The sequence below is a fragment of the Ictidomys tridecemlineatus genome, chromosome 13, assembly GCF_052094955.1.
Source record: "Ictidomys tridecemlineatus isolate mIctTri1 chromosome 13, mIctTri1.hap1, whole genome shotgun sequence".
Classification (NCBI taxonomy): Eukaryota; Metazoa; Chordata; class Mammalia; order Rodentia; family Sciuridae; genus Ictidomys; species Ictidomys tridecemlineatus.
Window position 1 is genome coordinate 34375815 of NC_135489.1, and position 1118163 is coordinate 35493977.

General features: G+C 39.7%; 10 protein-coding genes, 2 long non-coding RNA genes and 2 pseudogenes across 48 annotated transcripts; 8 read left to right on the forward strand and 6 right to left on the reverse strand.

Moving 5' to 3' along the window:
* Window positions 1-17610: 17610 nt before the first annotated feature.
* Window positions 17611-272190, reverse strand: Kiaa1328 (KIAA1328 ortholog). Of its 12 annotated transcripts, none has more exons than XM_078030103.1 (13): window positions 271880-272104; window positions 271061-271122; window positions 265079-265114; window positions 264199-264344; window positions 257260-257354; window positions 228425-228540; window positions 174403-174530; window positions 132885-133007; window positions 126305-126978; window positions 117118-117225; window positions 69361-69542; window positions 57303-57411; window positions 17611-20229 (listed from the first exon to the last, which is right to left on the reverse strand). In XM_078030103.1, exons 1-13 carry the CDS (start codon window positions 272005-272007, stop codon window positions 20019-20021), a joined length of 2118 nt encoding a protein of 705 aa, XP_077886229.1. In that variant the 5' UTR covers window positions 272008-272104; the 3' UTR covers window positions 17611-20018. The 12 variants fall into 12 exon arrangements, with proteins under 12 accessions (XP_077886229.1, XP_040129626.2, XP_013214196.2 ...); XM_040273692.2 differs by lacking the exon at window positions 271880-272104 and adding an exon at window positions 271648-271867; XM_013358742.4 differs by lacking the exon at window positions 271061-271122 and having other exon boundaries at window positions 271880-272184.
* Window positions 162658-164772, forward strand: LOC144369810 (motile sperm domain-containing protein 1 pseudogene; annotated as a pseudogene).
* Window positions 179721-186188, forward strand: LOC144369814 (uncharacterized). Of its 2 annotated transcripts, none has more exons than XR_013429598.1 (4): window positions 179721-180086; window positions 183039-183153; window positions 185706-185821; window positions 185941-186188. It is a non-coding gene; the product is annotated as an uncharacterized LOC144369814 (long non-coding RNA). The 2 variants fall into 2 exon arrangements; XR_013429600.1 differs by having other exon boundaries at window positions 179725-180086; window positions 183044-183153.
* Window positions 272191-272240: 50 nt separating the features above from the next.
* On the forward strand, window positions 272241-307299 carry Tpgs2 (tubulin polyglutamylase complex subunit 2). Its single transcript, XM_078030160.1, has 8 exons — window positions 272241-272427; window positions 280803-280882; window positions 291106-291193; window positions 293206-293334; window positions 301317-301430; window positions 302804-302964; window positions 304379-304602; window positions 306749-307299. The coding sequence occupies exons 1-8, from the start codon at window positions 272241-272243 to the stop codon at window positions 306771-306773; spliced, it is 1008 nt and encodes a 335-aa protein (XP_077886286.1). The 3' UTR covers window positions 306774-307299.
* Window positions 307300-314322: 7023 nt separating this feature from the next.
* Fhod3 (formin homology 2 domain containing 3) lies at window positions 314323-743210 on the reverse strand. 17 transcript variants are annotated; one of them, XM_078030164.1, is made up of 29 exons: window positions 742886-743209; window positions 690384-690490; window positions 677557-677621; window positions 561595-561662; window positions 556870-556975; window positions 500035-500129; window positions 483879-483990; window positions 477637-477731; window positions 470910-471053; window positions 458445-458686; window positions 434563-434652; window positions 431548-431904; window positions 430981-431058; window positions 404224-404358; window positions 399058-399108; window positions 392412-392626; window positions 374862-375140; window positions 367872-368752; window positions 357041-357199; window positions 349515-349697; window positions 347853-347972; window positions 346627-346788; window positions 343164-343354; window positions 339441-339633; window positions 335337-335360; window positions 333269-333443; window positions 326688-326849; window positions 319582-319625; window positions 314323-314888 (listed from the first exon to the last, which is right to left on the reverse strand). In XM_078030164.1, exons 1-29 carry the CDS (start codon window positions 743048-743050, stop codon window positions 314874-314876), a joined length of 4713 nt encoding a protein of 1570 aa, XP_077886290.1. In that variant the 5' UTR covers window positions 743051-743209; the 3' UTR covers window positions 314323-314873. The 17 variants fall into 17 exon arrangements, with proteins under 17 accessions (XP_077886290.1, XP_077886292.1, XP_077886288.1 ...); XM_078030166.1 differs by lacking the exon at window positions 319582-319625 and having other exon boundaries at window positions 404224-404322; window positions 430981-431055; XM_078030162.1 differs by lacking the exon at window positions 319582-319625 and having other exon boundaries at window positions 430981-431055.
* Window positions 506057-506174, forward strand: LOC120886744 (small nucleolar RNA U13; annotated as a pseudogene).
* Window positions 578111-581339, forward strand: LOC144370117 (uncharacterized). The gene is made up of 2 exons (XR_013430058.1): window positions 578111-578426; window positions 580397-581339. It is a non-coding gene; the product is annotated as an uncharacterized LOC144370117 (long non-coding RNA).
* On the forward strand, window positions 690566-691014 carry LOC101967570 (transcription initiation factor TFIID subunit 13). Its single transcript, XM_040273743.2, has one exon. The coding sequence runs from the start codon at window positions 690640-690642 to the stop codon at window positions 691012-691014; it is 375 nt and encodes a 124-aa protein (XP_040129677.1). The 5' UTR covers window positions 690566-690639.
* Window positions 743211-753987: 10777 nt separating the features above from the next.
* Window positions 753988-803844, reverse strand: Mocos (molybdenum cofactor sulfurase). 3 transcript variants are annotated; one of them, XM_005325566.4, is made up of 16 exons: window positions 803665-803843; window positions 803125-803530; window positions 796798-796887; window positions 793961-794027; window positions 792208-792849; window positions 790249-790325; window positions 788189-788388; window positions 783450-783566; window positions 781703-782152; window positions 779858-780020; window positions 775374-775452; window positions 773040-773164; window positions 768543-768648; window positions 765209-765347; window positions 760377-760481; window positions 753988-758629 (listed from the first exon to the last, which is right to left on the reverse strand). In XM_005325566.4, the coding sequence occupies exons 2-16, from the start codon at window positions 803264-803266 to the stop codon at window positions 758477-758479; spliced, it is 2655 nt and encodes an 884-aa protein (XP_005325623.2). In that variant the 5' UTR covers window positions 803267-803530; window positions 803665-803843; the 3' UTR covers window positions 753988-758476. The 3 variants fall into 3 exon arrangements, 1 of the variants encoding a protein (XP_005325623.2); XR_005728643.2 differs by lacking the exon at window positions 753988-758629 and adding an exon at window positions 763633-763897 and having other exon boundaries at window positions 760395-760481; window positions 803665-803844; XR_005728644.2 differs by lacking the exons at window positions 753988-758629; window positions 760377-760481 and adding an exon at window positions 769288-769406 and having other exon boundaries at window positions 765211-765347; window positions 803665-803844.
* A 5233-nt stretch (window positions 803845-809077) lies between these two features.
* On the reverse strand, window positions 809078-811618 carry LOC101959331 (growth arrest-specific protein 7). Its single transcript, XM_040273873.2, is given in 4 exon segments — window positions 809078-810792; window positions 810795-811322; window positions 811325-811591; window positions 811594-811618. Coding segments are annotated over 4 exon segments (900 nt in total). The 3' UTR covers window positions 809078-810712.
* Window positions 811619-816265: 4647 nt separating this feature from the next.
* On the reverse strand, window positions 816266-864863 carry Elp2 (elongator acetyltransferase complex subunit 2). Of its 3 annotated transcripts, none has more exons than XM_078030179.1 (22): window positions 864672-864861; window positions 859238-859316; window positions 855497-855567; window positions 851819-851975; window positions 851200-851289; window positions 847872-847936; window positions 847071-847137; window positions 846392-846529; window positions 844428-844523; window positions 842789-842889; window positions 842130-842261; window positions 837454-837603; window positions 835365-835553; window positions 832881-832950; window positions 832279-832374; window positions 832072-832129; window positions 831428-831500; window positions 825350-825542; window positions 823327-823448; window positions 821518-821651; window positions 820874-820987; window positions 816266-816844 (listed from the first exon to the last, which is right to left on the reverse strand). In XM_078030179.1, exons 1-22 carry the CDS (start codon window positions 864807-864809, stop codon window positions 816688-816690), a joined length of 2490 nt encoding a protein of 829 aa, XP_077886305.1. In that variant the 5' UTR covers window positions 864810-864861; the 3' UTR covers window positions 816266-816687. The 3 variants fall into 3 exon arrangements, 2 of the variants coding, with proteins under 2 accessions (XP_077886305.1, XP_077886306.1); XM_078030180.1 differs by having other exon boundaries at window positions 851212-851289; window positions 864672-864860; XR_013429601.1 differs by lacking the exon at window positions 821518-821651 and having other exon boundaries at window positions 816607-816844; window positions 864672-864863.
* Window positions 864864-864976: 113 nt separating this feature from the next.
* Window positions 864977-887060, forward strand: Slc39a6 (solute carrier family 39 member 6). 2 transcript variants are annotated; one of them, XM_040273760.2, is made up of 11 exons: window positions 864977-865670; window positions 865907-866029; window positions 868234-868959; window positions 870324-870507; window positions 871308-871477; window positions 872738-872956; window positions 878241-878346; window positions 881455-881832; window positions 883391-883471; window positions 884633-884823; window positions 885608-887060. In XM_040273760.2, exons 3-11 carry the CDS (start codon window positions 868243-868245, stop codon window positions 885758-885760), a joined length of 2199 nt encoding a protein of 732 aa, XP_040129694.2. In that variant the 5' UTR covers window positions 864977-865670; window positions 865907-866029; window positions 868234-868242; the 3' UTR covers window positions 885761-887060. The 2 variants fall into 2 exon arrangements, with proteins under 2 accessions (XP_040129694.2, XP_005325624.2); XM_005325567.4 differs by lacking the exon at window positions 865907-866029 and having other exon boundaries at window positions 864978-865670.
* Window positions 887061-905790: 18730 nt separating this feature from the next.
* Rprd1a (regulation of nuclear pre-mRNA domain containing 1A) lies at window positions 905791-963090 on the forward strand. Of its 2 annotated transcripts, none has more exons than XM_013358749.4 (7): window positions 905791-906107; window positions 928984-929113; window positions 931613-931719; window positions 931984-932081; window positions 936065-936191; window positions 936298-936473; window positions 937752-937834. In XM_013358749.4, the coding sequence occupies exons 1-7, from the start codon at window positions 905957-905959 to the stop codon at window positions 937776-937778; spliced, it is 816 nt and encodes a 271-aa protein (XP_013214203.1). In that variant the 5' UTR covers window positions 905791-905956; the 3' UTR covers window positions 937779-937834. The 2 variants fall into 2 exon arrangements, with proteins under 2 accessions (XP_013214203.1, XP_005325625.1); XM_005325568.5 differs by lacking the exon at window positions 937752-937834 and adding an exon at window positions 959587-963090 and having other exon boundaries at window positions 905793-906107.
* Window positions 963091-963694: 604 nt separating this feature from the next.
* On the reverse strand, window positions 963695-975403 carry Rmp24 (ribonuclease MRP subunit p24). Of its 3 annotated transcripts, XM_040273775.2 has the most exons (6): window positions 975231-975390; window positions 975130-975152; window positions 973027-973226; window positions 970978-971177; window positions 968684-968804; window positions 963695-963901 (listed from the first exon to the last, which is right to left on the reverse strand). In XM_040273775.2, exons 1-6 carry the CDS (start codon window positions 975305-975307, stop codon window positions 963884-963886), a joined length of 639 nt encoding a protein of 212 aa, XP_040129709.2. In that variant the 5' UTR covers window positions 975308-975390; the 3' UTR covers window positions 963695-963883. The 3 variants fall into 3 exon arrangements, with proteins under 3 accessions (XP_040129709.2, XP_005325626.2, XP_005325627.1); XM_005325569.5 differs by lacking the exon at window positions 963695-963901 and having other exon boundaries at window positions 968328-968804; XM_005325570.5 differs by lacking the exons at window positions 963695-963901; window positions 970978-971177 and having other exon boundaries at window positions 968328-968804; window positions 975231-975403.
* Window positions 975404-1118163: the final 142760 nt, after the last annotated feature.

Consider the following 1118163-nt stretch of genomic DNA (forward strand, 5'->3'; position numbering starts at 1 on the left):
CAGCTTAGCCCTAAATAAAGCACAGTTTAAAAAAAAAAAAAAAAAGACTCTCTTTCATTTTTCTGTGCCTCTCTGATTCTGGCCAGCTGTGCCTCGCAGTCCCCAGACTCGCCCACTGGAAATAACTTTCTGTTCCTGAAATCTGTGTGCCACACAGGCCATGGTTGTGAGCTTCAGCAGCTTGGGGCTCCTTCTAGAAGGTGATGGGTGCAAACCCATTCTTTGGGGTCTGTGGGTATAGATGACTGCAGTGCCCCAATATAACACTCGCTGATAGGAGCAAAGCAAGGCCACCTGACCTAACAGTAGAACAAGTGTTTTTTTGGGGGGGAGGGGGAGGGGTGGTGGCAAGGTGGTGTGATACCTTGGGTGAGAAGGTAGAGGGAAGATGTTGAGAGCCACGGCCCAGTCAGAAGGATGCCTGGCATTTGCTAGAGCAAGAAGGGACAATGATAAAAGGAGGGTGAGGGTGCAACCCCAAAGATGCCACTGAGCCTTTGGCCCTTGGTCCTGTACACTCCACTGCATGGAAACTTTGTGTGGATGGAGAAAAGCACAGATTTTGCATGATGCCCACAGGGTCAGCATCCTGGGGAGGGGGTTGTAGAAGGAGAGGTTGGGGCTCTGCCCTGGGGAGCTTCTTGGAGTGCTGCCTATCCCACACTTAGACATGGAGGTATTTAAACCCAGAACACCCAGTGGGGAAAAGAGTGTTTTTAAAGGAAGAAGGACATGAAATGGGGCTTGGTGAAGAGGAGGGGCAGGTCTCCCGAGGAGAGCCTAGACAGAGGCACCCCAACCACATGCCTTCAGCAGAGCCATTCCTGGGACAGACCTTTTTCATTGTTTCTCTCCTTGTCCCCGGCATCCCCCATCCTTTCTGCCTTGCAAGCTGGTAGAGGGATGGGAAGATTCCTTCCAAGGGTTTCCACCACTTTGCAGGATGAGGGGCAGGGTGCTGTGTGGCTTTGGATGCCTAGGGGAGGGAAGACAGCCCTGGGAGACCAGGGTGTTTGTCTAGGCCCTCCTCCTTGGACAGTGCAGCATGGTTTCAGGCTTCCTCATCTGACTTCTCTGAACTGGGGGTAAGGGGTGGGCAGACTCAGAGCCCCACCTGCAGAACAATACCTGGACCCTATGTTCCTTCCCTGCCTCCCATCTCTCTTCCCAGTGCCAGAGGACCAGGTCCATGTTTCTAACTTGTGAGGGTCAGCCTGTAGAGAAGAGACCTTCATGTTTCAGCTAAATCCTTGACTTCTATGTAGAGATGGTTTCAAGACAGAAGCACTACCCCCAAAATTGATCCCCCTTCTCTGCCCACCAGGCTGTGAGACCAGGGGTCAGTCAGCCTGCTCTGCCCTTTCTGGGAAGCTGGACTTCTTGGAAGAACTAGCTGCCAGGGGCTGGATGTCAGACTGGCTGTCACACTAGCAAGGAACACAAAGGTGTTTTTTAAGGAATTCTCTGGGGAGCAAGGGGCAGGGGGTATCTATATGTTTTGAGCCTCAACCTATCCAAAACCATGGTTTCTATTGGATATTTATCATTGAATGTCACTGAATCTGCCAGAGGGTGACAACTTCAAAAATTCTCAACAAATTAAGAGCATGTAATCTATTAACTTCTGGGGCAGGGGGTTGTCACCAATTCCATGAAAACACTCTGGTCAATTGGCAACAATTACAGGAAGTAGGGATCCTGTCTGCTCCCAGGTTAGGAGCTCCTGGCTTGCAGTGTCAAGAAAACCCAAGGCAAATTCTCATGGATTCCTGCTTGTTCTTGATTTTACAGTTCCTCTGCTAGTATCCTACCTGGACATGTGGCTCCTTCATAGCTCTCCCATTTGTAAGAGACCTTTTACTTATAATTACAAATTTGTTATTTCAAACATAATAACCCAAAATAAAGATACCAGCATAATGAACCCCCATATGCCCGCCCCTTAACTTTAGCACACATCAGCTCATGAATCAGTTTGATGCATACACCAGATACTAATTGTTTCATTGGTAGGTGCCTCAATTTCCCTTCAGTGATCTTGTATTGAGATCTAATGGCTGGGGGGCGTCTAGCCAATGCGGCCTCTCTACAGTCTTTTCCTGGGTTGGGCCTGCCTCCTGGTGACTCAGGATCTACCCCAACAGCACTTCCAAGTGCTTGCCTCTATCACTTGTGTCATAACTCCTCCCTCACTATTTTCTTCTTTCCCTTCTCCTCTCCCTTCTCTTTTTGAATATATTTGTTGAGCTATTTCATTTAATGGCTGAAATCCCCTTTGGATGCCTAGGGGAGGGAAGACAGATCTGACTCTGTGCAGGATCCTGCCCCTCATACACACACCAAATAGCATGGGACATGTACATGCCACGGCCTCCCCATTGGCCCACATTGCCCAACCTCTATCTTCCAGAGCTGCTGTTACCAGTATGGGCAAATCTGCAGCTTTTCAGGGCACAAGGACATCAGGGACCATGTTCAAATTACATCAGGCTGAACCCATCCTGTCTATCTGGTAGGGTGGATGAAGGGACATGTGGATAGTGAGCTCAGGGACAACAGCATCAGACTTGGCTATTTTCCAAAATAGAGTCCATTCTCCAACAAAAATTATTAGCTGCTATTGATGTATCACCTTTAATAAACAATTAACTTCCCAAAGTCACATCTGAATCAATGTGGGGTTTACTGCCTATACGGACAAATTACAGGTGACTTAAGGCATGTTCCAAAGATGACATTTTAGTGGTACTAATGTTATATTTAGAATAAGCGTGTAATCAACACCTCCCTCCCCATGAGAGTATACAAGTATAAGCTCCTTGGCAACCTCCTCCCTCTACTGACCTTGCTTGTTTCCCTAAGCCGTCCTGTCATGTTGAGGTACACATGCCTCTGAATCTCTCTGCTCTTTTTCCATGGACTCCAGTTAGCTGATGATCCCATGCCACATCTGCCCTCTTTGCCCTTTCTTTTTCCAAGTGCATTCCCAATGCTGCTGTGGCTGCTGCTCCTTTTGGTTATGTGTCCCCCCATTACCCCAGTCTCAGGTCCTCAATACTTTGGCTGCCTCGAGACCAGCCTAGTGCTGGAGCCAAAACCAGCTCCCAGGCCCCTCCTTATCACCCCAGCTTCTTCCTCCTGCCAGCCTAACTGTTCACCTCAGGGAACTCTGAACGTCTGCACCTCTGTTTCTACCTTTGAAGAGGTGCCCAGATTAGGAGAGGCTGTGGGGAGGCTAGCGTCTCAGACTAAAAAAGCATGGGATTTGACTCCAGACTAGGACTCAAACCCTAGTTCTTTCCAATACTTTCTGCATCATTTTGGACAAGTTGTTTAACTTCTCTGAACCTCAGTTCCCTTATCTCTAAAAAGGGATAATACCATCCCCAAAGTGCTGAGAAGTAAACGAGATACAGCCACAAACAGCTCCATTCCACCCCCAAGGACTCTGCGAATTTCTTTTTATAGCACAGATACTCAAAATGGATGGTTCAGGCTGTGAGCCTCTCCTCTTCTCCTATACTCCAATGACAATGCCCAGCGTAACTGAAGCAGCTTGAACTTGAGCAGGACACTTAGCTCATTTTTCTGTGAAGTCCAGTCATCACATGCCACTCCTGGAGGATTCCTGTCATGTTGAGGTACACATGCCTCTGAATCTCCCTGCTCTTTTCCACGGACCCCAATTAACTGATGATCCCTTGCCACGTCTGCCCTCTTTGCCCTTTCTTTTTCCCAAGTGCATTCCCAATGCTGCTGTGGCTGCTGCTGTCTGTAGCCTCTTTCTTCTGATTCACATGGCCTCAGGCTTCCTACTAATTTGGTCCTTGCACTTAAAATTTTTACCCAACTTTTTGAATAGGCAATGTATTCACATATTCAAAAAGTAAGAAAAATGATACAATGAAGTATTCCCAGGCCTGAATCCAGTCACCCATTCCTGTCCCTAGAGGCAACCAACATTCCCAGTTTTTCTTGTTTACCATGGTCTTTAAATGTAGGGATGTGGGGTGTGTTGGTGGTAGGAATTCAGTTCCATCCTCATGAAAGTGTGAAGATGCAGAGCTAGGCAGCAATTATGTGGGGACCCCTGACAGAGAGGATTGGGGGCTCTCTGTCACACCATTGTGGATCCACTCTGAGGCATGGACATAGCTGCTTACTGGTATTTTCACTGAGCTAGACAGTGTTAAGAGTCACTAATTAGGGCTGGGTTGTGGCTCAGTGGTGGAGTGCTTGTCTAGCATGTATGAGGCACTGGGTTCGATCCTCAGCACCACATAAAAATAAAATAAAGATGTTATGTCCAACTAAAACTAAAAAATAAATATTTAAAAAATAGCCACTAATTAGAATCTCATATAATTCTCACAATAAGTCTATGATGTAGGTGTCATAATCCCTGAGAAAATGATGGCTCAGTGAGGATCCCTTGATGAGATTGCCCAGATTTGAAACCCAGTTCTGTCTATGTAACTGTGCTGCTGGTCTCTACCTCCTGTTTCCCTGGAACTGCAACTTCCCCCTTGGTTATACACGCTGTCCAATTGCACCCCTCCAACCCTTATTTCATGTCTCACACCTCCCTTCTTCTACCTTTTTTCCTTAACATTCCCCATTTTTCTCTTAAGAAATGGCAGCATTGTGTTGCATGGGGTGCCAACCTGCTTCTTCCCTTCTCTCTCTGATTATCTGAGCCACAAGTTACTAGACATGTTGTTAGTAGGTGCACAGTTTCTCCTCTCTGGTTGCACCTGCTAGTGGTAGGGACAAATGGGACAGTGTTTGTTTAAGATGAGAAAAAAATCCCAAATACCTAATTAGTTTTTCTTATTAACAAGGAGAGGAAATTAAATTGAAATAAATGTAATATTTCTTAACATTTTCTCAGCTACCTGAAATCTGAAAGCTTTTTGGGCTATGACAGCTTTATTTCCCAGGACATTAGAATATGGAGAAAAGCCTGAAAAAATTATTAAAATTAATGTAGACTCCATCACTTAGGATAAAAAGGTCATGTTAACCATCTTTGATTGAGATGTGAACATACCTCTTGTCTTCAGAGTCTCCAAAATGATTCACCTTTGCCATCACCTCTCAGCCTTCCCTCTTCCTGGGGCCAAACTCTGGGGGCCATGGTCATCAGGGTGGCAGGAAATCAGGAGACCAGAGCTGCCATTCTGGTCTCCCTTCAATTCTCTGCTTTCTTCTTGGAGACCAGAGAGGGGCTTCATAAGCAAGGCCACTGTGAGTCATTTTCACTCTGGACAGGCAAGATGTGGGCTCCTGGCAGCCCATATAATAGACATGAGGGCCACTGGGCAGACCCAATATACCTGCCCAACTCCTCCCTGTACTCTAGTCCTGCTCAGGACCTTGGATCCCATTGTTGGGTTTTCTTTTATTTTCATTTTAAAATGAAAATTGCCTTGGGATGGGGGAGTTTATTTGTTCCCTAACTTGCTCAACCAATATTTATGGTGTATGTATCCAAATATCAGCACTGTACTAAGAATTAGAGATGAAGAGATGAAGACAGCGCACAAGAATCCACCTTTTGAGCACAGTACAAGGTATGTTATGGTGTCATCTCTAATACTGAAAGTAATTCCACAAGGTTCTGCCATCAACTTCCTTTTACTGATGAAAAGTCAGGTTGGACAAGGTAGGTAACTTGCCCTAAATCACACTGCAAGAAAGTAATGGAGCCAGAAAAAAAAAAATCAGCTGTACCCATTGCCCCATATGAGATTCCTGACAAAAGACAATTCATTGCAGAATAGAATGGTAGAATGTGCAGGAGCCCGGGCAGCCCAGAGGAGGGTAAACAAATGGGGAGGACAAGACACCTGGGCCAGTGTTAGAGGGTAAGCAGGTAGGTGGTAAGTAGACTTGAGGGTGGAGCATGTGGAGGAACAAAGGACTCCAGACTGTCTGTAGAAATGCAGGATGTCATAGCTGGGAAGGGATTTTGCTGGGGGAAAGTACAGGGCTTGTTTAAAATCAGTCCACTAATGGATCAATCATCACCAACCATCCCAGTTTTCTTCCTGACAGCCCTGGCCCCTTGGTGCAGATGAACTGAAATGGAGTGCAGAGTCCCATGGTGAAGAGCAGAGCTGGGAGTTGAGCCCAGGTCCTCCTGATGGCAGATATTGAGTTGAGAGTCACCATATTACCGTATAAGAGGCTCCCTATTGTGGGTCCATGTATGATTTGTGTCTCAAAAGCCTGGTTGCATTTTCAAGCCCTGAATAAAAGTACACAGCCTAAGTGCAGGACAGAGAGTAGGGTCAAGCCTATCCTGGAAACTTGGTTTCCTCCTCTGCAGAGTGAGAAGCTGTCTTGACTCTCAAAGACTTGGCCCAATTCCAGTGCACCTGGAGTTGTCTGCTAAGAGCTGGGAGGGAGCAATGAAGAGAGAGGGCAGAGGAGGAGACATACCATGTGGGTGCTCACAGCCTTACCCTGCAGATTAGACTTACTCTGAATGAGAGGACTAAGCATAGTGCTTCACCCACCATTTTATTCTGCTCTTGATTCTGGGTAGAAGACACTTGCTGCCTTGCCCTGTGTGCTGTGATCTTAGTGGAGAAACTTGTGACCTTAGCACTCTGGGCTCAAGGCATCCATCCTTTTAATCATTCAAGAACTGCTTGAGCATTAATGTCAGTGCCTGGCACAGAATAGATGCTTGATGATGTTAACTGACTGCATGAGAAGACTTGAGATTGGGGGGATGCTGTCCATGAGCCCCTTCTGAAGTAACCATACCTGGCATATCCTTGACAAGGCCCTTCTGTTCCACTTTGCCCCAATTAAGAATAGGAATCAAAAGCAACCTGGGTGGTTCTGGTCTTCTGCTATTCTGGGAGCTCCTGGGAAGATGGACATTGGAGGCAGGGCCTGTTGGGCCCCTGAGAGTTGGCTTATGGGCACAGATCCTCATGCTACTCCAGATTGCTGACCATTCAAATTCTTAAGCCAGAGTCCAAGGTCTATCTACCTCAGAGGACTCTACCTCAAACTGAACATCTATCTTCTGTCCTCCTATTGTTCCCAAAGTGGAGCTCCTTTCAATGGCCCTGGTTCACATGCTGTTCTATGTTGTTCAGAATTTGTAGCTCCAGTCTCAGCTGAAGGCCCTGGAGACACAAAGTGAAAGTGAATTGTCTCCTTTCCAGCCCTGCTCCTAGTGCTAGGCTAGTGGAAGAGAATAGGGAGGGGCCAGGAGAAGACTAAGGATTTAAATGAAATGTGCCCAGTCATCAATGGATGGGTAAAGGCAGGTGAGAAGCAACATCTACATAGTTTTTCAAGTATCTCTCACAAGATAGCTACAAGAGACCAAGGGAAAGTTAGTTATTTTAGTGGAGAAACCTGACCACCACCACCCTAACCAGGTGATCAAAATTATCATTAAGAATCTAACAAAGCTACCAAGGATCCTTGTTCTGATGCACTGAGGACACTGCACCACTTATTGCAAATGCATAACCTGAATCTAATCATTGGGAAACATCAGGCAAACCCAAACTGGTAACAGACTATAAAATAAATGACTTGTATTCATCTAAAGAAAAATAACAACCAACTGCAACTTGTGATCCTGGATTGGATTCTTGGCTAAAATTTTTTTGTTGCTTTGTTTGTCAGGGATATTTATTAGTACAATCTTTGACAAAATGTAAATAAGATCAAAAGGTTAGATTAGCTAATGGTGCTATCTTAGTATTAACTTCCTGATTTTGATCATTGTACTGTGGTTATGTAAGAGCCTATCCTTATTTTCGGGAAATACATGCTGAAAGAGAAGCTTAGGCCTGCAATTAATTTCAAATATTTTGAGGAAAAAAAGTAATTGTATAGGCGTTTGTGTGAGAAACAGTGAATGACAGAGCAAATGAATTAAAATGTTCACTTCAGGGCACATGGGTGCAAGCTGCAGGGATTCTTTGTACAGTCTTTTCTCTGAACATTAGCTGGGACAGCTTGGGGACAGCTAGCAGTCAACTGGACCAAGAATTTTAGGGATAACCTCCAGGTCACATGCTGAGTGACCCAAAAAGTGAAACCCCAAACTCAGACATAAGGTGCTTATGTCCTGAACAGTGTGATGAGGATACTGTTTTTTTTTTTTTCTATGACCAAGGAAACACTAACTAGCCCTGGCTCAGAAAGAGATGGGAATGTCCATCTCACCTCTCTCTCCCAGGAGCCAAAGAAAACTATTTCAGCAGTAATTCTGTCAGAAGAGAGAAGGCACAGATGTGAAGGTAGGGAGTGGAGTCTGGGGTATAGAGGGAAGAAAGAAGTGTGGTGAGCTACCCATAGGCACCCCAATGAGGGAAGAAGACCATGTAGACCACAGCTCAGAGGTCCCAGCTCTCGGTTGTTCCTGCTGGGATCTAGAGAATCACAGGGATCTCCAGAAGCCAAGACCTTGCATGGGACAATGAAGTTACATCTGGTGGGAGAAACAGGGGTAGATGGCACTCTGAAATTGGGATGTGGCAGTGTGGGCTGCCCTATTGGAAGCACTGTCTAAGGTGGTGACAGTCAGCAGGGAAGCAGCAATGGTTGGGAGTGGGTAGGCCCAGTTCTTCTCGGCTGTCATGGGATCTCCTGCTTTCTCCATGCTTCAAAAGGGCTTGCTGCCCCTTGCCAGCCTTCAGATACACCATGAGAGCACAGCAAGAGTATAATGCCCTGTGCAGCTGTCTACCCAGAAGGTATATGGACATCTTTCATCTGACCACCATATAGACTGTGAGCCAGGCAGGGCAAAGCCAGGTGGATTATGCATGCTATCAAAATTGTACAGATAGCGACTGCAGATAGATAGTTTGGACTGGTGAAGGGAACTGGGCAGTGACACACAGTTATACTAGCAGAGCAAGGACTTGAACCTAGGCCTCTGATGGGCACTAAGGAAGCTATGCATTCTATGCAGGTTTCTTCCCACTGGGACCCACTGCTCTTCAAGGTTTAAATACCAAAATTATCTTTCAAGGCTGTTCATGAGCTCACTCACCTTGAGGGTCCTCGTTTCTATGCCTTTAAACTACTGCTCCTCTGCATGGGAAGGGGTTGCTATTCGGATTTCTCATTGTATTTATTCCAGGAAATTCTACTTGCAGTTCAACTTGACTTTCTGCCTTGCTGTAACATATGCTGCTGGAAGTTAGGAACTGTGTCATTGCACTTGACCAAACACATTTTAGATAGTGAGAAAATTCTTCGGTGCTCACTCAAGCCCAATGATTTCTGAATTTTTTTGGAAGAACCCTTGAGAATTTGATAAAAACTCTGAATCTTATGGTCCAGGTCAGTTCCCAGGTGAGCAGTGAGGGAGGTGAGAGAACTCTATGAAGACAGCACTTCACCCAGACTGATGCTTCAGGCACAGATTTGTCATCATGGAGAGACAGTTTTTTTTTTTTTTTTTTTTTTTTTTTTTACGACAAGAGCCCTACTTTGACATCTGACCCTGGTTAGGTTGTGACAGAAGGCCACTGAGATCTCTGGCTCCATTTATCAGCTCAAAGCATGAGTGGGAGGCTGAGGGGATGCTATGCCAGCCAGGTGTGCCCCTGGCATGGCTTCTCCTCCCATCTGGAGCACAAGCCCACAAAGAGGTAGGAGTTCTGCTTGACACCGTGCTCCCAAGAACTTTCTCACTCTCAGCACTGCTCAACTTTTTCCTCCAACACAGTAAATCTCCTTCTATTATTCTCCAACTTGATGTAGTAAGCTGTGTCATTTTGAGAAGAAATACATAATGGTATATTAGAGGAATCATGGATTTCCTCATTCATGCTTAGAAAAAAATTTATTACAATGTAAGAAAGTCTGAATAGCATGAATTTATTATAATGATTTAACACTCTAGTACTTGAGTTAAAAATGCCCCTCCATAAATAACTGTCCTCGGAAAACATAGCAAATTTCCACAGTTTACTATTTCCCAATGTTATATAAATCCAACAAGTTTAAATCACTTGTAGCTGGGAGGAGAACATGGAAAATGCGCTGTAATAGTTCATCCCATCTTACCTGGCAGGAGCAAGACGGCCCATGTTTCCTTCCTCTGGCTCCTGTATCTCAGCACTGGACTGAGGGGATTTAAAAGCGGATGGAGGATAGTGGGAGAAGGGCAAGGTGGGGTGGCACCTGGAAGAATCAAGGAGGGGCAACCATAGTTTCCTAACAGGGGAAGGGCAACAGGGCACTCTCGCAGAGGTCAGGTCGTGGCTGTGTGATGGTGCCACAGAGGTGTCAGCCAAGGTTGTCTAGCTGGGGATTCAGGGGAGGAAGAGGACAGTTCTGATGCCCTGTCTGCCTTTCACACGGGGTCAGGTCTTTGGCTTCTTCTATTTTCTCCCACACACTAACACTGCTTCTTGCTCCTGGGCCTTCTGGTTTCTCTGGGTTCTAAGCAGCCCCTCTGGCTTTCCTGGGCACCCTGGCAGCCCCACTTTCATGGGCACTTTGACAGCATCATTCTGATTTTTTTCTGGTCTAGTTCCTAGGGCTATCAGCAGTCCAGGTACCAAATCCATAAGGTAGAATTATCACCTTCACTTTTACAAGTGATTTTATAAATTATTATATCTGAGGTTCAGAAGGTCTAAGTATCTTTGCCTAAATTTCCACAGCTCACAAGTGGTGAGGCTGGGTTCTCCAAGGGGATTATATGTTGGTTTGGACACTTAGCATTCTAGTAGGAAAAACAAACCATGCACAAAACAATATGGCACCAAGTGAAGTAGGCCTTACAAGGCCCTACATGGTATTATTGGACCCAGGAGTATACAAAGCCTGAGAGGCTAGAAAAATATCATGCAGATGGTGACAAGTCTGGAAAAATTCACCCTGGAGAGAGGGACCTGGAAAAATCACACAAGCAGGAAAGAGCAGGATGTCTTTGCAGGGTGGGCAGCCTATGGAATGAGGAGCAGAGGGAGATGACAAAAGAGAGACAGCCCGAGAGTCCCATGTATTTCTCTAAGGGATATGCTCTGTGCTCTGTGAGCACTGGGAAGTCCTTTGGTATTTTATGCAGGGAAGTTCCAAATCTTAAATTTGAAAGAGAAAATATAAGTCACTGTGGAGGGAGCAAAAGAGGTGTCCCCAAGCCCCTTCTTTCCCCAGTTGCGTCTCAGTATGGCCCTCATTGTCTGTGGCCCTCATTGTCTTCTCTGTTGAGAGCAGTCTGGGGTGGTTCAAAAAGTACTGGATTTGGGAGCCATAGACATTTCATTTATCCCTTCCCACGCACCTACCTATCTACCTATCTGAAAAAGAATGATGAAGGGCTTACAAGGTGCCAGGAATAATGCTGAGTTCTGAGGAATTATTGATGAATAAGACTTATATCACATTCTGGCCATCTTGAGGCTTCCAATCCAAAGAGGAGTCACATCAGTAAATTCTAGCACAATAAATGCTGTGATAAAGGATATACAGAGGGCTTAGGATGCTCATAAGGAGGTCAGTTGAAGAACGGTGCTTTTAGGAACTTGTGATGGAAGTTCAGGGTGGCTGGAGCACACTCTGCTGAGAAAGAATGTGGGAAAAGAAGACGCTGGAGGTCTGAAGATTGCAGTTATCAAGTCACGAAGAGTCCTGAGGACTATGCTCACATGGCCAGAATCTCAAGGGCAAAAGGAAATACACATTCTTCTGGGGTATGACATGATATGATGACCCTGGTAACTTCTTGGAGAATAAAACTGGAATAGGTGCTTTCATTGAGAGCTTTTTATATTCTGCACTGAGCACTCTCCATATACTAGTTTACTCACCCTTCACAATAGACCTGAATAAGTAAGTTATGATCTCCACTTATTTAAGGGGCTGGGGCTGGGGCTCAGAGGTAGAGTGCTCACCTAGCATGCGTGAGGCACTGGGTTTGATCCTCAGCATCACATAAAAATAAAATAAAAGTATTGTATCCACTCACAACTAAAAAATATTAAAAAATAAGAGTAAAGCAGAGATGAGCACATGCTCTAGGATGAATCCAGGTCCTTTGGAAAGAAAGACTAATGATGTACAGGAGAAATGTTAGCAGTGACACAGAGAAGTAGGTAGGTTTGAAAAATAGAAAATGAGCTAGGTCCATGATGCTTGCCTATAATCTCAGACTCAGGAGGCTGAGGCAGAAAGATAGCAAATTCAAGGCCAGCCTCAGTAAATTACTGTGACCACCTCAAAAAAAAAATGAAAATGACTAAGGATTATAGTTCATTGCTAGAGTGCCCTTAGGTTCAATCCCTGGTACCACAGTAAAAAAAGAAAAAAGACACAAAATAGAACATGTCTTGATGCTTTTAGAGATTGTCTGGAAATAGGGAAGACAGGGGAAGAAGGGAATAATGATCCTACCAATCTATGAGTTTGAATTTTACTTCTTAATAGCTGACAAACTTGGCAAATCTTGCTAAGCCTCATTTTTATTATTGGGTGTAAAATAAATCACCTTCATGTATTAGGTGTGTAGTCAATGAAGGGTTTGAGAAGGCTTACAAGAAAAACCCATATATTTAAATAATTTTAAAAATCTATGAAAAAAGGCCCATCTCATAAGGACTGAGGAAGGTGGCACACAGGGCTTTGGTACATGGTAAGAGCTGTTTTCTTCCTGATACCTGCTGGCTTCCATGCCACATGCTTGATGTTTGTCTTCCTGCCTTCCTCATGTGGGGTCTAGGTTTTTGATCTTGTTCTGGGTAATTCTATCATTCTTAGTCACCACCCCACAAAATTTTTCCCTCACCACAAATTCTTCCTGACCATGCCTTTTCTCTTTGTTCTTTAATAGTAGTTCCCAATTTTTGCACATCCTAGGAGCTCCTTTCTTCACACCTACATGCATTCCATGTTGGGAAACAAATTATCAGAGTGCACATGTAGGTTTATGTGCCAGTTCTTACTAAGCAGATTCATGTATGCTGCTTGTACAGGCATGCCAACCAGAGACGACCTCTCTGGCCTCCCCAACTTGATTTTATCCCTGACTTTCCAGCACTCCTAGCCAGTCAGCCATCAAGGCCATGAATAGTTTTTTTCATTTTTCCCCTTATTCTTCCCTCCTTTACTTTTTTTGGTTTTATGAGACATAATACATTTTATATAATATACTGATTTAAAATATATACCTTAGTCATCTTTAGAGCATTAAATTATGCCACCATCATCACAAGGTTAGGCAATTTTAATCATCCCAAAGAGAAACCCTGTAGACTTTAGGGTTTCTCCATCCCCTCCATTCCCTTAGCCCTAGTTGACCTTTAATTGACTTTCTATCTGGACTTGTCATATGAACGACATATGATAATATGTGGTCTTCTACTGGCTTCTTTCATTTAGCTTAGTATTTTTAAGGTTCCTTCATGTTTTTATGTGTATGTCATTCCTTCTGATTGCCAAATAATATTCTAGCATATGGCTGAAACACATTTTTGTTTATCCACTTATTGGTGATGGACATTTGAGTAGTTTCCCTTTCATTTCTCTTGGGTATATATCTAGATATGGAATTGCTAGGTCATAATTTAACTGCTTCACATTTTTAGCAACTGTCAGACTATTTTCCAAAGCAGATTCACATTTTACATTTCCATTGGCTGTGTACGAAGGCTATCAAAATAAAAAATCTAAAATCTTTTCTTTTACCATTATCATTGCCATTATTGGGGCTGAACATGCTTATCCACTCCACTGGAGTAATTTCTGACCTCTTCCTCTATCACTTGCTGGTCTCCTAGGACCCCCTCTCCAGGCCCTGTTATTTATCTTATCAGTGGCAATCTTGACTTCCTTCAGTATACATTCTCAATCTGGCCAAGTTGATAACAATGCTACAGTTGAGGTCTTTCTCTCCAACTCAGTCCCCAGCATGTGTGTCATATTCTAGGTGTATTTGGTCTATATCCCATAATTCTCCTATGGGTGGTTTAATACAAGATCTAGACTTGGGAGGACTATTAGAAAGTTTGATGGTGGTAGTATATCAAATATATACCCTTCTATTTAGGACAATCAGCACAAAACTAAGAGGTGACTGATGGGGTAAAGTAGGAGTGACAAACTTGCAACTCGGCCTGTGGCAATAGCTCATAATTGGAGTCTTTGCCTAAAGTTTCACCTGCTTAGACCAGCATGAAGAGACTTGCGTGTTAGAACAGGCATGAGTGCAGAAGAGGCAGCTGCAGTCCCCTGGTAAAATCACAGCTCTGAGAGTTTCTGGCTGAAGCATGACACTCAATCTCCTCAATCTCTCCAAGCTGTCTCCTTGTCTATGATACCAGGATAATACCACTCACTTCTTAGGGATGCTGGATGAAGTAAATGAAATAAAGTATCTAAAGTCTTTACTTTGTACTTGGTAGGCACTCCGTGTTGTTTTCCTTATTTCATCCTAATTGAGAGTGACACTACAGCTAACTAGATTGTTGTTGTTGTTTGCATTATTAGTGATTGAACCGAGGGCCTCATACATGCTAAGCACCGTGCTGTATGTTCAGTCCCCTAAATAGATATTCCTTTACAAATAATTGCAAAATCTTTTATGGATTTTCATTGCTTGAAGGATAAAATACTTCACTGCCTGATACTTAGCATTCTGCACAATTTGGGCTCAACCTCTCAGCTTATTTCCATACCTTGTCTACTATCATCTCATCTCACCTGTTAGCTATGACCTCTTCACCATTTGTTCAAATCCATCTTGTCTGCCAATGAGTACTCAACTTCTGCACTTTCCCATAAAGTCACCTTCCACTCTGTTTTAGAGACACTCTTTCAAAGTCTATATCAAACCCCTCTTTCTTCTTTTCCTCTGCCCATAAAACTTAAGTAAATGTAGCCCAGAATCTGCTATCCTGAAACCATAGTACTTATAGCCTGCTACCAGCCACTGGAAAATTCACTGATGGCTCTTATTTTATTGTTATTAAAAATTTAATGGAGTCTTAATAAGATATATCCTACGCTTGCATAATTTTATCAAAATGGATTCTACTGTCATGTATAACTAAGAACACCAATTAAAAAAATTCCCAAGTTTGAAGCTTTGTCTTCTATCCAGCATTTGTAGGCCCTCCCCATTACATTATCTCATTGTATTTTATCTATGAGTGCCTACCAAGTGTGAGGTAAAGTCTGTAGACACTTTATTTCATTTAATTCACCTAGCAACCCTGGGTGGCATTATCCCTTTGTCATAGATAAGGACATGGCTTGGAAAGTTTGGTGTTTTGCCTCAGCCAAACTGTGAGAGGTATGCATCATCATTCCCATTTTTCAGATGTAGAAACTTACATTCAATATGGTGGCTATTTTGCTTCAGATTGTTCAGTTAATAATTAGTGCTAGTGAGATTTGTACCAGTTGGTTTCATTGCTCATACTGTTAGCCACTTCCCCAGAGGGGTCAACAGCATCTAACACGATGCTGAGCCCAGTGGGAGGGGCATTTAACTGACCACAGCACTGATGAGGACCTGAGGACCAGCCTTGAGATCTGGCAGGTCACAGAGTGTGGTTGGTTGTCACACTGGCAATATATGCTAGTGATCATTCCTACTGGACTCAAGTACCCACCTACTGGCTAACATTTCCTCCACCCAAGGGGGAGGGCCTCACCCTCATTTTGGTCTTAGTTTTTTTCAGAAGAGGTCTTCACTAGGGCCATAACAGCCTCATTGTTTAGAGAAGACAATCACATTTGGAGATGTATCTCTTTTCCCTGGGAATACACTTTAGATAGACTTCCCATGTCCTCCACTTCTGAAGACAGAAAGAAGGTACAGGCAGAGGCGTATAATCCTTGAGGACCACCAACCTTCAGATCTCCTGAGGAACGAATATGTTACCATGGCTCAAGTGGTCTTTGAGAGCTCCCTCCTGAGAGATGGTGGTGAAATGCACTGAAAATGCTCATCTTGGAATACCAGATCAGGTAGGTGACGTGCTGCAGTGAGGACATCAACCTGGCAGCCAGACCTGACACCGATAGGATGAGGCATCTCAGATAAATCGATTTTTTTCTGAACTATCTTCATCTGTAAAATGGGAGTAATGGATTACATGGGCTCTAAGATCCAATCCAGCCATAGAATTCTGTGACTAGAACGTGATAGATTGATGGTAGAGACAGGCAGAAAAGGCTAGCAGCATTTTCTACCTAGTTTGTATCTTCTCCAAAGTTCAGGAGTTGCTAAAGTGATGGCATTGAGAGGTGGAGGCCTAGAGAGGTCATTTAGGCAATCCTCAGTGGGATTAAGGTCCTCAAAAAATAGTCTTCAAGTGGTATCACTATCTTGCTCTTCAATCAGGCATGCCAACCAGAGACAACCTCTCTGGCCTTCCCAACTTGATTTTACCCCTGACTTTCCAGCACTCCTAGCCAGCCAGCCATCAAGGCCATGAATAGTTTTTTCACTTTTCCCCTTCTTCTTCCCTCCTTTTCTTCTTTTGGTTTTATGAGACATAATACATTTTATACATATACTGATTTAAAATATATACTTTAGCCTCTTTAGAGCATTAAGTTATGCCACCATCATCACAAGGTTAGGACAATTTTCATCATCCCAAAGAGAAACCCTGTAGACTTTCGAGTTTCTCCATCCCCTCCATTCCCCTTTCTTCAGAAGACACAGCCTTCTGCCCTTCTGCAGGGTGCAACTTCACCAGACAAGGGAACTGCTCAGTGTCTTGATCCTAGACTTCCCAGCCTCTAGAACTGAGAAATAAATTTCTGCTCTTTACAAATTATACAGCTTTGGCACAAATGGATTAAGGCAAGGTGCTACCACTTCTGCGTATGTCTATGTGTGTAGTGGAGGTGACAGGGAAGGAAAATGAGCTATGAGGTGAAGCCTGAGAGGTTAAAAGGTTGTACTTCCAAATGGAGCAATGGAACACTAGGGGCTGAGGAACTGTTGCTTGAACAGCAACTCCACGAAAGCATGTAACTGGTCTTTCATCTATGAAGTTGGTCCTCTGGATGCCAAGTCATTCATCTGAGCATTAAGATCACTCATTCCAGTTTTGTCAATAGACTCAAGGGTAACCTTATGAGAATAGGGGAAAACTTCATGTATTTCATTTTCAGCTTCAGAGCTGGCTGAGTTATGATTCTGCTCTTCCCATCTCTGCTTCTGAGGGATGGAGGCATGACAGGGTCATTGGCTGTTCAGCTGCATCCATGAGTCTGAACTCAGAACCAGGCATTCCGAGCACACAAACCCTCACACCCATTCTTCCAGCATATAAAGCTAACTTAGGAAGGACTATGTCTCCTGTCTCTAAGTGCTGTGACATTCTTCCTTGCTGAGCAGCTATGGGTATAGGCACATAAAAGAGACTTAAAGATGTGTATAGATTGAATCCAGCAACCATGGAACCCATAGGAGGCTTGGTGTCAATGTGATGACATGGCACACAATTTCCTTTCTTCTGCTTGACCACAAGCTCCTGTTTCTTTAACAAGTACTGAGGAAAATATTTTGTTAACCTGGGACTCAGTTCTTGCTTTCAAGCTGTAGACCACTGATCTGATGAGGGATGTTGAAGGAGATAATTGAGTATTAAAACCACATGGGGAAAACAGCCACAGAGATAATTTATTAGCTTATAATTCCATATATTTATAAACATTTGCCCACATTAAAATAACACACACTGAATTGAGGATAAAGTGTGAGCTGAGAGGAGTCTGACAGAGCCTCTACCTTCCTTAGCAGACTGCACCCAGCTCTGCTCCCTTAGGGCTCCCCTCCTTCCCACAGTCTCTGGCTAGCAAATCTCCAGGATGAACTTGGTGCTAGAAGCAGAGAGCCAAGTAAAAAGAAGGGCTCCACACGGGGAGAGGGTTCTTCTCTCCTCATGACATTCGGGGTGCTCTGAATAAGTTCCACTATGGGGATTGGGTTTGGATCAACACAAATGTGCCTCCTGAAGGCTGACATCAGCAAAACCTTTTTCCTTGATTAACTTTGACTTTCTAACTCAAGCACTTTGGGCCTTAGGGAGTTTTAATGGACTTGCTCTGTCCTTTTCCATTTTACAGACACTGATTGGTTTTTCTCTCATGGGGTGGTGGGTACCGGGGTGGACAATGTGGAAGCACTACATGTAGCACCCTCAATAAATATCCAGTCTTGCTTTGGGGAAACAGTGAGAGGCTGAAAGCAATATCCAACCAGCCACTATTGGGAGACAAACTGGAGGAGGGAAGGTTCTGTTGTTCTAGATCCTCTCTTAGTAGGATAGTCTGCAATTAGATAAGCCTCAAGTTTCTGCATATATACTTCAAAGTAGATTTAAATCAGATTAAAATGTTAACATATATTATGAATTAGTCATGGAGATATTAGATTCTATACAAATCCACATCCTATAATCCTTACACCAACACCAATAAAACGTCTACAGGATAGAGAAAAGCAACTGGCGGGGGACTTGGCATAAGACAACTGTCTTGATTGATGCTCTGCTGAAAATCCATCTTTTTCTCTTCAAGTTTCCCATTTAGGGGAGGTTAAAAAGCAATTAAACTCCATTCACTGGCATGTGACTCAAAAAAGCCTTTTGTGATTATGATTCTTCTAAAGGTAAGCAAGCCTCTTACAGAAATAGTAATTCTTTCCTTGATCCTCTGGATTCTCTCACTGCAGAGAATAGTAAGGACACCAGGGTTCAAAACAGGTGACTTATTTAGGCTGATCTAATGAAAAATGGTACACTTGAGCTGGTCTTGACACATGGGGCAAGGAAATGATAGTTCTGGAAACTTAACTTTGAGAAAATGTCTGAGGGCTTCTCAGTTTGCCATCTACCCATTTCTGTCACACCAAAGAAAGCTCAGTATTCCAAAGGCTTTTTGAAATGGGACAAGACTGATTTGGTTACTTTTATAGGGGTGAACTTTAAAAGGAAATTGGAATCTGCACTGATTTTCAACTTTTCAAGGGAGTAGCTATAATTAGCCAAGGAGGCTGCTCCGCATGGATTTCGTAGACTGAGCACATGCAGGGCCTGGTCCAACTGGGGGTCTTTCATCTTCTTGGAGGGCAAGAGAGGGCTAGAGGAAGCTAATCAGCCTGCAGCAGCTGGATGCCATTCTCCCTTTAGTGCCATCTTCCTTAGATATAACCATGGCAAGTTCACAAGAGCACAAGTAATGGATGAACAAACTTCACACTTAGGTCAACAGGAAATTTCTAGAACTTGCTTATATTCATCCTGAGAAACTGAAGGGGTACCTGAACATTAATAGGAAAAGTGTTTCAGACTTGTCTGTCCACTTGATTTCCCCAGGTAAATATATGATTTAATGCTTCTTGGATTAAATTCCAATTCCAAGGATTGGCTGGGTGGCTTAATACAAGTTCTAGCCCACTAAGCCTTTTGGTAATGGGACTGGCAGCCACCAGGCTGATGACTACTAAGACTGACTGACACTTGGTCCCCAGTGTTACTTGTGATGGTAGGGGTACCAGCTCCAACTTTAGAATTCATTGACCATACTTAGATAGAGGTGGTGGTGAGAAAAAAGATGAAGAAGGTAAAAAAAAAAAATCTTTCTGAAATTGCTTGTTACAAAGGGCTGCTTTTATATTTGAGGGACCTTAGAGTAGAAAGATTTTCCTTATGTACAAAAGAGAATCAACTTTTCTAGCAGAAGCTTGAGGAGGGAATACTCTTGAAATGACGTTGGCTATGCAATGGTGTCTCTCATGTAGAAAGTACCCTACATTTTTAATCTCTGTTTGGCTTAGAAAAGATACCATCCCCTGGCCTACCTCCCTTTAGTGTGTTTCTACTGATTGGTGTGATCCAAAACACTGTGGGTTGTTAGAAAGATTTCTATATTCAATATACAACAAGATGCCAGTGAGACAGGTTCCTGTAAAAGGAGAGATACAACACTTTGCAATGAAATAACTTAACATCCTAGATTGGTAGGTGAAGAAACCCACAAATTTTGTAGCATGTGCTTTGGAGTCAAATGAAAAATATATCTTCCAGAATTTGATTCTCTTCCAGGTCTTCAGGGGTCCTGCGTGCCCCCATCTTCTTCCAGGTTGACTTTTGAGAACTGAGTCGAAAAGCACTGCGATTCCAGGCCACGGGTTCTTTGGAGGTGTGGGGCTGAGGTTTGAGAGCAGAATTTGGACTCAGAGACTGAACCAAATCCAACAGAGATGTCTCATACCTGTAAGACACACAACTCAGTCAGCAAAGGATCAGACTATTAGAACATTAGAATACAAGAAGCCCAGGAGAGGTGGGCTGTCTAGGGCAAGCCCATCTTACACAGGTCATATCATGTGTAAGAGGCTTCCTTGGAGGAACTTCAGGGATGGAAAACACCAGAAGGACTTCAAAAACAAGGTCCCTGCTGCCTTGTAAGCTCTTCTGCTGACCCCTAACATTCCTTTCTAACTTATGAGGACAGACTATGGAATGGGAAAAGTAATCACAATAACAGTAATGATACAACTTATTGCAAAGAAAGTCCAGGCAGACAGTGGATCTATCCCCTGGAACATATGGGCTTCTCTACCGTCTTGGCAGGGCAGAGAGACTGAGGAATTATATGTATGTTTTCCATCACCTGGAATTGATATAATGCTTCCTGTCATATCTGATTGGTCAGAACCAGTCATGTCTCTACCAAAAGGGGAAGGGAATTGGGTATTGGCAAACACTAGCAATGCCTACCCCATGAGAAATGGGTCTTCCACATAATTTGTAATAATTTTCTTATTTTACAGATGAGAAAACTAAGGTCCAGAGAGGTAGACATGAAATGGAGTCACGGTGCAAGTCATTGGCAGAGCCAAGGGGTTTTTAGGAAAAGACCTCTTGACTTCCCAGATTAGTGTGTTCGCAATCTTTTCACCATGATAAATAAAAAATATAACCAAAGTAAAAGAAGAAAATGTTTGTGTCCAACTATATTTTAGTTAAAATAGTACAATTAGTTGTAATCAGGCTATATTTCCTGCAAAATTCATCTAAAGTACAAATGCTTATCTGTATGGTCCTGCGGTTACCACAAAAATTCCATTTCTCTAGAAGCAACATTTAATCATGGATTACACTGTGGGAGAAGAATCAGAAAGTCTGTGGTAGGCAGGGCTTAGATTTCAGTTCTACCTTTAGTTTATTTCATTTACTAAGTGTATTGACCATACTTTTACTATCAGAAGAGACCAAATAATTTGGAAGATTAAAAAGCAACAAACCTTATTTTAAAAAGGAAAGTTTGAAAATCACCCAATTTAACACAAGAATTACATATGACATAAAGGAAAATGAAAATGAATTTCTATGGAATTTTGCACTAAACATCAGAAAAGAACAGTGTCTTTATCAGATTATGTTCTGTGAGCAGTGTGCTTTAGTTTATTGAGGTGATATGTGATAGGCAGCTATAATGTTGATCAGTTTGGTCTTACCCTGCTGAAAGTGTTTGATGTTTGAAGAATTAAAAGGGATTTATCACTTATTCAGATCCATAAAATAACCCTCTTTGAAACACCTGGCCTATCTTAGCCATGAACATTAACTATGTTGCCTCTGTTCCTCACAGAGCCAGCCTTGTGAGTTTCCTGGGCACAGAGGCTGACTTCAACAGCTTCATTGTGAACAGTGATAAACGGAAGGCTTATCTCATCTGCTTTACCAATCCTATTCTGACCAGGCTGTGGTGACATTAATTCTATTCTCCTAGAGCTCTTTCTAGTTTTCTTTGCCTCTGAGCTAGAAAGATATATGCGATAAAACCCAAGATGTAGTAGCCTTTGCTGATTTGACTTGTCCTCATGCTCCCATCTTAAGAAAGGGCTAGTCTGAGATGATGTACAAGAATAGCCTGGACATAAGTAACTGATTTCATGGTCTATTCCATAGGCTGTACTCCATGGGAAGCTAAGCATGATTCCAGAGTTCCCCTCTCCCACTCCTTTTTTGATCTTTTGTGATTTTAGTAGACCTTCTCTGACTGCTATTCTAGATCACCAACACCTTTCTTGCCTTTTAATTGATGGAATGTCCTGGGACTCAATCCTTAGCTCTCATATCTTAGTGATCCTGTCTACTCTTGTGGCCTTTCTTAATATCTATAGGTCAATAATTTCCAAATGTTTAGGCATAACATTGACCTTGCCCCTGAGTTCCAGACTCATACTCAACCGCTACTCATATCTCTACTTAGATGTATAATAGACATCTCAAGCTACCCAAAACAGAACTCTTATTTTTTTTTTCTGCAAATTCTAGTCTCCATCAATCCACTTAGTCAGATTAAAAACCTGCTATTGCCCTTGATTGTTACCTCTGAGCCTTGGCTTGTGTTGTACTTTCTGCTTAGGCAGTTCTTTTAAATTGTGATTATTCTGTCTGTCCATTAATGTTTTTATTTAAATGTCACCTTCTCAAAGAAGGCCTTCATTAGTCACTTTATCCAAAATAACTATCACTTGATAGTCACGTTACTGATTTATGGTATTTTACTTTCTTTATATCACCCAGTATTATTTAGAATGTTATGTGCATATATCTTTATACAAATATTTATTTAATATTAATTGCCTATCTCCCTTACTAGTATAGTGGGATTCATAAGGGTAGGGTAATTATTTTGTTTACTGCTGCTATCTCTAGTGAGAAGTAAAGGTATCTGTTGCAAGGCAGGTGTTACATATTTGTTGAAGAAATGAGCAGTCTCATGGTTTAAGTTTTAGTATTTTCTTCCCTAGGCAACTTTTAAAATCTTTGGACAAATAGCCTTTGAGAAATTCATAATACATTTCAAACATTATGAAAAGTATTTTTCATCCATAATTTCTTCTACACAGTTTCTATAAATTACTTTTCCACTTAATATGTTGGGACTATTTTTCCATAGCAATATTTTACATTATTTTTAATGATTTCAGATTATTTCATCTTCTGGATACACTTTAGTGTTTTTAACCAATTCCATATTAAAGAGTACTTAATTAAACTCAAAAGTCTTTTGAAATGTAATAAAGCATATCTCTTATTCCTTCAGTCAATGCTCAAAATGTATTCCATATACTAACTTTAAGTGAGTGTTAAACATTTTTTTTTATTCTGTATTTCCACTTTTCACTATTTATCCTAAACAGATGGCCTTGCTTCCCAGTTCAGGGAAAGTAGAGGCCATCAAAGAGACACTGTTTCAACACTATCAAATTTGCAAGTCTTTCAGTACTCATGCTTTTCTCCTTTTACAGTGAAGAACTTAATCCAGGGCTGGGGCTGGGGCTCAGCGGCAGAGCACTTGCATAGCATGAGTGAGGTAATGGGATCAATCCTTGGTAACACATAAAAAAATAAATGCTGTCCATCTACAATTTTTTTTTAAAGAACTTAATCTGTCTGTACTTCTTAGGAATATTTTAGTTTTGATTAGCTACTCAAGAACTTATTTTACTCTCATTTTGTTGTTATCTCAAAAAAGAGAAGAAATAAATATGTGTCATTTTAATCATTTTATCTAGGAAATATATTTTCAGTGAGGTTCTATATTTTCCTTTAGGCTTATTATTAGGAATTTTCTAAATCTTTTCATTGCTATTATGAATGAAACTACCTATAGGTGGACTGTTTCAACTATTTGGAAATATTGTAAATGCTACTATTGGTATTAATTTCACTTTCCAGTTTTCACTGTTGGTATACAGGAACATGATCACATTTTGTACACTGGCCTTTTATCCTGCAACCCTTCTACACTTGCTTAGTTTTAAGAGGCTTGTGTAGAGTCCATGGGCTTTCTAAATAGATAATCATTTCATCTGCGAACAGGGACAGTTCAGTATTTCTTTACAGCAAGTCTGCTGGATGATGGATTCTCTTAGTTTTTTTTTTTTTCCATCTGAGAATGTAATTAATTCACCTTTATTCCTCAAAGATACTTTCACTGGCTTGATAGTTCTTTCAACTCTTTAAAACTATTGTACATCATTCTATTCCCCAGGTTTCTGATGAGAAACACATAGTCATTCAAATCATTGTTCTTCTATGTGCTGTCAATTTTCTCTGGCAACTTGCAGTATTTTTCTACTTTTTAATTTTCAGACATTTAATTATGATGTTTGGAATGGATTTCTTTTGAGTTAATCTTGTTTGAACTTGCTGAGCTTCTTAACTCTTCTTTCACCAGATGTGAGAAATTTTCTTCTAGTGCTTTTTTCCTGCTACTTAATGCTCTTTCTTCTCTTTCTGATATTCTTTCACAGGTCCCTGGGGTTTTGTTTCTTTTTTTTTTTCTAATTTTCTTTTGTGTTGTTCAGAGTGGATAATTTCTATTGATTTACCCACATATTCACTGACTTTTTTCTCTGTCATTCTTATTTTGCTATTGAGCCCATCCGGTGAATTTTTATTTCAGTTATTTTATGTTTTTGGTTCTAAAATAAGCATTTGATTCTTCTTTATATCTTCTATTACTATGCTAAAACTTTATGTCTTTTGATACAATCTAAAGAATGTTTGCCCTTACTTCATGAAGCATAGTTACAAGTTGCTTTAAAGTTGTCTTATAATTTCAGTATTACTGAATTCTTTGGTTTGGCATTCATAGATTATCTTTTTCCTTGTAAGTTGAGATGTTCAATATTCTACATATGCTGAGTAAATCTGGACTGTATCCTGGACATTTTTAATGTCATGCTATGAGACTCTGGATTTTATTTAAATTCTAAAAAGAATGTTGATTTTGTTGTGTTCAACCAGAATTGATAAATTTCAACCTGTCTTCTTTGAGGCATTGTTATCCCAACAGTTAAATTTTAAAAGCACTTTCAGGCTATTTGGATCAGTCCTGTATGTGTCTCACCCAGTAGACAGTATAGGCCCTAGGTAGTGATAAATTCTATACCTTAGTTCTTAAAGTCTGTGAGAATTAAGAATGGGAACCAGAATTTAAAAAAATCATAAAAGACCAAGTAGTACATATTTTAGGCTTTGCTGGACAAGAGGCAAATTGATGAGAGGATATAATTAAAAAATTTTTTTTGTAGTTGTAGATGATAGCCTTTATTTTTATGTGGTGCTAAGGATCAAACACAGTGCTTCACATATGCGCTAGGCAAGAGCTCTGCCACTGAGCTATAGCCCCAACAAAGATATGCTTAATTAATAAAGGAAAGAATATATTTCATAATATTTTGTCAACAAAAATGTCGACAAAAACATTTTTGTTGACAAAATGTTAAAGAATAATAATCAAATACATAGTTTAAAAATTTAGGTCTGAGAAAAGTGGAAATTTAGGGGAGAGTGGGCAGAATATTTCTCTTATCTGGGGTTCAAAATTAATGATCACTGCCATCCAAATTGAAAATGTTCACCTGTTAATGCTGAACTATAATAAGAAGTTTATATATTTTATCTATGAAAAATGTCTTTTCATACAGATAGCTCATGTCAAATATAGTTATTAGCCCATAAGTATAAGATTTTAGGTGAACATTTGTAGAATTATACTGGATTTTTCTGCTGATGTTCCTTTTAGTTTGTCATAACATGGAAAATTAATCACTTTCCATTGATAGTTAGGTAGAAGTTTTAATTGCACAGTGAAATAGAATTTGCAATAGAGAAATTTTCTTTGTCCTTATATTCAGGCCCCAAATCTGTAGTTTAAGCTCAGAAAATATGTCTGCTGCCAGTTTGTGGAGAATAGGGGTCTCACTTCTTGTTTAAACTTCTGACAACAGAAGAACATAAAACAGTATGAAACTACCTGTGATTCAGGTAAGGTTAGCTGTCATTGAAAATGACTATCACAGTATAAGTTTATACATAAGCATCGATGTGCCTTGCAATTTTAGGTTGAATTCATTAAGAAAAACTAAAGTCTAAAGCAAAAGCTTATTTTCAAGAGTAAGCTTATTTTTAAGTTGTAAGAAACTTTTTTTTCTCAGAAAAATTTCATTCTTAATTCTGAACTTAAAAAAAAAATCACAAAAGAACTTTACCACTGCTATGTCACTTGTGACTGTCACAAGTCATGACATTTGTCCTTTATTTCTCACAAAAATTCAAGGAACCAGTGATGGTTAATTCCATGAAAACAAATAAATTTCACCATTGACACTACTGATTTAATTTAATGTAAATTAAAATGTTTTTCCTCAAAGAAGCTGATGAATAACATAATGAATAACCATAAACTTTAAATCCCTTACATTTTCACAAGCTTTGTAAATCTGTCTAAACCTTTTTCTTTTGTATCCATAATTTTTCTGTCACCAATTATAATTCATTTCAGCAGATTCCTCTTCAGGTTGTACTGAATTAGTGTTCTGTCAACTTCTTTGAAAATATTCATGCCTGTCATTGTTCCACATAAAACTATTCCTAGAGGAGAAATCTCCAGTCATGGTCACTGACTTGGTACTGACTCAGTATCACTGAACTGAATCTCTAACAGTGCTCAACCCATCAAGAGTGAAGGAGAAACACCTTGAATAATTTTTCTTGTTTTAAATTAACTATCTATGCTCCTCCCAATTTTAGCTTTATGTATAAATATCAAGAGTACTCTCTTTTTGTAGTTCTCTCCTATTTAGTACTCTGTCCTGCAAACACCAGCGGTTTTGGCCTCTTCAGATTTCCAACTCTGCCTCCTTAAGTCAATGAACTGCTTTGGCTCCACAGAAGTTCCTGAGATGCTGTCCAAGAGTGTCACTGTATTGCTAATTTCATTTGTTTCTCCTCTTTCAGGGACAACTGACATGTGCATTTAATGTACAATGTGCAAAAACAGTTTCATATATTTCAAATTGTGGAAGGATAAATATAATCCCTGTTATTTCATTTTCTTTGAAAGAGGGAGTACTCTGATAAAGATCTTAATTTGAAAACATGCTTTAAGAACATGCTTTCCTGATACTTAAGAAAAATGCCAAAAACATGTTGGAGAAAAGATAACCTTTTTAACAAATGGTACTAGGATAACTGGACATCCCTATGTAGAAGAATGAAACAAGGTTCTTATTTTTCACCCTGCACCTTCTTGGGGAATCTTCATCATTCCATCATCCCCTCTTCAAATTCACATTTTCTCTTTTAACTGAATCATTACCATCAGCGTTCAAATATGCTTTAATATCTTTTAATATTTAAAAATATCTGTCCTTAAAGGTCTTCCTTAGAAAGAAATTACAGCTAATAAATTCAGGGGGAACAACAATAGAAAAAAAAATCATCATTTTGCAAACCCCTGATCTAGTCAACAATCATCAATGGCTGCCAAAACCATTAAGTGAGAGGTTGATGGGGACCTTTATAATAGATGGATCAGGATGACATCATCTAAGTCCACTGATTTATCTTAAAACTACTAAAAGTAGGACAACTAATAATTATCTTCTTCCTGATATGCTACAACAGAAAGTACACAGCATCACCTATGAAGGATTCTTGCCTTAGAACAATTAAACTTTAACCTAATCAAATCACTAGCTCTAATTGCCAATTTACATGAAATTCAAAGTACAGAGGAATAGTCTAAATGACATCTCAAGGATACAACCAGCCAAGAACCAGAAATTCTATGACAAATGATTAGTTATTTCAACAAATAAATGACATTAAAAAGGAAGAAAAAGTGGTAATAGATTAAAATAATTTTTTTGATCTATCAACCAAATGCAATAAGTACATAGTGATGCAAACAATATCAATGGCAAATATATACTTTTGAAACAAGGAAAACTGAGAAGATAAATAGGTAGTTAATATTAAGGAATTTTACTTTGTTGGAATAATGGTATTAAAGTTATAAGTTAAAAAAATCTTGTTAGAAATACATACTGAAGTATTTTTGGGAAAATGGTATGATATCTGGAATTTGATTTAAAATATTCATCAAAGAAAAAAGTTTGGGGGAAGATTATAAGAATGGCAGAACCGAAGACTTTTGAAACTCTGTAAAACCTATAGATCCATTAAATTCTCTCCACTTTTTGCATGTGTTTGAAAACTTTGAAAATACAAATTAAAAAGAAATCTCTTAAAACACAACACCCATTAGCTTCCACCCTAATTTGTTTCTCTTTATAGCAAGCTTTCTGAAGCAGTAGCTGCATTATCTCTGTTTTTCACCCTTATTCAGACTGCAACTGCTTGAATCTGGTTTTCTCTGGATCATTTTCCTGAACCTGTTCTTCTTAAGAGTCACAAAATAACCTCTTTGGGTAAACCCAATGGACAGTTGAATTGTTTTGACCTCTCACACATACTCTATAGAAGTGACCCTGTCTGCTTCCTGGAAACACTTGTCTCTCTGCTTTTGGTTTCCATGACATTACAACCTCCTCCATTTCTTCTTGCTTTGGGCCATCCCTCAACGATACTGCCTTTGCTTGGTGTTCTTCTATCTAACCTAAATATACTGGCATTCCTGTGTACTTAGCTCAGAGGTCTTTTCTCTTTGAGATCTCAGTATTACATAGCATCTCTGTGCCAGTTCTCAAATTTCTATCTTTAGCCCAAGCTTCGAAATCTAATCACTTACTTGATTTCTCCACTTGGGTATTTCAAAGCATTTCAAAATAACATTTCTTAAGTCTAAGTCTTTACCTTTCCCCACACTTAACTCTTTTCTCATAGCTATATTTTCTTTCTCTTCTATTTTTTCCCATTAAAAACAAAACCAAGGGCTGGGGATGTGGCTCAAGCGGTAGCGCGCTCGCCTGGCGTGCGTGCGGCCCGGGTTCGATCCTCAGCACCACATACCAACAAAGATGTTGTGTCCGCCGAGAACTAAAAAGTAAATATTAAAAATTCTCTCTCTCTCTCTCTCCTCTCTCACTCTCTCTTTAAAAACAAAAAAAACAAAACAAAAAAAACAAAACCAAAACAAAATATCTTTCATCCACTCTACTACTGAAACCAAGATCCTTAGAGTCATCTTTGATACCTCCCCTCAGTACTTGTTGGTTCTACATCCTAAATACATTTATAGTATTGATTGTTTGTATCCCATTTCAACCCTTGAGTTCCAGTCATTACCTTCTCTTATCTATACTACCACAATAGACTCAAGAGTTTTTAAATTTTACTCCTGTTCCCCTCCACATAGTAGCCAGAGTGAACTTTAACAAATACAAAATGGATCCTGTCAATCCCCTCCAGAGACATTCAGTTAACAAGGGTAGTGTGGTGGCTAATTTTATGTGTCAACTGGGTGGATATGATGCCCAGTTGTTTGGTGAAACAACACTAGTCTAGATGTTGCTGTGAGAGTATTTTAAAGATGTGGTTATAATCAGTTCACTTTAAGCAAAGCAGATTATCCTTCATAATGTAGATGGGTCTAATCCAATTAGTCGAAGGTCTTAAGAGTTAAGATTGAAGTTTTTTTAATTGTTTTAATTAGTTACACATGACAGCAGAATGCATTTTGGTTCATTGTACACAAATGGAGCATAGCTTTTCATAGCTACGGTAGTATACAATGTAGAGTTGCAACTTATGTGCAGTCATACATGTACCTAGGGTAATGATATCCATCTCATTCCACCATCTTTCCTACACCCATGTTCCCTCACCTCCCTCTCCTTTGCCCAATCAAATTTCCTCCATTCTTCCTATCTCTCCCACTCCATTATGGATCAGCATCCACTTATCAGGGAGAACATTTGGCCTTTGGTTTTTTGGGAATGGTTTATTTTGCTTAGCATGATGTTCTCCAATTCCATCCATTTACCTGGAAATGCCATAATTTTATTCTATTTTAAAGCTGACTAATATTTCATGTGTGTATATACCACAGTTTCTTTATCCATTCCTCTGTTGAAAGGCATCTAGGTTGGTTCCATAGTTCAGCTATTGTGAATTGAGCTGCTGTCAACACTGATGCAGCTGTGTCACAGTAGTCTGCTGATTTTACCTTGGTTTGTATCTCTGGGTATTATTAAAGAGAAATCTCTCCTATTAGTTCAGTTTCTCTGAAGAACCTGTGTCAAAATAAAAAATAAAAAACCAAGGAATAGGGTATCTGGGTCAAATGGTGGTTCCATTCCAACTTTTTAAAGGAATCTCCATACTGCTTTCCAGAGTGGTTGCACCAATTTGCAATCCCATCAGCAATGTATGAGTGTACTTCCCCCCTCCCACATCCTCACCAGCACTTATTGTTGCTTGTATTCTTGATAATTGCCATTCTGACTGGAGTGAGATGGAATCTTAGAGTAGTTTTGATTTGCGTTTCTCTAAATACTAGTGAAGTTGAACATTTTTTCCATATATTTGTTGATCGATTCTATATCTTCTGTGAAGTATCTGTTCATTTCCTTAGCCCATTTATTGACTGGATTATTTATTCTTTTGGTGTTGAGTTTTTGAGTTCTTTATATATCCTGGAAATTAGTGCTCTATCTGATGTGTGTATAGTAAAGATGTTCTCCCACTCTGTGGGCTCTCTCTTCACATTATTGTTTCCTTTGCTGAGAAGAAGCTTTTTAGTTTGTATCCACCCATTTATTAATTTCTTGATTTTATTTCTTGCCCTTTAGGAGTCTTGTTAAGGAAGTCAGGATCTAATTTGACAAAGGTGCTGAAAACATACATTAGTAAGATGATAGCCTATTCAACAAATGGTGCTGGGAAAACCGGAAATCCATATGCAGCGAACTGAAATTAAACCACTATTCTCTCACCTTGTGCAAAACTCAACTCAAGGTGGATGAAGGACCTAGGAATTAGACCAGCGTTCCTGTATCTAATAGAAAAAAAAGTAGGCCCAAATCTTCATCATGTTGTATTAGGTCTGGACTTTCTTAACAAGATTGAAGTTTTAAAGGAGAAGGAACCCTGCCTCCCCACCAGAGTTTCCAGCCTGCTAGCCTGCCCTGTGGATTTCAGGCTTTCTCAACCCCACAAATTGCATGAGCCAATTCCTTAAAGATAAATCTCTCCTACTAGTTCTGTTTCTCTGGAGAATCTGTGTCAAAATAAAAAATAAAAAAGGCTGGGAATATGGCTCAGTGAGTGGGGAGAAAACAAAACAAAACAAAAAACTCAGTGTCAGAGTGCTTGCTTAGCATGTTTAAAGCCATAGGTTAGATCCCCTGCAAAACACACACACACACACACACACACACACACACACACACACGCAAAAAAGAAAAAGAAAACTTGAATGCCAACTATCTAATTCTTCTTTTGGAAGACTATTGCTCATCCTATCAGAAATCAATTGAAATATCACTTCTTCAGAAAAGCCTTCCTTAACCTCAACTATCTAAAATTAGATTTCTCCAGTTATTTTTTCTCATAATACTCTTGTATTTTTCTTCATAACAGTTATCACTAATTTATCATTATTTAATTTTATAGTTTATTTATTTACTCTGTCTCCCTCATTAAACTAGAAACTATCTGAGGATAAGAATCATATTTATTTGGCTTACCATTATATCTTTAAGTACTCAATAAATAGTGAATGAAACTACACTATTCCAGTTATTTTCTAAAAAAAATCCTTTTAATTGTTCAAATATGAAAATGTGCTTACATTATAAAATTCACATACACAAAATTAAATAAGAAAGAAAGTCCCTTTAACACACCATTTCCCCATCCAAATGCCAACCCTATGCAGCTTCTCCTAAATCACTGGTGAAGTTAAGTATATATGCTTCCAAATCTTTTTTAGTGTAATTATATGCATACATGTGCATATTCAAGTGCACAGACATGGACAAACAGGCATTTACAAACTTAAATTGGGCCATATTATGTATGGATTTGTGATCTGCCTTTGCACTTATCAGCATCTTTGGGGGATCATTCCACAACAGTGAATATAGATCTACATAATTTTTCTAAATTGGGGCAGAGTGTTCTATTTTATAGATATGCCACTGCCCTAATTTTAAGAGTTCCCCATAGCTTCTACTATCTTAATCTATCTAATATTAGTATTCCTGTTATAGTTATGAGAAAAAAAACGGTATTTGGTCATTAGCATTGATTTAAGGGCAACCTGCTTGAAAACATTTCCTTTTAAGTATGCCATTCTTGAACTTCTTTTCTATTATATTGATGTAAGATATGTCAATATGACTTGCTTTAGTGAGAAGAAATAAAATGGCAAGACACATTAATGGGTTCAGGAATTCTCAGCTAAGGTTCATAAATATCTAGTTTCTCTTCCTTTCTGAGATACTGAATTCTATAGGGTTCAGAGATTCATATGTGATAGGCAGTGTTTTCTCACATTATGCCAACCAGTCCTCACAGCCTATGAGAAAGGCATCATCCAGCACAGCGTGTCTTAGAGGTTAGAGACCCTACAGGTTCTCTTCTGACATTTTTTTTTTTTTTTTTTAGTACTAGGGATTGAACCCAGAGGCGTTTAATCACAAAGCCACATTCCAGCCCCTTTTTGTATTTGATTTAGACACAGGGTGTTGCTAAGTTGCTTACTAGCTTTGAATTCATGATTCTCCTGCCTCAGCTTTTGGAGCCATTATGCTCTTTGACTTCTTAATGCTATTTAGTTCTATAGCTCCAGGTAAACTGAAATGGCTGGAAAAATTAATTCCTATTTCTATGCCAATTTGCCATTTCTATGCCAAATGATATGTTAGTATCATTTATTATGCTGAGGGTTTCAAAAGTAGATGCAGTTAATGAAACTGTTATTCTGACAAATTATCATTTAAATGAACTACAATTCAATAGGTTAAATTCACATGTATATATACTTCTAATAGATGTTTGTTCTTTTTACACAATTTTAAATGATGCTACCATGTGGATGTTGTCTGTGTCTCCAAAAGTTCATATGTAAATGGTTGGTCCTTAGTATTGTAGTGGGAGGTCATAGACCTTTAAGAGGTGGAGATATTGGGAAATCCTTGGGTCAATGGGGCTATGCCCTTAGAAGAGATGGAGATATTTCTCATGGGACCTGGTTAGTTCTCATGAGAAGGTTGTTATAAAAGCCTGAGCCTGGTCCCACCCTGTATCTCTCTGGCTTCCTGTTTGACAATCTTCCTTATCTTCCTTTCATAGGCACTCCTACCACTGAGATTTGCCATGAGATGATGCAGCAAAGGGATGATGAGCCTAACCAAAGCCTATATGTTTGGTGGTTCAGCATGCAAAAGAGAATTAAATAAACGTGTTTTTTTAAAAAAATAAAGTTAGCATTTCTTAGGTATTTCATTATAGTAATGTGAAACAGAATAATGTAAAGGCATGGTTTTTCAGACATCAGTGAGACACAGGTAGTATGGAAGAATTTGAGAATATTCATGCCTAAAATTTGTTATTTAAAGATAGTAATAAACTAGTCATCCTAGTAGGCTGATTATAACCTGACTATGTAATATCTGATAATAAGTCCAAATTTATAATATTTATAAAAATTCTGCACTCAAGGTAATGATAAGAGGCCAGCCTCTAAAGTTCGATGCTGGATTTGGGTCCTGGCTCTATCAAGTTATTTTTTTTCCTGGTACTAGGGATTGAACCCAAGTCCTCACAAGTTCTAAGCAAGTACACTACTATTAAGCTACAACTCCAGCCTTCACCCCCTTTTTAAAAAAATTTCAGTTTGAGACAGGGTTTTGCTAAGTTGCCCAGACTGGCCTCAAACTTGTGATCTTCTTGCCTCAGCTTCCTGAGTAGCTGGATTATAGGAGTGTATCATTATGCCAGGCTTGTTCTATTCATTTCTAACTATGGGATTTTGGGCAACTTACTTAAGTTTTCTAAGCTTCAGTTTCTTCATCTATAAAATGGGGGTAAAAATAATTACTACCTTTCTGAGGATTCATGATTTCAGTGCTTTGCCTGGTATAGAATAGTGCTTAATAAATAATTGCAATTGCTATGATTATTTTAAAAATTATTGTTAGAAAGCAGGATGTAGTCAGGGAAGGGGGGCTAGATAGATCAGAAAAAATTCCAGATAAATATCCCATTATAGTGTCACTAACAAATGACTACAGGAGTGAATGTAGAGTGAAATGAAAGAAATGCAGAGACATGAAATGTATATAGAGACAGATCAAGTGTATAACCAATCAAAGGACCAGAAAAATCATTTGTATGGGAGAAACTTCTGCATGGGAAAAAAAGACATACAACTTAAGTTCAGTGATAAAAAATAAGCTGGCCAAAACATGCATGACATACTACAAAAAGGGCTAGTCTTCATAAGTCAAAAAGAAAAAAAATCCTAACAACTTAGTGGAAAAATGGCCAAAAGCAAAAACAATTATTTTTTAGAAATATTATTTATAATAAGAGAAATGTTAATTGCAACTACAAGATACCATTCTTATAGGTCAGACTGGAAAAGTACCGAATTTTGGGTTATATTTTTGAAAGAGGAATAAAACAGGTACTTTCTAATATTGCAGGTGGGAAATAAGTTGTACATCTCTACTGACATAATTTGGCAATATCTGTGAGCATTTAAAATGAACTTATCTGTGACTCACAATTCCATTTCTTGGAATTTATCCTATAGTTATCTTTTCCCATGTATAAATGATACACATATAAGAATATTCATCCCAGCATTTTTTTGTAATCACAAAACTGTGGAAGAAGTCTAAATGTCTGTTCACTAGTAGACTGGTTTACTGCCTTAAGACTGTTCCTATCATCAAACAGTTCTATAATACATGCATTCATATATACAGCCTAAATCATATATGCATAATTATTCCTGAAAGGACACAGAAGTAACTGTACTTAAATCCAAGTTGGGCACAGTTGGCTGGGAGATTGATGTGAGAAGAAGTCTTATTTTTCACTGAATATCCTTATGAATTTGTTCATATTAAGACTATAATTATAAAAACAGTTTGTTTTTATGTCTCTGACAAGTTAATATTCAATGCCACTGGATATAAAATACTTTAATGGGTTCCTTCTGTAATCTGTGTAACCTAGAGCATTTTGCCTAGAAGAACAGTACCAAGAAATGATTTGAAGGAAAGCAGAGACATTGCCTTTTATGGAAATTCCTGAGCCAGAAATGAATAAAATAAAATGCCTAAGAGTGATACAAGGATTAAATTGATCCTTAAACTTTATCTGCAATTGTGAAATATTGATAGTACTGAAAACTCAAGGTTTTTGAATAACCTTTTTGATAGCAATATCAGACAAAACCCAAACTTTTATAGTCATAAAATCTGACCTGAACTGATATGGGCTTATATACTTGGTTTATTCCATTTAATGTGAATAATTATACATTATGCAGATTCACATGTGTCATATGTACCATTATATTTTTTTTATTTAAAAAGTGAAATTCAAAATATATCCAAGGGTTCTGGATGAGGAAATGTAGCCCTGTATCATTTTCTCTTTTGGCTAATAGTCCTGAGTTGTCTTCACAGAAAGAACCTCCTGAAAGTTACCCTATTTTCTTCAATAATTCCTACCAGTCATGGTTCATAAGATGCCTACTCTTGTTTTTTTTGTTGTTCATTAGGAGTTTTGGTAAGAATATCACTATGAAAACAAAGTACTTGATCTTAGAGATTTTGAAATTGAAAGCAAATTTGAGCAAATATTATACCTTGTGCAACTACAAAAAATTGAATTAAAATTTTTTTTCTTCCTGTTATTACAGTAGGAGCTACACACAGATTAAAACAAAACAAAACACCACCACCTCTGCTTCCCGTGCTATACTTTCAGTACTAGAAAACTTAAGATATCTTATTTTCTAGCATCTCAATCATTTTGTGAAATTATGATGTTAAATAATGGCCATTTAATAAAAAAATGTTCTCTTGTCTATAGAATTATAACTTCCTACTAATCATGAATTAAAGCCTAATTTAATATGACCGGAAAGCAGAATGACAAGTGAAATTTATATATTTTAACTTTTACTGTCTTGAGAGAAAAGCACTGTTAGGCAGACTGTAGCCAAGGAATGTTACCTGCTGGATCCAGAAGGAAAAGCAGTAAGCTGATGCTAGAGAACAACGCAGAAACCAAAACTCAGAGGAGGAAGTGCTTACCTTGTAAATTCTACCAGGCCAAAATGATGGAAGGTTTTCCTGCTTACTAATGTGCACTTTAGAAAGTTCAGGGCACATATGGATATGCATTTATTATGTTTGATGCTACACATTATTGAAAATAAATTCTATAACATAATTTGTCCTGTCTTAAATGTAAAATTATAAAACCAAATGGTAGTGTTCTGTTTTGTGACTATTTATACTTTTCAAAGAAAAAGGTAATATAGATAGATGGGTTTTGTAACCTTTGTATGAACCTATTTGGGGGAGCAACCTAGCAGACAAGACCCACTCCCTCACACAATTTCTCTTTGTGTGTGTCACAGAGTGAGTTATAAGTAAAATCAGGTATTCTGGGATATTTTAGTGGGGGCAGATTGGGCTGGAGGTAAGGTATTCTTCTTGTTTTCAGAAGCTGGAAGATTAGAATTGATGATAAGCCGAGCTGAAATAGGAGCTCTGTGGAAGAGTCCTGAGATTCTTCCAATTTAACAGTGTATTACACCTCTCTGCTCTTGGGTTACAAAGAAGGGGATACAGGTGAAGTGCTGATAGGCTGGGAGTGTAAGCCATGCTGGTTGACTCTCCCAGCAAATACACCTCTGATAAGGCCACCTTAACAGATATGATTAGAGTGTCCTTAATGTTATTCTTTGTTACTGGGAGAGAATAAGAACTAGTATAGGCCTACCTAAAAGAAGAGGTAAAGTAATACTTTCTTGTCACTTTATGAACTATAGTATTTCAGTGAATGCATAGTAATGACAATGTAATGAATGTAATGAAGTATTTAAACACACACATATAAAGTGAAAAACAAACAAACAAACAACAACAACAAAAGAACAATGCAGGAAACCATATCTGATTTTCTTACTTTAATAAGCTTACTGAGGCTAAGAAAATTAGGACCATTCAGTATAGAGGGAGGAATATAAGGAAAGGGAGTCAATAAAGGAAAAACAAGTGTAGCCAAATAAATACAAAAACAAGGGAAGGATGAAGTAGATGTTGATGGGGAAAGTAAACAGTTTTAAAAGAGTATTACCAAGACTGGAGGGCTAATTGAGTCATCTCCCAGTGCTCTGGCAGTACATAAACAATCCCCTAGAAAAATCCACTTCCAGTTTGGAAGAATTTAGAAAACTGAATGGCAAGGAAAAGCCCAATGAATTTGTTATTGAAATACAAGAGGTGTAAATAAGAGAGACTGAATCCAATGGAGATTGATGGGGAGACCAGGGTCTCCTGGTTCATTATAGCTGACACTGGACCAGCATAATAATTGAAACTGACCTTGGTTTGGGTCAAAATAAATGATAAATGGAAATAAAGAGGAAAAAGAATGAATAAATGGGGTATGTTCAAGTGAAATCCAACATTATTTTGGTGTCTCAAAAGAGGCTCAGAGCAAGAGAATAACATTTTTTTTTTTAGTTCAAATGTCAATGCAAACAGCACAATTCACAATAGCCAAATTACAGAACTAGCCCTAATGCCCATCAACAGATGAATGGATTAAGAAAATGTAGTATATACACACAATGGAGTTTTACTCAGTCATAAGGAAGAATGAAATTATGGCATTTGTTGGTAAACGGATGGAAACAGAGAATATCATGCTAAGTGAAATAAGCCAGACTCAGAAAATCAAGGGTCAAATACTTTTCCTCATATGTGGAAGCTAGAGCAAATTAAAGCAGAAAAGTGGGGAGACTGGAATCATAAAGACATACAGAAGACCAGTGGAGTAGAAGGAGATTGAGAAGGCAGGAGGAAGGATGGGAAAGGGAAGAAAATGTGGAATGAATTTAAAATCATGCTATGTGCATATATAAATATACCAGAATGAATTCTACCTCTAAGTAGTATATGTATAAAGCACCAATCAAAAATAAATAAAATGAGAGAAAGAAAGATCAGTAGACGGAAGGAAAGTGGGGGACACCAGAGCCTAAAATTGAGTAAATCAAATTCCAAGCATGTATTTTTTGTCAAAATGAACCAAACCAGTTGTATGACTATAATGCTCTAATTTAAAAAAAAAGAATTAGCATGATTATGCACCAAAACAAAAGTCAATGCTTACACAGGTGAAGAAATAGCATTTTCTAAAGACATCTCTGCTTCTGGAAACTGAAAAAGTGGTATGGCAACTAGCAATCTTTAGTAACATCCTCCAGGAAATACCTTTTGTGTTACTTGTAACCATGAAGATTCCATGTAATCATTTTTCCTCCTTAAAGAAGTTTTATTCTAATATATATATATATATATATATATATATTGTTGATGGAACTTTATTTTATGTATTTATATGTGATGCTGAGAATTAAACCCATGCTAAGCAAGCACTCTGCCACTGAGCTACAACATCAGTCCCTAATTTTTTGAATTAAGTTTAATACATACTTTATTCTTGCCTCACAAATAAAGGTAGAAACATTTTTACAACTTACCACAATTTTATAGCAGTGTTTGTACTTCATATTAAATTTCTGTATTGCCCAATTGGAAACACTAAAACACTGTAGCATTCCTAAGGTGTGGTGTGAGAGAAACATGTACATTATTGTGGGGAGCAGTGATGTGAATCAAGGTGTCTAATTACCCTGTGGTTGTGGTGCACTTGTGCTGGGATTCCCTTGTATGAAAGCATAGGGTTAACATTTTCCTGTGCAAAAGTACAGGGTTAAGAATCCTAGTGTTATGGTGGTGACATCGGCCCTTGGTCTCTCTGGGGAAACATCCAGAGATTTCAGTTTTAACCTTGAATCACAGATACTGACTCCTAGGGGTAGAAGATTCTGAACAGAGCAAGATAACCATAATGTCTCCTGTGCTGTGACCTTCAAGCTTGCCTGCTTTCCAGAAACTTTCTCACAAATAACATTTTGATGACAAAACCTATATAATAAATGTGTAAAGCCAGCTCTGGGTCACTGTTCCTCCATCAGAAGACAGTACTCACCTGGCCCCATCTTTTACTCTCTCTGTATATTTGTCTTTTCTTAATCCTTCATCACCTCTCACCGTTTCTGAATTAACAGTCATGCAGGTTGTGACACATTATTATATCAATAATCAAACTTGCTGAAAAGCCAATCTAGATAATTTTATTAAATATACCTAATTACCTCCTGCTTCTTTCTTATTTATTCATGGAATGGCAAACACCAAAAAGGAACTTTTACTGTTTTAGCTTACAGAGATATTTCACAATTTAGAAAGACTTCATGTAGGTTTGAGGGTGCAGCTCAGTGGTAGAGTACATGCTTAGCATATTTGAGGCCTTAGGTTCAATTCTCAGCATGTGTATGAGCGTGCTCATTCGAGCACACTTGTGGGCACACACTCACACACACACTCTTTATCTAAAGACAGAAGTGCATAATAGTGAACGAGAACAAGGACTGGAAGAAAATATATTCATTATAATTTAAATGCTACTGAAAAAATTCTATAGGATCACTGCAATTGTTCCAGATAAACATAAGTGCTTAAGTGGTTGCTGTCAATTAGTTAGTAGTTTCTCTAAAAACTCATAGGTTTCATGTTTGAATGAATCCTCCTAACACTTATCACAGTCCTCTAAAAAGGATTATGGTTGGTATTGTGAGGAGGTAAACACTGGTTGCCCATGTCATACCTAATTATTATCTAGTGATTTAAATCTGACTTTAAGACTATGGGTTGATGATGGTAGCAAGAAAGTGAATTTGCAATAGTTAATTATAGGCTATAGAATATTTCATAATTTTTGTAAAGGCTACATAAATGTATTTTTAGAAGTTAATGTTAAATACTTTATAGTATTGTTATAATTTTGTGGTATCTTTGGTCTTAAGCCTCTGATATAAAAAACTTCTGTAACAAGGCTTTTTATTTCATTTTTAAAATAATTTATTTTAATCAAATATCCAACTTAAATTTTAATAAGGTCTAATTTGTTTCCATTATGTTTGCTATTAACCAATTCCAGACTTTCCTTATACTATCAGCTCTCTCTATTGTGTTTCCTTTTCTTTTCTAAATAGTTATGTGAAGGAGAATTTTTTTTTATTTGCTTTTTTTTTTTACCAGAACTGGCTAGTTGAAGGCCTTGCTCCCTCTGGTGGGTTTTTATACACAAATACTTGAGGATACCTTGTATTTCAACCAAGAAATCAATGATAATTTGTGCTAATGAAACACTATCAGTAATGAATGTTAGCAGAGAGGTGTTTTCCTTTTTTTGAGCCTTGGGGCCCTATTCACCCATATGGAAAAACATATTAGCAGAAATAATTCTTTTTAAAATTTTCTTGTTAATGACTTTCTGCCTGCAGATTTTTATTTGGACATTTCAAATGGATCAACTATGCTTTCTTTCAATCTAAAATGAGGGTGATACAGAGATTTACCCTTTATGCAACAACAGGAGCAGAAAGTGTACAAAAGACTCTGAAATCTACAGGGAATGAAATTAAGATGTTCTCATTGATATAAAAGATACCACTGAAGTAGTGATATGGTGTTAAAATCCTGCCATGAAATCTGGTTTGAGTAAAAGTGACCTATAGTTTATACACTAGTAGTAACATTTTACTGTTCAAAAAATATTTATACTCAAAGGGAGAAGATGAAAGAATTGAGGTCAGCTGTAGTAAAGCATAAAACTGAAGGGGAAAGTCCTAGAAAAGCTGTAGCCTTAGCAGCACCAGACCAAGAACAAAGAGAACTATGGACCTGGCTGAGGGTGGATCTTACACAAACATCACTGCAATGCCAGTGTCTCCCAATCTTCCCAAATCCACACAGGGGTCATGGTTCCCAGTGGTTTCAGTGCCATTGCCAGTCTTGGTTCTTCCACAATTATGATTAGCTTGTTCATTTCCATGTTAGTGGGTTACAGTTATGATCCACTCCTGGGGAGAAGCATTTCCTCAGCTTTTACCAGAATCTAGTTCTTCTACTCTCAGTCCATTTCCTTCCAAAGCACAGAAGCCAGGAATTTACTGTGAGGTATTGTCAATTGGTCATTAGAGAAGTTTTATTTTAGGAGCAGTACACTCTTAGTCATGAGCTGAGACTGTGAGGATAGTAGACACAGGCTCAATGGAATGAAGGGACACTGACTGAAGATTCCCTTGGGATAGCTGGCATATCATTTCCTCTACCCATGGAAGGATGATAGTACTACTTCATTAATGGAGATCACTAAAAAATATCCAAATGAAAACTTGCATCAAATGCCATTTGTGGTAAATAGTCCATTCTGTAGCCAGTATGGCATGTATCCCACGGTAAACACTTCCAGACTTCATCAGGTTAGAACAAGTGCCAACCACATGACTGTGGTGACTTCTATAGGGCAGAATTCTTCCAGGGTGTAGGAAAAAGATAGTTTCCAAGAAGGAATAAGCTGAACACTCCTTTCCTCAGCATGGACTTGTCTTCCATCTTGGGTCTTAAAGTGCCTCAGCAGACAGGGTTGCTCAGAGCTCCAGAAAGAATAAAATCCCTTTCCTAGCATCCTTTTATTTATTGAATGTACAATATCTAAAAAAATAGATAAGCAAGACTTTTATCTTCTTTATTATATATGGCTCATGTAAGACATGTGATTCTATATGCAGGCTGTTGCTTTCTACTGTTCTGTGCTGGTATTGCACGTAAGACTTTCTTCCTTAGTCTAACTGCTGGCTGTGACCTTCTCTTCCTTCTCTTATGGTACTGGGGATTGAACCCAGGAGTGCTTTACTACTGAGCTATGTCCTCAGCCCTATAAATTTTTGAGACAGCGTCTTGTTAAATTGCTGAGGCTGGCCTTGAACTTGTAATCCTCTATCTCCTGTCACTGAGATTATAGGCATGTGCTTCCGTGCCTTGTCCTGAATGTGGATGTAGCTTTCAAGTAGCTCATGTGGCACAAGAACTTGAAGCAGGATCCCTATGCTAATACCAATGCTAACTCATCTCAGAATTTCCCGACTCTCCCAAAGGAAAAATTAGACTCTCATAAAGAACAGTAATCTTTCTTCCCTTGCCTGTCAAGAGGCTTATGCTAGTGGACTGTTTCATTAGGGGTGGGGGCCAAGCAAAACGACTGTGAGCTTTCAATCTTGATAATACTCAAACTTCTCACACTTCAGTACATACCCACTACAACAATAACAACAAATCAAAGAAAGCCTTATTACATAAACAGGCAATCAATGCAATGGACAACTGCCCTTGAGCTTCAAGAATAACTCGCAATCTTTCTTTCATGGATAATAACAGATTGAGTATCCGTTTTCTAAATGCATGAAACCAGGAGTGTTTCAGATTTTGGAGAATCTCCTGACCCTACAAATACAAACATCTAAACTTTTTTTTTTTTTTTTGAGTGTCATGTTAGCACTCACAAAGTTTCAGATTTCAGAGCATTTTCTATTTCAGATTTCTGGACTGGGGATGCTCAGCCAGTATTAAGATTTATACATGGAGAAGTACATTCATATTCCCTAAAAATACACAGTGAAGACATTTTGGTGAGGAGATAGATTTGGAAGACTTAAGGCTAATGAAAATAACAATATTAACTCATTTCACTTAACTGTAGATGAAGAACTTTCATATGTATCATTTTTATTTTTAAGTTCATAAAAACTTATAGATAACACAAAATGTTAAAATGAATTTATCCACAAGAAATAAAAATAAGCTAAATAAAAAATGGCTTAACTCATTAACATGAAAAATGTTAAATTTTTAAAAAATGGTATATACACTTAAATACACTGTATAAAAATGTTCAGTTGACCTGAATACACATTAACCAATCACTATTATCCACATTATTCTACTTTTCCAATTCGAAATATCTTTGCTGTCATAGTTTTTGATTTGCAAAATGGCATTCTTGATACTATTACACACAATTCTGATCATTCTTTCTAGAGGGCAAGCATGCAGACTAACTAACACAGTTGTCCCTAATTATCTGTGGGAGATTGGTTCTTGGTCACTTGTTAGTTATCAAAATCCATTGAGGTATAAGTCCCATATGTAAAATGGTATTGTATTTTCACATAATTTTAGTACATCCTCCCATATATTTTAAGTTTTATCCAGATTACTTATAACACCTAATACAATGTAAATGTTATAGTCATTTTACTGTACTGTTTAGTGAAAAATGACAAGAGAAAAAGTGTGTGCATGTTCAGTACAGACCCAAATTTATTTTCCTCATGATTTTGATCCAAAGCTGGTTAATGCATGGATGAAGAACCCCCAGTTATACATGGTCCATTGTATGTGATTACCTTTATTTAATGTGACTGATGACCTTAATTTGGACTTCAAGATATTATTTTTCCTTCCTATGTCTTTCTCTTGGAGTCCTCCTTCCAATAAGATCTTATGTTTTTTAGGTAGGATTTCATTACAAAATTTTAAAAGTAAACCTTCAGTAAATACATGTTCATAAATCCCAAAGGGTCCCTTATCACCTGGGAAGGCCAGTGCTTTCCCTGAAACTACTCTGTGCCATACTATAAATGACATGGTGCTAAGTTTGTTTATAGACTTACCATTTTAAACTACTGACCAGCATAAACCCAAACATTTCTGATAAGAATTTTAAATCATGTTATTATGAAATCAACTATGTCATTATTTTTTGAAAAATTGATTTCTTCATCATTTTACTTCCTAGTGTTCAAGTTTGTCTGAAATCAGGAGAGAAATTTTGAAATCAGGAGACAAATAGAAGCCTGGAAAACTTAGGTTCAATGCAGTCAAGGTACTTTTTCAAGGTTGTGCTGTTAGTTTTGTGGTAGATGAATAGATGAATCCACATCTTTGGACTGTAATTCTAATACCCTTTTCTCTAAGCCATGCTTGTCTACATTGGAGGATTAATGAGAAAACCAAAGCAGTAAACAAGCTGCAGGCCAAAGCAGAGGTTTAGAAGCTCTATGACAAAAGATAATAGAATGGCTAAGCAAAGCATATCTGATATCCTCAGTGATACTGACATTGTCTAAGCAATCAAATCCCAGTGCAGAAACCATGTTGACACTGCTCACAATTGACAATCTGCTGTCATGCCGTCTGGAAATCCCCTGAAAGCAAAATGTTTTCCAATAGTTACAAGATGGGAAAACCTTCTGCTAGATAAAAATGTTAAGGAAGTTCAGGAAGTGAAGAAAAACTGGTAGAAACTATATGTTTTGTAGACCTGGCAAAGACATAAAGGGAAATACCTGCCTTATAAGAACTGGTAATTTAAAAGGAAAACATTCAATTTGTGATCATTCATTCATCCATCCAACAAATATTTATTGAACATCAGACTTTGGCATTATCATGGAGATATAACAATTGATTTGACAAAAAAAATTCTTGGGCTCATAAAGTTTATATTCTATGTGAGGCAGGAGACAGGGAGAAACAGAAAATAAATACAATACACTAATAATATATTAGAAGGTGAAAAATTCTTTTAGGAAAGATAAAGCAGAGGAGAGAAAGAAAGGTAGAAAACATAAGGGATGATTTCCTTACGAGTCTTTCTCTTGTTGCTTGGTGAGAGTTTTCTTATAGATGATGAGTTCACATAAGTCTTTCTAAAAAACTAAAACATAATATTTCTACATTTATATGGTAATTCAATACATGTATACAATGTACAAGAATCAAAACAGCATTTCCATCTCTTTAATCATTAGTCATTTTTATGTGTTGGAAATTCCATAATCTTTTTTAGTCATTTTAAAATATTTCATAGATTGTTTTAACCACTAGTTACCCTATTGTGCTAATGAAGAACTGGAAGTAATTCCTGTACTCTGTTTTGGTGATCCTTATTGAACTTCTTTCCATTCCTTTTTTCTCCTGCTCCTTTTAGTACCTTGTGACCGCTATTCTTTCTGTTCTTCTATAAGACTAAACTTATTAGTTTCCACGAATGAGTGAAAACATGTGGTATTTGTCTTTATGTGTATGGCTCATTTCATTTAACACAATGAACTCCAGTTCCATTCACATTGCTGAAAATAATGGGATTTCATTCTTTTTTTATGGCTGAATAGTGTTCCATACATACATTTGCTTTATCCATTCATCCACCGAAGGCATTTGGGCTGATTCCATATTTTATGAAGAGTGCTGCAATAAACATGGAAGTGAAAGTATTTTTTGGATGTAATGATTTCATTTCCTTTGGATATATACCAAGTAATGGAATTTCTGCATCATATGGTAAAATTCTATTTTTACTTTTTCATAATGGCTATGCTAATTTACATTCCCACCAAAGGTATTTAAAGTCCTCTTTTCTTTACATCCTTTTCAGTATGCTATTTTTTTTTGCCTTTTTATGATAGCCATTCTAACTGGATTGAGATTTACATTTCTCTGATGATTCATGAAATTGAAAATTTTTACATATACTTGTCTTCTTTGGAGATAGTTCTTTAGTTTGAGATGTCAACCATTTGAAATGTCAACCATTTGAGATGTCTTCTTTTGTTTAGTTCTTTAGTCCATTTTTTAAAATTGGATTTTTCAACCTTTTGAGTTCATTTTATATTATGGATATCAATCCCTAGTCAGATGATTAGTTTGAAAATATTTTCTCCCATTCTATAGGTTGTCTCTTCATTCTGTTGATTTGATCCTTTGCTGTGCAGAAGATTCTTAGTTTGATTTAATCTCATATGTCTATTTTTACTGGTGCTTGTACCCTTGAGGTTCTATTTTGAAAATCATTACCTAAACCAATGTATGGAAGCATTTCCCCTAGGTTTTCTGGCAGTAATTTCATAGTTTCACGTTTAACCTCTAGGTATTTGATCTTTTTTGAATTGATTATGTGTGATGAGAGGAAGGGATCTAGTTTTATTCTTTTGCATATGCATATCCATTTTTTGCCAGCACTTTTTACTGAAGAGACTGTCCTTTTTTCACTGTATGTTCTTGGCACCTTTGTTAAAAATCAGTCAGCTGATCCATGAATGTGGATTAATTTTGGGGATTATCTGTTCTGTTTCATAGGTTTATATGTGTTTGCTTCTGTGCCAATACCAGACTTTTAGTTACAATAGCTTTGTGACATGTTTTGAAGTCAGATATTGTGATGCTTCCTACACTTTAGTTTTGTTTTTTCCCCTTAGGATCACGTTGGTTACTCTGGGTCTTCTGTTGTTCCATATGAATTTCGGGATTGTTTTGATTTCTGTGAAGAAAATTTTAGGTATTTCAATGGAAAATGCATTGAAACTGTAGGTCACTTTTGGTAGCATGATCATTTTAATATTGATTCTTTTAAACCATGATATCTCTTCATTTCTTGGTTCTTCTATAATTTCATCAGTTTTTTATATGTTTCATTGTAGTGATGTTTCACTTCTGTGTAAAGTTTATTCCTAAATATTTGATTTTTTTTGTAGCTCTTGTGAATAGGATTGTTGTCTTCTCTCTTTTTCAATAAGTTCATTATTGGTATATGGTATATAAATATGATGTTCTTTTTTTAACCTTGACTTTGTATCCTGCAATATTACTGAATTCACTAATAATTCACTAATAATTTTTTGATGGAGTATTTAGTTTTTTCTATGTATAGAATTATGCATTTGCAAACAGGGATAATTTAACTTATTTCTTCACAATTTAGATGTCTCTTTTCCTTCTCTTTCCTAATTGTTCCTGCTAAGACTTTTCAGTACTATATTAAATTAGAATGGTAAAAGGACATCCTTGTATTATTACTGATCTTAGAGGAAAGAATTTCAGCTTTCACCTATTCAGCATGATACAGGATGTGGGTTAATTTCATATAGACTTCAGTATTCTAAGGTATGTTATATCTACAACTAATTTGTTAAGCATTTTTATCATAAAGGGATGCTGAATCTTTTTGTGTGTGTATGTGTGGTGCTGGGGATTGAACCCCAGGGCCTTGTGCATGCAAGGCAATCACTCTACCAACTGAGCTATCTCCCAAGCCTAAGATGCTGAATCTTATCAAACGCTTTTGCTGCATTTACTGAGTGATCATATGTTTTTTGCCCTTCATTCTGATTTGAAGATTTATTGATTTGTACATGTTGAACCATGCTTATATTCTCAGAAAGAATCCCACCCGATATGGTATATGATCTTTTTGTCACCAGTAGCTATGCTCTGAAGTCTGTAGGCTATGAAGATGTTCCCTAGGTCTTATGGGGCATGTGGAGGTAACATTTGGGCTTGTGGTGCTGGTATCTATGCCCCATGAAATGTAGAGTGTAGGGGAGAACTCCAAAGGATCCTGCAGGTTGAATACAGGTACTGTTGGAATTTGTAGCTTTGGTATGGGTGGCCCTGGTTTTGTAGGGCATTGGTGGAAATAAGCCCTTGGTCATACTGAAAAAGCTCTAGTGGGGACGAGGCTTGCAGTGTTGGTAGTTACAATCCTAAAGCTGAAGAACACACATGGGCCCATCCCCTGGTCTCCAGGGACAAGCTGAACAATGTTGAGGCATTTTGCACCAGAAGCTGTAATCCCAAGGTCATGAGTTGGGAAGAATTTTTGTAGGTCCTTCCAGTCAAGTGTAGGTGCTGGAACAGGATAGAGCCATTGGCGGCTGCTTTCCTGGAGTTGCAGGGATAAGCCAGGATCCAAAGCTCTTGATGCACAGGTATGGTTGAAGCCAGGACTCTGTAGCAGTGGCTACAGTCCCAAACTTTTGGGGTGGGAAGAAGATCTTTCCTAACTTCCATGGGACAAACATGGATGGTATTCAGGCTTGTGGCTGTGGCAGCTACTGTTCTTGAAGCTGCAGGATAATGAGGGTGGTGTCTTCTGCTAAGTGGGGTATGAATTCTGTCAGGGCACAGGGTTTGACTGCCAGCACCTAGGTCAAGGTAGTGTCTAGCAGTGGCTGTTAACAATGGTCTGAGTTTTGGGTGTTTGGGGGAGGTCCAAAGTGAATAACTTCATTGAAACAGAGGAGTCACTTTTAGACCAGCCAGTTCCCTGAACTGGATTTAAAGCTTCTAAGACTTGTGAAATTCTGCATTTAGGTCTGTTGGTCTGCTGGTATGACTGAGGTTGTTGGCACTTTCTTGCTTACTTTTGCAAGGAGCACTACTGGCGAGCTGGTGTTGAAATTGTGAATTGCTCTGTCTCTTCTCCATGTTGCCTTTCCAACTCTTCATGCTGTTTAGGATTCCCGTCAATTTGCTAATTCCAGAATTCTTCCTGTCTCATTCTTTGGAAAATACAGTTTTTTCTTTGTTTCCCTGATTCTTCTTTGCTGAGTCATGCACAGAGTACCTCTACTCAGCCAACTTCCACATAAACTTTCCATAGAAAATTGTGATTAAAAAAAATTAGCCTTGGTGATTTATCTCTAATTTCAATAATTTAGATTAATAGGTAGGATTCTTCAAGGGCTTTTCATGTTTTTTTCACTATAGGCTTATTAATGTATCCTGATAAATCCTTAGAGAGAGGATGACAATAGCTAAAGAAAAATGCTAATGCAGAGGACTAGGCCTGGGATTAGGGATGGGGCAGAAAGAAGAAAGGTAGAATGTTGATATGCTGGGATTAGGCAGTGAGAAGATGTGCAATTTTGAAGTAGGGACTTCCAAATATGTCTTAAGACCAAGTGTATCACAGTCAATTTTGAAAATCAAAAATGCATATCACTGGGCTGGGGTTGTAGCTCAGCGCAGAGCACTTGCCTAACATGTGTGAGGCATTGGGTTGAATCCTCAGAACCACATAAAAATAAATAAGTTGTCCATCTAAGACTCTATAAAAAGTTTTTTTAAAAAATGCACATCACTGCTGACCATTCCTAGCAATCCTGATTCAATTAATCTAGGGTGAGGCCTACAAATAGGTATTTTTTACAAGAATTCCTATGGAATCTCAGTGTGCAAACAGGTTTTATAACTACCACTTGAAGGCAATTAAACCCTTTCAGAATCTTTATAAAGGGCTAATATTGAGGACAAAATCCATTATTAATAACTTTAGGAAGGTCTTAAGTGAACTCAGAAACACATGTCCTAGGAATATAACATTAAATCTTAGCTATCATCTAGCCAAGGATTTTACTCCCCTACCCTCCTTCCCTATTTAGAAGAAAAACAAATGAAGGGGTCATCTTAAGACCCTGGAAAAATTTAGTGAATTGTGTGAAGAAAATCCCTTGAATGCAGGTTCATTTATGAAATCTTTGCAGAGAATCTGCCATCCAAGTCATTTGTTGGAGAGGTCAGTATCATTCAGGAGCACTATTCTAGGTGTCTAGACAAGACTTTGTTTCCTATAAAGCAAGCTAATGTTGAAGTGTCCAGTATGGCTAACCAAGTTAAAACCTTTGCACATAAGGGATTGGGCTTAGCATGATACAGTCACAGGCAATTTGTAATACAAATATAAATACAAAAATACAAACCAGTTGTCTACCTCAGGATTAAACCTAATCATATGCCTAAACTTTTATTAGGTTTGAACCTTGAATCACAAGAGCAAGTCCCAAATTGTTTTTTATTGCTTGTGTGATCTTGGTAAGTTGCATGATAGTTACTATTTAAGAGGCACTTAGTCAAATACTAGGATAGTGCTGAGTACTTTACATTCACTATCTTGGTTAATCCTTATGATATGCCTATGAGGAAAATGTTATTATTCCCATTTTATAGATTAAATAAAAGATTTGCTCAAATCACATAGCTAACATTTAAATCCAAGCCTATTAACCTAGGTGTTATAATTATTATACCTAGACTCTTAATTGTTCTATAATTGCCTCTTAGAGCTTTATGTTTTCATGATTGTGATGATTACATTAGGTAACATATAAAATAATCTTTATAAAAAGTATTAAAGTAAGAATAGTAAGAAGTACCCACCAAAATTTTCATGAAGTTAAGGGGATTTTATGACCTTGGAGCAAATGAACAACTCTAAAATAGCATTTCATGGAGCTAAAAACTGTGAAATGATAGCAGGGACTAGCAATACTGAACAGGTGTCACTAATCAAAGAGTTTTCAGAGTTAAGTAGACACACCAAGGAACCATAATCCTCATCTTTGCTGAGCTGACAAAGAAATGCACTATTGGGCTGGGACTGTAGCTCAGTGGCAGAGCACTTGCCTAGCATGTGTGAGGCACTGGGTTTGATCCTCAGCACATTAAAAAAATTAAATAAAGGCATGCTGTCCAACTACAACTATAAAAGAGATTAAAAAAAAGGGGGGGGGTTGCAACTACTAGGAACAAATATTAAAATTTTGAATTTTTTTTCAAAATTTGAAAAAAAGCACTACAAATATGTTCCCTTTGTTTTAACTTAAAATATTGTTTTTTAAAAAATTCTGTTAGCAATATATCATTGTTGTGAAACATTTGTAAAATATAGAAAATCCTGAAGAATAAAATAGCTCCTTATGAAAATCTCACCAGGCACTTAGGCTTGTAGAAAGATTTCCTGAAGCCAAGGTCTAGAATTCTATGTAAGTGACTACCTATGAGAAGAATGTCTTGACAGGATTTCTCAAGCTGAATTCATTTCTTGGAATTATGTTACATCTTTATTATTGCTACTTAGCCTATTTGTTTCTACTTCCTAATTCTATAAAGCAAGGGTGTTCAAGAAGTATAGATGATTATATTAATGGGTTTTTAAGAATAAGAATTATAATATCAGCACATCATGGCTTAACTAAAAGCAATATCTTTTCATCAAACATGAGAATTTTCATGCAATCAACTGTTCTTGGTGGTAATGGAGTTGCTGTCAAGGAATTCCAAGCTATCAGCTTTACTAAATGAAAATTCTTCTGAATAGCTGGGCTTTTCACCCTTCTGGTTAAACATGGAAGACAGATTTATTTATAACTGTATTTTCTTTTACATATTTAACACCTTCTTTTCTGAAGTTTATACGTTAGTCCTTTTCATTGTCATCAATTTATGAACATAATGTCATTAGGTCTTGTATTATTTTATTATTTACAATATACTAAAAATGGAAAAGTTATAGTTAATGCTACTTTGTGTATAGTGTGTAAGGCAGAAAAAGCTATAATGATAGTTTTAGGACCTGGTAGTGCACATTTTAGGAAATTCATTTTGAAAAGTTTGAGAAGAAATTCTATCTAATATTTGAAACTAATTTTTAATAGTCATTGTAAAATTTTTTTAAAAAATATTTTTCTAGCTGTAGTTGGACACAATACCTTTATTTTATTTATTTATTTTTATGTGGTGCTGAGGATCCAACCTAGCGCCTTGCACGTGTGCTAGGCAAGCATTCTACTGTTGAGCCACAACTCTAGCCCTGTAAAATCTTTATAATAATATTTAATTTGTATGAACACATAAATAAATGTACCTCCACATGTCCAACACAATACTTGGCATACAGTATGCATTCAGTGAGTAACAGCTGAGTATCCTCAGAAGTAGTCATCATTCACATGCTTTAACTAAACAGAGGAGTGAGGTCTGTTATTCAAACTTACCACAAACCCCTGCAGAGGTTTGGGGTTTTAATTTTGCTTATTCTTCTCTGCCACTCAAAGAATAACACATGATTATTTCCTCTGCTAGGCATGTGAGAGAATCTGCTTGAGTACGTGACACCATTTGTGTACATTAGAGGTAAAAAGAAAGTTTGACTTTGACTTTAAAAAAGGTTTTGTGATACTGGGCACAAATGCAAGAAAATGTTGCAATTGGGCTGTTGTGTATAAATGAACCACAGAAGCTTCACTTGCCTGTAGTTTCTTCCTATGCAGTTACAGAAACAAATTCCACTGCTTAAAGCAAGTTTGTGTGATTCATACCCTACCAGAATTTGATTATTTTAGTGTTCCTACTACAGAACCAAATCTCAGTTTTAGGAAGAATAGAAAATGAAAAAATACTGAAATTTGGGATTATAAAACTAGTTTTTCTAGGAATGGTGGTACAAACCTATAATCCCAGAAATGGGATGCTGAGGCAAGAAGATGGCAAATTCAAGACAAGCCTCAACAACTTAGCAAGACCCTGTCTCAAAACAAAAATAAAAAAGGACTGGGGGTATAGCTCAGTGATAAGAGTGCTCTTGAGTTCAATATCAAAAATCTCTCTCTCTCTCTCTCTCTCTCTCTCTCTCTCTCTCTCTCTCTCTCTCACACACACACACACACACACACAAATAAATAAATAAATAAAATAAAAAATAAAGAAAGAAGCAGCCATTTTCAAGTCTTTTCTGCTCCTTTATAACGACCTTTGCCAATTGCTCATTCTCTCTCAGTTCTCATTCTCTCTTTTAAATGGGATACTACTTACCACACAGGGTTTTGGTACAAATTAAATGAAATACTGTATGATAAAAGCATTTTTAAAATCTGAAGTACTATGCTGAGAACTGTGAATAGTAATTATAATTTTGGGTATTATATTTCTATTCTATTTTATAATTTATATTATTTCATAAAATAAAAATATGTCACTTGTGTAGGTTTGAATCTTCTGGCAGCTTCCAATCCAGAATTTTGTTGCTGAGATAAACAAGATTACTCTTATAATCAAGAAGAACATATTTATATGATTTTCCTTTCTCTTCAATCTGAATGGTCACTGGCCATGTGATATGGGAAACTAAATGGTCCCTGAACTGCTCATGGTTTTTCACCTTGGAGTATCATCCAGAAAGTAAAAGAGTAACATGCAGAAATGTTTTTCTTCATATCACAGCCAAGGATCCAAATGTCACATGTTGTTTTAGTATTTTGAAGGCTGTGCTATCATAAGTGGTAGTGAAAGCAAATGGATTTTCATTTCAAGTTACTTAAGGTAAAAATAAGTAATGACTGTTTTCGAGACAGAGAAGAATTCTTCCAGCCTGGGCTTGGGCGAGTAGGGCACCAGGTTTTTGGACCTGGTGCTTGGATGTTAGTGGAGCATGAGGATCTCACAAGCCAGCATGAGGCAGCATGTGCACAGTTGCCTATAAGCATGGCCACACACAGGCCATTAGACTTAATAATGTGCAACCTTACAGCAAAATTTTCAAAATACATTAAGCATATGGTTTGAAAACAAAGGACCAAGATCTTTAAAAAAGAACAAGTTAAACTATTTTTAAAGCCTCCAAATAAGCTATCAAGTCTTCTAAAGTATATATTCAAATATTTTCTAAACCCCCTCAAGAAAAAACAGGCTTTACCAAATGCTCTCCTGTCAATAACTCAAAAAAAAAAAAGCCAAAAAAACCAAAAAACAACTGTTGATACTTCTGTGTTGTGTTAAAGAAAAACCCTAATCTTTCTTTAAAAAATTTTTTTTGAAAAGGCAAAGTGTAATTCCTAGAAATAGGCTAAATTCATGGGGTTGCAGCTGTAGCTCAGTGGTAGAGCGTTTGCCTAGCAAGTTTGATCCTCAGAACCACATAAAAAATAAATAAAATAAAGGTATTGTGTCCATCTACAACTAAAAAATAAATAACTTTTTTTTTTAAAAAAGAAAGAAATAGGCTAAATTCATTTTCAGTTTCAAGAATTGACTAGTTGGGCATGATTTGGAGAGATTTGCCTTTTTTCCTTCACATCTTACAGAAAAAGGGATTGCAAGAGTACCAGCTGTAACCCTTTTGAAATCATGGAAGAGCAGAGAGAAGAGGCCTTAGTCACCTTCTGGTTCAGAGACTGAGAATTTAATATTGCTACCACAGGCCTGGTGTTTGCTTCCGCTTATCAGTTTGGAACAATCATTATTATGTTGTCATAAGACTAGAAACTTGATCAGTATTTTAAAAAGTGACTCCCAGAAGATATTATCTACATTTTAATATAATGTGTATCAGATCTACATACATGAATAGAGAAAGAAACCAGCAGAAAAATGATATACAGCTGTAATAAAACTTATTTCCCAGTCCAATTTGAAATAAAAGACATAAAGATCCAAACTACATTAATGCAAAGATCTGCTTGTTGCAAGTATACTTTTTGATTAAATTGGCATACATCAAGTACAATTAGAAAGGTTATTTATATCAAAGAAATACATAACTCTGCATCTTAATGGGGATGACAATTACAGTTGATGGTTGCTAATTAACATGACTTCTTTTGCTTTGGGTGTTAGATATTTCCTTTATTCTTGATTGTTAGCAATGGACATACCTAATCCTGGAAGGCACAAAAGGGTTAATTATCAGTAACATCTGTGCTCATAACACTTTAATTTGAGAAGCTAATGGTAACCTGCTCAGGTCTAATTTCACATTGGAATTGATTTCACCAGTAGAACTGGTAAACTCTGACTTAGCCTCATGGCAGCAAAGGTATATATTCATTCAATTTTCTTTCAGAGCTGAGGCTCACCTACCCACCAGGTATTTGAAATGACAGGAAGAAAAGCCCTTCCCATCCTCTCTCCAGGTAGAGTGATCTATGTGGTGTTGCCTAACCAAGCAGAAGTGAATGGCACCATTTAATTCAGTCCCACCACCCTCTTGTGCCAAGATGATCATGGTCCTTACTATCCTTGTTAGTTCAGGAGTATGCAGTTAGTGCTTGAAGCTGGATGTGAAACAGAGAGAAAGAAACATTGCAGCTCTTAGCATGGAAGACTGTAATGCCCTCTTTGCTTGTGCTGTAAATTACATATTTATTTTGTTAGCATGAGATAGATGAATATTTCTACATACAAAGGTGCCCAGCTAAAATCAGGATAAGTGATATTAATGTCCTATGGTCAGTATTATTGAACCTCGAAAGCAATAAACTTTATGAGTCGATAAATATTACATTTGCAACATAGTTAACATTCCTTTACTGTCTCTAGCACTTATTACACATTGTAACCACAAGTCTACAATACATTATTCATATTTGGGGTGTCACCAAGTGATGGATTGCTGTAGGAGAGGCTGTCCTTTAAATAAATCAACAAATAAAAATGCAAATGTTAACATTTTCAGCCATAACTTTTTCCATCTTGAATGGGGAATGAAAATTTCACATTATATTGACAGCCAGCAGAGAGAACAATTAACAGCCTACACTATGAATGAGAAAGATGACTCTGCCATGCCTGTTTTTTTCAGCTGTACAAGGAACGATATTGGACACTTCCAGGTGTTTTCAGAGAACAAAGGAAAACCTATTTCTCACCAGCATCTAAACTACCGCATCCTCTTGTGCAAATCTTAAACATTCTTGGAATTTTAGGGTGGATGGAAGGCTTTTCCTCAGGGTCTCCTCAGTTCCTTCAAAGGTTTGTTAGGAGGAAGAATCACAGGCATTCCTCTTGCATTAAACGTTTGCCCGTAACTGAAAAGTAGTCTATAAAAAAAGGCCTTTTGTATACTTTGCAATAAGAATGATTCAAATACTCCTGATTCTGAAGTCTGCAAAGCACCCACTGGGCCTTCCTGGTAACTGATTTTCATACTATTGAATCTTTTTTTCAACTCTGCACTTTGTATAATAGACCTATAATATGCCATTGTGCATGTCTAAGGATAAAATTTGGTGTGCTACACATTGTTTTATTTAGCAAAATGCTCATTATTTATACAGCTTCTGAAAATCTATATTTAGCTGATCTGTAGCATTAAGGACTAAGAGATAAATAATCATTTTTTTAAAAGTCTATAAATGTGAGTCTCCACAGCAATTTTAACCTGGTTTGTAAAACTCTATAAAGTTAATATGGTCCATTCAGAAAACATGTGCTGAGGATGTTTTATAAAACCCTTATGGTGAAACATTTTATTCCTCCTTTTCATGCTTCTCTTTAAACTGAAATGCAATCACCAAAAATATATTAAAATGATGTTAAAAATCTCATTTTAATCTCTAACAGTAGTAAAACTGAGACTCAAAATGTAGATCATCACCCCTCTTTAATTCTAAATCTTCCATAAGACGCCCTCAAAAGGAGAGCAAGATGGAAACTCTTCCAGCATAAGCTTCCAAGCACAGTGTTAAGTGGTCCAAAGAGGGAGTCCAACAACATTCCAGAATCACAACTCCTTGTGGGTCTTTGTGGGTTGCCACCACAATGGGAAATTGTCATTGCCAGCTGTCACAAAAATATTTAAGATTACGAATCTGGAGTCTGAAATGCTGGCTCTGCATGTCCTTTTATTGGATATGTAAACTTAGACAAGTCACTCAATCTCTCTTATTCTCAGTTTCCTAATTTTTAAAATGGGGATGATAATAGTACCATCTCAGAAGATTGTGAAGATTCAATTAGATAATACATTAAGGGTCTTGGCAAAGTGCTGGGCACATAGTTAAAATAGCAACTATTATAATTATCCTGTGTGTTAGAGTAATTTCTCAAAATTTCTTTATGATGCTTACTCTTCTGGCCCCAGAATTAAAGGCACAAAAATATGAACCATTTGGTTTTTAAGGATGCCTAGGTTTGGCTTTTATGGAATGGTATTTCCACTGAATGTGTCTGGAATACAACCCTCTAGAGGAGAAAGAGTTAATGCTTCTCTCTCTTCAGAAATAACCAAAAACCAAAATAATAAATTTTATAGTACACTTTTGAAATCATTGGCCTTGAGACCAATAATTTAAGCATTTTTACTTTGAAATTCCAATGGACTGTGAATTAACTACAAACTAAGTCTTAAACTTAATATTCATCTAATAAAATGTTAAGAACATAAGAACTCAAAACCAATCAGATCCCCAAGGAAACATAAGCCAAATCCTTCTGGTACTGATGTTTATATAGTGAGCTTTCAATGTAAATGGGAGTTGGATTATTAGATAGGATAAATTTAAAATAATGTATTTCTTTCCATGACCCTAGAAATGGCTGATCAAATGATAACCCTCCTAATAGTACAAGTAACAATGATATACTTTTAATTAATTCAAAAGCCACTATAATTTTCAAAATTAATTCAGTTAGTTATAGTTCCAATGTATAACTATCCCATGATAAACTGGAAAGGATCTACTGCTAAGCAGATTTTCTGATGAAGGATAGGATTAATTTGGGTATCTTTAAAAATTCTTGCTAATTGCCATGATTAATTAAGAAAGTGCATGTACAGAGAAAAGAATTTCATGTGGCTTAACATGGCCAATTCCATATTCTTTAACATAAGAATTTCTCTATTGAGTAAGAGCCACTAAGAACTGTCAAGATTTTTCCAATCACTATTTAAAAAAAAATCTAAGAAGATGCTCTCATATGGAGAATGTTAAGTCAAAGAATCCCTGAAGCTTACCGGGAGGTGTTGTGTTGGTATGATGATGGGGCTGTGGCTACAAGCTCCTTTTGGCTTCCTGTTTGTATAGGAGATGTGGAAGCGTCTTTTCTAATTCCTATAATTGTCCCTGTATGAACAAAAAAAGGAAATAATTGAACATTCAATAAAAAGAAATGAAAATAAGTCCATTCTGAGTAATAGATTGGATATTATAGATATTTACAAGCTTCAAAGACCAGGATATCCCCCTAATCCCCAAAATGGAACAATGCAGATAAAAAACCTCAAGTTATTTTGTTTTTGTAAACATCACAGATCCACAATGCCATTTTTTTGCGTTTTATTCTTTCCACATTTTTAATTGATGCATTTTTAAAAACTATACAACTTCTGTAATAATAGATTATCTAGAGGTTTTGTTATTACACCTGATTGCCTATCATATTCCTACAGATTTGGGTTTACTGTGAAAATGTCCAAGAAGCTAGGTTGTTTTTACATTGTGCTCTTTGACTATCATAAGAAAGAATCTTTCTTCTCTTTGCCAGAACAGAAAATTCCAATACTCTGTACCTCCTAACGCTCCAACTTATAATAATCCTCTTCAGAAATTTTCAAGGTAAACATAAATCTTGGAAGTCTTTTTAAAGAACTCCAAATTGGGCTACAACATGTTCTAATTAAAAGAGATGCTCAATTAACTATTCACTCTGGGCCTCAGGCAGATTCCTAAGCAAAAGTTTACCTTCCCAAAATAATGGCTGATTTGGTTCCTGTTTCTTTCTAACAAACAATGTTCAGTTGATAATTATTTTTCTCTTTTGGAGTGCTAAATGAAAAGATGATATTAACAGAAAGATTTTTTTTGTTTTTATTTTATTTTCTATTTATTATTTTCCAAACAACACAAAATATCTCTGTCTTTATCTTGGAAGACTACAAGAATCCCATTCACAATTTTCTTCTGGTTCCTGGGAAACTTTCCCAGAATGCATTAAGAAGTTATTTGGATAGAATTGGAGAATATCATGCTAAGTAAAATAAGTCAGACCCAGAAATCCAAAAGCTGAATATTCTCTCTGATATGCGGATGTTAAACCACAATAAGGGAGGGTGGGGAGGTGAAAAACAGAAGTTCATTGGATTAGACAAAGAGGAATGAAGGGAAGGGGGGGGGAAATAGAAGGACAGTAGAATTAATTTGAAATAATTTTCCTATCCTTATATATGAATACATGACCAGGAAAACTCCACATCATGTACAACCACCAGAAGAGGATTCTAATTAGAAATAGTTATACTCTGTGTATGCTAAAATGTGCTCTACTGTCATGTAAAAGAACAAATTTAAAACAAATAAGTTATTTGGGAAGATCCCCTCATTCTTTGAGGAAAGAGTGAGTAACGAAGATGGTTTGGGAGTGTTGGGAATTCAAGACCTTAAATGCCAAAAGCAGAGTATACTAACTATAAGAAAGGCAATAGTTTAGGTGTGACCAGAGAAAATCAGGCCTGGAGCAGGACAGAGTCTTACATTAGTAGAGATTATCATTAAAATGATGATTATTATCCTTGGTATTCAAAAGTCATACACTTAACAACCAAATATTCTCTATTATGGGGATGTAAAAGACCATCTCTCTAAATGTATAATTCAGTCCTCTTTGCATACACAAACCTCAGGATCCTTCACCCAATCCAGCACCTATTCATATTAGACATAATGTACACTAGTCCATAGAGTGCATTCAGTCAGTAAATATCTACTGAGTACCTATGATAGGCAAGGACCAGTGCCAGGATTACGCTCAGGCTTTGTTTATGTGGAGGGGAAAGAAGGTGTGAGACTAAGGAAATGAGATAAACATAGATAACCTAAGATAGTATAGGGTAGTAAGAATAGCTAAAACAGAGTACGTGGAGGATGAGCCAGACATATACTATTTTCTCTCTCTCTCTCTCTCTCTCTCTCTCTCCCCTTCCATCCATCCATCCGTCTGTCCATCCATCTTTTCAACAGATTCATTGGGGTATAATTTGAATACCATAAACTTTACCAATTTTAATTGAATAGTTTGATAAATAGTAGTAAATTTATATATCTGTAAAAGCAGAGCCATAAGTCAGTTTTAAAAATTTCTTTTCAAGATACTTAATTTTACAGTAGTTTTGGAATATTTTCTCCTTCAAAAATTCTCCATATACCCATTTGCTGTTGATACTTACTCTCTGCCTGGGTCTATTCTTACCTCCTCCAGCTCTCTCTATAGGTTTTATATTTTCTATAAATCATTTGCATCTGTGTAAGAATTCTGCTATTTTATATAATATTTTCATATCGAACTTACAGAAAAGGAAAAATAAAAGAGGATTTACATGACTTGCCCAAGGTCACAAAGCTATTAAGTGATGGAGTTGGAATCCATAACCAGGCAATCTGGTTGGAGAGTTCTCACCATTACACTATGCTGCTATAAAAATTATATGAAACGTTTCAGCAATTAAGAAGTGGAAGAGATCAAATCTATAGGATTAGGGAAGTTTTGATGCAGAAGGTAGAATCTTAATGGGAAGGAATAAGGAGCATGGAAGTTGCAGCAGAGAGACTTATATTAGCAAAAGTAATAAATTAAAAACCTCAAACATAAATATTTAATCAATTCAGGAAGTATTTATTAAACATCACTATGTCCTTATATCTTGCTAATGATTTTAAATGTATTATCATTAATCCTTGTAACAGTCTTTAAATTATATTATTGTCCTCATCTTACAGACAAGAAAATAGAAACTGCAAAGGTCAAACAGCATGTCCAACACACACAGCTAGTAAAGATAAAGCTGAATTTTAAATGCAATCAGGTCTGTTTGGCTCTCTATCACAGATTTCTAACTATTTGGTTAGATGGCCTCAAAAATAAAACAAAATAGTAACAACAAGAAAAACATCCAAACTGGTCTCTGGATAGAATAGTCTTGCAGAAGATTTTAGAACAGAGTACAACAGACAGTACGAGGCAGATAAAGAAGTTCACGACTCCCACCATCTGGGCAGAATCCTGGGTGATACAGGAGAAATTAAGACAGGCAAATAATAGTGAAAACAACTGAAGGATTTGTGATAAGAGGAAAGAAGAAATGTCTGTTAGTGATAGAATCTAAATATCTTCCAATCACTACCACAGAAGATGTGAACATTAGTCTTACCTTTTTCTGTTCTGATATTTCATTGATATTTCAAAAATTGGTTGAGACAACTGACATTTGATGGGGACAATCTAAGAAGAAAATTTGAATGAGAGGCTAGGGACTTTTACAATATATGGATATATTTCAGGAATGTGTGAATACCTCATAACTGTAGGTACACCAATCTGTATATATGTGTTCGTTCATTTTTTTCTGTGGAAAGGGACCATAGCTTTCATCAAATTCTGAAAGCATATGGAACTTCCAAAAGGTTGAGGATGTTTACTGCTAGTTATAGGTCAAGTATAACTATTTATTATTCTTAAATTTCTAAGCTCTATTTTTAAATAAATATATCACAAATTACATAGTGTGCATATTCATGGAACTATATATTCACACATGTGCATACATACAAGAACGATATAAACTTTTTAAAAACAAAAGTATAGGAAGAATATTATCCATTAGGCTAATCAAATCATGTATAAATACATATATAACAAATACATGAGACTACATTAGTATTCATGTAAATAAATATGCACAATTTTTTTTGCATACACAGATGCACTTGGACACAATGGTTCATGTCCTATTTTTATGTAGCTGAGTCTGTTTGCTCCTCCACCAATCAACATCACATGATAAGACAAAAATTTTTTTGATGATCAATGCTTAGAAATCTCTTGTTTCTGGTTTCTTTGTTTTATTCTGCATCCTAAAAACAGCTAAGCCACATTACATATTCAGTTTAGTTTAAAGCATAAATTATAAAGAAAATGCCAGAGTAAACCCTCCCCAGATCAGGAACACCTCCTCTTGTCTCCAGGAGTCAGCCACTGTTCTCATAATTATTCCATTTATCCTTTTATAGTTTTAATACTATTGATTTGGCAAAAACCATGGATTAGTTTTGCTACTTTTGGACTTTATAAATATAAACAGAAATATTTTAAACATTATTTTGAGAGTTCTTTTGCTTAATATTGTCTGAAATGTTTACTTATGTTGATGGTTTATGTAGCTGGAGCTTGTTTTCTTTGCTATATACTACTCCATTGTATGTACTGCTGTCTTTTTAAACATCTATGCTGCTATTGATGGATGTTTTAAGTAATTCTGGTTTGTGACGATTATGAAGAATGTTGCTGTGACAGAAGCTACCAGTTATCCACAAATATACACTTTTTCCTTCATCCTGGGTACACAGCTAGATTATATTTCCCAGTCCTCTTTGTCATTGTGTGTGGTCAGGTAGAAAACCCGTGGATGTTATATGTGCCACTTTGGGGCTGTCCTATACAAACCTTCCAAGTGTACACTTTCATACTGTTCTCCCTCCTTACTCATCTACTATATAGCAGGGTCAACAAATATTTTCCCCATAAAGGGTCAGATAGTAAATACATTAAAATTTGTAGGCCATATGGCCATTGTCACAACTATTGAACTCTGCTATTGTAGCACAAAAGCAGCTACAGACAATACATAAACAAATGGGCACAGCTGTGTTCCAATAAAACTTTACAATAGTTAGCAGGCCAGATTTGGCTCATGGTCCAGTTGGCTAACCGCTGTGTTACAGCAATGCCCAAGGTGATCTTGGAAGGCACCAGAAGTGGCTGAGCCATCATTCTTTGAGGTGCTATCAGTCTATCCCCAAGCTGGAACTGTTAGAAGAGAAGGAAATTTTTGTTCTTTAAGAACTGAGTTTTTGTTACCATAGCTTAGATTGCTTTAAGTGAATATAGCTGCTATGAATACATCTGTAAGCAAATCATTTTGTGTATAAGATTCTATTATAAAAACCTGGGAATAAAATTACTGGATGTAAGATATTTATCCTTTATCTTTAATAAGCAGTGCCAAATTTGTTTTCCAAATGAGTTACATGAATTTATACACTGAATAGCAGCCAGCCATTGCTGGTATTTCTGCTCAATTCTATTCTATTGATCTATAAATCTCTCTTTATGCTAGTACCACCTTATTTTGATGTTAGTAGCTTTATAATAAGTTTTGAAGTCAGAAAGTGTAAGTCCTGTAACTTTCTCTTTCAAGATTGTGTTGGTTATTTAGAGACCCTTGCAGTTTTGTATGGATTTTAGGATCAGGTTTCCCTTTTCTACAAAAAATATTGCTAGTGTTTTGATAGGAATTGAATCTGTAGGTTGCTTTGTGGAGTATTGCCATCTTAACAACAGGGAGCCTTCAAATTCAAGAATACAGAATTTCTTTCCTTTTAATTAGGACTTTAATTTCTTTCAGCAATGTCTGTACTTTACAGTGTGTGAATCTTGCATCCCTGCTTAAATTTATTTTCTAGATATTTTACTGTTTTGATGCTATTATAAAAAATTGTTTCCTTCAGTTTACTTTCAGATTGTTCGTTATTAATATATGGAAATACAATGTTTTTTTTTGTGTGTTTGTGTGCGCATGTGTGTTGAATTCTATCCAGAAAACTTGATGAATTCATTTATTAGTGCTCTCAGTTTTTTTGTGCATTTGCTAGGATTTTCTATATTCTTACATATAATCATGTGATCTACTAAGATAGTTTAACTTCTTTCTTTCCAGTTTGGATGTGTTTTATTTCTTTTTCTTGTCTTTTGCTTTGGCTAGAACTTCCAGTACATGTTGAATAGAAGAGGCAAAAGTGAGAACACTTGTCCTATTCCTAAACTTAGCGGGGGAATTTCAGTCTTTCACAACTGAGTATGATCTAGCTATAAGTTTTACATATAGGCTCCTTGTTATATTTATATAACAAGAATGTTATATTTTGTTAAATGCTTTTTCTATGTCAATTGAGGTGATTGTGTGGTTTTCCCTTTTCTCCAGTAATCAATTACACTGCTTTTGAATGTTGAACCACCTTTGAATTCTTTAGCTAAATCTCTCGTGGTCATGATGCATAAGCCTTTTAACTGGCTGCTGCATTAAGCTTGCTTCTATTTTCTTGAGGATATTTTCACCCATATTTATAAGTGATACTGGTCTATAGTTACCTTGTTGAATATTTGCTTGGCCTTGGTATCAGTGCCTCTTAAATAAATTAAGATTTATTCTTTCTTCTGTTTTATGCAAGAGTCTGGGAAAATTTTGTGTTAATTCTTTTTTACAGAATTCACTAGTGAATCTATCTGGTCCTGGGCTTGTCTTTTGTTGAAGGGTTTTTGATTACTGATTAATTCTTCTCTATTGTTATAGGCCTATTCAGATTTTATATTTACTGTGGAGTCAGTTTGGGTATGTTGTGTATTTCATTGAAGCTATCTAGCTTTTGGGGTTTTGGTGCATTTCCTGTTTGCCTCAATATTGTTATATTACGCCAGGTGACAGCAGTGTGCTCATCTGGCTTTTTTTCTTTTTTAAAAAAATTTATTTATTTTTTTATTCTAATTTATTACATGTGACAGCAGAATGCACTATAATTCATATTACACATATAGAACACAATTTTTCATATCTTTGATTGTACATAAACTATAGTCACACCATTTGTGTCTTTATATAAAGAATATTCTACAGGTAGATGCTTCTCTACCCTGAGAAAGTGCTGAGTTAGGTAAAACAAAAGAAGCCCTGTGGGCAATCCACAGTAGTCAAAACAGATCCCTAATTTCTTGAGAACAGGGTTAGCTCTGCTTACTCTGAGACTAGGTACTCTCACCTGGACCTTAGGCCACCATCTTCAAGACTGCTGCCATACAGGGCAGAGGCCAGGGCAAAGCTAAGTTAAAACCCCACAAAGCTCTACTATCATCTTTCAGTGGCCTTTCTCCTGGTTTAACGTGTGTTTGGTTTCCATAAAATCTTCTGATGAACTGATTCTCAGAGGTTCTGGCAAATTCTTCATTGTTTCTGGGGAGGAATGAGCAACTGGAGTTACAACTCCACTATTTTCACTGACGTGCTCTTGACTCATTTCTAACACTAGCATAATTCTGATAGGAAAACATTGACAAGGTCATTACAAAAAAAGAAAAAAAAAAAGAAATTACACCCCAGCAGCTCAGTGGCTTCCAGTCAGTGTAATCATTAAATTAGGAAAAGGAAACAATAAAAAAAAGATCATCTCCAGTAGCACAAAAAAAAAAAAAAGAAAAAAAGGATTTGATGAAGTTCAACACCCATTTATGACAGATTCAGCAAACCAGGAGGGAACTTTCTCAACCTGATAAAAGGCATTTATGAATAACCTATAGCAAAAATCATACTTAACTGGTGAAAGATTGCCCTCCCTATGAGATCAAGAGCAAGGCACAGAAGTCTACTTTTACCATTTTACCCTACATTGTAATGAAACTCCGGGCAATCTAATTAGATGAGAAAGAGAAATAAAAGGCATAAATATTGGAAAGAAAATAGTTGTTTTGAACTGAATTATGATCCTGCCGCCTCCTGATACCAGTTCATGTTAAGTCCTAACATCCAGTCCTCCTTAGAATATGGTTATATTTGTATGTAGGGACTTTAAAGAGGTAATTAGGTAAATGAAGTCTTATGGGTGGGCCCTAACCAAACATGACTGGTGAACTGGTGTCCTTACAGGAAGAGGGAGAAATACCAGGAACATATACATGAAGAAAAGGCCACGTGAGGTCACATTAAAATGACAGCTATCTGCAACCAAGGAGAGAGGCATGGGGCAGGGGACACACTGACCAGTAAGGAGCATGAGGAAACTTTAAGTGATAATGGAAGAGCACTACATTTTAATTGTTGGTTACATGGTTGTAAACAATTGCCAGATTTATCAGATTGTACATCTAAGGCCTGTGCAATTCTATTGTACATAAATTACGCCTAAATTAGAGTAAAAGGAAATGGAAAAAAAAAATCCCCACAGTTTTCTTGACTCCTAAGGCAGTGCTGTCCTTAAGATTCCACTCTACTGCTTTTTTTTTTTTGACATTAGCAATCAATCACCATAAGGACTTTGAAGGGATAAGCATATATTTTGCTTAAATCACTAAATCACTGCAGGCACTGAGGTCAAAAGGTCTAACTGATTAGGTCCTTATTTGGGGAAAATGGAATAAGGGCATAGAAAGAAAAATCAATATATGTAATGTTATGTTAATTCATTCAACAAATATATAATGAGCACTTACCATGTGTGAAGCAATGTTCTAGGTGATGGGGGAAACAATAGTAAATATATGGGGTTTATTTTCTAGTGAGAGAAGATATAAAACATATATAACATGTAGGTAAGTTATATAGTATTTTCAGATATTCTTTCCATTGTAGACGATGAGAAATATAGATGCTCTGGTTTAAGTGACAATTAACTTCACTATAGCAACTTCAACTCTTAAAGATAGCCTGTTACATTTGAAATTCTTTTTTTTCAGTGAACTGAGCAGGATAATGTATTCTACACGTCTGGGTTTATTCATAGCCTTCAAGCATACTTGTCTTCTGTGTGCTGCTGATAAAGGCATCAATATTTAGCATATCTTTTATCTCACACCTCTGGGAATCGAAAGTATTATCTTTTGGTACTTTTTCTTATGATTAAATATATAATAAAAACAATGGTGGCAATAAAAAAGGAAATATAAATGAATGCTTCTTACAGACAAGATGGACATGGTTTCTGTGCTTTGGATACCCCAACTTTCTTATTTCTTTTATCAAGTCACTTGTATAAATCCACCATGGGCCATGAAAAGCACTCACATCATTGCAAGCACAAGCTCATTTAGAAGAACTACTAAGAGATTCTGAGATTAGTCCTCATTCTGGTCAAGTCTACAATAATACTTTTCCAGTAAAAATAAAAATGTGTTTTGGAGCCACACAGTGGACCTTAACCAGTGACAGCACTGTATAAGATTATATAACTTAAAAAACCCCAAAGACAAAATGAAGGCCATAGTCAATACCAGCAGCTAAATCCAAATTACTCTAGGATCAGTTTCTCTTAAAGTTTTAGGGGACTTTAGAGATCCATGAAAGAAAAGCAAACAGAAGGATGGCTCTAAATGTACAAGGGGGTTCTTGGCGAAGCTTTACAGCAAAGGGCAGTGCCAAGAACATTCCAAGTATTGACAATGAAAAAGTTTATATTTTCAGTGTAATTCTAATAATACTTTACATATTTTTGTGTCACAAGGTTGTTTCAAGAGGCTAGTTTCTCATATAAAGTTTTGCATATAAAGTTGGCAGAAGGGTGAGGAGGACTGGAGAGGTAAAGGAGTAAGAGACTGGTAATAAAGATTAATGGTCCTGCAGTAAATGTCCTATGCTGTATTTAGTGATGAAAGGACAATAACAAAAGAAACAAAGGATATCAAACAGAAGAACTGTATATTAAAAAATTCAGATACAATAAAGAGGGGAAAGCAATTAAGGAGGTGCCCAACCAAGCAGTGTAACTTAGGCAATTAGTGCTAGGTCACTGGCCTTATGATAAACAAGGCATCCAAACCCGCTGTAATATTCCTTGGAAAGTTGCGCTTCCCATTTGGTTGGGTGCCACAGCAAATGCCAACACAATAACTTTGCCCTTACCATCCACTGCATATACCTGCTCTACAATGGGCAGAATAGCTCAAGGGGTCAGTGTTAGCTCCTTTAATTAAATCATACTTTACAAAATCATATTTTCACTAATTAAAGGATGGAAAAATATATGACAGTCTTTTGCATGACTAGAAAACAGTTAATAGTTTCTGTGAATACTTTAAAATAAGAACTCTTTTCAAAAGATGAAAAAGTTTTCTATGTATTTTTTTCCACTGCCATACTACAACTTCCCTTCCATCAAAAAAAAAAAAAAAAAGAAAAAGAAAAAAATACAAACCTATGGAAAAAATAAAACCGTGAGTGAATGAGTGAAAACTGTTCCTGAAAACTTTGCAGAATTGTAACAGCTTTCTCTTTGTTAAATTGATTGGTATAGCAACATTATAAAATGACTATTAGGATTCATTGTACACAACAGAAAGTGCTGAAATGTCAGCAGACTATACAGCAAAAAGTAATGGGTTCTGAACTTCTGTTAGTCAAAAATGATTTTGTTTCAAATTAGAAATTGATTTTTTTTGGACACAAGCCCTTTCCAGGCTTCCATCTTCTGTAGCTGGGCCCAGGACAGATTAACCTCCACCACACAAGGGCTGGCCTGATGATACCTTTCTCAAAGTGCCTTTTCAATTGCTGCTTTCTAATGTTGCTGTGGTCTTAACCAATAACACAAGTTATTTGTCCCTTTGCTATTACATTATATTTTTCTCATTTTGCCATTTTATTTTAGTGCTGACACACAACATGAATTTGTTGACAAGTTAACAGAAGACTATGTTAAGCCTCGTGGTGTAACCACCAGACCAATTCTGACTAGTTCTCCACTGACCAAAGTGCAATGGCTAAGAATAGAGAAAGCTGAAGTAAGAGTTTTCCATCTCTGAAAGATTAATGCAAGAGAAAGTAAGGAAGATTCTATCTCATGTAGTAAGTCTGCTCAGTTTTGGTAGCAAAGTCTAAAAAGAAGCTTCGGCATTTTTCAAAAGAAATGGAAGTCTTGCAGAGCATTTGCTTTATGTCAAACAAAATGTACTTTTTTTTTTTCAAATGGTGGATAGTTTTCCTTTTGAAGTTTAGATTAATTAGTATCTGTCAATTACCTGGGAGGGGATTAAACAATCTGTAGGTTAATCATAGTTAAAAAAACAAACAAAATTTGACAAAGCAGGCAGCAGGTGAGAAAAGGTAGGGAGAGGTACACATGCAAGGTCCTCTCAGGAAGTACGGTGATTCTCAAATAAATAAATATGAGAGTGGCTAGAGACATTATGAAAAACTGACTGCTCAACCGTAGAGGTAGAAAAGTGTTGCCTGGTGAAAAAAGGGAGTATATAAGAAGGAAATCAGGGTTAGCAGTTTTGAGCAGAAAAAGAGATGTATTAAAAAGGTGTGAACAGAAAGGGGTTTGGAGACCACCTGGCCCTTTGTTTCTTGTACATCTTTTCTGTACAGTGAGGTTCATTCACTTTCTAAATTCTTCCTTTAAGGCTGTCAAGATAGATTAAGCCAAGAGCTACTCTAGGAAAAACTGGGAAACACAATTAAATTCCCTTCACTTAACATTTCACATTTATTTATAAACTGATTTGTTTTCAAAATCTACACATAAAGCATGTGGTAGTGCATGTCTGTAATCCCAGCAACTTGGGAGGCTGAGGCAGGAGGATCACAAGTTGGAGGCCAGCCTCAGGGAGGCTTGAAGCAACTTAGTGAGACCTTGTCTCAAGATAAAAAAATCAAAAGAACTGGGGGTGTAGCTCTGTGGTAAAAGTGCCCCTGGGGTTTAATCATCAGTACCAAAACCCCAAAACCAAAAACAAAACAACAACGACAACAAGAAAATCTACCACATATAAAATAGGAAGCATTACTAGCATTTGAAAGACTGCTAGGCAATATCTGAATTTAGACTGTGAAGTTCTGTTTTAGCCACAAAGTAGAGCTGCTGATGACTTCTGTACCTTCTTTGTTTCCAGAAAACTGAAGACTAACTGTTGTTAGGGTTTTCTATGACAGGAGAGATTTGTGTACAATTTTTCCTCTTCACTAACTTTAAACATCATTTTTATGATAATACTTGATGCTTAATTCTTACAGTTTATGCTTACAAACTGAAAGTATGAGAAACTAGACAGTGTTTCTCATACAAGTATTTTAAGAGAAATACAGATGAAGTTCACTAATCTAGTAGCTGTACCACTATGGCCCATAAGCGCCATGTCAGTTTGTAACATTAACTCATGCTCAGCATTTTAGGAAATCATTTGGTGTTCACTGATTAGCAGCCACCAGCAACACCCTGCCCCAGGAGCTTCTCATTTTGCTACTACAGATGTAAACTTACCTCTTTGGGGTCTACATGTATCTTTTTTTGGACTTGTCCACTTGGCATCATCTTCTACATGTGACTGAAACCCAACTGTCTTCTTCTCCCTCCTATTGTCTCCACTGCTTGGGGAATGGTGGTACTTTTTAAAGGACAATGAGGTTCCAGGCAGCCATCCATCACATTTTGACTTTAACAAACTGAAAGAGCAAACATGAATGAACTGTAGAGAGTACAGAAAGGGATACAGATCACACAAGGATATTCAAATCCAGCATGAGTCGAAATGCAATTCATGGAAGTAAGAATTTGCTTTTTCTTATTATTTTTATTGACCTTTAATTTGAATAATTTCCTAAAGGTCTATTTTTGTGTCCTGCCATACAATTTTAGAGAGAAATGGTCTTTAACCTCAAAATGTTTACATATGGAGTTGGAGAAATGAGACTCAGACCCATGAAGCTGCTAATAAAGAGTATGATTAAGAATTGTAATGAAAAAAAATAAGAGCTCATGAATAATGGCATAATTTGGCGTGAACATACTTTATATACATAGTTACAAAAATTGTGCTATGAATGGATAATTATGATTGTAATGCATTCCACTATTGTCATGTATGTAAGAAATAAAAATAAATAAATAAGTTAGCAAAAAAAAAGAGTATGACTAAGAACTGGAATATTTATAGGATAAAAGGTATGGTAAAACAAGACTTATGTATCTAAAATGTTTCCTAAGTACTAAAATATGATCATTAAAAATTAAAATATCACCAGTGTGTCTCAATATTTATTATGGACCCAGGGTATGTAAGGAGTAGTGCAATAGTGCTCGCAGAACACCTGGGTCTATCCTTCTGTTAGGGATTAGACAGGTGAGGATGGTGGGAACACAAGGTTAAAAGAATAATTGTATAAAATGGGCCCACTGTGCTGACCCACACATGCTTTTTTTTTCCAAGAAGCAATTTACTTGCAGCCCTGCCTGGCCTCAGTGGACAGGATATTCTACATTCCTCAGCAAACTACCTGTTAACTGCAGGAGAAATGCTGGCTCTAAGACAGTGTCCATGGGAGGAACTCAGGAGATTTTTGTGATTAGATCTTGAAACTCTGGGAGATAAGGATAGTTCCTCCTAATCATAAAATCTTTAAGAATGTTTGAGAATCCAATTAGAACAGGTCAGTATGGGCCCAGGTGACCTACAGTTGCCATAACAGTGGGGATATGAAAGTCTAATGTCAGCCTGCTGTCAGTCAAAAGTCAAGAGGTGGACCTGGGGGGACTCTCTGGAAATGTCTCTGGGACTCCCAGTAAAACTGTATACAGGAGAGGCACATTGTTCCTCTCCTCTCTTGAGAGGACCCATTTTTTCCTTTGAGAGGGTCCCCTTTCCCTTTTGCTATTCGTTCAATAAACTCATTCCTGTTACTCTTGACAAGTCTGAAATCTTTCTGACTTGGTCACAAAAATTGGGAGTTGTAGGGGGGGGGGATCTTTGTATTGCTTCAGTTTCTCAGAAGGCCCCAGCACCATAACACTTCCATAATTTCATCATAAAGTTAACAAGTTGAATATAGAGTAAAAGGTATTTTAGTAAACATAACACATGCATTCTTTCTCCAGATTTACAGAACCCTGAAAACCAGTGATCTTCACATAACATCAGTTTTTTTTCTCTCATTAATAAACTGTGTTCCCAACATTAACATTTCTTCTTAAAACATTTTATTTTTTAGGAGTATTCTGATGTGTTAGCCCTCACTATTCCACTAGCCTGTTCCTTCTAATTGAAGTTCACCACAGACTCATGACATTTCGAGTTATCTTCCTCATGCCTGTAACAATGTGAAAATTAAAGTTAAGAAAAAGAAGACTGAGAGACACATAGAGGCAGCTACTCAAAAAGTAAGTCTAAGTAATAAGATGCTTAAACTGCCTAGAAAAGAGGTGATCTCTAGTCAAGAATAAGAACTGGGAGGACTGTCAGAAGGTTCAGTGCACCTCTGTCTGAAAATGTCACACCAAATATGAAGGATTATTGAGCTCAGGACAATTAAAAGAAAAAAAATACAGAAAAGCTCTCTGGCCTCCATTTACCTAAAACAGGCCTTAGATTGATAAAGACAAATGATACCCCACTTCTCTACCCAAGGGAAGATAAAGATTGACCACCAAAGACAGCTTTAGCCATTATCACTTAGAGATGACACACCAGGAATGTATATTAACAAGCTTTAATGATTAATCTTTATTTACCTTCTGCCAATTTGTGGACCTTAAGAGACTGAAAGTCCTTTTCCTTTGTCTTGTCATTTCTCTAATTACTGATTTTTGAATTTTAAACCACCCCTTAGAACAACTGATTCTCAGGGTGTATCCTTTGCATATATGAACTATGGATGCCAAATATTTATATATGTTTGTTTTTCTCTTGTCAGTCTGTTTGTTATAATGGCCAGTTTCAACTATGAACTTATGGCACTTGAAGAAAAATTATTCTTACCCTACAAAACTACCCTCACCCATCCTGGATTAGGCTAACCTTGTATGAGAAAGCCCTCCTTACACCTCTCAGTAATAGGACCTCATGCAGGGCCAACCTCTACATTCCACTCCTCCTCATTCCACTTATATGCCAACATCTAACACCAGTATAGCCCCAAGAAGGGAAGCCCCCTCCATCCTACAAATGCTCTGATATTTTATGCTAAGTTGCTCTATTCTGCAGATGCCCTCCTCCCACTGCTCAAGTCCTAACACTTCCAAGATCAAATTAATTCTTGGCTATAATATGAGGTAGGGATCAAGCTCTACCACTTCCATTTATACCCAGTATTATTTGTTTAAAAGGTTTTCTTCTGAATTGCTTGGCATCAAAAACAATCAAAAAACAGCTGAGCATACGAGTGTGGGTGTCTGTTTCTGGACTCTTTTTCATTTATCTATTCATCTATGTTAATGTAAGTATTAATCCTGTATTGATTCCATAACTTTACATGCCTGAAACTAGTTAGCCTAAACTCTTCAATGTATTCTTCTAGAGTAGCAAAGTTTCTTCTTCCTCCAGTTCAAGTGGTTCTCAAATCCTGTAGAACAGAATTTTGTCACACAGAGGGAATTTGGCAATTTCTGGAGAGGCTTTGGTAATAATTGAGGTTGCTACTGGTATCTAATGAATAGAGGCCAAAGGTTCTGCTAAACATGCTACAATGTACAGGACAGCCTTCTTCTCCACCACCAACAAAGGATTATCTGATCAAAAGGCAAGAGTACCAAGGTTGATAAATCCTGCTCTAGTCTTTGAGTGAGCTTGTGTCATTATTTCTTCTTTGAATGTTAAGTAGGATTCTCAAGCAAAGCTTCCATGGGTCCGTGGTTTTACTTATAAGGAGGTTCTATTACAGTGACAACACCCTAACAGTTACTTTTGCTTCCATCCCTTTACCTAACATTGTAATTCTAAAGAAAAGCCACATTGGAGTAAGATGTTAACTATTAAATCATCTTTCTCCAGATTTACAGAACCCAGAAACCCAGTGATCTTCACATAACATCAGACCATACAGCACCTCTCCTTATGTTTTTATTCTTGTGCATCAATTAACAACAACAACAACAACAACAACAAAATGTAAATTGTTGTGAGGTTTAACATGCAGAAAAGTAATATGTTTGAAGGATTATAGGAACTAGCCCCAGAAGGTCAAGTCTGATACCATGTTCTGGAGAGAGAGGGAAAAAAATAAAAAGGAGATACCTGTCCTCATGCCCTAGATGATGAAGATCGCATCTGGAATGTAACTTTCCTGCCCACTGTCTCACTGGTAGGTAACAGAAAGATAGGAGCAGCGGGAACATGACATTAAGGAGACAATTCTATAAACTGGACCTACCATGCTGACTCCCACATGTTTTCTTTTAAAAAGAAATTTATAGGCATCCCTGACTGACTTAAGTCAATAGGATATGCTATATTTCTCAGGAAACAACCTGTTGTCGGCGGGAGAAGTGCAGGCCACAAGGCTCCCTTTCCAGTAAGAACAACACAAGTTACCTGAAGGGGGTCATAATTTTATGACCTTTACACAGATCAGATTACAGAACTTAGGGAGATAGGATAATTAAAAGTAAAGCCACCAACCATAAAATTTGTAAGAACAAGTTCCAATTAGAACTGGCAAGCACAGGTCAAAGTGACCCAGAGTTGTCTTGGACCTTTAACATATCATTAAAATAGTAAAATCCCCCATCCCCCCCCCCTGCCTTGGGCAAGACCATATGCAGTGGGGCCTTGGAAGTCTGATGCAATCCTGCTGTTCATCAAAAGTCAAGATTGGACCTGAGTAGGACTCTCTGCAAACTTCCCAGGGACCTAACCCCCACCCCCCCAAAAAAGTGGAGGACAGGAGGGGCACACTGTCCCGCTCCTCTCTAAAAGAACCCACTTTCTCCATTTCTTCCTTAGGATTGTCAACTTTTCCATTGTCTTATCTCTTTGAATATACTCATGCCTGTTACTATGTATGATCTATCTGAAATCTTTCTGGTGTAATCACAAGAAATGTTAACTAAGGACCCTTGTGGCCACCATGGCTTTATGCAAGCCCTTGCTCTGTAACACAGAAAATCATTTAAAATTTATATCTCCAAACTTATCATCCAAAAAATCCAGCATACAACACAAATTACCAAACATGAAAACAAAGATAATGTGACCTACAGTCAAGGAATATAATTAGTTAATTAAAATTAACCAAAAGATGGCCCAGCTATGAATTTAGATATAAGGACTTTATTTAAATTAGCTATTATAGGGCTGGGGTTATGGCTCAGCGGTAGAGAGCTTGACTTGCACTTGTGAGGCACTGGGTTTGATCCTCAGCACCACATAAAAATAAATAAACAAAATAAAGGTATTTGTCCATCTACAATTAAAAAAAATTAAAAAATATTTTAAAAATTAGCTTTTATAAATAAAGATGATTCCTAATTTATGATAATTCAATTTTCAACTTTTCAATGGTGTGAAACCATACACATACAATTTATTCTGTTTCTTGCTTTCAGTACAGTATTCAATAAATTATATAAGATATTCAACACATTTATAAAACAGACTTGGTATTAGATTTTACTCAATTAGAGGCTAATATAAGTATTTGGAACATATTGAAGGTAAGTGAAGCTAAGCTATAATGTTTGGTAGGTTAGGTATATTAAATGTATTTTTGACTTAAGGTATTTTTTATTTATAATGGGTTTAACAGGATGTAACCCCATCATAAGTCAAGGCCCATACATTGATGGACATAAAAGAAAACATGCTCTTACTGAATGACCATACAGACAGTTTCAGCAGAGATGCTGAAACTCTAATTTGAACCAGATGGAAAAAAATTCAAGATCTGAACATTACAGTGAGTGATATAAAAATTGGAATATGGAAATGGTCAATGAATTTTATGATAGAGACAATAGAAATTATCTAATTTAAATACATATAGGAAAAAAATTTAAGAAAAATTGGCAAAATCTCAGGGATCTTAGAGACAATGTTAAAGTGTCTAATAAGCACACATAACTTATTTAAAGAGAAGACACTGAGAAATGGGTAGGAAAAAAATAGAAAAAAATGTATTTAATTAGTAATGGAGAATAGTTTCCAATTTTGATGAAAAACACTGATCTAACAATCAAATAATCTAAAACAAGATAAAAGAATACTGGAAAGAAGAGAAAAGTTTTAATTATACAGAAGAATGATAACAGGAAGAACAGTTAACATCAGAAGATAGTGTAGTATCTTTAGAATGCTGGAAGGAAACAAACTAAATTGTCATCTCAGAATTCTACATATTATGAAGATGTCCCCCAAAAAGGAAGGAGAAATAATATTTTCAGATAAAAACAGGAAAGATTTGTTTTCCGCACACCTGTGCTACAAGAAACAACAGGATGTTTTTCAAGTGGAAGGAAAATGACACCAGATGGAAATCTGAATCTATATTGAGAGCAATGAAGAGCATCAGAAATAGTACATGTGTGGATAAACATAAAAGACTGTGTCTTTTTAGTCTTATTTTAATTTCTTTAAAAATTATATGAGTGTTTAAAACAAAAATGATAATATTGCGTTGTGGGGTTCATAATATACTGAGTTATGATAAGATACATATGACAATAATATCACAAAGAATAGGAAGATAAACGTACTTATAGAAAAGATCTTGCATTCTGCATAAAATGGCACAGTCCATATCATATTACTTTGATATGGACTTTAGAGTTAGGGAAGCATTTTGTAATCTCCACAGAAATTATTTTAAAAATGCAAAGAGGTATAGTTAAAGAGCTAATAGATTGTAACAGAAAAATTTTTATGGTCTAGATATGTGGTGTTCCCCAAAAGCTCATGTGTGAGACAAGACAAGAAAGTTTAGAGGTAAAATGCATGAATTATGAGAGCTTTAATCTAATCAGTTCATTAATCCCCTGATAGGGATTAACTGGGTGGTAACTGTAAACAGGTAGGGTGTGGCTAGGTTGGGTGGTTGGGGGTGTGTCTTTGGGGTATATTTTGATTCTGGATAGAGAGGAAGTCTCTCTCTCTCTACTTCCTGGTTCCATGTCTAGTCCTGCTTTCCCCTCCACATGTTTCCATCATGATTTTACTATTTTAATGATATGCTAAAGATCCATCATGATATTTCTGCCTTATCTCAGGCCCAAAGCAACTGAGTTAGTCATCTATGAACTGAAACCTCTGAAATAAACTTGAGCCCCTCATAAAACTTTTCCTCCTCTAAAATTGTTGTTGTCGGGTCTTCTGGTCACAGCAGTGAAAAAGCTAACATAACTTATTTAATACCTAATTAAATATAATAGAAAACTGAGAAAAATATTATCCTCCCCTTCCCTTTCAAAAAGAAACAGAAAAAGAGAAATGGCAAACCAAACAACAAAAAGAAAAAAGTATATTAATATGAAGGGTGATCAAAAAGCAAAATACTATATTTAAATCTAACAGTATTAACAGTTAGGTTAAATTTAGATTGTTACATTAGAGAAAAGAATCCAAACATATACTGCTCATAGAGTCATATTTAAAAAAAATAATAAACAGGTTGACATAAAGGATGGAAAGAAATATGCCATGTAAACAATTCATGTGAAAGACTGTCATGGCTATATACTATCAAATAAATTTACATTTATAAAAAGACTATTACCAGGGATAAAGAGAAATATTTCATCATGATGAGATAAATTATCAGACATAAAAATCATAAATACTCATGCATCTAAAACAGAGCTTCACAATATATGTAGCACAAATTGATAAGACTAAAGAAAAATGTAGAAAAATTAATATAATATCTGGAGAGTTTAACAGTCTTTTGTTAACAGTTGATAGAGAAAGCAAGACAAAATGCACATATTTCTTAAAAATGCAACTTGTCAAAACTGTCTAAGGAAGAAACAGAAAATACAATGAATCTTTTACCTACAGAGAAATTAAATACAAAATAAAAAATATTCCCACAAAGAAAAAGGCCCCCACATAAAAAAAATTACATTTTTCCACAAATTCTTTCAGAAATAGGAGAGAAGACTTCTCATCAAATTTTATGGTGTCATATGATAAAAAATCTGATTAAGTTATTATAAGAACATCGCAAAGCAGTATTTTTCATGAACTTATGACACAAGAATCCTCAACAAAACATCAGCAAAACAAATTCAGCCATATAAAAATGGTACTACATCATGGAGAAGTGAGTATTTTTCCAAAATGCAGGGTGGAGTTAATATCCAAAAATAATATCAGGTCAATGATCACATTAAAAGAATAAAGGAAAAGCATATGATTGTATAATACATGCAGAAGAAGCATTTGATAAAATTTTTATAAGAACTCTTAGCAAATTAGAAATATAAGGTAATTTCTTTCAACCTGGTAAAGAGCTTGCTATGATTTTAATGTGGTTTTCCTCAAAGATTCATGTGTTAGGACTTGTTCCCCTTGGTAATGATATGGAATCTTCAAGAGGTGAGATTAGTGGATGGAGGAAGCTGGAGGGCCAGAGGGAGGCAGCAATCTGTGCTGCTCCGTGATCAAGATCTCACTTAGTTGGAATACTGCATCTTAGAGTATTAGAAGACCTCTAGACAGATGCTCTCCACAGATGTCACCAGCTCTGTGACCCTGTGTGTGCAGGGCTTCTAGCCTCAGCATTCCAGAGCGCCTTAACAGAATCACCTATCAACACATCTGTGGATCTCCAAGACTTTGCTCCACTCCCACGCAGGTCACTCAGCTGCTACCTACCCATTGCACAATGCCATCTCCTGGCTCCCCCCACCTCACCAGACACCTGGGCACTGAAAGCAGACTGCCTGCATCTTGGCTCAACATTCTCACTATATTAGGTGGGCAGCACCCAGATGGATCTCCAGCAGCCAGGTACCAGGTTTGCAATCTCCCCCTCTCCCCAGTGGCAGTAACCTAACACAGTAATTGCCCAACACAGGTGTACCATGCCACCAGGGCGCTGCCCACGGGAGACCAGCTGTGAGAGGTTCCTCAATTGGGAACTGATAAGGGAGAGGGAGATAGAGCTAAAGTTTGGAGCCTAATAGAGAGACCAGGAACTAGAAAATCTTCAGGGAAAATAGGGAGATAGTACTGGGTGCTCAAGTCATGAGTGGTCTCAAAAAGAGGCCAGTGAGGTGCAGTCTCCCTGCAGAGCACCCTGCACCCTGGTTCAGGCACCCTGCGTCAGGAACCAGGACCAGTCTTCCCACCCTGGTTACCTCCACCATCCTGAGGGCAGAGACACCAGCTTACAGCAGACAACCCCACCTACTGGATGAGAAGGGAAGCAGGACAGATAAGGATCTCTAAAACTAGCAACAATCCTTTGAGTTTTTTTTTCCTCTTCTACCCATCTATCCTCCAGCCCTCACATCCCCAACATATGTGAAACCAAGAACTTTGAATGAAATAGAAATTTGAGGACTAAATCATCTGAATAATACAAGATAGAGGTGTTGTATATGCCCTTTTTCTTTTCCTTTTTCTTCTTTCATTTTTCCTTCCCCCTCTAAATTTTACTATTTTAACATCCTGTATTTTTCTAAATACATAGGTATGTTTGTTTGATGTACTCTATTGTCTTCCTATGTTCTTGCCTACCCTAAATTACTTCCTGTCTATGCTCTTGCTACTAACCCTCTTCATTAGATTTCTCTTTCACACTTCCTAAGATATATTAACTCTATATCCTCACATCCTACCTCTGCAGCATATTGCCCTATGCCCCACCCCCAGTTCATTGTCCACCGTCAGAAACTGTAAACCTTTTTACAAAAGTACTGATTATATTTTAGATAATAATTGAATCCAACATATTTGTACATTGAGACTAAACTGTTAACATCTTAATAACAAATTATTCATAGGTGGTATATTGTTGATGTTGGGATCTGTTAACATTGTCCTTCCTCACAAAGAAGAGGTCTTGGAACCCTACAAGAGCACTACAAACCTATAGGGTAAAAACAATAACACCCCAGACACACAGAGCTGGAAAGGAAGATACATGACTAACATTAAAAGACCAGGGAAGAAAATTCCCCAAACAAATCCAGACACAGACCCCACATCATTAGAATCATTGGCAGCAATGGCAGAAGAAATAACAGAGAAGGAGTTCAGGATGTACATGGTTAAAGTGTTCTGTGAACTCAAGGAAGATATAAGAGAGTAAATACAGGCATTGAAAGATCACTTCAACAAGGAGCTACATAAACAAATACTGCAAAAGATCACCTCAACAGGGAGATAGAGGTTATTACAAAAAAAAAAAACTAAGCAGAAATATTTGAAATGAAAGAAACAATAAAACAAATTAAAAGCTCAAATAAATGCATCACCAACAGAGTATACCACTTAGAAGATAGGACATCAGACAATGAAGACAAAATATATAATCTTGAAAAGAACAGTGATAATGGTAAGAAACTAGTAGCAGAATATTCAAGAAATATGGGATAGCATAAAAAGACAAAATTTAAGAGTTATTGGGATAGAGGAAGGCATAGAGGTCCAAACCAAAGGAATGGACAATCTATTCAATGAAACGATATCAGAAAACTTTCCAAACATGAAGAACGAATTGGAAAACCAAATTCAAGAAGCATTCGGGACACTAAATGTACAAAATCACAACAGATCCATACCAAGGCACATTATAATAAAAATTCTCAACATACAGAATAAGGAGAGAATTTTGAAAGCCAAGAGAGAAAGGAATCAGATTACATATCAGGGAAAACCAATTAGGATAACAGCAGGTTTTTAAACACAGACCCTGAAAGCTAGAAGATCCTGGAACAACATATATCAAGCTCTGAAAGAAAATGGGTGCCAACCAAGAATCTTATATCCATAAGATGAAATAAAACCTTCCATGATTAACAAAAGTTAAAATAATTTATAGCTAGAAAACTGGCACTACAAAACATCCTTGGAAAAACATTCCATGAAGAGGAAACGAAAAACAATAATGAAAATCAGCAGAGGGAAGCAGTACCCTAAAGGAAAAACTAATCAAAGAAGAAAATCAAGTCAAGTTAAATAACAAAAATAAACAAATATGGCTGGGAATACAAACCATGTCTCAATAGTAATCCTGAATGTTAATGGCTTAAACTTACCAAACAAAAGACATAGGCTAGAAGATTGGATTAAAAAAATGTCCAACAATATGCTGTCTCCAGGAGACTCATCTGATAGGAAAAGACATACACAGACTGAAGGTGAAAGGTTGGAAAAAATCATACCACGCACATGGATTGTGGAAGCAAGCAGAGGTTTCCATCTTCGTATCAAATAAAGTAGATTTCAAGTCAAAGTTAATCAAAAGGGATAAAGATAGACATTACATACTGCTCAAGGGAACCATATACCAACAAGACACAATAATCATAAATATATATGCCCCAAACAATGGTGCAGCTATGTTTAAACAAACTCTTTTCAAGTTCAAGAGTCAAACTGACTACAACACAATAATCTTGAGTGACTTTAACATACCTTTCTCACCACATAGATCTTCCAAACAAAATTTGAATAAACTATAGAACTCAATAATACAATCAATAAGTTAGACTTAACTAACATATATAGACTATTTAAACCGGCATCAAGTGGATACACTTTCTTTTCAGCAGCACATGGATCCTTCTCTAAAATAGACCATATAATAAGCCACAAAGCAACTCTTAGCAAATACAAAGAAGTACAGATACTATCATGCATTTTATCATATCATAATGGAATGAAATTGGAAATCAATGACAAAATAAAAAATAAAAATTTCTCTAACACCTGAAGACTAAACAATATGCTACTGAATGAACAATGGGTTGCAGAAGACATCAAGGAGGAGATTAAAAAATTCTTAGAGGTAAATGAGAACATAGACACAACATTTTGAAATCTCTGGGACACTATGAAAGCAGTACTAAGAGAAAAGCTAATTGCATGGAGTTCATTCCTTAAAAGATGAAAAAGTCAACAAATAAATGATCTCACATTACATCTCAAAGCCCTAGAAAAAGAAGAACAAATCAAGAGCAAAATCAGTAGAATGCAAGAAATAATTAAAATTAGAGCTAAAATCAATAACATTGAAATAAAAGAAATAATTTAAAAAATTGACAAAACAAAAGTTGGTTCTTTGAAAAAAATAAGTAAAATTGACAGATCCTTAGCTACTCTAACGAAGAGAAGGAGAGCATATTTGATGAAAAAGGTAATATCACAACAGACACTACAGAAATACAGAGGATAATTAGTAATTATTTCAAAAACTTATACTCCAATAAAATAGAAGATATTAAGGCATCTACAAATTTCTTAGGTCATACAATTTGCCTAGGCTGAATCAGGAAGATATACACAATTTAAACAGACCAATATTAAGTGATGAAGTAGAAGATATTTTCAGAAGCCTACCAACCAAGAAAAGCCCAAGACTGGATGGATACACAGCAGAATTCTACAAGACCTTTAAAGAAGAACTAATACCAATACTTTTCAATTTATTTCAGGAAATAGAGAAAGAGGCAGCACTTCCAGACTCATTGTATGAGGCCAATATCACCCTGATTCCAAAACCAGGCAAAGACATATCAATGAAAAAAAACTTTAGACCAATATCTTTAATGAACACAGATACAAAATTTCTCAATAAAATTATGGCAAATCAAATATAGAAACATATCAAAAAGATCGTGCACCATGATCAAGTGGGATTCATCCCAGGGATGCAAGGTTGGTTCAACATACGGAAATCAATAAATGTAATTCATCACATCAATAGACTTAAAGATAAGAATCATATGATCATCTCAATAAATGCAGAAAAAGCATTTGACAAAATGCAGCACCCCTTCAAGTTCAAAACACTAGAAAAACTAGGGATAACAGGAACATATCTCAACATAGTAAAGGCTATCTACACTAGGCCCCAGGCCAACATCATTCTAAATGGAGAAAAATTGAAGGCATTCCCTCTAAAAACTGGAACAAGACAGGAAGCCCTCTTTAACCACTTCTATTTAACATAGTTCTTAAAACACTGGCTATAGCAATTAGACAGATAAAAGAATTTAAAGGGATACATATAGGAAAAGAAGAACTTAAATTAGCACTATTTGCTGATGATATGAATCTATATCTAGAAGATCCCAAAATTCCACCAGAAAACTTCTAGGAGTAGTAAATGAATTCCAGCAAAGTAGCAGGATATAAAATCAACACCCATAAATCAAGGCATTTCTGTATATCAGTGACAAATCATCAGGAAGCAAAATGAGGAAAACTATCCCATTTCTGCCTAAAAAAAAAAAGAATACTTGGGAATCAACTTAATGAAAGAGGTGAAAGAGCTATATAATGAAAACTACAGAACCCTAAAGAAAGAAATCGAAGAAGACCTTAGAAAATGGAAAGATCTACCTTGCTCTTGGATAGGCAGAATTAATATTATCAAAATGATCATACTACCAAAAGCACTATACAGATTTAATGCAATTCCTATCAAAATCCCAATGACATTCCTCATAGAAACAGAAAAAGCAGTTATAAAATTCATCTGGAAAAATAAGAGACCCAGAATAGCTAAAGCAATCTTTAGCAGGAAGAATGAAGCAGGTGTCATCACTATACCAGGCCTTAAATTATACTACAGAGCAATAGTAACAAAAACAGCATGGTATTGGCACCCAAACAGACCAATGGTACAGAATAGAGGATACAGAGACTAATCCACAAAATTACAATTATCTTTTATTAGACAAAGGTGCTAAAAAATGTTCACCATCTCTAGCAATTAGAGAAATGCAAATCAAAACCATTCTAAGATATCATCTTAGTCCAGTCAGAATGGCAGTTATTATGAAGACAAACAACAATAAATGTTGGTGAGGATGTGGGGAAAAAAAAGGTACACTCATACATTGCTAGTGGGACTGCAAATGGTGCAGCCAATGTGGAAAGCAATATAGACAGTCCTTGAAAAACTGAGAATGGAACCACCATTTGACCTGGTTGTCCCTCTCCTAGGTCTATACCCAAAGGGCTTAAAAACAGCATATTACAGGGACACAGCCACATAATGTTTATAGCAGCACAATTCACAATAGCTGAACTGTGGAACCAACCTAGATGCCCTTCAGTAGGTGAATGGATTAAAAAATGTGACATATATACACAATGGAATATTACTCAGCAATAAGAGAATAAAATCATGGCTTTTGCAGGTAAATAGATGGCATTGGAGAAGATAATGCTAAGTGAAGTTAGCCAATCCCCAAAAAACAAATGCCAAATGTTTTCTCTGATATAAGGTGATTCATAGTGGGGTAGGGAGCAGGAACATGGGAGGAATAGAGGAACTCTAGATAGGGCAGAGAGGTGGGAGGGGAAGAGAGGAAGTAGGGGGTTAGAAATGATGCTGGAATGTGATGGACATTTTTATTCAAATAGATGTATGAAGACATGAATTGGTGTGAATATACTTTATATACAGAGATATGAAAAATTGTGCTCTATATGTGTAATAAGAATTGTAATGCATTCCGCTGTCATGTATTTAAAAAATAAAATCAATTTATAAAAAAGGAGAGATTAGTGGGAAACCCTCTTATCAATTTGAAGAGTGCCCTTAGAAAGGATTATAGGACCCTAGCCTCTTTGGCGTTCTGTTTTGCAATGCGATTCCTTCCTCCTTCTACATGTACTCCTTTGTGCTATGGGGCCTTTGCCAGAGCTAGCACTATGCTATTTAGGCTTTCAGCTTCCAAAACTGTGAACTAAATTAACATCTTTTCTGGGCTGGGGCTTTAGCTCAGTGGCACAGCACTTGCCTAGCATGTGTAAAGCACTGGGTTCTATCCTTAGTACCACATTAAAAAACGAAACAAATAAAGGCATACTGTCCATCTACAACTATAATTTTTTAAAAAAATAAATTAACCTCTTTTCTTTATGAAATCAGTCAATCTCAAGTATTTTATGGCAATGAAAAAAGAGACTAATAAAGGGCACCTACTAAAAAACTATATTCAGCATACTTTGGTAAATTATTAAATGACTTTTTCTTAAAATTTATGACCAAATTAAGATGTTTTCTTAACCATTTTTATTCTATATTGTACTGAAGTCCTAGGTAATAAAATAAGGCATGAAAAGGTATGATAGTCATAAAGCTTGGAAGGATATAAGTGAAGCTGTTATTATTCAGTTTGATTGTTATTATTTGTTGTTATTATTTCAGTTTGAATATCTTAAGAAATCTACAAAACAGAAAAAACAATCCAAAATTGGTAGAAAACATACATTTAGCAAATTGTAGTACACAAGTAGGTACTTAGAACAACAAAACTTTGACAATATACTACCATTAAATTAAAATGTGCAAGACAGTTATACTAAAAACTACATGACATTACTGAGTTAATTTACAAAATCTAAATAAATATAGAGATACACCATTTTCATGTATTAGAAAAGTACAGCTGGGCATGTTGGCACAGGCCTGTAATCCCAGAGGCTTGGGAGATTGAGATAGGTGGATAGCAAGTTTAAAGCTAGACTCAGCAAAAGTGAGGCACTAAGCAACCTAGTGAGACCCTGTCTTTATAAATAAAATACAAAATAGGGCTAGGGATGTGCTCAGGGTTAAGTGCCCCTGAGTTCAATCCTTGGTACTCACCCCCTGCAAAAACAGAAAAGTCCATATTTTTAGAATATCAATTCTCACCAAATTAATCATATCATAATTTCCTTAATAGAAGATGATAAACTGAATCTAAATTGTAAAGAACCTAGAATAGCCAAAAGATTTTTTAACAAGAAAAACAAGATTGGACTTATTCTACCTGGTTTCAAGATTTACTGAAGTAATCTGTACTGTGTAGTATTGACATAGCATAGACCTATAGATCCATGAAACAGAAATCCATGCATCTGTGAATATGGAAATATATGTATGTACGTATATTCAATGGACTCTTGAAAATGCATCAGACAACTCAATGAGAAAAAAAGTTTTTTCAATACATGATGATGAAATAACAAGATATATATATATACATATATATATGTATATATATAGAAAAAGAATGATTTTTGAGCTCTATATCATGCAAAAATGTATTAAAAATGGATAACAGTCTTAAATGCCAAAAGTAAAACTATACAAAACCTATAGGAAAACACAGAAGAATATCTTCCTAATTTCATCAATATTAAAAACGTCTGCTCTTTGAAAATACCATTAAAGGCATATACTGGGAGAAAATGTTTCACAGCATATGTATCTGATAAATATTTTATATTCAAAATGCATAAAGCAGTCTACCTTCAATAATTGGATTGTTTACCCAATTAAAAATGGTTTACCCAATTAAAAGTGGTTAGAAGATTCAAACAGATATTTTGCAAAAGACGACATATTAATGACTTACAAATTAAAAGATGCTCACCAGGGCTGGAGTTGTAGCTCAGTGGTAGAATATTTGCCTAACATGTACATGTGAGGCACTGGGTTCAAACCTCAGCACCACATAAAAAAATAAATAAGAGGGTATATGGGGGCAGGAAAGATGTGGAATGAGATGGGCATCATTATCCTAGGTATGTGTATGACTGCACATATGGTGTGATGCTATATGGTGTACAGCCAAAGAAATGAAAAGTTGTGCTACAATCATATACAATGAATTAAAATGTATTTTGCTGTCATATATACCTAATTAAACTAAATTTCAAAAAAAGAAGTAAAAAAGAAATAAAATAAAGGTGTTGTGTCCATCTACAACTTAAAAAAAAAGATGTTCACCATTGTTAGTTATTAGAGAACTATATATTAAACCCACAGTAAGAAGCCATTCCTCATGGTTTAGTTATGAGGTGTCCCTGAAGCTCATGTGTTAGACAATGGAAGAAGGTTAAGAGATGAAATGATTAGGTTATGAGCGCCTTAACCAAATCAGTGCATTAATCCACAGATATGGACTAGTTGGATGGTAATTGGGGGCGGGGGAGGTAGGTAATGGGGGGGAGTAGGTCACTGGGTACATGCCTTTGGGGTTTATATTTTGTACCTGGTGAGCAGAGCTCTCTCTCTCTCTCTCCTTCCTGTTGCTATGTCCTGAAATGCTTTTTTCTGTCATGCTCTTGTGCCACGATGTTCTGCCATATCTTGGGTCCAGAGTTATGGAGTATGCTGTCTATGAATTGAGATTTCTGAAACCCCATATAAATTCTTCCGCTTGCATACTGTTCATATCAGGAATTTTTGTCACAGTGATGAAAAAACTGACTAAAACACATCCACTAAATGGTTAAAATGAAAGTGATAATACCAAGCCTTGGCAATGATGTGGAATAACCAGAACTCTGATCCTTTACTGGTGGAACTGTTAAACAGATCATTCCATTATAATCATTTGACTTATGATTTTTCACCTTTACAATGGTGTGAAAGCAATACATATTCAGTAGAAACCTACTTTAAATTTAAAATTTTGATTTTTCTCAGGTTAGCCATATGTGGGGTACAATATTCCTTCAAGAACTCCCAGTCAGTCATATGGTCACTAAGGAAATAATTGATTTTCTACAATGTGTTATGTTGCTAAGTGACAATATTCAATAGTGCAGGTGTATTAAATACATTTTGCTCACCAATTTATGAAGGGCTTATTGGGATGCAACCCATTGTAAGCCAAGAAGCAACCATATAGCTTTAGAAAACTGTTCAGCTAGTTTACATATGGTTAGAAAGAAAATTATAACATGTTAAGTGTGATTCTACCCCTAGATATTTGCTTAAGAGAAAAAAACTCAAACATGTCTACTAAAGACTTAATTAAAAATGTTTACAGCAGCTCCCTTCCCCTCCTCCAATCTAGAAAGAGTCCAAATTAACTGATAAACAAGTTGTGGTATACTTTTAAAATGAATTACTATTATGGGGGAAAAAAAGCAATGCTCTACTGAAATATGCAATATGGATATATCTCCAAAACATCATGGTGAATCAAAGATGCCAGACACATTCATAATGTATGCATTCATTTATGTCCTTGCTTAGCATCTGGATGGCCACCTAAGTAACAGCCAGTATCTTAAGAAAAAGTTTTGCTTTCTTGCCCAAAGGCATTTCTGAGAAAGGCTCACCACACTCCCTCAAATCAACCCAACCTTTACCACCTCATTAGGACCCTTCCGGCTCTAATCCCTGAGCCTGCCTGGTAAAAGTCTCTGAAACCCAAGCCTATATTGTCTCTCTCTGTCTAGGGAGAGATGTGCCTTTATTTGTCAGCTCTGACAAACTTTCCTGTGTATCTCTGCCCGGTGTCTGTCTTTCAGTTCTTACTTGCCTGTCTCCCAGTTCTTCACTTTCCTTTCAATTTATTTGAGGACTTAGGACATGCAAAATGATTTTTTTAAATTTTCATTTTTTATTGATTGTTCAAAACATTACAGAGCTCATGATATATCATCTTTCATACATTTACTCAATTGGGTTTTGAACTCCCCAAATCATGCAAAATGATTTGAAGTGATAGAAATCAGACGGTTGGTTGATTGAGGCAGGGACTTGTGGGAGAACTTACTAAAACACAGTACAAAGTACTTTCTAGGTGATGAATACTTTCAATGTTAATTAGGGTATTAGTTGTAGTGTTACATTTGTTCTTTATGACATCAAACTTTGTATTTGCATTTTATTGAGCATAAATTATTTTCAACAAAGTTGGTAAAAAATTAGAAGAAAAAGGTGAAAAATTTAACTAACAGACTTTTAAATATACTGAGATATCTCGAAATTAATCATTACATAAAGTTATTTACCCAACTACTTAGAATCAGATTCTTGACTGAAGAAACACGTGCTGAATACATACGTTTGTACCATGTGCCATAACGTCTAGTTGATAAATGAATAGTGTTTCTTATCATTTCACACTGCCCAGATAAAATGTGTGCAAAATGCACTGGGGAGTTATGGCTCAATATGTTCATTTACTGACACATACAGAATTATTAGAAATATCTTTCTATTAGTGTTACTTAGTATCTGTTGGATATATTAAAAATGATCAAAGTCAAGATAGCAGAGGGATTAAAGCCATAGTATGTTTGACTGTTAAGCCGTATAAATCACCCTTAAATTACTAAGATTTTGCTGAATTATACCTCCATATTTTAATATTATAAAATACTAACTAAATAGGAAACTTTGAGTAGTCCTGATTTGGGATGGGGAATGAAAAACATCTTTAGTTCCTTAAATTCAATGAAATTGTAATAATCCAAAGCATCTTGAACTTTTTTCCTGATTTGCCCAAATCTTATACTTATATCGCGATAGTCTGAGCTTGAATGGCAAAATTTAAATGTCATTCAGGACCAATTGAAAACCACTTGTATTTGCATTCTTTAAAAAGCAGAAAAACATTAACCTTTTGTTTTATTGAATTAAAATGCCACGGAAATGCTGATGTAGTCTTGGGAGACTGAAATACTTTTACAAAGAAGAATAGCTGTCATTTATTAACACAAAGAACAATTACTTGATAGAATGCCTTCTGACAAAAAGCAGATTGGTATTCTCATCATAGAAAAGGCATTAAAAAAAAAATCTAGCCTAGACCTCTGAGACTTGAATAATTTAAAGCTGCATTTGGTGCAATTTGAATTTTTCTTTAGGGAGGCAAAGTTAAATACCTTTAATTTGTTCTAATTATTTCAAATTTGCAAGTTAATTATGGCTGATCATTAAATAACAAAAAGGACTATCGTCTCCATAGAGTTTTACCTCCTACCCTCTGCATTACTTAAGCTAGATTTTAGTATGCATGAATTAACTTTCTAAATAATCACACGGTTTGACTAAATGGCTCAGTAAAATGAGCTCTGATCCTCAGAATAAGCATTAATGGACATTAGAAATGCTACAGGGACTCATGTTACTTACATTTTAAGTATTTTTAATGGGGCCTTATTTACTAATCTTTATGTACTGCTCAAGTTAGAATACCATATAGATACATTATTCGGCTTTACTGGAGGAAAAGTCCAATCTTTGAGACAATAAAAACAAATGTCCATTTAACACCAACTAAATTTATGTTAAAATTAATGTAGGGATGTGATGATGGGATTTAACTTGTGTTAGCTGTTTATCTCAATAAGTCAATCTAGCAAAAGTGGTCTGCTTGGTCTATAAATGGAATATTATGGATCCTCTAATATGCTAAGTTACTCAAATAGCAGAGGGAGTTTCAATGATAACCATAAGCAAGCATTTAAATTCCACCTATAAAAGAAAGAATTCAGGGTTTTTTTTGTGTTGTACCAGTTTCTAGTTACCATTTCCATGTATCCTTGGCAACCAAAGGATATGAAGCCAGATGTCACATAACAAGACCACTTAGAACTCATCTTAAAAATAACTGTCCTAAATGTCCCAACTAAATCTTCATTCCCTCAGAGATGGTCCTGTAAATGGACAAAATATTTTAAGACCAAAGAGTTTAAAGAATAAAATCTCAAAAATGAAATACTCTATATACTATCAGATCTTTGTCTTTCTACTCCAGAATCATCAATAAAAATTTAATTTCCATATATATCCAATACATATTATCTGAGAGCCTACTATATGTTGGTTCTGTATTCAGGCATGAGAGTATACAAAGAAATAAATAATTACCTTTGAATAGTTGTAGGTAAATAAGAAGAAATAGGTGGCTAAACAATTAATACATAATGTAGCAGGTATTATGAAGGCAGTGTATACAAAATGCTATAGGAAACAGGCAGCATAAGCAGGAAGCTTAGAGGAAGGGTGGAAGGGGAATGATGATGATATTGTAGTAATGAAAAGTAAGTTAAAAGGAATGATAATTTACTACTATTTATTATGTAAAAGGCACTGGACTTGATTCTTGGTTTCAAAATATGTGGTTTTCTTACTGGAGAATTTATGCTAAATCCCTTGGATACACTGGGTAGAATAATGTTCTTTGGTCCACAATAGTGACTTTAGAGGCAGAAACTTAGATGTGTCTGGAGTAGGAAAGAGAGAAGTCTAACCCTGAGGGACAGTTAGGGCAGCCTAGTGGTTGAGAATATTAGCTTTTGTGTCAGAACTGGGTACTCTATTGCTATTTATATGTTCAGATAGATGTGATTTCTTAATCCACCAACTTCTCTGGGTCTTACTTCCTCATGTATAAAACCAGGTTAATAACAGTATTTAATTCATAGGGTTATTGTAAAGATTAAATGAATTAACATGTAATATGCAAAGAAGTGTTCCCAGCACATACACACTACCTAAAAGTTGGCTTCCATTATTATCTCCTATTATTATTATTTATATTATTGCTATTAAATGAGATGGCATTTATAAGGTTTAGAGTAATATCTAGCTTATAGTAGGTACTCAACAAGTTATTACAGACTAGCTGAACAGATGGATGCTATAATTGCTGAGAATTACAGAGAAAGAGTAGGTCATTTTTAAGGGGGAGGCAGAGATAACTGGATCAAAACCAGAGATACTTTTTTGGGGGTGGGGGTACCAGGGATTGAACTCAGGGGTACTCAACCCTGAGCCACATCCCTAGCCCTATTTTGTATTTTATTTAGAGACAGGGTCTCACTGAGTTGCTTAGCACCTCATCATTGCTGAGGCTGGTTTTGAACTAGCGATCCTTCTACCTCAGCCTCCTGGACTGCTGGGATTACAGGTGTGTGCCACCATGCCCAACATGAACTGGAGATACTTAATTTGAGGGTTCAATAAGTCATTTGGGCTAGATAATATTATCATGAAGTTATAAAGATAGATTTGAACCGAGAAAGAAAAAAAATGAGAACTGAGATAAATATTTTAGAATTATTGGCATAGAAATATGGCTTGAAGTTGGGAATGAATTAATTACCTATAGAGAAAAAGGTCTACTGAGAGGAGGAAAAAAAAGTAAGAGACAAAGGAAGCAAAAGTCAACAGGGAAATAATCTCCAACTGAGAGATAAGCCGAGAAAGAAAGACCAGTGTCAAGAAGACACTGTAAGAGATTCTAGAAAGGTGAGCTGCGTCACTTACTATTGAGAAGTCAAGTAACATGAGGACTGAAAAGCAGTAAATGATTTAAAAATTAGGAGGAAAACACTGACCATGGGGAGCCTTGTTTTGGTTGAGTGACAGAGCAAACTAAGAGTAAATGAAAAGTGAGAAAATAGAAGCAGATTTATGCTCTTAAGAAGTTCGGACCAAAGAAAAGAAAGATGGTATAATAGGTCAAATGCACGGCAAAATGATTTTTTAAAAATTATTTTAAGAAAGATCCTTGAAGATGTTTGTAGGCAGAGGAGAAGGATGAGAGTGGAACGGAGCCTGAAGATGGAGGAGGCACTGATGCAGTGAGTGCGCTGGGAAAACAGGAAGGAATATGAATGAGGCACTGATGCAGAGACTTTTGGATTTGAGATCTCTATGGGACCTCTAAGCTGCAATGCTGATAGGCACTCTAAAATGAGCACTCAAGAGACAGGCCAGCACACTTCATACAAAGATATGACCCTCATCATATAATTAAATTAAATCTCATTTTTAGTGAAGGTACACTTACTTCATACTTGATGTCTTTAGATTTTAATTTGCTCCTCATTAAAGGGAATGTAGCTGGAATTTCATAAATGAGTTAAAATATTTTAATTCTGGACTGAAGTAGCAGCAACTGAGAAAGGGAGAGAGACTGACAATGAATCTATGCTAAATAAAACACACTGCTGTAGTGATCACTAAACAGCTAATTTCTTTCTGTTGTTTTAATTCAGGAAATGCTTTTCAGAATTTCGCTTGATCTTCAATAAGCAAAATAGCTCTTTAAGTCAAGGAATGCATATTTAAATGTAAAATAAGTACTCTTTAACTCTGAAAAGTATTAAGTTACTGGATGGAAAGATAAAAATGTCAGTTTCAATACAAACTAAGAAAGATACGTACAAACAAAAAGTATCAAAGATTGTCTGCTATGCAACTCATTTCCAAAGGGTGGAAACCATGCCCTACTGTACTCTGAGTCACTAGCAAAGCCTTCCACAAGGAGGCACACAGGTATATTTCCTCAACATATATCTGCCAAGGAAACAATTACAATCCACAAAACATTTGTGGATCAGGATAACAGAACTCAGAGTCAGTTGTCATCCCTTCCTGTTTCATGAACCATTTGTAGTCACTCTTAGGTTCACAATCCATATTTCAATTTTGTCAAAGCATGCATTTATGAAGCCTCAAATATCTGGCATAAGATGAGAGAGACACTATGAGGATATGTTTATACTATGCCAAAAAATCTAACAAACCATGAATATAACATAAAATTTTGGAATGAGGGCTAATTCAATCTATAATACCAGATAGTTAAACATTTATTGAAAAAAAGTATATTTTTTTCTTTTTAAGTTGTGCATAGAAAATAGTCTCAGTAAATAATCAAAATAAATTTGTATTTGTATTTAGAATCACAGGCCACTTCAAAAATGATGTTTAATAAACATACTTTTTGAGAAAAGTTAGTATTGTTACTAACCATATATGTTTGACTGATAATTGTTAATTGTACAATTGCTAGTTTTATTGTATAGCTATAATTACATAACAGTTAAAATAAATAATTAAATAACAATTAAACATTATAATTAAATAATTACATAATAATTAAAATTATTATCAGAAATTAAAAGAAAATGTCAAAAACTTCATGGAGGTCAGTTAAGGCTATGTGTGAAATTTCTCTAAGAAAATCAGGCCTAGTAGTGAATCAACACACAACCAGAGTGTTACTGAAGATGTAAATGAGGACCACGCAATGTTTCTGCTACCTAGAAAGCAGTGAATAGTTCTAAAGTATGGTAAAAGAATGTAAAATATATTTTATATAATACTATGGTGTTATTTGTCTTCTTCACTTTCATCCTCTCATGAGTGGACAGTGAAATTCTCCCGGGGTCTATGATATGTGATATCACAATAGTATGAAAGTAGAAGCAGATATAAGATGTTGTCTATTAAGGGAGATATTAAAGAGAAGATTTGCAAAAAATGTAAAGGAATTTGTTTGCAACATATTGTTTCCACAAAAATAAATTATTTATGCTAACATCTAGTGTGTTTATTATTACATTTGAATGAATATTTAATTTTTTAAAAAATTTCTCTTCTGGTAAATATTAATAAATATTACATTAAATAGATACAGTCTACATAAAAGCCCTTTGGGGTCCTCAATATTATTTAAGAGTATAAAGAGGTCCTAAGAATAGAATGCATAAGTATTGCTACTCTACAAAGCATGATGAATGATGAGCCCATTGAAATACTTATCAATATGTCCTTTGAAAAACTGAATGTGGCATCAATGTGGAAGACTCCAGAGATCAAAGGCAGGAAAAAATTTTCATGCTAACATTTATAATTTTTAAAATACATACATAGTAAATTGACTTTTTTAGGGTATAAAGTTTTATGAATTTAACACATTGATTCTTTTAAGATATCACTTAAACACAAAGTAGAAACATCACCCTAAAATACTCCACTGCACCATCCCGAGCACCTACGACCACTATGTTTTCAGCCGTCACAGTTTTGTCTTTTACAAAATGCCATATAAATGGAACCTAACAGGATGCAAGATTTTGAAACTAGGTTACTTCTCTTAGCACAAAGCCTCTGAAATTCATTTAAGTTGTTGCACGTATCAATAGTTCCTTCCTTTGTATTGCTGTGTAGCATTCTTTGTAGATATTTACCATGGTTCCTTTATCCACTGAAGGACATCTGTGTGGATTTCAGGGTTTGGCTATTGCAAATAAAGTTGCTATGAATTAAAGGAAACCTCAAAATTTTAGTCAGAGGGTAAAGTAGGAAGCCTTCCAGCTGTTATGCACTGATAACAACATGTTTAAAATAAGCCCTATTCCTGCATTCTCAACAAAATTTTTGTGACAAAGTTTTAAGATACCACCCAAGGGAGGCTGAGGCAGGAGGATCACTTGAGTCCTGGAGCCAAACCAGCCTGGGCAACATAACAAGACCTTATATCAAAAACAAACAAACAAACAAAACCCCCCAAACTCCTAAATCAGGCTATGGAGTTACATTCAAGGAATATATATTCTCTGTTAAACGAGCAAGAGTTTCATGTTAAACTCACCTATTCAAGATGTATCACAAAAATAAGGCCATTCTATTGAAGACCATTCTGTCTCTACAGAATCAAGTGTTTGGGGGTCTGACTACTGAATAAAACAGCTACTTAGATGTCAAGAGGCTTCACTGTCTCCTTGCATCAAACACAGTCAAAAATCTCTCCCAGGACTATTATTATTACAAGCAAGCTGGTGAAGTGACATTTATAATCAATTAAACTTTTATAAAAAACCTAAAAAATGCATGCCACAGAACCTTTTATGATTTTCATATGGCCAAGATGACCATAAGTACACATACACCATTCCCTATCATTGGGGCCTCACAACTGGCTCAGTTGTTGATTGCAGGCACTTTTGTGTAAATGAATAGCTATTTTGAATTTTGAATTTTTTATTTTTTTGCTAGTGAGTCCTATTCATGGAATCATCATCTACTGAAGGTAAATGAGAATATAACAGAAAACTGGGAGGGAAAAAAAGGAAAAAATAGCCTAGCATTTGAGATCCCTATGGGACCTCTAAGCAGCAATGCTGATAGGCACTTTAAAATGAGCATTTTAAAGGGATCCAAAAAAAACACTTAAAAGGACCATAAATTGGACAAGCTAGCTTTGAGCTTTAAAATTGTGAATTTCTTATCATTTTTATGGGGCACTCCCTGGCACTCAATTGACCTAGAACCTTCCAATAGGAAGAAAGCTCCAGAGTATGAATAAGGATAAAATGAAAGTCTTTAATTACCCTAGGGTGACCAGTTTAAAGGAAATCAATTATGCTACCTTAATGCTAGTAGTTATATATAATTTGCAAACAGATAGTCCTTTATATGTCTTTTTCATAGAATGTTTGTTGCTACTGGCTTCTATACAGTCACCAAATGAACCATCATTTTAAAATTCTGCAATTTGAAATTGGTCTCTATTGAGTTGTGCTCTTTTGCAAAAAGGCTTCTGTGCCTGTGCAGCAAGTGTGATTCATAAAAAAAAAAGAAAAAAATAAACAAAACAACAACCCACAAACAAGAAAACTCCCTTACTTTTAGATGTGACACTGGATTGCTTATTGAAGAAAAGTAAGGAACTAGAGCAGGAGGTTGTTAAATATGAATATATAATAACCACTGAGCCATGAAAAATAAACGGTGACAAACATATTATGTCTACTAGTTCATTCATTTAGAGATGCAAACTCGTCTTGCATTGCTCAAAAGCATTGTAAACACAGAATCGAAAGATAATAATCTAGGTTTCATAATGCTGACTTTACATAACCATCATTGGCACATGCGTGCTCTAGGAGCAAAGGCATTTCTTTTTGAAGGGGTATTGGGGATTAAACCCAGGAGTGCTTAACCACTGAGCCAGAGTTAGGCCCCCAGCCCTTTTTTTATTTTTTGAGACAGTGTCTAAGTTGCTAGGGCCTCACTAAGTTGCTGAGGCTGGTCTTGAACCTGCAATCTTCCTGCCTCAGCCTTCCAAGCTGCTGGGATTACAGGAGCAAGAGCAATTTTGATTCTACTTTGAATCACCAATGGCCTAAAAGAGGCTTGATTTTATTTTTGTGGTGCTGGGGATTGAGTCCAGGGCCTCATGCATGCTAGGCAAGCTCTGTACCACTGAGTAACATCCCTAGCCCACCAGTGGCGCAAAAGATATGAAAAAACTATTGGCTAAAAATACTGACAATAACATGATAGTGAAATGCTTACTGAATGTCAGTTACAGCTAAGTCCTTTTTTTGTTTTGTTTTGCCCATAAGTGGTTATAAAAGCCCTTGTTTAAATGCCTTTATGAAATCAATATATTTTCTAACATATTACTCTGATCTTCCATGTCCAGGAACCTTGTAAAAATGAACTGAGATTAGGCTAATAATCTTGGTGGCAAATCATTTTTAAAATAAGTAGCATATGGAAGGAATTAAAATTTTTAATATAACAATATGATGTTAACGGAAATTAAAACTTTCCTGCCCTGTACTTTTTATTCCCATTTATTTCTGTTTTGAGTTCTTCTGAGGGTTATGTCATATATATAAACCAAAAAGCTATATATTACATATAAACCTCAATTTCTATGAGAGAGAGAGAGAGAGAGAGAGAGAGAGAGAGAGAGAGAGAGAGAGAGAGAGAGAGAGAGAGAGAGAGAATTTTTTAATAATTATTTTTTAGTTTTCGGTGCACACAACATCTTTATTTTATTTTTATGTGGTGCTGAGGATGGAACCCAGTGCCCCGCGCATGCCAGGCAAGGGCGCTACCACTTGAGCCACATACTCAGCCCAAAACCTCAATTTCTTAATTAGTTTTAGAGTCTTTCCATTTCTGTATAGGAAAAGCTTTAGCTCAGACATCTCCTTCCTCTCCTCCTATCTTGTTTTACTAATTAGATCACTGAAAGTCTATTAGTTATTTGGATATCCTTGAATAATATATTTACCCTTTGTTTCATGTTTCACCAACTTTAGAAACAATTTCTTACTTCTGAAGTAGGTAGGAGGAAGCAGTTAGAGCCTCTGTACTTCTTCCTACCTCTCTTGGTAGCCTCAGCCTCTCGACTGCATGTTAATGGTATTCACCATGTTTACTCTCTACTATGCAACCAGAATTATTTTCTGCATTTGTCTACAGATTGGTTTTGAAATAAATATTTTTTGACATATTATTATTACATAAATTTATTTACTATTGGAAATAACTTACTAATGAACTAGATAAGAAGGAGAAGGAAGGAGAGAAATAAGTTAAGGTAATTTAATATAGTTTTTGGCTTGAACAACTATGTACAAATTTCTTTGAAATGGTTGAGAAAAAATGTTCAAGTTTGGATTTTTCCTAATATCTTTTTTTTTTTTTTTGGTCAACATAGTGGTATTTTAGAGGAAAGTGGTAACTGTGTGGTTAATATGTATTCTTAGATCAGAAATTATTTTATAAGTAAGAATCATGTCCAGAATTAACATCTAGTTCATTGGTATATAATAAACAGAATCTCTTTCTCTCTCTTCTCTCTGCCTCTCTCTCAATCCCCCTGCCCCTTTTACTAGCACTTTCACAGTTTTCCATAAATTCTCAAGGTTACCAATATAGGCTGGGCAACCTTATCTATAAATACTTTTACTATTCTAAGATGTATGTAAACTAAGCAGGAAGAACTGAATTTTAGATAAACTCATCTATTTTTTAATTTAGTTTTCTTGTACCAATGATGGTTACACTTATCCTTCTCCAAAGATCATTTACCTTGGGGGAAAAATATGAATTGAGCTGGGCAGGGTGGCACATGCTTGTAATCCCTGCAACTTGGGTGTTTTGAACAGGAAGATAACAAGTTCAAGGCCAGTTTCAGCAACTTACTGAGACCCTGTTTCAAAATAAAAAATAAAAAGGACTAGGGATGTAGCTCAGTGGTAAAGCACCCCTAGGTTCAATTCCAATTACCAGAAGAAAAAAAAACCCCACAAATTGATAAGCATTTCATTCTCTTTGACAAGTTTACATATCACAGGTCCTAAACAAAAAGCTTATTCTTGGTTTGTTCTTAATCCTTTAGACAAATCAAATAATCTATTTTTGTCATCCATGGCATATTTTAAAACCCTAAACTTACTGTGGGATATTGTCAATTTGATAGACTTCTTACTGCTTTATGAAATCCTCTTATACCTACCCTTGGTTATATCTTCCTGTTTTTGTAGCTATGATCTAAAGAATTTTCTCTTAATCCCTCAATAAGTTTATATTTTCAGGGTTAGAATTATACTTTTGATAGCTTCCCAGCTCTCTTTACTCTTCTACTTTTGAGTCTCAGACCAGGAAATTCTGCTTCTCTCTTCTTTGCCTTCTTTAAGTTTTGGCTACACATCTAATTATGACCAGTTTTTCATCTGCCAGAGCTGGGCAGAAAATGATAACTCTACTGGTGGCCTTCATCTACTTTTATGATATAAAGTTCTGAAAACAGCCAATCAAGAATTCTTAAGCACAGAATAAAACATCCAGTTTCTCTCTCTGATTTTACTCAAATGCTTTTCAGTAAAACAAGTGAGACGGTTCTCTCTCTTAAGGCTTACAACTACTCTGTAAAGTTTTTTTGGAGAGACTGGGTAAACTAAGAGTTAGCAAGGTTAAATAATTTTCCCAAGTTCATACAACTAGTAATAGGGTGCAGCCTGGTTTCAACCCAGAGCTATTAAATCATTGTATTGTATTGTATTGTAATGATCCATTCCCAGGATAATGGAATTCCATAATTGTGTGTATTTTCCCAACACATACTACTACTTCAATGCTCTAGCAGATTAGCTTCATAAAAAGGCTGTACAAATTCACCATTCCTAAAATCAGCTGGACTTGAAATGCCATGAGATGTTTTATGTGTTTTCCTGGTCATCTTTCTCTCCTTTACTTTTCATGTTTTCACAGAAGTTACTTCAAATCTTCTCCACTCTTCAGACCTTTGAACTCACCCTCATTAGCCATCTACCTTCCTTGACATACCTACATTCTCAAGCACACCATCTCACCTCCTGATTTGCAGGGAAAATTGAGACTATCACAAGAGAACACCTTCTACCTCATGCTAACAAATCTATAGACTTAAGAATAGAGTTACTTTGGATTAGGCAGAGGGGAATGAATGGAGGGGAGGGGTTATGGGAATAGAAAGGATAGTAGAATGAATCAGACATCATTACCCTATGTACATATATGACTACACAACCTGTAATTTTACATCACATACAACCAGAAGAATGAGAAGTTATATTTCATTTTTGTATGATGTGTCAAAGTACATTCTACTGTCATATATAACTAACTAGAACAAATTAAAAAAAATACTTGTTCTTTCCACAGTCCTCCCTGTTACACCAGGCAAAGTCTTCCTCCTCATGGTTAAAGATAGTTCTGCCACCTGTGATAAAGACTCGAACAGTTCTTATATTGCTGGGATCTCATTTCATTGATAGACTTTCTCCTGTATTTTCAAACTCTGCACTTCTATTCCCTCATTATCATGTATATTTAAATATTTTTGAATTTGTTTTTGGTTTAACAAAAGCCTCCTTCAACTCCACATCTGCATGCAGCTACTGCTCTTGGCCTCTTCTGGCTAGGCCCTTTTATCACTACAATTTCTTCACCTTCCATTCAATTCCCAATCTCTCATCTTCCACTGCTACTGTCTGTTACTAAGTCCCACAGGCACATTTTCATCCTTATCACATTTGTTCTTTCATGTGATATGATGATATCATTCCCTTCCTAAAATAATTTTTCCCTCTTGACTTTTATGACATCATTTTCTCTTGGTTTTCTAGTTTCTTTCACTGCTTGTCTCAGTCTCTATAGCAGGCCCCTCCTCCTCTACCTATTCTAAAAATACTGCTTTTATTTGGGGTTCTTTTTTAGCTGCATATTATACCATTTAAATTTTCAAAAAATATTAAATGCTGTATTTGTTGACTGGATTTGGCCAGAGGCCTCAGTTTCACCCTTCAGCAATAATCTCTTTTGGACATTATTCAAAGTTCCTTGGTTTCAATGGCCAGTCATATGCTTTACACAAGATATACACACACACACTCTCTCTCTCTCTCTCTGTCTCTCTCTCTCTCTGTTTCTCTCTCTCTCTTTCTCTCTGGAAACATCTCAAATTCACTGATTCATCAAAATAACAAATATAAGGCCCATTTTCCGTCAAGAAACTTAGTTCAGTAAAAGTGTTTCATTTTAAGTTTGACAAGCTGAACATGTAAGTCTGTTCATGTTTCGATCAAACACAATTCCCAGATATTTCTCATGTCAAACAGGACATTTTCTTCTAGTCTGTTACATCGCATCTATTATACTAAGCAAAAAGGTTGTAGTTTTATTCCATTAGCTCCTCTGTGTTCACTTTAAACACCAAGAACTGTCTCTTGAGTAGGACAGCCAGTTCTTGGTGTTCTTCTTAAAGTCATCTACCTAGATCTAAGAACCATTTTTCTAGTGTCTCAGTACATTATTCTACATTGTAAATCTATGTTTGTGACCAACGGTCATTATCTTGATACTTATATGAATAATTAGATTTTAAAAGTCTCAACAGATTCTTAACAATATTTTATATAGACAGAGGCCATACCATGATGGTACCCGTTTTTTTATGAATTATGGCAGCTCTACATAGGGTCACCTCCAAATGGATATAAAATAATTACTAACCTGATGAACTCTCTTCTTATAGAAGATGTTAGATTTCCTCAATTTTACTAAAACTTAAAAAAAAAGTTTTACTGTTTTTGTTTATTTCATATGGTTGGATATTTACAATAGTTTATCCTCTTTCTATTCCTCCTATTTTAAAACTCTTTATTTAGTTTATACAATGATAAAATGACAGGGCTGGACTATACCTCTAAAGACCCTTTAAACTCTAAAACTTCAAAATTCATCTTTGCACTTTTGGCTTTTATTTTGGTCATCACGATCCTTTAAAAAGCACAATCTCTTTAGTATTAGCATGATAGAACAGAGCTTGCTTTTCTTCTCTTTAAGCTGCCATCTTTTCCACTTGTCACTTTCTGTACAGTGCTTTTTCCCACCTGAGAGCTAGAAATTTCTAAAATCTAACACACTCGCTCAGAGTCTTATACTTAAAGTTTCCTTTTATATTAAGTTTCTTCACTCTTTCTAGAAACTCTCCAAACTTTCTGATAAGGTGACACTTAAAAAGGCATCATTTTTTTTCCCATTTTCCCTCAAAGACAACTGCTTACACATAAAGCAGTTATATGATTCAGACGCAAAGTGCGCAACCTCTGTAGCTCATCACAGTAAAGTTCCTCAAGAACGTCATTCTCAGGCAGAACAGGAACCTTTCCAGTCTCCTTGAGGCTCTAGGGCTTGCTCTCTGAATGAACTACCAGAACTTTTCTTTCTTGAGTAAAACTATTCCTTTACCATCTGGCTCTTCTACAGTTTCCTTTACTGAGAAAGCATCAAAAACTAAGTTATCTCTTTACCAAATCACAAGGAATCAGAAATAATTACTCATTTTTGTTGTTATAAGGTCAAAGTGCTACTTTCCTAATTCCATCTCAGCTAATGTAACTTTGCATCATTTACAAGGAAAAGAATAAATAAAGAAATAATAATAACAACAAAACCCCAATGACATTACTGTTCTCATACTAACCCACATATATTTTTGCACATAGCCAACATTATTTTATACACATATGATATGGACTGAATTGTGTCCCCTTTTCAATTCATATGTTGAAGCCCTAATCCTTAATATGATGGTATTTGAAATAAGGGCCCTTGGAAGGCCATTTTGTTTAGATGAGCTCCTGGGGCTGGAGGTTGTGATGGATTTAGTGCCTTCTAGAAAGAGACACCAGAGAGTGCTCTTGTTCTCACCAGAGAGTACTCTTGTTCTCTCTCCTGTGCATGCTCTCTTTTTTCCTACCTAAAGGACACAGCAAAAAGGTAGACATCTTCAAAGCCAGAAAGGGAGCCCTAACAGGAGCCCAATCAAGTTGGCACTTTGATCTAGGATTTCTAGCCTTCAAAACTGTGAATCTGTATCCATATGATGGAATCTGGATCCAGAAAGTTCCTACATACTAATACTTGCACAAATAAAATAATGTACTTGCTTATTGTTTTGTGTTTGTATGTTTATTCTGTTTTCAGTTGTATAGAATCCAAAAATGAAAATTTTAACTATTTCCAAGCAATGAGAAAAGCAAATTGAAAATAGTGGTAATCAAAATAAAATATTTTATGACATCTAAAAAGTTTATATATCCCTTCAGACTGAACTCTTAAGACTTCTGAAAATAAGAATAAACTGACTTAATAATCATTATTCTTGGCCTCATTTCCTCTACTCATTTATTGGCACGTGTCTTACATGCCTGTAATCCCAGCAATTTGGGAGGCTGAGGCAGGAGGATTGCAAGTCTGAGGCCAGGCTGGGTAACTTAGGGAGACCCTAACTCAAAATAAAAATAAAAAGGAATGGAGATGTAGGTAAGTAGTAAAGTGCCCCTGGGTTTAATACCTAGTCTTAGGTGCCAACGCTTCAGGCTTCATTCCATTTTTGCCTCAGTCCTCACTCCCTCCTCTTAGTGCAGAATAAGTAAAGTGCAAATATGTCAAATGTATAAACAAAACACAATATGTATACAGATTCCTTATTTTACAGAAAAAAATCCTCATCTGGAACATATTTTATAACTAGATAAGAATATGTAGAAATAGACCTTTGGATTTTACCAACTATTGCAGGCTTCAGGCTAGTCTCCACTTAATGGAACCTGAAAAAAGAGCGCTAAGATATAAGTGATTATTTTTACACAGCTGACCCCTTCAAGCCTACTTTTCTATAAAGCTCCTAGGAGATAATGTTCACTCTGCTCCATATTGGAACATGAACCTGTAAGTTTCAGATTGGAGTAGAAGAACAGGCAGTTATTGTCTGAAAGGAAATCAAACTGTTCTTATTCCAAATAAATCTGGGGATGAAGTTATCAAAGCAAGCAAACTCAAGTGGCAATGAAACTTTCAATTCCCCAATCACACTAATATTATTGGCTAGGAAGAAAACTACTTTCAAAAAGATTTGTGTAAGTAGGTTAGAGTACAGCCTGAGAACCATCACCATTCCCTCTATTTGTGGGCATCAGATAAATTGTAAATATTTACACAATTTATTATCTAGCTCCTTGTATTTAACCAGTGCTACTAACAATGTTTTTCAGGAAATATCTCTAATTTCTATTGATGATTCTCTTTACATGCTATTCCCATACACTTATGAATTGAACCTTGGGAAAAGCCTATATAGTAAGATAATCTAACGTTCTGAAAAAAATCTATGAATCATTATTTTAGAAAATACTTATCCTACAAATTAATAATGCACTGTTGGCAAACTGATTAAAATTATCTAGATCCAAGAATATGTGGAAATATACTTGAAGAAGTAAATTCTAAGATATGCTGTGCCAAATACAAGAGGGCAGTAGGTTCTCCTTGCCTGCTTAAGTGCCATCAATTTGCAAATTAACAAATTATGTATAGGTAACAGCTTGGTGGAGCCCTAAGTAGCCTACATTTCTATTTGTTGGGTATGCTTTTAAAGCCAGTGTTTGTGACAAGGTCAAGAAGTGAGGGGCTCTGGAATGGAGTATAAGAATGAACTTTTGCTCCTGAAGGCTATTCAAAGCCAGCCTAAGGCATGGAAGGAATCAGAGTGGTAATGTGAAGACCATCTTCCTTACTACTTACAATAAGAAGTGCAAAAGTTGGTTTAATAAATTGTATATTTATCATCAATTTATCTTGTTTATTTTGTTGGTTACATAACAATTTTATGCAACAAGATACAGGTCTCACAAATAGGATTTGAACAGTACTTGCTCCTACTTGTTTTAACATTGTTACCTGTTATGGATTCAGAAAGGATTGTAACCAGACGTGTTGGAAAATTCAGTTAAAAAAAAGCCATTCCCAAATATTGTAAGAAGGCAGCGGGGTAGGGCAATCCTGAGAAAAAAGGGGAAAAGCTGATGCAGTATGAAAGCCAGCAAAGCTTTGTACCATTTTTGTTTGTTCGTTTTTAGTAATATTTATTTTGAATTTGGAATAATAGTATAAATAGAACAATTTTTAAGTTTTAGTGAGACACAATTTATATATCATAAAATTCACCCAGATAAAGTGATCATTAGTAAGCTGAATTGTACAAATATCACCATTATCTAATTTTGTATTATTTTTTATACTCCTAGAAGAAACCTCATTCCCACATGTAGTTTATTCTCCATTTCAACTCTCAATTCTAAGGCAATCAATAACATACTTACTTTATCTATATATTTTTTGGACAATTTATAAAAATGGAAATCAAAATTACCATGTTGTCAAGATTCATCCATGTTGTAGCACACAGTGTTTATTTTATTGCTAAATATTCCATTATATGGATATATGATTTTATTTATTCACCCATTATTGGATATTGGGGTGTTTCCACATTTTAGCTGAATATTATTTATAAATATAAATATAAATTGGGGTGTTTACTTTTAACTGGATATTATTTACACATAATGCTACATGAACATTCACATAAGTCTTTGCGTGTGTGTGTGTATGTGTGTGTGTATATATATATATATATATATATATATAAATATATATATATATATTAGGAGTGGATAAACACAGAATAAAGAATTTAAAACTGAAATGTGGCCTTGACAAAAGTACTGAAAAAGAAACAGCTTTTTACATTACAACTCAAAAGAATTTGAGAGACAATAGGAAAATCCTAAACCTACTCTCCCCAGCATCTGATGACATCATTCTACTCTCAACTTCTGTGAGTCAACTTATCTGTATTTCACATATGAATTCAATATACTCATGCATAAAAACAGACACACAGACCAATGGAAAAGAATTGAGTGCCCAGATATAACCCCACACATCCAAAGTCAACTGATTTTTTTTATTTGTTGTTTTTAGATTTACATGACAGTAGGGTTTATTTTGACATATACATATATAAGGCACAACCCATTACAATTATGATCCCATTCTTGGGGTGGAATATGATGAACATGTTTGTGTATTCATATATGAGCATAGGAAGGTTATGTCCAATTCATTCTACTATATTTCCTGTTTCCATCTCCAGCTCTTCCCTTCATTCCCCTTTGTCTAGTCCAATGAACTTCTATACTTTTCCTCCACACTCTCCCTTGCTATGGGTTAGCATCCACATATCAGAGAGAATATTCAACCTTTGGTTTATTGGGGATGATTTATTTCACTTAGCATGATATACTCCAGTTCCATCCATTATGGAAAATGCCATAATTTCATTATTCTTTATAGCTGAGTAATATTCCATTGTGTATATATACTACAATTTCTTTATTCCTTCATCTGTTGAAGGGCTCCTAGGTTGGTTCCATAGGTTGGCTATTGTGAATTGAGCTACTATAAACATTGATGTGGCTGTGTCACTGTAGTATGCTGATTTTAAGTCCTTTGGGTATATACCGAGGAGTGGGATAACTGGGTCAAAATGGTGGTCCCATTTTAAGTTTTCTGAAGAATCTCCATACTTCTTTTAAAGAGTTGTTGCACCAATTTGCAGTCCTACCAGCAATGTATGAGTAAACTTTTTCTCCCATATCCTTGCTAACATTTATTGTTATTTGTATTCTCGATAATTGCCATTCTGACTGGAGTAAGATGAAATCTCAGTGTAGTTTTAATTTGCATTTCTCTAATTGCTAGAGATGTTGAACATTTTTTTCATATATTTTTTGACCATTTGTATTTCTTCTTCTGTGAAGTGCCTATTCAGTTCCTTTGCCCCATTTATTGGTTGGGTTATTTGGTTTTTTTAGTGTTAATTTTTTTCAGTTCTTGTAAATTCTAGAGATTAATGCTCTATCTGAGGTGCAGGTGGTAAAGATTTTCTTCCTTTCTGTAGGCTCTCTCTTAATGTTCTTGTTTGTTTCCCTTGCTGTGAAGAAGCTATTTAGTTTAATGCCATCCCATTTATTAATTCTTGATTTTGCTTCTTGTGCTTTAGGAGTCTTTATTTAGGAAGTCTGTTCCTAAGCTGATATAATGGAGAGTTGGGCCTACTTTTTCTTCTAGCATGTGCAGGGTCTCTAAGGTCCTTGATCCACTTTGAGTTTTGTGCAGGGTGAGATACAGGGATTCAATTTCATTCTGCTATATATGGTTTTCCAGTTTTCCCAGCACCATTTGGTGAACAGTCTATCTTTTCTCCAATGTATGTTTATGGTGCCTTTGTCTAGTATGAGATAACTGTAATTATGTGTGTATGTCTCTGTGTCTTCTATTCTGCTCCATTGGTCTTCAATTCTATTTTTGTGCCATTACTATGCCTTTTTTGTTAGTACAGCTCTGTAGTACAATTTATGATGCCTCCTGCTTCTCTTTTTTTTTTTTTATTGTTGGTCGTTCAAAACATTATATAGTTACCAGGCTGCTTCTCTTTTCTTGCTCCTCACCTTTGGCTATTCTGGGTCTCTTATTTTTCCAAATGAATTTCATGACTGCCTTTTCTATTTCTATGAAGAACATCATTGGAATTTTTATGTGAATTGTGTTAAATCTGTAATAGTGCCTTTGGTATGGCCATTTTGACAATATTAATTCTTCCTGTCTCAGAACATGGGAGGTCTTTCCATTTTCTAAGGTCTTCTTCAATTTCTTTCTTTAGAGTTCTGTAGTTTTCATTGTAGAGGTCCTTTACCTCTTTTGTTACATGAATTCCCAAGTATTTTATTTTATTTTTTTTGAGGTTATTGTGAATGAAATAGTTGTTTTCTCTTTCAGCTTATTTGTCATTAGTGTATAGGAACACAATTGATTTATGTGTGTTAATTTTATATCGTGCTACTTTGTTGAATTCATTTATGAGTTCAAGAAACTTTTTGGTGGAGTTTTTTGGGAATTTTTATAGAATCACGTCATGGACAAAGTCAACTGATTTTTAACAAAGATGCTAAGAACACACATTGGAGAAATCATAGTCTTTTCAATAAATGGTGCTACTAAAATTAGGTTTCGTTATAGAGAAAAATGAAATGAGACCCCTACCGCTTACCAATTACAAAAATCAACTCAAAGCCAGGCATGGTGGCACATCCCTATTATCCCAGCAACTTGGGAGTCTGATGTAGGAAGATCTTAGCAAGACTTAGCAACACTCCAAGCAACTTAACTTTATCCTGTCTCAATAAAATAAAATAAAGTAAAAATAAATAAGGAACTGGGGATGTTGCTCAGTTGTTATGCACCCTGGGAACAATCCCAAATACAATATATAAAAAAAAAAAGAAAAGAAAAGAAAGAAAGAAAAAGAATCCCAACTCAAAATGAATTAAAGACTTATAAATATAAGACCTGAAACAAAGAAAATATAAATATAAGAAAGACTTATAAATATAAGACCTGAAACAAAGAAACTATTAGAAGACAACATTTTAGGATATTGTAAAGGGCAAGGTACTTTAGATAAGACTCAAAAAGCATAGGCAATCAAATCGAAAATAGACAAATGGGATTACATCAAACTAAAAAAGCTTCTGCCCAGAAAAAGGAACACTGATTAGAGTGAAGAGACACCACAGAAAGTGGAGAAAATATCTACAAACTATACATATGACAAGGAGTCCAGAATATATAAGAAACTTTAAAAACTCAACAGCAAATAAATAAATAAAAATTTGTAATAGATCTAAACAGACATACCTCAAAAGAAGACTTACAAATGGCCAAAAGGTATATGAAAACAACAAAACACTTCAACATCCTTTTTCTTTGTAAACTTTTCCATACTGTCACTCTATTTACTCTTTCAGATTCCCACATGCAGCCTAATTTACTAATGTAATCTTTGGTTTCATTTTCTCTACTCAGACTCTTTCCCTCTCTTTCCATTGAAAACACACACACACACACACACACACACACACACACACACACCCCTACCTCTAATTTGTGTGTTTCAGATAAGAAGGTTAGGTTCTTATCCATGGCCTATCAAAATTCTATCTTGTCTTCTCTGAGTTATCTTATTAAGTAACTCTTATAGAAATCTTTTCTTTCTGTTTCTTTCCTAGCCCTTACATTCTGAATAAATAATAAATATTGGTATATTTGCCTAATTCTACAACTAGAGTACTAATGGCTTCCTTATCTCTTGGGAAGGACTTAGCAAGGTTTACTTATTTAAATTAGTAGAGGTTTAATAAGATTTTCTTTTGACTTGCTGAATATTATATGAAAGTACAAAAATGGTCTGATTTTTTAGGAGTCTGCAGAATTACAAAACTGTTAATTCATGAAGGTCATCTTTGCATAGTCAATAAACAAACATCAAACAAACTCACTAAAAACAAACCAAAGGACCTATAAACAGTCAGAGTTGTTGTGAGTTTGTAAGTCATTACCATCTTTCACGCGATAATTACCTTCCAATGGTTTGGCTCAGCTGTGCCCTACTATTTGCTCTTATTTGTCATTAAGTCCTCACACATTATTTATTTTCATGTTATAGCATTTATGCAGGAAGGCAGCGATGTAAGCTCCCTTGCCTGTGATTCTTCCAACAGATAATAGAAAATAAATTGCAATTAGATTTTGGTAATTGTATATAATTAACTCAAAATGAGCTGTTAATTATAAAAAAATATGTTTTTCACTTTCTCATTATCTCATTTATTTTAGTTCCAAATTCTTAATGCTTCACTTGAGTAAGTTTAATATTTTAAACATACAGAGTATTTTTAATACTAGCATAATTTAAATTTCCAAATAAACAAAATCTAGTTTAAAATTAAATTTTATCTAGGGAGTTCTATTAAAGTCAAAGAGCTTGCAAGGTAGAGAAGAGGTCATTCTCATAACAATTCTTGATTATATGTTCTACAATCAGCAGGCATTCTAGCTTGAATATTCTATGAAGGCTGCTGGAGGCGGTACAGTATTCTCCCCTGACTTCTCCCCGACCTTTTCCTGGGGTACGTGGAGACAACATCATTGCCTTAATCAACTGAATCAAGAAAATGCTGAATTTATTGTCTTTATCTCTTTTAATCTCACATTAGATTAAATAATTTATGAGACAGAGAATTCTTGGCTTTCCAATGACTGCCAGACATTAGAAGAAGTTGCAAGAGTTTCTTCAAATTCTTAAAATGTATAATAACATTTTGAAAGGTCTACAAGTATATCAGAGGCATATTAAAAATATATTTTTGAAGCAGTGTATAATTTTTTAAATTTAGAGTATGCATGCCAGATGCCTGGAAACCTTGAAGCATGTTCAATCCTTCAATTAGAGCACAAATTTCCAAAGCATTCACCATCCCTATCTGACTATAAGTAATGAAAACTTTTATAAATGGCAAGTGGGAGTATGAATTGCTACAATCTTTTGGAAAAGAAAATTAACATGGTATACTATAATTTATAATTATAAATTATATCAAAATAGCCTTTGTAAAAATAACCTCTGACCTAGCAATATTATCCTTGAGAATTTCTCCTAAAAAAGAAACAAAAGTACCAGAACATAAGAATGTATTACAATCGTACTTTTATAATATTGTGCATAGTATTAAAGAACTTAGATGTTCTGCAATACAAAACATGCCTGGAAAAGTTATGGTGCATATGTAAACAATGAACTGTCATGCATTTATAATAAATAATGAATTAGCATTTCTATTAGTTTTCTATAGCTGCTACAACAAATTACTTCAACTTGATTGGCTTAAGCAACATAAATGTATCATTCCACAGTTTTGTAAGTCTGACAGAGGTCTCACTGAAAGGACTGGGCTAACATTCAGGTGTTGGAAGGGCCATGTTCCTTTCTGGAGCCATAGAAGATAAATTCTTTCCTTGCTCATTTGGGTTATTAGCAGATTTCAGTTCCTTGCAGTTGGAGATCCTCCCTGCAGGTGGCTGCTTTTACTTTCATTCCCTGGCCTGTGACCTCATTCTTCCATCTTCAAATGCCAGCAATAGCCGACTAGGTCACTTTCATGCTTCTAATTTCTCTTCCTCCCCTCCCATGTCTCTGATCCAGCAGGGGAAGTGTCTCCACTTTTTTTTTTCTTTTCCTCTTTTGGTGCTGGCTATAAGTTTCCCTATTTTTAAGCACTTGTATGATTAGATTGGGCCCACTCAGAGAATCCAGGACTATGCCTCCATATCAAGGTCCATCCCCCTCTATCACATCTGCCTTTAAAGTCTATTTGCTGCTAGGCACAGTGGCACATGCCTGTAATCCCAGTGGCTCAGGAGGTTAAGGCAGAAATATCTCAAGTTCAAAGTCAGCCTCAGTAACACAGTGAGGCCCTAAGCAACTTAGTGAGACTCTATTTCAAAAAGATAAAAAGGGCTGGGTACATCCCTCAGTGGTTAAGTGCCCCTGGGTTTAATCCCTCATACCAAAATAATAAATAAATACAATTAAAAAATAAAGAAATAAAGTTCCTTTGCTATATAAGGTAACATATTCAAGAATTCCAGGGATTAGAGCATGGACATCTTTGAGGGACAATTATTCTGCTTACTAAAGTTCTATATCTAAGGATCTGATAATAATCATCAAGTAGCATTCAAAGAAAAAATATGATGTGTTGTTTGATGTCCAGTGTGCACAGATATCTGTATTTGTGCACATACAGAAAGGTTTAGAAGGATATACATAAGGGGTCTAATACTAATTTAACCAAGACAGTCAGCATAGGGAATGGAAGATGGGATGAAAGATAAATGATATATTTTCTTAATATGCCTTTGAATGTTTTACTTTTTATATGAGAAATATTTATTTTTAAATTTTACAAAGTTTAGGTAAAATATTTTTTTTAATATTTTTTTTAGTTGTAGTTGGATTTAATACATTTATTTATTTATTTATTTATGTGGTTCTGAGGATCGAACCCAGGGCCTCACACATGCTAGGCGAGTGCTCTACTACTGAGCCACAAACCCAGCCTTAAAGACGTAGGTTGGGTTTTAATATTAATATTAAATATTGAATATTATTAATATTAATTAGTATTAATACTATTTAATATTTTAAGATGCATTATAATTTAAACACACAACACATACTTATACATAAGGAAGACCTAGAAGTTATATACTAAGATAATTCTAGATGATATTATAAATATATTTTTTTTGGCTTACCAGCAATTTTTTAATATGGTAGGTAAATAAGAAAGGAAATAAGTAAAGATATAAACATGAATAGCACTAATAAGTAAATATTTTAAATTAAAAACAATTCAACAAAAAGTTTTGACATTTCAACTACAGAAATGTAATGCCCTTACATAAAAACTGTGGACACAGCCAGGAAATGAAAATTCTACAAAGCAGTAGCAGAAAGGGTTAAAAAAAGACACAAAAAAATTTTCATCCTAATCAAATACTGGGAAACTGAAAATGACAACAGAATTCTATCTTTCCACTTATAAAATTGCCAAATGTTATTTAATTTTTCAAATCACCATTGGCTAGCCAATTTACCTCTGTTCCCTTCTGACACTGCTTAAAAATAACAGTGAAAGAATAGAAACAACAAAAAATCTATGTGGCTGCACAAAATTTCAGAAGCCTGGAAAGCAGATGGATGAGTTGAAACTCAATTAGCCAACTAGAAATATTAAAACAGAACTATCTGCTAGTTGTGGTGTAGGAACAGATAACCTGAATGAAGGCCAATGAAGGTCAGGCCTAATAGGAGGAAGTAAAAGCACAGCTGGATGAAAAATCTCTCACAGATGTAAAAAGCCAAGATGCCCTCCTTATTTGTCCCCATCTGGTTTACCTCCAGGAAAAGGTGAAAAATAGAGTTATGGGCATAAATTCCATACAGTTAAAAAGGGGACTAGGTGAAAGCCTATATAATAATAAGGGATGGGTCTTTTTCTTCTTCCACTGGGCTCCCCTTTTTGGTAGCTACTGTGGTTTGAATATTAAATGCCCCCCAAAGGCCCATATACTAAAGACTTGATTGCCAACCTAGATGCTACTGGGAGGTAGTAGAACCTTTAGGCTGTGGGGACTAGTGGAAGGAAGTTAGGTCACTAGGGGTATGCACTTGGAGGGGATGTTGGGACCGCAATTCCCCCTCCCTTCCCCTCTCCTCTCTGTTTCTTAAAATAAACCTTTCCTTCTTTTAAGTGTAATTTTCTCAGGTATTTTCAGCAATGAAAATATGACTAAAAAGGAAGCCAAATTTATATAATGCTCCTATTTCTTTTTCCAACCTAGGCATAAAATTTAACGATAGGAGAACTGCCCACCCAAAAGAAGGGACCTAAGGGCAAGGGGTAAGGGGTCGCCAGGTTTCTACCTGATCACAATGAAGTCCATTAGTTGAGAAAGCCTGCTTATATATACTCAGAGCTTTCAATAGCCTTTTACTGTTTTGCTCATAAATATAAATGAATTATCAGACATTTGTGGGAAAAAGAAAATTGAATTTGGTGAAAAGAGAAAGAATGCTCTAAAAACAAAAGAAACTTCAAAAATTATTATAAATATCCTCTAAGGTAAGACAAAATATCATATATACAAAACATACATACAAAACAAGAATGGAACATTCATAGAGTAAGTTGTCCTTGGAAGTTAATCATTAAAGCAGTAATAAAATTCAATAGAAGCACTGAAAGATAAAGTTCAGGAAATCTTAGAAACTAGGAAAAAAGACAAATATGAAAGGAGAGAAAAATAAGAAAATGAAATGATTCTGAGAGATTCAACATATGAATGTGAAGAGTTCTGGGAAGAAGCATTATAAAAAGTGAGGTTGGAGAGAGTGACACAAAGAAAATTTCCCTAAACTGAAGGAAGTTTCTTCATTGAAAGAGTCCACTGATTGTGCAGTATACTGAATGAAAAAGGCCCAATTTTAATGCACAGCAGCATTCATTTTTTAAAAATATTTATTTAGTTGCAGATGAACATACAGTACCTTTATTTATTTTTATGTGGTGCTGCGGATGGAACCCAGTGTTTCACATATTTGAGGCAAGCACTTTACCACTGAGCTACAGTCCCAGCCAGCATTCTTTTTAAAGGAATTCAGATACAAATAGTTTTCACAGAGCATAGGTCTTATATACACAAATACACACACAGAGATTAAAAATGAAAAATTTAATGGCAACACTAGAAACTAGAAGATAATGAAAGACAACCTTTAATCCATTCTGAGGAAAAATAATTACCAACTCAAAATTCTATAAAGAGTTAAACTATAAATTAAACATGAAGAAAGTCTTAAGATATTTTTTAGAGATGTGACATCTCAAAAAAGTATTGCCTCTGTACTCCTTTTCAGTAAGGTATTAAAGGATATGTTTCAGTAAGATGAAGGAGTATTAATAAAAAGAGGATAATATGTAATCTAGAAAAAAGAAAATATAATATATAATACGGAAAAGTAAAGAAAATGTCCAGGATGATGAATAAGGAAATATCAGAATGACATCACTAGACAGCAAGCCTAGAAAATAACCAAGTCTATTTTTTATTAGTGCATTATAATTATATATAATAGTGAAATTCATTGTTATACATCTATTCATGCATATAATATATAAAATACAATTTGGTTCTTAGTACCTCATACAACCCCCCTCCCCATTCTATAAGTCTCCCTTCTATTATCATGAGATCTGCCCCACTTTTTTTTTTTACTAACTAGCTTCCACATATGAGAAAAAAACATACTTCCCTTGACTTCCTGAGTTTGTCTTATTTGGCTTAAGGAAGGATATCTTTAAAAAAAATGATGAAGGGGGGGAAGCAACATATGAAAGAAATGAAGAGATATGATAGAATAATTGATGTGACTGAATATATTAAGAGATTTATATTTTCGTGGTGAGAATGAGTAGATATGAGAATATCTGTTTTAAAAGGCCAGGAATTTTTGTCTGTTTATACACTGCTTTTTTCTCCAAGTCTAAAACATGGTGGATACTCTATAAATATTTGAGTGAATGAGTAATGAATGAATTCATAGAAAATTAAATGGGACATTTTTATTGTATTAAAAATTTTAAAAATTGACATTATATATGTTCATGATATACAATACAATGTTTTGATATATGTATACATTGTGAACTTATTAAATCAAGCTACTTAATGTATTCATCATCTCATATACTTATTTTAGGTAAGAATACTTAAGATCTACTCTCACCAATTTTCAAAAGCACAATACATTGTTCGCTATAATCATCATGCTGTATAGACCTCCAGAACTTATTCATCCTGGCTAAATGAAACTTGGTACTCTGACCAATATCTTTCCATTCCCCCAACCCTCCTGGCCCTTTTGGCAATCACCACTCTACTATTTGCTTCTATGAATTTGACTATTTTTTGGTACCAGAAGTTGAACCCAGGGGTGCTTAATCATTAAGCCACATCCCCATTCCTTTTTAAATTTTTTATTTTGAGACAGGATCTCACTAAGTTGCTTAGGACCTCACTAAGTTGCTGAGGTTGGCTTTGAACTTGTAATCTTCCTGCTTCAGCTTCTAGAGCTGCTGGGATTACAGGCATGTGCCACCAAGCTGGCTGAATTTGATTTCTTTAAAGTTCATAAGTAAATGAGATCATGCAATATTTGTTTTTCTGTGCTAAATAGACATTTTTAAACTCCAGAGAAAATAATTTATTGTATAGAAATTAAATTTAGTAATTATAAAGTACAAGGTTTAGCTATGCATATAGCATTTACAGTCTTAAAACTATTTTGATATAGACATATTGAGAGGACAGATGGAAGGAAATAGTGTGTTTGAATGTGTTATTAAAGAGAGGGGGAGAGGGAGAAAGTAGAGACAGAAAAAAACAGGGAGGGATGTCCCAGAGGGAAGAAAGAAAAAAGAAAGAAAAGGAGACATTAAATGGTAATTGGTGAGGGCTAAATCATCTTCCACAGCAAAATGTCAATGCTTCATGATTATATAAGTTTGAAGTAAAAAAAATAGGTAACATCTAAAATAGTTAAAACTGTTTGTTGAAGGAGGATATCAGCAACATGCCAAAATAGAAGTTCCAAGTGCTTGCTTCTCACTGTAAATAATCAATGTGAACGGGCTGGAGCAGTAGTTCGATGCGCAGACTGCTTGCCTAGTATGCGCAAGGCACTGGCTTCGATCCTCAGCACCACATAAAAATAAACGCATAAAATAGGGGCATTCTGTCTATCTACAACTACAAAAAAAAATTTAAAAAAAAATCAATGTGAACAACTCTCCAACATGAAATCTTCGCAAGAGCTAAGGAAAGCAGGTGAGAGAGTATAGCACCCGTTTATTCCACAAAAGTAAGATGTACTGAAGAGGGCAGGAAGGACAGTTTTATACTACTGCTATTAGTCCTCCCTTAACTCCAGGCAGTACAGTGAGAAGAGACCTTCCATAAGGAAGAAGAAGAGAGAAGTGAGCATCAGACTTTGTTCCAGATCTCCAAACCAAGTCTGCCCCTGTAAAACCCAGTGTTAGGCAGATAGATGCACATGGCCCCAGACACCAGGCAGCAAGGCCCTCCTTGGCACCAGGTAGGATCTTTCTGTCTCAGACTCCAGGCCTGTTTGGCAAATTTGAATTTCTTCCCTAGGCCCACTTCACCACTAGCTCACCTCAAAGGTCCCAGGCTCTGGGTGAGTCCCAGTGCCAGGCTGTTCCCTTATAGCTCTGATTTAGGGGCTGCCCCAGTATCAAGTCAGCCTCTACAGACTCAGGCTATAGCTAGCACTATGCTAGACCAAATGGCTTCAGGTTTTAGGCCTGCTGGACCACCTGGCCAGTCTCTGCAGCCCAAGTCATCAGGCTAATCTGTGGATCCAGCCTCTAGACTGGTCCCAGCAGCTGTAGTCTCCAGGCCTGCCTCTTGCAGACAGCTCCCATGGTCTCAGGATTCAGCCCACCCCAGTGCCAGGCCAGTCCAATGGACCTACCCTCCAGGCTGGCCTCTGTGGCTTGGAGTTTGAGTCCAAGCAAGTTAATTGCCTGTTATCACAAAGAAGTCAACAATGTTCAAAGGAATATAACTAAATTTCAGAGCCATTCACAATGACCATAACAAATCTAAAATTACTAGACATATAAAAAACCAGGAAAACATGATTAATACTCAGGGAAGACAACATAAACCCCAAGATGACTCAAGTGTTAAAAGTAGCAGACAAGCACTTGAAAGGAATTATAACCATATTCAAGAAAATAAAGAAAAATATGCTTGTAAAGAATAAATTAGAAAATCTCATCAGAGAAATAAAATTATAACAAAAATCCAAATGAAAATTTCAGAAGTAAAATACATGACCAAAATTAAAAAAAAAAAACCCTTAGGGTTTAACGACACATAGAAAGTAACAGATAAAACTTGAGGATAAGTTGATAGTAATTATTCAATATGAAGAACAAAAACAAAGATTTTAAAAAATTAGCAGTTATCAGGCACCTATGAAAAAATATCTACAGGTTTACTATATACATAGTTGGAATACTAAAAGGAGAGAAGAAAGAGAATAGAGAGAAAAAAAGAAAAAACAATGGCCTTAAATACCTAAAATTTCATAAAGTGAGAATTCTTAAACATTGCCTTGAGGGCATAATTGGAATTAACTTTTATGGAAAACAATTGGGCAATATGAATCTACAATCTTACATATATTCATATATGTTTTAGTTATTAATTGCACTTATAGATATCTATGCCAAGGAAATAGGAAGAAATAAAGTAAAAAAGTCAGAGAAATATTCTTTAAGAAATTATTTATAATAGCAAAATTCTGTATTATGGAATATCAGGCTAATTGGGGCATAATTATAATTGCCACATGTTAAATATTTGTTGAATGAATGAATGAAAAAAAATAGAGAGACATTTTTTTAAAATTTAGAGACAGAGTCTTACTGAGTTGTTTAGGCTGAGAGTTGCCCTACTCTCTGACCTGCTGAGGCTGGCTTTGAACTCATGATCCTCTTGCCTCAGCCTCCTACACTGCTGGGATTACAGGCATGTGCCACCACACCCGGCTATGAATGAATATATTTTCATAAAATATTTAATGAGATAAAAAATGTATGAAAAAGTAAATAAAAATCTATATAAGCATAGTCCCTATTACTTAATATGGAATATAAATAATATAAAAAATAGGAGAAAAGGCTCAAAGATTATGAATGAATTTTTATTTTCTTCACATTTTTCTATATTTTTCAAAAAATTTTATGTCAATTATTAATTTGGTCAAAAATAATAAAAATGAATATTAAGCTACAATTTGATGCCAAACATATTCTAAATATCTAAGTCCTTAGTATTCTTGCCTTCACCCAGCTCTTTTTACCTTGGTCCAGGATCACTCCCATTCATATCCAGATTGGGCTCTTGGGGTTTAGTAAATTCTTTGTCAGGAACCAGTTTTGTAGACTTAAATACAGCTTGAGTTCTTAACCTATAAAAATAAATTTAGAGAATTTATAATCCTGAGGAGCCTGAGAGGCTAACTGATAATCCCTGGAAAACTATGCTCTTCCAACTAGATCCGAAGCTTCCCAGCAATCATTTTCAAATTAAACCTTTGTCAAAAATAAATGGGTAGACTGGATGTATAGCTGCAGCAGGTTCACAGCATGTGCAAGGCCCTGGGATCAATTCTCCCACACCACTAACAAACAAATGGATAATTACTAAATATACATAAATAAATAGGCACAAATTGACTTTGTTCTCTTTATTTATAAGAGAACTGTTTATGATATAATTTAAAAAGTCAAAATTATAGATGATTTTGGAGCACTCTGAATCTATTCTCTAGAAATTTAAAGACTCACTCTATTTATTGCTTAGTGTATTTTGGTCACTAAAGTCTAAACAGGAATTCTAGTAACTTAAGTATCATTAATCATGTCCAATATTATGTGGGAGGTGCCCACTTCTAACAGTCACATGTCAAAGAGCTGGGTCTACAGCTCACTGACCAAATAGTTTCTCTGGGCCACAGACAAATAAGAATTAGAAGACACCAAAATCCCATACTCACATGTTCTGAGAAGGCAAAGCTGTTGAAATCAGCACAAAAATGATGTCAATTACTAATACCAAATATGTGACACTACCCATTCTCTGTTTTGTAGAAATGTTTTCTGGTTCTTTGTATAAGTATATTCTTTAACTATAAAATCGCACACCATGAAGAGGTAAAAACACCATTCATATGGTATCATCATTTTCTTATAATTCTTATAATTGTAGCTATCTATACATAAGAATAAATAAAGAGATCATAAAGATTAATCACCCTTAGGAACTTATTGTTTATTTGAGACAACTGAGACTAATATTTGGTAGTGACACAGACGTAGATAGGTTAAATGCAAATGTAAAATGTTAAAAATCAGGCAATTATGAGAACAGAGTGAAAAAATAATAGCAATAGAAGCAGTCAGAGCAGCGTTGGCAGCAGTGGTATAAATGATGATGTTGAAGATATAAGACACCATTGAAGGAATGCACTTTCCATATACTGTTGCGCTGATCCTTATGACTATACTATGAAGTAGTTATTTATTACTCTGTATTTACAGATTGCTAAAGCAAGGCACAGACACATTACCATTGAGGTAAAGGCATATTTTTAAATCATTATTAGGTATAAAGTACATATACTCAAGAATATTATAAGAGTAGGAAACAATGATAATTATTAATTTTTTTGTGATATTGGGGATTGAACCCACACAACCTAGGCAAGTACTCTACCACTGAGCTATATCCCCAGCTCTTTTTTTTTTTTTTTTAAACAGGGTACTGCTAAGTTGCCTTGGCTGGCTTTGAATTTGTGGTCCTCCTGCCTCAGCCTCCTGAGAACCTGAGATTATAACTGTGCACTGCAGTGTTGGACTAAATATCTATAATTAGCCCTCATTTTTAATCATAATATATACACTACTTTGCTCCAAAAAGGATTTAAGGTGATAGACACTATTCTGGATAAATCCTCTCAGATCAGTCTAGAAAGATTTTGAAAGTTCTCATTGACCACTGTGTAATATCAAGATAGCAGAATGAATTGTTAAGTAAAGTTTAAGTAAATATTAATTACATGCTTAAGTGTTATTCCAATATGACAGGTTCATCCCCAAATTCTGAACTACTTTAAGAATTCTATACTACTCACTTGATAGTAATTATAGATTGTTTTCCAATATTATTCCTGAGCATTGTGAGCACCATAAACAATGCCTGTGCATGGCAAGTATTACTTTAGTAATTTAATTAAAGTGAGGGTTTTTTTAATATATAAAATTTCAAATTATGTATAAATTAGAAAGTAAGATTATGTTATGTATACTTAGAGTCAAGACCAGGTCTTGCTGATTTGATACTCCTCTCATATAGTTTTGTATTGAACAGGGGGATTAGTAAATGTTTGCTTAAAGAAGGGGAATTAAAATGAATTATAGAACTACATTTCACATCTAACAATAATGGGTCAATTTTGTATATGTGCAATAACTTAGGTAAGAAAGAAACTAGACCTAAAAATTTTAAGTAGAGGGATTTTAACTGTGCTGTAATGAATAGATAAGGAGTAGATAAATGTAAAAGAGCAAAGTATATTTAAATCAGAAGAAAAGGTATGGTTTGAAGAAGAAATATAAATAGTATGTTGGGAACAGTTCAAGGAGATAAAACTTACCTTTGGTGAAAATTATATCTCAGGACAAGTAGGGCAAATGGGGAGATAGGTGATTACAGATTATAAAAAGTTTTTGCACACAAGTTTGAATAGATATTATAATCCAGTAGGAAATTCTTATGGGTTTTTAAAATCCAGAAGTGGTACCATAAAGGCAATGTCTTAGGAGGATTCATTTGAGATAGATATTCTTGGTATAGGATACTAATGTGCAGAAAGTTGAATATCAGATAAATCGTATGTGATAAAATTACATAAATCTAAAAAGTAGGCCAGAGAGTAGGGCAACTCTCAGCCTAGAAATATAAATTGTGATACTGATTAGTTAAATGGATAAATTTAGGCTCCTAGTTCTGCATTGTACCAGCTCACAACAGAAGACCAGCTTACTTTCAGGGTAAAAGTTAAGCAGAGGAATGAGAGATGAAAGCCATGGAATTAAAAATGCTCTGAGTTTTGGCTTATCTGGGTATCTCACTCACTTCTTGATGGAGGGAATTTTGTTTTATGACTAGAGCTTTAAAGGACAAATGAAATGGCAGAACTATGATGGCCAAGACTCACAAAGAGTCACAAAAACTCTTTAAAAGATGACGAAGGCCCCAGAAACTAGGCTGACCAGTTCTATGGATGGCCAGTTTTACAAATGGACACTGTCTGATGGTTTATAAACATTTAGATAACAAGAACTTCCCAAGAAGATTGAAAATGTCCCAAAGGAATACCCAGGGGTTTGCTAAAGCTTGAAAGTAAATAATTCCTTCCAAAGGTAATTTCAATCTATCCAGGAGAATGCACTAAAGTCAAATAACAGCCATTTCAAGGAGGGGAATTCGGCAGAACATAAGACACAAACAAATTAAAAGGATATTAGCATAAAGAGATCTGAACCCAAGAAGGAACTTGAATGAGCTCAGTTGAGTTATTTTTCAGATAAGTATAAATTTTAAGAATTTTTTAAAAAGTAACAAATTTCAAGGCTAATGACAGAAAATAGGCATTCTCCTCTTATTAGGAGACTTATATTGTAGACCTTCCTGATAATTGTACTTTGCAAAGTATTTTGCTCACTTGATAAAAGTCTAATTTTTGAATAGAAAATGAAATATAGTTGATGAAATCTGAGTCCTATGAGTTACTGGATGAATAAAATTGGAAGAAAATTAGAAATCATTTGACCCATTGAATGCACTGAATGTTTACATATTTATGGCTGTCTTATTCACTAAAATCTCTATGGAATTCCAGGTCTGGAACAGAAGTAAATATACTTCTCCCTACACCTGAAACTAAAACACCTAGATGTCATATTGAAATAAAAATCTCTGAAAAGAAATAGGACACAATAGGAAAAACGTATCATTGAGATGGATCTTGTAATAAGACTTTAAAAGGTAAGCAGAAAAAGTAGACCAGATCTAGAGGAACAAGATGAGTTTCTCGGGCTTTCTTTCTGCCTCATACACCTTGGATATTAGAAAAGTTGGCAACCCAGAAACTCCAAAGAAGAGAGAGAGAAAAAGCTTGTCCTCTCTCACCAGAGAACTCCAAATGCCTGGAGGAAAAGAGAGAGGGGGAGGGGAGGCACGAGAAGCCTGCCCTCTCTTATCAGAGAATCAAGAAAGAGGTAGTCCTACAAGGCAAAAAACTTCAAAACACTAAGTACCCTACTCCAGCCCCAAAATCATGGGAAAAACTGTAGCCTCACTTCCCTTATTCCAAACAAAGGGCAAGTGGGAGGCTATTTTCCCATTTTCCACTAACTCTAACAAGGCATCCAACCCTTCTGCTATAGTAGTGTCAGAGATCTTCCTGATAAAATGGAATATCTGAGTAAAACTCAAAATATCTCATTCCAAAAGCAATTGAAAATCACTCAGCATATGAAGAAAATCTTACTGTGTAAGAAAAAACTATCATCAGAAGCCAGCACCAAGATGATACAAATGTTGGAATTATCTAATATTAAAACATACATAATAGGAATGTTTCAAAAAAACACTTCTGAACACTCTTGAAACAACACAAAACAAAACACCCAGAAAAATCTCTGAAAAGAAATAGGACACAATGGGAAAAACATATCATTGAGATGGATCTTGTAAATAAGCGGAAGTATCTATTCTCACATAAGATAAAGTTGACTTCAAGCCAAAGTTAATCAGAAGAGACAAAGAAGGTCACTTCATAGTGCTTAAATGAATCACACAACAACAGAAAATAACAATTTTGTAAATACTTACACCCCAAACAATGGAGCATCTCCTTATTTCAAACAAACCCTTCTCCATATCAAGAATCAAATAGACCATAACACAATAATACTGGGTGACTTTAACATGCCTCACATAAACTAGCTAGATCTCTCAAACAAAAACTTAATAAAGGGCTGGGGAAATAGCTCAGTTGGCAGAGTACTTGCCTTACTTGCACAAGACCCTGGGTTCAAACCCCAGCACCACATCCACATACAAAAAGTTAATAAAGAAGCTACAGAACTAAAATATACAATTAATAATTTAAACTTAACAGACATATATAGAGTATTTCATCCATCAATGACTAAATACACATTTTTCTCAGAAGCACATGGAATATTTTCTAAAATAGACCATATCTTAGGCCACAAGCAACTATTTGCAAATACAAAAAACCAGAGATAATACCGTACAGTCTATCAGACCATAATGGAATGAAATTAACTATAACATAGAATCCACTATTGAATGATGAATGAATAGTAGATGAAATCAGAGGTGAAATAAAAAAAAAGGAGCAAATGAGAACATAGATATAATATATCAAAATCTCTGGGACACTATGAAGGCAATTCTAAGAGGAAAGTTCACATCATTGAGCTCATACATTAAAAGAATAAAACATAGCAGGTAAATAATCTATCATTATATCTCAAGGCCTTAGAAAAGTAACAACAAACCAACACCAAAATCAATAAGACAGAAAATAATTAAAATCAAAGCTTCAATGAAATTGAGATTAAAAAAATTCAAAAAAAAATCAATGAAAGAAAAAGTTGGTTCTTTGAAAGAATTATCAAAACTGGTAAACCCTTAGCCAAGCTAATCAAAAGAGAGAAAAAACTTAAATTGCTAAAATCTGTGATGAAAAAAGGAAATATCACCATAGACATACTGAAATACAGAGGATAGCAAGAAATTATTTTGAAAATTTATACTCCAATAAGGTAGAAAATCTTGAAGTCATGGACAAATTCCTAAAGACATATGACCTACTCAAATTGAACCAAGAGGATATAGAAAATTTAAACAGACTAATTTTTAAGAAAGGAAATTGAAGCAATTATCAAAACCCTACCAACAAAGACAAGCCCAGGACCATAAGGATTCTCATTAGAGTTCTACCAAACCTTTAAAGAAGAATACCAATCCTCTTCAAATTATTCCAAAAAACAAAAAAGAAGGGAAGTCTCCCAAACACATTCTATGAAGCTAGTATCACCATTAATACAAAACCAGACATAGACATCAAGGAAACAAAACTTCAGAACAATGTCCTTAATGAACATAGATGAAAAAATTCTGAATAAAATATGGGAAAATTACACACAAAAACACATTAAAAAGATAATGCACCATGATCAAGAAGGTTTCAACCCAAGAATCCAAGTTTGATTCAACATATGAAAAATCAATAAATGTAATTCATCACATACACAGACTTAAAGAAAATAATCACATTATTATCTCAATAGATGTAGAGAAAGCAATTGACAAAATATAGCACCCATTCATATTCAAAACACTACAAAAACTAGGGAGAGTAGGAACATAACTAAACATACCCAAGGCCAACATCATTCTAAATGGAGAAAAACTAGAAGCATTTCCTCTAAAAATAGAAACAAAGACAGGGATATCCTGGAAACTCTAGCCAGAGCAATTAGACAAAAGAAAAAAATTAAAGGTATAGGAAAAGAAGAGATCAAACTATCTCTGTTTGCCTATGACATGATTCTATATTTAGAAAACTCAAAAAAAAAAAAAAAACTCCACCAGAAAACTTCTAGAACTCACAAATCCAGAAAGGTAGCAGGACACAAAATTAACACCCAGAAATCATCTGTGTTCCTATAATCCAATGACAAAGCAGCTGAAAATAAAAATCAGCTAAACCATCTAATTCACAATAGCCTAAAAGAAAATAATATACTTGGGAATCAATCCAACAAAAAAAGTGAAGGACCCTAACAATGAAAACTACAGAACTCTAAAGAAAGAAATTGAAAAAGACCTTAGAAAATGAAAAGATCTCCCGTGTTCTTGGGTAGGTAGAATTAATTTTGTTAAATGGCCATATTACCAAAAATGCTATACAGATATAATGCAATTCCCACCAAAATTCCAATGATGTTCTTCATAAAGGTAGAAAATGCAATCATAAAATTCATCTGGAAAAAGCTCAGAATAGCCAAAGCAATCCTCAGCAAGGAAAAAAAAAAGTAGGAGACACCATAATACCAGACTTTAAATTATACTACAGAGCTGTACTAACAAAAAAGTATTGGCACAAAAACAGAACTGAAGACCAATGGAACAGAATAGAAGACACAGAGACATACCCACATAAATACAATTATCTTATATTAGACAAAGGTACCATAAATATACATTGGAGAAAAGATAGGCTATTCACCAAACGGTGCTGGGAAAACTGGAAATCCATATATAATAGAAATGAAATTGAACCTCTGAATCTCACCCTGCACAAAACTAAAACTAGATCAAAGACCTAGAAATTTAGACCATAAACCCTAGAAGAAAATGTAGGTCTGATACTCCAACATTTTGGCTTAGGAACTGACTTCTTCAACAAGACTCGTGAAGTGCAAGAAGTAAAATTAATAATTAATAAATGGCGTGGCATCAAACTAACATGGTTTTTTCACAGCAAAGAAAACAATCAAGAACGTGAAAAAGAGAGCCTACAGAATGAGAGAAAATCTTTGTCACCTGCACCTCAAATACAGTGTTAATTTCTATGAAATATAAAGAACTAAAAAAACCCATAAAAACAAAAACAAAAACCACAAATAACTCAATCAATAAATGAATAAAGGAACTATACAGAAATTTCTCAGAAGAAGAAATACAAATGGTGAGTAGTAGAAAAGGCAATCTTCATGGTGACAAAATATGTCTGCTCTTTAATTGTAGTGATGGCTTTACATATCTACACATGTGGTAAAATGGCATACATAAAAATACAAACATGCATTGTATCGATGTTAATTTAGCAGTTTTAATATTGTATTATACTTATGCTAGACATAGCTAATGGGGAAATCTGGGTGAAAGATCCATGGGAATTTTCTGTGCTGTTTTTTGCAACTTCCTATGACTCAATACTTACTATAAAATAAAGTTTAAAAAAATATATATGAATATGTATACATTTTGTAATTTATACATATATAAAACTTGCTTAAAAGCTGTGCTTCCTAGATCTCTTATATAAGCTAGGATAGTACAGAACAATATAGACTGTATTATCATTATCCAGTATTATCTGAATATACAATGCTACACAAACGAATAGGATGCCTATTCTAATATTATTCATTTTCCCCTGCTAGACTGTACTCTCTTCAAAATAAAGACCAAACTTGAATCATTTCTTATCCTAGCATCTACAATACTTCACATATTCTAGACATTCAATGAATGCTTCTTAAATTAAGTTCCCAGGATAGCCTACACTAAGGGGAGGATTAGGGATTGGGATCATAAAAATGAAGCAACTGCAGTCTTTGGTGACAATCCTGTAAGAGCCTTCATTTTCATTTACTTTGAAAGCTTCCAGGTCTCTTCAATAAAGGGGGAAAAGAAAGAGGAGGATAACTTGTATGTCCCAGAAAAGTAGGTATTACATTGAGAGGAAAAATACCAGGACTCTCAAAGCAATTAAAATTTTACAAATATTAGGCATAATCTGTAAGTGAAAGAAAATCAACTCTAAGAAAGAAGTAACAGAAAATAACACTGTCACTGTGTCTGTGATGTATGCATCTAGTAAGAATGTGTACAAGGGAAAATGGGCAATTCGACCAAGAAGGAAATGGCAGAGATAAAAAAGCACTCCTCTATGAAAACTTGCAATTTATTACTTTTAAAAAGTATGAATACTATATTCTATTGTTTTAAATAAAATTGTATGATTTATTACTATTTTTCTTGAATAAATTAAGCAAATTTTATGATTCTGTTATGAAACTATTTTGACCACTATATAGTATTAGAATAGCTTTGACACCATTTTTAGGAAAGAACTGTTAAAATAACAGTTTAAATGTGAATAGATTTATAAGAATCAGTAATTAAACAGGTTTTGCTTCATGACCAGAAAGGGTTAAACTTAGAAGGTTCCTATCATTTGTTACATATATTTATATAATGGTAGATAGACATAAATATGCAATGATGACAGCTAATAACACTTCTTCACAATCTGATTCCATACCCTGAAATTTCAAGTTTTTACTTTATACCTAAGAGTTGACATCAATTCTGTACAATGGTAGTATCATTTAAAAATATTATCTTTGAAATCCACCAAGTTATACTGGACGGCTCAGAGGTAGTTCTTCTAATCTAAAATTTTAGAAGACAAGGTAATCTTTCTTGTCTTTCACAGAAGACAGGAATTTACTTTGTAGGCATAGTCATGATATATTTTGACCAAGCCAAGAGCTGGAAGAATTTCTGTTCCTACACATCTGCCGAAGTAATATACCAACTACTTTATATGTGTTTTCCAAACTATAGACATTGTTAAAAGAATAGGCAGGACTCACCAATTGTAATCTAATCGAGACTGGTGAAGCTGCTGCTGTTTTAGGAGAAGTTTTGTCTCCTGCTGAGCCAGCAGATGCTGAAGACGCTCCTTTTCAATTTCCAGCTCCATTTTCTGAAGCATCAGTTGTTTCCTTCTATCTTCTGAGAGTTGCTTTTTGACATCAGTTTCACTGGGTTGCAGAGCCCCTCCACCATGCATGAGAGATCCCCAAGAAAGCCCACAATAACTGCATGATTCTGGATCTGTCTTGGAACACTGAGACACTGTGCTTGTAGGATGACTCTCATGCACATGATCTTCAGTTTCAGAAGATCTGTGACCACAACACTGACTAGACGAACTAGGTTTAATATGTAGACATTCCTTCATCTTCAGTTCTTCTGGTGGAGGTTTCTCTGATGGTGCTGTATCCACTGATTTTCTCCCTGGAGATTCATAATTACATATTCTGGTCTCTGATGACACCCTGTCTGGATTCTCTTTGGGATGATGAAAGGTTACTGGTTTCAAAGAATTGTTCCTATATTCCATATGAGATTCTGAAGCTGAGTCTTGATTTGCAGACTTTGGCCTTCGCTTGGTTTGACTGCAAGTTTGTGGTTTGGCAACACTCAAATAGGAACCATCCAGTTCTACAGATGAAGACCGGGGAGTACTTTTCCTATTGGTTACCTAAAAAACAAAACAATGTCTCTTGTCAAATAAAAGCATGATAAAATAAGTTATTTCTTTTGGTCTTTCAAAAATCAATGATACATGTTCATGTAAACTAAGCTCTTGTTTTATCTTCTTAAAAACTAAATGATAGTATTTCTTGGGGCTGGGGTTGTGGCTCAGTGGAAGAGTGCTTGCCTCACATGTACGAGGCAATCCTCAGCACCACATAAAAAAATAAAGGTATTGTGTCCATCTATAACTCAAAAATAATTTTTTAGAAAATTAAATGATAGCATTCTTATAGCTAAGCAGATATGTGCCAGAAAACTATATCGGTTTTCAACCAACCTTCTACATATCAGAAAAACCATATAAGGATGAAAATAATATAGTGTTGCTACATGCTGCTTAAGTAAGAACTTTGATGATTTTAAGAGTTACAAATAATGAAGGTTACATAAACTCAACTTTGAGAAAAGGGAAAAACATTAAGTTTAATGTCTAAAAATGTTTACTTTTGAATACTGAGCCAAAAAATCCATTCAGCCACCTTAAATATCCTTTGATTGGCCATTATACAGAATGGGATTTGATGTAAAACATTTTGCCTTATACTGAATAGGATGTTACTGCTAGAAATGTGATGAGTTTTTATAAATACCTTTACGAAACACAGATAAAACTAACCACTTTCAACAATATATAATTCTAAACAAAAATCGTTATTTAAATATAAACTATAGTTAATTTTAATTACAAACATAAGTGATTTTTCAATTAAGCTGTTCAATAGGATATAGTAGGACAGAAAAGATGCAGTTGCAAATTACTGCTGACAGGTCAAGAGAGTAAGCTTTTCCTATATTTTCGCCTTAAGCTTGTTCTATCAGGGAGAGCAAAACTCAGCCTGAGGGTAAATGATTCTCAAACTTTAGTATGTTTCAGAGTCATTTACTTCTCTGTCTCAATAACTTTTGAAGGCAGGAGCTAGATTTATATCTCTATATACACAGTATTGGAGCTTGTATATAGTACATGATCAGTAAGCATGGCTGTTTATATAAACTTAGGAAAAAATTCAAATTGGGTTATGGTTCACAGTAACTGAAGAAAATTTAGAATCCATGACTAGCCTGAATTAGTTAATTAGCAGGAGAAAGAGAAAAGACATTAAAAAACTCTCTGCTAGAGTCTAAATTTAATAAATTAAGCTATCTTATTAGTGGAGTTGAAGATAGACATTGCCTCTGGGACACATGAGAGTAACAGGCTTGAATGAGCCAGGTTCGGGTTTTTCTTCTAGAACTGATCCATGACTACTTTGGGATATTTACAAATACAATTTTTCTTAATTAAGACTTAAACTAATGAAAAGTCCTAAACTGCTTCTTCTAGCATACAGATTTAATATGAAACATTTAGATACATAATATTTTTAAGAATAAAAATATTTTTTAGTTGCAGATGGACACAATATCTTTATTTACTTATCTTTATGCAGTGCTGAGGATTGAACCCTGTGCCTCACCGTGCTAGGCAAGTACTCTACCACTGATCCATAACCCCAGCTCCACAACCCCAGATACATAATATTAACTTAGATAACAAATTTCTAATTTAGAAAATCATAAATGAATTTTTAAAAATTGAGGCACAATTTCCAAATAATACACACTCTTTTATACATGGTTTCTTCAATTCAGCATAATTTTTGAATTGCTTCTGTTGTTACCAGAATCCTAACTCCAGTAGTTCCAAAAAAACAGGTCTACCTACCCACTTGCTCCAAAAAACTAAACAGAAAAGTTTTCAGTGAAACGCAGGAAAGAAAACCTTCACCAACATGGCACAATGGGAAGGGAAAATGAGATCCAGCATTTCAGCAGGATTTTTAGGCTTAAATGGAGGAAAAATTGGGGCAAGGGTGAGAGGTCTGAATAATTAAACAGTTTTGGTCAAACTATGTTCTGGCCGATCATTATTTCAGTTCTGGTTCTGTGAGATAGTTCTGGAGAAATTTTTATCACTTGAGGGGTTAATTTCTATTTGTTGTGCAGGATGTTTACCAGACTAGTGATTCTGGAATTGAATGTCTCACTACAAATCCTGCTCTTCCATTACTCCATGTTATCACTTAAAAAAAAAAAAAAAAAAAAAACACTTCTTTAATGTTCACTTCAGTTAATGATCACAAGGCGATGCCCATATAACCATTATCCAAGAACTTAAACACTGCTTGCAGGGAGACCTTTCATGGCTGTTCTATCCCTCCTGCCAAAGGGAATGAGTATATTAAGTTTTACCTGATTAATTTCTTTGCTTCAATTCTTCTCTAATTAGATATCCATACCAGAGTTTAGTTTTATCTGTTTATTTTTTTAAGTATAAATGAAACCACATGATATATATTCTTTTGTGTGTGGCATTTTTAATCCAACATTATATTTGTTAAATTAATCTATGCTGCTGTATGTACCTGTTTTTTTTTTTTTAAGACTATACAACAGAATCCAGAAAACTTTTTCAAGAAAGGGACAAAGAGTATATATTTTAAGCCTTGCAGGCCATACATACAGTCCTTGTCACTGCTACCTGGCTCTGCTTTTATGATGCAAAAGTACAAGATAACACATGAATGAACGTATCTAGATGTATTCTAGTAAAACCTTATTTATGAACAATGAAATTTAACTTTCATGTGATTTTCCCATTCTATGAGATATTATTCTCTCTTCCTACATCCTAATGTAAAAAAAACACACAGTGGGCTAGATTTGGCCAGCTGTTGTTTGTCAACTGAACTTGATGACTACATTGAATGTTCTCCCAATTACATATTTGTATACACTAAGATACACTCAAAATCCAATAAGAAAACTATGCAGTATGACTTGACATACATATCATTTACAGGTTTTCTCTGTAACAAATATATGCTGAATTGGGTGCTTAATCAAAAATGAGAATGATATTTAGCAGAAAAGCATGCAAAGAAACACATAAAGATAGAAAAACTACAATTAAAAAAAAAAGTTTAGGCCAAAAGATTATCTATAGATCCCAACAGATAAAACAATTGGAATCACTATAGATAAAATAACTGCATTTACAGTAGTAGCATGTTTGGATCTGTCTTGAAACCTTGGACATTGCATTCTATGACATGTCACAAAAGAAAATGCAGGCATTTTTTAACTATGACAGAATTGGAGAATAATCTTTTAACTTGGGTGGCACAGACTAATGACTAGATGGAAAAACACCACTGAGAAAAGAACAAGTGTGAGGAGCAGTGCTATAATCCCAGTGGCTCAGGTTGAGGAGGCAGGAGGATCATGTGTTCAAAGACAGCCTCAGCAACTTAGTGAGGCCCTGAGCAACTCAGTGAGGCCCTATCTCTAAATAAAATATTTAAAAAGGCTGGGGATGTGGGTCAGTGGTTATGCATCGCTGGGTTTAATTCCCAGTGCCAAAAAAAGAAAAGAAAAAAAAAAACAGGTGTTGGGACTTGGCTTAGACACATGAAGAATTTTATAATACTAAAGATAATAAATTTCGGCTGGAGGATTTTCTGAAATCTTAAGATGCTATGATGCATTATATATGTTACTTATAACATAATCATGTGTGATATGATCATATATATATAAATACACACATATGTGTAAGCACATACATGAACACGTAAAAAATCACTTACTATTCTTAGGGTAATCCAGCATTTTCCCATGTTCTTACATGCTAACAAGCAATAAATGCAGAGTTACTTTGTGAAACACCATCAACAAGTAGTGATGTTTTGTAACCATCTTTATAGGACTGGCCAATCTCTCTGCTATAGACCCATAAGAAAGTAAACTAAAATGTAGCAATATTTTTTTGCAACAGGCTGTTATTAATTTTGGATTCTTAGGAAATGATTACTTCCAATGCATTCATGAGTTGCTATACAATAGTCAATAGTACCAATGGGTCTTATTGGTATTCATTTCTTTTGATGGTAAATAATCATTTTCCTATTCTGGAAGGTAACCTATTAATGATTTTTGTTTTCCCACTGACAGCCTTATAAAATTTTTGTAACTTTAAAAATTTCCTCTTTATTTTATTGCAAATTCAGCAGTTCAAAGAACTAAATAAATACTTCTAAACCCAAACTACTGTGTGTGGAGGAAGTCACTATATTTCCCAACGAATGTGGAGTTAATGTGGATTAAGGGACAGAATGACATGCTGCATTTTTAACATTGGGTATACATAGACCAGTTGTCAAACTGACAGAAAATACGTAATGCAACAGCTGCACTGTGTGGTTTGCCAAAATCTCGTCCCAGATAAATGTTCATTCTCCCTAGCGCAATTAACTCTCCTATACTGGCAGATTTTGCTAGAAGATCATCAAGGTAGATTACCTTCCAGCATTATGAACTAAATACTTACAGGTGTTATATCATCAGTTAAAACTTATAAACTCTTGCATTTAGTAAGACATCCAGGCAAATGAATCTTCTAATTTATGAATTATTTATAAGAAATTCACAGCATGCTCCTGGCGTCATCCATGGCCTTTTCCAGGTCATATGACACCAATTAGAGCTGAATTTTAAATTATTCAATAACCTGAACTCTCTTGTCATTTAACATATAGATATCAATGCAGTAAACAAGTTAAATCTAATGGGCCCTAGAGGTTTAAGCTCTTCTACAGTGCAACAGCTAAAGCAGTAGGCCATCAGTGGAAGAGAAAATAACAGAATGCAGCAGTTGAACACATTTGCAAAGCTCTAATAACTTATTCTAGTTCCCATAGGGACTGTGGCACAACTTACGAATATTGAATCTAAAAGACATTAAAGTCAATACTTATGAGATTTAAAAGAATATAGGCACACAGAAGGCACAAGATAACACACAAATGACAGAACACTAGCAACAAGTACCAAATGCCATACTGAGTCCTAGGATATACACACAATAGGATTGCCAACATTTTTTTAAATAGTAACTCAGTAACTACCAGACTCTAAATCATTACTACATTTACCCAAACTTGGAATTTGTTGAGTTGCTATACAAATGAATAGGCAGCATGGAATAATTGACAGTATAATCCAGTTTGAGGTCATAGACTATGATTGGAATTCCATAACCGTTACTTAAAAGTTGTTATTTTAGGCAAGTTATTTTACTTCTCTTAAGTAGTTTAGTTATTTGTAAAGAAGGAGTTGGGTTTGATGATTTCTATGGTTTATGCTATTTTTAAGAGCTTAAAAAACAGGGATTAGGTTGTTATACTCCAAGGAAATGAGAGAAATTAAAAAGGACTGGCTGAGAAATCATACCATTCAGTAAATACTATCAACTGACTGACCTATAACAAAATTACTGAATATTCTTTGGTTCTATTTCCTCTAGAAAATTCCAGATTTAACTTACTGCCTTATGACTAATATACTAAAGAATTTAAATCATTACCTTGACTTATATGTTTGGCTCCTAGATTTGAAATACACAACTGAAGAATGAATAAGGCAAATGCATAGTTGTGGTGATGATATTAAATATTTTGAATGGATTAAAATGGGACAACCATTCACCACAGCCATGTTACTGACTCAAAATGCATTCACATATGATTTTAATCACACAAAAAAGTAGGTTTAAACATAAGTTTTCTAAATCTACGTGAGGAAACAGAAGCATAAAGCTAATTTTAATTATTTAATGAAGTCATAAAATGGTAAAATAATTTTTTATAGAAAATCAGATAAATGAAAGACAAAGTAACACCCAAGTAGAAGTGGCGAGAACAACCTTCAGAGATACAAAATGAAAACAAAACATATTTCAAGGATAAAGCCAATTGGTACTTATTTCAGTTAAAAATGCAGTACTAGACAATAATCCATAGGAGGTCATACATCAATCATTTTTCTTTTGCCATCATCCTCTTGGTGTTCATGGGTTATATCCTTGAGCTCACAAAGGGCACTCCCATGGTTGTTCAATGACTTCTCTCGTGTCCCTCCAATAACAATCAGTCTCTAGAATGGAAACAAGAATTGTATGTAGACAGATGTTTCAATGCAGTCTTATTTTTATGAAGGAGCAAACAAGATGAGTTTGAATCAAAAGAAGGAAAGTTTTAACACAAAATTCTTCAGAAATTTTCTAGTGAATATAAAGTTAACACTGTGAGTGTGACCAACTGTCCCTGAAATGTAGCTCAGCGTTTACACTGCATTTATGCTACTGGCTGAGAGGGAAAAGTATTTGCACTGTATTTCTAAGAAAAGATAGTGAAAAAAAACTCTCCCAGAAAAGCAGTATTTAAGAAATACCAAGAAGTATAACCAAACAAGAGGAATGAAAAACCAGATTGCTATTTATTAACTAGATTTCTCAAAGTGAATCACTGTTCTGTTATTAAAGACCAGAATCTTTCTGAAGCTTCATACTCATTTTTCCTCTGTAGAAGTAGCTAGAAGAGACCTAGTGAGAAGCATCTGTGAAAGCATAGAGGTCTTTACAGGGCCAGCACTTTCTGGGAGACTCAATTGTTTAGAATTTAGTTATACAGTACTGAATCTTGATTCTTTAAAAATTAGGCCATTGTTTATTAGCTGGTTTAATTTATTGTTAAAAAAACCCAAGATATTTAGCTTGGAATTCAATAAAAAAAAATTAGTAACTTAACTGCCTACTGTTCAAATGCCCTGACTCCTTTTTCTATTCTTCAAAATTGTATTGGCACCACTTCCTTCTTTGTGGTTTTCCTATTCTCTCAGCTCAAATTATTTATGCCTTCCTAGATACCCCAAGAGCACTTTATTCATTCTTTACTATTGAACTTATTTCATTCTGCTCCACTGTAGTTAAATGCTGTTTTCACATCTCTAAGTTTTGTTGTGTGTTTAAGTATTTATAGACTTTTCTCTAAATGGAAACTGTGAACTCTTTGAGAGAAGACACCATGTAAGCTGTTTACTGCTACCTCCTCAATAAGACACAATACACGCTCAATAAATACTAGTTTTTATCTTAAATTTATTTATTTATATTTTTCATAGAGTTCGGTTCCTTTCCAATATGTTATATGGAACCTGAAGACTGGGACAATTTTCTTTTTAATCTCCTATTTCAACGATACCTTCCTTTACAAATAAGACACTTAATGAATATTTTTTGAAGAACTATTATGCAGGATGAAGAAGCAACAGGAGCTAAATGGCCCAGCTTGTACCCTAAAGGGCTTGATGGTTAACTTATCATAAAATTTAATGTACTCCAGGAGTCATTTACCCTGTATATTTTCTTAAGAGTATTTAAAATTGAATAAAAAGTTCTTAAGCATAATAAAAATCCCAACTATGTCTTACACTGCTCAGAGAAAATTTTTTTAATAAAAGAATCTAGAACCTATTTAGTTTAAATCTGTGAAATAGTAAATCAAAGGGTTTTGGGGATAAGAGTTTCAACTTAAGCACAGACATTTTCTAAAATATTCCTTTAAGTGTTTAAAACCAGAAGTGCATTTAAAGACTATAAAATGTGTGCTAAATTAAACAAAATTTAGGATAATTAACAGATTGTAAGATATAAGACCTGAACAAAAGGCAACTGCCTAATATTTCTACTTTTGTGTTAAAAAAAAAAATCAGGGGCTGGGGATGTGGTAGCACTCTTGCCTGGCATGTGTGGGGCACTGGGTTCGATCCTCAGCACCACATAAAAATAAAATAAAGATGTTGTATCCACCTAAAACTAAATAATAAATATTAAAAAATTCTCTCTCTCTTTAAAAAAATACAGATATCTCTTGTATTATAAACAAGGAGGGTACATCTTGAGACATACAATATTATGTTCAAAGAAGATTCATGAAACTTTGGAACAAGCAGGGCTTTAAAAGTTAACTGCATTTTCCCCCCAAAACCTTTTTCTGTTAATGGTGTCATATGAAGTATAAAAAGATAATAACAAATATTGTCCTGTAACTATTTTTTAAAAACTCAAATATTTTCCTTCTGTTCCATGCTTTGGGTGCTACTCCAGTACTAAATGTGGGAGTTATGATGTGGACATTTTGGTGGGAATGATTTTTACAATAATTAAATGAGAGATACAGAGGAAAGAATAAAAGTCCTACAGTCAAAAGCCAAATATTGCACATTTGTCTAACAACATAAAGGAATCATTTATATAAACAATATTATGGATAAACACTTTCAGAATTCTTATCCTCACTTTCTATAAAATCTTACACATTGGGATGGGAAGACAGGACTGAAATCTGGAAGTATCTGCCAGGTATAGTATACTAGGTGTCAGGAATATAAGGCTTGATAAGACAGAGCCCCAACCTTCAAGACCCTGAAATTTTGACTAAGGAGGGAAATGTTTTATGAGATAAAGTTTATCAAGAGTGTTATATGCAAAGAGCAGTAGTAGAAAAATTAGTCTTCAGTTGAGGCAGAAGAGGGGAAGGTTTTTGCAAGACAGTTGACATTTAAACTACATTTTGGAAGAAAGACTGGAGTTGATTAATGTTAAAGGAATGGTAAGTGTGTATAGAATAGGACATTTCAGACAAAGTGGAAAATATAAGGAGAAGAATATGGATTATGAAAATGAGTATGTATAGTGAACTCTAAGGAGTCCAGAACATGTATAAAACTGTGACAGCTTATACTGTGCACAAATATGGTCTGGAGGTTTTGTGAGTTCTGACAGCACAGAAGCAATAGGAAACATTTTACCACATACATCAGAATATAAACAAACACACTGGTTCTTCATTTACAAAGTATTGTTATTAAAAAATCAATAAATTAAATAGCATGTTTGGAAATCTGGTAAAAAAAGTAAAGTGAATTTTACAGAGGTAAATGAATAAAATTTTGAGATTATTTTATTTATCTTTGGTAATACATTAGTCAACAACAGATACCAACAACTTTTACTATAATGTTAAGATTATATTGAGTGGGAAAGTTCTGTTGAGAATTTGCAACAGACCTTAAGTGTTTTGCAACATAAGGAAGTAATTTGGAGTCAATTTTTAAAGACAGAGCTATTTAACTAATCTAATTTATTTATCTGATATCTTTGGTATTTTTTAACTGATTTTTAATTATTACATGCAGAGTGAAAATTTAACATGGTCTTCAATGGCAGATAAGACTGGAGAGCAAAAATGAATGGCAGTAGTGTGGAAAAGTCACTAGAGATTGTTATGTCCTATTCCATCCTTTCCATGAAGTAAATGATGATATTGATTACTGTGCATTTGTGAAAAATTATCACTGAACTCCCTTTAAATTTAATGTTTTAAAATTTATTTTCCATCAAATGAAGATCTATTCACAGAAAATTCATTTCCTTCACTGAAAGAATTTAAATTTAACCACAGTTTTGTAAGATGAATTGTTGAAACTAGTTAATAGTAAAGGACTGGAGATAAATTTTGAAGACACCAGAACTTCCTTCACTTTGAACAAAAGTTAAAAGCTATGAGTGAATATTCTGAGCCTATTGAAATTTCTTTAAAATCTCTTCTTTCATTCCTAGAAATATATCATTGTGAGTTTTATCTAACATAAGTATTAATAAAACAAAAAAATATTCTATTATTATTAACACCCCACTGCACAGACTACCGATCTAGGAACAAACTTGTTTATCATATTAAAAACTCTAAATATTGGCATATAGTGCAATTAATATATATGGGTCTCATTCAAAGTGTGTAAAGGCATTTGTTATGGGACAATTGTGACTTTGCACATACATTTTCTTAAAATTGCAAATAAAAAGTGATGAGTAAGTCATTCTCATGTTAATCAACTGTGTATATATATATATGTTTTCAATTCAAGGTTTTGTAATTTCTTTAGTCCTGTTGCATTTGTTCAGTTTGTTTAATGAAATAAAACTTATGATTATTAAAACTATTAATAAGAATATGTCATTTATTTCATTTTTCTAGTAGTTCATTTGTAAGGAATTTTACACAAATTTTATTAGTCCATGGAGGTTAAAAACAAAATATTTCAAGCCTGGTTCTTCGTCACACACAGTTTAGTTTAAGAAGAACTGACCTAAATCATCCAGAATCCAATCAGTTTTGTGTAACATTGTTTTGAAAAAGTGGATTTGTTCCAAAGTGATTTATATATTAGGAAAAAATATGAACATAAAATTTCATGTCTGCTTATGCACAATTCATTTTGTCGAAAAGACTAGGTGAACACTGAAAATGGAACCATGTAGGCATTTACAAAATGCACAAAACTGAAACTACCAATCATCTCAGTTATACTTAAGCTTATACTTAGTTAAACTTTGTGCTTTGCTATTCTTTCCCATTTGTGAACTTTTCAATATAAGAAAAGTCAATCAATATCCCCCAAATGACTGAACATCTTGGTTACAAAACACCAAGCAGTAAGTGTAAAAGAGAAGCTTCAAGCATTGAGAAGAAGGGTGAGCAACAAGCACAAATGAATCCCCATTGAGGACTATAAGAGACAACTCTGTAAAAAATAAAAAAACTCACAAACCCATAAAGCCTCTGGCTGATATAATTTCAAGGACTATGAAGTCAATAAGAACAAGTCCTAGGGAAATAAAAGAAATGGAGAGTGGTGAGCCTTTGGAATGAAGACCAAAGAGCAAAATAATTGATTTCATAAAGAAGTAGGGCTCTATTTACAACGATCTTAAATGTAAATCACCACATGTAAAAGTGGCTCTTTTTTATGCTAGTAATGATTGGGTTAGTGGTTTCAAAAATAGCACTTCAACTGCCTAGCAAAGCTAAGAGTATAGATATAAAGTTGCAAAACAATTTTTAGCAGATAATTGGAGAAGGCTACACGTTGAATTAAATTTTCAGTTTTGATAAAACAGGTAGATATTAAAAAGGCAAACCTCAAAAGACCTATATCCCAAATCCAGAAAAATATGCTTCAGAATTTAAGGCCAAAATATTACTTAGAATTTTAGTGCCAACTCCTACTTTAGAGTGCTAACATTCTACAGCTGCTATTACAACTTTTCTTCTTGTTTCTGATAACCCTGCTTTTACCACTTCATGGTGAGTCACAAGCTGCAACTCTTACAGCATCTATTTCAACAAACCAACCTCAGGTATATTTCAAGGCAAGCTGCCAAATTTATTATATGTCTACACATGTATTTTTAACATTTAACATGTATGAAACTTTCATATTATTTTTACTAGATCCTTATTTTAAAAAATATTTTTAGTTATAGATGGACACAATAACTTTATTTTAGTTTTTCTTTTTTTTAATGTGGTGCTGAGGATTGAACCCAGTGCCTCACAGATGCTAGGCAAGTGCTCTGCCATTGAACCACAACCCCAACCCAGATCCTTATTATTATTATTATTTAAAGTGAGGCTTTAAGTTTTTAAATGTTGTGCCCCTAATCCATTTTCTTCACAAGCCATTTTTATTGTGTCATTTTGCGTAGCATGTTTATATTGAGAAATACACGTCAGTTTATAGAACTGAATTATTACTTCTACTTGCCCATTTCCCTACTGCCTCCAAGTTCCAGTAAAGGAATAGAGATAATGAATAACTTAAACAGTGTACTTGAAACAGTATCTACATTCTCTGTAATCCCAGGGTCTATTGCTATACATTTTAAAGGTAAAAAGGGATACTCTTAACAATATATCTAGGAACTCCTCCTACTTAGTCCTCAAAAACAAACAAACAAACAAACAAAGAATGTTAAATGGAGCTTTAAATAAGTTAGAAAGTAAAATGCTTGAAGTGTTAGTCCATGATTTATGATATTATATATCAATATTATTGTCCTTGATGTTGGAATCTGAGATGCCTTAAAATATGTACCTTTCCCATAAGCCATAAGGCTTTACTGTGTGATTTTGCACAGCATGGTTACCTTTAGAAACATGTTACCTTATAGCAGAACTGACTTACAATCAGAAATTTAACAGGGATATTGGGAAAGGAGATAGTTAACTGGGAGTTCTGATAAGCTCCTTATATACCCAATGGTTCAGAAGGAAATATCCATGCTCAAGTTTGGGAGCACATTCAATAGAGACTAGAGAGGGTCCTTAACTATCAACATATTGAATTTAATATCTTACCATGCAGATATGAGAAGGCACGGTAGAAAGAAAAGCCATTCCCCAGCTCATAGTCATTGGCACAGGGTGGAAGCCAGTGTATGAGCATACCCTTTGGTAAATATCTGGCTTTTTGCTAGTTAAACTACAATATTCTGGGTTGTCCTCTATGAAGCTGAGCTTTAAAAAAATGCTGAGATATCAATGGACAGAATGTAGGGGAGATAAACCCTACAGAATGAATCCAAGCAAGTCATCAAACAAACAAAAAGGCAGTGTCAACAACTTTCAAAAGAAGGGAATGGAAGTCTGAGTTGCTACAATATATTAAATGAAATATCCAGTTTTCAATAGAAAATTACAAGAACTATAAAAATAGAAAAGAGAGATCCATATTAAGAAAAAAATTGCAAACTAAATGTGTGTGGGGTGTTCAAATATTAGATTTACAAAGACTTCAAAGCAGTTACTATAAATGTGTTGAAAGACTTAATAACAAAAGAGCACCTGACACGTTTAATTATTAAAGGAAAGTATGATGATGGTAATAAAAACAAATAGAGAATCTCAATAAAGAAACAAGATTGAAAAAACAAATAGTACATGGAAACAGTGGAGTTGAAAAGTACAATAAATGAAATGAAAAATCAGTAGATGGTTTTAACAGCAGATGTGAAATAGCAGGAGTCAGAATCAGTTAATAATTTTAAAAAGACCAATACAGATTATTTTGCAACACAAAGGGCAAGGAAAAAAAGTGATGAAAAATTACAAGTCTCAGAGACCTGTGGGACACCAAACATACTCTTATACAGACATATGCCACATAATGACTGCTATGGTTTAGATATGTGGTGTCCTCCAAAACCTCATGTGTGAGACAATGCAAGAAAGCTTAGAGGTAAAATGATTGGGTTATGACAGCCTTAGCCCAATCAGTGAATTAATTCCCTGATAATGATTAACTGGTGTAACTTAAGGCAGGTAGGGTATGACAGGAGGAGATAGATTATTTGGGGCATGCCTTTAAAGTATATATTTTGTATCTGGTGAGTGGAGTTTTTCTACTTCTTGGTGTGATGTCTTGAGCCATCTCCCTCCATTATACTCTTCCACCATGACGTTTAGTCACACCTCAAGATCTGAGGAATGGAGGTGGCTGCCTATGGCTTGAACATCTAAAATTATTAGCCCCAAATAAACTTTTCCTTTTCTAATTGTTCTTGTCATATCTTTTAGTCACAGTAGTGAAAAAGCTGACTAAAACAATTATGTTTCACTCAATGACAGAAATACATATGACACTGGTACCAGGATACAATATAAATATATAAACATCAACTGTATTTCTATGTACTAACAATTGTATTTCTATATACTTTGCTTCTAGCTCTCTATGCAAGAGAAATGAAAACATGTCTACAAACAAAATTTGAAAATGGCCATTGATCATTACTCATAGTAGTTAAAAGAATGGAAAAAACAAAATTATCTATTAACTGGTGAATGGACAAAAAATGTGAGACTATCTAAAAAATTGAAGACCATTTACAAAAAAAAAAAAGGGCACAGACCACTGATACATGGTATGATGAGAATAAACCTAAAAATGATGATGGTGACAGAAACAAAACAAATGCATGTGGTTACCCATGATATTACTCCATTGATATGAAACACCCAGAAAAAGTAAATTCATAGATATAGAAAGCACATTAGTGGTTGCCTGGGCCCAATGGTAGAAGTAGGATGATTGCAAATGGGCATGAGAAATCCTTCTGGGGTGATCAAAGTATAACCATCACCACAAACCGGATTGTGGTGATGGTTATACAACACTATAAATTTACCAAAACCACTGAATTATATATGTAAAATGGGCACATTTTAAAATAAATCTGTTTAAAAAGACAACTTTCACTCATTTACTTATTAATATTTATTGACTGCATAAATCCACATAAAAATACCATTCTGAGTAACGTGGAACCATCAGTGAATGCAAAGCACCTGCTCTAATGAAACATTCTAGTATAAAGACATGAACACAAAATTAGGAGGTCACTGGTAAGTGGCATAAAGGTAATAAAAACAGGGCTATTTAACTGAGAGTGAAGTGAATGACAGAGCCTAATAAAACCTTACATCATCTGCTACTTGCCTTAGGATTTCTGCCATTTTTGCAAAATCTCATCTGTTATGATAGGTAACCTGTGTCATTAATGTGGAAGAGCCATACTTCAATTTTATTTCATTTCAGATGGGCCTTTAGAGTCTGTTAGTTGAAAAGTCATTTGATTCTGGGAGAGATTTATTACACAAAGCCTTATATGCTCTTGGCTATATGTAAATAGTGAACAATATAGTTTGTAGAAAACAGGTTGGAAAGAAGTTAACTGTAAGGACAATAGAAAATACAAGCACTTTAAATAGTGGGCCAGATGTTGTTTTCTTTACAGCTAAAAGTGAGTGATGATGAAAATTCAGATGAAAAGTTATTGCAAGAATATTTATAATATATATATTTTTAGGGTCTGAAGTCATTGTGACTTATATAAATTGGATACATCTTGGCTGAGGTCATTATTGGGGTGTTTATTTAAGCTGTTGTATTATTTGCAATAGCTTAAAGAGCACAAATTATAAATTAGTTCCTTAATCTAGACTAAATGCAAACTGAAAAAGGTAGAAACCCTGGTGATAGAGCACTGTACTGGAACAATTACTGCAGGAGTGTGTGTGTACCCTAAAATATCTTTGCAAGGGTGTGTGTATGTGCACATGTATGTGTGAACAACAACATAAACCTGGACTCTTGGGGCACTTTTCATGTGAAAAGAGAGAACAAACTTAGATATTTAAACTAGGAAGGTAGTCTAGGCAATGATTTTAAATAAAAAGAGCAGGTGGCTGTGAGCACGGACAAGGCATATTGGCAACATTATTCATGTTTCTCCATGTGTCAATAAGAACTAAACAACTCAAACTGTATGGAATATCTGTACATGCCAAAATGTCATCATCTGTTCAACACAGACCATCTGTCCTAATGAGTTGTACATAAAGGGTTTCCACCAATCAATCTCACCTCCGGAGACTGACACAACTTCAATAGGGACAGACACCCAAGGTCTATCAGACTTATTAGCTAAGTCCTAATCACCTACTGTAGTCAGCCTACTTTTATTACTTCAATGAAACCTTTCTCTTACAGAGATAAGGGTAGAAGAATATGCTTCTTCTCTAGTAGTATTTAAACTTGGATGTCACAAATGTGTTATCTGTCAATGCTCTCCAGAAACCACCCAGACCACCTGTGTTTCTTTTTACAGTGCAGCTTTCTGAGCAAAAGTGCTAGGCAGTAGCAACCATGCCCACTGATAATCAAATGTTTACATAATGGGGTAACTTTTTTTTTCTTGGCATTATTGGAAAAACAAGAAGCTCCCATTAAGATAAGGCCTTCCTAGTATTTTTAAGCACAAATCTGACTGTAAACAAAATTTTTCTTCTATGAAGGCAAGCTTTGAGGGAAATATAGTAAGAAAGCTGAGATGGCATGGAGAAATGGTAGCAGAGAAAAACAGAGAAGCAGAGGAAAGAAAACATAAGGATTAAGGGGGGAAAAAAGCAGCAACTTAAACCAGGAAAGGCTACACTGAAATAAACTGCATCGCTTTCATACATTTTAAACTGATTTTTTGAAAACCTTTTTAAGCTTAAAGGACTAATTTATACAGAAAACTGCATATTCCACTATCTCACTCTAAACCAAAATTAGTTTAAATCCCCTTAACAACACATATCAATCACAGAAAAAACACATCATATAAGAATGGATAAAACAGGAAAGAAGGAAAGACTTGAAGACCTGAAGGTAAATTTTGCTTATTTTCTATCTTAGAGATTCTTCTGGTTTTCCATCATTTGTGTGATTAAGTACATTGATTATCTTCTGATAGAAAATATTTCTGTCTGTACCAAGGAGATAATTTTGGAAAACATTCATAAGTCTCTGCATGTGAAAGGACTCACAAGCAATTTAATAAATGACATTTCCATTGCATTGGCATAGAAGTTCTTAAATGTTAGCTTTCATGAAATTCAACCTAACAAAAGAGGTGAAAGACTTATTCAATGAAAACTACAGAACCCTAAAGAGAGATATAGAAGAAGACCTTAGAAGATGGAAAAATATACCCTGTTCATGGATAGGCAGAACTAACATCATCAAAATGGCGATATTACCAAAAGTTCTCTATAAGTTCAATGCAATGCCAATCAAAATCCCGACAGTATTTCTTGTAGAAATAGATAAAACAATCATGAAATTCATATGGAAAAATAAAAGACCCAGAATAGCAAAAACAATAATAAGCAGGAAGTGTGAATCAGGCGGGATAGCGATACCAGACTACAAACTATACTATAGAGCAATAGTAACAAAAACAACATGGTACTGGTACCAAAACAGGCGGGTGGACCAATGGTACAGAATAGAGGACACAGAGACTAATCCACAAAGCTACAACTATCTTATATTTGATAAAGGAGCTAAAAGCATGCAATGGAGGAAGGATAGCATCTTCAACAAATGGTGCTGGGAAAACTGGAAATCCATATGCAACAAAATGAAATTGAATCCCTTTCTCTCACCATGCACAAAAGTTAACTCAAAATGGATCAAGGAGCTTGATATTAAATCAGAGACGTGGCATCTGATAGAAGAAAAAGTTGGCTATGATCTACATACTGTGGGGTCGGGCTCCAAATTCCTCAATAAGACACCCATAGCGCAAGAGTTAACAACTAGAATCAACAAATGGGACTTACTCAAACTAAAAAGTTTTTTCTCAGCAAAAGAAACAATAAGAGAGGTAAACAGGGAGCCTACATCCTGGGAACAAATCTTTACTCCTCACACTTCAGATAGAGCCCTAATATCCAGGACATACAAACAACTCAAAAAATTTAGACAATAAGATAACAAATAATCCAATCAACAAATGGGCCAAGGACCTGAACAGACACTTCTCAGAGGAGGACATACAATCAATCAATAAGTACATGAAAAAATGCTCACCATCACTAGCAGTCAGAGAAATGCAAATCAAAACCACCCTAAGATACCATCTCACTCCAGTAAGATTGGCAGCCATTAGGAAGTCCAACAACAACAAGTGCTGGAGAGGATGTGGGGAAAAGGGTACACTTGTTCATTGTTGGTGGGACTGCAAATTGGTGCAGCCAATTTGGAAAGCAGTATGGAGATTTCTTGGAAAGTTGGGAATGGAACCACCATTTGACCCAGCTATTCCCCTTCTCGGTCTATTCCCTAAAGACCTAATAAGAACATGTTACAGGGACACTGCTACATCGATGTTCATAGCAGCACAATTCACGATAGCAAGATTGTGGAACCAGCCTAGATGCCCTTCAATAGACGAATGGATAAAAAAATGTGGCATTTATACACAATGGAGTATTACTCTGCATTAAGAAACGACAAAATCATAGAATTTGGAGGGAAATGGATGGCATTGGAGCAGATTATGCTAAGTGAAGCTAGCCAATCCTTAAAAAACAAATGCCAAATGACTTCATTGATATAAGGGGAATAACTAAGGACAGGGTAGGGACGAAGAGCTAGAGAAGAAGATTAACATTAAACAGCGATGAGAGGTGGGAGGGAAAGAGAGAGAGAAGGGAAATTGCATGAAAATGGAAGTGGATCCTCACGGTTATACAAAATTACATATAAGAGGAAAGGAGGGGTAAGAGAAGAATAATACAAGTGGAAGAAATGATATACAGTAGAGAGGGTAGAGAGAGAAGAGGGGAGGGGAGGGGAGGGGGGATAGTAGAGAATAGGATAGACAGCTGAATACATCAGACACTAGAATGGCAATATGTAAATCAATGGAAGTGTAACTGATGTGATACAGCAATCTGTATACGGGGTAAATTTGGGAGTTCATAACCCACTTGAATCAAACTGTGAAATATGATATATTAAGAACTGTGTAATGTTTTGAACTACCAACAATAAAAAAAAATAATAAAAAAGAAAAAAAAAGAAATTCAACTAGTGAACTTTCTAAAGCAAAGATATCTGGGTCCCAACTCCAGACTTTCTATTTCAGTAAGTATGGGGTGGGACTTGACAATCTGCATTTTTAAAAAGCTGCCCAGGTAATGTTCATGCTTCTGGGAACCATTATATTGAGAACCACATATTAGTAAATGTCTTCAGACATCACGAATCAATTCTGATTCTGGGAAGTATCAATTAGGATTTTTTCTGTTTCCTCACTTCATACAATGGGGTGCACACAATTTCTTTCCCACCTCTGACCTCCTAAACATCAATCATTCATCCTTTTTTTGTGACTACTAGAACTAATTCTGTCTCATTAAATATCTTCCATATGTAAATTACTTTTCCATTAAAAGTCTTGTCTTGGTGGATTATATATAACTAAGGAAAGAAGACATTTGGAGTTCTTTTTCAAAAATAATAATTATTTTTTAGTTTTAGGTGGACACAAGATCTTTTTATTTTTATCTGGTGCTAAGGATTGAACCCAGTGCCTCATGCATGCTAGGCAAGCACTCTACCACTGAGCCACAACCCCAGCCCATATTTGAAGTCTTTTCCATTCCTGCTTTTTTCACATTTTATATCTATTATAATAATAATTATTATTATTATAATTATTATTATTATTATACTGGGGACTGAACTCAAAGGTGCTTAATCACTGAACCACATCCCTAACCCTTTTTTAATATTTTATTTAGAGACAGTGTCTTGTTGAGTTGATTGGGGCCTCACTAAGTTGCTGAGGCTGGCTTTGAACTTGTGATCCTTCTGCCTCAGCCTCCTGAGCCACTGGGATTAGAAGTGTGTGCTATTACACCTGGCTCCCAGCCCTTTTTTATACTTTCTTTTTGTGGTAAGCCGCCTCTGCTGCTTATGCAGATTATGGTCGCCATTACAAGATGGCGCTGGCTCCGCTGTGGTAGGTGACAAACAACTCCTTATTTGGGAGAGTTGGCGCATGGGTTTTCAGCACCCTATGAAAAAGTTCCACGTGGCAGCTTCGCATTGGGGCTTGAGATGCTATATTAAGGCTGGGAGGGGCATCCGAGGGATTAGTAGAAGAAATATCAAGGGCCTGAATAAACCGCTGAAAGAAGATTCCCGAGTTGCGTCTTCCTTGCGGGCAAGGGGTCGCGACACTTTTGAGACAGGGTCTTGCTTAGTTGTTCAGGGCTTCACTAAATTGCTGAGGCTGGCCTCAAACTTGTGCTCATCCTGCCTCAGCCTCCCAAGTTGCTGGGATTACAGGCATGTGCCACCATATTCATCTTAAGAGTATTTCTAAGAATCTTATACAAATGTTCAACATCTCTAGTGATTAGAGAAATGCAAATTAAAACTACATTGAGATTTCATCTGACTCTAGTCAGAATTGCAACTGTCAAGAATACAAGCAACAATAAATATTGGTGAGGATGAGGGGTGGGGGAAAGGGACACTTATACATTGCTGGTTGGACTGCAAACTGGTGCAGCCTCTATGGAAATCAGTATAGAGATTCCTCAGAAAATTTGGAATGGAACCACCATTTGACCTAGTTATTCCACTCCTAAGTATACACCCAAAGGACTTAAAATCAGCACACTATAGTGACGCAGTCACATCAATGTTTACAGCAGCTCAACTCACAATATAGCTGAGCTATGGAACCAACCTAAGTGCCCTTTAACTGATGAATGGATAAAGAAAATGAGGCGTATATATATACATAATTGAATATTACTCAGCCATAAAGAAGAATGAAATTATGGCATTTGCCAGTAAATAGACAAAACTAGAGACTATAATGCTAAGTGAAATAAACCAATCCCAAATAACCAAAGGCTAAATTTTGTCTCTGATATGTGGATGCTAGCACACAATAAGGTGGAGGGAGGGAAAAATAAAAGTTCACTGGATTAGACAAAAGGGAATGAATGAAGGGAACAGGGATGAAAATAGGAAAGAGTAAAATGAATTGGATATAACTTTCCTATGTTCATATATGAATAAATGACCAGTGTAACTCCATATCATGTACAACCACAAGAATGGGAAGTTATATTCCATGTATTTATAATATGTCTGAATACACTTTATTGTCATGTGTATCTAAACAGAACAGCAACAAAAAGAGTACCACACTTTGTATCCTGTGATCTTAAAAAGTTATGACTATGCTATTTGTAGTCCTTTGGATTTTCTACATAAAGGATCATAGCAGTCCTCTGTGCAGATTAACCAATTGTTTTTTCTAGAGAGCTTCTTCTCTGGAACACTATCCTACAACTTCTGGCCACTTCAACCTTCTTGTTCTGGTCTCTATATAACTTAGTAAGACTCATGTTCTGCTAGAATTTCCCTCTATAGAAATCAGGGCCCTTGTATTTGTTTGCCTTCTTCCAAGGATCATAGACTTGCACTGCCTGTTGTCCATTGTTGGAAACCAATTGTCTTAATATTTTGTCCAATATTCTAGCTGTGAAAATTGGTGAATAAGCATGTTCCCTGATATTCCAAATGGAATTTCTCACTGTAACTATCTTTTAAATGCAATGGTTAGATTTTACAATATAAATTTAGTATTCTTAGGAAAACAAAAAAGTTAGGTATAATGGAAAAAAAAAAGAGTCCTGATCTCATTGGACAAAAAAATGTGAAAATTTAAGGAAAGAAAAGTTATGTTTGTCAGGTTTATTGTAACATAATAATTAAAGAAATCCCAAATTGTTATATAATAGGAATTTTATAAGGAGTACTTATTTGAGGGGCCAAAATAATAAAAGTGAAGTAAATATTTAAATAAGAACCATAGAGACAGATATATTTCCTGAAGTCTTGGCTTTGGGGCTGGGAACCAAAGTTCATGGTTTTGATTCTAGGTTCAGTTATTCTGGGCAGATCCTGTATCTTCATTCGCATTTCCTTATAAGAATTAATTTAACCCCTAATAAAAATAACCTTGAGTCAACCCAAGGAAAGGTATTTCTCCGGGGTCAACTTTATGATACAGTACTTTGTGAAAATCTACTAATATGATTAAAGGATGATAAATGAAACCTAGTTACTAATGGGTTAATAACCTCCTGTACCCTAATGGTATATTCTTGTCATAAATACATTTGGTCTGGAAATAAAAGCTAGAGGGGAACAGTAAAGTTTGAGTACCTTCATACGAGAATAATAGAAATGTCAAAATGTTCAGATGAACTAGGGAGTAGAATATTTAATTAACATTGTGGAACAAAAGAACTATGAAGGCATAAACCCAAGAAGTTCAGTGAAACCCAAGCAGAAAAACTACAAAGAGAATACCACCAATGGACATCATGGTCATGCTGCTCAGAAGTAGTTACTGAAAGATTTTGAGAGCAGATTGAGAAAGATATTACCTACAGAGGAACCAAAAATTAAATGGGAGCAGAATCTCATTTAAAAAAATTAAGAAGAAAAGAAGAAATAATACAATATTTAAAAAATGGTAAAGGGGTTGAGGTTGTAGCTTAGTGGTAGAAAGCTTGCCTAATATTTGTAAAGCACTGGATTTAATCCTCAGAACCACATAAAAATAAATTAAATTATATTATTTTAAAAACAGATGGTGAAGGAAAGGAAAAAAGCACATGATAAACCAGAACTGTATAACTAGCAAAACTTCCTATAAAAATTAAAAGTAAGGGGCTGGCAACATAGTTCTGTGGTAGAGCACTTGTCTACCATGCATGAGGCCCTAGGTTCAATACTCAGTACTAAAAAAAAAAAAAAAAAGAAAGAAAGAAAGAAAAAGAGAGTGAAATAAACATTTTCAGAAAATAAAAAAAAATAATTAAATTTGCTGAGAATAATTGAATTCGCTTTTTCTATGAGGAATGTCAGCAGAATTTTGATTGAAATTGCATTAAATCTGTATAGTGCTTTTAGTAGTTTGGTCATTTTGATAATATTAATTCTGCCTATCCAAGAGCAAGGTAGATCTTTTCATCTTCTAAGGTCTTCTTTGATTTCTTTCTTTAGGGTTCTGTAATTTTCACTATATAGATCTTTCACCTCTTTCGTTAAGTCAATTCCCAAGGTTTTTTTTTTTTTTTTTGAAGCTATTGAGAATGGGGTAGTTTTCCTCATTTCTCTTCTGAGGATTTGTCACCGATATATACAGAAATGCCTTTGATTTATGGGTGTTGATTTTATATCCTGCTACTTTGTGGAATTCATTTACTAGTTCTAGAAGTTTTCTGGTGGAACTTTTAGAGTCTTCCAGGTATAGAACCATATATAGTGCCAATTTGAGTTCTTCTTTTCCTATATGTATTCCTTTCTTTCGTCTAATTGCTCTGGCCAGTGTTTCAAGAACTATGTTAAATAGAAGTTGTAAAAGAGGGAATCCCTGACTTCTTCCAGTTTTTAGAGGGAATGCCTTCAGTTTTTCTCCATTTAGAATGACGTTGGCTTGGGGCTTAGCGTAGATAGACTTTATGATGTTGAAATATGTTCCTGTTATCCCTAGTTTTTCTAGTGTTTTGAACTTGAAGGGGTGCTGCATTTTGTCAAATGATTTTTCTGCACCTATTGAGATGATCATATGATTCTTATCTTTGAGTCTATTGATGTGATGAATTACATTTATTGATTTTCATATGTTGAACCAACCTTGCATCCCTGGGATGAAATCTACTTGATCGTGGTGCACGATAATTTTGATATATTTTTGTAGATGATTTGCCATAATTTTATTGAGAATTTATCTTAGGAGCAAATCTTTATCCCTCACATATCAGATAGAGCACTAATCACTAGGGTATATAAAGAACTCAAAAAAGCTAGACACCAAAAAAACCAAATAACCCAATCAATAAATGGGCCAAATATTTATAGAGACACTTCTCAGAAGATGATGTACAATCAATCCACAAACACATAAAAAAATGTTCATCATCACTAGCCATTGGAGAAATGTAAATAAAAACCACTCTAAGATTACATCTCACTCCAGTCAGAATAGCAGCTATTATGCATACAAACAACAATATATGTTGGCGAGGATGTGGGGAAAAAGGTACACTCATACACTGCTGGTGGGGCTGCAAATTGTTGCAGCCAACATGGAAAGCAGTATTGAGATTTTTTGCAAAATTGGGAATGGAACCATCATTTGACCTAGCTATCCCTCTCCTAGGTCTATACCCAAAGGACTTAAAAACAGCATACTACAGAGACACAGCCACATCAATGTTTATAGCAGCATAATTCACAAGAGCTAAACCGTGGAACCAACCTAGATGCCCTTCAATAGATGAATGGTTAAAAAAAAATGTGGCACGTATACACAATAGAATATTACTCAGCAATAAAAGAGAATAAAATCATGGCATTTGCATGTAAATAATGGAGTTAGAGAAGATAATGCTAAGTGAAGTTAGCCAATTCCAAAAAAACAAATGCTGAATGTTTTCTTTGATATAAGGAGGCTGATTCATAGTGGGATAGGGAGAGGGAGCATGGGAGGAATAGAGGAACTCTAGATAGGGCAGAGGGGTGGAGGGTAAGGGAGGGGGCATGGGGTAATTAATGATGGTTGAATGTGATGATCATTATTATCCAAAGTATATGAAGACACAAATTGGTGTGAGTATACTATGTATATAATCAGAGATATGAAACGTTGAGCTCCACATATGTAATAAGAATTGCAATGCATTCCACTGTTATATATATAAAAAAAAGAAAAAAAATTTGAATGTATTGCCAGAAGATCTGTATGACCATAAACAAACATCTTCATATATAAATAAAATAGGGGCTGGGTTGTGGCTTAGTAGTAGAGCTCTTGCCTGGCACATGTAAGACATTGGGTTCAATCCTCCACATCACACAAAAATAAATAAAATAAAGGTATTGTGTCCATCTACAACTAAGAACAATTTTAAAAGTAAACACATACATGTACCTAGGGTAATGATGTCCATCTCATTCCACCATCTTTCCTGCACCCCATCCCACCCCCTCCCCCCCATTATGGATCAGCATCCACTTATCCAGACAGAACATTCTTCCTTTGGTTTTTTGGGATTGGCTTACATCACTTAGCATGATATTCTCCATTCCATCCATTTACATGCAAATGCCATAATTTTATTCTCTTTTAATGCATTCCGTTGTGTACATATACCACAGTTTATTTATCCATTTATCTATTGAAAGGTATATAGGTTGCTTCCAGTTTAGCTATTGTGAATTGAGGTGCTATAAACTTTGATGTGGCTGTGTTACTATAGTATGCTGATTTTAATTTCTTTGGATATAGACCAAGGAGTGAGATAGCTGGGCCAAATGGTGGCTCCATTACAAGGTTTCTGAGGAATCTCCATATTGCTTTCCAGAGTGATTGCACCAACTTGCAGTCCCACAAGCAATGAATGAGTGTGCCTTTCCCCCCACATCCTTGCCAACATTTACTGTTGTCTGTACTCTTGATAACTGTCATTCTGACTGGCGTGAGATGAAATCAATTGAGATGAACATCATTACCCTAGGTACATGTATGACCGTACATATGGTACAATGCTACATCATGTACAACCAGAGAAATGAAAAGTTGTGCTTTAGCTGTGTACAATGAATCAGAAGGCATTCTGCTGTAATATATACCTAATTAAAATAAATAAATAAATAAAATAATAACACATGAAAAATGGATCCAAAAATGAATATGAATCACTAGAAATGAAAAATAAATAATAATGAGAAACTGAGGAGTTCATAATATGTAGAAGTAAATATTTGACACTAATAGAAAGAGTGGATGGGGAAGGAAAAGTATTCTGTTATAGAATTATACATTGTACACTAAGATTGTGGCAAAATGTTATTTTAAAATAAACTTTTAAAAGTGCATATTGTGGGCTGGGGTTGTGGTTCAGTGGTAGAGTGCTCACCGAGTATGCATAAGGCACTGGGTTCGATCCTCAACAGCACATAAAATAAAATAAAGATATCGTTCCACCTATAACTAAAAAATAAATATTTTTTTAAAAGTGCATATTTCATACCCTAGAGAAACTACCTAAAATAAAACAAAGATAACAATCTTTAGTTATTGAACACTAAAACTGTAAGTGAAAGGAAAGTGGGAAGACCTAAAAAAAAAAAATGAAAAAAACGAGTGAAAGCTACAAAATAAATTATAAGATGGTAGATTGTCTCACTGGATTATAAACTAAAACCTGATTATGTACTATGTAAACACTTTATAAAGAAATGATGGGGCAATAGTAGGATAAAATAAAGTATTTTGCAAATACTAATGATAAGAAAGCTGGAGTGCCATATTCATGTCAAATAAGGTATACTTCTGAAGAAGCAATAATATAAGAAATAAAGAGGCAATGTTTAAATATGATAAAAATCAATACAGCAAAAGTCCTAAGTGCAAATGCATCTAACAATAGAAACTCAAAATGTGTGGTGAAAAGATGGACAGAAATAAAAGAAAAAATAATTCCATAATCATAGTTGAATAATTTAAGTTCTCTTTTATTTACTGACGGAAAAAGCAGAACAAAATATGAAAGCACCTAGAAAATAATATATGTATATGAGTATTTACATATATTTACATGTAAAACATTACATGTAATATATTAGTATAGTATATAATATTAAATATAAAATACATTAAATACATCTGTATATTACATGCAACATATTATATGCAATACATTGTTATAATATCTGAATATATAAATGTATGAATATAAGTATATGTAGATAAATTATTATATATACACATATTTGGTAGATATTTGCATATAATTCATATCACATACAAATATACATAAATATTCATATATAAACTTATAAATAATACAAATATTTATATATATTTGTATTATTTAATATATATATTTAATAATACAAATATTTATATATATTTATATATATTTGTAATATTTATATATAGAGAGAGACAGAACATTACGTCCAGCAATTACAAATTATTTTTACATGTAGATGAAATAGTTACCAAGATAACCCATACTATTGGGTCTAAAAAAGGTCTATTAATAATTTCAAGAACTTGGAAATATATTTTCAAGAACTTGGAATTAACTTAAAAATAAATGACAATTTCATCTGAGAAACCTGCAAAGATCTCATAAGTAAGAATCTCAAAAAATGATTATAAACTGTTCAGAAACTAAATAATGAACTAATGGAACTAATAATGAATTATATTAAACTGATGGATATTTTGAAATAACCCCCCTCCCCCCCCCAAAAAAAAAACAGCAAAATATGTGACATGCAGCTAAAGAATCCTCAAGGGGAAAGCTGTAACTTTAAATGCCAGTAGTCATCCATTGCTTAATGACAGAATGCATTGCTAGGCAATTTCCTTGTGTGAACACCAGAATGTACTCACACTAAATTGGCCATGACACACCTAGGTGATATAATCTTATGTGACTAGTGTTGTTGTATATGTGACCTGTCATTTTATAATATCATAATTTGGCATGTGACTTATTAGAAAATAAGTTGCAAAGTAATTATCTAAATGTCCATTTTAGCAAGTTAGAAAAAGAAATACAAGTTAAATAAAATAGGATGAAGGAAGAAAAAATAAACCTGGGCAGAAATAAACAGAAAACAACAACAACAAATGATACAAGTTGCTTTGTTAAAAAAATCAATTAAATTTAGTCAAGAAAAATGATATAAATGATCAAAATCAAAAATGAAAATATGCCACAGACACAGAGGCCATAGACATTAAGATAATAAAGGAATATTACAAATGTTTAACACTATTATATGTAACATCTTAAATGAAATAGACAAATTTATGAGGGGTAGAAACTATCAAATTGAATAAAGACAAAACAGAAAATCTAAATACTCTGATGTAAATTTTAAAAAGTGAAGTAGTAATTAAAAATGTTCTCACACAAAAACTCCATTCCTGATAGCTTCAGTGATATTGATGATGATGAAGAAGAAGAAGAAAAGGAGGAGGATGGCGAGGACCAGGAGGACGAGGAGGAGGAGGAAGAAAAGAAATTGACTTGGAAGACAAAAATAAAATGAGAAAACGATTTCCAATTCATTGAGTGAAGCCAGAGTCACTTTAATATCAAAACCAGACAAAAACGATCCCAAGAAAACTACAGATCAATATCCCTTATAAACATAGATAATGTTAAAATGTTGGAAAAACTGGAAAAAAAAAGATTTAGCAGAGATAACCAATTAGTTGCTCCTTGTCCCTCTCTGCCAAAGTGTCTACATATAATCATGGTTAGCTATACAGAAAACAAACAAAATGGTTCACAGGTTCATACATATGAATAACACAAAAATGAACTCTCCTTCAGAAACGTAACATTTAAAAGCTTTGAAGAGGAACTAAGAAAGATAAAGCTAGAATAAAGTTTACTGCTTTCTGGTGTAGTAAAGTAAGAATAAAATTCCAATGCAGATTATAAAGCAGTCTCCCTCTGGTATGAAAAAAATGACAATCATTTGCATTTAAAGTACAGAAAGAAGTAAGTGTGATGTGTATGAAACATCAGTAGTAGTATTTAGTGAGTGTAGAGCTCATTTGTTTGCTATTAGAGTTGTACAGCAATATGCTCAAATTATTAGTCTGATGGGCTATGGAAACTCTATCTTAAGCCAAGAGAATGTGCAATTATGACTTGTATTTTCATAAATATTTTTCACCTTAACATAAGCCTCATCTCCCCAAACAACAATTTCTTCATAACTCAACAAGAACAAAACCACAGTAAGATAACGTCTCTATTTCTTACATTCAGATTAAAAATAGAAAATAGCAGAAGGTAAAGGAGTAAATTTGGAACTTTGACAAGTTTTCAGATTCTTTAAACTTCCATGCGACAACACAATGTGTCAAGCAAAATTATCTCTAATAAACTTTTTTTTAGAGTTTTTCCCTGGAAGATATATGCAAATTAACATGCAAGGGTCTTTAATTTTCAGGTTGTATTATTAAATAGCAGCCTTCTTCAAAAGTACTTTGTTATCTTAAGGGCAACAGAAGCACCTGCCAAGCTTCAGTTTTCCGAAGTGATCATGTAGGTCATAGAGAATGCAATACTATCCTGATACTTTAATCATCTTTCATTTTAAAGCCATAATTCTGAAATTTCAACTGGGAAAATAGAGGGTCATTGAAAATCTAAACCAGGACTCTTATCTCAGTAAATTTTCATGGTATATAAGTTTTGAAACATTGAAATCTATTCTCTGTATCTGAAATTACTCATTTTCGTTCTTTAAATTAACCAGGAATTCTATCAGATCAGAAGAGAAATTGGCATTTAAATTTCTGAGTGTTTCCAGAGTTTCTTTCTTAAAATCCTCTGTGACAGTTTCAATGAGGCATATACTTGGGTTCCTGCCAGGTCAAGTGCCAACTAAATTCCTCAATTAAACAAAAAGCCTGTAAGGAACACTCATGCTCTATCTGCTTAAGCTTTCAAGAAACTACATTCTTAACATCAAAACAAATGCAAAGAAATCCTACCAGTTTTTTTTTTTTTAAGAAGCTATGAAAGGCATCTCTAGAGAATTTGGTAGTTGTGCTAAAGGCATTTTTCCTTCTTAAAAAGAAAAGTTTCTCATACAATCGGTTTCATTACAGGAGTGTATTGATTGAAACTAGTTTCATCACCACTAATGTTCTGCTTAATTTTAAAGATAACATAATATTGAACAGAATAATGTGTTCTATTAATAACATTTTATTGAAAGAGTTAGCTGATTTATTGCATTTGTTTGTCCAAATAAGCACCCAGATCATTTGCCATAAATCTTTTTGAGTCTAAACAGAAGGTTAAGATGCAACTTGATACAAATAAAAAGTTATCATAAAACGTAATGAAAAATACAATTTGAAAATTAAACAGTGCACTGCCCAGCTTCATGCTTTGTTTAGGGTCTGAAGTTTGCAATGAAGATGAAAAAGCTGCTCTAGTTTACTTTAAATGGCTATTTTGAGTCTTAATTGGAGAAAAACTATAAAAATAATTAAAATCTGTTAGGAGAAGTCTGGTCATTTAGCTTCTGAAGCAATTCACTCTAATCTCATTGCTTATATACTTAAAAAGAAAAATCGCTTATTTTTTATTTAAAATACATGTGAGTTGAACTTTATTTTGTGAGGGTGAGAGAGTACAGAACAAGACACATGGGTTAATAGTATAGCTCAGTGCTAGAGTGCTTGCTTAGCATGTACAAAGCTCTGGGTTAGATCCCAGCACTAGAAAAATAATTACTTTTGTTCATAGATGAAAATACTTTTTCTCTGGCACTTTAATTTCCAATGAGTCTACCAGAACCAATTCCTGTATATGTAGGTACACACAAGAACACAGACCATAAACATGCAAACTACTTCTAGCAGGTGAAACCAAAAGGATGCCATCAGGCCATTCCTTTATGGAAGGTGGTCCATACACCATTTAGAAGGCAATTTTTGTAATTCATATTCAAGTAGTAAGATTGTGTTCTACTACATATTTCCCACTTATTTCATATAAACTTGACCATTTATCTGTATAGCTGATTTTATGCCCATTAGAAACTCTTAGAGTTTTTTTAATATTATTTATCATTTTGAAAAATTCTTGGTTTTCTAAATTTATGTACAGTTTTTGAATATTAATAACTATAACTTGTTCTGTGATATTTCAAATTAATTTTGCAAAAAGAAGCTATTTAACTATTTTCAAAAAATAGCAATGTTTGTAACACAAATTTAAAAGCAGTATTACCAAAACTGCAATATAGACATTGGCTATGATAGGCTAGATTTAAGAGTTCAACATTTAAATAACTTGCATTTATTAACCTACATGCTAGACTGCAATTACATTCTGGCTTATGGAACACCCACCACCTGGGTAAATCCTTCATCTACTGTATAACACACCATGATTTATTTAAACAGTCTCTTATTAATGGAAATTTAGCTTCCATGCTGACTATTGAGGCTTGGCTCACACCACCTCCTCTTACCCTCCATTTAATTGTAAAATTTGAAAAGCTACAAATCACATACTGCAGACTCCTTTGCAGCCATGGCCACTGGCTTTTGCCTATTTCACATAATTCTGGAGGTCTCCTTTTTTCTGTTTCTTCTGGCAAGGCAAAGGTGAAAATATGAGAATTTTCTCCTGCTGTGACATCCCAGGGAACACCTCTCAATTTTCTGGGTAAGTAGCAGCAGTTATAGCAGATCACCAAGGATTTGAAGATCTGGCTTCCTAACCCCTACATCTCATAGATGGGAGTTTATTATTAGTTCCCTGAGTTTTCAGAAAGTTATGGTGGCGGCAAATGAATTGCTCCTAATTTTAGCAGAGCTCCAGTGTTATCTCAGTGTATTAGTTCTGTTGTTCCGAGGTAATTACTGGATGTCTAACCTAGAACCTGCTTCTTTAGCCCTTCCAAAGCTTTTATATTTTCAATTTTTAATTTATTCTAATTAGCTATACATAATAGTAGAATATACTTTGATACATCTTACATAAATGGAGTATAATTTCTCATTCTTCTGGTTGTACATGATGTAGAATCACATGGGTCATGTAGTGATAAATGCACACAGGGTAATAATGTCAAATTCATTCTACTATGTTTCTTAACCACATACTTCCTGCTCCTCCCTTCACTCTCTCCTGCCTAATCCAAAGTTACTCTATTCTTCCCTACCCTCCTCCCACCTTTATTGTGAATTAGCATCCACATATCAGAAGAAACAATCAGCCTTTGGTGTTTTGGAATTGATTTATTTCACTTAGCATGATATTCTCCAGCTCCATCCATTTACCAGCAAATGCCATCATTTCATTCTTCTTTAAGGCTGAGTAATATTCCATTGTATATACACCACAGTTTCTTTATCTATTCATCTATTGAAGGGCACCTAGATTGTTTCCATAGTTTAGCTATTGTGTTATCAACATTGATGTTGCTGCGTCATTATAGTATGCTGATTTTTAAGTCCTTTGGATATATACTGAGGAGTGGGATAGTGGGTCAAAAAATGGTTCTGTTCCAAGTTTTCTGAGGAATCTCTATACTGCTTTCTATAGTGGTTGCAGTCTCACCAGCAATTTATGAGTTTACCTTTCCCCCCACATCCTCGCCAACATTTATTGTTGTCTGTATTCTTGATAATTGCCATCTGACCGGAATGAGATGAAATCTTTTGATTTGCATTTATCTAATTACTAGAGATGTTGAACATATTTTTTCATATATTTGTTGATCGACTTTATTTCTTCTTCTGTGAAATGTCTATTTAGTTCCTTAGCCCATTTATGGACTGGATTATTTATTAAGTTTTTTGAGTTCTTTTCTATCCTAGAGATTAACGCTCTACCTGAGGTAGAGGTGGTAAAGTTTATCTCCCATTCTGTAGGCTCTGTTCATGTTATTGTTTCCTTTGATGAGAAGCAGCTTTTTAGTTTGACACCATTCTATTTATTAATTTTTGACTTCTTGTGTTTTAGGAGTCTTGTTTAAGGGAGTCAGATCCTAAGCCGACATGATGAAGATTTCGGCCTACTTTTTCTTCTATTAGGTGCAGGTTCTGTGTTCCAGTGCCTAAGTCTTTGATCTACTTTGAATTGAGTTTCATGCATGGTGAGAGATAGTGGCTTAATTTTATTTTATTACATATGGATTTCCAATGTTCCCAGCACCATTTGTTGAATGGAATATCTTTTCTCCAGTGAATGTTTTTGGTGCCTTTGTGTATTACAAGATAACTGCATTTATATGGGTTTGTCTCTGTATCTTCTATTCTGTACCATTGGTCTATGTGTCTGTTTGGTGCCAATATTACAACTTTTTTATTACTATGGCTCTTTAGTATTGTTTAACGTCTGTCTATGCTAAACCCAAGACCAACATCATTCTAAATGGAGAAAAATTGAAAAAATTCCCTATAAAAACTAGAACAAAACAAGGATGCCCTCTTTCACAACTTCTATTCAACAATGTCCTTGAAACTCTCGCCAGAGCAATTAGATAGGAGAAAGAAATTAAAGAGATATGAATAGGAAAAGAAGAACTCGAACTATCACTATTTGCTGATGACATATTTATATATTTAAAAGATCCACAAAATTCCATATAATCCACCCACATAAATCAATTACATTCCTATATATCAATGATGTTCAGTAGAAAGAGAAGTTAGAAAATTACCCCATTCATAATAATCTCAAAAAATAAAATAAAATACTTCGGAATCAACCTAACAAAAGAGTTTGTAAAAGAGCTATACAATGAAAACTACAAAACACTGAAAAAAGAAATTGAAGAAGTCCTTAGAAGATGGAAAGAGCTCCCATACTCCTGGAGAGGCAGAATTAATATTGTCAAAATGGCCATACTACCAAAAGCATTATATAGACTTCACGCAATTCCTATTAAAATCCCAATAACATTCTTCATAAAACTAGAAAAAGCAATCATGAAATTCATTTGGAAAAATGAGACCCAGAATAGCCAAAGCAATCCTTAGCAGGAAGAGTGAAGCAGAAGGCATCACAATACCACACCTTACACTATATTACAGAGCCATAGTATCAAAGCTTTTATATAAACCTGTTTTATAGAATTAAATTGTATCCTGATCAAAATAGCTAAAATGGTTTCTCACATGCAACCTAACTGACACAATCTTTTGCTATTACTAACAACTCATTCATTATTTTCCAAACTAACGTATAATTTACATGTAAGATTCATCCTTCTTAGGATATAGTTTTGCAAGTTTTGAAAAATTAAAAATTAAGGTAATTGGTTGGGGATATAGCTTAAAGGAAGAGTGAATGTGTACTATGTGTGAGGCCTTGGGATCAGTCTCAAGCAATACCCCCCACACACAAAAATAATTCCATCCTACTAAAAAATACCTTATGTTCCTTTGGAATTGATCTCTACTGAAACCTCAGCCCCTGATGTATTTCTGATTCTGTATTTTCTTTTTCTGGGATGTCATATAAATGGACTTACATAGCATATAACCTTTTGAGTATGGCTTCTTTCACTTAGCACAATGCATTTGAGACTCATGAATGTAGTTGTGTATCAAAGTTTGTTTCTTTTTATTTATTTATTTTTTGCAGAGAAAGCCCATCTCAAATTTTTTAGTGATTATTAATATAACTACTATAAACACAATTTTTTATAGGAATATAGACTTTTATTTCACTCAGGTTATTCCAGGTGAAAAATGCACCTGGATTAGAGTAAGAACAATATGGTGATAATAATAGGAATTGGCATATATTTAGAAGAAAGAATGGAGTAGATTTGTTGATGAACTGGATCTGAGATAAGAGAAAAAAGAATCAATTATGAGCTTCAGGAAGAATGGGAGTACCAATTACTGAGCTGGGTAGATGAGAAAGTTGTAGGTTTGGTAAGGAAATCACGAGTTCTATTTTGGTTATGTTAGGTATTAGTGGACAGATCAGGTATGTATTTACTATTTCCTTTTTTTAGACCAAAGTCCTTTCAGGTAGAGTCCATATATTTCCTTACATTGTAATGGAATGGATTAGAAGACATAGGTTAGAATATTTGGAGGTGTTTTTCACCTCTTAAATTCTGAGTGAGAACCAGCTTATCACAGGTACAAATTTACAAGTACACTAAATTTCCCATATTCCACAAATGGCTACTTAATTGATTACCTATAATTTAGTTGAATATGCCATTGCTCTGTGACAACTAAAACTAGCATGAACATAATAAATTCCACTTTCTTGAGGGCATGAGGCAATTTCATATTATGTTGAATTTTTTCATTTTTTGTTTCTGTCAGTTATTGCCATACTCTATTCCCTTAAATCTCAGGGTGGTATAATCTCAAATGACAGTATTATTAATCAGATTCCAAGGCTAGACATATATTTTAGCTTTGATATTACCCCCATGATCAGAAAAGGATTTCAAAGGGCCAAATCAACATTACCTGGTACTCTTCCACGTGCATCTGTAGCTTACCTCAATCACTTTCCTGCTAGTAGATCTGCAACCACAAGCAATGGAGGTAAAAGCAGTTTGTTAAGTCCCTACAGGATCTAAGATAACCACAGATCTAGTGATGTTTAAGTGAACAAATTCTGGCACCAGAATATATATATATATATATATATATATATATATATATATATATATATATATATATATATAGTATAACACTGAGAGAAAAGTGCCTCAACAAAATGAGATTCACAAAATGGTATGAACTTCTCTTAAGATAGCTTTAATTTCTCAATAATAGGCAAATTTATGTCTGTAGTCAGCAATTTTGATATTTTGTCAGACTTTATATTCTTCCACTTCACCAGGTAGACATTTCACAAAATGTCTGTTGGTCCAAATATATTATGGTAAGTTTTTCCTTATTCTCTTTAGGGCCTACGGCTTTTTGACAATTTACATTTTAGCTATTTTAATCTTTATGACTACCATTTTCTAAATGAATTCTTTTAGATAATTAGAAACAACGTAAAAAAAGAGAAAGGCTTAAATAGCTTATATTTCCTTTTTCTCATAATGAGGTATCTGGAAGTCCACAATCTGGGGCTCTTTTGGCACCTTTACAATGTTATTAGGAACTTCAGAGCTCCTTCCACCTTTCAGCTCAGCTATGGCCTTGCCTCCTGATATAGTTAAGACTGCATGAAATACACATTATTCTATCTTGGAATTAGAAACAATTTTAAAGTGTACAGCCAAATAAAGAGAGTACTTCAAAGAAAATTCTTTAGCTCTTTCTCAATCTGCAGATGTTAATTCCAGAACGCTAATGTAGAAATACAGAGTATTCCCCCTTCTTCCTTCACCAGCATTTATTCACTTTTTCTTGGCAAGGGCTGGTAGACTAACCAGAAGTCTTAAGCTATAATAAGATGTTTATTTTTCACATTACCTTCTCAGAGCTTGGAAGGAAAAAATAACTATTTATTTACTATTTTTAAAGTTTAGAGTCCTTTTAACAGACTCAGTAATCAGTTAAAACAAATATAAAATTCTCATCCACTCCAATAACAACTAAAGAACTATGTTAGAATCCTGGTTCTACACATTATAAGTTTAGTGATTGATTTTGAGAAAGTTATTTAATCTTTCTGACCTCCATAACAGAGGATAATAATGGTGCCTAACTCATAAAGTCAAGGTAAGAAATATGTCAACATACACATAGAGTATAATATAGTATCTAGTACAGAGTAAATGCTATAAGTTCAGGCTATCATTTTTATTGCTGTTGCTATTAAAATGGGTATAAGCCTAATAAGGTAAAAAGCGGATTTTAGAGTAGACAAAGTTTTGAATAGTGTGCCAAACAACAACTGTAATATTGGGCAAGTTACTGAACTTTATAATAGCCATTTCATCATTTATGGTATATTAAGAATAAATGAAGGCAGTCTGGAGACGCTGACAAAGGAGTGAAGGAGCAGTCGCAGCTGCTTTCCGAGGAGCCGGTGTTGCCGAGATTGCCAAAATGCTTTGGAGCTTTTAACTGAAACGAAGAAAAATCCAAAATAGATCTGAGTCTGTAAAAACAGAAGCTGCAGCAAGAGGATTCAGTGCCAATGCATCAACAAAAAAGACAACCAGAGCTAGTGGAAGGAAATCTTCCCGTTTTTGTGTTTCCCACAGAGCTAATATTTTATGCAGATGATCAGTCAACACATAAACAAGTGTTGACGCTGTACAATCCCTATGAGTTCGCCTTGAAGTTCAAAGTTTTGTGTACTACTCCAAATAAGTATGTTGTCGTTGATGCTGCAGGTGCAGTAAAGCCTCAGTGTTGTGTGGATATTGTGATTCGTCATAGAGATGTTCGATCCTGTCACTATGGTGTAATAGATAAATTCCGTCTCCAAGTTTCTGAGCAAAGCCAGAGGAAAGCTTTAGGAAGGAAAGAGGTTGTTGCTACTCTTCTCCCATCTGCAAAAGAACAACAAAAGGAAGACGAGGAAAAAAGAATAAAGGAACATTTAACTGAAAGTTTATTTTTTGAACAATCGTTTCAACCAGGTCTTATCACAATGGCTATACTTAGAACGTGAGCAAGGATTTCAACCAAGGATTTCTGAGTAAATTTATCTTGAAAATATGAATGTGGACTGCCTTTTATCTCTATTTCACTCCATTAACATGCTACAAACTATTGAATGATTTCAAATAACTGCAAATGTATAATATATATTTTTAATTTCTCTATAATTTTATTTGAAGGATGCCAACACATTATGTTACAGACAGACAGCAAGGCTGCTTCTGAGTGACACCTAGGAAACTATTTGAAGAAACTTTTTTATATCTATACCTGTTATGCAAAAGACTTTAAAACATTTGTTATTTTCTCATCTTTTTTCTAATTCACTTTGATTGACAAGGGTCGTGTGTCCTTCAAAGCTAAAGGCTGAAAAGAGCAAACAGATCAGCCTAAAAATAAAATTACATTGACTTCCTAGCTATGAACATCAATGTTACTCTATGTAAATTATACCTTGCCCTCTATCATTGTGAACAGTTGCTATGGTGTTTCTGAGAGTTTTACAGTTAATATGTGGAGGGTTAAAAAGTATAAGGTACTAAGGGATAAAAACAGTATAAGGTACTAAGAGATCATGCTTATCCTAGGGTCTCATAGAAGACCGGACATATTTAACTCATCTTGTGAACTACAGATGGGTTATGGTCCATACACCAAGCATATGGGTTTTTTTTCAAAACCTAATTGAAGTATGTTGACCTGTTTGGTCTGAGAGTTCTAAGGGAAAGTAGGCATTTGTTTAGTTAGTTTGCCCTGGCTTTACCTCTGGTTAATGCTTTATGTTAATAGGGGGAAATCCCTTTATCTTTTCTCCCAAGCCCCTTGCCTGCCTGACTGTAAGTGACTTGCCCAGATTGGGATTATCAGGTATCAGATGGTTTCTGTAGAGATGATTTTTTCACCTTTAAACTCTTAAGCTGAGAATGGAAAACCCTTGATACCTGTGTCTATTTTATATCAGTCACTGAGACATTTTTAAGTTTTTATTTATTAAAGTTTTTATTTATTAAAACAACTTTACCAAAAAAGTCCCCTAAGCACAACTACTTACATTTCTTTATAGCCTCTTCTGATATCTAATACATACATATATATATGCACGCATACACATATGTGTGTGTGCATATATATGTATATAATATGCAGTTTTAACTGTTATTGTCATAGCAACTGATCTTTTGTCTTAGGATTTTTATCTGAAAGCACAATGTATTGAGAGTCTCTTGAAAATCATCTTTCAGATCTTTTTATAGAATGAATTTATGCACTGCTACTGTAGCATTCTCAAGGAATATACGTAAAAACAAATGTATGCCTGAAATTGGTGTTTGGAGAAAACAGTTCTGCTTCTAAAAGCTTTTATGTCTAGTCTTTCATAGAAAATCATGTTTAACCATTTGGGGAGCATAAATCATTCAGTGGATAATGTCTGTACATTGTGTAATGACTGAAAAGCACATAAATATAATCTACTTTGAACTTTGTTAAAAAAAAAAAAAAAAAAAAAAAAAAAAAAGAATAAATGAAAATGTTTGTAAATCAAATGGCACAGGAAAATGATCAATAAACAACAGTAGTTATTATTATCATTATAATCAACTTGTCCCTAAACAATAAGTTCTTCTGCTCCAGTAACTGATGCACAGTTAAGTTTCAAAAGAAAACCAGAAAAATACTAATTTAATTTCACTGAAAACCATCAGCAAAAGGAGAACATTCCTATACCCCCAAGGAAAGGAGAGATGGGACAGAATTTACCTCACTTTTACCTCAAGTATTTCCTAATTCAATCCTCTGACAAATCAGAAAGCATAGTTAAGGATGAGTAAGAATACAAAAAAACAGTTTAATCATGTACACAATTTTAAGAGTAATCACCTCATTTGATTGCTTTACTAAAATAACAGCAATTCTTTGCTATTAAAATTGTTTTTTTGTGAAACTTATAAAAATTTTATAGTACAGGAGTGGCGGGGGTGGATACAGTGGTTCCCACCTTTAATCCCAGCTACCCAGGAGGCTCAAGCAGGAAGTTCATAAGTTGGAGTCTAATCTGGGCAACTCAGCAAAATCCTATTTCTAAATGTAAAAAAAAAAAAAACGAAACAAAAAGGTTGGATGTAGGCTGGGGATATAGCTCAGTGAGAGAGCCCCTCTGGTTTCAGTCTGTAGTTCTGGGGGTGGAGGATTGCAGAAAAGGAGTAACAGAAAAGGAATATAAAAAGGTAGTGAGACATAGGTATGTGTGTGCATGAGTATACAGCAGGGGTGTAGGGGTGTGTGTGTGTGTGTGTGTGTGTGTGTGTGTGTGTGTGTGTGTATGTTTGTACAATACATTCACAAGGAAAAGAAAATAACACCAACTAAGCTTTGGGAAGTAGGTGAATAACTGGTAACTGATTTTTATAGAACAAAGCAAAATCCTAATTTAGAAGGAGTGCAATAAAGTATTAGCTCAAAACTGAAAACAATGGATATTACTAAAAATGAGTCTGAAACAGGGGCTGTGGATTGAAGGCCTCTTTAAGAAGAAGTCTGTCCTGGAAAGAAAGGACTTTTAAAGGCTTTAAAAAAAGAAGAAGAAGAAGAAGAAGAAGAAGAAGAAGAAGAAGATATATAAACTAAAATAAGCAGAAAAAGACAAGAAAGAATTCTACATTAAATGGAAATCATATATAACAGCAGAAGTAAAGAGATCAGGTTTTTAAAACTAGAACATTAAGAAATTTGTGATGCTAGGAGTCAAGCTATACTCTATCACTAATCAAATCAAGTAAATCCCAGGGCCTAAGTTTCTACTTCTGCCAATCTAGAGGCTGGATGAGATGAGTAGTTCTCATAGAAGATGTGCATCAGGATAACCTTTTAAAAACCATGTGGTGACCCATCCACCAAGGTAATGACTGCTGGTTATGTGTGTTATAGAAAAGGTTCTCATCACTGAAGAGGATGATATCAAAAATTATTCCTAATTCAAAACTTTGTACTTCAAAGTATAAATAAATATAACTAAGTTTATTCAGCAAACTTACCATGAGGTTTCCTTTAGACTACCTGAAGCACACAAGGGACAGGCATAAAAAGAGTAACAATCTGAGACTGACCCCACTAATTGATGTTTGTCAAATGAACCAATGCATACACAGTATTGTTATAATTTTAATTTATAACTCAAATTAAACAGGTTTGCTCCCATTATACTAGGATAGGGTAAATTTTTCTTGATATAAAAAGTTCATAATTGGTTTAATAAACTATATAGTATTTGTAAGTCTATCTAGTATCTGTATGTCTAGATGACTTTGATATTCCTCAGTGTTCCATAATCATTTTAGTTCTTCTACCACAGAGCCAAAGCTTTAGCTTATTTTTAGTCTGTTTGCATAATTTGCCAAGTAATATGAACACAGACTACAGATACAATGACAGAGAGAAATAAAAAGGAAAATAAAAAGTCTGTGTTCCCTTACTCCTACCTTCACTACCCAGAGGTAATTACACTCTCTTCTCCAGTTCTGACTTTTAGTCTAACTGGCACAATTCTAGTATTTTGACATTTCTTCTTCAATTACACCTACATATTTATTAGGCAAGACCCAGGGTTTTCCTCACTCTAACAGAATTTATCTCACCTTTACTACCTTTTTTAAAGTTGTTCTTTGTTAGGTCTTTAATACTAGTATAGGCAGAATTAATATTATCAAAATTACCATACTTCCAAAAACATTACACAGATTTAATGTAATTCTGATAAAAATCCCAATGACATTCCTCATAGAAATAGAAAAAAGCAGTCATGAAATTCATCTGGAAAAATAAGAGGTCTAGAATAGCTAAAGCAATCCTTAGCCAAAAGAGTGAAGCAGGTGGAAACACTATACCAGACCTTAAACTATACTACAGAGCAATAATAACAAAAACAGCATGGTATTGGCACAAAAACAGACTGGTATACCAATGGTACAGAACAGAGGACACAGAGACTAACCCACAAAATTACAATTATCTTACATTAGACAAAGGCTATCTTTTCTCCAAAAAAGGAGAACAAATGGTGCTGGGAAAACTGGAAATCCACATGCAACAAAATGAAATTAATCCCCTATCTCTCACCATGCACAAAACTTAACTCAAAATGTATCAAGGACCTAAGAATAAAATCAGAGACCCTACATCTAATTAAAGAAAAAGTAGGCCCTAATCTCCATTATATGTTATTAGGCCCCAACTTCCTTAATAAGACTCCTATAGTGCAAGAATTAAAACCAAGAATCAACAAATGGGATGGACTCAAACTAAAAAGTTTTTTTCTCAGCAAAAGAAACAATCTGTGAGGTGAATAGAGAATCTACATCTTGGGAGCAAATCTTTACCCCTCACACATCAGATAGAACACTAATCTCTAGGGTATATAAAGAACTGAAAAAGCTAATCACCAAATATTATAAAATAAAATAACCCAATCAATAAATAGGCCAAGGACATGAACAGACACTTCTCAGAAGAAGATATACAATCAGTCACCAAATACATGAAAAAAATGTTCATCATCTCTAGCAATTAGAGAAATGCAAATAAAAACTACTCTAAGATATCATCTCACTCCAATCAGAAAGGCAGCTATTATGAAAATAAACAATAAGTGTATTAGTGAGGATGTGTGGAAAAAGGTACATTATACACTATTGGTGGGACTGCAAATTGGTGCAACTAATATGGAAAGCAGTATAAAGATTTCTTGGAAAAGTGAGAATGGAACTACCATTTGACCTAGCTATCCCTCTCTCAGGTCTATACCCAAAGGACTTAAAAACACCACTCTACAGGGACACAGCCACATCAATGTTTATAGCAGCACAATTCACAATAGCTAAACTGTGGAACCAACTTAGATGCCCTTCAATAGATGAATGGATAAAAAGTATGTGGCATACTTTTATATATACAATGGAATATTACTCAGCAATAAAAGAGAATAAAATCATGGCATTTGCACATAAATGGATGGAGTTAGAAAAGATAATGCTAAGTGAAGTTAGCCAGTCCCAAAATACCAAATGTTTTCTCTAATATAAGGAGGCTGATTCACAGTGGGGTAGGGAAGGGGAACATGGGAGGAATAGACAAACTCTAGATAGGACAAAGGGGTGGGAAGGGAAGGGAGGGGGTATGGGGTTAGAAATGATGGTGGAATGTGTTGGACATTATCATCCAAAGTATATGTACGAAGACACAAATTGGTATAAGTATACTATGTATACAACCAGAGATATGAAAAATTGTGCTCTATATGTGTAGTAAGAATTGTAATGCATTCCACTGTCATATATAAATTTAAAAAATTAATTAAAAAAATACTTATGGGGCTGGCGTTTTGGCTCAGTGGTAACGCACTCGCCTAGCAAGCGTGAGGCCCTGGGTTCGATCCTCAGCACCACATACAAACAAAGGTATTGTGTCCAACTACAACTAAAAAATAAATATTAAAAAAATATTGATGTATATAAAACCTTTTAAAGCCAGCCTCAGCAAAAGCAAGGCACTAAGCAACTCAGTGAGACCCTGTCTCTAAATAAAATACAAAGTGGCAGGGGGATGTGGCTCAGTGGTCGAGTGCCCCTGAGTTCAATTCCTGGTACCCCCCCCAAAAAAGTCTGAATAATTATAATATCTAGTTAATGTATCATTTCGGACCGTATTTCTTGAACCTCCATTCCATAAAATGAGAAAATCAGTATCAGACACCTCCTTTCACCTCTTCTCCTCCTTTTCACTATTCAAATGTTAACAGTGGTACAATTTCTTTCATATCATCAAGGTTTTAGCATTTGTATTCTTTGCAGAGATTGGATCATTCAAGTTTTGTTTACAGATATATGCTAAAAATTGCAAGTCTACAAATATAAAATATGTAAATACTTGTCACTGAAGACAGGATGTGCGACTAGTTTCATACAAAGAAAGATGCCAGTCTATGGTCACAAAACCAGATACTTGAAATAAAGTGTTCTAAATGTAGAGGCCAAAGGAATCTCCTTTCTAATATTCATCCTCTCAGAAAGACATCTTGTTTTTATAGTTTACTTCATTTATAATAATGACTTTCTTATTCAGCTTCTCATTTTAACATTTCTAAGTGCCTCTTTCTCCCAGTTGATGGGATATTTCTTATTGCCGCTGCCAGGAACATTCTTTCCCTGGCTCCTTACATGGTTGAATTCTAATATCCAAGGTCACAACTTAAGTGTTATCCCCTCACAGAAGAACTACAATTATTCAATCACATTATTTATAGAAATGTTCAATTACATATTAATGTCCTGTTAGGAGCTTTCTCCCTCAGAACTGCTGCATGCTACTTCAGCAAAGTAAAACAGTTCCAGGAAAGAGGGACATATAAAGTTGGAATTAAACAACAATAAGAAATATGGTGTAAAGAAGAGCCACATATGGCCAAATACACACACACACACACACACACACACACACACACACATATAAAATCTATCTATATATGGAGAGAAAGAGAGAGAGAGAGAGAGAGAGAGAGAGAGAGAGAGAAGAGAGAGAGAGAGAGAGAGAGAGAGAGAGAGAGAGAGAGAGAGCGAGCGCTTTGCCTCACACTAATCCCCAAAATCAATTCTAAGTGCATTAAAAACCTGCATATAAAAGACAGAGCTATAAAACATTTAGAAGACAATGTACAATATTTTATGCCTTGGAAAAAGGAAAGACTCAAAAAGCCCAAACTATAAAAGATTGATAAATTAAACAACCATTAAATTAGGAACTTCCATTCATCAAAAATACCATAAAGACAGTGAATCATCCATAAATTGGTCAAAGATGTTTGTAATACATACAACCAACAAATGTTTAACATCCAGATTATAAAAAGAATGTCTATAAATCAATATGAAAAGATCAACTACTTAAAAAGAAAAGTGGACAAAACCTGGCAAAGAATTTGAGAAGATACATAATATGAAAAGATGCTCAACTCCGCTAGTAATCTGAGAAATGAAAATTAAAATGACTGTAAGACAGCATTTTGTAATAGTCTGTTACACTGGTGGCCTCCAACAGCTACACCTCCCTCTAGTCTCTTCACCTTAAATCTAATCTGTTCACTTTAACACGTGGCAAGATCTGAGTCTCATCTGTAAAGAGACTTGATAGTTTCCATTTTTGTGCTCTGAGAGCCCTGAGCCTTTCGGTAAGAAGTTCAAGGGCTACATAAAGCCAGAGGCCATGAGTAAGCATGAAAAGACTGAGAAAGGCCCAGTCATGCCAGGGTCATAGCTGTAATGCCAGTTCCATGCAGCTACATGAATGACTGCAGGCAAGGTCAGTAGAAAAGTCACTCAGCTTTTCTCAATGCCATTCACAACCTTGTTGTGGAGTATACAGTTTGTTAAATAGCAGTAGATAACTGAAAATATAAGTCAGTTACTTTATGTTTTCATCTTCTAAAAACCCAAAGGTGAGAAAAACTTCCAAATATCCTGACGGGGTAAAATCCACTGAACTTAGTCTTAAGTTTTTTTTTTTTTTTTTTTTTTAAAGAGCATATGCCTACCAGGCATTTGTGGTTAGTTAACTAGATTTCATAACATGAATTAGAAGTTTTTTGGCACAAAGAGGAATTACAATTTCCAAGAAAGAACAATTTCCAAGATTCAAGTGATAAAAGCCAGAGTTTAAATCTTCACTGCCAGCTATATTGAAATGATTAAAATATATTTATTTAACAGAGCACTACGGCAGCCAACAGTTAAATTCCAAAGTAGAAAATAACCAAAATATGTTAAGTGACAAACAAAGTACAAAACTACAACTATACAGCTATAGAATTTTAGTTTTCAAATATGCCAGTAAAAATCAGAAGAATTTCACAAGTACTTATTACTATTTAATTAAGCCTGATTTGAAAATCTAGAATAATTAAGGATGCATGACTGTTAAAAAAGTATATATAGTCTGATCCCTTCTCTCATATTGGTACCAACTGGTCTATAATAATGGTATAATAATGGAAAAACATACCGACAAGCAAAACATTTAATAAGCCAGTGAAAAGTGATGTGATAAAAAAAATTTCCCATAAATTTCAAAGCAAGTGTCCTGAATATAAGAATAATGTTGAAGTTTTTGTCCATGGTGCAAAGTAAGGTTCTAAATATATAAGGGTCTAAATCTTGTTTTTAAGTGTCTATTTATTCCATCATCATTTGTTGAAAAGATTTTCCCCATTTAATTAAATTAGGATCTACAGAGCCAATTAACCATATTTGTTAAGGTTTGTTTCTGAACTCAATTTTGTTTCTCTGGTATATGTCTACCATTAAGGTGGTACTGTATTGTCTTGAATACTGTGTACATTTGTTGCCTATTTCTGTATAACAATTTCCCACAAATTTATAAAATATTATAAATTCAGTAGTACACAGTTCCATAGGTCAGGAGTATAAGCACGTTTTGCCAGGTTCTCTGTTTGGTTTCTTACAAGACTACATTCAGCTGAGCTCTAATTTAAAATTTCTAAGAAAGAATCTGATCCATGCTCATGCAGACCCTTGACAGAACAGAGTTCCTTGGGATGTAGGATTTAAATCTTAATTTTTATACTGTTGGCCACAGTCTATTTTTAGCTTCAAGTTCCCTCCATCTTCAAAGTCACAAATGGTGTGTTAAATTGTTCCCATGCTTCAAATGTCTCTTAACTTCATCTTTTGTTCCCAGACAGAAAAAAATTCTATTTATCTCATGTCCTTAGACTGAACCTATCCAGATAATCTTTGATTGATTATATATCATAACACAATCATGAGAGCAAAGGTAGAAGAGGACAAAGGCTGTGTTGGCCATCTTAAAATGCTTCCTACTGTACTATAATTTTAAAATAAATTTTGAAATTTTTGTAAAGACAATCCTCCACTCATGTTTCTCAAAATTGTTGTGATTTTTCTCATTTCTTTGCACTTCCATATAAATTTTAGGATTCTTTTATCAGTTTCCATCAAAAAATTATCAAAATGTGTTAGAATTCTGATAGGGATCACAATAATATACAGATCAATTTGGGAAGAAAGACCATTTTAAGAGCATTTGAGTAGTTCATGAATGTGGAACTTGTTTTCATTAATTTAGATTTTCTTAGATTTTTCTTAGCAATGTTTTGTAGTGCTCATTGTACAAATCTTGCACTTCTTATACTAAATATATTCATTTTTAATTTTAATTAAAAGTGAACAAAACTAAAATTGATTATGACATTTAGATCTTGTATCTTGCAACCTTGTGAATTTGTTAGTTCTATCAGTTTTTTGTAAATTCCTCAGGATTTTCACATGTAAGGATCTCATTATTTGAGAACAACCACAGTTTGAATTCCTTTCCACTAACTTAATTCCAGGAATTTATAGAAAATTTGTTCTAATACAGTTTTCTCTCCCTCCCTTTCCTTTGTGCAAATGTGTGCATGCATGCACACACACACACACACAGTATCTGTCTTATAAATTCACCAATATACTTTTATAATTATTATTCTATTCAAGTATCTTTAAAATAATTTAAGAAAAGAAGAAATACATAATTGTCTTTATTGGTACTCTTTATTTCATCACATAGATTTAAGTTATTGCTTTATGTTATTTCCTTTAATTTGAACAGACTTCTATTGATATGTAATATAAAGCAGGCACACCAGCAATTCTCTCAATCTTTATTTATTTGGGAATGTCTTTATGTCATGTTCACTTTTTAATAATAACTTTGCTGCATTGCCAAGAAACTTTTTTTTTTCAGTTCTTTGAATATGGTATCCCACTGTTGTATTCTCCACGGTTTCTGATGAAAAGTCAGCTGTTAATCTTATTCTTTTTATCTACAGAACTCTCATGCTGTGAAGAGCTTAATAGTATAAAAAGCATGACATCATCTTACATTTTTTTGTTTTTAGAAGTATGGCGTAGCTTCTTGAACTGACAGTACAATCTGGGCTTGTTGAAAGTGGTACTATGACTCAAAGGTAGTTTGGTATTAAAATAGTTGGAATTAAGATATATGTTACATATTACATACACATTAAAATGCATAATATAAAACTAGAATTAAGATTGCCAAGATGCTTTATCACTATATGACTATTTAACTTTATAATTAAACAAAAAGTCTCATTAGCAATACCACATTCCAGCAGAATTATTATTATTATTATCATTTATCTATTTTGACTTTTCGTCATGTGCAAACTTTAAGCTCAAAACTGAAGTTACCTCAGTCAGAACTCTTAACTCATCGGAAACAATTGTTTCTAGGTTGAACAGTAATGATGTTTTTTAGAATGTTTGCAAAAATCTTTAGGATATTTAGGATTTCTACTGTTCAAGAGGAAAGATAATGCTCTAATACATTATCTATATTTTGATACTTAATATGAATACATTGATCACTTCTACAGTGTCTTAATACAAAGTTTATTTTGCATTCACCTAAATATTGAAGCCCATACAGACATAAAAAAGACAAATATCAGTTTGCAAAAGGCAAGGAGTGTCTTTAGAGGTTGTTTTACATTAAAACTGGTAAGACTCTGAATATTCATTTAATCATATAATACTACTAAGTGATATATGTATGTATAAATACATATTTGTGTGATTAATACATACATGCAAATGTGCAAAATATTTACATTTTATCAATTTAAAGTTTTTATGGGTCATCAAGTCACTTTTATTGTAAGAATTATAAATGAATTAGAAAGGCTTATTAAGTGCTTTTCAAAAGAAATGAGTAACACACAGCCCATTTGATTTTCATTGAGTAACAGAGCAGTGCATTTTCTTTACCATTCCTCTTATGCTTTTTCATATAACCAAGAGATTTCCCACTGACCTTTAGCCTATTTAAGGTAATTATTCCTGACTTTTGAGACCCAGGAAAAGAAGAAAGGAAGGCAAAAGACAACAACTCAATCACATGCAGTATCTGCAAATTTATTTTAAAACAATATTACATACTGTGTAACAAAAGCAAATGACTCTTTTGACATCTTGTTAGTCCATTAAAATAAAAAAAAAGGATAAAAATACAGATGCTTACCTGTTGTTCCTGCGTTTTAGCAGCATTAAGTTCTGAAAGAGACATGGTAAGCTTCTCCTGCTGTTCTGATAGGTATTTCTGATAGAGACTTAGAAGTTCTTGGCATTCTCTGTACTGTAGCTGAAGAGGTAAGATTTCAAATTAAGGAAAAACATTTAAAAAATGGGTCCAAACTGTATAATCAGTGCTACTTTTCAGTTTTCAATAAAAAGAGGTAGAAATGTAACAATATTTAGTAACAAAAAAGGTAAATATATAGTCAACAGATGGAAACAATACACATATTTCCCCCCTAATCATAAAACAACAATTCACAAAGAGGGTAGCAATGGTCATCCCATGAAAGAGAAAATTATTTCTCATGTCTTTAGATTTGAATAGATAAAAACAAATGCAGATACATGCAAAATAAACCCCTACCTTATGCCATGTATAAAATAAAATGAAAATATATCACTAATCTAAATGCAAGAGTTAAAACTATAAAACTCTCAGAAAAACACAAAAGTACAACTTCTGACATTAGATTAGGTGATGATCACTTCAAATCATGAGCACTCCCCCCCAAAAAAAGATTAAAACTGGACTTCAATATTATAAACCTTGTACTTCAAAGTGTAAAAACATGGAAAAATATAATCCTCATGATGAGAGAAAGTAGTTGGAAATCATATATGATAAAAGACTGGTATCCAGAATATATAAAGATCTCATTGGAGTCCTCTTATGACTCAACAATAAATTATTAACCCAATTAAAAAATGGGCAAAGGATCTGCACAGATTTCCAAAAGAATATATAAATGGTCAAAAAGCACAGAAAAAATGCTAAAATAATTATCCATTAAGGAAATATGAATCAAAAGCAAAATTACATGCACTAAGATAGCCACAATCAAAAAGACTAACAAAGGGAGTGGTTAAGCGAGTGGCTAACAAGGATGTAGAAAAAGTGAAACCATTCAACATAGCTAATAGGAATATAAAATTGTGTTGCCATTTTGGAAGACAATTTGGTAGTGTTTCAAAAAATTACACACTGAGTTTCTGTATACTCTCAAAAATATACCCAAGAGAATGAAAATACATGTCCACAAAAAATCTTATACATGCATATTCAGAGCAGCTTTATTGGTAACAATGAAAAAAAGCAACCTTGATGTTCGACAGCTAATAAGTGAATAAACAAGGTGTGAACTAGATATATAATGGAATATTATTTGGCCATAAAAGACTGAAATACTGCTATTTGCTGAAAATCTTGAAAACGCCATGTTCAATGAATGGGGTACACAACGAAAAGGTGCATTTAATATGATTTCACATATGTGAAATATCCAGAATAGGCAAGTCCATACAAATAGAAAGTAGACTGGGGTTGCAAGAGCTTGGGAGAGATGAAATGGGGAATAACTTGGAGATATGGGGTTGGAGGAAAAGATAATAAATATGTTCGAGAATGAAACTGTAGTCATGTTCACACATCTTTGAGAATATATTCAAAAACTTTTAATTGTACACTTGAAAAGGGTGAATTTATTTTCTGTAAATTATATCTTAATCAAGTTGTTATAAAGAGCAAAGTAGAAATGATGACATTGGTAAAAATAATTATTGCTTAATTTTCACAGAAAGTTCCTAACATATTAAACATAAAGGGATTATAATTTTTTATTTAAAATTTGATTTTTGTCATTTATTTTGTTTAACATCAGATAAGTCAATGTGTCATTAATCAAAGTATCACCTGGGAATTTTCTTTAAGTGTGGTATAAAGAACATGGCAATCTACCCTGGGGTATCCTCTCTCACAGTCCCTAAAACTTGAAAAATGTTGAACATGAAATTCATCAAAAAGGTCACCTAACTTCATGACCAAGTGTCTGGGAGACATGTTTCTAGCCAAGAAACATCTCATTGTGGTAATTTTCTCCCCAGGCTCCTTTTTTCTTCAGATCATTTTTGAGTCTCCCTCTTAACACTTACTTATGTATGCTGTTGGTGTAGGAATTACTGTTCAGTGGGATTATTCTATATAAATAATTTTACAACGGGTCATCATGATTAAGGGTGGAAGTAATATTTCTTAAATGTCAAAAATGGTGACTGGCTTCAGTATTCCTTAACATTTTCATAACCTATTCATTGCTTCTGGGCAGATTCCTATTCTAATAACTTTTCCCAATCATAACTGCATAAATAACCAATTGCTTCATTATTCTCATTATTAACCTTTAACAGAAAAGGAGCCAAAGATGGCTTATAAAAGAGGAACTGATTCACAGTGAAAGAATAGGTTACTATGCTTAGAGAATACATTAATTAGAAGAGCCTGTTGAATAACTGGTATCTTAACAACAGTAACAACAATAGCATGAATGGTGGTCTAAATAATCTAATAGGTTTTCAAAGTTAATCTATGTTAGACAGGCTGGCTTTACATTTCCACACTTTTTGTCAGCAAGCTTTTTTAAAAAACAAATGATTTGTGATAATCCCAGGAGTCTCTACCAGCTATTATGTATACAAAAAGAATTTTTTATTCTAGCTGTTACATAGGCAGTAATGTTTATAGTAGGTGAACATATTAGCCTGGTCACAGAATATGGATTTTACTCTGGAAAAATCAAGCACAATTATATAGCCTAGGAGTTAAATGTCAGCGTTTCAGACAAATTATAGGCAAATTCATTTAAATACATGCCATGTAGCAGAATATAAAAACAAGTAGTCCTATCCTCATCAATTTTTTGTGTCTTTCCTGATTTTACCAGATTTCAAAATGACCTGCTTTTCCTTCCTCCTTAACACAATGGGACTGCAGTTCTCCATCTGGAGAGAGAATTATAAATGCTAGGAAAATGTGGGTAAAATGCCCTCTTTACTGATTTGGGGAGGGGCAGGGTTGTTAATGAAAAGAAGACATATTTGACTCAATCCTGGCCAAATGACAGGAAAGATTATGCAACAGATAAGGAAGATCAAACCTAACAAAAGGTATACACTAAAATTAACACTGGAATCTGTCTAAGCACCATTTAAAAACCACCATTTGTGATAAGTAGTCATCACAATCTCTTTGAATAAAGGCTTCATAGCATAAAATAAATAAATAAAAATTAATGTTAACATCACATGAAGACCTAAACATCCAATTAATTAACTGAAATGGCTATAGAAAATGATCATTTTGTAAAGTTTAAAGGTTTAACTCTAAAATATATTATATAGAAAAATAAAACAATGTTGGCACAGAATGAATGGGGAGATGAGAGAAATAATAAAAACTGTGTAAAAGAAAAATCAGAGGTAGAGGGAAAAGGAAGGACCAGAGCCAGGGTATACTACCAGTCAGCTGTCACGGTAGAAGAAAATTGTCCTAAACTGGAAGAATTCCTCTGGCCCAGCAGACTTCACCCCCATGTGCTGCGCCACTTTACCCTTGTCTCCAATGCTTGGGATACTTGGGTTTGGTACTTAGTAATGCTGACTTAATACAGAACCAAGTAAAGACAGGCATTTGTGAGAGGAGAAAAGTAAAACATAAAAAAGTCTCCTTTATTTGGAACCAAGATTACTTATAAAATAGCTGAATCCTATTATGGGACAGGGAAAGTACAAAATGAGTTTCAAATATCTTATGATGCTAATGCAAGAAACTGTCCAAAGACAAATAGATGGGGGCTCATTAAAGGAATAGGTGCTAGCCTAAAGGAGATTCTCATTAGCCAAATTTGAGACAATTTATACACTGAAATAATAATCTGCTAATGAATACCAAATTGAATAAATAACACACCAGCTCATAGAAATACTTCAAAAGGGGAGAAGAATGGAAACAAAAAAATGCAAGTCCTCTTTACAGAAGAATTATTGATATTTTAACAGAAAGAAACAGACAAATCCAGAATATGGGAAATTTTACAAATATTTAGTCTGAAAAAAAGCAAAGATCTGTACAGAAGAATACTAGATATTTACTTAAAATGAATTTTTAAAAATTATTCCAATATAATAATGAATTCAGGCAAGGATCATGAATGGACACCAAAACATTAGATGAAAGGTTAATAAATAAGATATTCAAACAGTATCAATATTATTTACTTACAGCAAGGAAGAAAATGTACCTTTAAAATGGTAAAATCTGGTGGTTGTGCCTAAACAAATATCAATTTAGAATCACTAACAGTGGAAAAATGGAAATCATATGTCTTCTAATGTACAAAGTAAGCTTTCATCTAAGAAATAATCAATACATATGTTTAATTGGAATCTAATAAAATCTGTAAACCTAAACCCTACTTCACAGAAATCAGAATAAAAGAACAAGTTAAATTTTCTCTCTGTCTCTCTCTCACACATACACACACATATACACACATACATACACAAAAATCCAGAGTGTGGTAAAATTTCCAAAGTGATTGGACTGAATTCTTCAACAAGTCCATGTCAAATGGGAAAAGGTTTGATGGGAGGTCCATTCTTGATGAAAAGACCAAAGATACAACCAAATGCAACCTATGAATCATGACTGAATCCTGGTTCATGAGAAAAAAGCTGTAAAAGATTCTTGGGCCAATTAGGAAAACTGGAATATGGACTCAGGAACAGTTGATACTATGAAATTACTGCTAGATTTCTTAAGTATCATCATGTAGTGTATAAAGTGAAATGTTTTTACTTTAGGTTACAAGTCTAAAGTATTTAGTGTTAACATGACACCTGTTATTTTCAAGTGGTTCTGAAAAAAAGAAAGCAAATAAAATTTTTATGTGTAAATTTATAAGTAAAAATATATTAATATATAAACTTATATATTACAATTATGTTTATGTAAATTATTTATAAACAAATATAAATGTATATGTGAAAGGAAACAAAGTATATAGTTAAATATCAATAATTATGGAATCTAGGTATATGGTAACTCATTGCAATACTCGTCAATTTTTCTACATATTTAAAAATTACTGTAATAAAAGGTCGCAAAAAAGCTTTTGTTGTTGTTGTTTGTGTTTTTGTTTTCCTACTATTACTCAATCTCTCTTGGTCTTCCTACTTCTACTATAAATTAATATGTGAGAAGTGAAAATGTAAGCATCAGGTTAATTCCTAAGAACTCTCTCCAACTCTTTCCTTCTTGGCCCTTAAGTCAGGTGACAACCTATTACTGTCTGCTTATCACATGATCTGAAGATATATTCAATAGAACCTGTCCTTTAAGCCAGAAAGAAGCACATGCAAGGCAACAATAAAAAGGTCATGCAAAAAGGGCTTAACAAGTTTTCTCCTAATCATTTAACAAATGCTTTCTGAATACTGTGTAACAGGCCTAAGTAGTACAAGGCACTGATATAGCTGAAGAAAAGGACAGACTGAAGTGTCTTGATTCAAACATTAATTCTGGTACTTGGTAACACTTTAACTTTGGGCAAGTAACTTATACAACAGAAAATGAGTTCTTGATAAAGTCAAACCTGGTTCCAAGATGATGTGGTTAGCAGATCTGGACAAGAATTTCTTAAACTGTGATCTGTGCAGGAGTACAGCCCACTGATAAAAGTCCAATGTCAAATTAGAATATTTAACCAGCTCCTTTTCAGCTAAGTCTCTACCTTGTTTCTTATAGAGCTGCAAAGCCAGATGGGACAAAAACTGACTTGGAACCGAGATGTGAAGGTATTTAATTCTGTTTTGCTCTAGGTGTTTAGGGACTGTGAGTCTTCAGGGAACCATCTACACAATGGAAACCCAATAGTTATTTCTCTAACCTTAAAGAAAAGAACACATATTTGAAAGTTTATATGCAGATATCCTAAAAAAGCAGGCTATCAAAGTGTCAGATTGATCAGTCCTTTGATTTCTTCTTAAAATAGTTTTCTTGTAACATACTACTGTAAAAGAATACAAGTTCTCAAGTATTCACTGTGAACATTAAAGAAAAGGTTACAAAAGCATTTCTACTGAAAGCCATGCATTTTTCCTTGCTTCTAGCCTGCTTAAACATTTCTCTTTTATTTAAAATTACCATATTTCAACAAGAACCAAAGTAGAACTATTTCCCCATTTGGAAAGGCTACTTTAAATCAAATCAGCCATTTATGAGCTGTAGGAACTAGCCTAGAATCATGAAAGAAAAAGTTATCACAACGCTTTGCCTGTAAAGTTTCTTTGTAAGGTAAACTTCGTAAACAATGATCAACACTTTAAAATTTCCCATTTCAAAAAGGAACTCCTGATAGTGCAGACCAATAAAATCTGTCTATATGCTAAGCTCTCTACATCCTGAAAGGTGCTAAGTGAGGTTGTGTGAATAATGCTTTGTGAGTTTTACAAGCCCTGGCCCTGAGGAATAGAGCTCCTTGGAGAGGCATCATCTCATTTTGTTCCCCATCTTCAAGAAGAGATTTGTTCTTGCATTAAATTAAAACTCTTCAAGAGCTTTCAGTTTTAATGCATGTGATATCTGTTCTCTCTTCATAGCCTATATTTGTCTATTTTAACTATTTATGCTGCTGTGTGGAATCATTCATTTCTGAGCAGAGTTGAAAAGGTCCAAACTAAGTAACCCAGTGGCATTGGGTGTTCCTCAAATATTACATCTTCCAGCTACATCATTTTTGTGTTTGTCATCTCCCTCTTCTTCAGATTCCTTATCAGCCTTCTCTTCTAAAAGACAGATGGTACTACCATCTTCTATATCACAATTAAATGATTATCACCAGGAACAGGTGCTAGAATATCTACAGATGACTCAGTATAAACTATCTGTGGGTATGGTGCCTCTAAGTACTTTAAAGATATTGGTTTTAATTCTCATCAAAAGAAAAAAACCCTCATGAGGTACTGTTATTAATCTCATTTTACAAATAAATCTACAACACAGAATAGTTAACAACTGATGCAAGGACATTCTGTCAATGAGCTGGGATGTGGAGGACACCAGTGTTTCTTAAAATGTAATACACAGAGGAATCACCTGTGGATTTTCTTATCGGATTTTGATCTAGTAGATCTCAGGTGGGCCCAAAACTATACTTCTACCAAGCTACTAAGTAATGCTGATGCTACTGGTCTAGGCAGCATACATTGAATGTACAGATCATCTCTGAGAATCCTATTCCATATCAGTGGGAGGAGCCCCCCCCCCATTCCTTCATGTTGAAGTACCATGCTTTATCAGATTACTTTGCTTCTTCCTTTTAATCCATCCTTAGATGCCTGTGGGTTTGTTTTATCTGCTTTGGTTAACTGTTTTTGTTTGAGAAGGAAGCACGTAGAAAACAAAATATGAGATGTAAAATAACCCATTTTCTTCCTTAAAAGGAGACTATATTCTGAACTTTCAAAGTGGTATCATATTTCTACTGTGTTTGACCACAGAAATATAATAATTAATAAATATCACTAATAGGGCTTAATAATTTATACTGGGGAAAGAGTCCATGGGAAAAAATAAACAATCACATTTTTTGTCTCTTACTTTCAAGTAGATATCGACCTTTTACCTTTCCTGGGCATACTTTAAGTCTAAGTTTACAGCATGATTCATGAATTCAGCCCAATGCTGCCAGACCATTAGCTATGGCCTTTGGGAACAACATTCTCTCACCAGAGCTGCATAAATTTTTTAATGCAGCATTGAAAATATCACCTAATATTAATAATTCTAAGTAAAAAAATCAAATTCCTTAAAATAGTATCAATACTGGAGTAAAAGGGAAAAGAATACTTATACACTGGAATCATATTTAACATATTAAGGTCAAATTGGAAAAAGTAGTAAGAATATCTTATTATTTTCCTCTTTGAAAACGACTGAGACTACTGAACACAAACATAAATTACTGCTCAGAGAAAAATTAAATAACTTCAGTGTGGAAGCTTATTATCTAAACTCAGCAAATGCTACAAAGGCTGAAGGTAATAAAGCATTTTATGAACAACTTCATTTCACTGGTTCCTAATATAATTGAGCTTATATGGACTATTTAGCAGAATGATATTAAAAAAATTGATAAAACACCAGATTATTTTCCTGACCCTGCATTTAGGAAATGTTACAGAGAAAGATCCAAAAATACTCAAGGAGAAAAGTTTTCCAGTATTACTAAGATCAAGAACTTAGTTTTTGATTTACTGTTTTACCACTATTGACTACAAACTAAATTAATCCAAGAAGCAATATTTAAAAGAACAAGCCTCAAGGCCTTGGATTTTATTATATTAGATCAACAACAGAGATTTAGACGTACTAAAAAATTCAAAGTAGTGAACAGAATAGTTAAAGTCAATGATTTCTATTCCAGTTTTTAAATATGTGGGTGTGTGACTGCTTAAGCAAATCTGCTAGGAAGCAGAATATTTGCACATTTAGTCTCTGTCTAGTGGTGATTTTTCTTGAAAAGTAAGTCTGAGTTAAATCAGCTCACCCATTTTTACAGTAAGATGGAAAAACATTTTTCTTTTGGAGTAAAGCAAGGCATGTAAATACAACAGGATGTATTCAGAAAGTGGAGTTCATGTTAGCAGACAGAAAAGAAAATTTAAATTAAAAATAAAATAAGTGTAGTGGATTTTTGATTCTAGACAAGATGGAGTAATATAGTTCTCCCTATTCCTCTTATTAAGTACAGCTAAAATTCATGGACATCACATACAAAACAAACATGACTCTGAAAAACAGAAAGAAGAAGGCAAACTGGCCAGGGGCATTAGATTAAACTTGTGCAGGGACAAGACAGCAGTAAGTAGCTTGTTTTTTGTTTGTTTATTTTTGCTTCATTCCTGTAGTGGGAGCTGGAGAAGAAATCAGTCAACAACCCAGAAATGCCAATTGGCAAAGACAGGGAAAACAAATAAATAAAAGAAGTAAAAGAAAGAAAAGAAACCTAGTTAGAGAGAAACTTTTAGACAAGAAATGCCTTACTTCAGCCAGACACCACAGAAAAAACTGCAACCCCTACCCCTAGACTTTCAGGAATCCCTTCACTGTACCCATTTTTTTTTTTCGCTCTCAAGAGTGATATCAAAGAAGACTGAATTGGAGCAAAGAACTTTAATCCTGACTTTTGCCTTTACCCTCATGATTGTCAGTGGAGGCTTCCTGGGGAACCTGGAGTTCTACTCCCATCTAATATAGCTTTAATGAGTGTCCCTCTTTGCAAGGATAGAATGGGAGGAAGCTAAATGGGAAGACAAGACTTTCATTGCTAATAAGCAGCAAACAGTGAAAGCCATCTGGGAAGCACCTGCCCTTTTCAGCCAGAGTAGTATCTGCAAAGACCTAGTAGATAGCTGAACTTCCACTCCTGCCCACTCCCTGCCCCCAACAGCTATAAGTTGCCCAATCACAAGTGTCAAAGAAGGACAAATAGGTACCCTGAATTTTTACCCCACAATCTGGAAGTAATAAAGCGGAGCCTTTTCTTCATTGATTGGTGTATTGCTAGAAAGGTTCTGCTAAAAGAGATGATGTAAATGAGACTATAACATAGTACTCCAAGTGTCTAGAGCATAGTTAAAAGCCATATGCTATACCAAGAACCAAGATAGTATCAATTTGAATGAGAAAAGATAATCAACAGAAGCCAATACTGAAATGACACAGATGTTGGAATTATCTGAAAAAGATTTTAAAGGAGTCATCACAAAATATTTCAATGAGTAATTATGTACGATTGAAACAAATAAAAAAATAGAATGTCTCAGCAAAGAAAAAGGAGATATAAAGAACAAATGGAAACTTTAGAACTGAAAATTACAATAACCAAATTAAAAAGGTTATTGGAGGGCTCAACAACAGAATGGGGAGAACATGCGAAACAATGAAGTTAAAAATACAATGATAAAACAATACCCAGTATGAACAAAAAACAAAGTAGACTAAAAAAAAAAAAAACAACAACAAAAGCAGAGCCTAAGGGACCACTCAGACTATAACTAAAGTTTTAATGTCTATGTCATTGGAATAACAGGGAAAAAGCAAAAAGAAGTAGAACTGGAAAAGTATTTGAAAAAACTAACAGCTAAAAATTTCACCCAAAATTTGGCAAGAAAAGCTGAACAAATCCCCCAAAGGATTATTCCATTGAAATTCATATCAAGAAACATCATAATCAAACTTCTGAAAACTAAATTAAAAAAAAAGTAAAAGCAAGAGAAGCAGCACTATTTAAAGGGAAAAAATGTAAAACAACATGAATTTCTCATCACAAAATAAGAAGGTCAGAAGGAAGCAGCAAAACATTCTTTCAAATGTGAAAAGAACTGTCAAGGCAGAATTTTATACCCAGAAAAAATATCCTTCAGAAACAGAGAAATTAAGAAATTATCTGGTGAATGACAACAATGAATTTATTGCCACTATATGGAGTTAAAAGAATGGCTAACTCCCTAAATAGGAAGGAACTGAAGAAGAAAGGTATTTTGGAACACCAGAAAGGAAGAAAGAATAGAAAGAGCACAAATATGAATAGATATTTTCCTCCTTCTCTTGAATTTCCTAAATTATGTTTGACAGGTGAAATAAATGAAAGTATATTTACCTACTATCCAATGTAGGTAAGGAAAAAAACATAACTATAGAGTTAAAAAGCAACTGCATCTAGAAACAAAAAATTTACTCATATTTACGTACATCTTATTTCCCTGAAAAGGTATATTGCCACAATGATAGTTTAAAATATCCTCAACTCTCACAACTCTCATCTTCTTTATCTATATTCAGGACACTGTCCCATATATTACTTTGGTATGATTTCACTAATTTTTGGCTACTGCCTATCACCTTCAACTAAGCATATCCAAAGAAAAGTCTTTTTTGAAGCTTTCTTCTCAAGTTAACATTTCTTTCTCCACACATTATTATAAAAACTCTGAAAAGATTAATACATACTCATGGTCTCTATTTCTCATTTCCAATTTATTTTTTGCTCAATACAATTAGTTTTTCTATCCCTCATTCCATTTACATTGTATTCCTGATAAAGTATTCTCTAACATATTTTTAAATGTACCAATCTGATTTCAGGTTTCATCCTCCTCGACTTCGTTCTCCTTCAAAGGATGTCTTCTCCTGGTTCCAAAGTTATAGGTCCATTCTGCTTCTTCCTTACTGAATGTTCCTTTTAAAATATCACTGACTTCCTTTAATTTCCTTCCCAGGAAATGTAGACATTCCTTCTTATAATGTCCTATAACCCATTTGACTTTTATTGCCTCCTCTATAACCTTATATTCTACCATAGCTTAAAATTCAATATATATGCTGGTGATCCCCAAATTTCTATTTCTTAGGTATACAAGAAAAGCAATGTGATATAAGGTTCTATAGTAGTCCCACGTTGAAAACAAGATTGTTATCTAATATATGATGTACACATACTTGGCAACAGTGAGTTTGTATAATGGAGGTAAGATAATTGATAAACCTTTAATTCCTCTAATCATTTTCAATATTTTCAAATCAAAATGTTGGATTTTTACATTTAAATAATTAATGCTCAAAAAAGTTTTAACTTCTTATTTTCAGAGCTTCATCATAATATTGTTGAATGATGTCACTTTTTATAAAGAAAATGCTAATTCATGCTCATTTCATTTGAAGAAAAGATGAAATTTGGGGCTGGGGATGTGGCTCAAGAGGTAGTGTCTGGCATGCGTGCAGCCCGGGTTCTATCCTCAGCACCACATACAAACAAAGATGTTGTGTCCGCCGAAAACTAAAAAATAAATGTTGGAAAATTCTCTCTCTCTCTCTCTCTCTCTCTCTCTCTCTCTCTCTCTAAAAAAAAAAAAGGAAGAAAGAAAAGATGAAATTTACTTTATTAGAGAATAATATCTCATGATTAGTTCCTGACTTGATTATCCTTTGAAGTGAATCCAAAAATGGCATCTGGTATAATACAATCAATTAATTTAGGATAACCTATAAACAATAAAGAAGAACTCACACCAAATAAAATTAAGGACTATGTTACCCATGAAAATAAAATTTCTTCTTTTTCTCTGACATCAATAAGACTTTTGTAATATTTGGCTTTCTAATACCCAAATGACTTGTTTTCAAGTGCTATCTATATTACTCACACAATAATTGTTTTTAAATGATTAAAGACCAACAAAAAATATGTTAAATAATTTACCACATTGACCAAAATCACTGATATGGCCTACTTACTAATAGAATAAAGAATATGAACACTAAATTACTTTATTGGCAATGTTTTTCATGATCAAGCAGCTTATTCCTTGATAATGAAATTAGTTGTACACGTAAGTGAAAACCACAAGCAAAATTTTAGTTCTTTGACACAAGGCAAATCATAAGTTAGTTTACAATGACTTTCATTATAAGAGCTTGTACTAATTATCTGCCACTCAATCTGAATATACAAGTCCAAAACAGGTGCTTTGTGCATCTTGGTTAATATTGTTAGCTCCTTCAATTTTGATCAAGAGTTTATGTAAAGATGTTGATGGGCCCTGATACCTGGACCCAGGGAGCAGTTTATATAGCTCTGCAACAAATCCTGATAGGGTTCAAGGAAGTTAATTTGCTTCAGCATCATTTGTAGGGCTTCTTCAGTGAGTAAAATTTTGGAATGGTTTATCTCTAGGAATTTGTAGAGAATTTAAAAATGTATGTCTTTGTCATTTTAATTGCCTGTTATGTGTCCTTTTTATTAAGGAGTCAAGATAATGTAGCTAAAAACACTCATTCCCCAGAATACATATAATGTCCTCACAGCTATGTGCTCCAATTTTCAAAATTCATAAGAGATCAATTAAAAGTGAAATGCAAGATCTACTGGGTAGCCCAATACTAAGTGACAGGAAGGATTATTCCTCCTACTAAAAATTGTTCTGGGTTTTGTTTTCTCATTTAAAAATATATTTAGATTGCAAAATTAAAACAAATAAAAGTAACACTGCATAATTTAGCTGTAGTTTTCTACCAAATTGCTTATAACTGTAACCATAAAATGATAATAATTTACCATATGTGCAGCTGCAAAACTATGAAAAGCACTGGTCAGTGCTACTGCAAAATGTGAACCTACTACCCCCCCTGGTGCTCGTGGAACTGAATTGCAATAAAATTAAAAGTCACATTTCTCTAGTAAAGTGTGAAATTTCATATACAGTCAATTCTGCTATAATGCTTGTTATGAAAATTTAAATTTGTTTCAGTGTCTTGTATTTATTTGGAAACAATTTGAGCCCAATGTATCACTATGAGATATACCAGATGCAGGTGGAAAACTGCACCCAGCTGACCCAAGTCCAGTAGGAATATACAAAATATGTACCCACAGGACTCATACCTCAACTGTCTGCCAGCTACCTTGGTTCACATCATGCAATGAGCCACACCCACTGACATCTGATGTTACAATTTTTCATCCAATTTCAAAAATCTTTCCACTACCATTTCACAATAACTTTACCTGAGTTAAATATTCACTTTTCAATGTTCACTTTTACAAGTACCATATTTATTTTTCATTTAATATGTATAAAATTAGGCTATCATTTTAATTAGGTTTTTCTCTTTTTAAAAAAAGTCTGAGAAAGTTTTGAGTGCTAGACCCATTTTTGGCATGATTTTGCAGAGTATGGCGATTTTTTAGGAATATATATGTCTCTTTATAGCCAAACTGACTGCATAATAAATAATAAAATTTAAGTGTCTCTAGAACATAAGTGTATAAGATCAAAGTAATTATGAATAATATCCAAATTTTGTGATTTTAAAAATGTGTTTTATATAACCATTTCTATAAGAGTATTACTGACCTTTCCTATCTCACTTTAGAAAGGCTATCTTCTCAGTTAGACCTCTAGAAGTATTCAGGAGAAAATATTAATTTATGTGAATCTGTGTATATAAAATATATTTTAACATATATTAAAATACATAAATTTTAAAACTTTCACTTTTCCCATCCAAACTGTTAGTCATACCATATAGTTTGTGCCCCTCCTTTGAGAACCAAGATCTTTCCAAAAGTCTGAGGTGAATAAAGGATCAACTGACAAAACACAGGAAGATTCTTTGTGTTCATACGTCATTCAGAAACTTAAGCCAAAAGTTGCATAAGAAAAACAATCTCTCCATTAGGAAGTAAGAATGGATAAAAAATACAAACACTCCACAAAAGCTATTTTTGTAAATAAAGAAGTTTCTCATAGGCTTTCATTTTCTGAAAAATACCAGCATTTCATTCAGACAAAAGGAAAGGCAAGATAAAATCTTTAAGAATCCACAGTGCCTCACTTAGTTAATACTCTTTCTTATATCTAATGCTTCCTAATTATGTCCATCTTTCTCAAATGCATATCTTTCTTATCATCAACATAAGAAATTTGTGTATACTGGATTTTACCTTTCCACATTGTCAACAGGCCATTAAAAAAAAAAAAAACCTTACTGTCCTGTGAAAAGTCTAAAAGTGTGGTCAATGAACATTAGCATAGGTACCACCATGAAGCTCCTAAGAAATGTCAAATTCTTGGCCTTGCTCCATGGAGGTCACAGTTTGCACTTAACAAGCCTTGATAGGTGACTGAAGAAAATATTTGGGCTTCAGGAGGATTGGTGAGAAGCCTTAAACTAATCTACTATAATAGAAGTTCCAGGTTCAATTTCTGCCCATCTTGCATTTCTATAGCATTAAGAAAAGCAGTTTTTGTTTGGCCAAAGTCATATTTTTTATAGGAAATTAACTGGAATGCTTATTTTTAAAAATTTGTGTTATTCTGTTGGTCTAATCTTATTGAAACACAAACTATATGGATCATCATAAATTACAAATACTCAAAATATTTACTTCAAAAGATAATTAAATAAAATTAGTAAAATGTCTAATTATTAATTCCTATAACAAAAGTTTCTTATTTCAGTACATATGAAATTGATATTTTTTCATATACACATGCAAAACAGCAGACATTTGTTCAAAAAAACCTCTATTAATCATCCCAATAAATGTAAAAGGCATTTAACAAAATTCAACATCCTTACAAACTCTCAACAAATTAGGCATATAAGAAATATATACCTCTACACAATAGAGGCCATGTGTGAAAAGCCCATGGCTAACATTGTACCTGTATTAGTCAGCTTTGTGTCACTATGACAAAATACCTGAGAAAAAAATCAACTTAATGGAGAAAATATTTCTTTTGGCTCACAGTTTCAAAGCCATAGTTGATTTGCCCAGTTGCTTTTAAGCCTGTGGTGAGGCAATACATCATGGCAGAATCATGTAGTAGAAGAAAGCTGCTCAGCTCAAGTAGCCAGGAAGCCCAGAGCATGCTTTTATAACAAAGCCCTTCCCTCAGACCCACTGAACTATATAAATCGATAAATGAATCTATTCATGCAGTCTGAGCTCTGATGATCCAAAGGGCCCACCTATAAATACTGTTGCATTGGGGAACCAAGACTTCAACACATAGCTTTTGGTTAATGTTTAAGATCCAAACAGTAACAAAACTCAACAGTGAAAATTGAAAGCTTTTCCCCTAGGATGAGGAACAAGACAATGATGCTCACTCGAACCACTTCTATTCAATATAGTACTGAACATTCTAGCCAGATCAATTTGACAAGGAATAAAAGGCATACAAACAGGGAAGGATGAAGTGATAATGTCTCTGCTGATAGAATTCTATTTAGAAACTTCTAAAGATGTCACTGGAAAACTGTTAGAACTGAAAAAAAATTCAGTAAGGTTGTAGGATACAAAATCAATATATACAAATGAGTAGCACTTCTTTACATTAACTATGAACTATCTGAAAAAGAAATTAAGAAATCAATCCCATTTACAATAGCATCAAAAAATAAAATACTTAGAAGAAAATTCAACCAGAGATGAAAATAAAACATTGATGAAAGAAATAGTTGACAACACAACTAAATGGAAAGAATTAATATTGTCAAAATGTCCATACTATCCAAAGCAATCTACCAAGAACACAATGGAGAAAGGATAGTCTCTTCAATAAATGTTGTTGAGAAAACTGGATATTCAGATGCATTAGAATAAAATTAAACCCTTAACTCACATCATATAGAAAAATCAACTCAAAAGTGATTAAAAGACAAAGGTAATACCTGAAACTATAGAACTACTAGAAGAAAACATTGGAGAAATGTCCTTCTATCCCCCAATCTGAGCAAAGATTTCTTAGACATTATTTCAAAACAGAAAGCAAAAGCAAAAATATATAAATGAAATTATATCAAACTAAAAGTCTACTGAACAGTAAACAATAAAGAGACAATCAACAAATTGGGAAAAAAATATTTACAAACCATATATCTAATAAAGAGCTAATAGCCAAAATACATACAAAACTCAACTCAAAATGGAAAAAAAAAAAAAAGAGCGCCTAATTGTAAAAATGTGGCGAAGGACTTAAATAAGCATTTCTCAAAAGAAGACACAGGGGCTGGGGATATAGCTCAGTTAATAGAGTGCTTGCCTCACACACATAAAGCCCTGGGTTCAATTCCCAACACTGTCCCCGCCCCCAAAAAAAGAAGACACAAATGGCCAACAGATATTTTAAAAAAATGCTCACCTGATTATCAAAAAAATCCAATTAAAACCACATGAGACATCGCCTCACACCTATTAAAATGGCAGCTATGAAAAATAAATACTGATGAAGATGTGGAGAAAAGGTAACCTTTGTGTACTGCTGATGGGAATGTAAATTATTAATACAACCAAACTAAAAGTAGAATTGCCATATGATCAAACATCCCCATTCCTGGATATAAAACTAAAGAAACTAAAATCAGTATGCTAAAGAGACATCTACACTCTCCTATTCACTGCAGCTCCATTGCACAATAGTTAAGTAATAGAAGCAACCTGAATGTCCATCATCAGTATCAACAGTATTTGTGTATATATGCCACATTTTCTTTACCTGTTTAGCTTTAAAAATAAGAAAATTCCTTCATCTGAGACAACACAGATAGGCCTACAAAATATTATGTTACATGAAATAAACCAGACACAGAAAGACAATCTGCATGGTCTCACTTATATTTGGATTCTAAAAAAGCAAAACTCAAAGATGCAGAGAGCAAACTGGTGGTTACCAGAGGGTTTGGGGAATGAATGGAGAAATTTATTTACTCAGGAAGAATAACCTTTAAGGATGGACTGCACAGAATGATGACTATAATAAATAACAATGCATTGTTTGTTTCAAAAAATTTGAGAGTAGATTTCAAATGTTTTCACCACAGAAAAGTTAAGCATCTGAGATAATGGATTCATTAGTTTGATTTAATCATTCCACAATGTAAACATCAAAACATCACACTGTACCTCCAAATATATAATGTATACAACTATTATTTGTCAATTTAAATTTAAAGCAAAACCAAAAAAACCCAGCAACTCAACATTTTAGTTTCAAGCCTGGGACTTATTTCATTGATTATATAAAACATTTTAAAAACTAGAGTTAACATTTTCTTCCGCAATTATACATGAATGCACCAAACTGAGTGTCCTGGTTATAATGAACTGAAAGGCACAGAAGAAAATGGCATCTTTATAAGACTCATTATGATAGAAATATTTATCAACAGTTTTGCTGGAAACCATTATAACGCTCATTAATACATATACTTCTCCATAATTTAAAATGCCAAGAACCCAGAAATGCTTTGATAAAATGATCCCTCTTTTCTAAAGCTCTCTCCTAAACTTCCTATTAAACACATAGCATATATTTGACACAGACTAACCTGACTGCTTCATTAAGAAGCTCCAAAGCGCTGAGAGATTCACCCTTCCTTCTCTCCTTCCTGATCTGTTCTTTATCCATGTGCTACGTGTGCATGGAGAAGAATCCTAAGGAAGGGCATGTCTTCCCATAAACATATATAATACAAAAGCAAGACAACAAAGATCAAACCAAATCAAACAAAAATCAAATCCCCATTAAACAACTACATGGTTTCCAAATAGCACAGGGTATTAATGGCCACTGCTATGTGAAAGGAAAGACAAATAATTTGGGCTGCGTCTAACAAGAACGAGGAAAAATGTCCTTGTTATTTAAAATAAAACCTGACATGTTTATGCCAAAAGAGGTCTAAATTTAATTCTTTTATTATGTGACTTTAGGTATGGGTAAGAGGGAAAAAAAAGGAGAATCTAAGTAATCTCACTTTGGATGGATGACTTCTACTCACTAAAACTTTGGTAAACTTCTGTTAAGAATCAAATAATAAGTATTTTAAATTAAGTTTTTCCTGTATCTACTCTGTTGTGTCATTGTAGCATAAAAGTAGCCATGGTTAATACATAATAAGTGTGGATGTGTTCTAATAAAAATTAATTTACAAAAACAGAAAGTAGACTGGATTTAGTCTGTGAGTGGTAATTTTTCAAAACCCTGATCAAGGTCTGAGAACTGAAAAGAATATGGCTGTAACTTTCCCATAGTTTCCAAGGGAAATAGACTGAGAAATGATGAGTGTGAATTACTTGGTCTCCGAAAGAAAATGGTCTCTGAGATCACTGTGACAAGGTTTTAAGAGTGATAAATAAGCCATTTGATAATTTGGTCAAATATTTAAACAAAAGCACACATTTATTAAAGACCTATTTTATCATATTGCCACAATATATGCCTTTCCTTTCCCCAAGTTTCATCATTATTATCTTTAGACTTTTACGAATGTATGCAATTTAAGAAATCATTATCCTTCAAAAAGCAAAAATCTTTCTCACTGGTAATCTGGACAGGTACAACCAAGGCAAAAATTATTCTCAAAAAGATGGTAACCTAAAAACACAGAGTTTAAGAAAATTTATAATTAGAACACTCAAACAGAAGATATAGTAAAAGAAAAGCAGGAAGGATGAAGGCTATGAAATGAATCATGAATTAATCTAGCAACTTTCAAAAACCATTTTAAAACCTTGCCTTAAGTATCTTCTCTACTAGTTCTTGCTAACCTTTGTGATTGTGTGCCCTGACTGTAAACTATCTTGTAGTCTGTATATTAATGATTATTTTTACCAACTACCCAGGAAGACAACACTGTTTCTTAATATGTAAACAGCTGGATAGATTAGGGAATGAAGAGAAATTGGTAGAAAACCCATTGTTCAGAATCATTTAACTCAGATTTAAACAAAGCAGTGAGGAATCTACTCTAGAAATTAATAAACAATGTGCAGGGAAATAGATCTTAAATATTTGAGAGCTTTGGAGACCTCCCATGTAAACAAACAATAGGGACTTTTGGATTTATTAGTACGTTTCTATCTGATAGGAAGAATGATCCCTTATTTATAGGCAAAAATATGATCAGTGACAGAGAAGAATCATGGTGTAAGCTACATCAAACCCAAATGATTAAAACAAAGATTTTAGAAAAATCATGCAAAGGCTAAAAAATAAGGAAGAGATCCAATTCATCTTTTCCTTCATCCCCACCCTAGAAAATAAACAAAACTGGCCAAACTAAAGAAACATGCTTATTTTTCTTACTTTTTCTTGTACCCCAATTTGTGACTATCTTTCTGCCACTCTATTACTGAAGTAGAAGTCTGTCCTTCTGAAGGTAAAAAGACCTATAAAGACGTCATGAAAGATACTGGTGCAGACATAAAATATCTACAGTAAAGCACTGAAAAATCCAAGATGATTAAATTTTCATTTTTTTCTACACTGATTAAAAACTGGTATTTGAAACTAGTTCTAATATTTAATTTTTCCTGCTCTAATAATTCTGTAAGCAAAAGAACAGTACACAATTTTGAAAAAAAAGCCTTAGTTTTATTGCTTTTTACCTCAGAGCAAATGCTTCAGAATATACTATGGAGCTACTTTCCCATATTTACTGCTGAATTTCATTTTTCATTCAGGGTAATTATAACAAATGTCAGTTATGGAAATACTTAAATAAGATCTCATTTTCCTAATGCAAACTGAAGGACTGATTATTGGAAATGTTTATGGTCATTGAGGTATCTAGTATAGTCTGTATCATAAAAACAATAAGAGCATCATAAGCTTAATTTCAATAAAAACTCAGTTCTTTGTTCATTTTTTTCCTCTATGCTCCCTTGAAGATGTAAAATAAACCAACAGAAAGTAGAAAAAAGACCATTACATTTAAGTGCATATGGCTTAAATCTTTTATAACTGATTTTATTAAATTATACATCACACTTTCTGTGAGATAAAATACAAAAGGTAGAATTCTATGGATAAAAACATTCTTATAAAGAATATGAAAGAGCATAAGTAAACTATTAAGTGTTAAAACAAATAAAACTAAAATTTTAAAACATAAAATAGGTAAGATTGGTAATTTTTAAAAATCTACATCATAACATATATTTCCTAGTGCGAAAAACAATAAAAACCTTGGAAAATGCTACATTACTGACCACTTAATCTCTGATTTAAAACTGAAGTTACAGAGTAAATTAATATTTCACATTTCTAAAAGTCAGAGGAAAAAGTCTTCAAATATGTGCTGGTGCTAAGTTACTATACGAGAGGCCAATGAGAACCAGAAGTCCTCTCACTTCTTAAAAAGAAAAAGGTCAGTACAGTAGTAGCACTTGCCTAGAATGTTTAAGACCCTGAATTCAATCCTCAATACCACAAAAAATACAAATCCAGATAAATAAAATACAATAAATTTAAATCCTCATCAAAACATTTCTTGATTGTTTCAGGGCTTTGCCTCTTTATTTGCTTTTCATGGATTGATATCAGGTATAAGCAAGAAACATCTATGCTGACAGTTCTAGTGACTTAACTTTAGAACATGCATAACCAATAGAGGTATATACTGAATAACAAAAACACAAAGAAAGTAGATAGCAAATGCTGGTAACTAAGGCAAAGTGTAGAGGTCCTTAAACTTAAAGAAAACTTTTGACTTTTTTTTTCTGTGTGTGGTGGTGGTAAGGATGGAGCCCAGGGTTTCATGCACACCAGGCAAGTGCTTTATCACTGAGCTATAACCCCAGCCCTTAATAATTATTGTCAATTCCTGTGGAATCGTCATAGCATTTATACTATACCATAATATTCAGATTCATTTTGAATGTTGTACTCTTTTCATCTTAAACAGAAGAGTAATTAAGACAAAAATGAGTGGTCATTGCTTGTATCTGATTTAATCACAGGGTAGAACAATAATTATAAAATGGATCCTGTAACTAGATGCAAAGTATGGTAGGAGGCCATTCTTCTAAACATCACAGAATCAAAACATTATGATGTACAAATAGAGTCACTCCAACAAATTACAACATCTTGCAGTACTCCAAAATGCCTATTAAAGAATATGCTCCTGGGTCTGGGTCAATAGCTCAGTGGTAGAGCACCTGCCTCGCACGTGTGAGGCACTGGGTTCAATCACTGGCGCCACATAAAAATAAATATATTGTGTACATCTACAACTAAAAATTTAAGACAAAATAAATATGTAAAAAAAAGAATATGCTCCTATCCATTCATGCTTTGCTACTATTATTTTTTAAATTATCTTAAAAGCTACTATTATAAGATTCAAAATTAGAAAAGGCACTTCTATAAATGCGAAGTATTTCTTCTTAGAACAATCTGACTGATCTACAAAAAAAACACATCATGATTAGAAGAGAGGGCCACCCTGTTTAGAATACAGAAAGTCTCAAGAGAATGTTGCTTTCACATTCAAAACAAGAAAGAGCCAGGTAAACTATAAATTATAACTTTTGGGACTCAACAGAAATTTGAAATAGCAAGGCAACTAAGTGAACTAAATTCCACAGGGGGATAAGACACTCTAAGGAGAAACAAGGCACAGAACTAAGGAAAAAGGTGGCCATAAAGGGGAGGTAAGAAACAAAACAAAACAAGCTGCAATTTTTAACAATTCTTAAAGGCTGAGTGGGAGCCAGTGTAAAGTTTAGCTATTCCTGGGAGCATCAGACACAACAGAAGTATGTGTTCACTGACTAGGTCTTTTCCACAGTTCCTTACCAGAAGCTTCTAAGAAACAATGGAGGTAGAGCAACAGACCTGAGAGAGTCCTCCTCAATGGCACATCTGTACATAACTCCAACCCCTCCACAGACTTTTCTCACACAGTAGGGAGAAGAAGGGAAGAGAAAAAAAAAGCTACTATGTGTGGGGCAACATCCCACCAATATCGGAGAGATAAAGTAATAAATAAACAAAACCAGATTCAGAGATGACTGAGATATTGGAATTAAACAGGAACTTTAAAATAATTTTTTAAAAAATTTTGTGAAAAAAATGGGCATATGCCTGAACAGATGGGGAATTTCAGCACTGTATTAAGAACAATCAAATGGAAATGCCTGAAATGAAAAATACAATATAAGAAATAATTCCTTTGATGACTTTTGAGTACAGAAAAGAATCAAAGAACTCAAAACAAGGCAACAGGAATTATTCAAAATGAAACATAAATAAAAAGAATAGAGTATTCCATATTTGTGGGACCACATCAAATGTATAATTTGAATTTCAGAAGGAAACCAGAAAGAAAGGGGTAGAAAGAATATATGAAGAGATAATGGTCAAGAACTTTGCAAAATTAACTAATAAAACAGAACAAATCATAGTCCAAAGTACTCTAAGATGAATACACACACACACTCACACACACACACACACACACACACACACACACACAAACTGCTAAAAACCAAAGTCAAAAGGAGAAAAGCTTCAACACATTAAAAAAAGATTTTTAAATTATTTAAACACATACATATCACAATGGCAACAGTATTCCACATTTGTGAGTCACCTTCCTCTCTTTTTTTGTCAGTGTGGATACATGCAGTGTCTTGCACATGGTAGGCAAGCACTCTATCACTGAGCTACATCCTAGTCCTGTGAGACTATTGATAATTACATGCAGCAAAAGAACAATAGGTATTACACTTACTGATCACATATTCCAAATCAGACACTGTTCTATGTGTCACAAAAACTCCAAGAGGTAAATTAATATCTCATTTTACAGATGAAATTGAAAAAAACAGATAAATGAAGTTGAGTAAACTGCTCAGTATCACAGCTTGAGGCTATGGAGCCAGGTGTGACACCAAAATCCATACTCTTAATCACAATACCATTCTGTTGTTTTTTTTTTCTCCTAACAGGTCAAGACTTGTATCCCCTTCCCTTAACAGTATCATAAACAGTAATAATTAGCACATCAACAATAACAACAACTACCACCACTACTACCACACAACATACTCATCCTGCTCTGTGCTCCTAAAATAGAAAGCCATATTGATAACAACAGAGACAAAAACTTCCTATTTCAATAGTAGAGTTGGCATGGTTTACAGAATCTCTTCTAAAACAGATGAACACTTCTAGGCAACAAAATACCTGGCCTTTAACTATACTATGTTCATTACTTTTGAATAGACCTGCACCCACTTGTTCTTACAAGAGCACTCCTGTTCAGAATCATTTTTCTCTTTTCCCTCCCTTGAAGCACAGTGAAAATAATCACATCAAGGAAAAAATTATTACCAGTACCAATTTTCTCTGCCCACAGAAGGCACATTCTTCAGGTAACAGTTCTGCCATAGTGCTATGATCAATAAATTTATTTTTAATAAGCTTTTTATTTTAGAAAAAAAATTTAGGTCTACAGAAAATTTGCAAAGATACTACAAATAATTTGCATAATTCTTTTATTCAGATTTCCCTGTCATTATCATCTTACATTTTCATGGTATATCTGTCATACCAAGAAACCAACATTATTACATTACTACTAACTAAACGCCACTCTTTATTTTATAAAATAATTGATTTCACTACCTCCTCCATTAATGTTCTTTTTCTCTACTAAAAGTTAAAGAAGGATAGCATATTGCATCTGGTTGTAGTTAGCATGTCTTCTCATTCTCTGGTCTGTGATAGTTTTCCAGTTTTCTTGCTTCTCATGCCTTTAAGAGTTTTTAGGAGTACTGGCCAGGTATTTTTGTAAAATGTCTCTTAATTTGAGCTTATTGTTGTTTTTTCATGGTTAAAACAGGGTTATAGATTTTTGGAAAGAAATAGAGGTAAAGGGACATTCTTAACACATCTTATTGGGGGTATAAGATATCCAAAAGACAATGGTGATATTAATTTGGTTTAAAAAGTTTTCAACAAGCTTCTTCACTGTAAACTTATCATTTTCCCTTTTCATGTGCTAGTCTTTGGATGAAGTAATTCAGTCTAGCCTCATCTCAGGAATACAGGATGGGAAGAGTAAGTTCTATCTCCTGAAAGGGAAGAAAATACATGAACTACTTGAAATTTTTCCATTAAAAAAAAGAATTGTCTCTTCTCTCCTTCATTTTTTTATTATTTTTTAAAATATTTCTTTTATAGCTTTAGATGGACACAATATCTTTATTTTATTTTTATGTGGTGCTGAGGATCGAACCCAGTGCCTCATACATGCCAGGCGAGCGCACTACTATTTGAGCCATATCCCCAGCCCTCTCTCCCATTTTACTAATTAATTTTTTTGTTACTCTTTAATACAGGATGGGTATAAAATGATCAGATAAAGTAAATATTTCCAGCTGGGATTTTATGCTCTTAAACAAAACCAAACAACAAGCCTTGTTGTTTAGTTTTGTTTTAGAGGATGAAATCTCAGCTGGAAACTTTTACTTTGTTATGTTATTTGTTAGCCCAAATTTACTGCAAGAAACAAATTTAATAAGGAGATCTGAATAAAATTAACCTTAGGAAAGAAGGAAGATTCAAGGTTACTATGAATGGAGGATTATGGAACAGGACTTGGTCTTCATATTATGTGCAACTACAGTCACATACTCTCCCTCTGGGGTGAAGGGTGGCTAGGATAAAAGCAGGAAAAGAAAGAAAATGAGTGAAATTGTTGTTAATCTTTCCTCCTAATAACAAATATTTATGGAGGTCAAGGCAGGATAGCCAGGTAAGTTGAAATAAGAACTACAAATTATTCTTGGATTAACATATATATTTTCCATTTTCCAGATAATCTGTCCCAGGAGCTTACCTCACTGTAGAATGAACATTAAGAATGCCTAAGAAATCTCACATTCTAAAGACCTGACTTAGAAGCTACAAAAGCTGAAAGTATCAAGAGAACATCAACATCATCAAAAACAATACGAAAAAAAGCTGCAAGATCTTCTAGAAGAAATCGAAGAGGTGAAAAAATGATGCAAGGAGAAAGAAGGAGAAAACTAGATGAAATGAATATTACCTGCAAAACTAGCCACTCCAAAAGTCTGGATTCAGTTGGTGACTGAAAAATTCAGTTCCTAAACATTTCAAGTCTAACATAGGCTCAGAGTTCTCTTATATGGGTCCTCTAGTCCAGTAACCCTCCTAGAAATGTTACTTTCCTTGGTCTCTTTTTTTGGCACAATTCTTTATTAATCTGCTTCCTTTTTCTCTTGTTACTGCATTTCATTTTTATTATAAAGACCAATCATTGTACACCTAAAATATGTTGCAGTCTGTCCTTGGTATGTATCTGTTTATGTCCTCTCTGGGAAATCTCATCTAAACTCAAAAGTTTCAAAAGCCAACTTATCTGGTGACTAGATCTTAATTAATTTGAGCCTATCATCAAAGTTAATATGGCCAAAATTAAATCATATTCTTATTCTGGTTTCGAAATTTGTTTCCCCGTATTTGTACTATCCCATCTCTATATGCCTGATCTAGAAATCAGTCATTTGGACTCTGTTAGCTCCCCAAACAAATTCTCCTTTATATTCTACCTCTAAATGGCAGTCTAATCTGTCTGTTCCTTTGTATCTTCATTGTTTCTGATTTAGGTTAGTCCTTAGCCTCTCTCTCATGTGGACTACTGATCTACTAGACAGTGAGCTCTTGAACACTAATTTTACACTTTTATCTTTATGACAGAAAGATTCTTTTAAGACAAATCAGATCAACTCACCAGCCCCAACCTTAAATAATCAAAACTATATATCCTCCCACCATCCCAGCTGGTATTTCATAGGCTCAGTTCAAATACCTCTGCCACTGGATTTGGATTTTGTCTTACCCTTCCAATATTATTGCCTTTGAACCTGCCTCTGTGTTTCCATCACTGTTGGTTACACTCTAATCAAATCAAGCTTCTAAAAGTTCTTTAACACATTGTGATAGCTCTGTTCAATAGAACTTTCTGTGATGACGTAAATATTCTATATCTGTTATATACAGTCTCAGTCACCTGTGACTCTACATCTTGGGATATGTCCTTCTGTCCTGAAGGATTTATTAACCTCTCAATTGCTTATTTTTTAATTACAAATTCAATGTTTCTAATAGAGATAATAGATAACTTGAATAAGTTATCTATTTATTCTAAAATGAGCTGTAGTCCGGTCTACCAGCAAACCCATGACACTGGAGCCCAGGCCCCAGCCCAGGACCACTCCCACTAATCTACCTAACCTACACTGGATCCAGGCCCTAGCCCAACTGTCCTCACTGCCCTATGTGGGAGGCCAGACCCAAGTAAGGCCCAGGTCTGCCCCATCTACCAGCAGACCCATGCCATCCATGCTGCAGCTGCAGCCCAGTCAGGCCCAGCACCACTCTCTGGGTCCACCTGGGAGCCCAAGCCTACCCCACCTCCATCTTGGACACTATGGAAGCCACCGCCATAGCCTTCCCCATGTAGTAGCCTCTACCTTGTGATAATAGACAGGACCTAGAGGCCATTGCATCTCGGAACAGGCATCTCAAAGCGATTGTAAGGCCCATCCTTTCAGCCCCAACTCCAAAAGTGGTTGCATCTATCTTGGGACACCCCCACTGTGATCTTGAGTTACCTCCACTATTGCTGCCACCACTTTTAGTTGTAGTAGCATCCACCATGAGACACCAGCAGAGTCTGGAAGTCAAACACCAAGGTGAGGTATACAGATAATCTGCATGGACAGTATCAGAGTATAGGGTAGAAACTATAATACCTCAGATCCAGCAATGCAAGAAAGGAAGACACTAAGACAACAAGAAAAAACAAGGGGAAAAAGTGTCCCAAATAAACCAGAATACTACAATAATAGAATCCATGGATGGCACAGTTGATCAACTGTCAGAGAAGGAGTTCAGAATACACATAATTAAAATGATCTGTGAATTAAAGACTTAAATGAGCAAATATGTAAAACGTGATCACTCCAATGAAGAGATAAGAGAGCAAATACAGACAATCATTGATCACACCAACAAAGAGATAAGGGAGAAAATACAGGTAACAAAAGATTACTGCAAGAAAAAAAGGGAGAGTCTGAAAAAAAAATCAGAAATCCTTGAAATGAAGGAAACAATAAACCAAATAAAAATCTCAATAGAAAGCATCACCAAAAGACTAGATCACTTGGAAGACAAAATGTCAAATAATGAAATTGTGAGGGGAATGGGAAAAAAAAAACAAGGAGAGAAATGAATTACAGTAGATGGGGTAGAGAGAGAAGATGGGAGGGGAGGGGAGGGGGGATAGTAGAGGATAGGAAAGGTAGCAGAATACAACAGTCACTAATATGGCATCATGTAAAAATGTGGATGTGTAACCGATGTGATTCTGCAATCTGTATTTGGGGTAAAAATGGGAGTTCATAACCCACTTGAATCTAATGTATGAAATATGATATGTCAAGAGCTTTGTAATGTTTTGAACAACCAATAAAAAAAAATAAAGTTGACCACACAGTGAAGATTATTAGAAAACCATGAATAGAATATCCAAGAATTATGGGACAGCATCAAAAAACCAAATCTAAGAATTACTGGGATAGAAGAAGGCACAGAGATTCAAACCAAAGGAATGTACACTCTCTTCAATGAAATAATATCAGAAAATTTCCCAAACATGAAGAATGAATTGGAAAATCAAATATAAGAGGCTTACAGGACACCAAATATACAAAATTACAACAGATCTACACCAAGGCACATTATAATGAAAATGCCTAACATACAAAATAAGGATAGAATCTTAAAGGCTGCAAGAGAGAGGAATCAGATTACATATAGGGAGAGACCAATTCATATCTCAGCAATTTTTCAAACCCAGATCTTCAAAGCCAGGAGATCCTGGAACAACATATACCAACCTTTGAAAGGAAATGGATGCCAACAAAGAATCTTATATCCAGCAAAATTAAGCTTCAGATTTGATGACAAAATAAAAATCTTTCATGATAAAAAGAATTTACACTGAGAAAGCCTGCACTATAGAGCATCCTCAGAAAAATATTCCAGGAGGAGGAAATGAAAAACAAGAATGAAAATCAGCAAAGGGAGGAACTACACTAAAGAAAAGGCCAATCAAAGGAGAAACCAAGTTAAGTTAAAAACCAAAAATAACCCAAAATGTCCATGAAAACAAATCATATTTCAATAATAACCCTGAATGTGAATGGCCTAAACTCATATATTAAGAGACATAGACTGACAGATTGAAAAAAAAAAAAAAAAGACGCAACAATATGTTGCCTTCAAGAGACTAATCTCACAAGAAAAGACATCCACAGACTGAAGGTGAAAGGGTGGGAAAAAACATACCACTCACACAGACCATGTAAACAAGCAAGGGTTTCCAACCACATATCAGATAAAGTGAACTTAAAACCAAGGCTAGTGAAAAGAAAGGACATTTCATACAGCTTAAGAGATTCATAAATCAACAAGGCATAAAAATCACAAATATCTATGCCCCACACAATGGAGCATCTATGTATGTCAACCAAACTCTTCTCAAACACAAGAACCATAAAGACCACAACACAATAACACTGGGAGACTAATACACCTCTCTCACCACTGGATAGATCTTCCAAACAAAAACTGAACAAAGAAATTATAGAACTCAATAATACAATCAATAATTTGGACTTAACATATATATATATATTCCATCAAATATATATAGATTATATTTTTATTTATATTATTTTATATTATATTTTTATTATATATATATATATATATATATATATATATATTCCATCAAATATACTTTCTTCTCAACAGCACATTGATTGGTCTCCAAAATAAACCATGTGTTATGCCACAAAGCCAGTCTCATCAGGAAGGAGATAAAAAAATTCTTAGAGGTAAACAACAACTCTGATACAACTTATCAAAATCTCTTGGGCACTAAGAGGAAAGTTCATTGCATTAAGCTCATTCATTAAAAGAAGAAAAAGTAAATGTAAGAAGAAAAAAATAAACGACCTAACATTACATCCCAAAACCCTAAAAAAAGAAGAACAAACCAACATCAAAAGTAGAGATAGGAAATAATTAAAATCAGGGCAGAAACCAATAAAATTGAAACAAAAGAAACAATTAAAAAAATTGACAAAACAAAAATCTGGTTCTTTGAAAAAAATAAATAAAATTGGCAAACCCTTAGTCACCCTAACAAAAAGGATAGAAAAAAGTCAAATTACTAAAATTTGTGATGAAAAAGGAAATATCACAACAGACACTACTAAAATACAGAAGACAATTAGAAACTATTTTGAAAATTTATAATCCAGTAAAATAGAAAACCTTGAAGACACAAATTTCTAGAGCATATGATCAACCCAAACTGAGTCAAGAGGACATATACAATTTAAACAGATCAATTTCAAGCAAGGAACTAGAAGATGCCATCAAAAACCTACCAACCAAGAAAAGCCCGGGAACAGATGAATTCACAGCTGAGCTCTATAAGACCTACAAAGAAGAATTAATACCAATACTCCTCAAATTATTCCATGAAATAGAAAAGGAAGGAACTCTTCCAAACTCATTCTACAAAGCTATTATTATCCTGATAGCAAAACCAGGTAGAGACATATCAAGGAGAGAAAATTTCAGACCAATTATCTCACTCCAGTCAGAATTATCAAGAATACAAGCAATAATAAGTGTTGGTGAGGATGTAGGGGAAAAGATACATTCCTACATTGCTGGTGAGACTGAAAATTGGTTCAACCCCTATAGAAATTCCTCAGAAAACCTGAAATGAAACCACCATTTGACCTAGCTATCCCACTCCTCAGTTTGTACCCAAAGGACTTAAAATCGGCATACTACAGTGACACAACCACATCAAATGTTGACAGCAGCTCAACTCAGTAGCTAAACTATGGAACCAACCTAAATGTCCTTCAACAGATGAATGGATACAGAAACTGTGTATATACAATAGAATATTATTGAGCCTTAAAGAAGAATGAAATTATGGTATTTGTAGATAAATGGATGGAATTAGAGAATGTCATGCTAAGTGAAATAAGCCAATTCCAAAGAACCAAAGGCTGAATGTTTTCTCTGATAAGCAGATGCTGATCCATAGTGGGGTGGGGTAAGGGAAAAATGAAGGAACTTTGGATTTTGCAGAGGGGAATGAAAAGAGGGATGGGGATGTGGGGATGGAAAGGATGTTAGAAGAGACAGATATTATTACCCTATATACATGTATGATTACACAGCTGGTATGACTCTGCATCATGTACAGCCAGATGAATGAAAAGTTGTGCTCCATTTGTGTACAATTTATCAAAATGCATTCTACTGTCATGTATAAATAATTAGAACAAATGAAAAAAACAGTTATAAATATCTTCAATACTTCTGTACATGTAGCAATATGTACATGTTAAGATATACCAATATATTGTAACACTCTGCAAACGTTAAACATTGTTATAATAACCCACATATACCAAGATTCCTCTTAGGGCAATATGTTAAGTGCCTCCCAAATAATTTCCATTATGAGAAAACCATGCAACCTACATAACTTGAAAGGCGAAACCTGAGTTTGTTCATGTGTTCATAAACTCAATACTTGTGTTCTCCATTAAATATGAATAGTCAACCTGCTTTACATAACTGCTGAGTTAAAGTCTCTTTTGAAAAAAAAAAGTTCTCACCAAAGGAAAGAACAATTACCTCTACAAGTCCAAATGTAAACATTTTTAGAAGTAATCAATTCAGATCAGCATCCACAGGCAAATCTAGTATATCTGAATTAGTTTTTTTTTTTAAAAAAGCACCTAAGTCTTAAACATGGAACTAAACATAAATCTCTGTGGCCATATACAAACTAATTTATCAATAGCTTAATCAAGAGGAATCTATAATATGATGTATTCTGCATGAATGATTTTTCATGATGATTCTGATCTCAAATATACCATCTTCTATTACTAATGAAAATAGATATATCAACTCCATACTTCACTTAAAGAGACCAACCAAGTCACCAGTTGAGAAATGGGACTGGGGGAGGTAGGTATTCGGGTTTGAATCAAAGTAAAGTATGGCATCATACAGAAAATGAAAGGAAGAGAAGGCAGACCCTTCTTTTTAAGAACTGTATGATGAGGAGATACATTCTAGACACCACAAATAAAGAAAATGGCATTAGTATTTGGAAAAGCACCAGAATAGTGTTAAATCTTGTCCCATCCTGCTGAAATCTATGTAGGCTTAAAAAAATAAAAGGGAAGTACTATAATTAAACTAACTACAGACAGTTTGTCTCGGTTTTTTTAAATATACATATAAATTTTCCAAAGGGAAATGAAGGAAAGGAAGAGGGGAATCTGACATATGAATCTCCTACGTACATATAAGACTACACCACAGTGAATCTCTATACCATGTACAACCACAAGACTGGGATCATAATTAGGATAAGATGTATTCCATGTTTGCATAAATATGTCAAAAATTATACTCTACTGTCACGTGTAACTAAAAAGAATAAAAATATATATTTTTCAAAAGTTTCTACAGCACTTCTGAAATAAGCTAAGTAATTTTATTAAAAATATGTGAATAAGAAAAAGTAAGTACTAGCAGTAGGTCTTTAAAATACAATACAATCATAGGAAGTTTGCCAAAATTCAGTCATTCATGAGTCTTGGAAGATTCTAACAATTTGGACCAAATAAGTCATAGTAAACTTATAAGCTGAATAACTGCTAAAAATTTAGTGAAAATATAACTCCTAATATGATTTTTTAAATTTATGAAATTTAAGATCAGAAATGTCCTAAAGTCAAAGTATATCTAGAATCCTACTGAAACTAAACTGAAGAGAACTAAAAAAAAAAAAAAAAAAAAAAAAACCCTCTTGCAATCATGACTATTAACACTACCTTTTTAGGAGCTTCTACTTGTACCCAGGAAAGATGAATTGGGAAAAAGAATAGACTTCCCATCATAAATAACTACAAAAATGAGCCAAATATATTAAATAACTATTTTAAAATGCTGGAGAAGAGAGAGTGGAGGATAATACTGCTAAAGAAAAGGTAAAAAAAAACAAAAACAAAATGATGAGATGAGTCCTGCCTACTCCCTAAAGGCAATTGCCAAGCCACACCAAACAGACCCTGGTACTCTGGCTGAAGTATGCAGAGATGCTAAATTTTACAAGGCAGAATATCAGAGAAAAGACAGCTGCATAGAGAGCACTTTGGAGATCTCTAGAGGGATGTCCTGACTCTGGCTGAGTACTACTCTGAAAATTCAGTGGAGTAAAAGACCTGTAGCCAATGAAAGAACCACTGGAGTGCAGAAGGCTGAATAATGCCAGAGTTTACACAGGGTGAAAAATAAGTAGTACTCCCACTAGCCAGAGTAGGGAATTAGTTAATAGAGAGGGCAAAAAGTAAAACCAATTAGGGTTCACAGGGTATAGGGTAAATTTTATTTGACTTTTAAAAGATTCCTTTAACAAAAAAATAGTACAATATCCACTCAAAGCAAATTTTGATGAAGTGTGTATTATAATCCCTTGAGCAACCACTGAACAAAATAATGTAAAGTAGTACAGCTAAAATTCCAATTGACGTATCAGAATAGTAAACCAAATATTCAATTAATACAAAATATGGCAGTAAAGGAGTCTTCGAAGCACACATAAATGAACAGAATAGCAAACTAATAGCACAACAAAAGACCATGGCAATAATTAAATAAATGTAATAGAGTAAGAACTCATGATTAAGAGATTGTCAAGCTGAAAAAAGCATGACCTATCTATAAGAGAAATAAAAGTGATGAGTATAAGTACAAAGGACAAAACAAAATATATCATACAAATAGTAAGCATAAGGGAGTTTATTATTAAACAAAACAGACTTCAGGAAGTTTTACCAGATATAGGGAAAAATTTCACAATAATAAAAGAGTACATATACCATTGCACATCATAACAGCAAAGGCATATATACTTAGTAACATTGCTTCAAATGATACCATCAGTATCTTAATCCAAATGACAAACTTAGAAAACAATATTCCACTGACTGTAAAAAATACATTCTTTTCAAATGCACATAAAATGTTCATCAAGATGCACCACATATGGGGCTACAGTACAAGTCTCATTAAATTTCAAAAGGCCAAAATTATAGATTATGGTCTCTAAGCATAAAACGCTTTAGTTAGAAGTCAATAACAGTAAGAAATCAATAACTCATATGTCAATGAAATAAAAAACATTTAAAAATATTTCAGAATGAAAGATATTGCAAATACAGTATTACGCAATTTGTAGGACACTGTTTAAGCAGAGTTTAGATGGATATTTATACTTTTAAATTGAAACTTATTAAAAATGAAAAACTCTTAAGAGCAATAATCTCAGTTTCCATCTTATGATGCTAGAACAAGATGAGCAGATTAAGCCCAAATTAAATGGAAGGAAGTACAGAAATATTAAGAATAGAAATCAAGGAATAAAATTTTTAAAGAAGGAAAATTTTTTAAAGTTGACTTTTAAAATATAAATAAAATTGATAGAACCCTGCAAGATTCTTGGAATATAAGGCATAAAAGAAAAGATACTGCTATAAATGTGACAAAAGAAAAATAAGGAGAGTTTACCTTCCTGTAATGGTGATATAGTTTGTTTTGAATCAACCCTCCCACAGACAACTTAAAGCTCTAGACATAAAAACTCTAGTCATAGAAAACAACCATCTAAAGGCACTAGAGAAGAATAAGAAGCAGAAAAAAAAATGGGAGGGGAGCTGCCAACTAAAAGAAAGAAAAAACATTGGGTTAATTCCCTGTTTTCACAGATTTGTACCCGAGTGCAGGCTCTGGCCAATGCTGAACAAAATAGATAATTCTCAGAAATAATCTTACCTATTAAATCAGAGAATAGAGTTAAAGATAGAAATGGCAAACAGAAATTGAGGAAGAATACTGGAGAAAGGAAAAAGAAAGGAAGTTTAAAACAAATCCTGTTTTAAACTGTATAAATCTCTGGCTGACACAGAGATTATATATGCATCAGTGAAGTCTTCAAGCAGCCCCGCTAGGACTAATTTAACTAATTATAGATTTCAGGTATTGTGTAATTTCAAAACACAGAGTTTGGTGTCTGAATTCAGGTGAAACAAAACAAAATGTAAAACTCTTCAAAAGAATTTAAACAGAATGCCAGGGGTATCTATTAATCACAATATGGAAGAAATAATACAAAATGATAAGAATATTAAACAGGGCATTATGATGCATGCCAGTAATTCCAGCTACTCAAGAGGCTGAAGCAAGAGGATTGCAAGTTCAAGGCCAGCCTGTATAATTAAGCAAAACCCATTTCAATATAAGAAATAAAAAGGGCCGATGATGTATCTCAGTGGTAGAATGCCCCAGATTCAATCTCCAGTACCAAAATAAATAAAATAAAATAAAATAAAATGTGACCAATAAAGGCAATGAATGAAGATAGACTCTAAAATGACACATCTGTTGGAGTTATCCAACAGGGATTTTAAAAAATTATTATAACTAAGCTCATAATGAACAGATAAGGAAATAGGCACAGAAGAAAAACTATAAAATAAAATGGATACTTTAGAATTGAAAAATTCAATATATATTTAAAATAAAATTTCCAAAAAAATGAGCTTTAAAAAGCAAACTGGTAATATTATAATAAGTCAGTGAGCTTCATCAATAAGCATCATCAAATTTAACAGCTAGCTGAACATGGTGGTGCACACCTTAATCCCAGCAACTCAGGAGGCTGAAGCAGGAGAATTGAAAATTCAAAGCCAGCCAAGGCAACTTAATGTGAGACCCTGTGTCACAATTAAAAAGTAAAAATGAAAATGAAAAACAGGCTGGGGATGTGACTCAGTGGTTAAATGCCCCTGGGTTCAATCCCTATTACCAAAAAAAAAAAAAATACATACATACATAATGTAAGTCTTCATATGTTGTTCTTATTCTGTAATATTACTAAGCTCACTTAGTTCAAGGAAGGTTTTTAAACTTGTTTTAAGATTCTTTGGGAGTTTTATGATAATAATCAAAGCTTAAAGCTTATAACTGATCCTCTTCTAGCAACATGCCTAAGGTTTTCCATTGTCTTATCAAAAAATCTTCCCTTAGGTAATCCATGTTCATATGCTTTAGCACACACATACACACACACACACACACATACACAAACACACACAAAGTTATGAATAACTGAGCAGTCTATGTTTCTATTATGTTTTAAAGATATTATGGTAAAAAGTGAGAAAACTGAAGTGGTACACAAATTTATTCTAAGAATTTGTAAGTATGAAACTCTCTTCTTGTATATTTTCAGGGAAAGTTTATACTTCCTCAACGTAAAAGATGATCATTCTTGATTACAAGATCATCATATGACACCACCCTAAAAAACACTCAGACCTCCTTTGGAAAAACTTATCTTCGTCATAAACCCAAAGAATTCACAAAGACACATCTATAAAGTAAATAAGCAACTAAATCAATAATTCAGTAAATACCCAGGGAAAGGAAGCATCATAAGTGAAAATAAGCAAAACAATATGCAGCATAAACAGACTTGCAAAGGTTTCATATTTTGGAATTATGCATCACAAAATATATTTAATATGCTTCATGAAAGAAAAAACAGAAAAATAGATTTATAGGAGATCTGAGATAGAATGAAGCACAGAGAAACAGACAATATGAAATGAAATAATATGAAAAACAGAATAAAGTGATCTAAAATATTCCTACTCTAGATTCTAGAAGACAAAGAATGAATGGGTCAACAGCAAAACATGAAGAAATAATAAAAAAATTTTCACTACCAATGAAATACCTGCAGATTCAAGAAGGAAAATGAATTTTAAGCAGATTAAGTAGGGGAATTTATACCTAGAGTCCACAATGAAATCACAAAACATAGCCTATTTATTAATTAATTAATCCTGGGAAAGTTGTGAACTTGTTTTATGAGCTGCAAAAATGAATATAATAGCCACTATTCTTATCTAGTCAGTTCACTCTTATCACTACAGGCAATCTTGATAAGTGACTATGAAAAATACCTTTTATATTTAGTCTTATTTCTTAAATATACATTACAAAATAATTAAATTAGGTATTATGGGCTTTAGGGGACAAAGACTAAAATGACTTACACAGTGTTTTCAATCACAAAAATGACAGGGTTTGAAGTATATATAGTTCAGTGGTGGATGCTCTCAAGGCCCTTGGGTTATATCTACAGCACATGCAAATACACACACACACACACACACACACACACACACACACATAAGAGAAAAATTACAAAGAAATTTTTTCCCAACTGAGCATACTCAAAACGAAGAATGTGTTTTTGAAGTTCATAGCACTAAGTATGTTTCTCAAAAGTAAATAATTGACAAACTATAAACTTATTATCCTCATTAAACTGTCAAGACAAATTCACAAAAATCATTGCAGTGAGCATCTATCACTAAATAACTTATCACTTCAAAATAAGATTAAAGGCTGAAAGTGCATTGGATACTGAAAAAGTATTAAATACTAAAATGTGTTTTATGGTATGTCAGCAAACAATCATCATAAGGTAAAAAATTTACAAATTTCCTAGAATGATGACCAGTATTAATAATAAAAATACAAAAGAAGAACAAAAATAATAAATTTTCAAAATGTTTACAAAATAAGATTGATTTGAAAAGTCTAATGAGAAATGTTAAAATATTTGGCATTACCTTAGAATATTTTGTATTATAAAATTTTGAAAAATAACATCAGATGAAATTAGATAAAATAGATAACAAATTATTAAAATTAATCTATTCACAATAGCCAAGATAAAGAAACAACCCCCATGTCTGGACAAATGAATAGATGAAGAAACTGTGGCATATATCTATAATGGAATATTTTCAGCCTTAAAAAAGTAGGGGATAGAGATTAGAAGGAGCCACAGAGGAGCTTTTGGGTTACTGATGATAATGTATGGCATGTTTCCACTCGGAAGTTAGGGGCTGATCATTTCTAAAGATATTTGATTCTTCTCTTGGGCATGTTTCTCAAGAAAATGATAGAAAAGCAAGAGACAAGCAAAAAACATGTTTAAAGCCCAGGTTCAAAATGGCATGCTAGCTATCACTTTAGGAATCTTCTATTTGGCCAGTTGAGTTACATGATGACACTAAACATCAACAGAAAGGTGTGTGATTATATGTGTGTACACATGTACATGCACACATGTGTATATCTGCCAAGTCATATGGAAATTTATATATAGGATGGGAATAAAGAACTAGGACCAAATCTACCCCACACACAAATTCTAGTTCAATTCTGACACCATTCAGTAAGCCAAGGTAGATAACAAAGGCTGCCAAATTTGGCTTTGGAAATACAGATTTTTCTGTGAACTTAAACTATCAATGAAGTTCATTCATTTCACAATGTTATATATTATAAAAAAAGGAAAGAGCCCAATATGCATATTTCATTATAAATAATTAGCAATGTTTATGTCTGTATGCAAGTAATAATAAGTATACATTCTGGATTCATACACTGGCAAATTCTGTCCTGCAATCTCTTGTAAATATATTCACACCTGACACACAGGCTCCCAAGTTAGTTTGTAAAAATATGGTCAGTTTTAGCTACAAAAAGAAATCATTCTGGGTTTTACATAGTGGGGCTCAAAGATGGAGAAATGACAAAATGATCAAGTTTTCCAGAAGGAGGAAATGACCATGTTTTATACATTCCTTTTTAAAGCATGTTCCAAACAGGAAGAAAGAAATTTGATGCTTTTATTACAAGTTGGTATATATTAATATAGGTTAAGAAATCGATTCAGTTAATCTCCAAAGTCCTATGTTACTTCAACTTTATATATGTGAATTTGAAAACAATGATGAAATGGAAAAATTCCTTGAAAGACATAACTACTAAAGCTTACTCAATAAGCAATAGATAACCCAAACAGCAATTAATTTGAATTTGTACTTAAAAATGTTCCCATCTGAAAGGGGGAAAATTCTCTAGACTCAGACAGTAAAAAAGAACCAGACTTTTAAACAAATAGTACTGAAGCAAGTAAATGCCCTTGTGCCAAAAACTGAACCTAGACACAAAGTTTACACCTTGTAAAGATTAACTCAAAATAGCCTACTAATGCAACTATAAAACAAAGTGATAATACTTTTCAAAGAAAGCATAGGAGAAAATCCATATAAATTTATGTTTGGTGACAAGTTTTTAGATAATATCAAGAGCATGAACCATGAAAGAAAAATATTAATAAAGCTAAATTTTATCAAAATATGAAATTTCTACTCTGTAAAAGAGCAGAAAATGAAGACAGCTAGGTGCAATGACACATGCCTGTAATCACAGCAACTTGGGAAGCTGAGGCAAGAAGATCACAAATTTGAGGCCAGCCTGGGCAACTCAATCTGATGAAACTCAACAATCTAATGAAACTCAACAATCTAATGAAACTCTGCTCAAAATACAAAATATAAAAGGATGGGGTATGTAGCTTGGTAGCCCCTGGATTCAATCCCCAGTAACAGGAAAGAAAAGGGAAAGGAAAAGGGAAGGGAATGCCACAACTGGGAGAAAGTATTTGCACATCACTCAAGAGCATAAAGAGAGGGCCAACAGAAAAGGAAAACATAAAAATGTGCCACCTGCATCTCAGATAGGCGTTAATTTCCAGGATGTACAAAGAACTCAAAAACCTTCACACTAAAAAAAAAAAAAAAAACCAAAAAAACAAATAACCCAATCAATAAATGGGCAAAGGAACTGTTACAGTAGCTGGCACAAATATACATGAGAGATACAGCTCTGAGTTCAAGCAAAGATTTATCACAAGAATATCTGTTCAGGCTGCCCTTGTGGAAGGTGCAGCAGCCAGTATCACTTGAAGGAAAGCTTATATATCTTTTGGATAAAGAACAAGAGCAAGCTAGAATTGACCTTGGGTGCAGATGGCTGAGAAACAACAGTTTTTTTGTGTGTGTTCAGGAACCTTGGGTGGTGGTGGTGGGGTTAAAGGAATAGGGCATCTTAAATTTCTTTTTCTTGGCAGTTTGTAAGTTTTGGTTTCAGGTCAAGATGGAGTCCCAGAACCAAAATAGAGTTACTAATGTCTAGGGACCTCAAAAGAAGAAATACAGTCAACAAATATATAAAAATGCTCAACATTTCTAGCAATTAGACAAATGTAAATTAAAACTATACTGAGATTTTATTTCACTCCAACCAGAACTACAATTATCGAGAATAGAAGCAACAATACATGTTGGTGAGAATGTGGGGGAAAAGGGTACTTATACATTATAGGTGGAACTTCAATTGGTGCAACCACTTTGAAAAGCAGTATAAAAATACCTCAAAAAAACTAGGAATGGAACCACCATTTGACTCAGTTATCCCACTCTTGGTATATATCCAAAGAATTTAAAATCAGCATACTACAGAAACACAGCCACATCAATGTTTATAGCAGCACAATTCATAATAGCTAAGCTATGGAGCCAACCTAGGTGCCCTTCAACAGAAGAATGGATATGTGGTATACATACACAATAAAGTATTAGCAATAAAGAACTATGACTTTATGACATTCGCCAGTAAATAGATGGAACTAGAGACTATCATGCTAAGGCAAATAAGTCAATCCCCCAAAACCATAGGTCAAATGTTTTCTTTGATATATGCAAGCTAACCCACAATATGGGGGTAGGTGGGAGGGGAACAGAAGTTCAGTGGATTAGAAAGGGGAATGAAGGCAAGGGATCGGGGATAGGAAAAGGAAAGACAGTAGAATGAATCTGACATAAACTTCTTAACATATATGAATATACTATGATGAATCTCACCATTGTGTATATCGACAAGAAATTAATTTGAAAAATAATAACTATGGGTAAATGGCAGAAAAATCAATAGAAGGACAGGAACGGGGAGTGGGGAAAAAGAAGGGAAAGGTGAGGTAATTGGATCTGTAAAAGAACAAGATATATTCCATGATTTTATATTTATGTCAAAATAGATTCTACTGACATGTAGAAAGAAAGAAAGAAAGAAAAGACAAAACAAAGAAAAAAGAAATTTAAAAATCCTTTTCTAAAAAAAAAAAAATCTCATCACATATCTGGTAAAGGACTTATATCCTGAACATACACAAAATTTGTTAAGCTCAACAGGAATTCAACTTAAAAATGGGCAAAATATATAAATAGACACCTCACCAAACGGATATACAGATAGAAAATTAGCATGTGACAACATGATAAAAATCACATCTTTAGGGAAATGTAAATGAACAGTAATGAACAGAAATGTGGACTGTAGCCATGTAGAACACTAGAGTAGTAATTCCATGAGTACAGATAAAAGAATTTTTTAAAAATTCCCTTAAAAGATATTGATCAACAACAATGTAAGGTGTGGGTATAAAATTAAAATGTATCTTGACAATGTATAATGATTAGGAAGAAAAAAATGATGCCACAGTATCATAATATGCTAAAATAGTATAAGCCAGCACTAGAAGATTTTTTTAAAAGAGAGAGAGAGAGAGAGAGAGAGAGAGAGAGAGAGAGAGAGAGAGAGAGAGAGAGAGAGAAAATTTTTTAATGTTTATTTTTTAGTTTTCGGTGGACACAACATCTTTGTTTTGTATGTGGTGCTGAGGATCGAACCCGGGCTGCATACATGCCAGGCGAGTGCACTACTGCTTGAGCCACATCCCCAGCCCAGCACTAGAAGATTGACTGTTATTAAAGGTATTTAGACAATCTTACAGCAACCAATAAATACCAAACTAAACAGTTATAATTTTAATAAGCCAAAAGGAGATACATCTGTTTAAATATTCAGTTAATCCAAAAGAGGGCAGAAAAAAGGAAAGGAGGGACAAAGGTCAAAAGGGACATATTACAAAATGAAAAACTCAAACCTATCTGTATGAAAAAATCATATAAAGGGGGCTGGGGTTGTGATTCAGCAGTAGAGTGCTTGCCTAGCACATGTGAGGCACTGGGTTCAATTCTCAGCACCACATAAATACATACATACATACACACATAAAGGTATTGAGTCCACCTCCAACTAAAAAAATAAATTTAAAAATCATATAAAATGATGCTAAATATCTCAATTAAAAGCCATGGAAGGCAGATTGAATCAAAAGGTAAGACCCATCTATGTGCGGCTAGCTATGAAAAATGTACTTTAAATACAGACACCCAAGTTATAGCATACAAAAAAGATGCCACGCTAACACTTGTCAATAGATGTTAGAGTAGGTTCGGCACAAAGAATATTACCAGGGATAAATTAGGTCATTCCATAATGACAAAGGGTTAAATGCATCAGGAGGAGGTAATCTCCATCCTTTGTACATCTAAAAATGACTCTTCAAAAAATGTAAAGCAAAATCAGATAGAATAGCAAGGATAAACAGATAAATCCACAATCGTACCTGGAGATTTTAGTATCCCTTTCTTTACAACTGACAGAACAAGTAGATTAAAAATCAATATGCATAAAGAAGTTTTTAACCACATATGTGACATCTTAAGAATAATCTACCTAATAGCAATAGAACTCACTCTACGTCCTATCCTTATCTACAGTGACAAATTTATGAGAACAAGATCAGTGATTTGTGCTCTTCTCAGTTTTCTACCTACCTGGCTTAGTTTAGAGCTCAGGTGTTTTGATCACTAAATGAGCTCTATGAAATTTTCTTTTCCAACATTTCCCCTACAATCACATTAATTTCAGATTTCTTTTTCTTGGAGTTCTCCCTTCCCTTCCCCACTGTTAAGACCTAAGCATTTCACCACAGAACTGAGCAGAAACACTTGCACAAATATGATTATAAGATTGAATTGGAATTAAACATCATTTAGCTGACTTTTCCATTGTGTTTAAAAGAGAGGTTTAATAGTTTATTTTAAATAAAATGTAAGTGAAATGAAATTAAATGTGAGAGATCTGAAAAATTCTTTAACTGTGATGTCAAATTAGACCTTCTAGCATCCATTTGGTGATTCAAATTTGCAAATATCTCTAGAAGACAGCAGATTCTAAGAGTAATTTCTGTCATGGTTAACAAGGGAAAAAATAAAGAAAATATATGCATGAGGAAAAAAAATAAAACATCCTGAACTAAAGTTTCCTTGAAAAGGTGAAATACAAATGCTGCCAAAGGGTTCCTGTAGCCCTTCAGAACAGGTGGAGCACAGGAATCTCATGGTGCTGAAGCTTTATTTCGAAATACTTTTATCATTTTAAAATGAAAATGGTAATTGTGTTCCCCAAGCCACAGAAAAAGAAAATAAGTACAACTGAACATGTAAAATCTTCCCAATTGGCTATTACCTTATAGACAACCTGAATTTTTAGAATTTCTCTTTTGGCAGGGCAGGAACTGGGGATTGAACTTGGGGGCACTCGACCACTGAGCCATATCCCCAGCCCTATTTTGTATTTTTTCACTTAGATACAGGGTCTCATTGAGTTGCTTAGCACCTCGATTTTGCTGAGGCTGGCTTTGAACTCACAATCCTCCTGCCTCAGCCTCTCTAGCCGCTGGGATTACAGGCATGCGCCACCATGACCAGCTAGAATTTTTAACCTACATAAAGTGTTCAAGGAAGTTGTCCTAAATCATAATTTAAATTTCTTTTATTCTCTAAAGTCAGACATTAGAATCTGGTGACACACCCTTAAATACATGCATCTGGTGCTGCCTTCAAGGTATTAAATTCAATAGCAACAGAGATGTTTAGGAGCAAATTGTCAGATTAAATATCATTGCACTTAAGTACTGTATAGCAGATGAATTTTTCATGTCAATGCTAACCTTTGTCCAGAAAAGAAAGAAGAGTGTTCAGGGAGGAAAAAGGTAATTCCTATTTTTTTGGTGACAGGAAATATTTTTCTCCTTTTATGGCCAATGGCCACTACCCAAAACAAAACAAAACCCAGACTGATGCTGAAAGATGCAATCACAAATAGCTTTATAAAGAGCTGAAAATATTGAAGCTGGGGATATAGCTTAGTGGCAGAGCATTTGCTTAGCATTAGTGAGGCCCTGGGTTGAATTCCAAAAAAGAAAAAAAAAAAAAAACAACGAGATGAAAATATTGCCTCACTTACAGTTAAGCGAGGCTGGATAGTCTGAATTTTTTTTTTTTTACTTCCATATATGACATCTGATGTGCCAACAGATCTGGCAACAATGAAGACATTTTCCCTAGACAGAAGGGCCTGACCAAAGTTTTCAACATGCTAGTTCAGATGATCCCATGACTGTGAGAAGTAATAACCTCACACAATTTTAAGAGATCATACAGAAATTCAGGAAAAAGCTGGAGTAACAATTTATAGCTATAAACTCCATCTCTATAGTAATTTCTTCACAACTCTTGTCAAATTTCTTTCTTGGCAATTCCCCAAAGAACAGAAGTCCTTGCAAAAATTTTAGTTGTCTCATGACCTGTTAAGCCAAATAATACTTCTATCCAAATAATCCTTTTATGCTTCATCGGTTTTATGCTATATCAGTTCTAATATATTTTTAGCAAGTAATTTGGGGCAAGAACTTCTCTCAAAGCTGTTTCTTACTCTATCTTGCTAGAGTGCCAACCTTGCGTTTTGAACTGTGCAGAGTCAGCTCTAGCACTGCAGGTCCATAACAGTCAACAGTAAAATGCTGTCCTAAGCCAGAAAGAAAAGACCCACAAAGACAAAAAAAAAAAAAAGTCTACTGGCTTCATGCTCACCTACCCACCACCAAAACACCTGAGTTAACTCCCAAAACATTCTTTAATTGATTGCTCTTATTTTAAAATTTCCAAGCATCTTAGTGACAGCACTCAAAAAAGCATTCACATGTTGGAGAAACAGAAGCTGATAGTACACATATATATCCAAAAGGCAAGAAGTTTGTCCATAAAGCTGTCCTTCTGTATTAGTTCTGCTGCTTCACTTGCCATGCCTGCCCCACCAAGTAACTCATACTTTCACACTGAACATTGTCTAAATGCATACAAAAAGCTAAGATGTCCAAGAGCATTAACATAACAGCTTACACCACAGGCTTTACAATACAGATTAAGAGACTAAAGGAACAAATATTCAGAAAAATACAGAGAATACTTTAAAAACTAACATTGTGGCCTGATGTATTCAAAAGTACTGAAAAACTTGCATATCAAGATAAACATTTGAGAATCAGAACTCTAAATTCAAAAGCAACAGGATTTTTACAAAGACTTCTCTCCGTATCCACGACAAGAAAACTAACCCTAGTCAGGTAGATAGCTTTCATATAAAAGCATTTGGAAGAGACAACCAGATTATAACATTTAACCCTGAAAGTTTTATTTTATAAACCTATTTTTATGGAGACGGACTCTATATCTAAAAGTGCAGATTTTTTTAAAACTTCCTTTGCCATTTGGGGGATGGAAAAGCATCCTTGATTTGTATATTAAAGCACAAGCATCTGTCCTACTGATGATATTCTAGGGAAGCACATTAGCATAAAATTTAACGATGTCAAATAAGTGGATGTGAAATAGGGACTGCGTAAAGACACTATTTCCAAGGCTGACAGAAACATCACTGTTTAGAAATGCAAATGAAACCATTATGTTCAATAATTATATGAAAATATGAACAGTTCAGCATGTTTTCCAGCCCTGATGGCGGTTAATGGGATGTACGCTTATGTAAATAACTACTATTAAAGCTAATGCTGAAAAAAACTAATAAATTCATACTAAAGCAACTGATTTAGTATGCTTTTAAACCCCAGCAGTGCTCACTTATTAGAAAAGAGTGCATTATTATGTTTAGAACTCATTACTGCTACAAGTCACTGCAACTCCATCAATTACCATGCATTAATGAAAATGGGACACATACAAAAAAAATTATTGCCTCTCAGCAGTTTTCTTTAAAGACAAAATCTAGGGGTATTACCATCATGGGGCCTTCTAGGGAACTCATCCACATGATAATCTTTATTACTAAAACAGTAGTCCCAAAACTATCACCCTAGGGTATTTTGATGGGAAGAAAGAATAACCTTTCTGGAAAATTATTAATATTTTACAACATGATTAACCATTTAAACAACAGTAAGAAAAATTTTAATATTTGAATGGCATTTTTAAAAACTTTTACTTACATATATTTAACACATGGTCCATTTTTTTAAAGGAAGGCTAAGAGACAAAAATACATAGTGGTAATCACAACAGTGTAGAGGATAGATGGCTTCATTTTAAGATACTGCTGATATACTAGTTAAATCCTACTCAGTTCTACACTCTCTCAGTAAATTCTGTGTAACTATCAGATTGGATTCTTAAAAATAAGCCTTAAATTTCATTCTTGGACACAGCTAGAATTTCTTAAGATATGTTAAATATTTAGTATAAAATATTAAGAACTAGAAAATTCTTCTTTCTTTAAAATTCCTGTTTAGCTAGTACCTAACAGTAAGGAAATGATGACAGAATAGGAATTCAAATATAGAAATGGTTTTTGCTCTCTAAATTGTGCTGTATATGTATAATAAGGATTATAATGCATTCCACTGTTGTCGTGTATTTAAAAAATAAATTAAAAAATGTCTTTGCTCTCACTCCACTTCTGTCAACTTTTACAATTTATTCTGTTCCTTTAATATATATATATATATATATATATATATATATATATATATATATATATATATATGTAACTGATCCGTCATCCTTTACCTAAGATTCAGGAAAACATTTCAGCACCTAAATATAAAATATATTTATGAAATCTCAAACATAGTCTTATTATATATAATGAATATATTTATTTGAAAATTATAACTATTATATCAATTCAATCATATGCAGTTTTATTTGTCTGCCAAGGTACTTTTATTGCAATTCAGATCCACTATCAGCAGGTGGTAGCACAGTGCCAGATTATGCACCTTCAGCAAATGTAAGTTTTCTCTAAAGGGTCAGATGTTCTCTGATCAAGCAACTCTGGTTTAACAATTCATCCATTCAATGACTGAGTGCAAAATACTGTACTAGACTCTGTATACAATAGTGCACAAGACAGGAATGATGTCTTATGAGAGAAATAGATATAAATATATAATAAAATGTCAAGTGCTACATATAATCAATGTCCACTCGTGATTTTAAAAAATAGGAGAAAGAAAACAACAACAAAAACCTTTAGCAAACTAGGAATAAGATTCTTCAAACAACAAAATAGGGGTAGAAATTCTTCAAAATTAAAGAAAGGCTTTTATCAAACCAAAATGTATATCTAATATCAAATTAGGATGAGATGCATATTTCCTCCTTAGATATGGAACATGACAGGATATTCTTTCTTATCACTTCTACTTAACACCTAACTGAACGTACTGTAATAAGGCAAGAAAAGAAATAAAGGATGTAAAGAATACAAACAACTAAAACTTTTCATTTGCAGATTGACATGATTCCACATAAAATCCTAAGGAATTTGTCAAACAACTTTTAAAATAATAAGTAAGAATTGAGTAAGGTCAAAAGACACAAAATCAATACATAAAAATCAATTATATTTCTAAATTCAATAATACAAAAATGAAATTAAAAACAAATTGAGAGCAAACTGTTCAAAATTAACAGACTGTCCATCCAGAAGGTCCTGCTGCCTAGAATGTAAACACAGTGGCTAAAGCTTAGAATAGCATAATAGAAAAAGTGTGGCTCTCTAAAAATTTATGGAGTCACCATACATGCCTAAAGTTGCTAAGAGAATATATTTTACATGAAAAAAACCCACCCACACACATCTTGTTTTGATTACCATTACTTTTTGCATTCTTGTTACATACAGAGAAACCTAATCCTGACACAGATTTATAAAACATTCTAATGTTGATTTTCAATCCAATCATGGCTTTTATCAGTTTTATTTCTCCATTATTTTTCCTTGAGCTCTCCTCTATACTCTCTCAGAGCAGTATATGATGCTAAGATTCCTTAGCAATTCTTAGTCAACCTAACAAGAACTTCCTCACAACTGCTTCAAAAAATTTAAAGGATGCTTTTTTATCTTATTAAAAAACATTTTGCCTCAGAAGACTGTCTTTTCAAAAATTAGAAAGCTAGCCACTCTTTAGGCAATAGAAATCTGAGGGCTCTAAAGGTAAAAAGAAAAAGAAAAACTTCACATAGAACACACTGTCTGTAAAAAATGTGCAAGATATTTCAAATATTTTTTGTATGTTGTAAACTTTTTTTAAGGCAAGAGAATACTTTGTAGAACCTCAATTAAAACTTTGTGTGTTTTTGAAAAAATGTAACATATGTTACCTCATTTGATCATCTTGCTTGGTTAATAGTTATTAGCATGCTATGTACAATGAAATTAAGACTTGCAAAAGTTACTTTATCTTTTGAGTACCAAAAATATCTTTGAACCAATTTTGAATAAAATGCACCAGAGAATATATTAACAATTTTTATAAATTTGTGCTTTAACTACAAAGCAGTCCAGAAAAGGCAGGCTTATTGATATTTGTATGATTCATCAGTGCAGAAATAACTGAGTAGGATGGAAAGAACAGAACACTTGGTGTCAAGAGAGACACTCTTATCTAAGCAATTGGTCTGTTTCAGCTACCTCTCCTGACCTGTATCCTCATCTGTTAAATGAGGATAAGAGTATCTGCCTTACCTAATTTAGTCAGCTTATTAAAGATTAACAAAGGATATGTGAACATGATCTGTAAACATAAAAGCAATTTATAAATGTCAGATGTACTAGCAGAGTTCAAAGGGAACAAGGGATAAAAATAATTTGTTCTCTTGATGCCTCAAAATCACCAGTATGAGACTACTACATACTATACTGTAATACTGAAGTCCCTAAGATATATTTAGGTGGGTAGAATTCTAGACTTCTGTACATTTTCAGTTCTTAAGTGTTTTTATGTTTTTCTGTCAACTCTTCTGTCAGTTTCAATATTCTCACAAGAGCTCCATTCCCTTCTTCTAATTTTCTGCTTCTAAGCTACAATGGGCTCAAAAACTAAATGCCAGACAATGAATTTATTAACCATATGACAGCTCCAGGAACTCTCATGTAAGCAAAGTGTATACAAAGGTGACCAGAGCAAATGAAGAGTACTTCTTTATATTCTTATTTCCTGGATGAGTTCCAAAAAATTATAAATATAACTTACTCTCAAAGAGTAACTTAACCCCTAAAGGTCCTTATTGAAATAAAATTAAGTATGAAAAAATAATTATTTAAGTATATTGTTATTTTATTTTTATAAACATTTGGCATCATTAGTCCCTATAGTTAGCAATCATATCAAAATATTTTTAAAAGAACAAAAATAAGTTTTAATTATGTAAGGACAACAACAAAAGAAACAATCGGTTCTTTCCTTAAGTATGCTTATTTCCCTGTAATATAAATGGAAAAAAATTATTTAATGTTATTCTGAGTTAAAATGATATCCCAGGACAATATAAATAACAATGGTCCAAAACCTGCTAAATTTATACAGCATTATAGAGCAATACCACTCCTATAGCATTAAAGACAATTACTAGACTAATAAATAATATATTCTAGGGCTTGTTAAATAGAATAAAACAAAACAACTTCATCCAAGTACACAAAAAATATTCTATCACTCAATGTTTAAATGTAAACATTTTTTTAAAACAGTATTTACTCAAAACAAAAAGTCCAAAATCCATCAAAGGTGATACTGGTTTTGGCAACGTATTTTGCTAAATAACATATTAGTAAACTACACTGTCAGACATCAATATACCCTTTCTTCTTCTATATTTTCTTTTACTTCTGGTCTTCTCCGTTTTAAGTATAGATTTTTAATTAGCCCCAAACCATTCAAAGACTAAAGGTGTTCTGCCTTTTCTTATGGAGGCCTAGTAAGAATCACTGAAAAGGACTTATCCTTTCTCTTGAAGCCTGGGTTCTATGAAACTAATTTCTACTATGTTTCTCTTCTCTCTTACATCACTCTACCCATCCTACAGTATAGCCCTTAGCCTGCGTTAAAAATCTACCCATGATGGTGGCAAATCATAACAGTTTGACTCCTAGAAGAAATGAGATGATTAGTTAAATAGAAAGCTTTGAATACTGCAAGACCAGTAATCACTTTTATATAATTAGATGAAGTTCTTGTGCATTTCCTATTTTTACCACAGACATAATGAAACTTTTGGTTCAGTCTAAAACATTGCGTAAAAAATTGTTAGTTGCTATAAAATTCCTTCTTCCTACAGGAAGGTTTTTAAAAATGATTATGCAATGGGGCCAAAGATAAGAGCTTCAAATATCTTTAAACTTCAGAAAGAAAATGGAAACAAACCAGAAGGGAAATAAAAACACAAACTTCTCCATCAGTCTGGTTTCTGGGAGAGGAAATTAAATCTTGGTTTCTTTCTAATGAAGGACCAACAGGTGAAAGTAGTACTGGGAGGTTTTCCCTTCCATGTAGCTTAAAAGAAAAAGCAGAGAACAGTATCAGTTTCACCTTCCTACTAAGCCTCTAAGCAGCCCAAGTGCTTGCATAACATAATTAAAACCCTGGTGTCCAAAGGCACAAAAATGACAAACAGAGGGGCCAGTTATCTCATCCTTCATCCATATTAACGGTACTCAAAATTTAAAATTTTAACTTTTATTCAGTACCTACTGAGTAGAAGACACTGCTAGATTCTTTACACATATAATGTAAAGAATCTTTCAAAGTTCAACAGGTCTGCAAATAAGACATGATTAGTTATCTACATGTTTTAGAAGCAAAAAAAAAAACAAAAAAAAAAACGACTCAGGGAAATTCAGTAACTTTTCCAAGGGGTCAGACAGCTAGTCAATGCAAAAATGGGATTTTGATTCTAAAGTACACAGAGCTTTCTTCATTGTCATTTTCCTTGCTATGCCAGTAAAAACAGTGAAGTCATCAAACATTAGACTTTACTTTCCTTGTGCAAGTTTTTGATACCACCATTGATCTGAGATAGATATCCCAGAACTACAAGTTCAAATATTATCAATTTCTCTAATAGCTAAGTCTATTACATGCTAACATGTTTCAGAATTATCATTAGTGACCATATTTCTCTTTAAGTGTCAGATTTATCTCTCCTTATATACTCCTTATATACTCATTCAGTGAGGCAAAAATCTACTTGGTTCATCAAACAGCTTGGCTTTGTAAACGACATATTCTGTTATATGATTCTGTCTTAAAACATAAGGTTTCTTTATTCAAAGATGAAAATTATCAAGAATTTTAATGTTTTAATAAACCACAAATTTTCTGTATGAACAAATCCTTCAAAAGCCAGACTCTAATGAAAACATGTAAAACATCTTTGCTTTTGTCACCAAGGACTGGTCTATGTTTGATAGTTGATCAATAAATCAAGTTACAAAAACTTTAAAAAAAAACCATAAATCTGGTGAAACACATCTTTAAAATGCCAAAAATTACAATTCATGGATACATTTCCTCATACTGAAATAGACTTTAAAATGAGCTGAAATTATCTGACTTCATGTATATGAAAGAGTTTGAATCATTCATGTATGATAGGTAAATGTATCTGTAGTTAAAATTATATTGTTTTAAATTACAACCTCGTTTTATGTTTCTAAGTTTTACAGAGTTTTATGTACTGTAAAATCATCTATATTAACCTTTGACAGGTTTATTCTGGTAAAAGATTTGTACCTGAGCAACCTACTTGGAATAAAAACCATGAATGTCACTGTTTTTACCATTCTTTCTTTCTCCCTTTTGTTTTTTAACAATAAAATTCTATACCATCTATCTTTGATGATTAAAAATATCTTAAAGCAGGGCAGGGGATGTAGCTTAGTGGTACACTGCCTGCCTAGCATGTGCAAGGTCCTGGGTTCAATCCCCAATATCATTATATATATATATATACATACACACACACACACACACATACATACATATATATGTATGTGTGTATGTGTGTGTGTGTATATATATATATATATATATATATATATATATATATATATATATATATATATCAATCTTTGAGCAATCACACCAACTAAGCCAGTCTAACATTTATTTCAGTTCTCATTCCCAATAAAGACTACTCAAACTAACTCCCTTTTTATATGTAAAATAGGTCTAACTATGTCAAATGTCTCCTTGACTTTCATTTATGTGCCTTTTCTCTCCTTTTCTAGCTTAGACAAGAGATCAGGAGTCAGCAAGCTTTTTCTGTAGAGGATCATATAGTAAATATTTTACTATATGAGAGTCACAGGGTCTTTATTGAAACTATCTATTGCAACTAGAGCACAAAGGCAGTCATAGATCATATATGAGAGAAGGGTGTGGTCAGATTTAATTGGTACCCTACTAGATTTGGCCCCCCAAGAGCAGTGTATTAACCCCTGAGATAAATCATGGGAAAATAGTAAGATCACCCAAGGTATCTTAACATTTAGCTTTCCAAAAGAAACCATTTCTAGCCATGCTGAGTTTAGACTGCCTCAGCACTGAAAAGCACTAATCTTGATCCAGAGAGTAATAAAGATAATAGTCTACTGAAATTATATTCTACTTTTCCAGCTAGTAAAGTAGAAGAGTTTTCCTAACTATAAAACAAACAAGAACTCACTGTGTGACTAGGCTTTCTAAATTTTCTAAATTATCTAGTACCAATCATTCTTGCCATTACCCAACTTTTACCCCAGTTCTGTTGGATTATATACATAAATTTTTCCAAGGAAGATCAAAGCATCACCACCTCCTCTCCATATAAAAATGAATTATTTTCCCTCTTCTGCTACCAGAGTAAGATGCTAATTTCACTCTCAATCCACTTCTCTCTTGCTGTTCCTCAATGCATAAGTCAGAGAAGCTAAATATTCACTTTTTCAGTTGTCTTTGCAGCTTAGCACAGCCACATAATGAACTTCATAACAAATGTCATATGAAAGACTACCAGGTAAGCTGAGGAATGCTCTGAGAAAATTTTTATAAGTTTTAAAAAAGGAGCAGAGTCACAATTGCCAGGACCTCTCCTCTAATTTCTTTTCTTGCCTTAATGCTAATGTGATTCCTAGAATTGGAGCAAGTGTTAAAAAAAGCTAGAATTATAGATGTTAGCACTGAAAACTTTAAGCCGCCAAATCAATGCTAGAGGCCTTCTATCTCCAGAGTTGTTATTATATGAGAAAAAAACAGGTCTTATATAAATTAAATTTCGTTGCAAAAAAAGCATTCTTAACGTACTATTTCTTGAAAGTGCTAGGCAATGTGTGCGGTGAATTCTGACTAAACAGCATTTTTTTAACCTGGAGAAGAGAGTAGCAGGAAGAAGAACAAGGTCTGGCCTGAGGGTTGCCTAGGGAAATACAATCAAAGTGGGAAAAGCAAAGACAAGGCCCTAGATAATTATTGAAATGCTAGAAATATGGGGGATGAGGAGGACCTTTAAAAGACTACTCCTTTAGAATTGTGGGGTCAATAAGCCTTATTAATGTTCTACTGAGCAAATCAAGTCTGAGAATTTGAATTACATGAATTTCCTACATGCACACTCATTATTTGAAAAATAGAGGGTCAGAACTCATTTTTAATGGTTACAGTCTTGTAGTTTTCAAACTAATTATTTTATCTTTATTCTTCCATTTCTCTGGTATTCACAAAGGCATACTTAGTGTCAATATATGACCATTTTGGACATTTGCAGAATCTTTGAAATAATTACTAACAATCAAGTAAATGATGATACTGTCAATGAGGACAATGGTTCTTTCAAGCATTCACACACTAGTTTAGCAGGCAAATCCATCACCTTAACTTCAGGGATAGTCACTTCTCTTCTACATCAATGCCACTACATAAAACACCCAAACATAAGTAATTTTACCTCCATAATACCTCAATACATTGAAAATACACTTCAGAAATATTCGTATTTTAGCTCATATATCCCTTTAAGTACAACTTTTACCTTAAAATATGATTTCACTCTCTTACAAACAATGTAATGTGTATAAACACACACACACACACACACACACACACACACACACACACACACACCTACCTCTAACTCTAAATCCAAAGTTTTCTGCTCTGTGAGAATTGTTTGGTGATTATATGCTGCAGTGTGAACATTTATCAATTATCTATACATTACAACAGACTTTTTTTAAAAAAATGATTTCAGGGTAGAATTCCTTAAAACTATCAAAGAATACCAAATACAATGAGGTTCAGTCTCAATTACAGTAGTGGAATGGAATTTAATAAAGTTCCAACACTACATTTTAATGCCCAAATTTCTTATTGTCTTTTTTAGTTGACAAATATGTGCTTCGAAGCATAATAACAGCAGCTGAACAGCTGGGTGGCCTTATCAAGCACAAAGGCAGCAATAGCACATGCTGTTTAGTGTCGTTCTGATTGCCTGGAAATGGCAGCACATGCAGATTTATTCCCTGTTATAAATTAGAGCAATTATTTCTCTGAAGTTTACATTTTCTTCATCAAAGAGTCAAACTTTCTGCACGTTAAAAAAGAGGACTTTCAAAAAGGATATCTTCCCTTTCTTTGATGATCAGTTCATTCTGTTCTTCCAACTGCCTGATCTTCTTCTCAAATGATTCTTGTTCAGCTTTCAGTCGTTCTTCTGTCACTTCCTTTTCTTCACTTACTCTGAAAGAAATAAGGAAAAAAAGAAAAACCCATCAGAATACAAACTATGTGCCTACAGCAGCAGTTTACCAAAACTTCATTTCTTCCAAAGGTGTGCTAAATTCTTTAGGGTTGCTCTGTGTTTTTGACTTTTAAATTACTCTCTCATAAAGCAATCTTCTTCACCTTTGTTACAAAATATGTTTGTTATTTTTACTTCAAGAATGTTTCTAGATAGACATCATGGCACATGCCTGTAATCCTAAGTATTCAGGAAACTGAGGCAGGAAAAATCTCAAGTTCAAGGCCAGATCCTATCTCAAAAAAAAAAAAAAAAAAAAAGGATGAAGATGTAGCTCAGTGCTCAGTAATAGAATGTCCCAGGCATCAATCCCTAGTATCGCAAATAAATCAAGTACAAAAATAGAAAAAAGAATGTTTCTAATCATAAGAAACGCCTTAAATATATAAAGTCCTACAAAAATACAAGTGCTAACTTATAATCTAGGACAGAAAAATGCTCTAATTTTTAAAACACAGGTTTCATTTTTTTTTATTGCCAAAATTTTTACCAATTTGTTTTGATTTAATTTTCACACTTTTATTTAAATCCTGTCAATGAAATAGAAAACATATATCTTAAATATTTTACTAAATATATATAAGCGATCTTCTTTTTCCCGGCACTGATGCCTGCATTCCTTGTAAGCATATAAATAATTGGACTGAAGTAAAAAGATGGCATTAGCATAACGGAAGGTTTACAACAGCCTTATTCTTAGTCCAGAAAAGTGATCAAAGAAATCTGTCATTAATGTTTAACGTCGAAAAATATTTGAACTTAATCAGACCAAAAAAGGATGGCTTCTGATGAGATACCATAGAGGGAAAAAAAAAAAAATCTTAAAAAAAAAAACGTAACCAATATAAGACTTACAATTCACCAAAGTATATGAAGGACCAATCCTGATTTTCATGCTATGCTTTCTACAGAGATGTTGACCCTGAATTCCTCTGTTACTGGTGCTTATTTCAATAAAAAGGATATAACACAATTATCCTACAAGATCACACAGGGAGAGGTGGAAGTAAAATCCATGGGAATCTAAAAATTTTCTTTCGGTTACTAAATATAATTCTTTCAGACTCAACTCTAAGAACAACTTCTGAATAACACGAATCCAACAGGCTTTCTTATTTACTTGCCCTCTGACAAAGACATTGAGATAAATGAATGAAAATTAGAATTTTGGATGTTCTACAGTTTATTGTATCTTATCTTTGAAATAATGTGTGAAAGTACATAACACACACCTGTGCTCAATAAATAGATTAACTTCTCCTGGTTCATCATAACATTCATTTGCCTAAGCTATGTTATTTATGGTTAACAAACTACTAGGCCCATGAATGGAACCCAGGACCCTTTTTTTAATAGGGTAATCTCTAAAACTGATGTATTTACAAGGAATACAGACAACAAAACAAACATGTACATATGAGAGGATCTATACTCTGTTTTCAAGTTATCCTGACTTCTTTGTTCAGATCTCTTCACAACGCCTTCCCTTTTTTTGTCACTATTCTCAAGTACACTTGTACTAAAATTTTTCACAGCAATTTTGACAAAGTTTGCTTATCTCTCTGAACATCTTTTTTCTAAAAAGAGAGAGAAAAAGAGAGAGAGAGAGAGAGAGAGAGAGAGAGAGAGAGAGAGAGAGAATTTTAATATTTATTTTTTAGTTTTCAGCGGACACAATATCTTTGTTTGTATGTGGTGCTGAGGATCGAACCCGGGCCACACGCATGCCAGGCGAGCGTGCTACCACTTGAGCTACATCCCCAGCCCTCTGAACATCTTTATTGTCATTTATAAAGGAAAAAAGTTAGACTAAACAATTCTAAAAACCCTTTCCATCTAAAGTTCTAGAATTTCCTTCACTATATTTTAAATTACCCTATTCTGCATATATGTTCTTTAAAAATATGAAGAGTATTTGTAAAAAAGCTAAGAAAGAAGTTATCAAATATTTGGTCAAAGTTAAGGCATATAATACTATAATCTATGCAAAACTACATTCCATAGGATGAAAGAAGTAGTTATATTAAAAAGTATAAAGATGTGAAATTTGGCATGCAGATAAATATGAAACAAAGGAAGTGATAAATCTGTAGGATCATGTAGGATTCTACATGAAACAAAGATGAAATAAATGTTATTTAAGGAAAGAATAAATACTGTCAAGGTGAGGAAATACATGGCAAAATCTCTCTCTGCTTGGATTGGTAAAATCTTGAAGACATAACTGAAAAGAAAACATTTCACTGTATTTACTTAAAAATACTCACTGAATATGTACTAAAGGAAAATTTAATCACAATAACTTTACTCACTACAAGGTATCTGAAAGGCTTTACTCAATACAAGGCTCTCAGTAGTTTCAATATCATTCATTAAAAGCCATATAGATATGAAGAATACCCACAGATTTGTTTCTTCACCAAGTGATGCTACAGGGCCATAAAAAAAAGGTAGACTACTAAATTTACCTTAACATTAACCTAAATGAAGATATTAATCTAATGCAGATATCTCTAGCATTTCTCAGCTCAAAACATACAGGTATACCCCAAAATTGTCTCACTCACATTGGTGAACCTGAAGAATATCCATAAAAATATCTAAGGATCAATGCTCTAAGGCAAAAAAAAAAAATGCTTGTACTGGTATATTCCATAATGCCAGAGTTTGTGATGAGCTTTTCCTAAAGTTTAAAGTGCGTTGTTTAGATAAAATCACTCTTTTCCAAACTTAGTTTCTGAAGTATGTTTGAAATATTTGCTACTATACTATTAAACAGGGCTTTTAAAAAAAATCTTTTACACTGCTGTGATTAGACTATCCTTTAGTAACTATTATGCTCTGAAAGGCTATAAAATTAACAAGCTGTGTTAAGAACAAAGGGTAACACGTTTTCTAGGTCTATCTAAAGATATGCATGGCTTCTTTGCAATCCATTAGCACGGTTAATATGAGCAAGTATATTAATACAGACTTTAAAGGTAGAGATTCTGCCAGTAAAGCAAACTCAAGATTTGATTGTCTGCTCTGGAATCTGTCTTCTTGTTTCATTTACATTCAATAATATTTGAAATAAGGTACATACACCAGAAAACATTTGGTATCATGATCTACAATTTTCATCTAAGTATTTGGAGAACATAAAGTAACATAAAAAGGACCTTAGCCTCACCTCACTTAAGAATACAGCAATGTTTGTTAGCAAAATGAGAATCTAAATGCAATAAAGGGAATTATTTGTCTAATAGGATAAAACAGGTTAAAATTCTAAACAGGATGATATGTACAGTGTTGGTTTTTCAATTATGTATAAGGAGGACAATAACCTATCCATAAAACAAAAATCACCATCACCATCATTTATTTAATACCTCAGACTATTTCTCAAAGAATTCCACAAAATCTATTCTTATGTAACAAGAGAATTCATACCCTTTCAGTTAGACAGTGGATCTGAAAATTTTGCCAAAAGTACTTAATTTCTTTTGAAGTCCTATATTTTACTTTAAAAATTCCTGTATATTTTAAATGTCTTTCCATGAAACAGTCTTGTCTATTTTAATATAAAAAGTTTACACACACACACACACACACACACAATTTTGTGTGTGTGTGTGTGTTACTGGGGATTGAATCCAGTGGCACATCCATACCTCAGCCTCCTGAGAAATTGGGATAGGCATGTATGTGTGACCTCATATGGCCCTTTGTTCACCTATTCTAAAATTTTTAATAAAACTAATGTTTAAGAGAAAGGCCTTTTATATGACCTTACATATCTCTAATAGTCTCCCAAATACTCCAGGAATGAATACTTTTACACTAATATGAAAGACAAGGCCAAGTCAACAAAGTTTCTATCCCAGAGAGAACTGTTGCTGCAGCCCACCTAGGGATCAACAAGATTAAGTGTCTTCCCCCATAATATCTCCTACTTGGGCATGTTGGTTGCATTTTGGAAAATATAAATATCAAGCAGAAAGGGGCATATTCCTTCTGAGCAAGAGTAACTGCATGGTGGGGGAAAAATGAAGACATTTAAACATTAAAAAAATATTTCAATGCAATCATCTTAACTCCCTCAGGATAAATTTCAACATTTGGTTGTTATTTAAAGTGTACTGTGTAAGACTGGAAGACGCCACATCACACGACACAGATCACCAAAGAGGTTTCCGCTTTATTACAAAAGGCTGAGTGTTTATATAGGTCTAAGGAGAGGTCCAAGGGCTGAGGTAGATAACAGGTCGCCCGTTTATTGGCAAGCTCTTCCATATGTCAGTTCCAGAGCCCAAGAAGTTAATTCTAATTGGGGCTAAGGCTTCCCACCAGCAGGGTTTGAACATGGGCGCTGGCAGGAATGTTTCACGCCAGTGAAAGAAACAAAGAGGAGAAAGAGGGTCGTTAGACGCCATGTTTTCCCAACATACTGCCTAAAGGTATCAGGCAATTTCAGAGATCAAAGATCCAGTGATCCATGTTCAAAAGGGTCGAAAGAACTACAAGCCACTATCTCTTAAAGATTATACATCATGACCAATTGGGATTTATTCCAGGAATTCATAGTTGGTTCAACATCTAAAAATTAATTAACGTAAGATAACCTATCAACAGAATTTTTAAAATGATCATCTAAATAGATATACAAAAGCATTTGAAAAAAATCTAATAGCAATTCAATATCTTTTAAAAAAACAAAATTCAGTAATAGAAAGAAGGAAACTTCCTCAACCTGAGAAAGTTCATCTATTAAAAAAATCCATTCCTAACATCATACTTAACAATGAAAATTTGAATGTTTTCTCATTGAGTGCAGGAACAAGAAAAGTATGGCTGCTTTTACCACTTTGATTCAACATAGTATCAAATAATACTCACGGCAATAGGAAATAAATAAAAAGAAAGCAAGAAAGACACTCAGATTCTAAAGGAGGAAATAAAATCATCTCTATTTCCCACAATATGATTCTGTATAGAAAAAAAAACTTAGAACCAAAAAGGAATGAAGAAAATAACTTCAATAAAATAACTTCAAGAAGAGTAAGACATAAAGGGATAAATTCAATGGAAGCTCAAGACTTATATCAGAAAACTACAAATCATTGTTGAAAGAAATTAAGACCTAAATTAATGAAAACCATGTTTATTGTTACATGACTTAAAATTGTTAAGATGGAAGTGCCTGAACTGATGTACAGATTTAATGCAAACAATCTTAATGACCTTCTCTACAGAAGTTTGTCCTAAAATTTACATAAAAATGAAAGGGAATACCTAAAATATTGGTGTGAACACAAGACATATAGGTCAACAGAACAGAATGCACAGTCAAAAAAAATCCTTCACAGTTACAGTAAATTGATTTTCAATTGGGGTACTAAGAAAATGGAAGGATGAAAGGAAAAACAGCAGTCTTTTCTACAAATAGTGCTGGGATAACTTCCTATCCACATGTAAAAGAATGAAGTGAGTATTTATTTTATGACATATACAAAAATTTAGTCTAAATGGGATCAAAACCAAAATATTAAGAGCTAAAATAATAAACTCTTAGAAGAAAATACAAGCATAAACCTTTAAAACCCTGGATTGGACATGGTTTCTTAAGATACACTAATAACACAAATAACAGGAGAAAAATAGACAAATTGAACTGTATCAAAACTTATACTCTAAATGATGCTATTCAAAAGAAAAAGGAAAAAACCATGCATAAAATGGGATAAAATATTTGTAATTAAGAGATCTAATTATATATGAATATATTTTTTAAAAACTCTAGGAACTCAATAATTAAAAGATAACTCAATTTAAAATAATATGAATAGATATTTCTCCAATGTAGATTGCCAAATGGCAAACAAGCACATAAAATGATGTTCAACATCATTAGGTAAATGAAAATTAAACCCACAATTAGATATGACTGCATACCTATTAGGATGGCTAAAACAAAAAAGACAAAAACAAATGTTACTTGAAGCTATGGAAAATATGGAACCTAATACACTGCTGTTAAGAATGTAACTTGGTATATCTCTTTTAGAAAACATTCTGGCAATTGCTCAAAAAGGTAAACAAAGTTATCACATTACCAGCTCATAGGTATACATCTTACAGGATGAAAATACATATGTACAGAAAAACTTGTACATGTATGTTCACAGCAGCATTTCCTGTAATAAGCTGAAAGTAAAATAGCCCAAATGTCTACTATAGATGAATAGATTTTTAAAATATAGCATTGTCCAATAATGAAATATTATTTAGCAATAAACTGAAATAAGATACTGATACATGCTATATATCACAAGGATAAACCTTGAAATAACTATACTGTTTAAAAAATTTGAATTAGTTTTAAAAGACCATATATTGTATTTATTCCATTTATAAGCAATTTCCAGAACAGATAAAGTAGTTACCTATAGCTGTAAAAGGCTGACAGAAAGTGGGGAGTCACTGCTAACGTATTGAGACAGAAGTCTTGACTCTAGTGACTCAATTTTGTGAAACAGCCATGCCAACTAGAAAGGTCATGACGGGGGCAAGTTGTTTTTCCTTTTGTTGTGGAAACCCTCAAGAACATGGAATTATCTAACTGGGCTCTCTTTCTATAACTGGGGTAACTGGGCTCTGTTTCTGTAACTGGGCTTATTCTGATTGGTTAAGCCTCCCACCACCTGACTACAACCTCCTGCTTCTGTGACGTGGCTTACTTGTATTGGCTAAACCCCCTAACATCCCCTTTGTGTGTCTGTGTGTGTGTGTGTGTCTGTGTGTGTGTGTATGTGTGTGTGTTTTGGTTTTTTTTTTTTTTTTGGCTTAAATACGAGGCCAAACTGAAGGGGGTGCACCAATCTGACCATCATCTTGCTTTTAGAGAGTAGAGTGTCCGCCGCTGGCCAGCAATAAAGGCTTAATTGGAATGGCAATGTGTGGTCTGAGAGTTATTTGAGGGCCTCAGTATGGTAAAACACTAATGTGCATAGGGGTTCATTTTGAACATTTAACTACATACATACAATATTCCTACTAAGGAATGATTTTCTTGTTTCCATTTAAGTATAAGTGGATAAAAACTCTAAGAATTTTAAGGTAAAAAGTAGAATGCATAAATTTCCTATACAATTAATAAGATACATTAAGATATTAAAAAATGGAAATGACAAAATGAATTTGAATATAGAGAAAAAGATTAGATATAGATATAACTGAGCAAGATACATACAGTTTTTTAAGTCTTGAGAATAGGTCACAACTTTAAGGAACAAAACATAGGAAGTACTATTATGATATACAAAACTAAAAGTCAATTAAACATCTGATTATTTAAACACATTTAATTGCCCCCCCAAAATTAACTTCACTGATTAAAGTTACTATTTACTGTTTCTCTTTCAGTTCAGGTAATATTCATTTTATGAAGTTGCCATAATCTTAATACCAAAATTTAATAAGGATATTATGGGAGGAAAACATTATAGTCCAATTTATCTAATAAATGTAGCTTAAAAATCCTTTAAAAAGAACATCATCTACCCACTATTGAAGTAGAAGAAATAAGGATTAGACAAAAAGTAAGGCTAAGAAAACAGAATTTTAATTTAAAAGTTCCACATACTTTTCCAGGCCTGTCTTTCCCTAAGCCTATATCCCTTCCAGGCCTGTTATTCCCAAATTTCTGGAAAATCTATAAATCTACTTGTGCACTATTAATTAACCACCCAATAAATAGATTATGCAAAGACAGATGCTATACTTTGAGGATTCTATAAATTAAGTGACTTTCCAGAACTATCTGTCAATTAGATAACAAAGACCACATCAGACTAAGAATCCTGAGATTTGACCAGATCACCAGAAACTGTCTTGAGATATCACCAGAAAAATATTACCAGACTGGTAACATTCTTACATTCTTTCCCATACCCACCCAACACCAAGTTTTCTTTAAAAGAAGAGACTGGCACCCTAAACCATACCTTTCACTTTCAAGATGGCTCAAATTCTCCCTTGAATGCATATTCCTTACCTCTCTCTTAAGACTACGCACATTCTCGCTTGAATGTATACCTACCTTCCTAAATAAACTGTCTAAGCCTTTGACTGGCACTTGCTAAAATTCTTTTCCATTAAGTATGCCAAGAACCCTGATGGTGTTGAGTCAAGTTCCCCCTTCCCTCCAGAAACTCCTCAGAGACTCTTCTTCGGAGACACCTCTTCTCAGGTGACACTATCTCTATTTGAAATTGACTGGAGGTCATGGCCAGAGCAAGAAGGCAAGAAAAGAAAATGTATACAGACTGGAAAAAAAAAAAAACTATATGCAGTGGACATCATTATGTATATGAAAATATTCAGGAATCTACAGAAAATATATAAGGTAATTTAGGAAAACCAAAAAAGTAACCCAGTGGTTTGTGTCTCCTGGTATTCATGTCCCTGTTTAACTCTCTGTCACTGAGTATAGGCTGAAACAAGTGATCCTCAAAATTGATAAAATGTCATATCTAATATTAGGTGACAAAAAATAGTGTCTTTTATCTTGCTTATTCTTCTGTCTTGCTCGTTCTAATGGAAGCTAGTTACCAAGTAGTGCTGAAGGGGCTACTTGCTTTTTTATTAGTGCTTACAGTAAACTGGGAGAAGAGAAAGATATACTGAAGGAACAAAAATATTAAACTAAAAGGAATGAGGATTTATGATTTCAGAAATTCTCAGGCTCTCCACATAATAAAACACTAAAATTAAGAAATGTCATATGAGCAAATTTCAAATCCAGGATACCACCAGAAGAAACATGGTCTAAAGATAAAGTCAAGGATAAAATGTTAAGACTTCAGAAAGACTAAAGTTGATAACTCAAAACAAACATCAAAAGATGTGTTCAAGAGATTAAGGTTGGGCCTCACAATTGCTTTAATGTTTTCTCTGATATATGGAGGCTGACTCATAGTAGGGTAAGGAAGGGGAGCATGGGAGGAATTAATGAATTCTAGATAGGGAAGAGGGTTGGGAGGGAAAAGGAAGGAGCAGGGGATTAGCAATGATGGTGAAATGTGATAGACATCATCATCCAAAGTACATGTATGAAGACACGAATTGGTGACAACATACTTTATATTCAACCAGAGATATGAAAAATTGTGCCGTATACATGTAATAAGAAATGTAATGCAGTCCGCTGTCCTTTTTTTTAAAAAAAAATTAAAAAAAAACATTACTTTAAATCAAACAAGAGTCTTAACAGTGTTTTAAGCTAAGGTTTGTACAATGAGAAGCCACAGAAAATACAGGTTTTTTTTTTTTCTTTTCTTTTTTCTTTTTTTTTTTTTGAGACAGGGTATCACTAAGTTGCTTGGGCTGGTCTAGAACTTGTGATGATCCTCCTGCATCAGCCTCCCAAGTCACTGGTATTACAGGTATACACCATTGTTCCTAGCTACTAATTCAGATTTTAAAGTATTAATCAGTTATTTTAAATTCATCATCACTGTTCAATGTCTTTATCTAACTACATCTTCAGTTGCTCTGTCTCTTCTATACTGGTTTCTTTTACCTCTACCTTTTCCTTCATATTTTACTGATATTTGTACATTTTAGTAAGATAGTAGGGACTGAGGTATATAATTCCAATTACTAATAAGTGGCAGAACTTTCCTTTACTTAGATTTTCAGTATAGGGATTTTGTTAGTCTATCAAGAATAGGGTGGGTTTGCAGTTTATAGTTACTATGATGACCCTCAGGCTTCAAATTTCTCCAGGCACAACTTTCCTTCAGGTGGGTCAGATGATCTTTTTTGAGGTCAGCTCTACCCTCAACTTTGTCTTCCCACCAAAAGGGTCTGGTGAATGAGTTTCTACTCTTAGCAGACACTTGTTAGTATGGTGGTAGGGATCTGGGTTGGGGTAGTTTCTTTTATTGTCTTTCTCACTATGCCTGTGATAATTAGTCTCTGTATGTCTTGAGTCTTCAGAAGTGCTCCTGTCTTCCTACAAGTTCTGGGACCTATAAGTACTCTAAGTACTCTGCCCTCTCTCCTGGTCCCCCCACCCCAACACATACACACACACACACACACACACACACACACACACACACACACACACACACAACAAAACTCTGCCACAGGTAGTTTTTATGAATGCCCTAAGGACAGTATGTTGCTCCTCCTCCTGAACTTTGTTTTTTGATACAGAAGGGAGATAGAGGAGAAAGATCCAGGAAATATTTCATGTCCTTTCCATAGCAACTGCTGTTCTGCTCCAACTGACCTGCACCAAGGGGAATGCCTTATCAGAGCTTTCCTTTTGTAAGGGGATAAATAGATGAGAATAGCGGGAACATGAGGTTAAGAGAATAATTCTATAAAATAAGCCTACTATACTGACTCCCCATGAAACTGGTCTTGAAAATCAGGATCAGGTCCTCTTTCCCCCAGTGTTGAAGATTAAACATCCAAGAAATGCTGAGGCAAAAGCAAAAAGTAAATTTTATTTAAGAAATAAGAGAGAGAGAGAGAATGAGAGAGAATAGAGGAGAGAGGGAGAGAGGGAGAGGGAGAGGGAGAAAGAACGAGAGAGAAAGAGAGAGAGAGAGAGAGAGAGAGAGAGAAAGTAAGTCAGAGTCAGTCAGTCAGTCTTCCAGAGAAGAGGAGGTCCAGAGCTTGAACCTAAGGGAGTGGGGGTATCTTGCCCCTTTTGTAGATTTCAGGTTTCTTTTCTTCTCATGCTCCCTCCTCCCATCCTGCCTATGTGGCTTGTGTTGGAAAATGTGATACTTCCCCTCCCAGTAGGCTATTAGCAATCAGGTGACTAGGATTGCTATTTACTCATTTCCTTTTCTTTGATACTCAGCTACCTGTTCTTTGCCCTGGTGTCACCCACATGCTTTCCCTGCCAAAAAACCTACAGTGCTGCCTGGCCTAGGAGACAGAAAATGTCATATTTCTCAACAAACTAAGGCAGGGGCAAAAAAGACCTGGAAGTCAATGTAGGTAATGAATAATAGGGGTTGAGAAGAAGGATAGTTATCAAAGAAACACCTCCAGATTGCACTTTTCGGCCCAAGGAGTTACCAGCAATTACCCCCTGTGCTGTTCCTTCCTGCCCTTAGGCACATACTTAAAGAAGAAAAGAGGTGGGGACTATTCTGGGAAATATATATATATATGTATATGTGTGTATATATATCAATCTCCTCCATAGGCATCTAGAATAAATAAAACTTGTTTTCTACACTTATTTCTACGGTGTTTAATCTTTAGCACCGATGGTGAGTTCCAAGACTTTATCAAAAGGGCTCTCACTATGTGGGACAAATAGAGGAAAAATGTGTTAAGAGAGTTCAACCTCCCTTTATATTTGTAGTTCAAGGGATTACCCACACTTACCTGCCCACATTTGGCCCTCACCAAACTACTGTCTATTTGCAGTTGTGTCTGCCCCAAGTTAGCACTCAGACCTATCTTTCCTGTCAGCACAAGTCCCCTTAGATTTCAGGTTAGTTCGTTGGTTACCCTTCATCCTCAGCTTACCCTTCAACCTCATAGTTTCAAGAAATATCCTGGGCTTATAGTTCTTGTTCCACCGTTTTATATATTACTGTAAGACTAAGAACAACATTCTCTAAATAATTTAAGCCTACCTACATAATTATTTACATATACTTATCTACTTGTTTGGTATTTCTTTGGTTTTGCTCATATTTCCCTAACATCTGCCTTCAATTTCCAAAGCTGGTACAATTTTGCAACAAAACATAAAACAACATTAGATTATAACCCACAGAACTATGATATTAATTATAAAAGGGGAAAAATAACTTTACAATGGAGAAACCTGGCAGACACCATCTTAATCGGGTGCCTAAGGGAAACCTCATCAGTTAAAAAAAAACTTAATTTCAGATAGTCCCTGATCAAACAATCTGAAAAGGCGTTGGTATTCTTAGCCCTAAATACAGAATCTGAATATAATTAAGAGAAAACAGACAGATCCATATTAAAGAACGTTCTATAAAATATATAACTAATACTCTTTTAAAAAATATCTAGATTATGAAAAACTGAAGAGCTATCACAGGTTAGCGATGACTAAGGAAATGTGACAACCAAATGCAAAGTATGATCCTGAACTAAATATTAAATCAGAAAAAATGATATTAATAAAATGACATTGGTGAAATATGAATAAATTCTACAGTTTTAGTTAACATTATTACATGAATGTTAACTTCTTAGTTTTTATAACTGTACTACTTGAATTGAAAAATATACTGAACACTGGGTGAAGCATATATGGAAATTCAATCTTAGTAACTTTTCTGTAAATTTAAAATGAAATCCCACCTAAACATAAGCAGTGAGTGTATGGATGAGGGTGAAGGTGAGGGAATGGAGTTTCCATGAAGGATTTTATTTTATCTGCAGTTTCATTTTTTAAATTGCACAGTTTTAATAATTATGTAATTTCAAGTAAATTAAAAATGGAAGGAAAAAGACACTAAAGTGAATAAGGATGCATTTATTTGGCCTCTGAAAAAGTTAATATAAAATAGCTCTGACATACATCCAGTTACCTTTGTTATATCATGGATTATTAAATTACTTTAAAATCCATTAGAATAAAAACATCAGTGTAACATAATAAATTATCTTTTCCACAAATGCTTTGAAAAAAATCATCACATAGCAAGTGAGCTATGACTGTTTTTCAGTCAAAACCTGAAAATTAATATGGTAAGAACAACCACTTTTAGTTACAAAGTACTAATCTGAGCATACCCAATTCTCAAATGCCATAATTCACCTCACAGTTCCAGTTTTGAGGCTGCAACCTAAATTTAGTTCTCATATAAGGATTTCTGATAACCTGTGTCTTTCACCCTTCCCTTATTTTTCCCAAAGATTCTTCATTTTTCCTATTTATTTCAGGTCTAAGAAATCTGAATTCACTACAATGGGCATATAAAGATGAACTATGAAAGAAATTAATTAGCATATACAAGCACAACGGTTAAAAGCACATTACAATGAAAAATGCCTAAGACAAGACTGAAATGCTATGGCCCATATGTCATACATATGCTTACAGTGATGACATTACCACTTTCCATAACCAAAACATGGCCCAAGCATAATTCTGGATAGATCCTTCAGCGTCAGAGATTACCCATACTTATCCATACTTATATGAAAAGGCTTTGGTTTTCTTGCCATAAATGAAGAATCTGATTCTATATACTTATATGCCACTGTACATTGCCAGATGCCATGAAAAAGGGAAAAATAATTAGTAGAAAAAAACTAACTCCTTTTTAGTCTGGTCAGAACCATGATAAAGACTGTTGAGTGCATAATAGTTACTCAAAAAAATTCTTTTAATTATAGAGTTCAAAATAGAACATCTGAAAATAAAGTTTGGCACATTAACTACATGTTAAACTCCACTGAAGTTAAGAGAATGCCTTTCTACTTAACATAAGTTAAAGATTCTTTCTCTTAAGATTTTCTATTTAATCCATCATAAAGACTATTGTATACCAGCCTCCTGCCCCCCAAAATCCATAAAGGCTTTTAATGGGAAGACAAAAAAGAGTCACTGAAAAATTAAAGTCTAACTTTCCTATTGTACTGCAATAGATATTTAACTATAACCCAAAAGTCAAAATTAAAAAAAAAAAACAGAAAAATATAAAATAATGATCTACTCATTTTACAATGGAATCTAATGGTGCTACAGTTTCTATTCTTCTTCTGAGAAAGGTCAAGTAGAAATAGCAAACTACCCTCTGGGAAAAATCAGAGTACCTGGGCCTAAAAAAGAATGCTATCCTCAGATGAGTTAATGCATAAATATTTACCTAGGAACAACACATTATTTGGCATTGGGGCACAGGACATGAAATAGTGAGGGAGTTTTGTTTTCAAGCTTCTTTAAATATAGTTTGTGTACATCAAAAATTACAACTGTGATCAAGATTGTTTAAAATGTTAAAAAGTCTATAGAACACTTTGTGCATTAGTGCTTGGTACTCTTCTCCATCTTAAAAGTTTTATTAAAAAATACATATAAAGAAAATGGTCACCGTCTTTCAGCACAAACTACAATATTTTGCAAAGCCATTAATTTTTTCAAGTGCCCATAAAAAGCATTGCTTTCCCCATCTATGCAAACAATTCATTAATTTTACTGTAAAAGACTTTCTGAGGTCACTTAATTCAACAACTTCAAAAAAATAAGTCTCTCTATCCTAATATCTCCCAGAAAGATCAATCAATATCCCAGTTATCCTTCTTCAAATGTAAATCAATGCTAGACACCTCAGGGAAACCCCTTAATTTACTTGAAAGCCATATATCAACTAATCCCTTAGCACTCTCTTCTACAAGCTAAATAATTCACATTACCCCTAATTTATCTTTGTGGTATCTATTCTTCATTAGCCTGTACATTTTTATTCACATTTGTAGTCTATTCTTTCATTACTATAGTTAACCCAAATCAAAAAGTTCTTTGAGTATAAACAGATTACTAAGGAGGCATTTGTAGATTATTAACTCATATCAGACTTTTAAAACTGTTTTCTTGAATTTTTTTGCTGGTTCACATTCAGGTAATTTAGCTACAAGATATAACTAAAGAACCAGGGATTAGCCAGGCACCATGGGCATGTGCCTGTAATCCCAGCAGCTCCAGAGGCTGAAGTAGGAGGATCATGAGTTTGAGGCCAGCCTCAACAACTCAGTGAGGCCCTAAGAAATGTAGGGCGACCTGTCTCCAAATAAAAAATAAAAGGTCTGGGGATGTAACTCAGTTGTTAAACACCCCTGGGTTCCATCCCTGGTACAAAAAAAAAAAAATGAGAGAGAGAGAACTATGGATCCTTTTTATTTTATTTTATTTTTAATCTATCAGGTCTAACTAGAAAGTCTTTCTCTAATATAAATTTCCAATTTTCCCTGAAATAATGTCAGTGGATTTGCATAAGAGCTGAAATTCTTAATATATGTTATACTTGAATATATGATAGGAATATAACTTTTCTAAATCTTTTGACACTTTTCCTTCATTTGGTTTGAATTTTAACTCAACTAGGTATATAATTATCCTGTTCTTATCACCATTATATTTTACCCTGTTCTTACCTATTATGTCAATTCTAGATTTTGTTTACATCTTTTATTCACATTTATTTTCATTTAGAACCATCAATAGATCCTTTAGGAATCTTTTTGATTCTCATATATAACAAAAACAAATATACTAAGAGGGTCTCATGAACAGGGTTGCAATAAATCCCTCCACAATAGAGGAAAGCCACTCGAAATGGGAACATATATGGTTTTCCCATTTAACACTACTAAAAAGACCCTGGTTGTTTTTCTGTAGTTTGTTTGTTTATGTTTTTAATACAGGTCTTGCTCTTGTTAGGATGCTTTAAACCTTAAAGGCACCATTAAAAAGAAGCTATAGTTAGCAGTTTGCCTTTATATTGCACGCCACTACATAGTTGAACAACATGCTATTTGTTTTGTACGTTGTGCTGAGAACTAATGAATATTATATCATTTTGAAAATATACTTGACAATAGCATGTAGGGGGTGTCAAGCACATTCATCTCAGTAATCCTCCCCTGAAATAATGCCAGTGAATTTGCTTACAAGCTGACAGTATTTTAAGTATGCTACACTTGAATTTGTCATAGAAATATGTAAGTTTTCTAAACCTTCTGACACTTTTCTCCATTTGGTTGGAACTTTAACCATAACTGAAATGTCATTCTTCATAGCTAACTTTTTTTCTGAAACAATAAACTAAAAGAACATTTAAAACTACAGCCTTGTAATCATTTTCTACTAATACCTCATAATTATTTTCTATTTACTCAAAAGTCTATTGACTTAAAAAATAATATACCAGGAAAGGCAGGTAGAACACAAAAGCAAACACTTTTTCATCATATTTTATATATCATGTCATATTTAACTATGAAGCTACGTGTTTATTCATAAACAAGGAAATACATCTAAATATCCTTTACTCAAAGACAACACTTATTTTTCCATCCAGTACTGGAGATTGAACCTAGGGGCTAACACATGTCAGAGAGAACAGTTATCCTCAAGAAGAGGCAGGCTGGTGTGGAATGACAGAACCTGTGGTGGGTGAGAAAGGCATCTAACACAAGGGAGCAGATCAACACGTGGAGTCAGAGGCAAAGGTAAGTGAGCACAACCACCAGGGATGGACTGGTATAGGATGTGAAAGCCTAAGTAGAGGGGGAGAATATCCAAGTAGTAAAAAGGACCCAACATCAAAGTCAGAACCAGAGGGGAGTAAGGAGGGCATTCTGACAGAGCTCAGCCTGGACTAGAAAACAGAAAGAAGAGAGCATCCATGGGAAGGCGATCAATGGACTAGAATAGAGAGTCAGAGTTCCAGCAGGGTAAGGGAGGCTTCTGAGAAGTAGAGTGATGAAAAACAGAGGTGGAGGATTAATGGCATACAGGGTGACTAAATTGAAGAAAGAAAAGAAAATTCTCTATGTCAGGTAAGAGAGTTACAATTATAAACACTTTTTCAGTCATTTATGAACATTTACCAAGACCATGACCATTGACCATCTACTAGACCATGAAATAAATTTTAAAAAATTTTTTAATTGGTCTTTCAACATAATAGAACCAAACTATATAAATGTCATTGATGGAGAGAGAAAGAAAAATTTCCAAACACTTTAGACATTTTACAACACAGTTCTAAGTAATCCACAGATGAAAGTATCAAAGAAAAATTTTAAAAACACACAGAACTGAACTGAAAATACAAGGAGAAAAAAAAAGCAGATGCAGAGAGCCATTTGTGAATGGGTCAGATTATTTAATACTACTTCCTTAAGATAGAGAAAGGATGATAAAAAATATGTTTGAGACAGCTTCTTAGTGTTTTAATTATTTCTCTATTAAACAGAGTATAGAAGCATTCCTTCCTTGATAATGTTAAATTTGTACATTTTAGGTGATATGTAAAATCTTTTTAAAGATTTTTCTCAAAGTTTTGAAAAGCTATTTACAAAAATCATGGTGTAATATGATGCAGTGTTTTTTTCTTTAAAAAAAATTAAGCACATATGTAGTTAAGAAGTTGTTCCACATTTACAATTTAATCAAATAATTTTAAAAGAAAAAAGAAAAGAAAATACAAAAAGGGGATTCACTAAGGTTTTCAGTAAAAATATTCTAAGAAATTTATAGCACTAAATACTTACATTAAAAAGAGAATTAGTCTCTTAAGTTCCCACCTTAAAAAGAGTCTAGAAAAGGAAGAACAAAGTAAGCCAAAAGCAATAATAAGGGAAGAAATAATAAAAAGCAAAAAATTTTTTAAAAATCAATAAGTAGAGAACAGGAAAAAAATAGAGAGGAAAAATCAATGAAACAAAAAGTTGGTTCTTTGAAAAGTCTGTAAAACTGATAAACATAGTAAGATGAGAAAGATACAAATCACTAAGGTGAGAAATAAAGCACTACAGATTCAATGGTCATTAACAGGAAAATAAGGGACTACTATTAATAACTTTATGCTCATAAATTCAACATTTTTTAGAAGAAATGGAATAAGTCTCAAAACCACAAACTCTCAAGGCTCAGTCAAGATAAAACTGACAATGTGAATAACCTTATAACCTTTAAAAGACTGAACTTTTAATTTTAAAAAAATCTGCAAAAATAGATCTTCAGGCTTAGATGGTTTCACTGGAAAATATTAAGTAATAATTAACAGCAATTCCCTACCATTTGTTCCAGAAAAGAGAAAGGAGGGGACATTCCTGAGTAACTTATTGAGTAACTATGATACCAAAATCAGACAAAGATAGTACAAAAAAGAAAACCAGATCAATATTTCTCATGAAATTTAGTATAAAAATCCCCAACAAGATAGCAAATCAAATTCTACAACATATAAAAGAAATTATAACAAGTCAGATTTATGACAGGTATGCAAATCTGGTTCAACATTCAAATACCAATCAGTATAATCCAGCATGACATAAGCTGAAGAAAACTCATATGATTATATCAGTTGACACAGAGGGGGAAAAAGCGCCCATCAAAATCCAGGAAGTAATCTGAGTAAAAACTAAGAATAGAGTTAGGTATAAGTGGTGTATTCCTATAGCCCAGGGAGACTTAGGCAGCATGACAGCTTGAACCCAGTAGTTCAGGTTCAAGAAACAGCAATACCTCAACATTTTTTAAAATTTATTTATTCTAATTTGTTATACATGACAGCAGAATGCATAGTTCACATGAAGAGAACAATAGTACACATACAGAGAACAATTTTTCTTACCTCTGATTGTACACAAAGTAGAGTCACAACATTCATGTCTTCTTACATGTATTTAGGGTGATGATGTCTATCTCATTCCACCATCTTTCCTACCCCCATGACCCCTCCCTTAACCCCCTATTTGCCCTATCTAAAGTTCCTCCATTCCTCCCATGCTCCCCCCCCACCTCCATTATGGATCAGCATCCACATATCAAAGAAAATATTTGACCTTTGTTTTATGGGGATTGACTTACTTCATTTAGCATGATATTCTCCAACTATATCCATTTACCTGCCATGATTTTATTCTTTCTTTCTTTTTTTAAGCCTGTTTTTGTTTTTACTGGAGGCTCAGGTGGCACATGACAGTTCATAAAATGGCTTCAGAGGAAGAGGGTTGAAGGAAAACAAAAATAAATTGGATGGGAAAGAAAAGCAACCAGAAGGAGGTAAGAGCTGGCTGGTTCCTTCTCAGCCTGACTTAGGGGAAGAAGTTGATGCCTCTGAACATAAGGGATTTTATTCTCTTTTAATGCTGAGTAATATTCCATTGTCTATATACACCACAGTTTCTTTATCCATTCATCTACTGAAGGGCATTTAGGTTGGTTCTACAATTTAGCTATTGTGAATTGTGCTGCTACAAACATTGACGTGGCTGCATCCCTGTAGTATGTTGTTTTTAAGTCCTTTGAGTATAAACCAAGGAATGGGATAGCTGGGTCAAATGATGGTTCAATTCCAAGTATTCCAAGGAATTTCCATACTGCTTTCCAGATTGGATGCACCAATTTGCAGTCCCACCAGCAATGTATGAGTGTACCTTTTTCCCCAACATCCTCGTCAACACTTATTGTTGTTTGCATTCTTGATAACTGCCATTCTGACTGGAGTGAAATGAAATCTTAGAGTTAGTTTTGATCTGCATTTCTCTAATTGCTAGAGATGTTGAACATTTTTTCATATATTTGTTGACTGATTGTGTATCTTCTTCTGAGAAGTGTCTGTTCAGTTCCTTGGCTCATTTATTGATTGGGTTATTTTGGATTTTATGTGTATGTGTGTGTGTGTGTGTGTGTTAAGTTTTTTGAGTTATTTATATATTCTAGAGATTAGTGCTCTATCTGATGTACATGTGGTAAAAATTTGCTCCCATTTTGTAAGCTCTCTCTTTACCTCACTGATGGTTTCTTTTGCTGAGAAGCTTTTCAGTTTAAAACGAAACCATTCCATGTACTGATTCTTGATTTTTGCACTATAGGAGTCTTGCTAAGGAAGTTGCAGCCTAATCTGTCACGATGAAGATTTGGATCTACTTTTCCTTCTATTAGGTGCAGGGTTCTTGTCTAACTCCTAGGTTCTTGATCCACATTGAGTTGAGTTTTGTTCATGGTGAGAGATAGGGACTCAGTTTCATTTTGCTGCATCTGAGTTTCCAGTTCTCCCAGCACCATTTGTTGAAAAGGCTATCTTTTCTCCAATGGATGTTTTTGGCACCTTTGTCTAGTATGAGATAACTATATTCATGTGGGTTTGTCTCTGTGCCCGCTATTCTGTACCACTGGTCTACATGTCTATTTTCCTGCCAATACCATGCCATTTTTATTAATATTGCTGTGGAGTATAGTTTAAAATGGTATACTGATGCCAACCTGCTTCACTCTTCTTCCTAAGGATTGCTTTGACTATTCTGGGTATCTTATTTTTCCAGATGAATTTCATAATTGCTTTTATATTTCTATGAGGAATGTCATTGAGATTTTGATTGGAATTACATTAAATCTGTATAGTGCTTTTGGTAGTATGGTCATTTTGACAATATTAATTCTGCTTATCAAAGAACAAGGGAGATCTTTCCATTTTCTAAGGTCTTCTTTAGTTTTCATTGTAAAGGTATTTCATCTCTTTCATTAAGTTGATTCCCAAGTATTTTTTTTTTTTTTGAGGCTAAATGGGGTAGTTTTCCTAGTTTCTCTTTCACTAATGTACAGAAATGTTCTTGATTTTTTTTTAAAGAGAGAGAGAGAGAGAGAGAGAGAGAGAGAGAGAGAGAGAGAGAGAATTTTAATATTTATTTTTTGGTTTTCAGCGGACACAATATCTTTATTTGTATGTGGTGCTGAGGATCGAACCCGGGCCGCACACATGCCAGGCGAGCGCGCTACCGCTTGAGCCACATCCCCAGCCCCCTGTCCTTGATTTATGAGTGTTGATTTTATATCCTGGTACTTTGCTGAATTCATTTATTACTTCTAGAAGTTTTCTGGTAGAATTTTTTGGATCCTCTAGGTATAGAATCATGTTGTTGGCAAATACTGATAGTTTGAGTTCTTCTTTTCCTATTTGTATCCCTTTAATTACTTTCATCTAATTGCTCTAGCCAGAGTTTCAAGAACTATGTTAAATAGAAGTGGTAAAAGAAGGCATCCCTGTGTTGTTTCAGTTTTTAAAGGGAATGCTTTCAATTTTTCTTTATTTAGAATGATGGTGGTCTGGGGCTTAGCATAGATAGCTTTTAAAATGTTGAGATATGTTCCTGTTATCCCTAGTTTTTCTAGTGTTTTGAACATGAAGGGGTGCTGCATTCTGTCAAATACTTTTTCAGCATCTATTTAGATGATCATATGATTTTTATCTTTAAGTCTATGTGATGAATTACATTTATTGATTTCCGTATGTTGACCCAACCTTGCATCTCTGGGATAAATCCCACTTGATTATGATGCACAATCTTTTTGATATGTTTTTGTATTCGATTTGCCAGACTTTTATTGAGAATTTTTGCATCTATGTTCATTAGAGATATTGGCCTAAAGTTTTCTTTCTTTGATATGTCTTTGTCTGATTTTGGGATCAGGGTGATATTGTCCTCATAGAATGAGTTTGGAAGTGTTCCCTCTTTTTCTATTTCATGGAATAATTTGAGGAGTATTGGTATTAGTTCTTTGTTGAAGTTTTTTATAGAACTCAGCTATGTATCCATCTGATCCTGGGCTTTTCTTAGTTGGTAGGCTTCTGATACCATCTTCTATTTCATTGCTTGAAACTGATCTGTTTAACTTGCGTATATCATCCTGATTCAGTTTGGACAAATCATATGACTCTATAAATCTGTCAAGCCTTTGATATTTTCTATTTTATTGAAGTACAAATTTTCAAAATAATTCCTAATTATCTTCTGTATTTCTGTAGTGTCCATCGTGATATTTCCATTTTCATCATAAATGTTAGTAATTTGAGTTTTCTCTTTCCTTCTCTTCATTAGCATGGATAAGGGTTTATCAATTTTATTTATTTTTTCAAAGAACAAAAATTTTGTCAAATTTTCAACTGTTTCAATTTCATTGATTTTAGCTCTGATTTGAATTTTTTATTTCCTGTCTTCTACTGCTTTTGGTGTTGATTTGTTCTTCTTTTTCCAGGGCTTTGAGATGTAATGTTAAGTCATTTATTTGTTGACTTTTTCTTCTTTTAAGGGATGAACTCCATGAGATGAACTTTCCTCTTAGTACTGCCTTCATAGTGTCTCAGAGATTTCAATATGCTATATCAATGTTCTCGTTTACCTCTAAAAATTTTTTAATCTCCTCTTTAATGTCTTCCACAATCCTTTGTTCATTCAATAGCATAATATTTAGTCTCCACGTGTTGGAGTCGCTTCTATTTTTTATTTTATCATTGATTTCTAATTTCATTCCATTACGATCTGATAGAATGCAGGGTAATAGCTCTACTTTTTTATATTTGCTAAGAGTTGCTTTGTGGCACAATGTATGGTCTATTTTAGAGACAGATCCATGTGCTGCTAAGAAAGTTTATTCACTCATTGATGGATGAAATATTGTATATTGGTCTGTTAAGTCTAAGTTATTGATTATATTATTGAGTTGTACAGTTTCTTCATTTAGCTTTTGTTTGGAAGATCTATCCAGTGGTGAAAGAAGTGTGTTAAAGTCACCCAGTATTATTGTGTTGTGGTCTATTTGACTCTTTAACTTGAGAAGAATTTGTTTGATGAATGTAGATGCTCCATTGTTTAGGGCATATATATTTATAATTGTTATATCTTGTTGATGTATGGTTCCCTTAAGCAGTATGAAATATCCTTCTTTATCCCTTGTGATTAACTTTGGCTTGAAATCTACTTTATTTGATATGAGGATGGAAACCCCTGCTTGTTTCCACAGTCCATGTGAGTGGTATATTTTTTCCCAACCTTTCACCTTCAGTCTATGGAAGTATTTTTCTGAGATGAGTCTCTTGAAGGCAACTTATTATTGGGTTGTTTTTTTTGAAATCCAATCTGCCAGTCTATATACTTTGATTGTGAGTTTAGGCCATTCACATTCAGGGTTATTATTGAGACATGATTTGTATTCCCAGTCATTTTTGTTTATTTTTTATTTTTAACTTGATTTGGTTTCTCCTTTGATTGGTTTTTCCTTTAGTGTAATACCTCCCTTTGCTGATTTTCATTATGGGTTTTTCATTTCCTCCTCATGGAATATTTTGCCAAGGATGCTCTATAGTGCAGAGTTTCTCACTGTAAATTCTTTTAAATTTTGTTTATCATGGAATATTTTTATTTTGTCATCAAATCTAAAGTTTAATTTTTCTGAATATAAGATTCTTGGTTGGCATCCATTTTCTTTCAGAGCTTGGTATATGTCATTCCAGGATCTTCTAGCTTTCAGGGTCTAAGTTGAAAAATCTGCAGACATTCTAATTGGTTTCCCTGTATATGTAATCTGATTGATTTCTTTGGTGGCTTTAAAAATTCTCTCCTTATCCTGTATGCTAAGCATTTTCATTATAATGTGCCTTGGTATAGATCTGTTGTGATTTTATACATTTGGTGTCTTGTAAGCCTCTTGTTTTTGATTTTTCAATTCATTCTTCATGTCTGGGAAATTTTCTAATATTATTTCTTTGAATAGATTGTTCATTCCTTTGATCTGTAATTCTATGCCTTCCTGTATCCCAATAATTCTTAAATTTGTTTTTTTTTTTTATGTTATCTCATAATTCTTGAATATTCTGCTCATGGTTTCTTACCATCTTCACTGTGTGGTCAACTTTATTTTCAGGATTATATATTTTGTCTTCATTTCTGAGGTTCTATCTTCCAAGTGATCTAATCTGTTGGTGATGCTTTCTATTTAGTTCTTAATTTGGTTTATTATTTCCTTCATTTCAAGGATTCCTGTTTGTTTTTAGGCTCTATGTCCTTCCTGAAGTAATCTTTTGCTTCCTGTATTTGCTTATGTAGCTCTTTATCGAAATAATATTTTGCTGCCTGTATTTGCTCTCTTATCTCATCCTTTAATTCATAGAACATTTTATTTATGTACAGCCTGAACTCCTTCTCTATAATTTCTTCTGTTCCGCTGGCCATAATTCTAATGTAGTATCTTGGTTTGTTTGAGGCACCTTCTTATCTTGTTTTTTCATGTTGTTCATGTGTCTTCTCTTCTAGCACTGTGGATCCGAGGTGTTACAGTTTTTAACCCTATAGTATCCCTGCAGGGTTCCAATACTTCTCCTTTAAGGGGGAGAACAATATTAACAGATCCCAATACAAATAATATACAGCCTTAAACCAAATACCTGCTATTAAGAAATTTATGGTTTTGTCACAATCTACATTATAAACAGTAGGATTGCAAAAGGGTCTATAGTTTCTGATGGTGGACAAATAGAGAACCAGGGGTGGGATGTAGAATGAGGGGTTAAGGAGGTATGAGGCAAGGATATAGAGTTATTAGATCTTAGGAAGCTTGAGAGAAGAAGAAGTTGGCTAGTAGCAGGAGAAAAAAGAGAAAATGATTTGGGGGGAGATATGTAAATGGGAAGACAATAGAGAGAGTACAAAAAGCAAACATAAAAATTAAGAAAAAGTAAAAATGTAAAAATAAGAGAGAAAAGAATATACAATACAACTGTAATATACTATTCAGACATCCCAGTCCTTAGTAGCTTGATTCATGAAAAGTACTTGGTTTCACAAATGTTGTGGATGTGAAGGTGGGAGAAGGAAGGAAAAAAAGAGAGAGAGAAAAAAAAAAAAACAATCTTGAAGGAAAATACAAGGATTGTTTTTGTTGAAGTTCAGTATCTTTCCTGCTTCCCTTCTCATCCAATAGGTGAGGTTGTCTGTTGTTTGCTGGTAGTTCCACCCTCAGGATGGTAAAGGTTATTAGGGTGAGAGGTCTGGCTTGGGGGCAGAGCTCCTGGAGGTGGGATATAGTACTTGCTAGTCCCTGATGGGAGACTACACCCCAAGGATCTCCTTTGGGGCCCACTAGTATGATGTGAGACTTGGTCTTATCTCCTTATATCGGCTGTAGACCTCACAATTCCTGGTCTCTAATTTAGTCTCTAAACTGTATCTCACTCACCCTCTCCCTTTCTACTTCCTAATCAGGAACCTCTTTCTCTGAAGGTCTTATGGCCTGTGCTCTGAGGACTGTGCACCTGTGGTGGAGAGCTATTTAGTAATGGGCAGTTCAGGGCCAGGCTTTGCAATCTATGGACTGGCTGTGTACCATAAGCACTGTGCCAGGTTAATGGCTGCGGGGGATAGGGCGGAGTTGGGCACTATAGGTACCTTGATATTGCTTCTAGGCCCCAAGCAGGTGTCCCAAGCTGGGAGTTGCCCCAACTATAGATGGTGACAAAGGTATACCAAGATGGAGGCGGGTGCTTTCACAGATGGGGTGTAGGGTCAGGTTGGGCCAGCTGGTAGCACTGCGTGAGAGTGTTCAGAGATGCAGCTCTATGACATGCAGTGTTGTGGCTGGCGGTGGTCTCCAGACCCTGTCCAGTGTCCCCAGGTGTGTGTAGGGGACTATGATAATGGCTATAGTGTCCCAAGATGGAGGCTACCAGGGGAGTCCCATGTTGGTAGATGGGGGTCCACATGGGAGCAGCAGCCAGGATTCCTGTGCAGGTGGGCAGTCAGGGATCCCTTGCACGTGTTGATGCCAGTGGTCCTACTCAGGCATGGTGGCTGGTGGGTGAGCTTCTTGGAGTTCCATGCTGTCACTGAGGTCTGGAGACCTGTGTGGGAGCAGCTGTGGGGGAGTCTTCTAATAACTTACAGAGAAACAGTATTCCCACTACTAGAATCCCAGGTCACAGAGTGACACAGAATTCAGCCTCCCTCTAACATGCCATCTTCGATCCACTCAACTCTTAAAACAAGAAAATAAAAACAAAAAACTAGGAATAGATGAGAAACTCATTCAATCTGATATACTATCAAACTATAAAATTACAGTAGTTAACATCAGACTTGATGATAGACTGAATGCATTCCCACCTAATTTTAGAAATATTACAAGAATGTCCTCTCTCATAATTCCTATTCACATAGCACTGGAAATCTTAGCCAGCAGCATAAGTCAAGAAAAGGAAATTACAGACATATACTTTGGAGAGAAAGTAACAAAAGTGTCTATTTGCATTAATTATAATTATGAAAAATAATAATTATGTCATAATTTATAACAATAATAATTACGACATAAAAGAACCTCAAGGAATAATAGCAAAACTAGAATTAATATGTGAATTCAGCAGGGTTTCAGAAATCAAGATTAAAATATAATTCAATCACGTCTATATACTATCAACAAATATATAAAAATCCAAATTAAAACCATAATACCATTTATAATTACCCCAAAGAAAGTATTTAGATGTAAATGTGAAAAAAATGTGTATAGGACCTATATCCTGAAAGTCACAAATATCTATTAAAAGGAATATAAAACTTCAATAATTAGAGACTAGCATATTCATGGATTAGAAGACTCAAGATAGGAAAGACTTCATTTCTTCCTAAAACTGATCTATAGCTTGATGTAATATATATTAAAAAATCAGCAGAAAGAGTTTGACAAAGTCATGCCAAAATTATTACAGAGTTATGAAAGAGTTTGACAAAGTCATGACAAAATTGGAAGAGAATCATAAAGTAGAAGGCATCATTCAACTCAGTATTAAGTTTTATTATTCTGCATCTGTAGGTAATTAGATCTCTGGAAAAGGGATAAACACCTAGATCAATGCAAACCAAGGAACCCAGAAAGAGACCACACAAACATGACCCATGCTGAAATCTGGCAAACATTCACAAAATATTTCAACAGGACTGGGGATGTGCTCAGTCAGTGGTAGAATGTTGATCTGGCATGTGCAAGGCCCTGAGTTCAATCCCCAATATTAAAAGAAAAAAAACAAAAAAACTCAACTTAGACATCACCAGTATGCAAAATTAACTCAAAATGAATCATGAACTTAAAACAGAAAAAAATGTTAGAATTATCTAGTTGAGATGAAAAACTTTTGTTTTATAAACTTTTTGTTTTTATAAGACTTTTTGTTTATCCTGGGAAAGGATGAAGAGGCAAGCTACAGACCAGAAAAAAATAGCTGGAAACTACATAGCCTACAAAGGATAAATAACATATAAAGAACCTCAAAATCCAACAATAAAAAAGCCCAAACATCCAGTAAGAAACAAGGAAATGAATAAACAGACATTTCACTGAAAAAATACAGTGGAAATAAGCATATGTAAAAATGTCCAATCTCACTGGCCATTAGATAAATGCAAATTAAAATCAAGATGAGATATTAGCAATAAGCACCTATGAGACTTGCTAAAATAAAAATTAACCACAACAAATTTGTTAGCGAATTCAGAGGACCTAGACCTCTCTTGCATTGCTGAGAATATGAAATGGTACAATCATTGTGGAAAATAGTTCAGTAGTTTCTTACAAACTTGCACTTAGGATACAATATCCCAAAAAATTATATGTTTACACAAAACCTATACATGAATGTTCAGAGCAGCTTGGTTTGTACCTGTCCAAAACTAGACACAACCCAAATGTTCTTCAAAAAGTGAATAGTTAAACAAACTGTACTACCTCTACACTATGGAATACCATAGAGCAATAAAAAGAAACAAAGTATTAGAAAATGTAACTTGGATGGATGTAAAGAGAATGATGATTGAAAAAAAATCCCATCTTAAAAAGTTACACACTATATGATCCCATTTATACAACTTTTTTGAAGTAATAATTAGAATAGATGGAAAGAAGATTAGTGGTAGCTTGGTATTAGGTAAAGGGCTAAGAAGGAAAATAGTGTCTAAAAAGACCTTATAAGTGTATTTGTTAAAAAGATAACAAGAGTGATCCTTGTAGCAGGACTGCTTTATATAGTGATTGTACATAAAAACCCACGTGATAAAGTTTCATAGAAACAAATGCACATTCAATGAGTACTTAAAATTGATGAAATATGTAAAACATTAATGAAATCTTTCAATGTCAATTGTTGATACTTTACTATAGTCAATCAAAATATTATCACTGGCGGGCTGGGGTTGTGGCTCAGTGGTATAGCACTTACCTAGCATGTATGAGGCACTGGGTTCGATTCTCAGCATCAAATATAAATAAATAAAATAAAGGTCCATCAACAACTAAAAAATATTTTTAAAAAATATTATCACTGGCAAAAACTGGGTAAAGTTGTAGGATATTGTTCCATAGTTAAGCAAAATATCACTGCTGATAACAGGGTAAAGGAATGTGTTCTGTCTGTATTATTTGTAAAAACTGCCAAGTAAATCTATAATGATCTCAAAACAAAGTATTTTTTTGGTGTGAAACAAAAGAGTATCATGTTGCTACTTCATTTTATTTCTGAATTTTGGATAAGAATAAAATAAATATTCATGCCTCTGATATTGATAAAAATTAAAAAATGAAATAAATACTAAGCTAAATAAATAATTAGGGCAGAAAGGGTAGTTTATCCTTAAATAAGAATTCCAATTAATGTGAAACAAATATGGAAGATAGAGTAAATATTAGAAGATCACTGTAATAGCTATAACAGGCAATGGTTCTATGGATAGATGTTACTGAAAGTCAGTTTCAGAGCAAACAGTATATTGGAATAGTTCCAGTGGATCTCCCCCAAAATATGTGCTTTGGTTTGGCTAAACATCTTAGAAAGTTTCATGTGTTAAGGTTTGGTCCCAGCTCATGATGCTACTTACTGAAAGATGGTGGAACCTTAAAGAGGTAGGACCTAGAGGAAGGAAGTTAGGTCATTGGGGGTAGGTCCTTGAAAGGAGGTGATATTTTGGGTAACAGTCTTTTTATTAAAAGTCTTTGCTCCTATAAGATCAATGACATAATAACATCAAAACATACTGGTAATTTTCTGTTTTCAAAAGAGCTGTCTCTCATATAATAATGCATTTCATAGAAGGTCCCCCAACCTCACCTGGCCAATTCTTTAATTAAGTTTGCAATGCGCCTTTTGTCTTCCAGACATAAATCCTTCAATGATACACTCTTCATTCCTCGCTCGCAGAAATTCTAAAACAAAACAAAACAAAACAAAACAAAATCTTCTGGTTGACTTTTTCTAAAAATATTTTTTAAATCTTTTGAAAATCCTATTAAAATAAGCTTGGAAAGTAAAATTTCTTAGATATCTTTTATCTTCTAGAACACCATTTACCTGTTTTATTTAAATCTATTGTGAACTCAAAACAGACTAAGGAACTGATTATGAACCAGAGAATACCAGGGAATTTACACAGAAAGTGACACAAGAAGAACTTAAAAAAAATGTTCCTACTAAAATACTAGAAAATATTAGGAAAACAACTTTCCCTTGGTGAATGTCACAAGAACAAGTGCCTAATAGAAGATACTGAGGCCATGTGTTGTGGCACACACCTGTAATCCCAGCTCAAGAGGCTGAAACAGGAAGATCACCAGTTCAAAGCCAGCCTGAGCAACAGCAAGATGCTGAGCAACACCGTAAGACCCTGCCTCTAAATAAAATAAAAAATAGGTCTGGGATGTGGCTCAGTGGTCAAGTGCCCCTGAGTTCAACCCCCAGTACTCTTCTGCTCCCCCACTCACCCAAAAAGATACTGAGAACCTTTAGTAAACCATAGTCTCAAGACTGTTTAAAGATATACTAAGATTGGCAGATAAAGTATCAGTTACTAAGCATTCAAAATACTCTAAGGTCCACTGTAATAGTAGTATTAGATCAAAGAATAATAATTGTAACAGCTAAATGTATATATAGAGTTTACTATATGACAAGAATATTCTAAGTACTTTGTACTTACTATTCCATTTCACTTTCACAACAATGCAGTTAATGTATTATTCCTGTTTTACATTGAGGGTTACAGCAGTTAAACAGCAGAAGCCTTCACAGGGTTATAGCAGTTAAACAGCAGAATCAGGACCTAAGATAGGTTCCATAGTCTGTGCTCTTAAACATTATACTATCCTATTTTTTATGCTACAAAAAAATTCTCTGCAGTCCTTTAGCAACATTAAAAGGGATCTTTAAAGGTATATATAACTCAGGCAGTCACAGGGAACCACAGGTAACATTTTAAAAAAAAAAAAGAAACAATGATTCTTGGCATTTGTGCAACTACTTAAGTAAGTCACTACAACTTCAGGTAGCCAAGACTAACCAAAAGATCCGTAAAATTAATTCTGTAAATAGTAAGAATCAAAGGTGGAGAAGGATTTCCTAATAGGAAAGAGGATGTGAAAATAAAATGAGTTTGCTTTTGAGTGTGTTCAATTTAAGATGCCAGCAAGACATTCACGTAGAAATATCCAAGCAGGAAATTGGAAAGGTGGAAATTTCAAGTCAGTATGGTTTTAAAAGATAATGTGTGGTATTATGGATGATGTTTAAATTTTTATTTCCTTTATACCTTTCTGTGTTTAAATTTTTCTTTAATAACTCTAGATTATAGCAAAAATTTTTTAAAAGATAATTTTTTAAAAAATCAGCTAGAATTTTTTTTTTCAAATACCATTTTCCCCATTATGTCAGGGAGAGAACTTTTTATTTATTTGTGTGGTGCTGACATTTGAACCCAAGACCTCATGTATGACAGGCAATTAGTTTATCACTGAGCTACATCCTCAGTGCCAAGCTAGGATTTATTAAAAATTTGCAGTTGATTTAAATTTAGATTGGCATTTAAAAGTATAAGAATCAGAAACATAATACTGTAGAGAAAAAAAGTTTGAAGAGAGTATAGGGCCAAGGGGCTGGGGTTATAGCTCAATATAGGTCAGTTGGCAGAATGCTTGCCTTGCATGCACAAGGCCCTGGGTTCAATCCCCAGCACCAGAGAGACAGAGAGAGAGAGAGAGAGAGAGAGAGAGAGAGAGAGAGAGAAAATAGGGTCAATCAATTGTGCAGTGCTAACAATTGAAAAAGTCAAACAGATTGGGGAAAGAAGGCACTGGATTTGGCAATAGAGAAATTGCTGATAACCTATGAAAAGATATTTAACCAGTGGTGCAGTGAGTGAAAGATCAAACAAGAGAAACTCCTGCACATAGACGAAAACTTTAGTCACTATGTTATATAGCAAAAACTTGAAAACAGAAATGTCTTACCATCTAGAGAACAACCAAACACTGACATATCTAAACAATGGAATTATATATGTACTGGTTGTAATGCTACTGACTTTGGTCTTTAAACAAAGACTTCCATGTTCTGTTTTGAAATTCTGAAGTTGGGACTTTAGAAACCTCTTTTCTCCTTGGTCACTCGGCTCTCTGATAAATTCTGCTGCTATAACTAAATGGAGACCAGATGTTGTTAGAGGAAGAAAAGACATATCCCTTCCTATTTGTTTCCTAGTACTGTCAGTGTCAGCCCTGAGTTACTCACTGAACAGCTGATTTTAGTTTCTAATTTTTACCAGGCCCTGCAGAACTGGCCTTTATCAGATCTCCTGAGGGATAGCAGAAGCAATCAGCCTGGTGCTCCATCATCAAAAGTCCAAGTTCCAGCATAAGGGGCCCTTCTCCTAAGTTTCTAAGTCTTAATAATTTCAACTTGTTCTGCCTGTTCACCCAACCTTGGAGATCAGTGGTTGTTTCTTGTAGCTATTACTTTCATGATGCCTTAATATTCCCTTTTGGACTTTTGGTTTTCTAGCACATACTTAACAACTCTTTACATTAAATATTCTCAGTTAAAATAACTGAATAAGCCTTATTAGTGAAAGAAATAAAACATAACTACATACAACAACAACAAAAAAATCCCATGATCATCTTTAAAAGCTTAAAACCAAGCTTGAGAAGAATCAAATTAATTCCAAATAATACTGTTCCAAAATAAAGCTAAAGATTATTTCTAGAAATACAAAAATACACAACAAGGTGAAATTTATACTGTCTGATGACATCCAATAAAAAAAAAATAATCAGGCAGGCAAAGAGGTGAGAAAATATAAGCCATAATTAAGAGAAAAAGTGTTCAATTAAAATCTACCTATAAATAACATGGGTGATAAAACTTGTAGACAAAAACAGCAAAAATTAGTTTAACAATATTCTGTATGTTTGAGAAGCCAGAAGAATGACAGAACATGTTAAGTAGAGACATGAGAGTTAGAAATAAAAATAAAAGACCCAATCTGAACTTCTAGAGATAAAAATTAAATTGTTGCATATGTAAAATGCACTGAATGAAATCAGGGCTAATTAGACACTGCAGAAGAAAAATGGTTGATGAATTTGGACACAGGAATAGGAATACAAATCATCCTAAGATAGAGAACTACAAAAAGAAAAAAAGAGCAAGGGACCTCAGAGTTGTGAAATAATTCAAGCTTAAGTGAGGTCATCAAAAGAGAAAAGGAGGAGATATGAAAAAATCTGAAGAAACAACAGCTGAAAAGTTCCTGATTTGATGAAAACTATAAACCTATAGACCCCAAAAGTTTAATAAAACCTATTCAAAAGTGGTATTTAGAAAACTATTCCAAGGCATACTAAAACTAAATTGTTCAAAATCAGTGACAGAGAAAATCCTCAATGCAGCCAGAATTTACACATTTACACACACACACACACACACACACACACACACGAAGAATAAAATAGGGATGACAGTGGATTTCTCGAAAACAGTGCAAGACAGGCAACAATGCAACTTTTTTTTTTTTTTGGAATGTGAAAAAAAAATTATTTGCTCATTTCTAGCATTTGAAGTACTCCTCAAGGACTTCCTTGGCTCAAGATTCTTTGCCATAGTCCTTAACAACTACACAACTGAAATCAACCACTTTACCGGGTTTCCCCTCTCAGTCAATTTTACAGAGGCCTACCCATTCTCTTAGTTTCTGGTTGTCATCGACCTTAATTACATTGATTTGGTGCTCAGCACAAAAGGCCTCCACCAATTTGACATACATAGGCTCATTACAGTTGGCTGCAAGCACACAGAGATGGGCCTGGCCCATAATTTCTCTCAAAGTCCAGATGCTTCTGCAACAAACATCAGCTTCATGTTTCATTAATTTAGCATAATGCTTGATTTGCTAACTGCTACAAATGAGGCTCAGGATTCTCAAGACAACGAGAATAGAGTCACAACCCATTTAAACACACACAAAAAACTGTCGACTGGCATTCTATAATCAGTAAAAAACATCTTTCAAAAATGAAAGCAAAATACTCTTTAGGTGTACAAAAGCTGAAAAAAAAATCATTTCCAGTGTGTTCTCATTATACTGTTAAAGAAGTCCTTTATCCTGAAAGAAAATATGAAATGAAAACTTAAGATATACAAAAGGATAAAAATACCAAAAATAATAACAATATGGGTAGATTTAAAAAAAACTTTGGTTTGGTTTTTTAGATCTCTTTAAAAGGCATCTGAAAAGGAATCCAAACTGAAAAGTAATATGTAATGCTATCTCTATTCACAGATGGCATGATCTTTTATGTAGAAAATTATAAGGAATTTACCAAAAAAAAAAAGTTAGCAAGGCTATAGGATACCAGATCAATTCATAAAAATAAACTATTTCTATATACTAACAGTGGACCTAACAAGAAATTAAGAAAACTGTTCCACACACAATAGTATTAAAATGTATGAAATACTTGATGATTCTATAATTCCTATGAAAATACATGGGACCCAAAATAGCTGAAACAGTCTTTCAAGAACAACAAACTTGGAGGACTTCCCAATTGCAAAACTTCCTGCAAGGCTAGACTAATGAAGACAGTACTGGCATACATAAAAAATATAAATCAAAGGAACAAAAAATGGAGTCCAGAAAATAACCCTTATATTTATGGTCAACAGATTTTTGACAGGATGCCAAGACAATTAAAAGGAAACGACAATCTTTTTCACAAATGGTTTGAGACAACTGGATGTCCACATGCCAAAAAAATTAAGCTAGGTTAATACCTCACACCATACACAATGTTTAATTCAAATGGAACAAAGATTAATAAGAGCTAATGCTATAAAACAAAAGAAAATTTTATCATAAATCTTGTGACCTTAGATTGGACAATATCTTCTTGGATCTGACACCAAAGCAAGGGAAACAAAAGAAAGCACTAGAAAAATTAAACTTTATCACAATTAAAACCACCAAAAAAAATAATAAAAAAAACCTGCATAGAATGGGAGCAAATACTAGTAAATTGTATATACCTAATAAGGGACTAAGAAATGGAATCTAAAAAGAATTTTCATAACTCAACAATAAAAAGAAAATTTGATTTAAATACATCTGACAAGATATTTGTCTGAAAAAGATATACACATGGCCAAGAAGCACATAAAAAGATACTCCATCATTAATCATTAGGGAAATTAAATTAAAATCACGATGTACTACCACTTCACAAGCACTAGGGTTGCTATCATCAAAAAGATGGACATAAACAATGAGAATGTGGAGAGTTGGAAGCCACACACATTGCTGGTAGTAATTGTACAATGATGTAGCCACTTTGGAAAATAGTTTGGCATTTTGTCAAAAGGTTAAACATATAATTACCACATGGCCTAGAAATTCTAACTATATTCCCAAGAAAGCTGAAAACATATTTCCACATAAAAATTTGTATATGAATGTTTATGGCATAATTATTCACAACAGCCAAAAAGTGAAATATCACAAGTCTCTTAACTGATGAATAAGCAAAATGTTTTCATCAATAAAAAGAAATTAAATAATGATAAGCAATAAATATAGATGAACTCTGAAATCATAGTCACAGTTAAATCCTGTCTTTAATGTCTTTAAGAATATAAATTAAAGATTGAAAAATTTTCTCTATAAAGAGTCTGATAAATGTTTTTGGCTTGTTTATTTATTTATTTATTTGTTTTTTATTTTTTATTTGTTTTAATTAGTTATATGACAGTAGAATGCACTTATATACTTTGATATATCATACATAGATGGGATATAATTTCTCATTTTTCTGATTATATATATTGTAGAATCACATTGGTCATACAGTCACATACATACATAAAGTAATAATGTCTGTTTCATTCTACTATCTTTCTTATCCCCACATCCCCTGCCTTCCCCTCCTTTCACTTCCCTCTAACTAATCTAAGGTAACGCTATTCTTTTTTTTTGCATTACAATTTTTAATACATGTTTTTGGCTTGTTGTCATGCAGTCTCTAGATATAGATAATATGGAAAAGAAAAAGCATGGATAATCTCAAAAAAAAAAAAAAAAACAGGCAGCAGGAGATTTGGTCCAAAAGACATAGATTCTAAAGCCTAACTTGAACTCTGCTTGAGAAAAAATATAACAAAAACTAAAGTAAAATAAAGAAATCAGAGTGGACATGCACCAAAAGAAAGTGCACATGCAAAAACAAAGATGAGAAGAAATCGATGACAGGGCTATGAAAAGTGAGAATTTTTATGATATTATTTTCTAAGTAAATGTAATGATAATAATGCAGGTGAAATTTCCTTAATAAAGTGTCATTATTATATAACGGTTTATCCATCAACAGATAAACAAGAACAAAACTCATAAAGGATATTCAATTTTTAAAAAAATCTTGTTAATCTGATTCATTAATGCCATACAGATCAGAATGTAGATTGTTTGAGACATAAGATGCTATATTTTCCTAGCTAAGCCTTAAAGTTTGTCTAGATATTTTGGAACAAACCTTTGAATTATATAGATATTTCATATTCATAGTCAGCATTATCAAAGGTCCTAGAAGTTTCTGTATCTTTTAAGAATGTTTGCAGATCACCGAAAAGTTCTTTTAAAAGCTCTCCTACCCCTATTGGCAAGAACTTATTTTAAAAAAATGAATAATAAGAAAAAGTAAAAATTAAAATAAAAATTAGGATACTCACCTGTTCATTTACTGAATCTCCTGCACCTTTTAAAGACTTCATAGAGACTGAAGCATCAGCCACTCTGAAAGTCTTATTACCTCTAACATCAGCTTTTGGACTTATCAACTTGTGTCTTGATCTGGTATTTCCTTCTGTAGAAATTCCTAAGGATTTTCATTAAACAAGATTTTGAAATTATGTTTTCTCATTCTCTTAAACCCTCCCTTCATAAACCTCTCCCTTAGTATCCTCTACTTTATGGGAGCTTATGGGAAAAACTTACTTTATAAACTTCTTTTAAAGTTCTCTTAATATTCAATTAATCATGAAAAGGTGATATTTTAGAGAAATACTTTAAAAAGCCATTGGGAACGTTTTTAAAAGGTGTCGTGAACAGTCATAAACCTTAAAACCAATAAAGTACAACATACCATAAATAACTTAAAAGAAATCAAAGATAGTTTTCACCAAATTAGGATGCCTTCAATGATTCCATTTTACTACTTCTCTATTAGCCACCAATAAACTTTAGAGAGTCTCTTAATATCCCTATATCAAGAAGTTTCCACACTTTTCGAAACATTAAATTTAGGCTATTTTTCATTTTAGAAATTTTCAAAGAATCTCTTACTTCATAATATGTGAAATAGTGTACAAGTTCATTAAAAGTTGATTTGCCCAACCACTGCCCAAGATGAATCAGTATTTTAAACCTCAATAGGGTCTGGTCAAATACACAAAAATAACTTGAATTTTTTAATTTGTTGTGAAGTAACAATTTTAGATTTAGAATTTGAAGGACTGTCCTGCATTCAAGAAGGATTTCTTGATGTTTTATATTCTCCTAACACTTAAGAAGCAAAGGAGGTTTCCCAAATTTGAACATAGAAAGTCATACCTGGAACGTATACTACTGATTGTTCTTCGTCAGAAACTATGAAGGAAGACATAAAGGAAAATACTATAAAAGATTATATCAGGGTCTGGGCTATACCTCAGTTGGCAGAGTGCTTGCCTTGCAAGCACAAGGCCTTGGATTTAATCCCCAGCACCATAAATAAAAGTAAGATTATATCATGTTGCACCTACATGTCTGTTATCAATTCTTCATCTCTTTTGACTGGGGAATTTACAACTAACTTCTAAAAACAAAACTAACCTAAATTACTTTAATCCAAGCAATTGAATTAAATGTAGCAAAATAATATTCTTTAAAAATTCATCTTTATATAGTCACATACAAATTGTTTCATACAAATTCTGAAGGCTTTATTCCATGAAACTTATATCTAATCTTATTTCCAAATAGGATATCTTATAATATATGTTCTGCTATTAGATTCCTTTCCATTCGTGCTCCAGTTTGCCATTATTGAGAAACTGACAAGTTATTTTAGAATAAAGGATATAAATAATTTCAAGACAGGCTCTAGCTTTGAAGAACAAACACTGTTTGGCAAGTCAATTGAGCAAACACAAAGGCAACATTTATTTTTCTGCAGTATACTCATGAAATGTCCCATGAAGCCCTGCTATTGAAACTGAAAGAAATTTAAGACCAATAAATAAGTAAATAAATTTTGAATTTCAAAAGAACTTTAGAAAGGGTAAAATCATAATGTTGCTATAGAAAGAGAGCCAACATAAGCTTTTTTTCTAGAAACAAAGTCCTATTTAGAACCCTATCCAGCGAGGTCTACACTTTGGTAATCTTCTGTTACACTTCCACAAAAGAAGCCTAGAAACAATTTTCTTTTCAAACAATAGAAAATTCAAAGTTTTCTGTTCTTTTGTACAATGTTTTCAAAGATTTCTGGATAAAAGCAATTATTAACTGTAGGCTTCTGGAAAAGGCTAGAGTGGATGTAACACATTCAAAAAGTCAATATTTTTTAGCTGAGCAATTTTATCAACCCTAGTAATAGAGTCTAGTCTTTCCAGGGAACACTGACTGGAAATGCCTAGAATCCTATAAAAATACTAGGAATGCTAGATGGTGTTTACTGTTTGCCAGCTGGATTCTCACAGATCTCGGCATTAGCACATGTACTATCATCATAGGTTTCAGATTTGTGCTAATAATGAGTGCCCCTAAATTTTCAATTTCCTCAAACATCAGGGATGGAGCTTAGATTTTAGGAGACATATAAGGCAAGTAAACCAAAAAGTTAGAACCTCCACTCCAAAGAAACTGACAGCAACTAGTGTGAGAGCAGAAAGAACATTTCTAAATTCACTGATATCCAATCTAAAAATAACCTTATAAATTGAAATTGTATAGGCTTCTCAATAACAAACACTGATTCATATTTTTAATATTCCTTAGGACAAGCACAGGGCCTTGTAAGCACAGCAGGCGCTCAATCCATGTTTATTTGCTATTTGAATTGTACTTAGAAAAGAGATCTGATTGGGGGGGCAGTGATTCATGACAATGATGGTAGACCCTCTATAAATGGCTGTACTTTTAAGTAAAAGGGTACAGTAATGAAGAATTTTCAGTTTTCTCCAAAGATGACCTATGGAAAGACTAACATAACTCAATCTTAGAAAATGTACAACACTTCCGTACATCACTTATAAAGGAGCCTGCTCACAATTGGAAGAGATCAGCCCCTGAACCCCACTGAATTTCAACTTGATTTGGAAACTCAAGTATTTCTTACTTTGTTTTCTCTCCTCAAACTTGACAACTTTACCCATCCTTAGTGTCAGCTAATAACTTCACCTCCTATTTCTTAAAAACAAAACAGAACCAATTTCCCCAGGCTTCTATCAGCATATCTACTGACCTTTCCTATATCTGTGCCCATAGACTCTGCTTTCTCTTTTTGCTACAGATGAACAGTTCTTTCTCCTATCTAATACCAACATACCATTATACAAATTTTTTTATCAAAGGGTATTGCTCCTGATATTCTCCCTTTCTTTCTCCTGAATCAATTATTTTTCCTATTAAACTGTCTACATTAGCATGGAAAAATGTAAAAACTTTTTCCAAAAAAAAAACCCTCTTCTCCAACCACTACACCAACTTTGCTCCCCTTCATAGCAAAATTTCTCAGGAGACATTTACTGTCTCCAACTCCTCTCTTCCCAGTCTTAAACCTACATCAACCCAGCTTTTGACTCCATCAACCCAATACAACTACTTTTGATAATTACAATGTTCTGTATTGTTAAAAATCCATTAATTAATTATGTTAATATTATTTGACATAGAAGACACTCTCCTTAAAATACCTTTTTGTTTAGCTTCAAAGACACCACATATTCATAATTTTTCTCCTACTTTTCTAACAATACTTGCTCAGTCGTCTTATTAGACTCCTAACCTATAAACCTTGGAGTGACCCAAGACCCAGTTTTTTCCTACATCTTCTTTTTCTCTTGGTGACCTCATTCAGTTCTCAGGTCTTTAAATACCATAAATAAGTTGACTTTGACCAAAGTAATTTTTAACCCCCTAAACCTGACATTGCTCCTTTTGATTATAAAAGATATCTAAAATTCAGATGTCCAAAACTTAAGTCCTAATCTTCATCTAAAAAGTTGCTATTCCAAAGCCTTCCCTTCTCAATGAGGCAATTCCATTCTTCCAGCTGCCCCCAACAAAAACAAGGAGTTATTCTTGATTCTTCTCATACCTCACATTTAGAAAATTCTGTTGGTGCTTCAAATTACACTCTAGCCCTTCCTAGTCCCTATCACTTCTCACCAATAATATCACCTTGATCCTAGCCACCTTTTCCTCTCCCCGGGATTATTACAATTACTTCTTAACTGCTTTCCCATGTTTCTATGCGTAACTCCTTAACTGTCATTATTTCACTTAGTGCTGGTAAAGAACATTTTAAAATCATTCATATTAAACATCCAAGTATTTACAAGGGCCACGCTCAAGATCTTATCTCTCACCCTATCACCTCATTTGGGACCAGTTCTCCCTTCATTTATTCCTGGTTTCCTTACATTTGTCAATGAGCTATGCAAGTTCCTACCTCAAGAGTTTTTGCATTGATTTCTTCTATCCAGATAGCTCTTTCCCAATATGTTCATGATTTCCTACCTTACTGTGTTTAGGACTTTGGTCTTATGTCACCTTCTGACTGAGGCTTTTACTTCCTAAACCACATAGGTACTTAAAATGGCAAAACTCTTTCTTCCTTTAACCCGTCTACCTCCCCCTTCCAGCTTTATTTGCCTCCAAAATACCTATAATTATTAGACATAAAACATGTTACTTATTCATGGCCTTATCTCACTTAAATATAAGCAACAAGAGGGAGATGATTTTCCCAAACATAAAAGAAGCCTCTGGGTCCCAGTAAGCCATCTGTGAAAGAATGAAACTGACATTTAATTTTATAAGACACAAGAACTTTCAGTGTTCTTCCTCTGTCTCATTCAAAATATGTGAACAAGGGCTGGGGCTCTAGCTCAGTGGTAGAGCATCTGACCCTCACATGTGAGGCACTGAGTTTGATTCTCAGCACCGTATAAAAAATAAATAAATAAAGATATTGAAAAAAATATGTAAACAAAACTTATTACTTCTAACTATATCCATACAAAATTTTTTAAATACAAAAAAATCTTCTAAGTTAATTTGACTTCAACAATATTTGAAAATGCTTTCAAAAAAATATTTGAAAATGCTTTCATCCACACTATTCTTTCTAGTAATATGTAATCTTATCTTCATCTCATTATCTTATTATTCAGGATTTACCCACAAGTATGTACTTTAAGGAGAAGTCGAAGAGGCATAATATATACCAAATGCATATTGAACCTGCTATTGCGTTCTCCGTGCCACCTTATTTCTACTTTGATTACTTTAGAAACATCTCAATGTGACAAGAATTAGCAAGTTGTAAAGCATTTTTAGTGCTGGTACCAATTTATTTAAATGCCCAAAATTAAAAGAGTAATTAGAATCCACAGACAGAAGGGTTAGAAAGAAGCATCTTGGGCTGGGGTTGTGGCTCAGCAGTATAGAGCTCACCAAGCACGTGTGAGGCCCTGGGTTTGATCCTCAGGCCCACATAAAAGTAAAAATAAATAAAGGTATTATGTTCAACTACAACTAAAAAATAAATATATATATTAAAAAAGAAAGGAAGAAGCATCTCTATTTTAGATATCCAGTGTAGGAAGTAAGTTTATAGTGCTACCCACTCTAATCTTCTCAGTTGTAATCACCAGCAACAAATGTATATGTAATTATTATTGACCACAGAGACCTGAGCTTGTATATTATCTTTACATTCACATAAAGGTTTTGCCTATTTTTATTTGAGAACTCAATAGCAGAGATTATAGCTACTGAAATGTTCTTGACGAGGTCCCTTGCAGTTCATATTTGTTAATATCAAATCATTAATATAGTTAATGATAATCCACTTAAGTGCATGTAAGTAATCAAATTTAGATACTGAAAAACCACTAACTGCTTCTAACATTACCAGAAACTATTACAAAGGAGGAAAGCAATTTACAACTGAACCAACATTTTCCTGGAAGATTTAACTCATAAAATGTCAATGTGGCATACTCATCATTTACACTTACTAAGACATGAGGCCTCTGTATGACATAATTTGTGCAAAACACCACTACTGAATCACATTGTGTAGGAGATGCATAACTCACAGCAGCAGTTTTTTAAATGTGGTAATGATCTGTCCTCATGATGGAAACTTCTAGAATTGACAAATCTCTCAGTCACATTTCTCTAATTGCTTTTCAAAACAATTAGAGAGCATTGAAAATCTTTTCTTCAATAGTATTAAAAGAATTTGAGATCATAGTTGCATACTATTTGACCCTTTTCTATTGAAAATTCTACTACTAAGTCTCTGAGTTAGTCTGGGCAATCAACAATGTAACTGAAAAGAAATCAAAAATCAACCCATAGGAATAAACAAAATGATTCATATCTATCATTATGCTTCTCAGCAAATTCTCAGTAACAAAATCATATCTGGCACTGCTTTTATGCCCCATGATGATTTGAAATGAAAATATCTGAGGCTGGATGTTAACTGGTCATCAGAGGGATTAGGCTGGGGAAACAAGTGATGCTAGTAACCTTGCAATTCCTTTCCAACATATGAATTTCTACAGAATGTCATCCTATTTTTCCCATACAATTTCAGTTCCTCAACATCACTGAGTAGTTGAGTATTTTATATTAAATTTCAGAGTGAGAATATAAGACATAGGGTGTATTTGTGACCTTTCTATATGAAATACAGTGATATCTATATAAATGAGAACAGAGCTGCTAAATCCAAGAGCATATGTCACTTGTTAATTAACTTAGTCCCACTTCGATCAATTGTCATTCCACCCCCAACCACTTATTCTATATCAGAACAATACCATTGATTGTTATAATGAGATAAGAATCTCCTGTCTCTCAAAATCCTTTCAATACAGAGGCAGTGTTTCATAAGGAAAGGTTCATTCCAATTTCTGGACTTCCTAATTCAGCCCAGTTGTCCCCCATGCACATATTCTCTTCTCATCCCTACTGACAGTTAAAGGAAAAATTATTTAATTTGCACAGTGCACTAGTGCGCTTTCATCCACAGTGTATGTACATGATTTCATTTGATTCTCACCAACCTATCAGAGACAAGTGGTAATTTTTTTAGTAATTACATAATACTAAACACCCAGCAGCAAAGAATGTAAAAATAGTCCTCTCTTCATATGAAACTCTAATCCTAGTAACTCAATAAGGAGAACTGGTAATACAATTTTGTAAATTTCACTGGGAGCTAAGTAGAATGTCTAAAGAGTGATTCCGCCAAAGGTAACAGCAATATCTCAACACCAACCCCAATCCTCGAAAACAGACAAAAAGACTTGCCTCTGCAGGTAACCAATAACACTGATTGCATTTCTTCTCCCAGGTAATGCGCCTCTAAGGAACTAAAAGTAAATTACCAGGAGGAAAGCTCAGGTTACAACAGTCTACCTAACTCAGGGGGAAAATAGCCCTGTCAAGCAAACATCAAGGATATTGAACTGGGACTACTACCACGGTGATGGAAGGCTCCAAACAATCGCACAATTTCAAGCCCTGCCCTTGGTGACCCGCGATCTACTTGTAAATCACCTTCCTAGGCACCTGATTTTGTAATCAACACCACCAGAACACATCTCTGTAAAACCAAGCTCTACACCCAAAGCCTCAATTCGAAAATGTAACATCACTGAAAGGCCCTTAAAGTCCGACAAAGTCTTGACTTGAGCCTAACAGCATAGACCATGGGCAATTCTAAATCAAGACAAAAAGCTCCCTGCCCGGCCAGCAACTGCCCCGGTCCAGCTCACATCTACTCTTCCTCAACCATAAGCCTACACTCTGTCTGCCTGGGTCACACAGGGAGGGTTGGTGGATGGAGCCTCCCGGTCCCAGGCTGGGCCAAGACTAGGCCATCTTTCAAAGCTCACCGCCAAGGAGGGCAGGGAACCGTCGGTGCAGTGTCGCACACCTGGAATTCCTGTCTGGTGACACCTAAGACCCAAGCGAGAGGGAGCCCGGCACCTAGACTGAGGCCGGACAGCGCGTCTCCGCCTTCGGGTTAGATCGCGCTTTCCCTAGCCACCCAGAGTCCCACGCGACAGCTCGCCCCTAGGCCGGGGGAGGGCGCCGGCGCCCCCTGCCAGCGGGGCAAAAGGATACAGTCGCGGCTCCAGAACGCCGCGGCGCCCGGGCGGGAGGGGCCCGCCACGTCCGCCATCTTGAAACAACCGCCACTCGGGGCGTTGCGCCGAGGCCGCCACGCCCCGGCCCCCAGTCTCAGTCCCCATTGGACGCACGGCGCAGAGGCCCGCCCCCGCTTGCGCGGCCGGCCGCGGCGGGGCAAGAGGGTCAGGGCGAAAGGGAGGCGGGGTCCGAGTGGTGCGGAGTGGAGCGCAGCGCCGGGCCGCGGGAACGAGCGCCGGGAGGAACTACTGTGGCCCGACCAGTTCGGGCCGCCCATCTCCTCTCCGCCGCGCTCTCAGGCGCCGAGAACTACAGCTCCCGGCATGCCGTGAACTGCATGGCCGAGGCGCCGAGGCGGGGTCCGGCCCTCCTTCGGCCCGCCCCGCTTTCCTCGCCGGCCTCAGGCGCTGTCTCCGCCGCGCGCGGAGCCGGGACGCGAGCCATGGAGGAGGCGTCGCCCTCGCTGCTGAGCTGCAGCAAGCCGCACCTGGAGAAGTTGACACTGGGCATCACCCGCATCCTAGGTGAGGGGACCGAGAGCCAGGGGAAGTCGAGTCTGGGAGGAGGGGCCATGGAGAGGAAAAGAGGATGGAGAGGTGATGTGTGGGGTGGACGGCACGACGCTAGATCCTGCGTACGAGCAGGCGTCGCTGCTCTGACATCGGTGGTTGAGGGAAAGAGGGAGACCGGGTGCGTGACCTGGCCCAGTAAGAGTTTGCAGGGGGTGTTCCCAGAAAGAGCTGGGAAGCCGGAAATTCCCCCCCCCCCGCCCACTTCCAGGGTCTGAAAGACCGGCCAAGAAGTGCAAAGGGAAGACAGTAAGCACCTGGCATTTGGGGGGGCCAGGTCTCCCAAGAGGCATTCTTAGCCAAGGAGGTATCCTTGAAACCCAAGCCTTTCTCTGGTACCACAGTGAGCTGGGGAAATGATGCAGCCAACCTCCCTAAGAAAGCATCAACCGCCAAGCTCCTCCTTGTGCTGCACCTAAAGTGGTCAGAAAGGAGTCAAAGCTTGTGCCGCTGGATGGGTTACAGTTTTTCCTTAACTCAGCGTTTATTTAGTAACCACCCTTGATGGGCTAGGGATATAGCTCGGTGGTAGCACCTAGTAAGTGCAAAGTCTGGATTCAGTCTACCACTAACACACACACAATAGGACCCACTACTGTTAGATGCTGGGGTTAGTGATGAAAAACTGAACAGTAGCATGAAACGAGGTCAGTAACCTATCACTGCTCAGAAGTAGGACAGAGGAAGTGATTGGCTTTTGGGGGAAATTAAAGAACATGTCCCAGAGATGATGCTATATTTTCATTGATAAATAAGAGTTAGCCACACTACCAAGGAGGAGAAAGGCTGTCTTAAGCAGACTGAAAAGTATGCCTCACTCAGTGCCTTCCAAATTACAATTATAATATACTTGAAACTTCTCTACTGTGTCCCACAAGTCCCTGTAGGATCTGCTCTCATCTGTTAGTTTTCACTGCTTTGGCCACAGGGTGGCCATATTAAGGCTATGATTTTAAACACACTAAACTTGCTTCTGCTTTAAACTCTTTGCAGTTTGTTTGGCCTTCCACCTGGAATTATTTTCCTCTGAATGTTTCCCTCACAACATTCAGATTTCTGATGAAATTATTATTATGCCAGAGAAGCCCTGAATAATAACATCCATCCTTCCTGCTCTTTCCTTAACTTACTTTTTAAAAAAATGGGCACCACATCACTAATTGAAATTATGAATGTAATAAATTTTTTAATTTGTCTTTTTATAGAAGTCCAAGGTTTATCTTAGAAATGTGCAGTTTAAGATATGAAAATCAATTAATATAATTTGTTAATAGAATAAAAGAGAACCAATACAGTCATCTCAATTGATGCAGAAAAAGCACATGATAAAATCCAACACCGTTTCTTTTTTTTAACCTTTATTTTATTTATTTGTTTATTTTTATATGGTACTGAGGCTTAAACCCAGTGCCTTGCATGTGCTACGTGAGCACTCTACTGCTGAGCCACAACCCCAGCACCCCCAACATCCTTTCTTGATTTTAAAAAGAAAAAAAAACTTAAACTAAAAATACAGTGGATTAGAGATAGAACTTCTTCATGCTGATAAAGGGCATCTGTAGAAAGTCCACAGCTAACATCATGGTGAAAGCCTGACAGCTTTCCCCCTTCAGATCAAGAACAACAAAAAAGTAAGAGGTTCCCAAGTCCACACCAAATTTGATGTTCCCTGGGAGTATTATAAGACAGGGAAGATTGTCATACTCAGGGATATGATTTATTACAGAAAAGGGATAAAAAGTAAAATCAGCAAAGAGAAAGATAATTGTAGGGATGTCAAGTAAACCAGGTGTGAAGCCACAACGAATGTACTTAATTTTTCCAGCAACATGTTGTTATAGTATATCTGAAATGTGTATCAGGAATGCTTACCTGAGGCTAGGATTCCAGAACTTTTATTGAAAATTAGTCATCTAGGTACCTTTCATCTACCAAGCACCAAAACTCCAGACTCTCTAAGGAAAAACAAGTGTTCAGCATAAACCATATTGTTTGCAATAATACTTTAGATATGGCACATCATTCTTATCAGAAGATGATGAGAACCCTCCTTAGATTCAGTTTTCTAGCCAACTTTACAAGAATTTCAGTCTTAGGCCTATTGTATTTGGTCTTTTCTCAATAACAAGAATTCTCCTCTTACCCACTTATGTACACATTGTATTAGAGGTTCTATTCAGGGTAAGTAGGCAGAAAAGTGAAATAAAATCAGAAATAAAGATTTCTCCACTTAAAGATGGTACATTCTTGTATATAGAAAACCCTAAGGAATACATAAAAGTGGGGGGATCCTATTGTGTTAGCTTTTTACTGCTGTGACCAAAATACCTGGTAAGAACAAAGAGGAAAAGTTTATTTGGGACTCAGTTTCTGAGGTTCAGTTCATGGTCAGCTGACTCCATTGCTCTAGGCCTAAGGTGAAGCAGAACATCATGGCAGAAGGGTGTGGCAGAACAAAGCTGCTCAGCTCGTGGCAGCTAAGAAACAGAAGTGCAAGAAAGGGCCAGAAACTAATATAATCCCCAAGGGCACATCCCCCAGTGACCTACATCTTCAGGCCTTGACACCCACCCAACCCCCTGCTTACAGTTACCACCCAGTAATCCATTCGAATTATGCATCAAATGGATTAATTTACTGATGAGATTATAGCCCTTATGATTCAATTATTGCTTAAAAGCCCCACCTGAACCTTGCTAGGGAAGAACTGGGAAATTAATTTGGTTACCATTCACAAAGCCTCTCATATCTTTGTCTGGCTTTGTGGCCAGAATTCTTAAATCATGTAAGTGACAGCTTCCTCTGACCTGTGCATGTTCACCTGTCTTGGAAAGTCTCTTTTCCAAGCCCACAAACCCAAACTCTTTGTATCTGTCAAGGTTCTTAGTTGCAGGCCATAGAATACACTCTGGCTAGAATAAGAAACAATATGCACTTTAGCTAGTTAAGGCTAGAAAGGTATCAATTAAGGGGCAGTAACTTTAAAAAAATTGGGAGACCTGAAGCAGACTCTACAATGAGAACTTTACTGCAAAAAAAAAAAAAAAAAAAAGTGTTAAGTAGTAATACCTGAAGTACCTGCAGTTAATGTAATAAAGAAGCTTAGTATTTAAAAAGTTATGTTGCTGCTGATGCTATCATTGCAATACCCAACCCGATGAGATCAAAATACCTCTGAAATTATGCTTGTGAGAAGGTCTCCTCTCTGCATTTCCCCTCTACATCACCTGCTTATCCCTTTTCCAAACTTATGGGAATTTTGTTTGTCTGAGGAATCCTAAATGCAGTGGAATCTAGGAAATGCAGTTTTTAGCTGTCCAATCTCTAAAATACAGGTGTGCACAATAGGAGGAAGCAGAAGTAGGTGTTCATTGAACCAGTCTGCAGTAACTTCCACATCATCCTTCAAGGGCCAGATGAGCTGTGCATTATTTCTGACATCTTCCTTTCACTTATTCAGTCTTCGTCAACCTCCCTCTGCATTCAACTCCTGTAGTCCTTAGGGTCATTATCACCTATTTTAACATATAATTATATAATCTTGAAGTTTTCACTTTTGTTGCATATTTGTCTTGTTTAACTAGTAGTGAGTTTCTCGAGGTGGTGTCTGCTATTTTAATTCTTAATATCTGGTAGTAATTTCACCAAGTTAAGGATAAAACAAGTCCTTGTTAAATACTCCAGAGATTGTTGACTTGGATTGTTTTCTACTGGGAAGTATGTTACACTGTGAAGTAGTGTTGCAGGGTGACAAACTGCCCCAAAACATATCGACTTCAAACAAATTACTAACATTCCTAGTTCTTGGATTGACTGGGTTTAGCTGGGATACTTCATTTAGGGTTGCTCAAGTGTTTGCAGTTCTATGAAACTGGGATTGAAATTATCTGATGGCTTTTGAACTCACATGTCTGGTCTCCTCAGTGTTCCTCAATATGACCTGTCTCTCCAGAGAGTAGATTGAATTTGAATATGATGACTCAGGACTCAAAGGACAAGGGAAACTGCCAGTCTTCTTAAAGTTTAAGTCCAAAGTTGGCACAGCATGTATTCTATTGTTCAAAGCAGTTACATGTCAACTCCAAATTTAAGGAGGTGGAGAAACAGACTTCACCTCACAATGGAGAAAGGAAGGAAGGAATTGATAGCACCCAACCTAGGAATAAACTACCACAAAGTTTGAAAAGCGAATAATTTTATGTGTCTACTTGCATCCTTGGACACCAGACCTTTGGATATATATTGAAGAGTGGAATAACTGGGTCAAATGGTGGTTCTATTCCAACCATTTGGAGGAATTTCTATACTGCTTTCCAGAGTGGTTGCACCAATTTACAGCCCCACCAGTAGTGTAAACATTTTCCTCCACATCCTTGGATTTTATGATGCATAGAAAGCTTATAATCAGAGGTCATCACTATGCAAACATCCAGGTTGTTGGCAAAGAGTTCTATATTCTGTCCTACTGCCCATGAAGTGTTAGGTTATTAAGACTGATGAAAGCTAGATTCTGAAGTTGTATAGGATAATTTCTATAGAGCTGTGCCAAGGAACATGCAGCAACTTTTGCACTCTTCTTAACTAGACATACTTGGGAGAGACCTGGCTATGTGGCTTAAACTCTCAGCCTCAATATACTTATCTAAAATGTTAATAATAACATTTATTATTCAGTGCCCAGTGGGACAATCTTTGAAGGGATGGATACACAGAATCTTTCATCCCCACCAGTCAGGCACATGGCAAAGACTCATCCATGCCTAATGGCTTGAAGCTCAATCTTTTCCCACTATAGCACAGTGCTTCTAGTATCTTAGAATACTGAACGGGGGCAGGAAAAAAGTGTTTAATTATATGTGTGAAACTTTTTACTTTGCTAAAGCATTCTCACTCCTACTTTCCCTACAAGGGAAATAGTAGTATTCTATCTTACTGAAGGCAAAGAGAAGTGAGGACTCATCTCAGGCCATACAATTACTAAATGAATAAAGAAAGACTAGAGAATAGGCAGAATCCAGAATTTTTAGTTGGGCTGTTAATACATCCTATAATTTTCTGACAACTTGGAGAAAACATTTTATATATATAAAATTTATTTTTCAATATACATGACAGTAGAGTGTATTTTGACATGTTATACCTTCATGAAGTATAACATATTCTAATTAGGAGCCAATTATTGTGGTTGTACATATATGGAGTTTCCTTGGTCACGTATTCCTATAGGAACAAGGAAAGTTATGTCCATTTTGTTCTACTGTCTTTCCTATTCCCATCATTCCCCTCTGTCTAATCCACTGAATTTCTGTTCTCCCTCCCCGCTTGTTGTGTTAGCATCCACATTCAGCCTTTGGTTTGGGGGAATTGGCTTATTTCACTTAGCATGATGGTCTCCAAATCCATCTATTTACCAACAGAAGTCAAAGTCATTTCTTTTTATGGATTAGTAATATTTTGTGTATATATACCACATTTTCTTGATTTGTTCATCTAGGCACTAGGTTGGTTCTATAGCTTAGCTATTTTTACTTGGTCGCTATAAACATTGATGTGGCTGTGTCACTATAATATACTGATTTTAAGACCTTTGGATATATACTGAAGAGTGGAATAACTGGGTCAAATGGTAGTTCTATTCCAAGTTTTTTGAGGAATCTCTAAACTGCTTTCCAGAGTGGTTGCACCAATTTACAGCCCCACCAGCATTGTATACCTTTTCCTCCACATCCTTGGAGGTATACATCATCCTTTTATGATGCATAGAAAGCGTATAATCATAGAATCAGTGAACCACATAAAACTAAATTCGAAGTCTGCCATATTCCCAGAAATTTTAAAAACTAAATTTCAGTTTTTAAATTCTTGTATAAAGTATTTCTAGAGCTTCAAAGTAAACAACCAATATCATTTAAAAATAGTATATTATCAAGTACAAACATGTAGCACTGAACCTACATAAGATGGAATAGAGTATCAGGAAAATCAGAGATGACTATGAGCTGTAGTAATCTGTAGTAATGGTTTTATGGAGGAGGTGGAACTTGAGTGTGGCTTTAAAATATGAGTAGGATTTGGGTAGATGAAGAGAGAAACAAACACATTTGGGTATGTGCATCAGGAAGGGGGATAGCATGTTTAGAAAGGAGTACAGGTTTCATTGTGGAGATGTTGGAGGGATAAAAGCAATGAGTGAACTAACTGACACTGTCCAAGCAGAGGATTTGAACTTGGGAAGAAAGATAAAAATCAAGCATAATAAGGCCCCTGTCTTCCAGACCAGAGGAAGAACTGAACAAAATTGGATAGGAAACAAGCCTAGGTATGGACAAGGTTTTCTGGTGGTATGCTGGGACAGAACAGGAAGAGATTTTGTGGCTTTGGTTTCATCAAGGCTTGCAGTGACCATGATATAAAAGAGTGGTGACAGTAGGAATAATCTATGCAGCATCACACAGAAAAAGGTGGATCATTTTCTAGCGCTGCTATACAAATGATCACACTGGCATATAATAACAAAGTCATTCTCCCACAGTTCTGGAGGCCTAGAGTCTAAATTATGGCATTAGCAGGGACCATGCTCATTTTGAGACCTGTTAGGGATGGATCCTGCCTTTATCTCTTCAGGAGAATTTGGCAGTTTTTATCTTATAGATACATCAGTCCAGTCTTCCATCATCATATCATGAGCTGGAATCTGAGGTACAATTCTTTATTCCTTACTCCAGCATAACAACACTAATTACATCTGCAATAAGCCTATTTCCAAATGAGGTCATATTCTGAGGTACTGAGGTCAGGACTTCAACATATCTTTTTGGTGGAGAATTTAAACCATAAAACCTTTTCTTTTTCTCTTTCTTTTTTGGGGGGATACTGGGGATTAAACACAGGAATTTAATCACTGAGCTACATCCTCAGCTCTTTTTATTTTAAAACAGGGTCTTACTAAGTTACTTAGGCCCTTGCTAAGTTGCTGAGACTAACCTTGAACTTGTAATACTCCTGCTTCAACCTCCTAAGTCACAGGGGTTACAGGCATACGCCAGTATGCCTAGCATAAACCGTAAAAGCTTTTATGACAGACTTTTATGTCTTAGGCTAAGGACTTCAAAATGTTAAGACTGGGAGCTGGGGTTGTGGCTCAGTGGTAGAGTGATTTCCTAGCATGTGGGAGGCCTGGCTTCGATCTTCAGCACCATATATAAATAATAAAATAAAGGTATTGTGTTCAACTACAACTAAAAAAAAGTAATTAAGGGCTAGGATTGTGGCTCAGCAGTAGAGCGCTCGCCTAGCATGGGCACAACACAGGTTCAATTCTCAGTACCACATAAAAATAAAGGCATTGTGTTGTGTCCATCTACCAAAAAAAAAAAAAAGTTTCTCTCTCTCTCTCCTTCTCTCTCTCTCTTTCTCTCTCTCTCTCTCTCTCTCTCTCTCTCTCTCTCTCTCTCTCTCTCTCTCTCAAAAAAAAAAAAAAAATCTTAAGACTGAGTAACCATAGAACAAGTGAAGAATATGGAAGGAGATATTGAATCTGTTTTATTCCCAGATGACTTCTCTTTTATCTCAGAGTAATAAACACAGCTCCACAGACCATATTATTTGGAGATCTTTTCCAGCATTGAGGATAGACATGACTTATTTTGTTCCCAGTATATTTCTAGACAAAAATACATTTCTCATAATGTTAGCTTAGCTTCTAAGCCCTGAAACTCAGAGTAGAATATCATGTTCAGGATGAGTTTTATTTAGAAGAAAAGTTAGCAAGTTTTGCATCTTATAAAAGTTAATGAGGGACTGGGGTTGTGGCTCAGTGGCAGAGCACTTGCCTAGCATGTGTGAGGTACTAGGTTCGATTCTCAGCACCACATATCAATAAAAAAATGAAGGTCCATTGACAACTAAAAAAAATATTTAAAAAATAGTTAATGAGGTACTACTATTCCTTATTTCTTTTCACCATTTCATAAGTATATATATATATATATATATTTAGCTCACTGAGAAGTTTGGTGTTAAATCACTAGAAAAAGATCTTTTTTCTCTTTTCAACAAGTTAAATAAGTAGTGATTGAATGTGAGTATATTCTTTTGGTGTTCTTTCCACCGGGTAGACTGTACCATTGTCTTAGGTTACAAGACTGAGTGTCCAGCCATTTCTTTACTTTTGTCACAGGGGATATAAATGCTCATTAGAGGGGCCAGATGGTTCTAGGACAGCCATCAACAATCAACCTATAGTGTAGAAATGTGAGAATAGGCCAATTGCAACTTTACAGAGGTACTAAAGGCTTATAATGACCATGATGTTCTTTTTCTTCCTCCAGAATCTTCCCCAGGTGTGACAGAAGTGACCATCTTAGAAAAGGCACCTGCTGAACGTCATATGATTTCTTCATGGGAACAAGTAAGTGTTGTCCATCCTCATCTCCCAACAAAGAGAAGTCAACTTACATGCCCCTGAGAAGGAAACGTTAGGGCAGAAAACTTATTTCTACATCAGCCACAGTTGCCTTTCGTTATGGAATGGCCACTTTCCCTGCATGAAGTATGTCTTCCCCCTTCCCACCCCCACAGCCTTGGTAAACCTTTGAAGGCAGTGGATATTGGAAATTATGTACAACTACACTAAAAATCCAACAAGGATAGGAAAAGAAACATATTACTAAGTATCAGGCCAGAATATAGTTAAGTGTTCTAAATAACTACTAATCAGATCCATAGCTAGTGCTTTCCAATTTTCCTCTGGTCTTTCATTTATTCAATAAAACTTTAAAGCTCCAAAAATGGTTCAGGTGTGGTGTTTGCTATTGAACCCGGGGATTCAGTGGTAATTTTTTTAAAAGTCATTGTTCTTCCTCTTGATCTTACTAAGACACAGTATAAATTGTTGCCGAAGTCTGGCTTGGCACAAATCAGGAGCCACTTGTCAAAAAGAAACTAACTTTATTTTTAGAACTACAAACGCCAAACAAAACAGCTCCAGGGAAAAACCCTCAGAGCCCAACTGCCACCACCGGCTTCCACAAGCCTCTCTCCCCCACACCAGCCTCTCAACCTCCCACAATCCTCCTGGTCTTGAGGCCGATTGGCTGGGTCGCGTGGGCGGAGCCAAAGAAGTCCCCCAATGAGCAGCTCCGTGGAGGAGCCAATCAGCTAGATGTTGCTGGGGCTGCTGTGAGCCAATCATCAGCTGGCAGTCTGAAGGGCAGGGAAACAGCCCAATGAACATCACCGCAGAGGAGCCAATCAGCTAGATGTTACTGGGGCCACTGTGAGCCAATCATCAGCTGGCAGTCTGAAGCTTGTTGGCAGCTGGAAGTTTGCTGGGGCCCCTTTGGCTGTGGCTCTCAACAAATTGTTATAAGCATAATTACAAAGTAGACTGAGTACTGTGAAATACAGATGAAGGGAGAATTTTCCAGACCCTGACCTTGTCTGGAGGTTGAAAAAAGGTTTTCCCAAAGAAGCTATGAGAAGTTGTTAACCAGGCAGATGGGATCTGGGAAGAAGGGGCTTTCCATATGTCCCAGAGCTTTGAGATGGAAAGGATTACATGAAATATAAAAATGGAGCACAGGAGAGCAAGATCACAAGGACCAGGACATTTAGGGCTTCATGGATTAGGATTTTTGTTTTTTATCTCGAGAGCAAATGAAATGTTTAAAGTAAGAAACTGAGAAGTTCAGTTTTCTGCTTTGGAAAGATTTGAATAGCTGTAGAGTAGCAAATAGATCTGACTGGCCCTGGTGGCTAAGAAATAACCCTGTGATTTAATAAGTATCTGCTAACACATATCATCTAAGTTATTCTCTATGAAATGACTTATAACCCCACAAAGTAGTCATGGTATCTTCATTTTATAGATGAAGAGACTGAAGCTCAAAGAGGTTAAAGAAATTGTTTTGTGTCCCACAATTAACAAGTGACAGAGCCAGAATTCGAGCTCAGAATTGCCTCCCTTTAAACACATACCCTCTCTCCTATGCATGGCTGTCTCTCTAATAGAAGACAACACTAGGTATCTTGCCCTCAGCAGCCAGGCAGCCCTTGGCTATGTGTTTAGTCCTACCAGCATGATCTGCTCCCACACTGAGCCAGCAGCAGCTTTTCTTGAAGCTCAGTAACTGGTAGTTGAGGTTTTTCTCCAGGACTTCAGCTCAGCAGCACCTTAATTTTTCGCAGGTCTCTCTCAGCTCCCACCTCCATTTCAATTCACAGCTGATAATAGAAAAAGGGAATTTCATATAGTGTCTATTTGTTGAACTCCTTTTTTTTAAAGTTTAATTGACAAATAATTTTATGTATTTATAGGGTTTGATGTGATATTTCAAATATTTCAATGTGTGTGTGTGTGTATATATATATATATATATGTACATTCCATATATGGAATGTATACATATATATACATATGTATACATTATATATATATATAAGCATGATCCAATCAGGCTAATTAGAATTTCCCTCATCTCAGATATTTTTAGCATTTATTTGTGGTGAGAATATTTAAAATCCTTTCTTAGCTATTTTGAAATATACATTTTTAACTGTAGTCACTGTGCTGTGCAGTGGAACCAGAATTTGTTCATTCTAACCATTAACCAATGTTTCCTCTTTCCCCTTCCACACCCCCAACCTCAGGGAACCACCATTCTACTCTACTTCTAAGAGTTTGCCTTTTCTAGACTCCACTGTAAGTGAAATCATACCGTATTAGTTTCTCTGTAGCTGACTTATTTCACTTTATTACTAAAATGTTCATACTATCCAAAGCAATTTACAGATTAATGTAATCTCTATCAAAATTTCCATGTCATTCTTCAGAAATAGAAAAAACAATCCTAAGACTCATGTCAAACCACAAAAGACCTGAGATAACCAAAGCAATCTTGACCAAAATGAATAAAACTTGAGGTATCACACTGGGATTTCAAAATATGTCACAAAGTTAGAGTAATCAAAACAACATGGGACTAGCATACAAACAGACATTGGAGCAAATGTTGAACTAGCTGATCCTGTCAGACCTGTGTGGGAGGGTGAGAGAACAAAGTAGAACACCATTAAGGCTATGACATATTATTCCACTTACTTAATGAAGCAATTTCTAAGGTGGTTTTTTTTTTTCCCCTTGTTTCTTGTACTATATATTCCCCAGAACTCTTTAAGGAGAAGACTATCCATTTGTCCTGGCTTTACCAATTATAATATAGTTTACTCATTTGGAGCATACCTTCCATAACTAATTCCCAGGGCTATTGTCTGCAATGGATCTCATTGAAATATGGTCAGCCTCCTGGACAGTGCACCATTTTGGGGTTCCCTGTTCAGCTTGGAATGACACCTAGAGAATGCAGTTACAGAGCTGGATGAATAGCCATTACAGGTCAGAAAGGAAAAAGAAATTTTTAAAGTAACTGAGATATATAATGGCACATTCTCCTTAGACATACTCAGTAGGAGGATTTTTGTGAAGGTACCTTGAATAATAAAATACATTATTTACAATTTTCCTTTGAATCCTTTACTTAAAATAAAAGTACAAATATGCTAATTAAGGAGTACAAACCATATTAGTATCAGTAATGTAAAAATATTTTTTCACTTGTGCTTGGAGGATCTGGGCTTTTGAAGGCCTGTGGGTTGCTTGAAAGTTAACAATCAAATGTAGAAGATAGAATTTGGAGTGTGTACCTTGGTTTTAAGATGCTGTTTTTATGTCATGATAAACAAAACATTGGTCACCATAAAAAAAAAATGGAAAACACAAAAAAAAGGATTAAGACAACAAAAAGTCCTCTAGGATGTTACCACATAGACATACTAGTCAGCATATTTTGGTTTTGTGTGTGGTTAGAAGTACCCAATGCCAGTGGTCCCTAGAGTCTTTGAAATGTATATCAGATGTGTTAGGTACATGCATGTTTCTGGGAAGAGAATTTCTCAGATTCTCAAAAGCATAAAAATGTTTTTAAATAAATTTTTCAGTCAGAATGGGGCAATATACGACGTACTATTTTGTACCTACTTTTGTCTATTAAGCAATAGAGAACAGAAGTTTTGAGCTGGTTGGGAATTCCCCCTTTCTTCACTCAAAAGGTTACTGAAGAGCCTGTTTCCATAGGAGCAGGCTTGGTAGAGCCACCCCTGACTTGTGCCTGCTTCCAGAAGTGCCTGTGCCAGAGAACAGCTGGATATTCACCACTACATAAATAGCTAGAAAAGGTCCTCCATGAAGAGGCTCCCTGCTGCTGCCCCTGCCCCTGCCCCTTCCCCTGCCCCTTCCCCTTCGGAAGCTCTCTTGGAAGTTCACTGAAAATATGACATAGCAGAAAAGTTATGGAGGCACTGTGGTGTGAGGAGAATAGCTTGGAGTAGAAGTCTAATGCCAGCTCTGGGCCCTTGAGTAAGTACTATAACTTATCTGGGTGACTTTATCATGTGTATAATAGGTGGTCTGAAAGCAATGTTCCTGAAGGACTCATCCAGCTATAATCTAATATATTGTGACTTTGTGATATAGATCCAGGAAGAAAGATTGAAAACTAAAACCTCAATGACCAGATCCTAAGAAAAAGTAAATAGGCTCTTCCCATTTTAATATATTTCACCCTTTCTGTCTTTGAAAAGCAGTTTCCATCTGCTTGGCTTTATGCAGTTATATATGATTCACATTCACTGTGCCTGCTACCTGCCTTGTGTAAATGTTGGTATTTAGTAAGACCTAATGTCTTTACTGAGCTTTTCATCTTTCAGGCACAGTGAAAGCATGTGCCTCTTAATACTCACAGCATCCTGGTGCCAGGAGAATCCTGTTGTTGTTATTAAGCATTTCAGTGACATTGCATAGTTGCTGAGTGTTTTATGATTCTTGATGGATTAGATTCTCCAATCCCCAGATAAAAATTCTGATGGCAAAACTATGGCTCACAGAGACCAAATGATTTGGCAGAATATCCTTTTTCTTTTCAGCTTCACTTTTTCTACAGTATATATACAGAGTGCAAGTGCATCCCTGTACCAGTTAACTATCCTCTCTTCCTCCTTCCCCCGCATCCTTTCCAGACTCTAGTAACCACTATTCTATTCTCTGCATTTTTGAGATCAACTTTTTAGTTTCCACATGTAAATGAGAACATGCATTACTTGTCCTTATGTGCCTGACTTATTCACTTAACATAATGTCCCCACTTCCGTCCACCTTGCCACAAGTGGCTAAATGATATTCCATTATATATAAATACCACATGTTCTGTATCCATTCCTCTGTTGATAGACACTAAGTTGATTCTTGTGAATAGTGCTGCAATGAACATGTAAGTACGATCTCTCTTCAACATACTGAGCAGTTCCTTTGGATATATACCTAGTTGTTGGATTGCCTTATCATATAGTAGTTCTGTTTTAGTTTTTTTGAAGAACCTCCCCACAGTCTCCATAATGGCTATACTAATGTACATTCCCAGCAACAGTATATAAGAATTCTCCTTTCTCTGCATCCTCACCAGCATTTGTTGTATTTTTGTTTTGTTTTTACTGTTGAGTTCCACATGTATTCTGGAATTAATCTCTTTTTCGATGAAGAGTTTGAAAATATTTCTATTCTGTAGGTTGTCCCTTCACCCTTTTGTTTCCTTTGCTGTTACCCAGGATTTTTAGTTTGATATAATTCCATTTTCCAGTTTTTGTGATTTATCTTAGCATGTTGGTTGGATATGCTACATTGACTTTCATTCCAGGTGGGTGCTTTAATGTTGTGTCCATGTATCATCTTAAGGAGTAATCAAAGTTAGCCATGTCTACAGATGTCTCTTTGGCCTTGACCGCAGGCATTTGGGATTGGACTGCTAGCTAGGATGCATCTCTCTATGGTGGGACATGTTCATTGGAACATCTGGGTGCAGTGCACCTGGTTGCAGGTACAGAAACCTGTCATTTTCCACGGGTCATGTGGAGGCAAGGCCACTCCAGTGGGCCCAGTGGGGCAGAGTGCTAGTCTGAGGGCTGCGTAGGCACTGGGGCATACTAGTGGGCTCAGACCAAGTACCTGTTAGTATCCAAGGGGCCACACAGGTGACTTTACAGGGCCTTGTTAGGCCAGCCTGCTCTGAGGGCTTTCCAGTTGTTTCCCAGGACCAAGGAGAATGGGCAGGGTCTCTTGTATGGTTCTCAGTACCTTAACAGGCCAAGCTTCTGGTAGCAGTTTGTTGAGCTGTTTCTTGGGGCTGCAGAAGGATGGGTAGGGCTTCCCATCAGCTTCCTGGGGTGCCTCAGTGAGCCAAGCCAGTCAGAGAAGACTGCTCAGATGCTTTCCCCTGCCCACCCCAGCTTCTAGATGGGCAGGGCTACCTGTCTGCTTCCCAAGACCTCTAGGCTGAGCCATTCAAGGTGGGCTCCTCAGCTACTTTCTGGGACTAAGGGTGAGTGGGTGGGGCACTTAGCTGGCTTAAAAAGCAAGGTCAGCCAGGTTTCTGGGGACAGCTGCCTGGCTTCTCCACAGGACCCTGGGTAGAAAGGTTTCAAAATGTTGCTGTTCAGCAGGAGCCTAGGTAGGGGCTGGGTAAGGGCACAATGTAGGGGGCTGGGCTCTTTTTCTCTAGGATAGTGCACTTGCGTGGTAAGCTAGCAACTTCCCAAACTCAGCTTCGGGCCTCTGAGGGCTACAGGCTCCTCCAAGAGCAAATGTCTCAGATGGCCATGGCATGAGTGAATATTGCTTAGAACCTCCTGCTTATTACCCTTTCCCTGTCAAGCAAAGTCCCTCTTAATTTAGAGTTGGTCTAGAGAAGGAATGGTAGATGTCGTGTACTTAAAAACCATTGTATATCACTGTGCTCTGTAAGGTCTCTGCCATATCCCCACTGTATTCTAGCACTTCACTGAAGTGTTTGAGACACTTCCTTTATTATGGAGAGAAGTGTGCCAGGCACCTCTAGTGAGCCATCTTAATTAACCATAAATCTTCTTCCTTGAATTCTAAAGCATTGCCTGTTCTTATTTTTGTCCTACCTCTCTCTTCTTTAATGTCCCCCCACACCCCACAGCTGCAGAACACTTACCAGATCGCAGGTAGTAAGTACTGATGTAGACAGTTGGAATTGGTTCATCAGCCCTAACAGTGATAAGCCATTGTATCTGGAATTCTTTTGTCCTTTTCCTTTATGGTGGCCAGATGACTACCAAGAGCCCTAACTATCATGTCCAAGCTCAAGGCAGGAAGAAGAGGTGAGGGGTGTGTCTTCAGCCACATCCATCACCTTTTAATAGGAGAGAGAAAGTTTTCTTGAAAACCTCTTTGGACTTGTGTTTACATCTTAATGTCAAGCACTAACTGCAGAGGATGTCTTAAAAGTAAATATTTAACAAGACACATGCTATCTCAAGCAAAATGAGGGTTTTGTCAAGAAGGAAGAAAAAGGTGGATTTGTATAAGCAACCCATGTGTCTGGTACAGCCTCCTCTATACATTGCTTATTTCCTGATTCTAATGCCCAGCACAGTATTTACTCTATAACAGACAATAAATATTGGATAAATGACTGAATTAGATAAAACACAATAGTCAGAGTCAACCACCTGGCTGCTTTTCCATAGTCCTTCATTTCAATCCTGAGACTACTACACCCAGGAGCTTTAAACCAAGGAAGCTATAGATAGGAAGCTTTCTCCTCCAATACCACAACTTCCACTCCTTGTAAAACGTGATGCCTGATGATTAATTAGGCCTGGAGGCATTACTGTTCTGAAGACTGTCATGGCGTCCCTGGAAAATCTATACTATACCATGTGTTTTTACAGGGAAACTGATATTGCTGTAGAGAAAGGATTTGGAGCAAAGTATGCTTCCTCTCCTCTTGGTCTTAAGCAGTTTGGTTTGGTCCCAAATTCTTATATCCTACTCAACAAAATAATAGTTTCTAATGAACCCTCTGCCTTTCCTTAGGAGGGACTTTGAGAATATTTGAGAATTCTGTCATCCCTCTACAGACCAGGTTTTCCTTCTAAATAGAGGACTGTCTTCCCCCCAAAAAGTTTCATTAGATGCACTTACGCTCAGTGCTTCATGTTTCCAGTAATATTTTAGTTCTTCTTCTTGGTGGGTTTCATGGGCATTCCTTTGTCTGGCTGTAGTTGAAAACTACTCAGCAAGGACAAGCCCTCCAGAAACACTAATTTCCATCCTCTGGTCCCTTTGCTGACCTGATTCTGCATTTGTTGCCCAGCTCCCTTCCCAGATGATGTCGCCACTAAAGTAGGAGAGAACTGTGGATTGTCCAGAAGTAATGAAGATAAGCAGGAGACAGTGGACAGCACTTTGCTTCAGGCTCAGGCAGCTTTCATCAGAGTTTTCTGGGATTCTAGTTGATGGCTCCCACAGCTGATGAAGTAATAACAGTTTATGGTTTATTCTTTATAGTATCTTAAGAAACTATTGCAGTTAGCCTCCTTGGAAGGAGGGGAAAATGTTGGAAATTAGCAGTTATGTGACAGAATCATCATTGGACTAGAGAGAGCAGTACCCTGTTGTGGCAGTTAGCTGTCATTCTAGATTCTGGTCAGCAGGGTTATTCTCCCTTTTTCATTTTTAAATTCTCCCTCCAATTTGAAGATGCCCCTCTTCCATTCACCTTCTGCCTGTCTTCTTCCTTCCCCCTTTCATATCCTCCACATCCCTCCAAAAAGAAGGCTGATCGTAAGTCTGTATGGAGAGAAGCTCTCGAAAGTGGGCAGATTGCTTTATTGGCAGTAATTTGAATTGCTGACCAGGGCATAGGAGCCACCAAAAGCAGCAGTATCCTGAAAATCCCACTCAGAAAAGCTAAACACTGTAGGAAAGAACGGAAACACTGTAAGACCTCAGGTTCATGGGGCAGAAAGATATGCAACAGGGCCAGGTCCTACCAGCCATTATATCAGACAGTATAGATTTAATGTTTTTCATGAATTTGATTCATTTGATAATTATATATAAGCTTTTAAAATCTATTATTTGATTTCACTTTTTTACTATTTTATGAATTTTGAATATTTTTAAAAATTCTGGTATAAAACACTAAAATTTCATTTTGGGGTGAAAGAAATGCTGTAACAAATGTGTAAATACTACTACTGAAATTCTTCAGCCTAAATTGAAGATGAACAATGCCAGGTAGTCTACCTGTCCTCCTCTTCTGGAATCTCATGGAAGCCCCATTAAGAATGGCTGGTAGTTATGAGTTAGTGGTACAGGTCCATAATCCCAGTGACTCAGGAAGCAGAAGCAGGAGGTTCAGCCTAGACAACTTAGTGAGACCCTATTTCAATATAAAAAGTAAAAAGGACTAGAGATACAGCTAAGTTTTAAAATACCCCTGGTTTCAATCCCTAGTACCACCCAAAAAAAAAAACAAAAAAAAAAAAAACTGATAGGTAGCTATTTTCTTATCTCTACCACTAGATGGTACTGGTGATCAAAATCTTCAAGTGGATGCTGATCTTCTGGAGCATAGGAGCACAAATCTTGTCAGAATAGCATTAACTGTAGGCTTCCTTTGCAAGGATCCTGGGAGTGGGAGAAAGGCATTTTGTATGTATGTTTTTTCTCTCTGCAAAGAGAGAATGTAGCCATACAGGAGGCACTAAGAGAAAGCCCCAAACTCCATATAACTTACTAAGTAGGAAATAAATTAACCTAAGCAAATCCCTTCACTTCCACATCTGTGAGATTGGGAGTTGGGTGGTAACAAGAGGGGGAAAAAAAATCTGGTCAGAGTCCATATACTAGTTCTGAAAGGAAATTTAAAACTTGATTCATTAAAATGAGAGTAGTTGTCTATTTAATAATTTTTAAAAGTATTGCTTAAAATCACCTGCAAGCTTAAAACTGTCCTCACACTTATCATTCTTGAAGATGCTATAGCTAAAATCATAATTTCTTAGTCCACTTCCTGACAAGCTTATATCCCTCACCTCCAGTGTTTTGTAGATTTAGTCTTAATTCATAGGGTTAAAACAACATGCTCAAGGTCGCTCAGGATCACTCAACATACATGACAAAAATCAGGAAGCGAACTCAGATTTTCCTGCTACATAATACTTCCCCATCCATTGGATGCCTAGAATTGACAGTATGATCTAAAGTGAACTTGACATACATAATGGTATCACAACTTAGAAGGATCCAATAAGATAAAAGTTTGGACAGAGTTAAAAAGGAGTTTATTTTTAAGATGTTCTTATTTGTCCAATAATTTATTTCAGAAAGTAATATAAGAGAATGGATCTGAAATTCCTGATAATGATTGCCTTGCTCCAATGTTGTCAGACTACTAAGGCCTCCTCTCTCATCACATTCCCCTGTCTCCTCAGCTTGTTCCCTTTGAGCTTCTTTTCCAACTGGCCATTAGGGCATATTGTGGCAGAGCAGACACCTAATCTGCTTTATCTAGTGAAGTAAAACAAAGGGGAGGGGGTGATAACTCCATTTGCAAGCCCCAATACCTGTCTAATAGTTTTATAGATAATTATTAGTCTTTCTGTTTCAGAGATCTGAATATGGTGAATCATGCCCCCAGCAATTTGAGGCATTGGCCTACACCCTCCTTCCTAGCCCCGACTTCATGCTCGGTTGCTTTGTGATTCTAGAAAAATAACTGTGTGATGCCTGAGGATCTGAAGAACTTTTACCTAATGACCAATGGCTTCCATATGACATGGAGTGTGAAACTGGATGGTAAGTCATCCTCCTTGCTGTTGGGGAACATTGCCCTGGTGGAGAGGTTGGGTGGGACAACTCTGGGCACTCACAACTTATGAGTCTTTCAATCTACACAGTTTTTCTGGGTTTTTGAGTACCACATTCAGAAGCTGTGATTTTTCTCCTAAAGCTAACAGATATCTAGTACTTTACCTACTTCTACCCTGTTCCAGTGTCTAGCTGGTACTGGCCTGTGAGCTTAATTTAGAGGCTTCCTATAAATAGGGTTGGAATAGAGTGGAAGAAAACATTAATTATTACACAAAAAAAATAGAACTGCTAGCCTCACTTCAGAGCAGACTTCTCAGAGTAACCTGCAGGAAAGACCCATGGTCCCTGGGAGCAGGTGTCCCTCTCTTTCAGACTCTTCCTTTATTCATACCATTGTGAAGACTTCAGTGCTCTAACCCTCAAATCAGAACCTTACCTTTCTCTTCCTGTACCACCTCAGCCTCAGTCACCATCTGCCTCAGTTTGTAGGACGTTATCTTGCTTTAAATGTATCTAGACTAATACATTTGCATAATGGGTGTAGGGACTCTCAACTTCGTACAGAGTAGAGCTTGCAGCTACTGCACATTTAGATGAGGACTTAAAGAAGTTCATAAGCTAGGAAATTCTGATTTAGCTGCCGGAGTCCAGCCCATTCCTGACATAGACTTGCCAGTCCTCATCCCTGTTGGCTTTTATTGCCTCCCACTCCAGCAACATCCCCATCCCCATATTTGCTTAGATCTTAGGAAGTACCCTAAACCTCCCCATTGCTGACCCAAAGGAGGAGAGACTTCTGCTTCACAGAACTGACTTTTCTTTCCTGCTTCCACCTCCTGCCCACATATATGAATTACCTTTTTTTGGTGATTCCTGAAGCCTTTATGACTGTCTCCCATAGCTGACCAGAGAACCAGAATTCTAATAGCTTACTAGTGAACATTTAACTTTAGTTTTTACTTAGAATTGTTTTTTCAATGGCCTAAAAGTTATGTGTCACCAGCAGTACCTTCCCTTATACCATGGCTATGGCCTTTGGGATCTGGAGCAATAGACAGGGGACAGAGACTAGATTGACTGACAGACACTCCCTGCCCACATTATGAGGGCAGGTTAGTTCCCTCACAAGCCTGCCTCAGAGAAGAGATATTACATGACTATTTTATAAATGAGTCTCTGGTCGTATTGCAATATTTTCTATAATTTGATCTTCCTAGTCCTGGTCTTTTTATCATGATTACTGTACCCATTCTTTACTGAATAGCTTACACTGTTAACAGAAAAGACAGTAGAGGCAGCTTCCAGCATTTTATTAGTAGTCTCTTCTCAAACAGTCCATGGTCTATACCAGCTGTTTTATTGCTTTCAACCATTCCAGTTTTTCTAGAAGTCAGATTTTTAAGTCCGTGTGCCACCCTGTGTCAAGGATTCTATACAGTAGATAAGGAAAATATGCAGTCTTCCTGTTCCTTATTTATACCCTAATCACAGAAGACTAGAACCAAGTAAGAAGGGCTGCCAGTTCTCTCCACTGAGTAAGGGAAAATGATGAGAGATATTTTCCATCATGAAAACTTATAATAAGAGAAAAGTCCAGTATATAATCAAAAGCTGTTTCTCCTTTGTAAAGTATAATTGTTTATGCAGCATATTGGTTAAACTAGGGCAAGAGAGAGTGGAAATATTTTTTAAGTCATTTACTCTTCAAATGAGGTTCCTAAGTTCATATTTTCTAGCTCTTCTTGAGTATCCTTTTCTAAACTTTTTCTGTAGCCATACCCTAATGTAGTAGGGACTGTTCATTGCCTGTGGCCCCTGATTTCATGTTTTGTTTTGTTTCGCATGAAAGGCCGGTGCTTAGGGCCATGTGGTGACTAATCCTCTTCTTCCTACCTTTTATCAAATGCCTCAGTCATGTGACCAACAATAGCTGGGCTTATGATGACCATTGTAACTAGGCTGTCAACTTTTTGTCATTCTTTTTAATGTCTCCATAGAGCACATCATTCCATTGGGCAGCATGACAATTAACAGCATCTCAAAACTGACTCAGCTCAACCAGTCTTCCATGTATTCACTTCCTAATGCACCAACTCTGGCAGACCTGGAGGATGATACATACGAAGGTATCTGGAGGAACTTCTGCTTTGGGTTAGAAATGAACCTGCTTGCTTCCCTTTTATAATATTGAGGACCATGGGAAGAGGTTGTGGCACTGTATTATATTCCACTAAACCAAAACCCTTCCCACTCATAGCTCCTTAGAACCATGGAAATAAGGTTAAAACAGCAGCAGCAGCAACAGCCTATACCAACAAAGGAAATTTTAATGAAGCAAATCAAGGTTGGCATCTTTGTTTTGTTTCCTCATGGTTCAGTACCAAGTACACAGTAAGTACTTAATGAGTACATGCTGAGTGAGTGAATAAATGTTATAAATTAAGCTTCACCTAGTACTTAAGTATCAGGGGGGTTCAGGGAATATGACAGTCTAAATACAGCCCCTTTCCTCTCCATTCCTACCTTAAAAGCTCTTTTTTACTTCTAAGTGAAATGGCTCATAGGGTTATTAGCTGCTAAAGCCTCAAGTGAGGGCTTCTTCTATCAGAATTATCTAGCTGCTTATAACAGATACCCAGTTACAGTAACTAAATAGTGGTTAATTTCTCTCATGAAATCTGGAACTAGGTTAAAGTTGCTGCTTGAGAATGTGAAAGTTTCCCTCTCGCTTCCTGCAGCACCAGCCTTTGGTATGGTTTTCATCCTCATGGTTGAGTATTGTGGGCTCTACCTCCCAGTTCAAGTCTGTGTTTCTGACAGGAAGAGGAAGGGTTAAAAAAACAAAGAACAATGGCCAAAAAAAAAGCCCTTGGCAAAATCTCTCCTCATTTTATCTTGAAAACAGTTTTTCTCAGAAGTCTCTCCCAATAGCCATTGGTCAGAACAGAGTCAAAAAGCCACCTATATTCTGACAACTAGACCTGAAGAAGTCTTGGGAGATATTTTTATTTGTGCAGTATTACCTCCTCAAGCACAATTGGGGTTTACGAAAGAAAAGAAGAATGGATAGTGAGTAGACAGCTAGCGTCTAGGTCTTGGGGGTTTATTTAAGCTCTGGCAGAGGGAACTGATGTAAGGCTTTCTCCCTCCACTGGACAAACAAATGGAGAACAGTGCGACAGGAGTCCAGAGACAAAAATTGGAAAGTGATAAGTCCAAGAAAAAGCCTGTCACTCAAAGCTATGGAATCCCCAGCAGTAAGAAAAGTTCACATTGGTTTAATAAGTGTATGATATGGTTTCTCTAAAAAGCAAAGAAGTAGTTACACAGACTATGTCTTTCCTGCCCGTGAGTCTGGAAGAAAAGAAGTACTCTGTAGAGGGGCTTCAAGATAAGTACTGAGCCAGGGATAGGGACCATATTTCTCCTATATACTTACAGGTATAAAGACCACTTGGCCTTCTGGCACCTGCTGTGCTCATGCTTTCTGCAATAGTCTAACAACTAGATCTAAGTCTCATTAAAATGTAAATAGAAAAATTCTGACTTTTCTCAGGGTACTCAGCAGACAATCGGAAGACATTAGAAGAAATATTAGAATATACAACCAGAGAACTAAAACTGCTAGAGCACACAGATGAAAATCTAAACAAAAATAAGCACAAGAACATTTGAAATTTTTAAGACAGCACAGAGACATAGATTAAAAAAATTACAAAGATTCTCAAACAATTGACTAAATGAAATGAAGAAAATACAAATATTATTGACACCTGAGTTAGACAGAAAAATTATGTGCGATGAATATTATAGAACATAGGTAAGTAAATTTTAGAGAAGTGAATTTTAAGAAAAAAAAGTAGGAGAGTATGAGAAGTAGAAAATAAATCCAGACTCCTTTCATTGCAATTATAGGTGCCAAAGAAAGAAGAGATGGAAAGGCAATAAATAAATACTAACAAAAGAAAATTTCTCTGCAGATAGGAAAAACTCAACCTAAACCTAAATCAGAACAATAAAAAACCCCAAACATCTAAGCATATCCTGATAAGGAAAAAATGGCAAGCTTTTAGTCAAAAAGAATAAATTATACAGGAGTAGTAATCAGACATCAGTGGGAATTAGAAGATGGTGAAAAACATTTCTAGGTTACCGAGAGAAAAAGGAGTGAAAATCAAGAGTTCTATGTTCACAGACTAAATATACCTCAGGTTATAAGAAGGAAGTTGTAAGGGCTCAAAATGTGTTACATAAGAACTCTTAAGCATAGTGCAAAGAATATTCTAAAAGGTGCTATCCCATTTCAGTTTAATTCAAATGTGAAGAGAGAGGGCAGTTAAAATATTCTAGGTTAAATCCTATTCTGCCCCCTTCCCCCACCCCCCAAAAAAGGATATATTTAAGTCCTAAATCTCAGTACCTTAGAATATGACCTTATTTCCAAATTACAGACTTAATTAAAAGATGTGATCATACTGGAATAGGGTGAGCTTTATAAAAAGAAAATTTGGACACAAGCATATATTGGATGAATGCCATTTGAAGATGATGGCAGAGGTAGGGGCAATTCCTCTACAAGAAGTCCAAAAATTTCCAGTAAACAGCCAAAGGCTAGGAGAGAGGTATGGAAGAAATTCTTCTCCACAGCCCTCAGAGGAATATTCTTTGGACACTTTGATTTCAGACCATAAATTTCTGTTAAGCCACTTAGGGCTATTGTAACAAAGTACCAAAATGTCAAAACAGTGGTTTCAGTGGTCCTCATAATGGATAACTGAGAGAAAAAGGAAGGGGTAGCAAATGAAAGATCTTATTTTACTTTAGGAAAGAAGTACAACAACTTGCTGGGGAAAACAGCTTTGGTGTGCCAGTTTTCTATTCCTGTATAACGGATTGCTACAAATCTAATAGCTTAAAATTACACAAATTTATTATCAGTTTTATTTATTTGTTAGAAGTTTCTATGAATCAAGAATAAAACTGCAGGTCAGCTGGGTCCTCTTAAGGAGCTGACAACTGGCCACGCAGAGAATGCAGCTATCTGAAGCTGAACCCTAGTGACTGAAATAATGTTGGCTGCGACTGATCTCATTGGAGGCACTGGGGTCTCTTCCAGGCTCACTGTGGTTGACTGCTTTTAGTTTCTTGCAATGTGGTACTTAAGTTCCTATTTTAATCCTGACTTTCAGCCAGGGTTCACTCCAAGCAAGTTAAGGCTGCCCTCAGATATAAGCCATATGTCCCTTTCCACATCATGGCAGCTTTTAAGCCAGCAGGAAAATTTCTTCCCAGTGTGCTGTGAACTTTCTTAATGTAGCCCAATCCAGGGAATGACTGCCCATCATATCCACAGGTCCTAAACCACCCTCAGAGGAAAGGATTATGTGAGATGTATATACCAGGAGGCAGTAATCTTGGGGATCATCTTAGAATTTTGTATATCCCATTTGGTTAGAGAAATGATGGTATATTGTTTTCAAATAAAGACAGTCATGGATCTAATTATCAAAAAACAAAGGTAATCAGGTCTCAACCTAAAATACAGATAGATGGCTCTTGGAAAGTTCACATTTATTTGGGAATGAGTAATGGGGAATTCCAATGTGGGATGCAGAGGCTGTGAAAAGCCGTAAGTGCACCCAGAGGGGTTGAGGTAAGGGCAGGCTTTTAAAGACCCAAAGGAGAAGTTTACCTGAAATAAGATTCTTTGGTATCCGGTCATTATAGCAGTTGGTATTAGCCCATTGGTGGAGACAGCCATTGCTAGGCAGTTGTCTTATCTGAATTTCAGTAGTCTTGAATAATTTCTTGGAATAAACCTTGATAACAGAAAATAAGTGTACAGAGAGCAAAGTATATGAGTTTGAGCTGCATCTAGGATGCGAAGGAATTCCTGATGGGCTTTAGGAAGTCCTTGTGATAGTTCTATTTCTGACACACAAGCATGAGTGAGGCCCACACTCTTTCAAGACCTGCTGGCTCTATTTTGTCTGGGGTACATAAGAATAAACTCATCATCTCAGTATTTTGAGACAGGATCTTGCTAAGTTGGCCATGTTGGCCTCAAACATGTCATCCTCCTAAAGTGATTATAGAGTTGTGCCATTACATCCCACTAAAATTTCCAGTCTAATAAGGGAAATGTTGAATGATAGGAGTTTAAAAAAGAAGAAGAAGAAGAAAAGAAAAGGAAGTGACTTAATAATTAAGATATATAACATTAAGATGAGAGGAATAAATCAAACATTACATAAATTTTATGGGATTGAATCTCTTTTGAAAGATAGAGACTACTAAATTGATTAAAAAAAAAAAAGCAAAAGCAAAACTTACCTGTATATTATCTTCCAGAAACATTCTTAAACTGATGAAGAGACTTCCTCTTCTGGTAATGCCAGATTATTCAGAGCAGCCTTCCTGCTGAAGACTTAAAAGCAGGACAAAATTTAACAATTGTTTTCCTAAAAGCATCAAAGAGCTAACAATATGCTAGGGTGTGATATCAGATCAACATCCAGAAGAAGACAGAAATCCAGGGAAGATGATTGTGGAGTTGCTTTTGTCTAAGGTACACTGTCCTCTTCAAAGGAGGAAGAAAGGCTGCTGAAAAGCTGAGAATTTGACTCATTTATGAGCAAGGGGAATAAAATGGATTCTAGGGCCTGGAAAAGATGGGACCATGCTCTTTGTAAAGGAATAGTGAAAACCTGAACCCTAGGAGCAAGGATGAACCAGAACTAACTGTTACTCACATGGACTGAAGCTCAGTGTGAGTCATTTATGTGATCCAGAAAGTGTTAAATCCCAAAACTGAGCATAGTTAATCCTAGGCTATTAATCTCAGAGAATGGCAGATGCAAATAAAAATTCACTCTAGAGAAATGTCCCAAAATTGTAATAATGGTAATGATTGCACAACTTTGTAAATATACTAAAAAACCACTGAATTATACAATTTAAATGAGTGAATGCTAAAATAGGTGAAATATATTGCAAAAAAAAAACTTTTTAATTTTTTTTATTTTTTAGTTGTAGGTAGACACAATAGTTTTATTTATTTATTTTTATGTGGTGCTGAGGATCGAACCCAGGGCCTCACACATGCGAGACAAGCGCTCTTCCACTGAGCCATAACCCCAGCCCCAAAAAACCCTTTTATATAAAGGGAAAAAATCAACCTAGAGGGAGTAACATTATCCTAGGCCTCAAATTGTTTTTGTAAATAACTTTTCAAAAAAATAGTTTCTACTAAAAATATTACTAGATACAAAACCCTGCTACAAGAACCATTACAAATTACAGGTCCCATTAAGAGATCCACCAGTATTCCCAGGTATAGGCCACACAACAAGATGCTAATGCATACATGGAGTTAAAACCAAACTAAAATTTAGGGGAGGAAGTGAAACAGTGGTACTGCAGATTTGAGGTGGAGGGTGGGGATTCAAATGGTGACGTTATGCTCTAAGGTAATGGCAGATAATACTCTACAATCCAGAAGAACATTTAAAACAATTATCTGAAAGGTCTGGAGAATAGCCAAAATCAGGCAAAGACTGGAGTGTAAAACTACACTTAGCAGAAGGGAACTTCACTGCAGGAATTTGCTCTTTTTACAGCTTTTCACCTAAGGGCAGACTACCCCACCCCCACCCCCTGTCCCAACTTTTAGCATCATGCAGGGCTGCTAAAATTTTGGCGGAATCACCAGGCTAGACTTCTAATTTCATCCAAGCAGGAGTAACAGAGGCCAAATTTCTCTTCCCACCTGGCACAGCAGTTAAAGGAAGGCCTAGACAAAATATACAAAGTGTTTTTTAGGACATTGCCATTAGGCAACAAAGAACAGTGAGCTATGAGCAATGGGAAACAATCATGGTGAGCCATATAATTTCCCAAGTTTACTTCCTTGAGAGTTCCCAGTCCACGGGATAGAAAGAAGAACCCAGGCAGGGACCATTGTTCTCCCCAAGTTGAGATGACAAAGTTGTGAGCCCAGATAGATTAAGGCAGCTAGAGTTCATAGGATTGAGTAACAGAGAGCTGATTAAAGAGAGAATTCCAGAATTCTATGAGGGGTTCCCTTGAGTTTTCAGCAAAGAACTGATAGACACATGTGATGAAGAAACTGCCCAAAGTCAATGACAAAAACCACTGAAGATAATTAGAGGGAACAATATCTAGTCCTCATAAAGGACCAAGAAGACTAAGCAAGCTGAAATGCCTCATGATTCACAAAGCATTAAAGTACATGGAAGGGCTTGCCTTAGAAAGGGGAATAATTAGCTATTGATAAACACTACATTGATACTGCCTGTCAAATCTAAGAGCAAAGCCCAAAGTATCTGTTTCCAAGTAACTATGTCTAAGAATAAAGCCCAAAGAGTATTTATGGAAATACAAAAATCATTAGCACCCCACAATGTAAAATTAACACTTTTTGGCTCCTAATCAAAGATGATCAGGCATGCAAAAAAAAAAAAATACAACTATAATAAGGAGGAAAGTAGGTTAATCAAAACCAACCCTAAATTGACACACATTTTAGAATTAGCATGTATAGATATTAAAAGTTATTATAACTTTATTCTGTATGTCTTTGAAAGTACAGATTGGAAACTGTGTATTACAAGTTTAGCTTTTGGAGTTTAGAGTCTGAGATGAAAAATATATTGGATGAAATTAGCGGTGGCAAAAAGAAAAGATTGCAGAAGAATGGAGAACCCAGCAATAGGGACTATCCAAAGTAACAGAAAGGAAAAAAAGTTAGTAAAAAGAGCATCCGTGCACTGGGGAGTAACAAATGGTATAGTATATGTGTGATTAGAGTCTGTGAAAGAAGGGGTTGGGGTCAGAAAATAATAATACTTGAAGATATAATGACCCAAAGATCTACCAGTTTGATGGAATTATAAACTGATATATTCACTGAGCTCATTAGACCAGGAAAAAGAAACATGAAGTGATACCAAAAAACATCATAATTAAATTGCTCAAAATGAGGATGTATTAGTTTTTTTGTTGCTGTGAATAAAATACTTGATGAGAACAACTGAGAGGAGGAAAAGTTTATTTTGGCTCATGGTTTCAGAGGTTCTGTCCTTAGTTGGCTTATTCCATTGCTCTGGGCCTGAAATGAAGTCGTAACCTGGTGGCAGAGGAAAACAGCTCTTCTCCTGGCAGCCAAGAAGCAGAGAGAGGAGCCAGGGACAAGATACAGTCCTCAAGGGCACACCCCTAGTGACCTACTTCCTCCAGCATCACCTCGCCTAGCTATAGTTAACACCCAGTAGTTCATTCACATTATTAATTCATCAAATGGATTAATCAATTGATGAGGTTACAGCTCTCCTCATTTGATCATTTCCTAAAAGTCTTTCTGAACCTTGCTACATTGGGGACCAGGCATTCAACATGAACTAGGGGAGATTCCAGAGCCAAACCATAACAAGGAATAAAAAATAAAATCTTAAAAGCAACCAGAAGAAAAAGCCAGATTACATACAAGGAGCAAAGGATATATGTCTACTTAGAAATAATTCAAGAGAGATAAAATACTCAAGAAAAAAATGTTAAAACTAGAATTCTGTACCTATTGCAAATGTCTTCCAAAAGCAAGGACCTTTTATGAAAAGCAATCTGACAATGTCCATTCTATTACAAGAAACCTACTTTGCATAAGGAAAACACCAGAACATGTGCAGTCATAATTATTTTAGAATTCATAGCAGAATGATGATAAGGTGAATTCCTAACAATAGGAGAAATAGACTCCCACAAACCATCAAGCAGCCACTAAAAGAATGAATCGGTTAAAGGGTTTTCCATATGGTATTATTGTATAAAAAGCAAGATTCAGATAATGTGTATGATATCCTATTTTTACATAATAAACAATCCCTGATAAAAGAATAAAACAATGTCAGCATCAGGTCTTTCAACTTGTTCTGACTTTATGTGGTACCACTCCCAAATTCTCTAACCATGTCTATGGATAATGGGACAGCCCAGTCAGAAGGCCTAATCCATCAATGAGATCAGGAATTTATAGAATTTTTTGGAAAATACTACTTAATAGTATGTTTGAGATGAGTTTGTTTGTTTGCAGCCAGTGAGGACCAGCCAGAGAAGCCTCACTTTGACTCTCGCAGTGTGATATTTGAGCTGGATTCATGCAGTGGGAATGGGAAGGTTTGCCTTGTTTACAAAAGTGGGAAGCCAGGTAAGAATCACAATGGGATGCTGTAGTCTTCTAGTCTGGGTGTGATCTTGCCTAACTGCTTGTCAGCCATCACACAAAAGGCACATACTTCCTTGGCTTCTTGAAGTGCTTCTAGATTTTCTGTGTGCCAAGACTTAGAAAGCCCCTTTGACCCTCTCTAGCACCCCCTGTAGGCTAATTTTTAAGTCTTCTTTAGCCATCTTCATATGTGAATTACTACAAAACAGTCAACAGATAATAGGTGAGATAAACTAAAAGAAATAGTCCTTCTGTTTATAGACCCTTCCCTGCAAGCTCATACTTTTAGTAAACATACAGGAAACACATTATCTTTGTTTCATACTTCTGTATCTAGGCCAGTTAATAATAATAAAAACCTGATTTATTAAACCTCAAAATTCCAGATGGGAAATCATGAGAAAGGGGGATCAGTAGTGGATAGTGAGGCTCTGTACCCTTGAGCAGTAACTGCTACCCCCACCCAAAGGCAGTTGAGACCTTGAGACTGAAACTGCAGAACTGGACAAAGGCAAGCCATTTTCAGTAGATGAGAGGGGAATGTATAGACACCAGGATTTACCTTTGGGGGAAGGAGAGATTATCTCCAACTTGAAGAATCTTTGCAAACAGATTTTGAGCTGCATCTTGAACTGTAGTTGGAATTAGATACTGCAGGGAGTGGCAAAAACCATGTCATGAAATTGTTATTCCAAGTTAATGCTCTACATGAACCATCTAGAGGATGTAGAGAGGAAACCTGAAGGCTAACTGCTCTCTCATATGCAGAGCTTGGAAAGCCAAGCAAAGAAATTGAGACATAACGTGGAAGACAGTGGTCTATCATTCTGGATTACTTAGACTGGAGAGATTCAAATGAAAATTTTTTTATGATCATAAGCAGTTTTGAAAAAGGAAGAGACCAGATAATCTCTTAGAGAGATGTTATAGCTGTATAGACAACAGATGAACCAGTGAGCTAATAAGATTGGAAGATCAGAAACAGGTGTAAGGCAGGAGCTGGTATGAAAATGCCCCTGTCACCCAGAACATCAGAGACTCTATTATAGTAGTTTTTCACAGCATTTCTGGCTCCCAAGAAAGACCTCCAAAAAAGCCTGAGCCATTCAGAGTTTGCCTCTATCAGGAAAGTTGAGACCACAGTGTGTGCCCGGCAGATAGAAAGAGGCTGATCAAGAATTTGTAAAAATGGCCATTGGAGAATGTGACTAGGAGGTTGGAAGAGGAAAAAGTGGAATTTTTACCTTATTTTATATCCTTTACTATTGAATTTTTTAAAATCATGAGTATATATTGACTAATTTATGGTTACAAGGAAATAAGTGTTAACTTACTTCCTTTGTCTACTATTTTAGCATCAGCCCAAGACACTGAGATCTGGTTTCTGGACAGAGCATTATACTGGCATTTTCTCACAGATACCTTTACTGCCTATTATCGCCTGCTTATCACCCACCTGGGCCTGCCTCAGTGGCAGTATGCTTTCACCAGATATGGCATTAGCCCACAGGCCAAGGTAAGGACTGGGAGGGGGAACACCTGTCATCTCAGAGTATGATTTGTATCAGAATCTTCTGAGGAAATTATTATATTGCAGATTCTCAACTTCCACATTTAAGAGATCTGGGATAGAACCCAGGAAATGTGATTTTAAAGCAAGGCGTCTGATTATAGTGTTAAGTAGACAGTGTCACATAATATTGATCTAGTCAAGTGACTCCAACATAGCTGACCCTCAGAATTACCTGGGATGTTTCCATCTTTGATTGTTACTGGGGGCTGACATCTAATTGATTGTTTTGGATTGGCAAATATATGTACTCAAAAGAGTGCAAAGTAAATCAATTTTTCCTATTCTCCCAGTGTACTTCCACAGAGGCAGCCATGGATACCAGTTTATGTATGGTTCCAGAGATACTCATTGCATGTAACACATGCAAGCATATGATTTTTGGTTCCTTTTTGCTAAATCACAAGTATAATATACTATTCACTTGTTCTTTTCACTAAACAGTCCATCATCAGTTGAGGTAGACTGCCTTGTCCTGTCTAATGACTATCAAGTATTCCGTCAAATGGATTGACTCATTTATACTACACATTTGGGCACCATTTCAAACACACAGATGACAAGTAATACTGATACAATCCCTGGTTTGAAAACACCCAGTGTGGCAAGAAGAACTTTTGACTAGAATGAGCTGGTCTGGGCCCCTTGATGGTAGTTTCTCACAGCACTAAATTAGCAAGAAATTAGGGACTCATCTCTGGCACTATATTACTATGTTTATTGAGAAAGCTTCATTTTCCTCAAATATCCCATACTGACACCTTCCATCAGGTAAACATTGTGATTGGTTGTGATCAAAGAAAAGTCAATAAATGAGGATGCCCTTTGCCCTCAGCAGCTTAGAAAGCCAGTAAGGAAGAGAGCACTAACACATCTTCCATCAGGAAGGCTGCACCAGCCTCTTGTCTTACTTCCCCTGGGGGAATGGTGCTGGTGGGGACTGCTACTTCAAGGGCAGGTGGAAGGACACCGATCCCTAGGTCAAGAAGAAAACAGCATACTCAAGGTCTTAGTTTTCATACTACATTTATTTAGAGGTTATTAGGGATGCCTCATAAAGCAGCATTGTGTCTTGCCAAGTTTTCATTTGGCATAAATGAAGATCTAACAGATTATTCAAGGCAGTTTTTCATAAAAACTTATATGAATATCCCTTATCTGAAATGCTTGGGATCAGACATGTGCTCAATTTGGCATTTTTTTGGATTTAGATTTGTGCATGGATTTTACCAATTGATATGAGTTTCAGATTTTGTACTCTCGTGTCCTCAGCTTTCAAACCCTATGCCCCAACTAAAGAGCACAAAGAATAGCATTGTTCCTTTGGATTGTGACCCTCTCTCCCAATTCTGCCTTCCAGCAATGGTTCAGCATGTATAAACCTATCACCTACAACACAGATCTGCTCACAGAAGAGACCGACTCCTTTGTGAACAAGTTGGATCCTAGCAAAGTGTTTAAGAGCAAGAACAAGCCCTTAATTCCAAAAAAGAAAGCGGCTGTGCAGCCTGCAGGTGGCCAGAAAGGGCCCTCGGGTCCTACTACCTCTAAACCCTCCTCTGGACCTGGAAACCCTGTCCGGAAGTGAGCACCCCCACTATCGGCTCTCCACCAGCCCCACAGCAGTGATTTCCATGCACACATGGCCCCAACCTCAGATTTTGCATGTAACTGTAGGCATCTTCCCAAGTGACCAAAATTTCAGCCATTTTATCCACCCACCACCCCAACATTAGCTAGGGGTTGGAAGGGCATCCTGAGTTTTTATCCCCAAGAGTTCTTCACAGTGGGTTTTTCCAGTCCCTGCCTCCAAAAGCTGTGAATTTAAGTTCTATAAGGGACCAGAGAGGTCTATTGAGCTTTCTTTTCTATCTGTACCCAACCCTCAATCTCTTAGCTAGAAAAGTCCTCCAAAAAACCCCTGGTTTTGACCCTTGAAGCATTAGAATTGCACTGTTCAATCTGTAGCAACTAGTCACAGGTGGCATAAAAACTTACATGAAAAATTCATATCCTCAGTAGCATTAGCCACATTTCAAGTATTCACATGGCTACTAGACTAAATATTGGACAGTAGAAAGATATGGAACATATTCTTTGCAGAAAGTTGTTTTGTATATAATTTTTTAAGTTTTCAGTGGATCTTTATTTATTTATATGTGGTGCTGAGGATCAAACCTAGGGCCTCATGCATGCCAGGCAAGTGCTCTACCATTGAGCCACGACTCCAGCCCTGCAGAAAGTTGTTTTGGACAACACTGCAGTAGAATATTTTCATACTCAGATTAGTTAATTTCTTTTGTTGATACCCAAACTTAATGGGTTGCAGTGTTTCATAAAAACTTTAGAAGATTCAATTGTATGTTCTTAATACATTTCACTCTGTTCATTTTTCTTTAGTTTCTTAAAGTTTGCTTTCCATTTTGTGATGTTTACACATTTGCCAAAAATTTGAGATGTATTCCTGTACTTTATTCTAACCTTTTAAAAGTAAAAACACCCAGGCATCATGTTGGAAAACTCTTCATAGAGTTTTAAAGAAACTAGTTAATATTAACAGCAGCTTTCTACCTGCTGTGACTTGTCTAGTCCCACCCTGGTTTGTCATTGGCCATACTTAGGATGGGAAAACCTTTAGAATATGATGGAATTCCAAGATTCCTTTGCAAGTTTCCTGTAATTCAGAAATCATTTTCCCCATAGACACGTAGGGGTATTAGACCTCTAGCCAGCCCACATGTGCCTAATATTTGACACAAGATAAACCTGAATTTACCTACTATATACATCTAATGGAATTTCTACAGAGTTGTTCAGGCTTTCAATTAAGAATGTTTTCTAACTTTGCAGCCCTGACAGTGGGCACAAGCAAACTTTCACTCTACTTCTCAGCAGGGAAATCCTATCACCCACGCAGCCTCAGGATCCTTGAGTGGCTGTAGTTTTTTTCTTGAAATTCCAAAGGTTGGAAAATAACATTTCTGAATAGTGAGAGGCAGGACCTTCTACATCTGTACACTTCAGTCCTGACTGGCTCACTCATTCTTTCCCGACTTTTCTTCCATTATTGTCTAGACTGTCTTCTTTGTAGACCTCAATCTGCTAATCAGTCCAGGGCTTTGCTCTTCCATGGCCCACCAGGGAGCTTAAAGAAGTCCCCACAATTGCCCACCTGCACTTCTGACACCACTTTGAGTACTTATGAAGTTTTAAATTTTTGTTTTGATTGCTGATTATATAGTGATAGATATGAAATAAGAGGCTTTCAATTCCCCTCCATCTACTACTTCACACAGCCCCTGAGGAAAACAAGGTAAAGAGTTGGCCTTCAAGGATCATGGGTGCTTCACCACTGTTGTAATGGTTCTAAGTCTTAAAATACTAGTGTTCAAAAGTCTTTGGGAGAGCTAGAGACATGGCTTGGTGGTAGAGCACTTTCACAGCATGCACAAGGCCCTAGGCTCTATCCCCAACACTGCCTCCCCAAAAGAAAACACACAATAACAGCATATTCAGTTGCTTTAAATACACGAGCATGTCAGCTATTCTGGCTCACTTCTAATGGAAAATATTTAAAATAGCAGCACCTCTGGGCTTTGCAGTTCCATAGCTAACCATTTATATAATTCAGCCTGGACATGCAAATGTTTTTGTGTTTTTTAACAAGTACATGCCTGTGTCAAATTTTCCCTAATTTAAGTGTTTTACCCCTTTTAAATTAATTGTTTAGGTTATTACATTTTGAGCATTTATAAATGTGCAGCAATTCAAGGGAGGTCCAACAGCACCAGTCCAGCATTTGACTGCTTCTTCAAGACAAGGTTAGAAGGAAAATGAGAAGGCATGTCATTCTTCATTGCGACAGATGTCCTTCCTATAGTACCTGAGGAGCCCATTGGAGGACCAGTTCAGTTTGGGTCCAGTTCTAGATTCCATAAGTGAAACAACAGAGGAACCAGGAGAGCAATGGTGTCCTTCAAACCAGTGGCAATCAATGGGAGTCTTCCAAAGACTGTAGAAGGAAGGCAGTTAGGATAAAGAAAAGCTCAAGACCTGCCTCAGAAGGAAGAGTGATGAAAAAGCAGAGCTGGTTACATCATATGCAGGACTCAGTACAAAATGAAGATGTGAACCTCTTGTTCAAAAATCAGAAAAACTACCATTAAAGGCCCTAAAATGTTCTTTTCCTTTCTTCCATGGTTTCCTACAACTTATTATGGTGATGTTTTCTGTTTGCTCCTTAATACTGTTACAAGGAAAATTAAAATTTTTAAATTAGTATGCATTTTACCATTCTTTTTATATTGTGCACTTTAATTCCAAATATAAAAGCATTTACCCATGTAGAATCACCAAATTTACACAATTTGCTTTTCCCAAACTTATGTGTATATATACTATGTGCATATGTATTTTATTCTTACCAGAACAGTAGAAAAATCACACAAAACTCAATCAGTATTTCCCTTCTTGATATGTGCACGTTTTAACACACTCGACCTCTAGCTTACTGATGAATATAGGACTTAAAAAAGGAAGTATGGACTGCTTTATGTTTTCCTTTTCTTCTTTGTCATCCTTTTCAGCAAAAGTAGTTAGCTAAAGGGAAATAACATATGATAAAGAATGTGTATGATGGGGGTTCCTTGGTTATTTGTGTTTCTTAGCATACCACTGCCTTCTTTCTGTGTTTTAGCAAGTCTGGTTCAAATGGAAAGCATGACTTGTTGGAGCTCCCAGCACTCTGTATTCAGTTACATAAGTTTCACTGCTTTTATTCTGAGCTCTGCCACAGTATGGACCCTCAGGAATCTTGTGTTCTCAGAGCATTCTAAATGCTATCTGTGCATGAGGCACTGAGGAACAGTGGACAAACACATCCCTTGTTTTTTGTTCCATTATTGCAGCAGACTTCACTTACAGAACACAAATTCAAGGATAAGTCAGGCAAGAGCAGAAAACCAAATGTGAGGTCCATCCAAGTGTGGGTTCTTGTGCAACTACACAGGTCACCTACCTGTGAAGCTGGCCCAATATGGAGATTGAATTTGTTAAATGAGGAAAACACACCCGGGAGGTTTATGTTTTGAAACTAAAGCAATTAAAATGGCAATGTACACTCTAAGAAATCAGCTGCCCAGGAAAAAGACACTATGCTGAAGGTATAAAATAAAAATGAATGGCAGAATGCCTCAGTAAACAGTAGTCAAAATCATTCATTCATTAAGTTCCCTGTCATGCAGCTTGCAGGGAGGTAACCAAGCCATGAATAGAGATGAATAAGGTCAGCTTGTGCGTGACATCCCATAGAATCTATCCTTCAAAGCTATGCTCTCCAAACTTCCAAACATGTATCAGTGTCACTGGAGTCGTAGAAAGGAAGGTACCCAGATCCTACTCCACACCTACTAAATCAAAATTGCTAAGCAAGGTTCCGAGTTTCAGGATTTTTAATCAACTGGACTAGTAACAATAGTGCTAAGTCTGGAGAATCCAGTAAGGAATATATAAAGAATGGAATAAAAGGGATCAATGATCCTTTTTAAGTTTCTGAATAATGTATTTTTTCCCTAAACTTTTTATTATAGAGAGTAGTAAACATTTACAAAGATAAATAGTATATTGAAACCCTGCATTCAAAACCTACTTTTCAACAATTTGAAATCATGACCATGTATCTACACCCCTATTTACTCATCCAATTATAATTAATTTTTAAATAATTCAATTTGTCAGTTTTCAATCTCTACTTTGTTTTAGATTTTAACAGTTGCTCTAGGGATTATAAATCCCTTTTTCTGTCCAATTCAGTAGCCACTCACAGGTTTCCTGGCAGCGTTATCTGTACATTATACTCTTGTCCTTTTCTTACAGTTTATCAGACCCTGGGTAGGGAAAACTCCACATTAGCTGTGCTCTTTTTTCTTGGGATCCTGTGATGAATTTTCTTTTTTGGCCTAAGCCAACCCTGGCTAGAAAACCCTGTTTTTCCATCTGAGCATTCTCTCTTTAACATGTAGCCTCCATAGTGTTAACTATGATTATTAAAAGAGCTCATACACAGGTAAAGTTAGTTAATTCAAAGAAGTTAGTACTTTCTTTCCCCCCGTTCTTTGTAATGTGATCCCAACTTTGTTTTCTATTTAACTTTCTTGTGACCTACCCAGCTCTACTCTACCTTTCCTTGCAAAACACTTGCTTATATTGTGTTCATGTATGAATATGCCACAATAGATTTCACCATTATGTGTAATTACAATGCAATTTTTAAAACTGAGGGGAAAAAAACACTACCTTGTTCTCCTGTGCCTAAACACCAATAGTTGTCCCCAAAGGTCTCCAGTCTACCTTCACCTCAGAGCACTGTAAATCCCCACCCCACAAGAAGGGCCCTCTTTGAGATGCAGTGCTTCATGTCAATAGCGCTCAGTGAACTTCAGTCATCTTACCTGTCTCTTCCAATGGTTGTTGAGATGGAGATTTGTACTACTCTGGAAAGCCATCCTACTTGGTATGGAGTCCCATCAACCATTAATAGATTAAACTTGAATCAGCCATTCAAATTTTTTTGCAAAAATCCAGAGCTGCCTTGTACTTAAGAACAATAGAAACAGACAACCAAGCAAAATTAATGGAGAAAACAGCCATAATAAAATGTATTACCAATGTTCTGAATATATTGATATCCAGATACTATCTTGTATACTACTTCTTGCCATTTTCACTAGCTGTGACTCAAAAATCTTTTTTTATCATACACTGTATCTTCATTTGTGGTCTTGGAAATGGCATATTTAATTATATATCTGTATGCTCCCTAGCATCTAGCACCTAGGCCCTATCTAGTACCTACCTTTGATAGATGTAATGTAGCAAGCAGAATGAGGCCATCCACCCAGATGTTTTCAATATCCAACTCACATGGATAAAATAGGTTGTGAGCAGGCCTCCCAGACAACAGGGATGAGAGCAGTGAGGACTAGCCAAAGGGTGACCAAAGATACAAGCAGTCAGGCTGGTTTAATCTCACCCAATTGACTGTGTGCCACATATTTTGTGCCTAGAAGCATAGCTGACCATGACTATCCAACCTGCAGCTGTCTTAAGAATTCTAAAAGAATAAAAACTAACCAGCAACTAATGACACAAGCAGGATATATCACTTCCTTCTTGTGTCCTTAGGGAAAAGGTCTTCAGCACCTCTCATGCTCAATTTTTTTGTAAAATGTAAAATTAAAACAGAATGGCTATGAATTCTATTAAATAAATATATATCAAGTACTCTCACAGAGATACTTTCAATAACATTTAATTATTTTTTAAAATCAAACTTTGCTTTCCCCTCTGAATTGCCTAGCAAACAACTCATTTTTCTACCAAATAACCATCTTCTTTGATGTATTTTTATATCCTTACTTTGCAAAGTGAAGAAATTTCATGCCTTAAGCAATGCAGTGTTCTTTTTACTTGTCTCTGATAAAATTATTTCTGATCAAAACAAAACCAGAAATGGCTTCAGAATGGTTGATAAACTAAAATTTTAATTGGTAACTTCCTCACTTGGCTCCCGGTAAGTTCCCGGCTTTTTCCCCAGCCCTGCAGAGTTGCCTGTATAACAGGTCCTCCATGTGTATTTGCTGTGGTTGTATAGCTTCCTGTGGCTGTCATAACAAATTGCTAGGGCATACCCAATCAATGGTGATCTCAGATCAAGGTCCTCAACTGAATCTCATCTGCAAACTCATCTCCCTTACAAGGTAACATTTACAGACTTCAGGAATTAGGACCTTTGGGTGGCCATTGTTAAGCATACTACAGTGGCATTTGGTGGTATACCATCTCAGGGCTGTGAACACAAACAGTGAGTTTGGGAGCTACAGACAATGGAGCCCACCAAAAAACAGTGGCTAGAAACCAAGTCTTCTATTCCTGGCTCCTGCTCTTCTGCATACATTCATTAATGGACCTTGGAAGAAAAATAAAGTAGGTCTTCAGCCCTTGAAGCCCCTGTGAACCTTACTCTCCATCTCCAAATTAATTCCTTATATTTTTAAAACAGAAAGCAAAAGAGAGATTCCAAAGGAATCAAATCCCAGGAGTATTCAACAACAAAAATACTGTTTGCTTTTTTAAATTTTTATTTTACCAGCATCCATATGGAGGCAAGGTGAAAGAATATCTATACTAATGACCAGAAAAATTAGCAACAGCATCTTGTAAGGGTAAGGTACCGTTTGCTTTGATGCCGCTCAAAGGTCTTTTAAGGGAACTTAATATCCTGGATTAAAACCAACAGAGGCAGCCAGACTGAGTGACAAGAGGAGAGAGGAAATAAGCAAAGGAAAATATCCTCCACTTTCAATAAAAACTACCAAACTATCAAGTTTAAAAATACAGTCTGATTTTTCATCCAGGCTCATGTATGACCTTTTTATTTTTTATATGGCTGTATTCCCTCAGTAGAACTGAACAATCCAGTGGGAAGAGAAATGATCTAGAACAGAAGATTCTAGAGCTACCCCACAAGCAGGGCTCACAAGGACTCTCCCTGGTGCATTCTGAATACCCTGTGACACTGACCAATGACACCTCTGGGTTCACTTCCTGTAGCATCTCTGTCGTGCCACTGAGTAGCACTTCTCTGGGTGAAGGAAAGAGAGGCACTGGCAAGAGGTGGTGTCTCAGACCACTCCTGTGTTCCTCCCATATTAGGGGGCTTGAAAAATGTTAAGTAATGAACTCATCTTTTTCTTCTGGATTTCAAAAGGCAGGGAAAAGATTGGCATCATTGACTATATTGAGGAAGGCTTTAAACAAACATGTCCTAGTTGATCAGTAACTTGATGATATGAAAGTTACCAATATCAGGATGGAACTGAGACTATCATGGCAAATGAAATAAGCCAATCCCCCCAAAACCAAAGGCCGAATGTTCTAATATGTGGATCCTGACTCACAATAAGCCAGAGGGAGGGAGGAGTGGAAGTTCACTGGATTGGATGGGGGTGGGGAGTAGGGGGGAAGGATGGGGGATGGGGAATGGGATTGGGAAAGAGTAGAATGAATTGGACATTAACTTTCCTATGTTCATATATGAATACAGGACCAGTGTAACTCCACATCATGTACAACCACAAAAATAGGAAGTTATACTCCATGTATGTATGTCAAAATTCATTCTACTGTCAAGTATAACTAAAAAGAATAAAAATTTTTTAAAAAGATAGTTACCGATATCAAAATAAAGTCACTTTACATCTATTTGGAGCCCAAAGGCCATGAAGGAGGGGCATTTGCACATTATGCCTATACAAAAAAAAAAAAAAAAGGAAAAAAAACCCACAGGAAATTCTTTCTAAGCCACACTTTGCTCCATGAAACACACACAAAGACAGATAGCCGTACAAAGACAGCTATCAACCAGCATAAGAACACCTGCCTAACAGCCTCCACTAATGAACTGTCAACACCTGTGATAAGACTCTGTAACCAGTACATGTACTTTTCCCTGCCGTCTTTAAGAGCTTCCTGTTGCCCCAACTTCCTCAAATGGGCCTAGCAGTGCACCATAGCTCACCTTGGCACCATATCCTAGATTGCACTACCCTTACTACTCCTAAATTAGCTGTCCTGGAGATCCAGTCCTCTATTGTTTATTTTAGATAGACAAAAGTGATTAATAACCAGTTCTGTATTAGCAAATATTTGGCTTTCCCAAGATCTCAAAAATACCATCTTTAATCTCTGACCCTTACTCCAGGGAAGAAAAAAGGGAAAAAAAAATACCTTGTGACTCAATGGCTTCCACAGTCATCTTCACATTAGAACCCAGGGGAAGGAGAAGAGACTTTTTAAACATTCCAAAATTCAGGCCACAATCCAAACCAACTATATATCAATCTCTGGTGGAGGAACACAAATGGAAGTTCTCTATGCACCCAGGGGAGTCCAATCTGGAGACGAGGGTGGCAGCCTCTGCCCTATGTTACTTCCATTCTACAGCGAGTATTTTCAAAATGCCATTCCCAGTAAAAGAGACCCTCTTCACTAGCTGTAAGCAAGAAATTAGTTAACATTGTTTGCTTGTTAGAAGTTTTAATTCCTAAACTTAATGTTAGATTCATTCCTTCTGAATGTGACCTTCTAAAGCAACAACTGTCAGAATGACAAGGGCCCCCAAAAGAGCATCAAAGTATTTGTTCACTAATAGGAAATGCAAAGTGACAAAAATGCACTTCCTTCTGTTTATACATCACTATCCCATGTGATAGTTTTCCATGTTTGTATTCAGTGCCAAGGTAACAAGCAAATGCCCTCATAAACCACTAAATCAAGTGTGGAATATTACACATTATTTAGGACCCTAAGGGAAATTAATATTAACAACCGTGTATCCTTTTCAACAAGGTGATTAAATAAACTCAATGGTCTATATTCTACAAACTTAACTTACAGTTCCAGGCTCTCCTTGGGTGCTTTCATCCACCAGGAATCATTTCACTAATCTCAGCTTGAAAAAGCTGTCTATCAGTGGTGACACTCACAGGAGCCTATGGTGTGAATATGTTATTTTGACTCTTAGGCAATACTACTGCATGTTATCTATAAATCACATATTCCAGATGTAAAGGCACAGATGTTTTGAAGGTGAAGCAAAGATGGAATAATATTCCAACCTCTCAAAACACCAACTGCAATGGCTTATCTTTCCCTGGTTTTGGAGTCAGAGGTTCTTCATAGGGAACCATGTGACCCTGGGCCAAGGAGCTCCTGTTGAGGTCTCTGTCACTTCCTGGGTACCAGGTCCCAAGTGTGTCCTGTAATTGCTGAGAGCCCTTCACAGTGCCTTCCTCTCTGGACACCTTAGGTCTTTAAAACCTTGAAAGCCAAGTTCTAAATGTAAAATTCTGTTCTCTATAGATAGAGCTTTAAACTTTATTTTGGTGGTGACTTAGGTAAATTTTCAGGCACTTTTTTTTTTTTTTTTAACAAAAAAAAGGCAACAAAGTGAGTTGCAGAAGAGTTCAGATGTGTAAAAAGCCACTCAACTGTGCTCTTGCATCAAAACCAACCCTCAAACCTCACAGATAAGGTGGTACATATTAGGTTAATAGCAGATAATACATCCTGCAACAAGGACTATGCCTGCTCAGGAGTGTCCAAGAGCACATCACTGGTGCTACTCACTCTGTCAATGAAATGTCAGCCAAAGGGCCTGAGGTCATTCCAAGCAAGGGTTCTGATGAAACCGAAAAGAGTCAAGCCTTCATAAGGTCCTACACCCAAGACAAAAAAACTTTCTCATTTTGGCATTAAACTCTATTTATTTAGTATTTGAAACATGGTGTACATTTATGAATTTGTATAAACATTTAGTACATCTAAAATCCACAACTGGTAAACAATCTGTGCTTTCTTTTGTGTTCAAGGTTGGAGTTTAACATCTGGATATTTTGGTGTTGTGGAGATCCAGTCTGTGAATCTAATCAGATTGCCTCATATTACCATAACAACTGTGACAGGAGTGATTTGTTCCTTAAAAGGGCTGCTGCTTGCCCAGAAAAGGTGTCACGCTTTGGAACTAATAAACCAAGTGTTCAGGAAACAAGAGAAACATGGCTGACATGAGGAGGAAAGTTCGTGCAGGAGATTCCTGGAAATCCACGTCAATACACAACAGGCAACTGAAGCCAAGTGGTGACACCTAGTCTCCCCTGCTTCCCCACCAGAGGGGTTCTGCACAGCAGGAGCTGGTCCTCTCTCTGCTCAGAGGGTGCCCCAAGAACGTCACAGCTGCAGCTCGGAGGTGCCAACCAGGCCCAGGGCTCTGGCTTCTTCTGGAGTCAGGCCACTCTTCAGGGTCCTTCGCACTGCAGTGATCACAGCCAGAGACACAAGGAGAGAAGGAGGTATTATGAGCGAGGCATGCAGCAGTCAGTACACCAGCCTCCCCTCCCCAAGGACCCTCAGGAATGCTGCAATACACCCTGCCCAGGGTAGAAAAGATCTTGGGAATACAACAGGGTGAGCTGAAGCTGATACTGTCCAGAAGGGAAAGGGGCATGGACTGGGGCTAATAAAGAGGGGACAAAGGAGGAGGCTTCTCTTCACATGGGTTTCTGAGAAACAGGTGCAAACTACACAAGTGCTCATGGCAAGTGAGAGCTCATTCTCTACCCAGCACACAAAGTGTTAACAGAGCTGGAAAAGTAATCACGGAGCCTGGGAACGCAGGCACTTCAATGACAGAAATTAAGTAAAATAGTGCACGGTGAGGGGGTGAGCAAACTTCAACAACCCTATGGGTCTGCAGAAGGAGCAAGGATAGCTAGGGACACAATGGAGAACTCATGGCTCCATGCAGCCACGTGTTAAAAGACCCAGGGCAGCAGACAGGATGAGTTTCTCTATGAGTGTTATGGGTCTCAGTCTCAATTTATCAAAGGACCCTTGGGGACAATGATTAAAGTGATCAGCAATTCCTTATGGAATGGATGCCAAGGAGCAAAACCACCGAAGAAAAACCACCAAACTTCTGGGTGGGTTTGGGGATGTTTTCTACAAAATAACACAAAGCTCAAGAGGGTAGTGGTCACCTTCATCAGTGCTCATAGCTGGAAATTGGATCATTGCTTACATTTAACTGACAGACTTTGTGTTTATCTTGGCAATATGGTTTTTCCCATTGTTTGATCAGTTTGGATGTTGGTTAAATAAAGGCTGGATCAGGGTGAATGAGAAAGCAGCTGCCCCTCTCTAGATAAGTCCTTTCATTTGACAGATCAACCAATTACATTACCCTTAATTTACAAATCACATTTGGCCTGCTCTGTATTTCTTTTAAGGTTATACAGAGTTCAGGGTATTTATTCTATTTTCGAAAGAGTTGTGTCATGGATCTATCTTCCATTCTAAATCCCAAGTCAGCCATTCCCTGAGATGAAAACAGGCTTTTAATCAAAGTACAAAGGTCAAGCTCACCCTTAGTGTCTTTCCCTTTCTCCTGCCAGACCCAATTCCATCATCCTTTTCCAGAAGCCAGGGGCTCACCTCATGGGAATGCAGGCAACACCCCCAATCCCTACCTCATCAACACATGGACAAAAGCTCATTTAGTTGACAACAAAAAGAACTGAAAGACCTAGGCTCATGGTGGAATGAACAGAGACTAACACCTATTAATAAATGTCTTTGAATAGGAGCCAGAATCTAATGCATTGATTAGTCAACGAATCATTTATAGCAAGTCTATCAGGTGATCGACATTTAAAGAATTGAAAGTTTCATGGAAATCTCAGACATTAAATCTGGATTCCTTAAGAATAGTGAAGGGTACCCCCAAATCATACCACTCTTATTTCCAAACCTAGCTTTGGGCCCCAGACCTATCTATCTGCAGCATCTCCTGTACGCGCTCACCCTCCCCAAACTGGCCCCTTAGACTCCCAACTTAACCAGATCAAATGTTTGGCTCCAGAGCCTTGACCGCAGACAGACTGCACATAACTGAGTAATGGAATTTGTTCTGTGGGGCAGCAATAAAAACACTAGTTTGTAATAACCGCCTATGTGCTTTAAACAAAGTGTTTGTTAAAGAAAGATCATTTTTAATAGAAGAAAATAAGATTAAAATCTCTCCCCTTCTCAACAAGGAAAGACAGCTAAGACTACTTTATCAAGATTCAAAATACTGCCTGAGGAAGTGCATGCTGTACTAGCAGGCATTTCAAATTCCATTAACCATAGAAGGCAGCATAGACACGGCCTGGAAACTGCCATCTCTGTGTATGTAGGAACGTATTCTAGGGTGAAAGACTATAGAGGGCCCCACAGACTGATAGGAATTTCATCCATGGAAGGTGTTTGAAAATGTTTCTTAAATGCTTCTGTTCACACATTTGCTCTAGTCCTGTAACTGATGTTCAGTTCATATAAAACCCTGCATAAGGACTGACGCCTTTAGCTCATGTAATAATCTAATAGACACAGGCCTTGGGCTGGCCTATATGCAGTATAATCAGGGACAGATCAAAGCTAAATGGTGCTGCCTCAGCCTCTCCATCTCACTGCACAGAGGCTGTGCTTGCCCCTGTGGGCTCCCACTCAGTTTTGATGCTTCAGACCACGAGGGATCCTCTCCCCCCTCCCTCACCCTCTGACTGGGGTCCAAGGGTCCTCTGTCATGGGGGAAAGCCAGCATGGCTTAGTTCCCTTTGATTGCCAAATGACTTCCCCCCAAAATGAGTAGTCATAGAAAAACATGCCCCATTAATGGAATCTTACTTTCCGTGGACCTTCACATCAATACCAATAAAGCTCATACAAGAACCCGAGTACTGACCCCTCTTTGGTGTAACATAAAAGTACCTGAGTACTGACCCCTCCCCTTTGTTAAAGAGTCAAAGTTAGTTCCTTCACCACTTGAAAAGATGAAATCAGTTGGAATCAGTTTTGTGCCCTGATTCAAGCCATGCCCGTCTGTCATTCATTATTCATCCATCATTATGGTTAGTCTGTTCATCATTCAGGAAATATTCCCGAGCATCTTCCCTGAGCCAAGTGCTTGCAAATGGAGGATCCAGGTCATGTTCTGACAGGGAAGGAGGATAAGGAGAAACACTCAGGGCAACAGAATGTGTCCAGGTTGGGAGTTGACTCTCAAAGTTTCCCAAAAGCAAAACAGAGCTCAGGGAATAAGAAAACAAGGGTGCTTACAAGTAGGCTGCAGCATGTGGAACTGCACAAACTAAACCTCTATAATTTTTCCGTCAAATAGAGGTTATTGTCAAGTGAGCATATTGGGTCTTGCTCCATTCCATATTTCTGCATCCCATTGAATGCTCTCCCATGTGACTGGCTCCCATCCCTGAAGTTGCTTTAACAGCAGACTGGATGTTTATCTTTGTCTGCTTCAAGGCTCTTCCACACACAGTGTGGGTCTCTTGGCTGGCACCAACAGCAACCCTGTGCCCCAGACACTTGTGACAGCTCAGTGCCATGGTGATGGGGGAGGGGTTCTGAAGCAGGGCACCTCTGCAGTCAACATGCAGCACAGGACTATGGAGAATCAGGTGAAAAACAAGTTCTCTCCTCCTCCTCCACCCTTAGAGATCAGGAAGTTTTTTAATCCTACAAAATGGTAACTCTTGGTTAAAACAAGTTGAATCTGAGAAGCATGAGGACAGCAGTTGTCATTTACTGAGTGTACAGAGGAATCTGATCACCTACACAGTGTGGAGAGGATTTTAGGCTGGACATTCGGATCACAGCCACACTGGAGACAGCTATGCCCTGATGAACGCTGGCAGGATGCTTTCTCACAATCTTTCATATTGATGAGGAGCTGACCACTTTAGTTCCAAATGACAGAAGTTTATTTCTGATCTTTCACCTTCAGATCATTTTGCATATGATGAACAGGATTTGAAAATAAGTTTTTAACCCTTAAAATACTAAAGATTTTATACTTACTATCCTGGGAGCAGTGTGCCTAGGATCATAGGTACTGTATAGAAGTTTAAGATGTCTTAAATGGTTGGGCACAGTGATGCATCCCTGTAATCTCAGCTACTTGGTAGGCTGAGACAGGAGGATCTCTTTCTAGCCCCCATATAAAAGAGAACACTGACCTTTGACTTTCTGAATCTGGCTTATTTCCCTTAGCATGTTCTCCTCCAGTTCCATACATGTACTAACAAATGACAGCATTCTTATTTATGGCTGAGTGAAATTCCATTATGTATACACACACATTTTCTTTATCCATTCTTATGTTGATACCTGGGCTGGTTCCATAACTTGGCTATTGTGAACTGCACTTCTTTAAACGTTATAATGCATACGTCACTATAGCATGCTGATTCTAGATCTCTTGGATAAATACCAATGAGTATGATAACTGGGTCACACAGTGGTTCCATTTCTAATCTTTCGAGTAATCTCCATACTGCTCTTCAAAGTGGTTATACTAATCTGAAGCCTCACCAACAAGGCATGTGTACTTTTTTTCATGTATGCTTATAAGCATTTACTTCTATCCTTGATGATTGCCATTCTAACTGGAGACGAAATATCAGTGTAGTTTTGATTTGCATTTCCCTGGTTAAGGATATTTCACACATATGTTGGTCATCTACATTTCTTTTTAGAAGTGTCTATTTAGATCTTTTGCCCATTTGTTGACTGTTTTTTTGGTTTCAAACTTTCTTTATTCAGAATATTAATTCCCTGTTGGAAGAACTGGCAAAGATTTTCTTCCATCCTATAGATTGCTTTTTCAAGCTCTTGTTTCCTTTACTGTGCAGAAGCTTTTTGCCTTAAAGCATACTGTTCATTGTTTCTCAGTTTTATTTCTTGAGCCTCCACCAGTATGTTGGTGTTTTTCCTTACTTTTCTTCCAACAGTTGCAGTGTTTCTAATTTCTAGGCCTTTGATTTTTGTGCAAGGTGAGAGAAGGATTGTTTTAGTCAGCTTTTTCACTGCTGTGACCAAAAGAACTGATGAGAACAATTTTAGAAGAGGAAGTTTATTTGGCACTTATGGTTTCAGGGTATCAGTACACACCTGGCCGACTCCATTGCTCTGAGCTTGAAGGCAGGCAGAAATCACTGCAGAAGGGTGTGGCAGAGGAAAGCAGTTCAGGAGATGTTAATCAGAAAGCAGAAAGAGACTCCTCATCACATTCAAAATATATACCCTAAAGGCCTACCCCCAATGATCTGACTACTCCAGCTACACCCCACCTACAGTGACCACGCAGTTAATCCCTATCAGCAGATAAATACACTAATCAGGTTAGGCCCTCATAACCCAATCATTTTAGCTGTAAACTTTCTTACATTGTCTTACCCATGAACTTTTGGGGGACATCTCATATCTAAACCGTAACAGGAATCTAGTTTGATTCTTTAAAAATAAAAACTTGGATACCAAGTTTATTCCATTTGTTTAAAAGGTTTTCTCCTCCAATGTATATTTTTGGGATCTTTGTCAAGGATCAGATGACTATGTGAATTTGTTTCGCAATTCTATTTCATTGATCTTTGTGTCTATTTCTATATTACTACTGTTTTTATACTACTAGGCTTTTTTTTTTTTTTTTTACTATAGCTCTGTAGTGTAATTTAAAATGAGGTATCCTACCTCCTCCAGCATTGCCCTTCTTGCTCAGGATTGCTTTGGTTCTTCTAGGTCTTCTATTTATCTAGGTCTTTACAAATTTTAGGACTTTGTTATTGTGTTCTGTAAAGCATCTCGCTAATATTTCAATGGGGGTTGCATTGGATCTGTAGTTTGCTTTTTGGTAATACAGTCATTTTGACAATTTAATTCTGCCTATCCATGAACATGTGAGGTCTTTACATCTTCTAAGATCTTCAGTTTCTTTCTTCAGGATTCTATCATTTTAATTCTAGAAGGTCTCTCTTACCTCCTTGGTTAGATTTATTCCCACATTTGGGGGGTGGGTGTTAGGCTTTTGTGAATTGTTTTTCTCATTTCTTTCTCAGCACATTCATGACTGGTGTGTAGGAAATCTCTTGATTCTTCTATGTTGACCTTGGATCTTGCTACTTTATTGAATTTGTTTATCATCTCTAGACTTCTAGCGTAATTTTGGGGGCCTTTTAAGTATAGGATCTTGTCATCTAGAAACAGAGGATTTCTTATTTTCCTATTCATATCCTGTTTTCTTCTCTTGCCTGATTGTTCTAACTAGAGTTTCAAGAACTATATTGAATAGAAGTGGGGAGAGTGGACATCCTGCCAATGTTGATTTCTTACTTTTGATAAATTCTCCTGTGGCCAGGCAAGGTGTTACCTTCGGGGCTGCTGGGTAAAGGATGCAAGGCAATTCTCTGTTCTATTTTTGTGACTTCTTTGTATATCTAAAAGCTTTCAAAAAGTCAAAACCAATCTGGAACAACAAAGCAGAGGTTCCCAGACCTACCCAACTTAATCTCAACTTGAGAACCAGTGAACAAGGGTCTCTGGGAGAAGGCCACGGCACTGCATTTGTACCTTCCCCAGGGGACCCTGACTTAAATCACTGTTGTCAGACTGAGACAAGGGGAAAGGCAGGGCCCTCGGGAAGGTGCTTTGTGGTGACAGGGTTGAAGTCTCCCAGTTCCACCTAACAACATGATGTCCACTCATGCTGAGGCACCTCATGCTCATGCATGAAGTACTTCCTATTGTCACCGGCCTGGCCATGGTTTCCTTGGTGTAGCAGAGCCCCTACAATGGCACATTTCTCTGTAACTGGCTACATTAGCATCCATGCTACTTACGAATCTCTTCAATTCTAAGCAGGAAGTGAACAGAAGGTAATCAGTGAAAACACAAAAGCCAGCTGCTGCCCAAGAGTCATGTTACGGACTGAGGAGTGGAGCAGAGCTGGGCTTGGGAGGAAAGAAAGGAAACAAGTTTTCAAAACTGTTTTCTAGGAGAACCCACATCAACCTGGGAAGTCCTACACATAAGAGGGAAGGGTGCTTCAGAAATCCATAGGCTGGGTTTTCAGCAGTATTTCTATTCCTGGGCCAGACAAAACTGCCTTACACAGCCTTCCAGATTAAGTCCAGCTCATCAGTTCTCTGTCTGGATGTCATAACAATACTAACCAAAACCTGTGCCAACACTGTAGCCTGTGTGTGCCCAGGTGCAAAGCCATTACACCAGCATGCTGGGGGCAGGGAACATAGGTCTGGTCTACTTAGAGGCAGCTGGAGTGAGGTGGACAGTGTGGGGTGGGGGTAAGAGCACAGAGTGACCACTGAGGAGGTATGGCTGTGTGCATAGCAGCTCTTAGGCACCTGCAGGCAGCTTCAGATCCCCACCTGCATGAGGTCTCTTGAACAGAAGCACAAAAGAACCTAGATGGCAGGGAGGGAAGGAGAGGGGGAGGTGGGAACCTGGCACAGGTGCCTAACAACCATCCCTGGGGCTGGCACTACTGCCTTCAGTGTACCCAAGAAGCCTGCAGCTCTGTGAGGCCAAGTAACTGGGGAATCCCGTCACCATTTCTGTTGAACGCATGTGTCAATCTCTGACTGTAAAAATGGATTTTACTGGAACTTGGTGGCAAAGACAATGAAATACTGTGACATCCCATCCGGTCAGGAAGGTGCAGGGTGTTTTCCAGAATACTCTCTTATAGCCTCAGAAAAGCTCTGGGAGACAGATTCTCAGATTCCTATTTCATTGCTCCTCCCTCCTTCTGAACCTGTGCTCTGGGCCAAATGGGTTTCTGGCATCTAGACAGACATAGGGACTGAAAGGCCCTCCTCCCCTCTCGGTGTGCCAGTTCCTTATTTGGGAGGATGATTTATCTCAAAATGAAACAACCAGAGAGCCTACTGGGTGCAGTGAAGCACTCTGTACTCTTAGTTCCATCTCTCACACCTTGAGGCTTCCTGATGTTTTGCCCTACTGAAGTCCTGGCCTCTGGCCCACTCCTGCTCTGGACTGACCGACTCCCCTACCTGGGTTCAAGGAGATCTTCAGCACTCTTTTGAATTGTTCCATTTATCCTCCTGTCCTGTGTTCATAGGGTGGGTGCCCTTAGCTGCATGAGGGGTCAGTCCATCTTTAATGAGTTCTAAATATCATGAAGTGCTGAGTAAATTCTAATGACACAGTTGTTGAGAAGAATCTGAGAAACCCTGGTTGTCTCTTCCGACATCTTTATTTTGTTCCAAGAACATTAATTTTAAAAACTCTCTGGCCTATTGTCATGTTAACTTCCCCTATGAAAGAACGTAATTGGCTCAGGGTAAGTAAGGGAGTACTATTTAAATAAAACAGATTTTTCTTAATGGGTAAAAAAAAAAAAAAAAAAACCTGGATATTTTCAAATACCATTTTGGAAAAGTAAGGACAAGTGAATTATGTTGTGCACTGATCTGGTCCAGGGATAAATCTAATGTTTTGTGAGTCTTGTCTTCTGTTTTCTCTGAAATAGATTCAATAGTATTTAAGATTCAATAATTTTCTATCCCCAAGAAACTCAACTTATCAGATAGCATGCTAAATCCTTCCATATTCTGCAAAATAAATAAGATTCTAGTCACATCAAATGAATATGAAGTATTTGACCCTTCAAGAGGAAAGTCGATGCTTATAGGATACACACATAAACAATAGGGAGGTGATCATGGTGTGAGGGGTGGGGATCAGGGTGCACAATCAGAGGCTGCGGTTCCTTTCCCAGTAGACCCTGACATCTCCCCACTGAGCCACCTATTCTCATAATTATGGCCAACTTTAAGTTCCTAACTAGTTGTAGGTCATATCATAGTGATGACATTTTTACAGAAATTTGTCCCTGAGCCCAAAACTCCATTGTCACATCATGAGCAGTGCCCAGAAACCCCCATGGAGGAAAATTCAGCAGGAAAAGGGGCAACTGGCCTTTCAATCATGACACTGCCTGGGCTCTGCTGGGAAAAGATAAAAGTCCCTAATCCTTAGCGCTGAGCTCAAGGTGACAGGCAGGCGACCAGTTGAGCAGGCCTTTCTTCTAAGATGGGACCCAGATGAGAATGAATGTGACATGGCGGTGGGGGGTAGCTGCTTCTCTTCCCCAGCTATCAGAGCCTGCCCTGCAGCATCTAACTTGGGAGAACCCCTCAAATGTCTTTGAGCTACATCATATTTTAGTCAAGGCCAATATCTAGGGAGCCTAAGAGGACACTTAGCCCTGGGACGAAACAATGCTCCAATATGCTGAAAAGGGAAACCAAAATATGAAAACATAAGAAAAGAGCTCTGGAAACTTTCTCCCTGGGTCAAGGTCACCAGCCAATTGGAGAACCCTGGTTAGAATCAAAGAATATATGAGATGAAGGAGATGGACCGTTCTGCAGGTTAGAAATCATCTATGCCAATTGAAATATTTTGCTTAATAAAGACGCTGACTAGCACTAGCTGGAAAAGCAGCAAAGTGAGCCACGAGAATCTATAATCTGATTAAGACGCCCTTGACATGTCTCATGTGATGACATGCCACGCATGTGTTAGCTGGCTGTTTGAAGTGTATAGGCTTCATCCCCAGCATTACACACAAAAGCAGACATTTAATTATCTCTGAGGATCCTCAAGTGGCTTGCAGGTCATAAATTTCCAGGTTATGGGATCGGTTCTGTTTGATTTTGTGCACTAGGTGGACTATAATTGTCTTTAGCCAAATGAGTTATAGCCCAAATATGTTGGTTATTCATTATTCCCTTGCCCCAGCACCACCATTAAACAATCAAACACAGCATTGTTCCACAGTGAGGCCCAAACCACTAAATTTCACATAGATTGTGCAAATTGCTTTTTTCTTACTCCTTTAACCCCTTGTGAAAAGCTGAGGCTCACCATTCCTTTCTAACAAAAATCAAAGCCTAAGATTCCTCGTCTGTTGACAGTGCCATTGCTAATATATGAAACCCGTTACAGATAAACATTTACATGCACATGGTACTGTATTTGTTATAGTAACTGCGTCATGGGGAAAAATGTGTTTAGCTAAATAAAAAGAATATATGAGATAAAATTGGAATGAAAATGATACCACAGGAAATTATTCTATATTAACCACAAAACAGGCTCTTTCAGGATTGAAGAGGAAAATTATTTATGACTGTGTTACTGTGCTCAGTGATATTATAAATCTATTAATCCTACTCTCTCTAGATCACTGAGAGGGCCAGTGCAGTCATGGAACTTACAGGAAGTACCCAATCCTTTGGCTTCCAAGGACTGGCCAGGTCGATGTATCATGCATTAGCCTTTTGATTTGTGGTTCCTGGCTCACCTCTGTCACACATTCCCTGCCCTGGTATTCTTTCTCTACTCTTCTTTCCAAGTCCACCTCCCACAGGCTTTTCCCAGAAACACACCATAGTTATTATTGCACTGAGATTGCTCGTATCTGTTAAGACCAGGAATTAACAGATACAAGGCTTCTACCATTTGGTTACCGGTCTATCAAATTAACAGGAAAGCAATAAAAAAAAAAGCTACAATTGTAGTTAATCCACTTAAGACCCCCCAAAAGCCTTTTGTAAGCTTCATTTAAAAAGCTACTTAAGATTTTTTATTAAAAAGCAAGAGAAAAATGGACAAATATGATAGACAAGTTATATACCACAAAAGGCTCAATCTTCCTCATGTGCATGAAATATAAATTAAAACCAAAAGGATATACTATTTGACGCTATTCTGATAGGCAAAAATGGAAGTCCCACATTGGTCTGGAGCAACTGGGATTTGGTATGCAGCATTCGGCTAGTAGTGGATTAGCCTTGCCCCTTTGAAGAAGATTTGTCACCTGAGGATGCCCCTACTTTCCCAAGTGACAGGACCCTCAGCCCCTACCCCTGAGGTTTTGAAGCTGTTGGTCTGAGTAAGCCAAAATATCTGGAATTTAAAAATCTCTGCAGAATATTCTAACGGGCATCCAAGGTTGGTAATCACAGCTCAAGAGCCTCATCACTCAAATGAGTACCAAGGGTCAGCAGCATCAACTAGGAACTTGTTAGCAACAGACTTGTGGCCCCCCCATCTTACTGAATGAGAATCACATCCTCAGCCCCAACTGTTTTTATTTCTTAGGAAAAATTACCATTAGAAACTGAACAGATTATATCAAGGGAGCAAGGTCCCACAGGCTGCAGGAACCTGCTTTAGCATCTTTGACGCCCTGGAAGCAAACGTGGCAAGGAGTCAAGCAGAAGCATGACTCTGCACTCCAGTCACCTCTTGTGAATATCCTGGGTGGCACAGGCTGGGTGCACCATGTGTTTTGAGTTTTTAGTGAACTACCCACCTGCCTGGGGTTTCTTTCACTCTGGGGTACAGAACAGGGGAGCAACCAGGCTCCGTTTCCTCCCTGCCATTCCTCAGTCTCAGAGGCAAAGTGGTAGAGGCTGGGACTGAGTGACACAGGGAAGGGCTGAAGCCCAGGAGCTCCCCTGAAACATCTGGGCCATAGCCAATGCAAGGAAACATCAAAGGACCCACAGGGATCCCGTTTCTCTACCAAGTGGTCTATGTGAGACTTGGCACAGAGCCACAGCCAACAGAGGCTCCTCACCCGTCAGCTCCAGGAGCAGGCAGCAGGCTCAGAACCAAAGGGGAAAATCAGTTCCTTTGATGTCCTAAATCCTGTTTGGTGGGGAAAGGGAAAAAACTGATCTGCCTAGGCTAACATTATATATTGTAAGCATCCTAATGACCATCAAATCACTTGCTACCCTGGTTTTCACCTTTGACATGCAGGTGGGCTGTGGCAAACCCCTGAGGGAACAAGCTTCTAACCCAGTAGGAAAGTGGTCCCGGGTCCCTCTGGCAAAGAAGGCACTCACCCCAACACATGAGAGACATTTAAAGACCTTGCAGACCTTCCTGGACAAAGTGTGACTTGTGGGAGGCCTGGCCACAAACAGCAAATAAACTGGTCAGATGCAGCACAGCCCCCTCCTCTATACAGGCCAACACTGGTAGTCAACTTGAAACCTTTCAGTGGGTTTTTTTGTTGTTGTTGAGGGCTACAGGTGGGCACTGAGACAGCTACTGAGGATTCATGGAAGCTGCCTCTGAATCTCTGCCCTTCAGGGTTATACAGCATATAAAGGAAGATCCTTCCAGGGTTGAGACCCTCACCCCTCCTCAAATGCACTCACGAGATTTGCGGTTGGCCCGAGATCGCTTCCTCTCCCTTGGCACCACTCGCTGACTGGGCACTTGGGTGGCCGACTTGACAATGCGGTCCATGATCTCATCTGCAGCATCGTCTGTGATGGTAGGTGAGTCATCAGTTCCCATAGCCCATGAATTAGTGGATCCTGAAAAATTAACCAAAGTGCAATATATTCAAAGAGAAAGAAAGCACAAAAGACAAATCATTGCTTCTTTGAGTGGCTGACATGTATCAACGATGGATCTCAGCAAAGCCAGAGTCAGAGCCTCAGAGTGACATATTCAGGGTGCTTAGCTGGACCCACTTGCGACTTATACCCTCCAGGCTCTGCCCAAACTTGTGCTAGGGCATTTATTTCGTATTCTTTTCATACCCGTAACAACTGTGTGTCTTTCATTGTTATGTATCTCTACCCCTGCCAAGCCCTGTGATCGCCTAAGGGCAGATGATCCATGCTGTACCCAATTGTGTACATCACTGATATCCAGCAATGTACAGAGAGGCCCACCAAGAGATTTGCTAAGTTACCTTTCTATGAGTGGTTGTATACCTAGTAAATGTGAACTAACCCTACCTTCTCATATATTAAGTAGAAAACAATGAATTTTGTAATCCACAGTTTGTCTTTTAATTACTTAGCTTCTCAAAATTGTAATAGGATTGCCCTCTTCAATCAGTAATGTGGATAGTGATTTAATCTTTTCCTCTGGAGAATAAAAAAATCACCTGCTCCTTGACCAGAAAGATGTATTTATCAGTAACTGTATATTCAAACAGGCCAAGTCTAGGGTCAAGTTATCTGCCTAGGCAAGCAAAAAGCACCACCTAAACATGGGTTCCCAAGTAATGGCAAATAATTGGAAATCAACGCGAATTTATATGTCCAGAACTTTGCCTTTGTGATAATTTCCTTATGAAATCTCTTCTATGATGGTGAATGTTTCTATAGGAGGAAAAATATACAACATGTTCAAAATCATTTATTTCTACTATCCACACTTTATTTTGTAATAAAATAATTTACAATGTACAATTTCAAAAGACTGTAGTTAGAGTTCTCAAACTCATTGCCTATGGAACATAGGTAATCCCAGGCTGAAGCCAAAGAACAGTCAGCCTTTTCCACACTTTAGTTTGTCTTCCCTACTGATATCTTAAAAACTTTTGGGGCTTGGAACCACCTGATTGGAAATGAAGAAAACATAGAAATTGATGGATCGAATGAAAACAGTGGAGCAGTTCAGTGCATTATGATTTTCATGGACACGTGTGTTTGAAATTTTACTGCAAATATGAAATATGATATAATGTACTCATAACTTCTGCCAGTAAAATTCATGTGACTGAACATGTAAATTCACACTTCGTAACATCAGTGCCAGAACTCCAGGTGTTCCATCACCTGCATGGGTGAGCCCTGCAGCTACAGGACAATGATGTTTTCAAATGATGAGTTTTTTTTCTTCTTTTTTGATACTATTGATCAAGTTCTTGAAGTTTATTTTGCTTAGCTTTTTAGTGAGAGTGCATCCACAGCCCTGGAACATGCAGAGCCAACTCTAGTTTCCCTGCTCATTCCTAAGGGAACGTGGTCTATTTGCTCCTATCAGAATGCAATTTTTTTTCAGCATTATATAATGTTTTTAAAAAACAGACTCTTCCCAGAAGTGAATTTTTGAAATTGCTGCCAAGTTTTTTCACATTCTCAGGATGATTTGAGTGTTGTAACTGCAGGTGGCAGGACTCAAGATGGCACAGCTTTCAGACCAGGACTGTAGAGCCTCTGTGACAATGGCCCTCCTTAGAGGGGAGCAATCAAATAGCCCAACTGTTTTGCCTAGCAATTTCCTATTTTCCCTTTTGCCTATTGATTTATAATTCTGAGTCTTATCTTGAAATGCCAAACTACTCTTCCAAAAATACACACAAAGCTCAATCAATTATGTTTATTACCCATAAGACATTTTCAGAGCACTAGGCCAGAAATGAAGGCACCGTCTAATTTTCCCTCTGAGAATTACCAATGTTTCCCATCTCCATTTTACACATCCCCAGGGATCTGTTTCCAATGCAATTGTCAGAGAGGATCAAAAGGAACATCTTGCCATGGGTCCAGAATTGTCAAACCTCAGTTTTGTGATGACTTCATTTCCTCCTGCGACCTCATTCCTGTTTCTACTTTTAATCTCCCCTCTGCTTGGTTACTATCCTCACTGCCCGATCACCATTTATTCTCATTCTTCCTGGCCATGGATGTTTTTCTCTTGGTAGACACTTGGTACCCACAGGTAGCCATCGGGGGAATACTGCCCACACTTCTTCCTATACCCTGGGATCCAATGTGTCTCATCTCAGTTGCCCAAGTGTTGGCAAGTCATTTATGGATAATGAGATGTCATGGAGGGGATAGAACATTCTAGACTATAATAACAATACCATTTCACTTTGGCTTCATTTTTAAAGATATTGTAATTCATTTTTTTCCTTTTAGAAATCTAAACAGTATATAAGGAAGAAATTATATCAAGTAGATATTAGTATTATTTTAATATAAAAAATGTTTGCCTTCATCACTGAAAGACAATTTCCCTGGAGATAGACTGGCAGTTTAAAAATGTCTTTTTCTGGCTTTGTTTCTTTTGAAGAGTGAGCCATACTTCCTGATCTTGGCCCTTGGAAGGGAATGCATCTTTCCTGTGTTATAAAGATTTTATCTTTCTTTGTTTTTTGGCAGTTTGCCTATGACATGGCTCTATTTATTCTGCTTGGACTTGCTAAGTTTCTTAAATATTTGAGTTAACACCTATCATCAATTGGAGGAGTTCTCAGCTATTATTATATATATATATTTTAGTTGCAGTTGGACACAATACTTTTTTTATTATTATTTATTTTTATGGGGTGCTGAGGATAGAACCCAGGGCCTTGTACATGCTGGTCGAGTGCTCTACTGCTGAGCCATAATCCCAGCCCTCAATTATTAACATTTCTTCTTATCCCTCATCTCCTTCTGGTACTCCAGTGACACATTAGATCATTTAAGTGTGTCCCAGACATCTCACACTTTGTTCTTCTTTCTTACCATGCTTCAATTTGTACACTTTCTATTATCCTTCTCTTCTTGCTGGAAATTGCTATTGAACCTATCCACTAGGTCCTTATTTCAGATATTTTATAGTTTCAGCGATTGAGATCAGTGTTACTTTGTTCTCCAGAGTCTCCTCCTTTTTTTCTGTTAATAGATGTGACAAGGTCCTGAGCTAGCTTGAGGCTAAATGGCAGTTTTAGCTAAGAAATTAGTCCACCTCCCTCTCGAGGTATCTTGAGGATGACAGCTGTGTGCTTGCTCTGCCATGTGTGTTATCCCCAGTGGTTGGAAATGGCAGGTCGCTGGCAGCCTTTCTGGCCCAGGGCCCCTACCCCTCCCTGCCTGCTCAGTGATACACTTAGCCAATGTCTTATGGAGTAAATCCCCTGTACTCGGTGCTCCTCAATTCTAATCTCTATGCCAGCTCCACCTGGCTAGGATGAGTTCTACTGTTTTATCTTTGCTGTTAGAGTCATTCCACCCATGGTGAGCCTGGTCCTTAGCCTGTGCCCAAATTCAGCAAATGCTCCCAGAGGAGCAATCTCAGCTTGTCCAAAATTCTGCTTTCTCAAGTCTTCTTTCCTCAGAAGTTCCACAGTGTCTTTTAAAAGAGGGCTTTCTAACTTGTCATATATTTTTTTTAATTATAGTCATGGTAGCAGGAGTGACGGCTTGCCACTCCTTACTGCATGCTGCCTGGAAGCAGAAGTCTCTTTAGAGAGGAGTAAATGTGAAGACAAACTAAACAGGCTCCCTCTCTAAGCCCTTTCACCCATCAGCGAAAATGAACCCATACTGAAGAAATCCGGCACTAGTTTTTCTTCTTGGTTTCTTCTGGATGGGAAGAGACATCAACAGCCTATTTATGTCCTGTTACCCGACTCCTCCTCCCAGGATGGACTCCATTGCACCATTCTGGCATCCACCAAGGTACAGAGGCTCAAGGCTCTGGCCTGATGGCTGGGGTCACATGGTGCCTACACTAATGACCTCCTGCACCTTCCTGCTGGCCCCACTGAGCCCAGGGCACTAAGCCTGTGAGAGCTGCCAGGCAGAGACTCACCCAGGATGTGTGAGGCCTTTGGGAACCACAGGGAACAAGTGAATCCCCTCACCTCAACAACACTGCAAAGGCTATTTTTATTTTGTGCTTCTTCCAGATTGACAGTTTCCACTGCTCAGCATTTAATGATAGTATTTTCTTCACTTTCTGACTTGCCCTACTTTTTCTTCTTTCTTTCTACATGGGCACTCTCTGTCCTGTCTTGGAATGGAGGCCTTGTCTCAAACCAGACATCAGGATGCATGATGTCATGCCCAAGGCTGTGTTCTCCTGAGCTGCATCTTTCTGAAGTTGGTCACTAAAGTCTGCATTTTCATTGCCAAAATATGTTAATTTATTTTCTTCTCCTAATTCCACATCTTAAAACTACTCAGTAGTCAAAGAATTTGGACAGATCAAATTCCGAGGACCCCAATCTTTGATTGTTTGATGTAATATATATGCCAACATTGAGGGTACAGCTTAGGAATCAAGGTTGTAGTAAGAGATGCGACTTTTCTACTGTCATCTGTGTCTCGGTGCAACACTGAGGCAAAGATGGATGGAGGCTACCTTCCTTCTAGCATATTCTTAGCTAAACATGAAAGTAAAGGTCCTATTACAGAGTAAAGACCAAAGTCCCACATGAAGGAAGAAAGGGGAATTAGAATCTACTGTACTCACATGAAGTAAAGAAACCAACCAGTAACTTTGTTAAAAATCCTGAAGTACAAATCCATAAAACTCTGAAGGTTCTAGAACACAACCTGTGCACATCTTTCAAGATTCTCTCTGGAGGATTTGTGGCTCTCTGGTTCACAGGAAACCTCAAAACGCTGTATGAATTATGTGATGGGAACACACCTTCTCTGAGAAAACTAGCAGCAGCATTTACGTTTTCCTTTCCTGTTGAAGTTATTGCTGCTATAATTACTTTTACATTTTTAAGAGTTGACAACAGCAAGACTCTAGAAAGCATGATCAGTGAGTAAACCAACTGGAAGTCACTGGTGAACCTTCTTGGGGGCTCTTCGAGCATGGCCCTCTGGATTCTAGCTGCTTCCTGTACTCCTGGAGGCTTATCAGAGTCTTAGAAGATGTTTGGTAGGCTCTGCATACATGACCAAGTTTCTGTAATAAGCTAGCCCTCAGCCCAGCTTACCTGGCATATTCAGTTGTATTTATTGTACCAGCATAATTATTACCAGCATCCTCTTTTAAACTCCAAAGCATTCTCTTCAGACAAAACTCTATGGTTTCTTCTAGCAGTTAATTCTCTTTAAAGCTTATCCTCTTTAGGAAGCCTAAACGGGGACCTCAGGAGTACATTGAAGAGATGGGGTTTGGACAGGGCCTGCAAATAGTGTCTGAAGGTGAACAGAAACTAGAGTAGCCAGAGTGAAGGGCATTCCAAGCCGAGGGAATGGCATGAACAACAGGGGCACTCAGAGATACGTAGGGTATTTAGAGAAGGGCGGAGCCAACAACATGGAAATGAATGAAAGCCAAATTTGGAAAATAGGCCCAGATTACAGGGGCCTCATAGGTCAGTGTGTGTGGTATGGATTTTAACCTATAGCAGGGAATTTAGGAGAGCTAACATGGTATCAGATTAATCCAGAGAAGCATGAATGCTTTTTTTTTTTTGGTACCAGGGATTGAACTCAAGGGCACTCGACCACTGAGTGACATCCCCAGCCCTATTGGGTATTTTAGTTAGAGATAGGGTCTCACTGAGTTGTGCTTAGTGCCTCGCCATTGCTTTGGCTGGCTTTGAACTTGTGATCGTCCTGCCCTAGGATTATAGGCAAGTGCCACTGCACACAGATCCTTAAATCTCAAAATTAAAAAAAAATCTCAGTTATAATTCAAATCTGGAAATGCCAAAGTCTTTATCATCTTGAACTTTTAGTTTTGTCTGTTTTATTAAGGATGTAAAAAAAAAAAAAAAAGGCACAAAGAGTAGTGTTTTACACCAGGGTTGGGAAGCTTTTTCTGTAGTCACTCTTTTGGGCTGCAGAGCCTAGAGTCTGTCACAATGCTTAACTCTGCTGTTATGGTGCAAAGCACCCACAGACCATACACAAAACGTGGCTGTGTTCCAATAAAACTTTATTTACAAAAATAGGAGGCAGACCAAATTTGGCTCTCAGGATGCAGACTGCTGAGCTCAGCTTTAGCTCATGAAGATTCACTCATAATAACTTCTGTGTTCATAAATGTGTCTCTTGGGGAGTGTTGTTTGGTTTTGAGACACAGCCATTGGAGGTGAGCAATAAAGGAAGGTGTGTGCTTAAGTTGGTCCCAACAATTCAGGAAGGTTGATGGCCCTTTGTGGCCATACACTGGGCACAGTGATCTGTATCCTGTAATGGAGACTTCATTTCCCAAAATGGCCAACCCAACACGACATGCCCCACCCACTAGGGCTTACCTCGGCTTGCCCGGCTGCGTGTGCGGATGCCCAGCACAGGGGTGGCATCCTCCATGGCAGGAGAGGTGGTTTTCAGCACGGCCTTCATGTTCTCATGTTCAGCTGCATCCTCGGCATAGCTCAGACCCTGCGGCTGGCTGGGTGGTACTGGGCAACTGCCAGAGAGCTTGCCAGTCTGCAAAAACCAAAGGGGTGTTAGTACATGAGAAAGACTCCCCAGAAAGCCAACTCAAGCTTAGAAAATGTTTTATTGAGGAAAACTACCTTTTCTGTTTTTGTATGCATTCTGTAGACCCATAAGTTCCGGCAGTCACTGAGGTTATCGACTAATGACAAAACATCTGTCACTGAGGTTGTCGGCTAATGACAAAACAACTGGGCCACTTAACTCCAGGGATACTTTAGCCTCACTGCCCTCCCGGCCTGGGAATCCTGCCACATGGGCAGAGGTGGCACTAAGCAGAGGGAGCGTGGTCACAAAGACTGGGAACTCTGCTCTGCCAGCAAATGGGACCATAGTTTCCCTCAATTGATATCTGTCTACAAAAGAATAATTATCAGAAAAAGAAGCCACAGGCCCCAGAAGGAAGTCCACCCACCCATCTTCCACTGGAGTGGCGCTCTCTGGGCTCAGACTCCCCAGCAGTTGTCCACTAGGAGTGACCGAGCAACTGGGAAGAGCTACGGAAAACAAACTGAAGCCTTGATGTGAGAACTGAAACGTACCTTCTTAATCAAATGCACTCAGCTTTATTTTTAAACTTTAAAACTAGAATACAGGGAAATTTTTCATAAATATTGGTTATTATGAGAGAATTGCAAAAGTGGGATTCGATCCTGGCATGTTAAGAGTTGGGGAAGGTTCTTCCAAATCTAGATCACTTCACTGAAAAGGAAAATGAGGCTCTTCAGGAAAACATGGCCTGCAAAGGCCCCATGTGGGTTAGTGTCAGGGTATAGTAGAGAACATGACAAGTAAATTCAAGCTGAAACAATTTGGCAACACTCACTACTTTTGATTATGAAAAAATTTAGTTCTATCAGTACTGGGGATTGAACCCAGGGGTGCTTTATCACTGAGCTATATCCCGAGTCCTTTTTTTTTGAGATAGGACCCTGCTACATTGCTGAGGTTGGCCTCAAACTTGCCATTCTCCTGCCTCAGCTCTCTGGGTCACTGGGATCACAAGCATGCACCACCACACCTGGCAAGAATTTAATTATTTTAATAAGCAATTCAAACTTACAATGATTTCCTCTAAGTTTACCTGAACAAAAAGGCAGGTCATATATATTTTAAAGAGGCAATGCTAGAATACTGTGTATATACAAGGCCAAACATCTGGTGAAGAACAAAAAGTCAGATTAACATCTGCAAAGACAAGCTTCACAGTTTCCTGGCTTCCTCTTTTCATCCAGTGTCTCAGCCACAGCCAGGAGTCTGGGACACATCTGGGGCTTTGTATCATCTACACTGCTCCCTCCTCATTTTCCAGGGTCAATGAGGCCCAGTTTGGTCTCTGAAGCTGAACCCAGTTTCAGGGGAAGCAGCCCCTGCTTCTGTAGACACATCAACGCCACAGGAGCCAGTCAAGGAAATGGGAAAACAGCGGAGGCTGCCCAAGAGCTGGGGATATAGAGGCCCTGGTGTGGCATGTAGCCACTGCCTCACTTCCTCTTAGGATTCTTTATGTAGTTATTCTAGAGACTGGTTCTCATACTTGAGTTGCCAAAAAACTTGCAAAGGTGGCTGAAGGTAAAATTCTTGGTTCAGTTTTCTAGCAGTAGGGAGAGATCCCCTGAACCCACCATTAGTGACAAGGCTACCGATTAGCCTGGACTCTGGGGCAGATGGAAGATGGAGTCAACCCCCTCACTTCCTAGTACACAGCATGACAAGAATTCATCAGGTGGTTAGTGGTCAAATGAAAAACCAACCAGAAAATGCCCATGCATGGTTTAAAGCACGAAATGGTGCTGACATCTCATGCTGATTATGTTAGGTTAGACTTTACGGCACACATGAAAGGTCAAATGTGGTATTCTTCACGTTTATAAATGGTCATACCTCAACTTCATCCTCGTCATCAGTCTACCCGACAGGACAGGACAGGACAGAAAAGACAGAAGGATTCTTAGATGGCACAGAAGTCAAAGATGAGATTATCTTAAAGTCATATCACATTAAAAAAACAAAAACAAAACAAAAACAAAACTGGCCACCATAACCAGGGTACACCCTCTTGAACTGGGAGCTGGTAGGCCCTGCTCTCCTTGTCCTCATCTGGATACTTGTTCAGTAAAGACAAGCCATTCCCAGACAGTCTCCTGACCTTACTTTCTGCTCTGTGCCCTGCCACGTCATGGCCACATTTCTCCCCACCCCCAGTACTGGGGACTGAACACAGGGATGCTTTACCACGGAGAAATATATCCCCTATCCTTTTGTATTTTTGAGAGAGGGTCCTGGCTAAATTGCTCAGACTGGCCTTGAACTGGTGACCTTCCTGCTCAGCCTCCTGAGTCACTGGGATTAAAGGCATGTACCACACCTGACCTTGGTGGTCATATTCTACTGAGGCATCACCACCAGCTGGTCATCAGGGTGTCAGTAAGTGGACAGACCTTAATTTACCTGGCTCTTCCTATCAGCAGCTGCCCACCTCTCATCTGAAGTGTAGAAACCTTCCTGCCCAGGCCACAGGGCCTGGGAACAATGATTCTTCCATGCATAGGTCAGAAAGGAAAAGCTGAACAATTTCTGGGCAGAATGTGTCATATTATCCTCTCCTCAGACACATGAAGTTTAAGCTCTGTATACAGCCTCACCTGTCCCTCATGGTGGCCATTCTTAATTGACCCTGTACTTTCAATTAATATACCAGTAGATAAACTTGACTTCAAGGGAAGGATCACTTTTCTAGGTATAAATTGGGGGTAAAAAATCCTGTTAAGTCTCTTGACTTTTATTTAAAATAAGCACAACTTCAATTTTTGAGAGCTTCCACCAAGGTTACAGTCCATGCCAGCCAATCAGACACAAGTTTCATGGGAACTGTCTGCACTTTTGAAAGTCAAGATGAAAAGACACTTCCAGTGTATCACATCCTGCCCTGTCCCACCAAAGAGCATTATGACAAGAGACACCGGTCCTGCTCCCCTGTCTTTTTCGTCTTATGATGTATTTAACCAGGACGACTGGCATCGTTTTCAGCAACCAGCACATGTGCAGAGTGCTGCACATACAGAATCCCTCACACAAACCCTCACTCCACTTCAATTCAAGAAACAACTGGGGTTGAGAGAAGCTAAGGGGAGTTCTGGGATTTCCCAGCCTGGGTTCTCACCACTCGTTTGGATTATTCCAGCAGTAAAAAGGGCCATAGCTGCCTAGTTTTCCCTTGCCTATGCCACCATTGGTCTAGAACCAGCTTGGGACAGAAAGATAAGGAGTAAGTTTCTCACTAAGCCTGGCCTGGGGGGGGCCTCTGGATCCTGAAAAAAGACCTGTTGCATGCCTAGGAGCAGAGAGGGCACAGGAGGGACAGCACTCCAGAGCCGACACGGGGCCCAGTCGATGAAAGCAGTTTTCAGACTTCACCCTCAGACTTATCTTGATTTAACTGCAATCATTTCCACCCTCAATTTTATTCAGCATCTGTTAAAAGTGATGAACTACTTTCTCTAAAACCCCTTCTAGCTCCGATGTTTGGGGGCCCTTGATTCTGAATCCATTGCCTGGCCTCTGTCTCAGTGGTTTCAGTTGTGTGTCATTTTCTAATCATACTGTGATGTCCTTGGGTGTGATCTTGTCTTTCATTATGCATGCACATCTTCCTTGGTGCCCACCGCAGTGCTGGGCACTTCTTTAACAAGCACAGGGAAAACTAGAGATTTTAGTTTTGCCTTGGTGACAATACCCAAGTATTCCAGCAGATGGCAGCCTTCCCACATGAATGATGCTACTTGGACCTATAAAAACAAGGATTAGGATGGGAATGAGCACTGAAGCCCTTCCTGCTGCTGTTATAATTCAAACAAATAAGCTGTGAGAGGGTCGGGGGATGTAGCTTGGTGGTATAGTGCTTGCCTAGCATGTGGGAGGCCCTGGGTCCAATCCCCAGAACCGCCAAAATCCACCAAACAAAAGCCCAAATAAAATGTGAGAATCCAGGCTGGTAAATCCTAGGACTTCATGGTGGAGGACAGAGGACTCAAGGTGCACTCCTTAGCCTCTTTCAGCATGACTTCCTCTTCTACAGAGGGGGATGATAGTTTCCTATAAAAGGGGAACAATGATTGTCTCTAGATTTTAATGGTAATTTAAATATGTTTAGAACAAACTCTAGAAACAATTACCTCTGTTTATAGCTGAGAAAAGCCAAATATTCTCAGAGCACAGCATTTTAACAATTAGTGGGATCTGTTAAAAAACCTCAAGAATTTGGCAAGAAATGCTGATGTGTTTTCATAATTATAAGCACTCTGGGCTGTGTCTTTTGCCCTTCGATGTGTCTCATTTCCAGAAAAATAAGTTATCCCTTTTTAAAAGTTTTAAAAATAATACTTAGGAATGAAATGTGGGCTGTATTTTGCCCAAGTGCATTCAGTTTGCTTCCTGAATCCTCCAGAAGGCTAAAGATTCTGCTGAACCCAGGTTTCAGAAGACAAATGACAGAACTCTTAGTCCTGGCATTTAGAACCGCCAGGGGCTATAGAAAGGAATCCTTCTGCAAAAAATAATTTAAAAAAAAAATGGCTTGGTGCTCCAAGGAAACAAGGAGCTTAGGTGGAGGAAGGGGGGTTAAAGGGATTGATTAATCCACAGTTCTACTTAGAACTGTCTTTAAACTACAGTAAAATTTCTTGGTTATGGAATCTGGATTTCCATGTGAAGTCAAGACCTCTCAGGAATGTGGACTCTCAGACAGCAGTAACCATGTTCCCTTTGTTTTGCCTATGACATGAGCATGCCTCTGGGCAGAGAAGGCAGGCTCCCTGAAGTCTTCTGAATAAACTCCCCACCCCCAAAGAAATCTGCCCACCTTGGATTCAGGTGAGATTTCCACCTCCCCTCCCCTGGTAATGGCACTCCCTGCGACTTATTCTTGTACTCATTCCGTTCCCTGTTATCACTGGAGACCTTGTGTGGCTCAAACACAAGCACAGGTGGGAAAAGTTCGTGGGTACCAACCAAATAATCAAAGCAAAACAAAATAATCCACCAAATACACCTTCAACAGGTCCCAAGTATGATCTGTCAGTGTTAAAAGAAAACTGACTTTATTCTTCCTGAGTCTGTTCAAGAAAAAATAAATGGTGAGGAAAGGAGAATTCCCACAGAATTTTTTCCTTTCCCCTGAAACTGGACTTACAGCTTACCAAATAATAGATGAGGTGTGCATGTTTCACGAAGAGACATCAGAAAGAAGGACCTGCTCTGGGTATCTTTGTTGTCTCTGGCTTCTTAGTGGATCCCTTCAACCTGTGTCTATGAAGCATGTCCCATCTACATGCTCCACAGTACCCAAGGCCTGGATAGGCTCAGGGCTAAAGTGGTAAAGAGTTCAGAAATGGGGAGACATGTAAATGTCCAGGGGCACCCCACAGCACTGTAGGGAAACTTATGCTGGATCCACTGTCCTCTGGTATCTTTTCACCCTGATATTCTGTAACAAGGGACTGAAGAGGGCCCGTCACATTACGTCTTAGAGCAACCACATCAGTTTCTCTATTCATATGCCCCAAATGGGTAGTCTAGGTGTCAACGGACTGGTTATATAACATTGTAACAATGACTAAAATCCTGAATCAATTCCAAATCAACACATCTGTCTTCCTCTAGATAAGTGGTATTACCTCTGATGTTTTTCTCCTCCAATCTTATCAAGCCTCTAAATGTCACCAGCATCACACAACACACAAAGACAGGTTATGCATTTCTCCTCCAGCCTCACAACCTCAATAGGCCTCATTTGTTACACAGCAGATTCCCACAGAAATGGTAGAGCAGTAGTTGGAGAGCATTTATAAGAGGCGGCAATATTTCGCGGCCCCCCACCCCTTCCACACCCCATAATGGCAATGGGGGAAGCGCAACTCCCAAACCCTGGGGAGGATTGATGGTTGATCTTTCAAAATGAGTGACCTAAAGAGAATTCATGAAACTTACATCAGTGATCATCTTCCCTCTGGTCTTATTTCTCTCTCTGTGGTTGGCCCGTTTCTGTTTCTGCTGCAAAACCCTCTCCCTGGTGGTGCGATACTCTAGTGCAAATTCACTAATGATCCTGCAGAACTTGTTTATGTTCACTTCCCGAATTGCATAAGGTGGATGGCCCATAAAGAGCAAAAAGGAGTGGAATCTGTAAGGAAAAACAGAAATGGTAACTTTAGTTTTAAGAAACCCAAATTACTGATCCAAAATCTTTCCATAAGAAACCAATGAGCCAAGTTCTCAGTGAGAGGCCACCATCCTTCACTGCTGGGGCTCTGACTTTCAAAAGTCTTCAAGTAAAAATGCAAACAAAGTCAAGTTCAATTCACTTTCTCATCCATGGAAGTTATGACTAGGTGGTAAGATTTCAAGGAATTAATTACTTCTTGCATATCTAAATTTCAACATTTTCTAATGGATATGTAAAACTGATAAAGTATTAAGGAAAATAGTGCATAGTTTCTACATTATACAAGAATTGGATAAGAATAAAGAAATGTTGCTTAGAAATTCCTTTATAAAAAGGCAAAGGGGGGAAAAATTCCTTTAATGAACACTTGGAGTAGACATGAACATGTTAATTTATAGTTTCTAATTGGTGTTTATAAAGTTTTCCCTGAGTAAATATTTTGAAATATTTTCTTACAATATTACATAGAACTGTAATTTAGCTAGGAAACACCAAATAAACAGAACAAAATTAATTTATTTCAGCTATTTAATTTATAAACTAAAAATTAATTTTGTTTAAAATTTGTAAAGTTTCAGTTATCAGGAAATGAGAACAAAGATAAAAACAAATCTATGTGAAACAAATGGTATTACATAAATATCACTATTTGTAGACAAAACTTTTGCTTTTGAACACTGCAATTTGCCTCCCTTAAATGTTTTCCCCTAATGAGAGACATTAATTTATTCTTTCCTGTGACAAACACAACTTGTATTTAAAATCAAGGAGACTCAAAAAACACTAGCATAAAACTCAACAATAACAAAGTATAAATCTTTTTTACCTTGGAGTAGACAATTTTTTCAGAAAGATTATAACAAAAGCATAAACAACTAACGACGAAATAAACTGAAACATCAAAATTAAAAACTTTTTTGCTTCAAAGGTTATCATTGAGAGTGAAGAGAACCTTCAGAACATGAGCAAATATTTGCAAATCATAAGTGGGAAAAGGAAGTTGTGAGCAGAATAAACAAAGCTTACAACTCAATGCCAAAAAGAAACAAAGGATTTGAATAGACATTTCTCCTAAAATGACATGCAAATAGCCAAGAAGCACATAAAAAGATGTTCATTATTAACCAATAGAGGAATGCAAATTAAAACCACAAGGAAGTACTACTTCACACTCTAAGATGGCTGTAATCAAAAAGACAAGCAGCAGCACTGGAAGTGTGAGAAAACTGGAATCCTCTTACAGTACTGGTGGGGACATACAAAGATAGAGCTGCCATAGAAGACAGTCCAGCAATTTCTCAGGTAAACATAGACCTACCATAAGACCTGTGCATATACCCATAAGAAATGAAAATGTGTACACATAAGACCTTCCACGCCAAAGTTCATAGCAACGCTATTCCTAATAGCTAGAAAGTGGGAAAAGACTATAATGATGCTCATCAACAGATGAGAAACAAAATGGAAATCCACACGAGGCCCTGCCTGACTGGCCCCCTTACCTCTCTGGCTTCTTCTCTCATGACTCCAGCCACACTGGACCCTTGCTTATTCCTTGAACAAGCTCATCCCAGGGCCTTGGGCCCCTGCGCAGCATGTGGGACACTTGGAGGGACACACAGGCTGAGGAGCTAACAGTCTGCAGGAAGGCTGAGGAGGCCACTCCACTGGGGAGGCCCATAGGCCTGACAAGCAATCTAGTACCAGCTGTTTGCTGTCTAGAGCAGAGAGCCACATGAATCACGCTCACAGCTGGGTGACTACTTCATCTCCTGGGGAATACTGGGGGAAAAGTGAAGCAAAGCAACTGGGGTCTCAGTCATCCATCTCTAGAAATTCCCACCTTCATCAGTTCTATATGCAGGGGCTCTTGATGAAGTCGTCATTTGAACCCAGGGTTCTGTGGTTTAGGTGTTTTGAACTTGTTACCACCTGGTACCCCTTTTAGCCACACTCCTTTTACTACCCACCACAACTCTAGTGAATTTCTGGCCCATCCTGCTCACTCCCAGTGGGATGGCAGACAGCCAGAAGACAGGAATCTGAGTCAGGCGGGAGCAACCACCATCCAAGCGACCAGCTTAGATGGAACAATTAAAGCAAATATCTCATAAGGAATATACTTGTTACTAAAATGAGTGCTTATCTGAGATAAAGTGGTTAATAAAACTAGGCATAATAGCTTTATAAGACTTTTATAAAATTGTTCCAGTTTCATGATATTCCAAATGGAAATAATTTATTTTCATAGTTTTTTTTTCTTTAAGCTGGCAATTGCTTGCAACATACAAAGCATGAAGGTCAAACCAGCTCTCATTCCCCATCTCCCCTTTTTAAACATGATAAAAGCATAGTGTATTTTAATTTTAGTAAGAAATTTGACAAAATCTTTCATAAGATCCCCCAATCCAGAGAGCAACTGGAAAGTCTGGATGAAGTACAGTTAAGGGGGTTTATGGTTGAACAAATAAATTCCAAAAGTACTGATTACTAGATGGTTTTCAACCTGGAGGGAAGTTTCTTTCCTGTTCAGCATTTTTAAAACTATCCCCCTTTTCTCAACCGTCTGCCTCAAGACCCAGGAAGTGTGATTTTCAAAGCAGCAAATGACACAAGCTGGAGGAGGCTCATGTGCAGCTGAGACTCGGGGTATTCAAAGTCCTATGTGGGTTGAAAGGAAATAAGGAAAGAAGGGGGAAAGGGGAGGATGAGGCTGAGGGTCCATCACCATATCCTGTGATGAAGCAAAGGAGAAGCAAATGGGGGCCTATGGCAGGAAATGCCTGGCCTGGGAAGCTAGAGGACCTGCATTCTAGTCCTGAGCAGCTACTTGCTGGAAGAACAGGCCTGGACAGACATGGAGCCACATTATGCTCAGCCAACCTCCCTGTGGGTAAAAGCCAGGCTTGACCCATTACTGCCATGTCTCCAGGGTTCTCTTGGATCCAGTGATTCAGAGGAAGGCTAGTCCAGAGAGCACTTGTGGTGGACACCAGCCCTCACTCAGGCACCTGGGACATTGGAACAGCCATTGGAGAATCCACAACTGGAAGGTCCTCAGAGGGCAGACAGTAGATCAGATAAAGGAGGAACTTTTCTAACAAGTAGAGCTGCCAAGCAAGGGAACAGGTTCTCTGGAAGTAGAACTGTCAAGCAATTGCAGAGAGGCAGCATACAATTCGACAGGTTTTTAGAAGCGATTTCTGATCAAGTGGGATTTTGGGATGAAATTATCTGACATTATTCCAACTTCAACATTCAATAGCATTATATTATTATGCATGAAAAATTAGGTATCCACAAAGCTGTTATACACACAATTAGGTATCCATGAAGCTGTTTATCATAGGTACACTTTGTGATGCACTGTGTACCAAGAATATACAATAACATTTTTGTAAGTCTAACCTTCAGATCCTGGTTGGCAGAATATTTTTTACATGGTAGTGTAGTGATTTCTTTTTTTGTAAGTTCCTCAATACACTTACCTGTTAATTATCCTTCTGTGGACAATCTTTAAAATTATAATTCGCTCTGCACAGTCTTTTAGAAACTCTGACATTCGCTGTTTTAAAACTGGTTTCATTTCATGTTTTGCAATTGCCTTGAGGTGATCCCATGAAGCTTTGCATCTTCTCTCCATCTGACATAAATTATCCTGAAGTTGATCAAAGTCAACCTGAAAATCAGAGCGAGAACACTGCAAATGCCCTGAACAACCGGACACCAACCCCAACCAGGAGACCACGGTGCCTCCGGGAAGAAACAAGACATCAAAACCCAATTTACATCTTGAAACACAAACATATTTATGACCTAAAAATTATTCACATGTGTATTTGTCATTATCTCAAAATCAAATTAGCGATAAAAACTGTTCTCCAAATGAACCCAACACAGGAGTTACCTTTTGCTTGCCTAATTTGGAAAGAAATGTTACAAAAGTCTTTGGGAACTGTAAGTTAAAACATGAGATCAAAGAACCTAGTACAAGATGAACTGAGTAGATGTCTCATAAAATTTCAGAGCACACTCGTTTTTTCAGGATGATATTTCACTGAAGGCTGAGGAATGTACCCTACCCGGGTCTCATGTGGATGGCGCTGCAGTTCTGGGGCCAGCTCGTGGGCAGCCAGCTTCTCTTTGCCATGATCTCCTTCATAGTTTGTGTTACAAATTATTTTACTCATCCACCATTCAGACATTAACCAACATTCATGGGGCAACAGGTACACAGTGGCCCCCCCAACCAGGCACTAAGACGACAAAGACAAATGCTAAATGAAAACAAATCAATGTTCTCAAGGAGCCTCACGGTATAGACAGGTGATCACCAAGCGCTGAAGGGGTACAGCACCCACCAGAGATGTCAACAGCAAATGCAAACCACCTACACAGAGAGGAGATGTGGCAGAGCTTCTGCTGTGTACTTAGGGAAGTGCCAACAGTTTGCATTGACTGAAGAGGCCCAAAATGAGACTTTCTAAAGTAATGCTTTTACAGAATCTCTAGAGCAAAAATTATGAGAATCAGAAGGTTATTTAGTAATGAAAAAAACACACTTGAAGGGCAGGAGTCGTGGCTCAGTGGTATAGTGCTCGCCTAGCGCATGCGAGGCCCTGGGTTCCATCCTCAGCACCATATAAAAATTAAGGTGTTGTGTCCAACTACAACTAAAAAATAAATATAAAAAAACACACTTGAGGGCTACATTTAATAGAGGGAGATATGAGATGGAAAAATGAGGGGCCAGACATGGTGGCACATGCCTGTAATTCTAGCAACTGGGAAGGCTGACACAGGAGGACTCCAAGTTCGAGGCCAGCCATAGCAACTTAGTGAGGCCCTAAGCAATTTCGCAAGACCCTGTCTCAAAAAAAAAAAAAAAAAAAAAGGGGGAGGTGTGTGGCTGGGGATGTGGCTCAGGGGTTGAGTGCCCCTGGGTACCCAAGGTTGGGGGGAGTAATTCAGAGGGATGGAGGGGACGAAGAAAGAAATGGGTGGGCTGAAAGAAGGGGAGTGAGGTGAACAGTGAGAAATGTGGTCTAAAAATCCAGGAGAAAATGACACACAGAGCAAGCAGCCTCTGCTCAGGTGCCAATGACAGTGGTTGTACAAGCAGGTCCTGGAGAAGGATGCCCAGCAGGGACTCGCTCATGTGATCTCAGAGTAAAAAGCCTCACCCTCAGAAGGACATGGGAGGGGCTAGAGACAACCAAGGCAGATTCTGTGAGAAGATCTTGTCCACCAGCAGGAGGAAGACCCCGAGTCGCCCCCCCTCCCAGGCAGGACTTTGTGTGGTCTGAATTTCTTGATTCTCTATAGCCAAAAAGGCTCTGGGAATGAAGTCTGAGAAGAGGTGGCTGATGCCCTCTTGGCCTCCTATGGCAATTCACAAGCATGTGGATCAAGAGTCATTTAGTGGTTGCTGAAGTCAGGGGGTAGAAGTTATTTGAAGTTCTGGCTTTGTGGCCAATCTTAAGGCTAGTTATGCAGCTATTAGTCAGCTGACAACTAAACATCCAATAGGCTTCTGGGAAAGGCCTGATACTGAAGGGGCCCAGGACAGTCACAGGGGTTGTTCTAGTATTGGGACTCCTAGGCCAGGGCCACTTTTGTTCCAAGCAAATTCTAGCTGGGGAAGGTCCTGGGCAAAACCAGAGGGCACGAAAAGAGGGAAACAATTTGCTCTGGTGTCTCTGGAACTGGGACCCAGATGGAGGGGATCTAGACAGACAGACTGCCTCAAATTCTTAATAAACCTGTCCTCTGAGAAGGTGCTTACAGGGTGTTGGAGCAGCCACTGGAGGACCCTCTGCTTAGACTCTTAGAGGGGTTTTCTTCCTTAGTCAGGAAATTGAGGTCATAATTGCAAAGATGGCAGAACAGTGCCTGATAAAGAGGGGACTCTATTCTGTGAAGCCCTCTGTCAGCTCTCCATGCCCTTTTTGCCTCAAGGTAGGTACACCATAAGGCCAGCTGAAGGGCCCCCGATTGGTGTACCTGTGGCTACAAGCCTGTGACTCCTGAGAGGTGAAGGAGGGCCCCCAGCCACCAGGTCCCCACCAGTCAGTCCTGTGGGAGAATGCAGAGTGTGAGCAAGTTCTTGGAACAGGACCGTCGCAGCTCTCCCTCTGTTCCTCGCCCACTCAGTCCTCTGCTCTGTCCCCTCTTCCCACCCTGGGCTCTGGTGTGTCCCAGCACTTGTAGCTGCTGTGTTCCCAGGAGGTGCCTGCACACAGGCCTGGCTCCTGCGCCCTCTTCAAGGGTGCTCCTACATTCTCCTTGTTCCCAATTCTCGTGTGTCTGAGATTCCTCTGGGCATTGTTCAATCTTAGTGATACTCCTCCACTGGAGGCAGCTGGGGTCCACATATTGTGACTGTCTCTTTTCTAATAAACCATATGCTCATGAAGAGATGAACTCTGCACTCACTTTAAGAGCTTGCAGCCGAGGGGCCAATGCTATATACTGTTTACAGCCCTATAAAAACGTTCCCTGTAAGACTGTAGGGACAGCCAATCTGTGGGCAGCAGAGCCAGGCCAGGCATGCCCTGCAGCTCCACACCTCACAGTGACATTGTATGGACATCTCAAGAGCCAGATGGCATTCTTTTGACCTGTTGGCCCACCTAAAACAGGCTGTGCAGTTGGAATGTTCTGGAGAATCCAGCCTGGTGAGTAACACTCCCAAGGAGTGAAGACTGGGATGGCAGACTAGCCTCACATACCTCAGTAGGAAAGAATCTGAGAACCAAAGATAGGAAAAAGATCTTAAAAGTTCATTAGAAAAAGGCATGAAATGAATCCTATCCACGGACTCTAGAGCAGGGAATGCAGGCGGCGCTGTGGGTCAATTTATTAGAGCATGTGTGTGTCTAAGAAGAGGGTTTGAGAATCCAACAAGCGGAGGCCAAGGCGAGGCCAGCTCCTCCGTGTTCACTGACGTACCTTGGCTGACCTGGTGATGGCCCCAATCTCTGAATACAGATCGGAGCTGTCTGGGAAGTTTTCCACCACCATGGTGCACACGTGGTGGAGAAGCGACTGCTTGTGCACTGTGTCTTTTACTTCTGGAACCTTCTCGAGGTAGCTTAACTCAAACGCTTTGGCCTGTATTGTGACATTAAAGATGAGAAAAACAAGTTTTATATAGGCTCTTAGAATAGCACAGATGGTTAGAATCAATGCACAGCTGCGGTAGCCAATATTTAGTTTCTGTGTGACTGAGGCTTCTCAGGCCACGCACTCCATCCTTTGCTGATCACACGCGGACAGACACATCGGGAATGACCTGGACCTCCAGCCCTTTGCTACCACAGCCCAGAGACAGGTCCCCAGGACTCGGCTCTCAATCAGGGTGCTATGGGACTTGGCCTCAGACACCTGCATAAGTATAGCTTCTTTCTCCCCTCCAGCTGCATGCCTACTTCCTGGCCAGAGCCAAATGCAATCTACCAAATTATGCCATGTCCACATACCAATATGCCACAGTGACGTCTACACATGTGATCAGTTGAGTAGAGCAAGTGGATTGGAGAAGGGAGGAGTGGGGAGGGGAGAAGGGAAAGAGAAGTTACTGGGAAATGAGTTTAGTCAAATTATGTTAATGTGCATGTATAAATATGGCAATAACTCCCCAGCATAATGTGCAATTGTAATGCACCAATTAAAAAATAAAAAATGACAAGTTAATCATAAAAATCAGAATAGTTGAGAGCAAAGATCAAGAGAAAAAAAACAGTACATGAAAATTTTCCAAGTCAATTTTGAGAGTAGCCACACTCTGTAAGGAATAGTGAGCTTACTTTTTTAAGCTTTCTTGTGGCAGGGTTCAAGTTCAAGTAAATGGTCTCTAATATTTTGAAGACAAAAACCACTTCTAGATTTCATCAAAAAAGTTACACAAGTTGGGCTGGGGATGTGGCTCAAGCGGTAATGCGCATGCCTGGCATGCACGGGGTGCTGGGCTTGATTCTCTGCACCACATAAAAAAATAAAGATGTGTCCACCAAAAACTAAAAAATAAATATTAAAAATTATCTCAAAAAAAAAGTTACACAAGTTGTTTATTCTACTGTGCTTTAGGGGACCAGAGGTACGACCTTTATCAACAAATTGTGGGCAGGGATTTTGTAACAAGGGAGGCAGGAGGATAAGGCTCAGGGACAACTTACATTAGTTCCATTTAGAAAGTTCCCAATAGCGAGGAGAGTAGACAGGATAAAGCCCAAGGTTTTATTGTTCTCCAACTGGTCTATTCCTTCCTTCAGGTCCAAAAGTGGTTCTGCCACTTCCTTTCAGTTTAAAAAAAAAAAACAGAAAATGAAAAAGGATGGACAATTTGGCTACTTTTTTTCATTTGATGTAAGGAACAATAAGCAGGGTTCTCTCTAGCACGGGGCAGTCTCCCTCGTGGGACATTTGCTCCTAGGTATGACAAAGTGCTGAACAGCAGCAGGGAGAACCTATTCCCCATCAATTCCTCAGTGGAGACCAAATGGAATTCATGCTGGGTCACACATGCTGTGTCTTCCCTGTCTCTAGCCAAGGTTTAAACCCAAGCAGGACCCTTAGGTTGTCCCATCCTCTCACTCTCCTCTGACCACGGCCGATTCCCAAGGAATCTTCTTTGTGAGGCTTCAGCCTTGAAAGCATAGTCCTGCTCTTTGCCTTTCCTCCTTGTAAGCAGATGACTGTAGAAACTGTGGCCCCACTGTTCCTGGACCACCTGTCTCCTCCATTCCCCTCTAGGCATACTTAGCCTTGGTTGCTCACTATTGGATTTCATAATTTTTTTGACTTTGGAGTATCTGCATATATACAATGATATATATTAGGGATAAGATTCCATGTTTAAATATGAAATTCTTTTATGTTTCATATATACCTCTCACATATAGCCTGAAGGTAATTTATAGACTATTCTTTGTGCACCTGTGTTTGGACTGTAACCCATCACATGGGATCAGGTGTGGAATTTTCCATTTGCATCATTGCGTTGGCACTCAAAGGGCTTACAGTTTTGGAGCATTTGGATTTCTGATTAGAAATACTCAACCTGTAGCAGCCTTCTGAAGTAGCCTAGACTCACTGCCATCCATCTGGCCCTCAGCATAAGAGTATGCCACCTCCTCTTCCAGAAGAGAAAGACCCAGAGCCTCTGCACCTGGGCTTCAGACTCCTCCTCCTCTAGATGGTTTTTCTCAGCTAAGCTCCCCTGTAATTGACGTCCATCTCTCTCTCTCCCCCCCCCCACCCCCTACACTGGCTGCCATTTAGCCTGCAAAAATATTCCTACTGACATAGGCCGGGGGAGATTCCTGTGATTTCCATGCCCCACCCAAGAGGAGTCTCCCTTTGCTTCCCCCGTTGAGGTCTCTTTCCTTGTAGCCTCTTCTCAACTTCTTGTCATCTGCTTAATCTGTAACCTTCATCTGAGAATATTCCCCCCAAGAGACCTGCTGTCATGGTCAATGGCAGTCTGGGTGACAATGATCAGGTGACAGATGATGGGAAATATACTATATTTTTCTGTGTTTTCTAAGTTTTCTACAATGAAGATACAGAATCTAAAAAATATTTTATTTTTAATCACTCACCACAAACTCATGAGCAAGTGTCTGAGGCTGGTGCCAGGCAGATACTTTAGAATAACCCTTCATGATCAGTCAGCATGGACACAAGTAACAGAGTTAGTGATAATACAACAATGTCATCATCGACTCACCCTGAAAATCCTGTGTCAAGAATGAGATTTCGCTACCTTAATATTCATGACTAAAAAAACATGGGCCATCCTATGTGGTTTTGGTTGCCTCTCTAATTGGAATGCTTACCTTTTCTGTGGTTTCATAATCCATTTTGAACGCCCAGAGGTGGAGCCGGGCAGAAAGCTCACTGATGGAGGACAGCGTGAGGAGGAACTGCTCCGCACTGCCCAAGGGCATTTCAGGATTGGCCAGCTGAGCTTCCTGGATTTTCTGCTTTTCCTCTTCAGTTGGAATCATGGTTAGAATTTTCTGGAAAAAAAATGGGATGATAGAAAATATTCTCAGTAATGGATCCTACCACACCCCTTTGATGTTTTCAAATTCAATTTTATAATTTTACAACCAGGTAAAAGAAAGAGGTAGTAGAAAGAGTCTGGTATATGTGTTTCAATCACATATGGGTCATAACCAAACATACTCTAAACAAATTGCCCCAAATTTTCTGGATCTTGCACAAGGAAGACATTCTAGGAATAAAAAGGGCGATGAAAGTAAAAGAAAAGAAAATTGGAGAACTCAGTCTTCCCTAGGAAATATACGCAAGACAGGTCAATAATACATGCTCTATCACTTCTCATGGATTAACTTAAGAACTAAAAAAATGAATCAAAGAACTCAGATTGACTTTTGGTTCATGTGACATTAATTTTTTTTAACTATTTAAAAACTTAGAATTGATAATACTTCAATATCAAACTCAAATCTGAAGAAAAATGAAAATGGTATTTATAAACCTATCTACTAATAAAAAACAATATACCTGCTTATTTTTATTTGTTTCTGGAAAAAAATTCAGTTAAGAAAGGTGAAGACAAAAAGACACCAGAATGATTATGATTCTTCTTAGTTCAAATTTCATATTGATTATATCTTTTAAAAAAATAAAAATTTCCATCTACTACTCTTACCATTACTATTTAATATTGTACACACATAGATAATCACAGTGTCATAAAGGTAAAGTCGTTTCTATTTGCAGATGACATGATTGATTATATAGAAAATTGTAAGGATCTAAAAGTACAATGTTATAGCATAATCTTTTAGAAAAAGGAAAAATGGAGAATATTTGTGACCCATGTGAGGGAAAAATTCTTAGACATGATACCAAAAATGAACAGACTGATGAACTGAACTTCATTCATCCAAATTACAAATTTTTGCTGTCAAAGATACTATTAATAGAGTGGGAAAAAACTGTAGTTTACCAAGAAGCTAAACACAGAGGTTACTTTATAACCCTGCAATTCCATTCCTGGGTATTTGCTCTAGAAAAAAAATGAAGACTTAAGTTCACACAAAAACTTGTATGTGAACATTTGTATTAACTTTATTCATAACTGACACAACCCAGTTAGATATTTTTCAATGAATGAACAAATTATGGTACATCCCTACAATAGAATAGTACTGGACCATAAAAGGAATAAACTATAGCCAGGAACAGCGGCACACTCCTAAAATCCCAACTACTCAGAAGGGGAGGCACGAGGATCACAAATTCAAGGGCAGCCTCAGCAACTTAGCCAGACCCTGTCCTAGACAGACACACACATACATATATACATATATACAGTTGGGGATGTAGTTCATTGGTCAGTACCCCTGGGTTCAATTTGGGGATGGAGGGGCTACGTACATAAAATGATGTGGATGACTCTCAAAGACATTATGCTCAGTGAGAGAAGCCAAACTCAAAGGTTATACACTATATGATTCCATTTACTTGACATTTTCCAAAAGACAAAACCATAGTGATGTATTTGCACCGCTGGTTCCCAGGGGCTAGAGTTGGGAGTAAATGTACAATCAGAAAAGAGCTGTATGGGGAGTTGGGATTGTTTTAAATCCTGCTTGCAGTGTCACTACATGAATTTACACATGATTTAAAACTCCTAGAACTGTCCATCCAAAAAAAAAAAAAAAAAAGATCAATTTTATCCCCCCAAAATGAAAAACTTAGTAACATAGTAACAAAATAAAATGGAACCAGTCCCCAAATACATGGGTGTTTATATTATTGTGCCTCAGGATTTATCTGGGTACGATAGAAGCAGTTGGAGTTTGATGAGACCGTTTTAAGGCTGGGTGTTCCTATCAAAAGCTAGTGATGTAAAACTACTTTGAAGACGTGTACTCTGAGCCACAAAGTGAGGCTACAGAAGGTGACAAGTGGTGGGGCCTCGGACATGTCTCTTCCAACTTGCTCTTCATATGACTCCAAATACTGAGGCTATGTGGGTGGAATTTGAGCATCAGGAGAACTACTTGTTACAGGGCTTCTTGCTCGCTCACTGCCTGGCTCATGCCCCACCATCCACACAGATGGCATTAAAAAATAAGCAATTCCAGTAGATATCGCCTCTTAATCCATGATTTGAACCAAATTAGTTTTCAGAATAAAAACTAAAGATTGTATTTTAATTTCCTTAATGCTTAAATTGTTTCAGGCATGACAAACATTCCAAAACAAAAAAACTGCCAACACCTTTCATAACCTTCAGAAGGCCTTTTCCTGCAACAATTTGGTTGCTTTGTTCCTTTGAGAAAGTCAAACATTTTTACTTTTGTTTTTCACTCCTCTAATTCAAACCGTTTGTTCACTGTTGAAGACTTATGAGGTTGCCATCTGTCACTTTGCTTTGCTTTATTTTGTTACACATCACTGACAATAAGAGTAGCCATAAGACAGTGGAACTGGCAAGTCAAAGCCACCCCCTGTGAGCCCAATGGCCCTTTTTCCATTAGCAAAGGTTAACAAGAAAAGGTTAACATTTTTACTTGCTTTTCTACCACATCAATGGGTTTATTGATGATTTTACAATTACCATTTGGTATTGCAGGTAAACAAACACCAAACAAAACCCAAACCTGAATGTGGTAACAGTATTTTCAGCTATGTTCCTGACAATATCCCTTTAATGCTTCTCAAAATATACTTGCTTTTGTATCTGAAAGTCATATTTCAGAGAAAGCAGTGCAAAAATGTCCATTTTTATGAACCCACATAGTACTGGGTTTGACCATTTAATTCTCCTGGAGTAAGACCATAATGAGTCATTATTTTGCTTTGTGATTGTGAACAGAACCTTGGCTAGAACTTTGGGTAAGAATCTGCAATAAGGATTTGGGTGATAACAGCAGAAAATTTTGGGCTGAGCTTGGTTTATATACAACTTTCATGTTGTCATGAGAAAATGTTCTTTCCATGTACTTATTTTCATGTAGCAACTTAGGGGGGGGGGAAACCTTCTTAAAGCATCTTGATAGTATCACCATCCATTCTTTTTAAAATTGGTACATTACAATCATACATATCAGTGGAATTTGTTATAGAACATTCATACATGCATATAATTCAATCAATCTCATTATCTAGTTCCTTCCCTTTCTCTCCCCTCCTCTTCCTCCCTCCCCCGGGTCTCCTTGCTCTAATTGGTCTCCCTGTTGTTATTTTTAAAATTAGCATTTTAATTGTATACAGAAGCAGGATTCTTTGTGGTGATTACGTTTTGAGGCACATTGGGCAGAAATTATTTCATCAAATTTACAGTTGCAATGACTCGCCTGAGACCAGGTTGGACCAACCAAGACAGAGCTAAAAACCCACCTAAGGGCTGTGTGTCCTTTCGTAGTACCAGCTCCATAGTTCATGGAGATTATAAGTGCAAAATTAACAGCACAGCTGTGTCCAATGCTCAGAGCATCCTGGTTCCCTGGTCCCACTAAGCCAACAATAACTCTCCACGGGCAGACTCAATTGTGTATGTCCATTACCCAGTTGGCCACCTGGAGACAGGCCTCATATAACACCAACTATTTAGAGAGATGCTGAAGCTTTGCCTAAATGGCTGAAGGAATGTGTCTGTTCCCAGGATATTGTCAGGCCTCACAACCAAACTGAGCCAAGTCAAACTTCATTTGGGACCATTCAAATGTGCTGCCCTCTAAGTAGACCAACTCTAAAAATTAAAAAAAAAAGGAAAAAAAAAAAAAGGAGGACTCCTCATACTTCCATTTGTGATAATTTGATGACATCTTACTTTGGAAAATATCATTATGCTACTTAGAGATGGCCCTAAAATAATTTTCTCAAATTTAATATTCTTCATAAATACTACTTCCTTAATGAAGTTAACTGCTCCCTTAGGTTTGCATCATAAACCCAGACATATACCACTGGTTGCTAAGCAAAGCCACAGGATGTCATTTAATACATCCTAATTACATTTAGGTATACAGAACTTTCAAATGGCCCTATTAAGCCATGGTGCCAGGCCACGGTACATGTGTTCAAGAAGCAGACGGTTTGGCGAAAGGCCGTTTGGGCATTAGCTGGAAATCTTATTAGCAAAGATCTGTAAGTTCACAGCTGCCATCTCAGTTTCAATTTAATTCTTGAGTAACAAACCTACTGAATTAGCTCTGGGTACTGCCCAGCACATGGATCTAGATCTTTCTTGTATGCCTTCCTGGTCCCTTGAGATCAATGGCCAGAGATAGTAGATGATGTCAGAGGGCCTGGATTCTACACTTTCAAGAGTACTTTTTTCCATTGTCTTCCCAGCCATGCTGGGAATTGCTGAGGGATATACACAGTCCCTGGATTCACACAGGAAGCCTTTAGATCAGTGATTCTCAGCCTGGGCGATTCTTCTCCCAGGAAACGTTTAACAATGTCTGGAGTCATTTGGGGCTGTGGGTCAAGGTTCAGGTAGGCAGATACTACTGGAATGTAGCAAGTAGAGACCAGAGACGATGCTGAACATCCTTCAAGGCTCAGGACAACCCCACAACAAAGACCGTCCAAATCCAAATGGCAATAGTGTTGAGTGTGCGAAAACTTGCTTCAGAGGAAAACTGATCAAAATGTTGTAACTCTGAGTGCTACTGTGACTCAATGAGTTTACTGAGGACTCAGGACACAATAAAACCTCCGTGAGGATTTACTGGTATTTTTTGCAGCCGTTTTCTCTCACTTCAAACTATCTGCCCACCAGCTCTTCCTGGGTGGAAGGCCACTGGCAGTGCTGTGAGGGGCTCTAGGCTGGCTCCTGTGTGCTTCTCACCCACTTTCAGATTCCCTCCCATTCTGTGGGTCACATAGCCCAGGCCTGAGAGGGACTCCTGGGCCATATGCTCCCAAGGCCTGCACCCTGCACTCAGGCTTCAGGGCTCATGTTCTGCACAATCTCCTGTTTGTGAGTTTGGCACCGACTGATGCTGGGACTCAGTTCATTTTTAAGGTGAAGCACAGCGGCGTGTACCTATAGGTGCTGTAAAACACCTACAGGGTGCCCAGTCCACAGTAAGAAACCCATGAAAGCCAGATTAGTGCTGTGTTTATTCCTATAGCCGTCAGCATCGTTATTACTGTTATTACTCTTATATTCCTTTATGGATCAAAAGGGTGCTCAACTTACAATCCCTCAGACAGGGAAAAAGAGTAATTGGTTCATTCTAAAATCTGAGTAATTGATTATCTGAAACTTTCCCGGCCCAGGGAGAGCTGTATTTCAGGAAAAAAAAAACAAAGGCAAAACTCAAAGAAACCACTCCTTTCTGATGGAATTTCAAGTTCTCCTGATGAGGAGGGGAAGGATCTTTAAAAGGAGAAGTTTTTTTTTTTCCTTTCATTGGGCTGGCTCTGGCTGTATGTGAAACCTCTCCATGTATGAACTGAAGCATTTGCAAGCTCTAAAGGACCTTGTAAAGTAAACAAGATGATCTGAGAGCGCCTATAACTTGCTTCTCTCCTCAACGAAAACCACTTCACACTTGGTTCATCCAAGTTTACAGAATGGTAGGCCACAGCCTTCTTCCTTACCAGTCTGGAGGACCCCAGAGTGAGGATGCCTCACAGAGGCTGAGCCGGACCCTTCTTGCTTGCTGCCTGAACATCTCGGTCTCTGCCTGCTGTATCTAACTCATTCCTTTACCCCCTACCCTGCTCTGTCATGTGCCCACCTGGATATTCTGCCTGACTTCAGGGCTTAGGGCACAACTTCCTGTCCAGCCAGGAAGGAAATGCATTTTCCCTCTTGTACCTGTTCCAGCTGCTTGAGCCTCGTCTGCATTCCTAGGGCTTCCATAACAGTGTACCACAAACTAGGTGGCTTGACACAACCAAATTTATTCTCACAGTGCTAGAAGACCAGAATCAAGGACTAAGCAGTACTATGCTCTCTCTGAAGCACAGCTGCTTCTGGCCTCTTGTGCAGTTCTGTTGTTTGCCTGAGGTCCTTGGTATTCCTTGGCCTATGAACACACTGCTCTAATTTCTACCCCCATCATCACATGTGCATTCTCTCTTCAGATGGTATTCTTCTCTGTGTCTATGTCCCAACAACATCCCTTTTCTTATAAGGACACCAGTCATCTGATTTAGGGCACATCCTAATCCAGTCTGATCTCACCTTAACTTGGTTATATCCCTGAGACCCATTTCCAAGGAAGGCCAGTCGCGTCCTCCAAAACTCAATGCTCTCTCCTGGGAGAGCATGAATTCTGGAGGACACAACTGGACCCCACATAGGCCTCTTGGCAAGTTTTCTCCTGAAAACCTCTACTTTTCAAAGCACAAAGGCACACATGGCCCCCCAGGGTCCAGACTGTGTGCCCATCGCTGCCTCTCAACCCAGGCCTGTGGGCAAGTCTGGCACTGGGGCCCAACCCTCCCTCACATTTTCGGCAAAGGCCGACTCTCCCTCTTTGGGGTCAGATTTCACTGGTTCCCTCCATGCTCAAATGAGTGTGCATGAATGAACCCAATCATGGAGAGGCTTTAAAGGAGTCCAGAGCTCCTGGTCAATGGGAAGATGGGTTGGGTGTCACTCAATGTCACAAAGTAATGTTCCTAGAACCTCCCACTTTTGATGAAGTGGCTCCTATGACTACAACACCCCTTTAGGGGACTCTGGGCTGGCCATTAGCTCCACCTGTCCTTTCTTTATTAGGGTAAGAGATTTCACTTGCTACAAACTGGCACCGTGGTGAAGATGATGGCCTGGTGGAAGAACATGAACATTGGCACAGCAAGTGAACCATGGCTTCAGCTGGGCCACCTACCAGCCACAGACATGTCACCTAATCTCCCTCCATTTTTGACATTCAGATCAACAAGGGCTACAGCCTCAACTGGTTTAGTTCTTCCAGTTATTTAACAAGACATCTCTCTGCATATCCCAACAAGCACCAAGACAGGAAAAGTCCTTTACACAGATGGGATCACCTATTGAAAACCTTATCTTTGAAATTTGCTAAACATATTTGGTGTAAAATGACATGAAAGAACCCCTAGCAGCCTTCTAAGGAGGTTCTGACAGTCTATTTCCATTTTGAGACAGTCAGATTTTGTGTGATCAGAGGGAGGTCCGTATGAGAACTGCAGAAGGAGGGTCTTTTGAACTTCATAGGCAAATGAGGCTTGCCTCTCTGTGGAGTAAATATGTAAAAAATTATTATTCACAATCTTCTTGAGGACAGAAAAAACGGCAAGCCAGCCTATGAGGAAAGTCACTTTGGATGAAATAATAAGTACATTTTATGCATGTGATAAATTTCAGAACAGAAAGTTTGACAGCTTCTCTTACCTCAATTCCTTCTTTGTTTAAGGCATATTCATCAAAATTCAAAATGGCTATCTTAATCGTTCTCGGAGGGGGCAGGACCGTAAGACCAATATTGATGGCATTGCTCCTCTTGGAATCTAGAACGATGATCTCCTGCCTTTTTCCATCTGCAGCAGTTTTCTTGGTGATAAAACAAGGAAAATCCAAGATTAAAGCATCACCATGGGTCCTTTCTGTGTTTCAGTTTTAAAAGAAAACTCACCACCTACTCAGAAATGAAAACCAATGGCCCAAATTGCAGCTCAGGCGAGGACTGGCTACTGCTCAGTCCAGAAGAGAGATCAAGGATTGGGCTCTGAGACACCGCCAAACTTGGGTCAGCAACGGAACTTTGTGAGTCAGACACATTACAAAATAAAATAGATTTTCCTTCAATTGGGAAAAAATGTGATATTTTGCAAGGAAAAAAAAATTTTTTTTTCAACTGTGAGACAGCTATAACCTGTGGGTTTTTTTTTTTTTCATAGAAGCAGTGAAAACAATAGTAAAATCTAATCTTTCAGAGTCCCTTTCCTGTGGGCTGTAAGGTGTCAACTTGTGTCTTGGTTGGCGTGTGCATGGAGAAGTGAGTGCACAGGTTGAGAGGACAGGACCCCCCCTCCCCAGATCTCTAGCTGCATTGCCTCAGGGTCCGTCTGCCCATTTCAAATGTCCCGTGTCCTTTCTATCAGGTCACCTGTGCCTTTCTTGCCACACTTAGTCATTTGTGCAGCTGCCCACTGGGTGGATGAAGAGGGCCCACTACAGGCGAGCCACGTGCTGAAGAAGAAGAAAGAGGTACAGGCAGGCTCAGGCTGGGGAAGAGAACAGGGAACTAGAAGTATCCTGACATCCTCATACAACCCTATGCGTGGTGTCCCTGCTGTCCTGGGTCCCCCTTGGAGGCCCCTCTCATCCCTGTAGGCAGCCCAGGGCTAGCATACAGACTGAATGTCTGCATGCTGCCTCACCCAAAATTCATCTTGAAGCCCTAACTCCCCATGTGAGGGTACTTGGAAGTGGGGCCTTTGGAAGTAATTAGGTTTAGGTGAAGTCACAAGGGTGGGGTCTACCTGATAGGATTAGTATCCTCATAAGAAATTAAAAAACAAAAAACCAGGTAGCTCTCTTTATACCAAATGGCAAGAAGGTAGCCATCTGAAAGCCGGGAAGAGAACCTTCAGCAGGAACCAGCTTGGCCAGCACCTCGATTTTGGACTTGCCAGTGTCCAGAACGATAAGCAATAAATGCTTGTTTAAGCCCCAAAGTCTGTGGCATTTTATTATGGTAGCCCTATCAAATGAAGGTGTGCGAGGTGCTGAGCCAACATGTATCATGACCCAGAGCTGTGACCACAAACCATAGCGCTCCCTCCACCCCCAAAACTTTCCCCTGCAGTTCTAAGGAACTGTAGGTGACAAGGGAGTTGTTAAGTGGAAGGAGACCTGGCCCAGCACATCTGCTCTTGCCCATGTGTCCTTTGAGGCGCACACAGCTGGGAGGATGAGCATTCTGATGCATGCCTAGGGTAATGGGAAATGAGTACGCAGGTTCCCCTGAAGGAAGACACACAGCACAGTAAAGAAATGTGTTCACTGCAAGAGGGCTCCACTGTGAGGCAGCTATAACTCACTTGGTGGTGGAGTGAGTCACTGGAGCTCCGCCCTAAAGAACACCTGGGATCCATCTATCCTGGGTCCAAAGGATGAGGTAATGAGATGGGCAGTCTCTTTGCCTAGGTTGTTGGGACCTGCCAGGAATGAGGCTGGAGGTTGATGGGGCCATATCCCCAAAGACCTCAGGGGCCGGCCAAGGGACTCTGACTATACTCTACAGCCAGCCCTCGCTGGATGGCTCTCGGCGCTTCCTAACCACTCTCTCTCTCACCCTTTCCTTTGAAGGAGAAAATGTAGCCTGGGAGCAGCTGAGCCATCTGGAGAAGCTGGCCTGAGGCAACACTAGACATGGAAGTCACCAAGGAGAACCAGATTGAAGCCCCACTAAAGTTCTCCTGGGCCCTCCAAACTTAATTGCTCACATTCTATTTTAGATCCTTAAATATGCATTTGGGAATAAACTCAAATTTCTTCATGAAGAAAATAACTGAAGATGTCCCAGCTGTTTGGGGGCCTGGTGGCCAGGAGGGGCAATTCCTGCGGGTGTGGTCACTGGCTTTGAACAGGGGCTCCCAGAGACATGTGGCATAGATGCTTCCCCCTTCTGCAAGGCAGGCTTTGTCTTTTATATATTTAGCCAAATAAACCAAAAATTCTGAATTTAGTCTTGGAATATAATTTAAAATAGTATATTGTATGGGGAACACTAAGAAGGAATGAGAAAGGTTTTGCAAAATGCAGAATATGGGAAGTGAGGAGGACATGTTATAACCTGTGATAAAGCACTGGATTGCTGGGGTACCTGCCTCTCCAGACTCTGCAGATCACTTATACTCAGCATCTGTTCTCTACTGCCTGATCACCACCAGGACTCTCATTTCTTCTTCATCTGGCAATACGTACATTAAAAAAAAAAAAAAAAAGCAACCCTCTTTGCACCTCAATCTGGCCCTGTGACTTAGTTCTGTTTTTTTTTTAATTTCCTAATTGAAAATGGACAGATCCAACAAGCTAGGCCTTTAGCCTTTCCCTTCTTTCTGCTTAGAACGTCTTGTGAGCATATGGAACAAAGTAATGGTCATACAGCAAGGATAATCTGGGAACTGTCAGTCCTCAGCCTCTCATCCATATTGTCCTTGTCACTCAAGGATCCTGGAGAGATGACTGTGCAAGCCCAGCTAGGCCAGCTGGAGCCTCTGTACAAATGAGGAAAGGATGCTTCCCTCTGGGGAGACACAGCCCCACCATGAACAGCTGCCCACAGTTTGAAAAAGCACCACCACTCAGGTTTCAGCTTCTTTCCTGATAGCTGATGCCCATTTATGTCAAACACAAAATCTCCATAGTGGCTCTGAAGCTGACATGACCTTGTTCCAATCTCAGTAGGACTCAGTTTACACAGATGGACATGTCCACACACTCCACTATTAACTACTGAATAAGCTGAGACAACAGGGAGAGCTATCCCCACAGAGCACATCTACCAGGCATGAAGGAAAGGTAAGAAGGAACACCTGGAATTGAATTATTCAATTTCTGGATTTTAGCAAGAAGTGTTTTAAATGCACTTCTTGATAATTAAAGTAAAGCTCTACTTGGTGCTGCTGAACACCAAGTGTGTCTTCTGGTCAATTCTGCCCAAGATAAGGGGGCAGGTCAGATGGGACCGTCTGTTCATCTCCTTCCCTCCCATAAGAACCAGAGTCACATCTGCAAGAGCAAGCCAAAGCTCTCTAAGCTTTGGAGCCCATGACCATGTCCAAGGATGATCAGTCATCAGTTCTGATTCATTTTGATTGTCCTTTTGGATCAAGCCCCAGATCTACAATCATGAGCTTCACTATATCTTCCACATGGTCTCACAACAGTGGAAGTACTGCCCACTCTTTTTCCACAAAACCTGCCATGCCCATTCCTCCTCCTCCATACCTGCCACCTCCACCTGAGCCTGACTCCCAGCATTCAGTTTCACACCAGTCCCTCATGCCCACTTCCAGAATCTTCTCCCCCACCCTCCATCCTACATTTACCAAGTCTTTCTCAGATATCCTTTTCCTTATTGTATTTCTTTGGTCAGAAAGTGGTGATTATCCGTAGTTTACATACAATTGGAAAATTAGGAAATTGGTCAAAGAAATAAAGGGGATATAAAGCAGGAGTCCGAGAAGGCAGAGTGGTCCTAGTGAAGACACAAATACCCCTCTCTGAAGGCATCTAGGAGGTGGTGGTGAAATGTGATGAGGAAGAGGTAACGGGTTGGAACGAAGTGGCAAGGTTTCTAGGCAGAAAAGTCATTTTACGTTTGATAGATGATACACATCCGAAAATAAGACCCAGACAAGGAAACGAAACTCCAAACTTCTTGAAATATTATAGGGCAAAGTCTACAGCAAGAAAGTGATGAAATTTTCCTGAAAGTAATAAAAGACAAATAGGATAAATGAGAAACATCATGTTCCTAGATAGGATAGTCAATTTTGTAAGTATACTTAGGTCTCTCTAATATATTTTAAATAATTCTATTCAAATTCCAGAAGATTTGTTTTTGGAATTAGAAAAATTCTAAGTTTAATATTTTAAAAAGTCAAAAATATTCTTAAAAAGGAGAGTTACATGTAATATCTACTGCGCCATCAAAGCTTACTGCAAAACTGTCCAAATGTGTAGCACAGACACTTGAATAGCTGGAATGATAGAAGAGAACAGAATGACAGGGTAGAAGAACTCATATAATGGCCCAGGGGATTTCAACAAAGACACTAAGATTAGTGACCCAGAATCTACCATGAGAGGGATTCCTAATATGGGACCAAAAAAGTCTTAACAGAATAATATAGCGAGTGAACAATAACAGAGTAGACCCACTGACATCTTTCTCTTCAGGTAGGCAAAGGCCAGGGGAAAGCAGGAACACAGGCTGGTGTGGGAATGGCCAAGGGCCAGAATGGCTGGGGTGTACCATTCCTCAGGGCACCCTCTTGCTGCCTGGGGTACCTCTCCATCCCTACCAACTGCAACCTGAAGACATTTCAGACCATTCTTTCATGAAAAGTCAACCACCAAACCTCTGCCGCCTTCTTCAAGTTCCAAGAACAGGGAGAAAGGGACTTTGGAAGGAGGCACCAGTGGGGACAGCTGAATGCTCAAACAGGAACAATTATCTCCAGGGTGGATCAGCAAAAGGGTCCACGGAAGGCAGTGTGGGGGACACCACTAAGGGGCTATCTCTGAGCCTATTACTTTCCCAAATATGTCCAGAAGTACTCAAGGGAGAAGAGGAACTTGCTGCTTTAAGGAGGGAAGGGGTTTGCTGGGAAAAAGTCAGGCTCTGTTTTAGTGCCAGAAAAACCCAGTTAAGCTCAACTCCTGGAGCAGCGCTCCTCCCACAAAGCTGCAACCCACCAGGGAGCCTCCGGCATGCCCCGGTAGCCCCTTCTCCTCCAGAGCAGAACATTCTTGGGAGAAATGCTTGAGGCTTGGAGGCCATGTAGGGATTTTGTTTTTGTTTTTGACTTGGCCAAGAACACTGTAGGGAGAAGGGGCAGGGAGACAGAGAATTACCCTCTGTGCCCAGAGGAGCAGAAAACTCAGAAGAGACGGGAAGGAGGTTATGGAGGCTACTTGGCTCCTTTCTCTCAAGCTGCCTTGGGGGTGGGGGTAGGGGGTGTCAGGGTATAGTTTTCAGGAAGACAGGGGTGAGTCCCTTCAGAATGAGACTTCAGATGGGAAGCACCTGAGGCCAAAAGACTTACAGGACTTCTGTCACACAGAGGAAGGAGCCAACCTACGTGGTAACTGCTAAATGCCAAGACTTAACAGAAGGCCTATGGCTATCTCTGCAGCCTTAGATTCACCTGGCAGTGAGCAACCTGTGTAGAGATCCACTCTCCAGAACCAGCAGCCCCAAGAACAGGACCTTGCAAGTTCAGCCTCTCCTAGAAGCCCAAAGTCACATAGGGTAATAGGAATATTTGCTAAAATAGTAAGCCAGTCACAGGGGTTCCTCTGAAATAAGCCACACAGAGAGTCAAGAGCCCACCCAGAGGGCTGGCTTAACACTAATGCTTGATACACACAGGGATGACAAAACGCCTCACAGAAAGGAGATATGGAAGTCAGGTTTCTGGATAGAACAAGTTATTGCCTCCAAGAATGAATATTTTTAGAACCTGTAAATGAGGACCCAAACCAGATCCTCAGTGGTTGTTGGGGAAAAGGTCACCACCACACAAGACCGGCCACAACTTGATTTGGGTCAGCATCCTAGGGAGAAGAAAAGACCTCCACTTTCCCTCAGGAGTTATGCAAGTTTGGGGAAAGAGAAGCATGAGGATTCAGGCCGCAGATTTCAAGAAGCTCGAGAGGCAAATTTAAACAGTACACAGTAGTCATTAAGCCTCAAGTTCCTGGGAAATACCAACACAAATGATCACCCCCTTTGAATTTTTAACTGTTAATTTCACTAGGAATTGAAGACACAGTATTTAAAAAGTAAACATTCAAAGCATAGAACTTGTCACCCCAGGAGGTCCTGAGACTGAAAATAGAAACAAAGCTAAGGACATGGTCTATTTAGAGAACTCTGAGTCTTGGAGAATAATGCAAAGTCCTAGAGTGCTTCCATGAAAGGCAACCCAGCTCTGAGCATGCTTCTCAACATCTCTGTCGGAGACCCCAGGTCAGGATCTGGCTCCAAAGCTCTAGAAATGGTCAATCATTCCTCCTCACTCCCTGACCACTGCCAAAGAGTGATGCCACAGGATCTTTTCCAAAGAGTCCATTGAGAAAGGGGCAGTTACAAGGATGCAATGATATAGATGTCCTGGCAATAAGGGAGATGGTGAGATACACAGCAAAAGGGTAAGGCAGAAAAATGAGAATAACAGAGTCAAAAAAAAAAAAAAAAAAAACCAAAAACTGAAAAGCCTTTACTTAGGCATAAAATTTTTTACCAGAATAGGCTTGCCTTCTTATTAAGGGAAAAAAATATTAATGTCCAGTATTTGCCCTTTGGATTTCTGGTAGCAGAGGCCAGTGGTTAAACAGACATTCTGTGGTCATGTATCTATTACCCTAACCAGGAGACATACATGAGGACCTGTCTCGAATTTCCAGGTAGAATTCAGGTTGTCTGAGGTTGATATTAAATAAAATAATATATTCCCTTATGCCCTGACCTTGAATATAGTGAAGGGATGTTTTTCATATCAGAAAAACAAATCAGGGCCTCACTGTGGGAGGTGGTGATAGGGAAGCAATGCCCTTTTGGTGCCTCATTTGTCACTTTAAATCAGTAAGTCACAACCTTGGTTGTACTCAAAAGCCCCTGAGGTGCTTTATAAACAGCCCAGGCCGGGCTTATCCTCCAATCAATCAAATCACTACCCCCAAATTTGCTTTAAAAGTCACTGTTAGTAGTTTCTGATGTATTCTGAAATTTAGGGGTAAATAAAGTTAAACTAATCTCCAAATTCATCCAGGAGCCCCCACCCCCACCCCCATGAAAACCTAGTGAACCCAAGAAAGCAAGGTACCATCAGGCCCCCAAAGGGAAACTAAGTCCTCGTCGTTCTAGTCTCCTGTTCTATTCCTTTCCTTTCTGGATCTGGTGATAACTTGTCCCTGATGAGGCACAAGAGCTGGGAGGCCACCTTTTGGGGCTCCTCATGTCAAACCCATAAGCTTGGCAGGAGCTTTTCACCTGGAGCTTTCCACCCTGACATCTTTCCAGGGGTTCATTTAATCTATATGATTCGACACATTTCAGACCAGCAGAAATACAACGTGCAGCTTAGCACAAGATTTCTGCCATTCTCCACAAAATACAACCAAAGTCATCTTACTACAAAACTGTATATATATTTCCTGCTGAGAAAAGGGGATCCCGTTTCAGAAACTATTTTGAAAGGAAACCAAAAAGCACATCTTTTTGCCCTTTTCATGCTCATTAAATGGTCACTCCAGCCTTGGCTCTGGCTTATGACTGTTTGGAGGTGACTTGGATGGTCACAGCCATGCCCTATAACTCGGATCTGGTGTTAGTTTTCCAATGGAAACTAAAACCCATTTCCTTTGTTTTCTGCTGTCTTATGAAGTCTATTTCATTTTTGTTTCAGTCTATTGTGTTTAATGAAAAACTTCTCATGAGCCAGAATTCGGAAGTGGCTATTTACAGCTGTTTTTTATGAAAATCAATGATTAGAAACAGAAGTGAAATTGGTTATGTCTGAATTGAGACCATACACAAAATGGATACACCTCTCCAAAGTGATGTGTTTTAGTCCTAATTTGAATTTTTTTTGGTCACCTTTTAAAATAAGCTCCTGCTCACATTTTCTATTCCAAAAACAACAACAACAACCCAAAGGTACAGGTTCCTGTGTCTCATTGTAGAATCAATTTGGTAAACTTCTCAATATACTTGTTCCTCAGTATCCATGGTAGATTGGTGACAAAACCATTCAAGGACACCATAATCCTCAGAGGCTCAGGTCTGTGCTATATAAAGTAGCACAGTATCTGCATATAACCTGTACACATCATCCAATATACTTTTATCTCTAGGTTACTTATATTTCCTAATACAACATAAATGCTATGTATATACATAGTTGTTAAACTATTGTTCAGAGAACAATGACAAAGTCTGTACATGCTCAGTACAGACAAAAGTTTTTGAATATTTTCCCTCGGATATGGAGGGCTGATTGTATATTACTTTCCTCTTATGTCCACACTGGACAAAAACTAGGCAAACATTTATACATCAGCTAGTCATTACAGTATTTTAAGAGGTAACTACATAGTTCAGGTAAAAATGAAACCTCCAGGTACAGAGAGGACAGAAACCCCAGTCTTATCAACCAATCCAGCCACATGGAACCAAGCAGAGGAGGGAGCAGGTGAATCACTCATTTTGGGTCTTCTCAGGGCAACTTAGTCTTGCTATTTCCATTGTAAAAAGAATTAAGTTAGAAGTGCCTATGCTGCCAAACCATTACTCTTTTTCATTCTTCTCAACCATGAGTCAAGGGATAGCCTCTCGCCAGCAAACTCCAAGGCTGATGAGCACAACCTGCCTAAAGAGCACACCAAGAGGCGGGGGGGGGGGGGGGGAAGAGGAGGAGAAAGAGGAAGAAGAGGTGGAGGAGGCTGGCTAACTGGATCAGTGGGTCAGGGGTGGTGCCAGAAAAGCAGGTTGTCGGCGACTTCTGGCAGCCAGGAACTGCTGTCTTAACCCCAGCTGTTCTCCCAAATGCCAGTCTGAATGTAACAATCAGAAAGGGGCATGTGGGTTGCTCAACACCACGTGGAACCAGTATGGACATAAGCACACCAAGAGTAAGGGTCCAGCACTACCTTCCTGGATGTTATTTTCTTAAGAGGGCAAAAGCTAGACCCACTTTTAACTGAAATGCAGGAGTAACATGATTTTTTTTAATGTTAGACCTCAGCAGTTTGGGTTTACAAACGAGAAAGCTTTAATTTTTATTTGAGGGGATTCCTAAGGCTGGAAACAATTTAGAATCACATCCTCACTCAGACTGGGCAGAAAGAGACACTGGGGCAAATGCCAACCAGCAAAGAGTGGCAAGCAGTTTAAGAGCCTCAACATGGGTTTCAAGAGGAAATTCATCAATGACAGCTCCCCTAACTGGCCTTTTGGCATCGCACAGCAAGGACAGGCACTACCTTGTTTGTAGGGTACTCTTGTCCTGCACAGTTTGGATTCAGAATTGGTGCTTGACTCTTCAACTTCTAGAATCAATTTCGCAAGTTTCTCAATATACTTGTTCCTCAGTACCCATGGGAGATTGGTGACAAAACCATTCAAGGACACCATAATCCTCAGAGGCTCAGGTCTGCTATATAAAGTAGCACAGTATCTGCATATAACCTATGCACATCATCCCATATACTTTTATCTCTAGGTTGTTTATGTTACCTAATACTACATAAATGCTATGTACATAGTTGTTAAACTATTGTTAAGGAAACATTGACAAGAAAGTCTGTACATATTCAGTACAGATAAAAGTTTTTGAATATTTTCCCATGGACATGGAGGGCTGATTGTATATTACTCTTCAGTCAGTTCTGAAGGCCCGACTCAGGCAGCTTTATTCACCCCAAAAGATGATTCAAGAACAGGGCAGCAATATAGAGTTCTAATTGACTCATGATAACACTTGCAATGTTTACTCTACATTTTACTTTAAAGTGCTTTTTCAAACCCCAAGTCCTAAGGAGAGCAGATGGTTTCAAGCCTGTTTTAAAACTGGAATATACCCCGAGTCACAAGTTTTTGTTGTTGTTTTTGGTTGTTTTCTTAGTTCTTTAAAATGTGTGAAGGAGACATTATTGCATTGAACTGGTGAGACACGCATTCTGTGATCTGGTATATTGCATCACTAACCATGATTTCATGGGCAGTGTTTCCCATCATTAAAAGTGGACCCAACATCTCTTAACAATACCGCAGCAGGAAGGTTTACAGGTTACCAGACATTTTCGAACAATAAGAAATTTAGGACTGGGGTTGTGGCTCAGGTTGCCTAGCATGTGAGGCACTGGGTTCGATTCTCAGCACCTCATACAAATAAATAAAAAAGGTCCATCAACAACTAAAAAATACTTTTTAAAAAATGAAATTTAGAAGCATATGTAATATTTATAGGATGAATATGTGGCCATTGGGAAATATCCAATAGTTGTACTATGGTGTCTCAATTAGGGGATTATCCAAAGAAATGTCACTGAATTATTGTCTTTGTAAAAACATTGAGGAGCCACAGCTGAAGTTCATGATACTACTATCAACCATAATCCCTGAAGGTAAACACATTGACAGTCTACTAAATCAGCAAGGCCACTTTCGTCTAGTTAATACTAATATCTGCTACTGGACTGTGCTCTGTGTAGCTAACCTTCTTGGGCTTTTCTTTTTTTTTTTTTTTTTTCCCAAGGTTATCCGAGTCTCCGAAAGCTGTTTTGCATGATGGAAGTGATGTTCCACTCACATAACTTACATCAAGCATGTACCACAGGATTACTATCCTAAAGGTCAGTTTTTTTTTTTTTAAATATACCAGGGTTTGTTTTAACCAAATAGCCAAAATTACATTAGAGAGGGGGTCTTTATTTCTTCAGCCCTACCCCAATGCAAATAAAGAAACATGCTAGAGCCCAGACCTACCTTTGTGACAGACAGTTCCTTGGATTTAGACTCAAACAGGTGCTCCAGTTTGGAAGTGTCCACCTTAATGGGTTCCAGTTTCGACCATAGGAATTCTCTGCAGCGGCGGTTGTTCTTACATGGCCAATCAAAAGGCCTGACTTCATTCCAGAACAGACGGATGGTCTTCTTTTTCTTGGTGAAAGCGGGCTGACCCCTGGGTACCTGGGACCACCCTAAGCCCTGAGGAGAGTTCAACACTGGAGGAGGAGGAGCCAATAAATTACCAGGGACTGGAGGGGGTGGGACGCTGTCCAACAGGGGCGGTGGGGGCGGGGGTGGCAGACCCAGGAAGGTGGGCGGGGGTGGAGGTGGTGGTCCTGGGGCTTCCCTGTGACCCAGGTCCACGTCCAGGACATCAATGTCGTCCTCCTCTCCCAGATCGGTGAAATCCATGTCTTGGATTTTGAGCTCCCGGGGGTTGGCCATGAGCTGGTCCCAGATGTAATCGGACTCCGTTTTCAGCTGCGCAGGCGCTGTCTCGGGGACCTTGTCATTGGACCCATCCTCAGAGATGGGGCCTCGCCCCAGGTCCCCGCTGTTGAATTTCTCAGCAAAGGCTTTCACGCTTCCCCGGTTGTCCAAACAGTCTACGTCCACCCTCCTGACGCTCTCGTCCTGGGCCTGAGAGTTGGCCTGCAGGGTGGATATCCTGGAGGCGAGGCTGGCCACCGCCTCCGCCTCCGGCTCCTTGCTCCTGGTCTCCCTCTCGTCCTTCTCCTCGTCATCCGTGGACTTTCTGTTATGGGCATACAGCATGTCCAGCATGAACCGTTTGTTGGTGAGGATATCGCCACACTGTCCATTTACACCTCCATCCTGAATGCCTGTGGACCACACACCTGAAGGCACACAGAAGAAAATGACAATGAGAAGGTGGCAAGGGGGCTTTACGTCCATGAGAAAACCAATGAGGGGACACAGGGACAGGACACATGGAGCGACTTCAGAAAAAGACACTGAAATAAAGCAATTAAAGCAGAAAGGGCTGAGACTGACCGCTTGCTCCAGGACCAGGATCCCTTCCATGTATCATAGTGCTCCTGGCTCCCACCTGGGTTCACGGGAGAAATCTTCCTCACCTTCTCTGCCCTCCTGTGGCAGCTGGTCAGGACCCACCAGGTCACAGGCAAGGGGCCTCTTTTCTAACTATATAAAAAAGGGAAGGAAGCAGTTCCCTGGCCCAGAGCAGGGACTGGAGGGGCTGTAAGGTTACCTTTGTGTCTCCCTGAACTCCAACTCTGTATCCACACAATCCATGCCATCAGCTTCACTTGAAGTTCATGATGGCTTACCACCACCAGAACTTTCCACACCCCTCCCCTCTCTTCCCATCTCATCTTCACCCAATTACCTCACCTAATTTACCAACTTAACAGATGAAGTCAGAAGATCTTCCAGAGCCTCCATTCCATCTCTACCCTCCCAGCTGCACCTAAAACCAGGAAGAAGCCTCCCTCCTGTGACTAAACACAAATTGTCCTTTAGCAGGGTTCAACTGTTACATTAGGAGCCCATGCCAGTGATTCTGTCCTGCATCTCCCAGGCTTTTCCTACTGGAAGAATATGAATAATTTCTCTTTAAAAATTCTTCGTTGGGGCTGGGGATGTGGCTCAAGCGGTAGCGCACTCGCCTGGCATGCGTGCGGCCCGGGTTCGATCCTCAGCACCACATACAAACAAAGATGGTGTGTCCACCGAAAACTAAAAAATAAATATTAAAAAATTCTCTCTCTCTCCCCCCCTCTCTCACTCTCTAAAAAAAAAAAATTCTTCGTTGTTTAATGGGCCTGTACTACTTATATGTGGTGCTGGGAATTGAACCCAGTGCTTCACACATGCTAGGCAAGTGCTGTATCATTAAGCTACAACCCCAGCCTGAGTAATTTAATTTCTTCCATAAAAAAAAAAAAGTAGACTTTCTTGACCCCATTTCTGTCTTCACCAGTCACCCAACTTTTCTCCTTTAAGGTCACACCATTTACAAGAGTGTAAGAGTTGTTTTGCTCACCATCTCCAATTTTTCTTTTATTTTCTCTAGAACTCAATCAAATAGAGCTTTTGTTCCCAATGGTCTTCAAAGCTGCTCCTTTCCAAGTGACCGTGACCTTCACTAGACAAAGCTGATCTCCCCCTTCTTCTCCATCCCCTGACAGGATGCAATATTTACCTTCCTTCTTTCTGCTGCTCCTTCCCCGACTTCTTGTTTTTCCTTTAAATGTCCATTGCTCTCCTCTTTTCATCTACCCCACTCTTACAGTCATCAGTTCATCTAGTCTCAGGGCTTTCACATTGCCGGGTTCTCTGCCCTCACCATAGCATCTTCTGCAGTGGTTTGCTCTCTCAGCTGGGGTGGCTTCATGCACCTTGCTGCCAATTCCAAAGACACTGAGATTGCCCTCAACTCCTATTTTTTCCATCTTCTACATACCAAGGAGCCTCCTGTGCTGACTAAATCCTCATGTTACAGCCAGAATCTAGCCGCTTTCCTCATCACACTCTACTGCCAAGACCCTGGGCCCAGCCTGCACAAGTTGTCCCTGTAAAGTTGTCCTACTGTTCAATGCCACAGTAGGTGAGTGGCCGAGTCTCAACAGACAGGCCGATTCTTTCTCCATTTGATGGGAAATGTTGGCCTTTCATTTTCTGGCAACAGGGAAAAGTGTATTTCTTGATAGTTTTTGTACCTGGCTAGTTTTCTTGCCCTTTCTTTTTACATCTTTTAAAAATTAGCAGATGATTATACAAAATAGATTTCTGCGTGACATTTTCATATACACATAAAACATACTTTGATCCTATCATTTATCTACTTTAATCATTTTATGGTGTCCCTTTTTGTCTTTAGTAATTTCCTTTGCTCTGAAGTCTACTTTATCTGATATTAACATAATTACTTCTACTTTTCTTTGATCAATGTTTGCTTGATATCCCTTTTCCCAACTTTTAACATTCAATCTTCGGGTCATCATGTTTGAAAACAGTTCCATACAGACAGCATATAACAGCATGTAATTAAGCTTTTTAAAAAATCCACTGTCAATCTCTTTTAATGTAAAGTAACTATTGAAATGTTAGGGCTTAAGTCTGCCATTTTGGTCCCCCCCACACAATTTCTCCTTTCTTGGCTATTGTGCATTACTTGAATATTTTTTAGAAATTATTTTTCTAGTGTTTTTATGTACATTAAAGCATTTTTCTCAGTGGTTGTTGTGGGTATTATAACATACACACTAACCTGCCGTAATCTACAAGTGTTGATGTTTAACCACTTTAAGTGCAATGAAGAAAACTTGACTTCTATGTAGTTCCTTTTACCACCTATGTTTTCAAAATTATCTGAAATATTTCTTCTATATACAGAGAATTACTATACCAAATGATATTAAAACTTTTGCTTCAACTTTCAAATATTATTTCAGAAACCTCGGAGGAGAAAGTCTATTTTCTTTACCCTATTTCCACCCATTCTGTTCTTCCCTTCCTGAAATTCCAAGCCTTCCATTATCATTTCATTTCTGTTCGGAGAACATCCTTCCACCATTCTTGAAGGGAAAGTCTGCCAGTGATGAATTCTCCTAGTTTGTATTCATCTGAGAAAGCCTTATGTTCCCTTTATTCTTTAAAGTATACTTTTGCTGGATACAGAACTCATGGATGACAGTTGTTTCTGGCACTAATAAAATGCTGTGCCCTTCCACTGGCTTCTGGGTTTGTAGATGAGCTCTCCCAGAAATCTGTTCCCCTATGGGTCACATATTTCTTTCCAGCCTCCTTTAAAACTTTGTTTTAGCTGTTTAGTTTTCAGAAGTTTATTATTTGTCTTGGTGTGGATGTCTTTGGACCAAATTCGAGTTGTCTCAGCTTCATAAACCTGGATGTTTATGCCTTTTGACAGACTTAGGACATTTTTGGACAGTATTTCTTCAAACATGTTTTTAGCCCTGTGCTCTTTCTCAGACTCCAGTGACAAGGATGTCAGACCTATTATTAGTTCCACTCGTCTCTGAGGAACTGTAGTGTCTCTATCCATTTTTTGCTATTTCTTCTGTTAAGATTGGTTTATTTCTACTGACCTTGTTTTTGAGTTGACTGTTTCCTTTGTTGTCTCTAATCTACTATTAATTAAATCCACCCCACTTAGTTATTTTGGTTATTAACCCTTTTAGTTCTGTAATTTACCCCTGGTTCTTTTTCATACATATTCTACTTCATTTTCTTCCTGTACATCCTGAGTTATTGAAGATTTATTATGGTGGCTGCTTCAACATTCTCGTCACATAATTCCAATGTGAAACTCATCTGTGTTGGCATCTGTTGGCTCTCTTTTTCAAGTTATACTTGCTCTGGTTCTTGATAGGATGGATAGTTTTCAATCATATCCTAGCAAATTTGTGTCTTATTTGCATCCTGTTGAATCTTCTCTCTTAGCAGGCAGTCACCCTTTCCTGGTATAGCATTCAGATCTTGGTGGAAATAGGTGTTTAGCTCCCTGGCGTGTGATGCTGTCATCACCCTGGCAAGGGTGCTGACTCATACTGTCTCAGCACAGATGAGTATGACAAAATTTCAGTTCCTCCCACCTCCTTGGTCCCAGAGCCATCTTCCCAGGGAAAGCAGACCACTGATTTATATTGCATCATCGTCTCTAGGTAGAGGTGGAGGCTACATTCCCTATCAGTCCTCTTTGACTCTGGGTTGGGGAGATCACTGCAGATTAGTGCTTCCTCCAAATGCAGTATTTCCCGCTGTATATACCAGGTGAGGATGAAGGCTCAGCTCTCTGCTGGGCTCCACTGACATCAAGAACAAGGGGACCAGACGCCTCTTCATTTACCCACTGATGACTTTGTGAGACACTACTGTGCTCTAGGCACAGAGTGAGGACTTGAGGGCTCACAGTGAACCTGATTGACATCTCATCCTCACAAAGCTGACATTTAAGCATAAACAACAGACAATTACACAAGTCATTTTAACTAAGGGCAATGAATGCGATGCCAAAGCTTCTCATACTTGGGCCATAGAGCAGAACATGTGAAAGAAAAATAGCACCACCTAACTGGAATGAGTCTTTCAGGCTGACCACTCATTTGTCCATAATAGACACAATGATTAAAAATGATATTGGTAATAATTTCAATTACCTCTAAAGTTTATAATTTAACTGAGAACATTTTGAAAGCAAAAGCTACTATGACAGAACTGCCCTGACTCTGTGGCTAAAGGTGCCTAGAACAGTGGGAGTTTTTAAAAACTAATAAGCTAGTGCAAATAAACATGATCAAATCTCTTCACAGCACTGGAGAGAAATCACTGAAATCCTGATTCCTGAGTCTACCCAACTTGGACAACATCCACTTTTAGTAGAAAGTCAATGGTTCTTCACTGGTAGCAGTCTCCATTTCTGGAGAATTGTCCTTATTTGGTAAAAATACTGCACAACCTGATCCAAGAAAGTTCTGTTCCCCATCTTATTTTTACTAATCCAACTTGTTGATGTTTTTTGGGCATGCTAAACCCAGATATGATGAATAATACTTAAAGCTACTCATAATACATAAAATATGATTTAAGGCCAAAGTGATCAAGAAGACTTACCATACACCCTGTGCTATGAGCTATGATCAAAATTTCAATGGACATCAATAGTACAAGTAGAATTTGTGATACTAACTACAATCTGACATTGAAGGAAATTAAGTAGATATCATTTTGGTACATACATCTTCAACTAAACACAAGATTTTTGAGGGCAATTTCTAGGATATAAATTAATAAGTTTTCTCAGTTTTTAATTATAATATCATGATTAGAAAAAAAAACCAAGTGGCACATCCTAACTGGAAAATATTTTAAAAGGAACTCTTTTAGACTATACTACTGATTGACAGGTATTTTAGAAGACTAATTTTATTCACTCATTCCTTTTTCTTTCATTCTTCTGTGCTTCAGAGCCAAGTATATTTTCAGTCTGGGAACTAACAAGTACAAGCAGTAGCTGATTAGTCCCTGTACAGCTTTGGGACTTGAGGGTGTGTCCCTTGTATGTAGCTTTACAGAGGGAAGCCTGTAAGATTAGGCTTCACTATTGAGGGGTTGGCGAGGAAGGCAGCACACCCTGACAGCACACACATCAGGAAATCAACCTGGTGGTGTCACAGATGTCGTGAATGGTTACCACATCTATAACCTTCTGAAATGCCTTGTTAATTTCTATAAAATTAACAACATCTATAACCTTCTGGGGTATCTCCTTAATCCCAGGTGAGGTCCTTAGGGGCCAAATCTGTAATCTAGCATTCCGTTTGATCCTTAACTACAAAGTCCCCATACTCAGGTGAACTGAATTAATAACAGGGGTAATACTTAAAATTTCATAAAGAAATGCATGTACATCTATGAAAAACAGGAGTCCTGAGTACAATGGAGAAAACCACCTAAATTTGGTATATTCCAGTTTAGCATATCAAATTGACCTCAATACACTGTGAACCACTAAGTTTCAGAAACACTCATTTAATAAATCTATTTCCTTCTGAAAGTCCAGGCTTCCCATACTTGACTTTTAAAAAACTTTTAAGGGAGTAGATAACAATATGACATGTCTCTAAACTGAAATCAGAACCCCAAAAAGGCCCTCATACTATTATCAACAACTAAGCAAATAGTGAAATGTGTTTCTCCTCCAAGGCTCATTCTTCAGGAAAAGCACTCATTGCCTGGGCCCTTTTTGTTCCCTGTGGAAGTGAGAAATGCAACAGCAGGGCAGAGGATTTGGGGGAGAAGCATGCTGTTAGTGTGACCGTACTCCTCCTGTCCAGATGCTGGGTGATTCAGCTTGGGGAGTGAGCTGTCCCAGCAGTTCACCTTGGAGGCAGCCTATGGACAGGCTCTGTAGCAAACCAGGTCCTCTATCTCGGGTTCCCTGCAGAAAAGGGTTTCATTTACCAGTTGCCCTGTCCCTGGAGAGCTTGTCCTCCTTCTCTTCCCTTTCCAAGGTGCTGCTGGAGGACGAGATGCTGGAGGCGGAGCAGTTGTCCCTCTCGTTCACCTCCTCGTTCTGCCTCTCTTTTTCACTGAGGGAGGCTCGCTCTTCGGGTTCTTGCTCCAGGGCCCGCTCCCCTTCACTCTCCGCTTCCCCTTGGGAAGAGGCTATGTCCTGGCTGGCTTCATTGGCAACTTGCCTTGCCTCTGCCTCCAATTCAGGCTCAGGATCCCCAGCACTCACTGGTGAAGATAAGAGTGGAGAGTACATTGACAACAGGGATTTCTTGGCAGAGGGGAGGGTCACCTAAGATGGGAGAACGGATGTGAGGTCGATTCCTCTGTGATGAACACAAGTCTCAAGGTGGCTCCCAAGATTCCTGTTCCCTGGTGATCCAGTCAGATACTAAGGGGGGAGGGGGGACCGCATGCAAGGATCGTGGATCGAGAGATTAAAAGTCCCAAATCGGTTGACTTTAAAATATGGAGATTAATTAGGCCCAAGTCCATCAGGTGTACCTTTTAAAAATCAAGAGTTTTCCAATTAGCAACAGAAAAGAAAGCCAGAGAGGTGAAAAGCAGGAGGATCTTCTTTCACATACTGCTGGCTTTCATGATGGAGGGCCATGTGACAGGAATGTAGATGTCCTTTAGAAGAGAATAAAAACAAGGAACAGGGACCCCAGTTCAACAAGTGCAAGGAACTGGGTGGGTTCTGCCTACGTACTGAATGGGCTTGAAGGTGGACCCTTCCCAGTGCTTCCTAATCAGAGCCCAGCTGGCCACCAGCTTAATTTTCACCTCATGACAGGCAAGGCCAAGAATTCAGTTGAGCCAAGCTGGACTTCTGACCCAGGGAAACTGGGAGACAATAATCGAATGCCGTTTCCAATCACTGTGTGCGCAGTATTTTGCTGCACAGCAATAGAAAACACATGCTCTTTTAACTTCTTCTGGTGAAAAGTGACAAAATCCACAGGAAATCGATTTGACAAGCAGCAGCATCCTGATGTTTTCTGAAACATTGGCTAAACCAACGAGGCATATCACCCATTGCTTGGATGATGTTTGTTCATAATGTAAAGTTAGTCCACGATTTTGAAAAACATTTAAAAGAATCACTCATGGGCATTAAAGACTATTTGTAAACCCATCAAGACTGGTGATTGAATGCTCACACCAAGATGAAATGCTTACATTCTCGCTTGTGCACTAGGGAGTAGGGAAATGGCAGTCAGGCGTATGCATGTTTTTGCTGAGCAAAGCCATCGGCTGTGAACTGTGAATGGGCAGCAAAATGACTGATAGTACAAAAACCTCTGAGCCAATAGCACAACCCAGAGGAGGATGGGTCCTTCCTGAGGATAGGACCCTGGGGCTGGGCAAGGCCACATTGCTGGAATCCTGGCAGTGCATCCAAGGGCAGCGCTCAGGTCCTAGGCACACACTACTAGTCATGATAAAGAAATCCAGGCAGGATGTGCAGATAGTGGGAACTACATCTGCCTGGATCCCAGGGGAATAAGCAGATCAGACAGTTCCCTATGGAGAAATTCTGCAGGCTCAAGTGACAACTGGTGATGGGGCATGCAGAGCATTCTCAACCCTTCAGTGGGGAAGGAAAATCTAGGCCTTATTGGGCAGGGGTGCCCAGCTGCTCAGCAAGAACTCATTCTGCCAGGACTTACCTGGGACAGTACCCCTGACCTCTTCCTCTGAGAACAAGGGAGCTAGGTTGGGCACGGAGGGAAGCAGTATGAAATGCCAGTTGTCTGCTGTGTTCCTGGGTGATTTCCAAACACAGGGAAGCAAACCACCTCCACGGGAATCTCCTCAATGCCCTTCAGGTAGGATATGGGGGTAGAGGAATGGGCCCTCCCCATCTGCCTGTTTGGGGTTTAATTATGCCTTGTGCATATTCAGCTGAGGACTCCAGCCCAGACCAGGAATCTCCTTCCCTCTAAGAGCCTGGTGGGAGGAAACAGGGGAAACAAAAGCCGCCTGCCACCTGGGGATTGTCCCTAGAGGGAAGGTTTTAGGAATAGGCGGTGTTAGAGCAGTTCCTAGACAAAATGCCCAGGCTGGCAGTACCAGGAAGAAGCCAAAGGGCAGAACACCGTGAGCCTGTGTGCTGGAGAATGGGCACATTGTACAGATTTGCAAGAAAGGGACGACATAATGGAAAAGAGTGAATATGACTTTCAGAAAAATCCCCTTTGGTGTGGAAAGACTTTTATGGTAATTTCTTTTTATTTGATAATATAGTATTTAGCCAAGAGATACAAAACCCTATTAGTTTTACAAGCATGGCAAAGGCAGAGCTTCAGCAATGGCAGCGTCATCATTTGGTTGACAGAAAGCATGTGTGTTTGTGCACACTTAACTTCAGAATAGCCACATCAAAACAGTAACGCACTTCCAGCAGCCTAGCATGTGGCATGCATTTGAGTTTTCAATGGCGAGCATCTGGGGAACACGGGTTGGGGGCCTCTTGGTGGCTCTGTCACCGGCAGGGACAGCCAGGTCTACTCACCATCCCCAGGAGGTTGGGCAGGAGTAGAGAAGATCCATGATTGATGGCTGTTTGACTTCAGCACACATAAACCCACTGTCTTATTCCACTTGACACATGAGACTCGTGCAGCAACGTGGCCCCTGAATGGCTAGGGGCTGAATGGACTGGTGTGGTAATGGACATACAAGCAGTGGCAAAGCCACACCCTCATGGGAAGAAACAGACCCATTTCATTCCAAGCCTAACTGCATGGACTCAGACCTTCATATCAGTGATTCCAATCACCCTTTTAATAACAAGAGAGTTAATCATTTCTGAAGCTGCCTCTTGCCCAGAACACATGACTGTGTCCAAAAAGTCTGACTGCAAATCTGTGGCATGTGAGGCTGTCCTGATGATGAACAAATTAAATGATCACACACAAGTCAACTAAAATAAACAAAGATTTAAAAGATGATAATCAAGAGCAAACAGACAAGCCGTGCACCACCACACGGTAGCACCCATTTCCTCAACCCCACACACCTCTGCCTTCAAAGTAGTTCACTATGTAACTAAGGACACAGGAACCTATCTGCAGTGGTAACAGTGTGTACTAGATACAGTGACAAGGAGGCCTGGAGGGAGCAGCCAGGTTCCGTGCTATAGCCCTTTCCTAGCTGTTTTAATCAAACACAGGTACAACAAGGGCAAAATGTCCCCAGGAGCCATTACCTCATCTTCTCATGTTGGAAGGTCCTCAGATGTTCGCAAAGCCAGTACTGGCTCACAAATTTCTTGTCAGTTCTGGTCAATAGGAAGCACCAGGATGACCTCTAAGACCCTATGCCAATTCCAGAATGTTCTTCCTCCTCATTCTTTCATCAGGACTTCCTCAACACCCCCATTTACATATGCAAAGCCATTCCTTTTGAGTCACTGTCCCTAAGCCAGGCCTGCTGCTCCATGGATAGATAGAGAAAGTTGTCATCTACGAATCGAGTCCTCAGGAAGCAGGAGGAACTATATAAATATGTGGTCTATAGGGAACTAAGATCTTTCAAAGCACAGGGTTTACATTCCTAACTGCTACTAATCCCAATAGTTAGTGAGCCTTTCTCTGACCCAGCAATGGTGTTTGTGGAGACACACATTGATCCAGATAGACCCAGCTCTGTCAGCACAAAGATTGTAGAAGGACAGAGAAAAGATCCTGCCATGTACAATGGCACATTGCCTGTAATCTCAGTGGCTTGGAAGGCTGAGGTAATAGGATCTCAAGTTCAAAGCCAGCCTCAGTAACTTAGCGATATTCTATCTCGAAAAAGTAAAAGGGGGTAGGCATGTGGCTCAGTGGTTAAGCACCTCTGGGTTCAATCCCTAGTGTGTACGTATATATACACACACACACAGATCCTAAATGTCCTGCTACCAATGAGCATGGGAAACTTCTAGCCTCTCAGCTCCCATTAGACAATAAAAAACACTTATCAATGTTATATATGTTCTAAGATTAAAAGCATGGCTCCCTGAAAGTATGGTAAGGGTCTCTTGCAAGGTCTGGAGGGGAGCTGTATCTCTGTGCCGAAAGGACAATTAAGCAGAGTCTCCAAATATGAGAGGGAGTTAAAGGGGGAAAGCATTCTGGGCAGAGGGAAGAGCCACACGCAGCCCTGGAGCACACAGCATTCAGAGGAAGTAAAAGATGTCCTGTACGGTTGGAGCTGAGAGAGCAAGGGGAGGCGGACAGCAATTGGCCTGACCCATGGGCCTAAATGTGTCCGAGAGAAGGACCTAGGACTTTACCCTAAGGGCAGTGACAGCTGCTTCTGGTAGAGACAGGTCACATTTCATTTGTCCAGAGGCCTCCCAATCTATGCCTGTGTCACGGGCATGCTTCCTCCTGGGAATAGTTCAGGTGTTCCTATGAGCTATGGGGGAGCTCTGGTCAAGGCTGCACAAACAGTTGAGGGAGCACACCCTGTGGTGAAGAGCCCGAGGTGAGAAGCCAGAAGACAACAAAGAACAAAGGAGGATCCAGCACCCTGCAGGTAAGGCAGGCTCCGGTAAGGAACACTGGTTTATGAACTAGGGGAGGAGCTGTGTCGTGCTCACATTTGAGGGAAGCAGCGGGCTGGCCAGGGCTGGTTTCCTCTGGGGAATGACTACAGGGCATTTCTCCTGAACTGTCTGCTGAAGTCCTCATGACCCCTCTAGGCGGGGAGGGCTCTGTCATGACCCCCAGAAAGCTGAGGCTCAAAAGCAGAACAGAGCATCTTGCCAAGGGGGCTAGACAGAAGGGGCAGGGTGCCTCCTCCTTAGTAAGGACCCCACGGCACTATCTTCGAAGGCAGGCTCAGGAATGACTGTGATTAAGCAAACGCTTCAGGCCAAGAGCCGCCAGGGCTTCACACTGGGGTCCGTAACCTCAGATGGAAGGACCCAGAGATCTGCTTGCATCTCTGGAGCTGTGCCAGGAAGGAGGACGGCAAGGAGGACTTGGGCTGGTGCCCAGGCAGCCCTTCTCCTGGCAGGGGGTGAGAGTTTGGAAGTGAAAGGAGGACATGGCAAGGATGGCCTGGCAACGTTCACAGAGTCCAAAACTGGGATCTGTCTCCCTGGACCGCAGCCTGAGAGCAGCCTGACGGAGCTCAGCATCGCCAGAATGCACTTAGCAAAGAGCAGAAGAATGCACTTGGCCAGAACTGCGCTGATCTGATTCAGAGGGCTTTAAACTAGATTTTAAGGTTGGGGTGAGAGGAATATGAGGAGGGTGAAAAAAAAAGCTAATTAAAAGAATATGGGAATGGATCATTTATAAGAACTATGAAGAAGAGGTTCACTGTATCACAAAGGGATCCACAGAGAATTGCGCTGTCACCGTCCTGTGGGGGAAGGACCTAGAGTTAGCACAGCCACTGCAAGGAATTCTTTATCCCAGGAAATGGACATTACTGGAGTAAAAGCGGCTGGAGAGGATGGGATTCCACCGACCCAAGGAGCCAGGGCAAGACAGAGCATCTTGGCGTTTTTCCTGGGGATAAAAAAGCCTGCCCAGTAGGGTGGAGAATCGGGTGGTGCACCCTCATGCAGATCACAGAATTGGGGAGAAGTGACAAAGGACCTGAAGATGTCCGCTGGGGCAGATATTCGTTCCTACCTACCATCACTCTGGGTCCCTCCAAATGCCCAACACTACCTCGTCATCTAGTTCCCAAACCTCATTGCAGGTCAGACCTTGGTTTTAAGTGAGGAAGACATCAAAGTTAATATATATCGAGTGCCTTCTTCACTGGGGGACTCTGCTAGGAACCATACTCCATCATCCTATTCAGTTCCCACTCTCACACCATGAAGTGAAAGTTAATGTCTCTTTGGGAGAAATGCGAAAGCACATTCAGAGAGATTAAGCAACTTGCCCAGGACCACACAGCTGGTTGGATACCCTCAGATTGCTCCCGCAGACTGCTCTCTGTCCTGCTCTGTGCCCTGGGAGCTCTCCTCTATGGGAACACTGCCTACTTTTGCTCCTTTCACTTTCAGACAGGTGACCCATGGGAAGGACCAGCAAAAAAGTTGGAGCAAAGAAGCTCGAGTCATAAATCCATGGTCCCTTCACAGGGGTAACAAGTTTTCAAGCCACTAATTCCATCCCATGGTCTCTGTCCCCTGGCTATAACTTACAAAATCCCAGTCATGTACCAAATTCCTTCGTATCTAAAGGTGGGAAGATGTTTCCAGCTGCTTTCTCTGGGTGCCTGACCACATTTGACAGCCCCCTTGACCTCCCAGAACCTCTGCCAGTTCTACATAGAATGCCTTCAGCCATCTCTGAGTCTATGCCACCTGTTTTCAGCAGAGCCTCACAAGCAGAGCCCATGACACACACCTAGGACTGGAACCCAGGTTGAAAAGCTCTGCCTATTGAAAAAAAAAAAAAGTGGGCACGAACATTCCAACTCTGCTCTCATCAATGTCCCCAACAGTTGAGTCCAGAGTATCCGTTTGGAATCTGTCATGCAACTTTTCTTTGAAAAGATGAATTGCTGGTTCAAAGAGCGAAACTTAATAAATCTTTGGGTGGCTTCAATCAGTTTCAGTCTGTGGTAGTGTCTAGATGACTCTGCCAGGACTTGGCTTTCTGGCAGGTCTTATGAAACCAAAGGCTGGGCCCGCCAGTTCTATAATAGTTGCCCAAACTATGTAGATTCCAGAGACCTCCCCCGTTCAGAGCTAATAGCTAACACCATCAACTTTAAACTCATGGTTTAATCATATAAATCTGAGAAAGGTCCCAAGAGAAAAAACTCACAACTTTGAAAATTCTTTAGACTTTGTCTTTGGTACGGGGCCAGGTCTTGCTAAGCTGTTCACTAAGACTCATCTAAAGTGGGCTTTCTCAGCCTCAGTCCCATGGCACTCGGGATGAATAATTCCTTGTTGCGGGAATGATAGCATCCCTGGCTTCTACTTACAAGAGGCTTTTAGCATCTACCACCCATTTCTCTCCCTCTATTATGACGACCAAAGATGTTCTGGAGAGCAAAATCACCCTGTTTAAGAATTTCTACTCACAGGAATAGCTTTATTCGGATGCATACTAGCTTGGCTATTCAAACTTTATAAAAGAACCATATGATCACCTGCAAAATGCTGATTTAATGGTTCATTTGTTCTCAAAACTAAGTCCAGCTTTTTTCTCAAATTTTTGAGCTAGACTATCTAAACAGGTTCACATGTAAGCCAATTTTAAAGCTTCCTTTAAAGGTGTTAGTTTATAGGTCCCATAGCCCTCTCCGATCAAGGTTTTCATTCAGCTTTAGTGGCACTCTATAAGAAAATCTGTGTTTGCCCTCGCAGGCCATGTTATCCCAAGGTCAAATACTTAAATTGTAAAATCATATTTGATGCAGCACATAATTTATGCTACAAGAGACACATGGCAATCAAGAATGGCTCCTGTCAAAAAAAAAAAAAAAAAACGGATCTACATCCCTCATGTCATTTTACTCAGGGACTTGGACTTGAGTTGCATACTGGAAAGGATTATAAGGGCTATTTAACTTATAAATTCCATTACCCCCTCTTGCCCCTCAGATTATGTTTCTGATTGAATTTGCTTGGTCAAATATGTATATGATGTAATTCTAGCATAGCTTCCCATATACAATAAAAAAGCAGCGGCCAGTTCCAGGTCCAAGTATTATGCTCTTAATGTACAGAGTGAATATTCTATTTCTCAGTATGAATGGAAACTGAAAAAGCAGTTTAAGGATTATTGGATTATCTATTGCTACGTATTTCATTATCTTGCAATCAAACCAAAATACCAACCCTAGGTCATGAAGACATCCTCTGAGCTTGTTTGGTTCTCCTAAGTCAGACAGACAGGTCTTATTTTGGATCAAATGTATCAAACAGGATCCATTCCAGTCTTACCTTTGTTCTTGTATGCCCAGTAAGACTGGTAGAGCACCTGGGTTAACCAGACACCCATTTTCTCAAAAGGACAAAGAGGAGCCTGTCCTCAAACTGGCAGTGCTTTCCAATATCCCTCTAACTCTCCTCAAGTCTCAGAAACATAAGTTCATTAAAAGGGCACTCTAACATTAAAATGGACAGTCCTGAAATAAAAGCGCCTTTTAAATAAATGGTTAGCTTTTTTGGGGGATGGGGAGCCAGTACAAGGCATTGAACCTAGAGGCACTCGGCCACTGAGCCACATCCCCAGCCCTATTTTGTATTTTATTTAGAGACAGGGTCTGAGTTGCTTAGGGCCTCATCATTGCCGAGGCTGGCTTTGAAATTGAGATCCTCCCGTCTCAGCACCCGAGCTTCTGGGATTACAGGCGTGCACTACCCATGCCTGCATGAGCTTGAGTTTTTTGGTTAATTCAGTTATTCAAGCTTAACAGATGTGGTTACTCTTAAATAGGTGCTCTGATGCACCTATTTAAGGCAAAATTCATTAATTCAATAAATATTTGAGACCTATCATATGCCAGGCATGGGGCTAGATCACAAACTCAGAAAAACTTATTTTCTCCAGAGTATTTTCTAGCTAAACTTCCCTATTAAATCACAGTGAAGAGATATTATAAGGTTCAAACTAATAGCTTAATAGCTCTTCCTGCTGTGTGTGTGTGTGTGTGTGTGTGTGTGTGTATTGGAAATTGAACCCAGAGCCCTGCTCATGCTAGGTAAGTGCTGTGTCACTGAGCTACATCCCAAGCCCCTGCCTGTAGACCATGACCAAGCAGAACCAGCCAGTCTGAGATTGAGGCATGGCTAGAAATCACTTCTGAATTCTCATTCAAAAAAGCCCTTCCTGACCAACTGACATGGCTTTCCTCTTAACAACCCAGTGTATCTGCACTTAATTCACAAAGAAAAGGAGATGTGGGATTGAAATAAAATTCACTTTAAAATAAGGGAAGCAATGGACTAGCTGCTTATGTCCCCCTGCATCCTGCCCCCCCCCCCCTCCGCATTATGTTGTTGATCTTCTCCCAAGGTAGTAGTATCAGAAAGCAAGGCCTTTAGGTTATTGGGGCAGAGCCAATGTGAAAAAGACGAGTACCTTTACTAAAGAGACAGAGCCCTCAGACAGCGTCCATCATGGTAGAACATGGTGAGAAGGCACCATTGATAGACCAGAAAGAGGGCCCTTATATTAGGCACTACAAATGATAGTGCCTTGGTCTTGGATTTCCCAGCCTCAAGAACTGAGAAACACTGTTTATAAGTCACACAGTTTGTATTATTTTGTTATAGCAGCTGAATGAATTTGGGGAGCACTTTAATTTTTATTGTTAATATTCATTATAAAGAATGCTAGGTTTCATTGTGACATATCTGGACATATACAATACCATAATTTGATCAAGTTCACTTCCCAATGCCTTTCCACCTTTTCCTCCTTCTAACCTATTATACTCCCTTCTAATTTCATACAGTCTTTCCCCTTCCCCATAGGTTCTCACATGAGAGAAAACAATACTTTTCTGAGTCTGACTTATTTCACTCAAAATTATGGGGTCCAGCTCCATCCATTTACCTGCAAATGACAATTTCATACTTCTTTATGCTGAATAAAACTATATACATTTTCTTTATTCATTCACCTGTTGACAGACACCTAGACTGATTCTGTTACTTGGGTATTGTGAATTTTGTTGCAATAAGCATAGGTATGCATGTATCTCTAATATATACAAACACTTCAGTTCTTTTGGGTAAATCCCAAGGAGTGGTATAGGTGGTCATACATATTCTATTTTTAGCTTTAAGGAACCTCTATACTGATTTCTATAGTGACCATACTGATTTATATTTATAAGACAGCATTTTAAAAGACAACTATTTAACTATAAAAATTTTAAGAAACATCATCAGAATTTTCTCCCATATTATTTTTTCAGATATAAATGGCCCAGGTATATGATGTCAGATCTTTCTAAAAGTTCCCTCTCAATTAGGCCAACATTATATATTCTGCCCTCATAATATAGACTATACAGTCAAATCTATGTCCTCTATCCATGGCCCATGTAATAAATTTCTTTCTGGGTAAAAGGTCCACAACCGTCTTGGCAGATGGAAGTGTCTACTTCTCCCTGTTCATTCGCCAATGCATTTACTGAATGCCTATTCTAATTCTAGCACCAGGAGGTGGCAGACATAAGTGCAGGTGTGAGCCCTCTCCTGAGGAGAAGCATGCAGATAAGTGGGAGGGCCACTTATCACAGTGAGAGAAGCCCTGTATCCCAGATGAGTGCAAGATAAAAGGGAAACACAAGAGGAATCAAAGGAGGATTTTGAGAAGAGAAAAATGCTTCAATTAGATGAGTAAGGGTCCAATGGGCACCAAGGGAGCAGACTCTGCTCAGATGCACACCTAAGATAACATGGCTCTCTTCAGGTACTGATAGTAGTTCCGTGTGGATGGAGCGTAACATATGAGGATGTTGTACTGATAAAAGCTGGTAGGGACCGACAAAAAACCCAAACAAAAGAAAAGGTAATTAAACGCCATGTAAAATATGAACTTACGTTGTAGACTATGGAGAACCACCATAGGATGTTACAATCTAAGTATAGATGTGATTTGGGGGAGGGGGTTCTGGATTACTGCAACAACCTGGAAGTAGTGACAACTATTAGAAGCAATTGATATGGTTCATATGGGTGATAGTTAAGGTCATGTCCATCACAGTGATGGGAAGGAGGGAAGAGGGCCTATTTGAGAGAAAGCAGAACACTTTGTGATTGACCCGATCTGGGGTGAGCATTGAAAGAGAGGCCAAAATTATCTATATCTTCCAGCTTAAATGACTGGTCCAACAGAGATGGACTTTTCCAGATGAGAACTAGAAGGTATAAGCTGGTTTGAGAACACGCAGCAGTTTATGCATGAAGATGGGAGACACCTCCCATCTGAATGTTCCTCAGACTGGCAGCTGGCAAGCCTGAGGTGTCTGAGGGGCATTTAGATGGAGAGATCTAAAATCACAACCGGGAAAATGAGGGCGTGGTGAGAGGGTGTGGATGAAACGAGAAAACTAGAGAGAAAGTCAGGAAAACCCACCAACCACTTCAGGGGCAGGCAGAAAAGGAGTGATAAGATTACAACAAAACAATGGGAAACATTAAGAGAAAGCAATGGGAAATGTAGATGATACAAAGTCAAATAACACATTGATTCTGGAGATTGTCTAGAGGATGCAGAAGGATCTAGAAAGATTGGATAAAAAAAAAAATCAACAAAAAGCTACTGGAACTTCCCAAAGCATCTGCCAGAGGCAGCTTTCTCAGAGAAATTCCATCTTCAAAAGACTGAAAAGGCATGCCACATTCAGAGGTAGATAAAATGCACTGCAGGGTCTCTGAACCCAGGGGTTTTCTTGAAAAATTATGAAAGCATAATTTTAGGGGCTGGAAAAAAAAATCAATGTGCATCTACCTGGCTACACTGAAGGTACTGTGTCATTTTGAACAAATGCTTTACCAGGTGGATGGGGGAAGGGCAAGGGGGTACTGGAGGGAGGAGGAGGAGTGGCAGAGATGAAAAAATGATGATTAAGTGAGGCTGGGGTTACAGCTCAGCGGTAGAGCACTCGCCTCGCATGTGCAAGGCCCTGGGTTCGATCCTCAGCACCACATAAAAATTAAAAGTTATTGTGTACAAATACAAAAAAAATTTTTAAAAAGATTAAGTTCCTGAGCTCAGATAAGGATGCTAGAAGGAGCCTGAGAGTTGTTATCCTTTGCTAATTCCCAGTTTTCAGCTATTAACTGGAAACCCAAAGTTCCAAACACTGAAGAATTCTCATTGCACCATACTTGGTACCTCCTGAGGGTACCTGGAAGCACTGACCTAAGGCCCGGACCTTGACTGAAAGGCATTGTTGCCTTACCCAGTCAATAAGCCAGGTTCTTTGTGAACACCTCCAGATGCAGGCGACAACCCCTGATATTCCTTTTTGTTAAGTGAGGACAAATAAGTTAATTGCTGTTCAAAAATCGTTCATTAAACAGACTTAAGACACACTTAATAGTAAACTTTGTTTAAAAATCATAATTTAGGGGTGGAAACAATTGTCTACAGATCTCCCGTATTTCTGTAGTCTTACAAACAAAGGCACCAATAACTTTTGATGTGAAATATCTTTCTCAAGACGAGAGAACAAAGCACTATTTCCTTTATTACCCACTAAAATTGCCTACCCAGGAATGAAGGGGAGACATGCTTATTGCCCATTATAAATGATCTGAGGGCTGGGTTGTGGCTCAGTAATGGAGAGCCTGCCTAGCATGTGTGAGACACTGGGTTTGATCTTCAGTACCTTATTTTTTTAAAAAAAAGGTATTGTGTTCATCTACAACTTTAAAAAAAAAAAGTGATCAGAATTTCTCTCTCCTTAGGTTCTTCACACTGTATAGACTGGTATCATTGGACCTTACCCACTTCACTATGGAAAATGAAGCTAAGAAAAATGACTGTGGTTACATAAGTAACAAAGTCCTTTGTCTATGACCTTGGTATCTTGTGTCTTCTGCCATTTTTCCATGAGACTGTGGCAGGCCTACTTAATACCTTATAAGTAGGTTTAAGTTTTATGTAAGTTAAAAGTAGATTAAGTCTCAGAACGTTCAAATTCTTGACACCCAATGATGCCTATGAAATTACCATGTTTAACAGTTAATGTCCTTTACCAAGTTTTCCAATGCCATCCTGTGCTCTGTCTTAAGGTTTATACTTTGTCTACTTCAAAAATACGAAAGACTATGTAATGTGTCAAAATACCATGCAAGAAAACACTTCAGGAAACTGTCAATCTCTGTAGTGGAAAAAAAAAATGAAAAATTTGTTGTCTTTTTACATTTTGAGAGACTGAGAAATAGCAAGAGAAAAAAAAATCCAATGACTGGCAAAGCCTCTTAGTAAGGCCCCGCAGCAGGTGTAGCAGGTAGACCCTTGGCCTTGGATACAGCTCCTGAGAGATTCTAACTGAATAAATGGTATCAAGAAGCAGCAAGTGAGGTCCAGGGGAAACAGGGTAGACCTGAGTCACAGACCCATAAAGAATCAAGTTTCCTGCCAGTTCATGAAGCATTAGACTGGAGGTGTCCAAAAGCTTTATGCTAGTGAACCAGCAAGCGTGAAGCTAATGACTAATGATATTCCATTGCCAGGTGGAAATAGGATTCCAGATGTTTCATGACTTATGCCGTGTAGATTAGGTAACTTAGGAGAATGCCTACATCTGAACAAGAGTCAAACATACTAAACAGAATGAAGGTGACAAAGATGTTCAGTTGATGCTAACAATGACCCCAGCCAGGATGAGGAATGGCTGCTTCCCTGAAAAATGACTATCCATTTTAGCAGACATCAGGAGGCTGGAGGAATTGTCATATTCGCTACTATTTTAAATGCTTGAGAGAAAAATATCAGAATGTTGCTGTCAGTAATTTCGGTAAAAGCTCGACTGGATAGGACATATATCCCCAGTCATACCAGGGAGACGTGGAAATATCTAAGAATATAAAAATAAGGAGAAAAAGAAACTACTGTTGAATGTTACGTTTCCTGACAAAATTAACATAGTGTGGCAAAAATTTTCAAAGTGTCATTTCTGTGTGCAATATGGGGGCTGTCGAGCTAACAACAAAAATAACCTGGCCAGTATGCATGCTTCCATGAAGCAGCTAGTAGACAAAATTCACTTATCAAATCTTGCTAGCAGCCTTCTTCCACTGGGAAAATTCATTTCTCTCCACCTGACCGCAGGAGAGACTCGTGAGGGACAGAGCAAGGTGGAGACATAGTTCTAGCTCTCTAGGGAAGGCAATTCAGTCCGAGGACATACTACAGGGACCTCTGTGAAAACCTGGTTTTCAGGTGAATGGTTTTTCTCTACCTAGTTTCCAGGAAAGAAGTTACTTAGCTCTGATACCTATGGGGATGATAGGTTACTTGGCTATATTGGCTATTTATGGACACATGCGTTATTATTTTTTAATCCTTAGTGCACTTTCTGAAGAATCATACTAAAGAACTTTATCCCAATAGGAACACAGTATTTTCTCTAATCAGTGAGAATGACTTTTTTGCTTTCAGAATCATCTATGAGTTTCCTAATAATAGGACATAAACTTATTAGATATTCTGATGCAAATCTCCAGGGCTTTGTAAAAAATAAGGTAAGGATTTCACAGCAATGAATGCAAAGAGATACCCTACCATTTATACCTGAACTTTCAGATAATGGTCTGCACTGATTTCTGAACAGTACAAATGAGAACACATGCAGATGTCTTTTCCTCACTTGGGCCTAGTAGTTTTACACAGAGGAAAAATACTTAGACCATCACCACTAAGTCTAGGCAGTATTGGGACACACATCTGCTGTGAGCCACAAGAGGACCAGATGGAAAAGTAATTCAAACACATTTTGACTTGATGGTGGGGGTTAGTGGCATCATTTATACAAGAGTTACAGCAGATTTAGTTGGGAAGAAATTTGGCTGACAGATCTCACTAGATGGCACATAATGCTATTGGTATTTAACCATTAGCCCTTCTCTTTCTAAAAACATTTTAGAGAAGAATTTCTTTTTAAAAAATGCTGTATTTTCTGCTTTTAAAAGCTCTTCAGAATCTGTGTAAAGATCTGTAGTAAAAGACTCCTAAAGTGAACAATCATCTGGAAGTTTATGTAAGTCAATCATAAATATTAGTTTTTCCTTTTCTTATAGATACAATTCTGAAATATAGGCCACAATTTCTGTAGATGTGATGCAAGAAAGCACATCTTAGGCAACTATTTTTCTCTGTGGTAAGAAATGGGAAGTTTGCGGGAAGAAGGTAGGCTTAAGGATGGGGCAGTATAGATTTGTACACCACCATGAATTCTGAGGAACCATGATAAATGGTTGTGATGGGGTCAGAACACTTGGTTCTCCTCCCAGCACTGTGCCAGGAAATCTGAAGCAAATCTTCCAACCCATTTGAGCCTCAGGAAAATAAGGATAACATCTCCCTAATTATCCAAATGCACAACATGATATTAAATTATAGCATTTGGGAGGAAGGGAAAGATTGCTACAAAAAAATGTGAAGTGTATTTTGATCCTATGACTCCATAAGGGTCAAGAGCAAAAAAGGGAGTAAATCCCTGGCAAAACTGGACCACATAATGCCAGGTGTTTGATGCAAGACAAACATCTGCATGTGTGATTATACTTTTTATTCTTCCTCCAGATGTTGGGATGTAATAAATGTTAGGGATAAGCAAAAAGTCCTTTTAAAAAATTTGAAAATGAGACTTGGACTAGATATGGTGGTATATGCTTGTGATCTCAGTTACTCGGGAGGCTGAGACAGGAGGATTGCAGGTTTGAGGGTAGCCTCAGCAACCTAGTAAGGCCTCGTCTCAGAATAAAAGCTAAAAAAGGTTGGGAATGTAGCTCAGTGGTACAGCGCCCCTGGTTTAATCCCCAATATGAGAGGAAGGAAGAAAAAAAAAGAGGATCCAGTCATAATAGCCCAGCAATGAGATGCTACCAGGATGTTTCAAAGAATAACAAAATAGACTGAGAAGCAGCTTTCTGGCACCCCAACACTATTTCTGTCTTAAAGGTAAAAGTCTTTAAATCAGAAGTAAGCCTCAAGTCTTCTTTTTGAGATCAGTCTCTTATGGAATTTTTATATACTTATCCTTTCCAATTTTATTCATCAGTTACACATTAGGACAAGAAAGCTAGATTTCTTTGCTGGTTCTGATTTGAACTATTAAACATGATGGATAGCTCTTCTAGATACTAAAAGAATTTTTTTTCTTTTTTTTTTTTTTACCCCAGGAAAAAAAAACATCACCATATGATGCTTACTAATTTGTAATTATGTATGAATTCAAGCCTTGATTCCATATTCAGATACAGGTATCAGCTGTGTGATTTTACTTAATCATTTTCTCCATATCTACCCTTTCTCCGAAGAGGAAAATGACATTTGCTATTTATCTTCCTGAAAATATACTGACATAACTAGTGTTTCCCAAATGCATGCTATGTATATGTACAAAACACTTATTTTCTGTGTTGCTCTTGAAGTTTAACATATTCTGTTTTAAAAGATAGGATGACCTCAAATTCAGCTCTGATTGAACAAAATACCCAAGGAGCCATTTTCTGCCACAAATATTAAGCTTAAAATTTTAAGGAAAAACACCAGGAATAGATACCAACAAGTCCCTCTCAGCTTGGGGCTGTTCTGTATCTCCTGGATTACATAATCATTCAGAAAAAGACTGAAGGTGCAACTCTGAGTGCAAAGTCCCAAGGTTAAGTGCTGAGCTACAACTTTGCAGGGATTTTTTTTTTTTTTTTTTAATATTGCCTCTGGAAGTACCACAACGTAGACACAGCAGTAGAAGGCAGCATTTGGAAAGCACTGGCTGTCATGGACCAGTCTGTTTTCCTGATCCTCAGAGTCTCAATATTTTCAGACTGACATTACTCATCCATGACTGACCCATCTGCCTGGGACAATCTTCTATGGCTTAAGGATCAGGAGTAACTAGACATGATTGAAAGCTGTGGTGGAGCCAGCCTGCTCCTGCAGAATGAACTCTGAGGTTCGAGAGCCAGCAAAAAATTGGATAGACAATGTCGTTCCATTACATCCAGTTCTGCTGAGGTCATGGAGTACTGTCTTGCTTAAGTTAAACTTTATGCCATATTTAGTCAACCCTCCTAGAGTTAAAAGTTTAGTGTCTCTGCTGTGTTTGGTTGGCTAAGGCTACATCGGGCTGTAAGCCATAACACTAAATAAGACCAAACAGTGCTCACGGCAGTGTTAACCAGCATGCATTGTGCAAGCACCTATGCCCGAGAACCATGCTGCAGGTTAATGTGAAAGAAAACAAACCCATAGTGCATAGAGCAATCTGGGAGACAGCTGATGCTCAAGGCTGCAGTGAACAACATTATTGCTTTTCTCCAAATGAAACTAAGATGACAGAATTTCTCCAGGAGAGCCTGCCAGTCTGCACATAGTCGGTATACACAACATGTGCCAGTAATTTTAATTTTTTTCTTTAGTATTTAACTTTTATCTTAATTAGGGCTACATTTTCTTTGCTTTCATTAATTTTGTTATTCATCAGTTTAATTTAAACCTAACAGCTCCCAGGGTAAGAAAATTCAAAATTGCTCGCTTGATTGAGCAGACCCATCTATCCAAATTATAAAGTATTAAGACCCTGATGTCTGGGATTAGGTGTGTCTTATTTTTTTATACTCTCCCTTTTCAATGGCCACTTTTAGAAATGATTTTGCTCTACTATTAGTGGCTCTGAAGATGTCTACTGACAGTGCAGGTTGCAGCCATTCTCCAAACTTACCCGTCACGACTGTCTTCACATTGATTTGCATGTTGGAATCCTTAAGGCTGCACAGAAGAACCTGTCTGATGTAAACTCATCTGTTTTTCTCTCTACTCTCCCTGAACTCACCTTGGGGATGCAGAGGTGTTCCTAGGGAGGAGGGTAACACATGGAGAGCCTCTTTCGAGTTTAAGGATGAAGAGTTCTGGCTCAGAGGGGCAGGCAAAGCAGGGGCTGCCGGCGAGGTCAGGTCCAAGGAGAGGTCAGTTCTGCCGTGGCTTGCACTCCGGCTTCTCAGCTCCTTCTCGTGTGCCTCAGCTGCCAACTGTTCCAAGTATTTGTATCTGAAAGTTAAATTCCAAAGGGTTTCCGTAAAAAGAAAGAGGAGCCCGTGGCCGATGCTTGTTTATGGATAAAACACCTGCAGGGTGAGCTGGTTTCCTGGTGCACAGAGCACAGCGCAAAGCTGACTGGAGGGTCAGTCTGCCAGAAACACCCAGCGGAGCCAAGATGCTAATGATTAAAAACCCTGCATCATTCATAACCAAACAAATTGCGGGAAGCAGCCACATCGCAGAGTCCCAGATCCTGCATCACTGCAGCAGCATTCCGTTTTGCTCTTTTAGGAATCATTTGCACCAATAAGCAAAATAGCAATAATGACCATTTAGAAGCTTTAACAGTGACAGCTGAGGACCAAACCCCCTCAGAGCACGCAGCTGCGAAATAGGAGGACGCTCCTGGACTCGGTGTGATGGAGAGAAACAATGGTCCCAAAATAACAAAAGGGTCTGCTTGCATGAAGGCCTCTTGGAATTTCTGAACCTGCTTCAATGCTAACAGCAATGCAACTGGAATTTACTTTGTTCTTTCAGCATCAACCATGGAAACTTTTTTTTTATATTCTAAAATATTTCTGAGTAGGACTCAGAGACATCCAATAGCTTGGACCTGACGTCACATATAGTTTATTCATCAAAGTCAGTTTAAAAGAACAAAGATACATCTGTTTTGCATTTCAGGCAGGCAAAACCCACTGTTTATTAAGACCAGCTACCAATCATATTCCTCATAGGGTGCTTTATAGATCAGACCAAAATAACTCTGAAATATGTGCCTCTTCCAGATGTCTGCTAATTTTACCCACCATTATTTGTGCAGAATTCAGCTGCAACAGGTCTCTGAGGATATTACCTACCGCTGAACTGTAAAATAGCTTACTTGGGACCCTCACTCCACACCCATCTGGATGCACTGCTTCAGCCCCTCCCAACCCACCAGGGACCCACCCAGGCACTAGACCTGATGCTCCTAATTCACCAGGATGAGAAAGGCAAAGCACATATTTAGAATCTTTACGAAGGATGCATTTAGAAAGCAGGCACCTCTCCATCCCATCCTTGAGTGGGCGTGGCTCCCGGTCACCAGTACCCATTCTCCCAGCCAGCACAAAGGCAGACTGTCCTTCACCCATTCTTGCACGAGCTTCTCGCTCTGTGAAGCCTGCCTTGACCACCACAGCTGGAAGCCATCTCGGTCTTGCCTCTGAACTCATGTCGGATATGTAGCCCATTCAACTCGGATGGCATTTTACATTTACGGCCTGGCATAGTCATCTTTTCACATGTGTACGTCTGTTTTCAACAAGCAGCTAATATGATTTTTCAGAACAAGGAAGATTACCATCCTTTGTTCTCTCCCTCAGTGCCTTGCACTTGTCAGCTGATGGAGAGCAGGCAAAGTGCACAGGGAGAAACCTGCACAGCAGCCTCCACCTGCACAGGCCCACCTGCGGCCCAGGGTGCCGAGGAGCAAAGGCGCACCATTTCGTTTTCATGGGCAGTGAGCCTGCTTTCCTGGCGAGTCTGATAAAAGATGTGTGATGGGTTGTGCATACAAACATCTGAGACTTGGTGCCAGAGCAGATGCCTCACAGGGGATGAGGCTGTACCCAAAAAGAATCACACTCTGGACTTCTTTGCCAAAAGCATCACCTCTTCAAAAGGTGTCATGGTTTAGATCTGGAATCTCCCCAAGTTCTTGTGTTCAGAAGTGGGACTTCTGGGAAGTGAGGGCTCTGACCTCAACAGTGGATGGTGGAATGGACTACTAGGAGGTGAGGCCTAGTTGGAGGAAGGAGGTTAGTGGGGTCGTGTCCTGGGTGGATTTATCTTCTCTCCAGCCCCTTCCATTCTTCCTGTCTCTCTGCTTCCTGGTTACTTGGGGATGAGCAGCTTTCCTCCAACACACCCCTCCACCATGATGCTCTGCCTCACCTCAGGCCTAGAACAATGGAGCCAACCAATCATGAACTGAAACCTCTGAAACAATGAGCCAAAATTAAACCTTTCCTCTAAGTTGTTGACTAACACAAAAGGTAAAAGAGGTAACAAAGAACATGTTTCTGAACTCAGTTAAGATGAGCAAGGAAACCTCCATCCCCTGCCAGGCTGGGAAATAAAAGGATTTTCATGGCAGTATGTTGAGACCCCTGGAAGATTTTCAGATAGTTTACTCAAGGCCATGAATGCTGTCAGCCCAGGCATTCTCACACTGAGTCCATGTCTAGGACAGGAGAAAGGGGAAGGCAAGGAAGGAAGTACAAATAAGACTATCCACAGAGGTCTAGAAGATCAGAACCCAAGAACAGGAAACCAGGAAGTGTGGTAATGAGGCCTTGCACAAAAACCTTCCACTCAGGATGATGACCTCTTCCGGGGTTCGTGTTAGCTGGTCCAGCCTTGGTCCTGGCTTTCCATATCCCTCCCTATCCTTCCCTGTGGGCAGCCATTCTGGCAGACATGGGCTGGCAAACAAAGGGTTCACACTACATTCTGGGGGACTCTCATCCCAGCTGCTGATCCCAGAACCAGAACAGATAAAATACAAAGACTACTCCTATGCATCCCTCGGTCTCACAGATGCCATCCTGGGGAAGAGTCAATGGTTTAACCAGAATCATCCCAAGGAATGAGGATGTAGACAAAAATGGCTGGGGTGGGGTATGGTGTTTAATGGGTACAGAGTTTCTGTTTAAAAAGATAAGGGATATGGAGACTGGTAACCCAACAACGTGAATATACCTGATAGTACTAAACTCTTGAACTATACACTTAAAATGGTTAAAATGTCCAAGTGTGTCCTGTGTGCTTTATCTGTTAATTATATATAATTTTAAATAGCAGGGGCAGAGTGTCACGGAGGACAAGAGTGAGGGACAGGGTTACCTGTCTTCCCACTCTAAATGATCCTGTCAACATAATTCCCATGACCTGGCCGGACCCCCTGACCCCCAAAGGAGCCCTGCCAAAAGTGACCAACTCCGCCCATGGCCTAGCTCTGCTAAGATTGTATATATAAAGCCCAGAACCTGGCGGCCAGCAGCCATTTTATCCCTGAAAACGAGCCACAGGAGGTGTTTGTCCGATTGACCCCGCTGCTGAATAAAGAGAAGCTTGCTGATCTGAGATCTGCTCCCTGACTTCGTCATTTGTGCGCTCACAATAGCACTGAACTTTTCTGGAAGAGGAGCAGCAGTGTTTGTGGACAGCAATCGGGGGTGAGGGTGGTGGGCTGGTACTCATGGAAAGAGGCACAGTAGCCAGCAGTGAGAAGTTACAGCTGAGCGGCCCTCCTGCCCACAGGTCCTCTGGAGCCCTGGAGAGAAAGTTGGACCCGTATCATGGCCTTCCCTTAGATAGTGACTAAAAGCCCCGGCATTCAGGGGCCCAAACACACTTGATCTGGGGAGCCCATCAGCCCATGCAGTGGCTGTCATGTGTCTACTGCCTCATGAAGCAACAGCAATGAACAGAGCATGAGGGAACCTCCTGTGCAAAGCCGGAGGTGTGGCTTCCAGTCTACAGAGCATGGCCCCAGGCACAGACCTTCCACCTTTGCTGCCTTCATCTAAACATTCCCATTTCTCCTCATTGTGCCTCATCCTGTTTGCTCATTCATCTTTTCACTTATTGACTGGATATTGGCTGAGTCCTTTTCATGGGCTAAGAACTCTTGTAACAGAATTAATAATAGACAAGAAAGGTAAATAAACTGCTGGAATAAACCCAGCATCCACCAGGGTCTGGTGGCAGGGCTGGAGCTGTGGCTCAGGTTTTTTGCACAGAACTCTGTAGAAACCCAACCTGAGGTTAACCTAAATCTAGTCACCGACAATGTTTCCTGCTTCCTTCCTCCTGGAAACTCTGCCAAGCTTGGCTCCTCTAACTTCTATTCTCAGTCCTTTTAAGCAATGCTCAGAATCCTTTCTCACCGCTTCATTGTTGACTTTTGTGTATAAGTTCCAAAACTCCCAAACCAGCCCCTAAATCTTGCCTGTGCTTGGTTTCTGAAAGCCATGCTCACCAGGTGGCATTTCCTCTTTGGATCCTGCTACCCAGCTCCCCCCTCAGACTAAAAAAAAAAAACCTAGGCTGAACTGATGTACCAGCTACCCCACCTCCACCCCAACATGTCCCCAGACTGGATCTCATTATACTCCACTCCACTCTCTGAAAAATTCATGCACTTCCCTTAAAATGGATCATATCATATAAAAACTTTTCTATTTTTAAAAAATTAGAAGCAGCAACTCCATAGAAACATTCCTGGTCTATCACTGTCAATAAAATTTGTCTGAAACCATGGAAAGATAAATTTTATTTTAACTGGATGGTCACTGGACCTCAACATAGCAAAACAATGATTATCTTCTTCAACTAACATGACACAAACCCCAAAACCATTGGTCGTGACTCAGGCCATCATTCTCTGAGACTTTTCATTAAGAATCATTGAATCCTGGAAACGCCCCCTACTCTATCTTGAAGAGTTAATGGGTGGAGTTCCTTTCTTATTTCTGAACCTCTTTCTACCTCTGATCTCCACTTAGTTGCTCCATTTATTTCCAAATTCCATTATATTTGGAGATCTTATTATTTCCTGGATTACCAGGAACACTCAAAACTTTCCAAATAGGGATTAGAGTATCTCTCCCTCACTCTTATTATCACCAGGTAATTCAAGAAACAAACTACCCAAAAAGTGTTTGATCCAAACCAAAGGAAAATTATTGCCTGCTTTTTATCAAACTTCTGTGAAACCCCAATGTGGGCTGAGGGAAGGAGCCCTCATGGGGCCATGGGGAGTCTGCTCCGGCACCTGCTAAGGCAACCCAGGCAGATGGGCAGCTTGTGGTTGAGGACCAAAGACAGCAAAATAGGGGAGGAGAGGATTGACAACTCCTCTACACAAGTCTGCCAGGCATAAGCCCTTATTGGGAAAAAGAGCAGCAAATAACCACCCCTGGCTTTTCAATGGTTTGGAAAAATTCTGAAGTCATTCTGAACCACAAAGCACCTTGACATTTCCCCAGGAGCTGTCAAGCTTTGCCTATATAATCTGATGGTCAAGTTGTAGGAAGCTCAAAGTATAGACTCTGGAGGAAAAACTTAAAAAAAAAATTCCTTAAGCCTGGGCAGAAAGTCAACAATATTTTCAGTAAGAGGGAGTATAATTTATACACCCCCACCCCATGTTATAAACAGACACTGGTTAGAGAAACAGAAGTTTCTGATTTCCTTACCAGCATCTTTCATTCTGAATTTACTAGCCACAACTGGTAGTTAGGATGACAATAATCTAATAGAATGTTGAAAATAAAGCATTGCTGTAGTTTTATTTATGAGGCTGACTTAAGCACCTAATTTTTTAATTGAGCACAGACAGTCTCCACTCTGCTCAGACTGTCTTGATCTATTTAGCTGATGGTGTCTAAAAAATTAGCATGATTCCACATCTTATTGGCACAGTCCAGATGTTAGGTTCCCAGCTGGCTCCAATACAAAAGGTGTAAAATGAGCCTTTCCATCTCTCCATGCTGTAACGCCATCTGGTGGCAGAGGTGACAACTGCAGTCTGTACAGTGTAGAGGGTAAAAACTTGTCTAAAACCAGTTTTTTTTTGTTTACCTACATTTATCAAACACTGAGTACGCTAACTATTTTTATTGGGGTTCAAGCCCTGCTTCCACTGAAATTAATAAGCTAGCTTACAGCTTGAATATCTTAAAACAAAGCTGCTGGTTCATTTGCTCATTTGTGTATTCTACATAACATTCCTAAGTGCCTACTACATACTGTGGTGGGCACTGGGGGAAGCAAGGTAAACCAGGCATAATTCCTGACACTCAGAAGCTGGGTGCAACTCAGGAGATGGGGGTATGATCAGGCACAACCAGCAAGAGTCTCGGGTGTGTCTATCACCCCTTACTATGTGTATGCTCAAATATTTGTTGAAGGAATGGCAATGAAGTGACATGGAAGCACATGCTAAAGGTATCTAACCTGGGCTGAGCAGTGGTGGTCCATGCCATGTGAAACAGTCATACACTGCACAATGGTGTTTTGGTCATTGATAGATGATATATACAACAATGGTCCCATAGAAGTAATTTCAAGGACAGATCCCAGCAGTTAAGTGACAAGTGACAATACATGTACTATGTGTCAGTAAGGTAATAGCAATGTGCTCATTTGGAGAGGAGCACACATGCATTCCACCATAACACTAAATGATAAAACTTTACCTGGAAAAACTTACACAACTATGGCACCCTTTCCCGTCCCTGCCCCCCCCCCCAATGCCAGTTACACAATGCTTTAGGTGCCTTAGAAGAAGTTAATATATTTTAATGAACACAGTCTCCTCTGCATGCTTGGGTAACAGTGCAAAGTCACATACTATTTGGTTAGAATGGCAAAGAAGAGATACCAACCTTCCTTCTCTTGCTTGTCTTTGCTCTTCTCTTTTGTCTAAATACTCTCGGCTAATAGAAATATGCACAACAAACGGGGAAGGAAAATAATAATAAAATTAGATGCTTATAAAATTATGAAGTTATTATTAACAGGATATCATGAAAGCCTGCTATTTAGAAGTGAAAAAACATGTTCAATTTTTTTTTAAAGTTTAAAGGCTGTACTTTAAAGTTCTAAACACAATGGATTTTCAATAAAATCACAAAGACATTAAAAAACAAAAATATAGGATTCACTCAGCAACACTATTACTCTGTGGGGGAAAAAAGGTAAGTAGTGAGGGAGGAAGAGAAGTTTTAAAATTTTCATTTATAAAATGTGGTGACTGTGAGTAAGCAATAGTTATTGGAGGTAATTAATATTTGACTGAGCTCCAGTAGTTCCATCATATCCATCTCATGAAATAAACTTCTTCCAGGCATGGTGGTGCTCACATGTGATTACAACACCCTGGGAGACTGAAGCAGGAGGATCACCGAGTTCAAGGCCAACCTCAGCAACTGAGACCGTCTCTCAAAAATATTAAAGGGATGGGGATGTAGCTCAGAGGTAAAGCACTCTTGGGTTCAATTCCCCCCCACCATACACACAAAATCAATCAATGTGTGCCCAAAGGTTGTGGCCATTTGTGTTATACTCCGCAGTTTGGACACTCCTTCCACAGTCCAGGGTTCTTTCTCCCCATCATCACACTCTCAGTTTCTAGGTCGGGAATGTTAGGAGCTCTGACTTCATGCATTCTTTGTTTGTAGCCATATGATGCCCATCTTTGTTCAACTTTAACATTTTGTTTTTCTCTTGATCAAGTTCCAACTCGAATCTGATTTTAAGACTATTTCGTTAGTCACCTCTCAGTGGACTATTTTCCTGGAGAATCAAGACATGGTTTTCTACAGTGACCCTCATGATGGAGCTTAGTATTCTATTCCTAACTGAATAGAGTCCCTAACTGGATTAAAAGGGACAGTACTTCATGAAGACTGAAGTAGGTTGGGGGTGGGCTGCAACTAGGACTCAGATTGGTCATCACTTATAAACATTATCCTTTTCCACGCAGAAATAAAATTTCTCATAACCTTGAAAACTTAAAACCACATTCAACAAAAACAACCGATAAGGAACAACAACAACAAAATCACAGAAAGGTTAACAATTTAAGTTAATGAAACCAGTGAGAGGTGGCCTTTCTGATAACACTAGAGACCACCATGTAAAGCTCTTCCTATATCCTTTTTCAAATCTCATTTCATTCATTCTCAGAATATGGAATTGCAGTTACTATAATTGAGTTGCCTATGCTCTGCCCTGATGTTAGCTTCCTTTCCGGAAAAAAAAAGTCATTCTGCTGGGTATCTCTGCTTTCTTAAATGACAAGTGAAAATCATTTGGAACCAAGAGCAAATGGCAGACAGCTATGAACAATCTCCTATGGCAGGATATCCAAGTCTAATCCTCAACGCTGTGTGCATGTGTCACACATACGGGGCTCAATATATATTACAACACATTCTTTTCCTATTCTCTTATACCCCGGGGAATCTACACATGAATTCTAGACATTTTGGTGTTCTCCATGGGTCTCAAAAACTGTACTTAAAAAAATTTTTTTTGTAGTTATAGATGGACAGAATGCCTTTATTTCACTTATTTGTATGTGGTGCTGAGGATTGAACCCAGTGTCTTAACGCATGCTAGGCAAACCACTGTACCACTGAGCCACAACCTCGGCCCTTATTCATATTTTTCAATTTCTGTTTCGTTTTCAGATTAGATAATTCCTACTGTACCACCTTCAGGTTCACCGACTCCTTCCTTTTCTGTTGCTCAGCTAATGTAATTTTTTCATTTTGATTTAAAACATATTTAAGTTCTATATGTATGTATACACAGCCTTTTTTTTTTTTCTTTGCAGAGATACCTCTTCATTTGTTTCAAGTACATTTGTCTCCTACTGTTTTTTGTTGTTGTTGTTGGGGGAGGGTACTGTGGATTGAGCACAGGGGTGTTTTACCATAGAGCCACATCCCCTGCCCATTCTATTTTTTGGGACAGGGTCTCACCAAGTTACTTAAAGCCTTAAGTTGCTGAAGCTGGTCTTGAACTTTCAATCCTCCTGCCTCAGCTTCTCAAGTTGCTGAGATTGCAGGCATTGCCACCATGCCCAACTGTCCTTACTTCTTGAAGCACATTCACAGTAGCTACTTTAAAGTCTTTTGTAATAATTATGACATCATCTTCATTTTGTGGTTATCTTTTGATTATCTTTTCTCTTTGAGTTAAAATTTTCCTTGGGTTGTGGCTCAGTGGTAGAGAGTTGCCTAGCCCAAGTGAGGCACTGGGTTTGATCTTCAGCATCACATAAAAATAAATAAGGTATTATTGACCATCTACAATAAAAATATTGTTTAAAAATGCTTTTTTCCTGTTCTTTGCGGGACAAGTTATTTTGAATTGTATTCTATAAATTTTAAATATCCTATAATGAGTTTCTGGGCATTTCTACCAAAAACAATCTTGATTTTTGTTTTTTAGCAGATAGGTTAGGTTCAGCCTGTGAGTTCTGGCCTGCCTTCTGATGTTGTTTCCAATATTAGTTCAGTTTGCGTCTACTTTTAGTGTTACTAAGATCAGGCCCTGTATGCACCACCCATTGGCTAGTCAGGGACCTGGGTGATGGTCTTCTATTTAGTTTTTAAAAGCTGTGGTATGTGGTTCACGTTCAGAGCCTTCACTTGCACACATCAGAGATGGGCTCAGGATTGCTCACTCGATCTCCCTGCTCTTTGCGACTAACACTTTCAGGCTTCCTTGTTTTCCTTGCTGGTCCTTCAGTCAAAGCTTGTGGCTTTAGCTGCCCTGCTCTGTTGCATACTTTGCTGACTGCACTTTTATCCAGCCAAACAGCAGCAGAAGGCTAGACAGGAAAATGATTTGCCTAGTGTCACCAGGCCACTGCTCTGCTGGACAGGGGATGGGCTCTCCTCTCAGAGTGTAGGCTCCAGCCTGGGCGTGACTGCTATCCTGTGCCTTTGAAACAATACTGCTTGGAAGCTGGGCCAGGAGAAATAGAAAAAAGTAAAAATGGAGAATTTCTCTACTCTGACCCTTAGGAACTACTTTGTGCCTCAGTCCAGGAAAAGAGGGCTTCTTTTGGAGTTCTTTTGGTCCACACTGATTTGCAATTCTAAGTTTTGGGTTGCCATTGAGGTCATGTCATGTGACACTGGAGAAAAATAGTGAACTCTCCCTGGTGGAATTTTAAATGCTCATCTCCTCCCTCGATTCACCTGCTCTTTCAGAGCTTTCAGCTCTGGATTCTGTCCATGATTTATACGTGCACTCAGTGATTCGACAGGAGTGACAGGAAACAATGTGCCAATTTCATTTGTCTCAACATTGACGGCATTTTAAGATAGGGTGCCAATCAAAAATTTGGGGTATGTAGGCTAATCTCTGAATTCTCCACATCTTTCAGTCAAATTCCCTGTTGCTATTTGGTGGCAAAATATGAAGATTTTTCAGAAAGCCATAAATCAGGAAGTATTTAACTAGTTACAGGAGTTTTAAAGATAAGTTATTACAGAAAAGACCAGTTTTTCAAACTACTTCATGAGAAATGTGAATACAGGGATGACGTTTCCAATATCTTTCAGTAGAAGTATGACAGCTCAGGGTGTGCCACTTAAGTATGGTGAAGCAGCAATGCTTTACTTCACGTGATTCATACACCCACTCTTATAAAAGCCAGGATTAGCATTTCGCCCATGAACTTGGGGGTATCTGTTTCCAAGAAATAGTGAGTTATAGCTTAACAATTTCACAATCAATTTTTCTTCTTGGTATCGGGGATTGAACCCAGAAGTGCCTAAACACTGAGCCACATTACATTTCCAGCCCTTTTTATATATTATTTTGAGACAGGGTCTTGCTAAGTTGCTTAGGGCCTCCTTAAATTGTTGAGACTGGCTTTGAACTTGTGATCCTCTTGCCTCAGTCTCCAGAGCTGCTGGGATTATAGGTATGAACCACCACACCCAGCAATGTTTATCATTTCTACAATTACACATACTCTTGCTGGCTTCTGGAGAAAAACTAAGTTGTTCAATTTGTGAAGTCCTCACTGACAATGCCTTATATCACTTATTGATCCAACTGAGAATGATCAATGGAAATAATTACCAGAGGAACTGAAGGAAGGAAACAGGATGCAGAGATAGTGAGAGGCTGCAACAAAGAAGAGATCATGTAGATGTTCTAGGAGAGATGTCTAGGAAGATGAAGGGGAGAGAGTACAGAAGTAGGAGAAATGGGGGAAAGTAGAAACGGAAAGCAGGTAAGCTTATCGGGAAAGGAAGAAAATGTGTTTAAGGAAAGATTCAGCAAGTGGTTTGCATTCCATGAAGACCAGGGATGGGGGTGGAAGGAGGTGGTCCTAGATGAGAGGGAACAGGTGAACTAGCAGAGGAAGAAGTGGAGGGACACTGGACTTGGTGGGGGAAGACAACCCAAGACATGAAATCTATAACAGGCCACCATGCAGGGAAATATGCTTGAAGCTGGACAGAGACCAGGAAATCAAGGGGCAATGGGTTGGGGGTAATCAACAGAATAAATTTTCCTCCATCATGAAGTGGGATTATTGTTGCTATATACATATACACACATAAATAATATATATATTATATATATATAATACATATGTAACAATAATATATATAAAATACTATTAAAGATTGCTACAGTAAGAAAAACATTTTCTTCCAGGCATCCAACAGAATATGAATAAAACATGAGGACCTTTAGAGAGAAACAGCAAATCAGATTAAGGCAATTAGCCTCTGTGTCCTCAGGAAGGCCTGGATAGAACCATTTTGGATAATGGAGAACCCAGGAACACACAAATCCCTAATTGTATTTGGCTCTTCCTGCCCTATGGTTAGAGAAAGGTCAGAACAAACCAGTTCCAGCCTACTGCAGGTAAGTCTTGTTTCCTTAAAGATATACACAGAATTAAAAACAAATACATTATTTTGTACATTTTGGCACTGTATTGATACACAGCTATCCAGACAGATGGTTTGAGCTGCAATCCATTGTTAAAAGAATCTTAAAATCCTTCTTACTTGAATTTGTTTCTCTCTTCCCGTTCTATTCTCTGCAACCTTTCTTCTCTCTCCTGTCGCCGCCTCTCTCTCTCTGCCGCCAGTGACTCTTGGTGCTGCCTAAAGGATGATGTGAGAAGACCACTCAGTGATGACCTGAAGGTACAATGAGTTCATGTTTTAGTTGCTTGGACTGTTAAAAGTACTGAAGCAGGAATCGGTCGCAGCTTGGTTAGAACTGAGGGGCTGCCAGTATCTAGGCACTGCTTGGGGAAAATTATTGAGTGTCTCAGGTTGATTTCAGGAATTTTGTCCGTCATTGGTGATATGCAATCTGCTTCAAGCACTGCTAGGATAAAGAGATGGTTACATAAAATACCAAGCAACATGGTATATGCTTGGCATATAGTAGTCAATCAATCACAGGTATTGTTATAAATAGAAAGTATTTCAGTAAAATGCATAAAATAAAAAAATATATATCTTTACAATCTATGTTAAGACATTGATAACCTGGAATCACCTTTCCAACTAAAAATGTTTTCTATTATGTACTAAAGATATTTTACCATATACCAGTTTTTTTTAATATGGAACCTCAAAACAATGGTTATCTTAAAACAAGATGTTGAGAAGACAGATGAGGAGAACAGCAATGGTCTAAAAGGCAAATAAAGTAAATTTCCCCTGTATCAAGAATTTCCCATGACTTCCCATGTTCAAAGAATGATCCCTGGCTCTTGGTAACACCACACACTCTGGTCTATTCACTAAGGATGACATTGTGGGTACGTCAGCTATGTAGGTGCTTTGGTGAGGAATCACAGGGGTAAAGATCATAAGAAATGTCAGCAGAGAATGGGTGGGAAAGGGAAAAATCAGGTAACTCCATGGACAAATAAAGGGGTTATCTGGGGAATCTGTTGTGCCTCTGAAGGTTGTTGCTTTCATTTATGAAACAACAAAACTTCCAAAGCCAAGATATAAACATTTATGAAATGTATTTTTTTCAATTTATTTATTGAAGGATATAGCTGGGATAAAATAATACTTGAATTCAAATATGCCTGCACAGTGGGGAACACAAGGCCTCTAGTGCAGGAGAAAAGGTGAGTCACCTGTGGCTGTCAATTGGGGTGGAGAAGGAAGTGGAGGGAAAAAAAACTCACTGGCCCTGTAACCAAGTCCTATAGAAGTCCTGTAGAAGCTCACAGTGGAGCTTCTACATCAACCCAACACTTGGGCATAGACAGATTTATCTTTCATGTAAAATAAGTTCAGACCTTGCCCTATCTGACCTCTGTCTTCTTTGATTTACTGTTATAGTTTTTAAACGCTATATGAAACCAATGTAATCCACAGCTAAAGTGAAGGAGTTTATTATCTCTTGTACACTGATAGAAATTGTTAGACATAACAGGGTTAATAAGTTTTATCTGATAGATGAACCCAGAAAATACATTAGATCCACAGACTTTTTAAAAACTGACCATCTTGAATGAATGCCAAGAATTGGTTCCCTCATGACCATAATGCAATCAAGTTGAAAAAAAGCTAAATTTGAAAAGAAATTGACATAATTGGAAAATTTAGTTTACTTCTAAATAACTCAGGTCAAAAAAAAAATACAGAAAGCTAAAAAATACAAAGGGTACCATAATGAAAAAGCTGTATGTCAGAGTTTGTAGGATGCTTCTAACATATTCAGAAATAAATCTATTGCCTAAGTATTTATATTAAAGAAGAGCAAAAGTTAATGAGTAGTCAACCCAACAATTAGAAAACTGAATTCAAAGATAAAGGGAAAGAAAGAACAAAAACTTTAAATTGTACACCTATTTTTTATAAGAACTTTTATCAAACTTAGAAATAGAAAACTTTCTTAATCTGATGGATGTTCAGCAGAGACATTTTTAAAAATTGTAGTGAGCATTATTCTTAAAGCTGAAACACCAAGTAATTGCATGTTAGAAATGATATGAAGATGCTCCTATCATTGCTCATATTTGACATTGTTCTGATGGCCCTAGCCAATACATGAATAGATAAAAAACATAATTCAATGCCATCATTTGCAGATAATTTGATCTCTCTACATAGCTGATAAAAGTTATTAAAATTAACAATTCCAGTAAGTCTCTACATGCAAAATATACAAAAATCAACTGCATTTTCATATACACCTTACTAAGTTAGCCATAAGTTAACTATGAATTATGTAACTCATAATTCATGAACATACAAAAAGATTTTTATAAAACATTTTAAAACTCAAATATGGGCTGGGAGTATTTCTCATTGGTAAAGTACTTGCCTAGTATGTATGAAAGACTCAAGTCCATGGTAATTGTATCATATTCATGAATAGAAAGATACAGCCAAGATACCAATTCTTCTTTTCCTCAATTAATACAATTTCTGCATACCTCTAACTCAACTTCCCAAAAGGACTTTTCATGAAACTTTACATGCTGAGGTCCAAGTATAATCAACACAATTTTGAACAAGAACAAAACAGCATTGGTCCCACTAGATATCAAATTTATTCTATAACCACAATGATCAAGTGCATGAATTGAAATATGGAATAATGGAATGAGTAGAGCCAGGACATAGATGCTCAAGATATACGAGATACACACAAATTTATATACATATATATATATATATATATAAAACAAATTATAAAATTAAAATGTATATTTTACTTGGATTTGCATATTAAAATTTATGTTAAGTTATAAATTACGTATAACATGTACAAATATTTATTTCATACAGATGGAATAAAGAATCATGACAGATATGTCAGTACATATCTTCAAGGAAAGTACAAGACTAACAAATGCTGCTGGGACTACTGTTAGCTATAAGAGTAAAATATAACTAGCTCTGCCTCACACCCAAACAAAAAAATTCCAGCTAGTTTAAGTGAAAAAAGCAAATCTTTACAACTTTTATATCCCAGGATAGGAAAAAAATTTAGATGAAAAAGGAAACTGGATAAACACATATAAATTTTAGAATTTGTATACATTGAAAACCACATAACAAAGAAAATCAATGGCCTAGAAGCAGCTACTTATGACATGTATAAACCAGAGGATTTGAATACATTGTACAAATATAATACCCTAAAATCAGTATGAAAAAGAAACTACCTTATAGAAAAAAACAGGCAGAGAATAATAGGTATTTCACTGAATAACAAAGTTAAATATCCAATAAACATGTGAATGATGCTCATTTTCACTAGAAAATCAGGAGAAGGAAATGCAGGCTAAACCCAACAGTAAAATTCCAGATCCATTCTCTTCGTGCCCTAACTGATCCCTAAAACATAATAAGATCAAAGGACTCCGAGATCATCTGTCCTGGATATATATAAACCATTTTAGTCATACTAGAAACAACAGTTAGAAATACAATATTCAAAAGTTAAGTTTCTCTAGGTGTCCTGCTACCCAGATAAGCTCAGCACGTTGCAGTATCAACCTGGTCCTACAAATCCTATTTCTGGAAGTTTTTCAAGGTATAATACAAATGCCACATTGAAGCATACAAAGGGAATAGCCCAAATTATCACTACAAAAAGATCTCCCAAATTCAAGCTAGCATGGTAAATGCTTTTTAACGGTATCTTTTATATTTTATCTTTCATAGTAAGTTCTCTGGAAACACCTACAGTGTTTGGAAGTTGTTGCAGTGTTTCTTAGCTAGTTTGGGGACAAAGTGGTGTAAAGGAATGAGCACAGTGCTTAGAATGAGAAAATTTTAGTGAGGATAGTCACTTAACCTTTTCAAGCCACTGTTTACTTCTTTGTAAAATGGGGATAGTCATACATACAACTCACGAGATACCATATAGTTTAAATGAGAATGTCTGCATGAATTTCCTTCAAATACCATCTGGGCCATGGTAGGCCCTCAAAAGATACCATTTCATGCTGGAATGTAAAATCTGTAGGTGGCGACAGAGAGGGATGCACAGTGCAATTCAAAAAACCATGTCTGGAGAATCACCCTGGCAGTTCCCAGCCAGAGAGGTGCCAGCGGGCAGGGGTTCCACATGAACCTTCCCATCATGGCTACCAGCTGGATCAGTCGTCAGGACTGTGTAGCACCCAAAAATACACCTGGAAAGCTGAAGTCATCTGAAGTTACATCCAAGGCAGCTGTGACCAAGTGAAGCCATAGGAAAGCAGATGGCAAGAGGCCAGAGGGGGAGAGTTTGCAAGAGACTGGATGATGTACTCTGAGCAACAGAAGCTGCGATATTTAATCCCAGAATTGGCCCTCAGCCTTCACCTGGCTAAAGCCTCCCTCACCAGAACATTTGGAACAGGGCCTTTGATTGAGTAGAAAATGACTGGTAGTAGCAGCTCCCATTTATGCAGATAGAACCAGCTGTTTTAATCCATACAACCTCTTACACCAAGTTTTCTGATTGTCCCCTTTAGAAAATGAGGAGACTGAAGCACAAAGAAGTTACATCGAGGATGTAGAAGAGTGGGGCTTTTAAACTGGCCTGTAAGGCCAGAGTCCACATTGACCAGCATCCCTCCTCGTATACCTCTAGTACGGAGAGTACCATGGGCACAGCACCTGTCACAGTACACTATCAGCATAATTACTTTTTTTAATTTCTTCTCTAGAGATGATCACTACCATAAATTTTATCTTTATCATTGCCCCCCATATGTTTTTATATTTTTTATTGACAGCTTAGGTTTTGGAATCAGATCCTATTTTGTGGCTCATCTCTCTGGCCTGGCATGTGGAAGAACCATACTGCCTGAAGAATCGATTAACTATTAAGAAGCATGAAGTGAGAACAACTTGTAGGTCCCAGTCTCAGTGCTGCCTCCAACCCCTAGCCCATTCTCTATAGGAAAACACATGATGGTGATCTATGGAGAAGGAGCTGCTTGCACAAGGCCCTGTCCTCTGGCAACAGCTGAGTGAAAGCAGAGTAGGTTCCTGCCTTGAAGCAGCCATCCAAAGGCAGGCTGTGCAGTGTCACCAGAGGCTTCCAGTGCAGAAGTCTGAGCTAATTGCAGACCCACACTCAGACTCTGAACCGAGAGCTGGGGAGAAACAGAAGTCATAGATCTGCAGGTAGGAGGCTCTTAGTGGCCCAGTATGAGACCCAATTAAGACGCCAAACTATGGAAAACAAACCCAAGTCTTATGAGCATAAAAATTGACACTGAATGTGTAAGAGACAGAGGTGGTAGAAACAGTAAGCAAAGGGACAGACTCAGGAGAGAACCACACGGGAAGGGACGAAGACATATTAAACAACAACAGACCACAAAGCTAAGAAATCTGCCAGGGACACCTGATGGCTCTGATCTTTGGTGCAGAAGATGGCCATGAAAGATGGTGTATGTTTGGCCCTTCAACCTTCCCTGGATACACAGGAGGTCTTTACCATGTCCAACAACTCATGGTGGCAACAGTCCTGGGAGTTCTTACCTAGACTCCCATCTCTGGGAGTACCCCTAGCTCAAAGGGGCTTAACTACTAATAAAAGAGAAAGAGAACACAAAAAAATTATACCAGCATGAAATAGCCCTGCAAATAACAGTAAATTTTAGGTTTAACTTTTCAGATAAAATTATACTGACAGAGCCAAATCCAGAATCAGTGAGTATTATCAAAGCTGCCTTCTCTCTGCACCAGAGTTCATGTGATATCTTAACCCAGAATTCACCATCAGGGGTACGTGCTTACATGACACGGTTGTCTCCACATGAAGGCTCACAGCAGCACTGAGGTGCTCCCCTCAGTTAATGTTACTTGTATTCTCATTCTCCTGACCACATGACAGGGCTTTCTGGAACTCCAACTTTGCTTCAATTTTTGTGCTTTCTGGGAGTGTTCACTATTACCAAAAAACCTATCACATGGTAATTAGCATTTAGGAGCATTTACCTTAGCTTAGTCCCTTTCCTATACCATCCCCCATTTTTTGAAGGGAAGAGGGAAAGTCCAAAGACTTACATTGTTTTTTTTCATAAGTTCAGCATTACCTCTGTTATGCTAACTTGAGTAGCAAAAGGACTGGTGCCAGGAAGAACCAAAAATTATATAAGTGATAAGCAGAATTATTTCTTAGATTCATAAAGTTACACGTGTTCTATAGCACAAGGGAATTTCATATAAACAGTAACTTTTCCCAAGATTTCCCTGCCTTTCCAGTGGTAAAGTGACCTTCCAGAACAACTCAAGACAACCAGTCCGATCTGGACCTGGAGTTGTTTGGAATGTCTCTTGGCTCTTCACAGAGTGAACCCACTGCCTAAACTGTGCGAACACAACTGACAGAGATAACTTGATCAAAAGTGGAGGGAGAGTTTTTGTTTTGTTTTGTTTTTGGTCAACAACGTCTTTTTAGATGGGTTGGCATTTGTTGACCTAATAATCTGCAAATAGACTAAACATAAAAATGAGAAGTCTTTATAAAGATAAAGCTAAGGCAAATGGGAGAGACGAAAATATATTAGTGAAACACACACTTGAGAATCATGCAATATATAATTTTAAGTCTGCCAGCTAGTCTGTAAATTACTTTTTGAGTGAAGTGATATAACTTTAAACTCAACAGTCAGCAGGCCGATCCTCTTCATTTATTACACAATATTTAATGGGTGTACAAAACAGACAAAATGTTGTGGCAGCTTCTTTCAAAAAATGGTCTTTTGGGCTGGGATTATGACTCAGCATATGTGAGGTTTTGGGTTTGATCCTCAGCACCATATAAAAATATATGGGAGGGGGGAAAAAAAAGCAGTCTCTCTACTCACCCTGAATATGGGCTCAATGTGGAACTTGCTTTCGCCAATGCAGCAATCAGAAACATGATGTGATAAAAGCAAAGGCTTGAACCATTTTCCCACCAAAGGTTACTCCCATGTTGCCCATGAGAGCCCAGCAAGTGCCACCACATAAACAAGATGGGACCAGGCAACTGGATGACAAGCCCACTGCCCAACAGCCCTGTCAGCACAAATGGTAGTGGGCCAATCATTAGATAACCAGGAAGGCCAACATCTGGCTGCTAACCTCTGAACACACCCAGCTGAGTCCACTCAAGGTGAGCCTGGCCAAAATAGAAAATAAGCAGAATCACTTGGTGAATCCTTGTTGTTTTAAGCCACAGTTGTCATTAGTGTTTTCTTACACAGTAAGAAACAGGATGGGTTTTTAGAATATTTTCTCTGTCAGAAGAAGCTGGTACATTTTTGTTGACTTTCAATAAAATCTGAATGTAGGCACAATTAAAGTCATCTTGCAATCTAACCGATCAACTAAACTCATCTCACTGTCCCCTAGCTACTCAAGCTATTTACCTTGCCTCCCAGAGTCCAGCCTCCTTTGCTTACCAGCCTGTTGCTTCCTGAAACACTCTCCCCTTTTATCTTCCCCAAGTTCAAGATACCTCACTTAATGATCCCCCCCACACCTATCCTGTTATATCTCAAGCCGAGTGTCAATATGCACCAATTCAATTATGTCAGTGATTCCAGAAAGTGGATAGATGTACAGACCACAACCTCACTATGTCCATGCTTTTTCCTTTTCTATCTCTAGAGAAATTAGCTTTACCAATACAAGTTACCACAAAATAAATCTTGGCACACTGAACACAATAGATTTTCTACATATAATTCGAGGTCTATTTTGGTGGCTTTAAAAAAAAGCTAGCTTTGGGATTTCTACTTTCAGGAAACATGGAGTAACAAGAGCCAGATCTGCCTGCACCTGAAATAACTGAAAACCAGACAAAATGTACAGAACAATGGCACACCAAAGACTGGACATGAGATGGTGCAAGTCATGACAACTGAGAGAAGCAACAGAGGCGATTTCCCGGTATTGGCCTCATGTACTGCTTGCAGAAAGTTTTCAGGCTGTAACAGGAAGAGAAGTCTGAGTAGAGGAGATGCAGCTGGAGTCTGGAGATGCCAATGTGGCCAAGTTGGCAGGGCAATGTACCAGAAAGGAGTGACACAGACAGACTTCATTTCATGTGCAGTTTCAATCAACTATTCAGTTGAGGACTGATCAGCACGTGTGTGAAGAAATTACTTGAGGCCAAGAAGAGAATGACTCAAAAGAACTAGAGCAAACAGTGTCTGGAGATTACAGAGAGCAGGCCTGTTCCCATCAGAGGGAAAAACCTGGTAATCTAGGGGGCAATGGTTCAAGTTCTAATAAATGTTTTCCTTCAGAAGTAGAAAAATGTTGGACTTTTGGAAGCTCTGGTTCAGTCTAACAAAGCTAAGAACGGAAGACCCAGAAGGACCAAACTGTTTCTGAATTAATTACATCAAAACCAAGCTCAAGAATATTTGTAGCACCCAACAAGGTAAAATTTGTTAAGATGTGGTATCCAATAAAGAAATGACTATGTATACAAAGTAGTTTAATAACACAAGCCATAATGAGGGGGAAAATAAATCATTTGGAACTAATCCAGAAATGACAGAGAACAGAACTGGTTGATAGCACATGAAAACAGTTACTGTAACTCTAGTCCACTGTCAAGAAGCTAAAGATTTAGCATGTTACACCATAAGTTATAAAAAAGAACCCAGATGAAAGATTGTCACTGCAGAAAAAAATGATTAGTTACATGGCAATGTAACTATTCAAAATGAAACAGAAATAATGAAGGAAAAAAAAAATCAAGAGTGCCAATAAACCAGGAAAATTTCAAGTTGCCCAGTACACATGTAATTAGAGTTATAAAAGAAATGAAAAAAAGTTTAAGAAATAAGTACTGAAAAATTCAACTGTAAACCCACAGATTCAAGAATTTCAACAAGTCTCAAGCACAAGAAACATGGAGAAAACTACACCAAGACATATCAACCTATAATAAAGAGGAAGTCTTAAGAGAAGCCAGAAGAAAAAAGATACACTACACACAGAGGTACAAAAGTGAAGGGGCTGAAGACATTGTCAGAAGCAATATACGATAGAAGAAAACAGCAACATCAAGGAAGGAAGGGAGACCTATGGACCTGTAATTCTTTATCCACCAGAAGCTGTCTTTCAAAAAGTTGCAGGGAAGAGATTTTTTTCGGCACAAATGCAGAAACAAATTTCATCATCTAGCTCTGCCCTACAAAACATTCGAATGTTGACAGAAGGCAAATGGTACCACCTGGCAAAGTTGATCTGCGCAAAGAAATAAAGAGAATCAGAAAAGGACATGGATAGATATAAAGCCTTATTTTTTTAATATACCTTTATTTTATTTATTTTTATATGGAGCAGAGGATCGAACCCAGGGTCTCGCATGTGCTAGGTGAGCGCTCTACCACTGAGCTACAACCCCAGCCCCATAAAGCTTATTATTATATAAGCATATTTAAAAGACAGTATACTGTGTAGAATGAACAATGTATCATGAGGTTCAATACACATTTAAAAGTAAAACACAATAATGACCTTAGGAGAAGAAACACAAGTCTACTATTGCAGGACTACTGTACTGTGCATGAATATAGTCTATTTAAAGGTAGACTACAGTGAGTTGAAATGCACACTATTTACACCAAAGCAACCACAAAATAGCACGAGGTACTGCAGAAAGGACAACAAGGGACAAAAATAAAATATGAATACACAATTCAAAAGAGAAAAAGATAAAAAGACACGGAAAAAATACAAAGGTACATAGATTTAAATTCAACCAAATTATTACATTAAAAATAACTGGTCCAAATACCTCAATGAAAAGGCAGAGATCAGCAGTTTTTTTTTTTTTTAAATCCAACAATACGTTGCTTGCAAAACGCACTTTAAATATAAAATCTAATTTACATTCAAACAAAAGGATGTGAAATGGAGAATTAAATATGTTTTCAGGGATAAAGTAACTTTAAATGATAAAGGGTCAGTCACCTGGAGGGCAAAAGAGTTATAAACATTTATCCATCTAATAAAAGAACTCTAAATACATGAGGGAAAACCAATGGAACTGCAAGAAATAAGCAAATCCAAAATTTTAGTAATATTTCTTCTTATCTTCTCAGTAATTGATAGAATGTGTACACACACAATCACTAAGGACATAGAATATTGAAACAATATTAGCAAACAGATTGACATTTACAGAACATTCCACCTAACCTCATCAGGTACATATTCTTTCAAGTGCACACAGGATATTTGCGATGATAAATCTGGCATGATACATCAATAAATGTAAAAAATTCAAGCCGTACACAGTATGCTCTTTGAATACAATTTTATTAAACTAGCAATCAGTAACAATTTGGAAATCCACAAATATTTATAATCTAAGGCAGGAGGACCACGAGTTCAAAGCTAGCTTCAGACCTTGTCTCTAAATAAGATGCAAAATAGGGCTGGGGATGTGGCTCAGTGTTCAAGTGCCTCAGTTCAATCCCTGGTACCCAAATAAACACTTCAAAGTAATATACAAAGTAAAGGAAAATCTGAGAAATATTTTTGAATAAAGTGAAAATAAAACAAAATTAGAGGATGCAGCTTAAGCAATACTTACATAAAAATTTATAATACTAATGCCTACACCAAAAAAAAAAACCTCAAAAAAAAAAACCAGAACCAAAAAAACAGCCTCAAATCAATGACCTTCTTTCCCAAGATAGAAAAAAATGGGACAAGTTTCACCCAAAGTAAGAAGGAAATAAGAATATAAAATCAATAAAATAGAAAATACACAATCAAATGAAATTTAAAAATCTGATTCTTCAGGATCAGTAAAATTGATAAGCTTCTGGCCAGAATGATCAGGAAAAAGATACCTATTACCAATATTAAGAGTGAGAAATGACACCACTACAGTTTCTATAAATTCTGAAACAAATATATATCAATAAATCTGACATCTTACATCAAATAAAAAAATTCCTTGAAAGACCAAACAGCAACAAAAAACAAAAGCTCACTGAAGAAGAGATAGATGATCTAATATGGATTCATATCAAATAATAAATTGAATTTATAGTTTAAAATTTTCCCCTAAGAAAGCTATAGTACCACATGGCTTTACTGTTGAATTCTAAAAACTATTTAAGGAACAAGTAATACTAACCTAAATAACTTTCTTGAAAGTTGAAGAGGCTTCAGGCTGGTATAGTGTCACTCTGGAAGACAGTCTGACAATTTCTTAAAAAGCTAAACATGCAACCCCCATGTATGACTCAACCATTCCATTGCTAAGCATTTATATAAGAAAAATGAAGACAGGAAAATTCAAAGATTTTTGTAGATAAGATGTTTATACTAGGGGCTGGGGATGTGGCTCAGTGGTAGAGTGTCTGCCTGGCATGGACAAGGCCCTGGGTTTGATCCCCAGTACACACAAAGGAGTAACTTATTTTAAAAAAATAGTAAAAAAAAAAAATAGTAAAAAAAAAATCTGAAGTAACTTAAGTACCTACCAACAGGTAAGCAAAGAAATTGTGGTTTATTCATATAATGACTACTCAGCACTAGAAGAGATGAACTATTGAAACAAGGTAAAATAAATCAATCTCAAAAACTTAGCTAATTAAGTCGACACTCCCTAAAGAGTTCATCATTACATTAATAGAAAACACTTACAAATGAAAATTTGACAGAAAACCCATCAGCAGTTACTCAGGAAGAGTGAAGGACACCAGGAACCACAAAGAGGGTCGAGAAAATTCTTGGGGGTGATGGATATGGGCTTTACCTTCATTGTGGTAATACACAGGCCCAAATTTAAATACAGTTTTTCATAATTTTATTGCAAAAACTGCTTTAAAATATTGTTTGTTGAATTACATAAGCTCTTACTAGTAGAAGAACTAAATGCTGAAACATTTAACATTATCTATTTTAAAAACTGGTGAAATATTAACCAACGTCAAACTAAGTTCACAAAGTATCTGGTATTTGAAATTATCAATGCTCAAGCAGACAATTTAATATGAAAGCTTAAAGGTCAAAAAGTCATCATAAAATGGGAATGAAGTGATGTTGAACAGTGAGATGGTTCCACAACCTAACTGAAATTGAGCATCACCTTGATCTAAACACCACAGGATAAGAGGTAACTGGCTTATGCTTAGTTGTAAAAGTCATTCACCTACCCTGTTAGTCACCCTTCCCTCATGATGAAATACCTGATATGATATGATATGATTATGTGTTTATTTTTCACAGTCTTGGGAAGTTCCCATCCATGAACAGTTGCCCTGTTGCTCTTGGGTCTGTGGCAAGGTAGCGTATCACAGCAGAGCAAAACCACTTGCCTTATGGCCAGGAAGCAAAGAGGAAAGTGTCAGGGTTTCGCATCCCCATGGAGGGCAATTTACACCTCCCTTGTAAAGTTTCCACCAATAGTGTTATTGAGGACCAAGCCTTTAACACATGGGCCTTTGAGAAACATTCAACATCCCAACTACAGCACCCTAAAACAAGGAAACACAAGAATCTTTCACATCTTTGGAGCTGCATCCCAACAATGATGAAGTGAGTGAACCCCAGAGGTAACTCCAAGAAACACATAACTACTGCCTGTCTTCAGTGCTACAATCCTGAATATGCCCATCGTCTAAGACAGGGATGTGAATTGAAGTCTTGCTCTTGCTTTCTCTTCTCCAGCTGGTTGCACTCATGCCTCAGTGCAGATCCAGCTTTCTGGACGTGGGAGGGAATGGCAGGGTGCACGCAGTGCGCTGAGGAGGTTGGTCCGATGAGGGGTCTCAGGTTACTGTGCTGGCTCATGAGCAGAGCACGCCGCCAGTCCTCCAGGCCTTGGTTGTCGTCACGCTTCAGCCCGTCTTCTGGCCTCTACTGTAGGCCCCGACCTTGGCATTCGGCAGTTCTTGCCCATTCCCTCATTCCCTTTTAATTTCCATCCTTCTGTCCAAGACTGAGCAAGTCCTCTGGCAGCAAGGAGGCCAGTTTTCTCCTCCTCTCACAGCTCCAGGCCCAGGTCCACCCCTGCTTGGCTTATGCAACTCAATCATTCTCTTGGCAGCTTCCAGAAGCACCGATTGCCACTAGCTCCGTGGCTTCCAGGTCTTGCTGGCCTGGACTGACATCCATCAGTTTGAACTCTAACCCCTGAACTTACTCTAGTCTCAGCTCATACAGTTTTTCAGGATTGCAATTTAAAGAAAGATGTGGACTCACTTCATTTCTTTATCTCCCTCTGGACCTCCCGACTCCCTGATCCCCAACAGGTAAGGCTCAGGTCAAACTGCCATTTAATCTTATGGTGACTCAGTTTCTGAGACCCTTTGCCAAGGTCTCTCTCAAGAGTGAAGCGCCTGTGCCAGGCCCCCACAGGCCTTTCTTTCTAGCTCTTTACGAAGATTCATTTTCTTGAGTTTTTTTGACAATGGAAACTCCATTTGCTGACAGTTTGCTTATCATCCGTTTTTGCCACTGACGTGTAAACCCTATACAGTGAGGGACTGGGTCTGATTCAATCCGTGTTGGGTTACCATGCCAAACACAGGGAACTAGGGGTAGTAATAAATTTTTCTGAATGAAATTCATGAGTGTACATGTTTCATGCATCCTATGTACAATATTTCCAAAAATCAACCCAGAAACATGGTCCTCCTTCCATTAAAACAGTAAAGCTTAATGAATCCTCATTGCTGGGCTTTGAAAGGAGGAGTGGGGAAATGGGATCAGGGAACAAATATCAAAGAACTGGGAGGACATCTTCTTCAGCGGAAATCTCAATACACATGCACACTCCCTTTTGCTCTGTGATCTTTGTACAACAATGCAAAACCACTGTAGCCAGTGGCAGCTGGAACCCCATCACACTGGGAGGGGACACAGAAAGTGGTGGTGGCACATAGGGCTCTGTTTATAGCACTGACTAGCTTTGTCTACATCTGTGGGGAGGGGGTAGCGACACTTCACCTCGTAGGGTTTTCATTGTGGGATATTTACCCTCCTTGCTACAGACCTCATCTGATCTGCTACTATTGAGCAAGATATTCTCATTTGCAAAAGGAATTACAGTATCAGTCCTTAAGGCTGCTATGCATATACTTCCTGCAGAGGAGGAGAGAAATTATTCAAAAAAAATCCTACTTTCCAAAGGGGGAAAAAACCCCAACAATTCAGGAAGGTTAAAAACTGCCTGTGCATTTGTTATTTAACAAAGCAGCAGAGGAGCTGACTGTGAGGGACCCTGAAGATGTGAAGGCACAGTTGCTTCTCAAGTGTCTCCTAGCCTCAACAGGAGACATGAAAATACAGAAATGGGTACTGTACAAGAGTGAAGAAGCCCTAAAGGCAGAAGACTGAGAACACCAGAACAGCACAATACACCCCCTGCAAACACAAAGACTTTCAAATCCATGTGAACACTGGATTCCCCGGGGCACATGCCTGCTTCTCTTAATATTTTCTCTGAATCTTTTAATATGGCAAGGTCAGAAAGGCAAACCATTGCATTCAGTGACTTTGTAGGACCCAGGTTCCATCACAGGCCAAAGGGTGAGACTCAATTGAGAAACATGCATATAAACAGAATGACTCTAAGGACTCAGCCAGAACCGAGGTGTATGAATCAAAGTGTCCGATAACTCTATCTGGGCAATCAGTTACTCAGGACAGATGTCATCTATTTGGGTCTTGGGAGGACAAAGAGGAACCAAATGAAGAAAGGAAAGAGGCCAGACAGAGAGCAAATATAAAGGAGGGCACTCAGGCCAGGCTGGTATGTCCATGGCTTGGGAGAATGTGTGTGGAGTTTGCATACAGTTAGGGCACACTAGTGAAACTGAATGGTGCATGCAGGGGACACACAAGAACTCCTACATATGACCTTTATCAGTTTCTAAGCAGGAAAAGTCACCGTCTCAGATCTGTAGTTCAGTAAGGACCTGTGACATGCATCACCACAAATGTATAGTCCAGGCATGACGTAGATCTTGAACTAAACCTAGACTGGTAGAAATGATGAGAAGGTGTCAGATCCCTAACAGATGTGGGACAAAGAATCTCTCGCATCTGTCGAGGACCCAGAGTCCTTAGGCAGGGCAGGGAGCTGACTCAAAGCCCAGGTCCTCCAGTGCCCAGAGTTGCAACGGGAAGCTGCCAGCAGGAGCCAGACCTTACGTAAACTTTCTCAGACAATGGGGGACCTTCATTCCTCCTCTTGTGCACTTTGGATGTAACACCATCAATTAATTAGGACCACATTTTGCCTTACAGGGACTTTTATTGTTTGTAACAAGATTGCCATCAGGAGCCAGCAGCAGGCAAGTGGGAAGCCTGCAGCTGCACCAAACAGGGCGCACACGGCTTCTTTGTTTGAATGGCAGGGAGTCGGGTTGTGCTGGTACCTTTTCTTTCCTATTGACAATGATAGGGTGCCACTAACTGCCATGGGGTAGAAAGGTCATCTCTCTTATCCTGCTTTATGTGTTGTTTTGGGGATTTCTTCAAATTTCAGTGATGTTTAGTTTGTTTTTTAAATCTACTGTGATCAAATTAAAAATTTTAAGTGTGTTCCTTTGGACAGTGGGACTTTCGACTCCATTGGAATAACTTCTTAAAAGAAATGGACAGATCAAGTGATGAAACGCAGCCCTCAAGTATTTGGGATCCAGAAAAGCACACAGATCACATATTTACCCAAAGCACAATACTTCAAAAACTAGACTTTCAGGACAATGTTAAGGTACATAGAGATACAGCAAGGTCAGAACCAGAAATCACCAAAGCCAAAGCAGACAACAAGCGAAAGATGCAGCATCCAGGTCCACACAGAACAGATGGTCACTGGGAGGTGGCCATTAGGAAAGGAAGACACAAGGAGCAGCGAGTTCCATGCGGGGCAATTATCAAAGGCAAAGTTCAGCAGGTAAACTCCAGCAGAGCAGGGAGGAAACATTTTAGAGAGGAATCATCACCCAAGTGGTGGAGGCAGGTATCCAAGCAAGTCATAAGGAAGATTCCAATAAAGGGAAGCCTTAGCTGGTAGGAGGTGCTACTGCTTAGCACAGCAGGCTCCCACTGCTGGGTCCCAGCATCCCAATATGTGCTCTTTATCCCAGAACCGGCAATCACTGTACAAAACTTCAAAACAGCAGACAACAAAAACGACAACAGGCCTGTTTCAAGATAGTATGATACAGCCATGTTGCAATGACTACCAAGGAAATGGTAAACCCTGAGAGGAAGGGTAGTAGTTCCTGTTATCCCAGGATGGTTGATCAGGGAAGACACACAATGGAAGAGACAGACAATGTTCTTAAGGGAACAGATGGAACACGCAGACACATAAACAGGCCGCATTCCTGCTGGTATATGACCCATCAGTAGGGATATGGTAGACTACTCAATAAAAGGTATTAGAATGAGTGAAGATGTGGAAGTTGGGCCCTTCCTCACACCAAAATAATTTGGTTTGCTAAATAATTTCCAATTAGAAAAAAATTTAGATGTGAAAAGCAGAGCTCTAGAAGTGCTACAAGAAACCACGGATTAAAGGCTTTCTTCAGTCAACACAAAACCTGAAAGACAGGAAAAATGAACAGATTTGGAAAACTGACAGTTTTCTCTACATTAAAAACTCCACAAATATAAACACCAATAGCTGATGCAAACAAGTGCTACTCCTTTCCCATGTTATAAATTGCTACAATTCAATAAGGGGGAAAAAAAACCTCTCAACTATGAACCCAAAGTAGAAAATATAAAAGCATCCTGAAAGCATGTTCAATCACATTCAGGATAGAAATGCTAATTAAAATTTCACTGACATACAACTTTTCATTACTACCACACAAAAACTTAAAGTTTAATACCTCTTGGCAAAGGTGTCAGGAAGTAAGTTCTCTCATGCATGACTGAGAATCAAAATTGGTATGATCTTTGCAAAAACCAATTTGGCAAAAAAAAAAATCAAAATTCAAAAATGTGCAATCATTTTGATTTACAGAATCCATAACCACACCTGTACAAAATGACACATGGGTAAGTATTACAAGGCAACATCATTCATAGCAGCAAAAGGCTGGGGCCCAGCATCATGGACCAGTCTAGGTATGTAGAATAGCATGCAGGTAAAGAAGCACACCATGGCCATTAAAATTGAACAAATGCAACAGCTTCAAGTACTGCTATGGAAGGAGAATCAAGACAGGATTTTTATGTAAAAAAAATGCAGAATAGTTTGTGTAGTGATTATTTGAGTAAAACTATTAAACATTTACAAGCTTATACAAACATGACCCTGGAAGTAGACATGAGAAGTTTCTAGGAACTCTTGCTTCTGCAAGGATAAGAGGGAGTTCCCCTTTCACCTTACTTCCCTTCACATCTTTCTAATTTTATTCTTATACATGTAAAACTCATAAAACAATAAAGTTTAAAATTGTAGTGAATCAGTCACAGAAGGATAAATACTGTATGATTCCTCTCATAGGAGGCATCTAAAATGTCAAAAACAGACAATAGAATGGTGGGTTTCCAGGGGATATAAAAAGGGGGATGTGGGGAATCACTGTTCAGTGGGTACACAGTTGGTTACATACAATGAGAAAGTAAGCAACCTGTTGCATAACACAGTGCTTGTAGTTAACAAGATACTGTACTTAAATTTGTTAGTAGAGCACACCTCATGTTAGGTGTTCCGACCACAGTATATACATTCAGCACAAAATGTCACATCCTTTATTTACCCCTTCTTAGCCACTGTTACTCCCCAGAGGAATGTCATTACTGGGCTTATAATCTGGGAAGAAGGGAAAAACTGTTGTGGCACTATATGGGCCAGGCCATTTTCTACCTATTTCTAGGGCTTTGGGCATTAATCTGTAAAACAGGCAGTAACTGTGGTTTATAGTGAACAATAATATCCTAAGTGGAAAGAACAGAATGAATGATTGAGGTCCATTCTAATCTTTTAAATTTTAGCTTAACATGCTCACAGGGAAGTTTCCCTGCAATCTTGGCCCACAGGTCTTCCATCCTCACGCTGAGCCCTTCAGAACACACCTCATCCTTAGTACCGACTCCCTAGTCCCAGCACAAGGACAGACTGCCTCAATGCACCATCATCCCAGGCCCTGGAATTATCACTCCCTTGCAGGCCCTCGCAAATTTAAAGTCGTCACCACTGAGCAAGCCTCCAGCCGCCATTTCTGAAAATGCCCACAAGATGGAGATATCACTGTGCGGATGAGAGAAGCCCTCTGCCTTCCCCAAGGCGGCAAACTCGCTTGTGGTGTAATTATTGCTCATTTGTTCATCTGAGTATTTGAAACGAATGGTTCACATATTCCAGTAATTTTGTTGTCCTTCAAGAACAAAATATTTAGAACTTCTTTGCTTAAAAAGTACATTTTCAAAGTTGAAGCATTTGTAAAGTCTGCTTTCATGAAACAGTTGCATATTATATCCCCAGGGGTCTGTGTGAATAGTTCTGGATTTTTGTTGTGTTTTGGCAGTTTCATGAAAATTAATGCTACACTGTTTCTAAAAGAGCACTTTTAAATAAAGCTGTAAGAGGAGGACTAAAGGATAGATTCATTTTAATACTCCTGCCTTGCCTTAATTTTGTGCATTTTTTTTCTTCAGCAGTTTCTTTCTCGTCAATTTATCATTCCAAGTTTTATTAGCATCCAACACATTAACACATTTGGAATAAATGGAAAACTCTAAGCTCCTGATGATGCCCAGTTGCATTTCCAAGTGGCCCCAAGGGCCTGAAGGGGTTGTTTAGTTAGCCTGATTGTCTAGGATTTAAGAAAATTGAGCCTGTTTCTAAATTAAGGCAATGGAGTTATAAATTTCTAGTACTCTACAGGATTCTGGTGCTATGTTCATTAGTTAGGGGTATGCTGATGGCGGGGGGGGGTTCTTTTTGCAAAAATATGCGACTATTGTCTAATATTTCAATCTCTTCCCGGAGAGTTTTCCTTTGGGTTTCAATAATATATGTGTATGTAAAACATTTCAACAACAACAACAAATCTTATAAGTTCTACTGAGTTTACACCTCAGTAAAAATAGTCACTTATCTTAAAGAATTAAGTTGTCAAAAATGAAAAAAAAACTGCAGAAATAACTGTTTTCACAAGTGCAACTGACATAATATACTTGGACAATGGTGTGAGTTGAGCAGCCCTTACGTTTCTTTACTTTTACAGTCAGAGTACAGGCTAGCATGATGTGAGAAAGCAGCGGTGGTGCAGCCAGGAGCTTCCTGGTATTAATGAAACTGGGCATGATATTTCAAATGACTCTTTGCATGATTTTTCAAAACCGCACAGTGATGGTCAAGAGACATGCAAATGTAAAGTAAGTAATAAATTCTTAGGATACCAAATTCCTATAGCAATAGTGCAACTTGAAAGGGAAGAGGAGCTGTTCCTGCCATTGCTGCTCCCTAGTGACCTGGTCTCGGGGTGTGCACTCTCCTGGACTGGACCTCTCGCCACACTGGAGCCTCCAGTACATCTCCCTTGGCGTCACACTTTGCATACCCCAGGCCAAACATTTCTACACCCACTTTGCTTTTCTTCCACCAGGTCTTAGTTCCCTATTTCTAGCATGCGCACACTTGTACAACAAGCCTGGACCCTCACTCATTCTGCTTCCCCTGCTGGCTCAGTCTCTGCTGTTGAAAAATTAGAGTTGGCTTCTTCTCCCACTTCCAAACATGAACAGCTCCCATGATCTCAGGATAAAGTCTAGCCTCCTCCCAGAGTATATTCAAGGCACCCAGGACCCAGCCCAACCCTTTGTGGTTTAACTTCACCACCACCCCAGCAAAGGCATTGCAAGGAGTCCAAGCAGGGAAGGAAATCAGACAAGAATCCTTCAGGATCTGGTCCCGGACCTGCCAGCTAAAACCTGGCCTGCTCTCCAGGGGTTGGGAAGTAGGTAGAGCCTGGGGCTTCCTTTTACCTGGGAAGAACATCCCCAAACCCAGATCTTCAATAAGCTTGGGGACAACTTAGATCTCCTGTCATTACAGCTTCTTAATATAATGGACTTCTAAACTGTTCCCAACCAGTGAATGGTGAATTCACTAGATCCTTCAACCAGTGCTTACCCCAGTTCTACAATGGCCAGGCCTCAGGTACCGAAGGGGACACAGTAGTGAACATAGCCTTGTTCTAGTCCAAAAGAATTGGTTACTCAGCCGATGTGAGAGACTCATCAAGTATCCTGAGTCCAACTTCAATCTTCCTCTTTTGGCCCCAAATCTTGCATCTTATATGACAAGTGTCATCTCTTAGGAAATCTACTTGAAGAGATCACCTAACAGAAAGTGCCCTAGGCTAAAGGTCAGAGCTACAGACAGGTAAGGGTACCTTCAGTGTCATCAGCTGGTTTCCGAGACTCAACTTTGCCCTAGAACACCAGACCCAGGGCCCTGCTTGGGTGTGGCAACTGAGAATCTGACACCACAGGACCGATACGTCATTTTAGGCTAATGGTGACATGCAGCTAGGCAAACCCCACTAGACACCCCTTCTTCCTGGGACTGTGAAGTCTGGTCTGCTCTACAACCTGACAAAAGCACCTGTCACCAGCAGAACTGAGCAAAACACACTTCACAATACACAGAAAAGGACTTGCACGTAAAATCTAGTCCCGCTTGCTTTAAATTTGGGAATTACTCATACCTAGATTTGGGTTGCTCATACCTAGATTCCTAATGAATCAGGAGCTGCTGGAAGTTATGTGCCATCACCCTCTGCACCCAGGGGACTTCACACAGTATATGGACATTTTTTCTTGCTCACCAAAATCACCCTCTAAGGTAAGGGTTAGCATAACTGGTATTTTACCCTCAAGGATTAAATGACTTCCAAGGGAGTGAGTTAGAATCCTAGCAGTCAGCACTCTTGCCATGTAAGGGTAACTGCTTTTAATTGTTCTAAAATTACAGGTCTTACCTTTCCCTTGTAAACACATCCTTGTGCAACTGCTGGCTTCTAGGAGGAATAATCAGTGAATTTCTGGTGGTCTAATACTCTTGCCAAGTTAAATTCCTTCCATGTACCTTTATAATTTTTCTCTCTTCTGGTAGGTCCTGGATTAATTATAGCACCTTACCTTATTATTAATTACACAGTACCACTACCTTCTGACTTACATAAATTTAAACATTCGAAGGTAAAAACTAATGTGCCTAAGACAAATTGTAGAGCTTACGTAGTTTCTGAGCCATTTTTAAGGGGTTAGTTAAAACATTCAGATATTTTAGAAGACATTTCTATATTTTCTCTGGGAAGCTTGTTGAGGGGGTGATATGAAAATAGCAACAAATCACCTCTAACAAAATATTTGCAGTGTGAAAGATGGAGCAACCTTCTTGCCTCTGGAGCTGCTTCTGTCAAGAAACGCTTCCGACTCTTTTATCTGTCCCTTTCCACTACGCTTCATCAGATCGCTTCCCTTCACTTGAAGACAGTGAGCTGTCAGCAATCCTCATAGACTCACCTCTCCAACCTGCCCTCCTGGGGGTGAGAGATGATAAAGGTATGGGGGGGGGCACACTGGGTCCAGATGAGAATTTTGAGGAGTAGAAAGAGCTGTTACCAAAGTTGCTGTATCTAAAAAGTGCAGAAGTTTCACTTGGGGAGAAAAGACTGGAGGAACAGGAACAAGTCAGTCAAACACCAAGTTTGAGCAAATCATCTTAATTTTTTGCAAAACAAACAGCTCAGTAAATACTGTCACTATTAGTGATTATGTAGCCTAAAGGGATTTACTAACTGCTTTGTTCTGATAATAGCTCATTAGAGAAGTTTCTCAAAGTCCCAAACCATTAGGCAGCAGGATTTATGACAAAGGATCTAAAGAAAACCCTCACATTTCCTGTCTGTCTAAATGTACACTGAAATTAATTGCTAACATAAATTAAGAATCCAAGTTATTTTCATTTGAACCGTAACACAATTTCTTGCCTCTCAGGATGGTACCATGAGTGTTAATTTTATCAAAGTTCTGTAGAAAACATCATACACTTGGCCAAGGAAACATTAATCATTCCGATTTAGATACTTCTGAATCAATTTCATTCACCGTCACATGCCCTGTGATAAAGAGGAAACTCTGCCCAGGCCTTCTGGACCAGCTTACTATTTACAGATACATCCAGACTTTCATCCGACAGTTCTCCTGAACCAAAGTTACAGTCATTATGCTTACATGGGCTTTGATCATTTCCATGTCATCTGTGACAAGTGGAATTTCAGCATTTATAAAATTCTGGAGCCATCTTCAGAACAGATGCCCTTTGGCAGTTTTTATTTTGCTGTCATTACTCAGAGAATTAGCAGAAAACAAATCATTATGTGGAGCCCTTTTATGGGACCAGATGCCCATGATTCGTTACAGATAAGGTTTGAGAGCTTTGTCTCTCAGCCTACCTGGGCACAGGGCAAGGTCAGCTCCTTACTCTCAACTGTTTAGGGGTACTGTGTTAGGGTGTGTGGAACCCTAGAGGTCACTATGATAAATGTGCAACTGAAATTAGTATTAACCCTTCTGAAAAGCAATTTGACTTCAAAGTATATATATCCTTGAAGAGCATAATTCTACTTTGGGGACCTAATGTAATGAAATGGCATCATGGTTATTTATACACTAAAAGCGACATGCAGGAAACTGTTCACTGGAAACATTTAGATCGTGGTTAACTAATCAATCAGGTTCAATGCAGGAATGGCTAAGAAAACCCAATATTATTTATTGATAGAATATTACAGAACCATTAAAATGATTATCTATCTTGTGATAATGTGGAAAATGTTGATATATAGGCTGAATGAAAATATCAGGATATGAAACTGTAGTGTCTGATCACAACTGCATAAAAATACTCTCAAAGGTGAAAAGCTATGAGTTAACAAAGAATGTAAACATAGGACCTCTATTTTAAAAAGTAGAACAGAGAGATGAAATTTCAGTTTCCAAAAAGAACGAACATTATCATAATAAAAATGAGAATATTTCTATTCCTCAAATCCTGTGCTGACGACTCGGGTCAGCTTGGCTATAGCCCTTTGTTTATTTGGTGTCACATGTTGGGCATGTGCTCCGTGTCAGACATGCTGCCAGGTAGGTGGAGACTCGCCACGGTTTCACCCCGTTGTCCTACCGTGTTAACACATCACTTTCGTGGACCTGGTTTCTGGGCATTTTTCTTTTCCCCTCTTTAAAAGCCCAACATTCCACAGGTCCAGAAGATTAACTGCTTCTCCAAGTGAGCATTAATTTGATTTTTCATGAGGCCACGGAGAAGCCAGAACAATGAAAGGACCATAAAAAGGAGAGAAGGAAGGGGAAAGCTCATAAGCAAAAAAAAAAATGAAAGAAAAAGGCAGAAAACAGAGCTGCCGTGAGGAAGGGAACGAGGAGCCTGAGCCCCCAGGGAAGAAGCTGGGCTGCCTCCACTGTGCACCAACTCCAGCCTGGACAAGTGCCAGCTGTCTGGACACTCAGTTTGTTGTCCCTCCCCAGCAGCTGAAACAGTCCCCTCCGACCACAAGTGTTCATCCTGCAGAATGTTTTAACAGGATCGCGTTGCTAAAATTGCTTCAATGACGTGATGGAAATAAAACAAGCATAGTGTGTTTTTCCCTCCTTTGGTTTTTCTAATGACTAAGCAATTAATTCAAATGCGTTATCGTCTGCCCAAGTTTGCTTCTCAATTTCAGCCAAGTTAACTGGATCAGACAACTCCACTGTTCAGCGTTTTTACGTGTAAGTCCGGGAGGGTTCCTTTTCATGACTAACGGGTGGGTCTCTTACACACCCCATTCAACTGCAGTCAACTACTGAGCTGTCAAATCTGTGGCCACACAGGCCTATGAAAAGCACAGCAAGCGAACATCAGAAAATTCAATAAGCGCAATATTTATGCAGTCTTGAAATTCTCAGCAGATCAATTGTCAACTTTGCTCAGTTAAACCAACATCGTTCTTCATTCACAAGGACGGAGCTGCATTTCAGGGTACAAGCATACTCCACTGGGTAACTCATGTCCCTACTGCTCTCACTCCTCGTGTCTATACATAGTGGTGAAGACTGGAGACCACAGGAGAAAGGACCTGGGGCCCGGGTAAGCCCCATCAGAGGCAGAGACCATCACCAGAAAGTCCAGGATCACCAACGTGGTTTATACCCTGCCAGGAAAGGGGAGGTTGCCAAAGTTTTTTTATCTTTTTCTGGTCAAAAGAACAGCTCCTAAATTGCACATAGGTTCTGTTCTGATGAGCACCAGGAGTCATTTTGGATTCATTCCATAAAACTGTGGATGATCACCACAATCCCAGGATTTGGGGGTGGGGGGTCGGGGTACCAGGGATTGAACTCAGGGACACTTAATCACTGAGCCACATTCCCAACCCTTTTTACATTTTATTTAGAGACAATATCTTGCCAAGTTGCTTAGTGCCTTGCTAAGTTGCTGAGTCCGGCTTTGGACTCGTGATCCTCCTGCTTCAGCCTCCCAAGCTGCTGGGATTACAGGTGTGCATCACTGTGCCTGGCCAATCCCAGGATTTTGAACTTGGAATAGACCAATAGGTAACCAGTAGTTTTGAGGTATTTCAAACTAAAAGCAGTATGGAGCTTTGGAAAACTTGGAATGGAACCACCATTTAATCCAGCTATCCCTCTCCTTAGTCTATATCCAAAGGACTTAAAAACAGCTTACTACAGGGACAAAGCCACATCAATGTTTATAGCAGCACAATTCACAATAGCTAAACTGAAACCAACCTAGATGCCCTTCAGTAGATGAATGGATTAGAAAATGGGGTATATATACACAATGAAATATTATTCAACAACAAAAGAATAAAATCATGGCATTTGCAGGTAAATGGATCGAGTTGGAGAAGATAATGTTAAGTGAAGTTAGACAATCCCTCAAAAACAAATGGCAAATGTTTTCTGATATAAGGTGACTGACTCATAGTAGGGATGGGGAGCATGGGAGAAATAGACAAATTCTAGACAGGGCAGAGGGGTGGAAGGGGAAGGGAGGAGAAGGGAGGGGACAGGGGCTTAGAAATGATGGTAGATTGTGATGGACATTATTATCCAAAGTACACGTATGAAGACATGAATTGGTGTGAACATACTTTATATACAATCATGTTCTACATGTGTAATAAGAATTGTGATGCATTCTGCTGTCCTGTATTTAAAAAATAAAAGCAATTTAAAAAAAAAAACTTACCTTATGAGAAGCAGGAGAAAAACTCTGCTATAACCCCCAGAGGAATACAAAGCCATCATGTAAACAAGGGGAAATGGATCTTCAGATTCACTAGCTCCAGCGCTACTCTTCCTACTGTGGATCTGTTTGAGCCACCCCAAAAGACTTCCAACATTTGCTTTCCACTTTTAGAAAGAAGAAACCTCAAGGGGATGGAGGCCAAATGGGACACTGCCTTGTAGACTCCAGGAGGCCAAGCAGAGGTAGAACCTGGGAAAGCAACTAGTCCCACAGGAATTCTTAGAGGGAGACGATGGTGCTATATCTATCCAGGGACAAATTCAGAGAAAGGCTTCATGCCTGACCTCCATCTACCTGCCCACATACCTGAGCCCCTGGAGCGAGATGGCTATCACAGGGACACAGATGAGCTGGCTTGTTTGAATTGAAACATGAAGCCAGGCTACTTTTGATGGAAATTAGATATCATTTGACGGAGGACTGGTTCTGCCAATTAGGTGTACATAGATGTTTTAATAACTGAATAAGTGACATCTGAAGGTTTTGACAAAAATCAACCCATACCCCATAGACAAATTACACCCTTTACAATGATTGAAACTTATGGTTAAAAATGGTTTAGACGGGCTACTTAAAACTTCAAGATTCAAAAATCTTTTAGATTATAGGTAAGCAAGTGACCACAGATTACTCCTATTTATTAGATGGAAGGTCTGATAACCCTGGAGATTGGTCATTTTCACGGTGTGAAACAGCCGCCCTCCAGGTTCAGGTTTTATAAGGCTTCATTCAAAATGAGGTACAGCTTCTTGCCAGGCACCCAGGCTCAGGGCCCCCCAAACACAGGCCTCTGTCAAAAGTTCTCACTGATAAGGATCTTCCCAAAGACCCCTGGCAGAGGTATGGCAAGCCCAGAGCAGATAGCAACAGATTGCTAGAGACAGCCAGTGATTCAAGGCTCAGGTGAGGATACCAGTTGTGGAACAGGTTGTCTATTCTCCCACTCACTAGCTGAGTGACTCAGGATAAGCTGCTCAGCCTCTCTGTGCCCCAGTTTCCTCTCCACAAATAAGGGCTCATCATAGAACCTACTTAACTCTTAAGTGGTACTTGAAAGTACTAATTTCATGGAAAACACAGGGCCTGGCTTATAATAAATGTTAATTATTATTCTTCTAACGTGAGGTGGCCAATCAGAATGATTAACTATCGATTGCGGACAACTGTTTGAAATACACAATCCCATTGTTCCCCAGTTCTCTACCCCAGCAGAGAGCTCCTAATTCAGGCAATAATGAAGGGCATTCATACGGCAAACATCAGTTAAACTTACCAGTCAGTGATTGGACTTGCGCATCTCCATCCCTATTGCCAGTAAGATTTCTTATTATATAACTTATTTAAATGATCATGGTTAAGTAGTGTAATTACATCAAAGCCCCATGAAGTGGCTCAGACTGTAATTGTGTGTCATCAACTAGCAATCTTTGAGAAGAAAAATGCATGTATTAGAAAACAGACAGCTACAGAATAGGGAAAGGAAGAAATAGTAAGACACCCACCTATTAGAAGAGAAAGACCGGAAGTTGTAAGGCTCCGAAGCAGAGTGTGTGTTCCAAGAAGAGGAGTCAGGGGAACTGCTAAAGGAAGGAAAACCCACTCACCAAGCTATATGGAGGGGGAAGCACTTCCCCTGCCTGCTGCTGTTCAAAAGCTCTCCATGCTGATGGATGGGTGAGTGGGAGTTGGATAGATTCTAACAGATTGTTTAAAAATCTATTATTTGCAAATTATATTAAAATAAAAGATCTCTTTAGTTCAAACACATGACAGTTTTCCTCTATATTTTATGTACAGTGATTTTATTTTTTGATGGTTCATGGAATTGAATCTTGCTCCTGATACACGAAAGGCACATACTATGTCACTGAGCTACACCCCCAAGTCCTCTGCCTCTTATCTAAATACTTGTCATTGATTAGTCAGTGGTCAGGGAGTTAGTTTAGGCTACATCTGTCTGCTCTGACTTCACCCCACAAGCTGGGCAGAAGACATGTCACAGAATGCAATTAAGGTGCTGTGTTCTCCCCCACGTTAACCTCAAAAGGGCCCCACACGGACAAATCTACCTGTTCTCCTTCTGCGGTTCTGCTTCCTTCTCCTTGGTGGCTAAGGGAGAATCCTCAAAGTCATAGGAGAAGAGGTGGAAGGGGCTGTGGGGCACGTAGGGCAGCTTGTCTGTGGTTGGCGACGCCTTCAGTGTGGTGGAGGGAGGCCGAGAAGCTGAGGCAGGATTGGGGGATGGCAGGAGGGCAGGCTGGGTGGCCTCAGGCCCAGAGGATGCTCTGTGCAGGAGATTCCCTGCTGCTGTGCTGGTTGGGATCCGTTTTTCCTGTAAGGTGTCACTTGAGGTGTCTGGGAGCGCCGAACTCTGGGGAGCAGTACCCTTCTCAGTGGTGCCCTGCTCTAAGGCAGGACTGGTATCTCTGTTGGCCCGGAAGGAAAGGGAGGCAGGAAAGGGAGGCAGGAAAGGGAGGCAGGAAAGGGAGGCAGGAAAGGGAGGCAGGAAAGGGAAGAAATTTGGGAAAAAAGAATCAAAGTTAGAGAGAGAGACAGACATGTAAAACCCACTCTGTGGTAGCCATTGACTCCAGTTCCAGCTGTGTTTCTTGAGCACAGGATCAACACCCATCACCAGAAGCTTCAGATTGTCTGTCACTCTTGGCCCCTGGATTGCCCAGTTGGTTGGCTGGAGGTCAGAGGTGCAGGGGAAGCATCTCCCAGACCAAGTCTGGGCTCTGGGAGTGATTTGTGAGAATCTTGAAGGCTCTCCTGCATCACTCCCTGCTGCTCATGTTGGCACCTGAATTTCCACAGTTTGAACTTCATCTATTTGTCTTGGTCAAATAGAGGATCTGTCCTCCTGCTAAAAAGCCCAACCTTGAAGTATCCAAAAGGCCTATCTATAACTGCTTTCAGAGCCTTTTTTTTTTTTTGAAACAGGTAGAGAGAGGAGAAAAAAAGAAATGCCCATGAGGAATGAGAGCCAAAGAGGTGGTGCAGGGATGAGGGGAGAGATTTCGTGCACTGCACTCCCTAGTGCCTGTCACCAAGCCTTCAACATCTGGGCTTCTCCAGAAAGGCCCACAGTTATAGACCACGGTTCCCACACACATAGACCCAAGTGGTAACTATGGGTGGTGGTGGATGCTTGTTCGTTTAATTATGGTAATCGATATACAATGTATAGACACATCAAATCATCATATGGTATGCCTTAAACATCCACAATTAAAAAAAAAATCTTCCTATCTTTGGGGACTGGCTTTGAAAAAGTAACTTGAATACTTTAACATATACCTTTACCACCTGAGAACTGGGGTTAGAGTCCACAATTTTCAAAACCGGAGCCCTCTCCAGGAGAGTGACTCCCAACCATGAGCTTTGAACTGTTTCCTTTCCTACCTCCAGTTCAGAGATGCACCTGTCTAAAGGGGAAGTTTTCCTTGGGTTGATGGGAGGACCTCACACTGCCATGCTATGGAGTGCATAGCACCATGGGAACACGGGCTTGAGCATGTAGTAAGCAGGATCCAGCAGGAAGACAGAGCAGGAGGGAGATCAGCCCTGCATAAGTGGCAATATCTTCTGCCACTTTAAGTTTCCAGTAAGTAGCAACATCTAGATCAAAGTTAATGCACACGTAGGCATTATCATGATTAAACTCCATGTTTAATATGCACATTCTCATTTCCTAAAATTGAAAGGCCTAACTAGTCTCTGATGAAGGACGCCCTCCAGCATCACTTCGAGAACTAAGGTAAATAATCATCTACCAGCGAAGACGACAATCCTAGGCGAAGGCAGCACATCATCCCTAGGGATGTCTTTGCAGTTTTCCCATTTCAGAAAGATTCTTCTAGTCTACAGGTCCTGAACCATGTGAATATCTGCGGGTCTTTGGATGGGACTAAACACTCACTCTTAAGCACACTTGGAGTCATACTAGTCTATTTATAAGAGTCTACATACTTTCCTGTGACTCATTTTCAAAGTAAAGTGTACTGTCAACCAAACTTCCTTCCCAGAGGACCCATAACTAACCCGGTACATCAGCAAGGGCAGCGGGCTGTTTCCTGCTGACCCATCTCCCCTCTAATGTGTGTGACTAATTTTCTATCATTTCTTTCTTCTGTCCACATCCTGCTAGCTTTTTTGCAGGTATTTCAAAGGGGGAGGGAAGGCATTCATTAGTTTCTCGGTTTGGAGAGGATTCAGTGATGCTGAGAAATGGTAGAAAACTCAGAGACAAAGACTTACACATGCACAGACAGCCCAGCGGATGAGGGACCCCATGAACATTGAGGTTGGCAAGAGAAATATTTTGCTCTAATTCATCTAAGATCCTTTTGATTTTGCTCATTTGTAGAAAAAAAATGTTAATTTGCAATGGCAACCAACTAAATGAAGGAAGCCATTTGATTTCAGAATAATTTTTGAATACTGGAAAATGACATTACCCTTTTTTTAAAAAAATTCAGAAAATGGATACAAATTTTTAAAACATCACAAGTACCTGAAGACAGGAAAAAAAAAAAAAAAGCACTTTACTGAGGTGAACAGAGGACAGCAAACTCACCCCAAAGTCTGCACAACTATGTTAGTGATTCTGGGCATAAAAAATACCAGAGTGAAAAATGTTCCTGTCTGGTTGGATAAACAAAAAAAAATCATACGTGAATCATTAACACAGTACTCATCCACACACATTATCTAACATTGTATTAGCAAAATCGGCAGGAGGAAGGGAACACACATCTTACATGTTAACAGACCTAAAATCTTAAAGATGGGTCTTTTCAGTCATTGTCAATCTGGTTGAACTAAAGCACTTGGGGAGGGAAGAATAGGAGAAAACCAATTGCATAATTTTTCCATAAATTATGGAAGGCAGAAGTTGAATTACAAAGTGCTGTTCTCAAATGAAAATGTGCTCAGTTATTTCCACAAGATTAGTCATTCTGTGGTTCGGTGCACAGGGTAAGTGCAGGGGAGGAGATTACTAAAAAGGGTGGCAGCAAACTGTCGTTAAGGAGGAGACTTGGGTGTTCAGTGTGAGCCTGGGAGGGTTCAACCCTTGGTACCTGTCCTTGCCCTGGCACTGGGCATCGTCCTCTCTCTCCTCCTCTGAATTGGGTTCCGTGACTGGTTGTTCCTCCTCCTCCTCCTCATCCCTGAGACAATGCCAGGAAAAGAGAAAGGCACACAGAAACAAGACGGAAAAAGCAAGATGAGCATTACAGACACAGAGATGAGACAAAGCAGCAGGTCCAGCTGGCCGAAATGAAAAGGAGCATTCTCGATCTGTTAGGAGATTGAGTTCTGAAATGAGGAATGTTACATGTGGGGAAGAGACACCATAACCCAGAAGAGGACAAATTTCTTGGTCAAGTTGGCTGGATCCCACTACCTTGCACACCATCCTGCCCGCCGCCACCCCCACCACGGGACTCTGAGCCTCCTATGTGGTTTCCCCTTCATACAGAATCATGTTCTTGGTGATGACCAATTCCTTACATTTTTATCACATTCCTCTTGGTTAGAAACCATCCAGGAGCAGGTCCATCTGGCACTGACTAACCCTGTGGCGGACATACAGCTTTGGCTGCCCTCTCCTCATTCTCAATGTGTTTCCAGGGAAGCCGATCCACCCTGCTCTTCGAGGGAGGGTACACATGTTAGGTGAAGTTTCTCCTGGTGCTTTCAGGAATAACTCACACCACCCTGAGTCTGGAGCTGCCTGAACCTTCTGATGGGAGAAGGTGGCCTATACAAAAGCCCATTAAAGAAAAGCAAGGCTAAAAGGGAAGAGGAGAATGTAGCTCTGCTCTAGCCTTTCACTGATAAATTCTTTTTTTTTCTTTTGCTTAAGATAAGTTAGGTTTTATCCTTGCAGCTAAATGTGTATAGACTCAAGATTTTGATAGCTGTGTCATTACCCTCCTCCAGTCTCTGAGCCCAGACAACATCTGACTTACATGGCTGTCCTTGGAGAATACCTGAGCAATGCCCTGCTGGGCTTCTCAATCCCTTGCCTTCCTGAACTGCAGGGATCTTTGCCTTTTCTCATATCAGCCCCTTACACTTTGGATCTCAACATACAGAACTAGTCCACCAGGATATTCAGCATCCTCCTCCCCAACCACAGCCACCACCCACCCAAATCCTTCACCTGCATAGAATACCTGTCTCTTCTACCTGCCTACCATCATCTTACTGCCTTCAGGCATCACTTTATCAAGATGTTCAACCCCTCTGCACCATTCTCCTTCAGCTCTGTTTTTATCCCCTTTTACTGAGGTATAAAATATGTGCACAAATCACTGAGCTTTCACAAAATTCCCTCTTCTAATCAGCACCCCCTTCACAGGCCCTTCCAGTGGCTTCCATTCCCCCAACTTGTATCAAAGAGCATGAGTTATTTGCTTGGTTTTCTTATCTAAAAGGAATCATACTGTGTGAAATTTTGTTTGTTCAACATTATACTTGTAGGATTCATCTATATGGTTGTGTGTATTTAAATACCAGGCATTCTCATTAATACATAGAACGATCCTGTGTATTCGTGAATATACCACCGTTTAGTTATCCTGAATATACCACAGTTTAGTTATTAATACCACTGCAGATGATATTTGGGTACTTTTCAGTTTTGTTATTTTAAGTAATGCCTATTATGAACATTATAACGCATGACTTCTAATGAACATGTGAATTTATTGCTGTGCTGAATACATCCAAAGACAGGATTTGGGGATCATAAGATATGCTTGAGTTCATCTTTATTTTTAAGTGATAAGGCTAATTTACACACACACACACACACACACACACACATATGTATGTATTCTGGTTTTTCACATCCTTACTAAGATTTAATATTTTGTTCATTTTAGCCATCTGAACTGTGCTGTTTTCTTGTGGTTTTAGTTTGCTTTCTTAGATGACTAATGTATTTGGGCACATAGTCATACTTTTAATGTCCATTTTGGTATCTCCTTTTTTGAAGTATCTTGCCAATTTTTTCAAAACCAGATTGCCTTTTCTTTTACACTTGAAGTTTTTACATAATTTGAATATAAGCCTTCTGGCATTTGTGTGTTTTACAAACATCTTTTCCCTGTGTGTTGCCTTTGTTTTTGCTTCATGATGTCCTTTTAAATGAGTAGAAGTTATTAATCTTAACGAGGTCCTATTATTTATCAGTGCTTTTGTGCACAGTGTTCTAAATTTTTTTTTTAATTGTACAAAAAAATCGGCATACCCTAGTGATGCGTGCATATCAATGTTTATAGCAATGCAATTCATAATAGCCAAGTTATGGAACCAGCCCAGGTGCCGTCAATAGAAAATGTGGCATATGTACACAATGGAGTTCTACTCAGCCATAAAGAATGAAATTATGTCATTTGCTGGTAAATGGATGAAACTGGAGAACATTATTCGAAGTGAAATAAGTCAGAAAGTCAAATCTCAGACTCCAAGACAGGGGTCCCATGTTCTCTGGTACGCAGAAGTTAAAGAAAGGAATTTTTTTGTTGTTTAAAAAAAGGTGAGGATCCCATGAAAATAGAAGGAAAAACAGTGGCATAGAGGAAAGAAATCGAGGGGAAAGAAGAAGGGATAGAAAAGGGGAAGAACAGAGAAAAGAAACAGACCAAATTTTTCTAAGTACATATATGAGTATATGACAATGAATTCTACCTTTATGTGTATCTATAAAGTAACAAGGTAAAGGAAGGAAGGAGGGAAGACAAGTAGAGAAGAGAAAGGGGAGTAGGGTTAGGGAGAAGTGGAAGTAGTAGAGATTAAAATGAAGCAAATCATATTACATACAGATATGAATACATCAAAATGACATTTTCTTGCTTATATCAAGGTTCTAAAGGTATTCTGATAGTTTTATGTATTTACCAATATGATCTTTCCCTTTTTCTGAAATATAAGAAATTACAATTGCATTTTAAAAAATAAATTAAACCAAACCTGTGTGCACCAGGACAAACCCCACTTCATTGGAACCTAATATCGTCTCTGTGAAGTTGGGTTCCGAGCTGTAATCCCCATTCCTTAAAATGTGTCAAGTTTTGAAACCAGTCACACAGGCTTCAATACAGAGGTAGGGCAGTGAGGGGACCAGCTTCGGAAACAAAGAGGAAGGGATGGATCTGGAACAGGATTAAAGCAGATGATTCAGTTGAACCTGGTGACTGATTAGATGTGGCAGAAAGGAAGAGAGAAGCCCTGACAAAACCTCATGGCCATGTCTCAGGAACCTGGCCGGCAGGACCTCCATCGGAAGCAAGGAGACCAGCTGAACAATGAGGGCGGCATCCCTCCTGCAATGCCAGAGCCCAAACTATACATCTCATCTGTTGTTCCAAAGAAAATGGCTCAGCATGCCCTCACAGCTGCCCCTTACCAGCCACAGTCCTCGTCTCCTCCACCCTTTTCCACAGCACCACCCTCAAACTGATCCCTCACCACCTCCAGCCTGAAGCCACCTTCCCTTAGCTTCATCAGGCATTGGCAGACGTTATCACTTCCTGTCTACCCGGAATGCACTTGACCTTGCCAACTCCATAGGCCTCTCCTCTTTAAATCAAAACACTGAACCCTACCCTCCAAAATGACTTGATTCCATTTACTGACCCAGGTGGGGTTGAAGAAGTTCTCAGGCTGGTTTGCTCTCTAGCCCACCACTTCCCAGCTGCGCCCATGCGGCGTAGATTAGTACCAGACTCCTGAGAGGACTGCACTAATATGCAAAAGACTTGGCTCACAGTAAGCATATCAGCTCCTCTTAGTTGTTAACTAGGATCATCCTTGTCTCCATCATCTTCAGGCCCTGAGGACATCTCTAACCTCCCCCACCAACACCACTCAGCTTCATGTCCCCGAGATAGAAGGCAGGTCCTCTGTGAGCCTTTCGCACCATGGACAGCAACACTTTCTCTTTTGTGACCTCCACTTATGTTACCCGTCTTTCCCATTCTTTACCCTCCTAATTAGCTACCCTGACCTACATCATAAACTCTTTGGGATAGATATTCTCAACTCCTATGATAAATAGCAAGGTTACATCATACGCTTGTCACATGACTATCACTAGCCAGAACTAGAGGCTGGGAAACTTTCCCTTGGGATCCTTTTTATTGAAAGCAATTCAAGATTTGAGGCAACTCAAAGGCACACAGTTTCCAAGTTTAACTTAACTTTCTAAAATTTGGGTCTCAGGTTAATGTCATGTCTCAGGCTTCAAAAACACAAGCATGATGTAAAGCACATCATGATCTAAAAAGTGGCACTGCTATACCCAAGGGTAGCAGTTCTGAGCCAGGTCAATTCTGTGTCCCCTGCCTGTCCCCACCCCATTCCTCCATGGGATATTCATTAATGCCTAGGGACATTTTTAGTTGTCACCTCTGGGTGGAAGGGAGCTACAACTAGTGGATAGAAGATAAGGCAGAAGCTAATAAACACCCTACCATGCATAGGGCAGCCCCACAGCAGAGGATTATTGGGTGCAAAATGTCAACAGTGCCAAGGTTGAGAAACTTTCCCTTGGGATCCTAAAGTGCATGCAGAGTCTAAGAATGTTCTCAGTGGTGCTACTTGGAATTGTCAAAAGCTGAAAATGACCCAATGGGAAAAATGCCCATCAATGGGAAAAATGAAAGAATGTGATCTACTTCAGGTGGTAAAAATGGATGACAGCTTCCTATGACGATGCATATGACCAAACAAAATTTGGAGGAAAACAAGGCCAAACGAACATACAAGGCACATTTTTTTTAAAGTTAAAAAATGCAGAGTTATATAATACATTATTTACATATATCTACATGAGATAATGCTAATAAATAAAAACATGAGTCTACAATAAACATATTTAGGAATGTTGGTACCAGGCCTAGGAATGGCAGAGTGAGCAGAGATAAGTTTGGGGTAATGCTGTAGTTTTTAATTAGGTCAGAGTCTGATATTCTTTATATTAATAGATATTCTGTAAAATTAATCCAAATCCATATTAGGATGTTTTTTAAAAGTCAGTCATTAGTTACACATGACAGTACAAAAAAAAATAAAGAAAAAAAAAAAGTAAGTCATGCCAGGCAAGGTGGTGTACTCCTGTAATCCCAGCAGCCTGGGAGGTTGCAACAGAAGGATCACAAGTTCAAAGCCAGCCTCAACATCTGAACAAGACCCTAAGCAACTCAGTGAAACCCTGTCTCTAAATAAAATACAAAATAGGTCTGGAAAGTGGCTCAGTGCTTAAGCATTCCTGGGTTCAAACCCCAGTTCTAGAAATGATGATTGAACCCAGGGGTGCTTAACCACTGAGGTACATCCCCAGCCCTTTAAAAAAATATTTAGAGACAGGGTCTCACTGAGTTGCTAAGGGAAACTACTACTAGTAGTAGTTAAAAAAACATTACACACATACACAAACACACATATATATGTGTACACACACACACACGTCAAGAAGTAAAATTTCTGAATAAGCACAGCAGTCCATGAGGCAGGGTCTCTACCTTCCCTTAACAAATGTTTTATTGAACCTTATATGAAACATTAGCATATAGTGGTTAAGAGAATCCTGCCCTTGGTGTTATAGGCCCATGAGAAAGACACACAGAAAGAATTTATCCGGGAAAATGCACGTGTCCTTAAGGACATTCACAGTTCTATTAGAGCAAATAAAGGAGGCCAAAGATGTGTGGACATTTCAAATCCCCATTTAGTTCTGTAAAATGCTCACAGCTTATATCATAATTAGATGAAAAAAATATTTCACAAACATTGCTAAATCTGAGACAAAGAGAGTGCCTCTAAGGCTCAGTTTGCACATACTTAAAACTGCAGATTCCACCTAGCCTCTCAATGTCTCATGTGTTAACTTTAAGGCTGTTTCTAGATTACCCAGGACCCAAGATCAGTTTCACAATTTCCAATTGGTGATCATAATCAGTTGTGACAAATATCTGAAGCAGTAATTTTATTTAGAAATAGTTTCGTTATCCACCAAATTAAATAAAATATCCCTGAAAAGATTTGTACCAGCCAAGTGAATTAAAAGACATCTAACAAAGCCCAGCTGTTGCTGGATGTTTCCATGGTGAAAACCCAAAGTCAGACAGGAAGGTACTTATTGTCCCTATAGCATGTAGTTTGGGAGTATAAAGAACAGCCCATAGATCCTGACATATACCCAAAAAGCTGGACCACTGGCCAGCACCTCAATGTACAAGCCTTTATTTTGCTATTTTTGATTTAAAATCAAACATGAATGGACCATGCTATTACTGCTAAAGCATGGAGTAGTTTAATACAGTGGAATATACATCTGCAGAACATAAACATCAATAGGAAAAACACAATTAGTAGCTGGGATTGCAGATTTGAATGTAAAACAAATTAATCCAGTGATAGCTACAGATTAAGAGGCCTCTCCCTATTTTTGCACATAACCTTGATTTTAATAAAATGTTAATTTTAAAAACTTGGTTCTCAGTCACAGTCATTAGTTGCTTTAAATGTCCTTGAGAGGTCTGAGAAAGAAATGAAACTAGGATAAAGGTAAACTGCAAATCTGTATGAAATCGTAGAAACAGCAGGGACACAGAGTATAGTTCCAGGCTGAGATTGAGGAAAGAAACCATCTAGAGGATCTGCCTCAGGTCTGGCTTGAATCTGTCTCAAGACCTGGGTCAACCCGGGGGACGCTTGTATCTCACCCGTAATATTAAGTATAACAGCAGAACAGGAGCCTCCAGTTCTGAAGGGTTGTTATAGGTGAAGAAAGGAAACCGTGTGAACATTGGATTTCCTCTCCTACTTCTGGAAGTTGTATAATTATTGATCTGTTTTCCAATCAACCTTTTTAAAAATGAAAATAGAAGTTGAACTTCCCTTATCTGAAAAATGTGAAATCTAGATGCTCTAAAGTCCAAAACTTTGAGCATCCACATAACATCCCAAGTGGAAAATTTTATACCTAACCTCATGTAATAGGTCTCAGTCAAAACACAGGTGCACTAAAAATATTGAAAAAAATGATCCTCATGCAAGAAAGGAACGTACAAAATAACATAAGTGAACTTCTTGTTGAGACTTGGGTCTCATTTAAGATATCTCCTTATGTAAATTCCAAAATGTGGGGAAAAAAATTCAAAGTCCCAACCCTTCTGTTTCCAAGAATTTTGGATAAGGGAGACAGTCTGTAATGGCACTTCTCATACAATTTCTCCTTCTAGTGCTTTTCAGCAATGGAGAAGAATATTTGTGAGTGTAAGTCTCTGAGAAGTAAATGAGACATGATATTTCTGTATTTAAGCAGATATCAAATATAACCACCATAAAGACAAACGTATTGCAGAGTTTCAGCGTGTGGTACTCTTTAAATTCATGACTCAGTTTGATCCTGGAACTTCTAATTGCCTTTTCACATGCTTTGGACTTGAACTAACCACAATCCATTCTTAATATGGTAATCAAGTACAGATAATAGGACTCCATGGATAAACCCCAAACCTTGTATTTCAGCCAGGGTTCTCCCCAATAACCTCATTTTCCGTTTTCTACCCCCTTAAGTCATGCCCTTAAATTATCAACAGTAACCACACTGACTTGTTTGAGGGAGCATTTGCTTTCTCCTTCCTTGACCTTCATCTGGGTAGACATTCATGAGGAACAAACTATATACAAACAAGATGTAACAGGAAGAAAAAAGAAAAGGAGTGAAGGGCCAAAATTATCTGCAAAGACCATCACCAAGGAACCAGACACATGTCACCTGTTCTTGGGGTACATTGTACACTCACATAGTCCCCACTGTGCCTTATACAGCTTTGAGCTCATCCTAGAACAGGAGCCGGATATCCAGCAATAAGGCCTACTGACTCTTTTCTCTAACATATGCTTCAAACTCTCCATATCTTTCTACAACCACTAGCAACCTCCAGACTGGTGATCTGCCCCCCTTGAGATAAATAATTTTAAAACGTGAATTCTCAGGACAGTTTAGAAATTGCATGCCACTCGTCTAGGATGGGGTCTCAGCATGGGTTATTTTAGATATTCTTCAGGGTTGAGAACCACTGACCTAGGCTAAGCTACCAATATTTCCCAGGGGTTTTGCATCAGTAGGTACCATCTGTGCCCACTTCCACTCTCATTACCTCTAATCTGTCCACCACCAGGCAGACGAGCATCCCTTCAAATGTGCAAAGCTGAGTGTCACATGTCAAATAATAACCAGATTCCATGCTGTGGTTTCCAAAGCCCTGAATGATCGGCTCACTGTGCAACCACATCTCGTGTAGGCCCTCTCCCTCCACAGGCCCCAGCTTGCCTCTGCAGACATCTGGTAAATACCCAGGTACACCATACTATCCTCTCCCTTTGCCATTGAACTTGGTATTCCTGTCCTAGACAATTCTTCCCAGAATTCAGCCTAATGCCTGGAGAGGCTCCTGTACCAGTCCCATCCCACTACCCTCTTTTCCAAAAAGTTATAGGAATTCATATTCCTTTTAAGAAAGTGTATTACTGATAAAAGTGAAATACTCTGACCAGAGGCAACAATTGTTATAAAGTTGTTGAGTAAATATCTAAATTTTTTAAAAAAATTGGAACATTTTACAATCCTTTTATATAGCAAATGATTTGGAAAAATGTATTTCTGGTATTATGTTTCCTATAATACCTGGTTCATCCTTCCTATGGATATTTCATATTTAACTTATCTAGCCATTCTTCATCTTTGTTACTATAAGTGATGCTGTAATGATCATCTCTGCCCAGATACTTGTGCCCTTCTGAAAGTTCTCAAGAGACCATCCTTATATCCCTGTGCTATGATGTGGATTTGAAATATCCCTCAGGCTCATGGGTTAAAGGTTTGGTGTCCAATGTGGTAGTGTTCAGAGGAGAGGCTTTGGGGGAAATGATCGACCATAAAGACTCTAACCCCATCAGTGGATTAATCCTGAATGGACTATGGGGGAGGGTGGAGGAAGTCGGAGGTGGGAGCTGTCTGCAGAGTAGGTTCTTGGGGATTCTATTTTGTCACCATCTCTTTCCTCTCTGCTTCCTGGCCATCTTCATCTGAGCAGCATTCCTTTGCCATGCCTTTCTTCCATGATGTTCTGCCTCACCTCGGGTCCAAAGCAACGGAGACAGCTACCATGGACTGAAACCATGAGCCAAAATAAGTCTTTCCTCCAAGTTGTTCTTTTCAAGAGTCTTGTCACATCCATGAAAATCTGACCCATCTTGTTACCCTCTACCACACTGCTCTTTGCTTACTTCAAAAGCCCTCCTTCCAAGGTTACACATACTTACTATAACTTTCATTTGCACAAACTATCTTACTAAGCTGAGCTTTGTAAGGATCATGTTCACCATTATATTTTCAGATCGAAGAATATGGGAGGCACAAGAAAATAGAAACTGAGGAAATGAGTGAAAATGACTTCTCAACAGAACCCGGTCATTAAAAACAACACTCATAAAATGTCAATGGAAAGAAATCTGAATAAGGCTATTCTGAACTAACACACCCTGGATTCTTCTAGAGAGAATGACTTATTTACAGAGATGAGCTATCATAGATGTGTACCCAAGTCTACAAACACAAAGAAAAAAAATAAATGTAGGGGCTGGGGTTGTGGCTCAAGGGGTAGAGCACTCGCCTAGCACTCATAAGGCACTGGGTTCGATCCTCAGCACCACATGAAGATAGTGTGTCCATCTAAAACTAAAAAAAATAGAAAAATATAGGTCCAAGGCACTTCTTAATTTTCCTTTTCTCATTTTTTGTGATCCAAATTATTTGCCCTTTTATTTGGAAATGATTTCGTAAAGCTTACTATATGTACATATGTAGAAAAACACCTTCTCAAGTCCAGTAACTGTTTGTTCCACTTTGGAAGGCCTGGCCACAATGGGCAACCATGACCCCCTTCCCCTCACCCATCCTGTCCTGTCCAAGGACCTCTGGGAGATAAATGCCAGCAGGCAGCCACCCCTCACTGGCCACTTCCTCATAGGGGCCTTGTCTCTTGTCAATTTTTAATCTCATGTTTATGAAACCAGAACCACACAGCTGGGGGGAGAAAAAACCTCAGGAATAAAATTATTTCTCTGGGGCAATGTGGACACTGTAACGGAGTATTCCTGAAGTGTGGTACAATCGTCTCTGGATTCCTCACTGAGTCACCCTGTCTTTGGGGAGTTTGCTCCCTCAGGACAATTGAAGGCATTCAGGCTGCAGATGCTCATCCCAAATGTGCCCAGGCTGCCTCCAGTTCAGGGTGCTTTCCAAGGGACAGGGTTTTCTGTTCCTTGCTTGGCTCTGTTCCCCGAGGACCTCTGGGGAAACAGGCTCTCCCTGGGAGGGATGCAGTCACCTGTTTACTCCGCAAACGAAACCCCATGTTAGGTACCTTTATGCGAAGCAGTTTATATGGCTCTTAGTCCTTCCGGGAAACTTTGGGAGAGTAGGTACCGTTTTACCACTATTTACATACTAGAAGCTGAGGCACAAGTCATTTAAGAATTTTCTCAGGCCAGGTGTGGTGGTGGCACATGCCTGTAATCTCAGGGGCTTGGGAGGCTGAGGCAGGAGGATCCCAAGGTCAAAGCCAGCCTCAGCAAAAGCAAGATGCTAGGCAACTCAGTGAGGTCCCATCTCTAAATCAAATACAAAATAGGACTGGGGGTATGGCTCAGTGGTCAAGTACCCTCGTGTTTAATCCTGGTACCAAAAAAGAAAAAAATCTTCCCAGGGTTACACAGCTAGTAAACCAGGATATCTGACTTTAGCATCGTGCTCCTACCTGCTAGGCTCTTTCTGCCTATTTTAAAGTCTTTGTGGCTGGAAGAAAATACTCCTTCAATAACTGGGAGAAGCCAGAGTCTTTCCTGAATGCCAGGGTCATTCTGACCATATTCATGTGCACAGGGACTCAACAGCTCCCAGCCCTTGCCTCTAATGCTTTCCCTGCCCATCCTCACAACATCCCACATCCACTAGGAGAAGAATGGATGAAATGGAGGTTATAGAGCATCATGAAATATCTGTACTATGATTATGGCCCATGTGAATTCTGAACAGTCTCTGAAACATGAAAATTACTTCATTCAGAAAAAGTATTTTTCAACATGAGCACAACATTCCTGTCATTACCATCAGCTCAACGAGACATGGAGTGACACAAGCTTGACCTCAGTCTAGCCAGGTCTTTCACTGGGCCAATCCTCAATTAACAAAGCCTAAAGGGCTCCCTTGTAAAACAATTCACCAGCATCATTGTGTCCAGTAAAGACTTTTCTTTTGCTGTTGCACGGGGATTCTTCAACCTCCATTGCCAAGATTTTAGGCCCCTGTTTAATTATCACCAGCGTGGTGGTACCATCAGACTCCCTGCAGACTTAACACACACAACCTCATCCCTTTTGCCATGGCTGGATTCAATCAGCTCCACTGAGTGCTGCTCAGAAAGCCTTTGTTCCACTTTCAAAGGCATCCTGCCATGTGCACAAACTGAGATGTGTCCTCTCAGTGGGACCAGCCGCATCCACACCTGCATAGACGGCCTGAGAAAAATCAAGCTCTGGAACAAAGGCCGTGAACATGCAGACTGAGATGGCAGGATGCACATTACAGGAGATACGGGATTTGGATGGATCAGGAGCAAGCAGGTATGGCACCAAAAGAAGTCAAAGATTCACCTAGAACGTGAACCTGACCTTCTGTCCCAATTGTGTTCATCACTCTAAGTCAACAGTTGGAGTCCTCCTGAAATCTGGTGCCACAGGTGTTCACTACTGCTTGAGCAGTACTCACATGGGAAGATAACCAATCTAAGGGCTCCCTGACTTGGAAAGCAGGTGATGATTTCAATATCAGCATGTCATGAGATGATGGTTCTACACCTCCTTTTCCAGGGATTTGTCATCTCCTCTGCTCACTTGCATTTCGACTGGGCCCTGGCCTCAGCTTCACCTATTATCCATAGGCACTGGAATTTCAGAAGTGCCTTCCACCCGACTGGAGGCATTCCTGCTCGTCTCACCCATAGGTACCTCAAACATTTTAACCTGCCCCAAACTTCCCAAGTGTTCTTAAAGTCAACCCATGACTCTGGATTGCCTGGGAGTCAGCTGACTTCACCACATACTCCAATCATTCTCCCACAAACCGTGTTCCCTGACTGCATCACTCCCCCTGCTTTCTGTTCCCCTGGATGCTGCTCCAGCCCCTCCAGGTCTCCCCATTTGTGGCCTGCTCTTCCTCACCCCATGCTTCCAGCTCCATACTCTTGCTGAAAACAACCCTCATCTTGCTTCTCCACTTGAAAATCACCAGTAGCTGCTCAGTTTTAAGCATAAAAGTCTGCCAGTTTCTTTAGACTCTACATAGATCACCACCTTCAACTCTGCAAAATCCAAACCCCACAAAATCCACAATCGAGTCACAGTGAATTTTCAAGTGCTCAGAAATCCTACTCCAGAAATCAAAAGCTTTGCAAAGTGACCTCTTCCTCATGCTTCGATGTCCGTCTCTACTTGATGGAGGTTTCTCCCCTCTCCAGCTCACTCTCCCTCGTCCCCTTGAGCCCACTTTGCTACTCATACTCAGGAATAGCTTTAGACATCCAGACGTCTCTGAATCACTGGCTGTGTTCCAGTCATACCTATTTCAGGAGGTCACAGCCCAGTCAGTGAATCCCGTTTATAACAGATCATTTACCATCAGATAAATCTTCCAAGTAGCTACTTGCTGCACATGGTACCAGTGGTTGTTAATCTGGTTGTTATGAAATCTTCTAGCGTGTTTATGCCAGTGCATGAAATATTCTCTCCAGTTCATGTCCATATTTATTTAACAATTACCTTTATTAAAACAATATCCGGGAAAGCTCCAGGGCATGGAGTGACTAACACCACTGAAAGGCATACTTGTGCCTTAACCCTCCTACCAGCCTCTTAAAGAGGTATCCTCATCCTGAGTTTACACAGGAGGAGACAGAGGTCAAGCCAGAAGGTCAAGGCTCTAATGCAGGTTAGTTGTCATTAACAAGGAAGACTCACTCCAATGCTGCAGTTATTTCTCTAACATCATACTTGCTCCTGTGGTCAAACTGACCTCCAGGAGCTGGGAAGAAGCAGGTCACCCAAGTCAGTTTTTTTTTTTTTTGGGGGGGGGGGTAGGTTAGCATTATATAACACCTACTTGACTCATGTAGGTTTTTTCCTTGCACATTGATTGCTCATTGACAACTGCTACCAGAAAAGACAGAGGGCTGCTCTTCTACCTTGCTGCAGACTCTGCAGGTAACATTGGCAACAAAGCTCAATGGACAAGTATGAGAGACCTGACAGCAAGATGCTGCCTTAGAACTTAGTCATTTAAACACGTCTCCCTTCCTGTCAAAACAAAAACAAAAACAAAAAAACAGGAAGATGAGCTCACCCACCCAATGGGTCCCATAATTAGGTTCCCTCATTTGCCCACTGCTTTCCCTGGCTGGTGGAAAGGTGCCAATATTATTCCCTACTCCTGAAAGAACATAGTAGACTATACCCCTACATTCTCCCTGCATTCCTCCCTCCCCCAGGCTCAGCTCCAGGGCTTGGCTCCTCTCATCCCACCACCCACCCTGCCATTAACTGGTGTGTATCAGATGCGAGTCCCTGAGACACTAGGATGGCTTAGTTCTCTGCTCCTCCTCAGCCTCCTATAATTGATAGTCAGATGCAGTTTCCTCTCAACCAGGAGTTTGTGCTTTTTGCCTTCCTTCCTCCATTACCCAGGTAACAGCAGTTCTCATTAACAAGGAAGTCTCACTCCAATGCTGCAGTTATTTCTCTGAACATACATTTTTGAGAACACCTCTTTAGAAACTGTCTTTCATGCCATTTTTTTTAAAAAAGCAATCCATGATTAATTCAGGAACAAAAAAAATCAATGAACAATACAGTCCATTAGGATTTCCCAGTTCAAGTAAACATTTGCTCTGAATGATTTTCTTGCTTTCTCAACAAATCTAACTCATCATTATGAGACCAAACATCATCACCACTGAACACACTGTACAGGACCAGAGAGTGGCTCCAGGGATGTTTGGTTCTGAGGGCAAGCTTTGGACTGACTGCATAGGCCCCAACCCAGCAGTGTCACTTACTGCCTCTATGCTCTGGAGCCAGCTCCTTATTTCTCTGTGCCTCCGCTTTGTCATCTGTAATGTAGGCAGGACACTAACTCCTCCTCCATGGACTTTATAGTACATGTAAAAATGGCCTAACACAGCAGCCAGCACGTGAGCCCTGCATCAGGGCTGGTTCGCACACGGCTGCTACCACTTCTCACCCTCTAGATACTCCAGGATGAAGAGCAAAGCATTTACCCAGGACAACAGAGAGATTACAGCTGGCAAGAGCAAGCCTCAAGGCCACATAGGAAAAGACTAACACCATGGACAATCACACTGAGACATCATAAATTTCATTGATAGATATTTGGGCAATGGAGATAATATTGTCCAAAAGCTAATACTTAAAACAAAACAATTATTAGAGTGCACATTGTATCTGTAAATTTCCTTAAGAAAAATAAAGAGTAGGGCCTATTCAATTTAGTCCTTGAAATACTAGCCAGAGCAATTAGACAAAAGAAATTAAAGGCATAAAAATAGGAAAAGAACTTAAAATATCACTATTTGCGGGCGACATGATCCTATACCTAGAAGACCCAAAAAGGTCTACAAAGAAACTACTAGAACTAATAAATGAATTCAGCAAAGTGGCAGGATATAAAATCAACATGCATAAATCAAAAGTATTCCTATATATTAGCAACAAAACTTCTGAAATGGAAATGAGGAAAACCACCCCATTCACAATATCCTCAAAAAAAATAAAATACTTGGGAATTAACCTAACAAAAGAGGTGAAAGATTTATACAATGAAAACTACAGAACCCTAAAGAGAGAGAGAGAAGATCTTAGAAGATGGAAAAATGTACCCTGTTCATGGATAGGCAGAACCAACATCATCAAAATGGCGATATTACCCAAAGTTCTCTACAGGTTCAACACAATGCCAATCAAAATCCCAAAGGCATTGCTTGTAGAAATTGATAAAGCTATCATGAAATTCATATGGAAAAACAAGACCCAGAATAGCAAAAGCAATTCTAAGCAGGAAGTGTGAATCTGGAGGTATAGCGATACCAGAGCTCAAACTGTACTACAAAGCAATAGTAACAAAAACAGCATAGTACTGGTACCAAAACAGGCAGGTGGACCAATGGTACAGAACAGAGGACACAGAGACCAATCCACAATATTACAACTACCTTATATTTGATAAAGGGGCTAAAAACATGCAATGGAGGAAGGATAACATCTTCAAAAAATGGTGCTGGGAAAACTGGAAATCCATATGCAACAAAATGAAGCTGAACCCCTTTCTCTCACCATGCACAAAAGTTAACTCAAAATGGATCAAAGAGCTTGATATCAAATCAGAGTCTCTGCGCCTGATAGAAGAAAAAGTTGGCTCTGATCTACATATTGTGGGGTCGGGCTCCAAATTCTTTAATAGGACGCCCATAGCCCAAGAGTTAAATACAAGAATCAACAAATGGGACTTACTTAAACTAAAAAGTTCTCTCTCAGCAAGAGAAACAATAAGAGGTAAATAGGGAGCCTACATCCTGGGAACAAATTTTTACTCCCCACACTTCAGATAGAGCCCTAATATCCAGAATATACAAAGAACTCAAAAAATTAAACAATAAGATAATAACCCAATCAACAAATGGGCCAAGGACCTGAACAGACACTTCTCAGAGGAGGACATACAATCAATCAATAAGTACATGAAAAAATGCTCACCATCTCTAGCAGTAACAGAAATGCAAATCAAAACCACTCTAAGATACCATCTCATTCCAGTAAGAATGGCAGCCATTATGAAGTCAAACAACAATAAGTGCTGGCGAGGATGTGGGGAAAAGGGTACTCTTGTACATTGCTGGTGGGACTGCAAATTAGTGTGGCCAATATGGAAAGCAGTATGGAGATTCCTGGGAAAGCTAGGAATGGAACCACCATTTGACCCAGCTATCGCCCTTCTCGGACTATTCCCTGAGGACCTTAAAAGAGCATATTATAGAGATACTGCCACATCAATGATCATTAGCAGCACAATTCACAATAGCTAGACTCTGGAATCAACCTAGATGTCCTTCAATAGATGAATGGATTAAAAAAAATGTGGCATTTATACACAAGAGTATTACGCAGCACTAAAAAACGACAAAATCATGGAATTTGCAGGGAAATGGATGGCATTAGAACAGATTATGCTAAGTGAAGCTAGCCAATCCTTAAAACACAAATGCCAAATGTCTTCTTTGATATAAGGAGAGCAACTAAGAACAGAGCAGGGAGGAAGAGCATGAGGAAAAGACTAACATTATAGAGACGAGTGGTGGGAGGGAAAGGGAGAGAGAAGGGAAACTATGGAAATGGAAGGAGACCCTCATTGTTACACATAATTACATATAAGAGATGGTGAGGGGAAAGGGAAAAAAAACAATGGAGAGAATTGAACAACACCTGATGGGGTAGAGAGGGAAGATGGGAGGGAAGGGGAGCGGGGGTACTAGGGGATCGGAAAGGTAGCAGAATACAACAGTCACTAATATGGCATTATGGAAAAATGTGGATGTGTAACCAATGTGATTCTGCAACTTGTATTTGGGGTAAAAATGGGAGTTCATAACCCACTTGAATCAAATGTATGAAAGATGGTATGTCATGAGTTATGTAATGTTTTGAACAACCAATAAAAAAAAACTAAAGAGTAGCTGTCTATCAATTAAAAACGGGTAAGCCATGCAGGAGGCAAAGGAGCAAAGGATGGAAACAGGTAGTATACTGAACAGGAAATGTCAATAGCATTCCTTTATATTAAGCAATTAAAAATGTACAACCTTACTAATTGTGATAACTACAAATTAAAAGTCATCACATTTAACTTAGAAATCTGAAAAACTCATAGCATCTAGTGCTGGTGATAGTGTGGAAAATGGCCAATGATTGGCTGACGGTGGGATAGCAAACTGCTGCAGCCTTTTTAAGGAACCATATGGTGATATCAATATTTAAAATACAAATACTCTTTGATCTAAAATGAATTCCACTTTTAAGAATTCATTCTAAAAAGGTGAAAATGCTGATAAGTATACATAAACATGTGTATGTTCATTACAGCAAGTTTGGGGCCAAAAAATAACTGGGAATTGGGCCAGAGTGAAAGGAATGAATTATGGCATCATGATATATCTGTGCAGTAGGATACCAAGCCATGATTTTTACATGTATTGATATGAAAAACTCTACAAGCAACAAACACAGTGACATATTTACTAATGATTTCCTCATTGTCAACTCCTCAATCTGTCCTATTTCTATAGAATCATAAAGATGGGCAATCAAGAATGGTAAGGGAGTGAACTTTGGAGTCGGACCCACTCAACTCTAAAACCAGCTCCTCCATACATGAGCTGTGGGACCTCAGGGGGGTTACTTCAGACTCCTGGCATCTCAGCTTCCCCTTTCACATGGCAATGACAGAACCTAGGCCACAAGTTAGTGGAGAAAATGGAGTCAGTGTACCTGAAGTTCTTAGCATAATGCCTGACAAGCTCTCAATCAAGGCTGGAGGTTGCAGCAGCTATTATGACTGTTGAGTTGCTATTTATTTGGGACAAACTGTGAAGCAACGGCCATATGTAAGTTGACCCATGGCTGCTGAGGAACAGGGCTCTGGCCTCTTCTCTACTTCAATATTTCCACCTTCTGTCAAACACCACAGGAATCCCAAATGTTTCCCTGGGAGCACTTATGAAGCCCAGTGCTCCTCTGCCCTTTAGGAGCCATGGCCTCTTCTTAAGCCCAAGAATGGCCCGAGACGCTGGCAACCCCCCTCTGCCCCACAGGAGCTCTCTGCTAAGCTCCCCCTCTTCCCCCTGCAGCTTGGGTGGTTAGCTGTTCCCTGGTCAGCACACCTCTTGGCCCTGGCCTCTCCTGGATTCCCTTCTCCAGGATCAGCTGAGGCCCAGTCGCATCTTCTCTTTGCTGCCCAAGGGTCAGACATGTCTGCAGGTCAAACTTCTGGGTTTCTGACTGGGAGATCAAGGGCTCGATCTGTGGCCTGATTACAGTGCAGTGTACGAGAATGAGCACTTCTGTGCCACATGTACCAGGCCCTTTTTCTTATCTTTATCCCTAGTCTAACTCACATAGGGAAAATCGGCAATTCTCATACTGAACTCTCACTTCTTGACCACCACTTGGCAAATCTCAGCAGCCAAGAGGAAAGCTGTCCATGGTTCTCCTGGATGCCCCTTCCTCAATTCCACACAGACATCTCTGATCAGACTGGCCCATGTCCTTTCTCCTCCGAACAGGTTTGTGGAACTTGGCTGTACACCATCACACCTCTGTTATATAATCAGGTCTCTGTCCTGACAGCTTGTATTATGCCGGTGTCACATTCCATGATGTCAATTATTTTGTAATGTGATATATGTGGAGCCTTCAGAACTGGCTATGTTTGAGATTTAGTCAAGCCTTTGCCTCCCTAAGAGGATTCACATATCCCAAGAATCTGAAGGGTATAACTATGCTAAATAGAGGGGAGAAAAAAAGGACTCCACTTACACATTGTAGCCCGGAGTAGCCAGTCAGCTGTTAAATACAATCTCAATCTCCTTGCTAAGAAATCCTATTTCCACGGCATTTGTCAAGTTCAAAGAATTCGGCTTAACTTGAAATACCTGTAGTCAATTCATGTTTTAACCAATGTACAATATTCTTTGAAAAAAGTCAAGATTGACCTATGCAGAGGAACCTTTAGGAACACTGGGGGGGGGGAGGTTCCATGTGCTTCTAGAAAGCTACCCTTTCCAACAGCCAAGACATTCCCTACATGGGCATCACCCCAAGGAGGAGGTACAAGTATTAACCAATTATCTGACTCAGTACTCTTGACACCTTAGAACAGATATATTCTTTGTTTGGCAAGGGGGCATTCTTACCAAAACTGCATTCCTGGAATTTACCCACCAGTAGCACCCCTCCCCACCACACTCCAGTTATGACAACTCAATATGGGTGCAGGTGTCCTGAATGACAAAATCACCCTGGTCGAGAACCACTGCCTTAATGGACCACTGGAGGTAATATCAGCTTGCATTAACCTCTTCAACTCTCCACCCTTCCCTGGACTTACCACCAGCCTCTTGCTCCTGACTTATCTCCTGCCCTTCTCCAACTTCCTCAGTTTCCTACTTTGTCCCTGAAGACTCCCTGTAGTGTTGATCTCTTTACTAAGCCCTTAACTTCCTTGCTGTAACGCCAAACCTAAGAGCACAGTTCTCACATGGTACAATGAGTTTCTCTTACCCCACATACTCCCCTTTGCCAATTCTAGGCCATTTTTCTCCTCCAGCCTCCCTCAAGAAAGCTGGCCCCTTAGGACAGTGACTGGCAAACTAAGACACTGGTGCCATATTTGGCCCACTACCCATTTTGGATGACCTGTGCACTGAGAATGATTTTTTACATTTTTAATGGTTGGGAGGGTAAAGCCTAATATTTCCCGATATGTTAAATTCAAACCTCAATATCATAAATAAAATTTCACTGGAATGCCTCCGTGTTCATTTGCCAACCTGTTGTTGATGGCTGATCTTGTGCCACACAGGCACAATTCGGTGGAATAGTTGCAACAGAGCCTGTCTGACCTGCAAAGCTCAGTGTGTTTACTATCTGGCACCAGAGAAAGCTGGCCGACCCTTGCTTTTGGGGCACGCAGAACTGGTCTGTACCTTCCACTCCCCAAACAGTCGTCATCATCCACTCTTGGCCAAGTCACTCTTCCATGTATATTAAAATATACACATGACTGAATGCTGGATGGCACAACAGCTAACATCAATGACTGAATGAAGTTCAAAATTACCTCTTCAGGCTGGAATGTTCTGTGGAAATCAACAGAATGAAATTTATAGTTCAGGCACTAAGTCCTATGCAGTATTCAATATCAAAGACTGGCATCCAGAGATCTATTGGGTATTGATGAAGAGCCAAGATGAACATAGAAGCAACTGGAAAGGGAGGGTCAGAGATTTTCCCAGAAAGCAGAAATATATGATAAATATGTGCACGGATATAATGGGCTATTCAGGAAAGGGTGAGACTAAGCCTGCAAGTGTACCCCCATCGCTTGGCTCTCACTTTGGGATGAACGAATTTCAAAAACTTTTTAGTGCTAAGATTGATTATACATAATCATTATTTAAACGTTTTTTTTGCTATTTAGATGTCCAAAATAATTTTCTTGGTAATAAATGAAAAGCACCCACATTTTTCTTCCAATCAGATCTGTACATTTTAAGTGCATAGTTGAAACACATGGCACACAATCACATTAAGATGCTTTTAGGGGACAGATGACCAAGAAACTCTTACCTGGTAAAGGTGCCTTGTGGAGCTATTTAAGAAACTGAAGTAAAGCAATATGAATTCGGAAGCTGATTAGTCCTTATTACAACAATGGCACACAGCTTAGCTGGCTTAGATCTGGAGGGAGACTTTGAAATTATCTCCTTTTCAACTCTTAATTTTTGTATTTACCTCAATAAAAATTGAGAGTCAAGGACCAAAGACTTGGGCTTAACCCACCCACTTGTCGTGCCATTTGACACAAGGCACCTACCCTTTTGTCTCCTGTTAAATATGGATGATAGTGATGCTCAGATCCTACAGAGGATCATCGTGAGAATTAAATTCAAAGGATCTAAGACGACCACGGGAGTAGAGAGTTCCATGAGTGTTTTAACACGACAAATTGCTTTCTAACCGTATGCATATTTCTACCTCCTTTGCAAAAAAAAAGTATGCTTGTCACTGGGGTCACAGAGTGATAAAATCCAGCCTCCAATTCCTCATGGGTAGCATCTACAAGCACATTGCTGCAAGTGAGAAGTATGACCAGGGTGCTCAGGCAACAAAAAGCAACTAAGGTCAGGCATGCTCCCAGGTATGTCCAGGTCTGTAGGAGACACAGGGCTTCTTTATGCTAAGGTACTATTGTGAGGTGCTGATGGTGAGCAGGTGTCTGAGCAGGGCCTGTTGTCCATGTTGCTTCTTTCCACCCTTCCATCTCACTCTCACCTTGACAAACTGTCCTGTCTCTTCAGGTCCAGAGGCAAAATTCTTTCAACAGGCTTCATGGATGAAGTCACCTTGTAACAAATTTGTACAAGTTTTCTATCTCAGGGCTGGGGATAGAGTGCTTGCCTCCCATGCACAAGGCCTAGGTTCAATCCCCACCTAGCACCACCAAAAAAAAAAAATGTTGAGACAAGTTTTCTATCTCTATAAGCTGAAAAATGCATTTTTCTCAAGCACTATTAAATTTATGTTAAGGCAATAAAATTTGAGTAAAATGAATAAAATCCATCTTATTTGAAAAGGATGAAACAAATGACCTTCAGAGAAGTGTCCCCAGCCTTCTGTTTCATTCTCACCCAGCCCAGAATTTCAGGGCTATGAACAGTGCCCAGGATGGTTCTCTTGGCTACCATTTGCCAATTCATCACAAGGCTTTGTCACCTGAACTGACAACCTTTGAGAAGTCTAACAGCAAGAAGCAGGTCAGGAACACAAGTCAGAACAAGAGAACAGGGACCCCCTTCACTACCACCTTTAACCTCACTGGTGGTTTTAAATATATATTTTTCTCCCCATCCCCATGTATGGTGTCCTCAACTTTCAATGGCCATTAACTAGGAGCAGTGCTAGGACAGCATTTCAGGGGCCTTTTCTTTGCATATTATTGACCGAGTTTCTTCAAGATCCTAGATCACCAAATGCAGCATTCATGTAAATGTTCTCATTCGTCAACCTGTTTGAAAATTGAGGTCTACCTCACTAAAACAGAACTGGTTGTACAGAGCCTCTCAGCAACAGATACCCATAGATGAAGTGTCCCTGGGGATATGAGATAGAAAGACTTCAATACAACCAATAATAGATATTGTTGAGGATGTGGGGGAAAAGGTTCACTCACACATTGCTGTTGGAACTGCAAATTGGTCCAACCACTTTGAAAGCAATATGGAGATTCCTCAGAAAACTTGGAAGAGAAACACCATTTGACCTAGTTATCCCACTCCTTGGCATATATCCAAAGAAAATCAGCATGCTACAGTACCACAGTAACATCAATGTTCATAAGCAGCTCAATTTACAATAGTTAAGCTATGGAACCAACCTAGGTGCCCTTCAATAGATGAATGGGTAAAGAAAATGTGGTATATACACACAAATGGAATGTTACTCAGACATAAAAAGAGAATGACTTTTGCCAGTAAATAGATGGAGACTATCTTGCTAAATGAAATAAATCAATCCCTAAAAACCAAAGACCAAATGTCCTGATATGTGGATGGTAACACACAAAGGCGGTGGAAAGGCAGAATAGAATTTCAGTGGATTAGACAAAGGGGAATGGTGGGATGGGAATAGGAAAGACAGTAGAGTGAATCAGACATAACTTTCCTACTTCATATAAGAACACCTGACTAGCGAAACTCCACATCATGTACAATCACAACAATTGGATCTTAGGTTATACTCCATGTACGCATAGTATGTCAAAATACACTCTACTGTCTTGAGTATCTAAAGAGAACAAACAAGAAAAATGACTTCAACTTACAACTTGTACACTGCATGTCACTCTGAGGCCATACCCTCCTCCTACTTTCTGGGTGGTAGGTACCCAAAGGTATAGCCTGGTACATGCCCAGTATGACTCCATGAGGTCCAAGCACCTGTGCCACTCCTTGGTGATGAAGATAGTAGAGTATTCCCTCAGAGACTGGGGGGCACATCTTGATGGTAGACTTCCAAAAATTCATGCAACTTCAAGTTATTTTCTTGTTCATCTTGCAGCTGGGTGACCCGAATTTGGTCCCAGGAATGTCTCCTCCATGGGGGCAAAAGCTCCAAATGACATAAGCACTGCTCCCACCAGCAGCAGGAAATGAATGAATCAGTGCTATGGACTGGTCCACAAAGCGCTTCTTCCTAGTGAATGGACAGCAGCTGCTGGGGAGTACACAACTCGCCCAGATCCCAGAGAGCGTGGCCATCCCTTTGAGGCACCGGAGGTTTTCAGAATCACTCTGGGCTTCCTCAGATTGGATCAAACTTCAAATTTTGAACCTAAACAATTTCTCACAGGATTGTCAATCTTTTCATTTCTTCCTATCTTTCTTACTCTCCCTCCCAGCCCAGATGTGAGGTTCATAAAGACACAGACCATAACCCCTTCTGGTTATATATCTGCATGCCTTTGAGTAGTCCTGACCCACAGTGGACACTCAATAAACATGTTTCACTGAACTAAATGAAAGCATTTACTGAAATATAAAGAAATATGTTTCTAAACTTACACGGATTTATTATACTTAACTAAAACCAATTTTGTAAATTGCTACAGGTTTCTCAAGAGTCTATCATTTTATACTACTGTGGTAGCCTACTGTATTTATAGACAAAAGTTGTGTGTTTTGGATTCTTTTCCATTTTCTAAAACCTTTTCTGAATGGATATGAATGATATGGAGACATTAAAGAATACAAAACACAGGTGGCTGAAGACAAGGTCACCAAGTCTCTGCACACCAGGGTGTGCCTTGCTGGGGGAATTTCCTGGTGATGGTGGTTTCATGGTAGAGAAAAGGCAGGGGGAAGGCCAGGGGCTCTTCTGGCTGGTGGAGAGCCAATGGCCGTGGGCATCTATGGCTCATGATCTCCCTCCCTCTTTGGGGGCTACCCTTCACCTCTCCCCAACACTGGGTTTAACTTACTTTTCACAGAGGTCTCGTATTTGGTTCGGCTTGAAGGCAGCAGCTGACAGGGAGCAGGGACTGGTAGGACCCGACAGCGGACTCTTGAGGGTCTGTACTGAGTGCCTGCGGCTCCTCCTGCGGTCAATGCTCTGGTGCTCACCCCCACTGCCACCAGAACACACGCTGGCCCTCCTGCGGTCCCGGAGCCCACTGGGGGGTGGCTCTGCTATCTCTTCACCATCTTCGTGCTTGAGCGCCACCTGAAAAAGCAGAGCATACCCAGGGCAAGGTCAGATTTGACAGCCTATGACTTAGGCCATAACTTAGCACGCCAGGTTCGCCCTAATGTAGCTTTAAGGCTGTTTATTCCATCTTTTCACAGCAAGATCTTTCCAACCCTGTGCATCCAGAAGCCAAGCAGTGTCTGCAAACCATAGGTGCATTCTTCCAATACAACAGGTACATAAAGGACAACCGAGAGCCTAAGGAAATCTGAGTAAAATTTATAATCATATGAGATCTAATTCACCCTTGCTGTAAGCATTTGCATTTCTTTGGCCTTCATCTGTCCCTGCCCTCCCATAGTTCTTCTCTGTTCCAGGAGTCACAGACCCTCCTGAAGGCCAGTAGGGACCACATCCTGATCATTTCTGAGCTGCTTTTCCTAAAGAGGGTGCTGCGAAGAGCACAAAAGAGATGAGTGCCAGGAGATCCAGCAGAGCAGGAACCACGGCCTCGTACGTCTTTCTGGGCACCTAGTTCAGCAGGTGTATTGCTTGATTTCAGAGTCCTGGCTGACAGCTGCTCTGCTCTCAGCCTACCCTCAGCTGTAGCCCAGGGTTGGGGGTGGAACCTGAGTTCCACTAGACAGCCTACACGTGTAGTCACAAGACACAACAGGAACAGACTCTACCTCTAGAATAAGGTTTTGTTGTTTTGTTGTTGTTGTTAAATATCCTAATAGTGATGCACAGTTGCAGAGAATAACTGACTTATACTTTGCTACTTTGCTTTAATGGGGAAACCTGCACCAACTGGCACTGTATACTTTTCCATTTTCCAAGGGATATTTTAGTCTCATGTCTAATTGGTGCACCCTGCAGAAACCCAGATTGTCCAACGCTTCATCTTGCTCCATCCTAGATTTTACTTGGGGACTTCAACTCCAGTTAGATCACACTGTCTGGCCTTTTATATAACTCTCTCCCAACTTGCAGCCAGTTCTGCTCCTTAGTCTCGCCTACTCCTCTTAGCTACAGGCTGTACACATCTGCATCTCTGGTTCTTTAGTTTTTTATATGTGTACTCTAAGAATGGACCATCAAAAGAGCACGAGTTTTCATTTATCTAACCAAGGAGGTAAAAGATCTCTACAATGAACATCATAGAACACTGAAGAAAGAAATTGAAGACAACCGTAGAAAACGGGAAGACCTCCCATGTTCTGGGACAGGCAGAATTAATATTGTGAAAATGGCCATACTACCAAGAGCAATGTTCTGATTCAATGCAATCCCCACAGACATTATTCAGTTAGGAAAAACAATTCTTAAATTTGAAAGAGTACAAGACACATCACAAAACCCGATTTGCAATTATACCCCAGAGATATAGTAACAAAAACAGCATGGTATTGGCATCAAAAAAGACACAAACATCAATAGAACAGAATACAGAGAAATTCACATACTTATAGCTGTCCCATATTTGACAAGGGTACCAAAAACATTTTGGAGAAAATAGCCTTTTTAACAAATGGTGCTGGGGAAACTGGATAGCCATACAAAGATGAAACTAGAACCCCATCTCTTACCTGGAACAAAACTCAAAATGGATCAAAAACTTAAGAATTAGACCAGAAACTTCACAACTGCTAGAAGAAAACATAGGGTATACACTCCATCATATAGGTGCTGGCACTGACTTCAGACTGTCAAAGTGCAATAAATAAATCAACAATCAATAAGTGGGATGCCAAACTAAAAAGCTTCTTCACAGCAAAGGAAGCAAAAATGGGAAGAGAGGATCTATAGAAAAGGAGAAAATCTTGGCCAGCTACTCCTAGTAACAGGGGATTGTTATCCAGAATACAAATACCCTGATCAATAAGTAGGCATAGGAACTAAACTTCTCAATAGAAACAAATGGCCAACCAAAAAGGTTCAGCATCACTAGCAATAAGAAATGTAGAAGAAATAGATCAAGAGGCAGAGTGGAGGGATGGGTAAGGGGAAGCAAAGCAGAATGTATTCTTAGAAAATCATGTTTTGTGCATGTATAAATGTACCACAGGGAACCCCACCTTCATGCATAGATAAAACCAATCAAATTTAAGTAGATGAGTGACAGGAAGACTAGTAGAGGAAGGAGCATGGGAGAAGGGGGGGAGAATTGGAAGGAAAAGTTTTAGTTACAAAGCTTTAATTTAAAAAAATAGCAAAAGAGCACCAGTTTTGGTGTTGCCTAGACCTTTGTATCATGATGGTTGTGCCACGTATGAAACCAGGTGTGGCTTGTCACAAATCCCCTGCCCCCTCTCTGGCTCACCTAGTGAGAAGACTTGCAGATTTGTGATGAGGATAACTGGCATCAAGCCTGTAGAGATGAGCCTCTGTCTGGTACCCAAGAAATGGATGCCCTTTCCCCACACAAATTCTTAGATGAAGTGGCCCAGAATGTCCCGAAATTCCTCCATTACAGAATGAGGTGAGCCAGGCTCCACCAAGTCCAGCATTCTTTCAGCAGCTATGGAGCCACATGGTTTTAAGTCCCTAAGCATGCAAGTTCTCTACTCTTGTAAGTACTCATAACCCAGTCCTTCCATGTAAGAGAAAGGGGAAACAATGTGAAGACCCAGATAGCTAACCATATTATGTGGCTTTAACATTGCCCATCGATAGAAAAACTTGGTCATTGCAAAATCAAAAATTGCCCCAACTCCAGTTTTCACACTGGTATTCTAACAAGGTGAGCTGGGCTGAGACCAGATGGTTCGCCACTCCCACTCCAGCCCTACCAGTACCTGAGACATGCAGCCTATGAATAGGTGTGTGTCCTCCTCGATCTGCCCCTACTCCCTGCTTCCTCCAGCTCCAGCTCTCAGGTAAGAGGGATTTAGGGTAAACTCTTATCTGAGAGTTTCATTTCATAATAAGCTCTCAGATGTAAGGTGGCAATTTAAGAATCTTTTGAGAAGTTAGAGACAAGATTTGATAAGAGTTCACCTAAAACTATCTTTATAAAATCTCTTTAGACATTTTCTCGGGAGTCCCCTTCCTTCTATTGTAATTAAAAATGAAATTATGCATTTGGTCACATTTGTCAACTTCAGAAATTTAAGCAGCATCCTTTGGAGAAGAGTTGAGAACCAGCACACACCTTACCAGGGGCAGTAGTTTTGAACATTCCTAGTCCATTGTTTTTTTTCTTTTATTTCTGATATGTAAATTCTAGACCATTTGAACTTATTCTGACCTGAAGTGTTTATTCTGCTTCTTATTAAGCACACATTGGGGATGAGAAGATTAGGGTTTAGAGTAGAGTTCAGATATTTCTAATTCCTTGTCTAACCTCAGAGGCCCAAGGATCAAATAACATTCCACTCAATTCCTACCAAGGAGGCACAGAGTAAAATCTGCTTTCACTGCCCTGCATCAAAGAAGAGGGAAACAAAGTTGAAAATAAAAATAAAAATCTGGGGAAATTATCAAGGCAACATCAAGTAGAATTCACCTGGAGCTTTCTAAAGTTCTAATCCTTAACAAAATATCTCCTTAAAAACGAAAGTGTAGGAGGGGGCGAGTAGATGCAGAATCCCAGCAGACTCAATGGCAGCTCTGGGCTTGGCCCCCAGGAACACTGTACCATGAAAATTTGGCCTAGTATCACTCATGATTTTTATAAGAATTCTGGAGTCACCAGTGCCAGGAATGACAGGAGAGACTTCCCTTGCACATACAGGGCGTGGCCATTCCAAATCCTTCAGATGCTAGAGCGCATGCAGCTCAAAGTCAAGAATACAAAGGCCTAGGAAACACCTAGAGAGAACCACTCTTGAAACAGGCTTTACAGCATCTGTGGCGAGTGTCAGGACTCATCAACTACTAGGGCAATGAGCGTCTTCCAGGGGAACAGGGCGAGATTGAGTATGCACTGAAAGATCTCTAATGGTTCCCAAATGATGGGAGTGACGCATCCACTGGACCTGTCAGTTATCTTCTAAGTCTTTCAGTTAAATATAAAGCACTGTAAACTTAAACCTCAGGCAAGGAGCAAATAAGATCCAGTGCACTGATGGCTTGCACACCCCCACTTAACCAGGATGTAGTTAGGAGCAACTCAACTGTTGTGTGACAACCTCTACCAGTCTGAGGCCACTGAATGATCTGAGCCTTCCTTTTGATTTAAAAAAATCCGAGGATAGATTTTATGGTGTTTTTATTGAAAAGAAATGTAAGTGTATAATATGGTTAGCAATGTTGCGCAGATCTCTAGAACTTATTCATCTTGCGTTATTTAAACTTTATTCCTATTGATTAGCAATTCTCCATGTTCCCCTCTTATCCCATGGAAACCACCATTCTTCTCTTGGCTTCTCCAAGTTTGGCTATTATGTCTCATATAATCATTCAATATGTCATCCTATGATTGGCTTATTTCACTTATGTCCTATGGGTTCAACCATCTTGCAGATGTCAAGGTTTTCTTCCTTTTAAAGGCTGAATAATACTCCAGTGCATATCCAACATTTTCTTTAACCATTCATCCATCCATCCATGAACATTGTTTTCATACTTGGGCTACTGTGAATAATGCTACAGTGAACATAGGAGAAATGAATCTCTCCACGATTCTGATTTCAAAACTATTGGATAAAAACCCAGAAGTGGGATTATTGGATCATAGACATGGTAGTTTCATCTATTTGTGTGTAGGTCCATTTGTATGTGTGGTACTAGGAATTAGATCCAGAGCCCCACACGTGCTATGCAAGTGCTCTCTACCACTGAGCCATATTCCCAGCCCCATTTTAAGTTTTCTAAGTCTTTTTTCACTTTTTGACATGGAAATTCTCAAACATACAGAATACAGAGTATATGCCATGATGTGCTCATCATCTGTGATTGTGCAACAGTTACCAACTCAGGGTCAATCTTGTCTCATTTACATCCTACTCCTACCCCTGACCCCATAGCCCATTTTTAAAGAAGGAAATTGAAGATCATGTTGTCTCATCTGTAAGTACATTTATATCCCTAAAAATAAGGATTTCTAAAAGAATGAACCATCATACTATTGGCTCCACTTACTATCAGATGTGGTAATGAGTAGAACCAACCTTCCTGCCCTCCTCCTCCCCCTTCCTTCCACACAGGGGGATTGAACTTGGGGCCTTGCGCATGCTAAGTGCATGCTCTAGAGTTACACCAACAATCTGAACATCTCCAATGGAGATCAAAACCCCTTCGGTTGGCATTTATACTGTTATACTGCTGCTCTCACAGCACCCAGCCTTCTCCCCCTAACAGAGCCACTCCTTTTCTATATTGCTATCTCATACCTTCTTCCAATTCACACATATACAATCCAAGTCAGCTTTCTGGTGAAATAGATGTGACAGTAACATTTCACCGAGGATCTACTGGTGACGCACTGCGACTGTCAATGTTGGGTCCCAGGAAATCCCACCTCCCTGCTTCCTCACCTTATGCAGTTTCTTCCCCAAGTTAGGCTTGGCCATAAGACTTGCTTTGGCTTCTAGGCCATTGGTAAATATAATGCAGGCCTCTGAATTTGAAAAGCATTCATGTATTAGGCCTTGCCTTTCTGAAATGCTATCATGTAAAGAAGTGTGGGCCAGAAGAGGTGGCCCAGCCAAAAGCCAGCATCAAATTCCACAATAGGTGGATGAGGCCACATTGTACTTGTCAATCCACGAGACAACTGCAGCCATATGAAAGTCTTCCAGCAGAACCAGAACCAGACCTGACCCATAGAATTGTGATCTCTGTTGTTCAAGGCCCCTAAGTTTGGGGGTGTATGTTATACAGCAAATGTAACTGTTACATATTTTATCACCTATGAAATGGAAGAATCTTAAGTAGAATCTACGAATTAGCCCTAAAAGAATTATTTCTCACCCTCAAAGTCTTCAGCCTTAAGATGTCTTTTCAAGATGCCTTTCCCCTTACAGAGACCACATATTCAGAACTGAACGTTAGCACACATCATCTGACAAGATTTTTTTTGTTCTGGCAATCTGCATTTGAAAAATCATATGAGGCTATAAAAATTCAAATGAATTTAATTAAACATGGATCAAATCACCTTTATGAAATGGAATTAAATTACATGAAATTGGGCTGTCCCCAGAAAGTCCAGGACATATGGCCACCAGATATTCACTGTTAGGAAGAATTCTACAAGTCCACCCAAATTCTCTGTAGGCCCTTGAGAATATTCAAAGTCTTGTGAGAATGACAACTTTCTCACTGCCCCTACACATACATAGTGGAGCTGGCAATGGGGCTATATTTACTGTCTTGCTGACACCCCTCCTCCCCGCTGTTGCCCCCGACTCTGCCTGTGACCTGAAGCATTCTGTTAACTTATTTTTCAGGGCACCTGGCCAACACTCTCATAAAATGCATGATACTGGAAGGAGACCTTCATGAGAGCTTTTACTGGACTTCTCTGGGCACCTGTGCCCCCAGGCTAAATAGAGGTGAGAGACGTGGCTTGGGGAACCTCAGAGGGGAACAGATAGCCCAGCGTCTCCTGTGGACTGTTAGCAATGATTCCGACAGAGACCAGGGGCTTGTTCATCAGATCCAAACAGTAGGGGTGGAGGGGGTGGGCAGACAGCAGGAGTCCCTTCTACTTGCCAAAGGTTTCATGGAGATGGTATCTCAGGGGACCCTTGAATGAGGAGAACTTGGCCCGCTGGAGAATGGGAAGGAAGAACACCCAGGCTGAGCAAAGAACAGGTAAAGGAGAACTCCCCAAAGGACCTGCCTTTCCTGCCCAAGGAATGAAAAGCTGAGTGTGGCTGAAACTCCAGAGACATCTGGGAGTGGTGAAGACCTTGTTACACAGGCACGAAGGCCACAGACTGTATGTAAGGCTTTGTCCCAAGTAGGTTTGATCCTGCTGGTCACGAAAAGGTCACTCATTCTCGTCTTCCTAAACACAAATGGCCGATTGTTTTCAGTTGGAGGGTATTAGAAAGGAGAAAAGACACAGCCCCTGTAGGACACCAGCGTCTCCAGGCTCTGCACAGGTGCCAGGACTTGCTACTCCACCAATCCCAACCTTCTTCCAAACCTGCAAGGCTGCCAAGATGGACCTCCTCCAGTGCTTTCTTCCTCCTCTGTCCATCACAGGAGACGGGCCTTTCTTGCCCCTACCACAATCTTTTTTTTTATGGGGGGAGGGTACCAGGGATTGAACCCAGGGGTGCTTAAGCCCCTTAGTGACATCCTCAGTCCTGTTTTTATTTTAATTAAAGCTCTTGCTGAGTTGCTGAGGTTGGCTTTGAATTCAGGATCTCATGCCTCAGCTCAGGCTCCTGAGCTGCTGGGATTACAGGCACGAGCTGCCATGCCTAGCTCTCAATCTGCCTCTTGATAGGCATGCTCACAGTCCTGGGTTCTCTGACTTGTGTGCTTGGTTTCTACACCCCCTTAGGGTGCTGGTCTGGTCTTGTTTGTTCACTGCTATGTCTGAGTCCTAAAGTGTCTGGCACTAAGGTGCTTAATAAAGTTTTGTTGAATGTAAAAATTGATGGCCAAATGAATCAGAAGATCTTGCAATAAGTAGTACCAGCAAGAAACCACAAGGGCCAGGGCTAGAGAATGATGTAGAGAAAGGGGCAAAGTCTTTCAGACATCAAACTTCTAAATGTGGGAACCCAGGAAAGATAAGGGAGTCCAGGACAAGTCTACATTTATTACTTCAGATGCTGCTGTTTATAGAGGTAGAGAAACAAAGGATTTTTGTTTGGGGGAAGAAAATAAGGGGTTCATGTAGGACTGGTTGCATTTAGGGTGCAGGCTTCAGATAGGACATGTCAGGTACAGAGGTCCTCTGCATCACTGTATCTAGCTGCTGGGGGAAACTACCTACCTGCTTTAGAATACAGAATGGAGGGTCTTTGGAATCAGGGACAGATCTTTTATCTGTTATTTGCATCCCTACTAGAGTTTGGGACATACAGAAAGCTTCAAATGAATGAAGAAATTCAAGGTGAAAACAAGGAAGCCAGCCAGCCAGGCAGGCAGCTGTGGGCCTTGGAAGAAAGCACCAGGGTGAATCATAGGCAGGTCATAAACTGACCAGGGAGGTCTGAATAGGATACAACAATAAATTGAAGGGGATGGGGAAGGAGGAGTCAGGGGATGACACTGAGGAGGAACAGACATTCTGGTTATACCCGGACAGCCACCAGCAGCAATATGCAAGAGTATCCAGGAATCCCACTACGATACTGGTATAACAGTGCTGCTCAAATTGAGAAATATGTATAGCAAAGGAAGAACAGGGGTGAGGGGAACTCCAACAAAGCTTACTTATGAATATGGATACAAAAATCTGAAAGAATAAATAGAATTACAATACTTTTTAAAAAGATCACAACCAGGTGAGTTATATTACAGGAATGTAATGTTGGTTAAATGAAAATATCCAACTCAAAAAAAATTTTAGAAAAATAACTGAAAGGAAATTATAAAAAAAGCAAAATGTATCAAGTTATATAACAGTATAAATCATACATAAAAATTGTTGGAGGAAATAATGAATAAACCACTAGTTAAACTAGAGGTGAAAAAGGGGGAAATGTCATAAAGAATTAAAACAATAACTAATGAGAGAGCAACTTTAAAACATTCATTAGAGACTGTCTCTTTTCCAATTTTCTAGGTCAGATGAAAAATACAATTTCTTAGGCAATTATAATTGAGAAAATTGATCCCATTAGGGGAAAGTTTTTTTTTTTTTTAATTTTTTTTTCTGATAATAGGGATTGAACCAGGGGTATTCTACTGAGATATATCCACAGACATTTTTTAAAATTTTGAGAAAGGGTCTTGCTAAGTTGTCTGGGATAGCCTTGAACCTGCCATCCTCCTGCCTTGGCCTCCCGAGTAGCTGGGATTACAGGTATGTACCACTCTTCCTAGCTAGGAAGTTTAAACAAATTGCCATAAGAAACCATTAAGTCACCAAAGGTCTCACCTACTCTTTATCCTCCCCCACCATACTGTCACAGGTCTATACAGTTTCCCAAGGGAATTCTAACAAGCCTTCAAAGACCAAAGAATGAAATGCCATGTGAAATTTTCCAGTATGTGAAGGAAAAAAATTTTTTTTCATGAAGCATGAATAAAACCGATTCCTAAACATCTACTTCATGCATCCACACACACCCACCCAGCCCAAGGAAAGTATAGCACTCACAGCATCGTTTGCCATGGCGCACAACTGTAAACCAGCCAACATCAAGATAAACAAAGGTGATATACTTAGCGAAAATAAACAGACTAGATTTCCCCATTTTGGTGTCGATCTCAAAAACGTTGAGAAAAGGGGCACAAAGTAGAAGGATCCAAAATTGATTTTGTTTACAAGGAGCTTGCAAACTGGCAATATATTGTTTAGGGATAGACTGGGAGGAGGTAGCTGAAGCATCTGGTCTGGTGTCCTTACACTCCTTAGAGGAAAGATGCTTCTGGGGAAAGAGCCAGCCAGGTGATGGCGGTTAATCTAATGTAAGTGTGGTAACAACTGGAATACCTAAAAAATAAGACTACCAATATTTGTTGCGAGTTCTTATTCCTGGAATGCCCTTAGCAAGATGTTCGTAAGAATTAGAGTAAATAAACCCAGAATGTACGGGCGTATGAACATGAATCTGAGAAATGATGTAGAAATATTTCATAATGTTCTTCACTGGGTGAGGTGAACCGGCAACTTCACCTAGAGATCTTGTCTGTTGTTGATCAGAAAGTACATGTCTGATACATGAGGAAAGGACCTGGGGAGTCACAAGGGATGTCTCAGACTGCTCCCAGCTTCACATGCACCTCAATAGCCTTATTAGTATAGTTAGTGGGCAAGATCTCTGGTCAATTCTGACTTGCTAATCTGATCCTTTGTGTTAGCTCACAGCTTTTCATTTTTACCTAAAAGCAGCTTAAAGATAATTTTGAGGTAGGGGTAGTGGGATGACATCAAAGAGGTTACCTGGGATATCTCCAAGCAGTAATCTTCTAGTTCTTGAAGCTATTGCATAGATGGTTGTCTTACTTTCTTTAAATGATCTATAAATGCTACATTTGTGAATGATAAATACTTGATGCTCAAATATAAATTTGGCAAAAACACAGAAACTTTTAAAAACTTTGGCATGGAGGGAGAGAGGGAGATGGGGAGGCACTCCTAGAGGCAGGCAGGAAACAAAAATGCACCTGAACAGGAAGAAGTTTCTAGTGCCCTGGGGCACATATCAAGGCTACTGTAATACTCTGCCCAGGGGTTTCATTAAGGGTACTTCACATGCATCATGCCATCTTCTAGATGTCATCTTCTAGATGTATAAGCACCCTATAGAATCCAAAGCTAGGATTTTCTGCACCCCTGATGGAGCAGAGTCTGAGAGATGAAAGTTCGGACAAGGGTGGAGAAGGGCCAGGGGAAAGGAGATAACCAAAATCTGTCTTCTGCTTTCATGTAAACCAATTCCCTGTAACTCCCTTCCCTCCAAGTTTTCATTCTTCATTATTCTTTCCTGCTCTTTTAGGGACCATGAGAACATACCCCTCCACCACCTGCTGATTTACTGTGCTACAGGTTAGTAGTGAAAAACAGAAATCTTAGCTGGAGAAGATGCCTAAACGATGGGCACAAAGATCTGACCAGATGGGCAGATGTGGGAGCCTTCAGCTCTGCAAGCAAGTACCTGGCGTTCAATTTCTTCTCGGGAGTATGTAAATACGATTCTGCTCTGTTCCTCAAGTCTTTATGACACTTGCAGAAAATAATGAGTTACATGTCAATGTCTCCATTTCCACCTAATAAAGATCACAATGGAACCATTAAACTGAGAAATCTCTCCCCTAGAACTCTAGTTATTCATAAAAATTAAGAATGAAGAAGTTTGTCATAACATTTATAATTGAAGAAACTTCGGAAATAACTGAAATGCGAAAAACTAGAGAATTGATTATATGTATTAAGGTACATGCACACAGGCAGAATATTAGAATCTTTCCCCCCCAACTCAACAGGCCATGAAGCCAAGATACATAATCTAAAGCAGAGCTGGGATCAGCTACACAAGGCCCACGATCACAAGGGACCTGTGGTTGATTTAATGAGCTTCTGTTTCCATCTTGAAATTCCTATAAATTTTATCTGTAACCGTGTGATGCAGGTCCAGTAGCACCCAGGAGCATGCTTGTAGGCGGAGGAGATAGGTACAATATCCACATCTGCAATTCCTGTCGCTCATGAGCATAGGATCAGGTAGACCTAAGATATGTGAGACAGACCCACAGCTAAGTAAGCAGGGGTGCCAACAGCTCTGGGAGCTGACTGCAGAGAGAAAACACCCCGAGCGGCTTTATCGATTTGTTGTTTCCCCATATTAAGTCAATGGCTTATCTTGAAACAATGAGAAAACATGACAAGACAGAGCAACCCAGAGATCCCTTTTCTTTCAACCCTGCTTCACTCATTAGTGAACTAAAGGCAGAACATTGGTAGAATGCACAAAATGAGAAATGAAATGAAAATAGTCAAGTTGGTTTTGTACAGCGTTTCCCCTGTTGTGGTTAAGAATGAAATACATGTACACGGGCTACGAATTATGATTGGGACAATTTTGATGATTCTGCCCACAAGTTTAAAGCCCTTATATTTGCATTTTAATTGATGTTGCATAATACAAAGATGACCAGTAACATTCCCGTACATTTTAATTTTTCCTTATGATGTAATGTAGCAAAACAAACAAAAAACCGCACAGAAGGTGAGAGATGGTAGAGACAAAAAAAAAATAAGTATCTTTAAAAGCACTTTTTATCCCCACAAAATGGCTCCGATTTCCACTGGGACCTACAAATTATATAGCTGGATCTCTGACACACACTCCCTCAACCCCTTACTCCTTGACTGAAGGTGCCGACAAGTTCCATGTTCTACAAAATAAAATAGCTCCAAGCTTCCCCTACATCAAAGGTCTTATACTTAAATATCAGGGCATCTTGGAAGGGCTGTTATAGAACAGATCGCTGGGCCCACCCTCAGAATTTCTGATTTAATAGGCCTGCAGGGGCCTGAGAACTTGCATTTTGAGCAAATTCCCCTCAATTCATGTGGATGCTCTTATGCCACACCCAGAACCCCTGGTCCATAGCGCATGTGACTTCTGCCTTTGACATTTGCTGAAACTGAAGATGACTTACAAATGACATGTTCTATTACCTCGTAAATGTTAAATTGCTCCACTAAGTCCAGGTCAGTTCCCTTCTTGTTCAGGTGCCTCTGGGACACAGCAGCAATACCCAGCTCCTCCAGACAATCCACCACGTCGTAGAAGGAGTCTTGGTCTGGCAATCCTGACAACGTCTGGAGAAAGAAGAACCCAATATAGACACGACTTAAGAGACAGTCACAAGGCTCTGAAAGCATTTTTACATGTTAGCCAGGGGCCTTTGATTATAACAATATAGAACAAGCAGATGGCACAGTCATTTCACGAGGGGGAGAAAACTCCTTAATGTGAGGGGTGGGGTAAAGCCCAAGATTCCTGCTTCCCTTCCCTTGAATATGGGCTCAATACTCATACAGTGGGGTGTCACATCATTGTAAGCTCATGTTATGCAGGAAAGCGGAGGGATTTTGCAGGTGTCATTAAGTTCCCCAAATCGGTCGATTCTGAGTTAATCAAAGGGGAGATTGTTCCGAGTAATAATCCAGCGAGTCCTTCAAAAGAGGGCTTAGGTGGTCTTCACTGACTCAGAGACCGGAAACAGATTATCCTCCTGGTCTCTAGGGAGGAGCAAGACCCCGTGGGTTCTTTGGCTGTGAGGAAATGAATTCTGCCAATAGCCATAAGAACTTGGAAGAGGACCAAATCTCAGGGGGGACCACAGCCCCAGCCGACACCTAGATTGCAGCCCTCTGGGACCTGGCTAGGTTTATGCTGGCCTTCTGCCTCACAGGATCTGTGAGATAATAAAAGCATGCCATCCTAGGCTACTAAATTTCTGTCACATGACGATAGAAAACTAATACATCTTGGGATTACTCCTATTACAATCAATACACCAACAGCTGGTGTTATAATAATTTAGTGATTCCCTTTTAATTCAGCAGGGCCTCCTCTCACTCTATGAAACTCAGAAAAACATGAGAAATTTCAAAGTGGCAACCATAAGACAAACACGTAACCTGAGAAAAAGCCAACTCCTCTTTAAATTCTGCCTTTCTTCAAAGGAGGAGGATGGCTCAGACCAGGCCCCTGCTCAGAACTGGGAGGAAGCCTTGGGGAAAACTACTTCAAGCCACTCATCTTATCAGGGAGGGAGAGGAAGGTCCAAGGAAAGATGGGATCTGCCCGAGGCAAGAGGAAGTCCTTGGATAAAATCCCAGCTCAGAGCTGCCATTAGGTCTCCACTTCATGCACACACCTGCATTCTGCAGGAGTTATTCTGGTCTGAAAGTTCAGATACTGGTCTCCATTTCTCTACCTATTTCACTACCTTTGCATTTCTGAGAACACTGCATGCTTTCCAAAGTGACTCTGAAGGAGGTTTAACCTGCCTCAGAAGACCCAAGATCAACGCTTCTAAAGCATCATTTCCAGCCCTAATTCTGACATCTATTTTGGGGCTGTCAACACTGGAAGGGAAATCTACCAATAACCCCCAAAATGGCTTATTCCTCTTTATTCTGTACAGAGAATACTACACATTGCAACTGCTGTATATGTGTAATAAAAATTATAATGCATTCCGCCGTCATTTATTTTGTGAAAAATAAAAATAGTGGAGAAAAAAGATTAGGAACTCATGAAAAAATGCTTGTGGGGTAGTGAATTACTCAGTAAAAGGTGCAGTTTGGTCATGAGAGAAGCCTGTAAATCTGTTTAATAAACAGATTCTCACATGTGCATGGCCAAGCGTGAACCCAGGGCAACTGATGTGACAGTCAACACTGCATAACCAGTAGCAAGAGTCACCCAAGCACTTCCGTCTATCATGAACCAAGAAATCACAAAGAATCCCATTTTCAGCTGGGCTCGATGGTGCAGTCTGCAATTCCTGAGACTCGGGACGCAAAGGTAGCAGGACCTCAAGTTCAAGATCAGCCTCAGCCACTTAGCAAGGTCCTAAGCAATTAAAAAGATGTCGCTCAGGGCTTAAGTTCAGTTCCCACTACCAAAGAAGTTTAATAATCCTATCGGCAATCTTATCCTCTGGTTCCAACAAGAACTCTAGAACTTCTTAAAGAAAATGGCAAGATGCCCTACTGCATATAGACCCTATAAAACATACAACTTGGAGAAAGCAGGCACTTCAACATTTAGAATCAGAATTAAGACTTTCTACACAGCCAGAAGGGATGTCTCTGCCTCTCCACTCCCCTTCCTCCTGACCTGAAGTCAGCTGACCTTCTTTCACTCTGAAGTTTCCAGGGGATTAAAATCCTAGACCTAATCTCCATCGCCTCAGTGAGTCCAACCATGAAGGATAGGGGGATCACTATTAAATAATTAAACAACTAAATCTATAGACCAAAACAGACTCCGGGAGCCTTCACTCAATAATAGGCACAGAACCAAAGGTATTAAAAGGTCATTTGTCATTTCCGCTGTGAAAATCTGAGCCAAGCCTGGGGACTCCAGCTTTCGTGCCTGGCTGCAGGGGAGATGCTGGTCCTTCCCCCACAAATACAAACAGCTTCCTTTTCCACCTGTGATGGGGGGTGGGGAGACTTCCCAGAAACATGCATTTATCTACTTTCAGCTGATTCTCTAACAAGTTCAGCTAATTTACCAAGCTCCCACATGTCCCTGGGCCTCTCCTCCAAGTTGCACCCCGTCACCCTCACTGCCAGGCTGCCTGCATTTGACGAAGGTGACAGTTTTGCCAAATGACTCTGAAGCAAATATTTCTTTCCACCTTTGCCCTCAGATGCCACAAGAGCCACCTGATACCTGGAGCTCCCACCTTCTGATTTTCGTCTTGCCAGGGGTTGTAACAAGGAATTCTTTAATGGAATCTCCTAAAGGGAAAGCATGTCCTAAAGGACATTTCCCCCCTCGTTGGGTTTTTATGGATTGCTTCAAATCTTTTTAGTAGAATAAAATCAGTATGGCAAAGCCTATGCCCCAATATTCCCAGCCGTGTCGTGCATGGAAGGGAAACTTTATATACTGAACCCCCTTTCCAGAGAAGGGATAAACACACAACATGTCTCCAAAACAGCAGAGCAGAGCAGGTACACAGAAGGATCTCTGGCATTATCCTCACAGTAGCCAGGCCTTTAAGGGGTATGACTGCACCCGACATTCTTGGAAAGACAAAACCGTAGTGATGAGAGAACAAGTCGCCAAGAGTTATGGATAAGAGGGTCAGGAAGTCACTGTGAAAGAACATGGGGAAAATCTGGGGGAAGATGAAATCAGTCCCTTAACTGTGAAGGTGAGACCCATCCGTACATTAAAACTCAAAGAGATGCAGACCAAAAGGGAAAGTTCATTTTACTGTGTGCTATTTAAAAAGTAATAAAATGTAAGAACACAGGCAAAAAACTCAGTATGAACGCCACATGGGTCAATTACCCCGTGGCCTGGAAGCAGCTCCCCTCCCCAGGGCAGTCCCATGGTAACCTCTCCTATTATTCATGCTCCTGCATCTGCCTCATTTTATTTTACATTGATCCATACCCGAGACTCCTAGAATAGGGGAGCATCAAGGGGATTTCAGTTGGGTCAATACAGGGAATAATATCAGGGTGAGAAGGGGTTAATTTCTCACATTCCCTCTGATCTTCTGAAGCCCTGTTTGAAGACAAGGGACAGGGCAAGGGAGGGGGGACGGGGGATAATGAGTCTGGTTAACATCCCTTCTTAACAAAGAGACCCACTTCAGTCTCAGAATCCTGGGCAGGCTAGGATTTGCTGTCCTTGTTTTTGCCATGAAAATGTCAATTTTATTTAATTCCACGTTATTACACCACCGTTTATTTTTCTGAAATCAATACGAGTTAGAAACCACCCAACTTGCAATATAATTTCCCAGATTTCAGAGTCTGTTTTTTTTTTTTTTTTTTTTTTTTTCCTTCCAGACCCATTTTAACATTTCAATTTGTTATTCTGTTTGGTATCTCAGAGGATCTTACTCACTGGGGCAATAAACACGCCTCCAATTCAACAAAACAAATCAAACCCAGTATGAGTAGTAGCAGTCTCTTGACCTTTTTAAGGAAAGGGGTTACCACTTGGAGGAACATTCTCCAGGACCTTTCTGGACTTCTCCTGAGCCAGAACAAAAAATGATAACCGCCACAAGAAAAGGAGCAAGGGAGGCATTCCTGGACATTGAATGCCACAACATCCAGTAGAATTCTAGACACGTACTGTGTCCATGCACTGTGTCCTTGTCAGCAACTGACAAGAGCTCCCATGTCACCCAAGTGCTGTTGCAATCCTAAACACGACTGGGCATGGCCTCTTCTAATACAACAATTTTATTGGTATGGATTGTGATGAACTGCAGGCAAGAGTATTCTATTTTTGCCGATTCCAGTGTTTCAACAAAACAATGTCAGTGACAGAAAAAGGACAGGAAATAGAGGACCTTAATTTGAGGGGGGAAAAAAATTGCTTCAAATCACCTGAAGTTAGCACACAAATAGATTTCTAAGTGGCAGAATTCTTAAGGCTTTGCACCAGAAAAGTTGTGTGCATTTCCGTTTCTCATCAGGGGCATATGAGTTTCCTATGGGCTCACCAACAAGGGACATTTCATTAAAAAGCAATCATTATCATGTGACTTCAGAAAAAAATGTCTTGTTTCACTGACTTTTTTATTCTTAGTTGCTTTAATATTTTTCAGTTTTCTACTAGGTTCTAAAATGTACTTAAGTTTTTTTTTTTTTTTTTTTTTTTGGCCTTGCTTCTGGCAAACAATTTTGTAGTTTATCCTTTACCTTTTAGCTGTAGTTTGATTTCATTTCACAAACAAAACCATTAACAATTTTCAGTGACATTTAAATCCCTTCCATTGGAACCTTTTATTGGTTTCATTAGTAAAAAGAATCTTCATGAAAGTTGTCACTACCAAAATTGAATTCTGTCAAACCTAAACAGAACGGAGCCAGGCCGCCACAAAAATGGGCCTTCATGCACGTATACCCATGTTATGAACTATCCAAGGAATTCCTGAAAACTGCAGTGTTCCAGATAAGCTGTTTGTTTAAGGATACTTGGCTAACAATGCTGTCTCCCCCAATGAGCTCGCTCCAACTCCTGCAACTAATGATCTTTGTTTCAGAACAGCCTACACGGAGTTCTGTGTTCTTCTAAACATAACCTCTTAGAACGTGCCTGTGACCTCCCATTGTGTGTGTATCCCAGACTACAATCCCTTGCTATTCCCAAATAAACTCCTTGTTCTTGCAAAGTCAGCTTTTCTCAATTTAAGTTGGCATCTTTACCAACTAGAGATCAAATATAACTCCCCTTTTCTACATTTTTTCCCCCTCAAGTTTAATGGGCTACATTGAACTCTCGAGTCTCTTGGGGATTCATTGTGGTATCTAGTCAAAGAACAATTGTATTTCCACTTAGCAACACCTCCCCAGTCATGGAGGCAGCTACCCTGTCCAACTGTGTGGCAGGTTGCTTTGAACACTGGGATCTGTTTCAGGCTCCTAAGCAGAGTCCACAGACTGCTGAGGAAACAGCAGATGACACCCTCAATCCTTCTAGTGGACACATGTTACTACCGAGTGGGAGAAGGGGTTCCTTATAACTATACTGCTCTACGAATGCATCTTCGGTTCATCAGGAGAAATGTCTCTCCAGTTACATGCCAGGACCGGATTCTGGATCTTTCTGAAGCCTTTATTATCACTACAGTTGGAAGGTTCCCACCCAACAGGCTGGAGCACATGAGGAAAGCCACAGGATGGTTGACAGGATGCCTTGGGTCCAGGGTATAACAATTCAAAAAAGGAGCTCCAGTCCCAAATCTGGTCCTTATGGAACCCCCTGCCTCAGAGTATCTCTAGGTCTAAGGATGGCTACTGCCCTGCAAGTAGTCAGTGACCAGAGAGGAACGTGAAGGGGAGACAGGAATGCAAAGGTACAGTCATTCTCATATAAGGAGAATGGGATCCATCCACAGGAATCTTCATCTCAGCCAAAGGAATCCAAACTTAATTCCCCATGGAGCAAGACTTTTTTCCTGTTTTGTGAACTATTTTTTTAGAATAAAATTGTTGATATTTTTAAGATATACCCTAAAGTTACCTTAATAGGAATAACAATCACAAAATTTCTGCTGTCAACTTTCTCATTTTACTAGGAAAGACCAAAGCATAAAGACACCCACAGACCCTCATGGGCCCAGGCATCTGTGCGCATGCATCCACACACACCATGCACAGCCTGAAGGGCTTTCTCCTGTGAAGCAGCTGGGGTTCCAGTTGCCATGATGGGGGTCTCCACACAGTGTGGCTTGTGAAGGAAAAACGAGGTTTTTACATATTAGTATACAGACTACTAAAACAAGGTGCCATGAACCAGGTGGCTTAAAGCAGGAATTTGAAAATCTGCTATTAAGGCATCGGCAGTGCCATTGTGCCCTCTGAAGGCTCGATGGGAAGCTCCCTCCTTGCCTCGTCCTGGATGGTTGGTGGCCGTCCTCAGCACTTCTGGGCTCATATCCATGTCATTCTAATCTCTTGGTCTTCACATGACTGTTTTCATTGCATGCATGTGTTCACATCATCTTCCCTGTGTCTTTCCTCCTCATGAGGACATCACACCAGATTAGAGTCTACCCTGATGACCTCATCTTCACTGGATTACATCTGCTAAGACCCTAATTCCAAATAAGGTCACATTTACTGGTACAGGGGTTAAAATATGAATGTATCTTTTGAGGGCCCAATTTGATACATAACACATTCAACCAACCTTGTTCACCAAAGTCATTGCATAAACCAGCAGCTCCGTGTCAACGCCATCTTTTTCTTCCAGGATTTCCATGATATTTGACCAGGGCTTAATGCCTATGAGTGAAGCAAAAATCATTAGAAACAAGATTTGACAATATCCAGTTCACATCATAGTATATCCAAGGACTATTCCCCCCACCCTCGTCATAGCAGTGTCTTTTAGCTGCCAAATTTGTGTGATAATATCCCGAGAGTGGACCCGAGCATGCTTGGAATTAAGATGTCCTAGCAGGCAACATTGTACCACATCAGCTTCATCCCGTGTAGTCAAGTATCTAAAATTCTCCAGCATCAAGATGCTTATCTGCTCACTTGAAAGTTTCCCTTTATATCCACTATGCAGTTTTTAAAATTCCTTTCATGTGCAACATTTTGGGCCATACACTTTACTCAGGTTGGGAAAACCCTCCCTAGGTGTTTTCTGAATGTCCAATGGCATGCAGAAGTTCTTTGTGCACTCTAGCAGTGACTCGCCTATCTGACAAACATCTTAAAAAAAAAAAAAAAGAATGCTCTTCTAGTCCCTTGGTATCAGCCAGTTACAAAGTCTAGTGGGCAGCTAGGTTTACCATCTACAGGAGCAGTTAGAATAAATACTGGCACAGAACAGCTGAAGAGAGGCAGGCATTTAGCTAATCGCATCACTTAGTGAGGGAGGCATCTTGCAGTGGGAGTGGCTATAGAGGGCTTAGGACAAGAGGTGGCTCATGAGTGGCCTCTGTAGGGGAGGGCCTGTGAGCAGCTCTCCCCAGGCTCAGAGGCTGCAAGAAAATGCATCAAATTCAGGACCCACAAGGCAAGATTGCAAAGGGGGAAACACCCTTCTGACATGGCTTCCCATGCCTGAGAGCAATGTTTAAAGTGAAGCAAGCATCGCATTGTCCTTGGCTTCTTGGTTTGGAACATGAAACTCTTCTTTCTCTATAAATGCCTCGAAGGAACACTGCTTATTTTTGCATGATGAAGGTAAAATTGAAATAACTTTAGTAGTTTCCAACTGCTGACCCTTGCAAGGTTTATGTCACAGCTAATAACAGCCTTGACATGCAAGTTCCCCAAGGTCAGAGAAATACCTGTCTTATTCATGTCTGTGCTCTTACCTGTCATATAATGTGTTCAATAAAATGCTGAAAAGTAATAAAGATTTCTGTAGGAAGTAGGTAAAGCTAGAGCAATTTTAGAAGAACGAGACAGCAGATGCACACAGTAAGGAAATAAGAGGATTAAAGACGTGAGACAGATTCAGTTTCACATTGAGATCTTCTGGCTCTCCCACCAAGTGATACACAAAGTCTTAACAAGTCACTCTTCCATGAACTTTTAAGCTGAGCACAAAGGCATGCTCCATTCCCTTGCTAGTGGGCAAATTATCCTGGTTGATATTGAAGTTCTTTTAAGTCTATACCGCAGCGTAGTTTTTCTTTAAGCCCTACCAAAGTAACCATCAAGACAGTCAAGACGGTCCATCAATGCAGTCAGTAGGCCTATGGTCTCACCATCCAGGTGCAGCTCAAGAGCTCTGGGTGCCTCTGCTCTTGCTTATCATTCACACACAGCACCAAACCTCAGCATACAACATGTCAGTGTTACCCACTTGTGGTTACAAGAAACATAGCGTAAGGGAGAACACACTGGAGCCAAGAATTTCTAGTAGTACTAGCAGGCCCAGAACTGCTTCCTAGTTTCTTACTTTGAAGCTAAAGAGGCAACAGGGCTCAGAAAAAGTCAAGTAGCAGAGGCCTGCAGCCCAGAGTAGCCAGACTACAGTCCCCCCATCCCACGGACACATACGTGTGTGTCGCATGCGCGCACACCATCTAATCCATTATGATTAGAACACTCAAACAAAGCTTACTTTAACTGAGAAATGTGTTATTCATCTATGGTTCCCGATTCTATTATCATTTAATGATTTTAAGTCTGGGAACATGCATATATTTACATGCTGCTGGGATGAATGCTCTCTCCTCTTTGATAGTTTGGTACCATGAAGGCAAAGGGGAGAAAACATTGGGTTTAACAAAAACTTTGGTGGGGCGTAGGCTAGACCTGTGTGAAGCACCAGCACTTGGGACTCTTAGGAGCTGCCCCATCAGTACCAATTAGTCTAAGCTCATCCTCCATCTCCCCCACTATGTGTGTTGGGGGCATTTTTGTATCGAAATAAGCCCTTCAACCCCACCCCTTTACGTAAGGCAGGAACTGGGCCCCAGAGCAGTGGAATGAAGGTCAAGTCAGAAGACTCATGTGGAAGCATCTACCTTGCGGTATTTCTTCAAGGTGTCGCTGAGAAAAAAAAGCACTTTGTCTTATCCTTAGCAATGACAGGATAGTTGGAAAACAGTTACTGTTATCCGTCTCTCCCTGCTCCTGTCCCCATTCCCCAAACTGGAGTACAGGCTCTGTGAGCCTGTCATTTCTTGATGGCTGCATACGCATGGCTAATACTTGCCAAATAACAGTATACATGAAGATATGGAGAATCCTGTTAAACAGGCACTTGAACATCAGTGGCTATAACTATGATGGTAGTGGTTGGTGGTGACATCCACAAGTTACCCAAGGGCGGACCTTCTACAGACTCCTGAGCCAGCCCTCTCGTATCACCAAAGCACAGGGCCTCTCTTAACCCAGAATAAATAAGCAGAGAAATGGCTCAAGACTTTCCTACTCGCCTCTGTTAAAACTAATGCAAAATAAGACAGCAGCACAATTCACACGCAAGCTGGCCTAACACTTGAACAGAAGATTCTCTTGGTGTGCTCCATGCCCTTCTCCATAATGGATATACACCCCAGAGGCACTTCTGTAAAGAACAGCGGAGATGGAGCTGGAGTTCTGTCAACCTGGAGTTTCCACCAGGCTTTGAACATTCCTCACCCATCAGTATGTTCAAGCAGAAACGGATCGCCTCAAAGGATGGCCGAACTCCACCCTCCCAACCCCGTTAATCATGTGCGACACGTGTTTAAGAATTATGTCATATCTCATCACTGTACATTCAAATGAAAAGCAGAACTTCAAAAGCTATGCTGAGCCAAGTTAATATGACCCAAGATTTATGACAGAAATTTTGAGATGAGTTACCCTGTCTGGTCCCTTGCCCCATCCTCTGTGGGAGAGGCAAACAGAGGGGAGGTCCCCTGCTCAGCGAGCAGTAAGTTCTTGACCAACGCCCTGAAAGTCACCATAGGGAAGACCTCAAAGAAAAGGAGTCTGATACAGTGACAAAGTGAAGCCCCCTCAAGTGACAAGTGACAAAGTGAAACCCCCCTCAAGGGCTACCAGGAGCTCTGCTGCCTTTCTTCCCACCAGGCCAGGCCTGTCACCAGAAGGGAAAAGTGGTTGAAAATGCCAACAGAAGATGATCTAGGGGACCCAGCAAATAGGTGCATTAACAAGCCATGCCCAGGGACTAACTTCAATTAGCCTTTTTACTCTAGCTCTTGAGCGGAAGTCCAATTGCCTGGGTCAAATGAGGCAATATAAATTTTCAGTCATTCATAAATAATAATTACTACCCATACGGAATTTGACCACCTCAGGTTTTATCCCTGTTCTTTAAGTGGCCCACTCTAGGCCACAGAGCAAACTGGCTACACTGCAGAATGAGCCTTCTGGTTAAACCACAGGCAACCACGCATGATTGCATGATGTTTGTAGAGCAATCACAGGACTCTGTTCTGGACCAACTGCATTTGCTTGAGGTGGTAATGATGTTTGAGAACCTGTAGTTTATTTTGTTGGTTTTATGTGCTGATTCCTTAAATCTGACAGTTTTTCAAGTTTAAAAAAAAAAAGAATTATCTATAGCATGCCATTCACCCTACTGGGGAAGGAATCTAAAACCACTCTTAGTAAAATTTATGGCTTATTTGTATATGTGTGCACAAAGGGACATGCTCAGTTTGTTCCGGTCACCTCTGGCACCTGGGGCTGCTCTCTGGTCCATGTGAGAACTGGAGAGCTGCCTCTAAACCCTAGGTGGAAACACACCTGGCAGTCATGTTGCTCTCTGCAGAAAACCATGACATATTTATGTTTAATTCCATCATAGGATTCTGCAATAATTTTACTAGCAGTAAAATAGGATGATGTTATATGTATGTATTATAAAATCACAGCCAAGACCACACATGTGCATAAAGAAACATGCTATTGAACCACGTGTGATAAGCTATTTCTGAGTTCCATTGGTGTTTTTTTTTTCATTGCTAGTGCAGTAGCAGACAGATGATAGCAGTTGGCAAAAGTATAAGACATTTTATGGGCAGAAAACCCCACAAAGCTGAGAAAACAATCCATTAGCTATTCTATTTTTACTAACTGAAAAAGATGGCCATCATGTTGGCTTGGTGGAGACACTCAGGACAGCAGAGTGCCTCTGGCTAGGGCTGTGGATGAGTCTTGGATGTGGGGCACCAAGTCCTGGGTTAATCTCAGGATCATTCCCACTCTCACAACAGGCCTCTTATGAAATGTGAAGTCCAAGGAAGGAGGCTCTGAGCTCCCAGCTCAGCAAAGCCAAAGAATGACCCCAAGGTCATGAGAAAGCTCTCCCTTCTAACATGCTGCCATGGCAAGAGCCCACATGTTACCTGAAATCTAGAACAAGACGACAGAGCCCATTAATTGTCCTAATGTAACCTCCAGAGTCGGAGGATGGAGAACAATTCCTCCAAGGACAAATGGAAGGAGCTGCCTTACTATCTTCCCAAACGCCCACTCTGGCTTGGAAAAACCAGACCTGGTTTCTGAGCCATCAGCCATCCTAATTAAGGACTCTTGGCTAGCACAGGATCTGCTTTTGGCCAAAAGGCTCTTATCTGGCACCAGGTGGCAAGATGCTGTGATGGTGGGAAACCTGCCCTTTCTGGGACCCACCTCCCAGACCCTGTCTGTGCACCAAGCTTCCTCTTCATCACACACCCACACTGAGGCCTGGAGTTGTCTCCTGGCTTGGACCCATTGTGCCTGGGGCCGATGTCTGCCTGTGTGTTCATGGAGCCCCAATTTAGGATCCTGAATGGCTTTCATTAACTTATATCCTAACTTTCAAAGTAACTAGGAAACTACCTCCCTTTGCATTTGGATTCAACTTCTTACAGAATATCTCAGAGTAATGTTGACTCAGACCCAACTGGATTGAACTGAAAGAGCTATTAGGCCCCTTGTTTCTTCCCGACTGTCACATCTAGGCAGATTTGTACAGAACTCTGCATATGCTCACACAGCTGTAAGAAAATACATCGACATGTTCACTATCATCTTTGTTGAGATCAAAGGTGATTTTTGATTGCCTTTACATTTTTCCCCCCAAATTTTCTACAGTAATGTTACTGTTATAATCATGAAGAGAAAAGTCTTTATGAGGATGGTGATAATCCTAATTGGGTTCCATTAAGGAGGAAAACAGAATAAAATCTCCAGTATTTTAGTGTCAGCTTCTTGCCATTAGAGAGGCCTTAGCATGGCACACTAATCCATATCTAGAATTTGCTCTTGGCCACCTGCCAGCTCAGACAGGGGTGGGAGTGGGGGTGGAGCTAGGACACCAAGCTGGGAAACAGATCCTGCCTGTGAGCAGGGCACACCAGCAATGGTGACAATACAGCAAAGAACATGTTAGGTTCCCGAGAGCACCCAAATAAGATGGGAATGGATGGTGCAGATAGGAAGTGAGTGGCAGGTGGTTCGTTAAGCCAGGTGAAGGGTATCATGGGGTGGGGCTTCACACAGTAGGCATGGGAGCTGATGGCAGGTTTTAGATGAGGAACATGATCAGATCCGTTTTAGAAAATCTTCCAATTGCACTCAGGGTGATGAGGGACACTGAGTGGCCTGAGCAAAGAGAGGCAAGGGGAAAGAGGGAAAAGGTTTGAGGAACGTCTAGGAGTCAGGATCAAGAAAGTGCTGTGGAGTGGGGAGAGGAAGGGGGCCAAGGTGCTGGTTCTCTGGATTTCAGTGGGAGCTGGGAAAGAGTAAAGGCAAGCAGTGCCTCACCACCCTGGGGAGGCTCTTGCACTTGGCCTTCATCAGCCCAGCACATTCCAGCCCCGATCTCTGTGTACTGATCATCCTACATTTTTCCCCGAGATGTCCATACAGGAAATGGTGCCAATTCTTCACTCTGCTGTGAGATGTGGAATCCTCCCCACAGACATTTTTTGCCTTAGCATAAGGGGCAAACACACTGCTCACCTCTTTTGGTGTCAACAGCACAGACAGCCTGAATGAGATGAGGTGCATTGGACTCCGAGTACTCCACAAAGACCAGCAGCAGCTTCAGGGCCGTCTTCACCACCAGGCGGAACTGGAAGGAAAAAACACATGGCCTTGGACTTGAGTGTACTCTAACTGTAATCAGCACCCAGCACCTCCTGGGCGTCCCTGTTCCTCTTAGCAATTACACAGGTGATTCCTTCACTAGTCTCTCATTGGATGCATCAGGAGACAGATGAGTATTCTCCCCATTGTACTGACCAGGAAACTGAGGCACAAAGGACCAGGTCTCTGGTCACAGGGCTAATAGGAAATAGAACCAGAATTTGAATGCGAAACATTTGGCTGCACAGCATACACCTCACAGGTTCCAGCAAATGGGACAGTGTCCACTCAGTTGGTTACCATATTTGATACCAGCAACACTGTTAAATGTCTTGCCCTAGGTCACAACAGCCAGGTTGGGTAACAGGAACCTGAGCCAGCTCAACCAATTTTGAGAATGTGAAGGAGGATCCCTGGGACCTAGGGACCCACGCTCTTAGACCCCTCATGCTCCGCAGTTGAGAGGAGCCACACAGACTTCAGAGATCTCCTTCACCAAGGTAGGACTCGCCCTCAGGAGGCCACAGGTCACTCACCCAGAGAGCATGCCACACCTCCCAAAAGGAGCTGCCATGACTCCCAACTCCAGCATCCTCCGCCTTGGGGCTGTGACAGGCACGGGGTTTCCAGGTTTGTTCCCTGCCCGTTGCCCCTATGGTGTCGCAACCCCTTGCCCACAATCCCCCTTCCCTCGAGCCTGCTTTCTTCTAAGAACCTCCTTCTCAAGGAGCTCACACACCACCCATCTCCCAGAAATGGGTTCAAATGTACATTTAAGAAACAAGCCCACCTTGAACTGTACGCTCCGCCCAAGCCATATGCCTTTTGGTGCCCACCCTGCAACCTCCACAGCACTCAATTCTTTCAAGGGAAGAGGGAGGCTTATTTATATAATGTCTCCAAAGTCTAAAACTGCTTGGCCCACGGTGGACTCAGAGATATGTGCTCATTGAATGAATCCACCAGTTGACTAACAGGTCAGTCACTCCATGACCCCTCACCTACCCCTGAGCCTCTATTGCCATAGTGTGGTCAGCTACATCATCTTCATTTGTTCTGCACAAGAGGAAGAGCCAGTGCTTCCCAGAGGTATCTGCTCACATCAAAGTGGTTGGGGGCTGGGGATGTGGCTCAAGTGGTCACCTGCTCGCCTGGCATGCACAGGGCACTGGGTTCGATCCCCAGCACCACATAAAAATAAAGATGTGTCCACCAAAACTAAAAAATATTAAAAATTTCTATCAAAAAAAAGTGGTAGGGACACAAGGAAATGCCAGTTAATTGCAGGGAAGGAGTAGGAAGACCACAGGGAACAGAACAGAACATCACCTACTCCAAGTCACTTCTCTCAAGTCATGAGCACCTCTGTCCCCTCGTCTTTTACTGCTGTCTTACCCAAGAAACTACCTTTTCCTCGATCCCACATCTCTTTCCAGCCAGTGCCCTAGGGTTCTCAACTCCTGTTCATAGAAAAACTTTCCTGAAGAGTGACTATGGCCCCTGAGTGCCCTTTCTAACTTCACATCGACCCTCCAACTCTATCCTATGGGACTACCACCACTACCACTCTCGTCTTTTCAAGACCCACAGTGGACTCCACGTTGTCGACCCCAAAGGTCACTTCTGAGCCTATTTATCTCAACTTCCAGCAGCACGCGACAGTTTCCTTTGAGTCGTGGTCACTGGTCTCCTACCTGAGCCCCCGTCTTATGCCTCCAACGTCCACACTGCAGCCAGAGTGAACACTGGACCCTCCTGCTCACCACCCCCTAGACCCTGCCATGGCCAGCGACCTGAGTGGCTCTTGCAGTCATTAGGTCCTGGCCTCTGCACGTTCTCCAGCCTCCTCTCTGGTCACCTCCACTCCAGTTTATTACCACCACTGGCTCTTCAACTAGGCGAGTGTTTTTCACGGACCAAGTTTATTCATGACTCGGCTCCTTCTTGCTGTTCTCTGCCTGGAACTAGACACCCCCCCAAGGCCTGGCATTTTCTCATCCTTCAGGGCTGAAAAGAATCCCCTCATGGAAAACACCTCCAGGACACTTCATCTGAAGAGCCCTTGGCTAATACCACATCACTGATTAAAAAGAAAAAGTGAAGAGTTAAAGGGTGATTAAACTAAGGATTGAACCCAGGGGACACTTAACCACAAGTCATTTCCCCATATCCCTAGTTATTTTTGACGTAGGGTCCCACTAAGTTCCCGATGCTGGCCTCAAACTTGTGATCCTCCTGCCTTAGCCTCCTGAGTCACTGGAATTATAGGCATTCACAACCACACCTGGCTTTTTACATCCTTTAGCATGACCCGAAACTGCTATGCGGTCATCTTCAGTTTCCACCGGGGATTGGCTTCAGAACCCCCATGAATACCACAGTCCATGGGTGGAGTTAGATAAAACAGCATAGTATTCGCATGTCCTATATACACACTTTAAGTTACTAATACTACCTAATACAATATAAATACTATACAAATGGTTGTTATACTGTGATATTTCAATAATAAGGACCCCCTCAAAAAAGTCTTTCATGTTCAGTACCGATGATTACTTTTGGAATATTTTTGATGTAACATATGGAATCCAGATATACAGGCAGAAAGGTCTGCCCAGCCTACACGTGTTCACCTGCTGCCCTTCCCCTGCTGTCCCTCAGTACACAGCTACCGAGCAGTAGAGACACTGCCCCAGGAGGAGCTGCTCATCAGTACTGTGCGTAAAGGGCAAACCAGCACATCCTGAGGATCCTCCTTCCAACCCATCACACCCTGATAATGTGTGCACCAAGTCTTCCTGGCCTCTAGCTGCCACCTCTGGAGTCTGTAGGTGAGACAAGACCCCACCACAATCATGCGGAGGGCACGTAGCACCGTGGGCATCATTCTCAGGCACGTCCTCCCCACGCAGGAGACTCTCAGCCTTGGAGGACTCTGAACTCGTTACAGGGTTTCTGCTCTCTTCTCCAAATGCTCCTCTGCTTCCCGACTGGGAATAGAGTGAATTTGAGAGTATTTTCTCAACAGTTACAAGGCTGGGGGTACCAGAGGAAAGGTATGCTATAATAAACCATTTTATACACTTAGAGCTGAAGAAATTACTTCATGTAAATAAAAATCCTAGCAAGTCCAAGCTTGGCGACTTCCTCAGTGGGTAGACTGTTATTATGTGGTTTAAACCTTCTCAATGCCTCCCTGGGAAAGAACCTGGCTGCTGCCCAACCCCACCTACCCCGTTAGCGGGTCTCAGCAGGGGCCCCCATGCCCATCTCATAAAGGTTCCTTCCAAGTGTTCGTGAGGTCACGGGGCCCTGACCTACATGGTCTCAGGCACGCAGAATGCCCAAGCCACTCTCCCTTGCAAGGCTAATGAAGAAACCACTGTTTTCTAGCCAAGTCTTCCCTTTCTCCTCAGTTTCAACATGCCTATTCATGTTATCCTCTCCTTTGCTGCGAAGGCTGCTTGGAGCTCTTTTGGCACTGTAGTTTTACTTTTTAAAAGTTCCCAAACTTTTATGATTCATAATTTTAGGTTTCTATGAATTTGGCTTCTATTGAGTCTAAGCTTATGTTCATGTACTTTAGGAAGTTTTACTACGTAAGTTAATAGCGAACGTATCAGATAGTTGAACTAGAAAGAAGCATCGGAACGTTGATCTTGTGGAAACACCCAGCCCGAATTGCAAGCGTGTCCTAACTAATCATCAAAAAGCCTTCAGGGACTCCTCCTCAGAAATTCCTTACTAGCACTACTGCACAGCCTTGGAAATAATACAAAGACACAACTAAAAATTCTATGACAAACTCATTCATCCAGAAACTGCTTAATTTGATGCCCTTATGTATCCAGGATGCAGTCAACAACCTCCAAAGCTTAGAACAGCCTCCATGGGGACCACACCCCAACTCCTCCAGGTCCACACAAACTGTTCACCCCAAAGCTCTTAAAAATCCAACCCTGATGCCACTTGTGCCAACTGTGGACACATTTGCATAGGAGCAGCTATTGAGAGTCCCAGCCCACACCAGCTGGGAAGAAAAATCAGAGAGGGCAGTGACAGACCTAAAGTAGCACCAAGGAGGAGTGGGAGGAGGCCACACAGATGCCAGAGTGCACATCACTGTGTGGCCTGGAACTGACAGCATCCCAAACGTGTCAGAAAGCATCCGTCTGTCTGAATCTGATTCTCAGCTGTGCCAGATGCCCCTTGATAGTGTAATGGAGGATTTATGCTATGGTGATCCAATGCTCAGACACCTGCCCGTCCATCCCCAAGAGGAAATCCATGAGACAACTGATTTTCATTATCAGGGAGCATCAGATGCTACAGAAAGACTGAGCAGTGACAGACAGGGCCATAGGCAACAAGGAATCTGCATAATGGGTCCAAAGACAAACTGGCTTATGGGATAGAAGCCAATTCTCCCGTCTCTGGAGGTTCTGCTGGTGCTTACAAAGGCCGTCATGAAAGGAACTCAGACCTGGGTGGCAGTGAACTGGCTGACACCATTTAAGTTACCTCCCAAAGTTCTCCACTTTCCCTTTCAGCATCAGCAGCTGCTTCCAGATGCCCAGCATCCAGCTAGTTCTGTGAAGGAGTAACAAATCCAGGATCGACTTCAAGGAGATGACCACACAGCTGCTTCCAAGGGACCCTGACCCACCACATCATACAGCCTAAGAATGTTTGTACTGCAGACCCTCAGAGCCAGGTAGCTGAGGATAAACAGTTTTCCCAGGGGGAAGTTCCTGGAGTATGAATAACAGGGAGGCTCAGAGTGGGCTGTCACACTTCCATGGAGCTGCAGAGCTATGTGATGGCATTTGGGCTCCTGTTTGCACCAATAATCCCGCTTCCCTCAATCTGGAGAAACTATACTGAGGCACTAGACTCTGCCCTTCAGGTTTGTAACCTAAATTTTATTTACATTTTAAGGAAGGCTAGTATTCCATTTGAAGTCTGCCAATTAGAATAACAAAACGTTATTTTTATTCTAAGAGATGTAGTTAAAATCTCAGTATGTAACAGGAATCAGACAATCCCTTCATGTAATACAGAAGAGAGGAACATGGCCACTATCAATCACTGCAGATTTCTTTGTGATTTGGTACATGTTGCGGATGACCGAGCGATCGGGGCTTTACCTCCTCACAGCTATCATTTTTGCACACCCTGTTCCTCATTAGCATCAAACAAAGACCATGAGCCTTCAGAGGAACAGAGATGCCTGCTGACCCAGGAAATCAACACTGGCCAGGTCAAGCCTAGTCCAGAAGCGGAGCCTCTATTGTCCATAAATAACTTTAGGTTTACAATGTCACCTCTTTTTCAGGGAGCACTTGCCAGAAGGAAGGATAGCAGGATGGTGTTGATGCCGTTTTATTTTCTAGATTAACCTCCAGTGAGGATGTGGAGTCAGCCTGTTCAGAACCTGGGTACTTAGGTTTTAGATAAAACGTTACAACCAGATGTACAGGAAAGGAATAAAAGCCCATTTCTCAATACTTTTACAAAACAAACTAGAACTCTCATGTTTTATTATACTTAGGGAAACACAAGAACTGCACTTAGCAGGTCAAATATGCTGCTCATTAAGTAGAAATAAAAGTCTTCCAAAAAACCTTCAAATTCCTAATTCCTCTTCTAAAAATCCAACAACCATAAAAAACAATTTCCAAACCTCCGGATTTAAATTACAAAATGGGTTAGAAAAACATGCTTGATTTTATTTGTTTTGTTTTTCATGAAGACAGAATGTTATATAAATGGAGTCTGGTTGTTAAAACAATTGGGAATTGGTAAGACAACTTCATCTATAAAGCTTTGCCATTTTGTTTACAAGCTTACCAGCATTTTAGAATGTTGTACACTGCTTAAAAGTAAAAAATAATCCTATCCACTTAAGGTATATGTCTATTAGAGTTCCTTAAACTTTTTATTCCATTGCCATATTGCTTGGAATAGACCCTTAAAAAAGCCTTTATAATTATTAACTCTCAAATAGTCCAACAGAAATCTCTTGGTCCAAATCTCTCCCTTCTCAATCTCCAATAAAATGCATGCAACATCTTATCATAAATAAAGTCTAGATCCAAGCATATTACCTAAGGATGGAACTCTAGGCCTTGACTTGCAAGTATCCAGGAGGGAGAGTTGTGATCAGGGTTGGCAGTTCTGCTAAGACAGCAATTGCCTGTACCAAATCCATGTGCTCTGGCCTCAGAGACCCAGGGCCACCTGCTTTGACTCCAGACAACTTGCAGAAAGGGAACAGACTGTGAAGAGCCTAGTTGCCAAGCGAGAGACTGGGAAGCCCTTGCGTTCTTAATAATTAATATAAATAGTATAAAAGAAATCCTGCAGAAGATACAATCTGTTATCCAAAATAATTAACAAAATACACAGTGCTACAAATTAATATTTCCTTTTATTGAGGAAGAATTCTGGGTTGTTTTGTTCACTTAAAAAGATAGTCCAAATGACAACCAGAAAATAGTCACTTTTCCATCTTCCCCTTAGGATACTCAAGGTAATTGTGAAGACAGTTAATAAAATGTAACATATTAACCCACTCTTTCATAGCTAATGAAGGAACACCAAAACCCCTGCACCAAAACACTGCCTTAAGGAATGTCTTGAGAGGATTTGCTAGAGTATTTGAGGAAAATTGGCAAGGTTAGGTACCTTTCCAGCTAGCAGCATTCCCAGTTTTAGGTGCAAAACTCACCTTCTAGAAGGTCATACATAATATCACACAGCTAATTTCTAGAAGCCAAAGAAAAAAAAAATCAGACCAATCTAATTCTTTCCATTATTCCATGGAGATTCTAACCAAAACTTAAGCCTTAGGGATATATAACAAGTATTTTTCAAGTAATAATCAACATTAAAGAACTTTCTGGCAACATGCCAGTGGACAACAACTAGCCTCAGGTATGTGAAGGTGCTGTTAGAAGTGTTTGGCAGCCAGCTCGCTGGAGTCTCCTTGAAGTGGGTGGAGAAGGGCTGGCAGGTGGAGAGAGGCAGAAGCCCATGGGAAAGGGGGTTGTCAGCACTGGCAGAGGGAAAACAGAGCCTGCAGGGCAACTGTAGCTTACCTGACGGAAGCCTCCGCCCCCCACTTCTCCTAGAAGAGGATAGTGTCCCTCTCCTCAGAGGAGCAGCACACTGGCTGCTCCGGAGTTTTTGCCTCATTCTAAATGTTAGAAACTCACATTTGTACTTTCTTCAGCTGCTAGGCCCCGGATACCGTGAGAAGCAGCATCCAAGTCCCATCCCCTCTGCTGTTCCTTGTCCACATGGAGACAGAATCAATGTGACTTGCCAAGATGCTGTTCTGGTTAATCCAGAAGCCTCTTGAGAGTGAAGAGCTACAACCAACTTCCTGAAGCCAACCATTCCAGAGTGCACTGCAGAAACTGAAAACTTGCCCTAGATAGTGGGTGCCTTTGTGTTCTGCCCCATCAAGGGCTGGACTAACCTCTGGCCTCTCACTGCACTGTCTTCCAAGAACAAGGACTTGTGAAACCTCCTTTCCCCACTTATTTCTCTTACTGAGACGATCACCAGTGGGGGAATCTTGGAAATCGAGTAAGTTTTCTGCATGTCAACACCAGGAACAGCAGAAAAGGAACAGCCCCAAAGAGGAAGTGGGCGACATGCACCCATAATAGCTCTCACACCAACAGCACAAGCATGCACCATTAAAACCCTGCAGAGTTTAAAAACCCTACTGAATAAAATGCTGACAAAGGGAAAAAATGCACAACTACACCTACAAAATAGACTTTCATCACATAAGATGCAAGGCTCTTTAAATATGATAAAGAATCAAAGGATTTGATTATTTAATACAAGAAAAATAGCACATTCATGACAGAACACCACGTAGAATATTATCAGATAATTAATGCCTAATAACAGGGAAATGCTTATAATACAGAGTTAATAGTATAAGCAAGATTCAATGAAAAAATCAGAAAGTTACCAAAAGTTAATCTTTTTGTATTTTTTAAAACTTTGTATTTCTACTATCCCCCCCTCCCCTCCCCTCACCTTTTCTCTCTCTACCCCTTCTACTGTAAATCATTTCTTCCATTTGTATTATCTTGTCTTACCCCTCCTTTCCTCTTATATATCATTTTGTATAACCTTGAGGATCGCCTTCCATTTCCATGCAATTTCCCTTCTCACTCCCTTTCCCTCCCACCTCTCATCCCTGTTTAATGTAAATCTTCTTCTCAAGTTCTTCGTCCCTACCCTGTCCTTGTTTACTCCCCTTATATCAAAGGGGTCATTTGGTATTTGTTTTTTAAAGATTGACTAGCTTCACTTAGCATAATCTGCTCTAATGCCATCCATTTCCCTCCAAATTCTATGATTTTGTCATTTTTTAATGCAGAGTAATACTCCCTTGTGTATAAATGCCACATTTTTTTAATCCATTCATCTATTGAAGGGCATCTAGGCTGATTCCATAATCTTGCTATCGTGAATTGTGCTGCTATGAACATCGATGTAGCAGTGTCCCTGTAGCATGCTCTTATTAGGTCTTTAGGGAATAGACCAAGAAGGGGAATAGCTGGGTCAAATGGTGGTTCCATTCCCAGCTTTCCAAGAAATCTCCATACTGCTTTCCAAATTGGCTGCACCAATTTGCAGTCCCACCAGCAATGAACAAGAGTGCCCTTTTCCCTGCATCCTCTCCAGCACTTATTGTTGTTTGACTTCCTAATGGCTGCCAATCTTACTGGAGTGAGATGGTATCTTAGGGTAGTTTTGATTTGCATTTCTCTGACTGCTAGCGATGGTGAGCATTTCTTCATGTACTTATTGATTGATTGTATGTCCTCCTCTGAGAAGTGTCTGTTCAGGTCCTTGGCCCATTTATTGATTAGGTTATTTGAATAGGACAGACAGCAGAATACATCAGACACTAGAAAGGCAATATGTCAATCAATGGAAGGGTAACTGATGTGATACAGCAATCTGTATACGGGGTAAAGTTGGGAGTTCATAACCCGCTTGAATCAAACTGTGAAATATGATGTATTAAGAACTATGTAATGTTTTGAACGACCAACAATAAAAAAAAATAAAAAATAAAAGAAAAAAAATAGAGAAGGCATGGATGAAACAATTCCTTGACAGTTGATCATAGAAAAATAATTAAATATTTCTTCATGAATGTCATTTGCAATTTGAAGTCTTTGTGGTCTTAACAAGAGATAGTTACTAGGTAACAATGAATTGCAGCCTGTGAATGGAAAGCAATACTCTTGGAGAATGTATGTATTCTTTATAATATTGGCCTGGAGAGATACATACCTTTGTGGAAAAACATAGTCTAAGACATGAATGTTCAGGACTTATTAATACTCAACATTAAAATTTGAGAAATTAAAAAAAACTTTGTATTTCTAGAGTTTTACATCGAGTATACTAATCATAAAATAATAAAAACTTTTCAGTGGTACTTTTTAATAAAGACTTACAGATAACACCAATAAGTTAGGTTTTCATTCTAGGATCAGTTCCATTATGAAAATTAGTGTTAACCCAATTCCTTTTAATGAAATACATATTAATTTCAGTAACTTGGAAGCAATAAATGCAAAATTAAGTACGCAGGATTGATTTAAAACAATAGTACAATTCAAGGAACTAATGTTCTGGTAACTTCCTTTGGCTGGACCATATAGAATTTATTGAGTAGATATCTCAAAGTATTAAATATACTGACAGTTTAATGTTCAAAATTGAACTTCTACTTAGAAAGCTGGAAAGAGTATGTCACTCTTGAACAAGAAAGAGCCGAATAATCATTAAAATCTTTTTAAAAACCACAGCACTCCCTTTCTGTCTATAGTAGTATCAAGAACGTGATTCGTGATGTCAGGTGGATCTTTAATGTGACTTCATCTAGCTCATGGAGCTAGGGTGGTAAGAAAATCAAGTGGCCTGAAGTCTGAGGAGGGACATTTGTCCTTCCAGCAGGGAAAGGTAGGAAGGATGCCAGCAATGGCCTCTGAGACAGGGAAGGAGAGGAAGATGGAGCCACCATACAATGCAGCAAGAAAAACTCATAGTTAACAAATTGCCAAAGACCAAAAGTAGATTACCATGAAAACATGAAGACTGGAAAACTGCAGATGCAAGGGAACTGGCAACCCCTCAGCTGCTGTCCAGGGACCCTCTTGGATAAGTCAGAAGCAGGGATGAGACCTAGAAAGTCTCTCAGGGTACAGGTCTGTGGGTGCACAGCCAAGTCAGGCAGATAACAACTATACCAAAGGGAGAGAACTGATGAAGTCCAAACAATCATATCCTACAGCTTATTAAACCCAAAGATACCTAACAAATTAGAGAAATTATGAAGGAATGTCTCAGGCAGTTAGAAAAGGAAAAGTTATATTACAGGGTATTAGCTGTGCACACCTATAATCCCAGAGACTTAGAGAGGTTGAGGCAGGAAGATCAAAAGTTCAAAGCCCACCTCAGCAACTCAGGCCCTAAGCAACTTAGCAAAATCCTATGTCCCAAAAGGTGTCAGGGGGTGGGGGGGTTCTGGAGGATTGGCTCTATGGTTAAGCACTCCTGGGTTTGATCTGTGGTACAAAACTTAATAAAGGAAAACACCAGGAACTGGTAGTATCAAGATGAGCAGGTCACGGCAAACTGCACATATCTTTAAGTTAGAAGGTCAATGGATTTGTGGTGGAGGTGAGGAAGATTCTTACTAATACTGGATACCAAGTGCTAGGTAATAGTGTTCATTGTTTTATTCTTCTCTAGTTTTCCCATTTTATAGATTATCTTTTCATCCATAAAAGGGAGATGATCTATCCAAAAGATAATAGGGGATTGGGCCCCAAATCTCCAGCAATTACTGCAGATGAAGTTTATCTTGATTTTAGGAAAGACTTGAGCCCAGTAAAGAAAGGTAGCTGTGTGGTTGAGTCGGACATTTCCCCCCCCTGACTGCACGATGGCCCCAAGTGTCCTGACCCATCTCTGTCAACATGCAGGGTGCAGCAATTTATGTACGCCTTATTGCTGTCCCACTTCCCATCTCCATCTATGAGAGATAAGTTTTGATTATTAAATTTGTGTTAAAAAACACTAGCACCAACTGTTAATAAGCAAGATTCATCAACTTGAGGCTGGACCTCTGGGTCTGATCAATGAGGGGAAACAATGCAAAGCTCTGTATTTAGATATAAATCAATCACAGACATGAACAGGAAAAAACTGGCAGACCTAGTTGTATGGGGAAAAAAATTCTTGGAGGTTTAGTGGATTGTCTGTTCAGTTTGAGACAGCGCCCAGGACTGCAGTCGAGACACACAAGGAAGGAGTGGAATTTATGTAAGAAAAGTGTCTTCTATCCCAAGAGGCCAGCATATTACACAGTCTTTCTGTTGGATACACAGAAAAGCTCATCACCAGTATGATGAGAAAATGGAAAAAAACAGGTCCCCAGGGACATGCATAGAAACCATGAATGCAGTTTGAACAGAGCTACAAGATAAATGCCTTCCAGTGCTAGATAGTCTGAGAAGTCCAGGTGTGCTGCTCTAGCAAAGCAAAGCACAGGTAATTGGTTGACAGCAGAAAAGATGCTTCCCCAAAAGGCAACTTTTCACCAATTCCAGAGTCCAATAATGGCTGGTTCACCTAGGGAGACAACACTCCCTTTCTGCTTGTAGTGGTATCAAGAATGTGATGTCAGGAGGATCTTTAACGTGACTTCATCTCTTCAAGGTTAGGATTCTGTTATATCATACTACAAATCTTCGGTGGTTCTCACCAAAACAGACAGCAGACCACAGGGCTCTCAGACGCTTCCCCTTGATCAGCCATTATTTCCTGGAGCATAGGCAGCACAAGGCACCTGCTGAGTTCCCCTCAGGGGCATTTCCTTCATCTCTAAACTGCGTTCAAATATGCCAATGAATCCCAATTTCCAGTGTCTGCACTCCTGTCAGGGGTAGTGCCATCTCCCGGCTTCCCAGAGCCGACTTGCTCTCATTTTTCTACATCCAGAAACCCACTTCCTCAAGATGTCACAGTTCTAACATTCCCTGTTCCTGCTCAGCTCTGAACCAGGCACTGTCACCTCACAGTTGTGACACTGCCCCATCCCCAAGTCTGCCTATCTCTCCTTCCTCTACCCCCCCCCCCCCATTTTACATGCCACATCACTTCTTTGTCCTACTGTCCCAATAGGAAACTTTCAGCAACAGCTCCAAGGAGCAAGCATTGAGACATAGAGGCACTGTGGCCAGGACTCCCGCAACTCAGGTTCAATAGCAGGGACTATGCAGGAGGAGGGAAGCCTGGCCACCTCCATACCAGTACATAGTAAGTTTGGAGATCTGTGTGGTCAGCAACCTGGGGCACAGCTGAAGGAATCGGATACAGAGCAGGCAAGCATCAGAAGTATCCCTGAGAACTGGGAAAGAGGTGAGGGTTTGCTAGTCATGAAGCCCCTGCAGCCACCCCAGTGGGCCAGAGACTGAGTTAGGGTGAGGAAAGGCCAAGCTGTACATAGTGAATCATCTTACCTCAATTAATTAGAATTCCAGATGTATGAAGAGAAAAAACCCACACCCCGTGACCAGTCATGGGACGGGCATCTGCCTCTCACCTCTCACTGGCAAGTTTAAAGATGGGCTCTTATAAATAAAAAGAAACTATTGAAAACACTTCTTTTAAAAAGTCATTATTTGGCTTCAACTGCCTCATTTTCTCTGGCTATGAGTTTCAAATATCTGCAAATATGCATTGCATAATGACCCTCTGGCAGGCTGCAAAATCACATCTTGTTGCCTTTCATGGAAGGAAAATGAAGAATTATGAGAACAATGACAAGGTCTTTCTAACCCACTACTTTATCAGTTCTGTGCCTGTTTAAGGCAAAGAGAGGACATCAGAGCAAAGCTCTCAGGTGAGGGAGAATTTGACTCTGTCAAAGGAAAATGCTGGTACCCAGGCTTCACTAGATTTAACTCAACTTGAGCTGGGAAGATCTTTTGCAGCTGATTCTCCCCAGTTTACACATTTAGAGAGGGGACAGACTTTGTTCTCAAAACCTAAGGTCTTGGTGCAGCTACTGCTTTCAGATGCTTCACTATGCAGAGTGGTGTGGGGAGAAGTCCCTGCAGATAGTGCTCTGGTTTTGTAAAGAGGGGATTTCATTAGAAATATCCAGAGAATAAATTTGATGGATACTGCTGTTGTTGAATTTCAGCTACTGGCCTGGAACTGAGCATACCCTGCAGGATCATGCAAGACTTTTGTCTGACATCACCATGAGTGAGCAGGACACGAGCTGTGGGTGTCACCAGGGTCCTTCTGTCTAATAGCACTGTGAGCCCCAAGGCACAGGCTGGCTCTTGGCTGTTTTCCTGTTCTCATGGTGTCAAGAACCCGTGACTATTATGAACCTGCCTTCGGAAAGATTAAAGATGGAGGCAGAAGTCCCTGCTGGTCCAGTGCTCCGCAGCTGGGTGGGGAAGCAGCCCTGGGGAACCAGAGAGTAAGCACACACTAAGTGTGCCTTGCAGGGAAAGCACGATTCCCCCAAACTCATCTTTTGAGGCTTTCCAATGATTTCTCCATGTTATTTAGAAATGCAGTGAAGATTTTTCTATGTATTGTTTCAGTTATTTTCCCTACAACATGATGTCAAAGAACAATTGCCCCCTAGTTGTTGCAACACCACAGGCTGGGTGCCAAGAGGTGTTCATTACCACTGTTCTTTTTTACTCATCTCCTTTTTCCTCCCCGTTGTCACCTTCTCTCACTTCTCTTCCCATCATTGTGCTTTATTCTCTTACTCCATTTGTGCTGCTATAACAAAATACCTGTAACTAGGTAGTTTGTCAAGAACAGTTTTATTTCTTACAGTTAAGGAGGCTGGGAAATCCAAGACCAAGGTGCTAGCTTGGTGAGGACCTAGTCCCTCTACTTCCAAGATGTCACCCTGTTACTGCATCTTCCAGAAGGGCGGAAGGCCGTGTCCTCACGTGGCAGGAAAGGAGAAGAGCATGAGACCTCTCTCAAACTCTTCTCGCACAGCGTTAATCCATTGGTGAGGGTAGAGCCTCGATACCTCAACACCTCCCCAAAAGCTACACCTCCCAATACTGGTACATCGAGATCAACTTTCTAGCACATGGCTTGGGGGACACACTCAGATCATGGCACCCTCTATCTTCTCTCTGCCCAGACTGATTCTCTTCCCTGTTCACACCCCACTACCCCACCACCCCAATCTTGCCCTCATTCTATTTCCTTCCTGGAAATGTAATAAGAGTCTCACTTTGCTACTGTAAGTATACTAGGTTTTATGACCTTTTAGGACCAGGACTGGTTGTTGGAGTTGATTATAGCCATGATAAGCTATAATAAAGTTATACAGATTCATTAATTCTGTTGTCACATGTACCCCCCAAATCAATTTTTATTGTAAAATTTCCTCCCATCTCACTAGCTTTTAGGGTCCTCAAGACATTTCAGGGAGCTTTAGAGAGGGACCAATGAACATGCAAGTTGGAAAGGGCTCCCAACAGACACACGGAAAACACCGAAACCGGATATCGGATACTCATCTTCCCTCCACCTGGCTAAGTCACCCCAGTAGCCTCAACATTCCACTAGCCTCCCAAGGTCAACTGTATCAGTTTCAAAATAGAGTCATTTCCATTTTCCATAGGAAAAAAGTCAAAAAAGAAAAGGGAGGGCATATTTTCAATCTCCCGAGAGAAACCATAGGTTTTTCTACTGTGAAACAGGAAAAAAAAAATTCTCAATAATATAGAGTAAGGAAAATGGAGAAAAAAAATTTAAAAAAAAAATCGAGGCCCTGGGACCCAGGAGGCATGCACAGGGAACAAGCTATCCTGCCACATGAGGGCACCATTGCCAGGAGCCTGGAAGCCTGAAAGTAAACGTATTGCCCAAGACAAGAACCATGCTGGCCACACACTAATCAGTCATAGCTGAGTGATCCTGGGGACAGTAGAGTCCCCAAGAAGCAAATAACATAAGCAAGACCTGAGAATGTGGTTCAACCAGCGTCCATAGTCATGCCTAAGTCAGGGTGGGCAGTGACCATGGGATAGAAAAGGTCTGGGCTGACCACAGCCCCTCCAAGGACCCAGGAAAATTATGTTTGTTCTGCAACCTGTTCAAATTCCACACCTGGCCCCCAAGATGCTCCCTGCTCAACCCTCTTCCCAGCTCTCCCACACTCCTGCCCTAGCCTTGCTGCACCACACACCTGCCCAGGACAGGACTCTTCTCACTTCTCCCAACGCCCTCCAGCTAGGTCATTAACATCCCCACCAACCAGAACCCAAAGGGGACAAAGCCAGACCTTCACCTAGCTTCAGGCACACTGAGTGAAGAGGTGGATCTGCCTCCTGGCAGCACTTCACAGGGTGTGGGGACCTCTCGAGTAAAGCCACAGCTGGGCAGGTGTATGCCAAGGAAAATGATTAGATTCTTATAACCAAGTGTGATTTCCTCAACTACAAGATGAGGACATAATCCTTGTGAAATCATTCTCAAGGAAATAAGTTAGATTATGCTTGTAAGACACCTAGCACAGTGCCTGGTACATCTTTAATAAATGTTGGTTGGTTTTATAATTGTTGGGAGAGGCAATCTCAAATTCTTTCATGTACACATATTGACATGCATATACATGTGCACAACATATAAAGAGGTACGTAAGTATCTTAACAGAAATGAACATGAAATACAGGAGGAATATAGATACTACAGCTATAGTATTATGTTGTAATATTGAAAACTAAAGATGCCAAATCCATTTGATTACAGCTTAAGAAGATGAACTGAAATTTCATAAACTGTTTGCAATTTAAGTGTACTTTAAATCTGCAAAGTAGTAATCCTCATACTGAGACAGGATCTCATTTTTCCAAACCATCTCAGAGAAGGTAAAAGAAAGGCATATGGTATGCAAACCGAACAATATTCAACCTTAATTTTCTCTTACCTTTGAGCCGACAAGAGTGTATAGCCACTGAATGGTTTCATTGTGGTTTATTACTCCGTTCATCCCATCCACGTACAACATAATCTGGCCCAAAGCTACAGAAAGAAAAAAGGAGACATTATGGGCATTTATATAAACAACGATCACAATATTGATATTTTCATACTTAAGTACACAGTATCTTAGGAACCACATCTCATAAGTACTGAGCTTTGAAATTAGCTAAATCTCATTTCAGAGAGAAAGTATTGGCTAAATCAAAATAAAAGGTTTGTTTCTTACATGTGGAAGACACATGAAGATATCAAATCCAGTGATTGTTATTTATGTGTACCTTAATGAATAAATGCATACTTTCCTGTACTTCTGTGTATCCCAGACAAGACAAAGATAGCATGCAATGGTGTCTGCACCCTCCATTGGAGCCAAGAGGACCCAGATTGGGTCAGCAGGTCCTACAGGACCATCCCAAGCTAATTCAATTTTATTCCCTTAAATAACTAAGTGCACGTTTAATATTTATAATTTCCTTTGAAGATTTTTCTGATTTTCTGATGTCTGTTATGGGAAAGTCATTTGTTACACACAAAGTTCCTTTTTCTTTGGTGGGGCGGGGAGGGGGTGTTACTGGGGATTGAACCCAGAGATGATTAACCACTGAGCCACATCCTCAGCCCTTCTTTTATTCTTTCAGGAAGGGTCTCACTAAATTGCTTATGGTCTCACTAGGTTGTTGAGACCGACTTTGGACTTTTAATCCTTCTCAGCCTCTCCAGCCACTGGGATTACAGGCATGCACCCACCAAGTCTTAAGTTTTTAATTCACATATTGTCATTCTCCAAAAAGCGAATGCAAGCTGGACACAATGGTGCATGCCTGTAACCCCAGCAGCTTGGGAGATCGAGGCAGGAGGATCACAAGTTCAAAGCCAGCCTCAGCAACTTATCGAGGTGCTAAGCAACTCAGTGAGACCCTGTCTCTACAATACAAAATAGGGCTGGGGATGTGGCTCAGTGATTAAATGCCCCTAAATTTGATCCCTGGTATCAAAAAAAAAGGGGGGGGTAACAATTATAAGCCAGCTTTTTAAACATTAATTCCATTTTTTCAGCTCCATTAGCATCAAAATAATTTGGACTCCAGATAATGAACAGAGTTACACCCAACATGAGTAGGCTTCCTTAAGTCATGTGATAAAAATCATATTTCATCCTTAATTGATATAACATTGATATTGTTAGGCAACTTTTTTTTCTTTTGCTGGTAGTAGGACATCTCATTTTAGATATTTGGAAAAATACAGATGAATAAGATGAAAATTCATAATTCCATAACTTAAGGATAATTCTTAATAGGGTGATAGTTCTTTCAATCTTTTTAATGCATTACATACAATAGAAAGTTTACACATAGGTTGTAGGAAACAATGTAAAATGGTGTTGACTGAAAATGGCAAGTCGGAATACTGAGTATGCATCAATTATACAATCCTGTGACATTAGAGAATTATTCTATAGAGAAAATGACCAAACAATGCTTCTGGAAAATGTTGTACACATGAACTCGAAAAAGAATTTTAGATGATTGACATAACCTTGACACAATCAACAGTATATATTTGGAAATAAAATCATTGTAATTAGTGGTAAAACACTGGACATATTCCTATTAAAATGAGGAATATTTTTAAGTGATGGTAACTTAAGCCCATGATAAATTCATCTGAAATTATGTAGTGTTAAATAAGAAGTCATTAATAAGAGCTAGAATGGTCGGAAATGAATACATAACATTGTCATTTGTTAATATAGGCAAAAATTTATTAAAAAATCACAATTATTTCTCACCTTGATTAAACATACCAAGAAATTAAATTGATATAAAAATGTAATACCAGATTATGTATGTAACAAATATAACAGAAGATTAATTTCTTGTGTTAATAGCTCAAATTACCTGATAAGAAAACACTAAATGCCAATAGAAGGCAAAAATCATTTTGTAAGCTGGTTTACACATAAAGTCACTCACTCTTGCTATAGTGAAACACAAATTGAGACAATTATGAAATAGCATCTGAAGTTGGCAAATATCTTTAAGAGAAATGACTTCAGAGGTTAAATAAGTAACTTCATATCCCTGATGTTAGGGCAAACTAGTAGAAACCCTGGTAGGATATTTTGTGCTATAATTTTTTTTTAAATTACCAGTTATTTAGTGTTGTGTACTAAGCTCTGAGAGGGAGATTTTAGGCATGTTATTATTTTAATAGTCTGTAATGGTTATTAGTACTCCTATTTGATGGGGGAAAAAAAACAGAAGTGAAGGAATGTGACCAAGTCTCCATCACTGGCACATGACTAGCTTTAAAAAAAAATCAAAATCAATAAACACCAACCAGCCAGGTTCCAGAACTCAAAGCTATGCCCCAATCAATAAAATGTTTAATAATTAAAAAGCAGGTATAAAAGTGTATCAATTCAATTAAACATTCAAATCCTTGTACCTAGCAGGAAAGTTCATAAAATATTAAGCATTAAGACTGAGTATATGGTCTTTGGATGTACTTTTTCCTACTCCTGTTTTCCTATATTCAAGTATGAAAATCACTTCTGTAATAGGAAAATAAACAATATGTAAAAGGAAAAAATAAGATTGAGTAAGGTTGCGAGATGTTTTCATAGATTTTTTTTTGGGGGGGGGCAGGGGTGAAGGGAGTGGGTACCAGGGACTGAACTCAGGACAGTTGGCCACTGAGCCACATCTCCAGTCCTGTGTTGTATTTTATTTAGAGAGAGGGTCTCACTGAATTGCTTAGTGCCTCGCTTTTGCTGAGGCTGGCTGTGAACTTGTGATCCTCCTGCCTCAGCCTCCTGAGCCACTGGGATTACAGGCTTGTGCCAACACACCCAGCTGTTTTTAGAATCTTTGACTCGTCCCCATCCATCCTCCTTCGAGAGATGCAGCCCCAACTTCATGGAGGAGCCGAGAGATTCAGCACATCCTGCCCACATTTTCCCCACTTTTCCTCCCAAGATCAAAGGGTCAAGTCTCTAGGGAAGGGGAATTGGCCCCACAGCCCTTTTCCAGTTCTCAGTTTCACTGTTGAAAAAGCCAATCTTGAAGTACATTTTAGCATTTTCTAATACATACATATCAACTTAATGGCACAGGAAGATAAATGGGCTCTTCAAGTTTCTGGAAAGTACAGCCTATGGAGAGAACCAACCCTGAAAACAGATAAGCCAGGAATAAATGTCTATCTAACTGCTCAAGGTTTATTAGGGCATGAATGTCTAGAAGTTGGGAGATTACTACAGAAGGGAGAAGGCCAGTGAAGAGCTAACCACCAATTTCATTTTCCCCAAAACTATACGAACTGATCTCACTCGAGAAGTGTGTACCAGAAAGTTCATGTCGAGTTCAAGTTCCTGATCACACTGACTTGGCATCCAATTTTGACATGCAAAACCCAAGCTTGCCTGCTACATCACTCGTACCCAGTCTTCACGCTGAAGCAATCCTTCCTGCAAAATCCACTCCAGACACAAGATGGCACTGAATAGACTCAATTGGGTTAATATCGTGCTAGGATTCAACAGCAAATTCAGCAACCTGCAGGTGGACTGAGAATAAAACCCACAACGGAAAAATAGACGTCCTGAAAACAGACTGTTATAGGAGCCATGAAAATTGACGATCTGAGTTTTTCTGCACTCATGGAATTTAATCTTGGCATAATTATCGATTTTTCTGTGCATCGACTTCTCAATTTCAAAGATGAGTAGTTCTATGGTACCTATGTTGTAGGGATTCAGTTAGAACAGTACCTGACCCACTGTAAGTGCTCAATGAATGGTAACCTCAAGTTAAATATTACCTCACTACCATCCAACTTCACTCCTGCACCAACAGAAGCATGTCTTGAACACTTCCTTAAGGCACAAGGCTGGGGAGCGAGCCCTCCAGCCCTCACAGCTGACCTTACTCAACTGTTCACCATGAGATGCAATGCAATAACTCTTCTAACCCAAACTCACCAAAATTGTGTGTTCTTGTAAGACATTTAGAGTTTTACTTTCTGCATAACTACATCATACAGTTTGAGATAATCTAAACCTCATACTTTGTACAAAAATTGTTTTTTTTAAAAAAATATGGATGTCCAATTTATCTAACACCGTTGAGACTTCCTTTCTCTAATTGCTTTTGCAAATTTGCCAAAAATCACTTGGCTGTGTTTACCTGGGTCTCTTTCCGTTCCACTGGTCTATTTGGCCCTAGGCAAGACCCATTATCAGAAGTACCGGGAATGTGATTCCTCCCACTTCTCTCAGCTTTTCAAAATTGCTATTTGTTATTTTGCCTTTTCACATAAGTTCTAGCATCAACAAAAAGTGTTTCTGAAAATATTGGAACTATGTGTAGGTAAATTTTGGGAGAACTGACATTCTTGCTGTATGTTGAGTTCACACACCCAGTAGGCCTATTTAGATTCCCTATTTTGTTAGTTTAATTTTTAATTACAATTCTACAACATTTTCTGTTAAATTCATGTTCTTTGGAGCTACTGTAAATCGTGTTTTAAACACTTCCATTCCCAGTTTTTTTTATTAGTATAAAGAAATAAAATTGGTGTTAGCCTCAGATCCTTTAGCAATTTTATTAATTCTTGGATGTTTTAGGTTTTAATGATTTGTTTTTGTGGATTCCACTGCATTTTCTATAGAGACAATATTGTCTTGTGAACAACAACAGTTTCTTCCTTTCCAAGTTATACCAGCTGCTGTGCCTTACTGCAGTGGTCAAGACTGAGTATAATGTTGAATAGGAGTAGTGGGGTGGGCTTGCTTTGTTCCCAGTATGGGGGGAAGTCATTAGTCTTTCACTAGTATAAGGTTCGATGTAGGTTCTTTAAACTACATTTTACCAAGGTAAGAAAATTTCCTCCAATTTCTAGTTTGCTAAGAGTTTGTTGAGTCCGGAAAATCATTTGACAAAACTCATCAACTGATACGATGTGGGTTTCCTTCAGACTGTTAAAGTGGTGGGTTACACCGATTCAATTTCAAATACTGAACAAGACTTGCATCCCTTTGGCCATGGCATGTTGCTCTTTTTATATATTGCTGGATTTGATTTGCTACTATTTTGTTAAGGAGTCCTGCATCTTTGTTCATGACAAATATTGGTCTGTGGTATCCCATCTTTGTCTGGTTTTCATATTATGGTAATGTTGGCCTCATAAAATGAGTTGGAAAGTTTTTCTTCCTATTTTCTGGAAGAGATTGTATAAAATTAGTTTTGCCTTTAAATGTTTGGTAGAACTTGCCAGGAAACCATCTGGGGCTGGAGATTACTTTTTCGGAAGGTTGATTGCAAATTTCTTTAGCAGTTATAATTAGTAGTAGTTATAATAGGGCTGGGTCACATTATCTATTTCATCTTGGGCGAGTTTTGGTCATTTGTGGTTTATAAGGAACTGACCCACTTGAGGAATGTGTCCTTTTTATGTAAGGTATTAATTTTGTACGCTCAGAGTTGTTCACACTATTCTATTATTAATATTTGTAGACTATCTCTTAGGCAGAGGATTGAACTCGGGGGAATTCAACCATTGAGCCACATCCCCAGCCTTGTTTTGTATTAAGCACCGAATTGCTTAGCGCTGGTTTTGAATTCAGATCCTCGGCCTCAGCCTCCCAAGCTGCTGGGATTACAGGCGTGTGCCACCAGGCTCCTTTCATTTCTAATGTTGGAATCCAGTGTCCCCACTTTGTCATTCTTGTTCATCATTCGTCTTTCCAAAGATGCAGTTTTTTGTTCCATTGATTTCTATCATTTCTTGGTTTTCAGATTTTATGTTTATCATGTTTCCTTCCTTCTCATTCACACTTTTCTTACTCTGGTTTCTTAAAGGTAGATGTTTATTATTGACTAGAGTTTTCTAATATAGTCATGAGATGCTCTAGGACTATCCTATGTGCATTGTATCTCAAATTTTGATATTTTGTACTAAATATCCTTCGGTTCATCAGTGTGATGATTGGGTAGTTCATGCTATTGTGAGATGTGCCTTCCTCTACACCTTGTTACGCCATCAGACGTGGCAAATATATTTTCTATTTCCCTTGAGAATTCCTCTTTAACAGGTTATTCTGAAGTGTTAAATTCTAAGTTTGTACATATTGTTATTCTTCTGTTATTGATTTAGTTTAATTCCATTAGAGTCAGAAAATACATCATATGATTTCACTTTTAAATTTGTTATGGTTTGTTTTATGACCCAGGATATGGTCTATCTTGGTGAATGTGCATATTTGACAAGAATATGTATTGTTTTGTGGCTGAGTGGAGTGGTTTAAAAAAACATCAGAACTAGTTGGTTAATGGTGCTGTTCAGCTCCTCCAAAACTTTGCTGATTTTCAGTCTATCAATTCTATTGATCACCAAAAGTGTTGGAGTCTCTTCCATAACAGGATTTTTCTGTTTGAGGTCATTTTGCTTCATGTATTTTAAAGCTCTAGTTGTCTGGGTGATCTAACCCTCTTGTCATTTATGGTGTCTTTGTCTATCTTCCTCTTTTTGCGCTCTAAAGTGTACTTCATTAGTATAGCCACTTGAGCTTTCTTAAGTGTCTGCATGATTTCTACATCCTTTTGCTTTCCAACTAGCATCCTCAAGGTGCATTTCATGTAGGCATTTAGTTGGGTCTTATTCCATTTATCCATTCTAATAACTGTATTAGACAGTTTTATTTAATATAATTATTGATGTGTTTGAATCGAGTTCTGTAATTTCCAATCTGCTACCAGGCATATCCAGTGAGCTCCCTGTATTTTATTAGTTATATTTTTCACTTGTAACTTTCATCAGGTCTCTTTAGTCTTCTATTTCTTCGTTGGGATTTTCCATTTGTTTCAACAGGTTCACCCTTACTTTCCAAAGCACTTTTATAATAGCTGCTTTAAATACTTCGACAAGTCCAGTGCCTGTATCACCTTGGCACTGGGGTCTGTTGATCTGTCTTTCCCATGCAAGTTGAGATTTTCCTAGCTTATTGTGCGCCAAGTAATTTTGGCTTATATCCTAGATATTTTGAAGATTATGTTATGAAACTCTGGCTTTTGTTTAAATATTACAGAAAATGTTGGCATTTTTGTTTAACCAGGCAATTAACCTGATGCCTTTTGAGCCTCCAATCCTGGCCCACCTTCCTTTCATGGTCTGTGGATCCAATATCCGTTCAGCTTTCAAAGCCTTTTCTGAACCATTCGGATCAGTCCTGTAAGAGTACCAAGGACAGCCTGGGACTCGGGCAGTGGTCTACCTTGTTTGGTTCTCAGAGGCTTTGGTGTGCTGCCTGGAGCAGATTCATGCTTCGACAGCTTGTGGTAAGCCCAGAGACTCCACAGAACTCTCAGGGTCAGGTTCCTGAACTACTCCTCCTCCTCCATTTTCTTCCTGACAGTTTTAGAGATTTCCTCAGGTTCTCCCTTCTAGTTTTTCAGCCAGAGAGCTAGGGCACTATTTCATGCACTCAGCCACTTGCTTTCTATGACTGCATACACATCCGGGGACAAGCAGAACAAGGAAGAAAAAAGTATATAACCAGAGTTCACTTCAGGCCTCTTGCGACCGTGGTTCCTCCCATTCCAATTTGCACCCTGCTACTCTGTTTTAGGTAGCCACAGGCCCTCCCTGTTCCCACAGCAGGTATCACCTTGGGAGTGGGGTCCCAGGGAACAGAAAATAGAACATGCCATCTGGGGGTCTACTACTCAAAATAGAGGCTGAAGGCTTCTGGAACTCTGCCCACACCAATGCCCACTTTGGGGTTTGGGACCAACGTGAGTCCAGACCAAGAACGCCAGATGCGTATGTGAGAAGCACCATCTGTTCAATGCCATTTCAAGTTCTAATCTTCTCCCCCAGACTGTTTACCACCATTGACTCTTCCAAGCCCTCCGTGCCTTTTTCTCCAGGTTTTATAGCTAGATTCAGTGGGAATGACAGTCACGTGTCCTTACACCATCATAGCCAGAATCAGAACTTTTTTCTGCTCTCACTTTATAACAGCCACCTCAGCCATGATGTGGATGGTAGCCTGGGGTCCACCATGAGTTCTGTCTAAGCCTCTGATTCCTCCCTCTGTCTCTGCCTCCCCCTTCTTTTTGAAAGCCCTCTTCCTTCCAGTATTGCTGCACGTCTAGCTTCCAGCATCACTCCTGGATTATGGAAACTGCTGGTCCCAAGAACTCTAACCTTTGACCTCCGCCCTTTTTCCAACCTGTAATAGCTATTCCTACCACTCAATGTTCCTCAGCATTAGACATACCAGGTATACAGGGCTGCTTCCTCTCATCTCAGGAAGGGCCCTGGGCTCCTCCTGCCTCTTACCAGCCTGCCAGACCTTCCAGCTTCTTGCCTAGACCATCCAAGGCCCATTTCTCCAAGCCTTGTGCTGCCATCTCAGGGCTTTGATTTCAAGTCTGTCCATTTTCAATTAGTTTCACATTCCTTGGATTCATATCAAGCATATATAAAATACATTCATTCTACAAACTAGAGTCAGCATGGATTTTTTTTTTTTTTAAGAAGAGTTTCTTGTACATTGGAGGCCCAAGAATAGAATCCCAAGTTCATTGTGTGCTTGCTTGTTCATGTCCTTCTCCTCAGCCAAAGACACCAAAAATGCCATGGAAAAAGTTGACAGGCAATCTCTTGTTGGCAGAACCATCTGGTTTGTTAAATAAAGAGCTATTAAAGATCACTGCCTTATTGTCTAGATTTAATCAGCCTCCTGTCCCATCTTTCCTCCCATCCTATGACAGATCTGGGATCTGGGAATGGGCAGAGATTCAAACACTGCAACACCTTCCCAAGGAGGTAGGGGATGGATGTATTTTTAATGACATTTTATTAGAGCATTTTAATAACTGCGGATATATATTACAAGTTTTGCTTGTAAGCCAGCCCTTTTCATGTTTTTAAAGGAAGCATCCACTTGTATGAGACTAGTTCTACCACGATCAAAAGATTCCTCTTGGGGAAGCCCGAGTGTTTTGGTTTGCCTCTGTGCTCTTCCCACTCTTGATACTGCTTTTGGAAAAGAGAATGAACAGAAGACTTGAAACCAAGGAGTAGTCTGGATAAACTCGAGCTTCCCTTGCCTTTATCTGCTTGCTTTTATCCCCAATCTTAGTGGTCAGGGGGGTAAGCAGTACACTCCTGTTCACCTTGCTGTAGGCGACACCTCCAGTAGAGAATTACGATGACAAGGTCATCTAGAAGTTCCTTCAGGAACTCAGTTCATTCTTATCTCAAACTGCTTGAAGCCACCAACCATTCACTTGGGCCTGTGCAGTGTCCAATGGGTGACCTTTTGACATCAGAAGGCCCGAACCCCCCCCCCCACACACACACACACAAATGCTGCCATTTCCTTAACATCCAACTTGTTAAGGACCATTATGTTCGATTATGCATGAGCAGATTACTATTTCATTTTTTTGATCTGATTATCTTTCTAAGCTTTTTTTTTTTTTTAATTCCACAAATTCCCCCAAATCCCAACATTGGGAAGGTGAAGTTGAGACCTGAGGCTCCGACTTTTGGCCGTCTTGCAAATAAACTAACGAAACCCATTACTTCAGTGACACACCACCTAGTGGGCAAAACTGATTTGGTGACAGACTGTCCCAGAGCCACTGAAACATTACCATTTGAAAATGTGTCTGGAAGTAACTCCTATTTAACAGAAGTACAGAAAAAAATAGATAAATCCTATGAAAAAATAAATTTCCCTCATCACAAGGACAATATTCTGTGACAAAGAAATATATCAGTGGTCACTGAGGATTCGCTTTAGTGGGATGACCCGTGACCCTGCCTGTTGGGAATGAAGACAGGGATGCCATTATGCTGTTGGATACAGTCCTTCCTGGAGGGCCACACTAAACACCAAGATGGCACGATGCTTTCTTGAGTTAGAACTGAGTAGGGTCTCTGACGTAAAAATTCTTGCTGTATGTTGTCAAAAAAACCTCCACAGAGGGGAGAAAATTCTACAACCGCCCCCCCACCCCCACCCCCACCCCACTCACACTTTTTCTTTTGGGAAGAGTTATTTCATCTAGAAGATGGGATTTCAACTAAGACAACTGAGTTTTAATGGTCTGATAACACTGAAATGGATTTGCTGATCTCTACTTTCCATTATTCACCAAAGCCCCCAACCCACACCTAAATACTGTAAACATATTGATAATGTTGACATTCTTGGAACTAAATGATGACCTTGGACTCCACATTATTTTTTTCCTTCCTCTTAATTGTCTGCCCTAAATAACAAGTGCTGGCTCAGTCTTCCCCAAGGGCAACTGTCAAAGAAATACTCTTTCAACACCCATGACTGCATGAAAATTAAGGAGAATATGCTGCCAATTCTAGGCTGGAGACAAGAATTTAATCAGCACAAAGAGCTCCAACAAGGTGTCAAAGTTTTGAGTTCCCTGTTGACATTAAGCAGTATTTGTAACACAAATTTCCTAAAGCATTGTTAGAAAAACACATCATTAAATGCCCATCTCAATGCAAAAAAAAAAAAAGTCCAACATTAAATTTAAATTCAGGACCAAGATTCTCACTTAATACTTTTAAGCTAATCATTAACTCTAGGGGTGTGAGGGGCCTCAATTAGTATCACTGATGTGGATTTTCTCAACTTTCCTTCCCATAAGGATGCTCTGCGGTCAAGTGCTTTGCCTCTTCTCCCATCTAATGCCATACAGAAAACCCATTTCCTTCTGAACTATTTATTCACCTTCTTTCCATGTTTAAACAAGGGCGCTGCTATCTGGTCACCAGAACAGGAATGGCCTCATTATTCTAGGCTGTGATGACCTTGGTGAGACCAATATGGCCCAGCCTCTTAGTCTTTCTCATTCCACAACCCCCCCCCACCCGCCATTCTTTAGATACGGAGAAACCAAAGGAATAAAGACAATTTTAATACATTAGCAGGTTTTGAGCCTCTACTAATTTTTGGCAGACTCTTAATTTCTCTATGGAAAGAAAAATAGTTTTTAATTATCTGTTGTATAGTGATATTCCAGGACTTCCATCCGATGAAATACCAGTGGAAGCTCACAGCCTCCCCACAGCAAGTCAGAACTAGAGATGAAATGAACCAGAAACGGACTCTGCAGGGTCAGTAGCAGCCAGAGTGGCTTTACTCACCCTCATGTGCTTTTCCCACAGAGACCCAGTATGACATCCTGAGTAAGATAATGACTTGACCAGTGACCCTGGGAGATACGGCTCCTCCTACTAGGGAGGGTCCATGCTGGAGGAATGACACAGGGCATCCACCCCTGGATGGCATTACTGCCTGTTGGGTGACAGGCACAGGGCATGTGAGGTTTACAGAGAATAATTAAGCCCAAACACATGGGAAGGAGCTCATAAATACCTTAATCCAGGGAAGCCCATGGATGCTATGAGTCCAAGTAATTAAGATTTTTGTGGAGGCAGAGGAAGATAAGAGAAGTATCTTTCAGGATGGGGTGCACTTAGCTGGCAGAAGACAGGTGACCATCCAGGACTCAATACAAACAGTTCCTCTCATTTCTCCTTTCAGAATAGTACAGCATCAAGCAGAACTCACAGGACTCAAACCCAGGGACACTTTGGGCATACTGGCTCTTAAAATGCCCTCACCATTTCCTGCTTCTAAAAAGCACAGGATACCCAGGCTCTGGACCCAAAGCTTATGCGTTTGTTAAGTAGACAAATCCAAACCTGACCCTATGTTGTTGCGGTAAGGTGAGATTGCATATGCTCACAGCACAAGGCTGACTCTCAGGCAGTGCTCGTTGATGCCGTTATGGTAGTTATCGTTTGAGAATTATAGAGATTTAACCTAAAGATCTCCAAAGCTTCCCAGCTCCCAAGTTCCACGTTTCCTAACATTATTCCAAGGCCCCTGTGGGTATGCACTGTGGAGTGACTGGCACTAGAGGGCGCACTTCTACTAGTTGTTTCTGCCTGCCATCCCAGGCTTCCCAGATGACTCTACAAATCTTCCTTAATATACTATAAATCAAAACCCTATAAAAGTCAGAAATATGCTTTTGGGAATTATTTAAAATAAAAATCACATACCAAGGGAGAAGGAAGGAAAGACATGGTATTGGGAACTGAAACGGATAAAGTTAAATTCCATGCGTGTCTGTCAGGCAGCAGCACCTGCCTCTACCTAAAACCAGAAGCAAACACACGCCCCACCACCTGCCCCAATACCCAATTTCCTACATCCTGATAACTCTCTTTCACATCCACCAACAAGGCAGACAACTGGGCATAAGGACCTATAGGCGGCCCTGTTCCCATTCAGCCCAGCCTGTCCTGCCCTGACCCTCAACCTCAGAAACTCCCAGCTGCTGGAAATGATTCCCACATATGTTTACAAAGGCATACAGCTGCAAGTGTTTATACAGTTTTAAATTTCAACTCTTAATTATGTTACAATTCTCATATACTATAATATAGTAACGTCTACAAGAATTTTAGTTTCTTAGAGGACTTTCACTGTAGATCTGTACAATGAGATTTTCTAAAAATGAAGATCCACTGTAGTCATTTGCCTACCATTTAAATCTAAATTCCTTGTGTTATAGCTCGCTTAATGTAGTTTAATGTTATTTTTGTAGATCATGAGATACACAAAATAGGAGACATCATCAAAAAGGGGCAAAGCATGTATTTTTGACCATATTCAGTTATCTGTCAGCTCTGGAGTGTAGATGCTCACAAAAGATGGAAAAATGAGATCTCCTTTTGAAGAGAAAAAAGTGACAAATCTGGGTTGATTATGCACACCATTATTTGCCTTCCAATATTGAAACATATACAAATACATTAATAGATATGGATCCATTAAAGGATACATTTAAAAATCAGATACATGCTACAACATGGATGACCTTTGAGGAAACATTATGCCTAGTGGAGTAAACCAACACAAAGAGCAAATAATGATGGCACTTTTGTGAAATATCTAGTTTGGGCAACTTAAGAGGGGGTTGAGGGGGAGAGAGACCGGGGAGTAATTGCCTTGAAGTAGCCTAGAGACTCCCTCCTCAGAAAACCCTTACCATTATTAAGGAGAACCCCCCACCATACTTGTAACATCTATGTTCCTCCTCTTGTCAGGACACCGTTTGGTGACCCAGATGGGACTCAAACCCACAGCCCCCAGCTTAGGAAGCTAGTGTTGGGTTTATTGGCTATAACCAGTTCAGTTTATTAAATGAAAGCCCCTCTGAACTGGCTACAGCCAATAAACCTGCTTCCTGGTAATTCCTCAGGTATCCATCTCCAGCCCCTTCTATGCTACATCAGCCTAATGGGTAGAGAATTGGAGGTGATGAAAGTTTTGACAATGGTGGTGGCGGCACAGGTAACTAATACCATTGAATTACACAATTTAAAGTGGTTGAAATGGTTTAATGATATGTATTTACCTCAATAATAAAAAGTCAAAGACTTACCAAAAAAATACTCCTCGGCTAAAAACAAATGGCGTAAGTCCCACCACAGAATTCATAACAGCAAGACAGACAAGATTTCCAGATGCAGGTGGCATGGCTTTCTGACCTGGACGTAGGCACTAATAGTTCCGGGGGTGTCACCTTGTATGCAAATAAATTCAAGCCCTGTGCAGCCCTTGCAGACGGACCCAGGCAATAAAGCCATGCGTTCAAGGCTGCTTGCCACCACCCATCCCGTCTCCTTGGCCAACGCAGTAGATTCCATTTATTTAATAGCTATTTCCTGGCAGTTATAATTACATGCTCATTAGACATGAATTGTTTTGCCATCCTAATAGTCATTACAGGCTGTCAGTGATTAGTATTTTGTTTTTATTTCTAAAAATATACAAGCATTTCTCATGTCCTCTACTGAAACTAAATACTGTAGACCACGGATTTCCTACAGGAGCAAGAAATAACACTGGTTCTTGGGAGCAGAAACAGAATAAATATTACAAAAGTTCATGGTCTTCACAGAAGTATAGCACGTAAGTATACAGTGTACAGGCAGAATTCAAATTTCATGGAAGCCGAGAGTACAGGGTAATTAGAAGTTTCTTAGGTAGATAATGGGGGAAAGTTGACCAATACTGCCTTGTGACCCGTAATTTCTTAAACTGAAAAACACATGCTTCGCAGTGACTTTAAAAAAAAAAGTTTTTAACTGAAAAGATTGAAGAGGCCTGCAGCAAAACTTTTCAGCCCAGTATGCATCTATTTGTGAAGAGTATTGCCCTCCATTTGGCCCAAATGCTTAGCTTTTAAGACCACCATACGCATGCACTCATGCGAATTGTCCCCGGCGTTTGTGACACGCCAGACTCCACTCTGCTAGGCCCATCTGGCAGGAACCACCTTGGCCAAACGTACCATACCGAACACTGCATCAGTCAGGAGTGAAGACTGACAGAACCCCATGCTCTGTGACGGGCCTGAGGGGAGAAGCAGGAGGCGGGCCAGGGAGGTGTTGCAAGTCTGGGCTCTCAAGCCAAAGGAACTCGGGGTTGAGGCCACCTGGCATTGTTTCTACTCAACAAGCAACTGTGAGCCCACGGTTTAACCTCTGGGGCTTCAAATTCCTCCTCAGTAAACACCAACCAGCACACATGGAGATATTTCTCAAGGAACTGCAATGACAGTCAAATGAGAGTTCGAAATATATATGTATCAGTTTCATGGAAGCTTAAGCAGTCATGGGTGAACTACTGTACACCTACTAAGTGGACAGTTCCCCATCATTAAGGGCACTTTCCTCACCTGGTTTCCAGCCACGGATACTCTGTACCAACACCCTCCACAGCTCTTATTCCAGAGACCTGCAACCATCTTTCCAACAAGCCCCGACTTATAAGGTAAGCTTTGGGCTCTCGTTCAGCCCAAAGTACCTTCAGATAAAAGGCAGAGATCTTAAGAGTTTGAGCAACATGTACTCCCTTTATGCTAATCTATTTAGCCAAGATGGGGCACACTCACTCTGGCTGCTCAAAGGCACAGTGGAATGGACCACGTCCAAAAAAACAGACTAGCAAGGGGGTAAAGTGTGGAGTGCGATTTTAGGTTGCCCAGAAAGATTCAAAATACTTTGAAAAATATCCCTCTCGCCCCGTGCTTGTGCACATGCCATTGAGAGGCAAGGGCTCCAGGGTGCATCCCCCTCGGTGGTTAATACACTGTAATTCATACTGTGGGACAGTGTTACACCTCCAAGTCCTTCCTTCCCACACATCAGGTCTGGGAAGGGGCCCTAGCAGTGAGTCCACATGGTCCTTCGTTTTACACAATTTGTAAAAGAAAAGCATTTTAACAACAATCACTTCAGAGTATCATCTACTAACCATGCTAATTCCTCAACCTCAAGTCCTCTTGGATAAGAATAAAACCATAAGGATAACCAACACACATGCATTTCTTAGGGAGAGCTCAGGCCTGACAACGGGAGTAAAATGTATGTTGTACCCAGGTAAGTTGCTAAAATACAATAGAGGGACTCTGGGGAGCAAGTATGGGTAGGCACTACAAATGAGTCGTATTTAGTTAGTAATAATCACATGCCAATGGCAGCCCATTAGAAAGGAGGCCAGAGGAAAGTCAAGGGACCTATTTTAACAGCTTTCTTCCCAGTGGAGAAGGGATTGATGTCACACCATGTGCCGTCACTCATCTTACCCTCCTTCCTTCTCTTGCTGAGCCAGATGATGCTGTGGCAGAATAAGGGGTCCTCAGAGAACAAAGAACAATGTTGAGTAGTGGGTTTGAGATGGCCCTATCGTAGATAGTAAGGTAACCGAAGCCTGGAGGTCTTTGAAACCAGACTTTCCAAAATCACCCGGCCCTGAAAAAACAACAAATTTTTGCAGAATCTTCCAAGAAATCATGGAGGAATATTAGGAAGTGATGACCGACTATGGTCTGAGATCAGAAGAGAGAAGACAGTGTTTAACAATAGGTGAAGAGGAGCCCATTGGTTGTAGCCAGGTGATTCTTCCCACCATGTGAACACACTAGTCACAGGAGGACAGCCTGTCAGAGAAGGCAGACTGGCAGCTTAGCCAAGCACAGGATCTGAACATGAACATAGACACTGGCAGGAAGAGCTGCAGCTCGACTATGATGTAGCCAAGAGGAATTCAGCCCAAGGTGGGCCCAAGCAGGCAAATTCCAAGGGCCTCATTATGCAGTGACTTCCTGCATCAGCAGTCATTCATGAAAGGTGCCAAAATAAACATTGACATTCTACAAGACTCTCCTAATGCTAGGTAACTAAGACAGTTACAGATAAATCTGGAAGGTTCCAGATTTTCTCAGTATCAGTTGGTCTAATTAATAGTGGAATTTATGGTGCTTTTAAGAATCATATGGGAAAAAGTATGTACCTGGAGATATAAAGCAAGCTTATTTCCAGAGAACAGGTAATACCAGAGAGGTTATGAAATCTGTCTACATAAAACATAATTATCAACCCCAAAGCCTACAAATTTTCTCATACCTATATACTCTAACCTACAGAGATCCACACACGTACAGAAACAAGAATTTTTATAGCATGTTTTTAAAAGTAAAACATTAAGGCAATCTAATTCCATCCAAAGGAAGGTTATGAAACTATGTATGCCCGGAAACACTTCATGAAGAGGTCTTTGGAATACTGAACAATATCACAGAAAATATGTATAATCCTATTAATAGTTTGCAAAAAGAAAAACAGTACTACATGTGGCCTGGAGATTAATATATGCAGTGGTCAGCACGGCAATAATCAAAGAGGAAAGGAAAAGGTTACTGCAAATTGCTCCATTAAGGTCCTTCTACATTATTAATACCGATTTTTTTTTTAAGGTCAGTGGTATGTCCACATGTATTTATTCTCTCCTTTGTATGCTTGTAATGTTTTATAACAGTTCAAAATGGATGATCAAATTAATTCCAAGTTGATACATTCTAGTACATAAATGGATACATTTCCTAAATGAGGAGGAAATCCATTTCCCTGAAGTGCAGCATGCATCATTTGTGTACAGTCACCCCCTTGATATCTGTAGGGATTGCTTCAAGGACCTCCCTGTAGATACCAAAATCCACTGAGGCTCAAAGTCCCTTTAAAAAAAAAGCACAGTATTTGCATATAACCTACATACCTCCTCCCATATACTTAAATCTCCAGATTACTTTTAATGCTTTATATGTTGTAGATTGTTATTATACTGTTGTTCAGAAAGTAAGGACAAGAAAAACATCTGTACATATTCAGTACAGATGCTTTTTCTCCCCCTCTAATACTTTCCACGCCCAGTTGGTTGAATCCATGGATGTGTAATCTATGGATCCAGAGGGCTGACTGTGTTCTGAGTCTTTATTCACACAAATGTGTACTTTTGTGAGGTTATAATTATGATATGCTGTGAATTTTAATATATCTGACAAATTTGGCATTAAGTGTTTTAATGCTGAATATGTTAGAAATTCTATAAACTTGTAACATTTAACAATAGAGGTAGAATATTAGGTGAAAATGTTTAATCATTTTGTTGTAGGTCACTACACATTGTCAATACATTTTAGATACAAATGGTTGCAAGACTTGTGTGTCTGGCCAAGAGAAACATGGATCAAATTTCTCCTCTCTGAAACATACAAAAAGCTAGACTAAATATAACAACTCATTTTAAGATACTAGACATCAAGCAACACAGATGCTATTTCAGAAAGTTGGAAAACAAAGGAGGTTAAGTCCTCAACTGGCCCAGCTTACTGCCTTGAGAACATTCTATGCCGTGACAGAGGAGGGGAAGCCTGCAAGGCTCAGACTCCCCAGGTTACAAGACCTAGGGGAGCAAATTAGACTTCTCCAGAGGAAATATAGCAGAGAAATGCCCAAGAAAGAAACCTGGGAATCAACTGAGTGGCCCCTGTGAGTATTCAGAGTTCCTGAGGACAGGAAAAGAACCTCCAAAGGGAATGGGAAGAAAGTTACCAACATGATACAGGACTATTACCACAGCTGGACTAGGAAGTCTTGGGGCACTTGGTACACCATTCAGAAAGATCTTGTTCTATTCACAAGAAATCATTAGTCCCAGACTAAATGCTTCTCTGGTTCCATCTAACACAAAAGCAATAGGCAAAAACAAAACTGTCCACGTAGCTGTGTCCCAGAACAAACTTTACAAATATTTGCAAGAGTACAAAAACATCAGCATGCAACCAGTACAAGTTAATATGTGTGGAAAAACTAACTAGGCATCCAAAGAAGCAGGAAAATAAGACTAGAGAAGTATTAATCTATTAAAATTGATATAAGAATATCAGTCAAGAACCTTAGAAACCTCTTATAATAGCATCCCATATATTCAAAAAGTTAGGGATATGAAAGATTAACATCCAAACTCAACTTCTAAATGAAAGCCGTAGATGAAGATCACACTGGATGGAATTAAAAGCAGATTAAACAATGAAAGTAATGATTTATGAAATTGAAGACTTAATGCAAATTATCCAAAATGAAACATAGGGGAAATCATTAAAAGTAAACCAAGCATTGGTAAGCTGTGGCACATATTTTTTATTGGAGTCCTGAAGGAGACAAGATGGACGAGATGACAAAAATGTCTGAGGGAATGACTGAATTTCACTCAGTTTGATGAAAAATTTAAGTCAATAGATCTAAGATATTTAACAAGCCATGAACACAAGAAGCACGAAGAAAACCACATAAACTCATACCAAATTGATAAAGGGAAATAAAATAGACACAGGTACAGGGAACAAAGACAAATAATGGCAGATTTATTGGTGGAAATGATGTGAGAGGAGAACAGAACATATTGAAAGCACTGAAAATAAAATTATGGCATTTGCAGGTAAATGGATGGAGTTGGAGAATATCATGCTGAATGAAGTAAGCCAATCCTCAAAACCCAAATGATATCTGGTAAGTGGATGCTGATCCATGATGGGGAGAGGGGGCGTGGGGAGAAGACAAACTTGAATTGGGCAAATGGGAAGGAGGGAAGTGGAGAGAGTGGGGGAAGGAAAGATGGTGGAATGAGATGAACATCATTACCCTACGTACATGTATGACTGCACATGTGGTGCAACTCTACATCATGTGCAATCAGCGAAATGAAAAAGTTGTGCTCCATTTGTGTAAAAGGGACCCAAATGCATTCTGCTGTCATATAAACCTATTAGAATAAATTTGAAGAAAGATATTCAAAGACAAGATTTAGAGAGCATTGGGAAGGAATTAGTCATTTTTAAATACATATATAAAATTGAAATTTTATAATCAAAACAGACTACCAACCTAGGGTCTTACTCCCCATGCAAATATACTTGCCAAACCAAGGATTTATCAGACATGCAAAGGTGAAATAACTAACCCACAGCAGGACTGCACTACAAAGAAGTCCTTCAGGCATAATGGAAATGGTGCCAAATGTCACCATCCACCTTTAAGAAATAAAGAACATTGAAAAAGGTAACTATGATGGTATTATTTTACATTATTAAAACTCCTTGAAAAGATAATAGACTGCTTAAACATAACAATGATATAGAATTTACAATACACATAAAAGTAAAAGGGTATGACAATGGTGTTGAGTGATTTTTATACTGTCTACAGTGATTTAATATCACTTAAAGTCTGATGAGTTAAAAATATACACTATTATCCCTAATGCAATAGTGTCCATTGCAAGAAACTATAGCAAGACAAAAAAAACCTACGCAAACTATTAATTCTAGAAGCACAAAGGGGGTAAAAGCAACGAAGTTGCAGATGAGAAATAACAATAAGCAAAATTATAAGTTCAATCCTAAACAGTCAAATTAAATAATCTAAATAAGCCAATTTAGAGTGAGATTGCATAAAAAAAACGAGACCCTAGATGACTCCTATAAACGCAAACTTCTCATGTGAGGGCAAAAATAGACAAATGAAAAAATATACAAGGCTAATGCTAATCCAAAGAAAGTAGTACTGACTATTCATTTCAGCCAATAAGGATCTTCAGAAAATATTGCCAGAGATGAAAAAGTATCTTTTCATAACAGTAAAGAGGTCAATTTGTGAAGAGGAATCGAGTATCTGAAGCAGAAACAGATTTTTAAAAACCCTACAATTAATGTTGAAAACTTCAACAGTACACACAGCAATCTATAAAAGACAAAGTATGTAGATTCGAAAAACTATCCACCAACTTAATTGACATTTATAGACTATTCCATACAACAGATTGTACATTCTGCTCAAGTACCCATGAACAGACCAGACTGTGACCCATAAGAGGTCTTAATAAATTTAAAGGATTCCAGTTGCACAAGGCATGCTCTCCAAGAACAATGGAATTAACTTCAATAATAGATCTCTGCCAACCTTCAAATATTTTTTATAATAAGTAACATGCTTCTAAATAAGCCAGAGTTGAGCAAAAAAACAAAAGGGAAATTACGAAGTATTCAGAAATGAAAATACAGCACAACAAAATATATCAGGCACCGGTAAAGAGCAGTATGGGAAACTTACGGCACTAAATGTCCAAATTATAAACAATAAAGGTATTAAAATCAATGACGGAAATTTCCACATTAAATGGGAAAAAGATCAAGTTAAACCCACAGTAAACAGGAAAGGTAATACCAACGATCAAAGATAACATTGATGAGATTTAACAAAGATAAAAATCAGTCTGGTTCCTTGAAAAGATCAATAAAATTGATACACCTATCTAGGGTGATCAGAAAAGACAAATTGCCTTGTTGATAACACTATAAACTGCACATATGGAAATACAAGAAATACCTGCCAGGCGCAGTTAGCACATGCCTGTAATCCCAGCAGCTCAGGAGGATCATGAGTTCAAACCAGCCTCAGCAATGACAAGGCACTAAACAATTCTCAGTGAGAACCTGTCTCTAAATAAAATAGAAAATAGAGCTAGGGATGTGGCTCACTGAGTGCCCGAGTTCGACCCTCAGTACTAAAAAAAAAAAAAAAACAAAAAACAAAAAACAAAAAACAAAAAAAAAAAAAACAAAAAAAACCCCAACTTTATGCCAAAGTATCTAACTTACATGAAATAGACAAATGTCTTTGACAGAAACTGTCTAGTAAAATATCACTCAATCATAGATATCGGAAATGGCTCAATAATTATTAAATAAAATTTGTACTTGTATATTTCCCAGAAACGCTTCACCAGGCCCAGATGGCTACCTGTGTTGGTAAATTCCAAATAGTTAAGTTTGAAATAATGACAATCCTACACAAACTCTTTCAGATAACTGAAGAGGAACAAGTAATTCCAAGTTCACCCACTGAGACTAGAATCACTAACAGTATCAAATGCATTGAAGAAAAATATAGGGCTGGAGTTGTGGCGCAGTGGTACAGCGCTTGCCTAGCTTATGTGAGGCACTGGGTTCGATTCTCAGAACCACGTATCAGATAAAATGCAGAGTGACATGAACAAAGATTAACTATTTAAAACTTAGAAAACCAAATTCAACAATATATTAAAATACAACAAGACCAAATACAGTTTGTCCCTGTTTAACAATTTTAAATTGTATCAATAAAATAATGCTTGAGAAAAAATTTAACAAAATCTAACATGTATTCCTGATATAAACTGAAGATGGAAACTTCAAGTTGGTAAAAAAAAAAAAAACACCCTCTAAGAACACTATCAAATGGTAAAAGAATGTTCCTTTGAAGATAGCTATACAAGAATTTCCACTCTAGCACTTCTACCCAACATTTAACATTGTAGCCAGTGCAACAATAAAAAGACATGTAGATTGGAAAAAAAATACAAAACTGGCTTTATTTACTGATGAACACCCCACAAAATCCTGTGAAAACTAGTTAATTAAATTCAAAAACATTGCAGGGCACAAGATTAATACGTAAAATTCAGTTGCATGTCTAAATAATATCAATGAGCAATTAGAATTTGACAATTTAATACACTGAAACCATAAAATGCTTAGAGATAAATTACAAAGAAAGTATGTAGTCCCTATGTACTGAAAGCTACAAAATATTCCTAGAGAAATTTATGACCTAAGAGAGAACTACCATGTTCATTGTTGACAGAATTTTGAAGACATCAGTTCTCTCCAAATTTATCTATAGATTTAATAAATCCATAAGGAAATTCAAAGGACCAAGTATAGATCTTTTGAAAAAGCAAAGACATGAACACACCTAGAAGACTTCCAACTTCCCGACTTCAAGGCTTATTCTGATACAATAATCACAACAGTATGGCATTAGCATCAATATAGACATAGACCAATGAAACAGAGTCAAGTCCCATAATAGAGACTGTCGATTTTTAACAAAGGTGCTGAGATAATTCAGAGGGAGAAAAACGCCATCTTAACAAATGGTACTGGAACAGTTCTTCATACACGGGTAGAGTAATAACTGATCCAGACTATAGGCAAAAACTAATTCAAGGTAGTTTTTAAACTTTCATGTATGATCTAAAAGCACGAACGATTTAGAAGAAAAATGACAATAAATCTTTTTGACCAATTTAGGTAAAGATTTCTTGGATACAACACTAATGCATCTTCAACTGATAAATCTGATGTCTCCAAAACTAAAAAGTGATTGCTCTCTGAAAGACACTTAAAATGGAGGGGGGCTACAGAGTAGGGAAATAGTTGCAAATCAGACTTAAAAGGCTTATATCTGGAATACTAAGGAAGTCTCAGAAGTCAGTAAGACAAATAGTAAGGAAAAAAACTATGGAACAGGACAATTAAAAACTAGACAATAGATGAACATTCCACCCAAAGATGAATGGATGGTGAATAAGCACATAAAAAGATTCAATATCATTAGTCACTAGGTAAATGGAAGTTAAAACCTCAGTGAGGCACATAACAAAAAGCATGTGATGAACAAACTGGAGTCACACACTACTGTGGGAATATAAAATGGCCCCACTCCTTTGGAGATGTTTGGCAGCATTTTGAAAGGTTAAATGTACACCTACTTTATGATTCAACCCTTCCCTCTTAGGTTTGTGCCACAAAGAAATGAAAGCGTATGTCCACACAAACACTTGTACCCCAATGTTCACCACAGCTTTATTTTGAACAGTCTAGAACTGGAAATACCAAATACCCATCAGCTCATGGATGAATAAACTGAGAGTAGCATTTCATTGCATGGTTATATTAGTTTTCCATCTCTGACAAAACACTGGCGCTAATCAGCTTAGAGGAAAGGTTCATTTTGGCTTGCAATTTCAGAAGTTTTGGTCCATGGTCACTTGATCCTGTTTGCTTTGAGTTTGTGGTGGCACAGGACATTGCAATAAGAGCACATGGTAGATAAGTCTTCTTAGCCTTATGGACAGAAGGGAAGAGAAAGGGAGGGGGAGCTGGGATGTCAATTTCCACTTCAGAGACATTCCCTCAATAACCTAACTTCCTCTCCCCAGGCCCCATCTTCTAAAGGTTTCACTACCTCCTAATAGTACCACATCCAGGGAAGCAAGCCTTCAACATATGGATCTTTGAGGGCATTCATGATCCAAATTACAGCATCTTCCACAAAGCTATCAAAACATGCAATAAGAATTTCCCAAAAAAATTCTGCTGAAAGTTGAGCAATTAAACACTATATAATTCAGTTTACATAAAATTGTACAAATCAGACTAACTTATGGTGTTAGGAAGATCAGTGGTGAGGGGAAGAAATAGGTGACATTGGGGACCAGAGGGCCTATCAGGGAGCAAGAGGAAACTCTGGGATGATGAATACATTCACTATCTTGGCCGAGGCAATGGTTTTTCCAGTGCATACGTGTCAAAATGTGTCAACATTTTAATATATTATAAATTATGCCTTAAAGTATCAATAGTTACCTAACAAAAGGCAATAGTTTACAAAACTAATGCCACCATGACTTAGTACTCTCCCCAGCACATCACGTCAGAGCTTTGTGCCATCTCTCTGGAGCATCTTCACATCCCAGAGCTCAACAATGCCTGGCAGGGAGTCAACTTTCAGCTGATGTCTGAGTGAACAAACTTTTTTCTTAAACACTAAGCAATCGAAACTTCACTCCTCTGCCATAATCCTCATCCTCCCAGGCCTGGATCCAATCTGCAGGTTTCAGAAAGGAACCTGCCCAACAGCACCCTCACCTCGGCTCCTGTTGGGCCTGACAAGGTGACAAGTTGGCTGTGGGAGTAAAGGACACAGAACTGTGAAACTCAGTGGGTGACCAACTCCCACCAACATTGTTTCCTTTCTGAACTTCCTTCTCTGCCTTCTTCCCCGCTTTGTCTTATTGTATACGTAGAGATAAATATTTAAGCTCCTTGCCTCTGGTTTTATAAAGAGCCATTTCAACTGGTGATGGATCTACCTCAAAAAAAAAAAAAAAAAAAAAACCACCAACAAAAGCCTCTCCTACTTCTGGTAGTTCTCCTTTAAGTCCTGGCCATTGGTGTGGTTTGAAATCATGACCCTTGAGGAGGAGGGAGGGGCAAACTTTCCACCCATCAAGTGCATCACACCTTGATGGACCAACCCTGGTGCTGCCAGGGGCTTCAGCTTTCCTCAGTCACACACTCCCATGCCCTCCATCCCTCAAGATGCCACTCCCTGTACTGTCCCTGTGAGAGCACAGCCAACTCGCTCCTGGAAGGTAGAAAACTGGTTGGGAGGATGCAGGCTCTCCCAGGAGATGCCTTATGCAGTGACAGTAGATTCCACACTTATCAGGATCAACTCGGGACAAGTTAACATTATCCACCAGTCCATATCCATGGGCAACACTGGCTTCAAAGTCCCTTCTTGCTTTAGGTTCTTGTACAGATTTTCCCATACCTGGAGTAAAAGAATGGCCGACAGATTTGGGGGAGCCAGCACTTGAGACTCAGCATGGAGCAAGTGTTCTGTGTCACTGCTAACCTCCTCGAGCTCCATGTGCTAGGGTCCCTCCACAGCACCTGTTTACTACTAGGCCAGAGCACACCCTGTGCAAGCAGTGGGAAGACTGGTGCCTCAACAAACCTCCCCATGGGCTAATTCAGTGAAGATCCCAAAGTCCAAGTCAAAAATCAACTCGCCTTGTGCTGTGACAGAAGCACTTGCACCAGCCCTAATGGCCATTCCAGCCTGCTGTTCTCCCTTCCTAGGGCTGGATAGGGAAGAGCAGCTACTTCCTGGAACTGCTCATTAATATCACTGTGGCCCAACAATAGAACAGCATCTGAAAAACCAATAAGCTCCAGAGAGGCCATCCTCTGGGAATGGCATCAAAGTTTCCACCAGCCAATCACCACAAGCACGTACCAGGCTACCTTCAGGTCCCCTGGGTCAATTTTTTTTTTAAATGACACATCCCAAGTCTGAAGAAAGATGTCAGGATTCTGTTCACAACAGCTCCTAACAGCTAAAGTGCTACTGGGCACCTTTGCAGCCAGCCTATTCCAAGAGAGAAAATTAATCCCTAAGGTGGTGACACTGGAGACACAGGGTGACCAGAAGCATCTCGAGGTGAGCTGTAGTGCAGCAGCAGCCCAAGAACAGCAGAAAGAACAGAAATTCTTCCTGTACTCCTGTGCAAAAGGGTGTCCCCTTACACGTAGCTCTCACTTCTCCGCAAGGAGAACCCTACCTTGACACACCCACGGATCCGGGAAGGATTTCACACGGGCTGTATCCAAAATGCAGCCTTCCACGCCACATGGAGGGTCCCCTCTAGGAGAGATGTTTTGGGGGCCATGTTCACAGTAAGTCCTTACATGCTGCCTGCTTCCTGTATTCCCAGTAGCAGTAGGGACGTAGGCTGGCTTTAAACAGTTTTTTTAAAAAAAGAAAAGATATCAAATAGCATATTTTTCAAAAGACAAAACCATCTGTAAGCCATTGACTCAGGTACACATGTCAAAGCAGCAGTGTTCACTACTGCTTCATGAGAACCAACCACTGGTTCACCACACTGCTCTCCTTCCTGAGTATGTTCTGCTGAATCATCGAGTTTGAACAGCGTCCTCCATAAAGGAAGAGATTGATCCAAGTTAAGGAAAAGGCACTTTCCCTGTATGTATCAAAACAGATGCAGAAGTGGTTTCTCAAACTTAAAAATATATCATGATGACCATCTCTGGGCTAAGATGATATCAGCAGGTTATTGGTTGCTCAAGATTCAGTAGATTGTCTTTTTGTGTGTGTGCCGAGTACTTTCCAGCTTTGTCCATTCTTTAGTGGAGGGTCACCTTCTGGAGAGGCTCTCCTCGGCCATCCCTTATAAAACAGCGTTTGCCCACCTCACACCCACAGCCCTGGACTCCTCTCCCTAGTTTTCATCACAGCAGTTACCACCACCTGTCATTACTTATATCCTTTATCTGTTCCTTGTCTGTCACCTTGGACAAAATGGAAAGTTCCATGAGGCACAACTGTCTTGATCAGTAGCGTATATGCAGGTCCTAGCTCCTCAGAATCAATTTTTGATCATCAAAAACAAAGGAGGCAGAAAAGAGAAAGGAAAACAGAAGGAGAGGGGAAGGGAAAAAAAAAAGAGATGGGACGAGACAGAGTGAGCCTGGGTCAACTCTAAGTGCTGAGGCAGGTAAACATTTCCACTGCCAGCTGACCTTGGTACCGCACACATGTAATCCCAGGAACCCGGGAGACTAAGGCAGGAGGATCACAAGTTTAAGGCCAGACTCAGCAACTCAGCAAGACCTTGTCTCAAAAAACTAAAATGAGATGGGGATATAGCTCAGTGATAAAGTGTCCCTGGGTTCAAGCCACCGTACCCATCCTCCCAAACAAGTTTATACTGCAAGTTCTCATCAAGTTTTAGTATCCAACAAGGAGAGAATCTGTAAGCAATCCCACATGGACCCCTCAAGCCAACACCAGGTAGATAGCATTATTAACCTAGTTATAGAAGTGTGAGAAAGAGCATGTTCACATAATTTTTCTAGAACTGCCACCTAAAAAAATCCCAGCTACCAAAGCAAGGCTGTTCTTCATTTACTTTTAAACAGCTTTTGCAGGCAGTATTATCTTGCTGGAAAAGCACCCAGTGCTCAGTCAAAAAAAAAAAAAAAAAAAAAACACACCTGGGGAAGATGTTGAGGAAGGAGGTGGCGGCACTCGAGAGGCTTCACCAGAAAGGGGAATGTGATCCTCGGCAGCCAAGCCCTGACTTGTCCCCACGTACTCACCTAGGTTGTAGGTCTCCTGCAAAAAACGCCAACTGCTCTGGCAGCCTGAGTCTCCTTTGCTCTTCTCAGCTGTGGCCACTCTTCTAGATCACTAAGTTTTTTCCACATTCAGAGGCCACCAGGGGAGCTGGCTGCCGTGACAGCGTCCAAAGCCACCTGACAGCCAATGACTCAGGTGCCAGGCACCTCACACCGGGAGCTACCTGGAGACGCGACCTGATTCATCAGGCCAGAGAATGCCTGGGCTTTGGCCCCAACTAATAAAGCGTTCACCCACAGACTGGAGGCAATTAGCCAGGAAACAAACAAGAAGTAAAAAGGAAAGTTGACAGTAGTGAGCAGGCAGCGTCTGCACCTCCTCATTAACTACCTGAGTGGGCCGAGGGTAGCTCAGCTGGGGTGTGGGAGGGCCTCGGACCCAACCTCTCCACCCAACATCCTCCTCCTAAAGTCTGCTCAGCAGCTCTTTCTCCAAGCCTAACACCTTCCTGCCCCAGTCCTCAAGCAAGAGGCTACAGATAAAAAGCACATTTCCAGCCACCTAGCCCGGGAACAGTTCAAGAACCTCTCATTCACACCACATAGTTCCAAGAACACCTACTGTGTGCCAGAAGCCCATAAATGAGTTAAAGCCATTTTATATGTTTTGTTTGAAGACTTCAGTTGCTACAGTGATATTCGATCACCCCTCCTGCCCGACTCCAAGGACAATTCATGTGGGATTTCAGACAGTTCCCAGCTTCCATCACAGAAATAAATAACTGAAAGAGATTAGAAGCGTGATCTTTTTCCATAAACACTTTTATTTTAAGAAATGGAACTGTTTTTTGAAACACTCAGCACTGGCAGTCATACCAAATGCTAATTTAAAGAGTAAAGAGAACAAGTTTGGGGGAAGCAGCACATGGTCACACATGGTGTCTTTTCCATAGCATTCAGCGCAACCTCAGCTTGAGCCAACACAGGGACCTGCTGTTCACCTCCCACACAATACCACACAGATGGGGGGACATCTGGGGCCAGCTGTGCTTCAAAACCTTTCCAGCATCTGGAAACTTCAAGAATGTTCCTTTTTGTTCATTCTAGGTGGTTTAACTGATTAGAATTTCTTAGCTAAAGGGTCCCACCAGGCTATCCCGGAAGACACCATGCAGTTTGTTTTTGTAGGTACCGGGGATTGAACTCACGGGCACTTGACCACTGAGCCACACCCCCAGCCCTACTTTATTTAGAGACAGGTCCCACCAAGTTGCTTAGTGCCTTGCTTTTGCTGAGGCTGGCTTTGAACTCGAGATACTCCTGCCTCAGCCTCCCAAGCCACTAGGATTAGAGGCATGTGTCACCGTTATTTTCTTAATCAGATTTCTGTGTTAACGAATCCCTCCAAAAGGGAAGTATATTACGGTTTTCCTGAGAAAAGTAACCAAGAGTGTATGTGTGTATAAAATATTTTATACATAGGACAAGGAAAAAAATATAATTTTTTTAATTTAAGGAATTGTTTTGCACAATTACAGAGGCTGTCAAGTTCAAGATCTGTAGGATGGACTGGTGGCTCAAGACTAAGAAATAGATGAATGACAAGTCCAAAGACCTTCAGGCTGAAGACCCAGAAAGGACCCGATATTGCACTTGTGGTCTGAGAGCTATTTACTGCAAAATTCCCTCTGGCTCTGGATAGATCATCTCTTGCTGATTAGATGAGACCCATCCACATTAAGGAAGGTAATCTGGTTACTCAAAGACTACCTACTTACATGACATGCCCCCCTACCCCTTCCCCAAAAAAAGACACCTTCAGAACCATTCAGAATGTTAAACCACGTAACTTGGGACACTGGCCCTGCCAAGTTGACCCAAAAAATGAAGTATTACATAGAGCTACACCTTGCTTTCTGGGCTTCTGTACTTTTTTTTTTTTTTAAATAGCATGTCTCTTGGCTACCTAGTGCTCCTTGAAACTATGAACCAGGGGCTGGGGATGTGGCTCAAGTGGTAGCATGCTGGTCTGCATGCGCTGGGAGCTGTTTGTTCGATCCTCAGCACCACATAAAAGTAAAATAAAGATGTTGTGTCCACCGAAAACCAAAAACTAAATATTAATTAAAAAAAACTATGAACCACCTCTGACAATTTACAAGTGCTTAGCTTGTACAAAGAAAGTGCTCAAACCTCAAGAATTCATGGTCCAGATATACCATCCCCTTGCGCCTCAATAAAACTTTGAAACTAGGAAAAAATAAGGCAAAACATGCGTTTTCCAACAATTCCTTTTCAGCCAATTGATTCAGGGGGGAAAACATGACATCTAGCAAAACTTACTTTTAAAAAATTGTTAGAATTTTTTTGGGGGGGATGTTGCAAATACTAAGCATTAAGGACAAGGAAACTTTACCACTGAGCTATATCCCTAGCCCTTTTTAACTTTAGAGAGATCCTCTCAACACCAAATTGCTTAAGGCCTTCTAAATTGCTTAAGGTCTTCCTAAGTTGCTCAGACTGGCCCCAAACTTGTGATGCTCCTGTCTTACCCTCCCGAGTTGCCATATAGCATTTTATTTTTTAACCCCAGCTTCCCCCCCTTTCTAATATTAAAAGTAATGATAATTTCTTTATTCCTTAAAAGTAAGTTTTAGACCTAAGTTTTTCAAAAAAAGAGAACCATCTCCATCTCCTGAAATCCTCGAGTTGAAAAGCACATTGATCATGGCCATCAAGATGGCGTTCGACTTCCTGTTTGGGCTCTAGCTCTGATCTAATTGGCACAGGACATCTGTCTTCATAAAGTCAAGATGGTACTCTACAAAGAGCTGTGGGGAAACCCATTAAAACCATCTTTATTATAAATAGCCTTGACATGGCCTGCTGGCCTTTTAATTCCAGTCTTACGCACTGGGATCCAAATTCCCATTTGTAAAAAAGCTTTGATGTGGGGCTGGTGAGGACTGGACCAGCAAGGGTGAACACTTCCTGGGAGCCTTGAGATGCTGGCACAAGTCTCCTACCTCTCCCTCAGGCTAGTTATTAGCCAAGGATACTTCACAGGCATAGAGTATTGTCATCAGAAGATCTCCATGTACTTAAAAGAAAGGGCATTAACTTCTCAAGATTCCCAAGGGGGATAATACGGATTGAGTTCAATTCAATGCTGAGGTTCAATTCCAATGCTGTCCCATGAATAGAATGTTAGATTTGATGCCAATTTTTAGAAGGTTGAACTTTAAAAGGTTTTAGCAGAGTTTGGACATAGAACCCCAACTCAGTAACAGCTTCCCTGTTATCCTAATATCCTGGGGCTCATTCCACATTTTACTGACCACCGGTTCATTTCCCACTTTATTTGGAATGAGTAAACACACACGTGCATATCCCGTTTCAGAGTTCTGACTGCTGAAATTGAAAGCAAAAAAAAAAAGCAAAGTTTCTTTTAATCCTTTTGGAAAGCTGCCTTAACAGGAACAGAACAAGGTGTACTTCCTGTTGGCGAGACAAACCAAGCTGAAGCAGCAAACTAGGAGAAGTAGAGGCCCATGTGGGTGTGAATGAGTGTGCTCTGGGCCCCACCAGGGGGCCTGGAAACAGGGACATCAGATGAAGTAGGGCACTTCCAGCTACTTCCTTGCAATGTGCCATCTAGTCCAGCACCTCTTTATATCACTCTCCCATCCCACCCTCTCCCCCAGTGCCTACTTCTATCAGTAGGCACCAGTACCACTCAGCAAGCAGAACATAACCTGGCAGGAAGGGGCTTATAGATCACAGCAGGGTCAAATCAACGACTTCAACTCTATCAACTTCATCAGGAAGCCCCTCACCAGCTCTCTGCATTTGGCACGGAAAACACCTTTCTCCCCAGGTAAACCTCCAATCTCCAGTAACCCCAACTGCCAACCACAAGGATGCCCGACATGGAGATCTCTTCATGGAGGCTTTTAAGTCTCAACTAACCAGCCAACCTATACTTTCAGCCATTACAATTCTGAGAGCTATTCCAAAGAGAAACCTTGAAGGAGCCTACACACAGCTGCTCTGCATGCTCACCATAAACTAATGAGACCCCGGAGGTCCTGATGCTCCGTGTTAGGACCATAGTGGGAAAGGCCCTACCAACCTGCCCAGTACTTATGCCAGTGCCACCCCAGTTCTTCTGTATGTCATTAAGCAATCTGCTTTGATGTATGTGGAAAGCTTATTTGTTAAGGCAACATAATGAAAGGGCTCATGATTTAAATGCAGGTGACAAGAAGCCAGAGGCAACAGGAATCCCACTCGATTCTGCAGAGCCTCCTTGTAGAGTAGAAATCTTTGTAGGAAAGTGCAGAGACTCCTCCCCCCAAAGCCGTGTCCCCCTCACTGCCCCATCAGAACCAGGCTTCTCAAGAGCCACCTGCTTTTATTCTCTCCATTCCAGCAGACTAATAAGCATAACACCCTTAAATCCTGCAAGTTGTACCCAGGGACTTGTATATACAAGTTCATAAATAACCCTAGAAAGTCCCGATTGGTTTTAGTTTTCTTATAGTAGTGCAGATACTATCGTGCTAAGTGAAATAAGCCAACCCCAAAAGCAAAGGCTTAGCGTTCTGATATTAGATGCTACCTCACAATGAGGGGGTAGGGGGTAGGGAAAAAGTAATTTGGATTAGATAAAGGAGAATGAAGGGAAGGGAGGGGGATTGGGAGTAGGGAAGTTACTAGAATGAATCAGACGTTACTTTCCTACATGCATATGTGAGAGTATGTGAACAGTGTAATTCTGCATCATGTAGAACAGAATGGCAAATTGTACTCCATCTGTGCATGTCAAAATACAATGTTTTTATTAAAAACTAGTCGATAGGGAAATTATCCATTTTACAGTTTTGTTGCCCGATTCCACGCACCTGGTGTTGGCTTTCTCTCATGGTTATTTGCCAGCAGCCTTGGGATACTAATGAAAACAGCTATGGAGCCCCATTTCTGCCACTGCAGTCACCCACATATCACCCCGATTCCTAGACCGACATTCACCGAACTGCTGCCCACTTCTGAGCAGTGGAAGAGCTAGGGCCCATCTTCTTCTCTGGACATCAACAAGGACTTCCTCATACTCGGCCCAATCTCACTCTGGACACTTTCCAGCCACACGATCTGGTTTTGACCTCTGGAACTACATAGTATAACCGTCTATGCCCCTGAAGATGTCAATAGTCCAAGTTACGACACGCCCTCCCCACAAGTCTCCCCCAGTTCCTACATCATGCCCTGGATTCCAGCTACTCAGTCCACAAAGCGAAGACGGCAGTCACAAGCACAGAATTAATGCAAATGAGTTGGTAACAGGGAGACTCTGGCATCCCGTCATCAAAAACAAACATTACTAATACAGCCCATGATACTTGCGTGTTGTTCTGGGGTAGGGGAAGAGAAGAAAACGGGAGGCAGGAGTGTTTGGTGGTAGCCAAGTAACAGGTGAGGCCTAGGGATTTTTTTTTTAATACACAGAAAAACACGAAGATAGTACAATGAGGTTCCATATACTCTACCAGTTTCCCCCTGAGAGTTACATCTTACATGGGTATTGGACAATGTCAAGACCAAGAATTTCACATTGGTGCAGTGTGCATGGGTAGAGGCACATCATCTCATCTCTGTGCAGATTCACGTAACAATCACCAAGGTCAAATGAAAAACTATTACATCACCCAAAGATCTTCGTGCTACTAGCTCACGGGCACCTCTCCCCTATACCCCACCACCATACTTGGTAATGCCTGGAAAACCTTGGTTTTCATCTAATTAATACCATTTTGAGGATGTTGTACAAATAGAATCACTGTGACCTTTGAAAGTTGGTTTTGTAAGTCAGCCTAATGCCCTTGAAATCCATCCAGGCATATATGCCAACAGTTCATTCCTTTTCATTACTGAATAGTATTTCTGGATTAACTCTAGTTTAACCATTCACCCACTGAGGGACAATTGGTTCATTCTATTGACGTTGTCAAAGTCATCTGGGTAACGTTATTTGTAGTGTTTCTTTCATTACTCATTTGATGTCTGTAGAGACACATCCTTTTCATACCTAAACATCAGTAATTTGTCTGGTTTGCAATTCTTGCTACAGACTTTACTGATATTTTAAAATAAAAAGTGAAACAAGATGTTTGTTATCTACTGTCATTTTTATTATTGTCACCGATTTCTGTTCTTATTTTCTCCGATTTTAAGTCTTTGCTGTTAAGTTTCTGAAGGTGGGAAGCTCAGATTATATTAAAAAATTAGTCAGAAATGAATAAATATTTAGTTCTAAAAATTTTTCTGTCAGCACTGCTTTTACCGCTTTGATGTGTTAAAGTTTTAAAATAGTAAATTAAAATCTCTTAAGAATTTGACTTGCAGGTTTTCAGAATATTCGTTGATTTCCAGATCATTAGATTTTCCTGTTACCTTGGTTTCTAGGTTGATCCCATTGTGGCTGGAGAAACGCATGCTCTGTTTGGTATACAGTTATTTAAAGTTTCTTTTGTTTTAAAGCCTTGGTATATATTCCCTGGGCCCTTGAACAGAATGTGTCTTCTGCTATTGTTGGATAGAGTGTTCTACATAAATATTGATTGCATCTTGGTTAATGTATTAGTGACTTCTATATCCTTGATTTTTCTGCTTGTTCTAACAACTGGTAGCAGTGGGTTACTCAAGTCTCCAGATTTAATTATGGATTTGTCCATTTCTTCATTTCTGCCAGTGTCTGCTTCACACATTTTGCAGCTTTTGGGGGGCATGCACACCCAGAATTGATATGGCTTCCAAATGACCTGATCAGCTCATTATAGTGTCCTCCTCTGACGCTGGTACTTTGCCTCATTTCAACTGCACAGTAGAAAGTCCTGATAGTACACCTGGCCGCCTCTGACTCCATTCCAGCAAGAGCATCAATAAGGGCCCCTCATTACCAGAAGGTGAGGGTATAAGTCCTGGTTAACCACATGGTCTCCACTGACTCCTGGCTAAGGTGCTGGGGCAGCCAGCCAGGAACTCATCTGCAGACAGAGGTGATCATACCAGTTCTTCTTGAAGAGTATGGAGAACTATTAGAGGGTAGCCAGATGTGGTAGCAAACCCAGAGCAATAGTTTGACCTCAGAGTGACAAATGGGAATGTTGAGAATGACAGGGGAAAAAAATTGGTATCTTCTAACAGCAAGCATGAATGAGTTTCTAAGGATGACATAGGTCAAAGCCCTTCACCCTGAAATAAGAGCATAAGAATGGGGTGTCCTGCCTAAAGTGACCACCCAACGAGGAGCTACAGCCTGGAAGCTACATCTGAAGCACCACCGAATACTGCAGACAGGCAGTAAGGAAAGCCAGGGCTTTAAATCAAGAGGGCAAAGGGCCAGGACTGGGCGATTAGGGGACCATGGCCACAGATTCAGTCAGGTTAGAACATTTCATCCAGCTCTAGTCTACTTTTGTTTCTCTTTCCTATTTCGTTATCTCTAGAAAAGGTTCCATTTGAAAAGTTACAGTATTTCAGCTGAAATAAGGGGAAAAAGGACTTTGTCTTGGGAATATGCATTGGAGCCAAGATTGCTAACAGAATGTGTGTCCCGACTGGCACCATGGGATGCAGCCATCACCCACCCCATGGGCAGGCTCTGCTCAGTAAAAATGCGCAAGTGTGGGAATAGGCCCTTCCCCAGTCCTCCCTTCTTTGATCCTAGCCAGAATGCTGCTTGGCCACTCTGCCCCCAGCAGGGAGTTGCTGTACTCAGGGAAGTTGGTCTGGCAGGTGGCTGCAGGGACAGAGGCAGGGGAAGGAGACAGCACATGTGCAGGGTCACACAGGGTCCAGCAGGAGACAGCACACAGGGAGAAACTGGACAGAGGAGTGTGACTGTGACCCTGTCCACAGCCAACCATAAGACACCTGCACGGGCACCATGGGGTATGACTTACTTTGTCATAACAGGAGATTATTTGCATAATTAAGCAAACATACGGAGCCTTGATTTAAAAAAATCAAAGTGTTACAGTGTTCAATTAACACTAACAGACTTGGATGAAACAGTATTTGTCCAGGACCAGACAGGCAGGTACCTTGATCTGCGGGGAAGAGAATTTTCCTTTTGTATACATCAGGGGTTGGCAAGTCAGTTTATGAGCCAAAGTTGGTCTTTGTTCGGCTGCAAAGAATGGCTTTTATAGATCAACATTTGCATTCAATTCGATAAGAAACACTTTGAATCCCAGTTAAGTGAAATGTTATTTTCTCTCAAAATTCCATCCATATCATTAGATCTGAGTTACAAAAGCATTGTACTCAGTTATTACTATTATAATAACTTGAGTTTGGTCAGTAAAACAATCTCTCATTATTGTGGTACCTACTCAAGTCTCAATTTTGCTAAAATATTTATCTTCTGGTTCTTTACAGGAAAGTCTGCCAAACTCTGGCATAAATAATATAAACAAACCAGTAGAAAGCCTTTGGGATATTATTAAATATTGCCAGGTCATATAAACAAAGACATGCTGATTTTGTAAAAATTAAATAAAGCACAATTAAGCAGCATTCAATTTATCTTACGGTAACTCTTTCAAAAATAGCGGGCACATTTATTTCATCTGTTCTCTAGGTTCAACTTTCCACAGTTGGGCAGCCCTCCCCTCCAAGGGGGGTTTCTGTTTTCAGGTAAGTGAAATAACCTTGAGCCCGATTCCAGGGATTCCAGCCAACTATCCTCAGTGGCCTGGCTGTTTACTATTGATAGCCTTCAACTGTTTACAACTCAGATCCACACAACCACTCCTAACTAGGAATGTTAGAAGGGAAGCATGAGACCAAGAGGAGGGGAGGGGAGGGTGGCTTCTGCAGCCCACTCAGACACCACATGGGCATTTGCCCCGTGGGTCTGCAGATCCATGCTGGTTCTTCCCATTCTGGATGAAGCCATCAGGGCAGAGCACAAGACTTTCACTTAGAGGGCAAAAACTACTCACACCTCACTTGAGCAGCTGGCCACCCACTGAGCCCGGAGTTCGGCTCACAGCCCAATGTGTCTGGAGCACAGTTTTGGTAGCACTGCATTTTGTTGTTTTGTTGGTAATAGATTTTTTTTTTTTTCCTAATCTGAAAAGATGGGTTTCTTGAAATGGTGCGGTGTGGATTTGGAGAAAACAAATGGGCCAAGTTAGTAAAACAAGCAGCATAAGAGGCAGGAAAACATTACAAAGACATCAAAGTGGCTCACGCTGGCCCAGTAGGATCTCCATGCCGCCCTAGCCCCCGTGGTGGGGAAACCTTGACAGATGTGCCTGAGGGTTTTGAATGGTCTTCAGAAACAACAAGTCTGCAGAGTGATGTAAAAGCTAAACCTGGCATTTGCACATTAGCACCAGGGAAACAAGCCCTCTTCTGTCTAACCACGGGGTTCAGCAAGTAGCTACAAAACCAGGGAAAGGAGACCCCAGCAGACCATACACAGTTCCCCTCTCATCTCTTCAAAGTTCCAGTCCACGATAACCCAAATCAATTGGTCCAGGCAGTGCGGGACTCAACTAAACTCTGAAAATCCCACCTGTTGGTTAAGCTCGATTGTCAATTTGAGAGACGGCCAAGATTGAGAGGCTCAGGGGAGTGGCCTAGGGATATAGCTCAGTTGGTAGACAGTATCTTGAATTCCTTCTCTACAACTAATAACATACTTCAGTGCCATACTTGGCCTTTAATATGACTTTTCTGTCACTGCTTTACTTTCATTTTGCAAAGGCCCCATCCCTCTGGCCATGGGAGCATGTGGGTATGCAATCTAAGCACAAAGTTCCCTAGGTAGCTTCAGGCAGCAATCACGACATGGCGCAGAGGGGTGTTTGTGAAGGGATATACAAGGATAGGTGCACAGCATTCAAGCTCTGGCCCACATCCAAGCTCTTGAAAGGTTTGCCTGGGGAAAGGGCAGGGCAAGTCCAGATAGACCCAAGAGCAGTGGCTAATCCAGAACCCCATCCTGGGTCCACTGGCTTGGGTCCAGATCCCACATATCGTCACCTGAGGCGGCACAGCACTGCAGAGGACAAATAGCTCAAGGGGGGGGGGGCGCCTTATAAAGCTCTCCCCCCACAGGAGTGGTGGCAGATGCTACCCTATGAGCAGGATGTCATACTGGGGTCAGTGAAACCATCCAGTGTAGTGGGCACCACGTTAAGGGGGCTTTGACTCACACTGCCTATCACCTCATCTAAACTTTTGGTTTTCGCAACAGAATCTTTCTCAAGAGAAATCTTAGGTGTGAACCTGAAATATCCCAAGTCAAAGATCAGTTGAGGTACCGTGCTATACCTACTTCACAGGGACCCCACATTTATAGAATAAAACAGACCCCCTGGCTCCCCACACAACAGTAGTGGAACAGTGAATGTGACAGATAACGACTCTTGGGAAGGCTTTGGTTTCAGGTCTCCCACCCAAAGCGGAGCAGGTGCCAGAAGCCCTGAAGCCCTCCCAGTGGAGCAGGAAGCCAGCAGCACCCTCAGCCGGACTGGACACAGACTGACTGCAGCAGGGCTTCCCCTGGCTGTGATGCACTGAAGAGGCCTCAGCGGGGCCCCACTCCTGGGGCCCTGAAAAGCCACTGCAGATGGACCCCTTCCTTCCTACTGTTCCAGGGAGGGTGGGGCTGAAACCAAGTGGCTGGAGAACAAGGCAGATGAGGGCACTAGAGTTTCCCCAAACATGCAGACCAAGAGTAAAAGCTGAATTGTGACCATCACAGCTGTTTACGTCCTGAAACAGATGCTGCACACTTCAGTGGACTTGAAATTACAGAGCCTTGCCGATGTTCCAAATTACAGTTACGGAGAAAATACATTTAGGGGAATGATTCAGGGTATGGGAGAAACTCGGGATTCCATGCAGCCACATGATAGGGGAGATCTGTGCAGAGGCAGCTGAGCAGGGGGACAGGCAGGTGGCACATCTACAGGGAACATGAAGCACAGTTTGAAAACCAAAAGGACAAAAACTGCAAAACCAGGGTTATCAAAGAGGAAAGAGAAACACTGCTTGTATAGAATACCCACAAGGACATAAGGAAGAGCAAGGGATGTTTGAGTGGAGATGGGGGATGTTTGAGTGGAGATGGAGGCTGTTTGTACATTTCGCTGTCGGGTCCTCTTTTTGTTAAGGTGGAAAGCACCTTGCCTGAGGAACATCCACAGCTCAGTGTCCCACTGGGAGACTGAGCAAATCTGCAGCCCTCTGGACATCAGTTTCCCATGTTTAAAATGAGAAGGCCCAAGCAGGGGGCTCCTAATGCACCTTCTGACTCTAATATCCTTTGTCCATCTGGCCAGTCATTGGATTGGACACTGAAATTGCTTATCCATGGCCAGAGGCAAGGCCCTCGAGAACCAGTGGAAATAAGCCAAGGAAAAGTCTCTTCCCAGCCCAAAGACTCCAGGATCTCATTCACATGGTCACTTACCACAAGGGCCTTGAGGAGAAGACTACTCAAAGTCCCAACTACTGAGAAGCAACCCACCTTAAATGCAGATTCCTGTGTTCAGAAGGAACAGCTCTGACTCAGGCTCACCCACACAACAGGATGAGAATATGAATATATCCTCTACCCAGCAATTCTACTCTTAGGTATGGCCTCAAGAAACTCAGAAATGTACGAGAAAGCACAAGCATGTGCATGCTGCCATTGTCTGCAGTCACAAGAAATGGATACCATCTAAATGGGGACCAAGAAAACTGATAAGCAATTGCAGTACATTCATAGAACAGTTCTATCCAGCAGTGAAAATGGAAGATGAGGCCACATTGTCAGCATTCATGAATCTCACATGTGTTATTCAGCTTTCCTTCACTAACAAAATACCCGAGATAGCTAACTTAAAAAGAGGAAAGTTTTATCTTCGCTCACAGTTGTAGGGCCAAATCTATCATTGGCCTGTTGCCTTTGGGCTTGTAGCAAGGAAGTACGTCATGGTGGGGAGCACCTGGTATAGGAAGCTACTCATTTCATGGCCACTAGGAAGCAAAGAGAATTAGGGTACCAAATTCCCCTTTCAAGGCATACTCCTAGTGACTTGACTTCCTGTGCCATGGACCGAGGACAGAGCCTCCAACACAGGCCTTTGGGGAGATTTTAAAAGCCAAACAGCATCATTATGGCCACTAGTTCTTTCCATAAGCACTCAAACAACACTGTCAAGGTGCTGCTCTTAGCAGGGGGACACTCCATAGAGTAAAACAGATGAAGCCTCTGCCCCTGTGGGGGGTGGAGAGAAAAACACCAGGTAACACATAGCATGGCAGACTGTCAAACCCTACAGAGGGGCATAAAGCAAAGGAGAATAGGGTGGGGAGAAGGTGCTACCTGTCAGAAAGCCTAAAATAAGCATGACCAATCCAATTAGGCCTAAGTGGTAAGTGCATGAAGGTTCATTATACCTTTTTCGAATTCTAATGTGTTTTAAAATAATTCATACACATAATTGATAAGGGAAGTTATCAACACATGAGAGTACTGTCATCCACAGTTATGATTCCAAGTCATGAGTTTCAGACCTCTACATGCCCAAACCTCCCTCCCTGGGAGACTCATCAAGGGGCAAAGGTTCTCAAGGTCAAGAGTGGTACTCCTAGATCCTACCAACCCTCATCAAGTGTGTTACAGAATCTAGTGGGTAACCTTGGAGATGTGGCGTCCAAATGTTGGAATTCTATATCACATGGCCTGTTCAAAGTTTAAGCTACCTTGTCCTTTTTACACTTCTAAGACAAATGAAAAATCCCCCCAAACCCTGCGTTTTTCACATTGAAAAGATAACAAAATGCAACTTCAACAAAAGAGATAAAGTGGCTTAAGTAGACCGCTTCCGAAACTTGATGAATCTTGATGAGAATACTGGAGAGATGGGGCCATTGCCTTACTCTATCATACTAGACAGCTCAACCAGGAGCACCAGAAAAATTCACATGTCAAACCATCAACCCAATAAGGAACCGGTACTTAAACCCATCTTTCTTTGCTGCCACATTTCCAAAACCACAGCAGCTTCCACCAATAGACTCTTCAGTTAAACACTGTGCTGCTTAGCTAAATCTAGACAAGCACCATCCAAAGCTGGCGCGAGTATCACCAACAACTATGTCTATTTATAACACTCCAAATGAGAAAGCTGCCATCTGCCCTCCAGACACACACTTTTTTTTTTTTTTAAAAAGCAGCAAAAGATGGTGAGGTTTGCCTGGGGTCAGAATCCCTTCCTAAGAGTATGAGCTACTACCTGTGATGCATGGCCTTCTATCCAGATAATACCAATCCATCATCGGGGACTTAGATTGTCAAGGATCAGGATGAACGGCGATTCAGCACAGCAAGCTGTCACAGAAGGTGTGGGAATGGGTAAGGTAATGAGCATCAGCACAGCTTTCTCAAAGGGCAGAAGCTGTGCAATGAGGTCAATTTTTCAGCACTCAAAACCTTTAAGGTATCATCTTACAGCATGTCTTTTTTTTTTTTAATTTTTGGGGAGAGGGGTAGTTGTAGATGGACAGAATGGCCTTTATTTTTATGTGCCAAGGATCAAATCCATTTCTCCGCACTCATGCTAAGCAAGTGCTCTACCTCTGAGCTACAGCCCCAGTCTCCATGTCCTCTTTTTAATACTCTAAAAATTCTGATAAAGAAAGGTGGTGGCATTTTAGCAGTGTTGATTGGCTTTGAAATGAAACCTGAATGACAGATCACCCAGGACCCAGAGGACCATAGGGATAAACTTCCAAAGCTATTAGAGGCTAACAGAAAGCCGGGAACAGACACAAAACACTGGCTCAGATCCACCCAGGTTAGGGCATTTGTTATCCTGGAGGGCAATAGAGAAGCACATTCTGAAATTCCCCTTGAATTTCTCAGCACTGTGCCCTTTGCACAGGCAGAAAGGAAGTGAGCGATTGCAAGGCAGATTCGATTCCTGAGAAACACCATGTTCTGTGATCAGAAAGGCAGAGGACCTTCCTCCCAGCCAACCATTTCAAGAATGGGCTATTCAGTTTCCCACCCTGAAGTATGGCAGCCCGAATGGGAGAAGCCAAGAACACCTCTGTCCGTACATATGTGGACATGACTTTGGCTATAATCATGTACATATACGAGTTCCTTCTAGACAGGACAGAGAAGCCTTGGAACCAATCCTTGTGCCAAGGGTTTGTTTTCTGACATCCTCTGGCGGGGGGGGGGGAGGGAGAGAATCTATGGTTGATTACATAACTGAACCATCTATCACTGAAGCACCAGTCACTGAGTGATGGAGGACAAACAGAGGGTGTGGTCCTCCAAGAAGACTCCATCAGGGAGAGCAGCAGGGACAAATAGTTACGAATACTGTGAGATAGGAAGGTCACATGCTGGGAGTATTCTTTGGAAGAACTCCCCAGAAAAGGAGCCACAAAAGATGGAGAGACCGCCTATAGTCAGCTAAGGTGGCAGAAGAGTCAGCACCAGCAGAGATGGAGCACACTGAAGATTCTGACACCCCCACACATCTTGGCCCTGTGTAGACCCCAACCCAGAGCCACAGTGGAGACTGTCCTATGGAGTGGTACAGATACCTTCTCACTTCCGCTACACTGCCAAGCTAGGGAGCATGCCCCATGGCTGCCCTAACATTCTGTTAAATGGTGCTCCCAAATGGTACCTTGTAAGAGCTGCCACTGCATTCAGCATCTCATAACCCAGAAGCTGACACAAGCAGTGGGATCGAGAAGCTCATCTCCACCCACCACCTTTGTCAGCCACATGAGAAGCCAACAGCACAAAACCATTTCTCCCTGCAGTGTCCTGCAACTAAGTTTTGTTTCCTGGTATGAAGACCAAAGTGAAGAGAAGCAGCAGTTCTCTCATTAAGAGGCCCCTCAGGTTAAGATGAAGGTTGCCCTGCTATTGTCCCTCATGACCTGGCAGCTTGGAGGACACTCAGAGGACACAAGGAAACTTCTCAGTTCTTTGAGAATTCATTTCTCAGTGCAAAGTCAGAAAACCTAATTTAGATAGATGACTCAGATGAGATGCCTCTCTTCTGTGGCTTAATGTGTACAGCAGCAAAAAATCTTACAATTGAACACCTGCTCCAGCACAGCTCCATAGAGGGTCAGAGGAGCCAGAACCTGGACAATGGTTCCAAGATCTTCCCACCAGGTACTGGAAAGAGCAGTTGGTTGGCGACTGTTTGTGGAGCCACAACATCCAGACACAGGCTTCATAGAGAATGTGCTAGCCCAAGCAGATGGGGAACAGAAAGGGCTTCCTACTAGGTCTAAAAAGCAAATATTTTAACTAAGTTACAAAACCTTTAGCCATTCTTTGTTCTGAACATCTTCCATATTAGGACTTCAACTGATGGAGAGACTTTGAAATGAACACAGAATTCAGAAACAAAACCATCACATTGCACATTTCCTTTATTTTCTAGCCTGTTACTAGAAACCTTTTGCTTTTGTCTACATGAGAATGAGCATTGTGACTCAAGTACACTTCATGTTTTACAAAATTCCCATGAAACATGAGACGTTAAGCTGACTATAAAAAATGAAAAGCTGAATTATGAAAAGCAAACATCTTGAACGACTAAGCAAAGAATAACTGAGTAACTGTTTCCTGTGTCTTTGAAAGGAATGATATAGGACTGAACTACTTAAGATTTATCAACTACCTTTGGAAACATACTGCTGATGCAAGCAAAGTTGAGACGAGGGCAAAGGGACGACTTTCAGGATTCTCATCCAAAACTTAAGTACAGTGTTTCCATGTATATCCATCCTTGCTAGATGGCTCCCGTCCTAAGCCACTCGCCAAGTTCCTTGTGGTGAGGGGCTTTGGCCAGAGCCCCTCTGCCTCCACTGCAGACTTCTGCACAGGGCATGCAGAATGGGGGATGCAAACAAAGACGAGGCAAGAACACCTCTGCAGAAGGGCCCTAGTCCTCCGTCTTCACAGGCGGGATCACCCAAGAGATCTCTCTTCCTGAAATAGCCCCATATTTACACAGCAGCTGTGCTTGTTCAACACTGACAGTTTAGTCAATTTTTGAATTTTCTGAATCTTCTTCCCCATTAATTGCTCATCTCTGTGTGTCAGCATCCTTTATCTGAATGGGCATGAACATCAGCAACCATTGAGACTCACATGAGCCCGTCTCCTTTGTATGAGGGCCTGCCCAGGTGATATGACTATGGAAGAAGAGGCACAGTAATGAGAGGAGTCCAGTTTGAATGGATGCTATCAAGTTGCCCGAAAAGCCAAGGAAGAAATAAATATTGCTGTCCTATGAAACCTTCACCTATACCCTCCCCCAAATCCCTGTCTCTTCTGAGGTAGCATAGGCATTCTGTATGAATTTTAGCAAGTCCAGATGGTGCTGTATTGAGATTCTTTGTAACTATATTCGTTTTTCTAACTTTGTATTACAAATTGCCACAAACTTCGCTTAAAACATCATGCATTTATCATCTCAGTTTCCATGGGGCAGGAGGCCAGGCACAGCTTAACCAGGCACTCTGCTCAGGGTCTCACAAGGCTGCAACTGAGGTGTCAGCTGGGGCTGTGGTCCCCTCCGAGGCTTGGGGTCCTCTTCCAAGCTCTTGTGGTTATTGGCAGAATCCATTTCCTTGCAGCTGTACAACTAATGGTGGCTTGCTTCTTCAAGGTCAGCAGAAGACAGTCAGATTCTTGGACCTTCTTTTAAGATCCCATCTACTAGGCCTATTCTATACAAGATAATCTTGACTGGAAAAACTTGGAATCTTAATAAATCTGCAGATTACCTTTGCTATATAATGTAACCTGATCATAATTCCATGATACTCACAGGTCTGGCCTGCACTCAAGGGGAGAGGATTATACATGGTGTATACCAATTTGAGGAACATTCTGGACCATCTTAGAATTCCAATGACACTATTTAAACTACTTTCTCTACAGTATTCTAGGCTCATTTTCCTTAATACCTCATTCTGGGCCTTCATCACGTGACTTGTCATTAGTTTGTGTTGTCTGCTATCCTTTGTTGAACCCCCACATGACCAAGTTACATAAAGTGATCTAATAACATGAATAAGTGAATTCAATTTTGAGGCCTCAATCAGACGGAGAGGGTGGGAATTGACCCCCAAAAACCCCATACTTCAGGAGAGGGTGATGATTACGTAAACTTCCAAAGAGGAACTGGGGAAAGAATATAGGAAGACAAGTGGGACCAATAAGATACATACGGGGCACAAAATTTATGGACCTTGCAAGGAATATCTGTGGATACAGAGTAAGATGGGAAGGAATCGAGGGTGGCCCTACCTGGGGTACTCAGGAGTACCACTGGCTTTTTCGTCCAGCTTGATTTGACCAATTAGTCCAAACTCCTGGTATTTCTGCAAGCCTTCTTTGATCCCAGTTCTCAGGCTCTGAAGCTGCAAACCCACTACAGTCTGCTATATATCTGGCCTCACTATACATATGTAAATTCCTGCATAAAAACTGCACTCTACTAACCCTTCCAGAACCTGTAGATCCGCATGAACCAAGGGAGGTTTTTTGTTTTGGAACAGTAACCTGGCTAGGCTCTATGTTTAAATTAAGCCAATTACTTTTTAAGTGACAATGGGGCCATATACTTTTGTTAACAGTTTAGGGATCCTACATCAAGTAAGTATGAGGATGACAGAGGGCCAAATAGCTCTGCTGTCATCACTTCTGCTTCTCATATTTTACTTGGAACCACAGGATCACAGACATGGAAAGGATCTCAGAAGTCATCCAGTAGCCCCTGACCCCAAACCAGCAGCCCTAACCAGTCATCTAATGTCTGCTGAAGGATCTCCAATCCAATGCAAAGCAGTGTTATCCGTGATTCGAAAAACTAGTGGCCACACACCTATTTGAAATCAACTCAAAACATTTGGAAAATGCCTTGTATTCTCTAAAATAACCAAATGCCATATACAGTCTTCCTGCCCCCTCTCCCACTTCATGAGCTGTTGACAGACATCACTAATCAGCTGTGGCGCTCACTCCTGCTGATGCTGGATGTGGCTTCAGAATCTTCAACAGACCGCTCCAGAAAGGCACCACTGATCAGTTTATGTTGGCAAGGGAGGTCAACTAATTTTTCCAACTGTGTTCTTGGAGCTTGCCTTCAGTCAAAACCCACTTTCTTATAACTTGTATTTATTGCTCCAAATCCACCTTCAAAAACCAACAATTGTGTCACTTCCTCCAAAACCATCCCCCCTTCCTTAGCTAACTGCATCTAAACTCATCCTCCAGTTGACCACTTGCAGGCTCAAGCCCAGCCCCACGAATGGGGTTCCTTGGAAGGAAAAGAGTAGAGCAATTCCGGGATAATCAGGGGGCCCAGCGGTGGCATAAATTACTCTGTAGCTGGGAGGCTCTGAAGGACTCTTCCCTATGTGAACTGGCTCCAGAAGTGGATCAAGGTCAACTCTCCCCGACTTCAGGAGATTTCAGTGTTAAGAAGCTGGGGGTAGGTAACAAAAGCACAGGATAACAAGATAACAATGATACTGAAAACCAAAGCAAATAAAAACCCTATGTATTAGTTGATCATTTTTCATGTAACCCTTATCTTCCAATTAAACGTCTTCTGAGCATGCCTGCATAGTTGTTGGAAGAACTTTTGTATTTACCCACAATCATTCAGTGAACTCTAGAACAAAACCAAGACATAGCTTCATGCATGGCTCCAGGAACTCCCCTCCTGCTCCTTCAACATTTGTCACCCACTATCTGTTGAATATCTATGAGGCACTAAGGAGCAGGCTGGTGCTGGGGCTGTGTTTGTACAACACTGTTCCTGCCACAAAGGAACTCCTGCTCCATCTGTCTCCAAGGCAGGTAAATAATGCTTCTCCATAAAAAACAGATTATACAGTGAAATCCATGTGTGCGTGTATTTTATATACAGAATACATGACCTTTAAATCTAAGATATATACCATTGGGTTCTGTTAAACTAGCAAAAGTTATCAAAAAGAAAATTCAGCCATTTGGCATATTTAGCTAAGAAAAAAAAAAAAAAAACACTGCCACAGAGTTTTAGAATCAAGACCGGGTAGGCTAAAGCTCCAAATGAACACATTCTGGCGCTCTCAAATTATCAGTACAGATCAGCAGCTTCTTCAGACACTCTTGTTTACTTACTACCCCATTCAGCCAGTTTTTTAACCACATCCTAGGATGTTCCTGGCCTCAAGAACATTATAGAGCAAAGATGAAACCTGACAACAGCAAATATGGTATAAGAAATTAACTGAGGGTCCATGGCCCTTGGTATATGTTCAAATATGTTTCACCAGTGAGGTAAGTGGCAAGAGCAAACTACGCCCAGAGGGCCAATATACTGGGTCAAGGAAGGTCTCCTGGGGAGTGTCACATCTGAGCCCTACCTTAGAGGATAAATAGCATGCAAAGAAAATGTATTATTGGTTTGGATCCAGAACATCCCCCCAAAGGCTCATGTGTTGAAGGCTTGGTCCCTAATGCAGCAATATCCTGAAATGGGGCTTTAGAGAAGTGATTAGATCATAAGGAAATTGACCTCACTGGGTTAATCCATTGGTGTCTGGACTACTAGGAGGTGGTGGAAACTGTATACAGAATGGACATCGTTAGAGGAAGAAGGTCACTACGAGTGTGCTCTTGAGGACTATCTCGTCCTTGGTCCCCTTCTCTGGGCTTCCTGGCTTCTGTGAAATGAGCAGCTTTCCTCTGCTACACCTTTCAGCCATGATGTTCTGCCTCATCTTAGCTCCAAAGCAGTGAAGCCAGCTAACCAAAATCTCCAAGACACTGAGCCAAAAAAAATTCTTAAAGTTTTGTCAAGTATTTTGGTAAAGATAAAAAAAAAAAAACCAATACAACATGTGAACCAGGTAGAGAGGGGTGTTCAAGAACCTCACAGGCTGCAGGAGGGAACAGAACCCTCCCCTGGGACAGCAGGTACAGTCTACAGTAGCTCCGATAGACTGGTCTATAGTGGCCCACAGACATCAGGACAGGATGCAGGTGGCCCTACCCACACGGAAGGGCCAGGGCTTCACCCTGAGGATGAGAAAAACCACCAAATGATTTAAACTATAGAGAACAGATCAGCAACGCAGAAGGTCAATGCATCCAACGGGACACAAAGTGGACCAAAGTAAAACAGGACTGAAAGCCAACAGATGAGTCAGAGGCTGGTAGAAGGTTAGAAAGGAACAAATGGTGTTCTAAACTCAAAAGCCCTTCTGGGAATGAAGAGATGAAAAGACTTAGAAGGGAAGGAAGGGTAGAGAACTCTGGATTTGGTCGTTTATGATTACAGAAGGTGAGTGGTAAAAAGGGGTCTGGGTGGCCCCCAGATGGCTGGCTTCAATGTGATGGATGACTGTGCTCTTTAAGATAAACCAAGTTGTCAAGGAGCTGACTAGGGTGTGACAATATTGGCTTCAGGTTTGGACATGGTGAACTGGGGATGCCGAGACCCAGGACATGGATGAGTCAACGGGGCTGGAGTCAGTATCATCTAGGCTGTGGGACATCAGTGGCAGGAGAAGACAATATCAGGAAGAGTGGTTCCCTGCCAGGAGGCTGACCCAGTCCACCAAGAGCCCTTCAGACCAAAATGGAGGAATCTATGAACATACCCACCGTTTTCCCCCCCAGCAAATCATAGCCAAGAAAATAGTTTCAATTTTGCTAAAGACATTCTGTTCTATCATAAGCCTGGATTTGTAAGTCGAAGCCCTATAAAAGAAGACCACATGTGAGATAAAGTTACAGCCAAGGAAGCAATGATTATGCTTCAAGGTACACCTAGCCAGCAGTTCCTCAGGAAAAGCCTACTGATCAAGCAAAGGACACAGTGCAGAGACACATCTTTGGTCTGAGTTAAGTGGAAAAATTCTTGATGAACACACAGCAGAGCTCTGGTCCTGGAAAATTCCACACTGTGTATAGGAACAGCCAAATAACTCTGCTCGTCTTTCTCCCTCATCTCTGATAAAAGGAAGATGGAGATTCTGTAAGAGACCAATTCTGGAGATATCTCTGGCCAAAATAGACAGGAATGATTCTTTCAGCTGAAGCACTCAGAGGTCCATTGCACAGGAGTGAAAAGGATTTGTGTGGGGCCTTAAAACTAGCCCAACTTTCCACAAAGATGTGGTTGTATTTGGAATGCACAGTGAAATTCAACCAAGTTAAAAATCTCACCTTGCCATTTCTCTAGGTAATAACTAGGAAAATGTCTGGTCTGCAAGCTCATATGATTCAGCCTGATGCTGCTGCAGGTTGGAGGTAGGGTTCTCCAGGTACCTCCAGCTATGCATTTTTTTTTTTTTAATGAAGACTGATCCAGTGGGTTATTTGTCATCACTTAATGCTTGCTGCATTTAACAATATTCAGTAACTTTCTGCTTAAAAAAATTAACACTTGAAACAAAAGTCTTCCTAAGCATAAACTCAGATTACCCAGATATGAGCGTCTGCTAATTATAGGAGTACTTTGGAACACAAAACCATCTTAATTAAACGTGCCTGCCTACCTCTAGTCAGAAACTGGCAGCAAATACCACTTGCTGTTAAAAACGTGGTGGTGCAGCTCAGGGGCATGTTTGACACGTGCCTCTTCTGTTATATGCCTTTTCTGCCTCAAGAATGGGAAATGAAGGGCATCTGGTCCTGTCAAAGGTCAGGACCTGACTCTGCCCTTTCCTTCTTCCTCTGGCAGAAGCTCCCCTGACCACCTGCACCTCATTCCTGCACAGAGTGCCGAGGGCTGGCAGAATGTTAGGGCAGACCATGAGCAGTGGTAACTCAGCCAACTCGGCATTCCCGGAAAAAAAAAAAAATGGGGAAACAAGGAGGCTTCTAAATGCCCTCCTGCAAATTGACCCAAATGACCAGAGAAGCACAAGTGCAGAGGAGATTTCAGGAGACCCAAGACTAGCAGTATAATGACTGCACACCACCGACCCAAACAGGCCCATCCAGATGCACCAAGGACTGCAGCTGGTCCAGAAGGTACAATGAGGATATTATCTAGTACCTTTCCCAGAGGATGCAACGCTATAGGAAGTGATGCAGCAATATCACGCAAGCACCCAGTAGTTTCCCTTGATCTGGGTGGGAAAGCTGTGAACCATCCCAGTTCGAGTCCATGTTTTGGCCCTTAGATGGGTAGGAATAGAGAGGACACAGAATAGGTGTCCTCTCAGTTTCTGGTAGTCTGTTTCTCAGGAGGGTGCAGGCCTGCTGCAGGGCATACCAGGGACACAAATGAGGTCCCAGATGGGACCCTCAGAGGACTCTGGGGAAGCATTTCTATCACCATGCACCCACAACAGCGGCACCAGAAAGGCATGTAGTGCAGGCTACGGCTTCCCTGGACTGACCAAACTCATGTGACTGGTTCTACCTGGAAGCTGCATCCCTAGCTGAAGGCCATTGAGGGCAGACACTCCAGGACAGAAAAGCAGACACCAAAAACTGGCTCTGGCTACTCCAGTAAAGGAGTAAATAAATAAGACACAGAGACCACACCCTTTGGCTATGAACGGCCCGGTCTCTCCATCCTCCCAGGACCTACCTGCAGTTGTGAGGCAAGAACCAACAGAAAAGTCTTTGCCAGACACACTACCAATGTAATCACGAAAAGCGGGGAGTTTTAAACCTGGGAACACAGGGCACATGCCACTGGCTCTGGAAGGGAGTACTTCTCACGTGAGCCTTTGTCTCTCCTGCGTGGTTGCTACAACCAAGGACTCCCAGCCCCAAGTCAGTGTTCCCTGATTGAGGCAAACGATCTCAAGGAAAAGAAGGAGGTAGCTTTGGAGGAGGGGAACGCCAAACTGAGTGGATACAACAAGCAAACAGGAGAAAAGGACCCAAAAGAGTCTTCTTGCTTCATTGTGTGGTAAGTATCAAGCCCAATTCAAAAATGAGAAATAGGAAAGAACATCACCGTGGAGGGAGAAGAGGCATGAAATTCTACACCAAAAGAAACAGATGGCACAGAAAAGGCATCAGAAGTACATGGAAACAGTAGTTTAGGATGCTGGGTAAAGACGTCAATTCTTCCCATGTCAATTGACAAATTTAGCACAATGACAACTAAAATACTTTTTAAAAAATGACAAGTTCATTGACAAAAATGTGTTATCACCAAGGAAGGACACAGATGACTAAGAATGATACCCACCCTGGCATCAGGTAAGTGAGCAGAAACAAGGGGCACTGGTGGGAAGATAATTTCGCTCAGCCTGTCTGAAGAGCAATTATTCAGCCCTAAATCGGGAAACACATGCAGCTCCATTCCTAGGACTTCTCCCAGAGAATGTTATGCCAAGAGGATGGATTAGTCAGCGCAGGCAGCAGTAACAAACACCACTAACAGGAAGGCTTAAGCAACAGAAATTCATTTCCTCAAGTTCTAGACGTTGGGAAACCCACAACAGAAGAATGAACAGGATTGGTTTCATCTCCCTGGCTGGTAGAGGACCGTCTTCTCCCTGTATCTTCACATCTTCCCTCTGCCCAGGTCTGTATCTCCACCCACCCCACCAAGTTGTTGGAGGAGATTTATATGGGCTGCTGAGAATCAAACCCAGTGTCTCACAAATGCTAGGGATAACACATTAGGGAACAGCAGGGGCTGTGGTACCCCATTTTCACGTGCACCATGCTAACTCTTCTAATTCCAACTATCTGTGGTCATGCCACAATAAGCACTATGTTGGCTTGGACTTTGAGTTCAAGAAAAGCTTGAAACCCATGTTTTTATGTCAAGTCTAACTTATGTTTGGAAAATTCGAACTTTTTGAACATACTACATAGATCAAAAAAAATACCTGCAGGCCCAATTTGACCCCACAGGCAGCCAGTCTGGCAGCTGACATGATCCCATGCTGAGATCAGTCACCATCACACCGACTCAGCAACAAGAGGATCATCAAGCAAGGAAGGACTATCCTTGACACTGGCCTCCATCCACCTGGTGCTGGCGATGCCACTAGGACTTGTCCAGTTGTGAGATCCAGACCACAGCTGAGGCATGCAGCTGCAGTGATTAACCCCTGAAGTCCTGACCAAGAGCAGAAACCCGGCCCCTGCAAGAGGCAGAAGGGATTCCTCCAAGCCATAGAGTGGGGTATGGCACAGGTTTAGGGGGAATGAGAAGAGTCAGACTGGGCCATTTGATAGAAATCAGTAACCGAGGATCTAACCTTGGCTCGGGCAGCGAGTAGCCTACTCTCTGGGCTCATTCCCTCAATGTGGGGGTCATCTAATACCCTTTAGTTTCAACACCCACTTTACTCTGAAACGCCAAATACAAACTTTCCACTTATTTTTCGTGGACAGAGGAAATTGGCTTAATCACCACCGAATCATTCTATGTCCATCTGTTCTCTAATATCGTCAAATGGCTTTTATACTAATTTTTCTTCTAATGATATAGATAACAAACACCATCCAACCAGACATCCTGATTGCAGTCAGAGGATGCCCTAGTAGGAAAACCTCTAAATATCTTGCCCAACAGTGGAATAGTTAATTCGACTCCAGTTTCAAAAAGAAAACAAGGACAACTCTAGATTTTAACATGTCATATCTCCTAGTTTTTACAAGTCAATACCCCTTAAAACTAATACAGGAGGGCAAGGGGAAGAAAAACAGCTCCAACTTTTCCTTCTAGAAGAAAAATGTGGAGTTTTAAGATCTTATCTAGCTTTAAAAATAATAATGACTGAGGTATTTTCTGGTTAATTGGTATTTTGCTTTGAGTGAAGTGACTATCTAATGTCTCCGGCGCAACTGCCCATCAGAGGCAGCTTCCCCGAGATACAACCAGAAAGGGCAGCTAGGTTTATTGCTTTCTCTTTCCTCCTCCTCCACAGTGTGCCACGGATATGCAGTTTCTATACATAAGAGTGTGACAACATAAGAGGCAAGTATCCAGGCCAGAGTTGGCTCTTGGTTTCAGGCCTGATGTGGCACATGGTCCATAGCAGGGGCTCAGCAATGTTTGCGGAAAGTTCCCAGGAATATACCACTCTAGGTCCTCCTTTACATAAGGATTACTGAGTACAAAATTCCAATGTACATTTATATTAAATACTAGCTATCCTGAAAGACTTTAGATCACTAGCTACTCCCATCCAAGAATAATAAGTCAGATAAATATTATTCCTCTGTGTTGTGCAGTTAAGGCCTCTTCCCGGCAGCCTGCTCACATTTGTGGAGAGCACTTGGCGGCCCTATAACTCAAACCTATCTTTACCTCTCAGATACACGTTCAACTGAGCAATGATTCCTGGGCTTTCATGAAGAAAAGAGCTAAAAGAGGGCTGAGCACAACAGAAACCAGAAATGCTCTATCAGATACGTGAGCTGTGCTAGCCCTGTCGTTTCCTTCAAGCCTGTGGGAGCCACATGTGGTCATACAGCGTGACTCCACCGAGGACATGCCTCTCCAAGGCACTTGGCCAATGGACGCACCCTACCATTTGCAGCATTTTTGAAAGGCTGTCTTGACCCAGCTTTGAGGGCCTGGCTGGAGGTCAGTCAGTTTCCCCCTTCCTAAGCAGCCCATGAAGTCCAAACCCCCCAACCACTAGCCATGTCAGAATGTCACAGCCCAGGTCACCCTATACCAGCCTTGATCACTCCCTTTACTCTCTGCCCAACTGTAGTTATTCAAACTATCCAATTCTACTACGCCTACTCGCCCTGCCTCATCTGTTCCTTCTCAGGAACCACAGTGAAGGTGCAGGCCCACGGTCCCCTCATCACCCATCTCAAGACCCACCCCTGCACCTTCCAAGTGGCCCAAGTGTTTTCCCCAAGAGCTCCAAGTAGCCGAATTGTAAAACCCTTTTCAAGTCTGTCTCTTGATCTGCACTTGGCCTCCCTGTTCCTCACCCAGTGTAATATGGTTGCAGCATGGCTCAGCACATACAATCAGTTCCAGGGTTGTTTTTGATTACACAGGCCTGGAGGCTGTCAGCAGCTAAGCACAACCTCAAAAAGAGCCTTCATGAAAAGTTCTTCAGAGTCAAAGAGGTGACTCAGCATGTGGAAGAAAATAAATGATTATCTCCTTGTATTAAAAGGAAGTCATACCAAGAAACCTGTCCATGCTCCAGAAAGTGCGTTTGCTGGCATACACTTCAACCAGATACATCAAAATGTGCTGATGGTTAGCACAATTTCTGGGTTACCCGAGTCATCCAAGACTCAGAGAACATGGAACAAGCTTGCCAAAGCACCTTGTGGGAAAGCACGTCGTCTTGCAGTGACCGGATGGCATAAGCACTCACTTGCTTTTCAGGAAATGTGACGCGAGCTCTCTGGTCTCCCATACAGGGCTACTACTGGAAGATGAGGCTCTGGTGGTGACGATGCAAACACGGGACCTCCTCAACATCAGAAATTTCTGTCTGCAGTGAGGATCTTGCCTCACTCATTTTCTAAGTGGACAGAGAAGCAGCAGATGGTTCTCACGGGGTCATGAGTGGTCATTCTCCTACTTCAACATTCAGTACACTGCATTTGGCACCTATGTGCACCAGAAAACTGCAGGTTGATAGACTGCTGTGAGCATCAGGATCAGCATGCACTCAGGTAGACAGCTGCACTGAAACTCCCTGTGTCAACACCATCTTTTGTTGCTGCGTATCATAGTCCACCCATTCCGCCATCTGGGACCTCATGCAGCCACTGAGCTTAGCCTGCTCCCTCATGACATTCTTTCAGCATTATAGAGCTGTGAAGAGGCTCTTCCTGCTGCTGACTAGGAAGGGTTCCAATTGTGTGGCAAAGACCAATAATAAGTCAAATGCAGCCTTTCTCTGCCTCTTCTATTGAGTCCAAGAAGCCCAAACTCTTTGCCCACCTCCCTTCTAACTCAGGTGGTCATGTGATCCATTTCTAATCTATGGGACATTGGGGAGAGTTCTGATAAAAGGGATTGACCACAATGATAGCACCAAGTCCCTCGCTCAGAATTGGACATAGATGTTTATACAGACGACCACTTTGTAGACAGGTACACTTACGCTCTTGATGAGGAACCGAGGAATCAAGAAACTTGTAGGTAGTTACCATGCTACTTCCATAGAGGTGCATCTGTTGGGATGACTTTTTTTGGGGGGGGGGTGTAAAGTTAAAATGATGCATACTTTAACAAAGATACTGTCAGTTTGAACCCACTATTCAGAGTGAGATGATTTTAGGTATATTTCCTGTCATATGGCTTGATTTGCGACTGTCCATCTTACAAGCAATAAAAATCAACTATGGGAAGACGTCCTCATTTCCATGGTTTCCCCTTTTCTAGGTATTGGGCCAGCCTGCATAGAAATAAGACAGTAAGAATCCAGGCCTGTCCTGACTCCACACAGGAAGACAGCTGCCTTTGGATACAACACAGGAGGGCGGTTTGTGGTTAACTGGTCTACCTGTACCACTACAGTTTCTATGTAAGTGCTTAGATTATATGAAAGATAGGGATCATAAAACTCATCAATAAGGCACCTCCCATGAGAACTTAAAACTAAGGACTTGTAAGTTCAGGAAAAGGCAGAAGGTGGCATAAGGAGCCAAGTCCCCAGCCTCACAGACTCTGCCATGAACACACAACTCAAGAGTGCAGAAGATACACTAGTGTCTGAAGATACACTCTCCTTCACCCAGCATTTATCCAAGCCCAGGAAAGCAATTAACACCAACTTGAAAAATCCATGTTAAACAAGCCCTTGGGATTTCCCTTCTAGGGCAATGATTTCCCAGGATTTGAGGGAAGACAAACTCTACTGGACTAGACAGCAATGCTGGAGCCAGCTTTCATCCAGGCTGTACTGTTCAAACTAAGTTCAAGCCTTTGAAGTCAGAATGACCCCTAAGGATTGTTCTCCTTTATTCAAATGAAACATCTTAACTCGGAGCGAAACGCAACAGTGAAATGACAGTCATGCTGCCTGCCCGACTCAGCCATGGATAGATGGTTTTTCCTCCTCACCCAAGGAAAACGTTTTGAGTTGTATTTTTTTTTTTTTAACGTGAACACAAACATGCAGTTTGTGAGGTCACAGGCACAGGCTGACAGGGAGCAGAACCCACAACAGTCTTGAAGTATCCCAATGCCTGGGCACAGCCACTGCTTGGCTGCACACCCCAGGGGAAGTGACTATTAGACAAAATACTCCACTACTTTGAGGATTTCCCCCACAACTATCAGATGGAGATAATATTGATCTATAGGAAACTTCTCCTGTAGGTCTAAACTATTCACAGCAGCAAGTTCCAAGGGTGCAAGTTAATCATTCCTGCCCTATCTACCCAGTTTGTTTTTCTTAAAGAATCAAACAGTCTGATGAAGGTGGAAAAAAAAAAATCACTACCCTATAAAAGACCATCAACTCTTAGCACAATAGGAATCCATGCTTTGAATGCCACCCAGGTGCTGCCTTATACATGTGATTCTGGAGGCAGCATTTTGATTCCTCTTTACAAGTGTGGGAGACCAACCTTACATGTGACCGAGTCACACTCCCCAGCTGGGTGCCAAGGCGCTCAGTCGCAGAAATGTGGCAGAGTTTCCCCACCCTTCTTAGGTTCGAGGGTGGGTGTCTGGTGCATGGGTGTGTCTTGCTACAGCCCCATGGGTGAAGCTATGCTCACTTATTCCTTTGTAATAGAACCCCTTGCCCCGTTTAGGATAGAATCTTCCATGGAAGTGCCTTGTGTGTGTGTCCCTTTCTCTTACTGTGCCCTTGGGGGTGGCCTACCCAGGTGTCAGTCAACCTGCTGACAGTGCACATCATGAAGATAGACTCAGCCCCCTGAAATCTGACCCCTTGCCTCATTTGAATGGCTTCTCCTCAATAAAAGGGGTCAGCGCATGCTCTCGCTCTCTTCCTGTGGACCTTTAAGGTCAGATGAGCCGTCACAGCGACCCCAAAGAAAAAGGTATTTGTGTCTCTTGTGTGGTTATTTTGCACAGCCCAGTTAGCCCAGTTCAACTGGAGTAACCCCTGAGCCTTTTATTCACGAGAAAAACCTGGCAACAATTCAAGTTCCCAGGCCTACCTCCGACCTTTCCAGCTAGAAACAGGAGGATGTGATGAGGGGTGTGTGCCCTCACAAGAGTCCCAGGTAATAAATCAAGTTGGAGAAAAGATTTTCCTGCAAGAAATAAGAAGTCACCCTCTTTGGTTTGGGTGGCATTCTGCTAAAATGCAGACTCTACCAGCCCACTTACTCCGAGGTCATTTGTAGGTTATTCATAACCTGGAGGCGGCTTCATGGGCAAGTGAGTAAAATAAACTCCATCACTAGTTACTAGGAGCTGCTACAAGCCTATGAAGATGTCATCTTTTGCCAAAAGGAATCTTTACCACCACACTCCCGAGTCTGAGTCTTTTAAAAAGCTCTCAGTGTAAGTTCCTGGGGAAGAACGCTGGCCTCCCATGCAGTGGGGACTTACCCCTCAGGATGTAGTTCTGATAGTTCTGATCGGCCTCCGCTCCCACCTTGATCAAACACGTCAGGCCTTCAGCCACGACAAATTCATGCACCAAATCCTTGTCATCCTGGTAGGAAAGAAAATTTTTTTAAACTTCAAATATAGTCCCCCACCCATCTTTCATCCAGGCTGCACTGTTCAAACTAAGAACAAGCCTTTGAAGCCAGAATGACCCCTAAGGATTGTTCTGCTCTATTCAAATGAAGCATCTTAACTCTTGCCAAGGAATTTTACAGCCTTCACATTGTCACTTGCCAAAGATCAGTTATTGCCTTCTGGGCAATCTAATAAGAACAAATGAATTCCTTCCCTATCCGAAATAGTGGTAGGACTGTTTTTCATTCTTCAAAAATTACCAGGATTTACGCCCCCCTACCCCACAGGTCACAGAAATTGGCCACATGAAGGTTGGCTGGATTTTTACTATAGGAAACATTCTATTATAGCATAGACCATCAAGTAAAGGACTCAAAGCCACTTCTGTGTTATGACATAGTCACAGGACAGTAGTTACAATGAGACTTGCAAATGCTCTCTGGGAACCCATTTCTTCAGCCTTCTGCATTGTGCTGCTAGCAGGCCAAGGAAGGAAGCTGAGCTCGGGACTAGCCACACCACCCCTCAAAGAGCCAGGGTGGTCTGGGTCAGTGGAAGGCAGGACATGGAAAGAACAGAGGTGACCTAATTCAGTGGTTCCCAAAGGACACTCTTCAGACCTACAGACCCACAGAGAAGGCAGCAAGACTCACCTAGGAACTCGTTAGAAATGCAAATGTCTTGGCCCCACCCAAACCCAGCCTGCTGTGTTTAAGGAGCCCTCTAGGTGACTTGGAGGCTCTTATGGGTCTCATCCCTGACTCCTTCACATTAGGATCATCTAGGGAGCTTTAAAGGGATTAGCAAGTAGGACCTTATGCAGATGGATTTGATCTGAATTTCCGGGGTAGGACCCAGGCTCTACTATTAGATTGCCTGGGAAATCCTACAGGGCCACCCATTCGAGAATCACTATTCTAATACTACATTCTCTTCACGGATAAGATAGTTTAAGACTCAAGAGCGGCAAAAAGTGCTTGACCAAGACCATTTAATCACGTTTGGCCAACCCCCAAACCCTGACAGTTCTTAGTACCAACCAAGATCAGTGGAACCCTATGAGACTGGTTTTTCCATCACTGCTTTCTCCATTGAAACTGGGAGCTCCTCAATTGAACAGTGTGCCTCGTCTCAAATACATCTAGGATAAGGCTGGGACATCCATTATTTGATTTAATAGGGCAAAAATGAGAAACCTCAGTGATGTAAAGAGTAGAACACTTAATGGAATAATGAAACGGTTGTTCTAGGAATAGTCAGCAACCACAGTTTCTCTCTAACAGAAAAAAATAATTTAGATGAACTGGCGTAATTCTCCTGTCCCTACGTCAAAGTAGCCCTTTTCTTCGATTTCTATGCTTTTTTCCAATCGGATGGATGGGGGTCTTGAGCTAAGTGTGGGCAGATGCAGCAAAGGGACCTTGGGAACCATGACAGCACTCTAGGGTCGGAGCTGGCTCTAGGGGGGAGGGTGGGTGAGCAATGCTTGCGCCCTGAAAGTAATGAAACACAGCTGTGTTAACTCAGACTTTGAGATAATCATGGCTGTGGAAGAAAGAAAATGGGACAATGTCATGAGTTTTTGGAAAATTACTTTACACTCATATGTAGAAGGGAAATAAAAAATAATTCTCCATCCATATCCTTTTCCACCAGCATATGTGAAAAGTGGACATTTAGATGAGCTCATGTCTAGTCAGAAGGTTTTTTCCAAGCATGTTACAAATGTTTATTACTTTAACTAGAACTAGATTCACACATGACTTCACGGTGAAAAAGTGAGAACAAGCTCTCAAGAAACGGCTCAAGCTAATCACTAGTAGTAATATAGCAGGGGACGGACTGGCAAAGGCTCTTGGAAAAAACACTGGACAGGCGAGACAGTGTTTATAGAAGTAATTCAGAACTTGAAAGTGTATGCACACATGTAGATAAGGCACTTAGGAGAGACAAGTTGATGGATAATACATGTACAGAAAATCTTCCAAATTGGCAGTGTGCTAAGTCTTGAACACATATCCAAACAGGCATAAATATGACTTTTTAAACACTGGTGTCAGACTAAAATGGGATGTATGTTAGCACTAACCAGTGATTAATGGCTGCAGTTCAGAATCTTCTATAACTGCATTAACTTGTGGTCATTTGAGGAATACTCAATTCAGGATGATCAATGGTCGTGATTGTTTAAGCTCAAAAATTCTAGTTTCAAAAACAATCTCCACACATAGCAAACAGGAGAGAGATGGACCTAAGGGTAGAGAAGGTGGCAATCTCAGCCCCAGACAGCTTGCTGCCTGTGTAATCCAGTTAATCCCCAGTGACCTGCTTTGTGGCCAAGAGCTGTTTGTGCACACCTGTGTGGCCTTCAAGCCCACTCCCAACTCCTGGTAACAGCACCTTCTTCCTGAACTCTACACTGCCAACCAGGCCGCACAGAAATATGTTTAATAGTGGAAATAGCAGCTCTGAGAATTCGAGCAACATATTCTCTGTACTAAGATTGGTTGAAAAAAAAAAGTGGTTAGGCTTATTAACTCTTCATTTTAAATAACTTATACACAACCGTGAGTGCCTATCAATTTATGCCAACTCTTTCACCCATCACCCCCAGTCTCTCCCAGTCTAAATCAAGTCCAGATATCACATATCAGAAAACTGTAGATTAAATGTATATCCAAACTCTAGGAACTCTTAATATATAGTCACATTAACAATACTTTAATCCAGTCATTAACCAAATTTCCAGCTCTTTTATAAATACTGTTTGACAGTTTGTACTAGAATCCAGATAAGATCCACATATCATTAGTTGATATAACTGCAATAGCTTTGACATTCATGGTTATTTTTTTCCCCCTTGAAGTTTAATCATTGGAGAGATCCATCTAGATTTTATTGATTACACCATTGTGGTACAAATTTAGCATACATCTGTCCCGATTCATGTGTAAGTTGGTTACTACAGAAGCATGATCACATCCAGGGTTGGATCTTGGCTTGACCACAGGGCACTTTTTCCTCTTAGGAGGTACATAATATCTGATTGTATCCCATTTCTATCATGACAGCAATCCTGATGCTTGATACATAGATCCATTGATTCATTAGGGGCTTAATTTTATCTGTAGTACTGTAGTCCTTACTAGCTGGGATACTGCTACAAATGAGACTTCCTCCACACTACTGATTATCCTCAAGTTCACACATGAAAAGGCAAGATAAAATTGAGATTCTAAATCTTCACCTATTTTCAAAATAGTGAGCCAGTTCATTAACATTTTCTCATAAGTACATCTTTTGCATACTCATTTTGACAATTTGTTGTTATTTTTAGCGTACTTATAACTTCATTAATTCAAACCTATTTAATGTGTTTGGGCCCACTGCCTATTGCTCCATCTCTAGTCAGCAGGAGACCCTGTAACTTGCTTCCCAGTGCCTCTAGAAATAATCCTAGTATCATCTGATAGCTTCCGCTCTCTGTACAGTAAGAGGTTCCAAGTTTATAACATTTCCTACAGACACCAAGAATGAGCCACTTCTCCAAGCAGCTCTCATTCCTTCCTTGCAATTTTAGCCTGCAATCTCATTGCTAGCAATGCTTTTTATGATTATGCTTTCAGTTCTTTTAGATAAACAGATGCTTCTAGATAATCTAGAGTATGGATTCATTCTGACACTTCCAATTCAGTTTTAACTGAAGAATCATAATTTTTTTTTTTTTTTAACTCTGAAGCTTCACACACCCTCACAATGATACCTACACCATTACCAATTATTATAATCAGTCCATGGGGCATGGGGTGTCTTCACTAAAAGGTACAGAAACTACATGTTTAAATCCCTTTGATAGGTAGCTTCTGTGATTCTACCAACAACTCGATACTCAGGGGAAAAGTTGAAGCTGAGCAATGGAGACAGAGGCAGGCTGGCAAGATGGAGTGAAGAGTAGTGTGTGGTCCTATGGTGACACAGTAAGTCTGGCCCAACTGCAGACTCTAGAAGGGAGAGAGGGAGGGATAAGATGGAACCCAAGATGGAGACTTCCACACGTGCAAGAGGCTATGTTCACAACACTATAGTAAGGATAACACTGGAAACTAACCATCTGCCAAAAGATCAACCACCCACCCACCTTGTGCTCTTGACCAGTGCTGCATCATCCATCATGCCTGTACCCATAAGTAAACTGGGGCAGGAAGCAGGCAGCACAGCATGGACATCAAGTGAACACAAGGTTACCACATTGAATATTTACCAAGAAAAAGGAAACATACCATAAATACCATCCAACAGAGAGGGGATCTTGGCAGGAGTTGGGGGGAGGCTGGTATTAGGCAACAGATTTTCAATTATATCCATATAGATTTTTTTTGATGAAGTAAATATGGCAAAATTATGATTCAATAATTTTTATCTTTACTTTTTATATTTGAAATGTTTGATTTTATAAAATATTCTTCACTGATATTCTGATCTGATTTGTCAGTGTGATCTAAAGAGCCCTTTCTTTTGGTAATGCAGAGTAACTTTGATCTAATCCCAAAGCAAAGCAAAACGGGACCTGAAGTACCTTTTTCTTTTTACCTGAAATATCTGCTTCAGGGAGAAAAGGGCCCTTCTTAAATCTCGTCCAGAGGAGTTGTACAGTTTTTCTGAAATAAAGAAGAATGTAAATTAATTTATGTAACTCAACAGATGGCATAAATACAAAGGGGATATGAAGGTTAACAATTTCTACTCAAAAGGGAACAGGGAACGAACACATCCATTCCATATATACATATAGCCCTCACTCCAGAAAGAATGAGTCACACACTCTGCTCTGTTAATAACAGCAGAGAGGAGACAGGCGAGTTGTGTAACAAGATACACCCAGATTTGCACTCTTGGCCCCCAGCTTCCTTCTCTAAAATCGTATCTAACACTTTGTCATAGGCTCTTTTCCAGTTTTACAGCTACTTCCACTTGATAGCCACATACACCCAGAAAATATCTGTAGCCAAAACAATGCATCCTTCTACCTCACTCCCTCCTGGCCTTAGAGCCCCTGTATCCTGTACTTTCCTCATTTATGCTTAGAAAGCCTCAAAGGCCCTCCCCCACTTCCCCATGCAGTACAGAAGACCCAAAGGCTATGAGATGGCTGTATAGACTAACTCGCTCCCTGTAGTCTTGCAATGATCCTCTAGAAGCCAACCTTACCTTCTCCCCAGGCATGAGCACTGACTCATGCTTAAGGATGGTCCCGGCCCACAGCAAGGTAGAAGGATGAGTCTGGCCTTCAAATTCCCTAGCTCAAGACTTGGGCTGACTTGTATAACCCAGAGACACAAGTATGCCACAATGACTAGGTGGCCAGTGGGTAATGCTACAAGGTGTTAAGGATACACAGGAGGGAGAGTTCAGTACTGGTGACTGCAGGACGTTTGGGAACATTGACTCTGCTTGACTTTGCAGGAGCCACACTTGGTCCTGCTAGTGCCATTTCATTTATACAAAGATGCCATCTGCGAAAGTACTCCAAACCTATAACTTTCTTATGCAAGTCTTTAACAAATGTCATGCTTTTGTTAAACATGTTATCCCTTCATCACATGAGAGCAATACTGGAATCATCTTCAATATGGTTTAAATAAAAATAACCAAATATTCACTAAAACGAGTATTACTCTAGAGCACTGATCTTTGAAAAGACAAGACAATCCCTCTCTACAAAGGGCCAACACCATGGTAGAAAATGAAATCGCGGTGCTTAATTCTAACTCAAAAATTGCCATCTATTTTTTTTTTTTTAATCAGTGGCACCAAAAAAAAAAAAAGCCTAGATGCCAACTTGTTCTGCTTATTTAACATACATTTCAGGAGACTCCAGTTTACCTAGAATCTTAGCAAGAACTAGGGACCAAGGATGTTCATAAATGACATGTAATTTGTCCTTTACAGAAGGTACAATTCCTGCTGGCAGGGGAGGATCCAGCAAGCATTTCCCCCATATCAGACATCCTGCCCACACACAAGTGACTGCTGAGCACCCTTTGATGTGGCTCAGAAAGACCTACAGGCCTAAGGAGAAGCACTCCTTCTCATAGCTGATGTCCTGGCTTTCTTGCAGACTGACATCACCATGGGAAGCACAGGCTGGAGCTTTCACTGAGTGACACTGAGCTCAAGTCCCCAGGCATTCTATGGTTACCACGGCTGGTACAGGCCTCCCCCCACTTCAATTAAGTCTAGGAGGTGAAGGGCTCATGGACATCACTGTTGGGCCCATTTCCTATTGAACTCCAATCACTCCTTTAGAAGCAGCCCGTTTATGTGGATTCAGGCACGAGTCCCAATCCTGGGTTACATGGGTGTAAGTCCTCCTTGACACAGGAGGATCACTAACCTTGGCACTCCCTAGTTTTGCAATATAGTGCCATCCTCTATGGGCTGTGCTCTCATGTGTCTGTAGGTCGGTGAGTGCAAGATTCATATGCATGTGGCTTAGTGGAACTGAGCTTGCAAAGTTCTCCCCAACCCCTACTATACCTGATTCACTGTGTAGATTGTTCTAACAGCCTGAGTGCCAAGGGAAGGAATTCCAAGTGTCTACTGCCCCCCCCAAAAAAAAAAAAAAAATCAGGCAGTGCAAAATAAAAGACCACACACCATAGACCAAGAGGGGCCTGGAGCCCACCTAAGCCATCAAGAGGCCAGCAACGCAATGCAGCTTCACCTCCAGCTTCTGACCTCAGAGGTTCTCCTTTCTCCTCCTCAGCCATAAATACACGCCAACAAGGCCGGTGCAGCCTCTATCAGGGGAGAATGTGGGACAGCTTTGGTTCCTGTCACTGACTCAGCAGGAGAGCTCAAAGTCAGCGCATAAGGGGAAAAAGGTACACGAGCAAGCAAGATAGAGCTGGCTCCCTTCCTGGTCACTGTGAAGAAAGTATAATATTAAAACTCAAAGCAGAAATGCAGGGCTGGGGTTGGGCTGGAGTGTAAAGGGTAGCTTTTCTCCTGATATTTCTAGAGTGCTTGGAGGAGTGGCCAGCAACTCATGAGACTCAAGCCTGCAGAGTGCAAAGGAAGAGGTGGTATGGATTCCAGCAGCTGAGGAGATCCAGAGGGAGCTAATTTTACATCCCTATTGTTGGTTAAGCACAGTCCAGGCTTGGCCCCTAAGTGAAGAAAGGAAAATATATATTCTTTTACCCCTTTCAAACTAACCCTGCCCAGGTTGCAATCATTTGCAGAACATTAGCTTTTATGTAAAGAGCAATTAGTGGCCTACATTTGGTAGCAAGCTCTAGTCTGAACCTCCAAGTCTTTGAAACTATGCCCTCATCCTTCCTCTCCATGTTTCTTGCCTTTTAAAGTGAGCACTGTTCCTTTAATAGATGCAATTAGTTTATTATACTCTAAGCTGGTTTATAAAAAGTAGAGGGTAAGAAATTAAAGGCCAATGGAGACGATGCCTGCTTTGTCATTGGGAAACTCCCTGTGCGGCCCACAAACATCAGTGCTGAAAAGCACAGCCAAAGGTGTCCTGTGCCCCCTGCTCAGCCAAGAGCACAATGAAGAACATTGATAAAAAACCAGGGTGGGGGGGGATTAGAACCAGTTTAAATCAGTAGAGCATGTGGAGGTGAAGAACCAAGATCACCTTTGAGAAGGTATGTGGTAGAGTGAAAGATGCATCTAGAATATCAAGCCTCCAGGCCTGTCGAAACGATAATTATGATACACTCTTCTATCAACCAAGTATCAAACACATTAGCCAAGCACTCCAAGGGAAAACCTGGGCCAAGACCTAGGATTGTCTCCTCTGCTCAGGGCAGAAGATGACTTTCCTTTTTCCTTGGGAAGCTACAAAATCCACCACACTGAAAGGAGATCCATTCAAAGGCAAGATGCCCAAGCCTGCATTTGAAACTATCAGCTATGGAATGCACAACTGTTGATTTTTCCAGGGGCAGCCATAAGAAGTGAGCTCCTTGTCTACCAGGAATTGAACTGCGATGTACTCTTAGACACCAGGCAGAGAGATGGGAAAAATTAACTTCATAAGATGAGACTAAAGACTGTCTGAAGATAAACAGTGGCCAGGGTTGGGTGATGTTCCCAGACAGGAAGCACTTAGCCTAAATTCTTATTGGCACTGAATGAGTCAAGGATTCCACTCTGGATATTCTTCTCGTGAATTCAAACCTTTCAGGTGATCCATGAATCACCAGGAAGTACTCTCCATTTCAACCTGCAACTGTTGCCTCATTATTATATGGTAATATTTTAATTATGTTTTTCAATTTTGAGACAGGGTCTCAAAACAGGCTACCCTCAAACTTACAATCCTCCTGCATCAGTCTCCCAAGTAGCTGAGATTGCAAGGATGCACCACCATGCACAGCTACAGGCTGATATTTTAAAGAAAAAGGCATCGTGAAAACTAGTTTAATTAGAATGGCTAGGTCTAACTTTGGAAGTCATCTTTTTCCAGTGATTTTTAGGTTTCTTGGAACACAGATTTAATGAGTATTCAAAAATGTATTCAGACATTAAAAAAATCGTTTCAAAAGGCACAGGTACATGGAAACTTCTAGTGGGCTTTTAGAAGATTTTATGGACTACCAGGGAAGAATTCTTGATCTGACCAAACATCTCCATTTTACAGATGAAGAAACTAAGAGGTGACATAGTTGCTTGCAGGGCCCAGACCCGAGATTGGAGGTTCACGGAAATGGGAAAGACTGAAAATGGAAAATGGCCAATAGAAATGCAGTTGACCATAGGTTCTGTTTGATAAAAAAAAAAAAAGGTAAACACCCAAGCCAATGAAACCTGCTAAAATCCTAACCATAGCACTTATGATGCCATGTAAATTCGGAGAACACACAGAGGAAACCAAATGCCTTTGAGAAGTCTGGCTCCTCCTACCCACCTGTGGGAATGGTAGAGGACACATGTACAGCATCCTCCCATCAGCTGAGTGGCAGCATAGCAGCCTGATGAAGGAGGCTAAATAGGAGTGATGGCAGGATCATGTGACCCAATAAGACAAAAGGATGCTTAAGAAAACGTTTTTTTAATTGAATGGAGCTGGAGAATAGCATGCTAAGTGAAATAAGCCAAACCCCGAAATTCAAAGGCCAAATATTTTCTGGTAAGTGGATACTGATCCATAATGGGGGTTGGGGAGGGAGCTGGTAGGGAAGGATAAACGAACTTTGGATTATGCAGAGGGGAGTGAGGGAAGAGGGTGAGGGAATGGAAGGGATGGTGGAATGAGAAGTTATGCTCCCTTTGTATACAGTGTGTCAAAATGCATTCTATTGTCACATAATTAGAACAGATTAAACATTTTTAGAAGCCTTATTTAAATCCGAATTCCCTTGGATTTCTGTCCTTCTTAAGTTTTGAGTAACAGTCATTATGATGTTTTATTGTTTTGATGACCTCAGCAGATACCATGCTAGGCGCTAAGAACACAAATACACATGAAGAGAGTCTCAGGCAAATGATACTATGGCCTAGTGGAGGAGATAACACAAGTGTCAGGACAATGTCATGTGAGAAAGTGGCAGCAACACTCAGGGCCCTGGAGTGGCAAAACCTGTGAGTGGGATGGAGAAATGGAGATTCAGATGACATGACCCTGAGCAAGATCAGCTACCTTGAGAACTGCTGTATAAAATGGCCACATGAGGAACAGAAAGCACAAGGTATAAAAGCAAAACCATGTGTCCCAAGAGGACCACCACTTAGGCAGTGTTTGAATATGGGCAGGTGCCTAGCTGTGAGGTCGCCCAGATCTGTGGGGAGACAAAGGGCAAACGGGCACAGGGAGGGACCTATGGGGCTATGCTGTGGCATTTCAACTGTCTCATAGGCAGTTAGAGAGCTCTGAAGGGAAGTTAGAAAAGCACTCTGATGAAATAGGGTTCTCTCAAATTCATGGCCAAGGCAGATGAGTGAGCAGGGAATGGGTGTGAGTAGGAGAGCAGTTAAGAGGCCTTTAGAATGGACACTGGAGGAGCACAGGCCACTTTCATGAAACAGACCCTTTCCCAAGACAGCCGAGCACTCTCCTTGGGCAGCGATCTAGGGTCAGAAGCAGCCTCACTCCCCAGCCTTCACATGCTGATCTGAAACGGCATTTCTCTGCTTCCATCTCATTCCTCCTGGGGTACCAGGTCAGCAACTCCTGCAGAAGTCCTCCCCTCCCTCTCAAGATTCCTTACATTTGCCTTTGTTATGGCACTTGTTACATGGGGCTCAAATCAGTGTTCATGGTGGTGCCATCTTTCCATGTTCATTTCTCATGATATTTAAAGATTCTCAATCTGTAGTGGTTCTTTTGAAATCTTCCCCCACAAATAAAGCGTGACCTCCTTGATGTTCCATCTGTGAATAATTTACCTTCATGTCCCCAGCACTTAATCCTTCAATAAATAATTAAATGACCAAGTTGGCTTCAAGGGCTGGAAAGAACACAGGAAGATCATATTCCATTCAAATTCCCAAAGTCCCAACATCCAGCCTGGTCATAGCTTTACAGGTTAGTCAAATCTGAGAACATTTGGGAGTCTTGCCTTTTGTGAAAGGGCCTAGCCCCACAAGACAGCCCCACTCTGTCATGTCCCTTTGGCTACATGGCCATAGACATGAAAATATCCTGTATTGTTGCCAAAACTTAAAAGCATCCAAGATATACCTCAACATGTAGATAAACTGCAGTACACTCATACAAGGGAGAATTTATTGTTCAGTGATAAGAAATGAGCTATCAAACCACAAAAGGACACGGAGAAACTTTAAAATGTGCACTGCTAATTGAAAGAAGCCAATTTTTAGGAGTTGCATACCATCTCCATGGAACCATTTATGTGACATTCTGAAATAGAAAAATAAAAAGATCAAGGTTTGTGGGGAGAAGCAGGATGAATAGGTAAAGCACTGGGGATTTTGTGGGTAGTGAAATTTTTTTTGTGTGATACTCTAATGACAGATATGTGACATTTACACTTGCAGAACCCAAATATATAACAGTAAACTCTAATGTGACCTATGAACTTAATAACGTAGGAACATTAACTCAATTGTAACAAATGCACTACACTCACATAAGATCAAAAACAGGAAGCCAGAGAATAAAAAGGGTAGTTATGGACTAATTTTTTCCCCTGTTTTCATGAAATAACCCCCCCCACACACACACACCCCTAAAATATTTTTCAAAATCATCCAAAGCAAATGCACAGGAAGTCAGACCACAAGCCCCATGTATGACTCTTTACAGCACTTCTGCACACACATGACCTGAAGCCAGGGCATGGCATTTTCTGCCATGAATCATTCCTTATGGTTCGAGGCACACTTCTGTGCTCTCCCACAGCAGAGCCACCTCCAATCCTTATTGGTATCCCTTCAGTCCCTGGCAGTGTCTGACCTATGGTCAGTGCTTGGTATACATGACTAATATGAAGGGGGGATCAGTCTATCTACGACCAGACTTCCATTAACCTGGGATCCTTGAGCATGGATGGAATCTCACATAGCCTAGTCTCAGTGCCAAAGGGAAAAGCACAATTTAAGACCCTGAGAATCCAGGATGTTTTTTGGTAACCCTTAACATGCAATTCTGACTCCTTCTGTTTTCCTTCTCTTGCTCACTGACCATGTTCTGTGGGACAAGGGCTATGATAGACAGGTAAGTAAAACCACACCTGGGGCACAACCCAAGTTTCAGGATGCTCAGTGCGTCAACAAAAAGCATAGCCCAGTAATTACAGTGCAGGGCCCCAGGGAGGTGTCAGATGTGGGGAAACCCCTCCCCCCTTAATATAGGGGGGCAAACAACTTCCAAGGAGCTGTTGACCAAGAGGCTGCAGAAGACTTTGAATTCTGCAATGCGGTACTGGATTGCTCATCTTTTATTACCATCCTCATCCCCACTGAGGACAGTCTAGGCTAAACCTTTCATATCCCCATCTGCATGAATTCATGGGAAACTATTTTCCCCTCTGAATTTGAGAAAGTGAGTTAGCTTTGGGAATCTAGTAAAGCATACTTCTGTTCTCTTGTCTTTGAGCTTCTGAAATCATCCCCTGTCAGAAAGCAAAAAGGCCTGCTGAGTCAGCTTAAACAGAATTGTTTCAAAAAAAGCCTTTTTAGCCTCCAGGATCAAAGAATGGTAGGAAGAGGAGGGTCCTCGGAGATCACCCAGTTCTACCTCCCTCTGCAGAGAGGTGACTTCTCTTGCCCAATCCAAGAACACAGCACCTGTACCAGAAGTGGCTGCACCTGAGCCTTCCCCTCAACAGACTGCTCTGTCATCAGATCCACTGCCTGTGGAAGGCAGCAGGGAGACCTGGGGCAAGGTAGGTGATGGGGGTTTTGCTTTCCATCTACCTCCTGTGCTGCACATGGCTCTACTAACTGGCCGCCTGCCTTCTCTTTCTCCATTTCATTCTCTTGTTTTCTTCACCCTTCATCAGGGGTCTGCAGAACCTTCAAGATACTTTATTCAGCTTTATTTTATTCAGCTTTTCTATTTCTCTTAATTTTAAAATTAAGTTGGAACCTTTAAACCTTCCACAGCTCCTAGTTCTCTTTGAAAACCATCATGGACATGCACTGCCAAGTCGGTGTTGCTGGAGTGTGGGGTTCTTCCCAGAGAAGGCTGCACGCAGCACAACGGTGGTCATGGCCCTGCTGCTCCGCCCTTCTCACTGCTACTGTCAGGGCACAAAAGAAAGCTTCCTGAACCAAAGGAGCCCTCTTTGAGCTCTTCTGGAAGGATCCAGATTCCCTGGCATCCACAAGGGACCATCCTTCTCAATGGAATGTGAAGCCCAACTCTGTCTCCCAAAATTCCTCCCCAGAGGGGAGGAGCAAACTCCACCCCCAACACAAAGACCCCAAACCCATTAAGACCCAGCAGCCCAAGGACAGGACACATGAGAAAGTGTTCCACACCATTAAGGCACCGATTACAATCAGGATGGAGCCATCTCAGCCTTTGCTAAACAATCCAGCCCCAGGAATAAACTCTCAAACCCTACTAGCCATGCATCCGGAGTCCCTCTCCACAACACCTGTACACTCCCTGCCAGTAACATCCTCATACCATGGACTGCTCCTGTGCTTGGTTTGCACTCTGGCCTCCTGCGCCATCATTGACACTACCACCACCCAGACTCCTAAACAACGCTCTCATTTCAGAAGGTATTCCCAAGAAGACAACCGAGTCAAACGGGATCAACACACATTCCAAACTTCTGAAGCTACATGATCATGCACTGCTGGCAAGAGCTTGGCATATATCAACAGCTCACCCTCCTTCACCCTCCAACCCCCAAGGCGGCTTCAGCAGAATTTCTAAAGATTACCTACGGCCATAGATTTAGGGGATGATCAGGCCTTTCCTGGGCCCTGTACCCAGCACCTGCTGGGCCTTCTCAACTGAGGTGAGAGGGTCACCCGAGTCGGTCAGCCCCTCCTGGCCCTGGTGGTGCCTCTCCAAGGCACCATCACTTCCTGGAAGGGAGGGCCTCTTCCTTCTTGGGGTCACTGGCTCTTGACTGGGAAAATGTTCACCCTTCCTGCCCTAGACACTGAGAAAAACAGGTAGATATCTCATCCTTGGGAAGAAGGTAAGGATCATTAGCTGGGGTCAAAAGGGGACAATCTGGCATCAATCATGTCATTAAGCAGAGATGGCAAAACTCAGGAGACCACCTGCCCAACCCCATGGGGCCAGTGCCCTCTAAGCATCCTTCAAGAGGGAAGCAGCTATTCCATCCAGGGCAAGTAGCCTATAATGCAAACAAAATTGGACCAGAGCAAAGACTCGAGTTTTTAAACTGCTTTTCTAAGGAGGGTTTATTCACTAAACAATGGAGGAGGGGAGAAAAAAAAAAAACAAAATAGTATTTTCACAAGTGCAACCTATTGATTTTGTCCTGCAATAAATTCACATCTAACCAAAGGTTTAGTCACTAAAAGGGCAAGCTGCACACACCCCCCATCCCGATCACCAGATGCTTCTGTGTTTCCAGGCTGTGGGTCTCATGCTATGCAGGGCTGAGCCTGGAGTGCTCTTTAGCTGTTGCAAAGTACTGCAGTGAAAATACACCATGGCAAGGATCAGCATTTCTCCCCCCGAAGGAACACGAAGGGAATGCGGTATATTTGAGAATATCACCAGGAGACAATGGGGAGGCAGTTTGAAGTTGCTGGGGGACCTCAATTACACAGAAGAGTGTACAGTTGGAAGCTTCAAGGAAATTAGCATTCCCAACCATCCTATGTGCTTTTTTTTTTTTAATGAATTTGACTATTTGCTTCTCATCTACCCAATGAATAATGGGCCAATATGGAGATGGGACTCGTGGCCCTGAGCTAAGTACAGGCAGTTACTTCAGAGAAAAACCCTTACTTTCTATTCTAAAGGCACCAGTGGGCTTTCAACTTCACCCTGGAAGGATGTCATTGTTTAAAAAAAAGTGTGGAAATTATCAGCCAGATTAGTGTTGTCACCCTGACCAGAGTCCAGGGACCCGAGGCTCAGCACTGACTAGCTATGGGCTTTTAGGCAAGACCCTTGATGTTTCTCACCTGCCAAAGAAGGGATTGGTACATTACTCTACAGAAAGAGTAATTATAAAGAGACCAATTATACAGGTTATTGAATGCTCAGAGCAGCTGAAAACCCATCCCCTGCTGGTGGGATGCAAGATAGTGCAACCACTTTGGAAGCAGTTTGATATCTTCCTATCAACAGGAATCAACACCTACTCTTAGATCTAGCAATGCTACTACCAGGACTTTCCTCAAGGAAAATGAGAACTTAAATAAAAATAATTCATCAAGATTCAATAGTGGCCTCGTTCATAGTGGCAAAAACACTCCTGGAAACAACCCAAATATCCATTGCTGAACAAGCAAACCACATTTATACGAAACGGCACCAATCCACAGTACAAACACTCCTGGCTCATGTGACACCAAGGATGTATTCCAACATTATACTAAGTGAAAGACTGATTCCATTTATATAAAGCTTTAGGAAAGACAAATCTGATCTATGGAGACAGAAAGCAGATCAGTACAGGCCTGAATTGGGGGTAGGGAGGAATATGAGGAAGATGCATGGAAGAACTCTAAAGGAAATCTCCTTTGTCCTGCTCGTAATGGTATACACAGCTGTCAAGTCTTGGAACTATGCATTTAAAATGTATTTTGTTGCATGTCAGTTGTTTTCAATAAAATTCACAGAAAAGGAGGGCTGATCCTAGAGAGTCTATAATTCAGTTGGAGTTCCAACTCTTAGGAGACTCATTTACCTTAAGTTACCGTTTCCTTTCTAGATAACACCAGACACAAGGTGCCCTGAAAACTTACAAAGGGATCATTATATAGCAGCCCATGGATATGAAGCAAAGCACAAATTGCTACTGAATCAAAGCACTCCGAGAAGGTACAGATAAGGTAAACTGGTGACCCAGAGGCTGAACTCTGCAAGTGGTCCCCACGTGCTGAGGCTGGGAGACAGGAGCCTGTCAGGGCAAAGGCAGGGGAAGCCAGGGCTCCAGTAAGCAATGGTGACAACATTCACTGAACAAGAGGTAAAATACTTCATTTTTGCTACCTAGGCTGGGAATGCAAATGATGATTACAACATGGTGCTTGTGAAGAACTGGAATCTGATAGGAGACCCTGTCTGGTTTAGATGTGAGGTGTTCCCCAAAAGCTCGTGTGAGACAATGGAGGAATTTTCAGGGATCAAATGATTGAAAATATAACCAAATCAGTGGATTAACCCATTTGATGGGTTACTAATTTGAATAGACCAATAGGTGGTAACTATAGACAGAGTATGACTGGAGGAACCAAGTCATTAGGAGTGTGCCCTTGACGATTATGATCCATGGCTCCTTGCATTCAAGCGTATTCCGCTTTCAGGCTGACATGAACTGAGCAGCTTTCCTCCACCACACTGTTTCACCATGAGGATCCACCCCAAGTCCTGCACAGAGCAATGGAGTTGACCATCCGTGGACTGAACCTCAAACTGGAGGCCAAAGTGAGTTTTTCCACCTCTAAGTTTTCCTTGTCAGGTATTTTAGTGACAGCAATGCAAAGCCAACCGACTCCCAAATAGATATGCACAATCTAATGTACAACATAATGAAGCAGACGAAGGCCCTTATCAGTTTGGGGTTTAGAGAGGCTTTGAGGAGAAGAACCCCCAGGAAAATGCTGGGTAAGTAAGCCTGGGTAAGTAAGCTGCTTAGTTGAAGGAAGGCTGATGCAGCATTCCAGGCTGGGGAACTAGTGCTCACTGATGAGACAGCTTGGAGTTGCTGGGGAACTTTTGCTGGCCTGTGATGGACATTGTCATTTTCTCTGTTAACCATTCCAGGAATCAGCCTGTGGCTATCAATCATGCTCATGGCACATCAGCAGAGTGACACTTTCTGATATTTTTTCAATCACCACAATGTTGCCATTATGTACCTTGCTCCACGCTAGGTTTCAGGTTCACTGAATGCAGATGGCGTCTTCCTACAGACACCATTTGTCACTAGATGAAAGCACTCCCACAGGGCTCCCCACACCCTTCCTCAGCTCACTTCTGGAACCCAGTTGTCCGATTTCCCTTCCCCTCCAAGGTCTGTGGCCCACAGTACCAGTTTCACATTGGTGTCTGCTTATTCATGTATGTCATGTCACTGGTTTTTCAAGGAATTATGGGAAACGGGCTGGGAGCTGCAAGGAGATTACCCCCAGGCTGTGGACCATGACTGGCTACCTGTGGAGCTCACAGGCTTGCTTTTTCCTACTCTTCCCCGGTGGCTTCATCAATTCGTACTACAGTCTGAGCCAAATGAGTCTGAAGAAAGTTAAGGCCACAAGCCAGTGACAGAAGCAGAAGTGACCACAGTCCCACCATCACAATGCAGTCCCCAAATCATTGTGAATGGGGCAAGCCAGTCACTGGTTCAATTATTTCAGGCTGGAAAAGTCAGTCAACTTCAGAGAGGTCCGTGATAAAAGCCGGGGCACGTGGATGGAAAGGGGGACTTAAAGTTACATTTACCGAGAATCAAGTTCTCATTGGTTCACAATAGTCTACCACCACATTCAAAGGCCCAAACAGCCACTGCCATTTCTCCCAAGGGCAGAGATATCACAGGAGAAGAAATCAAATAATGGGAAAAGAAACTGACCCGACTGTTTTCTGCGAGTCCTTATCTTGGTGGCAGTTTAGATGGCGAACTGTGAGGCAGGGTGTCACCTAGAGCTATAGACCAGAAATGGGGAGCTGCAGGAATGGCTGCCTTTGCTACCCCCAGGGAATTCTCCCTTCAGTTTCCCCCTCCTCCACACAGGCCAGAGCCACAGGCATGGAAAGTGTCCTCAGTAATCTTTGTGGTCCGACAGCAGGGCCCCAGCCTTCACCACACCCCCCGGGGGGCTGGAGCATTTTCCTGTGTCTCCACATGGCCTCAGGAAGAGACATGAATACCCGTCATTATACCACACTTAGAGGCTCCCTCAAACACCCACTGCCGATAAAGGTGCCATTAGGACAAAACCAGGCACCCAAACTGATGCTTTGCTTTGCAAGGGAGCAGAGTTTTGTTTTTCCTCGTCTGGAAATTATGAGGCTGCTCATGTTTCATGTTCTAAGACCTAAGATGACTTTAGCCTTCTGTTACCAGTTAATACCTGTACTGGGGGAATACTAAAGCAGAGTTAGCCTTAGTCGGGGAAGCACCTTTACCTTCTACAAATCAAGTAAAGTTGAAGGGCAACTCCTCCCCAGTGTGCATGTGACAGACTGAGGAACATAGAAGGGATACATACAGGCTCTCCAGAATAATCGTCAAAAGTTTAGGCTATTAGGGGAGGGAGTCTGGGAGGAGGAAGGATAATAGAATGAATTAGACACTCTCATCCTATGTACCTACCGGACTACACGTCCAGTAGAATTCTATATTATGTACAACCAGAAAAGAGAATTTTCTCCATTTACATATGATGTATCAGTGCATTCTACTGTTATGTATAACTAAAACAAAGTTTAGCCTATGCATTTCTACAACATAAAGGAACTGGACAAAAGAGATCAAGAAATCCTCTCAAAGGGACCCGATGAGGGGCATAGGTTGCCTCCATGAAGGAGGACTTGCTGCTAAGAATAGTTGGATTCCCTTCTATGCTACATTTTAAGTAGTTAACATTTAAGCCTCTCACTTGAATGTGCATAAGAGTCCTCTGGGGACTTACCAAATGCGGTTTGGAATTCCATAGAGCTGGGGTGGTGTCCAAATGCACAGGTGGTGCCCCCTTGGTGGTGGATGTTTCCAGGATGACATTCAGAACCACTGCCCCCTGGGCATATGGTTCATTCCTGCAGGGCTCTGGGGGATGCCCACCCACTAGGGTGGGTCTGGTTGGCTCAGGAAGATTCCATCCAGGCCCTTGGCTATCATTTTTACCACAGGCGAGTCACACACCGTAAACCTGGTAGGTATTCTACAATGTTGTGTGTCTTAAGTGCCGATCTTGGAGTAGAGTCAATTCCACCGAAGTCAACAAACACTTATTGGACTCCGAGACATAAAAGATGAAGGAATAGGCTTGCTCTTGGAGTTTGCAAGCTGGCACAATGCATGAAACAGGAAAAACTGAAAGTCTTGGGTAACTCTGCTTTGGTAACCACAGGGTCTACATCCGATACTTGAGACAGTATCTCTCCTACTCCTACAGTCCCGTCCGTGAAGAACTCCCACATCCCAAACCTTCTACCATTGTTCTGCTAACACCATTGCGCTAAGCCACCATCCTTCATGGGGTCATACAGTGACCACCTCCCCGGCCATCCTTCCTCTCCCTTTGTCCCTACATAGCTCATGCCCTCACATCTATGTGCTTGGCAAAGTCTCCTGGTATTTCCCTAATTACACTATTTAAAATCATAGACATGCACCCAAATACACTTTCCTTTTGGAATGGATAGCCTGCTTCTCTTACAGTACTCATCTTTTCAACTGTATATTTTACTTATTTACCGTCTTCCCCCACTGAAATCAAAACTCTGCAGGGGTTTGTCTGCTCTATAAATGACTCTCCCCAGGACCTTTATGAATGACTATGTCCCCAGACAGGGACTACATAATAAGCACAGTCAAATTTGGTAGATTGAAGAATCAGTCTTCTTCCTTCCGCCCTAAGAAGGAGGGGGTCTGATGTCAGTTTTCACCCTCTTTTATAATTTGAGAGCAGAGAATAACTTTCAGAATCAGGTCAGATAAAGTGTGAGACACACCCACGTTCTGCCCAATTCCTTTAAACTAACACATATCCTAGCAACAAAATAGAAACAAGCTCCCTTCATGTCATCATTTGGAATTAAGAAACATGAATTAATTTGTTCTCACTAGATTAACAGGTTTAGTTGGCGTAGTGAGTTGGGGTAGTGTGAAGACTTTCTTCAGCTCATGGGAAAAAAGGAATGCCTAAAAGTATCAGCCCCATAAGAACACCTTTGTCTTTGGTGGTTTGTATGAAAATTGTTTATCCTATTTTTTACATCGATTTTCATGTTCAATTGACTTGGGAAGTGATTTTGAAACTCCAATTTTTATCCTTTGCGTCCTATGTGGCTAGATGCTTTTTTTAAAATTCAAGACATCAAAATGTTCACTTGGTATCTGTCCATGGTACCAGTGGAACCCCAATGCTCTTCTCCCCCACCCTTTTTTTTGAAGAGCCATGTGAAAAAGGTTTGTTGCATCCCATTTGGGGGTGTGACCATAAAGAAGGTATGTGGAAAATGAGGTTAAAAAGCACGATTTTCTCTTTGCAGCCCTTTACCACATCTTAAGGAAATCCCATCTCACTAGAAGGACCACCTATTAATACTGCCTTTCCTTTCATCGTCTCCTCCCAAACCCTGCAGTCCTAGGGAGAGCTTTGGCTCACTCAAGAGCTATGGTAAAAAAAAAAAAAGTCTTTCAAGAACAGATTACAGCTGGCTGCAGGAATTCCTGAGGCATACTACTGAGAAAAGAGACCAGTGAACAAACCCAGAAAGCAACAATGACTCTCCACCACTCCCCTTCTTCCTCCAATCCTGATGCTTCTTTTCAATGGAAGCCAAGGACGCCATAAAAGCATTAAGGGGAAAAAAAAAAAAAAAACAGTGATGCTCTTCAAATGCAAAAAACACTCCCCTGCCTGGCCCATAGCCAGCATAGGGAAATCTTGATTGGAAATGGTTTGAGTTTCTAGACAAGTAGGAATACTTCCTTAATGCCACAAGGAATGAAAGGCCCAAGATAGCAGCTAAAAACTGCTTTGTCCCCAAGTGGGGATTCCAGTAGAGGGAAGAAATAGAAGCAATTTGGGGGGTGATGATAAACCTTAATGCACATAATTGCTAGTGTCTTCTTACACAAATGCACTGCATAATTCATTAAAATCATTTGTGTTCTACTGAACCAAGTTATAAAGATAAATTCAGGAGATGACATTTGCCTGAACATAGGGTTTTTTTGCACGTAGTCAGAAGAGTTAAAAGTAAAATGAAACTACCTGTTTTTCTACAGTCTTACAGAAACTGCAAAGCTCCAGAACAATTAAGAAAAGATCTTTGAATACCTAGAATGTATCAACAATAAAGTTCTTGAAGCCACAGGCAAAAGCTTCACGCTGCATGTCATTAGGCCAGAAGGAGTTATGGTTTCTTCCTCTAGATGGGCACTTCAGCTTCCTCCAGTTTTCTACTATGGAAACATGTATGGACATTCAACGTCCATCTCCCAATAGTTGTGCAATTTTATTTTTCCCTACAGAATTAAATTTTGTCTAAGGTTGTGATGTGCCTTACGACCAGGTGCTAGAACACAGCAAATGAGAAGCGGCACACAGCGCAAGGCATAAGGTGGGAAGGTTAAAATGTACCTAAAGCAGCATTGGGGAGGCGGCAGCATCTGCCCAGTTCGTCACAGATCCAGTCAAGTCTCAAGGATCAACCACCTTCCCCTGGGCCTCCAAGGTGCCAGTGCATAGAAGCAGACCATTTGTCAGAGTCCATTTGCCTAAATCCACTTGGCAGAGTTTGCTCGTTTCTCTTCCCTACCTCTAAATCTCTAGCAGTTTGTTTGCATGTGCTGGCTTTACCAGCTTGTTCTGCCCAGTTCTGGATGACCAGTTTTCAGGAATGGTTTGTTTTTGACCCAGCCCCCCTACAGCTGCTTTGAGAAGAAAGCTGTTGGCAGAGTGGTTTACAGAAGACTCTCCCTTGGTTTAGGGGAAACAGAGCCAGGCATCATCTGCACCTGCCTACCTAGCAGGAGCCTGGAGGGGAAGGAGGAATGGAGGCGTCAGTCCCTTTCACACATCTGTGCATATGTTTAATGGTAAGTGATCACCTTCACATATAAGCTTTTTCCAAATAAATGTGTCTAATATTCATCCAATACAATCAAAAGATTAAGAATATAGATGTAAGGATAAGGAATATTCACGCAACAATGTTATTTCAAGAATTATACATTCCCATGGGCTGAGGCTGTGGCTCAGTGGTAGAGTACTTGCCTCATAAGCATGAGGCCCTGGGCTCGATCCTTAGCACCACAAAAGATTGTGTCCACCTACAACTAAGAAAGTACTTTAAAGAATTATGCTTTCCCAAGATGGCTTTTTATGAACCAGTCAACATTTCTTAAAATGCTGTTAAGAAAACCAGGCCAACTAAAACATGCCAGAAATGGTCAAAAGCTGTGAACTTATGACAGTACCAATGTAAGTAGTTATACACTCACACACGTTGAGAAAACAAGCCTGAAAGGTTGATCACTGGATGAAAAGGACCAGAGTCCCATTATATTGCAATTCACCCAAAACCACAGAGAAGGTTAAAATACATGTTGGTTTGGGGTCCTTTAACAAAAGAGACACAGGAAATGCATAGTATCCATCTTAAGTTTTTGAAGTTTAAGGGATAACTTCAGTTTTCTTGAATATTTTATTTATACAGCTCATTCCCATCTCTACAAGATAGATGTTAACTACCAAATCTATAGTAGGTGTGAGCACCTGAACACCAAGACAACAGAGAGCCACCGGGAAGGCGAGCAGGGGAGGGACAATACCCAAGAATCTGGTGTGGTTGTTGGAACTTGATTTATCTAAAAGGTTTTTAAAAGTCCAGATTTGGTCTTTACACTTACAGTAAAAGCTGTATTTAGAATCTTTGATATTTCAAACCTTAAAGATAACAGAATAAGACCTCAAGTGGTAAGTCTACAAGACCAGAGTGACAGTCTCATGAGTGGTTTGAAGGGGTGGACGTCACGAGTCTAGAAGAGGAGATTATCAGTAACTCAGCTGGCTAAATGGATGGTAAAGAGACATGTAACAAAGACACTGAGCAGTTTTTAACTAAAGTAAGGCCCAGTTCAACATGCATTAGAAAGATCACTCTGGCTACTTTCAGCATGGGGAATCCTGTGGAGGAATTTGAGTTCCCAAGTATTTGTCGAGTGGACTGAAGGACGGAGGGAAACTATTAAAGATGCCACATTCGTCAAAACACATGAGATATCCATGGTTGGACTAACACTCTGCCATGTTGGTCTTCCCAGTGTTGGCATGCCATGGGCGTCCTTCCTGGACCATCCCAGTTCAGGGACTGCCACTTCTTCCACTCTGAGATTTCCGAGCCAAGAACTGTACCCTGCCATATTGACTCAATGTCTCTGAACGTGCTGCTGACTTCTTGTACATCTGTACCTTTTTACTGGACTGGGCATCTCGGGGCCAAAGATTTATAACTTCTGTGTTTCCCGTCATACTGGCCCAGTGCTTAGTACATTCCTGGTATTTTTTGAGTGTATACAGAATGCTAGTACACTCCCCCGCCCCCAAATTTCTGTTACAGGAGCAATCATTTGATCTCTTGGATCTCAGTTGCCTCCCCTCTAAATAAAGGGCTTTGAGCTCAATCTCTTGGGTCACTGTGGCACTAAATTTCATTGAAAAGTGGTTAATAATCAATACCATCTGATCTCCTTTAGTATTTGTTTCACCAGGTCATACCCCCCTTAGACACTATCAGTAAGTGTTTCCTGCCTCATCAAGTCTACAGGCCTCTGTCCAGCTTTAAGGACTTGCCTTCAGTGGAAGACACTCCATACCTCTAACAATACCCCTTTCCCTACCCCAATTCTCACCCTCCGAGTTCCCTCATCTTGTCAAAAATCTATCCACCTCTGACATCCATCCTCAGAAGTCCATCCTCCAACTTCAGCCATGACGGCTCTCCTCTGACACCTTAACACACTTCAGCTCGTCACAGCTGATTTACCATTTGCTTTTCCATGTGCAGGTATTACTTTCCAAACTCCGTTTTCCTGATAAAACCCTGTACACTTCTTTCACATGCCGATAGCGACAGAACACTGCTTGGTAAAGAAAGAGCTCAAGGAGACCTGTGGTTTAATGGAATTCTACCCCTCTGCCCCACAAGTTGAATTTCACTATACCCAGCCTGAATTCTTATGCTGAATAGCAGATCTTAGAAGAAAGGTCAAGAGATTGAATTATGCATCAAAGAAAAGCAATTTGCTTCACAATTCCTAATTTTCCCCATAACTTGCTTTGAAGCAGCTAATCGGGGCAAAATTACTGCCTTTGATCATAAGGATTCAGTGACTCATACTGGTTAAGAGCTGACTTAAACATAATGAGACTTAAACATCCTCCAGCCCCTTCCTGGATACAGGGGCCCAAAAAACACAGAACTTGCATGCAGAAGAGATGTGGGAAACGGATCACCATAGGAGCTGCCAGCCTTGGGCTCCCAGCTCACTCTACACCACTGCCTGCCCACCCTCTGTGGGGGCCTGCATGAGCATGTGAAGCTGGCCTTGTGAGGGTACCCCATAATCCTGTTGCCAACAGGAATGGTGGTGGCTAAAGAGAAGGATTCCTTCCTGCCTACCCGATGACATCACACATCCCTGGGAGAGAGGATCCTGCCTCTCCAGACCCCCTGGAAGCCTATAAGATGTTCCTCACCAGCAGCATCCAGCAGGAACATGGTTTAAGTCAAACGAACTATGCACCTTGGGAGAACAAATTCCATGGCAAGGGCACATGATCAGCATTCAAGACATGCTCAGCAGTGACAAGTAGCAGCACCTCAACAGAGGAGCAATAGGATCATGGGTGGAGTAAAAGAACATGTTTCATAACTGTAGATCACTATAATTATAAAATGCTTTTGAAAATAAATACTATTGACCAATCTTTGGGTCAACTTTTCCCAACATGCCTAGTGAGATGTACACTGACTTTTTTAAGCATATGAACTTTAGATAGCTTTCTCTAGGCCATATTTTTACCCATTTCTTCCAAATAATCCAGTACCACTGAGAGAAGCTCCAGTTTTATTATTTCTAAAGAAAGTAGTGAACAATTATATATCTACATGTGAAGTCAATCTCCTGTAATCATACCCCAGTAGATTTTGCTCCATTTTCGCTGCACTTGTGAGGAATTATATGTACATTCAAACTAAGCAATGTGAATAGTAGTTTCTGTGCCTAATAATGTTATAGAAAGTTTCTCAAAAATTCTATATTGGTCTATTTCCACAGCAGAGCTTTCTCATTAGAATTCTCAGTTGCTGTTTCAGTCTTCACTCCCAAGTTAATACTACTTGGTCTTCTATGTAAAAATTCTCTATAGCAGCCAATGAGGAGTGACAGTCCTCAACACACGGCTGGGGTCTCGGCAAGGTCTATAAAGCGGCCTAGAATTCCAATCAGTCATACCAGAGCCCTGCAAGACAGCATTTCCAAGTGTCACTCAGCCCCACAGATGCTACCAAGCTCCTAAAGTCTCCAAGAACAGGTGAGACTTGGGTTCATCAAAATAAGGAGATGCAGCCACATCACTGAGCAGGGCCAAGAGCACCCAGGCACTGCAGGGAGGAGTGGGGTGAACATTGCTGTGAAAGGTCCACTCTCCTACCCCATTCCACAAAGCCCCTCATAGATTCAATGACAGAATATTCCAAATCCTGTGTTCTCCAAGTGAAGGCATAAACCTTGTTTTTGCATTGATACACGTTCCACATACCACAGAATACACCCTTCTACATAAGTGATTTTTAGTGCATTCCAAGAGTTCAGCAACCACCACCACTGATTATGAACATTATCACCCTAAAAAAAAAACATACAGCCATTTACAGTCTCTTACCCAACTCCTAGAAACCCTAGTCTTAACTTATGCATTTGCCTATTCCAAATAACGCATGTAACTATGCAACTGGATTTGTGCAACATGTGGACTTTAGGATTGGCTTTTAACTAGGTTTATGAGTGTTGCACGTGCCATACATACATCAGAACCTTGTGACTAATGTTTCTGTGTGTATACATCACACTGGTTAACTATCAGTTGATGGACTTTTGGGTTTTTCTACCCTTGGGTGCTTGTGAATGTTAGTAAACCAGTTTTCGTAGGAAACATTTAATTCTCTTGGGTATACTCGTACCTAGAACTACCAGGAAATGTTACACAATGTTTATATGTCCCTAGTTTCTTAGGAATTATTTTTCTCCACAAAAATATCTTTAGCTCCCCCCCACACTCCTCATTTTCATTGTCAGTGACCTAAGCACGTAAGACCCCGGCATTCCACAACATGCAGATGATCCCAGTTGTCCAGAAGACCTCGATGCCTTGAGTATTCTGGTACTATAAAACCCTCACCTTTCTCCCTGGGAGACTTAGGACATTGACCTCCGCAGAGGACCTGGGCCTGAAACTAGACAGAAACGGCTTGAGTTCCAGGTAGCTTTGGGCTCATCTAATAGAGAATGGACCAAAGTATCCAAAGGGCCTAACCCTGACTAAGGCTCATAAGCCTCAGGAAGCTCATCTAGTCCAAAACCATAGGGCATCTGGTGGTTCACACAGGAGCCACCCCAGAGGCTCAGACTGGCACCGAGTAGAGACACAAGTTGTCTAACAGGGGGACCACTAAGCCAACGACACCAGATCTCAGCCACCAGGGTTCTTGTGAAGTGTCCAGGGATTACCCTCTTCCACTTCACACTCCCATCCACTGCTCCTTGGACACTGGCCTTCCCAGGGCCAGCCTCCTCTGACCCCATTGACTGTCCAGCTGTAAGGCTCCAGTTTCAGAGAAGCTGCGGTCTCAGTCCCCAGTTTGGGATCTGCATCCTAGTCTAAAATCTCAGCATCACAGTGTTAACATCCCAAAACACCACCAGGACAGAACACAAGTTGACCTTAGAGTATTTGCCAAAATTGACAACCATCAATGTCTAAAGCCTACCCTCTCCCCTCCATTCCCATCACCACTACTATCTCCCTCCTATGGGGAATGAATTCCTGAGACCAAACAAAAGGACTTTGTGCCTATGGATGTATCAGTCAGTAGAGCAAAGGAACAGGTGAAACTTTGGGAGTACAGGTGTTTCACAGGATCACCCCAAAATCAAGATGGTTCGAGTCCCTCCCACAATCCTTTTACTGTTCTGATGCCAGATATTAGGATATATTTTTCTAGTATTCATTAGTGAAAACTGTTCAGGGTCAATAAATGACGAAAGAGTAAAAGAACCAAATACTTAGATAACTTTGATATGGTCATGTGGCACTGACATCCAACAAAACGGTGGGATTGGAGATCAGCAGTATTGGGATCAGATTTGTTTCAAAATGGGTTACAAGTGTTGCTAAACACCATGGATGCACCTCAAAAGCTTCCTTCTGGGATATAAAGCTTCCTTTACCAAACTGATACATTCCCAAGGAATGGGGGGAAAAAGTTTTTAGAGGGATGCCAGACACAGTACCTGAGGATTAGCAACAGACTTGGAGAACAATGCCAATCTAACATAGCCTCCTTTTACTTTGACTCCACTGGGTCCAAGTGGGAAGGCTATGGGTCCATAACTTGTGTGTTGAACATAAGTTCATCTTGTAGAACAATGCATTTTGAACATGTCCAGTGGCTACATAGAGGAGCAAAACTCCCCCGTAATTAGAATAATTAATCAGCTCTAGATCTAGCTGGGTGTAGCATTTCATACTTGAATGAGTTTAGTAGGGATAAAGGATTGAGTGACAGTGTAGGGTCTGATTCAGCAAGTCTGTGGCAGGTCTGAAGGACCGGATTTCTTACAGTCTCCAGGAGAAAGAAGCTGGCACTGCAGGTCCAAGGACTACACAGAGTACATCAAGTTGGAGTACCTCATTGAGTTCATGTTCTGCCTGAAAGTGAAGGAGGCTCAGATTTGGATTTCTATGTTTCTAGTGACCTGTCTATTATGTGATTCTGACTATTTGGAGTTGATAGAAAGTGTGACAATCACACATAGATATCACAGTGGTTCAAGTTCTAGCTCTCAATGTCCTATGTTCATAGATGTATTACACCCACAATTGCCCCAAACTGAAAACAATTGAATCATCCGACTGAATGGATAAGTTAAATGGTAGGTATACAGTGGAATATTACTCAGCAAAAGGAAAAACTGAAGCCTTTATGTCAGAGCACAGATGAAGCTCAGAAGTTGTATAATAACTGAAAGAAGCTAGTCACAAAAGGCTACCTATTGTATGATTCTATTTATATGAATGGTCCAGAATAGGCAAGTGCAAAGAGTGTTATGGTTTGGCTCTACAAATGTCCCTCTGAAGTTCATATGCCGAGAACATCAGCCTGTGGTGCTTTTGGGAAGTGGTGGAACCTTTGAGAGGTAGAACTGTGTTGGAGGAAGTTATGTAATTGGGCCTGTGCCTCTGAAGCGATATTGTAAACCCCATCCCCTTTCATTCTGTTTCCAGACCACCATAAGGTAAGCAGTTTTGTTCTACCTGGAGCTCCCACCATGATGTTCTGCCTCACCACAGGCCCCAGAATGTAGTCAACCAACCATGGACGGAAACCTCTGAAACTGAACCTAAGTAAACCTTTCCTCCCTTAAGTTCATTTTTCCCAGTTCTTCTGTGACAATAGAAAGCTAACTCAAAGTTGATGCGTGGTTACCTATGACTAGAAGCAGATGGGAAGTCAGGAGAGATTGCTAATAGCAATGAGGTTTTTTCCATAGGAATGATGGGAAAAGTCTAATTAGGTACTGGCAATGGCTACACAATTTTGTGAATATATTAGAAACCATTGAATTGTATCCTTTAAAAGGATGAATCCTGTGGTGTGTAAATTTACCTCAATAAAGCTGTTTAAAAGTTCTAGCTCCACATACTGCATGTGACATTGCATAAGTTCTACATTCATAAGAGACAGATGATGTCACAGTAACCTGTGTAGGACTATCATAAGACTAGCTGGCATGGTATCAAAATCAGCAGTCTTGAGCTTCCTCACATACAGCCTTCTGAAGCATTAGCCAAAAAACACTCCAAATAGTCATCCTTGAAAGTTTGGAAAAGTCACATCTCTAACGATCATAAATAGGATCTACCTGATTTATGACAAAATGTGCAGTACCAAGAAGTAGAATTTGCAATTAGCACCCTTTCCATTTCTGGTGAGAGACTTCCTTCCCCCATCCCCTACTCCCAGTAAGATCATTATCCAAGTTTAAAAATTTTATCCTCAATTAGAACTGGCTGGCTTTCAGGAATCCTGGATACTGAAGTGACTAGAAATGATTGCTTCTCCACCTAGGTCCAAGTCTTTCATAGGTAATTGGTTACTGCCCACAAAGAACTATGAAAATCGTTACTCTTACTCATGTAAATGACCTTGGGATGGAAACAAAATTGCACTCTGGAAGCTACGTCCCTAAAGCAAATAACCTTTCCATGTGCTGCAAAGAAAACATCACTTATGCTGTGATTAGACAGCATTTGCGAGAGTAGCAGTAAACCAACCACCTTTAAACAGAGGCATTTTCCCATGGGGAAATTTTGCCATCTTTGTTCTGGTGATTCCAATTTATTCAACCAAGCCCCAAGAAGAACACTCCAAAATCAGCACTCTGGACTAAGTGAGCCAAGCGCTAAGGAGAAGATCAGGAGCCACTAAGGGCAGGGCAGTTGGCCCACAGTCACTTGCTGGGGACACAGGGTGACCAAGTGAAACACAGCGAGTGGTTTCCACATGTAACAACTGGGAAGCCTTGGGAGGAGGTGTAGCTACAGGAAACCTCCAGGGGGCATGTCACCAAGCAGGATACAAGGGCTGGTGTGTGCAGCCTCAGGGTTAGATGGCACACCGTGGAGGAAGGAGCGTGGCCGTCAGAACTCATGACACTTGAGACAGCATCCACGTGGCAAGAGCTCATGTTCCTCTGCTTTGAAAGCTGGGCAGAGTACCAGAAGCAGCATCTTCAGCTTCCTGCATCTACCCTCTGAGAAAAAGCACACCCCCTCTTCCCATTTATTTTTGGACAGAAATGCATTAACATTGTTAACTCTGGGACACTGATACGTAAGCCGCAGGCATTCTGAGCCAAGACAGAGCCTCAAGCCTCTGCTCTAGAGGGGTAAAGTAGGTGCCACCATCTCCACGGTCAGCTGTGGGCACCTCCGTGGGAAGCTTGCCAGTCACTCAGCACCACCTACCTGGCTAGGCTCATTTACCTGTTATTCCAACTCCATGACCTTGGCCTTGTTATCCTTTACGGCTATCAAGGCCATCAATATCCAAGTGTCTAAGCCTGTGCCTCACATTCTAGGGCAAAGGAGGAATCTGAACCAACCTCTAGTTAACTGTCCACTTTTCTGCCCTCTGCAGGAAGAGTGTGGAACTCCACAGGTCTGAGGGAACAGACTTTGTCAAGTCCCACTGGAAGGATCCTTGGGTGTGTACTCTGCTATCCCTTCCCCATTCCATGAGGAATTTGTGACAGAAACCCCCCCCCATAAAGTTACCCTGTCCCTCAAGTGTCTTAGACAAACCATAAAACCCTTTGCCATCCCTGTGCTAATCCATTTCCTTTTCAGTGCACCTCAGGAAACTGAGGCCAGAAAGATAATGGGGTGCTCATTCACAGCACTGCTGAGCATCGCCTAGGAGGCGGGTACCATCGGAGAAGACAGTGACCCACAAAAGAAAGTGCAGTTTGGGAACAGAGAAACCCATCCAGGGTTTGCTGAAAGTATGCCCACTGCCACACATCTACTCGTGCCCCAGGTCTTCATCTGACCTTTGCTAGGCTTCAGGGGACAAAGCAGTACGACCCCTGCCTCAGGCAAACCAACCTCTCCCACTATCTGGAACTCCTGCCAGCTCTCCACTACAAAATCTCCTCATGAACCAATTTCCTAAGCTTTTCAGCCTCTTGACAAAGAACAGGAACTAGTTTTCCAAAGACTCCTTCCCACACATATGCATTCCATCATTACACAGATCAGGACACAAGGGGAAATATGCATGAAAATGGCTTGATTTGTGGAAATAATCATGCTTATTCTGGCTTAGCCACAGAGCACTGGAGCTTTCCCCACAGACCCACCGCCACCCGCTTAACCCTCCGACGACTCCCCTCATGGCTTAGGCTGCAGCTCACAACTCCAGAACAACTTGAACACTCTTAAATCCTGGTCAGAACTCCAACTGGTTTCACATTAAGATCCAACCGAAGGTGGTGAGGCCTCACAACCCCATCAGGCCCACCATGTCTGCCAAGTTATATCTGTCCCAGCATCAGCTGCTTCTTGGTCGACTCAAAGCTGAGTACAAAGGATTTGCTTTCTGGATGTTTATGAAGTAGCTTGGTGTTCACATACCAAAGGACTAAAGGGTGAATACCTCAAGGGAAGCTCAGCCAGCCTTCGGTGCACGGGATCAAGGGTAGGGATGAGCAAGCCTGAAGCCCTCATTGGCCTCATTGTCATAGCCCTGGATAAGTCCCCTGTCCACGCTGTTGATCAAGCAGAGATGGCAGTTCTAGACTCAGTCTAGAGACCTCCAAGTATGGTTTGCATATGCCCCCTAATCTGCATCCAAACCCACAGAACCTGACCACAGGCGAAAGGCCTCCTTAAGTTTCACAAAGAAGGAACAAATAGTCACCACCCAACCCCAAAAGGGTCAATCTTCAATTCTGCAGTCTGCCCCTATGCCAAGCTGGGGGTTGGGATCAAGAATATAGGGTACATGTAAAATAGAAAATGTCACACTAAGTCTTGGCGATCTTCACAGCAGTTACAGTTTTAGAAAGAAGATCCAAGTAAAGTGATGCCAAAGTCCTGAGGCATACAAAGCCTGAAGCCCATGTCACTCTTCCTAGCACTTGCCACCATTTGAACTACTCATACCAGTCTCCTCCCCTTCCCAAGCTCCAGCAAGGTATAGGCCTAGTCAGTTCTTTTTCTCAGACCCGCTGCCTAGAAGGGGTTCTATGTTTATAGTGGATTACTCACGCTGCATGCTTGCCAGCCCTCAGCCGAGGCATCCTGCCCTCCTGCGGAGGACAGCCCAGCCATGGGAGAGCCTGGGGTGGGGGCAGGAGGAACCCTGCAGGAGGAACCAGAAAACCTGGGGTGGGACTAAACTCTGCCACCAACCTTGAGATCCCTTTGCACATTTGAGCCAGATTCCCCTATGAAGTGCCTAGGGTGTGGGGTAAAAAATGCATGATACCCTCACTAACAACCCACCAGCTCTCAAATGCTGTGCTTTGCTCAGGTTGGAGCTGACCCTTTCATCTGCTCACACCTGCAGGGCACAGCCAGGAGGACTCCCTGACCCGGCTCCAGAGCCCCAGAACTACATTCCTGTGTCCTATCTTATCACCCTGTTCTTTCTCTACCACCTCCGCCCTTCCCTGTCCCCAGCTGACGTCCCCAACCATCTGGACCCTTATCACCATATGTAGCTGGCTATTCTTAGCTTCACATTTTTCCTTAATGGCCCCGTCCTCCTCACTGTCTGGGTCTCCCCGTGTATGGTCTCCCTGTTGCATGACCCAGACTAGGGGAGCAGTACCCACACTAAACCTCAGTGGTGTACCGTCATTAAAGTGGCAGGGGCATCCGAGATGACGTAGGCAGACTGGTGTCCCGTGAGGAAAAATACAGCTACCAGTCAGCACTGCGAGTCCAGCGTCTACAGGTTCAAATTCTGTTGCTCCCCTTTCTACACCAAGTGTCAGAGAGGAGAACTTGTCTTAATGCCACTGGAGAATAGCAATCGGCAGTAACATTGGAGCTTCAAGGGCTGCCCACCCGTCCTTCTGTGGGACAGACTAACCCTCTGCCTTCACAGTGCAAGTCAGTTGGGGGTCCTTTGGATTTATTTTAACAGGTGTCCCCATGTCCATGGGGACTTCATTATAGATACATAATGTCACCAACAGCACGAGCCTACAGGATACCTAGAGTCATTCTTCTCCTGTCCAAAGCAGGAGAGCACTCAAGTTTCCCAAGAGTGGGATAGTAAATGAAGCATGTCCTGAAGGACAATGTCCATCAAATATGAAGGCCAGCATGGAGTACTTCTAGATACCACATGGTTTTCAAGTGGCACACATGCTCTTAATCCTCATGACAGCCCAGTAAGGAGGAATAGTTTTATAAGTTGAGCCAACGGAGCATAGAGAAGTCATGTGACCTTCCATGCCAGCACCAATGTAAGGAGATGGGAATTGAGTACAAGCTCAAAGCCTTTGCCCTTGTAGCCTCCATACTTTCTCATGGCCTCCCCCTGAAAGTGATGCTGGGTCAGCCTACAGCAACCTTGAGCTTCTGCCCCAGAATGGAGGTGTCCTCAGCTGGAAAGCAGTTAGGGCCACCAAAGGTGGAGGTCACAGCTCTTTGACCAGCACAGGTTGTTCTCAGAACACAGGGTCCAGTGAAAAGCATATTTTTAGCTTTAAATGTTGACTGTACTCCATGACTTTCTAAATACTCCAAAAGCAAAATCATGCTGTTCAGTGCTTGAGGTTTGTTAGAGCTACTAGAAGACAACCTCAAAGCAAAAAGGAAAATAAGGTGGATGCTTTGGTTTCCTAAGACAGAAATGAAGGGAGGGAAGCCCGCCTCTTATTCTCTTAAGGTCACATCTGTCCACCTATTTTAAAGGTCCACAGTCTTGCTGGTCAGGAGTGGCCAGGTCTGAGGAAACAGGCCAGATTCCAAAGCCTCAAAGGAGTTCATGCAAGGCTTGAAGGGCAATTTGCCCATTTTCAGTGCATCATGTTCCTGTGCGACAGCCAGAGACGCACCCCTCCTCTCCTGGAAAAACTAGGATCAATGAAATCCACCCCAGCCAGGGGCATGGGCAGCTCCCGGCAGGACAGGGAGCATGTGTTCATTTGTGCAGCAATGGCAGGATTACATGGGATTTATAGGTACCAGGGTTGAGGAGGGGAGAGGGGAAAAGGAAGCCAGACTGTTGACAAGCTACTGACAAGTATGATCTACTTCCAGAACTTGTTCTAATTTTATGCTGTAGAATTGAGGTCAAATCCAATCTCAGATGCCGTCTGAGTAAGACAGAACGTACCTGTGTATGGGGAAGTTATAAAATTTAGGAGGATTCACACAAGAAAAAAAATTCCCCTGACCTTCATGGCAGATAATACTAATTGTGCCCACCAAGCCTAGATGAGGCCTCAAGTCATCCTCAACAAAGCACTGCAGTAGGTATTGACCTTAAAGTGTACTTCGAGATCTGATTTATATCAGTGGGTGGATTGTCAATCATTCTCTCATGGATGTTTGGTGAACCTACTAACATCAGGTTATCAGCCAAGTCATCTCTCATACTCCTGAATGTTAGTATCACGGACAGAACAATGAACCAGAACATCTTCCACATCAGACTAAGGTGGCCCTTTACCCTCTGTGCCAACTCCTGGCTCCCACACTAGAGCTCTGCAGAAGCAAGGCCAGGCCACAGCCTCATCCCTGGGCAGCCCAGGCCTTGGGTCACTTCTGGACCACTGTCAGAGGCAGCCACAAACATCGTTGCTTGAGTTCCTCTACAGTTCTCAGATCCATGCCCTACATTTTCGCCTAAGATCATCCCACTACTTTAAATAAAAGCAAAATACAAGTATTAAGAAGTATCCCATGGTAGTTTACGGGGTGGGGTCAGGGGCATACAGAGAAGAAAAGGACACAGGAAGACAGCAATTCCTCAGTTTGTTCAGGGCCTGATGGTACTGAAGAAAAAAAAAGGAGAGACAGTGAGGGACTAAGAGGGCCAAAAGACAGGTCATTATTCTTTCCACTGAAGTCTAAGCACTGCCTTCTCTTCCTCCCCCTGCCTACTGGGGATCCATCCAGGTCCTTCTCTCCTGGCCCTCCCTTTCTCTCTCCACTTGCACTCAGATCGTTTTCCACTTCTGCAAGTTATCACACTGGCAGTCACCATAGGAAAAGATGTGCAATGTCTCTAAAGTGTCAGTTGATGGGATTTTTATCTTCTTGACCCAAGTTTCCCTGGATGGGACCAACTCACTGTGAAGGAGTTGATCCATCCCTGGCCTGAGCCCCCTGGGTACTGAGCATCACCCAGCACAGCACAAAGCTTCCCCAAATACCCAAAAGTTGGCCTCACAGCACATCTCAAATATCAGTAACAGCCTTCAGGATGATCTTTAAGAGTAAAATGTCCTTAGGAACCATTCAAATGTCATTAATGAAAGGAATGTTTATTGCTTAACTGATTTGTTCTTTGCTAATCCTTTTCCCAGATATCTTATCAGAGAGGCATACAGTTCATTTCTTCCACACGTCAATATGGACATAATCATCTGAAAACTCAAGTGTGGTGGCATGCTTCAAGAGAATTATCAACCTGGCCACAGATATGGTCCAAGTTGAATGCCTCTGAGCAAATAAAATCAGAGCTGGTTGCTTTCACCTAATATTGTAAAAACTCCTTCCTCTATTATTGAGTGACAACATTTCTATCAGTGTTGTTTAAGTGAATATCATGTCTTGGTATTTTTTCAATAAACAGGAACCCAAATAAAAATGAAAAATAATGAATCCATCATTAATGTATCCATCTGTGAAGCACTTCCAAGAAATGATTGGATTTGAATTTCTCTGGCTTCCAGTACCTAAGTTGAAAATCACTGAAAGATAAAAATGGCACTGTTTTCTGGAAGTCTATTGTCACTTGGGCTAAATGCTTATCACAGCCTGCAATATCACAAAGAAATTGCTAAGTACTCAATTTTAAGTGTTCAAAGATAGAAATCAAAAATATCCAGCTAACTAATCTGAATTTCACTGAACAGTTTTAATTCAATTGTTAAGTTCACACTTAAAAGTTTCACTTTTTTTTTAAATAAATCGGAACTGAAATGGGTGACAGATTACTGTTTGATATTGTCTTAAATTCCTGGGAAGGTCCTAAGGCTAAGAATGTGAAGTTATTTTACAGATTAACTTAACCATCTAGTAGATTAAAGATCAGAGAACTTAAAGTAGTGGGAGAGAAATCCTCGTACCCTCAGTAGCTCTACCAGCCACCAGGACTTGCGTCTCCAATTTTCTAATGGCCAGCAAACAATCCCAACTGAACACATGGGCCAAGGTATAGGAAAAGCTAAGTCAGCCCAACATTTTCTATTTATTAAAAAAAATAAGTTGGAGGGGTGGGGTTGTAAGCTCAGTGGCACAGCGCTTGCCTAGCACATGTGAGGCACTGGGTTTGATCCTCAGCACCACAAAAATAAAAGGTATTGTGTCCAACTAGAAATATTTTTTTAATTAGAAAACTTTAATGAACACTGGTTTGTATAAAAATTATCATCCAAAGTACATGTATGAAGACACAAATTAGTGTCAACATACTTTATGTACAAACAGAAATGAAAAATTGCATTGTATGCATGTAATTGTAATGCTGTTATTTTTTTAATTTAATTGTTCACTTTTATCTGTTATTCTATAATTAAGCTATTTGTTCTGAAAAGGATCTTCCAGATCTTATCCAACTTGATTTTACTAAAGAAAAAAAAATTGAAAACCTTAAGCTTAGAAGGGACTGGCTCAGGATCACAGTAACTGAGACCCATGACTAAGGCACAGGCCTTCCAACTCCTGGTGCAACACTCTTTCCACTACATCACCCCTTCCTCACTGGAATCTTTGTCTTATACAACACAGGCAGAACCCCAACTCTGCAAGACCAACCACCTGTATTCCAAAAACCTATTAGTAAATTACTTAAAATTAAGAAGTAGTTCCACTACGAAAGCAATGTTTCCTATGTTGGATGAATTCCCAAGCTAGCCTACAAAAGTGAATTTAGAGGCTATAAGTCGAGAATCTGCGTTCAAAGATTATCTAAGTCCTCAAATACCTCTAATTGAGGTTCAGTGCCGGGCAAGCATACCACTGAGCCAAGTCACTGTCCAACAATGAGGTAAAGTAAGTAAATGCAAAGTCACAGGGACGAAACCAGTCCAAGTTCACCCAACCCAGCAGATACCAATAGACTATTCCCTCAGCAGAAATCTAGCAGGAGGAAGAGGAAGGAATGAAGGGAATCCTGGACCGCAGGTCTTCCTAGGTGCTTCCTTCTCCCTTTAGGAGCAGGTGAGGAGAGGAATGGCAAGAAGGTGTTGTCTCGAGAGAAAAAAGAGCATTGCTCAGAAGCAATGACTGATAGCAATAGAAAAGGAAGCAGGCAGGTACCTGCAGAGCATGGGATGGCAGCAGAGGCAGCTAGGGACTTCATATAAGCCCCTTCCCAGCCAACTATCCTTGGCTGTGTGAGGGAACCTCTCCACTCAGGTCCCTCCATGTTCCGAGACTCACCAATCTCAACAACTGTCATCAGCTCAGAGCAGATGAGTCACCACCAGCACCTCAAACTTCTGGAGGACTTTACTTTCCCTGCTCGGCAGGTAGGCAATTTAATAATTATCTGTCCCGGATGAGATGCCAAGGCTCCTCTATTTCCCACAAGTCCTCCGACAGTCTTAAGGTCTTGATTTGACCTATTAGATTTAGTGACTAATACAAGTCACAGCGATAGGTGTAGTTTTGAATCCCGATTCCCCCAAGTCACCTCACGGCAGAAGTGGAACACTTGTACTTGCCATCAGTTGGCACTCTGAACACATGTTCCCAAAAAAACACTGGGACTTCTGGACTCCACTGCCCACACTGTATATTATGGAGCTTGTTGGGCTTCCACAGATAATAGCAAAGACCAAAGCTTTATGGGAAACTGACGTCCAGGTTAACACAATGCTGTGATTATATAATGTCATGTGTGTGGTGACCTGTGGTTTACAAAATCCGTGCTCATAAAGAATATTGGATTATAATCTAAAGTATAAAACAAGTATCCCCAAGTCCACACCGATATAAATGACTGAACAAAAATAAAAAGAAGGGACAAATTCTCAGGCAGAAGCATAACTTTCTCATGGAGGAGCAGCACTCCCTACCCTTTGAGGCTGGGGTACCAATAGTAACTTCCTTCCCACAAGCACAGTATGGAAAGCGGGGTTGGGGAGGAACTTTGTGATAGACCCAGGTGCTGAAGGTCAATATCAATGGTGGCAAGTCACATTATCAAGAGCCCCTGATCAAAGTAAGTGCTGACCTAACTCCCCAAAACATGTTACCCCATTCAAAATTAGAACGAGAGGAAAACTGCAATTGAGGGGGCATTCTGTAAAACATTCAACAGTACTGATCAATATTTTCAAGATTAAAATAAATTTGTCACAGCCAAGACATTTAGGAGATGTAACCACTAAATGGTGTGTCCTAGATGGGATGCTGGAATAGGAAAAACATAACGGGGATGTGAAGAAAGTATGAAACTTTAGGTAACAGGGGTGACAAAAGCTCATTAGTGTAAGCTGTTAGAGTAATAACAGAAGTAATTGAGTGGATGTGTGTCCTGTACTATCTTTGATTTTTCTATAAATTTAAAGCTATTCTAAAATTATGTGCACTTTTTAAAAATGGATAAAACCAAAACATCTTTCTAGTATACATCATCATCTAGTATCCTATTTGGCGATGTCCTCCCTCTAAGTTCCTTCAAAGCTGAGGATGAGCCGAGTTGCTGGGATGTCTCTCCTGCTCGGCAGGTGGCCAGGGCCATCTATGAACACCTAACTGTTCTACATGATGCTTTCATGGGAAGACAAATCGGTAACTTCCATCCAAGTCCCCCAGACAGCCCATCCCCAAAGGCAGCCCAGTCACAGAAGCGCTTTACCCAATGCCGAGCTCTGGGTCTGAGCAGGATTTTATTCAGTTTCTCTTACAGATCCTTTTTCTATCAAGCTCAGGTTACAGTTACGCATAACAATGACATGGTATGTTTTGAGCAAAGTTGAGAGAAGTGTTGTGTGAACAGATAAACCTAGATGGTCAATCAATGTGGCCTTTTGATGCAATCAAGAGATGCAGTGAACACAAGATGTATGAAGCTACTGCCACTGGAACATAAAGTTTAGGACAGTATGCTATGTTCTAAAACAACGAAAAGTAAATATGCCAGTAACCGTAATTTACGATCATTTTCTAGTATTACATACTTTATGTAACTATATGCTATGTTTACGACGGGCAGCATATGAGGCTTGTTGACACCAGCACCGTCACAAATATGCGAATACATTGAGCCATAATATCGCTGTCTTGACAGTGTCACTAGGCAGCATCAACTTCTTAGCTCCATTATACTCTTTTGGGATCCTTGTCATACACATGGTCCTTGGTTGATCAAAACATCCTCATGCCTCACTTGACCGTACTGCTTTCCCACTCTCTAGTGACCACACTGCACAGGTGAGCCACTTTATCTTGTTCCATCTTATTTCCTTTTCTATGGATGTGTTAAGCTCCAACTAGAATGCCAGCTCCTTTTTGTTATGGATGATCTCTCCCGTCTTAGGCTAGATCCTGTTCTCCAAAGCAGTCGGGGTATAAAGACTTGCTGACGAGTGCTGGGAAGAACAGGCAAGGAGAGAAAATGGACTAAGGACAACAACTTTAAGAGTGACTTTCTCACAAAGCATAGACATTCGAGGAAATGTCACCCAACTCCAGGCTGAACCAGACACTGTTAGGAAAGACACTGATGGGCAAAGCCAAGTTAAGGGCAAAAAGCGACGCAGTCAAGGAATACTCAACATTAGGGAAACTAGTTTCCAAAACCTGTGTGAAAGGAAACATGATCCAGGTGGGAGGGGAGCTCCGTGAGACCCAGGTAAGCCAAGTCATCCAAGGGGTTCAACTGAGCACCTCCCGCGGAGCTTTCATGGGAGCATGTGTGGCTTTTCTACTCAGAGCAAATGACCATGCCTTGTTGAAACACCCGACACTGCTCCATGTCCCCACAGCCAGACAGGGTTACAGGCCAGCAGAGATTCAGGTAAGAGGCCCTCAGAAGTGAGGACTTAATTTGGAGACACTGCAGCCTCAATTCTCACCTCTCCTGATCTCTGCAGCCACAGGTACACAGACATGCTCGTGAAGGTCAGGAGCAAGAGGACGGAAGCAAACACTATCAGAAAATGTTTTAGTAACTGTTCAGTTCTTGTTTTAATCAAAAGAGATTGAAATAGCCATCACAAAAAAGCAACCAGAGGGACCCCAAACCAATCCCCCCTTTCACTGCTTGGTCTTATCACCGAGATAGGTGAAGTGACAAAGGACGAGCATTGAGCCTAAGGCCTTCTTATGAGCGTGTACATTCTTTAAACTCCAAATACTTCTAGTTAATTCCGACTGACCACTAACACTGCACTAGCTATTGCTTCAATGTAGTCTCTTGGCTTTAATCCAGAGCATTCTGTTATAGGTATGTGCAAACAGGTGGATGAAAAGGCAGAGGGAGCTACCTGCTCCCCACCTTGTGTGGTTTTGACATGGGTTTTGAGATGTTCCCCTCCTCCTTGGGTACTCTAGAACTTGCCCACCTCACCCCTACAGTCCAAGGCTTTGTAAGTCCTCCGAATGTTCAGAATCATTAGAAAGTTAAACAGCACATAGATTATGAGGCTACCATCAGTTTACATAGCTCTCTGCCTACTACCCAGCATGAAGCAAAAACAAGTTTACCCCAGATCCTTTCCAGGCAGTGACCTCCTGAGCTCAGCTGACTCATTAACTCTAGGGATCTCTCCCAGAAAAACCAAGAGCAGGGACAACTCAGTACCTGAGGCACAAACACCTCTACTCCCGTCAGCTGCTCCTGTGGTCCCCCCTCAATTTTATCCTCCCCAGAAAGACTGTCAAACCCTTGGCAACTAGTTTCAACTTCACCAAGAGCAGCAAATTACAAAAGGTGCTCCTTCCATTTGCTCCTTTTTATTGCTAGATTCAAACACCTTTGGTATTTAAGCCAAAATTCTTGCAAAAACCAGATGTTCTTTACAGAAGCTTGTAGGGTTTTTTGGTTTTGTTTTAAAATAAACAGCTTCTGACCACTTCTGAAGATGCTTTTCTCAGTGAATCTACCAAAGCTAATAGCTGCAACCCTCACTAGGACATCACATGACAGCAATGACAGGATGATCCCAACCTGAGTAATCTGCACAGCTGTATAAAATGCAAGCCAGACATCAAGTTATTCCTCAATGTCATTTTAAGTCCATACTGGAGTCTCCTGAAAATGTATCCACACCTAGGAAAAAACCCTCAGTGTTTTATTTCCCTCACCCAAGTCACACCCATCTTGGCAGCTCTTCCCTTACAAGAGCTCTACTTCTAATACATTTAGACCTTTCTGCCTTATCTCCCACTATTCCTGACCTACTGGAACTCAACCATAGCCGTGTTCCATCCACCCATCTCTTTCCAAAGCTTCTCTTCACCATTTCACAAAACCAAAGGCGCAGGTACCAAATTCCCATTTGAGCACGGACTCCTTTGAAGATGAACACTTAACATTGATGTTTTTATTCTGACTCATATTGGTTAGTACCAAGTAGCACTGTGACCCCATGACAGAGGCAAGATGGTAATCCCAGTTTCCGGGGTTCTGTTCCACATGGGCTGACAGAGCCGGGATGTGTACACGCAGTGCTCAGAAACCTTGATGCAGCCCTGACAGTCAAAACGAGAAGGTAGTTTAGAAGGCATTTCTTGCACCATTACTGATACCATCACCCTTGAGGGTCCTCAACAATATCCTGCCTCTTCTAGTAACCTCCAAGAACATGAAGTACCTCAATGAGCAGTTTGAAAGCAGCAAGATGGGTCAATCTATGCCCTGATCTTTCATTCTTACTCAAGATGTTAGAAACTCATATTGTTTCCTGAGCAAAGACCATTCTTTTTAAAATGCCTTCTAATGCATTGCATCAGATGGTGGCCTTTGCCTTTTCTTTTATCTCGAAAGGAAAAACCATCAACTTGTCTAGCCTGCAAGCTCTCTAGCCGATACAACTGATAAAGCCTGGGCAATCTACATGTGTTGGAAAACTACTCTCCAATCACTGTCAGAAGTTGATTTGTCCCAGACCATGCAAGAGCTAAAATTATGCATAGCTAAGGGATTTGTTTGAGGCCTCCAGTTAGTTATAATTGGACCAGGAGCCAGAGGTGTGCTCACCTGTCACTGTTCACTGCTCAGGACAAAAGGAGTTCAATGGAAACTGAAGCCCATTAACTCCACAGGAGGCCTGGAAAACATTGGAAAAGTACAGCTCCTCGGGCATAGCAGATCTAAATGCCAGGTCACGTGGGATACACATGGCCTTCAGCATTTATATGGAGATCTTCTGCACTAGGGTACAATGCCCGGGTGACTTAAGTTGTAAGTGGCTCCAAACATTCACATGGTACCTCTAAGAGACACAGAGAAGCAGAGGACCAAACCCTAGATGGATAAGAATGAGTTTGCCACTCTCCTGAAAGTCTGAGCCTAATTGATTATACCTTCTTCCCACATACTAGTGTGTGGGGAATAAAGGTGTGTGGGGAAAGGCTTCCATGTATGCTCCAGTGACTACCAACTCAGCCTGGAGATAGCAGGCCCATAGCATGGCTTCCTTTTTTTAAAACTTGTTTTAAAAATTTTTTTTGACTCTTTCCCTTGTTAAATACATTTATTTACCTATTATGCCTAGACAATTTTAGGATGACAAAATATTGCCAGCATCTATCTAAATGAAAACTGACTCGATAGAGTTGTATTAAAGTTTAGCCCCTGGGGGAAAAAAAGTGTTACAGCACCCTTGTGTAGACACAAAGCAAATGATCTATGAAACACTGAAAAATCAATTCCTCCCACCACATCCTAGAATGATTCCCTAGCAATCCTAACTTTTCTTCCAGACCATGGGGAACAGGCAGGTGGACTTGCTTTTACAGTTCTACAGAGAGGACAGCTGTGGGTGGGGACAGCAAGGCACATACTAGGGTAAGAGTGAGAAATAACAGACCTCAGGGCAGAGTGAGTACATGTCCTCTAGGTTCAGAAATGTTACTGATAACCCTGCCCTGCTATCATTTCTTCTCCAGCTTTGGTTGATCTTGGGGGGTTTAACTCTTTGTTCTATAAAATGTGATCATAAAGGTGGGCCTGCCAAGCAAGGAGAACTGAATAAGCACATGTTCTGAAACATCAGTGGGAGCAATAAGAAGCAAGTCAGTCCATGACGCACAAAGGGCTTGGGAACATAAGTAGGATCTCTCTGAAAGCTGATAAAAGGCAAAGCTGAAAAGAGGAACAGGTTGTAAGTTTCTAGTTAGATGTGGAATACCCTTTCCCATGCCAGAAAGTCAGGAACTGAGCCTCAACTACAAGGCCAAAAAGGGGTAGAGGAGGTGGGGAGAAGACACAGGTTGGAGGAATAGGCTCTGGAATAAAAGTCTACCAGAAAATGTTTAAGCTGATAGAATTTCTGATAAATCCAAACAAGTAATTTTTCTTTGTCAAAGTTTACAAATAAATAGGTACATGGAAAAGTAAGCACAAGAAAAATAAGGGTATTTCCAAGAAGATATTTTACCAGAAAGGAAAAACTGCAGTCAGTCTAATATCTAATTTGAGTGTGAGCAATACTGGTATAAAGAAATACCAGATACCCACTTAACAACATAAGACACCAAGAGGGTCAGGGAAGAACGGTACGGGCTTCTGTGGTACCTGCGTCTCCCCACGTGTGCCTGTATGTATCTGTGCATCAGCATGTGTCCACACAGGTTGTCTGGGATGGAGTGCCATAAAGAGCAAAACATCTTTCATTTTACAAAGAAAAAAAAAAGATAGCTAAAAGCCGAAGATCAAGATGACAGTATGATGAATTACCTAGAACTATGGAGACGTGATAATTGGCTTTGAAAGCCACTCGGGAGAATGGAAACTGTAGACAGAGGGGCCAATGCTTGCTGTTTCTAAGTGACTTTAGGTAATGTTTTGACCAATCAAATTTGGAAGAACCTAAACAAGATAACTGAGTCATCACAAACACTCTGAGGCAAAATCATAAGTGATTTCTGAATATTTTTAGTAAGTTTTACAACTTTAGAAACCTTTTAATGTTAACCATGCTCATTACTATTACCAAGTATTGCATTGATTTTGATTAAGTAAGCCTGTCTATTTACTTCTCAGTTTTCACTTTTCCCTTCAAGATCTTATCAGTGCAGAGATTAGAGCAGTGTGTCACAGGCCAAGGGTAGCAGCAGAATTACTCATATTACTGAGCACTCCTATGGGGGGGGCGGGAGATGATATTGGTACCCTCTCCCTCAGTCTCTCAAGGAAGCACTATCATTCCCAATTTATAGGTAAGAAAACCAACTATCTCCATTTCCCAACAACCCTCTACCTCCCAGTTCTTCGAGGAATAGGGTGCAACCAGCCCTTTACAGATCCTGCCAACTGTAGAAACAAAGAAGTGGAAGTCATTGGATTCCTGGCAGTCGAAAGATTCTTATTTACTTAAAACTCATGTCAAAGGTTTTTGCCCTGGCCAACATGAATTCTCTATGAATTCTTCTGTCATTTATGAAAGATGAAGATAAACTAAGGGGCTGGGACATCCTGAAAATTTGCTTGCAAGAGCAGGGTAGGAAGATGGGAAGAGATGGGGAGAAGCCTGCCAGCCCTCCAGACAAACCCTTGGAAGCTCTGCTCCAACTAGCTGGTTGATTTGAAGTACGTGTAGCAAATGTTCATTACCCTCACCTTAAAAGGAAACCGTGAAGGGCTCAACAGTTAAGGATTCAGAGAAAAACACTGAATGGCATTTTTAACAGTGTAACAGTTTGGAAATACTGTTTAGCTGTTGTAACAAAGAGCAATAGTTTTATGAAGTTGGAAGATGATGTCTGGGACATGAATCATAACACAAGTGCCAAGACTGAGGGGGGAAACACACACACACACACACACACACACACCAAGCAACGGATTCCCACTGGAGCCACAAGGTCCCAGCAGGTAGAAATTCATTCCTGTTCCTCCAGCTACTTGATTCCCTTCCTCAGTGGCAGCCAGGTAACCAGTTTCTTGCTTAGATTTACATCTTGATGTGCATATTAGCCTAATATGAACCCTTTTTACCTTAATGACAGTCCTTATTCCAGGCTACTCTATGTTCATGAGAGCATGATATTTCTTCAAGTAACAAACTCTGCCTTTTTGAGTTACATATTGAGGCCGATTTTAGGTCAGTATTCTAAATAATGCTGCAATAACCATCGCAGGCATTGACCAACTTTTGGAGTATTTTCTGAGGTTGGAACTTCCCATGTCCACCATCTTTTCGATAGCTATGTTGTAGGTGAAGAGAAACAGTCCACACAACCCCCAAAGTTCTTCAAGTACAGTGTACACCTGAGTAGACTGCAATCCTGTTGGAAAAGGCCAGCTCAGGTAAGAAAACTCCAGATTAGGTAGAGTCAAGCTGATGCCCAGTGTTGGTCACATTCTACAGCCCAGTCATACGTCAAGCCCCAGATTAAGCACAAAGACATGCAGATGAAACATCTTGAGAGATGCTCTGGCCTGGGCCTCTGACACATGCTCATACCTTGGGGTACCCAAAGTGACAATTGAACCATCGGTTGATGTAGTCCATCCACAGTATCATTTTTACCCAAAGATGTAGGCAATGAGACATTACGTTTGTATTAGTCATGGAAACTATAAACTTCATGAAGCAAAGGGCACAGTCTAGGCGAGTTTTTAAAACAAGTCAAAGAAAACAAGATTTCAACCTGGCAGAGGCAAGCAGTTAGGGCCCTGTCCCAACTCTTCTTGGAGGTCCCATTTTGAGGAATTCTGCCACAGGTGTATCCTGAATCCTTATTGCTAACCCACAAAGATGCCATAGCCTATGCATACTCATCCCAAATACAAAAAGGAACTGCACAGGTGTTTAGGAACATCTTTCATATGGTCACAGTAGGTCACAAAGCTCTGGGGTTTCTGCCACTGTTGACCTCCCTAGTGAAGGAAGTGCGAGGCAGGCTCTGTGTTCCTCGACTCCACCCCAGTCAGCCATTATACTCCCTGTAGAGCTTTCTGTTGGGAAGTGCTGATGGACAGTGACCAAATAAGCCAAGTTTTGTCCTTCAATAGCTCATTCTGGTGGCCAGAGATAGTACATCAAGGGTTACTGAGTGTATCTGAAGTCCACTAAGGCCTGAGGGATGCTTGGAGGGGGTGGTTCATAACTCAAATTGAGCTGGTGTACGGCTGGCGTATGAACTGGCCAAAGCCAACCAGGAGGCTTTCCTTCAAGACTGTACTTGCACAGACTCCGATTTTAGAAGTCTTTCCCTTCAAAAATGGGTTCAAGTTGGGACATGCGTGTTGAAGGACAGCAACATTTGCTGATCAGGAATCATCCCCCACCTCTCTTGGGATGCTTAAGAAAGAGCACATTGGAAATGGAAAAATGCCCACAGAGACCTCTGCTGCTGAGTAGGAGAAATCAATACGTAGATTCAGAGCTATTAAAAGCCAGCCTGACTCATGGCTGGCTCCCCGTGGTGGTGATCTCAGACTGACAAGGATGCGACATTTTGTAGCCACTGGGACTCTCCGGGGATGAAGAGGGCCAGGTTTCTGATGTTCTGGATCCCCAAGGCCAAGCCTTGGGTGGCTGCCACAAGCTGTGAGGTCTGGTTTTCCAACATCTTGCTTGGTCCAGGGGACTCAGTCCCTTATTTGCAGTTTGTTTGATTAACTGCAGAGTTCCCCAGGTAATCCTAAACCCTTTAACATCTGCTGTCCCAGTTAGAAGTTCCAGTCCTTGAGTCTACCCCAGGACAGGAGCCAGGACAGAATGAAGGCTCAGAGGACCACCCCACTGCTGTGGATGGAACCACAGGCACTGGGAAATCCCAGGACAGATCAGGAACCTTTTATTCATTGATTTAGAAGTGCAACTTCAGTTTCAATCTGACTTTCAGTAAAGATAATGTGGCTGTGATCCTGATTGATACAGCTAAATAGAACTTTCGTGTCGCTACCTAGCCATGTCTGCCATTCTGGAACACACTAAAGGGTCATCTTCATGTGGAAAGGGACAACTTGGGAGGAGGCAAAGGCCCAAACTGTTAGTCATACCCTTACCCAGGCTGTGAAATATTGAGGGAAAGCAAAGCTTATTTGTGTAGGCATTTTAAATACTGCCTCATGGTCAATGGAGTGATTTAGAGTCCCTCTTCTTACTTCAAATAAACTGAAGAGCATTAGAGGGTAGAGAGGGGAAATCACTTCTCCATGTACAGTTTATTTACTCCTCAGATCAACCATATCAACCCAACCAGACACCACGGACAGTACTTTCCATACCTTACTATTTATCATTCTCATTTTGAGGAAAGTTAAACAAAACGTCTGCTTAGGAGTCATTCTGCCAAAACTCAAGGCAGACCTCAAACCAAGATTTTTTTTTTTTTTAAACCGACACCAACCCCAGCTCATGCTCCTTCCAAGAGATCATTCCATACACCATTAAGAGCAGCAGATTGCAGGCCCCCCATTGGGAAAGCTGGATTCATGAGTTAAGTCCCAGATCTAGTTGTGGAACTTTGCTTTTCCCCTATACTGTGCCCTTATAAGACATAATGGGGGGAAGGACATGGGGTTTAGTTCCCTCTCCAACAGAGGAACCTGTGCCAATCTCTGCAATACCCAATCAGATGGCCAGCTTTGGCACGTGTAGTCACAACTTGATAAGTTGTCTCATTCAGACTACCTTTGCCACAATCTCTTGGAAGGAATCTGGCAAGATTCAAATTGTATGTAGTCTTTTACTCCTGGGAATTTACACTGAATAATTTACCCAACAACATGAGAACAATACACATGCATGAAGTTGTCCATTGCAAAACTGCCATTGAAAAATAGACCACAGCCTAAATAACTTTCCACGCATAAGAGTTGCATAAACTGACACAGCAAGCCAGTGAAGTTCAAGACAGCTGTTAAAAAAAAATGACACTCTGGACTTCCAGAACATTCTATATATAAAAAAAGTAAAGGGCAAGTGTATATCTACGTACTACCTTTCATATTTAACAAAAAAAAGGGGGGGTAGAGGGACATAAGAAAATGCTTATCTTCTCTGCTCATTTGTGCAACAATAATAAACCAGAAAGAGACCAGTTATCTACGAGAAGGAACAAGGTGTAAAGAAGGGGAACGGGAATAGGGTGATGGAGATGCATGGAAATAGCTCCTCCAAGTCTGCTTTGTGTCAGCTTTTTGAATACATGAGGAAACAGAACTACCAAGATGTGAGGGGAATTCAAAACAGATTCATTTATTATTCTTTACATTAACTGTACTACAAATATTATAATCCTACCAAGGTGGGGGGAAAAAAGAACTCGGGTAACTTTGAAAATACCTTCCCTAGAAACTGGGAAGTTAAGAGGGGTTGTAACTGTTGTATTCTAGTTAGTAGGGTTTTTCCCCCATCATAGACACACAGGTTAGTTTCTGAAAACTGTAATTGAAAACAAATGATGGAGAAAGGAGTTACAAATAAGGAAAAATGAAGAGATTTGAAATATTGGGTTAGAAGAGATTATATCAGTACACAAAGTTTTAGGTATTTATACTTACATGTGTTTTCCAGCTCTGTGCTCTAAGATATAAGACCAATGATACTCCATGAGTATACCTGGCCTCCAAGATGTTGGTTTCTACACACCATTTTCTATCCACTAAAAGGAAACAGGATTCTTGGGGAAGTGGCCAATTCCAGAATAAGGCAGGGAAGGTATAAAACAGAAAACTTCCCAAGATATTAGAAGATTTATATATGTAAATACACCTCATGTGTATGTCTATGAATATAATTGGGGAATGTCTAGAAGATATGTCAACATTAATGATCTCCCAATGATCCAACAATCTGAGCTAAAAAAATGATCATAATGGGTCAAAATCATGAAACAAGTACCCATGAGTCCATACTGATTAATAAATGGATAAGTCAACATAGAAAGGAAGCTCTTCTTCACAGTGGAATTCCAATTATGCAGTGCAGATGCAAACAGAAAATTTCCATTTGACAAATATCACAGTAAACAATTGTCAAGAGCAAGAATCACTGAAGACAAAGTGGCAGCCTGATGGGAAACAGGAGTTGCATGATCTTAGAGCATCTCCTGCCAAGATGCTCACCGATAAGGGGAAAAGCAGTAACTTTCCAGGGGAGAAAATATGCAGACAGCACCTTCCCCAGAGTTCTCAGCAAGTGGAAGGAGATACGGGGGCAGCAGGCACCTCCACCTACGCTGCACCAAGGAGGATGTATTTCCATGATGTTTGTCAAACTTGCATCCCTTGAATTTGATAAAAAGTAAACAAAACCACCTTGTATTTTACAATACAATTGGGTCATCACTGTTCAGAAGCATCAAGGTCATGTATTCAAAAGAATGACTGAGGAACTGCCAGAGACAAGGGAGCCATGATGAACTAAAATAGAAAGTAATCCTGGACTGGAAGCTGAAGTGGACCCTGGGACAGGAAAGGTGGCGTTGGGAGAATTCTCAGTCTGAAGGATAGTTTATGCAAGAGTTAATAGAGTTGTAGCAACATTAACTTCCTGGTCTCAGTCTTACGCTGTGGCTCAGATGTGAACATTTGAGAAAACAGGACATACAGAAAGTCTGTTTATATATTTGCAACTTTAAGGGGTCCAAAGTTACCTCAAGATGAAAAGTTAATAAAGTTTAACAAGATTGTCCCAGATTCTGGTTGAGAATTTTCCCTTTTTCCTTGTGTAATCATAAGTTGAGACAAGGAAATAGACTAAGGAGTATATTAATTGCAAGAAGATCAAATAACAGGATCATCTGATCTTACGAGCAAAAATTCCTGTCTACAAAGACGAATAAAACCCACTCTTAGAGCTAAATGAGAATTGGCTTTCTTCTGTAGGACAAATACATACTATCACGAACACATCTTGAAACATGAGTCAACCATTGGCCTCCGCAGATTATTTAACTAAAAAAAAACGCTCGAATTAGAGATTTGAGCCGTCAACCTTGCCAACACAGTACATGAAGCAGGGGAAAGCGCATGGGATGTGGGAGAACAGGAGGGAGGAGCGGACATTCCAGGAACACAGGGCATGTCCGGTGTCTGGAAGTTCCTAAGGACTCCTGCTGCTGGCAGAGACTTGTCGAGATAGTGAAAAGTAGTGACACCGTCTCATACTATGACTCAGAGCCAACATTCTAATTATTGTATTAGGCTCTGCAGGTTTATTCAACCCTCGTGGACTGAAGTCAGAATTCCTAGATTAACATAATTTTACTTGGCCTTTCTCATTTTGTTCTTGGGCAATGCATCCCTATAACTTGACCAAGGTCCCTTGTAGCTCAACTAGAATTTGATGCCTCCAATCCCACGAGTAGGTACATTTTGCCTCGAAGGGTAGGCAGCGCTTCCACAATGTGATGGAGAGACGGCGCTTGTCAGTGGTATCTATAATTAAGCAGCAGAGGCAACTGCATGGCAGGGCTGTGTGATGCTTTCCCTGTAACATGTGGTTTCCCAATATATCATCTGTACCATGAGCTTAAAATAAAAGCCCACCAGCACACACAAGGCTGAGGAGAAGCCTGCCAGCGAGGACTCAACCCACTCCAACAGCTATGGAGCCAACCAGCAGCCTGCAGGAAGCCAGAGGAAGTGTCCTGAAGCCTTTCTGGGCTTAAATGAGGCCTGTGTCCAGGCAGACTGGTCCCACAGAACCTTGATGCTCCACCTATCCTAGCACCTGCCACAGGGAAGTATAATTGGCCTTTTCCTTCCCTCTCCCTGCTGGGGATTAGAGCCGTACCCACCCCTCTGTTTCCCAGGGTCTACAACAATGCCTGGCCCGTGCAAATTCTTACACTGGTTGACAGCCTGTGGCAAGGACACCTCAGCATCCACGTGCTGGCTATAGGGTCACACCTGCTCATCCAGGTGGTTTTCCCGAGCTCAGCGTGCCAGGAAGATGCTATAAGACAGACGGAGAGGAGCAGGCCACTCTTGTGGAAAGGAGGATCTCGGAGACAAACGATTTTAGGCAGAACCTTGCAAGTGATTGTTATGACAGTGGGGAAAACATTGTAAAAAAAAAAATGCTTCTTGTGGAGTGTAACAGGCTCTAGGACTAGGCAACAAGGAGACTTGCCGATTTGAAGAGCTTCCTCAAGGCCAGTCTCGGGTGAGAAGATGGGGATGGAAGTAATTTCAGCAAGTAGTCCCAGCCCTGCCGTCTAAAACCCAAGGGGAACATGACTGGCCATGTGCCAAGTGCCCAGCCTCAGAGCAAAGTCTACATAAATGGGCTATCAAGGCAACCTAGGAAAATGCAACCATTGAGCCATTTAAAAATGACAAGTATGTGAAGTATGTTGATAAGTGAGGAGATACTAAGAGTTTATAGGAAGTTTTCCCCCCTACACACACACTATAAGGTGCATAGGTTTATTATTAAAAATTCCCGAACAGCCTCAGCCACTCCTGCCTCAAGATAATCTTCGGAGTAGTGGGGATAGCAACACTGGTGGTCCTTGGGGTCAGAACAGGAGCTCTGGGAGGGCCATGGAGACACAGGGGAGCCCCTTCATCTGATGGGTACAGACTCGGTGGGCTGGTGCTTCATTCCCTCTCCAGCCCACCTATGGCTCTTGGAAGGAGTTCATCCAAAGAGGACAGCTAGCAGGGAGACCAGATGAGTAGCCACAGCCAGTGTCATGAAGAGTCAGTTCCCCCTGGTGACAAAGATTGATCCATGACAGCTGCACTAGTCTCCAGAGTGATGACTGGCTGAACCCACGTGCCCTCCCATTTTTTGATCAGTAGTTTAAGTCTCAGCTACTTAAAGCAGAGACCTGCTGGTCCCCAGCTGCCTCACCTGGGACCAAGCTAGAAACCACTTTTGTCCACCCAGACCTACTCAAGTGTCATTCACATGAAGTCCCTGGAAGAGTCCCTGGGGTTTTGAATGTCAGGTGCTAACTTGACTGAGCTTAGGGGTAACCAGGTAGTTGTCAAATATTTCTGGTTGTATCTGAAGGAAGTGAATCAGTGGGTTGAGTCAGCAGATCTGCCCTCACCCCTGTGGGTGAGCATCTTCCAGCTTAAGAAAGCTAGTAAGTGCCATGCAGTTCTTTCCATTTAGCATTCTCTGGTCAAGAATGTACAAACCCTTCCCCAGCAAAATCTCCATGAGATTCAGGAGAATCCCAGATAATGTTTTTTTTTTTTTTTTATTGTTGTTCGTTCAAAACATTACACAGTTCTTAATACATCATCTTTCACAGTTTGATTCAAGTGGGTTATGAACTCCCAACTTTACCCCGTATACAAATTGCTATATCACATCAGTTACCCTTCCATTGATTGACATATTGCTTTTCTAGTGTCTGATGTATTCTGCTGTAATCCTACCTAAATGCCCTCTGCAAAAGGTCTGGGTCTCACCCCAAGGTCACATGCTAGTTCAGGATCAGATCTGATTGAGTAAACACTCAGTCACCAAAGTGGAGAATGAGCTGCAGGCAGGATGGTGAGCCATGTCTCAGTGCTCAGAGGAAAGGAGGCCTGAGGCTGCACAGGACAGACAATGAAAGCAAGGCTGGAAGGTACTCAGATAACAGATAGCGATAGCAAGAACCAAAACAAACTTTCAGTAAGTGAATAGGTGCAAGGGGACATAGCCCAGCCTCAATTACTGGGCAACCACCAGCAAGTTTTTGCCCACTAGGTATGCCTAGCAGCCCTTCAGAGCATAACACAAGTGCAGGCTGGAATGGGGGGGTGGGTATGGTCTGGGCTGAAGAAACACTAGGAGTAAGCAGAGGAGAGTAAGACCTGAGAAAGGGGTCAAAGAAATGTGGGCAGATGAGGCAGAAAAGGAGATTTCTAGAAGCTTCCAGAAAGAAAAGGGAGCCTATTCCAGGACCGTCAGTGGGGAAAGGTTTTAAATGACTAATGGTAAAAGGCCTCCCTTGAAAGAGGGGCTGGGAAAAAAAGCCACACAAATTCCCTGTCCAACCCATGTTATACTTGGCAGGATTTCATTCTCTTCATGGCTGCATAGTATTCCATGATTAACATGTGTTTCCTTTATTCAACCACTAATGTGTACCTGCATTCGTTCTGCATCTGAGCTGTTGTGAGTAGCACTATAATAAACATGGGTGTGGAAGAATTTCTTTAGTATGCCAATTTCATATTTTGGATATATACCCAGAAGTGGGATAGATGGATCACACAGTAAGACAAAGAAATACCATATTCTCATGCTTAAAATAATCTAAAAATAGTAATTACTGATGACTATAAAGGGTGGGGGAAGAGAATAAAGATGTGGAACAACAGGCAACAACAGTTATCTGAAACGAATGAAATGATGGCGTTCTGCAGCACAGTAGAAGTCTACAATTATTACATATTTTATGAAGATCTAGAAGAGGGATCAGGAAGTCTCCAAGTAAAAGACAGTAGAGGGAAATGCTAGTTATCCTGACCAGTGCACAATGCATACATGTGTTAAAATATAAACGATCCCTCATTAATATGTATGATTATTATACATTACTAAAGAATAAGGTCCCTGGCATTTGACATTGAGGAGGTTGCTGGTGGCCTGTAAATCCACCAGACAGTTACAGGGTCAATGAGGAAAGGCTCGACTTAAGGAGCTTGGTGTGTCCTCAGAGTGGAGGTGAAAGTCATACTGAGGATTCACAATAGCCAAACTGTGGAACCAGCAGGGGCTCCATTAACACGTGAATGGATAAAGATGAGGTACATACACACAATGGCGTTTTATTCAGCCATGAACAAACACAGAATTATAACATTTTCAGGAAAACAAGTGGAACTAGAGACCACCATGTTAAGCAAAATAAGTCAGACATGGGAAGTTTAAAAGTCACGTTTCCTCCCATATGCAGAAGCTAGAGGAAAAAGAAAAACGGGAACGAACTCCTAAAAAAATCAAATGGACATCAGTAGAGAAGGGACCAATGGATGGGAGGGGTGAGGGAAGTGCTAGGGAATTACATCAGCCCAGTTATGTTCTTCTGTTGTATGCATTCATGAATATGAAAGAAATCCCATCAATATGTTCAACTACAACGCACCAATAAAAATGGGAGGGAAGTCACTCTGAAAACTACCATGATGGGCTTAGTAAGTCTTAGAGTAATGTTTCTAGATAATACCCTGTTGACAGCTTTGTGGACAAACTTGAGGGCTCTAGACTCCCAACAGTCATGTTGTAGAAACTGCCCGAAACAAACCCAGAAGCAAACCCTCCAAGCACCTCAAGATGTGGGGTTGGCATCCTAATTAGGTGCTCTCGAGGAGAAACCACAACTTCAGTTCAGTACTTTCCAAGTTATCCAGGTAAAAGGACAGGTGTGTTTCCTTATCACTTCAAATCTGCCGTTGGCCAGTGCTTTCATAAAAATGCAATAAAAAGGAATGACTAATAAAGGAAATAAATGCTACATAAATATATGCCAAGCATTTCATCATTCAACTTGATACATAATATTCTTTAATAGATGTGATATGATTAAACAAAATTTCCACTAAGAGGAAACCATTACATAATACAAGCATACAGGCAGTTAATATAGAAAGTCATTATTACTCTGTTGTCACTCATGCAAAGAATTACAAGTGCAATAGATTCTCTGGTTTGGGAGTAGCTCAGTGCTAGAGTGCCTACTATGTGTAAAGCCCTGGATTTGATCCCTAGTACCACACAAAATAGATCTCTATTGAAACCTAATATGCATATAGTGAAGAAAAGTGGCACATACCATATTCAAAGTTTTTATTGAGACAAATTAGCTTTTTGCTCATTATTTAGGTTAAATCAACTAAGCTTCTTGTGAAGATTAGTGTTTAAATTATTTTTATGTTTTGTTTTACCAACAGGTCTACTGAAGGAAGTAAAGTTTTACCATAATTTTGGCAAGCTCAGAACAGTTTTTAGCTTTCATCCAAAATTAAAAGCAAGTGAGGGCTGTATTTTCAACATACATCCTTAATCCTTTCATAGTTGCTAGCTCTACAGTCTATCCTGTGCAGTTATGGCAATTTATTATGAATAGATTTCATTGAACTAGTAACTACTAGATGCATAAATTTCCTAGGCATAGGTTTTTTTTTGGGGGGGAGGGGGTTGTTTATCTTTGTAGACTTTCAGTTGTCAATTATGGGCCATTTACTTAAATTTTTTTGATTCTTTTTACAGAAAATTCTGACATGTACATAGAGTAACTTATTCTAATTAAGATCCCATTCTCGTGGTTGAACATGTGGAGTTACACTGGTCCTGTATTTAGTGTATTTATATATGAACATAGGAAAGTTTTATGTGATTAACACTAGTCTTTTCTATTCCTGTCACCCCTCACTTCCCTTCATTCCCCTTTGTCTAATCCAGAGTACTATAGCATAGGTTTTTTTTTTAATAAATAAAAATGAAGGAATCAAAACACTTTGAAATATTAAGTTTTTTGGTAATAAAGTTTCCTAGATATATAACAGATCTACTCCACAGATACTTCATTCATGGAGTATTATCGGTCTAAACTATTCTCAAACTTACCATTCATTTTTGCTCTTTGATCTTGCTTGCTATTACAAAAACATGATTTGTTGCATCAAAGTTTTAATACCTAGGATGACAAATAAGCCAATCTGACTTCTAATCCATACCTTTCAAGAATTGAGAGCAAAGCCAGGCATGGTGGTACACACCTGTAATCCCAGTGGCTCAGGAGGATCATGAGTTCAAAGCCAGTGTCAGCAAGTTAGCAAGACCCCCAAGCAACTCAGACCCTGTCTTTAAGTCAAAAACAGGGCTGCAAATGTGCTCGGTGGTAAAGTACCCCTGTGGTTCAATCACCAGTACAAAAAAAAGACATTGAGAACAATTTATTTCCTCGTCTTTAAGATGTTACTGTGCTTATTTTACATTTTTCAGTGAATACTCCACTAGCCATACATCAGCATGTAATGACAGTTCTTTATGGTTAGCTTTCTTACATAATTGGAAGCACAATCCTTGACAGCTCTGCCTTTATGTTGAACGATTCTTATACCATTACTAAGCAGAAGCATGCTGTTGACTTCAGGGGACTTATTAATAACTTTCAATGAAGCAAAAAGACAATTCCATTGAACCCTTTGTTCCATGCACTTGCCCCAGAATACTCTCCTGTAGTTCCAACAATGTTGTCAGAACATGCTCTCCTATAGAAAATTTTAATCCCAAACACTTATTGGCAATGTATTTCTTCATAGTTTTATTTCAGAATTGTTTCAGCAATAAAACTAAAAAGACTTCCACCATTATCTACATCATGTCCAAATTACATTTAATAGAATTGCCACAATAGCAAATTTGCTCATTAAGCTGTAGCAAAAAATTCTTGACTCTTGTTTCTCTGAGGTAGTTTTCTGTGTCATTAATCAAGTTCTGACTATATCCTTATAAAGAGATACTTCTCTTTGCATCAATTCATCCAACATTTCCAAGAATGTTTCATGCAGTCTTGTGGTAATATCTTAACTACTTAATGAAACAAATACTTCATAGGCTTAATACTTAGGTTTCCTAATAGGCAATATAGTTCCTTGATTTATATGTCAGTATCAAATATTCATGATCTATCTCTTCGTTAGCAACACATTCTCACAAAATAGGACACTGCAGTTTAAGATTATGACTACAAAGTTTAATATGAAAGGATTCATATCAAGTAAAACACATGTTTTATCTTAAAATGACTTCCATTGTCTTCGTTTAGTTTGCTACTTGCTACTGTTCCTTTAAGAAAGGAGCCTTTTCTTAAAAGTCCATTAAAATTTGCTTTGTGTCAATAAAGTTACAAATTACTATATATTGAGAATTGATATTTAGATAGTACCATACTTCACTTAACACTTATGCCTGTAGAAAATCTTAGGTAATCTCATTAAAAGGTACTAGATCAGTAAAAGATGGAGATTTGTAGGGAGAGAAGGGAGGTACTGGGTTACTAAGTTACGTGCATATAGAAACATCACGATGTATACTATTTTATATAATATTCCAATAAGGGCCATAAGCCCTGAGTTTAAGCAATATTTCACGTTATAAAGTTATGTAAAAATACCTATTCCTATACATGAGCAATAAGTTGAAAATTCATGTTCATAATAGCATCAAAAATGAATTAGAAGTTGTGTGTTAAGCCTATACTTGGAGACTGTACAACACTGAACTTGAATTCCCAAAAATGTGGTCAATAAATGGATCAGAAGATTCAGTATGTTCAGAAGTTAGTTTCTCAAATTGGGGTTACAGTAAATATGTAGACCAATTAAAATTTGAGTAATCCAGTTTCTAAAATGTATATGGAAATGCAAAGCACGTAGGATAGGAGACAAATTTGCCAATGAATTTGAGGATTTAATCAAGATGCAAACAGCAATTAAGTGATTAGAACAGTATGGTATGAGACTACTAAGTATATACAGGGCAATGGATCAGAGTACAGAATGCGTACTTTGACCCATATGTGTACTGTCAATTCATTTTTAATGTAAATGCCAATATAATTCAGTAGGCAAGGACAGCATTTTCAATGAATGGTACTCAAGTCAATACCCACACTTGACATCACCCATGTAAATTAACACCATAAAAATTAAAAAAAGAAACCATACAACTTTTGCTTAAGAGAAGGGAGGAGATATTTCTAACTTTCTCAGTTAGGACATAGAAGTGTAAACCATGAAGGTGATAACCTGATAAATTGAGCCTCCACTAAGTAAAAGCTTCTACTCCTGGGGGGAAAAAGCCCCAGGAAGACAGGAAATATCCCTAATATCCTAATATGTATATTTATTCTTAATATCCTAATATATACATTTGTCAGAACATGTCACCGGAACACATGAAGAACTCCTTGATGTAAGAGTATGCCTATATGGGCAATGACAGTAGATAGTTCAAAGACCTGTGTATCTGTTATCTGCATGGCCAATAAGCATGTGAAATGATCAGCAAGGGTCATCAGGAAAATACAAACAACCCAAAATGAGGTACTATCATGGGTCTACCAGAAGGACTAGTGTAAGAAAGGAACCACAAGGGTTGGCGAGGACGTGGAGCCCACAGAAACACTGCTGAAGGAGTATAAATGGTATGTTCTTGTTAGAAATGGGGCTGACAGTTTTAAAAGTAACATGAAGCCTACAAAAGATTCACCAATTCTAGGTATGAACTCCAGAAAAAGGGACAAATGTAGAACAAATGATAACAGCTTTATGCAAGTCAACATTTGATGTTAATCGATAAGCAAACTTGTACAGCCCTACGATGGACTGTTTATCAGCAATAGAAAGTCATGAACCATTGGTAACATGTAACATGAATGAATCTCAAAATCATGAATAATGAAAATCTCAAAATCATGAATAAAAGCCAGGTCAAAAAAATAAGGCATAGGAAGGTCTTTTCTGCAACTCCAGAAAAGACAGATCTATAGTGGCAAAGAAAAGCATATCTTTGATCACCAGTGGCTTGGAGATGAAGGTGGAAAAGTGGACAAGGCCTGGATCAAGAGGAGGGAACAAGGACACTTTGGGAACACAAGCACATTCCATAGTACGATTTTGGTAGTGGTATTTACCTAGATGTACACATTTGTCAAAACTCAAACTACTGTTTAAAATGGGTGGATGTTCAGCTGGGCACAGTGGTGCATACCTGTAATCCCAGTGGCTTGGGAGGCTTAGACGGGAGGATTGTGAGTTCAAAGGCCTTAAGCATCAGCGAATACAAAGTAGGGCTGAGGGTATGAATTAGGGGTCAAGTGCCCACAAGTTCAATTCCTAGTACCAAAAAAGGGTGCATATTTCAAAGTTATACCTCCAAGTTTTAAAGTTTTACCTTGTATCAATTGTAAACATGATTGGTACTTCATTTTTGTCACACTTAACTCTTCACATGAGTCCAATACCCAACCTGTCCTATATTCTGGTCAAGAAATTTGACTATTGTTGTATTCTGTGGCAATATTCAGTTACCAGTGTTTGTGAATGCTTTCTCTGTATTTACCTCACTGGGAAAGGGTAATAAGATTCCAAATTGGCAGGAATCTGTCAACCACACTTATGAATAGCTTTGTGCAAGGTGACATGACCAGCATATTCTTGATCCAATACAATCCCAATGTTCTTAGAAATTGAGCCAATTTGATAACCTGTCTCCTCTGCTCTGAGTAGTACTACAGCTAATTCCTATACTGCAAGTTTGGTGACATCATCAAGTATGAATGGACTCGAGGCGAAAAGTTTAAACAAGAAAAAACTGTTACTGACTAATCCTGTGCAATTCTTTAAGGCTTAGGTGAGTAAATGTTTATACAAGCACAGCCAAGATTCCCTTCCCTGCTGCGCCCACTGAATAATCCCCTCCCTTTGAATGTAGGTAAGACCTGTGAATATGATCATAGTGTCCCTGTGATTGTTATACTATGACAAAGATGAAGGGATTCTGCAGATGTAATAGAGCCGCAAGTCAATAGGCCTCAAGTCAGTCAAAGGGGAGATCATTCTGGGTGGGCCTGTCCTAGTCAGGAGAACTTTTCCACAGAACCTGAAGGTAAGACAGAGGAGTGGTCCCGGTGACCTAGAAGAAGCAATGACCATGTTGACCTGAATGCCACATGGAGAGGAGAGCAGATGATTTGGAAAAGCTGAGGATTTCTATCCCACAACCTCAAGAAACCAAACTAAGCACAGTTTGGAAGAATTCAATTCTCAGATGAGAACAAAGCCTGGCCGACTCCTTTTCAGACCCTCAGTACACGGACAGCTAAGCCATGTCGGGCTCCTAACCTATGTAAACCAGGAAAACAAAACATGCATGTTGCTTTAAGCTAGTACTTTAGCGCTCACTTACTCAAATTAAAAACTCAACAATGAGTCCAAAAATATAATTCAACAAGTCTCCATCCCCAGGGATGCTGGAGCACACAGTGTTGTACAAGGAGAGCAGGGTAGAGGCTGGAAGTACCTCGTGTCTGGACAGCAGGGCCCACTTGGAGAAAGGCTATGGCAATGAGTGGCCAAGAGCAGTCTGTGGAACACCCCAGGCCTGACTTCAACTTCAGCCAGGTCTGACCTGTGAGGAGTAACCTTTTCCTACATTTCACTTTCCTTTTTCCATAAAAACAGGGAGGTTAAATATGTAGTAAGTCGGTTAAGTTTGTGAGTTCAAGCAAGAGTGTAACAGGATAAGATAAGCAAAAGAACTGGACTGGAAGTGTGCTGTGGCCCTCCAGATCAGCAAAGTCTCATCTCCAGGCCTTGGAAGGGCTAGAAGCAGAGGGGCCTGGGTACTGGCCACCCCACGTGATCTTTTCAGGGGCCTCTGTTAAAGGGCTGGTGCAAGTGATTCCCAGACAAGCCTCCAGCACAACCGCATGCCCCAGGGTAAGGGTGACCCCCACAGAAATAGGACTATCAGGAGGTGGGGTGGGAGCTGGTGAACAGGAAAACTGCAGCGGGCCTCGCATCAGAGGAAAGCACTAAAGACAGGCTTCATACAGGCCAGCTGTCAGAAGTCAAATTGTCAGTGGCTGAAAGAGTTGGGACCATAATCCAACTACACATTAAAGTTATATGCCGCTTTAGAATACTCGTTAGCTTTCATGATTTGCAGGTTATCCTTTGGGACCCTGTGTTCTTCTAGAACTCCCAGAAAACATCCTTGAAGGATATGCAGCTCTGAACCACTTGAGTCGATTTCTCTTATGTACCTTCCAATATGAATTCTACTTGGTTCATCTGATGCCCAACCTATCCACCGAGTTTTATAGATTTACTTCATAGTCGATTTTTTTCATATCTACTTTTTCACCATTCAGAGCATCTTTTTATTTTTATCCTTTAAATTCCTCCTTTCGTCTCCAACTTATTTCACCTTCTCCATGTTTAACTTTATAGCATTCTAACTCCACCATTGATGACCTTGTATGCCAAGTCTCAGGTATGGAGCATGGTTCTGCAGGACAGCCTAGTTTTGGAGTCTGTGCTCATCTTCAGTAGGATGTTTATGTGTGAGAAACTTGTACAGCCCGACTGTTAAAAAGACAACCGTAGAAAAGAAGGTGGGCATGGCCAGCCTGGGATGCTTTGTGTGTTAATAGCTTGGGGATTCTTACAGAATAATGTCACTTCAAACCCCCAACTCAAATCAAGACAGACCTGGAGGGTTACAAATCCCATCATGCCTAGCCAACCAACAAGATCCCTGGTGATTTCCCCAGCTTTGGGGAGTGTATTTTCTGAGGTTCATTCTTTCACCAAGGATTTAGGTCTTAGAGACCTGACTTTAAACAGAGATCCCTATCCTCCTGGGGCCTCAGGTTTCACTTTATCTGCATACTGTCTCCAGGTGTCCTGCATTCATGGAGCTGCTCTGTCATTACCTCACATGGTTCCCATGCTTTGTCATCCATCACATTTGGAAGCTTTTGGTACCTGCAGGAGTGAGTGGAGGATTTTCTGGATATCCCACTTGCCATAGTTCCATGGAACCAAAGTCCCAGGGTATATGACAAGTAAGAAGGCATTTTAAGTCATGACTGTTTTTCCTACACCAACTGTGCATGCAAAATAATTTAAAGCCCATCTAGTCCCCCCTTCATTTGTAAAAGATGCAGTTCTGTGGCCCACTAGCTGAAGCAACTCAAATCAACACATCAAGATGCTGACAAGTAGGAAGACAAACTGTCTAACAGGGTGGTGTTATCAGAATTCATTACTGCAAAGAATGCTTTAAGATGAACATGCTTACGTTTTGTATTTCATAAGTTTTACACTCAATTCCTAGAAGCTAAATTACTAAGAAAAGATCTTTGAAGTTCTTTTGAAAACACTAGTAAGAGTAGTAACAATGTATGTTGTCTGATTTTCTGAAGAAACTGGAATTCTAGAGTTGAAGTGGAGTCTGACAAGATCTAGCTCAGTATCCGATGAGGTGCAGATTGTAGAAATCATTTTGTAGGAGATTCAGTATGTGAAAGTGAAAGCTATTAAAAAGGTAAGTCATTAAAAGGTAGAGAATAAAAAAAAACCTCAAAGACCCACCCATCCAAAAAAAATAGTCCAAACATGATTAAGCACTGAATACAAGAGCCAGCAATTGTTATAGGTCAGTTAAGCATCTGCTTTTCAAGAACTGCAACAAAGTGCCACTTAACTGCCCTCTGTGGTTGACAGTGACCTAGTGAATACACAGAGACTTGGTCCCATCTTCCTCTTCCAACCTAACCAAGAGAAGCAGGCACCAGGCACAGACTCAGGCTCCCTGAAATCAGTCTCCCAGGCTGTGGGGAAAAAAAAAAAAAAAAAGACTCCCTCCAAAACCCACTGGAGGCCAAGTTGGCAGAGGGCTCCCTTGCCTCTTTTCTTGGGGAGAGACAGGAGGGACTGTTAAAGCAAAGTCACCAATTGGAAATTTATGCTAACTGATGCACTGAAGTTAAGGGAACCAAAAGATGAATCTCAACCAGCTTCTAACAGCAAACACCAGAATCAGGAGTCCTACTTAACATTTTTAAAAAGTCTTGAAACAAAGCATCCAGCTGGCGCTCTATAGACTCTTTGTAGAATGGATTTTAAATTATAGATCAGAGTAAAACATGGGCAAAAATAAAGAGCAATCAGGGTCTCTTTCAGAAGACAATCTCCAGGACAGCCATGGCCCCAGTGGGTCACTAGTCCCCGTGCCAGCTGTAATAACCGCTCTGTAAAACACAGGGCCCCAAGAGGCAGGGTTTGCTTGGTCACAAGCTATGATTACTGGAAAGCGGAAATGCTAAGAGTCAAAAAGGGGTTTTTTGGGTTTTTTTTAATCCTCATCTCTTTCCAGCAGTGTCAACCTTTACCAATTGAATACAAACTGCAGTTTTGCAGACATGTCACCCACACTGCCTCTTTATGCTCTCTTCCATCACCGTTTTTCAAGGGAACAGTTCATTTTCCTCAGAATTACATCTAACAAAACTCGCTCTGCAGAATCAGTCGTGGCTTCTCTTGCTTCTCTGTACACTTCCTTGAGCCTTCCCACTTAAGGGCTGGTCATATCACTGCTTCCTTTTATAGTATTACATAACCCAAATTATAATGATAAACCCATCTCCAAACCATGTGTTAGTGGCTCTAAAATTGCAGTGAAATGTGGACTGTCTAGTACTGAAGAATTTGACATTTGGAAGAAACTTCAGAGGCCAAATTCGGCTCTTCACCCACTGAAGACAGACTCCAACCCCACCAAACATGCCCAAATCTGAATCCAATCTGTCCACCAGTAACCTCCACCCCAGGAGGTGGTGCTGCCCCCAGGAGCTGCCCAAAACAGCTCCACTCCCTCCCCAGGACAAACCTGATGGCTGCGGAGCCCTTTGCTCATCCTTGCCAGGGTCTCAAGGTCAAGCTTCACCCAGGCCCTCTGGCCGTCCAAGACTCTCCTCCTGCCTTTATTCTGTCAGGATTCCCTCTCAACAGTCAGGATCTTTCTAACATACAGATTGCAGAGCACTGCAGCTGTGGGCATTTTGTCCTTTTAAACGAATTAGAAGCTTTACAGACCAGCTCATCCTGAAAGCTTTCTATTCTGTAAACACAGTCAACTAGAACACAAAGGCCTTTTATACAAATGCAGCTTTTTCAAGACACTTTCCATGCTCCTGTAAGAACATTTTTAAATCTAAGAGGCAGGGCATTTGCTTCAGTTATCTTTTTACCTTTCAGTCAACTTCAAACTCTCGAAGTCTGCACTTTGTTATGTAACATTGGGTATTCCTATCAGCTGTTTTATCAGACAACTTTGTTTTTAGTTCTTCAGATACAGGACACCGATTTATGATAATATGACAGTCTTGGCATCCAATGAGTCTGTCCATTCCATTCTCATCACACAACCAGACTGAAGGAGCCAGTTTGTTTACAAACAAACGATGTATAACAAGCAGAATACAAGGATCCCTATCAAATCTATCCCCCCAAACCACGCCTACCAATGTTATCCCAAGCTGGTTTAGCACCATCTATTCTTAGCTCACCCATATTGGTTCCTAGTGATTCTGCAGCCAATGTGTTTATCAATTTGCTCCCAAATTTCACCAGGTCCATCAAAAGAAGAAAACAATGTTGGTTGCTATTGACTAATATGCAGTATTGCTGGCAGACTTCTAGGAAGTGAACATTTCTAACCATGTTTTTTTAAAAAATGGGCTTATTCTCCCATGGAGATCATGCTAAAGAAAATAGTCTAATTTGGGTCAACATTAAGGAGCTATCAAAGTTCCACATTTTGTTCTGTCCAATGAAGATCCTTTGGCTCCAAGAAGAGATGGAGTCTCTTGGGTTCTGATGTTCATTTCAGTTTTACACCCAGAACCTCAAGGTCTCTGGAGATCAACTCCAAGGTTTAGTACCCTCAAAAGGCAATGGGCATCTATTCCCAGTGAGCACAACCCAGGTCTGCTAGCACATCCATGTTTCCAGAGGCCTCCTCCTTACCTTACAGTTCCCTCAATGCTGACATACTATCTTCTGGATGGTCCAATGGAACAGGAGAGCCCTGTCCTACAACAGTGTGTGCTATCCCCACATGACTCCACCAGCACACATCTGTACTTTGCTACCCTCAGATATGCCACATCCTCCCACCCTCTGCAAGGTGCTCTTCACCTTTTCACCATTGCCCAGAGTTTTCCTCCAATCCCAAGAATTTCTTACCTACACTAACAAGCTAAGACATTTAAAAACCATTCTTTCCACAGCAAAGGAATAGTTTTTGTTGGTTTTTGTTTTACTTTGAAAAACCATGTTTTGTCGGTTGCAAATCAGCTGCAGCAGAGAAGTTGTCTATAAGTTAAAAGAACCCTGTGCCTCCTACCCCCTAACACACAGGGCCTGCTATACCCATTTGCTGGGACCCTGAATCTCATTAGTTATAGCTTCCTTGGTTAGTTCCCTCCTCTCCCCACCCCAAGTCTGTTCGTCTTTTAAGAGTGGCTGCACTCTTAGAAGTGCAACGTGTCCCTCTGTCCCCCTTCCACAGGGGTACATCCACCCTGAGGACACCCTCTGCCTCACTGCATTGCTTCTCAAAGCACAACAAGCCACAGAAATGACATCCACTTTGCTGTGCTATTTTGTCAGACATCCTAGTGGCAGAGACCTTGGGGAGAAACAGCTTTACGTCTATTTAGACCTGGAAACCATTCAGGGGGTGCCACCCCCAGGCCAAAGTTGAAGGTACCAGTATGATATACATCTCTATCCCAAGCAATGTTGACATGTGGCCCCTTAGTTAAGATGTGTTCAGCAGCAGTCAACAATGTTAAGTTTCACTAGAGAAATCTGACATGCCCACCCAGCCTATAGATGCTAAGATGCATTTTTACAATCCTGCCTGAAACTGGATGCCTAGTGACTCCATCTTTCTAGCCATTGCTGTCTGAACCCAGTGAGGGGGAACACCTGATTGTAGGTTGTACCTCTGAAAATCCTGAGATAAAGTATGGTCAGTGATGGTTCCTTGCACAGTCATTATGATGCTGCGTTCCAAGAACCACCAAAACATCCCAGTTAGCAAATAATCAAAAGCTGAGGCACTTACCCCAGGGTAGGGAACACAAGAGGCCATCAGACAGGCAGAGCCTCTCCCAATTCCCAAGGACTGCTGCTCCCCACATTTTCTATGGATGCCTGGTTGCACTTCTGGCTTCCCTGTTCCATAAGACACACCCGTTTCCTTATAGTCAAGCTCCTGTACTAAAGCACCCAAGAGCGGACTTTCTCACAGCAAAATGAGCCAAGAATGGAGGAAGGAGGCATTTTGCAGTTTGCCAAGACAAAAACATCTCTATATATTCCTGATGAGGCACGTCTAACAAAGGACAGAGCAGGTGAGCAAGCAGTGCTTCACTCAGGCCTAGAAAGCCTAGAATTTGGAGGGGGAGGACAGCAAACACATAGAATTTTAATACTTCCTAATTGTGATCCACCAGAAGACACCTCCATCATCATCTTGTTCAAAACCTGTTTTATATCTGATTTCTAAGAATTGCTTTTGAGAAACAATGCAATTAGCAATTATAGAAACCATGCAGTCCTAGTGGCTGCAATTGTCTTGAAGTATTAACCGTGTGTCACTTATGTGATGAATAAACGAAACCTAAATCGTCCATCTACCTACCCATTTCACAAACACTGAAAATGCACCTAAGGCTCTGGGACAGGTGACAGGAACAGATACAGATAAAACCTAACCTAGACCCATGGAAAACCCTTCAACCATCCGAGGCTATGTTTACAACCCAGTGTACTGAATTCATAAAAGTGACAACCATCTGGGATAAAGTAGTATAGCAACTAAATTTGCCTAAAAGATTTGGAGATGTCTTTCCCAAGGCAATGAAACCAACCTGATTTTGCAGGGAAAGATGCCTTTGTTAAGAGGCTGGCTTTGTTAAAATTGCTATCGTTACATGAAACTACAGAGCCAAGTCAGTACAAACCAAAGAGGCACTTCCAGGATGTGATAGAAAATTGTCCACAGCACTGGACATGCCAAGATTCATGTTCCACATACAGTGGGGAACCGTTTTTTGTTTTTTGGGTGGGGGGGAGGTAGGATCAACCTGGTTTTAAAGGATCATCTTCCCATGTTCATATATGAATATACATAACCTGTATAACTTCACATCATGTACAACCACGAGAATGGGAAGTTGTACTCCCTGTATCACATGTCAAAATATGTTCTGTCCAGTAAACATTTATAACTTTAAAAAAAATCATTGAGTCATCTTCTGCATTTCACGGTTATCATTTTTGGAATCTACGTCTTTGTTCTTTGACTAATTTCTACACCTTTCCCAGAAGACCTTAGTTCATTATGTGACATGTATAACACATAAATAACTGAACACAGCCCTGAGTTCCAATCATGATTGCTATTTTTTCCACTATGTGTCCTTATTTCCAAAAATAATTCCTACTGATTGGTAGGCAGTGAGTAAATAACGCCCATTAGTAACTGAGTCTGAGCACATTGAATTTTATAAGAAAAGAAAGTCAGCCCTGGGAATATTGTGAAGACCAACAAAACTTAAATGCACTTACAAAAGCGTCTAGATCCAAAAACCAGTGTCTAAGTGTACAAAAAGCAAGTAGTCCAATGCTTGGGAAAATGGAGGGCTCCAATAAATCTTTCATGTACATGTTTGTGCTTTCTGCTTCTTTGGGCAAGTTTGGCCTCTTCCAATAATGGAGAACCTACCAATGCATCTGGTCAATAGAAGGCAAGCCATCCGCAGAGAGCAGTTAAACACCTGCTCCCCAGCCCAGAACTCCCCATGCTCCACTAGCCTGGGCACCCATCCCATTGTTAGTTTCCACATATACCTACATCTCCTCCCGATTTGGGTGGGGTGAGCCTTCTGGTACCATCAAAACCTACCCTAGCATAGTGCTCTCCACACTTGGAGCCAGGTCCTCCACTTCCCAGCTGCATCATTGTCACTCATCTTCCTCATTTGAGGAAAGAGGACTACTGTGAAGAGTGTCGAAGAAAATAAGCAATGCTGGTGGAGTGCTTTCCAGAGTCGCCACATAAGACATCACATTACATTGCTGTGGTTTGAACATGCCAAAGTTCCTGTGTTAGACATCGTTGTGTCAGGGATGTCCAATATCCCTCTTAGGGTGCTGATCCATAATGGGGGCAGTGGGTAAGAGCATGGGAGGAATGGAGGAACTTTAGATAGGGCAAAGGAGAGGGAGGGGAAGGGAGGGGGCACGGAGGAGAGAAGAGAATGAGATGGACATCATTACACTAGATACCTGTATGACCCAAATGGTGTGACTGTACAACCAGAGAAATGGAAGAACTGCTCCATTTATGTGCTATGAACTGAAATCCATTCTGTCGTCACATGTAACAAGTTAGAATAAGTTTTAAAAAGATCTTAAATGGATCAATGTTTTGTTGCATTATAATAGGTTCCTTATCAAGAGCAAGCTTATCACAAAAGCAAAGTTAAGTGCAGGAGTGCTGGGTTTAACCTCTAGAACCACCCTGCCCCAACACATAAAGCACAAGTTCAGCCCCCTTTTGCCCTTGAAGCTTCCAGTCTACAGTGTTGTGGCATGCAAGCTCTCACGAAATGTGGGCTTCCTGACAATGAATTTCCCAGCCCTCAGTAATAAGTTTCTTTCCTTTATAAGTTACATAGTCCATTGTATTGTGTTACAGCAATGCCAAATAAAGATGTATACGCATGTATCTCTAAGTGTACACACTTAACATGTGACTTATGAACATGGTGTTTACTAAGTGAACTATCATTGCTTCAGGCCCTGACACATAAATTTCAGTTGAGAAAAACCATTCCTTCCTAGCAACTGATTAAAATTGTCACCTTAATTAATAAAAACTCTTAAATTCAGAAAACAGTCAAATGCCATCATTGGGTTCTCATTTTATTACATGAGCATAACCATATTCACATTCATCTTGTCACTTTTGCTACTGATTTTTCAAATTTTTAGTTGAATAAGGTATTAGACCATAAAGTTGTCTGAATCCAAGTGTTAAAACACTGACCCTCATTTCACATTTCCATCTTTTGATAAGTGCTATTTGCCAAAAAGCTAGACATATCTGAACTCTAGTAGATCTCTTAATTTTAAGAGACATGAATTTACCATGGAATACAGTTAGGAAGTTTGGGTACCATGTTGGATGACTCGTTTGACAATTTTTTTTTTAACCTATACTTTGTACCAGACACTAATGTAGGTGCCAGGGATGAAACAGGGAACAAAAATGATCCAAAAACTCTGCCTTCATGTGCTGGCATTTCAGGCAGAGGACAAGATTATGGACAACTAGCTAGTAATGCTCAGTCAGTTCTGCAAGAGCACGACACACGAATTAAAAAAATAATCACCAAGCTGTGTGGAAACCTTACCATGAAAACCAGAAGCCATATTGGGGAGAGGGGAGATGAAATAAGAACAGTAGCACAGTTGTACACAGGCTGAATGGTTAAGAAACAAATATTTAAGTATGAAGTGTGCTTGTGGAAGTGGGCATTAGATCTCCTGGCTCGAGAGAGATTGTGGGAAGGTAGGATTATTGGGAATAAGGCAAAGAGTTGCAATGCCACGGGTGTTTGGACATAGTTGAAAAATGAACTGCAAAAACTGACAGGTGCTTCAAGTGTGAACATGAATGCATGTGTTTTCCTCTAGCTTTGTTCAGCTGGGTGCAGTATTCTCATCCACCCACAGCTTCTGCAAACAGAATTGCACCACAAACATGAGATCTGTTATGCTCAAATGGTTCCCTAAAATGTCAATCAGGTTAGGACACTTATAAAAAAGTGACAGAACTGAGTGTACAATAGAAGGTGATGATTGCTGCCGAAAACAAGAAACTGGGGATTCTTCGATTTTTAAAATGCTATTCTACCTCTGTATTCTTCCTATACCACCGTTAAGCAATGCACCTTTCAAGTGCATTTATTATGAATTTGCAGTCATTTCTCTTCCCACATCTAGTGCTTGTTCTACAGACCCAGGTATGTTGTCACATGGCCTCTCCAACCTTGACCATTGCATGTACTCCCTTCTATGAGGCCTCCAGGTACTGCTACTGGGCACCATTATAAGGCAATACGAATGGATGCATTGCAGTTTTTCCTCCAATACAGCCCCTCTCCGTGTGCTCAGTGACTCTGCAGATTCTTGACCATCTACACTCAATTCTCTGTTCAAGAATTCTCAAACTTACGATAGCAAAACGCTTTTACATGATCTTTCCACATTTTCCCAATGGTCAGAAGGTGTCGAGATGATTTCAGCATGCAACAGATTGAGAACTTCACCCAAATTCAATTCAGCCCATTTCTAACCAGCTTTTCCGTACCTGCTCATTCCTTATTCCAAACCAATGTGATCAAGGTTCCAAAATTGTAAATAGTTTTCAATCAAACACTAGAGTTCTCAAACTTTTATTACTTTTATCAAAAAAATCCTTAGATTTGAAAGTATAATAAGGATGTGGACATGCAGCATCAGGAGGCAGAGAAATGGCCCGGGGAGAGGGGTGGGGAGGGGCGCATGTTTAACACCAAGAAGCTGAGCTCCGACTCAAGCAGTGATTGGGAAGTGAGACCTAGAAAGGAACAAGATGAGACCATTACCTAACCTTCACCTCTCGCTTGCTGTTTTTTCCTCCTCCATTTGAGGACAGAAACATTAACCCTTTTCTGCTCCAATTCAAAAAACACTAAGATTTTTTATCTGTCTGCTCTTCTCCCATATACATGTTAATGACGGTTTCAGACAGGGTTGCACATCTCTAGATTCAAAGTCTTAGGGACAGTGGTTTGTGTATTTCTAATCTGAGATTTGTTTTTCAAAAGGCTTTCTCAGCCAGAGCTGCTGTTGTTCAACATCAGGCAGGGTATCCCCCCACACACCAATCTGAAGGCCGAGCTAGACCTCTGGCTTACACACTCTCCCTTGGGTGGGTGCCCTGGGCCACAGCTCTATGGAAAGAAATTTCAGCACTCTCAAAATTGTAAATGCACAGACCATTTGACCCAGTGACCCACCTCTTAGTATTCATCCTACAGAAAAACTTGCACATATATAGATGCTTCTGTATTGGCAGGGGATTCTCATTCCAGGATACCCCGCAGATCCCCAAATCCTTGGTATATCGTAAGATGCAGTATTTGAACCTATACAGATCTCCTTCTGTATATTTTATATCGTCTCCAGATTACTTGTGGTACCTAATACAGTATACTGTTTCATAGGGTAACTACAAGGGGAAAGTCTGTATGTGTTCAGTACAGATACAATTTCTTTCAGATGTTTTTAATCCACAGTTTGTTCAATTTGCGGATATGGAGGCAATGGATAGGGAGGACCAAACCATATACAAAGTTATTTACTGCAGCATTTTTTACCATGGCCAAAAATAGGTAACAAACCAACTAGTCAAACAGGAATAGATTAATATTGCTATGTACATATTGTGAAATCTTATGTACTGCAGGAGGTACTTAATAACATGGAAAGAGCCCAGAGAAATACTAAGCAAAAAAGCATTTTTTAAAGCTGTGCATGATATTTTCTTGTTTTTTTTTTTAAGGTGGGTAAATTTTTCATCTAAAAAAACATGTATTTAACAAGGATTACATGTAATGGTCAATTGGGTAGTTTTGGGCAAAGAAGTAGAAGGCAAAGTTAGAGAGAAGGTGTAAGAGGTGGGATATTTTACTCTTTTCTATAGTCCGAGACCTACGTGGACCTGCTTTTTCAAGAGGGAGGAAAAAAAATTCAGAATCAAGAAGCTGTCTAAAATCAGTACTATTCACCTTTTTGAAGCACCATCCTGGGTCCAAAAGTGATTGTGGTACACTCATCCAAGAAGGAGGGCTTTGAGATATACTGGGATCCACAGGCCTGGGCTGTTCCCTTCTGGGCTGTATTTCTAGCCCACAATTTCCCCATCCATTGCCATTCCTTATGTTAATGGAAAAGGTAACTCCCTCCCCATTACAGACAATCTACACAGGTGCTCCACCCAGAATAAGTATGGACATATTGCTCTAGAACTGCAAGGGACTCAAAACCACCACCCTCATAGCAATCCCAGCTGGACATGCAGGTGGTAAGTCATCCATGTTTACCCGCTGGCTCCAAAGGATCTTCCAGCAATCCCCACTGGTCTCACAACTGCATTTATGTTGTTAATAGCATGCATGAACTTTAGGGCTCTGAAACACTTTCTAAGGGGAGGGAAAAATGAAGCCAGTCATCACTTATTGTAATCCCCATTCTAAAGTTTAATTCAAAAACTAATCAGAGGCCATCTCAGTGTGATTTTAGGTTGCAAAGTTTAAGATTCTTGAAGTATCAACTCCATAAACTTTTGGATCAATTGAAGTTTACAGAATCAGTTAACTTTAGGAATGAGAACCAACTTTTGAAAGATGCTATCCAACCGCCTCAGTTGATGACTGTCAGTATTTGGACATTCAAAAGTACCTCTTTTTTGTTTCTTGGGCATAACAGCCAGACCCAGTTCAGCTGTGCATGTATCCTCACTCATGACATCACGTAGCAAGTCAATCTGATCAATTTCAGTTAAAAAGTGTTTTATATTTTAGAAAATGCCCAGCCGTATTGTATTATCGTATTACCAGAGTAAGGCCAACCAGAGTAGTTTCCATTTTAGTGAATGCTAAGAAAAGTTCCTGGGCCCAGGTGCTGGATCTGCACTTGACAGTATCTATCCTATTGGCTACTACTGTAGACTTTGGCTGAACATCTGACTGAGTCATGGCCATATTTAACCTCACCATTTGTCTCTTGGGTTTAAAAAAAAGTAGGGTGAAAGAGCAATAATCAAAAATCCAGTGCTACTCAACAGCTGAAATGAAAAACCAGGAGAGGACGTGTCTCCACTTGGTATTTACACTAGTCAAATTCTAAGGCTTTCCACTTATTCTTTATTGCCACTGGACAGATCCTGATGATCCTGAGGTTTCTAGAACAGATAAAGAATGTATGAAGCCATCTAAGCTAATCACAGATTAGCTAAACAATGTCAGCTAAATGCTGGGATCCCGCCTCTTATAAGCTGGTTCTTATTTCAGGCAAATACCACTTTTCAAAACCCTTTAATATAAGGGAAATACTTAACACCAAACTTCTACCCTAGCATCATCTGAAGAGTATAAAAACAGCTGTCTTGAGCTGACAAGAGCCATCCACATATAAAACTCATTACCTTATTTAACAGAAGGGTCCCAGTCTTACTGTAAGGTCCCATACCACTGCCTTCCTGAGGCAGCACACAGAGGCACTGGCCCACCACCATGTGTGAGCAGGAAGCTGTGTGGCCTCTCCAGGCAGTGAGTGATGTCCTAGACTGGCCTGAATTATTTAGTTCATTTCTCTAGTGTACACTACTAGCTGGTGATGCCAAGACCATATACCTCAATCCAAATACACCTCTCTGCCTCCAATAGCCACAGTCTACATCCTCAAACTGTAGCTCATCTCCATTTCAATTAATGCAACAGTGGAACATGCCTGGTACTGTCATGAAGAAGCCAAAGTATGGACAGATTATAAATCCACGACTGGAAGGAATGCTCAGAGCCCACAGCCTCTGCAGGCAAAGAGAACCTCAGCTCCATTAGACAGTGGAGCCCAGAAAGAGCAGAGCTCAGCAAGTGTCACTTAACACAGTCCACTGAAAGCCAACGGCCTCCAAGTCAAGTAGGCCAGTATCTTCCAGAGAGACAAGCTCTTTCTCAGCCCTATTTTTAGGTCTTCCACCTCAATAGGCTCATTCCATGGCTCAAGCATCTGCTCTTCTTGATAAGAGTGTGCCACTCCCTCCCTCAGGGCCCTGTTCCTCCCTGGCCACATGTGGCCACATAAGACAACACTGGCCTGAAGAAACCATCTCGCCTCTGGGGTCCATCAGACCCCACTCACTATTTATAGATGCCCCTCTTGCGGCTGTTCGGGCACTTGAAAGAGCAGGAGGGACTCCTAATCCCATGTCAGCACAGATGCAGGTTTGCTTTCTGCATCTGCTCTTGTTGTAAACCTAAAAATTACAAGTAACAAGTTGCTACAGGGTTCCTATTGAATATCAGCATTCTTTCCTTCCATGGTTTGTGTCAATTCTTGAAAACATGTGTGAGGCATCTGCCCTTTTATTCAAACAGAATGCGAGAGCTCAGATGTCTGCTGTGGCATTTTATGCACAAACCCAACAGCTAAATTGGGAGCTCCAGCCTTAGGAAGGGGGCATGCTAGAGTTGGGTCACTACAGCTGTGCAGGCCACCAGCTGTCCAGGAGGCCTCTACTTGAGCCCAAGGGGGACAGTCACAGCAAGGCCAAGTAGTGAGGGGGAGAGTCCTAGTTCCTGATGACTGCACAGCTGGAAAGTTGGATTCTTAAGCACCCTTGGACTAAGAGTAATTCAGCAAATTGTAACTTTAAAATTCCTTTGATGGCATCCAGTCTTTCACAACAATTTCCCCGAATTTGATATTGGGTAGGAGTTTAGCATGAGATCCAGACTTGTAAAGCAAGTAGACCTTGGTTTTAGTAAATTCTTAGATCCCTATACTTTTTCTACCCTCACTCTCCTAACACTGAGAATTTCCTCCCTGACCAATTGGTCCTTCCCGTTCATGAAATTCCTCCTTGGCCATAGAATTCTGGTTGTGATCAAGGGGTCCACGTGTGTCCCACAGCCAAAACCAGGCAGCAACAGTATACACCTTGCCACATGCCTTCCATGCACTTTCAGCATGATAAACCTCACCTCCCTAAGGCCTCAGTTTTACAGTACTGCTTTCCCAGCCTTAGATGGGTCCCCCCACCCCTTTTCTTTCTTTTCTGGGTTACTAGGGATTGCATCCAAGGGCACTTGGCCACTGAACGACATCCACCAGCCCTTTCAGTGTTTGAGACGGGCATCTGCAAGTTGCTAAACCTGGCCTCCAACTCGCAGTCCTCCTGCCTCAGCCTCCCAAGCAGCTGCAATTATAGGCATGCACCATTGCTCTGGCTCAATGGTACATCCAAGTCTCCAAGGCCAATGTTTATTGTTTCTATGCAAGTTGTCCCAAAAGCCCACATGTTGGACAATACTAGATAATCCTATCATTTCTCCTCTGAAGTAAGACCATCACAACTCAATCAAGGGACTAAATCACTGATTGTTTAGTGATAACTGGATGGTAGGGTGTGGCTGGAGAAGGTAGGAATTGGAAAGTAGCTTTGGGGTATGTCTGGAGAGTGGACTTTCTGCTTTGTGATCAGTGATGGGAGTTGCTTCCCTCTGCCACCCTCTCCTGCCCATGACATTCAGCCGCACCTTAAGCCCTAAGGAATGGAGCCAGTTTTGTATGGACTAAGACCTCTGAAACCCCCAAGCCCTCCAACTTTTCCTACTTGCAGTTGTTCTGGTCAGACCCTTTAGTGGTAACTGTCAAAAAGCTGACTAAGATAGCCAACAAAGCACTGGGGGCTAATGTGGAACATCTTCTAAACACTTTTGTAGAAAGCACGTGTTGCTTTCTGTGAATCTATGAGAAGTATTTTATTCCAACTTTCCACCCCGAAAGGCTTCATTGGGAACTGAACACTCTAAATGCAGATCTCTGAAACTCCCTCCCAGAGTACATAACATTTTGAACCCAGTGACCCATCTGTTCTGAGATGCCAGCACCACTCTGAATGTAGGAAGAGATGTTGGTCAGACTGAATCCACAGCATTCCCATATGCCAAAGGGATATCCATTTGAAGGAGCAAGGATGATAGTACATCACCAAGGTGAAAACTGACAAGTGTCACTCTTGGTGGAAGAAAAACCTGATTGCACCTTATGAGTATTCCTAAGGTTTCCTTTGTTAGTGCATTTAAGGAAGAAAACCTGTGAAACCAAAAACATTCCAATGACAGTTCATAGTAGTGAATTAGATTCATAAAGGAAGTGAAAATTGGTAAAGAAAAAAATGTCAACATCATTTCTAAGGCTAGTTTGCAGAGCGGCTTGTTCTCCCAATGTCTTTGGAGGGCATGACGGTTAAGAAAGGAAGATGACAGGATAAAAACTATTACTAGCTCAGAAGCACATAGAAGAGCGATATGAAGTGTGGGGTTAGAGATTCTTAATGATCTCTTGAAATAAAAGCACATTTATTTTATGTTCTGATTTTCCCTGATGCCTCTCATTGAAATAGAACTCTAAAGAGACCTCTTTTCAAATGTTTCTTCGCAGACAAAGGAAAGCTAGGCAAGCAATATTTGAGCAGGGACAGGAGGCAGAACCAAGGAGAAGGTTCTAGAACACCATCCTGAAGACACAGGTGGCCTGAAAGCCAGGGAGTCAGGGGATGGTGTTGAAAGGTTTTAAAGCAACAGTGCCCCAGTTAGAACCGCTTTTCAGGAATATCCTGCAAAGGGATGGAGGACAGGCTAGCAGAGAATCCCACAGGAGGAGAGGGAATGGAGAGATAGGTCTAACACAGAAACACCCAGAGCCTCAAAATTGGCAGCCTCAGGCACGGAGAAGGGGCTGGCTCTTGGAAACAATATCAAACTAAAATGCTGTATTCTTAATTCCTGGGAGTGAGACCCAACAAAACCAGTGCTATCACATGGGTGTGCAGGGAGATGTACTAATGAGTAGATGCCCCATTCAGCCACCGGAGTCTCAAGCCCAGGCCACAGCTACCAGGTGAGCAGATTGCCCAAAGTGATGTCCAATCCATCTTTTAATGATTTTTAGTTGTAGTTGGACATACATCTTTATGTGGTGCTGAGGATCGAACCCAGGACCTCGCACATGCCAGGCGAGCGCTCTACCGCTGAGCCACAACCCAGCCCCAATCCATCTTTTCCTTTAAAAAGAAAAAGGACATTTACCGACAGTTTTAAGTGGTAAATGTTTTTATACTAAATATAGATTTACTGCAGTTTGGTGCATTTAAGTGGTGCATTATAAATACATAAAGTGTGATTCATTATTATATAATCATATATGCAGATAGTTCTGTCCATTTTGTACTCAGTAGCTCTCCTTTCCCTTCTCAGCCCTCATCCTCTACTGGTCTCTATTTTCATGAATATCTTCACACCCACCCCACCCACCTGCCTAACTTCTACATGAGAAAACATGACACTTGACTTTGTCTGGCATCTTTTATTTAAAACGTTCTCTAGTGCCTGAAAAATAAATTTTGGTTCATCACCACTGTATGGAGTTCTTTTGTGTATACACCATGCTCTTACCCACTCAGACTGATGGGAACCTAGGCTGGTTCCATAACTTGGCTACTGTGAATTGCACTGCTGTGAACACGCACGTATGCATTGTTTATAATATGCTGACTTTAGAGGTTTTGGATCAATATTAGTGTGTAAGAAAGCTAGGTCATGTAGTGGTCCCACTACCAGTCTTTTGAGGAACCTCCATACTGAATTATGCAGTTCATTATAATCATAGATGATTAAGAAATACCATGTATGAGATACTCAGATATGTGAAAAAATTTTCCCAGTTGCTTCACAAGTTTAACAGTATGGAAGACCATCTTCCATACAGAGTCTTCATTGAAGAGACCAGATTTTCATCTGTCAGACTCCGAACCATGAGAAGGAGAAATATTGCCCTTAATGTGCGATCTTGGAAACAATTACTTGATGGACCAAGAATGTCTGGGGGGCAGGGTGGGGAAGGTAGTCCAGAACTTGACATTTCTTTTAGGATTTGAGAGAACATGCCGATAATTTTCATCCTACTAGAGATGGCTCATGCTGCTACTTGGGTTTATGCTAAATATAGATTTACTGCAGTCTGGTAAACTTTAAAGCATTAGCCAATTAAACTTTTATTCAGGTAATACTTAAGTGAAACAAAGCTGAAAAGGGGCCATTTATCCTCTGGGAGAGGCTTGTTTATGTAACATAGTTTTTAATAGTGTTTTCAAATCCTTGCAGACTAGATTTTCCTCTGGATCTTCTACCCCCTTGCCATCAACAGCCTCCTCACACCCCTACTGCTTATCCATCTCAGGAACCTCACTTTTCCCCACTAATTAAACTTGGCTGACTTGTGAAGGAATGAGATAAACCTGATAGGCAGCAAGGCAAACCCTTTCCTCTGTAGGCAGGAACACACTGGCCAACTCACTTTCGTTTTCCAATTGCCCCACCTCAGCCTTCACAATGAGGCCCCACGTCTTACAAGAAAAAGATGAGGAATCATACCAAACAGGGTCCAGAAATGGAGGTATCCAACACCTCCCCCTGCAGGCCCTGCTCCTCAGGACACTTACCACTTAACTCCCTTAGCTACTCCAGCGTCCATGGTCTTGACAAGAGCAACGGTCTGAAAAAAGGCACTCTGCCCCATGCTCCCACAGCCCAACCAGGTGCCCCCACAGCCCAACCAGGTGCCCCCACAGCCCAACCAGGTGCCCCCACAGCCCAACCAGGTGCCCCCACAGCCCAACCAGGTGCCCCCACAGCCCAACCAGGTGCCCCCACAGCCCAACCAGGTGCCCCCACAGCCCAACCAGGTGCCCCCACAGCCCAACCAGGTGCCCCCACAGCCCAACCAGGTGCCCCCACAGCCCAACCAGGTGCCCCCACAGCCCAACCAGGTGCCCCCACAGCCCAACCAGGTGCCCCCACAGCCCAACCAGGTGCCCCCACAGCCCAACCAGGTGCCCCCACAGCCCAACCAGGTGCCCCCACAGCCCAACCAGGTGCCCCCACAGCCCAACCAGGTGCCCCCACAGCTCTGATCTGACCCTTGTGATCTGACATTTCTCCAAGATAAACCCCTTGCCATCCCTCATGTGAGCTGCAAGGGTTAAAGCTTCTGAAACACCCTAGTCCCTGGCCACAGAAACTCCTTTAGGCCTAATTTCTAAGAATGTGCTCAATATACAGGTGTGGTGGCTGCTACTGTCACTATGTTATTCCCAAGGATAGCAGGGGCCACTGGTTCATCCCAAGGCCTGGCCCCAGTTACTAAGAAATACCCGGGAATGAGTTGACCTAGATGCATAAACAGCTTCAGGGGAGGCAGGGCCTCTCTGGCATTCTGGGCAGCCCACCTTGAACTGCCGTCACCTTTGGCTCTGGAAATCACTGCTAAATAGTGGGTTGAAGTACATGGGCCACCCTTGTGTGTCCTTTGTGCATCCTAGAACAAATTAACTCCTTGAGGTCAGGAGGATTTGCTTTTCAGTCTGTTAAGCAATGGAACTTTCATGTCCATGCACAGAGGAATATTTTGCTCAGGTTTCTATGCAGAACAGCTGGGATCAGACTTCCAGGCAGCCAGCCACTCCTGCACACAGGTCAGATCCTAACAGCCACTGTGGCTTCCATCTTCTGACTCTCCTAGCAACTGTACAGTGTGCAAAATAAGGTAGACCTGTGAGTGGGTTCTGTTGAAAAACTAAGACCTCAAGCACTCCTTTGAAACCTACCTCTAAGCCCAACTTAAAATTTTTGAAGATGCAACTTTAAAGTTATACAGGTGAATTCAGAGAGGAGGTTTACAAGGGCTGAGGAGAAGTGGAGGGGGCAAGTTTTGCTCAGTAGTTGCAGAGTTTGTTTGGGAATATGCAAAAGATGGGCTGCTTTCTGGTGATGGTCACAAAGAATTGAGTGTAATTACTGCCATTGAGGTGTACACTCAGTGGTCAAGATGTCAAATGTTATATTATACATAGTTTGCCACATTAAAAATGCATGATACTTAAGTTATATGTAGGACATTTTAAGTTCTAGAAAAAAAAGGTATTTTGATACCTGGGAATGAGTGATGAGCCTCAACATTGACCATGAATGATATATAAATTAAGGGTGCCCGAATGCGTGTGGCTGTAACTGGACTGAATGATCAGAACTTGGTGCTGCATGGCCAATCAACTCCAAAAACAACTTGCTATCCACAGAAAGCCCCAGTCATGCCTGGTCAGCCGATTGGCAAAGGATCCCTTGCACAGCTGCAGGGAAACCCTTGGCCATGTCCCTGGGCTCCAAGTCCAACATGTCAGTTTGTTGCTTTTTTGTTTTAAACTCGGGGAAACATTAAAGAAACCCTAGGAGGAGGTTCCAGTCTCACAGGGGTCCCCCGTGTTTGCACTCTGAATGTGGAGTTAGTGGTCAGCACTGCTCACCAGGAAAGAGGTTCTTCGTCCCCTGGTGGGTGGGACATCACCATCCCCCAACACCAAGAGATCTTAGTTAGGGTCTCCCACCCCCCAAACATCTCATAACAATGTTACTTATATTTTCCAGAATGAGTCCAACAGTTTACCTTTTTGACCAGTTTCTGGTGAGTACTGCCGAGAACCAGGGTACCTGGTAACTAGGGAACCATGTCTAGGAAAGGTGTGTCCTCTGCCACTAGCCTCCCAGCTTTCTGATTGTCCTGCACTGAACTCCCTGACCAGGTTCACCAGGTTCCCCAGTGGCAGTGCCCTCACCAAGCTGCAGGGACAACCCTCACCAGTGCATGCTGACAGGAAGATGAGGAAATTCTTATACTCATAGTTTAAAAGAAATACTAGCTTTTTGATATTTTCAGTATTAGATTTCTATACCTTACCATGGTCACAGAGCTTGTTCAAATTCAACAGCAAATTTCTTCTAATCAACAAAAAGATCCGAAGTGATAAGAAATTTTATAAAAAATCAGAATACCTTTTCCTAAGGTAGAAGGATCTGCTTTTTAAGTCCTGCATTTGGGAGGAGTAAGTTCATCGGGGCGGCTTGATTTCTGCCAGTTTACACTCACAGGGAGGACAGGCATGACATCCCTCCACAAAGCACAGCTTCCCCAGCTGTTCAAGAGCAAATCCCATTTCACTCCTTGCCACTTGGCAGTCACCCAACTTTAAACTGCATTTTGAAGGATGCCAACACTTCTCCCCCACTAGTGAGACAATTCTATAAGTTTTAGTTTAAGATCTAGAACTCAAGTAGTTCTCTCAATGAGTAGCTATTGCTCCAATTGTTTTTCTAATACAGCTTTGAGCACACAGAGAAGGGCATTGCATTTGTACAAGTTCCCTTTCTCATATTTTGCTCAAAGTGTTACAGCAAGCCCTGGGTCTGAGCAGCTTTTTTATTCCCCTACCATCTACCCCCTAAGGCGGTGGCTCTGAGCACTATTAAACACACCCTCTTGCTGCCTTCACAGGGTAAGGCTGGGCCACCAACAGTCTTGGTTAAAATTAGGCAAGCACAGAGCACACTTTATGTAAGGAGCTCAAATCCTACTCCAGTGATCCATTTGTCACCCTGCAGATCGTCCACAGGGACACAGTCTATATTTGGAGCCTGTGGGTGGGGGACAGAAAGGAGAAGCCAAGCCATTGCCTCAAGCAGGGGAGACTCCCTGAGAGCGCCAGCAGGCAGGTCAATCTCCTTATGGCCATATGGTGGCTTTATTATAGGATCAGAGGCAGGAAGGAGAAGGCTAAATGGCATTCAAATCATATGGATTCCCTTATCTGGGGAAGAGGAATGAGAACCTTGGTTCCTCTCACATTTTAGAGGTTAACTGCAACATTCTCCTGACCACTCAGGCCAGGTGGTAATGATGTATTTATGGAGGTTATTGCTCTATTTTCAAGTATTTTAAAACGTGGGCACTCCAAATTATTAGAATGGGCTAAAAGGAGAAATAAATGTAGGAAACAGCCAATAAAATGGAAACCATTGAAAAATAGGAACCAAAGGTGTCAAGATTTCCATAGTCTTAGAACTAGAATTCAAACATCCTTTTCTGATCATTAGTCTCAAGTATGTATCATCAATTCCTCATTCAGAATCGAAGTATAAATGATACCCTTTTGAGGATTTGTGTTTACCCCGAAGAACTCTACGAAAGTACGTAAGTTTCATGAGTTTTAAAGTATTAATTCAACAAAAATGGGGATAGTCTTTTCAACAAAAGATGCCAAAGTTACTGAATATCAAAATGGAAAAATATTAGGTTTGATTCATTGCATATGGTGTGAGGGAGGTACAACTTAAGTTTAAGAGCCAATGTGGTAGAACTACTAGAGAAACAGAAGAATGAACCTTCATGACCGAAGACTAGGCGATGGTTGATTAGATGTGATATTAAAAGTCAAAAACAAGGAAGGAAAGAAATAGGCAAGTTGGATTTTTCCAGTTTAAAAGAACTTTAGGAGTGTGAACAGGCAACTGGAGAAGTATTTGCTTGTCACCTCTCTAGTAAGGGACTTGTATCCAGAATATATGACTCAGATTTCTCAAAAAGCCAAATAGTCTTTTTAGAAGGGTCAAGGATTTGAATACTTCCCCAGATAAAAATGCCTAATAAGCACATAAGATGCTCGACAACATTAGCCATAAGAGAGATGCAGATCGAAGTTATAAGGAAATACAATTTCATCGTCACTAAAGTGGCTATAATGGAAGACAATAACATGTCAGCAAGCAATGTGGAGAAGTTAAAAAGCCTTCACATACTGGTAGGAATGAAAAATCGTACAGCATCTTTAAAAATAGCACTGCAGTTTCTTAAAGTATTAACCATGCAATTATGTGACCTACGAATTCCACTCTAGGTGTATACCCGAGAAATGAACATAAGTCTGTGTGGACCTGTGCTTTCTTATCAGCACTATTCATAATATCCAAGAAGTGCAAACAATTCACAGGTTCATCAGCTGAATGGATAAACAAGATGTTGTGTCTCTTTACAACAGATTACCCAGAAAGACAAGTTCTAGTGAATATTCCAACACGCTAAGCCCTGAAAACACACCAAGTGAAATAAGCCAGATACAAAAAGCCCACACATGATTCCCTTTATAATGAAAGGTCTAGAATATGCAAGTCTATAGGTAAGTCAGATTAATGGTGGTCTTGGGCTAGTGGGTATGGATTTTCTACTGAGCATGATGGAAATTTCCTAAAATTGTGATGGCTGCACAACTTTCACTTTACAAGTCCACCGAGTTGTATACTTCAAAGTGGAATTGTAGAGTATGTTGCATCTGATACCCAAGACAGCGCTGGCTTTACTTGGACTGAGCATTGGGTGGCCAGCAAGGGGCACCAGCACAGCCAAGGAGTTGGCATTAAGGAGCCAGAGATTGACATTAGGATCCGGCCAGAGCTGGACTGAGTCCATCATGGGGACCGAGAATATCTGGAGTCCACGGAGCCAACCCCAGAGCAGGTGGTAGAGCATTTCCATGGAGGATGTGGGCCTCAGGACTAACATTAAAGGGCCCTATTTCTGGGCTGTATAAAACATGACTGAAGAAAATAGTCATATGCAATACATTGACCATGTGACTATCATTATTGATGGGAAGGGCTGTTTGCTCACTCTCCCTGCTGGGACTTTGGCGCCTGGGATGGAAACAAGCAATCCTTGGAGGAGCAAGATGAGAGGTGAGCAGAGACAGGGAGGGAAACCAAAGGATGGTAGCCAGAACCTCATCCCTGATCCAGTGAACAAAGCAGATATTGCACACCAACGATCTACAGAGCTCTGAACTTGTACAGGACCTCATTCCATAACTGAGTGAACATGCTTCTATGCCTGTTATCTCTGGTGGGTGGGGAGGTGGAAGGGCGGGTATAAAGACAGGTGATGCAACAAGCCAGAGTGAGAACCCCCATGTGGTCAGATTATACCATGTAGGGGTGGGGGACATGTCATTAGTGTATGGTCTTTTGCCAATTTTTTTTTTTTAAACCAGCCAATAAAAGTACTTTATTATTCTAACTCTTGAGTTTCCCAGAGCATACAGCATCATTAACTCCAAAATTCCCAAATGACACTCCAGAAATAAGGAGACCTAATCCACGTAGCCAGATCTAAGATAATTAGATCAAATTCACTCATTCTAATGTAACTAGTATACCAGAGGGGGGCAGGTTTTCAAAAGAGGTTGCTAATCCAAATATACTTCCTTTTCATGTCACTAGTAAGATGTATTTACATCCTTTCTTGCCCACCAGCCCATTCTTAGTCCCAGGCCAAAAGATTGTCATACAAACCGTGATATCCTCATCCATATATCCAAGACTATTTTCAGATACAGAAATGCCAATAGAAAACTCAAATGTAAAATTCAGCTCTTCAAAACATAATAAAATCCAGTCAGAATTATCAATACTATAAGTAACTGTTGGCAAGGATGGGGGAAGGTACATTCATACATTGCTGGTAGGACTGCAAAGTGGTACAACCACTCTGGGAAGCAGTACGGAGATTCATCAGAAAACTTCAAATGAAACCACCATTTGACCCAGATATTTCACTCCTCGGTATATACCCAAAAAACTAAATCAGCCTACTATAGTGACGCAGCCACATCAATGTTGATAATAGCTCAACTATGGAACTGACCTAGGTGCTCTTCAACAGACGTCTAAAGGAAAGGTGGTATATACACATGCTGGAATATTACTCAGCATTTAAAGAATAAAGTCATGGCTTTTGCAGGCAAGTGGATGAAGTTGGAGAATATCATGCTAAGTAAGCCAATCCCAAAAAAACAAATGCCAAAGGCCTTCTGATATAAGGACATGGATTCATAATGGGATTGGGTGGAGCATGGGTGGAATAGATGAACCTTAGATAGGGCAAGGAGGAAGGAAGGGGAGGGCATGGGAGTAGGAGAGATGGTGGAATGAGACAGATATTATTCTAAGTTCAGCTATGAGAACACGAATGGTGTGACTTTGTTCAACCTGACATAAAAATCATGCTCTATTTGTATAATATAAACTGAATTGCATTGTGCTGTCACAACTAGTTAAAGTTTAAAAGATGGTTCAAGCAGCAAATTTGTCATGTGTTTTTATACACAAGACTACTGTAGAATGAATGACATTACTTTCTGTGTCTGTATATGAATACACAACTTGTGTAACTCCACATTGTGTACAACTATAAGAATGGTAAGTTACACATGACGGTAGAATGTTTTCACAAAACTAAACACATTTTAAAACCATGCAGTTAGTAAAACAAGGCAAGAGGGTTAATATGCTCGTGAGCTAGCCAGCTCAGGTAGTCTAGATACATCTGTTGCAGGCCACAGTTCAGCAGATTCATTGGAAGCAGCAATGTCCAAGAACCCCATGCAGTGTGACAGGTGACCCAGCACCAGCATAGGGAGCAATCCCTGAAAATAAGCATCCCTTTTTCACTGCCTTGAAAAGCATTTCCAGGTGCCAACTTGCTTTAAGGACAGATAAGGTCACCTTGTGACCCCAAGACAGATCAAAGTCTGCACTCCTGGAATGAGTTTGCCAACTGGCCATTGTCAAAAAACCTACTATGAGCTTAGCACTGCACTAATGCACCACTGAACTGCTTATTCAGCTTCTGGAATGCACAGGCAAAATTAAGTATCATCTCAAACCGAAACAGCCTTGCTTCATTTAAACCAAAGAAAAGGGAGAAAAAGGAAAATTATGCAATTCCTAGTATACATGAACCTTTCGGCCACAGTCAAGACTAACTTCCATGTGAACAAGAGGCACATCTGTTCCATATTTTGGTGTGTTCACTCATAAAAATGTTCACAGCTGGTCCTTGGGAATTTTATGAACCATATAGCCTTTGTTCATCTTGACTTGTATAAGTTCTGGTCCTTAACTTCATTCCCTCTTTTACTATTAGATTTTTCACCTATGTTTTATGTATTCACAAAATCCTACATTGATATGTCACATATCAAGTAACAGGCAGAAAACAGAGAACTTTAAGTTTTAAATTGCATCCTGTAAGCATTTCCCGTCAATTTGTCGTGATGCCAAAGAAACTGGAAGGAGCAAGATAAACCTGAGGCTTATGTTTTAATCTTTTGTTTTGCTAAGAGGACTTTTTACTTAGAACATGGTTGGACAAAAAAGTGGAATCTGAGCCACCTCTGAGTTAGAGCTGTAGATTCTGTTAGGCCCATTTCGCAGGTACACTGATGGAGGAATAGAGAAGTCAAGGGAAACAGGTACTTAGTAGAAACCAGGAATTAAAACCTAGACTTTCAACCCCACATCTGTGTCTGATAAGAACTAATATTTTATTTAAAAAAAAAGAAATGAACTTCACAAAAACCATATTGTGAAGGACAATAGATGAATTGTTTACCAGCTCACTGGTTTCATATCAAAGTATAGATATCTAGTGGAATTTTTATATACCCCATGATTCCTAATTAGATTATCTTTAATAAGTATTCCAGATGAAGGGTAGACACAGTGCCACACCATGAGAACAGTAGGCATGGTGATTGGGAAGGAAGGGACACATATAAAGACTATTAGTTCACCATGTAATTTTGCCTTGGAAATTCTGCTAGCTACTAGACTGGGTGCATGTGAATCCTAGGAGCTAAACACTCAGCCTTTGGCATTACCTAGGACCTTGTCAGAAATGCAAGGGCTCAAGCCCTCCCCAGATCTATGCAATCTACAACCTCAGATTAGATATACTTGAGCAGTGACACCTGACCATCTGTCCTTCAGGAATCTGGGGACTAGCATGAGGTCAGGCACAGAGTGTCACAACAGCCACCACCTGCATTCCTCCTGTGTGTCGCTCACTGTGCCATGGCTTCATACCTCCCCCCACTCAGCCATTGGAGGAGGGCTCTACGTTCCAATTGGAGGCAAGTGAGGAAGCAGGAACCAGGAGGCATTACCAGCATTCCAAGCAGATACCACATGAGCATGGTCGGACTAAAACTAGCTTTCTAGATGGACTAGAACTAGCTTTCTAGAAGCGTTTGTTGAATGAGTCCAGAGGGGGGCACAGAAAGAAGTCACAGGCCTGGGCTAGAGACTAACCCTTCCCAAACTTTCAAGGGAGACAGGGGACGGACAACAAGTTACTTAACCCGAGGAAGCTCAGTTTCTACCTCTATGTAAAGGAGACAATAGAACTTTCCTGCTAATGAAGCAAGAACGAGGAAAGTGCTTAGCACAGGTGGGACACAGAGCAAGGGCTGGCTCTAATTATACCATAGGCACTGGGGCATATAGTAAGTAGCCCAGCACGCTCAGCCCTAGCCACCTGTGAGAGTCACTGGAAAGGCTTATTAAAGGACAAAGGCCCAGCCCAATGCCTAGAGAGCCATGGGGCCCAGGCACCAGTTTTTTGCAATTGCTCACACGTCCAAGTAGGTTACTCCACTCCTACCTTTAATATGTCTTCAACTGTTAGTTGCTGGCCAAACATTAGAATTACAAGATCAGTTTAAAAACAAAAAAAACCCACAACTTATAATAAATTTAACAATCTACTGGAGCACATCTTGAAGACAGTAATGTGATCCCTCCATGACCAGTTCCATATTTAGCACATATGGAGGTTGAGAGCCCCTTACGCAAAATGATTGGGGCCAGAAGTGTTTGCAATCTTGGATTTTTAGACATTGAAATATTTTTATACCAAGTGAGGTATCTTGGGGATGGGGCCCAAGCACAAATGCATTAAGCTTTCTACATATGCTGTTCACCTAGACCAAGATAATCTAGTATTTAATAGTTTTACGCAGGACAGTTTCATGGCATTTTTCACTCACATGTCAACAGCGCAAGAAGTTTAAAATTTGAGGATTGCAGACGGATTATAGATGTTACCTTGTATTTGTAAAGTAGTCTTGCACACAGAGGGCTTTTTAGTGCTGCAGTACTGTAGATGGTACAAACAGAAGTCTGGCTCTTCATCTTGCAGATAATACCAGAACACGTTAAGAGATGGAAAGAGAATTATGGGATTTTTGAATTATACGTCTTTGTTCTACTTTACACTAGAGTGTGTGCCGACTCACTTTAAGCAATGCCTGCTCCATTCCACCAGTCGCATTCTGTGAGCAGCTGGGGGAAAGGTGCAGAGGAAAGAAGGGTGTGGTGACTACCAGGTCAGTCCCTTGAGGAAGGGTGGAGGGAGGCAAGTCAAGAAACGGCCCTGGAACCCTTCAACTTTCCCAGGGTTTTTGTGGCTAGGTGAAGACTGCTCCAGCTGTCATATTAGGGGATTTTCTCCAAGTACCTCAGAAAGCCCAGACCCTAGGCCTTGTACCACCCGTGGACCCTTCCCAACAGAACTGACCTGCAAGACTTCACTTCATATGGCTTAGCCAAGTCTAAGCAAGGAGAGTGCTCCTCTGGCTTTGCCAGCTCGAGTTTCTAACTTACAGTGCTGTTGACCACAGCTTCAGCCCTACAGACATGCCTCTCGGCAGATGTGAAATAAAAGATGCTGCTCTGTGTAAACTTTGGTTTTCTGTAGCTGATGGAAACTCATTGTGGTTCTAGTTCAGATACTAAGAACTCCAGCATTCAGGGTAAGACCTTAAAATTTGGAAAGCTACATAATTCCACCCCACCCCGCAGAATGTCTATTTGTTTCCCACAAGACAAAAGACAACAGCCCAAAAGGATACACAATGTCACATTAAGAAGCAGATGTCAGGGAAAGTGGACTGGACCAAAAGCATAGCGAAGTGGACTCTAGCCTCGACTTTGCGAGTTGCTACCTTCATGACCTTGGACTGGTCTCCTCTGAGGAAGTTTGTATATTTATGTATGCATGTATACACATGCATACACACATGTATGCATAGGCGATTTTATACAAAAAAAACATGATTTTATTGTGTGTTAGTATAAATATGTACTTTTTGTATTTGTATTGTGTGTGGTTTTTTTTAAATGGTACATAAATGAAAAGCTTGATCCAGATAAACATCTAGGACTGCAAATAACTGGAGTGCTTAATTTGTAGTGTAGGTCCTACTCAAAAGGCCTCTTCACTGCCATGATGAACAACCCAAGAACAGGATATGACTGGCATGCCACACCAGAAGTTTCAGCAGTTTTCTGCCTTAGAAAAAGGAGGGGGGACAACTCCAGCTGAGTTGGTACTTCTTTCTCCCTTCCCCTCCCCTTGCTCCCTGTGAGCTTCTCCAGCCTTCAAGGGTTTTAATGGAGCAATCCCAAATTCAAAAGCACCATGATTAAAATATTCTCCTGCCTAAAGAAACCCATGTGTTTTTTTAGAATTCTATAACATTTGCAAGAAGTTGAAAACATGTTCACAGACGTATACGTAGGTGTTCATAGCTTTCTGCAATAGAAAAGCCACATGTCCATCAACTAAGGAATGGACAAGCAAAATATGGTGTGTCCATAGAACGGAATGTTATTGAAGCATAAAAAGGAATGCAATACTCACCTATGTTACCATGCAAGTCCATGCCAGCTGCTACAAGACACCTTCCACTGAGTAACTTAAATTTATTGCTCATGTTTCTGGAAGCAAGGATGCCAAAAGTCAAAGATGCAGCTAACTCAGGGTCTGGTAAGAATCTGTACCTTGTAATGTTCTGGGTTATACAGGGGGCAAAGGTCTGGGTAAAGGCAACTTACTACTTATCAATGCTCTGCCCTCAAGTCTCTTTACTACTATTGTTTGAGATTATATCCCCCCCCAATTTATGTGTATAGAACCAATGATTGCAGACCATAACAGGCCATGCATAACATCCAAATGCTCAGAAAATTGCTCCTTTAAAAGCAGCATCCAGTGGCTCACTGCAACCCCAGAGTGACCAAGCTCTCCCCTGGACCAAGGGCCCAACCTGCCATCTTCAAACGTAAGATACCAAGGTCAAAGCTTATAGCTCATCCCTTCCATTTCTCCTTAACACTCCCTCAATGACAAGTATCTTTACCCTTCTGACCCTTTCTGACCTCTTTACTCTGCTTCTAGACTGGGTTCTCTTCCTCTGTCCAGAGGGGAAAGGAGGATCCCACCTCTGAGGAAGCACCCATTTCGTCGTCCTGTTTGCAAGACCTCCACTTCCCAGCCGCCACCCCTGCCCTGAGCCACCCTGCCCCAGTATCTGGCAGACATGCTGATCAGGAAGTGCCCCTCTTGCCCACTCCTCCTGAGGCCACAGGCCTCCCTCAAACCGAACAGAGCAGCCCTTCTCAGACTGGAATGTCTCAGGATTCACTCAGAATCGGAGGATTCAGCCTGTGGGTGGGGCCTGAGGCTCCAAGCTCCTGGTCTGGAGACATCAAGTGTCTCCCCTAGACCTAAGAGGTGTTGATTCTTGCTTGTCCCCCACCCCCACACACACACAAGCTTAAAATTGCCCCCACCCATTTAGAAGGGGAGTGAACAAGAGTTCTAATTTTTATTACAATAAATTGTTAAATTTGTGGGAATATCTAAAAACCATTAGTGAAAACTAGTTGTCTGAGACGGAGCATGTCTAGCACATAATTATGATTTGTTCAAAAGCATGTTTTATTTCCAGTTTTTCGTGGCTCTATAAATGTACAAAAATAAACCTTGAGAAGATCATCCATAAACTATTGGGTACAGCCCAATCTGGAGAACATTTGCAGAAAGCAGCATGGCCAACTGAGAGATGAAGGATACCTGCTGCTGGAATTTGTGCTTTCAACACTTCCTACCCAATTTTGGGTAACACATCCATATTATTTTCTTGAGATAAGTGAGGGGACTATAGCTCAGAGGGACTGGAGTCAAATTCTGCTTGAGCCTTCATGTGCTTCATTCTCCAAACCCAAGAGGGTCCTCTAATTGCATCCTTGTGTGATCTTCAAAAACGGAGTGAGAACCAGAAGCATCTACCTGGCAATGGTTACAGAGAATGCTGTATTCCCACTAATAGCTCTGTCTGAGGTTCTGAGTCCAAATGAGCTTCCCAGGCAGGGCCAAAGCTGAGGGGAAAAGGCATAGGAGCTAGAAGGGCCCCGAGCATGAGATTGGCCAACCAAGGGACATGCAGCAAGCCCCGTGAGTAGCTGGGGTAAACTGTCTAGAATCAGTCCTCCTGCACCAGCCAGCCGAGGGTGAGCTCAGGGATTGGGCAGGACCCCAGACCATGGCTGTACATGGGTCTCAATATGTCACGGAGATACTCGATTCCAGGATATTGAGACCCTTTACCCATGGTTCATTGTGAAACCAGCAGCCTAAGGGAGTTCGAAAATCTTTAGGAGATTCTCACTACATTCTGTTCGAGTTTTCAGATGTGGATTAATCATGTGCCTGGACAGAGATAACTCAGTCCCAAAAGGGTGCAGGTGGGAGAAGACAGAACTAAAAATGAAAGACTACCCCTAACCTGGACATTTGTCCTCCTCAGTCAACAAGACACAACTTGGATGAGGCTGGAAATTCAGGGCCATGGAAGAAAGCCAATGGCTTATACCTTCCAGTGCTCCAACACTATCTAGACTCAAGGCCTAGAACTCTGTTAATCCCATTTTCAAACTTCAGTGTCCCTTTCCCACAGGTTGGGGGTGTCTGTTGTCAGACCTAAGGTAGAAGACGGGCAGCTTTGAGTAGAAAAGTACTACATCAAGGAATCCCACACTGACAGTGTAGAGCCCACCCCAACAGCCATCAGACCAAGGGAAGAGACCCACCTCTTGTATGCCACACTTGGACCCTTCAGTCCCATCTCTGCCCCCTGCCTCCCTCATTACCACACTTGCACTCAGAAGCATCCCTGCAAAGATGGCCAGAGAGTCTGAGTACTACCAACTTTCTTCATTGCAGGAAATGGTCAGAATTTTATCTATTTTGATGGGAACTTGGGGCAGAGGCTGTAAAGTACAGAGCACATGTGGATAAGTACAGGGCCACTGGCTTAAAGCTCTGCCCAGGTAGCATGAGGGTCCATATGCAGTGATCCCCCTCACCTGCCAGCTATTTGACATCCCATGACCCTGTAACACAAGCCAGCAAGACCACAGGCCGGCTCCACCCCCTGCAGGCACCGAGCATCTGTTGAACTGAAATCCAAAGCAATATGGCACGGCAACACTTTGCTTCTCCCAAAAGTGTGTTTATGAAATTAACACGGGATCCAGCAATCCCATGCCTGGGTATATGTCCAAAAGAATTAAAAGCAATATGTTGGACATTCACATACTCATGTTCACAGCAATCACAATAACCAAGAGATGGAATGTCCATCAACAGGAGTGGTTAAACAATGTGGTAAATACATACAATGGATTATTATTTAGCCTTAAAGAAATTCTGACACATGCTAAAACATGGAAATATTAATTCGAGTAAAGAAAGTCCAATCACAAAAAGACACTGTATAACTCCACTTACATATAGGAGATCCCTAGAGTAGTCATATTTGTAGAGACAAGTCAATGAGGGCCAACAGGGACTGGGAGGAGACCAATAAGCAATAGCTCAATGTGTATGAAGTTTTGCGAGATGAGATCTGGATGGGGATGATGATGATGATGGATGAGGGGGCACAATAACATGTACTTAATGTTATGAAACCATGCACTTAAATTTCATCATTCAAAGCAACTCAGTTCTATTAAAATGGCTAAAGTCAATAACATCCTCAAACATGGAAAGCAAGCATGACTTGAGAAAGATGTTCCAGAATGACAAGGTAAAATAAGCACAGAGTATACAGAATAGCAAAGGAGAATGACCAATAGCAGAAACCAAGGGGAAATTGAAAGCCAAGATTCCGGGTGTTTATGACCAAAGGACCTTATTTGGTTTTGTTTTTCTTCCTTTATTAAGTTTATTCTAACTTGTTATACATGGCAGAATGCAATTCATTTCATATTATAGCAGTTTTTCAAGTCACTGTACAAAGTATTTTCACTCCATTCATTTCTTCATACATGTGCTTAGGGTAATGTCTAACTCATTCCACTTTTCCTACCCCTTTCTCCCCCCTTCCTTCTCTCCCCTTCGCCCTGACATTCCTCCATTCCTCCCATGCTCCCTCATTGCCATCGAGTCAGTATCCTCATATCAGAACATTCTTTAGGTTTTTCAGGATTGGCTTACCTCACTTAGCATTATTCTACAACTCTATTTACCCTGCAAATGCAAAGGACCTCATTTGTATCACCACTGAGGGACTTGAACACCTGCTTCCAAAATTACAGCAGGATGTTACATTGACAGTTTTATTCAGGGGCGGGGGGTAGAATCAGAAGTAGTGACAATATTCAGAGCTTAGCATCTCACAAGTATCATTGTTTCAATCCTTTAAAAAAAAAAAAAAAACCAGCAAGTCATTTAAGGAATAGCAACTCATTCTTTGCATTTAAAGAAAAAAAAGCAAACCGGTTTCCCCTGTGAAGATTTTTTTATAAAGAAAAAGTTTGCTTTAACTTCTGTGCTATACTTTGAAGATAGTTCCTCAGCCTACAGGCACAATTACAGTGGGGTTACAGTTTCAATAAGTGTCAACCACAGCACTCTAAGTGCATAAGGAGCTTCATTAAGTCCAGGTGGCTGCACCTGGGCCACCTGAAAACCTGCAATACTCCAAATACCTATTTATTCTGGGGAGGATACCTTAGGATTTCTTCCCTTAGAGACAATTAAGGATTTAGAAACATAATGGCAGCTATTCCAAACGCTGTCTCACTTCACGCCCTTTAGAACTTGTGTCAAAATAGTAAGTGTTGAGGATGTGGAGAAACTGACACCCACGGGTTGTCGGTGGGAAGGTAAAATGGTGCAGCCATTGCAGGAAATGATGCGCTGGTTCCTCAAGAAACTAAACATACACCTACCTACCATATGATCCGTCACCACCACTTCCATGTGTATCTATACACAGAAGTACTCAAAAGCAGGGTCTCAGACATTCGTCTATCAATGTTTATAGCAGTATTATTCACAAGAACCAGAGAGTGGAAGCAACTTGGTTCTCCAGTGACAGAAGAATCTAGAAAGAATGTTACAAATGATGGAATCTCATTTGCCTTAGGGGTTGTCAGGACCTAAATGAAGGTGGGGGAGGGAAATGGGCCTCGTTTAATAATACGGTTTTATGAAAAATTCTGAAGATTGGCTCTACAACAATGTGGGTGTACTTAACACTACCAAACTATGCAATTAAAATGGTCATCTCAGAAGCTTAAGGGTCATATGTTCTCTCATATGCAGAGGCTAGAGGAAGATGAGGTTGGAACTTCTACAAAGAAAAAGATCAGTAGAGTATAAAAATATATAGTTTTAGCTATAGTACATTTTTGGAGTCTATCAAAGAAGCCCTTGAACCTCGAGAGAAGAACCTATTGGTATTTGAAGGTAGTTGGAAGCGATGACTATTTTCCTCATTTTTATTACTACATTATTGTTGAGTATGTTGATGTGATTTGTTATACGTCTACAGATGCGTGCAGAATATAATTTGGCCAATATCACTCCCCCACACTGTCCCTCCTCCCTGCCTCCCATCTTTGATCCTTTTCCTCTGTTGATCTCATTGATTTTCATGACATCCTGCCCCCATCCCTTTTTCTTTTTCCTCTAGTTTGTATGAGAACCTACAACCCTCACCCTTCTGACTTTCAAGTATTTCACTTAACATAATGGTCTAGTTCCATCTACTTTCCTGCAAGTGAAGCAATGACTTGTGAATAATTGCACCACACACATGCTGCTCATGTTAAGATTCCCGATTTATGTTTCTTTAATGGGAATAGGATTTTATGACAAGGGAAAAAAAGTCAACTATAGCAACTCAAGTCACAGCACAAAAAGACATTTTCCCCTAGTAAGTCTCAGTGGTATGAGGGTCTTACAGAGAACTCCATCACTCCAACCTCTATCAGCAGTAGGCCTTTTTTTTTTTTTTTTTAAATAGTTAGCAATAAATGTTAGGGCATTTAAAATATATCCTTTGTATATCTGCTTAAAATATTTGAATTTTTTTTTACTTATATATGAACACAATCCATTTTTCTGTGGCACTGAGGATATAACCCAGGGCTCACATGTGTGAGGCAAGCACTCCCACTGAGTCACAACACTAGCCTTCAGTGTAGTTCCGATTTGCATTTCCCTGATGGCTGATACTGAGCCTTTAATATTTTTTGCGTATTTGCATTTTGAGAAGTGTCTATTGTTTTTTAACTTGATTACTTGAGTTTTTGGAGTTCCTTAGGTCATCTGGTTACTGAAATCTTGTCAGAAAATGGATGGAGCCAGAACATTAAGTAAAATAAGCCAAACACAGAAGACATGTAGTGCATATTATCTCATATGGAGGTCAAAATAGAGAGCCAACCCGGATATAGAATGGTTTCTAAGAGGTGGAGGGAGTGGGAGGTTGAATAAAGGCTAGATTTGATTACTGCATGCTATACTGTATGCATTTGTTGAAATATCACATTGAACCTCATTAATACATGTTTATCAAAATTAAACTGAAGATGCTTTCAAGTAAACAGTAAAAGATCAGTAGAGAAAAGTGACCAAGGGGTAGGAGAGGGGGAGGGGTGAAGTCCTAGGGAGAGATCAGCCAATTTGTTTTGTGATAATGTGTACATATACAAGTATGTAACAAATCTGTGATGTACAACTATCATACCAATAAAAATGTGGAAAAAATTTTAAAATGGTAAGTTTGATGCATGTTTTTACTACAACTAAAACATTTAAATGTGAGAGCAGAGTGAATCAGACATGACTTTTATGTTCGTCTATGAGCACACAGCCAGTAATACATCATTATAACCACAAAAATGGGAAGTTATATTCCATGTATGATACATCAGGATACATTCTACTATCGTGTATAATAAAAATTATACTAAAAATCTAAAGATTATGAATATTTGCCATATATATTGCCAAAAAGGGATGACTTCTCTCTACCTAAGACTTTACGCAAGAGACCATTGTAATACCATCTAATTTTAGTGTATCAGTGAAGTTCCAGTGTGCAAAAGAAAAAGATTCCCCAGCCCTCACTACTCACCCATTGTGCATATGTTCAAAGTCTAGGTGCATGGTTACCTAATGCTGGAGACAAAATTAAGCCAAGGAACTCCCTCAATCCACACTGTAGTGCCCTCAGGACTCGGAGTCACTATTCAAAGAACAGCATCACAGAAACCACAGCTGGGAAGACCATGATGGCCATCTTTCCCACCACAGCCACCTCCAATACGCTGCAAATCTACACCAATACCATCAGCATCAAGGTACGTGCAAGAAGTTCATTTCATAGCACTGAATTGCTTTCATTTGCAGGACAGCATAAGTTTGATAAGAAAAGTGTTCCAATTAAAATCATACTCAAAATGCCCTTCAAATTCCTGCATAATTTCCAGTTTTCTATAAGTCTGTTCAAGCATACGGGAAAAGCCCATTCTTTTCCAGCTTACCTAGTCCAATACCATCCTCATTAAAAGAGGTCCACTATTACTCCAGATAGATATGCAGCCAGTTAAAAGGATTCATTTCCATGACTGACCGCTACCTGTAAGCCAATTCTGGCCAGAGGCAAGCAGAAGTGTTTTGAGAAAACTCCCAGGAAGTCTAAAGGCAGCAAGAAGCCCTCAGCTCTCTGCTGCCTGGAATACAGAAGCAGTGACCAGAGATCAAGCAACCATTTTACACTAAGGAGACTTGCTAAGAAACACTAGAGGTAACCACATCCCTGATGCCTCTGAAACTCACTGTAGCCCTGGAGAAAGCCCCTGGACTTTCTCATATTGTAGTAGGAAACTTCTATCTTGAAGCCATTTGTTATTGTGGAGTTTTGGGGGGGAGGGGGTTATAGGAAAAACTAGATTCTAAGATACAATTTTTGCAAAATTCTTTCAAAGATCACCAATGGGGAGAGAATTCAATAAAGGTGAAGGCAATAACAATAACCTGAAATCTAAAAACTCAAAAATATAGTAGTGGGGAAGGGTATAATCTCTAGACTACCCTTACAACTTTGAGTCTCAGATCATTTTCTGAAAGCATCTTTTAAAAGTAACCAGACAGCCAGAGACCCTATAAAAACTTATAACATGACAAATGTCAAAATACAAGTGGGTGAGAACAAATTCCACAACACTAAAATTTAAGTGGGTGAGGACAAACCACCAATAGCCATGAGATATGCAGGGTATTATTGTCTGTACAAGAGAAATTGAAAGGAAGCAATGAGGCACCCAGTAGACCTGGGAACAAGAGAACCCAAAATAGCAAGTATTCATTGGATAGAATAGCAGGTCTGTTTGGGTACAGCTTAAACTGAGACATTGACCAATCCAACAACTTGCAAGTCAACAAGCCCAAATCTTGGACTCAAGGCTCTAGAGCCCTCTAGTCCTTGTGCATTCTTAAAATTGGCCCCAGACAGAAGTACATTGGTTTAGGCAAAGAAGAATGAAGGAAAGGGATGGTGATAGGAAAATTATGTTTATTATGTTTAATTCATTCTCTTTTCTATGTTCAATATATGAATACAAGACCAGTGTAACTCCATATCATGTACAACCAAGAATGTTAAGTTGTACTCCATGTATGTCAAAATACATTCTAGCATCATGTGCAACTAAAAAGAATTAAGTTATTTTTACCTCTGGCCCCCAGGACTTAGGAGAAACTGCTCCAAATAGAAGCAAAATGGAGGAAGATAGTGTAAAGCAAAGATATGGAGAAAATAGAAGCGAGATAGGAACAGACACCAGAAATAAAGCAATTCAGTCATGTTTCTGGATGCTATCATAAATAGACAAGCAAGCTCAAAGAATTATGAACCAAGCCTCTTTATCAAGGTTCAGGAAAACCAGTTTCATAGAAATGAGCAACAGTTGTATTGAGGTCAAATCTCATGCAGAGCTATTATAAAGAAGGAGTTAAACAAATATCCCCAAGAACAATGAAAACATGTTAAAAAAAGGTGTACCTAAACAAATTTGTAACCTACTTTTCACAGTGAGAAATTGGAATTAGGAAAACTTGAGATTACAGAACTCAAATAATTTGAATAAATTAAAAAGACTAAATTAGAAGAAAAAACGTGACAGAATGCTTTAGAGATGTACAGAAATGTCCCCCTTTAAACTTTTGCATTATATTCATTTAAGTATAGACAGTCACTCATTGCAAATAGGCAAATAAGGTCTACAATACAAATGAGTCCCCAAAGCAAGGGAACACAAAACTAAGAAAATTTTCCTATAATATATGTATCTGGGGAATCTAAGTGAAAACAAGTGATTTAAGAAATAAGTATTACTTTCCAAAATTAGCACTTTATACAAAGGAAAATTATATAGCAAATTTTTAGATATGAATACTAATGTTAACATACAAAAATCTCAGCCCTTTTGAAAAAGATTTTAATCACCAACTTTAACATTCTTCAACTCGAGGTTTCCAAGGAATTGTGTTTAAGTGGATCTATAGACAAATTACCTACTAGAAATTGAATCATTGAAAATTTTTTTAAAGCAACTTACCCAGTATATGCTAACAACATGTTTTGGGGGAAAAGAGCTGTTCCAAAATGGTTGTGTTTTCATAAGTCATTTATTATCTTATAATACCTGACAACCAGAATTGCGTATCTGCTATGTGTAGTATGTTCAAAGTCAGCTTCTGGAAAATTACTACGTATGTATGAAAGTGAGGCATAAAAATGGTATCTTGAGATTATCAGATGTGTTTAACCTCAATAAACCCCTTAATCTAGAGAAGGTGTTTAATACCAAATAACTAGTAATATCATAAGGTCTGGTCAACTTTAAACATGAAGGTACTTGTAGGACTTAAACAGGAGCTAAGCTGAAGAAAACATGGTTTACAAGGGCTATACATTCTGAAAAAGTTATGAAATTACTAAAAATAAATGAAAATCCCCACTGTTGTCAGCTATTATATTACTGGTGACAATAGTATTGTTCCAATACTTCCGTGAGTGGAGTTTGAAGTAGAATGAGTGAATATGGGATATTCCAATTCTGTCTACTATGTTCTTGAGAACTTGAATACTTAGGGTAGAAAAAGACATCGATGCAATATAGAGTTTATATGAAAACTTTGTAATATAGAATTTGAGTTTGTGTTCAGTATGCTTTCATAAGCTATTTGATCCTAGATAAATACACATATTGAACATATGCCTAAACATACCTCAGTTTTGTCCCCTGAAGCAGCTCAGAAATGCTGACAACCCAATAGCAACAAGCACTCGTACTGTAGTGTTGAGAGTGTTTTGTTAGATCCAGGCTTTCCTGGAGCAATGGCCAATTCCAGGCCTGGGGCAAGTAGCGCAGAGGAATGAAACATCTTGCTGATTATACCACTAAGAGGAAGCTATCAAGAACACCAAGGATTAAGAAGCTACTTGGAAGGTGGGTTCCAGTGGCCAAAATTCCAACAATTCAACCTTCAAGCACAGTAATTGCAGTTGATCAAACCCAGATACATTTAGGTTCATGGGTTCATGAAGTCAGTCATTATCTTGATGAGGGGTGAAAAAAAATCTAGGCACTATTCTGTCTTTCCCAGTTGGCGTGTATTTCCAGGTGATCAATGAAGAGATACTAGTAACACATCTCTACAGAAGTATAACATGTCAGTTTAAAGGAGATGACATTGAGGACATTCCAGGTGCAAACCACAGAGTCTTGTGTTGGTGGGGTTGGGTGTTGGGGGTAGTAATTGGATCATGAGGGCTCTGACCTCACCCGTGGATTAATCCATTAGATGGACTGCTGGGAGATGAAGCCAAATTGGAGGGAATCTGTCACTGAGGGTGTGCCCTGGAAGGGTTTTCTAGCCCTTCTTTTTCCCCAACTCTGCTTCTCAGCTGCCACACTGTTCATATTGAGCAGATTTTCTCTGCCACGACCTTCTAGCCATGATGTTCTCACCTCAGGCCCAGAGCAATGGAGCTGGCCAACTATGGATGGAAACCTGAATCCATGAAGCCAGAGTAAACTTTTCCCTCCTTTAAGTTGTTTGTGTCCTATTTTGGCCACAGCAAGGGAAAGCTGACAGTAGTTCTAGAATATCACGTTTTATACACTAGTGAATGACTAGGCATCGAGCTATTTAGGCAACACAGTACCAGACACTGAGTGTCCTCAGACCAAAGGCTACAGCTGCCCCCCTGCAGTCTGCTCAGACTGGGGGAGTCACATTAAGCCTTTAGAATCAGTGGCCAATATGCAGAAAACATGACAGATGCTGTTGCCCACACCTGAACCCTCTACAGAATACTGGATTCAATTGATGTTAGGCACAGGGGGTTTAATTGTTTGAGAAGGTAGAGGAAGGAACCCAAGACTTTAATAAAAACACAGTAACTATGGGTCAACTAAACAGTTGTTTATAGGTGTTAAAACTAAACAAATGATTACTGAAGCCCAGATAAGTTTTACTGGAGAGAAGGAGTTGAAATTGGTATATCTGAGGTAGCAAAGCTTTATTTCATACCCCTGTGGAGGAAGATTACAGGAGTATTCAGCTTATAATGAACTCATTAAAGCTATACATTTGTTGTGTAATGTTTATATCTTATTTAACTAAACTATTATTCCAAACTGCAGCCATCCTTTGCAAAGGACATCTGGCTGCCCATCCTGATCCCTGCCTGCCAGTTCCAACATTCCACTGCTCCATGCTGCTCCACCTCATTCTGTATCTCCCCAGGTCCTATCTCAACACCTTCCCCTGGAGTGCCCAGCTGTTGCAGCATCAGCAGCAACCCTAAGCTTAATAACCAACTCTCCCCTCCCATGTAGCTCCAGTACCACCTCCCTGAACAAGGCAGCCACCCTCATCTTAACCTCAACATGCCCAAAACTGAATTCATGGCCGTCTCCCCAAAGTCAGCTGCCGTCCTAGAGCCCTTCCCTTTTGGATTTGTAGTCATCCCCTAACATGTTGGGTTGGAAAGCCTTTAGTTTTCCAAGTTTCTTCCTGTGCCAGCATAAGTACTCTAGAGAATTTATACTCCATTCAGCATTGATGAAGCTTCAGTTACTTGGTGGCCTCAAGAGAAAGCAGCTGAAGAAATGATTATATCAGATAGTGGAGCATTACATGTGCATTTGTATGTGCACACTTGCTCACACAGACCAACGCATAAAGATGCATGACACGATACCTACAAACCAGGTGACTAGGGCAGGGATTGGAGAGACCGTTCACTTTGTCCTTTGAGACTCCATTGATAAGAACATACAATTTTAGTTTAATTGCTAAATCCAACCTGCTTTGAGAATGTGAGTAACCCTGTATACAGGAACCAGTAGATAATTTGAGCATATCAATTTATAAACAAGATACAGAATGAGCTTTCTTTGGCTAGAGTAAATTAGCTACATTAATCTCTTTTCATGTAAAATTCCAAGTTGGTCATTGAAGTCTGAAGTGAAAACTCCCTGGTATTTCTCAACTAGTGCAAGGCCCCTCGCCACAGGCCATGGCAGATACAAACCGACTAAAAGAAACGCGCTTTTCCTCCTCCAGGCTTCTGAGCCCTACTCACATCTCTTCAAAGCATGAGCTCATTTCCCTGCCCAGTTCAACCTACATATACGTTAGTAAAACACCGGTACATTGACGTTGTAAGCCCCGTGACCCTTAGGGACTCTAAGGAACCAGGGCCCAAGTCAGCCATGTTCCACGGGTATCAAAGCTTCGGAAAGAGTTTGGTGAAAGGGGGGGGGGGCATCTGAGATTTTAAAATATGCTCGTTTTTCAAAAAAAGTTAGCATAATGCCCTTTTTAATTCTTTTAAGTTGTAGATAAACACATCTTTATTTCATGTGGTATTGAGGATCAAACCCAGTGCCTCACATGTACAAGGAAAGCTACTCTACCACTGAGTCACAACCCCAGCCCAAGAAATGCTCATTTTTAAACAGTGTTTGGGTGGGGTTTTTTGTTTTGTTTTGTTAAATGAGTCCTGTTGCTCAAGGCATGTTCTGTGGCTTCTTCCTTCATACTATCTCAAATGGATTTCCTATTAAGAGAACTATCTAGGTTCTAGTTCCAGTAGTCCTATTACCAGAAAGTTCAGCACTAGCATTCAATCATCAACTGCAGTAACTTACCAAGACACTAGGTATCTTTTGTCCCTTAGCAATGCCTCAAATCCACGTTTGTCCAGGTTGGGTGTCCTTTTAGTACTGTACATATTCTACTTGCCATTACTTGGGGAGGAGGAAGTGTCACTGCAGTCAGCCATGAAATTGGGCTAACCTCCCCTTCCTCCAACCACTCAGCCCCTTCCCCACACAGAAGGGCCCCTTTCAGTGCTCTGGTTGAGGCTGGTCAGCTGGACCACATGTTTCTCCCTCACCCTGATCTCCCACTCCTCTTAGCAAGTTTTTATTTCATCCCAGAATATTCTCCCTTAAATTCTACTCCCATTATCCCCATATTCAAAATCCAATTTCAGTAAAGTCTCTTTTTCTGTTTGTCTATAAACAGAAGACCTGAACAGCAGTCTTCATCTGGTTGGCCCAATGTTTAAATTGGTATCTTGTCTGAACCTAACAATGAACTCATGAGGCAGAAGCATCCTCCCCAGTAGAGGACTCAAAAAACCCCGGTCTTCATTCAGCCCGATACTCCTTAACAACCCACCACACATCAAGGCCATTTCCAGCCTTGATCTTTCAAAAAAAGTTGGATTCATCCCATTGCTAACTTCTTCATTCTGCTCCTGCTCACACCATTGGCATCTCTTCCTTGTTCACTCCCTCAGCCCTCTTTGTTACTTCCAAGTCCTTCCACAGTTTCAAACCACTCCTCTCCCTTGTCTCTTACCAACACCATTTTATTTACAACCAGGCAGTAAGATCCAGAGGGTTTAGCTCCCTGCCCACGTAAGACACCTCCAGAATCCAGTTTGGGACCATGAAAACCCTAGAATAGGGTCAATTGGACCAGTCAAAACTACTATTCCCTTAAGCTACTCAGAACACCAGAGTCATTTTCTCCCACGTTGATAGTCTGACTTAACACAGTACCAGGCACACAGCTGGCACTGCAGAAGTATTGGTTTCCTAGGAGAATGAGTCAATTGTCTGAGCAGATCAGTCCCATCTCACCACCCTGTCCACACACTGGGCTACTGTGGGGATTGCTGGCAGCTTGTTAAGCCCCTCTCCAGCTCTACTTGGAGCCAGCTCCAGAGCAGTGGTTCTCAATCAGGGCCACTTTTGTCCCCTCCCGAGGGACATCTGGAATTGTTTGGGAGTATTTCTCGCCATCACAACTGACACATTGTTACTGGCATCTAGTGGGTAGAGACCAGATGCTACTCAACATCCTACAGTGCACAGGACAGCCCTAACAAAGAGGCATCTGGCCCAAAATGTCAACTTTGCCAAGATGGAGAAAGTACCCAAGAGACCTAGACTCCTAAAAGTGGTGGAAACATCACAACATTCATCCTCAGTTTGAAGCCTAAATACTTTTTCACATTATTGAATTAATCAGTGCAGCATTCTGCCCTTCAGTAGTCCCAGAAGCATGCGGCAGGCATGGCAGACACTCTGGAATGACCACATCACAAACTTCTGGAGCTGGCTGCAGCGTCTCTGCCTACTAATTTTAATCTTTCTCAAAGGTCATGAATATTTTCAGACCTCTTAGCACAAGCTTATTGTGGGCAGACTTGGTACATATCGCTTCCAGTTGGCAAAGCACTTCGTTCGCCAGTACCCCAAGCTTAGTTACAGGCTTAACTTTGTCCATGTCACTTTCCAAGGGACTTTGAGACCATTATCCTAATTGGCAAATGATATGTAACTACCAGAAGTCTGTGTGTCAGCAATTATATTTATAATGAAAGCTTAATCTCCAAAAGAAAACAGTAATTCATTAAAGCCACCCTTCCCATCTGCCATTACAGCGGCTAAAGGAAAAAGAATCTCCTCCGTGGTAAGGTATAAATTAGCTGCCCGAGCACAAAACCCAGGCAAGGCCAGACAAAAGGGAAGCAAGACATGCATCCTGCTTGGTCCCAGTCAAGCTCTGCCTTGCTGTGTCCCTAGTGACCAGGTGGAAGATTAGGATTAGGACCTGGGAGGGTAGGACCAGGCTTCCCTTTGTCCTCTGCTCAGAGGGCTCTCCACACACACACACACACACACACACACACACACTCATACTTTTAAGGCAGATATTATTCAGTTCTGGCCACTACATCTCCTCAGGCACTTCAGGGAAGAGGAATCTGGTCTGATATTTCCAGTTTCTACAATCTCAAACAAGGTTCTTCCTATTATTCACATAGATAATATTAAGACCCACATGTGGTGTGCATCATTGTACAAAAGCCAAGAATAGCTACCTTATACATAGTGTCTGCTTCGTGACAGGTGCTGTGCTGAGTCCCTGATATAGACTATCATTGACCCCTCCCAACAACCATCATTTTACAGGTGAGGAAGTGGAGGTAGGAAGAAGCAACCTGCTCAAGTTCACAAAGCCTATAGATGGATCCAGAGTACGAACCAGGCACACCAACTCCATAGTTCACCCTCCTGCACAGGGAACCAGCGCCAGGCAGGACAACTGGAAATCATATGCAGCGAGTCTTTGCTATGAGTTAGTATCTAGAATGTCCCCCAAAAGCTCCTGTGTTGGAAGCTGGGACCAGAGGCAGGACTTTGGGGAAGTGAACAGATCATGAAGATTCTGACCTCAGTGGATTAACACATTGGTAGCTGAATGGACTGAGGTGGTGAGCATTGGCAGGTAAGGCATGGTTGGAAGGTCATTGGGGGGGGGGGGCGCAATGCTCTTGAGGACTTCATCTTGTTCCTGGCCCTTTGCCCCTTCCTCTGCTTCCTGGCTGCTATGAGGGAGCAGCTTCTCTCTGCCATACCCTTCCACCATGATGTTCTGCATCACTTCAGGCCCAAAGCAATGGAACCAGTCAACCATGAACTAAAACCTTTGTAACCATAAGCCAAAATAAGTCCTACTATAAGTTGTCTACATCAGTTATGTTAGTCACAGGTGAAAAGCTGACCTAACATATCCAACTAGACCCAGGAGTGATAAGTGCTTCACATGCCCCATCTCATCTGTGGGGAGCATGGGAGACCACATGCTATTTCCCTGTGATAGGTTAGAACCTGTGAATAGAACTCAAAAATATGAGGAGTCATGGACCACTCATCTTTGTCTGGAAAGTCACCAGAAGCTGGGACGGCAGGAGGTATTCTCCAGCACTCCAAAACCACTGAGGCATGCACAATGAACACTTTGAGACAGGTCACTTAGTCTCCCAGGCCTCAGACGACTATGTTGAGGTAGAACCAGGTCAACTTGGTCATCCCTGGCTTCAAAGCCCTGGTTTCCTAGATCCTGCTAAGATCCAGAACATGCCACCCACTGTGGCCTTGAGTTTGCCCAAGTTCCAATTCCCTGGATTATTCCATTGTCCACAGGATCCCATGTGGGATTCTCCTGTGCGTTACCTTGTCCATGGAAGCATCCTTCTCAATCTGGATAAGGGACCCCACTGGACTCCTGGTACCTGCAAGCATCCCTGCAGACAGGGACCCTGGAACTTGTCTAGGAACAGGCCAACCCTTGGCAAAATGACCTATTTCATGGCCCTGTCCTAAAGTGTTCAATATCATAACAACTCCCTACATTCCCTCCAAGTGCTACAGGGAGCAGAGCATCTCTCCAGATGTAACCACCACCATCACATGGTAAGCACAGATTCTCTGCTATATCACTCAGGGACTTCAAAGCACATCTGGTGCAGTATGCTCTCGAAGCAGTGACCAGGGTGTGTGCCAGGGCAGAACTAAGAGGCACAGTCTTCACCAGAACAGCGAGCACCAAGAGAGGCTCTGGTTGCACCCCCGGCATGGTGTCATTTAGTTGTAGGCTTACTCCTTATCTTTGACCTCAAATACTCTTGAGCTTAGAAGAGCAAAACTCAAGGTACCTCCAGTTTCCACTTAGCTAGGCACAGCCATGCTTCTCCAAGCCAGAATCACTGCAGAGGGAAGGAAAGCAGGAACAGCTGCCCATCATGACAGCACACGTGGACACAGCTCATCTGCCTAGACTGCAAGACCTGCAGGAGGCAGGGCTAAATCTAAAGTACCATGTCCCCAACTCCTGCACATATTGTCAGGAATCTATGGGGATTCTGGGATCCACAGATAACACTGCTCTTTCTCTCCTGAACTGAGACATGGGCGAACGGGCAGGCAGATGAAGTCTTTCCAGCTTCTTCAGCCAAAGGGCTTCAAGACAGGCTGTTGCCCTTCCCTGAGCAAAATCCTTCAGGGTCCTCAGAATGGAACACTCACTGCTGAGCTTCACCTGCTTTGCCTTCTTTTCACCTTTTGTCCTTAGGAAAAGAGGGAAAGTGCTAGAAAGCCACAAGCATCCCCCTCAGGGGCTGAGAATTCCGTGTTCTGAAATAGGAAGAGATGAATCCTCAAATGATAATACATGCCACATCATCTTAGGGTCTATAGGTAGAGGATGCTCATCCTTAAGCTATGCTCCAGGAAAGGACAGTAACTCTGAGTCCACTGAGAAGCAACGGGGTGGGAAGTGCATAGGACTGTCAGAGGCCAAAGTCCACACACAGCTCTGTGGATGGGCAGAGAATAATCTAGAGATCTACTTATGACCAATAAAACCAAAAATTCTCATAGTTTGGATGTGATGTGTCCCCAAAAAGCTCATGTGAGATAATGCAGGAGGTTTAAAGAAGTCTAATTATAACTGGATTATGAGAGCCTTAACCCAGCGAGTTTATCTCCTGATGGATTAACTGAGTGGTAACTGAAGGTGGGTAGGATATGGCTGGAGGAGGTGGGTCATGGTGGTGTGCCTTTGGGTACACATTGTGTATCTGAAAACTAGAGTGTCTGTGTCCTGGTCGTGAGAGCTGCTTCCCTCTGCCACTCTACAGCCATGATGTTCTGCCTCATCAAGCCCTGAGCAATGAGGCTGTCCATGGACTGAGACCTCTGAAACCATGAACCCCCAAATAAACTTCCTCCATTTAAGATTATTCTGGTCAGATCTTTTGGGCGATGTGTCTACCCCTGAAAGTAGACAAAAAAAAAGCCGACAGACAGACACAGAATCCTGAATATTCTCCAGGAATTGATGTACCAGTGATAGAATCTACATAATGAACACTGCAAGAACAGGTGTGGCAAATGCATTCTTCAGTCTTTGAATCTGAGATTTGACCTCCAGCAAGATGAGAGAAGAAGGAATGTACTTGAACAGGCAACTTCCCCCCCCCCCCCCGTCTTCCAGGACCTTCCCATGGGCTAAGCTACAGTTCTAAGAACACATCCCGCCCCTTTTCTTGATATGATACAATATGATTTCCATTAAAAGTTTTGCCAGGTGTGGTGGTGCACATCCATAATCCCAGAGGCTCAGGAGGCTGATGAGGATCACAAGTTCAAAGCTGCCTTAGTAACTTATCGAGACCCTGCCTCCCAATAAAAGGGCTGGGGATGTAGCTTAGCCATTAAGTGCCCTGGGTTCAATTAAAAAAAAAAAAACCACAAGTCTAATTTTAAATACACTTTGGAGAAAGTTCAGACCGCGAAGTTGAGGCTCAGGGTAGTTCCATGATTGGCTTCTAGAAACCCCAGACTCCTTGCTCTGTCAAGCTCCCTTTACCTGTGCCCCAAGACAGACATGGTCTCCATCCCTGCCCATAACTCACTGGGAATCAGGGGTAGACACTTCACAATGCACCACTGAAGAGGCCAGTGGTTGGTGAATGGTGCTATAAGCATTGAGGAACACAGGATTGGTGGGCCCAAGCCCTGCCAACAAGGGACAGCACAGCTGATGGATATGAGAAAGTAAGTTATCCAGTAGCCAATAGTCATGTCAATGACCAATCCAGAACTCGCCTATTACAAACACCAAGCATGTAGACATTAGCGCTGTGATGCCCACCTGTATCTCATTTAGCTTAAATGCCTATGCTTTGTAACACATAGTGGTTGCACCCACTAGACATTAACTGAATGTTGATTTCAAGTGGAAGTCTGGAAATTTCACACGTAACTTCAACGATAGTATCGGATTGAAAATGCCACTATCTTGACAGTAACATCAGCCAAGCTCATGTTAATGAAAATCCTGCAGGGCTGCTGGAGACCCGGTTCTTGACCAAACATACCCTTTAGGCTCATCACTTTTGGAAGCTCATAAGTGAGATGTGAGGGTTCCCCATCTTTGATCAAAGTGACATACCAAGTTCAGTTGCTAGACGATACTAATTCCAGAATTGAGATCCTGTTCTTCCTCCCTTGACCACCATCTCCCCTCAAGCAGGATATCCTGTGGGAGGGCCAACAGCCTTCTGCTAAGTGTAGATCCTCAGGCCTGAGCAGGACCTAATCCAGGCCATGGTCCAGAGCATTTTTTTGGTTGCTGCTTTGGGGTTTTGGCTCCTACACCATTTGCATTAGCAAAATTAAGACACTCCAAAGAGTTTTTTTTTTAAAAAAAAAAAAAGCATGTATGAAAGATTTAGACTCTAAGCATAACTTCATTTGGAAGTGACACCTGAACTCCTTCCCACAAGGCCCAGGACAGTAATCTCTTGCCTGATCCATTAATGGCATGCTTTGCTCAGAACCCCAATGCCCACTATCAGATACAGCAAGTCCTGACAAAGATCAGGCCTCAGAAAAATCCAAAGGCTGGTGGACAGCCAGAGGGAGGACGGGCTGCACCTGCATCCCCAAGGCCAGGCTGCATGAAGGATCCCTATCCGGATGCCCATATGTGCCAGCAGTGCCCTCCATAAGCCTGGTAGGAGCTGCTCCAGGCATTCTGAGGGCATCTCAGTCGACATGCCTAGCTTGATCTCCAGATCCATCTTTTAAAGAAAATGCACAGCAACATGGGTGACTCACACAGACCTGGGAATTCCTTGCCAGGACAGATCTGTGGAGCTTCTTTTCCAAATCCCTAACAGGCTGATAATTGTTTTTATGGCTTTCTGATGAAGTGTCGAGTGCTCTGTGGCACACTAGTGCTTCCCAGGGGCCTGAGAGCCAATCTCTGGTCAGCTCCTTCTCAGCTACCAGCATCACACTTACCCTAGCACCCACACCCCACACCCTGGGTGCCAGGAGGCACCAAACCCTGCAGGGAGACAAGACAGGAAGGGCCACACAAGCTTTAGAAATCCCAGGCCAAAGTCATCAAAAGAAAAAGCTCCAGATTCACATCTAATGTTAAATTTATCTGAGTAATTTAAAAAAAAAACTGTCATCACTAGGGTTTATTTAATAGTGAAAAACAGGTCATGTTTTACATGCTACTTGACTAGCATATTCAAGTGTTTTGAAAATGTCAGCTCCTACATCATTTGTGCTATTTTGGTAGTGATTAGATAATATCAACTTAATTGTAGGTTATAACTAGCACTTGTTATTTTCATTTCTTTTCACACGTCCAGCTGTTTAATGCCTAAGCAAATGCTCAAGAACACATCCTCTGATCCCACTTTTCCATTCCAGTTCTTCCTTTGCATCCTTAAGGAGAATACAACCCAAGAGCACGAAGAGACCACCTGTTTATAAAACATGCTTATTTCAGCAGAGGGGAGTTTTTCCAGGGAACATAGACTCTTCCGTTCTTACCATAACTTGAGTATTCTAAGTACCAAAGTGGAATAGTTGAAGAGATCCACAACATTGACCCCAGTGCCAGTAGCTACTCAGGAATCCCGAGATCAGAACAGCCCCCAGGCCTTGGGTTGACCAACTCCAGTTTTTGGGAAAAAAGTTTAATGGACATTAAGCCAGTCTCAAAGCAGTCTACCCATCGAGAAAGACCCAGCAGCTAAAACTTAAACATGCTAATTAAGCCACACTTCAACTTTAAGAGATCCAAAGTTTCTTGCCCAAGTTTAACATTTGATACAATTCAGGGATCCAGTCCTGAATGAGGAAGATGGGACCCTTTGAGAATTAGAAGGCAGGTATTGCATCCAAGTCAGTTCTGCCTCTAAGAATAGAGCCTCTAAAGATGCCTTCCTGCGAGAACTGCTCTATAACCACATTTATATTTTGCTCCAATATCCTGTACAGGTACAAGACACGAAATTTCTCTGGTATGATACTATCTGCCACCATTTGCCCAGGGATTAGCATGGGCAGGGCACTATGCATGGACCTGTGCCCACATCTTGAGGGCTTCTATCACCACCGGGTCAAGGAATGAGGTCCCCTTGCCCTCCCTGTTGAGGGAGCAGATCAGCCTATAGGGATAGTTTGCTCAGTTACAGGCAGGTTCAGATTCAAACTCCAGTTTATCCGATTTTGAAGCACACACTTCCCTCTTTCCCATTCCTTGGGTTCACTAGTCAACACCAAATGTAAGCTTGACTGGATCCAGGACCAGTGAATTTATTTCTCTTGACTGTTTGGAAATGAAACATCACCCCCTTTTGGTAACTGGAGTCACGAGATAGGTCACAGCTTCTTGGGTCTAATGCTGGAACCTGTGTTCTCTCATTGTCAGTAATGGTACTAGTGAAGGGCTCAGCCAGAAGAGATGGCCACATTAAGTTCCCAGTCAAGGACAGAGCAATAGCAGAGAGGTTGAGTACAACACCCTGCAGTCAAGCAGACCAGAATCCAAATCTCAGCTCTGTACTGAGGGCTCTTAGCTATGAAGCCGTACGGTGGGTGCCTGCTTTCTTCATCTATGATGTCCCAGACAGTAATTCCCATCCAGAAGTTATTGTCTGGATTAAGGGAGATGACATCTACCCAGATCTTTCCTTGGTGCCTGGTAGAAAATAAGCATTAAGTGCTCAGTGCAAATTTCTGTATAAAAAAGTTTTTTGGAAGTAAATCGTCTATTTTAATAAGACCATTCTTTTGTTTATAAGTTAGATGTGGGTTTTAATGCCAGCTCTGTTTGGAGTGTGTCCCTGGGTGAGGTACCAACCTTCTTTGAATTTCTCCCCCTAATGTGTCAGGAGGATATATGGGATAACCTGTTGAACCCCTTGTACACAGTAGGTACTCAATAATGGTGGCCCTAGTCCTAACTCGGATGGAGCACAAGACTCAGATGTCACCTGACCTCAGGCCTATCATGGCACAGAGATCATGATTCAGATTGCTTTCAGACAAAAGGAGCTATGCTCCTTCCATTCATCCATTCTTAGGTGACAAGCCCAACTCAGGACGAAGTTTACCAAAGAGAAGGTTACAGGAGGGCTAGACTCTCCAAAGGCATCCCATACCAACACTGAGCTGAAACGGTCCCCCTGCAACCCTAACACCAAGTCCATAGACCATCCTCGATGAGGTGTCCTCCTGCTGTTTATTGGCTTAACAAGAATTTGAGGACAATAGCATCCTACCCCATTCCCCAGGAGAATGGGAGCAGCCACCTTGAACAGAGCTACAGAAGTGCTAGTCCCACTTCAGCTCAGACCACCTCCACTTGCACTCCCACCACGGGCCCAAGCTTCATGCTCACACTGCTCCAGGCCAACGTACATGACCATGGCAGCACTCGTGGTCACAGTACTCTGCCCAACACGCAGGCTACCAGAAAGCACTGCTCCAGGTTCCCACACCACCTGCAGGGCCAGGAGCCAGCCTGGAAGTGACATGCTACTCACTTTCACAGGTTTTCACTCTTTCACCTTCTGTTCATCATCTTATTCTTCTGACCAAGTATCATTCCTTTCTGAAGGAATTAAACTTGATATATTCATGTTCACTACATCCCCGTTACCCGCTTTCCTGAAACAATTAGGGGTCCCCTCTGTTCTACAGAGGGCACCAAATGGTCCACTTTCAAGGACTCGGGAGCAAGGTGCTACCAGGCACAGTGTCCATGCCACATAGACCTTCTCAGACAAGAACCAAGGCACAAAGTCAGGAGCACAGAGGACTCCCAGCTTCCAGCTAGTCCCTCCTGGTTCCTTTTGGGCACCTCCTAAATCCAGAGACCACCACATGATGTTCTAGTCAGTGAAGAGCCAGTTTCCTGGCATTTCTCAACATCAGGGCTGACTAAGGCACGTGGGTCAGTGGGGATGGAAGCCTAGAAGGGACCAGAAGTCCCACCTCCCTCTGTAGGATCTACAGCTTGGCTTAGGATTTCTAAACAAAGCTCACCAAGGGCCAAAACCAGTTTCTCAGCTGACCTACCTTCCCTTCAGGCAATCTCAAACACTGGCGCTCAGCCAGAACCCCATCCTTTGAAGCCTTTGAAACACTTCACAGAAAATGTTTCAGAAGACATTTAGAAGCTCTGCCAGTACTGCTCAGGCTTCTCGGACTGGAAGGACCTTAGCTTCTACAATCTTGTATCTGGAGAGGGGCCGAGATGGGCTCCACGAGCTAGACACAAGAGCACCAGGCCAGCACAGGCAACACCCATCAGGGACTCCAGCCTGCGCCCTCTACGTTCAGTCCCGAAACCTTGAGAGATCAACTTAGTACTTGTGGGCTAACCTTCCCAGCTCCTCTATGGCTCAGAGGCATAGTGAGGCTGTGAAACTGGGTGGGAAAGAACCAAACTGCAAACGTGAGTCAGTAATTAGGGACTCAGATAAACCATCAGGATTTCTCTCATTTGTTGATAGAGTTCCTCTCCAACTAATGATCTTTGTAGGCTTTTGACTACTTGTGAAACCTGTAGACAGTCACTAATTTTAAGACCATTCTTAAATTGGCCAGTGAATCTGAAGCAAATACACTGTAAAGGGTCAGAAGTGACTGGGGTATGAGCTGTGTGCCTGGCCCCATCCCTTGTCAAGGTTTGCTCCAAGTCCTTGCATTCCAGCCCACATGCTCACGATGCAGTGCTGAGATTACAGATAAAGCATGTTGCTTCTGGGCACAATTAAACCCACAAAACATTCTGTCGTTTTCAACTATGCTAACAATTGAGAAGCTTTTTTATTTGTCCTACTTAGTTGTACAGGACAGAATGCATTTCAATTCATCATACACAAATGGAGCACATCATCTCAATTCTCTGGTTGTACACGGTATTGAGACATCATTCACGCAGTCATACATGTACCTAAGGTAATGATGTCCATCTCATTCCACTACTTTCCTACCCCTAACCTCTCCCTTTTGCCTAAAATTCCTGCATTCTTCCCATGCTCCCCCCATCATAGATCACCATCCACTCAGGAAACATTCAGCTTTTAGTTTTGCTATTGGCTTACTTTGCTTAGCATTCCCCAGCTCTACCAATTACTTGCAAATGCCACAATTTTATTTTCTAACTTTAATGTTGAATAATATTCCATTGTGTATATACAAGTTTCTTTATCCATTCATCTATTGATGGGCTTGTTCTATAGTTCGTTGGTTCTATAGTTTAGCTATTGTGAATTGAGCTGCTATAAACATTGGTGTAGCAATGTCATTGTAATATGACAATTCTATCTCCTTTGGGTATACACCAAGGAGATAGCTGGGTTAAATGGTGGTTGGAAAATGGGAAATTCATATGCAAAATGAAATTAAATCCCCATCTCTCACCATGCACAAAACTCAACTTGAAGTTTTTTTTTTTTTTTTTTTTGGAGACCCTGCACCTAGAAGAAAAAAAGTAGGCCCGGATCTTCATGTTGGACTAGGCCCCGACTTCCTTAAGCTCCTAAGGCACAAGAAATAGAGTCAGGAATCAATAAACGGAATGGATTCAAACTAAAGAGCTCAGCAAAAGAGATGATCAGTGAAGACAGCTTACAGTATGGAAGCAAATTTGTACCACACGCACAGAGAGCATTAGTCTCGGATAGATGAAGAACTCAAAGTTAATATCAAAAGAAACAACCCAATCAATAAACATGCTAAGGAACTGAACAGACTTCTCAGGAGATATATAATCAGTCAACAAATAAGAAATTTTCAACATCCCTAGTAGTAGAAGTACAAATTAGAACTACTAAGATTTCATCTCACTGTCAGAACGGCAGTTGTCAAGAATAAAAATAGTGTCAGCAAGCATATGGGGAAAAGGGCACACTCGTACATTGCTGGCGAGATAGCAAATTGGTGCAACCAGTCTGGAAAGCAGTGGGGAGATTCCTCAGAAAACTTGGAATGGAATCACCATTTGACCCAGCTATTCCACTCCTCAGTTTATGTCCAAACTGTCAGTTCCCTTTGGCTATCCCGTCCCTATTTCTCCAGTGCATGAACTTGAGATGGAAGCCCTTCAACAGGTGTGCCAATGCCTTTTACCCCTTTAAATCTTGAACTGGTTGTATGTCTTACCTGTCTCACACACATGTATGTTTTAAAATAAAACCCATCAGGTATTTCTAGTAGACCAGAAATGGTCACTATGCTCCAAGATCCCCCAGGAATCCATTTCCATGGGTCTCAGTGGTTTGTGATCGGTACTTTAACACAGTCTTGAGAACTCCATTTAATGAGAAGTTAGTGAGCATCCATCCTCCTCGAATCTCTGAATGTCAAAATCTGACAGCAAGACAAAGCTTTTGTTTCCCAGAATCGACCTACTGTTGACAAAAAGGAAGTTGTCCCTCTATGGGGACAGTCATGAGCACAAACTACCATCAGTAAAGCTTGTGCTGTATCATAAGATTGGCCAGACGACCTGCAAGGGGGAAAAGCATGTGTATACAGTCCAGTTAGAAGTCACTCAAAAGCATAGCATCTTCCCTACCAGGGGTTAAAACTGAAGGTTTTGCTGGAGAGCAATTTCGCAGTCTAACTGCCAGCACGTATCTCCCATCTCCTAGCTGCAGGTATGCTCACCAATATGACTACATTCTCCATCAGTTTTTGCCAGAATGTCATGAGCCTCTAAGTGACCAGGATGTGATTACTGAAACAGAACACAGATAATGGTTCTAAGGCAGTGCTCAAATTCCATTATCTTGAGATCCTTAGAGATGAAAGATCAAGTACTAAGGATACAATAAGTAACTTAAGTAGAGCAGGGGTGGAAGGGTAGAGCACAAACATGAAACAAAGCTGCCACGCAAGATCTTCAATTCACATGTTCACATCCATATTTATTTTCCTGATGCCTCTTGGTTCCTATAGGTGACCTGAATTTCTGGCCATATCTGGCAGGTTCTCATGCTACCTCAACAGATGTGTCTTCATCTCCTGCATTTGTTTACCTGCAGGTCTGCAGACACTAGAGCCAAGCTTAAAGTTCATTCTCCAAGGCTGGAGTTGTGGCTTAGTGGTAGAGCGCTCCCCTAGCATGTGCGAGGGCCTAGGTTTGATCCTTAGCACCACATAAAATAGAGGTATTGTGTCCAACTACAACTAAAAAGATGTTAAGAATTCTCTAGTTGCTCTTTCCATTTGGGGAAAAGCTCATTCTTGACTTAGTATCACGAAATCACAGCACTTGTGAAAATATGTGAAGCAGAACTGGACACTAGCATTTCAAAACTAGACCAACAAAGGTTAACAGGCCTGGTAGCAAGTTTCACATCCTGCTCATACTCTTTCCCATTTAGGATTTGGGGATGAACATGGGGATCAGCACATCCCACAGTCAGATAAGGCACTTTAGGAATGTGGCCACCTAGAGTGGTCAGCAGCTTACAGGCCGAGTTAAGAAGTCTCATCCAGCCCAGATCCAAGAGCCTTTTAGAAACATGGACGTTTGGGGAGTCTGCCACCTGGAACCTATGACAGATTAGCCAAAAAAAAAAAAAAAAAAAAAAAAACAGATGACGGGAGGTACTTATCTGATTAACCCATGGAGCTTGTTTTTACACTGAAAAGAACCACAGGCAAACCTGGGTCACAAACTAGAGGTATAAAAGGGAGGTAGTTTTTAAAAAGGGTCCTGAAGTCCCCTGTTGCATGGGAGACCATTTATGCCAGGCTCTGCAGGAGGATGAGCACTTCTTATGGAATGAGGGACAGATGGGTCCCAGGAGGCAAAAATAGTAACCCACTGCACCCAACGCCTCCAGGATGTGCACAGCTGGTGAGCCTGGTCACCACAAAGTCTAGGGACAAGGCGTGAAGGCAGCTCCTAAGGTTGCAGTGATATTGATGGCAGAGGAGCAGAAGTAGCTGGAAAGCAAAATGGGATCAGCAAGAAGTCCGCGTCCAAAGTCAATATAAAGCCCAATTTGGGGGTGGGGACAAGAGGGTACAATGGCTCTTGGTCAGGGGGTCTCAACCAGGGAATAGTCATCTTGACTCCAGTTCTAAGTCATGCAGTGGACATAGGGGTGAGCTTCTGGGTGGACAGCAGAGGGCCAGCAGCACCTTTGTGGGCCCCACAGCACCCAAGATCACACGTCACTATACAGTGCTGCCAAGGCAGCCACTGTGCTTGGTAGCACCTTGTCTTTGTTACCCAGCATAGAATCACCAAAGGTGCTGCCAGGCCCACAAAGGGCCAAAGGTAATTTGCTGTTTCCCAGAGAAAACCTAGTTCTAACAGACTTCAGACACCTAGCCAAGAAGCAGGAAAAACTGCACCGAGATCTAGATAATTCTCCATGGCTCAGCGACCCCCTGAAGCCCTCTCCAGGGTGGTGCCAAAAAAGGCAGCTGGCAGAGTGCCTCCCTGTGAGGGCCAGGAGGACTTTGCCACCTGTGAGAAGACAGCTTAAACTTATCTGAGCAGAGGGAAAGATGCTCAGAGGTAAGCGGAGTGGTACCCAGCCTGGTCAGAAAGCACAGGAAGAGGCAAAGGATGGGTGAACCACACAGAGCTATAAGCTTAGGAAAGGCCAAGCCCGAGAAAGGGATGCGAGAGCAGAGCAGGGAGGGTGGTGGGAGCCATGGTCACAGCTCTACTGCCCACACTCAAGTCACTGCGAGGTTCAGATAGACATGACTCATACCTCACCTGGCTCCACCCCACAAAAACACACAGGCCACCTTCACCAATACAAGCCGATGCCATCACAGGATCCTTTCCCATTAAGGCTTCAGGATCCTCCACACTGTGCCCCAGATGGCCACTTCCCAAAGTTGGCTGGCATGTGAAATGAACCCCCTCATTCACACTAGAAGGCCGCTTTTGAAGAAATGCTCCACTATTTGCAATTCACCTCTTTGTTGTAGCCATACCAAAATGCAGAGCATAGACAGCTGTGTGACTTGGCTTACAAGAAAATGCTTTGCAAATTCTGTATCGATGCCTTGTTCGCTCTATGTTTCCGTTGCTGGAAATCGACTGCTTTACTGCATCAATGGACAAAGCAGTCTTTTCTCACATTTTCTTCCTTTAAAATCGTCTTTGTCTCTGTAACTTGATCCTTTGAGCAAGGAAGCTAATCTCATGCAGAGATTAGGTACTTCGCAGCCACCTTGCCAGCTTCTTCACACCCCATCTCCATGGGCAGACCTGTCACCTAGGCTGTGGAGAAATGCCTCCGAAGACCGCGTGCCAAGCTGATCTTTTTCAGCTTCAAATATAAGTGACACTTTGGAATCTTCAGCCAATTCTACCCTTTTACTCTTTTGGTAGGCATAAGCATAGGCTTTCTGGGTCTCAGAATCAATTGACAGGATTTACTTCCTTAATAGAAGGACTTCAGAGAAGTGAAGCACAAGAGATTTTCAGCCAAACAGAAATGCAAAATTGTCTACCAGCAGAAAACAAACTTTAGATCCTAAACAATTTCATGTTTTATATCCTTGATTCCATTCTTTCACCCACAATTCTTGAGCTCCTTTTCTCTGCATGAAAAGACGTAGCCATCAGAATGTTTTCTGGTATCTAAATAGGATCCCTGAGAAAAATGAACTTTTTGATCCCTATCAACCTCATAAAGTGCAGATTTCTCATATCTAAGTAAAAAATCTGCTAGGCATAAGTTCAATGCCCACGATAGGGCTACTCATACTTAGAGGGACTGAAGCTGTATTAAGAAGGCAAGTTGATATAGTTCAGTTGGTAGATTGCTTGTCTTGCATGCACAAGGCCCTGGGTTTAGTCCCTACCACCAAAAATAAAAGGCAAGTTATGCATTCTTTGCAGTGTTACGTCAAGTGTTCATGCTAAAAATGTACAAAGAAAAATTAGAGGAGCATGAAGGATCAAGGCCTAAACCAGAATCTCATTGTAATCTCCTGACAAATCCATCAGAATCACAGCACTATAGAAGAGACCCATCTCAGATGCTGGCTGTGACTGTCCAAGCAGAACCTCTGTAGCCTTCATTTTTAGTGAGGCTTGCTGGTTGCTAAGTATGAAGCTCCACTCTCATCCCACGGGGCTCCAGAGTTAATGGAGAATGCCAAAGACATGTCACCTCCAGTTTGCCAACACCATCCTGGATTCTGAACATTCCTATACTTAATAAAAGCAGGAATGAAGGGGAAGAGAAGGTAGGATGAGGAAGACAGGACTTGGAGACATTTATTTAGTAGTATTTTAGACCCATAAGACAAAAGCTGATCCTGGGTTGTGGCAAGCCAGCCACGGGATGTGAGAGTTATGAGCATTTTGAGCTCACTGCAGAGTTGACTGGACCGATGCTGCCGCCATGTCGGGGCTGTGCACGTATGTGTCCCTTTCATGTGCTCTGCCTTTGATTACAGCACATGAGGCAGGTGTGATCTTCCACCATGTCAATCTGCTGACAGCAAGACATCACAAAGCGAGACTCAACCCCCCAAAACCTAACCCCTTGCCGCATTTGAATGGCTTCTCACCAATAAAACCTGGGTTTGAGGGGTGCTTTCTTGCCTGCCTTGCCCCGCTTGTGGGAGCTGTGGCTGAGGAGTGGTCACTGAACCCAAATAAAAGTTACTTTCTGTCTTTTTATTTAGTCCAAGTTTACTTGGAGTGACCCTGGCTGGTTTAGTTGTGTCATGACACTGGATCCTTCTAGAAAAAGAGGGTCTTTGCGGTATTGGATGTGATGTTAGTCTAACAGCAGCAGCTGCTATGTCCAGTGTCTAGAGTAATTCATCTCACAGGGTTAAGAAGGGATATAATCTGTAGAGGAAAGGAGGACTCAGCCAATGGGTTCCCTCCCACCCCCACCCGTTGCCATTTCCTTTGTAATTTCAACTGGAAGCCAAACAAAACCTCAAAGAAATCCTATGTTGCCCCTTGGAAAGGCAGAGAATGTCACAATGGAGGAGGTGCTTCATAAACATGACGCATACATTCCATTTTCTATACATAGCCAAAGGATATTGTTGAGTGCTGTAATAAATCCAGATATTGCCAACAGAAAATGAAATAAGTGTTTTAATGCTAAGAAAAAAACTGCTTTCTTGGGTATTAGTGTTCATTTTACATTCAAACCCTCTCATCTGGCATACTGATGCCTGAGGTAACTAATGGTAAAAGCTGATTAAAGCAGAAAATGCTTTAAAAAATAATGCATACACTTTGAAAACTTGTACCTACAGGGACCACATGCCACAATTTACCTATGAAGAGGCCAAACTGGTTCTTTAAGAAGCTACTCACTGGACTTCCACGAGGATCTTCTTTCATGAACCATGCTAAAAACATGGTCTACAACTTCCCATCCGTTTCCCACCCCACCTCCAGTTCAAGCAAGAACCAAAGACAGTTGACAATAGAATCTTCCAGCCAGGCACAGTGGCACAGGCCTGCAATCCCAGCAGCTCGGGAGGCTGAGGCAGGAAGATTGTGAATTCAAAGGCAGCATCAGCAAAAGCAAGGTGCTAAGCAATTCAGTGAGACTTTGTCTCCAAACAAAGTACCAAGTGGAGCTGGGGAATGTGGCTCGTTGCTCGGGTGTCCCGAGTTCAATCCCCAGCACCCAGAAAGGAGTTGTAGGTTTCTCACATTCTCCACCTCTCAGAATTGTTATAACCCACTTATATTGACAAATGCTTTTGTAATGACCTATTTCCCACAGAATATCCAAGGAATTTTCAAAGCAGTAACTCGTATATTCATATCTTCCATTTATAAAATACTTAGGGATCATTAAGTTATGTAATTCCAATGGTAGGTACAATTGACATAAGGAGGTTTAAGTGCACACACTCTCAGCAACCAGTTGAGCCCCTGCAGCAGGAAGGCAGGAGTGTCCCAGTCAAGGGTTGGCTCAGCTGGCTACTGTGCTGAGCATGCCATGGGATAGGATGGCCATTTTTCATCCATCACACAGGACCCAGAATACAGAAGTTAATGCAGAGTCTCAACATGGAAGTTGGAGAAACTCCTGTACTTGATATAATTTACATATATACTGCAAAAGAATAGTTTTAGAAAGTCTGTTCAGAGTTTGATTGAACCCTTTATTGTACAGTCCGTTTTCCTATCCCTAGGAAATGCCAGTGTATACTTATGTCCCAAGTGTCTAGAGGCTGTCAGCTATGTGTAATTGTTGACCTTTAGTTGTGCTCAGCATATATGATGTGCCTGGCTTTATCCTAGATTGAAACTTTGAGTAGGGGAAAGTTTATCCAAAGTGATGAGTTACAAGCATTTTCTTTAGGGAGAAATGATTGATACATATAACTGAGAAATTATGGACAGGTAATTAAAAAGCAAGTTATTAGATAAAATTCAAGGCCCATGTATGTTTTAGTCACTCAGTGCTACCAGCAGTTATAAAGTAGAACAGCCAAGGTTGCATGCAGGTCCTAGAGTTATTTCCCAAAACATTTAGATCCTCCCAACATCCTGACCTTCCCATCTGAAGTCACCTGCATAGTCACTCAGTCATTACATTCAGAGCCTCATTCTTACTTGCAACCTCACCACTTCACTGCAAGTGAAGTAAAATGACAGATTCCTCTCCATCTCTAGCTCCCCCATTCATCCCTGCTCTCCAAGAAAGCAAAAAGGAAAAACCACCAGAAACCATTCCTTTCACTCCACCCATGAAACCACATTCCAGGTGCAGACTGGGACTCAACAAAAATTATTTTCTAATTAGAGACCTGAATGAAGACCACTGCATATATTAAAAGCAAAATTACAGATATAAAGTACTTCCACACAAAGTGAATTTTAGTTCCTTTTCTTAGAAGATTATGTTCTTGTTGCAACTTGACCCAACGCCAGGAGGAAACAGGCCACAATGTTATAGACCATTTACATGAGGTTGTCCATTTTAGCCAAAAAATCCGATTTCCACCATTGAATCAGTGTCTCCAGGTGGGGAAACCAAGGTTTCAGCAAAACCAGTGGCTGCAGGAATGGCCCATGCAGTGTCCAATTGACCTCGGGCAAGCCATTCTGAACCTCAAGTATATTCATCCAAGTAATACCATTTTGCTCTATATCCACGTGTCTTCACTGACCCAAGATTTCTTTTCCAATCATCTGGCCAAGTCTAGAACATCAGATCTGCTTCCCCACAAGTGGGCTTCCCAGATCCACCAAGAAGCACCTGAAGCTCACACTGTAAGAGCCCAGGAAGAACCTCTTCTCTCCCAGCACTGCAAGAACCTCACTAGTAATCTGAAATTCAAGCTCCAGTCACATCTGAAGAGCAAAAGCAGCCAAGATGAAACAGGACTCGAAATCATTGCTCAAAATGCTCCACTAAAACTACAAGAGCCCACAATAGGTGTGGACTAAGCATATGACATGACTCAGTAACAGTGATGTTTCTCAGCCCATGTTTGATCTCTGAGTATGAACAGCAAACATGCCCGGCTGTAGATGTCACTCACCGATGCAGGCATGGACCCTCACAGACAGCTGCGTCCTCAAGATGATGCTGTGTTTCTTGCCCCTCCTAAGGGAAACAATGACAAAACATAGGGTGAGAGTCAACAAATTTACCCAGTGCTGTTGATGAGCTTGAAGGTTCCGATACAGCCACCTGAAAGATTTCCAATAAGCAGGGTCCCAAACTGAACCAGATTCTACCCTGAAATAATGCAACATTACAGGGCTTCAAGGAAGCAAAACAGACCAACTTTGTTGGATTGGCACATGTGTTTTGTTGTCAAGTCCTATCATCTCATTCCATCCAGAGTTTGCACATAGTCATGTTTGACCATGCTGGGAAATTTTTTAAAATCTGGGCCTGTGAAGTGAAATTCCTGGAATGTAATAGTCTGATCATTCCCATAGCTATTTTTTTTATATAGTTACAGGAAAAGGAAACAAATCACAGGGCAATCGGAGCTGTTCCGCCAGGTATAAATTCAGTTGGCTTTTTTCTGTCCCCTTACAGGGCGAGAATCCACTGAAGAGCATTTACAGGCCCTTCATGATCATCTAGGCCAATTGACACCACCCCCACTAGCACCAGTTTCTGTCTCTGGTTCTCAGTGAGAAGGGTCCTCCCCAATTCCACTCCTACCAGGGCCTACCCTCCATAGTGCCTGGCCTTATGAAGTACAGAGCAGCAGGTAGGATATGGAAGAAGAGAACCCGAGTCCTTGCTACCTGGGGCTGAACAGGGATCCTGAGCCTAGACACGTGGGCAAGAGGCAGAGGTTAAACAGAGCCACATTGTGACCGTGTCAGCAGCACTTAGTGGCTGAATTCTGTCTCAGCCTCATCTCTCCCACAGGGAAAGCCTGGGCATGGCTTCCTACTTCCTGGTGCTGTGGCTGTGAGAAGAGGACCTAGAACTCGCCAAGGCACACTGTTAATATAGTTATGAATTATCCACAGTAGTGAATGCATTGGTTATTTTTACTCTGGAGATCAGATAATTAAGACAGGCTGATTCTTTAGAAAAACCAGTTTTATAGTCCTAGAAACACACGCTAGCCTCCAGCCCGGCAACTGCTCAAGGGGTGGAGAATCTCGGGCTGCCTTCGAGTTGCAGTATACCCTGTCCGTTTTCGTGTTTGGTTTACACCTCCTCCATGCTGGGCATTAGTTTTAAAAAGCTTAAATACTCAACTCCTGGCCCATCTATAGAAGTCCAGTTGGAGATTTCCATGAACATATTTCTGCAAAATTTTATTCCTCCAAAAAAAAAAAAAAATTCTGACACCAACTTTCTTCCAACTCTTGTCATCCTATGACAAAAAATTCCATTAGGTGTTTTGAACTAAATTATTGGACTTCCTTTTGTTTGACTGCCAAGATGATGTTCTGAGGTGGGGCAGGCCCAGCAGATGTGTTTGTCTTACCTGGCCAAGAATAAAGCCCTGATGGCTTCCAATCCCAAGGAATTTCTGTAACCCACATCAGCAGTTGTAATTCAATAGTAAGCATCATGTGATCTTTGACAGATCATGAATTGGCCAAAGATAACATCTCTGAATACCCCCAAGTTCTGGAGGATTCACAAGAGGGTTCAGACAGCAACGGCAGTTCTTACCTGCAAGCTTTCTGGCCTACCCACAGGTCAGGCCCCACAATTACATAAGCCCATTCCCTAAAATTTCTTGGGATATATGGATAGACAGCTTATTGGTATTTCTCCAGGGACCCCCAATACAAACTTTGGTACCCGCCTTCCTGGAGCTTCCACGTTGCAGAAATAAAATTGGAGAAGCTGTCAATGGACACTAGGGTAAGCACTTCAATGACCCTTATCTCCCGGAGATGGGTGTGCCAGAGCCCTTTTATAACTACCACATCTTCCCAGTCACCCTTCAGTAGCAGTGTGGGGGGTGGGGAGAATATACGGAGTACCAGAACCCTGAAGGCAGCTCAGTGTGACCTAACAGGACTGGAATCCTCTCAGAGAAGTTATCAGCGTGGCCAATGCAGGGAAACGGCTCTAGCTCAAGTCTAGCTGCTCTTCCGAACCAGTGGCCATCCTCAACCTGAGGCCACACCCAAGGCCAACACCAACCCAGTGACAATGGAATTATCTAAAACAGATGTGCAACTCAAGGAGAATGCCTGTCAAGGCCTGTGCACAAGGGATGTGATGGCACTACCACTAAATTTCCCATTACTTCCTGGATTCTCGGAAAACATGAACTTCTCTTATGCCTATGGCCTTGGGGGAGCAAAAGGCTGATTTAACCATTTAAGGCTCCCAGAAGCCTGTGTTTCCATTCCGACCCTCTCAAGGAGGGATTTTTGCAGGAAAACCAAAGGCCTTGGGATAAGAGCAGGGGTTTATATTGAGCAATGTAGAGTCAAAGGCTTGATCATTTTGGTACTAACAATGGTACTAATGACCCCAAATATTCCTCCAATCTCATAAGAAACCAATCTTTTAAGGGTAGAATTTCATAGTTAACTATCCTGCAAGACCAGGGTCCCTTATCAGTTGTCCATAGAAATTTCTTAGCTTCCAGAGCTGGAAGACTCAGTCAACACCCCTGGCCTGGAGATAGAGATGAAGGGGGATTTCAACCAATCATCAGCTAGTAAAAGGACAGATTAATTTACTTAGAAGCTCAATGTCTAAGAGCCAGCTTCCATTATACTGACCTCCCAGAATAATCCAGTCTCTCCCATTAGACCGGGGGACGTGGGGGTTAAGACAACACCAGACTCAAGCCAGCTGTGTTATCTTTGAAAGTTACTTAAGCCAAGTCTGTAAAATGGGATAATAATCCCTAGTTTCTCTGCAGGGTGAGAGAACTAGATTGGTTCATGCAAGCAGTGTGCTAGGAAAACGCCTGGCATTCGGTAGGTGCTAAACAATGTTCTTGATAAGGGTACAGGGTGGCAGTTTCCCAGCCACCTCCACCTCCCTTGTTCCATTCCTGTCCTGTTTGGCTATCTACTTCTTCATGTAAGTCTGCCTTTTCTCGTTTCTTCCACTTCCCCCATCTTTCCCTTCTTTTTTTTTTTTAATCACCCATTCAAGAATCCACAGCAATGACCTGTTATTGCTTCTTTCCTGCTCAATTAAAATTCCAGGGATTTAACATGAGGATTTTCAAGGGACCCTACTGAAGCTTGTCCCTTCTGTGTAGCATTGGGCGACAGGTCTCCAAGGAAGGAGCTACCTGCTCTAATTGCAAGGAGCAAAGAGTCCCAAGATACACAAGATTCACTGGGAAGTGCCCTGCAGTATACATCCTGTGACCTAAGCATGAAGCCCCGGCATGTCTCCAGAGGGAACCAAAGCTCCGATTCCTGGGTGCCTTCTTAGAGGCCAGTTCCACCGTCTTTTCACTATTCTCTCCTCCACCATCCCAAAAGCTGGAACTTCTTACCATACCCAGCCCCATCTGTCACAAGCTCAGCCAGAGTCTCATCCATGAGCATTCCTTGACATCTTTGTAGCCTTTAATGAGGTATAATTAGGGACTATAAAATTGATGGCTGTACAACTATTAATGTATCAGTAATCAGCAAAAATCTTTTTTCACTGCCCAAAAAAAACTTCATGCCCATCTGCCATCATTGCCTAGTGCCACACCCAGCCCCAGCCAGACGCTAGTTTACCTCGTCTCTATACACTTGCCTTTTCCGGACATTTCATACAAATTACACAGCATCATTGTGTGTCCGGTTTCTTCTGCTTGGTCTGTTTTCAAGCCTCATCCATCCCATGACATGTATTCATACTTCACTTCTTATTGTCAAATAATATTCTATTGGATATGCATGTGGCACTTGGCTAGCTGGCATGCGGTAGGTGCAGCACAATGTTCTTGTTAAATCCTTATCAAGGATTTGTCTCTTATCAAGACAATGTTCTTGATAAATTTGTTGAAGGACGAGTTGTTTCCACTTTGAGTTAATATAACTAATAGTACAAATTCTTACCTAGGTAAACCAGGCACTGTGGCACACACTTGCAATCCCCGAGGCATAGGATGTCAAGTTCAAAGTCAGCCTCAGCAGTTTAGCAAGGCCTAAGCAACTCAGCAAGGCCCTCTCTAATACTAAAGAGGGTCCAAGGATGTGGCTCGATGGTTAAGTACGTACCACTGGTGTAATCCCTAGTACCAAAAAACAAATTTTACCCAGACCAAAGAGATAAAACATTTGCCTATGTCTAGAGATAAAATTGTAGGGCTATGTAGTTTAACATTTTAAGAAACTGTCACACCGATTCTTCCAAAGCAGCTGTGCTATGTTCCCACCAGTAATGCATAAGGGGTCCAGTGTCAATACATTACTGTCATTTTGATGGTAGCAGGTGTGAAGTGACATCTCATGGTCTTGATCCATCTTTCCCTAAGGACTTGCAATATCAAGCATCTTTGCTTGTTGGCCACTTGTATTTTTACTTGGAGAAATGTCATTCAAATCCTTTGTTGCTTTAATTGGTTTATTATTAAATTGCAAAAATTCTATTCTAGATGTAAGTCCCTTATCAGATATGACTTAAAGTGAAAATTTCAGCTTCAGAATGTCTGACGTCTTTTGAGGTAAGAAAACAATCATTTTGATTAAGTCCAATTTGCATTTTCTTTTGTCCCTTGTGATCTTGGTGTCAAGTCTAAGACTATTGCCTAACCCAAGGCTATGGAGACTTTCCTAGGAATTTGATACTTAAATGTAAGAACTGAGACCCATTTTGTTCATTTCTGTGCATGCTTTAAATCCCCTCATATCCAGACCCTCTTTCCTTACCTTCTACACCTGCCTCTCCCCCAAAAGCAGAGAAGCCCTTGACACATCCACAGCTTCCAGGCAATCCCGCTGATCCCCCACCATCCTCAGCTCCCCTATGCTTTGAATTCCCCCTTTCCAAGGGCATCTTAAGTCTCCTCGACATGCCTGGTTCCTCTCGAAGCCCGACCTTGTGGTCTAGTGTACTTAACTGCTCACTCTGAGAACACCTCTCCTTGCAGAGCAGGCACTGCTGGTTGCCTATCCTGTACCCATATTCCCCGTCCTATAAAAAGACCATTATTTGGGGCTGGGGTTGTGGCTTAGTGGTAAAGCACTTGCCTGCATGTGTTGAGGCACTGGGTTTGAGCCTTAGCACCACGTAAAAAGTAAGATAAAGGTATTGCGTCTATCGACAACTAAAAAGTATTTTAAAAACATTGTCTGGGGTGACAATGTACATCCTCCATACGGCAAGGTTCTCGGCGAGTTATTGGTGGAAACTGCTGATGGAGCTTCTGGAAAGTTCTTTAAACAGGGGGAGCAGACCCAGCGAGCACCAATATTTAGACGCTAGGATGCTATCCTCAGATTAGAGGGTTATCTCAAAGTCATTCTAGAAAAAGAATGTGTGCAGGGTACACACAGCCTCAAGGGTAGGTAAGGGATCTCTTCACCCTTTCCCTCTGAGGCAGGGACGACTGTCACCCAATATCCAGAGTAATGGAGAAGGTTAGCTGGACACAAGTCCACAATTCATGGTATGACCATGAACTCAAGTTTGGCCAACAGCATGTAAGAAGTCATGTCAACAGGAACATGGACACACTCCCTTTGTTCTTTTCCCTCAAGGGGCTGAGATGAGGATGATATGGTAAGAATTAAAGCAGCCACCTCAAACCCAGAAATAGGATCTTTGTTTTGTTGATGCCATACCTGGTTTACCAATTCCAAGAATGGGTACTAGATTTGGGCACACACACACACACACACACACAAAAAAAAAAAAAAAAAAAAAAAAGAAAAAATTTAATCTTATTTTTCATGTGATGCTGAGGATCAAACCTAGGGCCTTACCCATGCTAGGCCAGCACTTGACCACTAAGCTACATCCCCAGCCCTAAACTTACTTTAGCTGTCATATTTTAAGATTTGACTTGAGAAGTCTGTGCCCTAGCCAATACAGGCCTTCACATAATGGGTATTGGGGCGAGTAGATGGAGCCCAGGGGCATTAGGCCTTCACATAATAGAATGTGAGGAGCCATATTATAATTATGATAAAGCATGAAAAACTAAAGCCAGACCCATAGGATGGCAAAGATAGACCAGCTGGAGTTCTAGGAACACCATGGAATCAACATCGTCCTTGAAATAGCCTAATTATCCACCATTTTCTTAGACTGGATGTTTATAGAACAATTGCAGGGAATAGAGTGTTCCAAGATACCCTTGTGGCCACACCCTACACCACCTTGCCCGTTAACAAATGTAACTATGCAAGATGTTAGACAGGTGTACCAATTATTATTCAGCCCATAGTTTGCTTCAGGATTCAGTTTGTATTGACCAGTTCTAAGGTTTTTCAAATATGTCTTGTAGCCAACACTAACGACAGTATAGTCCTAATGCCCCTGTGCTCCATCTACTCACCCCAATACCCAGCCCCCATATCCCCATCTCTGGCAACTACCGAAGCCCTTTACTGAGGCCGTAGTTTTGTCTTTTACAGAAGGCCAGGTTTGTAATCAGTACAGAGTTTTCACAGATTTCACAATATGAATATTTTTCCTGAATTTACCATCTTGATAGCTCTTTTTAAATAACTGAGTAACATTGTATGTGTGTACTGCAGTTTGCTCACCTACATCTTGATTGCTTCCAGGTTTGGGCAATTAGGAGGAAAAGGGCTATAAACATTCATGCACAGGTTTTTGTGGTGATGCAAATCTTCAGTTCATTTGCATAACTACCTGGGAGTTTGGCCACCCACTGTTACAGTGCAAGAAACAGACTTTTAAAGTAATATTCGCACCAGCAGTGAGGAAATGTCCTGTTCCACGTGCTCACTAGCATTTGATGGCGTCAGTGTTTGGGGTTTCAGCCATTCTAAGATGAATGTAACAGGATTGGTTTTAACTACATGATATTGAGCATCTGTTCATATACCACCCTAATGTTTCCTTGGCGAGGAATCTTGTTTCTTTAAAAAAAAAAAAAAGCTGTCCTGGGTGGTCCGGTCTTTGGTCAGGACCTATAGCAATGGTTCTCAGTCTTGGAGACTATTGCAGACAACTGAGGAGCATTAAAAACTCCACCTTCCATGCTCAGCCTCGGGCTCATACAATTAGCACGGGGATCGTGGGCCCAGGCAGTGGCAGTTGTAAAAACCACCCCAGGTGAGTCCTACTTGCAGCCTTATTCTATTTAAGTCTTATTTGTAATTGGGTGGTTTGGTTTGTTATGGAGTTTTTAAGACTTCATCCTTTAATATATGCTTTATGAATGCTTTCTTCCAGTCTGAAGACTCTCTTTTCATATTAATATCCTTTCTTTCCCCATGGAAAAAAAATATACAAATGGTAGCCAGGCCCCGTGGCCCATGCCTATAATCCCCAAGACTCGGGAGGATTTCAAGTTTGAGGCCAGCCTCAGCAACTAAGTGAGGTCCTAAGCAACTCAGCAAGGTCCCATCTCAGAAAGGGCTGGGGACACGGGTGGCTCAGTCGTTAAGCACCCTGGGTTCTATCCCTACTCTACACAGGGTGAGCCCCTGTCTGGGTTGTTGGTTACGTGCAACTAAACTCAACTTTTTGCTGATATAATACTTGGTCATCCAAATATTGCCACTTGAGTCACAGCTAACCCCTTGGTCCCTACTAGCAGATCCTACTTACCTCACTCTGTTGCCTGTCCCCCAGGGATGAGGCTTCCGAAGTGTGCAGCACCCTCCCTCCAAGGCATCTCTCCCAGCTTCTCTGGTCCTTGATCCCTCTCACCTGTGTCCCAGGCCAAGCTCTCACGGACCAGCTCAACTTCATCTGGCTTATCCCAACCTCAAGTTAAATGGATAAATACACCCCCCTCCCCAAACTGCCAGCGAGAACTCCACCACTTCCCCCTTCCCACACACACTCCATGTCATGGGCCCATTTGTCCTCTTCACACAAGCTGGTACCAAGCCTCCTAAATCACAGCGTCTGTCACCTCCCCTGACTGATCCAGGCTCACAATTCTCAGCCACCAGGTTTAGGTCACTCCCTTCTTGTCCCTACAGTGGGCCTCACCTGACGAACCCCTGCTCCAAATCCTTTCCACCCATCCCGCCCATCAGACTGGTCCTGAGAAAGCTCCTATTATTCAGGTAAGTTGTCTCCTGCAGACTCCAGTCCACACCCTGTAGCCCAGCTCAGGCCCCCACTCTTACCAGCCGTCTTCCTCCTCCTGTCCTGCAGACTAGCATGGCGAGGTACTGGCCAGCCGCTCTGAGCCCATTACGCAGTCAGCATAGAAACACCTCCACTCCTTCCAGCGTCCTGCAGCCGGTTTGAGAACGCTGACTCCCTTATATAGTGGTTCTCACCTGGGGTGGCTTTTAAAACTGCCACAGCCTGGGCCCACGCTCCCCGTGCTAATTTTATGAGCCCGAGGCTGAGCATGGAAGGCGGAGTTTTTAATGCTCCTCAGTTGTTTGCAATAGTCTCCAAGACTGAGAATCACTGCTATAGGTCCTGACCAAAGACCAGACCACCTGGGACAGCTTTTTTAAAAAACAAGATGCTCAGGCCCCTCTCCAAACCTCCTGAAGCCCAGAAACTAGAGATTAGTATTTCTAAGCAGTTTCTTCCAGAGTCTTCAGGGGCAGCTGGCCTAACTCTAGCACTGAACTCACCCCAGCAGTCCCCAGTCCTCTGAAGAGCCAGCTTCTCCCCCAGCGCAATGGGGCAGGTATGGGTGGTCTGTACTTTGAGCTGTGCTGTGCACGGGGAGTGAGTGCAGCAGACCCCTCGTGCCCCTCACCGCTGATTCCACAAGATCCTCAGCTGCAGGCCTGCTCTCAGCTGAAGCTAACTGTCTGAAGAAGCAAGGGGAGTTCTTCATTTCTTCCTTCCACAACCTCCATTTCAATGTAAAATCTGTTCCCAAATTTTTACTATATTTGTGCCAATGGCTACGATTTTTGAATGTGTGGGTTGAGTGCCAGGAACTAACTTAACGTCTTAGGTACATCATCACATTTTACCTCAAAACAACTCAAGGAGTCAGTATCATGATAATATTATAGGGAAACTGAGGTTCAGAGAGGCGCAGTTGTATCCCCATGGTCACCCAGCCAAGAGACTAAACACAAAGCCCATATCCCTAACCACTGTGCAACCCCCAACAGGGGTGCCAGAGACCCTGCAGAAGACCCTGCTCACACAGAGAGGGAAGTGGAGTTGGGAAATACTGTCCTTTTTGTATAATTTTATAAATGTCCCCATTTTGTAAACTATCAGAAGCTTAAAGTGGCTTGCACAAGGTCACACAGTAGCGGGGTCAGGAATAACCTAGAGGCTTCGAGGCTTCTGTTTCCACGACATCATGTTTTCCTTGCTAATTTCCCCTGGCCTTGGAAAGCAATGGACAGACCTTGCTGCCCTTTTTTTTTTTTTTTTTGCATAATAATTGCTTTGTCCTTCCACTTTTGAAGGTTTTTCTCCTCTTCTTTGATAGCCTGAGTGATAACTCTAAACAACAGATAAGTAAATTTTTAGTCTTGGCACAAGCACGAGCATTATAGTGGACAAGACCAAAGAAACGAAGCCCTCCAGCAAAGAAACTCAACTCAGAACACACCACATGAAAAATGCCACAGTTTCCATCCATATTCATCAGATGGGCACAATATTAGCAGAGATTTTCCTATCATTTACACAAAGAAATCAAGGGCCAAAATAATACCTCCCTGTGCCACTTTCATACCTTAAAAGGCCATATCTTAATCAGGGAATAATTTTATTTTAACTCCTAATGATGGGATAAGTGAGTTCTCAGCCACAGATTAGGCCAAACGTCACACATCTGGGAGAGGATCTAATAAGGACCCTCAGTGCAAGTGACACAGCAAATAACCCAGAGACCCTGCTTACCCATGTGGGCACGGCTCAATCTGCCACAGCTTGCTGGCCAGTGCCCAGAGACTTGCTATGTGCTTCCCGTGTGCGGTGGTGATAAATAACCTGGGAATAACAGGTAACGTGGCAGGTTTTCTGCAACCTGGACTAGGAACAGGCAGGGGCCCCCACCAGGAGATCAAAGGAGGTAGCTCCTTCACACTTTCTCAGACCATAAGGGGATGTCATCTTGGGTGTGTCCCAAAGGACAAGGGGTGGGTCACTATAAATAAAGACCTTTTCAAAGATATAAAACCTCCCTCTGGGGTGAGTTTGAGACACATGTGTCCAAAATGTAGCTACCCACCATCTCTTGGGCCAACTTCCCCTGTTTGCAGTTCCCCATGTCTTGAGTCCCTCCTGCTCTTCATGCTGTAATTCATTTTCTCAGCATCTCTCCTTATTAGAGTGCAAAGAAGGCATCTAGGCTCTACCTGTTTGTTGGACCCATGGCAGGTGAGGATTCAGAAGGGAAAAAAAATGAGAAAGCAGGCACCATGATCCCTGGCGAGCTCGCCCCAGGATCCCTTCGCTCTTTGGGAGCAGCTGTGGAAGAACACCCAACAATTGGATGCTGGTGTCACCAGTTGGAGCTGCAGTGTCAGTGACGGAGGATGGTGGCAAAGGTGTCTTCCTGGGAGCTGCTCTGCAGTATGGCTGCATGTTGTTCTCACTGGAAGCAGTACTGAAGATCAGAACGGATGTCCTTGTGTAAACCAGACACCCATCGCCAAAGGTGCAATGCACATGCTGAGTAGACCCTGAAGGGCTGGTGCCCAGAAGCCCCTGGGGTAGCAGAGGACTATAGACCTGAGAATTGGGCACACCTGTGTTCAGATATGGCTCACCACCTCCTGGCTCTACCACTCTGGACATGTAATTAAACTCCTGACCTTCAGGTGTCTGAGAGGGAAAAAATAGATACAAATACAATTACATGACTCTTATGAAAATGAACTATTAAACAAAGACAGTGTAAATAGCTGTCTAGAATAGTGCTTGGCATAAATGTGACTCTGGCATGCTCCATAAATGTTAGTTCCTTCTTCACCCTTTATTCTTATACTGTCATCTGATACATCAACACTTCCCCCCCCCCCTGAGCTGCCATCTCTAAATTATCCAAGTATTGGTAAGAAAAAGAAACAAAATCAAACAGGATAAGATCTTCAAGCATAACACCACTTGAAATATTTTTCAAGTTGACAATGATCTACTCATAACACTCCTGGGGTCTGTTTGATCAATGAGCCATGAAGTCATCCAATTAGACTGTCATCCAGCGCCTGCACCCTGACATCTTACATAAACGAATGTCATTGCCAGATCCTTGTTAAAAAAATATCATAATGGAATTTCCCTGCATCTATCAGTCTATAATGTTAATTTTTAAAATGATGGAGAGTAGACTCTGGTGTGACTAGGGAGGCCAGAAAGGTTCTTTAAGGGGCACCCGTCTTTCCAGAGTGTGGTGGATGGGCCTATGGTGGTTCCCAGCATCCAATAAAGTGAGGGCCCTCACACAGGGAGCATGAAGGGTGTTCTCAGGACCCTTGCTAGATCCTGTCAAGGCTCTTGGTCTCCTTGGTGCTCAGTGGCCATGCCACTCAGGAATGAATTCAAAGATTGTTCCATTCACCTGACCACAAATATCCACTAAATGCCTGTAATGTGCTAGATGCTAGAGATTCAGAAGGAACAGTTGTGACATCATGGAGTTTCAGTGGGAGAGAGGAACAATTAGAAGAAGAATGACCACGGTTGTGAAGAGTATTAAAATGGGAAACCCATGAGGCCACCAGCTCACTCCTGAGTCAGAGAGCTACATAAAATTAACACTAAGAAGGTTCCAATTCTTTGAGCTATTTTCCCCACTCTCTGAGCTATATATGAAAAATCAATACTCTCAGACAGTTGTTACCTGACTGTATTTTAAAATTGGGTAAGGTAGCTTCAAATGACTTTGGGGGGTCTCTGAATACCAGATTAAGACAGCTGAGCATTATTTAAGGAGCCTCTGAAGGTCTCTAAGGAAAGTGATAAAATCAGAGATATACTTGGTTGAAGATGGATGGGGATGTGGAAAGGGAGGCAGGGGCCCCATCAAAAGGTGACTTCAGTAACCAAATGGCTGACTCCGTGTGCACATCCAACAGAGATTTCACTTTCTGTACAAACCTCTGGTTTGTTATGTCAGTATTGCTTCACTCAGTATTAAGCAAATGTAACTTGACGTTCATGAACATAATTAATAATTATTTTCTCCACTGTAATGAGTTGAAATATGATAACAGCATATAAAATCATCTATGAGGGCATCTGCCAAGAAAATGAAATATCCAACAGATGATTGTAAACAATGTTTAAAACAGTTAACAATCCACTAAAATCTGAAAGATATTGATGGGGTTTTTTGTTGTTGTTGTTGTTGTTTCTTAGTCCTGGGGATTGAACCCAAGGGCACTTAACCACTGAGCCACATCCCAAGCTCTTTATATTTTTTATTTTGAGACATGGTCTCACTAAGTTGCTTACAGCCTAGCTAAGTTACTGAAGCTAGCTTTGAACTTGTGATCAAGTTTTGGCTCAGCCTCCAAAGCTACTGGAATTACAGGCATAAGATATTCATTTAATCGTGATATTTAAATAGAAAAATAACTTAGAAGGTAAGTACCATGTGTTTGATTAAAATACCAGAAATTTTCCTAGGGTGGGCTATCCCTGAGTTGCTTTATCAGGAAAAGCTCCTCAAAATGGAAAAGGGTCTGCTGTCACCACTGAGTCACCTGCAGGACCCTTTTGAAGAGGTCAAAGTTACTGTGATTTCTCCAAAGTATTTTAAGCCACCAACGCACCACATATTCTGGTAAGTGGGGAACAGTCGGCAGCAACAACAGTTGCTCTTACCCAGCGTCATCCTGGAAGCCTTCCAACTCATCCCGCTGCTCTGCCAGTGTGGCCTCCAGATCCAGGTAGGTTCCATTGTGGGACAGCTGCAGAGTACAGTCGTCCAGCTATGAGAGAAAGAGCATGTTAAGCCCAGTCTGCTGTTGGGGTGGGGGCATCCTATGCAGAAGTCACACTAACCTTCAAAAGCAAGCATCATGGGTAAAACCAGCCAGCAGCTAGCCAGCGAGGCGCTGTGGGCTGGCCGGCTAGTGGGATGGCAGATGAGGAAGAAGACCCGACCTTTGAGGAGAAAAATGAAGAAATTGGAGGAGGTGCAGAAGGTGGACAGGGTAAAAGAAAGAGACTTTTTTCTAAAGAATTACAACGTATGATGTATGGGTTTGGGGATGACCAGAATCCTTACACTGAGTCAGTGGATATTCTTGAAGACCTTGTCATAGAGTTCATCCCTGAAATGACTCACAAGTCAATGTCAGTTGGAAGACAAGGTGGAGTACAAGTTAAAGATACCGTCTTCTTGATTCGAAAGGAGCCAAGGAATTTTGCTAGGGTTAAAGACTTGCCTACCATGAATGAAGAACTGAAACGAGCTAGAAAGGCATTTGATGAAGCAAACTACGGATCTTGATAATTTTTGTACTTCATGAAATTTCATTATCTTCTATGGAAATCATATATAATAATTGTGTATTTTGTACAATAATGTATTAATATCTAGGCATGTAAATGAAAGATGGAAAAACAAAGTTTCAGCCCTTATTTTCATGTCATTAATTTTAGAGTGATCCTTGAGCCTTTAATTGCCTGGCTTTACATGACTATACTTGAATTACTGAGTTTTAATGACTACATGTAAGTTAAAGTACCTTACAAATTATGCAGTTCCTTCTGACTTTTGACTATCTAAAGGATGAAGGAGTATTTATGTGTTAGGTATACTTGTGCCATTATAAGCTATACTATAGCTGTTTAATAGGTGAAATCTAAATGTCATTTTGACTATGACAGCTGAGACATATGCCTTACATATTCTGAAGTTTTTAGACAACAGTGGTCTGAGATGTTATTAAAGATAGTGAACTGGTTTTTCTTTTAAGGACATGATATTGAAACTACAAGTTTTGTAAGAATGTTTATGTGTCTTAAATGATAATTTGTTTTAATATTTTCTAAAGAGTGATTTTTTATTTTTATTTTTTTAGAAACTTAAAGCTTCATGTTGATGCTTCCATGTTGAAAGATTTTTTTTTTTATTTTAAAATTTAAAACCTACTTAGGTTACTTTTTTAAGTTTTAGAACTCATTTTCCTGATCATCTACTTTCAGTAGCAGGAATGGAAATGTTTAATGAGCTAATTGGGGTAGTGTTTTTTTTAACATATTTGTAAGTACTTGTGGAAATGTGTAGTTGACTAAAACCATAGGTAGCTACAAAAACCACTTTTGTAGTTCACAGAGTATACTGGTTTTGTGTGAATTTAGCTTATTGCATTGAATTATTGCCCTTAGCTTAAAATAAGGATTAAAATTGCATTTAAAGAGAAAAAATAAATAAAAAATAAAAGCAAGCATCGTGATGAACTCTGCAGCCTAACTAGAAGAGGTAACACACTAGTGCAAATAGATCAGGAGCAATCCAGGTACCAAGTGGACAGACAAGGCGTCTGTTAAAGGACTGGCATTGACAGGCCCAAAAGACAGACAGGGCAGGAGAAATAGCCCTCTGGGCACTAGGCCTCTGCCACTCTCCATTCAGAGGGTACAGAGGAAGCCGTGGATTTGCTCAGTAGGGACCAAGATCATGATGCTGGTGTAACCATGGATTAAGAGTCACCAAGTTTAAAAGGCAGATTTGGTGTGGAATACATGCTGTTTCCTTTGACTCTGTGAGAGGCCTACTTATTTAGATTCTATGGTCACACCTGGCACACTGCAAATAATAGTTGTCCAATAAACATCTTTGCAGTTGAACTCAAAGAGACCAGTTCTATCCGAATGGCAACATATCCAAAGTACAACACACACAAGAGGAAATTAGGTCTCTTTGTCACTAGTCTCTTTTTTAAAAAATTTAACCAACTAACATTAATTATCTTCCAGGAACTCTTCTGAATACATAGGCACAGGAAATCATTTGATTCTCACAAGAACTCTTTGTTCTATTGTTAAACCCATTTTATAGATAAGGAAACTTGGGTCTAGAGAAGATATTAAGTTGCTCACCCAGGGTCACAATCTGGTAAGTGGTAGAGCTGGGATTTAAATACTAGCAGTCTGGTCAAGGTCATGCACTGAGCCACTGCACTCTACATCTTCTCTATGGATCAAGACCCTCAAGGGACTTGAAAAATCATCACACTCCAACATGCAGCTATGTCATTGGGCATTCTGATGTGACCAAGGCAAGGCCACATGTTTACCAACCCCATTCTCTTTTCTTCTTGGGCACAAATGCTACATGTCCAAGCCTTATAGTTGAGCTCTGGTCACAGACTAAGTACAAACAATAGAATGTGGGTGAAAATGAAGAAAGTCCCCAAGAAGCCTAGCCATAACACCCCTGCACCTTTCTACTCTTGCCTGTAGCCAGACACCGAGGAAAAAGAGGAAGACACCAAACCCCAGAAAACGAAAGAGCCCCAGATGAATGGAGCTTGTGTTCCTGCATCAGTGCATGGAAGAGAGGAGCTGCCCAGCTTCCAATGACCCATCCTGGGTTGTGACAAGATGAAGAAATAAACCTTTGCTGTGATAAGTTATTAAGAATATCAGGTTGTTGCTGGATGCGGTGGTGCACAACTGTAATCCCATCTACTCCAGTGACTGAGGCAGGAAGATCACAAATTCAAGGCTAATATTGGCAACTTGGTGAGATGTTGTCTCCAAATAAAATAGAAAGGGCTGGGAACGTATCTCAGTGGTAGAGCAGCCCTGGGTTCAATTCCAAGTATTAGAAAAAGGGATTTTGTTACATTTAGAATGATTACACTTCAAAATATAGAAAAATCATTTTAACAAAGAAGAATGAGATTAACATTATGAAGAAATCCAAACGTATAACTTCACCTTTGGTTTCTTAGGTTGTAAGAGTGGCTTTTGTTATTCATCCAGTTGGTGAGTAAAAACTCTCAGCCAAAATGACAGGAGATTGGGGAAAAGGGAAGACAAATATGTGAGTGCTTTAAAACATCTAGATAAATGCCTCTAAGCCACTCTAAGTGAGATTTCAAACAAGGAATTAGTCTCTTATGATGGGAAAGCTTTGCTCAATACCCTCAACATGTAAAATCTAGACTGTCAGCTTATTCAGAACTGGCATCTGTAACAATTCTTGTTAGAGACCCCACACTTCCTTAATGCTGACATCCCTCAACAGAATGAAAGGAATTTGTTCTTTAGTATTTGTGAGAAATACCTAGTTAAATCATTTGAAGGTTATTTAATCACTTGTCTTATTTCTCTAATAACAAACTAAAGGCATATGGGTGTATTTCAGCCTTCCTGAGTGGCACTTCATCGATGTACCATCTGATTTATGAAGGCATTTAAATACGGAAATCAAAATGGCAAACTCCATTTATGGTGGTGTCAGAGGGGTAGCCAGGGTTTGGGGAAAAGACACAGGGGAACTGGGTGCAGTGTCACACACCTGTAATCCCAGAGATTTGGGAGGCTGACACAGGAGGATCACAAGTATGATGCCAGCCTCAGTCACATAGCAAGACCCTCAGCAACTCAGTGAGATCTGTCTGGAAATAAAAAAATAAAAAGGAGCCTGCACAGTGGTACACGCCTGTAATCCCAGCAGCTCAGGAAGCTGAGGCAGGAGGATTTCGAGTTCAAAGCCAGCCTCAGCAACTTAGTATAACCTGAGCAACTCAGTGGGACCCTGTCTCTAAATAAAATACAAAAAGGGCTGGGGATGTGGTTCAATGGTTAAGTGCCCCTGGTTCAATCTCAAGTACCAAAAAATACAAAAATAAAATTTTAAAAAAAATTGAAAAGGGCTGGGGGGTGATAAAGTGCCCATAGATTAGATCCCCAGTAACAACAACAGCAACAAAAAAAAAAAAAAAAAAGAAGAGAGTGCCCTCCCTGGTCTATGGCAGCAGCCCACAGGAAGTCTCCCGCAGAAGACACCCCTTTAGCCAAGGGTCACTAGTGAACTGAAGTAAGAATTTATCATCCTTAGGTGGAAAATTCCATTTGGAACTGGACTTTTGTTAACACACACAACCATTAGTATAGTTGTAGTCATTGGAAACTTGTTCTTTCTTTTAACTTCTACAGCTGGTATTAACTAATAAAGCTTACTTAGTTCTGTTGGCAGTGTTAACACTTTTACTTATGCTTAATCCCACATAGAATCAGCAGCCTAGCAGATGGCATAATGAAAGCCCTTTAAGCCATAACAATTTCTTTTGCCTCCACCCCTGGAAACATCGGAGTCCCAAGAAAGGAGCTTTTGGATCAAGAGTTTTTGCTTCTCCTCAAAAGGGTCTGAGTCATGCTAAAGTCATGGTCCACACTAACCCAGGGAGAGAACCAAGAATGAGAGGAAGTGCTACTCTGAGCAGAAAGAGGCAGAAAGTGTGCATGGACGTGAGTAAATGCTCCCACATGGCCTGTTTCAAATACCAACAGGGGTTACTGATACACAAAGTACCCTCCCTCAGGAGCAGAGATTAGCAGTTAGATGATTAGAAAGTGATGTGTTTTGAATACTTACTACCTTCATTTTTAAATCTTTTTATTCAATTATAAGTTTCGATTGCTCAATTTTTTAATAATAACTGTGTTTAACAATTGACTCATAAAACTCCTGAGACTTTAACAGTCAGTGCTCAGAAGCTACCCAGGCCAGGGCTAGGGCATATTTCTCATATCCCTCCCTGTTACTCAGTGGAGACAAGGGCTAAGGCTCCTTAGCTTAGGATTTCAGTCCCCTCCATTCCCACCTAACCCCTGTACCCATAGCCTCAGCTGGGGCATAAGCAGGGGTGCACCGATGGCCACAGATACAGCCCTGTCCTTAATGGCATTGCGGGCTATTTAGCATATCATCTCCATCCTGCACTCTCTGATTTTATTCCCATCAACCAAAAGTGACCACGCTTAGCCCAACTGCCCATTCTCACCATTCCTCTCCTCACATTCTGGACATCATTAACCATCACCACAGCCCTGTTCTGACCCAATTATGTGCCAGACACAGGCAGGGTTCCCAGGAACACAGAAACACTTCCTTCCCTCAAAAAGACGGATTCACTGAGTAAGTATGACATACAAATAAAACACAGAATTAAGTAAAATGCCATCTAAATCAACTGTCCAAATGTATGGATGTTCTTCCTCAATTGTATTCCTGTCACTATAATTATGAGAGACCCAAATATCTTCCATACAACGGCCCAAGTCCCCCTTCCAGGAGGAAAACCGCCATGACTTCCTGAGCCAGAAGTCACCATCCCAATCCCATAATTAATGGGTGGGCACGTCCTTCCTCATTTGTGCTAGTGAGTCCCTCAAATGAAAAAGAAAAGATGACTATGTGTGTCTGAGTTCCCCAGGAAGCACATGAGGGGAAGGGGGAAAAACAAATCAGATATCAGCTGCCCTTAGAGAAATGAGACACAAGTGCCCAAAGGGGATCCTAACAGCACAGGTGCACTGTGAATATGCCAAACAAGTCAGCACACACTGCCCAAGCCATTCCACAACGCAGGCCCTGCCTTAGTCTTGCACCCAGACATGTGAGATTAATATTTAAACCATCACATGAGCCAAGGAACAAGAATAAAGGGTTTTTCCGATGGACTGACACACTGAAAGGGTAAAATCCCCTAGATATTTGGGAGATGACAAGGGTCAGCTTCAGGTATCATTTTAATAAACAAATTGATAAGTACCCTAAAGGAAATTCTTCAATCTTGTTAGTGATAGCTAATGTTATAAACTTCCAAAACAATGGGCAGCGACTGGGGTTAATTCCAATCGCATTATTATAAAGATTTAGGCAGAAATATCCAAATTTCCCTACACAGTGAAGGACTCCAACACCTCCCTGCCAGCCCAATCCCTGACCTCAATTCCTGCTTACAGGGAGCAACCTGATCCCTTTCCTTGGCCTCTCATGTCAAATATCTTCCCGGATGACTTAAGGGCCCTGGAATTTCCTGACTCCAACAATTTTCATGTCAACCCTGATCCCCTGGCAGCATGTCCCCTGCACTCCTTTCTTGGCTGTAGGTTTGGTGGCCAGGACATTGTCGGGCACTTCAGGACATAAGACAAAGCAGAGAGCCATGTGGGAAGATAGCATTACAGGGCTATTATAGAAGGGTGGCGATTAGGGAATTTAGGGGTAGTGACAGTGGCGCAGCAGGGAGACTTCAGATCAGGTTGCGGGCTGTCAACCTATGGCCAGGATTCTGGCAGGGGGTGGGCTGCTCGGGAGGGAGTCAGTCCCAGATCCACAATAAGGTCCTTCCAGATAGGCTGCATTCTGTGCCACTCCCCCAGGGTCAAAACACACCACATAAATGGACCCTCATTCTCTAGAGACAGAGAAAGAGCCCTCTGCTCCTTGGAGAGAGGCTATACAAAGTCCCTCTGGGGTTCTTTTGACTGTTCCTACAAAGAGAGTGCGCTCAAAAAAGCAGGCTGGCTCACCATCCCAGAAAAACCCCAAACATCTAAAACAAGGCTGATGTCACGTCTCGATTTATATATTCTTTCCCTTCCTTAAGCCAGTGAAGTGGAGTGTTACTGGGGCAGTTTAATGATTATCTGGGTTCTGGCAGCAGGTCTAACAGTGATCCTAGTCTAGGCAATAAAATTTCTGTGTAACCCCTAAATAGATTTTTACAGAACCACTCTATAAATAAACATGAAGGCTACCCTTTTTTATTTATTTTTTTATTTTTTGTAATGGTAGGTGGACAGAACGCCTTTATTTTGTTTATTTTTATGTGATGCTAAGGATAGAGTGTCTTATATGTACTAGGCAAGCACTCTGCCACTGAGCGACAGCCCCAGTCCCTGAAGGTTACCCTTTAAAGTAATGTTGGCAGTAATTCAGAAGTAGAAAAATAGATGCCAATTTTAAAAAGAAAGACTAAGTCTAAAGAAAAGCACAAATCAACGTCACTTGCCTGTGTCATTTGATTCATTCCCCCCATCCCTGCATCCACACCCTTCCCAGTGATTTTGCAACTTGACAGGCAGATTCTTCCTCCGCTCCTGCAGTCTGGGCTGGCCTAGGTCCTGCTTTGCCCAGTAGATTGGTAGTAAACATGACAAAGCAGGTGTGTGCAGGGCACTTGCTCACTGGGGTTGCCCTCTCTGGTTGCTCTTGAAACTCTACCAATTGAGAGAAGCCAACCTGGATCTTCAAGCCTACAGAGGACCCACCAGCTGATAACAGAGACAGGAGGAAGCCCAGCAGAAATCAAACTAGCCTAAACCAAATGCCCCAGAGACCCACAGGCTTATAAGACACTCCACGATTGTTACTTTAAGTCAGTCACCTCTTTCCTGTGAGTTGTCATTACAGCTGAAGGCAGATGGGCAAGGCAACTTTCACCTTTGGAGTGCTCGGTATCTGGATGGGTGGTAGGTGACAGACTGGCCCCCATAAGTTGCCAGCCAGTTCAAGGCAAGGATGGGCAGCACATGCCCAGCCCTGAGATGCCAAGGAGCACACACATTTAGCTAAGACTCTCCCAAAGCCCAAATTCCCTGCTGGAGGCAGAGGACAAGCAGCAAACACTGGGTAAAAGCAAGAAGGGGAAAGCCAAATAGGAAATAAAGGAACAGTGAGCTGAGATCCCCTTCTAGTGTGAGGAGGCAGCAGGAAGAGAAATCAAGTGGATTGAGGCTCCAAGACCCCAGAACATGTTCCACCTTCTCCACTTGCAAACTGCAAATTGAAAAGTAGAATTGTTAAGAATTTCAAGCAACTGCAAGTCCAGGCCTTTCATACTGCACTGGTCCCATGCCCACAAATCAGCCCACTCGTGGCTCAGAAATGAAGCGTTGCTGTGAACCCTGGCTCTCTCCAAAAATAAGCTTACTGTCAGCCCCCTGAGCATCCCAACTCAAACTCATCCCAGTCGAAGAGTGGCACCAAAGCAGTCAACATGTTTCAGTTGGTCACCTGCAGAATAGCTATGTCCATTTCCTCCCTCAAATGGTACTTCTGCTGCTAGGAGCCATGAAGCTTGTGGCTTTCCTAAATTTTGTGGTTCCTTCTAAACACAAGAGACACAAGAAACTAGACTTAGACAATAAACAAAAGAAGTTAAGAAAGAGAGCTTTCCAGCAGGCAGAATCATGTATCCCTTTTGCAATTCTTAATAAAACCAACACAACACATGTTTGATCATTTAGGCTTTTATGGGCAATGGCTCCCTATAATAACCACTGCAGAGGGACAAGTTGGAAGATTCACACACTGTCCTAAAATGGACAGTAAGGACATGTTATTCATTTCAATATCCTTCAGAATATCCATACCTCTCATGTATATTCATTAATATGTGCAGTTGGCCCTCCATAGTCACGGGTTCCACATACACAAATTAAAATAATTGTGAAGTAAAAATAATCAGAAAAAAATTACATCTGTACTGAACATGTTGGACTTTTTCTTGTCATTATTCCCTAAAAAATACAGTATAATAATTTGCACAGCATTTACATTGTATTAGGCATTATTGGCAACTTAGAAATAACAAACTATACAGGAGGATGGGTGTAGGGTACATGAAAATACTATGCCATTTTATTTAAGGAACTTGAACATCCACAGATCTGGGTTTCCACAGAGGTCTTGAAACCAAGACCCCATGGATTCCAAGGGGTAACAATATGATGCATTTCATCATTTAAAAATATTAGTTTCCTACAGAGATGTAACTAAGTTTAGAAATACAAGTAACCCTGGTCAGTTTTCTTAAAGAGAAAGACCAAAAGACTGATATTACATGATATCAGAAGAAAATAGGTCCTGTCAACTAACCTCAACAATCCCACTGCCCTTCTATAATCCTAGAGACCCATTTAGGCTCTTCAGAATAAATATCACACAGGGACTTTAATAAATGTTTTAGGACAAATTATAAGGACACTTATACTTATCCAACACATACAGGTGATTAAATAATGTGAGTACATATTCTTTGAAAGTGGTTGGATTTTACTTCCTCAGAAACCTTTGATAAGTTATGCTATTTGTGACCACCAACCTAAGTAAGACTAGCAGTGTCCTAAAATTGATTTAGGTAGTTTCCAGACCATAACCCTGAACATGGACAGCTCACCAATCAACAGCAAGAGCTTCTGCCAAGTTGTGCAGAAACACAAAGGCAAGTGTCTCTCATTAAGAGCTTAAATTTAGAGTGACACCTGGTAAGTAGGTAAATATCTAAATTATTTTGAATGCTTTCATATCAAATTTACAAATAACCAAAAATGCATTTTTTATTTGAAAAAGCTAGAACATATTTATGTTTCTAGGTACCTTTTTTCATCTTCTGTATCACATTATTCAAGTGAAAAATAGTATCAACACTGTTTCAGGATTATGATTTTCCATTATTCTTCATCTATTCACTTATTTAGGTTAATAGTCCTTTCCTATGTTCTGTGCTAGGCTGTGACTGTGAGCAAGACAGGCCAGGTCTCAGGGAGCTCCCAGGACTGTGGGCAGGAGGATCACCCAGCAGCCAGTTGGAGTTCAGGAAATTGAGAAACACAGCGAGTGAGTCACCTTTGTGGTTTTGGTTCTTGTTTTCATCCTGGGTACTGAAACACAAGATGCAAAAGCCTTGCCACAGGAGTCTGAGTAGTCAAGGCACCAAATGAACGCAAGCCAAGGGCTCTCAGGAGGCTCCTGGCCACAGCTGAGCATAGACTTGACTCAAGAGCTATAAGCAGATGTGTGCAGGACCAGCTCTGTGGCATGCAGATGAAAATGTAGAATAGAATAAATGTAGTCACCATTGCTGGAATCAGCCAACTTGAAGGTGGCTTGGAAAACAGTAGAAGTGATGGAAATGGAGAGAAGGTGAGGGAGAAGGGGGATAGAAGGCAAAAGGGGAGGGAAGAAGGAAAAATCAGAGGCCTGTGGAGTGAGGGGATGTGGAAGGATCCACCAGAGACCCAAAATACTGAGTTTCTTGCTGAAGCAAATTAATAAGTGCTGGTACCATTTATCAACATGGCAAACACTAAACCAAAAGCTATTTGGGCTGGGTACAGTGGCATACGCCTACAATCCCAGAGACTCAGGAGGCTGGGGCAGGAGGATCACAAATTCAAGGACAGCCTCAGCAACTTAGTGAGACCCTGTCTCAAAATGAAACATAAAAAGAGTTGGGGATGTGACTCAGTGGTTAAGCACCCCTGGGTTCAATCACTAGTACAATTAAAAAAAAAAAAAAAGCTATTTGGTGTCAGGGAGATAGGATAAATTGGGAATTTTGTTTTTGATATGTTGTATCTAAAACAAGTGGAACTGTTTCAGGGTTTGAGTGTGAATAAAAATGTGATGGCTGTGCTGGGAATGATGGCACATACCTGGAATCACAATGGCTCAGGAGGCAGAGGCAGGAGGCAGGAGGATCGCAAGTTCAAAGCCAGCCTCAGCAAAAGTGAGGTGGTAAGCCACTCAGTGGGACCCTGTCTCTAAATAAAATTCAAAATAGGGCTGGGGGTGTGGCTCAGTGGTTGAATACCCCTAGTTCAATCCCCGGTACCAAAAAACAAAAACATGTTGCAGTTGGAATCACCAGTGCACTGGTGAGTCTTCACAAGCCCCTCATGTCTTGAGGGGCTGTAGTAGTTCCCCGTATTCCTGAGTTTGGTGATTCATGCTTCCTTTGTTTTTGTTGTTTTGTTTTGTGTTTGTTTGTTTTCTCTCACAACTTAAGAGAGGCTCTTTCTTGATTTTGCTTATCTTTTCAAAGAACCAACTCTTGATGACATTGCCTTTCCTCTATTGCAAGTTTGTTTTCTATCTCATTCATTTCTGTTCTTTGTTGAAACAGTCTTCGACATAATGTTCTCTTACATTCTTTGTGGGGGTTTTTTCCCCTAAACTCTAAAATCTTAAGATTTTTAGTTTTTCTTTTCAATTATATTTAGCTCTCCATATCTGCCAGTTCTGCACCCAAGGACTCAACCAAACCATGAAATGAAAAACATTCAGAAAATAAACTGTGTAGGTAGGGAACATGTACAGACATTTTTCTTGTTGTTATTACCTAAATAATACAGTATAACAACTATTTACATTGCATTTCCATTGTATCCGATAATGTAAGTCATCTAGAGATGATTTAAAGTATACAAGAGGATGTTCATAGCTTACAGGCAATGACTACCCCATGTTATTATGTAAGGGACTGGAGTATCCATGGATTTAGATATCTGTGGGGGAGGGGGTCCTGAATCCAACCCCCACAAGAGAAGACTGTAGGTGCATTTGAGACTACAATGTTCTTCTACATAGATTTTAGCTACAACACACAAGATCTGATATGCCATATTTTCATTTACTTTGCTCAAAATATTTTTCTAAATTCCAATGGTATTTCTTCTTTGAACCAAGGGTTATTTAGAAGTATATTGCATCATTTCCAAATATCTAGGCATTTCAAATCTACTATCTTCATTGTTGGTTTCTAGCTGAATGTCACTGTGGTCAGAAAACAGACTCTATATGATTTTAATTCTTTGAAACTTCCTGAGATTTATTTTATGCCCCAGTAAATAAAAAGGATGCATCTTCAACAGCTGCAGGATGCTTGAGTCTGCTCTATGCTTACTGCTGTTTATCTGCTTATTATGCAAAGAGGTGCACTAATCTCCCACTATAAGTGAGTTTTTTTCTGGTTTTCCTCCTAATTCTTTCAATATCTGATTTGTTTATTTTGGCTATTTATTAACTGCAGACAAATATTTCCTAGTGCCCTGGCTCTTTTTTAGCACTATGAGATTTCCTCCTTAATCACTACATTACATTATCTGCTACTAATAAGAACATACCACTTTCTTTTATTTAGTGTTGCATGGTTTATCTTCTAGTTTTTACTTACATCATTGGCCATATATTTAAGATGTCTCTTATTAGTAGAATACAAGTTTTTCTTTTTTTAACTCAATCTGTTTTTTTAAAAAATAAAAGCATGTCATAAAAGCCTGTTAATGTAAATGATTGCTGATGTTTGGGTTCAAATGTATATGTTTCACATTTAATCTGCATGTTCTAGTTTCCTTTTTTATTGCTACATTTTGTTTAACCTTCTATTCTTTATTATTCTATGATTCCTTTATATTATTCTATTTTTTCCTAGTTACCCATTCTCTCTATTAATTCTTTTAGTAACTCAGCCTATAGATAATAGCATGCATTCCTAACTCAGCAAAACCTATTATAAATTAGTGTTATGACTACCAAAACAATTTAAGGGCACTACACTACTTTGATATGGTTGATACCTTTTGAGATATTAAGATATGTATTTTAAACCCCATGAAATCATATACCCTGAGCCACCAATATTCATGAAAATTTATACACACCATTAATCATTGCATTTTATTCTTTCCTGCACTTGTGTGCCTCTATCTATAAAAATTTCCTTCCACCTCAAGAACTCTCTAACTTTCGGAGTCTGCTGAAAACAAAATTTCTCAGTGTCTGTTTTCTAGAAGCATCTTTATTTACCCTCCATTTAGGGGGTAACAGCTTTACTAAGATATAATATTCATAACATAGTTTACCTACATAAAGTATATAATTCTCTGGCTTATATTCAGAGAGTTGTTCATCTGTGACCATGGTCAACTTTAGAATATTTTCACTACTTGAAAAAGAAACTACATGTACATTAGCAGGTATTATCATATTCATTCATTTATTTACCCTACTCCCTGCTCGTTTCCTCTCCCTCCTTCTCTCCCCCCACCCTCTCTCACACACACACTATGGCCCCTGGAAATCCTATTCTACTTTCAGTGTCTATAGATTCACTTATTCTAGCACATTTCATATAAATGGAATCATACAGTGTATGTTCTTCCATGACTGGCTTCTCTCATTTAGAATTATATCTTTGAGGCTCATTAGTGTTATATCACTACTGATATTTAATTCACTATAGGTGGTTCAGATACTAAAGTTATAGGATATAATCTATGAAACAACTTTAACAAAATGCATTCAAGAAAAAAGCAAGACAGGGAAATTTAACAAAGCAAAACACAAATATATAATATTCAAGAAAAATTGTGGAGATGAGAAATATGAAAATTAAGAATGGAATAAATGGCTCAACAGAAAAATAGACACAGGTGAAGGGAGAGCTGATGATATGGGATATAGATCAGAAGAAGATAATAAGACCAACTCATGAGGAGCAGAAAATGGGAAATGTAATAGACAGCCTAAGAAGCATATTGGCCATGGGTCTAAAATACATGAATTGAAGTACAACAATGAGAGAAGAAAGAGAATGGATGGAAGCAATATTTGAAAAGGTAATGGTCAAAATATTCTAAAGCCAACAAATAATATCAATTAATAAGTTCAAGAAGTGCTAGGCAGGACAAATACACAGTAAACCACATGTGTTTGCATTATAGCAAAACTAATAAAAATTAAAGATAAAGAAAACAGAGAAAATGCAGCCAGAGAAAAATAGATTATCTTCAAAGAGCAATATAGTAAGACTGGCAGTTGATGTTTCTACTGAAATGATGTTAGCTAAAAGATAGTGGAATAGTAGTTTAAGAATACTTCCAGAAAAATAGCTGCTCATCTCTAATTCTGTATCCACCAGCAAAAATGTCCTTCAAAGTAAAGGTGATATGACACCAAAAGTACACAACAAAATAAAATAGGTAAATTTTACTTCATCGAGATTAAAAACTTCTGTGCTTCATAAAAAAGGTGCCATCAAAAAAAGAAAAAGAAACACAACCCATTCAGTGGGAGATTTCTATAAATTTCATATCTGATAAGGGACTTAAACTAGAATATACAAGAAATGCTTACAAAGGAACAACAAAAAGGCAAATACCCCAATTTAAAACTGGGCAAAGATTTGAATAGCCATTTCTCCAAAGGGGGGAAAAAAAACACATGACCAATAACTGCATAAAAATATGCTCAAAGTCAAGAGCTATCAGGGAAATGCAAATCAGGCAATGAAATACAACTTCACATTCATTAGGATGGACATTTCAAAAAAGGCAAACAACAGGAGTTGGCAAGGCTCTGGAGAAACTGGAACCACCACACATCCTGATGGGAATGTAAAATGATAAAATGATGCGGCCACTTTGAAAGACAGTCTGACAGTTTCTTCAAGTATAAAATACACCATCTCCCACCACCACCCCTTTCTCTCTCTCTCTCTCTCTCTCTCTCTCTCTCTCTCTCTCTCTCTCTCTCTCTCTCTCTCATCTCTATCTTGCTCTTTCTCTTCGTCACATTTCTAGACATACTAAGTAAAGTTTTGTTAAACTTAATCGTGATTTATGGAAATGTTGAAAGACACTGGATGAAGTCTTCCTCCAGTGAGTATTTTCCTTATCTTCTGGGAAGCCACAGAAGTAGATTATCTGAACCCAAATCAAGACCTGAACTCATTTAAAACTGGGGTTCAGTCTTTGTACAGCCTAGTGTTTGTTCACTAGTCCTTACTTCCTGGATGTAACCTCTCAGGGTCCCAACTGAATGCCTAGAATCCTTCTACCTTAATGAGCCCTGATCTCCATTTTCCTCTCCCCAGTACTATGAAACTGCTGTTAGCATTGCTTAACTTCTCAGCCTCTTTATGATTGCGTCTGGCACTGGTGAACTGGTAAATGGAGGTGAAAGTGAATTGAGTGTGTCCCACCCAGGGAGAGTGATCTCACTGAGTCTCCTCTCTGACATCTTGGCGTGATCATTCTTGGCTATTTTGGTAGCTTTCCGAGCCTTCAATCCTATTTTTTCGACCTCTAGCTAGCTTTTTCTGTTGTCCTGGGTAAGAGGATTCATTGTCCATGAGCTAGTTCACGATAGCCAGAAGCAGATGCCCAAACATCTACCTTGCAATAGCCACAAACACTATTTACTTACACAAATTAACATGAATGGTTGTGCAAGCTCATGAGGAATGTCCATTGATTATTTTCCTCTTCAAATCGTATAAAACTGTGGAGCATAAACTCACAGAAACCTATATCTAGACACAATGATTTACCTAAGATCATCACAATTAGTAGCAAACAACAAAGAATCCTTTGACCATGTTCTTAGCTACTGGGCAACAAAACACAGAATGAAGAAGAAAGAAAGGCAGAGGAGCAAGCCCCCAGCAATTCCAGCACTGAAAGATGAGGTCAAAGAGAAGCAGCAGCCAGGGGGACCACAGAGAAGCCTGTCCTCCAAGCCAAGGAAGAGAGTCTTTCCACTAGAACATGGACAACTGAAAACGCTGCTGAGAGGTGAAGTGAGACACAGACTATGGAGATTTCCACAAGGAAATAAGTAGGCCTAGTGCTGTCAGCTGCTTATCCCTTTAAACAATAAAAAGCTTTGCCAAGACACGCACACTCCAATCCTCACACCCTGCTCTTCTGCAGACATTGACTGAGCACACACCAGGTCCCCAGTGTACCCTCCTCGCTTTGATTGACAAGGTGAGGCAACATGAACCACTCACAGATAGACTGCATAACCAAATTGCACGGTACACAGAATGCTTTGTGGTTCGAGAAACCATGCAAATATGAGGGCCCTCACTGATTCCCCCCAGTTTTTAAATCCTAAAACTCTTGTATAAAATTCACCAGGAACTTTTAATATTTTATGGCATTATTAAATTCCTATTATTCATATTCATCAGAAGAAACATACTAAATTGTATACCATAAAGAAACTTGAAAACACATGGAACACTTTGCATATTATCATTAGGTCAAAGACTTGCTGAAATAAGAAAAAGACCTAAGTAAGGGTGACATTATTTCATGGATGTGAGCCACCAGTAAGAAAGACCCAGCAAGAACAGGATTTATATACAGCATCACTCAGACCAGCTACATCATTTGTAATGTCAACTGAAAATGTGGGACTTCGTGTTCAAAAAGAAAAAAAAAAAAAACCTTTCTCCTTTCATCAGCAGTCTCTCCTTCTACCAGTACTGCTGGATTTTTTTTAAATCTGCTATTTACTACTGCAGTTTGTGAGGCACAGGGGCACTCAGTAAGCGTACATAGAGAATCACGATGCCTACGGCCCCAACCCCACCACTCAACACACAGAATACATGCCCAACCCTAACCTTCTCTATGCCTGCACTCAAGCTCCCATGGGGCAGAAGGCATGGTAGGGCATCACAGGGAGGTAGAAAGCAGAGACAGGCCCAGCTGCACATGAGCATAGGTGCCAAGTGTCAATAACGGTTCCATTGTCTCATCAAACCTCAATGGCTTAAAAGACACAAATTTAAAATAAAAGGAATTTTGAGACTATGGCCATAGAGTACTAAACCCCAAGTGTAGGTTCCCTTCTGAGTGTGGGGCCCTGTGCAACTGCTCTGGTTACATACCCAAGACATTGGTCATGGGCTACCACTTAACACTGGCTGCTGGGTTTGGGGCCAGAGCCAACCAGTTGATGTGGGTTCCTGGGATCCACTCATAGTCCTGCATGGCAGGCTTGTGGAACATGACTTGAAATCACAAGACCCTGATGCCAGGACCTCTGCCATCCCTCATCAGTGGTTCTCAAACTTCTGTGTGCACAGTGGCCTCCTGGGGTATGCTTAAAATGCAGATTCCTGGGCCACACCCCAATATCCCAATTCTGTGGGTCTATGCAGGTGGCTCCCAGGATGCCACATACTTCCCATCACTCCAAGGTGATATGACACAGGAACTTGAAGCCCTTACTCTGAGAGAGAAGGCCAGAGATACCACTTCCACTTCCCCAGGGGAAAGAAGGAAGAAAAGCAAGAGCAGAACCTCAAGGGCCCTCATCTCTTCAGAACTTGTCCCCTCTTCCCCTAGTCCCCAGCTCTCCAGGTGGGATTCTTCATGCTGAGTAAGTACATCTCGGGGTCTTAGCCGAAAAACCCAGCAAAGATGCCCTGAGATCCTAGGAAAAAACACAAACAGGCCAAGATGCCAGCTCCACCTGGCATCCATGACCCAAGGGCCCAGGAGCAGAAGCCACACCTCAGTGGAAGTCCAGCTGGCTGCCACTGTGGACTTCTAGGGAAAGCTTTCAAGAATTCCAAAGGGTGAGCTGCCTGCTAGCCAGGAAAACCCTGAGAACACGAGTCATTCAGAGCATCCCCAGAAAACAGCCCTGGAAGAAGAAAAGAAAACAAGCCCCAGAGCCAAGCCAGAGGCAGGACCCCATGCCAGCTCATCCCAGCTGTAAAACGGAGGAGACTGGCAGACATCTGGTACAAACGGGAAGTTCCCTGCCATGCCCCAGTTTGGCCTGTATGGTTAATTGTTAATAGTTAAAACTAGAGAGACTGTACATAAAAATCCAGGTTGCAAGCTTCTCTTGAAGAGTGGGAAGATCCAGAAACCCTAGGCCTTCCTTTCCAGGCCCAGAGAGGTCAGGCTGAGAAGCACACACCCTTCCATCTGAACACACACTATCCAAGTCTCCTGGCCACCTGCCCACTGGCTCGTGTGCTATGACACTGGCTCAGGGGACTCAAAAGCCGTTTTTCCTTCAACCATGCATGATTGCGCAATCTCTTCATTTATTTTCAGCTATACACAACAAGAATCACTCTACCTAACACCTTTTGAATAACCAAATAATTCCAAAGCCAGCAGCATCTTTTACTCTATTCCCTTAGTCATTCATTAACTATCTGACCAGACAGCCCTGGTTTGGTGATCAGTGGGAATCTCTCAACAAAACACCTCTACTTGTAGTGGCTCACTGAGATTCCTGCAGTCTTAAGATCCTCAGAGCCCCAGATGCCTACATCAGCATCTGCTGCCTCCCCTCCTTTCCATGTGTCTCAATCCACAGCAAACAGCCCCATAGTGGGATGCCTGATACCCTGCCACACCTGTGGGACAGCAAAAGTTAGACACTCCCATTTGTAAGGCCATACATCTCAAATAAATATTCCCCTTAAAAAATTGCCATCTTTGATTCATTCCTGAGACATATTTGGAGAGAAAAAGTGAATGCCTCTTGTGGGGTCATCCGTGTTACAAAGCCACTGTGAGCAGGGCTAACACCATAAGCAGGTCTGGAGCACTTGGAGGTCACATTCACTGAGCATGAGATGCACTTCTGTAGCCAAGTAAAAATTATCAATCCATGACCCTAGGAATGTTCTGAGTTAGCTCATTTGAGAGTCTGGAGAATCTGACCTTTGACACACAAAAAAATAACTTTCAATCTAAGATTGCTGAGGATTAAGTTTTTGGAATCAATGACCATTTTAAACACAGCATGTTTTCTGGTGAATGAGAATCTGCTGTGAAATTTTGAATTTCTCAACCATCCTCTGTGAGATTCAGATCCACTCTCGGGCAGGATCTTATTAAAATCAAGAGACTCTTTGCAGCTAAAACACATGCTACGATGTTGACTTAACCAAAATCAAAATTTTCTTCAGGTCCCAGAAACTGTGCAAGTGGCTTCAATCACAGACAGGGCACTGCATGTTTGTGACAGGACTGGACTTGGTGCCTTTCCGGTTCAGCACCCAAAGTGAAGGGATTTGTTGGGGGTGTTTCTGGAAAGCAGTTTGCACCTGCCATCTCTAAGGAGGAGTGCATGTGAGCACAGCTGCTCCTCCATTTCTTTCATTTAGCTAAACTTGGAGCTTCTTACAGCTGCTGGATGGTTGAGTTTTAGGCAGAGGGTAATCATTCCCAGATGTTAATGAGAAATGCTCTGGCCAATGCTGTAGCTCCAGATATGTCTGATGGGGGCACATGTCCTAAATCCTGTCCTCCCCGCAAGGTTCCCCATAACACCAGCACCCAGCATCCCCACATGTCCTCATGCACCCTGAGTGAAGGTAATGCTCAAATGGGCTAGAACTGTTCACACTTTAGTTCCCCTGTACCTACTGCTCAGAACATTTGCTGTCTAGTAACAGAGATTGGCAGAAGCACAAGAACATCCAAGTTTCTGCACCCTTAGCGTCCAGGAACAGCTATTTAAGAGTCTGGAGAATCTGACCTTTGATAACTTTCAGCCTCAGATTGCTGTGGAATCTAACAGGGATGTGACAGCAGCATCCATATCAGGGTCCTCAAGGAGATGACTCTGACCCTTATTAATCAGGAAATCTCTCTTACAAAGCTGGATTATGGAGGCAGAGCTGAGAAATGCTGGACAGGTCTAAAACCTTGAGTTTATGACTCCACGGTGACAACTAGAAGGAGACTCCTAGAAGGAGACTCCCATGTGCATCCACAAGCCCAGACCAGGCCCTGATGATCTGCAGTTGCTCCCAGGGCCAGGGAGAATGGAGACAGGCCTCAGGCACACCTACTGAAAGACAGGCATGGAGCCAGGGGTGCTGGACTGAAGGTGGCTTCTGGAATGCGTCAGAACGCCTCTCACCAGCTGCCAGGGCACTCCACGGGATTAATTAAATTAGTCCCTTATCTCTGAGCCAAAATGGCATCCAGGACAATTCCTTCTCTCTCGCACCCTCTCTCATTCACATTCTCATTCTAGTAAAACCTAAATTCATTAATTAGAGTTTTTGCAGTAGGTCAGAAAGTAGGTTTCCTGGTACAGAGCAATCTTGGCTATGAATGAGAGCTGCATGTAATCGTCTTTCCCTGAGCTTCACTGTCACTCAGAGGTTCCAGGCTGAGACACTCTGGTAACTGCACTAAGATTTATGGCCATGAAAAGTTCAGCCAAAAACATCCTTGACTTGCCTCATTTCCATACTGGGGACTCCAACTTCCAGAAAGGCCACGATAACCTTACATAATACAGAATCCTTGAAATCCTTGCACAGTTATTAAATACCTGCTGTATGCAAGACACATGCAAGACAGAAGCATGGTTTCTGTCTCAAAAGCAGGTCATCTGAATATGGCTCCTACTAGGACAAAGGTGGGCTAGGTACATCGATGGTGACACCAGAGAGCCTGCTCCCGGGAGAGGCTAAGGCACAAGCTACTGCTCCTGAACTTGAGTGCCTTAGCTTCTCTGGGCTTTTTCTGTATTCCCTGATAGATAAGTTTTATTAAAACTTTTTTTTTTTATTTTTTAAAAAAATCAGAGTGGTTTAACCAGTGCCTCCTGGTTATCTGTAGTAATTATCTACAATGGAATGGAGATTCTGATTCAGCAGGTAGAGCAGGATCAGGATTTCATATTTCTTAGAAGCCCTGAGTGATGCTGATGTTTGAGGACACATGAGGTGGAGGTCATAGAGCAAGATCACCAGCACTGGAGCATACAAAAAGTACACATGGAACTGGGATCCTGGGATCCTAATTAGAATAAAATATACTGGGCTCAGGATGTGGCTCAAGTGGTAGCACGCTCACCTAGCATGGGTGAGGCCCTGGGTTTGATTCTCAGCACCACGAAAAAGTAAAATAAAGATATTGTGTCTGCCTAAAACAAAAAAATAAATATTTTTAAAAAAATAAGATATACTCCATGTTTGGATAAATATGTCAGAATAGACTCCACTAACCTATATAACTAAAAAGAACAAATGAAAAATTTGTTTAAAGTACACATGGATGGGCTGGGTTCATGGCTCAGTGGTAGAGTGCTTGCTTAGAACACGTGAGGCACTGGGTTCCATCCTCAACACCACATTAAAAAAATAATAATTAATTAAATAAAGATATTATGTCCAACTATAACTAAAAAATTATTTCAAAGTACACATGAAGAAAGAAGGATAAGGAAAAGCCTAGGAGGTTAGAAAAAGAAAAAGAAAGTACAACTAGGCTGCGATGCACTGTGTCCATTCAGTTTGATGACCGGACTGCACAGTAGTTCTCAAATTTAAGCCTGGATAATTTTCTGAAGACATTCATACAAAACAGTTCCAAGTCCCATCCCACACTTTCTGGATAAATAAGAGAGAAAAGTGTTAAAAAATTTTTTTCACTTTGCCCAGGTGATGCTGAAGCTGCTAGTCCAGGGACCATACTTTGAGAATTGTGGTCAGACAGAGGACTTCCCCCACCTCCACCCCATCACACTACAGGGAGAACAAATGGATTGCATCATTCACGTTTGAAAGTGGCCCTGATAACTCGTGTTAGATCCCGCCAAGCAAAGATGAAGAGACAGAACTGCACATCCTCTGGACTGGCTCCACCGTAGCTGAATCCTTCCCACAGATTTAAGTGAGAACTACAAGAAATGTTTTCTGTTTGTAAACAAACTCCTCAATCAGAATTGACAGACAACCCACCCTATATGTCAGCAGGTCCAAATTCCAGGACCAAGGCAGCCAGGTCAGTTGTCTTGGCCCCAGAGCCATCTTACCCAAGACTCATTTTTCTCCCTCCCTCCCTTGCCAAGTGAGAATCCCTGATAAAGTCTAGCAAGTCAGACCTCCCGGTGGAGACAAGTCCCATCCCAGATTTTCTGGATAAATAAGAGAGAGGGATGTTTGATGACAGTTTGATGACAGTCCGAGCTGATTCTGGGATACACCTGACAGCACAGTCACCTCCACTGCTAGAGGAAACCCTACCTGATCAGAATGGTGGAAGTTATGGAGCAGCTGCTATTCACCAAGGATGGTGGGAGCACTGATGTGCAAAGAGAAGAAAACAATCTCTGCTTTCAAAATGTTCACAGCCACCATCAATGAGCAATACAAAAACAAACAGAGGAATGCACTAAGTGACCCACTCCAGAGACAGAGATGGGCTCAAACCAAGCTTCTTGACCTTGGCTTCACTTTAAAACCACATGTCAGGGGCTAGAGCGCTATTAAAGAGTAATGACTCCAGGCATGGTGGCACGTGCCAGTAATCCCAGTGGCTCGGGAGGCTGAGGCAGGAGAACTGTTAGTTCAATGCCAGCCTCAGCAAAAGTGAGGTACCAAGCAACTCAGTGAGACCCTGTCTCTAAATAAAAATACAAAATAGGCCTGGGGATGTGGCTTAGTGGCTGAGTGCTCCTGATGAGTTCGATCTCTGGTATCCACCTACCCCCCAAAAAATATTAAAGAATAATGACGTCAGATCTCTGCTCCAGATCAATTAAGTCAGAGTGTCCAAGGCTAGGAACCATGCAGAAGGATACTAAGGAAATAAAACCTGGCAGCCACCTTAGCTCTATGGTCATGCCAACCCACCCCAACCTGGACCACAGAGGTCACAGCAATGGTGCAGAAGCCGCTCTCTCGCCTGATGTGCACTGATAAGGAAACATTCTTCCCAGGCACTCCTGAGCTGGACAGAGCAGCAGTCCAAGACTGTGGAGACACACACTTCCAAGTATTTTGTGCCTACAGATGACTTGAAGAGAGTAGGAGAGAGAGGCACATTCAGTGACCCATCAGAATTTCCACTGCCCAAAACACAATCGGTCAAGTTTAAGTCCTGAGGTCACACACATCTCCAGCAGGAGTACTGCTCTGCTCCAGCTCGGTTCCTTCCTCTTTGAGCTGTTGGCAGGACTGTGAAAGAGGATCCTGATCCCGCATCTAGGCCTCTGTCCTTAGCTGACCCAGCTGCCCACGGCAAAGCTGTGGGGGGCAGTCTACTTCCTCACAGACATCTGGGGCCCTGCATGCTGCAAGGAAGGGCCACTCGGGTATGCCAGTTAGCAACAGATTGCCTCTCAGCTCCAAATTCACCCTTCAATACATGCTCTGTAATACTGGAAAGAGGTCATTCAGGCATTTCTCCTTCACAATAAGCATAATGCTAAGCCTCAGCAGAAAGTGCTGGCTGGAGAGCACAGTGCAGGAGAGAGGAGCTGGTGGGGAGAGAGTGGGAGGACGTCCAGAACATGCCATCTCCAGCAAACTCACCACCCCTGCACTGCACAGCAAACCACCTTCCCACCGCCCTCAAGGTATGCACACCTGGCTTCCCACAGACATCACAGTACATCCAGGCCTCCTGCCCAACCTCCTGCCTACATCAGTGACCCCCCACCCCCGAACAACCACACCAGCACCAGTGCACTCCCCACCCCATCTAAAATCTGGAGGTTGCTTCCTATTTGCACCATGACTACAGATTGGCTAAACCAGCAAACTCTTCTGCCATCCAGAGTGCTCCACTGTTCCTTCTCCAGCAAGCCTGAACCTTTTCCAAGTTTCCTTCCTTAGGTACCCTCAGCCCTACCCCGCAGAAACGTAAAGATTTTTCCTTGATCCTATAATTACTCCTTTATCATAATTTAATGATTCTTCATGTTAAATTCCCCCTGTTTAAATCACTGCATGGTTTCTCTCCCCTGGTGGGATCCAGACTACTAAAGCAGAACAGCCCCAACTCTCACTCCACAGAAGCCCTGCAGTTACGGAGTATCCCGACCAGCAAGCTCTGATCTCTAAAGAACAAGGGGTCCATATAAATCATAGTAACTAACTTCTAATGTAATTTGAGGTAATCAATCCAGTCCCTTTGTCATTTAAAGGATAGAGAAGCCAAGTACAGTAATGTAAGCCCTCCTCTTGAATATTTTTGAATATTTTTTTAAACACTTACTAACAATGAATATTTCCTAGTCTGTTTCCAATGAACACCAGCTGGGGAAATTACACCTCATTGTTTATAATGTTTCACCTATTGGCAAAAGAAAATGGGAAATATTTGGGTATACACCTCTTTGGATGAAATAAGAAAAAGCAAAACCACACAATGAGATTAGTGCCCAGAATCATGTGTGGATGTCATCAGAACTGATGGGTTAGAAGAAGAGGTTAGGAAACAGTAGGAATGTCTCCTCTCAAAAAAAAGCTGGGGGGGGGAGGGGCAGAGGTGGCCACTTTTGAGTGAGCATGCTCAGTCCCTGGCCTGTGATGCCCTGTGCCACCTCACTGATTCCATTCTCATTCACTCATGTACTCGTCAGCTGGGTACTGAGCACCCTCTGGCTGGAATGGGAAAGAGATATGGCTCCGAAGCTTCCTTGAGCAAGACACCCCTGACCTTGATGTGGTATCCATAAGAGGCCTTGCAGCTGGAGGAGAGGGTGCCCATAAACAGCAGGCTGCCCAGCAGGCAAAGTCATTTTCAGTTACTAGTTTGGCTTCCCCACGTGTGTGTCCAGATGTCAATTCATCCATGTCAAGCACAGGAAGCAACAGCCAACTTTTCAGAGGCTGGATCCCTTCTTGGATGAGCAGGCAACCAAATCAATGGTGGTTCCGCCCGTCAAGCCACGTTTCCCGGTCTTCAGCCTGCCCTCCCCAGCCAGGACTCACCCAGGACAGGCGAAGCCCATCCCAGTGTTTCTCTTTACTTTCCAAGAGGAGGAACTTAATTGTAGGAAGGAACGGTAAGAAGGCAAGTCTGTTCTGTAATTGTTAACATTATGGCCAAGCTGGTTTTCCTCAAGTGAAGCACAATAATAAGTCCTTACATTTATAGAGCACTGACAATGCTCAAAATACATTCACAAACATCGTTTTCCTTTTGATGAAGAAAATCTCATGCTACTTTGGATATTTTTTCTCGCAGATGTTTTGTTTTTACTTCTCTAGAAGCTTCTGTGTAATTCACTTCATGATGCAGAACACAGAAACAACAATGTTCAGAAAGCACAAAAGCACACACACAAAAAATCACACACACACACACACACACTCACACACACATCAAAAAATAAAAATAAACTATGGCTTTTGCCTAACCCCATTTTTTAAAGATTTGGCTAGTTTACAGTTGAGTTGGTAAATTTCAAGCCAGATCTAACTTGGTGGATGTGTGGTTCACACAGCATAATTACCTATGGGTATATAAGGAGTACCAAGAACTTCTGAACTCAGTAGGGGCAGCTCTCAGTAGTTGGAAACACCCTCCTAGACAAGAATTGCAAATACTTGGCCCCATGTACTCCCTGGCAGATGTGAGTAATCAGTCAAGTCTTTCTTTCTTCAGACACCTGACCTGAAGGCAGGTATTATCAGTTGATCAGACTTGGTATATGCAAGTAAAAACTATTGACCCTTCCTAAGTCCCAGGCTGTCAGTGGTGGCCCAGCAGTACCCTTGAGCCCCTGCTTAAGTCCTTCCCTGGAATTCCCTCTCCTGTTGGGACAGCAAGGCATCTCCAAGACATCTGTACGTAGCATGGGAGGCTGCTCACTCCTGGGCAGGACCACACTGCATCCTTTCTTCAATACAATTTTCCTCCATCAAAAGGTAAAAAGATCCATCTACTCCCTCTTTCTTCATTTCCCCAGTACCACCATGCACCGCACTACCCACACCCATCACACAAGCCACCCACTACCGAGGGCCACAGCATGGCTGAGATCACATCTCCAACACATGGTCATCATCTTGAGGGAAAATTATAGAAAGAGGTGAGTCTGCAATACAATGATTGGCCTCACTCTAGAATCCTTCTAAATCTTCAGCACCACGGTGGCTGCATATTATTGCATAACGTTGGGGAAGGGAGTGGATTCCAAGTGGAAGAACCACGAAGACCCAGGACAAGTAATGAGAACTACTGCACTCCGCTCTTGTGCTCCCAGGCCGAGAGAGGCTGAACAGTGAGCCGTCACTTGGTAGGGCAGAGAGGGCGGCATGCATGAGACAGAGGTGCCCACAAACTCTGCTACAGGCTGTGCAGGCACGGCAGAGGGGAGCAATGCAGCTAGAACTGGGCCCTGGATTCCCTGGTGGCCCCATAGGTAACAGACTAGGAATGAAGCTACTAGAGTGGTTTCAGGAAAGCACCTTAATGTGTGAAGTCAACGGGGGCAGAGGACCAGGGGGCAAGAGAAGACAGCAATCTCCAACCTTCTCCAACCTGTCTCACTCCCTGGCAATTCCACTGGGTATAAAAACCATCTACATGTTGTCTACAGCCCTCCCTGGACTCCTAACTGACCATCTATGGCCTGCGGGACATCTGCACTAGGATGTTCAACCGACATGACAATTTCAATGTTCAAACGGAGCTCCTCATCGACCTGCCGCCCCACTGTATGCCCTCCAGCAAAGGGCAGTCTACCTTTCCTTCCAGTTCCCCTGGCCAAAACCTCAAGTCCTCTTTGACCACTCTCTTCCTCCTCCATCCTACTGAGAGCCTCTGGGGAAGCAGAGGAGTCTGACGTCATAATATAGTCAGAAACTCTGGGCTTCTCCACTGGCTTCTTACTCCTGAGGTTCCTGGCATCCAACCCTATGCACACTCAGGCTCTCCCCACCTGGAAACCGGAGGAATCCTGTGTTATATGCCAACATAACACCGCTGCTCAAAACCCCTCCAGTGGCTGCCACTGTAAAGCCCTGCAGTGACGACAAGGCCCTACATGAACCTCCCCTTCTCAGTCTGCTTCTCCCCCTCCACTCTACCCTTTACTCCAGTCACTCTGGACTCCTGCCTGATCCTCAACCCTGCCAAGCACACTTCTACCTCAGGACCTTGGCATCAATGGTCTCTTCCCAGGAATGTACTTCACTCTGACAGGCAGAGGTCTACTCTCCTCCTGCCTATAGACACTGTTCCAATGCCCTCCTTAGAGTTTCTCCTCCACCACTCCATGTAGAAAAGCACCTCTTTGTCCCATTCTTCTTACCCCTCACCACCTGACATACACCCATCCATCTCCCACCAGAATGCTAGTTCCATGAGGTTAGGAATTTTACTCTGGCCACTGCTTTATCCGCAGCACTCAGCATGTGGCATCTGCTCAAACATGAGTAGAATGTGTGACTTTGACAATGAATGGATAAAGGGGAAAGCTCCCTAGAGGACAGAGTGAAGTCTTTACCAGGAAGGCAGGAGTACCTAAGAGTGTGGGGCCTGAGGACAGAAGACAGCATGGACTCAGCAGGAGTCAGCACACTGTGGCTCATGGGCCAAATCTGACCTGTCATCTCTCTCTATAAATAAAGTGTTGGGTGAACATAGACACACACACACAGAGAGTGAAGTATTGGCTGGGGTGCTTCCATGCTACAAGGGCAGCACTGAGTCACTGCAACAGAGACTGGATGGCCTACCAAGCCCCAAGTACTTAGCCTCAGCCTTTCATAGAAAACGTTTGTCAATCCCTGACAGAAGACAGTACTTTCCCAACTGCAAAACTCATGGACCACCCTCACTTCCACCAAGACCCAGAGACCTTCCAGGAGACTCAAATACCTGTTGAAAAATAGTTGCAGGAGTGAACATAGTGGTAGTACAGAGGGAAGGCTTGGGTTAGTCCCCAGAGCTGCCATTTACCAACTATGGGACCTTACACAAATTACTGAATTTCTCTGCAACTTCTTCCTTACCCGGGGAGAATATTATCAACCACCTCACAGAAATATTGTGAAGAGGCAAGATTTTACAGGTAAAGCATCTGACAGTGGCTAGCTCACACTGCAATATTTTTTTGAGGATTTGCTTCATTTCAAGTCCCCCCAAGAAGCTGCTATGAAATGTGGTATATATACACAATGGAATGTGACTCAGCCTTAAAGAAGAATGAAAATGATGGCATTTGATGGTAAATGGATGAAACTGGAGACTATCATGCTAAGTGAAAATAAGTCAATTCCATAAAACCAAAGGTTAAATGTACTATTATGTAGATGCTAATACACAATAAGGGGAGAGGGGAAGTGGATAATAGAAGTTCTTTGGATTAGACAAAGGGAAGGAAGGGGGAATGGGAATAGGAGAGATGGTAGAATGAAGAGGACATAACTTTCCTGTGTTTATATATGAATACACGACCAGTGTAGCTTCACATCATCGACAACCACAAAAATGAGAAGTTATACTCCATTACGCATGTTATGTCAAAATACAGTCTACTGTCACGTAGAACTAAAAAAGAATAAAATTTTTTTTAATGCAGGAAAAAAGAATGTATATTAATGGAGTACAGGTGACACTTTTCAGAAAAAGGCAAGTCTCCCTGTTCCTACTGCTTGTTTTGCTGTATATTATTGTGACAATGACTTTCTTCCAAACCAAAAAAAAAAGAAACAATATGGCACTAATGTATCCAGTCCCCGTGAATATTCTCACAGGGCTCTGCCAGCACTCCAGTGGGTTTTCTTTACCTGAGATGAAGACAATTTTTAAAAATAGAAATAAAGGAGACGCAGTCAGTGTTGTCAGCATTGGTGGAGAGAGGGCTGACTCTTGGGGAATCAGGGAAACATCGGGGCTGCCTTGGAGAGCCTCCTGAACTGCTTCCCAAATTAGCAGGAGATTCTCCCAATTCAAAGAAACCTCGTGACAGACTTCGCAGCGATACCATTGAAAGCAACTGATTTCATGCCTATTTTTGGCCGGTTGGAAGATAGCTGGTCCCTGCAAGGGCAAAACTCTTGAATCGTTGGATGAACAATGCCAGAGTCAGAGCCCAGAAAGGGCACATGCAGCCGAGGCCAGCTGGCCAGGGCACTAGTTCTCATCAGGTCTCTCCTTCCTGAGCCAATGATGTTCTTGACTTTTCCACAAACCAGATAATTCAGATATTTTCTCAAAAAGCATGACAATTTGAAATGCTATGTTAGCATTAAAGACGTGGGAAAAGGTTACAGTGTTTAAACATAGTGTCCATTAAATCAGTGAACAGAATTTTCATCTCTGAGTGGTATGAGAAGCAGTACTAATTAGGAACCAAGAACAGATTCTTTTATGGACACTTTTTTTTTTAAGGAGTTAATGAGTTTTTCTAACTTATCTAGTCAGGTTAAAAAACAAGCAGGATTTGAAGTCAACTCAATTATGCCCAGGACAGGCATATTTGAATCTTTCTGTTCAAAGTTTCTTGTTTTTCTTTCTTGGACTCATTGTGAGTTTCCCTATTAACCAAGATGGAGCCAGATTGAAAACCCTGGCACTTGCAAAGGTCATTTCTTATTTTGACTTGACCACGATGCTCACAAAAAAAATGGACATGGCTTGACTGACCACACACATACGCATGGATAAACCCCTCAGAGAGGACGCACCTGCACCTGCATGCAGGAATCAGTGTTATTGAAATAAAAATGTATTTTTCCAAGTTTTTTAACTTTTTAATTTGTTTAATTAGTTATACATGACAATAAAATGCATTTATGCACTTTGATATATCGTACATAGATGGAATATAATTATTCATTTTTCTGAGTGTGCATGTTGCAGAATCACATTGGTCATGTAGTCACAAATATACAACAGTAATGTCTGTTCCATTCTACTATCTTTCCTATCCCCACATCCCCTCCCTCCCCTCCCATCACTTCCCTCTACCTAATCTAAGGTAACATTAATCTTCCCTAGTGCCCCACCACCACCCTATTGTGAATTAGCATCCTCGTCTTAGAGAAAACACTGGGACTTTGGATTGGTGGGATTGGTTTATTTCGCTTAGCATGATATTTTCCAACCACTTACTGGCAAAGCTGAGTAATATTCCACTGAGTTTATATACCACATTTTCTTGATCCATTCATCAAATTTTTGAAACAGCTTTTCGTTCAGCTTCTTGCCCACTCAAAGCAGCCTTCTACAGTGCGCACTGGGTCTAAGTTTGACTACACTCTCAATCTCAGCACATATCTCAGTCCACAAAATACTAATTTATTCACATCTGTCCTTTAATAAATGTCCTTCTGTCTTCTTAGTCTGTGAATGTGGGCTCTCTAGCAAGAATTCTGACTTTTTGCAGCAGAATAAGTAAAGAGGAGGGGTAAGATGGGGAATGGGGAGGGGGGCAGGCACCCAGCACCGTATCTTAGGGATAGAGCATAGATCACAGAGCCCTAGTGTCTCCTGAGGACAGAAGGGGCCACAGAAATGGGCATCTCACTGCTTCCTGGTCCTCAGGCTCTTCAGAGACCATTGTTGACTTGGCACTTGGCACACCAGGATTAATCCGTATGACCTTGAAGTTAGATCATCTGAAAAGAGTCTTGGATTTCATCATAACTTCCCCCTTTTCCATATTTCCAATTCCAAAAAGGCAAAATCTGAGAGATTGGAGGCCAATAGCTTCCACCCTCCATATTTTTAAGAAAAGTTTATTAAGCATAGCACATTTAGAAAAGTGTAACTATCGATGAATTTTCAGTGAACACTTCTGTGTTGACTGTCACTCAGAAAAGAAAACAACATTGCCAGCGCTACAGAGGCCCCTCTCCCCAGTCGCTAATGCCCCTTCCCACCACAAACAACTATTAACTTATATGGAATCATAAATTAGTTGAACTTGACATAAATGTACAGTATATACTCATCTGTCTGGCTTCTTTTACTGGTCTGTGAAATCCATTCATGTTGTTACATGAATATAAGAGTACATTCATTTTCAGCACTGTGTAGTATTCTATTGTGTAAACGTAATTTACCATTGTTGATGGATATTGCATTCAGTTTTTTGCTATCTCACAGATCATTACCATGAGCACTTTTGTATATGTCTTTGGGGTCTATATTTAGATGCTCTCAAAAAAATTTTTTGCTATCTCACAGATCATTACCATGAGCACTTTTGTATATGTCTTTGGGGTCTATATTTAACTGTGGAATTGTTAGGTCACTGAGCATGCATATAAAGGTTCAGCTCCATAGCTGTTGAAGAGTTTTAAAAAGTGAATGTGTGGATGTTCCTTTGTTCCACATCTTTGCCAACCCTTAGTTTTATCAGGGCTTTTAAATTGTAACCATTCTAGTGGTTGCAGCAGTATCTCTATGATTTTAATTTGTACTTCCCAATGAATAAAGTTTATTGGCTATTTGTGTATCATATGAATAAAGTGCCTATTCAAGTGTTTTGCCATTTTCCTATTGAATTGTCTTTTATTTGGTAGGAACTCTTGTATATTTTGGAGTCCTTCGTTCAAGAATGACATACTCACAGATAGAGAACACACAAATATCTTTTCCCATTATGTGACTTCCCTTTTTGCTCATATTAGGAACTTTTGATGAAGAGAGGATCTTAATTTCAATGTGTTCCAAATCATTCCATTTAGGAAGGGAACTAGGAAATGAAATTGACCAAATTGTATTATTATATTGTGTTCATGTATAAATATATAACAATAAATTCCATTATTGTGTATAATTATAGCGCACAAATGAAGAAAGGAAAAAAACAAATTATCCCACTTATTTCTTTATAGCTAATACTTTTATATCCTGTTTAAAAATCTTTACCTACCCAAAGTTATGAATATATTTTCCTTTTTTATCTTTATTGTTTTACCTTACCTTTAGATCCATCTGGAATTGAATTTTGTATACTGTGCAAGATAAGGGTCAAGATTCATTTGTTTCCATGTGGTTATCTATTGATTTAGCATCGGTTGCTAAAAAATTCAATTAATCATCTAACTGCCTGTGTCCATCATCATCAATATGTCTGAGGGTATGTTTTGAGAGTCTACATTGAGCCAGGCATGGTGACACAGGCCTGTAATCCGAGGAGCTCCAGAAGCTGAGACAGGAGGATCTCAAATTCAAAGCCAGCCTCAGCAATGGTGAGGCACTAAGCAACTTAGTGAAACCCTGTCTCTGAGTAAAATACAAAATAGGGCTAGGATGTGGCTCAGTGGCCTAGTGCCACCTGGTACCCCCCCACACACACTGGCCCAATGTGTGTGTTTATCTACCCTTGCACCAACACCAAAAGCATCTTGTCACTGTAACTTTAAAGCAGCCTGTGCTACTTAATACTCAACAAATTCCTCAGAGAATGTTGGACTCACCTCAGTTAATTTTTCTTTTTTCCAATATCTTGACCCCAGAAATCCTGGTTACTTACATGTCTTCTCACATACTTATAGTTTAGTTTCTTGTTTCTTGTCATTGTTTGCAGAAAGAGGATTAGAGTACTATAAGCTAGCAGGAAGCAAAAGTCCTCTCTTGTCAATTTTAGGAAAGTATACTTCAAATTCAATTAAATGCATGGGTTTTGATTATAGAGTTTGATCAGTTTTGACAGATGTATTCACCCATGTGAATTGTCATGTATACAATATTTTCATCATCCCAAAATGTTCCATATGTTCCTTATTCCTTTGATTTTCAAGAACAAGTGAATCTTTTTCAAATTTGTTTTCTTTGTGGTATGAAAGATCATTCTTTTGGTTCTGCAGGTTGCTATTCTTGAGAGTAGGGAGCAGACAGATCTGGTCATGTCCATCATTCCCACATTCACTTTCAACCTCTGCAGCTGAGCTGAAAATATTTAGCAAATTCTGGCAGGGTTGAGGTGGAACACACCAATAATGCCAGAAACTTGGGCAAGAGGATCACAAGTTCAAAGCAACTTAGTGAAGCCCTTAGCAACTTAGCAAGAAGATCTTGTCTCAAAATTAAAAAATTAAAAAGACTGGGGATGTAGCCCAGTGGTAAAGTGCCCCTGGGTTTTATCCTTAGTACCAAAAAGAAAAAAAAAAAAAAAAAGAATGTCAAATTCCTAGGTCTTTGGCCACATGATCCAAAGTGCTCCAGTTTTAATATGTTCCCAAAGTGCATGTGTTGGAAACTTTCCCCAATTAGTGGTATTGGGAGGTGGGACCTTTAAGGGTGACTAGGTCACAGGGTTCTACCCTAGTGAATTGGACGGGTGGCATTACTGGAGAGTGAGTTTCTTATAAAAGAATGAGTTTGGCCATCTCTCCTCCTTTTGCCCTCCCACCACGGGGTGGCAAAACAAAAAGGCCCTCAATGTTGGACTTGCCAGCCTCCAGAACTGTGGGCCAAAAAGTCTCTGTTTATTATCAATTACCTAGCCTGTGGTCTTCTGCTACCACAGCACAAAACAGACCCAGAGAAAGCAAAACTCTTTTTCACCAGACCACATTTCTGCTTTGGACTCAGCTCAACAGTTCTCTCCTGGGTGCAATCTGCCCAGGCTGCAAAAGGATTTGTTAACAGAAGCAAAGTAGATGGTAAGGAAAATGTGGGACATGAAGACAAGCAACAGGGCACACCCTCGAACTCTTCCACTTAACATCATGGCCAAGGAGATGCTTTTCCTTAAAAGACTGCCTTAAAAGACTTCCTTAAAATTCCCATCCAGCTTGGGAAGTTCTGTGAGGCAAGATTGCAGAGAAGGAGGAGGCCTTAAATAGCATGTTGTACTCAAAAATGCAGACACTCTTTGTGGGACTCCACAGCCCATGATGGTTTGAAGGTCACAGGCCCAAGTGCATCAGAACACCCCCACTTACCCTTGTCATACACCTCTTTCCTACCCCCAGAGTTACCCTGTGGTCAAATGAAGTGAAGCACTTGATTCCAGCAACAGGGACCATTCTCTCTCCACCAGCTTCAGTCCCTGCTTCATGATTCTCACCACTGAGGCAGTTCCCTCCCCTCCTGCCCTCCACCCTAGCCAAGCTGCTCTCTTGCTTTCAAAGACCATGGCATCACGCTCTGCCATCCCTCCTCATACTTAACCTCGGGACACCTGCTCACACCTGACCTCATACCTGATCTTGGCACCTGTTCACATTCTTCCCTTCATCCAATGTCTGCCAACATTCTAGATATCCCACCCTTCCCCCAGCACACAATAGTCTAGCACCCAGCTCCTCTGAAAAAAAGGGAAGTGGGAGGAGCCATACTAACACTGGGTCCTGTCTACCAACCATACCAACTCACATCCAGAAAGCTGACAAATTCACTCTCAGAAGCCATCCAGAGATAGTGTTCTTGAGGCAGTAGGTTCTGCCACTGGCTTTACTACCTGCAAGGCTTTGAGGTCTCTCTCGCACTCCAGCTGGAGGATGCAGCAGAGAGAGCACAGCATCCAAGAGCATGCATGTCACCTGCAGCTCCACACCCTGCCTTGTGGTTCAGGGGAAATGGCAGAGTTGACATAGGCAATAGCAGAAAACCAACTCCTCTTCTCCGTGGAAGGGCAGCTGTCCCTCCCTATGGACTCACCTCTTGGTTCTCCAGCTACTGTAGATAGCACCTCACGTGAAGGGCTGACAGCCCCATTGCTGCTCCCAGGCACTAGGCATCCCCAGCCAACTTCAAACTCTCCAAAGGGGCATCTGCTACCTCCTCCTCCCCACAACCCCCGAAGCTTGACTAGTGACTGGTGTTTGGTGGGTACATGTGGTCTGATTTAAACTAAGGGAAAAGCAAGAGTTCCATTGATTCTATAACTGCAATACATATTAACAAAGATTGCTAAAAGTCCTGAGCCAGGAGAGAAAATAAGAAAATCACTCCACAGCCCCATGATCCAGAAGCCTTGGAGGCTGAGCTATATCCTGAGAAGAACTGGGTCCCTCCATCCTTCCTGACCTCCCAGCCCCTGGACATACACACAGAGAGGAGGCACCAGTTTTTAGAATATGCCTGACCACCTTCCTACAGCCCACTCTGGGAGTGCTGGGCTAACCAAACCCCCAGAGCATGGATCAGCTCTGGCCTCTTCCTAGATAGACCACCAAGTGATACCACATCCCACTGCATACCTGAGGAGACACAAACACTGCCACCAAAAGAATACTGCAGAACCACACTGTTGGAAACACTTCTCATTAAGATATCTGCAGGTGAAAAAGAATATTAGATATCCTTATGAAATGCGGCAAAAAAATTCACAAGGAAATACAGAGAGGAGTGGAAATTAGGAAATGGTTTTCTCATTCTGAAGATGAAGGACCTAAGACCAAGGAAGAGGGGTTGGTCACCTCCCAACATACCACATAACTTGCTAATTTGTTCTATTTACCCTCTCATCTGCATCTCCCACAGATGTGAGACCCACAGAAGTCAGGATCTCTGTCTGCTTGTTTGCTACTATTTCTTCAGAGCTCACAAGAGTCTAGCACATAGCCAGGGCTCAATAAAAGTGTTGAGTGAACATATAAATTAATAACACAACTAATTACCTAGGTTCAGGAGCAATGTGCTTTGAGAACATCACACTGCTTCTCAACACACTACCAGTTATTGATCCCAGAAGGACAAACCAAGAGCCTATCCTGAAAAAGTGAAGCCCAGCCAGGCACAGTGGTGCACTCCTGTAGTCTCAGCTATTCAGGAGGCTGAGGCAGGAGGATCACAAGTTCGAGGCCAGCCTGGGCAACTTAATGAGACCCTGTCTTAAAATTAAAAAGGGCTGAGGGTGTAGTTCAGTGGTAGAGTAACCTGGGTTCAATACTGAGTACCAAATACACACACCCACACACAATAACAGGAACAGTGCTGCAGAATGACAGGGCATTAAGTGGGTGGTATAACTGGTCTTAATAGCTGTGCCTCAAGCCACTGATTATTTTGAGCTTTATGTAAAGTGATTGGAAACTTTTGAAACACTAAGGATACCTAAGGCCCTTCCATCACAAATGACTGCTCAATATGATCAAAATACACTTTGAAATACATATACACAGCTTCATAAAGCCAAAGAGCAGACCCCTCTTCCCATCTGAGGGGCTTGTAGCCCCAGTGGCTCATGCAAGCAGATGGGGGACACTCCGTTTTGTTTCTGGGCAGCTGCAGGTTGGGAAAGCTATGGCAAGGGGCTCCAGGTTTCTCCCTACCTGCCCAAGAGGACAGAGGCAAAACACAGTCCCAAGTGTACAAGGGGCAAAGCCTCTCTTGCCCCCCACAGGTTCCTCCTGCTTTGGCAAACTCTAGTCCCTCGACAAACACGTGCAGAATAATGAAATTTAAACTGTTTAGACTTTGCCGAACTGCATACGTTAATCTAAGGAGGCCGGGGTTTTCTGCTTTACAGACCAGGGAAGCCAAGAAACTTTTTTTTTTTTTTTTTTTTTTTTAACGAGAGCTATGGCTCTCCAAGAGTGTGGGGGAAGAAAAGAGGCTTAAAGATACCAAAGCCCTGAGACACAAAGAAACCTCAGGCCCAGGGCACAGCCCCTCCTTTCCCCTTCCCGCTTCTCGCCTGAGGATTAGCTCTGGTCTTACTCATGGCTGTCTCAGCACACAGCGGCACATGCTGCAGCAGCAACGGTAGCCACCCAACAGCCACCTCAGGGCCTGGCAGATCGCAGCCCTGGGGCAGGTTACCAAGGGGAGACACACACCCATCAGGACACCAAATCATGTTTTCAAAAGTCAGACTGTTGGCAGATGTGACATGGAACCTACAGACTGAGCACTGAGCTCTGCTGGGATTCAATGGGACATCACAGATTGGGGACTTTTCTCCAGTCCCCAGGCTGGAGGAACTGATGGAGCAGGCTGTGAATACAAACTCTGGGCTTCATCGAAGTCCTCCCTGACAACTGATCTGAGGCTGGCTTTCAACCAAAGGGCTGTTCACCAACTAATGTTATAAACAAAGTTCAAAGTCTTAGGCTGCACCAGGTTCCCCCAAGTTCCACCTGAACCCCCAGAACCCCTCTGCAAGAGCCTCCCATTTTCATTCATAAGGGAACCTGGTCAAGGCTTCTGCACACTTAGGGTGACACATGGGAGGGGAAAGACTGGTTGCAGGTGGCAGGTCTGGAATCTGAGGTCTTAGGTGGCTAAGGAAGTAGGCTAAGAGCCACATCCACTGGGCCACAAGGCTCCATCACTTCTCATTTCTTCTCAGTGCACAATGGTCACAGTACATTTTTCACTCTCTAATATTCTCCAGTGCTGCTGTCTGCTTCACTTATTGATGGCACAGTTGTCCCTTGGTATCTATGGGGAATTGGCTCCAAGACCCCACAGATAATGAAATCTGCAAATGCTCTACTCCCTTATGTAAAATGGCATAGTATTTCCATATAAACTTTAAGTATGGGTTGGGGTTGTGGCTGAGTGGTAGAGCACTCACCTAGCACGTGCGAGGTGCTGGGTTTGAACCTCAGCACCATGTACAAATAAATAAATTAAATTAAAGATATTTAAAAAAAACCTTTAAGTATCCTCTCATAGAGTTTAAGTCATCTTTAGAATGCTTATAATACCTAATACAGTGTAACTGTTACATAGAAAGTTGTTATACTATATTGTTTAGAAAATAATGACAACAAATAAAAGTATTTGTTCAATTTAGATGCAATGTTTTTCTAATATTTTGCACCTGCAGCTGGTTGGCTTTACAGGGGCAAAACCTGCAAATGCAGAGTGCCAACTGTATCTTGACAATTGATAGAATTTCTGGTGATCCATATGTGCTCTGTGGAGTTTGAGAAATGACTCCCTCAAAACCCTGCCACAGGTATCATCGCTTTGCAAAAGCAGTGGAATGAAGGTGCACAGCAAGTGCTGGCTGAAATCAGAGCCCAGAGTGACAAAGCTACACAGGATGTCTCGATCCACTCACAACAGGGCCTTAGCAGGCTGAGAAGTAAAGAATAAGTGAATAGCTAAATGAAAATCAAAATGAACGGTCCTTTCTGTAGGCAGTGCTTTAAAAAAGTATTTAGACTCTAAGTCTAAATTCTTGGGACAAAGGGTATTTGTCATTACAATAATAACTAAAAAAAAAAAAAAAAACCTCCCGACAATACTGCTAAGGAGAGAGCCAGATAGTACTCTACCCAAAGCAATCAATCCCTCTTCTAGGAATTCACCACAGAAAAAGGAAAACTTATGTTCACACAAAATCTGCACACAAGTGTTTATAGCTGCTTTTATTAAAAATCATCAGAAATCATAAACAACCCAAATGTCCTTTAATGATGAAGAAATACAAACTATGGTATATCCATACTGTGAACTACAACTCAACAATAAAAAGCAATGGACAGTTGATGCACCTGACAATGTAGATGGATCTCAAGGGTGTTATGCAGAGTGAAGAAACCAGTTTCAAATGATTATACACTAGCCAGACACCATAGCATCTACCTATAATCCCAGCAACTTAACAGGATTAGGCAAAAGAACCACAAGTTCAAGGCCAACCTGGGCAACCTAGCAAGATCCTGTCTCCAAATAAAAACATAAACAACATAGGATGTAGTTAGTAGTAGAGTGCTGGCCTAGCATGTGTGAGACCCTGAATTTGATCCCCAGCATCACAAAAAGAAAACAAAATGATTACACAATAAATAATTTTGTTCATGTGGCTTTCTGGAAAAAGCAAAACTCTATCTGCCTGCAGAGGGAGAACCTGGGAATAACTTAGACTTCTGGAATTGTCCTGTGTCTTATTGGTGGTAGCAATTATAAGGACCTAGAATATGTTACAACTCATAGGACTGCACACCAAAAATAAAAGTTTATTTTACTGTATATGATTTTTTAATTTCACAAATTCTTTGGCATTTCTCCTACAAAACACTAATATTGTTTTGAATGAGGGCCAACCATAGTGATTTCCTTTTAATTAGTAATGGTAAGATGGCGTCTTCCTGTCCCTATCATTTTGGAGTCCTAAGCTGTCATGGACATCCAAATACCTGGAAGCTACCATGAGGGATTGTGGAGAGACAACAGAGAGATAAAGAGAGATACAGCCTCCTAAATGATCCTGAGCTGTCCAGGAGGCCGCTGTATGTTTGGCCTCGGGGTCCAGAGAGAGACCTGGACCAGAGATATGAACTATAAGGTCATCAGAAAGTCCTTGAAGGAAAGCAGATTGACTGTGCAGAGAAGATGTGGTCTTGGGACAAGGGTTCTAAAGGAACAGAGAGGCTAGAACATCTACCACTAAACGTAGAACTGTGAGCATTCCTCAGAAGGAAAGAGCAGAAATGGCAAGCGCTGCTAAGATGTTAAGATAAAAATGGAAAAGTATCTACTGAATTCAAAAACAAGTACTTTAGCAAGAGGAGATTCATTGTGGTGGTAGGGATGGGAACTGGAGGGAACAAAAGAGACAGGGCGAGGGCGGGAAGACAGTCCCAAGATGCAGAGAGGGAAGGGGGGAAGAAAGAACACTGGATGAGAAGCCAGGGAAGAGAATTTTTCTGGATGGAGAAGACTTTAGATTGTCTAAATACTAAAGGAAGGATCCAGATGGAGGTCCAGGGTAAAGTGGAAAGGAGTCGGCCTAAACCAGAAGGGCAGAGAAAAAGGGACAGGTAAATGGCAGGCAGATAGGGCAGGGCTGCACTAGGAGCTGCTACATCTTGGCAGTCAAAGGTAGGGACCTGAGCTAGGGGTGGGGATGCCATGGTCAGCAGGGAAAGCAGGTCTGACAGCATAGCTGTGAACAAGACAATGATGAAGCCCGGGACAGGTGGGACCTGCTGGGGTCCATAAGAAGCTGCAGTCCACAGGCAGCTGGGGCTGGAGGCCACCTAGACCCCTGTGACGTACAAAAAAAAGTGGCCCTTTTTTGTTTTTGTCCATAACAGCCCCGTGAGGCAGGTGCTACTCTTCAAGGTTGTAGGAGAAGGAACGTGGAACGCACAGACCTGTCAGAGGCAGAGCCACCGCCGCTTGGCCAACGCTCGGTGTTGGTTCTTTTAGTTACTTTTCCAGGTCAGAGTCTGACACCAGGCAGACACCCACAGATGTTTGTGAAAGGGAGGAAGGAGAAAGGGCCCCTGTAAAGGGTCAAGTCCTAAGCCCTCATTGGCTAACACCCAGAATAATCAGCTCACCAGGAATTAGCAGTGGCCAGACCCACAGACAACCGGAGTCCCTGCCCTCTCTGCCCAGCCAGCACACCCTCTGAGGCACTGCCTCTCTCTCCTCCTTCCCAAGATATCTTGGTAGGTGACTCTTTCAGTGACTACCTATCCATTCATCTCCATTCTTTCCCCATTCCTCTTTCCCTCACCTGTTCTTTATAATTGTTTTCTTCCCATCTATTCTCTTCCTTTCCCATCCTGTTTCTATTAGGGAGAGTGGAAGTAACTTTTGAAATGGTTTTATGCTCACTGATGACATGCCCAGTTCCCCAGTTAAGTCCCAAGAACCCACCCAATGCAAGCCATCCTCATTCACCCAGAGCTATCAAGGCTGATCCTGACTCCCAAGACCTGCCTGCCTCTCACCTGCATGGAGCACCCTCCACCTGCCTTTTCATCTCAGGTGGGGTCTAACACCCTTTCCCCAGGAGGCCTGCAGGACCATGCAATTCACAAGGAATTTTCCCAAGCCTGACCTTTCTATAGCTTTGGTGCTCTATATCACATGTTGACATGAGTCATATGATGTATTCAGTTGTTACTTTGCTTTTTATTGTGTTTATGACTTATTTCTCCAAAAAAAAAAAATCCTAACAAGGAAAGGGATAATTTTCACATTCCTGGAATCATCAGTCTCAATAGAAGTGAAGCTTTCCACTGAGCCAATTCTAACCCCCAGCACTGACTGGTTATGCAGAACACCATCCGAACTCAGTTTGGATTTTTCCCTGATTTTCTCCACTTGGCACACTTCACTGGATGTCAAAATTGTTCACTTATCCCCAACAGACCAAGCTATGGAGCCCACATCAGAGAGTCAGGCATGAAGGACCAAAACTGTGCACCAAGTTCCAGTCTTGTGGCCCTGTGAGAGGCTGCTATTGTGCATCGGTGACACACCAACCTGACTGCATCTTTCTCGTCTTTGAGATGGGCGCCTGGATGTCCATCTCACCCCCTTTTAAGGTTGTGTGAGTATCAGCCAGGCTAACCTACATCCCAGTGCCTTGTAAATTGCACAGACACGCCACGATTCTAATACTGGCCTATTCAGTGATGAATCACTGTCCACAAAAATGCACCCAGTTCTGGGAACAAAAAAACCACTCACATCACTGACTATTGTTCTGGACAGACTGCCCCACAGCTCTTCTCTCCCTACTTCCAGACACATGTGCTCTTGAGCCTGAATGGAAGACCCGGAGGAAGACTGGATAGCCTCACCCACCTCCTGACGCTGGCCACCCAGACACTAGCCACTCAGGTGCTGTTGAGTCCTGGTGGTTCATGGAAGCTTCAATCAGAAGCCAGCCTGAGCACCTATGGCCATGGCTATTATCCAACAGAAAGGAAGGGGTAATAGATCCTTCCAAGTGCTGTCACGTGAAACAAATCCCACCTAGCACCTCCATGAGTGTCAAAAGGCAGCATTTCCACATGTGGAGAGTCAGACTCTGCATTCACCATTCCTGTCTCTCCAGATCCATTAATCACAGCTGCTAATGCTGCCACAGCTGCCAGGGCCTCAGGCACCTTGCATCCAGCACAGTTTACAACTCTCCTCTCCCTCCCCAAGACTCACCTGCAGTTTGTGAAGTTATAATTCATAAGTATCACATGGATAGATCAGGGATGTGGCAAAGGTCTGAGGACATAGCTCTTGAAGGTTAAAGGCCCACCCTACAAACATGTTTCCATTATTGCAAACATCACATATATGCATGTATACTATACTTTTCCCTTTTAACATTCTTTGAGAGAGAGAGAGAGAGAGAGAGAGAGAGAGAGAGAGAGAATTTTTTATGTATCAGGGATTATCTTAGGAACTCTGAAGGAAAAGAGGCACTAAAACACCCTCCCTGCTCCTGGAGCTTTTTCCACTTGTCCAGGAGATATAGCCACAGAATAAAATAAGAACCAGGGGGTCATGGTAGGGGGAGCACAGTGCACAACTGGGGAGGCCTCGGGGAGAACCCAGCATGACTGTGTCCTTCCAAGAAGGGAAAGGAAATGGGATATGCATACATAATTTATTCAGGGTTTCAACTGTCATCTCTATGTCACTCTTGGCAATAACTCCAGCTTATTATAAAGGAAAAAGTCAGGCTAGTCCTGGGCTTCATGCTCACCCAGCTCTCGACCAGCTACCCTGATTTAGAGACTAGCTCTCCAAGCAACTCCAATACTTAAAATGGGGAAAACTTCTCCCATCCAAGATGAAACCTTTACCCTTCAACTCAGCAATTAAACATCTAGGAATTTATCTTAAGGAAATCATCAGATACAAGCATGAAGATTTTTTTCTGCAAGTATACATATTACAGCATTATCTGGGTTTTGTTGTTGTTGTTTTGTTTTGCTTTGTTTTTTGGCAACTACCTAAATATTCAATGGTTTGTTTATGCATGCATGCATGCATCTAATGAATATTTATTAGATACCAAGCATGGAACAAATTAGACATTAAAGGAGACAAAGCACTTTCCCTCATGAAATGTGGGGGCAATGGTCACATGGATTGTGGTCCACACACAGTCTCAATTACCATGCTATCATTAAAAATGATGTGCCCTATGCACAGTTAATGATTTGGGAAAGTACTCAGATGAAATATTTTAATATTCATATACTAAAATTCTGGTAAGACATAAAAGTGTTAGGAGGCGTTCCCTTGGGTGATGAGAAAAGGAATTTGTATTTTTTCAATGTGCTTTTCTGTAATCTACAAACTTATACACATGCTCATTTGGTAATGGGATCAGATGTAGTTTATCATTTAAGGTTAAACTTTGCCTTGGTCCTTCCCTCGTGGAATCTAGCTTTGTCAGTGTAACCTCTTGCCAACAGCATCACCTGATTCCACATACAGTTCACAGTTGCTATATGAAGATGCTGTAGGGTAAGGCATGCAAATGCCAAGAAACATATATTAACTTGAGTGCTAGAAATAGCCTACACTAGTCATCTGTCACAAAGAAAAAAGAAGCTTTTTACTTCTGCCATCACAAAGAAAGGTAACAGGTTTAATATTTCCAGGTACCTGGTTCAGGCACTACCTACAGGTCATGTTTCCAAACCCTGGGGTCATAGTTCTTCCGGCTCATCCATCCTACTTCTACCCTTTCAGACAAAACCAAACAATTAATTGTCCCCATCTGTTGGGAGATGAGAGTCTACCTCTCCAAGTAAAAATCAGGGAGGTATGGTCATCTGATAAATGCAGCTCAGAAACGGGAGAGCCTACCCTTGGAGGCAATCAGTCACAGGAAGAAGATAGAAGGTACTTTCATTAGACACTCTACAGTAGGGACTTCTGTATGGAAACAGCTGGGATGAGGAGACCACTCTTCCCTCCAATTCTAAATTATGATAATTCAGTGCCCCCCTCCTCAAAAAAAAAGCCACACAAATATTTCTGCACATTTACTAAGTGCCAGGCATTGTTCTACAATCTGGAGCTACACCAGTAACAAAACAGACAAAAAAAAAAAATTCTTTTTGCTCTCCCAGATCAGTGAACCAGCCACTAACTAGTAGAAGACTTTGGAGTTTGGTCTGAATGACCAGGTGCCTAAAGAAGGTTTGGTACAGAGGAGTGACATGATCTGACCCTCATTTTAAAGTAAATTTTTGCTCTGTAGCTAACCACACAAACCTGTTGCCAAGCTGCTGTTTCATGTTAAAATCCACTGAAGGAACCATGTCTAGTTCTTTAACCTTTTCCTATTTCCCTGCAAATGCCTATGTTAAGGTAAAGAGGAAGGCTGCACGTCCTTAGACATCAAGACTTAACCATGAATGGCAGCTAGACAGTGTAGTGTTAGCACAATAACTATAGACAGACAATGGAGCAGAGAGCCCAGAAACATACCCTGTCTGTATAAATGATACAGAGAGAGCTCTGAACAGTGTACTGTACTCCCCACATCTTGGATAGCCCCCCAACCTCCTGACCTTGACGGCTTCCCAGGGAGTCTACCCTAAGCCCTTCCAACTGCACACAGCGTGCCTAGAGAAATAGCAACAATGACTCTCAAAAAGAGATCTCCTCCTAATTATTCATAAGGGTTGAAAGCTAGGTTTTCAGGGTGTAGCACCTTTAATGATATTACATTTTGCTGTTATTTAATGAAATTACAGAAATAGGAGACAGAGCATTGTTTAAACCAGTAGTCTCAATCCTAGTATCGCCACCTAGTCATGAGGGCTGTTTCCACTGATTCTGTGCTAAAATTGTAATGAGGGGAAGGTTGGAGAAGGTGACCTTGAATCATAGATAAAACAGGCACATAAGTGATATAAATGTAACTGTTATAAACATCTTTATTCAAAATTGTAGCCAGTGAATGGCTACAGTTGGTACAGAGAAATGAACCTTGTCCTCATTCTCTCCTCCAAGGACCCATCTCTCAGAGTCACCCACCTACTTTAAGTATGCTAGTTCCAGTCATTCAAGCTCCAGGGCACTTGTCCACCAATTTATTTGCTATAAAGTCCAAACTCCCTTCAGATTTAAGGGACCAGTCAGAAGATGCCTTGGTTATTTTCCATTCTGAGAACTTTTAAAAATCTTGGGTTTGTCTCATATAATCTTTAATAAGATTAAGACTCTGGCACTTCATTCCCTACCATAAAAATCAGGCATGAAGAAGCAGACTAGTCTATCAATGCTAAAGAAGCTTTCTTCTCAGTTATTTTCTAATAATGCTAAAAAATTTTTGATACAGTGCTCAAGAAATTTATTTGCTTCCTCTTTTCCAAATCCAAGGATAGTTTTCTACATTAAATTGCATTATTAACATTGTTCCTCTTCAACTTATTCAAAAATGTTAAGTTCCCCCCCCAACATTCAGTTCTAAACATTTTTCCTTGGAATCTAACTTTTAACATCTAAGTTACAAACTAATTAGTAAGGAGAAGTTATGTTCCCAAGTTGCAAATGGATACAATGTAGATTCCATTTGTTACTCTGTGTCTCTAAAAATAGAAAAAACTACTAGGTAGGTATTCTTGTTGATTCATAGTAATTTAAAATTTTTGCTTTCAAAAATGGCCCATCTTTATCCTCCTCAATAGTTAACACACAAATGGGTTCATCTGACCATAAAAAAATCACAAGTTGACTGCAATAATAAGGGCTATATTTTCATATAGCCTTATATTTTCATATACATTACAGCATGCCTGCTGTTCACTGTCTCCTGGGATGCTCTTTAGAGGGATACCGAAGATGAAGGTGAAGCTGGCTTACTAGGAAAGAGGTAAGAGCCTCCTGTGGTAGGGCTGGGATTGTGGCTCAGTGGTAAAACACTCGCCTAGCATGTACAAGGCACTGGTTCGATCCTCGGCACCATATAAAAAATAAATAAGTGAAATAAAGGTATCATGTCTAACTAAAAAAAATATTAAAAGAAAGAAAAAAAAGAGAGCCTGCTGTGGCCATGCCAGGCAAGTCATGGGCTCTAACAGCCACTGAGAAACTCAATGCCATTAGATTGGTATAATTTATTGTATCTTAGTCACATCTTGATATAGAGATTTTAAAAATGCAGATGCCTACACTAAAGCTACAGGTATAGTTCTACCTTAGCATGTCCTTCACTAACCTAACAGTTTATGTAACTGGTAGTCACTTCATCCTGGGAGACGACTGAGCCTGGAAAGACAATCTGACCATAAACAGTCTGATGCCTACACTTGTCTTTCTAAGATCCTAAGGAGAACATGATCACCAGAGTGGGAAGAAAAAATGTCCATAGAGAAAGGACAAAAAACTCATTGATGGTTAGCCATACCATGCTCAGTGATGCTTAATGGAAAAGGGAACACTGAAACTCAAAATAATATTTTAGCTCTTTTATTTAAAAAAAATAAAAGTTTTTCAACATATGCAAAAGCATAGAAAATATTATAAGATTGACTCCTCCCCATATACCCACATTACAGCTTTAACTAATGATCTAAGTTCCATGGGTACTTAGGGAAAGAGGTAAGAATATCAATTGTTGCTCAGTTTAAGGGTTTTTTTGGTTGTTATTTTGTTGTGTTGTGTCGTATTTTTGGTTTTGTTTTTGTTTTTGTTTTAGAAGTTTTGTTTTTACTTGACCTCATTTAAGGAAGTAGGGGGAAAGCAATAGACATAAACCACCATGGAAAATAGCATTTTGACTGGATATTATAAGGTTACCAAGACAAGAATTTTACACAAATATTGTACTCTAGTTAATAAATCAATTTAAGTTTTTATACATAGGATACTGGGACATACTGAGTTAAACACAACCACAGTACTACTATCACAACTTTAAAATTAATTTTAATATAAAATGCCAATCACTGTTTCAAAGTTTCCCAGTCAACTCATATATTTATTAAACACATACATTCAATGTGCGCATTTGAATCAGTATCAGTATTCAATTAGAACCACGCATTGTCATTGGTTGATATATCTCATATCAAATCTCTTTTTTTAGACCTGGTCTTGGCCTTTTGCCCAGGCTGGACTTGAACTCAAGATCGTCCTACCTTAGCCTCTCCTTTAGCTGGGACTACAAGCATGCATGCCCAGCTTCAAATCTCTTTTCATCTGCTGTTTCTTTCTGTTCTTTTTTAAAAAACTTTTTTAAATATTTATTGTTCAGTTTTATGTGGACACAATATCTTTATCTTATTTTTATGTGATGCCGAGGATGGAACCCAGTGCCTCATGCATGCTAGGCGAGCACGCTACCACTTGAGCCACATCCCAAGCCCCTCTTTTTTTTTTTCCTTTGCAATTTATTTGTTGGAGAAATGTTATTTCCCATAATTGAGAGTTTGCTGATTACATCCCTATGATAAGGCTTGATATTCACTATGACTTAATTGTCCCTATTTCTTTCTTCATCAGTTCAGAAAAAGCCCTAGAAACATTCCCCCACCTCCCTCTTTTCCCAACCCCAGAAAAGTCTGAATGTCTCTGTAAAGGAACAAATGCTGACAAACAGAGTCTCTGCAAATGACCTGCAGAGGTGGACCCAGCTATGCTGATTAGAAAGGCAGTTTTCAGTCAGGGGATCTTGCCAAGTCAGCCACAGCCAACAGGAGTAGACCTCAAGATAAGATGTGGAGGTTGTAAGAAGCGGTGACTGTCGTCTGTCTTAAGAAAGAAAAGTTCCCAAGTGTTCAGAAGTTTCATCATTAGAAAGAAATAAACCATGAGAAGAAAGGAGTGTGGGGGAGGGGGTTCCTGGGTTGGCCTCAGCATGTTAATCAGTTTTAAAGCTGCCACCAGTAAGAACTAGCATTTCAGTCTGGCGGGGGAGGGCAAAGACAGTCCCCTTGTTTTCCAGAGGGACTCAGGTTGGACTCTTAAGACAAAGGGCACAGACACAGAGCTTCAACCCTGGAAGGACTTAACAGAGCACAGCCATTTAAATCATAGCCCTGTGACAGGCAGCCACCCTCACCCCACCCCCACCCTCACAGACAGCATGTGCTCTGCTGGTTTTCTAATAATGGGACACAGTTGGCTACAGGCTTTGGAAGGAAAAAAAAAAAACGACTTGACCTTAAGTCCCAGCTCTTTCACTTAAAGCAGTGTGACCTTAGACAACCTGCTTATCCTAGCTGTTCCTCAGTTTCCTCATCTGTTAACTGAGGATTTCTCTTCTGTCTGCCTGCTAGAGTTGTTATGGGGATACATGAAGTTTCATAGGGGGGCCTACAGTACAATCCCCAGAACAAGCTCATTAAATGCTATCCCTGACCCCCACAAAGATTGCTACCAGTCGGTTCCAACCCAGATCCTTGCAAGGAGCCATGACAGCACCTGCTGGGTGTCTGGCTGGGTTACCAACAAGATCTGTGGCCATGCATGAAACAAAGCCAACTGACCCATAAAGGGTTCAATCCCATGATCCTGATCTCAATAGCAAGGCTCCAACCAACTGAGCTAATTACAGTGGAGTCAAATTCGACTCTACTTATACCAAGATACTCTTAGCAATTCATACAACATTCTTAAACAGCATTGTCCTAAGATGCTATGACACGACACACTTGCCAAGTTTACTAATGATCTCATCTTTTAAAAATCTTAATGTAATGTAGCAAACAGATGTGTCCCTTAAGAGGATTAAGGTGGAAATTCATTAGTGCAATAATACCAGTGGATTTGTGTTCTAAAACTAACACCAATCAATCAACTTAGTGCACACCCTGTCTTAGCACTACTTAGCTTCTAGAGGCAACATAGAGAATGGGGCAGCTGGGTCTTCATCCTCAAGGAAGCTATCTGCAAACATAAGAAACAGTGAAAAACCCTGAACTGAGTGACTTAGCTACATCACCTGTAATAGGTGCTGCTCAGACTATAGCGTGCACAGGTATCACCAAAGCATCTTGGTAAAATGCATGTTCTGATTCAGCAGGTCAAGGGAGGTCAGAGAGTGTGCAGTTCTAATAAAGGCCCAGATGATGCCCAACCCACACTCCATATAGCAGGAAGATCTAATCCTCACTGTCATGGGTTAGTTTACAGACGGGATAGCGGAGGCAACAAGGCAACCACCAAAACAAAGGTAGTGAGAAAGGAACAATCAGGGAACATTCAAGTCTTATCCAATGAGGATGCATGCTGGAATGTGGACAGCTGCCTGGAAGAAGAACATTTAAGACACAAAAGTAGAGTCATTAAGAGCTTAGATCTGATGTCAGAAGCCAACTCTGCAACTTCAAACTGTGTGACCAAGTGGCTTCCTTCCAGTCTTGGTCTCTCTTGGTATGACATGCAATATCACCAGTACCTGGCCCAGGGATGGTTATGGGATTGGTGAGTAGACACATGTCTAGAATAGTCCCTGACTCAGACAAATGCCTAGGACACAGTAGCTATTATAACTAGTCTCTCTAACCTACAGCAGGCAATGAAACATTTTCTGAATTAAATTACAACATCATTTTTAAAACGTACCGTTTTGACATGTATGCTAATAGTCATCACTTTGTAAAAAAAAAAAAAAATCTACAATTCTACAATTCCAGTTTTGTCCATCAAAGAGGAAAAAAGATAATCCTTGGATCCTTGGATCCTTAAATTCCTTTAGCATCAGACAATCCAAAACACATTTTATGCTTTAAAATGCCCATTATGCTATTAATTCTGCTGCTTTTTTTAAAAAAAAAAGTTTTTTTAAATTAGAAGTCCTATAATTACAACTTTTCTTTAAAATCATTAAGACAGAAATAAACACCTAATTATGCATCATTTGAAGACAAAAACAAAAGGCTTCACTAACTGCAGCCAAAACATAACCACCAAAATGAACATCTCTCCTGTTTTGACCATTTTTATTACCAAACTAATGATTTATTTAATCATCTTGCCTGGAACTACTATGAAAAGCTGGTAGGGGTTTTTTGTTCTTTGGTTGGTTTGATTCTGTTTGTTTCCCCAGCTCTGTCAGCTGGTGGGGCCGGGGTGGGGGGTAGGAAGGAGATAAAGCATAATAAGTATAATATATTGTTTTTGTCCAAGACAATAGTTTTGTTTAATGAATAATTTCTAATGAAATCAGCAGAGATCAGTAAAATTAATAGATCATTAGTTAAGATGTCCAGGCTCAAGCTTCAGCCAGAAAGGTCTTAGAGGTTGTCCCGTTCAACGGTTCCCAGGACAAGAGAATCCCTATGCCAGCTTTAAAAATTGAGTTCCTCTGGGGTAGCTTTTTCCAGGTTGGTTACCTGTGTGTGTGAAAACTCATCCAGCCACACACTAATGCACTGCACTTTTCTGTGAGGATTGGGGGAATCTACTTCAATCATAAGTTACTCCCTCAGAGATTTGAACATGCAGGACAGCTGAGAACACTGGGAGTGTGTGCACGTTCCATGCTCATGCTGTCCCCTTTCCACCACCCAGAGTGCCCTCCCCCCGCCCAAAGCAACTCCCCATCTTGCCAAGGTCAAAGTCGGTGGATCTAGGATAAGTGTTCTCTGTAGCCCCAGAGAGCTTACTTGTGGCAGGCCCCTGGAATAACAGCTAGTCCACTCTCATCATAAGCTAATTCACAGAAGTGCTGGTAATATAAGTTCCCACCTCTGACTATGAACTCTACCAGACCAGGAATTCTTCAAGCTCTTACTCATGCTTCTAACATTCACCTGCCCTCAGGCCAAAAGATGCCAGGCACACAAAGGTGATTGGGTGAACAGCCCAAGGTAATGGATCTGAAGACCCAGAAGGTACAGTTTCTGCCTACGGCCAGACAGCTGGTCCTGGGAGTGCAGAGTCTAACAAGGGTTTGCCTGGTTAGACTCTTTAGCTCCCTACTCTAAGCAGAGAAACTAGGTCATTTAAGTGAATTTCCTCATCTCTAAGGTAGAGAAAACAAAAGTCCCTACTTCTTGGAGCTGTGTAGTATTAAATGAGATCAGGCACTGAGAGCCCCAGTGGAGCGCATGCAGGGATGACAAGTGCTTAAAACTCACTATCTCTTTGTACCATAGGTGGATCATCCAATTTTAAGATTTCTGTTGGAGCCAGGGACAGTGGTGCACGCCTATATCCCAGCAACTTGGGAGTCTGAGACAAGAGGATTGCAAATTCAAAGCCAGCCTCAGCAACTTAGTAAGACCCAGTCTCAAAGTAAAAAATAAAAATAAAAGCACCTCTGAGTTTAATCCCCTGTATCAAAAAATAAAAAATAAAATAGAGGGGCTGGGGCTGGGACTCAGAGGCAGAGCACTCGCCTGGCATGCGTGAGGCACTGGGTTCGATCCTCAGCACCACATAAAATAAAAATAAAGTTATTGTGTCCACCTATAATTTAAAAATAAATATTTTTAAAAAATAAAATAAAATAGAAAGGGCTGTAGATGTAGCTCAGTGTTAAAAAGTGTCTCTGGGTTAAATCCTCAATACAAAAATAAATAAATAAATAAATAAATTTCCTGGAAACTAAAGATAAGAATGTGCACTTAGCTACATAAATGCCCTAAATTCTGCTCTTGAATGGGGAAAAAAAATACAAATCATATGAATATGCTCCAGGAGTTTTTGCTCGAAAGATTCTGAGATTGAGGCTGGCAGGTCTTCAAGACAAGAGTTAAGGTTCTCTGTAAGATATCTTCTGGTTCTGTTTGTCCCACAATGGACAACTTAGAAAATGCTGTGAGCCAGTGCAATTGCTATCCTGTGGCTTCTGGTGGGGGGGTGGGGAGGAGGGGTACACCAGGATTTCCTCCTACCATGCCAAGAATACTGGATCAAGACTGGGGCTCTTCCATGGAAACATAAAAATATACTTCAGTTTGCAGCTTGAAAGGTCAACCCATATATATAGGGTATGAAATCCAAGGAAACCACTTCAAGGTCACAAGGCCACAATTATGAGTCTTCTGTGGTTTCAACAAAAGATCACTGTAATCAGAGACCATAATGAATGGAATAATCATGATGTAGAAGAAACTGAAAACTTTTAACTGAATCCACAGATTGAGAAGAACCAAAGAATTTACTAAAATGATTCTGATAAGCTGAACCCATAATACAGCATTCTGTCCCTCTGTCTCCCCAATCCAGGGTGTTTTTAATGGCCAGAAAGGTTTTCATGTACAATAAGTATAACCATCCTGCACCAATAAGAGAATGAGATGGAACTGCCCCAGTTCTCATTCCTGAAAAGGGATTGCTAGTTAAGTGGAGTAGAGGAAGCACTGGTATACTAATGGAAGGGGTAAACATCACTGTCAAAGTCCATTGATTTCCAGAAACAACCTCCTCTTGTACTTCCAAAGCAGGTGAACACCATACAGAAAATATGAAGAATTTTTCAAAATCACTTTTGTTCTTCTTGGCATCAAGGGTTATCTTGCCACATATTTGTCAATGTTGATCTTCAAGGAACAAATCATCTCCAAGCTTTGACATGAACCCTACGCAGAAAATATAACGAAGTGGTAATTCTTCAAGGTGCAGTAAATCTATTTAAGTGGGAGGGTTTCTCTGGGTAACTAAATGATTAGCTTTCAATACCCTACTCTTTAGAACAATCGCTTCACAAGACGCTGTCTTCCTTCAAAGAGTTTTAAAAAGAAGAATGAAAGAAAACTCTCTAACGGGTGGACTGAGAAGCCATTCTTCCCAGGGGACACTCATTTGGGGCTCCGAGGCTAAGGCTTTGTGCGCGCGCCGCCCCCCACACCGCACCCCCACCCCTCCTCCCACAGAGACCGCTCCTCCAAGGTTTCCAAGGCCACCTGCTTCTCAGAAGAAAAAGGGGATACTGTGTGCGCTACCGCAGTGCGCGGTGGGCGTCCTCGCCGCTGGCCCCCAGGCAAAGAAGGGGAGGTGTCCCCGGGAAGCATGCTTTGTCGCGAGGGTCGCGAGGGTCGCGAGGCCGCCCGCAGCTCCCCAGAGGCCCAAGAGAGGTTTTGTCTCCGACGTCGCCCAGAGCTCTTCCCTAGGTTCTTTCCGCGCCTTCTCCAGGGCCAAACACAGGCATCCGAACCCCACCCCGCCCACCCCACCGATCTAACGGCCCGCAACTGGGAACCTTCTCCATCCCGCCTCCGGCCATCACCGCACCTGCTCGGCCGCACCGGCCCCCAGCTCTGAGCCAGAGCGTGGGGCTGTCCTTCCCGCCCGCCCAGGAGGATTCCGCCCCTGTCCGCGGGTACCCAGAGCCCCACTGCTTAAAGTGGAGAGGGATCTGCGCTAGGGCGCTTGTCCCCGGGGGCCGCGCCCAGTCAAACCCGCCTGCAGCGCCCACACCCCCGCGCGCACCGCGGCAGGGGCTGAGTCCAGGGGACCTGGCTTGCCCCACCGAGTCGTACCTTGTGCGGCGCCCTCAGCAGCCGATGGACCCCGGCCAGCTGGGTGCCGAGCGCGAGGTCCTCGCGGAACGTGAACAGCGGCGGCCGGCTGGGCTCCGGGAAGTTGGTACTGTTGAAAGGGTCGGTGTCGTCCAAGAACTGCACCCGGCAAGCCAGCGTGGCCATGATGCATCCCTGCCGCGGGGGGCACGGGCCCCGGGGTCAGCGGGGCCGCGGGCCGGCACACCCGATCGCTCGGCGTAGGGGAGGCCGCAGCCGCCGCTCGCTGGCTCGCGGGCTCTCAGGCTCCGGCGCGCCCGGCTGCAGCCCGGGCTCCGGCCGCGGGGGGCGGGGCAGGGGCGGGGCCGGCGCGCCCCCTCCTTTCCCCTCTTGCTCCGGCTCCTCCCCTCCTGCGTTCCCTGCTGCACCCTGCGCGGGACCCGACAACCCAGAGCCACCCGACCCTTACAGCTCCGACAAGTAAAGGGAGGAGGATTCTCTCCGCTTCCGCAGCCCAGCGCTAAGCCGGGCCGCAACGGCAGGCCGGAACGCACAGCCGGCAGACTGCTCTGCACGTGGCCCCGCAGTTTTGGCCCCAGCTACAGCCCCTAGGATCCCTGAGAACAGGGTTTGGGAGACAGGGCCGCCCTCCGGCTTTTTCCCCACCTGGGGGTGGCGGGGGGGAGAACCCTTAACAGATAAAAGTGGCAGCGGCCGGCTTCTTGCTGCCCGGATTCGTAAAAGCCCAGCTGGGCACCAGGGGATAAGGGAATCGCCTCCCAGCACCGGGAGCCCAGATGTGGGAGAAGGAAGGCTAGAGGAGAGGGAAGAGCCGGGGACCCCAGGCAGCTCTTCTCAGACGACAAGCTTAGGGGAAACCCTGGGGCACAAGGAGAGAGGCCTGGAGGGTTGAGAGGATAGGCGCAGGGCCTGGCCGGGGTACGCTAATTGGGCTGTGCATCAGCACCGCATCCCTCCCTAGTTAGGTCTCTGAAAGCCTTAACTGGGCCTTTTGGAGACTGGGAAAGGCGTGAGCTTCCGGTGAGGTCTCGGGATTGCGGACGGTGGCGGAGAACCCGGGATCCCCTCGCAATCTAGGGACTTAGAGGGAAACCTCCTCCAGCGAGGAGGCACTGCCTTGCTCTGCTCTCCTCGCTGCTCATGGGCGACCCCCTTTGTTTCCAGTGAGAATTAACGGCTCTCTCCATTCTCAGGCTCTAGCTCAATTCGAAATTGAGTTTGAATTGAGCTATTCAAATTTTGTAGTTATTCAAACTATCCAAATATTAATATTCAATTTTGAATATTACTATTCAAATTTTGTAGTTATTCAAACTATCCAATCACTATTAACACCTACGTCTCTGTGACACAGCTCCATAAGAAACCCTTATCTCATACTTAGAAGCCTCACGCTTTAACCTTTCCCTCGGCGTGGCCTCCTTCCACCCATAAATGTATATTTTGCCTGGTCTTAAAATAATCATCATCATCCCATGATACTCCTGCCCCTTCCAGTTGAGCTTCTGGCTCTCAGTACTTTTGCTCCTGATCTCTTTGAGTCCTCTAGACAGGCCCTACACCAACTTCTCCATCTCCTCAAGGCCAGAATAAATAAACCCATAAACCCGACACCTTTAACACCAGTTTTCCAGGCTCCCACTTTTGTCATCCACCTCCCTCCTTCCTGAAAGTCAAACCAGAACTTTTGGCCACCTATTTCTTGAATTTGGGCTAACTTGGATCCCAACCCATCATTTCATGACTCCTTGCATGCCCTTCCTTCAGCCCCACTTGTCCTTTAAGTCCCTGGTTTACTCCTGCCCTATCTGACAAGTGCCTACTGACCGCAGAGCCTCTCTGTGAGCCATTATCATCCTAAATTCCCTCAGTGGGCATCCCCCTCCCCTCATGCTGCTGCAAACTTCTGCCACTTTTCTCCAATCATGGATTATTCAGTAAGAAATTAATCTCTCCAGCAGGTACTGATGAAGCTTAGCAAACATGAACTTCTAGTACCCACTCCTGGCCACTCCCCATTTGCCCCTCTCAGAAGATGACCAGATGATTTTGTCTGCTCAAGGGTCTGCCTCCACCTAGACTCTAGACTCCGCCTCTCCCATTTGGATCATGCCCTGATATAGTTACAGCCCCTTTTCTCCCTGGGCTCCTTCCCCCTGAGAATCAAGACTGGATTCCTGATGTGCAACCTATGCAGCCACACAGGACCCTGCTCTCAAAAGAACCCCCAAACTGATTTAATGCTCTGCCATTGGTGTCTTGAAATTCTTCAGAATGTTTTAGCAATAGGCCCTGCATTTTCATTGTGTGCATAGAGCCCATAAAGTATGTAGCCAGGCCTGATGAGAATAAATACTCAAGTGTTCTCCACCTTAAAAGCTATATCTTTATGAAAACTGACTCTTCTCCCTCACTTCCTAACCAGCTTGCAAAAGAGAAAGACACTCACTCATCTCTCAGCATCCTCATCACCTCTTCTGCCCAATTTAGTGGCACCAGAGGGCAACATCTCTGCCATTCTAAAATCACCAATGCCAGCTTCATTGCCTCATCCAGGAGCAGGACTTCAATCCTGCCTTCGCCTTTCTTGGCAGGATATGTCACCGTGGCCCATTCCTTTCCCAAACTATTTCCTTCAGCCTCAGTGATCTACCCAATTTAGATTCTCGCTTTCCCTCTTTCTCAGCTCCTTTTGGAGTCCTTGGCTCTGTGCTCTTCTTGGCCCTCTTCACATTCTTCCTGAAATTCCTTGGCTCCCATACACCTCAATCTGTGTATATATGACATATAACTTTATACTCCTGAAGGAGCCCATTCATCTTACTTCTAGGGCCAAATTTTCATGAGGCAATTCAACATCTTACCCTCGTTATGACACCACACTAAATGACACCCTCAAACCAACACCTCAACCCAGCTGCCCATCAAGGACCTCCTCTGCAAGGTTGTAAAAGACTGCTTTACCCGCTTGTCCATTGATTACAATGCCTTCCAAGCCCTTGCAGTGTTGGGCATTGCAGTAATTGTTACTGTTAATTTACTCTCTATGCCACCAACAAATGGAAAACTCTGGGAAGGGGCCATACCACTTTTAGTTCTATGGCTAGCAAAGAGAAGTCACACAATAAATTTCTGATGAATGAATGGATATTTCCTATGCCTGTCTTCTAAAGTCTCTCCTTTTTCCAGTCTTACATCCTGCATGTAGTCTTCCACTGACTGCCCCAGAACTAGCAATCATTCTAAGATATATATTTGATATGCCACACCTTAAAGTCTTTACATTCCAAACTCTTTGGCATGACTCAGGAGGGCCTCTAAGTCCTGCCCCTGTCTACTTCTCTAGGCTCATCTCTTGCTCTTTCCTCCACTTAACATTCTGCCTTCAAGTCACAATGAATATATCACCCTTTGCAAAACAGGCTGAGCTTATTTATGGTACCTAGAATGCTCTTACTGTCTAGTAAACAGGTGAACCTACCTGTCCTTCAACACTCATTTCTAACACCAACTCTGGAGAGCTATCTCCAACTCCACTTGAAACGAGGATTGTCTCCCTTTACTCTATAGTTTCAAATAACTTTAACTATGTCTCAACTGTAGCACTTTCCAGGTTGCATTGTAAACACATGTTTACCATATTTTAACATATGCCTACCCCACTAAACTAGAATATTTTCAGGATTGGAATTTGTGTTATTTTTAATCTTACAACTTCAGTGATGGGCACTTAAGATGAAATATTTAACTTATTTTTTAAGAAGGCTCTTCATTCTATTATTTATAAAAATAAAAAATTTTAATTTGTTTATTCTATAATTTTTAAATTTATTCTAAATTGTTATATATGACAGCAGAATGCATTTCAATTCATAGTATACATATAGAGCACATTTTTTCAGGTCTCTGGTTGTACACAAAGTAGAGTCACACCATTCGTGTCTTCATACATGTACTTAGGGTAATGATGTCCATCTCATTCCACCATCTTTCCTACCCCTTTGGTCCCTCCTTATTCAATTCCCCAACTTGGAATTGAACCCAGGGGCACTCTACCACTGAGCTACATCCCCAGCCCTTTTTATTTTTATTTTGAGACTGACCTCACTAAGTTTCTCAGGTTGACCTCAAACTTGCAATCTTCCTGCCTCAGTCTCCCAAGTCACTAGGATTTCAGGCATGTATCACCACACACAGCTCAATTTTTTAATTATTTTTTTCTTGAACAACTAAGTCTTCTCATATCCTTTCAATAGCTCAGAAAATGCCTGTCTTTGACCAAATCATATTGTTTTGGTATGTGTGTGTACAAATATATAACAACGAATCCCACATTATATATAATTATAATGCACCAATAAAGATTTGGAAACAAAATGCCTCTGGAAATATTGTCAAAATCTCTCAATTCCGATTTTCCCATGATGGAAACAGTTCATCAAATCTTTCAATCTCTTGTTCCAAATTGGACTTTGTGGCTCTCTCAGACTATGCTGCAGATTCCTTTGTAGAAGCCCCTTAAGTATACATATACCCTTCTGAGAAAGGTAAGTCTTTGGGAATTATCATGCCCTAGAACACCTTTATTCACTGTCCTCATACTTGCCTTGGTATAGTAGTTTTGGTGGCAAAAATGACAACAATAAAAATGTCCTCATACCCCTTATATCCCCACTATTTTGCAATATGACTTTGCCACTTCTGTCATTAAAGGGTAGAGCCTATTCCCTCATCCCTTTAATAGAACTGGCTTTGTAAATTGAGATGACCAAAACAATATGGTACAAATGACATTGTGTGGCTTCTGAAGCTAGGTCTCAAGAGACCTTATGGCATCTTCTCTCTCCCTTTTGGAATACTGTCCAAAGACTACCATTCCAAGATACCAGGTCTAGCTTAGAAAAAGTGCTAAGAAAATTGCTACTGACTAGGGGGAAAAATGGTTACTGGGTTATATAACAATGAACTATTGGCAAAGTGAAATTGCCTACAATAATGTGGAAGATATAAAAGGAATGTAATGAATTTAGAGAGTTGATAAAGGAGATGTCTAAGCAGAATATTGAAAGTATTTGTTGCCTTCTTCTAGCTGTATATTATAATAAATTCTCTCTGGAAGCAGAATTTAGAGAAATTATAAAGTGCCTAAGATTTCCTGGTTTGTAAAATAGAACAATTTCTCAGCCCCAGCCTGTCCAGATAGTAAAAGATTACCAAAGTAAGAAATTACCTTAATAAAGATCAATTTTAAAATGTGTATATAAAACCTTTTTGTTAAAAATCTCAGAGATTTTTAAGGCAATGCCTAGTTGATCCTCTTATGTAGACAAAGGGACTTCTAAGGCCCTAAGAGTTGTGTTCCCTAGCAACCTGACAGGCCAAAGAAGAAAGAATTCTGAATATAGCATTTGACACATGAAATAAACCATAATATGATTCATAAAAAATCTACAAAGTTTTTAAGAGAGTTGCACTGCTAAAAGCACTGCCACCTTGAGCCAAAGAGACTAAGATTGTTCAAAATTAAAAAAAAAAAAAAAAGCCTTTGCTCTTCAAAGAACTAGGCATGGAATAGGCATGGAACTACCATATGACCCAGCTATCCCACTTCTCAGTATTTACCCTACAGAATTAAAGTCATCTTACTACAGTGATACATGCAGACCCATGTTTATGGCAGCACAATTCACAATAGCCAAACTATGGGGCCAGCCTAGGTGTCCATTAATGATGAATGATTAATATATCCCAGGGTGGTATATATACATAGTGAAGTTTTATTCAGCTATAAAGAAAAATGAAATTATGGCATTTTCAGGAAAAAAATGGATGAAATTAGATGCCTTTATGTTAAGCAATATATGTCAAACTCAGAAGGTTAAGGGTGATATGTTTTTTCTCATATACAGAAGCTAGAAAGGAAAACAAATGTAGGGGAGGATCTCCTAAAAATCAAAGGGAGAGGAAAGGGACTGAGGGAAGAGAGGAGGAGAGGAAGAGAGGAAGTGCTAGACAGTGATATTGGTCAAATTATATTGTTATATTGTGTGCAAGTATGAATATGTAACAATAAATCCCATCAATATTTACAACTATAATGTATCAAGTAAAAAAAAATGTGGAAAAAGGGAAAGAAAAGAGAGGCCTCTGTAAATCCAACTTGCAATAGGTAAGAAGCAGGCTATGAGAAATATTCAGGTGAAGGCATGGTGCCATTTCTTTAGGAAATGGAATCTTTTATCATAGCATGGTGTAAGAGCCAGGAGAATAGTGGACTTGGGGACTATCCCTGGGAGCAGAACTGGGTCCTACTCTCCTGGAATAGGAGCTGGCAACATGTACCTGGCCAGAGTTTTCAATTGTTATGTGTCTCCCGATCTCTCCATTTATAAATAGGAGTGCCCGTTAGAAGTTATTCTGCCCCTGTCTCACCATTGTACATTGGGTGAATGAGAGGCATGAATCTTGTCTTTTGAGATCAATGTCTAGGGATCGAAGGAGTTGTATCTGAGGATTTACTCTTGAAAGTTCTCATCTGTGCACAGATTCAAACAGAAGCTTCCTTGCCACTTTCCCAGCCTGTGCCCCATGCCTGATTCTAAAATCTATGTTAATCAGTTCAAATTTTTGCTAAGGCCAATTTCTATTTTATTTAGTCTTTGTTGCAAAACAAACCACCCCCAAAATGTACTAGCTTAAAGTAATCATTTTATTTTCTCTCAATTCAATGGACCAGCAATCTGAGAGGGCACATCTGGGGGAACTCATGCAGTTGGGGTCACCTGAAAGCTTGACTAGAGCTGGATGGACTAAAATAGCCTCCCTCTGAGTCTGGTTATATATGCTGGCTGTCAGTTGACTGGTCTAGGAGACTTCTGTTGGGACTGCTCATCTTGTCTCCAGGTGGCTTCTCATCCAGCAGGCTAGGCTTGGCCTCTGCACACTGGTGATCTTCAGGGTACCATTCTCAGAGGTCAACAGCAAAAGTTGTAGGGCCTCTTGAGTCCTGGGCTTAGATTTTATGCATTGTCTTCCCCCCCCCCCGCCCCCGCCTCTCTACTTTGGAGTACGGAAAGGGATGTGAAGTAAGCCAAGGCCACCAGGATATTACAGGAATGAGAAGATACATTGTCCCCCCGGATGGTAAGAAAGTAAAACACATTGTTGGAAAGTCACTGAGTAGGAGAAACTGTGGCAGTCAGCTTCCTAACAATCTAATACATGCCATACATGATTCTAGGCCAAAAGTGATTTTCACTCAGAATTATGAGGATCACCCTTTCTCTCTTTTTCTCTCTCTCTCTCCTCATCATCCCTCTCCTTCCCCTCCCTCCTTTCTTCTTTTAGAACCTTCTTATGATTTCCAATATACTGACAATTTATGATGAGCTATGCTGATCTGTGCTCTTTTTCCAGATTATCAGTGCATTGTTAATTTTTTTCCTTATCTTGAGATTCTGTCCTTCATTGTTGGAATGTCCTGTATCATATCTTTGATAATGTCCTCTCCACAGTGTTCTCTGCTTGTTTCCCTCTCCCCGCTACTGGGGATTGAACTCAAGGCCTCACGTGTGCTAAGAAAGTGTTCTACCACTGAGCTATACCCCCAGCCTTATCTAGAATTTTTTTTTCTTTCTTTCTTTCCTTTTTTTTTTTTTTTTTTGCATCTTGGACCACCATACAAATTCTCTCATTTTTTTGTAACTTCTCTGTCTTGCTAGTCTCTTTGATTATTTTGTTCTACTTTCTGGAGGAATTTCTCAAGTATTTTTTCCTTCTCTTATCCTGAATTTTATTGCACTTGCATTTTTAATTTTTAAAGTTTCTTGGGTTTTGTTTTTAAAATATCTTGCTATCAATAATTGCATTTTCTTTCAGGTTTTCGTCTTTTGGCTGCACTGCTCCTATGCTCTGTGGATGACTCTCTGACTCTGGAAGCTGACTAGAAGCTCTCAGGTATATTGAGGTGCTTCACCTGGTGGGCTTCACTACAGACACAGCCACTAGGGAAACAGATTTCTCCTTGAGTGTCTTTGTCCCCTCTCTGGGGTGGTTTGCTTTATCCAGAAAAATTCTTACCAGTATTACCTCTAGCTCAGAGCAAGAAGGGCCCCAGCCTTGGTCTCCATGCCTTAGAGGCCTCATTCTGGCTCTCTCAGGCCTAGGAGTCAATAGGACTGAGATATTATGTCTGAACCAAGCTGCTCCCTCTAGACTGTTCTCTGGGTACCTGAAACAAAATAATTTCTTACCCAAATGGCTCTGAACATGTGTCCAAGGCTTCTATATGCCTATTCCCCAAATCATCCTTTTAAGGGTAGACCCCACTTCACCCCTAACCTGAGAAGGTAGCTGATTACAGAAGAGTGATGACATTTGGGTGTATAGGCTCAGGTTTCTACACTTCTGAGGTTCATGGCTCAGAGATTGAAAGAGTAAAGGTGTAAGCCATAGCTGGCAACCAGAGGCTGGGCCAGCTCTCTCTGGGCCTTCATGTTCCTGTGCAGAGCGCCAAAGAGTTACATATGCTTATGTTATGCTACCTTACATTATGCTAGATATAAGCTTGTTACATACTAACCATTCTCTGTATATATCTTTGTGTGTGAGCACAGTCATACATACAAGAAAGAAACAGACAGACCTGGCAAAATACCCAATTAAAAGTAGCATTTAAAAAAAAAATCCTAAGGAAAATAGGAGACCCCAAAAGAATGATGGATGCAAAGTAGGTTGAAAAGTAATCTGAGAAATAATTCAGGAACTAACTTTTAAAGGATGGAAACTTCAGTAATGAAAATTTTCTCAGATCCGATCCATTCAGGAAGCCAGGCAGAGTCCAAAATGCCATACTGTGTGCCAGTCTTCTGTTCAGATTGACCCATCCCATTTGAACTAGTTTTCAATCTCCTGAAGACACAACAATCTGCACTTACCTAATGCTGCCACTGGGTGGTAGACCTGGCTTCCTACGACTTAATAATTTTAAGACATTGTACCAAATACAAAATGTCTCCTTTAATTCTTAAACAATTTTATAAGAAAAGTACTGTGGTTTTCCTCACTTTTCAGGTGAGACTTAGTAACTCACTTCTAAAGGGTAGTATTTGCCATGATATTAATTTGGGGATCTGCTCAGTGAAATATGTAGAAGTTAATTTCATCAGCATGAGAAGAGATTGGAAAAGGACAGATTGCAAGATGCTGCCAGGTGCATCTTAGCTTTCCTTCTGCTTCCAAGGGCACCTGAAACCTTTCCCTGTGGAAGAAAGAGCCCCAGCCTTTCTCAACAATCTGGGGTGCTCAGAATACCCTGTGCCCAGTGAAGGATTTTGCTTACTAGGGTGCATGGCAGGATTTTTGTATTAGGACCCTATTCAGGTACCAGCCAGTGTTTGGTTCCAACAGAGGATCTCTACACACTAGATCCTGTAGCTGGTGCTATCCTCAGCAACTTGCCACCCTTGTTTTAGATAAAGGAAAGTTGATAAAGATGGGGCATAATTGGTCCTGAAGTCTTCTTCTAATCAAGGCAAGGTCACTAAAGAGCAAATGCCATTCACTGGAGCCAGTTTTCCAGCACCTAACTTCCCTCACCACTGCAGAAAGTTTGGGGCATGCTCCAAAATTACACTTCATCTCCCCTGCCAAGGACCCTGGAGGCCATATTTCCTGGAAGTATACAGGAAAGCTCAAACTTAGCTTCCTGCTTCCCCCACAGATGACACTGCTCTATCATAGTGTGAATTTCTTATCCTTCCCCCAAAACTATTATGGTTTGTATTTGGAATGTCCTCCCAAGTCTTGTGTTGAAAGCATGATCCCCAATGCACCAAGGTTCAGAGGTGGAGCTGTTAGGGGGTGTTCAGATCACAGGGGCCTTGACTTCATCCATGAATTGACCCAATACTGGCTGAATGGATTATGGGGAGGTGGGACCTATTTGGAGGAAGTAGGCCACTGAGGCAAATCGTAGATGGATTTATCTTGTCCCCAGTCCCTCCTGCACCTCCACTTCCCAGCTACCACAAGCTAAGCAGGTTTCCTGTACCATACCCTTCTACCATGAAGTTCTTCCTCACTTCAGGCCTCAAGCAGTGGTGATGGTCAACCATGGACTGAACCTCTATAACCAGAAAATAAACTTTCCCTGCTCTGTGTTGTTCTTGTCAGGTATTTTGATCACAGAGATGAAAATCCGACTAACACAAGCCCTGCCCCTGGACATCTGCTAAAGCTAGATGTCCAGCCCTCTGCTGGCCTATATGAACCACCAAGCTCCCTGAATGCAAGAAATATGGCTTTTCCTTTTCTCACAATGCAGGAAAATGGGAGGTACAGGGGCCTTTTCAGCTCCCGATCATGTCTCTTACCGATGCTTTTTATCATGTTTTTGAGGTATGTAAAAAGGAAAGCAATTTGTTCATTCATTAAACAATAGCAGTTTTCCATGAGTGAGGTGAGCAGAGCATGGACACCTGAATTAGAGGCTCCAGTTCAAATCCCAGCCTGACCACTTACCAGCTCAGGAACCAGGGACAAGTGACTTACCCTTTCCGTGCCTCAGTTTCCTCATCTCTAAATGAGATGATTGATAGCACTAGTAGCTTGCTCATACATGTGTTTAAAAAGATCAAGTGATCTAACGCATTTGTAGGGCTTAGAACAGTGCCCACACTTACAAAGATATAGCCAGTTTAGCACCACAGAGAAGAGACCAACCTGGGCCCAAATCTCACCCCTGCTATGTACAAATTCCCTGATCTTAAGTGGGTCACTTAACCTAAGACTCAGTTTCCTCATTTAAAAAATGTAAAGATTGAATACCTATCCCATAGAGTTGCAAGAATTCAAGTTCTGTAAGGCATTATCAGTTTTCATTCACAAATATTGAAATTAACAAGCTCTGTTAAGGAAATAAGCACATTTTAATGTATAGAGAAGAATACTTTTTGTATGTAATCAATTTTAATTACAACAGTCAAAGTTCCAATATACTGCTCTGCCACATCACCAAATGATCTGTTTTCTTCCGCATTTTATAACCAAGTGGGAAGCTATCAGCTTCCACAGAATTAAACATTGCTGAATGAATTAATGACTCACATCATTAAGCAACTTTATTTTTGAACCAGCTAATTTGAACCACAAGCAAAACATGTTAAAAGAGTCCAACTATTATGAATCCAACATAAGCATTTTTATTCAGTTGGGATGTCTTAGCAGAAACCATATTTCAACAGGTTTATATATTCTTTCTTAAATTAGGGACCAAACAGTAGGGGCAGGGGGGTGGGTTGTTTGTTTTTTCTGATGACACAATTTTTATTTGCAAAATAAAAAGTGTTAACAAAAAAATAAAACAAATCCATTACTGTGTGCCATATGATACATTTTGGAATGAACAATTAAACAGTGTGTTTTAAATGTTTTACTCTAATTTACAAACAGCAAAGCAAGTCCCAGAAAAGGTGGTTTTCCTCATGAGAACAATGTTGTAATAAACGACTTTTTTATTTTATTTTTTACGACTAATTATTTTATTGGTTTCTGCTCAACTGTCATGTGACAGCTCCTCAGATGTCCTGTAGGAGCTGTAGGTATCAAATGCATCTTTTTGTCCCCAGCACCAAGCATGGTGATCATCACAATAATCAATAAATACTCATTGACTATAGCTACTGAGACGACTAGGAGGAGATGACAGGTACATGCATGGAGCCCAGAACAACAGCAAGATGAGATTTCAAAGGGATGATTAAACCAGGCACTTATCTCCTAAAGAGCTGCCCAGAAAGTCCACAAGAACTGAGCTTATTGCAAGAATCCTGGAGAGACCGTCAAAAATAAAGAAGAGAGGAAAATGAGCATTAGGAAAAGAAACAATAAAAGACAGGAGTTAGTATTTGCACAGAGAAATGTCTAGAATCCTAGGCACAAAGCATTCAGGGTCTTATGTTCCTCTGATAGGGTGGCAGTATGAGAGGTTATTTCTCTTTTTGCCCAGCTGTATTTTCTACTTTTCCCACACTGGGCATATTATTTCTGTATCAATTTATTGTTCTCTGTGAGCTGGGATCCAACCTCTGAAAGATTTTTTCCTTTCCATAATCTGCATTGGCCACTTCTGAAAAAGGTTGTGCTCTGCAGAATACACAATTTCTGCAACTGAGTAGCTTTGTTGTCCCTCTTTCTTCCCAAAGGGAAGAAAGAGGTCTAGAATTCTGTTTCTGCATTTCCAATAGCTTCAGTCCTTTTAGTCCAGGATGGTGGTACTTTTGCTAATACAAAGCTCTTGGGGAAAATTGAGGGGTCTTATTTTGGTCAACTCACTATATTAAAAGTTTTGTGACAATTTTTTTAACTTTATTTTATTTACTTATATGGTGCTGAGGATTGAATCCAGTGCCTCACACATGCCAGGCAGTACTCTACCACTGAGCCACAACCCTAGCCCCTGTGACAATGTTTAATCAAGAACTTTGAGTTCTTTGGCTATATTGGGTTTTTATGGTACTACACATTCAAAGCTTTCTGGAAGCCCAGTCTCCCTTAATTATTTCAGAGTTCTTATCTAACAGCATGATGGCTGTGGCCTTGATGTGGTTCTCTCCAGCCCAAGTTTATCTCTCTCCTTCAGAACTTTGCTGAAGCTGCAAAAAGGAACCCCAATATTGTGATATTTTTTTCCTATTGTTTCCTCTAACAAGTCATTTCGTTGGCATGAGGTTAGTGTCTCTGAAGACAATAGACAACAGTTTAATCAAATATTTTACCATGGTGTAACAAAGTTATCTACTTTCCAAATTGAAATATTTAGAACCTTCTATCTGCTATCCCTCCTCCTCTGTTCAGCCAATAATGGGCTTGGGGGCGTATTTTAGTAAGGTACAATCAGATACCAGGTTCTGTATCCATCATAATTCTTAGAAACAATAAAATTAACACCTGCAAGATTAAGCGGAAAACAAGTGGATTAAAGGATATTGTGTAGCTCATAGGTTCCCCCAGAAGACTAAGAACCAGCCATGGAGGCTGGACAGGGTAGACTCCTGTAGACTGTGCCAGGCACAGCACCGCAAATCACCACCATGCCTACTGCCACCCAAACTGCCACCATCAAGCCATAGGGATTTTTACTTACTTTTTACAGCATTTAGTGTTGTTTGCCAGAATATTCCTTTCACTTACTAAAAAATTACTAGATTATAAATGTTGATGCTTTATCAAAATTGTTTTCTTTATTTATTAAGACAATTAGACTTGCTTTTTAATCCCTTATTGTTTAATTTTCTAAAATAAAAACAACATATAGTATACTTGAAGTAAACCCTACAGAGTCATAATGTATAATCATTTTAGAGATTTCTGGACTAAGTTTGCCACTTTTTAAAGAATTTTAGAACTTATGTTCATTAGTGAGAGGGGGCCCATAATTCTCAATAATGGCTATATCAACATTACATATATCAAACTCCTGAGCAAAGAAAATTACTAATTAAAAGAGTTTATATGTCCATAAAAGAAGCAGTTCATTGAGAAAACAGCAAGCTTAATTGTGAATGCACCAAAAAAAATGTAGCTTCAAAAATTCATAAATCAAAAATGGATAGAGCAGAAAAGAGAAAGAGACAAATCCACTTTGTAGTTAGACATTTTAGCAACAAGACACACCATACAAGGAAAGAAAATTACAGTCTAGTATCTCTCATGAACACAGATTGTCAACAAAATAGTAGCAAAGCAAACCCACAGGGTTACCTGGGAAAGCAAGGCTGTTTCAATATTTGGAAATCAATCAATGAAACCCTCCATGATAATGCCCACAGAAGGAAAGGCAAGTGATCATATCACAAGGCAGTTAAATCATTCTAAATTTTAACCAAATTCAAATCCATTCACAATAAAAATTTCCAGCAGCCTAGGAATAAAAAGGAATCTTCTCAGTATGATAGAGCTGATCTATGAGATTTCTATAGATAAATCATACAGTGAATGAAAGATTGAATACTTTATCCCAAAATTGGGAAAAGACAAGTATAACTACTATTTGGGGGGGGGGGTGGGGGAGTGTACTGAGAATTGAACACAAGTTCTTAGCCACTAAACCACATCCCCAGCCCTTTTTTTATATTTTATGTTTTATATTTTATAAGGTCTCACTGAATTTCTTAAGTCCTCTCTAAGTTGCAAAGGCTGGCTTTGAACTCACAATCCTCCAATCTCAGAGCCACTGGGATTACAGGTGTACGCTACTGTACCCAGCAGTATATCCACTCTTAAGACACTCATTCAATATTTTTGGAAATTCTAGCTGGGGCAATAAGTTAAAGGGCAATAAAATTTATATTTTCATATTCAAATTTATATTTCATATTTTCACAATATATTCATATTCAAAGTAAGATGATTTTTCATGAGCAAATTCTAAAAGACATCTTTTTTGAAAAACTAAATTGTCAAGTTTCAAAAGGTCACAAGATATGAGTCGACCCATGAAAGTAAGTCCTATTTCTATACAACAACAATGAAGATTTAAACATAGGCTTTATTACTTTTTATGCACAGGCTGTCAGGAGCACCATTCTGTTCTTACCAACTAGGTGGATTTGTGCAAATTACTTTGAACCTTGGCTTCTCCTCTAGAAAATGGAGCTAAAAACATGATTCTCAGTGTTTACGCAGAATATCTGAGATAAATAGGAATAGGAACACCATAAATGTGAAGAGCCCTCCCAAATGCCTCATTTGTCCCCCAGTACTCTATCCTACCTCAATGTTACACTTAGCTCCTGTTATCTTGTACAGAAGAAAGAATTCATTAAAAAAAAAGACAAAATCCAGTCTGGCCCCTGCACTAATCTGATTAACTTCAAACTTGTGAACTATGCTCAATGTGTCAACTAAAAAGGGGACAAGGATGGTGGTCAAGGACAGGAAGTAAGAGAAACAGGAGGTTCCTGGATCATCATATAAATATTCTGGTCAAAACTCCCCTCAAGGAATGTGGTCATTAATCTGGGCCCACTGCTACCATGTACACAGGAGGACAGGGACATCTCATGTCCTCAAGATCAGTGGGCATAGACACCCTTCATCAGCACAGAGAAGTTGGAAAGAGGCTGAAGATTCTTCCTAAGAAAATGGTGAAATAAAGACTGGTAGTAGGTTCAAGAGTCCTAGTTTGCTTCATAAAAACTTTATCTGGAGCCTGTGCATGCCTATGATTCTAGCTATTGGGGAGGCTGAGGAGGCAGGCTTGAGCCTAGGAGTTCAAAGCCAACCTGAGCAACATAAGGAGTCCCCATCCTTTAAAACAGAATTTTTCCTTTGACCACAACAGATCATACTTCAAATATATATGAAAGCCTCACCAGGTATAGACACAGTATTCAGTCCTGAGGCCTTGGAAATGCTCCTCTGGGTGCAGCCTCTGCAGATGTGCAGAGTGAGAAGTCAGAGAAAGCAGAAGACAGCATGCGCTTACCTCCAAAGAAAAGAACTGTCCTTATTTAAAGACCAAGTTCTACTAAACCAAACCTTAAGAATAGCAGAAATCATTGTAAGAAAGGAAATTAATGCACACAAATTTTAGGAGCTAACATCCCGGTGTTTCTTCAGAGCAGGTGAGTTGTGGAGTTCCACATTCTCTTTAGACACAGGGAGCACCTGAGATCCCACAGACAGGAAACATGGAGAAGATAAATCCAAAGATTCATGCATCAGGTATACACCAAAGTTCACCTGTGAACAAAACAGGGACAAGAAAGGCTAGGTTATTTTAGTGGTCAAATTAACTTTATAAATAATAATCCTTACAATAAAATTAGATCTCTAGAAACACACTGGGCCAAGTTATTTGGTAGGTTCTACCTGTTACATAATAGAATACAATGAACATGAGGAGAATCCTAATTCCAGACCTCAAAGGTTCTCTTTCCAAGGTGTCCTTTACCTACAGTCACCCCACATGGCTTTCTAGCTGGGTGATTCTTTTTGCATTTCTCATACATCCTGTGCTTCCTGCAGAAGCATCTTTTATCTGCCCTTAGCCTCTGACCTCTGCCAGGCTGATTTCCTCTGTTCCCTAATGCAAAAGTCATTTGGGAATCAAAATGGCCAATTCTGCACTTTTCCTTGAGAATTAAAAATTATAAATTAAGCTCTCTGAGTTCCCTCAAGATATAGATGGAAGGTCCAAAATGAAAAATTATGTAAATATGCCTAAGGTTCACCATCAATGAAAGTGAGCCAGTAAGAACCCTTAGGAGAACATGATATACCCCCAGATCTGTTAATTCCTGCATAACCTCTGTGGATGCTTTTGTTCTCAGGCCAGGCTTGGGAATTAACTAAATCTCAAGTTCATTCCTTAAGACTTATGCTCATGTGGGTAAAGAGTACACAATCCCCTCTGTACTCTCTTGGCAGCTTTCTACCTTAAAGTATTCTAAAATTTAAAAAATAAAAGATTTGTGCAACAATGCTGAGAAACAGTACTCCTGTACACCAGAGACTTTGGGCCCACCCATCCCTTCTGTAGGCACCTGTAGGCACTCTGCATGCACTATATCCGCAGTGGATGTAGCCTTCATCAACTGGGTAGATGTCTTGGTATAGCACTCAAGTGCAACACCTCTGCAGACCACATCTATATAGACATTTGTATAAGGCAAAAACTGTGGAACATAACCCTGCTTTTTAAATTTCTATTGCTTCCCAGTATTAGAGATTGAATCCAGGGCTTCACATCTGCTAAGCAAGTGCTCCACCACTAAGCTGCATCCCCAGCCCTAAAACCCTGCTTTTGAAGGAACACAGTACAGAACATTTAACAATAAACTACCCACCACCTTAGTGTTAGAAATTGATTAAATGTTTGCATTATTTCCGTTAATTTTTTCGAATTCTTTTATGCTTCATGACCGCTTCCTTGGCTCCCTGGAATTCTTCACCAGAAAGAGTCCCAAAAGAAAATATGAGACTGAAAACAAGTGTTCCTAAGAATCAATATGTTAGCTCAACATTTATAACCTGGAATCTGCAACAACAACATTTAACCATTTTAACCTTCAAGAAGATAAACTGGCAGGAATATATATATATAATAAACTTTACTGAATCTATGTATTACTCTCTTCACAGTAAGGCATTTGACTCTCCATGAGATCACTGCAGTGAAGAAAAGAATAATTGGGACAAAAGAAATAACCTTATTTGTTTTGATGCTCTCTATGTCCTCGACAAAATTTGCAAGCATAAAAATACGTAAAATAATTTTTAAAAAAAAAAAAAAAGAGGAACCAATGTAAAGGAAAATAAGATGGAGCCACAGACAAGGTCAGGACCTTAAAACTAGCACACCAGCCTTGGAATGTGCAGCAAACTCTCCACTGGTAAAAGTAACTTGGCATTATTATAAATATAGTTCTGGTGTCAATCATACGCCAAGATTTTTAAACAGGGTATTATATTTTGCAGTCATGCCTACCTTTCTCTCACGACTCTCAGAAAGTTTTTGGAAAACGTCTTGATTTCGTTGCCCAGTTTTCTGGTCAATGCAAATCATCTGGCATCTGTGACAAGGCCCCAGAACCTGCCAGGTGAGATGGGGAAAGACAGAGTTGCCATGAAAGTAACCAGACCATCACACTTTGCAAGGAGAAATCATACAGATTGAATTTGCAATCCTCCTGCCTAAGTACAGAGCCTCAAAGTGGCACTTCCTCCAAATGCCTGCTTGTTAACCCAAAAGCTACTTCTTTAGCACTGAAAAGAAAAAGACCAGTGTAGGGGTGGGGGTGTAGCCCAGTGGTAAAGCACTTGCCTAGCATGCAGGAGGCCCTGGGTCCAAATCCCAGGACTGTGGGAGAGGAAAAAAAAAAAACAAAAAGCAAGGACTTAAAGAAGAATGCCTGATCTGGGAGATCAGGAAGGAAAGAAGGAAAGCACTCAGTGATGAGAAAAACAAATTGGGAGAAGAGAAACCCCCAGAGGGTAAGCATTGGGCCACTGAGGGAAAGCCATCAGGAAGAACCTTCATGTGCTTATGTCCTTCACCCAGAAACTTCATGTCTAGGAATTTGACCTAAGAAAGAACTGGAAGTGAAAACACAGAGTAGAATTCGAGGATTTACCCTTATATCATTGATAGTAGGGAAAACTTGGTAACATCGTACGTAAATGGCCATAGTAGAGAAGAATGGTGAAGCAGACCATGCTGCAGAGATGTGACCTGTATTAAAATTAATGTATAAAGTTTTTTAAGTAAAATGGGGAAATATTTGTTTTATACATAAACAGGAAATATAAAGGGAAATAAGATGGAGCCTGGGCTGGCCAGCCTCCCTGGGCCTGAGACCTGGGGAAGGGATGCCAAGGCCCAGTAGAGCCCACCAGCCCCAGGCCCAGGCTTCAGCTACCGCTCAATAGACAACATCTTGGGTAAAAATCCTGTCACTTTGTTCATTTATTATTCATTTATTATTATTTTTATTAAAGTATTTTGTGGGCTGTTTTTTTGTTTGTTTGTTTGTTTTGGTTTTTTGTTTGTTTGTTCATTGGTTGGTTGATACCAGAGATTGAACCCAGAACCCAGGGGTGCTTAACCACTGAGCCACATCCCCAGCCCTTTTTATATTTTATTTAGAGACAAAGTCTCATTAAGTTGCTTAGAGCTTCACTAAATTGCTGAGGCTAGCTTTGAACTTGCAATCCTCCTGCTTCAGCCTCCCAAGCGATTGGGATCACAGGCATGTGCCACCACGCCCAGTTTAGAGTGAATTTTTTAAAGTGTGTGTGTATACATATGTACATACATCCATACATCACCCAAAAACACATGAAACGTAATACCACACTGCCTAACACAGGTCATACTATAGTAGAACATCTACATTCGGTGGCCTGCCATGATCTTTTGCTGCTTTGATAGCAAGAAAATCCCCCACAAATGTTAATATTTAAAAAGGAAGTTTAAAATTTAATTTTTGTGAGATATTTCTTTGATTGCATACATAAAACATGCAAAGGTACTCATTTTCTGCTTGTTTGTGTTTATGTTTATGTTTTTTTTGAGACAGGATGTTGCTATGCTGCCCAGATGGGCCATGAACACCTGAGTTCAAATGATCCTCCTGTCTCAGCCTCCCAGGTAGCTGGGACCACAGAAGCACATCACCCAGCCCAGCTACTGGATTTTCTTATAACCATTTCTCCTCTGCTCGCTCATGGGCACTAAAATTAGAAGCACTTGCCTACCCTGGAAGTGTCTTGGCCTGTTCCTATCAATCACATTCTGGTCAGTGGGCATTAAACTAGTGGAGAAATAACTTCTCTGTGGTACCAAAGTCAAGATGCCCAGGCCACTCAAACAAAGTGTACTCTACTGGACCTCTGTCCCATGGCTTGCCCTTGGTGCTCAGCAGACCCACCATCTCTCCAAACTTCATCTCCACATCCAGCAGCTTAGCTGGCTTTGACAAAGATTCCGGACACTGTTTCTGGGATGCCAAGCCCCCACCTGGCACTCGATCATGCTCAACAGTGGAAACTATCACTGCTTTAGACGAGGATCCCTGAGATGGAACAGGAGCCAGAACTGCCCTCAGCTAGGAAATGTCAGACTCCCTGGGCCTGGCACCTGGGGAAGGGACACCAAGGCCCAGTAGAGCCCACCATCCCCAGATCTAGACCTCAGCTACCCCCCAATACAAAACATCCTGGGTACAAATCCTGTCACTTTGTTCTAAAGACCCTCTTGAAGCAGTTTCTCAAGCTGGCAGAAGGAGGAAAACTTTCACTCTTCAAGTACAGATCCAAAGAAAATAATTTCCTTAGGATGTTGTCCTCTTTGGTCTTTTCTCTGGTACTCAATTGGTATTTTTAAAACTTGTGCATATAAACTCATTGAACATTAAGTCAAAGAATCCAGAAGCTTGAAGGAAATAAAACACGTCTCAGGGTCTCCCCTTCCCATCCTCAGGGACAAACACTGTTTAGGGACTATGGCTCATCCAAGATCCTGGCACAGAACTGCACACAACCACACATCTGCAGTGTGTGGACACACCCTGACACCTGAGAAGCCACTTAGGTCTCATTCCAATTATTCCACAATGCAAGATGGACATCCTTCCACACCTGTGCAGGGAGAACCACCTCATCCTCAGGTCTTGCAATTTTCACCATGGATGACCTGGCATTCCCGTGAGCTGATATACTTAGCTCTTCTCCTTTGGAGCCACATAAATACTTTCTAAATGCTTTGCTGTTCTCAATAATTTTGCAGCAGAGGTTTTAATCCACAAAATTCTCTTTTTTATTTGGGATTTGTTTAAGGATCAGCTTCCCCAAAAAAGATGATAAGGTCAATGATATAAAAGTATTTATGACTAATGATATCTGGTAAAAAAAAAAAATTGCTTTCTAAAAGAGACGTGCCAGTCTCACAGCAACTGCTTCAACACAGAGTATTATCATCAATAAACATCTTCCATGGGCTGGGGTTGTGGCTCAGTAGCAGAGCGCTCGCCTAGCATGTGTGAAGCCCTGGGTTCACACTTGTATGAGTATTTTTTTAATAATTTCTACCAGTAACATCATTGAGCCAAAGGGCAGGCAAATCTTAGCCTTATTAGTTGCTGTTTATTCAGTACAGCAACCTACAGACAACAAAGCATGATGAGAGGTCATCTCAGAAAGGTTCCTTGACTAATGAGTTTTCCTTGTATTTATGTCTCAGGTACCTGTTTCAGGTGAGTTCCTGATAGTGCTCCACTCGTTTAGTTTTCTCTCTTCTTCTTCTTCTTTCTTTTCTTCCTTTCATCCTCCCTCCCTCTCTCCATAGAGCCAATAAGAAATATTTAGTGCCTACTTTGTGCCAGGCAGGGTACTCAAGAGCAGGCATCTTTAAAACTGCAGAGACCCCATGATGGGAAACAGGGAAGAGAAGAGGAGGTCAGGATGGAGGGACAAGGAGAAATGGCAGGAGGGCCAGCGCCAGAGACAGGTCTGTAGGACAGAATTTGAGAAAGAAAAAAGATAGCTTTATAAATGGTGAAGGGACAGCTGCCAAGACAAGAGGAAGATTGAGAGTTAAGTGAATAAACAAGATCCCTGGGACCTTTTGTTATATCATGTAATTTACCCTCTCCCCTGCCCCAGATCTGAAATTCTTTAATGAAGACTAAACATTTAGTGCTTTTCTGGATGGACAGGTGATGGTCCCTTTCAATGCAGAGCCTGGATGCAAGGGAGCCATATTCAAGACAGTTGATGCCACTGGCTAATACACTACTACTATTAAAACAATTTCCTTCCCCTCTGTAGAGCAGAGCGCATTCTCTGCAGATGCAATATCCTTCTGTCCCTAGTTATTTCTTATCTTGTCCATTCCATCAACAATTACGTCTTGGGTGCTAATCGGGCCAGGGCCGTTCTAGGCCTAAGAGGTACAGCAGGAATCAAAACAGTCTTGGTCCCCACCTTCATATGCTCTGGAAGGATGAGATGAGCAGATACTGTGCAGAGTATGTGGATCAGGGCGATTCTTTCCAAAGAGGTACTCTCTGACCTGGGACTATGGATCCACATGCCAGGCAGAAGGGACAGCAAAGACACAGTGCAGAGGCAGGTGGGTTGGTTTGTTTAGGGGATGGAGGAAGAGGTTTAATATCAAAGACACAGAGAAGAAGGGGTGATGGGCTCAGAGGACAGCCGAGTCAGATTTCATAGGGCCTTATTAGCCTGTGGAGTACAGATTTTAACCTAAGACTTTTCTTCTCTTTCTCAAGTTTTTGAAACCCAAAGGTTTGAGGAGCTCAGAGCCTGGGGAGAGATAGCATCAGTGGCTTTCCCTCTGCATGCAATCTCCTCCCCAGATGCCAGAGAGGGCAGAGTCAGAGCACATGGAGGAGATGGAGTGAACATGGTCATTGAGGGATCACTAGGTTTCTGGGTCCCCCTCCACGTGCTCCAGACGGCCGAAACCCAAGTTTCAGGAGCATGAGTTCTTACAGACAAACATTCTAAGAAAACAAAGTTTAAGCCTAGATGTGATGATGATGTAGAGGCAGCACCAAGCCCTCTGATGGTCTAGATGGGGCACATTCTCTGTTCCTTATCTGAAACTAACCACTGCTACACTCGTAAGAAGTAAAGGTTAGACCATTCTAAGAGGCATCCCAAAATGCTGAGGTCCTTCTGCTGAGATTCTTTGAGTAAGAAACAAGGATTTCCACCTGTCACCACCCAGGTATGGGGTTGAGGTCAATTGCCACTGGCAACCCTTGAGGAAAGATGTTAGAACTTCCTGGAACTTACCTGGAAATGCAAGGGACCAATCGAGATCTCACCCCATTTCTCTTCTTCAAAAGCCCTTGTTCCATTGGTAATGATATTGGCACGGAAACGCGAGATGAGATCTTTCATCGGGAATAATTCCTCCTTTCCATTCTCATCACTGTTTTAGACATACCAAAAAGAGTGAGTGGAGGGAGGGTGGCAGATGATTGCACTGTTGTAAAAATTCAGCATGCCTGCCACCCAATGCCTGACTTTATCAACTCTACTCCAGCCTAAGAGAATAAGGCCAAGAGACACTCATGTGCTAAGGACACATCAGCAGCCCCTTTGAGATATGGTTTTGCCTCCAGGGAGCAGCCCACAAAGGCAGACCTAGTTGAAGAGATGAAGGACTTTGGAAATCAGATGAACAAAGTTCCAATTAATAAACTGGTTAAGAAAATACCAATTCTACAAAGTGGGACAAGATATTCAAACAGCTGGCAATGGGATTGACAAAAGCACCAAGACCACACACTGTTTTGGATATTAAAACATCATAAAGAAACATAGAGGGAGTTTCTTAACTTTCACCCAATCTGCAATTTTAACCAGCTTTTGCTATTTTTTTAATTCTTATTTTGAATTTTTGTTTATTACCACAAAATGGTTCTCTGAACCTCTATGCATCCCTCACCCCCACGCAGAGAAATACACTGAAAATAAGTCTTAACATCTCCCCAGCAAAAGAACATATCTGTATGATCCCATTACATTAGGTCTAAAAGCAAGTAAAACTATCTAGAGTAAAAAAGTTTTAAAAAAGAGGTGACCTTCAGTGGGGTTGACTAAGAGGAGCAAAAGGGAAGTTTCTAGGGTATGTCCTCTATTTGATCTGGGCATGGATTATATGCATGCAGCCATTTGTAAAAATCCATTGAGCTCTGTATTTTTGATTTTTGCACTCTGTGTACTTCTTTTTTTTTTTTTTTTTAAGTCACAGGCAGGGGTCCTCGAACATGGTGGAATTTGCCCTGGAAACAGAACTGAAAAGCTACAGGATCGGGGGAGAAGGGCTGTCAAGGTTATACCAATTCCTTCTGGATGGTGAAGGGCATGTGAAAAGCCAGGGACCAGTTTAGATTCACCGTAAGCCATGTGCAGCTCCCACACCCTGAGAACAGCAGCTTCCTCGGCCGAATGAGAGGGTTAGCACTTTGCAGTTCTAAAGTCCTTTGATTCTGAATTTGCATTCTGGGATGTACACACTTTCTTTGTGTTTTGTAAAAGAGGAAGTTATAAGTCTGAAAGCCACTGTGCATGAGAAAATCCACTGAATTTTCAGATTCAGCACAGAAAAATACCATGCAGGGGCCCCAGAAACCCTCACTTTGTACTAGTCATGGGTTCAGTACTGCTGAGGTGATCTCCTAACACTTTCAGGGCCCACCTTTGACTGCCTGTGCCATTCATCAGCCTTGCTCTAAATCAGATGATGGGAAATGTCGCCTCCTCCTGGTAGAAACCAGAGTTGCAGCAAGTCTATCCCCACCTCCTAGTTTTGCACACCAAGAATCCCACACCACAGCAAACCCACTCTCTCCTGACTGGAGTGCTTGTGAAGAAGGGTCCCTCGGGCCAAGAAAACTCAGTGAACACACAAGACCCTGAAACTTTGTCACAATTCTGTTCAGAAGGAGGACAAGCTGGCCTATGGCAAAGGCCATGTTGTATTTAATTTCTACACACCTATCTTTTAAGAGATCCTGGAAGGGCCCTTGGCTGTTTTCATTAAGTTGTACGTGTTTTTGAGTGTGCACATGCATGCACATGACCACGTGGCACATGAGCGTCACAGGAGGCCCAGCTCCAGTCCTCCTGGTGTGTGCACACGTCTCCCTGGCCTGTGGAGAGGAATGAGGAGTGTGCCCATCACAGCTCTGGCAAAATGGGTTTTTCCCTAACAGCCTGGCTATCTTGGGATTTTAGTTTCCTCTAAAGAATAGTGAGAGATGGCCCAACCAAGACCCTTTCTAGACCTGAGGTGACCTCCTAACACTGTCAGGACCCTCAGAAGAGTCCTGGGTGGGAATGAGTAGGCAGGGGTGCTAGCCCTATCTGATGGTGCAACTGACAAATAAAGCACGCCTAAAATTACAATGTTTTTCAATATTGTTTTGAGTTGTAGATGGACATAATGCCTTCATTTTATTTATTTATATTTTATGTGGTGCTGAGGATCGAACCCAGTGCCTCACACGTGCTAGGCAAGCGCTCTACCACTGAGCCACAACCCCAACCCCCTGAAATTACAATTTTAAAAGCTTTACAGCCACTCCTTCTCGGTCCTCAAAATTTTAAAATCTTTACAGCCACTCCTTCCCAGTCCTGCGTGAAGTAGGGCAGGGATCCTAGGGGACAGGAGACAATGGGAGGTGGGCAATGAAACTGGGTCAAGTTGATGGCAACTCAATTAAAACCAAAGTTAAGAAATGGAATCAACGAGGGGCTGGGATTGTGGCTCAGTGGTAGAGCGCTCCCCTAGCACATGCGAGGCCCTGGGTTCGATCCTTAGCACCCCATAAAAATAAAATAATAAAGGTATGTGTCCAACTACAACTAAAAAATATATATTAAAAAAAAAGAAAGAAATGGAACAATGAAATGAGAGCTGAGGGTTCTCCACTAAGATCCTGAACTAATGTTTGAAATATGATATGTCAAGAGCCTTGTAATGTTTTGAACAACCAATTAAAAAAAAAATCTTGGTAAGAGAAAAAAAAAAAAGAAAAAGGTCCTGAGGGTGTCAAGAAGGAGCATTGGAAGATGCTATACTATAGTCTGGATCTTAAGTGTTCCCCAAAGATCCATGTGGCAAGGTTTGGTCCCCACTATGGCAGTATTGGAAGGTGGTAGAGACTTTAAGGGGTAATGTCTAGTAGAAGGGTCACTGGCAGAGCAGGAGGGAACTTTGAAAGGGATTGTGGGACCCTGGTCTCTTTCTCTTTTTTTCATTGGCCCATCCTAAGGTCAGCACTTTTGCTCCAACCATAAAGTGCCACAACAGGCCCAAAGCAACAGGGCCAACCTGGCCTGGAACATCTAAAACTTTGAGCCAAAATAAAACTTTTTATCTGAGGTACTTATTATAGTATCAGTAAGCTGACTAATAAAGTGCGGAAAAGAGAACCCTCAGGCAGATTAATGGAACTGGTCAATGGGGCTTGCTAACTTCTCTGAGCCTTGCAGGCTCATATATAAATGAAGTCTGAACTCACTGACCCTCAGAGCCTTCCTTTGCAGGTAGGAGCTGGGCCTCACTCCCAGGAACAGTTGGTTAACTGATTTGCTAGTTCCAAGGAAGGGATCTTACCTGGTGCATAATTGCTGCTGAAGTTCCAGAATACTCGATGTGTTTATCAGCAGATACTGTGCCTCATTCACCAGGGAAAGGGTAGCCGCTGTACCAGGAGGCAGATCTGAAAATGATGGAGCGTTGAAAAAGAAGAGCTTGCTTTCTTGGAAGGCTAATGAATCTTGTTTGCATGAACATGCATTTTCAAAAGGTAGACACAATTTCTCTAAGGGGAAAGAAAATCACACCCTGGCAAAAGCAAAAATGTTTTAAGCATGGGACCAGACCTCCCAAAAAGCAGGAAAAATGAATTTCTAGAATACTCAGTTTAAAATAATCTGGAGGAACCAGGTGCAGTGGTACACACCTGTAATCCCAGCAGTTTGGGAGGCTGAGGCAGAAGGATCCCAAGTTCAATGCCAGCTCAGCAATTTAATGAGGCTCTAAGCAACTTAGCAAAACTCTCTCAAAATAAAAAAAAAAAAAATTTAAAAAGGCTGGGGATATGGCTCAGTGGGTAAGCACCCCTGGGTTTAACCCCTGATAACAAAAAATAAAATAAAATAATATGGAGAAAATAACAATAATAAAATACGAAAGTGAAAGCATTTCTTTTTTTTTGGGGGGGGGGGGGGGAGTTCATAACCCACTTGAATCAAACTGTGAAATATGATATATTAAGAACCATGTAATGTTTTGAAGGACCAACAATTAAAAAAATAAATAAAAAAAAAATAAAAGAAAGCATTTCAACAATGAAGACCTGGAGGCGATTCTTAGAGCAGGAGAGACGGTAGAGGGGTGGAGTGGGTGCAGCTCTCCCTGAGACAGGACAAAGCAGAGGACTTGATAAGGCAGCAGGCCCAGGAAGAACTTCTGAGTCTAATCAGGGAAAAGATATTGACTTTACAAATAATGAAAGATTTTTAATTGCTGAAAGGAAAATAAAACTATTAAAAAGAAACCTCAAATCCTCTGGCATTCTATCAGCTTTGTTTGATGGGCCCGCCCTCACTATTTTTACCCTACCTGTTGATAAAAAGGGTTGGCTGGGTCAGGGCCTCCTGAATATCTCCAAACTGGGATTGTGAATCCCAGAGTACATGAAATTTGCAGTTCCTTTACTTCCATTCACCCTCACTGATAAAAAAAAAAAGACTGCAGAAAAGGGAGGTCCAATCCCAGCCCCTCCACAAAAGGCCCTTCTCCCACTTCACAGAGGAAAGGCCACAGGTCTCCTAAGACACACTGGCCCTGGGGGCTGAAAATCTCCAGAATGGCAAACAAAAGCTCCATTCAAAACCCTGGAGCCAGGGCTGAGAAAATGTCTCCAAAGTTTTGGGCAAATGACCCTCCCGATAAATCCAATGGACTCTAATTCTTCACTGAAACACAAAACTAAAGAACCTAAGTAAGTTTTCAAGTGACAGATGATTAAAGGCATTTTAATGTTAGATCCCTATGCTTCAGTCACGAAGTTCAGAAGAAAGGTTTGAGTGACAGTATGTATGGTAACCAAAACCTCCTTCCTGCCCCCCCAACCCCTCATTATTACTGAAATGAGGTTTCTCAGAAGACAGCCATGCTGAGCATAAACAGGTCTGGCCATAAGTGACTCATTCACAGATGTGGGAACCAGTGACTGGGAACCCAGCTGGCTCTGTAAAGGATTAATTTTTTACTTATTATGTTTAATAAGTGGTTTTCAAAATATATAATATACTTATATTGCTTTCATCAACTGGATACTGTTAATAAAAACTCAACCCCCCCCCAAAAAAAATAGTTTCCTAACACACATAGAGTTTTATGATCACAGAAAACTCCAAAATAAATTTAATACATTTCAATTTAATTTTATTTTTATACAAATGTGATATGGTGATCAATAAAAGACTTCAAGCATAAAATATAAAACACTAAGATAAAATTCTGTAGAAGTGGGAAGGAAATAAAAGTTGAAGAAGGAAAAGGAACCGGATGCGGTGGTGCACACCTATAATCCCAGCAGCCTAGGAGGCTGAGGCAAGAAGATCACAAGTTCAAACCCAGCCTCAGCAAAAGCGAGGCACTAAGCAACTCAGGGAGACCCTGTCTCTAAATACAATACAAAATAGGGCTGGGGATGTGGCTCAGTGGTCAAGTGTCCCTGAGTTCAATCCCTGGTACTCACAACCCCACCAAAAAAAAAAAAAAAATAGGGCTGGGGATGTGGCTCAAGTGGTAGCGCACCCGCCTGGCATACGCGAGGCACTGGGTTTGATCCTCAATACCATATAAAAATAAAATAAAGATATTGTGTCCACCTAAAACTAAAAACTAAATATTTAAAAAAAGAAAAGAAATTTCTGCTCATTAAAAGACATATAAAAAAGAATACTCAGGAGATTCAAATTGCTATAGTATTAAGATTTCACTGGTTATGTTGAAAAAAGCCCCAAACAACTTTTACCTTAAAATGATAATATTTACAATGTTAGAAATCACATCCTTTGCAACTATTTAAACTATTTTAAAAATTTAAAGGATGTAAAAATATTCAAGAGGGGAATGTAGCTTTTAAAAAGTCTCCTAAGATGTACCAATGCAAAAATGTTTAAAGACCTGAGGCCTAGACACAGACAGCTCTCCTTGAAGTACACTCACAAGCTGACTCTCCATGGTCCTGTGCTGTGCAGGTGACAGGCTTGTGTCTGAACCCAATACCTTTGCCTCACCCAGGCCCCAAACTCCCACTGAATCTCTGATTCCCAAGTCTCCTGCGCTGATGCTGCCCCCATGCCAAGCCAGAAGTATCTTTCTAACACAAGTGGGGTCATAAAATGCCCCCATTAAAAATTCACTAATGAGTCCTGCAGCCACAAGATAAAGCACTGACCTCTCGGTGGCACACATTCCTTCTCTCCAGCTCTCCTGCTGCACTCCCCTGCCCACATCAGACCCTCCTAAACTCTACCACCTGCTCCCACTGCTCCAGAGCAACCTGCCCACCTCTGGAAAAACCCTGCTTCCTGTTAAAATGTAACTCAACACTCCTCTGAAGCCCTCTGGTTCATTTTAAGTGCAGAGGATTCTCCCACACCTCTGTGCCCTTCATGTGGACCTTCGTGACGTGACATCCTTTATGTTGTAGTGTGGCTGTCTACAGAGAAGTCATCTCACAGGACCAGGAACAAGGCCCCATACTCTCAGCCAGCCTCCCAGGACCCAGCCAAACCCAGCTCTGCAGCAGGAGCTTTGAATGATTAGAAATTAGAGATTTCACTGCTGGTCATCCTCCAGATAATTCATAAAAGAGGTACAGATCCTGAAAAATCCCACACCTGCATTTCTCTACCTATGGAAATGCCCATTTCTTTCTCCCCTTTAATCATGTCTTGAAGTTTACCCACATCCAAATGCTACCAATTAATCTCGTCAATGAAATGAGCATGAAATTGTCCCTTCCCCATCACACAGCAAGTCAAATTCCTTCCAAAACTTTTAAAAGTCTAAATAGATTATACCCCTTGACTCCTCTCTACATCAGAAATTTTAAAGGTTTCATAAATTAACCTAGGAAGCCCCTAGAACTGGTAATTGATCATTAATAGTCAAAATGCTGTTCATATTTACAAGCCAGTCTCTCTGGGAACTGGTCATTAGGCCAGCTCATCTCTAAATCAACTGGCAATGTAACTATGATCCATTCATTCATTTATCTGGCACTTACTGAGCAACTATTACATGCTAGGTTCTGCTCCAAGATACAGCACCAAAGGGAACATACAACAATCCCTGTTCTCACAAGAGTTTGCATTCTAGGAGAAGGAAAACAGAACAGAGAATAGTGAAAAGCACACAGGATGAACAAAATGAGAAAAGCCCATTTACAAAATCTAACAGGGAAGGCCACTGAGGAGGTTCAAGCACAGACTGCAGTTCTGCAGGGGGTGGGCTGCAAGATTTCCCTGAGAAGGTGACATTTGAGTGATACCTGAAAAGGATCTTTTCTGCACACAAGGACCAGAGAACTTTGCAAGAACTTTCTTCTGTACTGTTTCACTTCATTATAACAATGGCTCACAGTGGGGGAAATTTCAAAATGCTTAAAAGTTGGGTGGTTAAGATTTACAGAAGCTGAGGCACCAGGGGGTTCTAGGATTTGTCAAGGTTTCATGTCTCTTTGGTGACATAACTAAAAACCCAGTTTTCTTTGTTTCCAGATCTGGTCTGAGGACACAGCAAGCCACAACTGAATTGTGCTTCTAAGCATATGGGACGGAGGCTGAGGGCTTGAGCAGGGATCGGGAAGTTGGTGCTAAGCCCTCCTTGACCTCCTTGGGGGATCATGGCATCCTCTCTTCCACTGATCTGGGGTCACCACAGCAGCTTTCTGCTAAGGGGGGACCACCCCTGCTTTTTTGCATGTGTGAAAGTGGCCCTATAAATCCATCTCATCAGCTGATTTTGACACATGCAGAGTAAGCCAGAGGAAAGGGTCTGTTCTCCAAGAATCCATCCAAAATGTAATACCTTTTCCAAGTTTCTTCTTTGCATTTCGCTGGAAGCTTGAACTTTGTTTGATCAAGTGACATGGACGGCCAAAAAACTTTGACAACCAGCTTGCAACTTTTTCTCCACAGTCGTAAGTGTTTACTCTGGCAAGAAAAAAAAAAGTAAAGAAAAAAGATGAATTTTTATATAGTCAGATTAAAAACAGAATATTGCATAAGCCCCTAAGGAGAAGACATCCTGAAGTATCAGGTGGCAAGAGAGCAGGAAACCTCTTTACTGCTCTCTCTCCTGTGCTTTGAAACCCAAGTCCATGTTCCTTATTTGAGTACCAATGTTCCAAAGGTAAATACATCTAACCTTTAGTTATCCAAAAAGCTTTATTAACCAAAACACTGCATTCCTCACAATGCAGCCAAGCGAAATGTACAATCAGGAATGAGCCTGATAAATAACTGAGCATGTTCTTAGATGGCTAGATTTCTATCAGAAGATTTGGTGTAGCAACATGTAAAAAAAAAAAAAAAAAATCTTTGCCCAAAAATCATTGCCCTAACTGAAAATGCACTAGAATGAATGTCTACATTGGCCAAAATAGTTAAGTTGGTGCAAAGTGCCAGGAAGAAAAGGCAGAGCTGCTCCACTCCTCAGCCTCCAGGGTGGAGACTGGGCCCAAGATGCTAAACTGTACTGACAGTCATCTCACAAGCTCCCTCAAGCACTTTTCCTGGGGGTGTGGCCCCTCAGAGTCCCTCACCCAGGAGCACCAATGACTTGAATCTTATTTGAATGTAACTTTAGTATTTAACATATTACATCATGATTTGTATGATTGTGTATGTTCATGGCAGTGCAGATAGAAATGTAATCTGGTTTGATATCCATGTAGTATCACCACCTACTAGACCCGCCCACTATCAAGTTCCTTGTGCTAGCTACTAGATAATTAACATTTGAAAACTTTTCATTATTTACTGAACTGTTACATAGTCAGCTGTTATTGTGGGGGCAGGTGTAGAATTGGTTGGTATTAGATGGCATAGGTTTTCCATAAGATTGGAAAGCTATTTCACATTTTCAATTAAGATCACAAGGGGTGCAGACATTTGATGTACTCAGTAAAGAGATTTATAAACAAACATGTACCATCAAGAAACAAAAAAGAGGGCTGGGGGTGTGGCTCAGTGGTAGAGCGCTTGCCTAGCATGTGTGAGGCACTAAGTTTGATCCTCAGCACCACATAAAAATAAAATGAAAGGTATTGTGTCCATCTACAACTAAAAAACAAATTTTTTAAGAAAAGAAATAAAAAAGAAGTGCTGTCCCATTGAATCCCACTCTACATTTCCTAGACTTTAGCAGATGATTTATCATCAACAACCCAGATTAAGTAATACTTCACAATTATATGGTATATATATGAGTCACCACCTGAACACTCTACTTTAGAATCCTGGGGACATCCTGACACCCCCTTTGCCCTCAGACTTCTCACCCAACCCATCAGCTAGTCCAGGTTATGGTGCTTCTGTTTGTAGAATACCTCTGATGCCTACCTGATTTTCTCTCTGACCCTCGTCCTCCCCCTCATCTTACCTGTGTTGCTAGCATACGTGCTCAGCTGGCCTTCCTGCCTACACCTCTCTCTCTCTTCTACCTATTCTCCACCCACCAGTCAGTCTTTGCAAAATGTGAGCCAAGCTGCTTCCCTCCCCATCGGATTGTTCTGGACTATTGCAGTAGCCTCCAAACCATTCAGGCCCTCTACCTAGCAGTGATCCACGCTCTGCAGGGAGAACACAGGCATTCTAGTGGGAGAAACTCAAAACAAATAAACACACAAAATATGTGGGAAACAATAAATGAGAAGGACACAAATACAGCAGGGCAAATGGAGAGGTGGAGCCAACTTCTGTGGGTGGTCAGGTGTTCATCTGAGAAGGAGACTTTGGAGCAGAGCCCTGAGGGAGGGAGAGAATGAGCCCTGTAGAGTTCTAAGCAGTGGAAGAACATTCCAAACAGAAGGGACAGTGAGCACAAAGACTTGATAAAGGAGCATGATTGGTAGGTGTGAAGAATACCATGGAGGGGCTGGGATTCGCCTAGCACGGGTGGGACCTGGGTTCAATCCTCAGCACCATATAAAAATAAAAGGCATTGTGTTGTGTCCATCTACACCTAAAAAATAAATATTTTTTAAAAAAGAATACCATGGAGCCCATGTGATCAGGGTGCAGCATGCAGCAGAGTGGATGGAGGGTGTGGCCAACGAGGGGCTCCTCAGGGCAATGCCCTCGTCCCGCTCTGTGCCACTCTGCCAACACAGCCAGGATTTTACCTGCTTCAGAGTCTCACCTGTCAGCACAGACCTTGCTCTGGCAAATCTGAGCCTGTTCACTGTCTTCCTCAAGAGGCACCTCTATAGGTTCCATCCCTAGTGAACAAAGATGAAGACACACTTATCATTACGTACAAAGAACAGCTATGCCAGAAAAGCCCATTGCCCTGAAATACACAGGAATTTCAATGACACTGGAATTTGGTTGCATCAAGAAAGGGTCTGGGTCCTGGAAATCTTTTAATAGCACAAAGATTTTCTTCAGCATTATCAGTGCCATCAACAGCATGTGCTGTAAGCAATTTTCTCATGAAAGATTCTATGTTGGGACAACTGCATCCATAATCTGTAAATTACTTTGAAAGATTTTTCTATTCCATTTTACCCCACATCCTATGATCATTGTTCTCTAAGCCACCTTAAATTCTTTGTTTTTTCAATATTTTTGAAATAGCTTTTAGTTGTTGATGGACTTTTATTTTATTTATTTGTGTGTGGTGCTGAGAATCGTACCCAGTCCTCACACAAGCTAGGCATGCACTCTTCCACTGAGCTACAACCCCAGCCCTAAGGTACATTAAGTTCTTTAGAAATAAGCAGTCAGGCATGAAGTTGCTTTCTATAAAGACATCAGCATTAGAGTGACAAAATTCTCAATTCCTAGGAATCAGCATCAAAATGTATCCTTGCATCAATCATCATTATTGCAAATAAAACTAATAATGATAATAATAAAACTTACTATATCAGCAGGGTTGGAAAGCTATACTTTCTTCTTTATAAAAAGAGTGTGTAACATACATGCATTGGAAAAATAATAATAATTAACATGTTAATATCCTGGGTACCTGAACTTGAACAAAAAGGGTCCAATAAGAGAACATTATATAACAGTCTCAGTGATAAAATTAGATACAAAAATATGAAACCCAGGAATGTATTTAAAAATCACTGCCAATAACTGGGGATGTAGCTCCATGGTATAGAAGTTGCCTAACATGCATTAGACCCTGGGTTCAATCCTTAGTACCACAAGAAAAGAAAAAAAAAATTACTGCCAAGTAGTATTTTTCTTTCTCAGGGTATCAGGGATACTCAATATAAAAAAATCTACAAATGCAAAATATCTCATTAATAGACTATGGGAGAAAAATAGGATAACCAACAGATTATCTTCCTGTGAATGAACAATTAATCTTGATAAAAGTTTTATAAAATAAGAACTACTTTAGCCTGAAAAAAAAATCTTTTAAAACTCCAAAGTAAACATCATTCTTATTTTTGAAATGTTGGAAACATTCCATTCAAGTCAGTCCCAGTACTGCTCCATTCAACATTACCAAAGAAAGCTTAGAAAAATGTGCTCATGTAAGAAAAATAGAAATAAAAATTGGAAAGGAATATAACAAAACCACAATTATTAGAAGAAACAGGAAATCAGAAATTAAATAAAAGACTTCTTTACTCTGGGAAAACATTGAAGCCAGTAGAGAGATTTGCTACACCTACTTCCCAGAGACCCTGTTCCTAATGCAACACCATATAATTAGGAAAAGAACCCCCTATCTCTCAGCTTCACCTAGGAGAAGGAAAGGGTTGGTTTACATAGTCAGTACCCAACTTTTCCAAAGGAGCTCCCCAGAGGACTGGCTTCTGCCTTCACATCTTGAGGCTTGGAGCTATGCATGAGTTTGACATAGTTAAGCCACCAAGGGGAGAAGGGAGGTGAAGTGTGAGCGGGAAGATGCCATTGATCCTCCCCTATTCTCAGAGCAAACAGACAAAATCCACAGCTGCCAGCTTCTGTTAAGGGACAGAAAGAGTTAGTAGTGACCCTGAATCTCTAGCTGGGCTCATTGGTGAGGGTCTTCTCCCATATGAGGCTTGTCCATGAAGACTGTGAGAGGTTTCTTCTTTGTCTAATACACAGACACCAACAGAGAGCTGAGGAAAATGAAAAATCAGGAGAAGATGTTCCAAACAAAAGAATAAGAGAAATTTCTCTTATTATTCTTATTATTCTCTCTCTCTCTCTCTCTCTCTCTCTCTCTCTCTCTCTCTCTCTCTCAAAAAAATACATTTAAAAAAAAGAACAAGAAGAATGAACTACTGTTACATTCAGTAACTGGGATGGATTTCAAAGGCATCATGCTGAGTGAAAGAAGGTAACCTGGAAAGGTCACATACTGTATGATTCTCTGGATAGAACATTCTCAAAAAGATAAAGCTACAGTGATAGAGAACAGATCACTGGTTGCCAGGTGTTAAGAGCAGGAAAGGGGAGACTACAGAGAACTAGCATAAGGGAATTCTTTGGAGGTGATGGAGTTGTTCTGTATGTGGATTATGGAGTTGGCTGCATGCATATGGGAGAAGAGAAGGCCAAGAGTTGTCCACCAGTTTGGAAGAATGAGCTCACCAGACTTCTTCTGTAACTCTAGTAATATTGGCCTATTGGCTCAAGGGGAAAAAAACCCTGGAACAGAAGAACATACAGCCAAGAAAACAATCATATATATATAACAATGTGGGGCTGCAGTGATAGCTCAGTGGTACAGCACTTGCCTAGCATGTGTAAGGCACTGGGTTTGATCCTCAGCACTATGTAAAAATAAATAAAATTTTAAATATATGTATACATATATATATAAATGTAATATCACAAAAGATCAGTTACAAGTTAGGAGAGAAATTTTAATACTCTGTAAATGGTAGGTAGGGTGAGGAAGGAGGAGGAAAAAGACCCAGGAGAGGTACATAGAATAATTCAGCTCTACAGAATGGAGATTCCTCAAAAAACTTGTAATTTGACCCAGCTATTCTACTCCTGTTTATACCCAAAGAACTTAAATCAGCATACTACAGTGACAACGCCACATCAATGTTGATAGCAGCTCAATTCACAATAGCTAAGCTGTGGAACCAACCTAGGTGCCCTTGAACAGATGAACAAATAAAGAAAATGTGGTATATTTACACAATGGAATATTATTACTCAACCATAAAAAATGACTTTAAGACATTTGCTGGAAAATGAATGGATCTGGAGACTACCATGCTAAGTGAAATAATTCCAAAAACCAAAGGTCAAATATTCTCTCTGATATGCAGATGCTAACACACAACAGGGGGAGGAGAAGGGAATAATAGAAGTTCAGTGGATTAGACAAAGGGGAATGAAGGGAAGGGAGAAGGGATGGGAATAGGAAAGACAGTGGAATAAATCAGACATAACTTTCTTATATATGTGTATGAATTGACCATAGTGAAACTCCACATCATGTACAACCACAAGAATGGGATCCTAATTAGGATATACTATACTCCATGTATGTACAAAATGTCAAAATACACTCTATTGTCATGCATATCTAAAAAGAACAAATAAAAAATTCAACTTTATTTGCTATATTTATTATTTTTTTAATTTTTTTTAAAGAAGGAAAGAAAGAGCTGAAGGAAATGTGACCAAGAGTTAAGTTTTTTAGAAGTGGATGATATAATTGTCTATTGTGTTATTCTCCTCTGCTGTCCAACACCGTAACCACTATACACTTTTAACTACTAAAATTAATTGAATTAAATTAGTTGAATAAAATTTAAAAGTCAGTTCCAGTGTCCCACTAGCCACCTGTGACTGATTGTTAACAATTGGATTAAATAGTGAACATTCCCATCATCACAGAAAGTTATGAACAGAGCTGGTCTATAAATTTCTATATGTTAGTTCACAATAAAAATTAGTACTGGGGGCATAGCTCAATGGTAGAGCACTTGCTGAGCATACACAAAACCCTGGATTGAAGTCCCAGCACCACACACTGAAAACAGAAGAGTTAATTCCTGCAGTACATATTATAACAAGAGAAGGAATTTAAGAATATAGGTAAAGGGCTGAGGCTGTGACTCAGCGGTAACCACTTGCCTGGCATGTGTGAGGCACTGAGTTCGATTCCCACCATTGCATATAAATTAATAAAAAAAAAATAAAGGTCTATCAACAACTCAAAAAAATTTTAAAGAATATAGGTAAAAAGGGCATCATATAATTTCAAAGTTACTTACTGATTGAATGGTCAGGTTGTCACCTCTCCCGAGAAATTTTCCAAAACAAAAGGAAATTTTGCAGGGTACCATTTCACTTAGTCTAGAATAATTTTAATATGTAATAAAAGAAAAGCCATTCCAGCTTCGGGTTGGGTAAAGGGGAGGGTGGAGGGGGTTATGAGGGTAGGAAAGACGGTGGAATGAGATGAATATCATTACCCTAGGTACATGTATGATTGCACAAATGGTGCGTCTCTGCACCGTGTACAATCAGAGAATTGAAATGTTGCGCTCCATTTGTGTACAGAGAATTGAAATGTTGCGCTCCATTTGTGTACAATGAATTGAAATGCATTTTGCTGTCATGCACAACTAAGTAGAAAAAAAAAAAAAGCCATTCTATTCCCATCACACGAGTAGGAAAGCCGCCCTGTGGGAAGGAGCCCTTTCAGACCTTGTGCTTTGATGACCATGATCCTTTGCTGCAGGTCGATGAAGGGCTGGATCAGGCAGAGGCGAGGCTCCTGCTTCTGACTCAGGCAAATGCCGTTGTGATTCACCACCATCCAGCTCCGGTCATACAGCAGCCCGTGATTGCCTACAGGCCACTTGGTCACCTAAACAAAAGGTAGGAGTATTTTAGACCAAGGCAAAACTGATCTTCACGTTATTGAACAGGGGCTGCACAAATCCAGATGGACTTCATGAATTCAGCACATATTCTCAAAGGAAGAAAGAGAGGAGGAGGAGGAGAAAGTGAAGGAAGAGAACAAGGCAAATGGAGGCAGCAAGGAGCCAGATTCCCTTCAGAATACAAATTATACCTACTGTCCAGATCTTGGTGTCTAATACTATTCTCCAACAGAGAGAACTGGGTGAAGAAATGGTCATTCTAGGAGTAGGTCAGGTCAGTTTGGAGGAATGAGATGTTAAGACTCATTCTGTAATTCTAGTCTTATAGACCTATTGGTTCATGAAAAAATAAATTCCTACTGAGTCTCCATATCCTGGGACACCAATGCCTGCCTGGTGGCCATCTTTTTGCTTATCCTAGAGAACAAAACTCATGTATGAAAACAGATCCCTCATTGGTAAGGGGAACACAGAGTCCTCACCTGCGTTCATTCAGGAAGAAGTGAATTTGCTGGTTTATGATCTCAGCCTGGAGGCCAGGCCCTTAATGGGACCACTCTGAAACACAGGCCAACAAACAGCCCCGACCTTGGTATGTCAAATGAGGAGCCAGAGAGCCTGTCATCCCAGAGGCTTAGGAATATTCGCCTGGAACTTGGGACACACATGGAGATTATAGAAAGAGAGCCTCAGGTTGGCTATACCAGGAGAAATGGCTTCTTGGAAACCAGGGCTAGTTGCCAGACAAGGGAAGACTCCTGTCCCCCAGGTGCAAAGAGGGCCCAGCCAATATGTTTGCAGATATAATGTATGTTGTCCTTTAATATCTGTGGGGGATTGGTTCCATGACTCCCCCACATAGACACAAAATCTGTGGACGCTCGAATCCCTGGTATTAGTGGGAGAGTATTTGCAGATAACCTGCACACATTCTCCCATGCACTTTCCCACTCTAGGTTATTGATACTACCTAGCACAATATAGTTGTTATGTGGTATTGTTTAGGGAAGGATGACAAGGAAAGAGAAAGTCTGTATATGCTAAAGACAGATGCATTTAAAATAATTTGTTTTGATTTGCAGTTGATTGAATCAACAGATGCAGAACCATAGATAGATACAGAAGGCTGGTACAGTTTTCCTGTAGGAAGCTATGAGCAGAACAAATCTCAGAGCATAGACCCAAAGGTCAGCAGACCCATGTTCAAATCCTTGCTCTGTCATTTGTTTACAGGTGACCTGAACAGAGTGCTGAACCTTAATCCATTCATGAACGACATCTATGGAATAGGGATAATGTCACCCTTCACCTCGTGTGGCTGCTTTAAGGATCAAATAAAACGAAGCATGTTAAGTGCTTCAGCAAGGAGCTAGCACGTACATTCAAGGAAAGTGACAGCTATAATGACTAACAGGTGTGTGCCACTCAGAAACAGGGTCATCCCAGGGTTCCTATGAGCAGAATCATGTTCAGAAGTCAGCCTGTATGTAGAGAGGCAGAATGAGAATGAGAACAGCTTTTCATACGACAGCTCTGACATAGTACTTTGATTTCTGCATGCTTTTCTTCACCTGCTACATCTTTTCTTCAATTTATCCCCCTCAAAAAAAAATCCCATAGAGGAAGCAAAGAGAAGCAGTTTCTGTGCTGCAGTGAAAGCTCTTACCTCAAAGGCAGCACAGGATTTGATGGGGTAGAGGTAAAGGTTGGTGACAACACGTGGCCCATGGTCCCCATGCAGGGCACCTGCAGCTTTTTCCAAAGACAGCTGCTGGCTTCTGGTGGCCTCACTTTGTGGTGGATGCAAACAGATGGCATTGGAACCTGGATGAGCATCAAGGCAAACCCCAGAGCCTGTGCCGACGTCATTCTGAGACAGGACATGTCTGTCTGTGACAGCAGGCATGTCCTGGGCCTTGCCCTCTGCTGATGGGACTCCAGCTTCCCTGGGACCAGCCAGAAGCTGATCACTTGGTGAGCGCAGGCGGGTGGCTATGATGAACCTGAGAAAGGCCTGGGCGTCCTCAAGTGTAGACATGTATCCAAATGAAACCCTCACGGATCCTGTAGGCTGCCCATCTATGAGGTCGACGTCGTCTCCACAGACATGACCAGCCTGGAGTTTAAGGGAGGTAAATCAGCCAGAGGGACTCACGCCTTCTGGATCAATTGGAAACAGTTTTGTAAAACAAATTTTGTCAATTTTAAAATTAACCCAGGAAAACAGACCTACTACACCAACATGCGCTGCATGTATGAGACACGGGGTTCAGCTCTGAATGCTCAGGGGCCAGCTTCCTGGACCCCATTTTGTTTAGCTGTGAACCAATACCCATCTCCAAAGGCCGTGAAAGAGCTTAGCAGAAATACTTCTTGTAGTGTGTTGAACCCAGAGCTGGCACAGTGCTGGCCACAGAGGGGTCAAAGAACAGACCAGAGTTTCACAAGCCCTGAGGGTTGGCTTCCCGTAAAATCAAGGCTGAAGCAAAAGAAATACCTGCTGGCCCACCCCTCAGTCCCTAGGAGAACCAAAGAAAAGCCTAAATCCCTGAGAGATGCCCCTTGACATGAACGAAAGACAGAGATGCTGTCCCTAAATGACCAACTGGAAGCCACTGTGTAGGCCCAAGTCAACCTGAATGTCCCCTCTGGGAGGGAGGAAAGAAGCAGAAAGATGTCCGTCTCTAAGCCCGGCTGCCTGGTACTGGCCGCTGGTCAATGTAGCATATAAGGCTCTGCACCTCCCCAGCGCTAATTCCAGTCCAGTCAGCCAAAGAGATGGGACTATGCCGTTCCACACAATCAAATGTTGCATCTAGAACTGCATTTATTCTAAGCCTCTTTCTCCCTCTCTCCCCACCCCACCCTCTTTCTCTCCATCTCTTTCCCTATCACTCCTTTTAAATAAAATCCAATTTGTGGTTAGTTGGAATCTAGTACAAACAAATTCAGGCAGCAATCAAAAGAAATTCAAAATTAGAAACCTCCAAAATAAATAAGGGCTCTTTGCCACTCAAACAATTCTATTATGAAATGGTTCAAAACAGACTGCACCCTGAAGTGCAAAACCTTGGCCCAGGAGAGAAGGGAAGGTAGGGATTCTGAGAAACAAAGAATCCCTAGAGCCAGGGAAGAGTTCGCGATTTGCAGAGAGGCTCACTCCAGCTAGGGGACTGTCCCCAAGGAACGCTGAACTAGTTAAGGGTGTGTCCTTGCACATGCCTCCTTAACAGCTCTCTCTGCCTTTAAATTTCTGCCCTCCAAGTAAAAAGTGAATCAGAAACTACTGCCATCAAGATAACATCTTTCATTTTCTACTCATTCACCTCCTTTTCCTTTGTATAGTCTCAGAATAGGTCCCCAAGAAATCAAGCCAAAGAACTAGCCCCACCAGACACATGACCAGCACTGACCTGAAGATGCTTCTTGAACTTCTCATTGCTTATCCCCAGGTGCCTCTGGCAGGCCCCGGTATTGCAGAAGCAGCCGGTTCGCAGGTGGATGTTGTACAGGCTGGCCATTTTGTCAACCTGTGGATTAAACGTGACACACAGCAGGTGTTACAGATGTCCAGTGGTGCCCTAATTGCCTGGGAGAGTTTCAGGTCAGTGTTTGGGCCTTTCCCAGTAATAAACCAATGATCTTATTACTAAGGAAAAATCCTAAATAAACCCTCTAGCTTTGTTAGTTGACTTGAAAATCACTGATTTTTGAGGTCACATGACTGGGCAAGGGCAATACTTATGAGTCTCCCACTAGCTTTGCTGTGGATCCTCCTCTCACATATGGGTTCTGATGACCAACAGTTGCCTGCATCACTCTTCAGGGGCCTGATGGCTGCTTTTGTTGAAAACACTGACTCTTACTTGGGCCTACACGTGTCTGAGAAGTGACTGGAATGAAATGAAAAGGCTCAACCTCTCTGTCTTCAGATTGTATCTGTCTCCTTTGCGCCTTCATTTTTAGGTCAGATTCTATGTAGCTCTGCACATAGAACATTGTTGAACATTTCAGAAATATCTTGCCCCAAAATACAACAGAGGGTTATAACTTGACCCAGACCTGCCTGGTCTCTCCCCTCTTATAGCTAAAGACACCTATTAGCTGCCATGACCTGAAACACCAGACTATGAAGGTAGTGAAGAGGCAGCCCTCCGGTTCCTGGAAGCTCTCCACCTATCCCCAGAAAAGACATGACTATTCCTCCCTCAGTTAGCCTCCCTCTTCCTCATGGCTCCTATTCTATACTCAGAACCCCCAATCCCTTGGTGCTGAGATGCTGATTTATGAGTAAAAACTCCCTCTTCTCCATTTTCGGCTACTGAATAAAACCTTTCTTTCTCCCCAACACTTCTCTCTCAGACATTGATTTTTCAGTGGGATGAGCCCCTGGACCTGGATTCAGTAATAGTCTGAGACTGGAAGTTTGCTCTAAAATGGCATGATCTATAACAGGTTTATCAAAGATTTGATAAATGTTTGGAAATAAAGGTTCAGCCAGTCAAATTACAGAAATATGCTTGAGGAAAGTGAAAATATCAAATTCAGGTGAAATTCCATGACCCCAGATGTTTCCAGCAAAGTTCACACTTTGGCGCCACTGGGCAGCTCCTTGGCATCAGCTGCCCCAGGGTTTGGTGACAGAGCCAGCCCCAGCAAGATGCCATCCCCAGTAGCACCACCTCGGCTCTCAATCAATCTGGAAATCATTGTGTCATATCCATATCCTTTTCATTTTTCTCAGACTTTGGGTTCAACCGGAATAGTCTCTCAGTCTGAGCTGGGAACCCAGAAGTTCCCAAGTCTCTTCTGATCTCTGAAGACTCTGGAAGGTGGTTCACATTCACTTGAGCCCACAGGAATGTTTGTGCCGATTCTCTGGCTGTGAGTCAAGGACTCCACTCCCTTGGGGCACCCTGTGTGGGTCCTCAGCCCAGGTAGGTCAGGCTGAATTCAGGGAGAGAGTCGCCTAACCACATTCAAGGAAACAAACACATCTTACCCACATGGGTAAGCCTTTGAACGTCACATACCAAGTGTCCAGAGGCAGCCACAAGGAACATAGTGTCCCCTGCAGACCACCAGTCACCACAGTCAGACTGGCTCTTGGCTGAGCAACCGTGCCTCCCATAGTCCCTTGTCAAGCTCATGACGTGTTGGCTCTGCCATCTCCCCTGATCTGTCAGAGTGAGAAGAAGCCATCTCATTTTCTGGATTGAACCTGAAGGTCCTTGGAGAACAACTCTGTCCCTTCGCCCTTGACTACTAGTGACGTCCTAGAGGTCTCCTCACTGTGAGGCAAGACTTGGCAGAACTTCTGGGTCCAGCCAGCTCCTTCTTCAGTGTCCAGTCTCCATTCACAGAACAGCATCTAGGGAAGCCCCGCCCCTCTCCCAGACCAGCTGTATCAGAAAGGACAGTAGAAGCCCCCAGTGGCCATCCCTCCTCTCCCATAGTCACTGTTCTGGTTAGCATTGCTGTAAAACAAGCCACTCAAACTTTGTAGAATGAGACAAAAAACCATTGTATTGTGCTCACAGCGACAGTGGGTCAGGAGTTCAGATTGCTCACAGAGGAGGCTTCTCTCTGTTCCATGGTATCTCAAGTCCTAACTGGGACGACTCAAAGTCTAAGTGTCTTGACATGATCTGAAGACCCATTTATTTACTCATTTGGGTGTCTCATTACAATGCTGGGAGGGATCAAAATTTAGGGCGGACAACCATAGTGGCTGGGCGTGGCCTCTCCATTTGGTTTACCTCCCTCCAGTATGGCAACCTCAGGGGACAAGATGGCAGCTTACATGGTAACTCAGAGCTCCATAACTGAGTGTTCCAGGCCACAAAACATGCCATCACCTTTTCTGACCTAGCCTTAAAAGCCACACAGGGTCCCCTGAGTCATATTCTATTAGTTACAAGTGATTCACAAACTGGCTCAGATACAAGAGAAGAAATATTGGCCCCAGCCTTCCATGGAAGGAGTGTCAAGGTCACCTGGCAGAAGGATGTGGGGGGGAAGACATTACTGCAACCATGCTTGAGAAATGTGAACCATGTCCCAATTTCCCACTTATGAGTCAGTCTCCTCCTGCCTTCATCCCTAGGGAATTTCACCCAGGCCCAGCCAGGTGTAGGAGGCTGACCACAGAGACAGGATGAGCATAGGGAGGAGTGGGAATAAGCCCAAGTGCAATGCACAGAAGCATCCCAGCCAGGAGGCTTGGTGTTCAATGTTCACTAGCCCTTACTTTATCCCAGATCCTGTAGTAAGTGATGTGTATATTACATCTCATTTCACCTCATAACCACAATATGAGCAAGGCATATTGTCATCCTCGTTTCTTAGAGTCTTAGAAAGCTTAAGACAATTTACCCAAGATCATAGAGCTAGCAAGAAGTGGTCAGAATCTGATCCCATGTCTTAGTCACCATACACAGTAAGGACCCCCAACAGTGGGGAGAACAAAATTAGGAGACCTGGAAATTGAAAACAAGAACTCAAAGACTTCACATAGAAGGTTAAATTCTTTTACTTAGCCCCAGAAAAAGAGATGACCAAACCCAACCATGATGCCATCTGATCTTTCTGAAGGCTATCAAAATCCCTGTGGAGTTCCCATACTGTGAAGCTTTCTTAGCCCAGGGTAACCATAACTGGAGTTTCCTGAACCACTGCAGCTGGCTACACCCCAGTGGTGAAGTTCACAGGGTGCTTTCCCCTATCAATGCTCAAAGGAAAAGACTGGCCCTGCGCCCAACCTCAGGGAAGGAGCACCGTAGTCCTCACTCAGTCTGGTGACTTCTCCTCTTTGAGTCTTCTCCTCCAGTGACACCTGCCTTGGGACACTTCATAGTCACCCATTGCCCTCTCTCACTCCCTCAGGAAACAAATTTACTTTAGATTCAAGAGTAAAATTTATTTTACCAATTACCTAGAATAACATATTTAAAATATGCATTTTCTTGATGCATATTCTACCCCAACATACACAGGCAAAGCATTTAAAATTGCATGCTTCTCGGCGGTGCTGGGCTGGCTTTGTGGCAGGTGAGAGAGCTGAGGGCCATAGGAGTGGGGAGTTTGCACTGTCAACTTACTCAAGAGACACCTGGGTTTGTAGAGTGTCTTCTCTAAATGCCAATGGGGAGCAGCATTCCCCAGAAGAACTGTTCCCTATAATGTTCTTTATAAAGTTTGTGGCTCTTTAGAAGAGCATGGGCAGAGGTTCCTTTGGAAATAGACTTTTATGTTTTTGTTTCTGAAACACGGCCTTCTTATGTTGGATAGGCAGATCCCAAACTCCTGAGCTCAAGGGATTCTCCTGCCTCAGCCTCTTGAGTAGCTGGGAATACAGGCATGCACCACACTGGTTGGCTGGGAAATGGACTTTGTTTGGGATATTTGAAATTTATCAAAAGTGCCTAGGGATTGTGGCTTTCAGGGGAAGATAAATACCTCCTTCTAAACTTATGATCAAATGGACCCCAACTCAAGTACTTCCCAACCTGCTAAGCACAGTTTCCATTTTTTTAATGAAAACATACATGCAGAGTATATATATGCAGAAAATCTTTAGCCAAATCACCAAACCTTTGAACTCATCATATGAAAAAAATAGGCAGAAATAAGGGCTTTTGTGAGTTTAAAAAAAAAAGTGAATCATTTTTATGTCTCTTAAAAAAACAACTCTGAATTTCAAATAACACACCAATAAATGCTGTTGGGTCTCATGTATCATGGAGTACCAATCAGTCTGTGCATGAAATAACCTCAGCTTGGGTATTTTGTCCCTAGTACTTTTCTGTCTAGATTAGGGTGGCTTCCCTTGCTGCCAAGCTGTCACCTGTACCCTGCCGTTGCCATTGCTATCAGAAGAATCAGCCTCTCTCTTTCCAATTTGAAACTTTCAACCATGCCTGAGTAAAGAGGGCTGAAAAAATACATAGCCAAGCTTGTTCTGAGTGTAAGTGAGCATTAAGAAGCCTCTGAATGAGAGCCAGGTGGCCCTTGCAACAGCACCTGAATTTTGTCACCATGTTTCCGGGACACAGAGGATTTGACTACAAATTCCAGGGCTCAGAAAGGCTCCCAAGTTCCAGGAAGAGCAATTCTGTTGGAAGAGGGTCAGCAGGATGAAAAGAAAACTCACCTGGGAGTAACCAATGACGTTCCCATTGTCATCCAGTACATTAAAATTGATGACGGGACCCTGAACGTCAGGGCTGCTGAAATCCGAGTCTCTGTAAATCCGCACCACAGGGGCTCCATTGGGGTAGTGGAGAGAGGACAGGGCCGTATAGGTGTACTGAGCCAACGTGAAGGTGTGCTGCCTGATGTTCTCCATGCCACCTCAAAACAAAGGTGAAATGCCGAGTGTCAGGAATTCTACGTGAAAGGCCCTCTCATTTTTAAGAAAACAAGATCCTTACAACTGATCAACCTGGTCCTCATAGTACTAATTTTAAGTACTTGTAAGTATGGTAGGGTATTGCCTTTATAACAAAGGTTTAGGTCTTTGGGACTAAAAGTTAGTTTGACATTGCTGTTTCTGTAGAATTTTTCCATAGGAATTCTGCTGTACCTCTTATTTAAATATATATGTACTTTAAATATGTATGTACATATACTTATACACACATGTATACATATATATGCATACTTAATGGAACTTCAACATGCAGATAATTTATATTCTTTGGTAACAGATTGGGAAAAATGTATGTTTTCTTTAAATATCATTTTTTGTTGTTTGTGCCTGCTAATGTTTAAATCATTTTAATTATGCAAAGCAATGAAGAGTACATGCTTCAACACGAACAGACCTTGAAAACATGCTAAGTGGAATAAGCTAGACACAAAACAAGACAGAAAGGCCATCAGGGGTCACCAGGGGCTGGGAAGAGAAAGGGATGAGCAGCTATTGATTCAGGGGTAGTTTCAGTCTGGGGTAGTGAAAAGATTCTGGATGTGGGTAGTGGCAATTAATGTACAGCAATGTGAAGGTCCTTAAAACTGCTGAGTTACATGCTTAAAATGGTCTAAATGGAAATTTTTATTTTATGTATATTTCACCACCATTGTTTGAAAAAGCAATTGAGTAGGAAAATAAAAAAGCAAAGTTTGCCATATTAGGGACTGATATTATCAAACTTTTGACTTTAAAGGCACCCCTGCCACCTGTGATTTCAGTGTCCTGTTGATACCTTTCCTTGGAAAGTGGTTTTTCTAAAGCCCGTCTTTACCAGCTCCTCTCTTGGTCCTGGATGAGGCCCACTTACTCCTTACACCTCCATCAGGGCAGCCCTCCCTTCCATGAATCCCACCTGCCCCAGGGTTGGGCTGAGGCTGAGGACCTGGAGAGTCCTAGTAGTGTGACAGGACAGAGGGAGGAAGGGCTGCCTAACTGCTCAGTCACTGTCCCACTCTGAATGGATGGTACAGGCAGTACGTCCAATTCTGGATGCTCAGCCTCTCAAGGAGTGGCCAGGAGCACAGCACCATGAGTGAGCCACGCTGACTAGATAAGGCTTCTTCCGGGCGTGGACCTTTGTGTCATCCCTGTGAGATGGGAAAAGACATCTGTCTGTGTATCAGCCTCTGGTGAGCAGCCCCACCTGTCCACACCCCTGAGTACTTGTCAGGAAACAAGATGTACATTGTACAAAAGCTAGTGACACAGACAGTGATTGGGATTTGGAGTTATGTAAGACCTGCGTTTAAATCCTATCCTCCCAGTTCCCAGCTCCCCAGCCTGGGAAGACCGTTAACCTTTCTGACCCTCCACTCTTCTGTGGACGAGACAGCCTTGTCATCAGCTCCTGGCGGGGGGGGGGGGGGGGTTGGCTATGGAGAGGATCCAGCAAGACAACAGCTGAATGAAACCTCAGGATCTATAACCATTTCCAGTTCAGACAATGAGGACAGTACCTCCATTTCTGTGCAGCTATTAATCTTCTGATTAGAAATGTCTCCCACCTGCTAAAATGTTCTTTTAGCTGGCAAAGCAAAACAGCCCCCCAAAACCCTTCTCATTCCCTTTCTTTCAGAAGTTGCTTTGAAGTTATTTAGAGTCAGATTTAACTGCATTCAGTGTCCAGCTACTATGTATTACTTACTTCCACTGATATTGTCTCCTTTGTTGGAACCACACCCATGCCAGGGCTCCCTCAAGACCACAGGCAATTCCATACAGATAAAATGTTCACTGACCTGTGAGGCGCTCCAGGGCATCAAATCCATGTTTTAGTGCTATGATGTCGAGGAATGAGATGGTGCCATCTTCAAACCTACAACAATGGGGTGAGGGGGAGAAGATCAAGCTGTGGCCAACACACTCCATGTGTATTGTGAATGTAGCCAGGGTTTGACTTTGGCCAGAGTGATATCTATTAATAGCTTCCCTCTGCTGCCTTTGACACTACTTTTCCCATCTGAAGAGGGGCTTTGCTCACCAAGAGCCAAGCTGTCTCTAGCCCTGATTGGCTCTTCAGCTTTCTCCAACTACTTCAAACTTCCTAGGGCAGCCTGGCAGTGGTGGTAAAAGTCCCTAAAAGATATTCACCATCTTGAGATTCTAAGGAGACAAAAGATGCTTTGCTGCCCCCAAGAAGAATTTGGACTTGACTTTGAATTTGAAATACTGCCCTTGAAATATCTTGAAATAATGCCATCTGACCACAAGAGGGCACCACTGACAAGATGCCAATTCAGAATGATCAGCGAAGCAGCTGAGAGATTCTTTAGGAGCCTATGGTACCAAAGCATGTGAACCACAGGTTTGGGTTAAAAATCGCAAAGCTTTTATTTATACAGTATATTCATAATTCACCTGGTAACCAAATTATTTGTTATGTTTGAATTTCATAATTATTAATTTCATCAGAATTTTCATTGAATCTTTATAGTCTCCTACTGTGTATCAGGCCCTGTTCTAGCTGCTAAGGATACAGCAGTGAACAATGTAGGTAAGATCCCTGCCATTCCAGCCTCACATTCTATGAAACAAGGAATAAAACCCAGCAAATACACACAGAATATGGCAGGGGGTGGTAAGTGCCATGAAGATGCATAAGCAGAAGGGCTGGTGGCTACTTTCATCCAGGTCTCCAGGTAAGTCCTATCTGAGGAAGCTCATTTAATCAGAGACCAAGTGAAGTCAGGAGCAAGGGAAAGAACTCAATTTTGGTTTTTGTTTGTTTGTCTTTATTGTGTTTTATATGGGGGACTGAACCCGGGATGCTCAACTACTGAACTACATTCCCAGCCCTTTTTTATATTTTATTTAGAGACAAGGTCTCACTAGGTTGCTTAGGATCTTACTCAGTTGCTGAGGCTGGCTTTCAATTTGAGACCCTCCTGCCTCATCCTCCCAAGCCACTGACTTACAGGCATGAGCCACCATGCCCAGCAGACAGAAGGTTTTGTTAGCATCTAGTGGCAACCTCAACTAGCAGGGTGGTTAGTTCCCTGTCCCAACTCCATGGTGTCCCCTGCTGCTAGATCAGCAGAACCTTGGGTCAGGGGACATTTTCACCTCTTATACATTTGGCCATCACCATCTGGGGGAATCCTGGCCATGACCCATACCTCCTGCCTTGATGCCTGAAGAAGAAGCACAAGCCAACAAAGCTAGGCAAGGCCTTGTCCTCTGAGGGTCAGTGACAGCCAGCCCTCAAACTCCCTCGGTGACTCACTCTTTGTGGGGCTCATGGAGGCCCCAACCACTGCAGTGCAGGCCTGGGGACCTCTGGCTCAGTTCATTTTTCCTGCTAACCAGATCTGACCCAAGCTGCTGTTGACTGGGTGCACTCTTGTTCCTGAGGGTGTTTTCTGTCAAAATCATTGTTGCAATTTGCTGCCACCCTTTGTGGGTGCTACGGAATCACAATCTGGCCCATGACCTCTTCACTTCCCTATGGGCCTGTTCACCTCTATGAAAGGTTAGTACTATGGTTAGTACTATGAAGAAGCCCACACACAGGGGCAGAGGTCACCATGAAGCCTGTGGCACACTCCAGTGACCTCTGCCTCCCAGATCTGAGCCTTGCCACCAGCCGATCCCTGCCAGCAATGTCTAACTTCCCTGACCCCATGGCTTGAATAATCCCAAGGCTGCATGTGCCAGACCTGCCTTGGAGACTCCACCAGCCTCCCCCATGGCAAAGTTACCTTTCAGTCACCGACTGCCTTGGGATGTAGAAGTCCTCTCCTGCAAGGTAGGCAGCGGCAGTCCCTCCTCCAAAGTAGTTCTTCCTCAGGAGAGGAGCCACACGATTATTGACCAGCAGAGCACCCAGGCCAGTGGGGAATCCAAAGATCTTATAGAAGGAGATGGGGACAAAGTCGGCCTGATGAGCCGACAGGTCCAAAGGCGAGGTGGTCACATAGGAGGCTGCATCCAGCAGCACAAACCACTTCCCAGGCACGCTCACGGGGCTCATCCGCCCAGACTTGACCTCTCCTATCCAGGACAGCGGGTATCTGGTTCCTGAATAGTTACTCTGAGCTGGGTAACAAAAGAGATGCAGAAGCTGGCAGTTTGGATCACAGGCCACAGCACCCTGTTCCTTGGCTGACCACATATCCTCTGGACTGACCGCGGTGGATGTGGCATTCATAGCCATGACCACATTCCTTATTCCTACTACAGAGGTGTGACTGTCGGTGAGGTAACAGAACTGACTTCCGCTGCTGTCTGGGCTCTGAGACACCCATGGAAAGGCCTCGGCCACCAGTTTGAGAGCAGCTGTGCTCCCAGCAGTGAAGATCACGCTGTACTCCTCTGGCGTGGTGTGGAAGTGGGCCAGGATCCTGCGAGAAAGAGCATCATGCAAAGCCTTGGTCTCAGCTCCAGCGCTGAATGATTGAAGGTTGTTTTCTTTCTTTTTTGGCACCGGGGGATTGAACCCAGGGGCACTCAACCACTGAGTCACATTCCCCACCCCTCTGTGTGTGTATGTGTGTATATGTGTTTTATTTAGAGACAAGGCCTCGCTAAGTTGCTGAGGCTGGCTTTGAACTCCTGATCCTCTTGCCTCAGGCTCCCAAGCTGCTAAGGATTACAGGGACGTACCACCAGACCTGACTATGTTGTTTTCTTTCTGCTGAAAGGACATCTCTACTTGAAAAGCTAGAGAAAAATCCCGATAGGCTTAGCCACATTGTGAAATTAGGGTGCGGGGCTGAGAAAACCATGGGAGAGATCAGGCTCAAATCCACAATCACAAATCCCATCTTCAACCTGACTGACAAAAATCAACAATGACCTAAATGTTGGTTGAAAAGCCCTTCTACTTGACACTTCCTCCCTAGTTCTGTTACAAGTTTTAAGTCATCAGCTTATTTCACATAGCTTTTAATACTGACAACCCGATTGCAAAACTGTATCAGCTTCAAATTTGAAATAACAAGAAATTGTGTTAATCCAAGTAACTTGAGGGACCACCTGGAAATTATTTTCCAGAAACCAATTATGTGGAAAAGTACAATGCGCTGTTTAATATGCAAATACTAGTACAATGAGCTGTTTAATATGCAAATACTATTCCTGTGGTGGGGTACCATAGGAATAAAACAGATGCCTAATAATATGAAAAGTGGAGCAGTGCTTTTCTTCTTTCTGAGAACAAGACCTCAGAACCCGGTTCACTCCTTGGCACTCTGACACACGCTCAGAGGCACATCAAACAGCTATGTTACCTCAAAGCCACATACCTGTGTTTCGGCTGCCCCACTCTACATTTAATGCATTCTGGCTTTCCTGTCCTCTGACCCCGGAGTATGTTGTCATGAGTGCATTGCTTCTTAGCTAAGTGTGATCTTCCTGAAACCCATTCAGAGCTTTTTTGGGATTAAGGCAGGTGCTAGGAAGGAAGTATGTCCACCAAGGTGGTCAGCTCAGGCTGGTGTCCCTGTTGCTCACCTGTAACGCACGTGCTCCACAGTGTCATGGGTGAGCTTACTGATGGTATTCTGGCTGTGAGGATTACCTGGCAGATTACAAAGACAAAGCCTTAGAGTTACTACCATGATCTCTCCTTTTATGTCCCTTCAAAACCCTGACCCTCTACTTCTTAAAGGTCTAAGCATAAAAGAGCCATATGACCCAGCAATTCCACTCCTAGGAATCTACCCAAAAGAAATAAAAACTTATGTTCACACACAGACTTGCACATGGATGTTCATAGCAGCTCTAGGCATAAGGCCAAGTTCTGGAAATAACATAAATGTTCATTAACTCATGAACAGACAGACAAAATACATGACCTCCCCACAAAGGACAATTCTTTGGCAATAAAAAGGAACAAACTACTATGTCATGAATGAACTTCAAAAGCATGCTAAGTGAAAGGTTCCAGACATGAGAGTCCACTTGTTGTATGATTCCATGGACCATGATTCCACAGATCACATGAAAGATCTAGCAAAGCAACTGTATAGAGATACTAAAAGTATTAGATTATGGGTTTCCTGGGCTAGGAGTGGCAACAAAGATTAACTGTAAATAGGTGTGGAGAATCTCAGGGTGGGGTGGGAAGAAAATGTTCCAGCTGATGCGCAATGGTTGCAATCACTCAATCAAAATGTGAAAATTCGTTGACTTGTATAGATGAAATAGATGAAGTTTGGGTTATGTAAAATATTACTCAATAAAGCCATTTAAACAAATAAAACAAAACCCTCCTCTTACTTGTAAAATAAGTTGGGACCCAGGAAGAGGGTTTGGGAGCTAGCAGTCAGCTCAGAGGTAGCTGGCCAGGTTCCGTGAGAGGTGGCCAGAGGCACAACCTCAGGAGCCTGCCCTCTCCTCCAAGCATGATCACACCATGACACCATTTATTAGTCTCCATTTGGTGCCCTGCCATTCCCACCCCTGCTGCTGGCACTATCCTTGCATAAGTGCACCACCCTGGATACATGAAAGGTCCAGCACATGTCCCCTCATCCTCCCACTCCCAAAACTTAAGGCTCTCCCAAATTCACCCTTCTCTTTGATGGATTCTAGTCTTTTCCCCCCTCTTTGTATCCTCCTTTTGTGTCCCAGAGTATTGGAATCTCCCTCAAAACTTGGTTCGCAGACATGAATCCAGATGTCTGAAAGGCCTGGCAAATAGGGGTTGGGGACCAGCAACTCAGAAGGTGCAGGACAGTGTGTGCACAGCCTTAGTTTGTGTTTCATTTGTTTTTCCCCTAGACCACACTGAAGGGTCACACTGGATTTATGGCTACTGAAGCAATCAGACTCACCTTGGTTTTTAGCCCTGCATCATTAGGACACCCTGAATCTCTCTGCAGCCATCTCATAGGCTTAACATATTTCCCATAGTAGTGGCTCTTGTAAAGGTTACAGCAGAAACACTGCGGGTCTCTTTGCAAATCATAGATGATAGTCTCCATGGAGAAAGGGTCTGTGTTTCTTTTTCTCCCATTATAGCACCAAGATAAAGTCACTCACTGGCACCTTCCCTGAAGGCTTCACCAGATTTAAAAATCTGCTATCTTCTCAGAGCCATGATTCAAAGCCCTTACCATGGCCTAACAGGACTGTCATGAATTGAGACAGCTGTGGGAGGGTGGGGTTGGGTTCTAGAGTTAAAATGCCAGGATTCAGAACTCAGCTCTCCCAGCTCCAATACTTCCTGACTTGTGTAGCCTCAGGTTAGTTACTTACCCTCTCTGGGCCCCTAACTGCTCACAGATAAATCAAGGGTAATAACAGAGCCTATAGCTCTTTAGTTATTGTGAGGATGAACAGAAGTTAACAAATGTAAGCATTTGAGAAATACCTGAGCCCTAAGTGGGTGTAATGATCACTTTTATCATTACAAATATTACAACTGCTACTGTGGCTAGTATTACAAATTTCCTTTCCATCCAAGGTTATCTTCTGATCATGTTGTGCTGCTGATTAATACCCTCAGTGACTGCTCGTTGTTCTTAGAGGAACCACCAAGCTCTTCAGAGCATCTCCAATGCCCTGCCCTCACCTCCCTCTCTACATAGACCTCTACCACTCTCCTACCCTCTGTGTTCCTGGGCTGCTTCCTGAATCCCCTACCAGATCTTGGTTCTTGCTGTTTCCACTACCTGCAGGCTTTCTCCTCCTCTTGTCCAAGTGAAATTCAGCTCATCCTTCAGCATCCACTCCACTCCCAAGAAAGCTTTCCTTGGCGTACACGCTGCTAACCCCACTGTCTCTCAGCAGATGTAGACTCCCATGGCGCCAGCCACCTTTTCAAAGCCCTTCACGCACTTGTTAATTACATTTATTTGGAGATTACTTAATTATAGTCTTATCTACCAGGACTAGATGATAGTCTCCATGGAGAAAGGGTCTGAGTTTATTTTTCTCCCATTATAGCACCAAGCCCATGTACCATGGTGGTTTAATAAGTATGGAATGAATGAATGAATGAATGAATGAATGAATGAAGTGTGTCCCTCCTGCTGTTCCACCCTCTATACTGTAGTGTCACTCACAACACCAAACACAGCACCTTTGAACTTCTGTGCCTTCCAGACACAGACCCCCTTCTTCTGGATGTAACCTATTTTTCCCTGATCGAGAACCTTCCATCCCAAGCATGTGTTTGGTACAGAATCATCCTGGGTGCTGGTCTGACTTCCCATGTGATACGGGGCTTAGTCAGCTTTGTGTGCAAAGCATGTTCTCCATCTATTAATCCAACATTATTAAACATAGATTAATCATCTGCATACATAATTAGCTAAAGTCCATTTGGGGGTGTTTTTCTTTACCATAAATATTGTTCATGAGATCATTCGTGAAGCTTGTGAGCTGGCTCTGGGGGAACAAGGTGGCTCCTGCATGGTCAAGGTAGACAGTTCCTGAAAAGAAAGAAAAAAAAATATTGCAGTTTGTTGCTCATAGACCTTCCAGTCATCGACATCTGGTTTGTGTGAGTCTGACCAGTGCCCTTTCAATGCATGTCAATGTTTTAACACCAGGACACTGATGTCCCTGCACCTCTTGATAAGAGCTTCTTAATCCAAGTGTAGGCATGAACAAGGGCAGAAAATGCCCTTCTAATGTTGAGTGACATTTAAGACCCTCAGAGAGCCTTCCTGACTAACCAGCTTTCTTATGAAGCTGGACCAGTGTCCCACAGAGTGGAGGTGCCCGAAGACACTGGGGATGAATACATCTGTGACTCAGGCGCTGTCCTGGAGGTTCCGTGCATTCCCCTGATGGGTGAGCCTGGGTTCACCCTCAAACCCAGAATAGCTATGAGAATTGCAGAGAATTTGAGAGAAAGAAACAAATCTTCTAGTCTCTCTCCTGAAGAAAGAAATTCAAATTTAATGAACATAAGATACCATGGTTTATCTACTAGCTTGGCAGAGATCAAAAGGTTGGATGTCTCACTATGGGGGCAAAGGCTAGGCAGCACCCTACTGGCTAGAAATTGGTACAACTCTTTTTTTTATAATTCTTATTAATGTGTTATATACACACTAGTGGGATTCATGATGCCATATTTGTACATAACATACAAATAACGTACATAACATATAACGTACATAACAATTTGAGCAATTAAATTTTCCAGTGATTTCTCTTTCTCTTTTTTTAGTACAGCTTAATGGATCAGTCATTTGGCAGCATAAGTAGCACTTGAAAATGCAGATACTCTTTGACACAGCAATTCCTCCTCTAGGTATTTTACCTTATAAAGACCCAAGCTTTTGTGAAATGAACTGTATATGAGAGTATTCAGTGCAATATTTACTGTAATAGCAAAAGAATAAGGACAAACGTCTATCAACATGTACTTCAAAGAAAGAATTATTGAATACCCTACATGAGGCACTACGTTCGATCCTCAGCACCATGCAAAAACCAAGTAAATCAAAAAAATGTATTGTGTCCAACTACAACTAAAAAATAAATGTTTAAATAAATAAATTTTAGTATCCAATTGTCTCTTTTTGTTATTATTATTGCTTAAGTTTTTGTTGTCATAAGTCATTACCTAACCCAATTATTGAATACTCTAGTACATTATAAGCACTGTTATGGAACAAACTCTGAGATGCACTTTCCACAGCCTACAAAGTAAATAGATCCATTTGTTCCTTTGTTCACTTAACAATATTTTTTTTTATTCAGGTAGGGTGAATTTTTATTTTACAACAACTTTATTGATATATAATCCACAAGCTGTGAAATTAGTGGCTTTTGGTATATTAACACTGTTACGCAACTGTCACTACTAATTTTAGAACATTTTTATTCACCCCAAAAGAAGTCCCATAACCATTATCATTCATATACCAGTCCCCCCAGCCTCACCCCGGCAGTCACTAGTTGAATCTTCCGTTTCCAAAGATTTGCCTATTCTGAACATTTCACATAAATGGAACCATTCAATGTGAGGTCTTTTGTATCTGACCTCTTTTATTTGATGTCATGTTTTGCTTAAGTTTTTGTTGTCATAAGTCATTACCTAATCCAATGTCCTGAAGATCTATGTTTGTGCTTTCTTCTAACAATTTTATACTTTTTGCTCTTACAGTTAGGTCTTTATTGATTTTGAACTAATTTTTGAATAAAGTGTGAGGGAGAGGGCATGTGGATATCCAGTTGTCCCAACATCATTTGTTGAAGAGACCACATTCTTTCGCCCATTAAACAGTTTGAGCATCCCTGATGAAAACCAACTGGCCACAGATGCATGTGTTTCTAGACCTACAATTCTATTCTGTTCTGTTGGTCTATCCGTATGCCATCTATTCTGTTGGTCTCTGTGTCTATCCATATGCCAATACCTCACTGTCTTGATTACTATAACTTTGCAATAAGTTCTGAAACCAGGAAGTGTGGATCTTCTAACTTTGTTTTCAAGATTGTTTTGGCTCTACTGAGTCCTTCACATTTCTATATGAATCTTACGATCTGTTTATCAATTTCTGCAAAAACGCAGCTAGCTAGAATGATTCTGAAGTAGGTAGAGCAAATTTGGCCTACATACTGTGTTGGGTAAAGAAAGATTTTAATATTAACTCCTTTTCTTATTAACTGTGAAATTTGGCAAAATCTTTATTTTAAAAATAGAGTATTAATGTAAATCATAAGAATGTCATATTATGTTAGACAAAACATAAGAAGCACACTGTTTCATAAATACTTTTTTTTTCCCTCTTGCACTAACATTATTTTTCCATTTAAGTACTTAGATAAACACACTTAAATAAATTTATCAAAGCTACTCCAGTGGGGGCAAAGGGAAGGGAAGCTGGTATTCTTATAAGATTTGAATTGAATCTGTACATCAGTGTAGGGATTATTGCCATCTTAACAATATTAAGTCTTTCAATCCACAAATACAGGTTCTTTTTTCCATTTATTTAGGTCTTTAATTTCTTTCAATGATGTTTTGCAGTTTTCATTGTATGTCTTGCACTTATTTATTTACTTATTTTATTCGTGCTGGGGATTGACCCAGGGGTTACACTGATTGACCCACTAAGTTACATCCTCAGTCCTTTTTATTTTTTATTTTGAGACAGGATCTCACTAAGTTGCTGAGACTAGCCTTTAACTTGCAATCCTCCTGCCTTAGCCTCCTGAGTCACTGGGATTAAAGGTAGATAATATGGAACCTACCTATCTTCTATTTATTTTGATAATTTTTCCTGTATGTTTTATTCTTGTTGAATAAAGAATTATTTTCCTAGTTTCACTTTTATAATATCCATTGCTAGGGTATAGAAATTGGCTTAATCTTTGCACATTGATCTTGTATCCTGCAAGCTTGCTGAACTAGATTTTTAATTGTCTTATTTTGGTGTGTGCATTCCTTAGGATTTTCTACATCCAAGATTATGTTATCAGCAAATAGATACATTTTTTATTTCTTCTTTTCTAATCTGGATGCCTTGTATTTCACTTTCTTGCCTAATTGCCCCAACTAGAACCTTTAGTACAATGTTGAATAAAAGTGGTAAGAACAAACATCTTGTCTTGTTCCATATCTCAGGACGAAGGCTTTCAGTCTTTTTCCATTAAGTATGATGTTATCTGTGGAGGTTTTCATGATGACCTTTATCAAGTTCATTAAATTTTCTTTTATTTCTAGTCTATTGAGGGTGTTTCCATTCAACAAATATTTATTTAGCACTTACTTTATACCAGGCACTGTATAAGAGCTGAAGACACAACAATGAACAAAACAGAAGCTAGCCTGATAGTGGCAGAGAATTACCATAAACAAGTAAATGCAAACTATGGCAGGTAGTGAGAAATGTTATGGCTCACTTAAGAAACATTTTCTTTAAAGTGCACACACATACAAATATAGACAACCACCAGAAAGGCACACAAGACACAACTGACAGCAACTGACTCTGGGGTGGTTACAATGGCTGCAGCTAGAATGACGACGGGGAGGTTCTTTGGCCATTCTTCAATTTCATTTGGCACCTTTTGAATCTGATACCATTAAAATGTATTACATAGTCTAAATTGTTTAAATAAGGTTCTCTTTTATGAAAGCTTCAGAAACATAACTTTAAAATTAAAAGAAATGTTTTTGTTCACCCAGGCTTCAAGACCCAACAGTGCACACATGAAGCCCCAATACACAGTTGAGACCCAGGTGACTCCTGTGAAGCTCCATGACCCTTGATAAGAGTCTTCTGCAGGACCATTTTAAAAAAGCTTTCTCTGACCTTTGGTCCAACAGTTAATTTGGGGTGGGGGGGAGCAACTGTGTTAGATCAGCCAAGGTCTGATTTGGGGAGGTAGAGCAGCAGAGTGGTTAACAGGGCAGAACCCAAGTGAACCAATCTGGATTAAATTTTGGCTCCATCACTAACCACTCTGGGATCCTGTTCCTACATCTGCAGATGGGACTAAATGAGTTGATATATGACAACACCCAGTCCAGTGCCTGGGACAGAGTAAACACTCCACAGTTTTAGCTGACATTAAAAGCAGGCAAATGACTCAAAGCCAAGAAAAAGAATTCCAGGTCTATTCCAAGCCATGCCTCTGCCATTCTCTGTTGTATTCAGTGAGTTGTTATCAATCAGCTCCCTAAGTCTTCATGAACTACTTGAACTAAATCTATGTATTCAATATGCTCCCTTCGCTAAGACAAGGAAATTCCCAAGCAACGGGTTGGGTAAAACATTTCAGCTGTAAAGGTTCAGCATTTAATTATACAGACCCACACTTAGACAGATAAATGTTCAAACCCACAGAAAATCTTCAAGGAGGGAGAGGAAAGGAGAGAAGGTGAAGGTTATGTTAGTTTGGTTTGTTTGGATGGTTAGATCTTTCCTACCCTCTCTCCAGTTAATTTATTTCCATAAGGGGGAAAAAAGGTGAACCAGTTCTGAGACTCCCAGACAACCAAAATGTAGGGGAAATACTGGGAATTGCAAACACTAGGTAAATAGAGAACACACACAACACTGTCACAAATACAATTGATGTTAAAAAGTCTCTGGGGGTGGGGGAGTGCTATTCTCTGAGGAACCAGAGTGAAACCAGGAGAAACTCAGAACATACCTCTACTTTTCAGGATAGTGTTGGGAGAGGTCAGCCAATTCAGGGATCCAAGTTTAGAGGAGATTTAAGAGATTAAGGAGGTGTAGTCCTGGAAGCATTATGGACTAAATGACACAGACTGGGATTTGCTTCAAAAGAATAGAGGGCCTCCCTCCCTCTGCACCTGTGGGTATTCTTAGCATAAGACTTTGTTTCTGTGTGGTAGGAAATTTTTGTAATAGAAGGAGAAAGAGGGAGGAGGAATATGTCCAGCAAGTGACAGTGTGACATGGAAGAATAGGAAGGGAGTTGAGAGGTTGGCAAAGAACACCCTGTCCCTCGTGGCTCTCTCTACTTAAGTATAGAGGGGACAACACAAGGAGGAGGCCAGGGTCCTCAAAGACTACCAAAAGGGGGGAAAAGTTATCATTATAAAACATAAGGAGGACTGGGACTCAGTACTCACTGTAGCTCAGTGGCAGAGCACTTGTTTTGCATGTGTGAGGCGCTGGGTTCGATCCTCAGCACCACATAAAAATAAATAAAATAAAGATATGCAGTCATCTACAACTGCAAAAGAGAGAGAGAGAGAGAGAGAGAGAGAGAGAGAGAGAGAGAGAGAGAAAGAAAGAAAGAAAAGAAAACAACTCAAATCATTGCTATCCTGCCACAAACAGGAGCAGTCACCAGTTTATCACGATGAAACAAATAAACCAAGGTGCCCTGGCCCCTGACCTGTCCACTTCATCTGCCCCCTTCCACCCTTGGGCACAGGGTTCTGAGGCTTGACTAATCCCCTACACTTAAGGTTCCTGGCACAAGGGCGAGTTCGGAACCCACAGCAGTGGGGCTGGGGTCAGTCATCGCCAGCTCGATCTTGATTTCCAATTCAATCAGCAGGTTCCACAAAAGCACGCCACGATCCCGATCTTCGTGTCCAATTTACTGGCTTGTCCTGTTCTTGAAAATTCAAATTGCAGGGTTCGCTAATTCTTCTAATCCCCCAGAGAGCTAGAGCTAGGATGACCTGGGAGGCATTGCTCTAACTGCGGGAATGAGAAAAAATGAGGTTTGGGAAATAAAAGCTACTCGTGGCCCCTGCCAGCGCAGTCTGGGGCGCCGCTTTGGGAGACCCCTGCCCCACGACCTCAGCCTCTGGGTCCCCAGCTCGCGATCCCTCAGAGCCACTCTCCCAACTCCACTGGCTGGCCGCCCACGCACCGCTCCCGTCTCAGGGCGTGCATCAGAGAAGTCAAGGCCGCTGGACCTCTTGCATTTTGCAACACCCGTGGTGTAGTTGGACCTTTAGAATACGGGGGACGGGAGGGCAAGAAGAATTCTAAGCCCGTTTCGCCAGGGCTGGGGAAAGGTGGGAAGGATCTAGGTTGGTCCTGCCCCCTGGAGCGATAGACGAGGGAGCCACTTCCCATGAAACCGACGCGTGGACACATCCTTCCTACTCTTTTCAATTCAAAACGCGCCCTGAATGACAGCGCCGCCACCACTTGTAGCTGGAGCGCCTTTCCTGTGGGTTACAGGAGCCGCGTGCCCCGCACGCCCGCCCGCCTCACCTGCCAGGCGGCCGAACTCGCTCTCCCGCATGTCCAGCAGGCTGCGCGGGCCGTACCCGTAAGCGAGGCGCGCCGCGCTCGAGTCGCGGAACCGCGTGAAAGCCAGCAGCTCGGCCCCGGATTCTGTCGCTTCGCTAGCCATGGCCCAAGCTGTCAAAGCCGGCAGGGTCTGGGAGGTACATAAGACCGATCCACGGTGACTCCGCCCCGGCCGCGCCTCTGGGGCAGCGCCGGTCCGTGACCCGGGGGCGGCGCCTCGAGGGACTGTCCCGCTCTCTCCGGACGCGCTGACTCAGGGGTTTCACTTCGGTCTGCCTTTTTTACACCTGGAGCCGAGAGAGCGAGAGCCCGCTCTGCTGCCTCTTTGAACGAATTTCCAGTGTAGCCCGCGGAGCTGCCCAGAACCCTGGAATGCAAAATCCTTGTTTAGCTGTTTGTCATGGAAATGCAGGTGCACGAAGCAACCTAGGGTTTTCCCTGCTGGCCATCCTGAAAACCGTGATTGCATTCCGCACGGCGACCCCGGGGACCTTCACCCACCGTAGTGTGAGCCGGCCTCTGCGCAGCGGGCGTTTACGAAGAGATTTGGATTTCTCCAGTTGTTGCTCCCCGTGGGACGTGTGCTCCGCGTTTCTGAGAATGTGGCTAAGCAAAGGGTAGAATAGGAAAATCACTACGCAGTCCACAAGCCGGTTAATAATGCTCTCTGCGGCTGCGCACGGTTGGAACCGGGAAGCTTGGGTGCGACCCGGACGGGAGCGCCTCCTCTGCTCCGCCCTCGGGCCGCACCCGGAGAGCCGAGGCAGAGTGTCCCGGGGCATTAGTCTGTCAAGCAGGGAGGGGCCGGAAAACCAGGAGCGGGAAGTGTGAGGCTGGGGGTCTGAAGGTGTCAGAATCGTGGGCCAGGTGCGCCCCAGGAGTATGGGGTACTTGTGCGATCCCAAGTACGTGGTGGGCTACCCTAAGATCAGGAGACCAGGTGGAAGGAGACCAGGACTTCGAATCCAAGTGAGGCAAATGGTAAGGAAGTGTGAAGGTACTGTGCCTACAGTCATGCTGCAGACCTGCCACCATCTCCTCACTGGTCCACTGTCGGTCCTGTAGCCTAAGAGGAATCTGAGCTGTTTCATGCTGAGGTCCCAGAAGGCCAGTTCTGCAGAAACAGTTCTTTCCACTCCTAGAGAGCTCTCTCACCAAGAACCTGAAAATTTTCTGCCTACCCATTTGGGCAGACAGGAGAGAAGGGCTCAATTAAGCACTCTCTCCCATTGCACGAGGTTTTGTCCCTGGTCTAGCTCCCACGGCCCCCTTCCCTGCCTCATGATGATGTCTCCCCAAATGCCCTTGATTTCAGGTTAACAGACGCTACTTACAGGGTCCCCTATCAATAGGATCCATTTGCAAGAATGTCCTCTATACATAAGACCTTCATTCACAATTTCTTTCATTCATTCACTTGGCCAAATATGGATGAGTGCTTCTCAGAATTAGGCTCTGTGGTGGTAGAGGAAGAAAGCTCATGCTGAGGAGCTAGAATTTCATTTTTAAGGCTTTGGAGCAAAAGTGCCCCTAGAAGTGATTTAAGTAGACCTGTCTAATGACCATGGCCAGACTAGATGAAGCTATGAAAACTGGGGACAGGGAAACCAGCTGTAACTTCTTGCAACTGTTCTGGCTCCAGTCCCTGAAGATGAAGCCTGAGGCTTTGGCAAGGGGCATTCATTCCTTTGGTGGTCTTGGACAGCTGCTTCCTACAAGGAACATGGTAGACATTGGAAAGACAATAGTCAGTAAGGCTGAGAGCAGAGGACTTCTCTGCTGAAAGCCAAGGCCAACTGGAAGAGAGTTTCCCTACTAGGAGAATGCAGAGATACCTTCCCAGGGGGTCCCAGAAGAGGAAGCAGGGGGAGGAAAGGCAATATTCCATGTGCAAGAGCCTAGAGATAGCAAATGGCTCAGCAGATTCCAGAAGCAGGACATTCAATGAGGCTGGGACATTCTGGAGCTCGGTGGGGATGAAGGGTGGGATGGAGAGCAAAAGAAATGAGTGGAGTCAGATTGCAATGTGGAGCAGGAACCTGGCCTTGGTCAGGTAGGGACAGGAAGATGTTAGGGAGTCTCACTGTAGTACAGTGACTGGATCTTTGGTGGCACTGAGGAGGGGTTGATTTCAGGGAGGCTGTAGACAGGACTGTCAGAGGTTGAGCAGTGAGTGCTGATCTGAGTGTTTCTCCTGGTGAGGAGCAGTGAGTGCTGATCTGAGTATTTCTCCTGGTAAAGAGCAGTGAGTGCTGATCTGAGGCCCGGATGGTATAGAAGTTTTGAATTCAGAAACAAAGGAAGCCTAAGTAGGACTGGGCTGGGAGTATGTGGTGCTGTGGCGTGGGGAGATCAAGTGAATGCAGGGAGGATGGGGCTCAGGCACAAGGAGACAATTTGGAGCTTCAATCAGGACCTATAAGTGGAAATTCAGGTGCAGAGCTCGAGATGGATGCAGTGTCTGGAGTCATATGGAGGACTTGTGAAGAGAGCACCCCAGAAGCTCAGGAAGCTGGTGGAGCTATGGGATCAGTGGCACTTAAGTGTTGCCTGCCTCATGCCATAGATGGTTGAGTCGAGGGAGAGAACCAGAGCCGAATGCCATGGACATCTCTGAGGCTGAGAGGCCGATTAGGAGAAGGATTAGAGGTTGTCTCACAAGTCAGCCCTGGAAGACCTTTGCCTCTCAGTCTTGGAGGAAGTTGGTGGCAAGGACAGAGATGGTAGTGTGGCTACAATTAGGATGGATCAAACCTTCTACCAATTTGTCAAGATGTGGGGGTGGGTATTTCCAAGAAGGCCAAGTTTGGTTTGGATAATGAAATTAATTTAGTATTTCCTGTTAGAGTGAAATATACACCTCCCTAAGGAAGAGATCCTGCAGAGCTAGATATTAAGGTAGCTAGGAAACAAGAAGGCTGGCACAGCAGAGGGACAGGTTTCTGCTAAAGCCTGGCAGTGTGCCCTGATTGAAGCAACTTGAGAGCAGTGGAAAGAGGGACCAGAAACCCCAGGAAGCTCCCTCCCCTGGAGTGAAATGAGACCTTTGCTGTGAATAGAAGCTAAAAGGGCAGCTTGAAATCATGGCATGGTCGGGAACAAGGCTCCATTATATCTACACTCAAAATGTTCAAAACAACAAAACCCACCAGTACTAGGCAGACCACAGGACTGAGAGGGCAGGAACACCCAGAATATCTTCCTGAAGTTGCTTGGAGCTTGGCTTCTCCCTGTGTTCATTCAGGAGCAAGTCCATGGGCCAGGACCAGCCAACCCCTTCTTAGTCCACTCTGTGCTGATACCTTACCTACCTCCTACTCTTCGCCTCCTCTTTATGCCACCAAGACAAGGAAAGGATTGGATACCAGGTATTCTATTTATATTTGCAAATGCTTTCTCTCCCAACTAGTGGTCAAGTTAACTCAAGTTTACCATGGATTCAGCAAAGATGTGATAATCCACTGTGCTAGATGCTGTGGACAAGAAGAAAAACAATTAATGCCCCAATGTTTAGACTTTGGTAGGCTTCTATAATGAGCTTGCATTGGTTGCCCATCCAGTACCCACTGCCCCTGATTTTGCTTTAGAAAGCCACCCGAACACAGCAGCCATGTGGTCAGACTATGCCTCCAGCTCCAGGATAGGTCATCTCATGTTTCATTACATCCAACATGCAGGCCCCAGTCACTCAATGTGTGGCTTTCTCCTGCACTGTCATTAGTATAGGGATAGTCCAGTCAGAGGAAAGTTAGGGACATGATGTTTAAAGGTTATATGCAAAAAAATATGTAATCTCAGGGACTGTTTGCATTCCTCTGAACTCTTAGGAGAAAGATGACCTGGAAAGGGCAGAGGTGAGAAAATTAAAGAAAGGGAAATAGGAACCTGATCAAACTATTCCTGAAACCTGTCCTATCACTGTACTCTTTTCAGTTATGTGAGCCAATAATCCCTTTTGCCTATTGGAGATGACTTTCTTAAAACAGAAAGCATCTTATTGAAATAGCTTTAGACATATACACAAATAGAATAAAGTGGCGGATACCAAAAGTATTATGTATTTGTATCAAATACTATGTAATTCAGAGAAAGGAAGGAATACTTGAAACAAAGAGATTAAGGAAGGCTTTTAGGGGCTGGAGTTGTAGCTCAGTGGTAGAGCACTTGCTTAGTGAGGCACTGGTTTGACCCTTAGCACCACATAAAAATAAATAAAATAAAGGTATTGTGTCCATCTACAACTAAAAGTATTTGAAACAAAAAGAAAGAAAGAAGGAAGGAAATAAAGAAAGGAGGTGGCATGAACTGAGCTGTATTTAATCATAATAGCAATAGATGCAAAGAATTATTATCTTATTATTTTTATGCATCACCCATTTAATCCTCAAAACAATCTACGAAGTGGTTACTTTTTATGAAATGAGATTATCATTTGTTCTCTTTCTCCCAGAATGAAACACCCTAATTTTCAATGAGCAGATGGCCATCTATAATACAGATTTAGTTTCTCATTTTTCTCTTAACACTAGGTATGGCCACAAAACTAAACTCTGGCCCAGGAGATCTGGGCAGAACTGTCAAGGACGTCCTTAAAGTTAGGGACAAGCTTTTCCTTATGTCTTCCTCCTTTCTACTATCTGGAGTGCAGAGATCATGGAAGGAGGACAAGCAGCCATGCTGGCAGGTAGAAGCCACAGATGGCAGAATAAAGTGAACTTGAGGCCCAGATCATATTAAGAAGTTCCATGCCTATTTTGGTCCGCCCAAATGAACTTCTTTTATTTTAAAGAGAAATTTTCTAACTTGTACAAACTGAAAGACAGTTTTGCATTTTCTTTCACACACCATTGAATGTAAGCCAGACTGATACTTAGTATTTTTACTTATAGAGAAGAGAAGGGGAAGCTTGCCCACAGTGAGAGCCAGTGTGAACCTGGATCCAAATCCATTTATACCTGACTCATCAATTACTTTGCGACTCTTATCTGGAGGCTGGCTTTGAATTCATGATCCTCCTGCCTCAGCCTCCCAAGCTGCTAGGATTATAGGCATGCACCACCCCAACCAGCTTCATTCTTTCTTCAGTAAAAGTTTTATAGGGGGCTGAGGTTGTGGCTCAATGATAGAGCTCTTGCCTAGCACGTTCGAGGCCCTGGGTTCGATCCTTGGCACCACATAAAAATAAATAAATAAAATAAAGGTATTGTGTCCAACTGCAACTAAAAAATAAATATTAAAAAAGTTTTATAGGATTAGAAAAAGGAGAAAGAAGGGAAGGGACGGGGAATGTGACTAGGAAAGATAGTAGAATGAATCCTATGTGCATATATGATTATATGACCAGTGTAATTCTACATGATGTACAACCAGAAAATAAGAAGTTATACTCCATATATGTATGTCAAAATACATTCTACTATCATGTATAATTAGAACAAATAAAAAAGTTTTATAGGCAAATTTAAATTATATAAATGTTTTTAAAGGATAGTATAATGACCCTCCAAAGCACAGCTTCACTTTATTTTGCCGAGTGTTTCCCAGATATATTTTACTTTATGACACTTTAAAAAAATGCATAACAACATTCTGGGAAATGGTGTGCCTTGGATCACTTTTTTGAAAATTGTGGTAAAACAAACATAATATTTACCATCTTAAACATTAAGTTGGCAATTTGGAATGTTCTCATTGCTGTGCAATATCTGTAACTTTTTTGTGGGGGGAGAGGGATACCAGAGAGTGAACCAGGGACACTCAACCCCTGAACCACATCCCCAGCCCTATTTTGTATTTTATTTAGAGTCAGGGTCTCACTGAGTTGGTTAGGCTGAAGCTGGCTTTGAACTCACAATCCTCCTGTCTCAGCCTTGCCACTGGGATTACAGGTCTGCCTGGCTTCTACAACTTTTTTTTTTTTTTTTGGTTTGCTTTAGTATATTGAACATCTTTCTAAAATAAACTATGAGAAAGCCATTCTAATTCAATGGAAGAGATGCTGAAGGATTCAAGATTAACATCCATTATTAGCAATGTTAAATTGAGGGAAAGATCAGTGAATTGTGCTCATAGAATTCTGCCCCCACGGGAGATGGAAGGGTTAAGCCAAAAGCCATCAATGGGAAAGATGAAGATGGGCTCTCAGAGCAGGGGTTTCTGGCTAAAAGCTGTTCCTTGCTCACTGTCAATTTTTCCTCCCAGCCCCCTCAGGCTGGTTCTCTAGGCTAAGATGGGGTAGATGGTGTTTGCTGTAGTCGAGAAAGAAAGTGGCAGGCTGAACCCAGGGGTAGTGCTGAAAAGCTTCCCGAGTCACGCTTGGCTCAGGCTTCTACAGGGAAGATGGACAGAGGGAAAGAAGGTGCTGACACCAAGCGAGGGCTCGGTGCAGGGCTCTGGAAAGTTCAGAGGAGCTGGAGGCCCAGGTGGCAGGACACACCTGGATAGTAAATGAGAGAGAGTCTGCAATGCCCATACAAGGAACAGCAGTCCAAACCCTATCATGCATAAGCAGATGGAGTTGACAAAGACTTGCCCTAACCTGTCTCCCATGTGGGACTGACCTAGCTCTATCAAGCCTTTGGTGGGCAGCCTGGGAGAGCAGGGGTCAGAGTAGCCCAGTATTGGACAGGACACCATGGGAGACAGACCCCATGTGGTTTCTGGTTCATCTCCATCTCTCAAAGCTTTTGGACATGCACAAAGCTGAAGGAGGTCTCCCTGGAGGAGAACTTTGGAAAGCTCCCTCTAGTGAGGCTGGGCAGGGGTGGCAGGGTGGGAGTGGGGACTGCCTTGAGAAAACAGCTAAGGAATGGAGGGATCGGGATTTTCCAGAGACTTAAGAGATGATGCCCTGTCTGATAGGAACCGTGAATCAATGCTCTGACTTGGGGCTAATTTGCCGAATGAGGTCGTTCCATCCTGACCTCTCTGGGCAGGGTTGGTCAGGGAAGACAGAAAACAGGCCTTCCCAAGATCCACGGGGATGAAAAGTGGCCAAGAAAAGCCAGATTTGGGCTCCCAGAACGCAATGAGAAAAATAGAGAGAGGCCGTAAAGGATTCTAGGTGCAGGCTGAGCTGACGGCGCCTTCTATCCATGATTCTGATCCTGACATTCATTGGCTTGGAGGCAGAGACAGCCCTTCCCTGATCTTCCAAAGCCCCGGAGATAAAGGGACCAGCTGGAGGATGGGCTTTGGAGCATCCAAGGGCACAAGTGTTTGATGGCCACCCCTATGGAACGCAGCAGGGACCACAAAGTTCCAGCCTGTTTGTTCTCAGAGCAGCCAGCACGGCACGGGGTTTGGGGGGGCTTCAGTCTTGGAGACAAGGGCAGGGTTGCAGGTCTGTCTTCTTGGCCTGGGAATATTTGGGATTCCCCAGCTGAACCATCCAGATCACCCTTTCTGGAATTGCCAGCTCTCTCCTCTCTCCTCAGTGGACAGGAGAGTGGGTGGGAGGGCAGCTTCACCCAGCGGGAGCCTCCACCCCCTTTCCACGGGACCCCCAGCCCCTCTCCTGGGTAGGACCCCTGGGGCCGCACAGGCATGCCTAGATCTCCATGTACACGGGGCAAATGTTGCCCTTTTTGTGCTCTCTGACCCACAGCTCTCTGTCTTTGGCCGGGTCCATTTTCGAAGCAGTTGGTCCACAGGCTCGACTGTGCTTTGGTTGAACATGTCTGTCTCATGCCGCAACTGTGTGTACTGACACAGATGTTGCCGGATCATCTCCACCCTCTCCACCTCCAGCGGCTCCAGCTCCAAAGTGGTGGTCACCATCTCTTCAAACCACTTGGACTGCGCCTGGTTGTAGAGGTCCACACAACGCATGAGGTCATCAACAGCCTGTGTGGACTTTCTCCGTGCCTTCTTGATGTCCTCCTCTGTCTTGTTGCTCAGCTTGATCTTCAGCTGCTGGGTCTTCATCTCCAGGTCTCTCTGCAGCTCTGTGAGGGCTTTCTGAGCCTTCTCCACCGACGTGTAGCGGCTGGCGAGCTGCTTACGGAGGTCAGCGATATGGTGGTCACACTTTTTCATGTCTTTCTTGAAGTTCTCACGAAAGTTCACTAGGGGCTTCTCTACCTCGCTGTGAAGCTTGGGGGAGAACTTGAGATGAACCTCTGCTTCATCTGCCAGACTCTTCTTCACCTGGGCCCAGTTTCTCCCAAGGAGCCTTCCTCCTGTGAAGCCAAGGAGTTCTGAGAGAGCTTAGCCAAATTCTTTGCACATTCTTCTTCAATCTTTATCCTCTCTCGGAAGAATTCAGACATTTCTTCCTACATTTGTTTGCCTTTCAGTTGCTTTTGGAGCAGCAATTCGAACCCAGCCACCGTGCCATTGCCTTGGGGATCCTTCGTATCAGCCCAGAAGTAGTCACAGTAGCTCCACTTGGTTGGCTTTAGCAGTTGCTATTCAGGCATGGTGTCTGGTGAGGGAATGTCACGCAATTTATCATCTTCTCTGTGGGGTCAACTTTATTTTCAAGATTATATATTTTGTCTTCATTGCCTGAGGTTCTGTCTTCCAAATGGTCTTGTCTGTTGGTGATACTTTCCATTGAACTTTTAAGTTGGTTTAGTGATTCCTTCACTTCAAGAATTTCTTCTTTATTTCTTTTCAGGACCTCTAATGTATCTTTACAGAAGTGATCTTTCATCTCCTGAAGCGAATCTATTATTTTACTGCTTAACTCCTGTAGCTGCTCTCTTATACAATTCTTTAAATTGTAGAACAGTTTTACTAAATAAATCCTGAACTCCTTCTCTGACATTTCTTCAATGGATTCTCTTATGGGAGCAGCTTGATTTGTTTGGAGCACTTTATTTCCTTGTTTTTTCATTTTGTTTGTGTGTCTTCCCATCTAGCCATGTGGATCTGAGGCAGGATAGTTTCTACTCTGTAGATTTGAAGTGTCACTGAAGGTTTCCAGAAACTCACAGATCCAGGCTCCGGCTTCTGCAGGCTCTGCCATACTGCAAGACCCAGAAGGCTCACTGAGGGAGGACAATGGATGAACTCTCTACAACTTTTTTATCTTGCAAAAATGAAACACTACAGTCAACTCCCCGGTTACTGTGCCACATCCTTGCCCCTGGCTATTATCATTCTACTTTATTTTTATGCATTTGATTACCCTAGATGCACCATATAAATTAAATCATACAGTATTTATCTTTCATGACTGATTTATTTCACTTAACATCCTCAAGGTTTATCCATCATCATGTCAGAATTTCCCTCCTTTTAAAGGATGATATGCAAACATAGTACATATATACCACATATTGTTGATCCATTCATCCACTGATGGAGACTTATGCTGCTTCCATCTCTTGGCTGTTGTGAATAATATTGCTACGAATATGCGTGTACAAAAACTACCTCTAATATTTTATGGTACTTGCTTCATTGCATAAATGTCCATGTGTCTTTCTGTCCAGCCATCATTCTGATTTTTTGCATACTTCAAAGTTGCAGACCTCTTGGTAAAATTGCTGTAGGAACTTCAGTAAACACATCAATGACTAAAGTTCAATATTTGGTTTTTCAAAGGCATTTTTGAACTGCCATAGAAATGAGAAATGTGGCCACAAAGGCATACACAGGACATGTGTTCACTACAGAAAATGTTTCTGAAAGATAGTAAAGGGCTCATTGTTAGTCATGTCATTTTGGTTAGGGCAACCTCCATCACTGTTTAGTAGCCTGGTTTAACAAGGGCTGCATAATAGACATTTAGTTTTGTCACTCTACCCACAGCAGGCCCAGGCCTACCCAGGATCTGGTGGTTGGAGTCTTCAGCAATCCTCTGTTGGAAACCACTGACCATGGTCCTAGATTCCCTGTAATCACCTCACTGAGCTTAACCCTAAAGGAACCCATTTTTGTCTGTTAGTTGCTTTTCTGTTGTTTTGATTTTAATGTTGAGTTGAAATCCTGCAACTAATATGAATACTTCACTCAATAATTCCAGGAGTAGCCTGGAAGCTGTTCCCACATCTACCAAGTTTCCCTTCCCAGAAAACCAGCCTGTCCCTGAAAAGCCTGTCTTCTTAGATGTGGTCCTTTTCATAGACATAGCACATGGACATAGCACCTGGGGCTGGGGGCTGAGGCCCAGCCATCAGTTTTTTTTCTTTGTTTTGTTTGTTGCTTTTTGGTACTGAGGATTGAACCCAGGAGTGCTTTATCACTTAGCTATATGGCTAGCCCTTTTTATTTTTTTTGAGTCAGAGTCTTCCTAAATTGCTTAGAGCCTCACTAAATTGCTGAAGTTGGCCTCAAACTTGTGATCCTCCTCCTGCCTCAGCCTCCTGAGAGTTGCTGGGATTACAGGCATGCACCACCAAGACTGGCTGCAATCAGTTTTGAACCGACCTGCCAGGTAACTCTATGCATCAAGCTTACGAGCTGTCCAAGGAAATTTCATTCAGAAGCTCTCTCCCTTTCTACCTTTAAAATACAGCTCAGCAGGGACTGAGAGCAGGTTAGCAATAGGGTCTTATTACAGACAACCCAGGATTTGCTCATGCTGCCACAATTTCTAACGTGAAAAGGAGAATGATTCTGTGCTTTTCCTTTTCCAATCCCCACATTCTCCGTTTGGACTTAATAATCAATTCTACTTTCCTCTGAAATTACTGAGAAGTGATTTGGTTGCTGGCTGTCCAAAGCAAACAGATACAAATCCAAACAAACAATCCAAACACCTCTCCTCTATCTAGGAAAGTTGCATAGGTCAGAAAACAGCAATGCTTAGTCTGGTGCTTGGCATTAATCTGAAATTTGATGCTCTAAATTAAGCTAAGAAAGAAGAGAGAGACAAGAGGAAGGACAGGCTGGGGATTCTAGAATACACCTCAGTTCCTCCAGAGTGAAGTTTCCAAACTTTTTGCTTTAGATATTACAAATTACTGCAATATGATTCAAAAGGTGGTCATTAGTAGATTGACATGAATGTGTAGAATTCACATGAATTATCATGCAGACTGCCCCAGTGCATAGCAAGTCCTCTGAATGCTTACTAACCGGAATTACACAGGTGATTACTGAGGAAGATGCTTCAGTACAACTTTGGAAAATTGTTAGCTTTGAAACTCAGTCTCTGGAAGGCAAGGCCTACTTTCAGGTAACCTTAAGGTGTTGAGCTCTGGGCTGTTAAAGGTTCTAAAAGCCTAAGTTAGTTCACTGAATCTGCTCTGGAATTCTGTGTGCACTTAGGTCAGAACAAAACCCTATGAGACAATGCAGATAAAAATTCTTCAGTGAACAAGAACAGAAATGGCATCTTGCAGGGCAGGGTATTCTGGTCTCTCTCTTTCACTCTCTCTCTCTCTCTCTCTCTCACACACACACACACACACACACACACACACACACACTCAGAGCTGAGGATATAAGGCAAGTTTGTAGAGATGAAAATAGACTAGAACTGCATGTCCAAGAATGGATGGCCTCTAGTTACATGTGGCTATGGAGCACCTGAAATGTGGCTAGTTTGCACTGAGACAGACCCCTAGTATAAAATAGTTCATAAATAATTTTTATGTGATAATAAAATTTCCCTTCAGTATACGTGGAGGATTGGTTCCAGAACCTCAGCAGATACCAAAATTCAAAGATGCTCAAGTCCCTTATATACAATGGTACTATATTTGAATATAACCTCCTGCATGCTGTAAATTACTTGAAGATTACCTACAATGCCTAACACAACACAAATGCTATGTAAATAGTTGTTACACTTTATCTTTTAAGGAATAACTACAAGACAAGTCTGCACAAGTATAGAAGAGATGCAATTTTTCCTACTATTTTCAATCCGTGGCTGGTTGAATCCATGTTATGTGGAACCCATGGATACAGAGGGTCAACAGTATGTTTTGTATACATTGTATTATAGTAAATTTAATATTAAAATAAACTTCACCTGTTTCCATTTATTATGTGGCTATATGTGTTTAAAATTATATATGTAGCTCACTATTGAACTAGAAATATTGTATAGCACAGGCCTAAGAATGTCCATCTAGAAAACACAACTGAACACCTTTGAAAGCAAAATATCATATTAAACAATGGCACAAAATTCTCACCTTCCTTTTTTCAACATACTGAATTTGCCTGATGACTCTATGTTCCAACAGGGCTAGACTCAAGCCCCTATCCTCATATCTCACAGTCCTGACCTGCCTCTAACCTTCAGCTGGCACTCCAAGATCATTTCTGGCACCCTTGTCTCCCTCAGCATCGTCCCCAGGGCACAAATATTCTACCCTCTCGTGGCTTCAGCTACTGTATACATTCAGATGATTCAGAACTCTATTTTTCAAAACCTAAATCTGTAAGTTTAAATGTCCAAATATTCTACTTTAAGTAAACCCACAAAAGCAGAACTTACGTACCTTTAAAGAATAAAGGATTGGCTGTAGTTCAAACTTATGACTGCTTGCCAAATTCCTAGAATAACTGGCGTATACTAGGAAGAAAGGGTCAAGTCCAAGTTAGCACACTGGGTGTGGTATGTTTATTTACAAAAAAATGTTAAAAATTGAACAATCTGGATTTATTCTCTTTTTATTTTCTATGTCTACCTTCTGAAGAAGGTAATAAATATGATGTATCCCAAAGAGGATGCATGGTTTAGATATGATTCCAATGTGTTCCCCACAGGTTCACGTTCTGGGGGCTTGGTCCCCAGGGTGGTGGTGTTGAGAGGTGCTGAAATCTTTATGAGGTGGGGTCAAGTGGCAGGTGAGAAGAATACTTTTCTATCAGGAGCACATTCTCACTGGAGTGTATTCTCATGAGACTGGGTTGTTACAAGCAAGTCTGGCACCTTCCTTGAATCTCCCTTTCTGTCTGCCTCAACAAATGACCTCTTTCTTCCACATACACTCCCACCATTATTATTCCATCTGCCATGAAGCTTTCACCAGAGCCAAGCAGATCTCAGGACCATGTTCTTGGAACCCCAGAACTCTGATTTAAATAAGCCTCTTTTAAAGTACCCAGCACCAGGCATTTTGTTACAGCAACACAAAACAGATTCAGAGGGGTAAATGAAAAGGCCCCAAAATAACACAAAACCAGGCAAATGTGATCAAGTATAGCTGTTGTTCTTTGGGTTTTTTTTAATATATTTTTTTAGTGTTGATGGATCTTTATTTTACTTATTTGGATGTGTTGAGGATCGAACCCAGTTCCTCACACATGCTAGTCACTACCATTGAGCCACAACTTCAGGCCCTAGATGTTCTTAATCTGGGACTTATGGAAAGTAGATCCAAGAATCTCTGAAAGTATGAACAAAGGTCTTGGGTATGTGTAAATATACATATAAATTCTATAACAAGGAAAGGGATGTATAGCTTTCATCAATTTCAAAGGATCTAGGACCTAAATAAGGACTGCTTTTAGACTTAAAAAAGAAACTTGATTCAGTTGTGAAGGTGAAAGGTGATCTATTTACATGATAAACATTTTAAGACACCAATGACTGTAAGCATGTGATAATGAAGCCCATTACAGTGCACATTTGTTAACTCTGTATATCTTCACAGTGTGATCTTCACCACAGCTCGCAAAGTGTAACCAGTCAGCACCTTCTCCTTCACTCTGCTGGGCTTTTCCATTGCAATTCTTCCAGCACAGTTTTCTGATAGCAAGGGTATGACTTTGGCTAAAACCAAGATAAAGAAATCATAAAATTAATGTATGCCATGACTACAAAATATTTTACTGGTGCTATGGTTTGAATGTGAAGTATCCCCCCAAAGCTCACATGTGAGACAATGCAATAAGATTCAGAGGAGAAATGATTGGATTACAAGCATCTCAACCCAACCAGTGAATTAATCCCCTGTTAGAGATTAACTGCGTGATAACTGAAGTGGTAGGCTGTGGATGGAGGAGGTGGGACTTGGGGGAGTGGCTTTGGGGTATATATGTTTTTATCTGGAAAGTGGAGACTATCTCTCTCTCTGCTTCCTGATCAACATGTGACCTGTTTCCCGCTGCCAGATTCTTCCACCATGATGTCTGTCTCATTTGGAGTCCCAAAGAATGGAGCCGGCCTTCTATGGATTAAGACCTCTGTCTGTGAGCCCTTAAACTTTTCCTCTTTTAGTCACAGCAGCAAAACAGCTGACTAAAACAACTAGGTACTCACCCATATGTTAATTTAATTAGCATACTCTTACATAAATGAAAATAAAATTTGAAAATTACATGTACAGGTTTTTAAATACCCTCACTAATATTTTAGCAATTTTATTTTTAACTTAAAAAATATCTTAATCTGCTTACTCTTTTTTTGCAGTGCTGGGGATCAAACCCAGAGGTTTGCACATGCTAGATAAGTACTCAACCACCATGTCACATTAAATTGACCAAATTATATTGTGTGCATATACAAATATGTGACAACAAATCCATTATTATATATGATTATAGTTTTCCAATAAAAATTATTAAAAATCAGTCAGACTAGGGCCAGGGCTGTAGCTCAGTGGCAGAGTGCTTGCCTAGCAAGTGTGAGGCACTGGGTTCAATCCTCAGCAACACATAAAAATAAATAATCAGTCAGACTAAAATTATTAAAATATAGTCTAACTTACTGGCCAATGATATCACCAAAAAGAATAAGAAACAGACAATGAATTTCTGTCAAATGTTTTAATGATTAGTAAAATTCATGAAAGAACTATTAAAGTCAGTCTTTCAAATAACATTACCACAAGTAATTTTTTTTTTAAATTTCAACTTTGCAATATATTCTAGATTATCCTTTTGACATCCCTGACAAATGGAGGGATATTTTACTCATATTTTTATTATTGGGTAAAGAAAGACAATGACCTGCATAATAATAAATAATAATAAAATGGTTTTCAACATGCCCTCCAATTGCATGAAGTTGGTCATGATCATATTAATGCTCCCTACCCATCCCATATGGGTCCCTCAAAAGGCAGATCTAGAATGTTATCAAACATAGATCAGCAATAAATCACTGTGAAAATGAAATATCCTTGATAAATTTAACCTACAAAGTAGAACCTAAAACCAAAAAGAAATAAAGTGAAAAACCTAAATAGGTTTTAAGGCAGTGAATATTGAAAACAATACAAGAGCACACAAATTCACATTCAGATGCTGTAAAAATGAAGTACAACTTCAAAGTAATGAAAGACATTTTTTCATATAAGCCCACCAGAACTTAGGCAACCAAATGACTGTGAGCTCTGCAAGTGGTTAGTCTAATAATGCCACTGTACCTCAGTGCTTTCTGAGATCTTCCAGAAGAAATGCTTCATAATATGGAGACTAACCTGCGTACTCACTGAAAGCTCATCTTCCTTTGAGGATGAATTTGATTACTGAAAGCAGCTAAGTCACTGGGAGGTGAGTTTTGCAAATAAATCTGAATGGAAGGCTTAAATACAAATACCAAGCTTTATAAATATGAATGGCAAGCTTAAAAAAGAAGTAAAAGATTTAAATAAGTAATAATATAAAAGGTATAGAGGCTAGGATTATGGCTCAGTGGTAGAGTACTCGCCTTGTACGTGTAAGGCCCTGAGTTCAATTCTTGGCACCACGTAAAAATTAATAAATGAAATAAAGTTATAAAAATTTAATAGTAAAAAAAACATATAAGGTATAATGTTATAAGTGATTTACTTGTATCACAAGATTCTCTTGTTCTGAATACAATTTCAAAACCATTTTAAGTGACAGCAACATCAATGGAATCTCATTTATTATTGATCAATATTAAAGTAATCTCATTTCATTAAAAGAATGAAAAAAAATGTCATCACTGAAAGAAACATACATATTTCTTCTCAGGAGAATTATTTTGATGGACTATACTTATTTGGCTATATAAGATGATGTGCTTCTTTTTTCTTTTGGTATTTTCCTTTAAACCTAACATGTTAACATATCACATTTAAAAGATATAGAAGGCTGGGGATACAGAAGCTCAGTGGTACAGCACTTGCCCAACATGCTTAAGGCCCTGTGTTTAATTCTAAGCACCGCAAAAAAAAATTTTAAATAAAAGATAAGGAGTCTGGAGAGCCAACCCAAACAATGTGGCTTGCTAGGTATGGTGGCACATGCCTATAATCCCAGTGGCTTAGGAGGCTGAGGCAGCAAGTTCAAAGCCAGCTCCAGCAACTTAGCAAGGCTGTAAGCAACTCAGTGAGACCATGTCTCTAAATAAGAGACAAAAAAGGGCTGGGGATGTGGTTCAGTAGTTAAACACCCCTGGGTTCAATTCCCAGTATCAAACAAAAAGATAATGTTGCTTATATTACTTTGAATCTCATTACCAGCAAAAACTTGAAATTTAGTAACTGGAATATTAATCCAAATAATACAATTATTAAGTCAAGAATTAGTCTACCTTGCAAATTTAAGTCACTTTACTGATAAATAAAAAAAATCTTGGGGGGAAAAAAACCCAAATTCTACACACATCCCCTTTCTATGCTTTCTAAGGAGTTTCCTGCCAGTGTCCCACCATGGGGCCCTGGAAGTGGTCTGGGTACCAGGTCAGAGGCAGTGGACGGGCAAGGTGAAAGAAGAAAAAGGGATGGGAGGGCAGCCTAGGAAAAGAGAAAATTTCAAAATTTCAAATTTCACTGCATTTCTTCTCTCTTGAGCAAACCAATTTTAGCATGAACTGTGTCAACTGCTATAGTCAGCGTGAGAGATGGGAGAGAAGGCCCAGGGAATATGATAAAAAAGGCATAATCTCATTTTAACAAATACAATTGAGAAGGAGCACTAACATGTTTGGCTGACATGGAGACAAGCTCCACCAGATATAATATCTTGTAAAGGACAGGCTCACAATTTCTCTCCATTAAGCCATCTACCCTCAACACAATACTGTCATTTGAAGTTGTATTTGATATTATATTTAGGACAGTATGAATATATGAAGGTTGAAGAATCCTACCAAAATGTGATACAAAATGACAGTAATTTATTGAAAGTATAGACATTTTTAAGGGCTAATATGGGTTTAAAGTAGTTAAAATTTGTCTCTGCTATCTAGGTGACTGGGTGTAGGAAGGTGGCTATAAACAGCAGGTGTTTACATGTGCTCAGCTGGTAAAGGCCTGTGCTCAGGAAGCCCTTGCAGTGGTTGAAAGCAAGTCATGGGATTCTGTGGGGCACCTGCAGTTGCTCCATTATGGAATAGGCAATATAGTTTCAATTATAAAGACATAACTACCAAAGCACAATCTGTAATATTTCTAAACATCACAAACATTTTATATCAAATTTTACTAAAAAATCTGTATAGTGAAATTCTAAAAGACAGTATTAGGAAAACTATTTGGGGGTCTAGGGATGTAGCTCAGCAGTAAACCACTTGCCCAGCATGTGCAAAACCCTGGATTCTACTCCTAGCACCACCAAAAACAAAACAAAACAAAATTTTTTAAATCCACTTTCATCTCAAATGGTTGCTATTTGTTAACACAATATCATGTAAACAGGCAATCTGATCAAGGAAACTTAAAAAAAAAAAAAGTCCAATATAATAACAAACATTAATTTCCAGAGGTACCACTCAGTGGTAAACACCACAGAGGTTTTTATTCCTCTCCATGGAAATGTGGCATAAAATTTGCCACTAAAAACCCTGTAATTTCTACTAAATTTGATGGAAGCAAATATGAGACAATACCTTTGACTTGTTTCAATACAACGAATCCAGTCATTTATTTCTGGAACTTGATTAGTCTTTTTCCAGGTGTATAAGCAAATCTTTCCACACTCTAATCCAACTGCAACCACGTATCTGTTGTTAAGGGAGGAGGATGACAGTGATTAATTCGGCATGAATTCCATTCCTGTTATCTCCACCATCACTCTAAAGCAGCTCTTCACAGTATCCCAAACTGTCCCTGGCTTATAAAGGACTCTGTTTAAAGGTGCCCACTCAAGATACAATGTGTTGCTGTACTGTGTCCTCAAGGAGCCCTTCTCTACAGAAAGAGCACACAGGTTTAACTCTGCTTCAAGATGGCAAAGCCCATGAGCCAGTGTTTCCCAAACTGGGTGTAGGAACCCATGTTCTACAGAAGATGCTTGTTACAGAGAAGGCACTACAGTCCTGTTATCAGTGAAATAAAAACCCTTAGAGTCACAGTCCTAATGTGTATTTTACCAATCACTGAGTTCTATCGATTTAAAAATTTTATGAGAAACATAAACATCTTAAAAATAACAGCAACTCAGAAGCAAAGAGAACCCATGAATTGAAATGATATTGAAAAAAATCCCCTTCAAGCAAATATAAAACCAAGCCCCTCCACCACAGAGACTAACCTTCCAGAAGAGTCAAGCACAGGGCAAACACTGACAGCTGTCACAGACCCACCCACGTCCAGGACAGAGGAGCAGGGGCCAATGCTGTGTTCAATGCAGTCATCACCACAGTCACATTCACCCCAGACAACCACCTAACAGACAGGTCACATTAGTTAAAGCTTTCTTTTTGCAAGCCTTCTAGCAATGTATTAGAATTCTGATGGTATGAATAGTGAAACACATTTCCTCTAGTGTTTAAAAAACTCAGCATTTATATTTTTGCTTGATGTTCCAGAACTTCAGAGCATTTCCAGAATCACAGACACAGTGTAGCAGATCCCAGTCTTTGAGACTTCAACTAAGTCTACAGATGGACTGTCCTGTCCAGGGATCGTGGAGGTGTCTAATATGTCTTTATACTCACAAACCAGTTCTGATCCAGTGAAATTCCACCAGTCATGTCGTTACTGAGGGGGCATAAACACTTCCTCGAGAAGTAACCACAAAATTTATGAAGACTTATCACGTCTCTAGCTCTTCATTCTGTATCTGAGAATGAACTCAGAGATCAGGAGGACTTAGCCTTGATGGTACCCCTCACAAGAAATGGGGATTCCCTGGAAGCTCATGCCTAAGGGTATTTGAACAGTCACCAAGAAAGGAAAGGAGAGTGAAATGAACAATAGTTGCAAATTGCAGGTCCAAAGCAAGATTCTGAGCAGTAAGCTCTGACCAAAAGCAGAAGTATATTTCTGAGAAGGTGCAATGAATGCTGCTTGGTTGGTTCCAGCTCTGATACATGTGAGAGCTATGGCTGGATCATATCTACTAAGTGTGTCTGTGGAGGGTAGAAGCAGCCCTGCTTCCTCAGCATCTAGCATAGCACAGGCAAATAAACACCAGGGAAGAGAGGAACAGGCAAGTGAACAGAAGTAGTGATCTGGAGAAAGATGATGAAGTGTTTAACCTGAGTGACACCATGCCGGTGCCAATTCTCTGCTTCAGTAATTTGTTTCATGTCTATGACTGTAGAGGGCAGGAGAGGAAAGAAAGCACTAAGCTGCTTCACCACTTCCAGTCTGTAGGAGTGCAGAAAAAGGAGAGGACAATTTAAAGAGTAAAAAAAAAAAGGAAAGAATGGAGGCCAGGTGGACATTTTCCAGAAGACAAAGGTAAAGGTCACATTCAAGAACATATAGCAGGGCTGGGATTGTGGCTCAGAGGTAGAGCGCTCGCCTAGCATGCGTGAGGCACTGGGTTCAATCCTCAGCACACATAAAAAATAAAATAAAGATACTGTTTCCACCTATAACCAAAAAATAAATTATTAAAAAAAAAAAGAACATATAGCTTGTTTTTTGTTATTTTTCCAAGTTTGGGTCACATTCTGCCCCTTTTTTATCACTGAATAAAAAGACTATAATAATTCATTATAGAAAAATGTTTAAGTTCATGGAAGTATGAATCAGAAAAACTAAAAACTTTTTTCCACCTATGTTCCCTCCTTCCCTCTCCTGTGCTCCTAGTTTCTTAGACTTGAACCGTTCAATTTATTATTTTTCTCCCACTGGGGATATTTGATGAAGGTCATTTGTCTGAAAGGTCTTCCTTTCATATTTTTGATATTTCAGAGCAAGTATTTACAGAATGCAACAAGTTTTTTTTAAAAAAAAGCTTTTATCATGTATGTATATAAAAAACACAAAATAATCTGATTTTTAAAAGTTGTATCAGAAAGGCAAGATTATGTGATTTTTTAAAAATTCAAACATACTTATAAAAATGTTATTTTACACTTCAAAGAATATTAGATTTTTTAAAAATTACCTTTTTGTCCCGACTCCCAGTGAAGAAATACTTGCTATCAGGACTCCAGTCACAAGACCAAATAATTCTACTGTGCACAGAAGTGATTTTGTTGGTGAATGCAAAGAGACTGAAAATTGGGTCTGAAAAAAATATGTAACCATCACTCACAAAGCACAGAAAGCAGTTTTTTGTTTTTTTTTTAAAAAAACTTTTAGAAAGTTCATGTTTAAGTACCAAATATATCATGCAATTCAGTAATCTATTTACATATTCTCACTTTTGTAATAGACTAAGGCCAGGCAACTGAGAGCTCAGCAGAAGGCTGTGGCATGCTGCTGTTTTTCAAGCAGGAGATGCTTTTATACTGACTAGTATTCTGTGACTAAAAACAAACTTCTTCCAAACAATAACTAAAAGTTCAATGTATGCCCATGGAAGAAGCCAAAAGCAATGCATCCTTACTCTGCAAGTAGCCAGATTTGCAAAAAAAAGATTAACGTTCTTGGCTGGGGATATAGCTCAGTTGGTAGAGTGCTTGCCTCACATGCATAAGGGGCAGGGTTGAACCCCAGCATTAAAAAAAAATTAATGTTCTTAAAAAAGGAAGAGCTACAGAAAATACTTTCCATGTAACATTTAAATGTTAATGAAATTAACCCTTATATGGACTAGACCTAAAACATGTAACTGCTCAGGAGGAGGGAAGGAGAGTAGATCTATTAATCCATAATCCACAAAGATACAACAAATTAATACGTGTATTATTAATAACATTTTAACTTTAAAAGAAAAACACATGCTGCATGTGAGGAAATAAATCACTAGTGAGGCAAAAGAAAATATATATGCTTCTCAACTTACAAATGTATTATGTCCTGATGAAGCCACCTTAAACTGAAAAGACTGAGTTGAAAATGCATTTAATACACCCAACCTACCAAACATTATATCTTAGCAACACAATATGGTGTAGAATGTGAGCTGTTTATCTTTGTAATCATGCAGCTATCTGGGAGCTGCAGCTTGCTGCCACTGCCCGGCATCACACTCCATATGGCTAGCACAGGAAATGATCAAAACTCAAAATTAAAAGTATGGGTTCTATCAAATATAGAAATCACATAATGTAAAAAAAAATCACATACATCATTTGTGCACTATTGTAAAATCAAAAAACCCTACATCGAACCATGGTAAGTCAAGTACCAGTTAGCTGTTTTAACCCATCCTATAAGCATGTCTTATATGTCTTGGATATTCTCTGAAATATAAGAAACTAAGAGACTAGAAGTATCACAAAATCAAGTTGTATGCAAGTCATATATCCATGGAAAATAATACGATTAAAAATACAAATATACTTTAAACACCCTCTAAAATTAACCCCCCAAAGAAAATAGGGAATAGTTATAGGACACTGATGCAATGACACAAAGCTTTTTTTAATTATTATTATTCCTTTTCTTTTTAAAATCTATGCAAATCTTACAGTAATTGTGGGTGGGGGGGTTAAGACATTGCCCAGGGTCATGTAATTCACAGATGCCTACCAAACCCCTCCTAATGATCAAAGTAGCAGGGAAGGGCAGGAAAAGGCCAAAGATAATGGTATCTCTAAGTTTCATAATTTAAATTATTATATTCATAAGACAGTTCATAAAGAAAACAGAAACCACTTAATTCCAAGTTTCTTAGAAGTACCTTCATTATTTCATTTCAATAAAATCTAAGCTCAGAATGTCATCTACCTGGTTTTGTGGCAGTAATCTATGACCACTTACAAAAATTAACTTTCTCCAAACAGATTTTGTTTCTTTAACTGCAATGTCTGAACCCTGCCATCTGACTACAAAGTTCCAAAGAAGTAAGAATTTAGATATGACATGCAAGACCAGGTCTTCCTCAGTCATCTGAGAACTCACATTCATTAGACTCTGTCTTTGCCCTCTTATCTACTTGTCTTAACCCAATAGCTGCTTACCATGGATAAAATAGACATAACTGTTTTACTAGTAACATTCTCAATCACAACATGTTTTACCGAACTCAGGTGAGATTGTATCCTGTCTTTTCCACAATGACCAGGTTCGATCTCTGGAAACAGCTAATAAGAACTTGTCATTTGGTGAGAAGGCCATCTGCGTGACAGTCAAACTGTGGAAAACTAAATTCTGAACCTGCTTCCAAGAGGTAGTGTTCCAAAGGATGATAGCTGCATGTTCTTTCTTGGCTGCCTATAAAGAGATGAAACAATGAAGTTGTTTAAGCAGAAATAAACAAAAAAGAAAACATTTTTTAAAGTAACATATTGTTTTATGAATATATTTTATGTACTTGGTTAAATGTGGAAAAAAAACCCCAACTCTTAGCAGGTTAACAATGAAGGCTAATCTCTGGGAAAAGAGAGGGAAATTAGGATTAGAAAGAGAGGGAAATTAGAAAGAAAGGGAAATTAGGATTAGAAATATTAAACCAATGCTGTAATCATGTTTTAATTTGTTACAAGAAAAATAACTATATGTATTAACTTTGTAATTAACCGTTTAGAGACTTCCACTTCTAATGAATACAGAGTAAGAAGGACTAGATTTACTTTTTTTGTGTACTGAAAATTGATCACAGGGGTGCTTAACCGCTGAGCCACATCCCAGCCCTTTTTTATAATATCTTATTTTGAGACAAGTTCTCACTGACTTGCTTAGGCCCTCACTAAGTTGCTGAGGCTGGCTTTGAACTCATGATTTTCCTGCCTCAGCCTCCTAAACCACTGGGATTACAGTGCAGATTTACTCTTGGGTGAAAAAAAATAAAAAGCTAGACAAAATACAGGAAATGACAGCATTCCAAAATAATAAATATTTGGCAACAAAGAACACTATCCCAGAGAGAGAAAATGGATCACAGAGAGGGGAAAAAACAAGGAGCATTACTGAATCATTCAACAACTACATCAGCCAAATATAACTGGAGTTTCCAAAAGTACGAGAACAAAAAAACACATGAAAAGATAAGGGTTAAAAATTTCCCATACTTGATGAAAACAACAAACTTTCAGATCCATTAAGTTCAATAAAACCCAAGCATAAGACACATGAAGAAAATTATACCAACAATAATAAAATTATTTAAAACTAGCAACAAATATTAAACTATAAAAACAGCTGGAGGGGAAAAAAAATTGTAAAACAAAGAAAAAATAAAGCAGACTTCTCATCAGAAACAACTCAAGCCAAAAGAAAATGGTGCAACATCTTTACTATATTGAAGAGAAAAAATCAACTGTAAACCAAGAATTCTTTACCCACCATTTTTATTATCACTGAATACTAAAAGAGAAATAAGACTTTTCTGACAGCAGGAACACTAAAAAAATCAAAACAAAACAACCACAAAAAGCTGGGGGGAGGTGTGTGGAGAGGAATTTTAAAGACACAAATCACCAATAGCAGAAATAAGAAAGGTAACATTACTACAGATATTAAATGTATCATAAAGGAATAATATGAATAATCACGTCAGTAAATCTGACAACTCAGATGAAGGGACATATTTTCTGAAAGACATATACTACAAAAATGAACTCAAGAAAACTCGGAAAACCTAAATAGCCTTATTTATATCTATTAAAGGAATTACATGTAGTTAAAAACCTTTTCATAAAAAACCAGAGTCAGCTGGATTTACCTGGGAATTCTATGAAAAATTTTTTTAAAAATGTATAACAGAAATTCTACAAAAACAATTTAAGATAAGTGTAGAGGAGATGATTGCATGAGGCTAGCATTACTCTAAGACCAAAACTTGAAAAGGCCATTATGATGAACAAAAACTACAGAGCAATACCCCTCAAGAACTATTAAAAGTTATTGGGCTGGGGTTGTGGCTCAATGGTAGAGTGCTTGTCTAGCATGAGTGAGGCACTGGGTTCGATTCTCAGCACTGCATAATAATAAATGAATTAAATAAAGATCCATCAACAACTAAAAATATATACTGAAAAACTTAAAAAAGAACTATTAAAAGTTTTTTATTTATTTATTTTTTTTTAGAGAGAGAATTTTTTATTCATTTCTTAGTTCTTGGCGGACACAACATCTTTGTTGGTATGTGGTGCTGAGGATCGAACCCGGGCCGCACGCATGCCAGGCGAGCGTGCTACCGCTTGAGCCACATCCCCAGCCCCTATTAAAAGTTTTTAACAACTGTAATAAATTGAATCCAACAACATATAAAAAGACAAAACATTAAGAGGAAGTGGGGTTTGATTCTAGGAATAAAAATTATTTTATCATTTTATAAATCATTCAATGTAAATTATAAACAAAAAAAGAGATAGATGAAGGAAAAAAATTGACAAAATCTAGCATCCATTTCTAATAGACTTTCAGAAAACCAGAACTGCAGGGAATGTCTGCAACCAGATAAAAGCCATGAAAAAGCTACAGCAAACATCATTTTTAATGGACAAAGACTAAATGTTTTGTTCCTGATATGGAGACCAAGATTATGATCTCTGTGGTCACTGTTTCTCTAAACTTTAAAACATTGATATAGAAAAGGAAGAAATAAAACTTTTTTCATTCATAAGCAACATAAGCATCTATGTGGAAAATCCTACCTTATCTAAAATAAAATTTCTAGAAATAGTAATAAATAAATGAGTTCAACAAAGTTGTAGGACATAAGCGCAATATACAAAAAGCAACTATATTTCCACATATTATCAGTAATAATATAAAATATATAAAAAAGAATATATCTGACAAAATATGTGCAAGACCTAACACTGAAAACTACAAATATTCCTCTTAAGATATTAACATGGTGAAACAGGGGAAACTTGGTAAGAGAAATATAAAGGCCTAAATAAACAAGAGGCTTATTTCATTCACATGTTAAAATACTAAATATTGAGCTGGGCATGGTGGAGCATGCCTGTAATTCCAATGGCTCAGGAGGCTAAGGTAGGAGGAACACATGTTCAAAGTCAGCCTCAGAAACTTAATAAGGCCCTAAACAACTTAGCAAGACCCTATCTCAAAATAAAAAATTAAAAATGCTGGGGACGTGGCTCAATGATTAAGCATCCCTGATCCAATCCTCAGTATAATAAATAAATAAATAACTCGGTATTGTTAAAATTATCCCCAAATTCTTCCCAATAGATTCAATGCAATGCCCATCAAAATTCCTGCATTTTTTGTAGAAACTGTCAAACTGTTTTTGAAATGGAAAGTAAAGGCCCTAGAATAACCAAAATAGAGTACAAAAAGAGTTAGAAGATGTACTATAAAAAAAAATAACAGTCACTGAGAGAATTGGCATCACAACAACACAGATCAATGGAACTGAACAAAGTCTAGAAACAGGCCCTCATATGTAAATGGACAGGGGAAAAAAGCAGTACAGGGGCAAAGGGACAGTCTCCTTAGCAAATGATGCTGGACCAACTGGATATTATATCAACAAAGAAAATCAACTTTAATCTGTACTCCATGCCAAATTGAAGAATTATTTTAAAATGTCTCATTAGATTTAAATGTAAATTTAAAAACAATAAAGTTCTGAGAACGAAATGTAACAGAAAATCTTTATGAGCTTGGTTAGGCAAAGATTTCTTCAGTACATGACAAAGATTACCCAATAGAGAAAAAAATGATAAACTAGACTTCACGAAAACACAAGCTCTTCTGCTCTCTGAGCGACACCGTTAGGAAAATGAAAAGAAAAGCTACTAGGAAAACTTACCAATATAGTACATATCTGATAAAGTTATATCCAACATATATAAAAAACTTTTAAAACTCAGTAATACAAACAATCTAACAAAGAAATAGGCAAAAATATGAAGAGATATTTTACCAAAGAAGATAATATGGATGGGAAATCAGCACATGAAAAAATGATTAATATCAACAGTAATTAAAGAAATGCAAATTGCAGCCACACTGAACTATTATACATATACTAGAAAGGTTGAAGGTAAAAGGATTGGCTGTACCAAGAACTGGAAAGCCAATACACTGCTGGTGGGACTGTAAAATGTAAAACCACTTGGAAAAATGGTTTGGCATGTCTTAAAAATCAAAAATCAATAAATGGGCAAAGGAATTGAATAGACACTTTATAGAAGAACTACAATCAATCAACAAATACATGAAAAAATGTTCAACATCTCTAGCAGTTAGAGAAATGCAAATTAAAACTACATTAAGATTTCATCTCACTCCAGTCAGAATGGCCATTATCAAGAATACAAGTAACATGGGGCTAAGATTGTGACTTGGCGGTAGAGCACTTGCCTAGCACGTGTGAGGCCCTGGGTTTGATCCTCAGCACCACATAAAAGTAAATAAATAAAATAAAGGTATTATGTCCAACTACAACTAAAAAATAAATATTAAAAAAATGCAAGCAACTATAAATATTGGCAAGGATGTGGGGGAAATGGTACACTCATACATTACTGGTGGGACTGCAAATTGGTACAACCACTATGGAAAGCAGTATGGAAATTCTCAGAAAACTTGGAATGTTTTCAAAAAACTTAAAATCAGAGCAAAAAACGACTTAAAATCAGTACACTAGGGCTGGGGTTGTGGCTCAGTGGTTGAGCACTTGCCTGGTGTGTGTGAGGCACTGAGTTTGATCCTTAGCACCACATAAAAAATAAAAAATAAACAAATAAAAGTACTGTGTCCATCTACAACTAGAAAACTATTTTTTTTAAAAATCAGCACACTACAGTGACATGGCCACATCAATGTTGATAGCAGCTCAATTCAAATAGCTAAGCTGTGGAACCAACCTAGGTGCCCTTGAACAGATGAACAAATAAAGAAAATGTGATATATTTACACAATGGAATATCACTCAACCATAAAAAATGACTCTATGACATTTGTTGGAAAATGAATGGATCTGGAGATTACCATGCTAAGTGAAATAAGCCAATCCTCTAAAACCAAAGGCCGAATATTCTCTCTGATATTCAGATGCTAGCACTCAATAAGGCAAGGAAATAGAAGTTCAATGAATTAGACAAAGGGGAATAAAGGGAATGGGAAAGGGAAAGACAGTAGAATGAGGCCAGGCACGGTGGTGCACACCTGTAATCCCAGTGGCTTGGGAAGCTGAGTTAGGAGAATCAACAGTTCAAAGCCAGTCTCAGCAATGGTGAGGCACTAAGCAACTCAGTGAGACCCTGTCTCTAAATAAAATACAAAATAGGGCTGGCGATGTGGCTCAGTGGTTGAGTGCCCCGAGTTCAATCCCTGGTACCAAAAAAAAGACAGTAGAATGAATCATACATAATTTTCCTATGTTCATTTATGAATACACGACATCATGTACAACCACAAGAATGGGAAGTTAGGGCTGGGGTTGTGGCTCTGTGGTAGAGCATTTGCCTCACACGTGTGAGGCACTGGGTTTAATTCTCAGCCCCACATATGAATACAATAAAGGTCTATCAACAATTTAAAAGAAAAAAGAATGGGAAGTTATAATCCATGTGTGTATAATATGTCAAATACATTCTACTGTTATGTATAACTAAAAAGAACAAAAAAATTAAAGTTAAAAAAAAGTTGTGCCACAAATGCATAATATATGTAGGTAATTGATTTTTTATCATTCATTACTACCATAAAATATATCATGTCTATTACATAATTACTACACTACTCTAGTAACTTCATAGCCATGTCCTTTTGTTACTATAAGGAGTTAAGTCATATGTGATGGGGCTGGGATATAGCTCAGCAGTAAAGCAACTGCCTAGCATGCATGAGGCCCTTGGATCAATCCCTGGCAACACCCATCCCCTGCACATACACAAAATTATATGCAGATTTTCAATTGTGCACAGGAGTTAGCACCCTAGTCCCTGCATTCTTCAAGGGTAGACTCTAAAGAACAAAAATGTGTAACTAAAATAGATTTAAAAGGTAACTGCAAGTTTTTAAAGGGACAGAAGGGAGAGAGAAAGTAAGATTCAGGAAAAGCAGGCACCAGTGGCCTTTGACGTAGAGTTCTGCCTAAATTTCTACCAAACTTGCAAAAGCCTAATGACATAAATAACCTGTGACCAAGTCAAATCAAAAGTAAAACTTCTTACCTTGCAAGCTGAAGCAAGCAGAGTCTTTGAATTATTACAAGCAACACAAAATATTTCATAACCATGTCCATATCTAAAATTTAAAAACAAAATGAATAACCTCTATATTAGTAAACATACCTAACCTCATGCTGCAACATTTTTAAAAATTAAAAGAATAACATCATTCTCCCAAGCAACACACATTTCTTTTAACAAACACTACATTTTTGTCTAGGTAAATACTTTGGGAAAAAACAGGAAGACTGGAGAAAAATGACAGCTCCCTAAAGTAATAGAACTCATTCAAATAATCAGATTAAGATACAAGTTTTCACCTTCTGCCCTCAGACAATACAATAAACAATCAAGGAAATGTTATGATGGGGAACTATCAAGAACAAAAAAGACCAGTTAGCATAACAAAACTTAAAAAGGAAAAAAAAGTTATGCTTCTCTACTTTAAAACTTAGGACCAATAAAGCTACTAAATATCATAAATATCAATGTAAGCTGTGATTCTCACTTGTTTGAAGAGCTACCGAAAGTTCTGTAGAGCAGGAAGGAGAATGTGGGCAGGTGAGGAGAAAATCAAATTGTAGGGGGAAAAAAATCCCCAAATTATGACAGAATCAAACCAGAGAGGTAACTATAAGTTAACTTACAGTTTTTGAATTTCAGGCCACAAAGTGTTCTGCAGAAGATGATCCTCAGTGGGAGGTTCTACAATAAATTTGAAGTATTGCAATGATTTTTTTTCCTATTTTTAGCCAAATAAACTAAATTCTATAGCACCTGTTCAAGTCAGCAGCAACAGGTACCATACATGTGTACTAGTGACTCTATTAAATCATCTTCTCATCATTTCTTACCAGTAAGTAGGGAGGGTTGAAAGGCCACCTGGTGATACTCAAAACCAGTGCTAGTTAACAGCTCCTCTTCATCAGAAGGCTGAGAAGTCATGTCTCCTAGGTTAAAGAAATACATCAGCACCATGAATGGAGTCACTGTCTTTATATCTCTTATACTGTCTCAATACTAATGCTGCCCATAAGAAAGCAGTGGCACCTCAAGGTGGTGTATTTCAAAGCTATGGCCACGTGATTCCAAAGCCAAAGGTACACTCCAGTTTTTTTTCCAAATAAGCTCTTGAAAACATTAGATTCCATTAAGATTCCTTCCATTTTCTTTGACCTAGTTAACTTTTTGAACTACACAACAGATTCTCAAGTTTCCTATGTTCCTATCTGTGATTATAGTGCTCTGTGAAAGACTGAAAGCTATTCCTATTTTCAGTGGTCTTCACTCATACATTTATCACAAAAATCTGATGAGAGAAGACAGATGTGTTGACTGTGATTTAAAAAAAAAAAAAAAAAATCAGCTGCAGCAGTCATTAGGTACATTCCACACAAGTGTGTAACTAGGTTTTAGGTACCACTAGAGGTTGAATAATTTGAGACCAGAGCCTTACCCTGGAACACAGCTTTATTTGATAATCCTAATGCAGGAACAGTAGCTCCTTCAGGAAGATCACTGTCTTGCTGGAATAAGAAATAGGATAATGTAAGTTTTAAACACTAAAAGCTACTGGTTTTCTCAGGCATTACAATAATACCATGATCATAAGGCTGAGAAATCATTTTAAGACCAGCTAGTGTGAACGCCTGCCCACTCTTCTACTTCTTGAACCAAGAATTGCAATTCAAGCAATAATTCTCCAACACACACCCTAACCCAATCCATAAAGCCAGCTTCTTCTCTTCCACATAAAACCCTTACAGCTCAGTGGGTTTCAGGGTCTGACAAGAAATGCAGCAGGGTAAAAATGGACGGACGGCCAGAGCTCCACCTCCAAAGAAAGCCTCAAAGGCACATCCTTGATGATACCCAATCCTAGAAAGAGACAGTCACAGTATTTTCTTTCTTTCTTTTAACACTTATTTTTTAGTTGTAGTTGGACACAACACCTTTGTTTTATTTATTTATTTTTATGTGGTGCTGAGGATCGAACCCAGGGCCTCGCACAGGCTAGGCAAGTGCTCTACCACTGAGCCACAACCCCAGCCCCTACAGTATTTTCAAAAACATATTTAAGTAATTGAAAACTACTTTAAAACTTGATAAGAATGCCATTTGACGAGGCAGTACTCTGCCTAGATTCCACGATTTAAAAGCAATCAAGTTATTACATGTGAAAAAATATACTAATCATTAAAACTGGCCCATGATCATGTTAAAGAGTTTCTTACAATTTAAACTTTAATACAGGAGCTGGAACTAGACAAACTTGAGCAATATGAATTTAAACCACAGTCAAAAACAACTACATGGAACACAAGGAACTGCATGCTTAACTCAAAACTCAAGAGAAATAGCATAGCATGGGAAGAACAATAACAAGCTTTCCCATATGCCTATCCCAACACTTAGAATGGGAGTAAAACCTAAAAGAGATCAAGAGACATTACAATTTACACAATTCCTATATTTTATTTATTTATTTTGTTATCTGGGACTGAACCTTGGGGTGGTGCTTAACCACTGAATCACATCCTCAGCCCTTTTTTTATTTTGAGACAGGGTTTCTCCAAGTTGTTTAGGGTCTTGCTAACTTGCTGAGTCTGGCTTGAACTTGCAATCCTTCTTCCTCGGCCTCCTGGGCTGCTGAGATCTGCCACCATGCCTGTCAGGGATTCCTGTATTTTAGGAATTGAATGTATACCTAGGACTAAGGCTTTCATGGAATTCCATGAAACTCCGTTTCAATCCCTGAAACTAAAGAGATCCTAAAACTAACTATCCCTCTATCCCCAAATGTTAGCACTATATAGGAATCACAATCAAGACCTCCCTTTGGATCTCATTCATGACGCCCATTATTATTAGAAATGGGCAGTACAAAATCATAAAACCTCTTTACATAATTAAGAAATGCTGTGGCACAATGCACTGAGTATTCCAGGGCATTTCATTTCAAATGATTCTCACTTTCTTCTCCAGTCTTACCTGGATCAGTGCTGGTTTCTGTGCCTTCAATCTCTGGGCTCCCAGAAAATTCTCCTTGTTCCAAAATACTTGTTCACCACATTCTTTGTGAAGGGGCTTCCAATGGCACTCCACAGTCTGAAGTGTGCCTGCCTCCCAAAATCTTCCCTGATCTGACTTCTCTCACTTTTGCATTTCCCTCTTCATTCCAACAAACACCCCAAAAACTCTGGCTACCTCTCTCCTCTTTCTCTCCTTCCTTCTGCCTATAAAACTGTACTTACCCTTTTGAGCTCAGAACCAAACCTGGGACCCAGTTCTAGGAAAAGGACTGTAAGATCCACATTTCTGTGTAATGTAACTATCTTCCTACTTAATTTCTCTTCCTTCAAAATTACTTTGTGATTTTTATAACCCATGTATTTTTATAAGTTGATCAAATCTTTAGTAAGAGGGGTGTAAATGAACAAAACAAAAACTTATTCTTACAAAACCCAAATGAAGTCTCATTAAACATGCTGTCATTACTCCAATGCAGTGACCTGTTCCTTCTATGAAACTTGACTTTTATACCATGAGCTTTAGTAGTTAATGGTCTCATCTAATAATTACAGGTATGTTATGTTAGTTAGACTGCCCCCTTACTGCAACCTTACAAGCAAGATGATAATTTCTCATCTTGTATAGTTTATCATAGGTAGCTAGCACATGACAATACACAATATCCATGTCTCAAATGAACATCATATTGCCACTTTACAGGGTTTTGAGCTCATTTGTTACACAATTTTCTGGTTTTAATATTTAAACCATCATATACCCCAGTGCACACAAACATATGTCAAACCAATAATAAGTGATATGGCTTCTTTTTTTTTCTATATACTCCATCTACAGCCCAAAGCAAAAAATACTTAGAATTTAAAATTAAGTGACTAGGTTTAAACGAAACCTTTAGAAGAATACTCACATCACAAAGCACATGACTCAATGAATGTCCTGAAATGGCACAAAAATTTTCCACAAAATTCCGAGGTGCAGAAAAAACTCGAAGAACCTTTTCATCTGCTCCAGATACAAACTGAAACCGATTAATCATTGCCAAACATTTCAGGTCATATCCATGTATCTGAGGCCTTGCAATTTCATGCCAAGTCACCTGGGTATTAAAACAGAAGAAATGAAAATGGCCATATGTTTCAAAAATCTATTCTTTTCAACAAGCAAAATATCAGATGCAAAACTGTAGAAATGTGACCATGGGGCAGACTCAAGCAAAAATAAACAACTAAGCAGTCCTAGTAGCACATCAACAAGAGCCACAGTAAAGCATTCCCAATCATTTGACTTGTATTTTCAACTGACTACAGATGATGCTCCAAATGATCGATTGTGTTACTGTGGCAGCAAGACCACTGGCAAACCTTACTAGCCCTCATGACCTGACTCCTATTCAGTACCATGAATTTTTGTCAGAAATAAAGGGTGAAAATCAAAGAAAACCTTAGAAGATGGAAAGATCTACCTTGCTCTTGGATAGGCAGAATTCATATTCATCAAAATGACCATACTACCAAAAGCATTATACAGATTTAATGCAATTCCAATCAAAATCCCAATGGTATTCCTCATAGAGATAGAAAAAGCAGTCATGAAATTCATTTAGAAAAGTAAAGAGACCCAGATAGCTAAAGCAATCCTTAGCAACAAGACTGAAGCAAGTGGCATCACTATACCAGACCTTAAACTATACTACAGAGCAATAGTAACAGAAACAGTATGATATTGGCACCAAAATAGACTGGTAGACCAATGGTATAGAATACAGGACACAGAAATTAACCCACATAATCACAGTTATCTTATATTAGACAAATTGCCAAAAACATGCATTGGAGAAAAGACAGCTTCTTTAACAAATGGTGCTAAGAAAACTGGGACTCCATTAAACAAAATGAAATTAAACCACTATCTCTCAACATGCACAAAACTCAACTCAAAGTGGATCAAGGACCTAGGAATTAAACCAGAGACTTTGTGTCTAATAGAAGAAAAAATAGGCCCAAATCTCCACCGTGTTGAATTAGGTCCCAACTTCCTTAATATGACTCCTATAGCACAAAAATTAAAATTAATAATTAATAAATGAAATGCATTCAAACCAAAAGAAACAATCAGTGAGGTGAATAGAGAGCCTACAGCATGAAAGCAAATTTTTACCACTTGCACATCAGATAGAGCACTAATCTCTAGGGTATATAAAGAACTCAAAAAGCTAAAAACCAAAAAAACCAAATAACCCAATCAATAATGGGCAAAGGAACTGAACAGACACTTCTCAGAAGGTAATATATAAAACATTAGAATAAATTAAAAAAATTTTTTTAAAGAAATAAAGGGTGAAGATTCTAACTTTCACACATAGAAGTTCAGGATTTATCAGTGGTAAAATTTTCCTGTGACTGAACTTATGGTCAAGACGAAGAATTTTCTTGAACAAGAGCTATCCTCAGGCTAGGGATATAGCTCAGTAGTACAGCATTTACTTAGCATGTGTGAGACCCTATATTCAATCTCCCCAGAATTGCCAAAGTAAAAGAAAAAAAGGCTACCCCCAACCTCAACCACTACTATCTAACACCAGATGACTTCAGAAATTATTTTTTACTATAGATTTAACAATGCTTCCTAATGAGTTAAACTTATAAGACATAGAACTTTTATGTGAAATTGAAGCAAAATACATTTTAACAACCAACACTTTGAATTATTGTTTGAATTACAAAGAGGGGACGAATATAAGTTTTTAAGAATATGCCAAACAAATATCCAGAGTGGCGGGATCATTTTGCTTTCCCATTAGCAAAGTATGAAAGTTATAGTCACTCTACATTTTTACAAGCAGCTGTTAATGTCACTCTTTTTTAGTTCAGCTTAAGAATATATAATGATATCTCATCATGATTTTAATTTGCACTTTTCTAATAGCTAACAATGTTGTTTTTCACTTACTTGTGGAAGTTTTTTAATGTGGTTAGTCAAGTAGTAAGATATTTTACCTGTGATTGGTCTTTTCTCTTCCATGGAGCAAAAAGTCGAGTTGTCTGATCAGTACCAACAGTGATGATAAATTCTCCTTCTGGATCCCACATTAGGTCTTGGACACCATCAAAGTGTCCCGAAATGACAATTTCTGGACTCCACTCTCTCTGCAATAAAAGTACTCATGACACATATCAAAATAATCAAAGGCCACCACCACTCAAAGTAAAGCACTCATGTCTGGCAACAGGAAAGATGGAAACCCCTTAACAAATTGAAAAGCTAAATATATAAGACAGGATCATAAAATAATAGCATCAGGGGCTGGGACTATAGCTCCGTTGGTAGTGTTTGCTTGGTATACACAAGGCCGTGGGTTCAATCCCCAGCACACACACACAAAAAAATCCACACAAAATAATAGCATCTCTTTTCTAATCAACCATATTAATTAAACATTCAAATACGTGTTGTACCCTCGGAAGCAATTATCTTGGGAAATTTCTCTCCATTCATCTTTCACTGAATATCCTAGCAACACAACTGACTTCATCTTTTTGTGCCTGAAGATATTACAAAAATGGCAGCTATCTCCTAGAAACATCAACAGCATTGATTAAGGGGCCGGGGTTATGGCTCAGTGGTAGAGCGCGTGCCTGGCATGCGTGAGGCACTGGGTTCAATCCCCGGCACCACATACAAAATAAATAAATATAATAAAGGTATTATGTCCATCTATAACTAAAAAATTTAAAAAAAAAAGGATTGATTAAATGAGCAAAATGTGTAGAACAATGTAAAGCATGCAAAACAATGCTGCATGTACAGATACTCTGCTTTTGTTAAACTTAACAATGAAAGAAAAAATATTATATAAAATAAGATTCTGAGTGTGGCTTGCTTTATAAAGTAAAAGGAGTTATAGATTTAAAGTAAAAGGAGTTTTAGATTTAAAGGACAGAAATAGACAGAATCAAACCTATTTGATTCACCTACTGAGCAACAACCATGTAATAAATACCAATAGGAAAACACAGAAAATGTCATATGCATGGTCCAGAGTTTCTTTTTACATAACCTTGAACAGTAATAATATCCAGAATATATAAAGAATTCAAAAAACGAAACACCAAGAAACCCAAATAACCCAACTAATAAACAGGCAAGAGAATATTTCTCAAAATAAGAAATACAAAACAACCAACAAATGTATGAAAAATGTTCAACATCTCTGGCAATCAGAGAAATGCAAATCAAAACTACATTCATTAAGATTTCACCTCATTCCATTAAATGGCAATCATCAAGAATACAAAAAATAAAAAATGTAAGCAAAGATATGGAAAAGGTAAATTCATACATTGTTGGTGGGACTGCAAATTAGTATAACCACTTTGGAAAGCAGTATTGAGATTACTCAATACTGCTAAGAGACTAAGAAAAGAACCACTATATGACCCAGCTACCTGACTCCTTGGTATTTACCCAAAAGAACTAAAACCAGCATATTACATCAGGACATGGTAATGCACACCTGTGATCCCAGCGACTCAGGGCAAGAGGATCGTGAGTTCAAAGTCAGCCTAAGCAACTTAGTGAGGCCCTAAGCAACTCAACAACATCCTGTCTGTCTTAAATAAAACATAAAAAAGGATGGGGATGTGGCTCAATGATTTACCCCTGGGTTCAATCTCTGGTACAAAAAAAAAAGCATATTACAGTGACATAGCCACATCAATGTTTATAGCAGGACAATTCAACAACAGCTAAGTTATGAAACCAGCCCAGGTGCCCAACAACAATGAATAGATAAAGGAAATGTGGTATGTGTACACTATGGAATTTTACTCAGTCATAAAAAAATAATGAAATTATGGCATCTGCTGGTAAATGAACATAACTGGAGAACATTATGCTAAGTTAAATAGGCCAGATTCAGAAAATCAAGGGTCAAATGTTTTCTCTCATATGTAGAAGCTAGAGCAAAGTATAGGGAGATAAGGGGGATCCCATGAACATAGAGGGTAGATCAGTGGTGTCAAGGGAGGAGACTGAAGGGGAGGGAGGAGGGACAGGAAAAGGGAGGAGTTGTGGAACAAAAGTGACAAAATCACACTAATATGAATATACCACACTGAGTTCCACGTGTAGGTATATCTATAAAGCATCAATTAAAATAATAATAAATAAATAGAAGAGACCAGCAGAATAGTTGCAAGGGGAATAGTGGTAGGGAAAGAAAGAAGGGAAAGAGAAAGCACTATGGACTAAAATAGAGAAAATCATATTCCATACATGTATCATTATGTTAAAATGAACTCCACTATTACATATAACTATAAGGTACTATAAAAACTTAAAATTTTTAGGGGCTGGTGTTGCAGCTCAGTAGTAGAGCACTTGCCTAGCATGTGTAGGCACTAGGTCTGATCCTCAAGACCACATAAAAATAAATAAATAAATAAAGATATTGTGTCCATCTATAACTAAAAAATGTTTAGTTAAAAATTTCTGTTAGAGGAAAATGAAATTTGTATCAATAACTGGCAGGTCATTCAAAGCCACATCTGATGAATATAATCAGTAATCTGGTATTAAAAAAAGTGAAAGAAAAAAATATTAATTTCTTCTATGACATAGAATCAGGTTCTAATGTTAACACTAATGTGAGTTTAAAAGTTCTGAGTGATGGGGCTGGGGCTGTAGCTCAGTGGTAGAGCACTTGCCTCTCAGGTGTGAGACCCTGGGTTCGATCCTCAGCACCACATAAAAATAAATAAGAAAATAAATAAAGATATTGTGCCTATCTACAACTAAATAAAATAAAATAAAATAAAAAAGTTCTGAGCAATGGACAGCTCTTTTAGATTAATAGCATAGTTTTCCATAGTAACAATCCTAAAGGGCAGTATTTATTTGCTTTTAAAAAATCACCCACCAAGCTGGGTGTGATGACACATGTCTGTAATCCCAGGGACTAAGAAAGGATCACAAGTTTGAGGCCAGCCTCAGCAACTTGTGAAGCCCTAAGCAAGAGAGGCATATGCCTGGAATCTCAGCTACTCAGGAGGCTGTGGAAGGAGGGCTGCCAAGTTTGAGGCCAGTCTCAGCAATTCTGTGAGGCCCTAAGCAACCTAGCAACACTCTGTCTCAAAAAATAAAAAGTGGAGCTGGGGCTGGGGCTCAGTGGTAGAGCACTTGCCTTGTATGTGAGGCACTGGGTTCAATTCTCAGCACTATATATAAATAAATGAATAAAATAAAGGTCCATTAACAACTAAAAAAAAGATTAAAAAAGGGGGGTGGGGGGTGGGGATGTGGCCCAGTAGTTAGGCACCCCTGGGTTCAATCTCCAGTGCCAAAGATAAAAATAAAAAGGGCTAAGGTTATAGCTCAGTACTAGAGTACTCCTCGATTCAATCCCTAGTACTAAAAACAACAATAAAAAAACACCCTTGATTATAACAAATGAACAACTCTGGTTTGGGGTATTGGTATTGGGGGAAGCTGTGCTGGGGTGAAGATATAAAGAACTCTGAATTTTCTGTTCAATTTTGCTACTAACCTAAAACTGCTCTAAAAAACAAAGCCTATTTCCAGGGTGGGGTTGTGGCTTAGTGGTAGAGTATTTGCCTAGCATGTGAGAGGTATTGGGCTCAATTCTCAGCATTGTATATAAAAAAATGAACATTATAAAGGTCCATCAACATCTAAAAAAAAATTTTTTTTTAAGAGAGAGAGAGAATTTTTGAATATTTATTTATTTTTTTAGTTTTTGGGGGACACAACATCTTTATTTGTATGTGGTGCTGAGGATCGAATCCAGGCCGCACACATGCCAGGCGAGCATGCTACCACTTAAGCCACATCCCCAGCCCTAAAAAAAAATATTAAAAAAAAAAAAAGAAGCCCATTGGAAAAACAAATCACCCTTAACACTTGATGAGTCAAATTGTAAAGCACAGGTACAGTGAGAATCTATCTTCTGGCTTGTGTCTCTCCTTACTCATCTAATGCTTTTAATTCTATGACAGCCCTCAAAGACCAGCTGAGTTAAGGAAATAAAATTTATCTTAAAAAACATTTTCTACCTTAATAGTGTCATAATTGTTCATCAATCTTAAAGGTCAACTCCAAATGGAGAATATAAGAAAAAGAGTAGATTCTCCCTATAAACTGAGAAATCAAAACCTCATAGGTGACACAACTATTTCAAGTCCACAAACTAAAAGTTATACAAATGTATGAATTTCTACTTTATAAAAGAAACCATTAGATACATATTCAGAATACACTGTAACATTTAGCTTAATGTTCTTATTTGTTTATTTAATTTAAAATATACTTATATAGTATCCATATATAGCAGCCCTATTTTTCATTTATAAAACAAGAAAAATTTGATAGGGGCAATGCTGGGGATTGAACACAGGGCCTTGCACATGCTAGGCAAATGTTCTACCAATGAGCCACAACCCCAGAATTCATTCAATTCTTCAATACTGCTGTACTCTTCTTAGAAAAGCATGAGTTTCTACCTACTATAAACACAGTATAATGTCTACAGAAATAAGTGATGTCAACTTAAAGGCCTCTTCTATGCTTCTGTACAGTGTTATAAGTAAAACACTATTTAGCTAGGTTGACTATTCACTCGATGTGATTAGAATTGCTTGAAAAGTGCTTTTCTTACTGGGTTAACTGTATTCTGCTTCCAAAGGTGCAGTGCTCCGTGGAAAGCATGAGCAATAATCATGGAACCATCTTCATTGAACTGGCAATCATAAAATCCCAGAGTATTTCCACCTACTTCACCTACTCGAACCTACACAATAACAGAAAAGAATTTTCACTTAATAGTCCCATTTCTTTTTAAGATTAAAAAGTTTTCTTAGAAGTAAAGATAGTAAATAACACTAATTAAAGTTTCAAGTCACATAGAAAATATAACAATTCTAATTTAGACATAGCTAATACCATTGCCTCACTGACAGAACTATAAGGAGAAATAAGTAAAATCTGCTATTGGATTATGAGATATTTTTACATGCTCTCTGTGTAATTGATAGATCCATCAGAAAATCAGACAAATCAATAAGGAAATAGAATTGAGCACAGCAATTAACAAGTTATATCTACATAATAAATATGAACTACTATTCCCTGCAGAATATATATTCTCAAGTATAATAGGACCATTTTTTACAATGGAAACGGATTACAGATTTCAAGTTCTAACTCATTTAATGTATACAAAAACTGCAAATTTATATACCTAACAATACAGATTTAGGATTTAAATATTTAGTTTACAAATTCCAAATTTCTGTTCCTTAAGTATCCACATTTTACCTGTTCTAGCCAAACTCCTGACTCTTCATCTGGAGCCCAGAGAATCATGGTTTTGTCCATTGAGGCAGACAATAATCTCACTGGCTGCTGTAGAACACCATCTAAAGAATAAAAACCAGTACCTTTAGGTGATTAACAAGCACTGTGCTTGTAGATGATCAGAAACAACACAATAAGCATATTGCAAGAACATTCACTGAAGCATTGTTTATAATAGCAAAGATGTGCAAATAGCATAAAGGCCAACCATTAGAAGAACAGATAAACAAGCTATGGTATATTCAAGCAATGGAATATTATAGTGCAATTTAAAAAAATAACTAATCACATGAATCAACATGGATATACTTCCAAACATTTTAAATTAAAAACATATCTTGTAAAAGAATAAAAATATATAGGTATCAAGTTTTGATATATTATAAATAAAAACAATATTATTTATTGGTATACAAATGTGCAATAAAAGAATAAACATATGCATAGGAATGATAGGCACTAAATTCAGTACTGTAGTTGCCTCTACAGAAGGATGGAAGGGGAGGTTTAAAAGAACATACAGGAATTATTGGTATGTATAATATCTAACATTTCACTATGGAAAATTTGGCCGCAATCTCTCTAATCCTGAATTCTCTTAGAAAGTAAGATAAAGAGCTTAGCTGCAGCTTGGTGATGTGGAACTTTAACATGTGTGACTCACTTTGATTTTTAGTCTGGTCAATTGTGGTCTGGTATAAGAGCTGAGTCCAAAATAATGGCTTACTCTTGTTTTAACAGTGAAAATGCAATTTCAAATTATTAATAAAAGAGAAGACTGGACTTTGTTTTTAAATTAACCTTGCTTGAGTTCCTAAAAGTACAGCTAGTTGGTTCTATAGTGCAGAAAAGGTGAAGCAGTAACCCTTGGCAGAGTCCTATGTTAAATGACAATAGAGGGGCTTATTAGACTAGTAAAAATTGAGGTATTATGAGCTGGAAATAAAAGAAGCCACTAACAAAGGCCAAATGGGATGCATCAGAGTTGACCCAAAGAGAGAGAACAATAAAAAATTTAAAAACAGTGAGAAATATAGCATGTAATAAGAGCTGAAAGGTGATTCCTTGAGTATTAATTACCATTATTCTTATCTTGGGGAAAGGGATGATAAACCATAAGGCCAGGCCTTGCTCAGCTCTATACCTAGCACCAGCTTGGGCATGATAAAACCACCACTCCATAAATGGAACTTATGAGCAAAAGAAAGAAGGGAAAAAGTTCTTACTTTTTCATAAGTATTATATCTCAGTATTATCAACTTTATTACCAAGGTGAAAAGTTCCTGTGAAATTAGCTTGAAAGTCAATTTTCCTTAAAATCTCTTAATGACTAGGTAGAAACTTTTAAGAAATAAAGTTAATGGAGGTGTGGTAGTTTCAGCATCACGACAAAGATCATACTTCACTCAATTAAGAGAGCAATTGTCAATGGAACTCAGTGTTCACCACACCAGGAATGTAGTCTTACACTCCACCAACTTGAAAATGTATTATATCTTAAGATTTCTAATCACACTCATAAAAATCCTCCACTTCAGCTGACGAGCTTAAAATACTGCAAGAGTTAACTGAAATGGGATCTGCATGTTTTTCTTCTTACCTTTGTAAAATGAAGGTTGCCAATGAACTGCATTTACCCAGTTTTCATGACCAGCCAACACAGTCTCCAGAGTATTTGCAAATGTTATTTTACTACCTACAACAAAAGCAATGAAGGTATTTTTTCCCTCAAATATCTGCTAAAAAGAATTTATGCATGACCAATTCAGTTGTGCAACTACATTTAAAAATTAGAATAAAACATAATAGATGAGATTCAACAAAAAGAACCAATATTCTAAATTTTATTAACCTTACCAATTCTCCAAAATAATAAGAGATAAAGTTTTAAAAATGAATTTCTCTCTATTTGGTCAAATATTAAGGAATGTTTTACTAAAAAAAAAATTTTTGAAACAGCTGTTACACAGTGATTATAAAGCAAAAACATACACACTATAATTGTATTGAAACATTACATGCACAATTTTTATGATTTTTTTGTGTCCATTTAAAAATTAGGGCTGGGAGCAGGGCACTGTAGTACATGCTTGTTATCCCAGCTCCTTGGGAAGCTAAAGTAGGAGGACTGCAAGTTCGAGGCCAGCCTTAGCAACACATTGTCCCAAAATAAAAAATATTCAAAAAAGGGATTGGTATGTAGTTCAGTGATAGAGTATGCTGGGTTCAATACCCAGTACTGCTAAAACAGTACTGGGTACTGCATGTGCAAGGACCTGGGTTCCATCCCCAACACAGCAAAAAAATAAATAGATTTAAATTTAAATATCTACATATACAAATATATTTTTAAAATATTTATTTTTTAGAAGTAGTTGAACAATACCTTTATTTTATTTATTTTTATGTGATGCTAAGGATCAAACTCAGGACCTTGGACATGCTAGACGAGCACTCTACTGCTGAGCCACAACCCCAGTCCCTACATATATATATTTTAAAAGCAAACAAAGAAAGGCCAGCCTCCTTGTTTCCACACTCCTTATCAAGATACCACCTAAAATACCATTTTTAAAAAATAAAATAAATGCAGAAACAAGGAACATTAATTAAAACAAAATAATTTAAGATAATTTAAAACAAAATAATTAATGAACAATTTTACATTTGGGTATAGCTACTCATAATATTCTGGTCATATCATTTATTTGCTATCCTCACAAAACTCTATACCCAAATTTCAACTCTAATAGGCTTTATAACCGTATACCTAGGTGAATAATGCTTACTGAGAACTAATTTTATAATCTAGATACGCATGTAAAAAAAAAAATCTCTTTCAAATTCAATAATTCAACAGTATCTACCATGTAAGGGTAAAATTCTAATGCTAGACAGTAAGAAAATCAAAATAAAATCAATTTAAAAAATTAAATAAATACATAAACCGCAAAAATAAATAGATAAATAAAATCTACATTCTTGGCTATATTTTAAAAAAAAGTAATCCAATGTAGAGATTTAGCTAGTCTCTTAAAAATACATTCCAACAAGCTGGGTGCAGTGGCACACACCTGTAATCCCTGCAGCTTGGGAGGCTGAGGTAAGAGGATCACAAGTTCAAGACCAGCCTCAGCAACCTCAATGATGCTGTAAAGCAACCAAGTGAGACTGTCCCAAATAAAAAATAAAAAGAGATAGGGATGTGGCTCAGTGGTTAAATGCCCTTGGGTTTAATCCTTGATGCAAAAAGAATATACTCCAACAAAAGTATGAGTAATTCACACTATTACCTTATTTATTTCTACGCTAAAATTGCAAATTTAGAAACCTTTTACAAATTAATTTATTGGGAAACATTAAACATTACAGCTTAGAAGAAAAATAATTTTCAAATATGAAAAATAACTCAATTTCACATACAAATAAAAACCAAAACCATATCAGTTTCAGATAGGAATCCGACATTTCTAAAAAAATGAACCTTCACATAGATGTGTGTTGAAATAGATAAAATCACTCAGCCAGTAGACTCAAGTACAGCAAATATTTTCAGTTACTCACTTCCGTTTTCAATAGTAAAAGTATTTTCCTTCAGTCTTATATTATCATCCTGAGTTTCTGAAGATGTCGATTTTACATACAGCCTCCATATTCTTATCAGGCAATCTTGTGAACAGCTTGCTAGGAAAAGATCTTTACCTAATTAAAAAACAGATGGTATAATTTTTAAATGTAGATATAAAACCCTTCATTCATTTGATCTACATTCATTTTAATAAATACTGACAAACACAGATGCAATAATAAATGTTATTCATAGATGGTTCTACCAAGAACTTTTCAAGAATGCCTGCATGTAGACAATATAGTTGGCATCATCTTGAAACATCAACCTGGTTCATCTTCTACCACCAATTAACAGTTAACAGAGAGATACGTATTCTCTTTACTAATTGGGACAAGAGAAATATGTAAGACATAAAGAAAACTTTAAAATTAAAACACAGGAGGGGCTGGGGCTGTGGCTCAGTGGTAGAGCGTTTGCCTACCATGTGTGAGGCACTGGGTTCGATCCTCAGCACCACATAAAAATAAAATAAAGATATTGCATCCACCTATAACTAAAAAATAAACTATAACTAAAACAAAACAAAACAAACTAAAACACAGGAGACTGCTTTTTTGGAAGTTACACATACTTGTTCCCGTCAGCTGTACATCAGCAAAATTTCATACTGACCAAAGGTTGCCCACTCCACGCCTCTTATCCAATCCTCATGTCCACTGAGAGAAAGCACTTTCTGAAACTAGTAAGATAATGAAAATCACTGGGCTTGATAATTTAACATTTTCACATATATTGACTTCATTTTATCTCAGTCAGTCCTACTGCTTTTACTAAGAATGCTACTTGATTAAACACAGGATAAAGTACTCATTTGAGAACAAAAAAAAATCTCATCATGTAATACTTAAGTCATTAACTGAGCAACTCTGAGTTGATAACACAATATCTATAGATATCAAGTAATTTAAATGTTTACAAGATAAAATGACATGCTATGGATACAGTATATAAAAACATTGGATCCTACAGAACAGAAACTGGGCCTAGAGTTAACCAACCTAATTCCTGGAATTTCTTTCCCTTAGTTTAGACACTCAAAGTGTAGGTAAAACTCAGAAGGATAAATAAACACTGGCTTTACTACAGGTATGTTATACCTCATTTAATATTAAAAAAAAAAAAAAAAAAAAAAAAAGCACTACCATGGCATCTTCCTTCTCTCCAGAACCAAATTATCTCATTACCTGTTTCCTCCAACAACTCGGCCTGGTGGCTAAGGCTGAAGTTACTTAATGTTCAAATAAAAAAAAAGAAAGACTATCTAATAGAAGAATTGTCAAGGAAAGATTCCCCTATTGGACGATTTTGGTTTGAATTTTAACATTCCTGAATTATAATTTGTAAGTAGTCCGTATTAAGATATGTGACTAAGTGGATAGTAATTCTCGTCTCTTAATAAATATCATTATTTACCTGATCATTTTGTTGAACAAATAAATGAATTTTGCAGTCATCATCACCACATGCTAATATTGGTACTAGAAGAAAAAAAAAAGGCATGACTGTAAATACCCCATCACAAGTAGGATCACCTACATGGATTCTAAACTCTATGCAAAGTATCCTGACTTCCATTTCCCACACCACTGAACAAACTGAAAATGTTCAATGAATATCTCCAGGAATAAAATGTGATACTCAAAAACATATTAGTCAATGGTTATTTAACAAATAATAACAATAAACTTGGACAAGTAGTATCTATGTTACTTAGAAGGAGCAATGTAAAAGAAGCCCAAGAGCAAGTAGGGAGCCAGGTGTGCTGGTGTATGCCTATATTCCCAGTGGCTCAGAAGGCTGAGGCAGGAGGATCACAAGTTCCAGGTCAGACTCAGCAATCTAGCAAGGCTCTAAGCAAGTTAGTGAGACACTCTCTCAAAATTAAAAAAAAAAAAGGGCAGGAATGATGTGGTGGACATTATTATCCAAAGTACAGGTATGAAGGCACAAATTAAATGTCAACATACTTTATATACAAACAGAGATATGAAAAATTGTGGTATACATGTGTAATAAGAATTGTAATGCAAAAAAAAAAAAACCCCAGAGTACATGTATGAAGAAATGAATTGGCATGAACATACTGTATATACAAAGATATGAAAAATTGTGGTGTATATATATATATATATATATATATATAAAATAAGAATTGTAATGCATTCCACTGTCATGTATTTAAAAAATAAAATCAATTTAAAAAATTAAATAAATACATAAACACCAAAAATAAATAGATAAATAAAATCTACATTTTTGGCTGTATTAAAAAAAAGAGGGTGGGGCGGCGACAGGAATGTGATGCAGTGGTAAAGCACCCCTGGATTAAATCCCCAATACAAAAAAAAAAGAGCAAATAGGGTACATTTTTACCATCTAAGCCAAAAGACCAATATGAGAAGCTGTTAGTCCAACTGAATAATAAATAGCTACTCTGAGCACAGCATCACTATTAGTGCAAAGACGTACAGATATGTTTGTAACTTCAAGAACTTTAGATTTTATTGAAGACTGAATTCAATATTAAAACAAAGTAAAAGATCAAGTAGTAAGTAATTAAATACATAGCTAAAAAGCTTTGAAAAGAGTGACTAAAATGAGCTATCTTTAATAAGATAAAAAACAAATTCACACTATCTAAGGACAGCCCTAATGACTCAGGAGCAAGATAAAACCTGGATTCTTTTCTAAGGAAATACTGTGCTACCAAATGTGTTTTTAAAGGTTGTCTCACTACCTGAATAGACACTTCTCAGAGGAGGACATACAATCAATCAATAAGTACATGAAGAAATGCTCACCATCGCTAGCAGTCAGAGAAATGCAAATCAAAACTACCCTAAGATACCATCTCACTCCAGTAAGATTGGCAGCCATTAGGAAGTCAAACAACAATAAGTGCTGGAGAGGATGCAGGGAAAAGGGCACTCTTGTTCATTGCTGGTGGGACTGCAAATTGGTGCAGCCAATTTGGAAAGCAGTATGGAGATTTCTTGGAAAGCTGGGAATGGAACCACCATTTGACCCAGCTATTCCCCTTCTCGGTCTATTCCCTAAAGACTTAAAAAGAGCATGCTACAGGGACACTGCTGCATCGATGTTCATAGCAGCACAATTCACGATAGCAAGATTGTGGAACCAACCTAGATGCCCTTCAATAGATGAATGGATAAAAAAAAATGTGGCATTTATACACAATGGAGTATTACTCTGCATTAAGAAACGACAAAATCATAGAATTTGGAGGGAAATGGATGGCATTAGAGCAGATTATGCTAAGTGAAGCTAGTCAATCGTTAAAAAACAAATACCAAATGACCCCTTTGATATAAGGGGAGTAAACAAGGACAGGGTAGGGACGAAGAGCTTGAGAAGAAGATTTACATTAAACAGGGATGAGAGGTGGGAGGGAAAGGGAGTGAGAATGATATATAAGAGGAAAGGAGGGGTAAGACAAGATAATACAAATGGAAGAAATGATTTACAGTTGAAGGGGTAGAGAGAGAAAAGGGGAGGGGAGGGGAGGGGAAGGGGGATAGTAGAGAATAGGACTGACAGCAGAATACATCAGACACTAGAAAAGCAATATGTCAATCAATGGAAGGGTAACTGATGTGATACAGCAATCTGTATACGGGGTAAAGTTGGGAGTTCATAACCCACTTGAATCAAACTGTGAAAGATGATGTATTAAGAACTGTGTAATGTTTTGAACGACCAACAATTAAAAAAAAAAAAAAAAAAGGTTGTCTCACTTTAAATCAAAACAAAAACTCCAGTCACTTGGCCTCAATAAATGAAGAGAAATGAAATTCTATGTTAAAAACCAGATGCTTCCAGATCCTTCTCTCAAGGAACCCTTGCACAACAGGGAACAGAACATGAAACTATAGAGTCACAGCTTCTGCTGCAGAGTGATAGAAAGACAGGCACTTCTAGGCCCTATCTTTCTTCATCATTCCTGTCCTAGTAACAGAGGTGGCAAAGTGAATGACTGCCTCACGTTGGCTATCACTTTTGTGGAGGAAAATGAAAATTGAGTTGCATAGCAAAAGGAAAATTTTTCTATTTGGAGATTTTAAGAGGGCTCGACAAACTATCACCATGCAAGATTTGAAGAGGCTGTCATCTTGAGAGAAAGGCTCACATGGTTCATCTTCTGTACACTTTCAACTTATCTCAGACCTTACCTTCTAAAGAATTAAACACTTTTCCCAAATTAGAACCATAAAACAAAAGCAGCTTTATCAATCTTTAGTATATATTAAGTTACTTAAATTTTCAACAGCTACAAATTTCCTAATAGCCTCCTGCAACCTTATATTCTAAACTTAGATCATTTGAATATTGTAACAAGTGTTTTATCCACATTTCAATTTGTTTCATGAAAACTTTTAGATATAAGGCTGAGGGTATGGGGCTGGGGTTGTGGCTCAGTGGTAGAGCATTTGCCTCACACACATGAGGCAATGGGTTCAATCCTTAGCACTACATAAAAATAAATAAAGATGTTGAATCCATCTACAACTAAAAAAAATATTAAAAAAAAAAAAAGGCTGAGGGTATAGCTCAGTGACAGACTGCAGCCTAATATGTGAAGCCCATGGTCTGACCACCAGTACCACCAAAAAAACATCCCCAAAAAAGTCAAAACAAACAAATATAAAATTAAGATACATGTCTTTTAGGCTCTAGTCATATGGAGATATATAAATATATTGATCTTTTATTATATACTTACAAGGATACTCACCATCAGTATTAGGCAAAAAGGATAAACAGAGAGCCAGAGCAAATCCATTTCCAAAGTTCAACGTCTGAAGGCATGTTACTAAGAAAAAATTTAAAAACACCATACCATAAACAACCATCTCTGACCATCACAGACCTGGCTGTCAGCTGAGAGATGAGAGAAGTCAATCTTAAGCCCTTACTTGACCAGGTGACATTAAATGACTAAATTCTAACAAGGTTACACAGAACAAAATGACTCATGAAAATGCTTAGAAGGCCAGGCATGATGGCGCACATCTGTAATCCCAGCAATACAAGAAGCCAAGGTAGGAGGATTGCAGGTTCAAGCCAGACTCAGTAACTTAGTAAGATCCTGTCTCAAACTAAAAAATAAGATAAAAAGGGCCTGGGATATAACTCAGTGGTAAAGCTTAGAAGGAATTTACATTGTCAGTTTGGTGTAGGGGAATTTTGAAAAGATTGTAAAAGAAAAACATTTAGATTACAATTGTAGCATTCTTAAAGTTATCTGAATGTTTGAAAAAGTTGTAGGTATACTCCTCTAGTTTTCTTTCATTTGATAATTACTATTTCATTCATCAGGATTATAATACCTCCAGACCTACCTTCTGAACCCTTTTTAAGCCAGAGTCCAACTGTGGAATCTGAAGCAGCAGAAACTATCAGTGTGTGTACTGCAGCACCTGATGACCCCTTCTGGTAAACAGCATGCACTGCATAAACAGGTCCTTCATGGCCTTGGAGATGAACTTTTTTTAAAAGCTGAATCAGAATGAAAGACAAAAGAATTATGATTTAAAAAAGGAATTACCAGTTTCACCTTTATTTAGCTGGGATCATAGGATTAAAGGTGCCAATTAATGTATGGCGCAGAAAAAGGTCCTCCAAGTTGAAGAGAATGAATACATTCAAGAAGTCTATGTTAACAGCACACAAAAATAAACACCCTTTAACTCAGCAATGTCACATTAAAGAATTGACTCTAAGAATAGTACTAGTATAGCAAGTAACAGTAAAAGACAAATGAACAACAAGGATCTTCACCACATGCTGTTTATAATAGTGAAAAAATCGCAAGCAACCCAAAATTATCAATAGATAACTGATGAAATAAATTAGAGTAGACATACATTATATGTATACAATAAAAATGATAATACAGATAAATGTATGCCTACTAATTTAGATAAATGTATGCCTACTGCCATGGAAATATGTCCATGACATTGACATTTTTTGAAGAATATAGTCCAACTTTGTGCAATGTCCTTCTTTTAGGATTAATCTGATGTTTCCTCATGAATAAACTCGGAATATACATTTTGAATAGATTCAGGATATATATTCTAACAGCATTACTATACAAGTGAACCACAACAAGAGGCACAAGTCGGTTTGTCAAAATTTTAGTTATGTTAACCTTGTTATCTTAGTAGTTTCTTTCAGTTGTTTTTTTTTCTTTTCACTGTGAAGTCAAAATGTTTTTGGTGATAATATGTGAATATGTTTATACCAAGTATGGCTGCAAAACAGAAAAATGGAACACAAAAATGGGAATTTGCTCATCAAATCGATTTACTTGCCCTGCAACATTTCTTCTGGTATCCTTTTCACTGCTTTTTTTTTTTTTTTTCCTGTTTGTTTGTTTGGGAGTACTAGGGACTGAACATGGAACCTTGGCATACTACACAGTGCTCTAACACTGAGGTGCTTCCCAAGCCCAGGTCTGTGAGTTTCTTTCAAATGTGTAAGATTCCACTACTTCCTTTGAAAGATCTTTTCTTTAAATTGTCTGATGAAATAAGTGTTTCTTCAATGTCTGCTCAGTTGTTTTCCCAATTACTTAAGCAAAAATCTACCACTGAACAAAGTAGCTAATACTTATGCATTAAGATCTGTACACTAACTTTAATCATTAACCTATGGCTTCTTTGAAAAAATATTTCCAAATGGTTCACACACAGTACAATCTGTTTTATGCATAATTACACACAGAGAACTAAGGATCTGGAATGTTGTTATTCAGAAAGTTAACTATGCTCAGATTTTGTATAGCATTTTTCCTTCTTTAAAATTTTCTGTTTTTATAAATTTTATTTACATGAGCCTATATCATTGTCCTCTAAAAAATTAAATATAATGAAAATATTCATTTTACACATTTAAGCAGGGTTATAGTGCAAGCATCAGAAAATTTTAAGCAAATGCATGCGTGTGCACACATACAAAACAGAAGTAATCTCTCAAGTTCACTAGCTTTTTAAGAAACAATGCTTACTGTTCAAAGACCCAAACCTCTTATTACACCAACTTAAACAACTTCTTCTTTTTTTTTTGTGGTGGTGAGGATTGAACCCAGGACCTTGTGCATGTGAATGTGAGGCAAGCACTCTACCAACTGAGCTATATCCCCAGCTCTAAATTTCCTTTGATCAGCAGTCAAAGTGCACTGAGCACCCATGTGCAAGGAAATGCATATGGGGAAGAACATGTAAGCCCATAAGGAGGTTAGAGTATATGGCTCCTTCCTCTGAATCCTTATTCTTTCATCCCTCTTTTATGCCTTTCAGCCCCCTTCTTCTCCTCTTCCTCCCAGTTTGGCCTCACATTCTTCCCCTTTCTACATCTGCTGTCTGCCATCATATACGACTACTTAACCTGAAATCCTCTATTGTCAGGAGACAAGAGGGACAGCACTGAGGAAAGAGTCTTCCAAGTCTCCCCTCAAAGTGTCAAAAACAAATGCTCAAATACCCCTTTCTGGATTCTTCTGCCAAGATTGGTCTAAACAGGAGCCAAGTTTGCAACATTCCCCCACTCAAGTTCAGGTAGCTCCAAAATCTACCTCCATATCTGCCTTCTATTTTTGAGGATAAGTCAGGTTATCTAATCTACAGTTCAAATAACATGTCTACAACTGATTCCACATCGTCTTTCCTACTTCCCTATTTTTCTCTGTAGAAACACCTTTCTCTCAGGGCCCTAAAAGGAAGTCACATCATTTTTCATTGTTTATTTACCTGCCATCAGATCAACACTCTTTTTTTAAATTTTATTTTTAGTTGTAGGTGGACACGATACCCTTATTTTATTTATTTTTATGTGGTGCCAAGAATCGAACCCAGTGCCTCATATACGCTAGGCAAGCATTCTACCACTGAGCCACAACCCCGGCCCAGATCAACACTGTTTTGACAACCAATCAATCAATAGTAAAATCATTTTCCTTCAAAAATATGTCCCATATCCTTCCCTTTATATTTTTTCCCATACTAATTTGGCATTCTGGTATCAGATTAATCTTCTTTTGATACTCATATTCCTGGGCTTAAAAATTGTTGCTGACTTCCAAATGCATACTAATAAAGAACAAACACTTAGAGCTAGTATTCAAATTCTGACATGATCTTCCATTGTATTTCACTAAAACTACTGTCCACAATGTATTATCTAGTAACATTTCCAAAACTGTTCCTCAGAGTTACAAAGGATGCTTAGAGATTTAAGAGATGGAGAAAAGATTCATACATGTAATAAAATTGCTATTTTTCCCCACCTGGATCCTTTCCCTTTTAATTTCCCCCAGGGCACTCATATTGCACTTTAACACTCAACACAAAGGCCACCTCTTAAATCTTTTCTGAACTCCCATAGCACTAAGGTTGTTGGGCAACAAGTTAGCATATCTATGCATGGAATCATCTGACCTGTAATTATTCCAGTTCATTTTGCCTTCAAAACTATGTACATGACTCATGAGTAGGAGGACTCTGCCTTATCTGTATCTTCTTCATGGTAGATGTTCAGATATCTAATATATCAACTTTTTTCACTTTTAATCTTTGCTAATAGATTTAAACAATCTAATTGTTCACCAGTAGAGGACCATCCATACCATGCAGTACAGATAATATCACTCAGGATTTACGTAGGCCTAAATTCATGTGGCAGTACCTGCCCTGTTAACACAGTAACAATTTTTACTACCACCGAAAACAGAACAGTCCATGTAAGAACAGTTTGAAAATTATTCCAAAATGACATGGAATTCACAGAGATGATTGAAAGTACATGAATATGGGGAGGAAAAAAAGAAAGCAAGCATATGAATATTGGAACAGAGCTGAATATGGGAAGGGATATAGGGCCTATGAAGTACAGAAAATACAGCATCTGGATTACAGATAAACAAAAATGATGGAACTTCATAAAGGAAAGACAGGAAAAATGAGGGGGAAAGTTTGCAAATAGACAGAAATGTTTCCTTATAAATGTCTACCCACTTGATTATTCTCTATTTCCCAGTGAATCACTTGATTGTCAGATCCTCCAGAAACTAATTCAGTAGAAGGAGCTGAAAAAAAAAATCATATCTTAGTAAATATTTTTATTTATTTCATTACCCCAGTTATTTTTTTAATTCAGTTATACAAAATATAAGATCCAAATTAGAATAAGTTATATTCCATGTACACATAATATGTCAAAATACACTCTATTGTCATGTATATCTAAAAAGAACAAATAAAAAAATAAAAATAAATTTTAAAAAAAGAAGAAGAAAGGAAAACATATAAGAACTCTCCTACATTTCTTATCTGTATTCATCAAGATTAACTTTTGCCTTATGTCTTATACTTTCTAAATTTGTACATATTTTTTTTCAAACCATTAAAAACTAAGCTTCAATTAAAACTACACTGAGATTTCATCTCATACCAGTCAGAATGGCAGTCATCAAGAGCACAAATAACAATAAATAAAGGAGAGGATGTGGAGAAAAAGGAACACCTTTACACTCTTGGTAAGACTGTAAATTAGTGTAACCACTATGGAAATCAGTGTGGCAGTTCCTTGAAAAGCTAGACTCATGTACTCATGGTAGTAACGTATAACCCAGTTATACCACTTCTTGGTATTTACCCTCAAGAATCAATGTTATCATCTGGCAATATATGCATACTCATGTTTATAGCAGACAATTCATAATAGCCAAACTAGAGAACCAGGCTATGTCCATCAATGGATGAATGGATAAAGAAAAAATATATATGCATAATGGAATTTTATTCAGCCATAAATAAAAATAAAATTATGGTATTTGCAGGAAAATGGATGGAACTAGAGACCACTGTGTTAAGCAAAACAAGTCAAAACTCAGAAGGTCAAGGGTTGTATATTTTCTCTCAAATGCGGAAGACAGAGAAGAAAAAGGAAAGCAAAGGTGGGGCTGGATGTCATGAAAATCAAAGGGAGATCAGAAAAGGAAAGCAATCAAGGGGTGGGAGGCAGGGAGGGAGCTAGGGAATGATATTGGCTAAATTATATTGTTATGCTGTGTATAAGTACAGATATGTAACAGCAAATCCCATCATTATGTACAATTATAAAGCACCAACAAAAAAGATGGAAAAAATAACTTGCAAACTCTGTGACTGCAAAGAGTTTTCCATGTATCTCCTAAGAACTAGAACATTTTCCTAATTTACACAATAGAATTATCACATTCGAGAATTTTAACATTGACACAATATTACAATACAATATACAGTCCGTATTAAAATTTTCCAAATTATTCCAGTAACACTTTTCATAACTTTTTGTTTTAGATTTGCAATCTAACTAAGGATCATATCTCATAACAACATTTTTATAATCTTCTTTAATCTAGAATAGTCTCACAGTTCCTCTTTTTTCTGACAATGACAGTGCAGACTGACCGTTTTGTAGTATCCCTCAATATGGATTTGTCTGATTATTTCCTCATAATTTGATCCACACTAAACACTATTGGCAGGAATAACTTATGAGACTTTACAATCAGCTGCTGCTATCAAACATCCAACTTACTTTTTAGATTAGACATATACTTCAAAATAGCTCTTTTAAACATTAACAATTTCGTGGTGATACAGAAAAAAAATAGAAGTTCCAGAAAAGCAGAAAATAGCATAATTTTGGCTTAGTTTACATTTTCCATTTATTTATCTCCTCTGCCCTATGTGCTAGATATTTAGGAAAGCAACAGGGAGATAGTCCAAAGATTATTAGAAAATCTTTTCAGCTATAAAAAATAAATAAGTATGGGCTGGGGCTGGGGCTCAGTGATACAGCACTTGCCTGGCACATGTGAGACACTGGCTTTGATCTCAGCACCACATAAAAATAAGTAAATAAAATAAAGATATTGTGTCTGTCTACAACTAAAAAATATTTAATAAATAAATAAGTAAACAAACTCTGTTAGACTTATACTCCAGAGGTCGCAAACTCATGTCCCAAATCTGCTACTGGTCAACTCGGATCTTGGACTCCAATCTCTTCATGCACCACAAAGTCATGTAGCCATATATTTACATGATTTTGAAAATAATTATAATAAAGTACACAAAAGTAATATAATAAAATCAGACATTTTAAGAATATGAAGTAGTATTATTAAATTTTTATATGTCCCTATGCAGTGGCTGGAAAGGATATCTGAATTATCTGGGGACAGATCCCTGTTCTTAGAGGAAATCAATCATAATAGTTATAGATTACAGTGATACACAATCAATTCATTTCATGTAACCTCACTTTTAAAAAGAGATCAAGTACACAAGCCCAAATTAACATTTCATAACAAATTCCTATACAGAGAATCAAGTAGTCTTTGATGCCTAATCGTTGCAACTAATATAATTTTAATGGTCTTCACATCTGCATTAACAGCCATTCCTTGTACTATTTAGTGGTTTTTACTAACCTGATACATGACCAATCCTGTTTTACCAATTGAAATAAGTAGCTTATTAAACATTTTTAAATGTCATACATAAAATCATAGCAAAGTCTCATTAATTCAAGAAATTCTACATTTGTGCCTAGATCAGAATGAAAAATAAACTTAATTCAGATTCTACAACAATATTACAGTACATATATTTCAAGATACTTTTAGATATTCCCACTGGATTTTGGAAGTACCACTTAAAAGCAATCAATATGTTAACTAAGAATATGGAGCCAGTGAATCTTGGGGATGAAAAAAAATAATCCACAGTAGTCTGGTAATTTTCAAATATTTTGGTCTCAGGACTCCTTCACACTCTTAGAACTTTTGAGGATTCCAACAGACTTTTGATTATATGAGCCATATGAAATCAAGACTGAGAAATTTGAAAGGTACTTGATTAATAGTTTACTTAAAAATGATAATGAAGCTCATTATGTATTGACAAAAATAACATTTTATGGGGTTTGGAAAATACCCGTGTTTTTTAAGAAAATAATAAGAGAAGCATGTTTTACATTTCCACAAATTTCTTAATGTCTGACTTTATTAGAGGGAAGCTGGATTTTCACAATTACTTCTGTATTTAATCTATTGAAATATCATATATGGGTCTGGGGTTATGGCTCAGTGGTAGTACACTTGCCTGGCATGTGTGAGGCACTGGGTTCGAATCTCAACACCACATATAATAAAAATAAATACATAATAATCAACAATTTAAAAAATTAATAAATAAAAATAAAAGTATTTAAAAAAAAAAAAGAAATATATGTATGGCTGCTGGAAAGCTGTACTTTGGGACCGGATGTGAATGAAAATCTCAGCCTAGGCCCTGCTTACAGGTTTTCAGTCAAAGATATGGGCAGGGCTGGGGCTGTAGCTCAGTGGTGAGTGCTTGCCTAGCATGTGAGGCACTGGCTTTGATCCTTAAAACATAAAAATAAACAAATAAAAGAACGTTGTCCATCCACAACTACAAAAAATTTTTTTAAAAAGATGTAGGCAACAGAGGAGGGGGTGTCTTGCCCCTCATCTTAATCAGTGCTGTGTCATCTATGTTCCAACCACCATAAAGTAAAAATAGAAGTCAAATATTACACTGGGCATTCCACTTTTCTTCTATTTTCCAACTGAACTAATCAGATAAGGTAATGCTACATTAAGAGAAGTAATGAAAGAAAAATGACTAACTATATCTCATCAGAAAACCATTAAACTGAGATTTAACAATCAGATTAATACTTACAGCCATCCTGTTTGCAAATCCATTGTACACAATTAACTCGAGCAGTGTGACCATTCAGGTTGGTAACAACCACCCTTTTCTTTAAAGAAGAAAACAGCAGTTAGTAAATTAGAATTATCCTACAGAGGAATTAAAAAATTAGTAGAAATGAGATTTCAGTGTTTTTAATACTAATAAAAAGATCAGAGTTACAGCAACAGAGCTGCCTTCTGCAATTCATAAACTTTATGGGTAAGTCATCCATTCACTCCATATCACTCTTGCCTTTCTCAACACTCTCCACATTCCCAGTGTCCTGTGCTTTCATTACACTCTCAGGTTTTCATTGACCTAGTTCTGCTTACCCTCCCATAGGGGCCGTATCCTTCTCCTCTGGGGAACCTGTCCTAACTTTCCAGGTTAAACAATCAATCTCTTTCTTTTGCACCACAGGCTCAGGGACTATCTCTACCGTGCTTACACCAATTTCAGGGTTTCCTTAACAAAAGAATCTGTTGTCAGAGAAATTCATAATGAATGTATAAAATTAAGGGCTCACTCTCCATTCCATGGTTGACCAGGTAGTAAGTAGGTTCTTTAACCCCAATGACACAAAGTCATGAGGCCACAACTACTAAGGAACTTATATATCAGATCCCTTCAAGGCCTCCTGCCAGATTCCCAGCTGATCCTCACCCAGTTGCTTTTACCAAATGGTCCCACACTTGAGTGTTCTTACTTCATCTACTAGTGAAAACTTTAAATGACTACGGTGTCTATTTCTTCTTCTTGATTTTTTTAAGTTTTTCTCCCTTTTTTTCTTTTCTTTTCAATTCTTTGGTGCCTTCTTCTTTATAGCACCTTTCTCCGTTGTCAACAGCACTGACTTACAGGTTAAACAATCTAGAACAGGCTTCCTATCTGTTTGTATGCCAACCAGAATCTCATGGCTGGGAAAAAGGAACACAGAGGGAAATGTGCACTAATCTACTTAAACATGAGTTGTTTGAGGTTGGGAAACAATTTACTGTGTTTTATCATCTCCCACTGGAATGAAAAATCCTCAAGAAAGGAAGCAGTAATTACTCATTATCTATGTAATCACCACCCAGCCTAAGGCTAGCCCAGAGGGTCCCTAAAAAGGTACTGCTTCAGTATGGAGATTTCTTGGAAAATTGGGAATGGAACCAACATTTGACCCAGCTATTCCTCTCCTCAGTCAATATCCAAAGGACTTGAAAACAGCATACTACAGGGACACAGCCACATCAATGTTTATAGCAGCACAATTCACAATAGCTATACTGTGGAATCAACCTAGATGTCCTTCAATAGATGAATGGATAAAAAAAAAAGTGTGGCATATATACACAATGGAATACTACTCAGCAATAAAAGAGAATAAAATCATGGCATTTGCAGGTAAATGGATGGAGTTAGAGAAGATAATGCTAAGTGAAGTTAGCCAATCCCCCCAAAACCAAATGCCAGATGTTTTCTCTAGTATAAGGAGGCTGATTCATAGTGGGATAGGGAGGGGGAACATGGGAGAAATAGATGAACTCTGGATAGGGCAGAGAGGTAGGACAGGAAGGGAGGGGTTATGGGGTTAGAAATGATGGTGGAATGTGATGGACATTATTATCCAAAGCACATGTATAAAGACATGAATTGGTGTGAATATACTTTGTATACAACCAGATATGAAAAATTGTGCTCTATATGTGTAATAAGAATTGTAATGCATTCTACTATCATATATATCATATATAAATTTAAAAAATTAATTTTAAAAAGATGCTGCTTTAATTCAGCCATAAAGAAAAATGAAATTCTGGCATTTTCAAGAAAATGGATGGAATTAGAGACTATTATGTTACATGAAATAAGTCAAACTCAGAAAATTAAGGGTCATATGTTTTCTCTCATATGTGGAAGCCAGAAAGGAAAAAGGAAATCAAAGGTGGGGGTGCATTTCCTAAAAATCAAAGAAAGATCTGCAGAGGAAAGGGATCAAGGGGTGAGAGGAAGGGAGGAAGCAGGAAATGCTGGGAGTGATACTGGCCAAGTTATATTGTTATATTGTATGTGTGTGTGAATATGTAACAATAAATCCCATCAATATATACAACTATAATGCATCAATAAAAAATATGAAAAAAGTGCTACTTGAGCATCATTCCCAAAACTTTATTTAAGCATTTCACATGCTCCACCCCCATATTTAATGAAACTTTCAACCAGCAAATACTTAATAAAACCGAGTACTTCTTAAATTCAATATACTTCTGTTTTGATATATTAAAATCCCCTAACATGGCCAACAAGTTAGCCTTACAAATGTGATGGAAACAGGAGAGCTTGGGAAAAATGGAGGAACTTTGATTGGGCAAAGGGGAGGGAGGGGTGAGGAGGGGGTATGGGAGCAGGAAAGATGGTAGAACGAGATGGACATCATTACCCTAGGTACATGTACGACTGCATATATGGTGCAACACTACATCATGTACAACCAAAGAAATGAAAAGTTGTGCTGCAATTGTGTACAATGAATCAAAATGCATTCTGCTGTCATATATATCTAATTAAAATTAATTAATTTATTAATTTATTTTAAAATTTTAAAATAAAAGGAAGTCTGAGAGCCTGAATCACAAACCAAAGCAAATGTTACAAAACATGAATTTTAGGAGTACAATATCTCAGCTTATTTTTTTTGCATGTATTCAGTGTACTGTCATAACTGATAATTTGCAAAAAGTGAATTGAGCTAATTAGCACTTTTATAGAGTGTTTATTTCAATAATGGTGGAAAACATTTTGTGCTTTGTACAGGGGTATAAAATTATTGCATTATTTCATGTGTGTGTGAGAGTTTCTATCATGGAGGATGTTCTAATCAGACATATTGATGTATTTGAAAAGTAAATAAATACAAAATTTTGCATGTATATTAAAAAACAATGTGATGGAAAGTGTTATATGATTTGGAAAAATTCATGTGTTGAAGGCTTAGTGCCCAATACAGCAACATCCAGAGGTGGGGCTTAGATAATGAGGGTTCTAATCTCATTAATGGATTAATCCATTTGATGGATTAATAATTTGAATCGATTACTGGGAGGTAAACTGTAGGCAGGTGGGGCATGATTGGTAGCAATAGGTCACTAAGGGTCCTTATCCCTTTCCTCTCTGCTTCCTGACTGCCTTGAGCTGAACACCTTTGCTCCACCACACTCTTCCACTATTCAGTTCTGCCTCACTTCAGGCCCCAAGCAATGGAGCCAGCTTACCACGGACTAAAACTATAAGCCAAAATATATCTTTTCTCCTCTTAAGTTTTTTTCTGTTAGGCATTTTGGTCAGAGCAACAAAAAGTTGACTAACACAGAATGCATGGAAAAAAATCCATTAAGCTCCTGCATGAAGATGGACTTCCACAGCTGAGTCAGTCTTTGATTGATGGTCACTATAAAGTTTATCTTTGGTTTTATGTTCTTTCTCTTGCTACTTAAGAATGCATGGCAGAGGCTGGGCACTTCGGTGAACACCTGTAACCCAGAAGCTCTGGAGACTGAGGCAGGAGGATATTGAGTTCAAAATCAGCCTCAGCAAAAGCGAAGCACTAAGCAACTCAGTGAGACCCTGTCTCTAAATAAAACACAAAAATAGGGCTCGGGATGTGGATCAGTGGCCTAGTGCCCCTGAGTTCAATCCCCAGTACCCGCCCCCCCCCCCAAAAAAAAGAATTTGTGGCAACTAAGAAACAAAAACCCTAAGAGATGGACAAACTCAAGATAGTGAGAAAACTATCTAGTGAATTAAAAAACTTTCATCCAGAAATCTGAATCTACAAAGGGTATGAAGATAATAGAATTTTAAATCTAATTAGTAAGGAGTACTGAGGTAGGCTAGAAGAAATAAAATAGCTAAGAAGGAGACAAAAAGGAAGGACAAAGAAATATCAAAGTTCCACATATTTTTCCAAGTCTGTCATTTTCCATCTTAGTTCTTCTCCCAACCGGGAAAAATTTCCAGGAAAATTGTAAATCTTAAGAGCAACCATAAATTCACTCACTCATGAAAATTACCTTGTGCACTGTCAACTCGCCCATGCAATAAACAGACTAAACAAAGAGAGATACAATGTTTTAAGAAACTATAACTTGAGGGCTTTCCAACATTATCTACTGATCAGAATAACTGATCAGATAATGGAGACTATATCAGCCTAAGGATCCTAAGAACAACCACACCACCAGAAATCATTCTTGTGATCACTAGACTGATGTCATCCCTACATACCTTCCCAAGTCCAACCCTCATCAAATTTTCTTTCAAGGCTGGAGTTGTAGCTCAGTGGTAGAGTGTTTGCCTAGCACATAGGAAGCTCTGGGTTCTATCCTCAGCATCACATAAAAATAAATTAATTAAATATGGGTATTGTGTCCATCTACTATATATATATATGTGTATATATATATATATACATATATATATATGTATGTATATGTATATATATTTTTAAAGAACCCAAAAACTCTCTTGAGATGGCCTGCTCTCTTCAGATGACAGCTCACACTCCCCCTTGATTGTGCATCTTCTTGCTTAAATAATTTGTGTCTCTGGCTGGCCTATGCTGAAAATCTTTTCCATCGAGTAGGTCATTTACCCCACCAGGCCCCACTAGTACTGAATCAAGTTATAACGCTCTCTCAGGGAATTCCTTGGACCCTCTTCCAGTGACAGTATGGTAAGATATACACGCAGCCATTTCCTGCACTACATCTTAATGTTCAGCATTGCACCTTTTATGAGGTTCCTGTTCAGATGCAACACTCACTGTATAATCTTAAATTATCCAGAAGAAATGGGGTCACAATGAACTCTGGGTAGCATGCAAAAACTACTCACTTGAAAAGTTTGGTAGGGTAAGCAGCCCCCACCCCTTCCCGAGTCCCCGCAAATTAAATAACTTTAAATTGAGGGAATGGATTAAGTCCTGCCTTATAATCAGCGGTGAGGATCCCCATTCTCTATGACTTTTCTCCCCAAATGGCATATTATGTAAAATATGCATTTCTGTAGCTAAAATATCCATATATTTCTGTGAAATTTGATACAGCAAGTCTAGTAACCAATAGTGAGGCAAATACAGAACTGAAATTGCATCTGTGGAATGATGGCTTTAACCCATACCCACATTTCAATTAACCCAATGGAATTTTTTACCAGTACTATAGTTCCTGGGAAGGAGGGCTTCAGGGAGGGGCTCACAGGCCACTTTCAGGGCACGGGCCACGATGGCCCTAGACTGACAGTGCGCAAAAAGCCGCGAGTCCCGAAAACCCAGAGGAGACTCTTCGCCAAGGCCTCCACCCCGGGCGGACCCGACAGAGAATTCGGCTTCCACTACTGGAAGCACAGCCGATCGGGCGACTAGTACCCTCCGTACCTGAGGCTCATAGAGAACCACAGAGCAGGACGTGCCGAAGGCCAGAAGTCCTCCCGGCCCGGGGCTCCAGCTTAGGGCTCCCCGCACCCGGTTTGGGCAGCAAAACACGTGAGACGCCTCCAGCACTGGTGCCACCATGACGACAGCTGGTCAGCGGCCGTGACTGCGGCGCGCACTTCCGCCCAGGCAGCGGAACTACTAGCGCGGCCGCCTCTCCCGCTGGCGTCTGCCAGTCCACGTTTCGGAGGCGGCCGGGGGTGGGGCCAAAGCGACCAGCGCCCCCGCAGGCCCCGCCCCGTCTGGCCGGGCAGATTCTCCAGCGCACGCCCCAACCCTGGCACGGCCGGGAACTATTACTCTCATCTCCAGGACCTGGGCTCAGTGCACCAGCCAAATCCGACCCGAGTGCCTCGGGACCCTCCAGAAGCACCGGGGCTCCTGGGCCAGGGCGGTCCCTTACGGTCCGGCTACCCTGCTAGCCCGGGTAGCCCTGGCAAGCGAGTCTCAGGCCTCAGAGAAGCGCTGGGACACAGACGGGATCAAGAAAAGTACCCGCCAACTGCTCCCAGTCCTCTGGGAACCGCGCCAACACCTCCAACCCCGCGCGTCCCCGCCCCTTCTGCCCCTGAGAGCCCGGCGGCGTTGGCGAACACGCGGAAAGCGGATCGGCCTTTGGAGACCGGGTTCCGGCGCCGCGCTGCGCGTGCGCCGTGCTACTGGCCGCAGGAGGCGGTGATCCCTAGCTTCGCGCTGCGCGCGGCGTTAATTACTGATTGTCCTGCTCCGGGGAGGCTGGGGCGCGGGGCGCGGCTTCCCAGTGGCTGCTCGGCGGTACCCGCAAACCGAGGGGCCGCCGGGCCGATGAGACTGTCGCTTCTTTGTGCCCTGTAAAGGTGCTGGGAGAGATAAGCACGGGTCGGTTCCCATCCTTTCGAACCGCCCGCGTAGAACCGAACCGGCGCGAGGGCCCGGGCGGTGGGACGGCGAGGCCGCCGAGAGGTGAGTCCGTCAAGTTCTAGAGTGAGGCGGCAGGAAGGGAGCCCTGCAGGCGGGGGATTAACTGAGACAGGCTCCTGGGGCCAGGCAGCGGGACCGTAGAGAAGGGATGCTGGAGGGAGCCCGCCAGGAGCACCTGGAGAGCGGGTCTTGCCAGCTTAGGGTGGGAAGATGGGCATCGGGGTCCAGCGGAGGACTTTCTGAGGAGATGGTCTGTACTTTTCATTCTGTCACGGGAGGTGCGTTCGAGGAGCTCCCGGAGAGCGGGGGAAACCTCGACTCAGGACAATTGGGGACCTGGGCATTCGCGATGGAAAAGAATTTCTGCACGCGCCGGGACACAAATTTGTTTAAGAAAGCAGGTAAACATTCAAAGGACAATGCCGGGCTGTCTGGAGAGTGAGGGGCGCGGTTTTGGGGTTCCCTGCCCCTCTTTTAAAGGAAACTTGGTAAGGGGTGAGCTTGGGAAGGTATATAGGGATGACATCAGGCTGGTGATCACAAGACCAGCTTCCGATGGTGCGGTCATTTTCAGGATCCTTAGGCCGACGCGATCTCCATTATCTGATCAGTTATTCTGGTCAGATAATTTGGTTGGAAAGCCCCCAAATTATAGGTTCCTTAAAATATCATCCCCTCTTTGATTAACCTGTTTATTGCACAGGCTAATTTAACAGTGATTTTCATAAGCGTGTGAATTTATGATTACTCTCAGATTTATAGATTTCCCAGGAATTTGGGAGTGACAGAGTTGGGAGAGTGATAGGCCTGGCAAGGTATGCAAAACTTTAAATTACAATTTTATTTTTCTTAGCCTTCCTTTTTTGTCTTCTTTCTATATATTTTTTTATTCTGTCATACCCCTGTCCCATAAGAAGTATTGACTTTTTAAAAATAAAAAGCCCTAAGAAAGAAAGCATTGTGCCTCTTTTTCCGTTGTCACCACTCACCCTTTTTTTCAAGGCCATTTCCTTTGGCTTTCTTTTTCCCTCCAACACAAGCAACTTGCCGTGGAGAAGATCAGAGATGGGTCTGAGGCTGCCCTCCCCATTCTCCTTGGAGGAAAGCAAGAAGCTGCCTGGAGCTGCCTCTGTTCTTGTCCCCACCCATCCCTCACCTGGCCCCTCACTGGTTTGCCTCCCTCTACCCCTCTCTGTTTTGTTGGAATGATTTCTTAATAGTTCTCTTTTGCCTGTTAGGTGAATTCTCAAAATTTCTGCCCCTGAAGCTTCAGGAGTATAGTCCTACCCTACTTATACCACTGCTCCCAGGATGGTAATCAGCACTTGGGCAACACATGAGTTTAACAAGTACTGCCACATCATTCATTTGTGTTTTCCTCATTCAGCTTGCACAATAGGTATCATAGGCTTTTCAGATGAGGTCATGAATGTGAGATTTGGTCCAAAATAGAATAGCTGGTTGCCCCTTGCTTTTGTTTAGTGAAACTCCCTCTCTGGGTCTTTTGCAGGGACATGGGTTTGGCCACCACTTACCATTGGTCCTGAACATTTGCTGGGTCCTGAACTGAGGATACCTTCCTCTGCTTTTTAAGCCCCAACTCACATTCTAAATCCTCTTGGGGGAATAGTGTTTGTGTTCTAAATACTATTATGAGAATGAGTAATAGTTTATGATAAAACTTTCACTGGTTTGTAGCAATATAAGAATAAGATAGTGAGTTTTTCATGGAGTTTAATTTATTTAAAGAGCTCTTATGCAGTCATTTAAAAGAATCAGGGTAATCTGTGTATACTAACATGACATGTCTAATTCATTGTTGAGTGGTAGGGAGAAAGATTTCGTTTGTGTGTTTAAAGTACACATTTATTTGAGTATGGCTACAAAATATCATGAAAACACAAAAAAAATGGTAAAATTAAGTACCTTTGAGGTGTAGGATAGGGAAAGGGACCTTAAATGAATTTATGTATAAGGAGACTATTATCAGTTTAAGAAAAATTTTAAATATGAATTCTTTTTTTCTTAATAACTTCATTTTGTTTATTTAGTTTTTTTTTTTTTAATGTGGTATTGGGGTTCAAACTCAGTGCCTCACATGTGCTAAGCAAGCATTCTACCACTGAGCCACAACTCCAGCCCTTAAATGTGAATTCTGAGATGATTATTCTACTTTATGTGTATGTTAAAAAATTCTTTCATGAAATGGTGGTGTTGGTGGAGTTAGTTAAGTATGGTTTTGTTTTGAATTACTGTTCCCAGGACAATAAGTAGTTACCAGTATGGCTGTGGCTACAGGAATGTCTGAATTAGTTGCTGAATTAGTTGCCTGTTAGCACTAAGCTGTTCTCCACTTGCTGTGTGTGTTTTAACAATGCAAGAGGAGACCCTAGAACTCTAGTTCTCCGTATCTTCACAGTACCTTGCACCACACTAATCATATTAAATGATTCTGTGTAAACCTTATATGATTAGACATTCATTTTCAAATGAGATCAGACATGTTTAAGGTTGTATGGCCATACATTGTACATTCATTTTCAGCATGAAGTTTCAAATTGTTACAGGAGTGAGGTAGAGAGTTTTTCTTTTCTCTCTTTTCTAGGAAGGTGCAATGGCAAAGAATTTATCTGTGATCTTGGTCCTGATCTTAGCCCTTTCCATCACAAATCTCCTTCAAGAACTAGAATCAGCAGCTGCTTTCTCTCAGACCACTGAGAAAATCAATCCAAACTGGGAATCTGGCATTAATGTTGACTTGGCATTAACCACACAGCAACATCATGTGCAACAGCTCTTCTACCGCTATGGGGAGAACAATTCCTTATCAGTTGAAGGGTTCAGAAAATTGCTTCAGAATATAGGCATAGATAAGATTAAAAGAATCCATATACACCATGACCACGAGCATCATCCTGACCACGACCGTCGCTCTCACAGGAATCATGCTGCTTCCGGTAAAAATAATCGGAAAGCTCTTTGCCCAGACCATGACTCTGATGTTTCAAGTAAAGATCCTCGAAACAGCCAGGGAAAAGGATCTCACCGACCAGAACACACCGATGGTAGAAGAAATGTCAAGGAGAGCGTCAGTGCCAGTGTAGTGACCTCAACTGTGTATAACACTGTCTCTGAAGGGACTCACTTTTTGGAGACAGTAGAGACTCTGAAATCTGGAAAACTCCCCAAAGACGTAAGCAGTTCCACCCCACCCAGTATCACAGAAAAGACCCGGGTGGGCCGGCTGGCTAGTAGGAAAATCAATGAGTCTGTGAGTGAGCCCAGAAAGGGCTTTGTGTACTCCAGAAACATAAATGACAATACTCAAGAGGTAAGATAAATGCTCGTCTGATTATCGCTGCTGTTCTGTCTTATTTATAAGCAATGTAAAGTAAAAATAAAACAGATATCTATAAAAAGATATTTTGGGGTAGAGTCTTTTAAAGATGAATATTATTAATGAAAAATAGCAGGGAGTGGGATGTCGTTTAGTGATAGAGTGTCTACCATGTTTGAGGCCCTGGGTTCAGTTCCTAGCATCATTTGAAAAAAGAAGAAGAAAATGGAGGGTTGAAAAAGTACAAGTTACAATCTGTGTTTTAGGGAAAAGTGTTGTTGAAAGGGGTTTAAGAACATCAGAGAGAAACTGTGGTGCCTCCTTGACAGAAGAATCACAATGATTTGTGAAATGCATGAAATTAAGTAGTTACCAAGAATGTCCTTGGACTGAGCAAGTGAAAGATCAGAAGGTTTTGAGATCACATGATTTTTCTAAAATAGATTTTCAGACTCTTCATAATTCACCTTGGCTGAGAGATGTCAAAAAAGAAAGAAAGAAAGAAGTACTTCATTCAAACCAGCATATAACTGTACCGTGTTTGGGAGAATCTCACTATTGCCATAGCAATGCTGGTGATGAAGTTCATTCTGAGTAGGATTGACCAAGAATTATGAGAGTTTGAAATGTCTTCATAGAAGATGAGAAACGGGTACTATAGCCAGTTCTGAGTCCCTCCACCTCACCCCACTCCTTTGGTGGAGAGATTAAATGGCACAGAGGAGATTCTCTTCAAACTGAGCTTGTCATCCAATTAAATTGTTCAAAACATCTTCGTGCCTGTACAAGTTCATTTATTAACCAGCATTGCCCTCCACAAGCATAATCTGAATAATTTAATATTCTCATTGTAGAGCATTATTTTGCCAGGTATGTAGACAGAACTGAGCTAAGTTTTTGCAAGTAGGGTCATTGCTGGGAGAACAACATGTCTTGGGCTTGTTTGGACCAAGTAGGATAGCGTTTGTACTAAAATATATTTCTCAATCTCTAATGAACCCCATTTCGAAATTAAAGCTCATTTCCTTAATAGGTTTATACAATGAGTTAACAGGCTTGTGAATCTCCATTTATCCCCAAGCTTGTTCTACTTGAGGCTTTCTCCCTATGTGACTAGTGATGTAACTGCTTCTCCCAAGTAGGCAGAAGAGGGTAGCATATCACCATGTGACACAGGATCTCCACACACCTAGAGGCAAGTTCCAAAGTACTGAAAACAAAAGTTGATTTTAACTTGCACTGACTTAAACAAATGAAGAAATAGCTTTAATACGGTAAAGGTAATGTTTTGTCAGAATGAATTTTCAGATTCTCTAAAGGTAGTATCTTTTGGTGACTCACTGCTTTGTTTCTTTCAGTGTTTCAATGCTTCAAAGCTGCTTACATCTCATGGCATGGGCATCCAAATTCCACTGAATGCCACTGAGTTCAACTATCTCTGCCCAGCCATCATCAATCAAATTGATGCTAGATCTTGTCTGATTCATACAACAAGTGAAAAGAAAGCTGAAATCCCTCCAAAGACCTATTCTTTACAAATAGGTAGAATTGCATTTTTTTATGTAAAAAATAATTTCCAGTGGAGACATTTATGTTGTTCTTATATTTGCATCTATTCATTCTTTAACACATTTCTACCTGTATCATTTTAGTTGTTCTCTGCCCTATATGTGAAGAAAGCAAGTATGTTAATCTCCCTCTAAAAAAAAAAAAAAAAGAAGAAAGAAAGAAAGAAAACTTAGATGATGATTTGTTGGAAATCATCCCACAGGAGATATCAGGATCATCTCAAATTTGGGCTTTTCAAATATCATGATATACTATTTAGGGGGGAAATCAGTTTATCTCTTCTGCTTAGGAACCTAGTTCTTGGTAAATAAAATTAAGATAAGCCATATTATAATGTAGGGTCACATTGTTCAAAAGCAATAATGGGGAAGAAATAATTGCCTTATTTGCTGGGGAAATCACTGAGTTCCCTGTTTTCTTCTCTTTGTCTGCCCAACTCCAGCCTTCTTAACTTAGCTTTTATGGATAATGGGAATCCAAAAGCTTGAGCTAGCATTCATCCTTGATAATGCTTTTTTCCTCCTCCTATCCTCACTTGAAGCGTTTCCACTAGGCTTATTCCCCTCACCTGGAGGGTTCTTAATTACCAGCCAGCTTGTTCCTTTGAGCAGTCAGTGTTTTTTTGGTTATGGTGCTATTGCCACAGTCTTTTTTGCACTGAATTTTTGTATCTTTATAACTTTTTTGTTTTTCAGTGTTGCTTTATGTCATTCTCCAAAGGTCTCCATTTAGAAATTTATTGACTATGTTTTTCTTTTGCTCTGTTACAACAGCCTGGGTTGGTGGCTTTATAGCCATTTCCATCATCAGTTTCCTATCTTTGCTGGGGGTTATCTTGGTGCCTCTCATGAATCGAGTGTTTTTCAAATTTCTCCTAAGTTTCCTTGTGGCATTGGCCGTTGGGACTTTGAGTGGCGATGCTTTATTACACCTTCTTCCACATGTAAGTACAGTAATTTGTTCTACCAATGTGTTTTTATTCAGTATTGAAAATATTTGTGTATATTTGGTTTATATTAGAATTCTTTGTATCATTACATATAAAATGTTATAAATTTGATTTAGAGAATTTAGTTTTAAAATATATTTGATAACTGAAATATACATTTTTGTCTAGACTTTAATACTTGTTTTTTTCTTTTCTTTATAAGAAAATCTATTAAATATGGACTTAATTTTTTGAACCTACTTAATTAAAAAAAAATTCTGCTCAGATATTAGTACTGTGACAGACTGTAATAATGGATGGGAATTAATCTGTTTATGTAATAGTCACACAAATAAAATATATGACCTTTATGTTCCCAAGAAACCTAGAGGTTTTTTTCAGAGTTGAATTTATTTATTTATTTATTTTTAGAACTCCACACTTTATAACATGAGTGAATTCTTCAGTAAAACAAGTTTAGTAAAGTGAGTTTATTTGTCCATTAAATATTTGGGATAAGTTTCAGGCCAAAAATATTTGGATCTCACTTTTAAAATTTCCCTTAGAGATTTTTCAGGTAAGTAGGAAAATGAAATCATTCCATTCCTAGAACATACAAAATTCATATTATATTCAATAGTGAAAGAAAACTATTTTGCTATGATAGGCTCTCTGACAACCAGATGACAGATGTTCAGGAATACATGCTACACGATGTAGCCCTGGCATGGGGTGTCCCTGTGGCCTCAGTTGTGTGCTCCACATCCGGTTCCCTCACACCTAGTAGCAATAGCTTGTTATTACTCCACTCAGCTTTGGCTCCTGGGTCAGTGAACCTGAATCTCAGATATCTGCCAGGACCATCACTACACACAGACTAGATTCTTACAAGGCCATTCTGGTGACCCCATTATGAACCTCTCAGGTGGAAGTATAAGCAGTAGATACAATGTCTTATTAAATGTAGCATTTCCCTGTTAATTGTGTTTATGGCAACTTGTCAAACATTGAGAATACTCCCTATCTATATTATGAGGATTTCTGGGGAATGTATCTGTCTTTACACTAAACAGATCCACTACTCAATATTAAGTACATGGTACATAACATACTTGGGCATTTCATTTTTACTGTCCCTTCAACTATGAAGTACCCCATTAATTGCCTAACTCTAAATGTTTTCAAATTTGACCCTACTACCCAACCAATTTTTCTGACATTTATGACATTTATGACACTAATGAATTTACAAATTACATATCATTTTGCTTTTAGTCTCATGCAAGTCACCATCATAGTCATAGCCATGAAGAACCAGCAATGGAAATGAAAAGAGGTCCACTTTTCAGTCATCTGTCTTCTCAAAACATAGAAGAAAGTACCTATTTTGATTCTACATGGAAAGGTCTGACGGCTCTAGGAGGCTTGTATTTCATGTTTCTTGTTGAACACGTACTTACATTGATTAAGCAATTTAAAGATAAGAAGAAAAAGGTAAGAAAATGCATACTGAGTACTCACTGCATCAGACATTCATTTAGAGTAGCACTCTAACTAGATTGTTAGAGTATCTCATGAAGGGTATATGATCATTGCTCAAGAGGGGTTCTATACCTTCAAGGTACTTTTTATTCCTGAGGACATTCCTGTAGAGCAGTTCTGTATTTTTTATTTAATTTATATTTTAGTTGTAGTTGGACACAGTGCCTTTATTTTTTTATTTTTATGTGGTGCTGAGGGCCACACACGTGCTAGGCGAGAACTCTACCCCTGAGCCACAACCCTAGCCCCAGTTCTGTATCTTTTTAATCCTGGAGTTTTCTATCTTCACTGTTCCTTGTAATTCATGGGAAAATAAGAAAGGCAACAATAAGCATTCATATAAATTACCAAACACAAGGCACAAGCTGGATTTTCAAGACTAGAAGTGTTACAAATACTTACTGGTGTTTATGATTAACTATTGTGTTTAATTTTAAGTTATTTAACCAGTAGCTGATTGTTCTCTTTAAAAAGGTATGTGACTTTCACAGGCTTGCTCTTTGCAAATTAGACCATGAAATAGTATGAAGCCAAGTTAAGTTTTTTATTTCTGGCAAAAATACCTTTTGAGTCCCCTAAGGTCATCTGCCTTTCTATCTGATGTGGTCAGGCAAGTCAGTTGAAAGATTATTGGAAGGGACTCTTAAAGTGATGAGTGCACATCCTAGACACATTAATTTAACAAAATATCTACACTCATTTGATGTTGATCAGGATTTTCTTTGAGTTGAAGTTTTGTATTATATGTCATGTATGTTTTTAAAATAACCATGCAACATTTCATGTACAATTTCCCATTTTAGTTTCTGTAAAATTGAAGAAGAGGTTACAAACTTGTAAAGCTATTCTAAATGTAGAATCTAGATCTTGGAAATTTTAAATATTTTATACAGTGGTTATCTTACATGATTTAATGTTGTTTTTTTTTGTTGTTGTTTTTAGCAACTTGTCTTTGAGTTTTTTAAAAGCATTAGACTTACATGTTCATAGAAGTAACTATTCTCACATCATGTCATAGTTTGAGCAACATGTAATTAAATTGTGCAATTATAGTAACAAGTTTAACTGGCATGAAGAGGTTTGAAAACTAACACAGTTGATTCTTGCATTGAGCTCACTGTGGGAATCAAGTGCATGTGTGAACAGGAGAGCAGCGTCCTCCCTCCCATGAACATTTGCCCTTATGGGTTTTGCAGTTAGTGAAATCTCACATTAAAATTTTTGAACTTTTTTTTTTCTTTTTGTACAAGGTATTGAACCCAGGGACACTTAACCACTGAGCCACATCCCCAGCCCTTTTTAAAATTTTATTGAGAGATAGGGTCTTGCTAAGTTGCTTAGGTCCTCACTAAGTTGCTGAGGCTGGCTTTGAATCACAATCTTTCTGCCTTGGCCTTCTGAGACACTGGGATTACAGGAGTGCGCCACTGCACCCAGCCTTTTTTTTTTTTTTTTTTTAAAGAAAGAGTGAGAGAGGAGAGAGAGAGAGAGAGAATTTTTTTAATATTTATTTTTTAGTTCTCGGTGGACACAACATCTTTGTTGGTATGTGGTGCTGAGGATCGAACCCGGGCAGCACGCATGCCAGGCGAGCGTGCTACCGCTTGAGCCACATCCCCAGCCCTGCACCCAGCCTTAAACCTTCTCTTTAGTAGACTTAAATTTGGAGGGAAGAAGTACTAATAAGAATAGCTTCCAATCTGGGGTGGTAGCTCAGTGATAGAGCACTTGCCCTGTATGAGTGAGGCCCTGGGTTTGATCCTTAGCACCGCATAAAAATAAATAAATAAAATAAAGATATTGTTTCCATCTGAAATATACAACTAAAAAAAAAATACGTTAAAAAAAAAAAAAGTGAATTGCTTCCTCACTGCCCCTCACCCCCAACCTTGTTTCTGGGGATTTAACCAAGGGGCACTTTACCACTGAGCTACATCCTCAGCACTTTTGTTTTTTATTTTGAGACAGGGTCTCACCAAGTTGGTTACAGCCTTGCTAACTTGCTGAGGCTGGCCTTGAACTTGGGATCCTCCTGTCTCAGCCTCCTGAACCACTGGGATTACATGTATGCACCACCATACCCATCAGTTTATTCATTTTTAATCTAGGAAGTAATCTTCCATGTTCCCCTTTCCCAGTTGCTTTACCAGTCTGGCTTGAATATATACTATCTCCAAGCTGAGGTTTTAGCTCAGCCTTTGCCTCATACATAAGAGTCACTGGGTTTGGTCCTCAGCACCACATAAAAATAAAGAAAGAAAGGTATTGTGTCTTATCTACAGCTAAAAATATTTTTCAAAAATTACTATCTCCTAGTATATAAGCACTTAGGGGGCAGCAAGTAAGTGTAATTTCTAGACACAGTCTTTCCATGGGAGTCTTAAAAACATATATTCTCTTCCTTGTTTAGAATATGTTGAGTTTATTTTTGGTCAAGGACATCCAAATGTTAGTGGTTGATACTTAATACCAATCTTGTTCCCTCAAAAAGAAAAAAAAAAAACTCATTAAATGGTGAATGTTGAGAGTTCTTCAGTACCATAATAGGGTATTTTACTTGGAATTTTTGTTCAGAAAGCCAAGCTATGCTCCTGGGAGATTCTATATTGCATAATTTTAAGTCAGTCTGAAATCTCTATCTCATACTAAATATATATTTATATAGTTGGACCCTCATAAGAGTTCATCTTTAAACTTACTTGCTACCAGGGAATCATTTGTGACATCCCTCTCTTCCCCATACCCAGCCAGTTTTTAGTAAATAAATAAGTTCATGGTATTTCCATTTCTCCCCTTCTTCCTTGCAGTTATTCTAATCTAGGCCTGATTATCTCTAACCTTAGTGACAGCTGTTACCTCCTAACTAACCTGTGCACATGATTTTCTCTTCCTCCTCTCCCAGTCCAGTTTTCACAGAGCTGGCAGTGATTTGTTTAAATGAAAAGATGATGAGAGCTGGGTGTCATGGCACACACCTATAATCCAAGGGGCTTGGGAGGCTGAGACAGGAGGATCATGAGTTCAAAGCCAGCCTTAGCAAAAGCAAGGTGCTAAGCAACTCAGTGAGACCCTATCTCTAAATAAAATACAAAATAGGGCTGGGGATGTGGCTCAGTGGTTGAATGCCTCTGAGTTCAATCCCCGGTACCCACACACACACACACACACACACACCAAAAAAAAAAAAAAAAAGATGATGAGATTATACACCACTATTTAAAATCCTTCTGTGACTTCCCATTTCCTTTTCTTTTTTTTTTTTTTAATATCTTTATTTTTTTATTTACTTTTTTTTTTTTTTAAGTGGTGCTGAGGATCAAACCCAGGGCCTCACGCATTCTAAGCAAGCACTCTACCACTGAACCACAACCCCAGCCCCAGGCTACCATTTTAACACGGTTTGCATCATCTGAACTACTTCTGTTGCCTCAACCTTGTCCCTAGCCACCCTCTCTCTGGCCTACCAGGCCCCAGCCACCTTGTACCTTTAGTTCCAGGATGATGCTGGCCCCTTGATGCTTCAGAGCCTCTCCTCATTTTTCGCCTTGCATGGAATACTGCCTACTCCACCCTTCCCTGGCAAACTCCTTATCCCTAAGTCTTAGTGCAATCATCATACTTTTTCAAAAGCTTGTCCTGAAACTTATGTAGGTCTTGTTATGATAGCCTCTAATAACACCCTATGTTTTTCTTTTGTAAAATGTAACAAAGATTGCAAGCAAAAAATTATATAATTATCTGTGTAACATCCCCTCCCTATGGATGATAAGCCCCATGACAACAGAAACTATCTTGTTTTATGTTGAGCTGTCATTATTTAGTACAGAAATATTTATAAGTTGTTAATACTTAAGGAATAAAAGAATTTGTTAAGCTCTAAGTTCTAAAGTCATTATTCAATGAGAAATAAAGCACCAACAAAAATTATTTAAGATACCCTTAATTCACTCCATAAATATGTGCAATTACTATTTGTCAATCAAAAAGTAACTTTGATTTAAAGTTTTAAATCAAACTTTAAAAAATGTCTTGAATTTGGTCTGGGGCTGTAGCTCAGTGGCAGAGTGCTTGCCTAGCATGTGTGAGACACTGGATTTGATCCTTAGCAATGCATAAAAAAATAAATAAAAATCCATCCACAACTATAAAAAAAATTTCTTTTCAAATATCCTGAATTTGGGCTTGGATTTAGCTTAGTTAGTAGAGTGCTTGCCTCACATGCATAAGACCCTGGTTTCAATCCCCAGCACCAAAAAAAAAAAATCTTGATTTCATTTATTTTCACAAATATCCAAGTACTTTCTCTGAGGCACTATGATAGGGATAAATATAAAGTTTGGTCTATGTTTGTTTAAAAACTCTTGTAACCTAAGAATGTATAGATATCTTACATGCTGTTAAACCTAAAAAATAACCTCAGTTTTGGTGGCAGTTGTTTACCTCATACTCAGAGGTAGTACAAATAAGAAATTCACTATTTGTATGATAATTTTCATCATTTTAAATATTCTGCATAAGTAGGTAATACACAGATACCATTGTCAGTGTGACCTTTATATAATATAAATGTTGCTTTGACTCAAGGACAATCTCTCAAACACAGTATTTGGGGTGGTTAAAAAAAAGGCCTAGTGATAATTTCAAGGCTGTGACAGAGACTTGTTTAAAAAGAGAAAACATGTTAATGGTGTTTTGATAGGAAAAGTATTTTAGTATAGTTTTTCAGTTATGAAAACTGTGAGAAGTATGGGGTTTCCATGCCTAGTTGGGTAGCAGATCATCTAGTACCTGAAGGATATGCCTCTAACTGGTTCTAAATTAATAACCTAAGGTAGAGTTTCTGTTTTAATGTGGGATGAATCACTTGGGGATCTAATTAGAATCCAAATTCTGACTCATCAGTTCTAGGCTGTGGCCTAAGAGTGTGCCTTTCTGCCACATTCCCAGGGGATGATGTGCTGCTTGTGTAAGACAACAGCTAGAGTAGATAATCTAGGAGGCATTCAGTATTAGTTTCAGGAGGATTAATGTGTGATTTTCCTTCATCTCATATTACTGAGGCATTCTTTAATTTTCTGACAGCTACCGTACCTAAGATTCACTAGTAAGTACTATGCAAATCGTTACAGGCCCTGTCCTTAGATGGCTTTCATTCTGGTAGAAATGTGTTAATCGTATTGTCTTTTCCTATATCAAATCAAGTATTTCAAAGTATTGCTTTTCCTTACTATTTTAGAATCAAAAAAAACCTGAAAATGACGATGACGTGGAGATTAAGAAGCAGTTGTCCAAGTATGAATCTCAACTTTCAACAAATGAGGAGAAAGTAGATACAGATGATCGTAAGTCCCTATGAGTGAATCTGAGGGCCAGGAACAAGGCAGAGTGGGTTGCACTGGGATTTGTAGGCAACTCAGACTATTTGAAAGAAGTGTGATTATATTCTTTTTTTTTTTTTTCAGTATCTCATACTTTTAAAATTTTTCAATTAGTAAGTTGTTTCTGTGTATATTTACATTTCTTTTTCTGTATTATTTGGTGGGGAGATGGTTTGTTGGGAATAGAACCCAAGGCTTCATGCATGCTAAGTACACATTTCACCACCTAGCTACATCCCCAATCCCTACAGGTTTTTATTTTGAGATCAGTTCAGACTTATAGAAACAATTTAAGGGCTGGGGTTGTGGCTCTGTGGTAGAGCACTTGCCTAGCATGAGTGAGGCACTGGGTTCGATTCTCAGCACCACATATAAATAAAGGCCCATTAACAACTAAAAAATATATACTTTAAAAAAAGCAAAAGAAAAGAAACAATTTGAAAATAATAGAAAGAATTCTAATATCCCCTTCCCTATTTTAGATTCCTTGTTTACTTATTGATTACATATTTGGTTTTTGTTGTTTATTGCACTAGGGATTGAACCCAGGACCAATCTAGTACATGCTAGGCAGCCACTCCACCACTGAGCTACATCCCCAGCCCTATTTATTTATTAAATTTATTTGTCATTCACTCTATTTCTGTCTATATACACATACACACATGTTTTTGTCCTGAACTACTTTGAGAATAAGTTGTGGATGTGACACTTCTTTGCCTCTAAATATTTCGGAGTATGTCTCCTATGAAAAGGACATTTTGTTTATAACCACAGTTCAATTCACTTATCAAAATCAAGAGATTTCTGGGTTGGGGTTGTGGCTCAGTGGTAGAGCACATGCCTAGCATGTGCAAGGCCCTGGGTTCAATCCTCAGCACCACATAAAAATAAATAAGAAATAAAGGTATTGTGTCCAACTACAACTAAAAGAAAATATTTTTTTAAAACATCAGTAGTTTTCTGTTGGTGCAATGTCATTCTATAGTCTATACAACTGTTCTGTTCTCTCTTTTTTTTTTTTTTTTGGTTTGTTTTTTTCTAGTTCTCTTAATTTCTGGAAAAAAAAAATGGTCCAGAATACAATTCAGAATCAAATGTTCCATTTAATTGCTTCTCATTTTGAGTTTGTCTAATGTCTTTTAATGATTAAATGATGAGTTTCGGCAGGAAGTACAACAAAGGGTGTTGTACCCTTTGTAGTAACATGATGTGCCACCCAATATGATGCTCTGTCGCTTGCACAAAGGGTGTTGTACCCTTTTTAGTAACATGATGTGCTGCCCAATATGAAGCTCCGTCACTTATAGGTGGTGCTAATTTTGATCACTTGGCTCAGGTTCTGTCTCCCATTTTTCTCTACTGTAAAGTTGCTGTTTTTCTGTAATGACTGTTGGTTTGGCATTTTTGTTGAACACTATTAAGATTCATATATATGTAAATTGTAAATGGACATAGTACCTTAATTTTTTTTTAATTTCATTTATTTACTTATTTTTTAGTTGTAGTTGGACGCAATACCTTTATTTATTTATTTATTTATTTATTTATTTTTATGTGGTGCTGAGGATCAAACCCAGTGCCTTACATGTGCTAGGCAAGCGCTCTTCACCCAGCCCCAAGATTCATAGTTTAAATCAAACTCCTTTGAAGTCCTATCATGCCCTTCATCTCTCTCATTGTTCAACTCTGCTCCAGCCTCATGTCCTTTTTTTCTTACAGTGAGCACAGGAGGTTTGTCTCAGGGCCTTGTACTCACTGTTCCTTCAGCTTGAATGCCCTTCTCCCAGATTTTCATATAAATTCCTCTTATCCTTTAAAAGCTCAGATGCCTCCTCCTCAAAGGCTTTCCTCATCGCTCAAATACAGATCTTCCAATAACTCTCTTTCATGTTACCCTTTACTAATTTGTACTTACCAGTGCCTCAGATTACTTGTTTGTACAAGTACTTCCTAGCTAAGTGGCTCTTTCCCCACAAATATTTAAGTTTCTTGAAGGCAGGTATTTCTGTTATCTTCAATCTATCCCCAGGGCCAAAATGCTCAGCATGACATAGGTGCTCAGTGGATACTGACTGACTACAGGATCAAAAACTTCTGTTCTTACTACTGCCTGTCTGTAAGGCTTTCTGTTCACCCTAAATTTTCCAACATGCTGGGTTTTTTTTCTCCTAAAGATCAAGATAAACGCTTTCACTCTTCTTTCTGAAGCTATTCTCTCAAATTTTTGAATGGAGTTCAATGAAATGTATAATAATTGGACCAAGGGGTCAGGGATGCCTTCAAGAAAATTGATTATAGGATAAAGAAAAACTGATTCTAGAAGAAATACAGAACAACTTTATTGTTGGTATTTGCTTTTCTTTGCCCACATAATAAATGCTTCTTGGTGATGGTGAAATAATTCAGATTATTTTGTTTTTCCTTGAATTTTATTATTTAAAAAAGAAGTCAGATGACAGGATTGTGCATATTTTTTTATTTCACAATATTTTTCTAAAAAAAATTTTTCTAAAATATATTTTAAGGGCTGGGGATGTGGCTCAAGCGGTAGCGCGCTCGCCTGGCATGCGTGCAGCCCGGGTTGATCCTCAGCACCACATACCAACAAAGATGTTGTATCTGCCGAAAACTTAAATAAGTAAATAAATAAATAAATAGAATATATTTTAAATATCTAACAATATATTTTTAAAAAATAATTATGTGATTCTTTTATAATCAGAAAAATTCATCTTTTTAAACTTTTATTTATATGTGGTGCTATGGATCAAAATGATCAGAAAAATTTTATCTTTTAACCTCTAGGGAGGCAGAAGAAATTAAAGGACAATGAAGAAATAGCTGTTGAAGGTTAATGTTTGAATACATTAATTTGTTAAATCATTCAGTTTCTAAAATTCATTAAGATCTGTTAATCTCTTTTTTCAACAAATACGTATGCTTAGGTCAGTAGGTGTAGGAGAGTTATCATGCTTTAAGATCATTTGTTGACCTTAATTGTCAGTGGTAATGTCTGAAATGTAATCAAGTGCATTAATGAAATCTTCTGACTTTGTCCCAATATCCTAGGACCTGAAGGCTATTTACGAGCAGACTCACAAGAGCCCTCCCACTTTGATTCTCAGCAGCCAGCAATCTTGGAAGAAGAAGAGGTCATGATAGCTCATGCTCATCCTCAGGAAGTCTACAATGAATATGTACCCAGAGGGTGCAAAAACAAATGCCATTCACATTTCCATGATACACTGGGCCAGTCAGATGACCTCATTCACCATCATCATGACTATCATCATATTCTCCATCACCATCACCACCAAAACCATCACCCCCACAGTCACAGTCAGCGCTACTCTCGGGAGGAGCTGAAAGATGCTGGCATTGCCACGTTGGCTTGGATGGTGATAATGGGGGATGGCCTGCACAACTTCAGCGATGGCCTAGCAATTGGTATAATCTATATATTGGTTCCTTGTTGATTGACTCAGAAAATGTTACATTAAACAAATTGGACAAAAAAATAGTTTAGTTTTGGGCTGGGACTGTGGCTCAGTGGTAGCACACTTGCCTGGCATGTGTAAGGCACTGGGTTCAATTCTCAGCACCACATATAAATAAATAAAATAAAGATCTAAGAAAAAAAATTAAAAGAAAGTAGATCTTGCCATTTAAAAAAAAAATAGGTTAGTTTAGATGAGGATATTAATGGTTTCCAAGATGATCAAAGATTTTCTCCCCTTTGGCTACTTTGACAATGAAGTACTTAATAAATATTAGCCAGAACTAAGTGCTAGAAACTGTGCCTAGCCTATTGCATAAATTGGAACCATCAAAAGTTCTTCACTAGAAAAGTCTTAACATCAGGCTAGAAATTGTAGGGAGCATGTGGGACGTTTTTCTCCCTTATACATTGAAGTTCCTTTATAAGTAATAAAATCTATGCTTATTAAGGTAAAATCTTTTCCATCTTTTCTTTTATGCTAAAGGAATCTTCATGTATCTGATAAGTCCAGTTACCAATATATCCAAAGAAGAATTGCAGAATTTTTGTATTAAGCTGTTACACCACAATTAGTAGATAATAAAATGTTTATAAATGTTAGTAATCTAGAAGGAATCATAAAAGTAATTACAAATTAGACCACTGAAGTCTGGATAGGTGACACTTGCCCAAGGAGACAGTGCTGTTTTATAGCCAGACCAAGAGGAACCTGGGCTCTGGATACTCGGGAGTCTGTTGTGCTTCCTTCAACAAACTGTTGCATGTGATGTAAGCAGATAAAGGACTAATGTCCAAATGCACAGTCGTGGTTGATAACTGATCAGTTGTATAATATGTTGGCTTTGTTAAGGGGGGTAGCAATTTGAGTCTCCTTGTGAGATAATGAAATAATGAATATAAACAAGTCTAATTATATAGTGAATTCCTGAGTGAGGTCAATGAAACATTTACACCCTTGATAGCAAGTGTTTTTCTTCCAAACCTTTTAGATCAGCTTATTTTATATTCTTGACTGAGTGTTTTATGTAGTAGCAGTTACTTCTCAGGTTTAAAAGATCCTCTCTTTCTAAGGCATAGTTGAACCTTCCCTTCTCTGTCATACTTGTTTGTGCTCCTCTGGATATTTTAGACCCACTGAAATGTAATCTTAGATTTCTTATTAAGAAGATAGTAGGGGGCTGGGGATGTGGCTCAAGCAGTAGCGTGCTCACCTGGCACGCGTGCAGCCTGGGTTCGATCCTCAGCACCACATACAAACAAAGATATTGTGTCCGCTGAGAACTAAAAAAATAAATATTTAAAAAAAAATTCTCTCTCCCCCTCTCTCACTCTCTCTTAAAAAAATAAATAAATTCTCATTAAAAAAAAAAAAAAACAAAGAAGAAAGTAGGGTAGGAAGGTTGTACAGCCAAAGTATAATTTATTTCTTTTACCCCACTTTAGGTGCCAGTATTAAAAGACACACAAACCCATGTGACAATTTTCTTCTGTTTGATTTTTATATAGGTGCTGCTTTCACTGAAGGCTTGTCAAGTGGTTTAAGTACTTCTGTTGCTGTGTTTTGTCATGAGTTGCCTCATGAGTTAGGTAAGAAGAGGACCATGTAAACTGTATTTGCCATAGGAGTAAAATGTCTTCGTGTTGCTGGATTTTGCTGATGAGCTTTCCAGCAGGCTTCTTCTTAACTTCCATCCTTTCCCATAAGTTTACTAACCCAGTCAGCTTTCCTTTCTTCCTTGGCCAAGCTTGTTTTCAGGCTGAATCCTACAGGTACACAGTTGCCTGTGTGGGTATGTCAAAGAGGTACCTGATTACCCTCTTCCTCTACCAAATATTTTTCTATGTCATGTACTGGTGACATCAGTGAACTGTCTTCATACACACACTGTGAATGAAACTATAGCATACAAAGGAATCATCTTCCATTAACGAGGGAAGTTGGGAAAGAGCATCTTACTATAGCTGAAAAAAGAGGGAATTGATGAGATTTGGTGGGGGGCTTTAGTTTTGTTTTGTGTTGAGACAGGATCTAAGTTTCTGAGACTGGACTTAAACTTGTGATCCTCCTAATCCAGCCTCCCAAGTTGCTAGAATTATAGGCCTGCACCACCATGCTTGGCTAATGAGTTGTATTTTAAATAATATTCTTTGTCATTGGTAATTGAAACCTTCATAGTTATTTTGGATCCCAGTTTGTGTTCTAGATTTTCTTCTTGTGGTCACATTCATTCGCGTACCCCTGTTAACATTTTCTGTTTTGTTTCTTGGCATGTGTTCAACTATTCAACTCATAAGCCTCAATATCTCACTTGTGTTCCATATTCTAGATCCGTCATGCCTCATGAGGCCTCTTTGAACTATTTCCATCTCTTTTTCACCTTTTAAAGTGTAACATTACACTCATTAGCTCATAATTATATTGTGCTTTTATCTTTTGCTGATGATTTCATGTGTACTCTCCACCCTCTCCTCCTCCTTTGTTGCCAGTTCTAAGCTCCCTGAAGCAGAGCAAAAGCTCAATAGTCAGTAGATTCATGGTATTTATTCACTGACAAAAGTGCAAGCCTCAAGAAAACTTTGGTTAAAGATTTTTTTAGTTTATAGAACTGTTAGGATGATTTCTAGTGATTAACTCTGCTCTAACGCTGGGTATTTCTTTCTTTCTCTCTAAATTGGAGAATTTTCTTAAATCAGAGAAGGTATCTTAAAAATGACTTTGCACTTATTTCATCCTATTTTCTATTAAAGGTGACTTTGCTGTTTTATTGAAGGCTGGCATGACCGTTAAGCAGGCTGTGCTTTACAACGCTTTGTCAGCCATGCTGGCCTATCTTGGGATGGCAACAGGAATTTTCATTGGTCATTATGCTGAAAATGTTTCCATGTGGATATTTGCACTTACTGCTGGCTTATTCATGTATGTCGCTCTGGTTGATATGGTAAGTTTTTAAGAAGTCAGACATTGACTATTTAAATAAAAGGAATATTCAGTAAAAGTTCATTCACAAAAAGGTTTTATGTTAAATGCAGCAGTAATAAATGATTCTAAATTTTTAAAAGTGGGATATAAAAATACAGATTCCTTTGAGTGATTGTTGATTAATTACAGGCACATTTTTATGCTACCTAATGTATATCCAGATACATAAAAATACTTGCCCCTTCTGATATATCTTTTTACAGTAGAATCTTGATATTAGGCACTGAATTGTCTATAGATTTGTAGGAAACCTAGAACAAGCCACATTGTTGGAATGCTGTGTGTATTTCAGAATGCTGAAAGTGTCCTTATTGTCAAAGGAGTTATATATTCTTTTGTCACCAAAGTTCACATAAACAATCTCAGCCAATCTTATTGCTGAAACTTTATGTAGTGTAAGGTTTCCTGTCTCTGAACTCAGGTGAGCCACGCATTGTGTTTAGTTCAGATATGTAGGCAATCAATTGAAGCAGGACAATCAATATAGTTTTCTATTTCACAGTGGAGCAAACTGGACTAATAAAAATTTTCACTTGCTCAAAACACAATAATCATTGTTAATTAAACTACTAGGAAGTGCTATTAACATTACCTAGAGTTAGTATGTATATTTTCATGAATTGCCCATAGTATATTCAACTACAAATAAAAGTTGGTATACTATCCTAAAAAATTTTTGGAAAATTAATCTGTAGTTCTAAAAATTTAAATGTTGACTCTTATTTTCCCCCCCTCTCTTTAAGGTACCTGAGATGCTGCACAATGATGCTAGTGACCATGGATGTAGCCGTTGGGGCTATTTCTTTTTACAGAATGCTGGGATACTTTTGGGTTTTGGAATTATGTTACTTATTTCCATATTTGAACATAAAATTGTGTTTCGTATAAATTTCTAATTAGGATATGAATGCTAGAGTAGCTTAAAAAATATTGCTGTCAATAGTTTAAGTAGGTCATAGGAAGATGAGTTTGTGCTACAAAATGCAGCATTTAAAGCTAGTGGATTTTGTGATTTTTGTATTGAATATTGCCATTTGTTATGCTTATAAGGTCAGTTATGTTAATAACATAAAGGTATGGTTTAGCTGGACGTGGTGGCGCACGCCTGTAATCCTAGCAACTCAGGAGGCTGAAGCAGGAGGATCGCAGGTTCAAAGCCAGCCTCAGCAACTTAGCAAAGTCCTGAGCAACTTAGAGAGACCCTGTCTCAAAAAAAAAAAAAAGGCTGGGGATATGGCTCAATGGCTAAGCCCCCTGGGTTCAACCCCTGGTACCAAGAAAAAATAAAAATAAAATAGAAGGTACGGTTTAATGTTTAAATAATTATTCTGTTTTGGAAATGTGTGCAAATCACCAATACTTCCAGTTTAGTATATAAAAAAAGAGACTTGGCATGACATGTTCTGTATATTTCAGGGAAAATGTTTTTAATGCTTTTTGTAGAACTTAATGTAACCAGTAATTCCTATACTGGATTTCAGGCCTCTGAAGAACTGTTGGTGTTAAGGAGTAAGAATGTACACAAATCCTAAGATACCTATTGATCTGTACTGAATTTAAGCTATGATGAGGAAGAAAAGAGAAGAATTTGAGAATTGAAGACTTGTTGATTTCTTACAAAAAAATCACAAAATTGGTTGTAATATTGAGCAGAAATGTTAGATGCAAGTTTTAAAAGGCAAAAATAGTATAGCGTTCATTCATACACATCTTTCCCAAAGTATTAACGATCCTGTAAAAACAGCGAGCACTTTTCATATGGTAACTTATTGTACATTGGTTTGTTTAAATGAAGTCCAAATATATTTAATGAATTCAAGCAATATGTCACTTGACCAATAAATTGGATTTTTAACTATTTGTGTGGAGATATGCCAGATGAGTATTGTAAGTTTATCACCAAAAGACTTGCTTATCACCAAGTTATATATCACCAAAAGCTATAATAATGATTGGTTATCTGGTTTTCCCAATGTCAGAGTATTAAACTTTGATCTATGTGAGGACATCAGAACCCATTCTAAGTGTAATTTGACTTCTTGGATTTCAGAAAGTACTTTGGTATCGTTCAGTGCTTCAGTGTTGTCATTGTGAGCAATTGTCCTTTTATATATGGTACTGTGGACATACCAGGGCCATCTGTGGCAATATCTAGATGTTTCTTTCCTACAAAATAAATTTTTCTTGTCAACTCAATATCAGATATCACATTTTCTTTATTCTGTTTTACTATCTTAACCATTTTTAAGTGTGTATTTCAGTAGTGTTGAATCTATTCACATTGTTGTGCATTAGACCTCCAGAATTTTTTTCATCTTGCAAAATATACTCTATACCCATCAAACAATAATTTCTCACCTTCCCACCCCAACCCTGGTAACTATCATTCTACTTTCTGTTTCTGTAAAATTAATAAATCTGGTTTTCTAAATTATAATCTAGATTATAGTATCTGGATTACTTATGTATTATTTTAGGGGTAACCTTATTCTGGTTCTAAATTCTTTATCATAAATGGTATTTCAGAGACTATTGGTCCACAGTTTCTTCCCAGGTGTCCCTTTTTTAAAGTTTTTTTCGGTACTTGGGATTGAACCCAGGGCCACTTTACCACTAAGCCATGTCCCCAGACTTTTTTTTTTTCACTTTTTACTTTGAGACAGGGTCTCATTAAGTTGCTGAGGGTCTGGCTGAATTACCAGAGCTGACCTGAAACTTGTGATCCTTTCGCCCCAGCCTCCCAAGTCACTGCAGTTAAAGGTGTGCACCACTACACCTGGCAAGAAGTATTATTTGTCTAAATTCTAATGAGAATCAACAACAATTGAACAATGTCCCACCTCCTACTTATGACCTTCTAAGAGATGAGCATTCTGTTACCCAAACAATAAAGGAAGGGCAGGGGTTGTGGCTCAGTGGTAGAGTGCTCGCCTAGCACATGTGAGGCCCTGGGTTCAATCCTCAGCACCATATAAAAATAAATAAATAAAATAAAACGGTATTGTGTCCAACTATAACTTTTAAAAAAAGGAATATGAGTAATAAAATAATTACTTGGTTGGGAGCACCTGTAAGGATGAAATAAAGCATCTGCTCCTTTAGCTGAATGATTACTCTGCTTCAGAAACATCTAGACCCTACTGTAGTGCCACTGCTAGATTAGTGCAAGATAAGGAAGTTCCTATAATAACTGGAAATATTCATCTAGCAGTTTGGAGAACATAGAAACTTGTATGTTGTCAACAGAGATTCTGAAGATGGGGGTATCTGGACCTGTCCCCCAAAACAAGATGAATAGAACCATGGTTCCCACTTTGGTGTGAACCCATTAATGGGTATGTGGAAGACTTAAGCAGGTATTTCCTGTAGTTCTGTAGGAGAATAAAAATGAGAGGAAGATGAAGGAGCTATAGGATCCAGACCAAAAACTGATCTTCAGGAGAGAGGGGATTGTGAAACTGATTGGAAAGACACAAATAAAGATATCTTGAATAAAAAAAAATGAGACAAATAGAGTCACAATCATAAAAGCAGGCCATATGTTTAAGAACAAATAGGTTTATTTTCATTAGTTCAACTATAGAATATATCAAAGTGATTTTTCTCAAATAAGCTGTTTCATTTTCTCTGATCTGTTTTCAATTTATTTCTGTATTTTCTTTCATACATTTTGAATTTATTTTTCATTTTTAATCAGAAGCTTAGAATATTGATTTGAAGTATTTAATATAAGCATCTTTTTAAAAATTTTGATTTGTTCTACTTAGTTGTACATGACAGCAGAATAAGCATCTTAATACTATAAATTTCCTTCTAAACACTGCTTTAACTATATCCCACAAATTCTGATATGTTGCATTTTCATTTTTATTCAGTTCAAAATAAAAGGATAAGGGCATACTTTATATAAATTTGACAACTTAGATTATATGTACCAATTCTTCAAAAACCATAAGTTAGTAAAACTCATCCAAGATGAATAAGCAACATAAATAGTACTGTAACTAGTAAAAGAAACAAGTTATAGTGAGCCTCTGGAAAATAAATTTCTGACTTCATTGTTGAATTCTACCAAATATGTAAAGAAAAATAACACCAATATTAAACGATCTTTTTTTTTTTAAGAGAGTGAGAGAGGAGAGAGAGAGAGAGAATTTTTAATATTTATTTTTTAGTTCTCGACAGACACAACATCTTTGTTGGTATGTGGTGCTGAGAATCGATCCCGGGCCACATGCATGCCGCACACATGCTACCGCCTGAGCCACATTCTCAGCCCTTAAAGGATCTTTATAAAGAGAATAGAACACTTCCCAACTCCTTTCATGAGGCCAACATTACCCTGATATAAAAACCTGACAAGAATGACCAGAAAACTGAAGACTAAGAAGAAAAAACTCATGAATGTATCAATGCAGAAAAAACATTTGATAAAAGGTAACCAATTATGACTGAGAAAAATAAAACTCAGTAAACTATAGCTAACATCAGACTAGCAAAAGAGAACCGCTTTTCCTCTAAAAGCAGATGTAAGGATGTCCATTCTCACCAATCATTTTCAATAATTGTTCTGGAAATCCTAGCCATCAAAATAAGGCAAAAAATTATTAATTGGGTGGCTGACATACAAGGATCCCAAGTTATAGGTGAGCCTCAACAACTTGGTGAGACACTGTCTCAAAAAAATTAAAAGGGCTGGGGATGTAGCTCAGTGATAAAGTTCAATTCCCAATAAATCACCCTCCAAAATTTTTAAATGCATGTAAGCTGGATAAATGAATAAAGTTGTTGCTATTCATGATGACATATTGAAAATCTCCAGGAGGGCTGCAGATATAACTCTAGTAAAATGCTTGCCTGGCACACATGAGGCCCGGTTTTGTCCCCATTCTGGGGAAAAAAACAAAACCTTCCTAAAACTACTGAGTTTAGCATTGTACAGAATATCAAGTCAACACACAAAAGTCAGCAATTACCAATTAGAAACTAAATTTTAAAAACAAGATATCCAGCCAGGCATGGTGGCGTAGACCTTAATCCTAGCAACTCAGGAGCCTGAGGTAGGAGGATCACAAGTTCAAGGCCAGCCTCAGCAACTTAGTTTTGCTCTAAGCAACTCAGTGAGATTCCTGTGTCAAAAATAAAAAGGGCTGGAAACCTGGCAAGCACCCCTGGTTCAATTTCCAGTTCCAAAAAATAAATAATTCCAGGGCTGGGGATGTAGCTAGGAAATAATATGTTTGCCCAGCAAGCTCAAGTTTCTGGGTTGGATCCTTGTGTGTAATTTTAGCAAAATATGTACAGAATGTTTATGCTGAAAACTTTAAAAAATTGTAATGTATCAGATTTATTGATTAAAAAACTCAACATAATAAATGTTTCCATTTCAATCAGAATTCTAGTAGGATCTTTTTAGATATAGACAAGCTGATTCTGGCAAGGATGTGGAGCAACTGAACTTTCATACATTGCTGGTGGGAAAGCAATGTGGAAATTTCTAACAAAGTTCAACACATGCCTGCGTTTTGGCCCTTGTATTTACCCTAGAGTAATAAAACTTAAGTTTACACAAAAACCTGTACAACAGTTCTGTTCACAATCACAAGCTGCTAGAAAGCACCCAATGTCCTTCAACAGTTGAATGGAAAAACAATATTGTAGCGTGTTTGTATACTGAAACATTACAATGTATTAAAAACAGTGGACTAGGGCTGGGGTTGTGGCTCAGTGGTAGAACACTTGCCTAGCATGTGTGTGGCACTGGGTTTGATTCTCAGCACCACATATAAATAAAGGAATAAAAAGTCCATCAACAACTAAAGAAATAAAAATTAAAATAAAAAAACAACAGTGGACTACTGTATAGGCAACAACGTCCCTGTCACAGGCATTTTGCTAAGTGAAAGAAGGCAGACCCAAAAGGTTACATGCTGGAAATTTCCATTTGTATGAGATTTTGGAAATGATAGTACGATGGGGAGAACAGATAAGTGGTTTCCCAGACTTAACGTTGGGGACAGCATTATAAAGCGGTAACAGAGGTGTTCTTTATGGGGTAACTGAACCATTCCGTACCCTGATTTTAGTGGTGGTTACACAAATTTATCCATAAGTAAAGCTTATAGAACTCTACTGCAAAGAAAAAAAATTTCCTGAAAAAAAAAAAGTAGATTTTTCTCTTTTAAGTATATAATTTATCACATCAAGTAATTTATGCATGAATGTGTGGTGTGTATTCAGATTTCTGGGAAGATATACAGTCAAGAGGGAGACTTTGTAAATTTCTTTTTGTTTTTGATTTTTTTAATCTTTTTTGTTGTGACAAAATATGCACCATAAAATTTACTATGTTAACCATTTTTTAAAGTAAAGTCAGTGGCATTCACATTGTTGTACAATTGTCACCATATTCATATCCAGAACTTTTTCATCTTCTGAAATTGAAACTCAATACCCATTAAGCAATAATTCCCCCTTTCCACAGACCCTGGCAAACACCATTCTAATTTGTCTCTGAATTTAACTACTTTAAAAACCTCAGGTAAATGGAACATACTGTCTTTTTGTGACTGGGTTGTTTCACTTAGTGTGATTTTTTTTTTTTTTTTTTACAATTTTGTAAAAAAAAAAAAAAAATTGAACCCAGGGTGCTTATATTTTTATTTAGAGACAAGGATTTGCTGAGTTACTTAGGCCCTCACTATTTGCTGAGGCTGGCTTTGAACTCATGATTCCTCCTAATCCTCTGGTATTACAGGCCTGTGCCACTGCCTCTGGTGTAATTTCATTAAGGTACATTCACTTGCTAGGTGTGGTGGCATTTGCTTGTAATCCCAACAACTCAGGAGGCTGAGGCAGAAGGATCAGGAGTTCAAAACTAACCTCAGCAATTTGGTGAAGGCCCTAAGCCACTCAGAGAGAACCTATCGGAGGATGTGGCTCAGTGTTAATAAGGATGTGGCTCTGGGTTCAATGCCTGGTACAAAAAAAAGAAAAAGAAAGAAATCCATCCATTTTTTAGCACATGTCATAATAACCATTCCTTTTTGAAGCTGAATAATATTCCATTAAGAGTATACATCACATTTAGAATGTATTTAAATTCTTGCAGGAAGCCAAATTTAATGGAACTAGCCTGCCTCCTTGTGGAATTTCAATGCAACTTTGAATTTTACAAATCAAGAAGAAGATTTAATCGGAGCTCTATGTGACGAGAACTTCAAGTGCTAATGATGGATCCAAATGTTTAAATAAATATAAAGATATTTCCTATTCTTGGATAGAAGAAATGGACCATGGATATGAATTGAGTGGTCTTGGAAAAAGATGCAGGTAACTTTTCATGACATAAAATGGTAAATCCCACAGGATTTCAGTCTTGTGAGAAAAAATGCAATTTAAAAATAAAATTGTAATATGGATGAGTCTTTAAAATATCATGCTAAGTGTTATAACCCAGACACAAAAGGACAAATATTGTAGTTGGTTTTTTTTTATTTTATGGAGTTTTTTTTTTAAATAAACTATTTATTCCTTTTTTTTTTTTTTTTTTTTGGTACTGGGGATTGGACTCAGAGGCACTGAACCACTGAGCCACATCCCCAGCCCCATTTTGTATTTTATTTAGAGAAAGGGTCTCACTGAGTTGATTAATGCCTCCATAAATTGCTGAGGCTGGCTTTGAATTCATAATTCTCCTGTCTCAGCCTCCCCAACCGTTGGGATTACAGATGTACACATATTGCAGATTCCAGCCTTTTTACTCCCTCTTTATCTTATTATAAAACACTTGGAAAAATTAGAAGGGGTTATGGAATTTAAAATATATGAATGGCATTTAGTAAAGTCTACTGTAGTCCACAACATAATTCTCTCTAATTCTGATAACAGCCTCTCAATATATCACAATATAGATCTTATTAGGTTGATATTACAGATGAAAAATAAAGTTCAGTGAGATTTTTGACTTTTGTGCCAATATGAGATTTGGAGATTTTTGACTTTTGTGCCAATATGAGATTTGGAGATTTTTTACTTTTGTGCCAATATGAGATTTGAACTTCTTCCCCCCCCCCCCCATGCTGGGGATCAAACCCAGAGCCTCATGCATGCTAGGCAAGCACTCTACCACTGAGCTGCATTCCCAGCCCAAGGCTTGAACTCCTGTTTTCCAGACTTCAATGCTAAAAAATTAAGGAACTCAGGCCGGGCAACCCTATCTTTTTTTTTTTTTAAAATATGAAGTACTATTATTTTTTAATTTATTTTAACTAGGTATATATGACATTTTAATTCGTTGTACACAATTGAAGCACAACTTTACATTTCTATAATTGTACACAATGTAGCATTCACACCATATGTGCAGTCATACATGTTCCCAAGGTTATGATGTCAATCTCAATCCACCATCTTTCCTGTCCCCATACACCCATCCTACCTACCCTCCCTTTTGGGCATCCCTATCTTAAAAGAGATGTCCCAGTCTGAGGACTGATGTCCTTTTTCTCTATTCCCTTTGAGGAGAGGGGTTCCACTACTGGAGATGTAGTACTCATCCCAAACTGGTTGGCCATGAATTTTTATTTCTTCAATTCATAGGAAAAGTGTATGGTTCCAGATAGGGAGGTATTTGGTAGCTGCCTGCATATGCCTGCCAAACAAGCAGGGCTTGCTAACCACACCATAAAATGCCAGGCTATAAACTCAGGAGAGTCATCCTAATACTCCAAGACTTGGCTAGAACATGCTCTAATCACTTTAGGGAAACATTGCCAAAGGAACATGTTCCTAGATGTGAAGTCAACATTGTGATGGATCTGAAAGCCATGATTCAACTAATCCTTATGGGGCTTCTACTATGACCACACGCTGTTCTATGCAGTGTTCTGTTAATTGGTAAAATAGACCCAAATCCCTACTCTCATCAAGCTTTCATTCTAGTAAAAATAGGTACCCAGGAAATAAGATAAATAGGTAAATTACATGGTATATAAGAAAGTAAAATTTTATTTTAAAAAATTATTAAGAGCCCAGATGTTTCTCCCGAAAAGAAAAGATCCAAGAAAGATGTTGTGAATCCAACTGTCAGTTCTCAGACCTCATTTTATTCGATCTGTTAGCAAATCAAATGCATTCTTTCCAGTTTCAAAATTCCACACTACTGGTTTCTTCCCATGTTAATGGTTGTTTTGACTTTTTTTTTGGCGGGGGGGGGGGGGGGCGGGGGGGGAGGGAAGGAGACAAGCTCATTTCTTCTCATTTCTTCAGCCTCTGAACATCTGGAGAACCCTGAGCTCAGTCCTTGACCTCCATCAGTCTACATGTTCCTACTTGGTGATCTCATCCAGTCTCATAACTTTAGATGCTACTGTCCTCTCCAAACCCCCAAAGTTACAACTCCAGTCCAGAACTCTCTGAATTTGCGTACTCAACATATCCACTGGTTAATGTAAATTTAATATAAATTCCTGTTCTTTTTTTTCCTCAAATCCATGCCTTCCCACTGTCTTCCCTGTCTCAGTTAATGGTGGTTTCAGCCTTGCAGTTTTAGCTTGGGCTGAATACTTTAGCATGGTCTTTGACTTTCTCTCTCACCCCTGCCCCCACATCAATAAATCTACTTGTTCTATCTTCAAAGTATACCCAGAATCTGCCTGCTCCTCACTTCCTGTGTTACCAATAATAATTCTCCCTGCTTCCATCTTTGTCCCCACACTCCCACCATTTTAATACATCAGCTAAAGTATTTCTGTTTTTAATTAAAACATAAATCCAACCATGCCCTTTTCGGGTCAACACTTTCCAATAACTTCCCACCTTGATCAGTGTAAAAGCCAAAATCCTTGCAGCAGTTTACGAGGCTCTGTGTGAACCTTGCTCTCACCCTCCACCCATCTTACTGACTGTCCTCAGTTTCTTTCTTCTCTGACCACCCCACTCCAGCTGCATGAGTGCTCCTTGCTGTCCCCGATTAGCACCAGTCACACTTACATCCTAGGACCTCTACATTGGACTTTCCTTTGCTTGCACATCCTAAAATAGCTATGTGGCTCATGTCTCCCGTCCTCCAGATCTTGGAGTGTTACTTCAGTAAAGCTTTCCTTGGCTAACCAATTGGAAAATTTCAATTCCTTACCCTGCTTTCCTTTTCTCCGTACCACTAGCCTCTATCATATACAAGGTTCATTCTTCGCCTCCCTGAAAGCTCTGACAAATTGTTGTCTGTTTTATTTATTTCTGTTTCCCAGTACCTGGCTCAGATCTGAGTACGTCATCGCTCTCAGCCACAGATCACCAGAAACACACTCATAGCCGAACACACTGGGTTTGGGGCTTGTTGCAATGAGGAAGCATGTACACCAGGGGGAATCATGGAGCATCTCAATGAAAGTGTGCATAAAGAGTACTGAGTTTAACTTGGGAGATTTGGAGGAGGATTCAAGGGGCTTGCTCTGAATTGGAAGCTTTCAGGAAACACAATAATTCTTAGTGGATTTTATCTAGGAGTGATACCTGTCCTGGAAATCAGGATCGGATTGAAGATTAAACACTTGAGAAACGCTGAGGCAAGTGTAGAAAGCAAGTTTTACTTAAGAAAGAGAATATAAACAGCTCAAAAAACTTAACACACACACACACACACACACACACACACACACACATAACCCAATCAATAAATGGGCTAAGGAACTAAACAGACACTTCACAGAAAAAGAAATACAATTAATGAACAAATATATGAAAAAATGTTCAACATCTCTAGCAATTAGAGAAAAGCAAATCAAAAAAACTCTTAAGATTTCATCTCATGCCAGTCAGAATGGCAATTATCAAGAATACAGGCAACAATAAGTGTTGGAGAGGATGTGGGGGAAAGGTACACTCTCATACATTGCTGGTGGGACTGCAAATTGGTGCAACCACTCTGGAAAGCAGTATGGAGATTCTTAGAAAACTTGGAATGGAATCATTTGACCCAGCTATCCCACTCCTCAATATATACACAAAAGACTTAAAATCAGCACACTATTGTGATGCAGCCACATCAATGTTTATAGCAGCTCAACTCACAAGAGCTAAACTATAGAACCAAACTAGGTGCCCTTCAACAGACAAATGGATAAAGAAAAAGTGGTACATATATGCCATGGAATATTATTCAGCCTTAAAGAAGAATGAAATAAATTAGAGCATTTGCCAGTAAATGAAATGGGGCTGGAGACTATCATGCTAAGTGAAATAACCCAATCCCCAAAAAACAAAGGCTGAATATTCTCTCTGATATGTGGATGCTAATTCATAATAAGGGTCGGGGGACTAGGGAAGAATAGAGGTACTTTGGATTAAGCAGTGCATATATGACTACATGGTCAGTGTGATCTTACATCATGTACAACCGAATGAGAAGTTATACTCCATTTATGTATTAAGTGTCAGAATGTATTCTATTGTCGTGTATAACTAGAGAAAATTTTAAAAATATATAAAACTGACTAAAATATCTTAGTTAAGGTTTTACAGACTAAATAAAATAGTACTTTAATGCTCCCCAAAAAAAGAAGGAACAAAAGAAAAAGAGAACAAAGATGGCAGACTTCTCTGGAGAGAGCAGGGAGCAGAGCTGGGTGTGTCTTGCCTTTTTGTAGATCCCAGATTTCCCCTGCCCCTTCCTCCCTTCCACAAAATGTGCTTAAGGGCAGGAAGGAGCAGCTCAGGGGGTAATTGCTTGTGTTGATGGTTTGGATCTCAGGAGGCGTTAGCAACCGGTTGAGCAGGAAAGTACAACCAGAGGTGTTAGCAAACCCTTTCCCTTACTCTGATAATCAGTCCTTACCTTTTGAACCTGACCTGATCGATTATTATCTACGAGGACTACAGGTCCTTTGCCGGTCTCAGAATGAGGCAAGAAGGGGCTGGGGATGTGGCTCAAGCGTTAGCGCACTTGCTTGGCATGCGTGCGGCCCGGGTTCGATCCTCAGCACCACATACCAACAAAAGGATGTTGTGTCCGCCGAGAACTAAAAACTAAATATTAAAAAGATTCTCTCTCTCTCTTTAAAAAAAAAAAAAAAGAATGAGGCAAGAAGAAAGAATCAGCACTCATATCAGTGGGGAGAAGGCCATTTTTGGTAATTCTGTGATTTACATACCCACCTTGTTTTGTGTATTTGTGTGCCTAGATAAGACTTAGGAAGTGGTCTTGTTTTTGTTTTGTTTATGACACACTTTCAAGATCACACAGTGGGCTTGTCTAGTGTAGGTGTTCTATGAAAGCATTTTCATCAGGAAAATACTGTGGCCAGACATGTGAATGCCAGACCACCCCCTAATGTCACAGAGGGCAAGCTGGTGGAGCCCGGCCAGTTCTCCTTGTCAGAGGTTACTTTTCCCTTTTTCAAATAAAACTTTGGTGAAGGACCAAATGGCTGAATATAATGGTGGTTTTCATACATCTATAGGCTGTTTTGGGGAAGTAAAGTTAGGCTCCTTATTTGGGTAGAGGGGCAGTCCTGGGGATTGAACTCAGGGACTTGTGCATGCTAGGTAAGTACACTACCACTGAGCTACATCCTCATTCAAGGAGTTGGGTTCATTTTCTAAGAATTCAGAGGGTGAAGATGGGACAATTGTGTAAACTCAGAGAGTGAGCAGCTTTACCACCAAAGAACTGTGACAAAAGGAAGCTCCCGGTGTAGGGAGATGAATTTTAGTGACTTGACTTTTTAACCGAGGTTGGAGGGATAATAGTTATGATATTGTAGAAGAGTCTAAGTACATGAAAGGCTGGTCAGAGATTTCTATGACGTTGTGTCAAGATCTGCCAAAGCTCACTGGCCTTGTATCTGCTTCCCAAGATGTTCTCGGCAAGAAGCAGACATTGGCTACACTAAGATGAAGGAATAGGTATCCCAATTCTTTCAGACCTTAGAAATGTGGAAAAAAACATCTCGTAGTACAATTCGTTAGGATGGTTTTAAGTAATTTTCATGAAGGGTGATAGACCCACCACCATCACCACCATGGAACATTTGGCAAGGCCTGGAGACATTTTTAGATTGTCACAAAGGAGGGCACATAGTTTGCTGCTTACATATAGTCAGTAGAAGGCAGGATGGTGCTAAGCAGCATATAATACAGAGGACAACCTCCCATTCAATTCATTTTCCATTGTTACAACAAAACCCCTGAGATTTGGTATTGTATAAATAATAGAAGTTATCCTGGCACAATGGTACACCCCTGTAATCCCAGAAGCTTGGGAGGCTGAGACAGGAGGATCCCAAGTTCAAAGCTAACCTCAGCAAAAGCAAGGCACTAAGCAACTGAGTGAGACTCTGTCTCTAAATAAAATACAAAATGGGGCTGGGGATGTGGCTCAGTGTTTTGTGTGCCCCTGAGTTCAATCCCTGATACCTATCCCTACTACCCCCAAATAATAGAAGTTTATTTGGCTCAAGGTACTGAAGGATGGGAAGTTCAATAGCATTGTGCCACCATATGCTTGGCATATAAGGAAGGCTTTCTTGCTGCATCATAGTGTGGCAGAGGGCATGCAATGGCAAAATAGAGCAAGCATATATCCAGGTCTCACTTTCTCTTCTTAAAAAGTGACTAATAATAAGATGGGGTATTTCATGACCTCATCTAATACTGCTTACCTTCCAAAGGCCTCACCTCTAAATGCCATTAACATATGAATTTGAGGGTTGAGTTTCCAACACAAGAATATTTGTGGGGGAACAACTTACTCAAACTATCACATATCTTCCTCAAAACAGCAATTATGCCAATCAATATTTGAGAGACCCTGTTTAAGAGCAAGGAGTAAAATTATAGATACATAGGAAGGAGTAGGTCATGATGACTCTGGGGGTGATCGGGATTTTTTTGGGGGGGATACAGAGGATTGAACCAAGGGTGCTTAACCTCTGAGCCACATTCCCAGCCTTACTTTATTTTTATTTATTTATTTATTTATTTATTTATATTGTGAGACAGGATCTCACTAAGTTGCTTAGTTCCTCACTAAATTGCCAAGGTCGGCTCTGAATTTGTGATCCTCCTGCCTTGGCCTCCTGAGCCACTAGGATTATAGGCATGTACCGCCATGCCCAGCTGGGGAAAGGTTTTACAGAGGAGGTAGTATCTGAGCTGGGTTTTAAATGAATAATACAAATTCCTGGTAAAAATTTGCTTAAAGCCAGGCACAGTGGGTGTCATACTTGTGTAATCCCAGGGATTTGGGAGGCTGAGGCAGGAGTATTGCAAGTTTGAGGCCAGATTTGGCAATTTAGTGAGTCCCTGAGCAATTTAGTGAGGCTGTAACAGGGCTCCACTTCATGCTCTGGACTTAATCTTGCTGCTTTGTTACTACAGCTTATTTTATTTATTTTTTAAAATCTTTTTTCTTAGCTGTTGGTGGATTTTTATTTAATTTATTTATTTATATAAATGGTGCTGAGAATTGAACCCAGTGCCTCATATATGCCAGGCAAGCATTCTACCCCTGAACCACAACTCCAGCCCCACCGCATCTTTTTAAATCTGACATATTTTTTTTCCTTTCCCCTTTTCCTCTCCCCTTCCCTAACCTTGAGGGGAAGCAAGATTACCTTACTTTCTTCCCGTCCTAGGCCAAGTTATCTGTCCTTGAGCACACATACCACAGGAATGAAGTAATTCAGACTTCAGGGATGGCACCAGAAGACCCAAGAAATAGCTCTCTCAAGGCTACAAGTGAATTATGACCCCTGACCGGGGACACCTGGAATGTAGCCTTTGAGTCACCTCTTTAGAAGGCCTCTGTTCCCCCTGATGGTCAGAATCACAGACTCTGGGACAGGGGTCCCCCCTGTTTCTCCTTTACTAGTAAAGCAGTAAAACTTGTTTTTTTTCTTTTTCTCAAGACCATGTCCTCATTATTGGATTAACATTGGGGATAAGGACAAAGCTTCTGGTAACAAGACTGTCTCAAAATAAAAAAATAAAAGGGACTGGGGATGTAGCACAGTGGAAGAGCACCCCTGGGTTCAGTCCCTTAGTGCCAATAACAAAACAAAACAAAACAAAATTGAATTTATTATGGATTTGAAATTCTGAATGATAGATGGAATGATACAACATCTGCTGCAAAATAACACAGTAGGAGAGTCATGTAGAAAGTTTGGCCAGGAGTTGATAATTATTGAACTGGTGATTTTTTATTTTTTGCATGTGCTTATTTTTGTTTTTTGATTTTTTCCCCAGAGCTTGGGCTCAAACCCACGGCCTTGTGCATGCTGGGCAAACACTCTATCACTGAGCTACACCCCCAGCCTTTCATGAACTTTTAACTTTTGTATATTCTAGAAATTTTCTATAATAAAAAATGAAATCAGTTTTTCTCTTTTTTTGTAGTAAAATATAAATAACATAAAATTTGTGATTTTAATTATTTAAATATGTACAATGCAGTGGCAGAAAATGCATTCACAACCAGTATCACTATATATTTGCAGAACTTTTCATCATCCCAAACAGCAACTCTCTACCCATTAAATAACTTACTATTCCCTCTCTCCCTTCCCTTGGTAACCTCTATCCACTTTCTGTCCCAATGAACTTGACTACTGTAGGTACATTATATAAGTGGAATCCTACAATATTTGTCCTTTTAAGGCTGGCTTATGTTACTTCCCATAATGTTTTCAAGATTCACTTTTAATACCACTTTTTTTTGACCCATGTGGTAACATCTATTGGCTGAATAATTTTTCATTATACTATATGCTTCATTTTGTTTATTCATTCATCTATTGATTTAAACCAATTTGTAAAAGGAAATACCTAGCTGGGTATGTTGGCATACCCCTATAATCTCAGCTACTTTGAAGGCAAGAGGATTTGTAAATTCAAGGCCAGCCTTCCCAATTTAGTGAGACCCTGTCTCATAATAAAAAATAAAAAGTCACAGTGGCACACACCTCTAATCCCAGGGGCTTCGGAGGCTGAAGCAGGAGGATCTCAAGTTCAAAACCAGCCTCAACAATAGCAAGACCCTAAGCAATTTAGTGACACCCTGTCTCAAAAAATAAATAAACAAACAAATAAATAAATAAAAGAACTGGGAAGGGGGTTGAGGTTGTGGCTTAGTGGCAGAGCACTTGCCTCCCATGCCCTGCATTTGATCCTCAGCACCACAAACATGAATAAATAAAATAAAGGTATTGTGTTCATCTACAAGGACTGGGCATGTGAGGGTGAGGTTAAGTACCCCTGGGTTCAATCCCTGATACCAAAAAAAAAAAAAAAAAAGAGTTAATTGGTGTTTATTATAAGATTGAAATTTGTGTTGAAGGGCTCTAAGGAGATTATAGCATGAGTCCTGGATTGATGCAGTTCAGAAGCAAGGGTTATTTGGTGATTCAGTAAAGCTGTGGTTGAAAGGAAAGTGACCACAACACTCGGAGCAACCAAAAGATCTTTATTGCAGCAGTGCAACAAAGAGAAAAGAAAGAAGAAAAGAGAGAGAGAGAGAGGAAAAAGAAGAGAAGAGATGAACAGGGAGAGAAAAAGAGCAAGAGAGAGACAGAGAGCGCGAGCAAGAGAGAGAGAGAGAGAGAGAGAGAGAGAGAGAGAGAGAGAGAGAGAGAGAGAAAGAGAGAGAGAGCGCGCAAGAGAGAGAGGGGGGCCTGGCAGGAGGGAGTTTTTATAGCCAAATCTAATGGGGCCTCTGGGTCTGCAAGCTGCCTTGTTGGCCCAAGGGGGGTTGAGTGCTCTGCCTTGAGAGGGACTTGATACAAACAGGTGATAAAGGACCAGATAGAGGCGGGTTTGAGTGCGTGGGCTACCTTGCAGCCAACATCTGTTCAGCCTGTCCTGCAGACAACACAGTTCAGCCTGCTCTGTACCCAGCATTGGTAATTTTTATGTAGAGGGCCATAGGGTTAAGGTGGGTCTAGAGATTTGTGATTGGTAAAGGAACTGCAGTCATTTATACTATATTAATAATTTTATGGTTTTAGGGTGGCCTTGACTATCTTTCTCAATTGCAGTTGCAGAACAGGCTTCTCTAATTATTTTTTCTATCCTCTGAGAATATTTTTTGTTAGGAACATTAGAGCCTAGCTGTCAGCAACTTAGGTTATCTTTTTACTTGCAATTCCCCATTTTACTAAACAGCAGCCCGTGAGACATATTCTGTGAAATTCCATTTCATTATCAAGAGTTCCTTGATCAGAAGGGCATGTAGAAAAAAGAGAGAGAGAAAAAAGAAAATTTAGAGAGAATACCCTCTGTTGCTTAATTCAAGTCAATACTTCATAGTCCTTTTGTTGAAAATGAGCTATTAAATCATCAGATGTAACAATGAATACTTAATATCCTCATTTATTTGTTTCTTGGAATCTTTTTAATGGTATTAAAAGCCCAGAGAAATCTGTAAGGATGTAATTATAACATTTTTCTTTTAAGACAGCGTATGTTCTACCTTGAAAAACTAATGTTATATCCACACTCTACAAGTTTATGCCATTTAAGTTTATAACAGAAGTTGCTAAAGTCCTTTCCATTAAGGTTATTCTTTAATTTTCTCCAGAACTTAAAAACTCCTTGTCTAAGATCATGGAGAACCTAATTGGGTGGCTGGTGAGGACAGTGTCAGTTCATACCTGTTGGTTAATTGGTGATAAAACTAAACTGGCTAAGCTATGGATCCAACCTAGGTGCCCTTCAACAGATGAATGGATAAGGAAAATGTGGTATATATACACAATGGACTATTACTCAGCCATAAAGAAGAATGAAATTATGGCATTTGCTGGTAAATGGATGGATCTGGAGACTATCATGCTAAGTGGAACACTTAAATATGTACATTTAAGTGTTTACATTTTCAAATTTTGTTGCTAGTGTATATTGTGTGTTGATCTTATATCATGCAAATTTGCTGGATTTGTTTATTAGATCTAATATTTTTTTGTGGATTGTTTAAGATTTCTATATCTTTGTGTATGTGTGTGGGGGGAAGTTTTGGGACTTGAACCCAGAGACCTTTATCATTGAGTCACATCCAACATCCTTCCCCACCCCCAACGTCCTTTTTATTTTATTTTGAGACAGGGTCTTCCTAAGTTGCTAAGGCTGGCTTCAAACTTGTGATCCTTCTGCCTCAGCCTCTTGAGTCACTGAAGATTTCTATATACTAAACATATTCTTCTGTGAATAAAGATAATTTTGTCTTCTTTTAATCTGGAGACAAGATATGAAAATTAGCCATAAGTATCAAAAACAGTTATAATAGACATTTTGAAAACCAGCAATCAGAAACAATGTTGGTAAGTATAGATCTAACAGGCCAAAGCAGATAGCCATGGTATTCATGTACAGAATACTGTGGGAGTTCCGATCAGAAACAGCCAAGTCAGATTGCAAACCAAGAAAGACCTAGAGTTGGTGCTTCAACTGAGCCACTGAGAGTAAAATCTAGCTGGAGGTGGGAGGAGAATATATACTAATTTATAAATAACTTAGACTAGTAGTTTAATCGCAAAGGAAGGAATACAAATCAGTAGATAATACAGGAAAAGAATCTTATATGGATTGGATTGGGTGGGAATGGAAGGTGGTTTTTAAAATTCAGTTACAATTGAAATAGAAAGACAGTGGGAAGAATTGAAATCACAGGTGAAGATAAGTAGCAATTTTGGTGGCTGCGGAGCTCATGGAAGGGAATAGTGTTAAATATATTTATATGTCTCTGAAGATAGGTAGGTTAACCTCAGTCTGCGTTAATTTTCAAAACTAGGCTAAGTGAACTGGATCAACAGGGATGTTCAGTGGGGAAAGTGAAGGATGACACAGGAGTGGACATTGGAGTGAGAAAAGGCGAAACGAGAGTTACTTCATCTCTCCTCTTTGAACCTCCAGTAATTGCATGAAAAATGGGCAAGATAAACTGTACTTATAACGAAACAGATGAATAAACCTGTCTTATAACCAAACAGATGAATAAACATATTGATGAATACTTGGTGCAATGTTCTTGAATAGTACTTCTCAAAATACTGTTCAATCTGGTTTAGGAATTTCCGTGGTTTCTTATTATCTTTCTGGAAGTTTCTTAATATTTAGAATGTGATAATGTTCAGTTTTTTGGTATCCTTTGTGAATTACCATAGTTAAGGCAAATACCATGTCGAAATTTGATGGATTAATGATGATATTTTTGAAAATTAATTTTTTTACATTGTTGGGTATTGGATTTAGGGCCTTGTACATTCAAAGCACTTGCTCTCTCATGAGTTACCTTCCCAGCACTCTGAAATTATTTTTAACTATATAAGTAATATATGAACATATTTAAAAAATTTTTTTTTAGTTATAGACGGACACAATATCTTTTTTTCAAAAAGTATTTATCTTTTTAGTTTTTTTAGGTGGACACAATATCTTCATTTCATTTTTATGTGGGACTGAGGATCGAACCCAGTGCCTAATGCATGCCAGGTGAGCGCACTACCACTTGACCACATCCCCAGCCCTTGGACACAATATCTTTATTATTTACCTTTACATGGCGCTGAGGGTCGAACCCAGGGCTTCACATGTGCAAGGCAAACACTCTACCACTGAGCCAGCCCCTACATGAACATGTTATTATCATAAAAAATGAAAATATAGCCTGTAGTTCCAGAGACTTGGGAGCTGAGGCCGGAGGACTGCAAGTTCAAGGCCAGCCTCAGCAACTTAAAACATTCAGGGGCTACACACTCCAGCAGATGTTCAGAGTACAAGAAAATGGGCAGGAGAATCATGACCATGTGCTTCTGGAGGCATAAAGTGGCTTTGTTATTTTGTAGCCTCTCCTGGAAACAGGAATAGTCTGTAGAGATGGGCAAGTAGTCCCAGAATTAGGGATGAGCAGAGTCAAGGGCACAGACTTTGTTGCCTGGCTTCTGGATTTCAAGAAACTTGGTGTTGACGATAATGTTAGGCACCCAGGGCAATGTAGTAGTGATGGAAGGCAGAGCTCACAGGTGTGATGGATAATGTACATGAGGAGAATAGGCTAAGTGCTGAGTCTGGAGAAGGAAAACCAGCCAAACCCGTTTTAAACCATGTGGACCCCTTGGGAAGATGGTCCTCAGCATCTGGCTTAGACCTCAAATTCCCACAGACCGACAAGTGGATTGTTATTTATTTATTGTTTCTGGTTTGTTTGTTTGTTTGTTTCTGGGGATTGATCCCAGGGCCATTTTTGTTTTTTGTTTCTGGGGATTGATTCCAGGGCCTCCCACAAGGAAACCATGCTGTGTAACTGAGCTACACTCCCATCCCCTTATTGGTGTATTTTCTTTTTCTTTTCGTTTGTTCTTTTAAACACATGGCCTTGCTGTGTTTCCTAGGCTGGCCTTGAACTCCTGAGTGGGACCATAGGCACCTGCCCCAGGGTGGTTTATACTATTTATTTGTCAACAGTGGGGATTAAACTCTGGGTGTCATGCATGCTAGACAAGCAATCTATCACCGGGTTACATCATCAGGCCTTTAAAAATTTATTTTAAGAGAAGGTCTCCCTAAGAAGCATAGACTAGTCTTGAGTTTGCGATGCTCCTGCCTCAGCCTCCTGAATAGCTGAGATAATGGCGTAGTTATCAAAGTAAGAATCATGTAAATAGACTTCCAAGGTGGCTGTACCGATTTAAATCAATGTGCTCACCAGTGTAATTATCTGTAATAACTGCTTATTTTGCAGAGACAGTATTCCCCAAAAGGATTGTAGGCCCCCAAACACAAGCCCTGTCTCCAGTCCTGTCCCCGCCCACTTCCCAGGCACTATCTTAGGCCCTACCCCTTCCGCCCGGTGGTCCCGCCTCTGGGCGGCACCTCCTTTCCCAGGGCTAGTAGCGGGAGGGGCGTGGTGGCCGGCCGTGACGTCACTGCCGGCCGGACGCCATCTTGCTGGTTTGCGGAGGGACTTGGATGTAGCGGCGTCGGTGGTGAGGGCGTGGGGAAGGGTGGGGTGAGGGGGCGAGGCCGCGACGAGCGCGGCGAAACTCTCCTCCCCTTGGCCCCACCGCGTGGGACGGCGTGAACGCGGTTTTGGAGGGATGTCCGCCTTCTCTGAGGCGGCGCTGGAGAAGAAGCTGTCAGAGTTGAGCAACTCGCAGCAGAGCGTGCAGACCTTGTCCCTGTGGCTCATCCACCACCGCAAGCACTCGCGGCCCATCGTCACCGTGTGGGAGCGGGAGCTGCGGAAAGGTGAGTCTCCTGCGCCTCTTGGCTTCCCTGGCTCTCCGGGGATCCCCTATCCCCCTTCCCCGGTGCCCGGCTCCCAAGAGGGCCCCTACTCGGGCCCCGCCGACTCCGACGTCGGGAGATTTGTCTTCGTGCCCTCGCGCGGTGGTCCGCGAGCTTGTAGGTGCAGCGTGCATCGCGCTTCCTGCAAAGTCCGCGCTTAGTACCTATTTATTGAATAAAGAAGGGAATGATACTTTTAAAAAATTCGACTAATTTAATGCAGGTACAGCAGTAGGAGCTCGAGACTCTGCACTCAGCTGGGGCCAGAAACGCAGGCAGTCGGTATTCCTTTTTTTTTTTTCTCCCCCCTGAAGTTATAATACAGGATGGAGAGGGAAATGGAAAGGAAAATATTGGTGTGAGCTTGGGAATTGGTTCCATAATTTCTAGAACCCAAGTCTTGTAAAATTAATAGATCAATTTTAGAACTGGGAGTCTAAGAAGACGCATGATGCAGTAAAAAGAACCCTGACTTTGTAGATTTTTTTAGAGGATATGCGTTGGTAAATTTCTTTTAACCTCTCTTATTGTAGATAATTCATCTGAAAGTGAAAAAGTTAGAGCTAATGATCTAAAGGCTGTTTTTGCTTTATGAGTATATGCTTCTAGTGCAGTGTCTTTGTTTTGTAGAATATTTGACAGTGTTCTTGTAAACGTAGTAAACTTTTTTGAGCAGATGTCTTGCTGAAATATCCAAAATCATTTCACTTATGCAGAGCACCTTTGTGAAAAACAGTTTATGTTAGTGCCAACGGAAAAGAAAAAATTCCACTTTTCCACTTGCTTAGTCTGAGTTTGTATCTTTATTCTTAATTCATTGGGTTGAGTGGGCACTTTTCTTTATTGTTTCAGACATCTTGATGGACTTGATGATTATTAAAGTGTGAAGAGTCTTAACAAACATTAATCAAAATAGATGCTTACTAACTGACTCGTATGGTGGTGACTGTGTAGAATGGAGACCGCCTGTGCTTGTCTTATATATTGCTGTGGTTAAGGAAATGTCATCCCTTAGAAGAAATTTGAGTTGCAGCCCTGTTTTTCAGTTTATGTAGACATGTATGTATATTGACTTTGAAGGAGGAATTCACCTATGAGTGGACAAAAACGTTTGCAAAACACTGATATAAAGGTCTTCAAAGTAACTGTGAACTTGAGAAGTCAGGAATTGACTTTGTTTCTGCACTATTAGGTTTCAAAAATCAGCACCTCGTTCATCCTTTTGGGGCCTGGGGGAGAGTCTGTAGAAACACCTACAACCAATAAAGTATTAATACCCAGACTACCTTAAGAACTGTTAAAAATTAATAGAAAAATGACAGTACTGTTTTTAAACTTTTCAGGAGGAAACCTGAATGCCAACAAATGATACTTAGTAATGAGGAAAAAATAAACCAGCAAGGTATCATTTTATGTTCATCAGTTTGGCAAAATTAAAATGAATGACAGTATCAAGAACTGCTGAGGATGAAAAGAAACAGTAACTCTTTTTTTTTTTTTTTGGTACTAGATATTGAACCAAGAGTTGCTTTACCATTGAGCCACATCCCAGTCCTTTTTATTTTGAGACAGGACCTCACTTTTAGTTGTGGAGGCTGGCCCCAAACATGAACATCAGATCCTCCTGTCTTAGCCTCTTAGGTTGCTGGGATTACAGTTGTGGGCCACCGCACCCAGTGAGAAACAGTAACGCTTAACACTGCTTGGTGGAAATGTAAAAAGGTAAAATAATTCTGGAGGTCAATTTAATAAACCTTTAATGAAATTGAAGGTATATACCCTTTAACTTAGCAGTTCTCCTTCTAGGAATATATCCTAGAAATGAGTACATGCTACAGAATTGTTTTATTGCAGCTTTGTAACAAAAATGGAAACAATTTGAACATTCCATTAAAGAATGAGCAACCATATTTTTATATTCATATAGTATAATGCTGTCCAACCGTTTTCATAAATGAACTAGAGCTACATGAAAGAACATGACTGAATTAAGAAACAACAAACAAATTCTTGAGCTAAGAAAACATTAGGTATAGACCAGTATGCCATTTGGTAAAGTTTAGAAACATGTAAGAATGATACTCTTTTTTGTTTACATATAGCTGTAGATATAGTTAAATCATGAATAGCAGTGTTTAACACTATATTCCAAGATAGTAATTGTCATAGGAAGAGAGGAAATGCAATGGGATTTGTGTTATCTAAAGTTTCATATGTTTTAAAACAAGCCCATCACATTATTGCATCTCCCAGTTACTTGGGAGATTGAGAAAAGAAGATCACAAGTTCAAGGCTAATCTGGGCAACTAAAGACCCTGTCTCAAAATAAAAATAAAAAGGGTTGTATCTGTAAACTTTGAAAAGTCAAGAATTTGCATTGTATTGGGACTGGGGATATAGCTCAGTTGGTAGAGTGCTTGTCTTGCATGCACAAAGCCCTGGGTTCAATCCCCAGCACCACAAAAAAAAAAAAAAAAAAAAAGAAAGAAAAAGAATTCACATTGTAGTGATAGTGTGCTTACCTAATATGTGAAGTCCTGGATTCAATTCCAATACCACAGAATGTTTTAAAAAGGTACAAATATGTGAAAATGATAAAATGTGCTGTTAACTGAGTTTAAGGATGTGTCCATTTTTTTAAAAAAAAATCCTTCATAATTAGGAAAAAAAAAAGACATATCAATAGATGCTTTAGGAAGAGTGATGATGGTGAATGTAGTGGTGGTGGTGGTGGTGGTGAACATACTGCTGCTGCAATTCTTATATTGGTCTGAATTAGCCTACCAAGAGTTTCCTTTCCTTGACAGTGACTACCTTTGCAGGGTACTTTTTGTGTCCTCTCACTTCCTTGTAGTTTTGTTTTTCAATTTCAACATCCTAGTCTCATGTAGCACAGTGATAATGGCAATCACATACTGATTGTGGACTTGGAAACTACCACTTTATATTATGTTGTAGACTGGGGGGGTGTGTCATGTTGGTTATGAAGTAAGGTAGTGGGCTTCATTGTGTTGTTTTCTTATTTCAATTTTTAGCTTTCTTAGCCCCAGCAGACTACTTTTGTTGAAAGTTTTTGGGTATTTGTTGAATTCATATTCACTAATAAGGTTATAGGTTAGATGCTGGTTTTTATGTACTGTACATATCTAAAAAAATTTTTTTGTAGTTGTAGATAAACAAAATGCCTTTATTTTATTTGTTTCATTTCTATGTGGTTCTAAGGATTGAACCCAGTGCCTCACACTTGGGAGGCAAGTGCTCTGCCACTGAGCTACTGACCCAGCCCTGTACTGTGTGTGTGTGTATTTATTTATTTAATAATTTTTTTTTTGTAGTTGGACACAATATTTTATTTATTCATTTTTATGTGGTGCTGAGGATTGAACCCTGGACCTCGCAAATCCTAGGCAAGCGCTCTACCGATGAGCCGCAATCCCAGCCCCAATACCTTTGTTTTATTTATTTATTTTTCTGTGGTACTAAAGATCCAACGCAGGGCATCCCACATGCTAGGCAAGCACTCTACCTCTGTACTGAATATTTTTAACTGCTTTATTTTATTTGGTTTTAGAAAGTGGAAAGTTAAAGAATATTTGTCAGTTGCTTTAAAAACATATAGCAATATAAATCATTGAAATGGAGATTCTGAATTGATAATTCCATGGCTTCTATACTGTCTGATACTGTTACTTCTTTCTCTTTTAGAGTTAGAATTGAACAAGCAGACAATGTTTATATTTTCTTTCTAAGTTTCTATACTTAAAAGGATTTTATGTTTTCAAGCTGACTTTATAAACTTAATCATATTTTCTGCATCTTTGAAGATAATTGTCAAATTATATTTTGGTTTGTATTTTTTTTTTTTAACTTTCTTTTTAAAGGTTTTTCACATTCCTTTCCAATAATTAGATTTGTAGTATAAAGTGATTTTTGTAACATTTTGATGGCAGGTTTAAATTATCAGCCAGTAGGCTGATTAAAAAACAAATTATTATAAAAGATGTCAAACAGGTATAAATTCCCATTGTAGTCATTGCCTAGCTTTCACGATTTTAACCTTTAACATCTGAAAAAATTTAGTTTTTTAAAATATTATCAGATATTCAAAAAGCATTTTTTTTCCTTATTGTTCTTTTTCTTTCTTTCTTTTTTTTTTTAGCCATTTGTTTGGTTCAGGATCCAAATAGCTTCCTTATTTATTACCATATTCCTTAAATCTATTTACATTTATGGTTTCTCCTTTTCATTTTAAATTTATTCATTGAAAAAAGATCAAATTGGTTATCTCATAGAAATTTCCAGTCTAGACTAGGAATTTCTGAGGCTTTCTGGTTTGAGGATTCCTTTACTTTTAAAAATTGTTATGAAGTTAGGCATGGTGATACACACTTGTAATCTAAGCTACTTGAGAGGCTGAGGTAGGATCACAAGTTTAAGGCGAGCCTGGGCAATTTACTGGGATCCTGCCTCAAAGTAAAGAAGGGCTAGGACTGTAGCTCAGTGATAAAATGCTTGCCTAGCATGCATGAGAACCTGGATTCATTTCCCAGCACTGGGAGAAAAAAAATATTGAGCACTTCAAGTCTTTTTTTTTAATGTGGATTAAATCTATTGGTAATTGCTATATTAGAAATTAAAACATTTAAAATAGTTACTAATTATTTAACTTATTAAAAATGACAATACTAAATTGATCAGATTAACAAAATAACATTATGAATGAAAAATAATTATATTTTCTAAAAAAAAAAATTAGTGGTTACAAATCTTTTTTGTGTTTATGGTGTTGATCTAGGGCCTCCTGCATGGTAAGCATGCACTTTACCACTGAGCTATACCTAGACCCTGCAAATCTCTATAATGTCTTAATGGAAAGCACTTGGATTCTCAAGTTTGTTTCTGAATTCAGTCTTGCTTATCACATCACATGATCTTTGAAAAACACCACTGTGTGTGTATGAGAGTACAAGAGTTAAAAAAGACAAATGGTAACTTAGCATAATTGTGAAATGGTCTTGAGGACCCTCAGAGATCCACAGACTATTTGTTGAGAACTAGATCATTTCCTGTGAATTGGTGGTAAGATCAAGAACCTAGAATATTTTGCTTTGCCTTGAGCAGCCATGTTCCCTTTAAACTATTGATTCCCCTGAAAACTTAGTGAATTTATCAAATTTTCCTTGACCTAAAAAAAAGTAATTTTATTTAACTTTTCTTTCCTATAACATAAATTTAAAATAATATGAGTTGATGTTATTTTGCTATTGGTTAAGCAAATTACCTTGAATTTCTAATAAAAATAAGGGTGTATTTGTGCATGAAACAAACATAATGTGGCTGTTTAATTTTATAGGTTTTTTTTTTTTAAACGAATTTTTTGTTGAAATGGACAACTAGACCTCTCCTGTTGGTTTTCTTTATTCAGAAAACAATTATTGAACTCCTTCCTCTGTCGTGGACTAATAATGATCCAGCAGATAAAACAGACATAGCTGTCTTCATGGAGCTTACATACCAACCAGGGAAGTAGACCATTAAATAAGTTAACAGTACAGAAATACAAAGGAGAAATATAATTGGACATTTAGTTTAGTTTAGAGAATCTGGGAAGGCTTCTTTTATTTAATTTTGAACTATGAGTAGAATTTGCTAGGAGCTACACAAAGAATGCAGTGTTTCCTGTTGCTTTAATCATTTGAATGTAGATTTAGTTAGAACATTTGACATTTTATGTAGAACATTTCAGTTCAGAAATCCTTTTTGTAGCAAGGTTGGATAATATGAATTTTAGATAAGCCTTTAGTTTTTAATGTATGGAAAGACTTAAAATGGTTTAGGATACATTTTAATCTGTTTGTAAGAATGTATTAAGGGGATTATAATGATGAATTAGATTTTTTGGGTCATTTTTTGTTTGTTTTGTTTTTGGTACTGGGGGTTGAACTCAGGGGCACTCTACCACTGAGCATCATCCTCAGTTCTTTTTCTTTTTCTTTTTTGGAAGTTGTAGATGGATAGCATGTCTTTCTTTGGTGCTGAGGATGGAACCCAATGCTTCACAAGTGAGAGGCTAGTGCTCTGCCACTGAGCTATAGCCCCACCCCCTCTTTTTATTTTTAAGTTATTTAGGGCTTGCTGAATTGCTGGGCTGGCTTTGAACTTCTGTCTCCTGAGCCACTGGGATTACAGGCTTGTGCCCCTGCACCCTGGTTTTTGGGTTGTGGGATGATTCAGGTGCCCGTTAGTCTTACTCTCTCTCTTAAAGCTTCTCTTTAGTTCTTTCTATCTATAATAATTGAGAAATTGAAAAAAAATTATTATGATATTGTAAATGCTTGGATTTTTCAGGTATAGTTTTTAAACTGTACTCATGTTTGGATAGGTAATAATGTGCACATAATAGAGAAATTCAAAAGGCAAAACTGTTACATATTTACAGTATACCTATATGGTGTTGCCTCATTTAAAAAATGATTGCATTCTATTCCATCTTATGGATGCATAAAAATTCATATCACCATTCTATTGAAGCACATTTAGGTTATATCAGTTTTTGCTATTATGATTTATAAATATGGTACTAAATATGTTAGTGTTTTCTTAATGGTTTCAGCTGGTGATTTAAGAGATCTTAGTAGAAATGATAGGCATTAGTGTATCATATCATTCTTTTTTTTTTTTTTTTTTAGAGAGAGAGAGAGAGAGAGAGAGAGAGAGAGAGAGAATTATAATATTTATTTTTTAGTATTCGGCTGATACAACATCTTTGTTTATATGTGGTGCTGAGGATCGAACCTGGGCCGCACTCATGCCAGGCAAGCGCCCTACCACTTGAGCCACATCCTCAGCCCAATATCACATCATTCTTTAAAAGTTCATTTTTATTTCTATCCTTTTGAAATGCCTTATCATACATTAATTTTTCATATATATGAGTATTTTTCTATACTGTTATTCTGTGTGTATATGTATTTATGACCTACTGTAATACTCTATTCTTTTCTTTAATAAAAAAATGTTTTTGTAGTTGTAGATGGATGCAATGCCTTTATTTAATTTGTTTATTTTTATGTGGTACCAAGGATCGAACCTAGTGCCTCATGCATGTTAGGCAAGCGCTCTGCCACTGAGCTACAGCTTCAGCGTATACTCTATTATTTTCATGTGTGAAAGATTATTGCCCCCCTTCATAGTTCTTTTTCAGAGTTTCATTGAGTATTCTTTTGTTTTTCTGTATAAACTCTAGAATCAACTTGTCATTTACAAGAAAAACATTTTGTTATTTTGCAACATATATATATGATTGATTGTTTAAAGAGAATTCACATCTTTATGATGAAAAATCTTAGGAAACTGGGCAATCTTATTTTAAATGTGTCTTTATTGTATTGTTTAAATGGAAGTGGTTCTCAAACTTGTTCAGGTAGCCTTTTCTTGATGCTTTTATAAAGATCTGTAAATAATATCATGGAATGCACATTTAAATTTTAAACAATTGCCCAACTTTGTGTTATATGTATCTGTTTTGTTAGTTTTTTCACCACTGTGACCAAGAAACCTGACAAACACAAATTTTGAGGCCGGAAAGTTTATTTGGTGCTCATGATTTCAGAGGTCTTAATCCATAGATGGTCAACTCCATAGCTCTAGTTCCAAGGTGAGGCAGAGCATTGTGGTGAAGGGGTGGGGCAGAGGAAAGTAGCCCAGGACACTGACAGTCAGGAAGCAGAGAGCTCTTCACTGGCAAAGACAAAATATAAGCCCCAGAGGCATGCCCTTAGTGATCTGTTTCTCCTAACCACAACCTACCTGCCTTCAATCACTACCCAGTTAATCCATTCTGGTGAATCAATATACTGATTAGATTAAGACTCTCTTGGGTCTCTAATTTGTCAACTGCAGATCTTGGGATTCGTCTCCATAGTTCCATGAACCAATTCAGTAAATCTATGTCTCTGTACAGATATCATATTGGCTCTGTTTCAGTGGAAAACCCTGAGTAAAATCTGAATAAAAGTAACCTGAGCTCCTAACATTTACTAACATTTAGTCAGTAAATCAAATGTGTTTATAAGTTTAGATGTCATTATTTCTATTTTATACCATCAGTTTGTTGATGACTTAGTGATTCTTTTCTCTGTTATGGACCTGAATGTCCACTAAAAAACAGATGAATGGATAAACAAAGGTGATATATCCATACAGTGGAATATTATTCAGCCCAAAAAGGAACAAAGTACTGCTACATGCTGCAGTGTGGATGAACCTTAAAAACAAGCAAAGCAAAAGAATGCAGACACAAAAGATCACGTTGTATGATTCCATTATATGAAATAACTAGAATAGATAAATCTGCAAGATAGAAATTGGTAGCCAGGAAATAAAGGAGACAAGTGGGGGAGTTAGTTAATGGATGTCATGTGATCTTTGGAGGTGCTGCACATGTATCTGAACTAGATAGAGGTGATGGTTATACAACCTTACAAATATCCACTAAATGCCCCTGAATTGTATACTTTAATGTTTAATTTTATGTTATGTGAGTTTCAACTCAATATCAAGAATGATATAAAAAAATCTTGCACTTTAATGTATCTGTGTGCTTTTATGTACTCCTCCGATTTCTTGTTTCTTTTCTGTCCCCTAGTCTCCAGGCTGTAGTGACAACTCCTCTGCAATTTTGCATTCTCTCTTGGGAAAATTGTTTACCCATCCATGGTCTCTAGTTCTGTTTTTTGAAGTGGGGTTCTTTTTAAAATTCTACTTAACAACCAAAATTTATAAAAGCCTAATTTGAACTGATATCAATTTATTTTTAATACCATACAAAAACTCGTGTTCCTGAATGGCTTTGTCCCTCCTTTACGTTATTGTTGCAAATTACTTTTTTTCCCCCTAGTTGTCAATAGACCTTTAATTTATTTATTTATATGCGGGGCTGAGACTCAAACCAAGGACCTCACACATGCTAGGCAAGCACTCTGTCACTGAGCCACAATTCCAGCCCCTACATCTTTTTATGTTGTGTTTAATCAATAAACTTGTAAATTGCTTTATGCATTTGGTTTTTAAATCATATACAAAATGAGATTTTATAAACCAGAAACACAATAATATTGACTTTTATATGATACTCATTATTTCTTACTACTATAAATTACCATCTAGTGTTTTTTCCATCTTAGCCTGTAAACCTTTAAGCATTTCTTGTAAATCAGGTCTGCTAGTGATGAATTTACTAAAATATTTGTCTCTCTTGAAATATTTTATTTCAGATTTGAAGGGTAGTTTTGCCAGATATGAAATTCTTTATTTACAGTTTGTTTTGTTTTTCCTTTCAGTATTCTAAATATGCTCTCACTGTTTTTTAGGTGCTGTAGTTTTTGAGAAATGGCTTTTAATTTTATCAATGCTCTCTTGTATCTGGCAATCTCTTCTTTCTTACTATTTTTAAGATTTTCTGTGTCTTTGTTTTGATAGTTTGATTATAGTGTGTCTCACTGTGCAGCTGGGTCTGGTGGTGCATGTATGCCTGTAATCCCAGTGACTTAGGAGTCTGAGGCAGGATTGCCAGGTTCAAGACAACTTAGTGAGACCTCCATTCCAAAATACAAAATAAAAAGGGCTGGGGATGTATTCAGTTGTAGAGTGCCCCTTGGTTCAATCTCCAGTATAGGAGAGATAGGGGAAGTGATCCAGTGTGGGACTTTTTGAGTTTATCCTGTTTTGAGTCATTTATCATCTTAGATTTGTAGACGGATGTCTTTCCTCAAGTTTTGGAGTTTTTAGCCATTACATTAGTCTCCTCTTGTCCTTTCCAAAACCTATATGGATGCCTGAAACTATGGATAATGCTAAAACCTATATATTCTATTTTTTCCTATATATAGTATATACAAATTTAACACATTTTTTTTTTATCTTAACTAAGCACTTATCATGCACTGGTGGAAATTTACAGTTTGAGGTCTGACAGCAAAACTTTGCATGAGTTTCTTTTTCCTTCTTCACTTTCTTTTTTTTTTTTTTTTTTTTTTTGGTGATGTTGGGGATTGAACCCAGGGCCTTGTGCATGTGAGGCAAACATTCTGCTGACTGAGCTAAATCCCCAGGCCTCCTTCACAATTTAATGTGTGGAAGATTTGTTCTTATTGTCGATCTTAGCAACCACAGTATATGATTTTTTTTCTTTCCTTATTAAAAAAAAGATCACATATTCCCAGTTCTTTTACTTTCTTTTCTCTTTGCTTTCCCCTTGATTGTGTATTCTTTTAGAGTAAAGAATATATTTTCTGCTGCTGCTTATTTTTTTGGTACTAGGGATTGAACCCAAGGGTGCATAACCACTGAGCCATATCTCGGGCCATTTTTATTTTTTATTTTTTTGAGATAGGGTCTTGCCAAGTTTCTTAAGGTCTCGGTAAGTTGCTGAGGTCTGCCTCAAATTTGCAATTGTCCTGCTTCAGCCTCGGGAGTGGCTGAGATACAGGAATGCACTACCATGCCCTTCTCCCTAGTTCTTTTTACTACTGTTATTAGATAATTTATCACATTGTTTTTTAACGGTTCTGTGTTGAATTTATTACTGGAGGGCTAAATCTATTACATTATTTTGTCAGATCCTTGCACACATAGATATTTGAATAAATATGTGTTAAATGAGTTAAGAGAATGAATATTGGGAAGTATGTGGAGTCTGAGGCTTGTGGAGTTAAAAGAAATTTTAGAATAACTTATTTTTTATTTAAAAAACTTTTAAAGTTTTTGATTTAGGAACTTCTGACTTCTTCTGTCAAATAGTAAAATCCAGTTATGAATGTTTTCTTCATTGATAAAGACCTGAAAATTTTCTAGCCTTTATAATATGTCATGTTATTCCACTCTTTTCATGCGTAAGCATTCTTAGAGAGATGGCCTTTAAAATGTGGTCAGCAGAGCCCTGTGGATCACAAGACACTTTTAGGGATGTATAGGTCCACAAGGTCAAAATTATTTTCATAATATTACTGAGATTTTTCTCCATACATTGTGTTGACACATACCTTGATGATGCAGAAGCAAAGGTAAGTAAAAACCAGTAGTCCTAATCATTGGTTAAGGCAAACATGCCAAACTGTACTTAGTAGTCATTGTAGTTTTCATTGTACTTTTAAAAATGTTTTACTAAGCTCATTGAAGCAGCATAAATTACTAATTTTGTTTTATACTGGCCCTTGAGCATGTCTTATTTTTGGTTTGTTTATTTTCCTTACAAAAAATACATAACAGATTTACCATTTTAGTCATTTCTTTCTTTCTTTGTTTTTTTGCAGTAAGTTCTGGGGTTTGAATTTGAACTTAGGGGCACTTTTACCACTGAGCTATATCCCTAGCCTTTTTTATTTTTTATTTTGAGATATTGAGTTGCAGAGACTAGCTTTGAACTTGTGATAAATGAAATTTTTATACATACACACACTCAGCATTAAAAAGGAATTGCCATACTGTTTTCCATAGTGGCTGTGCCATTTTACAAGATTCAGTAAAGGGGGCTCCATCCTAATGACCTTACCTCTCAAAGACCTCATCTTTATATTCACCCTCTTGATATTTCACAGTGGGGATTACATTTAAACATGTGACACTTAAACCATATTCAAACTATAGAAATAGCCATCCTTAAAAAAAAAAAAAACATCCTAATGGACATGAAGTGGTATCTGTTTCTGGTTTTAATTTGCATTTCCCTAATGACTAGTGATGTTGAGCATTGTTTCATGTATTTTTTGGCTATCTGTACATCTCTTTGGAGAAATGTCTATAGAAGTCCTTTGCCCGTTTTTGAATTTTTTGTTGAGTTGTAGTTTAAAAATATATTCTGGTTATTAATCTTTTAGGAGATGTATCAGATGCAAATCATATATGGTTTTCTCTCATTCTATGGATTTTCTTTCTACTTGTTGATAATGTTTTCTTTCTTTTTTATCTTTCTTTCCCCCCCCCCCCTCTCTCTCTCTCTCTCTCTCTCTTTCTTTCTTTCCTTACTTTCCTTCTTTACGAGGGATCGAATTCAGGGGCACTCAACTACTGAACCATATCCCCAGCCCAATTTTGTATTTTATTTAGAGACAGGGTTTCATTTAGTTGCTTAGCTCCTTGCTTTTGCTGAGGCTGGCTTTGAACTTGTTATCCTCCTGTCTCAGCCTCTTGAGCTGCTGGGATTACAGGCGTGCGCCACCATCCCCCACCATGCCCGGCTTAATAATGTTTTTGATATTAAAGCTTTTGATTTTGTCAAAGTCTGCTTTTATCTTTTTGTTATTGTTGCCTGTGCTTTAGGTAGCCTAGCCAAGAAGTCATTAGCAGATCTAGTATCTTGAAACTTTTTCTGTATATTTCCTATGGATCTTATCCTTTTAGCTCTGAATGGTCAGATCTTTGATCCATTATGAGTTAATTTTTGAATAGTGTAAAATTTAGGTTAAGGTTTATTTATTTATTTTTTATTTTTTATACGCTCATTTGCTCCAGCACCGTTTGTTGAAAAACTATTTTTCCCCCTTCATTGAATTGCTTTTGCACCTTTGTTAAAAATAGCCTGAACATTTTTGTGTAGTTTTCTTTCTAGATTCTCTGTTCTATGTTATTGATTTATGCGTCTCTTCTGCCAGTATAACACAGTCTTTATTAATATAGCTGTAATAAGAAGTCCTGAAATCAGACAGATTTCTCTCACTGTGTCGTTTTTAAAATTTGTTTTAACTATTCTAGTTCCTTTCTGGGTGCAGTGGTGCACATCTGTAATCCCAGCAACTCCAGAGGCTGAGGCAGGAGGATAGCAAGTTCAGGGCCAACTTCAGCAACATAGCGAGACCCTATCTAAAAATACAGAATAAAAAAGGCTGGAGGTTGTGGCTCAGTGGTTAAGCATCTCTGGGTTCAATCTCTGGTTATCCCCCCCCTCCCCCCCCCCGCACAAAAAAAAAAAAAAACCAAAAACAAATACAACAGCAAAAAACACATGTTCTGGTTCCTTTGCCTTTGTATATACATTTTAGAGTAATCTTGTCTATATCTGTAAGAAAACATTCTACTGGGATTTTGATAAGATTTACATTAATCCTATATATTATTCTAGTGAGAATTGATACCCTTACTATGTTGAGCCTTCATTTGGAACTCTTAGACTAGTACTTTTTACTAGTATTTTCTTTGCTATTGTAGGATTCTTGCTTAGCAAGTTGTATTACTATTTTTTGGTGGGGGGATTGCTGGGGATTTTATTTAGGGGCACTGAACCACATCCCCAGCCTCATTTTTTAATTTTATTTAGAGACGGGATCTTACTGAGTTGCTTATAGCACCTCAGCCTTCCGAGCTGCTGGGACTTATAGGCATGTGCCACCTACATCTGGCTCGTATTACTATTTTTAATAAGTTTATTTTATTTTATTTTTTTAAAGAGAGAGAGAGAATGAGAATTTTAATATTTAGTTTTTAGTTTTCGGTGGACACAACATCTTTGTTTGTATGTGGTGCTGAGGATCGAACCCGTGCCGCACACATGCCAGGCGAGTGCGCTACCGCTTGAGCCACATCCCCAGCCCTAATAAGTTTATTTTTAAATTAATTTTTTTTGATGTTGGGGATTGAACTCAGGGGTGCTTAACTACTGAGCTATACCCCTAGCCCTTTTTATTTTTTAATTTGAGACGAGATCTTGGTAAGTTGCTTAGGGTCTCGCTAAGTTGCTGAGCTTGGTCTCTAACTTGTGATCCTTCTGCCTTAGCCCCTAAGTTGCTGGGATTACACGTGTGTGCCACCGTGCCTGGCTACAGGCTTAATGTAATGGAACTGTGGCCAACACCAATTTTCACTATTTTATTGATTTAAAATGTACATTTTGTTTTGGTAAAATTCAGAAGAGTAAAAACATGTAATGTAGATAAGTAAAAATTTATTACAGAGAGGTCAGTGACTTCCAAACTAATCTGTAAACCCACAGGCATCTGTAAGGAATTCGTTTTTCTGTTGTTGTTGCTGTTTTTTTCATTTTGGGTACCAGGTATTGAACTCAGGGGCACTTGACCTCTGATCCACATCTCCAGCCTTATTTTGTATTTTATTTAGAGACAGGATCTCACTGAGTTCATGAGGGCCTCGCTAAGTGGCTTTGAACTCGAGATCCTCCTGCTTCAGCCTCCTGAGATGATGGTATTACAGGCGTATAGCAACCTCGCCCAGCCTTTTTTTTTTTTTTTTTTGCCAGAAGTGTAAAGCTAATTCTAGAGATAACTGGGAAAAGTAAACTTGGAAGAAGAGTCAAGATGATTTTGAAGAAAAACTATTAATGGAGGTAGTATGCCATTTTAGGGTTTGAGGCAGACTGTAAAGTCATTTTAATTATAATAGCATGATGTTGGTACAGAATTAGGAATATATATATATATATACACACACACACACATATACACACATATATATGGAGCAGAATACAGTTGGAGGAGACTCATGTTATGTAATCCTATGACCTTTTTGTAATGCAATTTTACTTATCAGTTTTATGCGCTTTATCACTCTATGGTAAATTAGGCACTTCAAATCCATGGGAGAAGAAATACAATATTAATAAGTTATTCTTTGATTCCTACATAATACTTTATATAAAATTGACTCTAGTTGAATTAGATACAACACTGAAAAATATCAATTGTGTAAGCATGAAGAAAAGCATGAAATATTATGTAATTACTTCTTTTCTCGGATTGTCAAATGATTTCCTAAATAAGATACAGGCCAGAATTTATGTAGGAAATAGATTCAGCTACATAAAATTATAACATTTCTGAATATGGAAGTTATAGGACTGTTGACTCACATTAAAGATTTAAAATGTTATCCTACAGAAGTTGTAGGACCTTTGACTCATGTTAAGGATATAAAATGTTACCTGAAGAACAATAGAAAAAAATTGAAAGATTTTTAAGCAAGAAGAGATACAATGAGTCCTTAATATATAATCTTTTCCGAGGGATGGGTGCCTAAAATCTTGTTAATGCAGGCAGCAGTACAGGAGTACATTAGCTTTATCTGTTTTTCACCCCAGCTCAGCTATTGCAAAGCAGCCAGCTGTGTCTGTTTGAACCCTTTGTCCTGTGTGGTACAGATGGAATTCATTCAGGAATCATCTGTTGATTATGTACTTTCTATGGCAAAGAAAATAAAGTCAGTCAAAGCAGTTTTTGCCTTCCAACCACCTCTCTAGCTATGACAATGAACATGTCTTCATAATGCCACAGGGCAGAAAGAAAAAGTCCTGAAATTGTTAGAACTTATAGGCTTGGAAACAGTTTGAGAGAATACACTCTCAGGATCCAAGTACTTTTCCACAGTGGAGATATTTCTTTTCTCTTTCTTTTATTGTAGATGGACACAGTACCTTCATTTTATTTACATGTTTTTTTTTTTTTTTCTTAATGTGATGCTTAGGATTGAACCTGTGCCTCACATGTGCTAGGCAAGCACTCTACCACCGAACTACAACTGCAGCCTCCTGACCTTTCTTTTTTGCCTCAGAAAGTACTCATTTCTACCAAGGTCTTCGGAAGCTGAGGCAAGAGGATCACAAATTCAAAGCCAGTGTCAGCATCTTAGCAAGGCCCTATGCAATTTAGCAAGTCCCTCTCTCAAGAAATAATAAGTGCTGGGGATGTGGCTCAGTGGTTAAACTCCTCTGGGTTCAATCCCTTGTACCAAAAAGAAAAAGTATTCAAGAAATAAAAATTTCATATTTATGAAAATTTATTTTAACTTTCAGTTTGTTATACTACAATTCTATGAATTCTTAAATATTAAGTTATCTCTTAAGGGTTAAAGGACCGAATTAGATCTATCTCCAGGTTTTCCTGAACTAAAGAATCAGGGTTTATTTGGGAGAGAATCTAGTAAATTGAAGGTAGGCTGTGTAACTGACTCCTTCCTTGGTCTCAAAAGAGAGAACTGGAGATTATTAAGAAAAAAATAATTTAAAAAAATTGTTTAAAATGGAAATGGTAGAGGTGGGAGATTATCCAGAGTTTGGAACAGGCTTTTTAAATTAATTTATTTTTATTAATTGTTCAGTACATTGAAGATTTTGCACAAAACCTTTGTTCATGTCTCACTTGAATTTCACTCAGCTTTTGTGGCAGCATTCTACATTAAGCTCTAATATGCAAATCTTTTTTTCCCACCTAAAATTGAGTAACATCTCTGATTCATTCTGAATGAGAACTAGAATGGAGGTGCAAAAAAACGAGAAATTGCAATTCAAGATTGCAATTTCTATTCACTGACAGCAAATAGAATTTGCTGTCAGTGAATAGAACTTTTCTTTTCCATAAGTTCCACTTTCCTACAAAGCAATCCTTAACAAGTGATAGATATGGGCAAGGAGGGACTATATAGGAATATAAAAGGCAAATTTTCTGTTATTACAACTCTCCTTTTGAATTATCTCTTTCCTGGTCTTCCTCAGTATTCAAACTTACCTACTTGAGCTTTCCTAATGTACCTGAAGGTGTCCGGTCTGCATCCCCCCTTCCTCCTGCAAACTTCTAAAACTTCAGCACTTTGCTTTTTGTTTACAAAATGAAATTTAGCCTTATTAATTTGGTATTTCATTTAAAATCCTCAGTTTTTTTCCTAGCTTCATACTCCATTACCCTCATACATAATGAACAAGTGTACTGATAGGATCATGTGCCAGAGCTTCTGCCTTGAATAATTCTTTTGTGAACATCCTGTTGCATTTTTATACTTAGAGCTTAAAAAGGCTTTTGTGAACCTGTCTTTCTTTTATACTTAGTACCTGATGCAGTGTTAGTGAATATGGTATATATTAAATAATTATCTGGTGAGTGAATATGTGGCATGAAACCTTGATCATTCATAAATATCCTTTGGTTAAATGTGTTTATGGTTCCACCTAACTCAGAGAATATGATTAAATTATGCTTAACATTTGAGCATTTAATATGTATTCTCTGTGATCAAAATATCCAAGAAAAGCTTAGAGGAGGAAAAGTTTACTTGGAGCTCACAGTTTCAGAGTCCTTAGACCTTCACCTCCATTGCTTTGGACCCAGGTTGAGGCAGCATGGCGTTGAAGATGGGCCCAGAAGAGGAAAGATGCTTAGCTCATGGTGGGTTTGGGAAGCAGAGTGGGGTGGAGGGGCTACAGGAAGAACAATTTTTTCAAGACCTGTGCTCAGTGACCCACCTCCTCCGATCATGTTCTACTTGCCTATAGTTACCACCCAGTCAGTCCATTCACACTAGAATGATTAGGTAGCTCTCACAGTCTAATCATTTTCACCTCTGTACATTCTTGCATTGTCTTACACATGAACTTCTGGGGAATACCTCATATCTAAGCCATACTGTGTACCTACTGTGACTTCATTCTTGTCTATAGTAATTCTGTGTGCCAGGAAAATAAATGAGGCTGTTCATACACTAGGTAAGTGCCTTATTTTGCCACCAAGTTATCACTCCCAAGTCTTAACAGTTGTTAGTAAAACCTCATAATGGAGTTTTATTTTAAGATAATGACTTTTCACCTGATTTTCTTCTGTAAGACTTGTAGTAATACTGATTCCTTCCAATGGTTATATGTGTGTGTGTGTGTGTGTGTGTGTGTGTGTGTGTGTGTGTGTGTGTGTGTGGTGTGTGTGTGTGTGTGGTGTGTGTGTGTGTGTGTATTTGCTTCCATTTCTTGCTGTTTTCTGTGTAGACACAGAAAAGGTGGTTCTCTTTAAAAGGTGGTTCTTTTGTTTATAGATAACAGTAAGATTTTTAGCCATTTTTTTTGTATTTATGAGCATTGTCACCTACTGTAGTTTTAAATTTAATCTTCATAAAAGCATGGGTGTTAATTTAAACTATGATCTTGTAGACCATAGAAAATGAGTAGGCATGTGGTCTTTACTATTTAAGAAAATAAGTAATGTTCCTCCCACTTTCTCAGTGTTACCAAATAAAATCAGATTATGAACTGATTATGAGTTAGTGAACCTAGATAACATTTCTTTAATTTTTTTTTACTGCCCAAGTTTGTTTCATATTATCTAATAGTGCATACCGATTTCTTCTGAAAGCTTAATAGTTTGATCTTTTATTTGAAATATTTGTGAGACATTATATAACCACTTTTATGATGAACTGAACTTAAGATACTAGGCCCTTGTGGGGAATATGCTCGGCTTTTTAAAAAAATATTTTGTTATCAATGTATCTTTATTTTATATATTTGTACATGGTGCTGAGGATCGAACCCAATGCCTCACACATGCTAGGCAAGCACCGCACCTCTGAGCCCCAGACCTATGGTCAGCTTTTTAGATAATGTTATGTTACCATATATTAGTGGAACAGATTTTGTATATTTGTGTGTCTGTTGTTGTAAAAGGCCCTGGGGTGGGCTGGAGATGTGGCTTAATCGGTAGCATGCTCGCCTGGCATGTGTGCGGCCCGGGTTCGATCCTCAGCACCACATACCAACAAAGATGTTGTATCTGCCGAAAACTAAAAAATAAATATTAAAAAAAATTCTCTCTCTCTCACTCTCTCTTAAAAAATAAAATAAAATAAAATAAAATTCTCTTTAAAAAAAATAAAAATAAATAAAAAATAAAAGGCCCTGGGTGAGAGGAGGAAGTGTTAAGATTTAGTTCAGGGAGGTGGGCTATAAGAAAATAGTGCTTTGTAATATAAATATTAAGTGGTACTTATTTGACTTCTCCCTGATTTGGGGAATTGAACTCAGGGCTATGCTGTATCACCGAGATACATCCTCAGACTTTAGTTGTTTTTTTGTTTGTTTTTGTTTTTTAATTTTGTGACAGGGTCTTGCTGGTTTGCCCAGGTTGACCTTGAATTTTTTGATCCTCCTGCCTAAACCTCAGGGTAGCTGGGATTACAAATGTGGGCCACTCTCCTAGTTTGGCTTGTACTTTATTCGTATAAATATAGCAGTGGGACATAATATTTATTTATTTTATTTTAAAAAATATTTAATTTTTTTAGTTGTACACAATACCTTTGTTTTTATTTATTTATTTTTTTGTGTTGCTGAGGATCAACCCAGGCCTCGCATTCTACCCTCCCTAGACAAGCATTCTACTGTTGAGCCACAACCCCAGCCCAGGATATAATATTTATAATTGCTTTCATGTTGTGATTTATTTGTAGAGGTGAAATAAAAGAGGAAAGAAGGAATAATGTTTTATTTTTTTCTAATTTTCTTTTAGTTGTTGGTGGACCTTTGTTTGACTTATTTATGTGATGCTGAGAATTGAAGTCACATGATAGGCAAGTGCTCTACTACTGAACTATAGGTATCTCAGCCCCTAACTAGCATTTTAATGATGAGACCTAGCATCTGCCACTTTGTTTAGAACTTGCAAACTACTGATTAACTAGGAAAGATTAATTTTGATCTATGATTAGCATAGTCCTGGCATATAACAAACATTGAATAAATGTTATTTGAATTGAACGGAAGATTTACAAAATAGATATCTTTGGGGAAGACCCTGTGAACAACAGAAACACAGGAAATGACTAGCTCATACCCCTTGTTTGACCTTATATTCTGTTACCAACAGAGAGTTTTTTTAAGGAATCTTTGCCTTTTTGTTAACTTTGTGCCTTTTCTTTTATAACAAATTAACCAGAATTTGTTTGAGAAATCATTTTTTTATCATTTATAGCATTGTTTATTGTGATTATTTCCATTAATTATTCGATCTGTGTAATTTTAAATGGAAATATTCTATTTTTTCCCCCTCCTTGAAAATTCAAATAAGGTCATAATTTTTGAGTTTTCTCATTTTTAGTCTGAGTTCTACAAAGAATAAAACAAAAAAAATCTTGTTATTTGGACCTTATACTGAATCCGTACTTCTAGTATAGAATGTCCTTTGAGATTTGTTGGGAAACACATTTTGAAATCTTGTAAATTTTTATTTTAGTATGCATCATAGAGGCACTTCTGAATTATTTTTGAGAGGTTAATTACTCATGAATCTTAATATTCTAAATTTTATGGTAGAATAGCATAACATAAATTTACCATCTTAGCAATTTAAATGAACAGTTCATTAGTATGAAGTACATTAATATCATTGTGCAGTGGGTTTCCAGAGCTCTTCATTTTGCAAAACTGAAGCTCTGTCCATTAAACAATAAATTCCCAATTTAAATAAAATATTTTCCTCCGCCTTCCAGAAACCATCCTTATGAATTTGACTCCTCTAGGTACCTCATGTAAGTAAATGAGACAGTGTTTATCTTTTCATGACTAGGTTATTTCACTTGGCATAACATCCTCAAGGTTTATCCATGTTGTAGCATGCGTCAGCATTTCCTTTTTAGGGCTGAATAATTTCTGTTGAATGTATATATAATAAATTTTGCTAATCTGTAAAACTTGAATTGCTTCCCTTTTTTGGCTATTGGGAGTGATGCTGCTAACATTCTAAAACATTTTGATTTGAGTTGCTACTTAATAATCTCAGGAGATAATTTCTTTCATTTATGACAGAAGGAATAGTTTAGTTGATTAAGGAATCCTTTGCAGTTTGACTTTATAGATTCAAATCCTGGCTCTTACTTTACTGGCTCTTTTATTGTTGGCAAATAACCTTTTCCATGTTTGTTTGCACTGAAGCAAAATGGGTTTAATAATGGTTCCTTACACTGTTTAGATTAAATTAGATAATACATGTAAATTGCTTAGAGTAGTGTGGCCTGTAGCAGAAGTTGAATAAATGTTATACTACTAGGAAAAGGAGCCCATTGGTTTAGGTACCCATTCAAAAGTACTGCAGGTGGTCTCTCAATTAGATAATAAGAAAATTTAGAGTTTCTAAACAGATTTGATGCTGAGAAGGTGAAAACCTGATTTGAATGATACCAGCATTTTCTTAGTGGGATTGAGAGGGTTGGGGTAGGTAAAAACGAGACAGGGTTGAGTACTGGGACATTGGCCTTTATAATCCTTTTCATGGGAAAGGGTCCGAATATCTTCTTAACCATTTAGACTTTGTGGTTTATGTAAACAAGACTAGAGACCAGAAGAACCAGAAGTTGTTCTTTATTATAGCCATTTCTTCCTTTGTTCCATGCCAGTGAATTTTGAAAGCATGAAAAGAGGTGAGCAACAACTTTAGACAGGCAGATCAGCTTATATATACAGTGGCATGACTTGAGTTTGTAAAGTCTGATTTGTTCTCTTTCATAATGTATTGTTTATTGTGGGAAAGTTTGGCTTCTGGTTTGCCCTCATGAAAGATGTGAAACTCTAAAGTGACTTTTTTTTTTATTGGTTGTTCAAAACATTACAAAGCTCATGATATATCATCTTTCATACATTTGACTCAATTGGGTTATGAACTCCCATTTTTACCCCAAATACAAATTACAGAATCACATCGGTTACACACTCACATTTTTACATAATGGCATATTAGTGACTGTTGTATTCTGCTACCTTTCCTATCCCCTACTATCCCCCCTTCCCTCCCCACCCACTTTTTAATACATTGAAGGCTTAAATTTATAAATTCAATACTTAAATCTAGTAAGTGCAGCCTGATCAGCTAGTCTCATGAATAAACACTGGATAATTGATCTTGATCATAGGTTCTCTATACCATTGTGCTATGGTTGTCACAAGCTCTTTTCCTTCTCAATATAATTGCACTACCATGAATGGTTCAACTTTAATTCTAGTAAAACTGTAACATGAAAATAGTCCATAAATTTACATTAAGCATTGACTTTTTCTTATTGTGCATATGTCTTTTTTTTTTTGTTTTTTGGTGTGTGTGTATATATATATTGCGCCAAGGGCCTCACACAAAGCTAGACAAGTGCTCTTACCTGTGAAACACACCCTAGCCCATGTGTGTATGATTCTTATTTGAGTCATTTTCAGAATTACTCTGCTTCTTACTAACATTGTACCTAGTGAAAATGTACTATGACCCACAGTTGTTGAATTTTGTGTTTCCTTCAGGTGACTATGCCATGTAATATAGTGAGTAGGGGAATATTTTTGTCAAAACAAGTTCATTTATTTAAGGTCATGTAATCCAAAGAGGGAAACATCTAAACTTTGCATAGTGTCCCTAACATTCAGTCTGTTAGCTTGGCAAATATTTATTGCATAAATAAAAACATGTAATTTATTGAAGCGGTACCTCTTTCAGCCTATTTACATTTGTATTCTGTTGTTTCACAATGAGTTAACATTGATTTTGAATCAACATGGATATTAAAACACTTCTAAATTTAATGTAAGATTTAGGGTTCCATCTTAATAACATGAATAGTCACCATCTTATTTTAAATGGCTCTATTTCACAGTGTTGGTAATGGTTTTAATACAGTTAAATAAATATAAGATGGAATTATAGAGATGCATTTATGTATAGGCATAAGGATTTCAGTGTATAAAGCTGTTTAGTTTGGGAATGATGATAAGACCAGCAATCAGATATGTTAAGTAGTATGGATGCCTTAGTAAAACTACAAGGAGATGAAAAGATGTGTCATTGATCTATCTTTGCTTCTTAGGTTCTCTTTTTTTTTCATCAAATGATTATCTTTTAGAAGCTGTAGTCAACCTGGTGAGGTTAGTAGCAGTGACTTGATAAGTTTGGTTGTAAAATGAGAAGCTAGGGTTGAACATGATACTTGAAGGTTAGTAGATTTATGTAGTTCTCAAACTGCTTAATTATGGATTGATAAAGTTTGTCTAAGTTGAATGAGAATATTTTAAGTAGATCAATTTTTTTTTCTTTGAATTTTCCAGCAAAACCCAACAGGAAGCTTACTTTTCTCTACCTAGCCAATGATGTCATTCAGAACAGCAAAAGGAAGGGGCCGGAGTTTACAAAAGATTTTGCACCAGTTATAGTGGAGGCTTTTAAGCATGTTTCAAGGTATGACAATTTGGGGGGTATTAGGTGATCTGTTTTAAATATGGACAATATTTCCTTTTTTTGCCTTAATCCATATAATAAAAAAAAACATATTTCTTTGAAGCTTTCATTTGGAAAGAATTCTAACTGGCATTTGTAAATGTACTAAATGCTTACTGTGAAGGAAATTTCAATTGTTGCTAAGGAAGACATTTTGAGTACTTAAATGATAGCTTTTCTTTAATAGACCAAAAGTACTCCTGTATTGGAATGAACCTCATTGAGAATGATTGACGATATTGAATTGAAAATTTGTGTGCTATAAACTGGTGATCTGGATACACTTAGTTCTCCTTTTCCTTATATCATTTTTAATGATTTTAAGATTTTTTTTTAGGTATTTGGATGTGTGTTTTAACATTTCCAAATATTGTGGAAATAAAGAATATTTATTTAGGAAAATCAAAAATGTTGAAAAATTTTGCTAAGGTAATTCTGAAGGAGGAAATCTATATTGTGGCTTATAGTGTTTTAAAGACTTATTTCTGAACATTATATGCAGGTATGATAGATTACCAGGCAAACACTGGGATAAATATTAATTTCATCTAAATTATATAATTCAGTGGTGAGTGGTGGTGGTCTGTGTTGATTTATATAAGGGTGAAAATCTGCTCACCTCAGGCCATGCAGTTTTAGTCATAGTAGACACATTTTTAAAACATGACAGTGTCAAATGCTGCTGTATGTTGCTTTCTAAATAGATATTATTTCCCTTCCAATTTAGATGCTGCCTTCTACCTTCTTTTCAAATGTTGGTGTTTCTTAGAGCTAAGTCCTACACTGCCTTCTGGGGCTATGTTCTTCACTTGCCTCTTGGTGATTTGTACATTGCGTGTATTTACTTATTATCTATACCCTAATGACTTAGAATCTTATCCTTCAGTCCAAATTTTTTTTCTGTTCTTGACCTGTATGTCCAGTTGTCTTTTTACATTTCTACTTGGGTACATCTTAAGTATCTCACACTGTTTATTACTGAACTTAAAATGTCCAATTCTTCTTTCTCCTTCACTCTCCATATTCCATATCATACACATTTCCTTAGTTGCTTTCTTTTTCTTTTAGTTGCTATAATGTCTTTTTTGTATGTTTATAATGGCCTTTATTATTTTTTAATTCCTATGGGAACATGTAGCCAGCGTTGTAGAGCTAGTGTTACATTTTCTTGCCTTTGAGATCAAGCCTAAGCACTTAAGATTTTCCTTCATGGCACCTCCTACCTTCAGACTTATGTCTTATTTCTAACAGATAAACAGCTTGTAGTGTACACTTTTAGCTAACTCAACTTTTTCTAAGTTCTGTCTACCTCCAAGGCTTTTGTATATATTGCCTCTCCCTAGAGTTTAATAAAATCTTTATTAACTGCCTACTATGTGCTAGGCCCCAAAAGATAGTAGCTACATGGATAAGTGAATATAAATGAATATTTGTTATAATGCCAGATGACAAATGCTTTAAAGAGACATAAAGCAGGAAAAAAGAAATAGAGAGTATGAGGGTATCCAGTCATAGTATAAGATAATTTGGAGAGATGGCTATTTGAACAGAGACTAAAAAGAGGGTGAAACAAGCCATTTGTCTAGAAGGAAAGGATTCTAGGCAGAGAGAATACTTGGCAGAAATAGACAACTATGTGCTGGGCATGTTTGAGGATCAGCAAGGAGATTTGTATGGGAGAAATAAGTATTGGGGAATGTGGACTATGAGGTTGTCAGGAAGCTGTAGGCCTTGTGGCCCAGTGCAAGAATTTTGATTTTATTCTTGGCATGGTTGGTTGTACTTACAGGATTGAGAACAGTATTATCTGATTTAAATTTTGTAGAGTGAAGGAGTACAGGCTGGGAGATTAGTGAGAATGTTCCAGAAATTCAGGCAAGAGATAATAGGGGCTCAGTCTGTGATAGTCGTGATGAAGGATTACTTCTAAATGGGTAGAAGTAATCTATTTCTCGTTTCTCTCTACATTCAGTCTTCATATCTCAGACTAGATATCATTTCCTCAAATACTATTCCTTGTCTCTCTTAAATTGGGCAAGATCTCTTTGCTGTCTTTAGTGTCTTGTTCTCTCCATAACACCTATAAATAATAGCTACTCTAAAGCTCCATTTGATCTTCATGCCAAAGGTAGTTCCTTGCTCAAAAATTATTTGGTGAGTAAATTAAAGACACCTATTAAATATCTCCCGTAGCCTCCCATTCAGCTCTCTTTAGGTTCAGACATCTTCTTTGTAAACTCATAGGAGCTAGTCCTAAAACTTGTTTAGTTTTTGTAATTTTTTCCGTAAGCAATATGTCTTAACTGCAATTCATTCTGAATTGCTGGCCACATAGGATTTTCAGTAAACATCTAGATAGTTTTTTCAAGAGTTGAATATTTGATTGTATTAAAAATCATCATTGTGTTTTCCATTGCAGTATGTATTATTGTTCGTATTTTAAATTTTTTTTTTCTTTAGTGAAACTGATGAAAGTTGTAAGAAGCACCTTGGAAGAGTGTTATCTATTTGGGAAGAAAGATCTGTATATGAAAATGATGTATTAGAACAACTTAAGCAAGCTCTGTGTGAGTATATAATCTTTTTTTTTTTTTTAAGAGAGTGAGAGAAAGAGTGAGAGAGAGAATTTTTTTAATATTTATTTTTTAGTTTTTGGCGGACACAACATCTTTGTTTGTATGTGGTGCTGAGGATCGAACCCTGGCCGCACGCATGCCAGGCGAGCGCACTACCGCTTGAGCCACATCCCCAGCCCTGTAATCTTAATCTCTTATCATTATCTCTTCATTAAAATATTCTTTTATTAAAATTTAAATATTTTTTCAATATAGATGGTGATAAGAAGCCTAGGAAGAGAACTTATGAACAAATAAAGGTGGATGAAAATGAAAATTGTTCCTCTCTAGGATCTCCAAGTGAACCACCACAGGTAAAAAATTTTCACCGATAAGAATTATATTTTACTTTGCGTGATTACCAAGCCTTATTATTTCATTGTTTTTGGGTACAAGAAAGAAACTACACGAATATCTTTTCTTTTCTTTTTTTTTTTTTAATATTTTTAGTTGTAGATGGACACAATACCTTTATTTTGTTTATTTATGTGGTGCTGGGGATCGAACCCAGTATCTCACGCATGCTAGGCAAGTGCTTTACCACTGAGCCACAACCCCAGCCCAAATATCTTTTATTTTCTGCTTAACAAATTGCTTATGTTTGTAGGATGTTGTATATTGTATATTTTTTATAGAAATAATATTTTGCATAGAAATATTTCTTTTTCTTCTGATAAATTCTTTTTTTTTTAATTTAAGAGGATTTCTAGTTGCTAAGTATGATTAGATACAGTGAGATATCCACCATTTAAAGAGTTTATTTTACAATGAAACATTATGTGATAAGCATATTTTGTTGTAGGATTCAAATACTATTAAGAATTGCATTCTTAGATTAAAAAAAAGAGAATTGCATTCTTAGAGATGGACACTGCTCTTGTTTTTCTTTCAAATATGTAAAACTCTTTTGAAAGATAAGAGTGTTAGAATGGGGCTGGGGATGTGGCTCAAGTGGTAGCATGCTCGCCTGGCATGCGCAGGGTGCTGGGTTTGATCCTCAGCACCACATAAAAATAAAATAAAGATGTTGTGTCCACCGAAAACTAAAAAGTAAATATTAAAAAAAAAAAGACTGTTAGAGTGGTAAGTATGTATTCATTCACTAAAACTATATATCACAATGTAAGTCTATGGAGAAGTAAGATAAATTCAAATCATTTACCCTAAGTCCTCCCAGGATGGTACAACATAGCACTTCTTAACCATTAGATGAATTTTAGAAAGACATTTTGAACTTAAATGTGGGCATTGAGTCTTTAAATTTCCTTCTTCTGTTTGAAATATGTATGAAGGATAGATAAAATTTCAAAAGACAAAATGAAGACAGCCTTAAAACAAGGTAAATAGCTTTTTAAAAAAATATTTTTTAATTGTAGTTGGACACAATATCTTTATTTATTTATTTTTATATGGTTTTGGGGATCAAACCCAGGGCCTTGCCCATGCTAGGCAAGCGCTCTACCCCTGAGCCACAACCCCAGCCCAAGATAAATAGCTTTAAGGGCTAGAAATAATACAGAAGTACAACTCATTGTGTGAGCCAGAGGCTGTTTTCTCCTGAGCTCATTTCATTCTCCTCTGATAGACATGAGGTGTCAAGAATTGGTATCCTGTAGGGTAACAAGAACTGTCAATACTTTATGGAAGTTAGAGGATTGAACCCAAACTTACTGTATGAAAACTGGAAGCTGGGAAGGGCTTTTTCCCTCATGAAAGGAGCTTGAAAGAAAGATAAAAATGATTGCCTAGGAGCTGGGGTTGTGGCTCAGCAGTAGAGCGCTTGAGCACCTAGCACATGTGAGGTTCTGGGTTCCCTACTCAGCACCACATAAAAATAAATAAAATAAAGATATTGTGTCTAGTCACAACTAAAAAACAATTTTTTTTTTTTTTTTAGAAATGATTGCCTAGGACTATGGATTAATATCAGTCTTGGAATTAAGGAGGAAGAAAAATCAGACCAAGGCTCTCGATCAGGATCAGAGCCAAGCTACCTCTTGGTTCAGTCAGGAATGAGGAATAATGAACTCCTCATGGTAATCATGAAACAGAACTGGAATAGAAAAGTAGTAAGAACATGACATTTGGACCAACCAAGCACTAAAAGTGCATCTTTCCCTATTTGCTCATAATTTATGACAGAAAATCATTTTTTAACATGCCCTTTAAAAAAATATATTTACTTTTTAATTATATGTGGGTACAATATCTTTATTTTTATGTGGTGCTGAGGATTGAACCCAGTGCCTCACACATGCTAGGTGAGCATTCTACCTCTGAGCCACAACTCTGGCTCCACATTCATTCTTCTTTTTTTTAGTTGTTGATAGATCTTTTATTTATTTATACGTGGTGCTAAGAATCGAACCCAGTGCCTCACACATCTCAGGTAGGTGTGCTATTGCTGAGCCAAAGCCCCAGCCTCCCCATTCATTCTTAATATTTTTATTTTCTGTGTGCTAAACCTCAGTGATAGCTTTTAAATTAGAATAGCTAATAAACATTAGTAACTTACTGTCAATGTCATTTTTTATTTTTATTTTTTCAAGTAAAGAGTCTTTCTATGTTGCTCAAACTGATCCTGAACTCCTAGGCTCAAGCAATCCTCCTTCCTCAGTCTCTTTGAGTAGCTGAGACTAAGTGTGATCCTGATAAAGACAGAATTAGGCGAGGCACTGTCGCACACGCCTGTAATCCCAATAGTTTGGGAGGCTGAGGTAGAAGGATTGCAAGTTCAAAGCCAGCCTCAGCAAAAGCGAGGTGCTAAGCAACTCAGTGAGACTCTGTCTCTAAATAAAATACAAAATAGAGCTGGGGATGTGGCTCAGTGGTTGAGTGCTCCTGAGTTCAATCCTCAGTACCAAAAAAAAAAGTAAAGGCAGTATTTTAAAAGTATATGTAATGTCTTAGTGTCTCTGAATCTAGTCTTAAAAACTAAAAAAGAAAAGATGGGATGGGGATAGAGACTAGTAAAAATAAAACTTAATTATTTTTCTTTGGAGTAAGTTATATTATGAATAGTAACTCCAATAACAAAGAATCACCCTTTCCTTCTATTTTTAACTAGTATGAAAATATTTTAATTGTCCTTTTCTCCTGATTATAATTGTATAAAAATAGTATTACTAAAGGTGATAAAATCATTTGTTTCTTGGCTAATCAGCATGGACATATTAGTCATTAGATGCATGGAATTTTTTTTAATACTTTAATAGTCTGATTAACAAACCATAGGATAGTTGAAGATATCATATTTGGGGCTGGGATTGTGGCTCAGAAGTAGAGTGCTCACGTAGCATGCATGAGGCACTGAGTTCGATCCTCAGCACCACATAAAAATAAAATAAAGATATGTATCCATCTATAACTAAAAAATAAATATTAAAAAAAATATCATATTTGAACATAATACCAAAACTACATTTCTTTTATGCTTTACTTACAGCATTTAGAAATAGAATTTGAGAAACTCTTCTATATTGTATTAGATTATTGGTGTCCCCCTTTCCCCAATAACCAATTTAATTTATTTATTTATTTAATTAATTTATTTATTTTTAAAGAGAGAGTGAGAGAGGGGAGAGAGAGAGAGAGAGAAAATTTTTAATATTTATTTTTCAGTTCTCGGCGGACACAACGTCTTTGTTGGTATGTGGTGCTGAGGATCGAACCCGGGTCGCACGCATACCAGGCGAGCGCGCTACCGCTTGAGCCACATCCCCAGCCCCAACCAATTTAATTTAAAATTCAGTAATTTTACAGTGCAATGATAATATAATGCATATATTATAATAAAACTTGTATTCTTTAGGCTGAAATTATAGCCTACTTTCCCATTTACCACTGAGATAGATATCTGCCATTTATATAAATCAGTCATTTACCTCATTTGTCTGATACTCATAAATATTTTTATACCATCTGCCTTCACTACTAGAATGTGAGCTCCTCAAGGTCATTTACATTTTCAGTAGCTTCTTAGTATATAAAAGAAATGGGATTGTCTGTGGAAGCAGTTTGTATTGGAAACTTTGTGTTAGTAGGTAACTCATAAGGATTAGAGATATGAAAAAAAGATTCAAGTCATTATTAATTTAAGCTTTGGGCTGGGGTTGTAGCTCAGCAGCACAGCACTCACCTAGCATGTGTGAGATGCTGGGTTCAATCCTCAGCACCACATAAAAATAAATTAAAAAAAAAAAGGTATTGTGTCCAACTACAACTAAAAAAAAAAAAAAAAACCAAAAACAAAATTAAGCTTTATTTATTTTGGTTCTGAAGTTATGCAACTTTTTAGACTCTAGATCTCGTTAGAGCCTTACAAGATCTAGAAAATGCAGCTTCAGGTGATGCAGCAGTTCATCAGAGGATAGCTTCTTTGCCTGTCGAAGTCCAAGAAGTATCCCTGCTAGATAAAATAACAGGTAAGAAAAAGATGTGATCCAGAACTTTTTTAGGAGGTGGGTTTGGGAACAACATATGTTATTGTTTCTGTTGTATAATAATTTTATTATCCTGTGCTTTTCTTAGATAAAGAATCTGGAGAAAGGCTTTCTAAAATGGTAGAGGATGCTTGTATGTTGCTGGCAGATTACAATGGCAGATTGGCGGCAGAAATAGATGATAGGAAGCAACTCACTCGAATGTTAGCAGATTTTCTTCGTTGTCAAAAAGAAGCCCTTGCAGAGAAAGAGCATAAATTGGAAGTGCGTAACTTTTTTCTTTTTAGTGCTTATTTGTTTCATTTACTTTGGGGTAGGAATTTTAACATATCTCAGTTCCTGCACACCATGCATTTTTGGGAAATAGACCTTTTTAGGCAGTGGCCCCAAGTAACTTCCTCAACATCAATGGATTTCCTTCTACTTTAACCAAATCAACCTGTTTAAGTAAACTTTGAAATTTAGAATTAGCAGGATTGCACTTGAAAAATTATTTTTGTGAAATTTCATTGCGGTAGTAGAAGTTTATCAACTTAAATCCTTATTTTCAAGCACAAAAACAATAGAAAAATAACAGTAGGCATGAAGCCTTATTTGCAATAAATTGGATTAGATTTGTTCAGTCTCTATTCTGAGCACATACAGTCTTTCAGCTATACCATACAGTCTTCAAATTAATCCATCTCTTTGAGGCCAAGAATTCAAGACCAGACTGGGCAACATGAGCTGTTTCAAATTTTAAAAAGAAATTACCTCTTTTTTCCACCTCTGATTCTGATGCTTAACATATTCACACCCTTTTGGCCCGCAAACACTGTTAGTTAGAAAGTTATTGCTCTTTTAAGTAGTGATTGGTACTGTTGATGAGAAGATTTGGGGTGCAGGAGGTGATAAAAAGAAATATTTTCATATTTCCTTTGAGGCATTGTCAGGGGTAGATGAGCTAGATTTAGTTTAATTTAAATCCTCCAGTTGACTAGTTGTTAAATTATTTACTGATCTACCAGTTTCTTATGCTAATATGTAAGAGAATTTCTAATTTGTTTGAGTCCCCTTATTTGCAGGTAATTTACTGTAAATTTATAGGTACGGCATGATACTGCCTCTGTTAGGTTGCTTTTACTTATTTTAATTTATTTCTTAGTTCAGCAATCTCTAATTGGGCCCAAAAGGTGCTTAGACTGGCTTGCCATTTGTTACCCATAAGAAAGCTACTTGATTGCTTCCACCCAAAACTCTTAGCTTTTAGTTTAGCACAGTCTTTTCAAATTTGCTCCTCTTCTGTTCACATAAAACACAGTGGATTATTAGCACTATGATTTGCCCTTGAAAAAGTTGCTCACTTCTACATGGAAAGGAAAAGATGAAATTTTGAAAATGATGAATTTGATAATTGTCAGTCTTTGATTTGTGATAGAAATTCAATTTTAAATATATTGTTACTTGTTTTATTGTCTGCAGAATTAAGGGTAAGTAATATACAGTTTTTATCGTTAGTCTTTTGGTAACATTTCTTTAACTTCTATTGAGCTTCTGTTGCAGATATTGGACATGGGCGTTATCTTCTAATGATGTCTTCACCATTAGCGTATTCTTCCTGCTAAAAATAAATATCAAACTCCAAAGCTTGTATTGTCTCATGTTTTTGAAAATTGAAGGGAAGACAAAAACTTCGTTATTATTCTCCTTTGTACTGCTTTCTTACTTATGATGTTGGCCATTTATCACTGGTTTCAAAAATGGAATTTATGCAGTTGCTTGGGAGGCTGAGGAAGGAGGATCATAAGTTCAAGCCAGCCTCAGCAATTTAGCAAGACCCTAAAATCTTAACAAAGACCCTTCTCTAAATAAAATATGAAAAAGGGCTGGGATATGTAGTTCAGTGGTTAAGCATCCCTGGGCTCAATGCATGGTACCAAATAAATAAATAATGAAATTTATGTCTTAAAGTGTAGAAAATATGGCAAATACCACCTCCCCCAACAACTCACTCTTTGCCCAATTCATTCCAGCCAGATTGCATAGTTAATAGTCATAGATGGTGAGACTGATAATAACAGCAATAACATTTACCATGTGTTAGGCATACTGTTCTAGCCATTTAACATAGTCAGCTCATTTACTCCTATGTAGCAGGATAGAATATTATCCACAATTCATAAACATGGAACTGAGGTAGAAGGAGATAAAGTAGCTTACTCACTGTCACAGAAAGTAAATTGTTAGGACCCAGGGACTCTGTCTCAGGAGTCATTGTACTTAATCAAAAAGAAATTTTTTACTTCCTATTTTGCTGCAGTGTAAGACTACAACAAAAGCTAAAGCCCTATTTTTCTAACTCTGATTCCATTCTCCTCAGGTAATAACTGTCATGAAAGAAAGCGATGTAGGAATTTTTGTTATTTGGCATGACTGGATTTTATTGTATTATAAAGAAACTAGCTCAATTATGTTCAACTTCGTTTTTACAAGTAGAGAAATGAACTTTCTTACATAAACTTGGAATTAGTTCAGCAGAACTTTTTGTAAATCATAATTTAGAAATTAGGGATTCTGTTGTTAGGAGACCTGAAAATGATTTGAGGTAATTTAGACATTCTTTGTACTAAGCAGTTGACATTGCTTTGAAGTTGAGACAGAGGTGAAGATTTATATTTTTCCTATCAGCTGTGATACCACAGAGTTGACAGTTCTCATGCACGTGTGAACATGAAGTGCAATTGACTGGGTGTCATTATTTTCTCTTTTTTTTTTTGAAAAAGGTACATAAATTTGAAAGTATCCATTTATGAATTGGCTATTTAATATTTCTTAAGGAAGTCACTATTAAAGCATTTGTAATGAATGAAAATACTTGGAAATTTAAACATTTTTTGGAAATCAGTAGTCATGATTTTTGAAACTTTTTACTTTGGTAAAAAATAAAAAGTAAGTAGATAACTGTTAGAATGGACCCAATAAATTTCATTTATATTTATAAGATCTTTTTCATGGACTGCTATATGGTAACTTAAAAAAATTTTTTTTGTAGTTATAAGTAGACAGCATACATTTATTTTATTTGTTCATTTTTATGTGGTGCTGAACCTAGTGTTTCGCATGTTCTAGGCAAGCGCTGTGCCACTAAGCCAAAACCCCTGCCCCTCATGGATTGCTATATAAATCATTTCACCATTGAAAGTGTTACATAAAATAATTTAACTTGTTATGGAAGAAAATATCTGCACAGTACTCATTGCACGAATATTATTTAAGCTTGCCCCTTTTCCAATGATGTAAGATTGCCCCCAAGTTATTTTCATTTATTATTATACTGTTTTGTGTATTGTAGGTAGGACAGCAGAAAACATACTAGTAATACAGGTTTACATAACTGTATATATGCAGGACTCATTCTCAGTAGAGTACTGTACAGGTGGGTCAAAGGGAATGTGTGTATGCATGTACGCGTGTTCTCGTGCACTCACACACAGTGCTAGGGATCAAACTCAGGGTCTCATGCGTGCTAAGCAGGTGCTCTACCACTGAGCAAAACCAGGTTCTGTCTCTTTAAATTTGTCATATAAGTGTATAAACTTACAGTATGGGTGCATTTTTTCCTACAAAATCTTACTCACTGAGTGATAACTTTCTATTTTTGTTAAATGCCACTGTCATACTTAATTCTTATGTATACCTACATTTAGTAATGTAGTTCCTTTTCTACTTGCACAGATTTTGATATTTATTTCTAATATTCATGTTTATAATTTTGACTAATTTCTCTTTATTCACTGTTTTGCCTTCATACTTAATATTTTAAGAGATCACATTTTTGGTTATTTATCACATGATATGTTATTCAAAAATAGTGTGGTAAGGATATGGAGAACTGATAATGAAGTAATTTTAGAAATAATATTATAAGTAAGATGGAGCTATGGATTTTTTTTTTTTTTAGAGAGAGTGAGAGAGGGGAGAGAGAGAGAGAGAGAGAGAATTTTTAATATTTATTTTTTTAGTTCTCGGCGGACACAACATCTTTGTTGGTATGTGGTGCTGAGGATCGAACCCGGGTCGCACGCATGCCAGGCGAGCGCGCTACCAATTGAGCCACATCCCCAGCCCTGGATTTTTTTTTTTTTTAAAGAGAGAGAGAGAAGAGAGAGAGAGAGAATTTTTTTAATGTTTTTTTTATTGTTTAGTTCTCGGCGGACACAACATCTTTGTTGGTATGTGGTGCTGAGGATCGAACCCGGGCCGCACGCATGTCAGGCGAGCGCGCTACCGCTTGAGCCACATCCCCAGCCCGCTGGAGTTTTTAAAAGAAAGAAATGTTACTAATTTTTTTTCTTGGAATATTTATTTATTTTTTATTTTTATTTATTTATTTTTTATTGGTTGTTCAAAACCTTACAAAGCTCTTGACATATCATATTTCATGCATTAGCTTCAAGTGAGTTATGAACTCCCATTTTTACCCCAAATACAGGTTGCAGAATCACATTGGTTACACATCCACATTTTTACATAATGCCATACTAGTAACTGTTGTATTCTGCTACCTTTCCTATCCTCTACTATCTCCCCTCCACTCCCCTCCCATCTTCTCTTTCTATCCCATGAAATGTTACTAATTTCTGAATAAATATTTTTGAAATCTTTCTAAAATTTTTCAAGATTTATACAGGTATTTCAGGAACTCTAATCTTTAGCCATTTTTATTGACTGGCAAGTAATCTATTTTAATTATAGGGGAAAAGGCTATATGAGCAAAAAGACAGCCTTAGATATTGGCTCTATTTATTTTATATCCCTTTCATATAATATGTGCTTTTTTTTACCATGTCATTGTTTTCTTTTTAATGTATAGATATATGACAGTTTACTTAATTACTCTTTTTCTTTTTTGTGATTCTATTGCTTTGGTATTATAAACAGCATTTCAGGGAACATCTCTTTAATTAACTTGCTTGCCCATGTAGGATTATTTCTTGTGATAAATCTCTAAAATTACTGATTCATGTTAAAGACTTGATATTTGTTACTAATCTGATTTTCAGTAAGATTGTAGTTGGTTTTATTATCTATAGTTCTTCTTTCCTAGGCCATTCATTTTCTCTAGAGAGAAGTGCCTCAGGTACATGACAGAGGGCATCTATTTTCTGAATAGTATTTTACCTCTTAACTTCTGTGAGTTGAGTCCCTGAATGCAGATCTTTTGCTCAGTTTCTTGTCTCTCATCTTTTAGTTCTGTGGGATAAAGGTTTTAACAGATTTACGTAAAGAGTTTCAGTTGGTCCTTTCTAAACATACATAGCTAGGATAAAGTTTAACTTACAAATTAGGCACAGTAGTGGATTAACAATAATAAAACAATAATTATAACAATATATAGTAATAGTGTTATGTGAATTGCTTTCTTTCCCTTTCAAAATATCTTAATTCCTGAGCTGGGGATATAGCTCAGTTGGTAGAGTGCTTGCTTTCATGCACAAAGCCTTGATTGGGTTCAATCCCCAGCACCACAAAAAATTAATAAATAAAAATATTAATTCCTCACTATGTGATAGTACTGTTGTTGGAACACGGTGACCTAAGGTAACTAAACCACAGAAAGCACAAATTTAGCTGTGAATAAAGGAACTACTGTACTTTTAGGAAAAAAAAAAAGTGTGCTGTGTGTTCAAGGAAGTATCTAGAATGTCTGGTGAGCATTTTGAAAGGAGTAAATAGATATTTTGAAATGCTAAAATCATGTTACTATTTTATCCCCATTTTCCCCTTCAAAAAGAGAGTAACACATTAACATTATACAGAAATGAGCAATAAGTGAACAGTCCTCAATAATATTTAAGTGCTGAATTTGTACAAACAGTGCCACTCACTGGAAGAACTGGAGCTGTAAATGAAATCTGAATCCTTAAGCCAGAATTCTTTCTTTTACATTGTAGTATATAAGAGAGTGGAATTTAAGCTGTAATTGCCCTCTGTGCCTGCTCACTTTCATTGAATGGAAATGTTTAATAATACCTTTATATGCCAGACAGTAAACCCCTGAACCATAGAAGGCAATAGCAGTGAAATGTTGTAGTTTTTTTAATTAGAAGAATAATATGTGTTTATCAAAGTTTACCCTTTGGTAAGGATGCATATACTACCTCAATCTTTGACAACATTTAGAGGAATAGAATTATAATATACATGACTATTTTGCAGGTTTTTTTCATATTTACTGTGAATATTTTCACACAGTTATCAGTCTAGTTTTTTTTGTTTTCATAATGCTGAGGATTAACTCCAGGACTTTGTGAATGCTAGGCAAGCACTGTACCACTGAGCTAAATCCTAGCCCTAATATCGGTCTCATTTTAATGAGTTATATTCTGTTATATTCTGTTTTATAGAAATAGTATTTTTACCTGTTATTTAACATAACATTTGTTTTTCTTCCTCTTTCTTGCTGTTGAAAACATTGCTTTAAATCACATTTTGACATTTATATTACTTCCAGTTTCTTGCTATTGAAAAACACTGCTCTGGGCTGGGCATTGTGGCTCACACGTGTAATCCAAGTGGCTTAGGAGGCTGAGGCAGGAGGATGATGAGTTCAAAGCCAGCCTTAGCAAAAGCAAGGCACTAAGTAATTTAGTGAGTCCCTGTCTCTAAATGAAACACAAAATAGAGCTGTGGCTGTGGCTCAGTGTTTCAGTGTCCCTGAGTTCAACTCCAGCAACCTTTCCCACCCCTGCCCCCTCCCCCCCCAAAAAAAAAGAAAAGGAAAAACACTACTATAAATAACTTTCTAGCTAAGTTTTTGCTTATCTCTGGTAGTTTGAAAATAAATTCCTAGGGGGAAGAAACAAATGAAATTTAAAGCAATAAAGAGGTAAATGGTTTTTATGCTTGAGTCAGCTCTGAATTAAGAAACCAAAGTGACATCCTCCATAATGACAAGTGGATGTGGAAATAGAAACTCTTACATATTGTTTACATAAATTATTACATTTATGTGAATTTTCTTTTATTTAAATATTATAGTTTTTTCTTTATCCTATGTATTTAAAACTTTGACCAGCACATATCCAGGGTATTGGTTTTTCATTAATTTTGCTTGATATTTGATGTGCCCTTCCATTAGACCTAAGTTGCCTTTTATTTTTGCCACTTAATTGTTTTTATAATTTTTCATTAAATTCCTGGTATGTGTATTGAATGGCTTGAAGTTTTTACCCACATTTCTAATTTTTTATTTTTCCCCACTATTGTTTACTTCCTCAATATTTTATTTGTCATTATTAATGCTATTTTTGTTCTTATTTTTCCTTATAGCATGAAGTCTCTGCTTGTCTAATATTGTTAGTAGGGTTAGGAATAGAGATTATTTTGTCAGAATTTTGTAGGTCTCGGTTGAAGAAAGTTTTATTTTCACATTTACTTAACCTAGTTCACAGTATCTACTCAGGACTAGTAGAAAAGGTATCAAAAGTCAGGAAATCTTAGTGCCAGTGTTTGGTAAGTTTATAGAAACTGCCCACACCTGACTGGAACCATGCTAAATTTTATTCTTGCCAGTACACCAGCCAAAACTGTCAAATGCCTCTTCAGTCATAGTCACTGGCTCTTTCCCATGGTTCTGGGAGCCACACAGGGTCCAGATTGCTTTTTTTTTTTTTAAGAGGCTCACTAAATTGCTGACACTTATGATCTTCCTTCCTGAACCTTCTATTACAGGATTACAGGCATGCACCACCATGCCTTTCAAAGATTTCCTTTTAAAAATGACTCAGAGAGCTGGGCAAAGTGGCTCATGCATGTAATTCCAGCGATTTGGGAAGGACAGAAGAACTTCAAGTTCAAAGACAGCCTCAGCAACTTTTGAGACCCCATCGTAAAAAGATCTAGGAATCTAGCTCAGTAGTAAAGTCGCCCCCCCCAAAAAAAAAAATTCAAGGTGGAGAACAGTCAGCAAGTATAATTAATGTTTGTAATGACTGTAAAATATTTGTGCCTTCAGGGCTCGGCAAAGTCCACTGAAGTATTCAGACTTTTTAAGTGTAAGTGTAAAATACTATTTAAGTAGCTACTATCTATTTTCTGTAAACATGATTGTATGCTTCTTTGTTGGGGTGTTTCTTATGCTTTTGATTTCCTACCAGTGAGCTCAGTTTAAGAATTAAAGAATATTCAGAAATATATTTGATAGAAGCAGTATCCTCTGAATAAAGGTTTAAGGATAATTTCAGTAAGCCAAGTAAATCAATCATAGTCAAATATATAATGAATCTTTACATTTTTATTCTTTAAAGAATATTCAGATAAGTTTCAGAAAATAAATTTTATACTGTGATGGTTTATGGCATTTGTTTTTTCTGCATAGAAACAACTTTTTACTTTTAGGCGTGAGATTTTTGTGTCAGTGTAACATTGACATTTTTGCTTGTGTAACTTTTGGAACTATTTCAAAACCTTTTTAAGGGGGCTGGGATGTGGCTCAAGCGGTAGCGCGCTCGCCTAGCATGCGTGCGGCCCGGGTTCGATCCTCAGCAGCACCACATACCAACAAAGATGTTGTGTCCGCCGAGAATTAAGAAAAAAAAAATAAATGTTAAAATTCTCTCTCTCTCTCTGTCCCCCTCTCTCACTCTCTCTTTAAAAAAAAAAAAAAAATTAAAAAAAAAAACCTTTTTAAGCATCTGCCATTGTTAACTTAGAATTTCTAATTAGCATCTTATGTGATTAACTTTTAAAATATGTATCTTTAAAAAAAACATGTTGAGCCAGTATTTCAGCCTATACATTTTAAAATATTTATTTAAATATTTATTTATTTATAGGTGGGCACAATATCCTTATTTTATTTTTATGTGGTGCCAAGGCTCAAACCCAGTGCCTTTTATGTGCTAGGCGAACAATCTACCACTGAGCTCCAGCCCCGAATTTTTTTTTTTAAAACTTGACATCTATAAATTTTTTTTTTGGTGCTCTCACTTTGTTTCTTCTACAGATTTCTTGTGGATATATTCTAACTTATAAAAATGAAAATCATATTTTACATGATGAAGAGATAAGGCCAGGAACAGGGGCCTGTGGTTTGAAAGTTGCCTTGGTTGACTTTCGACTTTCTTAAATCAGTAAACACTTGGAGAAACCGTAAACCATTGAGCTTTGTGATGAAGAATGGGGACTCTGGAATAGGGTTGTCCGTTGTAATTCTGTTTCTCTACTTACTAACCCTGTGGCATTGGGCAAAGCATTTGATCTTTTTGTACATCAGTTACCTTGTCTGTAAAGTAGGGATAAAAATCATAAAATCATATCTACTTTAAGTGGTTGCTATAGAATTTGAACAAGTTAGGTGCTTAAATTTGTTCCCATATAGAGTAAGTATCTCAGAAGTTCTAGCTACAAACAAAAACCCTTGGGAGTTTTAAAATTTTTTTTAGCTAGTATATATTTATCATTTAATCAATAAAATTGTTGAAGTGATCCTCCTTCCTGTGCTTTCTGAATAGCTGGGACTACCTTCACACAGCTGGAATTCTCTCAATGTCAGATGTCTGTAATATTTTTCTTTTGCCTCAAAGAGAAATTATTTATTTTGCTGTTTACTGTCTTAGTATCTCAGTGGTTGCAACTGGGTTTCTGAGTACCTTTAAACATGTTCAATCATTTTCTGAGATACTGCCTTATCTGAGTCAAGCCTGCTTGTCTGCTGATTGTGGAATCTACCTCTTTTCAAAATTAGGTATAGTATTTGCTGTTAATCAATTTTGTGGTAGTTGTGATTTCTTGGAAGTAGTTGTTTAATATGTCCAGTTGGTAAAGTGTTTTCTATTCTTCTCCTCCAGTGTTTAAGAATGTAATTGATTAGGGCAGCAGGTCTGGATTCAATTAAAGGATGGTGTTCACCTTAACTTCCTTTTCTGATTCAGATGTTCACTGTCTTTTGTAAACAAAAGCAGATATTCTTGATTTTTTAAGATATTAGACTGAGTAGCAGCTTTTTTTCTCCTACAACAAATAGAAAATAAAATGTAAGAATATAATAAACATAAGATCTAGGATATTCTTTATTGTATTAAGTAAATAGTAAAGATGTATGTAAATGTATCTTGGCATTATGTTACATATCTATTGTATAAAATGTAAAGATAGGTGTAATGAAGAGAAATAAAATTAAAGAGAGTCAGATGAAATGGAGGGATAGGAGTGGTGAAATATAAAGAATTTAATAGAGTTAAAGGGCTGTCTGTGGTGCTCAAAAAGTAGCCACTAGCCACAATCTATTTAAGTTAATTAATATTAAATATGGGGCTGGGTTGTAGCTCAGTGGTAGAGCGCTTGCCTAGCACATGATAGGCACTGGGTTTAATTCTCAACACCACATATAAATAAAATAAAGGTCCATCAATAACTAAAAATTTTTTTAAAAAAATATTAAATGTGATATAAAATTCAGTTTCTCAGTAGAAGCAGCCACATTTCAGGTGATACTCAATAGCTACTTACGGCTTTTGACTACTAGTTTGGGTAGTGCTGATACAGAATCATTGATGAAGATCGTCATCCTTATTTAATATAAGTATAGATAAAGGATTAGATATATAAGAAATGATATTAAGTTTACAGTATATGAAATGTATAATGTCTCTGCTATAAGAAAGAGAAGGAATGCTATGGGCACCCCAGAGGAGTCAGTATGTCCTAGAAGATGGAACACTGACAGGATTGAATTGAAGGAAGAATTCACATCTTTGTGTGTACTGTTGTAAAGATGAGAGCATTCATAAAGATTCTTCATGCCACAAGTGAGGTACCTGGAACCAGGAGGTCAGAAGAGCGGAGTCACTGAGGACACTGTAGTGTAAATATTCAGAAGAGTTAACCTCGTGCAATCCTTTTCTAGTCAACTAGCAGTGGTGAGGAAACTGTATTGGACCTGGAACAGAAGGAATAGTGTTCCCTCTAGGTTGTTAAGGGCCAAGAACAGTGGGAGTCATTTGTATATGGAAAACTAGTTGTTGGGGTAGACCATGTAGTCTTGTAGACAAACTAACCAAGCAGTTTTGGTAACATAAAAGAGCAAACTTAAGGGAAAAAACTCTTGAGAAATGCTGATGAAATTTGAACTTAATATAGTAAGGTGATTCTCTACCTGGGTAAATACTGCTGTCTCAAAAATGTATATAAATAAATTCTATAAATTTCAATATATCAAAATCAGTGAAATACTGTGAGAGCTAATTTTTTTTCCTCCCCCGAGATTTTTATTTTTTTTTAGTTATAGATGGTCATAATACCTTTATTCATTTATTTATTGCATTGAGGATCATACCCAGTGCCTCACATGTGCTAGGAGAGTGCTCTACCGCTGAGCCACAACCTCCACTACCCAGAGAGTTCTTTTAATTACAGAATTCCTTACTATAGTTATTGGTGTTATAAGTCCCAAGTATTGAAGGTATAAAATTAGGAATATCATAGGTAAGTTGTAAAATGCAGTTTTAAAATAATGTGCCCTTTGAGCTAAATAATAATAAGATGTAATAGTCAGGAGAAACTGAGAATCAAAAGGCTTTGTTTTTAATGGATTGAACTGGAGATTTTGATGCTGATTTTAATTGTTATCTTGTTGTAATCTTTAAATCTGTCAAAAGATGTGTGACAATTGTCATCTCATTTTTTATGAGGTGTTAAAGATCCCATGAAATTTGAATCTATGAAATTCTCTTTGCATCTGGATAACTGAATTTTTGATGATGAGTCCCAATTCTGAAGCATAAAATTCTTATTTTCCTTTAGAATGTCAGAGTCAATTAGCTGAAATCCAGTGATCATCTGAGTGGACCAAATATTTGTCACTCAGCCTGTTTGATTTCTCTTCTTGTTTCTCAATACTATTATCAGCACTCACATTAATCTAAAGACTCAGGTGTATAAAATTGAAGTGCTGCCTATGGATTCATCTTGGGTTAATTTTGAAATGTTTGCTAGTGAAAATTTGAATTTGATATCACTAAAGCCATTTAGGATTATTGGCATATACTGTAGTAAAGTGAACTTTGGAAGTTAGAGATGCATTGGAGGTAATTCAGAACTGCTGAAAATATCACAATACTTTTGTAAATGATGAAAATTGTTAAAAGAGTTCCCTTTAATAGTAAATACAGGGTGAGGCAAGGGAACAAAAACCGAAAATAGAAAGATGAAGCAAGGACAAGAGGAAAACTGGGAAGAGGAAAGAATATGGATATGACTATATGTGCTTTCTTCATGCCTGGTATTGTGTCCCCTGTCCAGCAGCTGGTCTCACATATGCCAGATGATCACTTAGAATTTGACATCTCCAGGAAGGAGTACAGCATCAAGGTGTCTAGTACTAGGGAACTAGACTGCTATATTTACTTTGGTCTGTACTCCAACGTTGTTGCCTTTTTCTGACTAATCATTGCCTTTTCCCTTCATTTGAGCATGTGTACTCATACTGACAAATGAAAACCACTGCTTTTCATCAGGAATTGCAGTTGTACTTGAAGCTTCCAGTAGCTTATTAGAATTAAGATCCACACAATTCCTATAATGTTCCAGAAACGAGACCCTCTGTACACTCTGTGGGTGAAAAATCACCAGTGTCTGTATACCTAGTCTGAAACTCTGCTGTTGCACTTAAATACTACTGTAGGGGAGATAATTCTTTACAATTTAATCTTAATAATACTCAAAATTAACTGTGTGCCAAGGCACTGATCTAAGTGCTTTTCCTATTTTTATTGATATTGCAATAAAATAGGAAAGGAGGTAGGATTTATGAATTATTTATGATGAGAACACTGAAGCACAAAATTTAGTATTTTTCAAATTTCCCTTGAATATACTAAGTTCCTTATAATATTTTGATGTATTTCCTTTAGTCTTATGAAAACAAAAACCATGTTGGGGATGTGGCTCCATGGTAGAGGAGCTTTCCTAGCATGCACAAGACCCTAGGTTTGATTACTGAAATATATAAAGTAATAAATCATTATAAATACATTTTTTAAAAAGCATCAGTTGTAGCCATCTTCTATGCACAAAATTGTATCCTATTTGGATATCTATCTTGGCTGGTCTTTTGATATTATTGCTTACATCAAATTTGTTAATTGAAATGTGAACATCTTTTTTTAAAAATTTATTTTTTAGTTTTCGGTGGACACAACATCTTTATTTTATTTTTATGTGGTGCTGAGGATCGAACCCAGTGCCCCACGCATGCCAGGTGAGCATGCTACTGCTTGAGCCACATCCCCAGCCTTTATATGTGCAAGGCAGGCACTCTACCACTGAGCTACAGCCCCAGACCCAAATGTGAATATCTTAAGCAGTTTTATCACAAATTTAAGGAGAGCCTTTTGTTATTCAGACTAACATTTCTTCGAATTCTTGTCAGGCTTAACTGCCTAAAATAGAGGATTTTTTTTAAATTTAAATAATTACTGGGGAAACATCAGAAAGGCAGATTATAGAATAAGAGAACATGGAAGTGAGTTGTCAGCAGCTTTGGAAAGTGCACGTGGGCACAAATTTTCTTACATTTTGAGTTGATTAGGGTTGCCTCTGAAACTCATCCATGACTGACTGACTACCTACAATTAAGATGCATTATTATCGTTATAATTATTAGTCTAGCAGTACTAGGGATTGAACCTTGGGTCTTAGTCTGTCTACCACTGAGCAATATCCCCAGCCTTTTTATTTGAGATAGGGTCTTGCTAAGTTGCTGAGACTGGGATTCTTCTGCCTCAACCTCCTGAGTTTCCGGGATTAAAAGCGTGTGTCACTACAACTAGCACTAAGGTGTATTTATTGGTTAATGTTCTTGGTAGGTCCAACCATTGGCCCTTAACCATTGTAAATTCAACGAGAATCGTTGCCAAACACTGCATTTTCTCATCATCTCTGTTCCCTGCCTGAATATTTTCATTATAAATTCCTACATTTAGATTCTCCCAAGTTAACTGTCAGTATAGGACCCTGCTTAGCATCTCTTCATCAGAGAAAGCTCTGGTGATATGTAGGTGTTAGCATTGTGATGCAGCTAGTATAGTGTTAACTTACACTAATAAACTAAATGTTTAGAATGTGGAGAGTTCTCTTGCTTTGGAAGCAGATTAAATCACAACCATATGTCATTATTCAACCTGGATTCTACATTAACAAAATAAGTTAACTTGCCACAGTTAATACTGAGGCAGGGCCAGGGTGGCCAAGGAAATGCAAATAAAATACCTTGGAGAAAGTTGAGAGATCTAGGAAGATCAGAGTTGGGGCCATTTGAAATTTATGTGAATATCTGTCTTCAGATACTTCAAAAGCTATTTGAAAAGAGGAATTGAATGTACTGGTTTCAGTGGATTTGTTAAAAGTGACAAGACTGTTCTGCCAGTTGACACCAATGTGAAAGGACTATTTAATAAAGTAGTGAATTTCCATCTTTAGTATCTACATCTACAGCAAACCTTAAACAGCTCCACTCCTAGCCAGATTATCAAAAGCCTGACACCATAGACTTGGTTCACCTCCCTGTTACATGTTTGAGTTTCGATAAAAGCTAACAAGACATACTAAAAGGCAAAAAACAGTCTGAAGGGACAAAATGAGCATGAGAACCAGATCTGTGTGGCAAAATTTTGGAATTCTGAGGTCATGAATTTAAAATAATTGATTTAATGTTAAAGGTTCTGATGGAAAAAGCAGACATGAAAACAGATAGTTATGTAAGTAGAAAAGTGGAAATGCTCAGAAAAAATAAAAGGCAAATACTGGAAACATCACTAACAGATGAAAAGGGCCTGTGACAGTGGACTGGACTCTGTTAACGGAAAACAGTTGATAAACTGAGCATAGATAAGTGGAAACTTGCCAAATTGAAATGCAAAGTGGAAAAAGAATATGAAAATACAAAGTCCACAACAGAACATGCAAGAATTGAGGGTCAGTTTAGAAAAACGTGCTTAAAATGCCAGAAGGAAAGAATGGAGCAGAAGCATTTGAAGTATCAATGACTTAAGAATCTCCAGGGCCTGGGGTTGTAGCCCAGTGGTAGAGCACTTGGCTTTACATGTGTGAGGCACTGGGTTCGATCATCAGCACCACGTAAGATGAATAAATAAAGTATATATAAAAAAAAGAATTTCCAAAATTAATGATAGACACCAAACCACTCATCCTGGAAACTCATAACCTATTAAGACTATATTTAGGCAAGTCACATTCAAAGTACAGAAACCTAAAACTTAAAAAAATATAAGAACCAAGGGCCAAACAACTTATATATCTAAGAGGAACAAATAGAAGAATTACAGTAGACTTCTCAGCAAGCTGTGCAAGGAAGAAGAGCGTTGAAAGTGGTTTGAAGAATCCACCAACCTGAGTTCTGTATCTAATGTAATTATTCTTTGAAAGTTAGGAATAAAGTAGTTAGTTTGCTATTGCTAGTGGTGATGAAGAAGTGGTTGAATGACTAGAAGAAAAAATGAGGTCCATCCTTTCCCATTCGATGTTTAACTGTTAGCTCTGGAAGATGGTGATAGTGTGCAGCAAAAACGTTTCAGTGATTTTGAATAATGTTGCAAACCAGATTCCACTCTTGGAGCTTCACTCTGGATATTAGCATATTTGAGGATCTGAGCAGGACGGTAGCAAGGATAGCTGTTTTTTATTTTTGCTCCCAAACATGAGCCCCACCTCTGAATTTGGGCCTGCTTTTAAGACCATGTGGAACACTGTTCCATGGGACATCCAGTTTGAGAAACATCAGCTTAGGTGACATAACCCTGAGATCAGTGTGATTCTTTAGTAACTCTGCAATATAGATTAAGACAGGGAGACCTAAAGGTAACAATTAAGTCAACTTCCTCCTTTAAGTCTCAGTAATGAGGAAATGTTATATGCCACTTCGTAAAGTTGCATCTCTTGATTTTAAAGTTGCCTAGGTAATAGAGAAACAGCCAACTTTTTATGCTGCCTGTCAGCTCCTGGCTTATCCACGTCTCCACTGCCACTACTCTCAAGATCAGAAATGGTAATTGTTGCAAGGTATGGTGGTGTGCACCCCTGTAAACCTAGCAGCAGGTGAAGCTGAGACAGGAGGATCTCAAGTTCAATGCCAGTCTCAGCAACTTAGATCCTTTTTTAAAAAAAAAAAAAGCCTGGGAATGTAACTCAGTGGTGAAGTGCCTCTGGAACCCATTCCCAGTAGCCACCCCTCCAAAAATTTTTTTATCAGTGGGTTCATTTTTCCTGGAATGTGCACCACTGCTGATTGGGTTAGCCCTAGGCCCTCATCTTTTCCCCTGTTTGTTGTTGCTAGTATACTCATTTTTTAAAAATCTCAAGGCCCATATGCTGTTATTCATGAGACAATTACAACTCTCCTTCATTATTAGTGCCAGAGATGTTATAATGACAGATTTACCCATTCCCAAAATAATTCCAGAATATGAGAAGCAGGATAGTATAAAGTAGGAGGATCCTGAAGCCAGCCTGTCTATAGTTTTGAGCCCTTTTTCTTAATATTGACTTTGGGTGAAGATACCAGTGGTTTATTGTGATTCAACTTTGGCATCTGTAACACATGGTTAGTGTAATCTCTACCAAAGAAGATTAAATGGAGAGTGTAGAACAATGGTTGGCATTTAGAAAGCACATGGGAATGTAGTAGCTATAGTGTATTGTTTTTCAAAACTCAGTAGCCATTGAAGCATTGAGTTTCTTGCAGAAAACCTGATACATTATGTTTTTTCAACATTTTTGTTAACAATCTAGAAGGTTAATGAAATCTTGCAGTGTATGAATTGTTGAGAGAATGATAGTAAGTCCTGAAATAAAGTAAAGGAAGCAGTACAGTTTTGTAGATGACATTCAATTTCTAATAAGAGGTAATATTTTCCCACAATCCAGGAAGAAAAGGAAAATTTCATCCAGGAAGTTCTGGGTAACATGAAAATAAATGAGAATGTATTTGCTATATTATATTTTTAAAAATCATGAATTCCAATATTAGATGCAAAGTTTGGCCATGTTTCGCAAAGAGCAAACCATTGAGATCTTCATGTGCTTTGCACTCTGTCCCCTAGGGATGGTAACAGAATTGACTAATCTTTACAGTCTTGGAAACTCTCTTAGCCTTGTTTTGAAAAGTGGTGTGTGTGTGTGTGTGTGTGTGTGTGTGTGTGTGTGTGTGTGTGTCTGTCTGTCTGTCTGTCTGTCTTGATCAATACCCCAATTAACTTTTCCTGTCTAACCTAGCAAGGAAAATCAATCCCAAGGCAAGCAAAATGAAGCAAAAGTAAGGTTTGGTGGATTTTAAAAAATGAGAAAACTTTTTAATAGTTATGTCAAAGGCAGTGGCTTAAGGAAGACTTGTATGTTAACTTCTTTAAGAGAGGCAAAGGACATGATGAAATATATGAACAAAACCATGAAGAGGTCAACAGAACAGATAGAAGGAATCCGGATTGTGAAGATTACCATAATGCATAATGCATTCTGAAGATTATGTCTGAGTGGAAGATGATTAGTTTTACCTTTAACATCAATTTGTTCTTCTTAAGTCCAAGAACCCACTTATTTTAATTCTTCAAATATTTAGTTAAATCAAAAACAGAAGAATGATGAAATAAATTTTAAGTAGCCAGAACTGGAGGGATTAGAGATTTTCAGGAGAAATTACATTGATTGAATGTTTATTTAGATGCAACTTACGGAATTCTGTGGAAATAGTGTTATGTGGAGATAAATATATAACTGTCTCCATTTTTAAGAAATACTGTTGGGCAAAAAGTGTCTGGTCCCCAGTCATGTCCTCTGCCCCAGCAATGGGAACTTAACCCCAATGCAGTCTAACACTGAACTACCTCCCTAGCTTTCCCCCTACTTTCTCCTCGAGACCGTGTTTTGCTACATTGCTGAGTCTGGCCTTGAATTTGCAATCCTCCTGTCTCAGCTTCCTAAGTACCTGGGATTACATGTGTGTGCCACCCTAGGGATGGAAAATCTTTAATGATCATGATAGGATGTCAACTGTTTGCTGAAAAAAAATATATATATATATATCCTAGAACTTATATATATAAAATTTTTTTTTACACTGGGTATTGCCCAGCTTAATCATGTTGTTATAGTTGGATAGGGTGGATTTTACAAATAAAAAGTGAGAGAAAGAGAAGAGAGGGAAAGACTCTGACCTTTACCTAACTTGTTTTTCACAGTTTCCTGAAATCTTGGTGAAATACACATAGCTAGCTCACTAGAATCAGGATTCAGCTTTCTGATTTTGTGCATTTCTTTTTGTGCTGCAACAAATTATCTGCAGTAGTGGGTTTAAAATACAGTAAGCATATAGCTTGGAATTAGTCACAGCCTTTAATTGGATCCTAAAGATCCCCATGTGGATGCAATTGAAATTCTCCAGGTCTTTTAAAACAATTATATGTGAAAGAGAGGAGCAAAATTATTAGCATCTTTAAGAAAATGGCAGCATAGCTGGGTATACACCTGTTGATGCCATCCCAGAATTATATAGCACCTTATAATTTTAAAACTTTCATATTAATTTATTTAAGTCTCAACTCTGTAAAATATACCCCTATTTGTATAAAGAAAGCATCTAAGGGCTGGGATTGTGGCTCATTGGCAGAGCACTTGCCTTGTGAGTATGAGGCACTGGGTTTGATCCTCAGCACCACATGAAAATAAATAAATAAAATAAAGGTATTATGTCCATCTACAACTAAAGGGGGAAAAAAGTGCATCTAAGATGATTATAGGTAGTCCTTGCCCAAGTTTCTTTGGTAGTACACTAAGGAGGCAGTACTTCATTCAGATCTCCTGACTTGATGAGTATTGATATGGGTAGAGCGGCTGTTAACCCTCAGTTCTTTTGTGGATGCTGAAGGAAACAGATTTATATAAAGTACATTTCCCTCTAATGGATATGAAATGAAACTAGAAAATGGTAGCAGTTAAGTTCAGAAATAACTTGGACTAAAAAACAACAGAAACAAAAACATCAAGTAATAGCACATGATAGTTTGAGGCTAGAGTGGAAAAAGTTTCTGTGGTAGTGTTTAGTCTTCATGTAGGTCTTAGAAAATATGTAAGGTTTGTGTACTTGGTATATACTAAGTATTAGCTGTATAGAAGTTTTTCTAATGGTTCAGATTGCAAGCTACCTCTGACTGACTTGCAGTGCCAGCAAGGCAGATCAACACCTTCTAATTTACTAGTGTTGAAGTATGATGTCAATATAAATAAGGCTCCTGCCTTTGAGAAGATAAGGACAGCAGACAAACATTTGGCAATGCAGAGGTAGTTTTATTTGGGAGCCTGAAGTGAAGGTGGCAGAGATAGGGGAAGGACTTTTAGACAAAGTGGAAAAGTATACCAGAATTACAATATGTGAGTAAAAAATTAAAGAATGAAGAGACTTGGGTTTTTACCAATGGAGGTGAGCCTTGGTGTGAAACTGAAAACACTGACTTGAGGATTGTGAGAGACTACATGCTTTAGGGTAGTAGTGATGACATGGGCAAATATAGGGTAAATTGGTAAATGAAGGATAGATGTAGGCTTTGTTGACTGAGGAAGATTGCAGGGAGAAGTGGAGTGACTTGTTAGCAGTCAGAGTTGAGAAGAATGGGGTTTGGCAGTGTTTCCCATGCTGTAGTGTTGCCTGAGAACATTTAACACCAATGTTTAATACGTGGGTCAAAACCAAGATGGAAAACTGTGATTGAATAGATGTTAAAAAAGAAAAAAAATTTTTTTTTGAAAAGTGAGTTGACTTAGATAGAAAATCTTAAATAAGAGTGTAGGTGACTTATACAGACATTATCAAGGATGGCCCTTAACCCAATTTAAGTTTGGAAAATAGTGATTAAAAGTTGGGAAAAGTAAACTTGGTACAGTGACACATGCTTATAATCTTAGCAAATTGGGAGACTGAGACAGGAGGAACGAAAGTTCAAGGACACCCTCAGCAACTTAGACACTGTCTCAAAACAAAAGGGCTAGGGATGTAGCTCAGTGTAGAGCAGTTGCCTAATAATCACGAGGCCCTTGGTTCAGTCCCCAGTACTGAAAAAAAAAAAAAAAAAGAAAAAGTTGGGAAAAGTAGTATGACAAAGACTTCTGGGGTTCTAAAACGTCTGTATCATGTTCTAGATGTCAGCTACACTGGGACACACACACACACTCGTTGAAGTATATACTTAATAATACATACTTCATGGTACCAGGTATTGAAGTAGGGATGCTTAACCACTGAGCCACATCCCCAGCACACACCCTCACCCCCCTTTTATTTTTATTTATTTATTATTTTTTTTTTTGTAGAAGATGGACAGAATGCCTTTAATGTGGTGCTGAGGATCAAACCCATTACCTCACACATGCTAGGCAAGCACTCTGCCACTGAGCCACAGCCTCAGCCCACCCCCTTTTTATTTTGAGACAAGGTCTCACTGAATTGCTTGGGGCCTCACTAAGTTGCTTAGGCTGGCCTTGAACTTGGGATCCTCCTGCTTCAGCCTCTTGAGTCAGTGGAATTCTAGCCATGTGCCACTGTGCCTGGCCTTAGTTTTATTTATTTAGTTATTTTGACATTGTGTTTATATCTGAAATAATATTTATGTCCCCTCCCCTTGAAATGTTAGTTTTATGAAGACAGGAGACTTCACCTGTTTTGTTCAACAGTGTATCTTCACTGCTTAAAAATGCACCTGTTACTTGTCAGACCGCCATGGCAACACCTTGCGTTCTAAAACAACACCTGCATGGTTTTGTGATGGTTCTGGTCTAAGAGGAGTATTATAAAGTGTACATCAGAACCAAAGTAATACATATATATTATTGTAAGAATCATTGCCAGAGAAACGAGGCTGAACTCTCTGAATCTTTTTTTAGACCACCACTGAATCAGTTTAAAACTTTCAGGACTATTGCCTGATTAATACAGTCAGGTAATTGTTAGGTTTCATCTGAGGGACTGGGGCTGTAGCTCAGTGGTTGAATGCTGGCCCAGCATGTGTGAAGCCTTGGGATCAATCCTCAACAACACACAAATAAATAAAGGTATTATGTCCATCTACAACTAAAAATATAAAACATTTTTTAAAAGTTTTATTTGTCCTTCAAGCTAATATCCAAAAGTTTACTGCAGATATTTAAATCTTGCTTGTTAGAGTGATAGAAAGCTTTTGACTACAACTTTTGTTCATATTTTGTTGATTATTTCATACGCTTATGAAGGATAATTTCTCATGGGATTATTGAAAGGATGCTGATACGTGTTCAGATTTTAATGCTAGGTATATAATGGACTTGGAATAAATGGAAGCTTTTGTTTATTTTTACTAATTTTTCTGTAGTGTAGCCATTTGACTGAAGACTTTTAATTGCCACATATCATTTGAATCAAAGAATTAAAATATATATGTTTTCTCTGGAGACAGGGTCTTGCTGTGTTGCCCAGGTTGGTCTTGGATCCTGGCCTCAAGGGATCTTCTTACCTCAGCTTCCCAAATAGCTGGAACTACTGGGCACATGCCACTGTACTTGACTTTTTAAGATAGACTTTGAAGAGTAGCCTACCTGGATGCTTTTATATTTGAAGTCATATATAATATATATAGGCTCACTAATGTGATTCAGAGAGATGGCTACCCTGTAGCAGCTTGCCGTGAGCAAAAAATGTAGGTATGTAACAGGAGGTTCTGTTGAGAAGTATGGAACCAGAACTGACCCTGGTGCTTATCTTTTGTATGTCACTCTGAGCTACCATACTGATACTTACCTGGTATTCCAGGGTATATCACTGGTTAGGGGGAGAAAGCAAGAGGAAAACAAATCATACCTTGAGATTATAGATTGATGTTGAATTAACTTTTACTGCATCTTGACCTTCAGGATAAATGTAGGGACATGTGGATGTAACTGGACCAATAGACTTCTGCTTCCTTGGGCTGTTTTGTTTGTAGGCTTTCCTGTACTTACCTATTTTTTAAATTTAATTTTTTAAAATTTGTTATACATGACAATAGAATGCATTTATGCACTTTCATATATCATACATAGATGGGATATAATTACTCATTTTTCTGAGCGTACATGTTGCAGAATCATATTGGTAATGTAGTCACATATACATAAAGTAATAATGTCTATTTCATTCTACTATCTTTCCTATTCCATCCCTTCTTTCCCCTCTCATCACTTCCCTCTACCTAATCTTAGGTAACACTATTCTTCCCTAGTGCCTCCCACCTTATTGTGCATCCACATATTACAGAAAACATTTGGTCTTTGGTTTTGTGGGATTGGCTTATTTTGCTTAGCATTATATTCTCCAACCATTTACTGGAAAATGACATAATTTTACTCTTCTTTAAAGCTGAGTAATATTCCATTGAGTGTATATACCACATTTTCTTGATTCATTCATCTATTGAGGGACACCTAGGTTGGTTCCATAGTCTAGCTGTGGTGAGTATAAGTCAAGGAGGGGATAGGTGGGCTGCTGCTGAACCAGAAGTCTCCTTACCTATTTTTGGGCCTTTAGTTTCCATTCTGGTGAAGCCAGAATACCTTCTCAAGTTAACGTTTATAAATGCATAAAATAAAATTCATAGCATTATAAGGGAAACAAGTTATTGAATTAAAGCTATCACACTTATAAAATTTGTCCAATAATATATGCTTTCTTATTAATAACATTCAGTGGTAGATGTAAACAGTAATTCAAGATAGCTGTAGCTGTAAGGTAATATGAAACAGCTGGTTTCTGTTAGAGACAAAGTCACTGGTTTGATAATAACTACTGTAGTTTGTTGCCAGTGTTCACAACTGAAAACAGTGCTAAATTTCAGCTTGTGTTTGTGAAAATGAACATGTATTTTTTCATTTTTATTTGTTTTTTTGGTACCAGGGATTGAACCCAGGGGTGCTTAACCACTGAGCCACATCCCCAGCCCTATTTTTATTTTTTTTTAGAAACAGGGTCTCATTGAGTTGCTTAGTATCTCGCTTTTTCTGAGGCAGGCTTTGAACTTTCAATCCTGCCTCAGCTTCCCGAGCTGCTGGGATTACAGGTGTGCATCACCACGCCTAGCTGTAATTTTTCTTGTCCAAACTCAAGAATACCTGAGAATCTTATATGCTAATGTTAAGCATGTCAATGTTAGTTTTCTTTGTAATGTGTGAAACAGCAGTTAAAGATTGTAGTATCCCTCTTTGGATACTAAAACTCAAAGAGTAGTCTTTTTAAAATTTGGCACAGTATCAGATTTTATGCAGAGCATATGCTAGATAGCTCTTTGAGTCCCTGAATACTAACAAAAATAATTTGCTGTTACAGGAATACAAGCGCAAGTTAGCCAGAGTTTCCCTGGTGCGCAAAGAACTCAGGTCCCGGATCCAGAGCCTGCCAGACTTATCTCGATTGCCCAATGTCACTGGCAGCCACATGCACCTGCCCTTTGCGGGGGACATCTACAGTGAAGATTGACGACCAGTTTCTTTCCAGGGCCCAGGACTTTGCAAGACATGGAGACGGGTTAGGTGGATAGTCCTGTAGCGTTATTTTTGTATATTGTTGAGAGAGTGATACTAACAAAAGAAGCGACAAGTAATTTATAAAATTGTTTAAAATGTTGATTTGTTTACTATTTTATTAGTAAGTTAACATGACTTAGTTTAAACAAAGTGATGATCTCTGTGTATTAATAAGCTCACATAGTGATTATTTTCAAACAATCTTTTTGTAAATTTTTTTGATCCAGGGCCTTGTGAGAAAGTCCATGTTTCTATTTCTTCATGTATTTTCAATTGTTTTTCATTATTTTCTTTTTTCAGTATCTAATCACTGTATACTATCTAATTCCTAAAGGGGAAGAACTAATCAGGAGTTGGTTGAGACTTTATTATGGTATAGTTAGGACTTGATTATAGAAGGGACTAAATGTTCCAACTTAATCTTCATCCTTCTCCCCAACCCAAATATCGGTTCTGTGCCTCTCCCTACTTTTGATTCCTTACTCTCTAGAGGTCAGTAATTTAACACTAAACATGGATGCCACTTGTAGGGTCAGATCGAAGTCTAGAGAACTTTTCAGATAGCATTGTAGGAGTTCCATTTCAACTGCCATCATAGACTAAAAAGATTGCGAAATAGGGACTCCTTTGATTATACTGTTTAGAATTTTTTGAATAGATTAATATGAAAATGCTATGAATTTTGAGACTCTACCAAGAGAACAACTTTGGTTCTGGAACTGATTTCTATTTGTCAAATCAGTCTCCTTTTAACATAATTGATCCCTTTGATAAAAAAAGCTATCTATGGGATTAAAAGAAATATGAAATGATACTTTTATTATTCCCTCAGCTGTATAACTTAAAACACAGTAGTATTTTTAGCTCTAATAGTACAAGAACTCGATATTCATTAATGTTCAGTAAAGTAGCCTGGGACATTTTTAATGTTCCCTTCAAGTTTTTGAATGACTGTATATTTGGAAATTAAGAGTGCTACACTACAGGGTAGATCTGGTAAATTTTATATTTGTATATTTACAGATGTAAATACAAAACAAATGTACTTTTACCTTTTATTTCTAACCCTGTGTGTTAGAGCATTTGCATGCTCTCCAGCTTTCTTTTTAAATCATATTGTTAAGCTGTGGATTTGTATTCAATAATGACTTAGGATAAACATTTTTCTCATCCATTGCTTTACATTAGACATTTCTCATTGTAGGCAAATTCAAAGTAGATAGTCAATAAAACATCTTTTAAATCCCACAAGCCAATTATGTCTCACTATTCTAAATGGCTTCACTTTGTTTCTCAGTATTAGAGATTATAGTTAAAATTAGTTCACATGTGAAAGAGAAGGCAAAATTTAGTTTTGATAGACTGTAGTTCTGGAAACAGTGATTTTTACAATTTGACCTATTTCTAAAACAGATGCATATAAAATAGTCCCATCTATAAATGTCTTACATTCCAAAGTTTTAGACAACTTTGGTAGTTAGGACACATTTTCTCACAGAAACAGTAGTAGTTAGGTTCCCTTGCACATTACTATTGAAAGCTCACCTGGGAACCTAATCCACTTAACCATGAATGTACTTGACTTGTAATATGGTTGATAAATTACTAATCATAGGTCCTGACCAGCATTTGTAATAACATCACTCTAAGCAAGGAAATGGTGTGCAGCAGCCAGAACCGCACATTGGGGTATCTGCCTGTGCTATGTACCTCTGTCCCTAGGTATAGGAAATAGAAGGAAAGAGCAAAGGGGGAGAGGTAACAAATGCACAATTACAAAACCTGGTTATACCTGCTGTGAAAGTATACCAAGTAAGTTAGATTTTTTGTTGTTAATGTGAAAGCAAGAACTTGTATGTTAACTTATTTTCAATATCTTGACCTTATTTATGATCTGCTAAAGTGGTGATTTATCCATTCAGAATATATATTTTTTCCATTTAAAACTAATTTATAAACTGTGTACTCCTGGAAAGATTTGAAATCTTTTAGAAGTTTGTTGGAATATTTTCACCATTTAAGACAGACTTCTAACTTAGATACTGATTTTGATGCCAGTATCTGCTCTAAATATTTATGATAAAAATGCATTATTTTTTTAAAGAGCTTGATGAGATTTGTGATAAGTGATAGTACTCAAGAACCTGAATCCCACCCCTTGACCAGTCCTCCACAAACCTCAGTTGTTGGTTAGTCCACTAACTGAACACATACAATAGTCTGCTTTAGTCATGTTTTCCGCCTTATGATAGTTAACATGGTAAGCCTTAGCAGTGAATAGTCTTCCTTCCTAAAAAGAAGGCTAAATTTTTTCAAGAAATGGGGTTAGGTGGGATACTGTAATACCAAATTCTAAATCATGAGCATTTTCTTCACTGTGTACCTGAGGCAAATCATGCATCTGAGTGCAGTTTGGCCTGGCCCCTCAAGAGAAAAGCATGTCACCATACTTGCAGTAGGGGTACTGTGGTTTGAATGGATACCATCACTCTTTTCTCCATAAACAGTGCAGAGAGTTGCTGGAGTGGCAGTCTGAACAGATTCCCTGGCACTCCCTCTGCTCCTTCCATCACTATAGTAAGTAAAAGTCCATAGGAGAGAACCTGGAGTCTGAGAAAGTCAGTTGTGCTCAACAGCCACCCTCCCTTAAGGAAAACCATTCCAAATGCAACTTTTTTGGTACCTCTTTCACATGCACTCCGAATCAGGGTTTTTCTATAAGAAATCCTTCAGAATCAGCAAAAGCTGGGGTGACCCAGTCATCTTGATTTGCAAAATTAAAAGAACAAACTTAGGTTGTCAGTTGTCACTGTAGATGAGCAACTCATCTTTTGCAGTATAGTTACTGAACTGGTTCTGAGAACTCTTTAGAGAGAAAGAAAAAAAAAAAACCTCAAAAGTACAAATTAACTTATTTTAGGGAAAGATAGAAGGTCCTTTCTGAATTTTCCATTCTAAAAATTTACATAATATGAAATAACATAAAGTTACTAAACTGCTTTGTATTCTATTAAGAAATAGCTCCTAAAGATGTAGTCTTGTTTCATAGCTGTTGCACTATATCAAAGCTTTTTAAAGTGTAAACCCAGTTCTTCTCTGTATAGAAAGGGAACATTGTGTTACTTGATGAGTTTATTTATACAGAGCATTTGTTGCCAACTATAATTCCAGCCATCCACATGAGTCTGTTCTGAGGTGGCAGTAGCACATGGGAAGATGAACTCTCCCTGTTTGTTTACCCCTTTTCTTTGGCTGTATCTGATTACAGTATAAGATGTTCTTAATAAAGTTTTATGTTCTTTTCAAAGGTTTATTGTGTAGGTTGTTTTTGTGAATCTGAATTATTGGATGTGGGGGTGGAGGGAAATAATGGACTAGGAGGGAAGCAAAGTCCTGGAAGTGTTCAGTGATATAATGGCAAAGAAATGCTGAGGAGATTGCTGGACTTGGCCAGTAGTCCTAAACTTGAGGAACCATCAGAATCGCCTGGAGCATTAAAACTGTTGAAGGCTGAGAGCTATACACAGCTTTGATTCAGTAAGTTGGAGTGAGACCTAATAGTTCACTTTTCTAACAACTTCTAGCAACTTCATGCTGATGCTGCTGGGTTTAGGGACCACATGTGAATAACTGCTGCTCTGAACCAACTTTGAAATCTGCAACTTGCTTCATGACTTAAAATATTTAAATAATTCCAGGTAATAAAATATGGGTTTACAGTTCACTGTAGCAGGTTCCTTTGGGGCAGAGAACAAGACCTTTTGTGACCTGGTGCTTACTAGTGCTTATTACATGCTTTCAAGTAAACAGATTGACTTGGTACCTTTAATTGCCTAGCGTACATGCTCTCTTGTCACATCTTGAATTCAAAGCAAATTTGGAGAATATTAAAAACCTATGGAACTCTAGAGCAGTGTTTGCCAAACTTCTTTTATTAAACTTTGGAGAATTTGCAAAAGGAAGATATATCTATAGAGTCAAAACTTTCTGATTCTTCTAACTTAGGAAGTTTGGAGATGTAGTCCTCTGGATAATATCCCTGATAATCCTTTCCAAGATGACATCTGGTCACTTTACTTGAATTCAGGTGCTTTTCATTCCTATCCATTTCTTCCTGTCTGCAATAGTAGGTTTTTATTCAGAGATTATGTTTTGAAAAGATTAGAAATAGATCAAAAAAATCTGGATTTTAAAACAAGTCATACAAATCTTTTGACACATGTAATTAATGGACAGTATTTTGAGAAACAATGCCCTACAAAGCATACTTGATATAATAATGGCAGCTTTTATAGTTTGGATGTGAGGTGTCCCCCACCAAAATTCAAGAAGACTTAAGAGTTGAAATAATTGGGTTATGAGAGCCTTAACCCAATCAGTGAATTAATCCCCTAGTAGGGATTGATTGAGTGGTAACTGAAGGCAGATAGGGTATGGTTGGAAGAGGTGGATCATTGGGGTGTCTATTTTGTATCTGGTAAGTGGAGTCTCTCTTTGTGCTTCCCGTGTGCCATGCTCCCAGCTGTTTCCCTCCACCACACTCTTTCACCATGATGTTCTGCCTCACCTCAAACCCCAAGGAATGGAGCCAGCCTTATATGGACTTAGACCTCTGAAATAATGAGCCCCCAAATAAATGTTTCCTCCCCTAAAATTGTTCTTCTCCGGTCTTTTGGTCATAGTGGCAAAAAAGCTTGACTGAGAAAGCAGCTCACACAAGTAAGAATGCTTTCTGTGCACCAGGAACTGTTCTAAGTACTGTGATATGCTCTGTGATAGATTGATTATGCCATTTTACATATGGGTAACTAAGACAGTGTAAGTTCAGCAGGACACATGACAAGCCAAATGTTGAACAAAGATTCAAACCCAATTCTGAGTGTAGTTCCAATCCTATACTCTGTAACCATGATGCTGCTTTTAATACTGATATATGGGGTAGCAGCCCCACTATCACCAAGTCTACTTTTTGCATAACAGGTTAAAGAAATTAAAATTATGCAAGTATTCAAATTAAAAAAAAAACAACTAAAAGCACCATTGAAAGATGGGTGCTTGTAGAAGGATGTTATGTGAAGCATTTTGTTGTGGTGTTTCCCCCCACCCCCGCCTCGTTTTTCAGGGATTGAACTGAGGTGGTGCTAAGGATCGAATCCAGTGCTTTGCACATGCTAGACAAGTGCTCTACTGCTGAGCCCCAACCCCAGCCTTCAGGAGTTAAAAAACATTCTAGAGATGATTGGTGGCAACGTATGCACAACAATGTCAATGTATTTAATTGTCAGATTATAGTTAAAAGTTACCAGATGTATACTATACACCATGTATATCTTAACTCAAAAAGCAATTCGGCTAAGACAAGAGGATTGCAAATTCAAGGCCAGCCTTGGCAATTTAGTGAGGCCCTAAGCGACTTAGTGAGACTCTGTCTCAAAAAATATAAAGGGACGTGACTCAGAGCCATTGGCTTGTTCAGATACATTAGATAGGTATTTTTAAAGTTATAATTTTTTTTCTTTTTTCAATGCTGGGAATTGAACCAAGGAGTGCTTAGCCACTGAACGATATCCCTCACCCTTTATATTTTTTGAGACAGGGTCTTGCTAAGTTGCTTACACACACACCTATAATGCCTGTGACTTGGAGGCTGAGGACAGCTTGGGCAATTTAGTGAGACCCTGTCTGGGGGTGGGGGAAAGAACTCTTGAGTATTCATTATGTCTCAACTCATGCCATATCCTTAAACATGCCTTCTGAATGTTTTTCTATCTTTCATGAATAAAATAAGAACTTCAGGAAGTCATCACTATTTGACCGTTGGAAGACTAATTGAAAAACATTGCTTTTTTTTTTTTTTTAGTTGTAGATGGACACAATACCTTTATTTTATTTATTTTTATGTGGTACCAAGAATCGAACTCAGTGACTAACACATGCTAGGCAAGTGCTCCTGTACCACTGAACAACTCCAGCCTCTGCTATCTGACTTAATGAAGAGTTTGATGGGTTGCTCACAGCTTTGAAAATAATGCCAGCTGGTCAGTAGTGACCAGTAAGAGGCACATGTTTCCTAAGATTATCTATTGCAGAATCCTTCCTCAGCTTTTCAGTGTTTTATGAGCCTAAGGTGGTCAGAAGCCCAATTAAGAATGGTAGTGGTAGATGTTTGTGGATACAAAGGGAAAGCCTGTCCCAGTTTGCCACTGTTGTGGTGCTTGTTCTTGTTAGCATAATTTCCAACTGGTTAATCTTAGCCTTTCAGTTTTTCAGGCCCTAATACATGAAAATTTAAGTTTCAAACTTTCAAGCAGCAGAGAGGAACCAGATTAATATTCAAAGTATTTTTTACTTATTTTTCTTTTTCAGTACAACTAATGAGATTCACCAAACATGGCGTTCTTGTGCATCCATTTTATTATTTTATTCTTACAAGTAATTATATATGGTCACAGGGTACAATGTGATGTTTCATTACATGTGTACATTGTGGATTAAATCAAGCTGATGGACATGCATCATATCAAATATTTATCATTTCTTTGTGGTGACTATATTTAAAATCTTTTAGTTATTTTGAAGTATACATTAACTTAATCCTAACTGAAACCTTGTATCCTTTAACAATTTCTCTCTCAGCCTCTGGTAACCACCATTCTATTCTCTACTTCTGTGTTCAACTGTTTTGGATCCACATGAGAAAATACAAGATTTGTCTCTCTGTGTCCTGTTTATTTCCCTTAGCAGGATGTCCAGCAAGTTCATGCATGTTGTAGCAAATGATAGAATTTCCTGCTTTTAAAAGGCTGAATAGTATTCCACTATGTATTTCATATTTTAAAAATCAATTTGTTGTTAGGTCATGGTGGTGCAGTTTGTTGTCCCATCGGCTTGGGAGGCTGAGACAGGAGGATGGCAAGTTCAAAGCCAATCTCAGCAATGGTGAGGTGCTAAGCAACTCAGAGACCTTGTCTCTAAATAAAATAAAAGTAGGGCTGGGAATGTGGCTCAGTGGTTGAATGCCCCTGAGTTCAATCCCCAGTACCTCCCAACCCCCCCCAAAACTCCATTTGTTGGACTGGGGATATAACTCAGTGGTAGAGTACTTGTGTAATATGTGTGAGACCCTGGGTTCAATCCTCAGCACCACATAAAAATAGCCAGGCACAGTAGCACACGCCTGTAACCACAGTGGCTTGGGAGGCTGAGACAGGAGAGTTGAGAGTTCAAAGCCAGCCTGAGCAACTGCAAGGCACTAAGCAACTAGGTGAGACCCTGTCTAATAATAGGGCTGGGATGTGGCTCAGTGGTCAAGTGCCCGAGTTCAATCCCTGGTACCAAAATAAATAAATAAATAAATAAAAATAGATAATAAAATAAAGGTATCTTTTAAAAATTCATTTGTCCACTGATGGCTCTTGGGTCATTTCCATATTTTGACTACTGTGAATAACACTTGCGACAAACATGGGAGAGCTGACATCTCTGCAACATATAGATTTCAATTCCTTTGGATATATACCCAGAGTGGGATTGAATGCTGAACCTAAGCAAGCAATCTACCACTAAGCCACATTCCCAGTCTTTTCCAAATGGCTGTACCAACTTCCATTACCACTGGTAGTGTATAATAGTTCTCTTTCTTTGTTTTCTTTTTGTGGTACTTGGACTTGAACCCAGGGGTGGTTTACCAATGAGCTATATTCCCAGTCCTTTTTATTTTTCACTTGGAGATAGGGTCTCACAAAGTTGCTGAGGCTGGACTTGAACTTAGAATCCTTCTGCCTCAGCCTCACAAGTAGCTGAGATTATAGCATGTGCTGCCATGCCCAGGTAAAGGTTCCCTTTTCCGAAAAGCTTAAGACAGGTGGACTACAATCTTAGTTTATCATTAAAAAATAAAATTTTAATAAATTTTTATTAAATTAATTTATATTTTAATAAAATATGTGTGTATACATTTATAAATTTCAGAAAGATTTAAGGTAGCAAAACTTTTACTGTTTATGTTCTGATAGTTTTTAGACCTAGAAATGAGTTATCTCTAGAGCAAATTTAAAATATTACTATAGAAACAATATAAAGTTATAAAAGGGAAATTTCTGTACCTTGTAAATCACCTAAATCAAGAGTGTTGGGCTGGTAGTATGGCTCAGTGCTAGTGAGCATGCCTAGCATGCATGAGGACCTGGGTTCAATCCCCGACACCACTAAAAAAGAATGTACGAGGGGCTGGGATTGTGGCTCAGTGGTACAGCGCTTGCCTAGCACGGCCAGGACCACCCGGGTTCAATCCTCAGCACCACATAAAAATAAAGGCATCATGTTGTGTCTATCTACACCTAAAAAATAAATAAAAGAGTAAAAAAAAAAAAAAAAAAAAAAAGAATGTACAAGGTACTTACTTTTGCATTCAAAATAGGAATAATGCTAAGATTTTACTCAAATAATTATGTATATGAAAGAGAAAATAGTACACACTGGATTCGTTTTCTGATAAGGCTACACAGGTGCAGAAGAAATCCAAATGAATGACAGACCCTCTCATTAAGTTCTCAATTTTATTTTGAAAGAAAATGACATAATGAAAACTGTTAAAACTAAAGGAGGAAAAAAATACTATCATTCAATGTCCACATATATCCTTACTATTTACAAGAACTTTCATGTATTTTTTGATCCTCAATGGCCACCTGTGATGTTTTAGTCATTCACTCTAATGAGATGTTTTCCCTATTACACTGAAAAATGCCAAGAAAAGTCTGCCTAATTTCCATGTATTCAAAGAATAAATAAATTAAAAAAAACTTTTCATATTATTAATTAGAAATTGTACTAGAAAATTTCTTATTTTCAAAGTCCAAAAAACTTCATAGAGAGGATAAGAAATTTCTGAAGTCTACCTTTGAATTTTTTTGGGATTCATTTTGACTAAGCAACATTTTTAGTTGAGAGAAGTGTTTCTTTCCTTTTTTCACACTCCTTGAGGAGCAAATGGGTGTTGATTGTCCAGATGTAGGTGTTCTGAAAAAAAATAAAGATAAAAAAATTTTAAAAACTAAGTTATAATGACAAGTGACAAAATAGTCTTCCTATTCAGATAAGTGCTACTACAATAATTTCTTAGTCTTTTGTATTATGGCTATATATGGGCAGTGGCTGTACTCAGAAGTCATTCCTATTTTTAAAACATCTCCTCGTGAAATATCAGGCTATGGACAACATTTAGGAGGTATATAGGGCAGTTGGCCTATAGGTACAGTGTTATCAGATCTGAGTTCTCTTTGAGCCTGAAGTTACACATTCATAAAATTCTAAGCAAGGACTTTAAAACATATTCCTTTTTCATAGCTCAAACGTGAAGGATCTCCAAAGTGAAGGATCTCAACCAACACACAAGATACCTTTCCACTGTATCTTCCCCACCAGATTGTCAGCTCTGTAGAGCAGACATTATATTACTAATTTTGCATTATAGTACTTTTTTGACAGTGTCAGGCACATAGAAAACATCTAGAAATGTTCATTAAATAAATAATTCCCCATGTAGGATGAGTTAATTTCATTTCCTCCAACTGTGTTCTGTCCCCTTGAATCCTTACCTGGGGTCTGAGCTCTCTCTTGATTCCCTATCTATACAGTATATGTACAGTACCTACCATTCTTGCATTTATTCATCTAAGAAGAACAGTGGTTCCTTGGTACTCACAGGGTACTTGATTCCAGGACTCACCATGGATACCCAAATCCATAGATACTCAGGTCCCTTACATAAAATGGCTCAGTGTTTGCATATAACCTATGCATACCTTCCTAAAGAGTTTAAGTCATCTCTAGAGTACTTATAATACCTAATACAAGGTAAATGCTTTAGAGAGTTTTTATACTGTATTATTTAGGGAATAGTGATAAGACAAAGAGTTTGTACATATTCAGTACAGACATAATTTTATTTTTCTGAATAAAATCCAGTATGCAATCTACTACTGGCTGAATCTACAGATGCAGAACAATAGATACAGAAGGCCAACTATAGTCTTGGGTAAATGCAACTTAATTCTTTTAAATAAGCCAAACTTTCTCTCATCCACATTTATCCAATAAAATGAAAATTGCTATTAAGTTCTTACTACACTAAATATCAAAATAATTAAATCAAAAGTAGGGAAAATTGACTTGAAATTTTAATTTTTAACCTAATTTTATAAACGTCAAGCCCAATATAAAAAATTCAATACAAAAACAGATAATTCAGTCCTTGCTAGATTTCATTATTAATATTCAAGACTCAGTTTCTCTGTTGCAGCAAAATGTCCCAAGATTCCTTTTATAGTTTCTATGGAATTAAATTTAAACTTAAGTGATTAAAGAATCAAGAATTACTAAAATAAAAACATGTATTCAGACTTATTTGAAAAATCCCTATTTAGTCAAATTTCCATAGGATTTCTGACAGAGGAAAGAACAAAAGTAAAGGCTTAAGCAGGAAAGTATACTGTGAGTGATTCAGTTTTCCTGGCACATAACATGAACTAAGGCAAAGTAAGATGGACAGTCAGTTGGTGCTGGATAATAAGGGCTGGAAAGCCATGCTGGAGTATTTGATTCATATGTTGCAATTAGGTATTAGAGGCTGCTAATCAAAGCTGTACTTCAGGAAGATGATCAGACTAGAAGGGCTTGAAACTAGAAGCTAGAAGACCCATTAGGAAATCACAGTAATAGTCCTAATAAAAAGTGAATAGGAACACCAGCAGTTGAGGGGAAAAGGAAAATAGATATAAATAGTATGGAATGAGGACATTCCAAGGACCACGGGAACAGGAGTTGTCGGTTATTCTGCCTTTTTTAAAGATAGGACTATCGGAGACGACATGTTCATTCACAGAATAAGGAACTATGAGGATGGGCAGTTCTGAGTGGTTAGCTGTTTTGGACATATAAGAGTGAATATATTTAACAGGCAGTTGAAAATATACCCAGGGAGAGACTGAAAGAGTATTATACTTAGAATTCATATGTACTAAAATGAGAGTTGAAGATATAGAAATGTGTGACATCAGAGAAGAAAAGGGTATGGAGGTGAAATGGGGCCAAGGCCTGATCTGCATATAATATTCAGAAGTATAAACAGAGGAAATCAGAAGAAATTCTTGAGTTCACACTGACAATTCAAATAAAAGATGAATTAGGATACCTGAAAATCAATGCTGGGCTCTTGCCTTTGGAGCCAGGCATATTAGGAGTGAAGTTTGCAAAACTTGGAGACTGTCTCTCTGGTCTCTTAGGGCTGAGTTTGCTTATAGGAGTGGTATGACTGCTCTTCAATGTGGATAGAAAGCTTCTGCTTTTACCATGATGTTTAACCGTTCTGTTGCATGTTTTACAAGTAATCAACTACCAAAAAAAGAAGAAACATGGGTTATATTTTATCCAATAAACCACATATTCCCTGGATTCTTACGTCTGGTTGCTACAGAAATAAATAACACATAGGCTGCCCTCTGGGAGACGGCAACTTAGCAGTAGGAATAAGACAAAGACAAATTTAACATTAGAAATTTTTCAACAAAAAATTAATGGTTAAACATATTGGTTTTAAAAGAGTTTTTTGTTTTTGTTTTTTTTTTCCTTACAGATAATGAGCTCACTAGTTTCTCAACACAAACCATGTTTGGGGGGAATTAGGAAGGAGACTAGGAACAACATTCTAACATTTGAATGTTCTTTGTAAAATCAATAGGCATTTAATATTTTTTGCAGATGAACTTCAAGTCTTTTCCCAATAAAACACAGTAGAATATCACTGAAAATTTAAGTGCCCCCTTTAAATCCTTAGCAATTCTGTATATAGTTTTACAATAATTTATAAAAACAAATGAATTATCAATATTCTCACACCTCTTCATTCCTGTCATTAGCTTTAGAGGTTGACTTTCTCTTCAAGATTAATTTTTAGGGCTGGGGTTATGGCTCAGTGGTAGAGTGCTTGCCTAGCATGTGTAAGGCACTGGGTTTGATTCTCAGCACCACATATAAACTAATCAATAAATAAAGGCTCATCAATAACTAATAAAAAAATTTTTAAAAAGATTAAAGAAATGGTCCATTGTCTAGCTAATGCCTTTCTTCTACACCTCTCACTCAAAATGCACAGAATTCAGCCCATGCTTCAACACAATATAAACTGGTTTAGGTGAGATATCTTCAGAACTGTTTGGCTTTATATTTTTCCAAAAGAGGCTTTAAAAGAGGTCAAAATAAATCAGCAAAATCAACACCCCTAGCATCCTTTAGCTGATTAAAATACATCAGAATATAAGTTTTATGAAGTTAAAACACTGGAAGACAACAAGGAAGCACTTATATTATCTTCCCATTTAGGAACATTTAACAAATATGTGGCAGTGATACTTTTTGAAAAATATAATTCTCCAAAGAGAAAGAGTAAATTCTACTTACTCTAGTATTTTCTCTCTTACCCTTTGAACATTTGATTTTATGACAAAACAAAATGCACTTACTTGTCCAATACTGGTAAACTCCTAAATATGGCAATTTTCAATTCAAGTTATTACTAATTATAGTCTTGGGCCAAACCTAAGCTGTTATAATATCCAGTATCCAGCAGTGCCTTCCACTTGAATCTGGAAACTTGAAATATGAAGGATACAAAATACATCTGATTCTGGCCTCCACATAGTAAACCATAAGTAATTTGATTTTGTTTTATTCCATTTTATATCCTTAGTACTAAGCACTGAGTGGCATATAACAGAATACTGAATGAATGCAAGACACTCACCTGTTGTTGGGCAAACAAGTAGTTACACACTAACATGGGGGAAATGAAAGAACAAAGGACACTAATACCTACATACATAAAATACAGCAATGTGAAGAAAAGAACCGTTAACTGAAAAAACAGTGTAGTGGTTGGTAATTACAGTTCAAATGGAGTCATTCTGATATGTCCAAGAAATCCTGACATTTTAACTGTGATTTTAACTGTTCACCCATGAGATCTGAGAACAATTAACAACTTACAATGTTTAGTTTTGAGGTAATTATGAAATTAAACAAATGTACTCTTGATGAAACATTAATCACTAGAAAAAAATTTTATGTATATAATAATCCAGATCTACTACTACAAATTTCTGAGTTATAGGCTGGTTCTTAACATTATCCTAAGTGACAGAAAGGAATTACAACTTATTAATATATACTGGAACTGAAATCTTACCAATACACTTTTGGAGTCTTTATACTTTTTGACTATTTTTGCTTCTTTAAAACTGAGCGTATTATTTCTTCCTTCTCGATTAAGAAGTTTCTGTATTCTGGGTGTCAATTTGGCCTTGGGTTTGAGACGCACTCTAGAGTTATCCAGAACCAACAGTTGGAAACAGTATGGACATGTTTCTTCAAAAGTGCTCTTGTCATCTAAAATTATGCAAATGAAACGATTCAGTAAACTGAACTATTCTATTATCTCAAACAGTTGACATTAAAAATATTAAGAAGAAAAGGTACTGGCATGAACAGACAATATGTATTCTTTAAGCAAATTTAAAATACAAAAATTTCAAAAACACAGAGCTAGCAACAATTTATTTTGCAAAATTCTACAATTCCATTCATTCACTCCTTTCAACAGACAGGCTAGGTCTCCAATATTTGCTACCTGGCTCATTACTTGTCACTACTTTTTAAAAAACAAATTACAGTACGATTTTCTTTTTATAAACAATTAGCACAACCAATGCTTATTGAGTACCTACTGTTGAGCATTGTTCTATATATTCTACTATAAATGATCAAAGGACAGACATATCTATAACTTACCTCTGCCAAATGTAAAAGATTCATTTATATTTACTGAGTGACTACTAAGGGCTAGATATTGTTGTGGGTGTTAGAGATACAGCCCTAAACAAAGGACCACAATCTAAGGAGGCACCTTTTAGGTACTGCCAGGAAAAAAAAAATGTAAGACAGGAAAGAACAGAGTGTGTTGTAATTTTAAATAGGATGTCTAGGGAAGGCTTCATTAAGTGACATTTACAGGTAGGAATCAAAGCAGGTTTGTGAGCCAAGAGTTCTAGGTAGGGGACAGGGCAGCTCCAAAGGCCCTGAAACAAACAAACAAACAAAAAAACAGTAAGGAGGCCAACCTACAAGGCTGAAGTCAAATGAACAAATGAGAACAGGTCAGAGAAGTTATGTGGGCCTATCCTATAGGTTTGAGTAATCTTTCTAAAAGACTTTTACTCTGACATGGGAAGCCTTTTATGGCAGGGAAGGGTCATGATCTAGTTTTGTGTTTTAATCTCAGTCACTCTGGCTGCTGGTTTGAGAACAGACTGTATGAATGCATGGTAGCTGCTGGCAGTAATCCAGGAAAGGCAGTGGATGCAGTAAAAATTGGCTAGACTTGGTGTTTTTTATGTTTTTGTAGAGGGGATTGAACCCAGAGGCCCTTTACCACTGAGCCACACCCTCAGCCCTTTTACTTTTTATTTCGAGAGAGGGAATCTCTAAATTGCCAAGGATCCACTAAGTTGCTGAGGCTAGCTTTGAACTTGTATTTCTCTTGTCTCAGCATCCGAGCCAGTAGGATTACAGGTGTGCACCACTGTGCCGGCTACAATTGGGAAATCTTAAAACAAACAGAATTTGCAAGCATATTGATGGGAGAGAAGAGGGTTTTTAGGGGGGTCAAGAGTGGCTCCAAGAGTTTGGGCTGAATAACTCTCAGGGTCAGCACTTACTGAGACGGGAACAACCAAGGCATTTGTTGGCGGTTATGCTCAGGTTTTAGACAGTTAAGTTTGAAATGCATACTAGACATTCAAAAGAGGTTGTCAAGAAGGCATCTGACGTGGGTTTCCAATTCGGAGGGGGTTGGGGCTAGAACTTGGTAAGCCTGGTATTTAAATACTATGAGAGACTGGATGAAAAACGATCAGCAGACAAGTGAGTGTATCTCGAAAAATGGTCCAAGGGCTGAGTCTGGATCCACTGTAATATTTAGAAGTTGCAGAACTGGGAGGAATCAGCAAAGCAGATCAACAAGTGATGGAAAAGGTCAAAGATGAAATGTGATGACCTGGGGGCCAAATGGAAACTATTTCGAAAACACTGAAAAATGTGTCCAATGTCAAGATAAGGCACACTCAGGAATGTGGATTTCTCATAAAACTGGGAAACTTCCGCTTCGTTTTGCTTTTAAAACGAGACAAGTGAGTGGATCAGCCTTCTCTTTTGGATCACTCGGAGCGCTGTGCGGAATGGGCACAGCAGGACAACGGGACCTAACCCCCCAACAGACAGGGGTCCTCCCTACCGTGTGACGAACTGTAGGCCCAGCTGTAAAAGAGAAAGAGACACGTTAGGAGCAAAGGAACACCTCCCGCCCGCTCCCGCTCCCCTCCGTCCCTCTCCTACAGGAGATACCGGGCCTGGCCCGGGCAGCTCTCGACCAGCTTTCGCGCCGCAGCCTCCAAATAGTGCTTCTGCCTCATCTTCACTACCACTTGCCGCCGAGACCAAGCGGAAAAAAAGAGACGCCGGATGTCGGCTTTCTAGCGTCATCGGCGTTGGCCTCAGGATTCAAGTTCCTGTCGGAAACGGGCACCGCAGCTAAAGGTTCCGGGTTCCTTCGCGTCCCGCCTGGCGCGCAGGCGTGCCCAGCCGGGAGCTCGCCTTCACCACTGTCCTGGACCAGCGTCCTCTGTTCTGCCTGGTCCGCTTGAGCCCTCCGCGAGGTTCTTGACCAGGCAAGGGCGGCAAGGTCTGGAACTTAGTGTCTTCCTCTTCCGCTCGCTTGCTCCTTGACAGCTGTGTTATCCCGTCAGGGTCAAGTTTTTCTGGGTAGCGGGAAAAGGCAGGGTTTATGATGAGATTAGTCAACTAGCTAGTCATCCACATTTTTTTTTCCTCACACGTTTCTAGTTCGATTTTTATTCTTGTACATTTTTTATTGACATCAAGTGTATCTTCACTTAAGCCTAAAGTTGAGCAGCTGACGTTTTTTTCAAGGTGGATAGCAGGTTATGCAAAGACCCCATACGACTTCTCCATCTGCATTGAAATAAAATGCAATGAGGACTGAAGGTGTGCCAGGAACTTCTTAAAAGCATCTTAATAAGTATTAATTCATGTAGTCCTCAGGACAGCCTCATAGCACAGGTGAAATTTCACTTCATCATGTAGAAAAACCTTTTCAATGTGGTGGAATCTATTTCTAAACTCTTTGTTCTGTTCACTGACCAATGAAGCAGAAAAGAGGAAACATGCACACACTGTGCCTGGTGCCCAGCACACTTTCCTTCAGCCAGTCCTCTCTTCTCTAAGCATCACATTCCTATACATAAATGCCCCTCAGCATCTCTACTGAAATTGTAACTTCTTTTCTCAGTCGAGATGTGGCCAAACAGCACTCTTGGTCTCTTCCACCATCCTGCCTGGCTGCTCAGTCTTCTTCCATCTTAGCACACCCAACCTCACTGCATTTCCTCTTTCCTGACTTGCAGTTGGTCTGCGTACACGTCCTGTTGGCTCTCCACCAACAGCAAACCACTACGCTGTCCACTTCTCTGCACCATCATGTCCATCCTGTTCTCTTGCCTGTGCCTCTAACACAGTCCCCTCCATTCTTTTCCTGATTCCTTTCCTATTCCCCCAGTTCATTCTCAACAAAGCAGACTAGACAGCCTTCTTAAAATGTACAGTAAATGATTTTTGTGGATATAAAATGTTCCTGCTCAGAGACTTCTCAAGGCTCCTTAGTGCACTTGGAACACCAGCACCTGGTCATGCTTTCTAGGGCCCTCTCTGGGCAGGTGACTGCCTCCATCTCAGACCTCATGTTGTCTCATCTGCTCACTGCTCTTGCCACAATGGCCTTCTCTTTTGTCTCTCAAACACACCCTGTTGAGACCTCCTCCAGGGTCTTTGCTGTTCTCTGCTTTGAATGAGAATCCTTCTCATGGCTGCTTGTCCTTTTCAAAGGCCTTCCTTAACTCTCTGAATAAAAGAGTTTCTCCCTTCCCATCAAGTAATTTTCTTCCATTACTTGTTTTTACTTGTGTCATATGTTAAATGAAACTAAATCTGGCCTGAGGATGCCTTTGTACTTGAGTCCTTATGTAATGAGCTATAACCTAATGAGTATGTAAGCTAACTGAATATCTAACAGATGGATATACTTTTCTAATAAATAGCTGAATCTCAGCCAATCATGGTAGCTGAGCCTCATAAAAATCACAGGTGGCCAACTGATCAACCAAGTTCAGATGAGGCAAATCCGGAGCTGTTACTAGTCAAGCTGTCTCTGTACCTCACTTGCATTTTCTGCCCATAAATGCTGCCTGCCCACGTTCCAAATCAAATCTCTCTGAACCTGTTCTGGTTTTGAGGGATGCTCGGTTTGTGAGTCATCCTTTGCTTGATTAAATCCTGTTAAATTTATATTGTCTAAAGTTCTTTTAACACATAGTAACCTTAGTATCTGAAATCACCTTATTTATTCATTGTTTACCTGTACTTCTCCAGAGTGAACTAAGGGCAGTAGAACTTGGTGTGTCCTATTTGCTGTTCTGGATATTGTCTGTTGCCTGGCACAGAGAAGGGACTCAATAAAGATTTGCTAAATGAGTAGGTTCTCACAGCCCCGGTAGCCAGACACTGTTGTTATTCCTACTCCACTGGTAAGACTGAGGCTCAGAGAGAAGTTACTCAATTGCACAACTGATGTTACACTTGAGCCAGCTTCTTTGACTCTGAAGTCCCCGATCTTCATGTTGGATCTTTTCTTGCCTGATTCACCCGTTATTGATCTCCTAACACATCACAAACCTTTAATAGAAGGGTGTGTTTTCTGAATCCAGGTTGCTTCAACCATATTAATCTCCTCTGCATCATTTCCCTGCTTCCAAAAAAATATGAGTCTAACTAAACATAGTCTAAACATCAAGCTTTCTGTTTATAGCTCACCAGCGCCATGTCTCCTTTCTCTAAAGAGCTTGTACTTTAAATATCTCCTGCCCAGAAATTATTTTTCCATTTCAATAAGAAGGCAGAATGAGCGTAAAGATAAGCTGGCACATTTGGACTCTTGTCTGTTACTAAGTGGCTTTGTAATGGTGAACAATTTTCCTGAACTTGACTGTACCTCAGTTTAGCTATTTGAAAAAGAAGAGGCTAAAACTATAACTAAATGTGGTTCTAGTTAAGTATTATTTATGCACTCACTCACCATGTGCCTGGAACGTAAAGGTCAGAGTACAAAAGGGATGGGAGCTTGCCTTTCAACTTCAGGCCCCCCGAGTCAAGTGAAGGGCTAGTGACCCAAGGACCAGGGCTGTCCCCTACATGTCCACCCAGTCCCCCACGCTCATCACCAGCAGCCTTTACCACCCCACTTCTCTCAAGAGGTAAGAAAAATGTCTCAGAACCATTGCCACAAACTGATATATATATATATTTTACTAATTTGATTTTAAAAACTTTGAGGCTATCTTTAGATAATTACAGGAACAAATGCAAAACCATGAGCTCATTATTTAGTTGGGAATTACTGTAGCAAATATTGATGTTGATTGGGTAAAAAGAAAGGCCTGGAGAAAAGTAGAAAATAATTACTCATCAATAATTTTATGATTTGGAAAGATGCCAGTACTTTTTTGAGTGTCCATTCTAACACCCCAGAGAAATCAGAGCTCTTGATCTACATGGTTGAATTATTTTGTGGTAACATTGACTTAAGCCTGTCTTTGTCTGATGCACGAGTTAGCTGAGTCTTTCAGTTTCCCATGACATTTAGCAACTTCAATTTGTGAAAGCCAGTCAAAGGAGAGCAACTCGGTCAGGCTCAAGTTCAAGCCTTGTCTAGCAGTCCAGTGGACTCAGAGGGAGGTGAAGTGGGAGATGCTCAGGATCCTGAACAGAGCCAGGGATTCAGAGGGTCACCCCTTTCCCAGTTCACACTCAGGAGTGGGGTGAGTGCCTACATAGGCAACCCAGCAGTGTAGACTCACCTTCTATTCACTGCCTGTTTCAGCTCCTGGAAGGTTTTCCTTTGTGAGAATACATGTATGAATCATGTTCTACCCATAGTAGTTAGTAGTTTTGTTTTTCAATTTCATTCATTTTGCCCCTTAAAAACACATTTTTATCTTGGAAATTTTCAAGTGCAAAAGTAATGCGAACATGAAATGAGCCCATCACCCTGCTGTAGGGACAAATGAGGCAAGGCACCAAAGGTAGCAGGAAACAGTTTTATTTGGCTGCAGCCAGGTTCAGAGGGCACAGTTTTTGCTGTAATCAATTAACCCCTTGAACCATGAGTTCAGGGAGTTTCAGAGTTTTATACCCAGCATGTAAGGGGAGGGGCTCAGAAGTTCACAGTCTGCAGAAGTTCACATAAAAGCAGCTTTTTTTCTTTCACTTTTTTTGGGGCAAGTTAACCCTTCAAGGACAATAACTGAGAAGGGGAGCATATCTTCTCCTCTTTCTTTGCTCCCCTGCCAGCTGTTACCATGGAACCCATTTGTAACTTATCTTAAAAATGTAGACATTTCTGCGAAGTCCCAGCTCAAGGCCAGAGGACTTGTTTGCACATTTCTTCAAAGTACTATACTGGATATGTTTGTGAAAAACTAGTAAAGCCACATGAGATGTGGCTTCATCTCATGATTGCAAGATGGCTGCTGCATTTCTGGGTATGGTGCCTTTTTCCAGACAGAAAGAAGGAAGTCCAAAAAACCTGGAGTGCTGGTATCTTCTCTGCCAGTGGCCAAGTAAAACAGGGCGACACAAAAATAGGAAGTTTATCTACATTGAACTCTTTTGCAGAGACTCTTTTGCAGAGACTGTTTTACTGGCAGTCCTAAAATCCGTCTGGGTGAAGATTTCTGGAGAGGCCCAGTTAAGACTTTTTAGTGGAGAAAGGGGGTGCCACTTCAAACTAGTTTCAATAAGTATCAATAAATGGTTGATCTTATTTTGTTTGTATTCTCTCTGCTCCTCCACCCCTTTTCTCTCCCACTGGATAGATTCCTTTGAAGCAAATGTCTGTAGGGGTTTCAGGATGGCAGGAGCTGAATGATTTGTACAGACAACCAGAGTGCAGCTGGGAAAAAAAAAACCCACAGTTAATATACAGGTTGCCAATTTTAAATATCCACCTGAAACCATGTCAGTCCTTCCCCATGCCCTTATCATCTGCCTCACCTCTTGCTTTGCAGAAAACTAGAGTCCACCATGTATATGTCATTTAGGAAGAATCAGCAAATTACCAGAAGGGATCAGTGAGAAATCTGTGGGGAGGCAATAGAGATCTAGACTGAGGAAGATCACCAGGGACACTGGCTTGCTCTGTCTTCCTGCTCCAACATCCTTAGCACGTGGCTTCATCCTCATGATTGTAAGATGGCTGCTGCACCTCTGGGTATGGTGCCTTTTTCCAGACAGAAAGAAGAAAGTCCAAAAAACCAAAGGCCAAATGTTCTCTCTGATACATGGATGCTAACTCACAGCAAAAGAGGGGAGGGAGGGGAAGAATAGAAGTTCATTGGATTAGACAAAGGGGGATGAAGGGAAGGGAGGGGGAATGAGAATAGGAAATAGAGGGCAATGAATCAGACATAGCTTTCCTTTGCTCATATATGAAAATATAACTAATGTAACTTCACATTATGTACAACAAGAAGATAGAGATCCTGACTGGAATGGTTTGTACTCCATGTGTGCATAATATGTCAAAATAAACTCTACAGTCATGTATATCTAAAAACAACAAATAAAATAAAATAGAGAAGTCCAAAAACCTTTTTTTTTTTAAATTCAGACAATAAAACCTCTGATTCCTTAACCAAATCTGAATTACATAGCTTCAAGGGGCTCCATGAAAGACAGTGTTTTTGCTTTGTTAGCTTCTGTAATAAAGTTGGGGATGAACTTGGGGTAACCGTTAACAAAGAACGTACGATGAAGGGGTTCCCTTATCCATCATCATCCCTTTTTCTTCTCTCTGTGTTTGGGGGGGGTTCTCTCTGCCAAAGCTGCTCCAGTGTCCTCCCTGGCATCCCCAGGAACCTTATTCTTCAGTTGCCGTCTCTGTCTCCATACATATATTCTCTCTCTCTCTCCCCTTGCTTTTCTCCTCAGCTTATAAGTGCACACACACAGCAGCCATGTAGTTGTCTCTTTTGTTTTTGGCAGCAGGGATTGAACTCAGGGTACTTGACCTCTGAGCCACATCCCCTGCCCTATTTTTTAAATTTTATTTAGAGATAGGGTCTCACTGAGTTTCTTAGCCCCTCACTTTTGCTGAGGCTGGCTTTGAACTGGTGATTTCCTGCCTCAGCCTCCTAGCTGCTGGGATCACAGGTATGCTCCTGGCTCTGGTTGCCTCTTGATGTTCTGTCTCATCTGCTCCACCACCTGGCTTCTCAAACTACCTGTCCATACTCAGTGCCTTCCTTGTCCCTTCCTGTCCACTCCTCTACTTACTGAAGTTCTGCTTCCAGCCCCATCACTGTCCTATTCTTGTGTCACCAAATAATTTTGTATCACCTCCTCCTCTGTATCACCCATGGTCCTCCATTTATGATGGGATTATATCCCGAAAATATCGTAAGTCAAAAGTGCATTGTCTATATTTCACTCTATTCTTAAACTACTTGATTCTTATACTTCTGTCTTGCTTCCCATTCGGGATATGAAATTTGGGTTTCCCTTGTGTGAAATGTGCTGGTGAGAAACACAGTGAAATGTCACATGACAAAGAAATAATTTTGGAAAGTGAGGGCTGGTTGGCTCTGTGACCTTAGGGATCCTGCTTCCACACTGCACACTGGAAGGTGAGAGAGGGAGGGAGGGAGGGAGGGAGAGAGAGAGGGGGAGAGAGAGAGAGAGAGAGAGAGAGAGAGAGAGAGAGAGAGAGAGAGAGAGAGAGAGAGCCTGTGTTTGCTTTATTTATATAAGAGGGCTTCAAAAGATTTCAATGGAATGTTCTTTTGCAAATAAGAGGGAGGGCTGTCCAAGCCCAATGGGTAACACCCAAATCTAGAGCTACAGAGCAGCCTCTCTAGCTGATTAAAGACCACGTGCTTTGCAAAATAAACCACAAAATGACTTGCAAACCAGGGCTGAGGATGTGGCTCAAGCGGTAGCGCGCTCGCCTGGCATGCGAGCGGCCCGGGTTCGATCCTCAGCACCACATACAAACAAAGATGTTGTGTCCTCCGAGAACTAAAAAAAAATAATAAATATTAAAAATTCTCTCTCTCTCTTAAAAAAAAAATGACTTGCAAACCAGACCAAAAATCTCCTTGGCTCCAAGGCCTAGTAGAGGCTACTCAGATAGCTCAGGAGTGGCCCCCCACATTTCACCTACAAAAACATCATAGCTTAGCCACAAGGCACACTTCAGAGTATAGATTGTTTACTCTCCTGACTGCAGGGCTGACTGAGAGCTGTGACTCACTGCCACTGCCCAGCACCACAAGAGCTCTAGAACCACATATTATTTGCTCAGGAAAGTGTCATAAATCAAAATATGGTTTCTACTGAGTGCATATAACTTTTGCATCATCATAAAGTTGAAATGTTGTAAGTCAAATTGTTGAGAGTCACGGACCATCTGTTCTTGACCCTGGTCAATATCATCCCTCCTTCCATCAATCTCTGCTTCTCTCTGTGCCCCTCTGTCTCTAGTTTTCTCCTAATCTCTGTACAAATCTCTGACTGGTCATCATTTGTACGTCTCTATGTCTTTTATTTATTTATTATTTTTAGTTGTAAATGGACACAATATCTTTATTTTATTTATTTATTTTTATGTGGTGGCTGAGGACCGAACCCAGTGCCTCCTGCATGCTAGGCAAGTGCTCTACTGCTGAGCTACTTTTCTCCTCAGCCCTGTCTCTATATCTTTATATACCTTCCTATCTAGTCTGGCTTCTTTCTGTTTTCCTCTGCTGCCCTTTTGGACTCTACAAGCTGGCTATCTTACCAGAGGTATATTTTTAAATTTATTATCAGACAATCAGCATATAATGAGCCTATTAATACAAGATAAGTATCAAAGCCAGGCACCATGGTGCATGCCCATAATCCCAGTGCCCAGGAGGATGAGGCAGGAGGATCTGGTTCACAGCCATTCTCAGCAAAAGTGAGGCCTTAAGCAACTCAGTGAGACCCTGTCTTCAAATAAAATACAAAAAAGGGCTGGGAATGTGGTCCAGTGGTGGGTGAGTGACCCTGAGTTCAATCCCTGGTATATATATATATATATATATAAAAGTATCAAACCGAGGGTGATGTAGCATCCAGGAGAGCTATAGAGGCCATGCTGTGCAGTTCCAGCACATACACTCTTTCACGGGACAGACTGCTTCCCCATAGGACAGCTCTGACTCACCCAAGAATCTTCTCCTGCAGAGCCCAAATATGCCTCCCCATACCTTGACTTCTACATCTCCATTATCCTGATCCTTGTGAGACAGAACCATTCTCCTCTCTCTTCATCATCTCTTGGCCAATATCATGAAGACCCATGTCATATTTCCCCTGGATACTTTTCTCAGTGGGCTTGTCACCTCCAAGTTCTTCACATTTTCCTTAGGTGACACAGTTGCCATACTCCTCTGGGACGTTGTCCTAGAGTCTTTGGAACATGGCCCTGGCTCTTCCTATGATGCTCTGTGTGTGTGCTGTGAGCTGGGCAGAAATGGTAGGTGCCTGTGTTAGAGTAATAGTGTGTATTTTATGACCTTCCTTCTCTTCATTTTATAATGAATTGATTTAAATCCACGATATCTCAAAAGCTACCTCATTGCCATTGGAAGATAGTCTTTATTTTGAAATTTGAAAATGAAGGAAAATAATTAGTCATTTATCCTGTGTTTCTTTTACTGTAATGGGACATGTGCACAGAAAATGAAGAGACATTTGTTTTTGTAGAAGTACTCATAAAACAGAATACTATTACTCATTTCATTAACAAATGAAGAAGGAATCACAGAATTAAAATATTGCCTCTCTGCATTTCTGAGTGAATGAGTGATTGGGCAGTAAGCATCAACAGTTGCTGACATCACCAAATGAGGCAAGCAGGCAAGCCTGTGTCCTCTGATGAAAGAGCACACCACCATCCATGAGGTAGTCTTTTCATTAAAATCAAACCCAAATCTGGTAAAATCTCTGTATCCCACTGCAAAATGACAGAAAATACAGAGGACAGAGATATCTGTTAAAATACACCACAGGGCTATCATTTAGGAAAATCCAGACCATGGGAAAATCATAACAGTAACTAATTTTCTTCGCTACAAAAATCACAAAGTGAGGGGTTGGGGTTGTGGCTCAGCTGTAGAGTGCTGGCCTAGCACGTTCGAGGACTGGGTTTGATCCTCAGCACCACATAAAAATAAATAAATAAAACAAAGGTACTATGTCCAACTACAACAAAAAATAAATATTAAAAAAATCACAATGTGAGAGAGATGGTGAAGCAACTTAATAAAAAGGGATGTAATAGGTCTACCCATTTGCAATGTGTGGACCTCACTTGGATTCTGATGCAAACTATCAAAACCCCTACTGCTTCATGATATTTATGAGACATCTGGATATTTGATAATACTGAAGAATTATTATTAACTTTTGGATTATCATGGTCATTTAAAAAACATATATTAGAAATATACAGTGAATGTTTACAGTTGAAATGAGAAATTCCTGGGCATTGTTGAAAAATCAGATTGGAAAGAAAGAAAGCTGAGGGGCTGAAGATGTAGTTTAGGGAAAAAAGGGGGGTTGTGGGCTGGGGTTGTGGCTCAGTGGTAGAGCACTTGCCTAGCATGTATGAGGCACTGGGCTCGATTCTCAGCACCACATATAAACAAATAGGTGAATAAAGGTCCATCAACAACTAATAAAAAAAGGGGGGTTGAATAAACCAGATTGACCACAACTAAGCAATTGTTGGCAATGAGTTTGTTATACTTATCCTTTTTCATTTTAAAAAAAAACTTATTATGGAAATTTCAAACATGTACACAATGAAAACAATAGTATGATGGAGACTTGTCTATATATTGAAGTTGGATAATATAAAGACAAGGCTCCACCAGGCTCTTTCCTGAGCCTCCCAAGTCACTGGGATTATAGGCATTTACCATTGCACATGCTAGGCACCTAAGGTGAAATTTAAATTATTGGTTGTGAGCCTCTCTTCCTTTTTTTTATGGTACTGGGGATTGAACCCAGAGACTTGTGCATGCTAGTCAAGCACTCTACCAACTGGGTTATATCCCCAGCCATCTAGTGTACTTTTAAAAAATATATATACTTATTTTTTAGTTGGACATTATTGTATTTATTTATTTTTATGTGGTGTTGAGGATCAAACCCAGGGCCTTGCATATGCTAGGCAAGAGCTCTACCACTGAGCCACAACCCTAGCCCTCCAATGTACTTTTTAAAGGCTGTGAATTTCCCTCTAAACACTGCAATTGCTTCAACACATAAATCACAATATGTTACTTTTCATTATCATTCACTTTGAAATCTTTTCTAATTTTCCACGTAATGTTTTCTCAGGCACATATATCGCTTTAGAAATATGTCATTTAATTTCCAAGTATTTTGGACTTTTCTGGATATAGTTATTGATTTCTAATTTAATTTCATTATGGTCAGATAACATATACTGTACTGTATGTAAGTTTCAATCTTTTGAAGTATAGATGTTTCCAAATTTACCTAAAATTTGAATTTTAATCCTTTCTTGGCCTATTAATAAGTGGTATTCTATTCTTTTGTGATGCAGGGCTGTGGCAGTGAGCTGTAACTCCCAGTTAGCCACTTGAATACCAGCTTAAATAGTCAACACTCTACAGTATACTGTGTTGCTAGGCTATGATATTTAGTAGGTTAAGTGTAATAAATGCATTTTTTTACTTTTAATATTTTCAACTTATAATGGATTCATCAGGATGTAACCCCATCCTAAGTCAAGGAGCATTTGTGTGTTGAGAGAGATTTTATGGCCAATCATATGGTCTATTATGGTGAATTTTCTATGTTAGTTGAAGAGAGTGTGCATCCTGCAATTGTTGAGTGTAGTGTTCTATAAATATCTATTAGGTTAAAATGATCTGAAGTAGGAATTAGCACATTTTTCCTGTGAGGGGCCAGGCAGTAAATAATTTTAGGCTGCTCAGTCCATATGAACTCTGTTGCATCTACTCAATTTTGCAAAAGCAGATGATCATAGACAATACACAAATGAACAGGTATGGCTGTTTTCCAATGGAACTTTATCTGTAGGATTTGGCCTGCAGGTCTCTTTTCCAGAAAAATTAAACAAAACAGACAAATAAACAAAACACAAGCCCATACTGCCAGTTAACACCAGTGAGACCTATGCAGGACTCCTGAACTCCAGAACTGTAAGATATATTTACATTGTTTTAAGCCACTAAGTTTGTACTAACTTGTTAAGCTGTAACAGAAAACTAATACAACACATAAGCTGGAACTGCTCATGGATTGGGCATTGTTCTTCGGTAAAAGACAGCACACGAATCTCAACAATTTTGGCCCACTGTTTAAGAGTAGTGTCCCCTCCAGTTTCCACTTTCTTTTGGTTAATTCCTAATGTCTTCAAATAATTTTTGAATGGGTTTTTAATTATATTTTAGACTTGTTATTTGCAGAAGGATTAGTCCATCACTGCCAAATGCTGGATGCTCTTTGTACTCTTTTGCCTACTAAACGTTTGCAATTTTCCCTGAGATAAGAAATAAGAAAAAAGCGGTGGCGTGGGAGGTCTTAACTTTAATTCTCAAGAGTCTAAATCCTAAAAATGAGTTTTCCTTTCTTAATATGGCACTTAAATTAAAATGCATTAAGAAAAAAGTTTTCAAAATCTTTGATGCTGGGAGGGGGGACCCCCAACCTTAGCATCTAGGGGTAGGGAAACTTATTGGGTCTGTTCCGTTACGTGCAGTTCCAGAAAGACACCAGCAGGGGGAAAATAGTTTTGTATTTTGCACCGAAGCCCGCGCGGCGCGGCTAGTTCTCCAACCAAAGGAAGAAAGGGAAGAGGGTCCGGAGACCTCGGTCATTGCTCGGGAAAACTGGCCTGGAAGAATCACTCGGAACGCAGAGGACCCGCGAAATTGGGTACACATACTCGCAGCAGTCCTCTCTTTCGAGGCACACGGGGTAACTTGGCTGGGACTCCCTGGTGACTGTCCAGCTCGGGACTCGGCTGCAGCAGCGCAAAGCTTCCTCCAGAGCGCTGCGGGCAGGGGGGACCCAGGTGGCCGCGCCCGGGGCGGAGGGTACCAGGTGAGCACGCACCCCAGGCCGAGTGCGATCCAGGTGAGTGTAGCCGGAGTCCACGGGGGGCCCAACGAGCCCGCGCCCAGGTGCGCAGCGGAGCCAGGGCAGCCGAGTCCAGCGATACTAGGGTCTCGGTCAGGTTTGGGTTTAGGACTCAAGCTGTCTGTGGGCAAAATGAGTTGCAGCGGAGAGCTGCGCGCTCAGAATCCAGGCTACGGGCCTGGGCACGGCTGTGTGGTCAAGGGCTGCGGCCAGGCGATGGCTGAAAGGACCTTCTTCCCAGTATAAGCGGTAAAAACAAGTGATGGTAATGAGACATTGTGAGGGAGGGACCAGGAGAGTAGTTATTTTAATAGATCTGAGCATTAATAATTCCCTTAGGACCTTGATTGAACTATTTGGTAACCATCAGCAGAGCCTGGCTCAGTGCCCCTGAGTTTGAGTAACTGCGTGGGTAAATAAGCTGCAGAGGGGGAGAAACAGCCGGCGCTTTTAGCATGCTGTAAGTCAGTGGATGCCGAAGGAGTGAATTAGACTGAAAACAGAAATCAAAGAATAGAAAGATAAGAAGCTAGATATGTGAAATTAAAAAAGGAAACCGCATGAAAACAGCCCGAGGGCTCGCTCCCACAGCTCGGTGGGGGCGCAGAGCTAGAGCGCTATTTTGATAGACATCTGCCCCGAGGGGCGCGAACCCTGGCAATCATTGGAGTCCGGGGAGGTCAGCGGTTAAGCACCCACTAGTTGTCTTTGTTGTTTAAGGTTATCTTGGTAGGAATAGAAACGAGAGCAGCGTGTAGGCAACAAGTTTTCTTCTGACAAATGATCAAATAGTAAGATGCAAAAATTAATTGGATTAGGAGATCAGTTGCGCAGTGCTGTGCTTTTCTATACCCTGTAGAATATCCAAAGAGGAAGTTCTACAAATGCATTGTGTGTAAATAATTAGACTTTAGGACTAAAGAGTTGCAAAACAGCACAATAAATGATTTATTTATTCTAAGTCTCAATAATATTGTGTGCAGCAGTATTAGTACTCTAATTATATTTAAATACATTCAAGAAGGTGCCTATTTTTTTTAGACAGTTAACTGCTAGTTTAAAATAGATGGGACTACAAAATATCTCAATAATTAGAAATATATGCAAAAGTTTTGCCAAACTCTACATGAAAATGAGTGAAATGATAACATAGCCAAGTTCAGCTACTTTTCAAAAGAAATCTATTATGCGAGGCTGCTGTCCTTTGCTTTATACTTATATTTGAGGGTTGAAGGCTGTTTGTCACTGCAGACTCACACCTGTGTGTGCCAGTCAGTCCTACAATATGGAATGAAAACATAGTCCCATTGTGTTTTCCATTCTCAGTTTGCCAGTTCTAGGGTCCTCCTGTGCACGCCTGTAAACAAGCATCTTGTTCTTGTTTTCAAAACTTGCCTGTTCCATTTAATGTTTTTAAAAACGTGGAAGGAGGGGGAAAAAGACAGGTTGCCTTTCTGTGGATCAGTCATGTCAATAGAGCCTCAGTGACTTGAGGGGGATTGATGTCTGAATGAAAGAGTAAAAGGTGGATGGGATGGCCTTGTTTGAACTTTGCATATTATTTCTTCCTAAATGTTGAGGCATTGGGAACAGGAATTTAATGTCTTGAAAGAATGTTTTCCTTGCAAGACATTAAAGGGTTTTCTCAACAATGTTAATTTGAGAGTATTATGGAGACTCTTAAGTTTTCTTTTTTTTTTTTTCATTCATTCATGTGTGTGTGTGTGTGTGTGTGTGTGTGTGTGTGTTTGTGTGATGGTGATTGAACCCAGAGGGGCTCTACCACTGAACTATATTTCTAAACCCTTTTTATATTAAAATATTTTTTATTTTGCTTATCTATCTTTATGTGGTGCTGAGGATTGAACCCAGTGCCTTACATATGCGAGGCAAGCGCTCTGCCACTGAGCCACAACCCCAGTCCTAACCTTTTTTAAAAAAATTATTTTGAGACAGGATCTTGCAAAGTTCCCCAGGCTGGCCTTGGACTTGTGATTCTCCTTGCCTCAACCTCCTAGGTAGCTGGGATTACAGGTGCACCATGGCACCTGGCAAGAAATTTGCAAGCTGTGTTAATGCTGAAACAGGGAGGGAGGGAATATAAACACTATTAATTTATACAACCAATAGAGCTAGGCATTAAATTTTTTCTTTTCTTTGTGTGTGTACATGTGTGTGTGTGTGAATGTGTGTATGTGTGTGTGTGTGTGTGTGTGTGTGTGTGTGTGTCTATGTGCGACTGGGGATTGAGCCCAGGACCTCATGCATGCTAGGCAAGCTTCATACCCAGCCTTTAACATTTTCTCATAAGCCCCCAGAGCTGACTCCTAGTACCAGAGCCAAGACACTTATCACTTGTGCTTTAATATATTTTACATGGTTCTAGTAGAAGTTAACAATCAGGATATGTGATATTAATTATATATAGTTTTTCAAACAGAAAATGTTACATCGATTGCCAGTCTCTGTATGTGATTCTTTAGTTAGTTGTTCCCATTTGAGCCTGTGCCCACTGTTTTTAATTAAGAAAAAAAAATAACCTTTGCATAAGTAACATGGAGGTCTGTATTTTTTCCAATGTGTGAACACTGGAAGGAGGCAGTCTTTAGCTGGTGTGGCAGCTCCTCTATTTCATTAGGAACCTAGGCTTCTCTCATTTTTGCTATTCTCAGGGTGCACCTCTTATCTTCCAGGTTGCCTTACGGATAGAATTTTTTGACTGCTGAAGTTCCAGTCATCACACCCACATTTTAGTTAGAAACAAGAGAAAAGGGTAGAAAGATACCTTATAGCTGAGTAATATTTAACAAGTTACTTTCACTTAAAAAAATTGTGGTAGATTGTCTGCCAAGGGCTGCCAATAACTCCTATAAGCCCATATCACTTTTCCCATCAAGAAAATGGAAGCTGTTTCTCTTTCCCTGAGTCAGGACTGGCCCTATGACTTGCTTTGATCAACAGAATGCCTAGGAAGGACTTGTGCTTCTATTTCATCCTTTTGTGACCCAGCCACTGTGTAAAAAAGCTTGAATTCAACTAAGGAGTTATGAAGCACTGTGTGAACAGAGGCCCAGCACAGCAATATCCAGTCAGCTCTGGCAGGAGAGGGATGTGGCTCTGTGAGGGTTTTGTCGACCATAGGGGCTGTGGGAGGGGCAGGCTCCCTGGGACAGTGCATTGAATGTGGCCATCAATGTTCTTCTCTTCCAGTGTTGTGAGCAGGAATGAGGCAGGGGAGGAGCATGACGGGCATAGTGCATTTGCCCTTGTGCTCAAGAATAACTGAATCAAGTCCTGGCTACACTCCTTCCTGCCTGTGTGACCTGTAGCAGGCTTTGCTGTACTTTGTCTCAGCTTTCTCATCTGTAAACTGGGACTATGGTGCCCATTTCCGAGGGTTGTTGTGAAGATCAAGTAAAATAGGTAGTATGTGCTCCACTAAGTGGGAGCCATTATGTACTGTTGTTGAAACTTACATAAGCAACTGTGGGCTCCCTTTTGGCATCCATGTTTCTTGAAAAGTTAGTTATCAACCAATGGCAGTTTCCATACAGATGTACTTCATAAAATTGAGAATTCTTTCCTACTGAAAGGGTTTTTTCCTACTGATATCACTACATTTAAAAACTTATTTTTTATTAGCATTCCTTTCAGGATTTTTTTCTAATCAATCTTCTGTGTATGTTACTTTTGATTTTTCCCTCTTTCATATTATTATTATTATTTGGTACTGGGGATTGGGGGTTGAACTCAGGGGTGCTTTATCACAGAGCTGCATCCCCCAGCCCTTTTTATTTCTTATTTTGAGACAGAGTCTCCCTAAGTTGCCAAGACTGGCCTTGAACTTGCCATCCTCCTGCCTTGGCCTCCTGAGTATAGGTAGGAGTGTGGTCACGGTGCACAGCTGTTAGTGGCTTTCCTTCCTTCCTTCCTTTCTCTCCTCCTTCCCTGTCCCCCTGGCATAGACAGATATTTATTTAGGAAAGTAAATACATATTCAAGAGAGAATAGGGCCGATCTTAAGATAAGGCAAGTAACACATATTCAAGAGAGAATGCAGGCTATCACCACAGGGAGAGACAGCTTATTAATGGCATATTAATTATTTCTTTTCAAAAGAATTTGACATAGGAAACCTTTGAAAAAGCAAAGGGGACTGAGAATGGAACTCAGGGCCTGGCAAGTTAGACAAGTGCTCCAGCACTCTATAATTTATTTTATTTTTCAATATCAGGGATTAAACCCAGAGGCACTTAGTCACAGAGTTGCATCCCCAGCCCTTAAAATTTTTTTTTTTTTTTTTTTGAGACAGGGTCTCATTATGTTGCTTAGGGTCTGGCTAAGTTGTTGAGGCTGGCTTGAACTTGCAATCCTCCTGCCTCAGCCTCCGGAGCCACTGAGATTACAGGTGTGTGCCCCGCCGCACCCAGCTCAAACTTATTTTAAAATAATGCAAAACTTTTTTTTTCAACAATCACGAATCAAGAGGAAAGTTATTCAGGTATATTCAAATGAAAAGTCTCCCTATCTTGCTTTTGCTCTGTCTGGGGTAAGCCGGGGTTTGCAGTCTGGGATCAGGAATGTCCTGCTACCTACTAGCTCATGTGATCAGCAAATGCTTTTTTTGGGTGGGACTGAGACTGCACCCTTGGGGGAAGGGTAGTTTGAGAGAAAAGCCAGTGATGTCTGGGGGCTTAGGTGTGCCTTAACACAAGACATCGGTGACTTTCCATGTGGGGAGTGGTTTTTTTTTTTTTTTCCCTTCTGAAGTGGGTTCTCCACAGCTGCTTATTTAATAGCTATAGGTAGGGAAGTACAGGTTGTTGGTGTATTTATTTGATTATTTTCATAAGTGTTTACAATAAGAATATGCCTGGCATTCTGCTAATGATATATCACTAAAATTTTTGCTTGCATAATATATTCATTATATTCACACATATATGTATATCATTTTCATACAAAAAAACTCCTCACAAAGGATTTTTACCTTTCTACACTATTAGGCACTGGAGAAGGGCACAGATCACCACCATGCTTCAGTCAGACATTACCTTACTTGGTTAGAACATTTCTTTCTACATATCGTCATGTCAGGTGACATCACACCTAGAAATTGATGATGGATTTTGTGAGCTTGAGGCTGGCATGGTTTATAATGCCTCGTTAGAGAATATATTCACAATTTAGTGCAATTGGTCAATATGCAAACAAACAAACAAACACCAAATAAACCTACTCACAATAACTTTTCCTAAAACATCTAGTTTTGACTTATTTGTAAACTAATCTACTCTTACGAAGTTCAGACACAGCAGGAGGGCATGAGGCCTCTCTACTCTTCCCCTCCTCTGAGATGGACCACAGCTGCTGGGGTCTCACCTCCTTCCAGTACTTTCTGTATGCTCAAAGACATATGGTACACATATCTCATTTTTGTTTTGCCACAGATTCTTTTGAGCCTGGATGCCTTGTTCTGACATCTGTTTTCTATCTCCATGTCTCTATTTCCAAATAGGCCATGTCTAAAGATAAATGCTGTATTAGTTGCTTTGGTTTGTTCGTTTGTTTTTGGATTGAAGATTGAACCTAGGGGTGCTTTACTACCAAGCTACATTCCCAGCACTTTAAAAAAATTATTTTTTATTTTTTTGCTTTGAGACTAGGCCTCACTCAGTTGCTGAGGCTGGCCTTGAACTTGTGATCCTCCTGTCTCAGCCTTCCGAGTTGCTGGGATTATTGTCACGTACCACTGTGCCTGACTAGATTTTTTTAAAAATTTAATTACAGAAGAAGAGCATGCCCACTGTAGCACATGTAACAAATCAGAGATATGCTGTTTTAAGAAAAATAATAATCCACTCTTTGCCTCTAATTACACCCTTGGAGGTTCAATCTGAACCATTTAATTTGTAACTTTCCACATCCTTCTTTCTGTGTGTATATGTAAATATATGAGGGCTTTTTCCCCTTTTATAGTTGTTCAAAAATTCAAAAATAAACTTCTGAGTTGAAATGTAGCTCAGTGGTAGAGCACTTGCTTAGCTTGCATAAGGCACTGGGTTCAATCCTCAGTACTGCAAAAAAAGGAGGAAATAAAAAGGATAAAACGAAACTTCTCAGTATACAAATCAAAACAATACAAACTCTCTAAACAATATGTCACTGATTTATTTCCAGATAAATATGCATAAATGTAACTTACTCCCTTTCCTGGTTACCTAGTATTCCTTGACGCAAACATTATAATTTAGCAAGCCATTCCTCCATTGTAGATATTTAGGATGTGTCCAGTTTTATCTTTCTCTTCTATTGTAAACAGTGCTAGTGATTTTATTCTTATAGGAGAAAGTCCCCAGAGTGGAACTCCTGGTCAAAGGTGTTGTGTATATCCAATTTTTTGCTGCTTACAAGATGTCCAGCAAATTGTTCATCTCCTTTGCTCAAGTGTCCAATGGATTTAAATGTGATGGCCTTGACCAGGATAACTTCCAAGGCTGGAGGAAGATACAGCAGAAGGTAGAAGTGTGGGCACAGATTAAGGGTGAACAGGGGTTGTGGAGGGTCTTGTCCTCTGAGCAGTTTCCACCCTCACAGAAGGATGGGGATGCTCACTACGAGTATCCCCTTAACCATCTCTGTCCCTAAGGTCATGTCCAGGGCTTCTGAATTGCACAGCTCCAGGGGTCACATTCACAGGAAAATGGACAAGGAGTATCAATTCCCACAGATTCTTATAGATTGTGTCTCCTAAAGCTGTGCACTGCCAGGACCTGTGCTACTCTGGCTATAGCACTTGATGGGTTGCAACCAAACCCCTGTGTGCTTATTTCCCATCTTTTCAGACCCTGGGCTTACTAAACATTCACTCCCCAATGGTTAGTACAGTGCCTGGCACATCGTCGGGTCTCAAGGTGTTTGCAGACTGAGTGAATAAAAGTATCTGCAAGAGCTGGCCGGTCTCAGAAGGCGGTGGGTAAGGGACCTGGGCCAGCAATGTAAATGCATAGAAATGTCAGGATGAGCATTGGCTTTGGGGGCCGCTGCTGGAAGCTCGGCTCTGGGCATGGAGGAGAGGCATCAGCAGGCTGGAGCCCTCTGTCCTCATGGGCTTCCCCCTGAAATAGTAGCCCTGGAAGCCTTTCTCCTGTTCCCTCTCCCTCTGACTTGTCTAAGGAGTCACTGTCCTTCCCCAAGAACTGCCTCCCACACAGCTCCAGGGGCCTGTCTGCACAAGGGCATGTGTTTGTGTTAAAAGAGGCCAATTATTTCCCATTAGCTTACTCTGAGAACACAGGGTCAGCAGACCAACATTTGACTTGTGTGTGGTTCAAAAGAAACAGGCCCAACCCCAGAGAGTGCTCAGAAAAACCAAGAACGACTATTAATGATTCAAGGGGCTGAGAGCGTATATGTGCCTGAGGGGGGGCGGATCGGGTTTGTGGAATGAAGGGGTGAGGGGCTGGGATCAGGAATTGAATGGACCACATTTTCCTCATGTCATGTCTTCATTTTTCTTCCATCCGTTCACACAACAGATTTTGACAAGTTCAGCGCTCTCAACCCTTTAGAGCTCAAGAATTTTCTGGGAGTCTCATGAAAGTGAGTGGCATTTTCCATCACAAAGCTCCCCATGTATACAAAAGGCTTGCATACAACTTCAGTGTGGTGGGGTGCTTCACCAGCACCCTCCCCCAGGGTGCTAGGTTTCTCCGCTCTCTGCCTGTAACCCCAAAGAGAAGAATCTAGAGGCATCTGACTTCCTTTATAAAGCACTATTAACCACATTATAATTACTCCCCCCCAATGCTAATTAAAGAACCCACAAAGCACCATGATTTACTTAGTTGGGTTGAGTCACAGTGGAACAGTTAAGGAGGCAGGGGACGGAAGTGAATAATGCCAGAGCACATGAATGCAGGTAAAGATTAGGAAAAAGCCGCAGAAGGAAGATAAAAGGCAGGGTTTTCACTTTGAACTTGAAAAAAACATCCACGGGGCACAGAAGCATGTGGCCAAAGTTAAATGAGACAAAAACAAACAACTGAAAGTGTTCAGAAGTATAATCATGAGCATTTAGAGCCGGGCACCTTTTCAGGAGGTGCATAATGCATTCACCCTCGGGGGGGTTCTTCTCCACTGTCTTGGGCCTTTGTCATATTTTCCGATCTGAAATCCAAATGTCCTCTTTATCATCACTTGATAGGAAAGGGCCTTGCAGGGTACCCAAACCAGAGGCCACATGCTGCCCCACCCCCACCCCACAGTGATGACCTCAGAGTGATGGTGGGTGAGGCAAGATTGATATAGCAGAGAACCTTCTGGAAAGATGGCTGGAGGAAAAGAAGGGGAGATCTCTCTTCCATTAATTTCCATCCTGAGGGGTTCAGGCACAGAGACTATTTCCCTAGGATTTTCTTTTCTCACCTGTCACTAACAGGAGGAGGACCATCTGCAGTCTTTGAACATTAATTTTCTACATTAATAAATGTCAGTATTTTACGTTCACAAAGTCCTGTACCTTTGAACGGAGATCTTTCCAAGAACCTCAAAGGTTTTGAGCCCACTGACTTGAATGGACCGCCTTGTTTGGGGAGAGGGGCAGGCAGCAGAGAATGAGCCCAGGATGTTTGTTAATGTCCTGGGAGCACAGAGGACATGCCGGCTCTGAAGAGCTCCAAAGTTGGCCTCCTTCTTATTGAAGTGCAAAGGCAAAAATGTGGGACAGCAGACCTGGAGGTAGTTTAAGGTGGCTGTTTTCTCTACAAGATGAATTGTAAACAGAACCCACCTGTTCCCATAATGCACAGTACTTTCTTAAATGCCAGAAAGCTCTTCCTTTTCCTTCTCTGCCAGCCTCTGCCCTTCGATTTTCCAGTGGCATCCACAACACTGCTTATGCATCTCCAAAGCGTTGCAGTTCTTAAGTCTGCTCTTGTACCTTACCAATGTCGCCATTGCTACAGTATGCAGGAGATGCATCTCTTATCGTTTTCAGATTTTAACAAAACACACCTTGTTCGTGAAGTGCATTTTCGCCAAGGCAATTCTAGACCATAGCTTCACCGTGATTTCCTTGATATTTTGCTGTTTTACTGAATCCCAAGCAAAGGCACTATTTGAAAATTACATTGTTACTATTCTGAGGCCGAGAGTCTTGCAGAGTGCTGCTCCATTTATTAAGCTGTTGTCGCTTTGCTGCAAACTCACTCTGCCCTGCCCAGCCTTGCTCTGTGATGCTGGGGGCAGTCCTGTTGCACACCTCATTTCTGCTTGTCTAGTTAGGCTCCGTCAGTAGGGGGCGCTAGAGGGAGAGGCCGCGAGGCAGGAGGAAGAAGGGACTTGCTCCAGCCTTGGCTTCCAAGCTGTGAGCATCAGCTCAATGATGATTTTTCACCCATGGAGGCAGCTGGGGCCTCTTGGTTGCTATTTGTAATTTGTCCCATATTTGGAAAACCAGTCTCATCATGCCTCTGTGAGAGACACCAGCACAGGCACCCAGTGCCTCTCTCAAGGGCTGAGTCCCAAGTCCACTGAGCTCATGATTATGTCCAAGCTCAGGACACCAGCACAGCGTGGTTAGTGCCCTCTCTTCAGGTCCTAGGCTGCTGATCTGAATCCCATATCTCTAAGCAACTCACAAGTAGCAGCATGGCTGGAAGCAGCTTGCCCTTCTGTGTCTGAGGACCCTTGCCTTCCCCTTGCTAGAGAATTTTCTCATGAAATGGAATTCCTGAATGACATTTTATTTTCTGATTAACGTCTTGGATCATGAGCTGAATCATTGAGGGAAGAGTAAGGGACAGGAAAAGAACAACAAAATCCTCAGACTCTTTCCTCGATAAGGGGGAGCCCCGCATCTGTAGCAGTGTCATGTGCTGTCCTCAGGCAAACCCTTGGTTCTGTAATGACCATTGGGTACAGTTGCACAAATCCAGTGCAACTCTGGGAGCTCTTTCTCAGCCACGCATGGGGTGTACTTTGCAAACAGCTGGTGAAAATGTGACACCTTGGAGAGCCTGGAAGATTAGATTTTCCTTCCAGGCACCAAAGTTTCTATTATTTAGAAAATAGATGCTTAGGGCATTGGAATATGTAATAAAAGTCAATGTGTCCTTTCCCCCCACTGCTGAGTATCAGAGGCACAGGCTTCATTTATAAGGAAACTGGAAGCAGCACTAAACAAATCCATTTCATCAGCCTTAGACAACTGCCCAAGAGAAGGAATGCTTTGAAATACATTTATCTGAGAATTCCACACATTGTCCAACAACTCCACGGTCTGGTGATTCCTGTCATGAATCACTTTGAAGTGGACAAGTCATTCTTCAGAAAATGTATAGCTCAAGCAAACATATTTGTTCACTGAAACCTTTTGCCTTTGGCTGAGCACTGAGCCAATTTCCCCCTGAAAACCTCTTCCTCCTCTGTGGTTTCTCTCTCCTGAGTAGGGCAGTGGTCAATGACTTTAACAACAAAAGTGTACCTCTGTTGGGAATTTGACGGACTGTCCTTTCTGCTCTCTGATACTTGCTTATACTTGCCCTTGGTTTAAGTTTCTTTTTCTTGAAGCCTAAGGCAAGGGTTTTGCCGTAGGCAGCTTGTTTGAGAGGTGATTCCAGGAAAGAGAAGAGTCAGATAGAGGAGTGGGGGTTGCCTCTGTGGGTAGGGGTTCCATTCTGTCAGGACCTGGGGTTTCTGGGTGATGAATGCCGGTTAGAACTGCTTGTAGAACGTGGTCTGGGGCTGCAGTGTTTCTCGTGGGCTCAAATTGCCCGTGAGTTGAAGGCTTCCTGGGCCTGCTCACAGTCTTGCCCTTCTGAAGTGCAGTATAGGGATCATGTGAACACATGGAAAGGCACAGCATGACAAGATGGGGGTGGGAATGCCAGCATGGCTCTCCTGGAATTGTCCCTACAGCTGTGGCTCCAGTCAGAGGTAGCTGGGATAAACATGGTCACAAGGGATAGGCAGCTGGCTTTGGAGCCAGACCACCTTGGATCAGGTCCCTAGCTCCATCATTGATTAGCAGTGGGATCTTGAGCTAATAACCAATCATCACTTTCCTCATCGGTGTAATGGTTGTAATAACAGAACTGTCCTGACTACATCAAGTGTTGTGATGAATAAGGATTAGCTATGGTTACCCAACAACATTCTCCATTCTCAATGTGTATTGATCTCCCTTTTATCTTTTAAGGTGACCACAACTTCTCCAGAGCATTCTATCAGTCAAGGTAAAAATTATTATCTTATTATAAGAAAAAGAAAAATATTCATGTTTGCCAAGAGATATGATCCTCTTTCCTAACAGTATGTAAGCTCTAGAGTGGTTAAAATCGATTTGGAAATTCTAGGCTGCTGCATGCTGACATTAGCTGAGATACTTCAGCTTATTCGTATCTAAAGTGTCACCCAAAGTGCCGACATTCATCCAGGACTGGTGCTGTTAGAATGTGATCAGATTCTGTCTGAGAAACATAAACATCAGCACTTGCAAGAAAGTACAGCCGGTTGTAGGGAATTTTTCAAGGAAGTATAACGTGATACCAACCCCCATGGGACTGAGGCCAGCAGCTGCAGGAGGGCACACTGAGAGGGGAGCCCTGCAGCTCCTCTGCACCCTGAGGATAGACAGGGCAGAAAGGTGGAGAAGAGGCCTGAGTCTTGTGGGGTGTTCTTAAACAGGAAGTTGAGCTGCTTGACTTGATGCAGCAGGAGAGAGAGGGGACATGCTTCGTGGGTGCTGGCATGGGCCCCCACATTTCCCTAGAGAACTAAGGAAACATGGAGAAATTGTGGAGGTCTTAAAAGATGACAGGGAGATTGACACACCATTGAGAATAAGAGAATGTCATTGGGTAACCCTAGCTAATCCTTAGAGATCCCAACACTCAATGTGGTCAGGACAGTTCTGTTATTACAACCATGGTTATTAGCTCAAGATCCCACTGCTAATCAGTGATGGAGCTAGGGACCTGATCCAAGGTGGTCTGGCTCCAAAGCCAGCGGCTCATCCCTTGTGACCATGTCCATCCCAGCTACATTTCACTGATGTTTTCTGTTATAATCCACCTTTTCCTCTGGATAATTAATTCTTATTTTAATTGCTCCATGAAAATATACAGTGTGTGTAGATTATTGATCATTTCAAACTCTGGATTTCTAAAACTTGCTATGTGAGATGTTTTTAGTTTCCAATGGATTATTGTCTAATACATCAGAGGATATGTGATTTTTAGGTGGGATGTCTCTGATTGTCGATTATGGAAAATCCCATCCAAGGCACAAGCTTGAACATTAGAAGGAACTTACTGGGTTTGTCTGCTGAGCTAAGTGGGGACATGACCTCTGTAAAATGCCTTGTCATTCATTGAGGGGCACTGGTCTATTGTATGTGGTTTTTTGAGTTCCCCTTGCAGAGCTGTGGCTTGGTGATATGCCACACAGAACAAACATAGTTCCCAGTATATGAATGAAACTGTCTAGGGTGGGAGAATGGGCAGCTCAGCCGGTAAGGATGAAACCCGCCCCAGGAGACCAACTTTGCCATTTCTCTGCCCAGGCTCAATGGCCTGAGGACCTGCCCAGTGCCTGTGAGGCCCAGTGCCTGCATCTTGCCAGGTCTTGGAGCTGAGAAGTGGAATTTTTGTGGCTTTGTCCTCCCTCACAGGAAAAACCAGGACAAGGTGGCCCAGGTTCTTTTTATAACAGGGTAAGTGCTATGTACTTTTGATGGTGTTGTCACCTTTTCAGTAATTATCGTCAGCTGCTTACCACCGCTCCCCATTTGCACTCACTTCTACCTAAAAGAAGGAATGAGAATATTGAAAGGGCCATTTGCTGAACCCACTGTTTTTGGTGATGGCACAAGATGAGTGAACCAGACAGTTTTTGCCCTGAGAAACCTTGCTGCATGTCTATGTTAATAAGTGAGAATACCATCCGTATGGATCCATTTGGAATATGTGTGCAGGGGTCATGTGTGCTTGGTAGTAGGATGCACTAGGGAGGACAGGAAAGGGACTGGGAAGGGCAGGTCAGGGCTGGGAACCAGCTCAGCTAGAAGGTTCATCTTGAAGGGAGTAGCCAGCCCTTCAGACTGCGAGGCTCGGAGGTCTGTGGGCAGTCCTGGAATCATCCATTTGGAATACAGAATGATGTTGGGCTGAGACTTTGGTTCTTGGGTCCAGCCTGATGGTCAAGGCCCTGGGGACCGGAAGCCCTATCATGTGGATATTGTGAATACTGGGATTTTTAGAAGGTCTTACCCTGGGCTTACATGCTGCTGTTCTGTGAATAGTTAGTCTGGTTTCAGGCTTCCCTTAATGATGAATAGAGGGCAGTGTTGCAAATATGGGGCCTGTCCAAGTGTATATTGGTTTGGAAGAATCTGGGGTTTGGTCCATAGTTTCAGAGCCTCCAGAACTCCTGTTTAAATAATGTGGTAAGGCAAACACCATGAGGACTACTGTGTACAACTGTACTTTCTGCTCTGCATGAAGCTCAAGGATGGGTGGGGGCTGAACTCCAGCTAGTATGTTCTGTACCCAAGTCATACCCCTGGGTACTGGTGTAGGTCTATGCAGAGGGATTCCTCTTTATAATTTGTACAAAGGCATGGTATGGATTTGTGCTGGCCCTGAGGACAGACACTTAGTCATGAACTCCTCTAGGGCAAGGAGTGTGTCATCTCTTGTTCTATCCCTGGAGTCTGAAAGAGTTGGGCTCACAGCACTTCAACAAGCTTAGTGAATAGAAAATGGGCCCATGTCCCTTAGGTACACTTATTGTGCTCTCTCCTGCCATTCTAGTGGGTATGTATTAGTAACTCGTGGTTTTAATTTTCATTTTCTCTGCTGACGAGTGATGTTGAACACTTTCACGTACTTACCAGTCACTTCTTCGTGTTCCTCTCTGAAGTATCTATTAAGTCTTCAGTCCATTAAAAAAAATTAGTTTCCTTGTGTTTTTCTTATTGAACTGTGCATATATATATATATTTTTTTTAAAGAGTAAGAGAGAGAGAATTTTAATATTTATTTATTTATTTTAGTTTTTGGTGGACACAACATCTTTGTTTGTATGTGGTGCTGAGGATCGAACCCGGGCCACATGCACGCCAGGCGAGAGCGCTACCGCTTGAGCCACATCCCCAGCCCCATATATATATTCTTTACATATTCTGGATATTAATCTGTTGTGAACTATGTTTTGTGAATGTTTTTACTCTTATGGATTTCTTATTCATTTCCTTAATGGTATATTTAAAAAAATATATATATTTTTTAAATTGTAAGTATACTCATATCTTTATTTTTTATTTTTATGTGGTTCTGAGGATGGAGCCCAGTGCCTCATATGTGCTAGGCAAAGAACTCTACCACTGGGCCACAGCACTAGCCCCTTAATGATATCTTTTGATGAGAATTTTTCACCTTTTATCATGTTAATTTAGCAACCTTTTATTTTTTTCTTCCTCTTTCTCCCTGCCTTCCCCCTCCTCCCACGCCTCCTCCTTCCCCTCCTCTCTACTCCTCTTCCACCTGATCCTTCTGTTATTGCTCTTTGTAGCCTAAGAAGTTTGCCCATTCTTAGGTTGCAAGGATTGTTTTTTCCCTGAAAGAGTTATAGTTTTAGCTGCATTGTGTTTGAAAGCCTATCATTTATCTGGAATTATTTTTTTTGTGCATGGTTTGAGATAGAAATTGAGATTTTTTTTTTTTTTCCCGTATGGCTAGCTACTTGTGCTAGTGTCATTTGCTGAGAAGAGTTTGCTTTTCCCATTAGATTGCTTTGGTAGCTTTGTCAGTTGTTAAGTGAGCTTGTTAAGTGTTTGCTATTTCTAGGCTCTCTATTCTGCTTCATTAATGCATTTGTGTAATCTTTTGCAAGCACTGTACTAGTTTAACTAATGGAGTCTTGAAGTTCAGGTTTCATAAGTTCTCCTATTTAGTTCGATTTTTGTCAATATTGTTTTGGAGATTCTAGGTCCATTGTATTTCCATGTAAATTTCAGAAATCAGTTTGTCAAATTCTCTAAAAACGTGCTGGAACTGTGATGAGGATGGCATTGACTCAATTTAGGGAGATCAATTTAGGGAGAATGTAAATTTTTAAAACATTGAGTTTTCATTTATTTAGGTTTCTAAATTTGTGGTTTTCTCATAAACATCTTTTGTTAACTTTATTCCTAATTATTTAATGTTTTAGACATCAGTATAAATTAGAAATATTTTTAAAACTTCATATGCTATTTTTTTCTGGTAATAAATAGAAATGTAATTGATTTTTGCATGTTGACCTTACATCCTGTGACCTTGCCAAGTTCATTTATTAATTCTAGTGGTTTTCATGGAAGTTCTTCCGGATTCTCTATCTAAACAATGATGCCATTTTTACACAGAGTTTTAACTCTTCATTTTAAAAATTTTCATGCCTTTTGTTTTTCTTGTTTTGTTTTACTGACTGGATACTGAACAGAAGTAATGCAAGTAATCAGTTTTGACTTGTTTGTGGTGATAAAAGGGGAAAAGTGTTTGGTATTCCACTATTATCATGAATGGAAGTTGAACTCTGCAATTGTTTCTGTTTACAAAACAGTTACATTTTTGCTTTCCTCTTTATTTTATTGATACAGTAGATTACAATGATGATCTTAATATTTTAAATCAATGTTGTATTCTTGTGATAAGATTCATTTTGTTCATGGTATCATTTGTGCATATTTTTGCATTCAACTTGCTAGTAGTTTGTTGAGAATTTTGTACTTAGCTTTATGAGGGACATTCTGTAATTTTCTCTCATTGTAATGTCCTTGTTTTTTGGGGGGTATTAAAGTTGTATAGACCTCATAAAGCCCTTGAGAGAACCTTCCCTTCTCTTCTGTTTTAAACAAGAGTTTATTCAAAGTTGATGTTATTTCTTCCTTAAATGTTTAATAGAATTTATCAAAGAAACCATCTGAGTGTGGAATTTTCTTTGTGAAAGAGTTTTTGATAATACATTTGTTTTTTAGTAAGGATAGGGCTAGTTACTTTTTTTTTTCATCTTATGTCATTTTTATTTTTCAGGAATTATTCTGTTTCATCTAAATTGTCAAATTTATTGACATAAAGATATTCATAATATTGCCTTATTACTCTTTAGATGTCTGCAAGGCTCTATTCTATTCCCTCTATTCTTGCTACATCCCAGTGGAAGTTTATCATTTTACTGATATTTTTAAAGAACCAACTTTTGCCTCTGTTGTATATTGTTCTAATTTTCCATTTCATTGATTTTGGGTCTTTGTTATTTAATTTCTTAGTATTTCTTATAGTTGACACTGAATTCACTTAATTTCTATTTGTCTGAAAATATCTTTTTTGGGGGACCTGGGGTTGTTGCTCAGTGGTAGAGTGCTTGCCTAGCACATGTGATGCCCTGGGTTTGATCCTCAGCACTACATAAAAATAAATAAATAAATAAACGAACAAACAAACAAATAAATAAATAAATAAATTGTGTCTGACTACAACTAAAAAATAAATATTTAAAAAACATCTTTTTTGTGTGGGGGGGCTTGAGCCCAGAGGTGCTTTCCCACTAAGTTACACCCCAGTCCCTTTTTAAAAATATATTTTTGTAGTTGTTGGTAGACCTTTATTTTATTTATTCATAAAGCAGTGCTGAGAATCGAACCCAGTGCCTCACACCTGCCAGGCAAGTGTGCTATCACTGAATCATAGCCCAGGCCCAACCCCCAGCCCTTTTTATTTTTATTTCGAGACAGGGTATTGCTGTCTTTGAACTTGCAATATTCCTGCATCCGCCTCCTTGATACTGGGATTACTGGTGTGCATTACTGTGCCTGGGGAGCTTGATTTCTTTTTATTCTTTCTATTTCTCTGCAGAGATCTATCTATCCATTTGTTAGGGGCTTCTTTTCCTCTACACCTTTGAACAGTTTTTGATGCTTTAAATATCTTTGAGTACTAAGTCCACTATGTGGGTTCTATTATGACCCGGCTCCATTGACTACCTTTTTCTTTTGCATATGGGTTAACACTTCCATGTGTGAATGTGTGTGTGTGTGTGTGTGTGTGTGTGTGTGTATGTAGCATGCATGCATGTGTGTGTGTGTGTGTGATTGTATGTATGTACACATACACTTGTGTGTGTCCAGTGATTTTTACTGTATTCTGGACTTGTGAACAACACGTTGTGTAAACTATGGTTTCTGTTAGAATTCCTCCGAAGAGATTTCAGTCTAAATTTCTGTCTAAGCAGACAATTACCTTGGTTGAATTCAAATTCCATAGCCTGTCTCAGCCGTGGTGAACAACAGCTGATGTCTCTTTGAACTCTTCCCACAACCCTGGGTGGGTTGTCTCATACATTCATACTTCAAAGCCATTGAGAAATTTACGGTTTAGATTCTGAATTTGGGGTTCCTTCTCCTTGGCTCTCTTTTCATGATTTCTTTCCTCACTGCGAGGCTGTGGCAACAGCTCTGAGCTTCAGCCTTTGATTCCCCAAGCCAGTAAGACGGCAGGTTTCTCTCTGATTTCTAGAATCTGGGCGGTGCCAAGTGGGATCAAGAAGCTCTCAGGTGAGAATCTGTGAAGACAGAAAATTCATTAGTGTGGATCACTTCTTTCAAGTGTAGAAGTGTCTGCCTGCTGTAGACCCCTTTTCTGTGCTTTAGACGGTTAGTTTTAGATAGTCTTAAAAAATATTTTGTCCAGACTTTACAGCTGTTAGCTGCAGAATATTTGGTCTTATACATATTATTCTACCCATTACCACGTTAGTTGTCTTTTGACTTTGTTTATGACATTTCTTTGACATGCAAACATTGTTTTTTTGTTTGTTTGTTTGTTTTGTGGTACTGGTGACAGAACCAAGGGACACTCGACCACTGAGCTACATACCCTGTTCTTTTTATTTATTTATTTTTTTGAGACAAGACCTCATTAATTTGCCCAGGCTGGCCTCGAACTTGTTGTCCTCCTGCCTCAGCCTCCAGAATTGCGGGCATATAGGTGTGAGCCACCATGCCCAGCTATTTTTATAAAGGTAAATATGTCACTATTTTCTTGTATTGTTTCTGGATTTTATGTCACAGAAAGTCTATCTTCCCACCCAAATTAAAGAAAAAATCACCCATGTTTCCTTCTAGTGCTTATAAAGGTTTTGTAAAATTTTTGAACATTTTTCCTAACACATCTGGAATTTTATAAGGCATGAGGTATGTACCTAATTTTATCTTTTTACAAATAGTTGATCAGTTATCTCAGCACTATTCATTAAAAAATCCATCTTTGTCCCAACGATATGAGATGAGACCTTTATCGTATTTGAAAATTCCCCAGGGTTGGCGACTATTTTGAGCTTTTTATTCTATTCCACCAGTCTTCATAGTCACTCACCACTACCTCATTATTTTAATTATAAGACTGCAATATATGTTTTAATATATGGTAGGGTTAGTCCTGCCTTGTATTTTTTATTACTTTTCAATTTCTGCACATTTATTTATCATGTAAATTTTATTTGGATTATAATTTACATATCTTGTATTGAACCCTTTTAAAATATGCAAGTCATTTTTTTTAGCATATTCACCGGGTGTTGAAGCCATCACTACCATCAAATTTTAGAACATTTTTCTCTCTCCTAAAAGAAACCTTGCACCTATTATCAGTCAGTCCCTATTCCCTGCTCTATCCTCCTCCCCATTATAAGCAATCACTAATCAATCTGTCTCTATAAATTTGCCCATTTTGGAGATTTCACATAAATATATTCATGCAGTATGTAATCTTTTGTGACTGCTTGTATAAATTTCAGTTTCAACTTACCTAGCTTGATAAAAAATGCTTTTTGGCAATTCTGTTGACATTTCATTACCTTTATAAATTAATTTGAGGAGAACTGACGGCTTTATGAAGCAGCATTCCTACCCAAAAACAAGAGTTGCTTTTGCCTTGGTTCAAATCTACTTTTCTGTCATCCAGAGTTTGAAGTTTTTCTCATTTAGATTTTGTGCGTTTCTTATTGCTTATTCCTACATATTGTCTTCATTTCTTATTGCTGTTTGTAAATGGGACTTGCTCTAGCATTATGTTTGTAATTGGTTGTGGATGGCATATATGAAGAATATGGTTTCTAAAGGTTAATTTTGCCTTCTTTTACCTTGCCGAGTTATATTATTGAGTTAGTTCTGTTGATTCTCTAGGTTTTTGCAGGTATACTCTCATGCTGTCTGCAAGAAGAAATCCATTACTTCCTCTTATGCACTTCTCTAACTCTTGCAGGTCTCTAAATGCCTTTCCCTATCTATAAGCCTTGGCGACTATCTGCAAGACAATGTTGGCAAAATAGAAATTATCCCCACCTTGTTTATTATCTTATTAGAAATGCTTCTAATAAGAAACAAATCCTTTCATTACTATATACATCCTGAATGGCTTATTCTTGTTTCTTTAGTGAATGAATGTTTATTCCTCTGCATCTTGGACTAATGATTAGCTTCAAATCTGTGCTTTGAGTTATCAAATCTGTTTATTTCATAATGCCAGTGGTAACAGATTGCATAGAGTTGTGTTACAAACTATGTTAGTTTCCAAATCTCTCACAACTTCTTCAACTTGGGTTATCTACACTTTAAAGATTTTTGCTTACTCTTTTATTTAGTGCAGTACTAGGGATTGAACCCAGGGGTGTTAATCACTGAACTACACATCCTGTTCTTTTTATTTTGAGACAGGATCTGGCTAAGTTGCCCAGGCTGGCCTCAAACTTGCAATCCTCCTGCCTCAGACTCTTGGGTTGCTGGGATTACAGGCGTGCACAAGCATGCCTGGCTGCTTTTTGCTTATTCAAGTGAGTAAAATGTTACCTTTTTGGCACAAGTACTTTGGTATAGTTTATGGCAGTATTTATTAAAGCAATATAATATGATCCAGTAATTTCCTCGGTGTATAAACTCAGGAATGATCACTGTGTCCACCAAAAAACATGTGCTAGGATGTTTATAAAAGTTCTATTCATAGCTAAAAGAAACTACAGGCAACCCAAATTCTCATCAAAAGAAAAATGGACATATAGGGATATATTCAAACAATGGAATACAAAGAATGAACTGTCTATGCCTCTTTGTAACCAGGTGGATGAACCTCACAAACATCATGATGAGTGAGAGTAACCAGAAAGGAAAACACCGCTTATCATATGTGTCCATTAATACAAGGTCCAAAACAGGTAAGAGGAACCAGTGATGCCCGGGGTCAGGAAACCGAGAGGGGAAGGAAGTGTAAGAGGGTGGTGGGGGCAAGTGGTGTTCTGCCTCTTGATCTAGTGCTGAAGTCCTGGTTCTCGTTTCATCATGATTTCTGAACTTTTCTGCATGTATATTATACTTCCATTAGAAGCATATGTTTTAAATTAAAACTTTCCACCAAATTCCAAAAGGAAAAGGTGACCTTTTCCTTTTTATGGACCTTTAGGAAGGAAGTTGAGAAAGTTGATAAAATTCTCACTTCACTGCACAGCTCTCACTCCCAACCTCTCCTTCTGGACCTATAAAACTATCTTGCCAGGGTAGATTGGAGCCTGCATATTTAACAATTGCATTTCCTTACACACTTTGAATATTGCATCGGGAATTGCTCTCTTTGAAGTCGAGGAGCCCTAGTTTCACATGGGACTCCTAGTAGATGCCTCTGTTTTCCAAAGGGAATATCCTCTTCCTGTGCCCTGATTGTCCAAACAATATGGGTCAGAGTTTATGGCCAGTAACTGTTTTGGGTGAGAGGTCACTTTCAAATTCACCACAGTCTGATGTTTAGCAAAAGCCTGGAAGATTGCCCCAAGGCTGTGGCACATGTTCACAGGAGTTGGCTGGGAATGCTGGTCCCTAGACACAAACTGGGCCCCCTGGCCTGTAGCGTTGCTTTTACCTCATTGTAGTTCCTAGGTCAGACCACCAGACTGATGTTGCTGAAGACATGCACTTTGTGACACACTCTGCTTTACAGAACCCTTTAGAGGAGAAATACAACCTACTTGAAAAACAGGAAACTGGTCCTTTTCAGCATGCAACTTATTTTTATCTTAAGAACATGTAAACCAGGTAAGCTTCTCCTTTCAGTGCTAGCAGTTTCTTTCTTTTTTTTTTTTTTAGTTTTAGGTGGACATAATATCTTTATTTTACATTTATGTGGTGCTGAGGGTCGAACCCAGTGACTCATGCATGCTAGGCGAGCCACAACCCCAGACTGCTTAAAGCCAAATGTGTTCAGTATGTACCTAGGGCTTTACCATATGCATGTTTGTATGTACAAATCCCGGGCTTCATTTCATACCTCTAGACTTATTTCTTTCCTTCTTTCTCCCTACTCTTCATTTATGTTAACTTGGTGCATATTCCATTACCTGTTTTTAGACTGACTTTCCGTGATGTGCTAGAATGCTTGCTTGCACCTGCTGAATATCATGGAACGGTGTGAGGCCCTTCTTGAACAGTTGATAGCTTGAAATTAGCCACCATGGGAGTATTTCCACCATCTATATAGACAATCACCGCAAAATACATCTTTACTTTTTTTCTCCCAGGGAGCTAATATACTAGCACACCACTGTTTACATCCTATGGGAAAGGTAAAGTCAAAATAAATGTGTTTTTAAAAATTATTATTATGGGGCTGGGGTTGTGGCTCAGTGGTAGAGCGCTCACCTCCCACATGCGAGACCCTGGGTTTGATCCTCAGCACCATATAAAAATAAATGAATAAAATATATATTAAAAATAAATGAATAAAATATATATATATACATATATATTATTATTATGAATAATCTACTTTAAAAAATATTGTCTATTATTTAAGATCTTTCTCTTATTCTTTTAAAAGTTTTAATGAAACATTTTTAATTTTTTAATGATTAAAAGAGTTTTTTAATTCTGACTTCAAGTAGTGTCAGAGACATAGGAGGCTCTTCAAATACTGCCAAAAGTTACTGTAGATGCAGAGTCTGGGTGATGAGGAAGTTATTAATAGCCAAATACATGGGAGGAAATGATACTCAGAAGAGAGGAATGGAGTTCTGTTTTTGGCGAGTGGAGAAAGGTGCTGCAGCTGAAAAGCGACAGAATGGTTAATGGGTCTGGGATACCTTCGAAAATGGCAAGAAAGCAGAAAACTGACAAGAAAGTTAAAAAGTAAGATGAACCGTACTCAACGGGATCATCTCATTGAGCAGCATGGTGCAAGCGCTTCTGCAGCTGTCCGAGCGCCCCCAGCAGGTGGGGAGGACCTTACCATTCGAAATTTATTTTTAGTTGATACATAAAGACATAAAATTGTACATATTAATGGGATACCATGTGATACTTCGATAGATGTATACATTGTGTAATATTTAAATCAGATCTCCTCAAACACTTCTTTCTTTGTAGTAAAAACTTTAAAAATCCTTCTTCTAGCTTTTTGGAATCAGCCGTGACTAATTAGTATCCTTTGGTCAACCTCTCCCACTCCCACCCCTCAACTCTCTTAGCCTTTGGTACCCACCATTCTACTCCCAACTAATATGAGATTGACTTTTTTTTAAAATTTCACATATGAGTACAGTACTTGTCTTTCTTGGCTTACTCACTTAACAAAATGATCTCTAATTTCATCCATCTTGTCTCACATGATAGGATTTCATTCTTTTTTAATGGCTGAATGGTATTCCATTGTGTATGTATACTACATTTTCTTTATTCATCTATTAGTTGATAGATACTTAAGTTGTTTCTATTTCTTGGCTATTGTGAGTAGTGGTATAGGACACATGTGAGTGCATACGTTTCTTTGACATCTTGATTTCATTTCTTTTGGGTATATATACCCAGTAATGGGATTGCTGGATCATATGGTATTTCTATTTTTAATTTTTTGAGGAACCTCCATAATGTTTTCTATAATGGTTACATTCATTTGCATTCCCACCAATGGTATACAAAAGTTCCCTTTTCTCATCATTCTTGCCATTACTTGCTATCTTTTATCTCTTTAATTATAACCTTTCTTCCCGGAGTGGGGTGATATCTCATTGTGGTTTTGATTTGCATTTCATTGACAAATTGAGCACTTTTTCCATATACCTGTTGGCCATTTGTATACTGCCTCCCCCAACCTTATTCTTAAGAGCAGTGAAACTGTTTTGGGCCCAAAAATGTTTTAAGGGGAATACATCTTTGGGATTGCTTTTATTGATGGCAAGGAAAATACAGACTTCATTAAAATGTGCATTCTCGTCAATGTGGCGATGATGTAATTTTTTTGGCAAAGGAGGATCTTTGTGTTTGTGGATGTGGTGAACGCTGTTTACATTTGTTTATCACATATTAAGTTTGTATTCAGGAAGAGCTCAGATTCTGGTACATTTAGCAGTATTAGAAGGAAGCTGGCATCACATTCAGTATGTGATGGCTGCTAAGGGACCATTCAATGCAAATTAGAAGTAACAATAGCTCTGGCTTAAAAGGGCAAAGAATTAGGGCCAGGAAGGGAAATGAGTCCCTGTAGATGACAAGAGTTTTGCACTGACAAATGGGAAAGCCTGCTCTATGGCTTCTCTTTTTGCTTCCGGGGGTAGGGGTGGGCTGGAGACACAGAAGCAAGGAGGACTGGGGACAAACGGGAGTGAAGAAATGGTGGCAGGAGATCAGGTTGCTCCAGTATCAGAGAAATCAGCTTGTGTTGGAATTAAGTGCAAACAGCTTACAGAAAGCAAATTTCTTATCCAGAGTTGATAGCCCAGCAATCTTGAACTTAAGCAACAGCTTTAAAAAGAAGGGAGTAAGGTCCCTGATAGTAAAATGGCAATCCCTGAGTCACAAACAATGCTGCAAGAAGCTGGAAAGTACCCCAAACTAGAAGATCCCCAAAGGTATTGCAGGGAGATGATGCAACTCACTGACCAGGAGAAAAATTAAGGATGACCTGTCAGGTGCTTGACAGTGCTAATAAACTCTCTATTTTGTATTAGCCATTTAATTTCACAACAGAGAAGACACTGAATCGTAGAGAAGTGCCCAGTGTGATTTCCCAAGGTGACCAGAGAAAAAGAAAAGGAACCAAGATTTGAGCCTCTGCTCCTAACCACTCAGCCCTGAGAGAAAGCATTTGTATTAATGGCGAGGGTCTAAGGTGCCTGTGATCAGGAGAGGGGCAACAAGTGAGTGAAGAATGATGGCCTGAGGATCAGGACACATTGAGGGGTAAGGACCAGACAGGAGACCTACAGCCTTGAACCAGAGGGAGACACAGCCCACCTAGAAACCTTGCAAACCTACCATCTATTTGGCCATATAATCCTATTCATCAGGACATTGCTGAGGCTTGGTACTGATAGAGGCAGCCACAGTGGTGGAATTTGAGGGGTTGGGGTGATTAGCAAAAGGCCCAGCCAAGGTTTATTCAGCTCTTCCCTTAGTAATTCAGAGATATCCTGCATTGAGATGGAGCTGGCACCAGGTCAGGACAGTTCTCTAAAGAATACCTTGCTGAGCTGCATGTGCCTGGCCCCATAATCCAAGAGGTAGATTATCATCACATAATCCACCTGGGTGGGGATTGGGTCAGAGATTCAGAGTCCTCAAGACAGTCAGGAACAAACCCATGTAAATATTGAGCTAGATTTAATGGAGAAAATGGGAATCTCTGTGTAAATGAAATAGGCGAGCATAGAAAGTATTGCTGGATGAGCACTGTGGTTTGGATATGGCTTGAGTGAGTCTCCAAGGGTTCATGGGTTGGGAGCCTGGTTCCCAGTGTGGTGATATTCAGGGGTGATGGGACCTTTAAGAGGTGGGGCCTAGGGGCTGGGGCTGGGGCTCTGTGGTAGAGCACTTGCCTAGCATGTGTGAGGCACTAGGTTTGATCCTCAGCACCACACATAAATAAGAAAAATAAAGGTCCGTTGACAACTAAAAAAAGTTTTTAAAAAAGAGGTGGGGCCTAATGGGAGTCAGTTAGGTCATTGGGGGCCCTCCCTCAGGAAGAAATTGATATATTTTTAGTGGGACCCTGGTTAGCTCTCTCAAGAGTGCTGTTATAAAAGAGCAAGTCTGGCCACTCCCTTCTCTCTCTTTGACTTTCTATCTCCCTGTGTGATCTTTCCCTCTTACACACATTCCCACCATAATGCTGTTGGTCATTAGTCATTTGCTGAGCTGAGCTAATGCTGGCACCATGCCCTTGAACCTCTCAAACTGGCTGTTAAATAATCCTCTTTTCTTTATATATTTCCTGGCCTCTGATAGTTTTTTTTATAGCAACCAAAGAATGGACTATAATATCAAGCAAGTATTGGTTTCTTTCTGTGAACTCCATTTGTTCATCTCTGAAGACTACTTCTATTATCAAAGAGTGCCAGACGTAGTATTCTTCACTGGCTGATAAAAGTTTTTATAGATTGTTGATCAAAGAATTGTGGATTAAATTATCACCCAAACATACCTGGAGTCTAGACCTTGTTCTATCTGAGAAGCTCTTAGATGGCACATCATAGAATCCTGACTTCTGCAGATGGCTTTGGAATTTCCAGATCCAGCAGTAGTGAGATCAAACTCTGGCTTCTGAGAGGGGAGTAAGACATCCTGGAACCGGAGAGGAGGAGCATCCTACCAGAGGACCAGTGTCTTCTCTGAATAATTTTTCTTTTTTCTTTTAAGTTTCATTGAGATGTAATTTATATACTACAATATTGGCCTGCCTTAAATGTCCAAATCAATGTTTTTTAGTGTATTTAAAGAGTTGTTAATGGACTACATAGTCTAATTTTACAACATGTCCATCGTTTCATAAAGAGCTTCTAACTAATTTGCATTCACATCCCATTTTTACCCCCAGGCCCAGTCAAGCATTAATCTACTTTTTGTTTTTAAATCTTTAATGGTTTTAAATGTTGATGACACAGAAGATGTTTTTGCCAACACAGCTTCTGCCCTGCACCTGGGGTGAAGCAAAACACAGACACGTTAACTGTTTTTACATAAATTGATGCTTAGCCTCAAAGAATTTGGTAACTTCATTTTTTTGGTCATTTAAAAAATTTTTTTAATTAGTTATATATAACAGTAGATGCATTTTGACACATCATACATAGATGGAGTATAACTAACTTCTCATTCTTCTGCTTGGGTAACTTAAATTTAATGCATTAAACGATACAGTTACCTGTTGCTTTGATCATCTTCTGGACCTCATGAGGAAGTTGACCTGGCATTTGAACTTGCGGGTTGTGCTAATTTCCTGTAGAGCCAGATGGTTCAGTGTGGAGCACTCCCTCTCCTCTCTCCCAGGGGCCCTGTGCTCCTGCAGTCCTCCCCTTCCCCTTCTGCATCATTTCTTATTTCTGCTGAAGTATTTGCAACAGAGACAAGCTTGCCACAATTTCTTCCATTTACAAAAATCCTCTCTGTGAGGTCCCCTTCAGATTTGCCCATTATCTCTGATTCTCTTTCCAGAAAATTCTATGATGGAACTCCCTAAATTAGCTGTGCCCTTCTCTTCTCTGATTCCTTCCTTTTTTTTTTTTTTTTAAATACCTTTATTTTATTTTATTTAGTTTTTGAAATGTGGTACCAGGGATGGAACCCAGTGCCTCATGCATGCTAGGCAAGTGCTCTACCACTGAGCCACAAGCCTGGCCCTGTGATTCCTTCTTGAATCCACTCTAGGCAGAGCTCTGCATCAGTAGCCCAGAGCATTGCTGTCAGTACAATGAGCGGCCTCATGAGGCCAATACAATAGTTAACCCTCAGCCTCTCTCAGCTGTTTGATTGCTTCTGATGCATTGATCATGCTTCTCAGCCCCACTCTATTTTGTGGTACTGGGGATTGAACCAAGGGGCGCCCTACTACTGAGTTACATCCCCAGCACTTGTTCATTTTTAAAAATTTGAGACAGATCTCACCAAGTTACCCTGGCTGGCCTTGAACTTGCGATCCTCCTACTCAGCCTTCTAAGTGGCTGGGATCACAGGTGTGCACCAGAGACTCAGCCACGCTTTCCTTCTTGACACCTTTTTTTTGGCCTGGTCTTGGGAACGGCTCTCTCTTGGTTCTTTTCTGCCTCTCTACAGCCCCTGATCAGTCACATGCTGGCTCCTGCTCCACATATCAAAACTCCTTGCTGGAGACAAGGCTAGGTTCTCTACCCTGCCTGCCTGGGATGCCCTCCAGGTCATTCCATGCGACTGGTGAATACTTTAACTACAATTATGCTGACTTCTAAATTTGTATCTCCAACCCGATTGCTTCCCCCAATTGTGGGAGTTCAAGAGGGTATATTCATGGAGTTTGAAAAGTCAGAGCATCTTCCTTGGATAGCTCTTCTTTCTCTGCACCCCCTCCCTCCCTGGATGGTCTCCTGCTTTATTTTAATAAAGTCCAGCCCATCAATATTTTCTTTCATGGATCATGCTTTGAGTGTTGCATATAAAAACCCCTGAACAAACTCCAAGTTACAAAGATTTTATCTTATATTTTCTTCTACGAATCTTATGGTTTTGTATTTTATACTTCAGTCCACAATCCACTTTGAATTCCTTTTTTGGAAAAAGTGGAAGGAGGACCGTGTCTATTTCATGTTTTTGTTTATCAACATCCAGTTATTCCAGTGCCATGTTTTGAAAAGAACATTCTTCCTCCACTTTGTTGCCTTCTCCCTTTTGTCAAAGATCAGTTGGCTGTGCTTGTGTGGCTGTGTTTCTGGGATCTTTATTCTTCTGTTTCATGCCATGTGACTTTAAATACCACTTAGATGCCAACATATTTATACATCTAGTCTGAACTTCTCCCATAAAGTCCAGATGAATATAACCACGGCTCCCGCAAGGTCTCCACATGAATGTCTAACCTAGGGCTCAACTGAACGTGCCTAAATGAGCATGGTGTCCCTCATCCCACACGATCCACTCCTCCTCCCACCTCAGTTAATGGCAGCTCCATTGCTCCTGGGACTCAGGCCCAGAGTCTCGACTCCTACCACTCTCTCATACTTCTCATCCAATAGGTCAGGAAATTCTACTGGCTTCAAAATAGCTCAAGTCTTCAGCTCATTTCCCACCATCCACACTTGCCAAACTGCCCAGAGCCCTTGTGCCTTGACTGGGTTACTCAGTTGCCGCCTGCTGGTCTTGCTGTTTCTGTCCTTGCTTTCCCATAGTCTGTTGTCTGTGGGGAAGGTGGAGAGACCCTGAGACAAGTCAGAGTATGTCTCTCCTCTGTCCAGTTCCTTCCAGTGTCTTCCTCTTGAATCCAGAGCACATTGAAAAGACCTTCGTAACTGTAACTGTTACGATTTGGATATGGTTTGCATGTCTCCCAAGAATGCACATGTTGGAATTTGACCCCTATGGTGAAGTATTAAGAAGGTGAAGACCATCCCATGATGGTGTTTTGAGGCAAAGGCCTTTGGGAGGTGCTGAGTATTAGATAAGGTCCTCAGGGTGGACCCCAACCATTGTATACTGGTGGCTTTGTAAGAAGAGGGAGAAAGACAAGAAGAGAGATATGCTCATGCTCCTTTCTCTGGCCATGTGATGCTCTATGCCACCTCAGGTCTCTACCACCAAGAAGACTATCACCAGATGAAGTCTGTAAAATTTGTACCTCTGAAATCATGAGCCAACATAAACCTTTTTTTTAAAAAATAAAATAGCCTGTCACTGGTGTCTCATTATAGCAACAATAGCAAAAAGAAAACCATAAAACAGTAGTTTATAAAATTGTTTACCATTTGCCTTCTCTGCTCACCTCTCTAGCCTCACCTCCTACTGCTCCCCTTTGTTCACTCTGCCCCAGCCACCCTGGCCTCCTTTCTGCTCTTTAGATCTTGCAGAAGCTCTTGCCTCAGGGTCTTTACACCACTTCCCTCTGCTTGGCATATTCTTCCCTGATATAGCTACAGGGCCTATATCCTCACCTCCTTCAAGTCTTTCCTCACTTGTTGCCTTTTCTGACCAACCCATTTAAATCCCCCTTGCTGTTGGCACTCTTAGCCCCTTACCTTCCCTCAGTCCCCCTTTTCTCCCCTTCTGTCATATAACTTTACCCACTTGACAGTGCCCTGAGGGCCAGCCTTTCAGTCTTTGCTACATTTTCTTCACCTGAGTTTTTCCCACCCCCTGGTTTTTGCTGGGGAGGAATGAGCAGCAGGAGGGTTGGTCTCTGGTTAGGTGTCTGCACATGCAGCACACGTATTGGGCAGAGGGATAAGGGCCTATGAGAGCTCCCATGGTGGACTGAGAGGCTTAAGGCCTGCCCTTCGATGAGGTTGAAAGGACGGTGCTCCCCTGTTGGGTGGGCACTGAGTCGCTGGCTGGGCTAAGCCTGTGTGGGGAGGGAGATGCTGGAGGCTGGAGCCAGAATGCCGTTGGAAGAGGCTGAGTGGGACAGCCCTGCCCTGTTCCTGGGTGAAGGAAGGGTGGGGTGAGGAGGCCTGCAGCCTGTGAGGGAGGCTGTGTCACTCCTCCAAGATGCTTGGACGCCCCCTTCCCAGCATATGGTGCAGCTAATAGCATTGACCTTGAAGCACCAGACGAGGGCAATCATAGTCCTGATCCTTCCTGCCCATCCTTCTGCATTGCCTCTCTACTCTCTTGCTGAGAGGAGGGGAGAGTATTGGGTGCTCCTAGCAGAAGCCTCCTTACTCTGGGCCTGTGGGTGAGTCTGGCCAGACAAAGGAAGCCTTGCTTCTGTGAGCTGGACTAGGCTGGGCTGAGGTCTGAGCTTTACCAGAAGATCACTGAGGGAGAGAGAGAAATTCCACCGAGTAGGGCTAAAGATGGTAGTTATGGGAAACAGCAGTATGTTTTGTTAGCTCAGTAAAGCTTCTGAGAGAAATAAACAATGTTTTGATGACTGAATTTGCAAGTCTAAATCTACGAAGAACAGCCAAGAGTTACCTTTGCTTTGGGAGTAGCTTTACTCAAGATAGAGATAAAAAGTAGAAAACAATTTCCTGAAAATATTCCCGATTTTGTTCCAAGTATCTTCAAAACCAAATTTTATATACTAGGCCACAAACCCTGGTGTCACCTCCTCTCTATTTGGTTTCCACGGGGACCAATAAGCAGAGTTGGCACTTTGACTTGAGTTCCTATCTCACCACCATATGTTGCTGGACTGGATTATGGGATTATAGAATTTGGGAGATAACAAACATGAGTTAGTCCAATTTTCTTTGTATAGAAGATAAGGTAGGCTCAGAGAGGTTGATGGCTTTTTTTAGGATCACGGCAAATTGGAGATTGTGGTGAACAGAAGAATGACCCTCAGCAAGGTCCGCATCCTAATCTCCAGAATGTGTGCACATGATCTTGAGATGGGAGGTTTTCCTGGAACATCCAAGTATGATAATCACAAAGATCGCTATAGAAGGTGGCAGGAGGGTCAGAGACAAAGAAGGAGGTGTGACGGCGGGAGCAATGCCGTCAGGAGTCAAGGAGAGCAGGTGGTGTCCAGAAACTGAAACGCTTGGGCACACTCAGACCTCAGCAGTCAGAGCCACCTGCAGCCCCTAGAGCAGTCTTCTCCGTGAGGGTGGAGGGACAAATCATAACTGTGTGCCTCCCCTGGTGGGCCCCCAGGAAACAACCGCCCAGCAGCATGGAGATGAGTGACAGTGCCCAGGCAGAGTGGTCAGTGTGATTCCAGCCATACAACAGCCATGCTTCTCTCAAAGCAGTGATTTTTGGAGTGGGCAGATCACAGAATTAAGAATACCAAATTAGAAAAACTCATAACTAACCACACACACACACACAGAGACACACACATGAAAATGACCTGCAATTTTAATTATTTTTTTCTTATTTTTAATTATTTTTTTCTTTTTCTTTTTGCTGCAAACTTACCCGTCAGATTCTCTAGAGGGTATAGAAAGATCCTATGTTCTACTTAGTATAATTTCTAATTCCTACAATTTCCTTTAGGAGATTGACCAAATTCTATTTCTCCTGGAACCACCAGACTTCCTTAGGACAAGATATATCAGATATATTAAAATGTGATCTGGTTTGTTGGGATACATAAAACATGTGACTGTCACATGGATGTACTCGTGGTGGTGTTATCTTACAGGTTATGACCCATACACAGAGATTTATGATAACTTTTTTTTTGTCTTAAAAAGGAAGAGTATGGTATATTTGTAGTTGCAAGTTTCATTACTGAGACTCTTTCTGAATTTTGGAGATTAAAAACATGAGTTAATCCAAGTTTTCTTGCTATCTAAGATAAACTAGGCTCAGAGAGGTTGACAACTTTTTTTTAGGATCACAGCAAATTGGAGGTTGTAATGGACAGAAGAACAACCCTTAGCAAAGTCCGCATCCTAATCTCCAGAATGTGTGGACATGATCTTGAGATGGGAGGTTTTCCTGGAGCATCCAAGTATGATAATCACAAGGGTCACTATAGAAGGTGGCAGGAGGGTCTAGAGAGACCTTCCATTGTGATGAGGTTGGATGAGAACTGAGTCCTCTGCTCAGTGTTTTACATGCCTGATGATTCGAGGAACTGTCCATGGGTTATCTTCTGTCTGTGAATATTTCAAACCTTTTGTCTCCTACCATGTACTTCTGGTGCTGGGCATCTCCAACAGGTTGATACAGTAGTACGTCCGTCGGCCCTTAATCTCCATGGCCAGGCCAAGGGAATTAGCCAGGAAGTGGTAAAGACTTCTTTGGGAGATGTTCTTGTACCAGAGCAGCTGGCAGTAACAACTATACAAGGAAGTGACTTCAGTCCACATAAATAGATCCCACTAACCTCAAACTAAATGCATCCCCAGCCTGAATTCCCAAAGGCCTGTGACTACTTATTCCACTGTCACTTGTGACACAAGGAAGGTCAGAGTAGAAGTAAATAGTAGTCTTATTCAATTGTGGCTGAAATATCTTACTTCTAGAAATTTCACGTTAACTTATGACCATGTTTCCAGGGTCTTGGAAGTGACCTGTGGAAGAGAGGGACCCTGAAGCTAGGGCAGCAGGCATGTGGCCGTGAGCAGAAAGTCACTTTCCGTGCACAGCTCCAAACTAACCTCTAGCTTTTGGCCTGCAGATCTGCTTCTAGAAGTGGGTTGACCTTGAGATCTGAGGAAGTGGGGACTTTTTCTCCATTTGTTGCCAAAATATCACTTGAGCTTTACCTATAGAAAGGGACACCATCTCAAAAACTCTAGTCTCCACCATTTGGGAGGCAGAAAACGTCTTGAAATTTTTTTAAAGTTTATCCAGTATCTACTCATTAAGAGGCAAAAATGAAAATTTTTTCCCCCTCTGTGAACCAGACATTTCCCTTTTTGGATCTTTGAGGTCCCCTTGCTAGTATTTGAGTTACCTGGTGTTACTCACTAAATTCTTATTTTGGTAAACTAGAGTCTACATGTTCTTGAAGACAATTTAAAAATGCTCTGTTGGATAAGATGCTGTAGTCATCCTGAAAAAGATTGGCAGTTGCTTATAAAACTAAGCATCCAATGACCATACAACCCAACATTCTTACTCTTGAATTTTTCCCCCCAGAGAAATGAAAAATTATATTCACACAAAAACCTACATAGCAGTGTTATTTGTGATAGCCCCAAACTGGAATGTTCATAGCAGTGTTATTTGTGATAGCCCCAAACTGGAAACAGCCCAGATGTCTTTCAGTGGATGAATGCTTAAAAATTGTGGTCCATCCACCATGGAATACTACCCAGCAGGAAGAGGTGCAAAGCACATACAACATCCTCAGTGGATCTTGAGGAATTATGCTGGGTACCAAAGACAATCCTAAAATGTTGTGTGCAATATGATTCTCTTTATATATCACTGTTGAAATGACAAAAGTAAAGAGATGAATAACAGATTAGTGGTTGCCAGGAGTTCAGGTGTGTGGTAGTTATAAAAGGGTAGCTCTGGGGACCATTGTGGTGATGGGATTGTTCTTCCTCTTGACCGTGGTGATGGATAAACAAGCCTACACATGAGATATAATTGCATAGAACTAAATGCACACAAAAATAAACACAAGTAAGTCTATGTCAAATTTGCAAAATCTGGTTGGATTAAGATGGGTGGATTGGGGGGCTGAGGTTGTGGCTCAGAGGTAGATCACTTGCCTACCATTCGTGAGGCACTGGGTTCGAACCTCAGCATCACATAAAAATAAAAAAATAAAGATATTGTGTTCACCTATAGCTAAAAAATAAAAAAAAAATGATGGGTGGATGGTATCAGTAGCAAATTCAGTGTGACATTACTGTTTGTATAAGATGTTACCATTGGAGATGTGACCATTGTTATTATTTCTATAACTGTGTATAAATCTACATAATAAACTTAATTAAAAGTTATATGGATATCTTTAAAAAAATTTTTTTAGTTGTCAATGGATCTTTTATTTTATTTATTTGTTTGTGGAGATCAGGATCAAACCCAGGCAAGCACTCTACCACTGATCCACAACTCCACCCACTGAATATCTTGATGTAAACAGAAAGATGACTTTCAGTATTTGCTGGATGATCTGTGTAATCATCTAGCCTCAGAACCCAGTTCCCCGGTGGGCTACCTTGTTTGTAAAGAATATTTGTTGCCAGTCACTTTACTCCCAACAGTGACAATTGACTGTGGAGGACTTGAGTCAAGGACAAGTTCTCCCCTCCCCGAAGGGTAGACCAAGTGTCAGACACTAGTACCATCCACGGAAGGTTCTGCAACATAGAACTGAGAAAATTTCTTGTGGATCCCCCGTATTGACTTTATTATTATAGTGCTACTTAAATACATGCAAGCTCATATACAGCCATAAAGCCAAAACAAATTCCCAACTGGAATATGATAAAAAACTATAAACCCAGTGACATTCAAATTAGTAGCATTCATTTAATTGGATGAAAGATGCCTTTGTGCTGAAACTAAGTTGCTGCTCACGAGGTGGACAGAGCTTTCCTACCATTTTTATTCATTCTGAACCAAGAATACTTACAATTTGAACTTTCCAGGGAACCAAGGAAAAGGAAGAAGAAGGCTCAGACCTTCCAGGATAAATGCATCAGGGATTCTTGTTCCCTACCTGAGTAACGCATCTTGCTCAGGCCCAATTGGCCAACCTGGACATCTAGTTTCCTTGCCTTTGTAAATATGTCTGTTGGGGACAGAGGACTGCTTCTGCAGGCTGTCCCCTCATGAAATGACAACAGAGAATCTGACAGTTATGGCAAGATTAAAAGAATATGAAAAGCAGACACAGAACCTAAATATTTTAGTGATGGAAAGGAAAAAGCACAGAGCTTCTGAGAAAACGGCAGTATGACTTCACCAGGTAATAAATAATGTTCGTGGTAATGACCCTGAGCAATAAATGAAAGGTTGAAGTATGTTGAGAATCTCGTGTTTAGGAAGGTTGGACAATCCCAGCTGGACCCTTTTGTATTTTTGGGTTCTGGTCTTTGAAAGAGCACACTTCCTCTATCTCTGTGCCTGTGTGTATGTGGAGAAGGACGGCTGTGTGTGTGTGTGTGTGTGTGTGTGTGTTGTATGTATGTGTGTGGTGTGTGTGGTGTGTGTGGTGCGTGTGTTGTGCTTGTGAGATGGGAAATTGAATTCTGTGACATCCAGAACAAATGGCCTCATGTGATTAATGGTGCCCCCTCCCCTTCTCCAGCACTCAAGGCTGCTACTAATTGTTTCCCGTTGCAGGATTTTTGAGGTGACACACCCGACCTTCTGAGCTTTCATCTTCACACCTCTTCATGCCTCTTATGACAGATAATTATGGCTAAGTGTGAGCATCAACAGGAAAGCAGAACTCTTATCTTCATGTCGGGCACTTAAATGAGCATTTTAAGGCAAATTATTAATAGCTGTGCTTGAGAAAATATCAGCAAGAGCCTTTGAGATATTGAATCATTGTATTCTGACTGTGGGAGAAAAAAAGCCATTCCAATGATAAATAGGGGAATTTTTATGAAGTAATTTAATCCATCCAACAAATATTTATTATAAACCCTTAATATCCAAGATATCTTATCAGGGACCACAGGATATATGATTCAGTTCCTGATCTAACAGAGTTTTACACAAGCCAGGAGTTTCAAAAGCATTTATTATTTAAAAAGACCAACAATGTAAAACAAAAATAAAGCATGGTCTGAGAACTGGAGGTGTGGAGCAGAATGTCTGGTGAGAAGGGAGCCCTGAGCTGCCTCTGGAGGGACAGGTGGCCCAGCGCTGGACAGAAGAGGGGAAGGGACCAGTCCTGTGGTGGAAATGTTGTGGGAAAGGTGATAGGGAAGGGAGGTAAGGCGCAGCTGGGCCCTTTAAATACCCATTGTTGGGTAGCTGGAGAGAGAGGCAGAGACCAGGTGCCTTTTTTTTCTTTTTTAAAAAATATTCAGGTCAGTTCTATTTCTGTATATCATCAATGAATACCTGGATTTGTAATGTCAAGCACAATGTGACTTACATAGAACCAAGAAATAGTAGACAGAAAAGGATGACTCTGATAAAGATTCATATCGCAATGCTTACAGATTTCTGGAAAAATAAATAAAAGAATAGAATATAAATAAATGATAAGTTAACCTGCGATCATAGGTAAGAAGCTTCCTTATTAATGTCAGTTATCTCCAATTACAAAAATCTATTGACTACAATCATAATAACAATCCTAATACATTGTTTCACAAATACCATATATGTGTATACACTGAAGGTCTGATAGCTACATAAACCAGTAAAATTCTCATATATTTTGGATTTTTTGAGGGTTAAAAAAATTGTTCTTTTTAGATATACACGTAAGTAGAATGTATTTTGACATACTATACATACATGGAATATAACTTATTCAATTAGGATTTCATTCAATTGTTAATTTTTTTTTAGTTGTCAATAGACCTTTATTTTATTTATTTATATACAGTGCTGAGAATCGAACCCAGAGCCTCACTAGTGCTAGGCAAGAGCTCTACCACTGAGTCACAACCCAGCCCTAGGATTTCATTCTTGAGGTTGTACATGATGTGGAGTTTAACTGGTGGTGTATTCACATATGAACATAGGAAAGTTATGTCCAATTCATTCTACTGTCTTTCCTATTCCCATTCCCTGTTCCTTCCCTACATTCCCCTTTATCTAACTCAATGAACTTCTGTTCTCTCCATTTGCCTAATTGTGTGTTAGAATCCACATGTCAGAACATTCAGCCTTTGATTTTTGAGGATTGGCTCATTTCACTTAACATGATAGTCTCCAGATCTTTCTATTTACCAGCAAAAATCATAAAGTCATTCTTTTTATGGCTGTGTGTAATATTCCATTGTGTGTATATATATTACCTTTTCTTCATCCATTAATCTGTTGAATCACCTATGTTGGTTCCATAACTTAGTATTTTTTGTGAATTGAGCTGCTATAAACATTGACATAGGCTACATCACTACAGTATGCATATCTTAAGTCCTTCGGGTATATACCTAGGAGTGGGATAACTGAGTCAAATGGTGGTTCTATTCTGAGTTTTCTGAGGAATCTCCAAACTGCTTTCCAGAATGGTTGAAACAATTTGCAGGCCCACCAGCAAATTGTTTCAACAATGTCCCCCCACATCCTTGCCAACATTTACCGTTACTTTTATACTTGATAATTGCTATTCTGACAGGAGTGAGATGAAATCTGTGTGGTTTTAGTTTGCATTTCTCTAATTGCTAGAGTCAGTGAACATTTTTCCAAGTATTTGTTGACCATTTGTATTTCTTCCTCTGTGAAGTGCCTGTTCAGTTCCTTTGCACATTTATTGTTTGGGTTATTTTTTATTCTGTTTTGTTTTTGTTCTTTGAGTTCTATATATATCCTCAAGATTAATGCTCTGAAGCACAGGTGGCAAAGATTTTCTCCTGTTCTGTATGTACTCTTTTCATCTTTCTGATTGTTTCCTTTGCTGTGAAGAAGCTTTTTAGTTTGATACCATCCCATTTATTGATTCTTGATTTTACTTCTTATGCTTTAGGAGTCTTGTTGAGGAAGTCGGTTCCTAAGCAGAAATGATGGACAACTGGGCCTAAATTTTCTAGTAGGTTCAGGGTCTAGGTCCTTGATCCAGCTTGAGTTGAGTTTTGTGTGGGGTGAGAGAGAGGGGTTCAATTCCACTGCTACCTATGGGTTTCCAGTTCTCCAAAGCACCACTTGTTGAAGAGCCTATCTTTTCTCCATTGTATGTTTATGATACTTTTATCTAGTATGAGATAACTATATTTATGTGTTTTTTTCTGTTTCATTGGTTTCTATGCCTGTTTGGTGCCAATACTGTGCTTTTTTGTTGTTGTTGTTATGATAGCCCTGGAGTATAGTTTAAGGTCTGGTATTGTGATGCATCTTGCTTTGCTTTTCTTGCTATGGATTGCTTTGGCTATTCTGTATTTTTCCAAATGAATTTCGTGATTGCTTTTCCTATGTCTATGAAGAATGTCATTGGAATTTTAATAGGAACTGCATTAAATCTGTATAGCACTTTGGGTAGTATGGCCATTTTGACAATATTAAGTCTGCCTATCCAAGAACATGAGAGGTCTTTCCATCTTCTAAGGTCTTCTTCAATTTCTTTCTTTATGTTCTGTAGTTTTTATTGTAGAGGTCTTTCACCTCTTTTGTTAGATGGATTCCTAAGTACTTTTTTTTTTTTTTAGGCTATGTGAATGGGATAATTTTCTTAATTTCTCTTTCAGCTGATTCATCATTAGAAACAAAGTGCTTTTAAGTAAAGCATCTTCAATACCAGGCTAAGGAGTTGAGCTCTACTCTTGGAGCAATGGGGTGACACACAGGTGGCAAGAGGGCAGACAATTAGAAAGGAAGGCGGATGAGAAGGTCATTGCAGGGTCTAGGTAGAAGGCTTGAGAGGGGAAGGAGCCTGGCTGGGTTGTGCTAGCAAAAGTCTAGAGGAGGGCAAACCTCACTTTTGGCCCAAAGGCAACTGGTTGGAACCCACAAGTCACACTATCACAATTCTGGGGCTGGCACAAAGCATGTGGTAAGGCTGTATGGATCACTGCAGCCAGGGCCTGGCCTTCAAGACATCTGTATTCTTGGAGAAGGCCTTCCCCAACCTTAAGATTATAAAAATTATTTACTAAATTTTTCTGCAGCTTGACATTTTGTAATTTTTTTGATACTGGGGATTCAACCCAGGAGCACTCTACCACTGAGCTACATCCCCAACTCTTTTTATGTTGACACACTCTCATGAAGTTACTGAAGCTAGCCTTGAATTTGAGATCTTCCTGCCTCAGCCTCCCTAGAAGGTGGAATTACAGGCATGTGCCACTGGGTCTGGCAACAATTTGTAATTTTGAACTGAATCTGCCTACATAGGATTTCACGAGATGTGCCTCCAGTCTCCCAAGAAGGTAACCCACACTCACAGTGGAGTCCCAAGCCTATCACTAGAGTTGGTCAGGCCCCTTCCCATTTGCCAAGAGAGTGCCTGGTATATAGTAGGTGCATAACCAATGCAAAAATTTATAACCTTGGCTTTTATGAAAGGCCTTGTTTATGTCATGAATTGGTTTGGTCATTTAGCCAACTACATGGGCCCTTATGACATGCTAGGAGCTATACTACCTCTCTGGCTTCCAGTTCATCCTTCTGGGGGTAGAGGGTATTGCAGGTTTGCCTGCCAGGTGGGACATAGATCTGAACACTAGAGAAAAGTGGGCTGAAAGTCATCTCTGTGGGGAGCCTGGGGGTCGGCCATGTCATCATGTCCAAATATGTCATCTGAAGGAAACAGTATTTTGGCTGTCTTACTCTATTCAGGCTGCTCTAAAAAAATAACATAAACTGAGTGGCTTAGAACACAGAAATGTATTTCTTAACAGTTCTGGAGGCTGGACAATTCAAAGTCAAGGTGCCTGGCTTGTGGTCTTTTTGCTGTGTCTTCACATGCCTAAGGGAAAGATCAACTCTCTTGTGTCTCTTTTTAGGAGGGCACTAATCCCTTCAATGGGGCTCCACCCTTGTGACCTAATCAGCTTTCAAAGGCCTTACCTCTTGTACCATCACATTGGGCATTAGATTTCAGCAGATGGATGTGGGGGTGGGGGGAGTATAAGCATTCATTCACTGATATATATGACAGTAACAGTGGCTTCTAGTCCTCTGTGCCAGGCACTGTGGTCTAAGCACTCTATGATATAAGCTGGATATGAACTAAGAACAATCAGACTCTAAAGCTTAGTTCTTTAACCTCTCTCCTCTCCCTTCCCATAAGAAATAGGATTACATTTGGCTGTAGGTAACAGAATCTGATGATGACCTAAACAGATGAGGGATTCACCACCCTATTTCCAGTGCTAACACAGAGCCTTGTACATATTAAATGCACAATAAATGTTTATTAAGTAAATGTAAGAATGAATGCTATCCTTAAATAATAATTCTGTCTTGCATTAACATAATATTTTATTGTTAGCACTCTTTCCTGGTAGTTTCTGGAAGTACTAGCATTCTCATTTCAGGGGTCACAGAGAAGCCCCTATGTTATTCTACCTGTGCAAGCAACTCTGCAGGGGTCAGGACAGGTTTTAATATCTCCATTTTGCAGAGGATAAAAAAACTGAGGCTTAGAAAGTTTAAATGATATGTCTGATGTCATAGAATAAGGGCATTGCAGTGTAGAATTAAAAAATCATTTTTCTGGGGTCAATATGCTCCATGGGTATCCCTCTCCCTCTTAAGAACTTGGTGGAATTCAAAAATCTAAGATGCATGCATATATATATATTTTTTTTTCAACAGTAGTGTTTTAAAATGAGTATAGAGATTTTACCATTGGACTCTTTTTATTAGATGCAATAAGCTGGGTGCATCTAGGGCCGGGTGCTGCATGGGAGGTGTGGGCATGACTGGAGGGAGCTCTTCCCTCCCTTCCTCCTCCTCCTCCCTCCCTCCCCCTTCCCTCCCCCTCCCTCCCTCCCTCCCTCCTTTCCTCCCCTTCCTCTGTAGTCCTGGGTCCTGCTTTGGAAGCAGCTGTGAGGCCCTGTTCTGAAGGCAAGGGGGAAAAGCATATTAGTTCTCTAGTATGATAATCATATAACGGAAATTTATGGTGCCCCAGAGGGAGAGAATTACAAATGGATGAAAGGTGACTGCTTAATGTGCAGGCCAATTTTTTTTAGGGTGTAAAAATAAATAGAGGAAAATGGAGTGCAAATAGCACCGGAGGCAAATGGAAGGCAAATGGGCCCGTTTTGTTGGTGCTCCCGCTGCCACCCACCACCCCGCATGACGACAGCCATTTATAACATTTCCTACATTGTCATCTTTCAAGTGGTGCTACAGTGTCTCAGTTATTTGCCAGACTTCAGGAGGTTTCTAGAGCTCCCAGTGGATGAGAAATACCTTTATGCTGGTCTCTCCTTCCCCTGCTTCTGCAGTCATGTCCTCCCCACCAACATAAGACCCATTGCTGGTTGAAGCCATGGGCTGGGTGGGCAGGGATGGGGCAAGAGCTGTGTCTGCCTCCCTCGTTGCCCTTGGTGCAATCCATCATGTAAGGAGTGTCTGCATAGGTGTGGGGCATACCACAGGCAGCCCCTCTGAGGGGCGTGAGGGACCAGGAGCCTGTCTTCCATCAGGCCCTTATTGATGCACATGCTTCAGGGTCCTTCAGATGTCCAGGCTTCTGGCTCAGGCCTTCTTCCTCCCAAACTACTGGACAGGGCATCTGGAGGTCTCCCCCGATACAAAGCATACCCAGGGACCTGTGCCTTGAATGCATAGCCTAGGTGGGAGTTCTGCTGACTGTCCTGTCCTGCAGGCCTCAGTCCACCCTGGGTCTGACCTGCACCCTCTCAGGAGTTCCTGGTGGGGAAGCTTCCAGGACCTGCAATGTGACCCATTTCTGCCCCGAAACCCACCTGTGCTCCACCAAGACCACTATTCAGTAGGTGACTTCTCTCGGTTGCCAAAATCCTTCCCCATTCCAGGCATCATGACTCTTCTGGAGGCCCCCAACCCTCTGCCTGCCGCAGATGCTATGTGACTTAGTAACCAAGGCACTCTGTCCCCTTTGTCTCTGCCTGCTGTCCTGTTTGTATGCTCATTTCCTGTTCCCATCTCCTGCAGGTGGGTGATGTGTTTCAGGGTTTGCTTTGGGCTTCTTTTTCTGATTCTCCTTCTTTCTTTACTTTAACCTCTCCTGGGTCCAAATACATCATGCAGCCCCATCTCAGCAGGGCCGTGGAGGAGGAGACTGGTGCCTCCAGGACTAGGTAGGGAGGGGTTGGAGGTTAAGGTCCTTGGCGGCAAGGGGCCACAAGAGGCTTGGTTTGTCTTCATCTTCTTGGAACACTACCCATTTTCTACTGTTCAGGCCCTGTGTGGTTCTCAGCTGCCTGAGACTTATCCCACTGCCGTTCCAGCTGAGCCCACCATGTGGGCCAGGATTCTGACCCGAGGGGTCAGGGGAGGTCCAGACTGCAGGCTCTGGGAGGATGCTCCAGAGGCAACTCTAGGGGCTGTCACAGAGTAAGGCTTCGCCCCTGCCTTCCCACACTTTGGTTGCCGGTTCCCAGGGACGGTGGAGATCAACCAGTTCTCCAAAGTAGAGGGCATGTGCAGGGACTCCTTCTGGGGTTTGCTCATTGTGGCCTCACTCACCGTCATGGTCGGAGCTGGGTTTGCCCTTGTGTCTCCATGGGCTTTCTCCCCAGCATCGTGGCTGCTTCCGTACTCCTTAGTGTCAAAAATACAGAGCCGGGGTGCTGCACGTGTTCGCGGTTGGAAGCTGATGGGGAGCCCAGGGATATCTTCCTTTCTCTCTCACCGAACTCAATAATGCAGCCCATTTCTGTTGTCTTCCAAGGTGAAGTGTGCAGAACTTCAGTTTCTTCTGAGTTTTGTCAGAATGAGCCAGCACCCCAGAGCTCAACTGCTCATGGTTATGGATGATGTCTGCATCTGGAAGAAGAGGGCCAGACCCAGAGCTGGGGGGACTCCACTGGGTCCCCAGAAGTGGGCTTCTGGCTGGTGGTTCTGTGACACCAGGCTCTTCTTTATCAGAAGCCCTTTTCTGGGTCCCTAGAATACAACAAAGCCTTAAAATATATATAATAGCTGGGAGACAGGGCAGAATGACCCAGAGACCCAAGGAATCATAAGCATAAGCCAGAGGGCTATTTACCTGCCCCCCTCCAGGAGCTTAGGAAGGGCAAGGTCAGGCAAGTTGGAACTTCTTGGAAGAAAGTTCATTTGAGTTTATAGGAGAAAAAAAAATGAAATAACTCATCAAAAAAAATCCACATCAAAATGATATATAGGAGTTTTTTTAATAAAAATAAACCATAAATAAGACATAAATCCTCTACAAGCCCACTGGAAATGGATTATAATAATATTGGGTTTACTGCTTTGCTCCCTAAGTGCAGATATTTATTATAATTCAGGGCAATTCATTGTGCTAGTCTAGCATTTATAAAATTCTCATCATGGAATTAGAGTAAGAACATTTACTAGGAAGTATTGTTATAATAACTGTAATTAGTGGCTTATAAACAGCCATAATTCATTGTTTAGAGGGGGGAAAGTGTGGACAGTGAAATGTGTGCCTGGCCTGTCTCCTCTGAGCATTTCCATCACCTGGAGTGCATGTCACCCAGGCGGCCAGGGCAGGGTGCGACACTAGGCACAGCCAGCCTCCTTGATCCAGGCCAGTGGGTTTTCCCCTATTGATGGGAGGACAGTGCCAGGGCCCACTACCCATGCCAGCCTCTGTTCTTTTACAGCTTCTTCATCTGGATGCACAGCAAGTTGGATTCTCCAAGCGGAAGCCTGGTGGCCCACCTGAAAGAGGAAACTGGCCAGGCAGGGGCAGGCTGGGCCCACTGTGACATGGTGTGAGTCCTCGGGCTACAACACAGGACCCGGGCGCTGTTCAGACCCCTCGTGTCTTGTGTTGCAGCCGGAGGGACACAGGTCTGCAGCAGAGCCTGCCCCGTGGCCCCCCAAGGGACTTGGTTCAGGGAACCGAGACAAAGACTTTGGGGAAGCTGAGGTGGAAGAGGGGTAGAGTGTCCAGCAGACTGGCCAGCCCCGTCACCCTGGGCAGCACCCACCTGGCCAGGCCATGCCCTTGTCCCGGCTCCTTCTTGTGCATGGCTGGCCCCCATTCCCAGACCCCACTCCAGTAGCTGATGCTAGGTGTGGGTGGTATGTTTTCTGCAAAGGGGTGGATTAAACCATTGGTGGCATCGGGGCGGTTTCATTGATGGCATTACTTTCCAATGATACAGAAATTCCAGAAAGAAATGAAATCACATGACTTTCAACAGGGAAGAAGCCCCCAAGGAAGACCTTGAAAGCAAAGTTGGGAAGGGTCAAAGACAAGCTTCCTTTATCCACTCAGGTGGTCACAGCACTGGGGCAAGGAGAGCTGGGGCCTCAGGCTCCAGTGAGTGACCATTACCTTTATAACTGGAGTCTGGAGGGTCATATTTCATCAAGTTGCCTGCTCAGGGGATGCATCCTTCAGTCAGATCCAGATCAGTCTCAGTCCCCAGTACCGTCCAGGTGTGACCTTGAAGGCACCTGCCCTGCATCCACTTATTTCTTCGTTTTTCAAGAGTCTCTTGCTATCACAGTGCCTCCTCTTTTACAAGAAATGTGCTAGTTTTCTTTTGGGGGGGTTGGGGGGAGGTACGAGGGTATTGGGGATTGAACTCAGGGGCACTCGGCCCCTGAGCCACATTCCCAGCCCTATTTTGTATTTTATTTAGAGACAGGGTCTTACTGAATTGCTAAGCACTTTGCTTTTGCTGATGCTGGCTTTGAACTCATGATCCTCCTGCCTCAGCCTCCTGAGCCGCTGGGATTACAGGTGTGTGGCACAGCACATGGCTAAAGAATGCACTAGTTTTAAAATGTAATTGCTTCAGTGTTTTACCTTCTCCTGAATGATTTGGAAGGGAGTAGAATAAAATAGGAGCCAGCATTTAAATCTGAACTAAGAGCAAAGCCAGGAAGTTGGTAGGTTTGAGATGACGGGAAGGCCCTGGACCATATGGTTCTGCGACAGCACAGGTAACAGTCAGGTAAAGGCAGCCTCTGCTGAATGGTGTCTGGAAGCCTGGACACTGTCTTGGTGAGGTCCTGCTTGAGAATGACTGTCAATGAAGCCAACCCCAGACTGGGCCCAGAGGGGCAGCTGCAGCGCACAGACAAAACTAGAGGAAAAGTGATGGAGCAGGCTCTGGATTCCATCACGACCCGACAGGTCATTTGGTAAAGTTTTAATTACTGTGTTTTCATTGAAAAGTTACAGTTGGCTCTTCTTTTTCTTTCCCTGTCGGAACAGTTCTCTTGCAAAACCATTAAGTGGAGCTGAGCAAGAGGGGCCTGAGGCCAGCAGTCTCAGTGGTTCAGAGCAGGACTTCTGAACACCTATGGGTGAGGTTGGTGCTCTGGGGCTTCAGGGAGCTGCTCAGTGGTGAGGGAGGAGTCAGGCCCCCGCAGGGTGAGGAGGGCGTCCATGCTGTCGAGTGGGACTGGGCTCGTCAAGAACAATCTAATAAGACACCTATCATAGTATTTAACTCTGTTTCTTTGTATGTGCTGTTGTTTTGCCTGTTTTACTCTTTCTCTGTGGTCTGGACCCAGTCATACATTGTTAGGGCTTTTGCTTTAAGTGATCAATAGTGTTTTAAAACCTTTTTGACTTCGAAATAGTTGCAGACTCTCAGGAAGAAATGAGTACAGAGAGTCCTGTGCATCCTTCCCACCCCAGCCCCACGTGTACCATCCTACTTAACTAGAACCCCACATCAAAAGCAGGAAATGTACATTGGTGTAATAGTCTTAACTGTCATTTTCAGATTGTACCAGTATTCCCAGATGAGTGAGTATACGTATTTCATACAACTTTGCCACATGTGTCGATTTATGTGATTACCAACATAAGCAAGACTCAAAAGTGTCCCATCACTTCGAAGGAACTTCCTTGAACTACCTGTTAAGAGTCAAACCGCCCTCTGAACCTCCTATCCCTATTCTCCTGGCAACCATTTGTTTGTTCGCCATCTCTGTATTTCTTTCAATTTGAGAATATTACACAAATGGAATAATATACTATGTCTTCTTTTTAAGTAGACTTTTTTCACTCAGAATTATGCCCCTGAGTTCCATGCCATAGGCATCATTTATCAGTAGTTTGCTCCTTTTTATTGCCAAATAGCATTCCACTGTGGAGATGTACCACAGTTGCTTATCCATTTGCTTATTTAGGACATTTCTGTGTTTTGGTAATTACAAATAAAGCTGCTATGAACATTCATGTAAAAGTTTTTGCGTGGACATACATTTTCATTTCTCTAGGACAAATACCCAGGAGTACAGGTGCTAGGTCATATTCATGTGTGTTAATTTTATAAATAGTTGCCAAACTATTTTCCAGAGCGGTTGTCCCATTTTACACTCCCCCCAGCAATGTATGAAATACTCAGTTTTCCCACATTCTTACCAGCATTTACAGTTATTATGTTGTGTTAGTTGTTCTATGAGCTTTATAATAATAGCTCATTGTTGTTAATTTTCACTTATCTAATGGCTAATTTGCATTAACCTAATGCTAAACAACTTTTGTTATGTTTATTTGTCATTTGTCTGTCCTCTTTAGTGAAATGTCTGTTAATGTCTTTTGTGAGTGTTCTAATTGGCTTGCTTTATTTCTTTCTGAGTTTGTGAGGTCTTTGTATATTCTAGATATAATAGAATATTATCAGATATATAATTTGCAAATATTTTCTCCCAGTCTGTATCTTGTCTTTTTCATCCTCTTATAGTCTTTCACAGTAAAAATAAGTTTTTTTAAAAAAATATTCTTTAGTCGTTGATGGACCTTTATTTTATTTATTTATATGTGGTGCTGAGAATCAAACTCAGTACCTCCTCACACATGCCAGTCAAGTGTGCTTACCGCTGAGCCACAGCTCCAGCCTGAAAACAAGTTTTAATATATCAATTTATTTTTTCATGAACCGTGCTTTTGGTGCCAATTTTAATGGCTAATGATGTTGATTCAGCTCTAAATTCCAAAGATTTTTTTCCCCCTGTATTTTCTTCTAAAAGTCCTATAGTTTTACGTTTTACATTTAAGTCTCTAGTTCATTCTGAATAACTTTTTATATAAAGCAAGAGGCTGACATTGGGATTTTTTTGTGTGTGGTTTTGCTTTGTTTTTGCCAGTTGCTCCTGCACCATTTGTTGATTAGATTCTCCATTCTCCACTGAATTGCTTTTGTACTTTTGTGAAAAGATGGTTGGGCCTATTTGTGAGGCTCTTTTTTTGGGGTTCTTTGTTTTGTTTCTGTGTGTCTATTTCTCCACCAATATATGCTGAAGTCTTTGCATCACAAACATGGTCTTGATTACTGTAACTAAAGAGTAAGTATAAAAAATGGGTAAAGCAATTAGTTCCCCTTTCTTCTTCTTTTTCAAAGCCTTATGGCTATTGTCGGACCTTTGCCTTTCCATAGAGAATAAACTTATCTTCGACTTTTTTTTTAAAAGAAAGACTTTTAACCAGTCTCTTATTTTTGTCCCCATATTTTACACTTTCTAAGACTCTACTTCATCCTACAGATCTGAGCCTGTAAGATTGTTTCTCTTTAGCATTCTTTTGTAGTGCCAATCTGTTGTTAATACATTCTATTTTTATTTGTCTAAACATGCCTACACTTTGTCTTCATTTTTGGAGTGTATTTTTTACTGGGTGTAGAATTCTAAGTTGACCAATATTTTCTTTTAGTGCTTTGGAAAACACCATTCTACTTTTGACTTCCGTAGTTTTTTTGATAGTCAGGCATGGTGGCACACACCAATAATCCCAGCTGCTCAAGAGGCTGAGGCAGGAGAATGGCAAGTTCTAGTCCAGCCTGGGCAACTTAGCAAAACCTTATCTCAAAGTGAAAAACAAAAAGGGCCGAGGATACAACTTAGTGGTAGTGCACACCTGCATTCAACTTAGTGGTAGTGCACACAGTGCTAAACAAACAGAGCAATAAATTTGTATCCTAGTGTAATATGTTCTCTTTCCTTTAAAAACTGCTTTAAGGATTTTTCTCTTTATTCTTTGGTTTTTGGAAGTTTGGCTATAATGAATGTACGTATTTGGTCAGCTTTTTTTGCTGCTGTGACCAAAAGACCTGATAATTTTTTTTTTTTTTTTTTACTTTTACTTTTAACAGTAAAAGTTTACTTTGGGGCTCACAGTTTCAGAAGTTTCAGTCCATGAAGGTCAACTCCATTTCTGGAGGCTCGAGGTGAGGCAGAACATCATGGTGGAATAACATTGCAGAGGAAAGCAGGTCAGGACATAGCCACCAAGAAGCAGAGAGACGGAGAGACAAACAGAGAGCTCCACTTTTCAGCAACAAAATATAAACCCCAAAAGCATGCTTTTAAGGACCCATCTCCTCCAGCCACATCCTGCCCACAGTTACCAAGTTAATCCTTATCCGGAGATTAATGCACTGATTAGGTTAAGACTCACATAACCCAATTATTTTACCTCTTAACTTTTTTTTCCATTGTATCATATGTAGACTTTGGGGGGCCACCTAATATCTAAACCATAAGAGTAGGTATTATATTCATCCTTCTTGGGATACACTTAGGTTCTTAGATCTGTAGATACATTTCATCAATTTTGGAACAATTTCATTCCCTATTTCTAAAAACATTTCTTACCTATTCTATATTCTCCTTTTGGGACTCTCTCTGTCTATAGTAGACTGTCTGATAATGTTCCACAAGTTTCAGATAGTCTTACTCTTTAATTATCATATAATCATTATTATTATTATTTACTTTATGTGGTTTACTTTGTATGTTAGGCAGTTCTTCATAGCTGTGACCAAAATATCTGATAAGAACAACTTAGAGGGGCTGGGAATGTGGCTCAAGCGGTAGCGCGCTCGCCTGGCATGCGTGCGGCCCGGGTTCGATTCTCAGGACCACATACCAACAAAGATGTTGTGTCCGCCAATAACTAAAAAATAAATATTACAATTCTCTCTCTCTCTTTCTCTCTCTCCCTCTCTCACTCTCTCTTAAAAAAAAAAAAGAACAACTTAGAGGAGAAAAATTTACTGATCTTTTCTTCTTCTGTGTTCAGTTCTTAGTTAATACCTAAGAATGGAATATTAGGTATAAATTCTTTATTTAAGATATTATGTTTTCAATTCCATGAAGGATGGATTCTTTAAGACTTTCTCTTTCTCTTCTGGAATTCCGCATCTATTCATTCATTTTATGTATTTTCCTCTAAATCTTTGAATATATTTGTAATAGTTATTTTACAAAATTACTCTTCAGTAATTTTGATATCTGAGTCTTTTGTGGGTGGGTTTAATTTGCTGTTTTTCTTATTGATTAGGGACCACATTTTCTAGTAATTTTTTCTGAATGTTAGACATTATAAATAATATAATGTGTAACTCTGGACTATGTTGGCTTTAAGATTATTAAACTTTGGGCTGGCAGGCAGTTAAATTATTGGTGGGTATTCTTGGTCTTGTAACTGCTTGGTTTTAGGCAAGGTTTTTTTAATATCTGACAATTTTGGAAAACTGGATTATAATAAATCTTGGTGGAAAGTTATGGAGTATGTCCTTAGAATCAACCTGGAATCCTTTTCTAGAACCTGTAGTACCTATTATGTGAGAAGTTGAAAAATAGTGGAGACACAGGTTTCCATGAATTTAATGGATGAGGATCTATTCAAATTCTAGCCCAATTCCTATAATTTTAATTGTCATAATTTTTCTGGATAGAAGTCTAAAAACTTTACCTGTTTGACATATCTCATTAATCACTCCAAGTTAGTTACTATTGTTAAATTTTTGCATCACAATCTCTGTATCACAAATAATTAGATAAGCTTACAAAGAGATTATCTGCAAGGATTTTTTTCTTTTTAGCAGTACTGTTTATAATACAAAGAGATAGCCAGAGAGAAAAATACCCAAATGTCTTTTGTAGATGATTGATTAAATAAATGTACCAGAGGTTCTACACAATAGAATGCTATGCAAATAATTTATTGAACAGCATAGGAATATGTATTCATTATATATTAACTGAGAAAAATTTACCAAACAGTTTGATCCATTTTTCACAAATAGAAGTGTTTGTGCATATATATATATATATATATATATATATATATATATATATTTTTTTTTTTAAATGTTATTAGAAGTAGGAAATGGATAATTTTTATTTTATTTTTTGTTTGCATTGGGGTTCTCAACACCACCCTCAGTTTTTATATATATATATATATATCTTATTTTGTTTATTTTTGTGTGGTGGTAAGAATCAAACCCAGTGCCTCACATGTGCAAGGCAAGCGCTCTGCCGCTGACCCACAACCCCAGCCCCATTTTCTTACAATTTATTATAGCAAAAGGCTACAGGTTAAAATCAGCAGAGGGAAAAGTCCCCTAGGATGGAGTGCAGGAAAGCCTCTGGTTGTCCTTACATAGTGGAATCACATGGACAGCAGCATGTGATAGCACATGGGAACTGTTGCCAAACAGGGAGGTCACTGGGGCCTTGGTATTCAGGGCTCAGTCACCTACACATTCAGTGTCTGCAGGACTAACCACAGCTACTCAGACTCCAGGTGAAACTGACATAGTGTGGCCCAAAGTCTCAGGCATACAAAGCCACTTTCATTAGGCACTATCTCCTGAAAGCTTAGAGGCCATCTTCTGGGAGCTGGGCCTAGGGCCAGTCCTGGAGATGGAGCAATGGCAGGGTTTGAACAGCCCAGGCCCGCCAAGTTAACTCTTTACTGTACAATGCTTTTCTTGTTTCTAGTGTTTTGCAAATACCAGATATTACTTTTATCACCACAAACAGCAAACTACTTCTGTTCTGCAAAAGATGAAATGTATCAGTAATGATTTTGAAAATGTCCTTTTAATATTGTTAGGTGTGACCAAATTAAATCTCTGCATGACAAGTTTCTGTGCTGCCAGAAGTGACATCTCAATAACTAAGTATAAGTGAAATATATCATTATGAAGCAACTTTCTTGCCAGGAATCCCCAGTACTTTACAAATAGGCTCATGAATTCACACCAAAGAAGGCGAGGAGCCAACTCCCTTACTTCATTCCTAAGAAGGGAATCTCACTTCATGGTGCCAAATGATCTGAAAGTCAGAAAGAGAGAGATAAGAAACTGACTGCCTGAAGTATTTGTCGCCCCAGGCACTTGTGATTCAAATAACCTAAAACCATTTAGCTCTGGTGACTACGTTATGAATTAAGCATGGAACATTCCAGAAGTCTGACCTGTTTAGAGACTGTCATGCCCTACTGTTCATTGTAGGCAGTTCCCACCAAGGACTCAAGACATCAGCATATGCACATATACTCTCTTACCCACATTCATCATTGCCATGTTGTCTCTCCTTGGCCGGCAAAGAATAAAAGTAGGAAATGTTTCCTCTGTGCCAAGTCCGTTGCTCAATGCTTAAATAATACTCCATCACCACAACAATTTGGAAAGCTGTGTCATATCATCCACATTTTACAGATAAGGAAAGTGAGGCCGGTACATGCCTCAGTACAATGACTGTGAGGCCTCTTCATTACACTTGATGAAGTAAAGATAGTGAAACTGAACTTTCAAAATTCTCACAGTCCAGCATTTGAAAAGTGTATGTGATAAACATTTCAACCTTATTATGCAAAAGAAATAAATGTGTTAACATTTTAGGATAAAATCTTTTCCCCTCAACTAGAGAAAATGGTCAACATCGCCTAAATAAAATTTGTGAGAAAAAGAGAGAAAATTGCTAGGAAATATTCAGCTCAGGGTTGACATGCTTCTATAACATTTTGAACTTAACCATGATTGTGAGTTAAGTTTCAGGGAGTGATAAATTCCGAACAAGTAGATTGAAACTAAATAAACAGTTGCTACATCCTACTCACAGCAGTTAATTATAGCAAGAACCCAGCTTCCTAGGAAGTATTGTGATAATAAATTATAATTAGTGGTTTGAAGCAGAGATGCTTTTTTTTCCCTTTTAAAAAAAATGGGTAGCAAAGAGCTTTGTTGGAACTGTACCATTTGAGTTAGAAAAGAGCTGCTGTATTAAATTCGTTATTCTTTTGGCAGCTGAGGAAAACTATCTGTCAGTCAAGATTGTGAGTCAAGAGCCCCCAGAATTATTCAAACAAGAGAGAATGAACCTTGTTAAATGTTCAGGTGTGGAGAGGCCCTTGGAGCCTTGGAAAATAGTCTGCTTTGCTTAATGCAGAATGCTAATTGATGGATTCTTGCTGATTGCTGTTGGTTTTAAAGCTGTATTCAGAACAGGCTTTCTCTGCCTTGGAAGATGTGGCAATTAAAAAGTGCTTTAATATAAGTGAGAATGGGCTCAGGAGCAGCGTGATGGCTCCATGAGCACATCCAATATAACGACAGATGTGGGTCTGCAGAAAGGGCTCAAGGTAGGTAAACAGCTCAATGCACCAATTTTTAAACAAAGGCTCAGAGCTCAACCTGCGAGTGCGTGACAGCAGAGAGCTTCCTCCACTCCATTACTCCCGACCCTGCCTGGAACATCTCTTTCTCCCTTCCTGTTCCTTTTCTTTCCCGTTCCTCTTGGCACTTCCCTTCACTGCTGTCAGAACCCTGGATGTAGTTATGACAACTGAAACTTTCTGTGGCTGCCATCCTTGCAAAGAGCTTCATCAAATCCAGTTATTTCAAAAAAAACGACTAGAAACAGAAGCAACCCACAAGTGGGCAGGGCTGGATATTTTCTGTTTGATCCACCCTTCTTGTCTGCTCTGTGTCTCCCAGGGCTGACTTCTGTGGATATGGCATCTGGGGTTTCTTGGCCTCTGGCATGGGGGGCACTAGTTGCAGATCAGAGTATGGTCAGCGAAGGAAGAGGAGATATTTATTCTCCACTCCAGTATCCAGCAGCCTAGCCCATAGCCTTGGGTGCTCCCAAGGCCACAGATCTGCTCCCTTGCCCTGTGGACTTAGGGGTTACCTGATAGCCTTCCAAAGATCCAGGTGCTTCTCCAGGCTTCCTGTTCCCTTGATCCTTCACCTGTCCCTCTGTAAAGAGTCCCCGCTTCAAACTGTCTTTACCTGCCTTTTGGAGCCATGGTTGAGTAGCTAAAGGACTCTTGACTGATCCCTGCAACCAGTCAGATCCTTTCTGCAGAAGTGGCTAAGGTGATATTACATCCATAAACCTGTAGGAGAGCCCCTAAATCCATCTGTAAGAACAGAGAGAGAGATTTGAAAAGTCACACAGAAGCACAGGAAAGAAGGTCACGTGAAGAAGGAGGCAGAGCTTGGAGTGATGTGACCACAAACTAAAAGTGGCTACATTTTATGTAGATTTTCAAATTTATTTGCATGGAAGTTTCTTATGATTTTTAAAAATTGCCTGTATCAGTGATTATTTTCCCCTTCCTATTTCTTATTTTTGTATATTTGTGGTTTTTGCCTTTTTTCTTGATTAACTAGTGTTAATCTATTTTGGCAATTTTTCAAAGAACCAGACTTTTAATAATTAATTATATTATTGTATATATTTTTTTACTTCTGCATTTTTCTTTATTGCTTCTTTCCTTATGCTTTTCTTTTGGTTTCTTTTACTGTGCTTTTCCTAGATTTTTTTGAAATTAGATCTTAATTCATTTATTTTTATACTTTTGTTTTTAGGAACATTAATATTTAAAGCAATAAATTTTCCTCTGGTCACTTTAAAAAAAGTATCCTATGCCTTCTGAAATGTAGAGCTGTCATTGTCATTTCTTATTAGAAATTCTGTAAATGTTTTAATAGCATGTTTTTAAATTTCTATTTGGTATAAAATTCAAATCAGAAATAATTTTTGTTTTTTTTTGATTTGACATTAATTTCTAGTTTCCTGACATTTATGATCAGTGTTTCTAATATTTTTACTTTAAAACGTGGCCCATTCTTTGAGACCTACTAATATGACTTCTCATGGCTGTCCAAGTGTTGTTGTTGTTGGTTTTTTTTTTTTTTTTTTGGAGGGAGGGGGTAACCAGGGATTGAACCCAGGGGTGCTTAACCACTAAGCCACATCCCCAGCCCTTTTTATTTTGAGATGGAGTCTCCCTAAGTTACTCAGGGCCTTGTTAAATTGTTGAAGCTGGCCTCAAATTTATGATCCTCCTGCCTCAGCCTTCCAAGTCCCTAGGATTTCAGGCCTGCATCACCATGACCCACAATCCTTGCTTTCTTGTTGTTTCAATTTGCCTTATATTCCTTAGTTAATTGTGTCAGCTTCTTCTAGTTTTTTTTTTTTTAATTTTTTTTAGTTGAACATAATACCTTTATCTTAGTTATTTATTTTTATGTGGTGCTGAGGATCAAACCCAGTGCCTCATGTGTGTGAGGTGAACACTCTACCACTGAGCCACAACCCCAGCCCTTAGCTTCTTGGATAGAGAGAGCAAGAGCAACAAAGCAAGACAGCAGAGATAGGGAGAGAGAGGGAGAGAGGGAGAGGAGTCTGCGAGAAGATACCCCATTCCAGGCCACGCTCCCAGCAACCTACTTCCTTCAACAAGTGTCCACCTTTCAGGAGTCCTTTCAGCTATCAATGGGTTAAGACATTTGATGGATTAATCCACTGATGAGGCAGTGCCCTTGTGACCCAATCATTGCCTAAAAGCCCCATCTCTGAACCTTGCTACCTTGGGTGCCCGGCCTTCACCCCACCAGCCTTTGGGAGACAGTCTAAATCCAGACCATGACAGTCAAAATCCAGACCATGACAGTCATTTTGCCCTTTCGAAAGCCTTTCTGAATCACTTTAAGTGTGTCTTTTGCATAAAACACAGCTGGGTCTTGCTCTGTAAGCTAAATGGAAAATCATTTCCTAATTGTTGAAATTAAGTCTATTTATGTATATTACTATGACGGCTGCATTTTATTTCAACCCTGTTATATTATTTGTTATAATTATTATGTGTATTGGATCATATTTTATTGTGTTTGTCAATATTTGTCTTTTCACATTCAAATTTTCTTTTGATTTGAGGAAAGTTTGAATTTTTATTCTATTGGTTTTATTTATATTTATGTCTTTAAAAATGTTTGTGGTTTCCTACATTAATGTTTAATTTTTGCCACCTGGTTCATGTTTAATATTACCCTTCAACTCCCACTTGCTGCCTGGATAACATTAACGAATGCCTCATAGGTTGATAGGACTAGATAAATTCATGCTTATAAATTATTTAAGACAAGTTGTGAAATAGAGTAAGTTGTTCTATAAATGTTAGTTGCTACAGTTATTATTAATAGTGTTCTTATTGAATCTGAAATCCCAGATAATTGTGACCTCAGAGGTATCAAGAATGTATAAGAAAAGCTTGTTAAATTTCCTGTCAGGGGAAAAGAATTAAAAGGTACTAGGCAACAGAAAAGTATGTTTTAAATATTTAAGAAAGACCACTAAAGGAACAAAATGGGAAAGGAAAATTCAATCTTACAAAAGACCAGGAAAAAAAAATGAAAGCTAAAAAAAAACACAGTAAATTTGAAGGATATGGTAAAACCTATATGTAACAAAATAAGTATAAAGTATATTCTAATATAATTTAGACTAGCTAAAAATAAATAAAACATCTTTGTGCTATATATGAATCTCTCTAAAACAAAGTGACAGAAAAATATTCTAGGGAGATATTAATAAAAACAAAAATCTAGAGAGCAATATTATCAGATGAAATAGAATTTAAGTCCAAAACCATAATCTAGGATAAGAGGTTATTTCATATTAATGAAAGTTATATTCCAAGAAGAAGATGTAATAGTCATATACTACTATAAATCTAAAAGCATAGTTCAGTATATAAAAATTTTTTAAAAGATACATCAGGACAATGCAAATCAAAACCACAATGACATGCCACTTCACATGTAGTGAATGGCTATAATCAAAGACAATCACAAGTGTTGGTGAAGACGGAGAAATTGGAACCAGTACTGATAGATAGAAATGTAAAATGTTTCAGTCACCTTGGAAAACAGTATGGCAATCCCTTAAAGAGATAACGTAAAGATGCCACGTGACCTGGCTGTTCTACTCCTATGTATATATCCAAAACAAGGGAAAACATATGTCTATACAAAAATTTGCACATGAATGTTCAGAGCAGCATATACATAAAAGCTAAAAAAATGGAAATAACCCAAAGGTCCATCAACTGATGAAATGATATATTTAAAATTTTTTTTTGTTTTTAGTTGTTGATATTTATTTATTTATTTATTTATTTGCGGTGCTGAGAATCGAACCCAGTGCCTCACACATGCCAGGCAAGTGCACTACCGATGAGCCACAATCCCAGCCCTGAAATGATATTTTTTAAAGGAGGCCTATTTATACAATGAAATGTTCTTTAAAGAACAATAAAGAAGAATAAAATACTGATTCATGTTACAACATAGGTGAACCATGAAAACATTATGCTAAGTGAAAGAAGCCAATCACAAAAATCACATATTATATGTTTCTGTTAATATGAAATAATCCAGGCAAAATGGCACACACCTGTAATATCACAGTGACTTGGGAGGCTGAGACAGGAGAATCAAAAGTTTGAGGTCAGTCTTAGCAAATTAGCAAAGTCCTGAGCAACTTAACCAGCCCTTGTCTCCAAATAAAAAGTAAAAAGGGCTGGGAATGGGACTCAGTGGTAAAGTACCTCTGGGATAAATCCCCAATACCAGGAAGAAAGAAAGAAAGAAAGAAAGGAAGGAAGGAAGGAAGGAAGGAAGGAAGGAAGGAAGGAAGGAAAGAAAGAAAGAAAGAAAGAACCATAATAGGAAAATCCATAGAGACAAAAAATAGATTAGTGGTTGTCTAGGGCTAAAGAGGTTGGGGGGAAATGGAGAGTGACTGCTAATGGGTATGGAATTTGGGACGATGAAAATGTTCAAAATTGATTGTGGTCATGGCTGCACAACTCTGTGAATACTTTAATAATTACTAAAAGGTATACTTCGAGTGAACTGTATGATATGTCAATTATATATTAGAAAAGCTCATATAAGTGCAAACACGAAGGCAGATAGAAACACAAAACACTGGCAAATAAACATGCAGATTTTTTAAAAAGCAATTATAGTGCAATTGTTTGATCGTGTAGGCATAGCAAATTATTCTATGGAGCCTTAAATGTGTCCACTGTATTCACTAATGTGGGATGGGACCTGGGCTCCATAGTTTTAGTTCAGCTCCCACTGCTCTGGCATGGCAGCTGTGTTTCCAGGCCCTGATTCTGATACCAACTTACTGGGCCCTGGAGGCTCACGCCACGTCTTCCAGGTCTCAGTTTCTTCACCTGTAAGATAAGAAGGAAGCAGACTGTGTGATCACAAAGAACTTTTTGCACTTACATCCCATGAGGACCTGAAAGTTTCCCTTGAACAGGTGTCGCCAGGGACTCCATAATCTTGGCTTAGGTCCTGGCATCTCCTCCTGTCAGGAGCGTAAGCCCCCAGTGATCAGCCACAGCACCTGAAAGGTAACCATGCAGAGAGAGAGGATGGAGTTTGTATTCATTTTATTCTGTACAGACCATTGGCAATCTGGTTCTCCTTTCATTTCAGTTTGTAAGGATTATATGTCGCCTTCTGTATAAGGTATTTTCTTTGCAGGTGTATATGATTTATTTATTTATTTTTTAATTCATAGGATTTTCTTGCCGGGCATGGTGACTCACACTGGTAATCCCAGTGGCTTGGGAGGCTGAGACAGGAGGATAGTGAATTCAAAGCCAGCTTCAGCAAAAGTGAGGTGCTAAGCAACTCAGAGAGACCCTGTCTCTAAATAAAATACAAAATAGGGCTGGGGATGTGGCTCAGTGGTTGAGTGACCCTGAGTTCAATCTCTGATACTCCCTCCCAAAAAAGATTTTCTTTATTTGCATTTTTTTTTCTAGCAGCCCTCTGAGTTCTTTCAAAAAAAATCTAAACAACTTTGGCCAGAAGTAGATAAAGCAATGAGGGAACTTGCTACTTTGGATTTAGTTCTGACCAACCAGGTAGAAGTGATGGAAATGATGGGGTAAAGTCGACTGTCAGGTTGACATCATGATATGATAAATGAATATGCAAGTTAGGGTGAGACCTAGATTCGAATCTTGGCTCATTAATTAGTAGATGCATGGCTGTGGTCCTATTAAATCACCTCTCTGAGCCTTAGTTTTCTTACCAATAAAATGAATACCTTATCTTATAGAGTTGTAATATTTGAGATAGTATCTCGCCCACGTCCACCTCAGGCAACAGAATTGGGGTTCCTCTGTGTGAAGTGGCTATCTGTAGAATAAAAGCTAAAAAAAGAGAAAATGGCAAAAAAACCCAGGGTACACAGGAAGTAATCAAGAAGTGGGGGTAGGATGGCTCTCTGATCTTAGGGATTGAGCTTCCACACTGGAAAGAGAGAGATGGAGCTTGTGCTTGCTATATTTATATGGGGCGGGGGTATCAAAGATTTTCCATGGAATGTTCTTTATCAAATAAGGTAGAGCGTGGGTGTCCAGTTCCCAATGGGTTATGCCCAACTCCAGAGCTACAAGAACTGTCTCATGAATAGAGGGAAGACAGAGATCTCACACCTGGGGCAGTCTGATACACATGGGAAAGCCAGGATCATTCCCAAGGAAAAAAATCTAAGTCTCCATGGCTCCATACCAAGTAAAAGACCACTCAAATAACTCACGGGTGGCTTCCCACAATAATAATAGTAGTTATCATTTCCAAATGATAAATACTCCCAATCCCTCAAACTTTCCTAATAGACAAAGTTCCCAGATTCTGCACCTTCTTAGATGTCAGCTTGGTGATGGCCACTGTAATTTGCAGCTGGTAGCAATGGTCTAAATGTGATCTGATTAACCCAGAAAACATCAAGGTCATTTCCTCTCTAGATACTTCTAGTGGAGCCTGGAGAGTCATTACTTTTTTTAGCAGCCTAGTTACATCCTGATTCCTGTTGGATTTGCATTCAACTAAAACCTCCAGAATTTCTCAAATGCTTCTGCAGAATGGGGACAACTTTGCACGCTGCTGTCCCCGGAACTCTTTTGAAGACTTGTTTTCAGAGATGGGCTTTGGTTATTTCATCTTGTAAAACTGTGCATATGTGTGTGTGTTTATATTTATTTATATAAATAAATATATATTTATAAATATAATGACTGTAAATATATTTCTAAACTCATTTATTTATATCTATGTGTTAGATTTTTATCACTGTGACAAAATATCTGAGATACTCAACTTATAAGGAGGAAAAGGTTTATTTTGGCTCAGTTTCAGAGGTTTTAGCCCATGGTCACTTGGCCCCATTGCCTTTGGACTGGTGGTGAGGCAGCACATCATGGTGGGAGCACATAAGAGAGCATCTGCTCACCTCATAGTGGTCAGGAGACAAACAGAGTCGGGGAGGAGGGGCTTGGGTCCCAGTATCCCCTTCAAGGGCATGCCCTCAATAACCAATGTACTTCCACGAGGTCTTACCTCCTAAAGATTTCACCACCTCCCAAAAGTACCATGGGCTAGGCACCAAGTCTTCAATACACAGGCATTCAGGAGATATTCAAGATCCAGATTATAGCAGTTCATTTATATTGACAGTCCCAAAATACTAAACACAGACACTGACTTTTTACCCTACATTCAAATGAAGAAACAGATTCAATAGCGTATACAAATTTTCACTGCCAGCACATAGAGACACTAAAGGTTGACAAGCAATGAACTGCAGGTGTTCATTAAGACACCCTTTCCCTGGGAATGTTTGGGCTAGACCACTTCTTATTTTTTTTTTCTCAACTTTAAGATTTTGCATAAACCTATGGAGCCTTTCATTGACCTGTAGGGGAGAAGTTAAAATTCTGATTTACCTCCTTAGGGATTCTGCCGTACTTCAGCTTACCTGCAGAACCCCATATTCATCCCTATTGGAATTCATCATGATGAACTTGTTGAGGGATGAGCTCTGGCCTAACAAAGCTCCTAGAATTGGCTGAGTGTAATGGCACACACCCCTCGACTCAGGAGACTGAAGCAGGAGGATCTCAAGTTCAAGGCCAACCTTGGCAATTTAGCAAGAGCCTGTCTCAAGGGTAAAAAATAAAAAGGACTGGGACCAACCCCCAGTATAGAAATCTAAAAAAACAAAAATCCAAAGGATCCTGGTATTGGCATCCCATATGTGGTGACTTCTGCTGCTCTCCACTCAATAGCAGCATCTAGTGCTCAGACCCTCAGGGCCCTCATTCAAGTCATAGTTACATAGCAGGCGACATTGTCCTGCAGCGGTTCTCACACTGCCACCGTAATGCTTCTGGGAAATGGGGACAACTTTGCACCCTGCTATCTCCAGAACTCTTTAAAAAGAGGGGTTTCCTGAAATAATCATTTGTTTGCAAACCGAGATGAACTGCCGGCACAGTCCCTGGGTCAGCATGTGACCCGGAGCAAGTCCTTTAACCTCTCTGGCTGGTTGTGGCCCATAGGGTCAGCTATGAGGGAATGCTGTCAACTCCCAGCCAGGGAGGGAGAAATTGGGGGAATGCCACTTTTTGTCCCCAGCCGACTCCATCCCATAGCAGTTCTGTGGGCCGCTTCCCCGTCTTTGCTGAGCTTCTCGTTTTGGTAAGATCAAAACATCATTTTTGGTAAGACAAAAGTCCGAGTGTTCTATTCCCTGCCTTTTCCCTCTCACCCCCAAATCTAAACAGCAACTTGTCTTTTCTTGATCAACACACTATTCTGTTTGCAAGAAAAACTTTTTTTTTTTTTTTCCATAATGACTCCCGCTGCCCTTGGTGGTAACCCAGTCTCTGGAAGGCAAACACAGATCAAGCTGGGGCAGTATTTTATCGGCAGAGAGACCCTGGTGCTACTTGAAGATGCCTTAGAGAAAATTCTTCATATGGCACTATTTTGCCTTCTCATTGGCAGCAGATGGGATGGATAGAACATTGTCTCCTTTTCTTTTTGGTGGTACTGGGACTGAACCAGAGGGTGGTAAGGGTGTGCAGGCTAGGCAGAAACTCTACCTCAGCTACATCCCCAGTATTTTCCCTGCCTTTGGAGACTGCGTCTTGCCAAGTTGCCCAGGCTGGCCTTGAACTTCTGCTTTACCTTATGTGACATGTACATGGATTGATATTCTCCATTCCAGAATATAAACTGTGTAACTGCAACAGGAAAAGCATATGCAACTTTATGAATTTCCAGTTAACTTCCCCTCTGTGTTTAGAAAAAATGTTTCTAGTCAAGATGATTGAAAAGTCTCACTCTTCCTCTATAAGGTAAGAACATTGTTACATGTTACCTTGTTATATTGTTACATTGTTACAGGTTACCTGAACATTGTTACGTTGTTACCTTTAACCCTGAACTTTTGCCCTGAAGAAAGAGAGAGAGTAAGTCAGGATGAACCCTTGCCCCAAGGAAAGGTGGCAAAACTCTAGCCTTAGTCATAGCCCTCTCTGCTTTTTGTCCTCAAAGACAAGTAAACTGAGGCAACTCTGGGGTGTTTAGTCAGATGTGGAATCCCATTTTCAGGTGGAGGAAGGAGCAGCCAGATCATGTGGATTTTAGAGGACTTGCATTCAGGAGGATAGGAGAATGAAACCTCTTCCCTCTGTTGGCTTCTTGGAATCCTGTGCTTTATATCTCACTGCAATAAAAAGAAAGAGAGTGTGACCGGGCGCAGATGTGGGCAGCATTCCTAATTTTGGCAGGTCCTAAAATAAACAGTGAGAGTTTAAGCACTTTAGCCTGGGTCATCTGACACCTAGGTCTCCTGACTCAGCCCCAACCTTTTTCCACTTTGCCTCAAGGGCCAGGTTTCCTTCAGCTGAAGGGCAGACAGATGCCCTCCAAAGCCGGGTTTTTAGCAAGAGCTTCCGCTGACCTCGCTGTTCTTCCCTAGCTTGGGAGCCCAGCTCCAAAGGCCTTGGAGAAGGAAGAAGAGAGGCAGATGAGAAAAACATTTCTGCCAAAGGACTGGAGTTCCTTTTGGGTGGTCTGTACCTCAGGGTCAGCTGCTGCTGAAAGCCCATCTTCCAGTCACTATTGTTGAGTCTTAGAAAATGACACCGAAGTGTGGCATTTTGGCACATGGGAGAACTTTGAGGAGACTGTCATTGTCAAGTCTTGGAAGCAGCCACAGAACCAAAATCTCCCTAACCTCCCTCCCCTTCCCCTCCTCCCCTTGCCCCTCCTTCACCCCTGAAAGTGAATCATAGAAACCAGAACTTCTCTTCCTCAAGGAAGGTCAAACTGGAACTTCTTTTCCCCAAAGCCAGACATAAATCCTAAAACTATTACTCTAACATCTTCCTTTTCTTTCTTTCTGGTCATAAAGAAACTCTCTGACCTGTTTTTCTGAATAAAGGTTTCTAAGATGCTCATCTCAAAGAGGTCTTGCCCCGTACCCAGGAAAAAGAAAAGCTGCCACTGAGACACAAGAAGAATCTGAGCAGGTAGGCCTTGCTGACCCCCCTTAGTCTGATACCATGAGTTCACAGGTTTGTTTTTTTTTTTTCCCTTCACATTTCTATACGGTTGTCCACATTGCTCCAACCTAAGCACTAAAATGGGTAGTTCCCCCAGGATGTTTGGGTCTTCATTCATTAGTCTTCTATGTCCTATGAAACCTTGATTCAATAAATTTGTTATGCCTTTCTCTGGTTAGCCTGCCTCTGTTAAAGGAGTGTGAGCCACGACCCTTCATGATGGGTGAGGAAAGGGATCCCCCCTCTTCCCCTTTCTGTCCTGTACTGTTGTGCTGCTCTGAGCTTCTTGAGCAGAAGTCCAAAACAGCTTCCATTCCAGTTCAGTGAACTGTGGTGACAGTGAGTTATTCTGGTTTTCTAGCTTTCTTTGGATCATTTCTTCGGTTGATTGATCTGTCTTTCACCACTGGATTTTACTTTGGCTCTGCCTCTCCCATCTCCTAGGGCCCAGGGGCCTCTTGGCCAGGTCATTGGACCATCCTTTTGTTCCTGATCCACCACACAAGCATCTTGCCCTTCCCTGGCTCTGATTACAGCTTGTGTATCTACTCCGCATGTCCACAAATGAAGCATCCAGAGGCCTATGGATCAGGAAGCCCTGAAGAGGTGTTGTGGTCGCCAAATGTCCCCAGCACCTTGGACCACAGCACAACAACCTGTCCTGTCTAGTTACCACTCTCCGTCGACCCAAGGAGCCCCTTTCCTGGTGGCATGGGATGAGAAGACAAGCACACCCCTAAGTGCCATTTAGGTGTCATGACCAGTGTTTCTAAGCTGGTTGCCATTTGTGACCTAGGTTTGCAGGCCCTCTTACTGCACCCCATGACAAGTTGTTTCCTCTGTTTGATTTTAGTCTTTGTGATAAAAACAACCCCGGTGAGAAGCTGAATATACAAATGGACAAGGGCCAGAACCACAGATGACAATGAAATTCTGACCCACAATTTCCATAGCAACCAGCCCAGAAAGCCAAACCACACCCTCTGCAAGAGCCTGCCAAGAGGGGCCGCACTTGGCAGTGGCTGTCCTCTGCTGATTTTTCTTCCTGTCCTCTCAACTCAGAACCCACCAGAGAAAGACAAATTTACACTCCAGACCAGTCATTCAAAATGTTTTCCCCTTCTAGTCAGCTTCCCCACACCAATCGGAAAATACCTGAAGCCCTCCCTGTCCACCCCAGAGCATCTCCTCTCCCCACCGCCTGCCCATGAGTGTCTGCCAATACAAGTAATTGTGGATCTGGAGGGCTCCCTGGCCAGAGCTCCAAATGCATGGCCTCTGCCTGTTCGCACTGGAGTGTTCTGTTTATTTCCACGCTGGCTAAGTCATCCCAGCTCTCCAGCCTCCTGCCAGTTTCCTGCCCCCAGCTACTCAGAGGGAACATAACCTCAATAATGAAAAGGGAGCAATTTTACACGGATGGGCTCTATTTCCTTTAAAAGAATTCAATCAAGTGACAGTAGAGGAACAGGAAGGCACCCTTTTTCTTAGTGTTTGGAATTGTCTCTGCATTACCCACACAGATGTTAAAAGCAAGTGGCCAACCCTGGGGCCACCATTCCACTGTGAATGGAAAGTTCAATACGGTTTGCAGAGAGCCAAGCTTCCAGGATTCTGAAATCCCCTGATGTAAGTGCTCCTTTTTCTACTAATGGCTGAAACTCCGCCCTACCCTCTATTTCTCACACCCCCTCCTCATTCCCTTTTTGGATACCTTTCTCTTGCATTGGATTTGCACCCACAGATAGCTCTTTGCTCCCTCTAGAACCTCTGATTAGCAGCAATTAAAAAAAGGTCTTCCAGCAACTTGACACTTTTTGAAATGCTAATTGATGCGAAGCAGAGCCATCAGGCTGTCGTTCACACCTACTCAGTCCCTGCCTCGGGCTTTTTTGCATATTTGAATCAATAAGTTCCTAAACCAAGGAAGTGAGAGCTATGCAAATAGGCTGCTCCCACCACCTTTCCTGAGATTGGTACCTGTGGGGGCCTTGGAAAAACCCCAACCCCATCCCCTCAGGTTGACAGTATTTTAACTCTTCTGCAGGTGGATGCTCAGATCATCCTGGGAGTGACAATTATTGGCACTTGTTTGAGTATTTGCATAAACTGGTTGAAAAACATTGCTCAAGTCCGTTGCCTAAGCAATAACATCGTTTGAAATGAAACCCGTATGTACTGCCAGCGAAAGACAGCAGTGATGAGATTGCTAAATTAGGTCCAGCACTGGTTAAAGTCCATAGGGCAAAGAATCTAAAAACACTTATAGAAATCATTTTTAACTTATGAATTGTCCATAAGTCAATATCTCGTGTTAGTCTGATCAGTAGTCAACAGCGTGTCAACAGCACCAAATTGTATGTCAACACCAGATTATGTTTCTCTTGAGCAGCAAACGACCCCTTCACTGGGTTAGCCAGTGCTCCTAGGTGGGTTTAAAGCAGTTATCTTTTGCTTTAATTTTGGATTCATCACAAATTTGGAGGTTGCACCCACAGCCTTGGGCAGCCCTGTGACTCTTACAGGGTGTAGTAATCATATGCTAGCACTCTGAAAGTGGAGACCAAAGTCCCTCTCCCCTGGTCCTTGTCCCCCCATTCCCCACTTAGGAAGTTTTTTCTGGCAAAGATTCTCTCCTTGACCAAACTTTGGCCAGACCCTTCTGAGCTGCCTTTTGGACTTGGCCTCAATCTGGGGCTTCTGTGCTCATCCTGTCTCTGCCTGTTCTGCATAGCCTGCCTTAGCAAGAATCCCAAGTCAGAGAGAATCCCCTCCCTACCTTTTGAAACAAAGGAAAATCTAAATAAACCCTCTAGTTTCTCTTGCTTTTTTTTTTTTTTTTTTTTTTTTTTTGGTACTGGGAATTGAACCCAAGAGCTCTTAACCACTAAGCCACATCCTCAGCCTTTTGTATTTTTTTATTAACAGATAGGGTCTCACTAGGTTTCTTACAGCCTTGCTAAGTTGCTGAGGCTGGCTTTGAACTCAAGATCCTTCTGCCTCAGCCTCCTGAGCTGCTGGGATTACAGGTGTGTGCCACCACGCTTGGCTTTTATTACTTGCTTTTATCACCAACTTCAGAGTCCTGAGCTAAGCACTACCCTCCTGTTAGCTTTGCTGTGGATAACACCTCTGACATATGGCTGCCTGTGTTTTTCAGAAACTTAGAAATGGCTTTTGTCTGTCTAAAACCAGTTGAAGCCATGACTCTTCACCTGGGACTGTGCACATCTGCAGTGATCATAGGAATCCACAGAGACTGGTTCTTGCTGCCCTTCAGGAAGAATTTCAAAGGAGTTGTTCATATTTATATGCAAGATTTTACTTGAGAGCAAATATGACAAGGACCCAGAGTGGTCCACCTGCATGGTTCTTACAGAGTCTGAGATTTTAAGAGGCTTGGGGTTCTTTGTTCTTGCCCTAGTTTTTGCTAGGCATAGAGTGGTTTATTGCCCTGTGGGTTGCCCTCAGCAAACTTCCTTTGTGAGGGTTATGATGCAAGGTAGAGGGTCAAGGGGAGGGTCATGATGACCAGGAAGCAAGAGATAAGACCTTGAGAGTTTCCCCAGAAGGTCACAATCAATCATGGCTGGGGGAGGTTTGACATATCAGTCCCCATTTCTCCCATACTTGCTTACATTGATAAGGTTTCCTATATCCCCAGTGCTGTGACTTATGGACTCTCTTTGATGTAATTGCCTGATGTCCCTCCTATAAGTTACTGCCCTTCATTGTCCTTTCCCTACCCATCTGCCATGATTAAACTATTGACCTAACACTTAGACCCACCAGGCTCTTGACATGTTACAGAAGAGAATTTAAGGACATATCAGGTTTCAGCAAAGTGGAGCAAAGAAAGGGACAGGTGAAGACCAGTGTTCCCAGAGTAGAATGTGGCTGTTTTGAATGAGAAAGTTCTCCTGGGACCTCAGGCTTTTCTTTTACAGGGAACTTGGTGAGGGGCGGGCATGGGAAGGTACCTAGGAACAATGTTAACCTGGAAAAGTCAGTTCTTTGATCATGGATCACAGAGTGTTTATGGTGGTCTGGTCTTCTAGGATCTTTGGGTTGTTAGAAATATTAGGGTGCTGCAAGGAATCAACACATGCTCAGAACTAGTTGGCAAGGAGAACTTTGCTTCTGCAGAAGGATGTGCTATCAAAGAAAATCCATCAAGCAAACACACCTGGGCAGATGGTTCGCCTGCTTTTATCCCTAATGCTGTGTTGCCCTTTACCCTGATAGGAGGAACTCAGGGTTACAATCTATGCAATTGGCTAATTTTAAAATTGGGGCAGGCAAAGGGAACACTATAGTTAAAATGGCTACACTTGGATATTTCATCCCAATAAAGGCTAAACACTATATATTTTGAAAATGGACCACCAAACTTTCTATTTCTCACAAGATTGACATTGTCTTTTCTGTTCAATAACATTTGGAATGTGCCTACATCTTAAATTTCTGAAAATACATCCCCCTTTGCTTTATGTGATCTGAAAATACATTGTGTAGGCTAACAACAAACTTAAGCCTGAATAAAAATGAGGCCATTTTCATGGATGAGTGAATTTACAGTAACTCTAAGATTTATAGGTTTCTCAGAAATTTGAGAGTGACAGGCCTGCAGGAAAACATGGGTCTGGGAGTTAGTGTAATTGTGGGAGTTTCAGATTTACAGCTACAGGCTCTTTTCTCTTACCTTTTGTTTCTTTTCCACCTATCTTTATTCATACCTGAATTTGAGTAACCTTTTGACATCAGAGGGATGAAAACCCCACCCTCAGATCACCATTTTCTGAACATGCATCCTATGAAAAGCCATGACATTGGATCACGTATCTACCACCTCTTGCCTCAGACCACCCTGCTTCCTTATCCCATAGATACCCCTCAACCCTTTCCTCAGGGAAGCAGACTTGAGAGTTAGGACTCCCATTTCCTCATGGTTGGCTGCCTTGTGAATAAATTCTTTCCTTCTGCAAAACTCGTGGTTTCAGTGATTGGCATACTATGTGACAGGCAAGTATTATTGGATTGTTAAGGAGCTAGGGACTTCCGAGAAACTGAGGCAGCATGAAAAACCCCAGTTCTTGCAATCAAGTCAGAAAGATTTCAGACATGTCACTCAGAGTAACAGGGATAAGTTTATTGAAAGGATAGGAGAGGGGAAGGGGTCACTCTGGAAGGAGAGAGTGGGTCCTCTCAGAGAGGAGAGAGGCAATGTCCCTCTCCTGCACCCCAGTTTTATTGAGGATCCCAGAGAAGTTTCCCCAGAGTCCCGCCCAGGTCCACCTCTTGCCTTTTGACTGACAGCAGAGTGACATCAGACTTTCAAGTACCCACTGTCATGGTAACTCTAGTTCACCTTGGCCCATGTTAACTCATTTTAAATGGATTCTTAACCAGACCTTCTTACAGATTTTATGGTTAGGAGGAACTATTCTTATTTCCCACAGTTTTGTGATCTGGTCCCCAAAGTCTCCTTCTTTGGGGTAACTTGGGTTCCTCTCATCAGCATTATTTGGGGCCTGAATTTCTCTGGTAGTGAACAGGTAGTTTGCTGAGGAACAGGACATATGCTGTCCAACAGAGGCCAAGCAGAACTGAAGGTAAATCACTTCTTGGAAAAGAAAGCATTTGGGCCCGTAGAATTATTCTCTTAACCTCATGTTCCTATCATCCTAATCTCTCTGTTTCTTACCAGGATGACACTTTGATATCTGATCAAGTTCCTTATCCCCTACCTTCAGGGATGGCAGTCCTTAGCCTGTCTTTAGCAAAATTCCCCTGTTCTTGATGCCATTTCTTTTCCATCCACTGAGCCTCTCACTCCACTCCTTGGCTATGTAGGGGAGGAAAATGAATTTTCTCTGTATACTTTCTGAATGATTAGCTGAGACCCCTGTAATGATGACAGATTAACAAGCGAAAACATAGGAAAGTTAATAACATGTATACCTCATGTATACACAGAAGATATCCAGAGAAATGAATAAATCTCCAAGAAGTGGCTTTGAATGCAGGCTTAAATCCCATCACATTCTGAAACAAAGGAAGAAGAGTTATGAGGAAGTGACCAGGGTCAGCCACCTGGACAATAGTAAGGTTCCTCTTGCAGTATTAAGTATTTTCATAAACTGTGCTCCATCTAGAAGAGTCTGCAGTGACTTAGTCATACTTTTTCCCCTGGTACAGAGAGGAAGATATCCTTACAAATGGAGATTTCCTTTACAGATGTAAATTTCCCTTACAAAAGAGCAACTCCTACTCTGTTTTCAGAGCTTCTCTTGTGTCTGCACTTTCTCAAAATAATAAGCTCAAAATTACCCTTATGCCAAAAAAGGATACTTTGGGATGGTGCATTCTGGTCTCCTGTGGCTATAAATCCCCAGTTTGCTGTATTGGGAGTTAAGCCCCATCTCTTTCCCCAATTGCTATACTCTTATTGCATTAGTCTTGAATTAAATCTTCCTTATTGTTAGGTAGATAGTCAGCCATGAGCAGGGGGTAGGGCAATAACTTACAGTGAGGACATCTGACATATACATCAAAGAGAGTCCATAAGTCACAGGACTTAGGATAACAGAAAACTTTATTGAAGCAGACAAGCATCAGGAAAAAGAGAGCTGGTATGTCAAACCTCTCCCAGCCATTGTTAATCAAAACCCCTCAGGGACTTATTGCTTTAAGACCGTGTCACAACTATCTTGTGACCAGGTTGTCACAATCCTACCTTTGTGATCAGGTCATCACTAAAACCATGTCACAGCTACCCCTTGTGACCAGATCATTATGATCCTCACAAAGAAAATTGAGAGTTATACGAAGGATAATGATCCACTTAAGGGGGTATGAGAAACTAAGGCAAGAACAAAAAGACCCAAATTCCTTTAAAAACCCAGACTGTGTCAGCGCTATGTCATTCTCTTTGGAGGTGGCCCACTCAGTCCCTGTACCATGGGCTTCTCTCCCTATCTCACATTCTCTAATAAACTGCTGCTTGTTACTCTGTGCGATTCTCTTGGAATCTTTCCTGTAGGATTGCAAGAACCCCACTGCTGGGGAGTGTAAGGTCAGGCTCCAAAAGGAGGCAGATTAAAAGGCTGATGAACAAGGCTTTATTGAGATTTGCTCCGTGGTGAGACCCTCCAGTGCAAAAGAGCAGATCCAGGGGAGTCCTGTGTGGGGCTCAGCTGGATTGGAATTTTTATTGGGTTTGGGACAGGAAAGGGAGGTTTTTAGAGTCCCTTGTCCTACTGGGGTTGGCCAGGGGAGCTTGCTGAGATCCAGGATTGGTCAGGAGACAGGCGGTTCTGTCTGTGCCTGATTGGTGGTTCTTTCACACTTGGTGGGTCGCCTGGTGCTTTGTTCCCTTAGCCACTTCAAACCGATCTAATAGGGAGGCCTGTGGTCACTTGGGCTCCACGGGCCTCCTCTACAATACACATCATTTTAACAAGTGCAGGAACACTTGGTTCTTCAACACTTCCACAGGTACCACTCTGTCGGCCAGGACTTGGTATTGCTAGAGGACTAGAGCTTATCAAATCACTGCCCGGTTCCAGAATGATGGAGTGAGTCCCTCAGCCAGCATGGTTCCTTCACCCACTTTTTTTGCAGTACCAGTCCCTTCTCACTGGCTTTAGGGTATCACAGGATTCAGGTCCGGGCCATTCCCTGGACACAGCCTGCCCTACATCCTCTGATACTGTAGCAGAGATAAACCTTTGAGGTTCCCAAGCTGGGAAGATGTTAAATGGGGGCTACCCCCACTCCCCAGTAAGGAAATCTCTCTTGCAATTGCCCATAATGAAGTCAAGATGCAGAAGGCAGCAGAGCCTAACAGTGAGGGTCTGGAAGATATCCTGGAAATTGCAGCTGACCCGGGTCCTCCCAAAGCCAGGACAGGTCCCAGGGGCCTGAACCTGTCTGATTTGGGACATTTGCTACTAGCAGCTGAGAGTCCTGAGTACTTTCTCTGGTGGTGATGTTGCAATTGCTTTCTTATGAATATTCCTGGAGCAAGCTTATCATACTCAACCCAAAAGCCCCCCAACTGCCTCCAGTAATGGTCCCCAGTTCCTCTCTCTCTGAGTGGCAGTTGCATAGCATGTCTGAGTCAGGGTCTGTGTTCCCTTTCTCATTTCTGCTGCTCTCCAGGGTCTGGAAAATTTCAATACATAGAGGCAGGGTTCCTCAGGGCAAAGAACAGACTCCCTTCAAAGAAAAAAAATATATATTACAGACCCCCTTGTGTGAATGTAAATTATTTTTATACTAAGTGCAAACAGACAGCATATGCTTGCGACTATATAAAACCAAAATAAATATTCAATGATAAAATCAACAAAACTCAAATTAAAGGCAATAATTTAGTGACAGATTATGTTTTGCTAAAGCCACACTGATAACACTGAGTTTATTATTAGAAAATCTTCCTTATTTAATTGGCTCCAGAGTCTTGATAGGGAATAGATATGGGAGACACTCAGCTGGTTTCTGTTTCCCACTGTTCCAATTTTTCTATTTCTTTGTGACCGTCTAAACAGAGGCAGGTTCTTCTGGTTCTCAGAGGGGAGATTTTGGTTTGGAGGCAGTTTGTCCCTACTAAAGCTTACACTAAAATTTGGTGGCCAGTATAGCAATGTTGGGACATGGGGCTTTTAGAGGGATTAATATCTTTCTCATAGACTGGATTAGTTCTCCCAATAGTAGGTTGTTATAAATAAAGCAAGCCTGGTTCCTCCACACACTGGCTTCTGCTCCACACCTGTCCACTTCCCCTTCACTTTTCCATCATGCATGGAGCAGCACATGGTCCTCAAAGAAACTGAGTAGGTGCCAGTGCCCATTTAGTTTGCAGAACCAATAGGCCTGTTTTCTCTATAATTGAGCAAGTCTCGGGCATTTCATTATAACACCAGAGGATGGACTAAGGAGGCTGACCTTGGGAGTTTTCCCCTTTACGTTCTGAGAATCCAGTTTGGAAACTCTGGACTGTGAGGAGTTTTGGGTGCTTTGTGTCCCTGTTCAGTCCTCAGGCTGACCCTGAGGAGGCACAGGACCCTGGATTCTAAGAACATCTGCATCTCAGCACATTGGTCCTAGGCAGGTAGGGTTTAATGTCTCTCCCAGAGGGGAAGCTGCCCCAAGTCACATTTAGGGAGCAAAGTGATTCTTCTGATAGATTAATGTCCTCAGCATTTGGAAGGGATAATGGAAGAATATGAACACAGTGACAAAATAATGTGGAAAAATAACAAAAGACAACAAAGTCTGTGTACAGGGAACATTTTTTTAAAAAGCATATGGAGGAAACACTGAGGCCTGAGGTCCTTGAGAAGGAAGCTGGGTCCTTGGTAAGGAGAGGGGAGACTCTGGGACCCCAAGTGCCTGGCTCTGGCTCCTATGTTCTCATCTCCCAGATCCTGGTCTCCAGCTATAAGTGTCAGTCTCTAGAACCCCTATTCCATTCTATTTTCTCCTATTACTATCATAAGATATTTAAATTGTACTCATCATCATGCAATTTAAATAAAGAATATGTATGAAAATTAAAATGAGTTGGGCCTGGTCACATGTCTGTAATCCCAGGGGCTCAGGAGGCTGAGGCAGGAGGATTGCAAGTTCAAAGCCAACCTCAGCAACTTAGTGAGGTCCTAAACAACTTATCAAGACCCTTTCTCTAAATAAAAAAATAAAAATGGACTGTGGATGTGGCTTAGTTGTAAAACACCCCTGGGTTCAATATCTAGTACCAAAATAAATAAATAATAGTAATTGAAATTAAAAACTAAAGATCTTCCTATGATCACAGTGCCTGCTTCAAATTTTCTTCTTTCTTTCTTTCTTTCTTTCTTTCTTTCTTTCTTTCTTTCTTTCTTTCTTTCTTTCTTTCTTTCTTTCTTTCTTTCTTTCTTTCTTCCTTCCTTCCTTCCTTCCTTCCTTCCTTCCTTCCTCTCCTCCTCCTCCTCCTCCTCCTCCTCCTCCTCCTCCTCCTTCTTCTTCTTCTTCTTCTTCTTCTTCTAATTCTTCTTCTTCTTTTGAAGGCTAATTGTTGAAAGTAACATTTTAAAAATGCATTTCTTGGGCTGGGATTGTGACTCAGTGGTAGAGTGCTTACCTGACATGTGTGAGGCACTGGTTTAGATTCTCAGCACCACATATAAATAAATGAATAAAATAAAGGTCCATCAACAATTTAAAAATTTTTTAAAATGCATATCTTAATTTCTCTATAAACTTAGAAAAGTTTGATAATTGCTTATCAAAATATGTAATACATGAACTCTTATATTATTTTGATAAATATATACTACTAGCAATTGTAGTCTCAATTCAATTCTGAAAAAATATTTTATTATGCCAAGTAGTAGAGTCCCAGGAGATTTTTTCTGTGTTTTAAACTTCAGTTCTTTGATGATACACTCCTCTATGATTTTTGGCATAAAATTTTTAGAAGGACTTTGAAGAACTGAATGAATTGTTGTAACAAATTTCCTCTTATTCCCATGTACCTGTTTAACTGAATACTCAGTAGTAGATGGGCTTAGCAGTGTGCACATGTACTCCCAGCTAAGGCTGAGGTGGGAAGGATTGCTTGAGTCCATCAATTCCAGACCAGCCTGGGAAGCCCAGAAAGACCCTGTCTCAAAAACAAACAGAAAGCACAACTAAAGATCAGCTCAGTGGCAGAGCACTTGCCTGGTATATACACAAGGCCCTGGGTTTAATGCCGGCACCTAAGAAAAAGTTACTTGATACTGACATCCAATGACATGGAAGATAGGAAGAGATTCTTTGCTGAACTCTTGTTTTATTCTGGTAATAAGTATTGTCCACACACGAATATATGGACTCATTTTCTAAAACCCAGCAAGGATTGAAAATTAGTTGGGGCTGATACAAGTGGGTGCTCCTGGCAGGTAAGGTCAGATTCTCGCTGGAGCCCGGAACCTGGGAAGGGCACATTTCCCAGACACAGCAACCAGAAGACACAAAGCCCCTGAACAGTCCCTGGATCATGGTGGAGAACTGGCTAGACCAGGACATGTGAGCCTACATCTCTTTCCAACATGGAAAGCTGTATTTGCACCTTCAAAGAAAAGAATAAGTTTGATTTGTGCATCAGGAGAGATCTTATCAACCCTCTTCATGTGCTGGGAACAATGGGGTGTTGATGTTGACAAAAGTCTTGACATCAGCATGGGGTCCTTCCCACCCCTATAGAAAGCAAGTTTTATTTAACAGAGGGACAGAGGTAGAGGAAGACTTGCCCAGGGACAGAAGGGGGGATCCTCAGAATGGAGTCCCTGCACCTTCTCTTTCTTCTCTCTGTAGTGCCTAAGGGCAGGAAGGAGCAGCACCCGGGTGATCTCTTGGGTTGGGAAGTTTAATCCCTGGAGGTGTTAGCAATAATCTGTTGATTATTCCTAGCTGTTAGCAACCCGGTGATCACCAGCCCTCAGGCAGTCTCCACCCCCATCGTTCACTAACACTGCCAGGTCTTCTGGTCCCTGCCTCAGTGTGTTAAATGGGCAGATGGCTTTTTGGTAAAGAAAACACGTGGGGAGTTAGTACAGTGGGCTCACTTTGTAGAATTATTCTCTTAACCTCCTGTTCCCACCATCCTCATCTCTTTGTCATTATTGAGTCTGCCTTCTGAACATGATGCATCTCTGTTTCTTCAGGTTTTCTGTTATATCCTTTGGGAAAGTCTCTGTGGAGATGTTGGATGTATTTTGTTAGATTTGTTCGAAGTACTTTATAGTTTTTCTTGTTATTGTAAATTATACATAGAAATATATGTACATATGATATATAAAATTCATATATAATATGTTTAATGATATAGCTATAGATACAAATATATAAATTATGGTTGCTATGTAGGAATTTTAAAAAAATATATCTTTATTTTTATTTATTTATTTTTATGTGGTGCTTAGGATCGAACCCAGGGCCTCATGCATGCAAGGCAAACGCTCCACCCCTGAGCCACAACCCCAGACCCTATGTAGTAATATGGTCTGGTATTTAACAAAATTGATGAATTATTTTATTATTCCTAATAGTTTTTCTTTTGATTCTCTTGGAATTCTTTTTGAAGATTGTATTTCATGAGAAAAGTGATAATCTTTTTTTTTTTTTTATCTAAAACTTTTACTTTTTCCTGGTCTCTTGTATAGACTAGAATGGCTAGGACAATGTTGGTTGGGATTATCAATAGTAGATATATTTGCCTTATTTTGATTTAAAGGGATGGCTTAAACCTTGTACATGAAGAATGATATCTGGTTTGGGTTTTAGCTTGGTATCATACATCAGATTAAGGAAGTTCTTCTAATTTTGATTTAATAGGGTTATTTATCATGTGTGGGTGTTGAATATTATTAAATGCTTTTTTAAGTTTATTGAAATTATCTTACATTTATTTTTTTCATTTATCTGTTGATGTGATGAATTACATTAATAGATTTTCTAATATTAAGCCGTCATAAAGCTCCCTTGGCAACACTGCTGAAATAAGCTCTGTTTGATCGTGATGTAAACGTGCACACACAACAGGATAGGACGAAAAATGGCCCCTGTGAAGAGGATCACACTCCAGTCCCTGAAACCTGTGAAAATGTTACCTTTCCCGTCAGAAGGAACTTCCCAATGAAATTAAAGTTACAGACTTCAATATAAGGTGGGTTCGGTATAATAGTCCTTGACCATGGAAGAGGAAGGCAGGAGACTGGGTCCGAGACATGCAAGGCAAGGAGCCCTCAATTTGAGGCTGCTGGCTTTGAGGATGGAGGGAGAGATGAGCCATGGAATGTGTTGGCCTCAAGTTCAAAACAGCCCTCAGCTGACAGTCAGAAATGGGAATCCTGGGCCTACAGCTGTAGGAAGCTGAACTCTGCCAGCAATCTGAATGAACAAGAAAAAGATTTTCCTTTAGAGTGTCCAGAAAGGAAGGCACCACTGTGAGTACCTTGATTTTCACTTGCTGAGACACACTGGACCTCTGACCTACAGATTGTTAGGTAATAAGCATGTGCTGTCTTCAATCACTAGGTTTGTGGGGACACATGGTGACATTAATATCAAACAAATACACACACTTGCATTTCAGTATTCAGTTAGCTAATACTTAATTTAGGTTTTTTGGGGGGGCATATTTGTTCATACTGATGAACTGAGTGTGACCTCTAATTCCTTCTTCTATCATTCTTGTCTAGTTATATCAATCACAGTTAGGCCAAGCTCACAATGAATTGAAGGGCTTCCCTTTTCATACTCTCCAGAACTGTTTGAATAATCCTTGAGTATGTGCTATAATTCACTTGTAAACTATTTAATTCTGGTATATATATATATTTTTTAAATTGAATTTTCATTTTTATCAGAAAAATATAAATGTGTATATTAGGAAATCAGATGGTACTCTCAAGTTTGTAATAAAACCCAATAGCAAATCCCATCCAACCCTAGAATCATCTTTGTTCACTATTTTAGCTTCTGCTTCACATATTTACCTTCAAATTTTAAATACCCGTGAGATATTGGTTTCCTGTTGCTTTCTTAACCAATTACCACCAACTTAGTGGCTGGAAACAACACGAGTTTTGAGCACAAGTTATTCTCCCAGACATCAAAAGTCCTAAATGAGTCTCAAGGGACTGAAGTTGAGGTGTCAGCAGCACTGGCTCTTTCCAGAGGCTCAAAGAGACCATTGGTGCCTCTTCCACCTGGAGACGCCCCCAGCATGTCTTGGCTTCTGGCTGTGCTCCTCCAATCTGTGTTTTTGTGGTCAAGTGGCCTTCTCCTCTGCTGTAGTCCAATTTCCTTCTGCCTCTCTTATAAGGACCCATGCTTATATTTTGGGTTCAGTTGGATAATCCAAGCAAATCTCCACATTTAAAAATTTTAAATTTTACCACATGTGCCAAGTCCCTTTTGCTGTGTCACATTCTAATAGATCAGTGTTTTTTTTTTTTTTTTTAATTAAAAATGAGGGAAAAAAAGACACTCTTCCATTCCTCTATTTAAGCGATGCCTCAGGTGGATATGAACTCTAAGATAGGAATTCCTTTCCTCAGGGGGTGAGCAGCTGGATATCTGGGGGCGGGGGGTCATGAAGCAGTCTACCATGCATGCCTCTTCTGACTTTCCTTGATTTTTTGAGCTGCAGATATTACTGATGGATGAGTATTTGGTTCTCTAACCCTGCCCCTCACAGCCTACGTAGGTACCCACACATATCTCTGCAACACACTTCTTTCATCCTCTCAAGAGAGTTATATTTAACTCAATAGAGTTAATATAGCAAACTATGCTCGTATTTCCTTTCTTATACAATGATTTTTAAAAGTATTTTAAAGTTTCCTACACGATTATTGCAAGTCATTCCCAAACTCTGATAGAATTGAAGACAAGCCATCAGGGTAATATCAGTTTTATTTTTTTTACTCTGGGAGACATTCTCCATGGACCCCCTCCTATTTTGCTTCAATCAGGACATCCTTGTCCCCTGCATCTGCTGCACACTGAAATCTGGGTTCTCACATCCACATCACCCTGGGAAGCGTCCTTTGCCTCTATCCTGAGCTGTCTTTGTTGTTCTCCATCATTTTAGTGAAATACATCCCGGTTAGCTTCCTGAGAGAGATGCCAAGGGAAGTCCTTGTTCTCTGCTAGATTGAAACACTGTTCCAATTTATAGGAAATTGGAGAGGACAGAGGAGAACACTGACACTGGAAAGCCAGTCAGCCCAACAACCAGCACACTGGGAATATGATAGGTCACACAACCCATTTCTTTATCAAGTACATTTCAAGGTTAAAAAAAAAGCTTTTGCAAGAAACTGATTTTCAAGGAAAATTGATAGAAAAGGAAACTATAAGTTAAAAGATTTGGAAAGTCACAACTGTTTGCAATGTGTGGGTCTCACTGAGATCCTGATTCAAACAAATTTTTAAAAAAATCTGTGATAGCTATGAAATAATTGGGGATTTGAACCCTGGATATCAATGATATTGTTAAGTTTTATTTCAGGTATAGTAAGGGCATTATTTTTATATTTTTTGGTCCTTATCTTTTGGAGAAAAACACTGACAGGACAGGAGGGGTGTTTAGGGTGTGATTCAGCAAGGTCATCCATGATCACCATGGTGGTTAAACCTGAGTGTAAGGGACGTGGGAGTTGATTACAATGTCTTGTCTACTTCGACATGTTTGAATTGCCCCCAATATATTAGTGGGTTTTTTTAATTTAAAATGAGGGGAAAAAGGGCAATCTTCCATTCCCTATTTAATCAATGTCTCATCTTAATTTCTCAGAATTTTGAAGGAGTTTTTCCATCGATGGCTTCTAACACAGAGGGCTCATTTCTGAGAGGCCCAGTGCTTTCCTGAGTGCTGATCTTTGGTTGTATGTAACCTGTTTCCCTCTGTGTAAGTATTTACGAGATTCCTTGATAATCTTTTTGTTCTGTATTTCTTAGTCCTTTGGCACAGGTGCTTTTCCCCTTCTTCATTTATTATTCTGAGAATCCAAAGGGCCCTTTCAGTTTTCAATGTTTTACTTGAGAAATGATGTTTTTTTTTCAATTTGATAACTTTTTCCTCCCATTTTCTTTTCTTTTTGAAATTCCTATTATTTAGATGTTGATTTGATGCTATTTTTATTGGAATAACATTAAATTTGTAGGCAAAATTAAGGAGAATAAGTACGTTTTTATAGTAATTTTCTTGTCTTGAATAGGATATGTCTTCATTTATTCAGTTGCCTTTTCAGTTTTGTCAATTGGGTTTAAAGTTTGTCTTCATTCTGCACATTTTTAATAATCTTATTTCTAGCCTTTTGTCATTTTGAAGTGGGATCTTTTATTCTGCTATGTTTGCTAGCTAGTTATTGTTGCATGTGGGAGAGCTATTGGTTTTATTAATTTTTAAGCCACTTTTTCTAAATTCTCTTATTTTTGATAGTTTTTTTTATTAGCTCTCTTTTTCCTTGTATATGCCATCTCCAAATAGGATTGCTTTTGCTTTTTTTTTTTTTTTTTAGCTTTTCTTTTTATTTTAAAAATAAATGCTGAGATACTAATTTTTGGTCTATTGCTATGTTCATTCTAAGGTTTTCATATTGGCATTTTCTCTGACTACTGATAGGTTATCCTGGATTCTGTTGATTATACATGGACAGTGCAGATGAACATGTTCTGCTGTTGTCTGGATTTGCTGCAAACTGACAGCTGGAGCCAGAGAGTTTAATTCCTTTAAACTCTGGGCCAAACTCGAGTTTAATTCCTTTGGCAAGATCCCTGGGAGGCACATAATATCTGATTGTCTCTCTCTTTGTGGTCAAAGGAGTTGTTGATGCTAAATGTCTATATTTACCTATTGAAGAACTGCAGAATAGTGATATTCTGACATTTATTTTTGTTTATTTATTTTTATACGGTGCTGAGGATTGAGCCCATTGCCTCACACGTACTATACAAGTGCTCTACCACTAAGCTACCACCTCCAGTCCCTGCCATTTATTAAAAAAATAAATAAACAAGTTTTTTTTAACTTTGGATTAATTTTATATTTACAATTTGTAAAAATATACAAATAATTCAATATATTCCATACCTAGTTTCTCCTATTAATATTTTATATTTCTACGATCTATTTGTCACACTATTTAACCTATAGTGATACTTTGTTATTGTCTAGATGCCGTACTTTATTCAGATTCCTTCATTTTTTATCTAATGTCCTTCTGTTTCACAGTCCCATCCAGGACACCATATCACATTTAATTGCCATGTTTCATTCTTTGCTGATAGGTGCCATAGTTCCCAGGCATGGCTCAAGCTATGCATATACAGCTGCTTTGGAAGATTGTCAGTTTCTTATAAATGTAGGTCTGCTATAGGATGTATGTTATGGCTTGGATATGAGGTGTCCCCTAAAAGCTCATGCATGAGACAGTGCAAGAAGGTTCAAAGGAGAAATTATTGGGTGGTAAGAGTCTTAACCTAATCAATGATTTAATCCTGATAGGGATTAACAGTGGTAACTGAAGTGGTAGGATGTGTCTGGAGGAGGTGGGAATTGGGGCATGGCTTTGGGTATATATTTGAATCTGGCAAGTGGAGTCTCTCTTTCCTTCCTGATGATGTGAGCTGCTTCCCTCTGCCATGCTCTTCTGTCATGATGTACTGCCTCTCCTCAAGCCCTGAGGAATGGGGGGGGCAGCTGTCCATGGATTGAGAATATGAAACCGTGAGCCCTCATATACACTTGTCCTCCTCTACAATTGAGCTGGCCAGGTCTTTTAATTGCAGCAGTGGAAAAAACCTGACTGAAACAATATAGCAATCACATTCCTAAATATTTGCCCAAATGGGTTGAAAGCTTACACCCACACAAAAACCTGACATAAATGTTTATAGCAGCTTTATTCATAATTGCCAAACACTAAAAGTAAATACAATGGTTTTCAGTAGGTGAATGGCTAAGCAAACTGTGGTATATCCAGACAGAGGATTATTATTCAGCAATAAAAAGAAATGCATTATCAAATGTTAAGAGGACAGAGCCAGGAGTCGTGGTACGTGCCTGTCATCATAGCTACTCAGGAGGCTGAGACAGGAGAATCCCAAGTTTGAGACCAGGCTCAGCACCTTAGCAAGGTCTTATCTCAAAATAAAAATGAAAAAGGATGGGGTTGTAACTAAGTGGCAGAGAAATTGCCTGAGGTAGAGTATGTGTGAGGCCCTGGGTTGGATCCTCAGTACCTGTCGGTGGTGAATTGTGGTGGTGGTGGGGAGTGGGAGCATGGAGGGACCTTAAATGCACATTGCTAAGAGCAAGAAGCCAATCTGAAAGGGCTACACACGGTACGATTCCAGCTATAGGACATTGTTGAAAAGGCAAATCTAAGGAGAAAGTTAAAAAGTCAGTGTTTGCCTGGGGTTGGGAGTGGGAAGGATAAACAGGTAGAATATACAGCCTTTTTAAGGTGCTGAAATTATTCTGTGTTATATTATAATGTGGATAGATGTCATTATGATTTGTCAAAATTCATAGACTGTACTGTACCTTACAAAGAGTGAACTCTAAGGTGAACAGTGGACTTTAGTTAATAATAACTTATCAATATTGCCTCATAAATCCTAACAAACATACCACACTAAAGCAAGATGTTAATAATTGGGGAAGCTTTAGGGGGTAAGGGGGACCATATAAGAACATGAGCTTTCAATTATCCTATAAACCTAAAACTGCTCTAAAACAGGAAGTCTATTGATTTTTTTAAAAATCCCACATCATATTATTCTTCTAATTTAGTTAATTAAATAATGATTTTACAGATATAGATTCTTATTTTGTCCATAGGTTATGATCTGTTCTTAATGGAGGTAGAAAAAGTCGGTCTGGCCTGAAGCTTGCCGGCGAGTCTCAGTGTTGTTAGAAGCTGACCTGCCACGCACAGCTAGGTCAGGTACATTCTTCTGTTGGACATACATACTCTCAAAGAATGCCAGCATCAGACAAGGTCCCTCTGAAACCATGGGAAACTGAGACAATACAAGGTCACTTCATAATATTGTCTAGGCACAAAAACAAGACGAAATCTACAAAACACCAAAAACGTCCCTCTATTCCAGCTCTGCTTTCCCATTGTAGCTTAATCCTGCTCCAGTCTGTCCTCTCCATGGATAAGAAATATTGAGAGACCCCATCATTGAATTGTCCCTACTTTCTGACAATATGCAGTTCATTCTTGGACTCTGCCCACATCCTCTCAAACAAAGTCTAATCCCATAATAGGTTTGTTTGCTTTTCCGACAGCCCCCTTCTGAGACACCCCTGCCACCGTGATGTGCATTGTCCTCATAATATCAAGTAATGAACCCAACTGGCTCAACCACAGGAATCACCACTATTGTTTATTTTTAAACTCAATTTCTCCCAGATTTGTAAACCCAAGTCCTTTTGACATATCCTCATTGTTGAGCCCTTTTTACTTTCTGACATAAGAAGATGCTCCAGATTCATCTTGTACATTCCCTGCCCCAGTCCTAGAATGAGTCATTTCCCTAAGGAGCCCTTGGTTCTTTTGGTGGGGGGTGATATTTAAAAGCTATCATCTGTGGGGCTAGTGGTTTAATTCAGAGACCACATGCTTAGCATGCATAAGGCCTTGGGTTGGAGTCCTACTATCACCTTCCTAAAGAGAAAGCACCAACATCTGGGTGCTTATTTGGGGGGTGCCATAGTTCCCAGGCAGGGCTCAAGCTATGCATTTTTATACACAAACATACAAACGCCCACATTTCTATTTTTCTCTGTTGCTCACACACACACACACACACACACACACACACACAAGGGGAATTTTATACTTCCAATTCCAATTCAGCACCCCAGGGCTCAAGCTGATTTTCTCCTTCCTTATCTGTAACTTTCTTTTCTATCAGTGGAAAACCTGGCTTTCATTAACATACATACTTATTTGACTAATCCCCCTGTATGTAGCCAATCTGCTGCCTCAGCCCCCACCCCTCTCCAAGCAGATACCTCCTCCCCTGCCTAAGCTGGGCTGCACCCCATCTGGATGAACTCCTCACCTTGCTTGGCTTTAAATGCTTATAAACATACACATTTTACTCTGATGTTTGTTAAAGCTTAAGTTCATATTTTACTTTAATGCATTTTGTGAACAGTTTTTGAATTTGTATGATACTCAATGTATTTCAGGGGCAGAGCCCAATTTGTGGCCTGGTACCTGTAGAGACAGGGGTTCACCTGCAGTGGCACAGCTGTGACGTCTCTCAGGGGCTGGGGCTGAAGCACAGAAACACCTGCATCTGCAAAGGCTGTGCCAAGCTGGGGTCTTTGGTCAGACCCACAAGTGTGGCCCTGGACAGCACAGGTAGGAGGGGTAGGAGGAGGGGCAGGAGGTGGTGTGTCTGTGGATGGAGGGGCTGCGGGGCAGGGGTGCAGAAGCCTTATAGAGTCAGGCTGGCCCATGAGATCTGTCCTCTCCATTGAGCCTGTCACAATGGACTACCCTGCAGGTCCCACTGCTGAGCCACAACAGATGCTTTCTACTGTTCTGCTTCACAAAGATCCCTGGGATTCATTATTTGACTATTGATTTGACCAAATGAGGCTCAGATTTTTCTCCCAGCCCCCAACATAATAAAATGGGCATTGAGAAAGCAGGAGCCACCTGAGCTACATGTTAGCATAGTACATCCACCTGATGGAACATCCCTCCCAGATGCGCCACCCCAGACACTTTAGAGCCGTCATCTGTCCCCAGAACTTGCTTTATGGTCCTACTTCTACCCTTTGCTAAACTCTGTCCCTCTCTGAAACATCCATAGTTCCTGATTCTGCCTGTCACGGCCACCTCAAGCCTCCACTGCATCCCTCACTGACTGAGATGCTTACCCATCTCTCATTAGAATCCCCCTCCGCTCCATCACGTCCACCTTTGGCCTGGACAGGAAGATGCATTCTGCCTTCTACCTTGAACACGGTCACTATCTGGGTTCTGTAAGGGGACAAACAGATGAAGATGGTAGGAGCATGAAGTTGAGAAAATAATTCTATAAAATGAGCACACTGTACTGACTCCTCACATGCTTTCTTTGCCAAAAAGCAATCTGCTTGCAGCCCTGCATGGCTTGCAGGGACAGGAAATGTCACATTCCTTAATAAACTGAGGCAGGGGACAGAAGGCCTGGCAGTCAGGGTAGGTAATGAATGATGGGGGTTGAGAACATGAGGTCTGGTTATCAAAGAAAAGACAAAGAGTTGTTAACAGCTAACCTCAGGGCTCAGGTTCACACTCCCCAGCACAAGGAGTTGCTAGGGATTATCCTCTGCGCTGCTCCTTCCTGCCCTTAGGCGTGTACACAGAGAAGAAAGGGAGGCAGGGATGAAAGGGACATGCTGGCCAGGCTGGTGGTACATGCCTATAATCCCAGCATGAAAATTGTCAAGTTCAAACTTAGCCAGGTCCTGTGTCCAAATAATAAAGGGCTATGGAGGTGGCTCAGTGGTTGAATACCCCTGGGTTCAATCCCTACTACTACTACTACTAATAATAATAATAATAATAAAGGGGGGATTCTGGGGTCTATAAAAGAACGAGACACACCCACTCCTGTGGGCATCCAGCTCTGCACCCCACTCCTCTCTGGGGAAGTCTTCCTCTACCTCTGTCCCTCTCTTAAATAAAACTTGATTTCTACTCTTACCTCCGTGTTTCTTGGGTGTTTAATCTTCAACACCAGGGGAACGAGGACCCATTCCTGATCTCCAAGACCAGTACCAGTTTGAGCCTCAGTTCCCGTTGTCTCTCCCACTCTGGTCAGTGAGGGGCGGAGTTTGGTGACTTATCCCTGTGCCCTGTACCTGGTGGTACCCAAGGAAAGTTAGGAAATGCATAAGGTCCTCTCCAGAGACCAAGGCCCTCCTGAGTTTCCAATGCCTTCTCTCCCTGGTTCTCGCTCCACACCTCAAGAACTGTAGTGTTTTTTTTTTGTTTGTTTGTTTGTTTTTTTAATGTCATTATCTTGACCTGAGACATGACTGCAGAGCCACTGCGACTGCACGCTGGCAGGAGGAAGTGGAGCGGGGTTGTGTTAATCCGCTCTAAGGGAATAAGAACGTGTATCTTTAGTCAGGGCTGAAAAGCGCAGACAAAGCCACCAAGTTCCTGGACGAGCGATTCATTTTTTTCAGGACTCTTGGGTGACATTGTGCATTCAGCCGCTGCCTTTGGCGCTACTCCACTGAGTTAAGAGCTGACGCCGACCTGTTACTTTCATTGTTGATTTCATTTGTTTGATTCATGCTCTGGCTCTTCCTGGAGATCTCTGGCCTCCTCTCACGGTGCTCCCTTCTGCCCCCTTCCTCTCTTCTGTGTCCATGTCCTTCAATAGTGTTGTTAACAGACTCCCTCAGCTGCCTCTTCCTCCCCACTGTCACGTGGGCCCAGGGAAGCCCTCCTGACTTTTCTGCTGCTGGGGTCCCACAACAGTCAGACACGTGTTCATTTCCCTGGATTCACTGACTGCTCCTTCACCCCATCCTGTGGCTCCTCATCACCTAATGTGCCCCGTCCCTTGGTCCTGGCCAGCCTCCTTAAGAATGGTGCAAATTTTCCACCCTCATGAGGATCTTTTTCTTTTTTCTCCTACATAACAATACACATCCTTCCAGTTTTAGTATATGTGCTGCCAAAGTGAGCACAATACACATCATTCTGCAGGACATTCATAGGCATCTGAAGGCTCTAAATTTTGCCAGCAAAAGTATTTTCTTCTGATCTCTTTTTGCTTCTGGGACTGTCTGACAAGCGGTGATTTGTGGAGTTTTTCTTTTTCTTTCTTTCTTTCTTCTTCTTCTTCTTTTTTTTTTTTTTTTTGATAAGGAGCGACCCAAAGAGAAGGTAATTTACTAACTTTAATCTGCTCTCTGGTCTCCTTTGTCATCCAGTTATAAAAACAGGTGGCAAGGAAGCCATTCCTTACTGGGCCCCTCCTGGGCTGGATGCACCCCAGGTCCTTGGGGGTGAGTGGTCCTGCTCCAGGCTGTGAGAGGATTCTCTCCCCTGCAAGCCAGACCTGTGTTATTGTAGCACTTTCTGGAAGCCAGGCTGAGTGCCAAGTGTTTCATTGCTAAGTTCATTGTCTCATGCAATCCTCCTAATAGCTCTGGGAGGCAGGTGTTAGTAATTCCATCTTCTAAAAGAGGAAACTGAAGGTTGGGTAATGTGCCCACGGACGTGACAGTATCTGCAGCATTGGACTTTCAGCCTGGGCCTTCTGGGCTCATAAGGATGAAGCATCTTGTAAAATGCAAGGATGATTTGATTATAGTACTAAGTGTTAGCAGTTTACAAACATAGATTGTCCAATGAGAGCACGTGGTATAGTTTTTTAAAAAAAGTCAACTTTATATAGCAGAAGCCCCAGTCTGATTTCTCTCCCTCAGCTTTGTCATGGATCACCAGTAGCCCAGGCCCACTAATGGAATGTGAAGATTTCAGTTTCTGCTACTGACCAAGAAACCCCAACCTAGCAGGATATGGTGGCACATCCCTGTAATCCCAGCAGCTCTGGAGGCTGAGGCAGGAGGATCACAAGTTCAAAGCCAGCCTCAGCAAAAGCAAGGTACTAAGCAACTCAGTGAGACCCTGTCTCTAAATAAAATACAAAATAGGGCTGGGGATGTGGCTCAGTGGTACCCTGAGTTCAATCCCTGGTTACCTACCCCACTCTAACCCCCCTCAAAAAAAAAAAAAAAAAAAAGAAAGAAAGAAACCTCAACTCAGTGTCCAGTGTGCTTTGGGTCCATTTCAACCCTTATTCTTTGCCTCTTTTGATCACAGGGAACTGCATTTCTCAGGGTCCTTCACTAGGCATGGCTAATGCAAAACCTGGTGGAAAACTGGAGCAGGGGTGGGGGGCAGGGGGAATGCCTGGAGCTTTATTCATCATCTCAGCAGTGACTAGTTTCCTTCACACCTCTAGCCATTCCCTTAGGGTCCCAGGTCTTGTTGTGGTGAATCTTCCATTTCCCCTGTTCCCTGTTTAAATTCTCTGCTCTTCAGTCACCTGATCAACCAATTCCCTCTATTAAATTCCTCCATTCAATCAATGAATGATTCTATCTCATACTTTGCAAACCACGCAGTCTAGATAAGAGGAAGAAAATTTTATTTCTTGGCTTCTCCCTGCTCATCTCAGAAATGGGGAGTCTGGCGTTCATTTCTTTCTTTTTAAAAATCTGTATTTGTTATGATTACAGAAGTTATCTGTCTGTAAGGAAAGTCCAGAGAAGTAGCAATGAAAAGACCAACCACTCAGAATGCAAGGACCATCTCCTTCTTTACCCTGAATTTTCATCCTTAGCTCAAGGGAATCAGAGCAACATCAGCAGTTAGGACAGGTCTGACTCCCAGATGGCTGTCACTTCCTGCTGGGAGCTAGGCTGCAAGTCCTTCCTGGGGAGGCTCACAGCTCAGTGCTTCAGTTCTCCAGGTGCCAGGCAGGCCCTGGAAAAACAGGGCTGCACAGACCTGGCTTTGCAGGCAGAGGCTGTGAGTGTGGGGAGTCCTGCATGAGAACTTGTAAATGTGATTCACTCTGTCTGGGGTCTCCAGGGAGCACCGGAGATGGAGTGGTGCAGAAAAGAGCAGCTGCCAAAGATGCAAATGAAATCCAAGTTCTTTCACTAGGAGACCCTTGTGTATGGGACATTCAGCAAATACCGAAACCTTTCATCTGTGTAATGTTTATTTCTTCTACATGTTATTATTTGACACCATAGCTATTGTACCTTGTAAAAATAAATAAAAGGAATATTACAATTGAAGGAAGAAATTCATCCAGTTCTCCGGTGGCCGGGGAATGGAGAATAATGTTGGCAGTAGAAAATCTCCACTTGAAACCTGGCAGGTGCTGTTGGAGGAAGGCTGCCTTGATATTACTGGGATGCTTCTTTTCTGATGCTGTGATGGAGGGAATTGAGATATTCCAATTGTTTCATTCCACATGTCAGAGGAGTGGGAGCTAATTATAAAATATCTTCTATATCCTCGATGTTGAAGGATGACAGGCACTGTGTTTTTCTCTTCTCAAAATGCAACTGATACATTTCATTGCCTGACTCTGCTTGGATAATGGTCTTTCTTATTGGGCACATTCTGTATGATAACGATCATTTCTTACAGCAACTTCCCCTTGATAAAACTTTTCCAAATAGTCAACTATTCATCTTTGTTTTTAGGAAACAGTGACATGCAGCAGAAAAATATATAACTGGGGCTGAAAGAGTCCCCTTCCTGCTCTCCATCCTTGAAAATAAATCCTCAGGGGTAACCTTTCTGTTTATGAGTTCTTAAGGCATGCAGGGGTGAGAGGAGGTCACCTTTCTAATAACTCCAATCTGGTCCACGGGAAAGAACTTAGATTTCAAGGGCCTGACCCAGAGCTTGTTAACCAAAGCTCTCAGCTGTTTGATAAGGGGTGTACCCTGGCTTGGTGTGGACAGAGGAGGATGAACAAAGCGCTCAACTAGCTCCCAGTACAGTAATGAAAAGAGCCATGGGACCTACTTTCTCTCTTACTATTGTCAAACTCTTTTCCTTCTATTACTGAGAGATGTGCATGCCCAAGATTGTTGTAGGAAACTTAGGGGAAGTGAAACAGGGGGATCTACCTCTGTCAAAGCTGTGTAGAATTCCAAAAAGGCCATGGTTTCCGAGAGTCACATGTCAAGGCACCGGCAATGTGGTCAGAGCAGAGTCTATATGGCTCAGTACCCCTGCTCCCCAGACATGGCAGAAAATGAACTCTGCCTAACGTGACTATGCACAAGCCACAAGTTCTTCTAGGGTTTAATGAAGGATTGTTCTAGATGTACCCATTGGTTATGACACCCAGAGCAGGCATTTCCTGCTATAAAATATCCCTGAAATATTTAAGAAAGTGAGTTCATCTAATAATAACTATTAAGAGGGAAGTTTCTGGGGCTGGGAGTGTGGCTCCAGTGGTAGCGTGCTCACCTGGCATGCGTGAGGCCCAGGTTCAATCCTCAGCACCACATACAAACAAAGATGTTGTGTCTGCCAAAAACTAAAACATAAATATCAAAAAATTTTCTCTCTCTCTCTCTCTCAAAAAAAAAAAAAAAGAAGGAAGTTTCTGGGTACAGTTGCACATACCTGTAATCCCAGTAACTTGGGAGGCTAAGGCAGGAAAATTGCAAGTTCAAAGCCAGCCTCAGCAACTTAGCAAGACTCTGTCTCAAATAAATTTTTTTCATTAAAAGGGGTAGGGGTGTAGTTCAGTGATGAATCACCTTGGACTCAGTCCCTAGTACTACAAAAACAAAACAAAATAATAACAACAACAAAAAAAAAAGAAAGAAAAGAAAAGAAAGAAAGAAAGTTACCCTGCATAAGGCAAATCAATGTTTGGAAAATTTGAAATGGTATGAAGAAAGGAAATTCAACAACAAAAATTAAAATCTTAATGGACCTCAGGTTACAATATTATCTAGTGAAGAAGTTATAGTCCATGAGGTAGGAAATACAAGAAGTTTAATTTTAATTCCTGGGATTTATTAAGAAACATACCAGTAACCAGTAGCCTAAAACTAGCCTAGTCACCACCCCCGACCCCGCCACTCAGGCAAGAAGGATATTCAAAGTAATTCTCAGGTGGGCGGGGCCTAGGCACCAACCACTTAGGTTGACAGCCATTGCAGAATGCTGTGCCAGGCAATAACCCTTTAATTGTTGGACTGTGGAAAGGACTGAAGGCTTTGTGGGAGGATGAGGATCCAAAGTGGACAGACCAGCAGGGGGCACTTGAGGAACTCAGGGAAAGGATTTTAATATCTTGACACCCCGAAAGTTCATACTGATGCATTTCACCTAGGCCCTGTAACCATCCATCCATTTGTCCATCTATCCATCCACTCTTTCATCTATTCATCCCTCCATTCACACACACAACCAATTTTCCATCCCTTCACTTATCCACTCAATGTTCCATCTTGTTATCTGCTCAGCAAACATATTCTGGATTCCTACCCTTGGTGGGTATGTATCAGAGGAGATATACAAATTAACTAGAAATGACTTGAATCCTCAAGAACCACCTTAGTTGTTCTTGTTATTCATGGGAAAGATGTGTTTTAACTTGCTACCATTTACCCTACTATGCTAGAATTATGGTGGGATCTCAACAAGTAAAAAGCCAAGATGAATTTATAAATTTTCACAGAGAAAAATTTGTATTATTTTATCCTTTAAAGGCAGTTTTGCATTTTCTCACTTGTTCCGCATAGCAAGACTGTGAGATGGGCACGAACACATTCTACAAACAAGAGAACTGAGATATAAAACATTTTTAATGATAGATCGAGGGGGACAGAGCCAGGAATCTGGCTGATGGACTTTTTATGAGGGACGGAAACACTTTGCTGAGTGACTGTGCAGCTTTGAAGTACAGACTTCATTTCGATCTTAAGACTGATACTGCTCGATGAACTTTATAGGCAGGAGTGAGTGATCCAGGTTATTGTGGCTGTGTTGATACATCTGGTTCTGCAAACAGCCAATGTTTGACTCTGATGGCTTAATAGAACAAGAAGAAAGGGTCCATTGAAATTCAAGAGTTCCCTGTGATTAGCAATAATACCGTTTTTCATATAAAATATAATCCAACACCCTCAAAGAAAGCAGGTGCTTCTCAGTCTCTTTGAAGAAATTATTGAGCCAAGACAAACGTCCCCATGTTCCCACTGGGATTTACTTTCTACCTTTTCATGAAGTTAATATAAGTGTTTGCGTTGCCGTCATCTGGATCTTTCTGTACCTGACTTTGGCAGATTCTGATAAAGACTGCCTTTGGCCTGGAGAGTGAGTGGAGAGAAATTCCTGTGGTTGAGTGAGACAGTACCTCCCCAAAGTTGGTTAAGTTTGAGTCTGTTTTTTAAGCTGTCAATAGGGAACAGCACGTTCCTAGGAGGAGAATGAGACTTACTGCCCTTTTTTCTTCCCTGAATTTCACTGAAATTTTTGGCTTGAGAAGAAGTAACTGAAAGAGCATGACCTGTCAGGAGATTAAGACCTGGGGCTGGACGACAGTGATTTAAACTAGAATCACCTGCTAGAAAGTCGAAGCACCCACTCCGGGGTTATTGACCATTCAAGGGGTGAAACAATCATCAAGAGTTATAACTCCCTAATTCTGCCTCCTTGAAATGGATCAGTGCCCTCTGCATCCAGATCAAAATGAATAGACTTCAGCGTGGTTTAGATAGCTGAACACACAGAAGGGTTTCTGTACTGAGTAGATAGATTGTCCATGCACCCGCGATCATAGGATTTTCTGGGCCTGTCAGAGATATTAACCAAGAAGATGCCTCAGGGGGTCTGCCCTGTGTCCTGTTGCCCCTCAAGCTGGGAGGGGAGTTTTAATAGGGAGGGGCTGGGAAAGGAGACAGCAAACTGAAGGAGCAGCGTCTGAGAGAGGCAGGGCCAGGCTCAGAGAGGGGTGGTTGACCAGGCCCACCTGCTGCCCACTGCGCAGCCACTTCATGTTTCCGAGGCCCATTCCTGTCCTTTGTCTTTCATGGAGTTGGAACTTTCTCTACATAGAACCACTGAAGGAATTAGAAAGTCTGCACAGCACTATAGACATTGCAAGGCACTCCTATCAGCTATCTATTGCTGAATTAAAAACTACTCCAAAGCTAAGAGGTTCTGACAGCCATTTTATTTGTTCATGATTTCTGTAAGGAAGTAAAAAGTGTCTTCAACAGCCAGCATCTCTAGAGTTCCTAAGTGTTATAAACAGTTTTCACAGCATATAAACAATACTCAGACAAGGCCATACATTGACCATGGTGGAAAAAGACAGACATAAGACTATTTTGTGATCATGCCTGTGTTAGTCGGTTCTCCATTACTGTAGCAAAATACCTGAGGTGGTGAAATTAAGAAGAGGAAAGGTTTATTTTGGTTCACAATTTTGTAATTTTCAGTCCATGATTGAGTGGCCCTGTTGCTTTAGGCCTATGGTGAGGCAATACAACATGGTGGGAGTGCATGGCAGAGGAAGCCTGTTCCCCTCATGACCCTTCAGAGCTATATCCCAGAGACAACCTCCATTAGACGTCACCTCTTAATGTAGTGGCACCCACTCCTCCACAGAAAATCTTAACTAAGCTTCTCCAGAAATCCTCACCATAATTAATTTTAGGTTATCAACAAAAGAGCCTCTACAAAAGAGTTCAATGTAGGTGAACTTCTATTTTCCTGTTGCTCTATTTTACTTGGCCACTGACCTGGAAGAAATCAACACTCCAGGTGCTGAACACCCCTTTACTTGTTTTTCACAAACATTGATCCAGTACAGTAGTTTGTAGAAGTGCTTACAAATGCAAAATATGACTTTTTTTAAAAAAAGGGGACAGATCCTTTAACCAGCCCTTTGGCCTTGAGCTGGGCTTCACAGAGATGTCTACATTTCTAAGAGAAGTTACCAATTGGGCTCCATGGTAACAGCTGGCAGGGAGAGGAAAGAAAAGGGAGAAGAAGCTCTCCCCTTCTCAGGTGTTGTCCTTGAAGGGTTTACTTGACCAGAACAGTGAAAGAAAAAGGTGCTTTTATGTGAACTTCTGCAGACTGAATTTCTGAGCCCCTCCCCTTACATGCTGGGTATAAAGTTCTGAAACTACTTGAACAGTTAATTCGGGGATTAACTGTTTATCGTGAAAGCTGTATGCTCCGAACCTGGCTGCAGTCAAATAAAATGGTTTCCCGCTATCTTTGGTGCCTTGCCTCATCTGTCCCCATAACATTAACACCCAAGATCCAAATCTGAACAATGGCTGAAAGGATATGGAAAGGATAAAGCATTTAACCACAGCCCTCTCCCAGCTCATAGTCCCTCTTACTCCTCTTGCCCCATGGATAAAATTTCCAAAAGATTCTGTCACCAAATTTCCCCTACTTACTGGCAATATTCAATAAAAAATTGGCACCTGCTCTGCTCTTTTCAGAACCACCCAGAACATACGAAGTCCTGTAATAAGCCCCTCTCAATTCCTTCCTGGTTCTGTGGTGTGACTCTCCCTTGCTGCAGCAAGTTGAATAAGGCTAACTTGACTCTATGCATGTTCCTGTGACATGTGGGTAGCAATTTGGGCTGAGCTTAGCTGGCTGGTTCTTCTGCACCTGGAGTCATTTATGTGTCTCTGGTCTTCTGGCAGCTCAACTAGGATGAGATGGTGTCCTCTAAATCAATTCAATTCTGGCACCATCTACCTGAAGATAGAGAGAGATCCCACAGGTTGAAGTCTCAGCTACCAAGACTGCCCCTGCCCACATTTCTGATGCCAATTGCAAGCCCCAATTACCTGTGCTTCTGAACCACAGCCCCCTCCTTTGGCTTGATTAACTTGCTAAACCAGCCCACAGAACTCACTTACTTTTACTGATTTATGATAAGGATATTACAAAGGATACAGATAAAGAGATGCATAGGGCAAAGCATGTGGGAGGGGGCGCAGTCTTTCCATGTCTTCTCTGGGGCACCACTCTCTGGGGAACCTCTGCACATCCAGTTATCTGGAACATCTCTGGACCCAATCTTTTGGGAGTTTTAATGGACGCTTCATTGTGTAGACACAAAATCAACCTTTAGCCCCTCTGATCCTGTCTTAGTTCTGTGTCCAGCCTGCATCCTGAAACTTCCTAGGAACTTCCAACCCTCAGACAACTCATTAGCATATAAAAAGATGTTACTTCAGAGATTCTAAGGATTTTTAGCAGTTGTGTGTCCAGAAGTGGGGAAGAAGACCTAAATATATATTTCATAATATCACAGACCCCTATGTCAAGAGATCTCTATAAAGATACATCAGTACAGCCCTTTCTCTATGTTGGCTCTCTCCCACCAACTACCCTGAATTGTAACGTTGTGGCTGCTATACATGTACCATCAGAGTAGGGGTTTCTGAAGCTAGGAACATGGTGTATATCCTTTACCCAGGGCTTCCAGCTCAGGACGGTGCCCCCTGTGTAGATGTGCTCAATAAACATTTTTTTTCAAAAAAAATCGATTTGATATTTGACCCACGATAGTGGTATGTTGAGCTGCCGTCCCCACCCGCCAGCCAACCAGACCTCTGGCAAAACAAGTTTATAGTGTTGTATAAGTTTGTTTTGAGAAATTAATATAAAACACTAAGAGAAATTATTGACACTTTTATGATAAAGATAGCTCTAGAATGTAATGAGACTATAAAATAAAATTGTGGCAAATGACTAAAAAAGATGAGGCTCAAGTTAATAAACAATCTTCCTATAATTTGTTTTTTCCTGGTGAATTGCAACAGCAGCTACTGATTTACAACAGGCAGCTTCTGACCAAATCTAGCTCAGCTTGTGACAAAGAAATATAAATCAACATGAGAAATAAAATACAGTTCATTTTTGTGCACCAAATGTCATCCAGGCATTTAGAAAAATGCTAAAATACCACTCAGGGATGATTTTTTTTTTCTCCAGTAAATTTTAATCACTCCAAATAGGTGATAAACCAAATGAAGTTATTTCCTCCATAATTAAATTGACTAAATCCACAAGTTCACCACATTAATTAAAATAGCACTCACCCAGTTGTAAAATTACAAATGCATGTCATTCTTTGGCTTTGGAAGGTGGCTTTTTATTAGTTCATACATTTAAACTTACACAGGCTATGGCTTGCTCTGAACTATTCTGGATTCGCTAATTTTGCAACAAATCATTTGTTAGAAAAAAATGAAAACTTAAGTAAAATCTGACCTTTAACTGAACACTACACTTATACCCAGTGCAGTATTTTTTTTTTCAGTCAAATGACAGTTATAGCCCTTATAAATAAAACTAGTTACCAACTTCAAAATAATAGATAACCTTGAGCTTTCAGAGGAAAAAAAAAAAGGTATGCTTTATTTTAATCCATTTAAGTCTGGGTATAAATGATTTCAGAACATAATGGCCTGAAAACCCAATAATCCTAGAGTCTGATTATATTTGACGCTGAAGACCTAAAGACAATGCAACATCATTAAACATGGGGTGCGTGCTGTGTCTTTGACATACATTATCTGTAGGGTGGATAAAGAGAAAAGAAATAGGATTTCTTTTGTTTTTTAATGGGATTTTTTAAATGTAAATCTAGATTTAAAATGTTTGACTACATCATTCCCTTATCTCTCTCTCAAATCCCACATGAAGTTAGTTTTCAGACTCAGATTTGGAAGCTCTGAGTCTAATTCCCAACTCAACATTAGAATCCCCCTTTCATTACTCTAAGCTCACGCAGCTTTTTCCTCTGTTTGAAGGGCTGATTGTTAGAAGCAGCTTCCTTATGCTGTTAGAGCCTTAACCCCTGTCCCTGTGCAGTGTCCCCGAATCATTAGTCCTTGTTCTGTGCTTCTCATCCCTAATGACCCAAATTCTGCAACTATTGCTCTTATTGTTATAGAACCCAGGTTCAGAGGCTCGACCCACCAAAAAAATTGGTGTCTAGGAGAGAAGTGTTAGGGAGAAAGGCTTTATTCGGTGGCGAAAGAATGGAGAAGAGGCAGCTTTGCTCCCAAATCAGCTTCTTCGCTCCAGGGGGTTGGGAGGTTCTGGATATAGGATACGAATAATGAGGGAGTTGGAGAGGCTAATAAAGGGGAGGGATAGTCTTGTCTTTTCTGGAAATAGGAACTCGGGTGCCACCTCTTCACTACTTTCATGGTCTGGTGTTTCCAGTCATGGTGGCTGGTAGGTGTCTTTAGCTTTCAATGATGGTGCACAAAACAGACCTCAAGTGACCAACGCGTGTACATACCATGCTGAGTAGAATCTGACCCAAAGGTGAAGGCAACAAGGGAGACAGACACAATCTGAAGGCAGAGGGACCAAGGCTTTGCATCCCATTCTAGCCACCCATCAGTCTTCTGCAGGTTCAGGTCAAGAGTAAGTATTTTCAGCAAAAGCAGCCTTCGGGTCCCTAAAGAGTGACGTAGGTAACTGTCAGTATAAGCCCCACACATCCAGGTGTCATCTAAAGCAAAGCCAGTGGGGGACTAATGATGCATTGTCCAGCAAGTTACCTCCAAAAATTAGTGATTTTTAAGTCATTTAAGAGCAAGTGAAGTAAAGGACTTCTTTAGTTTTTCCTTGGTAACAATATTATATGTCTTTCAGGCTTCTCTACCTTCTAGATACCATATCCTGGGCTGGCTCAAATTTGTCAGTATCAGTCTTAAAGTATAAATCAAAAATTTAGTTCTATGATCATAAGTACCATACACTAGGTACATGCTAGAATTGGGCATTATAATCAGATAATTTATAAATGTATAAAACAATATCTCTGTCCTCCAGGAATTTCTAGATGGGGATAGAATATGCTCTCTCTCTCCATGCTTCTTTTTCTGCCCTGCCACAGTCTCCTTAAGGGAAAAGTTTTGTTGAGCTGACCCCAGGACAGTAATTGAGCCATGTTTTATGAGCAGACCAGGTAGTTATGATTTAAAAGATCACCACTCATTTGTGGTCATTTCTTTACTCCTCCTGTCAAACATCAAGACCAGACTTGGCAGCTGGTAACAGGTCAGCCAATTGCCATTTCTGCTTCAAGTGTCTACTCTGGTAGGTGGAACCCCCATTTGTGTCTGTCTGTCTCTCTTCACTGGAGGTGGGGTTCGGGGAGAGTAAGAGCCTTACTTTGACTTAGAGCCAAAGCTGTCTTTTCCAATTTAATTTCCCTGGTGGGTTCTTCTTTGTGGATCAAGAGCATTGGTTCAAATTTCACAATGGTACTTTATTTTGTGTTCTGCTATCATTCTTTACAGATAGATTCCTCTGTGGGCATCCCCAGTGAGAAGGCAGGGGAGGAGCCGATGGATGAGAGGAGCATTCCTGGGACTCTGTGCCTAATTTCATCTCAGCATGAGGACTCCACCTAGAAATTCCAACACTCACAAATTAGAACAGGATATAAGAATGCAGAAGAGAAGAACCAAAGCAGTCCTGGAGTTTCAGGGGTAGGAAGTGCAGGTTTGTAAGTTGCTGAAAGGATGAGAGACTTCAGGAGCAGCTAGAAGACCCTGGGGATAGATGGCTTCCTTCCAGGGATTGAAGCACATTAGAATATATTCAGGAATGGGGCTAGGGTTGTGGCTCAGTGGTAGATAGCTTGGGTTCGATTCTCAGCACCACATATAAACAAATAAATGAATAAAGGTCCATCAATAACTAATAATAAAAAAGAATATATTTGGGGAATGGTGAGTTGTCAAATTTAGCTGCAGTATGTAAGAGGGGAAGGACAGAAGAATGCTGAAAATGGGAACTATTCAAGACTTGGAGGGATTTGACAATCACACCAAGGTTTTGCACTTGATTTGGTAAGAAAAGGGTCTTCTCTGAGGGTTGAGGCCTAAGGATGTGAAAGTGATCCTGTTACCAAAAGCTCAGTCCTTGTCCCCAATGCCAGTCCAATAATGAGGAAAGAGTTTTGAGAAAAAGAAAAAAAGAAGTTGTATTGCTTTGCTAGCAAAGGAGAAACACAGGGGACTCCTGTCTCAGAGGCTATGATTCCAACTATCAGATAGGAATGGAGGATACCCCCCGTGGGGGGGGGGGGTACCAGGGATTGAACCCAGGGGTGCTTTACTACTGAGCCACGTCTCCAGCCACCCCTCCTTTTTAAAATTTTGTATTTTGAGGGTCTCATTAAGTTGCTTAGGGCCTTACTAAGTTGCTGAGGCTGGCTTTGAACTTAGGAACACCTGCTACCCGCTACCAACTTTGAACATCCTGCTTTGGCTTTCTGAGATGCTGGGATTACAGGTATGTGCCACCGCTCCCAGCCACAGAGGTCTTTTAAAGAGGTGATTCAAAAGCTCCATTCCAGCTGTGCCCTGTCAGGGGTTATAATTCACCTGTAGCCTTGAGAGAGAGCCTTTTCTTAGGTCTTCTGGCGTCAGTCCTGAAGTCTGAATTACTTCATCTCTGTGGTGTGAATTACTTCATTTCTGTGGTGACAGATAACTTAGCCTAGGATGAGAAGAAGGATAATCTTCCTTTCCCCAGGGTTAGGGAGGGGGAGAGGGAGAAGAGAAAGAAAGGAGAAAAAAATGTCAGTTTTAAAATGAGCCACAGTGGCAGAGCAGCAAGGGTTATATTCAAAACATTTAGTGCAGCCCTAGCACATGAGACGACAGAGCTGACCATCATGGGAGAAGGCTGGTGAGCATGACACTGTCATGCTCTTATTTGACTTATAAAATAGTCAACCACCGGAGGGTGGTACAACCCGCTTCCTGTCTCTGGAAGATCTAATGCAGACACAGTTTGGACTCATTGTTTAGCTGACACATCACACCCTTGGTTAGCATTGGGCCTGACACTGTCTGAGATCATGGAGTCTTTTATTTTTCACAAAAAATTATTTCAGGTCTTACTCACATCCACAATTTAAAAGTGACTTAGAGGATATCTGTATAAACTCCAACCTTCATCCTGTGCAAATTAATCTCTTTTAGTCTAACTAGACATTCTTGACTCCCCAAATAATTCTAAGTCTTAACTCTGCGATCTATCTCTTTATCCCTTCTTCCTAGTTGTGTATTGTCAGAAAACAGAAAATCGGTCAAAGGTATTGCTAAAAATGTTGACAAAATAAGGTCAAAGTCAGGGCCCAGGAGTTCTAATTGAGAGCGCTATTAATAATATTAAGCCATCAACTAACAGATAGCAGGAACATTGCTTCCCTGGAGGCAAATCCACCCATCAGCCTCATCTTGCCCCTCAGCATTAATCATTTCATTCCCCTAAGGACCTCGCAGTGACATCTGAGGCTCTGCATTCTTTGATCCAGGCTCTTCAGCCCCAGCATGATGATCAGGAGGTTCAGGTAACACTGTTGTTCTGTTACTTCTGCAGAGATTTCTCTTTCTTCTTTTTAGTGTTTTCACTTTTTCTTATGCAAATAATCAGCTACCATAATTCTATCTTAAAAATTGTTAAGGAAAACCAGCACCATAGAAATAGACATTGATTTAATTACCCTTCGGACATTCTGGTGACATTCTTATTCACTTCAATATTCAACAACCTAGCTGGTTTAAATTGATTATAACTGGACATCAAGGGAGAACAGGGAGCTCCATCCCAAGGAACACATTCTGCTAATGCCTTTCCACAAGTAAGGTGTTGAACTGTTCTTACGTGACAAGGTGCACAGACAGAGCCTTTGGATTATCTGACTTATAAAATAGTCAACCTGTTTGAAGTCATCACAATCTCCTTTGAAAATATGATAAAAGCATGACCATGCATGATTCAAACTCCTCCAACCTGGTGTCCCTCAGAAGACTCAGGCCAACCTTTGAGCCCTGATCCAGGCTCTTCCTGGGCCAAATTGGTGCCTGCTCCTGATGGGGCAGCTTGGCTCAATGGCAAGGGTCAGTAGATGAGCCCTACAGGGTAAGCAAGACCAGTAATCAGAGAAGAATCAAGATAGTGACTAACAAAGCATATTTTAGTATTTGAGGACCCCCTTAAACTAACTGAAAACAAGATGAAAAGTCTCTGGCTCTAAGAGAGACCAAGAACATAGCAAGTTGGATATTACAGCCAACTGTGAGAAGCCTTCCTGGGTAAAGATAGGTGTGTCTGTGGCTCTTGAATTTGGAGGTGACTGGTTTCAGATAGTCTCTGGCTCAAGCATTTGCTCAGTCCTGAGATCCGTTGAAGGTTTGAAGACTCATAAAGGTATAGAATTGAATCATGACTTAAACATAAAAAAATTAAAATGGCAAAGGTAGCAGTAAAAATCCATCCAGAGCAGAACACCAAACACTCTTTATTCCAGCAACATCAAACACAATTGGGTCTTCATTAGTCTAATAGTGAAATTTGCAGAAAATTTTTCATTTTCAAAGGTCCTGCTTACAAACCAAATACCTCTGGGGTTATGAAAAGAGGTCATAGTGGCCATTGTATGGGCCTGTTGTGTGTTCAACCTCTCATTATGTCAGGGTTGTACAGTGAGTATGATGAGTGATTTGTTTTTAGCCATGGATGGGCTGCCCTGGGCAAAGACAGCTTTGGAATACTGTTTCTCAGCCAATGCTACCCCTCTAGGGAAGAAGCCTAGTGATGCTGGACTTTAGCTGCTGAGACCCTGGAACTTCATCAGGACTAAACCAGAATAGACCAAGTGACCACCCTACTCATACAATATCACTCTTGGTCATGGCTGTGGAGGGGAGGGAAAAGGATCTTCTCTTCTCCCTCACCTTAAAAAAATTATATGTGCAGGCATTTGTTATGATCTATAATCCACTCTTAGTTAAATACTATGACTAAGAGGAATTTATCCTCGGAATGCAAGGTTGGTTGAACATCTTCCATGGACTGAATTGTAGGTATCCTTCCAAAATTCATATGTTGAAGCTTTAACCCCTAATGTGATGGTATTTGGAGATACAACTTTTAGGAGGTAATGAAGTTTAAATGGGATGTATAGGTCAGGTCCTAATCTGAGAGGATTGTAGCCTTATAAGAAGAGGAATAGGGAAGGGCATGAGGACATAGAAGATGGCCGTCTGTAAGTCAGGAAGAAAACTCACACCAGAACCCAGCCATCTTGGTACACTGATCTCAGGCTTTCAGCCTTCAGAAATGTGAGCGAATAAATTTCTATTGTTTAAGACTCTCCATCTATGGTACTTTAATATGGAACCTGAGCTAATACAACATCCAAAACTTAATTCATATAACACACATATCAGTAGAAGAAAAGACAAAAACCACATAATATCTATAGGCAGAAAAATGCATTTGACAAAATTCAACAATCTTTCATGAGAACAATACTCAATAAACTAGTAATAGAAGGGAAATTCCTCAATGTTATAAAGAGAATCTATGAAAACCACAGCTCACTTCATTCTTAATGGTGAGACTGAAGTTTTCCTCCTGAGATGAGCAATAAGACAAGGGTGTACACTTTCATCTCTCCTGCTCAGCATCAGACTGGAACTTCTAGCCAGGGCAATTAAACAACAACATGAAATAAAAGCATCTGGATTAGAAAGGAAGAAATAATACTCTTAAAAAGTTTTTTTAAAAAGAAAATGAAAAAAGAATATTCAGATTACATCATCTTGTTTATAGAAAATTCTGAGGAATCTGCTAAAAATTGTTAGAACTAATGAATCAATCTAGAAAAGTTGCAGAATACAAGACATATAAAAAATCAATGCAGCTCTATAAAATTTAAATTTACCTTATGTGAACAACAGGTCTATGGCAGTGACTAAGGCTCCTCTATTTTCTCTGTGAGCTCTCCAAGATGAGTAGCAGTGGCTTCAGGCCTTTCCATCCTCCTCAGTACCACCCTTCTGGGCTCTAGGTTCTCATTTCTGATGCTCTGCACCAGCATCAGAATCCACTAAGGTGAGAGTTTGTGCAGATTCTTGGGATGCCTACCAGGTTTACTGGCTAGACCCTTCTCCAGCAGGCCCTGGGGACTTACACTGTGGCTAGTTTCAGTATGGACCATTAAACATGCTGATTTTGGTAACTACTACCCCAGTGTCTCTAAGCCATGGACCTGGATACTGCCAGAGTGGCCATCCTGTCACCCATCTGCTCGCTCCCTCTGATTTCTGTTTTGCAAGAGGCTTCCCTAGCCAAAGGGCCCCAGAAATGACATGCCCAGTGAGAGACAGGATTGTGTCCCCATCACAGGCATAACCGTTTGAGATAGCTACTATTTATTGAACCCCATGTCATACTGACATGGTGCTGGACACATTATAAACATTATCTTAGCCATTTGCTCTTTAAGTCACACTTAATCTGTGGAATTTCTATGACGAGGCCATATTCATACAAGCAACAGAGCTGAGATCTGAGCACTGATTGTCCAATAAGGATGATCAGACCCTGTGCATGGTAGAAATCAGGTAGAGTGATGAGAATTTCTGGGCCTCCGTGTTTGACCAAGTTTAACATGATCAGGTTGTCCTTCATCATCTGCTTTGCTGTCTTTTCTACTTGAAAACCAGCTGAACTCAAGAGTCTCACCTTCCTGAGGTATACACAAAAATCAATCATATCTTTCAAAGAGCTGCTAGCATTTTTGCTATTTCAAACTTTTCCCTTTTTCTCCTGCTTCCACCCCACATGTATAACTTTTCCCTCAATTCCTAGATGTTTCAGAATGTGAATATTCTTTTTCTTCAACTAAAGGCTTCAGTTGCTAATTCTAGGGGATTCTGTTAACTCTGGAAGTCTCTGGGCTTCATTCATACCTGTTTTTCAGGGTTTGGCCTCCTTTTTCTAAGTTTCAAATTGCTGGGGAGGGGATCCAGGGACTGAACTCAGGGCCATTTAACCACTAAGCCACACCCTCAGCCATTTTTATTTTTCATTTTGAGACAGAGTCTTGCTGAGTTGCTTAGGGCCTCACTAAGTTGCAGAGGCCGGCTTTAAACTCAGGATCCTCCTGACTCAGCTTCCTGCGCCACTGGGATTACAGGTATGCACCACCATTCCTGGCTCTAAGTGTGAAACTGGAGGAATATAAAAATACTTGTGCTGCAAACTTAGGCCTGGAAGTCTATACTTTGCTGTGGCCTTTTGTATTTTCATAGCAGAATTTGGTCCTCAGATTCTAGGACTTTGAAACTCTCCTCTAAGAATTCCCTATCATACCTTCTCTCAGGACCGACCTAGGTTTGGGAAACAACGAGGGTAGAATGGTACATTTACTAAGGGCCAAATTTGCTTCCAGATTCATTTCCAGTAGTCTGCACAAATCTGAACAGACCAAGCAAAAAAATCAGATATTTAGTCAGTGAGGTACCAAATGTATACAAGGGGGACTGCATCTAGCAAATTTTGGAAGTTTGATGAGGAGCCTTTCTCCTCTCTGAGGATATTTCATGTAAACACCCATGGCTGGTCCACTAGAATAGAAGCATCTTCCCCAGAGGTCACTATTGGGGTCCAGATGAGCTCAAGTTCCACTTCCATTCCTTTCCCTGCTGTGATATTACTTTCTCAGGATTAATCAGGATATTGGGCAAGAAATCCCACATACTCCTAGCCTCTTCCCTCCCCTGCCTGAGTGGAGGTGCATCACTCAAAGTCAGACACTGCAGAGGGTGTGCAGGGCACAGGTCTTACCCAAGGGAATGAGGATACTGCATTTGTGACATGGTCTTTCTTCTCTATTCGGTCAACAGACTCAGGAAGCAATGTGCATAGAGGGTAGGCTGCTCCCTCAGGGCAGGAAGGGCTGGCACTCACTCTTTCTTCCCTTTGGAATGTTTGCTCTGTCTTCACGGGGTCTGCCAGTGCTGAGGAGGTGGGATGAAAAGACCTTTCTGTCCTGGTTGCTGGACAGAACTCTCTCCTGTCCCTCTGGTGCTGGGTGGTGAAGAGGTTGACTCTGGGACCTGGGTCTAAAACAGTGACCAAAGAAGGTTGAGGCCACTTTGGCTCCCCTCTTCTCAAGCATAACTTACTTTTATTAGCATTATTAAGAGTTTCAAGTCCCACCAGGTGCCGTGGCACACGCCTGTCATCCCAGCACCTTGGGAGGCTGAGGTAGAAGGCTTGCCAAGTTCAAAGCCAGACTCAGCAACTGCTCTCACGGCCCTCAGGAACGTTGTGAGAGCCTGTCTCAAAATAAAAGAATAAAACGGGCTGGGGATATGGCTCAGTGGTTAAGGGCCGCTGAGTTCAATCCCTGGTACCAAAAAGAAAAGAAAAAAAATTTACAAATCCAACCTGTGATAGGCAACTTTCTAAGACAGTCCCACAATCTCTACCACTCGATGCTATATTCATGTTAAAATCCATTACATGGCAAAGGTGAAGGGACTTTTCAGGTGTAGTTAAGGCCTCTAATCAATGGACTATAAGTTAGTCAAAACAGTGACTTACCTGGGTGGGCATGACCTAATCCAGTGGCAGAGATTCTAGCTCTTTTACTGACCCCGATGAAGCAGCCATGTTGTACACCATCCAGGGAGAGTGGCTGCCAATAGGAGCTGGACCTCAGTCTCAAAACTGCAAGGACCTAAATTTTCCAGCAAGGTGTGTGAGCTCAGAACATGTTCTTCTCAAGCTGGCCCATTGAATGAGAATGCAGCTCATTTGACGCCTTTACTGTGGCCTTGGGAGCACCTAAGCAGAGGACCCAGCAAAGTTTGCCTGGATTCCTAACCCATGAGAACTGTGGAATAATAAGTATTTTAAGCTGCTAATTTTGGGGTAACTTGTGATGCTGTAATAGGAAATAGACATACACAGTAAAGTAGAGAAAATGGCAATAATGCATTGCTACTACAACTACAATCCACGGGCCCATGTTATCTACAACCCGTTTCTGATACATGGGAAAATACAGAAACTGAGAGTAAACACTGAGAAACTTTCATAGCAATTTGACATTGCCACGACATCCAAGGTCATGTTCAATGTCTCTAGCAATGTCAGTGGATTCATCTCAAGGAGCAGAATATAGACCAGTTTTGATTTGTTAAACTCACAGAATGGATTGTGTTTGGTGCAAGCTGCATATGGGATATGTATGAAAATATGAATGGTTATAAGATTAGTGTGATGACTAAAATCCAAAAAGGTATAAAAATCTGAAAAATGTAAATCTTTACTTATTTTTATAACATTTTAATGTTATTAACTCTTGTTTGTTTTTAAATTTAGCAAATTATTAGTTAAATTAGGGAGGTAATAGTCCAATTTATTTATATTTTTTTCTCCTATACTATTTTAATCCCATTTCTTTATTTTTTTGTCTTTTATTTTTTCTTCTTTTTAGATATACATGACAGTAGAATGCATTTTGACATATTATACATACATGGAATATAACTTCCCATTCTTATGGTTATATGTGATATGGCGTTACACTGATTGTGTATTCATATATAAATATAGGAAAGTTATATCCAATTGATTCTACTGTCTTTCCTATTCTTTTCCTCCTTCCCTTCCCTTTATTCACCTTTGTCTAATCCAATGAACTTCTCCCCTCTTCCACCCTTATTGTGAGTCAGTATGCTCATATCAGAGAAAACATTTGGCCTTTGGTTTTTTGACATTGGCTTATTTCACTTAGCATGATAGTCTCCAGTTCCATCTATTTACTAGCAAATTTCATTTTTTTGTGGCTGAGTAATACTCCTCTCTCTCTCTCTCTCTCTCTCTCTCTCTCTGTGTGTGTGTGTGTGTGTGTGTGTGTGAAATCACCTTTTCTTTATCCATTCATCTGTTGAAGGGTACCTAGGTTGGTTCCATAGCTCAGCTATTGTGAATTGAGCTACTATAAACATTGACCTGACTGCATCACTACAGTACACTGATTTTAAGTCCTTTGGGTAATAGACCAAGGAGTGGGATAGCTAGGTCAAATGGTGGTTCCATTCCAAATTTCCTGAAGCATCTCCATACTGCTTTCCAGAGTGGTTGCACCAATTTGCAGTCCCACCAGCAATGTATGAGAGTGTACCTTTCCCCCCATATCCTTGCCAACACTTATTGCTTGTATTCTCAATAATTGCCATTCTGACTGGAGTGAGATGAAATCTGAGTGTAGTTTTAATTTGCATTTTTTCTAACTGCTAGAGACATTGAACATTTTTTCATATATTTGTTGATCAATTTTATTTCTTCTTCTGTGAAGTGACTGTTAAGTTCCTTTGCCCATTTATTGATTAGGTTATTTGATTTTTTTTGGTGTTAAGTTTTTTGAGTTCTTTGTATCTTGGAGATTAATGCTCTGAGGTGCAGGTGGCAAAGATTTTCTCCCGTTCTGTAGGCTCTCTCTTCATGTTTTTAATATTTCCTTTGTTTTGGAGAAGCTTTTTAGTTTGATGCCATCCCAATGATTGATTCTTGATTTTACTTCTTGTGCTTTAGGGATCTTGTTGAGGAAGTTAGTTCTTCAGCCGACATGATGGAAAGTTGGTCCTTCATTTTCTTCTAGTAGGCTCAAGGTCTTTAGTCTAATGCCTTGATCCACTTTGTGTTAAGTTTTGTGCAGGGTAGGAGATAGGGATTAAATTGCATTTTGCTACATATGAACATATGGATTTCCAGTTTTAATAGAATCATCTGTTGGAGATTAACTCCATATTTCAATGGCATATCTTGATGGATTTAGGAATTACCTAGAGATACAGAAAATCGGTCAAAAGAACAAATAAAGGTTTTATATATATATCAGAAGCCCATGGATACAGAGGAAGTAAGTCAGGTTTCTGTGGCACATCCTGACATGTCACTAGACTATATGGTGAATATATATATATATATATATATATACACACACACACACACACACACACACACACACACACACACACGCACACATATATATATAATTTGTACTGGGGATTGAGCCCAGGGTGCTTTACCACCAGCCCATTTTTTACTTTGAGACAGGGTCTCACTCAGTTGCTAAGGCTGGCTTTGAACTTGTGGTCCTCCTGCCTCAGGCTCCTGAGCTGCTGGAATTCCAGGTGTGCAGCACTATGCACAGTCAATAAATTTTTTTCAGTGTAACTCAAAGAATTAGTATGTGTGCAGTTTGAACATGATGGCAATATGAAGAATTCTTCTTACTGTTATCACCAACTAACACAACTAGCTTCGAACTATATAAAACTAATTATTCAAGAATACATTAGCAATGAATGTGGATTGGAGCTTAAGTTTTGTGTAGGAGAGTGTTGTGAGTGAGCTCTGTTATTAACGTGGACCATAGAGCTGTGTGATTAACATCGTGTCTTTCCACAGTTTGTTGAATAACAACAAACTCACAAGCTACATCACCTTCATCTGTTGTAGTTCACTGAGTATTCTTGGGTCACTTGGTAGTCCCAGCTGGGCAATCACAAGTTCTTTTATTCCAATCTTAATCATTAATATCTAAAACACTGGAATCACACATCCCATTTGACACAATGGTATACATAGGTTATGGAAAGGCTGAGAAAGAGTTAAGGTGGCCAGAGGGGCTCAGTGGGCTGCGCTGAGGGCAAAGGCAGGGAGAGATACTAATGCAGAAGAGTCCCTGCAGGTGATTAGATAAGATTCCTAACCTGCTGAGGAACTTGTTCAGGATGCAGAGCTGCAGAGGGCAGAACTTACTCTAGGACAGGGTTCCATATGGACAACATCCAGTTTCCAGAGGCCACATCAAGCAGGGAGATGGAGTTGAGCTGAAGGCTCTGGGCAGAGAGTAGGAGGTTCATTGCCTGTTGACCTCATGATGTATTCACCAGATAGTCTAATGTCAGGTCGGTGTGTGCCCTAGAAACCTGTCTTACTTCCTCTTCTATGGGCTTCAGGTGAAGGGGTTACATCTAGTGAGATTGACAAACTCATGGGTCTGGTTTTTCCTGACATAAGTTTGACATGCGCCTGTATCCATGGCTTCTGATTTAAGTCACTGAGGTAACAGGTGGCCATTTCTGTCAGCAAAACCTATTTATCACTTTGTGCTTTATGGTCGTGCTGTGCAGATGGTGGCTGTTCGCTTGTGCAAACAAGGCAAACGGTCATTCTACTTTGGCACTGGTGCTCAAAATGGAGTAGGCTGTGGCAAACAACTGCTTTACAAAGTGGAGTAACTCAGCTTTAGGCACAGCCTGAAAATCGCCATTCTATTCACCATCCAATAACTCAGGGCAGGGCACAGCCTGCTGTTCATAGAGAGTGTGTTATGATAACACAGACTCACTGAAGGGTGAATGTTCTGGAGCAGTCACCCAGATTAGGGAGTTTGAGACAAAATATAAATCAATGCCCTCTTCTCCACTAAGACCATCCTTCTACCAAAAGAAAAGACTCAGGTGAACAAATTGTGCTTTCAGGAATGAATTAAGAACTTGTGAATTACACGAAGGCAAATGCATAAAAGATTATTTTTCTTTTATGTGATAATGTGGAGATGGAGCACAGTGATCTCACCGCATACTGAGGTACAAAGACTGTTGGGAAGAGAGTTCTGTCAGCAGTAAAATAGGAATCAGTTTGATCGGATGTTTAAGAATGTGAATTGGACATCCAGACTTGCTGGTTTGTCTGATATCTTAGGAAATTTTAATGATCTTAAAACTTCTGTAAAAGAAAGGAATATAACAAAAGACTGAAAAGCAAATCTGAAAGTTTGAATTTCTACACATTTTTATGATATGTCGCAACAACAATCAAGAATGGGATGAAGCTGACACAGTGACACAAAGCGGCTCAGGAGGCTGAGGCAGGAGGATCTCAAGCTCAAGGAGAGCCAGGGCAATTTAGCAAAACCCTGTCTTAAAATAAAATAAAAGGGTTGGGGATGTAGCTTGGTGGTAGAGAGCTTACCCAACATGTGTAAGGCCCTGGGTTCAATCCCCAGTACTGTAAATTTAAAAAAGGAAAGAAAGAAAACAATGTAGGTGAGGGCTTGTTACCATACACCTGTGAATCCTGTGAATTTGGATTTTATTTTCCATCAAAAGTTTATGCACAAGCTGGGCATGGTAGTGCACACCTATAATTCCAGTGACTCTGGAGGCTAAGACTGGAGGATAGTGAGTTCAAAGCCAACCTCAGCAAAATGGAGGCACTAAGCAACTCAGTGAGACCCTGTCTCTAAATAAAACACAAAATAGGGTTGGGGATGTGGTTCAGCGTCAAGCACCTCTGAGTTCAATCCCTGGTACTGCAAAAAAGAAAAAAGAAAAAAGAAAAAAAGGTCATGCACAGCGTAAGAAATGTATGATTCTAGAATGTATTTCTTCAACCAAAGGATGTGGGTAATTGAAGTTGAACCTCAATTTTATAGGATAAATTGTGGAACTGGCTACCAATTGAGGACTAAAGATAAATTTTACAATAAAGGGATTATTTACTTCATTTTGGATAAAGGTTAAAGATGCATACTCTGAGTTTGCTGTAATTACTTTATAATTTCTTCTGCCACTCCTATCAGCACGTCTCTGTGAGGCTGACTCCTCTCCTAGGAGTGTTGTGACAAAGCAACAGAAAATTTAGATGCACATTATCCTTTGACGGGTGTTGTCATCAATCCCAACTAGATTAAATTGACAAGCAGGAGCAAGCTCATTTGTCACATTAAAAACTTTAAATACTGACAGAGAGACATGGGTTTTTGTTCAAACTGTGTGCAGAGGCATTTAATATGGGAAATGACTGTCTTACTTATAACTTCCTGATAGGTTGTGTTTGTGGAATGACAAAAGTTATGAATGGAAAAGCAGTTCTCAAGTTCATCACTATATATACACATTGAGTGAAAAACACGTGGCTTAAAAAATTCTTTTGCCTTTCCCTATGCTATGTTTGTTCTGATTTTCTTATTGAAATATAATTTTAGATCTGTTGAAATCAATGAAAAATTTGGATTTATATCTTACATGTTCAGTTTTTAATCATTTCATTCTTTGGTAATTCATTTTTATTGCATTTTATAGAAGTACTGGACTATGACAAGCTGGAAATTTAAACAGCAGCAGCAAAAAGAAAGAAAAAACAAAACAAAAAGCAAACTTTTCTGTTAGGGAGTGAAAAGTTACCTGGGTATAAAACCACAGGACCCACATCAGCCCCCCACAAAGCCCCAGTTTTCAGCATTCTTGTCTGATATATATATTTAGGAGGGTACTGGGATTGAACTCAAGGGCACTTGACCACTGAGCCGAATTCCCAGCCCCCTTTTGTGTTTTATTTAGAGACAAGTTGTTCAGCGCCTTGCTTTTGCTGAGGCTGGCTTTGAACTCCGGATCCTCCTGCCTTGGTCTCTTGAGCTGCAGGGATTACAGGCATACGCCACCATGCCTGGTTTGTATCAGTACTTTATTTATTTATTTAAAATATATATTTTAAAATTATAGGTGGACACAATACCTTTATTTTATTTATTTATTTTTATGTGATGCTGAGGATGGAATTCAGTGCCTCACATGTGCTAGGTGAGCGCTCTACCACAGAGCCACAACCCCAGCCCTGTATAAGTATTTTAAGGCAAAGCCTAGACAGATTACTTTACACTAAAAGTCGTCAATATGAAGACTCTAAAAGCAATGAATAAAAAACTGTAACCCCAATTTCATCTCATTTTTAAAAAATAAGGATTTTTTTCCTCTTCCCACATTTTTTACTGGCACTTCTAGCTGTAGAGATGAGATTTGTTGTTAAAAATTAATAATAATAATTCTTAATAGTATCTGATGCTTGGTTTGCATTCACTTTTCTCTGGTTATCTTAAACACTAACTGATGTAGCTGACTTTTTTAAGTCAGGATATCCCAGATTTGGTGGATCCCTCTCAAGTCTCCTTTGATCTACAGTTCCCACTTCTCTTTTATTTATTATTTATCTATCTATTTATTTTTTCTCTTTTTAAAAGCCACATGGTTGGTGATAAAAAGAACTCACTTGTCCTGTAGAAATTTCCACACTTCCAGATTTGGGCAACTGTTTCCTGAAACTGTTAATCTGGATAGATTACAAGTATAGATCCCAGGTAATTCCTATTGCCTGGGAGTGATTCACAAGCTTTATTATCCAGCGGGTTCAGGAGGCTGAGGCAGGAAGATTGCAAGTTCAAAGCCAGCCTCAGAAATTTAGCAAGGCCTTAAGCAACTTAGTGAGACCCTTCTCTAAATAAAATATATAAAGGGCCAGGGATGTGGCTCAGGGGTTAAGAGTCCCTGGGTTCAATCTCTTGTACAAAAAAACCAAACAAACAGAAAAGCTTCATTAGAGTCAGGCTTGTGTGCGTGTATATGTGTGTACAAGTGCACACAGGATTATTTCCTAGGTGATGCTCTGTTTTTTGTTTGCTCCAGCCTGAGAAACACATGAGCCTGAACCTGGTTGTCCAATTTCAATGACAGTAACTGACACTGATCAGTGGGTTTAGCTTCTTACTCTTACCCATCCATTATAATATCTTCTGTTGACATTTACTTAACAGAATAACAGTCATTCATTATTGCTACCTAGATCCAATTTTTTTCTGCACTGGATTTGCAAAACAGTTATTTTTTAAAATTATCTCATTGCTTCTTCATTTATTAATGGGAATGGCTTTCTGTAGAGAGAAACAGTCCCTCTTCAGTCGGTTATCTTGAAATTCAGTCTGTAAAGGAAAGCAGGGTAAATGCTTGATTCTTTCCCTTTCTTTTATCAACTTTCAGAATGATAAATTTGTGCCTTGGCCATCTCCCAAGGTGACCAATTAATTTTGTTTTGGATTTTTTTTTTTTTAGTATCAATATGAACTCATAGATTTTAATATATTTGAAGTGTTTCAAAATATTGCCATAATTATTCAAATGGTCCTTTCTTTGGCATTGGGAGCTGCTTCTAGTTGTCATTCCCGGTGGTCTGGGAGCTCCTTGTTTTCAGGCATGACAATGTGTCCCATGTTCCTCTTGTACACTTTTCAGTCCCCAACATGAAATCAGTCATTTCTCCACAGAACAGGAGATTTAGGGGGATTTGATGTTTATGAGCCACAATTGTTGTTCTACAGGCCTAACTTCTTTAAACTCTTTTCTCCTTGGAAGAGTTCACCAGGAACTGAACATGCAGGCTGAGGCTGTTGCTTTGCTTAGAGAGTCCAGTATACACGTCCCCTCCCCAGGGATCTCAGGAGGACAGATCTAGGTCTCCTTGTACTGCTGCTAAATCCCTCAAGGAGGTTATTCTTTCAATAATTTCTTCTGTTCATTCAACAAATACTTAATGAGACCCCTTTTCAGGTATCATTTCAGGCCCCAGAGTATAGCAACAAACAAAAGAGACCTGCTCCCTGCTGTCCTGGAGATGTGCTGCTGAGGGGCTACTTTTCTTCACCAGGCGATCTGATAAGAATCACAGCAGAGGCCTGAAGCAAGTGAGGAAGGGTGACAGGCAGAAGTCTTCAGGGAAAACTGGGACAGAGGAGACACCCATGCAAGGCCCCGAGCCACCTTATGCTCACTGTTTTTTCTGACACTGGAGATGTTGACAAATTCTTATTCTCCACGTTTTCAACATGTCTTATGAATTGAAAAATACTTTCTCACAGCAAAATTTAACAAGTTTACAGCTTGGCTTTCAATAGTAATCTCTTCTTCTTCTTTTTGTAGTTGTGGATGGACAGCATGCCTTTATTTTAATGGTTTCATTTTCTTTTATGTGATGCTAAGGATACCCATGCTAAGCAAGTGCTCTGCCACTGAGCTACAGCCTCAGCCCCAATAGCAATCTCTTCTCTAGTAACTTTAATGCTGTGACTTCATGATACCATCTGATATACCATCTTCCCCAACATCCCCCGACATTCATATTTATAAAAATAACTTTTCTAATTCCAGACATATAGGTGTTTCTTGAGGCACACGTGGAAGATACAAAAAAGAACACAGAACACAATAAGACAAAACTCAGAATCAACCTCTGCTAACATGGTGGTTTGTGTCTCTCCATTCTTTTTATAACAATGCTAAGAACTGTGCATTGTGGGCCCTCCTTTCCCAACTTTTAGACTTGTTTTCTGTTTTTCTGTAGAGATTTCTAGATGATATCTGCTCAAGAGTTTCTTGTCAGAGCTGGAGTTGCTGAACTTTGATTTATACCTTCACTTGAGTTGTCCCTTCAGACCTAGGGGCCACTCCCCTTCCCCTTCCTTCCCTCTCTCTGGGGTCTTGCTGTTTCCACATCCCCAATCAGTTCTTGCTTCTCAGTGGGTCAGAAGTGACCATTTCCTTTTCCCTGCTGAGGAGATCCTATAGGGTGGATGGGGTAGTGAGGCAAGCAATATTTCAAAGGTAACAGTGGAGACAGGATTTAATGAATACTTAAAAGGAAAGAATTTATTTTAGTGTAAAATGGAATTTTCATTTACTGAGTTTGCTTTCATCACCTGAGGCCATGCATGGAATCACCGCAGAGAACCTGTTCATTTCAAAACTTTCAACTCCAGTTATCTGAACGCTTGTATACGTGAAATATTCTTCACAAATTTAGACACACACGGAAATAAAGACTTCCCGAATGAGAAGAGGCAAAGGTCACGTGTTCAGAGCTCTAGGCAGGGAGTCTTCCAGAGTCCCCATCCCTTGCGCTGGCAGAGACTCACGGGCAGGCTGGGAAGTGGAGATGACCATGGTGGAAAAGAGAAGGTGCGCCCTGCCTGGAGGCTGTGGGTGTGGGGAAGCTGGGGTGGGCTGACTAGAAGGGGAGAGCATTTTGTGTGACTGGTTTGGGGTGCACAATTAGCTTTCTCTGGTTTGCTCTGAGTTAAGGGGGCAGGGATTAAAAAAAAAAATCAGGAAGCTGCAGCCACTGCCAAGCATCAACCCATCTGAATGGCTGTTGCAGAGGGCTGGGTTTGGCTTTCTGGACTGGGTCAGAAATTTCATTATCATCTGTGGTCCTGGCCATGGTCCATTTGTATATTCAGCCTCTTATGTGTTTCTCAAAGCATCATGTCGATTATTTGAATGCAGTGATAGAGAGGGCCTGTCCTTCAGAACTGAGCTCTGAGGGTTAAGAGGTCCAAGGTAAGTTCACAGGTGACTTTGGGCAGACAGTTTCCTTATCAGAAAAATAAAAAAAAATATCACACTGGTCTCATCAGTTGTTGAGAGAATAAGAAATACAAATGTCTTCATTAAGGCTCTGGGTAAGTAAATGCTTGACTATGGCTGTGCACTAGAGAGAAGCAGCTGGTGCCTCTTTTGAGGGTCACTCTGGGGGTCGGGTTCAGGGACCTGAAGCAGAGCTGAGACTTCAGACACCAGTTTTGCTTCTGGTTCAAAAAGGATCCGGTAGATAGAAGTTGCCTCCTGCCACTTGGTCGTGGGAGTCTCCATTCTCTGGGAACCTGTGAGCTGAGGGTCTCCCCTGCTCTGTCTCCAGTAGCATTTTCTGCAAGTTTGCAGGGCCATCCCTGATAGGCGAATTGCTGCTCTGCATTTATGATGGAATCTGTACTCTAGAAGAGACGCAGATGAAACCACAATGGTCTGCATCTCCATCATCCACTCAGCACAGCCAAGTCTGCAGCAAGTGTGAACTGAACTGTCAAGCATTGACACCCCACACCCCACCATCCAGTTGGGGCTCCGTGGACGTCCTTTAACTTACCTGGAATTAAGTTTCCTACACAAGATCTGGCACCCTCCTCCAGGGACAACTGCATTTCTCAAGTGTCTGCTCTCGTAAACACTTCTACCCCCTCCACCCCAATACCATGTGCAGTGTGTGCTGTGAAGATTTCATGAGTGATTGACAGAGACCTAGGACTAGGGACCTTCAAACAATTAACCAGGGCCCTGAATATCAATAGAAAGCACTCATTCTTCCTCACTGTTGTCCACCTGACTGATGAACCGTTTGAGATCCAACCTGAATTCCACCAACCCACAAAGAACCTTATTCCTCAAAGGTTTTCATGCAAACAGGCCTTATCTAGAGTCATTAAGGAAACATGTTACCCAACAACTCAGCTTTGGCTGAGAACTGTGCATAGATAAGCCTACCTAACGAAACCACACACCCCATTATACAGAAGTTTATACTCTTCCCGAGAGCTGATTTCTACAGAAATACACAACTAGATACACTTAGGTACTGGGGTAGATTCCCAGGTTTGCTATCACAAACCACCACAAATTTGGTGGCTTAAAACGAGAGAAATCTACTCTGTCACACTTCTGTAGGCTGTAGTCAGAAATCACGTTGTCTACAGGACCACATCCTCCCTCTGAAGACAAGGGGAATCTTGCGTCCTCCCAGCTCTGGAGGTTGATGGCAATCTTTGTGTTGTGTGGCTTATAGAAGCTCACTCTGATCCCTGCCTCCATCCTCACAGGGAGATCTTCCTGTGTGTCTCTAGCCAAATTTTTCCTTTCTTAAAAAGATACCAGGCATTGGATTAGGCCCTCTCCTAATCCAGCATGTCTTTGTTTAATCTTGATTACATCAGCAATGACTGTTTTTTTCCAAATAAGGTCACATTTACAGGATTTCAATACTCTATGTAATAGGGGTAGGGGACACCACTCAACTCATGATGGGTACCTTAATATTAATAAAACGTGTTTTTGAGAAGGAGCACTACACAGTGGTTAGGAGAGGGACTCTGGTACCAGATTCAACCTCTGGCTTTGCGACCTCTTAACTGTGTGATCTTGGGGAAATACCTCTAGGTGGTCTGTGTCTGAGTTGACACATCTGTAAAATGAGGAAGCCTCATCGGGGGTCAGAAGGGGCTCATGCGAGTTATCACATATAGAAAACTTGTTCCTCTAGACACAGCAGGTGCTCAGTCCACAGTGACCATGTTGATTGGCCAGGTACTCTTCTGGGTGTTAAGATTCATAATCTTCAACCAGGCACAATGGCATATGCTTGTAAAGCAAGCAACTCGGGAGGCTGTGGCAGGAGGATCACAAGTTCGAGACCAGCCTTGGCAATTTCACGAGAACCTAAACTTTAAATAAATAGGGCTGAAGATGTAGCTCAGTGGTAAAGTGTTCCATCCTCATTTTAAAAAGATTTTGGTTTTTTTTTTGCAGCTTTTGCTTTTTCATACAGTGTTGGGGATAGAACCCAGGGTCTTGGGCATGCTAGGCAAGCACCCTAGCATTCAGCTATATCCCTGGCCTTTAAAGAGGCCTTTAATTGAGGCACAGAGAGCTTAATAACTAGTCCAAAGCCATACACTGAAAAGTGGCTGTTTTAGTCAACTTTGACCAAAAGACCCAATAAGAAAAACCTAGAGGAGGAAAAGTTAATTTTGGTTCAGAGTTTATTTTGGTTTCAGAGATTTAGTCCATGGTCGTCCAACTCCAGAGCTCTGAGCCTAAGGTAAAGCGGAACATCATGGCAGAAGGGCATGGTGGAGGTAAAGCAGTTTAGGGCGTGGCAACCAGGAAGTAGAGAGAGACAGAGAGCTTTGCTCATCAGGAATAAAATATAAACGCCAAAGGTGTGCCCCCACTGACCTGCTTCCTCCAGCCACACCCTACATACCTACAATGACTGCCCAGCTAATCCTTATCAGTGGATTCATCCACTAACTGGGTTAGACCTCTCATAATCTAACCATCTCACTCTGAACATATTTTTATTTTTGTTTGTTTTTAACCTTTGAACATTCTTGCCTGGTCTCACACCTGAGCTTTGGAGGGACACCTCACATCTAAACCATAACAGCCCCGCTGGACAGTTGACCCCACTGCAACAGCTGATAGGTTATCACTGCCTCATCCACCTGGCGTTCGGTGATGGACCCCTGCAGACTTTTCTTTTGAATGCGTTCTCTTCTCATATCTTAGACTCAAATAGGATATGGTTTAAGTTTAAAATGAGGCCTTCCTGCCTTCTTGGTCCTCCCGGGCACCAACCCTCCAACTGCACAGGCCTTTGGCCCTTAGAACAAACTCCCCTAGGCTTTTGTGCCTGAGCTTCACTTGCAGGGAACTGCCAGCAAGAGTTCAGTTACAGAATGCCTCTCGAAGTAGAGGCTGTCCTTATGGTCAGGCTGGGCACCTCTCAACCTCTACCCCTTCTCCTTATTTATTCCATCAGAAGAAAAAATCTGATCTGGTTTGGTGGCACACACCAGAAATCCCACACACTTGGGAGGCTGAGGCAGGAGGATTGCAAGTTTGAGGCCAGCCTCAGCAGTTTAGCAAAACCCTCACCAATTGAGTGAGACCGTCTCTTAAAAAAAATAAAATATTAAAAGGGTTGGGGATGTAGTTCAGTGGTAAAAATATCCACGGGTTCCATCCGGAAGGAGGAGAAGGAGAAGGAGAAGGAAAAGAAACTCAACCTCAGTGTTGCTGACTAAACGCTTTGTCCATATCAGTAAGAGATGGTTCCTTTCACGAGTTCGCATCGGGTCCTCATGAGCATGAACGAGACACAGAGAGGTGGCAGCACCTGACCACAAAGGAGACAAGGACAGGGACAGGCAATGGGTGACTTTTGGAGGAATTTATTCAGTGGCTGCTTTGGGCCAGGACTGGGGATAAACAAGAGAGAAGTTTCCAGCTTGTCTTTGTGATCTACAAATGGAGGCAGACACAGCACTGGGGTAGGACACAAGAGCCACAAGGGAGGACCCATGGAGGTCAGGGAAGGCTCCCTGGAGGAGGAGACCTTGAGCTAAGTCAGACCCTCTGAACAGGGAGCACATCCTCAGCCTCTCTGTCCTTTCCTCACTGGCTAAATGGGCTGCCGTGAAATGAAACCGGTGCCCAGAGGCCTTGGGGACAGCGGATCACACGGCGACCGCCCAGCCTGCTGTGAAGAGCAAGGGGGGCTTCTCAGAACATGCTCTCCTTCTTCAGGGGTGATGCTCACTTCCAGGAACAAATCCCAGCCTTACATGCAAACGCACCTCTTCAAAAATATGCTCGTCTACACAGGGACAGGATTTTTAAAAGGTGTCATAAATGGATCTCATCATTTATGCCATTTCATGCCACTTCTGCGCTTGCTGCCTCTCTCTCCTCCTGACCAGTCTCCTCCGATGCTCATTAAAAGCACAGGCTGAACCAGACTTTCCACCCCCCGGTGCCACCTTCCTCCTCGAGTTTCTCCCAGAAATGATGCCTGCTCCACCTTTTCGCATGACCAGGGACATGTGATCCTAATGGTGCCGGAGCAGCCCTGGCTGCCTGGGATGGCCTCCTAATGATGATCCTTTTGTAACATTGCCATTATTTCTCCACAGACTACTGAGGGAGGCCGAGTGGCTGAGACAGACGGTAGAGGCATGTCATTGCATTAAATGGCCGTCTCCTCTCTGTGGCCATCAATAATTTATACCTAAAGGGGGAGACAAGTAGCTACCCAGCCAGCCCAATTAAAAATACCAAACCTCACAGATGAGAAGTGTGGTCTTATTTAAGCGTCCAGATTTTGCTACCCGGACAGTTTGTAGGAAGCAAATACGTCTACTGTTGCAGACATAAAGGGACAAAATCACTGGGCCACGGAAGATCCACTTTGGAAAACAAATGAATCGGTGAGACTCCACCAGGATGCTGTAGCCTGGGAGCAGAGACTACAGAGTAGAATGGCTTCAGAAAAATACAATTCTCATTATATAAGGGAACTGGAACTTTCTTCGTGCCCTATCAGCCTCTGGTTCACACAGTCCCCCCCCCTCCCCATTTTATCAAGGAAAGAATTTGTGGAACACAAGTATCAGGTGTCACCTCACAAAAGCAGAAGGACCTCACTGAGGAGCCATTTTCTGAGAAGTTGGCAGAGCTGAAAGCTAGATGGGATTTCCAGTAAAATAGGCACAAAGATGCAGCCAGGTACCTCTGTTCCCTCCACAAAGTCCTCTGAAATGGCAGTAAGGGACCAAAACAAACAAACAAACAAAAACAGCAAGAGAGAGAGTCATAAGTCCTAAAAGGTTAAGAGATGAGACAAACAGAGCACAGCAGAGAGGAAAGGTAACAAAAATTTGGAAACCAGACCTCTGCGTGGCACTGACCCAGCAAGGCAGAGGAAGGGGTAGGCCAGAGCTGGCGAGGAAAGCTGATTGGCAGCTCCCAGGAGCCAACAGCCCAGAGTGCCTGGCACCAGAGGCCAGAGGCTTTGGGGCTGGAAACAAGGGGCAGTTAGGACTTGAGAGAGAAAAGTTTAGCCCCACGAGCAAGAGTTCCAGGCACTCACAGCCAGGCCTGGCCAGCTCCTGTTGAACAAAAACAGTTTCACCGAACACCTACATCAGACAAGGTCCCTCTGCCACCTCAATAGATGAAGATAAAAACAGGACCATGCCACAACTGTGCCTGAGCATGACACCAACAAGGGCACTGTCCCAGCCTAAAAACAACCCTCTTTTCTGGCTGTTACAAGTGACCGTGGCTTCTTCACTAAGGGCAGCTGTCACCCTATTTGCTCCATCCCAACTCCTGAATTTGTGAAATCCTTGCAAAGCCTTCCTCATTTCCCAGCTCCCCATTGTGAGGACTCAAGTGCAGTTCTAGATCCTTCCTAACATTCTGGCTGAGACACCCGTGGATCTCTGTGATGCGGGTCTCCCGCACTGCAACAAGTCCGGAAGTCCAACTGTTTATGGCTACAGGAAGCTCTTGGTGGTCTTTGACTAATGACCAATCAATAGGCCCTAGGACACCCCCATCCTCTGCTGCCCAGTCCAGGCAGCCAAGGGTGGGAGGAGACTGCTGTGATTTGAGAATGTCTCCCAAAAGTCCAGGTGCTGGGAATTGAACCCCCCAATTCATCTGTTCATAGCATTTGCAGGTGGGGCCTCTGGGCAGTAGGAGGGTGGGACCTGTGTTGCAATATGTGACTTTGTAAGAGGAAGACACACCTGAGTTTGCAGGCTCCTATTTACTTACCACATGATGCTCCCTGCCACCTCACGACACAGCAAGAGGCCCTCACCAGATGCCAGCACCTTAATGTTGGCCTTCTTAACCTCCAGAAATAAATGTGAGAAATAAATGTCCTTTCTTTATACATTTACCCAGGTTCGTGTACTCTGTTGTAACAGCACAGAATAGACTAAGACGAGGCTGATGGAGAGATTAGACCTGACACAGGGGACTCAGGCCTTGTTTCTCCAAAACCATAGGATGAATTGAGTGAGACATGATAGCCAGACCCCAAGTCCTTTCTCCATTTGGCTTGGGGAAAAGCCTGGTAACCAGACAACATTCCCTTGGCAGAAAATGAAGAGGCCCCACAGGGGAGACAACCAGCCAGAAGATCTTCCACCCTCCCTGCTGTCCTTCCTCCAGGACTTCTCCCATAATCCACCCTTGCTATTCTCCTGCCCTGCCTCCCTACTCCTTCCTGTCCACCCGCTAGCCCTGGAGGCACCCCTCTCAGCAAACACAAAGCCTCCAAAATACTTTTCCCTCTCTGTCTCTCAGTGGGAGGGCAGCCAAGCCCCAGCAGACACTTGAAAAAAAGATAATAAGGCAAGAAAAAACAAGGCTCTCAGAGGAGGCTGAGGTAACCCCAAGAAATGAAGAAAATGTCTAAAGGTAAAGCATATTCTCCAACAAACAAATTACAAGGACAACACAAGAGTTGGAAGGATTGCTGTGTGTTGAAAGGGATTTATGAGCTTTAACCAATAGCAGAGTATAGACCTTCCTTGGATCTGGATTTAAAGTGTAAAAATCAATCTACTTAGGAAACAATTTGGGAAAGTTGAATATTGACTTCATGTTTGAGAATGAGAGAATCACTGTTAAAATTTTGGATGTGGTTATATACATTAAAAATCCCTTATCTTGGCTGGACATCATGGTGCATGTCTATAATCCCAGTGGCTCAGCAGGCTGAGGCAGGAGGATCACAAGTTCAAAGCCAGCCCCAGTATCTTAGTGAGGCTGTAAGCAACCTAGTGAGACCCTATTTCTTAAAAAAAAAAAAAAAAAAAAAAAAAAAAAAAGTTTAAAGAGAGGCTGGGATGTTGGGATGTTGCTTAGTGGTTAGGCACCCTTGGGTTCAATACCCGGTACAAAAAAAAAAAAAAAATCCATATCGTTCAGAGATACATATGGGCATATTTATAGATAAATGTTATGAATTATGGGATTTGCTTCAAAATAATCTTTGGAGGTGGTGGTGGTAAAAATGAAAGGATTGGCACAAGTAGAATTGTCAAAGCTGGCTGGATAGAGGTTTATCTTTGTTAGCTTTTCTTTTGCATATGTTTAAAATTTCCCATAATAGAATATGAACAAAAACCAAACCCAAACACTCCTGAAGTATAAACTTTAGCTTTAAGGATGACAGAAAGCAAAAATTCTCAGGCTTATCCAGAGCGATGACATAATAGCCAGGCCCCAAGTCCTTTCTTGGAGCTTATGGCTACAGAAAGCTCTTGGTGGTCTTTGACTAATGACCAATCATAAGGCCCTAGGACACACCCATCCCCTGCTGCCCAGTCCAGGCAGCCAAGGGTGGGAGGAGACTGCTGTGATTTGAGAATGTCTCCCAAAATTCCAGGTGCTGGGAATTGAACCCCAAGAGGGGAAAATGCCAAAGCAATCCATCCTAAAGTTTGCAGACAGAAAAGAAAGCTTGAAAAACTCTTTGGAAGTATTGTGAATCTTATCAGGATCCTAAAGCAGGATGTAAAAGGACATCCTCCAGCACCCCTAGAGATTGCTGTCCAGCCTTCTTCCCACTTCTTTTTCCCCATCCCTCGGGAAGCCTAGGATTTCTGCAGATGAGGCTTCTGTCCCCAGGAATCATCTCACTGGACAGGTTGTTGGGGGAGTTCTGGGGGTCTGTGGGGTTAGATATGGCCCTGAGTGGGGCAGGAGGGAGGCTAACTTGACCCAGCATAGGTTCCAGGCTGGCACCTTCCCTCTCTCCTTCCTGTGTCTTCTGGAAGGTGAACAGAAGGAGTGGATGGGTCCACAGAGGAAGGGCACACACTGAGAAGGGGACAGCCACTTAGACTGGGTCAAGTTCACTGTGAGACTCAATGGCAGTGTGAAGCCGAGAGTTCTTTTTTCTTAAACAGGAATTTTCCAACGGGTTCTGCTTTTGAACAACACATCTAGCTTTTCCTATTTTTGTTAAGACTTGCTGCTTTCAGCCTATTGGAAGTATAGTCAGAAGATGCTTCTCCATCTTAGTCTTAGAAAGTACTTTTAGACCAGGGGTAAAGTCCTGGGCTAAGCAAACTAACGCCACTGGCTACAAGGGGCGGGGCATGCAGGGGGATGACCAGGTCAGTCTTATGGGAGTGGACAGAAATGAAGGATGACATCAACTGGGGCACTAGAATTGTTGGCAGAACGGAGGATGGGAAGTGAATGGGCTTTCACTCCCAAATGTAAGAAGCTAGAGCTCTGATTTGTTTTTTGTTTGTTTGTTTGTTTTGATTTGTTTTGTTTTATCAGCGGAATGCCTTGAAGGGTCTGTGACTTGGAAAAATTCCTTTGCAATGTTAATCTTGGGGAAAAGAAATTTTCATCTTAGACTGAGTCAGCTTCACTGTGAGACCCAGTAAGGAGCTTGAAGCTGAGAGTTCTTTTTTCTTAAATAGGAATTTTCCAAGGGTTCTCCTGCTTTTGAGCAACACATCTAGCTTTTCATATTTTTATAAGACTTGTTGCTCTCAGCCTCTTTGAAGTACAGTCAGAAAATATTCTTTTCCATCTTCATCTTAGAAAGTACTTTTAGGCTTTATATGAGAGGATTTCACTGAGTGCATGGGCCTGATTCATTTAATGATGGTTAGATGCAAGTTTGTGGCTAATAAAGAGCATTTTTCTAAAAATAGACAATTATCAGTATACTTGACTCGCCAGCAAAGGGCCACATCGAAACAGTACTGAAAAAAAAAAAAAGAGAAACAGAGGCCAAAGTCATGTCTCCTGATCTTTTTGAGTAATGGACCCCTTCAAGAATGTAATGGAATATAGGAATATCTCAAAAAAATATGTATCAAATGTGTGCACACACATTTTGCATATAATTTTAGAGGGTTCATGAACTCAGGGAAAGAGCTTCTGAGCAAGAACACCAAAGAGCTGAAGGAAGCCTCGGATAATTTCCATTACAAAAGGAATTTTTGCTCTAAATAGGATTTGCTGTGGGGTGCAAAATGTCTTCCAATATATTCCAGTTGGTGTATTTTATTTGCAAATATGCCATTTCTATGAGACTTTATAGCTAAAACAGTTTTAATCAGTTCAAATCTATTCCTTATACACATCTATCAATGAAATAGCAAAATCTTTTAGTACCCCTTCTCTGTGTCAGACTTGAAGTTTGCAGAACCGATGAGATTCTGTGGGACTGTTTGTGGGTCTGTGTGGCCTCTTGCTGTATCTCCAGCACCCAGGACAGTTCCTAGTACCCTCTATGGGACCTATGATTGAACAAGAAGGAAGCAAAGTACAAAGTGCTGTGCAGAAAACCAAAGGTGATCGTGGTATATTTAGGGTGGGGCAGAGGGAAAATCTCCAAGGTAGGCAGGAGGGGCTCAGAGAAGATGTCCATTGAAGGATGAGACCTAGGGAAACAGCATTTCAGATGGGAAGACTAGTGTGTGCATAAACATCATCCAGAGAGGTGTCCCCAGATGAGGACAGTAGAGTCAATGAGCCCTGGAGCTGGGGAGGGACACTAAGATAAGCCTGAAGCAGAGAAAGGAACCAGAAGATGCTCTCTAATTCTTGATGCCACATGAAGCAATTGGAGGGTTTAAGCCATGGAGTGATATTCTTTGATCTCCATTTTCAGAACAATTGACCAGAATGCTGTGTAGAAAATAAGCCATTGGGAGTCCAAGTCAAAGATGGCATCTGGAAGCCAGTCATCTGGACAAGGGAGGATAGTGCTGCTCGTGGAACTGAATACACGTGACCACTGAAAGAAAGTCAGCCAGCCACAGTCGACTCAAGGATGCTCCCTGGCTCCTACCTGGAGGATGGCGAGGAAAACAGGAGAGCAAGTTCCCAGGGAGAATCATCAGCTCAGAGTTGGGTGTGTTGAGTTTGAGAGACTGATTGGATATTCCAGTGAAGATGAAGGGACTGTGCTACAGGGGGAGTCCAGGGCAGGAGACTGAGCCCAGAGCTGTCATTCAAACCTAGAGCAATAATGGAGAGATGGAGATGGCCCTGGGGATCTCACCAGGCATTAGAATTAGAGGAGGCTAGAGCAGGAGCCCCAGCAGAAAGGAGAGTGGTCAGGGAGATAGGGCTCTGGCCAGGCCCAATATGCCTTCCCCAGTGCCTCTCTCCGTGGCTCACTGGACTTCTCTGTGCCTCAGTCTGGCTGCTGGGGCCTATTAGGCCAGGCTGCACCATCTGTACTACAGCCTTTGCAGTAGGCGCTGCTCCTCTGCCTAAACTGTCCTCCCTGGTTTTTCTAAACTCTTTTAAATCCCTCTACCCCTCCCTTTTCCCTGAAAGACCCTGGAGGCAAATGCCCTATCATCTACCCACCCACCCTGCCCTTCCCTGGCTGTGGACCAGTCAGTCCCTCATCTTGCTCATCTTCCAGCAGGCATCAAATATTGACTGTGGTGACCCCAAAACCACATAGAATACTAATCCAGCTCTTCAAGTACCCGGCTGCAGCCCTTCTTTCTATTTGAGGTGAAGGGGAAAACCCCCATTCTTCTCCTAGTCCTTTTGTGCCCTGCATGATGGTGAGGGGTGGAAAAATCCCAAGACAAGTCCTGTCTCAAGGGCTTGTACCTCCCCCTATTCCCCCAGAACATGGCAGCTTGGGCAACTTGGTGCCTCTGCCCAATGTGCCCTCGGGTATGCCATTACATACTTAGGACCCTGTTCCTAGAGGGTGAAAGAAATGAAGGCAATGATGGTATTCATGAGGATCCTGAAACAAGAACAGGCTTTGGAAAGGGAGTGAGGAGCAGGCCCGAGCAATAGCAGAACTGAACAGGGGTAAGCAGGAACACAGTGAGGACCAGAGGCCATGGGACAGAGAGCTCTAGTACTTGGCACTTTGGCCATTTTGATGGTTTTCTTTTCCTTTCTTTCCAGGGATTGAACCCAGGGGCGCTTAATCACTGAGCCATATCCTCAGTCCTATGTATGTATGTATGTATTTATTTAAGACAGGGCTTCACTAAATTGCTGAGGTTGGCTTTGAACTTGCAATCCTCCTGCCCCAGTCTTCAGAGTGGCTAGAATTATAAGCATGCACCACTGCACCCAGCTTGATGGTTCTCTTTATCTTTGCATGTCAGAGTGAGCACACACACAAAAATTTTAAATCAGAAAACATGAACAAAGATGTTCTTTATCTGAGAACCTCATTCTAAAGAATGACTAAAATCTGGGTACAGGTGAGAGACAGGTGGAGTTGGTGATGGTTGTGACAGGCATTAGGGAGCCAGTATAGGCCCTGGAGGAAGGGAAAGGCAATCTTCGAGTCCCATGAATGAAGTTCTAGCAGGTTGGGAGTGCCCTGTAGACTGGGAGGCCAGTGAGAGTCTGCTCCCTCATCCAGGTGCAAGACAGGAGCCATGGGACATACTTGGGATATGAGGACTTGCTGAGCCCAAGGCCCTGGAACTCTCTCTCCCAGCAGAAGAGGGTGCAAGATTTATGGAGAGGATGGGTGGACATCTGTGTTAGTTGTCTTTCTTTCACTATTAATGAAATCAACTCAAAGAGGAAAGATTTATTTTTGGTTCACAGTTTGAAGGATCCATTCCAAGATCAAGTGGACTCACACTTTGGACCTCTGGTGAGGATGGTTCATCATGGCGGGCACACATGGAGAAGCAGACTGCTCATCTCATCAGCCAGGAAACCAAGAGAGAAAGAAGAGACCTCTTCTCCCAATCCCCTTCAAGGGCACACCTCCAATGGTCTGGAGACCTTACACTAGGCCCACCTTCTAAAAGTTCCACCACCCTTTATAATAAACAGTTAACAATCAGCTCTTTGAGCAAAAAAAGAGAGGGCGATGGTTTGCAAATATTCCACTATAACTGGTTTCAAGCCACCGGCTGCACACCCCCCTGAACCATCACACAGTCCTTCTGACACAGAGGCCCAGTCCATGTGAATGACCTCCAGGGCACACACAGTAATGAGATAATGACAAAGCAGTGAGTTTTGAATATTTTTTTAATCTTCATTTTAAATATAATTTGTTTACTTGTAGGCTCACATCATTTAATCTCTAATAATGACTGGCTTGAAAAATACTTGAACATTTAAGAATCAGTCCTTCAGAGGAGGCACAGCCAGTCCCAGCCCACCACTGGCTGGCCCCAGGACAGATTACTACTTGGTCCAGAGAACTCTGACCCACGGAGCAATCCTGCAGGGTGATGTTCCCACTGACAGAAGCTGACTTCTAAGAACAGCCCAGAGCCCAGACAGCGGGACCAGCCTTTGACAGGAACACTTTTGTTGCCTGCGTGCCTGAGAGCAATCTGATTTTTAGCCAAAAAGAATGACAAAAACAACAAAAAGTCCAATTTAAATCTTGCATTTGCAAGTGTCACTTGAACTAGAATAGCTACAATAAGAATGTATCAATGTTAAGATTAAAGTAAAAATTAAGCAATGCCACCCTATTAGTCAGCACTTTTAAGGCTATATTGTTGTAAGTTCAGAAAAAAAGAGATCAAGAGGCTATTGAAATGCAAATGTGCCATAAAACCGCCTAAGAATAATGCATCTTCAAAATGTTACAGTAGGCTCCGCTTTTAATAGGGTTGTTATTTTTTCAATCTCCAAGAAGTCTTGGGCTACTAGAGTGTAGTTCCTGTGATTATCTGGGGTGGGGGCAGATCTGTGGAAAGATGCAGGGCTTCTTTGGGACACAGTTGTCACATGTGCCTTGTGCCCTCTGGAACTGGCTTGGGCTTGATATCCACCAGACAAACTTTGGGGGTTCTTCTGCTTGGAGGCTTCTCGACACTCATGTCCCTTGGGTTACAATGCTCCAAAGGAGTCCAAAGTTTCCTATGAGCTACAGTGAGCAAGAGGACATGGCTCCCTGACTCTATGCCTGAATGAGACACTCCTCAGAAAGAGCCACACAGCACCTGATTCAGATGACAGGACCTGTCAGTGTTAACACCTGAGGCTCCTGCTTCTCTAATGCCACAGTGTGGGAGGCCATCCTTGCACGTGATTTGAGTTACCTCCCTGGCTGGGCAAGAGAGGGGCTTAGGCACATCTTGTGTCCAGAGCTTTCCCCACCCTTCTCAGGTCTGAGGGCTTGTCCGTGCAGAGGCGTGTCTGGCCACTACCCTGAAGACCCAATCGTTGCCCCTGACCTTGGGATGCTGCCCACCTTAATCTTCATTGGATGGGATTTTCCCCAGAATTTTTTGTTCCCCAATAAAAGTCCACTCCCTGGCGTGTTCTCTCTCTTGCTAGCCTCTTCAGTAAACCTCACTACCTCATTAGGTGGCTGGAGGCTGGAGCTAGGAGGAGCCATCCTGGAGCTGGTTTAAAGGTAATTAGAGTCTTGTCTCTTTAATTCAAAACTCCCTAGAAATTTCTCACATTTTGAACCTTCATTCATGAAGCCAGTGCTGGTCACAGGCTAAACCACAGGGCCTGGGGACACACTGGGAGTACTTAGGAAATTCTCTTGGGCTTGTGCCCGGGACTGAGAGCAGAGTATGCACTTTGAAGTCCCCAGAACACACACAACATTGTAAGAATCATGGATTCAAGAGACTGTCTCAAGGGCTTGTACTTCCCATTATTCTCCCAGAACATGGCAGCTTGGGCAATTTGGTACCTCTGCCCAAAGTGCCCTCATGGATTCAAGATTATCTGGGGTGGAATGAATAAAAGCCACCCCATGCCCATCACTGAACAGGGAGTAGACCCAGCCCATGTGGACAAGCAATAATAATGGGTTGTGTTTCCAGAAACTGCTATACAGGGGCTACAGTTTGGTTGTAGAATGTTCCCCACAGGCCTATGTGTTAGAGGCTTAGTCACCAGGGTAGCATTATTGGTAGGTGGTGGTGAATCCAAGACTGTGTTCTTGAGCGGCAGGAAAATGGAAGTGGGGCAGCCCTTCCTTTTGAATGGAGATTTAGACTCAAGTGCTAACCAATAGCATTGGTAATTTCCAAGACCTTATTAGGATAAATTTGGACCAATAGTATTGGATCAAGAGCTATATAGACCCTTTAACCAGTACACTCAAGCAGCAACCTGTCATCACATCCTCTCTCACCCTGCGAGAGTTCTTTCCTTCCCACTTGAATAAATCCTACTCCTTTCACTCTTGCCTTCCATTATCGTCCAAGGATTTCATTCTTGGAATTTGTGAGTCAAGAAGCTGGAAAGAAATTGGTGGTGAGCTGGTGGAGTCTGCTGCAATACTGGAGGTCATAGCCGGCCACGAAGAGCTGCAACGCACCATGCAGTTGTAGTGGAGAGGAATCTGGCTTTGCTGGCTGTGACCCTCCGAGCTGATGCTGGCAGACATCCCTTCCTGTGATTAAAAGGGGCTTTCTCAGCTGCAGAGGAAGCAGCTTACACAGACTCTACCACCAACAGAAGTGGAGAATAGAGTTCCATCTCAAACTCCAGCGTTAGTGGGACCGTTAAGAGATGGGGCTGAGTGAGAGGTTTTAGGTCTTGAATGACATGCTCTTGAAGGAGACAGTGGAACCCCAGTCTGTTCCTCTTCCTCTTTTTTTTTCTTTTGCAAATGGCCATGAGGTGAGCCGTTTGCTCCACCAGGCACTCTGTCCCATGACATACTGCCTCACCTTGGGACCAAAGGGTGGGCTGATGGGAGACTGAAGCCCCCAGACCTGCAAGCCAAGATAATCCCTTTCCCTTTATAAGTTGGTTATGTCAGTTCTTTGTTTCAGTAACAGAGCCCTAACTAGTACAGCACATATGTACTAAGTAGAGGTATTGAATTGCTAGATATTGGGCTGGGGTTGTGGCTCAGAGGTAAAGCGCTTGCCTAACATGTATGAGGTACTTTCTTCAATTCTCAGCACCACATATAAAGAAGTAAAATAAAGGTCCATTGACAACTAAAAAATATTTTTAAAAAAGAATTGGTAGATATTAAAAATTTTTAAATCAGAACTTATGTAGCTCTTTTTACTTCTTTTCATTTGGAGTTATCCAGAATTTGGTTTGACAGCTGTTATGCTAGGGTAGGTTGCTCCAGTAGGTGGCTTAACCTGTCCTTCAAGAAAATACGTGCTGCCCTTGGGAGTCACAAATAGAGGCTCTGTCTTGGCCATAAGGAATACAAGATTTTGAAAACCCCATTTGCATTCTTCTTTCTCTGTTTTAAGAAACACCATGTAGGGTGAGCACATTTCAGGTCTAGGATTGATTCCTGCTGGAGCTGGAGACAGGGTCTAGCAATGAGGCTGAGGGAGGTGTGCGGGGCTCAGAGTAAACTAGCTCAGGCAGAGGCAGCAACCATGCAGTTCATCTGTGGGGAGCCCAGTTAAGTGTGGAAGGCAGACAGAGGCCTGGTTCTTAGAGGAGAGAGGCCTCCTCTTCTGGGAGACAAGAGGAGGTAGTGTCCAACTAGACTATCTGTCCTCTACTGAGAGCTCACAATGTGCAAAACATATGCACTATCCAAGTGACCTCTCCTTAATGTATTCCTATGTTTGCAGATGACATGAACTGGAATATAGAAAATCATCAGGAATGTTCTAAAAAAAAACCCATTTAGTCACAGAATACAAGATCGATATACAAAAAATCAATTGTACTTCTATATGCTTGCAACCAACCTTCCAAAAATAAAATTAAGAAAACAATTTCATTTATAATAGTGTAAGGGAGGAAAAATGTTCTCTCTACCTTTTAAAAAAGTTCGATAATTGCTTCTAAGAAATAAGCTGACAGCAGACAGATTAAGAGGAACAAAAGGCACAAATTTGTTATATGCACAGGGACTCACATGAAAGCAAAGTGAGTATTCCCAACCCCAGTGAGATTGAGAAGCATATATACCCTCTTCTTTTGGGAGAATGGAGGAGACTGCAGGCAACTTAGCCGGGAGTAAATTGTTTGGAGAAAAGATGAATGGACCCTCCGAAGGAGCAGGATACCCTGTGATAAAGTCTGTCTGCGTGTGATGTTGACCTTGAGTCTCTTCTTTGTGACACAGTTAATTATGTTGATAATAATTCTGGGAGGAGAATCCTAACAGTTGTGTTCCTTTCTGGAGGATCTATCTTTAGGCAGATAAGGGAGCATCAGAAGAAAGTCCCTCACAATGTGTTAGGGGAGAAAAAGGATAAAGAGATGGGAGGGCAGGAGAAGGTCAGAGACACCTGAGTTGTGAGATTGCTCCTGAGGCCCCAGGATCTTTGGCTCAAAGTACTAAGCTTGCCAAAGGGCCACACTGCAGGGTATTGTTTTCTAAGCCCCTAAAATTGCATCTGAGGTACTATAAACATTAGACCTCTCTTGTAACCAGTTGCCATTTTCTCCCCTGAAAATGTGCTATTCCTCTGTTAAATAAAGAAAGCCTTGCTGATCCATTGAAGTCTGTTCCTCATTTTGTTCTCCATTTGCTTTCAGCATCAAAAATTTAAAAAAAAACACAAATAGATTTAACGAAAGAAGTGTGAGACTTGAACATTGAAAATTACAGAATGTTGAAATAAATTATTTGAAATAAATTAAAGAAGACCTAAATAAATGGACATAGTCCATGTTCATGGATTAGAAGACAACATTGTTAATTGAACACAATCCCTATAAAGTTCCAGATGACTTTTTGAGTAAAACTGACAAATTAATCTCAAAATTCACATGGAAATTTAAGGGGCCCAGAATAGTCAAAGTGATCTTGAAAAAGGAAAATGAAGTTGGAGGACTCATATGTGCCCATTTCTGAGGTACTACACAGTCAGTATCAAGGAAGTGCAGTACCAGCCGGGTGTGGAGCTGCATGCCTGTTAATCCCAGAGGGCTCTGGAGGCTGAGGCAGGAGGGTCACAGGTTCAAAGCCAGCTTCAGCAACTTAGTGAGACTCTAAACAACTTAGAGAGACCCTGTCTCAAAATAAAAAATAAAAAAGGACTGGAGATGTGACTCAGTGGTTAAGCGCACCTGTGTTCAGTCCCTGGTTACCCGCCCACCTCTATGGATGACAGGGAGCAGGGGAGCAACAGACAAACCAAAGATTCCAGGACTCAGGAAGACAGGATAATTAGAAATAAAGCCCATTGACCATAGAATCTGTAATAACAAAGAGTCCCCTTTGGATCTTTAGCATGTCATTATAGTAGTAAAGTCCCCTCCCCCATGGGTTTTTCTTGGGCACCTGTGGGTAACACTAGGTACAGTGGGGACTTGGGACTCTGATGCAATCCTGCTGTCAGTCAAATATCCAGAGTTGGACCTGGGTGGGACTCTCTGGAAACTTCCCTGGGCCCCTAACAGAAATAGAGGGTGTGTGTGGAGTGTGGCCCCTTCCCCTCTGAGAGGACCCACTCTTTCCCTTTCTCCCTTGAGAGTGTCCTCTTCTTCTCTCCCTTTCCATTCTAATGAGCGCCTGCTGCTGCTATGTGCAACTCACCGGAAATCCTTCCTGTGGGATCTGGAGGTTTGCAGATTCCTGTGGTCGCCCTGGCTCCACGGATCTCTTCCTCTCCATCAAGGAAAGACATATAGACCCATGAAATGGAATTGAGAGTCCAGAAATAGAATTCTGAACTCCTCAAGATTCCAGAAATAAACCCTCATCTTCATGGTCAATTGATTTCCGACCAGGGTGACAAGATAATTCAATAGGGGAAAGAAGTCTTTCCAAAAACAGCCCTGGGACAAGTGAAAAGTCACATGCCAAAGACCCTTTCCTTACACTGACATAGAAATGAACTCAAATGAAATATAAGAACTGAAACTATAAAACTCTTAGGGAAAAAAATAGAATTAAATCTTCAAGACCTGATGTTAAAAAAAAGGTCTTAGCTGTGACTCTAAAAATGTAAGTAACAAAAGAGAAAATAAAAATTGGACTTTGCCAAAATTAAACCTTTTGTGCTTCTATAGATATCACCGAGAAAGTGAAAAGGCCATTTACAGAACAGGAGAAAATAATTGCAAATTATGTATCTGATAAGAGACTTCTATCTAGAATACATAAATGATACATATAATTCAATAGTAAGAGGACAAATAACCTAATAGTAAGAGGATCTGAATAGTTATTTATCCAGAGAGGATATACAAATGGCTGATGAGCTGATGAACAGAGGTTCAACATCATTAGGCCACAGGATACTTTGAAATCCAAACCACAGTGAGGTGCTACTTCACCCCTCACTAGGATGGCTGGATTAAACAACAGAAAAGACTGTAACAAGCACTGTAAGGATGCGAAGGAATTGGAGTCCTCACACACTGTCATGGAAACACAAATGGTGCAACCACATTAGGAAAATCTGGCTGTTCCTCAAAAACCATTACAATATGACCCAGCAATTTCACCCCCAGGTCTATATCTAATAGAAACAAGGGGGAAAAAAGGACCACATAAAAACTTGCACAAAAAATGTTTATTAATAGCCCCAAAGTGGAAATGACCCAAATAATAACGGATCCATCAAATGTGGTATAAGCAGGCGTGTGAAGTCACGCACCTGCCAGTCATGACCTAGAACAGTCCTCGGTTCTCTCACACTTCCCTGTAGCCTCCTTTCATCCACCTCCAATCCCCGTTTGCTTTCTATCCATATAGTTCTCCCTTTTCCAGAATCATAGAATATTACAAAATAATCTCTTATTCATATTTTATTTATAATATTAATAATATTTAAAATAAATATTAATTAAAAATTTCAAATGTGACATACCTATGCCATGGAATATTATTTGACTGTGGAAAGGAATGAAGTACATGCTGATACATGTGATGACAGAGATGAACCTTAAAAATATTGTGGTAAGTGAAAGAAACCAGTCACAAAGACCAAATATAGTATGATTCCATTTACATGAAATGCCTAGGGTAGGCACATTCATAGAGAAAGAAAGATTAGTGGCCACCCAGGGGCTGAAGGGAGGAAGGAAATGGGGAGTGACTGAGAGGGAGTACAGGATTTATTTCTGAAGTGATGAAAATTTTCTAAAATCAATTGTGGTGCTGGGTGTGGTAGCACATGCCTATAATCCTAGAAGTTTGGGAGGCTGAGGCAGTAGGATCATGGTTCAAAGCTGGCCTCAG

Excerpts from the sequence above, each read along its gene's own strand:
- Fhod3 (XM_078030161.1), bottom strand. The coding sequence starts at position 743,050 with ATGGCCACGCTGGCTTGCCGGGTGCAGTTCTTGGACGACACCGACCCT. Across the intron at positions 458,687-470,909 it reads AGCAATTTAACATTTACGAG|GTGGCGCTCAAGCACGAAGA; the intron begins GTAATAGAACAT and ends CTGCTTTTTCAG. Across the intron at positions 339,634-343,163 it reads CACAGAAGGATAATTAACAG|ATTCCACTCCTTTTTGCTCT; the intron begins GTAAGTGTATTG and ends TTTTCCTTACAG.
- Rmp24 (XM_005325569.5), bottom strand. The coding sequence starts at position 975,307 with ATGAGGCAGAAGCACTATTTGGAGGCTGCGGCGCGAAAGCTGGTCGAG. Across the intron at positions 973,227-975,129 it reads GGCCTACAGTTCGTCACACG|ATGACAAGAGCACTTTTGAA; the intron begins GTAGGGAGGACC and ends GCATAATTTTAG. Across the intron at positions 968,805-970,977 it reads AGCCCAGCATTGATTTTCAG|AACACCTACATCTGGACAAT; the intron begins GTATCCTAATTC and ends ATTTTTTTTCAG.
- Tpgs2 (XM_078030160.1), top strand. The coding sequence starts at position 272,241 with ATGGCCGAGGCGCCGAGGCGGGGTCCGGCCCTCCTTCGGCCCGCCCCG. Across the intron at positions 293,335-301,316 it reads GGAGGATGATACATACGAAG|CCAGTGAGGACCAGCCAGAG; the intron begins GTATCTGGAGGA and ends GTTTGTTTGCAG. Across the intron at positions 302,965-304,378 it reads GCATTAGCCCACAGGCCAAG|CAATGGTTCAGCATGTATAA; the intron begins GTAAGGACTGGG and ends TCTGCCTTCCAG.
- Mocos (XM_005325566.4), bottom strand. The coding sequence starts at position 803,266 with ATGGCTAGCGAAGCGACAGAATCCGGGGCCGAGCTGCTGGCTTTCACG. Across the intron at positions 790,326-792,207 it reads AGGCAGTCGGTGACTGAAAG|GTTTGAAGATGGCACCATCT; the intron begins GTAACTTTGCCA and ends CCATTGTTGTAG. Across the intron at positions 768,649-773,039 it reads AAAGAAGAAACTTGGAAAAG|ATCTGCCTCCTGGTACAGCG; the intron begins GTATTACATTTT and ends CATCATTTTCAG.
- Rprd1a (XM_005325568.5), top strand. The coding sequence starts at position 905,957 with ATGTCCGCCTTCTCTGAGGCGGCGCTGGAGAAGAAGCTGTCAGAGTTG. Across the intron at positions 929,114-931,612 it reads GCTTTTAAGCATGTTTCAAG|TGAAACTGATGAAAGTTGTA; the intron begins GTATGACAATTT and ends TTTTTTCTTTAG. Across the intron at positions 931,720-931,983 it reads ACAACTTAAGCAAGCTCTGT|ATGGTGATAAGAAGCCTAGG; the intron begins GTGAGTATATAA and ends TTTTCAATATAG.
- LOC101967570 (XM_040273743.2), top strand. The coding sequence starts at position 690,640 with ATGGCAGATGAGGAAGAAGACCCGACCTTTGAGGAGAAAAATGAAGAA.
- Slc39a6 (XM_040273760.2), top strand. The coding sequence starts at position 868,243 with ATGGCAAAGAATTTATCTGTGATCTTGGTCCTGATCTTAGCCCTTTCC. Across the intron at positions 871,478-872,737 it reads TATTACACCTTCTTCCACAT|TCTCATGCAAGTCACCATCA; the intron begins GTAAGTACAGTA and ends TTTTGCTTTTAG. Across the intron at positions 878,347-881,454 it reads GAAAGTAGATACAGATGATC|GACCTGAAGGCTATTTACGA; the intron begins GTAAGTCCCTAT and ends CCAATATCCTAG.
- Elp2 (XM_078030179.1), bottom strand. The coding sequence starts at position 864,809 with ATGGTGGCACCAGTGCTGGAGGCGTCTCACGTGTTTTGCTGCCCAAAC. Across the intron at positions 851,976-855,496 it reads GGGAAATAGAGAATAATCAA|CTTTTAAAAAAAGTTCATCT; the intron begins GTGGGTAGACAT and ends ATTCTGATTCAG. Across the intron at positions 844,524-846,391 it reads TTTTACTATTGAAAACGGAA|GTAGTAAAATAACATTTGCA; the intron begins GTGAGTAACTGA and ends CTTTTGTTGTAG.
- Kiaa1328 (XM_013358742.4), bottom strand. The coding sequence starts at position 272,180 with ATGGGCGGCCCGAACTGGTCGGGCCACAGTAGTTCCTCCCGGCGCTCG. Across the intron at positions 257,355-264,198 it reads GAGATTCAGTAAATGAACAG|AATTTCTGCGAGCGAGGAAT; the intron begins GTGAGTATCCTA and ends GTTTTGTTTTAG. Across the intron at positions 57,412-69,360 it reads TACATGTAGACCCCAAAGAG|GGACAATTATAGGAATTAGA; the intron begins GTAAGTTTACAT and ends TTGTTCATACAG.